At 39.6% G+C, this 1,153,433-nt stretch overlaps 5 protein-coding genes and 1 non-coding gene across 10 annotated transcripts in view; 3 read left to right on the plus strand and 3 right to left on the minus strand.

The window, feature by feature from the left end:
* Positions 1-15,335, plus strand: part of PANK3 (pantothenate kinase 3) — a 17,133-nt gene extending 1,798 nt beyond the window's left edge. Inside the window, exons 2-7 of the mRNA XM_086470903.1 lie at positions 5,941-6,293; positions 8,103-8,356; positions 9,005-9,181; positions 10,792-10,915; positions 14,021-14,146; positions 15,243-15,335. Coding sequence (XP_086327029.1) covers positions 5,941-6,293; positions 8,103-8,356; positions 9,005-9,181; positions 10,792-10,915; positions 14,021-14,146; positions 15,243-15,293 — 1,085 coding nt within the window. The 3' untranslated portion in view covers positions 15,294-15,335. The remainder of the gene's footprint in view (positions 1-5,940; positions 6,294-8,102; positions 8,357-9,004; positions 9,182-10,791; positions 10,916-14,020; positions 14,147-15,242) is intronic.
* Positions 15,336-29,341: 14,006 nt separating this feature from the next.
* TRNAD-GUC (transfer RNA aspartic acid (anticodon GUC)) lies at positions 29,342-29,413 on the plus strand. Its single transcript has one exon. It is a non-coding gene; the product is annotated as a tRNA-Asp (tRNA).
* Positions 29,414-38,914: 9,501 nt separating this feature from the next.
* LOC104343377 (rho GTPase-activating protein 7-like) lies at positions 38,915-96,594 on the plus strand. Its single transcript, XM_086470825.1, has 11 exons — positions 38,915-39,029; positions 83,240-83,311; positions 84,829-84,910; positions 86,258-86,321; positions 87,595-88,931; positions 89,386-89,556; positions 90,264-90,426; positions 91,855-92,053; positions 93,928-94,147; positions 95,995-96,109; positions 96,577-96,594. Exons 1-11 carry the CDS (start codon positions 38,915-38,917, stop codon positions 96,592-96,594), a joined length of 2,556 nt encoding a protein of 851 aa, XP_086326951.1.
* A 2,865-nt stretch (positions 96,595-99,459) lies between these two features.
* RARS1 (arginyl-tRNA synthetase 1) lies at positions 99,460-118,280 on the minus strand. Its single transcript, XM_086470976.1, has 15 exons — positions 118,236-118,280; positions 112,542-112,676; positions 111,839-112,027; positions 107,977-108,088; positions 106,860-106,960; positions 106,310-106,431; positions 105,895-106,015; positions 105,453-105,582; positions 105,004-105,108; positions 103,887-104,065; positions 103,263-103,372; positions 102,295-102,400; positions 100,885-101,057; positions 99,988-100,235; positions 99,460-99,607 (listed from the first exon to the last, which is right to left on the minus strand). The coding sequence occupies exons 1-15, from the start codon at positions 118,278-118,280 to the stop codon at positions 99,498-99,500; spliced, it is 1,986 nt and encodes a 661-aa protein (XP_086327102.1). The 3' UTR covers positions 99,460-99,497.
* Positions 118,281-119,764: 1,484 nt separating this feature from the next.
* On the minus strand, positions 119,765-192,358 carry WWC1 (WW and C2 domain containing 1). Its single transcript, XM_086470817.1, has 23 exons — positions 192,240-192,358; positions 158,027-158,136; positions 151,960-152,163; positions 150,195-150,271; positions 149,169-149,248; positions 148,138-148,267; positions 147,433-147,579; positions 146,307-146,380; positions 140,905-141,147; positions 139,323-139,412; positions 136,410-136,948; positions 132,047-132,155; positions 130,189-130,269; positions 129,350-129,436; positions 128,389-128,581; positions 126,899-127,051; positions 126,210-126,310; positions 125,286-125,433; positions 124,408-124,572; positions 122,911-123,003; positions 121,826-122,056; positions 120,358-120,479; positions 119,765-119,831 (listed from the first exon to the last, which is right to left on the minus strand). Exons 1-23 carry the CDS (start codon positions 192,356-192,358, stop codon positions 119,765-119,767), a joined length of 3,363 nt encoding a protein of 1,120 aa, XP_086326943.1.
* A 15,593-nt stretch (positions 192,359-207,951) lies between these two features.
* TENM2 (teneurin transmembrane protein 2) lies at positions 207,952-753,146 on the minus strand. Of its 5 annotated transcripts, none has more exons than XM_086470944.1 (31): positions 752,921-753,146; positions 706,134-706,409; positions 528,892-528,975; positions 447,390-447,599; positions 395,333-395,567; positions 380,463-380,701; positions 339,649-339,768; positions 328,271-328,476; positions 320,115-320,310; positions 317,167-317,268; positions 313,260-313,292; positions 297,874-298,068; positions 292,138-292,338; positions 290,405-290,617; positions 261,840-261,986; positions 250,720-250,930; positions 246,098-246,217; positions 243,760-244,021; positions 242,767-243,034; positions 241,449-241,592; positions 239,673-239,922; positions 236,693-236,713; positions 232,493-232,725; positions 230,831-230,985; positions 229,462-230,336; positions 222,513-222,688; positions 220,684-220,919; positions 215,643-215,939; positions 213,115-214,729; positions 209,950-210,080; positions 207,952-208,713 (listed from the first exon to the last, which is right to left on the minus strand). In XM_086470944.1, the coding sequence occupies exons 1-31, from the start codon at positions 753,144-753,146 to the stop codon at positions 207,952-207,954; spliced, it is 8,439 nt and encodes a 2,812-aa protein (XP_086327070.1). The 5 variants fall into 5 exon arrangements, with proteins under 5 accessions (XP_086327070.1, XP_086327069.1, XP_086327071.1 ...); XM_086470943.1 differs by having other exon boundaries at positions 243,760-244,036; XM_086470945.1 differs by lacking the exon at positions 313,260-313,292.
* Between the last annotated feature and the right edge of the window lie 400,287 nt (positions 753,147-1,153,433).

Raw genomic sequence — 1,153,433 nt, forward strand, 5'->3', positions numbered from 1 at the left:
CAGAGTTGGGTTCAGAACACCACTTTTGAACTGTCTAGTTACAAATTATTTGGTTAAGACAGTTGGAGACATTTTTCAATACAATTGCTCAGTGGATATGTGTTTCTTAGGCGAAGTGAGTATTTAATCATCTGTGCTGGAGCTAGATTTGATGCAGGGGAAAAATGATTAGTCATTATTTAACAAAAGGTCATTAGTCTGTTGTAAGAGCCTGCAAAGTGGAATTGAGAAGATTGCTTTACCTTACCTTCCCTTTTCTCTGTGGTGTGTAGCATCGTGAAAGAAAGAATGATGGCACTGACCAAATGCCACGTCTGTCGTGAGAGGTGAGGGTGAAACGGAGACACCTGGCAAGTTTAGGTTTTCTGGTGTGGATACAGTGCCTAGGCATGCTGGTGCAATCCTCCCTTTCAGATGTTCACCAGGCTAGTGGTGTTGCTACTTTGTTGTTGTGAAAAGAAATGCAGCTGAGTATATGTAGCCTGGCTTCTAAGATTGCCCAGTAAAGAAGGTCCATTTAAATTTCTGTTGCAGGTGATGGGAGGTGATAGGCATTTTAAAGGAGGATAACAGAAATTCAGATTGGGAAAACCTTGTACCGAGTAGTTAGTGCAGCAGTGGAAGCTGGAGAGTTGTGGAGTCTCCACCCTTGGAGGGTTCTTGGAAAAACTTCAGAGGTCTTCAAGTCTTGGCTGGACAAAGCCATTGTTGACCTCATCTAGTGTTGGCAATTTTCCTGCTAGTGTGACTGAGAGGTTGGACTAGATGGCCTCCACAGGACCCTTCCAACCAGCAGCTGTGTGATAGCTCTTCTGAGGAAATGCCTATGGGGAAGAGTGGCTGGCTCTCATAAGAGAAACTTCCAAAGGTTATTTGGGGGTGGAGATGATACATGCGAGAGCAAAGAGTCTCACTGCGTGAGATCTGTCTGAAGAGAAGAGAGGAGCCACTCGTTCCGAGAGAGCTCTTTGTGTTGGCAGGGGAAGGTGAGGCACCCAAGAGGAGGGAGGTGCCAGCACGCTGTGCTCTTCAGGGCACGGGGAGTCCTTCGTATTGGCTCTGGAGTGTAATGGGCTGCTGAAGGAAAGGCAAAGACTTCTGATATTTAGTACGCAGCGTGTGTTGCTTTTTACAGTTTGTTTCTTTTAATTGTTTATTAAAAATAGTTTGAGAACAAAAGCCTGCGTTTCCCTTATGGTGAATTGAGACACATAAATGTTTGAAAGTACATAGTAGAGATTTGGAAAAATGCTGTATCAATATAAAGACAAGACAGAAATCTTAAGTTTATTTCTCTAATGTGGTTCTACAGACACATGTAGTCATTGTGGACGCAGTGATGCCATGCAGGATTTGTGTAGTAAAATTGGTGAAAAATCTGTTTAGGTTGCTGGAGAATCTCTTTTAAATTGATTTTTCTGTTCTAGCACTTGCTGCTTAGTCTTGTGGTATCCTAGCATTTTCTTATTAGTCCTTGAAAGCTGGTTATTAACCCATAGCAGATGTTACAGCTTCTCATTTCACTGCAGTTGAAAAATATATTTCTAATAATGGGTTAATACTGCCAGGCACATTTTATACTGTGTTTTCATCTGTAAGTGTTAGATTATTCCTCAGCATGCAGCATCTCACTATAATAAAAACATCTATCCCCAAAGAGACTGCTACTGAAATGTCAACAAAATTAATAGAATGAGCAAGGAGGGAGAAGATGAAAGCAGCGATGTTTTGTCTTTTATTAGCTTTACGTGGTATCTACTTGTAGATGTGATAAACCTAATGAAGAGCAGTTATAGTAATTGCGATTACCACCTGTCCTCCCAGTGGTAAATATGGCCATTCTGCAGTCTGATTAGAGGTGACTGAATATGAAAGTGTGGTGACTTTATAGAATTGGATGGAGAAGTTTTCCCATGAGGGAAATGGGAGGATGTGACAGTGCATGTCAGATACATTTAATTCAGTTGTTAATTCTGTCCAGCCCAAATCTGTTTTGAGCTGGACTTGGGATATTTGAAACTAGTTAAGCAGAGAAACTCTCGGGTGTCTCAAGGGCTAAGGACACCTGTTGGGCAGTTTTGCTCTGTAGAGGCTCATAGGCACACATCTGTGTAACACGGGTACAGCAAAGGCACTTTGCTGCCTAGCCGTCAGGTTAATCCCACTTGATTAACAGTTCAACAACCTTTGATGTGTTTTCTCTTAACTTGTCCCATTGGACATGTAGCTACCTTAGACTGCTAGCTGATTTAGGTGTGAAGAGTTTAACTGTTAATTTTTACTCTGCTGTACACAAGTGTTTTAGGGAAATACTGGAAGCGTAAGAGTGTATGCACATACATAGAGGAAAATGCATTTGGAGAAACTGCAAGATAAGTTTAGTTTAAGTTGCTGTGTTTATAAACACTAACTGTGTAGTAGTTCAGTGTAACTTACAGAGTTAACTTGTTTGTCTTGTTAGTAATCAGATAAGAACAGGATCAAGGTTAGCTTTGATAACAAAGGCTACATACTGAGCCGAATTAGAAGATAAGTTTTGTGCATCAAAACTGATAATGCTGCATGCTTTCATAAAGAACTGTTGCAGTGCTGGCAGAAGTAAACTTAAGTTCTTGTGTGATTTCATGATCCATTTTCCTTTCTTGTATTTTAAGACGATATAGAATCATGAACTGCAGCATGCTTTGGCAGTTGTTCCCCAAGCCGTGTTTGTACTTGAAGTGCAAGTCTGTGTCTTAATACCTTAGCTTTCTTACACTGATGACACAAAATCTGGTAGCCTGTTCTCTGCTGTCAGCGACAGCTGTGAAGTGGTTTTTTTTTTTTTTATGGTACAAAGCTCCCTGCTTCAATTTGTATTTAGCTGCTCTTCTTCGAAGGTTAGTTCTTGTTAACTTAATGCAGAGTTGACCCAGGCTGTTATTTTATCTTACAGTGAGAAGGAAGTATTTTAAAGGTGTTTGTGTTTGGAGTGTGTCATTACATTCATTGTCATTACATTCATAGGAAAGAGTTTACCAGTAATCTGTTTCTCAGTCTTTAAAAGCTGCATGCAAATAGAGTGTTAAACTGAGGAATCTTATGCTTGTCTGAATAAGGGGGAAGGAGTTAAGTCTTTTGAGTGTGTAGTCCCTCAGCTTTGGATGCAAAACGGGTGTACAAAGTCAAAATACTAGTATGTGGTCTGGGTGGAGAACTTCAAAGGTCCTCTGCTCTGCTCAAGCAGAACCCGTAGAGAACATTTCAACCTTTGTGCTTGTATTGGCATGAGAGAGACTTTTTACTGTAATTATTTTCTTTTGGCATATAAAGACCTTGTATGATAAGATATAAGTAACCTTAAGATTGCTGCCAGAAACTATGTATGCCAAGAACTTGAGAAGTGCAAACAGAAGAGAATGAGGCCTCCCTATGTGGCTTTAAAGAATAATTTAAAAAACAACCAACAGTTATCAGCATGGGTTTTCTTACCGGGCAGAACTGCTACATCATTACTTGACCACAGCACCTTGTGACAGCACTCCTCCCATGTGGGAAGGGCTTTTCTACATTGCAGGAAGCAGTTCTAGGGAATCCTCTTAAACATCATTATGATTTTAACTTTGAGCAGGTTCCTGTCAAAGCTGTCTTCACGGTATGTACAGAACAATCTGTTGCTTTATAGGAAAGGTTCCTGGTTGCTGTGTCGATGTAGGGACCACAGTGGCTCCTGGCAGAGCTGGGGAGCGAAAGAAAATTCGGAATTAAAGAGGTTGGATATTGTGATATTCCTTTTGCTGTCCTGTTGGAGATGGTTCAGTTTGGTGTGAAGTATCACATTAAACCGTATGCATTTTAACTTCCCAGCTTGTGTCCTCCTTTGTGTATTTGTATCTGCTCAGATAGTAAAAATATGTATTGTATGTATTCTTAAATCGAGCCTGGCTTGACTTCCTAAAAGCAGAATGCATGTTTTTGAAGCGGTTTTATGTAGTCTATCCAAAGCAATTGGGCTTATTGAGTAAAAAAGCTCAATTCTTGCTTTTCTTTTTTCCAATTGCAGCTGACCTCTACAGAGAGGAGCTGAACTTGGAAAAAACAGGGCTGGATTTGTTCTGTGAATAGCAGTTAAATTCTCAGCAAGGAATGCTTCTGAGCTGTGCATCACTTCTTGTAGAGTCTGCCTGGGAATAAGCGCAGTTGTAAAGAGGAAGAACTGATAAAAATCTTTTAATGACCAAATCCCCATAGAGCTGCAGAAAAAGTCCAGTTTTAATGCAGGTGCATTGAGTTCCCTTATGAATTGAAGCTGTGGAATCGTGATTACAGTTGCACAAGTCCTCAAACCTGGTGTCTGCAGAGCTATAAGCTTGTAACAAAGGCTGTGCAGTTGGTATTGGTCTCATCCAGGCACGTTTCTTTACCTATGACTGCTGTAAGGATCAAGCTGATATCTGGGGATATTTTTGTCAAAAGATTGTGCTGCTGTCGTTCTGCTCCCAAATCTGTCAAAGCAGCATGATCCACAGATATGAGGATGAAAATACTTTTTATAGAATCATTTATATATTCTCAGCCCAAGGTACGTGCCATGCTATTTTTGTCTTGTTCCAAGATAGCTTTCAAATACAGGACTGCCTCAGAAATAAATTTTTCATGGATTTGAGAGACTGTGCTAGCTACAGATGCACCAGCATCTATCAGTTCCCATATGTAAGAGTGCTTCGAACATGCCACAAAGTGCTCATATATGTGGTGTAAAGTAGCATGCAGGTGCCTTGCGGGTATGGCATGACTTAAAGTCGGTGTGTCACCTTCAGCCACTGCCATGATTAGCCTGACTCCCCTCTGGAGGGGAAGTCCTGTACGAAACTCAGATGTGCTCCCCATAGTATATTTTCTGAGTAGTCCCCCGTCCTGAATCTCTTTGTGGCCTGATTTTAGCCCTGCGAATGAAATAACTTTTTCAGCGGTTGGAAGAGGAACTGATGTTTTCATATGGGTTCCTGTTTTCTGTGTTCCCCCTGCATCCAGATAGGGTGGATCCTGAGCCAAGATCCACCCGAACCAAACCCATTTGAAGGCTGCAGGAATAGGAGGAGAGTTCACAAGGTTTCCATGTTGTGTCCATATACAATTACGTTCTAACTCTGTAGAACCAGTGTATTTCTATTATTTAGAGGTAGCTCAAGCGTGGATAGGTCTTCTGTCCTTGCAGTCCCAAAATTGCAGCTACAGTTCAACTGATTGTGTGCTTGCTGTATAGATGTATGTGTATCCCCTTCTGTGTTTGGAAAACAAAATGGCTTTACTTTTCCTGGCTATACCTGTATGTAAATCAATCAAGGGTGGCTTACATACACGGGAATCCTTGTGTGATATCTTCTTCTGAGTTGCTGGTATAAGGAGTAAGTTAACAGTACGTGGGCCCAGTTGCTTGTCAGAACTTCTTCACCTTGCGAAGGAAACTTGAGCAATGTACTTAACAGCGAAATCTTGACAAATTTCAATAGAAAAATGTGAAACTTCTTGGGGTTTGTCGCAGAGATGAAAACTGACCTGTTTCTTCAGTTTCACAATCTTAAATTGCTGTTACGATTTTAGAAGTGAAGGTTATTTTAATCCTTTGTCCTAAAAAAAAGAAAAAGTGGTTGAATTTTGTTTAGAAGTTGTTATAAAAGATACGGTATGGTTTGAGGAGTTCTTAGTTGGGCTTTCTAAGCATGTGTGACAGGCATTTAAATGTGTAAACAGAGTTGCTCATTTTTCCATTTTTACCTGCAGCCAGAGGGATATTTAAGACCATGTAATGGAGATGACTACTGATTCTTTGTTCCTGGGGGGATTTTTGCTAATGTCTGTCTTCTTGAAAAGTATAGCGTTGGTTTAGTCTTAAGTTACATGTATTGCTTTTGCTCTTTAACAAACCTGATCGATCAATCCATTCTTATATCTTCACAGCTTTTCCATGGTTTGGCATGGACATTGGGGGAACTCTGGTGAAACTTGCATATTTTGAACCTATTGATATCACTGCAGAGGAGGAGCAGGAGGAAGTTGAAAGCTTGAAAAGCATCCGCAAATATCTGACTTCCAATGTAGCCTATGGTTCCACTGGCATTCGAGATGTCCACCTTGAGTTGAAAGACTTGACGATTTTTGCTCGAAGAGGAAACTTGCACTTTATTCGATTCCCAACTCATGATTTGCCTACTTTTATTCAAATGGGAAGAAATAAAAACTTTTCAACACTACATACGGTGCTGTGTGCCACTGGCGGTGGCGCTTACAAGTTTGAAGAAGACTTTCGCACAGTAGGTAGCCTATCTTTCCTCCTACTGAAGGCGATGCTAAAAGCATTGCTGATGATGAGTTAAACTAAGCAATATTTTCAAAAACTGCAGAATGCTCAAAGTTTATTAATTATTAATTTGATTTTGAGTCTTAACTATGATAATCTAGATCTATGCTTTCTGACGACATCATCATAATCATGAAGATCTAATGCTAACAGCTAATTAGAAACTCTCTAATGCAGTGAAATGCAGGACACTTTTGGGGAAATTAAGCGTTTTCTAATCTGTGTTTTCTGTGGTGGGAAATGTGCTTAAACTGCTGAGGTGCTTGAATCACTTTGGATTTTCTTTCCTAAGCAGTCTTTGATGATAGGTTTTCAATGTTTGTGAGTGGGCTTATCCTCATTAATTTAGTCCAGTGCATTGTTTAGACTGTGAAAAAAACACTTATCTCAAAGACAGTCTTTTTTCAACTGCGGAGCCGTTTGGGATTTTCCTGAGGTGTTTTCACTATTCACTTGACGATCAAAATTAATTGCTTGTTTAGATGCAGTTTCTATATGAAGATAGTTGTTCCTAACTGAAAATCTTGTCACAGTATCCAGTGTGCACGTGTCCTGGTTTTAAAGTGGCTGCAGACCTCTTGCACTTCTAGAGACAGGAGTTGCAATAATCTGCTTGTATTTCCATTCCTGTGCCAGTCTTGCTTTGAGCTGGTAGAACTGCTTGTGGGGTAGGGTCATAATTCGTACAGCAGAACTAATGCATTATCTAAGACCCTACAGAAATATTTTATGTTAGAACAGTTCCCTGATCTGCTCAACAGCGAAGCTTCACACTTGTGTCGCGGGAAGAAAAGCTGAAGGGACCTGGGGGAAGAGGAGGGGACTGGCAGTGCTGTGATCTGGTACTGATGTCAGCACTGTGCAATATGGTCTGATTGTGCAACTTCGGAATCTAACACAGGCTGCTTTCTAAATGTGAGCTCACCTGATTTGGAGATAGACTTTGCGGGTGTTTTTTCTTTGAATAGCTGCCTAATTGGACACTTTAACTGTTGGAACTCCCTGCTGCGGTAAGGGAGAGAGCATCATCACTCTTTTTGTGGAAGCCCAGGGTTAAATTTGATTAAGTATGGTGTGAAATTAACAGCCATTCTGGAATCCGCAGCACCTGTTAAATTGTCTTTCTGCTTTATGAGAGAACAGCAGCTCAAATGTCACGTGCAAAACTGAGGGAGAACTGTAACGAGCCTGAAGTCCCATAGAATTTCTGACCTGTGGTTTTCTTATGATCCTTGGAGTGTTAGCTGCAAGGGTAGGTAGTGTGATGCCATTGAGGTTTTTATCTGCTGACATCTTAGAAATTACTGTTTGCCTTCTAAGATGGGGGAGGAAACCCACAAACCTTGAAAAGATGTGCAGATGTGTGAGTTTCAGCAAGGTAACACTCCATGGGGCCTGTAGGGTATTTGGTGACCTTTTTGTTACTTAGATTGGTGAAAGATGTTGCTAATTTTTCAATGGATTGATGTCTGAACATCTCAAAAGTTATCTTTGGGCTTACTAGAGCAGATATTTATACTGCCTCTCTATTCTTGATTCAAGTCTGAGATCTAGATTTGTAGTCAGAGTAATTTGCTAATTGATGTCTTCAGAATTTACCTCCAAATTCTTTGTGGGATTTATAATGGGATTGAAATTCCTGAGTTAGTCACCTGAGAGAGCTTCTTAAAGTTAGGCGGTACAAATATACTTATAAATTTGTAGCATGTTTAAGCAATGTTAGAACACGTTGACACTGCATTTTTTTCTTTTTTTAACACAGATTGGAAACCTCCAGCTGCACAAACTGGATGAGCTTGACTGCCTTGTCAAAGGCTTGTTGTATATAGACTCTGTCAGCTTCAATGGCCAGGCAGAGTGCTATTATTTTGAAAATGCCTCAGATCCTGAGAGATGCCAAAAGATGCCTTTTAACCTGGATGATCCATACCCGTTGCTGGTTGTTAACATTGGTTCAGGAGTCAGTATTTTATCAGTCCATTCCAAAGACAACTATAAAAGAGTAACTGGAACAAGGTAACTTAAAAACCTAAGTTGGGTTTGTTACTCTATGGAGCAATGAGCCTTCTGTTTTCAAAGTGGTTCCTTCCCCTGATTCCCCCCACCTATCCCTTCCCTCACTCTGTACTATGGAAAGGTATTTTATCTAACTTACAGCTGCATTCATTGAAGCCAATTTCCATAGTTGCTGTTATTGAGGAGATGTAGCTAGTATCTTATTTATCAGTCAATGAGTACTAGCAGTGCTCTGTCGTGAGAGTTTTGTAGGTTTTGTCTTAAGTTTTGATAAGGTGTCCAGTGAACCTGTGTTTCTCGTGCTGCGTAAGAATAAAAATGTCCACACATGTTTTACAGTAAATGATCAAGGATCGGAGTCAGTGGCATGATGTGGGTGTTTAGGAAGTTTGTCTCTGATTCAGTCTTCATCTTACATTTTGAGAGTTCATAATGATTTGTTAACTCTTACTGTATGGTTAGCTTCTTGTAAGTGACTTATGTCAGTGTTAAACTGATTGACAGCTGTTTGTGTAGCGAACCTTGAGCAAGAAAGCAGACAGCATGGTATGTAAGTTGGAGAGCTTTATTTGGTTTTGTTAGTCAGACATAAGAGTATTTGATTTGAAGAAATACTCTTTGAAAGCAACTAGTTTTCTTTCTTCTTAGTCTAGGTGGAGGGACCTTTCTTGGTTTATGCAGTTTGTTGACGGGCTGTGAAAGTTTTGAAGAAGCTCTGGAAATGGCATCCCAAGGAGACAGCACACACGCTGACAAGCTGGTTCGAGATATTTATGGAGGAGACTATGAAAGATTTGGCTTGCCAGGATGGGCTGTAGCATCCAGGTAAGTGAGAGATATTTTTGTTGGTTCTTTTGCTGGTTTGGGGGGCTTCAGAAACAAGACTTAAACTATGAATACAGAGAAAACTGCTTTTTGCAAACTTTTTTTGTAGTCAGGTTGCTTTTTTTAATCCTGAAAGCCTATATACTCAGGTTTCCTGAAGCTTTAAAGCCAAATGCAACTGCAGGTGCCTGCTAGCTAGGTATTGAGGAAACCTCACGTGGTATGTCATAGCCAGCTTTACATGAGTCAGAGAGAAAGTGAGGTGATCACAGGAGTGGCAAGAGCAAAATGCAGAGGAAAACCAAAGCTAATTACTTTTTGACTTCCCAGAATCTATTAGTAGGGTTGTTGTCCAGAGGGAAGGTGAGTGGAAGATGGCGTTTGTATTGCTCTTACAGTGATATCTCTTCAATAATTTTTTTTAAGACTCTGCTTTTTTTGGTACATGGTTGTCAGCACAGGCACCTAGCATGGTGTTTTAACTACTTTTCTGACTTATGAAGGTTGTTGAACATAAGGTTTGCACCATGAGAATGCATGTATTTTACTGCCAGTGACAGAGGATTTTGTCATGGCTGCAAGTTTTATTTCCGTTGGGGAAGATTATTGGTGATGTTACAGCTTCTCTACCCTTAAGAAATGTAACACAAGTAAACTTTGGGAGTGAAACTAGTATGTACGTGAGGGTTCATTAAATCTTTGCTGTTATTCAGTAGTAAGAGGTATTAATTCACAGTAACTTAATTCTTCTCTCTCTCCATCCAGCTGAGTCCAAGTCTCTTGTGAGAGTGTATGCTGAGAGGTTTTAATATGTGCAAACTTTACACTTCTAGTCAATAGATCTTAACTCTCCCTGTATATAGGTATTACTTCTTAATTACTTTTTAAGACCCTTAGGGTCTTTAATGAATATTTAAGTTTTAGATTAATCAGGATTCTGGCTCTCCAAACTGAGTTAGATGTGTCAGAGGGTCCTTAATCATAAAATACTATGCATAGCTATGGACTCTTTTTTATTCTTTTTCATAATTTGTAAGAAATGATCTACTGGGTATAGTATTGGAAATGCTCTTCTAATCTAGAACTCTTCTTTATACAACCTCAATAGCAGCCTGTCACCTGTTTATTTTCTGTTTCAGAGGATTGTGTTCCATCACAAAACCATTCAACTCACCTCTGGTTTACTTCTACTTTGAGAATAGAGGATTGGATAGATACTGTGACTGAGGAAGCAAGCATGAGAAATTGGAGGATTCACCAGTCAGAATTAGGCATTGCCTTAATTTACAGTGACTAGATTTGCAGAGTAGTCTTGCCTGAGAATAAGACTACTTTTTGCTGTAGATGCTTCGTGGAAGTCAACAATCTAAACAAAAATATTTTGATGGGAGTCGTTATTGTAACAAGATTGACTGTTTCCTGTGGAGGAATAAACACACCCATTGCAGTGTCAGTTGTCAAATTGCTGTATTTAATACGGAGTTGAAAAGGGAGCTCCTTAAGAACAAACATGAGGCTTAAGTTCTGCTATAGTATAAAAATTATATTCTGAAATTACTTCAAATGCACACGAATCACTTTGTATTTAATGAAAATTTTTCCCGTTCTAGTTTTGGGAATATGATCTACAAAGAGAAGAGAGAGTCTGTTAGTAAAGAAGATCTTGCAAGAGCCATATTGGTCACCATCACAAATAACATTGGGTCTATTGCCCGGATGTGTGCAGTAAATGAGGTGAGGTAACTTCTAACAAGGAAATGATTGATCTATAGGTCTGTTATTTGGTTCCAGATGAAATGACTTCTAAAACAGTGTATCATTTTAAACCTTTTATTAGTACATTTTCAAATGAAACGAAGAATAGTATTAAAAAACTAGGAATTGGTTCAGAATATTGTGACTGTCGTTGGAGATGTGGGACAAGGATATCTTTGCCAGTGGGGAGGGTAACCTGATGAGGAGCACTTCAAACTGACTTTGTTAGGGAACAGAGCCCAAAGCCTGCAGATAAGTAGAGGAGCACAAGATGTTGTGATGGACTTGAAGTCCCCTTGCAAAAACAATGATTATGGGCCCAACTTAAGTCTCTGTAAACAAACACGTGCAGCATTGGATACAGGAGGACCTCTTAAGTCCTGGTTCTCATGACAGACTATCCTGACCTCTGTCAGAAGGGTAACATGACAGATCACAAGCAATTCATACGTCTCAGTGTGCTGGAGACAATGTTGACAGGCTGGCTAGGTAAGCATGGTGCTGGACCTGCTGTTCATGAGTGAAGAACTGGTCAGGGATTTCAGTGACAGCCTGGAAACAGTAGAGTTTAAGATCCCAAGGAAAGTGAAGAAGGCAAGGAGCAGAACGGAGCCTCTAGATGGACTTGAGTAGAATGGGATTCTGATATTGGGGGTTTTAGGAAGCAAGGTCTTGTGGGAGGCTGTCCCAGTGACATAAGGAGCCCAGAATAGCTCGTTGATCTTCCAAGATAGCACCCTCATGGCAAAAGCAAAAGGTGGGATTCAGACCGGCTAGGGAGCAGCATCGCAGATGAGAGGGTGCTGGCAGACAAGTTGAACTGAACAGGAGTTGGCAGTGTACGTGTGCGGTGGTGAAGACTGACCTAGCACTGAGGTGCGTTAGCAAGGACATAGCCAGCAGGTCAGAGGAGGTGATACTTTCTCCTTCCTTCCCAACCACCACCATCACCGAAAGAGAAGCGCTGACAAACTAGAACAAGTCTAACAGGTTACCAAGACAGGGCCCTGCCCTGGAGCATCTAATGTGTGGGCAGACACTGAGGGGATGTGGGTTAAGCCTGAAGAAGCAGCTGAAGCCTGGAATGGTTGTCACGATCTAGCAGGGGTTACAAGGAAGACACTGCTAGGTAGAGCTGTGCACAGCGGAAGGACGGGAAGCAACAGATGCAACTTGTAACAAAGGGAGTTCTGATGGATATAAGGGAAAGAAGATTGTTGCAATGAGAGTGGTTAAGCCGTGGAATATGGACTTGGAGAGAGACTGTGGACTCTGTGTCCTTGGAGAGTTTCAAAACACGTGACTTGAACAACTCCCAACATTTAAGTTGCTGAAAGACCTGCTTTGAGCAGAGCATAGGACCTGATGGCCCCCAGCAGTTTCTTCAAGCTGAAATTATTCTCCAGTTAAAGCTTGTAAAAGCCTTGCTTTTAGTTAAGCGTTATTTTTAATTTTTACTGACTCTTGAGACTTCAAATTGTTTTGACACCTGTCTTCTTACTGGTTGATACAGAGATGGTTTCCTGCCATCTTCTATTTCTCAAAGCTGCTAAACAGAACCAGTAGGTGTTCAGTTTCAATATGATGAGCATGGACAGTGAAGAACCTATGGAAGAATACTGAATTTAAGCATAGAAGATACGGGTGTCTGAGCACCAGGGATTTCCTCATTCATTATCAACAAACTTCGGATAAAGTGACGTTTAGTAACAGCTTTCTCAGAGAAGGCTAAGGATAATTTAGAGCTCTGCTTAAAATCTATGGATGTGATAGTTGCAGAAATATCAACAACCTTGTTAGCTGCAGTAATCCTCCTTTTGCTTAGGAGCCAGGCTAATATATTTTTCTGGTTTTAATATTCCAAGATCTCCCTCAGTTTCCTTCTCTGTCTTTCTCATGTCTGTCTTGGAGAAGAAAGTTGATTTTGTGGATCTTAAGTTAATTTTGGCTTTTTTGCTTTATGACAAAGCTTGGTAACAAAATGAGGGTGAAGTTGAAAGTACATACCAATAGTCTGAGTCTGGGGCAAATGTATGCAATTTATATTTAAGGATGGGGGTAAATGAATACAAATCAGAACTTGTAAACTGCCCAGATTAGCTTTATTCCAAGTATTTTTGGGGTCAAATTCAAACTATGTCACAGAACTACAAATCATAAGAAATAGCTAATCAGTATACACAAGCTAAAGTCTTGAACTGATGTATAAACATGAATGGATGTAAATATTTCAGCTTCCTGCTATAGAGCAGAAGTTTGTTTGGGTGCCTTAACAGTGTGTTTACTTTGTCTTCACTGTGAACTAATCAACATGGTAAAAAACAGTTGCTTGTTAGTCATTTGACTACAGGTTGAATTGTCATACTAGTTTTTGTAACAATTTACATATTCATCTAACGTAATTAATCACTTATTTAAGCTCCTTGTTAAGCACTAACACAATTAAATTTTCTTTGGTTCTTGATGTCATGTTAAAGCAGTGTTTAATGATGCTTCCACTTAATGTTGGATTTATTTCAGTGAATGGGGAAAATTAAACAATTTTTCACTTTTTTTTTTCATTTGACTTGATTAAAATTCACAGCTCGCTTCCAGTATTTAAGTCTTAACCTAATGTTATGCTGAGGTACATTGAGGTCTGAAGATGAAAGGAACATCTGCTATGTCTTACTGTCTTCGGCTTCTTTACAGTGCTGCCTTGTTGCATATGGATCAAGCAGCATTGTACAGGGCTATGAAGGCATTGAGTCTTCTCTACCAAATATAAGTATTTTTCATTTAATTTCACTTTTAGTTGGGCTGTTTCTTTAGTTTAATTACTGAAAATGGTCACTGAATTTGAAACACAAATGGTACTTCTCTGTAAATTAAGTCTTTCAGTATTTGAGGGTTGCATGGTTTTTCCTTTTCCCCAAGTATGCTGGATCTTAAGTTTTGGAATCATGTTTTAATTGTGGGTTGTTTGGGTTTTGTTGGGTTTTTTCCCTTGCTTGAGACAGGCTGTTCTTTCATAGCTTGATTTTTCAAAGCTGTGTTAACCAGTGAAAAGACTTAATCCTTTGCTGTTTTTCCTCTTCTTTTCAGAAAATAAACAGAGTTGTGTTTGTTGGCAATTTTTTACGTGTGAATACTTTGTCAATGAAGCTTCTTGCATATGCACTGGATTACTGGTCAAAAGGCCAGCTGAAGGCCTTGTTCCTGGAACATGAGGTATGTATTTGTCCGTACATACTGGTTTACCATAAATCAAAACCGCATGTATTGAGTAGCTCTCGTAAGTGTGATATCCTGAGACACCAAGTACTCAGTAAACCTTGAACGTAAGAGGAGGTTTGCTGTACTGTATTGCTTCTCTGGGGACAGCTTTCTCTGCCAGCCAAGGACTTCAGTCACTTTGAGGTATCTCAGTTCACGCTGTAGGTCTTTGGAGAGGGACCAGAAAACGTTAGGCTCTGCACTAAGGTTCAGCAGTCTTTCCTTGGCTTTGGGTGGAAACAGCAGCAAGTATTGTCTTTCAAAAGATTACCGAGAGATCTAAAGCCTGGGCCTTTGAAGTATTTACATTGTTCTCGACTGAGCTTGGGCAACATCCTGAAAGTTAGAGACTGCTTTTAACAAGAACTACTTGTCATACCACCTCAGATAGACCTTAAAGTTGTTGTAGTGATTTTTATCCTCTGAAACTGATCTGCTTTTGGGCAGCTTCTGCAATCTAGATCGGTGGGTAATGCTGAGAGTTGACCTGTTTTGGTTAAAATACAGGCAACCAGTGTTAATTACAGGTGCAACAGTTGGGAGACTTGTAGATTCTTGGTAGTGGGCTGGTGGATTTTGTCCTCCCTCAGTTTGTTGGTCTGCAAATATTACAGCATTACATCTATTCCCCTTCAGTTGATTCTCACAACTTTTTTTCCTTTATTGCTTATCCTGAGACTGACGGTAGTCATCCTTAGGAATAGTGTTGCTACAGATAGTGAAGATCCTTTGGCAAGCAAAATATGCAGTTCCTCTAGGAAAAACAAACCAAACCTGATTTCTGTGCTTTAGGAATCACTGATAGATGTCTTAGAAGTCCCGCAGTGTATGGGGAGGCTTGGGGTGAAATTAAGGTTAAACTGGGTAAGAAGAATAAAATGCTTGTTTTCACAAAGATTTAAAAACCTATTATGAAAGGTTATATATAAAGCGTATGGTGTTCTTTCTGTAGCATTGGTCCACCAGCTGCTTTGTTGTCATTGGAATGTGATTAGTGCAGAATTTAGTCCCCTACTTGAACCTGAAATATTTTTTGTTTTGTTTTGAACAGGGATACTTTGGAGCTGTTGGTGCTCTTCTTGGGCTGCCAAATTTCAGTTGAGATACCAGATGTCACTACACTGAACTCTTTTTTTTCCACCTGAACGACACTTGTTTATGGCAATGGGAACTCAATCGGGGGGGGGTGGGGGTGGGGGAAGAGAAGAAAATAGCAGATTTACTGTAACTGTTTTTGAAAAGTGATTAGCTACTGAATATTGCCATTGTAAGGAGGGGGTTTTCACTCGGGCATTGAAAGGTGAACTGGTTGGGGGTATTTATGTTATTTGATACATGTAGGCAGTGTTGAAATTTTAATATGCAATACATCCTCTGCAAACAAACTTCCAGAAGAAGGAATGCCAAACCTTTAAGTGCTCGGTGTGAAAATATTGCAAGTTTACTCCTGAGGCTTTAGGCATCTCAGTTTTTTATATAATGGATGAATTAAAAATTATTTTCATTAGTTGTACTATATTATGAGCACAATTTCCCATGTGTACTTACAAGAAACAACTTTAAAACCAGTAAGGTCTATCTACAAGATGAGGAAACTGTAAACAATTGCTTCCCACAGTAAGAATAGTAATTATTTTATTTTTATGTGTAATGGAAATTAATATTAATGCTTTAATTTTCAGTGGGAAGAATAGAAACCTGCCAAATCAGCAGATTAAGCAGCTGATGTTTTGAAAGTTTAGTGAAGATATTAACTTGCCCTCTTCATTTATTTGAAGATGTAGCTGGTGTTTTGGGAAGATCCCCTCTGTCTTTGGTCGATTTGGAAAACAACTTGATGATTAACAAAGGCAGGTTTGAGGGCTTGGGGTTGGGTTTTTTTGAGGACATGACTTCCAAAATGCCTTTTGTTTTGGTTTGGTTTTTTTATGTCTTGTAAATTCTGACATCATTCATCGTTATTTGTAAAGCTACCACAAAGCCTGACAGAATTGAAGAAATCCTTATAAAATAGACTAAATATGGGACCTCATAATTCTGTTGCTTTGGCTTACTTCTGTGGAGGCTTGGAAAATTTCTGCCCCATTACTACTTTGAAAATGTGATTTCTCCTTAAAGTTATGAGTTGATCAGAATCTAATTAATGTTGAAAATGAAAGGTTATTGGCTTGCTTTTGGATTTGGAAGTTTGTTTTTGAAAGTTGAGGACAGCATCAGAGTTTGTATTGTAGCACCAAACGGACCAATATTTAGTGCACTTGCAATATGGATCTATTCATCAAATTGTGGCCTTGGGATAAAATCCGTACTCTGGAACTGGTATTTGGGGTTTTCTGTATATTTTTTAAATTTACAGTTGTAATTATTGTAATAAATTTAGTCCTGAGGCCAGGGCATGAGACCTTAAACTTGTAAGAATATTATACAGTCGCTAGCTATATGACTCTTTATGGACTGAAGAGCTACCCAATTTTATGGTATCATTTTAATGCTAAATATTTCCTAGAAGTGCATGAGGAGCAACCAGACTAGAACACATTCTTATATTGGGGTTTAAGGTATTTTTAAAACTGATTGCTTGAGTATTCCACAGCATGGCTGTGTTGTATTCACAGGCACATCCACCTAGTGTGTTAGAAACCTCTATGTGCTATTTTCAGTCTTCTCTTTCTTATCTTAAAAGTCAAAGCCCCATACTAACATCATATTATTTAAAAAAAAATAATTCTGTGGTCCTTTACGAGTGCAGTAACTTAGAGTAGCCATTTCATTAAGCCCAATGCCAATCGCAAATGCAGTTCCATTTACTGTTGCTTTTCCTGGTACTCATACTTCTACATTGTGCTTGCTTTGGTGTTTCATTTTTAGGTGCAAAAAAGCAAACAAAAATGACACTCACAGTTCAACTGATCTAATGCTAGATCAGAGCACTTCAGAGGATAAGTGAATATGGTTTTTATAGAATGTCTTTATAAATGCTGTATACTGTTTCTTTTCAGTTACAATTGACTATATAAAGTAACCTTTATTTGGTTATAAAACTTTGTAAAAATTTAGTTTTCTGAATGTCCTGACAGCCTCCTGAAAATTTTGCAAACCAACTGTGTATTTTTCTTGCAAAGTGAGGTACTTTAAGACACATACTACGGCTTGATTAGAAACAGTTCCCTTAGACCATATTTATTGCTACTTCACTTCTCATTTTGTGATACTGAAAGAGAGCTGCTCTTGAAGCAGTAGTTAGAAGTTATTTGTATATTTAACCAGAAGCACACGTAGAAGATAATTACCTAATGACTGTGGTTAATTTAAACTGTTTGAAGTTGAAATGACCTAAGATACATTTTTAAAGCAAATTGTACAGTTACAGAATAAATTAATGAAGTAATTCTTGAATAGGTGTACTGTATAGAAACTACTGTGAGAATCAAAAAGTACGCCCTACCTCTATTTTACTTCCCTTGAGCTTCTAAAAAAATTGGCTTCCTTTTGCGAGTTTTATCAGCACAATTGTTACTTCATTACAAGAACAACCAGAGAAGTTTTCAAGCCCAGGGGTCCTGTATTTAAGCCACCTCTTTGTGTTTCATCTAATTTTCTCTCAACTTAGAACTTGTTACTAGTCTCCAAAGATTGACTCTCACAAATAGTTGCAAGATAAGCCTTAAAGTCTTTTTGTCTAAATTCTCTTCTAAATAGGCTGAAAACGCTTGTTTCTTTTATACAGATCACTGAATTAACTTGCTTTTTCCTGGCCATCTCTGGTTTTACTTTCACTCTTGCCGTTTCTTTTCCTCAAAGCTAACTGGTTGAAGCAGATTCCATGTGATGTACTACCGTAGAGAAAATTTGGGGGTTTTCTCAGGGCTACTGTTGTCTTCTCAAGTGGAACCACTTCCCTAGAGGAAAGTTGTGTGGTATTTCTTCTTCTGAAGTAAAATGCAAAGCTCATTTTGAATGTGTAATCATTTTCAACTCAATCAGCCATGTGAGTGCCTTTTAATTTTTTCATATAATGCCAGTTTTGCTGGTACTGTCACTTTATCCATGAGCTTTCCTAAGCAGTGTTGCTTACCAGAGAAATGGCAGATAATTTTGTTAGCCATGGAGATGATCTCTTCAATCCAGTGTAGCTGGAGATGCCAGGAAAACAGCATCAGGCTTCCTGTCCTTGTAGCCCTTATCTTGGGGTAATGCTTTTGCATTCCTTGGTCTCATCCCTCCAGCTTGGTCTTTTTAAGTATTACGCACAGTTTTATTGTATCAGTATCTCCCCTAAAAATCATGCAAGTTTTTAGTCAGGCAGTTACAGATTATTTCTGGCCAAAGAAGTTCATTTTTAGGTGAAGCTGTTCCAAGTCGGTATGGCTATTAAACTTAACCACTTTCACCTTTCTAGTTCTACTTAAGGTAACTGCAGTTTGAACAAGAAGGGAACTTCTACAGTACCTTTTGAATATTTAGCAAGCTGGAATGAACGCATCCTCAGCATTTATGGAAGCTAGCAGAGGGTTTAAGCAATTTCTCATCCTTTTTAGTAATGCCTCAGTAACGTAACAGTTCGGTGAGAAGCAGCACTGATATACTTAGTCTTTTAGTTTGGTCAAGATTTTCAAAGGGTGTTTAGGTGTCTGACCTGCCTTTTGAAGAGCTTGCCCTCTCTCTCTGTAGTGTTCTGCGAGCAGGCACTTGTGTGGTTCTACCAACACCTTCATTCATAATTTGAGTTACAGCGTGGAATGGGACCACGCTGTCTCACTTACTCTCAGCCTGTATATTAAGAAGAAAAGTTCCATTCTGGCTTTTCATGATGGATTAAATATCCCTTCACTAGTACTGTGAGATTCCTACTTGCATTTGAGTTGTTGGTAGTATACGTGCAAGGTGATTCTGTTGCCTCTAAGGGCTGAATACTAACTCTTTGTCTCTGTCCAGTATAGGTCTTCAGGAAATACCTACTTCCAGATAAGTTGAAATGATTTCTCATTTCTACATGTTTCAGAAACACAGTGGGATTTTTTTTAGCATTTGGAACTAATTAAAGTGTCTTTTATCTAGAGCAAATCTGTGCTTCTTGAGGACTAGTTGGTGTCTTATGCGTTCAGTCATTAGCTTACGTTAAAGCCTAAATTTACATTCAACCTATTTTTAAATATCACTTTCCCTATTCACATTCTGGATACTAGATGGCTGTAATCCTGAGGGAACAGCTTAGCTGACTTCAGAAGAGGTATGAAGGTCAGTGTGGTTCTGTTGAGCTAATTGTGCTCGGCTTTTTATCCTGAGCCCATTTGCACACGTGACAAGACTAGTTCTTTCCCTCGACGGTGTTTTCCTAGCGACAGGGCTTTCTGCATCCTTTTTTTGGATAATGTACGTTTAAAACCCACATAATAGGTAATAGAGCTTTGCATAGGTTAAGAAGTGAACAAGAAAATCAGTGGGTCAGATGAACAGTATTTGACCAAGACTGTAGATTACAGTGCAGAGCTAGGAACACACTTGACACATACAGTTACTGGTTTGGTGGTCATAATTTTTACGTTTCCCATTACGCACAGTGAGAGGGAGCAGACTTAACAATTGTGTTGGATAAAGGGGTGAATTAGGTCCTCAGACATGACCGTGGGAGACAGAGAAGTGCTTTATCACAGTATAGAGGGATAATTCCCTGCTTACATTCTTCAAGTTTTACTGATCTGTTCCAAAGTACGTAGCCAGTATTCTGTCATCTGTGATAAAATTACTAATTCTTTTAAGTTAAAAAAAAAAAATCTGCAAAGTAGCCTGTTTTATTAGTTTTGTTTACTTCACGTGTGTAAAGCATATTAAGTATTCTTGAAAACATCTCAAAAGTTGCTGTAATATATTTGTAATTATTGATGTGCTAATGGAATATGTTTGAGCAGTCTAGGTTTTTATAACTGAGTGCCAAATCCTGGGCACTTTAGTTCCTTGAGTAGGTCAGCCTCTTCAATGGGGACTGTTTTAAACTAATGAGCAAGATTTGGCCTCAAGGTCTTCTGCCTGGGGAACGCAGTAATGCTACTTTGCATATTCCTGCTGGTGCTAAATCATTTGTTGAAAATAAAGATGCTAAATAGAAATTGTAAATAAAATATTTATGGCCTGGTCCTTTTGACAGACTTAAAATTTATCATTTGCAAATATTTTTTGGCCTTATTTCGAGTTTTCCTTTTGTGGGTTTTCTGGGGGGGGGTTGTTCAGTTTTGGTTTTGGTTTGTTTTTTGTTTTTTTTTCTTCAGAGTAGGTGGACTGTGTTTGTTAATGTGGCAAGTCATTGGCAGGTTTGGCTTCCTGTGCTGCTTTCTGTAAGGCCCGTGACATTCCTGTTGTGCATTACAATACGGATGACGCTCCATTGCTGGATGTCAGTGTTATCCTTGTTTTGTCATTGTAGCTGTTTAAACAAATAGTGTCAAGTAGAACACGATTGACATTCGTTCTTTGCTAAAACTTCAAGGAAGTCAGCCTTTTTTAAGCATTTGGGGAAGTTGTTGAAAATTCAAAAATACCCTTTTAAAATAATTTTAGTAGCTCCATGTATCAATTAGTCTGGCTTATAAAATAAATTAGAATATGGTATGTCAGTTGCTAATCTTTGTTATAAATTGCTAGCATTTCACAATTCTAGCATCAATTTAAGGACATTGTAAATACAAGCTTTGGGAGGAGGTATATTAGTTTCAGATTGTGCATTACAAAAGAATTTAATTATAAGTCTAGTGAATTAGTGTTTTGAGACATTAAATTACAACATCTAGAACATGAAAATTAGTGTGTCGATGTTAGAGATAGGATATAGAGGGCTTTTGATAATCAGCACTTTTCTACATTCCTGAGTTTTGGCATTTTAACGAACAAGTACTTAATTTCCCATCTACTCTCTCGTCATATGCAGGCCTTCTAATCAGCAATTGCTACCTTCAAATATTTGTTTTAGTTAGTTAGCAAAACGGACAGGCAAACCTATAAATTGTAAACCCTTGTGGATGGAAGTTCTCCGAAGAGCCATTTGGTTAAGTTGCCTTATTCTATTACATTGCACTCATGTTATGTCTCCACTTTCTTGTTTACTGTTCAGACACTGAAGATGTGATGTAAAAATATCTGCTACAAATTTTTATTGGTGAATTACCGATTAATACCTTTGCATCACCTGTTAATACAGCTCTTGTAAATGATACCTTTATGCCATCTGTAATACAGCTCTTGTAAATTGTTTAAATTATTTTTCTTTTTATAGATTCTCATTATTGAATGTACAGATTAGATCCCTTTAAAATGTCACCGAGTAATTTGATTGGGGCGCAAATATGGCCAATGCTATAATTCATCCCATCAAAACTGTAAATAATTCTTTATTGCTTGCTTGCATGAATGAAGTTTGGATTTCACTTGCTTTGTCATAACCCAGCTCCTCTGTGATGGGCCTACTTTTTACAGTTTATTTTCCTTGTTTTATTACCATTTGTTCTGTATGAATGTTGAAACAGTACTTTGTCTTTTCCTAATAAATAATTTGAGATTGTTCACTGTTTGCCTACATTTGTGGGTTTTGGGGGAGGGATTTCTGGGTGTGTATTTTTCCTTTAGCATCATAAATTGCTCTGATACTTGATACTGGGGGTTGTTGCGTAACGTTTTATACTAAGGAAACATGTCTGGTAGGGTTTTCATGCTCTTTTCTTCCTCTCCTTTAATGAAGTCTATACTTGACAGTTCTTAGCTTCAGGTCCTGTTTTTAAAAACATCTGATGTTCTAAAGAGCATTAGTTTTGCAGTCTTGAAGTAGAAATCATGCTGTGAAGCTGCACTAAGCTTTTGCCTTCCAAATTAACTTGAGAGCACCTGCCCATTCATGCACACAGGTGACTGGTATTTTCCTGTTGAATAAAAGACTTCATGTATAAACTGCATGTTATATATAAACTGCAATTACTCCTCTGTTGGAATTGTTCCTTGCTTACGTTTTGGAAAAGCCAAATTACATCGTCCTGAAGTTGTTCTGACTGGATGCCTAACGGGCAAGAAGTTGTCAGGAATGAAGTCTGTGCCACAACAACATGCTGGCAATGCATCTTGTGACAAGCTTGCTGTGTAGACTCCTCTTCAGGGTTCGCTGTACAAATATTTTAGCCATCTGAACTACAAATTTTTGCTTCAAACTGCCAAAAAATAACCCCTTAACATTCCATTCCGTGTTATCTCCATCGAGTCTGGCAGAGGAGCTCTGCACCACAGTGATTTCGTTTTACCTAGGGAAAATGAGCTTGTAAGAAATACAAGTTCATTTACAGGCTTATGGGGTGTTGATTGGTTTGCCGTTTCTTTTAATGCAGAAATATCTCTTCTTTGTTTGAATGAACTGTAGTAGCCTTTTGTGGAAGCTGGTTTGCATTTCAGCTGGGGTCCTTAACTGCTTCCTGGTGCAGCCTGGGTGCAAGCTCTGGGGATGGGGTAAGCTGTGTGAGCTTCTTTCTGTTGTCTTATCTGATTTTAAAAATAAAAAGTTTGTATGAAGCAAGCGACTTCCTCATACTGTAAGACTATGCAGCCAGCTGTAGTTAAATGTTTATTGGACTCAGAAATGCAAACCTCTAATAATCCTTGTATATTCCCTCCTTTGAGAACTGTAGGTTGAAAATGAAGTTTGCCTTTTGTCCCAGAGTGAAACCCCCCTGCTCTAAAGGCATGTCTGTCAACTGGTGTTCAATAAGTGTATCCACTTCATGCCGTTTCAGGCTACAGCACGAAAAAGTAGTAGCAGTCGCCTTGTGCGCAGCGCGTGGGAGGTACCAGCGTGGTTGACCACATTCTCCTGTTTCCAGTCTGGAGGAGGCAGACGGAGCACACCCCTCCCTGGGGACCCCGCATGGCGCCTGCTGCACCACGAGCATCTCTGCCCTGGGAAGGTGCATCGTTAGGGCTACGGAGCAATCTGTGTTGCTCTGTGTCCGCAGGCAGGATGGGGGAGAGAATTTTTATGCAACCTCTTAAGTATGTAGTTGAGAGAGTTAATTTGGCGGTGGTGGCTGCTCTGTAACCTTACAGTGTCGCGGGGCAAATTGCCTCCAGGAGGCTGAAGTAACCCTGTGGCTGGCTGGGCCCTGGCGGCTGGGTGCAGGAAGGGATACGATGAGAGTAGCTCTGTGATGGCAGGGTCGTAAGCAGTTACAGAAGAAGCAGTAACAGCTTTCTGTAGGTAAAATTTCTCTTCCGAGGACGAAACAAAGCTGTTCTGTTCCTGAAGATGCCTTTCTGGGGAAGGATGTAAAGCTATGCTATACAGAAAGGAAATGTGTCCACTGAGAGTGCTTCAGGTCTTGGAAACGTGTTTTGAGTTGATGAGCAACTTGGCAAATTTTTAACGTGGGGACAGATACCCCCATGGTGTATGAACACTTTATCCTCTCAACCCTTAGATTCTGGCTGCGCAGTGTTGACTGAGAGAAGCTTTTGGCCAGGGTTTATTGCAGCATTCTGCATTGTTTTTCTGTACGTAATTATAAAGGAGATTTACATGTAATTTCTTTGCCCTAAGACAGCTTACGCATTGAGCAATAACTAGAGGAAGTGTTCTAGCAGATTTTTGCATGATGAAACCCAGAAGGAAGAGCGATCCGAAACGACAGCGTATTTCAGGCAGATAATGAAATACATTCCATCAACTGAGGGGGAAGAAATACAGAGCGAAGATTCATTGCTGAACTCCAGACTTGGCAAGTCCTGAAAGGTAAAAGGCCTGCAGCGGTGGTTTTAAGGCAGAGTAAGCACCTAAGAAATTACTTGCAAATTAAATTTTGAGTAGCTTCTGTACTGCTTGTCGTAGCCCTTTGAGTCTGGTTGTTCAGCCAGTTTTCCATCTATTCACTCTGTATTTCACCAATTTGCCTCTAAGTTAACTATGAGAGATGATGTCAAAGGCCTTGCTAAAGTCGGGATAAACGACATCCAACGCTCCTCTGTCAGCTACGCAGCCAGTCATCATAGAAAGCCATCGGGTCGGTCAGGCGCAATTTGCCCTTGGTAGAGCCCTGCTGTTCCTAATCGCTGCCTTGTCCTTCACATGCCTGGATGCGGCTTCCAGTAAGACTTGCTCCATAAGCCTTCCCGGGCACTGGGGTGGAGCTGACCAGCCTGTAGTACCCTTCCTGAGGATGGGTGCAACATTTGCCTTTCTTCTGCCATCAGGGGCCCTCCTTGGCAGCCGTGACCTGCCAGTGGTCAGCTCCATCCCCGCGCTCAGACAGAGCCTGTCTGGTCCCACGGCACCGCGTGTGCCCGGCCAGCTCCAGGGCTCCTCAACTGTTTTCCTCTCCAGTGGGGAATGTCTTGCTCCCACCGCTTCTGCTCCTGAAGGCAAACTTTGGAAGTAAGAACCTGAGGCAAAGAAGGTACTGACTACTCTAGCCTTTTCTGTGTCTCTTGTTACTGGGGATCACGGGGCTTAAGAAATGAAATGCAGTGGTTCTGTTGAAGGAGACCAGTATATCAGGGTGAATGGTATCAAGGAGAATGGCCCTGAGTTTTGGCCGGAGACTGGTTATCAGAGACTGGTGGCAGCAGAGGAATGCTAGCCTGGTAGCAGCAAGGGAGCAGGTGTTGCTAGCAAGGGAATGCAAGAGAGGTGCTTTACACAGTAAATGCGAAAAGCTAATACCCCAGTCGGTGGCATTAGAGGTGTAGGGGAGGGAGGTGTCACCAGAGGAACTGCCTGCAGCAAATTAAGTTTGCTGCTTTTAAAAAGTACTCTAAGTCAGTGTCATTGACCTGGAAGCAGTGCTAGCTGTTAACTCTGGAATGATGTCATCTGTAGCATTTGACTTTCTTTTGAATTTATAGCCCCTTATCACTTTTCTGCTGTGATCAATTTATTATAGCTTATCACTTCACTTGAATTCCCTGGCAAAGTCCTGCCAGAGGCCACGTGTCCCTCACAGTCTCCTCAGAACAATAGGAACCAGAACATTCTGCGTTTTCTCATTTTGGATAAATATACCTCTTTCCAGGACAATCCCTAGCAATCCTATCACCTCCCTGTCTGTAGTCTTCCTTACTAGACAGGATGTTTTTTTTCAGCATTTCAGGCTGATGGATACACTGAAGAAGTGTAACCTCTTCTAGGGCGAAGTTGGGAGGCTTTGCCCAGTTCAGTATTTAATTTCCATGGAGTTATGTTTCACTTCAGGAACACTACAGTGGAAGAATTTAAAATCTTAACCAAGATCTACAGGTTTGTGGCTGCTTATTAGCTTGGAGATCAGCCTGCCATCTGTGAGTAATACAGTGTTCTCCTCACTTTTCTGAAGGGGCTGTATTGATTGTATAAAAGGTTGTGAGTCTTTTACAACCCAGGTGTGTCCAGGTATTGAAATAATCAAGTTGTCTCTGACATAATTTGTTTCTGTATTTGTTTTGTCACAGGCTTCTGCTGGTTTGCTATGTCTGGAGAGTTATTGATGTCATTTGATAGCAGACAATAAGATTTCCCAGGGAACATGTAGGAAGTACAAGAATTTATATCAGTAATTTGAAACTAGGAGGAAAAGGCATTACTTCTTAAGAAAGACTTTTCAGGTCACCATTGGAGAGCTGCACACAGGGTATGGGGAACGCTTGAATTGCTGTTTTGAAGCCAGCTTTGGGACTTGTGACAAGGTTAGTGCTAGACAACACAAACCTGCTCATGAATGCCTCTTTTCCTTCTTCCCACCAAGTATGTTGCTGTTAAGTCACTTGTCCCCTGGTTAAGCAGAGACTTTAGTAAAGGATTTGCCTTTCGTGAAAGGCACATTCTTGAGCTAGATGTGTGCACAGATACACCAAGAGTAGAGCACGCTTGTTCTTACTGGAAAGGGTAAGGGAGGAAAAATCCATAACCCAAACAAACAAAAAACCCCCAGGGTCAGTAAGACTCTGTACTTTGTAAGTTGGTACCAGGGGAATTGCAAGTGTTCAACATCTAATAACCTGATCTCTTTTCTGGCCATTAAATTTATTTTAAAACGGCAATTGATCTGCATCTTTCCATTTGGGGTATTTAATGGCAGCCAGTTTTTAAGACAGGCACCATTCACCATCCTCTGGAAACCAGTCTGCTTTACATTACTGTAATGGGTCTGTGGGGCAAGGTTTTGGTAGCGGGGGGGTTACAGGGGTGGCTTCTGTATGAAGTTGCTAGAAGTTTCCCCATGTCAGATATAGCCCATGCCAGCCGGATTTAAGATGGACCTGCCGCTGGCCAAGGCCGAGCCCATCAGTGACAGCGTTTTTCACCTCTGTGATCACGTATGTAAGAGAGTGAAAACGTTGTTGTGCAGCAGGAATTGCAGCGAGTGAGAGGAGTGAGAATATGGGAGAGAAACATCCCTCAGTCACCCAGGTCAGTGCAGAAGGAGGGGCAGGAGACGCTCCAGGCGCCGGAGCAGCGATTCCCCTGCGGCTTGTGGTGAAGACCACGGTGAGGCAGGCTGTCCCCCTGCAGCCCCTGGGCGGTGGAGCAGATGACTGCCTACACCCCGTGGAGGGCCCCCACGCCGGAGTAGGTGGATCCCTGAAGGAAGCTGTGACCCCATGGGAAGCCTGCACCGGAGCAGGCTCCTGGCAGGACCTGTGGCCCATGGAGAGAGAGAAGCCCACGCTGGAGCAGGTTTGCTGCTGGTGACCCCGTGAGGGGGCTCACGCTGGAGCAGTCGGTTCCTGAAGGACGGCACCCCATGGAGGAGACCCACGTTGGAGCAGTTCATGAAGAACTGAACCCGTGGGGAGACTCAGGCTGGAGAAGTCATGGAGGACTTTCTCCCGTGAGGGAGACCCCACATTGGAGCAGGGGAAACGTGTGAGGAGTCCTCCCCCTGAGGAGGAAGAAGCGGCAGAAAACAACAGTGTGATGAACTGACCCCAACCCCCATTCCCTGTTTTCCCCTGTGCTGCTGGGGGGGGAGGAGGGAGAGAAAACGGGATCAAAGTTAAGCCTGGGAAAGGAGGGAGGGGTGGGGGAAGGTGTCTTAAGATTTGGTTTTATTTCTCATTACTCCTCTCGGAGTTAATTGGTAATAAATTACATTTTCCTTTAATCAAGTCTGTTTTGCCTGTGACGGTAAATGCTGAGTGATCTCCCTGTCCTTATCTCAACCCCACAAGCCTGTTGTGGGTTTTTTTTTTCCTCTCTCTCCCCTGTCCAGTTAAGGAGAGGGAGTGATAGAGTGGCTTTGGTGGGCACCTGGCATTTTGGCCAGGGTCAACCCACCACAATTACTGACCCGCCCTTCCCAGTTTATTCTCGCAGGTGTTGGTGTGGATTGCTCGCAGGCAGGGCATTTTGGCCAGAGGTCCTGCACTAGGCTGAGGCTTACCATGAGTTTCTGATCTACCAGGGAAGGTGATGAATTTCACTAGTGTGAGAACTTTTGCTTATGGAGTTATAAATAGGATCAGTTCAGAAGCTTACCAGCCTCTTTAGCCATCATTTGCATGATGTGTAGAGCTGACAGCTGGAGGCCGTAGCTGTTCCAGCTTTTCTCAGTTAATCCATTACTACCTCTGGGTTAACACCTCAGCTGTCTCTGACATTTCATGGGTATTTGTTTGTCAGCTCAAACTGAGGCCCACATGAGACAAGAAAACACTTCAGTCCTGCAGTTCTCATGTCCTTTGAGGATTAGGGTTTGATTCTGCTACCACAGGAAAACTGATGACATGGAGAAGGATGGAGTAAAAAAAAAAAACCTCCAGACAAATAGATATTAAGTTCTGCTATGGGACGGTTTTAAAAAATCAGTTCCAGCTATCACTGTGAATGTATTGTCCTTGTACTGGGACCTGGCACAGGGAAGGGGGGCAGAGAGTTGCCAATGCAAACAGCTCTGCTGCCAGACTGAGAGGAGCTTTAGGCAAACATTGCAGAGTGCGGGAGGGTCCCTTAGCACACAGATACGGTTACAAAACACTCCACAGCATGTCCTAGCCTGGGAAATTAATGCAGTATTAATTTTAGGCTGTTTGATGACAATTCACTAGCTGTGGTTGTGCTTCAGCTCTGTGTCCATTTCCTCTGTCTCAGCTAACAAACCCAAAATTAATCTTGGCTTACACACTAAAAAGGCTCATTTCCCACCTATGGCTCAATAGGTGCTGCTTCAGTGTGGTGATTTCCCCTACCTACAGCTGGATGTGATTGATCAGGGCGGGTGGGAGTCCCCTCTTGCCTTAGCCCATGGCAGTGACACTAGATGCTCACCCCATGTATTTTCGTACCATGTAGATACGGTTAAACGTGGTTTACTGGTGGACTTGGCAGTGTTAGGTTTACGGTTGGACTTGATGACCTTACAGGTCTTTTCCAAACTGAACGATCCATGATTCTGTGTTTTCCTTTAAGTTCTTTGGCTCTTGTGAAATCTGGAAGTGAAGTCTCTTCTGTGGAGTTTTCCCTGCATTCTCAGTGTGTATTTCCTAGTTTTCCAGAATTGGCAGCAGTTTGGATGGGCAGAGAAAAGTTATCGAATCTTCACTAAAAAAAATTAATTTTTTTTTTTACTTTTTGCTGTTGGAGATGGGTCTTAGGCTCTGACATGCCGCTGGAAGTGCACGCGACGCAGCATCTTGCTCTTAACACACGTAAATGCACCCTCCTGACTTGCTTTGATGCCAACAGCGCGGTGATTCCGGACTTAAGGCTGCTGCCGCAAGGGTTGAAGCTGAGCTTACGTGTTCCCTAAAGGGTACGGCCTATAGAGACGTCACGCGTGTGTAGGCGTGCGTGTGTACGCTCGTGAAGCAAACTTTGAAGCCCGAGCTTGGCCCCGCCACCGGGGGCTTCGCGGGGAGCGCTGACAGCTGAAGCAGCACAGGCGGCGTAAGCCCCGGGCCGGGCGGGGGCGAGCCGAGCTTGCCACCTCCGAGCGGCCGAGGCAGGGCGAGGAGCCGCTACCGCGGGATGTCGAGCGGCCCCTCTGCGCTGCCGGGCTCGCATCGTTACAGCCGAGCAACGAGCAGCAGGGGGACAGCGGGGAAACCGGGCGGCCCCCGCGGGGGGGCGGCGTTAACGGGGCAGGGGCGGGCGGGCGGGCGCCGGGCGGGGCGCTGCGGGCTCGCTTGGCCGGGCGCTGGGAGACCCGCCGCCGCTCCTCGTTAGTATAGTGGTGAGTATCCCCGCCTGTCACGCGGGAGACCGGGGTTCGATTCCCCGACGGGGAGGCACCGCCGCCTTTTTCTGCCCGGCCGCGCCGCCAGGGGTTCGATTCCCCGACGGGGAGACGCCGCCGCCTTTTCCTGCCCGGTCGCGCCGCCCCGCGGCTGGCACCGGGGCTCCTGCCGCTCTGCAGGGGGGGTGGTTTATTTGTCCGTCCGTCCGGTAGCGGATCCGGTGCGCGAGAAAGCGGAGAGCTGGGCAGCGGTGGGAGCGGTGCTGCCTGCCTGCGAGCAGCGAGAGGCGGCGCGGGGCGCCCGAGGGCCGGAGCAGCCGTACGCGCCGCCCGCCCGCGGCCTCCCCGCGCCTGCGGCCCACAGCGAGCGCCGGGGGAGCGGGGGCCTGCGCCGCCCCGGTGCTGGGCGGTGCGAAGGGCAGGGGGCTCCGTGGTGCCGTCCCCCCGCCCCGAGTGCTGCGCAACAGGCAGCGGTGGTGCCCAGCCGGAGCTCTGGGGTAGCCCCAGCTGGTGCCTGGTCTGGGAGAAACCCGACCTTCACTTTCTGTAAATACCCAGTCACCCGTTACAACCCTCGATAATTGCCCATACTGTTCCAATCTGGTACCCTGTTTCAAGTCTCCATCACCTTATCATCATCTCCATTGTTAAATTTAGATGCTGACCATCAGAGGCATTTAAACTTCGACCAAAACGCACTTTTGACAGCAAACTGTGTGCATTTTTTAACCATCCCACTAAGCATATGTGACTCCTAACGGTTCCAAGAGGTTCTTCTTAAAAAAAAACCCAAATCCTCCCACTTCAGTAGCTTAGCTGTTGCCAGAAGAGAGCTGCCCCTGGCGAAACCTGCATGGCCAGCTCCGCTTTTGGAGCAAACCCCCTCTGCTCCCGGAGCAAGCCCCGGGCCGTTGTACGTGGGCCTGTGGCACCTGCAGAGGTTGTTCCTGCCGCCCAGCACTGGCGCTCGCTCCGAGCTGGGTCCCAGGAACACAAACCTGGTAGAAGAGCGACGGCCTCTGCTGTGGAGCCCAGGCAGTGCCACATGCCAAACCTTTGGTTCCAGCCTGAAGGAGCGTGACACGGATCTCTGCAGGCTCCAGGTGCCAAGGCTCCAGGTGCCAGGCCCCGAGGGTACCACAGCGGGTGTGACAGTGCCAGGTTGTGTGTTTGGTGGCTGCCGCCATCCACGTGCCTGAGCTAATCCCACCACCTCCTTCAGAGTTTTCTTGCTTTTTTCTTCTAGTTTTCATCGCCTTTGCAGGCGGTGACTAATACTGGTACATGGGACTGAAAATGTGAGATTCTGGAACTAAAACTGTGAATCCCGGCTGGGTCAGCTGCGGGTCCCACTTGTGTGTGGGGGTCTCTGCAGCACACACCCTTTGAGTCACAGGCTTCTTGGCAAACGTCTTTGGTGACTTTCACAGAGAATTATTAAACATCTCGTACAGAAAGAATGTTTATATTTAAGATTCTTGATGAGCAAGGTTTTGTTTGATGGATTGTTTTACGCCAAGCAATGTGTTTGCCGTAGCAGTCATGGCTATAGCCCCAGTTCTAGAGCTTCTCCCTGAAAATTTGTGTCCCCCTTGTCTGTACTTGCAGAGGTTGATCTGGCTCTTCTGGAGCAAGGAAATCCTGTTATTTCGTGCTGCCTTCTGCCACTCTTTCTCTTAGAAGTGGTGGTTGGTTCCAGGTGGGCTTCACTGGGAGGCTGAAACCACCGAAGAAGTGAACCTGTCTCAGCTTAGCAAATATGTTTGAAAATAACCTTAGAACTATGTTTTACCCAACCTTGACAGTACTGTGGGACGCTCGCTTGATCTGGGAGCATTTCCATGGACACTGGAGTTTGGGCCGTCCCTGGGGCATGCCCCCACCCCACAGCCCACCACAGGCGAGGGCACAGGGGTGCTGTGCCCCTGAGTTGGCCCTGGGGAACCTCTGCCACAGTCATAGGCAGAGCAGTGACAGGCGACAGCAGCACGTGCTCGTTAATGATCCTGCTCACGAGCGTACAACCTGAAGTGACTTAAAGAAATGTGTTTAATTTCTCTTCAGAGAAGGCTCGTGCAGCTGCTGCAGGACGCGTAAGCGAGCGTGGCGTGTGGTGCTGTGCATGTTCCTGCTGTCAGCACTTCTGCGCGACGGGAGTGTAACCGATGGGGCAGCTCTGGAGGAAAGGGTAAGCCTTTGCTTCTTGAAAGGTGAAACACTGGCGTAGAGATTACCTTTCATGAGCAGATGCAATGTTGAAGGTAAAGTCAGGTTTCACGCTTCGTAGGCTCTCATGTTTTAGGACATGCAGTTTAACATAAAAAAAAACCTGTTACAGTGTGATGGGACAATAAGGCTTTTGGTCACACCTGGCAGTGTTTGATTAACACATCACTGCTCTCTCGTCACTTTAGTTTACTGGATGGTAGGATTTGGAACAGATTTTTCTAAATCAGAGGCTGTCAACGAAATACTACAAGAAATGTCACACTTAAAGGCCCCCTGCCCAGTCACTGCAGCTCGTGCTGATGGAAAGTGTTGCTGGAGAAAAAAAATTCCAGCACTTTTAGAGAGGCTTCTTAACAGCTCTTTCAACAGATACAAAACTAGACGTGTTGAAATAACACTTGTCACTTACATCTTTATTTGAAGTATGATTCTAGTTTATAGTATCATTCATTGTTTCATTGAAATGCCTGTGTTCTCTGAAGAAATATGAGACTGCTGTCCTACTCTCTCCTGCTCCCACGCATACAATACAAGTATTTTACTCAAAGTTAATATCTTTTTCAGTCTTTAATAACCTGCTTCTCAGCTCTTCATTCTCTGTCTTCAGAAGCATGGTGATCCTCTTGAGCTGTCAATTTTTAGCCTGGTATAGGCTTGTAAATGTATGATTCTGAGACTATGACAATTGAAGTTGAGGTTTTTTTGGCACAATATTGTCCTTTTAGAGAATTTCCTGGGAAACTGAGAGCATCTTATTTTAAAAATAAATTAATCTTTCCTTCAGCTCTGGACTCTGCTCTCCCTGCTACTGGGCTCTGGATAATCTTTCTGTAAATTGCTGGAAAACATGCCTTCATTTTCTAAACATTATTTTCCAATCCTTATTTTTTTAAAAAAACGTGTTGTTTGTGTTTTGTCAGGTGAGTCCCTCACGCCCCTCTGGAGCGGCTCTGCAGGGCACAGCCTCTCCCCAGTGCGTCGCTAGTCATTCCTCAGCATGCACAAGTGCTGCTGGGGGTCTGGTGAGCTCTACACCTGTTCCCCGTTCCTTATCTCCGTCTGTAGAGACTCCTGAAAGCCTGCGAAGGCTGAGTGTCTGCAGCGCTGCGGTTTTCAGCTTGGCCTGGCCAGCGGACACGATGCAGTGCTCGTCAGGGCCGTAAGCTCTTCCTTGAATTCAGATCTGGCCCAGCTGGAGCTCAGTGCTTCTGGCAGCACCTGCAGTGGTGCCTGCGGAGTCGGGCTGCAGCTGAGCCTGGGGTGGGCTGAGGGGGGGTGAGCGTGGTTTGTAGGCAGGCGAGCTGGTCCAGCCAGGCCTGAATGCCCTTTGATGCCCCAGGTGTTGGTAGGGGTGTGTTTCGATCACATACAAATGAATGATTTGTCCGGTGATGCCAGTAAAAGCACTCGTGAGGCTGACGTGATGCGCGTAAATAGTCTGAAAGAGCAGAGGGAGGGTCACAGAGGTGTGATGGGCTCTTCTGTTACCCTGGGCAATATGTACCTATCCTCCCCTCCCTACAAACCCTGTCCTTGTCAGGGTGATGAAGTGACACTGCTCAAACAAGTCTTCTTCAATGATTTAGGCTTAATAAAATCTTCCTTAGGCCTCTAAATTGTTTCTGCAAAACCTACCGTTGGTCCTTTTAAGTCATCTGTTGTCCCCTTCAGCCCTGGTGCTATTATTAAAGTGGATCTGTGTTCCTTCACTGGAGCAGCACCCTGGCTGTAGCTAATACCTTTCCTTCTAGGGCAGCAGCTCCTGGGTCTTGCCTTCGCACGCATCCAGGGGTTCTGGTTAACACCCGGTTAATGCCTCGTGGCGGCAGCTGAAGGAAATGCCTCCAGCTGGTGCTTACATTTAAATGTTTGCACTAGCATGTTCCCACTAGGCTAGCTGAATAGCAAAATATTGAGTTCAGTGCACTCTCACTACTTGATGTTTTTGTCGTTTAAGGCTTGAGACAACTTGTAAATGCTTAAAATAGCGTGAAAATCCCTGTGCTGGCACAGACTCACAGCCTTATTGGAAGGCTGTCTGCTGTTCTCCTGGTGTAGAAGTTTCATATGTTCCACAGAACGACTATGGTAAAGCGAAATTTTAAATAACCAAACCTACATGGCAGTTATCATTTCAAAGTAAATCCATAACTTAAGGGTGTCAAGAGTAACAAGTTGATTGAAAAATAAGAATTGATGAGCGATCAGCTGTCCAGCACTCCTGTCCTGGCTTCAGTGGGCTCCCTTATAGCAGCTCCACCGACTGCCACAATTTTTCCACAAAGGTATTAAGTGAAACTTCGTTGAAATATAAACTACAAATAACTGCATTATTTCCAGGTTCTGTATGTTGGGCATGTAGTATGTGAAGTGAAGGAAGAAGGAAGTGGAGAGAAGGGTTACGGAAGCAGGTGAGCGTTTGCTGCTGACAGCAGCTCAGCTGCGGGAGCAACAGCTCGTCCTAGCTCAGGGAGGCAAACCTTTGTGAGTTCCTCGTGCCGGCAGGTCTTCGCACATGGATGGGCTGACCCTGCTCCTCATTTTAGCAGTTCTGGCCCTGGGCCTTTTCAGGATTCCATGTTTCTAGCTGTTGATGGTCCAGACTATGTGCTCCCTAAAGTAAAGCTAATGCAGGTCTGCCTTTCCCTGCTGTGAAACATCTTGTCCCTGCAAGGTACCAGAACTGAGAGGGTTGTGACTGCTGCAGTCAGTAGCTTCATTCTCGCTTGTTGCTCCCTGAAGGTCTCTCACCTTTGCGAACAGGGAAACGTGTTTGCTTGGGAAGGAAGGGGAATGTTGGCCTGTGAGTGACTGGTTTGCCTGTTTCTGCCCTTTCTGTGACTCTGATGTTAGGCCCTACAGCTCTCCACAGGCTCTCTGCTGGTCCCCACTGGTTTGGCAAACAGGTGACAGCATGTGCTGGCTTGTGTTTTTTGGAAGCAATGGATCCAAAATAGGAGAAACCAACTGGATGAGTGCACTGCCCCAGCCCCCTCCCACCATGCAGAGGGTCTGTCTGGAGGGCGGTAAGTACCAGCGTCCGTAGGACAGCCGGCGGTGGCTGACTGGAGGGGGGGGGGCACACCCGTAGCACAGAAGGGTATTTATTCATTTCAGTGTAGTAAGCTTACAACAGGTAACGGAACTCTTCCTATGGATGTTTCAGGCTGGTTTAACTAAATGTAATTGCTGCTTTAATTTCCCCGAAAAGGCAGTCCTCAGAAGTGACAGCTGACTTGCCCAAGAAAACACAACTGCCAATACATTTATCTCTGTCCTGTAAGACAGTGCTCTTTGTTCCTGCCTTACATAACTAATCCTAAAATCTTGGTTGAACACTCCTCTTGAGGAGGAAAGAAGTGACCTCCATGTTGGTATTTGTAACGGAGGAATATGACTGGGGGTAAGACAGATGTAGGCTGCTTTTACCACTATGGTATTTGTAAACAATGTTATGGATGACAGAGAGCAGGTTTGCTCGTCACTCCGAGTGTGAGCATTAACTAAGGATATCTGATCTAGTTATAACCTCCCTCTGCTAGTGAAACCTCTCCCTTGGCGTGCTCTGTTTTGGGAAATGACAGCTTTAGCTGTTAGACTAGAGATGGCAAGGAAAGCTCTTATGTTGGTATCTAGCAGTTGAGATGGCCAAATTTTGTGTGTAAAAAAAACAGACACACTCTCTTACTTGAGACTATCAGCATGTGTTGATGCTGATGCCCAGCCCTGCCACTCAGTGCCTACCCACTGCAGACAGATATTTCTTGGCTCGCTCTGACAGCGTGCCTTGAGTGTTGTTAGAGGCCTTTGGCTAAATGATAAGCCACTTATCTTCAAACTGTATGTATTTTATTTAACTGTGAAATAATACTCCCCTGTGCTGGCTAATAAAGCTGCCTCTTAGGGCAAAAGAATGACTCAAGTTTAACCTTACCTGTTAAGTCATTCATTATCTTTTCTAACAGCACACACATGTTCACACACCCCTTTAAATATTTCTGAGAGCAGCAGTATCCAAACACATGGTTACCAGCTGCAGCCAGCTCAAGCTAAAACATCACACCCATGGTCTTATTCAGATGCAGATGAAATCCAGATGCACAAATGTTCGAGGTCTCCACAAGGGAGATGCTAAATGGTGCATAAAACTAGTTGTATCTTGCCCTTTAATATGATGGACAGGTTCAGATTATTTTTACAGAGACTCTAGTGACTAGTTGTTGGCTTTTTTTTTTTTTTTTTTTTATGTTCAAATATGTTGTTTTACCATTCTGCATAATTTAAAAATGCCAACATTACCTAAACACATCTGCTGGGTGAGGATGTTTGCTTTATATTGAAATGGCCTGATATTTCGGGAAATGTTTTGGCCCTTGCAAGAGTCCCAAGGCAGAGATGTGAATGTGAGAAGCTTCTAGGATTGTGGAGTGACTTTGCTCCTTTTTCTTAGCCAGAGCTTTATTTTTAGTGTGCCTTATGTTTAAGGGTCATGTCTGGGAGACAACAGGAGGTGCTTTAGTTCCTTTATGTGAATAGCCTGACTGTTCATCCTTGATATTTTTTTTGGCTTTATGAAAGAGATTTTCTTCTTTACAGCTGCAGTATCTCCATGAAATTGTAGGTGACTGCCACAGACTCATGAGGCACCAAGTTAAATATTAAATGAAGCAAAACCAATTTGTGCAGCATGCCCGGAGCACGCCAGCGCTGCTGTGGCTGGGACTGCTGAGAGGCCCCAAACCCGGGGGTCACTCTGCGCTCTCGGGAGGACTGCTTGCGGTCTGCGCCCCGGGAGAGGTCGGCTGTCCGCGGCAGGCAGCCGGGCGGCACGCAGCCCTCGGTGCAGGCAGCAGCCATGGCCAGCACTTGCCCACTGCCTGGCGCTGCCCGTGGCACTGCCCGCAGCAGAGGGGCTGCCCAGAGCTGCCACCAGCGGTTCACGGCATGGGTCTCGGAGAGAAGCTGCCGCAGGGAGGAAGCACGTCCATGATGTATTCCTCTGTTGGCTTGTTCCTGCCCTTTTAGAAGCATCACAAGCTTTTCTCATCAGCAGGAGGAAAACTACACTTCGCCGGGATCAGGCTTGAAGCAGGGCTGTGCAGGTGGCATAAAAGGCATTTAACAGCTTTTTATTATTAAAAAGCTCTGGGTTTGGTTAGAAGCATTGCCAGCATAACTACGGTGGGAGGTGGCATTAAACGTATCAAGCAAACTGAAATGAACATAATTTTGTTACTTTGCTGTCTCTGTCCCAGTTGCTGGTGATGCTTTTTCCTTCCTGGGAGCAGCAGCCGTGTCTAAGGGCTGTGTGATGTCCCCAGCTGCTGTGGGCCCAGTGGCAAGGAGCTCTGCTTTGCCCTCAGAGGACTCAGGGTGTCTCTGTGTCCCCCTACACAGCTCTCCAGGCATTGGGACAGAAACCAGCCTCTTGCACAAGTTGCGATACGTGTGTCTGCCATCACTCTTCAGGTGGCTGCTTACATTGGTTTTAAACCTAAATACCTTCAATCCCATTAAGTCTCACCTTTGCAGAAGAGTTATTCCCTGTAACACATCCTGAATGCTGCCAGGGAGGTGTCTGAGCAGGAAGAGCTCACTGCTCTGAGCCTTTCCCTGGCAGGGAGGAGGGGGGAACAGCTGCTTGCGTGGCCCAGATGCACCCGGGGTTATATCTGGGAATTGCATTTGTCCGAAACCCTTAATGACTCATTTTGAAATGGAACCATATACTTCGTGCTTTCTCTTCATCATGATACTAACTTCAAGTGTTTTAGAAATACTGGCAAAACAATCAGCTCTGCGTATGTTTGTTGTATCAAATACATTACAGGTGGCTGAGAACTACCCGATCTGCTTCCCAGGTGTGAATTACACGGTGGCTCTGAAGAGGAGGTGCTTAATGCCGCGGTTTGCAGCCTCAGAGCGGTCACTGTGCCTACCACCAGCTGCACCTGCAGCCCTTGGATTTCCTCCTGCTGAGAGACATCAAAGAAGTTGTCTTAATCAGGATGCAGTTTGCAACATCAGTCCACAACAAAGGAATCCCCCTTAAAGATTCCCGTGGTGCTCTCGGACCTCCCCTGGATGCAGTTGTGTGCTCAGTGAGGAGCATCCAGCTGTGGAGGTTTGGTGATTTATCAGCTGAGGTGTAGACGAGAGCCTGTGTCAGTGATGTGTGTGCTGGAGCAGCCCAGTAATTGTTGCTGTGTGCTGACCTCGCTTCAACAAATACCGTTGAAACTTGTTCCTGTGAGATATGAGACCCAAACCTGCTGCCAGAAATAGAAATGGTGGATGTTTGAAGCCTGTCCAGCAGTCATTCATAGTCACCTTCCATTCAAGTTACCTCCCCATTCGTTGCTTTTCTTTTCCAGGACTAATTTTTGCCAAGGAGCTTCATCAGTGCTGACGTGTCAGACGTGTCAGGTATTTGCTTTTTTTTACATACGCAGCAGCTTCTGTTCTGAAACTATTTCATTCTTATGTTCCAAATGGTGAGGAAACCTAAATTTAATGCTTGGGTGTGCCTCTACTTCATCCAGCAGGCTCTTATAAGAACATGCTTACGTGGGTGCTATTTCCAAGCATGTAACTGAACGGATACATGGCAGAGGATTCTTGTATGTCGCTGTCACTGCTTAGAGGGTGGATAGCACAGAAGTATCTTTGGAGCACGGTTTCTCTGAGGATGCTCCTCAGGTGACTGATTAATCTGAGTCCTAGAAACCTCCTCTGTTTGAATGATCTCTGCACAAAACCTTCACTCGGGTTAATCCCATAACACGATTCTAGATTCTGCTGCTTCTAGACCGGGCTGCTCTGTTCAAAATAAATTAAAATAAAAAGTTGAAGCCCAGCAAAGCCCATTCCATATAGTAAGCAACTGCATCCTAGTGAGGGAGATGGCAGGCACGCGACACACCGCACAGGAACCGTAAATGAGCGAGCTCAGACAGGAGGAGGAAGCCGTTACACAGGCGGTTAACGCAGCGCCACTGGGAACGCAAAGGTACGGTGCTCCCGGCCGCGTGTAGCCTCGCTCCTTATTTATGACCCTGCGCGGTAGGAAACGGCTCTGTTTATACGAGGCGGGGGCCGAGCCGCAGAGCTGGGCTGTGCTCCGTGGTGGGACCTCGGCAGGGGCCGCTGCCCTGGGCTCTGCTCCCCGCTCTTGCCAGAGGGATGTTCGCAAACTACCTGCACACTCCTCCTGTGCAGAAACTTTTCCAGTCCAGCTTAAGAGGCAAAAGCTGGGAGAATGGGTTTGCTTTGGTCCTAACGTGCTGCGGTTTCTCTGCAAGACGCTGGATCTGTACGGGCGAGGATGGAGGCGCCAGGGAAGCCCCGTCTGAGGCGATGCCTCAGCGACCACCCCAGGGACTCCACCAGCAAGGCCTGGGACGGCTTCTGGAAAAGCACAAGGGAAAAACGCCTCGCAGGTGAGTCCAAAGGTGTATTTAATCCTGTACTGGTGTGACTCAAGCATCAGGGTTATGGCCATGATCAAGGAATGAAAATACCTCTACTTTATTGGCAAGTGTGCTCCTTTTAACGCTGCTGTGTTGTGTGTCGTGCTGGTGTGTCACACCCCAGTACTTGCCTTTGCCTGTGCTGCTTTTTTCACTTGTGGGACTGAGGGGGTTTTTTGAACTGGTGGTTTGTATATAGAGCGGCGAATATTCAGATTGATCTAGAATTTGATTTCTACCTCTCAATATTTATACTTTTTCTTTGGCTGGAGTTTTGTAGACATTTTAAGATATGAAGGTGTCAGTCAGCTGCGTGGTGTCCAACAGCCTGTTCTCAAGGCACACCAGTAACTTTTAAAGCTGTATGACTACAGGCAGTTGCGAGGACAAGCCCAGAAATAAGCCTGAGGGAGTAAACAAAGGAATATTCCCCTAGATGCCAGCTTTTGGGGAATGATACGTAAAGAACTCGGGACAATATAGCAAAAATCCACATTCTGAGAAACTTGAAACATGCTACTGGCCTGTTGCTTGGGGAGGGAAGTGTGAGCTTTGCATGGCAGGATGAAATCAGTGCTTATGAAATGCACACTAAATAAAAACCTCCTTCCAGAATAGCGGTGTTGCTGGAAAGGCCTTTGGGGACTTTAAGCCTGGTATAGTGTGGTAAAAATACATGTGCTCTTGGGAGTGGTGAGGAACGCTAGGTAGGTGAATATAGAGCTTTAATTTCAGATCTGGCAGATTTTTCAGAGTGAAGTCAATACAGAAGTTCTCAATAAACCCAGGTATGATGGATCTAAACCTTTCCAGAGGATCTCTGAGTGCACATAGTACCGTCGTGTCCTGTTAACCACTGTGGCAGGCAGCCCATATAATATATGAACTTGAACCTGCATGGTTTTTCAGGAAGCCTTTCTAGGATGTCAAAAATAATACCTCTGTCTGTCCACCTGTCTGTCCAGTTACCTGTCTGTAAGTCTTATACTCCAAGCTCTCCCGCTGTGTGTCACGAAGTGCAGATGGGCACAGAGCAGACCCCCGGGCAGGCGGCCTACACGCGGGGCGGGATGACAGCCTGGGGGTGGAAGAGTCTGGGGCTGTGCTGGGACCCTGCGCCGCCTAGCACAAGGGCGAGCGCGGGGCTTCCTAAGCAAAGGGCCCGTGTTGGTCCTCCTCTCCGGCGCGGGGTCCCTGTCCTCAGCAGGGAGCTGGCAGCATCCCAGACACAGCAAGGGTAATAAATGTTCTAGTTACTGAAAATGGCTTTCTAGACTATTTCAGAAGCTTGGCGGGCTGTGCAAAGCTCTTTCCACCTGCGGCTTGCGTTCATCTTGCAGAGACCAGAGACTTTGTAGCAGTTTTTCCACCCAGCAACCCACCGATCTCTTGCCAGTGGGGTGTCCTGCTCTCCAGCCCCGAGGCAGTGTTCAAAATACATCGAAGCTGCATCCACTGGACTGAGAGACTTCTTTCTTCCCCTGAGCCTGCAGGCACTTCGCTATAAGAAGACCTTTCAGAGGTGCCAAGGGGCTTGCCTGTTATCGCAAACATCCCCATTTCTCTTTCGAAAAAAGAAGCAATTTATTCTTTGGGCTGAGGTTATGTTTCAGTTTGGAAGTTTATTTGTGTGTAAGATGTATGATTTGGGGGTCCCCAAGGTCCTCAAACCGCTTTGAAAATCCTAGCTTTAGTTTGTGTGGGCTGGTCATGACTGGCTTTGGAGCACCGTGGCGTTTGAGCTGGACAGAACGGTCGCACCAAAGCTGTAGTCAGTGCTTGCGGCTGTGGAGCCCCTCACGCCGGACTAGCGTTACAGTCCGTCGGAAGCGGTGAGGGTTTTATCGCAGGTACATACCAGATGTGTTGGTCAGTAGGAGTATCGAGTATGAATGTTACTGAGGAGTAGAAGTAACACAAATTCTGCCCAGTGGATGATCTCTTTCCTCTGTAAAACAACAGCCAGAACTTAAATTACAACTCTTCCAGATGGTATGAATAAGGCTTAGCACGATCAGGCAGCCTTTCAAGGAGCTCATTGTTCAGGCATTTGCTGTCTCTCAGGAAGTCTGCATTATGCCTCTGTCCTCCAGTGTTGGAAAGGCACAAACTCCCACTTCTGGTGCAGGAGCTTATCGCAAATATCAGACGTCAGGACCACAGTTTATTGCAAACCTGTGTTTCTCAGAAAAAAAGGTTGTAAAACAGCAGTTCTGATGTTAATTGGCACATATATTCGCACATGCATGCACAGACCTTGAGAGAAATGGCATCTAAAAACATTTTTTACTTTCTAAAGTAACACTTCAACAAATAGAAACTCTTTCAATAGTTTCCTATGGGGAAAGTGCATACTTCTGATCGAACTCAGCCTATCCCTTCCCAGGGTGACACAATTTAGGTAGTACTTAAAAACCCAAGCTATAGCTATCTTAAAAATGCATAGAGATCATTTCTTATTCCAAATGCAAGCTCATGGGCTTTCGGCAACCTGGACCTCTGCTCTTTAAGGCATTTTAATTCTATTGAGCCTTTTACAACAGCGGTTCTGGTGCTTCATTTGGCTAAAGCTGTTCCCTCCTAATGTTCCACGTGCCCCAGAAGCGTGGACCTTCGTCCTGAGGGCTGTGCTGGTACACGTGCCATTGTTGGCGACATGGGTTTCTGCAGATATTAAATGTGATCTGTTATTTGTCAGAGGGGAAAAATTATTTTTAATATTATGTGTTTGATAGACTTACATTACAGAAAGCTGAGGGAAAATTAGGCATGACAAACTCGTTGCTTTCTCAAAGTAATTCTTCAAAGTCTCTAATCGTATTGTTTTCTGTACAATAATAAAGGCATATAAATTATTGTGACTGAGTTCAATCATGCCTGAGATATTATTATTAGTTCTTCTATTTAATGGTGTTAAAAACAAAGCTAACGCCAAGAAAGCAACCGTATTCAGTAGAGCAAAAGATACATTTTCTTCTGCCTAATAATGTTGCAGCTGTTCTGTTCTACAAAAAATGTTGTGATAAGGCTTTTCAAAGTAGAAATTAGGAAACTCTTCAGTGCTCTTGTATTTCTAAGTCAATGCAGAGGAGAAGAAGAAAATAAAGCCCCAAGAATGGTATCAGACCTCCTGTTAGCTGGGTCTGCAGATGGGGACCTGCACAAGCCCTTCCCAGCAGCTGCATTCCCCGGACCCGCAGGCTCAGGGGACACGGGGCATTACAGCAAGCGCAGCTGTGGGGACCCTTCAGCAGGAGTGAGAGCCCAGTAAGATGCCAAGCGCTGCCTCGCTCAGAGCCGTGTTTGATCCTGGTGTCCCTCTATTGTACCTTGAGGCCTGCGCTGCATTTGGAAAGGGAAGAAATTCCTGCAGCAAGCTGCATTTTCAAACATTTGTTTCTGTTTTGGAACATAATATAAACCACATCGAGAGCTTTTGACGAGGAGACAAGCCAGAACCTTTTGAAACAAATCACTTATTGCCAGTCCAACTGCTGCACAGTCGGAAGGGCTGGGAAGGAAAGGTTTAGCAGCCTGTTTGGGTCTGGCTCCTCTCCTTTTCTCTGGATAGCAGGTTGCGCTCCTTGCCAGGGGTCTCCCAGGCAGCTCACCTGGGCTTGCAGGAGCAGAGGGACCAAGACACCCATCCGCCACACTGGGAAGGAGTGGGGGGGCCAGGTGCCCCCCTTGGCTCTCATCCCCAGCTCTGTCAGAGGCTTTTTCCAGAACGCTGGTTGCCTCGATGACTATTTTGCAGTGTGATCACATGCACTTGGGGGGTCAGCAGTCCCTCCCCTTCTGCCCAAAGACTGGCGAAGTCGTATGTAATCCTAAGGAAATGAAACGTGTTGTAGACTGTGCTGAATCCCTGCCCACCGCCATGATGCAGGGTGGTGGCTGGAGGGGAGGGCTCCCTCTGGTTCGAGTGGTGCTGCCTCCCTTTCCTCCAGCGGTGCCTGGCCCAGCCCTGTCCCTGGGCTAACGCAGCCCACCCGGGCCAGGCAGAGATGCTTATCCCCCTGCCCACACTGCCTCTGCACAGCTTGCCTGCAGCACGGAATGCACAAGATCCCCTCCGGGGTGGGACAGACCGGGGTGTGTGGGGAGCTCCCCAGCCAGCACCGCCAGGGCTTGCTTTGTCTTCAAGGGTGGTCGCCACAGGCTTCATGTTTGCATTGTACCGTGGTGCTTTCTTTCCCTGCCCAGAGCGGGCAGGAGCAGTGTTTATTGCCACATCAGCAGTGCTGTAGGTAGCGGGGCATGTTGCAGAGCCCCAACGTGGAGCCCTGAACGTGCCTGGTGGGAGCAGCAGGGAGGTGAGACCCATCCTGGGCTGGAAGCGCTCAGGGTGCTGCAGGAGGCAGCCAGCCATACCCAGAAGCGGGACAAGGCTGTCCCCCTACTCCACCAGGTCACTGCCTCCTCTCCCAGCAGTAACCATCTTGCTGAAGCTGCTTCTGGGGCTCTCCCTGAGCTGGGCAGAGGTCTGCCGTGGATGGCTGAGCAAGTGGAGAGAGATGCTCCCCCCAGGCTGAGCCCACTCCGCTCCTGCACATCGCAGCACAGCACCAAGCACTTCTGACCTGCCCAGCTCTCCCTGCAAAAGCATTAGGGCCGGGTCCTCTGAACATATTTTTGAGGGAACGTAGAGTTACTTGGCTCCCTATGGGTTGAGATATTCCCACCTTTCTAGTCTTGCAGTCACCACCAGAGACTTGTGTTGGCTCAAGCCTCCTTCCTAGACATCCTTTCCCTGCTTGTATGTATCAGCCGCTCATAGCCCAGCCTCTGCCGAGCTCGGCTTTGAGATGAAACATCTTATGTTGACTCATTTTGACCTGGGCGACCTTCCAGAACAGACAGTTGCACATGAGTTATGCTGGGCTGTGAGAAAGCAGCATGGACGTGTTTTTTTCCTAAATATGAGGGACAGAGCCATGGGTAGTATTTACTACCCTGCACCGGATGCAAGAGCTCTAATGCAGCTGCTTCTTGGCTTGTCCTGGACTCTGAAGAAGAACAAGCGATGGCTAACTGGGCTGAGCCTCCTCCTGGCTGCAGAGCACAGCAGGTCTGGTGTGTACCTGGCTGGAAGCCTGGAGACACCTTCATTTGCTTTAAGGAGATGTTCAGGGTCTGAGGCCAGGGGCAGCAGGGAAGCATGATGAACATCAGCTAGTGCTCACCACACGCAGCCCCCATCCCTTGCAACACAGGTAGGTGTTACGGGGCTGAAGTGGCTTTTGGTGAAGGATCTATAATGGTGTCTGTACCAAAACCTGCTAAATGAAACAAAACCTCACCAACTCATCAGTGCTGGAAGAACGGCAAATGGCAAAACTGGTGTCACAGCATGAGCTTGAGGGCATTCATACTGAACCAGACCAGGAGGCACCTACCTGGTGTCCTCTACCCAACAGTGGCCAGATGCAGAGGCGTGGGGGCTCCAAGCCTACAGAAGCACACCTGTATGCAAACAACATACATGACAATACTGCTCCAGTTAAAAAGTATTTAAAGTGTAAGGATATGGGCATCAGTGACCCTAGAAAAGATCTGCAAAGAAAGGGGAAGATGATACATTGCTCTGCACATGACAGGATGGCCAAAAGGCTAATGTGACTTGTGCATGCAAACTCCAGGTGACTTCAAGGAGGAGCTGAAGAAGGCTGGTTACTTTTCTGACAACTGTTGCCATTGTTCCTGGGCTGCTGTGCTTAGCCCAAGCATCACGGTTCAAGAAAGAATTTGGTAAGATGGATAATGCTTTCACTGGAGACCGTGTAGGAGATCCATCTACTGGGTCCCTGCAGTTTCTTCTGGCCTCGTGGTCTCCAGCAATGACAGAGGGGAGCAGTAGGAGCCTGTGGTGCTCCCGCGCTGCTGCTCTGGTGCGGGGAGGCTGAAATTCTCAGCACTCAGAGGAGCCTCAGAAGAAGAAAAGTTTATTAGAGGAAAGGCAAAATGGACATGTTCTCCTGGTGATCTTTCTGATTCTCTTTCCTTCTCTGATGCCACCATCTACCCTGGCAAAGCATCTCCATGTTGCTGCCCATGTGGCTGCCAGCTGACCCACCGACTACACAACTCGTGCTCACTCACTGCGAGCTGCACAGAAATGTACTGCTCTGTCTCTGTAAACAGGCTAAAAATATCGTGGTGCTGTTCCTCCGAGGGCCCGGGAGTTCAGAGAGGCTGGGAAGGAAGCCGGGGTCAGGCTGCCTCTGGGGAGCAGGCGCAGGCGTCACACGTAGGCACGGAGCCACGGGACTGTCCCCTCTAGCTCTGCAGAAATGCGGGCTGGCAAGAAGAGACACGGTGCTGGTGTCCTGCCGCCCCCACCCTGGCGAATCAGTGGTGCCAGGTCTCCTCGGGTTACTGCTAATTGTGCGAGAGTGCAGGAGATGTGACTTGGAAAGCCCCGGAGCTGTGTGAGAAGCCCAGTGCAGCAGTGGGGAGCAGCCTGGGATGGTGGGACAAAGCTTGGCCTTGGTTCTGCTCCTGTTCTGAAGAGTAATTCTACTCTTTTCTGTATCATTGCATGTATTGGGTTCAGTGGTGCAGGACCTGGTGTCCTGCAGAATGCTGCCTTCCCCAGGTAGTGCCACCCCAATAAACCATGGGTAACACTGTCTTCTGCTCCGCTTCTCTGAAGGATGCCCTGTGTGAGGCTGCCGTCTCCATTTCCTCTGATTTCTGAAGTCAGAAAAGACTATTCACTCAGACATCCTATCTCAGAAGCAATTAAAGGCTTATGTCCGTTCTCATCACACCAGTGTACCTTGTATGTGGCTGTCCTAACCACATCGTGGTCAGGGTAACCAGGACCTGAGTCTGGTTGTCTCCCTCCATAAATGATGCAGAAGGATGTTGCAACTAGAAACCTCATCAGGAGTTATTTCAGTTTGCTATATATGTCTGCTAACCACAAGGACCTGGAACATTTTTGGCTTTTCCTTCATTAGTGCTTAACCTCGTTACCTGGTGTGAGACTGTGTGGCACAGAGTTAATTGGTAATGAGCGCTGGTGCCCCATCAGGTGTCTGTTGTGTGTTGTGAGCAGCTGAAAATGGAGACCAGGGATCAGCTCTGGTCTCCTAGCAATAACAGCAGTGATCTCTGCTGTTGTACACTGCCTGGTTTCTCCATCTCTCCACTGTATTGTAAATTTAAATTTCCCCTACATGAGGTGTGGTGGTGGGAGCCAGGGATCAGCTGCTTCCCCTGGGTCTGTGGGAACTAACTGGTGCTGGGCATTTGAGTCTCAAACGAAGAGGGAAAACTGAGGTCCAAAACTGAATAATTGCACATGGTGGGCAAAAGCCCAAATATGCTACAAGTATCCTCTAGTCTCTACCTTCCTGGAAACCCAAGGGAACCCTAAACTGCTCAGCACTCAGGTGGGTTGGCGTGGAGGTGGGTGCTGCCCTCTCACCCGCTTGGTTTGCCTTCCTGCAGCCTGTCTCGCTGTGAGCCCACTGCCCATGTCCACAGCACCAGGCCACACTCGCCACACAGACTGTTCATTTTCTTGAAATGAAATAAATTCTAACGGTGATCAGCAGCCTCTTCTCCAGCCAGAATGAATTCGAAAGATTGTTTTAAAGAAAATGACCTTTGCTGTGTAAAAGAGTTTCAGTGTAAAAGCCCTAGATTTAGCATGCTTTTCACATTGCCTTTGGCAAAACTAGAGCAGAGTGTCAGGGGTGGTGTCCGCATTATAGCACTCAGCAACGTGCTTTGCACTGAGCTCATTCGGCTGGGCCACGCTCCAGTTTATCAGGCATTTCTCACTGTTGTAACTCAAGTGCTCTGAGTACCTCTGCATGTTTCATTCGTCTCCATCCTGCAGCTGATTTAAACTGTATGTATCCTGCATTTATGTCCTGACAGTATTTCTTGGTGGGGCCTGTGCCACCCACACCTTTGGCACTGCCAAACTCAAACCCTGTTGCAAACTTGGTTTAGATGCTGATGTTAGACGGCAGCTGAAGGGGCTGCTGCTGAATACCGAGGGAAAGGGAAAGGAAACGGCATGTCAGAGCCCCGGCAAGATGCAAAGAGCGGCTGGAGGGAGCTGTGACCGAGCTGCTCTTTCCCAGGGAGGATTCTCCACCCCGTCCTGGGTGGGATCTCAGCGGTCCTGCTTAAAGCCTCTCAGCGGTCCTGCTTAAAGCCGAGCAGACGGGCTCAGAGTTCAGTTGCCCCGGGCAGGACTTGCTTGCAGGGACACGGGAGTAACTTCTGCACCGGGCAGTGCTACGTTGCAGTTCACTCTCCCCATGGAAGGTAGGAGGAGGTTTATTTTCTTTCCTTGATTGTTCTGCTTCTTTAGTGTTACTACCAGAAAACAGGGTGTGAGCTGTTTGGGGGAATGCAAAGGCAAAGGTGTGACTCTGGCTGTTCCCTCCTGGGATATGCTGCTTCTGCTTGGGCTCGTTCAGACAGAAACCAGAAAGTTTTAGAGCGATGGATTTCGTTCGGGATTTACAAAATAACGTAGTCCTGAGAAATCCTGACATCTCACGCTTTAGCATCTGAAGGTCACCCGCAGGGCGCTCGATGCTCCCGCAGAGCCCGCTCGCTCCGGTGCTCGGCGGGGCTTCCCCTCTAGAGGGTAGCAGCGCCCCGCCGAGCCGCAGCCGCCCCCGCCCGGGCTCCGGCGGGGCCGGGGGTCTTTGGGGCACGGCTGGGGGCGCGTCGGTGGGGGTTGTTGTGCTGCACGTCTCACCGGTCACTAGTCACGGAATTCCACGTGCTGGCCAAGGAACGGAGGGTTTCGTCTGTCCGATAAACGGTCCTGTCTCACCGCGGGTGTCAGCCCAGGGCGGGCAGGGCGGCAGGAGGGGGCGCCGGGGGCTCCTCACAGGGGTCACCAGGACCCTTCGCGCTCGCCAGCGAAGTGTCCAGCTAGGGCAGGGCAAGGCTTTCCCGCAGGGATGGAGTTGGGCTGGCGGGCAGCAGGCGAGCCGGGGAAGCAGCAGCAGCAGCGCGTCGTTTGTTGGGAAAGAACGTTGGCCCTTGGGAAACCACCAGCGTCGGAGGAGAAGTCGTCCTGGGCACGGAGGTCTCTTCCTGAAAAGCAAAAAGCGCTCTGTTGACCAGGGGGACAGGAGCCGAGAGGGGGAGGTTTGGGGGGGGGGGGGGGGGGGGGGGCGAGGTGCCCCCGAGCCCGCAGCAGCGGGGCGGCCGCCCCGGCTCCCAGCACCGGGAGGGGCGGCGGGGGCTGCTCGGGCTCAGCGGGGCTCCCGGGGCCGCCCCGAGCGGGAGGCGGGGGCGGGGGGCGGGCCGGGCGTGGTCGCTCTCAGCTGGCTCGGTCCCTCGGGGCTCTCCCGCCTCGGTCCTGCCGCCCCTGGGTACCCTCGGCAGGGCTGGCGCCCTTCGGCAGCACCCCCAGCCTGCGGGAGCTGGTCCCCCCGTGCTGGGGCGATCCTGGCACTGGGCCGGCCATCCGCTGGGCCACCTTCAGCTCCCGCCTTTGCCAAGGCTTGCCTCGTAGTGCTGGAAAAATCCCACAGTAACTGACGGATCTATCGGAGGGTATTGAGTGTCTAGGGGTCAGATGGTGGCTTTTATTTTATCACTTTGTGTAAAACATTGTGTGCTCTCTGGGCAGGAGGTGGAAATGTTACAGTGAACGTTTTCAGAAAATGACTTAGTGTCATGTTGTCCCTTCCCAGCAATGGTCCCCTGACAGACGGCCACTGGGGCCGCGGGTGCCCAGCCTCACCAGCAGCTCTGCTCTCGCATGGGCTTTGAGGACTGTTTGCCAGGACCTCAGTTGGGAATAACACTGCGTTTCTTGTCCTTTGCCTCTCTGTAAAATAAATCAAGCTGAGTTTTCAGCCCTCTGTTTGCTGATGCTCTCCGGCCAAGTTTCAAGTCAATTTATTTCTCATTGCTTTGCATCACCCTGGCGATGTGCCAAGCACAAGAGCTGAGAAGAAACACAATTACTTTGCTGCATTTGAGGCCAGGGCTGAGCATCCGTCCATTGGTACAGCTGGTCTTGAAGGCAGTGGGAAAGGTGTGGGTTTTTTCAAGTAGAAAACTACTTGTCTTTTGGAAACTAATAAATTGTTGACATAAGCTGAAAGTCATAAGAGAGGAATGGGTTACGTTGCGAGATATTCACTGTAAGAACATTATGTACTTGAGTGCTGATGCAACAGATGCAGTGGGAAGTGACCCAGAGGGATGCTGGCTGGAGGGCAGGAGGGGCTCAGCCACTGGGGAAGGACCTGCCTTGCCCCATGGCTGCTGCGCCACAGGGGCACTGGGCAGGGAGAAGCCACCATCTATGTGCTCTCCTATGGGTTGCATTTGGTGGCGAGAGCTGCTTGTAAAGCCAGTAGAAGTATCTGGCGTGAAGCACAAGCCTGAGGTGGGCAGTAGGACAACCCCGGTCCCAGCAGTACCTGTTTGAGGTGTGCAGCGGTGGGGAAACCTGCTGGGGTGCTGCAAAAGCCCCCCCCCCCCCGAGTGATCGTGGGGCTGCTGGGGTCAGGGCTGCTGGCCGTGAGCGGGGGTATCCCCCTGTCCCTAGTGCTCATTCTGTAGTGGGAGAGCTCTTAAGGGTTGGGGAGGTGGTTCTGGAAGCTTTTTCATGTGGATTGCTGTTCTTTTTGGTATAAATTTTCCATTCCAGTCTCTAAAGTCCACCATTTAGGAACACTTACAGGCTTAGCGTTATCTGACACCTCCCAAAAACCTGACCCTCAGGGTCTGGCAAGACCTGTGCAACAGGCGCTGAGCGCACACCCTGCCTGCTGGTACCCATCCCTCCCCCACCTCTTCCCTTTTCCCTCGATGTTCCTGGGAAAAGGCAGGACCTTGAACTGTTGGAAGGCATGCTTGTGTGGGAAGGGAACTTGGCTTCTCTGGTAATAAAAAATATCAAGTAAGTAGCTGTTTTATGCATTAAACCAAAACTTTATGAAAGGCAGAAGACAAAGGAAAGCCTGCTGACAGCTCAGTAGGTTTTTACTGTGGTGCCTGATGTCTTCTGGCTGCTGGAGCCTGGGGACCACTTGTGGGTCTCAGCTTGGTTCAGCGACTTTAAGCATCTGAAGTAGGATTGGTGCTGGCCACCCTGGTTTCAGCTTTCTGGGGCTGTGGTACTGCAGACCTTGTTGCTGCTTCCATCATCTTCCAGAAACGGGGCAGGAGCGGGGCGTTTGCAGGGGATGGTGTCTGTGATGTGTGCACAGAAGGTGGTTATGCGAAGAGTCTGGTGCTCATATGCTGCACAGCAGCTTCCCGCTTTCCTTCCCAGCTCCAAACTCTCACACAAGAATGAGGATCCTCTTGAAATTTGACCTGTTTTCTGAGTTTTACTCTTTGTATTTGGTAATTGTTCCTCCCTTCTTTCACAAAGCAGCACAGTAATCAGATGATGTCCCTGACTCGTGCTACCCAGCCTTGCATTATAGGGCTTTTCTATTTGTTAGGCAAAGCCTATTGATTTAATTTCTGTATCATTATTCAAGCTAATATGGAATATGTCACTGATGATGGTGCATGAAATCGAACAGAGTCTGAAAAAAGGGTGAAATATTAAATAAAGGTGAATGTGCAATAAGGTTACATGGTGCTGTGGCTGCCGCTCCATCTCTCTGGCTACACACAGGCTTTTAGTACCTTCAGTGTCTGGGAAATGTTGGCAGGGCCACCTGATCTGATCAAACACCAGCACTGATTGCTGCTGGGGGACACGGTTTGGAAGCCATGTCAACTAGCAAATGGCCAAGCTTGTATCCAACCCTGTCTAGCCCCTGTGCCACAGTGCAGCTGCAGCTGTGGCTCTGGAGGTGACGCCAGCAGAGCGGTTCACTCGGTGGCTACCTGGGATGGGAGGATGGGACCTTTCCCACCTAGTGCAAGGAAGATGAGAGCTGTCTGCTGAGGTGGGTAAACTGTCCCTTTCACCAGCGCATCTTGGCCTAAGCAGAAGTAGCTGTCATACTCACTGTTACACATAAATACATAATTATGCATAAAGATGCATCTGAAGAGTGTGTAATAAAACAGAGAGGTCTGTGGCTGGTTGTCCAGGGACTGTGGAAAAGCCCTGTCAAACACAGCTTTCTCTGGGCTCTCAGGGTAACTTGCCACTAGATGTCACAGCATGCTTGGGTTTGCAGCACAGGACCAGGAGTGCCACTGGTGCTGGGGACCCCCAGCCAACCCACCCAGAGCAGGGTTGAAGCTGTTCCCTAGAGTCCCTCTGTTGGACTGAAGCAAATAAATAGCATTTTTATGTCTGTTCATTTCTTCTAGAGCATTTTGGAAACATTCTTAGATTTCATATGTCATTCAGCAACGTCAAAGAGACCGACAGGTGAAGTTCCCCTGCTGCCAGCCCACAGGGGTGACCCCGATGGGACCCCGCCCCTGGCAGTATCCAGTGGCCCTTCTCCCACTGCAGCGAATGATGAACTCTTGTTAGCTTCAGTTTAGCAGGAACACACTACCCATGTTTCAAAAGCTCTTGCTCTAAGGGGGACACATTTTGCCATCAGTCCTGTTCCTGCCAGCACGAGGCAAATGGAGGCCAGAGCTTGTGCAGCTGTCTGGTACTGACCTCTGCCTAAACTGTGTCAAACAGCTATTTATAGGCGCCCAGGAAGCCATGCTGCACCCTGTGCTTCCTCTCTCATCTGAACTGAATCTTTCCTCAGCTTGGCAGCACATGGAATGTTAGTTTTGTGGCTTTTTCATTGAACATTGTGCTGAGAAGTGGTAGATTGTGTATGTGGTCAGGTTTGGGCAGGCTGGTGACAAGATAGGCAAGTCATTGTCTAAACTTGTTCCAGTTTTATTTAAAAAAAGGGTATATTGTTAAAAGACCAGAAGTAGATTAGAGTGTGATGCATTTGCTGAATAAATAAATGAATGATAGCACTTAAAACCTCCTGGTGGAAGCGATTTATGTACAGACCCAGACTGGTGAGGCCGCACCACCACCCATACCCAGGCAGTTCTTCGGTGAAGTGTAGCTGTTTAAGTAATGATGGCATCACTCTGCTGCATTCGCCATCGAAAATGAGCATGTTTCTGACAATCTCCAACTGAAGAAATGACACGTCCAGGTGTAACTTGGGATAGACAGTGGTATTCTTTCCTTGTGTTCAGTAACATCGCTGATCTTGAGATCAGGATCTGCCCAGCCTGAGCAGGAATCTCGTTCTCTGAACGCTGGTCCCAGACAGGACACTTCTCCCTCCTTGTGTATGGGGGTGTTGGGTGGACGAGCACGCTGAAAGGGGCGGCACGACTCATGCACTGTGTGCACAGGGAAGGGAGCCACTGCCTGCGCCCCCCCTGGATCGCAGTGTGTGTGTGTGCCCTCAGTCTCCTCCTTCACACATAGCGGAGCACTTACTAGGCTAGATGCCCCAGAATCTGTGGGGAGCTACCTGAGGTGGTATGTGTGTATGAGTAGTAGACCTGTATTTCCTAACAGCAGCTGCACACCAACCCCAGCTCACACACTTTCGTGCCACAGGAGGTGCCCTACAAGTGACCTTGGAAGAACAAGAGCCCACTCCGAGGCTGGCCCTGGTGAGCAGTTCCCCATCAGACACCATTGCCAAAGAGGGAAAAGGCCAAACAATAGTTTACTTTAGAAATCACACTTTTTTCCAAGTGTATGTATGTATCCAATCCTTTTCTTCTCCCCACGTCTAGAAAACAAGGCTGTTCCCCTGCTGGCTCTACCTCGTGTCAGCATGTGAAGTGCTCTTGTAGGTGTAAGGGTTTTTCAAAAGGGTCCATAATGTAATAAAAGCATTCCTAAAAAAACCCCTGTAGTTTTCGAAAGTTATCTAGAAAGAAAACTCATTTTGAACTTCAATGCCCTTCAATCCGTAGCAGACTCGCAGTCACCACTGAGGCTGTGGACCCAGCATGTCTCATCAGACCAGCATAGCAGAGGCCTCTATACATGCAATGCTTTAACTGATTAGGCTACTAATTACAGAAGTTAGAGAGTTGTTTAAAGCAGCTGGAAGAAGAAATTGCAGGGATTTTCCTTGAACTGCTTCCAAACTGATAGGACATTAAACAAAGAAGAACTTGGAGAAATTTAAATTACAGCTTGTGACCTGAATGTCAGACGCTGTGCTGCTCATCCACTGAGGAGTGTGTTCTCTCTGCAACAGACAAGATGGATGGCGTATAGCTGCAAACCACTTGCTACTATTAATTTTCACCACATGAATCTTTCTGACCAAGAACACATCATTTTGCTTTGTCTGGGATTGCCTTTTTTTTTTTTCCCCCATGGCACCAGTCCAGAATACATACAAATCTTATTTAGTCCAGTTAGTGACTGTGCTTACTCTTAGGAGTCTCCCAAAATAGTTACTGTGCTGCTTTCTCCTTAGAGAATGAGACTTGAGCCACCCTATCATTCCCATCCACCTGCAATAACTATCCCAGCAAAAGGTGCTCTGAGCAGTGCAGGTTATTTGTCGAGTGAAGTAGAAGGTTTTATTGCTTAGGGGACACCCTTTGGTGCGGGAAGGTCAGAATCCAGTTTCAGCTCTGGGGAAACCTGTAGCCTCACTGCATTTCAGAAAAGCATCCCTTCCCTGTTTTGGTGGGGATGGGAGGATGGATGCTCAGGGTACGTGCGGAGAGGGTGCAGAGCAACACCAAGAGAAACAGCAAAAGCTTCTCCAGTGTCTTAAGGCTGAGTGAGGTTCTACCCGAGGAGGCGGTGGTGCATCTTCTGTGGCCTGTTGGCAGTTCCCAGGGGCTGGCCTGGGCTGTGTTCCCCTGCCTGGGAGGACATATCCCAACCTGGCGAACACGGGCGGGAGCAGCCCAGCACCAGCTCCACGTGCTCACCCAGGTCTGGGGCACGGGCAGAGGTGGGAGCTGACTGCTGGGGATTCAGCGTCACCCCACAGGGTGACAGCCACAGCCCGGGTCCTGCTCTGAGCAGCTGTCCCCAGGTGAGACCGCTTGCTCGAGCCTCAGCTGCTGCCCGAGTGCGAGGAAGGCAGCCTTCTCCTGCGTGGAGAAACAGGGGGTGTGGAAGGTGGCGTTGTCTGACAGTTTACTTCTGTAGGATGGTGCTGGGACTTAGAACAGCAACTCTTTGGAAAAAAAACCAAACAAACCAACCAACACTTAAGAAATTAACATAAATCTAATTTTCTGCAGTTATCACCAATCTTATATTCTAATTCTGCAGCAAGACCAAACTGCTGCAAGGCCCTCACGCTAGTATGTTTGATATATAGTAATGTGTATATTAACTGTGATTTCTGAACACATTAGGGCTTCTCAAGGAGAATGCAGATAAGGCACGGGCTGGGAGGCAGTTGGCCCAGGCGCTCTGCAGGAGGAATATGTGGGCACAGAAGCATGCAGGGCCCCGAATTTCCTTTCACTTCTAATTTTTTTTTTTTTCCACTCCTGTGCTGTTCTGTCACCCTCAGAGGTGTCAGTATTTGATTTGCACCAGCGAAAGAGCTGAATCTGGAGCATGGCAATTAAAACTCGCCAAGGGAAGCCTAGGGTATGCTGAAGAGCAGCGTGGTTAGCACAGCTCCGGAGCAGCTGCTGGGAGGGGGGCAGCGAGGGAAAGACCTGGCACCCGGGGCTGCAAGGCAGGTAACTCGCTGTCCTGAGCAGTCATCTGCACGGCCAGATGGTTTGACAGAGGCTTTAGCATTGCTTTGCTCCTTTCCTAAGGCTCTGGAAGTGAAGTGCATTAGCTTCTCCTCCTCCTGAGGTCAGAACCTGCCTTTTTCCCATTTATCTTGCTCTCATGTTGGCTGGATTCGTGCAGACTCACGGTGGTTTCCCTGTGGCTGAGCACAGTGCCCCTGAAGCTGTGATCTGCTGATGCCAGGAAAGTCTGCACTTACTAATTGTAAGGAAGCTGCCTCTTCAGTTCTGCCTTCAGAGCTGCCTAACTCTTTAACATTTTAATGCAATGTGCCAGGACTTTGCCTCATCTAAATCCCCTGGGATGCAGTGTCTATTGAAGGCAGCACTGGCCTTCCGAGGAAAGGAGCTGGAGCAGGCGGTGGGCAGAGCCCCTGGGACCCCTCCCAGCACCCTTGCACCCCCGTGGGTCCTGCAGCCTGGCTGGGGCTGGGCTTGGTGCCTGCACAGCTAATGGGGCTTCTGCGCCTGCTGCTTCCATCATCTCAACAGCAAGGGACTTCAAGCACAGATCAGGCTCCTGAGGTGCAGAGCTTGTCCGTCTCAGTGAAGCAGAAATTCCTCCCTGAGGCCTTTACAGAAAGCGGTTGGGTGGCGGGGAACGCATTGGCTCTGCTTCAGGGCCCCCCCCTTTCCAGATGAGGCAACAGCAATGATGCCCCAGAGCCAGGAGGTCTTCAAGTGGAAATAACCCCCAAAGCCATGCCGTGCCCAGAGAAAGTGCACAGGAGAGGCACTGCCCAATATCTACTTGAATTAAGTGTCTGGCTCAACATCAGACCAGTTGAGTCAATGGGCATTTTTCCTTTGATTTCCGAACTCTGGGGTGGTTCCTCCAGGACCTGCCAACCAGGCCCCGGGGTCCGTCTGCACGGTCAGGTGTGGCAGTGAGCTGGAATGAGGGGGGCATGCTGGGTGTGAATAGGAAGGACTTTGACTGAAATCCTAAGACTACTGAACATTTCAAGACAAGCTGTGCCCACTCTTTAGCGCACACAAACAGAGCCCACCTGCAGTCCCAAGGTATGGGATCCACCCCTTGGTTCGTCCTGGCGTCGCTGCGGCAGTTGGCACCGGAGTGATCTTCTGTTGCCAGGAGCAGAGAGCACACGATGTTCGGGAAGGAGAGGTCAGGTCTCTTCCTGTTTAGATGCTTTTGAAAAATGCTTGAGCATTTTAGTGGAAAAATGACTGAGGGAACCATCCAAATTAGGAAACAGGAAATACTGCACTAGCATAAATATAATTTTGACAGTTGGAATGAGAGGCAAGTGGTTGTCAGGTAGCTGGTGAGCATGCTGCTGGGCCAGCAGCTCGTGGTGAAGCTCAGCAGCCAAGGGGCATGTTCTCACTGTCACATAGAGGGACAAACCTACTCAGCAGTTGTTACTAGTGTTGTGCCAGCATGGATGTCAGAGCCAAGCCACTGGATGGCTTTCACCTCGGATTCTCCCAGCATAGTGCCAATAGTCAGTAAGATGTGTCCTTCAGGTTGGAGACTAAGTATTTCCAGCAGTGGACACTGAAAACTAGGGCACTAAAATCAGAAGTCTTATGGAATATAAATCAGCAGCAGACTTTCCAGTGCCAGGTTACCTGTGTGATGAAATTAGCTGTTCATACCTAATGTCAGCCCTGCTCTTGACTCTTTCTTCCCTTTAGCAAATCACTGAACCTCCCCAGGCTCCTTTCTAGCCATATGTTAAGTTGATGTAATGCTGCTTTTAAGTCTGTGCAATTACTGAATTACTCCTGCATCTGATTGCAAGTAATATGCCCTGAGGGCTATGATTCAGTTTTGCCTATTGATTTGCTGTGTGACCTTGAGCACCACATTAAATATACTTTTAATATTCAAAGGAATTGTGCTCATTTATGCTCATGATCATGCCATCCAAACTCCTACTCTATACCCAACTTTCCAAGCAGTCTGCTTGTTATTTATTGTGAGATTTAAAGACAGAAGCTAACCTCTTCTAAAATACAAGAGAGATCTGGGAGCCTAAGTTCCATTCAAATTCACCTCAAGCGAGCTTCAATGGAGCTTGAAGAGTCTGAGAAATTTAGATACTTCTGAAAATGTCACCCTAACTGTACCTCCAGGGTCTGACATTACACAGACACCTGAATTACTAAGGCAAGTTCCCTTTGCTGATCCAACCTGATTGCTGCGGAGCTTGCAAAGCATCAAGTATGCACATATTTAATGTCTGCTAAAGCTGCAGGGGGAGGACGCCTCAAAGTGAAAACTATTGTGCATTTAAATGTGTTCTTCTTCAAAGCTCATCTCAGCCCCAAGCCGAGTAGTAACAGCTTCCTCCGTCTCCTGGGGAGCCACTTTGTAGGGGCTGTCTGGTGCTGCTTGCTTTCTTATTTCAGTCACCTGTATGTTCTGTGCACTGGGGAGATGAGCTATTGAATCCAGTGGTGTCTGTTTGAAGAGAGGTCTTCTGGAAGAATGAGTGGTCAAGGGACAAGTGAGGGTAGAGCTTGTCCTGTCACTAGGACTGGCCCCTGCCTGTGACAATACAAGGTTTTTGGGAGTGTTTTCTCCTGTGCGTGTTTGTATAAGGAGCAGCAGTGGTTTTCTTTAACTTTGTTGGAAGATTGCTGTTGAGATAACATGGAAAATCTGTTTTCTGAGTATTTTAAGAACTTGTGCCTTAGTTTTTTTGTGTATGTTCATTGAAAGTAAAGGAGGCTTGGAAAAGCAGCCAGTATAGGATTGACCCTGGGACCGTTCCGGGAATGAGCAAGCACAAATAACCCTTTCCTAAAAATGTTCTTTGTGACCCCGCCCTTCAGGAGCAATCTCTGCAACGATGAAAGTCTGGACAACATTGGCAGCCAGGGGCTGAACTCGAGCTCTCGTTCATACTCAGCAGTTACTCTTATGGTACAAATAGCTCCCCGGAGGCACGAGGTGCGTTGCTGAGAAACCGCGTACCATGTAGGGTGAGTGAGGATTGCAGGGCCTGGCTCTTTGTCATCCCAACCCAATGAAAAGCCGTGGGCTGGCAGATGAGAGGTTGGAGTGGGACCTCAGCGATGGTGGCAGCAGGATTTCATTCCCACTCACTGTTCCTCTCTGTATCTGTATTGCAAAGGATTTGAACCACAAAATCTCTGCACTGCTGTTAATGCATGAGTGTTGTAAGCAGGTAGTGTCAGCACACCTGTAAATAGGAGCTCTGCTGTGCAAGTTAGTTCTTTGAATCTGCAAAGTGCTTCGTGCTCCTTGCCTGTGAAACAACATAGAAATACGTGTGATGTGTAAGTTCTGCAAATACTCCAGCTTCTACATAGGAAGCCCTCAAACCACTGCAATAGTTACACGACATCAGTGAAGAAAACGGCGGTGATAGACTTGAATGGTTTAAAAAAGTAAAGTCACCAGACCTCAGCTGTGGTCTGATTATTTTCTTTGAATTTGCTTCCTTTTCATTGCTTTTTTTATACTGAGACATAAATAATGTTAAATTCCAGATTACCCGTGGGTCTGAAACTTAGCTGTAACAAGGACTTCTGCCAACTTTTACAAAAGGATTTTGCTAACATGAAAGAAAAATAGCTCATACATAATAAACACCCTTCCTGACCCTTGTTATCCTTTTGCATTTAAGGTCAAACATCCCTGAAAGAAAAAAAAGAGATAAAGGGGATGCAGAGAGTCAGCTGCAACAACAACCCAAACCTCTGCGTGAAGGTCTTCTCATCAGGGTTTTGATTTTCAGACTGTTCACAGCTGCCACTACATTTTTTCCTTGGCCTGAATAATGTAAATACTGGGCTGGTGGTGCTTTCCTTTACGCTGGTGTAAATCTAGGTTGGAGCTCAAACCTTGACTTGTCCATGCGCACACTTTATCCCTGGGATCTCGGCAGGACAGCATGTGGTATAAAACTAATCACGAATGTAAATCTATGCAGGACTTCTGCCCAGTTCTGTGAATTTGACTTCAGATGACCTCGGAGCAGTTCCTCTGGAATTTAGCTGGTGCAACACAGGCCAAATTTGGTTCAGTACATTTTGCTGTGGCCACCATGGAGGTTCTAGCCAAGAGCAGCTATTTGGGAATAAACTGATAATTTTGGAATTCTTCGTTTTCTTTTTCTTAGTAATATGTCTCTCTGTCCTGCCAGAGAAAATACCTACAGGTTTCATAATCATCTTATTCTGCTGCTGGACTGATTATGTATTTTGAATGGCTAAAGTAGATGTTCTTTTCCCGGATAATGAGTAGAATACTTATTTCCTTCTTATGTTAACTCCTTTCTCCAAGCCCATGCCCTCATGATATAAGGAAGACTAGTGAATATTTAAGATGTGGTGGGAACATGCTGGAGACAAGGTATTATCATACAGTGGCCAGTTTCAAATTCTACTGATGGTTAAGTGAAGATGCTGAAAATACATCTGAAAGAGGACTGGCTGGTTTAGAACACTGGGAGCAGGAAAGAGCTTCTGGGCAGTTGGGGGCTGCTCTGAGGGCAGCTTGCTGGCTCAAAGTGTGGCCAGGCTGAGGAGGCCAGGCTGCTGTCTCCCTGCCACCCTGAGAGCTGCCTGGCATGGATGTACTGTGCTGACTATAACATGGAGCTGGCCTGGGGGAACTGCTGTTCTGGCAGCCCACCAGGCTTTCCCCTAGGTGCAGTCAGAAGAAACATCAGTTTTCAGAGATTTTTTCTGATCCAAACATTTTGTAGAGTTTGGGCAAGCCTGACTCCACCTTTTGAAAGTCATCTCTTCGATCTGTTTTGATGCAAAAAAAAAAAAAAGTAAGCAAAATAATAAAAACTTTACATAGAAAATCATACAGAGACTGGGCCCTGCAGTACAGCCCACTCATTTGTATGTGCTGGCTTCACCTCATGCCTAGAACAATCCGTGTTATAAAGAATGACGGCTCAAGTTTGCAGTCAATTAGGGAGAGGCTGTACTCATGTGAACGTACAGCGATCTTCACAAGTTGTGAAGTTGTGGCGTGCCCTAACTGGTTCTTGCAGGGAGACCTCTTCATTTACCTTTCCTACAGTTGGTGCTTACTGTATTGACCCTTTTAGACCCTGCTGCTGCTTAGCTGAGCTTTGAGCAGTAGCGAGGGCCCTCGGGGAGCATGCAATGCATGCCCCAGGAACCACCAGCCATGGTCTGAAGGCTGTCACGACAGCAGTGGCTCCTGCTCTCAACTCCTGAGAGCCTGGGTGAAAACTAGTTATTTCTATGTGCCAGGCGGGTTGACACAATCCTGTGTTCTCCTGAACAGACAAAGAGCACAACCCTCCAGGCAGGAAGCTGAGATGCTTGGGTCCCCCGCTGGTCATCGCCCCAGCCGAAGAGGTGTTTGTACCCTCGGTAGTCCTCAAGCCCACTCTCCCTGGGCTTTCTCCACCTGCCATCTGGTAAGAGGATCTGCTTCCTCAGAGAAGTATGCCACCCTTTGATGCTCACTGCTATGTTGACAAAAGGGCTGAATTCCTCTTGTTTCTTGGAATAAACTTGACCTTCCTGAGCTGGAGGAATATGTTTACAGATCGTTTGATTCCATTTGTCTTCCTGAGCATGTGAGAGAGACGTCAGTGTGGTTAAGGGAAGGGAAGCCAGGGAGCAGTGAGACCAGCCCATTTTGAGATCATAGCTAAGACACTGATAAATCCCATCCACTTTGCAGTGTGCAGACATTCCCATTAATTTTTGGAGGCGCAAGAAAGGAATTATTTAATGGAATCGCCTATCATTTTTCCTTTATATAAAATTCATGACACAGCGGTATAGCAGAAAAAAGATATTTTTGTATTATGTTATCTATCCTTGCAACATCTTCTAGGACACCAGTGCTTGTAGACTTCTAGAAAAGTACCAGGAGATAATTCTGCAGCAGCTCTTACCTACTGTTAGACCATCTAAACTTGTCTTTAGATGGCCTATCTGAAGTCAGGGTAGCCAGAAGAAACAAAGCTTGTCAGACGACAAAAGAGGCAAAACACAAGGAGGGGAGGTTACTAGTATACCTAAATTAAAGTGTATAGCTTTATTTAAAGGCCTTAGAAGCTGCAAGAAGCTCTTTAAGACAGAAACCATCTTTGCTCTGAGGCTGTAGCGCTAGGAGGTCTCATGGGTGTCATCACCAGGTACTTGTAATAATGTCACCGTTTCCAGGACTCTTAGCAGAAGCAGCATGGCAGGAGAGGAATTGCTAAGGGTAGCTGACTGAGGATAATGGATAGTAGGATGAAATTGAGAGGAAAAACTTAATTGGAATTAACTAGCTGAGAAAAGCCTCTTGATCTGTCAGACAGTGAAATTGCCTCCTGAGAGCAACGGTATAGTCCCGACCATGTGGGCATTTAAAGCCAGTCTAATGTCTATGATTCCCTGAGTTAACTGGAGTATCTCAATAATTGGAACTGACACAAAGATTTATCTTCTTTGATTGACTAGCTTTCATAGAGGCTCATCTCTTTGTGGTACTGCACTGAGCTTTCAGGGCAGCTGTTTGCACTTAAACTGCCAGAAGCTGACAATATGTATCCATTTCAGCTCTTCAAACGTGTTCTTTGAAAAAACACTTAAATCACTGAAATAGACAGCACTAATCAGTCTGCAGGAAAATGGAGCATCCTTACCTGGGGCTCACTGCTGTAAATCTTCCCGTGCCAGTTCTCAGTTATCATACAGCAGTAGAAAGCCATTTAGGTGCATTACTGCCAAATGCCCAATCAACCTGAAAAATGGGGCTGATTTTGGCCAAGACAATAAAAGGAAAAGGTGTTTTGCCAAACGCATAAAAACAAATGGTTGGTATTTCAGGAGAAGCTCCCATTTACAATAGAGAAGGATTAATCCCACTAAGATGATGGAAAAGATATCCCATGCTGATTGCAGAAAAGATAGTGTGTGGCAGCAGGCTGGCCCTAAAGGGTGAGGTATGTAAGGAGGGTTTGTATTCTCCACTGCCCGTTCACCTGCTGTGTGACCCTGTGCAATGGCAGCATATCTCCTCTCTCGCTCTGCCTTCTCCGATTCAGCAGAGCTCTTCAGAGCAACGCCTTCCCCCTGTATTTTGGTCCTTTTCACAGTATACAGATAGGACCTGGGGAACTGAGATGCCTCTTTTGCTGTGGTGAAGCACACCACTTTGGAAATCAGTATTTACAGAAACATTAGCTCTCAAGCTGATTCATGTATGAATGAGATTTATAAGATACTCCTAAACGCATCAGGTTGGAAGCAGATAGAGGAATAAGCTATTGCTACCAAATCCGAGATCTGCTTGGCATGTTTGCTAATTGCAGCATTCAGGTAATAGCTCATGGCTGTTATTTCATGCTTGCGAGGTTGTAGGAGGACTCGTTCAAAGCCTGACTTCTCGACTTAGAGACACAGCCCCTCAAAACCACACCAGCCTGTAAGCAGTAAGCATACATTTCTATGGAGAAAAGTTGTGCAACTGCAGCCTACAGGGAGAGAAGCCAGAGCAGCGCTGTTGACTCTCTTGCAGGTTTCCTTTGAGCAAGTCACATCATCTCTGGCTGTTCCCTCAGACTTGTCCATTTGCCAGTCCAAGGGGCAGCTTCACTGTCCTTCCAGTGTCTGCCCCGCCTGTGAAGAGGAAGCTTTATGCTCTGCCGATTTCTCTAATGCTTCAGGCTGGCTTGAAGCCTTGCTCTCACGTTATACCTTTAAGGTCACTAATGGGCAGATGTACATATTCTCACTCCTCTGCAGGCTCCTCCACCAGCCACAGCCCCTCTCTGCTTGCAGGCTGACATGGCAGGTGTGGGGGTGCGAGACATTCCCTCTGCACCAGGATGTTATGTGTGTGCGAGAGCTTGTTTTCTTGCTCGCTCTCCCTATTGCTTCTTGGCCTTGCCTGGTGAGACGAAGGAAGCAAGAGAGCAAAGCAGATGGCAAAACAGGAGGACTCCTCCCTGGGCGCCACAGCCTCAGCCGCTGGTGGGAGCCCACAGCCCAGAAGGGACATGGGCACCAAGGGGGGTTGGAGATTGGGGAGGTGGGACACTGTGGCACTGCCTGGCAGAGCAGCAGCGCTCTTACTGAGTGGGCTGAGAGACGCTGGCTTGCAAGCACGCCAAAGCCGTGTGGAAACCACTCATCTAGTACTTTTCTGGAAGGTACTAAGCTCCTCTCTGTTTCAAAGCATTTCTTTTCCCAAGGTTTCAAGGTCTTCAGGTGTGGAGATCCAGCTTGCCTTGCTGTATGAGCAGTTGTGCTGTTGTGCCTCTGCTGTTCACTGCCTAAATGAGACCTAGTTAGGGAAATGAATGTAATTGAAATATGCTAATGTTTTGCCTGGAATGTTTTCAGGTATATAGCACTATGAGGATAATATTCTGATTTACTTTTGAAGAGTAAATGGTTACAAAGAATTTTGCGTCTCATTGGAACATTCTTTTGCGAACTACTCATTCTTCTGCTGTGAGAAGCTTGGGTTAAATGTATCTATACAGATATGGGGAGAGAAAGTTGAAAATTCAAAGTGAAAAGTAAGGGGAGAGTTGATAAAAAATGGTTACTTAAAGATTTTAAAAAAGGGAAAAAAAAGGTTACAAATACGCTTTGAGAAATTTAGGCTTTGGGTAGTGTCTGCAAAGCTAGAGGCAATTGGCACAACAAGGAATTTTACACAGATATATGTTCCTTATTACACTCTTCTGTTGTTTCTTCATTCCTTCTATTGTTTGTAAAGTCTTCTCAGTAGATCGTATGTTCTGCTGAGCCTGATTGTCTCTGCATGCAGGCTGTTGGGTTATCAAGTAAATCCTTTTTTCAGAAGAAAAACCCCTTCAGTCCAGAATGCCCCCATTGAACCACCTTGACAGGGGCTGGAACGAGTCTAATGGAGAGCCCTTTAGCTGACAGTCATGGACCAAATCCAACCGGTGATGGCCACCAAAGCACCCCAGAAAAAGAACCTGTTTTAAGAAGGCCCTGCTGCCATTTCAACCACCCCGCCGTGGGAGCAGAAAGCAGCTTCTGCATTTGCTCTCCACTTGGCTCAGGAGGGTTTTGCTTCTGGCCCACCATTCACCAGGCTGATTTCCCATACCTGTTCTCCTTCAAAAAGTCCTTGAACACGGCTGGCCTGAAACGGCCAGCTCATGCTACAAGCCACAAATCCTGCTACTTCCCGTGTTGTGCAAGAGTGCAAATAAATAAATATTGGTTGTAAAATGATTCAGTCTTTATCAAATCCAGCTAGACTGCTTGACTTTTAATAGCATCGGCCATGAATTAGATGTCTGGACTAGACACAGTGCAGAGATTAATTTCCTTTAATTTGTTCCAGAGTATCTCACCATTTAATTTAACTGAGCAGTTCCTTGTTCTCCTGTTCTGGAATGATGGATTGTGAAATGCACTTCTTTAAATTAATCCAGACGTTTGATTTCTGTCAGCAGAGTAATCTTTCTCAGTGGTATGCTAAGTATGCTTTTAAAAGGTATGGTGAATATGAATGCTATGCACTTGGTCGATGATTTAAGTGTTTACACTTTCCAAACATCGCAGAAAAAACAAATGTGGCTTAGCTGCATTATTCAAATAACATCAAAAGGACTTAAATGGATTCCTAAGTTTTATGGTACGAGTGAGGGCAACTCCCCTCTCATCAAAGAACCATCAATTTGAAATGGGGCTGAGCAAAGCTTACAATATTTCTGATTGCAGGGCTTCAATAGATCATCCAGAAAGCTTTCTACTGGAGCCATTAATGGTAAAATATTTCATGTGGGTGCTGTCACTGCTTATGCTGGCTTGATGTTGCAAGGCGGCGGTACCTTCTTTTTTCTTTTGCTGTTTTTACTTCTAAAGATGAAGTGGGGCATTTCTGGACAGGAGAAAAGAGGAAGTGTATCAATACTTTGTATTTCTATACTGTCTCCTTTACAAGAACTGCAAAAAGTTATAGTGAAGTTGAGTAAGTGATATTGATGTAAACCAACCCAGCAGGTCCTATCAGCCCAGACACTCCCTCATTCTGTGTTATCAGAGGTAAGGACTATCTGAATGGCACAGCTAGAAACTGCACAGCGTTCCCTGGGTCCAGCTGGAACCTGACTGCAATAGTTATTCTTAAATGTGGGAAGACAAGACAAATCCTCCTGTCACTGAAATATGTGGCAGTGTTTTTAGGCAAAGCTAAGCGTCCCTAAACTTTTAGCAACACATGAACTGCAGTACACACTTGCCTATCCATTCATTCTTGGCAGGTTTATACCAACAGAAAAATGGCACATCTAACAACTGACCTTAGGTGAAGTCTGTGTTCGTACTTTGTATGTAGGGGCAATGTGTTGGGAAGGACATTTGGCTGGAATCAGGAGGCTTGAATAGAGATGGTATCTTCTCTTTAAAACAGATCTAGATCTTACTCAGAAATATGTAAAAGGCTTGTATTATTCAAAATATTAGGTCAAGGTGTTTTACAAAGAGTGAGAATCTGAGCTCTTCTGCAGGGCACAACTTACAAGGTGATTGCATCTGCTGAATCCTAGTACTGACAGGCTAATGTACTTTTTTCTTGATCCTTCTAAAGCCCTTTACGTATGGAATGCATACTTCACTTTTTACCTTGCCTAGGTAGCTAGCGTGTGCCTTATACCTTCCAAATCTAACTCTGTGCCAGCCTGTGACATTTTGGCTCAAGTAGTTTTGTGAATATTTGTCAAGTAAGGGAAATGGCATGTGTTATTTTCTACTATTCTGACTTAGACACCTTTATCTGCCTCATTGCTTAAAAAAAAAGGTGAAGAATTGAAATCTGCTTCATACTTCTTACCAGCCCTCTCTCAGGACAACACATACTGTTGTGACCTGCCAACTCCACATCCTGTAATAGTCATCTAAGGAAAAATTGTTTGGCTCTATAAGGTAGGAGTTGTGTTATGCCTGGATACAAACACGAACATATGCAGCCTCCCATTGTAAGTAGGCTGGCACCAAGTTTTACTTCAGTCTTAGACAAGGACTGGATACTGCTGGAATCCGAAGTGAGCTAAAGCAAATCAAGGTCTTTTGATCTGAAGTGCTTTTATTAATGGGTTTTAGTGTTTTGGGTGGTTTAGTGTCAGTATTTCTTTTTTTTAAGATCTTAACAGCAATCTTCTTCAAATTCAAAATATGTGAAATACTCTTCTTTTGAGTTTTGAAAGTCCATTATAGCAAAGTAGTTCAAAAACGAACCCAAAGGCTTTAAGGTCTTAAACCCAAGCTTTACCGGCCTTTCTATGTCTCCAGAACAGAAACTGATTATAAAATTGGTTTGCAGTAGTGTTGGGTAGTGGATGCCTTTTACACCCGTCACCTGGTAGTGGAGACCTTGTGGTCAGCCAGACTAGAGATGTTACGGAAGATACAGCTGTGTATCTTAAATGTATATTACATTAGAAATAAAATCCAACTGGGCTTTTGTTTTCACTTCATGCTGCTGTGTGACGGGACCGTTGGTTTGTTAGCCAGAACGGGTGCTTGCAGCTTCTCTAGAAGAGGAGCCAGGAGAGGCTGAAGGACCTGACAGAGATCACACCAAAATTGGATGTTTGGGTTTGGCAATGCAAATCACACCTAAACCACGATTAAGGCTTGGTGTCTCAGACAGTTGCACTGTGAGTACCTAGCTTGCCTCACAAAGGACTTTCTGCTGCTAAGAGCCTCCAGGGCACTTGCTAGGAGCTTTGCATAAGCTGGTGTGAGTCACAGGCCACTCTGTAAGCTGCTGCAGTGATGTGCTCGCTTTGGGCCAACTAGCTTGGGTATTCTTGACATTTCTGGATGTCTTCTAAACATGCAATGCTCATAGAAATGTTGTTTAAATATTTGTGAGTTATTTAAAAATAGTGCGTCAAGTAAGCAGCCTTGTGACGCCCGACAGATATCTGGCTCAGACGAGTGCTTCGGTGAAGAAGGAAGAGGTCAGCACGAGTTATGTACACAACTTAAACGCTGATGAGAGACACGCTGAAGCCATAAAACACGGAGCAAAACTAGTTGCCCGTTGCAAAGCCCCCGAGCATGTGGGGCCCGAGGCAAGGGACTTCAGTGGCACTGAGCAGCCACAGCTGGCCTCGAGCCTGGCTGGAGGGGTGCTCAGCCGCCCTCCGGCAGCTCCGCAGCTGGGGTGCGAGGTGCCTGCCTGGGGTTTCGGCATGCCCTGGTGCTTGGTAGCTGGGGGAGCATGGGAGTGCAAGCAGAAAGGCTCGCTGGAGACCCAGAGGACAGGCAAACTGTGCTGGGGCTGCCAGGCGTCCCTGCCCCAGTTTTGAGCTATTTAGGCTCTCTTAATGTTTCCGTTGCTTGGTCCCCATCTGCATTTTTTAGAAAACTAAATTTTAGGAAGCTCAAGGCAATGAATTTGCCATCCAACTGTGATTAAGGCCTTTCAGCAGTTTCTTCTCAGTATTATTAGTTGACAGGTGAGTGCCGGACAGAGCGAAATGGGATTCCTGTGATAGATGTGAGAGCTTGACATTATTAATTATATTAAATATTTATTTTATGAGCTTTAAAATATTCATAAAATGTTTTAAAAGCTGCTTTCATATGTGAAGTTTATTCTCTTCTTTCAGTAAACCATTATCATGTAGAGATTAAAATAACCTACCAGGCATTGCTGAGATACATTATAGTCTGTTAAAGAGGCTGAGCCTACTGTAACATTTGAATCCAGTTTTATGTTGCCTTTAAATCAATTTAACACCAATTCCATACCCATTGTAAAAATGAGATACATGATTAGAGCACCACTGTCATCCTTCCAAGGTTTTTCCACTTTTTAGAATTGCTGCAAAGGAAATTATTTTTAAAGCATTCAGAATATTGACCCGTTTCTTGTCTCTTGTCACAATCCACATAATGGCTGCATCGGGTGATCCTCTGTAGTTACCTGTCTAGACAGCACATTTTGTACGTTTGGAAAATGGATTTACAAGTTACTACTGCAATTTTACACTTTGCCTTACAGATTCTGATCTGTAGTCCATTTTTTTTTCTTCTCATTGGTTGCTTTATTCTTGTTCTCTTTGACAGCTTCTTCTCATTTAAAGTGCCAAAGTGAAAAGCCAAAATGAGTCTCAGCTTCTCTGAGGTCCAGATGCAAGCTGTTCTGCTTTTGAGATGAAAATGCTACATCTACTTATGGAATTTATTGAGGCTAGCTATTGAAATCTTTTAGCCATTATTTCTCCCCAATGGCAATTGCATTTTCAGAAGTTTGCTAGAGGCCTAACATGAGTGATTCAAATTAAAAGTTTAAGTGTATGTCATAGAAAAGAGTGCATAGGAAAAAAAAAGACAGAAAAAGAATTGTGGTGTTTTTCTGAAAAGGTCTCAAAGATTTCAAAGAATTATCTGTTGATGATAAAGTTGAGCTGGGAAAATAGCAAGTTACATAAATTGTATCATATAATCAGCCCATAATCTATAATGACAGACTTGACTCAAATTAACCACCGCACTTTCTTCCTTCTTTCTTGTTGTTAAATATCTTTGAAAATAGTTTCAGCCTATGGGGAGAATTCAAACTGGTCAAAGTTGCCGTGGTATTAGTTGTTCAAACAAGTACTTGTTAAATCTGTTTAATCAGTATTCTATGAAAAACCTCATTACCTTTCAGATTTTACTAATCTAATAAGCAATTTCATCAATAAATTGTCAAGATTTCCAAAGTTTATATATTCTAGTGGTTCTTGTACATGTGAGATATTGTACCTAGCTGTTCTGTGATATAATACTACAGGTTCCTTTGCATCACATTGCTCACACTGATGGCAATACTACATTCATGGTAATAACGCTAGACCGCCAGTTCCAAAATACTGAGATTCATATGTCTTTAATTCTGTGACATTTATTTAGCTCAAAAGCAAGAAGTTCTTGGAAAACAACTCACAAGCAAGCCTGTTCTCAGGAGGTTTCCAACCAAGCAGATCTGACTGCATGTACGGATAAGCTTGGAATAGTCTTTGATCTAGCATGGCACTCGCCTGTTGCTGCTTCCTGAGCTGTTAAGACATATTGTTAGAAACAACAACTGCCTTTTCATGTGTAAAATCAATCTGCTAAAATTAGAAGGTACTGCCTTTGGCTGACTGGAAAAAAATTGACCTGTCCACCTGCTTTGATTTGTTGCTGGAACGAGCATCCACTGGATCTTTGAGGAATCCTGTTTAACATATTCATCAACGACCTGGATGAAGGGACAGAGTGCACCCTCAGCCAGTTTGCTGACACTAAACTGGGAGGAGTGGCTGACACACCAGAAGGCTGTGCTGCCATTCAGGGAGACCTGGACAGGCTGGAGAGCTGGGCAGAGAGGAACCTCATGAGGTTCAACAAGGGCAGGTGTAGGGTCCTGCACCTGGGGAGGAATAACCCCGTGCACCAGTACAGGCTGGGGGTGACCTGCTGGAGAGCAGCTCTGCAGAGAAGGACCTGGGAGTCCTGGTGCACAGCAAGTTGACCATGAGCCAGCGATGTGCCCTTGTGGCCAAGAAGGCCAATGGTATCCTGGGGTGCATTAAGAAGAGTGTGGCCAGCAGGTCGAGGGAGGTTCTCCTCCCCCTCTGCTCTGCCCTGATGAGGCCACATCTGGAGTACTGTGTGCAGTTCTGGGCCCCCCCAGTTCAAGAGGGACAGGGAACTACTGGAGACAGTCCAGTGGAGGGCTACAAAGATGATGAGGGGACTGGAGCATCTTTCCTATGAGGAAAGGCTGAGAGACCTGGGGCTCTTTAGCCTGGAGAAGACTGAGAGGGGACCTTAACTTACAAATATCTAAAGGGTGGGTGTCAAGAGGATGGGGCCAGGCTCTTCTCAGTGGTGCCCAGTGACAGGACAAGGGGCAACGGACACAGACTGGAGCACAGGAAGTTCCTCTGCCTCAACATGAGGAAAAACTTTACTTTGAGGGTGGCAGAGCACTGGGACAGGCTGCCCAGGGAAGTTGTGGGGTCTCCTTCCCTGGAGGTGTTCAAAACCCACCTGGATGTGATCCTGTGTGACCTGCTCTAGGTTGACCTGCTTTGGCAGGGGAGTTGGAGATGATCTCCCTTCCAACCCCCACCATTCTGTGAGTCTGTGAATCCTCTGTCCAGCTGTTTTGTTCAATATCTGAGATATAACAAAGATAGGAATAAAAATAAGCACAAGGTATTATTCTGTTTTTCTGATCAGGCAAGAAACAGCTGTTTTTCAAGAATGATGACTGAAGGAGGATCCAGAGTTTGGATACAGATCCTATTTAACTCGGTCTTGATGCACAGCAATATCACAGCAACATCTGAACTCCAGAGGGGAAGACTTAGCTGTCTGTTCTCTGATTTTTTTTATTATCCCCCCCCCCTCAGTTATATACCATTTATACCAGTGTGTGTATATTAGGTAATCAAAGTGAATTTGGTAATACGGGCAGGAATGGCCACTTGCTGCTGGATTTTCTTCCCCCCCCCCCCTTTTTTTTTTTTAACTTGTGTCTGCTGGACTCAAATTCATAACCAGCACAACCAATTTTCACGAGCAGTGAGACATTATATTGAAAACCTGAACCGTCATGCCAGGGAAATACAACAATCCCATCTCTGTTCAGAACTGGCATGCCCAGATATCTGGCAAATCACTCAGCACCACTTCCATGTCAGAGTCCCACTGGGCTTACCTGCCAGTAGCAGATGCTGTATCCAAGGAGGTGGTTAGCAGTGGGCAGAGGGGTTGTGAAAGAAGGCTTTGTGAACCAAAGCTAATTACAATCTGTTGGCTTCTTATGTGGGAAGAGTTGAAAGAAGATACTTTTCCATATAATTCCACACATTCTAAGTAGAGGAGCTTCATGATGTTCTGTTTCCTCCCTCTGGCCCTCCCATTTTATGTAATGTCTTTGGCAACCATCACCACTGTCCAAGGCAGGACGCTGTGTTCGCTAATGCCCGAACAGGAGCTGGCACACATCGCCAAGGCGATGCCAAGGCTTGTTCTTTTGGATTTGTTTCTCACATGAAAGCCCTCTAGAGTTCCCTTCTAGGGAACATGTTATGGCTTCAAAAGTTTACTCTGGAGAATAGCAGATCCCAGCCTGATTGCTTTGCTGGGAAAAGCGTTTTGTTATTTGTGAGATACCACTGCTTTGAATATAAAACAAGCATTAATGACAGTGAATCTGTAAGGAGCATGCAAAGAGAGTTAACAGTCATCTGTTCCCAGGTATCTTAGGTCCAAATGGAAATGGGTGTGATCTAAAAGCTTGCTCAGGACCATTTCAGCAGCTTATTCATTCCACTATGTAGGGCCTGCTCTAGCTGGAGTGTAAATAAATCAAGCACAAGTATCCTTATGGTTCTAGAAATGCACTTTAATAACAGAGATGGCAAAACCTTTCAGAGAGTATACTTTACTGGAAGTAGGAAAAGTAAGGAATTACAAGGAACAATAATATTTTTCCTGCAACCTATGCAAAATGATTTTTTTTTTTTTAAGCCTCAACAGTTAGAAGTTGTAGGTTTGAATTCAGTATGCTTTGAAACCAATTCTATTCATCCAAAACATTGATACATTTTGGTAGAAATAAGCCTTCAAGTTTGCTTTCTCAGCAGTTCAGCGCTTTCCTTCCGCAGAGACATCTGTCTGTGAAGACAGATTTTGTGGAGCTATGTTCCTCAAGCATCCAGGCCAATGCTCTGTGGTGTTAATGCTTCTGTGTGGGGACTTCAGAAGTGTTGGTGGCGCTGCCTTTGCCTTTGTGATTGGCTCTTGAGAGAGGAGAAAAAGATAAGTGATGGAGAAAATCAAAGCGTTTACTCTGCTCATTTTTCTCAGTCGGCAGGGGGTCAGAGCGGTGATTTTCTCTGGGTACCCTGTTCTCTGCACTAGACAGTTAAATGCTTCTGTGTGCTGTTCCCAGGCAGGAAGGTTTGACATACACGATACATCCCTGGAGGGGAGGCTTCTCAGGGAACTCTGTACACCCCCTACAAGCTTGTTTCTCCCGAGCTTTTTCAAGTCAAATGTTTTTGGTGAATCTATGAAACAAGATGTTATGTTCTTTGTTGCTGCGTTCTCTCACCTACATTTTAGGAACTTCCCTAGTTCTGGAAGAATTCTTCAATTTGTTTAGTCTAACCATAAAAGTTCCTTGAGAAAATCCCTGGAATTCATTGTGATGACATAGTGTTTTCCTCTTTAAAAAATGCTTGACTTTTAACAACAGAAGACAAAAGCTGAGTTCCAGCTTGAGATTTGACCTGCTCTAATGAGAGACAGATTGCACAATTTTAATGGAAATAGGGGCACAGGGATGTAAGAAAGAGGTCATTGTCACCTGCTGGACAAGGCAAGACTCCATGCTGTTTTCCAGGATCAGCAATTCCACATTATTTCCTTTCATAACAACATAGAGTAGTTGTGATTATTGTAGCAGCAGCTAAACAGCTGTATGGAAGGACCAGCTTCTTCTAAGGGATACAGGAATAATAACCATTATTTTTTCTCCTTAAAAAATGGTTTGTGTTTTATTCTGTCTTAGTTCTGGTATCTGGTATTAGAAGGGGAATTCTCCCTGGTTCTTATTTTGCAGGGATTTCTAAAAGGGTCAAGGCGTACATTTCCTGCCATCGTTGGGTTTTGTGACCTGATTGTTGAAGGCTGAATTTGGAAAGGGAGACATAAAGAAGAGAACTAATGATTACCTGACCTTGTCGCGGACCAAAATGTGTCTCTAGATTTCAGGTCTGTGTTTCCTAGGTGAGCTTGGAAATGTGAGAGCTTTATCTGCTTCAGGTCTCACTGGAAGGCCCCAGTGCAAGCAGCCAAGCAAAGTTCATTGGGGGATTGATAAAATACTATGAAAACTATTTAAAAGATTTTAATCATGTTTTAAGATTTTGATGGCAAATACTGTAAAAATCAGGTCTGAGTGGTTTTGAATGACTACAGCCTGGACAAACCATGAGGATATGTTTGCTGTAACCCACAGCCTTTTGACTGACTTGGAGCCACACCATTTTGTCTTGATTTTCAGGGAAAAAATCTGCTGTTAATTTCAGGAAGCCAATGAATGTTCTCATTTTCTCATATTTCTGTTCTCACAAAGATGCTTTCTGACAGAAGGGCCGTAATGATAACTAGATGCTACTTTTACGATATGATGGGTTAATGTTTTGTCTTCACCTCAACATCACTTTAGTGTATCCAAGAATCCATCTTTAACAATATAATTTTCCTCTTTTTAAGCAAGGTTAAAGACTTTATTCAGCTTACTCTTGTCACGAGAGAAGAAAAATAGTTATGCAGTCCAGTTTTTCGCTCATACATCTTGCTCCCTGAAATATATATACCAGCAGTTTGTCTAATCCGCCTTGCATCATAGATGATAAAGTTTCAGTCTTTGTCCTTGGGAAAATACATTTCAATCAATAGATTTCCTTGTCAGGAAGTTTCTGGTTTTGTTAACCTGTTTTTTTCTTAATTTTATCTGATTATTCCATTTTCAAAATCCTTTTCTATTAAGCTTATTAATTTTCTTCTTTGCAACTGACAATTCTTCCTCACCACATTTAATATTCATCTCTTTTAACTCTGTCTTAGTGTATTGCCTGTGTTTTGTTCTGCATTTTTCCTCCCAATTGGTCTAACTCTTTTATTAATCATGCAGCTTTTCTCTGAACCACTTGTTTCCATAGAAATATCTTTCTTGAAGCTTTCTAGTATAGTCACAGCTGGAGTCAGATTTCTTGATCTCCTATGTTAACTCAAGATCATCAGCAAGGAAAATGGAAAACAATTACTTTGGGATCTTACTAAGAGAAAGTCGGAAATGAAATTTCATTCAGCTTTGATTCCTGGAAAGTGTGTTTTGTGGGAGGCAGTAAAAGGGAGCGATGGGAAGAAAGGAGTGAGGTGATCTCAGCTAAATGTATTTGCATGGGAAATATTCCAGTGACATCAGAAATAAAATATGCAAGAAGCTTGGCTTTAATGAGGTGTGACTCCATTTCTTGGCACAGTGCCTGTCTGAAATAACTTCAGTAACTTGGGGCTTTTGTACAGTTTTGGTTAGATATGACTGAGGGATTTAGAAGCAGCAAGCTCATTTATAAAAATGATTAATTTTGTTCATGCAGTGTTTTTTGAAGTCGTTTAAAATGGCCCGCTCTGGGATTGTCTTTCACCATATTTGAGCAAGGCGGAATGTAACTGGTTTGGAGATGCTGTGTACAGAATCCCTACAGTAGGCTGCTGGGTTTTGGTCAAGTTAAGTCAGCTTTTAATGCAACCCGTCAGAAATGTTCTGGAGAGTCTTCAGCAAGGGTAAGTGGTTTCAGAAAAGACGAAATCAAGCACTAATAACTGTTTGGGGAAAAGACCCCATTTCCAGGCTTCAGTCCCAAACAATGGCGTAAGCTTTGGGGCTTTAGTAATGCTATTGGGTGGTCCTTGGTGAGCTGCAGAGCTGGGAACGGAAGAGCCCAGGTACGCAGGGAATGGATTTTCTTGTCGTCTTTCCCTCTGGCATGGGACTCTCTGTTGCAGTGCCACAGGTCTGTGGCCCAGCAGCTGGGTGTGGAGGGTTTGACACACTGAGAAAATACCCAAATGCCTCTTCTGAAACTGAGACATCGTTATTCCAGACATCCTTGTGAAAACAGGAATTCCTACTTCAGCTGTAGGTGTAAGGCCCAGCTTCCATAGACTGTGAGCTTACTGTATCCGGGCTGAACCTCCTCTGGTCAGAGGCTGATGGAAGGACCCCCCAGGTTCATTGTACTATAGGATGGGTACAATGATCAAGAGAGGGGAGTGAGATTCCTTCCTGAAAATCCTTTGGAAATTCTTCACTTAATGCTGTGTCACACTGAAGTAGCCCCCCTGTAAGATTTTCCGTAGCCTTTTCTTGATCAGTTTACCCATACAACACTAGGAAGCTTGTCATAAGCCTATTGTTAAAGTAACAAAAGTACCTAAAAGGGTGAGAAAATGAGCATTTTAGAGCTATGCATTGTCATCTCATGGCAAATGCCCCAAGGCAAATGAGTGGGAAAGAGAAACCGCATGGTCTAGTTGGAGCATTTCTATCATATGGAAGCAGTCTACTGATGTTATCCCCAGATTTAAATTACAAGTTCTGTCTCCCTAATCCAAGCACATAGCTGAGAATTTAATCAGTGCAGGGTGTGTACTTTTTATATTGCTTTGGGTGGGTCTGGCAAAAAGCATTTTCTTAGCTAATCATAGCTAGACACCATATATCACATACCTTAATTTCTTTCGTATTGTGTAGCCCAGTGCCAATATCAAACACTTCTTTTATTGTGCCATACGAATTGCCAGTTTAGGAACCAATTGCATGAAAAATAAATCATAAGTCTGTGCAAATTTTGCATTTGGTTGTTATACAGAAAAGAAATCTAATGCTAATGAAACACTCCCATAAATTGCAACTTCATTAGGGCATAATGATCCTAAATGTGATTGGGGTAAACGAAATGAAGAGAAAAATGTATTACTTCACTGCTTAAATCTTCATTTAGAAAAAAACCCCAGCCACATCCAGAAGAATTATTGTTTAAATAGAAATTGTGTGCTTATCCACTGCATTCAATCTCTTTTTTTTTTTTTTTTCCTGCTGTCTCTTAAGGTCTAAAGTGTAAGAGCCTAAATATTACAAGAAGTTGTCCTGCAGAAATTTGGAGCCTGATCTGGTTGTCTGGAGTGGTTCATAGAGTTTGAATTATCTTTTGACCTCTGTAAATTAACACAGCATCCCACCCTTATGTCTGCCTGATAGAACTGTAATGCCTAACAGTCCAGCAGATATAAAATTGTTAGTGATTTAAAGTTAACTTCCAGGGAAATAATTTTAAATGTATTAATACTTTTGATATGTTCTTCTGAGACCAGCCTACATGACATACCTTGTTGAGTATCCCTGCACAGTGGTTGTTCTGGTTGTAAAGGCTGATCATGTGTTTTTATTAGAAATCTACAGGTTTTTATTGCTCATTTTGGCTTAAAAAACAGCCCTAAATTTTTTCTTGGTTTTTGTTTGTTTGTTTTAAGAAGCAAATTTATTGTGACAAAATAAACCATCTACATTTAGAGCTTGGGGGGAGGAGGCTATATTAGTTTAGGTCAGTAAACCAGTGTCATTAAAAGCAGAAAATAAAGTCATAGCAGCAATGAACTACAGCAAACACGAAGCAATCTCGTTAGCTGCCGAGGTCACAAGGCGTGCTGATGCTTTTAGCACACAGAATCATTGCTCAACTGCATATCAATTTTTCTGGCTGCAAACTATTTTTCGTCTAGACCAAGCCTACAAAAGCGAAACAGAAGCAAAGGTTCTGTCAGTTCCACGAAACCCCCCCCGTGGCAAGGGACCCGATGGCAGCACAACAAACCGCCCCGCGGCGTTGGGTCGCCCTCGGTAGCTGGGACCAGCCCGGGGTGTTGGTCACGGGTCCCTCCGCCTCGAGTCAAAAAGGTGCTGCCGGGCAGGGCGCAACGTCAGCCTGAAGGCTTTTGTGTGCGAGGCGGAGGCCGCGTTGGGTATTCGTTAGGAAGGAGAAAACCGGGCACTTTGTGAACTTCGGGTACCCCGCGGTTCGGGGCGGCGGGAGCGGCTCTTTGGGGCAGCAGGGTCCGGGCGCGGAGGGGAGGCAGGCTTGGGCGGCCGGGCAGTGGTGGATGGCGTCCTTGGGTGCGAATCCAGGTGGGTGCTGCGGGGACCTTCCGTGCTGCCTCGGCGCTGCGGCTTGCTCGGGCTGGCTGGGCGGCAGATCCTGCTCTTCGGGTGGCTGTTGCTTTGGCTCCGTAGTTGGGGGGCGTTTGGGAAACGCTGAGTAGATTTTCTGGCTTTGCTGCGTACCTTTCAAAATCAACAAGCTTTGTCAGAGTGTGTTGACCAGGTAAAAAGATTGTCCATTGACGTGGACTCGACAGCTGTAAGCAGGCTCAGCACAGCATACCCGCAGCAGGGCTGATGAACTAGCGTTCTTTCAACTATAATCACTTACTGGCCAGCCTCTCTTGGGTCAAATAGCTCCTAACGTGTAGGCTGAGCCCGTATCACACACAGCGGTGTGATTGACGTTCTGTAGAGTTAAGGAAAACAGTGCTACGTGATGAAACAGCATGGACAATACACTTGCTTTGGGTTTTGTTACTTCTGTGCTATAGGTTTATTGATTTTGGCGCTATTGGAAGCAAGCAGTTACCCTTCCTGTTACAGTTCCTCCTAGGAATTTTACATCAAATATTTCTCAATCACATACAAGGGTGCTGTAAAAAAATAGCCATAAGGAGCTTCTGCGTGAGAAATGTTGTACCTGTTCCTGCTTTACAGCCCGCAGGACCAAAGCACGGAGAAGCCACGTGTCTGGGATTAGACTGCCAGGAGAGAAATCCCCTGTCTCTTGCCCCACGTACTTGGATAAGAATTTTCAAGTGTGGCTTTGGAAATTAGAGAGTTACGCTCTCATTTCTCCTAAAGTCAATGGGAGTTAGATACCTCATTCCCTTGAGTGCTTTGAAATTCTTGTAGAGCAAACACTACCTTCTCTAACTTACGTAAAAGCAATTAAAAGATCAGCCAAGGCTGACAAGCTAGTTAATGATGTGGTCTGCAAAGAAAATGCCTTTAAACGTGTCCGGGTCCCAGTAACAGACATGGAAGGCCAATGACAAGGACCCAAGTAAAGACCCCAATGTCAGCTTGGGAGTCCTAGTAACCAGCTTGGGATGCTAATGCCAAGGAGCTGGACAAAGAAGTAATTAAAGTTGCCACAAAGTACTGGGATATATTGCAGTTCCCAACTGTGGTAACTAAAGAGTTGGCTGTGGTTCCAAAACACCAGCATGGCAGTGAAGTAGGAATGAAAGGACAAATATCTTGGCCTTTTCATTTCCCAGACATTTATATTCACTATCTGCATGCAGCCTAAATTATCCTGGCAAAATTCCAAGCAATAAGCCTTTTTTTCCCTCTTCTTTGAGTGGGTTAATAAAGTACAATTAAGCTTTGCTATTTTACATTGCACAAGGGACAACAGAATAAACATTTCCACTGATTTATGATCCACCTCAGCTTTTGGAGAGTTTGACAGTTTCTTAAGTCCCTGACTGCTTACCTTGGTCAGTGCAGACACCCTGCTTTGAAGGCATCGCATCTGAGCCTTCAACATTGAGCAGACAACATGGTCGGACTCTCTTTTAAAGTAAGAGGAGATAATGTAAGAAAAAACAGTGTTTAAAAATCCCGTCACAGGTATAATGCAGTTCTGAACATCCTCAGGAAATTGTAGCTCTAGCACAGCAAATGCGATTTTCACAGAGTGTGTATAAAACGAAATATCTTATTAGCAGCTGTAAGTCATAGGGAAGTAATACGAATTTTTATAGCCCCAGGAGGATACACAGACCAGAAAGATGCAATGGGAAACTCATAATTTTATCTTCAAATGGACCCTGAAAAAGCCTTGTCGCTTCCACCACTGCCAGCACAGACAATAATGACAGGATCTAAGTCACTGCGTAAAGGACCTGCCAGCTCACAGCTGATGGCTCGTGGGCTGTAGGAAAAATGCATTGCAGAGTTTGACGTGTGGCTGCCAAGCATGCCCGGTGCTTGTTGACTCCAGCTCTGGGGGAGGCTGAGGGGCACCATAGTTCAGGATTGTTGGTGATGAGAGGAGGCAGCGGCATCTCCCTGCTGTGCTGTGCCAAATCAAGCAGGTTTCCAGGTGGGGGCTCTGCCTGTCTGTTGCTGTTGTAGGAGGTTTACTGCCATGTGGAGAAAAATGAAACTCTTCCTATATAATGGCAGAGATTGGGAAAGAACAAAATTCTTTGGATTTTTTTCTGTTTCCTTCCAGACTGGTGTAATATGTAGTCAAAGCCAAGAGTCAGTCCCACCCCCTTTTCCTTCTCCTGTCTGCACTCGTGTGGCATGGGGAGGAGAGGCTATGTGAGTGCCTCCTAGCTGGGCGTGTTGAGGAAACCTGTTCCTTTTCACGAGCACCGCACTTGTGTACTACAGGAGGGTCCTGGAGTAACTAGTGTAGAGGTGCTGCAAACAGTGAGAAAACTCAAACTGTTTGCTCACTGGGATGGTGATGTTCAGACTTAAACACAAATCCCTTTAGTTAAGACCTGATCACCATGTGATTCTCACCTGTCAAAACTGGAAGACTGTTTTGGATGAAGAGAGAAGTAAAAGTAAGGCAGCTACTGCGTTTTTTTTTTTTTTTAAATATGCTTAAAAATCATTTTGAAATAGGAGAGCTACAATGAGACCCCTCTGTGAAAACCGATACATTTAGGCTAAGGTTCCACGCTTTGCTGAGCTGCTGTAAGGGCTGCTGGCCACTGGTGGGAAGTTGCGTCTCCATGCCTCTCCCTGCGTGTGCCCACCACTACCCTTGACTTGCCACTGGTGCTCCTCAGAACGTGTGGTAGCCAATTCAGAAAGCTAAAGCATCAGAAATCTGATCTTGCCAAAAAAAGCGAATCGTTCCCTGCCGGTGTGGCTGGCTGGGCCTGCTCACACAGGCTCAGCGGTGTTGGTGAGGAGGGGCAGGAACATGCAGTCAGGGGAGAGGAACGAAACAGGGCTCTGGCTTTGGCAGTGGGTCTGTGTCACCGAAAAGTCATGCTGCATCCTGAGAAGAAGGTTCGTGATACTTACGCTTTCAAATAGAAAATTGTATCCTCTCATTTTATTTAGAGCAAGTATTTCTAAAACTTTGATGTACAATTTGACACTCTCTAGTTGAAGTTTGTCATCATCTTGTAGTAAGACTGACTGGCTTGTTTCACGTAGAACTTCTTGTTGTTTCAGTTGCTGCCTCTCCCTTGCTGTTAGGAAAGTGCTGCTTCTTGTGAGGAAAACATCTCAGAGAGAACGCTTAAATCTCAGCGCAGAGGCCTTTCTTTATTGCAAACGTTCCTGCTAACACGGAGTTCATCCTGATAGGGATTTAATATATGTTGTAGCATCTGGTTTCTAAGCACCTGATGAGTTTGTGTTTGCCCTCCAGTCTGCAAACAGGATGGTGCTCAGATGGGGAAACACAGTTTTTCAGGTCTTAAGCCCAAGTGGATGAAGGAGAGGAGGTGTTAGCCAAGCTGGTGTGGATGCTGGGCTCGGGAGAGAAGGGGGCAGCGGAGCACAGAATGGGAGCACAGTGGAGAAAACGGGGCAGCAGCCACGGAGGGCAAGGTTTGCTGGGGGTCATTGGGAGAGGCAGGCTGTGGCACAGCCATCATTTTGAATGCTTTTTTCAGTGGGTCTGAATCGTCTTCAGCACAGAACGGACCCGTGTAACATAGTGCAGCCAAAGGATGGGACAGGTTATGTACTTGTGTGTTGTTTCTCATAAACATCTGGTAGTAACCTGTCACGCGTAGCCCGTGGGGAAACAGCTGGCTTGGCATGGAAATTTTGCTGGCAGACTCTAATCTAAGGTAGAATATAAGCTTTGGAGGAGAGTGATTTTTGTTTTCTTCTGCTTATCATGAATCAGTTCATGAGAAGGACCTGACATGTTTGGGTTGCACTGCTATTTCTGTTGCGCAGATAGCGCCCAAAAGATCTGTTAAAATTTGTCATCCTCTTGCATGACATCTAGCTCACAGGCAGATATGCTAAAATTGCAATAGTATTTGGGGGTGCTACCCCCTACTGTCTTTCTTAAGGCTCACCCAGTTCCAGTTTCTGTTCAGGAAGAGCTAACTTCTCTCCCACAGGCACCTGAGCGGCTATTCTAACATCAAGAACAACTAAGCAATTGCTATCAGCTTGTGTTTATTAGTGCGTCTAATTTAAAAGTTGGTCAGTACCAACTGTTACGTATTTATAACAGTTGCTGCTCAAGGTGGTTATGTTAGTGTTAGCCATTAATGCTGCTCATCATTATTGCTTTTCTTTTACATCTCTGTGACTTTTGTTCCCAGAGCTTAAGAATACAGGGTCGCTGACGGAGAGCGCTGCTGGGGTGCTTCACCTGAATTCTAACAAGTTTCCACAGAATGGTAGGGCTTGGAAGGGACCTCGATATCATCTAGTCCTTCAGGCTGCACGTGCCATAAAAGCAAAGCAGTCTTGCACGTCAGTACTGAGAGCAGCCCTATGGAGAGCGGTTACTTCCTTTTGAGCAATTATTTCTTATTTCCTTTTTATTTCCTCCTGTCGTATTGATCATTATCATAGCAATATAAGCTTGTCTGGGAATTTCCTTTCATCAGAGTAAAATTCCTAGCTATCCATTATGCCTTTATGATTTCAACTTCTAGTAGCATTGGGAGGAGGCAGCATAGACATCCCTGAAATACAGAGTTATCAGTAGGACCCTTTTGGCCGTTATTTTAGCAGTGAAAAAATTGCAGCAAATCTAATGGCACTTAATTGTAGATATGCAGGCAAAGAACTTAGTAGTGCTTTGTGTGTTGCCTCCTAACACAGCGGTGGCATTACAACATGTTAAAAGGCCTGAAGATTTACGTTAGCAAATTCCCCCAGCTCCTGTGTCCTTGTCATATGGAAGAGGCCGCCTCTGAGTGTGAGAATGCCATTGTATTTTCGGTCATATTAATTGAAAATGTCATCACTAGCTGCAAAATATTTCTAGCCTGTTCTTGTTTGCATCACTGTTCACAGCTTGGTTTGCTCTAAAAATAGAGTTGTACTTTTAACATGTTGGGAACTGGGGAAGCTTCGACCCCTCCACAGCCACTCTCCTGCTGAGCTCAGGAAAGCTCTGCACAGGCTCAAGTTGACCAGTTTAAAGTGAGGTCTGGAATGAAGACAGCTATGGCTTCTCCATGGCTGAGCTGGTTGAGTGACTCTACTGGGTTTTTCTAAGTGAAACTCACTTTGTCTTTGTGAAGACTTTTAGTGTTAGACTGGTCATCCTCCTGGCTCTTTTCTGCAGATTTTTTTTCTTTCCTGTTTTGCTCTGTGAGTACAATGCTTGCGTTTTATCAGTCCCCTGTCTTGGTATTCAGTAAATGCTGTGTTATGATAAAGATTATGATAAATTATGGCACTGAGCACAGTAATAAACGTAGGCATAGTGTATACAGTCTATTGTGGAAGAAATTAGCCTCTATTCTGCAGTTTGGGGAAAAAAAAAAGGAGTCATGCATCTGTTTTATGTAGAAATACCCTTATCATCCTGTGCTATCGCTTTATTCTCAGATGAAAAAGCCATAGAGTTTTGTGCAGGAGAGCCTTTGTTATGGATGGCATTGTCCAAATGAATCAAGTGATAATGGAAATAATTCAAAGTTTAGAAGTAGAATAATAAGATCATGGAAGTTCTGTAAGTTTTTTGATGAGTTTCTTCAGTCTGTTGCACTGATGACTTACAACTGAGAAGTTAGAGCAGAGCAAGCAGTGAATTTGAATAGGTATGTATGTGAAGTGCCTTGGAATCCTAATCTTTGAGTGTATGTGTAAAGAAAATAGTTTTAAGGAATGGGTCTGTTCCTCTAGCCTAGCACACTACATTTTAAGGTGCTTTAAAAACATTTCTCTCTGCAGAGCATGCTTGATTTTAAGGTACTTTTAAAACACTTCTTTCAAAGTTAGTCTTTGCCTTTTGGTTGGTGCCGGTTGTAACGTGTGTTGGGGTAGACAGAGACATACAAAAAAGTGTAGTATGGGAATCCTCTCCTCTTCAACAGACCCAGTGATTTCTAGTGTTTGCAGAGTTTAGAGCCTGCTGGCATGTAATCATGCTACACTTGTTTATGTTTTTGAGGCATTGGGTGAGCGTTCTGTGATTCTGTGAAGTTATATGCGGCTCCTGCTCCTGTGGAAATGTTACAGTCTTGGCCATAGGGCTTCAGGAATTGTCGCAAAACGAACAGTTAATTCTTGACATCTGCTGTTCTGAAGCGATTGCCAAGTTTCGTGAGTAGTTGGCAAGGAAATAAATATTGATAGACCCCTAGCAACAGGTACTCCTGAGGGCTCTTGTTCTGGGAATGCTTAGGCCGTGTCCAGTGTTGTTCATGTTGTGATAGCATTTTAAGTTTATTTATAGGGTTTGTTCGTGTCTTATCACCATCTCTCAGAACTGGAATGCATGAATGGGCTTTGCTGTGCGAGGGGATAGGCGTGTATCATACACCCTTCTCTGGTGACTCATTTCGACATAGAACAGATTCTTCACTGTCCAAGTCTCCAGGGTAGCTGATGTACACCGATGTATGATATCTCAAGCATGTGCTCATATCTAGACTCTCATATGTTTGCTGTCTACCCTATGTTGGAATGACTACTCCAGACCTGTAAGTGCATCAGATACAAAAATTTATTTTTTAGTACTTTTAATAATTAAATTTAAAATTACTTTTTTAGTAATATTTTAACAAAATATTAATATACAAGATCCTCTGCGAATCTACCTGATAAAATTAGCTTGCTTATACTGTGAAAGCACTAACTCTTGTGAGCACTGTAAGTGAACAATTTTATGTTCTCATTGCAGAAATTGAAGCCAGAGAAGCCTGCGACTGGCTGAGAGCTGCTGGCTTTCCCCAGTATGCTCAGCTATTTGAAGGTATGATTCCAAAGACTTGTCAAGCAGCTGGCACTGAATTCAAGTAGAATTGTTTACATAAATAATATTTCAGAACCTGATACTTTTGACAGAAGTACTTCCAAATTCTGTAATATTTTCATGCAAACCTGTAGAAAAATAGCAACCTGGGGTGTGTTCTTGCAGAAGTGACATCTCAATGAGGTTAGCATGGACTCAGCAGAATTTTGTAAAGGACCAAATCTCTCCTGGTTATTGTTGGACTGTAACTCAGTCAAATTTTTGCTTTTGTGTTTTTCAGTTGCTTATAATTTTCTCAGGCTCTTTTCCTTGAAGTGTTGGGGTTTTTTTCCAACTCACTGATTGCAACAAAAACCCATCTAAGGCTCTCCAGACTGTGGTCTTGAGCAAGATTGTTTTCTGTTGTAAAAGAATGTTGGAGAAATCATCTTGCAATCATAAGTTTTTAAAACAGATCCTCAGAAGCAGACAGACACAGTCAAGCAATGCAATTTCAGCATGTTTTCATGTTGTTAAAGCTACGAAGAGTGCTCATTATTTGTGGGGGAGATATGGAGTTGTTGAGAACTTGTATAATTTTCAGACAACATTTGTGCTTATACCTTAAAACTGTTCATCTTTAAAATACGTTTTTTTATTACAAACATTGAATGTAACAAAAGCTAATCTACTTTTAAGAGAGATTTTTTCAAAGACCTACAGTTAAAAGAATGAGCAGTAACTTCTGCCTGCTCTCATTACCTCCTCCCCTGTTCATTGCAAAATTAAAAATTGGAAGTCAAGTGATTGAGCCAAATTTGAAAGCTGCATACTATGAAACATGTCTCATGGAAATGCTTCCTATTAAACTACAGCAGATTTTATTGTATAAGCTGTCAGTCTTACCGTTTGTGGAAATGTACATTGCCTTGCCTCTGGACAACAAATCCCCTGTGTTACCTTGCTGGTTTTGCAGTGTCCTGACTTGGCTAGGTACATTAAGTTTGAAAAGGAAGCCAAGAAAATATTGATGGAGCTCACTGGTTCCCTCATCTGCACGGCTGAATCTCAGAAGCTGAAACATTGAACTCTTCAGCTGGTGTATCGATTAGCTTCAAGCACAGCAGGATTTGTCAGGCTCACTACGCCTCAAAGAGCCTATGTCAGTGCTGCATTGTACCTTAACGTCAGCAAAAGCTAATGTAACATACCCCCAATTTTATACTGTACTTGAAGGCAGAAGGTGCAGAGAACCTAACCAAAGCAATGCAAAACTTTAATTGTGTATTTCTTGGCTATGGCACCTAGTCACTGCAAGCTCCTGGAAACGCAGCAAATGCTTGTCTACCTGTCACCAGTGCCAGCAAGCAGATACCTACATTTGTTCTCCCACTTGCTCTAAGGAACTGATCCTCACTGACTTGAAGGACATAGATATAGAAATTGATATAATTTATTTCCCTATGATAAATATGTTACAAAATTGAAAGTCTTTGCAATTATAACTCAGATTTCAGATTCGACTTCTTTGCTCACAGATATGCAGTTTCCTATTGATGTAAAAACTGTGAAGAAAGATCATGAATTTTTAGATGGAGATGCAATTGAATCATTATTCAGGTAAACATTAATTATGAATCATCTTTAATACCACCAGGCTCCATAGTTATTTGTCATTCATCTTTTCATGCCTTAGTTTTTGTCAGAGACTAACTCACCAATGCTGCGACTGAAGGAAATCACTTAAGCACATGCTTTAATACCACTGAAGTTAGTTTTAAGAATTTAAAGGTAAAGTGAGCCTGTGTCTGCAAGTCTCCTTCAGTCAAGGTCTCAGTGACGTTATACTAAGCATCAAATCTGATTGCTCTTTAGAATTGCATATTGCAGAGAGCAATATGACTCACTCCGACTAGCGAGAGCTGTTCTACGAGATAAACAGCAAAAGTGATCTGTGCAAGAGATACAATTTCTATTTTGTTTTCCTGAACGTTTGTTTTTTGAGTGAGAAGCAAAGGCGTTGAGTTAAAATGACTGTTTTGCCACAGCTGTTTGCAGCACACAAGTGAAATTGCATTGTCAGTGCAAAGTCAAACTCATTGCTCTTTGGACTTGCTCCATGTAGCAGCGCCAGGATAGCGTAGAGGCATTCTTCTTCGTTACTTACTGCAGGTTTTAAAGCCTTCTCATCATGAGATTGTTTAGCAGGTGAAGTAAACTCCACACTATCCGTGCCACACCACTTGGCCAATCCGAGGGATGTAATAAGAATTTCTAACTCCTAAGGGACTGGAAAGTTCCTCTTCTGGCAAAGTGGTTTGGTCCTTTTCTGTACTGTTAGCTCACCTGGATTCAAATTCTGCTCGTAACAGGCGCTGTTTGCATATACAGCTTTAATGCACAGCACATACCAGAGAACTTTGGATATATTTACTTCTTTACATGACTTTCGTCTTGAGTGTTCCTTGAAGGCTGTCAATGTGCCTCCCTGTTGATGCCACATATTTGTTTGACAGTTAAGTGACTGACTAGTTTGGGGCCTTATTGATTCCACAAGTTTTAATTAAAATGACTGATAATAAAGTCCTTCCAAGGATACAAGTTAATGTCTTGATCATTTTTAATTTTTTTTTTTAAGGGCCCTGCTCACAGTTTCTTTCATTTTAAAAAATCTTAAATCAGTTTTTCACAATCGTTAAAGCTCATCATACGATTTTTAATTAACTGATTAATTATGGTCCTCTTCTCTAATTTTAAGATGGCAGAACTGGAACTGTGAACATCATGGGGCTGTTAGTTGGCACTGGTTTTGGCAAAATGTATGGAGAACCTCTAACAGAATGTCAGTCTTTGACACCAAAAATGGAGACTCAGTGGTAGAAGTTCACAACTAGTTTGGTGTATGTTTGTTTTCAAGAAATACAATAGTTTAAATTTAAAACTTCTGTCTTTTTTCTTACACCCTAGACGGTTGAACACATTGAACAAGTGCGCATCAATGAAAGTAGAAATCAGCCGTCAGAGGAAACGAGTATGTTTGTGAAATATAGTTAATTTTCTCATTTAAATGCCTTTAGCTATTATATCAAAACCCTGTTTTTAAAAAGTCTGTGTAGGGTTAGCAATTTCTGAACCTTTCTTTCTATTCTCTTCCATCCTGTAAAGCTCTTCCATTCACATTCTCCACTGAAAAACATAGTGATGGAGATTGAAATTGTGTAATGTTCATTTTGTAACTTCGTAAGGTAGGTTAGGGGTGGGTTTTGAAACAGTTTTTAAAATAATTTGACACACATTTACTGTCCAACAGTGGCACCAAGGCCCCACCTCAGCATGCCTTTTACTACCTTCCCAAGTAGTTTCACATCTTATTTAACGCCTGAAAGTGAAATTTCACTCTTATTGACTCAATGAAGGATAAGAAATTAAAATGGACACTCCAAATAGTGCCAGCTAATGCCGAATGTCCAGCCAATAGCAGCTGCATAGATTTTGGCTGTGCTGGCTTTGTCCCGTCCTGCAGAAAAGTGCCGTAGCTAAAACAGAGTTACAGCCACATCTTGGCTGGTTAACATGAGGACTGTAAAGCCTTTTAGATACTGTGGCTTCAATGCAGTACTAGCAAGAAAAGAATGTCATCTTTCGGAAAAACGTCTAGCTTTTTTTGAAAGTTCCACGCTGCTGTCAGGGAAGAACGGGGCAAGAGAGGGTCCACTGAGAAGAGACAGGTCATTCCCGTCTCTCTAACAGTTTCCTGGCCAGGTGCTTACTTGGCATGAGGACGATACAGCAAATGGAGCTCCTGGGGCAAATGGCCGGTGAGGCTGAGGTCTCCACGGGGCTGCGCCAGGTATTCGTCGTGCCACAGTCCTGCAGCCAAAAGCTTCTTTACCCAAAAACGGATGAGTTTTGGTCACAGAAGCGTGAAAGAGTGTTTGATTTGTTTGGCTTTAGGAAAGGCCATGTAAACCAAATACAATTATCTTTCAAAACCTTTGGTTTTGCTGCAAACCAGGATTTTTCATCCTCAGATCAAATCTGTCATCTTTTCCTCTGGTAGACTTACCAGATTTGTCAGCATGCTTGGGAGTAATTTGTCAGCATGTTTTTCAACTAACAGAACAAGAGCTCAGGGCAGACCTTCAGTAACTGAATGGTTACATTTCCATATGTTGGTCTTGGGGGTTTTGGATGTAGGCAGAAAAATTAAGTCTCCTTTTTTGTTAATTTTTTTGGTAATGTAAAGTTTGCCAAACTTTGCCCTTGAACAGTACTTTTTTTTTTTTTTTTTTTTTTCTTCTAAGAGTGATGACTCGGAAGATGATGAACCTTGTGCAATAAGTAACAAATGGGCTTATGAGAGGTGCAGTCAGAGATGGTCACGTATCGAGAGCCTAGAAGGTTTTCCAGGAGAGGAAAGTGCTAGTGCATCAGTCCCAGGCAGTCCAATACTGAAAAGCATCAGCAACGAGGATACTATATTTCTTGATCATGGCGAGAAACCTGATGTGTCCTCAATTCACAGTACTAGCAGTGGTGACAGTGACATTGTCAGCTTCTCCAAACCTTTTGAAGATATGGAAACCAGTACGAGTTCCTCAATTAAGGTGGCTTCACTGAACTCTACTTTTAGTGGTTCTCCTCCCCTCAGTGAATTTTTAAATATCACCAGTGAGGAGAAGCTTTTGGATAAATCACCATATAAAAAGAGGAAGAGCCTGCTAAAGAAAATGGAGAAGTTACACTTAAGGAGCTGCAACTTAAGGAGTGGTCAGTCAAAGGCCAAACCCGTAATAAGTGAACCTGTTCTTCTGGAAGGACTTAACGAAGAAAAGATGAAGATGCTGAACTGTGTAAATATTTCTGACCTCTCTGGCATCCAAACAAAGAACAATTCTTCATTTTCTCCCCAGAGCTGCAATAGCAGCAATCAGTCAGAAAACAGCAGCACAGTGAGCACTCCAAGTCCCGTTATGAAACCACGAATCCACTGTGCAGGAAGCGGGGTGTATGCTGAGAACTTTGATTCTAGCAAGCTCTTCCTGTGGAATGATCTATCTCAGCAAAACCTAAAAAATGACGTGAAGTTACAAATGAACCAGATGTTTCAAATACCACAAGGCCATAAACCTGGCACTTTCCCCAAAGCACTTATAAACAGCTCCCTGTCTCCAGTAGACAATTCTTCCATCAACTGGAGAACGGGGAGTTTTCATGGGTGCAGGAGGAGCCGGAGCAGAAGCAGTTCCAAGGACTCCAAGGTCCCCAGGAGTCCCCTTTCGTGCACAGATAACAGGCTAAGTGTATATGACAACATGCCCAATATTGAACTTGATCATTTGGAGGCAGCACAAGTTGGTGATGATGATGTTTTTTCAGAACTGAACAATGTAATAGAAGATGTCAACGGTCTCAAAAAGTTGGTAGATCAGTGGACAGAGAAGTTCTCCAATGATGGGGATTCAGACTTTGCCGGTGACTTGACCTCTTTGTATCCATCCTCACCTAAACAAATCTGTCTTGAAACAGAAGACAAGACAGCAGATCTCCCAGCCACTGAGGGAGAGAGCAGCTGTGAACTGGGCAAGGAGACCAGTTCTGCAGACCTGGCATACATGACAGACTCTAAAAAGACCAACAGGTCAGCCATCCTTGGGTTTCCTTAGTAGACTGCCTCTTGGGAACATTTCCCCGTTGTTTCTCTCCACTCAAACTGTAATTGCTTTTCCAGAACAAAGTATTCTTAAGTACGTCAGTTCTGGGTAGCAGGATGTGCACCGCTGGTGCCAGGTACTGCTGGTCTGTAGGCACTCTGGTGTCTACATCTGCTCTGATCTCTGTTCCAAGTGGGGTGCTCATAGTCTGCATGAGCGCTTAGACATTTGGAATCAGACTTTGTGGCTAGCTTGTTTATTGAAACATTTTGTATTGCCAGAGTACCTGCTGGATGAGAAGTACCTTGTTTAAATGCAACTAACCACGTGGTGTTTTGGAACTGCAGGTCATTTAGAGTCTTAGGTGCTTCACAGATGCAGGCAGAAAACAAACTGGGACAATGGAAATAGTCCTAAGCTTAAATAATATTTATCCTGTAGGCACAGGAAGCAACACTGGTCTGTGGAAGAGAGTGTGAACTTGGAAAGCGTTTCCATCCAGATTGATAGCCAGTCAGCTGCCCAGCTAGCCCGGACACAGAAGCTGGCTTTGTTGAAACTCACTGCCTTAATGGACAGATACTCCCCTTCCAGTAAGCAGGGCTGGAACTGGTAAGTTGTCTGATACGAACGCAACCTGTGTTGGGAAGAGAGGCTTTGATGTAAGCAGGTGGATCTCCTTGTCTTGTCTAGATTACACATGTTCGAGGTTAGGAATCGCAGGGAGTTTCATGGTTATTTCAGTGGCTCCAGGATTTCCTCTGCTGTGGCCTGCACTTTTGCTCCTCACTGGTGGTCATGTTGTTACTGATTTTAAAGCAAGTCATAGTTTCTCTCTAAATTTGCCCATTTGCAGAACTTTGTCAGAGGTCCTTCACAGAGATTGCAGGACCTGAGGTGAGAGCTGGCTGGGCCAAGAATCCATCTCCTCAGCATCAAGTCCTTGTTTGAACTAAAACAATGACAAAGTCAGTCACTCAGAGGACTTGCTTAGAATGCCTGTTAGCATCTTGTGCTAGGGATCTGGTACTTGAATATAGAAAGAAGTGAAAAAAGTCTGCAGTGTCCTAAAGTGATGGAACATATTTCACATGAGGATACTTTATTAAAGCTGATTTCAGTTTTGAAATGAGGAAGTCATTCCTGTAACTGCCCTTGATGGTCTTCTGTCTATCTTACCATGCTATGTGTACAGGTACGTGGCAGAATTTGGGGGTGTGGCAAGCGTAACTAAATCCTTTCCCTTGCATGTAACTAAGGTAGCAGGCAGAACTGTGCTGGAGAGCTAATAAGTTGAATGCACTAGTTTTTGTTTTCAGGACTATACCAAAGAAGTTCATTAAAAAACCAAAAGCCTCTGACTACAAGGACAAAAATGTGTTTGGGGTTCCTTTACTTCTGAATGTTCAACGAACAAGCCACCCACTGCCTAACAGCATACTGCAAGCACTGGACTATTTAAGAAGCCACTTTCTTGACCAGGTATGAACTTGAGGCGGCCCAGAGCAGCTCTGTTCCTTAAACGGATCTGCCCTCGGGAACCAGGCTCTGCTTCCAGCGTTTGTGAAGGTCTTTCTTGCCTCCTAAGGCTCTGAATAGGCAGAAAGGTGTAGGTCTGAGCAGGCAGCCTGCGAGGAAGTACCAGTGGTGTTTCCTTCTGGGAATACCTTTAGTCCTGTATCGTATTTTTGTGCCTCGCCTCACCGAAATCATCTGCAGTCAGTTCTCTTGGTGCAGGCAGTCAAGCTGCCTTCTCCTGGTGAGGCAGCATGTCTCTGCTTCCTTAGGAAGTAAATCTAGCACACAAAGTCGTTGTTCCCTCTGTTCTGTGGCTGCTGGCAGTGCCAGAGCTAATGTGATAATTAATCTTGTTTCTGCTGAAATGTATCACTAAGCAGAGATAAAATGTACTACAGCAGTGCCTGTAACATCTTTTTCTGGATCTGAAATCCGTATTTATCCACTAAGAGGAGATGTGTGCATGGCAGTGAAAGTGTGTGTTGTGTGTTGCATATGCTATTTCCATAGCATAGTTGCAGGAATGGAAGACATGAGACATATTAGTTAAAGAAAGGGCTTTCTTTTTTCTGTGCTTTGCAATTGTATAGGTGTGTAATATCCTGCTGAAGCACAAAAATGGGTGCAGCCTGTGAATTTTCAGTGCAGTTTGGTGGTACATACTGGAGTGTGAGCAGTCAGTTTCTTATGAAGGCAGTGTGTTTCCTTCTGAAGTTATGGTATCTATTCAGTTAATATAAATAAACTGATGAACGTAAATACTGTCACAGTTGCACACCCTGAAAATTTCAGCAGAAGCTTGGTTGAGGTTGAGTTTGAGTTGATGGGAGACTTCTGAATCTAGGTTTTGTCTGAAACTCAATTGACATTCACATTAAAAATAAAATCATAATTTCACTCAGAATAGCACCTGCACTTTGCCAACCTGTAGATGTGTTCGATATAACAGATGTTAAACCTGAACCTCATGGATCTCATCGTCTGTGTGCTCTAGCTTGGGCATCAGTGTACATTTGCTTTTGGATGAACACACACACTGGTGCATTAGGAACTTGCAGTTCTAATGTGTGAACATAGCCTGCTCAAACAAACTGACACATGTCAATACTAACGATTTTAAAAGTCAAAAAGTGCAATTTTGCATTAAATAAAAAGCAAGCAAACAAACAGGAAAATTGGTACGTCTTTCACAGCTGCTTCTGTGGGCATCAGCCGTGGTTTGCCTGGGAGGAATATCCGTGCTGCTTCTAATGATACAAAAATGTTTTGGTGTTAGAGCCCACTACCATAGGGTCTTAGCTATCAAAAGGAAAGTGAAGGATGAATTATTTGTCAGAGTTTTGATTCCTGATGACTCCTCTCTTTGTCTTTAATATTTTCTTTTACTCGCAGGTTGGCCTGTTCCGAAAATCTGGTGTTAAATCCAGGATTCTGTCTTTAAGAGAAATGAATGAAACCAACCCAAACAACGTGTGTTACGAAGGGCAGTCAGCATTTGATGTGGCAGATATGGTGAAGCAGTATTTCCGAGACCTTCCCGAGCCTATATTTACTAGCAGGCTCTGTGAATCCTTCCTCCACATCTACCAATGTAGGTAACAAAAGCTATAGTTCTCCAGTTCCTTGAATGTGTTACTATTCAGCTGCACAAGGCAGTGGCCAGACTAGGACTAGTGCCATGTCCCCTTGTAGTCAGAGGGAACAAGGCAGGCAGGATGTTGCTGAAAAGATTAATTCATTGTGGCACTGGACTTTTAAGAGCATCACATCTGCATCCTATGGGCCAGCTATTTTCTAACATTGTGTCTTTTCTGTTCTTTGAAGGATGAGTGTAGCAGCATATGTTGCAGCCGCCCTCCTAAATTATGTTTTTAAATGGTCATTTCTTTATGCAAAATTAACAATGAATCTAGTCCCTTTGTTCATGCTATGAAGTAGCTCCTTGTGCAAGAAGTCATGTTATACTGATGGAATTTCTTGCCCAAACACAATTGCTGTGAAACAGCATCTTTGCCTGGAAACCCAACAACTTTCTGCCTGTGCTCTCACTGTTAATGTCCTTGAGACTCAGCCTGAAAAAGAAGGACACATGAAGCTGAATCGAACATTGAATGTAGTTTTAACCAGGTTCCATCTCCAGTACTTGGCCCTCAAGGAATTAACTTTCAAAAAGCGGCTGGGCTAGGGAAGGAACTTGCTGTACAGGATTATGATGATGTTGCTACAGGAAGTTTCTTCTTTTGAGACAAGGTTTTGAAAGTCAAAGTATGAGATTTCTGAGTGGACTGGTTTTCAGCCTGTTTTATCTGACTTTTGTTGACATGAGCTGCTGCTGTCCTGTCTACGGTGTAGTTTTGTGAAAGTATGGTTGGGTTTTAGTTTTTAACCCGTCAGGCGCTTAAAATTTTGGCTGAAAACGGTTTGTTTATTTGTTTGAAGCAAGTTTTCTGTTTGCATCCACAAATCCCCAATTCCGGTGTCCAACGGATATGGCACCATTTTCTTCCGTTTATTATAACCTGGCCACTGCGCACCTCCTGTCTCTTGTTTTGGGATAGAAACAGCAAATGACTGAATTATTACCCTACTCACCCACCTTGTGCCACATGTGACTTGAGCAAGTGCCCAGATTAAATTAGTGTGTTTTGGAGATTAAAAAAATGTGCTGCTTTCAGCAAGAAGCATGTTTTGTGTGTTCTGTGTATGTGCATCTACTTGGAGAGAAAGAAGGGATCTTCTACCCTTTGCAGTGGTGTAAATTGGAGAAGTCCTCATGACAGGGGGATGCATGGCAGGATGAACCATACCTACTCACCTGAAGGAGCTGTTTGGGCACACAGTCTCACTGGGGTTCAGTGTGAATTAAAATGTGTTGGCAAAAACGTTGTTCTCAGTTGAGTTATCTGAGAGCATCTGTTCTCTTCGTGTCTGATGCTGAAAGGAAAAGACGGTAGAGTAGCCATCTGCGCCCAAGTATCATTCCAGAGTAATATCTCATGGAAAGACAAGCCCTTATTTGGACTGTAACCAGAGCCAGTTCAGGATAAGTAAGTTCATTAGCACGGTGTTCAAGATGTAAACTGCAAGTCAAGCACCAGCATCACTGGGTGTGAATGTGCATCTTGACAGGCAATAGGAGAAAGCTGTACTTGTCTGATGTGACTGTGATAATGGCCTCTGCCTTGTCGGTTGTGAGCCAGTGACAGGAAAATGGATGAACCTACAGTTTCAGTGTCCTGCTTGGGACTCACAGAATCACAGAATGTCAGGGGTTGGAAGGGACCTCAAAAGATCACCTAGTCCAACCCCCTGCCAGAGCAGGACCACCTAGAGCAGATCACACAGGAATGGGTCCAGGCAGGTTTTGAATGTCTCCAGAGAAGGAGACTCCAGAACCTCGGCTCTGTTGATAGATACTTCCTCTGCAATTCACATGTGATTTTCAACATTTTTTTCTGTTTTCAGATGTGCCAAAGGATCAGCAGTTTCAGGCTGTCCAGGCTGCTATTCTCCTTCTCCCAAAGGAAAATAGAGAAGCTTTGAAAATCCTCCTATTCTTTCTGCGAGATGTGGTTGCTTTTGTTGAGGAAAACCAAATGACCCCAACCAACATTGCTGTCTGTCTTGCACCTTCTTTGTTTCACCTCAACACCTTGAGACGGGATAGTTCCTCCTCCTCCATTAGGTATTAGCATCTTAAAGGTGGCAGTGCTGCTGTCCGTTGTGTCCTGTGCTGGAACAAAGCTTTCTGTAGCTGGCCTAGGATCAGTGTCTGCTTTTAAGGGGGAAATAGTGAATGTGTCTTGGGGTTTGTCTGAAATAATACGGTTGTTCAGGTCCAGCAGGAGCTGACCACAGTGCACACAGTGCTCCATCAGCTCATTGTCCAGTGTAGAGAGCGGTGGTGAGGCTCATTGTCACGCGCCTGACTGGTCTGCACGCGAGCGAGCCTTCCTCCCTCATGACTGCTGCGCTCTTTGCAGCTGCCCACAGGTCCAGCTGCCCAGGAACCCAGCGCGTCGCACACTGTTTGCATTGAGGTGGTGCTGGCCGTTGGAAATGTAGCTCCTGCAGTGGCAACCTAAGCCCAGGTGGAGCTTTAAGGCCCTGCAGATACCCAGGAGATTGTAGCAGTTGCTGGCACTGGTTCTGCTGGGTGATAAGGGGATCGTTCCTGCCAAACCAAGCCACAGGGATTGTGTAAATTTATCTTAATAAGTAAAAGAATCTGGGTTGCATAACATTCCCTGTTTGTACGTGCAGGGAGGAAGGTGCCCTTGGGCCAAAGTAGACAATCTTTGAGAGCATTCATGCCTTATCTATCTGGCCTCCTGAGGCAGGGCTGTTTGCTTTACTCCATGCTCCTGCGCAGGGACAGACACGTGTCAGGGTAGAAAAGGACAGCTGACGACTGTGATGGAAACATTGTGCACCCTCACTTGGGGAGCTAAAGATGAGGACTCGTTCCAAAGCAGAAGCTGTCAAGATGTGCTATTGGCATCTCAGGCTACTAACACAGGCTCTGGAGAGCACAGAGAGGGGAAAGAAAACAGTAAGGACTTTGCTTTTGAATGGCACAAACCGTCTGAAAATGCCTAAGCGTAACTAGAGCCGTGGGCTTCCCAGCTGTCCCTGGGCTGAGCAGCTCCCTGAGCCAGGGAGCCGTGTGGTCGTTGCGAGGGCAGCTGGGGATGTGGCGGAGCTGTAGCGGCAGCAGGTCCTTCCTGGATTGCAGTTGTGCTTGAGCTCCTGGGAGCCATGCTTTGGAAGCTGTACCTCTTCGGCTTACATGAACATCACTCTGAAATACTAGGACCAAAAATAGAAATGGAGTTTTCTCTTTGGTGTCACTGTTTAGAAGGCAGGATGCTTTGAAGCTTCAGCGTTTCTGTAACTTGGCATTAATGCTGTAGTGCAGGGTTCTGACTTCAAAGGGGAGAAGCTGACAGGTCTGACTTTTTGAGGAGCAGCACTGAGGACTCTTATCTGCCACTCAATTTTAAAGCTATTTGGCAGGAATGCACATACATAAAAAGTAGCAGAAGCCGGGACTAATGATGTCATATAATGATTATGAATTAAAAGAGGTGACTGTTTTTGAAATGCGTTTGGTGTGGTTTGGGCAAAAGGATTTAAAAGGTTCTACGTAGGCTTTGCAGGGTATCAAAGGAGCTTGGTATTTGAAGGCTACACACAAATCAGTTTGGGGCCATTGCTGTCTTTGGCCAAGAGCGTGATGATGTGTTTGGGGAATAAAAGGCCTTGACTCACCTTTCTTGCTCGTACGTGACTGCTGGTCAGTACTGCCCTGGGCACTTTCGGGGTGTGCTGGGAGGGAATGCTGTCTATGGACCTTCCTGCAGTAACATAACACGAGCCCTTACATGGCACGTAAGGGTCCTTCAGCGCCGCGTGTTTTTGCTGAAGCTGCTGGTTTCCAGCCCCCAGCACGCCAGGCGAGTAGGCATGTTGTGCTTGTGGTTCACCCCATCTTGCTCACACAGCCTTCCTTTCGCCTTCCCTTCTCCATAGATCTAGTCAGAGGAAGTGCAGCTTGGGAAAGCCAGACCAGAGGGAGCTGAGTGAGAACCTGGCAGCCACGCAGGGCTTGGCCCACATGATAATGGAGTGCAACAGACTCTTCCAGGTACGTCACTTGCTGCAGCAAAGCAAAAGCCCCGAGCAGCCTGATGGAGGCGGCCTGCTTTGAGCAGCAGTTTGGGCCAGAGCCCTGCAGAGCTCCCTGCCAGCCCAGCTGCTTCTCTGAGCCTGGGACAGGGTGAGTCCTGCCGACTCCAGTAAAGAGAAAACTAGTTCATCGCAGATTTTACCACAACTGTTTGTAAGGGCTGTGAGCGCATTCCTCCATTTCTCTCTCCATCCCCCAGCTGCTATGGGGGTTTGACTCCCTGGGCTTGGGGCCAACTTAGAGGATACCTGTGGGGCAGAGGCTGCCATATGCTTTTGGAAGGAAGCCCTGGCCAGGGCCGACCATCCCTTCTTGTGGGGGCGGGTTGAAGTTGAGGTTTTGCTGCTGGGGCCTGACTGGAGCAACAGTCATGCCTGCGCCTGGCCATGGACTCCCGTAATCTGGACCCAGACCTTGACCCACAGACTGACTTCCCGGCTTGATGTCGGCCTTTCCTCATCACTGTGGACTTGCCTGGTGATCACCAGACTGTGGCTGACCCTGGTTGCTGTCACTGGACCTGATCCTGACCTCCCTTGCTGACTCACCTTCCTGGCTCAACCTCAGACCTCACCGTGGATGTGCCTGATGATCTGGACTTCTGCCTGACCCTGGCTCCCATCTCTGGCTGGGCTCAGGTACCGTGGGACCAGGTGGCTGCCCTGCCAGCCCTGTTATCCCACTTGACTCCCTGCCCCTTTCCCCTGGGGGGCTGCCGGCCCTTCGTGCACCCCGACAGTAACTCGGGCCTTTTCACACTCTGCTCCAGCATCACGGAGCTCCCCTGAACAGACACATGGCCCCACTTGTGGGCTCCCCAGCACTGACACCACCCCCCCAACCCCCAACCAGCCCCTGGCTTCTGAGTGACACCCACTGCCCCCAGCTTGGCATCCTATCTCTCCATGGCATCAGTCCCCAACCTGGCCATGGTGTCTAAGTGACCCCCCCGCTCCATCCCCAGCCCAACCATGGGTCACCATTTCCTCGGCGTTGGCCTGAACCCCCCCCTGCCCAGCCCTAGGCACCTTGGGGTGCCCTGATGCCTGCCCCGCACCCTACAGTCAGCCCTGGCAACACAGGAGCTGGCCCTGTCCCTGCTGCATGACCCCCGAAGCAGCCCCACAGGACTCTGAGCTGCCCTCGACCCCGCGGACATGCTGCACATCCCTGCCATGACCAGGGCACGTCCCAAGCGCTGCTGACGGCAGCCCCGTGAGCTGTGGGCTGCCCCTCACCGAGGGGTGCGGGGGTCCTGCCCATGCGCCCCCCACCCTGCCAGGGGAGGGCCTTGGTGCCGGCACCCAGGTACCACCTGGAGAGAGCTGTCCCTCTTCTGCTGGTGACCTCAAGCAGAGGCTGCAGGCAGCTCCAGGGGGGAGCCTCAGCCATGCCCGTGCCTGGACGTGCACCCGCTGCTCTGGACCTGGCCCTGCCTGGTCGCTGCGGCCATCACTGGCCATCGCCGGACCGCGGCTGATGCTGTTACTGCCACCAAACCTGACCCTGCCTGGCTTGGCCTCGGCACTGATGGAGGCACCTGTGACCGTGACCCTCCGTTGGACACCACTGCCATTCCCGGGCCTGCCCTGCGTCTCCCTCAGGTACGGTGGACGGGGTCCTGCCTGGTGATGCACTGCCCAGCCCTACCCCATGGCACTGGGCTCAGCACCCCGGTCCCCCAGAACAGCCGGCCCCTGCCGCTCCCTGACTCCATGGTGGGGTGCTCCAGAGGGGTCTGGCCTCCTGCCTGTGCCTGGCGCCGCCTTGGGAGGAGGGAGGACATGGCTGCGGCGCGGGTGCAGGTGCGGGTGCGCGCACAGGAGATGGACAGGTAGCACGGCCTGTGGTTTGGGCAGCTGGCAACGCCCCCAGCACACACGGCTGTCACGCTGTGGTCAGCGTGGCACTAGAGCTGGGTCTAGTTTTGCTTGTGGGCACTGTTCAGCCAGCCATCAGGAGTGCTTGTTCGCACAGTGCCAGACCCATGCACACTAGGTGCTAGGTGCTGTCTGGCTGCCACAGCCAAGCCCTCCCCCCGAGCTGTCTAATGGGAAAGGATCTGGGACATCAGATAAATATATACCTATCTTTTGTATCTATATATATCTATACAGATGCAAATGTACATACACACACAAGTATGTCAGTGAGCACCTAAACCAAGTGCAACACCTGCTCTCTAACGGCAGCAAAGCCCCGTTTCTGTGCTGCTTACCTCGCACGGCGGAGCTTCCGACAAATCCCAAGGCAAAGGCAGGAGCCGCAGCCCACTGCCTTGTGGATGGCCTTGTGGTTACTCGAGATCAATGTGCACCCAGCAAAGGGTTTGCCGACTCTGCAGGGACTCAAAACATTGCTGCTGCAGGGAGAGGCATTTCCCTTGTGTCTGCCTCTGAGGGAATGTAGCTAATTGATCTGTTCCTCCCCTGGGCTTCCTGCTCCTCCAGCTAGAACTGCTGCCTGCCTGCCTGCCTGCCTGCCTGCGCCGGTGGTGCTGGCAGCTGATGGTGCTGCTCCCACAGGATGCAGCCTAACAGTGCGGTCCTCCAAGGAGTGCTCAGGGAGCCACCCCTTTAGTGAGGGCTGGTACAGGCCACCTGCACAGGGCAGTGATGTGGATGTGTGTGTTTGCTTGTAGGTGGTACACCCCACCGCCTGGACTCCACTGTCCTGGTGAGTGTGTGTTGGCACCTCCCTGGTGGGTTACATTATGTCCGATCTCCTCTGCAGGTACCTGACTGCTGCCTTGGTCAGCTCACCCATAACTTCCATGAGACAAGCATCCTGAGTGCCAGGGCCTTGCACTGCTTGGCTGGGAGGAGACTGCTTGGCTCCCCTGAGAGCTCTGTGCTCCGCTGAGGGATGCCAGAGATGACAACAAAAGCTGTGTGACCTGCTCACACCTGGCAAATAAGGTAAAAAGGATGGCAGGAGTCAGCAGAGTAAGGCTGGCTCTGGGAGTGCGGGGGATCGTACTGTGATCAGAGGGTTTCCTGGAGGTGCTCTTGGGTGTTCCGAGTCCTTAAACTCTGCAGAATGAAGCAGAGCTGCCCTGTGCAGGGGCCTGCGGGGTTTGGTTCCCACACAGAATTGCTCTGAGCTGTGCCCATGGCCCCTCATGTCTGCTTCTGAAGGCATGCTCCTGTTCTCTCCTCTTCTTACTTTCCTCCCTCCCCCTCTCCCTTTCTTTCCTTCTTCCCTTACTTCCTCCTTGCTTTTCCTTCCTTTCTCTCCTAAGGGGGTGCTGCTCCCCCAGAGCACGTTCCCTTACCACAACCCCACCCCAACAGACACAGACACTTCCAGTTGTTTACTCCCTTTATTGTCACCCCACAGGGAACAGCTACATCCTCTGCACAGGCTTAATCCCCAGGATGTCGAATCCTTTGGCCATGATGGTGGCAGTGGCTTCGCACAGCAGCAGCCTCCACATGTTCACCTTCACGATCTGGCCTGCAAAACACCAACGCAGGAGCTGGAGCAGCGGCTCAGAACAACTAACGCTGCCTTCCCCAGGGCAGCTCCATCTGCCCCCAACCTGGCCCTGGGGCTGGGCACACAGGCCCCTCCCGTTCTCCCCAAGCCAGGCAGACTGACCAGCCCCCATGTTTTGAGGTGCCTGGCTGCTCACAGCTCTCTACTCAACCTTCCTGCTCACAGGGAGATGATGACACAGGCTGTGCCTGGACCTCCAGTCCTCCCACACGGACAACGCTTGTTCTGCAGCAGCAAGTAGTGTGACACCAGCCTTCCCAGCACAGGCAGACACCCCACAGATTGCCTGTACCATGGTATGTGACAGGCAAACGCAGCACCCCTAGGCCAACACTCACCGCTCTGCCTATCCTTCTCAACGCAGTAGCAGCTGTCGTAGAACTCGGTGAAGGTGGTGGCCAGCTCATACAGGTAGTCACAGAGCGTGTGCAACAACAAGTCCTCCAGGATCTTCTGCAAGATCTCGGGGAACCTCAAGATGCACTTGCCCAGTTTCCACTCCTTCTCATGGTCAAGGATAAGCACCTCCTCCCTGGCTGCCTTCCGCAGCATCTGCTCGTCAATATTGGCCAGGCGAGCAATAGCCCTGAAACGATCCAGAACACACTCTGCTTGTGAGGGTCCCACTGCTCAGCCTGGCCCAGGGCCAGCCTGCGGTTGGTCACCTGTCTGGCCTGTCTCAGGGCTAGCACCAGCCGCTTGCTGATGTCACTTGCCCAGTCCTGGGCTACCAGGCCAGAAGAGAGCCACCAGCCCTGGGAACGCACAGGGAGGCGCCGCCCTCGGAGCGATCCAGCAGGGCACTGCAGGGGAACAGGGAGGGACGTGCTCTGGGCACACGTGTCAGCAAGGACAGCTGCTGCTGCCAAGCCGACCAAAACTGGGTGGGGTATGGCAATACCTGAGGCAAGCAGCTACTGGAACACAAGCTCACCCCTTTCCCACCACCTAGGTCCTCCAATGGAATCACCAAACACTCCCACAGCTCCCTCACAGTCCCTACCTAAGAGCCCAGGACACGCGTCGCACAGAGGAGCCCTGCTTCAGATACCGGAGGACACCACTTCGAATGACAAATCCAATCTTGCCTGTAGCACAGGCCAGCGTAGCTGCCTTCTTTTACCAACTACCCCTAACAGCGCTGATGCTACTAAGTCGCCCCTTTCCCCACATCTCCAAAGCTGCAGGGAGCATCGAAGGCCAACCCCAAGCAACTCCCTGCGCACTCAACCCACCTGATCCGTGTGAAGGCGTACAGCAAGTAAGCCGCTGTGTTTCCTCGGTCATCCAGCATCTTGTCAAAGGAGAATATGTAATCGTTCAGTCTGTTGTGGGAGAGATCTGCGTATTTAATACATCCAAAGGCGACTGACGTCTGGGCAGCTTTCAGCTCTTCTGCTGTGAGGACCTGTTGCAATTCCACCACAGGTAGCAGTCAAGAGGAAGAACGCTACGTTGGCATCGTGAACCACAACACGCGGCCTCGGCCACCCAGCACGGCTCAAGAGGAAGGCCTAGGCTGCTGGGGGATTTCACCACACGGTTCTCAGGGAAAGGCTCAGCCCCACCTTTCCAACCTCAAGGCTCCAGACAACCCTCACTTGTCTTGCAATCCAACGGCACCGCAGCCCTGCCCAGGTTAAGGCTGACTCCCTCTGCTCCTGAAGGCCCACAGGACCTCTGGGCCCCACAAGGTACCATCTCACATACAGGTCTGATGCTCATAGTGTGCTCCTGCTTCTTACAAACTGCATGTACACATAGCAAACACATGGCCCTCCGACCCTTACAGAGCATTTTGGACAGTCTGAACACTTACAAACCCCCTCCCTAGTGGAACAGTGCCCTGTCAGCACGGCAAAGCACTTTGTGACTGACTCCTATGAAAATCTCCGTGGGTGAGTTTCAAGGTGTTTTTTTCTGTGCTTCCTCATGTTCCTGTTTAAAAAGGGACCTTTCACTTTCACCCTGCGCTGCACAGCACCAAGGAGCTGTGCTTCCCAATTCCACTGCCTCACACAGTGCGTGGACAGAGTTTGGTCCTTCTGTTCCACTCCATGTCCCACACTGTCCGGTTCTCTCCTGGCCATCAAGATGCAAGAGAGACAGAAATTTCATCAAGCAAAGGGCTTCTAGAAAACTGCCACAGCCTCCAAGGGAAAGGGTGACGCCAAAGTCCCCTGCAGATCCCCAACCATCCATCACAAGAAGTCACTGCTAGCCCAGCAGGCCAAGGCTGCAGCTTTATATTCTGCCACCACCTCCTGCATCCTGGGGGGAGTCACAGCTCCTGCGATTGCACCAGGGACACCTGACAGAACCTGTAAGGCCACACCGATCCTGCCAGGCCCAGCACTCCTCTCCCATCATCAGAAAGCTCTGCAGTACCAGCCAGAGGCCAGCATGCTGGCTGCAGCTCACACTTTCTCACTGTTACGTACTCAGGGATGCTCTTCTTTCCCCAGGGCAGCACCTTGCCTGAACTGCTATCAAATAATCACACTGACTGTGCACACAAGCCATGGCACCTCCTGGGTGGTTTGGCAGTGTCCATATTCTCAGCTCACATCCAGGATGCGGAAACCACAAGTCTGTGAACAAATCTGGGAAGTTCTCAGGGAAAATAAGCCATTTGTCACAACTACCTTGTCCCGTTCCTTGTCTTTCAGCTTGTCCATAGCTCGTTTCAGCCCTTCTTCCAGCAGATCTATAAGACGCACTGTATCCCCTGAACGAGTCTTGAACTTCTTCCTGAAAACACAAGGCCAAAATGACCACCTGCATACGAGTGGTCACTTCCACCCTCTGCCTAGGGCACCATGTGTGCCCAGGCAGATCCAGGACATGCATCAGAACTTAGTGCAGGGATTTCCACTGCTGGCAGCTTACGGATTATTGAGAAAAGCACATGCTCACAAATTCCTCCATATTGAAGAAACTGACACCACACAGACAGCTGCAAAACAGAGAACACCCACAGGGTGCCCAGGAGGGGTGACCAGGAAGGCTCCAACAGTCAGAACTGTCCCAGTTCCAGACCTCAGGCAGGACACCATACCAGTGCCAGACCCCTGCCCAGCTCAGCAAGTCACCTTTAATTTTTTAACAAACCTACAGTAAAACCACCCAGTCTACCATGGCATGTGACCACCAGAGTGCACCGGGTCAGCCACACCTTCACAGAGACACAGTGATAACTCTGGATCAGAAGGGCTTGCAGACCAGGGCACAAGAGGTTCTTTTCCCAACTTTCATTTCATCTACCATGAGGCAGGTAGAGACTAATGGAAATTCATGGCCTTTACCGTTGCCATCTCCCAGTATTCACATCAGCTTCCACTGCACTTCCACCAGCCATTCCTAGTGCCCCCTCCCCAAATGCCAGGCAGCAGAAGCCAGGCCCAAGAGGGATCCTGACCAGCACCATGACCAAAGGACCATGACACACAGTGGAATGACACAGGTACAAGTAACAGCATGGCACGCGGTGCTTTTTTTTTTTTGTTGCCGTGCCACACACATACTTCTCAACAAACAAGAGCAAGTCGTCTGCCTTCACTCAAACAGCCTCTTCAGAGCACATACAGAGCAAAAACTACATCCAAAGACTTACTTGTCTTCTCCCAGCACCACTCCGAACGCGGCATGGGCCACTCTGGTTACTTTGGGATCATACCAGCCGACCATCTGTCCAGCTGCAAACACTGTTTGTAAATGCACCGACTGCAAGGAACAAATACCAACAACTGGTTCTCAACCCACTCCTCCACGTACAGTTTCTTCCCAGCTTTGTCTCCTTCACAATGAGACTTAAAAATGTTTCTAGCTCCACAGACAAATTCCACTTCAGAAAGTTCAACCCTTCAAAGAGTTTTCCTGGCTAACAGAAGCAGCAACTGGCAAATTCCCATCGCTGCTCAGATACGGAGCTGACAACCTCGCAGCTCCTCAGCTAAGGAGAGACCCAAGTATAAGCAGTACAAATCTCATTCCAGACGCATCTATTGAGATTTAGGCTTCACCCACCTCCCGTGCTGACTGGGTCTGCTCTCCCTAACCAGTCGGAGATCACCAGCCGCAAAACTAGATTCACCATGACACCAAAAAGGACAAGAGTAAATACACCAACCACACTAAAACCCCTGCAGCCTTCTACCTGTATTACTGTTGCATCTGTCATTTAACACACTTTCTGATGGCCTGTACCAGCAGCGGCAGCAGAGGTTGGCACGCTCACCTGGCCGCTATCGACAACGTAAATCAGGGTATCAGCCTTCTCTTCGTGCAGCCTGTGTTTAAGAGCAGCTAAGTCAGATGTGTCGTACGTGTACCCTCCGTCCGACTTCATGATCGTCAATGGGACAGGGAAACCTGGGACAAACACGATCTTCCGGCCGTCATCAACCTGGACAAATCCTATTAGAGCAATGGAAAACATTCTGTGTTGTATCACACAGGGAGGTTTCTGGGCCAGCACAGGCAGAAACACTTCCCTTCCTGGATGCTAACAGAAAGGAAAGGCCATGCGCTCACATTCTCAAATAATTAATGGCTCAAAATATGAAGAAACCTAAATGAGAACTCCCTTGCCAACCAAATCACATTCTGTGCTGCACTTCCAGAACTCAAGACGACGCATAAGGAAGCGGATCTGTACAGATCTGGCCTTACCAGAAAAGACCTAATTGGATTTAAAAACTCCTGTCACTGGCATCCAGATCCACCTTCACAGCCTCACAAAAACAGCATCACAAAGTACGGTATTAAAGGCAACAGAAACTCCATGGAGATGCAGCAAGGCCTTAGCACAAAGTCTTTCAGAGATAAGACTAGTCAGAACACTTCAGATTGTGAGACTATGAACTGCCAAATCCAGGCAGGAACACATAAAACCAGGGACTTGTTATGCTTCACCTGGCTTTTTGCCAGCCTCAAAGTCAACATGATCCAAAAATGCCACTGTCTTCAAAGAGATTTCTCAAAGTTCTCATACAGTCACAACACTAAGATCAGGAAGTCTATCGTATATTGCTCCTTGATTTACTAAGGATACAACGAATTCCAGTGGATCGTCATGCTATTTCCTACAGATATCACCAACAACCTAGTTTTGGTGTCAGCAAGAAAGATTCAAGCTTTCTGGAATGATACCTATAAGAGTCAATTCTGCTAATGCTTCCCTGAGAAGAAAAGCCACAAAAGATCCACTCAGGAAATGTGGCTGAGAAAAAGAGCAAGGGTGGGCAACATGCAACTTCAAAGATATCAGTCCTAAGCCTCACTCGATAGGAGCGAGGTTACTTCACTCATCCTGACAGCTGCAGAATTTCTGACTCCAAGACCAAAAGCCTCACCTTTATCTTCAAATTCTTTCACGATGTCTTTCATCATCTCATGGTAGAATGATTCCCCTCTCTCTACGAGTGTGATGTCCAAGCAATTGTAGATTTTCTGGAACTCTTGAGGAGGGAAAACAGAGGAAAACACTTCTATTAAATGCACACAGTGGGAATTAGTGGCATATATGTTTACTAATGGGCACAGCAAGTCCCTAAAGACATTTTCCATCTCTTGGTCAAGCCATCAGACTAGCACTCAGACTAGACTCAGGAGACAAAAGATGTAGCAGGGAGCCTCCACAGACAGCCCAGTACTTTGGTTCTATTGGCTATTTTCTTTAAGCTGCTGATAGCAGTGCAGCAGTGATTTCTGGAAGAGAACTAGAGGATGGACTCAAGACATTAAGGTTGAGGAAAGCCACACTGTTCTCCTGCTGAGACATGTTTCTGCATCTGGCAGTCACCTTTCCGCGACACGTCACAGATCAGTTGCCACGCTTTAATGAAGTCTGGGTTTTTGCTCTGCAGCAGCACCACACATTGGTAGGCACGTTTCTTAAATTCCTCCTCTGTGTCAAACCTCCTCTTGGATTCCTACAGCAAAACACAGCACATGAAAAAGCACTGCTTTCGCCCCTGGAACAAGCGAACATCCGTAACAGGCTCTCCAAGCACTCTCATCTCAAAAGACAGAGGCAGCATGCTTACAAAGTGCTTTGATGATGCCCCATACAGACAACTCGATACCAGATACCACAATTCATTACCCAGTGGCAGGTTATTGCAATAATCTACTAACAGTGATGCAATTCTCTTGTTTCTCCAAAACTACGGTGCAATTTGTAAAGCTCCTCAATCTGCTTTTCAGATGTTGACAAAAATACCACACTTATTTGCTACAAATACCTTGTAAAAAGCTTGGAGATCCCCAATGGGAGGAGAAACAGTTAAGTAATCAGGAAATTTGTCTTGGAGGTGAGCAATGAGCATTCCAAACTGGGTGCCCCAGTCTCCTAAATGGTTTAACCTTGAAGCAATCAAAGAGCACAATAATTAATGATTTCTCAAATGTATGCTTTGAAATACATGCATTTAAAAAATATATACCCTAAAAGAAGAAACACACATAGTATCAGAAATCAAAAAAAGGCAATCCCCTGCAATTTCACTGCAATGAAGCTGCTGCCCTTCTTGATTCCTATCCCTGCTGCACTTGCTCAGCTTAGTATCTTACTACCCATAAACACAGACCAAAGCATATAGGCGGGTATTGCATAAATTCAGCCAAACGAGCCCACCACACCCAAAAATCGACTCTCACCTCAAAACATCATAACCTGCGAATTCGAACAGTCGGCTCATACTTTCTCCAATGATAGTAGACCGCAGGTGGCCAACATGCATCTCCTTCGCAATGTTAGGGGATGAAAAATCCACCACCACCTTCGACACAGAACCAAAAGAAAAAAAAAAACGAGGGAAAGACAGCGGTCATTACCACATCCCATGTGTTTGATGCGGGTTTTGCTGGGGGGGAACACGGCTCGCCTCTGCTGCCCCTCACACCTTTTGCTGCCAACAGCACACAGCCACAGAGAATGAAGGAGCCTGGGGCTCGGCTGCACTGCCCAGCAGAGGCAGGGAGCATTCCTAGGCTGACCATGGCACCACACGTCGTCCCCAGAGAGGCCTGAGACCACACCAGGTAACGCAGCCCACTCCATGGCCCCCAGTCCCTAAGTCACATCCCATTTACTCTGCTGTAACAACCAGCTGACATGGACATCTGCTCAACAAATCGCTTCGAGGGGGAATTTCAAAGTCACCTGCACTCCAGCACGTCTCATCTATATGTACGCTTACGGCCGTACCTTTTTCCTTTTGCCAACAGCTGGCGGTTGAACTCCGTTCATCAATAAACTGCTCAGCTGCTTCGACACAAAATCCTTTCTCAAGTGGACATTGATAAAACCTTTAGAGGAGAAAAGCAGCCATGAGTGCTGGGGCTGCAGAAGTGCCTCAAACCAATTTCTGTTTCCTCCCCCCTTGGATTTCTGCTTCCTCACATCAAGGACAAAAGCACACGAAGTTAGCTTGACAAAACAAAAAAATTTTCAGCAACAGAACAAAGCTGTCACTAGAAGACAATTTCTGTTCCCAGATTACAAGAGTCTGTTTCACACCACTATAACCTTTACTGCAGCTACGCGCTGCAAGCTAGTCCACTGACATAACTCCTTTTTGCATGCTGTCACTGAAAGGTGAATTTATAAAAACATTTTTTTTAATGAGAAAATAAATAACCTTGCCAGGGTTTGCAGAATGCAAAACCAAATCCTGCTTTGTCTCCTCTTTTTTTAAATTCACATCCTAAATCATAGTTTCACCTGGGATAATCCACGCTTGTGAGACAACAGTTTTACCTGTCCTGCTTCACAGAGCTAATGAACGAGCTTCTGCCCAAGCAGTCGAAGGGCTGTGCCATGTGATTTCTGTGTTTATGCTGAAGCCCTAAGGAATATGAGCCCTTGTATTTCCTCCTGGGTCACAGGGACAAAACAGATGCAGCAATTAATAACCTCCACACTCCTCCAGCATCTCAGTGCTGAGAGGACAAGGTCTCCTCACCATGCAAGCCACAGCGAGAAGGGCATATTGATTTTTGCTGTGATTTCATGATTGTGTCCTGATACCCATCACCAATATTCGAAGGAGAAAAGCTGGTCCCTTAAAGATCAGTGGAAAAAATGCTAATTAAAGGGCACAGAATTGCACTTGCCAGTTCTAATACAGACGTAGATTTTGTGCTGCTGCACACGTCTGAGGGCTACAAAGCTCACCAAGACAGAAGAAGCCAATTCACCCTGGAACTGCAGTTTTAAATAACAAAATAGTTGAAATCAACTCAGCTTCCCTGATCACCACCCACTATAAAGTCACCCTATCAGCTTTAAAACACACAAAGCGTGTAACGTGAAACTATCTTACCAGGACCAGCAATTTCCACCTTCTCAATGCATTCATTGGCAGGAATGTTTTTTGTTATTTTCTCAGCAATTTCTCTTGGGCTAACCTTCTGTTCCTTGGTTTTGAGCAGTATCTGAAACACAACAAGATCAAGTAACATTAAATCCCCCAAAACATTCTACAGAGTCAAACAGAAAGCACAGATACTGTGGCACTGAAAGATCCTCATGATCCTTTAGCTTCAGAATGCAGACACACATAAAGAACATCCCTAGCAATTTTTAAGGACTAGATCAGCTCTCTCTACACAGCACAAGCCTAACTAGACCAAACATATTCACTCCCTTCTGCTAAGGGCAATTAAAGGGTTGACCCTATGTCCCTACGCAAAGAAAATCGTCCCAGCTATTTTTCAAAACCTGTTAAGTGGTTTGGCAAATTTGCATGTCTAAGCTAGCAAAAGGGACAAACTCTGAAAAGCAACACAGCTGGCACAGGCCTTCACATTGCTTCCAAATCCTGCTCATCAGTCTCACGGGTATCTTCAGCTCTGAGAGCATTCATATTTGAAGTTTTGAACTGTGCCTACAGTAGATGCTGAGTGTGTTTTCAGAGCAAGTCTGCTGATTTATGGTTAAAAGCAACTGAAGCAAACTGCCTTCAGTCCCACCTTAGACTCAAACATAATAAATAATAAATAAATAAAATCCAACAACTCAAGCAATCAAAGATAATCCTTACACTGCCCCATTTCCTTCAAAAAGCATCAGAAAAACTGCTGGTAAAGTAGCTCTCCTTTTCCCTCCAGGCATGAGCGGCCCACTGAGAGGAACTCAAATAACACGGTGCAAGTTCACATACAACGGGAGCACCAGAATGGTTTGGGTTGGAAGGGACCTGCAAAGATCATCTGGTCCAGCTCCACCATTTCTCTGTCCATTCACAAAGCATCTCCTCACATAGCGTTCTGCAAATCTTACAAGAACACCCTTTAGGAGGACTCTGTGAGCTAGTCCAGCGTCCCTTGCAAAACACTACGCTCACAGTGTATAAAATTACCACAACTGCTTGCTTCTGAGCACGTGGTTTTCCATTCTTACTGTGATGTGTTTGAAAATAATCTATCACCTCACTCCCATCAAGGCCACAAAGAGCATGCACCTCTTTGTCAATTCAGAATTTACGCTCACTTCTGCTTGTATTTGCTAACTTGCAGTCTGCTGAAAAATGTGACTTTTCTACTTAAGTTTCAGCTTCCTGTCTCACCTGTCATACAGTTGATCATAACAGGATGCTTACAAGGCGGTAAAGGCTTAGAATGGGCAAGAAAAGAAAACCTCTGTAGCCTTTAATGCTACTCAAAGTGCAAACTACGGGAAAAATAAATGCAAAACCAGATTACGGGCATGTTACACCAGATTAGAGGCGTGTTACCTGATTTATTCCAGAAACAGTCGCTGTACTCCTATTACTCTAAGAAGCATGCAGAGCTCCTGGCTCAAACCCCAGGCATTACCATGCTAACAAGCTCCCAGGGAAACAATATGCATTTGTGAGGGCTGTTTCCACATCGACGCATTGCAGGGAGAGGCTGCTGCCTGGCACGTACTAGTGCTGCCCGTCAGGGCCCTTCCTGCTCCTCTGGCAGTCGCGGTCACTGGTTCCAGCTCTGCGCTGGGGACACCCTGGGGAGCAAGGCTCTATGGGAGACGTGCACCACAGTCAAGTCCCTAAAACTCAGGCCGATGGGAAGTACATAAACTGCTGCTCTCAGAGGGAAATGACTGCACTGCATCCCCTGGCTCTGCCGTGCCGGTATGCTCTGTGCGTGCCGCCTGTGTGAGCACTGCCAAGCTCAGGCCCAGCTTATACGGTGTGCCTTTCCAGTGAACAGACTCTATAGCCAAGCCCAGTACTAGGAACCCTTACTCACCAGTACAGCTGACAATCTGGAACTTGAAACCCTGGCTTGAAGTGGACGCTTCAGCCACTGAGTTATGCGAACAACGTTGACACTGAGAAGCCAGGACTGCTCGAGAATCCAACCGCGACTTAATTGGGGTAAAGCAGCGGTCAAAAAACTGGCAAAGCTCTGAAAGCCCGTGTCAGTGCAGTCACCCAGGGTGCTCCTCTGGCTGGAGCCCAGTCACAATACGCTAACGAGACCAAGGGAAGACGACGCGTATTTGTGAGGGCTGTTTCCGCCTTGGCACTTCAGACCAGGAGCCTGCTGGCTGGCACGTATCGGTGCTGCCTGGGAGTCAAACTCACTGTAGCAGGACAAGACATAGTGGCTGCAGATGACAACCTGGGAGAGCAGAATTCCATGCGTGTCGGTGCAAGTTCAATGTCAAAATTACCAGTCTAATAGATTAATAAAGGTGAATTGACAACAGAACGCTTAAAAAAAGAAGTCGCTTTGCTGAGATTGCAAAATAAAAGATCTGCAATTACAAAGAGTCTACCTATTCACTCGAAGGCATCAATGCATTGAAAGTTGGGGTGCTTTAGCACCTAAGCCAGAATGCACTACCTTCTTTCTCCCCCACCTCCTCGTTTTAGCACAGTCCCAGCCCACCGAGCAACTCCTGAAGTGTCTCTTATTCTGTCTGGGTCTTCTTTGGCCAAATATCTTCCAGAAAGCAGCAATGCCATACTTTTCAAAGTAACTGTTGATACTAGCCAGAAAAAAACCCCACTCCTTCCTTTGCACACACTTAACAGCTGTTCTGTAAAGTGGAATCATTCTTACAGTTGCCTGAAAACCTCCAAGATCAGAACACCGTAATAAAAAACACGTGTTTCCTGCCTGTTGCTCAGTTAAAAGAAAATACAGCTGCCACAAACCACAGATGTGGGGATGCCCACACATCCAACCCTCAGCAAATGTTTGGATAACAGCCAATAAGATAGGAACATGAGCACAAAAGCGTGCGGAACAGCACACTCAACCTGTCTGACAGAGCATTTGTCACAAAACTGAAATGCTTGAAGGAACACAACAACAATCAACCAAACTCAGCTGTTATCAGGGAATGAACAAGAGACTTTCGAAACAAAGGAGTCAGCCCGAGCAGTAAGGACGGTGCCTGAGCAGCAGTCTACACCTGCCTGGACACTGGGAGAAGGCGCTTCACGTGCACCACAGCCTCTGCGCAGGCCCGACCCCGACCCGTCCCAGCAGGAGCTTGCGGAGGGCAGTTTGGGATGAAGCACACGGGGACCCGTGCCCCACGCGGCGCCCGGGGGAGTGCCTGGGCCCCTCCTCACTGCTGTCCGTGTTGGTGGGCAGTGGGAAGCTCAGTGCCCACAGCAACAGGAGGTGTGTGCAACGAGGGGAACCCGCCCTCCCGAAGACGGGGCGTGTGTTTGTAACCCCCCCGCCCTGTGAGAAGGGGGAGTGTGGGCACATAACTCTGGGCAAATGTCGGGGGGGGGGGCACTGTACTTCCCTGGTGTTACAGAAGAGCATTTAAAGATTTGCAGGTTTATCAACATTTTCTAACTGTCTAGAATTGTGATTTATTGTTTTGCTGATATTAGTTTCAAACATGTAGCTCACTAATTGGTAGTTAATTGCACATCATTAGTAAATCAATGCAGTACTTAAATCCTGACTTGATTTAGATCCCACGAACTGAGCAGTTTTTCTGTGTGACACACATGGGACTCTCGTACCAGCCATCTAAACAAGAGGTGTACTCTGCGAAGGTCAATGCTTCCCCTAAAATGCCACTAGATACTCACTGAATTCTCAGCTCAGAGGCCTGCAACAAGCCTGAAACAGGTCCAATATCGCAGCTCTCACTGTGCTGTGTATCACTTCGCTTCCAACTGACAACATCCCCATTTTTCTCCTCTTCATAAGATGGTTCAGATTTACCTGCGTTATGCCCATGGCGCTGTTACACTGGTAATCCCCAAATTTGGGCTGCTGACTTGGTGTCACCACTAGCGGAGGATTTTCTAAATCTGGGTAGGCAGCCTGAATAGCAGCTCCAAAGATCTCCTGAAGACAGCTGTTAATATTAATCATGCTTTTTGCTGTTTTACTTCTTTCCTCTTGAAGGCTCTGAAAAAAACAAAATCCAGAAGGCGAAATTCACAACATCTGAGGAGCCGTTACATCCCACTTTTTTCCTTGGCTGCCTGGCAAAGCACAGCTGACAGATTTGGCTGACACCCCTAGGCACAGAAGCAATATATACAACAGAAAAGTCACGTGATTCAAGAGCTGCTTCTCCCCTGGAACCTCCCAGCACAAACACTTCCCCTGAGCGCAGGCCTGCATTACTGCTCACATCTTTGTCAGGGATCCTGGTAGAGATCTCAGCTGGGCTGCCCGTTACAGGACTAGCCAAGACTTGACAGTGGGGCTTATTAACCTACGAACATTCTTCATAAAGTAGGTTTCTGTTTAAGGAACCAAGAAATATCTGATGTGCTATCAACAGTTAAGGCATCAGAATGCTGAGGGAGCACACTGTCACAAATCACTAGCTGTTAACAAACCGATACCATTTATTTAGCTTGTCTTAATGAGAACAAAACCCACATCCTACAGCATTAATTCTTTATTCCCTTACCTTTCGAAGGAAATTTAATCGATACTTAAGTTTTGCGTTTTCGTCTCGCAACCCTTCCAAACTTGGGGAGACTCCCAAGCATCCAAAGTTCTTCAGACGCTCAATTTCTGCAGTTAGCAACTTGATCTCGTTTTCCTGAAGAGCAAAATTAAATTATCACACAGTAATTCTTGGAGTGGGGGGACAGAAGCTGAAGAGCTGCAAGATCTCAGATACAGTTCTAGTTTTGCCTCATAAAGGTAACAGAAATGACATGTAAGCCGAATAACTCCAAACAATAAATGTTTAAAGGTGGTTTCTATTTGTGTCAAGAACCAGGATTGTGAAACATTTTTAAAAATAGTAAGAAGATAATAATCTGACTAATATCAAGCCAGAAGTGCAAGAATGACAACAGGTCACGCTAATAAAACATATTCCCCAAACAGGCACTGTCAAATGATTTGACTCAAAATTCCCTAAAGCCTCCATCAGCCAGTTTCACCATCTCATAGGCCACAGCTTCTCTTCCAGAGGATGAAACCACAATGACTCTCACAACCCCAGCAAGCTCCATCACCAACTGGAGACAGAAGTACCACGAAGTACAGCGTGCTGCTTCATAGGGGAATGCACAGGGCCACTTCTGCAGCGTGCCCTCACTTCCACCTTGCCACACCACCTTTCCTTCCCTACCTCCAGCGTGGCTTCTCCCTTAAAACTGACATAAGGCATTCAGAAGCAATCAGGAATTTGAGGTGGACCTCTATGCTCCAATAAACAAACTTCCCTGCGCTTCCCCATGCCCCTCCAGACTTCACAGCCCGGGACACAGGCAAATTCTTCAACAGGCAGCCTCAGCCCAAGGGCTGGAAGCTGCTGCAAGAAGCAGCAATTTTCCTCATCCCACCCCCTAAAGAAACCGTCTATCTGAATCTTCATCTCTCTTGTCCATCTCTTGTTCTCCCCCCATCAGCCACAAAACTGGCTCACAAATACAAGTCTGGAGGCTACTGAAAATTTAAGCGACTCAACGCTGCTATGGAGGGAGAGGCAGCTAGAAGAGGCAGTAAGCACTCCCCATCCTGGCTCACCAGCCCCTCAACTGACTCATTCAGGCTCTCCTCTACCAGAACTCCCACAGCGGGAGACTGCTCGGGCTATTATTGTAGTCAAACAGACCGACAAACCTTATCAAAAAGGGCTCACCTACTTTGGTGCTCTTGAAACAATCAGAATATTTAATTAAGCAAAAAAACTGGGCCATCAAATCTTCCGGTCTTGTACGCCCACCTGAAAACCAGCTCCCACAAATGCCACTGTAACTAACTGCAGATGCTCAAAAAAAACCTAAGCTGTGCCAAAACAATCTTAAGGTTGGCCTATTTGTGGACCAAGCTGAAAATCAGTACTTTTGAGGTCATTCTTTATTTGCACTTCAGCTTCCAGCACACTTCTTTTACAGCCTCAAGGTCTGCTCTGCTACAGGAGAACAGGATTCTTCCTGCAGGTTCAGATGTGAAGAAACAGGACTTTGAGAAGAAAACCCTTTATCAAAATCTCTGGTTTGGCATTTAGCCAACTAAAATCACTGAACAGCACAGCTGTATCTCAAAAATAACTCATTTCAAATAGTCCACTGCAGCTTTTTCTTTTGCAGCCTATTACTTCTCTTTTTTAACCCAGGGGAGACCCCCCCCAAATTCGGACTGGTTTTTTCCTCACATACATATACATACCTTCCCCCCTATAACCAACAGAAAACATATGGTTTTAATTTTGATTTTTCTTACTGGCCTGACCTGGTACCATTTCATATAATCTGAAAAAAATTCAGACTGAACTTCAAGTTTAAAATAGTGCAAGAGAGATTTCATTGCACTCTTTTACAGTTGTTTCACTGTAAGTTTAAGTAATCATTGACTTAAAGTAACATCAGAGCATTGAGCTGTGTAACTCACCCCTCCCTGCCCCGAATCCAATCCTAGAATGTGATTTAAGAAAAGCACAGATATCTTCTACTCTTAATATCACGTCTTCTGTAAATTCTGCACCCACCCAGTATTACCTTCTCTCTAGCAAAGTCACCAGCTTCAGGACAAGTTAGCAAGACCCTTAGGATGAGTTTTGCATTGAGGACAAACATTGTCCAGACCCAGAAATTTGCATTCTGCCTTTGAAATTAAAATCCCTACATATCCAAGCCAACAAGCAGCTCACACGCATTCCTCCTGCATTAAAAGATTCCTCCAAATCTACTGCCAGACAGATATTTTAGTACCACTGGAAAACTTTCCAGAATGAAATTCTGTAAAGTTCAGTAATTCAGTAATTTGATTTGGATTTTCCTCCATAATCACAAATGCCTCTGGCCACCCAAGTTAAGCCTCGCAGGAGGCGAGATGACCAGTACCTTACTGGAGCTTCATTCCGTAGTTAAGACTACAAGAGATGTTGAGGAAAGAGGTTTATCCATGTGCACAGAACCCAGAACGAGAGTTCTCAGGAATCACCGACCCCTGGCCCAAACAGCTTGTCCCACATAAACACAGCGAGACAATTAGTATCCCAATTGCTTGGATCTGGCCAGGAGGTAGACGACCGTAAAACAATGCCACAGTTCAGTAAGTCTCATCTACTTCTTTCCCATGACTGCACCTAACCAGCAAATTCACAGCGCAGACACCTGCAGGCAGGAGGCAGTCAGGCTGTCTCCAGTTCAGACTTGACCAAGCCCAACGTGTCAGCCCAGACTGTCGCGTTTTCCTACCGTGTTTCGTGCTCCCCTTCTTCAGAAAATTTCAGTAGCAGTCCTTAAGTCTTAAGTCACACTTACTTGAGTGTGAACTGAAAGCAAGTAGGCCAAGCTGCCTACTCCAATATTGCTGCTGCCACCTAAGTCTCCCTTTCTGTGCTCATCAACAGCTAATACAGGTGATGAAATGAACTTTTAGTTCAAAAGCACCCAGCAGACAAGCCTGAACTCAGCAATGATTACACTGCACTCCAGAATCGATGGGGTTAAGACCACAGCAGCTGGGCTGGGACAGCAGCACAGCTGAGTACGGCCAACAGCTCCAAAACTGGCAACAAGGGCACCCTGGTTTATGGGACAGCCAGGAGGGGAATGCCACTTCACTGGAACAGGTTCCCCAGGGCAGTGGTCACAGCACCAAGCCTGTCAAGAGTTCAAGGAGTGTCTGGACAACGCTCTCAGTCATATGGTTTACTTTCAGGCAGTCCTGTGAGGAGCGGGGAGTTGGACTTGATGATCCTTATGGGTCCCTTCCAACTTGAGGCACACTATGATTCTATGATCCCCACACCCAATAACCATGTTGCTGAGCTTGCCTGGAAAAAGGTCTGTAGACATTCACATGTTAGAAACACCCCTTATCACAGCAACCTGCAAAAAAGCTGATTATCTAGCAAATCACCTATGAATGCCAGATGATATTAAAGGGATATTATAAATTCTACATTCTTTCTGAAAAACAAACTACTACATTAAACTAGAGATACCCCTTGTAACTCCTCTCTCACAGTACCATCCAAGCGAGGAAGTGAGACAACGCCAACACACCTCTGATCTGATGTGTAACTGAGCAAAGGAAGAAAAAAGCTGCTGTTCAGGACATAAAGTGTCACCGCCTGGATTATTCTACCTGCATAGCCTTACACATACGCCAACTTGTCAGTAAAGGGTCATACCTGATGACCACCTCATGAGAAGCTGCGGGAATTACATGAGGCCATGCTGACATCTCCAAGGGCTCTTTGGTCAGCTGAGTACTAGAAATCTTCCCCTCACCTGTGAACACAAAAAAACTATAGCTTTTCCAATAGGACCAAAAGATTCCTTATATTTTCCCTTAGCACATAAGAATGTCTTTCAAAGACCCCCCTGAATTAAAAAGAAACTTGCATAGGCTTCTGTCTCTGGGCTTTAACGTGATAAAGCTTCTCTCCACCACATTTGAAAAAAAAAAAAAAAGAGAGAGAATGGCCCGAGAAAGCACGTCAAAGGGAGCACTACACCTCTATTCCTTCCCCTCCTTCTTGTCTCCTGCACGGTTTTATCTCTGCTCCTAGTCCGCCAAGCCTTTGCTGAGCCAGCTCAGTGCAATAACTCGGCACATGCTCTTTGCTCTTTGTTGGGTTATTTTCCCCTGAAGAGCTGATTGCTGCCGGGCAGCTCACAAGGGGCTCCAGGGTGTGCCGGAGCTGGCACCAGGGAACACGTGTCTGGGAACGAGGTGACAGGTAGAATCATGCTCAGTAATTCCACATGGCTTCCTTCAGTCTCCTGGAGTTAAAGAGCTGAACACTGTCCCTCTTGCTTTGCTTCAGAGTGACTGGAACTTGTTTACGGACTAAAGACCAGACAGCAGTGACAGCAAAGGGAGAACCACTGTGCCAGAATGCCCGAGATGTCCTTCCTCTCCTAGCAGCTACAAAGACAAAATGCAAAAACAAGGGCAAAAAGCAGTTGCAGAGATTCAACAGCCAGATTTATGACCTGAGTATTTTATGGCAGTGCTTATTGTATGTTTGAATTATGAGTAGAAAACATACCGAAAAGGTGATTAAGAGCATATATGTACGGTAGGCAAAAAACCACAAGCCAAATGTCCAGAACTTCTGTTATGTGCTCTTGGGGCAATATATGAGAAGTTAAGCTGCAGGAATCAAAGATTTCCTGAAGCTGCCTATGTACCCTACTGTCAGTATCAGCCATTGATTCAGATAGAACTGGCGGTCTGACTGGTTTTTTCATTATTATTATAGTCACTGAAAAAGGAAAGGGTTGTCACCATCTTTTTCCCCAACCCAAAACACCTTATGGCTGCACCAATCCTGTGTGAGAAAGCCGAAACTGCCATCAGCACACCTGCCCCTCCAACAGGTCCTCTGACAGCGCTTCCCCGGCTGCTCCGGGCTCCCAGGACCCGCCGCGCCCGGTGCTGCCCCTCCCGAGGCCAGGACCCCCTCCCGCCCATCTCCTCGCCCGGCAGCAGGGCGATACTTGCGTGGCGGCCGCAGCCAGCTGCCTGCCCCGGGAACAGCACACAGCAGCAGGGCGGTAACACACAATCCCGTGTTTAACAGCCTCCTGGGCCTTTTTTTTTTCTTTGGAAGTTTCGTGCAGAACCTCACCGTGAACCCTCACCCTCGGTGCAAAGTGCCACGAGCCGAACCACACGGCGGGACTTCATGGCACAGGGCCTCGGGGACGACAGAGTGCTTTCACCCTAGTTTTTGCCTCAAGAGAAGTGAAAGAACCTGCGGAAGGCGCTGCGGCCCCGGCCCGCTTTCTGCCTTCCCGCCCCAGACCAGCCCCCCGCCTCCCCCGCGCACGGCGCACCCCTGCTCTGCCCCGACACCCGCCGCGGCCTCCCGGTGCTGCCGAGGTTTCCCCGCGGCGGGACCCCGGCGAGCCTCCCCCGGCCGGGCGGGGCGGCACTCGCCTGCCCGCCGAGCTCCCCCGCCACCTGCGCGGCCCAGAAAGCCCCGGGGACCTGCAACGCCTTCCCCGACGGAGGCCTCCGGGGCGCGCCGCCAGGCCCCGCTCTGACCCGGCCGCGGCGGGCGGGCGGCCTGCGCGGAGCCGGTCCCGCCAAGGGCCGCTCGGCGGGGCAGGGGGGGGGGGGGGGGGGGGCAGGGCCGACCCCGGGCTGCCCCCGGCCGCGCTCCCCGCCCCGGCCCCGCCCGCACCTGCCGCGCCAGCCGAGCTGCGGACTGCGCCACGCGCGCCTCCATCCTCGAGCGGCCGGACGCGGAAGTAGCGCGAGCGGAAGCGGGAAGCGCGGGGGTGGCGGGAGAGGCTCGAGCGCGGCGGCGGCGGCAGCACCCCCGGGCGGCGGGGAGGGCGCGGGCAGCGTCCTGCGTCTGACGTCACGCGCGGCGGGGGCCGCAGGCAGCCCCGGGGCCGGGGGGGGGGTGGGGTGCCGGGGGGCCCCGGGTGCCGGGGGGCCCCGTGCTCAGTCCGAGCACGAAGCGGCCCGGCCGTCGGCGGCGCTTTTCGGCAGGGAAGGGCTCACCCGCGGCCTGCCGAGGGCCCGCTCCTGGGGGCTGCCCGTGCCCCCAGCCCCAGGGGCCCGGGAAGCGGCAGTAACCGCCCAGAGGCGGGGAGGAAAACCAGCAACCCCCGCCCGCGGCCACCGCGAGTCCGCAGGGCCGGTGGCGAGGGCAGCTCCCTCGGCGAGCCGCGAGCACCGCGCGGGAAGCTCAGCGCAAGGGGGCCGGGGCTGGGGTTCGCCCTGCACCCCGGGGCTCCTGTCCAGCTGTGTGCAAAATCACAGGTTTCTGTCAGAAAGCAGGGAGCAGGGGGGTTACGCGTCTAACCCCCTCAGTAAAACAGGCGGGAACACCCCAGCAGCGCCCCCGTTACTCAGCGTATACCCACCAGCCCCCTCAAAAATGCCAGGTCTGAAGGACTTGCAGAGCCAGACACATGAAAAGCTACACGCTTCCAACTAGTGACAGGAAAAAAACCCAACAAACCCAAAACAATTTTGGTGGCAGTTGATGAGAAGATTCAAACAAGACAAAAAGCAAGAAGGCATGTTTGTCCAGAAAGGTCACTTTATTGGAAAATCCTAAAATGGGACTTAAAACCTGCAGCCCTCCTCCCACAGCAGTGGTTTCAACGGGCTCCCCAAGTCACCTTTACAGACCCATTACAGACATGAGCTGCAGTACCAACGTTAAAAGTGCAAGTATTCTGAACTTCACACCTACTTTTATGACCTGGCAGGAAACACAAATGCTTCACAGCTCACAGAGAATTCATTCACAGCACTAGGGAGTCAAAACTGGCTCCCTGCATTCCCCACAGGGTACAAAATACATCACTCGGAGGAGAGTCCGATGCAGAACATCATAGGTAGGGGTGAGGTTCCTTCAAATTTATTTTATTGCGGTAAAACCTCTAAAAGGTAGAGCTGTACAAAAAGTCTAAACAGCATTATTTAAGAATAACAGCACCTTACGCTGCATTTGTTCTTATTTAAAATTCTATTTCCCAAAAATACATTCCTAAATATACAAACTATACAATCTTGTCACTTTAATGCTGGTTTCTGTGATGATATAACTTTAACCTAAAAATCTTCAAAACATCCACATACTGACAAAAGCTCTAATATACAAATGCCTTGGTACCTTCATAATACCACATAAATAACTTCAAAACCCCAACTGCATTTGTAGAATTGTCCAGAAAGCAAATACTTTTATGGTGATCACACATCGTCCGCAGAGAGCGTTGGAATGTTCATCCTCGGCCGCGTGAAAAATGCCATTTTCTCTCTAAAAAAACCACGATCAGTTGTTAACGCAACAGAAGTCTTGCCAGAAATGTCCATCATCCACATTAAAATTGATCCCACCAGCTGTCACCACAAGGAGCAGCAGCACGCCCTCTCACAGCCTACACCTCTCACATACCAGACAGGAGGCATCCTTACAGTTAAACCCACAGCACTCGCCTCATCCAAAAGCCATTTCAGAAGGCTCGGGTTTTTTTTGCTTTCTAGGTGTGTTTGCTTAGGGAAGCAAAGGGCTGCTTCCCTGTTCGACAAAGGAGTTCCGAGTTTGCTGCCCGGTGGGGAACGACTTGGAGCACTGCCCGTTGCTCTGAGCTCACGCGCAGCGCTGCAGCTCGTTTCCCCAACTCTCAGGCCTTACACTTTGAGACAAAAATACACAAGTTTTTGTTTAAGCAGAAGAGTTAACCACTTCTACAAAGGTTAGCTTCATCAGCATCTTAGTCATCCACAGAAACATCACGGTAGCCGTCAATTTTTCCTCCCCTTTACCAGTCACCTGTACGTACCTGAAGGACTGCACTTCCAGAGGCTCCTTCCGACTCTGCCCTCGCAGCCTGTGGACATCCTTGGCAGCAGCTCTCATCATTTTATCGGCCTTCAGCTCACACTTGTGTTCGTTTTTTTCCACCTAAACAGATAATGGAAAAGGGTTGTTTGTGCTTCCAGTAGGAATCCTTTTATCCCAACTATTCTCCAAATACAGCAGTAGTTCAGCTGCAGGTCTAAGGGGTGAGGAAGCTGCCGACTCTGGACATCACGAGCTGCAGAAGCTAAACTGAAGGCTGGTCAGCTAACCATTGTAACAGAGAGATCCTTTTGTAAGGCCTCCTTCCAGGCCTTCGGTAAGAATTAGAGGTGCTACCTGCACCTTCTTCGTATCTTCTTGATAGATTTTTTTTTTTTAAGCCAGCAGATCAGCTCATGCAAGAACGTGGCAATCCCTGTGCCAGCTGTGCCCCAAAGAGTGCCTTGTACCGGCTCACTCCCACACCCGGTGCCATCATAACTTAGCTCCTGCCTGGCGTCAGCAGAGGCACGTCGATAAATCACAGAAGCTGGGAAGGAGCTCTGTACACACGGGAGAGTATGATGCAGAGAGAGTAAGGTAAGTGCTAACCACGACACCCCGCACCTGCTGCAGACTGGGAGGCTGCCCTTGACAAAACAGATGGCATCGGTGACCTCTCGGGTCTGCTCCTGCGCTAAGGCAGGAAATCTCTGTGCTGGTAAACGCACAGGTTTGGGACTAACAGAACTCAACAGGAAGTTAAAGACGGGACAAACTCCAGCAAAGAACAAAAAGTCCAGCAGTTAAGGGATGAAGATAATCAGCTATGGAATAATACTTTTTTTTTCTAAAAAAAAAAAAACCCAACAAACTGACTGAGAAGGCTGCCCATCTCGCTCATCACCTACCCAGGCTTATTCAGACATTCCTGAAGCTTTACTTACCTTATCTGTAAATACATTCCTTTGGAAGCTAATGACTTTTATTTAAACCCTCTCCAGAAAAGTGATAATGCAATGAAAGACAACTTTCATCATAAAAGCGAACAAAATCATTTAACGAATTATTTGTTGAAATTCTTGGTAATTAGTTCTGTCTCCTTCCCATCCCTGCCCTGCAGTCCACCCTTCGTAAGCAGAAAGATAGATACTATTAAGCTCTTAAAACCAGGAAGTCTGCTATCATCTGACTTACATTATTATCGCTTCCTATGCACAATGATTTCCCTGCCACCTTGCCAAACCTCGCACGTGTGGGAAGGGCCCTGCGGGCTGTAGACACCACCCTGAGAACAGCCAGACCCTCACGGCCAGCAGCTTCCCTTCCCAATCACTTGCTTGACGGAGGTGTAAGCGGAAGGCAAGAGGAGTGCTAAGGCTTCATTTCCTGACTGCCCAAAGCCCCCTGTTTCTCCAGTCACGTTTCCCACACACCCTGAAGGAAATCCCACAGCAGGTATTACTCACTCGTTTTTCCACTAGCCTCAGCAGCAGTCGAAATCTCTCGTCATCCTTCACCCACTGCGGCAGCTCTTTCTCACCCTGACTTTGAGCTTGTTCCAGCTGTTCCTTCAGTTCCCTCAGCACCGAGATCTCCTGAACCAGCCGATCGTGCCAGGTTTTCGAAGCTTGCAGGTCCAGCTCCAGGTCTAGGGAAGTGCGGATTAGGCGCTCTGTACCGAAGGACTTGATTGAAGGCTACCAAAGAAGGGGTGTATGAACACAGTGATGAGAGCTGTCCCGACCACAGGCCCATGAAGGGCCAAATACATCAGGAGACCAATTTTTCCAAGACTTCTCTTTGCACAGGCTTCTCTACTGATCCTGCTTACCAATCTGTCTCAAGACAGAAAGCACACACTCAAGCAAGTCCTATAGAAAAGCCTTTTGATTTCAGTGGTTCCACTAAATTTCTTCCTTGGCAGCTTCTCCAAATCAAACAAGTCTTACTTGCACACCTTGCTCCCAAGTTTCTCATCTTCAGAGGAACCAATAATGCAGCAGAGAAACCTGTGTTTGTTTTTCCAGTAACATATTATGTTGCCTTCTGCTAGTTTCAAATACAAGCTGCCTCAAGAAAACCATCTCCTCAGGAGCTCAGCATCAGTATCCCAGGGGAATTTCAGTGATTGCCCACACAACAGGCACAGGGGTTCATTCTATGCCACGGAATCACTACAACAGGGTCACCTGAGACATCATTCTCCTCACCCTTCCCCCCAGCTCCTTACATTTCTTACAAGTACTTGAGAATCTCACAACAAGAAACACAGCAAAGCTCTTTGTGCTACTTCTGCTCTGACAAGGTGGAAAATACCAGGAACCATCTTCCTAAATTGATTGTTCTAAATGAGTTCCAACATAAACATTCCTGCCATATTCTGATCTATCAGAGAAAAGTAGCCTTGAGAGACTTCTCACACACAAAGAAAAGGTTGTGAATGAAAGCATGTGGCAACTGATTTCTGTTTGCAAATTCTTCCTTTGAAACAGTTCTCCAGTTTTTGCAAGTCTCTATGCTAGAGGAAAAAAAACAGTCGTGACGTTTTTACCCGTTTCACTCTGACGCTTCGTCTCTCCATTGCATTTCGAACGAAGGGGGGCTTTTTGGATAGTGTTGAACTGTCACTATCACTGCGATTCAGCTGAAAATGAAGTGAAAACCACATGTTTTTCATTAAAAAAATACAAACAGTAAATACACACATTATTAGCAAGATCAGAGGGTTCTGTAAGTGACTCTAAGAAGTGATGGTAAGTAGAACTATGAAGTTTTGCGAAAAGCTACAGCAGACAGCTGCCACCCCAAACTGAGCATACGACATGCAATCCATTTGGCACGGCCAGATCCTGCCACAAGCCTTGAACTCTGTCCCTCTTTGGGAATAGACTGTCTGGAACTAAGTTGGGGTATAATATGGGACTCTACCCCACTGCCCTTCTCCTCTGCAACTAACTAGAAAAGCCTAGAAAAATAAGCTGTAAGTAATAATAATTTAAAACATCACTCTCTTCTAGCATCTGTAAAACATGGGACTATCTTATTAGAGATTTTTGTTTTCTCCAGTGGTGCAAAAGGTGGGTTGTGCTTACACCTGTAAACTATCCCCCTGGGTTTTCCAACTTAGGAGTTGTCATGTTACACACATACAGCCTGCCTTCATTTGTGATTGTCTCTAGACCCTTAAAAAGAGCTCCGCTCAAGTAGGGTTTAATTCCCTTCTCATGTTCCTTCTCAAAGGTGGGGGCAGCGGGGAACAGGTGTGTGGGATCTGCAGGTGCTGGGACATAGCAGCCCCGCCACCCAAGCACAGGCCACTGCTGCAAATTAAATAAGGCTTGTTTCTATGGAAGCATCCGCTTCTGAATCGGAGAAAACCTGCACAGCAAATCCAGCTCAACTGCATTAAGAGCATGCTCACTTAGGACAGGTGATGTGCGATAAAACACAGTGCTTGCTTGTTTGCTTATTGAATTTAAAAGATGAGTGAGTTACAGTTTAGGCTGACCCTCAATCCAGGAAATAATTGTAAAGGAACATTTCAAAGCAGTGGAAGTGCTCACCCAGCACGTGGCCGGTTCAGTTACGTTCAAACAAAGCACACTGGAGACTTTCAAGCTTCCACAATTTCTTTGGTGACATTATCAGGTACTTACCTTTCCATTTCTATCAAGCTTTCACATTCACTTCATCTAACGTCAGGTGGACAAAGCTAACTCAGTTCACATTAGCACAGAACAGTTTTAAAGCAGCAGGAAAGGGTTTGATATGCAGCTTGTTCATCGCTGTCTTACAGCAGCCCTTCCAGGTTAGTTTGGGCATCTCAACATGCTGCATGTGCCACATATTTCATAAATTTGTGCTTAATACTATTAGTTCCAAGGAAAGTTACTGTCTAGGAGGTGAGGACAGAGCAACTTTTGAAGACAAAGGGGGAGAGAAGAAAGCAGTGCCAGGTCTCTGAAAAATCCAGACTAAGTGAACATTGATATCATGCATTCACTAACGAAAAGCAGCGCTTATAACTTCGGGATTGCCTTTTCCTTACCCGACACACATACTGACTTTGTGGTCCTGGTGAGAATGTTTTGGAGCGGATGATAGTGCTACCTCTGACAAACTGAGGTTGGGGTGGATTTGCTGCTCTTTTGTCTTTCGGACGAACTACGGTAGAAGACTGTGCAAGGCTTTCTGTGTTTGTCTCTTTATCCACCTGAAAGACAGACACTGCAGTGTAAATGCCAGCTTGCCACCTCGCCGATGACACATAACCAGGGCTGTCTGACAGCCACCTGTGATAGGTTTCTGCTTTCAGTCCCAGAGGCATCGCACTCAAAAGCAGATACTCTTTAGCCCTTTTCACGCAGGGTGTCCCGACACTTCACTCTCTGAACTCAGTAGCTGCTACATTAACTGTATCGCTCCCTAAGGGCTCCGCATCCATTGATCGCTGCACAACACAATTGATTCCAACGAGCTCTGCCTGTTGATCCAGTGCCTCCGTGTGACCTGGCAATCTCACACACAACAGAGGTATGATTTTAAAGACCTTTCCCTTACTTGTTGTGCATCTGCAGCAAAGATCCAAATCGCTGTACGTACGTACATGCACAGAGAGCATGTGCACAGCACACGTTTGTTAGACTACAACTACATTCAGAATTAAACGAGGTCAAAGCCACTGTCACAGAAACGAAAATGGTTTTGATGAGCAGTAAAAAGGTGGCATGAAACGGTGCTATATTAACTGTGGGACAAAATGGTCATGTTGAGTTATTTTAAAAGACTTCAGGTAGATAAACATTTAAACATCAGCGATGATCTTTCAAGTAATTGCTGTAGCCTTGCTCAGCTCCACAGCAACCCAGCCAGCTGAGCAATGGGAAGCTTAACTCATCTTTTTGTTCAAAAGGCCCTTGACTTTACCTTCACTGCTACTTCCATGTGCAGCTGGGAATCCAGACTTTCTTCTGTTTCCCACAGCGATTTTCCAGCACAGAATTCTTCCTCCTCCTCTGCTTCATTTTCACTGATCTCATCCTGTTCTTCCTGATCAGGAATCTCTTCATCTTGCCTGTTAAGAACAGCTTTGTTATTGAACCGGCCTATTGTGGACACTACTCTGGCGCTGCAGCAGCAGTTAGCTCCTGTAAGCTGCTGGGCAGAAACACGTCCCCAACGCAGCCAGTTGTACCTGGCAGATCCTGTAACCACTGAGATTACACAAACACATGGCTATAAGGGAATAAGTGAAACTGGAGTGACGCTGCGCCAGCAGGCACCCATTGCAGCCGAACACTTCATACTGATCTTGCTTCAAAGAAGTGAGCTGAGGGCTCAGCCATGTGGTGAGCTTAAGGTGACTGCGTCTTAAGGGGAGCACTCAGGATGCCATGAATCTTTGTTTAAAAAGTGATGCTGGACAAAATTGAAGTATTGTTTCAACATCCTTTTAAGCTCCTTTGAACTCACAGCTGGCTTCACCATCAAACCCATTGGTCAGGGTCATTTTTATTTCAAATGTTTGGCTTCATTAATAAAATCGGAATCTGAACCATGTAAACGACGAAATTAATATTCAAGCAAAGCCTTGCACCATACAGCGGAGCTTTCATGGATGTCCATAGAACATTGTACAAATAACAAAATTAGCATAGTGCTATTGACTATTTTCAACATTTACCAGCTTTGTTCTCATTTCCCAAGCACAACCTCCAGAACAGAAGAAACAGGATTTTAGAAAGAGAAAGAAGCCTCCCACAGCTCGATATCATCTGCTTTCTTCTCTGCACATGAATCCCCAAATGCTCTGATCTTCCCGCAGTGCTAAGATGGTGGGCTGCTACCTACCAGCTCTCTCCACTAGTTAAAGTGCTTCTGCTTTCCTCCAGTTTCTTCTCCACAGCTTCCAGTTCAACAGCCGTCTGCTCTAAGAGGGCTGAGACAGAGTCCTGAGGAGAGCAAGAGGCTTGTTGTGAAGATACAACCCTCACAACCTGCAGAGCGCCCAGCCTTTCTGGTCAGAACAGCCCCAACCAGCTCTCCCGGTAGCAGGAGAGTCGTCGTCTCTACACCTGCGTTGTTCAAGCAGCCTATCGCACATACAGTGCTCAGTCAAGCCTGTGTGAGCGTACCTGGCCCACCTCCCCTGGTTACACTAGCGTATGTATGTGTGCAGCTACAGGCTGAGCATATTGCATGCCATGCACGTGCAAAGGTAAGTCTGTATCTGTTCATTGCAGCAAGGTGACCTGCCTGGTGGGAAGAAAGGCAAGAGCTCACACATCACTTACACCAGACCACATACCACATCCCTCAGCTTCGTGAGGAGCAAATTTCAGTAAGTATTTAGCCCAGGACAAGGGCATATCTGTAATCGACATGTTAATTATTTTGCTGCACTTAATGACATTTTCCAGCTCTAAACATAAACACGCCTGCCTTCACTTCTTGTCTATTATAACAGTCCTTCAGCCATGTAAACCCTCTCACTAGTACGGTTTAGAACAGATTTGTTTGATTTAAGCAGTTGTTCTTACTGTTTTTTCAGTGCAGGGTACTTCAGAGTGAATGTTTCCTTGTTTACTTTTCCTGTTTTGCTTCTGCAGATACTTATAACTAAGGAGGTTATACCAACGCGTTGATTTCTCTCCGGATCTACATATTTCAGCAAGGCTAATTTGTGCTCCACCCTATTGAGAGCAAAAACACAGTTTTACTGTAATACTAAAATGAATGACTACCACACACCAGTAAGGAGAAACAAGAGTGAAAATCCCAGACTACTTGACTTCAGCAAGTTTGACAAAAAGAAAAATCGCACTGTTTATCCCCATTTCAACAGCACCAGTAATGCTTTGTGTTTAATTAGGGGCTTCCAATCCAAGTAGCAAGTGTTTCACTATAGCCTCTGTGTACAAGAATCCAGAAATGTGAACAGTGCTACTGCAGCCAGTATAAATTATAGTCAGAACTTCAAAGAAAAAGAAAACGGAACAGGAGATGAAGGCTCCCTTTCAAGAAATATGCAAGGCTGACAAAAATCACTGCCTCAGACCAAGCTGCTTTAGCTCTGTATATTCCATTCCTCTTCAACTGCCTTGCCATTTTTTTGCTGCCTTACATTTAGCACACATCCTGACCTATTCAAAACCGAAGTAAAACTGAGTTGCAATTTATTTAACCCATGTCTGAGTGGACTCCATGGCCCCAGCCCAGCCGACTGCACACCGAGCACACCTCCTGCAAGTTAGCGTGCTCCCACCCGCAGCTCAGCTACTACAGAACTCTACATGGTGCCAAAAGAGAAAAACCCCACTTGGGAAATGGATGCTTTCCTGAACCAAAGTGTGGTTTACAAAGCAAGTGAAGGAAGAAATGCAGAAGCACCGTACTCCTCCAGCCAAGGTTGGTGCTACGGACCACACGCAGGACAAAACATCAGCTGTCCTGTAACTTAATGGTTGCCTATGTCCCGGCTCAACACACCCTTCTCATGTTCTAGAGTACCACACTCCAGAAATAGTTCTATTCAAATCAATTTGCTCAGGTAATACTGAGCAACAAAAAAGCTCTTCTAACAATAGGGGCAGCTGCCCAGGGCAATATGAGCACTGAAAAAACTATATTCATATGGGTTTTAGTAGTGTGGATCACTAGCAGTTTAAAAAAAAATCCTTTAAAGATCTTTAATATTGTACAGTGGCTTTCAAACTCCTGTAAGTCCCTTCTCAATTACATTACAGCAAATGTTTCCAAAAGGAAGACAAATAGGTAGGGTTTCACATTAAATCATGAGAGAAGGGAAATCCAGTAGCCACCAGTAGTTCTGCAACAAAACATTTATCTAAGATATTTTTTTTTCCTGATCGAAATTGTTATTGCAAAGAACACTATCTGAGAGAGATCATATAGCTAAGGATTATCAAAAAAACTTTCACTGAAATTGCCACACTTCGGAGTTTGAAATTCTGTCTAATTAAAAAGAGGAAACAAACACAAAAATATTAAAATAGAAATTAATACTAACCAAACATTCTTCAAGGTGAGACTTATCTACAGTGCAAACGTCGACTCTTAAAGTCTTCTGGCGTAAAGCTGGGTAAGAGATAGAAACCCAAAATACTTCATTGTACACAAGATTGTCTGAAGCTTCCACCGGTCTTGTGCGAAACAAGCAGCTTGTGCTTTCTGAACATGGCAGGACAGCCACGCGAATGTTCCTATTGGAAAAAGCGTGGCAATCAGTACTACTGCACGGGTCTGCAGCTCCCTCCATTCCAACAGCTCCATAGATCTGCAAGTGAGATTCATCCTGAGCACTGTGGACATTACTGTCCTAGCCTATTCTTTGGAGTATCAGTCAACTGAGAAAGAAGGAACATCTTGTCACAACATCAGAAACACGAAGTGGCGTGAGCTGCTGTAGACTTCATCCTTCTGAATTTTGTCATGGAACATCATGGGGTTATGTTCTACGTGGTTGTTTACGTCTGTGCACCCAGTCACACTGCTAACACACCCTTTTGTGGGCAGAAACAGCTAAGCAAAAATGAATCAGATTTTTGTCCGCTTATTCAGCACACAGCTGAATTTAAAAAACTCATGCCTAGAGCAAGTCTAGCAGAAGCTGTTCGCTTCCCCCCACATGCATCTGGGCAGGTGCCCAAGGATGAGCTCTGTAGCAGAATGAACACCCCCTCCCCACTCAAGGCAGATGCTGGGGCACTGCTACAGTTAAGAACCTTGCTGGCTAGTGCTAATTCCAGGCTAGTCTTTTCCCAGCAAACACAGACCTTTGAGGAAAAAACCGCACCTTATTTCAGTTTGCGGGTTTATTAGTTCATAAATGTTGCTACACATAATGAAGCGTAGAAGCATTTCAGAAAGGTTAAATTTTTAAGAGTATGAAAAAACAAAACCCAACATCTGTTTAATTCCCACTGGAATTTACTACAAACACTTCAAGCGTATTTATTTCACCCACTTACACTTTTTGATCTTGTTGTAACAGCAGTGCTGGAACATTACTCAGCTGGATGACCAGTATCGCAAATCGTTTATTTTTGTCATCATACCTGAATAGGAAAGAAACAAAAAAGTACTGTTATTAGAGAAGTCTGCCTTGGACTCCATGAATGAGTATTCCACTTGCTTAATCAACACACACAATATTAAAAATCTACAAACAACACAAAACTACAATGGGACCACTGCTTGCTTATAGTTTAAAACAACACCAGTTTCACGTTACATGAAGTTTTGCTACCAGAACATCCAGAACTTAGGAATTCAGATGCAATGGACTACAGATTTGACTTAACACACGTTGCTTTTCCTGGGGTCTAGCTAAATTGCTGTATTGTAACTAAAACCTTTGGAAAGGCCTTGTATAATGACTGTAATCTAAAAAAAGTTACAAGCAGAAATACTTGAGGTACAGCAGCGAAGCCTTACCCGCTACTTGTGGGATTCAGATGTGGCCAATGATTATGATTGTCATCTACTCTCAGCAGTTTTCCCCCCACATGCTGTACACTGAAGAAGACTGTAAGCCAGCAACAGGCCTTCTTCAGCCCAGCACTGCAGGTGCTCGCAATGCTGGTTTGCACCCTCCTACCACACTACCACCAGCTGATTTCCACTGACATGAAAGAGGATAACTGGGTGAAGGACCTCCTGGAGTTAAGCGTAATTCTCAATTACACTACAAAGAGGCCTTTAGTTAGTTAACACTAACAGGGCAGGATAAACAGGATAAGGAAACAGAAGTCCCATATATAATTCTTTCCATTGGAAGGAAAATCCAGTAAAAATGCGCAACGCTTACCTCATTGCAATTTGCACTTTAGCTGTCCCTACTGCTTCTGTATCATCACTGTCAAACACCATCACTTCTGACACACATGGCCTGCAAGAAATCAAAGACAATTAAGGACTTGATTTGCCTCTTACTGAAGTGCTAGCTTTTGGGTGACACAAGATCTTTTCCCTTCCATTCAGGGGTTGGGTATATGGATTTTGTAAAACTAGCAGCTAAAGAAAGCCCATTTAAGAAGTACACGCAATCACCCTTAGAGGTATGTATTACAGTGCTTATCAGCAGAAAGTCATATGCCTTCCCCCTTGACTGCCAAAAAAGCCACACAAAAGGCTGCAAAAATAAGGCAGTAGGGGATTTTTAAAGGGTTCCCTTGACTGGATTTCAGTAAAGACAGCTGACTGCCCAGCAACAGAAATAAGACTTAACAACTGCAATCCTGCCCTGCATCACGACAGCAAAAATTCTCGTTTGATTAGATTTAAATCATTCCTTTGTTTCTTGTAAGAAATCAAACTTCCCTAAGCACATTAAAAGTGACAGAGTACTCTGACTGGTCTTCCTTGAAACAGCTACCTGCATCATTTCCCTCCCAATGTACTCCTCCTCCCACCCCCCAAAACTACACTCATTGTCTAATTGACTCAAAAGCTATGCTGTGGTGCATGAAAACAGGATTAGCTGTCTTCTCTTCCAAGTATTTTCAGTATTAGTTAGCACTCGCTTGCATTTCATTACATTGCAGCTACAGAGGACAAACCTATTGCTCATCCTGCCCTCACCATCTATACAGGCATCAAACTGATACTGCAGTCATTACGAAGGCTGGTAAGCCAACAACCCAAACAACACCAAGTAACATCAGGCACGAGAGCGTGCATGGGATGCCTTCTCTAACTGCCACACTCCCCTCTCCTCAGAGCTCCCTATCCCATTGTGGGGACACAGGCGCCCTAAGACACCCAACTGTCTGACTGCCTGGCTTGAGCCCATGGGGTCTTATTTACAGAAACATTGCACTTTCTTGTCAAAATGAATTGTGCTGTAAAGATAAAAAAATACTCATTTATCTAGACAATTAATGAAGATAAAGAATGACTGAATGAATGGAGGGAATAAGAGATAAGCAGTTTTTCACGTCTACAGTCATGTCTCGCAACAAATGACCCCATAATTCATCCCAAAGCCAATAAAAACAGTAGAAGAACCCACGCTAGATGCAGCCAAAGCAGGGCATCAGCAAGAACAGTACCTTCCAGTGAACTTTTTTTCAAACCACCCCAGATAGCTTTAGCAAGCAGTAAGGGAAGTCCAGAAACTCACCAAGAGCCATGACATGCAGCTCAGGCTATAAGCTACGCACTTAGGGGTAGAAGTCCTGCAGAAATCACATACTGGATGCAAGCACTTGGGAACTGCATTGCAGCATGTGCACATCTATGAGGCAGTTCAAGGTCCTTCTACTATCTGCCTTAAACATCCCAAAGTCCTCTCAATGCTGACTGAGGGCTGTCATTGACACCAGAACGGCTGACTCACAGGAGGGGAACCGTACACCTGCCAGATGGCTCCGCTACCCCCGTCAAGGCAGCACTCACAGCTTACCAGCACCCTCACAAACAGACCGGCTGTTCAAACAGCTCTCCGTGAGCTTGCTTTCAGCTACTTCTATTATGGGAAGCGTGGATCATTTTGATAATCAAATTCAACCTGCTCATTGTTTTTTCAGAAGTACGAAGAAATCTGAGATTAAGAACTTTAGCCACCAAATCACAAAAAAAGATTATAACGAGCAGTATTCCAGCTGACTCTTGTGTGCAAAGCTGAGTCATTGGCTTCTTCTGAGAGAGAAAGATCCGATGTCTACCTTTGTACAGACGCCTCATATACCCCGCTATCTCCAGCAACAGATTCATCAGACACTGCAGCTGACACACAGGCCACCTTCAGTGCCGTCCCTCCAGCTGTATTTATACCTATCAGAAAGCACAGAGGAAAATCAAAAAGAGGTGTTAATGAAAACAAACCGTCTGGATGAGAAGCAGCTTTTTTTCTTACCCTCCCCTTGCACTCTTCCCCACCCAAGTATTGTTGAACAACAGCACGTTTCTGAAGACAGAGAGGACACAAATAGGGCAAGCCGTGCTCAACAGCCTCCGTGAAGTCAGTGCTTCAGGAACACGTCTGACTGCCCTGGAGAACCGAAAGGCCCTGGACACCCAGAGGAAGAGCCTACGTGGTGGAGATAAGAGCAGGGCTTCGTTGCACAGTCAACGCCCATTCAACGCTTGGGTGCCGCAGGAGCGTACCCACAGGCTGAGGTTACACACCGGTTGTGCTGAGTGCATCACAACGGGCTACCCCTGGCACCTCCACGGGCGCAGGTCCTCGCAGGCCACGCGAGGAGAGGCTTTCAGAGCGCTGGAAAGGCAGGGAGGTACCCACGCGTCCTAAGACAGGCAACGCGCAGTGAAGTTACAAACATGAACCAATAAAACAGCTCCCACTACAAGTCACCCGTAAGCAGGTAGCAGGCCTCCTGGTCCTAGCGACCCAGACAGCAGTGGCTGGGCAAACGCTACTGAGCAAGTTCTGGCCAAGCATGGATTATGTGGAGGGGTATATCCTGCCTGGAAAGCTCATACCAAGTTTAACTGCAAAGAGGGGGAAACCACAAAAAACCAGCACCCACCTACCCCTAAATGCAGAAGGTTCCCTTACACAGGACAGAAGATAGGTCCAGAAAGACCAGGTTAGCTAGCTACATGGAGAGAAGGACAGATTATAGGATTTAAGGTAGCAGCTGCATGCAGGAATGCAGGGAAAAGGAGATGGGGAAGAGAAACTGAGGAAATAGAAGGAAGGAGTTTTGCACAGAGGTGTTGTGTCACGTAAATTTCTTGTGCTATAAAACAGGGAAAGATACACCCTGGAACCTTCTGCAAATTCTGTACCTTTTCCCTTGAACCATCCCATTTCTGCAGAGATTTGCTTCAGCCGAGAGTCTGGAAAACTCTGTCTGCCAAGGTGGCTAACAAGTGCTGGGATGCACCCAGCTCTTAGCTCGCTCTCATTGTCAGGGCTTTGGGAGACCTGCTCCAAGAGTGAGGAGGTGCCCTTTTGTCACACGGGGAGCAGCTGTAACCGCATAGCAGAAGTGTGGCAACACACTCCTCTCCATGGGGCTTTCATCTTTCAGAAATGGTCCCTCTTTCCTGCAGCCTTTGGAAAGCACATGCCCCCAAACCAACATATGTTTTCCACCCCATATTTTATTACAAAGCAAGTTTTTTTGGGGGGGGGGGGGGTTGAGGTTTGGGTTTTGGTTGGGTTTGTTTTGTTTTGTTTTTCCCCACAGCCTCACAAAGCCACTTAAAGAATTAAAAACAGCTTTGAGAAAACTGGTCCAAAAAGTGTGCAAGCTCAACATAAGGTTACGGAACATAAGGACTTGTTCTACAATCAACAGTAGAGGGTGCTACAGGTAACACCAATATATTGAGTGCACATGTGCAACTTGGGCCCATTTATCCATGTATTTTCTGACAACAGCACCGAATGGTATTTTTCCTCTTGGTATTTCCATGGAACTGCTGGACAGAAATAAACGTCCAGACCTTTTCCCCATAGGCCAAACCACATGAATAAATGTTAGCATCTGTAACACAATATATCAGTCATTAACTGTAACAAATGGATCCATTTAATACTGCCATTCAGAGTTTAATCCATCCTCCCTCCTGCCGTGTGCAGCGGCCTGGTCCCTGCTGCACTCTTGAGCATAGGCTATGCTGGAGGTATGTGGGCAGGGTCAAAACGATGTTTCTTCTTTCCTCAATGCTGCTTTGTACCTCCTGCTCCATGAGTTTAATATGAAAAGAATTTCTTCCCTGCTGGCTGCCTTTCTCGATCAAGTTGTTTGAGTTTTACACACCGCTCCCAGAAATGCCGCTCCAGGAATCCCTGTGCATGAGGCTTGCTTACTGGGAAGGACACCGCAGGTTGGTCTCCACATGCTTAACCTCTTTTTCTTCTTCAAGTACCAATGCCACCTAGCCTTTTCAAACCAGAAAGCTTTAATTTTTGACCACTTCACCTGAGCACCTTGCAGCCAAGGGGGACGAATACAGAGGGTGCACAAAACCCAGCAGTGAAGTGGGTATCTGTCTGTACAGCAGAATGCTAAACTCTAAACCTGAAAGAGAGATGAACGGTTCTCTGAAAAGGATCCTTCATGCAGTCATTCATTATGCAGCCACCCTTTACCCTACTTTTTCTGCAAAGGACTTGGAAGCTCAGCCCTGCAAGGCTTATGCACACCCCAAACCTGTAACTTTTTCATGTGGCTAATGAACGCAAAATTTGGATTTTCTGTTTTACGCCTTCAGTCTCTAAAGAGGTATCACACTAAAAAGGAAGTTTATGGAAGAGGCAGTCAGAACAGACTCAACTCTATTCTGTATTTCCAAGCAGGCAGATACACTTCCTATGTTTTTTTCACCATTTGTTTGTACTCATATCAAGAGTTTAAAGTTTGCTTTAACTGCCATTTTGCCTTCCATGGGCTCTCTTGGTTGGACGTACCATGACAAGGCTTTGAAGAGCCATTACATGTACTGTCCTCCCATCCACACCATTTCCTCAGAGAATGTCAGGCTCTGCCAGATTCCAAGTTTTGCTATTAGTTTCAGCTAAATCGCTCGGGTGTCACTCAGGTGAGAGAGGAAACCTTATTTCAGCCTCAAAGGTAGCAGAGGTTCTGTTCTAACAGAAACAAAAAGCAAATCCCTCAGATATATACTATTCAGCTCTACTTACAGGAACATGTGAGCATGCTTTGCCCAGGAGGCCAAGTACTGACCACCTCAGATCCAGCCACCGTGTTTCGGGTGTTATACTGACACACACACCCCCCCCCGCCCCTCCCCTCCCCCCAAATGCCTGAGGAGTAAAATCTCATCTCATTATTGCCCTGAAATAAACTACTTATGGTGATTATTCTGTCTGCTGACTGGCTAACAGCAATAATCACTTAATCTGCTTAACACCTGCGCTTTCACTTTAACAGCCTTGACAAATCTTGAAGAGCTAAAAAGGTTAAAACTAATCAGTGCCCAGTTCTAATAAGAATAATTAGTGTTTCCTACTCAAATGCATAATACCTCTCGCTTGTAGGAAAATGGTAGCTCAAAGGGGAAGATCTGCACTTGTGTCTTTTATTGTATTTTAAGCAGTGTCAGCCTTCTTAATGCAGAAGCCAGTGATAACACGGTGCTAGTTCCCTTTATTCTCAAAGGCTGTCTTATAATCCTATGAAAAACAGAAACAAACTGCACTGCTGCTTCATAAAACTATAGCTTTCAAGTTTATATTGCCTCTAAAGCTCTTTCTCACTGCAGTTATGAATCCAGTCATTTCATTCATCTCCACTGCATTTAACCCAACTACAGTCACAAGGGCTTCAGACAGGCCCTAGCATGAGTGCCGTGACTGCTGCCTACTGCCTTCCCTCCGCTTCAGCCCAGCCATCATTCTAAAAAAGGATGAACCCTTCACACCCACCAATAAGCCATATGCATGTATGAGAACATCCACTATCTCTAAATGTCTTATTTTATCATGCTCACAATCTAAACATGTTTTTGTTGCTAAGAGACCATCCCCCTCAAACAACAGAAATTCAAGCACAGCCTTGACATGTCTGCTCAGCTGAAGTTAATAAATTCATTGCCACTGAGTTACTGGGAACCAGAGCAAGACATTGTGCACACTAAGGTGGCAGGGAAGGGGATTTTTATTATCATTTGTTAATTATTAAGCTAAATGGATTTCACAGCTTTCCTCAAAAGCTTGACCAAAACGTTTGTGTCAATATGGCATATGTGCCTCCCAGACCCAAAACACTAGATGACACTAAACCAGGAATCCCACCACAACCATTTATATTTGCACATGAAATCCCTGTAATTTGTGTACACGTGCATATAAGTACACTGAAAACACACCTAGATATAGTCTTGTGCAAGACTCATCAGATCAGCACTATTTTTCACACACAAATTAAAACACCAATCCTTTCTCCCAAGCAAGATAGAACACAGCTGAATACACTTCTCAACACAAAGATACCAAGATGACAGGCAGCTTTTGAAATACTTGCTTCTCTAGGCTTTGTAAACTACATTAAAAATAAATGCATGCATGTGCATGCAAATAGTTTGTTACCATACCTTGACCTAGATGTTTATCTCCTGCTCTAGGCTCCTCCAGTCTACAGTTGCCACTCCCAGTGTTTAGAGTGAGGTCTGAGAGATTTCTACTTATCTCTGCGTCATCAAAATCCATATGGCTTGAAAAGGCATCACCAGCTAGGAGTGGGTCTATCACCAGTGGAGAGCAAGGTGGAGATGGAGAAGAGAGAGATGACCTTGGAGATAGCGATGTCATGGATTTTGGAGTACCAGACAACGATCTCAGAGCCTGTATGCGACTGGTGGTATCTGCTTTGTGAGTTTTCGCTACTTCGTTTTCGTGAATAGTGGTGATACAGCCTGACGGTCTAAATCCAGTGGCTCCTTCTAGGAGCAAGTCAAGCTTGTTTTGATAGTCTGAGTCCAACTGCTCCAACTGCTCCAGGTGCTCATAGTACAGATCAGTGAAACTGGCTGAGGTGGATGAATCCTGGCTGGAGGTGGCAAGAGATCCTCTGCTAGACGCAAGAGAACCGGGGCTGCTGCTCGAGGAGAGGGAAAGCATGCTGGTGGAGAGACTGAAGGAAACAAGTCAGAAAACCGTTATGCTGTATCTCCTGATTTCTCAGGAAAACACTGCAATGTAACCAAATCTCTAAGCCCATATGGCATGTTTTGCTTTGTTAGCTCAGGCAATATGCATTAGTCCCCTCAACAATCCAGAACCACAGTCTACCCAAAGTCTACAAAAATAATATAGTTCATACGCATTTTTTTACTCACCACATCAACCTTCTAAGAGTCCTTGTTTAGCCAAACCAACTCTAATGAATAGTTTCAGATCAATTAAAATTAGTGACAACATTCTCCTCCCACATCTGTCTGGAAAAAAAAATCTATGGTTCCTGTTAATCTCCAAAGCAGACCACAAAAACCAGCAAGGCCCATGCAAGAAGATGAAGTTATTGCAAGGAACTGTCTGACCGTATGGAAATCTTCCTCCATTAGCCTCAATCTTGGACCCACAGCCAAAAGCCAGTATCACAGCTGCCTGGAACTGGCCCTCAGAGATCACAACAGCCAGCAGCTACCAGAAAACCGGCAGGATTTACCTACGTGAAAGGCTGCTACATGGAATCCAGGTCCAGGGAAGCAAGGGAAAGAGTTGAGGCTGGTCTGTGAAATCAGTTCACACAAATTATTTATCCCTAGAGATCTAGGTTCACAACCTAACTGACAGGAAAATTAATTTTAAGCGGGTGCTGAATAGAAGTCTGTTCAGATGAGAATGCCCAGACACCACAGCACACTTTTTTTTCTCAGAAAACCCAACAAATCCTCCAGTACTGACTACAACATATACCAGCCCTAGAAATTCCATTTAAACCAACACTCCTGCTCCACATACTGAATACCCTGCTCGTTACTGACTCTTTAAAGACCCTTAACCCTCACTTCAGATATGGATTATCTATTGAAAAATTTCTGCGTATTTATAAGTGGCTTAAGTTGCCCCACTGAAAAACAGTGAGGATGTTAATAAGCCTCATAATCCCTTATTTATTATTTATGGGGTAAAAGCTAAGAGCTGCATTTGTATAACTATGCCCATGACCTTATGAGAAAAAGGCAAGTATGCAGAATTTAGTGTAATTTTAGCACAAAATGTCTTATGCATTTGTATGACAATGTGCACTGCATCACATTTGTTCAAAAAAGCTGTTGGGTGAAACATAACTGAAACATGATTGAGGTTTCGCATTTTGGCAGTATGTATAGATCTGGCAAGGACTAATAAATTTACAGCTTTTCAGTGTATTTCATTATGAAAAGGGAGGGGGTTTTAATTAGTCTTTTCCCTATGAACAAACTGGGCTCAACTTCATTTTGTGCATACCTTTGAATGCCAGACATTTTGCATTATGGGGTTAACAACAAATGCTTATTCTTATGAAGGAGCATGCCAAGAACACTGGGCACATAGTTAGGAAGAAATTAGTTTCACATGCCGCTTGGTCACCTCAAAAGATCCCTAATCAGCTAGATGAAATGAAAATATGATGCATTTCCACTGCATAAGAGTATCACAGATAGCTATTCTCCATGGTGGCTCATTTACATGTCAGTCTTGCACTATGATTTCTCTCCAGTCTTTTCGGTGTCATCTTCACAAAATGAAACAGAATCCCAGTGCAGCAGAAGCTACAAACAGAGTAAATTCAGTACACACTGACAGGAAAAACCTCTACCAAGCAAAAACCCCACCAAACTCTCTTGCTAATCAAAAGGATAAAAACATAGTTTTAGCTAATGATGATTTGGCCTTACTGCCTGCAGTCATGCGTTCGTCTGGAAACAGTAATCCTATGCTCTTCCAAAAAAAAGCCTGAACAACCAGACCATATTATGACTGCAGAAATATTTCTATGCGCCATACAAACCACAACAGATTCAGAAATATCTCAATACATTGTCTACATTGCAAGCAACAGCACACTTGGAATTAGTTTAGAGAACTATTATCATGACATTCACACATTAACATGGAGTTGCATTACTAAGATTCGTTTCACTTGCTGCGTGTTAAGCTGTCTTTAACATACTTTATTAATATAATACTTCAGTAATTCAAACATTAGTAAAAAAAATCTCAGCTATTCTTAGTCACCTAAATGTTACATGTCCAAAGTAGAAGGGATTGCACAAACTCCTTCTGTTGTCAGACAGAGGTACCATCACGAGGTTATTTATGCCATTCTAAAGCATCCATCTAAACTGAGTGGGACGTATAATTCTTGAGGCTTCTTCCATTGTCCACACAGGGGCCTTAGATCACTACTATAACTGAAAGGCCTTTCAGACCCTCAGCTGGGAGATGAAATTGTTAGCAGAGAAAGGCAGTTACATCATGTGCAGTTAAAGCAGCTACAACTTCTGTAAAAGGTCACATACCTTTTCAGCTGGGTGTGCAACATTGCAACTAATCGTGTTGTTTCTTCCAGTTCTCGGACTAGCTGATTTCTTTTGCTATTCAACTTCAATCTAAGAGAAGACAGAAGAAAAAGACGAGCTAAAGCAGGACTTACTATTTAAAATGATTAAAGGAAAATTCTATTTTTTCTATGAAGTCCTACAAAAGTTATTAAGAACACAGAGTATAACGTGGGACAGAATTTGGTCAAGATGTGTAGGTGCCTACCATCTTCCAAGACTCTTAAAATGTGGAACTCAATCCTGCAAACATTAACGACAGGGAAAATAATTACAGCTAGTACTATAAAGTAGTAGTTAAACTAGTTAATGTTTCTAGGATCAAGCCTCAAAAAAAGTCTGGCAGATTTTGCTCGCTATACACTATTGCATTCTCACACTTACTGTGCTAATAAAGGTGTAAATCCTTTTATTCGCCTACAGTAAGGTCTATGGATGACCAAGGTCTACAGGATTTAGTTATTAACCACCTCATTACAGCTTTACATGAATCATGGACTTCAGCAACATCTCACTGTTATTTCACACCTGAATTGGTTTGAGATACAAACATGTGCACCTGGGTGCTCATACCCTAACTTAACAGGTCTCTGGACAAGAAACCCTTCTCCAGAACACGCTGTTTCTTTGGCACTAGAACAGGACCACATTCCTAAAAATCACAAATGACAGCGTTCATCTTTTGGCAAGACCAGAAACATCTGTGGAACTACAGGTATTTCAGGCTGGTAGAAGTCCTGCAGCTGAAACACCTGAGATGCCTGCATTTTATCCATCAGGATAAAACCATGAAAAGACTATGTAGAAAATCCGTAGCTTGAACACTGAGCATGTGCAAGAAGTGAAAAGAGCGCGCCACAGAGAAAGTGAACGCAACACACCTATTCCACATACATTCGAGAGACTGCGGCTAAAAGTAACACTGCCATAGCCACCCACATTAATATATCCAGATTGTAAAGCACTTGTAGGCAATGGCTAAATGCAGTATTCATCCTCACTGTACATTCCCATGAGATCTCTCCCTGCAACACAAGTAAAATTAGGGAGGCTAGCTGGCATTTCTTTCAGCTAGTTTAGATTCACCGGACATTCCATGCAACTCCCACAGCCCTGTCAAATACCAGTTCCTACAGGAATCACATACAAGGATGCTCAGAACAAACAAATTTTAAAAATTTAGAATTCCATCTGTTGACATTTACCAAGCTCCAGACTGCACAGCGACTGGAGAAGCTGTTGCGAGGCGCTGGCTGCATACAGAAACATTATAGTACACTAACAGAATATGGGGCTATTCTGAGCATTTCTTACATTCTCACAGAGGATCCATTTGTAGGAACAGCCACCTTTCCCCACTTGGGAAGTACGACTTGCAGGTGGTTTCTTTTGGGAGATCATTTCAGAAACTGTGTAAGCAGACCCAGTCTCCTGGAAGTCTGAGGGCACACTGCTATCAGCATTCAGCCAGGGGATGTTGCTGCTTGCTCCCCATCGCCTCCTGTCCAATAAGGCAAGCTCTGTCCTATGCCCAGTAACCTACCTCTCAGTTAGAGCTTTGCTCTGAGTGTCTCTAGCAGCCTGAAGGTCTTCCTCCAGGCGCCTTCTCTCTGTCTCCAGTCTCTCCACCTCTCCTCGAGTCCATTTTCTGGGACTAATAAATCGCATTTCTTTTAAGAGCTCCTCTTTCTCATTAATTAATATTAGACGATCCCGTTCAGAGTCCAGCACACCAGGCCAGGCCTCGCTGTCAAGCTTAGCCAGTTGTATTTTCAGGTTTGCTATTCTGCAGGGAAAAAAAAAAAAAAAAAAGGCAGTTATTCCATGAGGAGTGTCTGAGCTACTTCTTCAGACACACAAAGGTGTACCACAACCAACCACATCTTCCGTTGTCCTGAAGAAAGCCCTCAGCTCAGGGACAACGGCCCTCACCCTCATGCCCTCCTTACCAGGGCACTGTCAAGTGATGGCACCACTGGGAGGCTGACATGCAGAATGGGGTTTTAACTCAGGTTTGCTCCCAATGGTAAGCTAAGTCTCTAGCTAACCTGCAATGTCCATCAGTCAGGGAACACTACAACAGAAATTCTGGATCTCGAAAAAAGTCGTCAAATATACTATAGGGTATTTCATATGCCTTACAGCTAATGACCTCACAGTACTTGGTGTGGAGAGTATCATGTGGTAAATATCTGATCTTTAATCAGTTTTACGGGAAAGAACTGTATACTCTCTGTATACGATTCAGGTAGGCTGATAAAGATCAGTGGTTACTCACAAGTTTGGAAACTATTTTTGTCTTTACAATGAGGAAGTTAATCATGTGCATGCTGCTACTGGAAGAATCCAACTATTGACTCACAGGAAGCATTCTAGACACACTGAACAGCTACACTACTTGTGGTGCAACGTGCACCTGAGGATGCAAACTGCTGAAGAGGCAATACGATCCTACCTAAACCCAGGGCCGCTTATTTGCATGAAATTTAAAGTCTGTTTTCATTAGAGGTATCATTCCAGATTTCAGTTTAAAGTCTGTATCACTAAACCTTCAGCACCATACCGCATTATCTCATGCAGGAAGATGACTACCAAAAGCAACAGCAATACAGACGTAGAATTTAGCAAGAGCTTTGATTGACAGCAGAGGACAGCACAGCTCATGGCAGGTAAGGAGGCTGCTCACTCCAACTATCTGCCCACTCCCAATTTCCCAAGTACCTGAACTGCTCGGTTAGCTGCACAAATGTTAAGCTTTGCAATGCAACACACAGAGGGAAGCAAAAAACCAGCAGCAGGCCAGGATACCTAAGGAAGGGCAGGAATGTCAGTCTTCCCAAAGAAAGCTGTCTCCTTTGATGACCTGACAGGGTGCTCACGGTAGTTTGGGGAGAAACAATAGTACAGATAAAGTTGAGTAAGAGTTACCAACGACTTGCATTTCTGGAACTCGCACAAAACAATGATTGAGTGGGGAGCAGGGAATGGGAAGGGCAGAATGGGCTGGGGTGGACAAATTACAAAAGCTTAGGAGGCAAACAAGGAGGAACAGTACCTTGCAATATAAAGCAAGATATTTGCAAAAATAATTCACCCGACTGAAGACTAGAGACTTAAGGCAGACATGCTCCTTCACGTGATTAACTCACGTTAATCTCTCACTCAGGTTTAGTAAATACTTAAGAAATGGTAGTGAAATGCTGTACGTGTAAAACAAAAGTCCAACATTCATCTCCCTTTGAAAAGGGCTTTGTGATCTGTTGACAGAATTACTGGACTTAAATTTGATGCAACAAATACTTGTGGCTACTAATCTGGATTTGTCTCTTTCTAGAGCTTGGGTTATGCTACAGAAGCGCACAGGATGGTGCACACTTCCTCCAGCAAACCAGCACACATGCAGGCACAGAGCAATTTCAATGCCAAGTAGCGAAATCAAAGCGTGTGGAGTAAGTAATAAGATGCAGATCCAGGCAGCAGCAGCTACACAACTGCTGAATGGCCTTGAAGAATAAAGCTTTGTCTTCCAAGCTCCGGAGGCCAAGAGGAACTCAAGCCCTGAGAGAGCCCGTGAAGGATTAGGCTCACACAGACTGACCTGCCTCCTCCATCACAGGAGACAGACTAGAGATCACCTTTCTGAAGAGAAGCCTCACTTTCTGTAAACTCATTTCCCACAGCAGGTTGCTTACTCTAATTAAAGTTCTATAATTGATAGATACTCAGCTCAACTATTTTTAGGTCTTCTTAGGAGCAGTTTTGTTTTTGAGTGCCTGATTAAGTGCAATACTGTGCTCCAATGAAGAATTAACAGTGGCATTAATTCATAATCCGAGAATTCCTCTGTGCATTTTGAAGGGATATGAGTTTAAGAGGATTGGTTGGCATTAATCTGATCACTTTTGGCATACATTTGCATGGATATGGCTTTTCCACTGGAATTTGTTCTCTATGCATTTCCGAGTAACAGCTTTGTTAAACTAACCTCAAGTTTTACCCTTTGTAAATGATCATTCTTTTTCCCCTATTCAGTTAAAAGGAGGTTTACGTATTCTATTTTTCCAATAAAACAGCATCATTCTAAACCAACTGCTTTGCAGACTGTCTGGCATTTGGCTGAAGACTCCAGCCCTTCAGCATTCGGTGACCGAGTCTGAACTACATCACCGCTGAGCCATGCTACCTTTGCATTGCAAAGAAACCAGCAATACTGGGCTCAGGTCATACCACCTTTCTGAATGGCCACTACCTTGCAAGACTGAACAACATACAAAACAGGAGCCTCCAGTTTTATTTAACTGTCTTCTTTTTTGCCTAGAAAAGGTAGGTAGATGATTTATTCATCATCATATCAAGTCTTTTTTTCTTTTACTGGGGAAAGCTGGTACTTATCTGTGACACAGGCATAACATGTAACATTTTTAGTCTCTATGGAGATTGTTCAGAGCACATGGATCTCCACAGAAGCACGCATGAAGACGTGTATCCACAATCAGCAACTAGCAATCCTATATCAGATCAGCCTCTGTTCTTCAGGGAAAAAAAAAAAAAAAATCATCAAAGTGGGAGGTGCGGTCTTAAAACTGAGCAGTCAAATACCCACCGTTGTTGCAATGCTGCTGAATGTGACATTAAAATATTTCATCTTAAGAGATTATAAAACATACTTTTAAAATCCCAGAGTTACCACCAGTCACACAAAACCCAAGCTGAAAGTTTAACTGTTGAAGGAACTAAAACAGTGCACAGAACAACTGAGTTACGACTATATGTCTGAAATTGTACAACATAATTTAGTTACATCTCTGATTACATTCATGCTGCGGTAGCTATCTCCTCATTGAGATGTAGCACTGACATCTCTTTTGACATGATACCCATTATCAGTTTCCAATCCAATTAAGCTACAGGTTCGTCACTGCGGTTGCCCTTTGTTCTTTTTGCAGGTTTAACATTGTCTGCTCTAGGGCTCTCCTTGTCTCACTGAGCCATGAAAGGAAAGGACTTGGTGGTGGGTAAGGGAACATGCAGCATTGTATCCTGACAGCTCTGGTGTGGTGAAGTTAAGCAAGATATTCACGTACATCTGTGCCTTTAGTCTGGTCCACAATGGCGTAGTGTCTGCTACAGTCCACTTGCAAAATCATCAGCCCCTTACAAATCTAGAATTCTAATCTAATTAATATGGGATCAGCTTGATTTCAGGCCTCACATTTTGCCTTTCCAGACAATACAGAGCTAGTAAGACAGATGTATTTCCACCATTTGGCTCCCTTTGTAATACACGCACCAGCAAAGTACTTGCTTGTCTCTTGTGTTTTTGGAACACTTTAATACACTGCTGTGGGGATAGGATACACTTCTAACATCACAAGAAGGAATTTTCACAGGAGCAGAAGGTTCCTTGTGAGTCACCATATCCATAGTATTGTTCCAGTTTAAAACCAGTTAAGGTACTTGTTTCTGCAGCTCCTACTAATAACCATGCCAAAACCACCGTGCTCTGATAGCTGGAGATCTTTTCATTTTAGCATCTATTATTCATGCCCATTCAGACCCACCTTTCCTCACGATAATGTTTTTTAAACTCTGAGAAAATCTATAGATAATCTAAGACAGACATGAGGTATCAAACCTTCTTTAACTGCAAGACTGTTTAGTACGTCCTTCACCATTACTTCAAATGAACTACTGTGCTGCCTTTTTAAAGTTCTGTCTTTTTTTAAACAGCATATTAATTAGCTTCTCGGGTTTGTCATTATTCACTCACCCCTCCCTGGAAAAGATACAGGCTAAAGTAAGAGTGCTCCACTTCAGTCTGAAGATGTAAAGTCAGTGTGAATTAAACTGCAGTCTTCAGAAAAGCTCAAAAGTAAAAAGCAGTTTTAACATCTGAAGCATTAACCATTTTAATGTTGTTTTAAAAAGTCACAGAATGATTTGACTATCAAGGTAGTTTGGCAAATCTTGGACTGGCAAAATTGACAGGTCTGATAGAATTGGTCCACCTAGGAAGAAAAGTGTCAGTTCATGCCAAAAGCAGCTGGGCACACCCTGTCTTTGACAACTCCCACAGATACAGATTGAATTTTATGCCACTGAGAAACACAGCCTATTGACCATGCCAACATTACTAAAATGAGAACATTATTAGTAACCTCAGCCTTAAAGCTCTTATCTCTAACCAGAAACAGAAGAAAAATTCTTCTCTTTGCATATATCCCAAGAACAGATTGTACCATGCATCTGAAGTTTGTTACTCTGGAATTGCAAAGTCCCTCTAAAGCAGAGCCACCGATGGTTACATCACCGAACAAGGACTAGGCAAGCCAAAGTCTCAATAATAATGCTTGGTGGTTTTTTGTTTAACTAAGGAGCTGAGTTAGCTATTATGTATTAGAAAAGTAAATCCCAGAAAACTCTTTCTTAAATTGGCCTGTTCAGTAAATATGAATTTTAAAAATCTAGCCTTCATTCATCTTGGATCAGATGGCAAGGGTGAAAACTTCCGTTCCTGCAGATAAGCTCTGGAATTGTAGCCATTGTCCATGTTTTGCTATGTTAGGTGTTAACACAATACACATTGCTCCTTATCAGACTTAAAGCCATGCAAACATTCACTTCATTTTGAATGAGGTAAGGAGATGCCTTACAGTACAGTCTCCTTATTAGGAATGGGGAAGCAATGGCAACAGGTAGCAAAACCACTTATGTCCCCACAGGTGTGGCCAGACTGAATTCTTCACGTTTTAGTCACACCTAGGATGGTTATTTAGTTCTTGAATAACGTTGGCCCAGAAAGCCTATTGCCTCACTGGCTCAAAAATTACCATGTTTATTTAGCAGTAACACTGGGTTTCAAGCTGAGCAGCACTTTTTCTAGTGAAACTTATCTTCAGAACAAGCTATGTGACAGCCAAAAGGTACAACAGCCCAAAGAATTACCTTCTCTTTGCTTCTTCATATTGAAGGCGTAATCTCACTTTCTCAGCCAACTGGTTATTGCTGCTGTTAACAAACTGAGATACAAAATACAAAATCAGCAACTTGGTAACCACTCCCCTTCTGATATTCCCTATTGACATTGATGATGTTACAAGTTACACTTGCTCTTGCTGAACTCATTTACTAGTTAAATCAATCACAGAATAGGAAAATACTGTCTTTGATTAAATTTTTCATGATTTCTTCCAATACTTAAAACCTCACAAGATTCAGAGGCTCCTTTTGACCTAGTTTATCAGCAAATCTACCACGTCTATCTCAGGCTTCTATTTTCAAGCACACACAAATAGCTTTGTAAATCTTTCTCCTTCAATGCTATTCGCAATCTTTAAATGCTGCATTGCATTTTGTTTTGGATGACATGTTGCTTTAGTTGTCCAGTTTTAAAGAAAATGTACATTGCATCATGCCCAAATCTGCAGCTCTTTAGTCACTCGTGTGGCCCTGACTGAAAGTGGCTGCAAACATTTAAGTAAAGCTTGACAGGAGAGGCTTCTGTGATGTCCTGCGAGACATACAATGTACCCACAGCGCTGATCGAGTCCGTGCTGAGCCTGGCACCAACCTGGGAGTTATGATCTCGTTGCACAAGTAGGACTGAAGGTTTTGTGAGTACTACACATTTGACGGCATCAAAATATCTGCACATATGCTATCATTCTCACTCGTAACACACTAAAATCCAAACGAACTCTTTAGGGAAGAGTCCTCATTAGACCTTAGCCCATATGGAGCTGCCGAATGTTTCCTGTCCAGTAGCTTATCACTGATATAAAGAGCTAAGGAAATACTTGCGTTAGAAGAAGCTACACCTACAGGCAAAATAAAAATTCCTTCCCTTTTATTCCCACCTGGGTTGTTCTAATAAAGGCAGTGTGGGGAAACAGCAGGTTGCCTTTAGAGATACATTAACACTGCACACAAAAATGAAGGTCACGCTGAAGTTTAAACCAGAAGTATCATTTCACAGATACTAGCCCATGCTTGGAAACTCACGCTAAGGCAGTACTACATATAGTTCAGAGGAACGTCTCCACATGCACTTGATTTCTCACACATTACTCACATTTCCTGAAACTTCCGTCTGGGAACTGACATCCAGGTACTGCCGGGGTAACGAAGGGCTGGAGCTTTCCATAGACACGCTGCTGGCCCACAGGTCTGACTGGGATCCTCTATCATTCACAAAGCTGTCTTTTAACCTGGCTAAGCTCTAAAACCATAAAAAGTCATGAGGTGAGCTCGCTTCTGCTCAAAGTACCCCAGCAACTACACAGCTTTAGCCTAAACTACATGATTAAGATGTGAGCATGTTTACTGTGTGCACTCAGACTCTGCAAATATGAGGTCAGGCATGGCTGGACTGCACCTCCCACAGCACGAAGCAGCCCACAGGCATTAGCACACCATCTTGCCCAGACAGACTGGCTCTCTGCTGGAGATGGCAGACCAAGAGGGCCTCTGTTTTCATGGCTTCTCCAGGTCTGCTCTGTGACAGCAGTACAGTCACACCGCTTCATTCTTGACCAATAAACCTTGAAACAAACACTCATCTCTAAGCAAGTGCTTAGTATTGTTAGTTGCTGTATTTTATACTTCTTATTTCCAGAATCTGAAGAACAAAAAAGGCTACAGTCCAACCACAGTACAGTACTAATTTATGTCAATAAAAATCTTGCTTACGTATCTGAAAGACAAAATACTTACTTCTCAGAAATTCAATCTGATAGCAACGGCGACACAAAATACTATAGTCATCCTGGTTCAATACCTGAATGAGGTCTTGTTTTTCCTTCTCCCCTGATGTGATGGCCTTCTTGAGAGCTTTCATTTCACTTAAAATAGCCTGTGCTTCATCAAGTTTGTAGCCACCTTGAGTATCAGACATTTTCATGTCAATTCTGCACGGAAATTCAAAAAAATTATAGTAAGATAATACTTCATAAAGTCCAGTTAATATAATCATCCTAGATGCATGCAACTTGACATTAGTTTTCAAGAAAAACACACTCCAAAGTCATCACCACCTAAGTTACTCCACTCAGAATTACATTAAGTTTCGGAACTCTAATTTTAACCATACCATCTCTTTGACTCCTCAAGGAGGACAAAAATGCACAGGAACCCCCCAAAATAGTATGTTTGGGCAGATTGTTACTAGTTACCTTGTTTCTAACCTAGAGAGGCTCAACGTAGCCATCCATGAGAATCACCTTATTTTCAGTCATGATTTCAAACAGGCACAGACCTCACACGCACAGATGTATTTGCTTGCACAACCTAATTACAAGCCGCCTCATCCTTCCCTCTTCTCAAAGGAATTCTACCACAGTTGATGTTTATAATAAATAAGATATTAACCAGTGACATTTCAAACACACCAGATGTCTAGTCAGTCATACAACGGTAAGTACCTGAAACTTTTCCTCCCCTTCCACTCCACCCCAAATTTTTCCTCAGTGCCCTAAAACAACAGCTCCTATAATTAAGACAATCGGCTGTACTGTGTCATCCATATGAAGCAACACTGAGTAAAACAGAACACCGTGTAACAGATGAGATCCTGGTTCAAAACCTTTTTGCCACGAAGTCAGTTCTGATGTGGTCAGTCACACAGAGGCACTGATTCGAGAGAACTACCCCCTTGGCTGTGCACTGCTTTCAGTTGCATACGCCTAAAGATAGCAGCAGCAACATATTTCAGCGTGCGTTATTTAGGCAGCTATTTATAAATGTAGAGGGGGATGCATTACAAGCCAGAGATGTTCTACACTGAAAATAAGATCTTGAGAACAAACTTACTTCTTCAGTGTTTGAAATCCATGCTCTTTGTACTGGAGCTCTTGCTTCATGTGAGCTACTTCTCTCTTGAGTTTATTAACCTGCAGCAAGGTGTCACATTTTTAGAATGATATTTTAGGTATGAGTATTTAGGTACAGCACTACCCATTCAATTCTAAATTTACTCAATGCAGACAGTACTCTAAACAAAGTTTCCAGATAATCAGTTCATCTCAACAGCAGCTAACAGCCCAGTGTGCATCCTCATCAGGACATTATCATCAGCTAGGGCTTTATCCAGTATCCAGTTACTACATCACTTGATAAAGGCCTCAAGGGAAGTTCCCACCTCATAAGCAGAAAAGCTGAGAAAAATTCAAGACAGACAGGAATGAAACACGTGTCGATTTTACTCAGAAATGTTTAAAACCTTCCCAGTCATCAAAAATAAAAAAAAAAAAAAAAAGCATCAGGACAGGAGCTACACTGCAGCGACAGAAGCCATCCTCCAAGATACCAAACTAAAAGGCCCCATTGCATGAGTAACACAGCAGGATGACAATACATATTGTAAATCCACTGACCCTACAGCTTGCTGTTTTATATTCCTCCACAGAGGCCAGACTGACCTACTTTACTTTAGTCCTTTCTTCTTCCCAAACCGAGCTCTGCATGAGAGCGCACACTGCCGCTGCTAACAACCCGCACTAAGCCCAGGACAAAACAGCTGCCAGTCTCTGGAGGGAACTCGCAGCTCTCCAGCGCTGCAGCCCATCGAGAAGCCAGCACGCAGCTAAATACCCCACAGCGTAGCGGTACAGCAGTATGTACTGCCAGCTTCCAAGGAAGTCTAAAGTCTAAAGGAAAAAAGTGTTCCAAACTCTTAAGACTCCAACATTTGAGAATTCTGATAAATTACCTCCTAGATTAAGAACGGCAACATTAGCTCTTTCAACTGCTTTGGCATCTCCTTTTAGTATTTGCCACGAGGTTTGGAAATATCTGCAGGTTACTTGTGCCAAGCAGGGGTCCGTCCGTGCTACTTACCCTGGATTTTGTAGTAGCAATCTCTGCTTTGAGGATCTCTGGGTCATACTTGGAACTTGACGATGAGCCAGAGAGCACTAGAACAAATACAACACCCAGTTCAGCAGCTCTACCTTCCTCCCTACTCTTCTACCAGCCCCACCACAAACCAAAACCTCCCATCACTCCTGCACACCCAGAAGTCCACACATTTCTGGTGCCTTTTATCCATTTTCCAGATCAATTCTCACCCCTCAAAGCAGGGGAAGGCAATAGTGCAGTCAAATACTCCACAAAAGTGTATACTAAAGAGGCTAGAGCATGTCTTGCATCTCCAGAGTCTTGATTTGTTCCAGATTAACACACTGAACTCAGACTCCCAAACACGTTCACTCCATTCAACAGTGTGGCTTCCTGCAATTCCAAAGGCATTTAACAGAACTGAAGGGACAGGCATTGCATAAAGGTTTAACTTTATTTTTTGTTCAGACTTTCTCATTGAGTAAACAACCCACTGAACGTTTAGAAATAAAGAAAAGCAAAGAATGAGAAGAAACTGAAAAATGTGATGCAAGCCTTCTCATAGCCTTGAGGACATGACCAATCGTACAATGTGTCACCCCAGATTAAATCAATGTCCCATTAAGAGCAAAATTCTCTTCTCAGCAGCAGTTAAAACCCTTCTGCTTCACAAGGTACAGAAGGTCCCCAATGTGCACTGTTGTTAGAGGTAGCTGTAGGCAAGGGAGATATTTTGATCCTTGCAGCCATCAGTTTATGCCCTATTAAACACGGGAAAGCATTTCTAGTTCTTTCTGTTTGGTTGTATTTTTAAAGATGGATCGCATCACGCCTATGTAATTCATGATCACAGGGTTCTTAGCGTACTGCTCTGGTCTGCCAGTACTTAGGTAGAGTGCTCTCAAGAAAAGACCAAAATCTACTTCAGAAATGATGGATGGGACTCTAGTCAAACAAGAATCCTTCAGCTGACAGAAAACTACTTAAATACATTTTAACATCAGGTACAGGATTAGCCAGTGGAATTTGCCACCATAAGACATAACTCAGCAACAGTGAAGCGCAGGGAGATCAGTCCGCTGGTGTGGCTAGCAAGAACATAAAAAGTCTGCAATACTAAGGATTATAAAAAAAAAAAATTCTGGAAGACTTGCAGGAAATAAATCTTCCTCTGGACACTTCCCAGCTCCTAACTAGTAACAATAAGGAGGAAATTTGGCCTTCTATAAACATTTCTGCACCAACAGGTACTGAAGTTTCCTGTGTGACAAAGAACATGGGGTACAAAAGAACGTTCTTAATATGCAGAGGGATAGTCCACCAGTGTTAGCTTTTACATGGCACAAAATACAGACCCTCAGCTCCCCCAGACAGTCACTCAGCTACCTGGGATGTTAAACTCCAAAAGGGCCTGGCAATGCTGCCTCAGGTGAGCCTTCTTGCCTTGTTTCTATACTTTGGACAGGTGAATCAAGGAAAATACCATATAACTTCATATTTTCACATTGAGCCAACCACCAAATGTTTTCACATTTCTTAAAGCCCATGCTGAAAACCTGTACACTGATTCCAGGGACTGAGCCAACCGCAATAGTGTTTCATAACAACTGTCCTTTACCAAACAGGCAGCTATTGCTTTCAAGATAAACTGAGGAAACGTGCAAAGTGACGGCATAACACATCCCAGCGCTCTACCAGAGGATCAGCTTCAAGCATTTTACTATCCTAGCGGGTTCATGACTGAGAAAGCTCACTAACTACTCACAGCTGGTCTGAGAGCCCAGTTTATGCTCCCACACATCATGCAGCTGCCGATATTCTTGCTGGGCCAATTCAAGCCTCTGCTGTTTCACTTGATAGATCTCCTTCTGTGCAGCAATCGCCTCCTGGGCCAGGACAAGATAGTCTTTCAGCATGTGCTCCTGCTCCCGCCGCCATTGCACACGAGGGTCTTCTATCTGTGTAGTTTCTTGGAGAGAAATCAGAAGTAGGTAAGATCAATGGAATGCAGGTTTGTACTGCTGCCTGGAGAAGCTCCACCATTTATGAAAATAATTTAAAATAGCCCCTTGCCCCATTGTGTAATAAAAAAGGCGGAATAAGGACATTTTCCTTTTTTCTTAAGAGGTGACCATTGGTCCACAATGAACTCCAATGACCTCCGCCACGCCAAATCACTGTATAGAACCATTCACGACGAAAATGTCATACAACTCTCCAACTCCTCTGCTGCTGAAGCCATCCTGGTTCTGCCTCTTAAAACATCCACACAAGCATATGCACACACAGCCTCTAAGATACTGACATTGACTGTTAGACTTATCTTTATTGCAACTGCTTTATAACATTAGCAATAAAATACCTCACCTATTTCACTGATAAAAAAAAAAAATCTTTCAGAAAACATCACTGCCACGTGACTGCATTATACTGCATATGACAACATGAAGGCAGTTACAACTCTGCCCGTCCTCTTTGGCTGCCAAGTGGCTTTTATCAAAAAGGGGAAAGAAACCTTCCCATTCAGATTCCATAGGTAAGTAAAAATAAAGATTTATTAAATCGCAGAATGTATCCATGAAAGCATCTCCAACGACATTACATAAACAGCATCTCAGAAGGGGAGTAAACACTTCCTTCACTGAAAGCAGGCACAGCAGTAAATCTCTGCAGAATACAGGAGGTGGAGTTTAAGAAAAATATTTTTGGTAACATAGGCAACGCAGTCATGAACAGCTACACCACGTCCATCTGTGTTATCCCAACACAACCAATACATTGCTTTTCAGGTTTCTAATCAAGAAAAAGGCAAAAGGTCACAGACATGCAGCTAGTCCTAATCCTAATTAGGCAAATTTATTGTCAGTATTTGTCTCATTTTTGTGAGGAAGTTTCCAAAGTATTTTTCATTTCTCTTTCAAGGCTATTATATGTTCTTGCTTGGAACAGGTTCCACTATTCAGTTGACTAAGTGCTCTAAACTGTCTAAACTACTGTGCCTGAATAAGGATGCCTACTTACCACATAATGAATAATTAATAAAAAGGAGTCGCTTGAAACTATCAGTAGGAATATATATCTGCATATCTTAAGAGCCTCTTTAAATATTTAGTAAAAGCTGCCACGGTGGAAGGTATGAGCAGCTCTTAAGTGAGTCAGGTGTAAGACTAACACCGCAATACAGAGGATGCAGGGAAGAGAACAGTTTGACAATAATCCTTGGAGCAAAACTAGACATAAGGGATTTTACTCAAGGGATGGACGCTCAAACATTTTCACAAGCTGTCCACGATCATGCTGCAGAGAAAATTCACAGGCTACTCCAGCAATAACTTGTTTTAACAGTATCTCAAGACCCAAAGAACACACAGCATTTCAAGTTACATAATGAAACTTTGAGAAGCTGCAAAAGATGATTAAAAAAAACTTTTAAGACACTGACAGTATAGTTTGTAGAAGCATTTCAACAAGAAGTCCTTTATAGGTTCTGCTAGCAGAAGCAACATTTTAGCTGACGTAATATTAAAGCTAAGCCTGGACCTGAAAAACTGCCCCAAAATAACCTGAGGAAAAAGCAGCTGATTGTGCCAGCTGCAGGTGCTGGTGCCCTCCCAGACAGCACTATGGTCTCTCTTAGAGGGACCAAAAGAAAAGTCAGGAAGACACAGCAGCGTATCAACTGAAACCCCCAGGATCCTGCCTCTATTCTTGCCCTCAAATCCCATTTTCCAGATAACCATAACCACCCAGATGCAGTAATTCCCTTTACTCCACAGTTGAGCCAGAAGCAGAAAGTCTGCTGTGAGCTACCCAGACAGCTGCTCCCCATATTCCCAGACACACAGCATCCCTGGACCAGCCTGCACGAACAAGTACCAGCAACCATGACTCAGGACTCTTAATTTCAAGCTTAATGAGTATGTTGGCAAAATACCCATGACTCTTGAAGTCTAATTAAGGACACTGGGTCATAAGTCCACCTGTACCTACTGTTTCTTCAAGCTTTGTTGTTTCCAGTTTTCCCTTAAACTAGCACCCCGTTCTTCCTATAATTGCAAGAAGGGCGGTAGAAGCTGCTGCAGGGAAATCCATCCATTATAAGCAACCAGGAGGAAGACTGTCAAAATCTACAATGCTGAGCACCTTCGTTAGATAATGAAACACTGAACACCACCCCAAGCACGTACACCACCTGACAAAGTGAATGCTTGGCAGCCAGCTCATGGAGAGGATGGACAATGCACTTACGTACTGACATGCTTTGTTCCCATTTTCTGAAATATTCAGATCAACCTTTTCAGTAATCACAGCACTAACTGTACCCTCTTGATTGCAGCTTTGAGCTTTGCTTTTCAAACATGTAGTAACAATCTACAAAAATGTTGGCCAAGGGCTCTCGATCTGCCCCAACTACTGAGAAATGCAAAATACATTCAAAAGACAGATGAAAGGACTACAGAAATGCAGGCTATTACATCATTTGTTGTCTTGTGAATTTTTAATTTAATGTTGAGCTTGTCATAAACAAATCTGATTGTTTCATGTTTGAAGAATGTAGTCTTACTATGCTTGCATCAGCATCTGGAAAGAAAATCATCACTTCTTTGTGCAAATCAAATTCCAAAGAAGTTCTCCCAGAGAGAAACACTCAGGGCTATGCATTAATACTGTATTAGGAATATTCTGGGTACTCAATTCAATTTAATTGTATTTATTTTGCCTCAGAGAGAAGGTTAGACGTGTTCTCCATCTCACTTTTTTTAATGGCTCCTGGCTTTAGATTTAATTTAAGTCTGTCCTTGGGCTTGTTTCTGATAATTAGTCTCACATACTTCAAGTGTGCAGCAAGAGCCAACATGCCTCCATCCCCTTTACACCTTCTGATGATGGTTCCTTCCCACCCAGGGAATCTGCAAGAGACCTTGGAAAGGAAGATGGTTTTGGACACTCTCCAGAGGATACTTCAACATAAACCACAAAGATGAGCCTCTTGATTACCTGAAGGTAAGTGGCTATGGTTTGTTTTATCATGATTTGGATTAGAGCTGGCATAAGAAATAGGGTCATGATTTTGTTTTTCTTCTTTTTAACCTTTTCATTGAAATTCTAGGTTAAGTCTTGTAGCCTCTGGCACCTCATAGAAGTGAAACTTTTTAAGAGCAACTGCTATTAAACAGGTGACAGGGTGGCTTGAAGCCTTCTCTGCATACCCTTGAAGCCTATGGTGCTTTTGAGTGGCATGGCCCAGGGGCAACTGCCCCGGACCACACAGGGCTCAGACATGCAACCAGATCCTTGCACATGCACCCTAGCATCAACTCCAATGTACAACTAAGACCATGTTTGGTTTGTCCCGCCTACACGCTGTAGTTTCTGCTAGCTGAAACACTCAAGAGCTCCAACAAGCCTCCATTTCCCACAGCAGGTTTCAGATCAAGGTCATTTTCCTGTACTTGAACTGTGTCGCCCCAGGACCACAGCTAGCCATCCTTGTTTAGACAAATGCCAGGGGGAGGAAGGTAATGCCCCGGTTTTGGCTAGGATGGGCCAGAGTGACAAGCACTCAGCTTCCTCCAGTGTGGAGAGGAGGGGAAGACAAATGAGAAGATAAAAATACATCTCAAACAGAAGAGAAAGTTCAGAGAAGACAAGGAAAAGACTCTTGGAAACATCCTCTCATTTTACTTGAGCCAAGTTTTTCCTGTGGTTGGAGGCAACCCCGACATTCGCTTCAGAAGGAAGGCTGAATAATTCTTTTGGGCACAATGCCAGCTCCCACAGCACCTCCAGAGGCTTACAACTACTGCAACAGTCCACGTCACTGCCTGATAGGCCAGAGGAAAGAACTGATCCAAGGGAAGAAACACCACATCCCACAGATGTCCACTGGGAAGCAATAGTGAATAGTTTCCCCAAAAGCCTTGTGCAGGTAAAACTGAATTGGCAGGAACCTCTTAATCTAACACTGCTGCCTAACACAGCAAAGCCCTTCAGTGTCACTGGAAGGTGGCATGCCCCTGTCTCTGGGCGGCTCTTGGCCGCTACCACTGTGGTAGGCAATTCCCAGATCCCAGCACCTGAAGCAGCAAACCTCTAACCACCAGAGAAAGGAAGAGAAGTCCAACCATATTTTTGACTCCTCTGAAGAGCTTGCTCAGGCTCTTCTCTCTTCCTGAACACTAAATCATTCAGAAGGAGGTAAAAAAGTAGTCTTAAGGCTTCTAAACTCAGCTCTTACTCCTTTTGTAAGTGTGGTCAGCACAGGAACAACCCAAACCCAAGTGAGACTGCAAAAAGTATTAAGATTCAGACTGTCTTTAAAAAGTGACCGCATTCTTAACTCTCCAGGGTGCTTTCTTGGGGAAGTGAAATGGACACAAGACATGGTCTTACAGACCTATAGGAGACCCAATTTGTGTCTTGCAATTTAGCACCCTCTCAAACAAAGGTTGTCCAGTCCTCTCCCCTGCAGATCTCCTTTCTGTGATCCTGTTGGCTTGTCTACCCTTTCTTCCCCACTATCCTTTTCTGTAAAAGGACAAGTCAACCTTCCCCACCTCACAGAAAAATAATTAAAACCAAGTAATTTACAGATATGTAAATACTGTGATATTGGGGTGACATGCACTCTAAATAAAAACATCTGTCACCTTCACATCAGAAGACATTTGATCTTTGTATTGCAGAGGGCAGTTAGTCTTTTTTGAGAATAGGCTTTTTTCATTCTGCATTTTTAATACACAAGAGAATTTGCTAAACCCTGCAAGGTGCAGTCTCAGGCCAGGTGAAAATGTGGCTTTTCTGAAAAAGGGAAGGGTGTGAAGATAGCCAAGAAAACAAAACAAAACAGACTTCCACATTTTTATTTACAAAAGATGTTGTAACTTTGTAACTTGCGGAAAAATATTTGCTGAAGTTCTCAGTTGAAGTCCTAAAAGCAGATTAAAAAAAAACCCAACCAAAAACCAAAACAACTTCAAGGCACTTCTGTCTTTTAGAAGTTTTTCTCTTTGCCTAAGTTACAAGCACCCTCAAAAGGGCCTGGGCATGGTTCTGCTGTGAACTTCTGGACTGCAGTTGGAGCTGTTCTGTAAAGAGAACCAAAGTCACTGATTTATTTTGTTTATTACTTTTTTCCAGGGGATTTGTTCTATGCACAATCCAATGCACATTTCCTAAGGTCTGTAAGGATATATCAAATTCTGTATTTTCTTATAATTCAAATGAGCTTATAAAGCTTAACGCTTCTGGTCTGTCAAGCAATCTAACAAAGACAGTAAGCAGTGGCTTAGTTTGTGGGTACAGAATAAAAACGCCACAAGCCTGAACTTAACTCTTTCCCAACTTGCACACCTCTCAGGATATCCCAAGCCTACTTGAGAGTTTCCTTTCCAGTGAAGGCTCTGTGAACTCCTGTAGCAAAGGGAGCTCATGCAGTCATTCAGTTTATCCCTGCCAGGGGAATCAACACAAGACCTTTGCACCGTTTCCGACGGTCTTGCCACAAGGACAAATTCCAGGCTAAGAACAAACTCCAGATCATTGCTACCTAGTCAGACTCCTCAGTACAGCCAAATCCTACAGAGGTGTGTCCATTATATTAGCCTGAATGTGACTGCTGTTTTGAAGTCTGCAAACCAAAAGGTCTCAAATTTCTGTTTTAGAGAGGGAAGTAACTTGTACAATGGAGAAGGACAGGATTTGATTTCACGAGCTGCAGATCTCATCTGCTCTCAAACACGCTGCTAGCAATTCTGTGGTTTTGTGTTCAGTATACTTTAACACAGGCACGAAACAATCACTCTGCAAAAATACAGTAACATGTCACTTACTGGTGTTGTGGTCTATGTAATAAACTCCAACCTGAGGGTCATAAGCTTCTTCCCATCCTAATGGCAATTCATCACTAATACAGTCTGCAAAGGTTAGTGGTTTAGTATACCTGAAATACAAAAAAAAAATATTTAGGATGAATAAAAAACCCCACACTCTCACGTGTCCATTCCAAACAACTGGCCAGAAAACAAGTACCACAAGGGCTTCTGTAGAGAACACAAAGAAAGCTGAAAACTATTTTAAAGCTTTTGTTCTTATCAAGTAATACTCCACTAGCTCTTCCCTTTCTTCATCTGAAGTTACAGGAAGATGAATTAATTCTGACAGAGCTCCCGAGCCTTGCCCAGCTCAGCCAGTACTTACTCAACAAAGGAACATTAAGAACTTTGCCAGAAACAATCCTCATCTCTCAAGTGAAAGAACAAGACTGTTTGCAGGCAAGTCCTGTATCAAAAATATGTGGACAAGAAGGAGCAAGATGAGAAATGCAATTTGCATAGCATGAATAATTAAGACTGCACAATCAATAGCAAGTGCTGAGGACTGTGGGACCACTTGTCATGCAACTCCACTCATTTGCATTGCAATATGTTCTGTTTCATTAATGACAAACTAGATTAGTTTCTCTGCATCACAAAAATGTGTAACCCGCTCCGTCCAAACAAGGAAGTATTTCTGCAATATTGCTCTGATTAGTTTTTTTATTAGAGACCACATCCAGCAACAGTCTGAAGGCTTGTCTGGCTAAAACCAAAGCTTAGAGTACCTACTCCTTGAGTGACCCCACAGATTTTACTCACCAAAACCATGCCCCTTTCCTCCCTTTGACTCTAAGCTAATGAGGTTCAGCTTGCACCAGCAAAACTATTAACCAAACACATCACTGCACGGAGGCACAAGCCAGAAAGAATTAAGCTTGTAGGTATCTCGCATATCTGGCTGCCAAAAGCACAACATGCCACGGGACCATAGATCCACCTCGATCCCAACGCACCGTGCAGGGTGTAGTTGGAAGGAGGGCCATGACTTTGTGTTGTGGCCCGTGAGTCCGACTTATGAGAAGAGCCCTTTGGGCAGAAAGCACAGGACACACCGTAAAACACCATGGCCCCTCTCTAGCAGTTACACTGCACATACTCAGAGCAACTGGCTCAAAAAGCAGCCACGGAGCTGTACCCAACTCTGCCGCATACAAGGCATGCCGCAGGAAAGTGAAGTGGTTAAGACAGCAGGTTTCCAACCCACTGTAACAGACTGAAGAGGTTTGCAGAAAGTCTCTCACACCCAAAGGTAATTCAGCAGGGCTGGCAGTTAGATAAAGAGTTTTACTAAGTTTTGAGCATACTTCATCTGGAGGCACTGAGCAACCAACCGGTAGCCCCACACGAACATCTTACAGTCACTCACCACTGTAAATGGGAATTTTTAGGAAACAGCCTCCAACCACAAGAGTTTCAACACAAAATCAACATTTAATGACTAACATAATTCCCCCCCTAAAACATGAACTGGAAGTCTGGTACACAGTAAGAATGAAGCAGGAATATTTCTGTAAAAGCTATATAAGCCACTAAGATTGCCACTAAGATCTCTACTTACCTGCCCTTGCATTCCACTTTCAACACATTGCCCTTGCCATCTGAAGCAGTGCTTGAACTGCTACTTTCTCAGAAAATTTCCATTTAATTTAAAGCTCTGCAGCGCAAAAAAGAACTCAGAGCTTCACGACATAGACCTGTGAAACTGTCTCAATAAAGCTTCACTGAAAGGTTTATTTTTACTGTTCTTAATCTAGACTGTGTACCAAAGGCACGTTTGTATAGGAAATAGCGATTACCTGAAAATAAAACAGAATCTCAATACTTCTGATTGCTGTCCCTTATCCCAAGCTGTTTCCTCAGCCCGAGTATCCAGTATGTGCTGCTCGGAGACGATCAAGTCAAAAACGCACAAGGGTAAAAATGCAGAGCAAGGTCAGAGACAAGCAACTCTCTGGAGATAACATAGATGAAAGTGCTGTTGCAAACGTGTCAGCAATTTTAACTTAAACACTAGGGTCAGCACTTTCACCTCTCTGAAAATGGCATCTGCTTTTATTTAATGTTAGCGGTTCATGTGGAAGCAGGACAAGTAGAGAAGAGGGAAGGAGCGGTGCTGAACAGTGAACCATGGAGGACTCACTTCTATCCCTTAGAGGGGCACAGACAGGCTGGGATGACACACCAGGTAACGGAGAACCAGTTTGCCGTGCCCTGGCTTCCCCAGCACCTCTGCTGTGCCCTGTCACAGGGCAGGGTCACGGGCTGAGCTCCTCTGGGCACGGCGTGGTGCCGCAGACCACTGCCGGCGCGCTGGGTAAGCACACACTGCCCACCCAACCCCGGAGGCGGCACACCGCGGCCTCCCTGTTCTCCTGGCACTCCAACATAGGGCTGCTCCTGAGGGTGCCTTCTCCTGCAAGCCCACCAAAACGAATGCAGTGTCTGCAGGATGGTCGTGCATTTGCAAAAACAAAAGAAAACAGAACAGAAGACAATCACAAGAACTGGTCTCTGCTTATTTTCTTGCGACTAAGAATCACGCTGATTTTTAAAAGCTGTCTAAGAGCCAGTCTCAACTTCACACACATCAGGAAAACCAGCACGATGATACTTCAGCGCAACTGCCGAGGACTTACGTTGTAGTAATTACTTGATTGCACTGATAAGCATGACAATCTTCCACAGCCCAATATTTTATAAAAAAAAAATTTTGTGAAAAATTTTCACCTATTATAGATTTAATGCTTAATAGATGTTATTTGGAACACGGGAAAGGAGGAAAAGTTACTATTTATTTATTTGTAAAAATGTATTTAAAGTCAGCAGGGGTAGAGCGTGCCACCTAGACCATGCAAAGTCCAAGTGGTCTTTTCCAGTGCATCATTTGATTAGTTACTCTCAAAATATTGCTGTGAATTGGTTTCGTGATTGCTGTTTTGCTAATTCTTTACGAAGCTTTGCAAGAAGAGATGCAATTTCATCCTGGGTTTGCAGAGTCTCTAACCTTGCACACCAGTTTCCATTCAGCCCTACAGATTGATTAAACCAGAAACCATGCATTTCCCATATCCCAGCTACAGCGCTCAACACTTCTGGTGAGTGATCCAAGCAAACATCCCCCAACATGGAGCAGTAACTAAAGCCATATTTAAAGTGCGTGCTGCAGGTACAAAACATACCTCAGCAGCTTAATTTGTGTTACACACTGAGCAGTTTTCTGCAGCAGAATTCTGCTCAAGAATCACATCTAAGAATAAAATCAAACTACCTTTTTTTAAAAAAAAAAAAAGCAGCAAACAGTGTTGAGCTGCAATATCAGCCCTAGGACTTGGGATTACTTTCATCAGCGAATGGCACTGTAGTGCCAACTTCAATGCTCCAAAGTTCAATACCAAACTCATAGAGCTTCTGCTCAGCTTTTGCCCAGTCCTATTTCGCTAGAAGCGGCTGAATTTCTTCTAGATGTGCTCAGGAACTGGCAGACTCGACAGGAAGCCAGGACCAAGTAACCTAAGGATGCTTATTCCTGTTTTCCATATGAAGTGCAATGCATGAACTACAGCCAGTCAGTTCTCTCAGTTGGAGTTCTGGAAAAAGGGGAGAAAAAGCAAGGCAGGATCAGTCTGCTATAGCAATGACACAAGCCAGCTGGAGACTCGCCAGTTACTAGGGCTCAGAAACCAAGACTAATTTCACCTTTGAGATTCATATTTTCAGCATATCTCACAAGAAGCACCCACCACCAAGCACAGACTAGTGCTGTCCTCCCTGGCTGACCGCAAGCTTGCAACTATCCCATTTGTACAGAGGAGTAAGTATTCATTAAAGGAAAAATCTGTCATTCAAGTAGCAAACAGAAGACTAATTAGTTTTAGAATTAAGGGAGTAATTCTATTTATTACAGACAATGTACGTCATATAGCTATTTCCCCAAATACCTGCAGCTTCATAACCAAATTACTTACACTTCTAAATCCCTTTGCCTTGCTGTTGTGGGAAAAACTGGCACAAATCAAAGCAGCAATACCACAATCACAGACAAAAGACATGCAGTATGTTGTGTAGCCAGACTATGAATAAAGAATAAAAAGAAAAAGGAGATTATTTCCTTGTTTTAAGATATGATTTTAGGGGTTGTTATGAAGACTGAAAAAAAAAAAATATTTCCAGAAGGGGTCCAAAAATCAAGCATCTCCCTAAGCACACTCACAATGTAGCATGATGGATTAAACGAGCAGAAGGTAAAGTTTCTTTCTCACAGCAAGACATGATTCAGTTAGTGTATTGTTTCTGCATAAAACAGGATTGTTTCTGCATGCGGGAAGTTAAAGCTAGGGTGCATCTACAGAGCTATTTCTTTTGAAACACCTCCTTTGCAATTCACAAAGCTTCCTATCAGCCTTGGAAAAATCTCATCGACCCAGTCAAACCACATTATCATACATTAGATCCTCTCTGCAGCTAGACTCAAAGCAGCAATCTAGAAAAATGGACCCCTTTCGCCCACTGTGCTTATAAGGAAGGAAACCTATAACATGGTTTATGCATTCCTTAGTTTTCAACATTCAAATTTACTTGAGCAAGTGCAATAGCTCACTAGGACACCTGGAAACCAGGTACCCTCAGCAACCACCACAGACAGCAAGTCAAGGACACCATTTCAGAAACTAATCTGGACAACAGAGGTAAAAGATAAGAGCATCATCCAAATGCCTAACCTGAGGAGTATCTTACGGTCTTCTGGCAGAGGCAAGCTGAGGGGTAAGTCCATAGCCCACCCACTGGCCAGCGAATGCTCCGAGACACTTCCAGCTTTGCGAAATGTTTGCCCCAACAGCTTGAGGATCCAGCTCCCACAGCAGGAAACGGATAGTTAGTTTCCCAGCTCTAGTTCATAAATCACAACATTTTTCAATGAGAAGGGTTTCTATATTTCTTATTTTTGATCTACCACCTTCAGCTTCTTTCACAGATAAAACAGGAAGCCAATGTTATCATGTGCAAACACCATTAAATGGAAACTTGCTCATCTCAGATTCAGAAAGCCTTTCTATGGTCTTTAACTCCACTGTTGTCAATCAAAAACCTCATTACACAGGAAACTGAAGGCAAATAATCCTTGTATAACAAGTTTTTGATTGACAAAAGGTTTGTTAAACATGGCTGTAAGATCACAGAGGTTCCTGGCGGGAACAGGAGATGGGTGAACTGTACCACTTACAAATCTAGAGTTAATTCTACAAGGGTAACAGAAATCAATTCTGAAGTTCTTAAACCAGGAAATGTTATTTTTGTAATTATTTGATTTCAGTGCCAATCAGTGGCCTACAGCAATCTAGTAAACCCACACAGGGCTTTTTAGTCGGGCTCATGGCTGTGAGTAGGTAGGTGCATGTACATCTATGTGTAGACAGGAAACAGTGCGCTTGGGTCACCAAGATATTAAGCATTTATAAACTAACAGTAGATTGCCAAGTTTCTACACTGTACATAAACCCACTTAATCCCTATGTTTGCAGGGTTCCTCAAACCCCCATAACACAGTAAAGCCATTTAGAGCCTTATTTTAATCAGTTCAGTACAGATCACATGGCCTTATACAAAATCCTTCAGGACTCTATACAGGCGAAACTACAGACCAGGGGATTTCCTACAGTTTACTGTACCGAGAGCAGCGGCTCACTGCATAAGGAACAAAGGTAGCACCCGGATCACTCAGGACCTTCATGTCAGCTCTTACAACTACAGCATTAGCCGCCAAAACCTACGGCTTCACAGCTCTGTTCATTTCTCCCCTTCCCTCCCGCACTCACAGGTACGCAGCGAGTTATGAGTTCTAGCAGATATTTCCACTCACACCATTTCTCTTGCAAAACCAAATAGTTTCTAAACTCAGTATTTTGTGGGAAAAGCTTGGAGTCAGGTTTGATTTTCAATGGCTTCTACTTCAATTTTTTTTTTTTTTAATACTGCATTTCTCATTTAAATAAAACTCACTGCTCATTACCTGCCAGGGTGGGCTACACAGACCAGGATAGAGAAGGGGCTAAATGCACCTTGATTCCAGCTGAGACGCTGGGGTAGAGGTACACAAGATCCCCACGGGTCTGAGTTCTGAGGAACCTCTTAATGGGTAGAGCTCCTACAGTAACTCAGAAGGCTGCTGCAAGAATCACTGCCAGGAGGCTCCACACAACGACATACAAGCTTCTTTGTTTTTAATGAGGTCATCCCATTCTCAAGACAGATGATGATTATTTTTAAACTTCAGCATAGAAAAACCTATCACTTTGCAGACAAATTTTCTAGGACTACAGCAATCTCCTCCTCACAAAAGCTTTTAAAAATAGACTCCTACACATTTATTACTCAAGTTGGTGATCGAGCCCTCAAACACACCAGGGCTATTTGTCACTATAGTAACTATTTTCCCAGAAGCATCTTCTCTCACTGCAGGGAGAATTGCCTTTGGAGGCTGGAGGTGTGGCAGCGAAGAGGCCCTGTTTTACTGATATTGTTGGCAAAGCTTTCCTCGCACCATCGCCGTACACCTGGGCATGATGAAACACTCCCTTGGATTCTCACTCCAACTACAATTTAGGGAAAGGTGATGAGAACAGCTCATCCCTAGCAGTCAGCATCCTCAGCAGTGACACAACAGGGAGCTCTGGGCCATACGGCACCCTTGATTGCACCAAAACCTCGGCAACTGCAGTGGGTTTAGAAGGGGCGACCTCCAACACCGAGGGGAGTAGAAAGGAGTAATTCAGGACCACCATAAGCAGATAAGAACCGTGAATGGGAAAGTGCTTCCCAAGTAACAAGGAGAAGCCTTGAAGAAGTGATCACAAATTTGAGACACTTTTTAACTATGCTCCAAGTAGTCTCATGAGAGATCAAATATGACATTTAAAAGTTTTGGAATCCAGACATTATTCCAAGACCCACACAAAGGTACAGTCACCCTAAACTTCTAGTTACCCCAAACAGATGCCGTTTCAACGACTGTCAGTGTGTACAGCACTGCAGCCACGTCCTGGTCTTGCTGTGATAAAGGATAACTAGGAAGAGAATTACACCCCTTACAGTAAAAATGGGGTGAAGTCTGAGAAAAACAGCTTATTTGAAGTTGTTGCTGTAAACCAAACAAATTTGCTTAAACTACAACATAAACATCACCAATAGCAACGTCCTAAAAAAACCCCCACAACATCTCAAGCAACTCAAAGTGCAGAGCTGTTTTCTTTTCAGAAGTGGTGTCCTTTGTTGCCATGGTTATTGAGCATCTTCTCAGCCTCCCAAAGATCTCTCATCTTGCATCTCCTCCTGGCCCCTGATGCTCCTTGCATTGGGCCAGCTCTGGGATAAGCAAGCCTAACATCTACCCTCAGAGCTTATTTTCCAAGCTATCATAATTCTAAACAGCTTTATGGGCACTCAAGAACTCAGTGATGTCCTCTACTGCTCTTTGGCCAGGACGTGAGAATAACCCCCGCACATCATTAAGGCGATCTTGAGTTGCACGCAATTTGTCAATCTGGACTCCTACTTCTTTCGAATCAGCAAGTAACATGCAAATTCTTCTTTTTCTACTGAAATCAGTCACATGCTGCCCAAGTAGACTCTACACAAAGCAGATCAGGAGACACCAAAGACACCTGAAGTCAGGCAATAGCTTGTATTTTGAGCATTCCAAACAAATCCATTTATACCTTTAATAGCAATACATTTCTATTACTCCAACAGGTTCATGGAAGCAGTGAGCTATATAGTACACAATTTACCACCCCACCAGCCACCACAAGCATGCGTAGTATGTATCAGTCTAACAGTTAGCCGCTTGCTTGTTCTATCCACTTCTGAAAAGGCTCACATGTTTACAAGCTCTACTTTGCACACGGTGACAGTCTGTTTGCCCATGCATTTCTTCTCAGTACAGATCATTTACCCCTGGAAGCAAAGAACTACTAAGTTATTTGAGGAGAAGACTATCAAAAACCACTTACAGATTTTAGATCATTCCCAGAGATTAACAAACTGGTTCTGCTAGCAGGAGAGGCAGGAGGTCAGTCATACCTTCTTAATCACTCAAATGCAAAATTCCTGGGATAGTTCAAGGTTAAAAAGTCAGGAAACGGGAGTTGAGGCTTCTCACAACATTAACTTGCCTGCCAGCCTGTATATCCTGCATGCTTTCCTGAACCAATTAAGCAGAAAAGATATAAAAGAGTAAGTTACAACTTGATGAGAACAGTACAACAGTACTAAAATAAAAGCATTCAAGAGATGGAATTTAACCATGCAATTAATTCATATGTCTTTAGTTTTAAATAGCTGAGGCTGTTTTTTAAAGCTTGCCTTCAGTTCTTCTAGGACCAGACACAGCCTTGCCACCTGCACTAAGTAAAACCAAGTCAGCTTGCTCTCCACTCAGGTTCAACTGTTCTTGAAGAAGGGGACTGATCACTCCACAGTAAGGGATAAATCGTCTGCCAAACATCCAGAGCAGTTAGACTAGTTTCTTGACATATTTGGGAGATTATAAACTGGAAGGCTTGTCTCTGTTCTTACAGCCTGCACTCCTACTTCTTTGAAAGGCTGCCTATAGCGTGGGTGGCAGCAGTTTACATTGGCAAGGTGCCTCAAGATAAAGAGGTGTATAGGACAGACCTCCCCCCGCCCCCCAATACAGCTCCTATAGCAGGGAGCCAATAGCTACTGTCAGAAAAAGATAAATATTTGAGATTTTGGCAATGAGGTTAAGTATTGAACTGCACCTCAGGATTCAGGAACATGTCATCCTGTGGATGATGGCATGCAAAGGCAGGCAGTGGCAGCACAGTGAGCACTGGGCTGACCGTTTGGATGTCTATAAAGGGGAAAGATGTGGTTCACCCCACAACTGGACTTCATTGGGCACCGAATTTTCACTTCGTGTACAGTGATCAACAACCTTAATTCTTTGAGAAGCAATACACATTGCTGTATTTCTTACCAGCATGTTCTATCTCTACCGTGAAAAAGAGCAGTATGACAGCAAATACCTCCTGCAACACTACGAGCTCCTGCACTTTATTCACGTGGCATTCAAAATGGGAAAACAGACGACCCTAGGATGGCATCACTGGACTCATCTAGGCTCCTTAGTCTACCCAATGTAGAAACCAAGCATATAGTATGGAAGTGTATTTAGAAAGGGGCAAGAGAAGCACAGGAGGCTGGTTTTACAGGCACATAGTTTGTATGCTGCTCCCTGGTTCACCTCCTACTAGCACTGGGCTAATTGCTAACTGTGTACAGCAGCTTTAGCAGGACTGCCTGCTTGCTATTTCTGCATTATAAACGTTCTTATTGAGTTACATAGCTCTTTGATGTTCCTGATCCCAAACAGCAACATTAGCAGGCTCTTTGTTCCGCATCGCTTGCGGAACATCGTCCAGGCAAGCAGCAGGGCATCACCACAGCCTCTTCTGCTCTTTGCCCTAAGACAGATCAACTGCAGCCACTTAGCTTTTATGCAATGCCTAGATGACTTCTGGAAACATTACCTCACTGCGCTCTGATCTGACAGCAGCCAGTCAACTTGGAAATCTCATCCAGACAGAGCTGAATCCAGCTACACGTATCTAGCTACCAAGTCAAGTGAAGCCCAAGGAGGCCTAAATGCAGTCACAGGAGGACAAGGGCCCCTTCCATGCCACCATAAACTCAGCAGTACCGGATATGAACAGAAATACTTCTGTCTGCTCATCAGAATCAGAGGAGATGCCTGGCCAAGATGATCTCAGAGCAGTGCAGAACACAGAAGAACAAAAATCCTTCTAGTTGCAAAGCAACGGTGAATTCAAGGTACAGAACACATACTTGAGTATAAGCATTGCCCTGCAAACTGTAATCCATGCCATATCCTTCAAGAGGGTCAAACCAAAACTATTTCAACAGACTCAGCCTTGTGGGTTAGCACTGAAGACAGCCTTTGGAAATGAAGGCACGGCACCTCACTTCTGCTCTGAAGAGGAGAAAGCCCAGGTTACACAGCCCTCAGCTCATGGATGCAGCGACTGCTGAAGCACATAAGCAGCTGGAACTCACAATATCAGCTTTACTATCTCCTACTGTTGCTATTAGTGTTCCTAGTAGTTCCTTCTCAGCTCCTGAAAAGCTACACTGTATAAAAATAAATAGAAAAGTCAAAACAGGAACAGGTATCTAGAACAACCTCAGGAGAGAAAAGCTTTAGGAGATGTAAAGAGTTAGAAGCATAAGTAAGAATACAAAGCTAATAGGTTTAGTACGTTTTTCATTCAAAGTAACAAAGCCTTGATTTACAACGTAGCTAAGCCACAAAAAAAAATTATTCCAGTGTTTATAGACAAAACTGTACAAAGCACAAACCATCTCAGTACTTCACACACTGGAAGGGAGTCAATACAAATCAACAACTATTGAAGTTTCCTCGCTCATTTGAGGACAGCAAAAATGAGATTTGCATCACCAAGTGCGTTCAATTGATTTATGCTTACAAACATCATTTATTTTGAATGATCCTCTATCAATATGTTTTGCCAACAGATTAAATTTGTGTTAACACAGAAGTTACAACAGCACTTGCTCTTTGCATTCCCCTTCCCCACCTACCTTGCACAGCTTAAAGCCCATTTGCAGCCCTTCTGCCAGCTCTGAAGTGGCCCAAAAGCAGCCTGCTGAAGATCTGCATGCCCAGCACTCAGCTCAGAAAGAAAATAGTCCATCTGCAGGGAGGCACAGGCCAGAAACTCAGGGACCACAGCTCAGATCAAACCGGGAGAAGGACTATGGTTTTAGTATTGTCCACTTTCAAGACTCTGGAACAGTGCCACTAAGGTGAAAGCCTTCTTCAAGACAAACATGGTTTTCATCACAGACAAGGCCAAACATACCAGCACCACGGTACCTTGAAACTGGGATACTGCTCATGGCACCCCTTGCAATTCCCAGCTGCCAGGTCTGAGGTCAGCGAGGGAGACCTGCATGCACAGGGAGTTCCCACAGCTGGAGCTGTGTGACACCTGGAGAACTGTCCCTTCCCTCCCAAAACACCAGCCCACTGCCAACAGCCTCCTCCGGGGACACTGTGCTGGGGGGGGCAGGGCAGGGCACCCTTTCCCTCTTCTTTGCATAGAACTTATAGTCACAGAAAAAATAAATTAGTTTTCCTAAAGCATTCCAGATTGGTGTACGATATGAGAAAGGGGACAGTAACTCCTCAATTCAGCACAAGTTTCATTATACCGAGTTGCCTTGTCTCCTGACCAGGAGGAGCATTTTAGTCTCACTCAAAATTTAAAAAGTTTGAGACAAATCCCAGAAGCAACATGTCATTTTTCAGAATTTGAGGAAACCCCCCCCATGAAAAATTAATTTCCCAAGACTGTTTACAACTTAAACATTATTGCAGGGAGTATTATCTGAGGATCTCTATGAACACAACCTCATGGATGCTATTGGTATCAATTGTTCAAAGAGGATGTAAGTAGAGGGACGCAGCAGTTAAGTATGAGCAATAACAATATCCTGATCACAAATTATAACTGGTTGCCAAAAAAGCAATGTGGCCTCTTTAAACATGTGCGTGCATGTGTGTGAAAGTGTCATCTTTTACGGTGGGGTAACTGACAGGTGTTTTGCTGTAAAGGCCTTGTGGTGAAGAGACTGGTATATGTTTTGGCCTGACGCTGTCAACCAAGTTTCTACCTAACGCAGTGTGTAATTTTTTTCAAGTGTCCAATAGACCTTTACAGAGGCACCAGGTATCAAAAAGCTTTTTAGCTTTTTCTCAGTTCAAAACACATAGTGTTTCTTCTCACTACACGAAGACTCATACAGGTACCACTTCATCACTGCTGCTCACACTTCATGATCTAGACGTGTGTCAGAGACACACCTTACACAGTCTTACTATCAATATTTACCTACCGCATTACTTTAGTGTTTGAGAAAAGAGCACAGGAACCTCATTCCAAAGGAACAATCTTCCATTTTCCAATATACTCTGGTGAAGGTGATTAAAAACATTTTTGTGTCTTTTTGATATCACTGCATTCCTACTTCTCCCATCCCCGCTTCTTCCTCATACAACAGATGTGCAAAACTCCTTTGGACCTTGAAGGACTATCAGCTCCTGACAGCAAAGATAAGTCAACTACTCTAAATCCCTTTGGAAGCAAAAACCCATATATTTAAAACATTTCTCATAAGATAAATATTCTAGACAAAAGAAATAAATTGTCAATGGTCTTAGCATATTAACTTTGCTTCGGTGTGCTGAAGCTGCTCACATCAAATTCACTTTTCTCCACAGTCAGTCTCTTGCTCTCCCAGAGTCAAGTCTGCTAGCAATGCCTCCAAATTTTAGGAAAAATAGCAACCTTCTTCTGCATTTTAAAAAAAGGTCAGATGTACAGCACTCCCTCTGAGGAAAACAGCAAACGATTGCAACTTTTTATAAAAATTTAAAATAAAATCAGAGTACCTGAAGACTAAATTCTGGTTTTGGTGATGACATTATAACCTTACTGACCCTGATGCCATAGTACAGGAAAGAGTTTCAGCTCAACAGTACTGGCCATTCACCGGTGGAAGTCACAGAGCTAATGAGAACATACAAGACTTCCCATACCCATGCTAAGTGACTGAGATACAGGTCCTTGTGCGAAGACAACTAGCATTCTGCTAAGTCAAGCTGAGAACAAGCTGGTGGTCCTGCAGGCAATTCATTCCTCAGAAACCCAGGTCACAATCTCTGCACTGAAAACATGCGGGTGGGTCAGCATTTAACGATCTACTCCCCTTGACACCGAATGTCTGGTGGTTATTGTTTCATTACTAGTGGTTTCAAGGTTTATAGTGACAGCCTGCCAAAAAAGCTAGCTTCGTGTCTCTAAAGGTTCGGTACCTCATTCAAGCTCCCGGCTCCTATGACAGCAGAGACACCAGCTTCAGCACCACCATAATTGCTCCATGTCGGGAAGTGAAGGAGGTGAATCACAATGGAACAGGCTGCATTTCATTCCAGCCTTACAAGCTGAATAACGTCAAAGGTAAAAAACCAAAGACGCTACATTTTTCTTAATCAAGTCGCATGGCAAATGAAACCCGGGGTTATGGCATCAAGCTCAGACCAACAAAGAGGCTGGCTAGCAGGTCCACTAGTTTTGAGAGAAATGTTGTGTTCGCACCACCCTGTGCTTTCCCCAGGAGCAGGCGATGGACACGCATCATCTTCTCTATAACCCAGCTAGACGTAGCACATGCCAGCCTACCAAACCTGACGCTCTGCCACTCAACAGGACCAAATACTACTTCCACACAAGCATCAGAGGTGATGGCAAGACTCTCATCGCACTCCTCAGCAAGTCAATTCAGCTCATTCAACTGGGAGACAAGTCTTCACATACTAGAGCAAATGGATTGCCCCAGACAGCAGGCACGAGTCAAGCTCTGTTTCCCTAAGCAGAGGTCACATCATTCCACAGTAGCTAAAACCATACTTCCAAATATCACTAGCACACACCCAAATTCCTTGCACCCGTCTAGATCCTCTAAAACAGAAAAGGATCTGAATTTGATGACCAAGACAAGGTTTTTGCCCAAATGCTCTACGTATTTAGAAAGGAATTATCTGAAAGACACTGGCAAACACCTGAATTCCTCCAACAAAAACCACACACAAGAACGAGTTCATATAGCCATGCAGAAAGCGGGAGGTTTTTATTCTATCCTATTCTATCTATTCAAGAGAAAAAAAAAAAAAACAACAAACACATACAATGAATTTCAAGTATCTGCTCCTGAAAGCGCAGCACAGTTTCAGCAATAAAAGTGCCACAGTCACAGTCAAGCTGTAAGGATACTTAGATTTCTTCAGGAATGCAGCATTTACCATTTTGCAGCACATATTCATAGTCGTAGTAGTAAGTGTTGATTTCTTTTTCGCACTACAAGCGTTGCTTTATCTGTACCGTAACACTTTCCTGGGACATGCTTCAGGATTAAATGCACCCAAAATGCATTTTAAAAAAATATCACTTTCTAGGCAATGCAGTTTCTTAACCTGAATCAGCACATGACTGTACAAGGACACAAGCTAGTACAGCGGAGGGGGGTAGAATTGTGTCAGATCCACAGCACAAAACCATCCGCAACTGAGCCAGGCTAATGGTTTGTCACTCCCATAAAAAGCATCTCTCCCACCTTCCACCCTACGCACCCTCTCCTTGCTCCTCTTCCCAGCCCAGCAGTTCTGTTCTCCCCATCACACCCTCCAAGCCCTCCCACAAACTGCTTCCATTCAGTAACACAACCGAAGAGTACCCAGACTTTTCTGCCAAGCGCATTTACAGTCGGGTTAGTGGGACTCAGCAGTCGATAGCATGCCAGCGACAGAGGAGTGTCACGAACAGAAGCAGCACTGGGGAAAACCACAACCCTCCTTGCTGGTGGTGATGAGCTGTCTGGCTGCTCACCAGATTTCGGGGCACCAAACTCGTAGATGAGCTTCATCTGCCATAGAATCATAATTAAAACTGGTCCTCTCGAGTGGCCCATCTTCTACAGCTGCCAGACTTTGCCTTGCTACTGCCTTCAGACTCATTATTACTTATAAATGAAGTGCATAGAAACGGTCAACTTTAGAAGCTGGTCCCTTAGATTTACGCACACCCTTCGATCACACCAGCCCTGCCGTGGGGCTGACGGCGGGAAGTCATCTCCTGAAGAAGGACAGGAGCTGCTTGCTGGAGCCCTGTGCAGCGGGAAGCGACCTCCTGAAGAACAAGGAGCTGTGGGCTGGAGCCCCGTGCAGCCGCCGCGCTCGCTGTCAGCCCAGCCCAGCAGCACCCTGTGCGCAGCGTGGCCAGAGAGGAATGTGCTCGCTGACTGCACCTTTTCATCTCGATAAGGATTTTCAAGGTCATGTTCGCTTCCCTGCCGGCTCCTCCCCGGCTCCAGTGAAATCCCAAGCACGCAGCCCCGGGCCCTGGTGCGCGTTCCCAGCCCTCCGCGTCTCCCGGACACCAGCACAACCTGCCGCATTCCTCCCCGGCAGTAAACCCCAGCCTTCCCACCCGCTCGCAGCCAGCTCCCTGGCGTTAGCAACACCCTTCTCCCAAGAGCAAGCTGGCACAGCACCACAGCAGCAGCTGCTTTGCCAGCAGGCCCAGCAGTTCCTGTGCTACAGGGTCAGGATAACTCTGCAATGAGGCTTGTGACCTCCGGGATTAACATTTCTGAATTAAATATTTCATAGGAAAACAGGTTGCAGCTTGGGGCAAAGCCTGATCAAACTCACGGACCAAGAGACAGGCTCTAGCCGTAACTCACGTTGTGCAGGCTAAAGCGCACGGCTACACGATCTGGTGAGACGGTCTTCAAGGGCGCTGCGTGGAGGCTGCCTTTGGGGACAGCCCCATCACCCTGTCCCCACACCCACAGAACAGCCGGCCAAACCAGCCCAGCAGTGGCAGCCAAGGGGGAAGAGCTGCCTGCCAGCCCGGGGCTCAGGGGAAAGGCAGAGGTGACGGTGCCAGGCCTGGGAAGCCCCACTCCTGCGGGCACAGGGGATGCAGCCCCCTCTCCTCTGCCCAGCAGTCACTGGTGCATGGATACAAGCTTAAGGACCCACAGACACTTCTGACACCACCTAAGATTTCTAGATGAGTACTGAAGAATCATATATGCTGCCTCCTTACAAAGCCAGCTAATTATACAATCTGTTAAGCATGTATGCGCACACAACAGTGCTTTGAGTCATTAGAGGATGGGATTTATACTTCACTGCACGCATCTTGCTCTTTGTGAGTGCGTGCCTGGATACAGCCAAAACGAACACAAGTATCTGGAATGTCTGCAGCTCGCCAGCCAGCGCATCTGAATACAAAGCTGAGCCCTGCGAAAGTGACTGGCTGAGTGTGACCCCAGTGACGTTTAAAATACCTCTTCCCCTTTTTTACCACTCCGAGCATCTGAAATCAGAGTACGGCATCATGTTTAAGCCATATTCTGAAGCTGTAAGAGTGATATTAGCATGGGAAAAGCAGCAGCGCAGGTGATGGGTTGTGAAGACAAAGAGCTCAACATCGGAGCCAGCGGCTCTGCCTGCCATAATGCGGCTGTCCCGGGTTTAATCCCAGCAGAAGGGCCCCGGCGCTCCCGCAGGCAGGGACCTCGGTTCCTATGGCAGCAGCCACTCCTGGACGGCCAAGCCCACACCAGATGGAGATCCCTGTCCTAGGTGTCTGCCAGACAGATAATGCTGCGGCACGTCAGAGATGCCATCTCTTCCCTTCGGCCACTGTGCCTTAATTTACGAACGCCTGATTTTGCTCCCACTGAATTCAAGCAGATCGACTGCCACACAACAGCTCTCTCCAGGGCACCCCAGGCGAGGCACCCAGCAGCCCCGGTCCGCAGCTCAGGCCGGGGCTCCCCTCCAGTCGCTGCCCATGTCCTCACCCGGACCGGCCGGCATGGCTAACGCCCAGTGGCACAGCACAGAACCATGGGGCTGCAGGCAGAGGGGACCTACCTCTGCTCAGCACTTCAGTTAGCTTCTGCTTTTATTCCTGTACTCATTAACAAAGCATTTGGGTGCTTTTTAGGTAAAAACTGAGAGCAATAGCTGTGTTTTTCATGGATTATATGAGGATTCTAGCATTTCTTATTTTTAAAAGGATTTCTTCTGCTGAGGATTTCACTTCAGCTTCCCAGATCTCCAAATATCCAATATTAACTGCAGGTGAGCTCTCCCACCCCCTGCAATTCAATTGGTTTCATCCCCATAGCATGGCTCCATCCTATGGAAAGCCCTATCCTAAGGAACCATACACCTATAACCTTATGCTATACTTTCAAAGGGATATACTCTGCACTGGATTTTCCATTTTTACCTTCTATGTATTGCCATTTAGCCTGATTATTTAACATGAACTCCAAAACAGAAGGATTTTAAGCATTTGGTGCATAAGGCACATGTTATTTAGGGGCTTCATAATAAGCCAAGCCAAACCACCCCCCTTTTTCACATACTTTTTTTCCCCTGCAAGTCAGGGGAAGTGGCAGAAGGCACTAACTAATAGAGAGTTTCAGGTTTGTCTTGGAAAATATGAGCTGGTCAAAATAAGCTCTGAAAATCCCCCCGAGACCACACAAACCTAGCAAGGTACAGTAGGAAATCACATCTTTCTTTATGCCATATCAAGCCCCATCAGCTGCTTGTCTGTAACAGGCTATCTTCTCTCTTTCATTTTTCAAGACAGGGGGTATAACCAGGAAAAGAAGATGGTGTAGATACCCCTATGCTCTCCTCACAAAATAAGCTCACCTTGTAGAGCAGCCTAGCGAATGAGTCACAGGATCTGCAGCTGCTTTAAGGCATAAGACATTTCACTCCTGAGATTTTCTTCTGGTGCATGAAATGCTCCAGGTCAGCAGGGACATCTGCCAGAGCACACCCTGCTTTCCAGGAGGAACAGGACAAGAGGCAGCATTACTTTCCAAAAAGCTATGCTTAGGAGCTGAGTTAATTAGCAACTCAATTACTGGGTGCAACTCTTATACATCCACCTTGCTCACACAAGAAAGTACTAACAAATTTGACTATTTGAATCACCACCACTGGATTTCCAAGCTAATGCCTCCACAAGATGCTCATATGCCAAGAGATCAAATTCCAGAACAGGATGTCTCTTTACATTTAGGTTGTTCTCATCTCCCGTTACCTTAAACAGTACCTTTCCTTGAAATTTAGAGAGCAAGGTTCTGAAAAACAAATTACTTCAAAGCTAGTCTTCTCTATGCATAATCCAAATCCTATATAGCTGACATTGTTAGAAAGACATCCTTGTCCAGCTTACCTCAGTCATGTTTTCCCTTCTTCCACCCACCTAAAAATAAGGAAAAATCTGGGTTTTTTTTTCCAGACAGTGTAAAATACTATTTTGTTCCAAGATCCCTCAACAACATTTTTTCTCCTTCACTATCAGTTTTCATAGCCTTTATAGCTGCCAAAGGATAAGAGGCAGCTGAATGAGTAAAAGCCCATTTTAAGTTTTACTCAGTGAAAACCAGTGTTTTTAGCAAGATACTTCATGTAAAACTAAAGCAGCTGGGGAGGTGGGAAGTGTTACTGGAACCAGACCTCTGCAGGCACACCCCCCCCCCCCCCCGAAAGTGAGCTCAGGGCAGACACCAAGGAGTACAACCTGCACATACCATGTGTGCTGCTCTCCAACCAAATTATGCCAGGCACTGGGCAAATTATCAGTTGCCTGATCTGGCCTCAGATGTGGCTTGTTTATAGCTTACTGAAGCTGTTAGAATACATCACTGTTGCTCAAGGCAACTACCTAAAATATCTCAGCTACTCATTTCCATCCATCTTTTTAAGTCAAAGCTGTGTCTTATAGTACTGTAAATCTGGTCTTAAGCAAGTCATCATGAGAGCTTACAGGTTCGAAATTTGCTGCTTATCTGAGTACTACTTCACCATCAGCACCTGAATGAAATGCAACTCCCACGTCAGTAATTTTTTTCAGAAAATAGTTTCATTGTATTATCAGGTTTTTTCCATTTCTACTCAAAAATGCCGATCTACACCCTCAATGCATAATTCTCAACATGTATATTAACTTACCCCTATCAGCTCAGCTAAATAAATCATTTTCCACAATTCAGTTCATCTGCAAAGATCAAGCTGAAATTCTCTGGCAAACAAAATACTCTTATTGCCCTTGTCCAGTACCTTTAAGCTAACCTACAGACAGATCCAGAGAACCAACTTGCTATCAAGTTCCAAAATCAGTGATGAATCTGCACAACTATTAAAAACACAGACCATACTGGCAGAGGTCTTTTAACATAGCTCTTTTCCATTAATAATGTCCTTTATTCAATGTCCTTCTAATAATTGCCAAATCAATGGCACAAACAGATGCTTCTTCTGTTCCAGACCAGAGGAGACAAAGGACAGCGATATTGCAGAAACTGCAGTGCTTGGGATGAATGAAATATGACATTGAAATTCTCTCTAACAGCGTTTCAGAGAAAAATATTGACTGTTTTGCGAGACTCCTGAGCAACCACATGCTGAGCAAAGCCAACATGCAAGTAAAATGGTGCCTCCAGTTATGCATGCAGAAGATACAGGGAGGACATCCAGAAAGAAACACGTACCTTTTTAGGTGTCACCTTCACAGTGTAGCAGCAGATGGAATTACAGCCCACAGCACAGCTCTGAGAACGCATCAATCTGATATTTAAGCTGTCTGCTCTGAAAGGCAAACTACAAGTGACAGGGCTGCCTCACTGAACCCATGCTCACCACCCACAGTGCCAGGCAAGCACAGCACAACTGCACCGACTGCAGCTGTGGAGCAAGCCATGACTTCTAGGGGAACCATCTTTTGCAGGAAGGTCACTCCCACCCAGCAAGTCACTGCTGCAAAAGACAGTCCTCGGGCCATTTCAGCTTACCGCAGCAGCAGAAAGTGTGCCCGGAAAGAGAGGGAGCAGTTTTCTGTGTTCCAGCTAGCTTAGCGAGGAGCCTGATGGGCACCGGGGCTGAAGGAACAGCCACCTGCCTCAGCAGAAAGGCTCGGCCGCTGCTCAGCCTGCTCCAGCCCTGCCAATGGGGCTTGTGCTCAGCCCAAGGCCTCCAGCAGCGCAAGAGGGCAAGATTAAATGGTGCACTCCAGCCACAGGCAAGATGTAGGGCAAAGCTTTTTACCCTTTCTATCAGCAAACGTGCAAGTGTACTACACTGTAAGTAATGGTTCACTGCACTCTTTTGAGATGGATCCAGAGGCAATCACTTATAGTTACTAAAATGGGGTGGGGGGACATCAAATTCACATCCCATCCAGCCTCGACCTGAGCAGCGTCCATTTAAAAAGTGAGGTTTGTTAATAAATTAATCCCTTCTATTTTTCCTCAATAACATATAATACAAAACATTGGTATAAAACCAGCTCATGCAGCCTCACAGTACTCAGAAACATCATGTCTCAAACATCAGCCATTCCCCTGTCTGCACTTGAACAGCACAAGAGGGCAAGATTAAATGATGCACTCCAGCCACAACTAATGGGCAAACTGTCCACCATATAAAGTCAAGAAGTCAACCGCTCAGGGACCAGTTCAAGGAGGACTGGGTTTGCTTACCCCAATTTTGTCCTTTCTAAACCGATTCATATCCTCCAAGTACCCAGTGCTGCATTTTCATCCCCTTATATGACCAGCCACCAGCTTAGACACACTGATGCTCTGAGATGGCAGATGATGACAAATTCTCAGGGCTCATTGTAAAAGCAACAACTTTTCACAGTTACCTGGAAACATTATTTCAAATCTGCCAAAGTACAGCTTTGTACAGCAGAGTCCCTAAGCACCAAAGGGACATCACCTCTGCTACATGCCTCCCTGATCACAACACAAGACAGCAACAGGGAATCCAGGGCTCCTCTCTGATCACCAAGGAGCAGAACCTACCTGTGACCGAACGACAAAAAACAAGTAAACAGGAATAAAAGGGCAATTTGTTACACCTGTGCCAGCCAGAAAAATGCATATCTAGTCCTTAGTGAATTGAGTGCATTGCCCTGCTTTCTTGTTCAGGTGAATTAAAGCATCCCAGAAGTGGGCTGTTACAAAGCAGGAGCAGGAAAGCTAAATCAAACAACACAACTTTCAAAGAGGGACTAACCTCAGTGGGGAGGAAAGAACACAAGAACTTTGCTGGCTTTTCCCTTCCAGCGTGGAGGTACTTTACATTCCTCCCAATGCAAAACTGATGCATAAAGGAGAAAGGGCTCATAAAGCTACAAAAAGGAGCAATTCCAAAATAAGCCATCAGGAACACCAGGAAAGAATGCAGTAGCAGCACTTTGTGATGGTCCAGACACAAGAATAAACCACAGCTTTCCCAAACGGTAAACAGGGAATTTAGGTTGACGTAACTGAACATGTCTAGGTCCAGTTTTAACAACTGAGCACAACTTTAATCCCTCCCCAAAATGTGGTTCTTCAGTAAGCGAGCATGGCAATACAGAAACACCTGCCATCGCAGAAGTCCAATGCTATCTGGCATCAGCCTGCTGCACAAGCAACGCAGCTGGGCAGTCTAGACAGGACACAGCCCTGCTACTTTCAGCTGCGAAAGGATCCCACAGAAAGTGAGGACGGGCATGGAGCACCTAACACAACCGCCTGACAAGTCCCAACCGTATCTTATCACAGTAGTATTAGAGGCACACGCTGAACTCTGTTTTTTCAGCAGGATGCCTGTCAGTTGCTGTCCCATTAGCAGAGTATCATTTAGTCCGATGACTGAAGGGCAAGCTAAGCCAGTCGCATCACCCCACCCTGCCCAGAAACTCTGCACTGTCACAGAGCATTCACCGGCCGTAACAACCCAAGCTGCAGGAAACAGTCTATAGCAGTGGTTTTCCCCATTCATGATGTTGGGAGGTGTATACTTTGTCTATAATACTTTAAAGCTTTTGAAAATGAGAAGCATCAGCAACAGTGCATTCATAACCATTTTTTTAGTGTTATATGAAGAACTGAGGCTACATCCTTTAAAGGTGATTCTCTTCACTTGTACAAAGGCTCCTTTCAGACACTGGCACTCCAAGCTCTATTACTCATCTGCCTCCTTCGTTACCTACAGGACACGAAAGTTTAGACAAAGGTATCTGACACTAAAATCAGTTGAGAAAAACATCCTAACAAGTTTCCAAGTCTATTTGCTCTTCTTAGCATGATATGCTCTACAATATTCTTGCAAGTCTATGCTTCACATGTTTTGTCCAAGACTTACTGATTATCCTAATAAAATAATGCCCAAAGCACACCAAAAATCTTCTAATAAAGTGAAAATTACAGTATCAGATCTATTACACCACCCAGCTTTTCCTTCCACTGAAGCAGCATTAGAGCCTTTGGACATCTCATTTCAACAAGACGGTTATTTAGCTCTAGAGTTTGGAGTAAAGTATTTAATCGCTAAAGGATTTGCAAATTACACATGAATATGCATGTAGCACTTCTCACCATGACATAAATCCTATTGTATATTTATGAATGGATTCCTTTGCCTCCAGCTTCTACATGTATATAAACACAGGTTTTAATCTTCAATTCCTTCCTCCCTGCCTTCTTTTTAAGGAATTGCTTAAACAAATCTGCATTTTTGGAATCTATTATCTGCGGTATATTTCTTGCTTTTTTAAAAAACTCTGTAAACCTCCTTCTCCCATCAGGCAAAATGCTTACTTTATGAAAGGCTTTAAAGACCCTGTAAGCATGGCCATAAGAGAAATAAGCAACAGTGTTATACAGCTTATAAGAGGAAAAAGTAGAAGCAACAATCACTGGAAAAAGGAGTGCTCTGAGCATCAGAGCTGGAAACATGAAATGACAGGTCAACAGCTTGCCTTCAACTGCAAAGACACTAGCCACAGGGGAAGTAAATCCTCCGTAAGCATGCAGGACGTAACATAAAACTCTTCTTGTAAAATCCTTAATTCATACTGACATAACTCCATTATTCCCTACACCTGTCATCGGGTATCGAGGCTGGCCACGAAGCAGCTGGATCAAAGCAGCATTTCAGCTTGTCTTCAACACTGTATTTGGTAAGAGGCACTACTGTCACTCGGGGAGGTGTTGCCACACATCTGCCTAACTACTCCAGAGAAGCAATTCAAACAATAAAGCCTTTAAAGGTCATTGTTAAAACCTTACTTAGTTCAGGTTATTTCATTGCAAAACTATTCTGTAATAAATCTGATCACAAAGAAACACTTAACAACATGCAGCACTCCGTCAGAAGCAAGTGTCACAAGTAGATTCCCAAGTAGAACTATTACAGGTACGAATTTCCACTTGGACTGTTCTCATTTTTGTTACTACACAGCAAAACCCTAAACACCGAGGAGTTAACGGCACCAGCTGCCGCCTTCTCTCAAGGACCTGGTGTCACTTGGCTCTGTTCAGAAAACAGGAGCAGCCGTGTGGAGTCCCAGCCCCCATCTTGCTGCCTTGCAGTAGAGAGCACAAGGGCTCTGGCAGCAGCCACAGAGACACAATGGGACATGGCCTGACACAAGACCAAGTCCTCCCACCCACAAACAGTCACTGTCTGTTCACACGTCTAAACCAGGCTGTGAACGACGGCACGTTCAGCTGCTGTCATGTCGTCTTCCTGTAATCGAGGGACCTTCTTCTCATGGGGAAGAAGAACCACCACAGCACCCAACTCAAAACCCATAGTGACTACACTAGAAAGGACCACCGGCCCATCCAAGCTACTGAAGATGCAACACAGCTTGTCAGAAGTGCCATCCAAAACTGCAGGAGCCTGTCTCTGGGAAGCAGATAGAAAATTAACCAGGAAGCACTATGGGGTATTAGCTACAGACTACTGGACAAATAGAGAATAAAGATGAGAAAACTCAACACAGAACATTTGCTTTAGGGATAACAATGGCATTTACAAAGGATGTGTGAAAACAAGCCCAAGTGGAGGACTCTGTATGACCAGTTCAGCTGCAAATTTGTCTTTGCAAACTGTCATTTTCATCCATGCAACCCTTTTGCAAATGACCAAGCCAGGTTCCTCAGCCACATACTCTTCCTTTCCACCCACAGATTCTCCTCCTAAAAAGAAATCTTAGAAAGGAAGTGAGGAGTAGTGTCCAAGGAATATAAGAGATCTGGCAAGCAAGCAACATGTGCCTTAAGAAAGTATTTACATTCAGGTTATGCTTCCCTTCAAGCAAAGACCTTGATGGCAGATACCTTCTAAATTGAATTACTAGTGAGCCAGTTGCATGAGAAACTAGCAATGCCATGCAACAGTCTATGAATAATTAACGTGACATATGACAATACACCTACTTTCATCCAGAATTATAGACCATCTCAACTGAAAAGATATCACACTGATATTTGACAGACTGGATTTAAGTTAGATCTGGAAGCTTCTACATTCAAATTCAAAAAGCAAAAAAGAGGAAAGTTAGGAAGTCTAAGATATCTTGCAAAACCTCGGTGCCACAGAAAGCCATGGGACATGGTAGCAGCCATGACATTTCACTTTTCTGCATGTATAGGTTAAAATAAGACAGAGTAATACTCACCGAGGACTGTAAGGAGATCTCTTTACCAGACAAATCTGCCTAGGTCTAGAATATTGGAAAACTTACTTTTTGAGAACTAGCTGTTAAACAGCCTAAAGCCTTCCAGGTATGTGTCCACATAAGAATTAAATACTCAGTGTCCCATCTATTTAACTTTTACGCTTAGATCTTGCAGTGTGAAATACTTACTAACGACATAACAGAAGACAAATTGCAAGTCTGGCTCACTGCCTTGCTGGCTGACAAGCTATTTAGGTTAGCTGGATGTAGAGATAACTTGAAGGAATTTCAGAAAAATCTAAACAAGTGGGTGAACTGACAACTGAAGTGGGGAGAGATCAGATGTTGAGAAATGTTGAATAATATACTGAACAGAAGAGTTTAACCTCCCTATTCTCTGCAGGGTTAACACACACCGCTAATCAAATACACACGAGCATCACCACATACATGCTTCAACAAAGAAGTCTGTTCAGAGTGCTGATTTGATTTCAAGTTGAACTATGCCAAAACTCTGCAATACAAAGGTGTTATTCATGTTAAGGATTTTTCATTAGGTTTTTTTTTCCAATCACAATTCAATATGAAAAGCTCATGTGGAACGCTACATACAGTACAGGTCATCCTAATTTAGACAAGACTTACCATTTTATCTTAAAAATACTTCCCTTTCATATCAAGTTCTCCCTTGAGAAAAGTCTCCATTCCTACTATACAGGAATTCATTCAGAGCAACTGCAGTCAGTGAAGCTGCATCATTAGCATCACTCCACTAGTCATAGGGAGCATCTGGAAAAATCCTAAAAAGAACACAGAAGCTGCTGCAGCAACAGAGAGACCTAAGAAGGAAGGTGTTTGGCTAGCTGAGCCCCTTCTTTTCCCACCAAAACAGCAAAAGTCATAAGCAGCAACTAGAAAACTGAACCAAAGTCACATCAGATGTTGAGGAACAGAAGTGGCACCATTCTGAGTAAAGGTCCGGTCTGAACAGCAAAAGCCTGTCTAAAGAGCACTGCAACAATCTAACAGCTGTTAAAAACTAGAGTAGCATCCCTAATTGAGCATGGACCTTACCCTGGGCACACTGTTGCTGCAGTAGAACTGTCACATCTCCTAGATCAGTGACATAAGACACAGAAGCACAGCACACACAGGCTGCCTCAGAAATCCTAATAAACCCCCGTGAACTACAGGAGCCCTGTGGAGCAGGTAGTAAGACAGGCTGAAGATTCCCCTCAGGGAAAGCAGCACTGGGGGGAGCAGAGGTTTCAGCTTTAGAGCACCATGGAACACCCAGGTGGACTACGGCAATGCAGGCAACAAGGAGCCCACCGTCACCTGCCTGCCCAGTCGCTGCCAGCCGAGAGCAGCTGCCCCATTCCTGGGGTGCTGCCTGCTTCCCCACTCCCACCCACACACCCCCCTGCATTTCAGCAGCTGCAGAGCAAGCCAATTCTACCAAGTGAGTATGATAAACTCCACCTCCCAAAGGGGTTACTATGAGCTTCTCTGTAGCCAGAATCAGGCTGACTGACCCAGCACCACCCAAGACAGGTCACCAACCCGAGATACTTCACAGGAAACACGCTGGATAATTTGCAGAGCTGCATCACATGTGACAGTCGAATACTTTCTATTATCATCCCCACTCAAATTCCCCTTTGAGGTAATTTGGATAAGCAGCTCAAAAACATACTCAATCTTTCAAACAGTCCAACTACAAGAACTTCAAGTGTCCAGGATGAAGCTGCCAGGGAGATGGCTCCTCCCATTGACTCAGGGATTAGGTGCCACGGTCCAACAGACTGCTGCTGCTAACCCATGGTGCCTGAGCCCCTCGAAGGACGTCCCGCAGAATTCGTGCACTGCATAGCTCGGACGCTACATGGGCAAGGGGATGGCCTGCACAGCTGGGCCACCAGCATGGCTTCTAGCAGCTGCAGAGGCTCAGCTGGCTCACATGTCATGAAATCAGAAGTTGTGCCTGGCATAAGCAAAACTAACTGCAAAGTTATCCACAGCACAGCTTTATAGAGCAGTCCTGGGGCTACCTATGTTTTCCTGTGCTGCTCTAAGGGTCCAGAAGATTATTTTGGCCACTGCTGTCCCTCTGCAGGCCATCCTCCCTGTGGCAGGGTTGTGAAGGATGAAATAACAGAGAGCCCTCTCCTTAGCAGGGGACTGCCCTTGTTCTGAGTACAAGGCTATTAAGGCAGTTGTAAGCCATGTATGAGAAATTTGCAAGTTGTTGCGGGGTCATTTAAGCAATAGTTTCACTTGCATTCTAGCTCAATATAGTTATGTGACCACCTTACATCTCAACTCTGCATAGAGCAAATATGAATGACTGCCTCTTGGAAATCAATACTGTTTATTGCGTGCTTTAAATCAATAAAGCTTTCCCCCACAGAGTAAATCCTTCTAAAACAGTGATTAGGCATTTGAGGAGAACTAAATAGTTTCACTGAACAATACCATTAGTCCTGAAACATCAGCTTGACATCCCAGCCAGAAAGCACTTTGTCAGAACTAATTAATCCCCACAGCACCTCTATAAGAATGAGAAAGCAATTAATCTGCTTTTTAAATATGTTGGGTACTTATGTTGCAGAACATTGTGGGGTGGAAGCCGTAAGTACCAGCATAAACAGAGAACAAACCAAGCCAGCAGAACCCATCCAAAAGCATGAAAAACCAGAGAACACTGACAGCTGTACGACTTGGCTTCTTTGCATCTTCCTGTTACACACCAAACCTCCTGTGACTATCCAGAGTCTTCCAGATGTCACTTGACTGGATGAGTGGCAGTGAAAAGCAGTTATTATTCTATTGGGAGCAGTTTTGTCTGTTGTTTGTTCAGCCAATTATCTATGCACGTAGCTTAAAGGGGAGGGGGGAGCAGTAACCTTAGGCTCTGTGAACAAGAACTCTGGGGTTTATTTGAGCAGTTAAAGCTAAGTCTTCATTACCACAAGCAAAGCACGTAACCTCACTAAACAGGTCTCATGAATGGCAACCAGCCAACATGAAAAGTATTTCTCTCCAAGGAAGTGGTCGATCTACATAGCTCTCATAGATGTGTATGTAGTAGCACCAGTTACATACCTCCCCCTGACTTCACCTAGCTGCTGCCACCCCCCCTTTATTCATTTATTTTTTCAGCTAACACTTTTCCTGCTGGTGGGGCTCTCAAGGCCACCAGGTTCAGGCAGCCAGCCCCTGCACAGGGACAACATCAGCAAGGCTTTCCCAAACCAGCTGTATGATCTCTCCCCTTCTTTGAGAAAGACTCAAAGTTCTCCCACACTTGACACATCCGAGTGTCAAGTCAAGCCCAGAACATTTCAACCCCGGCAGACAGCAAGATTCAGCAGAGCCTCCATAACGCGTGCAGGAACGCGCTGCGGGGCGGGGACGCTCCTCGGCATGCTGAGCAGAGGGCAAGGCTAGCCTTGGCAGTGTGCGGTTACCTTCAGGAGCACAAAATATTAATCAATCATTTACTAATAGATTCCTCCAGTAACTGAGATAAGAGCCCAGTCTGAAAAGGCCGTGTGGCAGGTCAGTGACAGTACCACCCTCAGCCACCTAGCACATATCACTTCTTTATGTACAGGTTATTTCATTAAACTTTTTTGGACAAGTCTTCCCCTGTCTTCCCATAAATATTCTGGCACAAGCTAGAGGAATTCGAATCAGATTCAAATCAGATTCAGACATGGAAAAGTTTGCTGCAACCTCATCTTCCCATAACTGTGCTAGCTATGAAGACAGCAGTGCTAAGTGCACCTTTATGGGATGCCCTACCCACTCCTGGTTTCTTCAGGGCGCCAGCAAGTGAAAATCCACTCTCCCTGTAAAACTTGGTCAGAAATCATGGGGCAAAGCTAAGCACCTCCAGCTCTGGAAACACCTCCTCGGTTGGGCTGGCAGAGAGCCTGACCAGGTCAAGTGCCTCGGGACAGTTTCACAAGCGCACCCTCAGCAGCACTCCCCGGTTGCCACCAGAGCCAGCCCCACTCCCACACCTCCTAGCCTCCCGCTCAGCCCTAGCTGTGCCAGCACAGGTTTCTGCACAAGCATTCACAAACTGGATCAACTGTTTCTGTAAAATAAACCCAGCCAGTAAAATAACATTTTTCAGCCAGACCAGCTTCTGGACCTCTCTCCCTGCACTGATACGGAATTTTACGCTGGCAGCAGCAGCTTAAGGTGCCCCGTGAGCAACACGACCAAGAACCCGCCCCAGGTGAGCAACACAGCAGCCACCTCTCACCTGCCATACCCACATCTTCTGGGGTTTACTTGCCAATTTTCTGCCATTCCACTGGTGATCAAGATAACTACTTTGATGTGACAATACATGACCTACATGGGGGCGAAATTGTTGATCCCCTCGCCAAATAAGTTTCCAGTCCACGGCAGCGTCACTAACTTCACAAGTCGTCAGTCTTTGAAGCAAAATTAAAGGACTGACCTTGTGAGCAAGATGACCTTGCCAAAGCAGAAGATGAAGCTCAACCTACGTATTTCTAAACAATGTGATTTACAGAGATTCATTCCAAAGCAATTCTGATCTTTTAAGACTCAGAATTCCCCAAGATGCATTAAAAAGCTGAGCTGAACAAAGCTTCACATTTTACATTTTTTTTCATGTTCCATAGGGAAGCAAGATAAAATAATGCTTTCAGCAGTTCTAAAGTCACTGCCAACATCCTCTGTCACTACACTTGTCTGCGTACCACACCTTTAGCAGTGATGTCCTTGTTAAAAGCACCATACCTGTTGTTTCCAGGTACCCTCCCCTGTTCAAAGCGAGTTTACACACGTGAAGAAGCACACTGTCTCTGAAGGCAGTCCCTGCAGTCTCCAAAGCGATCAATACATCCTACCACAGGGTTTGTCTGAGGAGTCTCAGGGAAAAAAAAGACCAAACCAATAAAGTTTGATTTTTCATAACTGAAGAGGACTGATGATTTCAGCTCCAATCCACTTTTTCCAGTTACAGGTGCAGCCTGCATTACTTCATCTGGGAAGATTCTTGATATTAAAAAAACTTTCAAGTGTCACAATCTTATTTGCTGTTCTTGTCTCCCTATATATTAGCACTTACATAAACCAAATAATTTTCATTTACTGTGGAAAAAAAAATGCAAGAACAGCACAAGTCCTACACCTTAAGACACCTGTTCCCAAAGATGGCACTTGGATGACTATGAAGACTGTCAGTCACTTCTGTACTCATGGAAAATGGTTATCAACAGCTTCTATAGGCACACAGTGAACTGCCTGTCCTTCATAAAATAAACAGCTATTTTGGGGAATGTAAGCACGAGAAAGCAGCAGATTCACATACATAAGACAGGGTGTTTGACTAGCTATCAGTAAAGAAATGCAATAGCAGGCACCGAACTAGCAGCCTTCAGCTGCGTGACCTATGCTGCTGCCAGCGATGAAAGAAAAACCTAGAGAAGATAAATGCTCCACCTTGGAGAATTTTTCTCTCTTCTTCTTAACTTACTGAGTTTCATCTACAGAAAAGCATAGCTCCTTTTATTCTTGCTGCTTTTCATTGCCTTCCCTTCTTCTAGTCATTTTATTTTGGAGAACTCACACATTGAAGTTAGCTATATTTAGCTTTATTCCAGTGCTTATAGTTATGCTCTAGGCAAATAATCCGAAAGTAGTGGACAGTTACATATGAAATTTTAGCATGACGTTCACATTTCCAAACCTTGAATACAGGAACTTTGGAGACCAGGTGTGCAGAGCAGACTAAGGATGAAAAGCTTCAAAATCAGAATAACACAGAGGAGAGAAAATACTCTGCAGTATTTCACATCAAGACTAGAAGGCAGACCTAGAGGGCTAGATGATGGTGCTTTCTATATGACATGCCTATCTTAGCTTTTCTTCAGGCTCTTCAAACCTGAATCTTCCTCAATAAATAGGTGGCCCTAACTATTTTAAATGCACAACTCTTCTACATGAGACAACACGTACATTGGCACATACTGGCTCTGAACCTTGGCAAACCTATTCCTTAATTCTCTTTACCAAAGCTCTAGAGGTTCAGACTGGAAGAACCTCCACACAGAGTAGGAAGGGATTTCAGGGAGCAGCTGCAGAATCTGGGCTTTCATTTAATAAATGTCTCCAACTCCTCGAAGAAATGAAGGGCCATCAGCTGAGGCACTGCTGCCTCCCAATACTGAAAACATCTGCTGCTGTTTTACCAAACAGCTTTACCAAACCTAAGCTACAAGTGCTCCTATTTCACTACCTTTCACTCTCAACAGCAGTCCAGTGATTGGGGTAAAACAAGAAGTTCAGTCAACTCCATCCACCTAAAATAACCTAGAAAAAACTGCTCACGCCACCATGCCAGTAGGAAGAGTACAAGAACACAAATATTGGAGAGTGGGGCAGGTTATCAGGCATCTCCAAGCCCTCAGCGCAGTCAGGAAGCTTCTGGGTTGAAAGGCAAGGAGAAGCAAAAAACCTATTGTCTTGGCAGAGGTTTCCCTAAACCTGGCATAAAGAACCCAAGGACAGCACACCTGCCAGAACTCAGATACCCACCTCTAACCCTCATGTCTGACGAAAGCAGAAATCTCACTCAGGGCACGCTGTGGCGCAACTTCCGAGTCACACTACTGATGTTTAAGAACAGGCAGCAGCTGGTGCTAACATTTTGAGACAGCATTCTTATTTTGTGTTTGGTCATCAGCACAGCAGTTCACAGTGCAGACGCACCCTCTGTGTTAAGAAAGCAACTGGGACAAGTCTCTGGCATGTTTACTGAATGGTATGTACTGGCGCATACCTGAAAGATCATGCTTGCTTTTAAAACTAGGAATGACAAACTTCGTCCCACTAGCTCAGTAAGGTTTGATCTCCCATTACACTGTATCTAAGTCCTGAATTACCTAATTTCAAACAAATCTACAAAAAAGTCATCTACTTCAGCTTCCTTTTATACAAGGAAAAACACAGTGAGGTTTTTTTCCCCTCACCTGGTCACTAGAACTTATACCTTTTTAACCAGCAATTCTTGCTTACAAGGTACCTTGTCTCTTTTCTGCTACACCATACCACAGGGACAGTAACAGTTAAGTCACAAAGTTCTTCAGATTATTTAACCTTAGCTGATTTCCCAATACGGCCTAACATCCACAGACTTCACAGGTCTGCCCTGATGTCTAGTATACCCTAAAAGGTACGAGGTAAAAGGGCTCTGACACGCAGTTGCTTCAATTAAGATCTCAGGCATCTGAGCATCACTCAAGTCAGCTTTACAGGAGAGTGAGATGGCACCGGGTGCCAGTGACTTCCTACCGGCAAAGTCTAATGGCCTCTCTTAATAGCAGCCCATCTGCAGTAACACGTTACATGAAAGCTGAAAAACCACCAGGCCTGCTTTTGATTTTATACAGTCAAAGACCAACTGAGGTCCCACCATACACCCCCTGCCTCCCCTTCCCTGCTGCCGACACCACCCCGTGTGCCCACGGCCAGGCCTGCTTCCCCAGCAGCCTTTTAAACCACCCTCGGTCAGCACGACTGCAAACCTGTTGCCAACTGTTGGCACAAAACCAATGGGCAAGCCCATTCCCTGAAGCTAGATGGTATCCCAGCTCATGCTTATTTCCACTAAATTAAGCTAGAATGAAAGATTTAGGGAAGGTTTAAAAACTTGTGCATCCCATCTTTAGCTACCAGTTGTTGCTCCCTGAATAAACCGGTCAGGTATTACAAAGGTATGGTCCCACTGACAAACAACTGGGTTCAGAGTGAGCCCTAACACATACATCTTCCTCCATATCCCTCAAACTTGCAGTTTTATAGCCATGTTTCCCAGTACCTATTGCTTTTTGCTGTGTAAGCGCACCACAGCCAGCACCGTAGCAAACACACAAACCAACCTCTCAGCTGCAGCAGTTTTAAAGATGACTTGTAGGCTTACAAACATTTAAACGTAAAATACACTGATAAAGTTATATGATCAGTGTGTAAATCCAAGCTCAGTACTGCAGGATGTAGTTATCTTATGACTCGAGCTGATCATCAGCTGGTTTTCACAGACAGCAGTAACTGGTTGGAACAGAAACTTCTTTCCTGTATGTCAGAGCAGGGTTTCAGCTCATACAAGCACATGGTCCCCCAGGTGATGGGCAAGTTTTGTGTCACATAGCCGTTCTAGTGTTGGACCAATAAACTCTTCAAAACCTTGAGGATTTTCAGGGGGAGTGTCCAATACAGCTTGTTTTCTTGGTAGCACTGCTGGAAGATGACTCAGATGCAAAGCTTGTCAGGGCCATGTGTATTCAGGTGTATTCCTATGTGCACAACAAATAGGTCATGCGATACGAGTTATCAGTATGTGTTTGAATATTCTCCTTTAACAGTGGTGAGTAGGTAATGGTCCTGCAACAGCTCAGTACACATGCATAAACAAGGTACCCATTTAGTCGTTTCTGTCATTTTTGACTCACTAACCAAGGACATGTAAGAATTTTTATAAGCCAGTATTAGGCCTATTAGATTTCTCATTTGTCTTCATTCTCTGTAACAAAATAAAGATGCCAGGAAAGCATTCCTAAATTAAGCCTGTATTGACTTTTATGAAGGTTAAAAAACACACCTTGAAACAATTGTGTTACTAGCCCTTCTCAACCACATTACTGAAACAGAAGCCCCAACACAAGTTCCAACCTCTCAGCTGGCAGCAGGTTACTTTTGTGTACAGTACACACAAGGATTATTCCTGGAATGCAGAACACTCCTTGAAATCTTGTAAAATCGGACAATCATTCACTTCCATGCTTAACAAAAAAACATCGAAGTAGAACTGGAGAGAAGGCGAAGTACTGACATCCCACCAACAAGGGAAGCCCCTTCAAGGAACTGACTGCTGGGGCACGGGGAAGAAAAGAACACAAACTCAGAAGTTACCCTAGCTGCCCTGTGACGAGGGGAACACTCACTGTCAGATGGGGGAAGTGTGTAAAATTGATTGACAACAAACTTCAGACTGTTGGAATTTCCAGCTCATTAAGGCAGTTTTGTGAGTTGCTGTGACCAGGAACTTCAGCTAACAGAGCGTTAAATGTGAAATTTAGAAACCTGTGATTTCAACAGCGATCCTGCATGCTTGAGCTACCGTACACTGGCTTACTGTAACTGCCTCAAGCACGGGACCAGAACATGCTAAGACAGAGCACTGCTTGGAAAGTGACCTGGGTCTTGAACAGCACACTGTTCTCTGCTTCTCTTAGTTTTTAAAGTGAGCAATACAGTGAAAGAGCTCCTCGGAGCAAGTAGGTGCAAGAGGAGACTGCTGGGAAGCAGGAGGCAGACAGGGGCGATCAGGAACACACCCTGAAGTCGCTGTCCTCTGTCATCACCCCGCTCGCCAAGGCCACAGAGGTGGGCCACGATGCAGGCTACGACCCACCGACCCCTCTCCACCCCACTTTGTCAGTCCGGCCCTACCCCGCGGAGCCTCCGCCGCTCCCGCGGGGTGAGCCAGGCGGGCTCCCCACCCCCGCCGCCGCTCCGATGGCAGCGCCGATGCCAGCTGCGCTACGGGCAGCGCGCAGGGCGGACCTGCAAGGCGGCCGGGGAGGGAACGGAGGTGGGCAGGAAGACGAGAGAACAAAACACCACCAAAACCCTCGCTGACCTCCTTCCATCCCCCGCCGCCCGAGCGGCAGGCGGGCGCCCAGTGCCCTGCCCGGGCCGCGGGTAACGAAGCGACCATCCTGCCCTGCCCTGCCCTCCTCTCCCGGAGCCGAGGGACGGCTGCAGTTACCCACCGGGCAACTTGGGAGCCAGGAGAGGAGGCGCCGAGGAGCCGCGCCAGGGCTCCGGCGGGCGGCAGGCACACCTCTGACCGCGGGTGTCCCCCGGCCCCCCGGGAAGGGGAGCGGAGAGCCTCGGAGCGGCGACCCCCGCCCTGCCCGCCCGCCCTCGCCGCCGCCGCCGCCCACCTGTCGCGGGGGTCGACCCAGCTGGTGGTGCGGCTGCCGTGGTCGATGTAGTACACCTTCCCGTCGTAGTCCCGCGCCTCCTCCCAGCCCTCGGGCAGCGGCAGCTCCTTCCGCGGCATCGTCCCCACCGCCGGCCGCGCTGCCCCATCCACCGCTCCGCTCCGGGGCGGCGGCGGCGGCGGGGGCCGGCCCCGGGGCAGGGCCGGGCCGGGCCTCCCCTCCCGCGGGCAGCGAGGAGCGGTGCGGGGGCCGCGCCGGCCCAGCCGCGCAGGGAGGCGCCGCCGCCGGGCACCCTCACATGCCGGCCCCGCGGCGGGGGCGGGGCGCAGAGCCGGCTGAGGCGGGCCGAGGCGCCCGGCCCCGCGCCGCGGCAGGGGCGGTCCGGGGAGGGCGGCGGGCGAGCCCACGGTCAGCCCTGCGGCGCGGGAAGCCCCGGCCCGCCCGGCCCCTCACGCCTCCATTTCCTGCTCCGCCAGCGGCGGCGGCCCAGCGAGTCCCGGGGCGGCCCCGCCCCCTCGGCCCCGCCCCGCCCCGCCCCTCCCACCACCGGCGCCCCGGGCGGGGGACACCGGTTCTTAAAGGCCCCGCCCTCCCCGTCGCCGCGCGCACGGGAGCGCCCCCTGCCGGCGGGGAGCGGGGGGGCACCTGCGGCGGGGGGCGGCGTGCCGCGGGCGGGAGCGGCCCGGCGGGGGGTGCTGGCGGTGGTGGCACCGGGGTGCCCGGGCCGGGGAGCGCCGGTACCCTGGCGCTCGGAGGCCAGTGCAGTGCGAAAACGCGGACCGGGGGCTGCGCCGTGCCGACAGCCCATAAACACTTCCCCGAGCTGGAGGCCACCTCTCGGGCGATGAGGGGGCCCTGGCCCGCCCCGGGCCGCGGCTGCCCCCACAGCGCGGCGGCCGGGCTCCCCGCCGGTGCTGCCGCTCCAGGCCGCCTTTGCCGGCTGCAAGCGGAGAGTCGAGGCGCTGCCCACGCGGGTCTCCGCGGGGTGACACTGGTGACTCCCCCCTTTGTGTGGCCTCAGGAGTGAAAGCCCTTTGCTGCCGGGTGTGCAGCTGCAGCGGGGCCACCCCCGGCAGGCAGGGTTATAAACACGAGCTGGGCCAGCACGGGAACGTCCCTGGCACACGCCGTAGGCCAGAGGGCGGGTGACGGTGCCCGCACGGCCTGGGCCGTCACCTTCCCGGAGCAGCTGCTGCCGCGGCTCCGGTGGTGCCAGCGCCTGAGCCACAGTGCGGCCTGGCAGGAGCGATGGGGACGCGCCCTCCCTGCGGGCACCGTGGTTCAGGCTTAGCCTGAGGCCTAAAGTTTTGCTAACGTGAACCGGCCAAAGGTCAGGTATAGAAGAGGAGTTGGCCGACAATAAAAAGTCTTCGATCCATCAGACCGGAGTCCGTGCATCAATCCCCTCGACACCTCCCCAGCTTTCTGTCCCCAGACCTCAGGAATTCAGGCCGGAACGGCCTGCCCGTGACCCACTGCCACCATGAAAGCTCGCGCAATGGCACGCGATCCGGCCCCGAGCTGACGCAGGTGACCTGCACAGCGTGGCGGTGAGGGGAGTTTCACGTGAGGGAGCGTTTTCCCCAGGGAGCACCAGCCGACGCCAGGTTCCTGCTGTCAAGGGTAGGGGGAAGCAAGCAGTTCTGTGGAGCTCCAGCTATTGAACCAGCAGAATGGAGCGGGGATCCCTGCCAAGCACAGGGGTGGAAAAGGAGACTGGAGGATGGGAAGAGAGGAGCCCCAGAGGGCTGGAGAGGAAAAGTAAAAGCGAGAAAGAGGATTAGAAAGAGCGTCTCAGTTTTGTGCCCGATTTTGAGGGTAAGATAACTTCTTTCAGGCTTTCTGACAACCTGCTGGGAGTCAGAACTGCTAATTCTCTGGAGGCCGAAGCAGAACGCAGTAGCAGTTGGCTGATGAAGTGGTTGAACAGGGAAGAAAATGAAGACAAGTAAAACTGAAAGTGAGGCATTTGAAAAATAGCCTGATTTAACCCCATTTTGTCTGAAGCCAAACTTGGAGGGGGGGCACTGAAAGTGTTGCTTTTATGAACAGGGCCATGCACAGGGCTTTAAAATTAATAATGAAGCAAGAATAATGGAATAAACACTGTATCTGTCCACAACTCTAAATGAAGCTTGTGGTTTCTTTTGGGAGCGAAGACTCGGAGCACTGGGAGCAGTGCCGCTCCAGCGAGCAGACACCAGGACCGCCGGGAGTCCTGGGCTGACGCCAGCGGTGTGCAATGGATTTCTGCGGGGCACTGGGCTAGTTGCTGCAGCCGTCGTTTTCTCTTTGCTGCTTTTAATCTCGTGGATAATGGTGTTTCTCTTTTTGTAAAACACTCAGCAAAGTCCTTAAGACATTTAAAAGGGGGAGCTGTAACAACAGAAAAAAATCAGCAACAACTAATGTTTTTAAATATTGCAGAAGAAGCAGCAAATAACAAAGTGATAATTAATTATTACTTTTTAATGTGCACTTCCATGTTCTTGTATTTATGGTCTTATGTTCAAGCACAAAGATATTTCCGAAAGGTGTATTTCATTTTAAACTGGTTTTTCAAATTTTCAGAACGTGTGTAGATCCCATGCAGAAAGGCTATATGTAAATAAGCTGACCAAATACCTTTTCTTTTCCAGATGTCATCAACTGTGTTTATGGCAAATGTAATTATGTAATTTTTTTTAAAGCTAATTGCTTTTGGAGTAGATACCTCAGAAAATATTTGCAGGTAGTTCTGACTCAAGTTGAAAGATCTTATTTTTCTACTTCTCTTTGTTTTTTAACTCAGGAAAAAACCTCTCTCATCGAAGCATATGAATTTATGAATGTAATCAGGAATGTGCATATGGTGACTGACTCCCTTTTACCACTTACACTCATAACAAAAGAATTCAGCCTTATCGGAGTCTGTTTGAACTTTAAGGCAATAAACAAACAGATGATTGTGTTCTCATGAGCAAGGAAAGGGAAGGTTTAGTTCGTAGGTAAGCTCTTACCTATGTGAAAAGGAAGAACAGAGCAGAGGACAAAGTCTGCAGAAACCTCGGGGTTTTTTGCCCCGGGGTCAATGTCTCCAGGCTGACCTCGTGTGCTGCGCACCGCTGCCCCGTCCAGCTCCGCAGGGCACACAACGGCCGGGTAACAAACTGTTCGGTAACAAGAGCAGCCATTTTCTGTTGGCGATTTCTGTTTCGGAGAAGATGGTAGTTGCTGCTTGGGTTTTTTTTTTCCTACTGCATTCAAAAGTCTGTATTTTTGTAATGAACACTTAAAGCTCTATTCTTACTTGACTGCAAAGACCAAAACCACAAATGTCAAAAGCTACTAGAGCACAACGTTGGTCTCTTAGCCAATATCTTCAGGTGTCTGAACTGAAATAGGAGGAAAAATGGGTTTGAATTCAATTGCCTGGGAACAGTTCCATTTACCTGAAATACCATGTTTTGGTTAAAACCTCTGGCATTGTTCAACTTGCAGCAATCACATCATTTCTGTGGAGGGTTACCTCATCCTTCTAGAAAGCTTCTTCTCCACCCTGCCTACTCCCAAACTACATAAATTTTTTTTAAGTTTTCAGAAAAGTCAAAACCAAGTTTGGAAGGGTGGAACTTTTCACTTTGGAAGTAACTGAAAGCCTTCCCATTTTCAGAAGCCGTTTCCAGCCTGGCGGGAAGAGCAGAGGTGCCCACGAGGCAGGGAAGAGCGCACACAACCTGCTGTACTTTCCAGTCCCGACATGAAAGGAACTTTCTGTAAACGTTGGCAGAGCCGCTTCATTGTTTTCTTTCAAACAACTCCTTGAAAGACCCATCGCTGGAGGCCTTCAAAAAAAAAAAAAAAAAAAAAAAGAAGAAAAGCAGCTGACATCTGCAAAGCTGTCCTGTTGCTCTGGCGGGTACTGGCTGTGTTGTGCCCCGCCAGCCCCTGCACCCCTTGTTCCAGACAAAGCAGCTGTCATTTTGTTCCGTGGGCTCGCAGCGTTTGGTACGTGCTTCCTCACACGCGGCGGCGCGTCGCCGAGGCGAGGTGTGGGCAACGATGAGGGGCTCAGGTTCGTCTGGCAAGGTGACTATCAACAGGACCCGTGCCGCAGGCTGGGTTTCCCGCTACCCCGGGAAATCTGCTGGCTGGGTTTCTGCTGTGGTTTGGCCTCTCGCAAGAAGTCCCTGACTAGTTTGTTTGTGAAACAAGATGCTACAGAATCACAGAACAGTTTAGTTTTAGATCATCGAGTCCAGCCGTTAACCTAGCACTGCCAAGTCCACCACGATGTCCTTATTTAACTGTGCCCTAACTGGGCACTGCCTGGAGCAAATCATTTCAAATGGGACTTGCTCTTCAGGAAACGTGCTGATCAATCACTCTCCCACAAAGCGTGTCCACGCAGGGAGATGCTACTCAGGTCGGGTTTGCCACGTGGGCACATCCTTAGTGCTCCAACAAGGCTGCTTAACTCTTTGATGTTGTTGTGTGGAAAACAAAGCTCTGGGATATTTCGTCTCTTCAGGCTAGAGTTAAGGTCTTACTTTCTAACAATTTTTTTTTTTTTTCTTCCTCTGTTTCCCACCTCACATTACTAAGGAGCAGAGCTGGAAGCACTGGTCAAACCCCAGGGGATGTCAGTAGTCCCCCAAAGTGCATTGGGAGAGCGCACCACCATCCTGCTGTGTTAAAAACAAACCCACTTTTTCTCTTTTATCACATTTTCTGATTTATAGTGTCGTATATTCTTAGGTGTTTATGCAGGAAATAAAACGCTGAGGCAGTTGTTTGCAAATACTCTTGAACATACCCGAGGTACTCTAGTGTAAAAAGGCACTTGTGTCTGACTCCCAAAGTCATCACAGAAGGAGAAGCCTAGAATGTACAGAGGCACTGGTTGCACCAGGCATCAGGAAACCAGACTCAGAAAGCTTTGTGGAGTTCTCAGCCCCATTGGTGGCTGGGTTTGGTGGCAGCACCTTAACACACGGTTGAGCAGCTCCCACCCCTCCAGCTTTTGTTTCTGTTCTCACCCTTACGGATGGCTCCGGCCACCCGAGCACAGCTGTGTGTAGGAAATACTGCCGCTCCCCTAGACGGACCACCTGGTCCCTGATCGCTCCTTCAGGACTTGCTTATTTTTTCTTTTATCCCATCATCCTGGGTTGCAGCGTGACCCACCAGACACCTGCACTTGCACAGTGAAGCAGCCAACAAGCTGACTTAAACCGCACAGGCTTCTTCAATGGGCCTGTCTCAAAGCTAGCAGAGACTGAAAGAGAAAGAGCGATCAATAAAGACATTTTAAAAACTAAACAAAATAAAAAGGGCAGCTGGAAAATGAGTGTGGGCAAGTTTAAGACCTGCTCCTCATAAGCCAATCAACCTAAATAAAGGTTTCTGACAAAAGGGAAGTTAATTCAGCCTTCTTTTATCAAAGCCTTAGGCAGCAGATTCCGGATTTCTAATGTTAAATTTCAAGCTACCGTTGTCATGCTGTTTATCATGAACAGCATTAGTAAACATAATGCAGTTCTTTATGCTACCCTAAGCATTTAAAAAATGGAGCTGAATCCCCCACATTTGTTTATTGAGTAGTAAATATATTACTTCATTTTGTGAGTGCATGGATAAAATTGTGTATCTGAGGGAAAAAGTCAAGAATATGTCACGTGGCAGCTAAACCAAGATTGAACAGTAAAGGCAAGAGACCTAGAGCTGGGTCTAGAAGCTACAGCCTTGAGAAGCCTCAGCCCTTGCAAGCCTTGTGACAATACAAGTGCATTTGCAGCACCAAGACTGTGTCCCCACTGACCCCTCCCCAGCCTTCAAGCCCTGACCGCCTCAGGCGGCACAGGAGGACGCGGGTGTTCTAGGCTTGCGCTGACCAGACGCTCTTTGAGCCACGGCTGCAGCACTGCGTGCTTCAACAACAACCTGCCAGGGCTGAAATGATTTTCTTCCAATCCTTTGCTCTGGGTATTTTTTTGGGTTGCTGTGGTTAGAAGCAGTTTGCCGTAATCGGGAGCTGTGAGTGCGTTGTGGGGCTGTTCCAGAGGGCTGTAGGACAGTCCCCAGCCCCTGCTGAATCAGGGTTCTCCCAAGCCACGGGTCGATATTTGCACCAGTGCAAAAGTTCAGGCCATCCCCTGCCACAGGCAAGGCTGGCTCTAACACGGCAGCATCATTAACCCCCAAAGGCAGGAAACCCCTCCTCACAGGACAGGTGTGACAGGGACAGACCTTGTGATTCCTGGGGCTGTCGGAGCTGCCACGAACACGTCACTCGGCCACGGGTTTACTCTGTGCCGCCTTCACCATCCTTGGCACTTTGTACACCTGGCCCGAAGATACTTATCTTTCAGCAAACAAGCCTGCAGCGAGGGAATAAATTCCTAACTGTGACCTTTGAGTGTTCTGAGCTTTTTTTCACCTACAAATGAAACAGGATCTTTTATTCCCCTACCCCCCATCAACCCTTATCTCTGGTGTTTTATTAGATGCTTGTGTGCCCACTGGAAGCACTGCGCTGCAGTCTTCCCTAGACATTACTGGGAAGATGGGGCCTCTGTCCCCCCCAGCTGTGTGGACACCCCTTGCAACGTACGCCAGGAGCTGAACGTGCGTGTTCTGCCTTGCCGTAAGTGGGAGCTGCTTAACCTAAACAGGAGACAGCGAAGCTGGAGCTGCTCTCGTAGCGGTGAGGGTCTCCAGTCCCAGCGTGAGCCCCTGTGCCAACCCCCAGGCGTTCGCCTGTGCCCCGCGGGCCATCAGCAGCTCTTGGCAGCTGCCACCCAGCCACCCACCCAGCTGCTCGGCATCGGGCTCTGCTGAGCTCAGCGGGAGCCGAGACCACCACGGCGCCAGCACTGAGCTCCTCAGCGCAGGCAGAGGCGGCTCTGCCCTCAGCAGCCAGACCTGGTGCTGCGGGGGGGAGTTAGGAATGGGGCCAACCACTCAGTCACCCTCACTTATTAAATTAAAAAAAAAAAAAAGTTTAAAAAAATTCCATCAACCTGTCATGGAGAACACGTATGACAGAAAAATCAACTGGTTTGGTATCCATTGCTATTTTTACTGGCGCATTATTTGTTCAGAAGTTAGCGAGACATCCTCCCATCAGCAGGTTTCTCTTGGTCATCCGTCAGCTCACCGGCCGCAGAGCTGCCGCAGCACTCCACCTCTCTGGCTAGAAAAATACGAACTTTTGCATTCCTGCCAGCGTGGCTTGTGACTCCCAAACCCAGAGTCACCTACAACCCCGTGCAGGCGTCCTGCGGCCGCGGGGCGGTGGGAGCTGCGCAGGACACAGCATGGCCGGAGCTCGTCCTTATCACGGGTGACACGTGCCTTGTGCTGTGCGCCAGGAGGGAACAGCCTGCTTGTGCGCAGGCTTGGGAAAGGAAACGTGTCCGTGTGCGCTGGTACCAGCAATCGGTCTTGAGCTGCGGGAGCACCGCGGCGCCATCGCCAAAACGAGCTGGCCGAGCACCACCGCGCGCCAGAGCTGCACAGGCACCGCTGGCGTGGCAACGGGTGCCTGACCCAAGGCAAGGGGAGCAAGACAGTTTTAGTTTTGCCAGCGCGTGTCGGCTTTCTAACCTGACGGATGTGATTTTTCTGCTGGGGCTCGTTTCACACTGCAATAGCAACAGCAGGGCACTGCAGGTGGGATGTCTGCTGCCTGGCATGAGGCACCGCGAAACCTCTGCCTCCCGCTAGCGTTACCGAACAGTGCCAGCAGTCGGGGCAGGAGCTGGTAGCAATGACTGGTGAAGGGACAGGTGCCATTGTCTCTCACAGTGGGAAGCGGCCTGGTGAGGGATGCCGAGGCTGCTGTCCTGAGCCGGCTGCTGCTCAGCAGGGCGGCAGTGGGACGGGGGGCAGCGTGTCCCGCCGCCTCCGCAGTCTGCCCAGCGGCGGGAGCAGCGCGGGGACGTGCCCAGCGCAGGGTGCCATTGCTGTCTGGGGCACGGCGGGTCCCAAAGGGGACAAGACCGCTCATACCAGTGAAGGGCAAAGTACCGCAAAGGGAGAAGCAAGTTCTCCAAGGCTTTCCCTTCCCACCCACGTGCATCTCGCTTGCTCAGCAGCACGCTGTTTTGGTCAGACGCGAACTTGAATTTGACAGCCAGAGGCTGGTGAGGTGGTGCTGGTAGCGGCAGCAGAGCAGGGATTTATCCCCTGTGCTACACGGGGCAGGAGGGCCGTGTGGCAGCGCAGCACCGATGGTGTTGCTGGATGAATGCGTGTCCGCAGCCCTGCGGAGTCAGAGCACTGCTCCCATCCAGCACAGAGCAACCTCCCAGCTCTGGCAGCAAAGAAAGAACAAAAAACCCAGCAAACCCCACCTAGTTACTCTACTACATAAATCAGAGACCCTACAGAAACAACTGTCTATTTAAAGCAGCTTAATTTCACTTAGAAAATACTTAATAAGTGGCTAGGACTCTAAGGACCACTTGCTGCCCGCTTTAGCAATCCAAGCGCTGCTTTATGGCTGCTGCTCACCCCCGTCCGACCGGCAGCGCAGCACTGAGCTTTGCCAGCGGTGTGGCTGTCAATCCACGGGACATGGTGCTGAGCCCCTGCTCCTACCAGCAGGTTAGCCTCACCCTTGCGGGGACTCTGAAACCTGAAGAAAGGAGCTGCCATCCATCAGCCTCCACCCACACCACCCCTGCTTTTAATAAGGGCCCTGGGCTGGGTCAGGTGTGAAAACCCTCCTCTCAGGGGCTTTGTCATGGCCTGCCGTCCCCACCTGGGCAGAGAGGGATTTAAGATGGGGTTGTATTCAAAAAGATCACTCCAGCCTGCGGAGGGAAACAGGAGTCAGATTTTTATCTCTAGGGAAGAACTTTTGACAGCTGGAAAAGTCTGATTTATCAAGAAGAGGCTATTGAGTCATCGACTGTTGCTGACCACTGGAAATTAGACAGTTGGGTTACTGGTTTATAGCACTGAGTAATGTTTCTTAATATTTTACTTTCATTTACGTGATTGCTTCCGTTCATGAAGTTTGGGGAGGAAGAGATTTTTGAAACGGTCAGAAGGCCTGGGCTGTAGCAGAACAGGCAGTACTACAGCCAACACAATTCTCCTGGCAGATTGTCTTTTTATGTGCAACTACAAAATTAGACTAAAGCCTGCCAGAAACTGTCATCTAAAGATATAAAACTTCTGTAAACAGGGTTTCTCCAATAGCAATGCTGTTGAGCTGCTGTAACACAGCACGGACAGTGTTACAGTACACTGCCTGCCACCTTCTGTACTCACGATGGCTTAACTGCCACTTCCATTGTAAATCCTGTTTGTTAAGGATTTATAAATTGACTGCATTCACTTGCTTCTCTCTGAGAGCTGGCACATGGCTCTCCCAGGGTGGTTTTACCACATTTTTCTTTATTACTTGCTTTTCTTTTTCATTGGCTCAGAAGCACCCCAGAAGTAGCCTAACTCTAACCCCAGAACATTTAAGTCCTCGGCTAAGATGCTACACAAGTATTTTAATGAATAAGGGAAGGCCTCACCTGTTACATTAGAGATGCATTTTGAAGAGCTACTGCAGAACTTCTGGGAAGAGGAACACCCTCCCTCTCGCCACAGGAGGTGCAGGGAAGTCTGGGCAGGGCTGGTGGCACTTGCTGAGCTGCGGGTGAACTGAAGCACACAGGTAGGTGCAAGGCACCTGCTGGGGCACTGGCTCTTGCCTTGATGCAAACCCCGCGTTCCCAAGGTGAGGAAGCGGCTGTAGGGGCCGGTGGTTGCACAAGTTGACCAGGCTGCAGCACGCAGCGTGCTCACAGGCAACCGCCCAAACAATGTGGGGGAGAGGCCGGGAGGGCCAAGTCCCTGCCTTCTCTGCCAAGCTGCTGCCTTGCCTGGGTCATCTGGCTGAATGCCTGACTGGAGTGCCTGAGCACGTCGCAGTGGTGCCTCCACCTCTTGGGTTTTGCTTATTTTTGGTGGTGGTGGTGGTGGGAAGGCTGAGCTGACACAGTGCCCTCTCGGTCAGCTGAGACTGAATTACCAGCTTAGCCCATTAGAGCGGTGGGTGCCGTTGTGAGGGTGCTGCAACGCACATTGTGAGGACTGTTGTGTGAACCAGTCTTGGCTGCTTGTTGAATACCACGTGCTCTTCCTAGTTGCTCAGGTAATCACCCGTCAGATGACCGTAGACACACACAGTTTGTGACTGCGACCCTAGATCTGCCCGGCACTGCTGCATTGGGTTAGGCAGAAGCAGAAAAGGCTGTATCAACAGAGGGGAGTTTGTGCTTTGACACTGGCAGTAGAATTTGCCTTTCTAGAGCTCTTGGTCATGTTCAAGCATTGCATAAAACTATGTTTATTAGGGAGATGGCAGACATACATGGCAAGGGACAGAGAATTGTTTAGACATTATGGACCCAAAGAAGCAGTTACAACATATAATGTAAGTATACTGGTACCTACCAACAGTCCTGGTTGTCACTTCTGTGGCAGCCTCTGCCCGATGGAGCCACCGGCTAGAGCACTCCTTCACTATTTTCCATGGGCTGAAAGTGACCGTAAGGCTGTAAGTTCTCTCTGCTAATTCAGAGATCTGGCGAGTAAAAAGTCTTTTGCAGCTGCCTCAGCAACTGTATTGTGGCGGATGATGACCCTGCCTTAAACTCTCCTGTGAGCATGCGGCCCTCAGTGCTTGGTGCCACTGAGGTGGAGAGGCGAGTTTGATTCCAGAGGAGTGGCAGGCTTCAAATGCAATGAGTAAGGCTTAAACTAAGTAATCCTTGTAAACAAGAAACCTTTATGCTGCAGGCTGTGCCTGAAGAGGCTGGGATGGAACTTTCCTTGTTGGCAGAAAAGCTCAAAGGCAGCTCAGAAGCAGAGGGGTCCTGATGCCTCCCCATTACCCTGCTTAGCTAAAGCCAGGGAGCCTGTTACACTCTACAACTGGCTAGTAAAGCCCCATTCCTCATTCCCACAGTCAAAATTGCCCAGGGACATCTACTCTTAGTTCTTCTTTGAGAAATAGTATAGCTATAGAAGGTCTCATCTTCCAGGTAAAATCTGCATTTCCTGAGATTAAGGGCCTTGTGCTTAATGTTTGGATGGTGCAGGACTTTTAAGGCCGTCCTTCCTTAGTTTGTAAGGTAAGATCTCACCCTTGAACAGATGCACAGTTAAAATAAAGGCCACCTGAGCAGATGACTGACCTTAACCTGTGGTTCTCATGCAAGCTCACCAGATGAACACAGGACAGTACGATAGGGTTACGGAAACTTTACCTTTTGAGTTTCCTAGGGCTGTGGCCTCAAAGCTGAATGTCAAACACATTCCCATGATCAATCATCACTGAGTGCTTTAGAAGTGTTTGCAAGACTGTCGGCAAAAGGGTCGACCTGACAGAAATTATAGCACAAAGCAGTTAAGGCAAATTATTCAATGGCACTCAACTCCGATGTGGTTTTCTTTGATTCCTGGGGAAGGCTGATGCTTGTTTGCACAGGAAACTCTTGAACAACAAACATGAGAGAGCCTTGGGAGGAGGTGCTATGGTCATGTCCAGGGCAGATGAGGGATATCAAGCTCTTCTGCTTTTACAGCAATGATGAGCATGGGCCATGTGAAAATCAGGGGCTTACAGGGTAATATTATAAAGGCAGAATGCAGTTGGCACATTAATTCTGGCAGGGAACTTCTGAGAGGCTACCGAACCTAAGGGATAGGAGGTGAAAACTAACAATACCAGAGCCAGGGTCCCACACTCTGCGCATCCTCAGAGCCCAGCGGGTGTGCGTCAGCCCTTGCACTTCAGGTAGCAAACAAAAAAAAGGGTCTAAATGCTTCCTTCCCCACGAGAGTACTGCGAATGCATCGGTCTGGCCCGGCTAAAGCTGGAGGAGCTTCTGTTGGTGCCTTTATTTGGGACACACCGAGGCCACTAAGGCAGGCTGACTGGCACTGCCGGGGGACTGGCGTGGCCAAGGCAGTGCAAGGAAGCAAAGGTCGGTACCCCCGAGCGTCTCAGGCAGAACTGCCATCGTGCGCCCAAAATGCCGTGGAGCGCAGCCTTGAGCGGCACCGCAGCGGTGGCGGGGAGGAGCAGCGTGTGCCCAGACCCGCGCCTGCACCGACAGCCGGGTCCCAGGCTTTGGCCTAGGTCGGGAAGAAAACCAGTTTTTTCAAGCTGAACTGCAAGGTTATGAATACCAAGTTCCTTCACGTACAGCAAATCCAACAGGAAGAAAAGGCACTGTGCTCCAATGCTGATTCTCCCTCTGGTTTGGGCTTCAGCGGCCCGTTCTTGAATTTGTGTTCACTGTGCAGAGCCCTCAGCTTACGCTGGAGCGAGTTAGAAGGGCAAAGCTGCCTTCGTAGCTCTTGGCTGGCCTGGGCTCAGGCACTCTGCCTTCCCACAGCGAGGAGCGCTTCTTACACGGCTGCCCTCCGCTTGTCCTGGTCACGGCGCCGTTGGGGACACAGCCACAATGCCACTGGTAAAGCCACCACTTAACTACTGCCCCGTAAGAAGGACCCCGCGTCAAGTCTCCTTGGCGTTGCTTTAGGTTAATCACCTACTGCGTACAGAAAAGTGTAGCAAGGAGGAGTGAGGAAAAGCAAGAGCTTTGAGAGGAACAGGACATACCAATTTGAGGGGAGCTAGGAAAGGGAGGGTTGTAGAAAGGAAAAGGGAGAAAAAGATACCTCAGGAAACAGGGGAAACTCAGATGGGACCACAGGAGAGTTGGCGGTTGGCCATGGCCAGCCACACCAGTCCAGTGACCTCCCCCACTCGTTAAGTGAAAAGCTCTTTAGTATGGCTTCTAACAGTCAGCTGGTTTTTTTCCAGACATGACAGCATCTAGCTCTTTGTCAGTACACAGTAATTCTTCCAGTCTCTTTGATGCACCACGGAAGGGTTCTCTGCAGTTTACCTGCCGAAAGGACGGGCTGGGATACTTTGCCCACGTAGAGACACTGTTAAATGCAGCAGGGATTCTGTATGGAAGCGCAAAGAAAGCGCAGTGGCAGAGCCGAGAGCAGGGCTGGGAATGACCTTGGTCAGGTGCAGCACAGCAGTTAGTTGGATCTAAGAGCTCAAGTGTGTTGCTGGGGCTTTCCAGGGGATCTGTGCTAAGTTGCACACAGACTTTGGAAACCAAATCTAGCCCTGGATAAATGGTCTCTAGTGAGTATTTAACTGGCGTGACCAGACCACTTTCAAAAGCTGTGTTGTTTAAGAACATCCTGATGATGTATATGTCATTTGCAAAGGAGCTGGGTAGGGATTGCATCCCCTGCATCCCCATTACATCTCCTTCCACAGTAATTGATATCAAAAAGTGTACTTCAATTTTAGTTTAACTGAGTTTCCTCTTGAAGTAGCAGAATCTCTAATTCTGAAGAGTTTCAGCTTTAGGAGAAAGGTAACAGAATTAAGGACACCGGGGACTGTGCAACAGATTCCCATTTCAACCCTCTCAACTGCAAGAAAAATTCCATTCCAAAAAATGACCCGAGAGGCTTACCAGAACAGTGCAAGTATAATCCAGAAAAACTGTGATAATGAAAAGTGTCTCTGCCTTGTGATTTCATGTTTTATGCCTCCATCAAAGAAAGGTAACAATAACTCTTTACGAGGTTTCACTGGTAAAGAACAGTCTGGCAATGTAACAGCACTTAAAGTCTGTCAGCACTGAAGAGTATCTGCAGTGATGGACATACAGGACTTCATCTGAAAAAACGCCAGACTCATCCTTCAGAGGGTGAGTGACAGGGCCTGGGGTTCCAGCGCATGTGCTGCACAGGGCAACCACACTGGTGTAACGCTGCGGCCGGAGCAGGACGGCTCTTGTTTGCACAGCAAAAATTAGAGGCACTTTCTGAGTGCTAGAGGTGTTACACAACACAGCCACTGAACTGTTCTGCTTTCAAAATGCCCTGGAGTGAATTAATGCCCATAATCAACTCGAGCATCTCTGTCGATATCATGAATCATTAAAAACCTCATTTGCAACCCCAAAAGCAAAACTGTTCTCAGAATTAAGTAGAGCTCCCTAGCCACATACTTAAATGAGATAAAAGCAGCAGGGCTCTGGTTGATGAATGGTTCCCTTTTAACATCATCAGGAATGACTGTTTGCTTAGGAGAGAGTCTTTGATCTTACCTCCAATTTTCACATGTGGTAGAGAGAGGCAATCTCCCAAAGACGACAGATTTCGTGGAGACTTCCTGGCTCACAGCACGGCCTTCCATGTTCCATTTAATATTACGTTACTGCATTTTCAAGCTGTTTGGATGGTCCTTTAGTGTAATTAAACTAATTCCAGGGATTGAAACATGGCAGTTTGAGGGTTGCTAGTCATGAGGTGCTGAGGGAATTTCTAAAGCACTTACCCATTTTCTGCTGCGTCCTAAGCAGAGTTTTGGGTGATGTGTACGTAACACTTCGCTTACCCAGAGATCAAATGACCAGCCCTCTGCAGAATCCACGGTACAACAGCAGCAAGTCATTTCAACGTGCTGCCTGCATTAGGTCACAGTGAGACGCTAATATTTTTTCATTTTTAAAAGATTTCACAATGGAAGACAAGTAATTCACAGGAGTTTTAGAGACTTTATTTATGTATAAACAATTTAAACACTTTGCCATAAATTATCTTTGCCTGTCTCTAGTCTTTGCTTAGCAGCAAATTAAAATTAATATAAAAACTCAATGAACAATTCATACATGTATATTACAAAAAAGTTCTTGTACCAAAGTTCTTATTAGACTTTTTTTCTTTTTTTTTTCTTTTTTTTTTTTTTTTTTTTCCCGTGGTGACTGTAATGTGATTGTCTCAGTTTCTCGACCAAACAAACACACTAATAATTTTTAAATCTGAAACAGTGATTGTGCCTTCTGGCTGATGTATGTACAGGGTGATCTGACGTGGTGCCCATTTGCAATAGTGTAACACAATGCCCACAGCTCTACTGGAACTGATACCAACAAACTACTGAATCTAAACAGACTACACCCTGTAACTGTGTTATACTGTCCACAATGGAAATCTTCAAAGACAAACAGAGTATGAAATTTATTTGTAGTGATTTATAGCCACCATTTTGAATGTAACTTTACACTCTGCCCTCTTTGAATAAGTTAAGCTTCAGGCCAGACAAGTGGAGGGTCAGAGTGCAAGTGTGGTTTTGTTACTTTTAAATATATTTTTCTTTACTATTTCCAGTGCGCTCTCACTTGCATTCTCATTGTCCTCCAGTTGCTACACACAAATCACCCCAAAGTCATGTTTTAAATGCACCTGTATTTTGCTTTAAATGAAAACCTCTTGGATATTTATCAAACAAGCAGTCTGAATCATCTGTGTTTCATCAGCTGGTTAGTGAATGCGGCCCACTTGGATTTCTTAGTTTGCTCACGTGTGAATGGAGTGAGGTAATACAATACGAGGCCTTCTTTTTGTTTTTCTTTAGACCCAGAACAAGTGGGTAATATTTCAGGGGTACTTTTTAATTTGTATGGTTAGAGTTTTCAGTCTGGCTTTAGTCCACTTCAGGATGTGGTTTTTAATCACTTGAACAGTAGCATTTAACTCAAAAAATATGAGCTTTTTTGCCACTTACTATCCCAGAGTAGCTCAGCCTAGTGCCCCCATTTAGGTCTTCATCTCCTTAGGAGAGGAGATAACAGTTATGACTACTGATTCATCCAGCAAAGGATGACAGCAGGTTAATTTGTTACCTCTTTCCCATTTCATTCTGTCTTAAAAACTGGATGTTGCTGCTACTGTCTGCTAGCTCTGGGTACTGCTCCACGGGCAGGACATAATATCCCTCGTAACCTTGAACCCTTCCCGTGTTCAGAAGCTGCTGCTTCTCTCCGTCTGTCCATACGCGGCTGCCCTCTCGGCCATCCCGTGCCTTCTGCTGCTCTTTGGCCCAAGCTGACCCCAGGGCCCGCTGCCGGGCCTGGTCTAACACTCTCGCCTTTTCCTCGTCCAGCGTGTCGGGGGTCAGGCCATAGCGGATGTTGATCAGCAGGGTTGAGTACTGAAACTCAATATTCGTAAACCTTCGAGTCCTCCCATTGACGAGGAGAGTGGGCTGGGAGACGGTGACGTTGACCCCACTGTCCAGGACCTTCCGCCCGCTGGTCATTGCGAGGGTGACGAGGTCGCTGTCAGCCGAGCCTATCTTGACAAAGTAATGGGTGTCCTTCCCCTCGATGCTGTAGTGCATTTTTTCCAGGTAGTGAGCACTGTTAAGGACAGAGGCAATCTTTCTGCTCTCGTCAGTGGCTATGCTGGAAATGCCAGTGGTTACACGGCCTTCCTTCACAGCAAACATGATTCCTTTCCCAATGATAGGAGTGGTTGTTGCGAACCAGTGACCTGCTTTTTCTCTAATACTGGCATGTAATCTTTTAGATATGACCTGGCCCTCAAGAGCCATGAAAGCTTGGTTGTGTCTTTCTGTCGCCTGCTGAACTCCTGTAATTAGCTGGGGAAAGCAAAACAAAACAAAACAAAACAAAAATCAAAGAAGATACAGATCTGAAAATAGTCACTTCAGAGACTGATACTAATCTTTGATTTGCTTTTTGAAAGGAAAGCCATGCAGCAAAAAATTCTACGCTATGGAAAGACCACCCTCAGTTACCTGCCCGTATACATACCCCATTCAGAATCGGGTTAATACTCATTTGCCAAATTACTTTGCTATCAGTAATACCAAATAAAATATTTCTCATTAATCACTCTCTGTAGCTTGTATGTACCACTAATCTCAATTCTGCTAAATTATATAATGTCCGTTACAAGAATAAGTAAGACCCAAGCCTGGCTCAATTTTAATCAGGGCAAACAGAATGAATCTATTGAAAGATGGCACTTAACTTCCGGACACTTTTGCCCAGAGACTTTAAGCAGTACATATAACTAAAATGCTCATGAATGTAAGCCTTTTTGAAAACAGATGAGATTTGGGCTCCAAAGTACCAAATCAATTCCTGAAGAGGGGATTTAGGCTCTCATATGACTTAGGAGCCTGTGAAAGCAGTATGTTTAGGTTTATGTATAAGATCATTTCTGTTGTATCACCACAAATGTGAAGTAAGCCTAGCAAAGACTAAGTCTGGAATTGGCCTAGTACTCTTTTTTTAAGTTTATTAAATGGGTTGGAATTTATTATAAAGGTTGAAAGCATGTACCATTTTCCACCCTTAACCTCACAAGTAAGTACAAAAGCTGTAACTCAAGTTAACTGTAGTAACTGGAGTAGCAACCCAAAGCCTCTAACTATGAAAAGCATCAAACAAAAAATGATGAGAAATCCTATTGCAGGGTGAGAAACAACCATTTCTTAGCAGTACAGCAAGTACAAACCTAAGTTTATTGCAACACATGTGTTATGAGGATGGTTTTACCAAAGGTACAAGAGATGATAAATTACCCTGACAAAGTCTCCCTTTGTCATTGCTAATCAAGTTAATCGAGTTACAACTTGTTAATCAAGGAAGAACTCAATAAAAGACAATCTAATGACATTGTAATTATGATAACAACGAAGGCTGGCAAGAAAGGCATATGTTCATTAGTATAAAATCTAGCTATACCCACTTCATTTTACACTGAAATAAATACTTGGCCTTCTGCTGTAACCACAGAAGAAACAGCAGTTCTATTCATAAGAGTGGGGCAAATTTATCATGAAAAGTAACTTTGTATTTCTGCCTACCTGTCCATTTTCACATGCTTGACTCTCAGACAACTCGTATGGCGGTGACACAAAGTACATTTTTGCTCTAGGAAAACCAGGAATAATGTTGCTAAGCTGAAACCCAAACATCACCAACCAGCTTTTGACATCTAAAAATCAAAAGTAAGCAGGCGAGTGAGAAATAAATGTGTGTAATATATACAAGAAATAAAAAAAAATTAGGAACTCCATCCTTGACCTCCTTAATTTCAAGTAGCAGTGGAACTCATAATTTGTATTACAGCATAACACTTTACAGAACTGTAGCAATCCACCATGAACAGGCACAGGAAATATTGCTTTAAATTTACCCTAAATAGTTCATCACAGATATACCACTTCTTTAATTCTTCTTCCATTACAGCACATGGATTATCCAAACATTTTACTGTAGGCAATACTTGCTCCATCTCAGACACCTTCTGCTGTGGCTACCGTAACCTATAAACTGTATTGTAAAATGATTTATTAGGTTGGTACTCCCGAAAACATCTGCACAGTCCTTTGGGAAAATACATGGCTTCTCTTCTATGTCCTACTTCTATGAGCTGTCATCAGGTCTCGGGAGGCTCCATTAAAAGCAGTGAGAAGGTAGCCTTGCAATTCAGATGTCTAAATTTAGGCACCATGAATATCCTCCCCATCCCTCCAGGTCTAGTGTGGAAAAGCAGAGCTGCATGGGAGGGTCAGAGCTCAGCTCTGGGGTGAGCTTCGCGAAGTTCCAGCTCTGGGTTCAACCAGTCAAACTCTTGTCTTCCCAGCTAGCTGAAAAAGCTAAGTAACTAAATTTGTAACAGTAATTCTCACTCAGCAGGTATTAAGAACTAATGGTGTATTTTAGTTATAAAAATGATCCTTTTAACCAAAAGAAAAAGCCCATGACCCCATTTCAAATTTCTGTTTCCTGCTTCTCTTTCCTGGCTGCCATGGAGAGGAGCAGCCGTGTGGGCGCACGGGCACTTCTCACCGGGTTGGACCTATGTCCGTGACCGTTTCTGTTTAAAAATCTCTCCTGTCTTCTCCAGCGGCCGTCTGCCCTCGCGGGCCGGCCACGGCTCCTCATCCTGCTGTTGGCACTTCCTCGTGTGAGCCGAACCCCGTGTCCGAGAGGAGACACGACGGTGGGAAGGCACTCTGGACGCAAGGGCCGCTGGCTGAACGCAGGCCACCCAGCGCACGGTGTCTGCAGCAGGGAGGTGCCAGCGGGCTCTGCTCGCTGCCCACCGGCACGCGGAGGGCCTGCAGAGCGCCGCCTGCGCGCGCAGACCTCCGGGACACACTCGGCCCCCACACCGCACCTGCTGCCCGTTGCAAAGCCTGTTTTCCCAAAATTTTTAGAAGAGGTAACGTCACGTCGTAAAAAGTGTAATACTTCTGGCGTTGTGGACATTTGACAGGAAAAGTCTTCTTTTCTTAGCCATTCTGACACTAAAATTAGTAGTGAAATGCTTGCTTCTACAAAGATATTTGTATGTATCTCCCACCACATACCGCCTACTGTATTTTTCCTCTAGGTTTGGACAGCACAGGGCTACTGCTCCTTTTTAAGGCTTCAATTTATTTTGTGGTATAATGGTATCTCCTGAGCAACTCACCTCAGTTGCTCTAATGCCACAAAAAAAAAAAAAAAAAGAGGAGGACCTACATACAAAGTAGTCACTATTTCGCTTAGCTAAAGTGCATTGCAGCGCTGCGCTGGCTACAGGAACTCCTTTTCAGCAAAACCTGCGAATTCAACAGTGCCAGGGGCTAACAGTAAGACTGGATTGGGGTGGGGAAGTATTTTTTTTGTTTTCTGTTTGGGGTTTTTTTAAACTATGACAACAAAGGTGCCACTGTAATCACTTCTTGTGCAAGGTAATCTGTTTAGTCTACACAGCAACAGGTATTTTCATCCCCAATGAAGTATTTTTACAGGCTACAAGGTGTGTGTTACACAAAATACAATATATCTTCCTAAATTTCATCCAGTGGTTGGATAAATTAAATTCATGTGATTTCAGACCGTAGCAAAATATCATAAGATGACAGAGAAAATCTAAATCAAACAGTGGTGGATAGAAATAAGAATTTTGTTGAATTTAGGACAACAAAATTTGATCCCAAGGTAATTTTAATCACCAATATTTTCACGCTATCAGATACAAATTGCACTATCTTCAAATTGCAAGGTAGCTACAGCAGAACCTATGGTGCATCACACACACGGTTAGGTCCCAGCAGATTAGTGAAACTTGCTGTGATTCTCTTTGAAGGAAACATCCACTTTTCTTGAAATTCAAATTACTGCTAAAATTAAGATAGCTCCTTTTTAAAAATTATACCACTGCTCTAATTATTGTATACTGCACATTCAATTCTGAAAAAAGCTTTTCCTGAAGACATATTAATTACCTTTCTTTTTCAAAATTGCCAGCAGCTAGTTCAAGTACTGTTTGATCTTACTAAGTGAAAAATTATTACTAATTAAGAAGAGGTTACAATTTTTGCCCAATTCTAACATACGTGATCAAAACTGCTTTATTGTTTTTCAGCTCTACACATTCCATAGAATTTCTTAGTCTTTCAGGAGGAAATAATTTTTAAAAACATCAAGATTTTTGTTTTAAAGACTAAAGACTGTTTGCATTTTAGAAGTTAAAAGGGAAAAAGGGGTTTAATTAAATCCATTCTTGGTGCTAATTCATAATGTGCCCATTGGCTCAGTCAGCAGTTAATTTTGAAAGTGGCCCTGAAGGGAAGAGATGCTGAGCAGTTCTGGTTCCCAGTTCTGCAGCTAACCTGCCAGCAATTCTTGTAGGTGACTTTTCTTTATATAAAACTAGAATGAACACATCTTCACACAGTGCTAGTTCAACAGGAAGAGCACTATGGCTGTGCTGAAATTGAGTATGTAGGCAAAATTCCCCCCCCCGCCCCGCCCCAGCCTTAATTCACTGTGACTTCTCATTTAGGGCCCTTCATTCGGGGAGGAGCAGTATCAAAGAATCAGGACTAGCCAGCCCTGTTCACAGCACAAAAAGGAAAATGGCCCAACCTCGATGGGAAGATTCAGCAAATGGCTAGTAAGGAGAAGTCTGATTTATTTCCCAAACCAACTTCCAAACTGCACTGTTATTTATAAGAAATGTAATGGAGTCTCACCTGTTACATAATTTTTTAGATCCAGTTCATTGCTGAGAGGGTTGTTACTCTTGAACATGTACAGATTGAAAGGGGCGGGTTCTTTACCGATGTTTTTCCACATGGTGTAATCAGGAGATGTCCAGCGTCCAGCCAGGACATCATAGTCCCTTTGGGTAAAATGGACAAGTTTGGTTAAAGGATCATACAGCCCTCCATGGAACCCAATAACCAGCTGGAAATCGGGGTTAGAGTCGTAATAAATCTCCCCATATGCTGTGTACTGAAGCTGTTTGATCATGAGGCCATTGATGCTGAACACAGCTAATGGAGTGCCGGTGTTATCGGAGGCAACGTAATATTCTTCTCCACTGCTACTCTCCATTGCAAAGAGGTGGCCTTGCAGATCATAGTACAAAGAGGTAATTTCTGAATTGGAATGATTGTAGACATGAGTTACCCTTGTTGGATTGTGAAGATCAGCATAAAAGTACTGTAGATGGTGCCCCAGGTTAGTCTTACAGGAAGCCCTTCGGCCAAGTCCATCGTAACGGTACTGAACACTCCACCCATTTGCTTTGTTGTAAGCTCTTGTTAACAGTCCCTTGGAGTTGTACTCAAACACATCTGAGCCTCGCTGACACAGGAATCCATCATCATCAATTTTGTATGGGATGTCACCTAAGCGCGTAATCCTGTCTCTTAGGTCATAGCGCAGAGGCATCAGTCGGACACTGTTGCCAGGATTCAAGAGGTGAAGGTTTCCATTCAGATCGTAACTGTACCGCCAGGTTGGCCTATCATTTACTGCTACGCTTTGCAGTTGCCCGTCTCCATCGTAATCATAGGTATACTTGGTTGTGTTGGCGTACGGACCGAGCTTCAGTTCTCTTTTAGTCACCCTTCCCATGCTGTCGTATTGTACAGTCATCCAGTACATCAAGGATCTGAACATTTCATACTGAACTTCTTTAATGCGCCCATGGGTATCAAAGTGCTTACTCAGTGTCATAACTGCTGTAGTAATAATTTGATTTATATCATAATAAATAACTCCAAATTTGCCAAAATGCTCTACTTTGCCAGAAATCTCATCGTAACGGTAAAGATCAACTGGAAGAGGCGTCTCACTTATTATGGGTTTGATGCTTGCGATTCGAAAGCTATTATCATGATATGTATAATCGAACCTTGCATTGACCATACCTTCTTCAGAGAATCTGTAGATTTGTTTGTCAACGAGAGGACCAATTTTGCGATAGCGGATCGTACAGGAAAATCCTCCACTTTGCAAATTTACCATTTTTAGGACACCTGTAGTTTCATCATATCCAAAAGTAACTGCAGTGCTGTCATAAACAATTTCAGATAATTTAGATAGCTTTCCATATTTGTAGAAGACTTGTCGGCCAGTACCTAAAAATGATGTTTTCAAAATCCTACCATCATCACTGTAATCAAAAATCACCGATGCATTGCTTTCAGGAGGATTATAAATATTTCTAATGTAGCCAATAGAGGTGTGAGTGGACATGCTGTGCCGAGCAACGCTAGGCATGGTAACAGCATGAAGTCGGTCTGAAGAATCATACTCGAAGATGTACTGTCGCTGACTCTGAAGCAGGAGTACCATCGACTAGAGGGAACAAAAATTAATGGCAGTTACTAGCTTTCAGCACACGACCTCTGGGAGGGCAGTAAAGAAAAGTTTACTGGAGAGGCACTAATGTTAAATGAGGAGAGAGGGAATTGGATATATCAGTTAGGGGCACAAAGCTGCTCAAGAATATTGTCAGATTGCCAGACGAGAGGATCTGCTACTTGGAAATCAATATGCTGACACTCCAGAGAAAGTGTAGGTTAGCAACCTATTACTGACCCTCCCTTTGGTAGGACCTTTTTTTTTTTTTTTTCCCTTTTTCTTTTCTGAGGGATGCAGAGGAGTTAGATAAATGACTTGTTTATCTTTCTGCTAGCAGTTGTAATTCACAGCTATTACAGCGAAATATGTGAGAAACTAAGCAGAGAACATCAGCTCTGGTTTGCTTAAAACAACAGATTCAAAAAACAGAAAGGGAAAATAATAAGCTCTTTTGAAGTATTTAAGACACTTTTATGATTGAAGTGTCTTAATTAGGCTACGTAAAAATGCATGAGCATATTTTCATTTAATAAATAAGGATTAGAGATGAATTACCTGTTTCTACCTGAACCTTTTGTCAGGTTTAGTCATGCATTTTTGGTCTTAATTAAAAACAATTCATTGTGTTAGTTTATGCCATTATGTAGCAGCTTAACCGCTTTTGGGAAACTATCAAAAGACACAAACCACAAACGAAGTATTTCCCATTATAAATTAGTCAAATTCAGCTGACTAATTGAAAACCAAGGAATTTTGCAACCAGGTACAAAGGGATTCTTAACAGCTGGAATACGTCAAATTTTAGATAATTTGTTTGTCTGCCTGTTACTTACAGAGCTAAAAATGAAGACGAATAGTACTTTGGCTCTCTGTAGCTAATGTCAGAAGGTCAAACAACATCACCTACTTTTTCTAGATAGGTGTAGCTCCAAACTTTCCCATCTGCAAACATGCGCGAGGTGATCCTGCCTTGCTTATCAATATCTGTTCTTTCACTCATGGCACCACGCTGAAGCCCAGCCAGGCGCCCGTTGAAGAAATACGACACGTTGACAGCAGCCAGGCCACTGCTAGGTAGCCAAAGGAAAGGCCGTCCTAGCTGATCGTAAATTATCCTCAGTGTAAACTTCCGGTGATCATCATAGATTTTTTCTGTGCGTATGTTCCGGTCGTAATCAATGGACAGTAAATTCCTTCCGTGCACCTATGGAATGAAAGACGGCTGCGTTCAGTGAGCAGTGGGTACTAAGCCTCTACAGATTTTCAGCATGGGAATAGCATGCACAACTGAGAACTGCATTTCCCCACCGTTTTGAGAAGCGTAGGATGTCTTCCTACTACCTGGCTTTTGCTTCCTACTTCTCGGTATATTCAAATACGCAACTCGGAGTGGTTTACTGGGATATTTCCCATCCCCCTGTGACACAGAGCTGTAATCTTACAGAGAAAGGCTCCCCTTATTGTCAGAACCGACAGACATACTGCACACCTAGGTCTTAAAGTGCAGAGTGTTAGCACTTAGCAGAGAAACAAATTATTTTGCAGGGAAGTAATTTTTCCACTTCTTAGCCTTTTTCCCTACAATGAGTCCAGGAACAATAGAAGAAGTTATCATTTTTTGTCTTCATTGAGGTTAAGCCACTTAGGTTCTGCAGCTGCAACAGCCTGCTCATGAATTCATTCATTTAATGTTTTCTTCATTTACCTTCCAAATATTCAATAGATCCCTCAGCAACCTGATCACTTGGGATGGGTTTCATTTCTTCTGATTAAAAATCCTGGTTATAGAGGCTGGGAAAGATGGACTTCCAGTTTTGAGAAACAAAAGTACTAAATAATTAGGTTAAATATTTTTCTCTTTTTTTTTTTTTTCCACTGTTTTCAGCTACAATTTTCAAATAAAAGTACAGCATGAAATGTTTCAGTCCCAGGGTGGTGGTGGTTTTGTTTTGGTTTTTTTTTTTTTTTTTCATAAAAGAGCAAAAGAGAAACAAAAGAGGGTAAGAATGCCAAATGGAGGGGCTTCTAGTGAGACTTCTATAATGAGAGATCCATAAATATATTCACTGGAGGCTAAGTCACAGAATTCAGGCTAAGGCTGTAATCTGATAAAGCCTCTTAAGTAATTTAATTGTAGATGCATCATTAATAAAGTAGAAGTCTTTAAATTAGATATAATTTGAGAGCAATGACTACTTAAAAAGTATTCATCAGTTTCTGGGAATTTGTTCTTCAGATTATATTTTACAGTAGCTTTGATTAAGCAACGTTTTCTCTTATCCAAAATTAAACTGCACATCAAACAATATGTAAATTAACCCTGAGCCTTTCTCGAGGACATAAAAGTTATTCTGAGATATTTCCACTGGCAGGAGTAAACTCAATTCCCATCCCAACCAACTCTGTAGGAATTCAGTTATGCAGAAAGCAAATTTAAAATTAATACAATTTTGTGTTTGTAAAGAAATAATTATTTCAAATTATCTCTCATTATCCTAATTTTTTCCATTAATAAAATTTAGCTCTTTAACAGTTTGCATTTCCTCAGTGGGCAATTATTAGAAAAAACTCTTTTCTGTGGGTTTTCCCAAAGGTTATCCCAACAACAACTTCTCCTGTGATTCAAAGAACAGATAAAGTTTTTTTTTTTAAAAACACCTTGGCAAAATAAAAAATATTGTGCTCTCCCGTTATAATGGAAACAAAGCCAGGGAAGCCAAACTCAACATCAGTACTTTCTCAACCGGTCACTCTAGTTTTGTAAATGTAGGATCAATCCTGATAATAGAGACATATCAAACCCCTTTCCTTCACAGAGCTCTTGGCCAAACAGAAGAGAGCTTTCACTCCTCAAAAACATTTTGTTATAACTTTTAAGGGTTAGTATATGACCGAAAGATCCCAATTCCGTAAGGACAGGCAGATTTTCTAAAAAGCAAAAAAAAACCCCCAAAACAAAACAACAAAAAAAACCTTTTCAGAAAGATTACAAACTGAATTTTAGCTCTTGAGGTTTTGTTTGGTTTTGGTTTGGTTTGGTTTTTAATTTCTGAAGCTTCATAAAGTGGTTGGGATTTCTGGGGTTTCTTCCCTCTATTACAGTAACGGCAACTGTAATCGGCACGCAGGAAAGTCTGACTCCAGGTATCCTCCCTTTTCTCAAAAACATTATATGGGTTATTAGTTTTTTTGCCATAGAAAACTAAAGGATTAAGTTTTTTTAATGATAACACAGACAAGAGCTATGCACACATACAGACATCACTTGAAGAATAAAGAAGCACCTGCTTGCATAATTCAGTAACTTTATTTTCATTTGTAAAATGAGTAAAACCAGAGAGTGTAACTGTAGTGTTATATTAATTATAAAGAAACCCAAACAGAATGACTAACTCCCACTCTTCCTGGGAACACTAATAACACTAGTACAAGTATCACGACTGAAGATTACCTAACAAGCTCTTTCTCTTTTGTTCCACTACCTACGTGCACATCTGCTTTTCCCTTGGCTGCTGCTCAACAAGTGGCCATAGGAACGAGCCCTTTGAGCCTTCGGGTAAAGGTCTTGCAAAAAAAATCACTTACGTGATGCTGCACTGTAACAAAAACTCTTCGGCAGAGAATCTTACCAAGAAACTACTGCAAGACACTGAACGTGTCGTGCATAACATAGTTTCGGGCAGTCAGTGGGATAACATCAAGGTGATGTGCAGGTCTTCCTTTCTTGGCTTGATGAAGTCTGCCCCGGCACGTTCGCAGCGGCCAACACGTACAGCTGTGATGTGCCTACAGCACGTATGAGCAGAGCTGGGGGGCACAGGTAGCAGCACTACCTGAAGAATCATAGAATAGTTTGGGCTTCTTTTGTTAGCTAGTGGTGGAACAGAGCAGGGAGTATTCTGGAACATAATCACTGAATAGTTTGGGCTGGAAGGGACCTTTCGAGGCCATGTGGTCCAACCCCCTGCAGTGAACAGGGACACCTTTAGCTGGATCAGGGTGCTCAGAGCCCCGTCCAACCTGGCCTGGAATGTTCCCAGGGATGGGGCTTCTACCACCTCTCTGGGCGGCCTGTGCCAGTGTTTCACTACCCTCATTGTAAAGAAATTCTTCCTTACATCTAGTCTAAATCTGCCCTCCTTTAGTTTAAAACCATTACTCCTTCTCCTATCACAACGGGTCCTGCTAAAAAGACTGCCCCCATCTTTCTTACGTGCTGAAGAAAAAGGGTAGAGACCGCAGTAAGTACTCGTCAGAGGTAAATCCCATCTAATAACAATCCCTTTCAGTAAGACACAATTCTGAACTGGAGATGGAGGAGATGGCTCCGCACGCTCTCCCGCCGGCTGTCCCGGCGCTGTGTTAGCTCTGCAGCAGTGCCCCCTGGTCTGCACTGCTCCGTGCCACAGCTGTCCCAGCTGCCGTAGCCTGCCCTGCCTGCCACCTGCTCCCCAATGTTCCAACACACTTGCTCTATTTCATTCACTAAACAATTTATAAAGATAAATTAGAATAAATGAGATGCAAATAAATTCTATGCTTTCTCCTTCATTTTCAAATTTCATTTTCAGTCCACTCAACCTGTTATAATCTCATAGTGATTTTCATTTAAAAGAGCTAAATGGATATGTGATTATTGTTACAGGAACTAACACCAGACAATTAAATGTTGAGGTGTTGCTAGATAAAGCAGTGTTTTGATTTGCATAAACATGATGCAAGAAAACCCATCTCAGGCAAGGTTTCAGCTCGAAGACGTGTTTAACTTCAGCTAATTACCACAAGTACCTCTATTAAATTTTTAGTACTGAGAGCTAGGATTGCAGCAATTTCATTGCAGGGTCCTATTTATTTTTATTTTGAACATCTAGTCAAAATGCAGAGCTGATCTATTTTCTACTTATAACCAACTTCTGCAGGTCAACACATCAAAAATCAATTACACATCCATGAAATTTAGTCATTAAGGATTAGCTGCTAATCTCATTCCATTTTTTGTCTGACCTTCCCCCTCTCCCCAGCAAGTGCATTCTGAGCACTTGTGAGAATAAGGAAAGACTTGTTAATTCAACACTGGGAATTAGATGTTAAGCAATACGAAAATACCAACATTTAACATCTGAGTCTTACTATTTTTTGTAAATTACTACATAATTGTTTACATATATTGCATTTAGCATATCATCTTGAACACACGGAACTGTATCTCATGTCCAACGGTGTTGCAAGAATTATTAGAACCAGGACTTGATCAGTGCTACATTTGTTTTCGTTTTCTGCCCAGTATCTCAAAGCCCTTCCAAAACTGTATACACTGAAGAAGCAGCCAGTGAAAGTTTAGGTACTTAAGGGGTGAAAACCAGGCCAGCTAAGCACAGAATGGGATTAATGTGGCTGCAGCAGATCTTTAATTTGGCAGGGGATGGATTACATGACCTGAGTGTCTTTCTTATCCTATGCTTATGACTTTGTAATTATGGCAATTATTTTCCAATTGTGCCATTTGGGAATGGGAATAGGCCTGTCTCAATGAATCTGCAGGGGGATTTTACAGAAGCAGAATGCAACCACTCCCGCTGTAACTCTGTTTGCTCCCCAGGACTAACTGCGGTAAGCATGCCATACCATTTTCACACGTGGTGAGCGGTCAGATTCCCCTCCTGCCCTCCACCTTCACAAGCAGAGTGACTTGCAGCAATATTCTGGCTATTTTTGCCAACCTCTTTCGGAATACTTTTAGTAATGAAGCTTCTATAGCTGTTTGCAGGAGATGATCCCACACAGTTAACTGACCTCTCAAATAAAGGAAAGATTGTCATACCAAAGACAATCCCAGAGTTGCACATTTTTAACAAGTAAAAATAAGAAAGGCAAGTCCTTCAAAATGGAAAACTACATTTCTGCCCACAGAAGAAAAGATTATTATTTTAATGACGGATTCTACTTACCCTGAGCTTTCTTCCAAACACAGTCACTTTGCCTTTAATCTGTTCCTTCCTCAGGCGCCATTCAATTGAGTTTAAACCATTTTCCATTGGTAGAGAAATATTACATCGTCCTATGGTGGGAGTCACAGTCCCAGCCAGGACATGGGGTTCGCTGTGAAAGCTAATGCTCATGCCATTGGCATACATCACTCTCAAAGTACCATTATTACAGAGCTGGTAGCTGTTCCTCACTTGATCTACAGCAATAATGAAAAGAAAATAATTTAGCTACTCCAGTCATAAAGAAAACATATAGCTTAATTTGATTGGTTTTTTATTGCACTCCTGTTGATGTTAAGTGAAGTCAGCCTCCAATTACCATTTACGTGGTACTATGGTGGAAATTACAGATGTTACTGATTCATGTAAAGAACAGTAGTGTAACAGTGAGCCTGCAGAGAGATACAGTGTTTATTTCATTATGTTTTCCCCTTATTCTTAATTGTGCATCAAAATGCACAGTGATATGTGCTCAACCACGTAATTTACTTCTAATATATACAAAAACTCCTGAAAACTGAACTGCTGGATAAACAACAAACCATTAAACTCCAGGACAAAAAGAAAAAAAAAAAAAAAAAAAAAAAGACTGCTCGACTCTTTATGAGCGGGAAGAAGTAAGCGCCTCTTCTTTTTCTTTCCCTCTGTTTAAAACCTGTCTCCAAGCAGAGGCTTTGTACAGAATCACAGTTTGGCTTTAAATCCTCAAGGTGTGAGGCTCCAGCAATGCAAGCTGTCAGCCACAGTCCTTTACTTGCCTGCCTTCCTGCCACCCCACCAGAAGTGCACTAGCCTGGTGGGCGCACCCAGCCCTTCTGTCGGAAAAGAGTTATAAAAATAATCCCGTACTTTTATGGCTGTGCAGTTCTCCAGCTGTTTGACACAGCCAAGTCCATTCTCAGCCAGGATGGAGTGCTACAGTGTGCAACTGTCACCAAAGCATCAATATTTGTCTGACAAAAGGACAGCATCCACATAATTAATCATCTGGTATAAGAGAAATAAAGTCTTTGTAACCAGACGTGTCATGGTATAATAGTCTATAAAAGTTGACATTTATGTCAGGAGGAGCCTATTGTTCGATGATGATATTCTTATTCCAGTGACAGTATATCTTAATTAAAAAACCCCATCACTCACCAAATTCCTTTCGGTCTATCTTTGGTAACTGACCGGTTTCGCTTCATCAGATACAATGCCTGGGTGGTGCTGGAAAGCTCCAGGCAAACATTTAACCACTGTGTTGCTGATCTCTCCTGCCACGCTTGGGCTGTAACACTGTTCTTGGAAGTGCTAACTGTGGCACAAGATCACCCACTGCCCTGATCGTTCTACATTTTATTTAATGGCAGTGTATAAATTGGGAAGATTTAATTTTAATAGCAGGAGGCTGCCTGAGCCTCTCTCTCCACAAGGATCTCTTCCCAGGCAGCCAACGTTCAGCAGTCAGGCTGCATTTCTGTGGCACTGAAGTCAGAACCAGTCTTGCAGTGAAGTACAGAGAAATATGCCAGTGGGTAAAGTGAACCTGACCCAAGAGGTAACGGCAGGACTACCTTACACCAGCAGACCATGACCACACATATTTGACACAAAGCTCGATTGTGGAACGTCTCTTACCTGTCCTGAAGACCTGCCATTTTAGGATTGAGCTTTATGGGAGCTTTTCTTGCAAACCTTATACGTATTTCCCCTGCTCATGAGTGTACTAATGACACGAATCTTTTGCAAATTGCTTTCTCAAGTTGTGTGTGTGGTTAGGAGATGTGCTGAGAAGTGTGCTTTGGTACCTTGAACAACTGTATAGGAAGCCTCCACAGAGGAGAGATTTGTGATGACCGTGACATCGTCATCCCGATTAGAATTCTCAATGTCGATGGTAATAGACTTTTCCATTTCTCGATGAAGGCTAGTTACCACTCCAGTGGGACGTGTTACATTGGTCAGACGCCCTTCATGATCATAGCTAATAGAAAAGTTAGTGAGAGCAAAAAAGCGTGAGGATATATGTTCATTTCAATACCCAATGTATTAATAATGCACCACATCTGTGCAAAAAACCCAGAACGAAACAGATTTTCAAGAACATCCTGGCCATACCTATTTCTCTGTTCTTGAAAGAGTCTATAATGATGAAATAATAATTTTTAGAGATACTGATCTCAACTACATGAGTGTAAATCCAGGATAACATATTTTAAATTATGAAATTAACTAATTAAATTATTACGAATATACAGAGGGATATTTGGCTCAAACAATTATAATTAGTAAATTCATCTGTATTTCAATAGCTGGATTTCACTCTAAGGAAGTGGGCTTACGATGGATACTACACTATACAATTGCACACACTGCACATTTGCAATTGAATACTTAGTGGAAACTACTAAGTATGGTCTTAACTGACATATCAAGAAATAAACTTGCCATAAGAGATTAAAAAAGACATCAGCTTGAGAACATAGTAATTTCATTTAGATCTTATCTGTAGTATTGAACTTCATTTTGGGGTCAGTATTTTGGCTCATAAAGATGAATGATGAGAAGTTGAAGCACAGGATAGGTTGGAGTTGCACAAAGTGCAGCAGTCAGCACTCAGAATATACCTTAGAAGATGAATTAAGTGCTCCAGAGGTATAAAGATGAAAAAATAAAAGAAAAAGGGCTCCCCATGAGTTTATTGAGTTAAATTTATGTAGAGGTATAAAGCCTGAGGAGGAGGGGGAAGAAGGAATGCTGCCTGAAATCAAATCATACTATTTCTCCCTTTCCTTCAGTATGCTATATTTGTGCATGTACTAAAGAAGCTATCCCTTCTGCTAAAGAAGCAATCCCTTGGATCTTAAGGGCAAGACATGGGGACCTGAAACAAAACCAGTATTCCACTCTGACACTCTGCTTGCTGCAATTCTCTACTTGTGCAAGAGTCTCTCACCCAGCCGCTACCAAAGCGCACATACTTCTAAACAGCAGAAAGGCAAGAAAAAATGTCCTGTGTAGATAAAGGGAAAAGTTTAGGTAGAGATTGAAACCAACTGGTCATCCTTCGAACGTAGAAATCCAGGGAGCAGGAAGCCTGGAAGAGAACTGGTAAATCCATTGCACTGCCTGAGAGTAACAGAAGAGAAGAGGAGCGCATTTAGTATCACGGAGCTAGCTGAGTTCTTTGTACGTCGTGGTTAGCTGTAAAGATGAAAAAAAATCAGTGCTTTCAACATGACTTTTTACAATTAAATCATTCAGAAACCTCAAAGTAGGCCACCTGAACTGTATAGCATATCTCCAAATTAATACCCAAATTGGCTCCTCAGTAAATACAAATATAAAATATGCCTTTCAAATCCATTGCAAATGGTTGCACCTATTCAACTGAATATTGGGGAGGAAGGAAAAAAAATCACCTGTGGAGCAATAAGCCTTACCAGAACCAATGGAAGTATTAGGCAAAGAAGTAAATCAAGAAAACAAAGCATCGTGCGACCTAAAAGGGACCAATAATATATTGTGTTCATTTAAGCAGTTCAGGATCAAACAAAGAACAAGCAGCATGATTTTTCTTAATAAAAGTCACAACTACCCATATATATATATATATATATATTTATATATTTTTTGTTTTACCATATCAACAAGATACTAGATACAAGATAGCATGTTGAGGTAATCTATGAAAGGGGGTTGGGTTAAGTCTACCTATAGGCCTTCTCAAAAAAAAATACTGAAAAGTACTCGTAAGGTATAGACGAGAGAAGAATTTGATCCAGTCAAGCATCCATCTAGTAAGGAAAAACAAAAAGTACAAAAAATGGACCTTTTCAAAACTCTCAAAGATTAATAATGAGATACGCCCTAAGAGTCTGTATGTGGCCTACTTTGGTACATTTAGTGATTAGCAGGGTGATGAAGAGAATACTTAGGTATCAAATATTACAGAAGAGAAAATGATATTTAGGACAAACTAGAAAAGTCCTTGAGTGGCTTCAGCATGACCATGCGGAGCTTGGTGAAGATCCAGAAAAACGGTTGGCGAAATTCCCTGTCAGCAAATATATTTTAGGCAATGCAAATGAGACATTAATTTAAACTCTTCATTCACATTGCTGGTTTTTAATTAACCCAGGAAAAATTCCTGGGGATTGCTGTGGGCTACTCACTGAAAATCTCTGTTCAAAGTGCAAGGGCAGTCTGAAAAGTAAATATGGATGAGGTTGTACAGAGACTGAAACAGAAAAATTAAAATATTCAAATGCTATTTCTAGAAATCAGTGTTTTGCCCGCTGCCATGGGCAATGTTTCGCAGTGCTGGGAACAATTTTTGAAATCAGCAATGGCAGAGATTGAAAGAGTTTATAAGCAAGTGATGGACACGCTTAAAGCGATACATAGAAAAGTACTCCCTATGAAGATCTGCCGACCATTTAGTTTATGAGCTAGGCATATAAAAAATTCACTAATTAAATGATATAACACACTGCAATACCAATGTATAAAGAAGGCATTTGTACTTTATCCATTGCATCAACAAAATCCTATTTTAAAAAGTATCTTAAAGGTAAAATATTTAAAATTAATAAAACAAAACCCATTATGTACTCCAAAATTTAGAAGTGACATATTATTGACTTTTTTTTTAAAATCTATGTATTATGTGAGAGCAAGTGCTTAGCAGAATGCAACATCCAGACATTTATCCGAATAATAAAAATAAAGCTATATAGGAATTAAATGGTTATGTATCTTTCTTCTTCATGACATGAACCCAGGTCTAATGAAGTCAAAAAAGAAAATTTTGCAACGAATAATACACTAATTGACCTGGGACTCCACGGTATCTTCTTCAGAAGCAGCCACTACAGATCACAGCCTATGACACGGCATCAGGCTAGATGACTCAGATCTGATAAGGCAATCTTTATATCTTCACATGGGTTGGGTTCTGGATACACTGCCGTTCCTGGGCTTTTGTTAATGACTTCAGTTAGAGTAAGGTTTCATCTGAAGCTTTTCTACTAACAAAATTACAAGGGGAGAGATCCTTTCTTAATCCCAGTATCTTAAAACCCCAGCATCTCCCTTTGCCCACTACAACTCACTAACATATTGCTGATTGGGACCAATTCTGCCCAAGCAGGCAAAGGTTTCCAAGACCATAGGTCCCAGGAAAGCTCTGGGTAACACCAGCCACCGGCGCCCCGGGCAGACACAAAAGCTGTCGGCCCATTGTGCCTGCAGCCTGGAGATGCTGCCTGACAGCCTGGTAGCTCCGAGCTGGCCACAGCCAGCCTGTGTGTGCTGGGCCACCAAACGCGGCTACAGCTCAACCGTGAGACACAGTGGAGCACTTGTTTGTGCTCCTTCTCAGACAGCTACAAATATCTGACCTCTGCATCCCCTCAGTAGGCTTGTGATCATGCACTGAAAGCTGTTCTTCCATGTCCAATATTATGGCACCTCTGTATCTTATGCAATTTTTATTGCCAGCATTCTGGTCTCTGAGGTTTGGGACGTGTACTGCTCGACAGCTTGTAGGTGGGAGTAGCTAGGACAGCGCCACACACGGTACTGCAGAAAGCAGTAAAGGCAGCTTTTGACTTAACAGAGGGCAGGGCAAGGGACAGATCCACACAAATAGTTACATACATCCCTGTGTTCTCTCCCTTATAAAACCCAGGCTGATTCAAGAAAAAAACTGCAGCATTCTCTTAGGATGCTCCCAAGACCAAAGGGAATGCCACTGAGGACCAGATCCGTGCTTTGAGCCCCAAACCAGGCTTTGATCATCCCATGTGAGCCTGCTGGTAGCTGCTATATTAAAGAGCCTTGCCCGTCGCTACTACAAAAGAACTGTATGCATATACACGTGCACTATATATCTAATATACGTAGGGAGTACGTACACACACACACACACACACACACACACACACACATAGTTTGTGTATGCATTTCTCTGCATATGCGCACGCGTACCTAGATATACCGCAGACACTTAATTCTGTGAGCATTTTCAGGGTACAGTTTCAGATAAAAGAAATAATAAGATAGCATGGCACTTCAACATCTGGTTGATACAAATGCACTGAAATAAATTTTTCATAAGAACTTGAGTTCCTGTAGTATTTTACTACTTATAAGGCATTTTTTCTTTCCAGTTCTACTGCCACATTAACAATTTTGGGTATTGATTATCCCTGTATGAATGCATGAATGTAATGGCACAGAAAACTATTTTGCTGTCCTTATAAACTCCCACCAGCTAAGTATTTCTTTCATCTTCAATTGATATTAACTTATAGCCACCACAATAAATTGCATGATGATGAATACAGAATTTTCCCCTTGAAGCTGCTTCAAAGAACAAATAGAAACCAAAAACCAGTATTGAGTGACTGTGGACTGTGATTTTTTAGGTTTGTAAATTTGATTTAAATAATTCTCATAATCTTATTAATAAACACCTCAACCGATGACAAAGCATATTAAGGAGTTACTGTAAGTCAGCTGCTTAGGATCCGCCCAAAGGAGAGGCCTTTCTTTTTCTGGTATTTTGTAATGAGCATCTCCATGCATATGGCTAACTTCTAGTCCTCACACAGGGTTTTCCATCCACATATAGAGACACATACCTTCTTTTAACACCATTGTGAACGGCATTTTATGGCTTTTTTCCTAACTTAGATAACAGTCACCATGTATAGTTTAGTTTAAACATGCCCTATAAAGTATATGAATTTTTAATGCAAAAAACATCTATACTGTCCTCTCTTCTATGGGCTCTATGCTTATGAGAATATATGTACAAATCTGGGAGAAAATACGGTAGTTCCGTTGCCTCATTGAAGTTACTAATCCTCTAAGACAGTACCTCAGGTTCTACTATCTGGACCTTAACTTCCACTGACCTCACCTGCCTCAGGAAAGGCTTGTCCATCTTCTCTTATTTGATCTCAGAAAAAAAATCTAGTCAACATGTCAGCACTATATATGCATTAAATTATGTTTTCAGATGCATCTCAGTAAGACATCAGAGCACCTGCCTTCTGTATTTATTTAGGAATCACAGTACAATTTTTCCAATAGTCATGTTAACTTAGTACTTCAATTGATTCTCAGCCACCAGTTTTGTAACTTGTAACTTTCTGATGACCTTTTTTAATGTTTCATGGATTTTCATGTAGAGTTTTAAACTACCTTGCTATTTAATTTTCTACAGTTAATTACTGGTGTTTTGAGAAATAACTATTTTAGATGATTTCTGATCTGAATCTTGAGCTAGCTATTAAGGAAAAAACAACAACAACAACAAAACCTACCTAGAAGGGCATCCACATCTCATCAGCAAAAACGTGAGACTTTACCACGGTCTAGTACAGTGAGCCATTACTTGATCTTGTAATCAGCAGGTAATACCTTCATGCGCTCACATGACTGGATTATTTTTGTAACTAATGTGTGGTAAAGAAATACTCTTTGCAAAATATTAAGAAGAAAAAAACTCCACATCTCTACCCACAGTCTGGATGAAAAAAATCGGATTCAATTTCCAGGGCCACACCAGAAGGGGACCACGAGAGGGCACTGCTTTCCTTTTTACGGAAACGAAACACATAGCGGACAAAATACTGATGCGCAACGCTGAGCTAGATATATTTTGAGCAGACTGAACACAGTTCTTTTTATTCCTGCATTACTTTTCTCTAAAAAGAAAGAAACTGGTGGCCAAGACGAATGCAGTAACAAACTAAAACAGGTGTGCATAACTGCTAGTCTGTAACCTTAAAAACAAGCCTAAAATTTAAAATTAAATATAAAGCCCTATTCATACTTTCTACCCACTAATTTCAGAAATGGTATTTAGCAATCAGTAATTAACTTTCAAACAAAATACATGGCATCAGACTTGCCATACTTACAAGTTATATATATTTTCAATCTATCATTTAGCTTCTATTTTTAAAATTGTTTTGATTAATAAATGTCAATAAGACTACTAAGAATAGGATAACTACTAATAAAAATCTGACTAGTTTTTCTAGATTCTTAATACACTTTTGAACTTCGTCTCTGATGAATTTCACTTGAAGAGGAAGTTCTGTCTTGTTAATCTATATGCTAGTGCACACCAGTGTGCTTTTGGGTTATCTACAAATTACGGGAGTTATACCAGGGCCCTGACAGCTGCGGATCTGATTTCCTCACTTGTCTCAAGAATGAACAATCAGTGAAGTTAACCAACATTTTAACAACCATGAGTAACATAGGAATCTGAACAGAAAGAGATAAATTATAATTTGAGTTCCAAAAGAAACTGCAGCATTAGGGTTCCTAGAGAGAGGCAGCTCAGTAGGAGCCATGGATTGCTGGGGGCTCGTCTGGATGTGAGTTATCTCTGCAGCCTTGCTGACGACTAAGAGCAGGGGCCCAATCTGGTAAATCAAACACGGGTTTCTGAACGTGGTACACAGTCCTTCGTGCTGGAGATGGGTGAGCTTCCCCACTGGCCTCAAACTGAGGGCAGGAATTTAGGTGGTTCGATACCCACCCAAAGGACCCAGCAAAACTGATGAAATCAAGAAGCCACTAAATCACTTCCAGTATCATACTAGACCGAGATGTAATGGCCTTATTCAGTACCAGTGAAAAGCCTACAACAAATTCCAGTAGGGTCAGTTTAGGGCCTACTCACTACCATTTGAAAAATAAATGTACGCTTAATATATCCAAAAACATTCTTACTCATAAAATGTTGTCCATCCTGTTTCATCACTCTTCGTTGCTAAGAGACCACTGTTTCCGTTATATGTCATTAATCCAAGCTCCAGGGTCTGTGTTGAGACTAGCTTGAGTCCACCATTAGTGCCAACAGCCAGCGTGACAATCTGATTATCCGGCATCAGTAAATGGCGGGGCATCCCACTGGCATCCCGACGGACCTTCAAGGAGTTGCCATTGTTGTCCATCACCTCCGTGACATCGTTATCGCTGCTATAGGTGAAATTGTACAAGTACTCCCCGGTAACAAGGCTGAGAGTGTACTGGTGAATCCCATCAGCATTGAAGACATACAGCTCCTGTTCTCCTGGAGATGCAGCTTCATATTGGTTAAAAGAATTAAGAACGGGCCTGTTTTTACTGACAGCCCTAATGCGGATATTTCCAAGATCAGCTATGTAGATGGTACCATCTGGGGCCACAGCTAAGGAAGATGGTGAATTTAAGATGGCATCAGTGGCATACCCATCATCCCCAGAATAGCAATTACAGTTGACATCATTTTTGCAATCACAGTCTGAAGCTGCCCCTGCAAGAAGGCATATTTCTCCATTGGTAGTTACCTGGCGTAGCCGATTAATTTTTTTTTCATCTGTCTCACTGATGTAAAGAACTCCTGTGTGTGAGATGGCAATGGCACTGGCTGATTCAAGTGCAGAATGAATAGCCAGTTTGCTAAGAGAGTAGTCTATACCAGGAACCTGGCAGTGCATGGGGCGTCCAGCAATAATGCTAACTTGATGATTTTCTGTGATCCGTAAAATAACATTGTTCTCTAGGACATAAAGTGAGTTGTCCATGGGATTGACAGCGAGATCAGTAGGCCACTCCAGCCGTACCTATGAGTTGCACAAATTATTACTGTAAAACTCGTAACTGAAAAGTACACTTCTAGTGTTTAAAATTCCATGTGTAACAACAGCAAATTAGTGAGGGGTTTATCAGCGTAAATCATGAAACTAAGTCATGAATGGCAACTATTTCAAACAATGATTTTGTTTTCCGGAAATATTAAAGCTATGTGCAGTGGTAACTTTGGCTAATTGTGTTTCTGTGCAACGAATGAATGCTACATTGTGGAAGCACTACAATAATTACCGAAAAACAGGCAATTAAGACAATAACTCCCATTATCTAAACGTTATTTTGCTATAGTTGCATAAATAACCTCTGTTAGCCACAGTAAAAGGATGGTTCACTCATTTCAGTAATGAATCAAATACGCTATCATCTTGTGCTGCATAATGTATTTCTTAAGTGGCCAGGCAGTCATCCAAAATAGATAACCATCTTTTCTAAGGCAGAGAAGAAAATAAATGCAGTACTTGTCTACCTGGGTGACATCCATGCTGGAATCACAACTGAGAGGTCTAACAGCAGTTAGGTCATTTGAGCCCAGCAGGGTTGATATAATGCCGTTCTGATCCACTTTTCTAATCATTGTGGCATCAACAAAATACATGAGTCCATACTTATCGACTGCAATTCCTGCAAATATAAAAACCAGGCATCAGTGAAGCTTTGAGGTTCCTAGCTTCAAGGCAGGCTTCATCTTATTAACAAGTTTACAAGATGGTGACATTTGTTCACGTCCCCTGTTCTTTCCTCCCTTCCAACCTGAGCACAGGTCCTGGAACCCTCCAGGTACCTGCAGTTCTGCTGAATAAATTGCATCAAGCAGGTTTATCCTTTGGGGCTTTAAAGAAAAGAAAACCACAGAAAACCCCCAAACATGCCAAAGAGCCAGCAGAAGGCATCAGCTAAAGCCAAACTCTATACGATGTATTACATAAACCCAACGACAACAAAAATTATCTGTTAAGTTTTAATCTCAGAAATGCGAGGCATTGCTTTCTTCATCTGAAGGATTTAATGAGAATGAAGAATTTTTAGAAATCTTTTAAAATTGCTTTAAAAATTCTGAAAAATTAAGAGGACATTATATTATTTCAGAATGTTTTTTAATTCTTTGACCTGTTGCAGTAAGGAATATGGGAAGAACATCTGGTGTTTCCAGATGAACACATAGGGGTTTCCAGCCTAGGAAAAAAAAAAAAGGTTCAATGCCTGTCACATTGGGAGTCCTTAGAGAGGAAAGGCACAGAATGAAAGGGTGCTCCCTTGGAGGAATAGAAGGATGCTGCTGCCTGTTGTGAAGGAGGGCAGGTTTTTTTCTTACTTGCCTTTCCTGCTTTGATTTGGTGCACTGCCTTGTCCGTTTCTTGGGCTGAAAATAAAATATTGATCTAAAAATTTTGTCTTCAAATGGTTGCAGTGCTCATGCTATTGGGCAGTGAGAGAACTTCTATGTATAGGCTTACCTTAAAACATGCAAGCAGCTCTGCCCTGTTAAAATATTCTGTATGTATTAACTGAAACTATTACCTATACAAAGAAACAGGATCTTTCATTTTTATTTGCTTTTACGATCATCTGGTTATTTTCAGCCATTGAAATAAAACCCAAAGACGTCTGAAACACTTGGCAATACACCTGATTAATTCATCCTTACAATTAAGATGAAGCAATGGAAAAAAAAATCTGAAAAAGAAACATATCCCCAAATCTCTACATCATCTTAAAAACTTTTTGTCAAAAATTAGAAAGCGGAAAGGGTGAAAATCCTTTTATTTTTCCTCTGCCTCTGAAGAAAAAGGGGATACACAGAATAAAAGCTCACAAAAAAGCCACAGCAGGCAGTTTTTCTCCCCAAAGACTGTATCTCAAACAGTAATTTGTTTCCCAGTTTACATTCTTGCTTCTCGAAGTGAGCGGTACCCTGCTAATTTGTGTTCTGTTCTCCTTTTGCAGCACTCGGTGTCGGGGCAATAAAGTTTGCTTTAACTAAACAAAGCACGAACACTTGCCAATCCACTGTAATTAAAGCCCAGAAAAAAAATTACCGAGCAAGGAGTGATTTAATTGCCAGATAATTATTTCCACATCAAGCCTAGCCTCATGCCGTCATTTTCTCCAGCTTCTTTTCCTACTTTACCTCGAGGGCTCATTAGGGTTGCGTCCACTGCCTTTCCTCCATCCCCACATCTGGCTTCGTCAAAGGGCAGGCATTGCTCTCCCGTCCCTGCTACCACTTCAGAGTTACCAGCTAGGTCTTTCGTGCCAGTGAGGGTCTTGACTTTGTATATCCGTCGGCTATTGGTGTCCGATACATACAGTGAGCCTGAAACAGGGTCCACTGCCAGATAGTATTTATGAGCGGGATTGTTGCTTTAGAGAAAAAGAAAGCATAAAACAGAAACAGCTGAGCAGTCTAGAAACCTCACAGACTTTCAGAGCTTCGACACTCATCAGGCACAGAGAGATCTGGAAAGAAAGTCTGACACCTTCATACAGAGGTGGGTCTGCAGGACTACCATCTGAGGACCTAACTTGATTAAGGCCTGGTCAGTGTTTCAGAAGGATTGTCATTTTAAATCTCATTCATCCTGCTACACCAAACCTTGCACAGCAGAGCCCACTAAGCCAAAGCTGTACAGCAGACTTTCCTCTTGATCTCTTTAGCCCCTTAGATCTGCTCCAGGTCAATTCTCTTTGGCTTATCTCTACCTGTTGGCCCCACGCCCCACCACCTTGTTTAACTTCCCTTGAAAGCAGAAGCTGTAGGAGTAAGATCAAAGAATCAGCTTCCGAGTTACTTAATGCCACAAGACTTGCGAGGTCTTGTATACAAATAGGAGGCAGACGCATAACAAATTTATTCCTAAGCAAATTTGTTCTCATTCATTTTTATCAAGAATCTCATTTACCACAGATGAAGTTGCTTATGTAACTAAACCCAGAGACCCCCAAGTGTCCGACTTTAACTCCAAACCTTCTGTTATTGGAAAACTGGTCCTCAGTTTGTGATTAGAATGGGTGCTCATATGGAAAGGTACTTCTCTTCTGAAATATATGGTTTTTGACAGCTTGTCACATTTTGGTACTACTTTAGCAAATCATCTGCAAATTGAGAAATGTCAATCTTTGTGATATATATATATATATGTTCACACACAGAGAATTGCAGTGCAGAAATATTTTCAAAATCTTGCCTGGCTAGTTTAACTCAATTTAGTTGCATTTTAAGCATGATGTGAATTTTTCAGCTTTTGGAGCCTATGGGTGAGTGTAAATAAGGTCAATGGTGGTTTCAAAGCATAGAAGACAAATGAAGACAAGAAGAAAAAAAAATGAAGGTTACTTACCAGTAACCAGAGGTATTTGCCTCCAAATATCCACACTCCTAGTTTCATGTGGCAAAAGTGCCCATCTCCAAGAGTGAGGATACACAGAGGTAAGTTATGATGGGCGTAAGCCATTTCTTGATCAGACTTGCTGAAATCATAATAAGGCCACTTTCGGCAGATGGATTATCAGCAGCACAAAGACAACTGCGTTCATGTGGTCATTACCAGATTTGGAGGAATGAGGAGGCCCCAAATTATCACTTTCTACAGTTATCTTCCTCTATGCCAGTCTATGACATTCCATGATTTTAGGTCAGTAACAGTTTGTTCTAAAACTGTAGAAAGTAGGAAGGAGATTGGTTTGATCAAAATTCAGTAGGCAGAGGTAATACCATCTGCTGAAGTCTAGGAGTGTAGAAATTAGAGATGAAAAAATACAACAAACGAAAAATACTAGGCAGGTTTATTTCATGCATGGATCTCAAAGTACTTTAAAAAGATGGGTATTACACCCATTTTACAGAGGAGGAAACTGAGGCACAGAGAGGTTAAGTGGTGTAGACAAAGTTATGCAGGGAGACTAGTGACATGCTTGAGAGAGATTAGAGCGCAATCTCTTTATTCCCCAAGTACCTCTCCTTATCTTCAGCAGCAGACTGCACCTCTTCACTAGGCCCTTATCATATTCCTTCTCATCCCTCCAAAACAAAGCTCAATCTTCTTTGCCACACAGAAAAATATTCTTTTCCACTTACAAGATTTCTCCAGTCTGTTGAGTATCTGAGCCATACAAACACCTGCACGTTTGTCAGGGTTTTGAAAATCTGCTCTTTTCTTCCACCACGCTTTCCTCTTACGCTGAAGAATGCTGTGACCCTAGCGTTGTGCCATACTTCACAAGTACACCCAAACTGAGCTCAAGGCTTTGCAACAGCAGCAGCCGAGCCAACAACTGAGTGCTGCAGCTGCAGGCTGGCTGCTGCTGCCCGTCTGCTGGGCGCCGGCCTAGAGTGCCTTTTGCCTGGCCCTTCCACCAAGCGGGGCGCCCCAACCTTGGCCAACTGGCAGAGCCGAGGCAGCCACAGACGAGCTGGGCACAGAGAGGGCTGCCTGCTGCCGGAGGCAGCGGCCTTGCTTGGTCTCAGTGGCGAGAGCTGCGCCCCACAGTCCACCAGACTGGAAGGGTCTCTTCTTCTCGGAGATGATTTTGCCAGCCTGCGCCTGCCTTCCTGAGCTCGCACACCCCTGCCTCCCTTCTGACCACAGGTATGCCCCGCTGTTACCAGGATGGGATAAGGTATGAGTCAGGGTAAAAAGCAATGGCAGAACATGGGCTCATTTCTTTCTCCTCTCCTGCAGTCACTGGTGTGTCCATGGATCTCACCCTGCCTTTCTCCTCTGGAATATCCCTCAGGGCAGTTTTGCCAGGGGGTCAGTCGTGAGCGTTTGTTCCAGATCAGGGAGCAACTCACTGGAGCTGCAGACCTGTTGCATACCCCTTTGCTCTTTCCTGAGCACGGTAAGGGAACAGGGAGTGGAAGATTCTCCACGTGAAATATTTGAGGGACTTTGGCAGAAAAGGACTGGTGGAAGGTGGCATGCACTCACTGTGTCCCCAAAGAAACGACAAGATTATTACCTCAAAGAGGGGTGTATTTTATAAATGAGTAGTAAATATTTCTCAAAATGACATCTGAGCAATGAAGGACCTCTGCCGCTCTTTTCTCCATGCCATTGTAATCTTTTATTTGAATCATAGGAAGCCAAGGAATGTACCTTGTTCTAAAAGGCTTTCCATAACATTCAGTATTGCTCAGGGGCCTCTGCCAATAATGTCTCCGTCTCTAGCCCTCCCCAGTGAATGCAGCAGTTATCACCACGTGGAGCCTTGCTCTGGTCTGCGAGGGAGCCTGGTGCCTGGCAGCAAGTGCAGGCAGGATCAGCTTGTCTTCCCTGTCCTTCTCATATGTGCATCACATTCACAACAGTGCAACAACAGCTTTTCTTTAAATTTAACCAAAACCAGAAGCTGCTCAGAGCAAATCTCTAAGCACCTGAAAAATTAACTAAGCTTAGTTAATGCAAATGAGGAGCCTCCAGCATCACCAATAATCATTAGCAAATTGTGAATGAATTAATCCAGATAAGAAAATTTAGTGGCATTACACTTGCTATACCAAACTATATTGTAAAGGGGAAATTATACAGCTGAGTCCAGACCATCTTTCACATCTAACTGGTATTACAGAAATGTAAAATATGGTTTTAAAAGGGTGATGCATAGAACACTATAGATTTACAGCAGCTCTTCTTGTTCTTGCCCTTGATGTTTGCCAGGATGAACATCCTCCCTGTCCCAGGTGCGACATGGAAGAAGGTACAAGCGCTTGCTATGCTGCTGCCATCCAGAACGCCTAGTGCTCAGGTGAGACAATGAAAAATCTTTTCTCCTAAAGTCCGGAAAGGTTATGCCTCCCTCATGAATCTTACAGGGAATGCATCTAGTGGTTGCATACAACCAGCACCACAGGTTGACTGACTGTTAAATCTATTTGATGAAAGAAAACAGAAACTAAATTATGAAAAAGGACAGAGGGTTCAGAAAATCATTAATGACCGGAAAATGAGTTTTTGACCTATTTGCAGTCATTAGTGCTTTTGTGAACCTTTCTGGCATTTGTAAAACTGCTGTTGTAGTTTACCTCAACCATTTAGACCAATTATAAACAGCAGGGAGAAGTGTTTATATAGAAGTTAGCTTGGGGTTCATTATACTTGCATTCTACTAGAAATTTCTAATTACTGTCAGAACTTATTTGGTTGCTTTTTGACTGCATTTCATAATTGCTAACGCTTATCATATTCATAACACACAATTAGCACATAAAAATGTTTCTATATATGGTACATGAAGAACATAACATTACACAAGAAGCACAACACAAAAAGCAAACACAATGAAGCAAACAAACCATATCAAATTATATGGCAAAGAGCTCGTGTCTTACCTATGTTTAAACTCTTTATTTCTTTATAGAAAGGGAACAGAAGAAAAAAGAACAAACAGTTAGCTGAAGAATAGATGGTAAAGCAAACATAGTATTTGTTTTATTTTACAAAAGGACACAGGAGAAGATATCTCTTTTCAGCACTAGCCTTAGCTTGGTTTACGGATGAAGAGTGACTGGGAGTGATAGAGTTGCAAGCTAGTTCCCTAGTAGGATACCCCTGCCCCCAACCCCCACCCCCCATATATTTTACAGGAAACTTCCTGGACCATTGAAAGAGTTTTCATTGGAAATATGTGTAGCTTGTGGGCTAGGAGCGAGGGAAACTGACAGTTTTCTGAATGCAGAACTGGGAAGGGGAAGCATTGGGCTTAAGACATTGTCTGCCTCTTTTAATCAAAATAGTTTTCCAACAGGCTATTTCTAAACAAATTTCTACTACACAGTTTATTTTCTTATCATCCCAGTCTCTAAAATAATTGCTTAAAGCAAGTTTGGAGGCTACTTGGTATCTATTTAAGCCTACCAAAGCAAATCTTGGGGTAAAAAATAATCTTCTAAGTGAGCAGCAAGATAGTGTACAATGGGAGATGTATAGCATTAACTGATCCCTAGTTTACTGTCTAGACACAAAGTCAAAGGAAAAGTGGCCTCTACTTTCCAGAACGAGATTAATACATTCTCCACACCACAGTGTTTCACTGCGTTTCTGTCATTTCCATTTAGGAACATCCACTGGGTGAAACAGAGGTGCACGCCTCCTGAGCTGCAGCACTCAATGCACATCCCCAAACTTGCAATACCAGCGTTAAGTGTGACATGCAACATTCTTGAATCAAAATCCCTATTAGCCACTCGGATCAAGCACCTTCATAAAGGACAGTGCGAAGCAAATATGCACACTGGGATGTTCTGCTTTATAAAGTCACCCAAGATTTACAGTGGCTTATGTAAAACCAAAATTACACCTGTTGTGAAATCTAAATAAAGGGATGTATTTGGTTTGTAATACTTATGGACATACTATTTGCAACGTTATTCAAGCTACTTGATACTAGCTGAAGACTCTGCTCTCGTTCATAGTTAAACGGCTCAAATCTTCAAACTCTTACCCATGTAACTCATACAGGTTTTAAGATGACCACTGAATCACAGTCACTGCTATAGACGATGCTTGCTGGACCTTAATTCCCTTTAGAGGAACAGGGAGCAAAAGACATCACTGCAAATCCTAAAAATCTGTGTGTCAAATCACAAGTGCTGTCCAACAGCACTCAAAATGCAATAGCTTTATTGTTCAATGCTAATAGTTATAACAGAAGCTAAAGAAACTATGCTACGGAAAACAGACTTGCATAAAAGAAAAGAGAAAGTGGACAAAAGCAGATTAGGAAGTCCATCTTCTGTTTCTTTACTGATGTCCTTTCCTATTTTCCCTCACACATGCTGAAAATCCCAAGTTCTCTATTGCACAGAGAGAAAGAAAAGTGCTGAAACTAATACAGTTGTAAACTTGGAGACAACATTTTCAGATAGCGGGTGTGCCAGGAAACTTTGTCACTGGCTGATATTAGGAAGTGAGGTGCATATAAATGCCTTATATTAAGGAGCCTAATTTGAAAATGTTTCTCTTCACCTATAAAGCTGCAGTTCTATTTACTAGAAAGCTGAACAGAAGTAAAAAACTAGAATATTCTGTGTAATGCTGCGTTATAGTGTATATTGATAGAAATATTTACAGCAGGCCACACATCCATACCAGCTACCTTCTGTGGTTTATACTGAGCTGCTAGCAGAAAGCACTGGATGATTATGACTTTTTTTTTTTCCTTTTAAATATAATGAGGCAGCCTGATGGTGTATGAGGTAGGTGTCAGAGAGTGATTTCAGATTAGAATTGGCCTGAATTGGATCTCTTTTCTCTTCTATAAAATCAGAATTCACAATAGTGACATCAACAGAATGACATGAATGGAAGAGAGGTGTATAATAGAGCTAGGCCTCCTATTCTCTAACAGTCCAATCATTTTGCACATTTTCTCACTAATTAAAAACTAACAGTACAACGGAAGCAGAGGAATTGGTTATTGGCCATATTATTTAAAAAAAAAGGCTCATCACCTACATTCACTCGAGGTACTCTGCAGCTATATCCAATTTAGAAGAGCCCTAATACTATTGCCTGAGTGGGCTGCAGAAGTATCAGAAGACAGCCAACGCACGCTACTTTGCCTCATTTTTCTGCAATACTCCACAGTGCTGTAACTATAAGGTCCAGTTACATGAGTTACAGTTTGAAGCAATAGCTCTTGCCTCTCCTAGAGGAATGAAAAAAGGAGATGGAACAGAAATGCGTGAAGTGGTACACTCTACACTCATGCCTTCCCTATTACATGACCAAATCTTAGCGGGGGGGGGGGGGGGGGGGGGGGCGGGGGGGGAAGGGGCGTGTGGGACGGGGGGACAGAGAAACAATCTTCAGAAGAGTTCTGATGACGCAAAGTGACTCTATGTCAATCTTAACTGCACTTGTCAACCTACAGAAACAGACTTACGAGCATGGAAAAGAAGTGGGAAAATGGCTCTCAAAACCATTGATAGGAAAAAACCTTCCTTCTGACTCTGTTAAGACTGTTATACCTTTGCTTGTCACTGTGGCTCAATACCTGAAGGCAGTCAATTCTGTAGTTTTCAAACAAAACTAAATGATGGATCCTACTGAGGGGAGATTGTATCATATGATCACCAACGAGACAGAAGATGGTTTGTGCTTTTTGTACAAGTTGGTTTCTACTCTTGTCCTCTATAGTCATTGCTCTGATAAGCTAAAGAGTTTGAACTGTGGATTTCTGTGCCCCATTTCTCCACTGGAATTTAAATAGGTTGAAAGTGACAATGTTTTACAAAATTATAAAAAGTAATGGTAAAGGCTGGTTTGAGCACAGGCTACAGAAATGAAGCGCTAAGATTAACGCCTTACCTCAGCTCCAATATACTCGTAACATTCCTGGATGGGAAGATACGCCGAATATAGTTAAAATCTCCAACAAAGAGACTTCCATCAATACCCACTGCCAGTGCTACAGGGGCCAAAAGCTTATTTCCTTCTGCCAGACCATTGCAGCTAGGACACGATATGCTTCTTCGGCGCCCATTCCCCATGATGCTGGTTATCACAGCCGGCTGCTGAGTTAGAAACTGATTTTCCCCATTGCCTTTGTGCAATATACCTAAACAACATAGAGGAGAAGAAGGAGTTATTACTGTCATTCATTGCAGGGGACTTTGGGTAGTTCTCTTTTCAACAGCTGCTGTCACGGACTGTGCACTGAACTGACTCCAGCATCTGGTTCTTCAGCAGTGCAAAAAGAGGGAAAGAGCTTTGCAGTAGTAAAAATAAAGGTGTAATGAAGATTTTCTGCTAAAAACCACACACATACACAACCAGAGACCCAAACCTAAACCCAGAGTCCTTTGGTATTCATTATGAAAGAAAACACTGCCATACAACTCTCTGGCCTGGCACAATGGTTTAGACTGTCTTACTAACCGGGGAGTGAGAAGGCTTACTGGGTCCCTGGGTCCTCACACTCCAGTTTCCTATGTTATGTTTTGTTTGGAATTTTGTGCCGCCCTTATGTTCTCTTTCTACCTCTCAGTCTTTCACACTTTTTTCAGAGAAAATGGAAAATGAGAAATGGAGGTGCCAGAGAAGACAATAGCACAGAAAATGAAAAGATAGGAGAAAGATGAAACTCCTAGAAGGGCTGCTAAGGATCAATGATAAAGGCAAGAGGGAAGCTAGTGGTAAGGATCTTCATTAGGCTTCAAGAAATGCCTTTAAGACAGGATTTCTTTTCAAAATATTTGTTCAAAGAACAGACCCCTGCTCCAAGAAGGGAGTGGATTCTCTGACAGAGTTGACCACTTTCAAAGTCATCAAAGACTGTGGAAATCTGGCCAGGAACATTTAGCACCCTGTTCTTTTGGAAATGCAGTTGTATGATGCTAATGTCACTGGCTCCCCACCAGTGACAACAGTGAAGATCATGCACTATCCAAATGGCTGTCTCAACGGTGCTGGATCTGCTGCACAGCACTTGAAGCGTGTTCAAATAGCCTGACCTTGCCTATTCTAAACACTACTTTAGATTTCTTGAGCAACAATATACTTTGCAATTTGTGAATGTGGGGATCAGCAGGAGGGCTGTAGAAAACACCTTATAAGGATCAAACGAAATACATGCTAAGCATTCAGCTCCCTAAGAGTCTCTGGTAAAATATGGAGACTGTGAACATTCAGCTTCAGATATGTAAAGACAAAGAGAAGTGAGGAAAAAACAAATGGGTGACACAAGAAAGAGACACATGAGGCTCAGTATCTCATCACAGACTCGCACTCCTTTTAAGCCCCATCTCAGATTAGAGGGGAAAAGGTCAAACAAAAGGAACCAGGAATGGGTGTGGTTAATATCAGAAAGACAGAAAGACATTATAGGGGAATAAACAAGCAATGGAATAGAGGATAGATTTGGACTTTAGGAAAGTCATGCTGCACAGAACAGTAAAAAAATTCCTTGAAATTCTGCAGAAATTTTCTGACAACCGAAACATGTCCCATACCTTACAGAGATACATATGAAACAAAAAGAGTGGAGAAATTGCATTTTTAGAAGTGTAAATATAATGTAAATAGAAAGTGTTCACAGACAAAACTCCATATAGCACAGAAAACACAGGGAATTAACTAACTCACCACTCTTGACATTAAGTACATGATGTTTATCCAAAGACCATCCTCCTAAATTTGAAGGATCTAGTTCAAATCCTTGCAGCAGTGCTGTCCTCTTCTCCCATAAAATGAGACTGGGGCAAGTCTCGTATTCAAAACCCACAGACACTGAAATAAAATAAAGTAAAATCTAATATACTTGCTGAACAAACACTGAATTAAAGGTCCAGAGAACATTCAAATCATTCAGCATTCCAGTTCCCCAGCCCCCTCAAGAAGATGGAGTGATTATATTCCTCTCTTTTATTCTACAATATTAAATTCAGATCTTTGACTAGACATAAATTTGAAACTTTATTCACATGTACTCTGCAGGGATCTGATCACTTCTCTTTTAATAGCTGATGTTGGGAAGTGACTGGTTTGGTGAGAGCAGAGTGAGAAATGTAATTTTTAAAATATAATGAAATTATTCTATCAGATAACAGGATAAGATCAAACTCTTAATTTGTCAGATGTTCACAGCATTTATTTAGTGTGTTCAGTTTACACACCATATACGATGGAGCAGTGAAAACTTTTGTGTGCTTTTAAGCACATATGCACCGTAAAGCGTTACTCAGAAAAGCAATATCCTATGCAATAATCTAAGACAGAAAAGCTATAGGAAAGAAGATTTTAGAAAATATAGAAAGGAAATAAGATTTTAAAAATAAGTTTTTCTTTCCACACTGGCATGGCTCTGATGCCCATTTTTGGCACTGTTGTATCAAAAGTATTCTGATACTCAAATGAAAATTACAATTTAAAAATATTCTGATAATCACTCTTTTTCCCACCCACTACGACCAAGCAAAATAAAAATAGCTACAGAACTACAAGACTGAACAGCATTAAACCCCAAATATTTTCATTTCAAATACGTTATTCCACAAGAGGCTACAATAATGGCATGCATGAAAATCGAAATGCACTGAGGAATGCCAGCCAGTCCAGCATGAGGTTCATTTGTTAACTGAAAGAAAATAAAAAACATAGTGATGGACTGTGTTTCACCTAAGTTCCTGTGGCCAGGTTTTCCCATTTTCTGGTCTAAACCTTCTAAGTCAGATACTGATAAAGAAACACAGGCATGTTGATGGAGTTTAGACCCTCTGAATGTGATCTTTAATGTGTAAAAGAAACATAATATGAAGATAAATTGTATCAGGAAGACTAGAACTGTTTAGTCTCTGTTTTGTTTAGTCTCTGTTTGCTCCTCCATAAGAAATCTTTGCAGTTTTCTCATTAAGAATTACAGGTGCTACTTGGAAAGCTTTGGAGCTTGTATAGGCTGACTTACCTACAGCATCTGACAACCCATAAACCTTCTGACCATATGCATCTGTTTTGTCCCAGATAAACGTATACGCCAAGTTGGGAGATGCCTGAAATGATTTTTGAAACAAATGGCCTTCTACTGCTACCATCAAATGAACCTTGATTAGATTCAGCGGCACAAGTGTCTGGGTCATGGTGATCTTAAGCAAGGATTTGTATCCAGCAGTACGGGAACTCAGGTAGCTGAGCTTTATACTTGAGCCAGGGATCTCAATTTCTTCGTGAAGAACCTGAACAGGAAAAAGATCAAACATTTCGTATTAGTGCTTTGTTATTTTTTTAGAATAATATCACCTTGCATATTCTTATGAACTTACGACTTTCTACTGATGGGAATGGTTATCCTCAAATCAGTGCAGTGATGAAGTTTAGCTGACATTTCTGGGCAAATAGTTATTTGGCATCTGTGTACACTTCATTTTAGGAGCCCACTGCTGACAAAAGTGCCAATAAGCACAAGTAGTTGTACTACAAGGTATATGCACAGGAAACATAAGAAATACAGTCATAGGAACCCACAACTTTTACTAACAGTTAGTGTAAAGTAAAGAATAATTGAATAAAGTAGTGAAACTATAGTACCAGTAGACTTTTCCTTTGTCCTCAATAACACACAAGAAAACAGCCTGCGGTTAGCAGCACACACCGAGCCTTAGCAAAATTCTCCTGAAACACCTAAGCTGTCAACTGAAATACAGAGATATACTTGATATACTGTATGATAATAAGAAGGTGCAAGGTAGCCAAAGATAAATGTGTCTGGGTGACACAAACCTAGGATATCTCCTGCAGGGCTCATTAGAAAACCTGCTATCTGTCAGAAGGAACGCAACTCTACAGCGGCACTTGCTACAGCAATTTCAGAGGGCAAATGGTGACTCTGTGGTAAGTGCTCAGGTCAGCACTAGTATCTGACCACTGATTTCTGCATCCTTTTCAATCTCACTGTTCTTACCTGGGTTTCTGGTACAATGGGATTCCGGCCAGGAGCATCACTGAAGAAAGTTGAAAGTGGTGATGAAATGATGACTGGGTCAGGACGGACAAAGCCACTTAGATCACAGCTGGGAATGGAGTTCTCCTCTGTCTTCATTGCAAGTGTGTCCATGGCATAGAAGCTATTCCACGGCAACCATACTGTCCTTTCCTGACTCATAAATGGGGCCCGTTCAAAGTGCAAAGTTAGCGATGCTCCACCATTTGCAACCAAGTCAAACCTAGAAAAATGTGGGCTTTAGAAGTGACAAGACTGAATAATTTCAGTAATAGCATTCCTGGCTCATGAAACAGGTACATAGGTATACCTACAGCAATAAGTATATGTCCTGGTTTCAGATGAGATGGAGTTAATTTTCTTCCTAGTAGCTGGTACAGTGCTGTGTTTTGGATTTAGGATGAGAATAATGTTGGTAACATGCTGATGTTTCAGTTGTTGCTGAGCAGTGCTTACACTAAGTCAAGGACTTGACATCTTCTCATGCTGCCCTGTCAGCAAGGAGGATGGGGGTGCAGCACAAGAGGTTGGGAGTGGACACAGCCAGGACAACTGGCCCCACTGGACCAAAGGGATAATCCATACCGTATGATGTCATGCTCAGTGTATAGAGCTGGGGGAAAAGCTGGCTGGGGGCTGCTGCTTGGGAACAGGCTGGGCATCGGTCAGTTGCTGATGAGCAATTGTTTTTCATTTGCATCACTTGTTTTTCTTGGGTTTTATTTCTTTCTTTTTGTTATTTTCTTTTTAATCACAATTTATTATTAATTTAATTTAATTTATTTTTATTTCAACTATTAAACTGTTCTTATCTCAACCCATGAGTTTTCTCACTTTTACCCTTCTGATTCTCTCCCCCATCCCACCGGGTGGGGAGTGAGCAAGTGGCTCTGTGGGGCTTAGTTGCCGTCTGGAGTTAAGCCACGACGGTATATTTTAAGCGTCATACTTGAGATGATCAGTAATGGGATGTGAACCTCTGGCAACTAAATAACTGAAACCCAGCCCAGACCAGCAATGATTTGAAGACCCCCAGATGACCCTTGTTCCTAAAATCTGCATGAAATAATTAAAATATATCCAACAAACAAACCACCACATTTATTATTACAAGTCATCTTTATACACAGAACCAGCAGAGAGGCCAAGTTCATACTGAGCTGGACACCGAATTATCCCTTTCCTAAAAGAAGCTCTCCATCAAGCACACAATGGGACACGTGGCAGTAAAAGAACAGTAATGAAAAGTTTTGCTGTTAGTGTTCTACAAATAATATTAGGAATTCCTGTTGCCAGGACAGCTGATCTATCATTTTTCAACCCCCTACATAATCATGGCGGTAATCTGGACCCACGCAGGCGTTTTGAAATCTGGCCTAAATGCGTAAAATACTTCCAGGTTCTGACAACAGAAGCAGTTATCAGTTGTTTCATGTAAGTGCTGGCAACATAACAAATTACTCAATGATTTCAATAATCTATTCAGCTCACCATTTACTGTAGTATTAAACCACTGAAATCAACAACATAATACTTTTAGTATAACAGAATAATATTCTGGGAAATGTGGAAATTAAATACTCCCTATAGTTCAGTTGACTCATATGAATCATTTCAATTCAATTGTTTGCATGCAAGATCAAGATAAAATGCCAAATGTTTACAATGCATGTGTCACAGATACACTGTTTTAGTTACCACAGCCGTAAACTAGATAAACTGTGACACACTGATTTTTCTTTATCTGAATGTGTGTGCATTTCAAAACAGTTGATACAAGAGGGAAAAAGCACTTTTTTGCACAGCAGGAAATTGTCTAAATATATTCAATTAGAATCTTTTGATTACATTCTACCCTGAAGAAACTCAAAAGATAGTGGATCTTCAAAAGGAAAGAGAGGGAGAAAGGAACTTTTAACAAAATAGACTATTCTATAACGATATTACCTTTTTTTTTTTTCCCCAGCAGTGTTAGCCTGCCTTGCATTTTAACATGAAATATTTCTGGTCTCAGCTGGATATTACTGTAGTCCACAAATGTTTTCATAGATACAGAGCAATTTATTTGAAAGAAGTCTGCCTGCTAACACGTTATTATCAGAAGTCAGCCTTTTCATATTTACTTGCAGTTAGTATTCAAAATGCCATGTGAAAAATTACTTTTGTGTTTACTTAATAGCTCTTTGCCCTGGGAGGAATGCAATGCATGATACCACATGGTTCCATTAGATCACACCATCTGTTAATCAGCAAAGATACTACATACGAAATAGGGACTCAATGAAGCAAGCAAACTCACGTGCCATCCTGACGAGTGATGGTATAGCCGTACTTTGGATACTTGACAAACGACACATTGACCCCAACTAGAGGAGTTCCATCTGTAGTCACCACTTGGCCTCTTATGAGCGACACAAGGCTGAAAAAGAAAGATATTAAAGAAAGATACAAAAGAGAGGTATTAGTTAAAACCCCAAAGTTATGTTGTTTATAAACTGAGTAGTGGAACACTTGTGCCTCATTTATTCTAAATCAAATTTACTCCAAAGATTTTCAGAATACTGAAGATACCGCAGTATTGCCCAGCTCCCTCTATATACTTAAATCAAGAAACCGCTTATTTATGCAGTGAGGTCTGTGTATGGTAGTTAGTGCTTTCTTTCTCTAATGAGGCTTTGTCTCGCTGTCTAACGAGGCTTTGCAGAGTAGAAAGCTACCTCACATTCAGCCAAACCACAACCGTGACCCTGAAGTCCCACTGAAACGACGATTGGGCATATCTCAGAAACCTCCCTGGGTACAATAGCGTGTCTGTGGATGGCTAATACACTCGAGAAATGTGGTGTAACGCCACACATCTTTTTATACAACCAATTTTCCAAGTTAAGGTTCACATTCCTTTGTCTTAGGGAGTGACTGATGATTGTACGCTGCATTTGGTCCTGATTCGTACTCCTTGCTTTGCACTTTGTCAACAGGATTTGGTTTTAAGGCCAGCTTTAAGCACAGGCAAAATAAAGGGTTTTCTTAGCCAACAGGGTAAGCAACTTTGCTTAACCTAAAGGAGACGAAGACGGGCTATTCCTGTAAGAGGCACAGTCAAGTCTTTTTCTCTTCTGAGAGCGCTTTGTTGCTGCTAAGTACCCAGCAGGCAGAAATTGCTGCTGCCCACCTGGCTGTGTTCTCAGCCTCTTGAGCCCTGGCAGTAGTAAGCCCCTCTTCTCCCTGCTCTTCTGATCTCCGGCATGTCCAGTCTATTCCTGCCTCTCTCCTCTCCTGTCCCAGCTGGAGAGGACACTCCATCCCTTGGCTTCTTTCCCTTCCATCCTCCCTGTACCCTGAGAGAAGCAAATTGGTGAGCGGGGGCACTGTAAAAGGGAGATGGAAAAAGGAGAAGCTCCTTGTAGATGGCTTCCATTTCTACACTGGAAACTGAAAAAAAAAGGAGAAGGTGATCCTGGGAAACAGTGAGAGAGTTAAACCTACTGCAACCCATAATCTCAGGGGTCGCAAAATCGCTTTTTGCTCTAGTCCTAGGTGAAAAGATTTCTACGTCAGCACAGCATGCTTCCAGCATGAGCCACCAACTCTCATCTGTGGCTACAGAGAGACAGCAAGTGACAAGCCCTGCTTCTGAACTGACTCTGTGCTGGTGGGACTGGAGCTGCCCCTGAACCTTAGCGGTCTTCAGGCACACCAACAGGCTCAGCACCCTCACACCACAGATTTCTGGACCCAGTCTGAGCTGTAGGACAAGGGTACTAAACTGAGCTGTGTTTTGCTGAAAACTGACAAAATGCAGTTGAATTCTGGGGCGGCTGTAAGACTTGCATCATCCCCGTATCAGAGAACATCTATTTTCATTAGCAGTATCAGAGACTGTTTTCAGGTCTTTTCTATTAACTTGGAAATGTTCAAGGTGCTGTGATGTAAATTCTAACTGTATTACACTGGCTATTTAACCACTGCTTCCTCATATTTTTATTCCAAACAAGGTGTAATATTTTCTTCAATATTACATAAAAGAAATTAAGTAATGAAAATGAGCCATTTCTGTTACTTTGCTTCTAGACCTTTCAACTATTTCTTGACCCTCGAGGTCAAATTTTAATTTGCAAAATCAACATTTTGTAACAGAATATGGAATTTAATAGAAATTGATACCTGTTGAGAAAATCTACTTGGGGAATACTTTAGACCAACATAATTGTCTTGGCATGACTTGTTTTGCTTGAATGATTTTATGTTACAAGCACACAAACAGAAATTGTTGTAAGAAGATAGTCACTCAAGCTTCTATAGGGCAACAGTGCAGAAAGCAGATCTAGAAGAAATCATCATATGGCAGAAGAGAACTAATAATGTTCATGACAATTTTTTCTACCTTCAATTTTATTATTTCAGGAAATAATTTGAATAAGAACATTTTGGCCAATAATCTTTCTTTTTATGTCAAAAATGCCAAAATACGGAATAGATACTAAAATTTGTAGCTAAAATCTGAATTTACAAGAAGTAATATGTTGACTAAGTCACACATAGGACAACCTTTTCTTTCGTAATCTTTTAAAATTGTAACTGACAAATTAAGCTGATACATTCAGTTCTTTTTTTTTAACACGGAAGCTGAAGGTGTAAACAACACATAGCTATTTTTTTTTCCTGAAACTTCATTTCATCTTGTTTCTGCACAGAAACAATCAGCAATATCTAAACAATTTTGCAATCAATACATTTTGTTATTAATTGCTTTAGCAGGGTAGGAAATAACTTCTTACACTAGTACTGGAAAAAAATAATAACCACTATTTTGTCCGACTGTTTCTTCTCTTTCAATGGAATGAGAAGTTTAGCTAAGAAAAGAGAGAAGCCATTATCTTTCCTGTCAGCTACTTCTTGAGACTATGGCAGCTCCAGCATACATGAAACTAGGTCTAACCCTGTGACACTTCTTAAAAGCCAAAACCTTAGTTTTAAAACTTTAATTTTGACAGTATACATTAGATTTGCCTAAAATTGGTACCAAAAATAACAGCTGAGCTGTAAAATTCTCAAAAGCTCCCTCACAACTTAAGAGGCTAAGGCCAATTTTAAAATGTCCTTAATATGCCATTTGCAAAGATACGTTAAAATACATGGCGTACTTCAGATGAGTAAAGCAGAATTAAGACTCCTGCCATCAGGAACCCTAGAAAACATATTTTTAAAAAATCAGAAATTTCAAATGAGTTTTTAAATGAGCCTCAGGATTGAAGTGTCCAGCTCCTGCTTAGTCTAGAGCTCTAATCCTTAGACTGTTTTGAAGACTCCAACCTGTATCTATATGTAAACAGCTTGATTATTTCTAACATAATTTCTAATGTTTCTTGGATGGCAAAAGAATGACTGCATATCACTACACTTGTCTAGAAATTTGGAATGACAATCACCTGCTTTTGTAAAATACTTCAAGATCTAGGAATAAAGTGTTGGATCATGTTAATAACACATCTAAACATTATCAGATGATAGTGGAATACAGATACAGGGAATACACTAATTTTCACTCCGGGTGGCTTAACGGGGCAATGGCTCAAGCACTGGTTAGCATACAATATGTAACAGGAAACTGCCTGCTTCTCTTCACTCAAGGAAATTTTGCTCACTGTAACATACACAGAGCAGCACATATCAACCAGCTTGTGGAATATATGGTTTCTGTGCTGTAGCCTCTACTCCTTTTTGGACAAATTATTCAGCCTCATGAATTGTAAGCTTCTCTCTTGTCTTGTTTTCCTTTTCAGACAACATTGCAGAAAATTGCAAGAATTCCCCCATTTTATTTTTACAGACCTGATGAGAAAAAAAAAAATCACAACAAATTTAGATGAAAACAGAACAATTTTCTTCCATTTTTCCAAACAATTCCATGTGTGTACACATAGAGTATTTTATGGAATAGAATAAAGTCTCTATTATATAGAGTAGGATCCAAAAGGATTTTTCTGATAGAATATGTAAACTATTGTGCTATTTGAGCATCACAAGGACGAATACAACGGGGACCTGCCTGGTGTATCCAGAAATATGATCCTCATTTCACAGACAAATATTTAATGACTTGCTCTATGTCACCCAGTAAGCCTATAATGAAATCCTGACTGAAAAAAAGAGTTTCTTGTAATGAAGTCTAGTCTTTTGGGTGTTATCTCAAATGAAGTTTTTTCTTCACTTTGAACTTTGGCAATACGAATATAATTATCATATTCATCAATTTCTTAGCATCTTTCCATGGAGGCATATTTAAATAATACTGATAAATAGGAACACGACTCTTCTTGTAAGCCCACAATGGCATCAAATATCAATTAATGATGTGCTGGATTTTAGATTCATTATAACTATATAATAACAATCATTGGAAGGACAGACACACAAAAAAAGAAAACCAAGAAGAAAATTAAAATCTATTGAGATGTATTGACGATGCAAGTAAAACAGTTTTATATAAGGAATAAATAGTAAAACCTCCTAAGTTAATGTATCTTTAAAATAAATTGAAATGTTATTCCATTATTGAAACTTGTGTTAAAAGCACTAAATAAAATGCAATCTCTTTCTAACTGGAAACTAGTTTGCATATTCCCTTGTTCCAGATTGCACTCTTCATAAAATATAAACCTCAGAAGCTCCTACTCAGTGGAAGGAACCTTCTTCTAGGTGTTGCCAGTATGCGAGAATGCTAATAAAACTCAGTGTTATAAAATAAAGGCCACATCACAAACTGCAGTAGAGTGCCCTCAGTGGGAGTGATGCCTGAGATGCAAACACACGAAGCACCTGAAAGCAGCATCTCATGTTAAAGCATGAATAAAATCTCTGGGACAAATCTTCCCATACATTGCAACTGCACAGATACAGCGTCATATTTATAGCTGCTACCTGCTGTTGAAGGGATTTTCTCCTGGGATGATGTGAGTGCTGTCCTTCCCCACTAAAAGCTTGATTCGATCATAGAATGACTTCACAGCTGGTGAACCAGAATGGCTCTGTTGTATGACGTCAAGAGGATCACGTGAACCCCGGCACAGCAGGCTATTTTGACAAGTAGATTGGAGGCAGCAGTCCGGGTCGAGGCAGTCAACCAAGCCATCTGAAAAGTAAAAATCGTCAAGATTCAGCTGGCTGCACAGTGCTATCAAGCAATAATATCTAACGGACATCTTAAGGCACTGGGGAAAAAAATGTTCATGCTTACTCTTCAGAACATCTCTACGTCATAAAACTGGTAATTGAACCAATAATGCAATGAGGATGAGACTCTCTCAAGTATACTGGTTAAACACCATTACTCCTACAATTAATTTAAACCAGGGTTAGAAGAGAATCAATCCCAAAGAAATCTATTAAGGGATGAAATTAGGAAGAAGAAGTTGTGGGAGGAGTACAGGATTTTTTTGTTTGGGTTTTCAGTTTGTTGTTTTGTGGTTTGGTTTTTTTTTTTAATCTTTCCAGCTTTTTTTTTTTTTTTTTTTTTTTAACAAAGTTTTTATATTTCCTTGAGAATTATGCTGTTTAATTTAATTTGTTCCATCTGGGGAGATGAGGGAAGGAGATGGGAGTGATGGAGAAAGTTAGCATTGCCTAAGTAAAATAAAAAAGACTTTGCACCCATTTTGACAATTCATAGGGAAGTGATGCTGGAACTCCCACCTCCCAGAGATCTGAATCATAACTTGTCTGCATGCCTGGATAAGGAATGATCAGTCACAAAGCTGGTGGATTCAGTAATCACAACACATATTAGGTTGTCCATCAAGAATATTTATTAAGAAGTATTTTTAAGAAAAATTAGACTTTAAACACCAGAAATTAAAATGGAATCCTCAGTGGGGAGATCAATCTGTATACTTAGATAAATCACAACCGACTATTTTTAGCACATACAGTAACAACTTCTAGCATCATCCTTTCCTTTGGTATCATCATTTAACTGAAATATGCTCTCTCAATGGAGTTCTATGGTAATTTAGAAATCAATAACCATTTACTTTAAAATATTATCATCTCTAACAATTTAGAAACATTTGTTCATCTACTTGGTCAAGAATCAGGCATTCAATCTGCAATCTACTTAGGTCTGTGAACTTTCAGAGACTCTCCAAGGCATATTAATCTGGATTTTGAATACAAATATGGCCTAGGCACCTACTGAATACCACATACAAGAGAGAACATTCCAGTAGATTAGTGGACAAAAGTACCGTAGGATACAATCATGACCCATTATTTTCATGATTTTCAAATGCACAGCAGACCAGCATTACGCTACACAGAGACAATTTGAAAAACAACAAAAGAAAACCCCACCCAAACCTATAAAAAGCTTTCTTATTTTACAATTAGCCTTGTATTTCCAATGGATTGTGTGTATCTGAAATGACTGTTTCTGATTTAAAACTAAAATTGCCAAGCTACGCTGACAATGTTTCATCCAGGCCTCTAAGGAAATTTAGGTTAGAGAAACTACCTTGTTGCAAGAACTATACATTGCTTTAAGGCCAGTCGCCTATTCACATTAAGAGCTCCATTCATCTTGAAATCCTTTCCAACGTGGCAGTAGGAATTTTCTTTTTTGCTACAGTCCATTTTCCACCCACTTTATATAATCATAGTAAGGACATCATTAGCTTCAGATTGTAACTCAAGGCAGTTTTCCTATTAAGCTCTGAGAACCTTCTCTCAGCATCCTGCATTCCTTCTCAGTTTGTGACCCCTCTACAACTACGAACTTAAAGCTGCCCACTGTTTAGGCCACTCTGTTCTTTTACTCAGACCACCAGTCAAGAGGAGCCTATCAACACATTAGAAACAACAGAAGCAAAACACAGGATATAAATTACTCCCTTCGACAAATTTACATGTACTTGTTCAAGCTGCCTCATATTTTTGCTACACCTGTCATTAGAGGTGAGCATGTTATGTCTGTAATGACCTCATCATGCAGCAGATTATGGGATTCTGTGACCGAACACTTCTGATGACACCATGAACTTTCAATTGGCGTATCAATCTCTCAGCATTCTGTCAGTCATGCGAACCACATCTTTATGCTCACAAGCCCTTTTGGAAATAGTCTGACATTGCAATCTTCAGTAAATTACCCTGTCACTGCCAATCTCACCGTTATCTCACAAACAATCAAGCAGGCAATCAAACTGCTCTGAATTGCCAGTTCAGGACCTGAGAGGCTAGAAATATCTCCATTCAATACCAGTGAGAAACCTGTGTATGATTCCTTTCATGTAGGAAGGTTTTTATGCAGTTATGGGAATTTAGACTTCCACACTTTTGGATACTTACAAGAATATTTAGAAAAGGCAGGCATATACTGTAACATAAATATACACGATTTACTTGTTTGGAACACTATTGCTTATAATATATGGCTATATTCCCCCATACTAATTTATTCCCAGATGGCAGGATTCGTGAGTCAGGATATTTTTACCTTATGCTAACTAGTTGATCCAGCTTGTTGCAACGGCAGAACTGAGGTATGGATCTGTTCAGCACATGCAGCCAGAACCCGGGCACTGCTGTTTGGTGTCAAAGGCTAATACACTGCTGTACTGTTTGCTGCTATTATTTACGTTGTTGCTCTGAAATCTCTGACTCTATGTATGAAAGAGTATTGATTACTGTCAGAATATATTTGTTTCTAGCTCATGTTTGCTAATTTGTTACCCAGACATATTACCCTAGAACGGCTGAGGTTGGCAGTGACCTCTGGAGGTCATCCAGTCCAACCCCCCTGCTCACGCAAGGCTACCGAAAGCCGATTCCCCAGGACCACACCCACACAGATTTTGAATATCTCAAAGGATGGAGACTCCAAATCTCTCTGGGCAACCTGCTCCACTGCTCAGTCACCCTCGTGGTAAGAAAGTGTTTCCCAGCACACATTTGAGCCTGAGACTGGTCCTCCCCACCTTCATGAGGTTCCTATCAGCCCATTTCTCTGGCCATGTTGTACTGTTACACATGAAGTAAATTGTTACAGCATCATTTAGTTGCATTAGACTCAGTTGATTAAAACAAGGGTTAGAAAAAATGTACTTTCTGTAAGAGAAAACTCTGCCATAAGCATGAATTTTAATTAGAACTCAGTACTTTGGTTTTTAATATATATTTCAGAGCTTGTCGTCTTCCAGATTTCCTCAGGCACACTGAATTATTTATGTGGTTAATTCAATGACAAAAACTTCACCATTAGCCTCACCAAGATATTGCTGCTTTTCATAGCATACACATCTGAGTTTAAAGTGGCCAGTTAGCAGCTCTCAAACTCTGTATGCTAAAGGGAAGAGACTTTAGAGGGAGTTAAGATGGTGCTGAAGCTCCTCCAACAATTTGAGACAAAAAGAAGTCCTGACTTGGCCTTAACTAAGAAGAAAGAAATAGGAAATTTTGATCTGATTTAAACTGGCAGCACAAGATTAGCTCTCCATTGCTGTTCATGGTTCTTCTGAATTCCCAAATCTTTTCAGAAACAAAGCAAGTGATGTGGTATTCCTCTTGAAAACTTCACTTCTGTGAATGGATAATACATTTCTTGACTTTCCATGAACTCGTCCACAAACTTTTTGGCAGATGTAATTATACAGCAAAAAGAAAATTTTGAAGTATTGCATGTAAGTAGAACAACCTATTCGTGCATGACATACTTTAAGATGGCCTTATTATTGTGTTCCTCTCGAAGGTCTAAAAAGCTTTCAGTAGAAATAGTGATATATTTTACTGCTAATGTATTTAGAACCTCTCATCATCAGTCTTCCTTCACCACTGAATATATTCCTCATCACGTTCAGGTGACTGGATTCCAGAATTGTGCTACATCTTTCTTTAGAAAGTTGACCCTTGAGCAATTGTGGGTTTTTTAAACTCCTACGAGTACATTATCTTTAGTTTCCACTCTTCATCAAATACTTGCAGGTTGTGCTTCAGGTTCAATTCATGATGCACATTAGAATGAGTCAACTTTGACCTGACATCCAGCTGCTTGAGAAAATGCTTTCTGTACCCAGCAGGGGACAATTTTGTTTCCAAAACAAAACTTCCAAGCCCATGCTCAGTAGAGGGCATTCTTACACTTCACCAGCTTCAGGAGCTGGTGACTTTCAGAGCATAATTCCTGGAAATTTTTCTTTTTCCAATAAACATTTGAGACTGATGATTAAAATGGAGGCGGGGGGAAAAGCAGCTACTATGAACCCTGAGGGCAAAAGGGCCTTTGATCACTCTAAGGGCAAATTAGTTAATTTATCATGATCCGATTTTAATTACGTGTAGTATTAATATACCCAAGGTGAAAGAATTAGAGATGCTCTATCAGATTATCAAAAGAGCAGGCCTTCTCTCCGCCAACACAGAAATATTTTAATTGAGCTCTAAAACTGAATGCAGAACTGTTTCCACAGACAGGCTATTCCACAGCTCAGGGTATCTTATTACCAGGAACTTTTATCTGATATTTAACCCAAATTTTCACTTTTGTAGCTTGATCCAATTACTGTCAGCTATATTGGCATACATCATTCAAAATAATTTCTCAGAAGTTCCTGGTGCTAACAAGAAAGGAAATGCTTCTAATCCTGTTCGAGCCCTGTTGCTCAATTAGCCAAACTGGACAGCCTCTCTGTAAACCATCAGGATATCCATTAAACCACGGGCTTTTCTAACAAACTGCGAGCACAACAGAGTGTTTTCAGAGCCATAAACCTAAACCAAAGCTGCCTTTCAGGAAAAGCTGGATTGTAAACCCCAAATTGTGGTAAAGTAGAATAAACCTGGCTTCTGTGTAAGCTGGGTGTGCCTCTGAATGCTCCAAAATCTCCCTGACAAGGTTTTAAAGTACCCTGGAATATGACATTGGTAGAGCAACAGCCCCACTTCCCTTGCCCACTCAAGATCCCTGTGCTGCCCAGAGCTCTGGCAGTCGGGAAACTCCTCATCCCTAAGAGCACCAGCAGGAAGAAACTACTGCAGGTGTAGCTCCAGCTACTCACTGAGTGCTCGGTGGTCCTTCAGAACCTGTGAATACTGGTAGATTATTGATGCTCCAACTTCAAACCACACACCGCTCAGAGCAGAGTTGACCTAGAGGGCTTAAAGACGAAAACAATCTGGAAAAAAATGCTTGTTCCATTTCAGTGTACACATGGATACCCACGCAGAACCGGTGGCTTTTTAAACCATGGAATTTGCAGCCACTGAATTTCTTGCTTCTGCTTCTCCATGGGTTGTAAGAGCATGTTATTGTAGTAACATATCCCGTGAGGGACAGTGTAAGGATAAGCTGGCTAATGTGTGTAAAGGCGATTAAAGGCTGACATGAAGTTTTAACAAAATCACATACAAGCACACTCATTAGCTCTTGTCAAACTTACATAATGTCTAGTTCTGATACAGATTTTATACTCGAGCCTACATGAGTCACTCTGGCCCCCAACCACAATAGATTTAAACTACTCATTACATTTAATGTTCTAAAACTGACTATTGTACAGGCTCTGGGAAGGTATTTTCTGTGCCAAGAGTATTCTGGGTATTTATATTGAGAACTTCATAAAATCTTTTGTCTGTGCTGAATTAGAGACCCCTGCTGAGGCAACGCTTGTTGAGGCAAGCTAAATTACATGATTTGCTTTTGTGCTGTGAAATACTTGTATTATCTTAAATGTCACGAGCCTGATGCAGTATCAAGTCACAGGATTTGTAATTTTCTAAAAGCAATTTTTTTCTAAATGTTTATTGCAGGAAGACACTTCTCTTTCCTTTCTATTTTCTTTCTGTCTAATTTCAGAGATGAGTTTTCTAAGACAACTCAAATAAACAGCCTTTCAATCAGTCAAGTGCACTGTCCTGACAGTGAACTTCTCTAGAAATGTATTTTTCTTGTGAATTGAAGAGAATTCATACTGGAGCAGAGAGCTGGCTTTCTCTCATTCATTATCTTTAATGTATCATGCCAAACAGAATTACTGCCAACTGTACTTCTTGGTGGGGTTACAGCTATATAGTAACAAACTGAAGGGCAAAATTTGCCTTCTGAGATATGCATAACTCTCTTTGGAAAGCCAAGTGGAAATAAATTAAAATGTATTTTAAAAAGAATGTCCTGCTTTGCATAACAAACAAGGAATTCCTCATTCTATTTAGCTTAGTATTCTATACTGCTATGGGTTGCTTCCTTTCACTCCCCACCCAATTTTAGTCCAGATAATTACATGCTGAGGAGAAATGTGATCTGTGAAGTGATATAAGAAGTGATTGCATTGAAGTTTGTTTTTGATTTTTTTTTTTAACCTGCCTGCATCTGTCCTCTCTATCCTGATCAAATCTGAAACAAAGCAATGTAGAAAAATTTAGGTTATTTTCTGTTTTTCTTTCTCTGAGATTACATAATTTACCTGGCTTGTCAATAAAAATCACAAACATGAGTAATTTTAAATGGATGCAAAAAGTGGGAGAAGAGAGAAAGAAGAAAATGAAAAGCCTAGAAAGAGTAGCCCCAGTAGGCAATATGGGCTCCTGCCAGGGCTGCATCTGCAGAGGCCGGAGTGGTCAGTTAAACATCTCTCCCAAATTACCCCATCGAATTCAGGACAAAGCCCCCTCAAACATGAGCTCCTGGTATCTACTGCATCCAACATCTAGTGAAACTATTCTTTAGGAAAGAAATATGGTTTTTGCCATGCATTACATTGTCCATTTTACTTGGAGGCACTGTCAGGTCTAAGATGAAATCTAAACGTACACAATTTATGAAGACTGTTCCAACTTACTAAAAACATTTTTCAATTTAGGAACAAGTAAATTAGTATAAAATAGTTATTGTAAAAAGATGGGTATCAACAGCCACAGTACTGATTTCCTTATGCAATAAGTCAAAAGAAAGATGAACTTAAAAAGTAATGTACCTTCTCCTAGCCCTGAAAATATCATTTCTAATCCCTTAATTTCCTAAAATAAACCCATGGTGAATTAAATGGGTTATACATGTCTATTGGGGGGATTATACATTGTAATCATAATTATAGGCCTTAAAATAAAGCTATTTCTAATCCCTCCAAAAGATGCTTAATAACTACTGGGGGACTGATTAAGGAAAGGAATTAGATTTACAAGTGGCCACAGTGAGTAAACTATGTAATCCAAACGTGTTTTGGAAAAAAGAAGCATTTTCCAATTTAGAAAGATCTTAAAAGTGAGTCGATGCCAGAAATCTCTTACCTTTCGGTTAGGCTTCCTCCTTAAAGATAAATAAATAAACTAACGAATAAGATACTTTCAAATTTTTTTTCATCAAAGTAGCCTATGCACCATAGTGACCCTAAACAGGTTCATCATGAAGACCCAGTTAAGCCCATATCTAGATTTGACGTATGATGCTACGGACAAATACAGGTGAATTTCCCAGTGCTACCTTGGCTCATGCACAGCTCTACCTGAACAGCCCTAACAGGTTTGGACACTCTTTTCTCTCTCTGCTCTGAAATCCTGTTTTATTTATGTGAGTAATACACACTGACATCTCATTTAAAATGAAGATTTCTAAGTCTCAACAAGACAGGGACACATCTGCCTCTTCTAGGAGCAAACCAACTAAAGGGCATTAATCTAAAATTGAAAGAAAATATTAAGTATAATCTTTTATTTTTTTCTCTTCGAACTCCTGTATGGAGTTCGCATTGTGGCAGATAATAAGACAAAACAGGACAAATGGGAATCCTTTTGGAGTCAGTGGCAATGCCCTTCTTGACATCCGTGAAACGAAGACTTGGCCCAAGGCCTTTGAATCTGATTGTGAGATACAATTGCAGTAAGAATGGCTGAACACTGAAAGAGATCCAAAATATGTTAAATCTGTTGCTGCATAGGGAAGAAAGAAAGACAAAAAATGATAGTTCAATTTCAGTGACACGCTGAAGCAACTATATTTTAACATGAATAGATGGACAGAAAGGAAGGAGGTTTAGCTGTCCAGATAAGGACCTCATTTAGGCCAAAAATTGTATTTTTAGCTACCCTACTGCCTTTTGATAGAACAGTTTGTGTCTTCAGTACTACTCCAGAACTACTTGCCTATGTTAACAGAGTAATGTTGGTGATGGAGGAGCAAATTGCAGCAAATGAGTTCAACATTTTGCGGCAAATAAACTCGGTTGAATTTCAAATGAAAAGGGAGACTGGGAGGAGACGCAATTTCTTTAACTTTCAATAATCTTGCACTTTATGTGAAACTTGGGGTTCTGGTAACTAGCTGAATCTTTAACACTGATTCCCATAGCACAGTTTTCAGCTTTGTCTAATGAGAAAATTTAATTTTATCTGTTCCTTTATATACACAGTCAGAATTACATAAAGGTGCAGCTTGAAGCACGGAGCACCCATCCCTGCCTTCCTCTCCATTCCTGCACACTCCTGTGGTCTCCCCTGGGTCAGCATTAATAAACATATAGGTCACAGGACGTGTTCCTGGCCAGATGTGTAGTGAACTAGACACACAGAGAGTAGTACAGCTTGAGGCAAAGGCAGAACTGCACTCTAAGATATTAAGTGATTAACTTTATATTCCGTTTTTAGTTTTGTTGTAGCTCTCGTGACTGGCAATTTGACAAACTGATGGGTATGACAATGACTCCGTCCTTACAGCGCATGTTGGAAAGCACCCCATGCCATCTCAAAGAAATCTGAAACTCAAAATACAATGAAGCGAACTGAAACAGAAAAAATCACCAAGGCATGAGAGAGACAGAAAGGCACTGCAGTGCCACACAGCCTGTGCGTAACTCAGCCTGCACCACCTGTGCTGGGTACAAACCACAGCACGGCTGCATCGAAGGGTTGGTGCGGTTTTTCAGGTGTACCTTGCAAGTATGTGGAGAAACAGCCAGCTGAACAGGTGTCGAACATCACTTAAACTCCCTCACAGAAAAACTCTACAGAAACATAATAAGACTGTTAGAGAGCAGTAATGATCATCAGATTAAAGTACCGAGCTAAGGGTCAGAAGACAAGAGATTCATTTCTGTGTTTATCATAAGATCCCCATGTGAAAATGTGTGGGTCAAATGGACTTGTCAGGTTGTTTGGACCTTGGAACAGGCATAGATTTTCCAACTATCTACACTCTCACAAGAAGCAATGAGCAGTAACCTCTCTAGCCTCTGGAAAAAAACCAACTTCTACCCGCAAGCATTGAGAACGTCTGAAGAGTTCTCCCCTTAGTCTTTGTAGCCTTTAGCAAGACCAGTTTTCTTTCATGTGTGACTATGGTAAACCAGAAACCACGCACTTTGCACAGTAATGATGATTAATGTTACGTCTTTGTTGCATGGCATATTTATTCTAGGTATTCTTTGACTTCGATGAGCTACAATTTGCCTTCCGTGGACTAAGTTTTAGAATTCTGCAATTTTAAACTGAGATGAACAGCTGAATGGTCTCACTGGTCATTTTCTCCCGTTTGCCTGTCTGTTTTACAAGTACAGAATATTGTCTTGGCTAGGTAAGTAAACAACTTACTCCAGTATTTCTAATAATGTTTTCCAAACTCATTGCTTGTTTTGAGGAAAATCCGATGACATATCCATTTTCAAATTTTCCTTTATAATCTTCAAAGCCTATAAAAACTGCAAACTTAAGCAGTGCACCTTTTAGTTTCTTACAGAGCATATCAACATAAGTTTAGCGGGTTTTATTGCATAGTTAAATGCCAACTAATGTAATTTGGCAGTTCGATTCTACTCTACAATTCAGTAACAGCTATAAAGCAAGTTCCATTTTTCTGAAATTGAATCAGCTCTAGCACTTTTTAAATATTTCTGTAAGCACTGATCACATGTGAAACCAAGTAACAGAGGATTTACAGATTAAAACTAGCGGATGACATTCAGATTTGGTTAATACCATGTAATCTAAACCAAACATACCTGTTCCTCAGTTCAGGACTTAGGAACAATTTCTACACCCTGAAATCTTATATAAAATTACGGCACTCATCTTAATGACAATTTTACCCTGGAAGCAGCCATTCAAACAAGCCAAATGTTTCTTTGCGCTTTTAGGAAATACCATGAGTAAAACATTATTCATCAGCAAACAACAGATGTGCTCTTTAGACTAATTATTGGCCAAAGAAAAGCAAAGGAGTAAGGAAGAAAGCTGTGTCTGATGATTGATTTTTAATGAAGAGCGGAAGCATGTTAAAAAGAATCTGTGTGACTTACTAAAGACATTGCAATGAAAGGAATAAAAAAGGTACTTCAAATGAAGGAGACAGATTAAGCAACTGTTTAAATGGCCCAGAACTGCTTTCAGCCCAGCAGAGCCTAATGCGCCATGGAAGGCTCTCCAAAACAAGACAAACTAAAGCCATCCTTGGAGGTAAACACAGAACACAAATTCTATATTTAATAGGGATATGCCTGATAAAGAAGTGGGAAAATTGAACAGGGCTGTCAGAGTCTTACCATATATGACTGTTCAGCACACCTCACTCAGCCTTTTAAAGTCTGGCCCGTGACCTGTGCTATACGACAGCAAGCTACAACCGCTTACACAGGTTGTGTACACGAGAGCGTGACCCTGGCCCCTAGCTCAGAGCTGATAAAAACGTTGCTAAATATCCTGCTCAGTCAGCTGCTACACTTGGGCACAGAGGCACGGGAAGTTGTTCTGCAATTGCCAAGAGCCCACGACGTGCCAAGCGCCCACAGGAAAAAGTTCTGGTCTGCTGGGCCGTGCCCGGCACCGTGAGCCGCAGCGGGACGCGGGTGGGCCTGAGCCTGCCCGCCCGCCTCCGGGCAGGCGGCGCGGGTCACCACGTCTCCCCACAAGGCCGCAGCTCGCGCAGGCTCCTCGGGCTCAAAGCAACGTAACCACAACGCTTGACAACGACGACAGCTGGGGTCTTTCTGAAGGAAAACGGCTCACGAAGAAAGCACGGATAACCCTCTGTTCTTTAAGGGACTGGGAACTGAAAGACTTCTGCTCACCTCCCTCGTTATCCTTGTTATCGGCACAGGCGGTTTCCATGGCAACGTTGCATCCAGGCCCCCTCCAGCCGGTCTGGCAGACACACTGCCAGCTGTTCTGACCCAGCGTGCATCTCCCGTTGCCATTGCACAAATCGGGGCAGCCATCTGGTTGAAGAAACGGAGAAGGTAAGTACAAGGCACACTCATTCACGCTGCCACTCAGACTTCCGACAATATTACTGTGCAGACAAAAAGGCTCGTTCCTGCTGGTGGGACAAACACTCTCCTGGCCCAGAGCCACAGCCCTCTGGGGTGGAGAAGGAGGATAAAGAAAGGGGGTACCTCAGAGAAATGGGGATTTAACTCAAGCCAAAAGGCAGGAGGAGTCCCACCATCAGCCATAATACATGTTTTAAGAACCCTGCAAAGGTTCAGATCTGAAGTTGATAGAAATTACAGTCTGCTGACAGAAGATCACAACCTCTTATTTTCCCACTGTATGTGTGTGTGTACACACATGAGGGAGAATGTCTTCTTCAACAAGCATGTCAATGTTCAGAGTGCCTTTTATACTGTGCATTGCATAATTCCCCAGAGCTTCTCTAAACACAAAGTTTAAATAAAGTTTGGAAAATACTTTCCTTCTTTAACAGTCATTTCAAAAGACCTACCATACTATTTATTTATATTATGATGTAACATTGCCTGCTTTCTGAAAGACACATCAGAAAAGATATCCCACAAAAGATGTATGTTTTGAGTTGACTATAGATATGACGTGACTTATTGTATAGCAAGAGCAGAATTAGGAACAAAAAATATTAATTAGCTGAGGTGCTTATATGTTCTAACAAGATGTCCATAGGTAATAGAATACAACTGCTTTTTCCTGAAACTATGTGAGTCTCAGGAGGCACTACTGTATCCTACTAAACACTCATTATGAAAAACAAATCCAGCCACACCCAGGCCACGCCAGCATGGGTATTTGTCTGCAGAGGTCAGAAGATTTGAGAGTCCTGCAGCAGACCTCCCATAGCCCCTTTTCTTTAGTCTGTGCAGGAGGAGAAAGAAGGCTGTGTTCCCGTACTGACAATAGATGTTGACAGTATGACCATATATGAACTATATAAATACGACAACAGATCCAAATCATTCACAAGCTCTCTCATTTGGGTTGGAAACATAGTCTAATCCTGCCATCTCTACAACCACCAGAGAATACAGAATAATCTCATTGCTGTTGGTCTTGGACAGAAAATTTACCCTCAAAACAGCTCACAAAGCTTCATGCTCTGTCTTTTTCCCCTCCACCTGCAGTGATAGGTCACTGTCGGCAGCAAGATCTGCAGGGACCTGCTGCAGCCCTCTCAGGTCTCACTGACTGGCTGGGTTAGTCTTTTGCATTTGCCACTGCGACCCCAAGCTGTGACTATTAACTAAGTACTCCCCTCCCATCGCCAGGCATTTTAAGAGCACCAAGGAACTAATGGGCAGAGTGTGGATACTGTTTTCACCATCAGTGGGAAATATCCTGAAAGCAAATAAATATTTTTTTTTTCTTTATCTGAGCAGCACCACTTCGAATGTGCAGCACTGGAGAAAGACTAAGATGACAGTATGTCACCTTGGTGCCCCTTGGCCTCTGCAGGAGACCAGGAATAGAAGCAACTGTCAAACTAGCACAGCTTTCCTACCAGTGCTGAAACGTTGAACAGCCTTCCAGAAATCATTAATTCAGACTGCCTGTGTGTTCCTATAAGCCTGTTAAGGAAGCCACAGCTCTGAGTTTATGTCTCCTCCTACTTCTCTCAGCTGCCTTTGCTGTTGCCAGGTGATGTTAGAAGTTCCTCTGACCCCATAGCGGTTTTCACACTGCTGCAGGAGTTTCCCATGCAGGAAAGTGAGCTGCCTTGTATCCCTGGTACTCACACAACTGGTATCACAATACATAAGCATTCGCTTTTACTTCTCCACACTACGTTCTTACCCGATATGTTCACAGTGATTAATTAAATTTTAGTAGGACTAAGTAGTCCACAGCCACACTAATTTTCAATGTTAATTCTGAAAGTTTCCTTTACTATTTTCTTTTTTAAAATGAATGCTGGCCCTGTGGAAGGTGCTGGACTGAGGCCTCTGAGACCTCACCTGTCCCACAGAAAAGGTCCTTTATAGATAACAGCAACCGAAGTGTCTGTGCATTGTCCTGCCGAGGTGACTGAACCCGCATTATTTCTAGCACTGGAACAGCAGCTTAATCTCCAGCCATCTGAGCGCAGGGCCAACACCACCCAGTTCTTTTTACACAGAAAGCTATCAGCAGATAGAAACACGTCCTAGAAGTTTTATTTCAATGTTGTTGTGTATTAAAAAAACCCACAGTGCCCCTTTCATTTAAATGCAAGGTTATTTTGGCATTACATATCTTAGCTATTAAAAAATTGCCCTTACATTTGCATCACAGGCACTTATTTCAATCTCTTTCATTTTTCAGGTTGTTTGAATGACTGAAATGATAATGTTTAAGGGGAGGCATCATACTGTAAGACAAATTATTTGTTTTAAATGAAAAACAAATAGAAACTGTGAATATACATAGTAGGCTTTATACTGAGGCACTGAAGAGCATTAAATCACTGAAGCAGTTTGCTTTACAGCATATGAGCAAGATGAAAACGTGAACAGTAGGAGCTAGCAAAATCTCTGAAAAGTTTTAGGTGCAGCTGGAGATTAATGGACATGACTTTGCGTTTAGCTTAAAGAGAGAAGCAAGCATCACTGGTATAGACATGATGGTATAGACTATGCTATCTCTATAGAGTTTATTTAACTGTGGCCTTCCAAAGACAAACTTTGTGTTTCAATAACATAAATATCAGAAGGATGGGAAAAAAGCAGCAGTAGACTACAATAAGACTACTTTGACAGTAATGTCTTCCTTAAAAGATCTATTAAATTAATGATGTATTAACTTTCAAAATATCTTTAAGCAGTGGACAACTATTTAGATGTTTGGTATGGTTATGTGTGTTTCCATACACGCACGTATGCATATATACATTTCTGTTTATGCCCGTCTTTCTTCAAGCAAATATTTACATAGCATTATAGTCTGATAGACCAAAATTTGTTCTAACAGCCTGTTGACCACCTTGACAACAGAGCTCCAGTATGATCTATTAATAACAAGTTTTCTTCCAAAAACGTTCATATTGAGGCAGTGCACTGAGTATCTCTATTTAAATCGTCCTACATGCGCGCAACGATTAGTACCTCTGCACACACAGCATTTGCACGTGGCTAATGGGCTTTGCTGCCCTTCGACAGGTTTTGACAGTGGGCGAGGTCACAAAGTGCCTACCTGAAGAGCCTTCGGAGTCTCAGCACGCACTCAGTGCTCACCGCTGGCCACATGGCCTTTGCTGGGAACACTGTAAGAAGTGTATCCTGACACCAAGTGCTTTGTTAAAGCTTGCTTTCCTTCTGCAGGCCTAGCTCACGCCGAGTAGCCTATTACCTCCGGTACCTCCTGGCTGTCTTATGAATCCATACTCACAGAGTACGGTAGTCAAAGAGAGAGTAAGGTAGTCACAGAGGGAAGGGCTATCGACATCTAACCATAAGTTATCCGCCATGGTATGAAGCTCTCAGTCACAGCACAGAAAAGGGCCCTTCATGATAAGCAGACAGGTTGCTATTCCTGGTGTGTAGAGAAATTCTACTTGTCTTTTCTATTACAGTATGCTTAATGGAAAATGTCAAAAAGCTGGGTTACAAAAGAAGAGAGTGCTTGTTTAAAGTGCTAGATTGACAACCTATTTATTCACAGAACAGTCAGAGTACGGGCAACAGCAGTTCAAGTGTCTCACACTTTTCTAGCAACGTCTCTACACAGGCTGCTGCTGCTAGAGGTGAAGCACTAATGCAGCCTCCCTTCTCTTTTGGTCTCCAACTTGCCTGTGGGACTGGCATTTACAATTAAAACAGCGAGAAAGAATTCAGTAATTTTTGCAATGTAGCATCAGCAATCTGTGACTAGCATTGTGAGTCAGAGAAAGTTTCAAATTCAAAATACTAAAATTCATTCCTCTCCATACCACAGACAGACAAAATGCCCAGCATTCATGCAAAGTGAATGCTGGAAGGCAGTGGTAAAGAAAAAAGGAGAAAATAAAAGCATTATTTCTCCGGATCTAACAGCGAATGATGTAAACTGGTGTTTTGTACACAGGAGATCCCAAAACACTTTTTAGCATTCTCACTGAACAGAACAATCTCTATCATCTTGCAGTTCTGGAACACTAGGGCTAGTGTTTAATGCCTGAATTTATTTCCCCTCATTTTTTTTTCTGACTACCCAACTAAATTGGAGTAACAGAACAAATTCATTAATGGATTTCATGGTGTTCCTTGCTTCTCTTTGTACAAACAGGCCGTTACATTCTTAACTTGTTCATAGTTTAAAAACCCCATTTCTTGGCAAGTTAATATATCACATCTAAGTGGCAAGTAGCATGAGCGCGCTGACTCTCATGGATCACAACAAGGGCTTGAAGACAGCTCTGAAACTCTACAATTGGTAAGCAAAGGTTATGCCAATATCCCTGTTTCAGTGCACTGGGACACTTGCCCCCTACATACCTACACTGTTTCTCAGTACTTCACCGCCCTTCACTTACACTTCCTCAGCTTGTCCATTCCAAAGCACACATGATGACAGCACACTAAAATGAAAGGAACTTTGGTGATACGTAGTGCAAACGAATACTCGATAACAACAGGAGAACTCTGTGGCTTAAGGAAAAAACACCCTGCGGTATCTTTGCCATAAAATAGTTGAGTTCTTCCTTCTAGGAATGAATTAGACTTCTGTCTCTTGTCTGTGCCTATTACTGAGAGGAAGAGGGTCTACCATGGATGCTAAGTAACTAACATAGCATAAGAACAGGACACTATTTAACAATACACTACGAGAAATGAGACCATGTCAATATGATGAGGAGTATTTTGTCAACTACTACTATATATATATATACACACAATTATTAATACATCTTATTTCACATTATTAATATTCATGGAGAAAAGGGATCAAAAGCATTCTGAGACCTTTGGTTAGACACAATAGGAAAGGAAAGCTCCCGTTTCAAAGCCTTAAAATCCAAAAGGCAAAATGAGCTTAAAATACCAGATTTTGTTATTTGTTTGTAGAGCTCCACACTGCCACAGTCCACGACTGGGCCAAGAAGATGCTACAAAAATACAAATTAAAGTGTTTTTCGTAGTTACAACAGAAAAATAAACAGTGAGTCTAGAAAACAACAAACGTTGCTGTTACTGAGGTCACTGCAAGCAAGATTAAGTCTACTGCTTCCTCCGGGCCTATGTAAGCTTTATCTACTTCTATAGTTTCATATTTTCAAAACTTATGAGAGATTTATGAAAAGTTGAATTTAACAAGAAACTCTGCAGAATCATTATGAATAGTAAACAAAATCAATAAGGACGGTGAATGTTTCTAAGAAAGGGATAGTGCCAAATATATTCACAGGTTTCATCTAGGATGAAATTATTCTGAGACTAAATTGTAAGGTAATTAATTCATTTTTTAACTGAGCAAATGAATCTCCAGTATCTAGGCAGTACATCAAAAATTCTAATCCAATTTTGGGTGAATTCTGCACAGAGTTCCTTTTAATTCCACTGACACTCATAAACTCCAGGTATACAAATACACATGTACCCAGCTACCCAGGCATACACAGATTTTCCTTTGCATAAGCTTCTTTAAAACTCAAAGCCAAACATTTTAAGTAAATCAAAATATAAAGACACAGTGTCCAATTAATTTATGGTTTCAGTCTAAACCTCAATAATTATCAGAACTCCCACTTATGGTGAGGCCATTCATTCTGGAAAAGAAGGAAGGGAAAGGGCAGCCAGGGAAAGAGAAGTCAGAGAAATCTTACTCTTTTTAAAGTTTTCAAACTTTGAAGGAATAGGTAGCCTCTTAGTACAATTAAGGAAAAAGGGGAATAGGAGAGACGGAGAAAAAAAAAAGTAAAATCTCTCTAGGTGATATCTTGTAACCACTTAGAGAAGTGGACAACTTTTAGCCTCTACTCAGTTTGTACATGGAAAATTAGATGTAAATCAAGATGTTACATCTTCTGAGTCCTTCTGATCCAAAGCTGTCTATCAGCCACCTATCCTCCAAACTCCTCCAAACAAACACCTTCACGGAGACAGACAGAATGGGATCCCAGCACCCCTCCCCATTGAGTGTACATGCAGTGCATCCATAGTCTGGAATATGGCATCTCCAGTTTATCTTTCTGCTCACCCTCATTTCAGGCATCCATATCCACAGTCCACTGGCAGTCAGTGCAGCCTTTTCATTGACTTTTATTGATGCTGGACCAGGTGGTCCTGTGGGTGAAGATGCCCTGCAGTAAGGAGCATGTCGTACAGCACAGTGTTTTCTCGCTCACAGGATACATTTGAGTTTCAAGGGGAACATTCAAATTACATTTAAATCCCCCTCTTCTTATTACAGCTGTTAACTACAGAACTGTAGCAAAGAACAGTAGTCTGGGACATGATGGTACCTACAGAATATAAAGAAATCACATAAAATCAGTAATGATAATAGCCTATTTAATTTGGAATTTACAGGATAATCACCATTTTCATATTTTCTCTTCATTCCTTCAGTGAGTTGCTGGTATGCCTATGGCTATCTAGCAAATAATAACCAAGGTACATAGAACGAGATACCTGGCAACATTGAAAATAAAATTATGCTTTTTATTTGCTATTGTTATTTTTTAATCCTTCAATTCCAAAGCCTGCAGGGCTTAGTTAAAGCCAAGGAAAGGGCATACAAATAAAAATGACACAGTATTGTGGTAGGCACAGACAAGTTATTTTCAACCAAAATAAACTCAAGCCCAAAACGTGCAACTAAGCATATGTCAATGCAATACAGCATTGGTTGAATGAGAGGCGAGGTCCCTTTGAGTGAGTTTGGACAGTTCCAGAAGAGGCTACAGAGCCTGGCAGAAGCACCAGCTCAGGTCTTGGAAGCAGGATAGTCACACAGATTGACAAATTGGTGAGAATTAACCCAGCCTTTCAGTTTTTGCTGCTCAAGTACCTGTCACAGGTTAGGGCTGGGCTGGCCACTAACGAATGACAGATGCTCTTTATTAACCCCAGAAGGGGAAGGCAGAGAAAATAAGGGAGAGAGACTTATGGGTTTTGGAAAGAAAACTAAAACAGCTTTAATGAAACAATAACAATGAAAAGAAAAGATAATAATACTAATGACAGTATGATAATATATACACAAATATACAGGAAACCAATACTGAAGCCAACACCCCCCACCCCCGATAATGGCACTGGGGAAGTCCCAGGCTGGACTCAGCAGCAGATGGGAAATGGACTAAGGAGCTGGATTCTGAACTGACTTCAGGAATGCACGGATTGGGATTGAAGACAAGATGAAGGGACAGGCTCCTCCTCAGATGCCAGCCATCGAAGAAGCAGGCTTAACCCTTGAGATCCTTCAGCTTTATACTGAGTCTGACATCTATGGGATGGAACGCTCTGTTGGTCAGGTTTGGGTCATCTGTCCGGCTTGCTGCTCCTGGAATGTGTGACCTGTTTATTTTGTTATGACCCTTTCCCTTACAGCACCTCAACACAGGGTATAAGATTTATCAGTGACCTTGGTTTCTGCAGAAGCAAATATAAGCAAGAGCCTTTCTGCATCCCGCTCCTTGGTAGTAAGTATAAACACCAAAAGCCATCACTGCTACAAGCAGACACTGTTTGGAAAAATATGCTGTTGATTTCAGTAAGTGCAGTTACTTAGAAGAGACTTAGCTAAAAAGAAAAATCACTGAACAGGATTCGTTCTGTTCTAGCTCAAACCAGGACAGTACCACAGCAGTGCTGCTTGTGTTTCCAGAGTGCTGATGCAGAGCAAGAACTTATCTGTCACCAAGATGCTCTGACCAGCTTCTTTGCTTCTTTTCTTTTCCTTTTTATTTTTTAGATAAAATACTTGTTTAAAATTACCCAATACCCTAAATATTTCTTTAAGTTAGGTATCAAAAAAAGAAATGTATGGAACAATAACTATTTGCAGCTCTGTTGAGTGAGATGAATACATGCCTGAGTTAAAACTAAGGAATGGGCCAGCTACAATTTTATTAATTGAATAGGCTGAAAAAAATGGAAAGGCTGAGAAGTAAGTTTCAAGAATCCTGAATTCCACCACTCTACTACCTTCTGTTCAAGCAGACAATTATGAATGCTAAGTAGGGTTCCTTAAACTGCCTGGGATATGTATGTCACAACAGAATTTCCTTCTACATTCTATCTACTACATATCTTTGCAATTTCTGTCTTTCTCATGTAAAGGTAGGAACTCTGAGAACTTTCCAAATGAAACAGAAAATGTGAGAAAAACACATGTGACTGTTCAGAAGAGAAGTAAGCCTCACACAAAGGGGAACTGCTGGTATTAAAAAGCAAGTCTCAAGAAAAGTCACTTGCATCTTTCTGAAGAAAAAAAAAGCTATAAAAAAGATAGGCACACACGCACAAAAAAAAAGGCAGAGGAAAGCTCATGTTGCAATGTAAGTCACAAAAATTTGAGATTGAAAAAAACCCCCACGGGTGTCAGAGCATCACGCCTTGTTAACAAGGGATTGTTCCCAGCAGTACATTCCGTTTTATCCAACTTCATTTTAAGCAACTCAAGCAGATGGGCTCCCATTACTTTCTTGGGGAGAGACATCCTTGAGGTCTCCCTCTTGTGCACAGCCAACAGAGTTCTCTAACTATCACCAGCCTTTGGTGTGACCCCCCTTCAAGCTGACAACAGCTGGAAAGGGAAAAGAGGGTAAGAGTTTGTGCTACACTGTCCTGAGACTTGAGGAAACCAAACGAAAATGATCAAGAATCAAAAAAATCCATGCTCAGAAGGTAGAGTATACACAAAAAGCTTCAGCTGAGCCCAAGAATTTGGGCTATTTATATATAAAAAGTACAGTTTCAAGAAGGAAGGGAAACTGCATTGATGGGAAGTTTAGTCATAAGACTGAGAAGCACCTGCAACGCCAAGAGACCAAGTACTCTGCTGTAGCCAGGAGGCCCAATCCAGTCCTGCAAATGTGGGACGTCCACAATATTCTGCCACGGCACAGCCCCCACCTCAGCCGCAGACTGCAGGCGGGGTAGGGGGCGGTACGAGCAGGGCGTGCCGGCAGCGGGCTGTATGCACACCCCGAGATTTCTGACCTGAAATGCAGAGCCATCACATCCGGCACAGGAACCACCCCTGTGCACGGCGGCTTTACCAACGACCAGGTGCCGACACTTTCAGCTGTGCACCACCGTGAGCAAAGTAGGTACACGAAACACACGGACATGAGCACAGACACTGCCGCAGCCCGAAAGCCACAGCATAGCTACCTAGGTTCTTCTAGAGGCAAAACAGATCATTTGCTGAGATTTTGAGCAAGAGCTAAAATTTGACCCTAGTAGCACATTCAAGTTACACAATGTATTCTTTTCAAACAAGACACGTATTCAACTCGTATTCACATACCAAATAAAAAAGATACATAAAAGAAGGAGTAAAATTTGTATTTAAGATAGCTGGTTCTTTCAAATTAATCTTACTGTAACAAAATCCATTTAGAATATAATTCTGGGTGAAATTGCGTTCATAAAACCAGTACTGCAACTATAATCTTTTATTGTATTAATGTTTCTGATATCAGATACAAGGACTGGCACCATCCTTTGTAACACATAATATAGTTTCTGAGAAAGAAGCCTTCTCAAGTTGGATTTATCTCTAAAATAACATCTATATAAATAGTTTAGTGGCTGTGCAGTGATAAAGTGACCTATCAGACAGAATGTGTAAATTCACTCAATTGAAGAGTAACAAGAAAAACATTGACCTCATATTTAAAAGAATATATAACCTAATTACAATGTGATAACTAAAATCCCTACACTAATCACAGTGTTATGGCAGGCAGTTTCAGTCATTCGTTCATAAAAATTAGGATTCACACAATAATTGCTGCTTAACCTCCTTGCACACGATGCAGTTTGCTTTTTTATTATTTGAAGTATTTGGCAGTCATAGATTTCCAAAAATATGCATTTGAACTTTTTTTTGAATAAATGTTTTGGTAAAGTGTTGGTATACTTTTAGATATACCTATTAACTGCAAATCTTCAAGAGTCTCATATACGCTGATGCACAAAGTTGTGTCACATTTCCATATTCCTTACTCATTCTATTCTCTTTGTGTCATAGGGAGAGATAAAGCGTAAAAAATAGAATGTAATCCCTATGTTAAGTGATACCTGTTATTTTGCAAAAGGATATTTGATATCGTGCTGTCAAATCCCAGACATTAGATTTCAAAATCTCAGTTTCATTTTGCTAACTGGAATTTATAAATTTCAACATAAATGACCTAATTTTTCCTTGTTTCAGACAGAAAACAATGCAAAGCCCCAATTTTACTACTAGTAACAGCTAAGATAATATACGAACTCAGAATCATACCAAACTTACTGAAGTACCTGTAGTATTCTATTCCAACTTTGGAGGAAAGCATTTTTTAAATGGCAGTTTTAAAGGTTTTTCTAGTTTCACGTTCCTTTATGCAGTTTCCATACAGAGCCCAGATAACAAACAAAGGATGCTGTTACTCCACCCCGCAGTCTCAGGCAGACTAAGCTTGCTGGCGGAGGTGGCATGGTGCCATGCTTATCCAAAGTTGAATCCAATTTAATGATGTTGTGAATGCAGCCTGTATGAAATTAGAGGTAAGCCCTACCCTTCACCTGCTCAGACCTGAACGTCTAAAATCCCTGTATACATCAAGATGCCACAAAGGTAGGCCCTAATTTCAAATATTTACAATCTAAGACCCTGCTGATATAAAAAGTACGAGATCAGGCTTGAAAAGGGCAGAATCGCTTGTTGCTACCAAGGCTTTGTCTGGTAGTGCAGAGTACTCCCAACTCCCCCATTTAACTGAAAACCCTCCGGTGAGACAGATGCACTTTTTCTCTATGAATGCCCCGATGGTCAGCGGAGGAGACTACATTGTCACTGGCTAGATTTGCTCAAGACACAAATGCCACCCAGCATTTCTTCTACTTTAAATTTTAAAGGAAAATCACAACCGCTAGTTTTGCTGCTCAGAAAATATTTTTAAGCAACAGTATTTGTTGCAACAAGTTTCGGTGCAGAGGCAGAGAAGGCAAACACCAAGCGAGTTAAATCAGACATTCTCTGGTAAGCTCAATGTACGGATACACTAAATGTAACCACATTAAAGTGATTCTTCAGGAATTACATAGACCTAAAACTATCCTAATGAGAGGATATTTGGAATTAAGCATGAAACATTGTCATCTGCTGTCCTCACACATTTACACCTGAATCTAGGTCTCCAAGGTAGATTTGGTAACAATGACGTTGTTTCTAGCATTCTGCGGAGGAGGGCCTAACATCAAATGATGGCAAGGCAAGCTTTCAAACGCCGGTCGCCGTGGAATGAACGCGCAGACAGAAGCAGGGAGAACAACAAAGCCACCAACAGCTATGCTGTGAGGAACACGAAAGCTGGCACTACAGACAAGGTACACTGCAAATACTGAAAGGTTTATCTGTCTGAGAAAAACTGATGCCCTGTAATGTAAAATCAACTGCTCAATCTGAAGCAGCTAGACTTCTTGGGATCACATCCTTCTTCATGACCAGACTGACTCTTCATCCTTCTCAGTTTTATCAGCTGAGGGCCAGGACACAAAGCTGGTCTGCATTGGCGAAATTCAGACAAATTCAACAGAATTACATCAATTTCAATCAGCTACTGTACAGCCTCAAGGTTCTCAGCAGTTTGTTGTGCTGGGGTCCTTCGTATAATAGTTAAAATTAACATAGTGGTTGTTCTTCAGAAAAACATGGGGTTTCTCTGGTTTCTATGTGTTAACTGACTAACAAGGCTGCTGAAACCCCTTGGATTATAAACTCCTGCTGGTGGTTTCACAGCCCTTCCTGGCTCCTGAAAGGGTCATGGATAACTAGCACTTCTCCTGTCTGAAAGGCAATGAACCATTTGGAAATGAAGAGTTCCTATCATCAGATTGGCATGAGCCTGACCATTCCACAAAGAAGCAACCCTTGGATGTATCCATTCTAGCCAAATATCACTAGCATCAAATTTTCCATTTCCAAACATTTTTATAAAGTCCTGCTAAAACTAAACTAACATTCTAGACGTAATGCGATTTGGAATTTTCAGAGAAGACACTCACAGTCCTCAGTTCAGCCATTAACTTCAGACTATTCACATCACAAATCCTCCGCATAGGGGATACAGGAGGAATGAATTCCTTCACTCTGCAAATAAGAACTTACAAGTATATGTATATATACATATAAATATATTGAGCTGTTTTGCTCCAAATACAAATCGCATTTCTTTGACCAAACTCCTTTAATACACAAACAGTTTTACAAAGCAGAGGAGTTCAAGTCGACCAAACTGCTCTAGTAAACTAAGCCAGCATTTACAGTAACCGAACAGAAAAGTATGCCTTATCCCAATACTACTTCTCAGTAGTTTATACCAGTATTTCTAATCCCATTCGAATTCAGGGATTCGAGGGAGTGGGATGTGTGCGCACACACATGCACACACAAGTAGGGCACTGTAGTGAGAACAAGCAGATACTACCCACTACTTGTGCTGCTCAAGACGCTCAGCCAGGGCGCTGAGTGGTGAGGAACAGCCTATCCAATGTACAGTGAAGAGGCTTGCAGGAAGTCTGCCTTAAGAACTACGGGCCTGAATTTAATGTCTCACTTCATATCTAACACTGCTTTGAGGAAGAGTTTGGACTAGATGACCTCCTGACATCCCTTCCAAACTGAATTATCTATGATCCCTTCAGTTTTAGAGCTTTATAATTCATAATTCTCAGGGAAGGGAATCCCAGTTTTCTCAGGCATTATTAAAATATAATTACTTGCTATTCATCAGATATTAATGCCTGCATAGAATTTATAATTTAGCAATTAACTTTCAGGTATGCAAATGCAGATCCTATATAAGTGTGCAGGTTATCTCTAGCAGAAGAACAAATGTGAGCCTTAACATAAGTATAGATTTTCCTCCATTACTGTGTAAGAGATCAGTATGCTTTATCAGCATCTGTCCCTTAAAATTGGTACAGAACTTTGGAATCCTCTCATGATGAAAAGTACTATATAGTGACAGATGAATTATATTTTGCAGCTGATCTTCTTAAAGTATTAATTACATGGATTCCAATAAATGGCTGCACGCTGTATGGTTTCAGGCTATGGAATTCAAACATTTCAGGTGTGGAGTTCAAACACCTCATTTCAGCTCTCCCAAAGGAAAATCAAAAGAAAGCAGTGGGGAAAAAAAAGTTTTTAAGAAGTATTGTGGGATAGTTTAGAATGAAAAAAACTTTGATAACATACACTAAATGTTTCTCGTGCTGCTTCTGGCTTGCCTTAATCCTAAATCTTCATGACAGTAAAATATGATTAGAAGTGACAAAAAATAATGGATGTTTGAATATTAAAATAAATATAGCTCACTTGTTTGCTAAAGCTAGAATTTATGGAGTTAAAATGTGTACAAATGTAAAGGATGAAATAATGCCCCTGACACAGAAGCAGTATTCTGCCACATAGGCAATGTATGTAAAACAAATTAAAATACATAAGCAACGCATTCTGAGGTATCTATTTGTGTATGCTGAGTTGTTTGGCAGATGTAGGATAGAAGATGAATATTTCACTATATAAAATATATTTTACAAACACACCTTTAATTCTGAAGTGCTAAGCATCCATTCTGCATCCCTTTTCAATATATATAAGCCTCATGAATATCATGCAATTTTCCAATTTTTATATCTACCAACTGCAGAAATAACTAATAAAAGCTACAGAAATAAAAATGTTTTCACAAAGAAATTGTTTTTAATCCTGCATGTACAGACAAAGCATAGGATAACTCTCTTTTTGTTCCTTCTTTATCTGCCTAAGTGGTGAAGGAAAACAACTCATAATCCTTCACACACAGCCAGTTGCCTTCATATTTAAATACTAAATAAATCTGGGAAACTGATTTTTGATCTACTAGGGAGATCATCTTCACCGTTTCACCCCCAAGAAAGCCAAGAGTATTTAATCTCCACTTGGAAGACATTTGAAAGAGGAAACACTCTTTAAGCTCTGCTTGCTTTACATTAAAAACATTTACTATCAGTGAACTAATAATAGCTCTGCTCCTCCCCTAACCTCACTGGAAGTGACCTTAATTCTCTGGAACAAACACTCAAGTCTTTCTGCTTATAGAAAGAGTATTACTTTTCCATTCTCTGTTGAAGCCATCAAGAAGCACCAACTAGGCTTTTAACCTGGTCGTCTTGCATCTATATTTGATGGGTTTTAACCCATGCTGGGACAGGCAGGATATCACTAGTTATAAGGGGACTGTTTGCTAGGAGAACTTCTCTCGGGAAGAGAAACACAGTAGCTAAGCGAGTTGGAGATGCAGCCAAGAAATCCAGAGATCACCCCACCTCAGCTGCAATAAGACTGTACAATTAACACATTGGATTAATACACTTTATTCATTGATTCACGTCAGGTGAAAAGGTGCACAACAACTATGTGTGGTCATCATATTTGCTTTAGCTTAAAAAAAAATGCAACAGGGAAAAGCAGACTTAACATTTATAGAAACAAAGACCAGTCAAAAGGAATTTCCAATAACAAAACAAAATAAAACAAAAAAAGGGGAAAAAAAAATCTAAGAGTAGTGCATGGGACATCTAAAGGACAATTTGCTACAGTTTTGTGCATTTTGCTCTTTCTTTGCAACACTGAAAATACTGCAGGAGTAGCTAATAGTATCTCTAAACATATCAAATAGATGTCAAGGAATTTTCCTTCTCTGTTTTCTATCCAGGCTATTAATTATCTCAGAAAACTTCAAGGGAAAATTACCAGAATATGAGATTGCTCTGAAGACTAGCACTATTTACCCTCAGTGTTCAAATAACACTGTAATTTAGGTTACCATACTCTGCCTGTTTCCCCTAATTTCAATGGCGTGTAATATCATTTTCATTTCTTATACATAGTTGAACTGTTACCACATTCTAAAGAACATGTTAGAAACACATATTAATTAGGCTTTCCTTGAGATAATAATGATTTGCTCAAAGCTGTGAAACTAAGCAGTGGATAGCAGCCATTTCCCACTGCACAGCAGTATTTCATCGGTTCAGAGCAGAAAGTGAGAAGTACTGCCCTAATTGCAGAGGACTTCCAACCACATCCTGGGCTGCATCCAGAGCAGCGTGGCCAGCAGGTCGAGGGAGGTGATTCTGCCCCTCTGCTCTGCTCTGGTGAGACCCCCCCTGCAGGGCTGTGTTCAGCTCCAGCGTCCTCAGCACAAGACAGACACGGCCCTGCTCCAGCAGGTACAGAAGAGGCTACAAAGATGCTCAGGGGCTGGAGCAGCTCCCCTGTGAGGACAGGCTGAGAGAGTTGGGGGTGTTCAGCCTGGAGAAGAGGAGGCTCCGGGGAGACCTTAGAGCGGCCTCCCAGTGCTGACAGGGGGCTGCAGGGTAGGTGGGGAGGGACTTTAGCAGGGCCTGCTGCGATAGGACAAGGGGTAAGGGTTTTAAACTCAAGGAGGGCAGATTTTTTTACAGGACAGCTAAAGGTGTCCCTGCTCCCTGCAGGGGGTTGGACTCGATGGCCTTTAATGGTTCCTTCCAGCCCAAACTATTCGACGATTCTGTCCCACAATACTCCCCTCTCTATTCCATGGCTAACTAACAAAAGAACACCTCGTGACACCAAAACGTTAGTTGAAGGTCTCTCACCTGAGGATTGCTGCAGTTTGACTCTATTGAGTTTATGAGATCTCCATGGGTCTTAATCGAGCAAAGGGAACGTCGGAATGGCTTTAGGTTTCAGAGTAAATACGTATGTGGGAATATGTTTAATCAGGCATAGTGCACATCCAATTTAGTGTAATAACTTCTGTAAGCGGTTAGGAAGTTTTTGCAAAAATCCTTTTTAACTGGGTATCACTCACTGGGAAAAACTGTCCTGCAGTTTAATGACACAGTCTTTCTCCTCAAAGTACAAATAGGTAAACTGAAGACCTTCAAGCGCATTTTCCAGCATGCATACCTGCTTCTCATTCTGAACGAAACAACTACTGTTAATTACCTCCTAAGCTGGAATGAAGTTACCTAATTCAAGTAAGGGATCAGTAGCAGTAGCCCTGTGAAAGTTTATCTTTAATAAATCTGCAATTTTTAGTCACGGGATGAAAAAAAATAGAAGCAATGCTGAAAAGAACAGACATCTTCCTTTTCACTTCACTGTTGCTTGTTCACATCTGAACAACATCTCTCCTCACGTCTTATAACGACTTTATCTCAAGCAATGAAATACAGAAAATAAAATGAATAAGATCTCAGGGTATATTCTGCAAATAACTTTTAAGAAAGCTCCCATTTAATACCGATAGGAACATTCACCTTAAGAAATCAGATACATTATACACACTTTGCTAGAACTTTTTTCAAAATACAGTGTTTTATCTCAGAAATGCTGACAAAAATCCTTAGTATAGCAGGGGAAACTGTAACTATAAAGGCTGAATACAGACATGCAGTCTTAAATGGAAGGCAAATATGTTCAACTACCCAAATTCTGCTGAATCAGTATTTTCCTTCACAAAGCATGTCATACTTAAAACTTTCCATGCAGTAACACTTTTAAATTAGGTAATAAGGATTTTAGGAATTTCATGGTAACCAGAAATTCAAATATCGGTCAAAGATGACAGACTTACTGAATTCTATGTGCGTTGAAGCGTGAACGATTAAAAGGAATGGGGATATCATCAGATTTTAATAAGCACTGTCTTCACTTTATTTTAACAAAATTTCACGTGGTATGAAAATATTAACAATTTCAGGAGGCATTTCAGTGTATCCACAAAGTTTGCTATCTGAGTGATATTTCATATATAATGAAGTCTTTTGATAAAGTATATGAACTACTGTTTGAAATTAATGCGGGGCCTCACCACTTTTGATTCACTTTTTCCTTCAGCATATAAGCAATCAAAATTGTTATAGAATACATAACAAAAGATTCCAATAAAAAAAAAAAAATCATAAAACTGATAACCTCTACAGGCCCCTCTGGATCTGAATTAAGGAAAGCTGCAACTGCAAGCTAATGCTTAGGCATCTATATAGATTTTTTTCATTTCCCCAACAGCCTTCTAGCTACATATGCAAGAGCAACACAATATGTACATTGTTTAGGTTTCTGGTTCACAACCATCTATGTGGAGGAATAATGCAGAAACAATGAGTGCAGACTTGTTTACATTTTCTATAGTGTAACACTCACCTAGTATTTCCTTCAAGCAACTGTTGCCCTCTCAGCCTTCACAAAGTGACCTTGACTCTAATAACCTGTTCTCTAAATATGGAAGGCTCTCTCCATTCTAAAATCAATATTTCTGACTTATTTTAGAAAAAAAAAAAGTTCAAACATTCATAGGACACAATGAAGATATATATGGATTGGCTTAATGATAAAGAATCAATTAATAACGATCCAAGGGAGGCAGTAACAAAAAGCAATTTCACCCCTAGTTTCCAAAGAAGCCATCAAAAAGACGAATTTGATCTAAAAAGCTGTGTCGCTATACTTCCCTCGCACCCAAATTCAACTATCTATTAACAATGCTGCACGGTGAGCAATGTCAACCTTCATTTCATATTCCTAACAAATTCCTATTCAGTGATTTTCTGTCTTAAGCCTAAAGCATCTTTTCTTTTTTTTTTTTTTTTTTTTTTAAAGGAGAAAAGACACATTGCCGTTACTTTTCCTGTACTGTTATCAAATTACTCTGAAAAAATAGTATGTAAGGAACAGAATTAATCAGAATCTGTTGATATTTTAACAAATTCATATTGTGCTTTCACTTTTCAGTAGTAAATAATGATCCACGGCTTCCTGCTTTCAGTAATACTTTTCTTGTTCAAATGCAAGTGATTCTGCAATTTAAAAATAAAAGAAAACAGGGAAGAGGGAGAGAGACACCCAGCTTCTTTTTCTCTAACTACTTAATTCTGGGCACACTATTTTCCACTGCAAAACTGTATGCTATAAAGCTAATTCCTCTATTCATTTCAGAGACAAGTGATCTGTAACCCAGCATATACACATTTTGCTTTGCTTTACTGAATGGAAAGCAAAGAAATCAGATCAGTTTACATTTGAAATGTGCTGAAAAGTGGATGGCAACATGCTATAATAGGAACTGAGTTCTACTCTCTGCTATTCTCAACGGTTGAAACAAAAAGTCAGTTCTCTCATTTGTACTAATGTCTCTCTGGTTTCAGGAGAATCGGCATCTTCTGGGACATTTAGGGGGTTGTGTTTGTGCATGCTAAACTTACAAAAATAACTTCAGTGCTGTTCTTGAGGAACTCATTCCACAAGAAGCTCAGCAGTCCCTTTTGATCCCTAACAATTGGAAAATCACAGTATTTGAAGCAGTACTACTTTTAAGATCAATAAATCACCATGTTCTAGGTACACGTTATTCCTAAGCAAATTCTTTTTTTTTTTTGTTAATATGTTCTTTTGGATAAATTGTCCTTCTAGCCTAAAATCACAGCCTAGTAATATTTTTCATTACAAACTGATTAAGTTTTTAATTGAAAAGAATGGTTTTTAATCATGATTACACCATTTTATCCATTTCTTAGATAACAAAGCTATTATCAGTACTATTTCTCTTCAGAACAGGAACTGTATCTTAACGCACTGTGGTTCTTTAGCTCAGTTATTCAATGCTCTGAAAAACTGACTATTTAAAGGCAAATTAAAACATATGTGCTTTAGATGCATTATGAATCTTACTCATTTGTCACACTCACGAATAACTTTACTCTCTCAACATCTATCTAAAAAAAAATCTCATCTGCAACTGGAATGAATACAGAAGAGATTAATCTTTACTTTACATGGGTTGTAGAAATATACAAAAATGTTAAAAGTGTATATACTTTTTAATCATATAAAAGATTAATTATCAGCTCATGTAGTTCATTCTACCCTAATCAATACAGAACAACAAAGAAGAAATAGATAAACCTTTCCTTGCAGCTATTTTGCATGGTATCTTATCTTACAGCATTTCAAAAGCAGGCCACAGTCTATTGATGCTGAGTTGATCAACCTGCTCCATGCTAGACTGTTAAAAAGTGCGAACAGAAACTAAAAATACAATGGGATTAGACAAAGCAATAAACCCTGACATCGATTAGCAGTTTGTCAAAATTATGGCTCCCTATTTACAGAATGCAGGAAACCCACAGCCTTTTAAAATGCACTGCACAACAGAGAAAGTACAAATGAGTTGGGTAGGACTTAGGTGCCATTATGCAAACCACGTTTGAGTGAATGTAGAAACTGTTTGATACTTGAACATCTGGGACTCTCTGCATGGCTCCCAATAACCAATGAGACAGCACAAGAAAAGGCAACGAATCCCAGATGTTAGACATCAGTCATGGGCCATAGAACTGGCAGATTACTGTAAGGCGGGAGTAGAAGTATCTTTCAAGTTTAGTAGAATGAGAGGGAGAAAAGCTTTACATGGATAAGCAGACAGTCAAGTCTCCTCTACCTAAATTTTCATTAGGGATAATGTTACAATCCCTGTCACCCCCAAGTCTTTGTGAAAGCAAAAGTTACTATTTTTCCATGAAAACTGCGTAAGCGTTTAAGAGAGGTACTTGTTTGGAGTGAAATATTTAAGTGTGCAGCACCCAGAGCTAAGGGTCAGCTCTCAGATTTGAAAATCTTCAAGGTACAGCTGGACCATGAATCCTTTCTGCTCTAATCCTGTTACTGAATGAAGAGAGAACGAGGATAAATACAGTAACCTTAATTTCTCATGTCCCACTTTTCCTTCAGCTGTCAGTATGATGACTGTGCTATAACGGCTGCTAGATTAATGAGACACCAGTATTGCTTTGTCTTTATCCCAGCATGGATGTGTTTTGAATACAGCTGACAGTAAGAGATGGACAGTTATATGTCAATCAATACTATATCACTGAAAACACTACAGTAGTATGTGCTGGCAACTGTAGAAATCTATGCACTTAGTTACAATTTTCATGGCAGATATAAATCAGGTAACAATAACCCCAGTGTTACTCCAACTATCTGCACTTTCAACAAACAGATAGGAACGTGGACCATAAGCTCAGACCTGAATGCCTTCAAGAACACTGAAGTTCGTATTTCGTTCTTACATTTCAGTTACCTAAATGATGTTTGTAATTTCAATAGACAAATGAGATATATTACCTTATATGATGATTTCTGTTGGACAGAAAACTTTGCTTCTTTTTATATGTATAGAAAAATGGTATCTAAAATGAAATAGACTGAGGCTACCTACAGGAAGAATCTTCAGAAGTGAGGTTGACCTAATAAGCATTTCATAAGCAGGTCAGAATAGGGATGGAAAGAAAGGACAGGAGAAAAAAGCTGAGTAACATAAATTTTGTAAAAACTGTTCAATAAAAGTGGCTGATGATACCTCGTAACTGGCACCCTGAACAAGTCCCCATATTCAGTGCTTAAGATCTTTTAAAAAATTGTCTAAGAAAGGACTTTTAGTGAAAGAAGGATGTATCAATATGCAACATCAGTGTGTATTTCATCCTGAGTAGTTACTGCATAAGAGAACTGACAGTTTAAAGAGAAAGCTTTCAATAGCTTCATTTTTTCCCCAAAGCCCTAAATAGATCACACAGCAAAATCCTGAACTGACACTTCAGAGATGCTACAGAGACCACTTGTTCCTTTTTCGTTCTGACATCAATATTTTTAATACAACATTAAACTAAGAAAATACGAAATACAGAATTTCAAAAGCAAAAAATACCTTAGGAAGACAAGCCTCTAACTTCTAATGCATACTACTGTTAATTTGATACTAAATTGACAAGAAGCTGGAAAGGTAGAGCCTTATGTCTGAATTGTTATTCCATAGAGTTTGCAGGAGTCAGGCAAAACACATTTGGCTTTATTTGCATCTTCAAGCATGAAAGACGATGTGAAACTGATACTGAAAACACAAAAATTATACCTTGAGGATGTATAAGAAAGAATGCAAGTGATTAAGGAAAAGATATCTTTAACAAGAACACTAACAGCAGACCCCAAAAGATGGGCAGATTCTGTTCTCTTTTGTATTTGGTTCTTACTAAGTATAAATATTATATATATGTATATACATATATATTTCTCAAGATCTGGTACTACCTTTCTGTCTCTATACAATCTATGTCACTAAAAGCTCACAAGCATTCCCGTGTCTTTGTTGTTTTGTATCCAGCAACACCATGTAATTCATTCACTTGCTGAAGCTGTGCTTGACACCACAGGGTACAAAATAACACAGAAAACATTATCTGCGGAAGAAGAGAAGATTGCCTGACGCTGGGAATACTCCCATGAACAGCAAAATCAGCTTTGCCCTTTCAAAAGTTAGATCAGCTGCCTGATTGATTGCCCTCCCCCTCTTTTTGTGGTCTTTTAAGAGTTCAAGAAATGGCCAGAAAATCAATATAACTCATGTAGAAGGCCCTCCAAAAGGAGAAAAAAGAAATGTGATTTTAGTTTGGGAAACTATTCACTAGTATCTCCTGGGTGCATCTTTGAAGTACCAGACAAAATGCAGGAAGCTTTGCTGAAAACACACTCATTAAATTTTTTTGGGCTAGAAAGGGAAGAAGTAAGGTCATGTTCTGCAAATATCCTATATAAAGAGAAAGAAAAAAGCTGCTCAAGTGTTCTGACACTGTGCTGTGACATATTTCAATCATTTACAGGAAGCCCTCAGCAAAGAATGAAAACAGGAAAGTTCTTCCTCATGAATAAGCTTGCCTTTTAGCCAAAAATGATCCCCAGCTGCCCCGTGTAAATTCTGCAAATGAACAGAAATTCTGTTTCTAAACTCCCTGAAAGTCAAACCACTCTCACTGTTTACAAATCCCTGCGTAGAATATTTCCTTCCAAATATATATAATCAGCTGTCTTGCTCAGCTATGATACAGTAAGAGGATGCATATGGTAGGATTATGAATGGATTCCTTATTGGATTCCTCAGTGCTATAGAAATTGTTTAGAAAGTTCATTCATCCGTGACACATAAAAGTAGTAAAACATATTTTAGTTATTGGGGTAGGAATTTACAAAGTCACAAATCAGAAAGAAAAATCCCAAACAAGAGCTATTGACACGGCGTGTAATCTGGCGACTGTACAGCCAAGAGATTTTATTTGGAAGTTTTGGAGGTGAAATAAAAGATGACACGTCTATAAAACCAACAAAGCACCCCAACAGCAAATGCAGCTGGAAAAGATAAAAAGTGTCATCTTTCCAGAAAGAAATTTCTAGTTGCTTATTTACCGGGATTCGCATCTTTACGGAAGCACGATGATGTTGGACTAGACGACCACTTGTCTAATTGACTAGTACATATCCTTAGTTTTGGTTGTAAAATGTAACATGATACATTACATTTAAATTGTAACATGATATAATATAACTAACATGACCAAAACGCCCCTTTATAAGGAAAACTTTTACCTTCTCTGAGTCTCGCTGTGCTTGCATGATGGAAATGAAAATGTAAATTATGTGCAAAGAATGACAGAAATCCTGGCGAATCTCTCTGATTACTTCATGAGGTATCTGCTACTCTTCTGTTTTGCTGAAGAGATGCATGGTGGGGAAACCACCCTATCACACTCCAAATGAAAGCTTGATAGGATGCTCCTAAAGGACTGCATCACAGATGTGCTTATCAAGAAACCTCCTACCAGGTGTCAAGAAAATAGACTAACTGTATTATACAGGTGATGAACCTGAATCTGCACATACAGACAATGTCTCTAACATTTTTGGTCACGTCATCATGTATATTAGCAACACATTTCTATATCATCAGTGATGAAAAGTGTTCATGACCCAAATATTCCAGCATTTTTCAAATAAAATGAAAAAATGTGTTCCTCCCTCTGCAGAGCATGCAATCTAAATTTCTGTCATCATTATTAGAGGTTTTTTATGCCTTGATAGGTTATAAACTGTTACAGATTAATTTTAAGTTAGAAGTGCATCGAAGTCTAATGTATCTAGCTCCTTTTAAATTGCTCTTTGTCAGATACGATGGCTTTCCACTGTCTCCTCCCACACACTTTCCATCTCTCCTGAAAATTGCCTCATCTTTGAATCATTACTGTTGTAATTACAACAAGAAAAATCAGTAGTAGAAGAAAAAAAATCTTTGACACAAAGAGCATTATCATGGGACAAAAATATCCTGCTGTATCCAAAGATAACACAATGCCCCATTATTGTTTCTATCGATTACTGACTTAATGATAAGGTAAAAATCTAAATCTTTACACTTTATGTGTGGCATTCCTTCCGGTCAACAAAAAATATAAACATGCCTAAAAGCTGGAAAAGGCATGGTCACCCCAAAACACTCGGGGGGGGGGGAATAAACACTTTTAAAATTAAAACCAGAGGTGGAATACTATCCATCTAGTGTTCATTTGGGTGAGTTATGGTACTCTGAAGGGAGAAGATTTGAAGTATTTACCTACTGGGTGTAATATTTGCTCTTTGGATGTTTCAGAGTGGCTCGATATCTATACATTGACAACCCATTCTTCTGCAAATACAGAACACACAGATTAGTCTCCGTGGTTGGATAAATGATCAATTCTACTTCTAAGACCAGCATCAGATTCTTAAAGGGAATGACAGTACAAATCTTAATACAGGCCATTATAAAATAACGTACTTAGAAAGAATGCTTCATTTTAAGCTTATTTAAAATCAGACTGTAAGAGAGCTCACATACTTCAATGACTTTCTAGTCAGCTTGCTGCCCCATGGCAGGATGAATTGCCTCTCTGGTATTCCTGACAGACATTGTCTAAACTGTTGACGAGGATTCCACAACTTGCTTAGACAACCTACTTCAGTTTGTCATTTCCTGTCACAAGGTTTTTCCTAACACCTAACCCAAACCTCCCATACTGTAACTGAAACTTCTTATCTTCATCATCCTGGACACAGGGTCCTCTCCCTGCAGATTTTTACGTATCTGAAAATTTTAGGTTATTTCCCACCATGCAGGTGACAGGATCCTGGTTCTTTCAAATCTTTCTTCTTTATTCAAAGCCCTGAAAACACAGAAGATAAGGTACAGGGCTAATACAGATTTCCAAATCCCTTATTTACTAAGGAACATGTCCTACCCATCTGACATTTTCATCACAGGGGCCAAGAAAGTGACAGATCCCCACCACTGGAGTTAGATTTCAAAAAGCAGTACCAAGGTCAGGAAGCAGTGTCAGGTTTATGGTTGGACTCAATGATCTTAAGGGTCTTTTCCAACCTAAATGATTCCAAGCAGAGTCTGCAGAGATGCACACGTCACCCCTGTTTGTGTTTTGCCTAGCAGGCAGATAGTTGGAGGTTCAGCTTCTACGTCTGTCAAAGGGGCTATAGTTCATTTGCATTGAAAAATAAAAAACAAGAACAGAAAAGATAAGAATCGTCTTGATCATAATGTGCAGCAGACTATCCATGTTATCAAACAGCCTTGACTACAATCCTTTGCCACTTTCTGTCTGAAAGCAGGAGTGCTTTACCTGCATCTAATGTAGGACATGAAGAGATAAAGGCAAGGCTTTAGGAATATGACAGGTGGCCACAAAGAAAACCTGATATATTATCTTCTGGCGAGAGCTCACCTTATAAGATACATTTGCAGACTTTTAAATTTTACTTGTAAATACTTAGGATTAAATCCTGGTTTTACTGGTCTCTCAGTGAGATTTTAGCAGTGACTTAATAATAGTCATAATTCATGCTGCAGGGATATGAATTACAGAAAGAACTACACCTGTAAAATGGTATTTTTAACTGTTTCTTAAGATCTCTGTATATATCACACTGTCCTTAGTATACTGCCCTGACAGTCTATATGGAGAACATCATCCACAAGAGTTTAAAAACAACAGTTTTAAACATTCAAACATTATTTTCAGTGAAAGTAACATCCATTTCACAACAGCACGCTTTAACAACACTGAGATGATTCAAGGAAAAGCTAAATCCTCCATCTTAAAATTCTGGTACGAAATTGGTTCAAGATTTAGCAACTGCTATATCTTAGTCCTTTGCCTTGTTATTAGTTTTCCAGTATTTTTTTCCTCTTCTAGATTACCCTCTATTATTTAGTTATAACTTCCTCCATAATTGCAATCAATGAATAGTAATCACTTAATAAACATATCCTGACAGGTCTATTTTTGCACTGGGAAAAGATTAATTTTCTTTCTTATCACTCCAGTAAGCAATTACTCTTCTTACCTGAAGTAGCAAAGTGAAATGTAGTGCCTGGTATAGAGTTCTGCTCTGCTACGTACAGCATTTGAGCAAGTTTTTCTGTTGACCAAAAGATTTCAGACTAGGTGTAGCAATAAATGGAAATTCAGAGTAAATACACTCTCCTATGAGATTCACATTTTTCTGCTTGAAGTCTATACGGAGAAATTCTCAAATGTTTTCTGAGGTAAGCCTGGCCATTCATTGCTCCTGAAGACCTAACATGGGTATTCAAAGATTCAAACCATGTCCAGGGAAGGGAGAGATTCAACCTCTGCTCATATGCTATTTCACTCTGCTCTGGCCTGGCTTTGCCTTAGGACAAACAGACTGTGCATTTTGCCAGGTAACTTCCAAACAGGACTAAACCAGCAGCTTTGGATTAAAAAAAAATACATTTTTTAAAAAAAAATTTAAAAATCAAGATTTTAATATATCGAATTTGCATTCCCGAATATTATCCTTTTAGGTGGACACTCCTCAGTGAGTAATTCTGACATTAAATGGTCTGTCAATCTTCAGTGGAAATCAAAACCGTAAAGGTAGTACTCTAAATTAAAATGAGTTTCTGTAAAATTTAAGTCCATTTTAGGTACTCACACTAATGTAGAAAAAACTCATCCTTGTTCCAAAGTATCAATTTACCCTAAGAAGAAATTTTCCAGTGGTAACTTCTAGCATTTTTTGTACAAATACAAAAAGTTTTCCCATCCTTCACCTCCAAACTCACTCTCCGTTTCAGCCCCATGTAGCACGAACCAGTGGGATCAAGCTGAGCTTTCCCTCTCCATTTCTAACATCAGGCTTTGTGCTTTTGTAAATGGCCTCACAATCGGGCCTCATGATACGAGCATATGAAAATTCTTACTAATACAGGCCTGTCACAAGAATATAGATCTGTCTACATACAACAGCCAACTTATGACTGCACAAATTTAATACATAATAACTAGAACGGCAAACTAAATTTTTTGCCCTAGTCTCATCTTTGCCACAGGCAGACCCACATTAAGTTTCAAGAAAATCTTTCTAACACAGACCAAACAAAACAAGCTTGTGCATAGTTTAATCACTTTAGCAGTATCGCCCTTCCTCTGATAAGAAAATTTGATTATACAACAATAACAGGGAAAATATTTATTTCACAGCTCTGAAAATTAGACCAAAAATCTCACTTCAGAGTTCACTAGTTCAGGTTGTAATTTTCAGAATTCTTTTAAGATATCAATACAAGGCATCTTTTTGTCTGCACAGTAATGAAGACACTAAATACACTAATTACCTCTAAACATAGGCATATTACTGAAAGATTATAAAGCAAAACAAATTTTGTGCAAAGCAGCAACTTTTAAAATAAGCAATTATTACACAATTTTTATGAACTAGGCATTTTGTAAATATCTGGGAAGTACTTAATATGAAAACAAAATGCCTGGATTAATCTAGCAGAGACACGTTGATACGATGGAAGTGAGAAAGCAATTGTGAAAAAACACTCTGCATCTATGCTGGTCACAAAGTGTTCAGTCATAAAAGCTTTGATTTGATAATCATATTAGCATAGTGTGGCGGAAGCATGCAGCACCACAACATGAAAGGATATGGCCCCAAAATATTTTTTTTTTTAAATTTAATTTTTTTTTTTTTTTTAGTTCTTATCTCCAATAAGAGTATACTTCTAGTTTCATGCATGTATCGGAAATGGTTTGTTTATCCAGGGAGAAATCAGAGGGCAATGAAAAAGAAAAACAGCTTGAGGGATGCAAGAACCTCACCATACTTTTAAGTAAAGAAATAACAATTCACTTGTAATAGAACTGTCCCATTAGGGTCCCTGATTGCCATGAAGAGCTCAATTGACCTACTCCTTTTCTTTGTTAAATTTACCACTTCAGGATAATTAAAACAATATGACCTTGGATTTAGACTCACTAGGTTTCTTTTAAGGTATACCCCACAGCCCTCCAAAAATTCTTTGGAGAAAAGACACTTGCTTGAATCTCACGTTGTCTCAGCAGCTGGATACTCTTGTTCCAGATACTTTGCTCAGACTTCTCAGAAGAGATGTGATCACTCAGAATTTCCCATTTTTGATTACAGCATAGGGAAAATAACAATTTTTTTCCTTTGTTTTCAATAACTTTACAAAACAATCCAGATACACTACCTGACTGCTTGTAGAGACAAAATAAAGAACTTCATTTAGGAACAACTAATTCCTCTTCAGAATAAATTTTCAAGCATGGTAATTGAGAGGATGGAACACCATCGCTTTATGTAAGTATAACCTTTTTGAACTTCCCAGGCTGACACACCCCAGCCGAGATGCAATCGTGTTAGTCACGGCACTCTGCGTGATGCCAGTGCTGTACTGAGCAGCACGCTATTAGGAAAGGGTACAGCAGCATGCTGCACTGCCGACAGGGCTCTCCCATGCTGGGATTGTCTATATGCGAACACCATGCCCACTGTCACAGCACAACACAGGGGAATGCTAGGGAGCTATTTCTGCCACACCAGGAACACTTATTCCTCCACAACTTGACCCCTGCTCTGTGTGGTGATGGTGGTGATGTGTTTCAGATGTGATGTATAATAGCAGGAGAGCACTGATGCATCAGACCAGGAAATTAAAAAGATGCCATTCACACAAAGGAATGTTTAGTTAAGTTTGAAAATCTTGGCTCTGACGATACTGTGATGGACCATTTGTTACATCTTTACTTACTAATGTTTATTTGCTGTGGAATTTGTGGTTGGGCTTTTTTCTCTACAAATCAGTTTGTTACTGATTTCAAGTGATTCCAAGAGCTCATCTGCATTTCACCCCACACATTTCGAGTCAGAGACGCTATCTGAAAGCACTAGGGTCCTTAAAGGAACAGTCTATTACAATTCACAACAGTAACTATGTTTCTACGATTTATGAAAAGAAAGCAGTATGTGCCTGTTTCGGTGCCTGTCGTTTGCCTACCAATGGTGCAGTGCTCCCCATTCCAGCCCTCTCTGCATTCACATTTCCCATCTTTACAAGTTCCGTGCTCCGTACAACGGGGATGACACACGCGCTGGTCACACGCCACTCCTGTCCACCCTTCTTCACAGCGACATGCTCCGCCAATGCACACCCCGTGAGTGCCACAGTCTACAGAGCACACTTCTAGGAGAGGAAAAGAGCAAAGGTTACGGCTAGCTGATGTCAGCAGCAACGGGGCAGAAGCAGCAACCTACTCATGAAGGGAAAAGTAAGTAGAACACGTATGCTTTTGCTGAAAACTACATGCTGTCAAAAGCTGGTCTGCTCATATCCTGATCAAACCTAGCATTTAACTTTTGCTTAAAACCAAAGTAAATTATATTAAAAAGTTGCTTTAAAAAAACCCTGCTTATGCATGCTGGACAGACTGCTGTAGAGCTGCGTCCTCTATTCAGATACAAACAAGTTTCAGAGGTAGCTTCCTCAACACCTGTCAGCAGTGAAGAAGGGGAGCACACAGCTCTGTTTTACTCCAACCTGGACCTCTGGTGATTTTGGTACAGACCCTGATTTGCTAAGAATGAGACTGAAATGCACCTAAAACTCATTCAGCAGAGAATGGTGACAATTCAGGGTCACTCAGACTCCAGGAGGGATGGGTAAAAGACTTTCAAGGGAGGTATTCTGGAATCCTATTACTACATGGTCAGTTATCCAGTGTCTCACTCTGAAAATTCTTCTACTGCTCTCTGCCAGCTGAAGTTGTGGAAAAGCAGAGGGGTCTTCTGCCTCATCCATCATCAAAGAGATTGACAGTGAAACTCCCATTCATTAATTTTTCTGGCTGCTGACACACGAAGCGGAAAAACCACATCTTGATATTCATTTCACTGGTGGGGTATTCTAGGGCATTAATCTTACGAAATAACTGAGTAAAATGTAAATATTATTTTGAGACACTTGCTTATGGCCTACAGCTCCATTTCAAGGTTCACCTTACAATAAAATGCAAAATTCCCAGTATTTTTTCCCCCAAAATAGAACATTTGCTGTCTTGTCAAAACTGTTTTTTCTCTTTAGCTCCTTCTCTTACAACAATCAAGTTTTATAACTGGAGCTTGGGAGAAAATGAAATTTTTTTAACTTCACTTTTGTGCCTGCTTTTTAGTCTCTCTTGCTCTAAAATTATTTTTTTTAATATTCCATGTACAACTGAAAAGGGAAAAATACCCTTTATTCGAAAAGAGATTTTTCTGGTTTATGATGTTTTTCACAAATGAGTAGCATTTTGATGCGCAGTAAAGCAACCCCCCCAAATTTACTTAATCATAGTGTTTTCCATTCCTCAAATGTTATATAAACATATTTATAAATTATAAATTATGGAAGTTTTCATTTACAGTTGGGAAAGACGTGAAGCACTTAAGCAACTTTTCAGTCCAAACGGGGGTCAGTATTAGAACAAAACACAAACTCCTAACCTGCATCCCCCTTGCCCCCCCATCTGACAGTCCCAAATTAGGAATGTCTCAAAAAATGGTATCTAAGGTATACACACACCTCTTCCCAACATAACTAAACAGGACCAAACACGTTCCAAAGACAATTTTCTAAATTATTTGCATTTCAAACTTGCCACGGATACTGACATTTTAACCAAATAAGAACAGTATTACAAAATCAGGAAAACATAGTTTTCTTACCAACGGAGCAGTCAGGACCCATCCAGTTGGGATCACAGCTACAAAGACCTGTGTCAGACAGGTAGGTACCGTGCCCACTACACTGGTCTGGGCACTGGGCTCTGGGAAGCTCACAATTTATTCCACCCCAACCCGGGCTGCAGAGACATTCTCCATTCACACAGACTCCATGGTTGGAGCATGTTGGATCTAAGCAATCAACTACAGAAGAAAAGAAAAACAATGTAGAGAAAGGTCAGTTCACACAATACGATGTTTGCAAAACATGCAGACGCGTGCTCTGGAAAGTTTAAACCACTCTGATAAATGAAGCAAACTGATGTAGCTCTTCAAGTCATTTTAACACCTGGTCTGAGAATGGGAAAGTGAGAAGTAATTTGTGTTTTACATTAGCTCCAAATAAAACAGGGTGTGACTGAACAACAAAAGCTTACTGCAGGAATGCTGTAGTGAAGAAGTACAAAGACTTAAAAATAACACTTAAATATATGTAAGAGTTCCACACATAAGCCTTCACCTGGGGACATTTCTTCTGATACACATCGAAGTTCCAGTGACTCACGTACTATATTTAAATAACAAAATAATAAAAAAAAATTGAATAAATTGCACTTTTCAAAGAATATTTTCCTTTGGAGTATCTTCATCTATACTGCTATTATTGTTATTGAAATGCTACAGCATTGTGAGAATAACATCATGATATCCACTTTTAAGTACCTAGAAGTCAAAATATCAGCGGCTTTCAGCTTCAGTTAGACACTTAAATTATTCAGGCACTTCTGAACATTTGATTCATGGTCCATTAGTAGCTAAGCTGTGAAATTGAGAGTCCTAGTTACTGCAACCCATATTCTAACCAGCAGACAATTTCTCTTAAAGGAATAAAGAAAACCAGATATAGATATGGATTTCATCTTTTCTCAATCCAGAAACAACAGAATAAGAAAGTGAAAATAGTTATGACGGAAAATCTTCCAATGACATTTCAGTTGCTGTTTCAATCCTGATAAATAAAGGAATGTTATGAACTGTCTTTCAAATAAACTCTCTCAGTTACATTAGGGTTTTCCAAATTTTTATCTTATATCATGAATTTGTGTAAGTATACTACACTCTACTGCAAATACCAACACAGAGGCTTTACCAACCGCCTTTTGCTGTGGAATTGAGGGCCAAGGTCAAACTCATGTCCTAAATAAAATGAATTCATCTCATGACTGGTATATATTAGCTCACAACAGAAGGACCAAGAGTGATTGGCATTCTCTCTTGCAGCTCCAGGAAGATCTGAGTTTATAATGAAAGTGATTTATCTCTCATCTTTTCCAAATTGATCCTTCTAAATTAAAGGCAGAGACATTTTCACTCTACCTTATGTGAACAATACTTGATCTTTCAAATCTCAACTTTTGTATAAACATAGAGTCTTGTCAAATTATTTTATGTAGTTGCAGAACATTTAAAGTAAGTATATAGATGAGATACAATACAGAGGACTGAGGCAGGCACATTTAGAGATGCAATAACACAAGTTATCAGAATAGTTTCGATTTTAATTCAGATTACAGTAGCACAGGAATAAATTACCAGAAAAATTTCTTATAATATTCTTGTTTCAATGATGACACTGGTTATAGGGGTTTTTTCCCCTTTATTTTTTTTTAAGATTTGGTGCTTAGTTAATTGGACATGAAAATACAATGTAATTTTGTATTTATATGTAAATTAAGATTGTTTTGTGGTTCAGCTCAGATTAGATTTCATAAATTCATAAATTGTTTTAAAATTATCCAGAATGCTTGTCCTGTACTGGTATTGCTTCTTAGTGCTTAACAAAATTAGAAACTGTCCCATGTTTAGAATATGTCTTTCGTACTATTTCTGTTGAACCCAATAGACACAGAGCTGTGATAAAACAATCTGACTGAATAAAGAAATAAAGAACATGAAGATTTAAGTCAATTTACTTTTAGGATGAAGGTCACTTTTTTCCCCCTAGATTTAGTCTATTCTAATTTTTTTTAGATGATATTTTAAGGTGCAATATGTGTATAATGTTGTACGGGGCAGAACAGCTAACTTCACGAGATATTGATGAGTCCTAATGTACTCTCCATGTCAAAAATCTATCATCTTCCTTCTCAACCGAAAGTGCTAATGAAAGCAATGTGGAGCATATGAAAAACACCACCTTCTGCTACATAAATTAACTGTCTTTCCTCTATCCTGAATTACAGTATCCATGCAGCTGAGACTTATTTCCACAGAATAAGCCTATCAATACCTCTAAGCCACCAATCTCCCTTGTTTTATAGAATACTACACCAATGTTCTTTGTCCTTCGCTCTAAGAAATACACTTTATAGCTGTTTTGTTGTATCGTATGGGTAAATAACGGCTTCCAAAGTTTAAATTGAAGGGAGCTTTTACTTTGAACTCAGATCTTGTTCTATTTTAACACATGCTCTTAGAGTTATCATCTTGGGCCTGATCCTCAGGTGCTAAAATTAGCATAACGTGATTACCTGAAATAGAACTGCACTGACTCACGCTGCAAAGGTTCTGGCCCTGAGTCTTTAGAAGGGTTTACAATGGTATTTAATAAGGACTTATAAATGGAGCTGCTTTGGTGCTTAAACAAAGGAGAACACGCCTTAGCAAGTAAGTACGTTAGACTTAGAACTCGCAGCCCCTTGGCAGCTCAGATCATTAGAGCTCATTTAGTACTGGGCCCTCTGTAGATTTGACAAAAAAAGGCACTGAAAGCAAGTTGTATCCCTAAGGACAAAAAAGGAGGTCAAGGAGTTTTCTGAACAATATGTACCATAAAGCCCCCAAAGAGCCATGAATTACACTTATGAAGTTAAATGTCATTGAAAAATGACTCGACCATGAAAGTGACAAGCAAACCACCCTCGACTTAACCTAATTTGGCAATTTCACTTGTCTTGCCCAAACCAGCCTGAATGAAACCTGACAAATACGGCACTTCATCTTGTGTGCAAATTTGTTAATAGAACAACAGTGTTTATGCTGCAAAAATTGTGCATCACAAATATCGATTTTGGTGTCACTTTCATTTCAGGTAAATTGTTTGAGCAACATGACCATGATGAATATCAGAAATAAAAAGCTAACGGGAAGAAAAAAATGCTGACCCACTTGTTCTAATTCAATATCCTAGTTGAAAAATAGCGAATTAATCAACATTTACCATTCCTTTTGGAAGTTCAAATCAATAGAGGAGATTTCATATATTATATATAAATAGAGATATATTTATTTGTATCATTCTACTATTAGAATGGTAGAATTTTAATTCACACAAAAACTTTAAATAAGATAAGATGATTGCCTGCAACTGGAGAGACTATCAATTTATATTACACTCTTTCACGTAGCTCTTGAATTAATGTGAGAAATATGTACAGAAGAAATGCAATTTTAGAGTAGAAACATGACAGTTGTTTTTCTATTTATTTGTAAATTAATTTATTGACTTATTTATTGCCCAGTGATGTATGCAAATGGTTATTTTAACCTTTCTTGTCATGTTAGTGGCCCCTTCCAAGTTTGCAATCAATACCTCCTGCCTTTGTAACCTATTTATCCTTTTAAGAAAAAACTTACACTTTCAAGCATGGTGTTGATTAAATAATGTGTAACCTTTCACCTCACATAGTAATTCTTAAATCCCTAAAAAATCTGTTGACTGACAAAGTTTTGTAGTGAAACTTTCAACGTTTCCAACTTTGAATGGTGTTAACATTAACACCTTTGCAAAAAGATACACATTAGCTTGTTCTGTAAACTTCTCTGGAGCTGGTGATGTGTTCGTTCCACTGATTTCAAACATTCACCTTAGGATAAGTTGAATTAAGCACACAGGAGCCTATTTCTCTTACAGGAGTGCCAGGGGATTCAAGATGCCTAGCCTAGATATACCACAGCCATTCCAGACAATCAAAAGTGGAGAGAGACTTCCATGCAAGTAGCTGGAAATTACAATCAAGATGAGGGAGCAACTGCTTACAAGGTAAAATTTACAGAATCAAATGAAAGAAAGATCATTTTAGGCTACCTACCATAGTCTCTCTGATAACACGAGCATTTATACAACAACAGCAAACATGATGAAATTTACATAACTTCATTAGTCTAAGCAAACAATTGCACTTAGTCCCAGAAAGAGAGCTTCTGCATTCCTGGGGAATAGACTGGATGTTGTGAAGCATGCTAAAGACAGTCTTTTCCACCTCTGATTTCGATGAGAATCCTAGCTACAGCAAGGCTACAAATTCAGGTAATTTTTGAATATTTCCTGTAATCACAGACTCATGGTGAACTGAGAACTATCAATTCTAGCGGACAAAAAGGGCAGTACAGAATTCTGGGTATAGCTTAAAATGTAACCCATTAAAAACAATGGTAAAACTCTACTGACTTAATTGGGTTCTACATTAGAGCTTTAATAACCAGTGTTGTGAAGCTTTCCTGGAAGGACATGACAGGAAATAACCGAACAAACAATTGCAGTGTTGTCAGTCCCACTAGCAGGATCCTTGCTTTTTTTTTTTTTTTTTGCTTTTAGTAAAATAAGTTGACTCAGACTAATGCAAGGTCTTGTCCTAAAGGTGACGACAGCAGTCCACGCCCAAAGAATAAAACTCTTAGTGGTTCAGGCCTCCAGAGCCTTCCTCCCTTTGTTTTCTGATGGGAGAAACAACTGTTTACTATAGGGTAAGATAAAAATCAATACACATGGTGGATAGCTCTGCATCCCACTCGGAATACTCCATAGAGACTCTTTAGCCCTAAAACCATGCAGCTCTGGTCCTATCACTTCAGTCCTCAAACTGCTCCTCCTCCTTTTGGAGGATTACCAAGCTCTGGAATGTCATCATAAAGTAGCTTGAACTATTACTGCTCTGAGGATGTACCAGGGCATGCTGAACTGTCTATTTAGCAACTGTCTGGGGAGTTAAATTCCATTTTAAAACCATACTAATACATTTTAAAAAGAAAAGCAGTCCAATTTATGTTGTGCATTCTGACAGAAAACACTCTGAATAAAACCAATACCGAGCTTAATCTACGACTACATTTTGCATGGGTTATTTTGTTAAATTTCTTATTCTACGTACAAAAGGAATTGGACACTTTCAACATGAAAAGCTTTCCTGCTTTTAAAAAAGACAGTTATTTTTTGTGTGCACCATCTACCTTTCTTTAATCCCATATGATTGCAGCTAACAGGAGTAATTTGCCCTGCATTAAGTCTGTAAGTAACATGGATACCTAAGTCTTTCAAATGTGTTTCATCAACTTCTGTCTTAATAGTGACTGATATGTTTGCTTTATGGGGAGCTGCCGCTGTGCAATCTTGTCTACCGCTGCTCCTTTTTCCCCTGCATTTCACATCTAAATTGTTCAATAAATATAATCCATAAGAGAATATTTATCTTCGCTCTTCAACACAGGAATTATTCAGTTTTACTTGTGGCAGACATTCTTAATACTGCAAAACAATGTATAGATAAAGCCAGAAGTTTTGTCTGAACTTTGACAGATCAGTAGAATTGTGATGGACTACATTTTTACTCATCTTTTACAACAATCTGCTACAGTAGCTTTACATTTAAATTTTGATTCTGTTCTTTCCTTTTTTCCTACCCATTAAATAACTCCAAAACCCAGAAAAGAACCTCACAACATGGAAAGAAAATGTCCTACCTTCCTCACAGTTTTCTCCTTTATAGCCAACAGAACAGACACAGTTCCCTTCGATGCAGGAACCATGACCTCCACATGAGGGATCAATACACTGGCTGATGGGTACATCACATTCTGGACCTTTCCAGCCACTGTAGCATAAGCAGGTGCCTTTAGAGTATTGACCATTGCCACTACACAGAACTGGGCAGGCAGCTGGAAAACGGAATGAAAGAAAAACAACATACAGGTTCATACATGCATTTATGTAAAAGTGCACTAAAAATCCACTGCCAAAGACTTATACATATATTCAAATATGTTAATTTACTGGGGAAAAAAAACTAAGATGATTTGTAGTAGTTCAGTTTTTCATTTCCCAAAGAAATAATTTGATTATTATTTATATTATTTAATAAAGCACACATGTGTTGGGCATTCTGAGATTACAACTACTATTCTTTATAGACTATTGATGATGTCTGGGATAACTAATGAGCTAATGTGAACAGATTTGAGTCTGACATTACTCTGCTTTGTTCTGCTAGGTAACATCCAATTTTCACAGACAGCGGAACACAAAACATTCAGCCCCCAGAACACTTTATTATACAGCATCTTTCTTCTTCCATAACAGTTTTTAAATGTAATGTCCCCAAATTAGTTTGTTTTGTTTTTTTATTTTTTTTTAGCCTAAGAATCTTGAACACAGGAATAACACAAGCTTTCATTTACAACCAATGCACTTTGCCACCAATATCCCTGCTGAACCTTGTTTTCCCAAATCCCAGAGTGACTGCTTTTACCCTGTGTGTGTTGCCAAGAAAGCATCATTAACCCTTATCCAGCCCTCCCGTATTATTAAGGGGGTAAGACACATTCTGAACAAATACTCATTTATGCAAATGAAGTGAAGCCTGTGAATAATAAAGATAGTCAGCAGGTCTTGGATGCCAGGAATCAGATGTTGTACATATGCAGAGCAATGGAAAGAAACAAGTGGTTTATTAAAAGCCAGTTGCACATAAATGTTACACTAAGGCATATTCACACTCCCGTATGCCCACGTCTCCCGTGTGAACACGGCAATCTGTGAATTTATATGCCTGCCAAAGACTGAATGTGTGGTCACCAGCTAGAGAAATGGAAAACATAACAGAGGAATAACAGAAAATGGGAGTAATGAAGTGAATCTTTGAGAAAAGGTACACATTAGTGCTCTTCTTGCTGATGCAGTTTGATACAGACAGAAAAGTATTTCCCTGTCTTTTCACCCTTCAAAGTAATTAGAAACTAACAGCTAGTTTTACAGTTCCAAAAATATACTCAAAAGCTACTATTAATCATTAAAAGGTGCTAATGTCTTCTTGCTTCTATTACCCCTTTAACCTGAATGATCAAGAAAAAACAAAGTAATTGATTTCCTACAAAGAAAACTGTAATTGTCCACTTATACAACTTCTCCACTGTTTAGTCCTGCAACCCTTATTAATCTTAGCTGTCCCACTGATCTGCTGCAAAAACGCATTTCAGGATAGATTTTTTTCAAGATTTGAAAAATGTCAAATTTCAAAGATTTTTCAAAAAATTGATCAGAAAAAAATATTCAGATTTGTAAACCAAAATGTTAGCTAAAATTTAGAGTGCTGAGAATTATTTCAGTTAAGACTACAGGTTGATGGGTCACATGTCACATGTACAATCTTTTAGCTTATTTTTTCTACAGTAGAATAACAACAAAATCAGTATGCTGAAGTTTGGGGCTTTTCTGCTACCCCTCCTCTGTTTTAGGGCCATATTGTCCATCCATTGGTAGCAACAGGACTTCATCCCTGCTGTTCCCTCTTACTATGAGTCTTGTTCAATCTTTTTCTTCCTCACTCCAAAAATGAATACAAATCTGAATAAAATATAATTTCCAGCAGCAACTTTCTGATTTCAGGTGTAGGGTATGTTCACAAGTGCTTTACTGAATTCAGTGAAAAAGTTTATGTCAAAGTTCTACCAGTTTTGCTTTTTGCAGCTGGTTTCAGCATTAAGTTTCCTGAACCAGCTGGATTGAATCACAGTACAGACAAATATCCATTATGTCTATACTGTACTCCAGGACAGCCTGTTTTATAACTTTATCCACATCATCATCAAACACCCTTCCATGATACACAACACACTGAACTAGTAGCAACTTGAATGTCATATAACTAACTACTCCTTCTGTCTGCACGCATTACATCACGGAGCCTGTCCCAGTTCCTCAACATCCACTGCTTTTCACTGCCTAGATATGCCAACGGCTGCTACCACAAGTCATATAGGTGAGCCATAACAAAAGGGATCAAACTAGGACCACTTCCACTCTTCAGGTATGAAGACCTGGGAACACAAAAAATTCCATAACTCTCCATTTCACTGCAATTAAAAGTCATTTGGGCTGACATTGATACATTTTCCCAAATCACTGTAAGAAAGGTAACCACTTCAGTCCTGCTCTCTTTACTTGCCACGGTGTAAAGGATCTGGAGGCGAGTGATCAGAAGGCAGCTTGTCCTGAAGAGGAGTAATCATGAGTGGCAAGCTTCTTGGCGCCACCTTCCACACCCTGACACATTGTCGAGACACTGTCCCTTTACTTGGGCCTCATCTTAACACAAAAATATCTCTCCCTAGAACAAGGCACCTCTCAGCTCCTCTACGTGGCTGTTAAGCTGGCAGTCCCTTTGTTCAAGTCCACCGCAGAGGGAAGGATATTGTTAGATGCAAATTCTCTACATGCTTCCAAGCCATTGCAGAGACTCAACGTTATCACTATGATTGGTTGCTCAGTGTGGATTCTCCAACTGCACTGGGACATGCCAGCATATGGTTTGCTTTTGCCCATCAACCTCCTCACCATGCTATGATAAAGCTGCATAGAAAGGAAAAGGCCTAGGAAATCTAAATGAATCAGTAGGCAGTACACAGTTTCTTCAGACAAACCACGTGTTCAAGTAGTTATAAAGACAAAAAGTTAGAGTTGACTTACAGGCTGGATACACGTGAGGAATAACTTTTTTTTGTTGTTTTTTTTTTACAGGCCAACACAGCACTCAATACCTGAAGGGACTTCTGTTCTGCAAACCTTTCATCTGGAGTCAAAATTCAAATAAAGGCAATAACTCTATTTGAACAGCATAGGCCCCTGCAAGAGGGACTGAGAAGAAATAAATCCATTATTAAAATAAATTTAAAACCAAAACCAAACCCAAGCAACTTGGATATGATCACTTCAGCTAGATAATAGTGTGCCAGCCACCTGCTGTAGGATTGCTTCTCTCCTCACCTTGCCCCTAAGCCTCATTAAGCAACAGGCAACTGTGATACAGCTAAAAAAGAGGTATATCCACTATGTGGAACTTGTCTATGGGAAGGCCATTCTTACCTCCCACTTTTGATCTGAATTTGCAGGGTTCAACTTCTGGGGCACCAGAGACTGGCACAGCAGGGGAAATAATACCAGATGGTGCCGGGTCTTGGGCTAAAGAGGTCCCACAGTAGTTTTTCGGTGTTCCCTTACTCTGCTACGGCACTTCAGGAATTTAAGTAAAGCTGAAAGCCATGTCACAGCTTCTCATTCCTCTCTTCTTGCTTCTACCAGATCAGAGGTCTTGCTACGGTTCATAAATCTATTCAGTCCCTTTGAAGATGATCTGTAAGTTGAACAGTAACCTGCCTTCAGTGGCCTGCCACTGCAGCATGCATTGCCAAGTTGTTAGTGACACTAGAACTGACTTTGGACAAATGAGAGAATCTGTTATTTAACCTTAGGGATGAAATGAACACAGTTAAAATTAAGATGCTTGCAACCTAAAGCCACGAAGTTTAATCTACAACCCTCTGCTGGGGTTATTCGTCAAACTATATAACAGGAATATCACATTGAGAATAAGAAGGACAGAGGTTCTTGGTCAGATTTTGGCATTTCCAAAACTGCCACATCACTAAGATTGCAGGAATCACAGAAAGTTAGGGGTTGGAAGGAGAAACATGTAAGCAAGAATGCAAGCAAATGTAGATTATAAGAAGCTGGCTTGTCACTGATGTAATAAATAGCTCTTCATTAACGTTTCTGCTGTGGGTTTATAGGCTGTCCTAAGTGAGGAATAGAGAGAGAATCAAGCTGCTCTTCCATAGAAAACAGAGTGGACTGTTTGGGGTCTCGCCCTGCAGGAAGACGGTCTAGCATATAAACATAGCAGACCTCTTTTTAGACTGCCTGCTTCTGTTTACATCCAAGTGGCTTCAATTAATGTGCAAACAACTGAAGAGTCATCTAGAGTTCTTGTTATCTAGGACTGATTATTTTCCCTATGTGAAGTAGGTGGCCCCTATTCCAGGACAGAATTGACTGTTCAAAGTCTGTTGAAGGAGTGTGAAGGAAGATTGGTTTATGTAATGGAACAAGTTCTGTCTCATTTCTGTGGACAGATAGGTTGCATAAAGACAACTGCGTATCATACACCAGCACTGTCAAAAAGTGGATAGAGGTCTTCAGGAGTACATATGGCAACACTCAAGTAAGTTAAGCACAATGGTATACCTCCTGAGTGAAGTCTGAATAAGCACAACAGGTACTAACCCTAAAGGTGATGTGATTCTGCCCTTTATCAGTATTCGAATAAAAGCAGCCTAAGATCTGAATGTGAGTCTCAGCTGATCAATGGATACTACAGACCTTTGAGCCCTGTAGGCTGCACACATTTAAGAGCATGAATTGAGCAGGAAAGACCAGCCAAACATCCCTCTAAAAGTTCTCTCTCTAAAGATTATCTTTGGATAGGCATTTTTGAGTAATGTTAATATTCCCTCATGCATGACGAAAGATGATTTGATTAACAGCCTGTTACACATGGACTAGAGGGAAGATGGTAAGGGATAATGCCCAAATGGTGTGGCATCAAAAGCCCCCATTTCGTCCAGTGACACTTAATGCACACATATCCCAGCTTCGGTCTGTGTACACACTCCTTTCACCCACCCTTATATTATTCACACACATACTCACCAGAGGTGTTCTTCTAAAGCACGTCAAGAAACCAGTAAAGGATATCTGAGGAGTCAAACTCATGGAGGCTGTCGCAGGGTTTAGTTACACAGCTGCTTGGTTGAGAGGCCTTCCCTTGCTACTTGAAGTTCCAAACAGGATTTGAAGGCAGAGTTCTGGCTTGGTTCCTCTTGCTGTAGAGCAAACATTATCCTAGAGTGGACAGAGTCCTATATCACTAGGATCTAGGTTGTCCATTCTCTACCGCAGGTTTTTTTCAGTTCCTCCTCATAAAATAGACAAGTTGGTATACTTCTCTGGAAAGTTATTTGAGTTTCTGGGCACAAAAGTATGAAGACTTGAAAGGTTTTTGAACCTGCATCTGCAATGCTTCTCTGTCCTAGATCAGGTCACAAGCAATGCCCTTATGTTGCTCGTATTTGCAAGCTGCTCAGTTTTACATCCAAATGTGAACTTTCAAACGGGGCATAAGAAGGTTAGCTTCCTTTGTGTCATCTACAGGCTTATTCAGAGTCCAGACAAGCTGTCAGGAGTCACCTCATATCAAGTCAAAATTTTTCAACATATGTACCACAGAATTTTGTGGTGAGATGCTCATGGCAGGTTGGTAGGGGGAGTCACTGGTCTGGATGGACAAAACTGCATCAAGCCTGGGGTGCTGTCTGAGTAAGGATCAGAATGGTTGTATCCATAATGCTTGTAAACCCTAATCTTCCATATAATTCAGATTCTTCTTAGCACAAGTTGGTGCACATAAAAGATGAGCTTGACTGCCTATTCACAATGTAAGCAGTAAGGAAAATTAGGACTCAATGTTGAAGGGCAAGTTTAAGGCTGCACTAACAGAGCACTTAGACACAATCTAAAGTGCCCTTACATCCTAAGTACTGCTATCTGTTCCATCAACCAATTTTAACAAGATTACCTGAAAAGTTAAAACTCACGGAAGAACATTCCCTGATTGAACACATAATTAGACGAATTCATGGAATGAAAATCTACAAAGGCTGCTATACACAAAGAGACATCATCTACTGTAGGAACCTCTAACACAAATTACCTCTAGAACCAAAAGAATTTACTGGAGAAGTGTCAAAGACAGGTATAATGTTTACTCTTCCTCAACTATCTGCTGTATGCCACCATTAGAGCTGAAACCCTCGGTAAAATGGAATTTTGCTCTGAGCCATTACAGCTTTACTTCTGTAATACAACCTCTACACAAACAAATACATTCAGAAAAAAAAAATTCTGAATAGATACTGTTTATACTCCTGTGTAAGATATGTTCATCCCCTGTTGAACTGTACAGAACTCTATCAGACCTAAGAGAAATAAAGATTATTTTTATCTGTAGATGTTCCTGTTTAGGATGAGGAGGAAGTCAGTTTCAGTCCTGAAACTTTTGCTAAAGAACACAGATTAAAAAAAATGTGCCTAACAGCATATGCACTTAAAAAACTGCATAAGGGTCACCTGTTCTGTACACGCGGTCACATACTTGTAAGCCTAATTGGTCTACTGTAACTAGTATCATCCAACGGTGGAGGACCTACACTAATATTAGCATATACAGTACTTGTTGAGGTTTACACAAAGTTCGCCTGAGGTCAGACAAAAACGTGGTTCTACTTCCAAACATATGGACACATTTTGAGTCTTCTCAATAAGAAGAATTTCCAAATCTTTTGAGTGTAGTTTTGCCCAAATAATTCTACCCTATGCTCATTGGTGCAAGTCAGCCCAGTGTCCCTAAGCTTGGGGGAAGTCATTATGTATCGTGAAACAGAGTAAATGTTTTACAAGTCTTTAATACAACCATATTAACATTCTACATTCGTCTCTCAAAAATCGTCTGAACCCTACAGATTGGGCAGTTTTTATATGCTCTTTGGACAGAGTTGCACAAATTCTTAGTTATATAAAAAAATGAAATACACGCTACCATAATAGAAATCAATTTGTTCTTTGTTTCACTGACCATCGGGAATTGTACTGAAGAAAGATGTGGGTCAAACTTCTTACCAATAAACCTTACCAGTGAACCTTCTGGGTGCAGTTCCTCTAGGGGATAATTAATTCAGACTCTGTAAAAGATGACACTTGGACTTCCTTTTAGCAGAGATTAAGATGCTACTGCTGAGAGATTAGGCATGATTTTGCCAGTATAAAAAGAGGGATTACTGTTTATGGCAGTCTAATCTGAAACCAATAAATGCAGTCCAGGTTAGCTCCAAACTGGAGTATAAATACAGGAAAGATCCAAAACCAACTGTCTGGTTCCAAATACCTAAAAAATATGAACAGGGTCACATTGTACTGGTGATTTCGTCTTTTTGGTCTTTATCTTGGCGAGACATATGTAGCATTTAGTCTACAAATGCTGATTTCTCTTCAATGGACAATTTAGATTAAGATGCAAGCAGGCGAAGGCATATTTTACTGATGCTAGAGCTGAATCCTACTACAATTGCATGACAAAGCCCTGAATAATTTTAGATTCACTCCAAAAGCTACAACCAAGTTCTTGCCTACAGTTGACCTCTTAAAGGGAAGTTATGCCTATTTAGAGATAAACAATCTTAATTTCTAAATGGCTTAAAATCCACAAAACCACTAAAACCAAAGGAACTGCAAACTTTTGCTTTTTACAAAGTCAGCCCAGTTATTTAAGAAGTTAATTTCTGACAACCTGATTCAAAATGTTGTCTCTAGACTTTACACTATCATTACTATTTTAAACAAAACAGTAGTGAAACATAACAAATTATCACACCCATTGTTACACCAAGTGTTTGCCCATATTTCTAAAAATCAGGAGTCATGAAATATACGAGTATTCTTATTTGTAGTTTAAAAACACAGTAGTTTTGTTCGACCACACTTTCTTTCATATTTTATGTTTAAACTTATTTTAATCAGTTGGGTGCACATTTCACTACTTGTCTGCATGACTGTAAGTTTCAACAGAAGTTCATTTATGGATATGAAAATCTGAAACAACTTCTAAGGCCACTCCATGGTTTATGCTGTTTCACTTTTAGTAATTTATGCTAATTTTATGCCACCTCCCTGGTAAGAAGCTTCCCCACTCCTAGCAAACTTAGTCCCAAGAAAATAACTCTAGAATGGGAGACTGAATGAAGCCAGGACCATTTTCTCTCATCTGCTCTTTATACCTCACAAACATGGTATTTGCATGGTCAGGAAAAATGGTGTTTGACTAGACTGCCTACTCTTCAGAGATCACTAACTTCCATCAGGGTGAAGTGTTCTTAAAAAGAGTGACAATTAGGAAGATCAAGAATATCTTTTAGGTTACTCTAAGACCTTGTGCTCTTCCAAGCAAAAGTCATCTCGTACAACTTCACCCGGAAGCAGAAGAATGTACAACTATGAATAAGTATTATTGTCATTACATGGTTTATTGCTTCATGAAACCCTTTACTTTGACTACAGAACAGAGAAATAATTTGAATGATTTAATAGTAGTGTTACTCAATGCTTGCAGGCATCAGGTCAGTATTCAGATGAAAGGCAGAGCCCTTCATAGTAGTCATGCTCTGCAATCCATACTTCAGTTGTCCAGACCTGAGTCTTACCAAGCGCCCTTGTCTAGCTCTGTCAAACTGTGCATTAGTAAGCACGAAAGAGAGTCACAGAAGAATTTCTAGAAGGACAAAAAACTCATCAGGTGTGTCAAATCTCTGACATTCATAAACCATTTGGGGAAAGCAGCACACGCTGACTTAAGCACTAAAGTATGGATGCATTAATTAATCTGGGGTGAATTTAATTGCTTTAGTTAAGTGGAAATTGGGTTAAAAATGATGCAGAGCATGCTGGGGTGTGTTAAAAACATGACATATGAGTTGGATGAATCGATAAATTAAAAGCGCACAGATGTTTTAATTAAACCCAGGAAAGTTAACGAAGATCACTAGAGACTTTTAAGCCTATGATTAATTCAATTCATTTAAAATACCTGTAGAGATATGGGGATGCCTCCATTTTGGGAGTTACAGAAGTTCTCAATCAATAAGTATTTAAGCTGTTCTTCAAAAAAAATGGCAGGATTTTAATAGAAGTGACTGAACAGCATTAATTGCACAATGAATATTTACATTCTTCTGAACACTTAAGCAAGCTTTTGCTTTGGACAAAATTTATCAAAAAGGTCATAGTTTTTCTCATTGCCTTCAGTGTGACCTTATCAGTCAAAAAGGCAACACTTGCTGTTCCCTCCTCTACCATTCTTCAAAGTATCTATTTCCATTAGATAAGGTTCAAATGTCTTGAGGACTTTGTCTTGTCAGTACATTCTGGATTCAACACTTTGTCAGACTATTTGGTCCCCTTCCACTATTCGCAGAAGCTCTGCAACTATCACTGCGTATGTTAAAGGAAGATTGGAGTTCTCCACGCAGTACGCTAAGATGATTTGCAAAATAGCAGTTTGATTTGCAGCCAATCCAGTTAGGGTCCTCCCTATCTACTACATCGTTAAAGACCAGCACTGTTCAATTTTTCATATGCATCCAAGGAAATGGAAGTTACCCTGCACTGGTTCTGGTTTACCACAGGAGAATGTAACTGATCAGTTTGTCATATATTTTGTGCCTTTGAAAATATAGGAAGAAAGAAAAAAAAAAAGGGAAGAATTCTCCTCAACTTGCTGCATGATACACGGGATAGGAGGAAAATGTAAATTGTGGATAGAAACGTCCTGAAAACATTGCCTTGCAATGTAAAACTTTTTCTGTGGGAACTAGTGACACAGAATCAGAGCTGTGAAATTCTTGCTTTAGATCTAGGCAGTGAAGTTGATACAAGAACATGCAGAGAACTAAATTTTACTTTCGACCAGGAGATGGAAATAAATAGATGTTGAAATCGACTACTGTCATAGAGAAGCATGTAGATCTTCATTTGTATGTCTCGATAACTTCATCACTAGAAAAACTGAGAAGAAAGGGAAAACGAAACTATTTCCGAGGTTTCAGTAGCTATCTCAGTGGAAAGAGCCAGTGAGGAATCACAGAGCTTATGCTTCAAGCTCACAAAAGGCAGCAGTAAGGACAAACACCAAAATACCAGAATTATCCTTCCAACCATATATGTTGTGATTCACAACAGAGAAGCACTAACAGCATGAGGTCATTCATGCATCTAGAAAACGAAATGAAAAGGTGAAATATTTCTTCAAATATTTTTGGTAAGATTTTACACCATCCCCAGTGAATGGTGTAAAAACTATTACATCTCTTGTAAAGGTTTAGCTCTGGCTAAATAGCAGTGCAGTAGCTGTAGGATTGCACCCGCAAGCTGCAGTATTCAGGATATTTAAAACCCAGACTGCTGTGGTTTCATTTTAGTTACTACTGTTTGCCTTATCACATTTACCAGAAAAGATTTAAATCAGAAGATGATTAATTGCACAGTTTCACACTGGCTGCAGATATTTAAACATTTTTCTACATTTGAATTAGAAATCTTTTTGTTTGTTTGAGAAAGCAAAAGAGGATGACAGCTAACTGAATTTAATCTCACCCAAGTAGGGTCTAAATATAGGAAAAGATCTAAATTACAGGTTCAAATCTAGATATAAAGCAGATATGAAAAAAGCCATGCATGCTGAAATCTGAAGCTACGATTCAGGGCTGCTTCCATTATTCAGGGATGGCAAATGTCTAAGGATCTCTACATTTATATAACATGATTTACAATACTACTTAATCACAGTTGCTTCAATGACATTTACCATCATTGCAAGGACTCAAATGATCCCAACACAACCGCAAAGACAAACTCTTAGAACTTAATGAAATCAACAAACACCAGTACAAGTCCACGGAGACAACGCAATCTGAAAACAAAATGTAGGTTGCAACAAAATTAAGTAAGCTAACCAATTAAACACAAAAACAAATTACAAAGCATACATCACAGTGAGCACAACTCAGCTCAGGAGAGTATAGTTAGATCAGAGAGATTCTTAGCCACCAACGGAAGTATTATAAGATTGGAAGAAAGATCTTTGCCTTGCCAGAAACTAAGCTGCACAATGGTTTGCGTCCTGCATGTATTTGTATGCATGTCCACTTCCTTGCTGTGCTGGGAACCTTTTGAAATATTCTATTTATTGGAATCCTATTGAAACAGAAAATATTTCTGCAAATAGATGTTCTGTTGCTGCACATGTATAAGAATGGAAGAAAGATAAAGTGAAGTAACTGATAATTGAGCGGGCTTCAAAAGCAGCTGTGAGAGATCAAATGAATGTAGCCAGCTTTTAATAAGTATGAAAATATCACTATAATGCTGTTGAAGAAAAATCCATTAATAAGATTTTACTGTGTTTACATATGCTTTCCATCTTGGACACAAGCAAAGCAAACTAAGCCAATAAAACTTGGTTCCGATTTGTAGGCCTCAGCTGCAGTACTGCTGGTGGCTCTGTCTTTGGTCTCTGAATTTCTACAGGCTGGGTAATAAGTGGTCAGATAAAGACGCACTAGTGTTCGCTGAAATCAGAGACTCATAATTACTTATATGCCCACTTCTTTTTACCTATCATGTTTTGTCCAGCAGTGGCATTAGCAACTTTTCTGTTATTTCTTTCCCCCTTCATTACTGAATTCCTCAGCATTCCCCATTTTTTTTGTAATCCTTTTAGCTTTGTCTATGAAAATTTTCTGCTGCAGAAATAAGGTTACCTTCTTAGCTGCACCGCTATCCTGAAAGGTCTTTGGGAAAAGGAGTTATACATAATTTCAAGTTCATACGCTGCAACATGAACTTGGAAAGGTACGAAAGGGCAATGCAATCCACAGGCACAAATTTGGATGCATGTTCACTGGCAGTTTAATATAGAAAACAAATGTTAATTAAGTTGTTACACTAGATGCAAGTATCTGATATATTTAACAGCATTAAATAAAAATCTTTTAAAAATTTAAAGCATTTTTGCTGCCCTGTAAAGGCACAACTATAACAAACAAGGAAGGCTGTGTTTCTATGCAACAGGAGTACCCCCACTTGAAATTATTCAGGAGAAGCTCTTCTGTAGATAAATTTTTTATAACCCTGAATTCAATGCTGGAATCAGCAGAAGCCGTAAGAGCTTTAAGAACAGTAAGTTAATATTTTGCTTGTTGAAATCCATATTTTTAAAGCCTGTTTTCTCAAATACTCACAATGCAGAAAGTAGCTCCTGGGTCCTATTTCAACTTTGTAAATATTGCGTCACAAAGAATGCAAAGGATATGAAGCACCGATTCTAGCCTGGCACAGGCTGGGGCGTAATTTGAGCACCCTCATGTCACCACCCTGTTACTAATCGCACATGCCTTGCATCATCTGCTAATCCTCACATTTAATCTACAATGCACTGCACATATTTTTAAAGAGTAACAAAATGTTAGGATGCTAAATGACTTGTGTTGTTCACAGAAATTTTACGAGGTATCTGTTGTAGAATTACGGAGTTCAGAATCTCCAGTCCCCTGTTTTTACTTCTAATCTGCAACAGAGTTCATGAGGATTGATGAGGAAAGCTGCAGACTAGAAATGTTGGTTCCTGTATTCTATTTCTTGTCGCACTGTTGATTGTGTGCCTTGAGCCCCTTTTGGAGCCACGACCACTAACAATCAGAAAGACCCCTTCAGTTCTCGGCTCCTGTTTAAATTGCCAATTAGAAAGAGTTAGAGTGGTGGATTTCATGTTGGCTGTACTTGTCTACCTGACACTGGATCAAAGCTACTATCTCATTTCATGCAGGCAAGCTAGCAGCTGATAGATGGCAATGACTGTCAATCACTGTCAAAATAGGTTACATCTCCATTTATGCATTCTGTAATTATTTTAGGCACAGTTGATGGCAGAAAACCCTTTTCAGACTGTGCTGCAGTTCTGTAAAACTAAGAAGAAAACTGAGGACAGACAGGCAGGCACTGCCCTGCACATAGAACTCATTGGAAGGCAAGTGAGGACTTGATCAGTTTGCCAGAAATGAAAAACGTCTGCTAATAAAATATGAGACTGGGAAAACGAGATGGAAGTTTACAACAAAGGCATTTTAAGGTACTGAGTCAGAGGTGGGAACTGCTGGAGAGGAACGTTGCCAAAGACAGCCTTGTCTGTTCAAGTATCAAAAAGAAGCTTCCACCCACTGTGAGAGAAGATTTGAGCGACAAGCCAGGGCTGTGCTGCTGCTGCAGCACATACATAAGTTGGCACACATACACACATAAACACAAAACCCAAAAACAAACCCACCCAGAAAGAGATACTAGGAGAGAAGCTGAACATGCTGAATTTTGTCAACTGTAAGAAAGGATGTGACATTTGTGTGGGTGACAAGTCATGAATGCAATCTTTCCAAAGAAAAGCACATTTTTTTTTCTTTTCCTTTTTTCTTATGAGTAAGGTGTAAGTGATGAGACATGCTATGATTATGAACACATAAAATGCTTGCCAATAAAGTTGTTATTTCTCTAATTTCTCTTTTCTCTCTAACCCACCACTTCTCAGCCCTCCCTCACATTGTTGCTCTACCACAGTGGACAATATCCTTGTTCTACCTGTCATCAAGGTTCATAATCTGGACGTTATTTTTGACTCATCTGTTTCCTCATCTCACATTCAAGCTTTGACAAAGTCTTACAGATTTGTTCTGCATTGCATCTCTTTGTCAAGATTCTTGCCCTATCTTTCAGCAAATAAAATCTACATTAAATCAACACGTTTTTCTCCAGCATTGATAAATTCGGTCTTCCTCAGTCACGTCTGTGTGCAACAGTGCTGCAAACATCATGTTTTAGTCTGTTAATCTAACCTTCAGCTATGTGGCTTTTCTTTCCCAGTTGTGTTTCAGATCACAGAATCACATGGAACATGAACTTCGTCCTCCAGCTGCATTTACAGACCAGCTTCACCCCAGACTTCTCACTGCTAGAACTCGACTTCAACATCTCTCTGACTTAAACTGCTTTCTAAAGTCAAATTTAAAATGAGCTTTTCTGAGCTCTTTCCCATGCTCTGTCTCCTTTGGAGGGCCTGTTGTCCCCCCCATTATCCACATGACGTTATCTATCTGCCCCATTATCCCTCTTTAGAACTGCCTTTTAACACAGTGTTCCCCAAAACTGACAACAGTCACACTGCTAGTGCATTTATAACACTGCGTATCACATTTTTTCCTTCTATCTCCACATCTGTCAACTGGTTCCCATTCATACCCTTTAAACTTGTATTGACACTGCAAATTGCTGGAGGTAGGTGCTGTTCTTACCTATTTTTTTTGCTTGTAAAGCACTAACCACAATAGATTAGCTTTAACAAGTACTACTGCTCATGACAATCTCTTTATAATGCCATAAAAATGATGTTTTTCCTATGCTATTGTTCCTCTCCTGATCTTTTCTCTGCCAAACCAATCTGCATTGGGTACCATCATGTTTAATCCAACCTACTTCACTTGCCTATAATCTGTTATTGCATAAATTTGCAGTAAGTGACCTGAATACAACAAGGCACACATTCACCAGTTTGACTGTGCCACGGAAGGCCCAAAGTGCTGCTTCACCATGGGTCCCATCTCTTCTGTCAGGCTACGAACATGTGCAGGACAGGCAAAGGAGAAAAGCTATTCACTATCACCTCTCACCCTTCACTTCCAAGTCCAGTGGGCTTCTGTCTGCTTGCACTATTTTCAGTTCCGAAAATTTCTAGCCAAGCTATGAAGGCAAACACTGTTTTTCTTACTTACATAGAGAGGAAATACTAACTCCTATACATTACCAGCATGTGCCAGACACCATTCATTCATGTGGGCCATGTGCTCTACAGAAATGAACCCAGTACTGAATTATTCAGCAAGATGGTCTCCAAAATTCATGTTCTCCCCATTGCAATCACTCCCAGAACCTCTTATGTCACATTGGGAGCATTTCGGACGTGGCACTAAGAGAACAGTTGCAGGCAGAGTATTCAATGGATGAAAAAACATTACTTTATGCACTATTGCCCAAGCAATAAGTCTCTAAATAACCTCAGAGCAAGAAGAGTCCCAAACAACTGAAATTTGAATAACAACTGAGAAAAACCAAGAGTTGCTACTTCTAGCAAATATACTTTACTTACCTAATAATTGACAGATTTTTACATTTTTATACAAATTAAACAGTACACACATAAAGAAAATGGCAGTGGTAGGAACTCTTACTGTGGTGTGGGCAACCATCAGAAACAGCAAATCCATTAGAATAAATTTAAAAAGAGATAGACTACACTTTACATCTTAGTAACTATTTCAAACTAAATAGATGTTGCAAAATAAATAAAAAGAAATTTTAAAAAACCTACCCTTCTTTTTATACTTATTAAAGTGGCGCCGTCCTTTGCCAGTAAGCCAAAAACAAACAGAATGAAAATAAAATAATGAAAAACCCACACAAGGAGAACAGGAAAAGAAACTGCGAATAACATAAATCTGAATCATTAGAGTTCTTAAAATCAGATAAAAAGTCAAGTGATCAAACATGGTACAAATTTCTGGTTTAAAAACCCCAAAAGCCTTCAATCCAGTTAGATTCAAATATTAAACATGTTTCTTATTACATTGCATAATCAACTAAAAGTATCTGCTAAATGGCAACTTCACGGCAGCTAACATGAGCTGCTTGACTCAATTTTTTTCCTTTTACAAATCGGATGCCAGCTCTTAGGCTATGCTCATCATGATAATGTAGAAATCCCACGTGATGGTACTTTGTTTCACCTTTTCAGATTAGCTAAACATGCTTATGATGTAAAACCTAGTATTTTAAAACGCAAAATTAAAGGAGGCTCTGAGCACATTTGCAAAACAGTATAGGAGCATCTTTGGAAGCATTTTTGTTAAAGGAGTGGAAGAGTTGCACGCCCTTCAAATATCCTATCAGACGAAACGAAGTAATAGCCAACTCTGAGTCACTTGTAGGAACCCAACTCATTGTAACACTGAACTCTACAAATGGTGAAAAGCAGGACACGACAAAGGATGTCTGCTTGCAGGTTTACCACAGAACTTGGCAGCTGAAAGACCGAACTATTATCAGACATTAACAGTGGGAACACTAAGAAGGACATCTTGATATACTTGGGTGGTTATGTCATAGACGTCACAGAAAAAGAGAGATGAATATAAAAAAGCGACAACACACCAAAATAACAATCATAGCTGCATGTCTGATCCTTTAATTGATCTTTGGCCACAGCATTGCTTCTTATCAATAACTCCTACAGATTATTGTGGACAGGGAGTTACCCACAGTGTAGTTCAATTTACAGCAAATCTTCCACTGTCTTTAACTATGCACATTTTCTTTATCAGGATACATCTCCACCTAGTGAATTATCTTTTGATTATCAGACTTTCTTTTTCTTTATATGCTATGTTTTATTCACATGAGATTAAAATGTATCATTACCCTTTTTGTGTGTTCAATGGAATTCTTAATGAGGTTAAACACCAAATGATTTCAAAGGGAACCTTGCCTGAGCAAGGATGGAGCAAATCTGTTGATACTGGCTACCTGAGAACAAGTTATTTCCACAGATAAGGGTGAGAAATAACCCCCTGCAGTATTTTGCAAGAGTATTTGAGACGGTGAAATTTCCTTCACTTCAATCAGGGTATGAAAGTGTGTTTCAGTCTGTGGATTGGGCCAAAAGTTCATCTCTTCGTAATAATTTTCATGGCCTTTTCCTAGAGCTAATGGATCTGAAGCCAAATCTGTGCTGTCATAGATTTTCTTCATTTTTATCTTTTAGAAGTACACGGATGGAAACAACGTAACAGAGGGAGTACCTATGCACTGACTGCAAATAGTTTGCAGATGACTCCTCTCAAGATTCATTGCTCCTGATGCCCTCAAGATCAGCCCTGTAATAGGGGATTCACTGGTATAAAGGATCATGCTTCATATCTATCAAACTTGGGTTTCACCCAATGTGAAGATCTTAGACTGCTGTGTTATTGCATGAATCACGTTCTAAAAGCCATCTGAGGAGCTTGTTCACATTTTCTCCACATTTCTCTGTTTGAGTCTTGCCTCAAATTATTTTACAGTGGAGAACTGAGACATTGAAAGATGTGTTGCTAGGGAAATAATAATTTTAAAAAAAATCAGATGGAAAGAAAATCGTTATCCATCCACACTTGTGACAGCTTAAATATAAATTTAACATTGCAGTAAATGTATATTAAACATGTGTCCATACATGTACTATGCTGGAAAAGATTTAATTCTCTATCCCTTTTTACTGTGTTTTACCATGCATACAATCACAATTTCTGTCTTCTGAAACTGCTCTTGTATATAACCAGCATTCAAGTAAGCAGAAAAATCTGTGGACATGAAAAAAGGCATTTCACAGTGCCTGGGAATGGGCGAGACATAGAGCCTTTACACCCTAACCCAGCCGCACACTTCTGGTGTCATAGTATCAAGATGTGCAGCTATGTGTTTGCTTGGAAACATGAGAACTCTGTCAACACACCCATTTTGCCATTTTACGTAGTTTTTCAAGCTCCTTTGTTCTTTAGAAATACCACGATGTCTGACAAGAAAACAGTATAAGCGTTGAAAGAAGCTTCCAAGAAACCATTTCTGCTTTTGAGGGGAAAGAGACAACACAGAAAGGACAAAGAAGGAGCAGAGGGAATGTACTGAGGGGGAGAATGAGCCTGACAGATACAGTTTGACAAGTACCCTATGAAAAGCTATTTATCTGACATAGCCTGAACAAGGTATTTTCCAGCATTAACACAGAATATGGTGTTACACAGAGGTTCAGTACACAATGCAGGATTGCTCCACAACTCAAAATACAAACGAGTTGATTTAATGGCCATGTATGTGTGAAGAGTGGCAGTGAAGCACACAGTCACTGCATGCATACTTTCACAGGTTAACACCACAGAAATGCATATAGCTGTCAATGTGTATTTATAGCACACTTTATCACACCATTTATTTAGTAATATATAGATATCTCCTCTATATATTTGCCAAGTGTCTTAATTTCTCAGGTAACCGTACAACATGCATGCTGTATTTGAAGCATTCTTTAACATGAGTAGGGCTAGCACTGAAATAACATCAGTAGCTTTCCTAGGCCCTCAGGGTCTTTTGTTTATTTGCTTGTTTTGTACTGGGGCACCTTCCAGAGCCAAACATGGAGACACAAAATGGAAATTACTCACTCCAGTACAGCTATAACAGCTATTCAAGGAGTATTTCATAGACACGCACGGGTATGGTGGATGCCACCCTGCCACACCAGTGAAGGAGATGGGACACAACAAACTGTCCTCACAACTGGATCATGCGTCTAAGAGTAAATAAGCACATTTCTAAGGCCCTTCAAGGCATTTTGAAAAGCTTTCAAACACCAGGCTTTCCCCCTTTGAACACCATCAACCCTAATCCCTGTGGAAAACAACTGTAAGCACATGGTATTGATAGCATGCCTAAATCTCACCCAAACTAAGAAGGAAGCAAACTGTAAAATATTACGACTGTGCTCAGGAACAGCAGGGAATACAACCAAGTCATTGAATTTAGACCACATATGTGCTACTAGTTGTATAAACTAAACAGGTCCTCCTTTATGAATCTTTTCCCTACGACAGCTATCCCAAACTCTCATAAAAACTCCGTAAACACATACTGCCAACCCATAGATGTCTTTTAGATTTCTGTTTAATCCTTGATAACCATGCATCTCCCAGTTTTAGTTGTTAAAATTTATAACTGAGATTTAAGAAAAGGTTTATTTTAAGACTTTATCAAGTCCTACTTATTTTCCTAAAAAATGTGACCTTCCTTTGGTCAAAGAGTAATTGTATATGCAAGAAATATGCTACGTACTAGAAGTGCTGCTCAGCCAAGCCAGAATATACATGACATGCTATTGATGAAGACAGTCAGTCTTCTATCGCAGACCAGTTAATGATTATCAGTGGATAATTCACCCACTTTTACAGAAAATAAATCTTTTTGGCCTTTTTTGCCTACTACCTTTGACACAAAAAATGTAGTTATGCAAGCTCAACAGCAATGTAGCAATACTTCCACTTGATCATATTTAACTAAAAGATCTAAGAAAAAAAATGCATATTGATCTATTTGAATCTAGCTTGGACCCGTGCTAACTAGCAGGCACTGTAGATCCATATATCGCAAACACACACTGTGGTTATTTGTAAACATAGGGAAAATGATACCTTTAGCACAATCTGCTCCATGAAATCCTGGAAAACAGTGGCAGACACCCGACACACATTCGCCATTCCCATGACAATTACGTGGGCAGTCTTGCACTGAATCTGAAATACAAGCATCATAGGCACATTAGTTGGTTCCTATTTAGGCTACAAATTCCTTGCTTAATTTTTCTTCAGTTTATTTTGTCTTCAACACTTAGAAGAACAATCCCTAATAATATTAGCACCGCAAAGTTCAGGTGAAGCAGAAAGGCACCAAGTTTTACAGCAGCATGAGTAAGTGTGGCGATCTAGTGATACACTAAAGTCACATAATAAGTCTTTGAGCACCATCAGAACTCAAAGTGTTCTGACAGCGCTTAAGTCCTCTGTTCCAACAGGTAGACAGGACTGCCTCTTATGACCTCTGCAGCTATGTTTGAATTCATATTATGTAGCAAACATAATGCTTCATCAGGAAAATCAACAACCACCCTTTTGCAAGGAGACTTTCGTCTTGCACAACCACTCTTCCATGTGAAACTGATTATCCCAAGGTATGTAACTCCTTTTCTTTCTACAGATATTTAAAGCCTCATTAATTAAGCTTACAGAAATATCTGCTGAACATGACAAAGAGAAGCTTTTTTGCTCCTGCAAATAGTCTTTCTCCTAAAAAAAAAATAAATTAATAAAAATGTGTAAGTAGCTACACAAGAGGATGAAGAAGAGGTCTGTAAAAACAGAAGACAAGGTTTAACACCAGAGTTTAAGTGATTGACTGAAGTGTTGATGACTTCAATAATCTGAGAAGAGTAAGCACACCAGTCTGCTGATAACATTTCAGCTGTTATTTTCCACAATTTCTGTTATTATTTGGATAATATATACAGTACTTTGCATAACAACAACAACATAGAAATAAAATTACCATTTTGAAATTAATTCTTAAAATCACTTTCATTTGAAAGGTGTTCATTTCAGTGGAACATATTTTCAACACTGAATTACCGGAATACAAATCTAATTGGAATGTTGCTACTCTTCTCTACTACTCCCTGTTGTTGTGGGAACTGTGCTCCCAAACTAAATGGCTCTGTCAGTCCCAGACACCAAACAAATAGCGGCTGTACAAGACAGAAAATGAATTTTGGATTTGGAACTAGCAGAACCATACAGAGTATTTTTCTGTCAAATTAAACTGAAAAGGGGAAAAAGATTCAAGCACAACTTCAAATCTAATTTCACAGTTGCAGGACACTGAATAAAAAAACCCCTGTAAAGCAAATTTTCAAATAGATGTCATTAGCTTGGCCTCTTGAAATGATTCATGTAAACAATGAAAAGAAAAATTGAAATGTAAAACTCAAACTTGTCTCATGAAGAAGCTTGTCTACAGATTTATTCATTATTTTGCTTCATGGCACACAAAAGCATTTTCTATGTGTTCAAAATCATGGTAAATTTAGTATTGTCTGGGAGTTAATATAATTTCTGCTATTCTTTCTCCTCTTGCACATCAGAAAAACTTTCAGCTGTCTCAGATCCTTTGATTATGAAATGTCTGATACCAGGTTTGTGCAGAAGAACCTCTGAACTGGATAAAACACTATACTTTTCTCTACATCTCAGTTCAATTACTATTATTGCACTATCAAGTAGTCTACCTGACTATTAGACCTTTGATGCTCTTGAAAGCTGTAGCCTAGACCAGGCAACTCTTGTAAGGACAGCTTAACATATCCGAAGGTTTTCTAATCACAACAGGGGCATAACAAGATATAAGCATAAATATTCTTGTTGATTTTGGAGAAGTAGAAAAAGCCTTCTGTGGGCAAATATGCAAATATATATATATCTCTATGAACATGCATAGCACCTAGTAACTCTTACAAAACCACATATAAGCTATGGAATAAAAATAATTTTTCCTTCTTAACTGAGATTAACAGAAACAATTATGTTCATACTTAATGTCACAGTATTTGCTATCCTCCTACACTCTTTAGGACTTAAGCCAACAAACCAAATATTATCCTAAAGCAAAAGGAGAAAATTAAGCTTCATATCATGAATCAGGCAAGACTAGAAAAAAACTCCAACTATTTTTCATCGAGCTTCAAAACTCACCTGGACATTTTGCAGTTTCTCTTTTCCTAAACTAACAGGAATCACGGAGTTAAACAATATAGTGCCATTTAACACTTCACCAGCCAGGACAGAATACGACATAGACTACCTTAGAATTTTTTTTTATGCCACTGTGACGAGATATTCAGCAAAGTTCATTACGTGCTGCAAAGTTCAACAAATCTTCTAATAAAGCTTATAGAATTCAGACTCGGTTTGATTTTCAACTAAATGTAACCCTATTCTTCTAACAAAGCTGCAGGCTTCACGGATCATAGGCTAGATGTTCTTCTGCTCTTGATTCCGCCACGTTGAGGAGACGACCCACTATTAGGTGAGTAGTAAGTTGTACGACAGCATACGGCTAATTAACTGACTCAATCTCTGGGGTAACTGCAAACAATAACCTCATTTGCAGGTGTCAGTTTCTTGTGCTGTCTTTCTACTATGATTAAACAGCTCTCCTGTTGGATACTATTCCACCTGGGTGCAAAAGAGCTTCTCCAGAGAAGCAAATAATAAGTATAAAAATGACAGAGCTAAGGGAGAGGAATATTAATTGGGGAATGCTTCAACCCAGACTGAACTTATACAAGTCTTCTTTTCCAGAACTGAACTCAAGATCTGTGGGAATGCTAAAATCTTAAAAGAGAAATCAGCAAATCAAAATCCGCACCCCATTACCGACTTTTTTGCACAATAGTGTTGAAAGAACAAATGCGTAACATAACATAAGGATAAACAGGCCAAATACTGAAGACATCAAGAAAGTATTAAGACCTTAAGTAAGGGAAGGTATAAACAGAGAAGAAAAATGCTCAGCTTTTGGGGATACCTACCCAAAATAACTGTACTGAAAGAGACCACTTCTTTGTCCTTGCCGTCATTGTAAAACGCCAGGTGCCACAATCCCACATCCAAGTATTGAACAAACACAGCCTCATTCTGAACAAGCGTCTGAATACTTCGTCGCTCCCGTGGGGACTCCACCACACTCCATTTCTCTTTCCCATCCAAGCGTTCCATGAAATCATACTGCATGGTAAAAAAAAAAAAAAAAACAACACAAAAAAAAACAGGAAAAAAAAAAAAAGAACACAAACAAAACCCCAAACAGACAGACCTGAATACAGAATGATACTTCAGCTCAAAATCTGACACTATATTTTCTCTTCTACCTTGTCATAAAATGGTACTTCTGAAAGATATGTCAGTGTGAAACTAATATTTACTGGATGACCGTGGAACACAGAGATTCTGTGACTCTTATCCTTTCTTAAACAGTGACATGGAATTATGCATCTTTGCTCTGCACAGGTGATCAAAAAACGTACAAATCTTATTTCTTGACAGGCTGGGTTTTGAGAAAGAAGTTGAAATCAATTATTGGACCCATCAAATTTTTAAGTTCTGACACAGCTTTCAAAGCTGGAAACCTTCAATTTATGAGAGACACAGCCTTTTCTGAGCAATCGCCTACAACACTTTCTTGCTGCAAGAGGTACAGAAGTCTCAGATGTAGCTCCAGACGTAACTGAACAGAAGCCACCAGAATGTGAAAACAAATAGGAACAGCACAAACAGGAAATGTGTTTGTCTAATGCTAGGTAACTCAGCACCCGGTAAAAATACACTGTACGAGTTTTATATCACAGAGCGAGAGCTGCTTACCTGAGTTTGTATGTGGAACAATCAGGGGCAAGTAGGATACAAAAACCAGAGGGAGCATGGAAAGGAATAACACAAATCAAGTGGCTGAAGAAATTGAACTTATATTAAGGAAAACTGAGAATTTCTGGTTGGATGGTTTCCAAGTAAGGTAGAGCATTACATTAATCTTTGGAAAAGGGATTAAACAGAGCAAGTGACTAGAGTATAAGAGGGATGGCACCATTAATGGCATGAAACTAAACAAAGAAAGAAATTTAAGATGAATGTCAGATAAGCTTCCCATCTATTAAGCTCAGTAATAGCGTCCTAATGGAGATGCCACTGCATCACACAATTAAACAGGACTGAAAGAAATATTGGTTAATCTACAATAACAAAGCAGCTGGACTAGTAGTCCTAATAGGCTTTTTTTCTGTCTTTAATGTCTGTGATTCTGGAGCTCTCAAGCTGATGCTATGCTCAACTTACTAGCTCTCACAGTCCCCATCTAAGGGAAGCCCTTAAGAAACAACAAAAACAATATATCTAATCTTTTGATAGTTGTATAACAAGTCCCCTATGAAAACGCATCTTGTTTTAGACACATTTATCTATGTAGGAGTAGATAGAGATAGATAGACATGTCTAAAGAAAGATGTATGTGTTCAATAAAATACAGTAATAGTATGTGCTTGCTTGCCAGTAGTTTCATTGCATTTCCCTCTGTTATCTCTAGCACATAGAGTCTGTGCTTGTGACAGCTATGAGAAAACATACACCTTCACTTGCTTTCAGTTTAAATAGAAAACCGTAACCTTGCATCCGAAGCAAACTAAACATCCGCAGAGGGCTGTCTTGTACACTGTATTCCACTCAGTAACAGGGAGTTCTAGCAAAGAATATACAGTACGCAATAAAATAATGAACTTTCTCCCTTCTAGTAGAAGAGACAGACAGATGAACTGATTTAACACTTCAGTGCCATGCAACACGTCTATTTAAAACTCAGGTATAAAAGCTGACCTTTCTATCCGAAATTTTGTAACTGTTATCCAAGAGTAATACAGAGTCCTTGATACACTTCGCCTTACAACAAAGGGAAAAGTAAGGAAGTGCCATTACCTTCAAGTTAAACATGTGGAACTGACACCAATATGCAGCCACAAAGGAAACCCATGGCAGGGCAGCAATCTAAGCCCAGGCCTAACAATGTTGAAAGCTGTTGTCACAGTATGTGCATCATCCACTCTTTCCTATGCCTTAAATTTTCAGTTTCACCAAACTGTTAGTATCAGATTGCCATCCACTTCAGCCTTTTTTCACATTTTTGCAGGAGGAGGTAAATCAGGTGAATTAGTACATTTAAGCCACCACATGCCAGAGATTGAGAGAATTCTGGCATGTCAGTAACTTTCAGAGTATCAGAGGTGCCAAACACACAGGTATCTATCTCTTAAATCAATGACATTTGGAAACATTGCTAAAACCTATCGTCTAACGGTCAGAGGTTAAGGACAGACTCATCACCTCCTTGGGAAATGTTATTACTTGGGCAACATCTTGGGAAAAAGAAATCTTGCTCTTCAGAACAATTGTTCACAAAGGGTCAACTAAGGAAGTAGCAATAAAAGCTGACATTTCTCACTGGCAACATGCTGTTCATCTCTGCTTGTGCTGGCAGGTTCCTCTGCCTCCCCTCTGTTTGATGCTGATTCTACCTCATACAGCAGAGAAGGCTCAGCAGTTGGCAAGATCGAAGGGGAAGAGTATTCAGGCTGAAACTGCTTGAAGTAGTTTCAGCTGCAGAATCTCTTTTCGCAATGATGGGGTGTGACCTAGTGAGAGTAGGTGCCTTGGCATGACTCCCCATAAGGCTACAATTTTAACTTTGGTAAAGTTAAGACTGGTATTGCCTCTCTTCAATCAAACTATGAAGAACTATTTCACGCTCAGGCAAAAACAAAATTACTAAACCTAAATAATGTTACGAATGGTGAAGTACTGGTGCAAACTGGTACGGAAGATAACAATACACTTTTATCCCTCTTTGGATTCCTCGGGACTGAGGAAAAAAGAAGAAAGATAATGTATCTGCTGGTGTTTCCCTGGGTGTGTAAACCTTAATGTCTCAGCAAATACTAGGTATATGTACCCCAAAATCTAAAATCCGTGACTGAAGGGTCACCAGATGGTATTGTCAATTCATAACCCGACAAAATTTCTTCATGTAGTTGGCTGAATCATCATTTTGCTTCTTGTGGCCCTGTTGACTTTCTGATTTACCACACCTGCCTGATTAATTACTTTTATGTAATGCTGTGCTGAAGATACCCCTCTTGCTTTAAAGTCACGTACTGACAAATACACATAGATTAGAAGACCCACCTAGGAAAAGAAACAAAGTACTTTCATGATCATTAAGAAGCAACTGGATTTTTTAATCTAACACACACAACTGCTAAGGAAGAGACAACTAAATCACATGAATTAGGGAAAGGATCTGTCAAATCAAACTATCTCTGAAGTAATTTGGAAGTTTCACTGACCACTGACTTTTCCTTTTTTTTTTTTTTTTTTTTTTTTTTTTTTTTTTTTTTTTTTTATTACAATACTTTATATTTTACGGTTTCATACTGGAAGTCACACAAAAATGGCAAAAACTGCTCAGAAACAAAATGCACCAGAAATCCCAAGCGACAACATCTTCAGAGTTCAGTTTTGCAGGGGGGGAGTACTTCCTCTGATCCAAGCTCCATATAAGCAAGTGACTTGCCAGTCTACTTCCCCGAACAAATTCCAAATTCACATTCTCAGTGAGTTTGTTTATTTTTACTACGCAGCATACCAAACCCCTACTGCATACGTTTATTTACAAACCTAAATCTCATACTAAGTTCTTTCTGGGCAATTTGTTTTTATAATTTCTCCATTCGGTGCTTTCTATGCTCCGGTGCATTTTATTCATAGGCTAATAAGGACTTTCTTTTTCCAGTAACCATGGGGAGTCAGCAAAACAGTTTTGGAACTTCATGGATACGGTAGCGACTACACTGCACAATGCCATCCATATAGCACAGATCGATGGAGCCCAGTTGCCTACGGGAAGTGAACTAGCTGTGAAAGCACGGCAAAGCAAAAAGAGCTTGCAGGGGTCAAGACTGAAAACACTGAGAGCCTCCACAGAATCCCTAACGGTGTTTGAAAGCAGGAATTGAAAAGAAAGATTTTTTAGAACTCTTGTCTTAATACTGGATGCATATTCAAATGAAGGGGGGAAAAAAGAAGGAAAAAAGATGTCTGGCGTTGTGGATAGCATTTGTCTTTATGCCAAAGGCCTGGAAGACCTAAGCAGCCAAGAAAACATGTATCAGGGAAACTTGTTTGCAAAGTGCTTTAAAATTAGTTCTTCATAAAATCCAGTTGGTAATTACTCATTAAAATACATCCACGAAACATCTGATACCCACAGCGACAGCCAACTGATTTGTTTCTTTTGAATTTGGATTTGAATTCTTTTGAGCATTTGAATGTGACACAACACAACCAGTACGATGCAGCACAGCATTCAGTAATAACAGTTGCCATCAGATAACTTTAACATGGTCAGAGCGCCTAAATGTGTTTGAGCACACGCTAAAGAACAAGGTAACACTGAAGCTCCCCGGCTATTCACGTTGTTTCAAATAAAGCCATTTCCTGTTCTAAATGAAAACAGTTTTCATTTTGACATGAAAAATTTGTAAGTATAAAGTGCTCTGCTGGCAATGAAAACAATACAGCTGTATGCACTGCCTTCTCCAGACATTACAGTGATGTTTCTATAAGGTTATCTCATTTCATGCGTCATTTGGAATGTTCTACCAATGTGTAGTAACATCATAATTGCTGTAATCTCTGTAGAGTCACTTCATGCATTATTTGACATTTACAGTTCATTTTCTATACAGTATCAATTTTATTAATATGACTATCTTCTACTAATTTCCTATTGAACATTCAAGCCCGCAATGTGCATTTTGTTATTACTATGTAGTATTACACAGGTTGGAAGAATTCTCCTTGAAAGCAATGTATTCCTATTTGTAGCCTGCTTGCCACTCAAAACTGCATTTTTACCTCTTCTCCAGAGCTCCATTCCCTATGCACAGGGCACACAAGGCTGCTTCTAGACAAGTTTACAGCTAGATCAGTTTGACTGACTAAACCAGACATTTGGAATATTTGCTAAACAGTAATACTGAGAAGGTTAAATCTCAGCAGGGCTCTCAGACAGGAACTGCATCTTGTTGTCTCAGGTTAATCATGTACCTAATTTGCTGATTATTGACTTGCTCCCACAAAGGATTTTACTTCGCTTGACATATCAGCACTGATTAGTGATGAACTGTCAAGTGTAGTTGTTCACTGCTTTACAGCTCACGTCCCTAACCTTCAGAAACAAGGATTTTAAATTTCAATTTTAAAATATTGTCTGGTGTCAACTTCAGACTATTTGTTAATACAAAACCATTCTGCTCCTTTCTGTCAGAACAAGGCTTCTTTTCACTAACTCAGGTCTGTAGCAGCTTGCCTTTCTCCTTCTAAAACTATTTCTCTTGGTAGCAGCTTGGCTGAATTTTGATAGCTGGACAGAAGTGCCAAGCAATCCTCTGCCGTATCACCCTGTTGACAACCATCAGGACCATGCATGAATATGGGAAAGTAGTTCTGCAGATTATACTGGTGAACTTCATTAACTCCAGTTATGGAAGAGGGTTGGAATTGCTTCCTCTAAAGTCTGGAAAACAGGTTCTCTGAGGATGAATCCAGCTCAGCAGGAGACATAGCTGATATTTCTTATTATTTAATTGAACAGAAAGGCCATGAAATTTATATTCTATCCATGTAAGGTGGAACGAAAGAAAGAAAAGAAACTTTGCCTGATCATAGCCTTCTCAGATAAGAACATCATAACGAAACCTAGAACAAATACATTTGATCATAGTGCAATAGAAATTAAAGTTCATCTTCAATTAAAAACGTATTTTATACTACCAGTTACATCCAACTGGATTTCTTGTAAAAGATACAGGCATAGTGCCACGATGTCTTAGCCAGACAATTAGAGAGCCAGACAACTTGTATTTATAGCAAACCTTGATGATTGCTTAGGCGCTTTCATTGCCCTAAGTAATTTTCACTTCATGATTTAAACTTGTGTTTGTTTTCAATGAAATTGCTGGTTTTTTCATGGTGGAATGATAGGGGAAGTGAGCACCAAAATTCTGAATTAAATGGGACATGCTCAATGAATTATGCCACCACCTCATTGCAACAGTTAAAGATCCATAGACGTAATTTTGCCCTCAAGACAACATAACGAAGCATTACAGGCAAAATCAAAATATTCTTAAGAAGGTCTCCCACACTGGAACACATTCTCTGTGGATATCTTCTGTGTTGCATGGATGTCTAGAAATGGCTGAAAATAGTCAACAGCCCTCTACAACTTCCACAATTTATCTAGTCTTTGTACAGAACTTCGGGATGCTGTACGCTAACCTATGGCTACATGGAATACTGACCACTCGCCCTGCCCTCCCCTCCTTGGGCTGTGGACTACTGATGCTTATTTCTTACCAGTCAGATATATCCATTCAATAACTCGCAGAACACAAACCAGCATACTACAGAAAGCTGATGGAGTTTGGATAGCCAAAGAGCCTTATTGACAGATTCTTAGAAGTAGAGGTCATAAACCCATGTAAACCTCTTCTCTTTCCTCCCAACTCTGTTTAAAGATTTTAGTTCTCAATTCAGACTACAGGCAAGAATAAACACCAAGGAACAAGAGGCAATGCAGAACAGTTCCATAAATTTGCCTCACATTGGGAAGCAGATCCAAAATTTGGTTAATTTAACTGTAGTTTTCCCCAGAAAATTAATTTGTTCACCGTTTGTGAAAACCATGAGTTTGTGCATGCACATGGACACAGTTCACTTAGGGTTGATACCTGCTTGCAGGCAATATGAGCGTACTCTTCCTATATGGCAACATGTAGCAATGCAATTTTTGTTAAGCTTTTAGCTTGGATCATGCATTTTAACCATTTCTGTAATTGCAGTTTGCTTTGCCAAATGAAAAAAAAAAAATTAAAAAAGTAGTAGCAGTTCTTTGTAAATCAGGGCAAGGGATGTTAGAAATGTTAAATGGGGCTTTCCCAAAAGGGATCTTCGAGTTCTACATTTGCTTTTTGGAAACCATATACTAAATAAGGCATTTTAAGTTTAGGTGATAATTTCTGAATGAAGAAACAATTTTTAGCAGCAAGGATATGCATGAAGGAAGGGTTCCTCTCCAAAAGATGGTTGCTATTTCTGCTTCTCTTGCACTCTAAGGAATGGAGGCTCTTTCCTTTTAGTATGTGTAACTGCAAATATATTCTTTCTCAGTACAGTTCTAATCTAAGTAAACGGGAAGCCTTCCATTCACATTAATGAGTTATCAATATAACAAAAAAAATTGTCTCTAACAGAAAATATAGCTATATCTTCTCACAAGGAAATGAAAACGCCCACTGCACAACCTAGAAGAAAAAGACACTTCAGTCTGGTCTCACTAACTTTAAAATTATCATTACCTACAGCCCTTAACTCTGTAGTAGAAGACCACTGCAAAAGTGCAGTGTTAGTGAGTTTTCACCTATGAGGCTGGTTAGAAATCAAAAGGATCTGGGTTTCCCAGCTTCAAGACTTGCCCCATGTCTGAGCCAGATACTGTACCTAAATACTGTCCTTGAGGGAAAAGTAGTAAAATCAAAGCTCTTAAACACATGGCCACTGCATTATGCTCTCTAATATGGCTGGGTGACAGCGATGTCAAAGTCTGTTGTATACCCCAGCGATACCACTCCAACAGCCTGTGGAGATCAAAACTTCTATCAAGATATAAAATGATACGTTAACACATCTAGCTGTGCATGCGTTCCAGCTGTACGCAGTGCTTTGACACCGTGAGTCTGACCCACATCACTCGTCATTTTTGCCTGAGTTGCAACTGGATAGGTTTATCCCACTTGGTGCCAAGATTTTGTCAGAGATTTAAAAACTTGAGTGCCAAACTGCATGTTATCTTAAAAACTTGAATGGCAAGAACATCATTGATTACTTCTTTTATCACTGTACTGTTGAGGTATGTAATAACCTAGAAATCTTAATATCAGGGTGTGCAGTCAAATACCACAAATAAAACAATTCCCAGGGATCTGTAAACTTGAGCTCCAGAAGCTCCAACAGAAATCTAACATAGGTGCTCTAAAGTTTTGCATTTTGATATTTAAAGCCAACAAATACATTGATAAAGTACCTGGGCATGTGATGGTGGGAGTCCTCTTCTTATATAAACACCAAAAAGAGCATCCTTCCCTAAGGATATGTTGAATTTCAGGAACTGGGGCTGGCTGATATGGATCTGAGATCGCCAAAAAACTCCAGGGGGCACTTCCTGGGTGACCCTGCGGCCAACTTCTGTTTCTCCGCTATCTATGCTGCTATTCCTAGTGACCCATGGTCCTACAAAACAAAAGCAAATATGAATCAAATGAGATAACTGCTTTTAATACAGGTATTTTTATTCATGCAAGATGAACATCTGTGGCAATGCCAGCTTTTAAATCAAACCGTAACTTTCCTTTCTTAATCTGTTGCAATCTGCCTGCTGTTTCAATAAATATGTAAGAATTCGGCCCCTATAGTTGCAGAAAGAAGATTTTTTTCTGTGGAGCATAAGCAATCTTCTAATGCCTCCGACCCTTTAATTCTACAATTGCTCTTTACTGATCAAATATAGTAACAGTAAAGAGTCAGTTAAGCACATACAAATCTCCCTGTGCTCTTTTCAGTTACATCTTGTATGCAACCAGGATATAAAAAAAATATCAGAAAGGTGGACTGAAGGGCTAACTTCAATCTAAATGAATGGAGAGCAAATTTTTATTTACTATTGTTTTATACAGTAAAGTAGCCCAATAAACTCCCCGTCACAGACAAGACAGTTGACAGAAGAAATGAAATGCACAGAAGAGGATTGAAAGGATAGCCTCTGTACTCCTAACATGCATCTTCTCCTTCCTGAAAGGAAGTTAGTACAACTCAATGCGCTGCCTTTTAAGTTCTCTCTGCCTGATCAGGGACTATCTACAAGTCTTTCTCCCTCGTGCTGTGCTTAGTTAAAATCCGTCATCTGATGGTTCTCCAGCATGCATTATTGAAGACAAGATACAAGACCTTTCTGGTTGAGTGCTCGAGCTTCCAGCCCATGAAATAGCCAACCTTTAAAACATGGTGCAAATCCCTTCTGTTCTCATCTGAACAGGACGGTTCTGAGGCTACACATAATTTAAACATGGAGTGCGATACGTGAAGAGCTAGCAGTGCCTTCAAGCTACAGTATGTAGCAACGCTTGATTTTGTGTTCCATATTCCCAAACAACATGGTGAGAAATCCATTTAAAAATTATTACGACAGATAGTATGAAGACCAGAAAACCAAAGAAAATACCTGTTAACAGAGACATTTAAAGATATCATTAATATCACTATTAGTACACACTGGATGGTGGTGATACCTCTGATACAACCTGTATTTGTTAAAAGCTCAGTGTTTACTTCGTGCTTTTTTCATGGTGTGATGCTATTTTCAATAAACGGCAAGTTACTTTTGAAATATATTCCAGCACTGTATGAACGAAACAGGATGGCACAGAATGGCATATAATTCCAGCAGGTGAGTATATAACAGCTTTTCTGTCTTGACTATCTTTAATTGAGAGAGCTGCAATAGCATGGTTTCAATTATAGATCCAAATCATCTATGTTAGCAGCACTTACAGTTGTACACAACGAAAACAGATATTATTTCGGCAGTGTTTTGAAATGGTAAAAGAATGCTCTGAATACCAACTGCTATGCAGTTCTTGGCAACTTGTTTGTTTTTTCATTTTCCATGTTAATGGGTCTACAATAATGTCACAGCACTAAGAAAAAAAGAAAGCATAAGAAGCTGCAAATACAGGCTGCAAAGAAAGGAAACATGGCTGAGAACGTCCAACAACATGCCTTTAGAGTCACCCAAGAACACAGGTATCAACCAGATTCAAACAAGTAATGTTTCATAAAAGCTACACGATTTCATTTCTAACGGATTACTGCAACAGAAGGTATCTCAAATTTCCTACCTCAGTGAAGTCAGGCATCATCTCACTAGAATTTAAATTAGTCCTTACCCCAGTGGATAGGAAAACCAGGTACAGAGCATATAAAATCACCTGTTGAATGCTATACTGGCATCACTGGCAGAACTGGGAAGCCAGTGTAAGATTGAGAACAGACTCCTGGACACACTCTAAAGAACCTTGTTCTTCGGATCAGTATATCCACAAACTGAAACAGTTAAAGAAAAAACTATTTGCAGGAAGTATTACAGCACGCATTATTATGATAAAAGCTGTGTAAGTAATAAAGGCAGGAAGATTAACAGACCAGTGCCTCTTCAAGTATTCTCTGTCCACATAGTCCTTATACTTAATAAATTATCTGCATTATGTATTTTTTCACTTTGGTTAATTTAGAACAAAGCTGCTCTAGTTCATGGAAGCTAGCACAAACCTTTGACAAAGAATACTGACGTTGGTAAGTGCCATCCACACATAAAATGGGTGGGAATCTGGAGCTTAGATCTGTTTGACATCAGTTGCCTCCCCCGATTTTGGAACCTGCTTCTCATTTCGTTTCTTTTTAAGCAATACTTTATCCTTTTTAATACAGTATTTATATAACACTTTTTACTCCTTAATACAGTTCTAGAATTCAATGGAGCTGTGATCATGTATATTTAGAGATATGGCTGGTATTAGCAGCACAAATCTGATATTCCAATTAGTTAAAAAATAAACAGCCACCTCCTGTCATAGACATATACATAATGTATATGTGTAAACATATATTCATATCAGGGCTATTAAGTACTGAAATGGCTACTAACACACACAAATAGCCTATGCCACAGAACAAGTTTTAGAAAAATGGACCCTTGTCAGAACACTCTAAGAAGTGCTGTGGTGTTGGAATGCCCTCATGCATACATCTGCTTCATAAATTACTGAATCACGTGTTTTCCACCTACATCAAATGGAAATGATGCTGAATATTGCTTCAGCCACTGTACCTCACTTTTATCCAGTGCAGCAAGCTTACTGAGCATGCAAATGGTAAGACCACCATAGTCCCTGTTGGAGATTATGGTTTCATTGGCTACTAAAGCAGACCACAAAACACCACCACTACTGACTTATACGAATTACACTGCTTCCAGGTTTGCTGAGTATATATCCTTGAATTACAACTTTGCAAATAAATTTAATTCTTATGGAGGCTCAAGTTTTAGTATTTCTAGTTGACTTTAGCCTTAGTCTCATTTGGTTTTTCCAAAACTCTGTTTTGTATTTCTGTCTGGGAAAGGGCATTTTTCAGGAGTCAAGAATCCTCAAATGCATCAATTAAGCCAAAACAAGAGTATTCCAGTCATCAGGAGAACCAGAGTTACACTCACACTACTTCAGTATGCACCTCACAGGTAAACATATATATTGGATGTCAAACTCTTCCAACAAAAAGTTATCAGAAAAAGACCATTCCTTTACATTGCTCACGAAAATTTTGAATTTGTTAGCTTAAAAATTGTTGAAAACTGCAGATAAGACAATTGAATTTGTAATTATCAATCACCCTAGAGACACAATTCAGGTTCCTAATACTGAAATGATTCAGTGCAGTTTGGCACTGTCTCTGGAAGAACCTCCCCATAGATGCTCTTTTTTTGGTTTACAACACAAATGACCTGGTTTCTAGTTGTCCAAACAACTCCTTCTGGAACATTTGAGCGTCTCAGGAAAATCTACCTAGGAAGAGAACTGTGATAGCTGTAGGGGTTCAACATAGCAGAGGATTTTAAGAGCAAGTTACATGAGCAACTATCACAAGCAATCGAGATATACTTAACCTAACAAAGAATGGAACGGAGGAATGACTCCTTATTTTCAAGTCTGTATTTTGTAGTATGGCACGCCTCTGCTCCATATCCAGCCTGTGCAATGTCTGTGAGAAACAGCTGCTGTCTTCAACTCCAGCATGCTGAAAGAGATCCTTCTGCTTTTAAGAATTCAGTACACGACATCCTGTTTTTATGGCTCTACATTACAATGCCGAAATAACATCATTCAGAAATGCTTGAAGTTGTATTAAAATACGTTCTATATTTGCAAGTTGAAGTACTAATTCATAAAAATTATTAAGCTATCAGAGCTATAAAGATTATGTATTATTGAATCATATTTTCATGAATTTCTGCTGAGTTACTCTTGTTGGTATGAAACACAAAACTAGGGAGAGCATCTTGGTTCTACTCCTTGCTTTGACACAGCCAGTGCACCTGACTTGGTCATGAACTTGATGTTCTCAGATGATGACTTGTAAAACAGAATTATTAACAACGACCTATTAAAAATTCTCACCTTGAAGATCAGTAATGCAGAGCAGTCACATAAAAATACTACAGGAGGTGTCTCAACATTGGCCTCTTCATGTTCCTTCCTCCCCAAATTAGAAATACAGAAATGAAATGCAAAGTAGATATGACCACTCAACCTCTTTTATTAGTTAATAGGCTTATTTTTTTAAACCTGAAAAGCAGAACATCATCCTAGCTTTATATTTGCAATGCTCTTTCCTGCACTAACAGCTTCACTTATAAACTCTGTCTCTAGAGACTCTTAAAGTAAACTTTTTTTTTTATACCTCCCTTCAGTCTTCACCTCCTAATGTAGAGAATGTATCTTGCTGCCTGACTCACTCCCCTCCAGCTATTTTTGGAAGCTTTTCCATTTTGATGGACCACTGCAGATCACATTCAAAGAACATCACCTGCATTCAAGTGAAGTTACAGATGTGACAAACTGACAAATCTGGGAAGAAAGACTAACCCAAACAACTCATACTATTGTGAACAAATAAATCCCAACATTATTATCTCTGCTGTGGGTGACTGTTTTAGAGTTTTGTTTGTTTATCTCATAACCCCATGGATACTTGATTTTTTTCCTGTGATTTCTTCTCGATAAACATTTACAAAAGAGAATTTTAAAAGCATACTTCCTCATCTTACCCAGGGGAGCCATTTCAACCGTTCAGTCAAACATATATTTATCAACTAAATAACACTTATTCATTTAAACTGCTGCGTTATTTACCCAGTTGAATTACTATTTTGGCATATACATTTGAAAAGATGTTTTAGCACTCAAGTATATTTGCGTTTGAAGCTATCAAACAGGCAATACATGACAACAGCAACGCAAACTCCCCCTGCTCACTTGTCAGCAGGCCTCATCTTGAAGCTGGAGGTCAGTTTCAAGGTGGCAGCTGACAGGACATGCCCAGTCAGCCTTTAATTTAACTGATGTCAAGCAGTGTCAGCTATGGAGGCAGAACTGTATCTACACTGAAACCAGATATACTTGAGTATTTCTTATTGGCTCCCTTCCCACACTGTAGTTAAAATTAAAAAATAAAAATGAAATCAGGCTACCAGCAGTGTCACGCTACAGACATCACATTTAAATAGCAATTAACTCCAGTGCTTTGACTGTGTGCCTTTGTAACAGTGATGACTGTAAATTGCATCTTGATAACACTCTTGAAAAATATCTAGCAGAATAACCATTCCAACAGATCCATAATGAACTACCAAGATAATTTGGACAATTTCAAATTAAATACATGGCATAAATATCACCAATGTTGGCTAAAGAGAATTCTCTTTTACTTCTCTTCCTGTACCTATGCGTTTCTTATAAATCACTACTGCAGACATAGCTTTCCTTATTTTTTATCTAACTTATTTTACTGTTGTTGTTTGTTACAGAGTTAGGTATTTTCACAGATGACTTGGAATTCCAAAGAAATTTACGGTACAGCTGTGTGAGGGAAACCATTCACTATAAACATACACTCCACTGACTTTTTGCCAAGAAAGAATGCATGGGAATTACTACGGTTTTCAATGACAGCTTGATTTTTTTCCTCAGGTAAATTTCCTACTTATACAACCAGACATTTCTTATTGTTTCAGAAAGGCAAACAGGAAAGTAGAAAATGTCTTTTCTACACAAATTTCTTCAGTGGAAAAATCACTGCTATGCACTGTTACCACACTGATCACTTCCTATATGAACTTATGGTTCAAAATATCTACCACTAATACCTAAGTGCCCTAGGACCCAAGTGAAAACAGATTCTTTTTGAAATGTGTACAATAGATTGACTGCTGATGCAAAACAAATTCCCACAGCCACAATACAGTGAAAAGTCAGGAAATGAGAGTTTGTCTGGAGAAGCTGCTATGACATATCTCGGACTTCAGTTACGCTGAAGATGCTGAGGTACTAATGAGCTCTACTTTGTGAAGTGAGGAGGAAGGCAGCTTCTGAATTTGTATGAGCTTTCAGGAGTCCAGTAAAACAGGTTCTGAAAAAAAATCAAAATCTCAGGTTTTCTGGTCAGTATCCCATATTTCTATCGTGGCAAAAGGAAAGAAATTCTGCAAAGAGAGTGTCTGCTTAAGACCACTCCTATGGCTGAGCTGCAGCCAAACGATCTGGCCCTTTGGGGGGCATTAAGAAACATGCCTTAATACCCTGATACACTTAAAAATTTACATTCTTCACATGATTTACAGTCTTCACATTCATGTGGGCTTCACAAGATTCACTGTTTTCAGAATCAACAGCAATTTCTAACTGAAATAAAATTAAATTAAAATCTGTTATCTCACTGCATTTCGCAAAGAACAAATACATACTAGCGTGAATTTCTACATCAACATAACAATCATTTCTGATGGTATATAATACAGTTCATCACCTAACTTTAAACACAGCAACTCATACTGTCACCATCAACACAATCACAAAAACAAGACTCCTCTTCTGTTCTGCTGAACTTAGTCACATGCTTTGCTTTTGCTAAGACAGCCCTAGAGCCTGGTGTATTTTCAGAAGACCGCATCTGCAAGCCTTCATAGCGTCCATATTAATACTTCTGCTTGCTAACATGTTAATTAAGATCTACATTACATTAGCCACATAACTACTTAACAAGATTAATCCACCTGGAAAATGATGGCATGTCTTGATTAAATTGAATGAAGGTAACGGAAGTGACATTTAAAATACATTGATTGTTATTACATTTTGATCATCTGTTTCAACGCGTCTGAAAGGAAATAGTAGAAACCAGAAGATTCATGTTGTTTACACTGTTAATGAGGTATGAGCTTTTCATCTTCTGCAACATGACAAAGAGTTCCCTCCAGTTGTTCCCAAGTCCTTACACTGTCTGATGAGTAACATTAGGTTTCAGCAGGAACACAGCTATGGGTAGCACCAGCATCTCAGGCAGACAAGTCAGGGCCTATTCTATTTGCATCTGAACCCCAACTCATCAATACATAAGGGTGTCAAATCTTCCCATTAATAATTTTGTTATTCCTTTAACGTTGCCTGTCTGCTGCATTGCTAATAAAATGCCTTAATGATGAGAAAATAATCATTTCTGTGTGCTAACCAAAATGTGACTTGAAGCTGCAGCATCTGGTAGAGGCCTCAACATCGTTTGGAATGAGCTGAAGACAACCTATACAGCCTCACAATGACTGCTGAGTTTGGCTTTCCATATCTAATCAAAGCAAATTTCTGCTAGATGAGAAGTCTGTTTTCCCCTCTCCCATCTCAAGCAAGTAACATGGTGTCAAATTTAACAGCAAATTTAACTTTCTTAATTTCATTATTGCCATTATATTTACAATGCTGAATTCAATAACTGGAAACAAGTATTTTTCATGACACTCCAATTCTTTACCATTTCATTAACTGTAATTGTTTTTTCAAAATCAACACACTGTGGTAGAGTTAGTGAAATATAAACTGAGCACGAACCTGGATCAAGCTGGTCGAGAGAGACACAAATACTGGATTACGTGAGTATAACACAAATTCAAAGCTACCTTTTCCAGTTAGTCCGTACATTTATGGTAACTGAATCACAGAATCACAGAATGGTTTGGGTTGGAAGGGACCTTAAAGATCACCCAGTTCCAACCCCCCTGCCCTGGGCATCGACACCTCCCACCAGACCAGGTTGCTCCCAGCCCCATCCAGCCTGGCCTTGAGCACTGCTAGGGAGGGGGCAGCCACAGCTTCTCTGGGCAGCCTGTGCCAGTGTCTCACCACCCTCACAGTGAAGAACTTCTTCCCAAGATCTAATCTAAATTTCCCCTCTTTCAGTTTGAAACCGTTACCCCTTGTCCTATCACTGCACTCCCTGATCAAGAATCCGTCCCCACCTCTCCTGTAGGCTCCGTGGAAGGCCGCTAGAAGGTCTCTCCGGAGACTTCTCTTCTCCAGGCTGAACCACCCCAACTCTCTCAGCCTGTGATCTTTCAGGTCCACAATCCTTGCCCATAATTATCTTTGGTGTCTTTTAAAATGTGGGTTTCTAGGATCAGAGACCACAATCTCTTACTGTGTTTTTCAGCTTTATAGAACCTTACTATAGCAAATAATCAAGATAAAAAATACTAAGTCAATTTTGAATTAGTAGAATATTTGCTAAATTTGTGAGCACATCAAAACCAGTATGTCAAACAAAAAACTACACCGAAGCATTCTTTGCTTGGATTTGCAGCTAGAGTTAGTCTGGATGTTTCCACGTAAATGGTAGTCTATCTTAGGTGTCATCTGAAACGATTAAGGTTGACTTTTACAGTCTATTCCATCAATTAGAAAGGAAACAGCAGATAGATAGTCACATTTTATGGAAATGTGTGTGTCTAGCCTACTGCATAATTTTAAATGTAGAATATATTTTTGGCATAAATTAACAGAATCTAGGCACAGAAAAAACCCATAAGATCATCTAATTCACTTTTTTTTGTGAAGAAGCTATTATTCTCAAACATTGGGTTTTTTTTTCCCCACTTTTTCCACTAATTTAGATTTATTACACCAAAATTCTAGCATTATCCTTATGCAACAGTAAGAGACAAATGGCATTCACTCTTAAAGATTTTTTTAACGTCATTACTATCTATCTCATCCCTGTAGCATTTCCACAATTCCACGCAGTGCCAACTTTGTGTTTTTTATGTACTGTGAAAGAATACTACCTTATCATTTGTATTAAGAAAGGAATTTTTCCTTACTTATGTGTCTTAATCGAAATCCCTAGTCCAGCACACCTTCCAGAGCCTGAAAGCAAACTCAGAAAGCTGTATCATGCTTTGCTTACAACCAGAGCATGGCGGACTTCACTTGCAGTTTTACAGCAGCACTGAGGATTTTTCTACCCATTGCACCTGCCTACTCCTTTCAGACATCCCCAGTACTAGTGAGATGTAGTGTGTAATTATAAAAAACCTGCAACTGTGTTATCTTGATAGTGAATTTTGTTTTCATTCAGATAGCAAAATGCAGTAATAAAGTAATTTACATTCCTCTTAAATTGCAGTTTCATTATTTCATAGCAGAACTTAGTCTCTTAGTAAGGAACAAGCAGATCAAATTGAAATATCTGCCTTTTTTTTTTTTTTTTCCCTTTCAAATTGGTCTACTTTAAAATGCCTTGCTTTCTGAGTAGGCACAGCTTGTGTTTAAGTGGCCGTTCTCAGTCTAGGGGTTAAAGATTTCTTTGGGAGACCCATGTTTTGAAAAGAATGGCCTCATCCTGAGTTGTGTCAATTATAGAAAGGTCACTCTCCACAGCCAGAGCCTTGAGCCCTGAAATGGTTGTTGTGTTAAAAGCTGTCAGAGGCTTTCCTAAAAACTGCTAGGATGGCAATATTAACCTGGACATAATAACAGGAAAGGTGAGGGAGAAAAACTTTTCACCCTTCCCCGCTATAAGAATTTGTCTTTTAGATATTGCTTCTGTTCATCCAAACCTGTCATTCATATTATTCCACTGTGGAAGACTACTTGCCTAAATATTGTTCTTCCCCCCTTCCCCTAGATTATCAACATTTCAGCAACCTTCTACGAAATGTCAGAAGAACGAGTAAACTTTTCCAACATGCTCTGAGGAAAGCTAACTGCAGCAATTTAAGATATAACTAGCAGTTCTGTCTCCTTGTCTCCTCTACAGGAGGTTACCACTCCCAAAACAGCCGGCATCTCAGCCTCTTCGAATGTGCAAAGGTAATTAGAGTGGGGCTGCGATAAACTGCCAGAATTTGCACTGAAGTGCCCCAGGCAGAGGAGCACATTCCAATTGAACAATCCTGCTGCCCTATATTTGCACAGAGATGGCAACAAAAAGCTGCAGGGGAGGGAATTTGGAAACATGTTAAACACTGCAGTTGTCTGCTAAGTGACCATAATTGCAGACCTGAGTTCTTCAGGTTCCTGCCTAAAACCATAGGGTCTCTCACCTGTGCACAATCTGGAAGAAGTTCAGCAGTAATACAAACATTCTGCCTTGTACTTAGGGATGTGCTGTTCGTCCAGTTTGACCCACCGTCAGTCAGAGATGAAAGCCAAGCCAACAAACTAGCTTTTTGCCACCACTAGGATGCAGGGTTTCATGAAAAGGAGGAAGCCAAAATTAGTCCCTCCACGGTAAATGTGAAGAAGCTGAGATGCAGCAGCAGCATTTATTGAAAACAGAAGCAAATCCCTGAAATAACGGGGCACATCAAAGAACAACTCAGCTTCCTTTCCCACCTCTACTTTAACTGAATTTTCCCTAATATCTCCAATGCAAGTATCCTGTGTTAGGACTTGTTTCCAACACTTGCTTCAGCAATCACCGCAGGTCTTGAGAGCAAGATGATGGTCAGCTCTGAACAAAACTCTTCTACTGATCAACACCAAGACCTCTTACTTCTGTTTCCGTCCCCATCCCACCTTCACAGTACCCCAAGGCCTGTGCAGTGCTTTGACTAACTGAAACATTCTGTTCAGTCTTCTTGTCATAATTTTTGTAATGACCAGGGAAAGCCTTATCATGATGTAGCAAAGAACCTCACCAGTAAAAAGTATTTAATTTAAATGATTAAAATCATTTTCATGACATGTAATTTCTCTGTATTTTTAACATACGCTTTCTCCATTGAAGAAAGTATTTCTGTTTCTAGATTTTCGCTCATTCTTCTCATTGCCCTGTCCCTGTCATCCTCCACTGGAACACAAGTCTTTCTTTAGTAAGAAAATAATCCATTTGTTGCCTGCATTGCTCACACTAATGTCACAGGACAGATTATTTCCTATGCGTCAAATTCTCCTGTCCTTGATGTTTTCTATTAGAACTACATCTGCGAAGAAGAAAAACCAGGAATTTGGCCCGGCTGGAAGCCAAAGCTCCTGCCTGCTCTCAAGTAGCACAACGTACTTCTACCAAGCCAAGCTTTTTTCCTCTTCCTGGGAGATCTCTAAGCTGCGCCTGGAAGCAGGACGCACAGCCGGCAACACGCCCATTTTTGACAGAGCACCTCTTCGCTACCGCCCGCGGGAGCCCACCCGCGTCAGCAGATGAGGGTCCAGAAGGGACGCGAGCTCATGCACCCCCGCGCGGAGCAGGCCCGGCCGCCCCCGCAGCAGCCGCCCCCCGCGCCGCCGCGCCCGGCCGCAGCCTCACCTCTGCCTCCAGGTGGCGCCGCCGCCCCGTCCTCGGCGCCCGGCAGGCCCGGCCGCAGCCCGTTGCTGAAGGTGTGTCCGGCCGGGCGGAGCCGCCAGTTGAGCCCCAGGAGGTGCATCGCTGCCGGGAGACAAAGCCGGGAGAGGTGAATACGGCGCGCACAGGTGCGAGGGCTGGGGGGGGGGGGGCTGCAGCTACAGTCACCTAACGTCTTTCGGAAGCAGCTTCTCTCAGGGGGATGTTAAAACGCCAAAAAAAAGGCAACCAAAACCCCACAAGAAAGCCCCGATGGCTCACGTAAAACTGGCTTATTTGTGTTCGGTTATCAGCTCTTCCACATGACTGAAACGCAACAGGGCCCAACCCAGCGCACCGACACACAGGCAGGCATCTTGTTCGGGCCTCGGCGCCCTGCCCCGCCTTCCGATCCCCCCCGCCCCGCTGCAGGGGACACGGCCTTGGGAACAAAGAACGACTGCTCGTACCAGCTCCCAGTTTAAATTATAGGTGACAACTTACACGTTGATTATGCATTACTATGTGTGCTAATGGCATGGCGATGCGATTGTTTCATGTTTATGACCATCTATTTAGATGAACACATTGAACAGCCTCTGCCTTCCTCCTGCAGATTTAAACCCTCCCCACAAAGCCAGGCCTCTGCCAGTCCTTTGACCTCACAAGGGTTTCTAACGCTGCACACGCAAGTCGGCCGCCTGGGCCCCGCAACACAGAGCCACGAGCCGTGCCAGCCGGGAAGGCTCACCCGCCAGCAGCGCTTTCTGGTGCCAGCACAGCGCCGGGCCTTGCCGCCGTCCCCACGCCAGGGCCAGGCCCGCGGGTACGGCAGAGGCCATGCAGCTGCGCCCAACGGGTACGAGACGGCGTGGGAGGAAGGGCCACGGCAAGTGCAGCAGTTACAGGCACTGCGGTAGGGGCTGACTGAGCATGTCCTGTGCATGATGCATGAGACATGCGAGGCCTGAAGGGTTCAGCTACTGGATTTATGGGCTCCTTCAGCTTGTATAAACAGAAGCTACCTGAATACCCCTCCATACTTTCATCATATTATCCCTCTGACATCCTTCCAAGATAGAGGAGCGGTGAGGGACAGAAAAGCCCACAAAGCTCTTTTTATCCACTTTCTTTACGTCCACAATCAGCGCTCTTCCTGTTTACATAGGATGTGTATAAACATACATACCGCAGAGAACAGCATCTTCAGTTATATACTAAAATGGTGTTTGTGGGGATTCACTGTCAGTTTAGGGGCAGAAAATATATAGGATTATGGGCACCCTTATAATTGTTCACTTCTGCAGTGTCAGATCCACATAAGACTAGCAGAGATTTTGCGTCCAATTACAAGCGATTGCAGAAGAGCTGGTGTGGTCACAACTGGACCAGCAGTGGCCACACAGCTAAGTGTTCAGAGATAAACGTTTGGGATCGGTAAGGCAACACTTACCACAGGAGCTGCAATTTACATTGCTCAACACACCACTCAGATAATCTCTGAATCCAGGGAAACCATTTAGATAGGACTGTTTCACAGACATACTCCTAAACCCCAAGAAAATAAAACAAAGCACTCCCCACCCCCAGAATCCATCTGTGCCAACTCCTGGAAATCTCTCAGCATACATTCTATGCAAAATTTAACCTCCATGTTTTTGACAAAAGCAGCTGAGAAGTAAGACAGCTTTCATAACATCACCTTCCCCTAGAACTACCTACAGACCAAGTGGACGTCTAAGAATAGTAACTAAAACCAGGAGACATTCTGGGTGAAGAGGGCAGTTGCCAGATTCTGTATTCATGCTGTGTTTGCAAACTGTTTTTCTACTAGGAAAAAAAAAAAAGAAAATACATTAAAGGATCTGGTATTTTAAAAAATAGCAAGTATGAACCTGAAAAGGAAGTTTTGCCGAGGTACTACACAAAATTTGTTTCTAGGGAATGTTTAAGTATTCCTGGAAAATAGACAAAAATTTTATGTGGGATTAACAGTCTCATTCAATTACAACGTTTTTGCTTTTGCCAAAACAAACATTTTAAAAGGTTTTTCAGTCTGATCTCAAGCAACTAATTTTCTTTTCAGTATGGCAATGAATCTGAGAAATGATTCATAAAGCTCGAACAGCAAACAAGCCACCAGGTTACACAGCCTCTCCCCGTCGAGGGAGAGACGTCATCTGTGCTGTAGACGTGAGAGGCCGGGGGACGCCAGGTAGCAGAGCAGCTTGTGGCGTGTTTGTGCTGTCAGCGAGTCCCGCGCGACACGCGCACGCCGAGGCTCCAAAGGCAGAGTTCAGCTGGACCACCCCCGTAAGCAGAGACTGCATAAAGATTAGGGGAATTTCAGAACCCCGAAATGAAAACCAGTCACGGAGGAGAATTAGACTTTTGTGGTTTATACACCCAGTGTGTCTATTCAAAGTCGCCTTTTTTTTTTTTTTTTTTAAATTTTATTAAAAGCAGAACCATAAATGTAGGTCACTTGCAGAGATGAAAGTCTGTTGCTCTAAGTGTGAACCATTCCTTACAACAAAGAGCTAAGGATATCATAACTAATAGTCTGTCCAGGAGAATTAGAGTTGCTAACTTATAATTACCAGGTAAATTCAGACAAGGAATTACAAAAGATCTTATTAATATGGTATTAAGAAAAAACTTTGATCCATCTGATCCCAAGTACACCATGATTTCATTAATAACTCTGTTGCCCTGTGTTTTAATCATAGATGCACATTAGGTAGGAGCAATTAGAGCTCCTTCCTCATGGGGCAGGGATTTGCACATCTGCTGTAGTCCCCGACAGAGACAAAGAAAAGATGACAATCTCCTGCACAGCCCACATATCCATTACGTGATCTACAAACTTCCACCAAGACAGCTGAAGTCACAAACATGAGGAACGTTCACCTTCTACCAAGAATATGCAGAGAAAAGTATGTCACAGGGGCCTGAGGGGAAAGCTCCGTGTTTGCATTGCATATAGCAAACCTGACTGTCAGCTGAGCAGGGAGAACACGGAGCTACCTATTCTCTCCTGCTTCAGAACGCTATGAGATGGCAAATTTACATGATTAACCTTTTGTTCTGTTAATCAAACAAAAATGCCTCCAGCAAAGGAATAAGTAGAAGCCTGTTTAATTAGAAATATGGGGACCCACTCAGAAGTTGAGTGCATGTGTGTCAAGAGAAATTTGGGCTAGTGAATTTGTGCCTGGTCCCTATCTTTTCTACTGTATGTTTTGTTTTTCTTCTTTTTGAAACTACAGCTAAATAATCCGTGATGCTGTGGCTTTGCCTTCTTCCCCAAAGACACACTTTGATCAGGTATTACAGTACTGGCCACATTTTCTCCGAAGGATATTCACCAGCCAGCTGAGTTGGGATACCCAGCTAGATCCAAAGTGATCACCAAGACGAGCGCTGATTTTCCAAAACAGCCCACTTACTCGGACACGTTTCCAGAGCTCCACATTTGGTTTTCAGGGGCAAACACATCCCGCAAGATTTAAAATACAAAAAAGTGCCATTTTATCTGTTACATGTATGGTGTATTCATGAATTACATTTTACAAGCACTTACGTATGTTACGTAAGTATTATTTGGGTTTGTTTGCCTTTCCCCCCACCTCAACATTTAATCATATTTTCTAAGCTCTGCCTCTGATACCTGATTTTCGAATATTGAGCTTGTCAGAAGTTATCTGGTTCATTTAACACTAACATCTACTAACTCAGGACAGTGAATTGTGTATTTACATTCTCTAAAAAATAAGAATACAGAAACAATAAATTTTGAAGTAAAACCTTTGAGGCTTAGGTAAAAAGTAACAATCAACCTCTCACTCCCACCCCAGCAACACACACACACACACACGTATACAGAGCAAAAGCACCTCTAAACAAAACCCGCATGCCCATCAAGAACAAAAGCAGAGAACTAGTTCATCACTCCAGGTGGCAGAGCCGTCAAGGATAAATCTACGACTTACATAAGATAGAGGTTGCCAGAGTGAATCACATATTATTTTAAGAAATCCCCAAAGGTATACAAATCCACAGAAAAATGACAAAACTTACATGCAAAACTTGCTTGAATGTTCTGTAAGATTCATTCCTCTTTTGTTCAGTCTTCTCTCGTTCTGGCCATAAACCCAATGCTCATTCCATTCTCAGTTTAGTCTAATGCCAATGGTTCCCAAGCTCAGAAACTCTCTGTCTTCCCCTTGTGCTCTCCTGTCACTCTTGACCACGTATTTTTAAAATGAGACACCTCTTGTGTCTTCATGTGCTAGAGACCTCCCGGTAGTACAAGTCAGCGTCTGCCAACAGGCAGGGCAGAATCAGGTTTTGCACTTAGCCCTTTACTCTGTGGTATTCCTTCTTAAAGGGAGAAATATGCAGATTAATAATCCACCATTTTCCCCATTCCTACTGCATCTTCTCAGTTGAGGTCTGGAAGATACGCACCGCTTGCTTGTTAGAAAATTCAGTGTGTTGTAAGCAACTCAAAAAGATGGGAAGACTAGAAAAGTAGAACAGAATTTAGAATGCTTCCACATATTAATTTGTCATGCTTACTAAACCCTAAATTATTGTCATCCAAAATGAACCCATGAAACCATGATCTCACTTTGTCAGGATATATCTAATCATACTATGTTTAACTGTAGCAGGCCAGCCTCTTTTCATGTGACGAAGAAATTGGTCGATTATATCATGAACAACATTAGAAAATAAACACTAAAAGCACATTTGCTACATCTAGGCTATTGTATTACAGTGGAGTGGAAACACTAGAAGTTTCCTTTCCATCCACTCATGATGTGAACAATGATGTAACCCTTGTTATTCCAGTGTACTTAGTCTTGAACAACATCAGTGTGATTTCCAAATGAGGCCTAAGGAATCACAGACATGATGAAAAAAAAAGGTACATAATAAATCTTAGCAGGACGTAATTTCACAGTATATATATCAAAGAACTATGTGCACATCTATTTTTTATTTCATATGCTCGATATATTGTTTTAATGTACCACAATATTTGTATGAAGCAAAAGAAGTTTAGTGTTTTACATTTCTGCATGCATAGATGGGTAACACAGATAACTGGAAAAGAATAAACGTATCCCAAAAAATTAAAAAATAATTAAACATTATTGCATGCTTGCTTTGCATTAAATGTTACTCATCTGAGACTTGTGGTTCTTTACTAGTTACTACTTCTTGATCATGCAACAGAACTCCAGGAATACCAGAAACTGATCTTACTGATCTCAATTATTATTCATATAATAAGTTACTTAAACTACTAGAAACATGGTACTTTAATGTTCTACTACTCTGGAGAAATAGGTTCAAGTTCAGCCCAAGTCACAAGTGAAATGAGTGTGTTCGGCGTATTCCCTAGTGATTACTCGCCCCCATTACGAAATGAATGCACAATTCATCACAGCTGACAACCTCTCCTCAAGAGATGCCCGAGACAGGAATAGCAGGGGTCTAAAAGTCAGAAAAGAGCAGTGGAGGAACTGCACGGGGAAAAAGTTGCATGGTGCCTGAAAACACTACACTTCATTCTAACTAATGCTTTCAGGTCTCTACCTGAGGAGCACAGATTACTGGGTAGCTGTAACCAGAAAAGTAAGAAACCTTCCCTAGCTCCTCTCACATCTGAAGAGGTTACAAAACAGTTCACAAACACACACACAATTAGAATTCGCTGAACTAAATCTCAGTTGAGATGTACATTTTGCTAACAAGTCTCATGAGTAGCAGAAACTGAACAGAGAGGACAGCTAGGCTTTGTTGGATGGGCGGTTCTGCAAGTCTTATTTACGTGCAACGTTGCTCATCGTTGTGGACAATCAGTAAAAGTCCTCTCCCACAAAATTCGGACTTGGCAACGAATATGCCTGTCAAAGTCAGATGTTTTAGATGTTTTACAGAGGCTGACACCATCCTTTACTTGATAATGCTGTTGGCCAGCCCTCAGCTGCATCTGCAGCAGGAGGAATACCAGCACTGTCAGTTTGCAGCTAGAACAGAAGATAGGACTCCTTGTATTAAACGATGGCTGTGAGGCAGTTGTCTCCAAGAAAGCTGCTGCATGCAAGGACCTGCACTCACAACGATACTAAAGCCCTTTCATATTCTGTTCCTGGTAGAAAGGGGCAGTGTCTCCACGAAGTTCTAACCCGCGATTCCTCCAGTTTAACACATATTAAAGTGTTTGGAAAATCATTATCAAAGAATATGAGTCTTTGTTACTTAAAAGAAGCAGTCCTAAAATAAACAATGTGAACCCTTGCTTGCTAGAGAAAAATAAAACAAAAATAAACAAAACAAAATTAAAAAAAAATCAAGTAGCACCTTCGCTTGCTAGAGAAACAATGCCATCTCTCCCAAAATTCAGGACTAACTGCCAGAACTTCCTATTCTTCCTTGAATACCTAGTGTGACCGTGACAGGGGTGCCACAGCCCTCCGGAGGGTATCCAGAAAATTTCATCACATTCCCAGGCCTTTTTCTAAAAGCAAAACAAAAGCCACACAGCTTGCTGGGTGGACATCTGCCATTTATGATATATTATCTACAGGAAAATTTAAAATCGCATTTTAAAAAATCCAAGTGGAATGAGCGGCGGCACAGCATTATTTAAGAAGAGGGCTCACAGAGAACTGCGTAAGGACATAACGCCACCGAGCGACTGGGCCCTAAAATGGCAAATTAAATTCAAACCCAGTTAAGATAAAATAACATACACTGGAGAGGAGTAATCTTAACTCCACACACAAAATAATGAGCTCTGAGCTGATTATTATCAAACTGAAGCGAAATTTTGGGCTTGATGACTAACCTTCCTAAAAATTTCAAGGAAGTCGAACATTGAATCATTATGGGAAGAGCGAAGAAAGTAAGGAATGTTGTTATACCACCTCGCCTCATCTCAGAAAAGACCGAGAAGAACCTAAGGCTGGAAGAGCAGTAGGGAAAAGTACATATATGATTTGTTTATTCTTACAAGACAACTACTTTAGAATGCTGGGAATAAAAGTCAAATAATCCATTAATTTATCTGACCCAATACAGCTACTCCTACATGTATACAACACTCCTTGGTGTATCCACTAGTCCCAATGTTTCTTGAAGTGTTTGATGCATTTTTATCCCCTACACTGCACCACAGCATGTCCCTACCTACCCACCAGCCCAGGCAATCTAAGGAACGTTTAGATCAACGCATCACAGCCAAACCCTTGAATGTTTATGCCATAAAGCATTTCCTAGAGGCAAGAGGATTTTTAGGTACCCTAGGGCATGAGCTTCAGTACATCTAAATAGGCTGAGAACGTGGTATATAAAATGGCATTGCTGACATGCCACCAAGTTTGGGCAGGTTTCTCAACCTAGTGCAGTTACTCACCACCACAACAGTAAATACTCTAATAGCAAAGCAGAATCAGTTCTGATGAGACACATTCAAAATATCTTGTTGGAGATCTCAGGGACAAAGGAGATAAAAATTCAACTTTTACATTTGATACCTGAGATTAAAGATCGGCTAAAAAAAATTCTTAGAACTTCAGGAATTTGTGAACTCATGTTATAATGTTAATGACTAAGAATCCTACAGACCTCTTGTAAAACATTTGGATGCCCTCCTGATCATGTTGTCTCCTCTACCTGTGAGCATTCAGCTGTTTGCAGGAAAGGTTAAAGTAGTATTTAAAAAATAGATCATTTGATCTAAATTTAGTATTACTGTTGTAGACCGTATGCAAAAGTCCTGCGACTGACTACGACCACCGAAACTCAACAACGAATAGATGGCTTACTTTCAAGGTCATTCATTCCCAATAAATCATCTTAATCATCAGCATGCTACTTGGTATGCACTACATTTTCTTAATATACTTAATTTAAAAGTTCATTTGGGAACTCCATTTAAAGCATTACAAAAGTACACAACTTTAAGAATGAACATATCACACTATTTTCATTAAAACCCACAGGTTTGCCTATATTGTGCCTAGAGAGCACAAAAAAGAAACATTTTTCTATCTTATTTATCCTACACATGACATTGAACAAGACCTCTCACTTCTCAGCCACTTTTTTTTGTAGTTCACAATGTTGAAAACGGAGAATTCCATTAACAACAATGGCACTGCTGCATATTTTTATATCTCATAACATGTTATTTTTCCACTTCTCCATCAATTGCATTAAGCTGACACTGTTACTCACATACAAGCTTCTATACGTTACCCATCTACAAGTTCATACTCCTGTTAGCTGTGCCTGAGCTCTTCAATAGTTTGACTTAAAATAACGACAACTTCTTGTAACTTTCCAAAGAGAAAGACCAAGTGTATTTCCTGACTATGAGGAAAGCCGTGAGGACCGATTACCCGGTAAGTTTATGAAACAAGGAATGCCATTAGTATCGGGCTGCCATTTCTGCTCTTCTCGCAGCTGCAGAGAGAATGCAGTTCTGTGCTGCTCTGATCCAAGAGTGATCCTATCAGCACAGTCACAGCAAAACCTGAATTGCAGCACCTCACTTTCTGGGACACAAGCCGAGGGAAACAGAGGCAGACCCTTACCTTTGCTTTCGCACTCTTTGTAAGGGTAGCGCTTGCTGTGTAAGAGGGGGAAGCATGGTGCCTCCCTTCCATGGCAGAAATGCCAGGGAGACACAGGAGATGTTGTGCCTTTTTGAACACACAATGGAAAAGAAAGTTGACTTCACACAATCTTAAACATAAGAAAACAATCGTTAGGCATAATTTCACCCTCAGCATGTAAACTCTTTTAGACAATAAACTGCTTGGAACAGGGCTTTTGCTTTAAATCATCCAGACGAAGAAGCGTTTTATAGAAATACCATAAGGGATCTATGAATGAGTGTATTGTTAGAATTAGCAGCAAAACTTCTGCTGGGAATTATTAATTGCTTTCTTTTGAATAAACGTTATTAAAGATGAAAAAGGAGATGGAGGGAGGGCTATAAGATGGTTCATTGTCACTGTGTTCATATGGAAGAAACAGGAGGACCAAAAAAAAGCATTTTTTTTAAAAAAAATGGTCACACCCCCCCTCCAAGCTGACTGATTTCTTTCCCCGTGCACGTCAATAAACTGAAAGGAATGAATTTTCAAAGCACAGCATGAAAGATATACCCACAAATCCCATTAGTTATAATGTGATTTGTGTGCTTATCTGCCATGCAATGCTTTGAAAGTTCATTCCTCCATGTCCAACTTCAGTCTTTCTACTTCCAAAAATACTTGAAGAGCTTACACACACTAGCAGTTACTTTGGGGGTGGGGAAAATAGGAGGATGTGAAGACTTGGCTCCCAACGCCAGGGATAACAACAGACAAGTGAGGTTCAGCCTGCAGGGACAAGTGCTGTAGCTTGGGTGGTTGTTAGTTCCCCAGTCTCCATTCCGACTGGGGCTGTGAAAGAGTCCCTGGTTTAGACTTCTCAACTTTTCTCATTTCAGTCCTCTTTACCGAAATGTTTTGACTTTGTGCCACTTGGAGCAATCTTTTCCTCACAAGAAGGGTAACAGCACTGCATGCTACCTTCAGAATCTGGAATCTCATGACAAACACCTTAAAGAAAAGCAGAATACAGTGCACTATTCATTTATTCTCGTGACAGGCCTTAGATTGTACAGAGCATAGAAAACTGGCACAAGATTAATCAGTTCCTGAGACTGTATAAAATGAACTCACTTCTTAAGGCAATTTTAAGAGTCAAGGCTGTAATCTTTCTGGTCTTGTATCTGAGCTAGATGGCTGTAACTAATAAGAAAAGAGTTGATATTTTTATTTACCTAATATAGCATCTTTCAGCCTGGAAGGTCCCAAATCACATTATACAATATCCACTTTACCAGCCTTGCCAAAATACTGCCACTTTTGAAACAGGCTTAGAACAGCAGAAGGGGATGCTTTTGACTAAAATACAATGGAAAACCTCATTTTTTTTTTCGAGCAATTGTGAGCATTTAATGTTAATACAAAGCAAATTGAATCTAATTCTAATTTCGCACCTAAAAGACACCATTATCATGAACAAAGTACCCAGCTCATCTTTATTCTGTTTCCAAGAGGAGGAAGAACCTTGCTGAGAATTCAGACTGGCATTACGAGGAATATAGACACAAACATACTCCCTTAAATCACTGATGCCTGAACTTACAAGAACTAGAATAACTGCTTTACTTTTAATACTGTAAGCCTAAGCGATACCATGTCAAACATTTATTCGACTACATTCACCTTCTAAAACTGCAACTGTTCTAATCTCTAAAAACATGGTGAACAAGATTTTAATAATCTAACTGTTCCACAGCATTCAGACCTTGACTCAACCTCTGATCATTAGCCATATTGATAAGAAAATAGTTTTTACCCTTATTACTCCTTTGCATACAGTAAATGAAGTGGAACTGCCTGATTATGAATGGCCAAATTTCTGTCCACAGTGCAAGAAAGTATAATTTATAATCACAGAGTATATTATTCCCTTAATAGAAATTATACAGAACACTTTAATTTAATCACCTGACTGTAAAACCTTGCACGAATGATAAAACTTAAGGTTTTACTCTCTACACAAAGTAATTACTGGAGTTAAAAGTTTATTACAAAGAGGAAATAAATCTGAAGATGAGAAGTAAATATGATTTCTTCTCCCAAAGCTTCTCATTCATTTTCAACACTATAAAACTGTTTAACCTTCTTTCATGATACGCTTCAAAAGTTATATACAAACACAGCCTAAATTGTATCTTGATATTGAGATAAAGGTACAGATTATATTTAGCATCTAGGCAGATTCAGACCTTCTATGTGCCTTGCAAAGCTGACATTATTAATGTATTGCAAATTAGACGTCCTACTGATCCAGAATAGAAACATATATGAAAATCAAATATAAATTTTTATTTGATAAATATCTTATACAACCAGCCAGTTACAGCCTTGTAACTGATATTCCTTTGTGGGTTTTTTTTGTGGTAAATTTTTTTAAAAATAAACAATTACCAAACTGAACTTTAGTTACTCTTTTGAGAATTTTTTTTTCCATTGTCCTTACATGATTTCTATTAAGCATTTCCCCTAATGATTACTGTAACTGGGATATATTGTGCTTTTAATCCTACACCTGTCTTATTCTTGACAGGTTTCCAAGTCTGAAGTTTGCTTATTTTGCCTTCACAGGAAAAACAATTTTTCTAACACAGCAGTGACTGAAAGCTTGCCCTCCTGCATCTGTGCCTTCTCACCTTCCCATCTAGAATTCTAGAGCAGGTAAGGAAGTACAAGCTGCAAGTGAGGACATGACTTCAGTGTGATCACACCAATATGGAAGCACATTAGAAAACAGAGAAATCAATGAAGGGTTTATATGGTGCCAGGATTTTAGTTTCGGATCACTGCTTTATTCTGAAGTGGCAGAGCTGTGAATTTTCAGACTGCAGCAATATACATCTTACAAGGAATTTCTGTGTGTGTGTTCATATATGAGTATCAGTTGCATCCCCAAAACATCCTGTTACACAATTTCATCGGCCAATGTAGGAATGAAGAAAAGCTTGCATATGCATTTTAAGTCCCAAGAAACACCATGATAGCACACCAGTCTACATAAGTCCATTTCAAGCACTGTGCATCACGCATAATGGAAGACAATTATATTTAATTTGGATGCCTATATCCCGATTCATCTAAGGAACATCATCATAATACACACTTAATTAAATACTAATATTTGTATTACTTTTCTTTATCTATTATGTCTTAAATTGACTTTTATAACATGGGTTTTTAAGACTAGCTCAATTTGATCTTCTTCTTGATATAATAAAATTCACAGCAGAGACAGGAGAAATCACTGTTACAGATGGAGCTGCTGTCCACAACAGAAAAATGAAGCCAGCTTATCGTGCAGAGCACCTGATACCTGACCATTTTAATGAGGCTTTCCATCTTGCATACAAAACGGTGCTGAAGCCAATTCCACTGTCTGAGGTCAGCAATGCAGAGTGCTCATCATCAGTTAGTTTGGAGCTGTTTAAAATCACGGCTCATTGTAATCAGGGTCAAAATAGCCACTGACTTCAGTGGAGAGAGCTTCACTTCACAGCTCACCTATTCATTTTGAGTATTTGAGACTGCAAATGTCATACCAATGCCTGAAAAAATAGCGTTTCCATAGGTGACAGCAACGCAACCCATAAAAACTTTACCCTCCAAAGTCAACAGTCTATATTGCAGGGTGAATTGGACATGAGTGATAACGCATTAGCATATGCCTCACTGTATACAATTAATTAATGGATCACAGAATAAAATACGAGCTAGATTACATATCCTCACAAACCTTTGGCTTCAATTACATACATTTTGTGAAGCATAACTGAATGATGGTAAATTATTAATACCATACATTTTTACATAGGTAACAATATTACTTAATAATAACAATAAAATAACTGGGAATTATCCTTCAAAGAGAAGACAACTTACAGTACAAGGGGCAAAAAGCAACGTATGGTAGCTAGAACTAAACATTAGTACTTCATAGCTAACACTTCAGTTCTACTCCATGTCTGTAACACCCAGCTGGCCAGCAACCAAACCAAAATTATGTATCTTTTTTTTCTTTGGTGGGTGAAACATTAAATACTATATTTTGAAAAAAACAAACCCTAAACTATATTGAAAATCCATCTAGCATTTCAGCCTCACTCTTCACTATGAAATTTATTTTCCTCTTTTTTTTTTTTCTTTATTTTCATATCAAGTATTTGTTTCATCTTGGAAGCAGGTATCAAAGCTGCTCCTCAATAACTTAAAAGAAAAATGACTAGAAACTCCTCAGTGTCACTGTATCTGACACATTTCTGCAATGCATTTACCTTCTTCCTTCACAACGTTACCAACATTTAAGTGCGCAGAAAGTGTTATACCTGAGATTTTTTTCCATCCATTTCAATTTGAAAAAGATGCATTTGATTTTATGGTCTAATAGAGAAAATCTGCTTCACTTTATTTGAAGTGGCTGTCCATACTAACCAGTGAGAAATAAAACACACACAACCTTTATTTTGCTAGGGTATGAACAGAAATTAAAATGAAGACGCTACAAAACCTATTCATAAATCTTTACAAATCTCACCTTCTAGGACAGGTTTAAAAAACCCCCCACATCCTATGATAAGACCTACAGAGTTATTTCACTGATTTTTCCATTTAAATGTGGTTTTGACAATTTAATGACTGCATTCTTTCAAAAATAACAATGGTATTGCATGACTGTCATGTAAATGTAACTCAGGATTGCTATCAGTTCATAAAGTTATTTCAGAAATATGTTCAAATCCCATGTTTTTGCAGAGTTCACATAAACTGCAGCTCTCACTTTATTCTTCAAAAGTCTTTTAACATTTGCATTCAAGTCCTCAGAGGTAAATTTTCAGTTCAGACGCAGAACTAACAAATTTCCATCCCTATACAACATTACAGAATTTTATGCAAAAGCAGTTCTCTTTTTTGTAGAGGACCACAGGCCTTGGGGACAAAACAGTCCCTGGAGCGTTGCATTGTTAGCACTCAGGACGCAGAAAGCACCATGAAAAAAACCTGCTTTCACACTGTGCTTCCTAAAACATGCTATTACCCAATGCAATAAATAATGAAGCTGAAATGATCAGATATTGTTCCGAACAATGTAACCGACTGCACAGTACCAGTGAGGTCCGAGGAAGGAATGCATTGTATTCTGCTATATATTTCTGAGTCAGACCTATGAAGTTCTTTGAACCTTTACCAAACCAATTTTGTATTTCAAATATTTTCAGAACTTATCTTCTCCATTTTAGCAAGCTAGACACAACACACACACTGACTCCTGTCAGGGAACAATGGGAGGGACCAAGCGTGCAGTGGCTAAGCACTCTCATTGAAAAAAACAGAAGATGCTGCAATAATTGTCCTGAGAGGCTAGAAAGGAAACAAGACTCTATGCTGACAGCTTAGCTCAGCGTGAACTCTCATTTTTCACACGGAGCTAATTAAAAACTGAAATTAGTTAAATATGGAAATGACACTTGCAAGCACTTTAGCTGAATTCTGGCAAAATCCCTCTAGAGTGCTGCAATACTACCTGCTGCTTCAAAACTCCCCAATTGAATTTCACAGTTAAAAGGCTGAGCAAAGGGAAAGTTATTACACAGATTTCCAATTCAAAATGTGTCTGTAAAATTCTAAATTAAATTTCATGGTAGCCCTTTCAGTAACTAGGGACATACTGTGCAGTCCAACGATATGGTGCTCAAATAACATCCCTGCTTGTATTTTCTGATTATCTCACCTTTAGGCAGTGTGCTGGTTGTGCCAGAACTGTGAAGCTCACAAGGATACCGGCGCTACAATGCTACAAAGATAAGCCATGTACTGCTACTGAAGTAGTTATCTGGAAAGCATGGACGCATGGCGCATAAAGGAATTACTTTCACAGTTTAACAGCAGAAATCTCAGAAAAATCAGAACCCACCCACCAAAATATTTTATGCCTTTTGATTTTAATTTATATTTGTAAGTGCTGATTACGTATGCAGAGAAGGGTCTATACTGCAATAAATCACATGGCCTATATATATATATATATCTAGCTATCTATCTCAGTGCTTTCCATGCAAGGTAATAATAAGAAGCACTTCTACATATTTAAATGGGCATAAAGAACCAAGGGACTGGATATGCATAAAAGGTATGATGACTGACACTAGCTTTTTGACTAAAGTACCATATGAATTCCATTTTGGTCCACATGACTTGCCTAGTATGCACAAAAGCAAGGGTATTTGCCCAAGGGCAAATATGATTTCTGAATGCAATTTAACGAAACCCGCCCACGGAGCAGATCATTTTGGATCCATACCAAGGCGTTCAGGATAGCCAATCACTTTCAAAACAACTGGAGCGTTTTGATTTTATTGTTTTTCCTGCATTCCATCCCTTTACCCTTGAGGCAATCCCCTCCCACTGGCCTGCCGCCACTATTGCACCAACAAATATCTGTCTAGGAAAGCCAGCGAAAGATGCCACATAGCATAAAGCCACTGTTACTCCCAAGTCTGCTGGCAGGGCGTATTGCTGCACCCAGCCTGCCAAAACCTCTTCCTTGGCAGCTATCTGTATAATCTGTGTATCACACCCAGGCTTTGCTAGTCCAGGGCCTCAAAACATCTCAGTTTACCCAGCTGGAGGGGATATGCTGCAGCTGCACCATCAGACCCTCTTATTTTATTGAATTTTGAATATGCAGTTTCAAAGCAATTCAAATGAATTTGCCCAAGGCCTCAGATCAGTAAAACTACTGATGCCATCTGCAGCAGGCTTCCTAAATTCGAAGCATTTAAAAACAGGTGACAGGATAGGAGCTTTCAATGTAAGGACTGACACTCATGAACAGCCTGCTAAACAAACTTGGTTATGCCCCATTTTGGCAAGGAAGGAACTGGATGGCTTTCAGCCCAAATGTCACAACAGCACTGGTAATAATGGGAAGTTCCATTTTAAATTGTTTTTAAAATCACATATATTTTTCCAGGTTAAAAAGGAAGCATTTATTTGATCACTCAGTTTCATCTATTTTAAAGCACCTATATGAGTGGAGATAAAGAGCAGACTATGATGAACATGAACTCTTAACAACAGGATGCATTAAGAAATCCAGAAACCAGTATCTAGCAGGCTAAGGCCTCTTTCAAGTTTATGAAACTCCACTGAGGTCATTAAAACATGAACTACCCTAAAGGAGGAAATCCAAAGGCATGATTATAACAGCCTTCCCTTCAAGTAGTATTTTTAATAATGCCCATTGCTTAATCATATTCAATGCCCTTCAACATCCCAGATGATGTTGAAATACATGTATACACAGCATCATTTAAATCCTGCAGGGACACAGAGAATAACAGCAAGACTATAGTAAACAGATACTACAATTTGACCAAGGTCCCTTGTTTAGAATTCTGCTTTCACAAAACAGCGTAACCGTAAATATCCAGAAAGGGCAGAATATTTTTTTTTTTTTTTTTTTTTTAAAGATACCTTGATGTCCAGGGACACATGTAATTATTCTGAGCTGAGCTGAGTTTCCTACAGATTCTGCACTGCCAGCATAACCCAGATCTGCCAGCTAGGAAACCACTAATGTCTCCCCACTCATAATACCAACCAATTCTTCGTCCAGCAAGCAGAGGCAAAAGATTAAATTCCATATGTAGCAGCTGTCCACGCCCATGGTCCATTTAGAATATGCCCAATTGACAGGTACAAGCTTGAAAACTACTGGGACATATACGTGGCTGGCTATCAAACCAGGAGCCGGCGGCTCAGCCAGAGGAAGCAGACTGTGTGAGCGCAAGTCCTCTGCAAGAACTGTGTGGAGGTGGTTGTGGTTCCAGCCTGGCACCTTGCACTGGCTCGCTTCACACTGAACCGGGAGTGAGCGAGCTGCATAGCGGTTTGTTGTGGCATTGCCCTGACTGTGTCTGTGTACACACCCCTGTCCTGATAGAGCAGGTAACTAGTACCGACTTCTCTCGTCTGTGGATTTTAATAGCACCCATGTTATCTGTACAAGTAACTACCCTGTTTGGGGATCAGTATTTTTAAAGAGAGAAATTACGTTTATCTTCTTCTTCCCCCTCTTCTGCCAAACTACCAGAGTACACTTACAAGAAGATACAGGTTGGTGAGGGAGCTAGAGGCAGAAAAGGGGAATCTGGGGAAGGGTACTGTCAGATACAGTCAGGCAGCTTACTTTGAATAGCAATCATAAGCCAGAGACTTATGCCTTTTAGAAGATCCCTAAAGAATAAACTATAAAGAACCTGCTAGAAAGAACAACATATATTCCAATCAACTTGTGATTGTACTTCAAATCTGCAATGAACATTCACTCTCCGAAGTGCTTTATGCTATACTCAGCACATGACGCAAATCTGGGTAAGCATCACTGGGATAAAAATCTAAGACACGCTTACAAGGGGGACATCCAAGCAGACAACTGCTTTTGTCACTAATGCTTCTGGGAAAGTATTTACTCAAGAAGAAAATGAATAGTGGCTTAAAGGTGAGAAATTAAGACTGAGCATTTTCATCTTCAGGCACTTAACCATATGTAATCATTCTCTTGTTCTTTTCCTTCCTCTTGCATTCAGAAATATCCAATAAAGTTTAAAAACTTGAATCAAGGAAAAAACCTGAGCCTGCAGTCTCCCTTTGGGGAGGGAGAACAGAGGAGGGAGCAAAGGGGGCTGACAAGACACAAATACATTATTTATTCTTTCCATAACCAATATAGCACAGCGGTGCGAGCCAGGGAATTACATCCACCAAGCACACACGCTACAGCCATCTTTGCCCTTGGAGGAACTATTTCAGGGCCCAGAAGATGCAGCGCGCACAGCCCATGCTCGTGACATAAACCAGCCTCCATATGCAGAAAGCAATGGAGCGAAGATTATTCCCAAAGCTGGGGCGAGTAAAGGGCTGCTGGTTCCAGGAGACTGGTGAGCCAGGTACCCCCAGAGAGTTTACAAGCTGGTTCTTCAAGCCATAGATGAGAACAAGATCATTCAGCCTTGCTCTGAACTGCTGATTTACTTCGTAAACAGAGCCTCAAATCATCCTGTAAGAGGCAGAAAGAGTCACTTTCTGACTGCCAAATACAGGGTCCTCAGTGGGAGCTACACAACCCGTAAAGTGATTCTGGTGTTCTAGACAGTCTAAGTCATTAAATGAATTCTTTGAATTGTAAAACTTTAGTCAAGGTCATTTGCAAATTGAAACCTTGAGTTCAATTATGTTTTACCAGTGGATGACACAATTACAAGAAAAAAACCTGTTTTTATAACTCAACAGTCTTTTCCCCTTGGTTATCAATTTTTAAATACAGGGCAAGAAAAAAGTGTGCTTTTGAAAAGATTCTGAACATATAAATATTTCAGATCAGTTCTACTGCACAGAACAAGAAAATGTTTCTTTTAATAGTGTGATTTGATGTAATTTGCCTCATGATTTTTCTTAAGTTACAGCAAATACTGAACAGAAAACAGCACATATTTCACTTCAAGATACAGAGCGAAACTCATCCCTGCGTTTTCCATGCCCCATTGGTGTAAGCCAATTATTTTCAATGTAGCTATATCAGTGTGAAAAAGGAATCAAGTTCATACTATTTTTCATGACAATTCCACTTCAGCAAAGCCTCGGGTATAACCTTGTGAACCACAGATCACAGTAATATTTTATAAAATTTATTCAACAAAATGTATTAAATAAACTTACCTTTCCACCTGTATATTAGCAACTTAGTAGCTCTTAAAATACCAGAATATTGGGGACAAGCCTCCAAAATCTTACTTACAAATGCAGACTTTATTTTTGAGAATAGCTGCGCCAGCATTGATGGCCATAATTGTGAGAATAAATTTTGCAGAATGGAGCCATAACGCATACATTTTACTCATATCTGTACCTAGTCCTTAAGGTATCTCTTAATTAGTGGTATCATTTTCTATGCTATTCATTAGATCTGTCGTATAAATACAATGGCAAGGATATTAAGGTTTCATTACAGAAGATATCAAAACAAAAATATCCTTAAATAGCTTAAGTGTTCCATGGTCACTTGTCACATGTTTTACGGTTTCCACTGATTTCAGTAACAGCCCCCAAAGTGAGGTGGAGGAAAGAATGTGCCCTCCAGCACTGCATCTTGGGCTCAGGCATCCTTTGCAGCACCAGTTTTATGCTCTGTGACCAACTATGACCAACTACGTACCACGTACGTGCTATACCTTAAAATGAACCCATCGCTAGAGAGCCATGAACAGTGCTGTCTAGCTGAAGTCCAACAGCTGCACGCAGCACAGGGAAATGAAATGTAATTCCTCATGGAAAAATGCAATGGGACCCTATGAAAACCACAGGAGCTGGTCCACACCAGTTTTAGTCATATCTTTAGGTAGATGGCAATAAATCCTTAGTATTTCCAAGAAAACTCGTTTACACTAAAGGAGCCTGCAGTTTCCCCTTGTAAGAGCCAAGAAGCAACTTTGCACACGAAGGGTACAACCACTGTCAGCTTTGTGAAATGAGGGAGAATGCAGCATCAATAGGACCGTGTCTAACTGATAACTAGTCCAAAGTCAGAAATCTGGGGCTAAACCCTGTAGTCTTACCTCAAGATTGTTCCCTCAGTTCCACTTCACCAGCTTCTGCATGATTTAGAGTTTAAAGTAAAGCTTCTAACCCTGAGCTCGGTATTGAGAAAAGACAAACAGCTGAGGGAAGCCTGACTCTTCACTCCCCTGCAAGAGGGCCAGATCTTCTCTGCTCGAGCCTCTGGGGCTCCTTACCTGTTGTGGGCAAAACTAACGTTTTGTGAGCTGGGAAACCAACTTCTTTCTTTATTAGCGCCAAGTTAACACCGTGGGTGTTCCTAGTCACCCCTCGTTCCCCGCGCCCCTCACGCCTTCTGGCTGAGCTGGGCAGCCTGCAGCCAGGCCGGGGCCGTCCCTCTCGGCTGCTCGGCCCCTGCCGGCTCTCCCCCCACGGCCCGGCCCCCCGCTGGCCCGCGCCCCGGCACAGCGCCGCACGGGCTTGCTCTGCACTGCCCCAACCAGTGCCACAGGCCCCATGTTCCCCAAGAGAAACAGAGAAACATGGCCCCTGCCACTTCAGGAATGCCGTAACCAAAGCCACATAGAGTAACAGTGGGGAGGAGTGCAAGTGATTCAGTAATGTGCATATCGATGCAGTAGACACGTTAGAAATTACTTTAGCAACAGCCCCTGTTAAATATCCTCACGTTGGATTTGTCAAATAAATGCTGTAACTAAAAATCTGAACAGTTCTCAAGCGGCCGCAGCACCATTATACGATGTATCTAAGGCACTGGCATCCTGGAGACTGAGCTGACAACAGGTTAGAAGATAAAGCATAATACTGCTGGTTTTCCTCCTTTTTTCTAAAAGACAAATACAAACTTATCATTACTAAAATGTTTTCCCTAAGTAAAGCACTGCAAAGGACAACTCTCTGTGACAGGGACGCAAAACTGACTTGTGAACGGCTGCCTGGGAGCTGCTGGGAGGGCGGGAGGGGTCCGGTCCTGGACCCAGTCCCCATGACTAGCCCCCGCACAGAAACAGGCTCCGCTCAGTTACCCTTCTTTGACATCTTCCAGCTGCTAGCCAGGGCAGGCTGCTTAGCTTAGTGTACCTTAACATTTCCTTGTGGATGACTGTACTATGCATTCGTGCAGACTGATGATTTAGTGGTTGCCCGCTGATACTAGAGAGAGAAGCATTTTTCCCTTCAGTGTCTGCTTTGTAAATCAATTGCTAAATTATGTGCTACTTCATTCACAATATTTTAGGCCTCTATCTGACGTAAGACACCTGCTGTGGCAATAACTGACAAAATATATGGAACCTGGGGAGAGGATGAGGAAAAGACAGGCAGGAGGAGGACTTTGACTATCTTTGCGCACGGAACCTATTGGCAGAAATGCTAAGGCACTGGCATACGAATGCTGTAGATTGAAGCTATTGAAGTTTTTAGCAGCACAATGCACTGCATACCATTGCTTTTGCATCAGAATACAAGGGCTTAAAGAGCAATCTTCAAAGCAGTAGTATAAGACATACCCAGCTGTGTTTCAATTCATATACATCAACAAGAAAACTCATACTTTGCTATACTAATTCCGCAGAGAAATCAAAGAATAAAAAGCTATCAAAAAACTGAACAAAATTCTATGGAGCCAAACTAACCATCAAGAAAAATAAATCTGGTTTTATTAATCTGTATCACAAACACATGTGATGTAAGGCAGCTTTGCAACATCTCTCCTAATTAATCTGTATCAGGTTATTTTGTTAAAATTACAGTCTTACTGTCAAGATCAAAATACTCACTGTCTTCACCACAAAACAATTATTAAAATTTTTAAAAGCCATTTGGGAATGTTGGCAGAGTTGATGACATTACAAACAAATAGGTACCTCTAACATTCACATCTCCTTATACATTATCTTTATTTTGCAAAGCCTTATAACTTTTTTTCAGTAGCAATATACAAATTACTTTCCTTGGAATCAGGCTCAAGATTCCTGCAGATTCTTAAATGAGAAAACATGTTGTCGCCACTAACAGTAACACAAACAAAACACTACTCCCACACGTGACAGCACTGAAAGGCGGAGTGTGTAGTATCAGCATTAGAAGATGGATGAGTAAATCAGAGGTGGGAAAGGGCAGACTACCCTGCAAGCAGAGTAATTTTGAAAGCTTCACTAGGGGGTTGAGATCTTCTCCCTCTGAAAGAAAATCAACCAGAAAGCAGAAATAACACACTGCTCTTTTTCCTTGTTCCATAAAGTTCTTTTAATCACGGAAAACAGATTCTTCTTCCCTTCAGAATACAGCATTAACGTAAAATATTTAATTATTGTTATAACTTCCACCACCTTAGATTGTACTTTAACTCATTTTATTTTTTAAGGTGAGTATCCTGCTAATAAAAGACACTAGACTGATAGTCCCAGAACCTTGATATTTGCCATTTCTTCTCAGAATAGGAGTAGCACTGAAAGATTTTCCCCAAGTGATCCAGCTTCACTCCTACTCTGAAGAAATTGCTCCTTTATCATTGTCTGTTCTGGAAAAATAAATGTACCTCAGCAAAAAACGGTAAAAAGTGATTTAGCACAGCGTGTGGGCAAAGGGTGTCATACCTGATATCTGGCAACAATGAGTGGATTTACTTAATATCCTGGGCTTGGTTCCCCTCAACAGAGCTTTCTCAGAGCTGGGCAGTGCTGATTTCTATTTCCCCTCTGCTCAGCTTACAGGAGGAAGACAAGTGCAGAAATAGCTGCACTTGCCCAAAGAGCAGTGTTTCCCCAGCAAACAGCCTAAAAAGCAATACTTTGCCCCACAGGGACAGTAATTTGGGGTCCCGCAATAAAAATAGATAAGGTTGTACTGGGAAAGCAAGTCCCGCATCCTGAAAGACCAGAGGAAGATTTTACTTGCTTTGGTAGCACCCAAGGCTACAGCACTTTCCTCCTTAGTTATTCACAAATAAAGGTGTTGAGATGTTAGCTAGAATAAATTACTATGCCTACTGTCAGTGAAAACAATGTTAAAACATTGCTCCAAATATGATGTGAACATCCAGGATTCTTTGGAAAGTGAGCGCGGTGAATCTCGTGTTGTCATTCCAGCACTTGATGAAGAAGTTGCGTCATTATCAATAGACACAAATATTCACACACACACATCTCTCCTCCTGAAATACCTGAAAATAGACATTAATCGTCTATCATGCTTTACTGTCTTAATAGACATGAATTGTCTATCATACTTTACCACCTTGTGCTATGATCTCTTTCTGAAACCCAATGCTCTTTGCTAGATCTAGTTATTGTTTACACTAAGGGTGACAGAGCACTGGAACAGGCTGCCCAGGGCGGCTGTGGTGTCTCCTTCTCCGGAGATATTCAAAACCTGCCTGGATGCAGTCCTGTGTGACCTGCTCCAGGTGAACCTGCTTTAGCAGAGGGGTTGGACTAGATGATCTCCAGAGGTCCCTTCCAACCCCTCCCATTCTGTGATTACATTACTTTTAAATACCAGATATAGAGCCTGATACTACTCAAAACAGACATTCAAAACCAGCAGACCTAACATCCATTTTTTACAGTAATGTAAAAGATATACATTACTGAAACTCAATTTCGTCATCTGGAATGTAGGAATAACAACATTTACTTTCCCCCCAGTAAATTGCTTATAAGCTAAATTAGCATTAACTATTATTCATCTTAATTCTAGAAAACAGTGAATCATAGCCTTAACTTCAAGCATTATTTTTTAAAAATAAGTAATCTCATTGAGCAGGAAATAAAAGTTTTGTCTTTCTTTTCAATTCTTCCAACTATCATTATTTACCAGAAACTAATTTAGCTTATTTACAGAAAAATCAAGTCCTTTTTTTGGCTCCTCTGTGCTAGAATTAATCATAAACAGCATGATTCCATGTTCAATTTCAGTCACAGCAGCTACTGCTTTACAAATAAATAAAGCTTATAAAATTTTTATTGCTCCTAAATAAGATGCTCACTTTTTCAAAAGGAAAATAAAATTTAGAATACTGGCTTCTACACAAACTTTCATTTACTTACGAGAGCACCGCAGAATACATGTTTTCCTCTAAAAAAACCAAAGTGTATAATTAAAACTGCATTTTCTTATAAGACATCAGCAATACCTGAGCCATCTAGAAGATGTCCAGGCTGTCAAGAAGTAAAACGCCCATAAGGAAACACAATTTGGGGTGGGAGGAAGAAAGAAAAAGTTACAATTAAAAGAAATTTATCAACCCTAACTTCAACCACAGAGGAAACGGCTGCGAGGTGGTACACGGAATTCCTTTTGTAGACCTAGGACTTAGTTTATTTCAGTCTGAGTTGAAAAAGCTGGTTATCAATTTTCTAGCTAGATTTACGAAGAGGATAGCAGAATTTAGCCCCATCTGTTAGTCCTTGGCTAGGACACTAGGGCTATTTGTTTTCCTAGCACGGCATCCCAGCCCATGTCTGACTTGCAAGCTCATAGAACAGATTGATGGTGCCAGACAGACTCTGTGAAGTGGTGGCTGCACCACTGCCAAGGGCAGGGAAGAAACGGATGGTCAAATCCAGATGATCTTACATTAAGAGAGGAGGAAGTGAAAAATCTGCACTGTCCTCCCTTCCCCCCTCCTCACTTCACGCTCACAGGAGACTGCATCTGACCTTCAGCCAGCGAAACAGAGAGAAAATTTTGCTTTAAAGCTTTAGAGGTGCCTAAGAACACTTTCAGTTAGAGGTTTGCCCAATCATGGGCTGGTTTTAAATCCACACTGTCAAAATGAGAGTTAAGAGGGATCTTCCCCAACTTCATAACTGGGACAAACTGCTTTGTCCTAAATGGCTTTTGCTGAAAGACTTTCTCTAATGCCCTCTTTCACAAAAATGTACACTGGGAATGGCATTTTTCCGCAGACCCAGCTGATCTGTAAATCTGTTGAGAGTCCAGATTTAGTGTTCAGTGAACCTTACGTATGCTATACTAAAACTTACACAAACCATTGCATTGAAGCCACAGCCAACCCTGTAGCAACGATGGGTCTAAGTCACAATTCTCATTATAAAAGAGTACAATTTTATAATTCATTATCAGTAAGCATTGGTGGCCGATATGTACTAGATTACTCCAAAATATTAAACACTTGGAGATACTGTGAATTTCACCAAAGAAAATAAAAGTATTTCCAGTTACTGCCTCAGCTATTCTGTAAACTTCTCCCCTGCTGCAGAAAAGCCTACACAAACTATGATTACTTTTCCCATTCTGGACTTCACTTACATGTGCATTTCCAACAAACTTCAGAAGGGTACACGTGGAGTATTTTCAAGAATAGGTCTAGGGTAAAATTCTGACAAACACATAAAATAAGCAAGCTCAAAAATAGGGGAAATATTTTCATAGTTTCTGTCAATTTGTAGTCATGTTAGTTATTTTTAGTACAGCACAAAAGATTATCTACGTATGACTTAAGTGCATCTAGTAACACACAATAAAAAGCAGGTGAAAGAAATCAGTAAAATATATATATATAAAAATCAGTTCAATTTTAACATGTCTATACACATAAACACAAACAATAAGCAAACTAGAAACAGGTATAATAATGAATCTATCTCCTACAAATTTGGCCTTTTCATAATCTGCAGCCCAAACTCTATTAGAAGCTCGCAGTTTCAATCCAGACCTTTGACTTCCAAGAAAAGGCTTTAGGAAAAAACTCTGTTTATATATAGGAAAAACTTTAAAAAGTAAAACTATCATAGAATAATATTATCCTTATCTTACCAGACTAGTCAGATAGTTCAAACTGAAATGGCATTTTATACGAAGCAATAATGTCTCAATTTGTAAATGGCACGCAGGGCATCTGTATTACTGAAAACCAGGGATAACGATTGCAGGATTTCCAGTCCCTGAGCTGACAAAGGGGATATTTTCATGAAGGTGACACACATGAGTTTCAAAGGCATCCCCCAGTCCACAGCTGGCACTGATAAGTAGCATGACTTACTAGAGACCAAACACATGTTGCACAGTGCACATGCATGTTGACATAAATCATATTTAACAAAAGATATCCCAGCAAAAGAGGGTAGGAAGAAGCCCCACAGCCCTACAGACACTTCTAGCAAGGAGAAAGCATCTAGGCTTCTCTATTTTCCTTCAGCTAAGAAAGGACACGATTGTGTTTGAATTTCCAACCAAGGGTACCAAAGATTCAATGTCATCTTCGATACGATTGTATGCCTTCACCTCTATCTGCAAGCACCTGCGTGCCTAACCATTACGATTGAGACTAGCTAAACAGTGACTGTTTAAAAGAATCAACTTACTTTCAAAGCCTTTCTCCTGCCCTCTGATCAAATCAGTAAGTCTTTCATCTGAAGATTTTCATGAGCAACCTTACTGAGCAAAGTAAAAGACTGAATTACTGCCACCTCCACAACCCTGTATCTTTCCCTTGGTGTTTGAGGCCTGTTTTGCCTTATGAGAAATAAAAAAGTCTTTTGTCTCTGAAAACAGAAAGATTTAGGGTCACACAGTAAAACTGAGTAAGAAAACTTGCATATTTTGGCTAAAAGCATCCACACAGAAACTTACTGTTGATCCACTGTGTTCAGTAATTTACCCACGTGTCAAACCCCTGAATACTGAACTTAGGAAACTGCTTTGTACAACCATAAAAAGATATATATACTATCCCAGAGCCACGACTATATTGAAGAAAAAGCAGGGTATGCGGTACATGCAACCATTACCTCTTTTGCAAACTGCTCTGGGATTGTCAGATTTTACAAGTTGTTGCACACAGCAAAAGCTGTTAATGGAGAACATTTAAAACAAATTTTGCTGAAAGTCTGTAAAGGATAGCTGACAGCTGAAAAAAAGGTTAATCTCTGCATTAAGAGAACTAGAAGACCTAAGCTTTGGGCCCTAGGCTTTGGTTTGGACCTTTCTATTAGGAAAAGCTAAGGTCTGTGCTCAGGATAGCGGTCCGTACTCAAAAGGTAAGTAACGGGACAGATTTTTATGAAGTCAGGCCAAGGCCGTGTGCTGCCCCGGCCGTGTGCTGCCCCTTCCCTGGGAAATGACTGAGCGCACGCTGGCCCCAGCTATAGGGCAAAGACATCCACCACGTGAATGGGCAGTCCAAGGCCCTGGGCATAGAGCTGCCAGCGCGCGGCAGGGGAGGGTTTGTAGCACAATCCATAACGTGCAGTTCTCTCTTCTCCCGCGTCTCTGGGGCCTTTGAAAAAGACAGTGCCAGGATGAGCCCAGGGGCTGCAGGGGTTGTTCTGGCAGGGTGCACCTGCCCAACGACCTAAACCGCTCCGCTGTGCTGTACTGAGGACTACTCATCAGCAAAACACCACCCTACTAAAAGGTCTCCTGCTTCAGACTTCGGTCGGGATGCGGATGGCTTTGAAACCGGTATCCAGGAATTCCAAAATGGTGAATTCCATATTAAATATCTGTTCCTCACCTCATAGAAGCCACAGTCAAAACTGTACCTTTTCAAATGCACACACAGTTGAAGCAAAGAAAATACCCACTCTTTCAAATTCACCTGTTGTGTATCTAGTATTCCAGGAGTTTCAAATCAATGTTGAGCAAATTGCACTGTGTTTAGAAGCCTTGTTCTGTCCTAGCTGTTTACAGTTTTCTACGGGTAAATACAGGAGAAAAGATGAGTGACTTATGAATGCTCACTTTAAAAAGTCAAACGACATATTAAAACGATACTTCATAGCACAGTGCAATAGAGTTAAGCAGATGTTTTCACAGTGATTTTTACAGAAAGAACATGCATAAATTTTTGAGAAGAAAAAAATTAAAAATCTAAAGATAGAGAGAACTGTGTATATTAGATGTTGTTAAACCTTTATTTGTCCTAAAGCAAAAGATAAAACTCATTCTATATGAGAAATCTGTATAAAGTCTAAAAGAAAAGATGAAAATCACAGCTTTAGTAATTTCCCTTTACAAATATGCCAAGATGAGATTGAGTGAAACCCTTCACAAAACTACACGCTGAAAACCAATACTATTTCCAGTCTCTCTGTTAATATGAGAGTGGGTAGTGCTGATCAAAGGACAGAAAACCCATCAAGTAGCAAGATGCATCTTGCTGTTTTCTTGAATATCTGTAAATTCACTGCTTTCAGTAACAGTAACAAGCCTTCTTAGCCGCAGGCCTAAGTGGCGGCACTTGCCCATGGCTGCTTCGGCAATTGCAATGACCCAGGTTGTGCAAGGAAATAACGAGTCCCTGAATTGACCAAGGAGTGTCAGAACGACAGAAGAAAAAATTGGCTAACGGAGCACATCAGCAACTGTATGTGCATCCTCAGGTGGTGCTCAAGGAGAATGTATATTTTAATTTGTAGCCCATTTGCTGCAAAAGGATAGAACTTTAAGACATGCCATGGAGTACAATATGGCAATCCAAGCAAAGAAAAGCAAAACAACTTTTCTGTATTTCTGAGAACAAATAGCTGTCTCTACCATCACATCATTGTTTTACTATTACCAGCTAATACAACAGCAGACAGAAAGTGCAGCTGCGGTCCACAGAATATTTGGCATTTCTGGCCCAAGCATAATCCCTCATGTAATGAAAAACCTATTTCTATTTCTGCATCCTCGCTACTCTTCATACTGAAGAGGCTTGCGTCTGTCTCCCATTTATTGAAGCTTATTCTTCATCTAGACAGCCAGGTCTGGTTTGTATTAGAAGTTAGGTTTTAAATCACTATTTTTCTATTATTTATTTTAGGATTTTCAGGAAGCCTACAGAGGTGCAGAAAAATTCTTGTTGAACCAAGCCCCAAATCCCTGACCCAAGTTAAAGAACTTTGATGTTATTAAGGTTCAAAAGAAATTCTGGCTATAAATACTGTAACATTATTTGAAGAGTTAAAATGACATAAAAATGTTAAAAAAAAAAGTTAAAACTCCCCATGCAAGAGTGAGACTAATCAGATCCCTGAGCTTTTCTTAATGAGTAGGCTCCATTATGGGCTCTTCTTTCTCTTTTTTCATGTGGTTGGAGTTTTGCATTTAAGTGATTAATGGAGTCTCAATATGTAAAAGGGGATATATATGAAGAAAGAAATAACAGGTGAAATAAACTTTTGGTTCAATAACTCTTACGGGCCTAAATTGCATCTCGTTTCTCTTTATGCTCTCTGCTGCCTTGTGGGCAGTTTTAACACAATTCTCTATTTTTAGGTCCCAGCTCTGCATCACATTCTTATAAACATGCACAGTTCTCTCCTCAGAAAAGATCTTATGTGATGTAGGCATACTAACCAATTGCTGCGAGGTAAATGGAACTATGGTGTTGCATTGCCTTTCTCTGCTAACCATTAGTATGCTTGCTGTGAAACTGTTCAACTTAAACTTTAAATATTTCACTTCAAAGTATTTGCATTTACCACAGACCAGAAAAGATGTCGCAAGTTCATATCTACCCTTATATTATCTTGGGATACTTGATACATACTCCTGACATTTTTCCAGCATCTCTTAATTTTCTCAGCATATTTTCCTCTCTTTTAAAGACTTCTCATAACTGAACACAGAAATTGTCTAGCAAAAGTACATTCTTTCAGAAGTATCTCCTTTCTTCTGCAAAAGAAAACATCATGCTCACAACTCCAATCCAGTTAAGACCAATTCTAACTGTCAGGAGCAAAACCTGAGTTTGCTGATAAACCACTTACCTTGGATCAAATTAGATGCTCCACAACTACACAGGGGTTTCCTGGTCTCCATATTTAGGAGGCACAGCTGTAGCACAAAGTTCCTGATTTAAAATTGAAAATCTGTAATTTTGTTCTTCTGACTACACAGACTTATTTCAGCTACATTTTCAAATCTTTTGATAGTAGCAGGTTGGCTTTGCACTTGCTGTTGGTTTATGCAGCCAAACTGGGATACGGAAAACCAGCAGTTCACGCCACGCTGCCTACTGAGGTAGACATGGGTAGGGCCTTCTGATAATCTCCTGCCTTCCTCACACAATCCTTCAGCTGCTGATTACTACATCAGCTAGATGCAGTCATCTGCACCTCACAGAAAGCACAAGTCTCTTGCAGGAGAAATGAGTAAATTGAAAGGAGAAGATGAAAACATACAAGATATAAAACGTAACTGCACGAAGAGTGCAGTACGCTCAGGTTTAAACAATTGTTAACATACAGGTACAAGCAGTGTACGTGCCACAGACTGACTGACCTTTCAAAGGGTCTTGTCTAACCCAGGTCAATTCCTGCAAGGCAAATAAAGTACCGCAGAAACAGAGTACGCCTCCTTATCCAGCAAATGGGGAACTATTCCACCACACTGGCATTAGTATGCGAAAATATCGTCTATTCTGCGGCTTTCCTTAGAAAGTATTTAGTAAGAAAAATTGGAGGAAAAGTTGGAAGAAATCAGCTGATCAACCAACCCGCAAATTAAAAAAAGATTAAAATTAAATTAGTGCAGCACTGTTATGCATTATGTATACTACCTTTTAAAAATTAAACATGACACAGGGGGATAAATCTGGATATCCCAGAGAAGAAAATAAACGAAACCCAGAACGTCCTTAAAGTTTTAGGTAAGGTTCTGTAAGATCAACATAAGAGAACGAAATTCCTTTTCCATTCAGGAGCTATATTAATACAAATGCTTGTCTTTTCTAGTAATTCTTTAGAAATAGCCAAGATAAAGACATTAACAACATCTAATAATCACACAGTGGGGCTCAATAGTGGTTCTCCCATTAGCAAATCTGCTCAACATACAAGCCAAAACATGACTTTTCTAACCAACTGCATTCTTCATCTTGGCATTGCAATTCAAGCTTCTGATGTCAGAAATGATTATGAGAAATGAAGTAGGACAGAATTCCGAGTATTAAGAAAGTATACATGCATCAGTCAAAAAAGAGCCTCTCCTTCCTACACCCCTTACTCTATTAAATAAAATAGGCTTTGGCTCACCTAAACGGTCAAATTCTGTGGTGGAAAACAAACATTCGTTGATACTCAGTGAAAGTACTACATGTCTTAGAGTTTAGCACTCATCATTTTTTCGGCAAAAATGCCTCGAGTCACTAGAGATGGGAATAACTCCTTGCAGTGTCACAAACTGGGGACTGACTGGCTGTGCAGCAGCTCTGCATGAAAGGCCCTGGGGTCATGGTGGACAGAGAGCTGAACATGAGCCAGCAACATGCCCTGGCAGCAAATCAGCCAGCAGCATCCAGGGCCACAGGAACAGAAGCACAGCCAGAAGACTGGGGGAGATGAGTAACCCCATCTGCTCTGCACTCATTAGTCTGCTTCTAGGTTAACTGCATCCCGTTTTGGGCCTTCCAATACAACAGAGATCAATAAACTGGAGCAAGTCCAGGGGACGCTACCAGGATGGCAGGGTGCTGGAGCACTTATCCTGGAAGAAGGGGCTGAGGGAGCTGGGTTTATCTAGCCTGGGGAAGAGATGGCTGTGGGGGCTTAAAAGCAGCCTGCAGGTACCTACAGGTCATCAAGTAGATAAAGTCAGGCTCTCAACACTGGTACGTAGCAAGATGATGAGACACAAAAGGTATCTATTGAAGCAACGTTCAAGCTGGATATAAGGAAATACTTTTTCTCCATGAGGACAGTCAAGCAGTGGAACAGCTTGCACAGGCAGGTGATGCAATCTCTGTCCCTGGAGATCTTCAAGACCAGACTGGTCTTCAGAAATGACCCAGGTTTGAGCAGAAGATTGGAACAGAGACCTCTAGAGGCCCCTTCCAACCTGAATGATCCGATAACCTTGTAAACACAAATTTGTCCCAGGGATCAGATACGTTGTCATGGAAGATGCTATTTTTCCTGATTATAACTACATAGCTATCATATAAAGAATTAATAACAAGGCACGACATCACGTGAATATGGCGTGCTAGGTATTCAAACTCAGTGACCTTGGCAAGTCAATGACTTTATTAGTGGACACACATAATATGTAAGATGGCTGGGAATTTTTGTATACGAGTAGTGACATGAACAGGCAGCTCAAAGTGAGATGCAGCAAGACTATATAGAATTAAAGCCTGAATAAGCAAAAGCTGCAATGAACCTGCATACTGTTTCTTAAATAGTTTTTTAAATTACTCAAAGGAGGTAATTTCACCACATTATACTATATGGCGAGTAAAGTTTTCTGTCATTTCCCAGTGATGTGTCATTTCCTACTGTTCAACTTCTTTTGCTCCATAATTTCTGTAGTCTGTTTCCCTGTCTTACTATTTTCACAACTTGAATTTAATTAATGAGATGCATCCCAGAGTCCTGAGGGAATTGGCTGATGTAGTTGCCAAGCCACTCTCCATGATGTTTGAAAAGTCAGGGCAAACAGGTGAAGTCCCGGGTGAATGAAGAAAGGGAAATATTGCACCCATTTTTAAAAAGTGTAGAAAGGAGGGCCCTGGGAACTACCAACCTGTCAGCCTCACCTCTGTGCCTGGGAAAATCATGGAACAGATCCTCCTTGAAGCTATGCTGAGGCACATGGAGGACAGAGAGGTGATTTGAAACAGCCAACATGGCTTCACCAAGTGCAAGTCCTGCCTGACTAACCTAGTGGCCTTCTACGATGGAGTGACTGCACCAGTGGACAAGGGGAGAGCTACAGATGTTGTCTATCTAGACATCTGTAAGGCCTCTGACACAGTCCCCCACAACATCCTTCTCTCTAAATTGGAGAGATCGGAATTTTATGGGTGGACTGTTCGGTGGGTGAGGAATTGGTTGGATGGTTGCATCCAGAGGGTGGTGGTCAACGGATCAATGTCCAGATGGAGATTGGTGACATGTGGCAGCCCTCAGGGGTCCGTACTGCGACCAGTACTGTTTAATATCTTCATCAATGATACAGACGGTGGGATCGAGTGCACCCTCAGCAAGTTTGCAGTTGACACCAAGCTGAGTGGTGCAGTTGACATGTCTGAGGGATGGGATGGCATCCAGAGGGAACTGGACAAGCTTGAGAAGTGGGCCTGTGTGACTGTCACAAGGTTTGACAAGCCAAGTGCAAGGTCCTGCACCTGGGTTAGGACAATCCCAGACATCAATACAGGCTGGGGGATGAAGGGACTGAGAGCAGCCCTGCCGAGAAGGACTTGGGGGTACTGGTGGATGAAAAGCTGGACACGAGCCTGTAATGTGCACCCGCAGCCCAGGTGGCCAACCGTCTCCTGGGCTGCATCAAAAGCAGCGTGGCCAGCAGGTCGAGGGAGGAGATTCTCCCCCTCTACTCCACTCTGGTGAGACCCCACCTGCAGGGCTGTGTCCAGCTTTCAGCACAAGACAGACATGGACCTGCTCAAGCGGGTCCAGAGGAGGCCACGCAGATGCTCAGGGGGCTGGAGCAGCTCCCCTGTGAGGACAGGCTGAGAGAGTTGGGGTTGTTCAGCCTGGAGAAGAGAAGGCTCCAGGGAGAATTATTGTGGCCTTTCAGCACTTAAAGGGGGTTTATAAGAAAGACGGAGGCAGTCTTTTTAGCAGGACCCGTTGTGATAAGACAAGGAGTAACGGTTTTAAACTAAAGGAGGGCAGATTTAGACTAGATGTAAGGAAGAAATATTTTACAATGAAGGTGTTGAAACACTGACACAGGCTGCCCAGAGAGGTGGTAGAAGCCCCATCCTTGGAAACATTCAAGGCCAGATTGGATGGAGCTGAGCACACTGATCCAGCTAAAGGTGTCCCTGCTCACTGCAGGGGGTTGGACCAGATGGCCTTGAAAGGTCCCTGTCAGCCCAAACTATTCTGTGATTCTATGAATTCCTATTTTTATATTTTATCTTCCTGCAAGTTCCTTGAATATTCTCTTGTCTCTTTAGTACACTTAAGTATTTTTTATTTGTGTTTTTTTCATGGCTTTCATAATAATGTTGTAAGAGCTACATTAACTACACTGACAAAATCCACGCCACATCTTTCAATCTGCTGTTCCCCCACTGAGCGAGTTATATTCCTAAAGGCAAACATGTACTTCTACACTTAAATGAATAAAATCCATAAGTGCGTCAAGTGCGAAACAAAACAATGAGTTAACAAAGAAGCACAGCAACGAATAATCAATATAAATGCATTAATAAATGATCAACTGGTGATCTCAATATAAATAGCTGCTAACAGAGCAATGTTTCCCTAGGAAGAAATGAGACATTTTACACTGATACTGAACATTGATTTTTCAGAGAGAATGACCACAGGTTTATTTGATAGGTATCTTGACTTGGTATTATATTAGCAAAATTTAATCTTCAATATCCCTGCTGCTCGTCCTTCCCCTGAAAAATGGCCTCATCTCAGTATGTTGGGCTAGGTTATAAAGCACATCTCACTAAAGTATCTCAAAGCTTTTTCATCTTTTTCCCCCCTGACTTCCTGCAAGACTTGTTTTGCATCTGCTTATTTCTGCTATCTCTTTGCCCTGACAAGACTACACACCTGTGATTCTGGGATTAAGTCCTAGACTACTAAAAAAAAAAAATAAATTCAGTATTTGCACTGATGAAAGTGAGAATAGGCTGTTACACAGCCATTATGAAACCCAGGGTATTTTCTAGTTTGTGCATGGTAGGACAATGACAGTGCATGTGAAGCACACAGCATGTACTTCACAATTGACAAAAAAACCACCCCAAAACCTAAACATCTCTGAGGAAGCCATTCTTGCAGCTTTGAGTAGAAAAATCCAAAACCTGTACTGTATCAATAATGGTACTACTAACTACTGGTTTTAAACATACTCTCTCTCTAAATTTTCCTGCTAATCTATTGCTATCCTATTACATCGTGTCCTTCATTTTTGTGATATTAAGCTCTAACTACACCACGTATTTTGAGTAGTGCAGCACCAGCTAGTACAGCTAGCATGAGCTAGACAGTTACATTACTTTACACGAGTTCACAGCAATGTATTTTAACAGCTTCTGGGGATCACTACCAGCATCTGTGAAAAATGTCTTCTAAGCCTCATCCCAGATAACATTGCACAATATGCATTAAAAAGCAAACAAAAATGTGCCCCCCCAAACACAACCCCAATAACACACAATAGAAAACATCCTCTTGGTCTCCTATTTCTTGCCAAGGTTTCGGTGTATGTTTGTTCAACTTGGCAGCTAAGCAGAAAGGGTTTTCAATTTCAAGTGCTGAGCACACGATAGCACTTTGTGAATTATGGAAACATTAGTCTCACTCTAGTTTCAAGTGCTGAGGTTTACTGTATGAAAATCCTCAACAAAGACAAAGAGAATTGAACAGGCTGATAAGACTGCCCCTTCACACTGAAAGGTAGCTACATCCATTATCTCTGAGATTTCTGCTAGGCAAAACAATAGGTACATTGGCTTTTCTTGGAACAAATCTGTATATCAAGCTTTTATTTTTGACTTGGGAAAAGCACAGGCAAACTATACCAAAGTAATTTCACATAAAAATCCTCCTGCTCTTTGTGGCATTATGCAGATACAGCAGCTGGAGCATTTTGTCTCTAGGAAAATTGCCTCCTTCACCTAATGAATCTCTCACACCTTTGGACTGTGAAACAGGACACTTGCTAAGCCAGAACGCCACATCTAAAGTTCCTGGAGCCAGGCTCCACGATTGCCAGCACTACTGCATAACTTGCTTATGGAACGGGGCCAGATGCTTCTCCCTGAAAGGCTCAAAGCCTCTCTTCTCAGAGCTAGCATCAGGCAAGCTTACCGAGCTACCACTACACTTGTCTCTCTCAGATTGACTGATATCAGTCAGTAAGAACTATTGAATATGTGACATTTAGAATAGGCCAGGCATATTCTAAAATTTAATTATTGCCCCTTAACTGACTCCTATTTTCAATGCAAATTTAAGAACGGAACCTTCTGTCATCAGCTAATCGTGCAAGATGCAGAGCGCCCTCGGTTTACAATGATTTCAAGTGAATTCGACAGCAGTGATTGGCAGCCAGGTGACCTCTCCCTCTCAGAGGTTCCATCTTTGCATGATTTTCTCTTTTTTCAGTATTGGTTTCCAAAGTGTCTAGTATATTTGATTTCAGTGAAATCTAGACAAGGCAAAGCCAGTGGTTTTCTGACTCTACAAGTAAAAAACAATAAATGCAACATAAGAAATCAAATGAGACGCAGGTTGCCATTCATCAAAAACAACTCAGAGAGAGAAAGAAAAAACCCGATTGATACATGAGATAGCCACTTGAGTAAACTGTTCTGATGAATGCTGATCTGTGGAATCAGGGTCAAAAAGACAATTGGACTTCTGAGTGGAAGAAATGACAAATATGAATGAACAAGAAACTGCACACAAGCGCTTACATTAGCAAATATCTGATTCATTTGTGGGACGAAAATAATTCAAGTTGATACCAATAACTGAAGAATTTTTATGCAAACTGTGGTAGGTACACATATTTGATGCAGAGTAAAGATGAGACTTCTACTTCCAAGTCTAATTTTTTCAGAAACCCCATAAATTTTATTGGCTGACTGTTTCCAAAACAAATGAATACTTTTGTGGGTACAAAAGGGATCACCAAATAAATTTACCATTTATTTGCCTAGATGTCTTTTATCCTTAAAGCAAGGACAAAACATTGTATCCTGGCTTTCCAATAGCAAGAAATTTACCAAATTATTTGTTCTGTGCACACTTTTTAGGCTCTAATTTTAAATATATATAGGGAATAAATAAAAAAAAAAGACGACGTTTTCATTTGTTTAATTAACTGCCAGACCCTCTGGCAATTCAGTCCTTTCTATAGCACAGAAATGAATATACTATTTTAAGTTTATGCAGATAACTGAAATTTATCTTAAACCTCATGTGTCTTTAAGGCCACATAACACTGAAGAATAAATAAGAACATTTTCATGTGCAACATATGCACCAAAGATGTAGTGCAAGCATGCTATTCTCATAATTTCTTTCTGTCATTTTCCTTTTCTCAAGATACTATTTTCAGGTGGAGTATCTTTACATCCATTGTAGCTTTTAATTTCCACAAGAAATAACACTTTATTTTTTCTTTAAAAGAAAAGTCTAAATATTTGAAATTACCACGTTTTTAACGTACTGACATGTTGATGGTCAGATGTTCTTTGATGCTCAGAGTTAGATTGGCAGAAATCAGAACAGTGTAGGGGCTTATAAAAATGTGATATTTATGTTTGGCAGCAATTACTTTGTGAAAAACACAAGGTGACTCTCTCTTTCCTCTCCTTCTTTCTTCCTTTTAATATTTTTTCCCCTCCAAGTTTGGCATGAATCTGAAGAGCTAAAAACTAATTTAACATGACAAATGCTTTCATCGCTCCCCTAACCTCTGAAGTGAACACTCTGACAAAGACAATATGTGTGGTATATGCCTTCCTTTTGACACTTTATAAATTACTTCCTTGTAACTGAGTTTTACCACCAGTCCAATATCTTCAGGATGTCCTAATTTAAACGGCTGGATCTGCATTCCTCATACGTCACCCCTAGATACCAGGAGTAACTCCTGGGCTTTGTGAAATGACCTAAGTCTCAAACAGGACTGTAGGACAATTTTATTTACATACTGCATGCTGGGATTTACCAACACGTTGTGCAATACGACCAACTGATACTCTGCATTCCATTTACATCTGGCGACTGAAGAAACAGGGAGAGGTGATAAACCTGGCTTTAAATAAGCAGGCAACATTTTGTATACCATGTAAGGAAAAAGTTAACCAAAGTAAATTTTTCCTATTCTCTGATATTAAAAATAGCATTAACACTCAGCCACAAAACCATCTTAAAATTCTCTTTTTCATGAAAATCTGCAAATTTTTTGCCTCTGTCTATTCCTGTAACAAAAAAAACCCCGAAGTCGCTTGACATATTTTCAACCTGGTGAATCTGATGTGTGTCAGTTTCTGCAGAAACTCCGTCAGGGTAAAGGAACTCGGGTATAGAACAGTATGTCTAAGATGGCAGACTGCACGCATACAAAAGCAACCGTATTTTGTACATACACATGGCATATCACAGCAGACTAGTGCCACACAGACCTGAAGGAATTTTTGCCAGACAACAGTCAGGACAAGTTTCAGAGGAAGATTTAGGAAAACTCAGGCAACGATGGTACTGGCTGGCCTATAAAGGAAAAGCTTATCTAAACAGCCAAACTTTGATGGCATTTTATGATCTAAACCATCATCTTTAAAAAAGAAAACAAACCCCAAAGTTTCCTTCTAACAAGACATACTGTCATTATTTCGAGAAATGGTTAACTTCTTAAAATCTCAGTAGTACCGTTGTTTAAGATCAACTATGTAGTGTGGCAAAAAGTTCCACACTTTATTATGCACTATGTCTTTATTTTTAAAGCTTTAAGCACATTGCCTTTTTATTTCATTCATTATATTTCCATTTGTGTGCTATCACAAAGGCAATAGGAATGCCTAAATAAATGTTTAAAATATTTATTCTTTTCTATCTGTTATGATACTTTTTTTCTTGTCTCTTTAAATTGCCCCTCATTAGAAATATTTTCATGCCACCCATAATCTTTAGCAGTCCTCTGAAAGTCCCACGTTTAAACATGTAGTCAGCATGTTTTCAATGATCTATTCATATCGATTTCCCCATCTCTTTTATTCTAGGACAAGTCATTGAGAAATCCTGAAGACTATAAGAACTGCAAAGTATTCTTTCAATATAATTTACCTCATACTTTACAGCATTGCCTTTTTCATTTAGTCCTGCAATAGTCTTGATTAGCATTGATACGATCATCTTCACACGGCCTAGATATATCGACAAACCTAAGCAGCAGAACCATTTGCCGCAAATTTTGATGACTTTTTAACTATTACTTTTAGCTAATGTAACCTCAGCGATAAAACCTCTGCTATGATGGACAGTAAGAAATTTTCTTTGTGGACATGTATGACAGGAAAACATTATCAGCACCTTTAAAGCCTCTCCTATGCTTGAAGATCTGACAGCTACATACATCAAGAGGATTTGCTGCAATATGGAGTATTGCCCTTCAGCCTGCATGTCTTGAGGGAACTTAACATCTTTCTTCATCCCAAGACTGCCAACTCTCCTAGTAGGTTAATAGCTCTCATTTTCCCACTGTCTCAATGACTAGGACAGAATTTGGATTTTGGTCTGATCTGAACATTATTCTGGTCACCCATTTTGAAAACAGAAAAAGATTTTTCCTCCTGACAGAGCAAGACAGAGTTATTTTGTCTTCACAGCTGTTCAGGGATTAGTAAGTCAGGAGCACCAAAAGAGCTGCAGAGAGCGGGACAGCTGGTGTTTCACATCGCTGCTCTTTCCCCGGGAGAGAGGATATTTAGTTTTCCCAGGACTTAAGTTCTGCACACATCCACGAGAAGGTAATCCTCCAGAGAACTGCAGAAGGAGGAAAGGTTCTTAAGGGTTGTTGTTTTTTCTTAAATAAGCAGATAATTTAGCACCTTAAGTACCAAGCACCTTAAGTCGTACTATTTGAGGACAGCAAGACCCAGCATTTTGATGGGTGGGTTACCTTATAGCTGATGATCTTGCACCTGCTCTTTGTCAGGTGGAATGAATTGTACGGGTTTTTGCTGAGAGTGAGGGAATTGATGAGTGGCCTAACTAAAGCACATCCCTTTTACCTTTCTGTTATTCTCATGCACCTAAGGCAACGCAACTTCTCTTCTCTCCTCCTCTCTTCTTTTCCATTACTTTAAATTATGATCACAGTGGATCCATCAAATTTACTCACAGGACTAATTGAAGCTATTTTCTGGTTTTGACAGCTACTCTTTAATTCACTTATTCTTTACTGTGTATGGCATGAAGCTTGTCAGGTAACTTCTCATTATTTAATCCTTCAGCCAACACTTTCTTCCTAAAACCTGCTTTCTTGTGTTCACTAGCCTACTCTATTGCACTCATCATTCTTTAGTCAGGAAAGAAGACCTCAAAAACTACTGTCAAAACGGATCACTTATGTCATTACTTGAAATGATAGATCATTCATCAATTATTAAGAGTCAATGCATTGCCTCACATTCTCTTTTGTCTTAGACAGTATATGATAGTGTATAAAGCAATAAACATGTTGCAAAGCTTTGCTTTAGATTACAGTAACCTAAATACCAAGGAAAAATACATTTCATAATCCATCACTTCAAAGTTATGCACATGATTAAAATATGCAACTTGCAGTATATCATTTCCCCTGTGCATAATCACTCAGAGAGCTGTTGTATGATAACTGTCAAGTTCAATAAATCATGTGCTTTCCAATCTTCTTATTTATATATCAAACTAAGCCTGTTATTCTTCTGGGTTTTCTACAGAAGAAATACAGAAAAATGGTTAGCTCTGTATTTCTGAGTAAGCTGGGGTGTAGGCCTGGCCTAAACAGACAGCAGCAATAAAGTAGTCAGCTCTCTCTTAATACTGTATATATTAATTACATATGGAAGGTCATTAGTATGAATTATGAAAGTCATTAGTATAGTCTCTTCAAATGGAGAGAAGAGGGAGAAAATTCAGTGCATCTTTATAGGTCTTTTGAGCGCTATATATGAGAATAGTTTCAGAGATAAACTAAAACCCACACATAATAGGTCTGGAAAGTATTAATAGAAAACATCGACAAGCTACCGTATTTTTGCCATTTACTCAGAGAAGCTAGAGTTTGAGCAGCACGTCATTGTCATCAACATATTGTTGAAGGCACTGTAAAAGGTACAAAATACACAGATAGTTTGTGTAGACACTTAGAAAAACCTCCAAAACAGACAATGAGGGGGATACTGAGGGCGGTGGGGATCAGTAATTAATTAAATTAAGAAAGACAAAATAACAGAAGCACGTTAAAAAACCTTGAAAGACCACAGAAGGAATTAGGGCATGGTGTGGTCAGTATTAATATATTAATCACGGGAAATAAGCACAGTTTCCTTTCCATATCTTTGCTTACAAAATACTAAGACGTGTGGAATACAGAAAATAACAGCACACAAGTGGAACTATCTATTTAGATCTAACACCACCAGGAATTTAGGCACACCAACAGATATAGACTCAGACTTATTAATCAAAATTACTTTGTTTATTACCTAAAGGTAGTGTCTGATGGTAGTATTTGAATTCAAATGCCAGTAGATTCTGTTACTCATATGGATTCACCACCTATCACAATTTCTTTGAGACATTTTTTAAACATATGGTAGTACATAAAAAGATCATTATACCACCCTGTTAGGACCATCTATGAGAGCGCATGTCCGACACCTAAACTTAACACTGCACATTGAAAATCCTGAATCGATTTCTTGCTTCCACTACTCTTATAACAGCAAACAGGACATGAACATTTTCTTTTCCCTCATTAATCAGCATAAGGGATAATAATTTTATTTGCTCATTAAGAGCACAAATTTGTGAAACATAATGACCATCCTTTTATCTGCTGAATTTTCATTTGCTGACACAGCCATGTGATTTGACAGAGAAAACACAGCCTTACCTATGAAATATGCTAGCAGGATGGCAAGCAGGACTGCAGCAGCAATTGCAGATAAAGCAGCACATTTCCAGCTACAATACTTGGAGGGCTTTTTCAGCTTGAACGCATTCCTGGAGAATGTATTTCTAGGTAACAGTCTGGGAGGTGGAGTATAAACTGTTCCTGAGGTCAACGGGTAACCAGGGGAAGAACTACTGAACAGCGGAGTAGTTCCAGAAGAGGTCTTAAACAAGAAATGCCTGGAAAACATAAAATGGAACATAGTTGAAAATGGCAAGTCCTGTAGTTAAGAAAGAACATCTATTCCTATTCCATTCCAGCTGCCATAATGTGTTAAAACTGAACTGAAAAGAAAAAGGATTTTGTACAAAGGAAAAAGGAGATGGAAATTCTCATAGTCTTTTGCTACCAGAGCTCAACAACTGACACTAAACCACAGTGTTAGGATATCTGCTTAATGCTTTCTGTAACTGGATGCAACTTGAGCAGACACTAGCTAAAACACTAGCACAACCGATGGAGTGTCTGTGAGTACCAGTTGAGTACTCACAGTTGAGATTGCACCCGTAGGAAGTGTGAGCAGTCTAATAACAAAGCTCATATTCAGAAGTGACATCACTAAAAATCACCAATTGTTTCCTTTTGGCCTGTGCTTGATTAGGACAAAGCAACTAATTCCACTACAATACCTGTAATGTTTATTAGTATAACAGAGCACTTAACTTTACAAGAAAACATCCTTTCTGAGTCCACAGGTTTACATGATTTCCCTGTGGAATCCACTATCCAACAAACATTTTAGGACAAAAAAAATTGAGTCTCATTAACATTCTGGGCAAAAGCTGCCAGCAAAAAAAAAAAAATTAAGAACATATTGAGCAAACCCCATAGTCCTGTAAGAAAAGATCTTGCCAGAATTAGAATTAACCATTATTTTTTTAATGGCACATGGGTTTGGTTTGAACAACTAAGAGAATCACCAAAAGCACATGATGCAGTACAAAAAAAAAAAAGAAAGACAACTTCAACTGCCCATGCATTTGTTAAGAAGAAAATAAGGGACAAAATATACTACCTAACAAAATTGCAGAAAGTGCTGCCAACACATCCCAGATAGAGGAAATGGAGAAAGCAAACTAGAAGGCTGGCTTCACTAGATTAACTTCTCACACTCAGGAAGAACTGACTACAAGCACATTCCCAGTAAAATATAAAAAGAGAAGCACAGAATAAAGGCAGTGGGTCTTCAAGAAGGCCACTTGTTTTGAGACAAAAGAACTTTGAAGATCCATTCATACCCTATCCCTTCACGGCTCTGAAAAACAATGCTTCTTGGAATGAATGAGAATGAAGACAACCAGTAATCTCCAAAATCAAAACCATAGCCTTACTTCAAATGAAAACATGTTTAACGTTTTTATTCAGATCAGAATCCAGTATGTCACACTCAAACCACCTGTTAGAACTTTAAAATCAGTTTCAGGCACTGCTTATTACAACAACGATTTGGAATTTTGAAACTGAAATGTGTTTCATAAATACGTTTTCCAACCCATCATCATGCATGTGCACACTTCCAAGCACAGAATTTACTGTGTAGTTATTATACACAATAACTGAAACGATTTTAATACTGAAGAGTATTAAAGCATTTCTTTTGAAATGAAACCCAGAGTGTAATAAACTGCATAGAATTTGCATACAGGTAGAAGACAGTCAAAGGAAGGCTGGCTAGGTTTCCCAGTTTTATGATAAACTAACATTTGAAGACCTGGAGGTGTTCAAAAAACGTGTAGATGTGGCACTTTGGGACATGGTTTAGTGGGCGTGGTGGTATTAGGTCAACGGTTGGACTTGAACTCAGAGGTCTATTCCAGCCTAATGATTCTATGACAGTCTCTGAAAATAGGGTCTTTTTTAAATGCAGTCATTAATAAACTCTATTAATGAACATGAAAACTCACACTGCCTTTGGTATTTTTTTTTAAAACCTCAAATGACCTTGTACATCTCTTACAACAGTAATCAAAATTTAATTTGGTTCAGAAAATATTTCACTCACCTAAGACAGTGGCAGTAGTCACTGTCACAATTTTCTCTTTGTGCTTTGGAGACACCACAGAAAAAACTCCAAACACAAGTTACACAATCAAAGCAGATGAATTTTGCGTTTTGTGAGTTTGTTTTCTTAATTCCAGTATTCATAAAACAAAGGAGGAGAATGAGAAGGGACTATTCTAACCAGTTACTTAATAGAAACATTCTGTCATTTTTTTCAGATAAAGTTGCCCTTCTTTTTTCCTTATCAGTGAGGCTCATTAGATGTTAGAATTGCTTCATTTCCGCACATTGTACATGATCTATAGGAAAACACAGTAAAGGTAAATGCTAAAAGGGTTTCACCCTCAAAATCACCTAGCCTTTTAAATTAAAAAACACACCTTCCAGTTACAAGAAGGCAAGAAATAATGGAAGTCTGATTTCATGAACACCGAATTTTAAATGTTTCTTTACTTTGCGACAGTTCAATTAAAATAACTGTTGGGAAAACGATGTTATCAGGCTGGTTGCGTTAAGCTAGATCTATTGACACTTCTGTTCCTTTTGTCTGGTTAAAACCTGATTAACACTTGTTAGCAGCAGCAGGTTTAGTCCTTTCTGCTTGCTCTCCGGTGTTGGGAACTTAATACTGTTTCCATGATAGGAACTAGGGATTGAAGTGACACGGAGCATGAGGAAGGAAGGAAGGAGAGAAGGAAGAGAGATCTGGTGAGACAAAGGCAGGTAGGAAGGCTCATCTCTCTCATTCAGGCTAACTCTGCATCTGCCTCAGCCCAGGACCCCCTTCTCCTCCTAAATCCTCATGGGTCTGCAACAAACAGTTCTTACAGTCCTTCCCTTTTTCCCAAAAGCAGATCTCACAGAATCAAATTGGAAATTGCAGTCCTTGGCACTGTCTTTATCTGAAATGTCAAGGGTTTTAAACCCAGGAACCTTACGTCCTCTTTAGCTGAGAGGCAGCTACAGTACCAACATAAATTTTAATGTAACACATTGCTAAAGTAAACTCAGATATATAATGAAACTTTGCTCCCATTAAAATTCAATTAATGAATATCTAGATATGTTTTAATAGAACATGTCAACCATATACATATACTGTATCATGTGAGAAAAAAAAAAAAAGTAGGAGAAAAAAACAGTCCCACTGTGATCCACTTTGAGATACATAAAGTATCTAAAGAAAATCAAAATAGCTAACCATGCAAACATGGATATCTCTATTACATTGTTAAAACTGATCGGAACTTGATAGCAGCAGAAAAGGCTGATTGAAATGGATACGTGGAACAGTGTCATCCTCAAAACAAAAAAGAGAAAATATCATTGGATAAACTGAATTTTGTGACGCCTGTGAGTCCTACCGGTGTATTTTGAAAGCTGAAAGTTATTGTCTCCATATCAGGATTTCTGACAAAGTGGCAACCATTAGAAGATAGCACACCATCAGCACACCATCTTAAAGTACAGAAATTCTGCCTTCAAAGTTGTAAAAAAGACATTTAACTAAAGTTATGTTAAATAGCTACCAAGCCATTTTGGAAAATTGGCACAGCATTCAGAAGTTGGAGACCGAATTAGCAGAAACACCTTAACGTTATAGTAAAGCGTACCAGAAAGACTGAGAACATAATGGGCAGAATACTCGGACCCCCAGAGTTTTAAGTCTAGATTCAGCTACTAATGGAAATAAATTGACTTGTCTCAACTCTATCCCTAAACCCAATGATCTATATCTCTATTTTTATGTGGGATTTGACATGCTCTGGTACAACCAATTGTCTGTGGGCCCAAGCTGCACAGAGAGAACATGAGCATTTATCAACATTAATTACAGTCTCACAGCGGTAAGACTGGGAGGTATTGTACAATGACTGCTTATGAAAAGAAATGATCTAATTTGTACCCATTCACTTAATTTCAAATACATTCCATATTAGAATTAAAAAAGCTGTATATTCTCTGTCTTATCTGTTCACCTATCAAACACTATTAAGAAAAAGACATTTTCTACCTCACAATTAGCATTAATAATTTGGTTTAGATTGGGACTAAATTTCTGTTTTGAAAACACGGGAGTAAATTTGCTAAGTCTCAGCCCAGTCTCCCTAATTTCTGTGCATCATGAAGACATTCCTATGCTGGAAAACTACAAAATATGATGGTCAGCATACAATGATTCAGTAATTTAAGTGTCCATGAAAGCTGTGGAGGGAGCTTGCATGCTTCTCACAGAAAATAAGTTAACTCCGTAGTGCTCTCGGGGTTAGCGCTCTCCTCTACCACTCTGCAGCTTTCTGGGCTGTAAAATGCACCCCCCTTTGTTTTAAGCAGCGTGTGGTGCTGATGCGCCGGATCACAGACAGAGACCTCATCACTGACACCAGGAGAAAGGTGACATCTGTGAAAGTTGAGCTTGCAAGGGGACATTTGTCCTCAGTTCTGTGGACTAATGCTAAATGGAAAAAGCTATATTTTGCTTTCTTCATTAATTCAGAGCTCTCTACAGCATTTATTTTTCCACAGGTCAAAAGGACCTCTGGTGTTCAGGGAATAGTGGTCTGACAGAGACCGTATTAACTTCCATATTCTTTGAGAGAACAATCCTCTTTTTTTCCCTTCTTTCTGGTCAGATTGTCATGGCAGCACACTGCAAGAATCAGCTGAGGAAAAAAAAAATTGGGTTTTGTGATGAAAAACTGTAATAGAAAGGAAGAACAAGATATATTCTATCATAAATTGCTTCTTTCCCTCCTCATACTATCCTAAGCTTATTCTGTATGAAAAAAAGAAATACAAAGAGCTGTAATGCTTACATTGTCTTTTTTTCATATTTTTTTCATAATTTTTTAATAGTAATTGATAAATAGAAAAGATACATACCATGAGAATAGTAACAGCTCAGTTCAGTTGTTCTAGGACTTAAGAAATATCTTCAAGTTTTGGCAAAATCACATCTGTCTGTAATTTTACTGGACATTTTTTCTTAGCAGAAGAAAAAAAGAAAGAAATATAGAACGTAGCATGCTGGCTTTCATTGGGGAAAAAAATAATCTGTAGTCTTCCAACTCCTCCAAAAAACTAGCCATAAGTCACTTCATGTCAGTGGAAGCCTGAAAGTGGGTGCCAAATTCAGACAGTGAAGTTTTATGGCAGTTTTCTAACTTCCATACAAAAAGAAACCAAGACTGAAGAAAACAACAAGCTGTTCTTACGGTTTTTATGCTAAAATGAACTCTGAGTGTTATAGTGGTGCAAGCCTTGCGTAAGGGTCTCTCAGTCTTTCCCCAAATGAGATTTAATTGCATGTTCTTGCAGAGAAACACAGGATTTGATAGTTTACACAGCTGAGGGCTCTCTGATGTGGTAAAATTGCACAGAAGTTTCTACTCTTTTTAGTGTTCCCCAAATGCACTAAAGGTGGCAATAAAGGTTTAATGTGTTATCTTTATGTGTTTAAATTGCATAATTATAAGAAATTGACTCAATCACGTCAAAGCTACACACGAAATTCAGTACCTGCTTATACAAACGAACCAGCCACGTTACACAAGTGTGCCTACGGGCACCTTCACACCCAAATGCCTGTTGCAGAGGACAGCCCTCACGACAACACACTATTTCAGTGTTTTTCAGCCTGCGGCTGATAATCAATTTGTAACGAACTGTGCACACTGCAGGAGCGAAGGACACTATTAGGCATGTAAACAATAATTCAGAACGAACACACCAATACCAATGGGACACTTCCATCCACCGTAACGTAATTCTGAACCTGGCAGCAGCCACGCAGCTTCCAGCTCAGCTCTAACGCCAGCTTCCCAGCTCTTGAAAGGTTCACGATTCCTTAAAGGCTGCGTTCTTCACATCCCCAGGCAAAGTCGTCTAAAAATGCCGAGTGTTAAGCAGGGTGTCAGGGATGTTGCCCTAAGTACCAGACTAGCTTGTCACTGCCACCTCCACGCTCTTAACAAAGACACAGCTGGACACACAAAAGCACAGTAATTGAAAGCTGCCTGACAGGAAGGTAGGAAGTTGTACAAAAAGGCAGGTACCAGCCTTTGGGCACCCTGATCTGTCATATTATTAAACAAAAACAAACAGGCAATGTTCAAAGCCGCAACCGAAAACAGAGTAGGTACAAAAAGGCAAACCATCTGTATTGTGCCACAGCTGCAGTGTTAGCTCTGTACCCGACACCTTTTCACAGGACAAGCTGCTTTTCATGTGGAAGATGTTAATTGAGATACTGGTGGATAAACTTCATAACCTTCTCTCTGCCTCTAATCCCCGCTGTAAGCTGCCCCCCTGGAGCGCTCTCCTGGGGCTCTCGCTGCTGTGCTCCAGGCCCGGCTCTGGCACATCCCAATGGCATAGCCTTGGATCAGGCTGCCCAGAAAGCGGCTGAGTTGTGACAAAGAGCTGAGAGAGAGTCTGCAGAAAGATAAGGTGAAAAATACGCAGGGAGGAAGGACTACTGAGGTGGGGACCGTTAGTAGCTCCAGAATTTGAGAGGGAGAAAATCAACATGGAAAGGCATCAGATCTGAAAGGGAAAAACGCAGGAAAGCTAGCAAGGATGGAGCTGGTGGCACACAGCAACTCACCAACCCCGGGGAGCTACAGAGCCACCCCTTGCCTTCCAGACTGGTGCCTGCATGGCCAAAAAATATTCTGGGTGCCCTGCAACAGGTGGTGAGCACGCTCACTCAGCCTGTCAGCTTAAATCCTAGTAGCTGGTCTGTGAGTTAGCTAGTAAATAATTGCTTTGCCCTTTAACTTTATGCGTATCTTTCTTGCACTACTGTTTATTCTCCAGGAATGCAGCAATGAAACTACTAGTTAGTGCCTAGTAACAGGAATAGCTACAGAAATAAACACAAAAATCTGTTACTTTGCATATGTTCTTACATTAAATGGAAGCAGGATCAATAATGCAGGTACAGGAAGATTTAGGCACCTCTGAATCAGCTCAAACTACACGACCTTCCCCTTCTTAAGTGGAAAACCAAGTTTCTTTTCTGCTGCAGAGTTCCAAGTAGTATGTTGCACAGTGCAGTCAAAGGAATGAAATCCAATAATGCCCACATTTGTTATTCCAGTAATGATGATAACGACAACAGCATTTTGCATTTCAATACGTCCATTCACTGTTAGCTTTCTACATCAATTAATGAACATAATTTCAAAACACTTCTACTTTAAAAGGCATACATGTAAGCTCTTCACTATCTCTTAATTCAAATGCTCTCTTAATGAGAAAAAAGAAAAAGTACTAACAGCGCTATTTCAAGTCTATAAATAATAGACTATAAATAATGGCCTAGAATAATAGAATAATAAACTCAAATCTCTAAACTAATTTTGTTATCAGTCTACATGCAAACTTAAAAAAATAGTAACCTAAAATACATCATTTGAGATTAATTTTTTTTAAAATAAAAAGTAACACCCTAAACGTACCCGCCTCTCTCTGCACAGTCACTCACACTGCTGGTTCACTCTGCACAACCCAAAACTTAACAATGCAAACCAACAAGATTGTGAAAACATGCAATTATTGGCAGTCTGTAAACAATTCTTTGAGCTTACGTGTATGTGAGTGGGAGTACATCCAGACTGATTTTCTGAGCCATCATTACATATCTTGTTTACATAGTATTTTCCTTCACCTTTTCATCTCTCCTATCAGAGCCTACATTTGTTATGAAAACAGTACTACAGTAGCCTGCTAAAAATGACCTTTCTACAATGTTTTTGAAATTCCTCTAAGTACATGGCCCAAAGGTGTGAGAAGTCCTTGGGGATGCTTTTGACTGTGCTTTACTTGACTCTTCAGAGTGCTTTCAGTTTTTATATAGGCCCAGAATCTATCTATGCAGATCCCATTTATGCAGAAAGTCCACACAACCTTCTGCAACCTTCACATGCAGGAACAAGGGAATGGAGTCAGTTCTTGCCCCGGCCCTCAAACTTGGAGGAATAAACTGCTGTAGCATATGTGCCTGTAGCTGTACAGTTTAAGTAAGTGGTAAGAGAAAGCCACGTAAGACAAAGCAAAATTAGAGTGGGGAGTTATTTCACTGTTCCAAGTAGTTGTTTGTTATGCTGAATATATCGTAGAAATTTGCATTAACAAAAGGGAAAGAAATTTCATTTCACTACTCTGTTCCAGAACATTTTGCATCACGTATAAAGATATCAAAATATTGAGACATCATTGAAAATAGGCAGACAATTGTGGAGAGAGCCTGTAACTTGGAACTTCTACACAGTCAGAAACTTTAAGTTTACATATTCAGTTCAGAAGTTCTGCAGCAGATCTTGACACCCTAACACGGTACAGCATCCGCATGCAGTATTACAGCATTTCAGATATTTAATTGCTTTCCTTAAAAAAAAAATTTAAAAACCCCCAAACCCTCATCACTAAACCCCGCTCTTCATGTACTCTACCCTTGGCTTTTTTGCCATGACTGACACAGCCTGTGCCTCCCCACTGTGTACCACATTCATTCCCTCACTGCCTGGAAGGCTGCAGCTACAAAAATGCTGAGCGCAGATGTTTCCCTGCTATGATGCCCCACGGTTTTGAGTTCATGCGCTGCCTTGGTGCAGACGAGGATATAGCCCACATTGCTACTCCATCCATTCATCTCCCATTTCTGTCCTAGCTCGCTCTCCTCAGGTTCACCCAGAGTGACTGTGTTGGAATCGGACTGGCAAGGTAAGAAATACCGCTTGAAGCCCAGGAGCAGTATTCTGAGGAGCAACATGGGGGTTCTTTTAAGGCTAATTTTCAGACTGCTCAGTCGTTAAACTAAACTTTGCTTAAATTACCCCAGATTTGGACCACTGCTCTTACCCTACAGCCCACAAGATCTAAAGAAACCGATTTTGTAATTACCAGAAGATTGACCATCATTCTTTCTCCTGAAATACAGGATAAACAATAGTCTTCCTCGAAGCCTAGCAACAGACCCTTGTGAGCAAGCTCAAAGAAATTATAGACATACATATAAAATTATCTTTACAAATAAAAGATTTGGACTGAAAATATTTCAAAATATGAGACTAATTATAAGACTAAAGAATAAGACTAATTTCTATTTAATGTTGTCTTTATTTCTCCTGAATTAAGTATTAATAATTGTGATGGTACCAACTAAATTAATACCAATATAGAGTACCAGAACAGGCATTAGTACATTAAGCAATCTCAGTCAAACATCCATCCATGGAAGCTCTTCTGTTATCCTCATTTATGAGACATTCCATTTTTGACCAGCACCTGCAGATGGCCCTGCATGAGGTTCCCATACCAGAGAGGACTCTTACGGTGCAGAGTGATGCAAACCTTCCCTGCAAAGCCATACTTTTCTCCCTGTGCCCTCAAAGCCTTTCAAGCTTTGAAGCAGAGCGCTGCCTCTCTGGCTGTCTGGAAGTAATGAGAACCACACTGGGATGTTCAAAGGTAGCTTTTTCATCATTCATTCTCTTCGAAAGCAATGATTAAAGAAGCAATAAATGAACACCTCTTAACTGGAAAATGTAGAAACCAGCACTTTGGAAAGGAGGACGAGGAGATGGCTTGAAACAGACTGCAAGAGGACAATAAAAGTTAAAGAGCATTAAACAGCAGCTCCGAGCCTAAAGGTAAAGCAGCTAAGTACTGCAGAAACGAACCATAAAAATAGCACCATAAAAATGCTACGGTGATGCATTATTGCATCCATAGCTAAAGATAATTCAACCCTTCCATTATGGACCCTTATTTCAAAGAAAATAGAAAAATTACATAGCCACCCTGGGGACCTGTTGCAGCCATGAGGAAGCAGCAGACTAATGAAGATATAGTCCATATTTGTTTGCCTTGAACCAGGAACAAGCACACTAACATCTAGCACACATCATTGGAGGTGTTCAAGGTCAGGGCTGGTCGGGGCTTTGAGCAACCTGACCTAGTAAAAGACATCCCTGCCCACGGCAGAGGTGTTAGACTAGGTGATCTTTAAACTTCCCTTCCAACCTGAACCATTCTACCACAGAATCACAGAATGTTAGGGGTTGGAAGGGACTTCTGGAGATCATCTAGTCCAACCCCCTGCTAAAGCAGGGTCACCTGGAGCAGGTCGCACAGGACTGCATCCAGGAACGTTTTGAGTATGTCCAGGGAAGGAGACTCCATAACCTCTCTGTCACCCTCAGAGTAAAGAAGTTTTTCCTCATGTTGAGGCGGAACTTCCTGTGCTCCAGTTTGTGCCCGTTGCCCCTTGTCCTGTCACTGGGCACCACTGAGAAGAGCCTGGCCCCATCCTTTCGACACCCGCCCCTTAGATATTTCTAAGCGTTGATAAGGTCCCCTCTCAGTCTTCTCCAGGCTAAACAGCCCCAGGTCTCTCAGCCTTTCTTCATAGGGCAGATGCTCTAGTCCCCTCATCATCTTAGTAGCCCTACACTGGACTCTCTCCAGTAGTTCCCTGTCCCTCTTGAACTGGGGGGGCCCAGAACTGCACACAGTACTCTAGGTGCATAGTAGAGGGGGAGGAGAACCTCCCTTGACCTGCTGGCCACACTCTTCTTAATGCACCCCAGGATACCACTGGCCTTCTTGGCCACAAGGGCACATCGCTGGCTCATGGTCCACTTGCTGTGCACCAGGACTCCCAGGTCCTTCTCTGCAGAGCTGCTCTCCAGCAGGTTACCCCCAGCCTGTACTGGTGCAGGGAGTTATTCCTCCCCAGGTGCAGGACCCTACACCTGCCCTTGCTGAACTTCAGGTTCCTCTCTGCCCAGCTCTCCAGCCTGTCCAGGTCTCCCTGAATGGCAGCACAGCCTTCTGATCTGTCAGCCGCTTCTCCCAGTTTAGTATCACCAGCGGGTGCACTCTGTCCCTTCATTCAGGTCACTGATGAATATATTGAACAGGACCAGACCCAGTAGTGACCCCTGGGGAACACCACTAGCCAGAGGCCTCGAACTTGACTCTGTGCTACTGAGCACAACCCTCTGAGCAATGTCCTTCAGCCAGTTCTCAGTCCACCTCACTGTCCACCCATCTATCCCACACTTCCTAAGCTTACCTATAAAGATGTTGCGGGACACCGCCAAAAGCCTTGCTAAAGTCGAGGTAGACCTCATCCACCCAGCCAGTCATGCCATTATAGAAGGGCATCAGGTTGGTCAGCATGATTTCCCCTTGGAGAAACGTGCTTAGAGATGACATCCAGAACAAGCTCTTCCATCACCTTTCCAGGGACGGAGGTGAGGCCGACCGGCCTGTAGTTTCCCAGATCCTCCTTCTTGCCCTTTTTGAAGACTGGAGTGACACTGGCTTTCCTCCAGCCCTCAGGCACCTCTCCTGTTCTCCATGACCTTTCAAAGATGATGGAGAGCAGCTTAGCAATAACATCGGCCAGCTCCCTCAGCACTCGTGGGTGCATCCCATGGGGACCCATGGATTTGAGGGTGTCCAGTTTACCTAAGTGGTCTCTAACCCAATCCTCCTCAACCAAGGGAAAGTCTTCCTCTCCCCAGACTTCCCCTCTTACCTCTAGGGTCGGCGTTCCTGAGGGCCAGCCTTAGCAGTAAAGACTAAGGCTAAGGAGGCATTCAGTAACTCCGCCTTCTCTGTATCCTCTGTCACCAGGGTACCCACTTCATTCAGCAGCAGGCCCATATTTTCCCTAGTCTTTCTTTTGCTACTGATGTACTTGAAGAAGCTCTTCTTATTACCCTTGGCTAGCCTTCCTCGTTGTATTCCATGATCCTAAAAAAGTGTAATTAGCAACTCTGACTAAGCATTTTGCAATTTTGTAACTCCCCTAAAAGCAACAAGCTACTGCAACACAGCTAAGCATAATTATGTAAAAAATAAAGAACCACAAAGGAGACTTGGGCTATAGTTGGCTGAAGAGGGCGCACGAAAACATGTGCAAGCAGTAAAGGCTTACTTCACATCATGAAGAAAATAAAACAACTGTGATAACCCCCCACATCAACACTGAAACAAGAGGTAGACAAAGGATGTATGTAGAAAATGTGCATTCTCCAAACAGTCTGAATTTAGCCCAAACTGCCAAAGACAGCAAAGGAAAGAAGGGAAGCGAAAACCATTTGTACCAGAAAAAAAAAACAAACATGCAGACACGCATTGTATTATTCAATGATTTCAGTGCTCAGTAGTGTTAGATAAAGAGATGTCTGGAATCTAAATTGTGATCTGAGTTTCATAGTGCTGACATAAAGCATTCCCTTCAGACAGCTCCAATACCGCTTTTTGTTTCATAATCAGTAATGTGACCACTTGCAGACTATTTTCAGTTGAGAGAAGAATTTACTGAAGGTAACTGAAAGGTGAATGCTAAAAGTTGTGAAACTCTTTCCTGATAAAGCTGGGCTTGCCTCCTGAGCACTCCACTACTGAGATTAATAAACTGATAAGAAGAAAAAAAATTAAAGGGTAGTACACTGTGAAGAAGCAGAATAAGAGGGATCAGTGTTGCATAACAAGCTAAAGCTATAAAGTAAAGGCTGAACTAAAAAGTTACCAAAAATGTGTCCTTTTGTGGCTACTGGTATGAATGTAGATGAAATATCAGTTTTATTGTGAAAGAATTACAGGCTAATTCTGAAAGCCTCCAACGATTCTGCAAGCATCAATTTCAGCAAAACTCGCTGCAAAACAGAAAATAAAAAAAAAAAAAAACAACCACCCATCATCTTCTGAGTTAATATTCTTGTGATGAAACTTGTCATCAAGTTCTGTCAGGCGTGTAATTTCGGAAAAGAAGAAAAATCGATCCTGAAGAAACTCTGGAACAATCTTAGAACACAGCAATCCTGTCAGGATGTTTTCTAATATCTTAATGCTTGCCTATGACAAAACTATCTATGGAAAAGCTCTAATTAAATGCTGGGTATCTTGCAAGCTCCAAAAATAATAGCAGTCACAAAGTAAACTTTTGTCATCAACATGAACACATGTATATTCCCAGAGGTTTTATGATAAAAAAAAGAAGGACTGAAGTTAGTAATGGAATGGATAGTCTCCACTGACAGGGATTAGGCAAACAGACAGTAGAAGAGAAACAGCCAGGCAAATGCCCACTTCTGCTTCTCAGGGATGCCAGCACTCTGACAAAGACTCCTTTTGTGAATATCCCAAGGAATTCCCTCCATAGAAAGCGTTTGATGATTTGCGACAATCTTAAGCCAACTGAAATGACATATTTCAGCTACTTTTGGACCCAAGAACAATTTCATATAAAAAAAGATAGTCAAGGAACAGTAGGGGGTCACCCTACACTAGCATTAAAAGTATGTTATAATCCTGGGAAATGAACCACGCAGCAACTGGCCCGAGCTGAACAGGACCAAAATTTTTATCTTGTAGCTCTTAGTAATAAATACCAAATTCAGGATGCCAAAATTAAGTTCTAAATAGTAGCAGATGCTCTCATGGAAGCAGCAGTTAAGAGCCGAGCTTCACTCTTAATTTATTTTTTTGGCCAAAGTTAGCTCCAAATCTTCAGTAAGTGAGAATCCCTTTCCTTTCTTTTTTTGGACATCTCAGGCTTTGGATAACTTGCATTTGCTTTTCAGCCCCCCACTTCTTCACGGCACCCACGTTACTGTTTCAGCAAAGCAGGGCAACGTGAACGAAGCCCTTGGCGAGTAGCACAGGAGCACAGACTGGGCACAGACTCCCTGCTCTTTTCAGTCTCATTTGCTTCCCTGGTGCTACAACCACTGATTATCTGCTCAATAACAATGGCCTAGGTGTTGTAAACTTCAATTCAGCTATACCAACTCCACCCAGAGCTCCAAACCAGAAGGCAGTCTTGAAACAAATTCTGGGAGGGACTGGGCTGAGACCGCACGGCGGTGTAATGATACCATCCCTGGCCACTCTGGGTGTAATCCAGCAGAGCGGCATTAAATTCCCGGAAGGCTGCAAACCAGATGTAACACCTCAGAAGCTCTGGCAAGCAAACAGCTAAACCCATGGCACGAGCCAGTGTTACAAGCAGTCCAGCTCCTCTACCTGTACGCTGTGTTTATGGCTATCTGCGCAAGCAAGAACACCCTACTATTCCAACCACTTTTTTTTCAGCACCACAATGGCTAATTTTAAATTCTGGGAGATCAGCTCTGCCAGCTCTGCTATTTAAAGCACAAGTTAAATATTTTTGACATTCCATACCCCAAATGACAACAAACGAGAATATTTAGAATAGCAGCATGTCAGGCAGTTATTTATTTATTTATTTATCTGGCAGGCCTAAGTGCTGCACCTTTTCATTTATATGCAACTGTTTGCCCCACGGGCATCAAGCTGTTAACATGTACAGAAGAGATTAAAATGAGCTTGCATGTTGGATGAAATATAAATTAAAATTACAGTACTGTCAGTCTTGAATCTGGGATTGTTTCTCAAGGTCTCTCAAAACGCATAATTTCAGATGAGCCTCTGCTACTTCAGGAAAGGCAAAACGCATAATTTTTCAGCCACACAGTCAATATGAATTATAGGTAAGTTGTGTATGCAGGGGCGGTCCAAATGAATAAAAGGCTTTAAAATGGGACACAAGAACAGAGAGATGTTCACCTGTCTACCTTCCAACGCAAAGCAAATCAGAGGCTGGCGGGTATTCTAATGTCACTAACTCCCACTGCTCGGTCAGCCAAAACCGTCACGGACACAAAGTGAACTGAACCCCATCTCCTAGCGAGCCAAACGGTTTTCTCTGTGCAGATCAGAGAACCGTGCAGTGGCAGCCCCCAGGGACGTCCATCCACGTAACCCACCTGGTCTCGAGCGGGACGTTGCTGTTGAGCACCCAGCTGTCCTGGAGCTGCACGGACTCGGGGGTGGTGGCCAGGTCGTTGGGCGCCGGGGCGGGTGCATGGATCTGGTTCCGGCGATTTGTGAGCGAGTTCCTGTTGAGGGAGTTGGCAGAGGAATGATGATGGGACAGTGAATGGTTGTGAGGAGGAGGGAGAGGTGGCCTCAGTGTTGACTGGCTGTGATGATTTGAAGGGCCTAAAATAGAAAAGAAAAATAAATCACAAATGTGTGTTGATGATACTATTCTCCTCGGTGTTTTCAAGGGACCACTGCCTGGAAAACAAGCCAAACCCTGTAAACAGGGAACTAAGCCTGCGTGCCTTTTGGACCTGTAGGCATTAAAACATGGTTAAATCAGACCAGTGATTACTAGTGATGAAGATATAAAACAGTGTTTCGAGGCTGCACAGCTGGGATGTGTACCAAGACTACGCGTAAATTCAAAAATACCTCTTTACGGATTCTCCCTGAAGAAAGGCTCCTCTGTGGAGGAGCCAGGACAGCAGTCTAGCTTGACCATTCTGTTCACCCACCCAGAGGAAATTTTTCCTCCCTGTTTCTATCAGGGACTTTAAGAAGATGAACCTTACGGGATTAAAAACAGTTTTTGAGAATATGGTCTTTAGGCTTCTATTAAAATTAATCAGAGCTCTCAATCTGCTTTCACTCGCTGTTGTTTTACTAATCAGCTTCAAACAAACAGTATTTGTGCCAGTGAAAAAAGATTAAACTCCAAATATGAAAAGAAAGCAACAATGCAATGATGATATCTTTCGCGTTCTTCCATGGGATCAGAATTTGGCCTGTATTTTTCTATTTAGCAATGCCACAAACACACACCAAGATCTGAAAATTATGCTTCTCTTTCAGCCTCTTTCATTGAAAAATGACAGATGATGTTTTTCAGAGATTAAGAAAGATAGAAACTTTTCTCATTCTTTGAGTACTGACATGTTTGCATTGACAATGAAAATAATTTTTTTCTAATCAATAAGGCAAATGGATTAAAATAAAAAGCACATGGGAAGAAAATAGAATAAGCAGGCGTCATTCTAGCATAGTCACTTTTCTAAACATAAATGCAGAATGATAAACAAGTTTAAGTGCAATTCCACATGTTGCAATAATTTACTTCTAATAAAAATAGCAAAAGAGATTAAAAAAACCATACACTGTGTGTTATAAACCACATGCTTTAGTCGCTACATCAAGTTGCGGTTTTCTAGTGAACAATAATCAGAAAAAGCAACATTAGTGAAATGATAATTATAATGATGTATGTTTGTTTTTAGAAACCGAAGCACATTCTGTACCTAATGAATCAAACAACAAAAGAAAACATCGCAAGGGGAAACCATTTGAAGCTAGACTGATCTATTTTTATATGAAACAATGAAGTATAGAAGAACTGCTGAACTGATTAATTAACTATTAGTTAATTAAAGCAAATATTTTTTTTTTAAAAAAGCAACAAAACCCAAACACCTCCACCCCCCAAAAAAAACCCCCAAAAACCAATCACCAAACTGTTCAAGGGGGTTAATCCTAACTGAGAATCAGGACACACAGCCAGGAACTCAAATTGGTGCATCATTTCATTTTGAATGCAAAAGTCCTGATCAAAACACCTTCCATAAGCAGGGAGATATTCCAGACTTTCATGTTAAGCTGACCACAAGAGGAGAAGTAACCAGTCTCTTCTGTTTTGCATAGGGAAAACAAGACGCTATGGCAGCTCAGACACCGGCGATTAGAGGGGCAGACAGGCACAGCACCCCGAGCCGCAGCGGTGACCCTGTCCTGCCTGGTCCTGAGCACTCGGCCGGGCTCTTCCTACATGTGTAGATGTGGCACTTAGGGACACGGTTTAGTGGTGGACTTGGCAGTGGTAGGTTTATGCTTGGACCTGATGATCTTAAAGGTCTTTTCCAACTTAAATGATTCTACAATTCTGTGCATCGCCCCTGGGACCAGCTCCTCTCCTGGCACTGCTCTGCCGACTGCCTGCCCCAGGGAAAAACCATGGAAACACCTACTGCTAACAGCAATACAACCAGGCAGCAGGAAGAGAACTGAGTTTTTAAAAGAGAGATCAGTAATCTCCTTCAGTGTTTCTGTAGGCCTGGGGAAGCACAGGGTGATGAAGAAGAGACAGACAGGTTTACTGGGACTTGTGCAAGGCGAGCAGAAGTTGTCCTGTGACAAGAAACTTTAAGAAGTGAATTGCGATAAATTCTTCAGCCTTCACAGGTTGCTTTAAATCTGCACAGAAGTTTCGTTATCTTTTTTGAATGTCTGTTGCCTGAACGCTTACCCTGTGGCAGTGTCAGCTGCTTTAAATACAAAGTCACCTTTCATGAACACATGCTACATTTTAGGGCCATCGTATGTGCTGGTCTCCTCGCTCTCCTTGCCTCAGCTAATTCTTACCTAAGCTTGAAAGAGATTGTTTAGCCCAGAAAATTTTATGTTTAAAATCCCCATTTGGACCTCCTAGAACATCAAATGTCTAATCTACCCTAGGTCCTGTGCCATTCCCCAACAGCATGTGGAGTAAGACACAGCAGGAAGCAAATGTGTTTGGACAATATCCACACGCATAGAAGCTTAAGTGGAATTACTCTCCTAGTCTGCGTCCTGGCTTTAAACAGAGCATGCCTGGATTTCAGTCAGTGGATATTTATGAGTGATAAAATACAAACGTGTGCTCTTGTGTTAAAATGTACTTCAGACGAGTCATGCGCTTCCTATTTTCCCAATTTACCTTGGATGCACCTTTCCTTTTGAAGGGTAAATAAGGAAAAGTCATACCCACATACACAAAAAAGTTTTGCTCCGAGAGATACAGTAGAGCCACCTAAATAGAGATCGAATCTTACAACCACAGAATCACAGAGGCTGTTCTTCAAAGTGAGCCAACTGCACATCAATAAGAATGAACAGAATTTCTGTAAGATTAAGGAAGCAAGAACTGAATTCAAGTAACCACAAATTAATTTAATCCTCCTCAAGACTCAGTTCCCACACAGTAAATAAAATGTACTGCGCAAAACAAGCGTGCAGAGGTAAATGAACATATATTGCAGCTGCAAAACCCTCAGAAATCCGGTGAAAGATGAATGTAGCATTTAATATAGAATAATAAAACAAATACCAATATCAACATTATACAGATATCGTATAGTTTATATTAAAACATATAAAAGCTTAAATATATAAAATGTACTAACTAGGGAGCATGCACACACACTCGTGTATATATGAGAGCGATAAAAGCTTAATACGCTGCTGCTTCATAAACCTGTTTAAATGAATCAAAAGCAGAAGCTGAACACTATTGAACTTGCCAGGGATATAAAATTGGATTCACATCTGAACAACTGAGCACTTCTTTATGAGCATCTTTGCCTAAATTAAAACTTCAACAGCAGTACCTGCAAATCTGCTGAGCTCTGAAGTTCAGAAAAGTAAATCACTTGTCCCATAATAAAAGATCAGCAGCCTAAAGGACTGGCACAACGTATCTTAGGACATGACATGCTCTGCAGCCTCTTGCAAATTGCTTTATTATTTGGAAGCTTAAACACAGTAAGTGTCTTGATGGAGTACATCTGGCTTTTTACATCAGGAAAGAGGTTTTATTTTTGATATACCAGTTGCTAGTATTGGTTTAGGGAATACTGAGGAAATTATGCCTTTTCTCAATTATTGCGCGAATTAGGGGTTTCACCAGAATACACTATACAATCTCAAACATTCAGGATCTAAGGAGAAGTCTCTTAAATCCACAATGAAATCAAAGAACTGGAAATCCGAAATACTGGCACCCTCCTTATTTTGGCTTTTTTATTCATTTTTTAATTTCTGATTTAAATTCACAAATAGACAAACATACCTAATTCTAATGGATTTTAGTACACATTGATTGTGCCGAGCACTTTGAAAAATCAGGGCCTGACGATCATATAATCAACAAGTGATTCTTCAAGAGATCTTACTGCGGTCAAGAATATCAGCAATGCTCATTTCACATTAGAAGCTGAGTGAGGATAAATTGACTTCTAATTAAGTAATCTGAGAATACAAAGTCTGATCTACATCTCTGAATTAATCATAAGCTGTCCAATTGACTTATTTCGGTTTAATCAGAACCAAAATGCTCAAAAAGAAAAAAATACATTTGCTCTGTTTATTCCTTTATCCAGTGAAACAAACACATCAGGCTAGCAGAGAGGTAAATTTCAGGTAAAACAAAATGCACAATAGCACTTGTCTCCTTAAAAACAACCAAAACACCCAAAACCCAATCCTGAGCAACATTCTGTCTCTATGATCCTCCCTTCTTTTCCATACACAAAAGAGAACAGAGGATCTGCAGCCCGAAGTACAAGCCCATGGCTATGGCCCTGCTGCGCCCAGCGCAGGGTGAAAGCAGGGCGCCCCGGGAAGCGCTGTGTGACGGGCAGCTGCTGCAGGTCCTTCAGGAGCCTGTGCTGCTGCATCAGAACAGTCTTATTCTGGCATGAGCCTGGCAACCTCAGGGATCAGGGAAAGCCACTGGATGTCACAGCCTTACAGGTACAACAGTAATTGCTGTGTGCTCCTGACTACACACTTCCAAACGTCACTTCTCAGCTATTTTTACAGTTCAAATGTTGCCTAGAATACAAAGTGAAACTTCAGATCTGCTTTAACATGGCCAAATTATTTTTCGAAGTTCTTCCAAGGCTTCGGTACACTTGCTTAACACGTGTACTAAATCCAAGCAACACAACGATCTGAGGAGAACAAGTTAATCTCCCACCTCAGAGATTAAATTCAAAGTAGAATCAGCAGCATCCCTAATCTAGGCAAAGCAATCTCTTCCCTGCATCCAAGTTCTTTGTCAATACTACCTCTAAAAAGTAATGTAGATTGTATCTTAGTTGTGCTGAATTATCCTCTGTGCCATGATTAAAAGCTAAAAAGAGATATAAACACCTTCTCATGAATCTTTTTCACAAAAGAACTAAAAAAAACCCCAAATATATTATTTTTCTGAAATGAACAGTGATGCAGCTACTTCCTTATACTTCTAAACAATACAAATACTGAACACAAAAAGATAACAAAGCTGATACTTTGAAAGAAAAAATGAACTAAGTAAATGCCCAGAAAATCCTTGTTACCCAGTATTAGAAACCCAGTCTTCACTATTCCTAGTCCTTTATTCAAATAACTCTGCCACACTGTTTTCTCAAGGAAACCACATCATCTGCTATCACAATGAGTAACAGGTTTTTCATAGAACCACAGGGCCACCTTCCAAGCTAAATTCGTCTTCAAAGGCAGATCACATTACTCAGAGTCAGGAAGAAAAGCAAGCAGTGAAACACACAGGAATATAATACAGTATCACAAGGAGCTGCTGCCTCCACGACCAGCTTCCACCCTGGGATTTCAGCCTTCATTCAACTTTGGCAGGGTGGGGCCCGGGTTCCTTCCCAGCAATACAGACTCTGTTTCATGCTATGTCTGCTTCAGTTCTTCTCTTCTGTTCGTTTGCTTTAATTCTCTACATTATTTTGTGCAAGGCCATAGTTAAATGGAATCTAAATGTTCTGAAAATGTTTTCAACATATGCTGTGAAGAAGCAAGTTATCTCACTCATAAGCATGGATATCGTTAACTCTCACTCTTGTTGTTGCAAACCCAAAACATTTGCAAGGTGTTCCTTCTTTTGTCCGCATGTTTTTACAGTCTTTGAGGCAAGAATAGGTTGAATGACTGGCTGTCATCCCAGACTGTACATTTCAAACTGAAAGTTCAGTAAACGTGTGGTATAAAATTGTAAGGCACTTATCAGTCTCTGCCAGCGCACTGCAGCCATGTTCTCCACACAGTATTAGAGTGGAAAATTAAATGTTGCTGTGACAAAAAGCAAACAAACAAACAAACAAAAAAACAAACCCCAAAAATACCCCATTGCTTACCCACAATATCCAGATAATCACAGAAAAGGGGAAAGGTGGTTTAATGGATAAAGTCTAGGACTTTGTCATAGTTTCTATACCCTACTCTGACTGAGCCAACCCTTGAGCGATTGTGGATGAATCCTTTGTTATCTATAAGCGTCCTTATCCATACCTTTCACAGGAGTGCTGAAGGTAAACTACCTTACCGCTTACAAGGCAATCAGATACTGCTGCAGTGGGAGCCAGTCCAATGCTTTGTGTCCACAGCTCCCAGCCTGTGGGGCAGGAGTTCAGCGCATGGGAGGCAGCAGCAGCAGCCACCAAATTAACTCTGCCAGACCTGAGCTGCTGCTGCGTACACAGAGCGCAACGGCTCCTCTGTCACGCTCCCCAAACCAGGGGTGCTGAGATGCTCTGTGCAGACATCCAAGCTCATCTAGGCAGAATCAGCCTGCTTGGAGCAGGAATATTAGCTTGTTCCCAGCATTGCTGGAGCCAAAGAAATGGCAGATTTGGTCTTTGTGCCAGATGGGTGAGTTGGTTGTGAAAAAGTCACGTGCATACTCATGCAAGTGAAGGCAAAGAAGCAGGACCCTTCACCAGGAGTCTAACCTCAGGGATTACAGTCATGTAAACAATTTTCTCAAGTGAGGGTCACATACAGAAAAGGTTAAAACCCACTGCCCTACAAAACAGTATTACCTGAGATACCATGTACTACTTACATTTTCTGAAATATATCACTTAAATATTATTACACTGCATGAGGTGCACTGGCTGCATAAAATAATGGCTAGTCAATGGCAAAACACTTCAATAATAATGCTTCATGTGTACTCAGTGTCCTGTGGTACTTTTATGTATGTATGCGTGTGTGTATACATATATAAAGGTAGACATACTATTTCCATTTTTACATATCATAAACATGAGTCACAGAGACGTCAAAGATGAGTCTTCTTTCCAATTGAAAAACAATTCGTGCACTTCTCATATTTTCCAATCAAACTTTTCATTTAGTTTTCCAGTAATAAAATAGATATAAAACATATTTCAAAGAGACTAAGGGTGTATTTACCTTCTTTAGCTTAGATTTATGACTTTTGTCTGAAGAAGGCACTGATGTGAGAAGCACTAAGAAGAAAAGCATACATATATATGACTAAGCAACGAAGTTCATTATTACTGTCATCATTACCATGGAACATTTTAGTGCAGAAAACTAAATGTTGCTCTAAAGACTCGGTTCTGCAGAATGGAAAAGAGTTGAACCCTATCTCCAGACTTACACGAATCCTCTCCAGAAGCTTTCACACTCTGATACACTGAGAATCACGCCACAGAGAAAGTGAAGACTTACACTTTTCTGAACCACATACGGAAACTTCTGAACGGAAATCTTTAGGCCAGCAGCGTAAGCCTGGTGACGTTTTCCTTATCAGAGTACAGCTTGAAAACTCCTGGATGGTCCAATGGGAAGCCTGAAAATTTTCATATTCATAAGAATAATTGTACTGTAATTTCCAGTTCATTGTGAGTCTGGAGTCAGGTACAATAGAAAGTCACCCCCGAAGCTGTTACAGCAGTACCCTGGGGTTTTTTTTACATAACTAAGTCAGCTGGCACTCAAAGCTGTTTTCCAAGGGGCAAAAGGAATGCTACTCACAGGTGTTTTAATGCAACACATTATCTTGATTATTTCAGAGTTAATTCTGATCATTCACGGAACGTATTACACATTGTCCAAAATAACCCTTTTTTTTCCCTTAAACCTAACCTCATAGAAAATTTTTACAAGAAACAGTCTCTCAAAATAAATTACTGAAAGTAACTGCGTCAGAGAGAAGATCTAATAGGAGACTGAGATCTCAGGAATGCCTAGGTCAGCTTGTTAACAAATCAGCCTTCCAGGCACTGTAGATCCTTTAAGAAGGAAAGAGCTATCAGCAGAGTAACAATTTTTAATCCTTCTGTTGTTCTAGAGTCTGTAATGTCAAGTTTCACCATTGAGAATTTTGGCAGCTGAACTATTAATGAAATATATTGAACATGGCTCTCAGCACAAATAATTTCTCTGTTTCTCAGGCAGCATTAACATCACTTCCCAGCAGCACTAACTTTTGTCAACTGCTGATTTTTTTTCTTTTTCCATCTTACACTACTGCCTTGGGATGATTCACCATAACGCACACTGCACACCAATCTAGAATTTTTTCAGTTGAACAGCAGCATCAACAAAAATACACTAGTTTTCTTGTTTAAAAGGAAAAAAAAAATGTTCTGTCTTACTATAATGCTCTTCCATGGGTTTTCATGGTTAGAGCGTTTTTTTCAGAAATATTTACATTACCCCTTCAGCCCAAAGAAAGCATGAAAATAGTAATTAAATACTATTTTTCCTTCAAGCTGAACCACCTGATAATCAAATGGTGGAAATAAACACTGATGTATAAGCATCATTACTGATACATAAGAATCGTTAACACGAAGACTTACTGACATATACCAGTAATACGAGGTTCCTGGAGGAGCTTCCTGGGACAATTCAATTTCACAGCTCCTGGGAAGCCACTTATTTACTACCTGGACCATCTGTTTCCCAATATGTAGAACAGGTAAAAAGAATTTGCGTATGGAAAAAGTTAGAGGATAGAGGACTGCTGCATCATGCTGTAGTGAAGAAAAGCAAGTATAATGCAAGGTATATGTTATACAGAATCAGGCTTTTCAATGGATTGTTTCTCTTTTTTAAAGCACACAAGATACAAATAAGTACAAGAAAAAAAAAAAGTATTTGTCTGCCTCGAGGGTACTGCAAGCTGCAATACTACATGACTTGATTTTCTTCCATAGGCAATGGATTTTGGTTTGAATTCTTTATTGGTTGGTATAGGACAAAAAAGAAAGTCACAAACCATTCAAGTAAGAAGTCCTGTCGAAGTTGCCTGACTTTTCAAGGTACCAGAGAGGTTTAACTTCAGCTACCACAAACAACAGGTTCTGTTACTCAGAAGATGAAATGATGGGTTAATAAGTAAAAATACAAGGTATCCTAAGGTGGCGTATAAAAGCCCACACACAGTTTATCACTCGGCAGCAAACAAGCCAACAGTAAGCCAGCAGCTCTTATAACTAGAGTTCTTTAACTAGAGTTAGGGGGGAAAAATCCTACAACCATACCTCATGATAAAACAGACAGTGGAGAATTTCAGCGACAAAAATGATCGGTCTTTGTCATTGGGCGCTGCAGCCGGGCTAGAAGTTCTCAAAACACAGTGTCTGATGCAACTGGTTTTCAGGGACTGATCCCAGTCCCCATCACCTCCCGCCTCGGTGCCTGGAAAACTACTGTCCTTGACTCTCAGCCGGGCAGAGCTACGGGCAAGCCAAGCCCCAGTGGGTGCCAGCAGGCACTGCCCGGCGACCAAAGGACTCCGGGCGCGGGGCAGAGCGGAGCCGCCCGCGCAGCCGCGACGAGGTCAGCCCAGCGTGGGGACGGTCAGAGCTGTCTGGGAACCACCTCCCTGCACCCAGCCCGCACCGCACTCCCGCTAGCACCCGAGGGCCAAGGTGTTCTGCTCCGGGCTCAGCTCCAGCCTTCAGACTGCAGCTGGCTTTTCGTCAGCTCGAGGACCAGGAAAATTAACTGAAAAAAAAGCTAGGAAAACACTCTCTAGCAAAGAAGAAATGTAGCAGCCCACTGATAACTTTGACTAGCTGCAGAAGACCAAGTGTTGTCTTATCAAATAGCATTACTAACATCTTGCAGAAACTTAGTCCTCATCAAGATGTTAAACCTCACTGCAGCTCTCTATTAGGTGAGCTTGAAGAGGCTCTCAGAACAAGGCTATAGGTTTTGGGCTGCTTGTTTTTTGCACTGGTGCATTTTTTGGGGGGTTTTTTTTTGGTTGTAAAATGCGCCTGTCTAATCACTGAAAAAGAAAACACTATCAACTACTCATTCCTTGGGACAGTGCTGCTCACTTATCGGACATCCTCTGCCCAGTTTACCCAGCCTGCCTCTGATACCATAATTACAATGCAACTACAAGCTTTTGGCTGCCACTTTAAAATATGCACTGTTCCTACTGCTCCAGCACGGAGAAGGCAATCGAATTTGCAACCTGAAGAGGCTGTGTAATCGTACTGGCAGACACCAAACACTGAAGGGCTCCCACATGACCAGAACGAACGTCTTTTGGCAATGCTTCTTGTTCCCAGTGACACGGGGAGAGCGAATCGCACAGTCCTACCCATTATCTACGTGGCATGCATTTTTGAAAACACAGCTTCACCCCAGGTACTCAGATCAACCTCAACTTTACCTGTCTTCTTTGTAATTTTATTTTTCTGAGAAGACCACCAATGCAAAGCCACTCAAGTAAAGAGCCATAGAAATATGGTATTAATTGAGCAATGAGAGAACAGATTCCATTTTCTATTTAAGGGATAAAAGTAGCTGTGATAATTGAATTATATAACATTTCTTCCTTCAGAATGTCTGAAACCACCACAGTACTAAGTGGAGTTTAGTACCATGAAAAGAAAAGAGAGAAAAACAGCTCTCAGGTACAACCTTGTATTCACAATAATAATAGTGGCAATGTTAAAGAAGAATTTAAAAGTGAGAAAAAAGGATTACACTAATGTTTTATCCAACTAAAGTCATAGGAGACTAGAGAATAGCTAAATACCAAGATTGCAGTTTGGCTAAAACCTCTGGATAAACATCTACCACCTTGCAAAAATTGTTTTTTCTAATGATAAGTAATCAAAACCTATGTTTGAAATCTCTGCTTTAAAAAGTCTGTGGATTGCTGGAATCCCTTGGACAGAAAAGGTTCACGGCAGTTAAAGCCATAATGGGATAGATGAATTCCAAAAAACCCACGGAACAAGGGGCAAAACTTTTTGACACTGAAGTTGACTTGTCAAATCAAGACAGAGAAGAAAAGGACATAAGGGGGATTCCGAAGTCAGTCAAAGAATTCTGCATCTTTGAGACATGGGGGCAAGGAAAGAGTCAGCAGAAACCAAAGGAAAAAGACACTAAATAAATGTCCTGTGAGCTTTTAAAGTAGTGTGACGGTAGTGTTCTACACAGAAAGGATGATTGATGATTACGTGTGTTATATGTATAGGTTATATGCAGATTAGCAAGTAATTTGGCTCAATACAAACAGATCAGTAGATGAAAGCAGAAGGTCCTAGACCCGCTCTTCTTCACTGTAAGCTGTTTGGATAGTGTCGGGTGGTAAATCTGGACTAGATTTAGTTTGATACAGCTGGATCAAGAGCGCCACCATCCAGGTGCTTTGAAGCAGTCTCATGGACTGCTTATTGTTTCCACCTCTCGTCCCCACTAGAAGAGAGAGACCATTCGCATCGATTTGGCAAGATACTACTAATATAGGAGATATAAAGTTGTAATTCTGTATTTGAAAAATCCAGCAAGATTAGTTTGGTTTGATATCATAACTATGATACAGAATGACAGTGCACAATCTTCCTATTTCTAAATTAATATGCAAGAAAAATTTGTGCTAAGTGTCCATAGCTATCTATAGAGACATGCTCAACACATCGAGGCTTTTCTTCAAGGACCTTTTATCAACCACATCTTCCAATGAACTTTCAGAAATGGAGAAGTCAAGCTTAAGAAATTCCAAAGTCAAGATTTTTTTTTTCTGAAACATCTCTAGTATTTTAAGTGAAAGTTATTTTCATTATATTTTTACCAGTAAATTACAGCTATCTACAGTTTTAAGTAGTGGGATACTTATTAGGTGTCCCTACTTAACATGGAACGAATCAAAATCAAACTACTTTAAAAAATAAACCTTATCTAGCTAAAGTGTTGCTGTTAGGTTGCTGTGCCTCTCCATGCGAATAACAGTTATGAATTAAAAAAAATAATTAAGATACTAATTCCTTTTTAGTAATTTTCTTGCTACTGGTATGTGTGAAAGATTTTCATTTACACCCATTTATCAAGTCAGACAACTTCACTAATGGGGAAATTTATTATGAAAATAATAAATCAAACTGCACCTTCAGAAGTGTATCACAGGTGGGTGCATGATTATGGCACCTGGATCAGGAATAAGTATCAAACAGAACTCTCAAAAATTATGGTTTTATTTGACATAGCCACAAAGGCATATGGATGCCCAGAGAGCAAAGATTTTACTTTAAATGAGTGTTTCTGAAGGAAATACTCACAAACATGGTAAGGCAGAAGAGAAGTTAAACTGAATAGTAAAACATGGCATAGAAAGGGATCATAAAACTCAGTAATGAAGACTTTTTATCTCTGAAAACTGCTTGCAGTCAGTGCTACAGACACTGAACTGATCAATACCAACAACCACAATGCAATAATAAGGGTAATACTTAGTGTTCTCTAAAATATCTTCTGTGCATTCTTTTTAAGGTGCTTCATAAAGGGAGCCTCATAAGGTAAGGACGTTATCAGAATTTTACAGGCTCATAAACTGAAGCACAGAGAGCAGTGACTTAATACTGTGGCCAAACCCTAGCCCCGTGGTTTCACCCTCGTCTTTTTCTTCTTACAACAGGCCTCCTTCATCTGGCCCACATGCTTCTCCAGTCATAACAAACAAAAATACATGAAAACTAATTCCAGTGAGTGCTAACAATGTAACCCACGTGAAACTATTATTTCAAACAGGTTTGGCTTGGTTTTGGATATTTTTTTTTTCATGCAGGGCATTTGAATAATGTATTTCAGTAAGCAGAAACAAATGGGACAACTTCTACTTTGGATAAAGATCTAGAAACACAGTATTGTTCTGCCTGACCTTTTAGCTAGCTGTTAAAAACCACAAAAAACCCCACACAAAACCCCCACAGCTGATAATAGATTTTCCAAATTATATATAACACAAGTCCTACCCATTGGAGAGGATTACATTTTTAAACTAATGTCCAATTAGTACGTTTTAATAGAAATGTAACAGCAAAAGCTACCCTCTACAGGGCATGCAAGTCAACCATTGCTAAAGCTTAAAGACTGTTCCATGCATACTTTCTGCATCATAAAAAAAGTACGCTGGAATAAACCCCAAACTACACATCTGTGTAGGATGCTGATAGACATCTTGATACGGTTTCACTGTTTCAATTTACTTGCATATTGTCTGACACAAGCTCAGGGAATCAGCTGTGCCGTGAACAGAGGGGAAGAGAACTAGCTCTCTGTTGCTGCACGTTGTCTGTTTATTAACTGAGACTTCACAAAACTCTAAATTTATGAAATACTCAAGAAAAAATTATTAAATTATTCATCAGTGATAAGACAATTAAGAAGCAAACTAAGGAGCAAGTGGAAGCTTGGTCCTGAGGGAGAACAGCTGGTCCTCTCATTAAAAGTACGTTTTGGCAGCAAAATACCCTCAGAACAGAGGGAACCTGCTGCTAAAGCAGCCTCAGAGTCAAATTTAGGAGCAAGTGACAGACTCATGTGAAAATAAGGTGGGCATGCTCTGGGTATCACTGTGTGGCTGGTGCGAGCTGCATACCCCCTGCTTTTGGCAAAAAGGCGCTGTGACTTTATTGTACTTTTGAGCCACAACATTACACGGTAGCCGCCTCAGCCACCGGGCAACTTGGTGCTGCTGTGCCAAACTACAACGAAAATAGCTTAAAATTCAAGGAAAGATGTTATTTGTACCGACTAAGACCTTAGCAGAACACTGAATTTAGTGGTGAGGATGGTGTCCAAGCCACTGAATCACCCTGTGCCCCTGCTTCAGATGGCTTGTCTATCAAACAGAAAAGCATGCTGCAGGCCTCAAAGGGGCATCAGGCTGGTAAATACATGAAAGTTTCATGAGCAGCCCGAGATCTTCTCAGAAGCAGGTCCTATGGAGGTGCTGAACATGAGCATTGTCCATCTGCACGGTGGACAACTGCCCCTCATCAGGAAGGGATATTCCACCTCTGCGGTTGTGATGGTGCATGTTCTACTGGAAAAAAAAGAACTGTATGATGTTAGTGACATGGAAAGCCTTTCAGAGGTGGAAAAGAGAAGGAAAAGGAATGAGAAAGGGAAGAAAAAGACAGTACTTTGGCACAATCCCTTTTATGGAGTGAAACAGCGCACGCAAATACAGCACCACCTTGCTCTAACGGGCTGGTTCATAGTGTCAGAGCTCTGAGTGTTTCTGAAAAACTCATCGTTAAATACCATTGTTCCATTCCTCCTCATCCCTCTCTTTCTGCTACCTACTATCTTTAGCTTGTAGCTTTGTTCATACTTTCCTTTTGTAGATTTTATTTCTTTTCCTGTCCTGCCATCTCTGCAGTAGTTCAGATTTATCCCTCAGCTCATCATCTCTTACAATCTACCCTCCAAGATAACCCATCTTAAATTCCTAGTAAAAAAACAGAAACAAAACCCAACAAACCATCTATCACTCACAGTATCATTTATTAATTTGTATAATTCCATTGCTGAAATACATCATTACTGACAAGTATGATTTGTGCTAAAGACAGCATCCTTAAATATGTCTACAGCAAAAAAACCTCTGTAGCATCTGCTGAAATATGAAATTCCCACTCACTGGCACACCTTGTTCTATAAGTTTGAGAAATCTTTTCAAATAACATAAAGGTCCATATTTTTTTTTTTTTTGAGACATAGAAATCCAAATCTGATACTTCATCTTAATTTTGTACAATCTTACTTCCTTGTTCAATAGAACACTGCTAAGTATTTCCCTCCCTAAATGTCATCCTCTTTTTTCCCATATTTCCCCATGCGTGTGTAGTATGTTTACAGCTGCAATAGAAATACACAACAGTTTATTTCCCAATCAAATAATTTTGCTTAAAATTGTTATTCCAAATTTTGCCTAAGATTCAAACATCTTGCATAACTAGCAGGAATTCTGACATCCCTGCATAGCATCAAATTAGTTTCAGCCTGTTTCGAAACCTGATTCATCATACAGAACGTAACAATTTCTATTCCAATCTTTCTGTACCTATTTCTTCACTTGGGTCAGCTGGCAAAATAAACATTTTAGCCTCTCCTGCTGCTCTAGATATGTCGTACCAAAGTCTTTGCATAAGAAGAAACGGCGTACTGCTATCTTTGTAACATTTTTAGGGTCTTAGTTATAAATACTTCAGATGATGCTCTAGACAGGAACTCATGTGATGCAGATCTCAGTTCTTCACATAAACAGCAGGGAGAGTTACAGACTGAGTTTGAATCAGTCCTGCAGTAATTTACCCTAGATTATCAAAGGGAAAGGAAGCATAGACAACGTAGAATTTCTAAAGTGATGGAATTTATACGTATGGCCTTAACAATTTATTAGGCACACACGGTTATCTGGGCCTATACAGGTTCTGGGTATTCAGGAACACACAGGACAACACCCTGATATACAGAAATGATCCCTCCCCACTCAGGAACAAACGCTGAGCAGGTGACACAGATACATCCTGCTGGCCCTGAGCCGGGCTCCCAGCAGAGCCACTGCGCCGAGCAGGAGGAACTGGGCTGCCAGGGCAGGGGGCAGGCACAGCCCCCCGGGCTTCGGACAGCGTCAGGCGCCGGTGGCCCAGAGCCACAGAGGCGACCGGGGAGGAAAGAGGAGTTAGCAGGAGCATTGCTGGGAGGAGGGGGAAAGGAGTGGGGCGTCAAAGGCAGTGGAGGAGCCTCCTCCCCGAGGCGCCGATGGCTGCACCACGCTCAGGTGAGCAGGAGCTACGAGGAGATGGGGAACCTCGAGAGCAGAGCAGGCAAGTTGAAAAAGGATGAAAAGAAAAAGGAGCAGAGCTCCTCCAAGACAGCTCGCGTTTCTCTTCAGGCAAGACTCGGGGTAAATTAAAAGAGAGGAAGACAACCAGAAGAGCTGTCAAGGACGGGACAAGGGAATGGTGCAGGCAGGAGGAATGCAGTATTGAACAGGGCAAACCACTTCAGGTGTATCTATATAGCTACATCACGTATAGGTGCATCACATACGGTAGACACAGCTATACCTGTAATTACTTATACGTACACACCCATCTTTTTTTGATCAGTGCTACAAACGTGCAGCAGTTGGTGTAATGTACACCTTTTCCCTTCGTCCTAGTAACGCTTTCTTGTTTCCAGGTTCAGAGATGTCAATGGGAAGTCCTATGACATGTACTTCTTAAACCTCAGTACTATTTCAGAGGGTTTTAAAAAAAGGGAGCCAACAGTTATACATATGTAGAACAGTAAATTAAAAAGATACTTTAATGGGCACATCATTATCCTTTTAACACTGTAGCTTTTGTAAAGCTACATTATTTTTCTTTCCCAAGAAGGAGTTGATTTTGCAAAAAATGCTTCTGCTAAGAAGAAAAAAAACAAACCCATGATCTTAAGCCATGTTAAAGAAATTATTTTAATCCTGCCACTCAGACATACTGTTTGAAGGGTCAACCTCACTCCAAGCAAAGACTGATAAAAGAATTATTTTCACCTCAACACTTGAAGATACCATCTTTGGAGTCAATCCTATTCAAAGCAAGCAATGACAAGACAAAATTGATACTTCTATATATTCTATACTCTTAAAAAAAATTGATTGTTATTTCCTAAGCTAACATGAACAGATCTGTCTCTTCTTTGCGCATTAACAATTAATATGGATCCTGCTTATAGACATCTGTAATGCTTTGGGCTGTATTTATGGTGTGATAACTGTGTCATTTTGAGACACAGCGCACCGAGATGATAGAAAGACATAGCTGAACTGTTCACTCATGCTCCTATCTACAGGACAACACTGTTATCTTGTTACAAAATACTGCCCCAAGCAATGAAAAGTTTCATAAATCTTTTTCTACTAGTGTTGTCAGCTTCTATTTTTGCCTGTGGCTGAATGTGATTATGATCTGTTTTCACCGTACAAGAAAACAAAGTGATCTAGAATATAATGACTGAGGAACATTGTGGAGTCCTCCTGAGCTGCAGGATATTTCCAGCTGCTAGCATAGCTGATAACGGATTTAATAGAGCTAATGATTTCTAATACCACTAACACAAGGCTATTTTCACAGTGGGTAAATAATGATTCTTTTGTTTTGGAAATAGTTAAGGAGTCATGTAGATGTTTGATAAGTACACGATACAGTATAAGTGCAGCAATATTTGGGTAACTAATGGTAGATTACACCAGAGCTAGAAGATAATACACTTTTTCGTTTCCTCTTAAGAACTTAAAAGTTTATAACCCTGTGAACACCACTGTGACAGCAGGAGATTTCACTGTAAACAATAACAACTAATGTTTTAATCTAAGCATAAAAATGCACCCGGTTGTTTCAATGCACTACATCTTTGTTTTTATGTTGGTAATTAATATTATGAATCTTCACTAGAAATAAAATAGAAACTAATTGGATAGTAAAAGAGATTTTCTTGAGGGTTGAATGCAAAAACTGCAATGGGGCAAATTACGAATACCATATATGCCTACAATATTTTACTGGATCATGACTGTATATTTCTGATGAGGATTAACAACATTTACTTGGTTTCCTCTATTCCTAGCGTGTAATTCATGTTCCCCATTCAAAGGGACGTGCTCTCACTAGGGACAACTCCACTCCACAGGCTAGAAGAGTCTTTCCAGTTTTTTTGTTTGTTTGACATTATACAAAAAAAAAAAATCCTATGGTAAAAATGTATTTCTCCTTCCCTCGTCTCCTCTCCACAAGTGACACACCTAGGGATATTGCACATATGAGTCTTCTATTTTTCCTCAAACACATTTGAACGTTCTTTCACATTAAGCTCATTGTAGCTACTCCTATTGTACTCACTGCAGTATTCTGCAAACCCGGCGTTTTGTGTCCCCCCTGCCATCGCCCTAACCTTTTCCTTCCAACATTCCCTGCCCCACGCTTGCTACGCTGCGTGGAGCCTCCGTCCTCTGTCGCTGCTGGGCGGGGATGGGGTCAAGCTTTGTTGCAGGGAAACACTGCCCCATCTCCCCCCTGACAGGACCCTCCCCAGCCTCGTGGGGTGGTCTGAGACTTCTGCTGCTTCGTGAAGGGGACACAGTGTGAGGGGCAGGCAGGTCGGGGAGGAAGCAGCAATGGTTTGAAAGCGAAGCTTAATGTGAAATTCTGCATGGCTGAAAGCGTGGCTGTTAGCAGACAGTTTTACTATCGTTCGAGTTTTCTGAGCTGTATTTAATAACAAACTGGGTTCCCTAAATGGGATCATATTTCAGCGTCCTCTGTGTTCCTGCATCACCCAAAACGGGTGGTATCAAGCTGCTTACAATCCAAACTTCTCAACAAACAGAAGGACGATTAATTATAATTCTGATGAAGGAAACAAAGTAAGTTTAAATAAAATAATTCAAGCTGGACAGAGCTCCTAAAGTCAAAATGAAACAAATAAAAAGACTTACGGGATGAACAAAGGATAATAAATGGTGTAATGTAACAAAGCAATATCTACCCATTATAAACTTTATAGATTCTAGGAAAGCATATGATAACCCCCATTGTGATTCATTTTCACATATCTTGAAATATTACAGGAAGCAAGGAAAAATAATTAACTTTACCAAACTGTATTTCAAGGTACGGTTTCAACAGTTAAACGAAATGCAAACTTAAGCAAAGAGACTAATACAGCTGCCGGTGTCAAACTGAGAATGCAATCTCTTGTCTTGTTTGTCACTGCCATTGTTTCATTAGGAGAAGAAATTGTAGAGTGGAACAACAGAAATATTTCATGGTCTGAGTTAATAGCAGATTTTGCTTGTGCTGGTGATACAGCAGTTCTAAATGGCAGGTCAAACTGCAAGGAACACCATGAGATTGTTCCACATCACAAATAAATCAGGTTAAATATTATGAAAAATAAATCTAGCAGGAACTCCAGGTTCCAAATCAGGTGTTGTATTAGAAGGCCAAGAAATACAGGGTTCGTAACTTCATAATACTTGACAGACATGAGCAAGCCAATGTTTCCTTAATCATAAGGAAACACCACCACGATCAAGTACTGTGACAGCTGCATTCACTAACTTCAATGACTTGCTCAAATGGTTCTTCTCCCTTAACATACAGATGGGGAAACAGCCACTAGATTCAGTTACTTATGCATTCCGAATGCTAATGCTTTTAGAAAATATTAGGTATTACATTAATGTAATTCCTAAATCCTAACATTCAGAATTCAATGATTTATTTTTTTATTAATAGCACTCAATATAAGGCAGAAATTCAAGACACATTAAAAACTAAGCTAGAGCACACAACATAGCTGGCATGCCACTGATAATCTGAGAAGGATGTCAAAGGGCCTACACATCCTTAAAACTGAGAATATTGAGCAAGTTTGAGGACAAGGTGGCTAAGCTGCTCAAAGAATAAGAATTAATGATTGCAAATAATTAAAATTTGCTATAATACCATAGGGCAGAGATACATTACATGCATTAGCACATAAAAAAAAATGAAAAAATGGGAATTTTGGAGTTCAAGCTCTTCTGTGTCAATACAGGAGTTGTAACACCAACTAAAATTAGATTTAAACATATAGATGAGGAATTTATGATGGGAATAGATGGCTGTTAAAGAAAAAGGAAATAATTGGATAGTGAATTAAATATTTTCATTACCTGGAAAATGTTTACGGAATGGAAAAAGTCCAGTAGAGAGTACTTAACAAAGGTCTTAAAAATTGAGAAGACATAGAGGGAACAAATCTTGCTAAGTCTAAAAGTTACCTATTTTGTTAAAAATAATTAAAATACTATTTGCTAGGCAGTCCTTCAAAAGGAAGGAAAGCTATGTTACAGGTGGTAGGATAGGACATGCAATTCGGTGTCGACAAATGCAAGAACAACTTGCAATATTACTAGTTACTACTGATCACAAGCTACCTAAATGAACTCTAAGAAGAAAAAAGGTGCGGAGGGATGAATTTTTGTAAGCAGAACGGAAAATAGCTGTAGCACACCAGATATTCCAGGATAACATTCCACGTGGATAACAACAGAAGAAAATAAAAATGCGATTGCATGCTGCATCCTTACTACGGAAGAGAAAGACAACCAGCAGCTGGCTGGCTTACAACATACCTTGTGTTAACAGGCACGAATAAGCCAAGTTAGGAAAAATACAGCCTCAGTCAGCCACATTGTGAGTGTTACGTGTTATCCTACATCCATCCTGCCTCATTCATGCTCAGTGTTGTGAGAAAAGCAATACGATTTAAAATGTCTACTTAACACAACTGTTCTCTGTAAACTTAGATTAGCATTTAGAACAGGAACCTCACAGCATCCTCCGCTGCAGACGGAGCTGATCCACGCCCACTGGGAGCGGAGGGAACTCGGAACTACCGAGGACCTTACCGCACCCCCCTGGCTGGCACACAGGCTGCTGGGACCTAGCGTCACAGTGCTGAACGTCTTCCCCAAACCTCCCAGAGCTCTCCGCATTTGCATCTGTGTATTAGTGAACACAAACCCACCACTTCTTTATTGACTATGCCCCTGAAAAATTTGTTCTCTCTCTCTCTCTATGATGGGGACTTAGGTAAGAAATCTTACTGATTCTGTTAGAGCACTGAGAATTGGAAAAACTACAAGGTGCGCAGACACACATTTTTGATGCTCAAGTCTCAGTTGAGAGAAGTCAGTGTTTAAAAGTCAGTAATCTCTTCCAGTCAATTCTTCTACTAGGGTTTTAGTGACACGCACGTGCATATCTTACTGTGGCAGCTGGGAACAGGCACTCACTGTAATGTCACCATGAGGTGACAAGCACGGAATTTGGCTTGGTGAAGTGTTATGTCTTGGACTGATGAAGAAAAGAAACTTACCCAAAAGCTCCAGTAGCCAAATTGTGTCTTGTGATTGACTCCCCAGACACAGCAGGAAGCCATGAACACAATCACTTGGTTTCAGACCTGACAATGAGGCACACTGCTATTGCTTAGAAGGACAGGCATCCTCTTAGCAGTCATGGCTCAGTATTTCTGTTGTGAGATCACCTACACTGCCAAAACAGACGCAGCAACGTATTTTTCTACTGGGATATATTAACCAATTATGTGGGAACCCCAAATACCAGGTTACAGTTAGATCTGTTGATCAAGCCCAATATATTATGTCATTGTGCAGAGCTGTTTAAAAAGGGTTGCACACACATCTGCTGCGCAGAGATCAGATTCCTGACTGGATGTCTCTGCAGATGGTTCAGCAGCCACATATCTTGGAAGGTGTGGCTGTGCAGCATCTATCACTCCTATGGCTTTTCCAGTGTGGGCAGTAGGGTCAGGAACCAGCAGGGAGGTCGGAGACCAGGCTGGGGCACCCGAGCTCTACAACGAGTGGCAGACATAGGGTAGTTCAGTGCCCCTCTGGTTCACCCCAAAAGGCACTGAGGTAGCCCCAGCTGCAAATGGAGGAGATCTTGTGCCCATATTATGAGCAAAGTTTATGGCTGGACATAAACTGCATAAATGAAGTTAGAGCTTCCTGTTCAATCCAACTACGTTGCATTATATACATTATTCTTTTCACTTGTGAGTCAAGCCAGGTATTAGTATATGATGCTCAAATGAACTTCAGAATCCGCAGAGCAAAACAAAAACAAAGGCACTGCTTAGGCATAGCCTAAGTACTTATATTACTGTCATAAGTGTTACACAATAATACATTGTCTTCAATTTTCTAACACTTCGTAATTCTTCTGCGAAAGAGACAATACTCTTCTGCTCTCATTTTTTGGTAATCCACGAGACCTACACTAACCAGTTCAGATGCAACTGTACCACACTTGCTCTTCAGATAATATCAGGTTACACACCTGATTTTCTAGCTCCAAGCAATTAGAAGTCCAGTGTAACCGCAAACAAAGCTGCTGGTCAAGATGATGTCATATAGTAAAAACAGAATAAAGCTTTTCTACATCATAAATTAAAGAGACAGTGCTACAAGCATTGTTTATTCACATTTGGTAAGACTGTAAGACACAGGCATGCTGTCTGCCTCAATTTTATGGGGGATGTGGGAAAAAAAAAGGAAAGACTCTCACGATTCATAAAAGCCAGAAATAGCTCACCGGTTATTTGTGATCCCTGACTTATCTATCTGGCACTGTCACTGTCAGGCTTGCGCAGGCATACTGCTGGGCTGCTTTCACTCCCATCCTATAGAGCGGGAGACCTCTGAAAAAGGAAAATCTGTTTCCTTTTTATTTTTTCTTTCTAAACATCACGCACTTTCCAAAACCGTATTTATTTTCTTGAAGTAAAAACAACAATAACTGTTACATGAGAAAAGAAAAAAATAAGGGAAGGAAATAGAAGGGAGAAACACTGTCACTGACAAGGACACTGCTAGAGGAAACGCACGTAATGTATTCACTTGCTTTGATGTTTCATGAAGGTAGAGCTTCCAGACTTGAATAAGGCAGGTAGATGGTACCTTTGTTTGTCTTTATATATATGTAGATACATACATATTGCTGCTGTTACCAAGTAATTCAATAAACAGTTTAAATGCATATTGCACTTCCTTACGACATTTCTCGGATTTTTCTATCGAATTTTGACACAGGTTTTCTCTCCTAAACATGTTCATCAGTACTGCCTCCTACTAAGCCGGTGATTATCATCTACAGATCAGTTGGTATTTATCCCTGGATGAATGCAAACAACCTTTTCCTTCCAGACCGTGTTCTTCTATACGGTGCAGCATGTTTTCCTCCTGAGAAGGCACTGTGCACCACCATCGTAGTTTGCAACAAATGGTGAACTCATGGTGCATGAAATTTACCCCAAGCAAAACAGAAGGGTCACTGAGGCACCTGAAGGCTGTGTAGCAGGTCAGAGGCTTTGGGCTATAGACATGAAAAAAGGAACAGGCAGGTGCCCTAGCTAGCTCGCTTCTACATCCCAGCTCATCTCTGATTATTTTATTAGGTTCCCATTAGCAGCCTTCAATCCTAAATTGATCTACTGAGTATTGTAGAACCCTTCTTCCACGCCTGCTTTCTGCTAGGCTATTCTGATTGCTCTCATTATTCCTTCTTTCCAACAGGGAGATATTAATTACTCAGTACATAAATCTGACTCATTTCAACCCTTTACTTATAGCTTCAAATCTGTCACTACACACAGGCTATGCTACTATTTCCTACTACTAAACTATTTCACATCACAGCTTTTAACTGAACAGATTTAGGGAAGGAATTGAACACAAACTGCTAAAATTATTATTAGAAAGGAAAAAATCCACAGGAAGCATCCCAGCTTCCTGAGGCCTCTGGAAATTCAAACATTTCTTGTTTAATTCTCATTTATAACTCAAAGTTTTCAAGCTAGTCATTTGAGAAAACAATAATAAAAAAATTGTTTACAAAGACAATCATACCTGTAAAGCAGCAGCCTATGCTCTACAGCACTCTGGACTTTACTCAGCTCCCTGCTAAGAATAAGGAATAATGTCTTTAAACTATCTTTTGCTTCCATTCTGTGACGTCCTTTCTATTGCCACTGTATTCCTCTATGTAAATTGGATTTATTTATTCATAGGCATTGGCATACCATTACTTTTGTCGAAACTGGTCTCTCACATACTGTTGTCTCTGCGTTCTTATAAATGAACTGGAAAAGCAATTAAGATTCCCCGGCTTTTCGGAGAGGGGAGGGGGCAGCCACTGCACTGTTGCTAACACAATCTCCGTAGGCGTACGCTAGTGCAAAATGACTGCATCTCTGTGTAGAGGGAGATAAGAGAAGTGACATAGATTAAAACAAATTGTTGATCCATACCAGAGAGGAGCTAGGCAAACAATAGCAGTAAAAGCATAAATGTCAATTTGGGATGATAAAGGATACAATCTAAATGTAATATGAGAGGCCTCCAGACAAAAGGAAGAAATAGAAATTACACATTACTGAAGTACCAGATGCAATAAACAAACAAATGTGTAAACACACGCATGAATATGCATATGCAAACATTCAGATCACAGGGTTGATTGCTCAAGAAACTAGATTTCAAAGTAAAATACCAAACAAATTCAAAAAAGTTTGACTGCTGGATTTGAAGGAAAAATCTTATTTATACTCTCGGTAATTTTTTTTAGTTTCCAATAATCCCAAGTATCTCAACACGCCTTCCCCTACATCCTGCATTGGCCTATAAACGGCACAACTGTCCATAAGACACCGAAACCAACGCCAGGAGAGTCTCTCTCATGAGAAGCTGGCTTTTTATCTGCTGAAAAGAGCTGTGAAAAGGTTTCTCTAATTGCTTTCAGAATTTCCTTTCCTCTTCCCCGTAACGTTTTCTAGTACCCTACAACAGCATGCCAGATGAATTAAGGTTTCAAAGCTCATTTAAATAATCTTATGCCTATTCTAGCCTTGGCAAAAAAATCAAATAGTTTCATCCAAACTATGGCCTAACAACTAGTCACTCAGATCTGTTAAAAGACCTATCCAAAATTCACTTATCACAGTCATCCTTGGTAGTGATACTGCTACATTCTACCCAATACCATTGGACGATCCAAAATTTGATTTTGTTACGAGAACATAAGACACCTAAGAAGGTTATATTTAACTTCATACAAAAAAGTTCACAAATACGAATGAAACCATCAAAAGCTACGCATTAGTAATCAGTTCCTAAAGCACAGTGACACAAAAAAAATTTCTGCAGTACCACCAAACTGGGAGATATCCCATCATGACTTTGACCTATGTTTGGGGTTGTCTGCAGACACACATCAACCTGTCAAGATCAATGTTTTGATGTGAGCAAAAATCAACACAAAACCAAATTAACCAAAAAATGTGCATATATAGACACAGAGCTACACAAAACCATGTCCAGTCAAGGTAATTACACAGGACAGCTACAACAGAATTGAGAGTGTAGGGAGCTGTGCATTTACATAATCGTATATTCCAGGTGCCTGGAAGTGGTGCCATGCTACAGACTGCTACACCAAACGGTAACAGTGGCCACCCTTACGGTTCCCTGTTCGCTCAACTCTCTCCTTAGTTTAATATTTCAAACTCTTACCTTCAAACACCTAGAGATGAGAGGAGGTAGGAAAGAATGAAAATTTAGTGTCAGACATTTTATTTCTCCAAGTCTGAAATGCAACTCCTATTTGAAATACAGTCTCTAAACATTAGGTGAAAAGTTTAAGAAAAATGTAATATGGCATTACTGCTGCTGCGTTCAAGTCCTTCAGAAGGCTCTAGAACTAGTGGAAGTTACTGTGTTTCAAAACTCCGCTATGAGGCAATTTTATTGCCTAACAGCTAACACCTTGCAAGCCAAACTCGCTTTGACTTATTAAGAATGAGCTGTCCTAATCTCATATTATAGAAGACCTATTATTGTTCTTTCAAGTCTTCTTTTTAAAAATGCAAGCTTCTGCTGAATCTGCCTTATAGGGTAAGGTTTCCATTCACAACTATTCTGTATTCTATTACATAAACTTCCTTTTCGTTTACAATCAAACAGCACTGATACTTTCCATTTTCAGTATTTTAACTTTTGATTGTATCCTACAAATACATTAAAAGGAAATCTCAATATGCAACACAACTGTTTCAAATACTGCATTCTATTCACTGTTATTCTAATCAAAAATGTAATTTTGTAAATATTTTATTATTTTCTGCATAGTGATTTTAAAATGTTTTTTTCATTCTTAAAGATGTGAATAAAGATCAGTTTCAATGTAGCTGCTCCTACGCCAAGATTAATAAAAATGATAGAAGAATTTGAATGAAGAAACATATACATAAGTTTACATGTCCACAAAATTTCTGACAATTTTCCATCTGTACATATATCATATGTACCACAAACTCCACCAATTACTAATCTTGTCCTGTATTGCCTGCTCCAGTATCCTGTTCACCCCCAAACTGCCTGGTCATCATTCTACAAAAAAAAAATGCATTGGCCTAGTCTTATTTTGGGAAATGGCAGGCAAAAGGCTTGCACTTTTTCTGGAAAACAGACAGCAGGAATATTTTAGTTTGCCCGTATTAAAGAAAACAGAGGAAGGTTTTTTTTTGAACAGCTAGAATACCCCATGCTCCACAGCAGAGATAAGGTATGTGGAAATGTGGTGACTCTGTATCATGGAGATGCTTCTTGCCATCCTTGTCTCCATGACACAACAGCTTTATCTCGTTTTGAAAATTCCACATTTTCAAAGACTCTGTCTGCAGTTGGTTACCTGCCTGGATCAAAGAAAGGACTCACACCCTCCTCTGCACTGTCTTGACTTACAGTGCCTCTGCTCGCATGGACTGGTGATGAAACTACCAGCAAAGCAGCTCTGCAGCAGCGATGGCACATACAGGCACACTGAGGTGCCGGAGACGGTACAGCGGTGGGCTACCAAGCTAGTAAAGAATTTGGAGCATGTCTCATATGAGGAATGGCTGAAGGATCTGGGGCTGTTTAGCCTGGAGAAGAAAGGCTGAGGGGAGACCTTATCGCTATCTACAGCTACCTGAAAGGAAGTTGGCCTTAAGCTGCATCAGGGGAGGTTCAGGCTGTATATCAGGAAGAATTTCTTTACTGAAAGGGTTGTCAGGCATTGGAACAGGCTGCCCAGGGAGGTGGTGGAGTCACCATCCCTGGAGGTGTTTAAGAGATGGGTAGATGTTGTGCTTAAGGACATGGTTTAGTGGTGTTGATAGAGCTAGGACAACGGTTGGACCCAATGATCTTGAAGATCTCTTCCAACCAAAACTGTTCTATGATTCTGTGATTCTATATAGGAAAGACTAGAAGTGGTTAACCTTTTGCTACCACCTGCTCAAAGAGCAGCACTCCTTTTTCTCGAGCCATCAACTGTAGCAGGTAGGGGCACCTGAATGTGTGGAATCCAGAGAGTCTGAGGGTCTTGGACAGGGTGATGCTGGGGTAGAGACATGCCCATCTCCCAGATTGGTGACATTAGTGCTCCCCATTTCTATCTTACGCTGCAGTGTCCACCATGGAGAGAAGTCCTGCTACACCTTCACCTACAGAAGAGATCAGGAGGACAGGACCGGGGGTTATGGAAAGGAGAGTAAGAGTTAGCGAAGACGGTCTCCACTCACAATGAGCCCTTGTCCAAGAGGTCTAATGGTATCATGAGACTTGATGGTGACGCAAAACTTTTCCTGATGTCACTGCTGTAGAAGACACCGCTGCACACTAAGCAATCTCGAAAGCATTCCTGCTGGGCAGTCACAGTATCCTCCTGTGCAGCTCAACATAGCGATGAGAACCAGATCTCCAGAGGAAGCCACCAAGGGATGCCAGGCTGCAGGGACAGGACACTGAAACTAGCCTGAACAGGACTGGGACTCGTCTCTGACTGAGAGAACAGGAAGCCGAGGACTGAGGGCCAGATAAGATTGAGGTGGGATGAGGAGCTGGAAAATGGAAAGGTGTTGGTCAGGCTGATGGAAGCAAAGAGAGAACAACACGTCAAGATGCTGCGAGAAACCCCACACAGAGCCAGACAAAGAAAAGAGTGGAAGTCAGTTCATAAAAACACCAGAAGATGAGCAAGGAAAATGAGAATTAGGACTCGACAAACAAGCAGGCTGTATACAAAATAAATAGGAAAGTTGGAAAAGACCGCCGTGAGACTGGTGAGAAGAGCACTCTGCTCCCTGGGGCATGTGCTGGGGCTGGCCACAAAGCTGCTGGGGCCAAGGGGACCAGAGTAATGCTCTAGCTTTCCCTATACTGCTTGAAAGACTGGGCAAAATCAGATTGCAGAGACAGTCTTATTTCTGAGAATTAGCAGACTCCTACATACTTGATTTTGCAACTTTAAATTTAAGAACTTTTTAAAGTTCTCTGTGTTTTATTTTTCTTTAGCCATTCTGTTGTGAAACAGAAAATTTCTAACAGTGAACAGAGCACTACAGTATCCACTGGTAAGCAGGAGCTGCGGCCTCCAACAAACACACAGATATTAATTTATTTGAGGATTCTCATTATTTCTCATCACAATAATATTAACTAAGCTATGCACATACTCTGATGGAAAACAGACTTCACAGTTTCTGTCAGCAGTACCATATTTGTTATAAGTCTGAATTTTTATTTGAAGTTTCCTGAGCTTCTTTGTTAGCTAGTGAGTTGATCTCAATTTTATGTTGACACCAAAGCAGAGCAGATTAACGTGGAAACGATGCCCAAAGCTTGAAGTGCTGCTGGATCATTTGTCCTTATTGAATGAAGGCAGATTTCTGCATTATATCACACACTGCTACTGGTGCCACAGTTTTCAATATTGTTCTTTTCATCACTCTTTGTCAATTATCCTAGATTCAGAGGACTTTTTAACTACATAAATATTCCTGCACAGTGAACGTCAGAATTAGGAGAAAAGTCCTGAAAAGCCAGCCTATAAATGAAATTCTGATTTCAGCAAATTCATTCTTCTCAGATAGCTACAATTCCAGAATAAATTATCACCTCTAATATCATTACCTGAACATAGCAAACCTGTATTGTAAAGGGTCTTGACACAGAATGATGACAGGCATCAGAGGCTTAATGTTTAATTACTGAACAGAGTTTTCTGGAGAGTTAAGTGCTAATATCATTCACTTGCTGCTGTTGGCTATGTGGCAGAATATTGTGGTGGTTACGATCTGTCAAGGAGAAGTGATTCATAAACTTTGCTGCATGCTACTCAAACGCACAGCTGGTGGGAATAAAAAATGGACAGCTATTTATGGCAGTAAATCCTAACAAGAAATGTCTGACTTTAAACATCCATGAAAAATAAACAGAAAGTCTTAATGAGAAGAGGAACGTGCATTCCTATACATTGTGAAGCACAGAACACAAATTAGTTACTGATACTTCCCTTATATTTGCATGTTTTAGGGGCTAACAGTAATCTCTGAACCACAGGTGTTACTATGACTAAACTAATTCTCCTGTTAATTAACGAATGCTCAACAAAAAGAGAGAAGCAAGCTGGGCTTGGCATCTTACTTTATTATCCTCTCGATATAAACTAAGCAGCAGAGGGACAAAAGAAAGGAGAGACTGAAGAAGATTCAGATGTCTAATTTTTGGTTCGCTGCAAACAGTAGGAACAGACAGTTAGTGCATCAAGGAACCGAAGACAAGAATATCCTCATACGTGCTCACAAGGGTTGATAATTTCAGTGACCCCCTGGGCACAGTTTCATGGGGAACAGCAGGTGTAGGTGACTGACTCACAGATCTAATGTGATTTCCCCGCCCCCCCCCCCCCCCCCCGCCCCCAGCCTGTTCTTTTGTTCCAACCTTTTGAGCAAGCTGAAATACAGTGAGTTAAAAATCCCCCCCCCCCCAATATATCAAGAACAAAATACACATCTGAGCATTTTCTCACTTTGTCCAAAAATGCTACCAATAGAGAATGCAAGAAGGCAGCAAGAGCACTGCGAGCACTTCTGCAGGCGCTGCATCTATCAGGGCTGCTGCTCCCCACCAAAGCAATCTTTTTGCAAATACAAGGTCTTAGCACCACAATTGATAATGTTCACTTTCAAAGACAATTTCAAATGGCAAGAACGTCCAAGTCTCATTTCTAGATATGCTGAACAGCAGTAAGAAAAAATGCTTGTTTTGGTGGTAATGAGAGGCCCAATTTGTATGCTAGCTACAGTCTATTTAAAAAAAAAATCAACACTTTTCAGTATTGACATGCTTCTCTGTATGCGTGAATAGTTGCATACACGTTTAGGAGCAAAGGAAAAAAGAAAGAAATCCTTCTTTTTCACACAGGAGCCTAAATGGAGATTAATTCCTGAAAATCTAGAGCTTGATTTTGCATATTGAATACAAATTTCAATTTGCCCGTCAGAGCTCTGTTTTCCACTCTCATCTGTTTCAATCTAGTTAGTGAAGGAATGTTTTATAAATAACAGAGGAATTAAGCAATACAGTGAATAGTATGCATTAAATAATGAATCAATGCAAGTGTTGCAAAACACATAGCTTAAATTTGTTTGCAAAAGAACAGATACACTAGATTTGATCTTTAAAAATGAAGCAGAAATTGAAGTTGTTTGCAAAAGGTGATCACTCCTATTTTGTACCTGCTGGCAGAAGTTGATTCTGCCATGGCTACAATAAGGAAGAAGTGAACTGTTTACTGATAACTAGTAAAAGGAAGAATTACAGAAGGTGGGAAGAAAGAACAAACAAAAACAGAGCAGAAAGGCAAAAAAATAGAAGAGATGGAATAAAGCAGAGAGTCCTTTATCAGAGAAAGGACTAACAAGAGGCATGGTGTGCTTCTGACGTGGTCCAGAAAGCTCAGCAATGAGACTCAGTTTAGACCTACACATGAAAGGACGAGTAAGGAGCAGCACCTCTCAGCACGCTAGGACATACTCCAAAAGAGACATTGACAGCGGACCCAAAGCAGAGGTAATTACAAGCTCATCTTTGCACTATTATCTGTAAGAGTGCAGCTTTCCAGCTGGTTTTGACAAAGTCCAGACTGCTGCCCAAAGAGGCAGTTTGGTCCCAGCCCTCCCACCCCGGCCTCTTTCCTTTCTGTCGGGAAGTGACACCGTCAGCGTGCTTCGTGTCAAACCACCCTCACAATCCCACTGAAAACACATCTTGCCATCCGGACTGGCCTAGCTGTCAGTCAGACCACTTTGATGATCCAACTAACTAGAGTTTCTAGAGCTAGCACAAAGGAAGGGAGAGCAGCAGCAGCCTGAAGCCAGAGGCAGGGGAAAACAGCGCTGGGGCTTTCGCGAGCGGCACAGTCTTCAGCTGGCGATAACCCCAGATGGAAATGCACCCCAAGGTACGGACCAGCAACGGGATTCCCTGGCCAACAGCTGACGGACGTTGCATCGCTACCAAACTCCACCCTGTCCTGCACCATGCTTAATGCTTGTGCAGCTGTGGGGGAGTGGTGCCCGGAGCTATCAGCTTGTGAACTAAGCACTGATTTTTGCCCTGGGGGGTGACATTAATTTTCCTATCATCTACATGGGTCAGCCCTTTCTTGGGAGCACTCATGACGATACAAGGTGTGGATGTGACAGAGATGCACAGCCCATGGGCAAGCGCACGCACTGACCTCAGCAGCGGAGATGCAGCTCCCTGGGTTGCTGTCAAACCACACCCTAACGCCCTGCTGAAGCCCGAGGAAATGGAGTAAGGAGTTCTCAAGCCACATGGAGGTGCATGGAAAACTACATAGTGTTAGAGATCATGTATAACTAATTACACATACTGTTATTTCACTTGCTCCTTTAAGTACTATTTACAGAAGACCCAGGCTTTTCAGTAGATCATTAACAAGAAAAAAGTTTTCTGTGGCCCTCTGAAAAAAATTCTAAGTCATCTTAATCATAGTTTTAGGGAGGGGAAAGAAAAAAAAATATTCTAATAAACATTATAGTAAACGCATTTAACACATTTTGAAGGATAAACATTTTGCCAGTGGTCTTATGACTGAAGCACATGTATTTATAAACTCCATTGACTTAAGGCATTTGTACAAGCGGACAAAAAATTTCTGACACAATGGAGTATTCAGACACACGCACACACTCAGTGTTCTATAGTTTTACTAATCCCTGAGTAGTTTAGTTTGCTAAAAAGGGACATATTTTAATCCTGAATTAATAGTAGAGCTTATTTCACTGTGTAGATGAGTCCCTATTTAATAATAGGATATTGATAATTAACATTTATGACATCTGTAAAGTACCTATTTTAGTAGTAAAAGAGTTGGATAATAATGTGTGTTTTCATAAGACACTAAACTGAGATGAAATATCCTTTATATAGGAACTCTTTCACAGCTGGCTACAGTATTCTCTTTAAGTCATTATAAAGACTCTCTTAACTTGGTGTTTAGCCAACATTGTACAGCACTTTAACAGGAGACGCACGCAGCCTGCACTTACGATACCAGGAAGCTCTATATCACTTCTATGAAAACAAGGCACTTTAGAACCATTAATGTATTTTAAGAAAACAGGTCAGTCTTCTGTAGAAGTGACATCAGTCCACTCCTTTTCTAGATGGGCAGGGAAGTTCAGCTCTGTATGTCCAGCTATGGCTGCTCATAGCAACCATCTGTTTCAGCCAAGACCAGAGCTGACTTGTGCTGCCAAATGAAGGCAATATCTTGCCTGTAAGCCTCAGCACTGGTGAATCGTCAAAAGAAAAGGCTCTCAATATAGGCATCACGTTACCGAGACAATCAGAAACAGAGGCCTTTTAGAAAAGCCTAGATCTGAGGCTCGCTGCTTGTCAGCACCTAGAGAGGCTTGTCAGCAATGCTGATCAACCTGGACATATGTATCTTCATGCTGCAGCACCACAGCTCCTGGTCAGGTTGGATCACGGGCAGAGCAGGATGGCGAGGAACTGCGCAGACCTACCCTTTGAATTTGGTTTGTACTTCTGCACGCTGAGGGAAATAGTGCAAGGGTCATACTAATAAAAAACCTCCGGATATATCCAATAAAACAACAGAATAAAGGTATTCCAGCCCTACACATTAGAGCTCATGTGCTTCATTACACATAATGTAAATATACTCTTCTGTAGCTCAGTTATAATTTTTCTTGCTGTCTTTTACTATAAATTAAAAAATTAGGTTGGCTAAGTTTCTTTAAACAAAATACTGAACAAAGTGTATTTCATCTCTTTATGTAGGTGTAATGGATGTAAGTGACAACACAGTATGATTCCTAATATTATCTAACTTAATTTTTCTGTGGTCTGGCCATTGCTTCAGAGTGTTACATCACACACTCCTGCACCGTGTTCCGATCCTGCCCCCCCGGTTTGATAGCTCTGCAGTGCTGTTTCCTCACCGGAAATATTCTACTAGACTTGATAACCTACAGAACTACAGATATACCAAACAGCTGCTCAGAAATACCTGCAGATGCTTCAAATTACTGTAGCACTTCAAAACGTAAGTGAAGTACCCATGAAAGTACCCAGAAAGATTATATAAAGGGATTTTCCATGTCCACAGTTTAACAGAACTTAAAAACCCCAGAACAGAAATCTATAGAAAATGGGGTTAGGCTGAATAAATGGATCAGTTTACCTTTTGAAAGAAAGAAGAGATTCCTATTCTTCCCACTTGCTTTCAAATGGCTGACTTCCACAATGCAAACATCGTTTGGATTTCCATACCTTAATGTTTTTCCTGTCTTAAACTTGCCACCACCTCTGCAGCAACAAGCTCTGTCCTGGGCTTGAATTAAATTAGAATTACGTTTGAGGGAGAAAAATAAGAAACTTTCTTACAAGTTTCCATAAGATCTTAAATTGTCCTAGCTGCATTGTTAGACCATTTGCTGTTGACAGACAGGCACCAGATAGATTAAAAATCACAGGAGTTAAACTGAAAACAAAACGTTTTCATTAATTACACTTCCAAAAATTATCATCACATGCCTTTTTTTTTTTTTTTCCGAGATGATTCGAGGGAAAAATTAGTTGTACTAGACAATCCAAAGTTTTATCTAATTTATGACCTAATTTTCTTCCAAAAAAAAAAATCTATTACACATCTGCAATAACAGCAGAGATGATTAAAGTAGCCTCAGTGGTTAACAGTAATTTAAGACCAAGCAATGTTAAGTGTTTCTTAAAACTGTGTCCACTAACAATACTTAAACTAATGGTGTACCTCCATGTATTTCTGTTTGGATCTAGCTTATTCCAAAACACATTTTGAAACACAGCAAAAACCAGAAAAACATTAATTTCTACCTGTAAAATGTTACCAAAAACCCACAAGAAAATCTCTTAGATGTTTCTTACTGAAAATTTGATCTTATGGAAAATCAGCGCTGCCTCTTACGGCTCGGATCCTATCCTCTGCTTTGTGGGCACAGAAACATTTTTAGTACACGTGTGGTGCGATGTATTGCTTTTCCCTACTTCAAAAAATAAATTCTAATCATACGGGTGAACCTTCAGGCTCTATGTAAAAGCATGTAGCTTTTCTGTACAGAATATAGATAATTAACATAATATTTATTTTTTCAGAACATGGTTATGATGTGTAATGAACGCTTTGTTTGAAATGCTTCAAATAGCATTTCCATGTATCTTTTTGCAGAAATTTCTTGAAACACAGTGCAACTTGAGCACTGCAGCATGACTGACCATTTTTTTTAAAAAAAACCAAACAACCCAAACACAACAACAAAAAAACCCATCAAAAACCCCAACCAACCCACACTTAAATCTTACCCGCTGCTGTCTCCCAGGAAATTGTGACAGATTCTGCAAGAAACCTGGGACTCGTGCACATTAGAAATTTCTTCCTGCAGGGTTAGCAGGTGTGGGCTATGTCAAATAAATTTATTGCAGTCTGTGCTAATAACGAAAATTATAGAAAACCTAGATGAAAGTGCTCTGCATCCAGCTAATTTGAAGCTACCTTATGAGACAATAACAAGCTTCTAACAGTTTTTCCCTTTTTTAAAATACACTAATTATGCTTAATGTTCCCTGTCGCATTAGCTTTCATGGTAATTATATTTCAAAACTTTTGCAATTAGGGTACAGTTAATATTGTGGAATATTGCAATTATTTTTCATTGTGACACCTCTATCGAAAACTGGTGGCATAATGATCACATTGTTCAACTAAATCAGAACTGCAGAAATATGGCAAATGAACCAATTATACATTATTATTTCTAATTACACATAATGCCCTTTTCCTTGCTTTTGTCCAGAAGAATTTCTCAAATACCCAGACTCTTCCTAAGTTAAAAACCCCAAAACACATTTCTCCACCTTCATTTTTTCGTACACATACTACTACACATGCACAGTATGTTTATGTATACTGTCCATTACATATTTATAACACACATGAGCATGGACATGTATGTATAGGTACATCACCACGTACAGAGATAACTTACTGCCCATACAGATTTCATCAATGCTAGCTACAAATGTAAATACCACTCATTCGTACTCCCTCTGTGTAAGGACTTTACTCACTGATTTATCCTCAGAGGTAACTTGAAATGCACATCAAGTGCACCTACACCTTTTTTAATTCAGCCCTACGTTGTCCCTAACAATATTTCCTTACTTCTGCTCAACCTTCCTCTTTATTAGACTCAAGGTCTTCAGCACGCTTTGCTTAAGCCTCCAGCTCTCCTTTCCATCATTAAACCTAAACATCAAATCCCCCAAATTTACAGCCCTGATTCTATGTTTATCGATGATGAAAAAGCTCAAGCACCTGATAAACGACAACAGTAGAAGTTTCTAAGAACTAATATATGTAATTGTTAAAATTTAAAATTTGATGTTCACTCCAGGGTTTTGCAGAGGCCATTTGTAATTAAGTCATTCTATAGTCTGGTAGGACCGAACACTATCACATAAAAGTACACTCTGAGAAACACAGCGCAGTCAGAAAGGAGCTGCTAAAACAAAGCGCTCAGACAGGTAGCAGGAGACAGTCTAAGCCTTTTCAATACTTTAGAAATTCTGACAGTAATTATCATTTACTAACGTTTACATTCTTCCTATGGAATTTTAATCAAAGCTTGCTTAATTAAGTCTTCATTTAAATTGCAACACACCAGTGATAAATAAATCAACGCTCAAATCACTGACTTCAAACAGAGAAGACCTTTACCAAAAACACTGGCTTGCCAAAACCCACCATCTGTACATTTCCCAGCTACCAGCCTAATGAATTTCAAGGTTATATTACCAAGTGTAAGATATCATTTCTAGCCAACATCAGACAACAGAAATAAAACATGTATAAGATGTCACACCATTTCTGGCACGAAAAAAACCTGGAAATAAGTTTACATGACTCCTTATTCTCCACAATAAAGAACAATATAAGATTAAAGCTGAACTCCTCCAAAGCAGAAATCTGAAAACTGGAAAACTCAGCTTATTCAATATCGTGGAGTAAGGTTTTTAAGAGTAACGCCTCTTTTGGTAACCTGAACAATGAGCACATTTTCAAAATTAACTATATCTCCTCTGACCCTCTGAAACACTAAAAGCTGATCTGAGTGATTAAACGACAGCTGGAAGTCCTGAGAAATCTGGCACAGAATATAATTTTTAAGAATGCCTCAAAGTCCTGCCATCACTAATATCTCAGTCGTCACCCACCTTTCCATCATTTCTTGGCTTGTATTAATTGATTTTTTTTTTTTTAATTTCTGTGGCTTTATTCTCCCGGACATAGTATTTTTCATGCAACTTTTGTTTCCATTAACAGACATACAGTCTCCACCATCTGCTGAGCATTGACAAAATACAGGACAAGTAAATTGAACAGTAGAGCATGTTTCTGCCACGCCGGATAACACCACTTAAGTACCTGTATAAATGGGAAGGAGAGCGTGACTCACAGGTGTTATATGCATGTTCGATATGAAAGTCACTTGTAAACTATAGAGGTCTCCAGGCTGGATATTAGCAATAACCAGATTTATCTAGCAATATAAATACCTATTAAATAATACATGCTGAAATATTACGAATAACAAAATATTGAAATAGTTTAACAACGGGGTTATAAATAGAGGTTAGTCATTTAAGAACAGAAAATGAATTATTTTCCTCATGAGAAAAATAGTAAGTATTCAAAATAAGTACCTTTTTTTCCTTAGCTAATGGCCACATATAAGATCAGTGCTATAAAGTCCATCATAAACTCATCTTCAATGACTACTTAAACATATTCTTAACTGGCAAATTCAACAGTGAGAATCTTTTAACACAATAACCGTTCTACAGCACACTTAAAATTTTTTGTTTTCTAGGGAATAATTCTGTCCAATTCTTTCAAAATTTCCTATCACATTACAGATAAAAGTTTTAAGGTAATGATCGCCTTAAAAAAGTAAGGGCTGTAACATTTTGAATATTTATGAAATAAGACACATGTGTACCTATTTAATTGCTAGTTCATCCCCTGCATAGGTATCACGTCTCTTGGATCAATTTTCTGGAGCACTGAAGCGTGTAAGCATAGGTGTTAATTACTCTGGGTTTTTTTGTAATGATCATTTTTTCCATTGGACAACAATATTTGCTGGCAGAATATTCCATTAAGATCTCCTGAAGATACAGAAGGTACACTTTGACACGTGACGAGCTGGGTAATGCAATATTTGAGCATACTGATGCCCATCCAAAACACGTGAGTAAATTCCACTTGTGAAATTCCATTACTTTTGCAGAAGAAACTTGCATATTCCAAGTTCAATTACAAATACACTGCTATTGTAATTTGCTTCATTACACAATTTAAAAAAAAAAAATTAACCAGATGTGCATCATGTTTATAAGTGGATATGCAATTTTATTTCCCGAAATCTTTACTGTGCAGTTTTAATTCCATGCAAATTCCTGACGAATTGATTAGCCCAATAATGCCTATGTGAGGCACAACAATTCTCTATAATGACACAGCAGAGCTGTATCTTGCTCTGAGCCACTGATGTTTAAGTGCTCCCAAAGTGAGTAGCAATGGCTTTTTTGGAGCTCTTCCAGTACTCAAAAAGCAACCTAACTTCATTACCATTAAAAGCAATTTATATTTCTTTTACTTGTCTCATCTTTGTGAAAATTCAACTTTTATTTTTTTCCCCTGGTGATTTAATTGTCACCAATATCAAAGCTCAAATGTCTCATGAAAAGGATTCAACAAAGATAAAAGGAAGTGCAGGAACCCAAAGTTTGATTCTAAATTAAAAAAAATCTTCACAGTATTGCCTCTGTGCCTTAACTAAATATATAATGTTTGCAGTGGACCAGCTAATAAATCACTAGTATATGAAGCTTGATTATCTATTCTTTTTCAAATCTTGAAATAAGTGTTTAACGCTTTCAGCTAAAGAACTGTGGCACAAAAACTTTCTGCAAAAATTCTAAGGTTTTCATCAAGAGCATAAAACCCACCATATTCTGATACAGATCACTTGTAAAGTATAAGTGGCTTTAATATCCTTACTTCAAATCGCTTAACAATGAAAATTCAGCTATAGAGCACATTGTTTTGTTGATTTACATTTTGTAGCTGTGAAACAGATCACCACAAGAAACAGTGCTAAAAGCAGCACTAAGCAAGGAGTTAGTGGCTCAAACAAGATTTAAGAACAAATAAAAGCAGAACAGTTTCATTACCTGAATTTTGATGAAGAGGGTACAAACAGGGAATCATTAGAGAGCCTTTAACCATCTTCTAATAACACAGATTAATAAAAAGCAGCTGGGAGAGCAGTAAGAAAATATGTTCTCTTCAATTTTATGAAGCCTGTTAGAGCAGGCAGTTGTGCCACGGGTTGTTCCGTGTTCAAGCACTTTGCTGTAAGTCTGCTCTAAACGTTCGCCATTGCGCCTCATTTTACTCATGGGAATATTTAGCAGTGTTCACATGTTGTTATTCTGCTATTAAATTAACAATGTCTCATATCTTCAACAGATTTCAAAATACAAATTGAAGGTGGAGAAAGCATCAAATCATATCAAAATACATTTCTACTTTCATATAGAACTTGGCAATTTCTACAGGAACAGGGTGGCCCAGCGAGCCGAGAATCCTGCTGCCATGGCTGGGTTGCTATGGGAAGTACTAACTGCTTCCCACCTATGACATTTGCTCTGTGTTTGCGCTGCAGTGTGAAAATAAAAACTTCCACCTGAAAAAAGGAACAGAAGGCTAATAGTTGCTCAGACTGAAGACTAAAGGGGGGAGATACAGAGAGTTCTGGTGTTGGGAAACATATGGAGGGGGTAGAAAAACTATAGAGAGGAAAGTTCTCTCTATTTATTTATTTATATTTTGCTTTACTTTACTGTTCGTTGATACACTACACTTAAACACAAATGTGAAATGACATAACTGCAATCCAGTTTTCTCAAACTTTTTAGATGCTTTGTCATAAAACCACCTGAGAGCATTTTCTAGGAATTAGAAATAATTAAACTGCAGAAATCTTTGCACAGACTGAAACTTAATGGTGATATTTCTGTAGATCCTTTTAATTGAAATCAGTATGATAGAGCATTAAAATTCCTGAAAAGAACCAACTGTAATGCATTTTTTTATTAATCAAATTAACCTAACAGGTTGGTTATTAAAAAACAGTTCAATATTAAGATTCCCAGAAAGACAACAAAGTATTTAGTGTATATATTTAAACATCTAAAAAAAACCAACCCCAAACCCAAAAACCAAACCAAACCCATGTGCATCCTCCCCGCCCCCAACCAAAAAAACCCCGACCACCTAGAGAGAATAAACATCAAAACATCAAACCCGCTATCCAGAAACTGAATTTGGGCCTGCAGACCCCTTATGCATTTGGAAATTTGAATTACTTTGCCTATCCTATAAAGATAATACTATTCTATAAACCAGTCTACTATCCTATGAAGAAACCATTGAATTCAAAGGCTTCTGATCCAGCGGGATCCACCAGTACTGATTTCCTAAAAGAAACATAAATGTTAAATATTAAGAAGTTGCTATCAGCTGAACTAAACTTGACTGAATAGTTTAACTTCCATGTTTCCCAGAAGGGTCAGCTATGCTGTTGGGGTTCTGGGTCTCAATAAGCAATTACTGTAGCTCCCCAGAATAAAAATGCCATGCTAAAGAGCTGTGAAAGAGTACTAGCTGCTTTGTGACAGCAGGATATTAATAGAAGTTGTTCCAAAAAAAGGAAAATGAAACAAGACACTAACGAATTTGAGTTTCTGGCATGATCTCAGAGGAACTGAGGAATGAAGAATGTGGAATCTTTCTAGCCATCAACAACAAAAAGAAAAGAAAGAAAAAGAAGGATATTGAGAAGAACTGGCGTGTGGTTGGAAATACAAGTGGAGAAAAATGAGTTTTGTGGCCATCTATGTACTTCTGGATGATGATTTCTAGTGATTTGTATTATATAACTTATTTCTGTAAATCATTTGGAAGAAACAGCTGGGCTACCTGTGCAGAGGGACTGGGCTTTAGTTGCTGACAGCGTGCTTTTAAAAGCTGGGTTTCTAGCCAGTCTCTTGTGTCTTTTCCTCAGATTAGTTTTATAAGTACAGTCCCTCACCAGCCTTTCTGCATTATCAGAAGCACCAATTCTCAGTCTGTTCACACACATCGGTCTCCATAATCTCTCCATGCTTTCAACTCACAGTCTCAAATTGGAAACTCAGACTCCTGGAAATTCCTCCTTTTCTTCAAGGCAGTTTGGTTTTCTATGTGCCTTCTTCAGCATACAGCACTCATAAGTATAACTGACTGGCCTTATCAAGTCTAAGTTCATGGATTTTAGACAACTAGCTATTCTTTAACTTGTTTCTGACTAGTGCCTGCTTCACACTACAAGGAAACAAACTTCAGGAATATTTAACTACATTTTGCTACAATTTCAGCTGAAAAAGATACAGGACGAAAAGAGAAGAGATTTGAAAAATGCGAAAACAACTAATTTAAACAATAATTATTTAATTTTTTAAATGCTGAACTATTTCATTTGGAAGATTTTTAAGCAAATATTTTCACCTTCATTTTGAGGATTTGAGTTTGTTGGCTTTAACCCACGCTGAAAGAAAGTTAAACAAAATGGTTGAAATTTGAAATGGTAGGAAACCCAACCCACGTTTTGCTTTAGACTGAAGTAATTCATATTGCTCTTCCTAACCAAATTTGCAAGCTGTAGAAGTCCAAATTTCTCCCTTCACTCCACATAAGCTTACCGACTGCCTTTTTTTTTTTTTTTTCTTTTTCTTTTTTGGCCTCCAAGTTACTCCTGTTTGCTTTTGTAGCAAGTTTTCAGCTACACTGGAAACGAAGATGCCATGAGTTGATGAAACTTGTATCACAGAGTCTCTAAGGACTTATATGCACTCCCAAACCGTCCCAGCCCCAAGCCTCATTCTCACTGCTTGATAGAACAATTCAAGGGCATCATTTACCACTTAAGCTCTAACTCCCCAAACTCCCTTCTCTTGACTTTGTAAATTATGTTTTCAGAAACCTGGAGCTCATAAACGTAAGAAGATTTTACATCTTTTCATGTTTGCTAGTCCCTATAATTGACAGGTTTGTGTCAAGCGAAACATTTATCCACCTGTCTGCGGGAACAAATATTAACAGACACGCTCAAACACTGTGTTTTGTTAGGCAGAACATTTCATTACTTCATTACAGTGTGTATTATCTGAGAAGTTAGCTTGGTATTTGCTGTGCAAAATTTCCACTGATTTCAGTAGAAAAAGTGATTTTTTAAGCCCCAAAATAATTACCGTAGTCCAAACATTACAGATTCAATTAATCCAGTGTACAATATTGAAGTCCAGATTTCTGAGTTCTCCCCAAATCATGTGAATTAGCAGCTGGGACTTCCCATTTTATGATATACTAACAACTGTCCCCTGGGTTTGGAGATTCAAGGCCAAGAAGGGTGTTTCAAAATAACCAAGTCATAAACCTTTTCCTTAGGGAGCATTGAGACTCTTCTGTTGTTACGAATGGAAGTTTTGGGGCACGGTAGTTCACAGGAAGCCCGTCCCTCTTTGGCAGACTTTGAAAGATCTAGCAGAAGAGAAAAACTCCCTAGCTTTTATGGGTTTGGTATATATAGACTTCTATACACATATATTGGTTTTTACCATTTATAAAAGGTCATTCTCATTTTCTACAGTGTTCTAGTTATTGTTCCTAAATTAACAAAGCATCAAGGACAAGGAATCTTCTCAAAACAGTACAACTCCCATACTAAGTTGCCAATTCTCTTTCCTTTTGATTTACTAGGTTTTTTTCAGAACCCAGATATGCAAGATAAGTACCAGCTATCACTGTAATCATAAAGATGCCATTATGTTTCTGCTTGAATGTATGCATTTATTTATTTCACAAGTCATTAGACCTGAATAAAAAGGAGCGAAAAGCTCAATTACCGAAAATCACACTGTTACAGACCTATGATATCCAACACAAATGCATTAAATACGAAAAAAAAAGTACTGTAAAGGAGCAACATGTAAGGCTATACCTGTTGGGGTGATACAGGGACTAAAGGAGAGCTGAAAAACAAAGAGCACCCCGCGTAGATGGAAAAGGTCACTGCAATAAAAGCAACCTAGGGAACTGGGAGCATGGCTAGAGACTGGAAGAACACACAGAATCCAAACAGACGGAAGACAGCAAGAGATACAGTTTCGTTCACGTGTGTATGCCACAGATTGAGCTGTGGAAACACCTGGAGACCTGACAAAATGGAACAGAATTCCCTCCATGCCATGATGTTAAAATATCTGAAAAAGTAAGCATTTACCAGGCCAGTAATTAACTTTTACACACATTCAAAGTCCTCAGCTTTCCTGTGTAAAATTCTGGCAGGAAAATAAATGACATATATTTGTAATGTAATAAAGAAGGCAATATTGTTTGGTTGACTAGCTTACGTGAGAAAAATAACCCCTCATCTGTAGTTTTAGTATGTAATTATTACCAACAACGTAGGAATTACAAACAAGAAAGGAACTGGTCAGTTCAAGACTTGCGCTCAAACTCCTCCTGTCCCTGAATCTTTAGTGGCATAGTGTCAGCTATACACAGCCGCTATCAGGGCAGACACAAGGCAAGCGAAGAGCATCACCACAGACAGAACCAAGCTGAAATGCCATGCTCACCTCTGAATGCACCCCACAACATCAAAGTGAACATTTGCTCGGCCTCCCAACATAAACCCCTTGTTGTGCAATTCCATTGTGCTACCTCTACAGGAAGCATTTGTAAATTTGCATCGAAATAAAGCAGCTGTTTAATGGAGGTATGACATACTTTTATTACATTTCCACTGTAACAGTGGCTGCACAAAGGTGCTAAAGTTGAAATTGTAAGAAAGACAAAATCTTGGTCTATAAAATCACGCATGAGCAAAACCCAGCAAAAGATGCAGTGACGCAAGCAAAGGAGTCTTCTTCACAATAATGGCTTAATGCATTTAAGGAATTGGATTAGGAATTAACACTAGAGCATATTTTGCTTGGATGAGCTGTATTTTTAGTGGAGGGTTTCATCAATAAAGCTGTATGTGCAAACCCTTTTAGTGTACATACTCCCAGAGGGCAACAGGGTTGCAGGTAAAGAGAAAGGGAAAAATATTCATAGTAAAATGACAGAATTCAGATTTATTTCTGTTAATACTGAAGGGACATAAAAGACATGTCTAGCAGAACTGTCAGGCAGAGTCAGGCATGAATTGGGAAAAAAATAACAGCGACAATAATTAATAACCACTGAGCAGTTTCTGCAGCGATGTGGTGAGTTCTCCATCTCCTGTAGTTTTTAGAATAAGAGTGAACATATAAAGGAAAAAAAGTCCTAATTTCTATTGACTGAATCACACTTTATATGAAGATAAACTCAGTTTCTAGTATATTAGAAATAGGTATTATATAACTGTAAAACTGTTCAAGTAATTCTATAACCAGGAATAACAATTAAGCACTAGATAAATGTACAATTTATCATTTAAATAAAGCAGAAGTGTATGGCTTTATTTTATCAAAATCAAGAAATCCATAACACAAGATATTGACTCAGATGAAAAGTGTCTCCATGCCTTCAAGTGTTTGTAACAGGCACTTGTTTGGGTTTATACGGAGAAAGAATGAAGTTATTAATCTTTTTGTCATTACAAAACCAACTGACCAACCCACAGAACTTCCTGGATACAAATATTGCAAAGAATTCTGAAAAAAATTATATCCTAAATTTCAGGTTCTTGATTTTATAGTCTGTGAAGCACACATGGCTTATATATGGCTGACTCTTCGTTTTGAATCAGCCACTAAATTGTGTTGGTGACAGTTAAAAAAATGAAATGTTTTCTAAATGTTGCCTTTCCACATGAACAGCAGCAGAATCCACTAGGGAAGTTGTTAGGACTATGCCATTGCCAATGAAAAAGGAGATGTAGTTCAGAAGATTAAAAACCCTGTATCAAAAGACAAAATTATTAGAAAGTCTGAGAAATTCTTCCACACAGCACAACTCGCAGCAGAAAGCATTAGCCAGATCAATTTTAGGCTTTGCTACACACAAAGAAAAAGCCACACAAACAGCGTCTGGACCCAGCATATGAAAGGGGAAAAAAAAAAAAAAAATAAAAAGAGTTTTTCTGCTTATAATTGGAGAACAAGTCTTACGAGGAGCGGCTGAGGGAACTGGGGCTGTTTAGCCTGGAGAAGAGGAGGCTGAGGGGAGACCTTATTGAGCCCTACAACTGCCTGAAAGGAGGTTGTAGTAAGGTGGGTGTTGGCCTCTTCTCCCAAGTAACAAGCAATAGGACAAGAGGAAATGGCCTCAAGTTGCACCAGGGGAGGTTTAGACTAGATATTAGGAAAAATTTCTTTACTGAAAGAGTGGTCAAGCATTGGAACAGGCCGCCCAGTGAAATGGTGGAGTCACCATCCCTGCAGGTGTTCAAAAAACGTGTAGATGTGGCACTTCAGGACATGGTTTAGTGGGCATGGTGGTGCTGGGTTGATAATGGGACTTGATGGTCTTAGAGGTCTTTTCCAACCTTAATGATTCTATGATTCTATGTAATATCCCCAGAACCTTTCAGTTTTCAAACACCCATTTTCTTGTCATGATGGCATAGAGCAACACTATCTAGTCTTTTAAGCATGACACTTATTGGTGATCTCCAACTAGGTGGTAGGAGACAAAATAAGGATCTGTAATGAGAAAAACCAAGGCCTGACTGACCATAGTAACTAAATTTCTTCCCAACCATTATGGTATATATCAGAAAACAGCAGAATAACATGCTGGAGAAATGGAACTTTGGAAAGTTAATACCGCAGCTGCTTTGCTGTGCTGTTTTTACTGCTACAGAGGCTTCCAGTTCAACACATGTACAAGTCTGAAACTAAAATGATGTAAAAGCAGCTGAGAAAAGACTCTCCAGCCCTCAAAACCATGGTGAGCGTAAGAAACAGAAACAATAGAATTAGAATCTGTTTTCTGTTCTACAGCTTTTTGTAATGCATTATCATTTTTTATTACCACAGAACCTTCTGTTTGAGATTTGTTTGTCAGTTACAATTATGAATTCATAAATTAATAAATACAATGTTTCTGCAATATCTTAATATCTAGAATTATGTCTTCTGGCTGAAATTCAGACATCTGCTGGCATTGTCAACATATGCTACACAGATTAGCAGCAGCAATAGTATCAGTAATCGTTGCAGCAATGTGGAGCTAGCACATAAGAAAAAGTACACACTTCGGTTTCAGTGGGACAACACAGTCCATGCTGTTATCTTCATTTCTAATTCCGGTCCAAAGCTCTAAATTTAGACCTAGTGCTCAAGAGATGCAACAGAATTAGAATGAGACTGGCCATTAAGGAGTTAGAGAATTTAAGTTTTAAAAACAAATTGGAAAAAAATAAAATCTATTTAAAGACCATTCTGCTAAATACATACACTGTTTAAAACAGTATGTGTAGAAAGAGGCTATTGCTTAAAACCTCAAAGCTACGCCGGTCTTCATAGCACAAACACTAGAAACCAACAGATTTTAGTTTCTATTCAATCTTATCTACCGTAATAGAGGAATCTTTATTGGGCTTTGTCACCTGCTTAAGAGAAGTCTTTAAGAAATGCAGGGTGGTCTATGCTCTTCAGTTACGTTAGATATTAAGGACAGAATTCTTCAAATTAGCATTGCTCTCTTCTACTTCTGGTGCAGCACATAACAGCCATGGGTGCCAAGGTAGAAAAAAGCCTATAGCATCGAAATTCTCAATAATAACAATCGTCCAAGAAACAAACATACATAATTTACTTTTAATCTGGAAATCGAAATTAAAATGATCAATCTGCAACTCTTTTTTGCATTGTTGTAAAATGTCATTGTGAAAAAAGTTGCTTACGGTATTTCCCTGTGAATATATTAAATAGGAAGTACTGTTCCTCCACATAATTGCATACAGAGATGTCATACAGGGCTGTCTTTCAGGGGCAGATATGAGAAAGTATATAAAATAATTTAGAAAAAAAAAGAACCCTGGAACCTTAACCCATTTTAACTATTGCTGATCTAAGCATAACTTAGAAAAGTCTAAAATGAAATAATCTGAGAGACTTTTCAGAAAGAGATGCTGCTGAAATCTTAACAAATGTGTACAGCAGTTAGGACAGAAAAGTGAGGTGGAGATGGCCAAAACTTTTATTTCTGATTACTGTTCCTCCCTATGTGATCTCAGAAGTCATGCACAGAGACCAAAATAAGAAAACCAAAGGCAAGCAAACACAAGAACAAACAACAAACACCAAAGTAAAACACCCCTCCTGCCTGCCCTGATTGCAACATTGTCGAGAGGAAGATTTCAATTCCAAAGAAATGGTTTAGAACGAGAAAGAATGACCATGGACTTTGAGTCACCATGAGAAACTTGCGTTGAATCTGAGCAGAATGAAATCTCATCATTTTAATAGTCAACACTGAGAAACTACAAAACCTCTGAAAGCATAGAGCATGGAATGGAGTGATCCGTACCTTCTCTTGGGGCTGCACAAGGAGCTCACACAACCGGCTCACTAGGTCCCGGCCAGCCTTGTGCCATATCAAGAACCTGCAGGTCTACTGCACCTCTAAAAACTACAAACTGCTGAAGTTGTTACAGTGGTTGGTTTTGAGTGGATGCAGACTTTACAGCCTCTCTGGGCAAACTGTTCCAATGCTGAAAAATGGTTTCTTCTTATGTTAAAACTTAATTTTCTATATTTTGACTTAAGTTCATTGCCTCTTGTTCTGTCAGTGGACACCACTGAGAAGGGCCTGTCTCCCTTGTTACTATGCTTCCCATCGGGATAAGATCCCCCTGAGCCTTCTCCTCTCCAGGCTGAACAGTCCTCACTCTCAGCCTCTCCCAATGTATTAGATGCTCCAATCCCGTGACTACCTTAGAGGCCATTCACTGGACATGATCCAGCAGGTCCGTATCCTCGTACTGGGGAGCCCAGCACTGCACCCAGCGCTCCAAATGTGTCTCACCAGTGCCGAGCAGAAGAGAAGGATCACCTCCTCCAGGAGGTGGTGGTAATTATACATTAATAATAGTGCAATCCTATAGACATTACCTAATATCTGTTGAACGCAGGAGATCCTTCCAGATATTTATACTGAATATACTGAAAATTGATATTTTACATAATATTACCTCATAATTACCACAAACTAGCATCATAAGCATAAGGAATCTAATTCTTTATTTCAACCCTAACTCACAGATAATGTTAAACAACAATTATTTCATTCAAGCCAACCTATTTCTCCATTCCTTTCTCCTCGCTGACAATAACTGCTTGTGAAAAAAAATCAAAGCAAACCTTGTCTTCTAAGCAGCATCCAAACTACTCTGGGAGCAAATACAGTTACATTGAGCCAAATGCTTTGTATTATTGTGCCCAAGACAAAAAGACACGTTAAGATTGAAAAACTGGGCATGACCCCCTGTCCAGTTAAAGTTCAGTAATTTCTTGGGAAACAAAACAGTATCTAATCCACGGTTCAGAATTTTCCCAAAACCAAAACCACTCCAAAAATCACTCTGCATCTACTTTCTCACTGTTAGAGTAGTTGAAAATGATGAATGTATCCAATTATGGGTCCACGACATCAAAACCAATTGTGCAAGTAGGCATATCCTAGGTGTTTTACTCTGGTTGAAAAACAAACAGTTTTTCTGTTGGGATTCCAAAATGTGGTTCAATAGGAATAAATCCTACGTAAAAAAGTAAAGGCAAAAGTGCTGGCAAGAAAAACCCTTGTCTTTTTCTCTGTGTAAGACTGAAAACAGCCTGTCACATTGTATATGATTGAAGCCATTAAAATGGCATTCCAACACAGTAAGTAAGTCTCCTTATGTTACCAGAAAGCACATACATACAACGTATACAGGAAGAAGAAATAAACCTATTCCTACTGTTAGCTGTAAGAAACTATCCTAGAAAATGGTGTGACAGGAACTGACCTTTTAAAAGGGGAAAAAAAAATCCACTAACTTTTCACGGATAAAAGGTCTCATTTCCTTCTATAATATTTGTGGGTTTTTGAAATACTATCAGCAGGTGCACCAGATTTCAAAAACCTCTTGTCCTTCATCACATATAATTGTGCTGCATATTATATTAAGAAATACAAGCAGAGGAATGTAAGTGATGGGAGTTCAATTAAAAACAGCATAATATCTCTTGCATAGAAAATGATTCTGCAACTGAAATCAGGTTCTAATGAGAGAAAAAAGGAATACATTTTCACATATTTTTAATTACATGGAATTTTCTCAAACATGATTTTTAATAATATATTCCATTAGGTTAACATCATATTTAAAGAAAGTGCATTTTCTGATTTCATTTTAAGTCTGATTTTGAGCAATTATTGTGTCATTGTTCTGCAGTAGAAAGGTTGAATTCATTTACTGTGTGGTTATGCTAGTTATGATTGATGTCGCTTCTCCAAATGATAAACCAATCACCCCAATGATGTAATGTCATTTTAAGAGTGCTATAATCACATTTCTCTCAAACTGGAGGCTCTGATGAGTTCTAACAAAGATTTATTGTAGATTAAAGGCCTTCATAATATCAACAATAGATTGCTCATTTGATGGAAGATTTGATTAGGTAATTTTTTTAGGCAAATGAGTTTTTCAGATATATCAAGAACGGCTATTGTGAAGGGCACAGGGCAGTGCATGTGGATGACTATCACCTAATAGCCAAGAAGACTCATCTTAAACTTGTTGAGTAGCTATCCTGCAATTGTAGAGGTTGAAGCAAGCGTAAGTGTACAATCAGACAAACAAGAGGACACTTAGTATATAATGTAATCAGTACAAGACTTCTGCAAATATTTCGTCTTCAGCATGTACTTTAAAGATTGTGATAGAAATGTTGAAAGAAGAACATAGAAAGTGCTAGCAAATATATTAATGATCAAAGATTATTTGGAAACTAAGCCTTAAATCTAAGTATCTTCAAATCTTTCTTTTTAACCCAACCCCAAATTTAAACAAAATATTTAAATTTATTTACTCTCTCCAAAATGTCTGGATCTATGTTTTCAAGTTTCCATAGGAACTAAAATAGATTTTAAAAAACATTTAAAAAAAACAAAATGAAAACATAGTCTACCTTTCCATATCATGTAGATGGTAAAAACTACTCTGAAAGTCTTCCAAGAATAAGGATCAGCCACAAAAAAGGTGAGATTTTTCAATTTAAGGTATATGTTACTATCTGTGGTATTCTTATAAACTTATTAGTTTCCAGAGGATGTATTAAGTCCAGAAGAGCTCATGCTACAGAACATTGTCAGTGGTGATCAAACAACTATGCATGCGGTTATGGTCAAAATAATAAAAAAAGCCCCAAACCTGCTTATTAAAGAAGGACATGGGATATTTGGGGGAAAAAACGTTAAACCGTAGAATAAACAAATCAGCCATTCATAAACAAATCAAAGCACATCCAAACATGCCAAAAAGGTTCCTTAGGTCAGTCCACAGTAACAAGTGTGAAACACAAAACTTTTAAGGATGTAAAGAAACAATTACTATTATTTAAAATTAAACATAAAGAGCTCTTCCATCAAATTTTCCATGTAGTTTTTTACTGCAACTTCCTTCATTTGGCTTCATAACAAAAGCCATGCTGGCTCACTCAGCCTCCAACAGTGGCTATAAATACCAAGTACCAAGTATTCAAGTATCCTCCAAGTCTCTTTTTTTAGTTCACATTCCCTGACCTTGATTTTCTTCTACTTAGCAACCGACATTACATCTCTCTCCAATTCACTTTTCCCATTCCCCTTAAAACCCTTGTAAAATGTTCCATCCACCACATCCTTTAGATAGCGTGCTCTCTTTTGTTCTTTATTCAGCTGGCAACATTCACCTGTTCCTGAGCTCTGAGATGGAGCATGCATGCCCCCAATAACTCACTCCTGATTGGAAATGGTCCATCACTAACTGGTGAACCGGAGCTGCTTTTTCCATGAATATCACTTTACATTTCACTGCCCTCAATTTCCTCTGCCATTTTATCGCCCCGTTACTTGGTCTCACAAGGTCCTTTTGTGATCCTTCACAGTCCGATCTCATCCTTAGCACCCTCCCATCAGCTACCTTTCATATCCCACAGCTCACCATCTTCTCCAAGTATCTTCATGTCCCATGAAAATTAACTGGGGAGCTCCAACTTCTGTTTACCAGCTTTCAAATAACTACTCACCATGCAGGGACCTTCCCTCTTCCCTATCTCAGCTTAGTTTCCTTAAAAGCATTTAGTGACAGATTGTACTAGGACCCTTTTGAAAATAAAAAGGACCTTCATCAACTAGATCACCCTTATTCACAAAAGGCTGACCCCTTCAAAGAACTCTGAAATGTTTCTACGGCAGGATTACCTTTTACAGAAGCTATACTGGCTCATCAAACATAGATAACATCCACTGGGGTTTTTTTGGCTGGTTGGTTTTGTTTTGTTTTTTTCCACCATTTCTATGGTTTCTATCGAGTTGTCCATTGCAGATTTTGAGGTCTGCAGCTCCCCAGAACCCCCTGAACCTCTCACAACAAGCCCTCAAAATTGGTACCGTATTTTCCACCCTCAAACCTGAAGTAGCAAGGAAGCATGCTCAATCCCTGAACTGTTATTTCTTTGTGTAATCATAGTTCTACATACCTGAATGAATCATAGGTTTATAGGATAATTTAGGATGGAACCAACCCCAGGAGGTCCCTAGTCCAGGCTCCTGCCAAGCAAGAGCAGCTCTGAGGTCAGACCAAGTAGCTCAGGATTTTAACCAACCTGTTCTTGAAAAGCTCCAAGGACAGAGACTGCACAGGCGCTCTGGGCATCCTGTTGCAATCCAATGCTTAGGGAAGAAGTTTTACCTTAGATGCACTCTGACTCTTGTGTTTCAACTTCTGCTCATTGTCTCATCCTCCCGCCACCCACCACCAGCCACTGTTTAAAGGGCATCATTCCAGTGTACTGTATGCACCCACAAAGGCCAAAAGTTCCACACCACACAGTGTCTCTGATACTGTACAGATCTGTGTTGTTACAGGAAAGAGTGACCTTGAGCAGATCGGAAACTGGATAGAAGATATATAAACACTTACAGCGTTTAGTTAAATAGACAGGAACTGTACAACAGATACTTATGGTAAAAAAACAAGACAAAAAATAAGGGGCTATAATAGCATTCTTTCGTTTTGCCTTTAGTTCTAAAAAGGGATTGCATCTCCATTCCTTAATTTCTGGCTGTCAAAATAAAAAGTCTGCATCTGTTAATTAAAAAAAAAAAAAAAAAAAAAAAAAACCAAACAGAAAGAAAAAGAAAAAAAGAAAGGAAAAAACCCTAAGCACTACAGATTATATGACTGATAGCAGAGCTGCAAATGTTTTAAAACAGTGGCCTGAAAGATGAGAATTAATTCATTGAAAAATAGCAGTATCTTAGTTAAATTTGACATTGGCAGTACAGAATCAGACAGATGCTGAAACAAGAACAGACAGAATGGCAGAAGCAACACACATTTTCAGATGCAGAACCTCATCGCCTACATGAGATATTGGACTAGCCTATGTAGAACAAAGAACCATTGTGTGCACACCTCTCACAAATGCCACAAGGAGCAGGAAACCTATTTTGAAAAATAAATCCCTCTGATGACAAGAATTCAATAATATTTTTTACACTGCTTACAACACTCCTAAAACTAACAAGCTCTCATAGTAAAATGAAGGAAAACCAAATACGATATACGGTGCTTCCAAAAAAGTTTCAGTGAAACAAAACAGTTAGATTTGTTTGCCTCTCTTCCATAGATGCTTTCAATTTTGTGGCTGATGCAAGAACACATTTGCAAAAAAATCCGCATAAACCCGGCATAAACATGTCACCAAAAAACTGCATATGTTTGCAATTTTCTTACCACTGCTGGGAGCCTGCTGTGGCCCTGAACACGCTCTTAGCAGATATGAATTAGGAGAGAACTCCTCATCAGGATTGGTGTCCATGATTTGATGGGACGTATTGCTGTCTAGCAATGGCATCTGGCAGCTAACTGGTGGAGGATTATGAGAACTGGGCAGCTGAGCAGATGGGAGAAGGCTAGACGAGGATGTAGGTGGAATGGGACGACCTGGGAAAGAGGACACAGGGATCAAAGATCAGCAATGAATGTAATGAAAAAACCAAACAGCCAAGTAATTGCACTGTAACTGTCCACCGTTACACATGATTACTGCTGTGCAGAGCCACAAAATCTCTCCACTGGTACGAACTTGTCCCTTTGTACCATATTCAAGGCATTGTGAGCAGCTACGTTGTGGACTCCTTCCAAGAATCTCTTCACAGCATCAGCTTGTAACTCATCAGGTGAGCAGACGCTGGGTGAATGAGAACAACCGCACACCACTGGATGGGAAGCGGTCTGTTCTGCATGGGCACCGACACGCACTGCAGCCAGACGCGGAAAGGCCCCAAGCTGCACTCTCAGATGCTGCAAAAGGCAAGTGCATCAGCTACATATTTCATTGGAAGAATTGTCACAGAAATAATTCGTGGGTTTTTGGCTCAATAAGACCAATGAGAAAGGGGACTATAATGAGTTGATTCCTGGATTTGTACCAGATGTCTGAAATCATCCCTTAAAAAAATGGTGGTGTTCTGATTTTATCTTTTTTTTTTTTTTCTTTTAGCAGCAGGGAAATTGCTCCTGTCAAGGAATCTATTAAAGGCATGTAACAAGAACTACATGAGGGCTATCTTCCTGTACCATTGTAGATCTTTCCAAAACCCAGACAGACGTGACAGGAAGCACAGGGAACAGCAGGACTGAAACGGAATTATTCCGTTCATACAGATGAGCTAAACTGGAACATGGGTTGGAAAGTCTAAGCTTTCCTGTCCTTTCACTCTCATTTCTTTCTGCACTGGTGCTGTATGAGCAGAATTTCCTGCCTAGCTCACCAGAGAGATTAATTCCAACTCTGAAATCTGATCCTTCATGTGGACAATATACCTCAGGCCACAGTTAAAACATATTTTTGGTCAACTGAACTAGTGGCATCAAGTCAACAAAAAAAGTTAGTACTTATTCATCTTTGCTTTTGTGAACTTTCCTCTGATAACTTTGTATCAATCCATTCTATCAAATGCACACAGATGAAGACAGGTTTTGGGGTTTTTTTCTTGCATTGTCTATTCAAACAGGACCAGTTATAGGACTGAGAGGAAGAAGAGAAACAGGCATTTTGATCTCTGCAAGTTTATCTAGCGCATTAGAGAAATTGTTATGAATAATTTATACACAGCAAAATACGACCTTTGTGATATTGCCACAGTCTGTGAGGGAAAAAGAGATCTGCTGCATGCTAGCTGCAAATGTTAAAACACAGCAAAACTACATAAAATAGTGCATCCTCATTTCCATCATTCTTAAAGAAACAGTAGCAAAGCAAATACACACGGGTTTTCACATTAGTTACACCATCATTTGTTGGAATCACGAGCCCCTCACTTTATACAAATTACACTACGGTTTCTGCCGTTCGGTAATCTTCTAGAGTCACACATCAAATTCCAAAGGATGAAAAAAAAAAATAAAAGAAAGAAAATTAAAATATTCTGGTCATGACACATAAATTATATTTTGCGAGCAGCAATCAACCAAAGGTACCCATAGATACTAGAATATCTTTCACTGCATGTGAAGGTACCAGCAAATAGCATGAACTACTTTCTTATCTTCAAAAAGCTGGAAAAAAAACCCAACCTGGAAGTAGGCAAGAGACTATTACGCTTACTTTTTTATTATATTTTTAAACCTGGATAAATCAATTATAAGACTAAATGACCAAGTTGTTATAGGACAGAAAAAGGTTTAAGATACTCCATAGTAACCCCCATCTACCATCTTTTATGCTAGAGAAAATTCAATGTGCATTGAATTTTATCATTGTGGACTTACATTTATGAGGAAATAATTCTAATATTGATGACAAGAATAATTACTGTTGTTATTCATGATTATGCCATTATGAAATATTACAGTGAATATCCTAAACATCAAGGGAAGTGATTTAGCAAAACCAGTTTCTAACTATTTCTTTACAATGTGTTGGAAACAAGCAGAGAGGCTGAGGTTTGACCCACCTCAGACAGGAATGTGACACCGTGCCCATTGTGCCCAGTTGATTTTCACATATTCTAGCTCTACTTCAACATTATGAAGTTAAAAGAAAAAGCTTTATCAATTCAAAATCTGCATTTACTGTATGTTACAGGAATATATTACTGTATTATAAAAATGTTGGATGTGTGATGTTATGAGATGAAGGGAAAAAGATTCTTCCTTCTGTGTAAACTGTATATGGTATTTCAGAGAAACTTTGGTACATTTTTGCAGAATACATTGAGAGAAATAAAAAAAAAAAAAAACAACCAAGAATTCTTTTGCCATGAAAGCTAATCGCACTGTTACTTCACGGAACAATACAGCCCAAATCCCTGAAGACAAGGTAAAAAGTCTAATTAATAAAGCTCTGTTTGTGGCTTAGAGGAAACAGAAGGTATCAAGTTGTTAAAATTTTGCATTGTTTAGGTGGGAAGCTGGCTCCTGAGGAAGATTCGTCCATAAGCACATGTTAATTGAAAAACATAATGTCTGTGAGCCACAGAACATTGCCAATCTGTCCTGTGGTTCGATTTCCTAATAGGCTGCCAAATTTGATTAAAACTTTTCTTGTGGTTGGGGCATTCTTGATCTTTCTGTCAAGTTGATTTTTGGTTTCTACTAAACATTAAAATCCCACTACAGCCTTTCCTTCTACAGTAGTGGGGCTCTAGTAGAGCATCTTCTCTCTGTATAGCTCTCCACCCCCAGCCCCTGAAACACGTAGACTATCTTAAGATACCCAACCTTTCATAAAATTTAGTGGGAAGTGAGTTGAAAAATTACTGAAGTGGAACAGAAAGAGACACTATTAAGTTTTGTTGCCTTAGGAAACGAATCCAAAGGGTAACTATCTGCAGTACCACTGTCGAAAAAGGTTGTGAAACTACCAAAGAGAATTGACTGTAGGCTATAAAAAGCATGATAAACGCAATTTATTTGTTACTGTAGACTCTTAAGTTAGAAATAATGGGTTTGATTCATACTGTAGAATACTAATATCTTGGTCAAATAAGTTCAATGTATTATTGGGCCGATTAAAATAACAGACTGAGCTTTACAGGTTTTATAAATCCGTGCTTCTTGCCAGAGCCATTCATGTGTTTGCAGGTACCTTAAGAGTCGTGTTTTGAAACCTCCCATCTCTTGAAATGATTCCAAATTTCTATCACTTCACAATGGGACTTGCAAAACCCCAGAGCATTATAAAACATACTGAGATGTATGGTAACATCAGTATTCTGTCACACTGTTTTCAGAAGTCAAATCCATAACATAAACCAGGAGTATGTACAATTTGTGTTTATTCTTCGTAGACACAATGTGCTTTGTATTAATATGATAACACTTCTATGAATAGGATTCTTATCTAGTTGTGCATTGACAGAAACCCTGTGGAGTGGACACTTACTTCTATTGACAGCAATAAAGTAAACGTGTAACGTGCACAAAGAAACGCAAAACAGATACAAATGCTAGAAAAGGAAACCAAAGACTTAAAAGCTGATATATTACAATTTCTATAGTAAAAGTTAATATTAGTTCTTCTTCCAATATCTGTTCATGTGCATGTTCATATTGCATATATTCATGCATGGCAAGGACTTGTACCGATACCAAGTACAGTATTTGTAAGGTATTTTTCAAAAAAACCCCAAGCAGCCAAGAACAAAACAACTTTTCCTCCCTGCCCCACCTCCATTACTTCCTGCTGTCATTTGTCTTATCTTACTAGTAAGAGAGAAAGAAGAAACGTGATAACTCTCCTTCTGGAGGGCATTCTGATTTGGGATAGCTTTAGGCTTCCATGCCACATGGCAACTCATTCTGCAAGGGCCTTTTTTACCTTCTTATCACTTACATTCCCTTTCTCTTCTAAGATCATAAAGCAGACAGCACAGACTTAACGTGCTTATCATTTTTATTTTTTACCAGAGTCACATCTTTCTTCATCAGCTCAGGAACTTTTATGTTTATGAAACCATTCTTCAGTTACTCCCTTACTTTAAGTCCCTAAGGCTTAAAATCTGCTGTAGAAGCTACATTCAAAAATCAGACCATGCTTGTGGCTGATAATGATGCCACAGCTCTGCAACCATTTTCAGGAAGACATCCACAAAAGCAGAGGATGCAGATCAGACATTTGTGTGAGGAATTCCTTTAATCTCCTTGTTAAGGACAGCTTCACAGCCAGACAGGGGTTGAACAGGGCACAAACTTACCAGCGTGAGCGTGCCACGTGTGGTCATGGTACAACGTGGCAATGGGGTGGCAGAGAAGACTACCTCAAGTCCAGACACGTGTAAAACAGCTAAGAGTTCTGTCTGTCTTAATTACAGTAACACATTTGGGAAAGAGATGCTCCTGCTGCTGTTAGCATAAAAGACCAAAACCCATCACCAGGAAGAAAAAAATAAAAAGGAAAAAGGTCTGCCTGCAATCACTGCCAGCATTAATATACATAAATAAGAGGCACCATCAAAGAGAAGGAAGCTGCTTAAAAGTACTGAGGGATTTTTGAGATGCACTTTTCATACTCTCCCTTCTTCCTGCTCCTACAAAGCACCTATGGAGTTCTGTGGATGAATAAAACCCATGTGTGTGAGAAACTCTGGCCTCTGCATTCCACCATTTTGCATGAGAGGAAGCAAGGAACAAACATGACACATGAGTAGTCGCTCTGTAAATACTCATTATGAAAATACACCTGGAAGAGCTGTTAAGTAGCTTGTCAACTAACTGTAACACAGTATAGTATTACCACCTAACAACAACATATAAGAAACAAAATTCTATATATTTGTATAAATATATAAATAGATACATTTACCCACACACATTTAGACAGATGTACATAATATACAAAAGAGAACATTATTTTAAGAGGTTTAAAGGATCAATCCAGACTCCTTAAACAGGCATTTTACTATTAACTTCGACAGAAGGGACGATCACAACCTGTATGTTGCCATCCCACACTCCTAAGTTATCCATTTCAATATAAAAACTTAGCTCATTAGAAAAATCTGAATCCCAGAGGTGATAAATACAGATCTCAAAGCTTATTGTACCTGCAGTGGAATTCTCAAGCCTTTCCCATCGGGAGAATCTCACGTCTAAGGTTAGCACTTGGGTAGCAAAAATCTGCGTAGCTTGTTCAACCCCATGCATTTTCAGCATTTCAAACTGAGAATTTAATATACCTAAACAGCCTATCCTCATTGACAAGTTACATTTATGAAGGCATCTTGTTATGTGTAGAGACTTTTGTAAGCAAAATCAAGTTTCAAGAGCTATAAGCAACTGGTAATGTTCATAAGAGGTTTTGGTATAACTGTTTTGTACTTCTCTAAGCTAGTCTACCTGCTGTTTGTGCATAAAATAAACATAAATGGTAATAACTACAGTTAGTCCCATATATTACTATCAATAAAGCCACTTGTGTCTTTGTCCTACAGCCCTGGTCACAAGGACCAGTACTCAAATAGAAAAAATATATGCAAGCCAAAAACTCTGTGCAATCCTTCAGACATCAGATTGCAGAAAGAAGGGAAACTAATACAAATTGTTTTGTTTTGTTTTTAAATAACTGTTTTGAAGATGTGCTAGCATTCAAGTATTAATGCAGGAAGCTAGGGATGTAAAAAGTGAAAGGAGATGAGCTGTTTCTACATAAGTGATGGCATCGTAACAGAAACTTTAAAACACTTAATTGGCAATTAAGATTTTGACATTTACTGATTGAAGCTGATATTCATGTTACACCAGCACAAAGTATAGAAACCCATATAAAGTAATCCCATAAAGTTATGGTCCCTTCCAACCCCTAACATTCTGTGATTCTGTGCTGTGCTGCTCATATTACTAAAATTATACAAGGAAGGCTGTCCAGTAATGGCACTGGCTGCACATTAGCTAGAGACAATAGAAGGGAAGGATCAGATCTCCCCTCCCTTTGCTCCTTCACTTCAGGAAACAGAGCCAGAAAGTGGAATGGAATCAAGACCAGGAACATAGGAAGGACCCTGCTGTCAGGGTAACACCCCCACCGCCTCCTCCAGCACAGATACATTCTCACGACATTTCCACGTCCGCCTCACTAAAGCACCTACATTGTCAGCAATGCTAAGTTCACTTAAAGAAACGTTGCTAAATGTGTCAGGAAACAACCAGATAACGTAAGATGCATGTTTTTGCAGTGCAAAGCACTATAAATTAAGCAGGCAGATGATGAAGGGGAATCTTTCCTGAGGTATAGCACATTCAGCAGACTCTCCTATTCTTCCCCAGAATAATTGCCTCCTGCAAGAAAAAAAAACATGTCTCAAATATTTGTGCAAAGAATGTCTTGCCAATGGGCTGAGCACTCTCAAGCAGAGTCATATTTAATAAATATATATTGTCATAATTGGCATAAGGAATATAAATATTTTGTATTTGATGAAAATACCGCAGTTGACTGACAATAGGAAAAATCACTCATTTTCTGTGTAGTAACAGCATCTATTATATTTGTAGCAAAATGTCATTTGTACTTCAGCACACTGGAGGCCAGCGTGGAGCCCCAGGAGGGAAAGCTTTTCTCAGGGGAGAAAGTCTTTTTCCCCCAGGCTAACAGTCACCTCATCTAGCAAGTAGCAATGCTAATCAATCTGTAAAGAGGACTTAACTAACCCTTTATTCATCTGACTGCATTTCAAACGGTCAAGACAAAACAAAAGCCCAAAATGAAGTACGCAAGAAAAAGAGGGAAAGAAATCTAGTAATTTGTGATAATTTTCTCCAGCATCAAGTTGCTTCTGTTGCCTAAATTCCTGTTGTGTTTCTTCTCCAAGGCAAAGAAGCTTCAAAACAGCAAAAAAGAAAGATATAAATCAGGATTTGGATGACAGAGAGTTGTCACTGAAGAAAGGTACTTTCAATGCTTCTGAAGCTCCTATCCCTCCGAAAGCAACAAACAAACAAAACCAGCCAAGCTAAGAAAAAGGTTTTCACGGTCTATTTCACAAGAGTCAAAGGAGGAAATAAGGTCTTCCCAAAACCATGGGACTGATATTCCTGCACAGACCTGTTTATTGATGTTTTTAGGTATTTCTCTGCATCAAAGTGAATAGTCATGGCAACCAAGGATGAAGTTGATACCATCATATTGTACCACGGAAAGAGAGCTAGACACAGTAAGTCATCACCTGTGATTTGCACAACAATGAACCAGTGAAGACAAGTCAGTACTATGGGTTTGTATCTTTCACATTTAACAAAATGACCAACACCCTATCTGCCTTGCTTAGTTTTTTCAACTTTTGTTAGGTAAAAAACCCACAAAATCCAAGCAAGAGCTTCAACAGAGTAAAGATGATGATGATGATAATAAAATAACTACGGTAAAGGCAAAGATATGCCCCAAAAGACAATTTCTATCAATGTATAAAGAGAGATGTGTATCTTTTGTCAGCAGCTCCTCTGAGAGCAGAGCTGCAGAGCCCTGCATGACACACACAGCGCCTGGTCGTGGCGCTTTCACCGACACACTGTAGAATCTGCTCTGCCAAGAAAGAAACAGTAGAGCCGTTTGTGGAGCGCCATAGCTCTGTCTATGTCTGTGTGGACAGCACGTATGATGGGTTGGCTACCGTCCACTCTGCTCCCTGACGCTGCCTGGAGCTACGTTCCTTCAGAGGGACTTCACTTGGGTCTCTGAAACCCTGAGACCTTTCTTCCTTTTTTTTTTTTTTGGTGTGTTTTTCATTTCAAGGTGGCCGAGATGTTGAAACGCTTGTGTTGCAGTTCCCCACAGCAGCAGGAGCCCAGCGTCAGTGTCGCTGAGGCACAGCTCCATCACATCAGCACATGAACTCCTGTCGCATTCAGAGTGAGCAAAGCATTTATGTTGGCAAGATCTCCAAAGAAAATCCTGAAGCCAAACTTTGTGCAAGCAACATCCATCGCCTCCCCTCTGGAGGAGCAATAGAACCAACTCTTCTCTCAATCACACCCACGTTTCCTAGAGCCTTTCTGTGAAACATCAAACAGCAAAATCTAAGGGGACCAAAGCCCTCAGGAAAAGGGTACCGAAGAAATTAACACATACCTGCCAAAATCTCTACCTCCTTTATGAAAATATGAAAGACAATAGCATAGGAGGATCCGATGCAGCATAAAATATGGTTTTGAAAGACATTTAAATTCACAGTGTACAAGAAAATAGTGCATTTGTTTAGAAAACATAATATTAGAATTCACGATCTTACCTGTGTAGGTACAGCATTTTAATAGCCTAGAAGTTAAAATGTTGTTTAAATAAAATTACCCTAAAACTCAACGCTACTTCTTCTCAGGTACATGTCATAATTTAGATTTACATTTTCAGGCAATCCAGTGGGGGTGGGGGTAGAGATGAATCACGAAAATCCCAAACAAAACAAAATCATCCTAGATTCCCTGTGACAGTAATGCATAAAGTCTCACTGTTGTAGTTCTAGTTAAATTTTGCCAGCAGGTCAAGAAATTGTTTATAGGTAATATATGCGATAGAAAGAAAAAAAGGAAAAAATATAAATGGCAACCAGTTTCTATTACAAAAAAAAAGAAAAAATCAAACGTAAAAATACATTCATAAATACATTCATATGGAATATGTTCCTCTTCTCTGTCCTCCGTAGTAGAACAATTTACTGCACACCCAGGAATACAGTTGGAGAATGGCAGATAATAGAAAAGGGACAAATGAAGAACCACCAGCAAGTCCTGGTTTCTGTTTTTTATTACAGATGCATTCTACAAGCTTGTTCAAGTTTTGTTATCGTCCTTAAACCATTTGACCTCTGTACTTGGTTAATATTTCCTGAAGTAATGTACGTATATAATTCTTGAATATAAAAATCACTGTACCAATGCAAGATACTATCATTTCCAAAATCTATGCAGAAGAATAAGACTAACTTGGAAATCAATCACTTCTGACTTTCAGTGTTAAAGTTAAATTAATTTTCCTAAGCAATCCATCTACAGAATACATCAGTTTTATGGAAATTGGATATTAAAAATAAGTAGTCAGTCATGACTTAAAAATTATCTAAACCAATTCAGTATGTAAAGGAATAATTTGCTGCTGTCAAAATCTTAATGTCACTTAATTCTTGTCTTGTTAAATCATCTGATGCCCCTTTCTTTTTTAGTTAAACAAAGATAAATAATAAAAACAATTTACAGCTAGAAGATGTTAGGGTTTTGCAGCTGTTCAATGTCTTTTGGCAGATTAGATTCTGTAATGAGAAGTTATAAGCCTCATTTTATAAAAGCTGTTGCTGTCTTGGGAAAAACATCAGTGAATAAGATTAGAAAACTCTTTTCCTTTATGAACCTATTACACTAGCGAGCTGATTACTTGGCATATGTTTGCTACCTTTATAGCTGGAAAACAGTAATTTGTTTCAGTGATTTTTTCCCATCACTCAAAGCCAAAATGTCTTCTCTAATCTTACCGTACCTCTGATTTAGCCAGTAAAATCAGAGCAAGAAGGAACAGACAAAGCCACATAAGCATAACTCACACACAGCTTGCATTAACTTAATTTCCCTAAAAAAAGATTCTACTGAATTAACTATAACTAACACTACATTATAACAACTCATCAAGTGCCTGTTCCTTGTGGGACAAAAATAACATTCTAAGATTAGGAATGTACTCACAAGAGACTTACTGGAAGATTCATAACCATCATCGTATGTGACTGAATTTCCACCTTTATAGTAACTGTATAATAAATGCAGCTTTTAAAAACTGGGAAGAAAGAAAATTTCCTATTTATCAATCTTACCAGCTAAGCATTCGTGCCAGGGAATTCCACTAACGAAAGGGTTGTAATTAGGCCCTAGGCAGGTAATTACCAGGCACCCTATGAAATCTACCTCCTCAGATGATCTTTATTCTAGTGACACCGAGTTCAGACTACGCTGTGCTACAAACTTGTTTCTACTATCCAAACACCTCCTGTTTACCTTCACCTTATTTTACTGAAATTCTAAATACTGTTAAACAACCACTCACACCATCTCCACTACATATCCTCCTGAATGATGTTGGCTTTATTTCTATTAGAGGAATTTATTTCCAAGAACGTTGCAACACTTAGTGATTCAAGTGCCTGGAGTCACTAATAGGTGGGAAAAATAACACTGTCTTGAACAAACACGAGAAATCTCCAACCTGTAATTATTTAACAAACTCTGTGAAAGTCATACATAGATAGTACTAACTGGTGGGAGCTGAATAATGATTAAACAGTTTGTGTTAACTCTTTGTAACCTACTAAAAAAGCAGCTCTAATTTCTGGTGAACAAATGTGAAATGAACACAAGGCTTCACATGATCAGTACTTAATAATTTAAATAATATGCTTAAAATCTGCTCTATCACTGCTATATTCTGGCTAATTCTGCTTCAGGTTATTAAAGTCTACTTTTCTTTCTTACACCTACAGTGTGAATATGGCGTTCCTATTTGCTTTCTAAACGCATGTAGAATACACTCCTGAATTAGTGCTAAACATCTGCTGTAATACACTCTAGAGATGTTTGTATTTTAGTGCTGGGAGATACTAATGTGCAGTAAGAAAAGTATCAGTATGATTATGATGGGAATTAATCTTCCATTACTCTTGATACTGATACGTAAATTTACATGATATTATCTTGAAATTTACATCTTTCTTGCTTCATCTGGTTTCTTCTCTCAAGACCCAGTCTTGCATTTCTTACACAACCCGTATTGACACTAGCAGTAGTTTTAGGTGTACAAGGAAACGAAAGGCTTGACTTTTCAGTCACGTATGTCACTGGCAGGATTTTCCAAAGCACAAAAGCATGCAAGCATTTAACTTCCCAGTGTCTTACTACATCTTCAGGCAGTTAAACATCTTTTTTTTCTTAAACATTTAACGGCTGCTACAAATGTTTAAGACTGTAATGATGCTTTACACTGAACGTTTGTGAGAAGAAGTTATCAGGCCCCGTAACAGATCCTGCTTCAAGAATGAACATTCCGCCATTTAATAGCAAATCACGGTGAAATTTCAGCTCCCTATAAGTCAATATAAATTGTATTTTTGCCATCAGCACAGCCAGGATTTCACCCTAGAGTCCTAAAAAGCTTCTGCACAGAAAGAAGCTCCTCCAACAGCAGTCTTTTCCTGACGGGAATACCAGGCTGCTGCTGTTCATTCAATTCAGGATGGTCCACTGCGCTCAGATCTAGGAATACAGCTTGGAGCTAAACTGCAGATCAAAATCAAAGAGGGAAGTGAAATACCATCGCTAATATGGACCTCGGCCTATTTAGCCTCTATTTAGAGGCTCTTTAGCCCTATTTAGACATCTCTCTGATGTCTTCTGGTAGAACTGGCTATTCTTTGAAAAAGACATGGAATACAGAAAGTACCCAAATGCAGGATTATGGACAACCTACCAAATCACTTATAAACGAACAATTTAAGTGCCGATAAAATTTTATTCACCCCCCAGTATTGAATAAGGTTTGAAATATTTCATCTTTGTAAAGTTGATTCCCAGTTCAGAGTTTGAGAAGTAGACTCAAATAAAGAATCAGAGTATAAATTACGGAAGAAAGGAAAATACCACTTATTCTTTGTGGGCCACACCTTAAATGAATACTGGAATCTGCTCACTTTGCATACGTGAAAGCAGAAAAAATGTTGATTTCCTAAGTGAGAAGGTTTATGCATGTCAAATTGCAGTTTATGTGAAAAGATTTAGCCAAAATAAAACCTTTCTGAGTGGCAGATTGCCACACAACAGCTATCAGACCATTAACTATTTTACCATTGCTGTATATGACCATAATTAACAGCAGTCTGGGAGAACAGTACAGGAAATTAAAAAGATAAAATTTCCTTTTAATGAAAAGAAATCACAGACATGAAAGACTACTATATGGAAAAGGGAGCTTCACTCTGCAGTAATAACAAAATCTGTAACCTGATTAAAAGGCATTTGCAAGCACAAAATTAGATACGTTAAAATGGTAAGAAATCTTTTCATTACAGTTACAGTTGCCAGAATGAAGGAATAAAGATACATGTTCTTCCCCCAAAACAAATGGGCTCTATTCCATGCCTTTTGCTGAAGCAAAAGCCCCACTGAAAATCAAGCAGGCTACAGAATAGCTTGAATGCACTATTCTGTGTTTCAGCATGAACTGTATCTTTAAAATAACGACAGTCTCTCTCATCTTTTCAGTTTTAAAGCACTTTATAACTACAGCTCAGAAATACATGGACAGAGAAGAATTAAAGCAACTGAAGCTGAAATATGCTACTTAGGAATCCAAAGTTTGTTTACACCATTAGAAGGCACTCAAATATATATCCTCATAAATGACAAGGTCCCAGCAGCAAATTAACAGGAACAATTTTCCCATCTCAGGAGCTGTCAAGATGGGCTCTGTTAGCCAATTTATCTTACTCTAGCACATCTCTGGTGCTTGTCAATCAATACGTGAAACATTTGGTGCTGATTGCCATTTTTCTATCCACTTCCTTTTGCCTCTCGTACCAGGCAATTTACTGCAAGTCAATCAAGGTTGAAGCAGACCTTGTTTAAATAAAACACTGTTGAGTTCTTTTCACACCAACATTTTCAAAAACAGAATGAGCTGTAGCTTTTCACATTTACATTTATACTACTTTTTCTGTTTTTCCCAAATGCCACACTCAACCTACAAGTCATAACTAAACTCAGCCGAAGGCTTATGGAGAAAACAGTCGGGAAGACGAACTGAATGTAACTGTATATGCTTTCACTGTCAAAAATTCAGTCTATCAATGGAGACAGAGAACATTAAAAACTACTTAAGTAATCTGGGCTTATTTCTTTTTCATCCTTGCTCAAAGTCAGGTCTCCACACCATAAAAGCAACTTCTAACTTGTCTGAACTTCCTAACTCAGGATAATCATTTCAAATATTCATTTACACTGCAATTTTAAGGTAAGAAGGAGATTAATTACTGTATTTATAAGTGCATGTCACAAATAAACTTATGAAGAAAATAAATTCTCCCAACTAAAAACTTGGTCCTACGTTAAATATGCTGACAGCTTCCCTTTCACACACAGACGAAAAAATCCCACAGCAACCCCAGGTCACACCATGTCTCCCTTCGGCCCTGCCTTGGCATCACCTCTAAGCAGTGAGGTAGAGAACTACGGCAGAAACAACTTCCTTTGCAATACATAACGCTACCTGTGGTACATCTGAAACAACATACACTTACAGTACGTAGCAAATAAAATTTTGAAAACTTTGACTTTTTTCTGCTCAGTAAGACCTGGTTTTACAAACAATACCTACGTAACTTTTCTGCTGCACACAATGCTATTTCAGTTCTTAGGTTCACCACGGATTGCAAAATTAACCACGTGATCGTTCACAACAACGGAGCATAAAACTACTGTCCTCTGAGCTAGAAGGACAATTTATGTGTTTATGTGCTACAACTATCCAGACTGATAATTTATTCAGTTTAATCCCCTTATTTATTAGACCCATGTACACTAAATACAATGACGTACAACAGCAACAGAAGAAAACGCAAGTCAGATCAACCCCTAAGATCTTACAAGTAATAATCTTGTAAGAGTAGCGGAGGGCATATTCCTTTCATAACAAAGAGACAAAGAAAGTGGCTATGTTGCTGTTCTCATTAATAACATTATCCATTCCTCCCCTTTTTAATTTTAATTGATGCAAAGGTGTCAGACATTCCTCCCCCAAGCTCAGCAGCATATACGTATACTAGCACATAATATATATTATTTTACATATTTTATATATATAATTTTCAAGCACATATATATATAACAGAAAATAAATCGCTACATATATATGCTAGAGAACGAACGGCTTTCGAAACAGGTAAAAAAATAATCGGTTCGTACTCTGGTCAACAATTTACAGCTATCATAAAAGTATAAAAAGGCCTTTGGTTATTAAAAAGGATGCCTGATGTCAAAGTCTCAAATTTACTTGCAGTTAACACCTTGTAAAATTTCATGACAGGAATGTCCCTGCTCATTTTCTAGTGCTTTAATATGAGACCCAATATCTTCTCAATCTATAACACATATGATAAAATACATAAAACACCTCTAACAGAGTGAAAGACTGATTGAAAAATAAAGCAAGTATCTTATAAGGCATATACAATCACCAGTCCTATCCTGTGCAGTATTCAAAAATGCTTACATTATGCCAACGTAATTCACGATACAACTCAAATGGTTTGTATTTCACTGTCTTTTGGACAAAGAATGCACCAGTTTAATTATAAAAGAAGAAAAGTTAAACATTTTAGAACACTAGCCTCATAAGAAGCAAAACCCTCTTGCTATTTATGCTCACTAAGGGATTTACTACAGGTAAACCTTCTGAGGCAGTCCCCAATTTAAGGATCTTCCTTTAAGCCGCTGCAAGTAATAGCAAAAAAAAAAAAAAATCCACACAATATATGAGTTAGGTGTACATCACAGATGTGGATATTATCTAAACACATACAAAAATATACATACACACACAAGTATATGTGTATGCATACTAGGATATGTGGTGTCCTAAGCCTACCAAGAGCTGACCTTGGAGTTATTTTCAGAAAAAGATTCTCATTACTCATTAGAAGGATGATGTTATGTTTTACTTTACATTGATGTGGCTAAGAAAAAACAAAAACAAAGACCAAAACCACAAGAAAACAGCAAGCTGCAGAGAAGAAAAAGTATTTTCTGCAAAGCAAAACCAATTAGCCAGATTCATGCAAATATGATGTAAGTATATGCTTCAGTAAGAATAGCAAGTAGCCCACAATCAAAATTATCATAAAGGTAGTCTAACAATTCCAGATTCCTAGTTTAGGCTTAACTAATGACAGAAGATAACGGGTTATTTTCTTGCCTAGCCTTCAAAAAGATGTTTCTGACACTATAGCATGAACAATCACACTTCTGTAACATTTATTTTATCATTTTCAATGATAGAAGAACACTTAGGTATTAAGAAATTTTCCATTCATTCCACCTCACACATCTAAAACATCCCTGAAGAAAAAAAATGCCATTTTAATCCTCAGAAAGCTCTGGGCTTATTCAAATTTAAACTTTGTCGCCGGCCAAGTTTTACAGTCCTCTCAGCAATGTGGAAGGTACTCGGAGCTTGCAGAAAGCTCATGTCTGGAATGTAGGTTTACAACTGGGCTACGTCAATTTATTGGAAAGGCTTTTCCTTCAAAATAAAAACGAACACAACAAACAAAAATCCCTACACATGCTTACAAACTGTTTATTTGCTCATAGCAAACATTGTCTTTTCAACACTAACCTATTTTTCTGATCAGTTATACCAACTTCTTGGTATACGCTTTCTGATTATGAATGTAAAAGGGAATGTAAAATGTTTCTGCCATGGAAAGAAGCAACCAATGATGGGTGAAGTTATTCCATAGCTGAATGCCCCAAATAAGCAATTGGCTTAGCTTGAAATGCTTAGAAGACTGTCCCCTTTCTGTCCGCCCCCACCCCCAGGTCCTCTGTCCCCCAAATCTTCTCAATTTCCATTAGGGCCCGACAAAGACTGAACACAACATTTGATGGACTTTAGGGGAATGTAGATGAAGTTAATAGAACAGAGAGGATGGATATAGAGAGAAGCAGCGTACACAGCCTGACATATCACCTGCCGGGGGTTACTGGAAGGAAGATTCTGAAAATGCTCTCTGAAGAGTCGATCGCATATTTACTATAGCTACCATTAGCCAAAAGGGCAGCATCTCTATCTGTTCCTATCCTCTTTCTTTTTCCCCCAATACCAGATGGTTTAAAACCTTACTTTTAACCAAAACTTGCAATTCTAGCTGCTAGGACAACTGCATTTGCCTCTCTCTCTACAGCCCCAGGGACTAATTGAGAAGATTACCTGAAGGCTCAAGGTCTAAATGCTCAAGAAAGAAAAATCTGCTTAACACGATTTCTACAAAGAAGAATGACAGAAATAGGAACAACTAGGAGATCTTTCTGTCACAGGAGGTTTTTATCTTACAAATGACGGTATGCTGAACGTGATCATGTACTGGGAAAACCACTAATAACGCTGTGAGTTTCAGTGATTTCTTTTATTGCAGTACATAGAAATCTAAGTGACAGATAAGGAGCCTGTTTTCACTACAAATCACAGATCTAAAAAGCAGTCTTGAACTAAAAACATTACAATCCAAGCAGAGGTCAAGTTTCTTCTGTCTTTGCTAACTTGCCCTGGTGAACAGACGAAGTTTGTTAAATACAAAACGCTGAAATAGTACTTCTCTCCAGCTATCATGAAGACCATGCTGAACTGGTATCGAGGACTAAATGGAGTAAATATGTAAGAAAGAGAGAAAGAGTCAAAGACAATTTTAAAAGATGCCATTTCACCTACACTTAATGAAATGAAAACTAGAAAATCCACAATCCTCTTCTATCAAAAGTCATGACCCCATCAAAAACTGATGCACAGAACTGTTCCAACAAGGTCGGTTAATAGTAATAATACATCACAATCTAGTCCATTTGGGGCTTTTGTTCTTAAACACTTCAATAAATAGGCCTGTTTGTTAACTCCAACAGATATTTATGAAGTGTAAAAAAAAAATTCAAATTATGTTAATAGGCCAGAGAACAACGGCTGTTTCTGAAATTACTGGCAATTACTAGACATAATGGTTCTCAATTAAGCTGGAGGGTGTTTTCAATTGTTCATAATTCACTATTTTAAAAGTATCATAAAAATATATAAATGTGAGCTGTTAATAAAACTTTCAGACCAACCATGTTTGTCACAGAATGTAATACCTATTTTATTTTTATAGTGTTTTTTCTCTTGTAAATGATATGTGAAGATATTGTTAGTGAAAGAAAAGGTAACTACATGGGATTTATACCTCATAATGCTTCTAAGTGTAAACGGAGCTATATTCCTTCCTTAAGCAACTTCAGTTTCCCTAAGGAATACAGTCAGCAGTCATGCACGTCTTTACCCATGCTATTTTTAGATACTGCAGCTCACTATACAAACTTTAATGCATACGTGCACGTGAACTGGGGGACTCGCTGCTTGTCCACTTTCGGAATTGTACTTCAGATATTTTTAAAGGGAATAAAATGGACCAAAAGAAAAATCGGAAAAAATAAGGCCTAAAATAAGACCAAGAAATTCTAAGGATCATCTTTCAATTATAAGCTCGATGCATCATAGATTTCCACCAAACCAAATAAAACAAACACCTTTAAGAAACAAACCCATAAAGGAGAGATCAATAGGCAATAATTACCATCTGCACTTCCACCAAAACTACCACTTACTTATGCACCACATGTGCAACCTTGCATTAGGAAAATGGCACATTTAGCAACTGCTAAACTCTCATTGCAACTTTACTACATATGATTAATGGTCAATTTACTGGAGACATGCCTGGATACCCTATGCAGATATATTTAAACACACATGTATGCACATGTGTTTTATTTATTTATTTCAAAACCAACCATACCTTAAAAACATTTTCTCTAATCCACCCACTTCAATCTTCCTCCTGCCAAGAAGCAAAACTTCTTTCATTTTTATTCAAATACATTTGCATACATATTCCTGAGAAAATAAATCATTCAGTAGTAGTTCCTAACTGTAGAAATTTATATTTTCATATTTAAACAGCAACTCAAAGACTTGAGCACAACCCTGAATCAGCAGTGGAAGACAGTCATTCATCATCCAGACCTTAGGGTCTGTTGAAAGTCTTTATTGCTTTGACCTCATTAAAACGGCACAAACCATGAGCTAACATAAATCTGTCTCTCTAAATACTTTCCCCTTTAATTTTTTAATAGTTCCACACAAAAGGAAAGGTTAAAGCCAATTAAAAGAGATATAAACACCATTATTATTGCCCTGACAAACTGTTAGTTATCAGATTTGGTAATTTCTCCCATTTCTGAGTGAAGTAGTAATTACACTGTTTATTGACCTTCCTTGGGGGTTTTTGTTTTGTTGGGGGCTGTGGTTCGTTGGGTTTGGTTTTTTTTTTTTTAATCCCTTCATTTTTATTCCGTTTTCTCTTTCACTACTTACTTTTAGTCTCAAACTAAAAGCTAAAGTAAATCCCAAGTGTTACAGCTGAACAAGACTATCTATGTAAGGATGAAACTGTAATTCTAACTTCATTCCAAATGGGACAAAAAGATTCTGAATTTTCATTCCTATGCAATAAACACTTGTTTTTCTGTCTCATTAAGATCATCATACAACATCAACAGATGCTTAAAAGCATCTAGTGCTGAAGGAACTGTTGAGAAAATTGAATCAGAAGTACTGATGAATGACAATCTAATGATACTGCAAAGATTTTCCTTTCCTTTACTATGCCTAGCCAAATGCAGAAGTATCAACACCACCACCTCCCCCCCCCCAAACCAAACAAAAAAACCTCATTAAATAGCTACCATTTTTATGTTACTTCATACTGTTTGGCACTGTGGGCAGCAGTCACCAGTTTACTTTAAAAAAAAAAAAAAAACAAACCAAACCTAAAAAGAAAAAAAGGGAGGGGTTAAAGTCTCCCAGAATTCCCAATGACCTGCACACAGAACTGGGAACAGAGTACTACCATTAACATTATAATCATAGTAAACAAGCATCTGGCTGTCATTTAAAATACAGCTTTTCTCTACTGATAATAAGAAGCATTTTCAGCTAATTTCTGTTATCTGTAAATGTCTCTTGGCATTCCAACTCTGCACTTAATGTGCTGTACAGGCTTCACTTTATGCACAATGAACATTTGCATCAAATGTCAGCATGTCTTCATGTTATCTTAAAGACAGGCAGGGATCCATTCAATAAAACATCTAAAGAATAAGAAGATAAGGAATAAGGAGATATTTATTTATTATGCTACAGACAACTCATCAGAAAGGTATATATGTATATTTATTTTCTTTTACATTGGGGAAACAACCATAACCTTTTGCAAAAAGAGCATTTTAAGTTCTTGGCACCTCCAGTAATTTAATTGCAGAACAGAGATGAAGTCAAGTTGAGATCAGTTACTTACTTATCCATGTATCACATCGCTAAACGAGTAAAGTACTACAGCACATCAGCCCCAAGTTAATCGTACCTGCTCATCTTCAGGTACCACTGATTTGCTCTCTGCTAGCCTGCTCCTACGGGACACCTGCATGAGCATGGGTGTAAACCGGAGACTGAGTTGCAAGCAGCTGCTGTATTTTGTTTTTCGTACTTCCCCTTCTGTTAGACTACTGGAAAATTACCTTGTAAGTGACCCTGAAAAAAAATACAAGCGCAGTGCAGGGGTAAGAAGCAGCAGCTTTGAAAAACTAAACTTGTGCAACAAATTTCTCTCCTTGATTGACCGTTGTAAATCACAAGCAACCCAGCTGACCGAATTCACCAATATGAAGCCAGTGATAGGAATGTCACAATTCCGCCACAGGTTTTGAACTTTAAAATGGACAAAGTATTTCATATGCATCAGAAATAGCAATGTACTTGTTAAATAAAAGAAAATTGTAAAAATCTAAATTGACTTCAAATTGAGTGCCTACCTTTTTAATTTTTATTAAACTTTGTTTCTCATTCCCCCCCTCATTTAGATGCTTGCAAAATAAATATAATTATATCCAACTTTAATAACTTTGGTACCTTGAGCTGCAGGTGCTAGTATGCTGTATCTATTACCATATTTTAAGCCCTTTTAAGAAGATTGCATTAATTTCTATGATAATTTAAAGCCCATAATGCATTCCAAGATGCGAATAGATGTTAATCACCATGGAATGATTTTCCTGTATACTAACGAAGTCATGCTGTAACCAGTAACTATTAACTTTTAAAATTCAATATTGCCACTGAAAGAGTTGATTAAAATTTTGTTAGAGTAACAATACCTCTGAGAATGGTTTAAAAAACCAAAACTAATCAACAACTACAGGAATTGCTATATCATTCCTTTAGAAATTATTAGGACTGAAAATGTTTATAGTATCCATTTGCCCAGAATTAATAGAAGTTACCCATGCATATTTATCTCCTGCCACTACCATAGACTTAGTACAGCAGCTAGCTCAAAGACAGCAGGCAGAAAAGAGTCTTCAGTATTGAAATAACATTATGGTCAATATTTCAGGTACATCACTGAGGAAAAGCTGACATGAGTGACTGCATAACCACTCTAATATTAGAATATTTAGATTGATAAAATAGGGCAAGGGATTTCCTCTACGATTTAAGTCAAAGCTCAGTTCGTTTCATCAACTTGAACAACCTCTAACAGAGCAACATTCAATTTCAAATATCTATACAAAGTAGTGAAAACTGGCAACATTTTTCTGGAACATGCCCATTCATAGTTTTTCTGCCACCTAAATGTAACTAAGGGGTGCGTTTTCTGCATTAGCCTCGTCCTTGTTGTTGCTTCTTGACAGTTACTTAAAACACGATGTACTAAAGGTAGTACATTGCTTTGTCGCTATTAGAAAAGTGACCCAAAAGGAAGGAATACTCCCATCTCTTTCAAAGATGTTGCTAAGTGACCCATCACACAGGCTGAGAAAAGCTTTCAGCTTTTCTACAGTTTGCCCTCCGGACACACAGGGACACTGGTTATCTGTTTCACTGCTATGTCAATATGTGTGGTACTGACTATATTAAACCTCAAATCTGCCTTCAATAACCAAGGAAGAAACAGCCTCAGCAGAAATACTGCTGTGCCCCACAAATTCAACAGTTTCACTTAACAATGGATGGTTTCAGCCACATTATTGCATATGAAGATTATAGTTCCATCTTTCCAGACCTAGAGCACTAACTTCTTGAGGACTGTGTCCAAAGAACAAGCTTTTGGGGACGTCACCACAAAGTTTGTTTTTCGGTGTAAGAGTTAGAATAGAATGGACCATCTCAGTTGGAAGGGACCTACAGTGATCATCTAGTCAAACAGCCTGAGCAGCTCATGGCTGACCAAGGTAAAACCTGGTTTTAAGGGCACTGTCCAAATGCCTCTTCAACACAGATAGCGCCACCGCCTCAGGGCATCGACCGCCTCCCTAGGAAGCCTGTTCCAGGGTTTGACCACCCTCTCGGTAAAGAACACAGTTACAATGCAGAGTAACACCACCAGCTCTGTGTCTGCCCAGTCTCAAGTCATCTAAACAACAGAATCAAGTTGACATTTCAAACTTTCTATGTGGTCGGAATTTTACACATTGAATTCTCAATAAGGAAAATCACTGTTTTAACATTTTTTTTTTGCCTGTAGACAACAAGCAGGTTCAGGCAAGCAGCTGAAAGCCATTATGTCAACTCACATTGTTGCTCCCTCTGTCAAAATTAACCTACACGCAGAGGTTTAACTGGGTGCTGTGATTCAGCAGTGCGAGGAGGACTGCACGTGCCACGTTCTCATTATAATGAGTATTTTTCCCCAAAGTCTCTTCTTACTTTGTTGAAGATTTTAAAACTAGCAATCACTTCAGTGCCATGCTTTAAGGTAGGTTTCAATTTCTGGAGTCTCTATGATGCTGTCAGCACAATCCTTGAAATACATTATGATGTGCTGGAAAAAAAATCAGCTCCTGTGTGAAATATGCCTCAGAAGAAAAAATAAGAAAAAAATTGGGGGGCTTCTAGATCAACTTTGATTACGATCACTTAAAAGCCTTTGCACGCTTTCTGCATTCTATCATGCTCGACACTGTTGAACGCTTTCAAATTCCACTTCCTTCAACATAACTTCATTACGCCTTCCTAAAATGTGTCAAAAGATAGAAGAAAAATTGTAAAGGATAGCTTAAAAGGTCCCAAATCCTCTGAAACCCACGAATGTAACATTAGTATTCCCAATGAAATTTGAATTTTCAGAGATATATTGAAGGATGCTATAAGAAGAATAGTTTATTTGCTCTTCTTTTACATTTCAGCAGTTCACTTCACAAAATTAACATCTAATTGAGAAATGAAGTATTTAAAGCTAGTGTGATTTTTTTTTTAAATAACAATCTGGGATTTATTTCATGGTTGTGTATTTTTGTAGCAGCAGTCAATATCATTTGAGCAGTGACAGAATTTAAGCTGCCACCAATACAAATTAAATTATTAGCTGCTGCATGTAGAAAAATTCGGAATCTTGAATTTAAGTCTCAACAGGCAAGCTGAGTAAGAATTTATTCTCACACGTTTTATATAAATAATTACTTAAATCTGTACATGTTAAGTACAAAATATGTGTTAGCATAACAAAGTATCTGGTTCATGGAAATGTGATTCTTGCCTTCCTCACTGAAAGAGAAGAAATTATTTTTTTTAAAAAAAGGTAGTGGTATAAAACAAAGCAACTGCTTGAGGAATTAAATAACTACACAAACAAGTGCAGGCTGTTTCCTGAAAAAATACTAGAATGGCTACAGGAATTTTATACCTAGAAGCCCTACAGAATTTTAGTAATAAAGAAGCAAGTTTAAAAAGGTGAATATAAACACCTAAGAGGCTCATCTGGAGAAGCCTCCAACGAAAGAAGATGAAGGGAGTGCACAGCCCCTCACTTCAGCTGGCAAAGTCTGTAGTTCCTCATCTCTTCCTCTAGCTGTCAACAACACTGCATTCTTCAGTGGTGCCTGGAAACTCGAGACCAACAGGGGCTCACAAGCACGTCTTTGAGGTTGTGCCCCTGTTTCCCCTGGGTTGGGTACCACCTCTTCCTCCCCGCAGGCAGATCCCAAAGCTGACACCCCATAGGTGTGAGAAAGGACCAAGAAGCAGCCAAGGCTTGGAGGGCAGACAGTGACAGAACACCAGACCTTTCCTGGCCACTGGCCATTCCAGGTCACAGATCGTGAGACCTCGTTTATCTTGAATTATAACATTTCCTCGGGGATGGAAGGATGTGAGGGGCATTGGTTGGGTGTGTGTGGGAAAGACTTGCAAAACACAACGGTGAAGCTGAGAAGGACAGAACAAAAGCATAGCATTGTAAAATTGGTCAAAACCCATGACTTCCAACTGTAATAGATCTTAGACATTCTAACGGCCTGAATTCTAAGCCTACAACAAAAAGTGTTCCTAAACCAACATAAGGACAACCCTGGACAAGACTTAGTATTTCATTTGCTATCACCCCACTGATTCGATTACACTTGATATACAGCACTGAAGATGAAAATCAGGCCCACGTACGTATCGGAGTGGGAGACAGAGAAAACCAGTAGAAGTTAATACAGACAACTCTCAGCATAGAAACAGGATTAATGCTACACTTTCAGAAATCTTTTCTCCACACACTAATGCTTTACATAGTTGGAAAAAACAAAAGGGCCTGTGCAGGCAACAAGCATTATGAATGCCTCTGGGAGCTCTGGGGTCTCCAAAGGACCAAGAGGCCACAACAAATTAACACCATTCAGAGGAACTGAGAAGAAGACTGGGCAGAGCAGGTAACAGAAGTATCTGTAATAATTAAGTACACACAGGGACTCTTCTATTTTGGTTCCTGATACCAAGTCGCAAATTGGGTAGCTCAAAGAACAAGATAAACAATAAAATACAAACTGAATTTTTTAAAAATAGAAACAGTTGAATAATGATGATTTGTTTGTTTTCTTTTTTAAATGAGGGAACACTATAATATCAGTGATGGTAAATTTATAAGGACTCTACAGCCAGACATTTAAAAAATGTTGAGCCCTTGAGTAAAAGGTACATGATAAACTTCAGTGCTTAAAAAAAAATAATCATAATAGTTAGAATTCATGACAGCTTTTTTTTCAAAATATTTTACTTTAACTGTAAAGTTGAAGTGAAATTTTCTATCGTCTAATTTGTGATGTCAGTCAACCCACAAAAAGCCTAAGCTAGAGTTAGGAAGAATTTTCCCATTTACAACATCACATTACAGTATGTGTACACTATCGATATTTTACGACTTATGATAAAGCATTTGCCCTTTGTCACTGTCAAAAATAAGACAATTACTGTAGCTACCCCTTCAGCCTCTTCTGCTGTGGAGTTGTCTGGTATATCTTAGAAGATGAAAAATATTTTGAAAAATACTTTTAACTTGAACTACACAACGGATGCCCTTCATAGAGACTACTTTGTATACCTTTTTCAAAAGGTATTCCCAGATTTCAAGAATAAAAAAATGGAGAGTTAAATATAAAAGTGTGTTAAAAGCATAAATGTGTTTAAAAATTAAAAAATCAGCGGTGATGCATAGAAAATGCCAACCAAACACTTGATTAGCATTTTTCTTTTAAGTAACATTTTTTGAGTCAAGTTTCTTTTCCAATTTAAAAATTTCCCTAAAACTTCTTTCCCCATTTAGGCTGTAGTACCTAACAAATGGCTTCAATGTCCTTTTCCTCCCTTGAATGGCCATGCATATTTTGCCAGAAACATGAAAAGTAGGAATGCAATTGCATTTCTGCTGATGCTAAATGTTAATAGATTTGCCTAAATGTCTGCTAATAGCACCCCTAGAATTAGCTAGACTAGTAGTGCATGCCTAATGTGTTGTTTTTGTTGTTGCTGCCTTAGCTGTTTTCTCCCTCTTTTCTCAGTGACAAAAAGAAAGGCATTTTTAGTAACGTTTCCATACATCTGCAGCCTGTACAGCAGGCATGCCACTATCATGCAGCACTGACAGAGCATCATCAGGAGTATAAATCCCAACATTCTACTGTTTCCTTAAATTAAACATGAAAAGTTTAATGTTTTTTTAAATTAAATATGAAGTCCTGACTTTGGCAGCCAAAATATGTCCTTTTATCACCTCTTCTAATTCCTCCAGGTCACTTCTTTTGTTAGAGAACTTCACTCCATGCAGTCAGAGGATGATGCTGTTTTATTGCTGTGTACTTTCGGAATTTTGTAGGTGAACAAAGCCTTTGAAAAACATTTTCTACAGGCCAAAACATTTAATAAATATGCTTTACACTCCCAGAGCTCACATTTCCTTAGAATCACACAAATCAATTTACAAATGTAAACGATTTTGAAAATAAACTGGCTTAAACAATCATATTTTGAAAACTAAATAATCCGTGAAAATCAGATAATGCTATGTTATATAAAAAAAAAAGTCTGTTTTATCAATTTGTGTTTGCAGTAGCTGTACAAATGCATCATGTTATCAAGGTCTTCTACTGTTTCAAAATACAATAAATGTAAAAAAGTTTTCGAAGAAAACACCTTTCTTTTTAAGAAGAACTGCTAATTTCAAGCTGTCAATTGACTAAGCCACCGTGAAATACTTACTATTATAGCAGTGCAGGACAGATACTCAGTCCTTCTATTTATGTTAAAAGTACGTACAAAGGCTGTACTCTAACTTTAACTTTAGTCTGCAGATAGTCACTGCAGACAGACAGTTACCACTAATGGAAAAAGCGCACTGAGGAGGAAAAAAGCCAATAGTTGCTCCAGGTCCAAGAAACTGTCAAATCTTTAATTACAAATTCTGGTCCTGATTCTAGCTATGATAATATTAAAACCAAAACAAAACAAGCCAAACCTACAAGGCCTTTCATCTATGTCATTTGAAAGACACCACTGTAAAGGGTATGGAAAATAAGAATCAAGTCTCTGTTTATATTACCTTTCAGAAAATTTGTTAGCATGTTATTAGCAAAATGTTTATTTGTTAATTATAGTTTTAATTAAGATACAACAATAAATTATCTTTGCAACACTTCTGCAGCTATTTACAACCCCTGTGACTTAGATATCTCATTCTATATCTGCAAGGCTGACTGAAGTAAATTAAAGTTCTACCACGACGATAGCACTTTGCTCACCCAAAATTCCTCCTGAAACTTGACAGGAGGAATGCGGCGTTCCTCCAGATACCTCTGCAAACCACCACAGGATAAGCATAACAACACTATTCTTATAAAGAATGCCTCAAACCTGGTTTTCAAGAAGGAAAATCCTGATTTTTTAAATTATTTTTTTAAAAACTGGTTGTTATACTGATTGCATAATCTAGAATCTTGCTAATGCCAATCAAAATTAAAGAGAGATAGCATGACTAGGAAAGGCTTTGCTTGTATGCAATGGATCCATTTGCTACTTTACTCTGGTGTCACCCGTTCCCCTCACCTCAATAAGATTATCCTTTACAATAAGCTTCTATTAGAGGATGTCACGTGTGGCTTTTCCGCACAATAAAGCATAATCTGCCTGCACCAATAAAGCAGGAATGTCTAAAAAGTCTAGGTGTAGGAAGATTCTTCCAAGGTGGACTGCAATGAAACATGGCTAATCAATGAGCCATACGTTTATGGCGTAACTTCTGACTTAAGTTTGGTAGCACCGCCTTCATGACCTATCACAGAAAAATACATCCATTTGATTTCACCTGAAGCTATGGAGAATGGGGTATGTGATAAGGAGCACATCAGGTAGAAAATACAGCCCAAATATCAACACATTCTAGGTTCAGCAGAAGATGGAGGAGCCACCTGCTCCAAACCTCAGCAATATCAATTTTTAGAATTCTGCAGGTCAGGGATATTTTTGCCAATTACAATTAATAGGGGGAAAAAAAAAATAAAAATCTCTCTCCAGTATACACACTGCCATGACTTGAAAAGTAAGGTATGCCAGATTCAAAAGCAGTGTTTTTTCTTCCTGAAAGCAACAGGGCTTGATATGTCCTTTGAAGAAACATGTACATTAAATTTTATCTTTCAGTGACAAGCATATACATATGAGGCACAACTTGCACTACGGTTCCTATCCAAAACGGCAGTGAGCTCCTTACACAACATGGGACAGTGGGGGTTCCCTCTTCACCCCAAGTCAAACCCAGAGTAGTTCTACCATCCTATAAACACGTTACTTCAGTTCAAAGAAAAATGATGAGTTAGTTTCATAGTTATTCCACTGTGATGGTAGCAGGAAAACAGAGCATAATTTATTTATTTTCTTTTTTTTTCTGCCCACTGCCCAATCTTAATTGAAAAGAAGGAACAGCCACACGGATACCCTTCCATATCCTATACCTATATATACCACCTTCTTTTCCATGAGTCAGAAAGCACCAAGAAATGTAAAGTAAAACATGACTATTCTAAAAGCAAGTATTTCTTGGATGATGAACGCTATGCGGCAATTCAAAGTCAAATACATGAGATCTGCCTTCTTTGTTTCTGATCTGTGCTTCGAGGACATAACAATACAATAACACTAATACAATTATATTACAACATTGCTTTTTCGTATTTTTTTTCTGTATTATTTGTTCTTTTCTTATTACCTATCAACTATCTGGATTTTTATGGACAAAATGTACTAAGGCCAATATATATCTGCCAAAAAACCTGCAAACAGAAATAGGTTTTATAAACAAACCCCACAATTATTCAGTTTCACACCACTGATGAGGTTGCTGCTCTGCTGACCTAAACAGCACTTTCTCATGCTGTGCTTCAGAAGTCTTAAAAAAATTATTTTGGGATATGTGTGTGTGTGTAAAATAAAAAATTAAACTCTAAAGAGACTGTATTTACTTAGCAGTTCCACACAATTACTAACAAATTAGTTAATACTAGATAGAAGTACTGATTTTTTTCTTTAGTAGAAGCGCTTTGAAATACATGGGAATAAAGAAATTGTACAGTATTATTCAAAAGCATAAAGTGCATCTAACTGATGAGGTTTCACCATTTTCCAACCAACTCTACTCAGAAAGGAGAATTGCTCTTCTTTCCCCCTTTAGAGAAGTAAAATGTTTTTCCTCTCTTCAGCCAAAGTATTGCAGTAGAATGGTACTTTAGTTTAAAAGGTACTGAAGCTGTTTCCATTCTTCTGCTTTAAAAAGTCTTTCAAGTGCTGCTATTTCTGTATCCCTCTGCTAAGTATATTTTGCTGCCTTAGTTTTGCATAAAAAGGAACATGACTAGGTCAAGGATACAAAACAACCCTGTGGCATAATGAAGAGAAGACCTGACCAGTGCTATCTTGCTTATTAACATCTTCATTTTTTCTAATAATATTTTGGTATTAATGTCACATTGCATTTCACAATGATAACTTTTGCTTCATAAATGTATATATACACACAGTAGAAAAAAACTGAAAAATATCCTGGAGGAAACACGTTTTCCTACAGCAATAGCAATTGACAGCAAATAACTGTTACCCCATTACCTCAGATTTTCAAAGAATGCATTTAACATCATTATTTCTGCAGCCATGTTATTTGATTTCATTATACAGCTGAGCAAAATCTTGCATTTGCCATGTCTTGCACTCAGAAAGTGACTGTTAGCTGGTAAGAGGCATATTAAAAACAAGCATGTTCAAATCTGTAAACCAGGGAAAGATACGGTCACAGCCACACAGAGCTCACACTGAAAAGACGACACAGAGAGCCAGATACTGCACTCGATATACTCTAAAGTGTTACAGCCTTAGTGGGGCTCCTTCTTATTTTTCCCATATTAAAGAGCAGCACGAGAGGTGAGACTACTTGATCTGACTATCAGCTCTATTACATAATCAGCATATATGGCAAGGATTTGTTAGAAACATAATAAAAGGTAAGTGAATTGATGCTGGAAAGCATTCCCCAGCAATAAACTCCCTTTTAAACTACTAAATCTAATATTCTCACTAGGAGGCATGTTAATGATAAAGTGCTATTAGTGTCATAGCTAGAAAAAAAAAAAAACACATGAAAATTTATTTATTTATTATATTTCACCCTGTGTATTGTACGAGAAGCAGACAAACATGCTTGGATTTGGATTACTTGGTTTTAACCAAAGTTCAATCTTTTAACAACGAGCTGTTTGACAAGCCCTCCTTAGCATGGCAGTCACTTGAAGCCTATACTATATAGGGATATCTCTAGCAGAAAGACAGGAAGGTAACAGAAAGCAGGGTTACCCATTTCTTCAAAGATCCTGGCATAAAGTCCTAATAAAAACACCAGGTGTACTTTTCTCTAAAAGGCTTTATACTGAAACACGGTCACCAGAAATATGCATGTATTTTACCCTGCTCACCTCCACAAGTGTTCACAATCGTAGCCCATTTCTTTGGTGGTGCTGTCAATATAGCTATGAGGAAGTATAAAGCATTTGCTGCACTTAAAATGTTTCACCTTCACAAATCTCAATTCCTTTAGCCCATGCAGTAGATAGAAAAGTGGACTACGGTTGGCCATCAGAAGGCATCTAGTCCAGCCCCTCCCTACCCAGCTACTGCTAGTAACCCCTTGCCTTGCCTTCTCTTTCCCCATCGATGAGCAAATGATTCTCCAAACTTAAACACTTAAACCTTTGGGAGACTGTGAAAGTATTTTGGGAACACGTAAAACCATCCTGAAATAAAGACAGCTTGAACAAGTTATGGTCACTGTTACAGAAAGCTCCCCTATCATACCTACATCTTGAAGCAGTTCAAACGAAACTCAATGCTAAAGCAAAAGCTTTAGCTGATTCCAAGCAGCAGTAGTCTGTGGCATCTAAAAATGCAGTCTTTGTATCATTTGAGACTTAATCTACAGAGCATGTTATAAACCATCGCTACAGTGCTTTCTACCTGCACAAAGGTCTCTGATCTTCTTGGACATTTAGCAGTCAATCCTCATCCTAGTCAAATGGGCTGAAGTACAGCCTTCATACGGTGTTCTTCCAATTTGAGCAAGGAATTTCAAGCCACAAACATTCAATGACACAAACTGGACTTCTGTACCTGCTTACACGCTTTGTTTGCCTCAGTCTCTTCACAGAGCCGCCCTCCCTTTTGTATGATATTGTCTTGTCACTCTATCCCCTAACATTGCAGTGTACTGCTGATGACTTTCCTCCCACCAAGTTTCCAAAATGCCTATCAACAACAACAAGCAAAAGGATGATAAGGTCACTGCTTTTGATTCAGATTACAGGATATAACCTCCACATAACTGTTGTTTTTCAAGCATAAACTGACTCCAGTATTGGAGATCCCAAAATACTTTAAACCAGTCATAGACTGGACTAGGTAGGAGATTCAGGTTTGATAACATTTTAGCTACTTGTCCCACCTTAAGAAAAAAAAAAAAAAGAAAAAAAAAAAGAAGGAAAAAAAGTGCCCTATTTATTCAGGCCTTACTCTATGTCTACTAGCATGCTACTCATTTTCTGCTCAAAACCAGATCTTGAATACAACTGAAAGTTGCACAATATTTGCATAGATAAATATACTAGTTCTTCATCTCCCTTAAGGTGAAACCACGACAAAGACAAAAAGAACTTCCTGGTTGCCAAAGCCCCATCATGACCTGAAACTGTAATTCGGAAAATTCTATCTCTGGTAACATGGAGCATATCCCTAACTTTACTTTGAGAGGCAGGCTTAGTGTTTGCTAGGATCCAGAACAAACTAGCCTTCCAGTCCTTCAGCCTTTTAGGTCCTTTGTTCCAAACATACCGTCCACAGCTGGTCCAAATCCATAAACCAGGGAGAGATGTAGTCACACTCACCCAGAGCTTACACTGAAAAGACTTTTCTGGTCTTTTATGACTCATCTGGAAAGGCCTCTATTCCCTTCCTTTACATCAAATCAGTTCCTGCATCTGTTTACAAAGAGGCTGATATTTTAATTTCAAAAAATGTTCTAAGTGTTCTCAATGCAGGCCTCTAAGATTTATACAGAAATACTTACACGCTTCCTCTTGATCTCACTATTAATGTCTATGTACCTTTGTAATTTGGGCTTCATTTGTTTTGCTTATCCATGCCATTTCCTGTCTTCGTGTTGTCAACTTATGTTTCGTTCTTTTAATAGAAAATAGTTTAAGATTGAACGCCTGGAGGAATGAATCCTGAATGATGTGTGCTTTTGCACTTGTCAATCTTTTCCAGTCTTTAGCTTAAGAGCTTTTGATAATCTGTATATTTTAAACACCAGCAGCATGCAGTTTAGTACCATTTTGGTTTAGATTAACAATAGTGTTTAGAGAAGAGTGACAGAGAGGATACTGGTTCCTGAGGGTTGCTGTCTGCCAGAGATCTGACCTGCATGCCTACATCCACTACTCACATATGGGAGAGGAACTTGTAAACGTGGCACTCCGCATAAATTAATCTAGTAATTCCCAGTCTTCTCAAATCTGCATATTTTTTTTGCTTCTAGGGACTTATCATCTTGTTTTGCATCTTTCTCAGTTTATGTCTGAGAATGTTTACTGCCTCCATATTGCAATCTCTCTCTACCAACTCAAAATTTAGTCTCAAAATTTTCCATACATGTTTGGTTCCATATGCGCTACAAATTTCCACTCAAGAACAAGTTTCTCGCTCTAGTCACAAATTTTTATTTTTGGATAGGACTAACATCACCTTCCCTGAAGAGTTCACAGCTTGCTTCTGTATGCGTACACCTTTAAGCATAACATCACGGTCTATGTGAAAGTGTGTGACTAAGCTACACTAACCTGTACTAGTGTCTTGCAGCCTTGGGAAGGTACAGAACAGCTGTATTGTTATGTTTGGCTATATGAACGTCTGTATTTTAAATATGGGGATTAATTTAATTTCCAATTTGATGGGTAATTAAATAAAGCTTACTGTTCTCAGATTAAAATTTAATAATTAGGATTCAATATTATTTTATTACTAAGATCTTATTTGGGACTTATCACCAGTAGCAAATGGCAAGCTGAATTCATCCGCCTCTCTCAAAACCCTGAAAACATAAACCATTATGATAACTTTGAATCAGTCCAACTCAAGAAGTTCAACATTAAAGTGTTGGAACTACTGTAATATTCATAAGAGAAAGTTTCAAATGAGGAATACAACTCCATGATCTTTGTCAATATCAAAACTGCAGTTTATATTTTAAAAATGGGTATTACTCTGCTTCGTAGAAAGCAACTCCTATTTTGGCAGAAAACTGAATAGTCATTTCTTCCATTGGATCTTAATCATCTGTAACTACTGCCTTTTTTTTTTTTTTAATAATCATACAATCATAGAATCGTTTACGTTGGAAAAGACCTTTAAGATCATTAAGTCCAAGCATTAACCCAGCACTGCCAAGTCCACCACTAAACCATGTCCCCAAACACCACATCTATACGTCTTTCAGATACCTCCAGCGATAATCCTTTCTCTTCTCTTCTACTCCCACAGAAAATAAGCTATTCCTCATGTTTGGAAAGTGGCCTTGTTATATGCTGTTTAGACACTTGTCTGTTTGGTAGCTGCAAAGTCAGACTGTCTAGTTTGCACAGGCTTTAGTATGCATAACTCACGTTGTACACTGCTGGATACCACTGAGATAAAAAAAAAAATCTGCACCTTTATGAAATAAAAAAGCCACATACAGTGAGGTCAGATCTATTCAAGAAGAAAACACTTTCTCTTAGACTTTGTGCCTGACTTATATTCCCAGCCACTAACACAACTGTTTCCAAAAACCACCCATGGAAAACAAAGACATGGAGAAACAAATAAAACAACTCATTTGAACATTCTGTTATGAAATTGAAAATCAATCATAGATGCCTCTAGGTAGTTTGGGAACCTGTCCTCTTCCTTGCTGTCCCTATGTCTAATGTAGCCCACAAGCCCATCAGGGCAGGGATCAGCCACTGAAAAGCACTTAACACTGTACACATAATGAATAAACAATGCAGTAACTCTCAAGGTCATAAAGTGAAGACAAGACATAGCTGGGAACATGGCCATGAACTTGTACCTCAGCTGCCTTTATGAAGTAAAGGTGATGAAAAAATATCATGTCAAGATGGAAGCTGTGCGAGTACTGACACCGTTCAGGACTAATGGTTTAAAAATTAAATAAATAAATAAATAAAATATTTACACTAATTCCTATCCCTTAGCTCTTGAATGAGGAAATGTAATGGTTCCATGATTCACTTAAGTCTTTCTGAGCTACTTCACAAATATACCTTATTCCCCTGACTGATTTTTCCTTCAAGTGTCTATACTCATAACATATTGCTCAGCACAAACTGTATGCTCATACTGTTCCCCACAACAGCCATCAGCTCTTCACTGGATCAACAAGTAAACCAGTACACTTGTTCCCAGATACTTCGTTCAGGAAGGTTGAAGATGTTCTTCAGAACCTCAGGAAGGAAGGTTTCTGGACCTCTTTCTTATGTGCTATCACACATGTAAGATGATATACTTTAGAAAGGTAAGTGGGAATTTTCCATTAGCATTTTGCCATTTGGAAGTTCAATCATGTGAAGACGCAAGAAAAATAAGCAGAAACAGAAAGGAATCAACTGATCTCATGAACTGACCTGCAGTATACAATCCAAGCCCAAATGTTAAGTCACAGAGTGACTTTTAAGTGTCACAATAGATGTTAATCATTACGTGTTACTTCAGAAGTCTCCTATTTTTCACTTGTAGAGCTGATGAAAAACGCTTATGACTTACTTGAAAGCTACTATGTACAACTGTTCTCCTGTCTGAGAATACAGGTGACAGACAAGCACCTTGTTCACATACTCCTAGTTGCACAACAACACAGCAACACTTATTCAGAGAGATCCTAGCTTATTACCAAGCTCACAGGCAATGCAGAGAATATTCTCTGGCTGATCAGTGCACGGAGCAGAAAAACATTTCTTTACTGAACTGCATTAAGTCAAATGCTGCCCAATCAAAATCAGCAGGACCTATTTGAGTATTAATACCATTATGTTCCAACGCAGAGGTAAGTTTAAACTGATCGAAGCAAAAAGAAAAACATCCCTTTACTGTGACAAGAGCCTGTTTCAAAGACAAATTAATTTTTGATGAAATTTATAAGACTTCTGTAACACAAAGTTGAAAGCATGCAGTGGAGATGCTCTCCTTTCCTAAACATTTACCAAGACAATGAATAAAACCCAGAAGCAATATAGAAAGCATAAGAAAAATGAAAGAAGTGAACTTGAAGTTAAAATGGGACTTAAAATGCAAGAAAGACCTGAAAGCAACAAAAGAAGGTACCCATCACCGTCGCAGCTGGTCAGAGAAACCTACAGTGTTTTAGGAAAGCTCACAGCAAATCAATCTATTGATGGCTGAACTTCACAACGAGCTTCTCAGTGATGACCTAGAAGAAACTGTATATGCTGGAGTATCAGTTCAAGTATTCAAAAAAACCTTAATGCATTGGGCAAGTAACATACTACTATCCCACGACTATATGTTGGGATTTAAACTTGCTGCATAAGCTGCTGTGAGGTTGAAGTTACTAGTCACCTTTCGCATACAGGCTCCGTATTAGAAAGACTAAGCAATGCGCTGGAGAAATCAACCAGTTCTTAAAATGTGTTTAAATATAACCAATAAGAAAAATATTTTTTAAATTCCTAATTTGGTGTGGATTAATTAATAAAATGATCACGTAGAACATGTTTCAGATGCAAGTGCAGAGACCAGAGAACTTGCAGAAAGCCCCCCTAACAGAATTCCGAGTATTCTTAATCCTCTCCATGAGTTCCCACAGCTAGAGCTGACAGGTTTATCTGTAATGTAGGAAACATTATTGCATTTCTCTTAATGAAGTCCTGTATTAAGAATGTGAGCACAATCTTTTTTCCCTGTTTCAGAAGGAAGAAGAAAGTCTCAAGTAACAAATGGAATTCTAAAACCTGTACCTAGGACGCAAGAAACTTCTGCAGTGCCTCACGAATAGCAGGCACTGCAACAAGCAAAACACTGCAGACTACATCTCTCAAAAATGAAACATTCTCCACCAAAACCACTAATCCCTATGACCTGGAGCAACTTGTTGCAGACTGACCATATAAAGATGAATTAAAAGGCCCCGAGCTTTTTAGACTATGTTTGGTCTGGGGATTCTTTCATTTTTCTCAGGCTTCAGTATGCTTATCTCAGTGAAAACTGTACTTAACCACATTCAATGTTCCATTATTAAGGAAACAGCTCAGAAAAAACCTAGCATTTAGGATGTGAATGGGCACACAGTTAACGCCTGCATAAACCAAGTAACAGTGTTCAGGTATGTGCCCTACTGTATATGCAAAACATCCTTTTCATAGACAACACTGTAGATATATATCCAGTCCAATGGGGGTTGAACTAGATGACCTTTAGAGGTCTCTTCCAACCCAATACATTTTATGATTCTATATATACACACACTATATATAAGCATATTAGATGTATATATGTATATGAGCACATAATGTTTTATATAAAAGCATTTTTATATGTATGTGAATCATGTTATTTATTGCATATAATTGTCTTGCACATGTATAGATAAATACATATTACGTACATTTTACATAAAACACACTAACCAGATATTTAATTGTAAACCAGCCATTAATCATTTTGGACAAAAAACGCATTTCCTCATAGTTTATCCAGTCTTCTGCTGGAGGTTGCACGGGTATAGAAGAACTTAGGGCATCTCAGATGAACATAGCAGGAGAGAAATTGAAAACAAGTAAAATAAGGGCTTCCCTGCAGTACCTGCAGCTAAGTGGTAGAATTCCTTCCTAAAAGATATTGTATATGTCAGAGTGTACCTGAGGTCAAAAAGTGACTAGACAAAAGAAAAACACCTCAATGGCCAGTAAAAATAAAAAGAGTAATCCTGGATGATCAAATGCAAAATGTAAATCACTTCTCATTTTATGATATATGTGTGGAAAAAAAATCTCAAGTTGTATGTACACCTGTTCCAGTTGGAAAATCCGCCTTTGGCTGGATGGTAGAATCTGTTTTCTTCTCAGGAACTTACTAATTTTTTTATCTCTACGTCTACAAATACAGACATTTGCTTTTCTAGGTGCCAATATAGTTCTTTCAATTTAAACTCTGGAATTCACAAATTTTTCCATCTATGCTTATCACGGTCTTTTTTAACTATGCAAATCTGTAACATCAGGCCTAACAGTAACAAATCTCTCACGCTATATGTGCAAGAGTCAATGGTTGCCTATGGAATTACTGTATTCTCACATGCTTACTTCAAAAATTATAAAGCAGCCATATTTTGCAAGTATGATTGGATAATCATGCTTCCTTCTGGTTTTAAGGTATATTCCTTTAGTTCTACAGGTCCAGTGGTCTCTTTTCAATCTTCTCCACACTTGTTTAAATTTTTAAATAATCCATCCTTTACTCTCAATATACCTTTACCTTTTGGCTCATACTACGTTTTACAACACTAACTCAATGCAACCTAATGGGCTGGCCTAAATCCATCAATATCTGCCTTTCACATCCTGAGAGAAAACTAATGATAAGAGGTCTCTTGTTTACAAGAAGCTTGCTTTGGTAACCACTAGATAAACCTGTCTGACAGGTACCCATTACACGTAATCTAGTAATGGACTTCAGTTGAGAGTAATACCCATTTAGGATACAGAGGTTTATATGGAAGGTAATGTGGTAAGTAGAAAGACAGCAATTTTACAGAAGAATATGCTCATGTCCGTGTAAAAATATTACCCTTCAGCAAAAATATACTGTGCTGGTCTTCTAACTGTACTGGAACGTTGTTAAAAATCATACAATTTAATCCTGTGACTTATCATAACAGTATTAACAAATCCTAAATTCCTGTTGTGCAGGAACACCTTGTGTGCACCTCCACCCTTAGACATAAACTGTTGAAAGTCTGAGGCTAAGTTTGGATCCAGCCACACCTAGATTCTTCTCTGAGAAGGAGCTTAGAAAGCAAGGGGGTCCCTTCTGAATCTCATGACTCAGCCGGAAGGTCAGCCTTACCCTTTTCATCTCCCATCTCTCTATAAATCATCCCAACTCAAGTGTAATTCAATTCTGCCTTGTATACTTCTTCCATGCAATAATTAATAAGCTGAATCTTGCCATGAAATCGAACCTTGATAAAGCTCTGCTAAACTTTGTTAAATTCCATCAAATTCATTAAACTCTCCCAAATTACCATTATATCTCAATAAAACATATTGCTGCTTTCCTACTCTGAGTGAGGTGCATTCCACTCATTCCGCACAAGCGGAGTCCAAAATCACTCTTCTATGACACCTACAAAGACCTGACCTGAAAAACTACCTTCTCCATGCACCTACAAAGCGCCGTTGAGAGCCTTCTAGATCCTGTCAAGATGCGTTTTGTATGCTGGTGCTGTCAAGTCTCCACGTGCATCATGCCATTAATGATCACGATTAATACACATAGGAGGATGTGGGCAGAAAATATTGTCTTTAGACTCACAGACTTTGGGAGTCTTAATCTCTGGACATCATATCCTCTTCATTGTACTGTATTAGACAGAAATCTAATAAACATGGTTTTAAATAGAAAATAAATGACCACTATCAGACTCATTTGCATTTGATATTTTCAAAGCTCCACTTTTAGATGAAAAAAAAGAAAAAAAAAAAAAGGAACTTATTTTGAAACAGCACAAAAAAAGGCTAAAGGAAAAAAGACAAAGAAAGAAAAGAAATACAGTTTTGGTTCTTGGGAGCTCAGGATGACTTTTTTCCTTCTTAACTATTAAATTCATGAGCAGCAATGGTAGCTTTCAGTCATATTCAGCAAGTATATAAGCAGTTGTTAAACTTCTGGAATATGTTTAAATGTTTCCGTGAACAAGGGCAACAGTGGCACGAAACAAAACATAAACTATAGGCAATTTCAAAAATAAAGTTTATAAGCACTGAGATAACAAATTGTTCTTTAGAATGAAAAGACCAAAACAGTATTTCATCCATTATGGAGGCAAGGAGTTTCATACCAAATATACACTAAGTAAAGCTAGAAAATTGGACTACGAATATCAAAAAAAATCACAAAATTAATTCTATCATTTCAGTTACCCTTTTGATTTAGTGTTTTCCACTAAATCATTTCTTTCTCTCTCTCTCTTCAGTCTGTAGAGAGTTAAGGCCTACCATATAATGGTGACACCACTAAAACTTAAAGCAAGAATAACATCACTAAAATCTCTTCCCTTGTTCCAGGTAAGAAGGAGATTGCAAGGGACAGTATATTACCCAGCTGATCAATAACTGCATTTTATCAATTTCTGCTATCAGTTTAATGAACTCCTTTGTTTCCTGTTTCTTTTCTAGGAGCAGTCCATTTTCACATGGCATCAGTTCTAATTCTCCAGAACAAGATCAAAAACCAGTAGCACCAAGGTAATCAGAATCATTTGATGTTCAGTCTGAGACGAACTAATTTCAAATGAACACACTCATGCTAAAGGGATGTCCATATAATTTAAAAACTTTTTTTTTAAAAAAACCCCACAACTACTACCAAAGTATTTTAAATTACCCTAGGGCATCAACAATTTGCAGTTTATCTGCTGGCTTCCAGCTATTACATAATGGGTAATCAGATGCTGAAACTACTAGCGACTTAGAAAAATAGTCTACATGTTAATTGTTTTTATGAGCCCTTTAATGTAATCTGGGGGCAGTAAGAATTTTGGACTGTCTCTGAATAACAACATTACTTGCAGCAAGCTTAATTTCTTTTCCTTTTTTCCCCCCAATATTTCTTAGAGGTTTTGACAGATTCCCTTCCTTCCTCCCTGTACACTATATATATGTATCTATTTTTTCTTTACCACCACACTATTAGATTTTATCTTTAATTGCAACCAATTAAACAACCATTTTCAGTGTAGTGTCCTAGCTGCCACTAGCTTTCGCCCCTGTCACGGTTTGAGGCTGGGCCGGCCACTAACGAATGACAGACGCTCTCTACTAACCCCTCTTCCCTCCCAAAAGAGAAAAGGAAAGAGAACAAGAGAGAGAGACTTTGCGGTTTGGAAAAGAGAACTAAAACAGCTTTAATGGAACAGTAACAATAAAAGAAAAGATAATAATAAGAATAAGGAAAAAATGAAATATATACAATATGTACAAATATATACAAAACCAACACCGAACCCAACTTCCCCCACCCTGATGACAATACGTCACCACCACACTGCAGGGCTGGCACTGGGGCAGTCCCAGGCTGGACTTGGTAGCAGACAGGGATGGGATACAGAAGCTGGACTCAGGCACTGGATTCAGGGATGCACGGATCGGGATCGATGATAGAAGAACAGACAGAGTCCTCCTCAGATGTCGGCCATCGAAGAAGAGAGGAAGAGACGAAGAAGAGGAGCGAGACCCTCGTGATCTCTCAGCTTTATACTGAATATGACGTCTATGGGATGGAACGCTCTGTTGGTCAGGTTTGGGTCACCTGTCCAGTTCGCTCCTCCCTGCAGGGGTGACCCTTTTCCCTCCCGGCATCCCAACACGCAGTACAAGATTTAGCAGTGACCTTGGTCGCCATAGAACAAGTACAAGCCAGGGCCTCTCTGCATCCCATTCCTTGGTACGAACTATAAACATCAGGCCTTAGCACTACTAGGAGCAGTCACTGGAAAAACAGGCTGTTGGTTTCAGAAAGTGCAGTTAGTTAGGGGAGACTTAACTGAAAAGTTAAAGCACTAAAACAGAATTAGTTCTGATTTAGCCCAAACCAGGACAGCCCCCCAATGAAAAGACAACTATATTTTCAATCGGTTACTTGCTTCTAGTGAAAAAACTGTCTTTTCTTTCTTGTTTAGCATTCTTTTTTTTTTGTGAAATTGTAACTGAAGAAGGGACATTTGCTGTCCCTTCTCCTTCCAAACCCTCCCAGTGATCTTTGACCTTTGACTTTCCTACAGACAGGGAACCATGAGCAATCTCATCTTGCTCTCGATCGGCTGACAGCAGTGAATCTTTTGGCAACAAAGCTACTAGTGCCTCAACATAGACTGCCAGAGGCTTAGATTGCTGCCTATAAACACCTCAAGAAATAAGGTGAGTGTCTAGCGCTGAATTGTCAAAAGCAGAATGTTTGTGTAATTTAGCTGAGAAAACATTGAGTGAATTTGAGAAAATAGAAAGCAACCACGCACCCCCCACACCCCCAAATGAAAAATCCCCAGAATATTAAATATTAGCATAGGAACATACAAACATAGGAACTTCCAGAACACCACTACCTCAACAATCTATCTTGTCCTCAACAGCAACAAGTATGTTTAGAAAAAAGCAGTCTTTCTCCCCCAAAGTATGTCTAGAATAAAGTAGGCTTCCTCCCCCAAATTTCTCCAGTCTCCACCAACTTACGCCTCTTGAAGGAATAAGACAGAATTCTGTAGTCAAAAGGGGGAAAAAGCATAGCAAGAGAAAGAATTTATACAAAGAAATAAATCACATGGCCTAGGGAAAAGAGTAAATAATGGCAATTTATATACACACTGCCAGAAGAATGGAACTTTATTGCGATGCTCTCCACTTTGGCTCCCTAAACAAACAGAAGAATTCCTGCTCAAAATTTTTATCTCAATAATTCACATGTATCAACCACAGGACAATCCAGAAAGTTCACAAGTTCCCATAAATTTACGATCTCCCTTAACCACCTACTGTAATAACGATGCTAGTAAATGGCTGGAGAGCAGGATACAAGAGACAGAAGTTTCAGAGCAGATCAGCCTGAACATTGAAACTCATCAGCACAAGACAGAAGAAAAATACTCATTAACAAAAAGAAATCATAAGTGTTGATATTAATCGTAAAAGGTTTTTTTCTCTGTTTTGTCATGCTTTTGTGGATGTAACATGGAGGCACACAGTGACACAATTTTTCTGAAACCTGTGCATTCTCCAGTTATTCAAGTACAGAATCCTCTCTTTGAAAGACCTATGCAAAGCCGAGCTCTTTCTTTTTGCCTTTTAATATTCAATTTAGTCTCATTTTCTCAAGATTTCCTGCTCAGGATCCTACTACCACTTAGGCAGACCTCTGATCTAGTACAATAGTGTTATTATTACACAGATATTTAAGTTCCAATAAGAAAAACAGAAAGAGCAGATTACCACATACATAATCATTCCAAACAAGCAGACAGATCTTTTTGCAAGAGTCGTTACCAAAATTTAGAGTACCATATATTACTGTATGACATACACTACTGGTGAGCTGCAATCAGACTGTGTGCAAGTTAGTAAAAATCAGAACGAGGAAGATTTATAATTAAACTAATCAAAATCTTACAGATGGTATAATAAGTACTTCTGAATTTTTGATGTGGCATGCTGATTCTTAAATTTTGAGAACTACGGCTCTACATGATACAAGCACCCTATTGGGCTCCATCAAATAAAAGTCTGTATTGTAGAAATCTCAATTCCTTAACACAAATCTGGATGCTGGACTATAGAGACTGAGCTGTATTGCTAAATGAAAAAATGACCTTTGTGAAAAGAACTTAAGGGCTCTAAAAATGTATTACAGTGTGTCAAGTCCTTTGAAACTACAATAATCCATATGCTGACCCTCCAGTGCTTAAGAACATTTGTTTTCCGAACATACAAACAAAAAACCCCCCTATCCAGAGCAAAGGGTTCCCACAAAAATAATATAAAAATAATTTCTTAAAAAAAAAAAACCAAACAAACAAAAAAACCACCACAAACTTTTCTTTTTGTAGCTTAATAATAGGACATCCTATCAGACTGCTTACTCTTATAGGGTTAAATATACATTCTGTAATGTGCCAACACAAATTAAATAATTTGGTATTTTTTTAGCTCTATAATTTTGACTTAAATTTGGTGGAATTAAGATGTTCTATCCATTTTAATGTGTACCTGACCTCAGATTCATAGAATGGTTTGGGTTGGAAGGGACCTTAAAGATCACCTAGTTGCAACCACGCTGCTGTGGGCATGTGGGCAGGGACACCTTCCACCAGACCAGGTTGCTCCAAGCCCCATCCAGCCTGGCCTTGAGCACTGCCAGGGAGGGGGCACCCACAGCCAGCCCCTGCCTCCGTCTTCTGCAACTTGGGCAGTGTGGCTGGAGCATTTCCTGGTGAAGGCAGAGGCAAAAAAGTCGCTGAGCACCTCAGCCTTCTCCATATCCCAGGTAAACAGGTCTCCCATTTCCTTCTGGAGAGGGCCCACATTTTCCCTAGTCCTCCTTTTATTACCAACATACCTACAGAAGCTTTTCTTGTTGCCCTTGACATCCCTGGCCAGATTTAATTCTATCGGGGCCTAACCTGATTCCTGGCTGTTCAGACAATTTCTCCGTATTCCTCCCAGGCTACCTGTCCTTGCTTCCACCCTCTGTAGGCTTCCTTTTTGTGTTTGAGTTTGTTTGGGAGCTCCTTGTTCATCCATGCAGGCTTCCTGGTGTTTTTGCCAGACTTGCTCTTTGTCTGGATGCATCACTCCCGAGCTTGGAGGACACAATCCTTCAATATCGACCAGCTTTCCTGGGCCCCTCTTCCCTCCAGGGCTGTATCCCATGGTACTCTACCAAGCAGGTCCCTGAAAAGGTCAAGATCTCCTCTCCTGAAGTCCAGGGTAGCGAGCTTGCTGTGTGTCCTCCTCACTGCCCTAAGCATCTTGAACACCACCATTTCATGGTCAGTGCAGCCAAAGCTGCCCTTGAGCTTCCCATTCCCCACCGGCCCCTCCATGTTGGTTAGAACAAGGTCCAGCATAGCACCTCTCCTCCTTGGCTCCTCTGTCACTTGGAGAAGGAATTTGTCATCAATCCATTTCAGGAACCTCCTGGGTTGCTTATGCCCTGCTGTGTTGCCCCTCCAACAGATATCAGGGTGATTGAAGTCCCCCATGAGGACCAGGGCTTGTGAACGTGAGGCTGCTCCTATCTGTCTGTAGAGGGCCTCATCTGCTTGGTCTTCCTGGTCAGGTGGCTTGCAGCAGACCTTCACTATAATTTCACCTGTATTCTGACATGTAAATTATTTAATAGTTGGATACTTTGATTAGTTAGATTCTGACATGTAAATTACTTATAAGTTAGTAATATCTTCTAAGACAGACAGTGCTTCAAACTAGTCAACATACACTCCCTGGCACACACAGAATTCAATTGCATATACACAAAAATTAAACTTTTCTATAAATACTTAAGTATTTCTTAATTACCTTAGATCTAAAAACTACATTCCCTCTTCACACAGCAGCATCACTGACTTTGCTTTATTAAACAAGCCTGGGAACAGAGTGGGAAAGAAGGCTGTGCCAACTCTATTGAGGTCAAGTGGATTGAAGTCTGCTTGTGCTATCTGAATCACACATTGGCAGATGAAAAGACATGCCTTTTACCATCTGTAAATTTTAATGTGCCAGATTTTGGCTGCCATGCAACCTAAAGTATTTACTTCACTGAGGTACACAGAAAGAAAAAAGGACACAAGAAGTTTTTATCTAGATTCAGCAGACAGCAGTAGATAAAGTCAGTTTATGCTAGTTCAACCATTTAAACTTTAGCACTGAAGTAAATTTGTCATCCATATAGAGATGTTCTGATAAAAAAACCCCTACTGATTGTCTCTTGATATCTCCATGGCTTCCTTTCTGCATTTTAGAAGAAAACAAATATGTGGATTTTTACAATGGCCTTGAAAATGCCATTTCACTAAAACTGAAGGTACATACAAAAGTCTGATCCTTCCAGGGCTTGTAGTCTCAAAGGACCATTGCAAATGCAAATAGCTATAGTTGTTACTGAGGAAACAGAAACAATGAGAAGAATAAGAATGGCAGTGGCAGTGAGGACAAGAAAAAAGATACGTGACAGAAATGATCTTCCTTGCAAAAGGAAAGCTGGAATCTAGTTCTACCTTGCAATAATAAGTCATGTAGTAGACCAAGGATAACTTCAATCAGCTGTATAAACCTCTTAGTCTGTTTTAAATGATCATGACTTATGCTTTGTCCAGAAACAGTACACAGTGGTGCAGCAAAATGCTTTGGCATATTAATACAGTTGCCCTATTGCTCCCCTCTTTAGTCTTTCATTCCCTTCACATTAACCCCTCATTTCTCCAAAATATCAAAACTGGTATTACATTTTCCCTATACCTGTCAATGACTTTTAAAGAAAATGTTGGTGGCTTTTCTTTTTTTGGGGAGGAAGGTGGGGTGGGTGTTGGGTTGGGGTTTTTTTGTCAATTGGATGTTTACTGAAGCCGGAAGGGTACAACAGTATTTACACTGTCGCATTGTTGCTTTTCTCTTGGCACTAGCACAAATGGGAAGAAGGTATTTTAAAACTGAAAGTTAAAAAAACCCAAACAACCACCCTCACAATTTGAGCAAAAAAGTACACAAAAGGCAGATGTAGAGACATGTCTCTCTTACTGCTCTCATCTCTATTTGACTGCTCTTTTGTAATTTTTCCTTGTTTACACATGTTTAGCTTCAAGAGACAAAAACTTCTATCTGAAGAATTTACATTAATTAGGACGAAGAATGTCAAATTTAAGTGAAATGTAAGAGATTCGGAGAAATTCTGCAGATTAGCTGAAATTTTGATCAGTTGTACTCTAAAATGGAGGAAATTCCTTCACGGATATGTGAGAAGCAAAATCCACCATTTCTGGAACAGAAGGCTGAAAAGCAACAAAGCGTGCCACAGGGATACTGTGGTTATTGTGGAAAAGCTTTTAAGCAAATGCAAATCTGGCAGAATGCAACTACCTGAATACAGGGAAGAAAGAACAGAACATGAGATACACAGATCAGATTTAAAATCACGCTTTTCATCTGGCTACAGTCACTTTAATACCTACCAAAAAGAAAAGAGAAATTCCCAACTGCAAGGGGTTTTTTTCATTCCAGTCTCTGAGCATCTGATGCCGCAAGCAGCATCAAAAAATGCTAAACATCTAGAAACTTCAAAAAAAATGCCAACATCTTCCAAAAATAGGAAGATTTGAATTGTGAGCAGTGTGGCTACTGAAAAGCACAAGACCAACCCCGACATGAACTTTTCTGTTCCAAAACACATTTTGATGTTGCAATTTATCTTTATCCTGAAGAAAGTGAAAACACAGGTGCAAACTCAGCCTTCAAAGCCTCTGCTGCAGCAATCCTGGACCACTGCTGGCCACTTGTCCCACTCAGACCTATCCACTTTTCTTGTTACCAGTCCACAACAAAAATGCAGAATTGTCATGCATGCACAGAATATAGGAATTTGCAAATGTCTTTCGCATGTCAGAGATCCAAATATTTTACAAGATACACACCTAAAAGGTACCCCACACATATGTAGTATCTCGCTGTACTGCATACAATAGAGTCTGCAAATCTTCCCTAGCAGCGACCATTACAATGCACTCTTGCAGACACTACGAGTCCACTGCGGTAGAAAGAACAGACTAAACATCCCAGCTCTGATTTCTATGAGTTTCAATTAAACTTCCTTTTCTGTTGGACCATGGATCACCTGCTCCACCATGCATACGTCTGTATTATTAATTTGTTAGCTTGCTCGAACCACAGTTGAAAACCTTTCAGCCTTGGTTTGCAGCAATAAATTCAACTGACAGCTGAAATTTGGAACGCTCACTTAATATTGATTCTGAATGTAATAACAAGCGACATGACCTTTTGGAGGGTGTAAAATATAGCTGCCACAACATCTGTGCCACATTTCTTGCTGTTTAGTAATATGCTGTAACAGCATGGAGCTGGCACTGAAGTTAAGCTTTATTATCAAGCAGATCACTCCATCTCTCTGGCTTCATTAAAAAAACCCCAAAACAGAACACAAAACCTTACTTCTCACCCCACCCCCAAAATGCTTCCCACATCTATGACTTGGGCACACATCACTGGTTTTTAGACCAAATTTATCCTGCAGTAAGAAGAGAGATATTTGACAACTAAAAGAAACCCCCTCTGTCAGACATGGCAATTCCAGCAGACTGAAAATAGCACATGTCTTTAGCCAGTGAAGAGAAGGGATTTTACATCAACTACCCTAATCAAATATCTATCGAGTTCCACTGTTTACAGTTTTCTGCCTACATAAGAGAAAATACCTTTACCTCTCTCCATCCATTCTGGCAAAAAAAAGAGCACAATACCAATTTTGTGTGCTCTGACACCACAAACACCATTTTAATTTAGCATTACCCCAGGATACCTTGAACTGATTTTGCTAGGCTGGATACAGGTTGGTTCCTTTCAGTAATTTCCTTTGAAGTGCTGGTATCTTTAAAATATAGTCCAAGTATGCGGAAAATAAATTTCTGTATTTTTTAAAACCCAATTTAAGTAACTTCAAATTATCCAAGCAGTCTAATCCAGTTTCAAAAACAGAATTCTGCTACAGAAAACACCCCCCAACCCCACCTCAACGCATTATAAAGAATATTTTAAGTAACTCTGAACTTTTTTTTGTTGGCACAACAAGTAAACTGAAACAATGTATGCCTTTATCCTTGTGACGAACATCTCTTTGATCTCTTAATGAACAATAAACACAACGAGGCAGATCTTTACCATGACATATTAATTTTGTATTTTATGATTTTAGTTTTTACACTGCCAAACGCTTTGTAGCAGTTAAAATTTTAAATGCTTTAAAACTTACCATTCCAGAAAAATTAAAAACCTTCATAGTTGACAGTTAAATAAAGCTTACAGATAAAAGACCTGTTTGCACTCTAACAAATACGTATAATATAAAGAATATGGAAATATTTGCTTGTTTTAAATCTTAATAGACCATACACTGCAAGCTTTGCTAGAATACATGTCCGTACCGGCCTTGTGGCCGGGTGGCCAGTACAGGTGCAACTTGTAACAAGCAGATTATAAATACCTCACAGTTACACACTGAGAGCCAGAGAGCTGTTCTTTTAGTAAATGTTTTATAAAAGGTTTCAAAGTTTGTAAAAATATAGCAAGCATATAAAAACATTCCTTGTAACTTAACTCTCCGGTAGAGGGAACAGATTTCCAACATGGAAGTTTCAAAAGGCATTAAACATCACTGTATACACACTGACACATACTAATTCACACATATTACATCTAATAAATATATGTATATTTCATTATTACTGAACACAGAATGTATCTTTAATGACTACTAGATACTTAATTCATTTAGATCTATTACATATACACACACTATCATATTAAAATGGCTAGTTCTTGTCTTTCCCCTGCTCTGAACATAATTTAATTTAATTATAAGACCAGCACCTGAACCAATCAAGTCTCCCATTGTGCTACAATAGATGAAGCTGAGACTGTAACAAAACACGATGAAAGACTGCTTGGGCAAGATGCAAGAGAATGACTCAAAAAAAGAATTGTTAAATTCTTTCAACTACAATGAAGCCTGGGACTCATTTGAAGGAGCTGGAGAATAAAATAAAATACTTTAAAAGCTGTAACTGACCTTTGAGTTCCCTCCAATCTCATAATTAGCTATTATCAAAGAGGCATAAATCCCATGAAAGGTGAAAGTAGTAGAAAAAAGTGTTGTTGAAAGACCTGGAGAACACACGGGTTTGGTCTCTATCCAAGCTTCCATGTTACATCCAGAGTGTCCAGAAACTCCAGTAGTTTAATCTCTGCTTAAGTGTTTGAAAACCACACGCTTCAACTGCATGACAATATTCTCTTGAAGAGCAGTATTTAGGAGCCTACATGATGGAATCAATTGAAGTGTCAGAGATAGCCATACACTTACAGCTTTGGAAGAGATTTCTCACTATGTAATTGTATTAGGCTTGAGAGTTTAATTGCACAACACAGGCTTTCAAGTTTTAAGTAGTCTATACCAAAACCACTGTGATTAGTCTCAACAATTTCAAACATGTCTTCCTTAGAGGCTTAAATCTACTGCTTCTCTGCACCACAAAACTAGCTGTCCTCCCTACTAGGATGCTGATGTGGCCTTGCTTGCTTGCACCCTTTGAGGCATCAGAAAGCAGAGGTAAACAATCACGAATTGGATTACTCCTACATTCTCAGCTGAGATAGAATTCAAAACTAATCTGATTATATGTATATTATGAGCCACTAAGAATCTTTCTGCAGCAATTACCAAGCTTCTACACATAAAAACGAGAATTTTATTTAGCACTCGACTAATATATCAAGTGGTAAGCTGCAAAGGGAATGTTGGGGGGAAAAAAACCCAACCAAACAAAAAAACCCTGAAGTAGGTTTACAAAGCAGGGATATTTCTGTTTTATTGAACTGCAAAATATTATTTCAGACTCTTAAATGCACTGACAGACTTTCAAATAAAATACAATTTCTCCTTTGGACTTTCAAAGCTTAATTCTCAGTGATAAAACTTCCATAAGTTCTAAAAGGCTCCAGAGCAGCAGTTGGAAATTCTGTCACTGTTTCTGATACACATCTCAAAACCAAGAGCTCTGGCTGGTTAGGGCAGAGGGAAGGCACGCGAACTAGCAGTAGCTGAAACCTGCCTTAAAAATCCATAGCCAAGATTACATGACAGTCACATTTATGCTTTTTATTTGCAACTAAAATTTGTCAGACAACCAAATATGAGCTATATGTTTGTCGATCGATAAAACAAGGCTGAAAATTAAAACTGAAGTAATACAGTATAATGTTATAAATGCATGTATGCTCACGCACATCTGTAAAACTAGATTTTTAACAAAGCTGCCAGTGAACATATCAACACAGCTGCAGGAGCACAAGCACGTGACACAGTGAAACTCAAAAGTAAAGGAAGAGGAGCTCTAAGTGGAGAAGGGGTGCAAGAGGCACCTTCCACATTCTGCTCCGAAGCGAGAGTATTCAGACATTTTCCTCTGGTGTCTGTCCACTACCGTGCAGAGTTAGGGCAACAATCAAGAAGAAATTAAAAGAAAAAAAGAAAACTATGACATGATCATGACCATGGAAACACAGCAGAAGAGCATGCATGACTGGAAAAAGGACCACTGATTTACAGAGGACAAGCAAGGACGAGAAAGAGAGGGATTACTACTTGATTGCACAGAGCACCAGTTTGAAGAGATCATGAAATGACTGAGTTTGGGATCCTAAGAAAGCCTGGGAAGGCAACCAGCCAAAGTTTTGATGTTGCACTTAGTTTTTAGTGAACATTCTGACACCCTCTCCCACGGCATTCTCAACTGCAAGCTGAAGAAACATTGTTTGGACAAACGGACGTTTCAGTGAGCCAAAAACTGTCTAAATGGCTGGGCTCAGAATGTCCAGCTGGCACCCAATAGCAAGCAAAATACTCCAGGAGTACTAGAGTCTGTATCATTCAGTATCTTTGTCAGAGACCTGGACAAGGAGACAGAGTACACTGTCAACAGTAATTTTGGTTGGTGTTAAATAGGGGGGTTGGCTGACACAACAAATTGCAGCATTTCAATCCAGAGGAACCTTTAAACTCAATGAATGCCTCACAGAGGCCTCATGATGTTTTGCAGGGAAACAAAGAGTTCTCCAAAGCTGGTGGAATAATCCCAAACAGCAGTACAAGGTGGGAAGTGAACAGCTATGTGGCAGCCCTCCTAAGGTCTACTTTAGTTCTATCAAATTCACAAAACTCTACTCTGTGACATGAGCCTTTGCAGCCAAGTGAGAATCCTCTTTGTTGCTCTCAGTAAGCAAGGAAAAAATAACTGAACTACAGGTTTCTAATCTCAAAACATTAGGAATAAAATGTGCAGGTTGGTTTAAAAAAAAATAAAATCATTAAGTCCATTTAATTCTTGGCCTTTGTACCAATCAATTAGTAAATACCAGTTTCAGCCATACCCAGCAGTCATCATTTTTAACTTGACTCCAATGACAGGATAATTGCCTTGTTAGCTATTTAGAACCTAGATGTAATGAAAGACACAAGGTCTTGCAGTTAAGCACCATAGCACTTGCTTCCAGTTAGGCACTTGTGATTCTCCATAGATAATATGGCAAGAATTAGTTAACTCAGAAGTGTGAGTAGAAACAGTGACTAAAGCTCTGGAGGCTTCTCGTAGAACTGCCTTCAGTTAGTCAACAGGAAGCACGGAGCATACTAAAGCATCCAAATCCCATCCCACCTCTTCATCCCTGCAAAGCACAGGCACACAAGCCAGCGTTGCAGGATGTACATCTGTTCATCTAGGATCTAGACATTTGAATGTTTAAATGCACGAGCCTGGAATAGTTAATCCAAAACCCTACCTACAAAAAATTCTTTTTTTTTTTTTTTTTCAAAACAAAATAAAGGGTGAAAATAGGCAGCTAAGCATAATCATAGAAAAAATGTACTAATAATGGAGACAGAGAAATACTAATTGTATGACAGATAAAACCAAGTAACCCTGGCTCTAAAGAATAATCTTTACATTTTCATAAAAACATAAGTGTATATGAACCTAAAATTAATTGTACATAATGACAAAATAAAGTTAAATTCCATGGAGGCCATCAATTAAAATTCATAGTATGTGTAGCGCTACTTTGTTACAAAAAGTTTTAAATTCATCATAAAATCGAAGTAAATTACAAAGTAGCATAAGTGCCACTAATACAGACATCAGTGGTGGTACACACGAAGCAATACGCTTCCTAACACAAAGCTACGGGTGCTGTGCCACAGACTTTAGAACACACGGTCTCCAGTGTGCACCTAGGACAGACAGACATGTACTTCAAGTACTGTATTCCCAAGACTGATGTCTGTTTTACTGAGATGTCAGGTACAGAGTCTGTCACAAGGCTTTCTTAAGAGACACAGAAAATCAACAAACTCAAACAATGAGTTCATAACTACAATTTGACTTCTGGACCCAAAAGGCACACACCTGAAAAACAAAGCAAAACCAAACCACTGAAAATAATACCTCAAAGAATTCCCAACTAAACTTAAGGAGAGTAATTTTCAGATAAACTCAAGAATGTTCATTTGCCTCTATGGTGTCTTCAAGGTGCAAGAAATGCCTTGCAAAGAACTTACCTGCACTAGCTTCAGCGCTCTTTTGAGAAGTATAACTGTGGAGACTGTGCCCCAGCACAGAACTTTCTGAAGTACTACCAAGATATCCACTTCTGTAGTCAAGATTCATTTCCAAAAAAATCTTTAAATGACAACCATAATAAATGTTGTTGTCCAGAAGTGTTTTAATAACGTATTTTAATTCCTCACTTTTATAACTCCATTTCTAGGTTAGCAATGCTGTTGCTTTGGAAATTTTTTATTTGCCATTGTTAAACTTATCTAACACAAAAGCTAAATCAAAGGGAGATTATAAACAGGGTTACTGTTTCTTACACAGTTTCTTGAGAATATTTGCAAACTGAGACGAGTCTTGGGAATATCCAAATTTGGGCTATTGCTGTCACTTGTAGGCTATTGTGTCCAAAGAGCCTACAAGTGACAGCGGCTAAAAATTAGCACCTCTGGTCTCCCAGTGCCCTCCGTGGAGAAGCATGTGTCAGCAAGACAACTGATGCCAAAGGACAGAGCAGAGCAATTAACTAGTCAGAGAATTTCAAATGAAACATAACTCTTCTACCTTAACTCAAATGTTTAGGACGGGCTTCAGCTAATTCAAACAATTTAAAAATAGTTATCTAACTATAACTAGTCAAGTAGTTATACAGTTAACAAAGACACACACCACAACAGGGAAATTTCTCCCATGTCGTTCTAAGATGACGCATGCAGGGAGGATCACTCTGTAAGGGCCTGTTTTATTTTACTGATGATTAGCTTCGATTAATAGCATATCTTCTATATTAGTGCAAATTAGACAAGATGAATTCTATCTTTATTTTCTTCTTTTCAAGTAGTAAGACTCTTTAGCCCTCAGGCCAGAGGTTATTTGGGGTCTACAGAATGGTAGAACAATGTAATTTGCCTCAGCATGTCACTTGTGCCACCTCCCTTTAATCTCTAACATATTAGCATATGCTGCTCGTTATTACCCTATTGAATTTAGCACCATTTAAGTCTACTGAGTCATGTATGTTCTATTCTGTTAACGTGACTAACCTCCTTATCTGCTATTTTGCTTCAAGTTCCCACTTCTAAAAGGAGCTGATTATTTGAAAGCCTCAGCATCACAACCCTCCCAGCTTCAGGAAAAGGCTTTTAAAAAATGATGCGAGTGTAGCCTAAGGATTGAAAATAAAAAGGCCTCTAAAAATAAACCATTTATAGAAAATAAGCTCATGATACTGTCAGACTTAGCCCATAACCTGCACTTCAAAATTCTCCTTATTTTTAGACCTGTTATTTAACGATACTTATCTTTTAACCTTGTTGATGGAAAGAAAGATGACAGCCACAGAATCATCTAGACAAAACACCAACGCCTAATTTGCATGTTTACTAGTACTGTACATTGAAAGATCAGGGCTTCTCCTCCCCAGTAACCTCCCTGCTAGTATGATATCATATTAGTGACTTCTCTGTATGTGTTTTGGCCATTCTTCCACTCAGTTGCTTTTCTGTGTGGGGAGGCTTCTAATAGGCACAGTTCCATCCACTTGCCTACCTTTATTGCAGTATCGAAGGCATACAGACCGTAGGTAAAGGCTGATCTGCTAAAACAGCAAATAGAAAACCAGCTCCTTTCATCACCACCTTTACAGTCTGGGCATATATGTGACGTTGCACAAGTGCCAAGATGTTAATCTCAGGCTGTGGGTAAAATTTATCTCCCAAAGCTTTATCATTCTGCGTCTGTACTAGATAAACCTCACTGTGGATGTTTACTGTGAAAGCTGAAGAGTTCATCTACATACCTATTTGCATGTGCGTATCAGTCAGTTGCAGAAAAAATAGAATAGAATAGGACTGGTAGAGCTCTCCACTGACACACAGAGCATGAACGTTTATCCAGCAACCATAAATATGTATTCTGACAATGCCCTTCCATCCCACTATGCAAGTGGAGACCAGAATAACTAAGACTAGTAAAACACACTCTCAGAAACCCAGAGTTTCCAAGTATTTTCCAGGAACATGGAATCACTAAGAACAGACAAATGCAGGATATTCTCTGGAACCTCTGTAACAATGCTTTTTTTGTACAGGTGAAAACATATTCACACAGTCAAGTGGAAAAATATTCCAAGCAGCTTATTAATCACAAATACAGAACAAACATACGAGTGCAACTGAAAATCATCAATGCTAATGCAGAAGGCATCTCTGATTAGAAAATACTCAAAAATGATTATACAGATGAGCAAGCCTGATTTTTGGGATCATCTTCTTTCTGCATCTGACATGTAAATGTAACTATTCTGATCAATCAGACTAGGAAGCAGCACAGTATAATACCAAAAGTTGTATTTTAGCTTGAATTGTTTTGACCAACTTTTTAGTAAGGAAGCTGTGATTAACTGTATGGTTATCTGTTACTCTGCAGACAGGTTGCAAAGTGGAGACGTCAACCATGTTTTGTAGAGTGGGTCAAAACCTTCTCTTTATCCTAAGTATGTTTGTGACCTTAGGGGAAAGCAAAATTATACACATAGTTTAAAAGAGAAAGAATAGAGATCGCCAGGGGAGAGGAAAAGGAGGTGAGTCTGGGAAAAAACCCAGAAGCCTTTAGCCATTGATTCAAAGGAACTATATATAAAGAACTCACAGGGGACATGTCTTGGCTGGGCAGAGCTGACGGGACTGTGCTAGCCATCTACTGGCTGGAATACCCAAGTATCACTACATTCAATAGTACATTGCTTGACAGTTGGCCTATCAAAAAACCACATACAGACTGGCAAGAGGAAGAAAATATGGCCCAAGTAGCACGTGCAATACTGCTCAGCCCAACAGACAAGCGAACGGTAAGCAGCCATCACCAAGATGAAAGGGTAAAGAAATGCAGTAGAGGGGAGAGTGGGGGACCACTAGTGACACCTTATGCTGGTAGGTCAGAGCCTGCAATATGCCCCTGCTGTTTCTGAAGGATGCACGCTACTCAGCTAAATGTCTTCCCCTCTCAGTTTTAGGATATGTTTTCCCAAAATGTCTTCCCAGGTATACAATAAGCTAATTCCCAGCAAAACCAAAATTATATTACATGTTAACAGTTCCTAGAGTGACTACATATACGAGCATAAGCAGGTGCTCACACTTGCCCAAGGTGAGGAGGGCACAGACAAGTACATGGAGAACAAAACCTGGAATGCTGAGACCCTGTTTCTATGAATCCCTGATGCTTATGCATTGGCACTTTCTATTCCGGCCTCTCCGGAATCAATTAAAGAGAGTCACATTCAGAACGCAGCACTTCAATAGCTCTGCTGGCAGCAACACTTTGATTTGTTTGACATTTACTGATCATCTGGTAAGCTGAACGCTGCAAATTTTAAGTTGCAGAAAGACAAAGCTAAGGAAGAAAGAAACAAATACCAGCACCATGAGGCTGGAGGAACAGAGAAGCTGGGCTAGTGTTCTGTTAAATAACTTGAGACATCTCTACACATAAGCACAAGAAAGTGAGGGATCAAGCACCAGTGATGAGTTGTACTCCCTGAAGTTCTTTACTCCAACGCTGAACATCTTAAATGGTAATGTTTCCCACTAAAAAACCCTCCCTGAAATCTTCAGTGTAAACGATAGATAATTCTCTCTCCTTTTAATTAGGCGTCTGTTCCTGCCACACTTAAGAGTAACTTATCGGGCTTTTAACACAATGCCATTAATAAAACATTGTCTGAAAATCAGGATTAAAATAATTAGAGCACCATGGAATCAGATCTTCAAATCCCATTAACACTGACTCAGAGCATCATTCAGAAACTGTTAGAGAAAGTTTCATGAAGATGACACTATTTTTAAACATTAAAGGATTCAAAATCCTTTCCTTCTCCTCATCGGTACTGAGTTTCCACTACTAGCGTGTAGCCACAGGTGCATTTCAGTGCTGATACATCAGTACAGGAGTTAAAAAATGGTATTATGGAACTTTAGCAGTTTTGCATAGCTTTCTAAGCTATGCCTGATTTCTATGTTTAAAGATGTCAGCTTTGGGACTACTGTTTTATTAATCAAACTACAGAGGAGGGAAAAAATGAAAGTAAACAAACAAAGTAGATTTCTTCTTAAGCCAAGATATTATAATAATTTCTTGTGAAAGGACAACAAACAGAACCATATAACATCCTGAGCTTTTATCATACTAAGTTTTGATGAGAAGTTGTGGCATTCCATAACTTTGCCCATGTATGCTAACGGGTCTTTAAAGAGAACGATAAGGGCTTCACAGTGGTTTAATATTGGTAATGAATACGAAAAATATGGACAGCCATAAAGTATCACTGATGCTTTATTAACCATCATTATTGGATGCTTCAAACTTTAGTCAAAGAGAAAACTTAATGCAGGTAGCTCTGGTACCACAGAGGCAGCAAATTCAATCAGGAATGTTGAAATATTTCTGAGGAAAATATGAAGAGAATGAAAGAAGTGATTACCAGACACCTTTGGGTGGTTTTGGTGTGGTTTTTTTCTTTTGTTTGGGTTTTTTTTTTTTCTTTTCTTCTAAATCACCTACTACGTGAGATTAGGGGAGAAATGTACCTCCAAGCGCCCCCACCTAGAAGTGGGTACTGCCTTTTGCCTTCAAATGGAGTGCTAGATATTTTTCTCAAGCACATGAAAGCAAACCAACTAGAACTAATTACTGAAAAAATAAAGTCTAGTGCTATACATTATCATTTGGTTCTTAATATAACTCTAAGCACATTTACACAGAGTAACAACAACTGTTAAGATTCCAATGAAAAATTTCAACACCAACTTAAGGAACGTGAAAGGATCTAGAGGCGTCACTGAGATTCTCCGCAAGCATTCTAAAGCTATCAAATTCTCTTCCTTCTTTTACAACACCAAAGAATAAAGACTTCTCTCTATCCAGAAGTTTAAATGGTCAAAATGATGTTCATTTCCCAACCCAACAGACAGAGTGAGAATCAAAGTATGGTTCAGAGGAACAGTAAGGTCCTCAGGCTAGCCCCAAGCACACCAAAGAACTACAGCTGCTGAACTGTTTTCCTTGATAAGCACACTAGTTACAGTTGTCCTTAGGTTTCATTTGAAAAAGACTATATACCAAAGTAAAATTGTGCAGTTTCAGTGTTTTTTTTTTAAAAAAATCTGTTTCCATGAAACTACAATTTTATAAATTAAATGTGATTACTACATCTTTACTCGCATCCTCTTATATGTCATTGTCTATCTGTCTCTGCTCAAACGCAGTGAAAAAGTTTACAGTTGGAATCTTTAGCTATACATTTAATAAAGTGTTTACACAATTGAGCTTGAACCATGTGACAGAAGGAGAGGTATTAATAATTATTACTGTTTTCTGATCAAGAAAAATTAAGAAGCAGCCCAAGGATATTTGTGGTATTTTTCAAGCTTTTTTCTATTTAATTTAATTCTATTCCTCAGTAAGGCTACAAATGATTATTGCATTATATAGAATGTGTGGTTTGCTTTCAGTTAATAACACAGAGATGTTAAAAGTACTTTTCCTATTAAAAGAAATAAAAAAGGGTTATTCTTCCTCCAAGTTGAGAGACAGCAGTTAGCCCTTACGAAACAAAAGTCCCGTAGGTCTCCCTGATCGGAAATAGACAGTACCATTTCACCTTCATTTTAACATGGGTTGGGGTTTATCATCAGCTATTTCACCGTCCTGTACTTTGCTCAGTTTCATGCAATGCATAATGATACAAAACTCCTAGTTGTTCAGAAATCTATGACTGCAACACACGAGGTAAAAATAAAGTGTATCATTACTTGCGTCACCTTTTCCTTAGAAGGCATGCTCACTATGCAGCCACTTCTGTACGCAAGATGGTAGCAAGAACACAGCGTTACAAATCCGGGAAGAAAAAGTGCTGCAGAGACTGTACGAACTGCAGTAGCATCCTAGGAGGGAGGCATTTTGATGGGTGAACGCTGACGTGCGCCAGTCTTAAGAGGTACTCAAACAGTGGAATGACAGAGTCTGTTTCACAGGGAGAGGCTGATACAGCAGCCCAATAAACCATCACAATCCATGTTATTTTCCACATATGCTGGTGCAGCAGAGATGGGATCAGGCATATGGGTGTATGGGGACCAGAAGCATTTACTGAAAGAGATTCCAGCTGAAGAAAACATAACAAACTTCAGTGCTTGACAACACAGTGGTGACTTCATAAAGAATGACAGACATTTTTACTAATATGGACCAAGTACGCTGTCTCAATTGAAAGACAGGGATAATGAGATTTTATATACTTTTTGACAATAACATGTAGTTCATTAAGTTAAAATATCTTTGAATATATGCTTTGAAAACCTCCCAAAAAGGCTTTTATCCTTCATCCACTAATTAACTATTTCTCAAGATTAAAACAGCTTCACTCTCTCCTACTTGCATTTTCCCTATGTAGTTAACTACAGCTAAGGACATAGAAAAGAAATGGTCTTGCTGCCTAACACTTACAGTCAATTAATGATTACTGCTACAGATTAAATGTGGTTCAGCATTTGCATCTATTTGTTGTCAGTGAAGCTGCAATGCACAGTAATCAGAATTGCGGACTCATCCTGAAAAAAATTAATGGAACAATTGTCCATGAGGGAAAGCTATACATTTTTAACAGAAATTTAAGGATCTTAAGTTTCAGAAATAATTTTTCCTATTTACAAAACCTGAGGAAAGGGACAGAATTCTTTTATTTATATGAAAACAAAAAGTCCTTTTTTTTCCTTTCCATTTCTGTCTCTGGATTCATAAGAACAAAATGCACTCAGTTACTGTAGTTTATTCACATAAGAAAACATTGTCTTAATGAGAGAAGAATTAATGACAGAACACATCTCACTAACTCTAAAAAGGACATTTTTCCAACTCTAAAATCTATGTAATTTTTGTTCATGCAGGGTAAAACTTAAAACCATATTTATCCGAACCAAACACATACTTTAAATGCCAAACATAATTTTTCTTACTATAAACTAGGTATGTTATTTTTTCACTGCATTCTGACCATATTATAAAAAAATGCATCTACCATTGATAACCAAGACTATAACAAATAATCATAATAAACAGTAAAAATTTGAAAAAATGCAATAAGAGGAAACTATTTGCTATGAATTTGATTTTTCCATTCACTGTTGCTCCTTTATGTAATAGTCTATGTAATCCTCTATGTTAAGTTTGGATAACATTGATTCCACAGAGTTTATAGTCTAAAAGAGATTAAAAATCATAACTCTCTGCATTTATGGTGTACCTATGAAGCTCTCTATGGGAAACATTGGTGTATAAACTTGAAGTATAACTACCTACTATATCCTGTGTATTCATTAATATATTGATTTTATGTGGTACTATCCTGCAGGAGATTTAGTTCTGAGTTTACCGTGATATTTAAACTACATTTCCCTACCACGCTCTTAAGCCTACATACCATACCAATAGTGTAAAATAAAACCACCATAGCTGAAATAAACAACGGCAACATTGTCTATAGTACTGCTGGGGTAGTGCATGTTATGGAGGCCAACATTTCCATTTCAATTCAATAGCAGAGCAAACAGGTTTTTTATTATCTGGCAGAACTGAAGGGAGAGGTGGGAAAGGAACTAAAACGTCTGAACCAGAGAAGCAACTCCACACCCCCCCCCACCCCCCCCCAATTATGTTTGAAAAGACACCCCAATAAAACAATGCTATACTGGTCCCCCTACGACAGTCGCAATTCAGCAGCAGATAATATTTATTAAACACATCTCATTTGCAAAAGAAGATATTTTTAACCAATTTTATATGTAGCACACTAGTATTTGCCCATTTGTACCTGTAAGATTAGTGAGCTGCGCAGTTTGATTCATGTTTTGCATAAAACACAGGTTTTATTCCATCTCCAGAAAATTATCATACAGCATGACTGACACAACTCATAGTCTTCCCTTAAAGAGAAAAAACCCTGTAATACACCACCACAAAATAAACAATACATGCTTCTAGCCCTAGCCCTTCTTCCTCCCTGCAGACAGACTCAGCGTGTGGTTCCTGAGGAATTAGTTGTAGAAGAACTCCCCTGCTGACAGCAAAATGCCAAATGCACGTCCTGCACATGTAATGTGTCTGACATTTCCACATCTCACCAGGTTAATGTTTCTGACAAGCGCTTAAAAATATATGTCTTCTCAAATGTGTGTTTATTGCTGCTTTTCTGTCTCCACTTTATAATGTTTTAAAATGTTTACTCATGAAACCACCTCCACATCTGCCTTTTAATTTAAGTAGAAGTAATTGCTTTTTGAGGGTCAAATACCTTTTTGGAATCAATGGGTACATTTCAGTTGATGGATGGTATATAATGTGCAAATATTACCTTCTTCATATACAACAGAACTGTGAAAGACTGAAAAGAATCAACATGATTGACAGTTTTAACAGGGGCAGCACTGAAAACGTTTTAACGCGCTACCTTCTTTAACTTGTTATTCTTTGCAATAGGAGACCTTGGGAAAATCTGCACAATTTTCAAGTGTTAAAGCAATTTCTTCCCTACTTCTATTTTTTCCCATGCAAGCACAAATTCCCAGTTGGGATCTTCACAAACCGAAGAGCGATCTGGCATCAGGATCAGTGCATCAACTATTGCTGTAGTTGAGTCATTACAACGTATTTTTCTTAGGGAGCAGCATATAGTATTTGCAGAAGTGCAGTGCTAAAACTGTACCTAGCAGATTTTGCGCACACCTTCCAAAAAGTCTTACGCCATTACATACAAAGGACGTCATATAAATTTTTCTCAGAACTTCCAAAATGCTTCTGGAGAGTAGGTCCAACTTTCAAATGTGAATCATGGAAAGTGATTTTATCTAACTCACCCAAAGAGACCCTTGGTTGTACACCCGTCTTCCTATAAAATAATTCTAGTACACATATACATAGCTACACACACTTACAGTTATGTTTTATACATGCTTTTGAATTCATACTGAAATATTTTCTCCTCCTTAAGTATATGTTTTTCTCTCAAAACTAACCGTATTGTCAATGACAGTAACGGTCACTTATGCCAATTAAACTTTATGATTTTGCAGTGGGATTCATAAATTACTCTAATTTCTTTTTAAAATTGAATTGAATAATTAAACACTTTTTAGTAACATGCTCAGTAACATAAAAATGACCAAATCCAAAAGACCAGAAGCATTTTAAACTTTGCCACAGAATACCTGCACCATTCAGTAAAGGCATTTTTTCCTTTCTGTACTCTCAGTCTTGTACTTTTAACTTTGCCCACCCCTGATCATGATAAAAATAGATTTCAAGGAAAATTAGAGGTTTTTGAACTTCCTCGGTATTCAGTCAGAGAGGTCATTCCTGTTTCAAAGGAAGTCAGACCTTGTTGGATGCAACAGAGAACACTGAGTTCTCTGTAAATTCTTGCTATCTGACCCAGCTACAACTACTCATTTTTCCTTCTAACTCACAATACACAATGACAGAGTTATAAGGAGGATGGCAAACATTGTCATCAAAATATTTTTCACTTGAACTGAAATCACAATGTTTCAAAATATTTCTCATGAATCAACAAAGGAAATGAAGCTCATCATTCCACTTAACAGAAGACAATCAAGCTCAATGCTATTACGCAGAAAAGCTCTACCTCTGGTGCATGAGAATTGCTGCAGGTATATAAAAAATATGTACTTATTCCCTAAATCTGGCATGCAGCGCGCCACTGGATCTCCCTGCAGTTCTCTATATATTCTTTGGAAAAATATAATTCTCCAACAATCCACTGGAAAGTAATCCTAGATCAGCTCATTTTGCTACACCAGACATACGAGGCACATACAGTGGTGAGCCCAACATCAGAGAAAACAGACTGGCCTCATGTTCCTGACCAAGACAGCATCACATTGAAGACTTCAAGAGTTGAACTTTTTTTTCCCCCCATCAGGATCAAGCATTTGGTACCCTGTTCTGGACTGCACACCTTCCAGACTACCACTCCAGTTCACAAGCTAAACTTCATCAATTACTCTTGGCTATAGGAGGACTTGGCCTTCATTATGGATATATTCTGATCCTGCTTTGTTTCATCAGAAATACATTCTGGATTAACCTGGTTTAGAAGTTATCAAAATTAAAAGTACAACTCTTGGAAAACCGACTGATTCCGGGCTCTATGTCTCACCAGGGATTGTGAATGCCCATGACTCTCAGACAAGGTGTGATTATTGGTGTTGATAGAGCTAGGACAAAGGTTGGACTCTATGGTCTCTAAGGTCTCTTCTAACTGAAACTGTTCTATGATTCTATGGTTAATAAAATGTATAGAATCACAGAATGGTTTGCGTTGGAAGGGACCTTGAAGAACATCTAGTCCAATCCCCCTGCCATGGGCAGGGGCACCTTCCACTAGACCAGGTTGCTGAAAGGCCCATCCAGCCTGGCCTTAGACATTAAATAAATACTTGGCTCTGTCTTGTCAATCTGTTCACGTGCTAGGGACAATGCAACCGTTTAACGAACTAAATCTTAAGATATGGAAATGCTCAAATCTCTTAACACATACTGTAGAGACTCGCATATGTGAACTGTATTCTATACTTGCAGAAGGTGAAAAGTGAAGTTATTTTAGAGACTTTTCTGATACAGTTTGACTTCATTAGTCTCCTACTGTGCTTAAGACACCCAAACCATTTTTTTTTTTAACTTAAAAAAAAAATAAAAAATAAAAAATAAAAAATCAGTGCTATCATTCCTAACAGTCACAATGTAACCTCAGGCCAGGTGGTACATGCTAACACTATAAATACTTGTGTACAGCTGTAATTTTTGCCTTAATTTGCACAGTCCAGTCCTACTGCATTCAGCATGATATTGCAGCACCTCATGGTACAATGTTACAGCATTATTAGGTATCACAGCTACAGAAAAGTGATTTTGCACATCACAGGATTCTCAGGAGCTAAAAGAATGGATTTCTCTTCCAACATTTCCCTCTTGTCTTTTCAATATTAAGGCACATAGTTCTTATAAGGCTTAGATGTAACTCTGATTTTTTGTAATTTGAGTTTTATCTTTGGGTTCTTTAAATCATCATCTCAGTTTGAGTAATATCTTTCCTTGGCATATAATCATATTTTTATTAAAAGAGTACTGTAAATATTATACTGTATTGTTGACTGCATATTAAATTGCTTTGTTTTGTTACAAAGTTCTTAAAGCCTAAAAAATTTCTTAAACTCTTATCTAGCTAACAGATTGAATCATGATTGTGTAACAGATTGAAATCTCCATAATGGGAGATGATATCAAAATTCCTCTGGAAGTCTGCTACTTCTTAAATGAACTATTTAAGATTCAGGGGAATACAATTGGGGGAGAGGGAGAGAAAGAGGAAAAGCGAGCTAGCGGATTTGACAGAAGAAAGGAACACGGCATGTAAGATGACCAGACTTGTTGACAAGGGAGGTCAAAAGCACAGTGAAGAAACAGCTGTGACTAATTTATTTATTTTAACCAGAGAATGATAAAGAGTACCTGTCTGTTTGATTTAAGGATCAATGTGAAAAACACAAGCCTACCTGTCTGAGAAATTGTCTTACATCAGATGCAGCAAACCTGTCTTGCTGTGCCCCTACAAATATCTAACAGCATTCACAGACCTGTTGAAGGGAAGGAGACAAACAGAAGACACAGAAACTTCTTCTATATTTTCTTCTATTATTTCTTTTCCCTGTTTTATTTACTAACATCCAGATAACCAATTAGTACAGAGTTAGCATTGGTAGAAATTCAGACGCTAACCTGCTTTTTTGTGCTTTGTGTTAAAGGTGCCACTTAAAACTGCTCTAGGCACTCAAATTCCCCACGTAATGTATCTACACCATATAGTGAAGTGCAATCAGTCAGCCACAGAAATAGGAGTTTCAAAAAGAAGAACAGCTGACACATTTCGACATCCAGGTTACCAACGTTGCCAAGCTATTGTAACTAAAAAAGCAGAGCAAGTAAGACAGCTGAATGCCTGCAGTTCATCAATTAAAATCTAGGCATTCAGCCTGAGGAATCAGGACTGAAGATTATATAAAGGTTTTAGCAACTAACATGCTTGAAAAAGGAAAAGAAAAACATATTCATGAGAGAAGTAAAAGGAACATTACACTCAACTTTGAGGGTTTCTTCTGGATATTCTGTGTGACAGCACCGTCTATGGAACCAAAGCTGCCCAAACTGCACAGAATCACAGCACCAAACACATTGGAAGAGCTTTCTAACACTGAAAATCAAACAAACAGAACTTTATTATGCCTGTAACAGACTCAATCCATTCTTGCTTTTTCCACACAGAGCAAGACCTACTATTGTACTCTCTGTCTTTGTCTAAACTCCACCAGTGTGGTAATGTGATGTTGCTCTAATTTAACCCCATTATTCTTTTGTCTTTCCCAAAGTGAAATGCCACTTCTCTTCTTCCCTTTGAGGTTCATCTCAAACAACTGTCTTTGTTCTTAATGAGACCGATCCATATGTTTGCTCCTGCATATTGTGTTCCGTTAATGGGAGGATTTTCTGATGCTGTAAAAACCCTTCCATTATCTGCTCCAGTCAGCTTTGTGTTCTTTTCAAAGGCTGTTGTAACCGTTACCTTTGATAAAATGTCTCACATCCAACACGTTCTACTTCTGAATAGTCACCCCTCCCATGAACTCAAGCTTATTTATGCCCCTTCAGCATACGTGTATTTCCTTTCCTCAATTTCTTCCTTTCTCACTGCATTGTATGTGTTTTAAAAGAAAATAAATCAGAACGTACAGTGAAGGCATTGATCAGACAGCCTGCAGCAAAGCACTATACATGAACTGATGCATCAAAACTGTAATTTAGGTTATTCATCAACAATTATACTTTTAATATTTACTTTGCTGATTATCAATATATCAACAAATAGCCACTATCTGAAAGAAGCAAGTTAAACTCGCTGTTTATTTTTACTTTTTTTAGCTACCAATCAATGAACGAGAATGAAATTAGGTATACTAACTACTCACGTGGGTTTTTTCAATAAAAATAATGTATATATGTATAAAAATAATATAAAAGTAACTAGATTAGTGAGAGTTTTGTATGAATGTACATGCACAGTGTGAAAATATTACAAAATTCACTGAAATTACTAGCTTCTCTTCTAATGTGAAATAGCTTAATGACTTTCTTGATTTAAATGCAGACTCCTGTGGCTCACGCAAGTTGCCCTGGCAGCCAGACATTAACACGATATTGTCAAGTCTCAGATGAACCCTGTTTCCAATGCCATGCCACCTCATGGCAGAAGCACCAGCGGCACAGAATGGTAGCCTTACACTAACCGTGAAAGAACATGACTAATCCTAGAAAACATCCACCGTTACAAGGCACCCCATATGGATGTTAGATGTTTGCTGCTGCTGCTTTGCTCACAAAGCAATACTGAGGAGCCCTTGCTGTTTAAGTAAGGTTCCTGATTTTCTTTTTAAGTAGATTTCATGGATCTGTAAACAAAATATGACAGGACACAGGAGCTCTCACAACTGCTTCCAACCCTTTTGCATACAGTCTGCATAACAGCTGTTTTGCTTTGGATTACAGTGAACATGAGTCCAACAATTTATGTCCAATTTTATCTTGGTGAATACCTAGTAAACTTATCCAGCACTGAGAAATGTCTCATGGGTATTGTTACTTCAGTTTTCTCTTATGTCCTTTCCCCATCAGAGATCGTCTGAGTTTTCCCAAACATGCTGTCCCGCTGTAGTCTAATCACTACAGTGTTAATCTTGAGCAAGTTTTCAATTTTTTGTAGTAATATGCAACTATGACAGGATTTACTAAAACAGTTCTCTCTCCATATTCTATTTCCTTGACAAAAAGAATACATGCTTCCCCTCAAAAGGCTTAAAATCATTATTCAAACATCATGTTTTACCAAATTCTCTTGTTTCAGGCAGGCTTATGGAACTTATTTGATCAAATGCTATTTTCCCAAGAAATAAAAGTTAGGGCTGGAAGCTGAAGAATTCCTACTACAGTCTGGAAACATACATTATACAACAATTAAAAAGCCTTGCAAGCTAGCTCACTGCATGGGACTGCAGTAACCATACAGTAACCATAGCTACTCATTTAAATGAAACTGAAAAGATATAGCAATGAATAACAATGAAACCATAAAACACATTATGAAGAGCCACAACCAAATCCTGAAAGCTAAGAAAACCTTCTTAGTATAAGGTGAAGAACATGTGCAAAACAGCCCGCCCTTTGGTTTGATTTCCCATGGACGTATTTACCTCTTCAGTAACTTATTCCAAAAGTACATGTAGGCATTCATTCCAGCACTTTTGGACAGGACACAAACAGGAGGATTTACTGGTTGTGTATTGTTCTCTGACAAATAACAAGAAATGTGGAGTTTTTGTCATAATCCTGTTACATTCAGGTATGTAAAGTAACATCTCTAATAGAGAAGTTAATGTGAAGAGAATGAAGAAAACAGCATGTTACAGTCATGTGAAACCTAGCACAGCACCAGGCTCTCCATTGCAAATTTACACAAAACATTCTGAGACTAAAATTTTGATCCATTGCTGGCAGTCTGCCCATTTGTAAAGCAAGTGTTACTGCTGACCTTCCCTTCCACCTTGCAGATTTACTAAATACACGCCATGCAGAAAAATATCAGTCAATTCTCTCAAATACAACATGGGAGGTACAGAAGGATTTAGATCTTGTTAATTACTTACGGGGTAATTTCTAGTACAGAACCAACATCATGTTATGAAGTAACAAACCTTCTGTTACAAATAGCAATAGGGCTCCACAACAGGCCTGCCTTCCTCTGTGAGTCGAGGAAAAAGCAATTGTTATCATCTCTCATCCTCATACTAATGCAGAAGTTGAAGTACTGCTGTCTCACATGCAACAAGAGAACTTTGTGATCAGGTAAGATGTTTTGATGATATTTTCTAAGACCAATTCTGGGAAATACCAGAAATTTGGGACACAGCTGTAATTTATTTCAGAATGTTGGGTCTCTACTACTCCACTATTCATACCGCTGGAATAACCCGCAGCGACACAGTGGACCAAGCAATGATCTGTTTCTGAATAGATGGGAAGTTCCAAAAATGATGTCAAAAGGCTCAGTACTGTAAGTGTCTATACTTAGGTCAACATTATTAAGATTTCAGGAAACAAATTACAGGGCTTACACAAATTAATTACCTTCTTTCTATGCCAGAGCTATATAAGGAGATATTAATACAGACTTGTAGAAAAATTAAGGTTAAAAGGGACCTCTCAAGGTCATCCAGTCCAACGCACCAACCTCAAGAACCAATCTCAAAGTTAGACAAGGTTAACTTCTCGCTTATATTCATTCTTGATGGGAATACCCACATTTTGTAACTTCAGCTACTTATTTTTAGTGCCTCAAATACGAGCAGAAAGAGGAAGAGATAAGCTTAGAGTCCTTATCTTTGCTACTGACTACCTAAGGGGTCCAAATTTTGTTGGCACAAGCATATCAGATCCTCTCACACATGCAGACTTAAATAATAAGCAGTCTTCTACTCTTTCTGCGTACACTATGTTTCTATGTTTAGACAAATTATGCAATGTGCTTTTACATCAATAGAGGAGATTATTTCTACAACTTAAAAAATTGTTATTTACCAAAACCTACAGGAAATAGACAGCAGCAAGGCACCATGTTCAAGAGACTCCAGTGTCAGAGCTTCAGGCATTCGAATAAATGTTACTCTTTGTCAGATCTGGCACTTTCATAACTTATTTGTAAACTGTGAAGACTGTTTCAAAGCTCCCCCATTCAATGATGAAATGACATCTTCCTGGTAACCCTAAGCATGTAATTTATCTCCATCATAAGAAAGCCCTCGATGAACAATAAAGCAAGTGTCACCACTTTTCATTAACTCTCCCAGTCTACACGTGACATGGATGGGGTGGGGGGAATGGGGGAAGAAATGTGAACATATGTGACTATGAGCATATATTGAAGAAATATTTGTAATTTTCATATAATAAAATAACTTTGAATACCGTGATTTAAAAAATAAGGGCCTGCCTTCTCCATTTCTTACATTTTTAGCAACTCCTGCATGTTAACTAAGATTCTGTCTTCAGTTTTTTTTTATTGGTATCTAAATACAAATCTCGCATGTTTTCAAGATGAGTTATGAATAGGAAGTTACATTTACAAGAAATACCGACATTTCCTTGAGGTCAGATTTTTTTTTTTTCTTTTGAAAGAACTGATGAAACAATAATAAAGTAATTTGTCGCATCACTTGACTGCCACTTATATCACCATGGATCAGCAGGTGCACTGCTGCATGAAGTACTCTCTCTTGCTATTACTTGCAACATAAAATTTATAATATATCAAAATGAAAATTAAAAGTAGGATTGAACAACCTTATCAAACTATGGAACTCAAAGGCTGCAGACGTTTAAGTACAGACAAATTTAGAACAAAGATTATGAAAGTTGCATTTATACAAAACACATTAATCTGTCAAAAGCAAAATGATGCAACCTCGTAGGAATATTTTAAATAGCAACATCCAAGAAAAAAATCATTCAAGACACTGCCCAGGAGTGTACAGTCACTGACATAACTAAGTGTATGAATATCTCAGTGCTACAGAGAACAAATCAACAATTTGAAGAAATATAAACTAATGCCGGAGCTGAATTTAAGAAAAATATTTTAGATTAAAATTCAGATTTTAGATTCAGTACACTCACAGATAATTAGTGTCACATTATACATATACACAAAATCTCCTTTACCAAAACTTCAGTAGCATTTATTTCAGGTGTATAAGAAAAGTGAAGGTCATGCTGCATGTAAAACAATACTTTAATCCAAGGACTAAGTTACAAAACTTACATCTGCACAAATAAGAAAAAGTTCAAAATCACCACTGCATCTTCTTCTGTATGTACCTGCTATGACACAAAGACCCAAATGGATAATGCCTTCTTCCACTTTAAATAAACAACTGGGATCTCTCTCAAAAAAACCCAATCAAGCTGTTAGGGGTTACCACAGTGCCAACTGGGCCTAAGCCACTTAAAGAAAAAAAGAAAAAAATAACCCCAAAAACCTACCTAGACTGAAAAATAAAATAATCCACCCCAAAATGTCAATTAACAGATTAAATCATTCTTACGACCAGGAAACGCAGGTCTTAAATTCAGAGCCTTGCTTTAGAGCAAGCAAACATGACATCCTCTGATTTTACCATATTAAAAAACCCAGGATATTCATATTTTATCCAGTACCTTTTAGCTTTTAATTAAATGAGGATACACTTAAAATTCTTTCAAAGATGTCTCTGTCTGTCAAAGCTTAAATGGCTTACAAACCAAAATAATAATGAAATAAAATAAATAAAATTCTGCCAAGGAAACCCATATCCTGACCCAACTGCAGAAACAAGACACCTTAGGATAACTTAAGCTCTAGCAGATAGTCAAGACTCATGGTAACCAAAGATGATATGCTTCAAAGGCTTCTGAACACCAGAAAAACAGTGCAGAGAAAACTGTATTAGGCAGCATTACACAGGCAGGGCAGATGCCGTCCGTAAATTCACCCAGAAGAATCCTCCGATTTATGTGCTTTGCTTTTACACTGAACTAAAAAGAACCATGTATATTATGTTTCTAGGTAAAAAAAACCCCAAACCCTAAATGCTGGTTCAATCAATGTATAAACTGCTTGTTTTCAACACAGTTCTGCTAGCTTTTGAGTAATTTTCACCTCTAGTGTACTAATTGCTGAGTCCCTCAACCAGATGACTAGAATCCAGTAGAAAGATATACTGGACTCCTTTTCAACAAATTCTTCAGCTTATTGAAAAAGAAATTACGTTGAAACAGCTGCTACAGTACATTTAGTACCTGGATTACTGGTCTACACCGTGCGCGTGTTTAGAATAGATTAATTATACACTATGCCTCTTCGCAAGGCCACTCAGGGAAGCTACTTGTGTTGCAGTCCAGCTTTGCAGTCCTTGGTCTTCACCTGCGTGTGCATTTTGGAACAATAAATATCTGCTCACACTACCACTCATGAACTTTTGCCTAGTACGAACCCTACTTAGCAATGACAAGGACAAAACACTGTGAAGGCCGTGGATTTTGTGACGTATACATAAACAATTCATAAAGTACATGCACATCTTTATTATTTAAAAAAATGTAAATTCACTAGAAACAACTTGGTTTTCCTTTAATGCAATTTATTTTTCATGTCAGGGTGCTTACAATCTTCTGGATACTACGATGATGTAGGTTTTCAACTAAGAAAAAGTGCCCATATATGAATGCCCACAGGCATTCTAGTAAGGACAGGGTGCTGTGAGCTTACCACAGACTTTGCTCTCCTCCAACAAAGTAGCTGTTGAACAGTATAATTTACTTGAAAACTATATTTTTGTAATATAAATCAAAGAGCATGTCAGGAATATGAAGATCTTGAAAACCTATCTTTCTCAACTACTCTGCCGTCTTTGGGAAGTATACCCAGCTCCTGTCAGTGATCCTCTAGCTTCTCAGCAGCCAAACCCTCCATCAGTATCCGTCACCATACAGAAGAGGTATATCTAAGTGTCAAGTGTGTCTAGCTATGCTATCGCTACAGTGTAATGCTCTTCAGTGTATTTTTCCCCCAGTTTCTGGACATGTAACCTTTTTCCATAATAGAAGAAAACCTGAGTTTTCTCTAAGATATAAAGAAACAACAGTTTAAAAGCAATGTCATTTTACAACCTCTTTATTAACACCTGACGTCACATGCTTAAGAAGTGATTTAAGCATTTAAGTAATGTTCAAACATTATTTCAACAAATTAATGATTAAGAATTAAGTGTACAGTGAACCACAGCCAGGCGTTTGCTGACACTAGGAAGTGTTTGCTTGTGAGCTGCACTGCCTAGAGAGGAGCAGACAGCTCAACTTTGCAAGAAAAGACCCAGCTATCAGATGACATCGGGGAATCTAAAAATTCAAGGTGACATAGGAAAATAATTAACCCTGACTTTTGACAACTGGAGCTTATCAAGATGTGGATCATGAAATCAAATTGGTTTTTATTTTTAGCCAATAGCCCTCAAAACAAAATGTAACTTAATTACCTTATCATGTCACAGACGGTAACAATTGTCATATACAAGATAGAGGAAAAAAGAGGCACGCTGTGCTTTGGAACAAAGAGAAAAACTAAAAGAGATTCAGTTCGAAAGTTAACATCATTCTGGGAATTTAAATGAAGTTAAATTCTGTATGTTTTTCTATCAGAAATAAAAGGAGATTGCAACTCATTGCATATGTATCTATAAGTCAAAATTGAAATTATATTACACATTCCCCTCCAACTAAAATAAGCAGTCATCTGTCACTCTTTTATTAAGTGATACCACCTCAAGAGCAGTACCTACATCTTCCACTCTAAGCAGGTAAGGCAAGGAGAGTTGTTCTAGCCACAGGCTCACACAGTACGTCCTAATACCGATCAGACTAGTGTTTAAAAAAACCAAAACACAACAGCTTATGTTATGCTGCTTGTACAATCCGACTTTCCTGTGAATGTAAAGAAGGCTCAGGAAGAGTTGCACCACAGCACAACAGACCATGGACATTAAGATAAGGACATAAGGCTATTCAAGTCCTGTACATTACAGTAAGCAAGATGAAAAGATCTATACATGACATTTCAAAAAATTAATGGATTGAGATGTTACTCTGAAAAGAATGATTTTATTAAATATGAACTATTATAATTACATTTTGCATTTTAATAAGCTTTCTCTCCTGTCATTATGTGACCTAAAATCTTTCAACTGCACAAAACATTTACTGGCCATGCTCCTTCAGCTTAATAACAGCTGGAAATTTAAGCAGCCTAAGAAGAAAAGGGTTTAAAGAAGCAATTTTGTCTACTGCACAGTAAGATACTGTGTAACATGTTTGCATATTGTTAGAGGCCTTTTGACTGGGCCTGGAATCTCCTCAGACAAGTATGTCTTTAACCACTGTCCTGCAGCCAGCTATGAAATGCTGCTCCACAGTCATCTCCCACCTTCAACATACACCAGCAGAAGGGCTGGCCCTGCTGAAGTCCACAGGGACTGTGCCACAGAGTTCAAGGACACATTGCTGCATGTATTATTCCACTGTATTTCCAAATTTGGGTATAAATGTAATTCAAGGAGATATTTCTATATATGTAATAATATGTATTACACAAAACCACAGCTATGCATGTCCTCTTCTCAATGCACTACAAATACACACACACTCTCTTGTAATTTGCAAGTACAGAATTTTTTTCATCTATGAATTGAAGAAATTCAATGGGGATGTCTAACTAAGAAAATGGGAAACTAGACCAAAAGTATACAAAGTTAAAGTTGGGTAGGAAAAGTTATCCAGACTCAACTTCTCTCATATTTTGCTGTTACAACTTTAAAAGACACATATGTGGTTACCTGAAGTGTTCAAGGTTTTCTAATTTTATGTAGTAGGAACCTTGTAGAAAATACATTTGTTCGTTTTTTAAAGACAACCTCAATAGCTAATTAAAATCTAGTTCAAGAACTGCTTTTAGTAAACACCCGTATGTCATCAGGTGAAGAAAGCTAAGTAGGTATTTTAATAAATTCTAGGATTTCAAGATTACTTTTAGAAATCACCTATCTTTAGAGAGATCAGAGAAGTGTAATTCTTCTTAACTTTCTGAAATGGATCATATTCTAAGTTTGCCTCGGTTGAGCTCCAAAGGATCAAACAGTGAAATTAGGACTTCCTCCTCTATCTATATGAAATGGCTTTCTACACAGCCCAAACAAACCAAAACCAAACACTATAAGAAATCTAAGGGTTTATGAAAATACTGTTTCTACTCTATCTTCACCTTCAAAAATGCATTGATGTAAATGAAAAAGACAAAAATATCTGCGACTGATAGAAGTGTATCGTTGCAAATACCAGTTGACAGTAACAGCAGAAAGGGTGCTTGTAGAAAAATAAACAGTTTTTGAACATGTATCTGTAGTTCTGATGATACAGGCTAAACGACACATGCTGCACTACTCATCTCACTTTGGGAGTTATAAACATCTTTCTAGCCTGCTTATGTTAATGCCAAGAGACTTAAACTTGGGCAGCCTAAATTTATAGCAGGTGTGGGAAAAATAAAAGGAGAGTAGGTCATTATGTCAAGAGATGCAGCATAGTGGTCTGCCCTGTGTTACTCTCCCAGGGGATCCCTGGCATAGTGGATAGGGCACTTCTGAAAGTAACAGCACCTTAACGATGGCAGTTTCATAGAAGCCCTTGTGACTCCAGAAAACAGCTAACCGTAAAGGACTTACACATAGAGGAAAAAAAACCCCATAATGTATCTTTTAAACCTATAGAATATGTATAAATAATAACTTTCCATAGAATCCTGTGCTCACATGCCTCCTCAACAAGGAGGCTTAATAACTCCTCTTGTCAACACAGCTTGGAATAAACAACCTCTACCTTTTAGTTTATTTTTGGCAGTTTTAGTGGAAATAACATTAAAAACATCTTAACAGCACAGTTTTCCAGAGGCTGAACACACTCTACATTCCAGTGGTCTGTCTAGCCAAAGGTTATAAACTTAAAGTTGGGCAAGTATTTATTAATGAAGTTCTATGACTACATAACACTAATCTTAGCTGGCTAACCCACTGCAGATGAGAAGTCAAGACTTTGCAACACATTCTAGGGTGAAAAAGGCACATTTCAAAAATTACAATTTCTCAAGGACCACAACATAGCAGAAAGCAAACAACGAGAGACAACACTTCAAAGGGATCTTGAAAAAGTCTGAGTACCTAATACCATCCAATTCTTCTGGAAAACTTGTATTTAACAGGAATTCCAGGAACTCTCACCTGGAATTCCTACCTCAGGTTGAGTTTAGAAAAAAGTACGAATATTGAAGTAGATATTTCTATAATGAGAACAATGAAGGTGAAAGGAAAGGGAAGTTCTAAATGCTGATTTGCTTGTCATGTAAAATAACGCTTAGAAGCACGTCCTGGTCAAGGAACCAAAATCAAAACTGCATTTAAATTAACTAAAAGCAGACTAAGGAATTTGGTTAAGTACACATATTCAGGATATCAATTTTGAAAATACTATTTTTCTATATTAATTTGACAAGGAAAACAGAGGTAGAAGCATTCTGTAATTCAAAGAATTTTACAATTATGTCGCTTCTACCTTGTTAACATAAATTCTCTACATTCTCTAAGACAACAGTTTAAAATTTACTTAGAAGCCACCATACCTCAAATTCAGTCCCTTTATATTGTCAAAATAAAGCTAAATCATGGAGGAATGATCACATCAGGAAGGTTTGAGTCTACCAGAATGTCTGTACACCAACAATCTACCTCAACAATCTAATCCAACAAACTGATCACAGCACTGTTCTAATGCTTTACCGATACAAAAACTTCCTCCCACTCCAGCTTCTCACTCTAGAGAGCTAATCCATTGTAAAGTCCTCGTGAACTGTTGAACTTCACAACTAAAATGCAAAGTTAAAATATCCTTAATCAAACTAGCTACAACTCAAGTGCTCCCGATCAGGAATGATTTCAGTTAAAATCCCTGAAGGTGAACTGCAGCAGCTGCTTTCTGTATAAAGCAGCTCAACTGCTTAGATTTTATTCATTGCAAGTTTTGTCTGTACGAATCTCCGCATGTATTTAGTGCATCCATGCACTCACACTTAAGAGAGATTTCTGTCCTTTCCCATTACTTCACATTTAACTTTGAGACAGTATGATTTCTACTACCACCACAGATTGAGAAGGACATAGCCAAAAAAGCACAGTAAAGGGAAGCAAAAACTATTCCAATGTTCTGTAATAGTTAACTTTTGCCACATTTTTCATACTACCACTACTATATTACTTAACTAGCAGTATTACTTAACTAGTAGTATTAACCACTCTGACAACTATGCATGCCTGAAATGACATTGCTTCCTAAGGCTGCAGACTTGACCAACTCTGAGCCACCCTAAAAGGAACGTCAATAAGGCACACCACAGAAGTGACTTAGAAAATGAAGAAATCAATACAATACATGCCAATCCTATCTATCTTCCTTAGATTCACCTAAACCTAGCCTTTATTACATGTAGCAGTACTGCAAAGTCATGGCAGTTCTGGTCCTAATTGCCTGTTTTGAATACAGGAAGAAATTAAAACTAAAAGACTGTTGATAGAAACCCTAAGTTTAAGGCACAAAAATGCAGGTTTATTGAATGCTGCCTTTAAGATATGGAGCTCGCTTTTTTTTTTTTTACAAAAGTATCTTTTAATCAGCTATAATGCTCAGAATCCAACCTACAGTGAAGCTGAGTTTGACCTATGAAATGAAAGATTCAACCCTTACTGCTAAGAGCAGAAGACAATGAGAAGTTTGCAAGTGCAGTTCTGTTACTTCTGACAAGGCTTTCTATAAAAAGAATGAGGCCTGACAGTGGCTAAAACAGGAGACGCCTTTTGCTACTCTGAATATGTCAGTTCTAGTGACTAAACCAGGTACTTGGTAAATTAGAACATGCGGCTCTTCAGCCTGTACTGTGTAACAGCCTGCCAGGGAGGTTGCACAAGCTGTTTTTACTATTGAAAAGAAGCACCAATACACATTCTCCAAAATGATAATATTACCACATGATACACAAAGTCAAATTTCAGAATCAAAATTCAGGGGTAACATCTACAACTAATCTTGAGAATCACCAAGTAGAGTGGAAAGAGGAGGGAGGGCAGCAGTTTTGCACTGGTGATGAATATATTACAGTGCTGAAAGAAGGCTGGAGATTTTGCAAGCTAAAGAGGTAATGGATGAAGGTTTCTGCTATCTAAAGAGAAAAAGCCCACCTGATTTTTTTTTTTTTTGGTCCTAGTTGCAGATCACCTAGTTTTCCAAAATGCACTCCATTTCCCACTTGCACATCTCATTTAATCAAATAAAAATAATGCTTTTTTTTTTTTTTAAAAAAAGATTATGTCAGTAAGTTTCAGTAAGTCCTTTCAGTGGCCTCCTGGCATTAACACCACATTAAATCTTTGCATTAATCGAGACCAGGTACTTCAAGCCATGTGGGATTTAGGGTACAGTATTTTCCTACCCCAGACTGACTGAGAAAACAAAAGCTTTCATTCTAAATAAAAGAATGAACCAAGTACAATCAAATATGGCCAGATTCTGAGCATACACACTATGGAAAAACCTGTCTCTGAAGCACATTCAGTCTACTGAACCATCACTCAAAATCTAACAATTATATCAGGATCAAATACTAACTCCTACAGATCCTGTTTAAGGAAATAAATTTTGAAGAAGCATGAAAATGTATTAACAGGTATGTCTAAGTCTTACTGGCAGGAGAAATACTGGGAAGTTGGTTGAAAATACTGAACTCACTTGTCTCAGTAAGAAAATGGAAATCAAGAAGTGTGCTGTATAAATCTCAGCTTTTCACCTCTGCTTATTAACCCAAGCAGATGTAACTCTTCAGATACAATAAGCCCATCCACTATCCACATTTCTGTCAAAATGCTTGGCCTTCCACTGACAACTTCCGAATGTAGCTAAGCGTCATTGAGGTAAAGATCTTTAAAACGGGGAAGAGTTTGCAAGTAACAGTGTAAAATAATTTACTGTCATAATTTCCTCATTGCTTCTCCATATTAAAAAATAATGCAATCAATTTCATTTTATTTACTATTATGGCATTAGAGATTATAAAAATTTTGCCCCAGATGCAGATCCAGTTTGGAATAAAGCACATTACATTTCCAGTTCATAATGCAAACAAAAGAAAGTGCTTACAAAAGCAAGCTATGGAAATTCACAAAGAAAGCACTGCTCAGCCTCCCTCCACCTTTACCCTAGGAGTGGATATCAGTAAACCTAAACTAAGCAATTATGGCACTAGTATTAAAAAATACATACATCATTTATTTTTTTTTAAATCAGTTTTTCTTGTCTCCCTCCTTATTCAAGTTTCACAGCATACATATGGGTATGAATAAGTAAGGGATTCTTCACCCTAACTTCATGCACACCAGCTTGAGAAATGTTTCAGATTAACATAAATGATAATACGCATACATAAGGCTGTCTTTCAAAGAGGTTTGATAATCTGTAAATGCAACGTTTACACAGACCAGGTCAAGTCAAAAGTTCATAATACAAGTATTTAACTTACGTAAATCTGTTTATCACTGCTAAGGAACATGGGATGACTTCAAATGCTCACTATCTAATATACACAGTACATATTTAGTGCAACTTGCATGAATCCTTGTTCCAATTTTTAATTACTAGGCAGTCTGTAAAGACAAAAAGCCATGAAGTCAGATTGCTCTTTTTTTTTTATTTTATCAGAACAATTAACGTTAATCACATATTACCTCACAGGCACCACTTTTCTACACATTCATTACTAAAATAATAAATTGAAAGAAGTTTGAATAGGAGTATTAAAATAACTACAAGTACAGACATTTACCCTTATACATATTTCTAGCGCTATTTCCTTGTTCATAAGCAGGTAATGCAAAGCTTCATTTACACTCACTATGTTTCAGGACTCCCAACAATATAAAAGAAACAGCAATTCCTTTTAAAATCATTTATATTATGTTTTTTCCATACATATTTTTCTTTTTCTACTGTATACAGTTTTACTTGCATAACTTGTCAAAATGCTTTGTGAAACCATAGAAGTAGGACAAGGATTTCATACCATTAAACAGACCTTAGTAGTGGGAAGGGAAGAGATGGAATTTGTTGTCACTTGAGATTTTTAAAGTTTTAGACAAAGAGTCTGAATTCTTGCCTCTGTGGAATCCATCCTGTTTTTCATCTGCTAGAGAATAAAGTAGCCAAAGTTTAAGTGGTGGCTGAATTTTTTATTTTTTTTTTAATTTTATTTTATTTCTAATGTTTCCAACCCATGGCTTTAATTTCTATCTCAAAATCTTAAAATTAAATATCCATCCATCCATACGGAGATCCAGACATTTCGTTTTTTGGATTTATTAAAATCTACTTATACTGATAACAGCATAGGGACATACGATTTGGCACGGTAAACACAGGTTTAACAGCCTAATTGCTTGGATTTTGTAGAGTGGATCATTATGTTAATGTCTCTGCAGTAAAGTGCTAAATAGGAATTCCCACAGCAAAGACTTCTCATTGCTGACTGAGAAGGAAAAGGTCAAGACATACGGGGTAATTTGGGAAGAGACTGCTCTTTGGGGACACAGGAGAGGAATCTTCAAACTGACAGGAACACCAAGCTCTACCAAAGGGAAGAAAACATGCCACAATATAAAACACCATGGATTATGTCTTTGAATAACCCAGGGACACCAGATGATTACATCTTGTCTTCCAACCTTGCTGGGGAGGAAAGATAGCTTCACAAAGCTTTACAGGACAAAGACGTACTCTACAGAAGTAAACAGCTCTGCATGTATGTAGAATTTCTTACTGTACAGTATTCAACTGGATTTTGAGATAAACCTCACTATTTTGTTCTGCAGTTGCAATGATGGCACTGCACATTATGCACCCTTAAATACTTTCTCCCGTGCAAACAAATCTGACACTGATCCCACACGACACCTGAACCTGCTCTGTCTTCACGGCCCCAGATTCATGGACATGATAGATAACTAGGCTTGCTTCGAGGACTAAGAATGTCACTGTGGAAAGATTTTTGCTTTGGTAAAAGAAAGACTAAATGTGAAGTTTTCCGTGTGAACCAGGTATTTTGAAAGAATTAATATATGTTTAACATTTTGGATCCAATAATAAATTGGATCAAAACAAAACATAAATAAAAGGCATCAACATAGCTATATATTTTGTAAGTTCCTTTTAATAGTTTAGTATTTCCTTCATTTTCCTGAAGAAGTTTCATTATTGTTTTCCACAAACTTGTGCCCACATTTAATCATCAAAAATGCACCTCCACCACACAGCAGATGTGTCATTAACTATTTCTGAAAAAAAGTGAAATAAAATCACCCAGCATGGAATACTACAGAATAAGTCAACACTAGCAGATGGTGTTTATTTGTCACTGCTTGTGTCAAAAATTACCACCTATTTCATCAGTTTCTTTAAGGTAGAAGCTTCATGTAAGAAGTGGAAAAGCTATTTTTTATAAGCTGTCACAGAACTCTTTAAAATATAAGTTCTTGTTTTCATGGCTTCCAGTTTTCTAGGACATGGTGCAAAACACAGGAGATCGGTTTGTATAAATCTGACATGATCAAGTATTTTGCTAGCAGCTCAATCTTTCAACACACAATCTGTTTTGTTTCTCAAGCAAATTTGCAAATTCTTTAGTTCAAATACTGGTGTTTTCAAGAGAAATTCTGTAACAAGTGTTAAGTCTGCTCTTAGGAGAGGCACCTGCTATAACTGTCAGCTTGTTTTCTTCTAGGACCCAATATGCAGGAGGGTTTTAATTCCCCCTCAGATTTTCCCTACATTCTCATTATTTTATTTTATCACACACTTTTGGTTTTGCGGTTTACATTCTGTGGTTGATTGTTTCTTGACAAAACAGTATGTTGCATGAAGAGCAATTGTACAAACTGGACTGGGCTACTTAAAAAAAAATCACTGCTAAAATCCCACAATAAAACCAGCTTTTGCTCACGTATTTTTGAAAGAATTTCCATTAAAATGGAAACCCAAAAACCGCCCGTAAATGCAAACCCATATAATCCTCAGTAAGGCAAATCCACATTGAAAGCGGCAAAGTGAACTAAATTCCTCAATACTGTGATTTAAACAGAATGCTTATAAATGCTATCCACAATAACCATACACAGTATTTAAATGCAATTTTCAACAAAGTAAAAGAACTTATTTACATCTGAAGGATACTGGACATCAGTTTACCATTCTCGCTGACGATTTTAAATGTCATGCCACGGAGAGACATTTCTCAAATCAAATCCCCATACAACCACTTGCATTTTGTATCTAAACGCCATAAGCACAGGATAAAATCCAACCCATTTTCTTCTCCCAGAAAATGCATAATCCCTGTCTTCCTTAAATTACAGGTCAACTGATAACGTCCCAAAATTACTTTAAGATCTTACTCGCACATCACAGATTACCATAGATCTTTGAGATAGTTGTACGCTTGCTGCAACAACACATCAAATACATAGCTTATTAACTATAGTCATTCAAATCTCCTTTTAGTATTGACAGGATGACACATCAATTCTGAGTCTATGGACCCCACTACAATGTCCATATTTGTATGTTCAGAGTTTACTCAAGATCATCATGTTGAAATAAACAACAAAGATGCTTAAACTGCACTACAATGGCTGCAAAGCGAATGAAAAAACAGGAAATGGCAGGAAAAAAAGGCTGCCTGGTCAACCACTGTCAGTGCACTGCAATATGTTTTTTAATTACTTAATCCTTTCTCCCTCCCTACTAAGTCTTCTATTGCACTTAACGGTCAGGTTGGCTTGCATGCACTGTAGAAGGAACCGATCCTTTTATATTTATTATTTAATAAGAAGCACAAGCCTCTGTGTCCTATTCAAATCACACTCTAAGCAGAGCGCTATTAAATATCTTCTTTTGCTTTTATATATTGCCCAACATTATGCTACCTGAATGCTTTAAAAGCATTCGTTAATAATGTGGATATATCTCTGAGCTTTGTTACATTATTTCACAGTTATAAAAAGAAACTCAGAGTGATTTTCTTCTGTTTGTTTGGGTTCAGTTTTAATTCTGGATGCTTAGTATAAGACAGATTTGAGACATTTTGCGGTTTTTGTTTTGGTTTTGTTTGGTTTTGTTTGCTTGTTTGGGTGTGGGGTTTTTTTTGTTTGGTTTTTTTTTTTTTTTCAATCTATTAAGAATCCTTCTCCCAGAAAAGGTGAAATGTAGGTCTACTCCAAATACTAGGTGGGGGAGATATTTTCCCATAGGATGCTTTTACTCTTTTTCCTTCCAGAGTCTGAATATGGATCTGACTCTTCTGCCTGTGTTTCTGAAGCACTGACCATTATAATACCCACGTTCACTACTTAACCTCCTTTTTTCCCATTACCTCTTGGTCTGCAACAGTGGCATATTTCTCCCTAGCAAAGTGAAGGCTGAATAGATCAAGAAACCTAACATTTTATTAGAACACAGCAAAGCAATCCGCCCACTAACTGCGCACACTCAGTAACTGGGTACCTTTAAAATGGAAAGTCTCTATTCTCTATTTTTTGAATTCAAGAAACATCAAGAGGAAGATGCCAAGGAATCATTATCTTTCTACTAAAATTTCTTAAGATGTCTTTGGATTTATACTACTATAGCATATTAATTTTTCCTTTTGCTAAAAAGTACATTACAAGCGTTTTTTCAAACATCCTTCTCCCAAAAGAGTTTTGCTCTCAGGGAAACAAAAGGTATGAGTGTGTGCAGGGAGCAGTGGTACTTAAAAAAAAGAATAAATTGTCTATCAATGAGGCAATTCCCTACAAAACAAACAAACAAATCAGCACCACAAAGCCCTCTGATTGTTTTGCACAGCCCCTAAGATACAAAACTTCAGTGACACACCAAGTGTGATGAATCTGAATCTCTGAGATCAAAAAAATTCAAATCAAGACTAAAGATGAACAGAGCTATCGCTAAACCTTTCATCAGAACGACATGTTTAAGAATTGCTGAAGAAACACGTATCACATGCAAGCTTTTACCAAGGGGATAAAACACATGTAATTGCCTTTGTGAAAATACTGCTAGACACGGGTACCATATTGTTTTTAAATTATGCCTGTGCGTACCCAGATCTGGCATCTCTCACATGTCTTAGCTCTCCTTCTCTCCATGTAATGAGCCCCGCCCCATGAAGCAACATCAGCTCAGGGAACACACAGCTCCTCCACCACCCAGTGAAGACTCCCAATAAAAACACTACCCTTACTTAGTTCAATCAAATCGGGAAGGTAATATTCAACAATGAAACAGAAATAAGCAATAAAGAGAGATCAGGTTTATTCAACAGAATATAAACACACAGGAGGAAAAAACAAACAAGTCCCACAATACATAATAAGCAAAACATAAACAGAACTACATTAATCACTGCAAAATCCACAAATTCTAAACTAGGTTCTAAGTTTACAAGGAATACAGTTTAAGCAAGATAAAAACCTTACGTATTAGAGAGTTCTTTGTCTCAGCCAGCTGCTGCCAGCTTGTCTGTCTGTCTTTCAATTTCTCAGAAAGGTGTGTGTGAAAATCTAAATGAAATAAAACAGATACATTTTAGACATGGATCGTTTCCTCCTTTTCTTCCATTCCATTTCCCTTTGATGCAATACAGACAACAGAATGTTTTACCTCCTCCCACCCAAAGCATTCCTGAATAATAATAAAATACATTACTCATCATTATCCAGAAACTGTTAGGATTCTTTTATCTTGTTATCAATGACATATAAAAAGGCATATTGAGTAGCAGTAGTACTGGTGAAACCTTGCTTTGCAGGCAGTACATATACCCACTGTTGGTACCAATAACCACAGAGAGGGCAGTGTGTATAAAAATCTGGCTATAACACATGCACTAGAATTTCACCTAAAGTCCATGAGAGCTTCCACATGTGCTGTACAGCAGGTAATTAAGATCATACTAACTTACTTTCAGCATATTATCTATTACCCCTATAGCCGAGTATGTATCACTGCATCCTTCTAAAAGATAATTTTTATGACCTAAAACCAGACTCTTAAGATGCATTTGGAAAAGGGACGCTTTCAGCTGTAATAAATCGCTCCTTACATGTTTATTGCAGCAGCATGATGACTTTTACATTGACTATCCACATAATCAGGTTCATTCTGCTGCATCTCAACTAGACATAAACCAGTGAACTGCAGTATTGCAAGGACGGCATTTTTTTTTTTCTTTTTCGTCTCGTAAAAACTAGCCAGCTTTAGGAAGACGGATTTTAATATATTTATATAAAAATCATCCTTTAGTTTTGAATAGTCTTTCTCTTTGACTAGAAAGAAAACAGGTTTCTTTTGGTCGTACAACTAATTCAAATATAGCTGGACTTTGAAACCATGAAGTAATTAGGGAGTCTTCTTAACATTTGAAAAACACAAAATCAATTGAAAATTGTTATTGAATTTCTTGGTAACAACAGGAGAGTTTTTAGATGTAATAAACAGGAAACAGAAAACCTATTTTTATTTGTTTACCTGAATTTCCTTGCACAAACCAGTAAGAAAAGAGGCCTAATAATTAACGTACGGTCACTTCAATTGTTCCTCTTCACTGCCTTTAAGGCTTCACTGGGAAATTATTTTACTTGGTACATCTCCGGTTCAAATCCTTAATAATTTTTATAATCTAATAATTTAACCTTGCCTCCAAGATGCACCAGAGTCACCAATGAAAATGTGTTCTGTATATGACGGTATTTTATTATACACAGAGAAAAAAAGGCAATGCATTGAGACACTTAAAGATATGAAACCAGATGATCAAACCAATGGAAAATAAACCACTTTGCATGCTAAAGATGTAAGAGAACAAATTAGCTATTTGTTAGGGCCACAACTATTTTCAACCTAAAATGCCCGTAAACAAAAATAACGTGAGAGAATGACAGCTCGTCCTGGTTTTGGCTGGGATAGGGTTAATTTTCTTCCCAGTAGCGGGTACAGTGCTGTGTTTTGGATTTAGCGTGTGAATAAAGTTGACACACGCTGGTGTTTCAGTTGTTGCTGCGTAGGGCTTATCCCAAGTCAAGGACTTTTCAGTTTCCCATGCTCTGCCAGCGAGGAGGTGCCCAAGGAGCTGGGAGGGAGCATGGCCAGGACAGCTGACCCGAACTAGCCAAAGGGCTATTCCATGCCATGGGGCATCATGCTCAGTGTGTAAACTGGGGGGAGCTGGCCGGGGGGGCTGATTGCTGCTCCGGCATCGGTCAGCAGCTGGTGAGCAGCTGCACTGTGCATCTCTTGTCTCTTCTAGCGTTTTATTTCTCTTTCCTTTTTTATTATATTCCTTTTGATTACTATTATTACTATTATTGTTGTTGCTATTATTCTTGTTATTATTATAACACTATATGTCAGTTATTGAACTGTGTTTATCTCAACCCACAAGTTTTACTTTTTTCCCAATGCTCCTCCCCATTGCACCTGGGCAGGGCGCAGGGAGTCAGTGAGTGACTGCATGGTGCTTAGTTGCCAGCTGAGGTTAAACCACAACACTGGTTTTGGGTGTAAAAAGTAATTTTAAAGGACAAGTTATACTTTTACAAACAATAAAAACCAGACATTGTTTACTAAACAGGCAAAATGTCTCCTTATCATGCATGAAATTCAAGTTTGATGTGGTATGACTACAAGACATTTTCAGATATTTTGGCTGATGTCTAATTAGTTCAGCTTTACTTTTGATGATACAGACTGTTGATTTAAAAGCAAGGAAGGAAAGCAAAGATTTTCAGGAACACTACACTGAAAGATAATTCTGTGAAAAATATGCAAGTCAAGCAAAGATACATGAAGTGTGGAGCAAAATGACTATCGATATAAAAAAGCTGGTTAAAAAATACAATTACAAATGTCTTCATTTTGGTGTAACCAGCAATTTTCCCAAAAATATAATACTAAAAGATGAGGATATTATTATCATATTTTTCACATTTCAAAAACAGGATAAATGAAATACCATTAAAGATATGCATATACAGGAACATATCGAAAAGAAAGTAATGGAATTGTTTCACTAAGTTTGGGATTTTTTTTTCCTTTTTCTTTTTAATGTGAAAGTGGGACCAAATTCTTAAATCTAGTGCAATTCTTCTATGGTACTTTCAATTAAATTAAATGATTTTAGTAGTTTACAATTTTACATTTTCTGTTACATTACATCGCGTAATATGTAAATTTTTGAAATCTTTACTGTCTCTAGTTTTGTTTTAATAGAAGTTTTGCTTTCATTTCTCTTTCAAGAGGAAATAACAGACTTAATCCATTAAGAGTTTATCTATCAACACTTCATCACATTACCCTTTAAGCCTGTGTATGCTACTGCTGTTTTCTCTTTTTACCTGTCTGTGGCCACTTTGGGATATTTGATCCTTACAATTACAAGGGGTTCAGATAAGGACAACCAACTGTTCCCCCAAGGAAGCTGAGCCATCCCTATTTTTGATGTGAAATATCTAAAACTAATGGCTAAAACATAAGTTTCCAAGCTCTGTTTCTCCAACAATTAAAGAAAGAAGTTTATTACCAATGCCTGAAGGAAAGAAAAATTTAAATGTTGAGACACTTTAAAAATAGTTTCATCTGAAGGGAAGTCTCCATGGGTATTACCTTCCTTTGACACTCACAGGGAGTTAAACCTAATTGCATTTAGGGTTATCTCTAGCAGCTACACTCAGAATCAAACATCCTCATGAGGACTATTGTTCTAAGTAATCTACTTATTAGGCTTTTATTCAGATTTAGTACAGTCTTTTATAAAAAACATCTCAAAGGGATAGTAATGGATTTTGCAATTATCAGACAGGAATGAATAGACTATGACCTACAATCTTTGGCCTTGCTAAAAATTAGGGAAAAAGTAAATCTGTAGATCATTAAGTTAATTTTAGTCCCTATCAGACACCACACCTTACATACGGAAAAAGTAAAACCTGTGTGAATTTACTACGCTTTCCTCTTACTATATGCCTCTAAAACACAAACCCCTCAATGTCCACAGGTCTGTTTGCTCCTGTAGAACCTGACACAAAGAAAGAAATCTGCTTCCTGTACATTACTTTCCAAGATGAATGAGTAGCAGTTTTTGGCTTGCTGTCTCAAGTCCCAGTTTAAGATAAAAATCAATGCCAACACAGCTAATTTTAAATACCAGTATAAAGACTAACAACACTTTTTAAAAATTGAGAAAATAAATACTGCAATTCCTAAATGGGTCTCCCGTGAGGTATACAACGCTCAGACTAGCTGCATATCGTCTGCACATTATTCACCAAACTAATTTTCTTCTCCTTTCCTCACAGCAGCCTCTTCAGAAACTGACACTCTGCTTCTGCCATTCTATTACCTCTTAATATTTATCTAATTTCTCTCACGCCCCAACAGTCTCCCATGAGTCCTGGCACTCTGATGAGACCTACACGACATCTCCTTGCCGTCCGACAGAAGGACTGACAAGGAAAGGCTGTAATTACTGTCCCCGTTTCCATTCCCTCTCTATTGCTACGCCGTGTAACCAGCAATCAGGAGGCACCTCTGAACACCACGCAGCCAGAGGTCCCGCTCATCAGGATCCCACCACAGAGCATTCTCGGGCCCCACAGGACATGTCTTTCTCACAGCAAAGAGTCTGATCACCAAATATCACGTTGTTCTTAATTTATGGTTCCTCTTCTGAGCTGGCCTAACAATGACTCGTGACTGTTACCTACCCAGGAACAAGTACCACTCCTGTCTCTTCTTTTTCTCCCCCCACCCCCATCCCCATTGTTTTCTTCAGAATTTCCCCCTTCATAGTCCTGCCTGAATGGATGCTTCCACCTATGCACTGTGAATTTTCAACCTTATTAGTTTAGTCAGGTATTTTGGAATTTCACTTTTTAACATTTCCCAAGAGGCATCACTAAAAGCTTGGCTACCAACCATATAGTAGATGCTCCACATTTTACGATGATAGCACGTTGTTTATGTTTTGTTTTGTCCTTTACAGTATGAAAACTTTTTGCATTTCATAAGGCTTGCTTCCACCTCCCATAATTCTTATGCTTGTCAACATTCATCTAGAAAATAACCGTGGAACTTCGAATATGACCAGAGCCTAAATATCCTCCTAAGCTCTGTTCCCATTTTCCCCTCTTCTATTTATCAAAGTGGCATAACCTAATTTTTACCGGTAATAAACAATAAAAAGACGGTTATTTTTACAAACTAGTACTTCAGAGGCATTAAAAAAGGTCTTATAAATAAATACCCTTAATTTCTCAGGCTGCTTCCTCTCCTTCCCAATATTTACGCAAAACCATCCAGTAACGAACACTTGCTTCATTTCTGTCACACCTACACGGCTGAGTCTTGTCCAATTTCTCTTTGATTTCCTCTCTATTGAACCCTTTCAACAAGTAGGAGCTGCACCTCTGTTAGTACCTTAGCACATTTTCATTGCTATTTGCTCAGCATTTATTACTGATCATTATGGTTTTTGAGGAATAGGGCAAAACCAGTAACAACTGACAGAACACACTCTCAGTACTGGGCAGGTCAAAGCTCTATGCTTTCCTCAAATAACATTTTTTGGTTTTGCTTTTTTCATCATCATCTTCTCCCCTAACGTTTTGGATCAAGCGTACTGGACAGACATAACAAATGCAGTACTCTTAACCTACCTGCATGCCATTTCTGGAGGCAAATAACGGTTATAAAGAAACTAGAAGAGTCAGAAATACAAATATCATGCACGGAAAGTATGGGAACACGAATTGTTCTGCACTAAAAGGGCCACACAGTTTCTCTTTTCCTATATTCTCCTAACAGAATTACTATCTGTTTTTTTTACTCTATTACGTTCTATCACACATTTAATATCCAATGTTTTGTTTAATCTTTTACAAAAGTTCTATTCATTTTTCTCTCCTCTGAAGCACGTTCACCAAGCCAACTAAACTTAAAAAAGCTTTACCTGCCTAATACACTAGCAGCTCTCAAGCAGTATTATTCTCCAACAAAACATCCACAAGACATATTTTGGTTTTTGAAAGTATACAGTTAAATATGTTAACACACCACCAAATATTCATGTAAGAATGGCAAACACTACAAAGGAAAATGCGCTAATATTAGTTCAAGTACATTTGAAAGCTTATTATAGCTCAGTGAACTCAACAGCAAACACACCATTTTTCCTCTCCAGTCTATCAAAGGTAAGGTTACAAAATGGGAGTAAGGAGAATTTTTGACTCTGCTACTTATGACATCCTAAATATTACCAAACATGACCAGCAACAGATCCACTGCCCCAGGAGCTGGATTTTCCAAATGCATTACCCATGTGTTTTATATAGACTCCTCTAAGCAACTAGCTACATTAGAGACAACAGTACAGGACTTAAACCGACAAATACCTTCACTTTGTATTTTCATTTTGTATGGACTAACGAAAGCACTAGGATGTAGTAGTATTGCACGAATCGCAGGGACGTGCATAATTCAGATCAGCACTTAGCAGAGCGCACAGACGTATCTATTTCTTTGTGCAGGACTCTGCTACACCTATGAACTTTAAGTGAACTGAAACTAAATTTCAAGTGGATTTACTTAAGTCAAATTAAATGGTTTCTACTTGTCTTATTTCCAGAAAGAATCAAATACAGGCCCTCATAAATCCAAACAAATTCATCTACATAGGAGTTCCAACCAATTTCACAATACTACTTTAAAATCATGCCACTGAATCCCTGGTGATTTGGATGAATCTCTGAACAGTCAAGCCCTAACATCTAAAATATTCATAATTGTCTCTTAATTCAACATGGTCATTGACTCACATGAAAAGAAAAACTGTAAGCGAAACTTCAAAACATTTTTGCTCTTCCCAATACTGTTTCCTTCCGGTTTTGTTTTGCTTTGCTTTTTAAAGTAAGGGTCAATTTAACAACTATTACTTCATGCTGTTAGGAATGGGTTAGTATCCTCATACAGGTCAGTGACTCAGCTACACGTCAACATCCCCAAAATTTATAAAACCATAAGCCAATTTCCAAATTATTAAACTAATGGGGAAAATTTAAATTACTAAACAGTTCATGGTGAAAGTATCACTTTTTCAAATCTGGCTATTTGAAAAAAAAGAAACAAACCAATATCCTTACACAAATATGGTGACAAAATTCTCATTAACCAAGCTTTACAACAAAAGTGATCAGGTACGAAGTTTAAATTTAGAGGAGACTACATACATGGTACTACAACCCATCAACACTTCAGTTAAAGCACCCACTGCTGTTCTTTGTCACTCTGGGCAGCACACAAAGCTGTGTAAACACAAACTGCATAGAGAAGGCTAAAAAAATATTTAAAGGCTAAAAAGAATTCATTAAAAAGTTTTTTTTTCTCCTTATTGTGGGATATATATTGATATCCTGTACTTTTTCAGCTTGAAAGTGTAAAGACAGAATGAGTGAACCAAAATGCTAGAGTAAAAATTAATCTGCCAGGTACCACTATGCTGTTTCTTTTGTGAGTAAGTGAACAAACCGAAGTGAGCTGCTCTTGGTAAGACTGCACTTGTTTTAGTTTATCAACTAATGTCAGCAGAATGGAGCACTGTGACAGCTGTGAAATAAACATTAAGGGATTCATAAAACAATGGAAAGAAGGTTTTCCAGTATAAGCATGCAATTCTAATAGTCCTAAATTATTATAACCACATGTTGGGTGTTGTGTCACCCTGTGCCTCCTCCAGAACAAGCAAACAAAGAAGCAAACCACCAAAACGTGACGACTTCTGTCAAAAAAATTGTGTAAAGCTAACACATAGGGGCATAAGAAAATAAGAAGGACCAAAGTGCTACCACGTTAGTCCTACCGACATATCTGGCATTTTTTTCTATGACCTGAATATTCCACAGGCTCTACAATACCCTGTATACCTCCAACCCTGCAGCTCATTGCTCATTTAAAATCAAGCAAGCCCCTAAAAGCATAAAGAAACACTAACCCAAACACACACAGTTGTGTTCTTAGGGAGCTGGTGATTGAGACCGATGTTCTCACAACAATAATGCCTTCCAAAACAAAACAAAGAAGCTCTTAAAGTAGTAACTTCAGCATTCCTTGTTATACAGTAATGTTCTTCACTGTTAGGAATTACATTTTTTTTTTAAATTGTTATGGCAAGTTAATTAATTGATGAGCCTCAACCACCTTTAGACCTACTTTTACTCACTGATCTCTCTTCTCTTTCTACAGCAAGTTCTACCAGTGGGGGGAAAAAAAAAAAAAATATAAAATTACAGTTTTCAAGGAATTTAGTTGGTAAAACCTACGTTGTCATCTGTGCCTGTAAACAATTTTGAAGAACTGACACACAATTCACAAGAATACAAGCAGACAAATGTACTGTCTTTCTGTGTTATTTGTTGCGGGAAAAAAATCACAAAGGACAAGATTTCAATCTCAAATTTTACCAACTATCTGTTCAGCCCCTATAATGAGAACACCTATAGCTTTGAAACAAAATTATTCTTAGTACTCTGACAAAGAACATAGAGTACGACCTGTAGTGAGTCAGATCAAAGGTCTTCTATCACATCTCTAGCCTAAGGAAAAGTATAAAACTAGAGTAAACACGTGAAGATAATCCTTCAGAATACCCTCTGAAACTCCAGTAGTTTGTCTCTCAGCTTTCCTAAAATTTTTATTCAACAGCCCTGGTTGGATTTTTCTTCCATCCATTTCTCAAGTCTGGCTTTGAACCTGTGTAAATTGTCAGTATTTACAAAGTCTAGGGATGAAAAGCCCAACAACTTCCCTGAATATCATATGGAGTAGATTTTTGTTATACTTACGATCTGCCATTTGCTAATTTGATGTATAGTTCTCATATGGGGAAAAAGAATTGAACAATCATTCCTTATTTAGATTCTCTATGTCACTCACCACTGCATAGACTCCAATCATGTCAACAGTCACCGTTTTTTTTCACACAAAAGAGTATTAAACTATCCAAGCCATTCTTCACAAGGGAACTGTGCCATACTTTGGGTAACCAATCTCACTGGCTCTCACCTTTTGCTGTTCTACTCTATCATTCTTTAAATGGAAGAAGGAGCATTCAACACATCGTATGGCCATCCCACACCTTTATACAATGGCAATGACGATATGTTCTATTTCATTCTATAAACTTTCCACTGGTGGTTCTTGTTTGTTGTAAGCAGGGGGTTGTTTGCATTACTTTGTTATTGCAGAGATACAGCATCATAGAATCGCAGAATAGTTTGGGCTGACAGGGACTTTTCGAGGCCATCTGGTCCAACCCCCAGCAGTGAGCAGGGACACCTTTAGCTGGATCAGGGTGCTCAGAGCCCCGTCCAACCTGGCCTGGAATGTTCCCAGGGATGGGGCTTCTACCACCTCTCTGGGCAACCTGTGTCAGTGTTTCACCACCCTCATTGTAAAAAATTTCTTCTTTATATCTAGTCTAAATCTGCCCTCCTTCAGTTTTAAACCGTTACCCCTTGTCCTATCGCAGCAGGCCCCGCTAAAAAGATTGCCCTCATCTTTCTTATAGGCCCCCTTTAAGTATTGAAAGGTTGCAATATCCTTTCATAGGGTTGTCCACTGTTACATTAACATAACTTTACTGAAAAATACTGGACAATTCAGAGCCCATCATATTTCCTCAACAATTATCACTTTCACCTGCTGTTTTCTATCCTACCCATTCGTCAGCATGAGATTCTTCAGGAGATTTTCCACTCTGTCTTCACTACCCTGGATAACACTCGGCATACAGAAAATTATCATCTCTGTACACATCTGCTTTTCTGGCTCATTTGAATAAACACCAAAATTAAGTTTGCCCCATGAATGGAACAAAGCACAGGAGGAGGCTGTAACACACTCAAAAAACCCAGACAAATTCAGCTCTTTCATGTATCAATACTTGTTTACCTTACGCATCATGGTAGCTGCCTCCCTCTGCATACAACATAGGCTAGTAATAAATATATTCATATGTTTCATGATAGATAGAATCCAGCCTTAAGGACTCTGCCCAGTTTCCACAAACCACACAGTTTATAAAAGAGCCAGAATTGCCTGGACAAGATGGACTTACATAAACCCATCACAAGTTCCTGCTGTGCACCGTTAAGAGAGAAAGCATTAGACACAATGACTCAAAAGGGATAACATTTTAGAGTAAATAAACATAGACAATACTTTCTACACGCACCAAAGGATATTTATGATGTGAAAAACACTGCCATATATTCTAAGCTACAAATACCAAGTCACATGGTGAGTGACCTAGTTTCCTTTTCATTTTAAGTGCATTTTTAGTAATTCCATGTTGATTTATGTTTTCATTAAAACCTCAGGGATATGTCCTTTTGAAGTCTGCTGGAGACTGAATGGACATATGATGCGTTGTAAAGAATACCTAGGCATTATTTCCCAATGTTCTCTCTCTCAAAGTCCTATGCCTAATAGGAGCTCAACTGAAGAGCAAATAAGCATCATTTGTTTACCTCTGTCTTATCTTTCCTTCACAGGAATTTCAATGCAAATGTGAAATAGAACGAACACCAACAAATGCATCAACTGGTCATGCAGTCTAATGACTACAATCAACAAAGGAAAGGAGACTACTGTGCTCTCTGCTTTCTGCCACAGCATTCTGCAGTTGGCAATACTAGCAGTGTTCTGTGTATCTTATTTTTTGCAACTGAATTAATATAGAAGTACTTTGAAAAATCATCCCAGTATTTATACAGAAGTGGTGTAATGCATTTCTGTAACCTTCATTATATTGATTTGAAACAGAAAAGACAACTCACCTAAGAAAAAAGCCCTCTCAGTGCCTCCAATCGTGCAGAAGATGCATTAGAAGGGTTTCGTTTTTGGAGAATTCTGAATTTAGCTTGCAATAAGTGGAAACTTCTAATTGTTCTCAAACCAGAAATGTAAAGCCAGTGAAACGAGGTCCACTATTGTCAATTTATTTTATTAACAATGGATAATAAAACTTCAAAATTTATGTATGGACTCCAAAAGCGCAGAGCAATGAGTAGCTGAATTTTTTTGATTTGCCCCTTCCCTATCACTGAATTAAGTGACAACATCAGATTTTCTATAATAAACAAGCACAAAATATTGCATATTGACCTAGCTTCAAATAAAGGCTCAATTACAGTAATGATAATTATATTAGGACAGTCTAGGTTTCCCTACAACTCTCTATTTCTCAAATCTAAAGAGAGTTGTGTGTGTGATGACAGCTCTGTGTGCTCATAAGACTATTCTTACTTTATCCTGTCTACTTTCGCATGCTCCACAAATTCATTTTTAAGCTGCAGTTTTCAAGTATTTTGTCAATCACAGTTTATCAAATGCATTCTGCTAAGGCAGCTGTCAGGACAAGATTCAGCAATGACAAGCTGTCTTAGCTCCTGTTCATTCCATCCTTAAGTCACCAACTCTTATTTTTATCTCTGAGGAGGAGAAACACTCTGGCTAGAAAAGGCTCTACCTGTTCACTAAACAGGCAGTTGAGTCACTCTGTTGGCAAGGCTCCTGATCAACAGAACTAGGAGTACCAATAAATTCTCAGCAGCCCATTTATGCCCACTTTTTCCTTATCATAAGTGCTATTCTGAAAATACTACTGGCACTCTGCACATAGAAGTGACTGAGTAAAAGAGTGCAGGTTGTCAATTTATCCTGAAAAAGCCTCCAGCAGATAGGTAAAAGCCATCTAAGCTATAGTAGAAGACAGTGCTGTTACACAGAATTGCCAAATTCCCCAGAAAACATTCCAGACAAAATTCTGGCCTGTTACACACAGGCAAAATGATAACAGCATACATCACTATTCTTGTGTACACTGAAAAAATCAGTTCATACTGAAGTATATTCTTATAAATCCTGGCAATTAAGAACTTAATGGCATCTTAATCTGTATGTTGCAAGTGATATTTCATAAAGGGTAAAACTGGGATTATGCCAAACTTGCCTTTTAGCATTCATTGTGTTATCGACTGTACTACCTAAAAGAATGTTCATTTATAATGACAGATTGTGACTGGGAAAAAAGTATAAATCTGATTTCCCCCCCTCCATAGTTATTATCATGTAAGTGCCATAAGCATAAGAGTACACAGCTTGCCTCCAAATATTTTAATGGATTGAAATGAGTGTCATTTGATCCTATACATGATCTGTTGTGGGATGAAGGAGGGAGTCGGAAAAGTATATCCAGTGCTAACCCACACCAAACCCTTTTGCCTTAAAGGTAACAGAATGAAGGAAGTTTCAGCCTTCAGTCTGGCCAGCAGGCCGAGGGAGGTGATTCTGCCCCTCTGCTCTGCTCTGCTGAGCCCCCACCCGCAGTGCTGTGTCCAGCTCTGGAGTCCTCAGCACAAGACAGGCGTGGACCTGCTCGAGCAGGTCCAAAGGAGGCCATGAAGATGTTCAGGGGGCTAAAGCACCTCTCCTTTGAGGACAGACTGAGAGAGCTGGGGTTGCTCATTGCAGGGGGTTAGACTAGGTGACCTTTAATGGTCCCTTCCAGCCCAAACTATTCGATGATTCTGTGATTCATTAAAAAAGCAGCAAGAATAAGGCGAAGTAGTGACTTGAATTGTAGAAGTGCTGAATATTCCCTGTACCAGTTGACGTTAACAGCAAACAGTATTTGAAACAGGCTGGCATTTGAAAACAGACCTTATATGAACTCAGGACAAAATTCTCAATTGCTGTCCAGCTTGTAAGAGTCCATTATTGCCCATTTATGCCATATAATGACCCATTTATGCCATATAAAGAGGAACAAAGCAATAAATAGGCCAGAGTAGTCTCAAAACTAACAGAAAAATCCTTCGGATATGAACAGAAGACATCAAACTACCTTAAAACAATGTCTCATTGCCAACCCTATCATGAGAGAAGGTTAGAAATGGAGCCAGAGGTGAGCATAAGAGTGCAGGAAGAAGTCAGAGATAGGACCACGGCATGCAAACACGTCAATAAGCAGCTTGGAAATAGCTGGTTTGATGTTTCATAGCAATGTAGATTGTTTTTGTGACAGACCAAACTGAAATCAGAAGTACACAAAGGACTGTTGCTCTTAGCAACACTCCCCGACTCCCACTTAGGGCAGCTATTTTTGTATTATGAACCTTAAGGTCCTAGATGAAGGCAACCATAAAGCAAACGAGAGTTTAGGTTTCATTTATACCCTATAACCTCAACTAGCTTGGATAAAAATACTGGAACAGGTGAGCAGACTTGCTACTTTTAAAGGAATCCCTTCCACCTATTAAATGGTCCACCTCCTTGTACCACATAACGCATTAAGAATATAGATGTCTGTGAACATAATGCAGATGATGTTCAGAGTTCATAATGTAACAGGTTATTCCGAGAACTGTGAAAATCTGAGGGCAAAATGATGGTGGCTGATCTTACCAAACAGGACTAACCCTTGTCAATACATCTGATCAACTCACAGAAACGGTTAATATTTCAGTTATACTGACTGCTAGGATGTGTAGAACATGAAGGACATTGAAATAAAAGCACCAACAAAAAAATCAAGAACATGTAAATGGGAAGTTTTAAGTTTTTCAGCTTTACAGAGAAGAACCAGGTATTTCTAAGTACTTTTGTCTCTTAAGTAGCTTAGTAGTAACATTCGTGTGTGTATACAAAAGTGTTTTTTCCACTAGAATACACTGCTAAACGTCTGCTAAAGGGAGAAGAACATACATTAATGTACATGTTATTTCATGGAACTGTCTCTTCCTCTGTCACTGAGGTTACTGTCTACTCTAAATGGCTCTCGTTCATTAGTTTTTGCAGAAACTCACTGTTGCCTTTATCATGTCTGCCATACTATAGATAAAAATCCTTATTTCATTTTTTGATGTTTTATTTTTTACTGATTCACAAGTCTATTTACAGCACGTCTTGTTTTCAAAACTAAGCCAAAGTTACCTCTTTCTTCTCTTCATTGTTCTAACATTTTTTGTCTGACATGTAGAAAAAATGATTATGGATATGGTCCAAATTAATTATCTTATCAGTGTCCACATCAGAGCAATTTATGGGAAGAGGCAAAGTTGGTAAGATATCAGGAGACACACAATAAGACTTCATTAACCCAGAAGAAAATCTATTTCCAGTTAGCTACTGGTAAGGGGCAAGACTGTAAAGATTATAAACACAGACCTAAAATAGATTAAATAAATATGTGGTTACCATTCCTGATAGCAATACTTCAAAAGTTAACAACGATGTTGGACCAACAGCTCTGCTGAATTTCTTACTGTAGCTCAAGCAGCTCAAAAATATAACTATAGTCAAACAGCTTTCTAAGAGCGTAGAAAAAAAAAAAATCCATCTCTCTGCCTCACATTCCTATTTTTAGGACATCTGTATCAGCTGTAGCTTGGGTGGCAGAGGAAACAGTTAAGGAAAAAAAATGACCAGAATGCTGCTCTAGTTCTGCAATCTGCTGCAATGGCTTTGGCGGCTCAGGGGCAGTAGGGTGTAAAAAAACCTAAGCTGAATAAGCCATAAGAGGTCTTTGAGGGGGAGGTTGGGTGTTTTTGGTGTGGAAGTGTTTGGGGTTTTTTTGGTCTCTGATGTTTTGCATCAGGAATAGCTCATCCAAAACAGAGAATTTATTTCTATACAGCTAAACATTCTCATGAATCTATTTATTTAAGATTTAAACCATTTCCTTAGAATAAATACTGTTAAAATTATCTTTAAAAGTGAGAAACTGAGCACACATAATGTTACTCTGGCTTACACTCCTGTTCATCTCCACAACAAAACACAGCTAAATCTGTCAAAAACTAGTGGCAGAATGGGTGCTCCTGAGTTAGGTAGTCTGCCTAGAAGGATAAAGAAGAAGAAAGCCAATTAGATCAAGGTAGAGTATGGAGAAAGTAGCACAGTCTGGTATTCCACAGCAAGAACTTTTGCCTCTCCAGTAGCTTGGGTAGGCACTGAACAGACAGACGAAGTCTGAGTATTTAAAAGTTGGAGCAAAGCTATGCCAATGCGATCAAACAATTTGACTGTCATGCAGTCATCCCAGTGTCAGAGCGACTCTGCCTCTTGAAAGTAAACTTAGCTAGTCACCAAAACCGAAAAGATTTCACCTTTCATCACTCATGACTCACTGAGACCTTGGTATCCACCTAAGACTCATTAAAGTAACCATTAGATGTTCTGTATCTAACTCAGTGTTCTGTGTCCCACAGTTGCCATTCCATACAAAGGAGGGTAACAGCAAGAGAAGCATTTTGTGACACCTCTTAGCTGTAGCCCTTCCCCCTGTCAACAATCTTCCATTACAAAATGCATAATACTCCGTAAAAGAAAACCAGGATTTACATCTTTCCTCTATTACATTACAAATGGAATAAACGGTCTGAAATAAGCAAGATAAAATTCAGTTAAAACAAATTCTAGATTAGAGGGTGAGGCAGAAGAGATCTAATGTTCAGTAATGTAAAGAAAAGTAATTGTTCTGCTGTGTACTGCAGTGACAGACGAAGGTGTAAAGGTAAAGCACAAACTGAACACAAAGTAACGCTGCAAAGAAGGTACTGTTGGATGTATTAGCAAAAGTTTGTACATAACACACAAAAAGTAAAAAGGTTTTGGCTGAAGAATGTATATCAAATTTGACGCTTAATGACATAGATAATTTAGAAGACACAGAAGAAAATAACTTGAACATTAAGTTGTTTACAAAGCAAGACTTGCAAAAGAGTTGCTTGGTCTGGAGAAGCCAACTGTAGGTTAGAAGAAAAAAGTTGTATTAGTGATCAGTCACTCAATGTGTCTATTAACAGTAGAAATAATGACTTCAATTTTAGCAAGACAGATTAATACTGAACACTCAAAAATATCTTCTAACCAGGGGGTTATTAATAAAGGAAACAGACTACCAATAAATCCATAGAGCCAGTGTCACTGAATGTTTCAAGAAATAGGTCAGGGAACTATCTAAGGGATAGCATCCTTGCATGGAGGATGATTGGTCTAAATAAAAAAAAAAATAAAAAAAAAAAAAATTACACCCAGAGATGACCTTTGGTGTAAATGGAAACCTAAGCCCCAAGTTTTTCTACTTATTGAGCAAGGTGTTGCTCTGTATAGTCACCCTCAAAACTTTTTCATCGCCTGACTTCTGTTTGCCTGCTGCACAAGGAATTTAAGCACTTCACTTGAGGTTGGAAATCCTACTCCAGAAGCAAGGAATATCAGAAACAGCACGCAACACAGCATGTGTATACAAGTTCTTTTGTGGATCTGAGCCAGTATGTCCCTTGCAACTCTTCTTCTAGCACTGAATGTAAAAAACAGGGTTTTGTTTGTTTGTTTTAAAGTGCCACAGTGCAATTCTTTAGCCACCACAGTGACTGACAGAAGTTCAGCAAATCTTTCAAAGACAGATCCTGTTCCTTGTTCTCCTTTTTCACCCTACATATACACCAAGTTAATTTAGATGTTCATACAAAAACTGTACTTCATGTTCACCACTAGTTTTCCTGGTGGAAAACTGCTAAAAACCAAACTACACAGGTAGTTTCTGCCTGTTCATTGCGCACTCCATGCTAGCACATTAAGGATGATTACACTAAAAAACTGCAGGAAAAGCTGAAGTAAGAGTCAGCATACCTGGAAAGACAGCTAAGTATGTCAGAAAACAAACATGCAACATAATTCATTACAATTATCTTCGATCTAGGAAAAAAACAACTCAAAAGCTCTGAAGACCAAGAATCAGAGAGAACTGTCTTGAAGAAATATGTTCAGATTGCAATAGCTGTAGCCGAGTGTTTTATTCCTCCAAAGCAAATAAACTTAACACCTCACACATCCTTTCAGATAAAAGATTAGGTACTGTGCAAACACTAAGACTCTATTTAGAACGAGGCAGGGGAGGGGGTTGGCACCATATATAGGCCATATTTCCTCTCCTTGACGCTCCTGGCATGGCGCTCTCGGTACAAGCTTCTACCTTTTTTTTGTTCTGGGCTGAATACTGAACACATCGCTATTTTTCAATGGATGCAAATTTTCATCCTGCATTAGGATGGAAAGCATGCTTTATGTATAAAATACTAGACAGAACATCTAGCTTGCCAGCTAATGAAAAAATATGCCAAGAGATAAATGGAAGAACAATAAGAACTTTCACAGGACAGTAACTTTTTTTTAGATTTTCTTTGACTACTAGCCATCGGACCAATCAGTCTGAAAAAAGGAAGAGTGGTTTTCAAAAATAATTTTCTGATTTCATTGTATGTAGTGTCTCCCAAATAAGAAAAGATGACACAGTATCTCCCCTCAGAAGCAGGCATACTAAATGTATTTTCTAGGTATGGTGCACAAAAATAAACAAGGGATTAACGTGCACAGTGACAGAAATTTTTATACAGATGTCAAGAAAGCAGAATGAAGAGATGCAGTAACATGACTTTTCCAAAGAAAGATGTTACTTCAGCACTGCCAGCAAGCTGGCCACTGATTCCTGTTCGGTTTTGCAGGAAAAACAAGAGAAAGGCAATAGAACTGTATACCACACTTCCTAGAAGGCTATATGGAAATACAAGAACAGAGGCAGGAGACGATTCAAGTGAGTGAACAAGTCCTTAGAAACCTGCTTTCTCAAGAGCAGACAGACTGTGCCTCAGCCCCGTAGTAATCCCCCAATTCTAATTTCTTCATTTTTTTTTTTACCACAATACCTCTGATGTGACTAGCTAGGGACTGAGTGGTCATTGAAGTGAGATGTTAAATATTTCATCAGTCACCCATGGCCCATGAGCTGTATGAGTTGGGCTATTGTGTGGTGCCTTGAAAGTATTCAGTCATCTGTGAGTAAAGGCATGTATTAGAAAACAGGACTTAAACCCAAACCTTTACTATATGCAATGATGTTTATTGTTCATAGTCTATACAGCTGCTGACCATGTTCCAACACAGAGAAACTTACAGTTATAAACCCAGCACTCTTCTGAAGCAGGGAGCGAACAGAATTTGGCCATTATAATAAAGCAAAACCTCTGCTTTATACAGGAAGTTGCAAATGCATTAATTCACCTCCGCACATAAGAGTTTTACGAAGTAGCATAGCGTAATACAATTCATACATTCATTGATGAAGCAACCATTGGCACCCAGACATTTTAACTAGCCTTTCACAACTGAAAGGCCTTTTTTGTCCTCACTTTTTTAGAACTACTCAGTCTTACTATTTCATCACAAGCATTTGCAACTATTTAAATTTCCACACATCAAATCCTATTTTTCAGTAATGATAGACCCTAGCTAATCACCTGGTACATAGAGACCATCAGGAAAATCACACCTGTAACAACAGCACTTCACAAAAGGTACAACTACAAGGTGGAACATATTATTTCTAAAAGGTGCAAGTAAGCAATGTCAGCGCTGAAGTAGGCTTTTCAAAATCAAATGTGCCAAAGTTCATCTTTATGACCCTTCCTTTTACAAGCTGACACTGACAAAACCTTTTTAAGATGTTACTTACTGGTCAACATCTCCAGCATTCATAAAAAGAAACATGGGTAGGATCATGTTAACTCACACACTTAAGACCATGCCCAAATTCTTGACAGTGAAGCCAAACCTCCTATTCCCTACAGTCAGTGGAGAGATATGAGCACTTCAGAGACGTGTTCAGAGGAAGATGTTGTCTACCGAAGTTCTGACTTCCTCTGGCAAGTATCCAAAACCTTCTACCACTCTCTGTAACGAAATCAAGTGCTTTAGTTGCAAAATTGCTTCATTAAGCACGAGCTAGGCACAGTGGATTATACCTGTGCTTTGGACATTTTGTTCTTTTAATCTCCAGAACAGAGTGTAAAAACAACCTTGCTAAAAAAAATGTTCTTGCATGACTGGATAATATAAATTGATATAGCAAGGAAAAATGTTAAATTTAAATGTCACTAAGCATGAACAACCCTTGGCTGCATTAAGGTCTCAGTTGTTCAGCCCAAGTAATGATTCACTACAAAGAGAACTCAAGGCCTGCGATTGAGCCTACATCTCCACTATGCCTGAAAATTCTAGAGAGCCACTTCCACTGCTTTTCACCAAATTCCTGTTGCTTTGTTCCTGTGTTCTAATGTCCAAGGAAGTCCACTCATTCCACAGGTACTCAGATTCCATAACACATCAGTGGTTTTAGGTCAGAAGCATACAAAGGGCCACAAAATTTTAAATTTGTACCTGGAAATCATACCTACTGACTCCTTAAATGGATAGGCAAAAGTAACACACTGACTTTTTGAGTAATTATGACAACTTATACACAGGATTTGTCATGTATCCCATCACAGAGAGAATATACTGAGAGAACACTTACTACAGTTCCAGCAGATAACTGTAGTAACTAACAGAACATTCACGTGCTACACCACTTCTGTATATGTACAGATTCAACACAGTATTATATAGTCTCCTATCAGTTCTATTTATTCAAACAATTTCTTTAGACTGCCCAATTTTATTTCAAGGTATGCACAGGACGTTTTTTAATATAATTTCTGAGGATTTCAGTTGTGTATTTTCCCACAACACCTATGATGGTCGATGAATCTTCACCTGAAAATATGAGACTAATGGATCTAAGTGGGAAACTTAACTGCACTCTGTATAGCAAATACAATACATAAATATTGCTGCAGTCTCGCTTACAGGAAATTAGAGTACAAAGGAAGATTATCTCAACAGAACTGTGAGATACTGAATTAATTTACCTTCAAATATTAGAAGCAGTAAATTTTCTGTTCATTTCCAGCTTTCTAAGAATCATCTTGATACTAAATATGTTAATGTATCTGTACTAGTCAATGCATTTTTATACTACAACGTTCTTCACAGGACCTTGTGGTTAATAAACATTATGTATACCAGGTTCATTCAGTTTTAAATTTTAATTATCTCGACTTTCAGAAAAAGAAAGAAAATGTTCTCATTGAATCTCACAGTCTAAAAATGATGCAACTGAGGAATAGTAAAGCAGTGTTGTTATAAACTCTCCTTGTTTTCTTTTTGTTCAGTTCATCCAAGACAGCTACATACATAAAAACCAGGGTGATTAAAAAGAATATTTAGGACTGGTTATTCAGAAGTACCTGCCACAGCTGCCTAATCAAGCTGGGTAACATCTGTCCTACAGCAGCAGCATTTCTTCTTTTTACAATCACCTTCATAATTTAACCAGCCTGAAGATTCTGTTGAACTGCAAGAACTAAAGATAAAGATGACTTGAATGTTTCTCTGAATCAGTTAATTTCTGGTTCTACTTTTTATCATCAAAAAATTATATCTACAACCCTTCCTGCCTGCCCCCGCCCCCCCCCAATTCCAATCTGTGCTAACTGCATACACAAAAGATGCGAGAGAACTGTATCGATAGCTACAGCAGCATACCTTTCGCTGACAGTGACATACTTTACCATTTGCAGACTAAAATAGCTTTTCTACATTAGGATTATTAATCTCTCACATTTCCACAATGTTGTTTTAGAATTGGACTGTAAAATGCAATAAATTAATCTGTTATCCTATAATTAAATTTAGAAAGCATTTTTTATATCCATTTTTTGTTGGTAATTCTCCTGTATAGGCCCCAACCCCTACATATTCAATCATTTGTACTTTTTTCCCCTTTATGTTTTTTGTGTCAGACCATCATCATCCTCAATTAAATGTAGATATGGACTCTGAAGACAGCTACTTAAGGCCACGCCAACGGGAAATTACAAGGCATCAATACCATGACTATACTAAAGGTCGGCAGGAATTTTAATTCTCCACCAAGTTAATATTTGATTTATCTTGCTTTGCTTATTTAACAACCAAAGGTTTTTTCCCCCCACTATTGAGAGCACCTTCTTCTTTAATGATATCAATACTATCTAACAATCTATGCAATGTTCACTCTTCCATAGATCTAATGTTTAATCACTTCAGCACGTCCCTGACCTTACTATTTTGGGGAACAGAAATACAGCAAGAAAGGACAAACTGATGTGATTGGGTAAATGAGTTTCCCAAATCATTAACACCATGAAAAGCAAGGATTCAGTGCGTTACTTCAGCTTCATAGGATATAATTACATGTTTTGATTAGCAGATATATTTTCCCAGCCTCAGGTGTCAACAAGGGTTCAAGTGTGTAACATGTATAAATGGGTGCTAATTTTACTAGTCACGAAAATGTGTTTTGCTAATTACATTTATATCCTCTCAGCCAATTTTCATTCGATATTGCTTCTCTGTAGTACATCTTCCTGTTTATTTCCTTACAATGACATTTGAGCTCTTCCAAATGACACACAGATTCTAAAATTCAGTAGGCATGAGAACTTACTTCCCCACCGAACATCTGTCGTAGTCATGAAAAAGTAACAGATTTCCGGAAGTCTATACAATTTTGTGGTCATTTCTGTGCCTCCGTGAATTGTATCCCATTTAGGATGTTATCATCTGGGATTAAAATCTTATGGCAAAAGTGGTCCTCTTCTTTTACCCAAGTGATTCCTGCTAGGAGTGTCAGAATTTCTGATTGTTGATACCAAAGAACAAGGGAGCAAGCCTATTTTAAGAGAGTAAAGTCCTGTTCCTTGCCCTGCAGTTTCTGGACAAAGTCCTTCATGTTTTGCTAACAGAAATGAGATGAGAATTGACAACCGAAAGAATGTCTTTTCAGACAATTTAGCCATAGAATGGTTTGGGTTGAAAGGGACCTTTAAAGATCATCTACTTCCATACCCTAACCAAAACCATTATGGAAAATACTTAAGGCTTTGGATAGGAACATGGGACAAAACTACTAACCACAAGCTGCTGGAAATTGGAATGCTTAAGTAAGAGCATGCTTCTACAATTCAGGCTGCAAAATGAAAGAAAGACCCAAAAGGTTTCTAACAGTGATACAGTTGTCTACACATCATGAGCTCTTGCAGTATTCTTCCAAGGGCAATCGGGTGTGTCAACAGCATATAGACCGGACGACGCTCTCTTCCCCACGCCACCAGTGTTAGGAAGTAGAGTGCTATGAAATGAGTCCGCTACCGCTGCTGCCTCTCAGTACACGGAAAAAGTTCACCATGATGCTGAACTGCTGCTACTTACAGGCGCATACAGCAGCACGAGGAAAGTAAGCACCACTATAACCAAAACCTTACTTTCTAGGCATCTTTGTTGTATATTTAAATATCAGGCAATTCCTTAAAAAGAAAAGTTACAAACCAACTTTTTAGCTTGAGATTAACATTTTCAAACTAGTGCTAAGTTCTTTTACCTACCTCATGTAATTAAATGGTTCATATGAAGCCACCATTCAGCGGAAAACATTAGCCAATTTTAGCGAACAGCTGAAGACTTCAACAGTTCAGCGCTTCAGCATACAGTGTGGCCTCATGCACCTTTGTTGGCATGGTTGAGGCAAAACTTTAGAGTGTGCAAGAAAGAACAATAGGCAAAGAACAGAAAATTTCACAGTATGGTTTAAGGAGTTGTATGAATTCATATGATAAAATACTGGTTTAATCTCTGTGAGTCTGCTCTTGCCACTGATACTTCAAGACTCTTACTAATTATTATAAACATGACTAACTAAAAAATAATTAAGGGGAAAATCACACGGGAATTACTAACACATTCAGACTGTGTTAAGTTACTGCAGAAGAGTGCTAGTACAGTGACTGGATTTTATAAGCTTGCACATGGATTGACATACTTACACCATAATTACTAACAACTGACAGACTTTAAAAACCATATTAAGAAATGAATGTGAAAACTTTCATAGTGAACTGATTTTAAAGAAAGCCTAACCATGCTGCCAAATACGAGCATAGGTCACTTATGCTTCCCTTGTAAATATTCTGAAAGATTATTTACAGAATAAATACTACATATTCTTCTGACAAGAACCTGATGACAATTTATGCCTATTCAGTAAGTAATAAAAACACTGTCTCAAAGCCTAACTGGCATTCAACAAGTACTTGAGCACTGTTCAGAGTATTATCGAAGAACACAGTGCCAATACCCTTACAGAAAAGGTAAGGAAAGATTAAAACTTCCAACTTGTAATAGATAAAGTATGACAGATAACTGACCCATGCAACACCGCACTGAAGCTGCATGCAAAGCTTATTACAAAATATAAGTTTTAAAAACCAGTAAGTAGACATCTGTAAAATATGACCTTAAAACTACTATCATATGGCTGGCACAACAGACCAAGTGTGATTTTTTTTATTTTTCTCCTTCTCCTTTGCATGAGTTATATGTCTTCAGAATTATCTAGTTGGATGGGAAATAATCATATTTACGATGAAAAGCTTCTTTTCTTTTGCTTTAGTCTAAAGGCTGCAGATAGCTTTGCCTTTGTTTAAATATTTTAAATTTGAAAAATTGGAGCAATAAGGACATAAATTCACAGATATTATAATGGAGTCATCATACTATTTTAGTTAACAATGGACAAAGTCTCTTCTTTGATATGGCCTTGCTAAAGATTTTAAGCACAAGCAGCTTCATTTCAGTGAATGAGAATACACACACATTAAGATAAGTGCATGTTTAAGTGTTTTAATCACAAGGGGACTAAATGCCCATGTTACGTACTTGGCTAAAAAAAAATAATCAAGAAAATACAATTTCCTGGGTTTTATTTCTTTCCATTAAAGTTTTTACATATGAGAGTTTAGTGAGTAGAAACAAAAGCACTGTGGATAGCACAGTATTTCATGCATGCAAAGAATGCTTAAAAATTAATTTTTTCAGGGTTTTAATTATGTATACATCACAATTGGAATCCTTTTCAGTCTTGACAACCTTTATCTATGTTCTGGATTTCCTTGGGGTTTTTTTTTATGCTATTTCTGTTAATAACAGAGTAAGGTTATACATTGTACTTTTAATCCAAATTTACATTCCAAATATAAAGCACAACATGAGCCAGAAACTGTAATGAAGGGAAAAACCCTTATATTTAAGGGGAGAAAAAAAAAAGAGCAAAGTTGTGCTAAAATTGGATGAATTATTAAACACCGATTTTGCTTTTATCTTCAAAAAGGCATTGCATTATGATTAAAACTTACACTTAAAGTAAAAATTGTGTATAATAATACTTTTTTAAAAAATCAATGAGTTAAAGAATATTTTGGTACCACAGACATATTCACATCAAGAACTTCAAAAGCTGAGTCTACAGCTTTCAACAAAATACTTGAGAAAAAAATAAAAGAAATCTCTAACCAATTAGTGATCATCTCTGAACACTCAGAGGGGAACAGAAAGCAGCATCTTCCTTCACAAAGCGAGGGATAGGGGAGGAAAAGGAAATTAATAGATCTGTCGGCTTAACTCTGATATCGAATGACATGGAACCAATTGCTAAACATGAATTTTGTGAAGATAAGAAATGACGATAAGGAACAGTCAACACAGATTTGTTACGAGTGAATTAAGAACCAATTCAAATTTGGTTTTTTAGCTAAAATGGATGTGTTACTCTTGGAAAGGATTTCAACATAGTGTACCAGATGACATGTTTTATACCAATCTAATCTTCACCACGAAAAGACAATGAAAAGATGGCTGGCCCAAGGCAGGACTAACAAGTCAGTCCTGAAAGATACTGTAGAGTGTTTCTATCCTTAAGGACTACAAACTTCAGAGCTGGTTATCCTAAGAGACTGTGTAGATTTTATTTCATTTTTTTTTTTAAAAAATTGACAGTAAGTCTTTCAGAAATCATGCAGTAAAACCACAAGTAAACACCTGACCCAACTCAAAGAAAGGGAATAAAATCCAGGTGTACGTTTCAGTCATGCACACCACAAACACACTACATTTTAAAATACTCTATGAATATTATATTATGATACAAATATTATTTATGACAGTTCTTACAGTGGACATTTTCAAGTGAAAAGAAGAAAAAAAAGTGTTCCAGAAAAACATGAAGAAAAATGAGACTTGCTTGAGAAGCCGTAGAAGGAAAGCAATCCCCACTCCCCTGCATCTCTCAAACTTATTTTGAAGTGACAGGGAAACAGATGATGTGCCACATTTTTTAAATTGTTACCGAACAGACCAAGGGAAGAGGAATGCATCCTTCCGAAAGCCTTAGATAGCAACCATTTCAGGAATATGCTAAAAAAGCTTCCTTCCACATCTGTAAGTACACTCAGAGAAGAGTATTAAAGATTTTTTTAATTTTGTATTATACCTATTTGTCACATACTTAGGGAGTCCTTGTTGTGACAGTCAAACAACAACTTTGGCCCGGATGGGAAATCCCAGAAACTGAACTGTCATGTGTGGAGTGGAACTGGGACACTCTGACGTTCCACATGCGTTGCCTTCTCCGTTTTCTCAGGAAGCGACGAAGGGGTTGCCTGAACAGTAAGCCATTGCTTAACACACAAGTAAGCAATACCATGCAGTTATAACAAGCCATGTTATCCCAAAGTCTAGTCTAGGCTTTAAACACTCCGCAGTGTTTACTGGAAGTAACTTGGCTCTTTGTTAACATCTTCTGGACACACAAAACATGACGGTCTCCATTTGCAGTTTAGCACTGTGCAAATAGCGCTGTCGGTTTCAGAATACACAGAACAATTAGGTACCTGATTACACTTATTTTTCACCTATAGAAGCCTAATTTGGAGAGCTATTTTCAAAGATAAAGACTTGACACTTTCTCTGAAGGATGAGAACCCCATTTCTTTATTGCACTGAAAAGACGGCCAGCAGATGTAAAGCACCTTTCTCTTACTGTGCTGTACACCCAGTCTGCACATACAATCTCGCCTAAGTCCTGCTATAAAACATCCTAGCTACCATTATTTGCTTAATTCACAAATTAAAATTTTCAAGTAAAATATAAAGACACCTTTGCTTAATCTAAACATAAAATATAAAGACACCTTGCTCAACCTAAGCACACTTTTGATATACTTTCAGGCTATTATTAGTCCATCTAGTTATTCAGAAACAAGACATAAAAAGTAAATTTCTAGGTTAGCACAGCATGCCTTTGGGTAGGATTATATAGCCCGGAAAGTGAAATAATCATCATTAAAATACATGGCCTGCGGTGCAGATGTTACTTTAACAAAATGAACTCTGTATTTAAAAATCAGAAAAAAAAAAATAAAAAAAGACGACCAATATTTGAGTACATATGCAATGACACCACTACCACAGCTTTAACAGCCCTCAAATCTCAAACACCTTGTAATGCTGGATTAGTTTATAAACTGTTTCTGTTTTCCTACCGTGAAAATCATTGCCAGCTTTTGCCATGAATTACACTGTATTTTTTAGGACTTCTGTCAGGGGAAATGTTATGTACAAACATCTATGTACTATTCAGCATGTCTAAAGTAAAAAAAAAAAAAACACCCAAACAAAAACACCAAACCAAAATCCAAAACAAACACAAAAAACAATCTAACAAAAATCTCTTCTTTAACTCTTCCATATCTAATACATACAGCAACTATCTGTGGTGTATATGTTTGAAAGTCAAAGAGCCTCAAGCTAATTTTCTACTTTTCAAAGAGAAAGTAGAGGAGAGAAATAAAAAGAACAGAAATTACGGTCTCATTTTCATATACCTTTTTCACAGCATTGTTATACATTACACAGAACCGTCTTTACTGTTGTCAGTAGTATTTACATAGCAAGCGTATTGCAGAAGAACAAATATTTTCCATAATTAATTCACAGTGTTACATGTGGTTTGTTGCTTAGCTATTGATGAAAACATCGAATTTAATAAAATTCAGCCTTTTCCTCTGTATTCCTGCTCCACATTCTATTGTTACTAATTACAGCACCTTCTCTCTCTCTTGCACACACACACAGGGATTGCTGCCAAGCAACTCCCTCTGGAGCCAATGTCATGGCTACTTTTCAGATTACTAGGAGGGAATATGTAAACTGCACTGCCAAGTACCCTATCCATAGGGATTAAGAGTGTCATTTCAGAATCTGTAGTCTCAGATGAGTCAATCTGAAGTCCTCTTACCCCACTGATACCTCAGTCAAGCCATCCCTGCTAGCAGCAAGTCACCTTACACTCTACTGTTGCCAAAGTTAGAATTGTGAATGCTTATATTTAAATTGGTCACCAAATATTTTAGCACTAAAGCTCCTCATTCATAACCAAAGTATTATTTAATTAATATTTAAATTGATATTGCAGTTTTCAACAAGAGTTAAGAAAAACTGAATTTTTATCTGGTTGCACACTTGGGCTGAACTATTTATTTCATTATTCCGTATTTCTCATCAGTTCACCAATGGTTGAACAAAACCAAAGCCAAACAATCCCCTCACTTTCACATTTTAAACATCTGCCATTTCTTGAGAAGTAAACTTCTGAAAATGTAAAAAGAAAAAAAAAGAAAAAAAAAAAGAGGCATTTATTTTAAGTTGTCTTTGGTCATAGTTTGCTCATCCAGATACAAGTGACTCCTCTAACTCACCTGGGGCGCCTCAGTCAGAATGACACATGCTATTACAGGTAAAGCAGGAGCAATGTACTTTGTTACTCAGTTCCAGCCACAGAGCAGTCTCCAGAGCAGGTTATGTGCAGCAGAAAGGGCTGCAGTGAGCTGGGCAAAAAGAGAGTTTCTTCCTTTACTAAAGAAAATTTCATTTAGTGAGATTTCGAAGGCAATATCATGTGGAGAGTGAAAAAATACCAGCCATGACTCCACAGTAATAGCAAAACCACCTTGTAGTTGCATCGTTACTTTCACAAATGCAGCAACTCTTACGGTACCTGTCTGTTTACAGATGCATTACAGTTCTACCAAAAATCTCGAGCAGAGTGCTCTCAATCTTGAAGAGTCTTCTGTTTGGCTTTGCTCATACAAAGTAACCTCAACTCGTATGCCACATTTTCAGGCTCTTCCATTACTCCATATTGCACACCAGCACATTTCCTCTTCCACTGCACTCTGCCAAATCCAAGAAGCAGCTAGGAGAGTTTGCCCACTAGAAATTATTCTGAAGCACCGGCAAAGGGCATAGACACCCACAATGATACCTAGCTTCACTCAATGAAAGGTTCTTATCTGCTGAAGTAAAAGTTTGTCATTTAATTCAGTGGAAAAATAACTTCACCCACCAGATTCCTGCTGTCATTGTACAGACTCAGAAAGCTCTGTAACTAAGGACTACTACTGCTGTGTATCTGCAGCAGAGAGAAATATTACAGGTTATCCTTTTTCTTCCACACGTACTTACAACAAAATCAGGAAAAGAACTAAAGAGACTAAGGAACAGATGGGAAGAGAAACCAGCATAGAGGTAACTCTGCAGCCTTAACAGACTATTACTCTATTGAGCTAGCAATCTCATTTTATTTCTTTATTTTTTTTTTTTAGAAAAATAAATTTAAATTTAGCAACGTTAGACCACATTGCAGGATAAATATAAACTAGACAGACTAAAGATAGGCTCTTTCGTGATGTGCAAATGCATGTAACTTCACTAGAATATAAGTAATTGTAACAAAAAACCCGCATCAAAACAGCAAAACACCTACCTGACCAGAAAGGAGGAGGTAACAGGCTTTTTTTCATCATGCAGAAAGATATTATTTGCACCAAAGAGTTCTCGTAAATTAATAACAGACAGCCTCTCAAAATAATATTCCTATACTAAATATAAGATTACAATTCTCTCTTTTCTGGAATTATTGCTTGATACTTGTTTCAGAATACTTTTCTTAGAATCTCCAACTTTTTCAGTAAAAATTCAGTAAGGACAAAATAGCTGGCAATATCTCATCACAGCAATGTACAACTTAGCAAATTTCCAAAAGTCCATCAAACTCGCATCAGAAGAATGATGAGTGAAATCATAATTGGGAATATTTAAGAAGTCAGTATTCAAATGAAATCTAATTTCACTTTGTCCAGAATATTCTCTTTTACATTGTTAAAAAATCAAAAATCCGTAATTATCTCATTAAAAAAGTAGTAACAAAGATACTGGCAAGTTAGCAGCAGTTTCAAAACACAGACAAGACAAAACAATCATCAGCAGAAGTGATGATTCCCAAGGCAAGCTCCTCTCCAGCTGTTCAGATGTGTACATACAGAGAATAAAATAACTGTAAGGCTGGTTTTACTTCCTTGGGGAACTGCTGTCTTTTCCATCACTTGCAAACACCACTTCAAGCAATTGTCAAGTCTGAAGATCTCTCTGCCTCTCCCCTACCCTTTTTTTAAGAAAATGTACTATAAAGCTTGAACTACAATAGTATAAAACAGAGCGAAATTGTCACTGAACCTTAAATTTATTGACAAAATTCCTTCATACACACACGTTTTAAAATACAGATAAGTAAAGCTTTTATCTTTTTTACCCCCTTGAAGTAATCCCTTACTATTATCTAATCAGCTAGGTCAACCTGTACAAGAAAAAGAAAGCATTATCAACTTCCTTAACTCACCACCTTTATAAACTATAAACTTACACTACTGTAAGAGCTAATATAATGTGTCTAAGGACAAGTATGTAAATAGTTCAAAGAATGTACTTGTTGGTTGGAATGTCTCACAAATTTTCTCTATCTGCTTTAACAGTCTTTTATGCAATATTTTGGACACAGAACGTAACTCTGTACATAAGCAAGCAGTATTTTCCATCAGAACCTAAAGAGGGGTTAACTCATACAGTTACAGAGACAACTGTTTCACTATTTCCCAGCAGTCTATTACAAAGAGAAAAGTACACTAGCAAGGTAAAGGATAAGTAATTTTCCAAACTACATCATGAGGCCTCCAAGAAAGGGACATTCCCTTCACGGAAACCACAAAGTTATGTGCAGAGAAGTGCGCAAATTTTTATGATTCTACTACTGTTTGTTCGAAACCCAGTATATTTTTTATATATATATATAAAAAAGGGCTGTACAAAATATCGACTTAAGCACCGAGTGCTGACACATTCAATATCTTCCTGTCTCCTTGAAATCTTATTATAAATAGAAAAGTCTGAAAAAGCAGAGACACGTATGGATTTAGAGTAAGGAAGATCAACTAATTCTCCAGTTTTGACATCTGAATGAACGTAGTCTCTCACATTTCAGCACACGATCGCTAGTTGTGCCAGAGAGAGAATTTCAATGAAAGAACACATTTATCCATATAAGCCATGTGCAAATGGATGATCCTATTTGCATTCTACAAAGAGCATGCAAATACATAAAGCACATGCAAAACCGGGATGAAGTACGCAAGCGACAATATCCATAAACTACGTATAAAGAAAATAACAATAAGATGAAGTACAACATCATTAACACAAAGATTCCTCCCTTCACTGTAGCAGAAAAGTTCTAAGTATCCCCTATTTTACACAGCACTCCCCTTTACCAGTTCCATACAGCTCTACTCCTATTCTGCCACACGAATACCTGACATGAACAAAATTCAAAGTGTAGGCTATCATCCTGTTTCCTTGCTGCACTAGTGAACTTACTTCAAAAGCCTTTGAAATGGTCTATTGACCACACCCCTCCCTTATTACCTTCTGAGACATAATGATGCTATAATGTGTAAACCTCAGGGCTTCTTTAACAGTCCACAGAACAATCATTAAGTTCACTGTTCCTCATATATCCCTGTAATTGTATTCCAATATGCAGTGGAATGCAGTAAAAATATTGTTAGAGGAGTTCGCTGGTGAAGATTAGAGTTAGTTGGAAAACCCAGCTGTCACAGTTCATTATTTTCAACAGATTCCAGGACAGCCTGCCAGAATTTGCCTTACAAACTGTTCCACGCTGCCTTAAGAGAGGAAAAACTCCAGAAAATGCCTACAGGTTGCAAACTACACCTTAACTTCCTAAGGCACCAGCTGATCTGAGAACCTGACAGACTGCTCACGGTTCATGCTGACTACTCATGAAACTGTTGGGAATTTAATTTCTTATCCAAACTGGTGTGTTTTGGTCAGAAAAATGTTAGGGAAACTTCCACTTCCCAGAAAATTCAAGAACAGCCTGACTTTTCACTCCGTTTTGTGAGAAGATCAGACTCAAAGAGCTCACTGCAGATTCTGATTAGCTCAGTAGATATTATATGCCGTATATTCTTGGTTGTGTGCAAATTCCAATAATAAATAACATTTAGTGACATTCTTTATCAATCTTGGTGAACTTAACGTGGCCTACATTTGTTAACGCAAATAGAGATACAACTGGTAACATCTACTTCAAAAAAAGAAAAAGAGGATGACAGAGCAATAAAGCCATGATAAGAGAGGGAACGTTTATCTCTTCAAGCCACTGCTTTATCAATACAAAAGCACAGAAATTGACATTTTCATGCATACCAGGATATAATAAAGTGAGAAATACCCAACATCTAGATAATCTTTCACTTAATTTCAAAGGTTTAAAATAATCTTAAGTAATCACTTTCACCAGTAAGATCTAATTTTAATGGGATCTTTACAGTAAAACAAACACCACAAAAGGTGTCTTGGAGGTTTTGGCACGGAATTAGTACTACGCATTTGCAGATGTAAGAAAAGCTTACAACACTGTGTTTCAATGGAATTTCAGTAACTAAAGCCAGATTCAGCATTACATTTTGAAACACACTGCAATTACCTTTTTAAGAAAAGATTTGATTCTAGTAATTAATTCTTAATTTCATTAAGACAGTGAAAATAGACATGCTAATAGTTCCCAAAGCAAGAAGATTATCAAGAAATAAAGCAATAATGTGCCCAGGTAACACACCTGACACATTTACTAATAATCCAGGAGATGTTCTGGGTTTATTTAAACAGAGATCCCAAAGAAGAATGCCCACATTTCAGACTTATCTCCTCGCTGTTTCCATTTGCTAGCAAATGCTGCACTGCATCAAACGCTCTACACATAATTTCAAGTACTGGAGGAAGGGCGAGAGATCTCCCAGTTTATTGTGCAATGTCAGAAACTGGTAATTTCTATTTAGCAGAAGAGAAGTTTAAACTCAAAAGAAAAAGCACACACAACAATCAATTAGGTGTAAATATTCATTCAAAAACGTCAGTCGGCTGGAGCAATGCATATAACAACTTCTGTATACTGAGCTTCTAATCTACAGTACAAAGTCAAAAGTATCTCAAGGAGACCCACAGAAATACTAACGTCTTTCCCACTTCAGATGAATTTCTTTTCTTTTTTCCTGATGAATACAAGTTTATTCATCCACAAAAAGTAAACTAATAGCTAAGAAAGTTTCTCACACAAGAGCCCATGTGCAACTGAAAAATCAAATGCAGCTTTCCCCCAGGCTAACTTTTTGTTAGCATCTACCGTGTTGAGAAAAAGGCTTTGTTGTTTAAATTGGTAATAATGAGGGTAGGACAACTGTGAGGTGAAACTTCTGGAAAAAAAAAAACAGATCACAAACTCCACATGGGCAAATAAATTAGCAACTGATGGCTTTTGAGATTTCTTAGTTGCAGTATTACTTTATTCATTCACTGTGAAGTATTCTATATCACATATTTTGCATTCTTTTTTAAGTCAAGATGAAAGGTTTGAAATACGAAGTAGAAATTCTTCTATAGAAAAAGTTGTGTGGAAAACAGTATTGGCATTACTAAAGATACAAAGTACTGACTTCCCCCCGAACCCCACACAGTTCAAATGCAAACACATTTCAACTTAAATGACTCACTCTTTCTGGAATAATTATTTGGAGGTTTATTAAATCTATTATCCACTGAATACTGACTAATGAGCGAGTGAAAAGCAGAATAATTCTGTTTATAATAAGGTCTTAGGAATGGTAGTTTTACAACATAGAATTTGCATCAGTTCCGCTGTTTCTTTATGGGATAGTCCTACTGTCTTCAATAAGGATCAAGTCAATTGTTCTGTATAGAAACCACTATTTACAGTGATTTAATTTATTATACAATGATCACCTTTCTGTAGAATTCTTCAATTACGATACAAAAATATTCAGGGACTTTATCCTTTATGAATTATACTAAATAGTAAAACCAAATAAAAGCAAACCACAGTCATATCAACAACCACAGAAAATTGTTCTACTTTATAGGACAGAAGAGGTTTTCAGTAAACCTTCTCCTAGTCTACTTCTTAGACTAGGAACCATGCATGTGGCAAAGATATGAAGAAATCACTATACTGCTCATCTGGTTTAAAGGTATTCATAAACTTACCTATGGATTATGGACATTCTTATAGTCGTGAGAGAGAATCCTTCTGAAAAGTCAATCGTTGTTCACTGATGCTTCTACTGTCTTACAGACAGAAATGGATGCACCAACTCTCCCAATCTGCATTTGAAGTTTGGGGTATCCACTACACTGGATGGGGCTCAGGTTTACATGCGTTTATTTTTGCTAAGGTTTATTTCACCTTTGTTGAAGAAGGATAACAGGTTTTGAAGAAGACTAAAGGTGAAAAATGAAACAGCGAGGGCTCCTATGTGAAGTTGAATTATGTAAATACGTATTCAAAACAGCCTTCTCGACAAAACTGAACAAGCACTGTAAGTTAAGGTGCTATTTTCCAATGAAATAAATCAGTCCCATATTTACCTTACCTTTCATGATAAAGAAATTGCCTTTTATGATAAAGTTTCTAACTTTGCAATGGTTGGAAGCACATATACAACCCTCAAGAAAGCTGGATAAAAGGTGCAAGAATAAGTAGTTATGACTGAAAATATCAATGCATATCCAATTCTTCAACTACTTATATTTTTGAATCAATTCCTATTCTATACTTTCTCAACTAACATAAAATCCCACAAACCACCTGAATTAGGCATTTCAAAGAATTTTTACAGTATGCATTTTGATTCCCTACTGTAGTAAGCATTCTATGGAATACAGTCTCAAACATGCTTCAGGTAGCCAAAGCACTCAAGAAACTTTTCAATTATCCATATCCAAAGTTTGTAATTCTCCCTGTTTAATTATACCATTGCACTCTGCAAACAGAAGGTGTTTTCTCAAAGTACTGGTCAAGCCATTTTGCAAATCTGCTGGCTCCTGCAAGTCAGAACATAGCAAGCTTTAGTCCATTAGTATGACAGGTAGTGCTCTTACTAACAACTGCTTTTTACTCCCTCTGACAAATGTGCTCTGTGCCATGGCTGACGTTTGCGTAGTAATCAGGACTGATGGATAGGGACGCCAGTGCTGCCGAAAGTGCCCCCCATTTTAATGTGAGCGATTTGTCAAATGTGCTGCTATCGCACTGCTGTCAGGCACGGGCAGGAAAGCACTCTGTCATCTTTCCACCAACCAAGGTCACTTTGGCAGGGACAGGAGAACTCTCCAATGAAATTTTCATCTTTACTGGCTACAGGAATGGCCTGGTCTTCACGGCTTTTTAGTTTATTTTAAGCAGTCCTTAAAGGTACTTGCAAAATGTCCTTGTTATCAAATACTAAATTAAAATATAAAAATAAAAGCACATTGAAGCAAACGCTGCACAGGTAGCTAACAATGCAAATTTGGAGTTTCAGAAATGCAGACTTACTGTAAACCCCTGCTTGTCAGGTTCTCACAAGAGAGACTTAATGTAAGAATTATTTAACAATCCAAGGCCTTTTGCCACCAGAACACCTTAAAATACAAAGACAACATAGTAGAGAACAATGATTAAAAGATCAAAGTGACAAATCTACAAAGTATGTCTGCATCATCATGAAATTTTGAGTAAACTGGAGTCTCTGAAAACAATCGATACAGAAATAGAGAGAAAACTAAAACCTTTATTCTCTACCATACAAAATGTAGAGAATAGGTAATTGTTTCTGCATAATTGTCACCTAGGAACATCTTACAAGCATTTTTTGCAGTATAGCAGCCTCCAAATTTTAAGCACGCTTTTTTTTTTTTGCCAATACTCAAAAAGATAAGCACACCCATGAGATTTAGATTCTTATGTATTTTACAAAACAAATTATCCACATCTTCAGTCACTTCATAAAAACCTGGTCTTCAGCAACTAAGGAGTTTAAAGACGTTAGATGGAGACCTTAAAACAAAATGCAAAAGGTAAGTTGTACCAAAGGTATTTATGAAGTGACGGCCTACTGGGGGAAAAAAAAAAGAAAAGTCTTTTACAGGCCGACACAGAATGCAATAGGTAAGTCACAGATTTCCTGTCACTTAAAGAAACATAATATGAGTTTGTCCATAAGGCAGAATACAAATCAGCACACATCCACAGTTGCCTACAACTCCATCCTAAATCTTGAGTATTTACTGACAAAAAACAAAGCCTGTAAGAAAATATCATTCAAGGTAAAAAACTGTAAGATACATATGCAGAAAGTAGCTCTAGTAACAGAAAATGAGATAAATCAAAACCCACTAATCTTTCGCCTACTACAAAAGCCTGAATGGTGTGAGCAGCCCTGAGCAAAGCTACTCTCACAGTTCCATCCACCCCAAACCTATTGGCAACTATTTTTGTTTTCAAGGATAGAAAAGATGAATTAGGGGCTAGTTCACAAACATTGGTGCTACATCTTTTTTTGCTACACATTCCTGCAGAGCCCCTGATGAACTGACAACAGCTGAGAAAACCTATACTATTGCCAAGTCACTCTCAACACTCCTACTCACATGCTAAACTGCAAGCACCACTGTGGTGTTTGATGAAACCTTCACATACTGTAATTGCATTATCTCTAACTTGAGTGGACATTCACATATTCTATGACCGTAAAGCAAATATGCATTTACTGTTTTAGAGACCACAGAAAAACTACTCTCTCCCTTTTTCTATAGCATATCATTACTTCACACCAAGAGAGACTCAAGGATTAAGGAAAAGGGACATCGGACAGTCAAGAAACCAAAAAAGTTAGACATTGTTTATATTTTTTTATTGATCTAGCCCAAGAATGGCTGTCTCATATAAAACATATTAAAAACCGACCAGGACATTTGACTAGTCTCTCTTTTATGGTCTCCTGCTTTTCTTCTGATCATTTCTTTAATATAAATTTGGATCAGGTAGTGATCCCAACTTGCTGTGAAAAATGTAAACATGCCTTCTGTGCCAGAAGGCATTTGTTTAGCTGCAAACTGCGGCTTGGCATTACTATAAGCATAGATGGTAAGTAACTACTAAATACCTACACAGTTAAGGTTGTCAAAAACTTTCTATTCTAGGTCAAATTTCTGGGAAGCTTTGGAAAAATGTGACAGCAGCATCTAGGAATACAGTTAAGGGAAAATGCAATTTGTTGCGAAGGAAGAACTGGTCCTGTTTCTTCCACCAAAATCTTGAATACCTCTACACTAGGCAAAGAGAAAGTCATCCTGCAATCGTGGGTGAAACTTCTGCTGTTATAAAAGTTTATACCAAAATAGTCAATGTATGACTAACAAATACAAACATAGACAGGTGGAAAAGGCAAAAATCTAACTGCAGCAAAGATTAATGAAACCGCGCACTCAGGATGAAGGTATGACTATGTATATAAACTCCCTAATTTAGAAAGACATATATATGCAAACCCTACATAAAAACATTTCAAGTTGATCAACCACAGTGAGGGAAAGCTTTTGACAGTCTCAGTTCAGTCATCCAGCTCACTCTTCAGATGAAAATAAGGGAATCATAACCAGTTCTCAAACACAGGCATTTGCACTGGTTACATTTGGACAATTCTACATGAACATACACATACACATTACTAACACATAAATAAATACACATGGGACAAAACAAAGACAGGATCCTTTGTGAAAGGGAGCAATTTGAAGACAGAACAGCAGCAATTCAAGGTCTAAATGTTAAACTGTTTAAAATTGTATTTGAGAACAATCCTAAAAGAAGTTAAGATTCATGGTTGCACACAACAATCAATCAGCAAAATTAATACCTAATCACACTGAGAAGGAATAAAGACTGTGGGAGCTTTAAAAAAACCCATAAAAACTACCACACAAACAAAAGTTATCGTCATCAAAACAAAACAAAAAAAAGAGCACTCTCCAACCTGCTCTTACCCTTATATCAAGGAAGCTCAGCATCCCTTATCAAACGGTAAATAGTCATAGTTTCATTCTCACACATTCCTTGCTAACACAATTCCCCGTACAGGAAGTGATAAATGGAACCTATATAGATCTTCATTTCCTCAGCTAAATGCTTCATACTGCTTATTAAACCTTTGAAGATAGTCTAGGAATTACCAAATTATTTGAAAAACTTCAAGCTGAAACAACAACAAAAAATATTACTTTCTGAAAGACAAAAGTAAGCATAACCAAAACTGAAAATGTTAAGTTGTAACTTTGTACAATATGAAGAGTTGAGACGTATCTCTGTTCAGTCTATATTTTAGAAGGAACTCGAAAATTACTCAACAAAGAAGAATTAAACACGCTAAATAATGGTAAAATCATAATTACACTGGAGATTTATCTTAATAAATGAGATGTGAAGGGGTTTTTATTATCCACCCATGTGCGTGCAGAATTTAATTAGTTATCACCTATAAATGCTAATACCAGAGCTGCCAGTCAAACTCCTACACAGTAATTGAGGAAACTCCCCAAAATATCAGAAGCAAATGCTGAAGAACTCTTTGGTTGGAAAATAGTTAACCCAACAGCAATGTGGAGAGAAGGAACTCCTCAGAGAGCCTAAAGAAAGAGATGTTTTCATCTCATTACATCTACCTTCATAATTATAACAAACTCATCAGCCTCTAGATGAATACCACATATAATCATTTTCCTGCATATTTTCCAAAGCAGGAAACTTAACAAGATATAAATGCTACAGACTAATTTAGGCTATTTGCAGTTCTCATCTTGTCTTGAACTGAAACAAGAAGAAGTATAGTTAAGCTAAAAATAACTAGAGAGAGACTGTTGCTTATTTATTTACTGTAATCTCTGCTCAGAGCCAGGTAAGTAACAGGTTTGTTCTTTTTAAAGGAAGGTAAATTTAGAGTATGGTTACACTATGGTCTTTGAATAACAAAAGACTAATGCAAATAACTAGAGAAGCTGGCATCCTTCTAATCTACCTAAATGGCTGCTTTCATTAAAACATTTTAAAACACACAGAAACAAAACAAAACACACACAAAAAAGCCCAAACCCCCAAAAACCACAAACCAAACAAATCTCAAAAGATTGCCTCACCAAAGATTAATCTCACGTACACTAACACGAAAAAATAAAACTAGAGGATTACATTCAGTTGAACAAAATCAATCACATATGAAGTACGGCAACAATAATCTGGAAAATCCTGACCCACCCAGTGAAAGTGGAGCTCCGCCAGAAATACATTTCTTGGCAAGGCTCGGTGCCCACTAATTAAGAGACTAAACCATTTGGGGAAAGTTACTCTGTGTCCTCACGAATTGATACAGAGCTGTCCAAATCCTCCTACCTCTCCAAAAGTGAAATTGTGTTGTTACACATATTGGCACAGAATAGGATCAGGCAATAGCGTCCAATGCAAATCAGGATTACAGACGAACTGGGGGATAAAGGGTGGGTGAACGTACACATGCACAACACCTGCTTTGTATTCCCCCCAGAAAGGCAATATTTTTCTTCATTAACTGACTGTGCTGGAGAGCCTGCAAAGCTGCCAAACCTTTGCTTCCACAGTGGCGATGCTGTTGCATAGCTCCAATATGAGGATCACTGAAGGAAGTAATCATTTGTCCCCTGAATACAGTTATTTTTCTTGACGCGTACAGAAAACGAAACCAGTAAATACCCATGTACCCATTTGACACCAAACACAAATTTCCTGTTTAATCCCAAATCTCTCAAATCTCTTTTCTTCACAATCTACCTCACAGTACCCATACGGAACTGCAGGGAGGAGAGACACAAGAGTTACCTCAAAGAGCAGTCCCAGCAACGACTTGCTCAAACATGTCTCTATGTCCCCTGCTTCACACTCTCAAAAATTTCCTTCCTCAGGAATTTACTTCTAGAGAGTCAGCGTGTACCACTCCAGTTAGGATCACCTAAAGCTGTTAAACTAACTACTATGACAAGCGGTATGCACACAGATCCCATTTTGAAGCCACCGCATTTACGTTTCTAAAGTCACCAGGGCAGTGGGAGCTCTGCTTCAGCAGGCCTTAATGTCTGGCCTCGTAAGGAAACTGCTTTTTAAAATACAAAATCGACTGAAACCTCTTTTAACACTTAATAAGCATAATGGAGGTCTTGCAGATGTGACATGATTAAACTGTACACTGAAGGAGAATCCTGCTTTCTTTTTCTGCTTTGCAACTTAACAAACTTAAATTTCATATATTATGAAAGAAGTATTTAAAAATGCTCCCTGGCCCCCCAGTGACAAGCAGTATAAACAGATAACTGGTGACAGATAACAATACACAAACACATCTGGATAGAGGCAGTTAAAAAGAATTGACACAATGAGTTGTATTTTTTTAAACAATATCCAAGAAGTTTATGAAAAAACAACTGAAGATGAATTTTAAGTGCTTATTTTCTTGCCAAAAGCGTATTTTACATAAATGTTAAAGACAATACATAGCTCTGGAAAAATATCTACTATGGCTGAAGGACTAAATGTGACCTGAAATAATGGGTTGAAATCATCTGTGCACAAAGATGTCATAACATTCTTTTTTTTAACCCAAACATATTAGCATAGCAGGTGTCTCATCATCCTTCCTGTCAGCACGCTTTACACTGCCTTTGTGTACTGATTGGTATGCTTGAAAAGTCACAAAAGAGAAAGGAAAAAAAAAAGCAGAGGCAATATCTGAGAATATCATAAAACAATCCAAAGTGCTGACTCATGCTGCAACCATACAAAGCTGAAAACTAGGCCACCGCCGAGAACACGACAAGTCTGAAAAATCCAAATTTTACACATTACTGAAGGCAGTGTATTTGACAAAACAGCATACAAAGGAGAAGTCCAACTTCCAAGCAACAGCCTTAATTGGAAAACCTTCTGGAATGTATTTCTGTCCCTAATTCCTCGAGCAGGCGACAGACAAGAGGCACAGGGCAGCAGCCCTCCTGCCAGGCTCCCTCCAACAAAGGGGAGCGTTGTTTCTGTGCCGGCAGCCGCAGCTGCTCCCCGGCGCTCTTGTGGGGAAAATTTCTGCAGATCTCCGTTCAGAGACTCTGAACACTGACGGTACACTGGAGATACTACCTGCCCTCACCTCCGGCTCTCAGTGTCTTTTTAGCTAACTAGTATTCTGTACTAATCAAGAAAAGCAGACTAATAGCTTTCCTATTCAGACACAATTCATTATCCTTATTTACCCAAGCTGGCAAAATTTAGAAAGATTATTCCTTCCAGCCTTTTTAATTACCAAAATTCTACTTGCTTTAAAATACCATCGCCTCCTTTGAGTATTCAACAGAGCTGAAGATCACCATGGCAATAAGAAAATGGTGCCAACGTTATCTTGGCACTGACTGTCTACAGATCTCAGGAGACTTAGCACAGAAGAAAATTGAGCTCACGTAAAAGCAGGAACTCACTCTCTAATGATTTTAATACACCTTTTATTTTTGCTAATTTGATGTTAAAGAAGTTGGATTCAAAAAAAAAAAAACCACCAACCACATTAGAAGCATACACTTTCCTAAACAGACAAAATAGCTAATGAGTTTACTATTTCAAGGTGAAATCCACTTTACTTACACGGAAAAGCAAGGTCCTACAGTTAGTAGCTGGATGTGTATGAAAGTGTTGCCAAAGTATTGGAGGAAAGATAAACAACAAAAACAACTCACGCGAAAACAAAAGTTTGAGAGAAAACATTCTGGTGTTCTTCAGATCCCTTTAGATCTTAGATTCAGGCATGTGATGAAGCTTTTCTCTACAATCACAACATACAAAAACCTGTAGTTCTGCTGCCCAGCGTAACAATGTCCGCATGCGGGGCTTGCTTGCTTGCTTTTTCCTTTTTTTTTTTCTTTTCCCTCTTCCCTAAGCTGTCAGGGAGACAAGGAAAACCTTTTATCAGGATTATATCAGTAATCTAATACACAACACAATCACACAAGACCGAGTAGCAGTACAAATGAAAAGGAAATGTACTGCAGTGACTGCAGTTCTGCTCCGAACTTTTAAACTAGCCTTTCTGAAAAAAGCCAGAGCAGCACAGGAGTGTCTCCTGAAGGCCAAGTACCACGCAGACAACAGTGACAACATATACCAGAAGAAACTACTACTAAGCCTTGCAGGTCAAGTTATAAACAAAGAGCACCTTCCCTTTAAATTTACTGTAGTGTCAGTACAACTGCAGGTTTCCTTTTTCACAGCATCAAACCAGCCACTGATACAGTATGTTCTTCTGTAGTCAGCAAACAGGACAGAGGGGGAAAATAGACTATATATCATCCCAATGCCTATACACACAAAAAGATAAATTAATTCTGTACCAGTTGAAAGATGCATTCAAAATTTCAGTGAAGAATGAAAATGCTATATTGCAAACTCCAAAAGAGGGATTTAACTCCATACAGTGCTGACTGGGATAATCGCTCTGAATCAGCAGGCTTCAATGTGAAAAGAAAATGCCAATTTCCTCAACGCTCATTTTATAAATCTGGTTTCTAATTTGTATGTACCACTCTCTCCATATACACACAGAATAATTTTGTAAGTGGTTAATATAAACTTGTGCTGACATTTTTGTTAAGGAAGTAAATGGAATATTAGAGAATTGTTTTACAACGATGTATTAGTTGCAGCAGTATTTCTGGTGAAGATGTACTGGGGGGGGGCAAGGGGAAAGACTATAGTGGGGGGCAGGGGAACCAACGGTGACTCTTCCACTTCCCGCATTCTGATGGTCAGAACATTGGCGTCAAGCGTATAAAAGCCATACGCAGTGCCTGGCTTTTACAGACTCAGAGGTGACTAGGATATTCAGTTTGAACCAGATACTTCCTTCAGTCAGTGTCACTTGGGTCTCAAATGCCAGAGCTACCAGGGTACAAATTCATCCACAAATTAAACTGAATGTTTTAATTAAAAGCAGACACTCTGATGCAGATAGGCTTTTTGTGATACAGATGAAAGGTTCTTTTTTTCATCAGAAGGCAGGGAAGGAATAAATATTAAAAACCTCTACCTGTGCCACCACACAAAATTGATACCTGGATAGCTCCAGTTTAATATAAAGGTACTGCAAACACATTGTACAAAACCTGCAGTTTCATACGGGATTAAAATACAATGCCAAGACCGCACTGAAAGCATTCCTACTTTGCAAAAACGATATTGCATTTCACAACATTAAATGAATTCTGACCATCACGAGTAAGACCAATTCCACTAGTGAGGCTGACACAGGCTCACTGCTTATGCAAGCTCATCAGAACGTTTTAGGAATAAATGTAACAAGTTGCACTTGGGAAAAGTCTGGCTGGTAAAGGCAACAATCCTAAAGTTGCGGTAACAAAAAATGCGATATCCTGGAGAAAATTATTGGAGCTTGACATGGAAAAACATGAACACCGACCGCTGTCCTTTGCCATGTCAGGATTAATTATCTAAAAGGTCCAGTTGCACTGTTCAGCTACATCAAATAATGTTTAGCTGGTCACCAACACACAAAAATTTCAAGATCTAATTACCAGTTCCTATTTAATAACAGAATTATAAATGGGCGGGTTATTTTCCACCCTCAAAATGTATGCATTTCAAATTAACATCCCTGGAAGAATCTCTCTCGAACTTTTCAGGATGGACTCTTCAACCAATCAATTTGAAACTGCAGTTCCTGCTGCTTGAAACAATGTGGGGTGAGAGGGAGGAGGAGATTGTCGCCTTTCAAACCGCTAGGCCTCCTGACATTTGCTTAGCAGACATTTTCTGAAAAACAACAGAAATGTCTGCCGGATTATAGTTAGAACAAAGCTCCTCCTGACTCAGTTAGCTTCTTGGCTTTTTCCCCATGTGGTATGCCAGTATCAGAAATTTGCCACAAAGAATTAATTAATTTACAGTTATTTTTAGATATTAAGCTCAACCTTTCGGTTACTTGCCTTCCCCTAACAAGGCTCTATCTTTCCCAAATTAGTTCTTCTAAGGAAGTTATTTCAGACGCGACCAAGACAAAACCTGTGACCCAAACAAGAACAGATCATCTTGCTTAGCTTAAATGTCCTATGCAGACAAAATTACTCAACCAAGTACACAAAAAAGGGCACAATCTAGCTCATGAAATAGAAATGGATGCTGCAGGTTATAGTCCTCTGTGCACAGCATTCATGCATTTTAGTTCTCAAATCTTCATTCAAACTCACACAACTGAAACCTTATTTGGGAAGACATATTTTGCCATTTGAAGTAAAGAACTGTTTAGTAATAGAAGTATACAGAAAAAACATGTTAGCTGTAGACAGCTCCTTCCAGCAGCCAAAATTTATTTTGGTTTGAAAGGACTAGACTACATTTTTAGACTTCAATCTTCCTTTTGAGCCAAATTCAAGTGAAATCAAAGTGTTACAGAGTCCGGAGAAGACCAAACTTCAAGAGAACAATTACTAAGTAGAATCAATGATCTTCAACAGTCAGATACACTATTTCAGCACATCACAGAAACGAGACTGCAACTTTTCTCCTAAGCTGTTATCCCAGGGTTTAACAACTGACCACTAAACCTGCATTCATGACTATGCAATTCTTTACCTCCATGTTTAGCTACTTCCACCTTTCCTCAGTGTTTCCCTTAAGCATTGCATTTTTGTTTTACAGATTAAAATGAAAATACTGCATGCTTTATTAGGTTCAGCTCTCTTATAATTACATTTGGGCTAAGAGACCAATGTTGTTTGTCAACGTAAAATGCAGCTCTTTGGCACAAACATTTTATTTGCTTGTTGTTTCCCCCTCCGCCTCTCTGGCATATGTCAAATGTTTAAACAACATGATCTTGATGGCAGATTAATGTTAGTATTTAATGTACAAGGTCAGATTTCCAATGCAAAAAACAAACTGAGAAAATGTAATTGTTTTAAAGCTTTTCAAAAAAAATAGTTTAAGTTTAATCAAAATGTATTTACACGAAAATAAACCTCACATTTGAAAAAAAACAACAAAACCCAAAAATCTTAAATCCATGCCAGCAGTTTCCAATTTATAGTACATTCTAAAACAGTACTTCAGAAGCACACAAACAAAAATATAATAGTGTAGGTTTGAAACAAAAAAGCTGTACTGATAAGCCTCCTGTACTAAAGGCCTTCTACTAGCTTAATTCCTAACAAGCTGTAGTACTACAAAACATAATCCAGTATGAATTAAGGGTTTAAAATTAAAAATTGGTTCTATCATAGGGAGTAACCAAACCGTATTAGTCTACTGATACATCACAAGCGAGCACAGAGCCTGGACCACACTGTTAGATACACAGAACAGTGTTACCCAAATGGAGTAAAGCTAAAGGGGTCAAAGCACAGCAGTAAGACAATACATGTATTTACTGGTCAGTATATACCTGGAAAAAATGCAGTCTTCAAATAGTCATGTTTCACTCCACTTACTCTCCACTTTGCACCTGCACAATGCAGAATCAGACCCTCCCTACTCTTGTGATGATCATCATGCACATCTCCTTCGTTCCCACAGAAGTGTGAGCAAAAGTTCTGTAACATTACCCTTCATTACAATTTCGTGATCAAAATGAATTCTTTTGCAACACCTGCACTGCCAAACGTTGTTTATCGACCTCCATGGTTTGTATATTTGAGTATACAAATTAATTAGGAACTGTACCAGTACTGCTACTTACTGAATTTGTTTTACTATGTTCTAAAAGGATGCAGCAAAATTCTAAAATTAATACAGAATTCAAATAATGAAACGTAATATATACACTCTCATTCCATTGTTATCACCTAGGTCCTACTGATCAGAACAAAGATTCATCCTGAGATTTAGTAGAACAAAGTAATTTTCTAAAGTAAGCACATTTCTGTTAGCAGACTCTTATTTCAAATTGCTTGTAAGCAAGAAGAAAACCCTTAAAATATTCAGATACTACAGCTTTATGTAAGTAGATTATAATTAGATTATTAACTGAACAATGTATGGATCATTCCCACATATTTATTCAGCACTTAACACAACCAGACTTTGACCTACTGAGACGTACGGAGTCTATCCAATGTAAATCAAGAAAAGGGTGGTTTCTGAAGGGAAAATTGTTTGCTGACAAATCAGTTGATTTGGTTCCAGCTCTAACACTGACCTATTTATACAATATACTGTAAGTCATTTAAATTTCACTACTGCTTGTAAAAGAGAAGACAACCCATCTATTCCACAATGAAGAAACTGTGTTACTGGTTCCCGATTTTATATTTTAAGTGAGCAGATTATCTAGGTGCTATTCTCACAGTATATGAATTCAGGCTTTCTCTTTCCAAATTTCATAGGAAGTATGAGCAATTGTCTTTCTGCAGTCTTTTCTTCCCAGAACAGAATATCACAAGGAGCTACCCAACCCATTTTCCCCAAGACCCAGTATTACCAGTGACAGAAAACAGATCTAAGTGACTATGCGCATGGGAGCAAGCGTGCGTATGTAACAACTGCAAGGGCCCACAAACTCAACCAAGGGAATACTGCAAAAATAGATAAGTTAGTATTTATAGAGCACTTAATCTCAAGTATTTCTGTAAAGACCTCTCTCTCTTGCTTTCTTGGGTTCTGTTATCAAACATGCAGGAAGCACAAATAAGTACAGGTAGGACATAAAAAGCTACTCACATGACTACTACTGATCGTGCTTTACAAAACATAGTCCATTTCTCTTCTACCAAATTGTTGTCTAGCCCTTCTTACTACTCACATGCAAGATCCCAGCTATTGATAATAAAACAAACCGTTGTATTTATAGGCCACACTATGGTAGAACCACACACAGACATTGAATAAAACAAAGAAAACCCAGTTATGAAAATTCCAATCGTTACAAGTATTTTCTGATTTCTTAAATAAAGGTAAAGTAACTGCCTTGAATAAGAATCCCTTTTGTCTTTATTTAAAAAGAAATGCATTAGCTAGAAGCATTTAATGAATCAAATTAATCCCAAATCAACATGCTATGCATATCAGTATATCAGATATTGTTTATCTGAAAAGTTACACTGACAAGTCCCTCTCAACTTATCTTGCAATATATATTTGATATCTTCCTCTTTTTGATCCTGTTCCGAAATCAGAAGCAAGTTGCCTCTAGCATTTGGAACTCAGCTGTCAAATCAATCTCCATGAAACACTTAAAAAAAAATCATATCAGGTGCTGAAAAAGTTACATACTGGCCTCATTCACTACTGAAGGCAGACAGAACCTCTACGCATGACTTTTTCTTCCCCCATCTAATAAGTATTAACGCTTCACATTTCTTTCTACATTGAACTTCTAAGAAATCATTCCTCTAATAAGATGTACTATCACTGGAAGTAGTTTATACAGATCAAAATAAGCAACTATCATTCCATGTACTAAAGTTTCACTCTTACCACTTACACTGCTTGTTTTCCTCGTTTGCTTTACATTTGGGCTTATGCTTTTCACACTGTACATTTATAAGGAAAGGAATAAGGTACTTTCATGTTTTTGTAAACCAATCAGAACATCACATCGATGCAATTAGATGATTAAAAAATATAATGATCTTGACTGAAGAGGTATTTCAATATACCTCTTGGCATAATGATAGCAATTGAAAACCCTTCTAGACTGCAGCCTACTTGACACTTGCTTGTTTATCAACTTACTCATTTCTATTCTGTTTACAAAGTGGAGGTAATGAAGGAAATCTCAAGGGTTTTTTGGTGGTTTTTGGGGGGTGGGGGGTAGTTCTGGTTGAAGCCGCTCTCTCTGTACTAAGGAAAAGACTCCCATTGAATGATAAAGGACTCACTGTTACACTATTACAGGAGATGAATTGCATTAACCCCTGCCCTTCCCCCATTGTACTCGCTGCCCACTGGAAACAACAACAGAATTACTAAAATCCCACGCTCTCTAATGGGATGGTAATAGGATTCAGAGGCCATTAGGGTAAAGGCAATCCATATTTTACAGTTTAATAAGCTCTTGCTGAAGATGCTGGATCTCTCTTCAAAGCTAACAATTACTGATTTAGTATTAACAAATCCACAACAACTGTCAAGACTGCAGAATCCATTCGAGATGAAGTCAGAAAAATGAAACCACTTAAATTGAAATAATTTGTTATTTTACAGCGATACTGGTTATTACTGTCATTTCAGATTTATTTACATCCAAATGTCATGGTTAGTCAAGTTTGCACATAATTCTCTCAGAATTCTGTGTTTGTTCAAGGCGGCGAGCATTTTGTCCTGTTTCCTAAACATACACCTCTTGTCACAAAGAAATAGAACAGCGAACACAGAACTGTAAGAGACCAATTGAGTCATGAAATCAAGACCTTCACAATCATAGATAATCACACAGACAATCTACTGATATTATGATTACCTATAAATGGATTGTCTACTAGGCTGTAGTTTCAAAAGACCCATCCTTCTCCAATAGCATGCCTTGAAGCATAGGGTGAAAAAGACATACTTACTCTACCCACTGTTATCTTAACTATTATTCAAAAACACCATTTTACGTATTTTTGAAAGGTGAATATCCTGAATATTTTCTTAGGTCCTTTTAAGATAGAATCTTATTATCTATATTTTTGCTGTATCTAGTTATTCCCGATTCTCTTGCGTAACTCATTGGGGACACAAAGAACAGTCCACAGAAGATCCAATCCACTCCTTACATTTCCAATCCACTCCTTACAGACCTGAAACCAAAAATACGCCTCACTTAGGTACCTATCACAAGCGCTGCTGGATCTACCACCTCACTTTCCACTACTCTTTTGTTTACATTTCTGATGGTGAAAAAAAAATCTCAATGAAAATAATTCTGAGACTCAGTTTTGCCCCCACAAACATTCACACAGTTCTCAGTGAGGTAGACAAGAGCCACTGTATCTAAAAATATGGACTACTGCTGCTATTTTGTGCCTGAGAGCTCATAATCACCTAAACACAACAATATGTAAGCAAAACAGAATATACAGACTTAAAACAACTAAACCCGAAAGTTTTAATGCAGTCATTTTAAACTGAGGAAACCAATTCTTCACCATTCGTTTTCAATAGCTGACAACTTTGCCAAAGTTTTGAACTTTAATAAATATCCATTTACAGAGGTAATATTTCTCTTTTGCTTATATCACCTTTGGTTGGTCTTCAGCATTATATGAACTGTGAGATCAGGCTCTTCAGCATTAATTCCAGCACATGAAATAACTCTGTATTAAAGGCCACAACATAAAAATCTGAGAGGCCATATTAGTTTCTTTGTGCTAAAAATAGAAAACATGCAGGTATTCCCCAAGATAGTGGTTCTCCAGCTACTAATTGCCTATTAAGTCCCCCCCTCAGAATCCAGCAGAGTGTCCAAGGAAAAAGGCGTTTAGCCTAGCTTGCTTTCTAAAAATGTCATCTTGTCCCACACTTCAGTGAGGAACTTCTTTTGAGTGAGAACTCACCAGCTTACTAAAAAAGCCTTGCCAACTCCCTAAAAACAGTAAGGAGGCACGACTAGGAATACCAAATTGACTGTATGTTTCTCTGCAACAGATCGAAAACACAGGGTTTTCCACAAGTCCCCTGCTTTCTCAGCAGCATCCCATCTCGGCCTGCCTGTCGCTAGGAACCCAAGCAACAGAGAATCAGAAACAGTTAAGTTTAGCTGTGCAAAGGCATTGCATCTAGACCTCTTTCATGCAGACGCATTACCTTCTTTTCTGAGGTGATGTTTTTATATATTCAGGTATTGCAACTTCACACACCAGGACCAGGCTGATCTTCAAACTACTGTTTATGTGGACTCTACCAGACTTCAATATTCACTATTTATCAGAACATATTAATAACGAATGTAAGTACGTCTTTCATTACCTCCACAATTTATGTTAAAAGTATGCATTTAATGAAAATGTAGAGCTGAGAGCGTTCCCACTCCTCCAAAAGTAGCTACACTGAAGTTTGAGCTCCACTTCTCCATCTCTTCTTTGCTTTGTCACATCTAATGCTTAAAGAAGTTTTCAGTACACTCAAAGAACGGGGGTGGAGGGGGTGTGTGGGGAAAACCAGAATGCTTCCTGCAACAATTAACTCTGTTTAGCTCACTATTAAAAAATGTTCCATACACTACTTTGAAAGATGCCTTCCAGAGTATCTAGGGACATCACAGAGATTTTTTTGAAGCATAGCTTCCAGGCAAACTAACAGAAATAACTGGAAGCCAATTAAAAGGGGAATTGATGACCTAAGTAATTCTAGGATAGGAATTGTCCCATCAGTATTTTACAACACAAAACATAACTAGAGCATGAACAGAAGAAAGATATTAAATGCTACATGAATAGGCTCTTTGAAGAGAAAAAGAGAGCATTCAAACCAGGAATTTCTAAGGACCTGTGTATATCGTTAAATTTAACAGCCTAATTACATTGTTTATACACCAATATATATATGTGTGTCACTGTAACACAGCCCGACTCTAGAATCAGATTTTTTTTTGAGTTTAGGTAGTGTGGTTAGGCAGCAACTGCAAGCATTTTCAAAGATACTAAAAGCCATATGTAACCGTAGCAGTGTAAGAAGAGTGCTAAAGGTACATTAGCACATTTTGCCATGCAAGTATGCCTTAAAAGGACCTACGTTGCAGCACAATCGTTTATCAAATTGAACAATAATTTGTGCGCCACGGATACATACCACCCAGTTCCACTTTTTTAAGAACTACTGTGTTTTCTTTTTGGACTAAAGCTGAAAAACATTTGATCAGTGGTTGATGAATTAATGCTTGGTGAGTATGACTAAGTTTTAGAAATGTTTTGTTTTCAGATGTTTCTTACAAAGATGAGGAAAGTTACGATGTTCGTAAAAACAAAGAAATAAAACCCCCGTAATCTAGACAGTACTGAGACCAAACACACCCAGCAGGTGCTATCATGCAGTCACCTCTAAGAATCAACACATAACTGAATTGTTGCTAGCAGAACACCATCAGATTAATAAACCTTATTATTTCTGTGTTCACTACAGTGGAATTAGATTCCAGTATCTCTTTGGTCTAATACTGACTAAAAAATCCAGTTCCATAATGTAATGAACCAGTTTATCATTCTCCTCCAGAAAGGATGGCAACATAAAACTGTATATCGTGTTTGTTCCAGAATCAGCAAACCTATTAAAACATCCACTTTTCCATCAGCTAGCTCACACACTTTTATTGTTCAGAGCAGTCCAAGTTGATTTCTTTCGATACATAATTTGAAGTTCTGCACCCAAACCACAATAATCTTGAATCAAAAAAATAAAGAATACATTAAAACCCCCACACCCCCTGCTTGCTGGCTCTAACACAGATCTCCTTGAAAGGACCGTATCAGTGTTAATTCATACTTCATCTGTAACACCCCTTCCTACTTTTCTCATCTATTCTTTAGCACATAGTTGTTTTAAATGTTGATGTTAGATCTATAAAACACTACTAGAAACACAAAGCTCCTTTTCACTTGCAGTATAAATTAGAACTCGAATCAGCTTCTTCATAGATAAAAGCTCTACATCTGCTTAGTTTCGCAGAAAACAAAACAAAACCAAATCAAGTCATGGAATAATAAAAAAATCAAACTTGCAGCTTGTAATAAGAAACTATCAAAACAGAAAAATACTGAAGAGAGAACTGTCAAACATAAGTGTTCAGTTCATTCAGAAGATTTCATTTTAGAAGGTGGTGATCAAAGATGAAACACTTAATTTTTTAAGGCCGGCCAAGGCTAACTGGGTAAACATTAAAAGAAAATGCGTTGCCTGTACTGCAGTCCTGATTTGCTTAGCATTTGACATATGCTGCCTCAAAAGACCATTTTAATTTTTATTTCAGTCATTCTAAAAAAGTCCTCTCGAAAAAGGGAGGAGGGAGACTCAATATAATGAACTATAATACAATAATCATGGTTTGGATTTCTGTCAAGTTTCTTAGAACATAAATGAGCATTTATCAGGAATTTGCCCAAAACAAATAATTTACGCTCATTTCCGCAACAAGACAGACATGATTCTCTTTCATTCAGCTCTTTGTTAACTCTGATTAATTACTTTCCTTTCGAATTTCCTTAGAAAAATATTCATCTTTTCTAGGTAGGAACAACTGATACGCTGCATCTCGAAGTCTCATATTAGAAAACTGAACATCTGCCCATTCCTTACATTCTACTGACCTCTAGAGACTGTATGTATATATGTATAGCACATATACATTATTTATGTGCATGTACACACACTAGAGAAATGTCACAATATATTGACTTTAAACAAATCCGTACGCAGCATTTGATGTTACAGTTTTTACTAATCACAAATTGCTCTTAGAAACATTTTCTTTCCTGTGTTTTCCAGACATGAAGAATGTCTTGCTAATTTTTTTCCCCTTTCCTCTCTGTGTCCTTCCAACCCAAACAGAACACAGCCTTCTTTATCTGTTTCATACAGAATTAAGATACAAGTATGAGTAGCAATGTAAATACTGAGATAATCCAGGTTTCATGTAAGCATGAATATCTGCCACGGACGGAGTGCCACAAAACCAGAAGCTCCTAGTTATTGAAAAATAGGCATTACTGTGTGTAGGGAGAGAAGACAAGCCTCTCGTAACTCAGTACCGACAGTCCTTCCCCCCCCACCAAATGATAACATCTTGCAGCAGCTTCCTTGTCTCCATTTTGCTGCCTGGGAAAAAACTGTAAAAAAGCCTGTGTTGGATTTGACATTTAGACCAACCAGAAAGGGCTGAAGGAGCTGAATTTGTCAACTAAAACCTATTCAAAAGAGACATTAATCCAATAATAAAGAGAAACAAGGGGAACAGAAAAGACTATGTTCCTCCATAACAACGTTAGCATAACTGACACTGTTATGAGCCATTACTTGGTAATACTGTGTGGTCAAGTGTAAGAAAAAAACCCCATACTAACGTGAAATTTTAAAGGCACATTTTCCAACTGTATTTGTATTAAGTTCAACATTAAAAAGTCCAGAAAACATACAAGGGGGTTTTCTAATACTGCTAATGTTTTATAGAGATCTCGCAGGCAAAGATAAGTTTATGAGAATGATCTGAAACTGCACACGGTAACAGAATACAAATTTTGTTTTATTTGGAATCAGCTATGACCTACCGGTTGAATTTTGTTAAATCAATATAAGTTGTAGATAGCAACTAACTGTATCTTTCAACAATTGCATGCATAAAGAACTTACATCCACTGCTTCAAGCTACTGAGGAGTTACTTCAGCATAAATGAGGAAAACATATACATTCATGTCTTTTTCTTTAGAAGTAACACCCTTAAGATAACTTCATTGCCAAATCCTATTTCTATTCCTTTCAGTTATTTTTATTCACCTTAATTTGAATGAAACTATCACAGTAATGCAACAAATTATATACATGCATTTGAAACAAGCTTCCCAAGTAAGTCCTTAAATTACTATTATCTGCAGTACATTTTCCTCTGTATACATCATGGCTTTATATTTCAATAACTTACTGGAAACTCCTAGACATCCATTCCTCCTGTATCCCAATAATGAGAGACTAGGTATGTATTTTTATATTTGAAATGGGCTTAAATAAAAATACACAGATTCAGATTTGCATGTTTGTTTATACATGCATGAGCATCTGCAGACAAACCTAGAAACACAATATCGCTGCTACCGAGAAACGTGGCACTAGACTCAGCTGTGGCCAGAATTATTTACCCTATTCAGCTATTCTGAGCTTTTCACAGGGTACTCATAAATATAATTCCACTATACAAGTACGCTTGTTTTTCTCTTCGTGACTTTGAGAACTGAGAAATACAACGATAAAAGTTTATTCCTTAGGGCTACATTGTGTCAGAAGCTTTTAAACTGAATTTGCCAATGTTTTCAATGGGGAATTCTCTTTAGAAACTGATGCCATATTACGATCTTTTAAACTAAATTACGTACCATTTCATTGAACTGTCAAGTCTGAAAGTAAACTGAAGTAGGGAAGGTACAAGAACACAGCTCTGGTAATATTCTCTCACTGGTAACAGTCAGACTTAGTTTTCTGAATGACACAGAACTGTAGAAATGGAGAAGTGCTCATGAACTTTTGGCCAGGCCCAGCTGAGATGCACAATGTTCAATATCAATCGCTAATTGTCTCTAAAGCCCTAGGAACTTCCCAGCTCGAGCAAAAGAACTCGCAAAAAGCTACACCTGACTATTCAATATGTACATATAGCATTAGTTTCCTAAACCATACTCATCAAACAGAAATATTTTAACAACTTCTGCATACAAAGTACGCAAACAGCTTTCTGGAGGCTGAGGAATCACCTTTGCATGTACACAGTTGTATGCATGCACAAATTTAACAACAAATTAAAGAAGTAGAACACTATGGAAAACCCCTACTGGCAACAGCAAATCTGTATGGGGGAAAAACCCATCAACCTGAGCCTTGTCAGATTAAAGAAATTTTGCCATACACATCTGCAAAAAAATATAAAAATACTAAACCCAAACTACAATAAATCATCTACAATGCAAATGACATGGGAGATGACTATAGAGATATACCACACATGGGCATTTTTTTTCCAATTATAAACAGAAGCTGAAATTTTCTTACACAGTAAGTAGCAAACTAAATAAAGCCACGCTGCTATGTATTATAAAATCCAGTGACACACGGTAATTTTAATTCTAAAACCTGAAATCTCTTCTCTAAAAGGTCTTCAACTAATTCTTGTTTTCCTCTTTTTTTTAATTTAAAGTACAAACAGGTACAAACCAGCTGAATGCAGAGAGATCACGTTTTTATTATGACTAGCCTGTTTTGCATGTTCATCCTGCTTTACATGAATAGCTAGGATTAAAAAAATAACACAACACACATTACTGTTTTGAATTTGAAATCAGTTACGGTTGACGATCATCTCCAAAAATAAATATTCCCACAGATAGAGGTCAGTGGTTGCCTGAAATTGCATCAGTTAGTGTCTGTATACTAGAATCCTCCACTCCTTTGGGACTGCTTTATCATTTTATCAGATTAATTAATAAAACAGTAGTTTTAGCATAGGACATCACAGTTTTCTATCCCACACATTTGCCACTAGTTACTCTATAATTTATTGATCTGAGACTCATCATAGGATATCTCTCAGAATTCAAGCACATAAGATGGTAACTCACAATTTTTCATAGCTAAATAAAATAATGTACAAATAAAAAGTAATGTACCAATTAAGAAAGAGGGTGGGTTTTTTGCTTTTAATTATGTTAGGTGTTGATCTGGTAAACACTTACTGTTCTCAAAGGAAAGCAACTTCATTGTATTGGAATTCTAATTTTGAGGTTGCATGCATTGCATTTCTTAATTTATAATTAAGCATCTGTATTTTGTGAATGTATTTAAAAAAACCCAAAAACAAACCAAGATAACTCTTTCAGCCCTTCCTCTGAGAAAACACATGTGAAACAATGTTAATACTAGTGATAAAACATTAAAAGTGGCAAGAACTAAAAACCTCAAAAAACCCCCAGTTGTCTATGTGTGCCTCATCTCAGTACATGCACTCTTCAGATTTTCTGATTGAATATAACCTAGTATGATGATGTAAAAAATTATTGATCTTATATTATTAAGCTAACAACAGCTTGTATAACCATTTGCCTTGAGATTTTTATTTGGCTTTTGTAATCTCACTGCATTTCTTTTTCTCTATGAAGTAATCTTTACTTTGCTCTCCAGCAACATCTACTGGAACATCAGTAAAATGCTGCTATTTCTATTAATCACCCATTTAACATCTAGCAGGGCAGAGGTGGCAAATGCCAAAAGGAGACAGACGATGTGCAATTTAGATCCTGCATTCTGGGCTCAAACAGATCAAGTCAGCTTGTCTTTAACCTTCTAGTTTTCTGCCATTTCACAAGGAACAAATTCTTTATGACTAATTTATATCAAAAGTCATCTACCATTTATATGTAGACTGACTTAAATAAAGTCATGAAATATCATCTAAAATACCACATTACATCCAGGACTTCCATTTTTGTCAGACTTCATGTCTTCATTTCAGTTTGAGCCAACTCGCACTTAAACAGATCTGAAGCATAAAAAGAGCTTGGAAGAACGTATAGAAATATTTTGGAAGATGAAAGAAAAGTGTCATGGCAATTCCAATGCCAATTAATAAACAATAAAGAGTTCAGCAAAACTATAGCTGAAAAGTAAAAATATCCACTACAAATCACTGAAACATTTACAAGTTCTTTTGTCTGATTTTAAGTCCTCAGAAAAAAAAAAAACCCGTCCCTTTATATGAGGATGAATATGTATCATTAGCTACCACTGAAGACAAAGTACTAACACGTGAAGTCCCTCTACGCTGATGGGAGTCTAGGTTTCCCTGGGGGCTCGCTCCCATTCAGCTGTGTGGTGGCTTGTCACTGCCTATCTTGTAAAATCAGCTACTGCAAATGTACACAGAAAGCACTGCCACCGAATTCTGCAAGGTACACAGCACTGCGCATCCGTACGTCTGCATGCAGGATTGAGGCATTAGGGTAAACTTGCATAAAGACAGAAGTTCTCAAGTAAACATACTAATTTCTGTCTGCAGCATGCTCATTTGTAGGTCTGCAACACTAAAATCTACCTACTGATGTTCACTCTATGACAGCTTATAAAGTTAGCTTTTCATAGCTCTGCTTTCAGAGGCAGCTAATTAGTACTCTACTTTTACAAATAACTCTGATCAGTGCAATATTATTTGCTTTCCCTTAAATCCTTAAAAATGGTCTAACTATCCTTGACTGCTTGTTCACTTTTCAGTATGACAATTTCATTGAAACATCACTGCTGCTCAGAATCCCTTCCTTCTATTTAGAGTCTTAGTTTGCTCAGACAGAGAGCAACTGTAACATATAAGCGCAGAAATGTAGGGAGAGGAAAAAGGCACCAGAGCCAGCGAAGACCAAAAACAGAAGTCCCAACCGCTAAATATTCCGGTTGTGAACAAAAAGCACTTACCGGCACGTAACATTTTAAAAGTCATTAAAATTATTTTTGCCTTAGGAATCCCTATAAAGCCTCAATGTATTTTCATACGGGATAAAAGGGCACGTTTTCCCAAACCACAAACACTGTAAGCTATAGAATTTCATGTTATCACAAGACTCAAGTTCATAGGCTTTGCCTGATAAATGAGCTCCTCTCAATAACTGTTAAACAGAAAGCCCTTTATTCTAATCCAAGTGCACTTGTGGACAGCACTTTCAGAGTTAACTCCATTTGACAACTGACATAAATCCATTATTCTAATTTGGTGATTGCTTTACTAAACACAGATGCAGTTTATGAGTTTTAGTCACGTATTTCATTCAGGATGCTACTTAATCTCAATTTACAAAACATAAACATGAAATAGGTTTTACAGCATGTCTGAAAGGGTATAGCTATTCATCCGATGAAACGCCAGGCAAACAAACCATATTCACCTAGACCTAAACTCTGTGCTAGATTTTACCTTCCTAAATACATAGTAAATAAATACAATCAATTTTCAGTCCAGCTCTTGCGACCAAATTGCAGAATGCCAAGCTCCTCAAGGGTTATAAGACTCAAAAGCTTTTCTTATACCGAGATTTAAGCACTAAATTTAACCTTAAGCAAAGTCCAGCTTTCACAAAAGCTGGTTCTCAGATTTATTATGATACACAGAGAAAAGGGGGAAAACCAATCATTCAGTGTGAATACAGCATCTTCACAAACCCATTTCTAATTCAATTTAGAGCACATACTTTACATCTTAAACAAAAGGAATCTGATACAACACCGATGCTGCCTCTTGCTGCAGTTGCTTGCCTCAGTTACAAAATGCTGAAAATCTACCGCTCTGACCAAGCCAATCCATAAAACATTCGGAATCAGGCACTTCTTACCTGCTTCAGTTGAAGGCTTCCTTCCCTTGTTAGCAGTATGAAGCATCCTCTAGCCTTCCCAATCCTCACCACCAGCCTCAAATTGCACAGCTAAGTCCCTTTTTTGCAAGAAAACGCTTATTGAAAGTGATTAGTTTTTGTTGTCCCTTTTAAGTCCCTCCTGCGGGAAAGAGCAGGGGAGCGATGTGACGCCACCTTTTAATCTTTTGCAAGAGTGAAAAGGCAGAAAAGGAGCGCTCGATCAAACTGAGCTTCACACATGACTAAAACTCGCCTGAGAGGCTGCAAGCTCTGGCTAAAGCACCACTAGGCGTAAGTGTAAGAACAGAGAAGAGGGGAGAGTCAATGAAATGTGACAACGTATGTGCATCAAAGACAGGAAAAGAGGGAGAGAACAATAAGAGAGAGATCGAGACAGCAATGAGAGGAAGAGAAAGAATGAGAATGTGAGGGAGAATAAGCACGAAGAAAAGATAGGAGTTTTGAAGCAAGGCATTCGCAGAATAAAGCCAAAGTGTCTGGCAGCTTCTGTTTTTATCTCAGTGAGCATGACATACTGCCTCTCTCATTTAGCAACACATTCTTGTCTCTTCCAGGTTTGAAAACTGAGATCATCACAATGTGTGCCTGTTTTCGCCTGATTGGCACACTTGTGCGCAGTATACCTGAGATTCCCCTCAACTATCTTCTAGAGATGCATTTATATGCAATTAAGTTAATATATTCATTAGGAAAGGCACCTCCCCCCACCCCCCAAAACCGGGAGCTGCTGATTTCTACATCAATTTACAATATAGTTTAACTGGCAGATGGAATTCTACTTATAACTACTAACAAACTGCCACTGATAAACAAAAGACTGAACAAATGTTTAATGTTGATAACTGAGTTTTCATAGCAACAAAACATATTAGCATTGATAAATCTGTGTTAAAAAAAAAGAGGTATTCAGACACTTTCTTCTATTTATCTTGTTATTTCCAGATTAAGTTGCACTAAGTAGTAGGAAAAGAAAAAATGTGATCCAGCACCAATATTTTTCAAGAAATCCAACAGAAAGATGATCAGATTTCAAATTCTTTAAAAAGCGATTACGAGCTAAAAACTAAATTTAAATTTTCAAATTTATTTATGAATTCCTACTCATTTAGAAAAGGTCCACAGACTGAGTCCTCATATGAGCAGTGTTCATTTTCACGCAAGATGGGGGTGGTGAGTGGGGGCTGTCTGTTTTTTTTGTTTGGTTGGTGGTTTTTTCCTAACTATAGGTACCATTTGTAACATTACCACAGCCTCTGTAATTTGCTTTGTTTATACCTACTACCTTTTTAAGGTAAAGGCAAATAGGCTTTTAGCCAACTGGCAGTTGGTCAGCTGGCCAAAAGGCATAATACTTGTCTGCAGAACCAATGCAAGTCCACAATCAGACTTGGCTATTATATGGAGATGTAAGGTTAAGAGGGCAGCAGAAATATAAACAAACCTGAAAAAGAATATATTTTCTCTTTGCTGCAGCATCCTATTTGGGTCTCCTCTAGCATCCTAGCATCTCAACTCTACCGGGGAAAAGGAAGGACTACATCAGTCACATAAGATTCTGGAAATCTGAATCTAAATCTCAACTGTATACCATACTTCTGTGTTAGCTTATGCAACTCACATAGTGCTACGTTCAGGCATCTGTGTCTTTAGTTTAAAAAAAAAAAAGTTTTAACAAGTCTACACAACTCGGTATCCTCTTTTGCAAGGATTTCCCAATTCCAGAGAGGAGGGTATGAAGATGAGTTCACAATTTATTATCAGGGAATTGGTGGCCAATTTCAACACTGAGTACTTATGTATCATTATTGTACCACAAATTTTACAAGAATTTATGTTTTTCTATGAATGTTAACCGCCAGAATCTCACTACAAACTGTCCTACTAAGCTCTGGGCAGACAGAATCCAGTTTTCATATTTGTAAAGTAAAACTTGAAACACAACTCTTTAAGCTTGCAAACCTTCCCAAACCCCACACTTACTGCTAAATTTGTGATTGCTTCAGTGTTTCACCTCTTATTTTTTGTCCCCTGGGGACTGGCAATACTTACATAAATATGGATCCATTAAAATCAGATTCTCACTAACCTTCTTGAGTGATCTTCATCACAGGAGCTTAGACTAAAATTTACCATAAGGAGAAAAGTATTCATAAGAACACTAGGCTTTTAAACCTCTCTCCCTATGCGTATCAATACAGCATTAGTCTGACCTAGCGAAGGAGCAATTTGTGTGATGGTTTACAAAGTGTTTCTCTTTGCTCTGTTGGTGTCAGGAATCTAACTGAAGCAGTGCAGCTGCTTTAAAGGCCTCCTGTTTTCTCTTCCAGACATGAAGGAAACAAACAGCACCTGAAGATTCAGGGGGACAGGAGGAGGAAAGAGAAAGAGAGATCCACGTGTTCAGTTACTGCAAATTTTTCCAGAGCATTTATTAGTAAATGGAAGTGTCGAGCTACCTTTTAAAAAGGAAAAAGAAAAAAAAAAAAGAAGTCCCAACTATGTGCATAGGCACATGCCTGTGCACACTTCACTTAAAATATGTAACAGTAACAATTAGGGAAGACACCTTTCTGTCTATTTCCCATTTCATTGTGTAGTTTCTCACCCTTACTGGTAAATTGCTTTTCTCATGGAAGTCTTGATAAGCAGTTTCCACATACCTTACAATGTACTAGACTATATTCATGACAACAATTTTCAAAAATTGCAAAACCTATATACGTACATCTAGAAGTATTTATTCATTCTCACAGGCCTACCTACAAATGCATAACGCAATCAAAACTCTGTATTTACATCCAAGGTCAACAAAACACTTGAAAACACGCATGCAGTTTGTTTGCTTGTTATCTTGAAAGATACAAGATTGTGTGGCTAAAACTAAGCACAAGCTTACATACTACACTAAATAAACGCTTTTCTACAAGAACTGACCTTGTGTTTGAACCACTCAGTGACAGAGCTCCGGGAGGAGGTGAGTAGGTTGAGGAGTATCAGGGAGTGCGAGAGAGAGCTGGACTACTGGAATCACACCCTACCTTCCCCAGGCCAGGCACGACAGGCAGACAGGATGCATGATACATGGAATTCCCCGTCCTCCCTCCTGGTAGGCAGCAAAGAAGAAGTCTGAGGGGCAATCAAGAGAGACTTCAGGGCCTTGGGACAACTGATTAAGGGATCAGGAGCACAAGTAGTGTTGTCCTCTACCCTTCCAGTTGCAGGGAATGACGAGGGAAGAAATGGGAAGAGCCAGCAGATCAATAACTGGCTCTGGGCCTAGTGTCAGGCAAAATTTTGGGTTTTTTGATCACGGGTCGGTCAACATGACCCAGGCCTGTTGGCAACAGGCAGGGTACACCTGTCTCAAAGGGGGAAAGGATCTTCACACAGGAGTTAGCAGGGCTCACTGAAAGTGCTTTAAACTAGATTTGAAGGAGGAAAGGGATAAAACCAGGCTTGCTAGAGATAAAGCCTGGGGGCAGCATGCCAATATTTGAGGGATGGTGCGCTAGTGAGGTCCTTCAGTCTGTCATCTCGGTGGAGGCGGAAGATGGAGATCTACGCAGCAGCAAAGATGCAAAGGCTGTTGATGTGTTAGAAACCATGGAAGTGCCTGAGAATGGTCACACAGGAATTAGGGCTTTGCCCTCCAAAAATGTGACGGGATCAATAGCCCAACTAGAGTGCATCTACACCAATGCACGCAGCATGGGCAACGAACAGGAGGAGCTGGAAGCCACTGTGCAGCAGGAAAACTATGTGACCTAGTTGTCATCACAGAAACATGGTGGGATGACTCACACAACTGGAGGGCTGCAATGGATGGCTATAAACTCTTCAGAAGGGACAGGCAAGGAAGGAGAGGCGGTGGGGTAGCCCTGTATTTTAAGGAGTGTTTTGGTTGTCGAGAGCTTAATGATGGTGATGATAGGGTTGCGTGTTTATGGGTAAGAATCAGGGGGAAAGCAACAGGGAAATATCATGGTGCGAGTCTTTTACAGACCACTCAACTAGGATGAAGAGGCAAATGAAATATTGTATAAGCAGCTGGGAGAATCGCTAGCCCTTGTTCTCCTGGGGTACTTCAATTTACCAGACGTCTGCTGGAAATACAGCACAGCAGAGAGGAAACAGTCCAGGAGGTTCCTGGGGTGTATGGAAGAGAACTTCCCGACACAGCTGGCAAGTGAGCCAACGAGGGAAGGCGCCCCCCTGGACCTGTTGTTTGTGAACACAGAGGGACTTGTGGGTGATGCGATGGTTGGAGGCTGTCTTGGGCACAGTGACCACAAAATGATGGAGTTTTTGATTCTTGGAGAAGTAAGGAGGGGGGTCAGCAGAATGGCTACCTTGGACTGCTGGAGGGCAGACTTGGGCCTGCTGAGGAGCCTGGATGACACAGTCCCTTGGGAAGCAGTCCTGAAGGGCAAAGGAGTCCAGGAAGGCTGGACATGCTTCAAGAGGGAAATCTTAAAGGTGCAGGAGCAGGCCATCCCCATGGCACAAGACGAGCCAGCGAGGAAGAAGACCAGCCTGACTGAACAGAGAGCTTTGGCTGGAACTCCAGAAAAAAAGGAGAGTTTATGACCTTTGGAAGAAGGGGCGGGTCACGCAGGAGGACTACAAGGGCGCTGTGAGAAAATCAGAAAGGCCAAGTCCAACTAGAACTTAATCTGGCTGTGGCCATAAAAGACAATAAAAATTGTTTCTATAAATACATTAGCAACAACAGGAGGGTGAAGGAGAATCTCCATCCTTTATTGGATGCCAGGGGGAAACATAGTGACAAAGGCTGAGGAAAAGGCTGAGGTATTTAATGCCATCTTTGCTTCAGTCTTTGAGAGTAAGACCATTTGTTCTCTGCGTACCCAGCACCCTGAGCTGAAAGGCAGGGATGGGGAGCAGAATGAAGCCCCCATAATCCAAGGGGAAATGGTTAATGACCTGCTACACCACTTAGACACACACAAGTCTCTGAGGCCGGATGGGATCCACCCAAGGTTTCTGATGGAGCTGGTGGAAGTGCTCACCAAGACACTTTCAATCATTTACCAGCAGTCCTGGCTAACTGGGGAGGCTCCCGTTGATGGAAATGAGCAAATATGATGCCCATCTACAAGAAGGGCTGGTAGGAGGATCTGGGGAGCTACAGGCCTGTCAGTTTGACCTCGGTGCCAGGGAATGTTATCGAGCAGATCATCTTGAGTGCAATCATGTGGCACATACAGGGCAACCAGGTGATCAGGCCCAGTCAGCATGGGTTTATGAAGGCAGGTCCTGCTTGACTAACCTGATCTCCTTCTATGACCAGGTGACTCACTGGGTGGATGAGAGAAAGGCTGTGGATGTTGTCTACCTAGACTTTAGTAAAGCTTTTGACACTGTTTCCTACAGTATTCTCCTGGAGAAACTGGCTGCTCATGGCTTGGATGGGTGTACTCTTCGCTGGGTGAAAAACTGGCTGGATGGCCGGTCCCAAAGAAGGGTGGTGAATGGAGTTCAATCCAGTTGGCGGCTGGTCACAAGTGGTGTCCCCCAGGGCTCAGTACTGGGGACAGTTCTGTTTGATATATTAATCAGTGATGTGGACGAGGGGATCAAGTACTCCCTCAGTCAGTTTGCAGGTGACACCAAGTTGGGCGGCAGCGTTGATCTGCTCAAGGGTAGGAAGGCTCTGCAGAGGGATCTGGACAGGCTGGATCGATGGGCCAAGGCCAGTTGTATGAGGTTCAACAAGGCCAAGTGCCAGGTCCTGCACTTGGGTCACAACAACCCCCTACAGCGCTACAGGCTGGGGATGAGTGGCTGAAAAGCTGCCCGGCAGAAAAGGACCTGGGGGTGCTGGTCGACAGACAGCTGAATACGAGCCAGCAGTGCGTCCAGGTGGCAAAGGCGGCCAACAGCATCCTGGCCTGTATCAGAAATAGTGTGGCCAGCAGGAGTAGGGAGGTGATTGTGCCCCTGTACTTGACACTGGTGAGGCCGCACCTCGAATACTGTGTGCAGTTTTGGGCCCCTCACTGCAAGAAGGACATTGAGGTGCTGGAGCGGGTCCAGAGAAGGGCAAGAAAGGAAGCTGGTGAAGGGTCTGGAGCACAAGTCCTATAAGGAGCAGCTGAGGGAACTGGGGTTGTTTAGCCTGGAGAAAAGGAGGTTGAGAGAAGACCCCATTGCCCTCTACAACTACCTGAAAGGAGGCTGTGGCGAGGTGGGGGTCGGTCTCTTCTCCCAAATAACATGCAAGAGGAAGCGAGGAAATGGCCTCAAGTTGCCATGGGGTTCTGGAAATCAGGAAGATTGTCTTCACCGAAAGGGTTTTCAAGCATTGGAACAGGCTGCCCAGGAAAGTGGTTGAGTCACCACCACCCCTGCGGGTATTTAAAAGACATGTAGATGTGGTGCTTAGGGACATGGTTTACTGGTGGAATTGGCAGTGCCAGTTTAACAGTTGGACTCAATGATCTTAAAGGTTTTTTTCCAACCTAAACGATTCTATGAAGTAAAAATGTTTGGGCACTGAACTGTTTGAGGCCTGACAGCTCCAGTGAGCAAAGCAAGTTATTCTCCTATGGAAGTTATTCTATAAATCAGCCACACTTCCATAATACAGGCTAGGCCTTTGACTAACATGAATGAAAACCTGTATTTTACTGCTGTTAAATGTGCTTCCACTTAAGCTTCCTCAAGCAGTACTCCAGTAGCATACAAGAACCACACCACAGAGCATTACAAAATACCAACACAATAAAATATACTAGTAATGTAATTTTGTGCAGAGATATAAATAACTGATTTCCAGCCCATTTTTTATACTTTCACCATTACAGAGAAAACAACTAATCAGAGCTTTCCCTCAACCTTACCTGAGGAAGCCAAGCCAAGTTTAATCACCAAAAAAAAAAAAAAAAAAAATTCTATTGATCCCTTACTTCTCTACTCTACTAGAAATCTGGATCATTCTTCTGTTTGTTTTAGAACTAGAATTCCATTAGCCTGCATGCAAAAGCGTATTCTATGTCTGTGACTTAAAACTTGCATAGTAATAGAATAGTGAAGAACATTCAACACACTGCATTGTTTCAAGGATGCTGAATCCCCCTCCCCACAACCCCCTGCTAGGAAAACGAATCGACAGCGTTATACAGAACATGGAGCATCATGACAGCAAATTATGGGGAAATGAAGTGGCAAAAGACTACAAAAGTAGTCATGCCTATTAAAGGGACTATTGCCCAGATATACTCATTGACTACACATCCTTTGAAGCGAAATGAAAGCCTCTGGCTACGCAAAAGAGCTAATGGCCACTTTTTCTTACCAATATCCTTCTGTATTTTGCATCTAGCAAAGACTTTTTCTTTGCCAGTTATCTAGTTGGATGGCAAGAACGCAGAGTTAATTTTTCCAACCTCTTGTTTTTGTTTCTTCTGTTTCAGACCTGAAGACAGACTGTGTCTGAAAGCATCTATTTTTTTTTTTTTCAGTTATATTGGTTGGCTTAATAAAACATACCACCTTTTTTCCCACAAACCTTGTTTCAATAATACCTTTGGATCTTTCTCTTTACACCACAACCACTATAAAACTAAACGGCACTGTGAGACCCTTCATCCCTCCCCAACCACCATTCCCTATACTGCAATCTGTTCACTGCTCAGAAAAAATACAACAGAGTAGCACAAAGGCTAGAACAGAGGCAGAGAATACAAGAAAACCCCTTGCATCTTATATTGTCTATATTTAACTTCCTAGTGTCCAATTTATGACAAGAAATGAAATTGGTGTGGTAAAAGAAGTGTCACAATCAGACATAATTTTACTGGTGAGAGGCACAAGTTAAGGACCTCCCATAAGCATCAGCTACATGTATCACCCTGGCAGGGTGAAGGAAAACATGGGATGCTATTGCTGGTAAGAATTATAAGACCACCTAAATACTGCTTTTTGAGCGTAACCGAATACATGTTATAGCATCATTATAAATTAAAATTGTTTATGACCTCCATTTGGTGCAAACACTACAACCTTACTCACTATATGCATGGCTGAACAAATTTATCTATGACTGCTGGTGTTACAAGAGAGAAGAAATAGCCAAGTGTCATGCAAGAGAAACAAAGAGAAAATACCAGCAGAAGTTCTTCGGTAGAAGCAGCTTGCAATTTGGCTCTGAGTCATACGGATTTCTTAAAGGCTACTGAAAATAATCTTCGATTCTTATCACTGTCAACTCAGTAAGCAATAATAACTAATACCCAAGTTGTTATTTGTTTATATAGTTAATTTTAGTTTTCTCTGTTTCCTAAAGTAAGTGTTAATGTTATGATATCAGTCATTTCATGAATGAATGGAAATCAGTACTTTTGTAAATTTTGCTTGACAGAAGAACTAAAATAGGAGATAATCACTATGTCTCTGGTTATATGGGAATACTAATTTCAAAGGACATGTAATTCTCCCCCACCCCCCTTGTATTTACTTGTAAAACCATAAAGGAATATGCATTAAAACGTCATTTCAAAATTCAGACTTCTGTGGCACCAGCTTGTACTACTGTCTGCTTGGTATATTTCTGTTTAGGATTTTTGCTCCAACTATAGCCTGAACACAGTCACACAAGCTAAGGCCTTTTAAGACTGTCATCAGTACGTCCAACAACTCCTGAAGTATCTCCCACAGAAGACTTACATTTTTTTTTAAACCAGCAGTAAACCGATTACCTTCATCTGTGCCTAAACGGCAGCCAGTTCACGTGAACCTCCTGTGCCTCAACATTAGGGATGGAAATAATAACTTACCTACAAGGTACAGGTTTGCCTGCCATGATTTCTTCCTGGAACATGGGCTAAGAGCTCCTTCATACTGCATGGATATGTTCTGCTTGCAAAGACAAAGGCCAGCTTCCAGGAGAGAGCTGTATGGCTCGTAAAGAATTTTTTTCACTACTAGACAATTTCTCTACACGAAGTACAAATCTACACTGAGTCAACAGTACACAGCTTCGCAGAGCGCACAATTTATTTTAGAGTACTGGGCAACACACTTAAAAACTGAACAAAGCCTAGTTTTACTGCCCAGTCCTCTGAATTAATATGCAACATTCATGCCTTAAGTATACCCTTGAGCATTCAGTACTTCTCTAAGCCACAGCTTTGAAGATGTGTTGGTTTCCTATGCACTACCTTGACCTATATTCAGGCTGATTTCTATTCTGAGATTATTTCTTCTGTGAATTCCATTCCAGATGCTATACACATTGCTTTGCTACACCTATGACACAGATGCCAAAAAGCAGAAGGATGTCAACAAATTAAAAGGCCATTGCTGTCATTCCCTTATAAGTGGGACTCATCAAAAAATGTGCTTTTTGGTGAGCTGATCTTGGCACAAGCGTATTTCCTTGATAACGTTGAAGCCAGAACTAAATCTAGGAAGCTCCTTAAATTATCTGTGTTATACCAGGGTCCAGAGACCTGCTGACTTGCCTGGAGCTGAGCATATTCTGTGCCGTGTGCCAAGGATGCCTAAAATGCTTTCAAATGGGGAAAGCTTCCTTAAGAAGGGAAAACAAGCTTGCAAGAGATGACCAAAAAATGAAGGGGAGAGAAAAGAGAAGAAAACAGAAGGGAAGAAAAGGAGTTATTAAAGAACAAAGTTCCAAGATGAAAACAGAAAAATGGCTCTCCATCTCTAATACAGGGTACAGTAGAGGAACAGGAAAACAGGGACAAAGGTCTTGCTTTTTAACACTTGATGCTGTTTACTCATGTCCTGATCCGCAATTTTTGCGCCAAAACTCCAGTTTTCACGTTTATATTGCAAAGCTCTTACAGGATTAGGTCCTACCCTACTAATAACACCTGACAATTCATTAAATGCTTCAAACTGTTTCACGTAATGATCAAGTGGAATAGCCATATACTATGATCACCTTAAATTCAACTTATGTCACGAAACAACATTGTAAAGCCCTCTAAGTCTACTAGGTCAGCTGAAGGACCCCTAGAGAATTCTGAAGACTTCTATTTCTGCACATTTATAACAGACCCATGATGAACAGTTAACTTTACACCAACAGTTACCACAGTAGCAATGACGCAAGAAACACTGGAGCGACTGCTTTCCAAGCAATGCCACAACAACAGTATGTATAAAAACAAATGCACAATCCCTGCTTGCTGCCTGCATACTGTGGCGTCCTACTTATAGCATGAGTCAAGAGGTTTTTTTATGAAATAGTTTCGTGCTGTATCTATATATGACTCAAGCAAATGAGTAAATAAGAAAAAGGGTGGGTAGTTTCAAGAAAGTCTGGTTTACTATCCGTCTGCTGTAGATCAGACTAGAGTAAAATTCCACCAAGAAGGCTTGCAATGGCATATAAAAGCACCCTTAAAACACTTCTCTTGGCATGCCATCAGCTCTCATCAGGCACAGGATATTTGGTTTTGATGAACCTTTGGTATGAACCAGAACAGCTGTTCCTGTCTTCATCCCTGTCACACCACTAGCAGAGAACGCACAGTGAAGCAAAAGACTAAAAAAAAAAATTTGGTAAATGTAAAGCGCCGATTAGAATGTTGAGAACAGCAAGAACTTGACATGATTGACTCTTGAGAACTTTAAGACATAATATTTTAAGTAAATTGTTAAAAAGTGTCAGAAATGTTAAAAAAAGCACGTGTATATTAAAAGTTCTATAAAAAGCGAAGATGACATTTCATTAGAAATGATTAAAAGGAATTCAATTTGGTTTTAAGACAACTGTTTCACAGTTCTGAAACACAACCAGATCTAATTATAAATAGCAACATTTGGCTTTTTAGGTATCTCCTAAAAATATCCATAATAAGTAACTTGCTGTATTTGAAAATAACCAAAATTTAATAACAACATTCAATATTTTTTCTCTGTATCTTTTTCTTTAGAATATACAGATTTTGATTCCATGGAAACTCAATTGAGACTGTGTCTTTTCTTCCACTCAGCTGACTAAAAGTAATGGTGAACTATCTGTTATTTGAAATGTACTTCAACTTCACAAAGTCAGAGACATTCCAGTAAACAGGTTCTGACAAAGCAAAAGAGTAGTTAGCACAAAAAAGAGTGTTAACTATTTTTAATTTTAGTATTTCCCAGCCAACCAGTTTCCTACAGACACTGTCAGTTTTTTGACATTCTCTCTCCTGTGACAATTACAAGAAGCAATTCAAAACTTAACTATCAGCCAACTCTGTCTTACAAAAATCTGATTCTTACTTGGGAAATCTGGAATAAAATGGTACAATTTCAGATGCTGAATACCTAAAAAAACCTCTGGAAGCTGCCAGGAATAGATACGAACTATACTATACAATACGATGGAGTCACCACACACATTTCCTGGAAAGTGCTTGTCTTAATGCACAACAGCATTGATATTTAAGGGGTCCAATCTTGGAAAAAAACCCAGAGAGACTATCTTATAAATGCTCAAACGGTTCAATAACCTCCATTTCCTCTTTCCCTGAACCTCCTGGTTTCTTTTTCAGGACTTTTAAAAATACACTTCCTCTCTCTGTGACTCAGTACCCACCTTTTTTTTTTTTTTTTTTTTTCATTTTTCTCTATTAAAACTGTGCTTACTGATCTCAATGGGAAAACGTTTGGATCCTCGATGGAATTTCATATAACCTTACCCCTTATTTGTGATAGATTTTCTGCTGATTAAGATTTCAAAGTAACTATAATAATGGAAAGTGATACTATGCTGTTGTGATTTTTTTTTAGCACAAATGATATGAATGCAGTCATGCAATGCGTAAATCACAAAGGATGTTTTAAACGTTCTGTTGCCCTGCTTATCTGTATCGTATCACCTAGTTTTTGTCTCAACTCTAACAGATTTTCTGTTAACCAAGTTCACAGAGTATTAACTGACATCAACTGATACATGTGCATGACAAAGAAAAAAAAAAGTGTGAAAAAATATACGGTACTGTGAATTTCATTTTTAAAATGCTTCTCAGTTTGATAAGAGTTAGCCAAACCCATTCCATCATTATAGGTAACGTCTGAGTCAAGGCCTAAGTAGTTCCAACACATTTTCTGGTATTCACCAGAATGGAAACATTTCTTTATGCTTGCCAAGAAGTCCTTTAAGAGTCACGAAACGTATAATTGAAATACTTTCAACATCTGCTGATGTTTAAAGCTCAGAAGACAAAATAGATGTTTACCATAAAGGTAGCAGGAAGAAAACGCCAGACCCTGACACTAAAGACACATACGTGTTTCTCTTACGTACACTACTGAAACAACGTCCGCACAAAATCAGTTCGCAGCCCTGCATCTCCAGAGCTCAGTGCCACCCTCAGGTAGCTCTGAATGCGATGAAGCGACTCACCCGCGTTTGGGCTGCCCAGAGCACTCTGGGGAGAGCCAGGCTGCAGGAGCGGAGAGCTGCCAGGTGACACCTGCCCACCCTCAGCTTTCCTTCCCACGGTGGCACGAGGGCTTTGTCCTGAGCTAGAGCCATCACCGCCCCCGACTGCGGGGACACCTGCTCAGGGAAACCACTGCCCAGCCCCGCTCCCCAGGTGCCCTGTGCTGGCCTGGCGGAGCCTGCGGCGGGGGCAGAACTACACCTCCTCGCCTAAAGGCCTCAAAGCAGTTCATGACATGAGGCAAGCACTGAAGCGCTCTGTGACGTCACGCTGAGCAACCTCTTCTTACCGACGCGAGGTACACTGAGGTGTAATGGTGACTTACCTCTGCAGAAAAGGTTCAGAGAATGACTGAGCCTCACAAGCTCAGTTGCATTAAGCACCAAGTCCGTAACACATTTATGTGTGTCTTGTTAATGACACCCGATACTTCGTAAAACAGCAAGTAAGGAGGATGCCAGTGCTCAAGCTGCTCAGCTACAAACACAGCACTTTGCCCCCCAAACCGTTAAAACCGAATTTAAGTTTAACATAGCTCTACAGGTGGCATCTACGCAGAGGGCTGGGAGGCTGGACGCTTCCCTCCAGAGACTTTCGCCTCTAACACAGCACTCACTGAGACTCTTTTAAGACAGAGTCTCTCCGGGTAAAGGTGCTGGGACCCAAAGAAACCAAAGCTCACTCCCTTCCCACCCAGCCCCAGCTGCCGACCGCCTCTGCTGCCCCAGCCTCCGCGCGGTAGCACTTGTCTGAATTGAGCATCTCTTTAAACAGGGAGAAAAGGAAGGGCAAAAAAAGGAAGAAATAAATAACTCAATCCCGAGTTTTGCTTGGACTGGGTTTTGGGGTTTTTTTGGTAGAACCGCCTCGCTCCTGAGGAAATCCCGCCCCCAGCGCCCGGCCGCAGCGGGGCCGCCCTCCGCTCCCCGCCCGCAGCAGCGGCCCGGCGCCCGGCCCCGCCCGCACTCGCCCTGCCGGAGGGGCAGCCCCCGACGACGACACCGGGGAAAAGCCCCGCGGGGGCCCCGGCACCGTCCAGCTGCAGCCGCCGAACAGCCCCGGGGAGCGGGCGGCGCCCCCCCAGCCGCGCCCGTCCACCCCCGTCACCGCCGGGCGGCCCCGCCGCGAAGCCGCGGGCGGGCCGCGCCCACGCCGCCACACGAAGCACCCACCTGCGGGCGGGGCGGGAGCCCCCGAGCGCTGCCTTCCCCTTCCCCTTCCCCTGCCTTCATCTTCGGGCGCCGGCTGCCGCCCCGCCGCCGGCCGCGCTGGCCTCACTCCGCGGGGGCGGAAGAAGCAGGGGCTCCCCCGCCGCCTCACCCCCCGCCCCGCCGGCGGCCGCCCGCAGCCCCCTCAGAGGCAGCACCTGGGGAGCGGGGCCGGGCGGCGGCTGCCCGGAGCAGGTGTCTGCGATCGAGGGCGGTGATGGCTCCGGGCGGGACAAGGGCCTCGCACAGCTGAGGGCAGGAAAGCTGCGGGCGGGCAGGTGTCAGGGCGCCCTGCCCCCGGGTTGAACACCCACCTGCAGGGGTTTCCAGCACCGAGGTTTTCTTTGGAACGAGGGAAAATGAACATCCTGTGCCATGAGAAGGCGGCACCAAAAGGCCCAAGGCCTTCAGATGAACTCAGGTATAACGTTTGGGCGCCCGCAAATGCGTTACGTGGCCGTGCGAGGCTGGTCCTGAAAGATGGTGGAAGTTCGTGCACCTCCCAGGACGGCCCTTCTGAGGAAAGGTCAGGAGAGAGAAGAGCAGTGTTTGATATCAACCAGAACTGACAATGTCTGAACGGAGAAAGAGCTCCAGAAAGAAGAGAGCAGAGGGCTCCTTTGGATACCATTTGCGGCTGTGATGTGCGATGAATACCCGAACAGCTCGGCAGGGCTCACTGATCAAAAAGAGATGCCAAAGGGCTAACACTAATGGCAATTCTGCCTCGACACAGTCATCAGCTTGACAAGGCTGATGCTGTAGGTGCCTGAAGAAACAGACCTTTTATTTTCTTAGAGAGCCAGGTAGAGACTGTGGGCTTTGCTCATGCATAAAAACCAAAATTAGCACAGCTGATAGCTGCTAGTAATGTGAACAATTAAGGTGTATAGTTTTCACTCTAGATTAACGATTTTAAACACAGGACTCCAGTGATTTTTTTAACTACATCGCTGCTGAATGAAAAGAATTACTTTTTACGTGACTCCAATCAGAACTGAAAGCTTTAAATTAAGTTATAATAAAATAAAACCTTATTAAAATTTAGTTGCCCTGTTAGCCACTTGATTACAGTTCAGTGAGACCAAAAAAAACATCAAAAAGCACACAAAAAAAGAGTAGGAAATTGAACAACAGAGGGAGACAGGGACACACAGAATCAGTACATATTCCAAAGAACAATACTCTAAACATGGAAATGTTTTCGCTCTGGCTACAAAGACCTCACTCAATATTTGACCGTTTCAGGATTTAAGCAATGCCCTTACTTGGAATCTTACCTGGAATCTGTCAGTTCTCTTACGGCCTCAAAGCACACTGAACTTACTTCCTCAGTTGTACCTTTCACACTTTGGCATACGCACACCCCAGGTTCTAAACATGCTACGTGCCACCCATGGTGCGCTGAGGAGCCTCACGCAGATGGGCCCGGAGGCACAGCAGCGTGCTCTCTTTACCAGCGCAAACGGACATTGCCATTGCATCACCTGCACGCTCCTAGGGAAGGATCGTTATTCTAGGTAGTAAAACCAAAACAAATCAAACCAAAACAAACAACCCTTCTTGGAAAAGGCAGAAATGAGAGCCCCGACTGAACTTCCACTCTCAGTCTGTCTGCACAGGTGACAGATGCTGCCTACTCCCATAGCACCACTCACCGAGTGGAAAGGGAGGTTGCATCTATTTTGGTTATTAAGTGGATAATGACTCCATATGCTGTCCTGCAGCCAAACAACAAATAAAAATTATAATGTAAAGGCCAAATAACTTCCTTGGAATCTAGACACATTACTATGCATAATTCCCTTCTTAATGGTTATAAACAGACCAGAGCAATATACAAAAATAACATTCTACACAGAAGCATGATTATAATCAACTATGTATGACATTTCTGTGCCATTTGGGTTAACTTTCAACAGCAGTCTAACATAGCTTTTCATTTTTCAGATAATATCTTGCTTCAGTAATTTTATTTCAAAGTAGAAAACAACACCTAAGGTTACAGCTACTAATACAGTTGTAGAAGTCATGCCAAAGACAAAAAAAAAAATATTATTTGCAATAGGGACCCCCCAAAAAACCACAGGGCTAGTACTGACAACTTATTTCTTGTGTGATGACTAGAAAAATAGAATGTAAACAGTAATATTTTTACTGTTCAGACAAGTTACATTGAACTCCTGGGAGTCAGTGTGTCAAAGCATGCAAATTCCATGACTGAAATAGAGCTTTGGAGATCAAATCGCATCTCAGTTGTGATTCACCGCTGGAACTTGGGAAGGACAATTATCTTTGATGTGGTCAATTTTTTCTGTTTATATAATGGTGGTAATGATACCTCACAGGACCGATATATGGGTTTAATAACTAATGTTTACACAAAATTTTCAAGTTGCTAATTAGGATCGTTTAGCTAAGTGTTAACCTAATACATATGTAAGGAAACAATATTAATGTATTCCCAAAGATTATTATGATCATCATTAATAATGCCACATGGACAAGTGCAATTCTTCCTCACCCACCAAGGCATGACGTTTGTATGACACCACGGGTACCTGGCAGCAAAGCCATGGCACGGCGCCTTAAAAGTCATAATGCATGGAAACTACGCTGGAAAAGGAAATGCTGGAAGGAAAACAGGCTAGCAAGCGCAGTGCTGAAAAAACCCCATTTACAGTCAGCCTGAATCATTTAGACTCAGCATTGTGCCCTGCTAGCTCAAGTTGCGCAGCAGCAGAGCTGGTGAGGTCAAAGAGAAAGCAGCAGGAGTCCCACCATGGACAACCAAGGAAGCAGGTGCAGCAATCCTGAGACAGAGGAGGAAGTGAGGAAGTAGCAGGAGTCCTGGTGAGAATGGGAGGACATTGAGAGAGATCTGGGGAAAGAAATGGCATTGCCAGTTTTCTCAGGTAATGTTTCACCCTGAAAAGACTGGGAACCGCTGCAGCTGGTACAGTCCTCCTCAAAATAAAGCAAGGTTTTATTCCAGCAAATATGAATACATTAGGGAAGCGAATAATTGAGAAACCTTTAGAAGGCTCCAAGAAAAGAAAAACCCTGTAAACAAGATTGAGCAACAAGTCTTTGAAAGAATCCTTTTGTTCCCAGCACAATACTCCCCAAATCTGCTTCTTCAAGACAGTATTCACTTAAGAAAAAGAAAAAAAAAAAAAAGGAAGAGATAGATAAAGGGAAAGTCAAGAACCCATTTTAAGGAAAAAGCACTTTAAAATAATTTTCTTACTCTTCAGACTTTGTACCTATGCCTGGAGGTACATGGCCACACTCTTAAAACACGGGAGGTTCTTGGCCCTTACTGTTTGCACGGGTTTTACCCTGGCTGAAACAGCATTTCTTAACAGGGCCAGCACAATTCTGTAGCCAGCAAAAAGAATTCCATTGATTGGCCTGCCAGTGGCTAAAGGACAACACATCCCATACGGTCTGTCCTGGTGCTTACGGGCAACGAAGCTGTGAAAACACACTTATATACCTCTTTGGTGCTGCTCAGAACACATGTAATTCCAGCTGTAGGGAACACTGAGTGATGAGATGCAGTCAGGAATGCTGTGCTCTCAGTTTCAAGTTGGGCAGAAAACTCCACCATCCACTTCCCAGAGGAGTTTTCAGCAAAGCCAGCTGCCTGCCTTTGGCCACTAGTGCCTTCTGCAGAGGTGGGAGGAATGGGGAGAGGAAGCTACAGACTAAGGCTTATGAGGGGAGGGTAGAGAAAGACAGGATGACAGCAGCAGCCCAGGACAGGAGCATGAATGGCTCAGCACTGGTAAGCTGGAGACCTTCGGTGACCAGGGACTGACTGGCATCATAGGATATTAGGATCTACTTTCCATTGACTAGCTTGTGGCCGTGTCAGATCAGAACGAAGCTTCAACATAATAAGGACTTCCCCAACAAACAAAAAGGGACTGCTATTAGCAGATCAAACAAAAGCACAGGTTTCATTTCATCAAGCAGTGGAGAAAAAACCCCTGTGAGTACCTACACTTCTTGCCCCTTTAGTGGACTTTCTATACTATATATACTTTCTATCCCTGAGGCTGTAATAATTATTGTCACCTACACTAAAGATTACAGAAATTGCCCAGAAAAGGCAAGGGTCATGCTTCACCTTGTCACAGTCCATTGCACCTAAAAATATCAACCCTTCAAAATTATCACACATTCAAAGTATTTTGTGACTCTTACAGAACACACACAATAGCAATAATAAAGAGGAAAAAGGAAATTTTAGTTTCTACGATGAAGACCAATGGCTTTAGAAATCAAACTTTATCATTGGTACATTTTTATTCTCTCTGAGAAAATCTGCTTCTCTGTCAGTGCTCCCTTGAAACATTTAGTCAGCCAGTCACACAAACCTGTGTGAATCCCAAAGGTCTGAAATTCCTAAAAGTTTCACAAAAGCCATGAGTGCAGAAGAGGTACCAAAGCTGTTGTCCTACTCACAGAAGGGGTTTGAGACAATCCAAGACTTGCGTGCTCTGTTAGACCCGGCGCATCGGCGTGCACGCACCGACCCGCCTGCAGCCTGCCCCAAACCTGGCAGCCTGCCTGCGTCCTGCTGACGGCCCGCGGGTCAGAGGAGGGAGGCAGAAAGGAGGACTGCTGTGAACGGGTACGGGGGAACAGAGGGGGCTGCTGGCTGGTGATGCTCAGGTGTGGGTTGGTTTGGGGTTTTTAATTCCTATGTGCCAAAATCCTAAAATGCCATACGCCTCACTGAAGTCAAAAGGGCTCTAGCAACGTACACTAGTTTACAATGCGATCTTAAAAAAGTTTTCATTTTTCTTTCTCTGATACTAGCACCACTTATCTCACTGTAATTGTCTTTACTAGAGTAAACTTGTTTCTAAACTTTCCCCAAAGCCCTAAAGCAGTTTCTGCAGCCTGTTAGACATAAAGCATATTTCTCAACGTAAAAATAAAATAACTAGCTTTAAAAAAAAAAAAAAAAAAAGATAATTAACATGTATGTATTTTGGCTGCAATCAGTTGTAAGAAATATGACTCGCTGTAAAGGAAACAATTAAATGTATTCATAGTATTCAACATATTAAAATTAGATGACAAATCTAAGATAAAAGTGACATTTAAGTGCATGATTTCCATAGTCTATGTCCCCACATGTTCTCAATGTTCAAATGCTGTCTCTCTGAAAATACACTGACATGGAAGCCCACAGAGATTCCTTCCGGAGCACTTGTAAGTTTTCTATTAATAACTAATGAAATACAGTGACTTATTGCAATGTTTTTATACAATGCTCTTCCTGCTTTGAAACTAAATCCAAAACTACACCATGAATGAGCAACGTAAGATGCTCCCTGAAGGGCTGTAGTGCTGTGGGTGACACATTTCTCATCTCCCCGGAGGTGAGGTATGTCACATCCTCAGTACTTCCAATCTCACCCATCTACAAAGCTACTGACTATTCCCAGAGCAAAGTATCTCATATTCACACATGCTTTTTATGCGCTATGGGACTGACAAAAGCAAAGCAGAACAAAACTCCATTTTTCAAGCATACATAAATCAAAACCTGAAAGTAGGAGAAATGTATACAAATAAATGAATCTAAAAGAAATAATTTAAACAGCTCTAATATTGTCCTTCTAGTGTTGCTATCTATTAGAAAATACAGTGAAGTAAGCAGTCCATTTAGGTTTCACTGACTTAGGGGTAGCGGGCCCATTGACTCTAATGAGGCCAGGATTTCACTATGAATTTAACCTGGAAAAATCGCAGCAGTATTCTTGCAGGACAGGGCCGGGCCGACTGCTACACGATGGAAAGGGGCACATAGAAGCGTACCGAGTATGTCGCCAAGATACACAAGCCACATTTTGATGGAATGAGAAGCCAGCACAATGCAGTGCTACATACTGCATTGAAGGCTTTTTTATGTGGTTATTATTAGGATCTATTATTATAAGTTTTTATTAAAATTATACATGATTGTAATTTACAATATGTTACTAACCTCAGCTATGCGAGAAGTAATGAATGTCCCCAATTAAGCAATGAATCAAACTTGTAGGTCAATGCAGGCTTGTTCACACTGTGATTTATCGCAGGGAAGTATTTATTTACCATCCTATGGACTGTTTAAGACAAAAAGGCCAGGTAACATTTTCTAATTTTTTTACCGAAATTAACATTAGAAGTCTAGGGTTTCTTCGAAACACAAATTAGAAAGGGATCCAATAGGTTAAAAAGTAGAGAGTTCTACTTTAGGTATTTAAATTTTCAAAAGTAATCTTTTAAGTATGTACATTTTCCAGTAGTTCATAGGTAGCACAGATCTGGGAAAGCTGCAGCATAGGTGCATCTCCTAAACCATATGCTGCTTTCCTTAAGTAACCCATTATACAAAAAAATAAATATCTTGTGACAGATTGTTTTGACAGCTAAAAATGATTTAAATTTTTTGAATGCATTTGACTGAAAGGCAAAAATGTTAGATAGATGTTAATTTAACAGATGTCTAGTTTTGCATCATCAGCCTGAAACAGGCAATTTCTAGCAAGTCTCCTTGCTGTACCACAACATGAAATCCTATGAATTCCATACGGATATGCTTTTCACAAATTTCAAATGAGCCATTCTCATTCAAAGGGAAGTAAAATTGTTGTGAGGAGATGGTACCACCTGGTTGTACTTCTGATCAAGCAAGTAAACACATCCAGGGATAATAAAACTGATAAACTCTCATTTAAATTACAGTCTGGAATAAAAGAACATTATTTGAGACTATATGTTAAAAGCATTAATTTACATGACAGAAGTAAATTAGATAACTGTACAGGTTCTTGCAAATCTAATTATCATATGGCTAAATATGGCCCTAGGATTTATTTTATTATTATTTTGCTTTGCCTATCTTAAATGAAAGTCTTTGTATGTTGAGTATATTGTCATACTGCATATATATTTCTGCAGTGTTTAATTCTGGTTTCGTATTGGTTGTAGAATAACTATAGCTTAACTAAAGCTGTTGTTGCTAGCACAGTTACCTGCAATCTTGAGAAGCTTTGGGATTCAATCATCATCATAAAAGCATTTCTGATGGTTTCAGGGGTTATACTGCATAAAAGAAATGTAACACAGTGAGAAACTTTCCTAAAAACAGTACAACGCAGTTGGCTATAACCATTTTGGACTTCACAAGTGGCAAAAACCATTCCATGCATTTTTATATTGAATTTGCATATAGTATTATTGTTCCCATTTTACAGAAGAGGAAACAGAGAGTAAAGAGACGAAATTACATGGGAGATCAGGAACTACCTACTGCTGACTTAGAAAAGATCCTAACATTGAACTGGCAAGCTTGAAAATCTGTTGCTGAAATATAATGTGTGTTTGCTAGTGCTACCTGATCTCTAAATAATAAGGATGAACGATATTTACCTACTTAATAGGAATATTATGAGACAAATCTAATTCATGAAAGGGTACTTAAAATTACACACTCTGATTTATATGCTTACATAAATTGCATTTACCTGTTCTAGTTGTGATCCACGTATTGTGGCAAGCCAATGTATTTGTGAAATTGAATCCAGACTTAAAATCTGCACTTTTGAAAATGGAAAAGGTGCTTCCGCAGGAACTACATTCAGCTGCTCCAGATTCTTTATCAAGTTTGTCAGCTTTCACTAGGTACACACCTGTTATTTCATGACTCTGACTCAGTTTTAACTCTTTTTTAAAGAAGCATTTGGGTTGGATCTTTTCAGTTTTCTATTAATTGGTAATATGTCTCATTTTTTGATTAAGAAATAATATGTCAACACATGAATAATACCAATGATAACAAAGAATTCTGGAAGACGAAATGAAATAGTTTATTTCTAAGATTTTTTGTTTGTTTGTTTTAACATGAACAGAGTAGAAAACATCTAAGTATGTTCAGATTATTCAAAAACAACTTTCTCGAGAATCAAAAATGAAACACTGAGTTTAAGGAATGAAGTTTCTTTCCCTGGCGAAGCCACACCCCAAAGCGACTTAAAAAACGTTTTGAAATTTATGGCAATGCTTTTACAGAGTCACTTTTTAAATCAGTGAAAGGTTAAAAACACAAGGAGACTATAAGCGAAAAAGTAGGAAAAACAGTAAATAAAGAACCCAAAAGAATATTTTTGCCTACATATCTTAAATATCCTATGTCATGACAGCAAGCACAAAATATCTATTTTTTTTAGTCTATCTTTACAATAGGAGGGAGAAAAAACCGAAACAGAATATGGAGATGAAGTTTTCCCACAAGCAGTAAATCATAATGGGATATCAAGAATCTGCTTATGATTCATACTTACAATCTGGTCGTTGTTGCTTTATATACACATCTTTGATTTTTGACCTTGCTAATTAGGCTGTGTGGAAATACCATCAAATGTTTGAGACAGATGTCAAACACCTGCAAAACTTACCATAAGTTGATGTTTACAAGCTTGATTCCATCTGCTTAACCTAACAGAAATCTTCTTACAAATACCGAAAAACATTACTAATGAAGGTATTTACTATTATTTTTGGTTTGACTAGTATAGTGATTCAACAATACTATTTTAATTTTGCTTATTATTCTGCTACATAAAATCAGTACAGAACAATAATCTCTGTCTACGTAGCACATCTCATGTTGATCACACAAAAAAATACGGGCTTGAATTAAAACAACCCCCCTTGCTCCTGGATTGACACAAACTAAAAGCTGGCATACAGGAATGGATCAATGAAGGCATTTCTAGAGATCCTTTGAAGAGAAGATAACAGCAGTGTCTCAGTATCCCTATTACCCATGGGGGGGTTGCTCTTGCATTTTCATTGACATGTCAATTACTTGGAAGGGGAGCAGGAATAAAGCCTAAGGGTGTTGAGTTATAAATTAGGACACTCAAGTTGACAGAGAGATTAGCTCAGTCTTTGAGCAAAGAAGGAAGACAGAGTCCTATACAATACCCACTATCAACCGATTCTTCTTTCACCTCTGAGCGGTGTTTTAAGACAGACATTCTCCCAAAGTATGCCAAAATTCTTGTCCTGACAAACATGCCCTGCTCTGACAAACATGAGGAATTCAAGAGAAATAAAAGGCGCCCCCCAAGTTTAAACAAAGACAAAAATAAAAACTACAACCCAACCAAAAAAAAAAAATAGTATTCAACACAAGAAACCCCTCCTGTGTTGAATTTTTCCACACACCTACTAAATTCAAACACACATCAAAAAAAAAGGTTCAAAATGCTATGATTCTATGTATTGTACCAATTTTGTAGCAATTCCTGACCAACTACAGCCTCAGAACCAAGGAAAAACCTGTAAAGCAAGATTGTTTACCTAAACCCAGCAGGATACGCTTTTTTAGTACGGTTCAGAAAAGCTTCTTTCTAGTACAGATAATACGGTAGTGAGGACAAGCGACTAGAGAAACAAACTGGGGTTTGGAAAAGTAGGTTGTATTCTCAAATTTGCTTGAGGTCATTTGCCTCCCTCTTCCTCAATGTTCTCATCTGTAAATGGAGATAATGACGCTAACCTTTTCTATAGAAACACTTTGCAACCGACTGATTACAAGCTGCATGCAATAGCTAAGTATCATTATTGTAGTTGAAATTAGAAAAGTCACAATATATTGAAAACTGCCATTATGCAAACTATTTGTGCAGCATTTTGATGATGAAAAAGATGTGCTGATATGCCCCCTTAAGTTCTAAGGAACATCATCAGACCGTACCAGTGTAAACCAGTTCATTTCCAATAATGCTGTTAAGCCATGCACGGGAGCTTCCCTAAAACAGACTCAGTTTTCCATTTTCACAGATTCAATGCAGAGAAATACCATGTCCTAAACAGGCTTCATTTTCCAGAGGTCTCTTTCTAAAGTTTCAATTTTTCCCAACATTTTTATTATGTCCTCACAGTCTTTATAATCCAAGCACCATTTTCATTCATGTTTAAAACTTTCAGCTGTACTCAGTGATGCACAACTCAGGAATATAGCAGGGGTTTTAAAAAGAGGCTGAGACAGAAAGCAACATAAAATAAAACCCCTGAAATTAAGAGTTCACTGGGACTGAATACAGGGAACAAATACTTTGCTCAGCAGTATAATGGATAAGATTTTTAAAAAGCTAGTATGTGACCAAACGGTCAATAGTCACTTCTTCTCTTGTATGGTAAGTGTTGCTGACCTATTGATGGCTTTATTAATAAACTTGGGATACAGGTGTAAACCCCATTGCAGATCTGGCTGCCTGAACAGGAAAAAAAAATATTAAGCACATCCAGCCTTTATGCTGTTTATTTGCATCTGTTTTCCATTCAGCTCCTTCAACAAAATAGACTACTCAATTTCTCTAATATTTAGGAACCAGATTCTGGGTAGTATGACAAGTTGATACTTGCAAATATTCATCATTTGGAGGAAATACTCTACTGAGGACAGTTGAAACTTCAGTACAAGCCATTCCAAATGAAATGGAAATCGATTTAGTGGAGATCACAGATGAATTGCTTTTCTCTATCCATCTAAAAGCTACATTTTGAACCCATATTATCTTTAAAATTAAACTGAGAGTAAACAGTTACTGAAAAATGTTTATGAATATGAATTAGAAGGAACCCGGATTCCATAGACAGACATTTCATTTTCAGAAAGTTGAGCAAAAAGGGTTGCATTATCAAATTCAATAGAATCAATCAAAAAAGACTAATTCTTCAGTCCCCAGCATTTTTAAATATTTTGTTGCATATTTAAACAGTATACAAGTATTTTATCCTTATCATTATTTTCATACATTTCCTACAGTATGGTTATTATCAAAATCGTACTCGTGCTTATATCATTTTAGAGTGAACTTAGAAGTGTTGCCAAAATCAGGAATGAAAAATACCTGGGTTTATTTCTTTCTTCACGTTTGTAATTTTGATGCTGACAGAAGCACAATGCTATATACTGAGCACTATCTATGTTTCTAGCTAAAACGCATTTATTTGCTCTGTGACAAAATTACTAGTAAGGTAGATTTTGTTTATATAGAATTCATGTCTCATAAAGGGAAAATGCAAAATAAAACCCACATAACTTAATAATTAACTGTCAGAACAAGAAACTTATCAACATGCCATACTTGAACTAAAAAACTTCAAAATGGTAGAATTCTCATAGCATTCTGATTATTCCATCCTTAGCTGTACTGTGCGTTAAACTGATTTAGGGTATATATAGTTATCTATTTTGTAAATAGGAACATTACAGATAGTTTTTCACCTGGAAAGTAGAAACAAATCAAATTAATATTATATTCCATTCTGTCTAGTGAACTCACCAGCATCTGCAGAAGTTTCAAAGTCCCTATATTTTAAGTTTTCTGGATCTTGCCTCACTGTTTATCAATACAGTCATTCTCCCACCCCCAATTATTGGAGCTTAATTTTGCTTTTTATTTTAATTCACGCAGTTCAGAGAAAAATAGAAGTTAAAGTTACTGTACCTTAACAAATGTACCTAAAGTGGCACTATTTTTGCATGCATGAAGGCTCAAAGCTTCAACAACTCCCATGAGCGATTACTCTTCTAACACTAATTAGATATTTGCTAATTAGTGTCTGATGTGTGAAATGAAAAACATTTTGAAGCTGAAATGGATAGGGTCTATAAAGATAGCAGCGCTATCCCAATTCCCTTTTTTCTGTTATCATATTTCATAAATATTAATAAGATCACATGATACTACCCCTTCTATAAAATTATCGTTCTGAAAGAAGTCTATTGTTTGGTATAATAGGGCTGTGTCAATATTTTGCATTTAGTGTAAAGCACTCAATGGAAGGAAGTGTTTTCTCTCAATGTTAAAGAGATGTCACATTTCATGCATCATTTTTATGCTGCATTAACTGGTCCTTCTTTTTAATAGTTTATCTTTATTGCACTGCAACTAAGAATGCAAAACAGTATAGAACGATCCTTTACATTTCTGAATAAACTTGCTAAATTTACCTCATTTCAAATATATCTGGAATAAAATATAAATGGTGAAATAGTTTTTTTTCTTAAGCAGATACTGAGATTAGTGTTTCTGCTGGTCATTTCCAGGAAAGGTTTTGGAATCTTAGAATAGTTAAAGTGTAATAGTGCCTTGAAAAGTAACTTATAAATTTATACTACAGATGTTTGAACAATATGTATCTTTGGTCATGCATAGAAAATTGTTCCAAACTGCCAGGGACAGTTACCAGTGTAATTTAACAATACAAAAATATTTATCTATCAGAATATCAATACTGAGATCCAAGAATGAGTTTCAAAGAAAAAAAAATCATTAAGGTGACACAGGTGAATAACTTCAGATGAGGAAGTTAGTTCCGAACCGCAATACTGAAGTACTGTTTTACTGTAACTGCTCACCTGTAAATACTGGCCATATCACAAATGATATCTAATCACAGGATTGATAGCAAAATTTTAAATGGTAGCTAAGCATGAATTGACGAAGGTGACATTGAAACATAATAATGACTAGTTTCTCACTTTCCTCAGGCTGACATTTTGTGATTATAATACTGATCAAGATGATTAAAACAACACTAAAAGGCAAGTTCTAAGAACCAGAATAAACCAGGCAAGACAATATACAGCAAGTGAAGCTACAATTTTGCATTACACTTTTTCAATGAAATACCTTCGTTTCAGCTCGAAGTTAAACAGTTCATTAGTCCCAAAGGTGTTTCTGAAATAGTTACCGCCTTTTCTACCAATACAATATGCTTTTCCTTTTTCACAGAACAGAAGAGTAAGTTCTTCAGTATTTATTTATCCTGAGACAGTAATCTTTACTTCACATTAGTTTGATTCCTTTATCTAACTTTCATAATTAAAGCAGCACAATATTATTTACACTAATATTCAGAGGCAAATTCTGATTTCACTTCAGTTTGTTTGCTTACTGATGTAAACATATTAATGCCAACTACAACAGCTATGCCCTCTACCTTTAATTACTGTTCCTTCCTTAACAAACTATGGGTTATCTTCTAGCCCACACAGAAATATTTTGCCATTTACAACCCTAAAGATCGCTTCTGCAACAGACAGCGACAGGGATACAAAGGAAATCAATACCGTTCTGATTAAACCTACACACGAGACGTCCACTGTGGTGGACAGAAGTCTAAGAGGGAAGATGACTTCTTCTGTGATTACACAGACAAGCAAGCCAAGACAGGTGTATATGACGTGACACAGAACATCCATATACCTTTTTTTGGTTTTATGTTTTGGTACACCAAACTCAAGAGTTTCGGGGTCCCTATTACACGCTCCCTGATGCATGTCAAACCTTCCTCAGCTTTGCCTTAGGAATCACTCTCCTTCCAAGTCCATGACAGACGTGACAGAAGTTGCTAAAGGCAACTTCACTGTAAGGAGTTCTCTCCTTTGCTGATAAAGGCGATGCCCATTAGTTGCTTTACTTCTAGATTCAAGTCTTGTTTGGCTGGGGAAGACAGAGTTTGCACTCTCAGCTGCCAATTAACAGGAGCTAAAATGCCTGCAAATAATTAAACTTTACATTTGTGAGTCCTGCACATATTAATCTAGTTGTGCTTGGCTGATACTGTGAAGGAGTGAAAAAGCTACTACTTGTTTGCTTCTTTGATCTGCAAAATAAATGACTGGTTAGAGCCAAGTGTCTCATAAATACAGCATTTATGGTGCATCTATTAGGACGAAAAAAGGCCAGAAAATTTAGGTGCTTAGGCAAACGTTTAAATTGTTAGGGAAAAAAAGAGTGTAAGAGCCACTCAGCTTTAACAAGTTGCTGTGTTCAGGGAAGTACTAACTGGTACCAAGCATGCCTATAATCCAGTTTTTCACCACTCTGGATACAATGAGGACATCTTCCCAACAAAAAGCAGAAACTGATCCTGGTTCAAACACAGCACTTCCAAAATGGAAAGGAATCATTAGGAATTTTGAAGTATTATAAAATAATACAAAAACTCTGTGCTAGCATATTTTTGATGAAAGTTTTGCCCATACATTTAGAGTTCAGTTAAGTTATGCAGCTGGCTCAGTGCAAAGTGAAGTCAAGAAAGCGTGCAACCTGAGGTAAGCTCAAGTTGCTATTTCTTGTAGAAGTCACTATGGTCCTAAAAATATTGTTTATATGCTCATTGCTAAAATTTACCTACTGTATCATCAACAAAGTATGTCCTCAAGCAGTCCATAAGAAACATTATTACCAGGGTTGATCAAGGGACAAATCAGATTTTCCATCAAGCCACTTTTACTTATGTAAAAATAGGAAAAGTCTTGGAAGGGCAGGAATATATCTATTTTCAGAGAACATGTAGTTCAAGCAACAGGCTCTATTTTTTTAATAGGTAACTTCAAAGAAAACCTACATCATTGATGTGTAGAATACTAATAATCTGCACCTTTGTGTTCTTCTGTTTTTCATCAGTCTTACAAGCTGTTACAAATATTTCATTAATATATTAAAATATTTAATATTCAGTATCTAGTTCTTCTAATTTCAACTCCTTTCTTGACATTCTTACAGCACAAATGTACAGGATTGCTGTGTAGGGCTAATCAACCTCACTGTATGGCTTAAAAAGAAATCCACTAATTAAAATGAATCTTTGATAAGACTTGTTTTGTGAGCCATCATCTATATGCTTAGGAAAAGGCTTGTCTAGTAACTTACAGCAGCTCACTGCTTTCTGTGTGATTTCTGCCATTTCTTGCAAAATACTGAATTAACCGAATCTCTAGAAAGGCCAATTTCTTACACCTCACTTATCTAGCAGGGAATTTCTTCCTAAAGAACATCGAGAAAATCACAGCAGAAAAGAATTCCAGACTTTACTTAAAAACAATTTTTCACAAGTGTTTCTGTTATGACCAAACATTTATTCATTTAAATGCCTGGAGAAAGAGTAATAGCTTAAGTTTTATGATAATGAAACTCACTTTCTGTGAAAATGAAATCGTATTATATTATGTAATAAGCGATTGTTTCTGCATTTTCTTTCTCTTTAACTGAAATTTGACTTTCATTCACAAAGTTTAATTATTGAACTTTTTATCTAAATAAAAAATGGAGAAGAAGAATTTGTCAGAAGACTGCTTTTATACAGCTGTCAAAGAATAACGGGAACACATTCTTAGTAGGTATTAAAGGTATTTAATAGCCTTGGATTCACGTAGCTGCAGATCTTTCTACACCTTGGTGGAAAGCCTGAAAACTCAATTGCATTTGCATGCTCTCCTAATGTTTCCTGGCACGTCGAACCTGCTATTTTTTATCAAATGGATTTTGGTCTTTCACACAATTCCATTGTACTTTGGAACTGTTCAAGTTTCTACATTCTCATTTTTTTTCAAATATTTCCAAGTGCATGAGCTTTTATTCCAAGAATTAAAGTCTTGCATGACTGAAACTTAATGAGCCAAACATTCTGCTTTAATGTTCCTCCTAATGGATGAAATGGAGAATGTGTTAAAAACCAAACGAACAAAACACAAGCAAAAAAATCCTCCCCCAACAAATTCAGCCAAACCTAAACCCAAAAGGACTCTGCAAATGACAGGTAAGAGCTGCTTGATAAGCTGTACAGAAGTATCATCCCCAAACCCCACTGAGCCAATATCCACATTCTCTCCCTCACCAGTCCTAAGAAAGTTTGCTGCAAACAGGTTCTGTGCTCAGGACATTAAACAAACTTCTGTGTCCCCATTATGGCCATCACTCTTTCTACGACTGATCTCGGGTAGTTTAACTCCATGGATCTGTGAGACTGTTCTATCCTATCGTACTCATGTGGATGTTTCATGAAGGGTCAACGGCAGGAACTGCTCTGGAGAAAAAGAGAAACTGAATAAAAAGCATATACATTCATATCATATTTATATACATGAGTCTACAGAGCATAAAAATGATAAAATATTTCAATGGTATTAACTAGATAATAAGCATTGCTGTAAGGAGTTCAGAAGTTTTATTAAACAGACTCTTTAAGTACATATAAGACTCACAGTTTTCATATTTATTTTCACCTTTTTTTTTTCCTTTGGTTATCCTTTTATACACAGTAATATTTGCTAGATAATATTAATCTACTGTGCGAGATTGAACTCCTGGGGAGGAGGAGGGGGGTAGCAGTATGAAAAAGACTCAAAACAACCCATTGCATAGATATGCTGTCAGAGTGCCCAGGCAATAGTTCAGTTCAGGGCCTTCTGAGTAACGGGAAACAGGACAGCCAAGGAGATGGGCAGTGCAGCTGCGTAACTCCTGCTTACACATCTGCCCAGCCCCAGAAACTGGGACACTGGAATAAACTGTAAGGTAGCTGTTGAACAACTACTGTTAATGTACTATTACCCTGGGGAACTTGTTGCCACGCTATCACTACGATAGAACGCTGAAATCCACTTGACATGGAAATGCCAAACAGAAACAATAACAATCACAGTAATAGTACAAAGAATAAAACCGGTAAACTGTATAAATCCTCATGCTACCACCAATAACTCTCTAAGGCTTAGATTTTTCCAGTTAATAATTTACATATTTATAGTTTTTATATACAGTTATTGTAATTTTAAAAATTTTAACATCGTTAAAATGTTAAATATGACACGTACAAATGTCACTATTCCTATGACATAATTGCTGCCATGACTACTAGAAAGAGAAGCTTGATTGGTTGCACTGAACTCCTAACCTAACAGTAAAATTCCCATGGTAATAAATTGCAAGACAAAGATCGGCCCTAAACCAGCTGTGTAGGCACGGTTAGGGACACTAGCGACAAACGGCGCAAAGGAGTTATGGCAGCACTGGGATTATAAAATACAACCACATCGACATCGCGTTTCTCGTATCATGACTGATTTTCCTTTTGTAACTTCACTGTGATAGATTTCGAAAGAGCCACTCAGATGATCAATACCAATTTTTCATGGCATTTTTGCTATTTCAAACTTATTTTTCCTTTACTGTTTTTACATTCACCACACCCAAACGATTAACCTCAGTCTCCATTCACAACTTTAAGAACCCATCCACATTCACTCTCCATCTCTGCAAAAAACTGTGAAAAATATTCCTATCACATTGTTATTAATCATACTACCATCAATGCTATTCTCAGTATAAATAAATGCATGCAGGGAAGACAGAAGCAATGGACAATCCTATCAAAATCAGACAGCAGAACTCTTGCTGACTTGTCTCATAGCGTAGCGGCGCATGCCAGTACAAGAGGCGCTGCCAGTGCCTGCGAAGGCACCAGGCTTTATGCTCACCAACAGCACGGACCTCTGGCCATGCCAGCCGTTGTCTGGGCTTGTCCTGGCCTCGCTGGAGCTTTGCTTTTAGCTCTAACAATGATTTTTTTAATAACCAAGTGGATGCTGCCTAATTTGTTTTACTTTTCCTTAGTTTTATATACTTGTGTGAAATAACAGTAATTTTAAAAGAAATTGTCATGACAAGTGGTTAGTGTGGGCAGCATTTAGTATTTCTGCCCCCAGTGTAAGGACATGGCGTGCTGCAAAGAGAGGTGCACAGGGTGACCCGGGCAACTCCAGCACTGAAAAAGCTCAAGAGGTCAGTTAAAGAAACACAGACCTGCGAGGCGGGCAAAACTGTTTTTAAGGGTAATGAAGAAAACAATGAACAAGTCCATACCACATATGAGACACTGCATATACAGTAAATTCAGAAGTTACACAGAGCTGCAATCAGTGAAGAAGGAGCCAGGTACAAAAGCATGTCAGAAAATTAATAGGAGCCCCAAGCATTCCCTAGAGTGAGGAGGGTGAAAAACCGCTAACAGCAACATCATGCTCTTGCCAACAAAGGAGAAAGACAAACTCCCCACCAGCAGTGCCATGCCCCTCCTGCAACACGAATGACTCACTGAAACCTTCCTCCCAGACTGAAGTCCACAGCCTTGGGACCCAGGGGCAGTGGAAGTGTAGCATAACGTGAGAAAGGAAGGGGTAGATGCTAGGTGGTGTGAGCAACAATCTTAATTGCACTATTATTAATCAGACTTGTATTATTTAATGGGGTTCTATTGAGATTTTTCCTCTAATAGCTTTCTCCCCTCTCCATTTCCTTCTTTTTCTGTAATAGCTACATCTGGCCTAACAGTAATTGTTGGTTAGCCTGTTATGATTTCAATTACATTAACAACAAATTGTTGACTTTAAAAATAAGGAGGTAACCTGCAGTTAAGGCTAGGGCCCCAGCTCTCCAGCGGAACTGCGAGCTTTAACAAAAACAGAAGATCCAAATCATCTTATGCTTCTATAAGAGGAGGAGACAAAAGCAGAATGTATTCTTTTAATTATTCATGTTCAAAATCCATATAGATTTTTGTTTTGAAAGGCTAACAGTGTGATTAAAGAACAGAAGGAAAACATATGTCTAAAGAAGTACTGTTAAAAAATACTTCAGAAAAATGTTTCGTTGCATAAAAAGATCTCTAACTTCAGGAGCTATTTAGCTAGATATTTGCGCACAACCAACAGGAAAAAATGACTGAGTCACTCCAAATGAGTGAGAATTGGCAGGTCTGCAGAGCTCAGCACTCCCTCTGTTGCCAAGTGTCATGCTTCATACAGAAGACTCACGCATCAGGTGTCCATGTCACACTTTTATTTCACTCTGCATAAATCTCACACAGAGATATCTTGACAAGGTTTGTTTTATGCCAACACAAGTACTCCATAAGCATTGCTCTGATGGGAGCTGGGAAGACCAAGAGCTGGCAGCTAGATCAGCTTAGGTGCAGTTTTGATTCCTACATCAGCCACACAAGTTACCCAGCAAACTACTGTGCCAGTCGTCGCTGGAGCCTCAGCACTTACCCCGTAACATGTGTGTGATGTCCCGAGAGCTCCAACCACCCCAGCGGTCATGGCTATGCTCTGCTGCACTAGCAAATCTAATACACGTTGACCTTGGTAATACTTCTGCTTTTAGGCTCTGGAGAAAACGTCTTTGTTTTTGTCAAATGAATGATATAATGGAACCTGTCATGTGGCAAACTGCATTCAAACAGATTTTAGTATGTCATGTAACTAGTGCTTTATGTTTTATTCTATTTAGTGTTTTAAGTTCACTCTGTTCTACAACACTCAAGTTTTGTTTAATTCTGTCTATGTTTCATTCCATTTTGTCACATCTGATTAACCTCTATTTGAAAGTCTTACTTTGCATTAGCACGCTGGCTCTATTCGTATCTGTTTTGAGCTACATGGATAAATCATGTGCTTGGAGCACTGCCTCAGTAATCAAATTGTCTGCTGAGAGTGCAGTTCCATGCTGTAATTTTTGCTGGTGGTGAACCCACTGTAAACAGATCCTGCCCTCCTCCACTAGCACCCACTCATCCCTGCCCATCCTGCCAGCTCTCCCCCGCTCAGCACACTCAGCTATTTATGCTGATGAAAGTGGCAGGAGAAGGGGAGACAACTGCAAACATATTAGCTGGGGATCTAACTTAAACAGAGTAGCTGCTCTACCCTCAAAACCCCCACAAAACCAACCAACCAAGCAAAACCCAAACAAAAAAAACCCCTAAACTGAGTGTCATTTCTAAACTGATGTGGAAATTTCACCTGTGCAATTTCACCTGCACAGCTACAGGACCTGTCATAGGGGGCAGGAGTGAGAAGCTGAGCAGAAACCAGGCAGGTGGCTCTTAGATCGGCCTTGCTGGAAGAGATCGTTAGTGTGAACCTCTGCCTGGAGGGCAAGAAGGTGATGGGGGACAACGCCCATCTTAATGAAAGGTCCTGATCCTGTACATTCCTTAAAGAAGATAATTACGCTAAAGATTTCTTCCTCTACAAGGAGGCAATTTCGACTTCGGGTTCAGTTTCCTTCATATACTTTCTTCAGTACGTATCACGACATCCATCCATTATTTTACATTGTGTTTGAAGAAATACGGGTATACACTCTGCAGATTAGGGAATCTTTGAAATAGTCCGTGCAATTTTGCATTTGGATCACATTTTTTCTCTATGTACTCCTCACAAATACTACCCATTTATTTTTAAAATAATTTTTAGATATATATGTCATATAGGGAAGAAATCCATTCTAAGAATTACTGGAAGCTAACATCTCCACAATCATCTAAGAGAGTGGTTCTTCCATTTATAAAATCCCTGCAGTATCTACTGAGTGATTTAGACCACAGAGCTAAGCTGACACCTGCTTTACAAGACAACTCAGGAACCCTCTGCATCAGGCACCTCCAGGTCTTTTACTTTAATGTGATACTGGTTCTCCCTTTGCGTTTGCTGCCACCCTTGATCCTCCCAGCGCTCTGATGCCACACACAATTTGGCTGCTGGCTTACCAAGAACAGTTCTTGTAATAAAATGTGCCCTGCAATCATTTCATTCAGAGAAGGAGGTTTCATCCTGGGAGTAGCAGTTTTCAAAAAGAACAACATTTAGCAGGAAAAGAAAAATCTCTATACCTTTATGTTATTTTATGAAAGAGTATATGGGGCAAGCAACTAAAGCACAATGCCTTTTGAAGCGTAGGATTCCTAGCAAATTTTGTTCTTCAACAGACAGAATGTTAAATCTGCCTGTTGCATAGGAGATCTGCCTATCTCCTCCATTTGCACATCTATTTCTTCACGTTATCTTTGCAACTGACTCCTTTAAAATACTTTACAACATCCCTGACTCTTGGACCAACTCAGACAGTAAACTCATTTCCCCACTAAAAATGACATGCAATATCCCACACCTGAAACTTTACTAACCTGAAACAAGGTGAGCTAATTTAATTAGAGAGGAACGCAAACTTCTTCATTAAGGATTATAATTTCCTTTTCCTTTTTAGTGACACTTTCCTGATTTCAGTTTCAGCATGTGTTCTATTTTATATGACAGTGGAAAGCTGGAAGAAGAATCACTGGTACATTACTATAGTTTTGTTTACTATGCACGGTAAAACGTTCTTAGATAACACCTCTATTTGTCTGTGACACAGCAGGGAGTAAATGAAAATGTTTATTCTGACCCCTCAGCAGAAAGAACTCCCTTAATCCACTCACTGATGAGATAACACTGTAGGATTACAACAATCAACTTGCAGTATGTCCTCTATTAGGGCACTAAAGATACGGCATTTCATATCCACTGCGAAATGATTCTTCGCTTACATAACAGTGACAGGCTTTCGCCCTTTGAGATCACATTTCTCACCCCATGCTGAGCCCTCCAACTGCTTCTGTATCAAATGGCTAATAATAAGCTAAATACTATAATTTTAAAAGCCTGCAACTAAAAGAAAAATTGTTTGCAATGCCCACTATTGATTTAAGTAATGGAATGATAAAGAGACAGAAGTTAACAATATACTTAGGCTACTAAGCATCCTCATAGGGGCAGAGTTACAATGAACTGCTTGTGAAGGGCTCTTATTTAAATGTAGATACAAATCTCAATCACTTCCTGCCCTAACAAATTTAAAAATTGCTAATACTGTGGGTAAAGCTATGTGGATTCTACCAGAGTTCAGTCATGACCACTGCCTAATGTCATGCAGAAATTCTCCACTTGCTACAGAATTATTAAGTTTTGTCGAAATTCAAATAATGAAACACGGGGAGGAGGGGAGGGAAGACGAGAGAATTCAGATAATTCATTCAAACCTGGATTTTTTCCATACACTTTTCTAAAGGAAATTTTAAGTGTCAAAAAATACATATCTTGTGCTCATTATTAAATGCTAAATACCACAGTGTTTTGAGCTGCCTTGTGGCCATTGTAAAGAAAACAGGTGTTCTGATAGATTATAAAGTGTGAGTCAGAGGATGTGCGGAACAGAATTTTAATGAGGCTGCAAGCACAGAAGTCTGACTAGCCTTTTGAACATGATGCTAAAACACTGAAAGTAGTCTTAAAAGAGACAAATAGCAGGAACACAACTAAAAAATCCTCATTAATGTACACCAAGTGAATGTGATATAGAAAGTCATTAAGTCAGGTTTTGTAAGGTGCTGGTGGAGCTGATTACCGCAAGGTCTGCGGCAGAGGAGTCAGATCTCCGGACAAGCCCCTCAGAGGCGGGGTTGGCTGGTTCAAAGGGGGATTCATCATTTTCACCTTTGGTCTGTTCGACTCCTGCTGCTAAAACATGCAAATTTCATAATGATTTGCTTGGCTATGTGAAGGTCCACTCTGATGTTACAGTAACAATAGCAGAAAAATCTTCGCTGAGCACCTAATCCAGCCTCCAGTCTCCATTTTCTCCTGTACTAGCAGCAGATGGCACAGAGCCTCTGTGTGGGCTTGCTGACGCTAGCTCTGAGACCTTCCCCAAACAGGAGCTAAAAGCATCCTTATCACATCAGATAACCATTCAAATCACTCCTATCATTACATTCACACAGAGCCTCTCCAACAGTTTTAAAAGATTATAAACAAAGACATTCTGTGATTGACATTTAGGAATAAAGTAATTTTGAAAAAATTGAATAATTCTTGCAAGCCTGGTATCTCAGGAAAGTTTTTTTCTGACTGATAACAAAACTGCTGGCTGAAAACCAAACACGGGCATTACTAAAAGGAGTACATCTGGGCGGGTGTGAATGAAAAGGACTGGAAGTGGTCTTCCAAACCGACACCACACCGATTGCCCTTTAGATAGTTTTACTCATGTGATTAAATCAAAGGAAAGGATGGAAGAAAGAAAATCGCATCTCTGTGCACAGTTTAAATGAGCACTTGCACATATACTCAGTTTTGTGAAAGCATTTGTTTTGATATCTGCGAACTCAAAGTTAAGTGTGAATGTAAATACAGGAGTGGATCTCTCAGTAACAGGGAGAGGACTGCATCAGACAGAAATCCATGTGCAAATATAGAGAAAAAATATTTTGAGCAAAAAGATGACATTCACTTTATATGAATTAACTATTTTAGTACAATTCCATTAGACTGTTAATTAACCACACACTTCATTAAGGTTATTCTCTCCCTACAAATTTCTGTCAAGCATGTACTATCAGTATCAGTACTGTGTTTCTGCAGCTACCTAGTCCATGCTTTGTGAAGCACACAAGTCGTTAAGTGTATGCATTTTTTGCCTCCTACACATTCTTGGACATATGCTGTTTACTTTTTAAACTCCAAAAAGTGAGCATAGAAAATTACTTCTACACAGAGAGGATTTCTTTAGCTCAGCCTTAGAAGCACCATCCACTTGGGTTTCTGACGCTGGAAGCTAATGAGAAATGACATAGCATTAACAGTAGAGGGAGGGAGCTATTCGTTACTGCAAGACCTACGTTAAAAAAAAATTCAGGGATAGAAGTCAGAACAAGAAAAAAAGCAGCAGTCTCCCTTCATGAAGTTCATTGTAATGCCAATGGACAATCTCTTTGGACGACACTGGATACATGATTTCTATACACAGGATATATACTACGTATGTGAGAATCTATATCCTATGGATATACATGGATATATAAATGACAGCTTCAGTTTCCACACAAAATATCCTCTAGCAGGGCTAAACCTGGAGTGCATCTCTCAACAGCAGAACTAGTAAAACATAGGGCAGGTGCATACAGAATACTCCTAGGAGTGGTTTAATCCTTTCATTAAGCCTTTAAACTTTATACTGTATACTTTGTGTTATTTTCTGTCAGACTTGTGTTAGTTCTGTCGTTCTTCTGCATAGATTTACACATTTTTAGAACTATGTCAAATTAAATTTCTCCATGGACCCTTCCTGTTCACCATAATTCTTCTCTCTGTTATTACAGTTTTGAAAAAAAAAAAAAAAAAGGAAATAAACTCGGTAAAGCCTAATTAAGAAAATTCTGAAAAAAGTGCATTAAAGAAAGAAAACAAGTAATTGAAAGAGAAAGTATGCTGCAATTCTGGTTTGTATCCTAGTAAGCAGAAGGACCTACAACTAGAATGTATGCACCAACGCCTTAGTAAGTACAAATATAATGAAACTACATTGACTTCCACTGAAGTGCCAGCCCACGCATAAAATGCCTCTATTATTACAGCTTCAAGCATATGTGTAGGTGGTGGAAAAGGTGACTGTGAGTTTCATTTTCCTGGGCCATATACTCTGGTCTTTCTTTAAAAGAAAAAAACACAACAAGAAGAAACTGGAAAAACGAGAGTACATTGGGATGAATACCTCTAAATTATTCCACACACCCACCTCTCCCAATCACATTCAAAACAATTCATGATGCAGAAAACCTGTGACCTGAACACACTTTCTGCACTGAAAATACAATTTATGTGACTTATTTCAATGCTCACGAACAATACAACACATACAGTGGGTCCATCTGTACCACAAGTATTCAATCTATAAACTTCCAAGCACCTTTAGCTAATTCTTCAGCGCTCCTGATTTCCCCCTTCAGCCAGCTGAAGATCAGTGGTGCCAAGGATATTCATTCAGCCATGAACGCAAGATCATCTCTGAGCACTTTACAGAATTTTTCTGTTAAGAAGCTTTTTAATGTACAGTTAGGGATTTCTGCACCAAGTGGATACTTGTGAGCACTTTACAATCTAGTGCAAAACATAAGTTCTAAAAAGATATTAAGGAATAGCTTGACTGGGTATTGTGGTCATCTCAACAACAGTTCCTATCTGGATATTCCTGTGGATACCAGACATTTTCAAGGGGTCTAATTTACACACACCCAGCCAGAAAACACAGGCATTAGGATTGCATCTTATTTTGATGAAAACGAAAGAAGCTTCATAGATATCTTTGTATCATGGGCTTTATTTTCACTAGGATTTTCTATTTCAAATTGTAAAATGAATTATATGAATTCAGATTTTACAAGCTTTCTTTAGCAGAATAAATGTCTCTGCTTCCAAACCTGTTTCACCTAACTCCCTGTTCTCTCAAAATCTCTGTTAGTGTAATTCAGATGAAGTGTGTGGCCATTGCCATTAAGAATAGGTATTATTGTTTCAATTATCAACAGATGGCTTGCATGCATACTTTTTTTCAGTCTCACAAGCAAACCTGCTCTAACAACAACTTCTTCCATGTTTCTGTTTTTCAGAGTCAAGGTGAATCACAGGAAAGGAAGTCCTCATACCAGCTTAATGGAAAATGCGTACTTGATTGTATTCTTACGGATTTCAGCAACAGAAATTACCAGTAGTAAAGCCCAGGCTTAGAGCAAGTAAATGTTCTAAAGTTTTAGCATTAGTGTGCTACAGATCCCATTTAAAATGGTATCTATACATTTAAAAATAACCCTATTGTAAATGTTGCATATTAATCACTTGCCTACATACAGCAGGTAGGAATTTGACAGTGTTGCCAAAGAAATGTCCATAACTGCTAAGTGCTTAAATTTTCAGTTAGGAAAACAATACCCATTCTAATTATTGCACATAAGTTATAGCTTTTGTGTGGTAAACACCTAACAATCAGTAACTGAAAGTTAACCCTTTAGGTTTGAGAACAAACATTTACAATATTTAAGTAACAATACTAGTGCAATGGTCCTTCAAAATTTAAATTTGTGAGGTTTAATAGTTTACACTCTGCCAGTTCCCTGATTCAGTTCAGAATGCTCCGATCTTCAAGGAAATAATCTTGTAATAGCATTTCCATTTCATTCCATAACGTCTTGCATAGCATGTAAAAGAATAATCAAAGAAAAAGGACCATATAAATTTGATTTTTAACTTACGTTTGTTTTGATTTTTTTAAAAGTTGATTCCTTGGCAATAACCAATGCATGAGCATGTCTATAAATCAATTGCTTCAAAGACTTACTCCAGGCAACTAACTAAAGCGAAATGTTTAACTGTCCCAAAGGAATCTTTTGCTTTTCTTCCCTTCCTCACTATGATAAAACTGAAAATTGCGCAAGTGTACACCTGATTTCCAATATCTAATTTATCAATTGCTGGTCCTGTGAAAAACGGTACAGCCCAGCCAGACTGATCATTTTACAATTGACGGCAGACCTGTATTGTCTTTCCTTGATCCACATAAAATAATTCCCTGCCAGCCCAGCTCCCAGAGCTCCAGGAGGCAGCTGTACAGCTCAGCTGGGAAACAGGAACCCCAGAAGTCTCCCCGTGGACCACAGCGAGGCACAGCACAGCATCACCTGGCCATGAAGGGCATTTTGTCTGGATTTCAATGACTTAGAAAAAGAGGTAGAGGCACCAGAGTCATTGACATTGCTGTAATCATGGTTACAGACTAGTAAGCATAAAAAGTTCCCTATTCTAGTCACTAATGCACTAAATGGCCCATCAAACTTTGTCCTTAAATGAAGGAAAACATACAGTAAGATGTAAAAAACACCCCTCTCTTTTTTCCTCAGAGATTTCATTTACAAGCACAAATAACTTTCAGAGGATTTCCGTATCTGAAGTACAGCCAAAAACGGTACAGTAGGAAACAGCTGTAACACAGCCTGTTCGATGTATTCATTTTTGTTTTCTGAGCACCGTTCCAGTGGCACAAATGATATTTCCCATATGCCCTCAGTCTACAAAAACGATGATGGAAGCTTCATGAACTACTGATACATTGCTTAGACATACTTTATAAAATTAATTAATTCTTCATGAAGCAATAGAATGACGTGAAAGCTTCCAATAGCGATTCTATGTAGGTCTTCCTTGGGTAGCTGTTAGAAAGAGAAGCCCCTTTAGAACTGAGATTAAGATGGACCAGCTTCACAATTAGACAGAGCACTTGCACAGCAAAGAAATTAGGAACAACTTCATTATTTTCCAGCACTCTAAAAAGAAGTATGCACAAAAGACTAATAAAAATTACACAGCAAGAATGTAAAAGAAAGAGGAGACTCAAGACAGGACTTGGCTGTGAATGCTAGCGCACAGTAGCACAGACTGCTGTGTACAACTAATATCTGGTAAAGACAGGCCTCTCTCTACCTTCTATCATCTCTCCTGGAAAACTGTCAATTGAGAAAGTAACTGACTTTACAGTACATTAATTAGTGCATGTTGCATATTTAGCGACAACTTCAAGTTCTCACTTGGGTTACAAAAAACCCACAAGGTCTGTAAAGCACACACTAACATGTGCTCTCATCTATTTCATCGAATGTACAGTTTTTCAGCCCTAGAAAACTCAGCAAAGCAGCACACTGGAACAAACGCAGACATACATATTAAAGAAATATTAAAATGTTTTCAAATTATTTATAGAAAGATCAGCTCTGCCTTCTCTCAGTGGATGCCAGCATTTAAGAAGTTCATATTTTCCTTTCTTCTCCTAAATGTCAGATGTTTCCTACTTCTTATTTTCACCTAAATACACTGGACAAACCTAAACTTGCTGCTCAGATACAGATTAGCCCGCATGGCTAATGCACACAAACAAACTGAAAACAGTAGATGCTTTTCTGGAGTGGTTTATAAAAAACACGCCATTTCTCAAATAAAAATCATACAACAAACTTTGCTCACGCCAGGTCAAAACAGGAAATGAAACGGTCGCCCAGGTAGCTGTGCCTAAATACCCACCGACCGCATGCCGAAAGCTGATGTTCTTCAGCTTCAGCGCGAGGCAGTCAGGATGGCTGTGCACTGAAGGCTACAGCTGAGGCACCACCATTCAGGAGGAATGCCAGACAGCTTGCTCAGAGACACGGCACCAGAAGATTCTTTGGGACAACAGGGCAGAGACAGACTAAGACAGAGCTCCTGAGCACTCTGACCCAGCAAGGTGTATAACCACGTGCTTCCCTTTCCGAGCGCACAATGGACTACAAAGGGCCTGTAGAAATGCCTGAACAAAACGCAAGCCTAATTGCTTTGTAGACTTGGGGCCCGATTATTACAGCATCTGGCAACCCTACTGCGAACAAGATCTGCATGCGACTACACTCAATGGAGCAAGGCAAGGCTGATGAAGGATGGAAATGCTTTCAGGGTAAGGGCCTCATTTGTTTGCCACAGTCTTTTCCTTGCTACTAGCTTTTATTAACATCAGTCAGAAAATCTTAAAAATCAAACAGGAACATGGTGCTTTGTTTACAAAAGTATCATCATACGCATATTACCATCACTCGTGCTGCAACTGGCCTATATCCATGGTAGGCTCTATTATTTTTCTTTGCTGTAATTATTGTCATCACTCCTGCAATGCCATAAATAGGCCTTGCACTCAATATGTTTGTTTTTTTTTCAGGTTGCTTGGATGTACTAACGCAATATTGAGCTGTTCATGGTTCCTAGATGCTATGAATTTCTCTGTCGTTTCCAGGAACCATTTCTTGTAACTACATATCCAGCTCTACCTTAAAATGAACAGATCAACCTAAGAGAATTTAATTCCTTAAAATATGCAGTGGGTAGCAGAGACTGCTGAGAATACGAGGGAGAACCTGCTCATAAGCTTGGGATACGTGCCTTTTTTAAAAGACTACTGAAATGGAAGTACTTTAGATGGTGGGATGGAGGAAGCAACAATGCTTATGACAAAAAAAAATTAAAAAAAAAAAAGTTGTTTGAAAGTTTGCAGACTTGAAATAAGCATTAAACCCAACACTTTTCACAAACAACCAAGTACTTTTTATTTATAGAAGTATTTGGAGTTCATTATTTCTGAACTACTTATTTCACAAGTAAATTAATACATCGTTCAAGCCACTACAAATAAAAATCATGTGCAGAACATACACTTGGCATATCAAAGTTACGCAGGAGAGTGACAAATTACATTTTTAAATTATTGTTGGCGGGCTAAAACTAGAGAAGCCTTGTGCAACTTCTTTTGATCAATATTGTGAGTTGACATAAAGATCAAGGTTAAAATGTGGTCGTCACATCTTAATGAGGACCTTGCTGGCAAAGGAACCCCATTATGAACTGATCCCTGAATGCAGCTGCATATTATCAACATTTTTCTCTAAAAAGAAGGAAATCTGGAGTTCAAATACCTTTACAACCATAGCAAGGATTGGCACTAGTCTCCAGCAGAAGGAGACTAGAAGTGGATTTAATGAAGGAATCGGCCTTTTTTTTTTTTTTAAGTGACTCTCCCCCAACCTTAATGACAAACACCAATGAGCCAAAGGTTTGGTGTCAGCAAAAACACAGGTCTGAGAACGAGAGAAAGGAGGAGATGAGCTCACCCTGCCCATACGAGTCACCCCACAACAGCAGTGGTACGAGGCTTTGCCAATATCTTAGCTCTTTTCAAAGAAACAACTAATGGGTGAAATCCCATATTGTAGCCACAAAGCCAGTATGTTGTCCATCCATAGTAGGCAACACCTATCCACAGTACAATCGCACAAACAAGGACCTCAGAATAGTTCTCAAACTCAGCACTGCAAAAACCTGACCTCATCATCCTTGCAGTGAAACTACCCTACTCATAGAGGAGTCCGGGCAACACTGACAGGCAGGTGATTTTCTCAGCCATCTGAAATTAGTGAAACACTTCCCAACCGAACAAGCGACTATACTTCCACGGATTGTTAGGATTAACAGCCTATTGTATTGCTTTCTTTTGCAGAAGGAGCCATGTAGGTTTTCTAATAGTCGCGTGCCCTGAGTACGTACAAACTTGTACATCCTTACAGATGTGTGAAAAGAACACCTGGCCAGTCCTGTTGGGTACAAGATACGTATCAGAGCTTCGTGCTCCTATGCCACAGAAAGACATGATGCTGACTGACATGAAGCTTGGAGACACCCCAAATGACTAATTATTTGTGTCAATTCAAGGTGGTCATATCCAGACTTGTAAAAAAACACATAGCACAATTCCATGCAGACACAAAAAAGGAGACAGTCTACTTGCTTGAAGGTTCTAGTACATCCCATCCCATGCAACACAGAACTCTCTTTTCCTGCTGTAAATATTCAATCCAATCGCATGTTTTGGTTCAGAGATGTAAATGCACAGGCAACAAGATCATCTTGAACTGTTTGACAGGTTGTTTTCCCTTCCAAAAGCCTCAGATTGTGAACATCTATCAAGCCATCCTTTCTAATTTAATTGGGTTGTAGTTTACACTCACAACCAAACAATAAAAGTTAATGAGTTTCATTCACAGGACTCTAGCAAAGAGTTTAATTTATACAGATAATTAAAATCACCATCTTACTGTCCTTCCCTTGTTCTTGGTACTGTACTAGAAATTGTAGAACATTCCTACCAGTGATCGTCACATAGTATTAGAAACATCTTCAGAGACGAGTAGCCATTTTCCTACTTGATAGCAGTATTAGGCTTCGCTACACCGAAATGAAACCAGCAGAGCACAATCCTGACTTCTTTTACTTATCCCATTTTTTAAAGATCCAATAATACCTTTTGAAAGGGCTTCTAGCAACTTGCTATGCTTTAGTAGCGTTTTAATAGTATTAATAATTAAGTAGTGATTTTAAATGTACTAAAACCACATACATCTTCTGAGTGAATGATTAAACAGGTGCAGGCCCAAACTTAAACAAATTTAACTTAATTTAGAATCAAGAGCATGTATAACATTCAAAATGCTAATTAGAAATGGGAAAATCAAATCTTAAAATGGTTTCGAAGAGTAACATTTTGCACGATTTCTGAATTAACCTAAGCCCATCGCTTCTTCCAAGAATTAAACAAGAATTCAATTAGACAAAACCATTAAACTGGCAGCTTTAAGAGCAACTCTCCTTTTTGCATCCAAATATAAACACTTATCTTAATACCAAGCTAGGCACTATTAAAATCCCTTGTATTCAAGAGAATCCTTGACTCTTGTTATACGAAGCAATTTTGATAACAGAAAATCAGTTGCTTGATTATTTTTATTTATTTATTTTCCAAACTAAATTAGTATTTGCCAAAACACTTCAGAATAGAAAACAGCTTTATTATGAAATTACAGCCAGTTGGTTCAGACTCCTCACAATCCCCAGTTCATGTCAAATGTCAGGCTGACATACTTAGAAGCAATCTGAGTAACCAGTACAGAAGAACCTGGACAGAGGATCCACGTTTATTTCTGTGGGATCAGTAAGGACTTCCCAAAATAAAATACTTGCAAAAACTGCATTCAAATAAGGATTGGGAAACACTAACTGCCCATATTATTCTGGGATCCCAGAAGGGAAATCTTCTCCCACGCTCTCACAAAGTTTTGCACCTATTTCATATTGTCTTGTATATGAGAGCTGTGCCGGAAAAAACGTTAACTTGAATCTGTAGGTAGCGTGTGAGGATGAGAGGAATTACAGGTGCTATTCTTTCCATGCTATGCTCTCCATGTCAATAAAAATACCGAACAATTAGTACATTATCAGTTGCTTCAATTGCTATTCTTGTTCAACAGGGTATTTTCTTAGGACCAAGTAGCATTAGAAGCCACTCACTGTACACAGGAGAGATGTCTTTAAAAGAAAAGGCAAATAACCAGCTGTTGCCCCTTTGCTAAGTGACACTCGCTTCAGAAGAACAGTTAACATTTGTATGTACAGAAAATGAAATTAAAAAGCAGTGTAACAAGCAATCGCTGTTACCTCCCTGTACCAGGACACCTAAGTGTCCGTCACGGCACTTCTGGAGTCACGTTGCTACTGGGGGAAGAAGCACAGCACGTGAGAGGAGGAGAAGCGAGACACAGCACTGGTCTCCATGCTCCACTCTGACCTCCTCTTCTGAGAAAGGGCAGAGGTTTATTTAAGAGGGAAATAGCCATGAAAAGTCAAAGGAGAGAAACCCTGAAAAGCAGCAGCATTAATAGGCCAAGGCAAGGCTAGGAGGAAACCAGGATAATGAGGGCAGGAAAGGAGCCAGCTAGAACTGACAGTAAATTAGCTGCAGGGCAGAGAGAGCCCTGTCAAAATCTCAGATACACTCCTTCAATGGCAAAAGCTCCCTGTTCTGACTGCCTTTTCAGCTGCTCCAAACAGCGGGGTTTCCTCATGCTGCATGAGAAATGGAAGCAAGAAGGTGTCACACTGGCCTGGCAAGTCTTCCTTCTAGGAAGAATCTTCACACATTCATAGATAATTAACACCACCCGCTTATCCCCCCCAGGCAAGGGAGAGGAGCGCCCTGCAGATGAGACTGCTCATTGCTCTTCTCCTCTCCCCGGAGCACGTGCCACTCTTCAACACCACCTCTGGTACCAACAACTCATGAAGAAAAGTAAAATACTTTATTCCCCTGTGTGAGTAAGTACGGTCACTGCGTTTCCCTGCATAAACAAGGGTTTGTTTTTCTCACTTCTGCAGTGTTTTCTGTTACAGTGTTTTGCTTTTCAGTAAGGCTGGATACTAGCATTGTCACAACAGGTTAATTATATTCTATTTTAATAAGCATCTTGGTTTAACCTCTGCTTGTATGAGATTAAACTTTCAACCTTGCCTCCACATTTCTTTTTTTCAACAGGGAAAGACCAGACTATCTGTGGTAGTCCCAAATTTTGCTAAACCCTTGTCACAGTTTTCCAATAAATCTTAATTTATTATTAACTACTAGTGCAAGTGTTCTGCATGCAGTATCTGCCATGGTCTTAGCGATTACGGGCTTAGTGATTATCCCAGCCCTCCAAAGTGTGGTGTGAGGAATTCCCCTTGCACAGACTGCCAGTCAGAAACCTCCGGCTCTGGACAAAGGACACTGAAGTAACGAGGAGACAACAGTGCTGGGTGTCGAGATCCCGCTGTCTCTTACGGAAGAGCTTGTGGACAAGTCACCCAGCTCTGCTCCTACCTCCTGTTGCTGAAAGCATGTGCTGAAGGTGCCCGTGCTCAGGTCACAGCACGGACGTGCTTCTACCCCATGGTGGATCTTTGCTTCAATGAAGCCAGCGACAGCCTCCCCAGCCCCTCCTCGCCCACCTTGGAGAGGCGCCTCTTCGGGGATGAGGGTGTCGGGGAGGCGGCATGGGCTGCGCCATGCAGCCCAGAAGGACTGAATGCCTCTGGGCCCAGGGGTTCTTCACCCCTCCTTGATTTTGCAAAGTTTCTTGCTCAACAGAAATGCAGACAAGAAACCAATTGTAAGGCTTGAGCAGTTTACAGACTTATCTAAATCATAATTTCAGGTACTCTTAGCAGACCAGGCCGGGCAGTTTTTTCTGGCGAGTAGCTGATGCTTCCTCAGACAGCTTGGCCGTGCTCTCGAGACAGCCACCGCAGTCAGAGGTGGGTATCAACCTGTGCCTACCTGTACGCCTTCCCCACCTGCTGCTCAATCCCCACTTGATTGCTTTTTCCTCTTGGCTCTCCATCCTTACATTTTCATATCGGGTGTTCAAGGACTCCCCCAGTGGAAACTAGTGGTCAAATGACAAGAAAACCAGTGCAGCAAAGAGAGCGTCGCAAATCTGCAGTGGTAAGAAAAACTTATCTACACAAAGTTAGAAAGTAGAAATGATGTGCACTGTGGGCACCGGGGACGTGGGATCCTTCCCAAAGATGTCCACCTGCATGTTGCAATCAACAAATATTTATATATTACATTCATACATATTCAGTCGATACAATGCATATTCATTATCATCCTCTCCATGACTGGTTCTTCTCTTCTCACTTCTGATGTAAATTAGTGCGCAGCCTCTGTCATAGTCTTCTATTGCTCTCTTTCGAGTAGGTGGTATAATTTGGCTAAGTGGTCTGTGAGTCAGAGGTCTCGACCACTCCTCGAACTGACCATGTATGGTCAAGGAACACGTCCTTGGCTCATAGGCTCCTGGCTCATACCTACTTTGGTCATGATTCAAAGATTAGACACAATGGGTACCATAATAAATCCTATCTAGTTGACATCTTGGACTGTAACACATTATCCTTGTTTTTAATCATTAATAGTTACTGGTTAAGAAACACCTTAGGTCTGGAACTTTACAGGGGTATGCTAGCAGCATTAGCAATATAGATTTTATTTATATTTGGTCATTTATTCCATTTGAGACTTATCTTCCCAAAAAAATCATTAGTCTCTCCTACTAATATTCACTAATTAGAATTCTTGATATTCAGATCAAGACAGGAAAAGTATGGGGACTTCCAAGCAGTATCCTAAAACCCTAAATCTGGTGATTTCTGCAGCAAGAGCACACGCTTGTGTTTAAAACTTTCTGCCATTTTGTGACTCGCTTAGGATCTGCTGGCCCACGTCACCGTCTGCCCCACAGCCACAGGGTTTTGGTTACTGGTGAAACCACAACCATATGAGCATGGAAACGGCCATACCATATCCAACCCCACACTTACTACATACTGGGTTTTCCAACCCACACAGCTGTGGGAAGAAGTAAGGAAGTGGAATTCAGTTAAACAAAACAACCAAGGGGGAAAGGAAAGTCAAAAGCAATTCTCTCAGAAGCATAGACATGGAAGAAAAAAAGGAAATCTTGATTTTAACCAGAGTTGGGGGTGGGGGAAGTGCTTCCCAGATTTTTCTAACTTCAGTATTTCTACAGTACTGTGCTGTATTGGAGCCTTTCATCACTGCTTCTGACTGGCAGGTTAAAGAAATATTTTCTCCTGCAGGATGCACGTGATTTCTCATGCTAATGTTTTAAGGTAAGCTTCATATCCAGGAAACAAAACAAAACAAAACAAACAAGAAAAAAAAAAAGAAAAAGAAAAATCAATGTTGTGTAGTATTTAGATTCTGCATATCTAAGTAGCCACGATGAATTAATCACAGCAACAATGAACTGCAGGAAAAAAATTCAAGAAATACATTGAACTTTCAGATTTTACACTGAAGCAAAATAAAACCCTCCAGTTATACAGTACAATTACCGTAACACTGTTTAACAGTCAGTTAAATAAGATTAATTTAGCAACTTTTAAATATCAGTAAGTAATAAACATCTCCATGTATAGGCCATGCTCGCTCATTCATGTGCTCTGGAGTGTATTCAAAAATGATTTCTTCAATTATCTGGATATAGTGTCTAACGAAGGACCTACTTCTCATTAAGGATTATTTAATCACATGTGGAGATTGGAAGGTATTTTCATCAGCTATTTTTCAGTTCTTGATTAATTTAAGAGATGCTTAAAATGTTTTTCAAATGTATTTTCACCTTATAATAATCCCAAAGAATTTGCTCTATCCCAATCCATTTTCCTACTACCATCAAGCACAGGGAACAGGCAAACGTTGTCAGAGATTTACCAACAGACCTCCACCTACAGTATTCACTACTCTGAAGCCTGCAACAGAAAAAGGGAAAAAAATAACAGTCCTTATAAAGTTACAGAAAAAAAAAAAAGCAAGATACAATCCTGCTGCGCAATTCTACTTTGACTCATGATAGCTTGTTTGGTTGTTCTTTTCTTAAATCTGTAAGCCCCTAATAGTATCATACTTTATTAGGATTTTGCAACTTAAATCAACACCTTCTAGAAACTAGAACAGTAGCAATATTTTTAGTTTTACTTGCAACTCATTATTACCCTGGTTCCGACCTAGGAAAGATTATATTACAGTAGGTAAGATGATGCTTTTTCAATCATCTGTCCTGAGATCCATACAGAAATGCATTACACAACAAAAAGTCTCTTATAAAATACTGTTTTCACTCTAGACAACACAATGAAGGAGAGATTAAATTTGCAGCTTAAGTACCGGAGTAAAATAAATAAAGCAGTAGATGTCAACATATTAACAACAACTTAATCTCTTGAAAATATGAAGCAGAAATTAAATCAGAAAAAATACTCCTGACAGCTACAGTTACAAGTAACACACACACAAATCTTTTTTTTTTTCGTTCTCTTTCCTTGTAAGCTGGTATTTTATGTATCCCACTACTTTGGAACTGATTGGAAAGCAATGCTGGGGTCAAAGACTTTCTTACAACTATTCCTGCATTTTAATGCCCACAAGAAATGCAGAAATAGGTCACAGGAGCTTACGTACTACTCTGTCTAGCTAACTTAGTATGCTAACTTTTATTAGCAGTACACTAAATTCACCTATAGTACATCACAAGCTGCTGACACATTCATACATACAAGTAATTGCTTTTAAGGAAACTATTACTTCATCAGTACTAAGTTACGGAGTACTAAGTAATTTGTGAGAAGCTCATCTGAGATGTCTACCACATGGCAGGGTTTCCCATTCTTTTAAATACAAACAGCTGAAAGAAAAAGTATCACACTAAGTATTCCTCTTCCCTCTACTATTATTTCCATCATGAATACTGAATGAGCTTTAGCAAATACGGAGACTGACAAACAGCATTGCTTGTGGTGAGATTAATCCTTCGTTGAACAGCCTCCTAACCACATTCCTTTTCTGCCTTACCTCCTAGCTCTATTCTGTGCCTATTCAGACCACTATTTTCTCTGCCAGTCTTCTAAATCCTTTGCCTTTCTCCACTCATGTTCTTCACTTTCACTTTAGTCCCATTACCACTCCTCCCTCTCCATATTTTAGCTTTATTTCTTAGACAGGAGAGCATGTTACAACACGGAAGAAAATGGTAACTTAGGAAAAAACACTAGAAATCAGTATCCCGTACCTGATGCTCCATTTCTAACATACTTGTCATACACACATCGCTTCAGACCTTGGGCACAAGACACTACAGTAAATTCACCAACATCAGTGATGTTCCAGGTTCCACCCTTCCCATAACTGGACAGCAACGTCATTAACAATAGCACACTTTCTGTGACATTTTTGCCTGAGTCCGTTTTCCCTGAACTGATAACGAGAAAAGAAAACAAATTATATGGTCTATACACTTAAGTGATTTGTAACGGACTCATTTCACACCGAGACACGGTAAGTAACACCATCCAGCACACAAAGTCAGTATCACAGAGTTTGTGATTAAGTGTGAACAGTAACTGTACAAAATGCAGGTGAAGTATCCAGGAACGCTGACTGAGCTCTCCCAATGACAGCCCACGCTGAGCAGCGCCCATAAAGGCCCAGAGCAGCAAAACCGCAAGGATATTTAGTGACAAAGGCATGGCTGTGAAGTGGTTAAACTATCCTGATTCCTCCTGGGGAGTAAGTAATCCATCTTCAAGAGCCTGGCCTTGGACAGGCCAGAGGGACTGGGAAAGCTTGTGGGATGGTTGCAGCGGCTACAACATACTCAGTGTACTCAGAAGTGAAAAAAACAAAACCAAAAAACCAACCAGCTGTTTGTAAAAGGAGACCGTACACCATCCCATTTTGAAATTTGTTTTTGATTTCTCTCGGTAAAGGAAATTAAGTTGTCTCTCAAATTGGGAAGAGATTGTACAGGGTTAAGTCCCATGCAAATCTATTTTCTTTGCCTCTGAAATCTTGCAGAGCCTAAAGAGACAAAAGACACTTCAAGATCTCTAGTGATACGATTCCCCAGCTCAGTCTTTACAGATGACAGTAATGCCCAGTATTGTTATTTTTATATGATGGAATAGCCTTTTGAAAGGTAAAATTAAGACACATGTCTAGGAACTGCGAAGTAATGTTATTCATGCTACAAAAAACCTTACAGTGTAGAAAAAAGGAAAAAAAAATTACAGAACAAGGAAGGCATCTGCAAGTATAACAAAAATCTGAACTAAAGAAATACAGAACTAGCACCCATAAGAAGATCACTAGATGTGCAGAGGTCACCAATTCCAGATAAAAAGTTTTATTCATCAAGATGATGATGCACCCAGAAAAGTAATTACTTTAAACTGAAATTGATAGAATAGGGCAGATCTCACTAGCTACACATCAATTAGCATATTATAATGGTAACGCAAAAGAACTGAAATGTTTCGAGTTGATTTGAGTTCCGATTTATTTTATTGTTGATTATTTAAATCACCCTTTTACTTGCTTTCCCATTGACAAAACTGAGATAACAGAACTGCAGAACCAGTCAGGTTAGAAGGAACCTCCAGAGATTATCTACTCTGAGGTGGTGCTCAGGTCAGGCTCAACACAGACTGGAGACCAGACTGCCCAGGGCTTCCTACACTTGCTTCTTAAGGACCTGCAGGGATAGAGATTTTCCTCAGCCTTTTTCGGGCAACCTCTTCCTGGATCTTTTCAACAAAGGAGAAAATACTAACCAAATCTGGAGGGACAATGGTTTTAATGTTCACAGATTATGAAGAGTTTGAGCAGAAGTTGTAAGGCTTATCACTGTATTTTCAATCTGGTTTATGTAAGACTGTCTACATACATCAAGTAAGTATGTCTATGTATGCAGTCTAGTGTCTCCTGCCTAAAGAGCTACCTGAGGTCAAGCATTCTGCAGTCAGGATTTCTCAGTGGGGATTTTTACTTTATTTAGGAGGAAAAAGTGAGAAAACAGAATTTGAGGAAAAAAATCTACGAGTGCAAAATTTATAGTTTTTCCTTGCCTAGACTTTTTCAGTCCCCATTTATGATGACAGAAATGGTACATACTGATACCATTCCCTAAACTGATTCAAGATTACTGCCTCGGTGTATTTCTGTGGAAACCGTCCATAATCGTTGGCCTAAACAAACACAGTCCCAAACAGAAAACAGAACACGGAAATCAAATGACTTTGTGCCTCCTTTGACCAAACTCAGCAGTTAAGACAAACATTTTCATACTCATCCCTGTAACATAAAGAAGGAAGCAACACAAATATTGACGCTTGATAAACACACTATAGAGGCACACAGGATGTAGTTATACATGTGCTGCCTCTGTTAAAGGCTGAACAACAACATAATTACCTTAGAACTCTCCAACACTGGTCTGCTTAATTTCTCAAGCCTAAAACTGCATTAATCTTATGGTAGCTTTTGTGCTCAGTATAAGACATTTTGATTTTGTGAGGCTTTTATCCCAGGGGAAGTGAAAGCACTTACAGCACTTTACAGACAGAACGTTTCTATCCAGGTTTAGGGTAGGAAATTTTTTAGGGACAGGACTGATAACTCCCCCATACATTATAACAGAAATCTTCCTTATTACATGAAGAAGGCAGACCATTGGTTACAAAAGTCTTTACATAACCTTCACCGTGAAAAAAAGAAAGAAAACAACACACCAAGATTCACTTTTGAAGATCCCAGTCATGCTCTATTATATTGACTAGTACTTTTACCAGGTGGTTACCTTTGATTTGTTTTTGAAAATGCACTGCTTGAAGAATCAAGCAAAATTTAATCCTGGTATTATGTTTCTTATTAAAATCCTAGATGGCTCTACACTTGTGGATTACTATGATTTTGAGAAGTACAGCTACATTGTAGAAGAAGCTTCACAAACTCCTCAGCAGACAAATCCCTTCTTCTAAGTATTAGACTAACTCCTGCTCAGGAAATGTTATTACACTGAACCCTCTTTTATTAGAAACTTTATGATTACCAACGTCAGCACAGTTTAAACTGCCTGAACACTTTTCTCACGTAAATATATTAGCTGTATTTCACTGTAGCATACTGCATGGGCTCAGCTTCAAATCCTACTCGTAACAGTTATATTGGCAATAATACAAATGACACATAATTGGATTTTTTTTTTTTTTTAAACTGGTAGTCTTCCCCTCCCCATAGCAGAGAGGATAGAATCCTTTTCATTATTAAAAAACTTCAATTTTAATTTTTTTTTTTTTAAATTCCTCTTATCAAATTCCAGTACACACAGGATACTATATAGCACATTTACTATATAGCAAATTAGCGAATCTTTACAAAACTTCTAGTAATATGGCAAAGAAATGGTATACATTTAGGTTCAGCCTATCTTACAACATTCACTATATTTGAGAATGTGTTGTAAGAAAATGATGTACTGAATATGTAATGACATTATTTCACTTTGAACATACAGATGGTACTAACAAAAGCTTTTCTATAGATAATTAGTACATGAAAATTTTAAGTCATGGAAAAACATAGTATCTTAACATTCCTTTTAAGTATAATTTATGATAAAAAGTTAAAATTCCATGTTTCTGCATAGATTAAAATATAGCAAAGATATTTTCTCAAAGATATCGCAATGCCTTTTTTGTAAGAATACTTACTTTGAATAATCATGATTATTTATCATGTACTATCTACTCACCCACTTATGAATTAAGCTAGAGTATAAAATCTGTATCGAAATGAGAAACTCAAAACAAAATGCACTTTTCACTTTTGAATGAATTCCATGAAATAGCTTGTCAAAAGTATTCCTATCCCGACATTTCTATTTCTGTCTATTTAACAGAAAAGTGAGTCATCAAACCTGATGTAAACAGTTCTAATTTTACCTAGCTTTACAGTCTGCTTAAAGGGCTAGGAAAAGATTAGTTGTAAAAAGCTAGGAATGATCTTCTAAATACGACCATGGGAAGGGAAGCGGTCTCCTATGGCTGGTCATAACCTCCAGCAGAACATTTTTATGTTATGGCATTGGGCAGACAGAATCATCCAAGCAGAAAACCTGTGTAAAAGAACTTTTTTGGAATAGAAAACACATAATCCGTCTTTAAGGCAACTTGTTTTAATGAAGTGAAAAGAAATAATAGTAGTACCTTTTTTGAATTCTTTAGGGTTTCTAAAAGATATTGACTTGCCTGATACACAGCATCCCCTTAGGTGTGAGATTCTCTTGCTGTACTGCAAACCCAAACGCAGTATCATTCTGGTAGCTCAAGGAAATTAAAAATAAGAAATAAAACCCAAATTGAGCTTCTCTTGAAACACAAAGATAGTGAAATGCAAAATGCAAACAAAAATAATCTACAGGAAAAAGAAAATTAATCACTTAAAAATCTAAGTATTGATCACAAATAACTGACTTTGGTTAACAGTTGGTGGCTTTTTGTGGTGTTGGTTTGTTGTTTTTTTTTTTTTTCTCCCCTAAAAAAACCCATGACTGTGTGAGGTACTTCAGGATCATCGATGTTCTTAAAAATAAGGTCATTTGCTCCAGTTGTATAAGCTTTTTTTTTTTTTCCTCTGCTCCATTAACAGTACAATTATTTGTGGAAACTAATCATTAACTTTGTGTGTTTGTCACAGCAAGAATCTGAGTCCATTATATTTAAGGTTTTTTTTTGAAAGCTCCCCATGATTTTTGACATTTTGGAATGAAATGAGCGAGTGGGCGGGTTAATGTGCACGTGAACAGCTGTACTAACTTCGCTGAGAGCTTTAAAATAATAGTCCCTAGCACTGCGTATGCGGTTGGCAAGGAGCACGACTGCAGAGCTGCGCTGCAAGGGGCAACAGCATCAGTCCAACAGACTTGAAAAATGAGCTCAAACACCTGAACTGGCCAAAGGCAATCAAAATCAAAGGAGAAAAAAAAAAAAACAACTTGAAAATCTTAAAATTTAAGAAAAACTTCTCAAGTTTTGAGCATAGACAGGGGTCCAATCTTCTGTCTGCCTCTAGAATCTCGGGCATTCCCTCTGTGTTTTCATCCTTGCGCTGCAGAAGAATAAAACACAACGCAGATTTCAACATGCCTCAGGGCCTCTGAACAGCCTTTTAACGTAGGTGACAGACCTAGTGCAGGACCAAGGAGCTAAAGCAAACTCTCACGGGCAGCACACTGCAAGAACTAAGATTTTATGAAAGTGAAATTTCTTGATTAATGCAGTACTACAAAACATACATGTGTAGTTTAATACAAAATCAACGGGGCATTCATTATCATGGAAATTTCTGAAGTTCATTCCATTTGGTTCCTTGGCCATTATTTACACTAAAGAAATCTACAGTAGTATTTGTGAACAAGAAAAAGACCACAAAATATCCTGAAAATACCTCTTTGAGAAGAAACTGGGGAAACCGGAAAAAAACCCACGTTAGGAAACAAGTATCATCTTTACAACACAATGTAACATCTTTATATTAAAGATACATTGGAAAGTTGCAAATTACAGTATCTGAAAGCTAAATAACTGTGACATTTTTAACCACAGCTACAGTTTCACTGAAACTAAATTCTGATTTATTTTTTTTTTAATAAATCAGGGTTTGTTTTGACATGTCAAATATAATAGATAATTTCTAAGTTGTCCTGAAAGTGAAAGAATATTTAATGTTTGTACTGCAAAAACAATTGCTACACGAATGAATCACTTGTTCACAATCATGAACTGCTAAATAGAACAGTCTGTGAGATACTTGATAAGAGATTCTCACATGCCTATTCGCCAGAGCCAAAAGCAACACTTGCTATAGTTTTTCTGTCTTCATTTGTATGTGTAATTTATTCAAGAGACAAGTAGGTGATAAATTATCCATAAACTTAATTTTAGCAACACCACATAGAAGGGTTTTGCAGATTACCTGCAGGTGATTTGCTATGGGTAGTTCTCCACATATCTAACATGCCATCACACACACTGCTGGCACGTTTCCTTGATGAACAGCATCAGTGAGGAGCAACTAAAATCCACTGACAACATGAACTCAGAACTTACGAACTTATTTGTGCCACCCTGGTCCATACATCCGTATGTAGAAAAGGGCTAAATACACCGAGACCTTGTAATGCAGTTGACACCACATCAATGGTAGGTAACTGCCCAACTTCTCTTTCTGTCGTCCGCCACCTTCAGAGGACACTTTTCTCTTGCATCTTTGAGCAAGACTGGTCAAAGGTATGATAATCAGACTGTGTGTATTATACAAAGCAAGAACTAAAGGAGAACTTTTAGTGATTTATTGCACTGACGCAACTAACACTTGGTAGCTGAGATCCTGATGCTGCATGTGGAATGACACCTGGTCCCATTGTCTTCAGTGAGAGACTCTCAAAGCCCAGCTGTTGCCAAACATGCTTTAAGCACATCCCGATTTCCTGTGACTCTACCCATGAGCAAGTCACTAGAAATCAGCTGCTACTATTGAGTCTCTGATCATCAAGCAGATTTTCAGCTCCATGACTTGCGTCTGAGTAAAAGCAATTCTCCCACTGAGTTCCTGTAATACCTGCCTTTTGTGATTCCTGAATAGTTCAAAGGAAACCAAACCCCATGATGACTTAAAGATTTTTATCGTAGCTGATATGTACCATCAAAACAGTTCTCTAGCACGGAATTTTTTCAAAACAAGACAATAAGTATTGTGAAATCAAAGAAAAACTAAGTTCACTTTAAGAACTGGGGCAATTCAAAGCAGTTGCTTGCTTGTCACTTAGGAATGCAATATTCAATGGTATGTACATTAAAGTACCCAGAAAAAAATATTGTGGTGTTTTTTTTTTTTCCTCCCATTGTTTCCATACTCAGAAACATAAGAGTCCCACTGACCACAGAAAAACTCTCTGAGCTTTGATTTACAGATCTTTCCCTACCAGGGTGACTGAAACTGCTTTTATAATCGTACGCATCTACTTCAAATACTGCACTTCAGATCATTAGTTTCATAAATATTTTCTCTGCCTATAGCACTGATAGGTATAATCAAATGGCTCTAATGGATTAGCCTTGCAAAGCCTGAACTTTCATCATGATATATATGAAGGCCTGGTACAGTAAGAGAAATGAACCAGCTCCACAGCTGGCCTTGAGCAAAACCATTCCTTCTCAAAGTCAAAAGTCTTACTGCTGGAGCTTGGACTTCATTCACTGACTTCAATTTACATGGACAAAGGAAATAGCTCACAATTAAAAATGTAATTTAAATAAAATAATTTAAATAAATCCTCCTTTTACCTTTTAATGGCCTGGTATTTCTACTCTTACCAGCTTGTGAACTATGCATTATTAAGGAGGCTTGCCTGGCACTTACTTGAAACTGTGAGTCAGACATACATGGCACCGCTTTTAGGAATAAAGTTTACACTTGCCTAACCGCCCGTCTGGTAACTATTATTCATAAACAGCAGCATTCAGGTAGGTGGGACATCTTCTGGGAATAAGATCTGAAACCCTTAGTTTTATTTCTTAAGATTGCCGTATTCATTGGATGGCAACTGAATAAAAATAATGCTCTGAAAACCTCATACAACTGCCGGGAAACATACTGTTCCTACAAGGCTGACAGATTTGGTTAATTGTGAGGAAGTCCTTCACTTATAAAATGAAATGGCTTCATGTCATTTCAACAAGTGTATACCTGGGAACAACGATATGAATTAGTCTTAATTTATCTGCAGTACTGCCTGCATGCTTTGAGAAAAGTATATGTGTATATATAAACAGGGTAGAAATTAACTTCTGCCTAAGGCTACCACCAAATGTCAATTAAGCTGCCAGACTTTCAGGGGTTGGTATTCTGTCTCTCTGCCTGGGGGAAGCTTTGTATTCAATTTGTTGTTGAATAAGACAACCAGTTTGGCAGGGAAAACAGATTAACAAATTATACAGTATTTTTTTTAAAGGTGAACATAACTTACTGAAGACAAATTTAAGGAAGGTTTCTTATTATTGTTATAACTATTTTTCAACGTATGCAGCTGGAGAGGGAAAAAAACATTAACTGTCTGTAAGCAGGATCTAATATGAGCAATAGAAGTTAAAAATGCACTCTTGATTTTGTTTTATCATTTCACTATGTTATTAACATATAAATATTGGTGGGAGAAGCTGCTGACATGCCCAGCCAGAGGATGTAAGAAACAGTTTCATTCTAAACAAGATACTAATTCACTGACTCTTAAAAATGCTTTGTTCTTTCTATTAAACAAACACATAAATCATCTCTGAGTCTGTCTTTATCTTTGGCAAAGGAATACTAACTGCCGTTTCAAGCTTAGGTCTGTCTTAATATTGCCATACCTTTAGAGATGCTCAAACAGTTAGGTAACAATTGGTATCCTGATTCTATCCAAACACAGCCATTCAAGCCCAAATTAATTAATTACACTAAAATTTACATAGTGCTATTGTAGATACAAAGGTAACATGTTTGAGTTCACCCTGCACAATGCCTACACTGGTTATTTACATATGTGGACTTAGTGACTTGAAGGTCCTCCCCCCACCCCTCAACCCCCAGCACTGAAAAAATTCAACCTCCAGAAATTAAAACTTCCAGCATGCTTCCACATCAGGTTCCGCATAGGCTGGTGCTCTTCCTCAGGTTGGGAGTTCCATTTAAAATGGCCTATTTTTAGCATTGATTCTGCTGAGATAAGACCTAGTTTGTTTACTCTTCCTCTAGGGTGTAAACTAAGCCATTCTGAAGTAAAATTCCCACACCCAGCCAAATGCAGAAGAGAAGACCTACACCCAACCAGCTGTTTTCACTATCAACTTGTTGTTCACTAATAAGGCCAGGTGTCAGAAAGGGAATGTGGTCTTTAGTGGCGTTTCTTTCCTAATTTTGAGCAGAACTCTGTTTTCTCTTCTCTTCTGGTCTGAAGAAGATCAGTGTTTACAGAAATTATCTATGACTACAGGGATAGGAGGACTTCCATCTCCTCAATGTGTAATGAGTTCAGTGTTCTGAGAGGCTGAAGAGAAAACAGAGCTATAAAAGTCACCACAAAACAAAAGTTACCCAAAAGTAAATGCACATTGTGTTTGTTTGGAGAGCACAATGAGAACATCTTCCTATGACTGCCAGGCCTCCCGGAATCGATATGTATGTACCGTTTTACACCGGAGAGAAAAACTTAAGCCAGAGAATAGTGTGACTAGCCTGCTGGCTTGAGCATGTGTCCAGGTACTGCTACAGCGGTGCTCAGGCAACGTGAAAGTCCCTTCCATCAGCCTGGCAAACAGGGCAGTGGGGGCAAGGGGGCATCTCCTGTGCCAGAGCTGAGTTTCTGCTCACTCTGACTAACAGTTTTCCTGCATTTCACTCTCACAGGGACTAGAAAATGCCGTCACTGTAGGTGTCGTGCAGCTCAGATGCTTGGAGCCCATGTTTTCGCACCTTCTCTCCATACCCCGAGTATATTACGCAGTGTCTTTGCCATGCAGTGTACGCTCAGCTGACGCTTTTCTAGGCTCCATTAAAGGTTACCAACACGCTCACCATCAGCTCTCGGTGTTTGGCAACAAATATTGGCTAAAGGGTTCTTTGCTTCAACCGAATGATTTGCAAAAAGTTACCAGTTTACAAACACAGAACATCAGAAATAAAAAGGCCTGAGAGAGTGCTGTGGTAAACAAGAAAATCCTCACAGATGGAGCATCTACTCTCTCATTTTCTCTCCAGGAGGTTTCTTTGCCATTTAGATTCTGCCCACATGTAGTTGTACAGTAAAAATATCTTTCGCTGTCTTTCCTCCAGCCATCATTTAGTAACACGTGGAGAAAGATTGAAACAAAAGTATAAAAAATGAATAAAGAAGAATAAAAATAATGGTGCAGGACTACTATATTTTCCTTTACAATATTTTCCCTGTCACGGCTATTCAATTTTTAGTCTCTTTTTCCATAGGGCCTGATGGGCCTTAGCCTTTGCAAGGCTAAGGGCCATCCTTCTGCAATTCTGTAGCTGCCCTGTGACTTCACCCCTCCGCTGCAGCGCAGAGGTTTCCCTCTGCTCCCATGCTGATGTTTCTCTCCTGTGATTCTCCTGGCTTTGCAGCTGCAGGCCCTGATACTGGTTTTTTGCTGGGTTCCTCATGGCTCCTCCCCTTTTTCCTCCCCTTGTTTTGTAGCTTTTCCTTTCTTTAGAGGAAAACAGGACTTAATGAATCACGAGGCAGACAATAGTCATTAAGCAGGTGATAAGCACGACCCAGTAACAGGCCTGCAGAAAGCTTAACAGCCAGAGGGTGTGCGACAGCCCCCCTGGTCACATCACATACAGCAACTAGTAAGGGCATCTTAAGCAGCAGGGAGCACAGGGATGCCTGGGCAGGTCCTGACAAGGATTATACGGTCCCTGTGGGACAGGTACACGGAGGGGGACCACCTGCAGCACTGGAGGAGGCACTCATCTGGGAGACCCCGCCCAGACGACCCCTGAGAAGTTTACCTTTTTTTCTGTCTCTCTCCCCTTTTCTTTTTTACTACTTACACCCTTAGAGCTGACACATGTCACTAGCTATGGCCCCTGCAAGTGAATCTCCCGGCATGTAAGCCTGTCTCATCACCCTTTCTGCAACACCCTGCAGTTATGTTAATAAACTCTGCCAGACTAAACCTCAAAATAACCCAGGACACAGTTTTCTTAAGAAAGACAAAAGTAATTTCAACAGGAAACTGAGTTATCACATTAGCAACTTTTCTGGATTGCTATCACTTTAAGACAAAGGGGCAAACAGGGATGTACAAAACAATCAAGTTGCAAAGGAAAAAATAAAATCTATCAAAGCAACCATACTTGTTATCAAAAATTGTATTTTTGATTGTATTTTGATTGTGTTTTTGCCTAAAATGCTAAACATTCATTCTCATGGCAGCTTTTTTTTTTTCTTTTGTAATTAGGTACAAGTATACTATTTACCATGGCAGCAGTGCTCAAATCTCATTTATTGAGTGGACACCATTAGAGCAAGCAGAGCTCTGAAAGGTTATTAGAGCCTCATCTGAACTACGAAAATGTCAAGTCAAGTGGGAATGGTGAATGGCGATATGAAACTTACTCCAGTTATCTGATGTTAATGAGAAGAAACAATGCAAAGTTTTCAACAAAAACAAAACAAAGCAAGGAAAACAGCATTGTGAGATGCACTTGTGACCAGAGCCAACAATATATTCAGTTTTATATATTCCAAACATCATTAAAATATGTGTCCATCTTACCATTATTTGATCAACTGCTTTTACCTCCAATCCACCAAGTCAGCTTTAGCATGCAAGAGGTTGCTAGTTCCAGTGTTGACAAAACACGGGTGTATGCAGAGGCAAGTAAAAAAGAGCAAAAAGGCTCTGTGAAAACAGTGATTTGTAATTGCTCTTCTCTCACTAGTAAAATTCATATATCATGTCGCTTCTTTTTTCAAAAGCTTTCCTTTTCCCCAGGACATGTCTCAATTTGTTTGATGAAGTCAGAGAGATCTAACAAGATTTTACAAAAACCAAGTATACCTTAATTCTACAAATTAAAAAAATAAAAATAAAAAATTGGTCAAGTTCCAAATCCCAATTTTTTCCTTGTTACAGACCTTTGCTGTTTCAGAGTGAAGATGTCTTAACTGGACTGGCATACAAACGTGTGACTACGAAGATGCACTTTTTACATTACCTTTGGAACAACATGTGGGAATCCAAATTAAATTAACTAACTGGGAACTTTTGTTTTTATACAGACTACATCCTTCCTGCTTTACAGATAGAGTTTTTATACATGTAGGAAACACACTAACTCAAGAGTGTTACATGTAAAATACATATTGGCAAAAGCCCCAGAAACGCCCAGAAATGCCCAAAAGCCCCCTTACGAAAAATACTCCCTCACCAGAACAGCTCACATACATTCTGCTCACTGCGTGGATTGAGGTTCGTGTGCACAAAGAAGGTTTTTTTCAAGACCTGTAAAGGTAAAGCATTGGCTATGATCTTTTTTCTTCTTTAGTGTACCTCTAAGTGTTGTTTATCTTTCACACTCTGTTCTACAAAAGATCTTTAGGACCTATTTTGGCAGAAAGCTTAAAATACTATGGCAATCAGAAAAGAAGTGTAACAGTGACTTCACAGAAAATTGAAGTTGAGTAACACAGAGGAAAAAGGATCTTCAGTAATCCATGTAGGGCATCCGTTTGTTGTTTTGCTCGGAGCTTTTTGGTATAAATGAAGGCTTAAATTTTGGACATTTTTTTTTTTTTAAAGACCTCTTCATTTTTTCCAAGAGCTATTCTTACATGACAAGCCTATCTGCAATCCCACCAGTCATTGTCCAAATAAACCAAAAACCAACAGAGCAGACAAGACCTGAATTGCAAGACTTTATTCTTGGCCAGAAAAAAACCAAGCATTTTTAAAAAATAATAATCAAAAGCTCATGCTGTAATTCTCCTACTATTTCACACAAAAAATGGTATGATAAAACAACATTAAAAAAACCTGACAGGCGACCTTCAAAAACTGATAGGTAAGAGTCGGTACATTATAACAAAAGTTTCACATTCTTATTTTCCTTATTGCTGCTTATTTAAGGCCCTGTCACATTGATTCGTTGAGTGGGAGGATTCCAGTATCATGGTCTTTGATGGGATGGCGGTACATATGTACTTACACATATGTGGCAGTCAAGTCAATTGGACTGTTCCTATGCTCAGTTTACCAAAGTTAAATTTGAAAATAAAAGTTTCTGGAGGCTTGATACAGTCATCACATCACTGTAACATAAACCTCCAACACAGACAGACTTTCAGAGTCAGGCCTAAATACACTGACACCAGAGACATCGCAACAGTTCAGAACAAACGGAGTCAAGGCAGAAAGGGCAGAGGCACTGCACAGGAAGGGAGAGAGGCAGGACAAAAAGCCAGAATAAAGAAGTAAACAGAACTTGTGCTCCAGGTCTCCTGAAGTCATGGCTGCACAGTCCATAAAGTTTGAAATTTGAAAGGCTATGTTGCCTCATTAAGAAATGTTATCTTGATCTATAATTACATCTTGACCCTATAAAATAAGCAATTAATTTTTATCAATATAGATTAATAACATTTATGTATTTAAGATCCAAGGAACTGATCTATGTGTTTGTAATCTTTGCTCATTTTATTTTGTGAGGCTGCCTATTACTGGCTTATTAAACCCTCATTATATTATTAAGCCCACATGTCAATCTTGGTTCCAGTCCAGGCTCTTCTCTCTGTGTTTAGTAATCACCAACAGAAGTAATTTCTAATAGCAATGAGTTTGACACTTGCTGACCAACACAATGTTTACAGCAACATTCTGAGACTTCATCTCTTTTAGCTAAAAGGATATCTTTACTTGGGACCAATTTGCAGTACTAGGAAATGTGGAGCAAGGAAGATCATTACATCATCTGTATTTATATGCAAATGATAGGTATGCATTTATTTTACACGAGGAAAACTCTCAGCAGAGCTACCCAGTTTACACAACCACCTGTCTCACCCATGGTGAGAACAAGCCACATATCCTAGTAGACTGTCACACGTTTACTAGAAGAGGACAGTGGAATCTACTCCAGCTCAAACCTCCAGCTTTCACGCCACCTAGAAAGTACAAGCAATTACTTGCTTTCTAGCACAAGTTAAGCTTTTCATATTTCATATTATTTTGCATATTCAGGAAAACTCACCTCAGCAGCTATGACCATAAACCAACTACGATTAGCTCATTCCTCCAATAGGTGGTATTTTGTTGTTGTTTTAAAGGTATTATTGGCATGAAATTGTAGTTAAAATAAATGAGTAAAAAAGTGAAAAGTGTCTTTTAGAATTCCAGAATCGATGAAATAATGTCTTCATAGAAAACCATTCTGCAGTTACGAGGACTATCTAAGAGATCTCTAAGTAAATAATTAGATATATCCCTATAAGCCTAAGAAGCATTTAATAATTACCCGAAATTACACCGGATTAGGAATTTTAAAAATATTTTCCATATTAAAACCAGAAGACCTAATCTACCAGGAACAGCTTCTGGGATTCTGTCTAATGTGTTGTCAGTATATCACAAAGTCAGAAATTTGTTTTTAAAAAGCAACAGATTTTTCAAAGATTATTCTCACACTGGCTATCTATGATACCCATCTGTGAATTAAAATAAATACATTTAGGAAACTATCAAAATGTTCCTTAAAATCAAACATATGCTAAGTGTTCACTATGTTAGGCTCGAGCTAATTTCTGCAGTAGCTGGGCCTCTCCACATCTGACCAATTTCAACTTTCTGGTTTTGGTGGTGTTTTTTTTTTTTTCTTAATTTTAATCTGTTGCAAAGGTTTAATGAATTCAACAGGAATCTGTGTAAGATCTGAATAAACAATTTAAGAATGTTTCTTTTTAAATGCAGATCAGAAAAGTACGCCTTTGTTTTTATCTTCCCTTTAGAAAAATAAGCACCATACTGATAAAAGGTTGGTTACGATAAGGAGAAAAAGGACATTTCAAAGGTTTTTTGGAAGAACAGCCAAACTAAAGGAAAAAGACCAGCTACGCAGGCTGCTCAGTAATATTTTGCTGTGTTGTGTATGATCTGAACCAATTCCAAATGATAAATTTAAAACACAGTTAGCAGGAAACAGAAAAGAGGGGGTCTTGATCCTGTTATGAATCTCTCCATAGGCCCTGAGCCCAGTACCTCTGATATCAATGTGGACAAAAGAAAAAACCTAGTGGGAAATTTCACCCTCCCAAATCTAATGCATTATGGGGGAGAGAGAGAGAGAAAAGAGACCGAGCACGCACTTCCTTTGCCTGAACACAAGCAGCCCCCATCTTCCTTTACATTTCTACCTCTGGTGGGGACATCACCTGGACAAGCAGCTCAGATAAAGATGTCCTCGAGTAGGCAGTGCGCTGGCAGTGCTGCCGTGCTGGTGCCCAAGCTGCTTGTCCGGAACAGCACGTGTCTCAGACTGCAGCACCGGCAAAAAGCATCTTCCCTCTAAAACATACATGCACCCACCTGGGAAAGGAGACCCTGTTTTGGGACAGAGAGCTTTAATAATGCTGAATATTAAAAATAGAACTTTTAAAAAACCAAATCTTCAGTCATTTCAAGAAAAATGGGAAAAAAACAGTATGAATAAACCATTTCAGCAGGTCAACAGAAGAGACGGGGAGCAGAAAAGGAAATCAAACTACAATGATAAAAATTGAAGAACACAATATCCAAAGTCAGAAGCCTACTTGAACGTGAACCAGAAACTCCCACCACCATTTCCCTTTCTTCGTTTATATACCTATTTATTAACTTGCTTACATTTCAGTATGTTATTTTAAGAACTCCAACATGTACTGCTTGGGGACACCTGTTTCTCTTTGAAATACTGTTGGGAGACATATTCTAACAGACAATTTATTTGTTCCAGTTGTCAGGCTCAGAACAAGAGTTCAAAACACAGATTTTTCAAATTTCTCTCCTAGTTTTCCCTGGTTTTCTAAAATATGTAACGTCTTTATTAATACTTTCGGCACACACAATGGGTGCACATTAGCAAAACCATAGGAAGGCTGTGGAAGCCTTCCCCGAGGCTGCAGGTACAGAGATGAGCATAGTTTCCCAGCAGCAGCTGGAGAGGGGCTCTAACATCGAGCACATGAGTTCTGACAGTTATTGACAGACAGCTCTGGACACCTCACTCGCCAGTGTCTAAAACTCCCCACAACTGGGTTACTCAATTTGAGGTTTTTGTGCTTCCAAGTTCCTCAGCCTGTCCTGGATAGATTTCTTATTTAAAAAAAAAAAAAAAGAAAAAAAAAAAAAAAGTTACAGTCGATCCAGTCCATTATTTTTAGGCAGCTACCTTTGGAGGCCAGCAGATGACAACTGAATGGAAAATTCCTTCTGCAGCTCTGCAGGTGCACTTGCATCATGAAGGAGCTTCTGAATAAAGCAAATTGTACATATTACTACTGTCTTCAAAATAGCTTATGAACTTTTCAGTCCATTGTGATCACAGTTCTCTGTATTAGAAGGGAGCCTATGCCCTTAAATCTTAACTCTGTGAACTCTTTCCTTTAAAGTACCCAACATGAGAACTTTTTCAGGTACAGGAAAGTCTGAACTCTAATGAGATCCTCTCTGACAATTGTAGAATAAAACCTTCTATTATATGTACCACAGAGACTGGAAACGCATTTGCTATACCTCTCATTTTTCTTTACGATCCTTTTGGTCCCTTAACTAGAGTACAATGTCCCTGACTTCAATTTATATCATGTTTTTCAAGATGCAATAAGCAGCAGATTGCAGAACCTAACTTCTTAAGGAAAGATAACTTCATGGAGAGGCAGACTATTGTGAACTAGACTAAACAAAGCAATATATTAATGCCTGCAATAATAAATATATAAACATGGACAAAGTGACACTTCTTCATACTCTTGCTTCTTTGAAAAGTCAACCAATTGACTGACCAAGTAGCAAAAAAAAAAAAAAAAAAAAAAATTCATTCTGGAGTATCCAGTGTTAAGCAGATTTTCTGCTGTGTAGCAAATGACTGAAGGTTAAACTTATTCCAGAAGGTAGGATCTAAGTATCTGAGTCTCTGTGTATAGGACAGAGTAAGGGAGGCAATGCACAACATCACACAAATCTCGGTATCTTGACTGTATACCCTCTGCTATCCTGCGCAACAAATTGAAGTGTAAAGTACAGAGAACAGAACACAGGGCCTAAGCTTGGAAGCCTACCTGAGGAGATCAGTGCAATGGGGTTCAGGGTTCGAGTTTCCTAAAGCTCTGCTAAAGCCACAAAAGAAGTAAAATTTCCTTTCCCAAATGAACAGGATATCAGCTGTTGCTATTTCAGAACCCTGGAAATAGCTTTATTGATTTTAACTTTAAAGTTTAGAAACTGTAGCCTTCATAAACACATAAACGTTAAGTTCAAGTGAAGAATTATATCAAGATCCTAAGGCAGAGTACGAGCTTGCAAGACTCGTCTCCACATGTGCTGTGAATTGCGGCCAGAAATTAAGGCTAAATTTTGAAAGCAAGACAATGCCAGTGTTGTGGGGGTTTTGTTTGTTTGTGTATTTTTTTGGGTCGTCCCCCCCGACAAAAGGAACAGCTGCTGAAATATGTATCTCAGCTGTGGGTCGCATGATAATATTCACTCTCTTCATGACCATATCACCTCTGTTTAGACCGAGCTATCTGGCCAAGCAACATGGAGCCTCATTAAAACTCAATTTCTGCTGAAAGTGGAGCACAGGTAACATTACTGGTACGTTATCAAATGTCCCCACCTCTTTATTTGGATAGTGTCATTACTTCATCTTCAGTTCAAACATTAATCTTAAGTACTGACAAAGGTGAACTGAAGATTTAGTTACAACATCACAGAGAACTACTACAGGCTATGAGTGGCACCAGCACATCACCCCCCATTGGCAAATGGTGTTTGAAGCCCTTTAGCTACGTTCAGTAGCAACAATATTGTGTGGCTACACAGTACACTCCATTGAAGGACACTGAACGAATTTACACACAAACGTCTTATAGCTCAAAGTATTCTTCTGGTTAGCAGATATCACTGCTATTACTGCCATCCCACAATTCAGACACAGGAAACAGAGAAATAAAAAGACTAAATAATATCCCTGATGTCACAACAGTCTCAAAACAAGGAACAGCACTCAAGTTCTCCTCTTCCTCTCTGGTCATTGTCAATTCTTGCAACAGCACTCTGTGAGACAATGCTTCCTTCTGCCCTTCACTACTGCATACAGAACTTCAAAAGATTTTCTTTCAGAAGAGAGAATGCTGGTTTCATCACAATTCTCTGTTTTACAATGCTGGAAATGTATCTCAGAACTATTGAGTCTTCAGTAGGGCTATCTCAGATTGTGTCTACAGCACCGCATGCTTTACATGCCATTTGGATGTAAATTTTCCAGAATGGCAAAAAAAAAAATTGACTATTAGATTTTTAATTTTTAATTTTGAGGGGTTTTTTTAGTAGCCATGTCCTCCTAAGCTCATTGTATGCTTTCGTCACATCTGACCTACGCAGGTTAAGCACCTGAATACAAAAGCACAGTGTAACTGAAAGGTATATTCTTTCAAAATGCTCCTCTAAACAATCATAGTTGTTTTTTTTTAATAAATAAATAAATATTCTACCTCCTTTTTTTTTTTTTTTTTTTTTTTTTTTTGGTAGGGAAAGCCATTTGATGAAAAAATTTAATGTGCCGTACAATATTTCCTAAAACTAAATTTTAATGACTGTATTAAATAATGGCTACAGGCCAACAGGAAAAGGGCTTGCATGGCAGTTTAATTGACAGAGTATCTGAAGTGCCCTTGAAAATTATTTAGAAGTTTATTACAGTCCTGGAGGTCAAGAATGAAAGGCTTCAAACAGCAGATCTGCTGAGGTCCTTCTCTGACCCAGATGCTGTATCTTTGATGTTCCTATTAATTAAAAAATTTAACTTAACACACAGACACCTTCAAAAACTCTCCTCTTTTGAAAATTTGGAATCGTTCATATACCATAGAGCTCAATAGCTTCTGAATCTCTGACTGGAACATAAATCTGTGATTATAATTACTTTAAACAAAGTAACCTACAAGATGCCACAAGCTATGGGAGAACACACTTTAAATGTCACTAATTCAAGCTACAAAGAAGTGAAATGTGTTGAAAAAGAGTATTAAGTGACACAAGTATTTTATATATTTATGAAATACCTCACAATGTATTTATGACATTCCTTTCTCATGAACATTGTCACTGCAATGAATTTTGCATGATGATATCTGCTAAATAAATAGTCACTGCTGTACCTAGTAATAAAGTTTGCAAAAATTAAATCACTTGTGAGAAAGGGAGTATACTTTCTACATTGGCATTGCCTCTATTGGACATCTTGGGATACAGTTTCTAGATTAGAAAAATTCTAGCATACATATTTCTGTAGAAATAAAACCCTCTCTTCATACTGAACAGAAAACCTACATTTTCATTCTGCCAGAGGACAGAGAATACCTTAATGACTCTACCATATACACAAAATTATCAGCGTGGCAGGCTGACAAAAAACAAGTTAACTGACAGATACAATAGTTTCACCTTAACCCAGATGTCAAGAAACATGTCATTATTGATATTCAGAGCTGGAACAGAACAGTTAAGTGAGTCACATAAAGCTGAATAGGCAGGTTTTTAAAATATCACACATGTAAGGATAAATTTGTAGCTCAGCTTATCTTAGAAAAAAATAGTCTGTTTTGTTTTGGTTTTATTTCAGAGCTTATAATTCTGTTAAATATCTTCTCTATACGGCTTTGGACGATTCTACAATACCCACATGTGGTCTAAGACAAACTGACCAATTTCTCTCTGAGTTTTCTGCATTAAATCAACAGAATTATTCAAAGTTTTAAGAAAATCTGAGCTCAGAATTTGGCCTAACTGATCTTACTGTTATGTATAAACACGATCTCCAATTCAATCCAACGTGAAGCACAGTTTAAACATGCTGGTGACAGTTGGTCAGGAAATGTACGCGATGAAAAACAAATCTGCATGCTTCGCTGGCTTGATTTTCAAGAATGCAGAGCATTTAACTCATCTTTTAATTACGACAAAACAGGATAAATGTTTGAAGGGAAATGAAGGACAACGCATACAAACTCCAGTTTTAATTAATTTCTCCTCTTCCACACACATATCAGGTATTCTTAAAAGGACTTATGAACTGTCAAAAGAAGGCTCATCCTCGTATTACTTTCACAGCACATACTTTAATATCTACATAAAACCCCAGGAAGGTACATGATGGCCATTACGTATGGGAACTGTAAGGCATGCCATTACAGAGGATCATGCTATGGACCTCAGGACCTGCTCACACACACAGAGTATCCATACTGATTCTCTTATTAAAGTTAACTAGTTTTTCCAGCAAAAGTAGAGTTACAGACATTTTAGAAGAATTTCCTTTGAAAGAAGTTAGTCTCTTGCTAATATCAGTGAAAGGATTATGAATGGTGAAAGGATATCTAGCCTTAGTCTGAAAACAGCTATTGGCTGTGAGCCCCACATACTGAAATTATAACAAGAATTAGTAGCTTTCTTCACTTCCCTTAGAACAGATTTATAAATCTAGTCTCCTCAGTGGAGGTGAATAATTTACAGTTCCCCACCCCTAACTTGATAATGAAAATGAGTCCAATTTGAACTTTTAGCTCTTTGACATTGGAGAATATATAATGCAGAATTAGAGTGTAATATAAATGCAGGCTGGATCAACCGATTAATCATTTTGTGATCTCAGTAAAAAAAAAAACCAAAAACCTATTAAGAAAATTGGTCATTCAAATGAATCATTACTTTTCAACAAATGTTAGCTTTTGTGTTCTCCTTTTAAGAGGAAGCCGTACTTTTACCAGAACTATTTGTCCAGAGGCACCTTTTATCTAAACAATAGTCTGCAGTCACCCCCAAAACAAATTTGTTCCCACAAACTTAAATAACAAAGATAATTTTTAACCCAGAAATAAGTCTCAAGCATTTCTTCTAAAAAAATTAAAAGCCTTAAAATTCTCTTCCACTTTGTGCCCATTTTTGTAACACATGTATCTTTATAACAACTGCATATAAAACTTCATAGAAGGGCAACAATGCAATAGCAGCAAGTTTATCATGGCTAAGACTCAGGTAGCAAGATGACTTGATACATAGATTAAAATGACAAATTATGACGTTTTTATACCTTGGTAATGACACAGAATGATTTTTACTGTCAAGATCATGAAATCCATCACAATCTTCACTACAACTACTATCCTATTTGAGTTTGAATTCATAACAAAAGGGATAAGAAGGTCAATGTACCAAGCTAGACAAAAAAGAAGACGCCTGAACAGACATTGGATGTTCTATTTCAAGCATCCATCCTTGTCAAGCAAGCCGGAATTAAGATGAGATTTACTTTTATGTGTCAAGTCCTTTAGTTTGATCTGTATAGCTCCACACACTTTCCCTTATTGTTTGAAGCATCATTTCAGAATGTTCTGCACAAAGTTACAAAAAACAGTATAAAAACCCACAGTTGTTTCATTCTGTCACAGAGCTGGCCTGAACCAAGGACAAAGATGAGAAGGTCTGAGCAGCAGTACACTCAGCTAGAAATCAAGATTCCCTGTTTTATTTCCCAACTCAGTGACAGCCTTATGCAGACTGGACAAATCTCTTCCCATTCTTCAGTCTGTAATGCAAATCATTAATTGTGATGCTATTTAACTATCACACAAGGAGGACTACTATCAACCAACCTGCAGGCATTTCTTATTTTATGCAAACCCCGGTACTCCAGTAGAGCTAGTTACTCAGCACGTACTCCATCTCCTTCTTTCTAACCATATTGAGAAACCAATGAATTTGTATTATATCTGCCTACTGAGCTTTCCTGTGTCATTGTAATGGAAGCAAATCATACTCATTGTAATGGAAGAAAATTACACAGCATGAGTTCAAACATAGGCTTAAAAAACCTAACCCAAACCACCAAAAGATCAAGCTGCCTAGTATAAGTAAATCTAGACTTTAACCTTCCTCAAATACATGGATATGGCAAAGATTCATAGAATCCTATAGATTGGAAAAGAACTCCAGAGGTCATCTAGTCCAACCTGCTACTCAAAGCACGTCCAAATACAGCAGGATGCTCAGGACACCATCCAGTGGAGCTCTGAGTTTCTTCAAGGATGGATAATGAGGTACCTCTTTGGTCAACCTTTTCCAGTACTTGATCACCCTCATAGTAAAAACAACTTCCTTGTATTGAACTGGAACTTCCCATGTTGCAGTTTGCATCTATTGCCTCTTGTCCTACAGCTGCACACCTCTGAAAAGAGGTTTGTCCCCCTCACTCTTCCATTAGGTAGTTAGGAACAGAAATGAGGTCTTCTATTACGGGAGAACAAATCCAATTCTCAGTCTCTCTTCTCATGTCATGAGCTCCAGACATGCGCTAAACGGAGCTACTGTGTGCACATCTGCCTTGGTTACAGAGAGCACCTCAGTTACATGAACAGTGATCAGATCTGTGAGACTTTTCCAGTCTGTCCTTTGTCTTTTGCCTTAAAGAGCATCTGACTGAAGTTAGAGTTTCAGTTGAATGATATGTCACTCTGTCATTGAGTCAGAGTAATTGCTACAAGGCCTGCTAACAAAAAAGATTATGTATCTTTAAAAAGGGATGGCTCTTCTCCCACATCTCTGATCCTAATTTTCTCATTTATGTGTCAGATTTGTCACAGCCATGTGTCAGGTAAGTCATTGGTTGAGGTGCTCTCAAATACCCACCGGTTATGATAGGAACTCAACATGGTACTAAAATAGATGATCTTTATAAAACAAGAAAAAGTCAGAATTTGGCAGAACGTGGAAGACTAGGCACAGTTTCTCTGCTATACCACCTGATAACAGGACAGAAAATAAGGCTCTAAGCCATTATTTGTTCAACTTCTGTTACACAAGAGTATGGCTCGAGGAACACCTCAGGAGACAGAGATAAATATCAAGGTAACATAACTGTTGTATTGCTGTCCAGCATTGTACGTGTGACTGATCATTTCTCTCCTGAAAAACATTACCAGGACTGAAATCTAGCTCCTTCCCCTTCCTCCTCCTCCTCGTTATCGGAATGCCGTGCCATCGGACCAGTAGCAACAAACACATATTCTTGATATGTAAGAGGCCAGAAAGGAGAAAAGAGATTCCCAGAAGGGTTCACAGAACAGCAATCTAATAACCACAGAAATGATTAAGGGGTTTGAACTGAAAATCCTCACCTAGAAACTGGAAATCTGTGATGCCTGGCAAGTTGTAAGAGAAAATTGTGTCCTTGTTGTATAATGTGAATAAACATCAAGTGCATGTATGAAATGAGAATCAGTACTAAAGAGCAACCTTTTAGGGACGATAAAACCAAGAACTTAAAGAATACAACTAGCTAATAATGTGTATGGTTTAAAATACATATCTTTTCTTTGCTATCTGAATGGCCACTACTTCCTTTAAAGGGGTATTTTTTGTTTTGTTTTGGGTTTTTGGTTGTTGTTTTTTTTTTTTTCTCCCAGCTTCTACATTAAAAACGCTTTAGCCCATTGCTGCTTAAGTTAGGTAAAAACAAGAGATGGTAATCAGATAAAGGTCTAGAATTCAGATTTTTAACAGCCTAAAAATGTTCAGAGATGCCGGATATTTTTACACAGACCCATTCTCTCTTGCATATTATAACTGAGAGACCATGAGAGAGAACGGCCATTTAGGTCATTAGAGCAACATTTTCTACTCACCTAACTGTCTTTGGAGCTTAAGTTTCATTGATTTTCCATGGGATGTATCGTCCTCAGGCACTCCAGGGCTTTTGAAGACATCATCGTCAAGCAGTAATCTAATCTTTTTTTTCAACAACTGCTACCAGCCCTGACTAGTGGAAGTCAAAACCATACCACTTGCTGGCTTAAAATAAATACTTCAATCTAAACCATAAAATGAAAGTTTGTTTTGTTATAAATAATATTGACAGAAGACCGCAAAAACCCACCTTGGAAAGCTGATGGGTGTTGTTCAGTGAAGCGAAACACATTAAAAGAGTCAGAAAGGTGAATCCCCATTAGTTATCCTGCCTGTGAACAACACATAAAGCTCCATTTTGCCATACTTTTTCAGTAAACTACCATCTTCAACTATTAAGGTGGTTCAGGACAATTAGATTGCCATCTCTGATAGGCTAATCTGGCACAAAATTTTAGTCATTTGGCTAATCTGATCTATTCTGAACTACTAACAGTCTGATGAACCGTGTGTGGTATGACAGTAAGTAAAAATCCCCTTACTATGCTGCTAACAATACCAGTACCATGTTAGAGGTAAGCATTTAAGCCACACAAAGAAATAATAAAAAAGGAGAAAATTAATAAAATGTGCATTTCTCTATTTCTTGTGTTTCTGGGAAAATGTGAAGCAGCCTAAATTCTATTTTACATATATCTGAGACATTGCAGGGCAATTTATTATTGAAAGATGTTCTCTACATTTGAATAAAACCAGCAGACAAATGTGACTGAGAACTTACTCCCAATATAATCAGTAAGACACAGAAATAAGGACAAATTCCAGAATTTTTCAATACGCAACTCTAATTTTCATCTCCATGAACTGCAGACCAACTCCCTGCTTGTGTGGGCTGGTAATGGTTCTCCCTTCAGTTATTATACACTCACTCAATGCTGCTGAGGCCAGACGTACCCTAGCTATACCTCCTCGCTCATTATTGTCCCCTTTTGGGAAGTGGGAGGTATTCAGTATGTACCAACAGCATGTTCACCAGAAATTCTGAAGGATTATTTTTTTCCTGGAGGACGTTTCAGCTCTGTTCAAGCTCCTGCATTTTGTGAAAACATTTTTTGTTTTATTTTGGCTTGGGTATTTTGACAATCTTGGAAAACAAAACCAGCACTGTATTTTTTAAAAGTAGACTTGAATTAACAGGTCTGCAGTACAAAATGTATTTCAGTGACTACTCCCTGAATATCATGTTTAAGGTCATCCTACCCTGCAAAAGGGAGAAGCGTGTGACTACACAGCAGAAATGTTGCAATTTCTCCGAGACCTCCAGTTGCAAGATAAGCTTATATCCCTTATATTTTTGCAACATACTGCTCTCTTGTAGGTCAGTATAAGGGCATAAGGAGGTAATTAGCCTGCATCCTTCTCACCCACTTGGTAATAATTTCTTCCCTTTATCCCCTTTCTATGCTTGTCAGCATATCCAATGATAGACAAATGCCACTTCCTGGTGAAAACAGAATATTATTCCTACGTATTTTACAAAAACATAACAACAATATTACAAGGAACATTACGAGGAATATTACTAGGTGGTTTAAGACCTCCACGTTTGGCCATATTTCAGCTACGAAATGAATTAAAGTGGACAGAGTGTCCATTTGACATTTACATAGAAGCTTTTGTAATGAGTCTGTCTCAGAATATCGTGCATGTAGAACTACTCTTTCAAATTTGCTTTTGCAAGAAAGTTGTTTGATATGTATTTCAAGCTGATGAGACCCAAAACCAATTGCCAGTTGCTAGTTGATTTCTGGAGCTTCATTTCAGCTGTGTTAGCTACTGTTTATTAAATTTAAGATATGTATTTTTTATTTTTAAACAGCACTTTGTAGTTTTTTCCATTGCTGGCAATTAATTTGATCAGTGAAGAAAAAAAGAATACTTTCATGTATTGCTATGTTTTTTAATTCTCTGCTGATGTGTGATTAAGTATTCTCTTTCACACAGAACAAAGAGACTTGTTTCTCTGTTATTTTCTTCTCTTTTGTTTTAGGAAGTACAGATGAATCTGTTTTATCTTAATTTGGTATTTTTAGTAAAAATTAAACTGATTATTTACTTTATAAACTTTTTTAAAGTGTCAATTTTTTCCGCAAAGTTATAGATAAGCTGAGAATTACATATTTTATGTAGAACTTTTTTGCCTGACTCTGATAAATAGTGTGAAAGGAAAGTTATTGTAGAAAGTATATATATAAGTTTGATATGAAGGTGTAAGCCTAAAGTCCAAAAGCACTTCATATTCCCCAAGGACCTTCCAGTCAGTTCACCTTACGCGTTTTCACTATCAACCTTTCCCAGAAGTCAAAACTACTTTACAGAAAGGAAGGAACCACAGTTAAATGTCTTATTTTATGTTTAACACGGCAGAACAAGAAAAAAAGCAGCTGGAGCCAGTTTAAATTAGCAAAGAAGAAACAGAGTTCTCATCCTGATCCCACATTTCAAGATATATTAATGTAAAAAAACTCATATAAAATTGAAGTTACAGTACTTAAAAAATGATAGATGTCAATTTAAGAAACAGGCTGAACAACCTCAAGGAACTGATTGTCATGATTTGAATTCAAGCAACTAAAAAATCAGTGTCATAACTGAAGAACAGAAGAAATCAAGACTGAAAAAAATCAGATGGCAGCTTATCTGGTCTTACAAAAAAAAGAAAAAGAAAGGCAATATTATAGAGAAGGCATACTGTTGCAACGTTAAGTAAAATGGAACTCAGATACTGAAAAGACTAGATTATTTTTGGCAGCATTAACATTTACAATAGACTGCATCCCCAAACATGTATTTATGGCATTTTACTTCTGTTTAGAGGGGAGGGAGGAAGTATTTTAGGCAACAAATGCTTCCTGGGAGCAAGAAAAGCCCCATTTTATAGGGAGTTAAGATGCACATCAGTTAAAAACGGCTAGCTCAAAAATGTCAAATGCTTATGCTAGATAGGTTATGTACAGCAGACAAATCTTCCAGGATGAGAAGACAAACAAGTGCAATAGTGGCAACAGAATGTATGTTCAGAACAGCCTTGGAAATACTGCAAAACCATGACTGATTCCTATAAAATCCTTAAGATGCAGTCCTTTATAATGGTGGCAATTAAACAGAAGCAACTCTAAGTGACTGACAAAATTAGTTTGATGAAATACAATGTAATATAGCTTTTTAAAAGCAAATATGTATCACTGGATTTAATAATTATCAACATAGCTTACTTTATAAGCAAAATGTAAACTCCTAATACAGGTAGACAGGTAGTGAATATACCTTTTTAATATATTTTTATTCATTTCCTCCAACTGTACAAAGAAAGTAAGCTTTATGTAAAGCAAAATCTAGCAACCTACACATCAAGGCATACCTTCCGCTCCCATCTGCATACCTTCAATTACATTAGATGGTCTCATTTTAAGAAAAGTACTCAATACCCTACAATTCTTACTTTACTTAATCATTACAACAACAATTCAGTTGAGTTGCAATTGGAAACCTGGCTATATTATTCTTCCGTTTTAATAAGCTTTACAAATGAAAACCTATTATGCCTAAACAGCCTGTATAAAAAATAAATGAAAAAATCTGAGGATATTAGAAAGCATTGCTTCCTTTAAAAGTGTGCTCAAAGGCTTTAGAAAACATTTAATAGTGCTTGATAAAGTGATTCATCCTCTCTCCATTCCGCAGCCTTTGGCTATGTAACAGAGACGAATTCCTATAGAAGAGGTCCATAGGATGCGTCTGCATATCCTGAATGCCTCCATGTCCCTCTCTGTTGGGCATCCTAGGGCACGTGGCTCTGCACAGTCTCTTTCATTAAGTGCATGGCAACGCCAAAACCTCAGTTGCTACACAACCTCAGTATCCCTTCACATCAACACAAGTAGGTGACGTATAAACTTGAAAAAGCTAGTTACTTAGGGCAAAGAGCCTGCAAAGATGTTACAACGCCAGGCTTTCTTCGAAGTCATCATCTAAGTCATCTGCAGTAGCTGGAATGGAGCACTACGGCAACTTGCTACCACTGCCTGCTGACCTGAACCGAGCGAACCTAAACCCAGTGTGTCAGCTGGCAGTCTGACAAGCAAGCAGCAAGGAATCCTGCAACAAGTGCTTGGTCAGTGGGTTTCCACACGCTAAAACGATGATTATTTTTATTTCTCAGAGGAGCACCAGTGAGACATCTTCAACAAGAGGAGCAGAGACTACAGTAACTTACAAAGTGACAGAAGCTTTTGCCTCCCTCCCTCAGGTTGTGGAGGTGGTGAAGAGATGACACCACTGGAGGTGTAAATGATTTAACTGCTAAGTAATTATATGAAGAGGGGACTATGACCTTTATTTTGCTAACTGTCTATTAGAAGAGCTTCTCTAATTTTGACTGGGACAAATTAGACAATTTCCAGAAATAGTTCTTGACCTTGAGCACATAAACCTTGAAGGCAACTATTGCACAGCAAATAATTAACTAAGTGATATATTACCAGATCATACTATAGCGTCCTTTAACAAGATGACATTCTACATATTCAAGCAGTGAATTCCTATTTTCCAAGCCTGAGTTCTGCACAGATAAAAGCGAACATTAATAAGGGAACAGAAAGCAGAGGCTCAAGTATCTGAACCATGAAGAAGAGAATCATTTAAATTGTTTCAATCTTTTGTTTCTGGCACCATGCCGTCTAGTCATATAAAGCTGTAATTGAAACCATGCGGTGTGTGTAGTGGGTTCATTACTGCTCTGACTGAGTCATCTCATGTGCTAACCATGTACCGATTTTTTGCATCCTTAGGGTCAAGAACTCTTCACCTATATATTTGTTAGTACATATGGGTTCTTATTCCTTCTAGGAAATTAAAACCATCTGATATTTAAGAGCCACAGATTGATTTTTGAGTCCAACTCCCATGTGACCTGAATGGCACGGTTAGGCATCTGTAAAAGAAATCATCTGTGAAGATATTATATTCATAGACTTAAAATATAAAAACAGTTTAAATAATTGATTCGTAATACTTTGATATATGCTACTCAGTTTACTGCAAATCGTTATTTGCTGAGTAATAGCTCTCCACTATTAAAAAGAACGCATCCATTTTAGAATGAAGTACCTTCCCTAGAAATAATTAATACATGAATTTAATATTAAGTATAATTTTAATTACATCTGGAGAAGATACCATCTAAGTATCTCCTCTAATACGCCCTGAAATGAAACGCATTTACTTTACACAACATACAAAAATAAAGTCTGATAATGATACTTTTGTATCATTTAAGACAATTGTATCTATTTCATTAGACTTCACTCATTAGTCTAGAACTGTTACAGAATTAAACTTTCATTCAGGAAATACAGGTGAAAAGTTTGTCGCTGTTCAAAATACTCCTTGTGCTCTAAAGTGAGGCACTGCCAAGAAGCTGATGCAAGAGAAAAAAACCAAAAAGATACAGTCTCTGCAATGCAAGAAAGCTGTAAATTTTGACCTGAGAACAGCAAGAGGTTTTCAGAAAAAAAACTATACACTTTCAGGCTCAAACCTTGCTTTTTTTCAGAAGTATAAACAATAAAATATTTCACACAACTGATGGGTTTACTACTACCCTTAAACACTAGGCATTTAAACTTATTTTACTATCATATGACAAATTCTGCTACCTATAGCAAGATTTTTTTTATGTTTGCATAAACAGTTCAAAGCAAGAAGATTAAGTCAAAACATATTGCCAAAGGTCCGTCCTTATTCCCTCCCTAAAACATTTTTAATCTTCACCATCAAATGGGCTTGTGTTACCATGCAAATAAACTAAACCTATGGTGAATGCAAGAAGAAAAATTCAAATCAAGCCCCTCTTTTCAGTTTTACAAAAGTATCGTGAGATATTCTGGCGTGAGGTGGGGCGGAGATATATGGGGAAAGAAGCATTTATAGATTGCTTCTATTCCATCCTGAGGTCAAGATTTCACTCTTCTTCTTTTGAACAGTGTTAGCCATTTTATCAGCCTAAGAAACCATAAGCACTTAACTTTTATACTTCAAGCTCTAATAATCCATGGCTGCCCTGGGAATTCATGGGGGAATAAGTTAAGCCTTTCAATTTAGGACGTAATATTATTAATATGAGGCATTTCAGCTTGTATTTTTTGTGGGAACAAACCTGGGCTGTGTTGTCTGTGAAACTACTTCATTTAGAAATAAATGGAAGTAACTGCAATTCTTAAATAAAAATGTATTGTTCTTTTGCACGATACAAGAGCTGATCATATTCATGTCTGTACATGTCTGACCAAGAAGCTTCTTTGATGAAGAAGCTGATCTAAGCATAGCTGTTTTGCTATTTATAGGTACAAGCATAGTCACAACAAGTGAAGACAGGAATATCCTAAAACTAAGATGGTGGCTTTAAAAGAAGTACCCATTTTATTTATACTAAATAAAAGTTAAGCTACTGCACACGATTAGTGTAACATTTGAAAAGATTCTGTGCAAACAGTCAGCAACTTGTAGATTTCCTCAGTGTGATCCATTTCCTTCTGTAGCTTAGCAACATTAAGACTATAACAAACAAAAATTAATTGTGCCAACGCTAATTTCCATATGTGATGCTCATCCAAGTGCACTGGAACCATTTACATTTTAACCTGCAACGTACCCTACATCACATGCATACAATAATAAATTATTACAATGCAGCTCAGGGAAGCATAGTGTTGTGTTGCATGTAAGCAGGAATTTCACCGTATCAGTAATGTTGACTGTCAGTGGGAGCCAGTGCAGCTGAAGCAGATGTTTCATGTTGATAAGCAGAGACTGGAAAAGACATTTCTAAGCCACTTTTTCTTTTTTTCTTCATTTTCTCTACCATACTTGGCAATAACTGATCTAGTACATTTGCCATGTGCAGCCACTCTGCTTACTGTAGACTTCCTCATCACTTTCCATAAACCCAAATTAGCATTAGTCATGCTAAATCACAAACCTCCACCTTTCAAAGCTCCTTCTCACTCCTCCAATGGAGAACTTTGTCTTGCTTTCAGACAGGGTATTTAACTTTCTTTTGGTTATCATTTCTCAAGGATTTAAGGGGGAGAGACTCAGCCTATGTCAACGCTATTTATCAACACAGCTATAAAAATAAATCACATACAATGGGAATCTACAATCTAAGGCATACATTATCTTATTGCCAAGACATTTGAATTACCAAATGCAAATTTCAGTACAATTCTATAAAATTGTAATTAGACCCTGCCATATTCACAGTATTTGTTAAATCCACCACACCACGAATAGTCAAAACTAAAGACTAGCATTACAAGCCAGAACTAAGGTAACCGAAACCTCATTCTGAAACCAAGCAAAACAAGTAGGCTGGTACAAAACCTATCCTACATTTATAGAATAGTTTACATTGGATGAGACCTGTGGAGGTCTTCTAGTCCAATGCCCCCAGCCCAAAGCAGATCCAGTAAGACCTGGCTGCTCAGGACCCTGCCCAATCAAGTTCTCAACATCTCCAAGGATGGAGACTCCCTATTTTCTCTGGGCCCTTACTCCAGCGTTGGACCATGTTGAACAAAATTTATCCTCTATCACCTGAAATGTCTGTTTCAACCTGTGTTGCACCTTGTTCCATAGCTGTACACATTGAAGAACAGGCTGCCCTCATCTTGTCTACACCCTTCCACTTGACAGCTCTGGACACCAACACATGTCAGAGAGGCATGTGAAGGGTGTGTACTTGCTTGGTGTTTTGTTATTTGAGAGCAGGAGTGGGTAGCAAAACATTAATCACTTCACCACCACCATCCCTGAAGAAGTAATGCAGTCTGTGCTGAAACGGACTCCGATTACATGCCTGCTTGTAGAGTCCCTTCTATAAAGCAGCAACTTTCCCTACTGCCCCTATGGCATGACTCTGGATATCCACACAGGTTACAGTTGTCCTGGATAGTGTAGTTCCAACACTTCCCTCCACTTTTCTCCAGCCATTCTTTTAGATTTGGGAATAAATTCCTCCTCGTAGGCGACATCCTAAACAGGACAAATTATTTTTCAAGTATCTCTGCAGTTTTCCTCTCCTGCCCCACAAGGAAAGGCCACGTTAGCTGTACATCCCAAGCTTTTGGCAGTCAACTGAGCTATGTGGAGCTTTAGGAACTGTGTATCAGCCTGAATTTCATGGGAAGACCACCCTTTCCCTTACAAATTAGTTTATAAATTAGATAACAGTTTACAACCAAGAGAACGACATTGGAACTCATTCTGCAATATGTGAGCACAGCACTCAGTCTCAGTGCAACCTGAGTTATAATTAAAAAAAAAAAGCATGGAAGTCTAACAAGAAGATAAATTATACCTTCCTCAGTGGTTAAAATATTTGAAGTAGAAAAAATAATAAAAATCTATAAAACACACTCTGGAATTTATTGTCCTTTAAAAGCTCTATAATGTTAGTTGCAATTACATCCCTACTAATTAAATATATATTAGGCTACAGAAATCAATTTAGTTAGAGAAAGTAAATCAAAGGCAGAATGTAGCTTACCGATTGTAGTGAAAACAGCTTGCTAAAAATGTAAGAACTCCTAAATACTGTGAGGCTTTTCCAGATATTTCCTTAGCAATAGGCTGCTAGTTCTGCAGAGTCAGGAAATATTTAACACTCATTTAGTTGCAGAGGAATGTTAATATGTAAAATTTTATTTTAAGAAGTATAATTTATTTAATTAATTGAATTACCAGCATAAAAATTACAAAAGTTAGAGGACATTAGAGACAAATTTTTAACAGTAAGCTAAACACTAGAAAAAAAAAAATTCTACAATGCCATGATCTAATCACATAATCTACACATTGCCAAAATCTTGAAGAGTAGTGCAGGTAAAATGTGGTGGATGTTTTAAATTTCTGGAGGTCTTCATCACTGTCACTGTAACTGTGCAGCGTTTTCCCAGTCACTGATGACTGCAATACCTGCCCACCTTTAAATGGCAACAAGTAAAGACTGGGTATTCCAAAACCTGCCTTATGAGTTCCCGTCCTATGAGGTTTGCTGTGAAGATCTACACGCAGTGTCTCCTGCTCTTCCACTGTGAGATGGATCCAGCCTGTTTAATCCACTACCTCAGGGGCGATGGCACCCTGAGAGGCAAGTCAGGGGTTGTGATGCTTCAGGGGCTCCCTGGGAGTGAGGGCTCACTGTGACCCATCAACCACTGCCAGCAGGTTAGCTGCAGAACCTCTGGTCCAGTTTAGCCTCCACTGGTGAAAGAGCGGGAGCTGAGCGCATGTGTGCAGATGAGAAAAAAAGGGGGATCACTGGCTTTGCCCTGTCAGTGAGCTGGATGGAAAAGGGGCAGAGCTTACACAGGGAAGAAGGGCTGCTCATATAGATCCAAACTGCTTTGGAGCCATGGTTTTGGGGATATATTCCCTGTTTATGCTATGCAAGAAAGGGAAGCTGCTCTGGAATAACGGTACTGGACAAGAGACGGCCCTCAGGCAGAGATCTTTCTGGAAAACAGGAGAATTCACACAAATATATTTATTCAGGCAAGTCACTGCACGCAAACAATTGAAGCATAGGAAGGAACACTGTAAACCACTCTGAAGCACCTACACAATTCGGCAGTTTTCATTTTGGAAACAGATCAATTTTAGTGGGAGTCTGAAATCTCTGCTTCTGATGCTATGTAAAAATCTCACTTAAGTCCTGTGAAAATTTTACCTTGATGTAAACCATTAAATCTGAACCAGAAGGTGAGCCTGATTTCATATCTTGTGGAACAGTATATTTAAATATATATATTTAGCTTACTATGTACGTAGCAAAACCAACACAACTGGATTTCTTAGTTCTTGGATTGAAAACTGTAGCACTGTAAAGACACTCTAGTCACTGATAAAGACTTCCGCAGATATTATTTGTATTTTAGTGAAAAAATGCCAAATCAAAACAAACAGACCTCTAGCAATGAAGAACACCATCAACCTGGTGCCGCCTGTCAGACTGGTGCCTGCAGGTATAAATTGGTATCTTTCAATAACTTTATAATCATGCATAAAAAAGAAGTATCTTTTCATCTGGATGTAAATGAATCATGTAAATACGATTAAGATTGTAAATGTGGTGATTTCTATATACACATAAAGCTTCTAATCTCCTTTCCTTTCTCTTCACCCATTCAACCTTCGTGGTATTTATGACTGGTCAAACATTTACATTTGTTTGAATTAACTAATGGCTTAGGGTTTTGTGAAGGTCATCATCCTGGTTTACACACGTGGCTGAATTACCCATCTCCAGAGCTAAAAGCATCAGATATTAAAATTTGAGTTAAGAATCCTTTCCAGCAGGGACTGCAAATCACCATCTGCAGCAATGCTTTCCTTCCACCTTGACACTGCTCTAAATGTCAGACACCACCACGCAGCCATCAAACCCGTGCACCCTTCTGAAGGCCACTGTTTTCACGTCGTCCTGTCTGAGCTCAAACTTTCAGCACAGCTTTCCGGCCTGAGCAAACCCCTGTCCCCACCAGCACCCTGCAGTAAACTGGGCTACACCTGCAGCCCTCCAGCACAGCCACACTCGCTCCTGACTCCCTCTCCTCCCATGAATGAGGAACCCTGTGAAGAAAGGAGCCCGCAAAACATACTGATCTGACAGGCCTGTTGTTTTGCATCCACCATGGCGCACCTAGTCCTACCCACAGAAAACGGAGAACATGAAAAAGACGCTGAGCATCCATTCAAACCCACAAATATTTCTAAAACTGCAGGACAGATCTAAAACCTGAAATGCTCATTTACTGTCAAAATAAAGTACACCAGTATTAACTATACAATACTCAGTAATGGCAGCTTCTGTCTTTTCCCCTCTAGCAACTTTGCTACAGCTATTGCTCCCACAGCACACTGCCAAAAAGACAAGAGAGGGGAGAATGAGAAGGAACGAGAAAGAAGAAAGAAGAGCAAAAACTTAGCCAAACTCACTTGGCTTCGACACTTAGAAGAGGAAGCAGCCATCTCCCATAACTACACTTGTCTGCAACCCATCACAGAAGGAAAACACAACAGGCAAAGAAGCTGCAGCTGCTACTGGAAAAGATGTACGAAGAAATGCTGCCAAATTTATTTCCAAAAGTATCACAAACCTGAACATCCCAGGAACACAGAGTGTCTGCAATACGGCTGTATGTAAAGGAGATAAGAAATGCCATTACATATGTTTATCTGCCTGCATGAAATAAGGGAAAGTGTAAATATTCATTGTCTCTTTCACAAAAACTAAACAAACATCCCACAACTTTTAAGCAACTACTGTGAGGCCAAAGGAAGAAGCAGCAACAGACCTTGCCTGGCAAGGCTGGCTCATTTTAGGGAATTTTGTAGGGTGCTGGAAGTTACACTGACCTTTTATTTCAGAGCTCTTTCCAATGCATTATTTAGTTGTAAAGTATTAAATGTATAATAGAAATGCAGAGTCATATAAACATAGGCAAAAAGCCACAAAAAAGGCATACGTATAAATTGCATAAGCTAATGGTATTTCAATCACTAATATTTTAATTATATCTAATAAAAATTAACAGATACAAGTTTCTCACAGCATGGGGTCGCCAATGTACTGTGGGCAGAGGCACGTTACACTGTATCTGAAGATTTTTAAAAATTTCCTGCATAATTGTCCTATAAAGCAGAAGTTTAAAAAATTCTTTGTGATCACAACCAGAAGAGCTAACCTTTCACACGTTATCCGGATGCAAGACTATTTTGTTGAACACAGTCACCCAGAATGACAGCGCTTAAAGATGTTCATCACAGCACAGCCTTAAATCTGAACCTTTCAATCACAATTATTTAGCTCTTGACTTCGTTAGCTGCCTCATATAGTGTCTTAGCTGGTTCAGCAAGCTGATGTTGGTAACACTAACCCATCTATCCATGCATAGTCACCTACTGCAGTGACTGCAACACTGAGGTAGGGTGATAGTTTGTGGGCAGAAAGAACAAATGTTAAGTCACATTGCTCTCCTTTCTCTCTTCTAAAAAAAAGAACAGTAAGGAAGTTGACAAGTTATTTTACCTGTACCAGAACCCTTAACCACCCTCTAATACTAAAAGTGTATCTTGGAGTCTGAGCAGCTGAAGAAAAAAATATATTGACATTATGCTGAATTCTCAAGGAACAAACAATGACATTCATTTGGAGTCATTATTAACCTAACAGGCCATCAAATGCAAATACTGTAAAGTATAACTCAATTACTGTTTTAACAATTACAGCTTCTTTTAATGAACACATTCATGCCTTCTGCAGACTATTAAAAAAAAAAAAAAAAGGAAGAAAAAGCAGCTCAGTTCCATCTTAACAAACTTACTGTTTTTTAGTGAAGTGTAATATAGCCAAAACAGTGTTTCAAACGAGGATGCACTCACACAATTTGAAGATGCAAAGACACATACTCTATGTACCCAGGATCATTAACCAGCCTTACCAAACCTGGTAGAATTTCAGCTCAATCTAGTTCATCATGCTTCTTATCAAGATCAATCCCAGTCAATACTGAAGTGCAGAATGCTTTCACCAGTTAACAGCTCAAGATAAGGTCTCCAGTTTCTGGATTACCAACTGTGTTGTCTGGATATGCAGTGTGGAGACTAATTCGCAGCTTTCTGGCATCGTAGGCTTTACTGTTTCGGGAGGTACGATGGCAAAGTTAGTTCCAACCTTGTCAGTTGATACAACTTGCCTGAAGTTGGCAGGTACGTGTCTCTGTGAATGCATTACACGTGTACATACGTATATACCTTTTCTTCTCTCTGTTCCCAAAGAGTGACTAGAAAGCTGTATTTAGAAATTCAGTAAATAATATGAGAAATAAAATAGGATTTATTTTTTGTTATTGACTTAATGAGTTTTGTTAATGAGTTCGTCGCATATAGACTAGGGCCGCTAGTGACACAGGCTGTACAGCCGAGTGAGGGATAATAAAACCCAGGGACCAGCATTCTTTGAAACGTTTCATCTCTGTCACTCAGGAGGATGACACACTAACTGATGATAAACAAACTCCAGAACATTTCAGTTTATGCAAGTCAATTTAAAATCCTGAAATGTACAACATTTTTGAGCCTAGACAAAATTAAACTTTGCTTTGGTTTCAAAAGATTTGGCTTTGATACCAGCAAAAGGTAATACGGTAAATAAATGGAAAAATATGGAGTTATTTTAAGTGCAGCAGCTTCTAGAAGAGGAAATCTTAGCAGAATTGCTATCTCTGGTTGAAAGGCATCAGGCATGGGCTAGGAAGGGAACAGTATTTCATAAGCAAGAAAGGAAAGTCATTGCAAACAGACTGGCTTTTCTTACTGCACCTATCTTACCCTGAACTTAACTTCTAAAATTAATTGAACCCAATTACCCAGGTTTCTATAGGAGGGGGAAAAAAGAAAAAAAAAAAAAAAAAAGAAAAAAAGTAAAAAAAAAAAAATAAGCTAGGAGGGGGGTTGAAATGAAGTTGAAATATTTAATCTGTATTAAAACTGAGTTGGGAGCCAATCAATACCCAATAAATTCATTTTGGTGGCAAATTACTTAAGTCACAGGCTATTAAAGGATTTCTCTCCTCTAACAAATTGATGTCTCACTGCTGTACAGAATTTCTGCAGTGTTTTATTTAAAAATTCAATTAACCCTTCGATGAATGAAACAGTAATTTGTTGTACTGTTCTGACCTGCAAAGGTGTTATAGACTTAACTAACATATTTAATAGATCTATTTTTAAGTTATAAAGAACTTTCTTTCTAATTTTATTTTGAGAATCAATCACTTTTTCCCCCATTTTGCCTGCTATCACTTCAATGGTGCTGATGAGGTGACATTAACTTCAACTAAAGTGAATTAATCTCTCTCAGACTTTGCAAGATTAGCCTTCTCAGCACCAACTCCAGAGACCCTTACTTCTCGATCTGCTTGCTTTGTGTAAGTGTAAGTAATCCCACTGTCACACAGCAGAACTTCTGTCGGTAGAGCAGATCTGCAGGACTTAAGATTGCTTTCCTGATCCAGAAATTATAAAAACAATTGCTGTTCTCTAAAATACACTGATAGAATTGGTGTTAGATCTACAACAAAAGATAAAATTTCATGCAAACATTGATCAGTACTGTCTGTAAAATTTTTACTAAAACATTGGGAGCTTCACCAAATTTTGTATTCAGGAGAGGCACTTTATCCTGTACCACTGTATTTTTTGTTATGACAATTTAAAATTGACATTATTCTTCATGACATAAACAGTTCATGATATTACATGAATATTAACATTGCAATAAAATACTTGCATTTTGACACGACGAAGCACAAAATTTAAAAAGTTATTAAAATAATCTGGATCAGATTTTTTTTTTTAAACTACATAGTACAAATTTCCGATATATTATATGCTGTTCTTTTAAAATGTACATTGGTTCCGTATCCTTCCTTTTCTCACATCCTAAAAATAACAACCCTTGCATGCTGAGTTGTGTGTGTGTGTGTGAACATCATTGTAAGACTTAACAGAATCGGAGACAGAAGAATGTTTGTCACATATGAAAAGCAGCACCAATAATTATTCAATGAATTTAGAAATCAACTCCAGCAGTGAAGTATATGAGATTCCTGCTGATATTGGTCATCTGAGAAATAATGATTTATTGCTGTTCAGTGCATGCTTACTTATGTGGATACAATTTTCCACTAAGAAATCAAAACAAAATAAAAAGCGCAAACATTTGCATGGTTCCTTCAAAAAGACTGGGAAATAAATTGAATACTAATAAGTATGTTTAGCACAGCTGATTCAGTCAATGTCCATGAAGTGTAAAACATGCAAAAGACCCAATGCAGTCAAGTTAACTTTACGTATTATTTTGTAAATGGGTTTAGAAATAACTACCTTCTGCAAAAAATTAGAGAAAGAAAGACTCTATGACATTCATTTTTTGAGAATATTCTTAACGCTGGCTATTATTTATTTGAACGTCCACTCACAACTTCATCCATTTGAATGCAGCTAATCTTGATTTACAGCAAGGTAACCAGACTCCACATGTGAAATTTTAAACCAACACTGATGGCTTAACAGGAAAAAAGAAAGAAAGAAAAAAAAAAGTCAAACTTTCAAATCCAGCCTTTCAATTTGTGCCTTGAACGACATACATATTTGATGGCTGGATCTGAAAATGTATATTAGCATATGCAAGAAAAGCAGCCAGGTACCACAGCAATATAGAGCGTAAGAATACGTAGCACTATACCCCACGACTCAGCATAAACAGGACTGGGAGACTGGATTACTCAAAAGAGAAGTGCAATGCCCCAAAAAGGTATTTGATCTTTTTTTCTTGCAGAGTACTACAAGACCTACCCAGTCATAGACTTAATTCCAGTATGTCGTGCATTATGTACAGTTCTAAATCATTAGTAGGGTCAGAAATCTTTGCAGCCAGCACCCTAAAAACACAACACACACACAGACTCACTCCATGGTTATAACAACTGAAGAACCCCTTTCAAGATGCTGAGTGAGCATTAAACGAGTTAAAATGATACGCATTCCTACTGCGAGCAAGAGTTTCGTGGTATTATGAGATAAGGACAGTGTGTTGCCACGGATTTCCTGCACCAGTTCTGTGGGGGCCACATCCATGAGGTGGAGGGAAGACGTACAATTCCTGCTGATTTTTCTACACACAAGCAGAACCACCACCATATCTGGCAAGCAATGCTATCACCATATCTGGTTCTCCTCAGTTGCCCCAAAACACGTAATCAACAACTCTAAGGTTCCTGTTTTAACTACATAATGCATATTTGAACCAATAAAAATAAAATAAACTTTCAAGAAAAAAGAGACGCAATAAGAAGCTATATTATTTTTAGCCTGTAATGCTATTTCTGTAATTTTATGTGGTTAACTTACATGGTAATAAAATAACCTTAACTTTTTTCTTTGAAGCAGATCTGCCTGTTCTTCACTTTATTTTACAGAAAAATAAATCCAAAAGCATTGTCTTAATGGTAATGCTTGGATTAAAGAGATTTTTAAAAATAAAACAAAATCCTCTAAACCTTTGTAGATGTGATTGAACATTACCAAAGTTGGTAGAATTAACAATTCTAAAAATGATCAGTAATGCCAGATGCTGCAGCCAGTTGTTGTTGACTATTTAAAAAAAAAAAAATATGTAAATTTGAACACAACCTGACAGTATGATGCTCTCTTACAACTCTTAGTTTCTTGCAGAGTTCCAGCTGGGAAATTATAACTGAAAGACATCTGTCCTTATATCTTATATTCCAAAAATCTGTACAAGCCAAGCTTTTTATGACACTGGTGAGAGCTTTTTGTTGAAAATATAATTTCTCAGATAATCAATTATCTATCCAATTAGATAGCTTTTTGACTAAATCCATCTTTTCAGAAAAAGGAATGACAACTCCTCAGCCTCCCACTAATATCCTACAAATATTCTAATCAGCTTCCTACAGTCATACATGCTCTGTGAAGCAAAAGCCTGATTGGGTCTCCTAATTGTGAGCCTAACTTCATCTAATAGCTCTTGCTAAGTAATAAGCTTACCAGATATCACATGAAAATTATGGCACCAAGTTGAATACGTACTTTGTACTGCTCCTGAATGAATATGAATGCCTGTTTAACTTTACTTAGCACTTGATCCTGATTCAATTCAGCTCACAGAAGAAAAACAGTCCTTGATATTAATGCAGCTGAATCAAGTCGGTAGGCACGTAACCCACTCAATTTCTGCAGAATACTCAGTTAAGAATATTCAACTCTAGTTAAATAGATGCCTATGCACTCCTAAAATTGGGTTTACATATTTGAAATTCAAGAGCCAAATATTACATGGTGAAAGATCATTTCCCTCTGATCCAGCTGTCATACAACTGTTGACAGGCTTGAGTCAAGGAAATCGGAGCATTCTACTTACTGAGGTGTCTAGGACCTTCCTCTGGCATCACCACACCGAAGACAGCAGACAGTCTGTACAACGCTAGGGAACACAAGGCAGGATGAATAAGGCACTTTATGAGTAAGATAGTGACCTCTAGATGATCTCCAGCCATTCCTTTCAACCTAAAATGTTCTAAGGTTCCCTAACACAGACTTAAGCCCAGGACATGAATTGTCTTTTTAAAACATAAACAAATAAAAAAATCTAGATAGCTCCTAGTATGAGCCCACAAAAGAGAACTTCAAAAGAACCTTACAACGCTGGAACAGAACTGTGCATTTTGAAATATGATTTATTTATGCAGTCCTGCACAACTACAATTCTCTGTGAAGTCCCAGGTGCATACAATTTTTACACTTCCAATGGAGATGTGAACAATCAGGAATGGGCTTAATTCTGCTCACAGCTTTATCACAGGTTACCTCCCCTTTCCCCTCCTCAGATAAAACTGCATACATACTTAAGAGAAATTCACAAGTTAAAAAGCTTTGATGATCATTTTAGCTTCAAAATTCACCAGAAAAGTAGCTTTTCTTCTATACGACTCCCTTCAAAATCTTCCTGACATTTTCACTAAATAGAAATCTTGCTGAACACCACAGTCAGATGTTAGATACTTGTACTTCATCAGTAATTTCACTTTCAACGGTCAAACAGCAAAGTCAACCAATTGCTACTTTGTTCCACTTCCTCAAAACAGATGAAAAAATATTGTGTTGGTAAGCACAAAAAAATCAGCATTTGAATTTTAACCAGAACTAGTAAGGTCAAAATGATCTGTGCTTACACAGTCAAGTCTACTAACACAGGGTACGAAATGACATTGGGTGAGTATTCCAAGAGTTAATGAATACCAAGGGGGACACAAATAAATTTATGTTGATATTTTGATGGAGAATTTGAAAGAGATTAGGTTCATGGCATGCTCCTGAGGGAACCATGACTAAGATAAGAAGTATGAGCTATGAGACTTCATTTCTGAGAATTACTGAGAAAATAAATAAGTAAGCAACCATGGAACTTTTGATGACGGGTGTATGGAGACTTATACCTGGCTTGCAGCCCTTGGGGAAGAGTTAAGATCTTGAGTCCAAGAAATAATGGATTTCCAGGCAAAAATAAGATATATTGAAAAGAAGTGAATGGAAAATACAAAGGTGGGTCATGGAAATGAAAACAAGATGATTCCAGTGAACTATAGAAACACAGCAAATTGTAAATAACACATTTAAACCATCCTGAAGATAGATTCATTGAAGTCCTTGGTATCTAAATGTCACTGTTCTATTTTTAGGTGCCTGGTATTTAACACAAAATATGACCTCTACTAATTGATATTTAACTACTGTACTCAATTTGTAAATATGATATAAAGGAAAAGACAAGATGAATGCTTTATAGACATTTAAGACGACGGCATCAGCAAGGACAGTGATGAAAACTGGAAGGTTTTAGTTTACATCCTCTCAGTCAGCATACTGTATACATCAGTCCCTTGCTGTCTGTTTCAGTAATTTGCATGAGCATTATAATTGACAGCTTGTTAACAGCTTATTAGAACTCTGAAACCCTGTAACAAACACTACACACAAAACAACAGAGCGGACAGAGACTCTAGTCATAAATTCTATTTTAATAATCCGAACTGAAACCTGTAGGACAAAACCTGCACCTTGACTGCATAAAAAATAATCATGATTGGGGTAGGGCTAGAAAATCGTCAGGTACAGAAGTAAGAATATAAGAACAGCCACAGCAGGTCAGAGAAATGGTCCATCCAGCCTAGTTTCTTGCCTCCAACAGGAGCAAGCACAGTGATAGCTCCCACACACTCAGCCTCAAGCAATCTGCAGCTCTGGGACTGCCTAAGCCAGGAGTGGTGTTTCACGTTTAATAGCCACTGATGGATTTTCTTCTCCTATGAATCTCTCTAAATGCATTTGAATCCCTGAAAAGTTTGAGCACAATTAAATGGATTAAAATATCTTGTTATTGCCAGTCTTTCTGTAGATATTATCCTAATGCTCATTTTTTAGGGCTAAAATAAATTAATATGTAAGCTGCAACTCTTTATTTTTCTGCATTTCTAAATATAATGCAGTTACAACATGGCCTTACTGCAGTCTACGATGGAAAGTGTCTATTAGCACGAATTGCAACATATCACATGAAAGACAATAACAGCATCATAACACATAGAGCGAGCTATTTGTATTTTCTGGTGAGGGAGTACAGAGCTACTGAATGTTGTCCTTACTTATCTTAGGATGAAAGCCTTATTATAAGCTCATTTCAGTTGAACAAATCTCTCTGGGCTCCCTGCTGAGCAAGGCATTTAAACTTTAAAGCTAAAGGCATTCATTTTCCTTTGCTGACAGTGAAAACCTTACTGCACAAGCTCCACGATGCACATGGAAGCTTTTAGATCGCTCAGTGGCAGAATGCATTAAGGCATTTAGCTGCTTACTGCGTTTCTCTGCAGCGAACGGACATCAAAGGCATTCATTTCCACGGGCAGCAAGAGTGGAGTCTTCAGTGCAACTATCGTTATCCCGCTCAGGTTTAAGTGCTCTTTAGATTCCAAATACAGAATACGGTGACAAAACATTCGGGGCAGTATTTTTCAGATCATTCTGACTTGCTGTGATTTCTGAGGGGTATTTAGCATAGTGGTCCAGGCACTGGAGAGTTGAGAGCCCCTTCTCTGGGTCAAGGCGCATAACAGCCACCAATATGGACAAGAGGCATGTTACAGAACCACAGCTTCCTATTTTTCACTGTCCACGTTCCTAACAGCTTCTACCAACAAAGCTTTTTTTGTTTCTTTTTAAACAAAATAATCTTTTGCTTATTCCAGCTAGTGAACTCTGTCTATGTAAAGTTACCGTCAAACACAAATATTCAAAAGCATGACTACACACTGCAAAAGGGACCAAGCACTTCTGTATACACACTTATAAGCCAGATCTTAAATGCTTATCTTATGTACTGTGTGACTCAGAGATCAGCGCCAAAGTTTAACCACTCCAGTTCACCGAAGTGTAACATGCCCCCAGATCAAACACGCAACATATAAAAACTCCCTGCCACACACAGCAAGGCAAATAAAAAATAAAATTATTTTAATCTCATATATCTCTTCAATTTTACTTAGCTTAAATGTTAGATGTAGTCCTCCACTCATTGACACTCACTGAAATCAAAAAAGTTTGCTTTATCTCACAAGGGCAGCTTTTGATCACCTATTCTCATAAGAAGCTGCTTCTATTGTAATACCAAAAAATCTTTTTAAATAACGATGCTGTAAATATGGAAAAAAAAAACCCAACTCAAAAGAAATATTGTCTGGTTAGACTTTTAAAAACATATTCACAGTTTACTGTTGCAAATAAGCATGAGAGCAACTTAATACTAATTGTTATCAGTACATAAGATCAGGAAAATTAGGAAATTACTGTGTGACCATTCATTACCCTGACAGCATGCAGATAGCAATACAGAGTTCACAACACTGCAGGAACAAGGTATGAGACAAAGCCAAAAATCTCTCTGAAACACAGACTCATTGACATCTGAAGATCCAAACAGATGCAATAATTACAGGAACAGTAGCTTACCAGACTATATTTTTAAATATCTCTATGCCAAAGGTAAAGCGATACACAAAACAAAACAGCAGCCACTAACACTATTATTATTAGGTCACATATTAGGGAATATTCTGTCCAGGTCAGTCCAATAAAATACATACCCCTAAGAACTCATTTTATTAGTTGACAAATACTTTATCTTAGTCTACAGAAACACCTATGTATACTTTCAAATGTATGAGTATCTGAGCTATTTTACATTGAAGTCAAGGGACTATTTCCTTAAACTAAAGCACCATTTAAATAGTTTTCTTAATTAACACCAGTATTAACAGTAGCATTTAGCACTTCACTGATATTAAGGCTTCTACCAGTAAAATAACAAAACTGTTCCTAGTTCATGTTATTGAAAACTGTGGTGGGGACATTATTTTTATGACTACGCTGTACTACACGTTTTGCTTTAAAAAAGTAACTTATATATATATATGACTCAAACACAAGATTGGAAATGAACTTAATAATTAAATGAAGACAAAAAATCTTAAGCAGAAGGAACATTCTTCATTAAAAAACAACCAACAAAAAGTGGGCTTCACTTCTTGATAAAAAACTCAAACTAAACATTAAGAAAAATTTTCTGATGATAAAGACCGCCAAACAGAGGAACAGATGACTAGAGGTGGTTAGGTCTTCATCATGTGTATAAACTGATACGCCTTGCCTACGGACTAAGTAACCTTTAGAGGTCTACTTCAGGCTACAGCTATGAAAGTGTTTCTGTAATGTTAAAATTAGAATTTGAAATTGTTTTATGAAAATGAAAAATTCTATTTGTTCTTAAAGCTGTCTAACAACACGCATAAAGAAAAATCTGCTGGAGCAGACACGAAGACAAAAGCAGTTCTGCTATCTGGGCACCAGGTATAAATACAGAAGTCTGAAGAATCACCTCCAGCATGTATATACCAGGATGAGATCTCAGGAGGGGTCAAAATTTATGCAGTGGTTACCTATAAAGTTAAGACTTCCTTTTACAGCTCATTGTATAAGTACTAAAATTATGAGTATTCCATGCTTTTTCTTTTCTTTACAAGAGTTTTAACTGACATAACCAATATTAACAACAACGACTTCACAATCCACTGTATAAAAGCCCAACAATTTTAGTCTGATGTTCAGCAAAGACTATATATCTATAGTACTACTGACACACCATTTATTAGGCTCACAAAAAGAATGAGTTAACTATACAATCTGTTGTCTTTTGGTGTAGTCTGCTTGCTTTTATATTCAGGCTCTGCCTGGTACTACTTCGAAAATATATTTGTAGAATTGGCTTTAATGATTAAGAACACTATGGAGAGAGCCAACCCACAATATGGTAAATGTTAAAGTGGCAAGATTTTAAATTTAAATTCCAAGTGTCCAGCAACTAAGCAGAGCAAGCTGAAAGGAGTGGGAATTGCTGCAGCATTGGCCGTGAGTCAATTTTTACATGCTGATTACCTACTGTAACTACCAGCAATTTTGATGGTGTTTGGCAATCTTTATTTTACTTACAAACATTTGCATAAAGGCAAAATAAGATATTTTAAATAGCCTCAAATCAGTTGTAAGAATAAAAACCAGCTGTATTTACTGTCCTCCTAAAAAGGCCCTGCTGCTGTACCAAAATTTGTGGTGCCCTATAACTATTGAAATTGTGCTACAAGATTGCATTCACTTTTATCTTACCCTAAGTAATACTATTTTCTACAACTGTAAAGGAACTGCACTATCATATACCATGCACTATCATACCATAATCTATTTAAAACTGGCACAGCTACAATAGAAGTCATCCTTTTCTGTAGCTTGTTCTTTGCAAATTACCCAAATGCTAGCAGTTGAAGAGAGCCTTTGATTTCTTTTCATGTTGGCACTGTAAACCCCCTCTTGTTCGATACACACATATCCCTCAACTTCTGTCAAAAGCAAGAACAAATTTCCTAACCAAAACTGAAAAGTCCTTGGCTTTTCAAATGACTATAAATTGCATGGCTAAGTGCATATGGCCACAGGGCTGTCACAGTTACTTTTCTTGACAATTCATCATAGCATACTAATTCTGTAATATCATTACTGTGTCTCTTCTCACTGTACTGATCCAGCCAGTTAATTTAATCAACTAATAATAGATTCAGAAATGGATGCAAAGGGCCCTAGCACTTCAAATTATATTACTAGAGATGCACAGCAGTGAAAGCACCGTATTCTGTACTTGCCATTAAATACAACCCCAGTAAGTCATATTCTTTTAGTAAGTTGGAGATTTTCCTTTAAAAGGAAAAGAAAAAAAATATTTGTAGAAGTTTAGAAAAGGTCTTTTTCAACAAGAGTAAAAAAGCAGTTTGTTTCACACTAAGCATAACTTACAATTACATTGCATTAATTTGAAGGAAAAATTATAACCAACTATTTAATCAATTACCATAATTACTGCAGATAAGTTTCAAGGTAAAAAAACACTGCAGGAAAGAAATATACATCTGTAGTGGAAGCTAAAGGTGTATGATTAACTGCAAAGTGAGCCATTCAAAAATGGACAATTAATTTTATTAAATTTTAATCCTCTCTGAAGATGTCAATGATGATTAAAAACATTATTCTCTACCATCTCGGTCCATTTTGCATGTCATGAAGACTAATACTTAAATTTTGTATGATTAAAAGAAAAGTAACCCAAAACGTAGGCAAAAGTGAAATGTAGACTGTGTCCAATTTGCTTCTAAAACTGACAATCAAAGTAGCTCCCCAGAAAATTTCCGAGTATACAACACAGACTCTGATCCGGTACCTGCTCACTTCAGCTAAGATCTACACAGTCCAAAGGGCACATCCTGCAAGGTGCCACAGACCTAACGCAGGGGGAGGCATGCTTCATACCTCCTAGGACAACTCTGAGAGACAGATATATATGTGTGCGTGTGTGTCCACGTGTGTGTAAAGTTCCAAGTAGCTGCATCCGTCATCACCAACATATTTTTTTGCTTTACTGCTCTCACAAGACAAGGAGCAGAGCTCTCACACAGGACCGCATGGAGGGTAGCACCAACAGCGTGGGTGGCTGCTCCCCGGCCCTGGCAGTGACCAGGGACCATGTGCACCTGAAGCCGCCGACTGAGCCGCTCCAAGTCCCATCTGCGTTATTGGAGCATTAAAAAGGACAAGGACGCCACTCTGGATGTGGTGTAGTGTGAGAAGATCATGTTCAACAGACCTGATTTCAACCCCCACACAGAATTTTCTACTTAAGATGAAATCTAGATGAATTGCCAATGTCAATCCAATTAATCTTTTGGGGAACTCAGACTAAAGTCAATGAGTGTCTTCAATTGCTGAGGCATTTTGTGTATTGGGGCCTAAAACAAGGCAAGAGTGTGTTTCCTGATGTAAACAGAGTTAAGCTGGCAAAACTCATTGAGCAAGGGTGATAGAGATTTATAGACTTCCTGGCCATGATTCAGGAAGGCAAATGTTTAACATTTTAAAAGCGATTAGAGGCTTCCAAAACGCAATGAATCTTCTGTACCTGCCAAAGCACTCTCCCTGAAATGAGGGTGCCTGAATTCAGTCTTACATTAAGGCCAGACTAAATACATATTTCTTAAAACACATTACGCAGAGACCACCATGTACTCTCTCTTTAAGATGTCCAACGTCACTGGTTACTAATCGCGATTCAAATTATGCCTACCTATTCTAAAAGCAAGGCATCTGCTTGAGTACCATAATCTAACAAAACAAATAATTTTCTTTTCATCAATATACAACAGCTTTGTTCATTACTGGGAAACGTTAGGTGGTGAAGTATTGAGTGCTATGCATTTTACGCTTAAATCAATGTACTGTCTTGCAGTTATGCCACCTAATGTGTTTTTAAGCCATGCGCTACAGAAATCAATGTGGTTCTTATTTGATATTCAGTGTTAAGTTCAGCCTCATAAATTTAGAATTGCACTCTGTTATTTTGATGGTTATGTATTAACCATGTCCTGTAAGTTTTATGATTTTATATTCAGACGTGCAGTAAATCATGCCAGTTGTACACAAATGGCATATGGTGGCTTTATTTTTACTGTCCATTCTGGAAGAGAAAGAAAAGGATGATTTATTTGACCTATTGGGGAAGAAAAATATAGTATATCAGATAAATTTCAGAAGGTGTATCAGTAACAAAATTAGGGTCCATAAAATTTAACTGAGTCTTTTCTGAGACAAACGGATTTGCAGCAGATAAATGTGTTTGACACACTTCATCTTACCAGTGTTTTACACTGGAACAGGCACACAACAGTTGATCATTCTTTGTAACGCATCTAGCAGGTGCTATGCTATTGTCTAGAAATCAAATGCTACACTGTAAATATTTTTTCTAAAAACCTGATATTGGTATACAGAATAAAAGCCAAGCACTTTCCCAGCAACTTCTAAAGATGTTTTAATAACGCAAGAACTTTTCTTGCTTTTTTTGAATTACCTACATAAACTTTGTCTTGTACAAGAAGCCAGAAAACCAGCGCTCTGCAAGGTATGCTTTTTTTTTGTAAGTGGAAATTTTATCCGTCTTCCGATTTGCAATTTAATTTCTTGCCGTGAAACAAACCACAGGTTTCTAGACCACATGGCAATATAAAGATTTTTTGCTCACCTAATTAAATATGGCTTCTCTTCAGCATTTTATAACATATTTTTTCATACAGTGGTAATGTCACTGCTTATTGAATATACTTCAAAACTATTGTCATCCATAGTTGATTTGAGAATTGTTTCTCCCTTCGTCATTGTACTGGTTTTGGCTGGGATGGAGTTAATTGTCTTTGTAACAGCTCATAGATGCTCTGTGTTGGACCTATAACCTTAACAGTGTGGATAACCTGGGTAGGTTTTAGCTTTTGCTGAACCATGCCCACACAGCGTCAGTCCCTCTTCTGCTCCTCACACCACCCTGCCAGTGAGCAGGCTGGGGGTGCACATGGAGTTGGGAGGGGACACAGCCAGGACAGCCGACCCCAACCGACCACAGGGATATCCCAGACCATATGACGTCACGCTCAGCATGTAAAGGTGGGGGAAGAAGGAGGAAGCAGGGGGTGACATTGGGAGTTACAAGGTTTGTCTTCCCAAGTAACCGTTACCTGTGATGGAGCCCGGCTTTCCTGGAGACGGCTGAGCACCTGCCTGCGAGGGGAAGTGGTGAATGGATTCCTTATTTTGCTTTGCTTGTGCACTGTCTTTATCTCAGCATGCGAGTTTTCTCACTTTCCCCCTTCTCTATCCCACCCCATCCCACCTGGGGGCAGTGTGTCAGCAGCTCATTCCCCAAACAGGTACAAAACCGCCTCACATACCACTGAACTGACCAGCAGCACCAGATTTTCCCAGTCTGGCAAATTCTCTTTCATTTTCCAAGAGCTGTTAAAGACTGAAAAGGCCATTTAAAATCATGGTGTGCAGCATTGTGATTTTTTTTTTTTTTTTAATATCACTATAGCTTAAAAACTAAATGGGTGTCACAGAAAAGCCTGTGTGCTTCTGACAGCAATTCAAATCACAGAAAATAATCTGACAGTATCTACAGTGTAACCCAGGAGAAAAACAAGAAAGCTTTTCTCTAAAACTAGCAATGTATACAGTGGGCATTTGCATGGATTCCTATCTAATCACACCTCAACAGTTCATTGCTACAGCAGAATAAAATGGTGTTCATTAATGTTATTCCAATGGCCTGGGTTGTCCTGTCTCAGGGAGGAGGTGCTGTACTCATCTGCCCACAGCTTACCCTGTCAAAGTTTCTTGAAGTTAAGCCCTACATTTTCTGACTTACATGCTAGATCTATATTCCAGTATATGCTGCACCTTACAGTTCAGAATTAGTCCCACGACTACAGCAATAAAACCAAAACCAAAACATAAATGAACCATGAAATGTATTAAATGAGGCACTGCCAAACAACTGCAACAACAGGAAAGTCAGCTTGCTTTATCAGGCTTCACATTTTATACCTACTTGGTTTCATTTTTGAACTTATTTTCATTAGTTGCTTTTGTTAATAAATACGGAATGACGGCACGGGTCTACTTTGGGTGCATTAAGAATCACAACTAAAGCCACTTACGTGGCCTTGTTAGATGAAGATGATGAAAATTTGTTCTGTTTCTGTCTGTGTACCTTTGCCAACGCACTAGGGTAACTACTACATATGAGTCCAGATGCAATGAATTCTTTCAGTACAACTGTATCAACCAGAACTGCAAACATTCTATGGCAGGGGAGTTATTATTCAGGCTATTCTGAATTTATTGCGAAGCTAAAATAGAGTTTATGCTCTGCATTATTACAACATGTTATGGCATTTGATTTTTTGTGCTTCTGCTAGCAAACTATCATCATCTGGTGCCAGGAGTTAAAAACAAATTCTCCAGGGGCAGGATCCATCTATTCTAGAAGATGCATCAGTGCACAGAGCTCTGCAGTTTTGGAGGGCCATAGATCCTTCTTTTCCTTTCAGAACATTCATCAAAGATTGCCAAGTGCACTGTACACACAAAGAAACAAACCCAACAATTGTTAAGAAATTCCAAATGACTGATAAGAAATATAATCATACTCAAATTAGCTGTTGTACAGTGGTACTTGTACTCTTTTACAATATTTTTTCCTAAAACACAACAACATGCTGGCAAGCAAAATTAGATGCTCTTATCTTCCAATTTTTAATATAATTCTGAGTCCTGAATTTCTCTGCACAAACCACATATAGATTTATATTTTGACAGTGGGAAGTGAGAAATATTTATAGTTAAAGACAAGGAAAACCGAATGAGTGCTACAAAGTATGTTACATAATAATTGTATCTCTCTAAATGAGAAATGTTTTTATCCATCTTATCTGGTAAGTTGAAGGAGTCCACTGACACAGTAACTTACGGAAAGGATTCCTTAGAACTGAAGCAACTTGTTGGTATCATTGAGGACTGTGACAATTTTCATCTGAAGAAAAACTTCATTTTATGTTAACAGTTAAGGTCAATGTCATTGACCAAAAGTCATTTCATAGCGGCACAGAAACAAGAGAGGGGCAAGGGAAAGAGAGACCATAATATGGAAACATAACTTCATTAAAAACATTAACCACACGCCCATTTCTCCCAGATTCCTTCAGCAAAAGAGTTTCTGGGCAGGTTTCACTGATGCACCAGTAGCCCATGTTTTAACCACCCAAGGGGAGGCAATAAAGGCAGTAGACTCTTGAAGGATACAAAGAAAGCCCGCGCAGCCCGTTTCCAATTTTGCTCTACAGGCGGGGGAAAAACCCCACAAAACAAAACCCAAAACAACCAGCAGTAACAACAACAAAAAAGTTTCCAAACCACACACTGTGCTGAGCAACCTAGCCCTTGGCAAACCAAGAAAGCAAACTCTCTAGGAAAGGGCAGGGCTAGAACAGGTCAACACGGTGACTTCCATGGAGGCAGGGAATGTAGGTCAGACTGCACAGAGAAGTCAAGAGAAGTGACTCCTCCACACTCCCACCCTGAATCACACCTGCCCAGCGGCTGGCAGCAAGGACCAGCTTCTAAGGAACCATCAGGTGACACAGATTTTGCACCCAAGACAGAGAGGTGAGAAAAATGCAATCAAGGAACACACTGTGTTTGCTAGAAACGGAGAGCAGGAAGATGGTCAGAAAAACTTGTTTCAGGTATTCCTTTATCATTTTCTCTAAAGGAGGAAAGGAAAAACCCCTCTGCTACCACCAAACTCCTCACACCACACCTATGCCTCCGTATTAGTTAGCACCACAGTGCAAAGGAGCCTCGGCTTATGCCGGTATCCTTGCACCTACAATAGGATGCCGGTTCAACACTTGGGCATCTGTGTATGATGTTGATTTATATATCCAAGGTCATTAAAACTTGCTTCCACTATACATACCAATGTATTATATCCATCTTTTTAATCTCTGCTTCTCACTGGGAGAGCTTTAAATGTGCTTTAAAATCTGCAAGGTATTTTTTTCTGAAACATTCTTCCTGCCTACCATGGGAAAAGATTTTCCAGCAGCCATTAGCTACAGCCATTTTCACATCTCATTTTAACAAGCTATAAAAGCAGAACAACATGCCAATTACATGAAATAAATAAAATGAGTGGGTACAAGATGGCTAAGAAAACCTCTTGCACTGCATATATTTGTTAGAGAGTGTATTAGGGTTTCACTAATGCATTTATAATCCTGCAGAACAGTCTGGCACATCTGCATCTTCAGTACAACAGAATGGCAAAGATGATACAATCCTCGGAGAATTTCTATTTGAAATAATTTTAGATCTGTTTTATGTATACCAAGGAAGCTGCCAGTCAATCTGATCTTCAAACACACTGAACTCCACAGAGGGAACTCTGGTAAACTGCAGACTGTTCACCTAAATGCATTTATTTTAGCAACATGAAAACTAGTTGCTGTATTTGGCTAATAATATGTTGCACATTTGGAACTTCGTTAAATACCTTAATTGTGTAGCAGAGAATAAGGCAGTTAATTTACACAAAAGGACACAGAGGTGAATTTTATGTCTAGATCTCGGAACAAAATAAGTAAATTCACTGAACATATGGCTTATTAAATTTAATAGTTCCTTTCCAAGACGATGCTGATTGCCATGTTTTGAAAGATAGGATTTTAAAAAAAATTCTTTTGGCTATTTGCCTTTAAGCGGATATGCCATCTGTCTATCCAAACTAAAAGAAACTCAAACTTTGATTACTATTTTCCTAACCAAGATTTAGGGTAATGTATTTCTAGTACACTGATTAACTTGATCTGACATCACATCTTGGACCCGTTTATTGTTCTTTTACAAAGAACTACCCACATACGTGCACAAATGTACTACATGATATACCAGGAGAGAACCATAAGGAAGCACCATCACCTCGTGCATTACTTTCAAGCATTGTTGGTGACACTGTGTTATTCAAATAGGCATCTTGTATTTTCACTCAAATTTTAAAGAGACAGATGTCTAAAGCATAACACTCCAAACTGGACTCAGAATTTCTGTCTTAAAATGCTCACATTAAAAAATAAAATAAAAAAATGAAGCCACTCACAAATTCCATTGCAAAAATGTATATCACAAATAAGATGCTGGACTGAGCAGATCACACAAATTCTGTATATCAAGGGAAAAAGTGTAAGCCTGACAGTATGCCAAATTCTTGTAATTTGCATATTTTATACTTCAAATCCTCAGAAGTCGAACTGATTTTCCCTGTCTAGTTATTTTCTAGGGAAATTTTTGCTAGTAGCCTTCAAGCCAACAGAAGCAGCAACCAAAACGATTCTTTCATTCCCACTGACAAATGTATAGATTACTCATCTACTTCTTAAGCCACCAAGTCTCTCTTTCAAAGCCAGCATGAAGTGGGAGAGAAGCCCAGGAGCAGCGATCAATGGACTACCGGCCCCTCCTCAGCCGGAGGGGCCAGTAAGAGAACACAGCCATCGCTGTGTGCTGCACAGCACAACACTGCACAGCCCTGACTCGGAAGGTGAGTATCACTGTTCATTTAAATCACATGAAGCTTCAGTTGGGACTCCGGGGCACATTATGTCCAGCACTTTACAACAGAGCTGAACAAAAATAACAGCCTATACACAGTCAAAGGCATGACAGAAAACCACAAGTGGCAAAAAACCAAAAATACATAAAAAACAGGTTTCATCACTCAAGTCCTATGCATACTATGGAACTGATTTATTGCTACAACACTTTTCTGCTGTTTAAATAGCTGTACTAACCAAAGTATTAATCAAAGCAGCTTTTGAACCAGAGCTTGGCTCCTAACGAAGCCCCCCTCAAACAGCACAAGGTCCGCCTGGCGCTGCCCTCCGCGCCCCTGGTTGCCACCCTGTGGCAGAAGAGTTCAAGGCAGCCGCAGGCAGCTAAAGTACAAAAAAAAAAAAAAAAAAAAAAAAAGGTTTTAAAAGTTGCATTTTAAGTTAATCTTTGTTTAATTTTCTTTTGTCCTGGGACAACACAGCCAAAGCAGAGGCTGCTGTCCCCCCAAGGCAGGACGGCTGCCTTCTGCCTCCACAGGAAGGCTCAGGATAAAACTTCAACAACTTGCAACAGCGTACAACTTTTTTTAGCTTTGTTAATGCTGCAAGAAGCACAACCAGCAAGAACTTAGAAGCATTTTGTAACACTGTTAAATTAACCACATAAAAACATACATAGCCACACAGGGGCAAAAGGAGAGTTATGATACAGTTGGACAAACGGGGCACAGAAAAATATGTGCAAGAAGTAAAATCTACAAGAGAAGAACAAGGGCTGTAGAACAAGCAGGCAAGATGCCCAGAGAGGAACATGGTCCTAAAAGTAAGATCTGCTGGGAGCAAATGAAATCCTTGCTTTTGGGGGAGGGGGTCAAGAAGCATAAAGCCACGGAGGAAGAGTGAGTTAAAACGGGGAAGATAAGTTATGCGTGTTGGTTCCAGCTCCCCACTGCCAAGATCAAGCCCCTCAGCAGTGGAGAGCGCGGGGGAGCTCCGCTGCCAGCTCAGCCCTGGGTGCTGCACACGCACAGCCGGCTCACCGTGAGGCCGGGAGCACCAGCTCTGCAACACGGCGTGAATCCTGATCAAGAACTGAATGTTTTCTGTTAAAGAACATCGATCTGGTAGAGTCTTGGTTTGAACTTTCCAACTGGCCGGTCTTTCAACCACTCCCCTAACCACACTTCAGGTGACATTCAGTTCCGACCCCGAAGGCTGTTCGCACTGGGAGCACATCAGTCGCGGGCGGGAAGCGATGGTCACGCAGACTAACGCGCGGCAGCTCAGCTCAAACCAGCACAGACTTGCAGGTACCTCTCTTCTAATGCAGAACAAGATAAAAAGAGACAAGGCGCAGTGCAAAACTGGGAGAGCCTCAGCCGAGGGGCTGCGCAATACCATCACCCCATCAAAGGGCATCCTTAATCGGGACATAAAAAGCAGGAATGCTCGGAGGCTCGCTGGACACTGCTGTAGGTTTGAATCAAGCACATGCTGTGAATGCAGTTCATGTGCTGCCTGTTATGGTCCCATAAGAGAGCGTCCCGTCTGGGTGACAGATAATAATCCTTACATAACAAAATTACTATGAGATAATTTTTCTTTCAAATATTTAATTTAGACTCTAAACTAGTCCTCAAGCACATGTTCAACCTGCATGAATATCTTGTTAGTGCTAAATAAAGGCTACTTGGCAAGGGCTTTGTATTATCTCTTTAATAATAGCAGCTGAAATGAATTTACCTAACAGGATGTACAAATTATCGGAATTCACTTACTGAACTTTATGTTTCAATAATATAAGAAAAAGTCTGTAAACAAGCATGGCCTCTGTCCTTTGAATTCCTCAGACTTCAGAAACTCTTTAAAAGATGAGTGAAGTACTTTGAGACCATCAGTATAGAGAACTAATTTCACCAGGTTTGCAACCATTTCCCAGACTGGTGAATACCTTTTTGTGCACAAATAAACAGAGCATGGACTGCACGTTAGCACGCCCAGCACTGCTAGAACTGTGCATGTTTAATCTAGGTTCCATATCTACAATCACCGCATTTTTATAGCATTGCCATAAATTCACAATTTGTATGCATGCAACTCAGACCTTTCCTTCATTATTATTAATAAACCATAATGAAGTTACTCTCTGATTAGTTCTCAACATCCTTCTTAAAATACCATGAGTATTATTTAAATACTCAATATAATTAAAACTTAAACGGCCTTGAAGAACCAAGCTTTTTGTTTCTAATTCTTGCAAAATTCCTTTGAATGTTAAGATTTACTAAACTCAATTACAACATATTGTGCTTAGATAAGCATCATAACAGCTCAAAGAGTTCTGAGACTTACCTTGCCTTCCATGAATAAGTAAAATAAATCTTGAAAAATTAGACAAACTGTAATGAGGACTATAAACTTAATCACAGTGTATCTTCCTTTTGGAGGGACTGGCAGGTAAGGCTTATCTATGGAAAGCTACAATACACGCTCTCCTGCTGCTAGCTTTTGTTGCAGCTGATCTGTTAGAACAGGTTTCACAATATTTGTATTCTGATGCAAAAATTATTAACTAACCAAATGACAAATCCGTTCACAAGTGCATTCTAAGCATGAATGAGTCATATACGTGCTCACATGAGAAAGTGAAACAGAAAGCAGCATACTATTAGGCGTTTTTGTCCAGCATCTGCCTTTGCATACATACGCCTCATTGCTATGAAAGTCTGTAGGGCTTTTATTAAATAGCAGATTTTTTTTTTATCATTACAGAGTCAAGTCTGTTTGTTATAACTCCTGTCAGAAATATGTAACTTATGTCCACACTGTTACATGTTAGCTAACTACTTTCAGTTTAAAAAATATCTTTTTTTTTTTCTTTAAAGAAATTCCAAGAAGGTATAATTTTATTCACCCTCCTTGTTATACAGGTTATATGGCATAGGAAAACTTGAGTGACACCAAAGGCTAATGCTGGGCTTCTGAACAGTCACTGCATTACTCCTGATTATTTTATGCCAGAGCATCTAGCATCTCTATAAACAGAATGAAATATCTGATAAAATAAGGTATTTGTGATCATATAAATAATTTTTCTCATCATGCCCTGACACAGTGCAACTTTCTAACAAGTGCGTGTGCTACAGTACTTGTTTGTTGCAAATTTCAGAAGTATGTGTTTAGGTCTATGTCTACACTAATTTCAAAGTCACTGTCTACTTTCTCTTCTCTCTCCTTGTGCAAGTTTGTACATCTTTATAATACCTTCTGATTAATTTATCACATAGTAAAGATTTTAAAAAATCATTATCCTTTTGATCTAAAAATCCTTATATTTCATCTTTAATATGTTCTTTTGAGAGGATCTTTCTGGAGAAGTTGCCATGTGTGCTCTACTCCTCTGAGACATAACAGCAGAGCTCAAGCAAGACTTTAGGAGCTTCAAATCACATTTAAAAATGTTTGAAAAGTTTTCGTTTGTTAAAAAACCCCATTTCTTTCATGCTAAGTGAGAGTACTATTGCAGTACATATGGCACAAGAAGACTAACAAAAAGGAAATACATAAAACCAGTATTTGAAAGAGTGTAAAAATTTATCACCACAGAAGTGATTTGAAGCATTTCTAACACGCAGTTATTTCATGAACTAGACTCAAATAAGGAGGGACAAAAGTAGACAACAAAAAATATTGATTTCTTCAGATCGTTTTTCTAAGATGATCATTATTTCTGTAAGATGATCTGTTCCTCCATTTTTTTTTAAGCCATGCAAAGGATTCATCATATGTAGGAAAAAAACCCACAACAACTCACTTTGCACATTCATACTGTAACATTCTGCTTTATAAAGAGTGCTTTTAAGCCATCACATGTCGAACAAAACTAGATTATCTGGAACCACATTAAAGTCTTAAGCTCAAGGCACTATGTTATATTTAAAAAAATGCAGAAAGGGAGAATAAATGGTCTTTCAGGCAAAGACTAACAAATGCCATAATAATTTTAGCAAGACTGAAAATGATGGGGAAAAAATATGGTGAAAAACACCAGTAAAAAAATGAACTACCTAAAAAAAAAGTTAATACACATTATCAGGGAATTGACCAAAGCTATAGAAAGCATACAGCTACCTGGTCTACCTCCTTTACACTTCACCAAGTACAATTATTTTTCTTAACGATAGTGACTGTGAAGTCCTCAGAATTATGTTCAAATCCTCCCCCCACAACTCCAGCCTTCAAATTAAAGTGCTGCAGTACTGATTGCTCCCCGAATGTTTTCTCAGGATCTTTAGCAAAACAGCTGGACTGTGGGCAAGACAGAAAACACTGATTATTAATGCCTGCCTGCTGTGCTTATAGGTCAGTCTTCTAACATTTATCATAGGTCTCTTTTTTCCTCTGGAAAAAAAAGAAGTGCCACAAAATATCATAATTGTAATCACACCAAGCTGCCTTCACTTGTCCTGATATCTATAGAAGTAAAACATAATGAAGTAATTCAAACCACTTGAAAATCTGAAAACATAGGAGAAATTCTCCTTTTAAATTAATAGAAACATGCATTTGAAAAAGATTAAGTGGCATCAGTCACGCAAGAGAGACGATACAGTGCTCCATCATGTATAGAATGTCCTTCTGGGTAAGGACATTATTAAGTCCACAAATAGAGTCCACAGAGGAGAGGACAATGAGTCCTGACTGAGACAGAAAGAGGACAGGCTTGGAGCGTGATCCAATCCCAAAATTTAGGATTAAACTGAATACAGGCATCCATCTTCAGATACTCTCAAGGAAGTAAAATTATAGGTCAAGAAATAAGGTATCTCAAAGAATAAAAACTGGCTAAGTATCACAATAGAAGTGGTCTTGAAGTATGCAGTAATTATCAGACAATTAGAGCTGGCAAATTAATCTAGACGATTAAGAATCAAAGAGTCTTTGAGCAGCTACCCAGGGATTTATTGACAGGACTGGGCAGATAAGGTTTATTATTTCACTATTTAATACCGGAAACGTAGAGAACTCCGCAAAGGAAGGAAACAAACTTAATTATTTACATATCTTGTTACCTTTGGAAATAACTACAGAATGCATAAAAATGTGAAAGAAAATAAAACTCCAAATATTTTATCTCATTCACAGACATATAACACAAACACAAGTCTTCAATTCCTATCAATCTTGTGGCATTAATTGACACATTAACCCTTCAAGACCAATAGCTTAGAAGGTTTGCTATAATAAAAGAGGTCATTAAAGCGAACATCAGCATTTACATACAGATGAAAACCATCAAAATTTACTCTCTGTATTGCTATAGCATGCTTTTGAAAACCAATATACACACATGGTCAGTAAAAACATTTTTGATGGCAGGTTCCTACTTCCTTGCACAGGTACGTTGTTTAATTGGCTGTCCTAAACCTAAGCATTTGATGAGTTCTCTGCAGCCTCCTTGGACGACTCCTTCCTTCGTACCTCACGTCCCACTACTTGTTCTCACTCACTTGTCTTTTCACCCTGCAGGTCAGAGCCTTAGCCTTTACCTAATCCTTCCTACGCCACACCTTTTTTCTATGCATTGTACAAAACTGTTCAGTGCAAGTGTTAGTGATGTTATGCTTTACTTAGTGAAAAGAAGTTTAAAAAGAAAAGGAAAAAAAAAGACAAACTCCACTCTGTTAAGCAATTATATCCATTCCTTGTTTTGTCCTTATTCCCACTGTAATACAGCTTTAAGCTATAGCATTATTATGTGGGAGATACAAAAATAGCATATGACTCTAAAAATAATTCCCCTTTTGAAAGAAAACTGGAAAGAGAAGTAACTTCACTGTAATTCATCTTATTTCAAGTTTACTAAATAGAAGTGTTCTATGGAAAACTGATAAACCCATTTCTTATCTAGTACCACTCAAGTTTTTTTTGTCAAAAACATTTTTTTCCCCCAGGAATCATGATTACTCATTCGTACAGCTCAGAATCTGAGGAAACAGAAGCTCTATTTTCACTCTTGAATGCTAATTTGATATTGAGGAAAGTCCCTTAACCATTTGTGTGAAAAAATCCAACTGCTACCTTTCAATATTTCTGAATGACAGTCATGGCTCTAAGCAAACAAATGATGCTCACATATTGTGCCTTGCCTACAGGCATGTTGTTACTATTGAATGTTATTATGCCTTCTTACAAGATGGTATCTCAGTTTCAACAGGGCAAACATGGCAAGGACGTATCAGTTTCCATAGGCATCTTGAACTTCCTGGCAAATACAATTTCATCAACTGAATGGTCTTCCTCTCCGTATCAGCAATGTCCTACTGGAAAGCTTTAGAATGCCTTGAACAGTCAGCAACTTCTGAGATATTTATAACAACTTCAGAAATCACAAAAGTCATCCTTTCTACTGAATTGCTGCTCAGCTGCAAAATCTGTCCCAGAGTGATGTTATTTGAAGGCCCTGAATAATACCAGCATGGTTCTTAAAAAGTAAAAAAACCTACCAAAACTTCCTCTTCCATCTTAGCCTGTGGGAAAAGAAGCTTGATAAGTCCATATTTTTATTTCATTATACCTGGATCGCTGCATTGTGTATATGGGAGCACAAAGAAAATACAGAAGGTATAAAGGTGAGTTCATATTGCACCTAAACACAGTCGGAAATATTCTGTGAATGATCTGTACCTGTGATGTATTCCATGAATCAACTAAGTTTCTTTGAGTCCAGCTTGTGTAAATCTCTCTCTCAGAGCCCATCAACTGACCACAGATGGATAATCACTGTGCAAGCACAGACTTAGGTGGACAGACAGGACAGATAGTACATACAAGCCTAAGGCTCTTACACGTTTTTAGTATTAGAAAAGGGACCTTGAACTGGACACCTTGAGGAGCCAGCACAGAGCATACCAGTAACTTATTCTGTATTAACGATACCTCTTTCTGCGACTTCATTCATGAATAAAACTGCCTCTTCTTCTGATACTAGTGGTGTTCTGCTGCACAGTACTAAGCATCTAGAAACCTGAGGCAATTTTCTCAGTAAGAAATGGGTGATGTAGCGTTTGTATGCAACTATAGCGTTAAGTGGTGTTAGTTAAATGTATGTACATAACAAACCCAAGTTTGTTAGGAAGGAAACAGCTCCTTTTTGAGGACTTGGTTGCTCCAACCACTGCTTGATTTTCTGAAAGCAACAGCACCTGAAGAATCGAAACCACACACAGCTCTGCTGCCAGTTGTGCCTCCATAAGGCCACTTTTTCTTCCCATTGCCTTACACAACTAAAGGAAGAGGTACCGTTTAGAAGCAGTACCTCTTCCAAAATTCAGTGGTTTTTAGCACAAGATCACAGCAATGGCACCCTCTGGTGACAAACACTAACACATTATAATGAGATTATTCAGCCTGGGAAAACATTCAGTGCTACTTTACTTCACGTAAACCTATTACACAGAAAGGATTCCTACAGCAAGTTACAAAATGTAAGCGGTTATTTTTAAGAGCAATGACAACTGGCCTTAAATAGTACGCAACTTTACTGAAAAGGCAAGTTCTTCAAAATACTTCCATCTCTCCGTAATCTTCCTTTTGTGGGTTCTACTCTAATCTAATGTTCTTTAGCTATCAGTTAGATAAACTATAAATTGAAAAAATGGTCCTCTATTTTTATCCTAGATAGTATTTCTTGTTCACATATGGTTAAGATCTCAGCATCGTCTCTCTAGTGCTACCAACAGCTTTTGAGACGAAGAACACTGATGAGAGGTCTGTGAGCCAAAGACTTAACAGGCGAGTGTTTTGGAAGTGGACAAACAGCTGCTCGTAAGAAATCCTTCACTTGAGTCGAGAGGCAGAACTTCAGCCTTTCTGAAGCACTGCCAATCATCCCCATAGCTTCTCAAAGTAAGAATGTCAGAGAGTCAGCAATTTCAAATGCTACAGAAAGACTGAACAAATATATAAAAGCATTTCCCTTATCAACGTCAAGGAAGGAGACTGTCATAGAAGGTGTAAAAGCATAAATTAAAGTACAAAGTTGTCTTTAATCCACGTGAAAAATAGTGAAATTAATAGTAAAGGACACAGCTGATTTCCAGATTGCTCCTATAGTACCCAACAGAAGAAGTCGAACTCTGCCAGGAGCTTCTGCAAAAAGTTGAGTCACAAAAAAACTTTATAGGTTTAAGACCTAAAACTTGGCTCATGAACTAGATTTCTTCTCCTCTGATCTAAGCAACAGAACTTCTGGCACATCTTTATCATTTACTACTTAAGAACTAAGCAAAAAAAAGTTTTTTAATAAAAGAGAGTAAAGTAATAATGATGTCTCTTGAAACTCTGTAATTATGGGATTATTTAGTTTTCAACAAGTTCTGTTTATTCTAATACATACATATTAAAACTTGGGTACTAAAAGAGCTAAGGTATAGTTTCTTATCCATTTTCTAGCTGAAGATGAATTCTATTCTACCTGAACAGAACATTACACTTCAGCATCACGTACAATTCAAATACATTGTCTTTGACAAGCTGCCAGATTACTTGAAAAGAACAGTGTGCAGGGTGTAAACACAAAGCATATCAAGTGAAATATTTAGAAACAGTAATAATACTTAAACAGCCAGCTATGCGTGTAGTTATACACGTATGGCACATAGGCATTCACTGTACTACCAGACAGAGTTCATTGGTCAGATTCAAGCCAAGCTTCTTAAATGAAGAGCTGACTAGAAAAAACAGGATGTACCTTGACCTAATCACCCACTAATCAGTGAAATATGCAAGTCTTTGTAATTAGGAAGATTATCTATAGTGGGATATGCTACATGAGCAAAGGTGCCAGTATCTGGCTGGGCAAATTTAGAGGAGGCTTTTGGTAAAAGTTCAGAGTCTTTTGAAAGGGAAGACAGAAAATAAATGCAGTGTGTGGTTTCCTGTGATGTGTGCTTCAGTTTACAAGGGAAATGTGAAACACGTGTTTTTGTGTTTCACCAGGATAAATGTTGTTATACACCACGTACAGGTAAACCTTCCTGTGAAGGTTTTAAGAGTTCATCAGCCACTCACAATGCATTTATTACCAAGCTGGAATAACTTTATCAGACACTCACGTCTGTTACAGGAAAGTACAAAAAAGGCATTATTCTAACTCAGGTATACTTTGAACAAAGGCACTGCCGTTTGCTTACGCGGGCGGCCTATATCATCTAAGTTCGCTTTACTAAAACTAATAATTGACAAACTGAATGATGTGCTGTCATGCAGTTCTTGTTATACATAGTTTCATCATTTCTCTCTAGTAGATGGAAAGGCACATAATTAAAATATTAATTGAAAAATCTCATGGTTATTTTGAGAGCTTTTTAAAAAAAGCTCTCCACGTGGTGACCTTCACACAATGATGTAGATACAGCTGCACGCAAAAGCTCTCTCCCTATAAATTCAGGAAAAAGCAAGATCACAGCTAGTCTCAGCAGTTTATCAACCCAGATGCTGCAATATTTTCCAGGTAGCTTTAATTCACCAGCCTATATTTCTGTTTTCCTCAGTTTCCTGGCTAAATACTGGATTTCATTTCCCAGGTCTCAATTCCTGCTTGCCTTGGTTCATGCCATTATGTAGGTGGGAATCATATAATACAAAAAGGTCACTCTGAAGGGAGAGACTGCAAAACAGGACATAGCTTCAGCCAGGTCCTCATACAGTATATGGACAAAAAGCACAACAGTCAAGGTCCAGCAGCCAGAGTGTGGCGTAGATTGTGGCAGAGGTACTGAAATCACTGACACCTCAAAGAAATGACAAATTACAGATTGTATAGACACTGAAGCCCTGACTCGAATGGGCAGAGAAGATTACAGACACCCGTAGTATAAGACCTCACCACACGAGATACTTTTTTTTTTTTTTAAACAGTACATCCATTTCTTCTATAACCATGAGGGTTAGAAGTACATATATATTTGCAAGAGTAAAACCTGAGATTCTGGTGTACTCTCTGTGAACACCAAACCGAATGGAAAATCTAATGGCTGCCAAATTGCTGAATGCCAGCTACAAGCAACGGAATGTCAAGATGGCTTTTGGTTTTTTAACCTTTTAGGCCACCTAAGTGGAGCTGTCACTGTTGCTGCATCTTCATTCTTACTCTCGAATACCACCAAACACTGTGTTCCAGATAGTATTTATTTAGCTCTTTCAATATAACTGTATGTTTGGCACTACTTCCATCGCATCACCCTGTCGACATACACTATGGTGCTACTGGGTTATATTAAAATTGTAACAAATGTTTAAGATTTGATATATTGTCATTTCATATTCTTGTCTTCCACAAGGCTTTAAAGTTTACTAGTACTACATACCCATTTTTTGTCCTGAACCCCATCATCTAGCCTTCCCCTGCACTGAATGCAAAAGCCATCTACCTTGACAAAATTGTGGTTGATGTGTAGTTAAGTTTTTAAAAGTCGTTCCTGCTAGTCAATTCCCTCATTAGGAAACCACTTCCTATCAGAAGTGCCCTCAGGTTTTGAGAACACATCAAAATTGGATCCACTTAAGCAACCGAGCTTTGATACTGTGCTTAATGACTTTCTAAATTCGTCATTTACAAAGTACTTTACAAGCCTTCCTAAAGAAGAGATGAAATATGCCCATGCATGAGCTAACCTCCCTAGCACTCCTTCTTTAGATGTCTAGTTGATGTATGACGTATGCAATTCCATTTTCTGAGTATATGACATTTCATTTAAATCTCATAATTTCCTTAGGACCATCTGGGCACTTTCTCAGCTATGAACAGATCGTACAACTGTGGCAGCTCTTCCTCTCTTCTCTTTCATATCTGTCCCTCCTGCTGTTTCCAAGCTACCTGGGTTGATCTGGGAGGGAAACGGGCACAATGTTCCCAGACAGTACTAACAGCTAAAATCATCACTTCATACAACATACAGTAAGTCCACAGCTTCCCCACTTCCTCTTGTACACAAAACATAGATATACAATCTCAAAATGATAAGGGCATATTATCTTTCCCCCACTCCCAATTAAAGACTACGCAGATCTGCTCCAATTACATCACCACTGTTTAAACACCCCATTTTAACAAGGTAAGTACTTCCCATAGGTGAAAGTTATTATTTCTTAGTGGGAATATTTAGGAAGCAGGCTTAATCTCCCTCTTTTTTAACCCAAACAGAATTCTGTCACCAGAAGCATTAAAACCTTCTACTTTCAAAGTGGTCTTACCACTCATTAGGATGGAAGAGACACATTAGGAGATGCATACGCAGAGACGTTAGGATGCATCCAAAAAACCCAAAATCTTCTCGAGAGTAGAACCACAAATTCACAATAACCTCTTCTGCAAATTACGAAGTGTGAAATAGAAAGCTGAATAAAAATTAAAGTAATAAAACATTGAGAACAACTTGTCAAAATTAAAATGATAAAAATAAGAAAATAAACTCCTCGGCTGTTATCTGTCTGGTGTCTCTTTGTAAACTCCTCTGATGCAATACCACCTTTTCCTTTCTATTGTAAGTCTAAGTCTGCTATTCAACAACATCCCAGGAAACGCCCAGATTATACTGCTCACACAATTGAAGCAACAATAAAACGTGAGGTCAGCTTGAATTATGGAGTGGGGTTTTTTGTTATTTAAGATTTACTTTACATATGCACTTAAGAAATTACAATATGGAATTACCACTGAAAATTTCATAGCAAGGAAAAAAAAGAAAGGAAAATATAATTTTCCTATTTTTTTTCATAAGATTCAATCAGATATTTTATCTTACAATTTTCCCATCTTCATTTTAGTTTATTCATGGTACTCTTTAAAAAAAAAAAAAAAAAAATTAAAAAGTGATATGCACACATGGTATTGTCTGGTACTCAAACTTCTAATTAGTACAGTAACAAAACACCACCAAAGTAATGCAGAAAAAATAACAGAATTCATTGTCACCAATACGTCTAGCATAGCAAATATTGATGGCTATTGAACCTGAAAATATCTGTGAAGCATCCTACAACACCCTCCCATGTGACTTGAATCCTCACACCTGATGCTGGAGACAGGCTGGCTCCAGTGGAGTAGGGAAGATCCTCACCAGGAAGAAAAGGAGATGAAGTGAGGAAAGGGAAAGTACATGGCACTACCGGACTCAACATCAGGACTCTCCAGGTTCGTTCCAATAATGCACCACTTTTTCACACCTCACAAGGTAGAGCTGGGCTATCAACATAGTACATTCAAAATTATTTGCTTTTCATAGGCATTATCTACAAAGAGGTACGAAAATCCCAGTGTTTTATTGCTGATTTCTTTAAAACATACACACGGTTTACCACAGCATGATCTTGAAATATTTCCCTTGTTTTGCTGAAGTTTCAGACTGCTTTATTTGTTCCCATTCATCTTTGTCTTGCCACTCAATTCAGAATCACTACTAGTAACATGAAAACATTCCTTGATCATGTTTTTTGGTCTGACATTATTTTAACAACATGGAAGTTCTCCTCCTCCCCCAAGACATGCTTTTTTTTCCTTTTCTGACACACAAATGTAAACCAGAAACATCTCAAGTGTTTGATATTATAATATCAGAGTAGAAATCTCACGATAAACATTTTATGTTATGTCCCATTCTACCAGCGATACTATCCACTATATACAGTAACGGTACTAACACAAACAGTGTCAAGGAAACAACTTCCTACCAAAAAAACCCAAACAAACAAACAAAAAAAGAAGTCACCACACCATTCCAGATGTTTTCTCTTTCACAGCGTGAGAATCAACATGATCTAGATTCACATCAAACCAAAAGACCTCCTTGTGGATTCTCTTTGGGCCTATTACTTCATTTCAGCACTGAAATACTACTCAGATCTGCTCTGAGTTTACATGATACTTTTCCATTCACCTTTCTTGCACCTAGGATTGTGTTTTCTCTTCTGTAATACTGGTTTGTCCAGTAATTCAGTAAAAATTTGTTCAGTTTTTCACTCTCATCTTCCTACTGTCGGTTGAATTTACTTGCCTCCCTAACAACCCATAAGCGATCATTCAATAACAGTGAAGCCCGGAAAAGAGAAGATTGCAGATCTATTGCAAAAGCATTCTGTGTATCAGTCCTCCTTAATTATGATCGTTCTGTTTTCATGGCTTTTTAAATTGCAAGTTACTTTATTTTACAAAGGTTTTTATATTTTTGAGAAGAACATAATTCTCAACTCAACTTAAAAAAAAAAAAAGAACAACTGCTCTCCTTTAAAAAAAAAAGAAAAAAAAAAAAGTAGCCCTGGAAGGGTATTTGCTTCAAGGTCACTCCCTAAACATAATCAGCACCTCAGCTTTGCCCTGGAAACAGGAATACTGTAGGCTTAGCAAAGAATACATAATAACTGATGACAAATGCTACTTTTGAAAAGTTTTCCATGATGTCTTAGAATAAAGAGTTACACAATTTAATAAAAGGAAAAAAAAACCAAGCAGTCGGGAACTCTGGTATATCCCCTATGCTCTGTACCTGTGCGTCACCACAAACAATTCTCCCTACAAAGGTGGCAAATGACATCAGAGGTGAACTATATTTCTAAACAACTTTTTACATTTGTATGTATAACAAAGATTGATTTACCTACATCTCACAACTCAATACATCATGTTGAAAAATAATTTGATGGCAGATTTGCTGTTATATATTCACACTGCCATGTCTAAAGAAGACATGGCCAGATAGAGACAGTAGTAAAACTGTGAGATACTATAAGAACATTTAAAACCTAAACAGATTTGTGAAAATAAAAGTGCTGCTTTTCAAACTGGATCATCAATTAGGTGTTTTGTTAGGAAGAATTTTAGTATATCAAATAAAACATTGAATTTAAATGAGTTTCCATTATCTCAATTTATTTATAAGCATTTCAAACGTGGTAATATTTCAAGGTTCACAGAATTATAATTTATGATAAAATTAAATCATACTAAATCTAGAAGTGCAGAAAATGGTCATAAGCTTTGTGAATGCATCTGAACGGGAACAAAATCACATTGTTAGAGCAAATTTTAGAAATTAACTCTGTGCTACTTAGATATGTACTAAAAGTGACAAAATAGATTTAAGATTACCAAAAAAAGGAGAAGTATCATTTGTTGTTTTTTTAAAATGTAATGATATAAATTGTGATAATATCTCAATATTTAAAAAAAAAATAATAATCTTTCAGAGTTGAACTGCTGTTTTGTAACACAACAGTTGAAATCTATCAGGGGAAAAAGCTTCCATGGTACTTTAAATAAATTCAGTAGTCTATGCATCATGAGTTCCCTCTAACATTGCTAGGCATAAATGGATAAAATCCCATACCAAGAAATGTCTTGTTTTATGCTAGTATCCTGCAAATCTGAAACCATATCAGAGAGCGAATTTCTCTTGAAGTATAGATTCTTGTTACTTCCTCTTCGAGACGAATACCTAGCAGGTTATTGATTGGCTTCTGAAGGACATAGTGTTTATTACGTAGGAAACCACTGCTGGGCACAAGAGTGAGAAATTAATGATGGTTTTGTAAGTGTCCACACTGTGGTGATGAACCAGTGGGGCAACTGTCAATCTATATGATAATGCATCCCAAAACTTCATAAAATCAGTGATGTGAAGAAGCATTGATTTTTGAGCTAACCAGGATTTGTGAGAGAGTAAGACTAAAAAGTTTACTGAAGTTAACACCTCTGTGTATAAAATAGTTGCTTCATACTCGTGTGATTTTGCTTTATAAACAACCAAACACACAGAAACCCTTATCTCAAAAACCTTTCCGAGTAAAAATGAATTCCCCATACTGATTTGTTTCTTGCATGCTGTTTGATCCTGTCATCCTTTCTCTTATTAACATCGTTGTTAGAGAAATTACCTATTAAAAATGGATTCACTGCACTGTACTTCCAATTACTTAATATTTCACTTATTATAAGGAGGAAAATGAAATGCAAGCAAACAGACTCATTCTTTTATCAATGTCTGTGACAGTATGTATGAAAGTAGGTGCTGACTTAAATTTTCTCAGACAAAAGGTGTGGCACAGTGCTTCTACTGAAACACAGACAATCACCTTCAGAGAAGAGAATTCGTGCTACAGAAAGGAATCCAAATCATTCCATAATGCCAGAATAGTCTGGTTTACTATTTGAAATTATGAGCAGTAGCCTTATCAAAACTATACTAAAGTTAATGGAATTTGTAGTATTTTCTGTGAACGTTATTATTAAAAAAAAAAAAAAAAAAAAAAGAAGGAAAAATAACAATTAATCAGTCACTGATTCTTTTTAAAATACTGGCTTCCTTGTACATACCGTTATTAGCAAATATACTTCCTCTTTGGTTTTGACAAAGAAATGTATCCTGCTATGCCTACGGAGAGGAGATACTACTTTAGATTCAATTTAAATCAGAAAAATGATTGCTGTTACAAACAAAACTAATTGAACTTTTCTGAACTTTTTTTCTATCAATATAAAACCTGTAACTCAGTTTTGCCTTGTTTGCTTTGACAAGCAGTTGCTTGTGTTTCTAGTGCCTGGCACAACGACTTTGCTGAAACCCAGACAACTGTCAGTAAGTTTGGGGAGGAGCCTAAAATAAACATCTAGAAAAAAAAAAAAATCTTCTTCTGAGGGGTACCCAACATGTAACAAATTAAATTTTATTACAAGTAATATGCATAGCAAAGAGCTGGTTTCATTAGCTGATATCAGCTGCCTAAACAGTTGCTCTGAGAGTACAGTGTTAGGGAGATTCCTCTTACCTTCTCAGAAGGTCAAGTACCAAAACCTTTAGTTCTTATTTTAACTAAGATGAGTTAGCATTTTCATCACCCTATAGGATGGAGGACAAATTCATGCAAATTAATTTTTACTGGTTTTCCTCTTTAGTTTAATTTAAATATATGTGAGCACAGAAAATTCTCCAGGCAAAAAACTTTAGCTGATATGGATGAAGAACATGAATCTGGGTTATAAGCATCTGAAAGGACAGGTGGCTTAACGCAGTTTACTTTGAGAATCAACCAATATCAAGATATTTTGTCACAAATGACCATTGCACTGTCTGAAGTCTTAATTTCTATGAACTTAATACGCTATACCAAACAGAAGTGCCTCAGTCTGATGCATAGATTTGCTTTCTAAAATGCTCCAATACCTACCAGTAAGCAAACAGCAAATTAATTCTTTTTAACAACCTCAAAAACATGAAAAAACACACAAAATTAAATCTGTTACAAATTAGCACCATTGCTACAGCTATTAGCATATTTTAGATTATTATTATCACTAATTTATATTATTATCAATATAAAAATCACATATGAGAATATACGACCCAACAAATTTCTACTTCTCATCATTAAGTTTGATTTAACATACCCTGAGCACAAATGTGTAAAAGATTGTGTGGAAAGTAAATTGTAATATAAAAAGCAATATATATCATATTATATGATAGACATGTAACAGAGTTTCCTGATACTGATGACAAAAATAAATCAACATTAAAAAGCAGCTTTAGTCAAACTGAGAAAGAAAAGCGAAAAATTCACGTTTAAAAAATTATCACATATTTTTAAGTACGATCACATTCTCATACATGTGCATTAAGAATATATTGAAGAAAAAGGCCTACCATTTTCCTCATCTGACTTATTTTCATTGTCGGAGTCGGTAAGCGTGAGAGCTGAGTTTTCACGACTTGACAGACCAGAACTTCGCCTGGATTTGATCCCTCTTCCCCACAGCCTGATGGCATGCTCCGGAGACATTCCTCCCTCCGTGTCCGAGTCAGCATCAGAGCCGGTGCTCAAGGAATAGCCTTGATGGAGTATTCCTATGTCTGAGCAGTAGCCGCTTCGATGGGGAGAGGGCTCACAGATTCCTAGTTCTGCAAGGGTGAAGTTTGTTCCTAGAAGGGCAATTAAAAAAAAAAAAAAAATAAACAATTTAAAAGCTAGGGGGTTTATTTTAAGTTTGAAAATAACAGACCTTTTTAATCTCTCTTAACTACGCTGTATGTCAAGCCTTTGTAATAAATTACACACAGAGACTTCTGATGCACAGGTCTAGCAAGACTTAGCTATATTTAATATAGTTAAAATGGATGAAATACACAAAACAAAGGTAGGAAAGGTCTCTAGATTTAAGGTTACTATTTTAGCCCCAAACACTTAATCCATTAGGTATGTGACTAACAGAAAGCTCGTAACAAGTGCTAACGACATGACCTGCTTTACTATGTATCTAACCTTATATTTGTAAGACCAGAGCACGAGCTTTGAAGTTGAGCCTTTGACTACTTGAAGAGAGGAATTTTTTCTTATTAAGCTAATTTTCTCATATAGAAGTCTTTCATGGAGATAGGATTTTTAATTGTAATTTTCATATAGTTTCCTATTTCACAGAAAATAAACACTCATTTGGCAAAACAGTTTATAGATCAGAATCACTTGAAAGAATGTAAACCTATACGCAATGTACCATGAAAACTTGTCACCAGTTTTGCACTTTTACATTTGGTGAGATTGGTGGTTTAATATCTGCTATAGAAATAAAGATAGATCTCATAATAATCGTAATTGTTTTCTACCTTTTTTTCACCATATTTAAGAAGAAAGTGTGCATCGATACTAAAATCAGGAGGTCATTGGGTTTAAAGGCAAAACTTTCAGGAACAACGTCAAAACATGTGACCTTTAGCAGTTAATAACTACTCAGTGGACAAAGTCTCATACATTTTTAAAGCACATGGAGTCCCCCCGAAAGTATAGACTTGCTGGTTGATTTCTGCTTATGTATTTGTTTCCTACAGTAATGGTAGGTAGTACAGCATGGTAAAAAATACAGGGAAATATCCATTGGTCTCTAAAGTTTTCAAAGGTTTTGAAGAGCAAAGTGATTTTAGCTTCATTACATTGGGCTAAAAAAGAAGAACACAGACTGAAGTTGCTGGCAGTATAATTGCCAATTATTTAATTAATTTCTTAATTCACAGCGACACTAGATCTGTGGCCTGTGTTTCTAAAATGGTAGCTTTATTTTGTGCAAAAGTAGTTTATATTTTCTCCTCTTCCTTTATATATTTATTAGAATGAAGCTATACAGTGGAAGTTCATACACTAAATAAAAAACACAAGTGTCTTCTATTAATAAAGACGTTAACTGGATATTTTTTGGTTAAGTATTACAACTTCTTTCACAGATTAGCCAGTAAAGATCATACAGTATTAAATCTGTCTCGTTCATCTATCTGCATCCCCTCTCAAGTTTCAGACTTAGCTGTTAAAGTATTTTTTGGATATGGGATGTCTGCACACATCTACAGAAAGCAAAACTACTTAACATATATTCATAAAGCTCATCAATCAAAGGAAAGTGGTGTATTTCTTCTAGAAGACTGAGCTACGTCTTCATCCAGCAATGGCTAGACAGCAAGAGTGAGCATGACATGAGACGTGCTCTCTTTCACCCCTAGGTTAACCAGTAAGTAGGCCAGCAGCAAGGGAGTGGCCAACAACATCAAGTGAAGAAGTATCACCAACTGGATGCTTCTAAAGAAATGAAGCGTTCAGTGGCAATGTTTAAAAAGAATATAAAAAGGCTGACACTAAAAAAGTCAGCTCTCTTTCATCAACACCAAATTCACCCAAACCCTCCTAGGTAGGAGTATAGTTTAACCTGCCTCATAATATTTATTCTAGTAATCAGAAATTTTGTGGTTTAGTCAAAAGCAACGAACTGAACAGTCCTAAAAACGAGCTTTTCAAGTGCAGTTCAGTCCAGAGACTTTTTTCTGCCCCCCCCCCCCCTTTTTTTTTTTTTTAAAACCAGAGCTCTAGCAGGACGGATGAAACAAAGTTACGTTTAAAGAAAAAGTAAATTATTTCAGTAAAAGACATGTAACAAAAACAGTTCTATTGATTACTTTTGTTTTAGCCACAGTAGCAGACTAAGTTTGGACTCATTTAAAAAAAAGGTCAAAATCAACCTAAAATATAAAACATATAAGAATAGAGCCTCAGTCCCACACTTTCTTACCTACACAGGTAGACTGTATGCTGAGGTTTAGATACATATTAAAATTACCAAACTTATCATGAAAGAGAAGTTTTTCAAGTTTTCTTGTTTGCTGGTGGCATAAATGTCTACAAATACACACCAATTATGAATATATTAGTGTAATTAAGCTGTTTTACATACACGGTAAAACATTTTAATGATATTCTATGGATTTTAACAGCCATTACAAGCCCAGACAATTTCACTCTGATTAGCATCCTGTACTGACGTCAAAATCTGACTATAACATCATGCAAAAAAGCAACCTTCAGAGAAATTTGGCTGAGAAAAAATGGTAAAGGCACTGAAAGTGAAAGGAAAATATTCACAGAAATCATTCATACATTTAGTTTTATTATCTGGGAACTTGGCATCTTCCAGAAACGTGGAGAAAAAGATTTGACTGACCAAGTTTAAAAAAATTTGAGAAGTGGATCATATCAACTCAAGGACACAAATGGAATCAGCCTCTGAGCCTCTGGGAAAGGATTTTCTATGCTGCTTCTCAGAAATCTCCTTACAGTCTTACAACAGAAAATCTCAAGCATGCTGATAATAGACATGAAATATTCTAGAGATTTCCCTCTCTAGCAAAAACATGTTCTTCTCTGGTAGACTCCAGATTAGTTTTAGTTATTAATTTTTCAGTGTTTGCTTCTGCAAAATATTATTTGAGAGGATTCTGTAAGACGGCATACAATGGCAGAATAATTTGTCCTTGGATGCCCATTGATATCCCCATTAAGAACATATTTTGGAGATGTTTTTCACATCTGTATGCATACATAGATTTTACATCCACATGCATATATAACAGCATTTTTCAGATTATATTTTATATCTAAATATATAAAAATGTATCTCTATCTGATAGTCCCTGGTATCTTCAGAGCCCTTAATTCACTGCAAAATCTGATGAAAAGGAGATCAGAATACTATAGTTATATTCTCTAGACCTTTTCTTGATCTGGATAATATTCTCCGCATGCCTCGTTTTCCTAAAATGAAACTCTCCACATCTCCTGAATAACTTATGAACTGCATTAATATAATATTCTCTTATTTTCTCAGCCATTATTGAGCATTAAGGTGTTAATGGCATTAGCAGACCACCCTTGTAAATACGGATAGAGGATAAATCTAGTTCTGGATGCACAGAAACCATTTATCCAATAATTCCTAGCAGAAAGAACCCTACTATTACTTTGCAAATAGTCTCCCAAATAATGAGAAAATATCTAACTCATTCATATCCACTCATACTGGCAGAATACTCCATATGGGATCCCGATGACAGAAAGGCCACCAAGAACAACGCAGCCTTTCTTGGCCCCACTGCAGTAGAAAATACAGCACCTATAAGCTGTTGTGAGAAAACATAGACACAGTCTGGCCTGGGGTTAAGATTTAGTGTCTCCTTCAAGAAGGATCTTCCTTACAGATCTTTAAGTGATCAGGAGATCAAGCAAACCAAGACCTGCTAGAAGAAAAGTGAAGGAAGGAGGGCAGCAGTACCTGCTGCTTGCCATACCCTGGGAATTCAAGCTGTACTGCTGTGCGTTCACAGAGAGCAATCTGGCCCGTGAGCTGAAATGTGCTACTAGCACTAGCAGCTGAGGCAGACGGATGGCTTCGTACAGGGTTATACAGCACACTCTATCTCTAGGGCTGGCATGGAGTTGCGAGTACCTGCATTTTACTGAAACCTCACTCACAAAGGAGGACTGAAATGTGCAGGCAGAATCCGTTCTTGCGCATTCAAAACTTAAGGGTGTTTTCTTTCAGACTCTTGTAGCGTCTGCTACATTGCTGGTGACACTAAGTGAAAAAAGATAAATGACATGAGATCGTTATTGGTGGGAAAAAAAAAAACCACACCCTCTTTCTCTCAAAGAAGACAACGTCAAAAAAAAAAACCAAACCCACAATGTTTTTTGCCTTTCCATATGCACCAGAGCTTATCAGCCTCCCTCGCCAGTGCCTTCATCCCCACCTGCAGAAATCACTAGACCATTTTCACTAAAGAAAAGCAGTTAATACCAGCTGCTCCCTTAAGGTGTATGTAATCTCTCATACAAAAACACACCAGCAGTATACTAGTTTAGAAGAGTAATATAATGTTAGGTACTTGACCATCATTGCCCATAATCTACATGCTGTGAATAGTCTCTCAATAGAATAGAAAAGATGTTTTCCTTTTAATTAGTGCATTACTTCTATTATCTGTTGAGCACATTTCCTTTTACAGAAATTTACTACTTCAGTTATTTAATATATAAATACACACTAAAAGTGCTTTTAATTCCATGATGTACAACTCTACTCATTATCTCAGCTAAGACGAGAAAGCATTACCATATAAGCAAAGGTTATTTTCACCTAACCTCTAGGCAAAGGTCTCATCTGGGTAATTACAAATTGCAAGAATTGCCCTTCTGAAGATTAATCTAATCCAGCTGTGATCGCTACAGGATGCCTCAGAGGAAGAGATCTGAAATCAGTAATGCACAGATATGATAAATTTGCCTTCAACACTAGATCAGCAGTTCAAAACTGGGCTAAGTCTGAAATCAAAAGGATAAATATAACTTGCATTCTTTGCTACTATAATAAATTACAAGAAGTAAGGATAACAAGGATACATTTATTTAAGATATTTCATCCTTTCTCCAGTGTTTGTAATGTTCACAGCAATAATGATTTTTGCTGGCAGGAGTACCACAATTTAGCTCCAATCTGTGGTATATGAAGAGGTCATTCTTTTTAACAAACTGATGCACACTTAATTTTTCTTAATTCTTTATGCATTCATTTGTCATAATGACAGGGAGAACAGATGATTACAATCTCATTTTTTTAACCCACCTACTGCACACTTTTTTAACATTTACCCTTTTTACTCATCTCCCTTATTTGACAAACAACTGCCATCTTTTTAATCCTTCTCTGTGTTTAATCTGTTTCAATACTATTCTTTTCCCACCTTCTACAAAATGTTTTACTTAATTTTGTTCCTCATACTACACTATCAGATACTCCAAAGCGAGACTCCAAACCTAAGCTGAGGGCTACATTACTGTCTTGTGCATTTTTTGAAGCTTTTCTACTCTTTATGATTTTTGAAAAAAAAAATATTAATGTAAACCCTTTCTTTTATAAATGTCCGCTCCCCTCCCCCCTTAATACATCATTATAAAATATTCTGCATCTTTAGGGTGGCTTAAATATGCTTAAGTCAGAAGTATCTTTTCTGTGTAACATACAGGAATTTTAACCATGTAATTCCAACAAATAGCCTCTGTGGCAAATTTAATATTAGCATGAAACACGCCAGGAAAATTCTCTCTCTTAACATCATTGATATCACAATGACTGCAATATTGCATTTCTGAAGAAAGCACACATTCAAAAAGAAAAGCACACAGAAAAGGTAAGTTCTTCTTTCACTGCGATCCCTCCAAGTAGAGGAGACACCCCATGGTTCGGGAGGCCAGGTAAGAAAGAAGAGATACTAGCCACTCTAGCCATGAGACTCATCAACCTACAGCAGGTTTATGGGCTAGTTTTTCCTCCCCTTTGGAATATTTCCAGATGTTATTACATACACTGAACTGTTTATCTGAACTCTCCTAACACTCCTATTCCTAACTCTATCCGTTTTTCCCCAATAATAGTCCTTTGGTAGCTTCGGGAAGTGGCAGTGTAAGCTCCTGTGGAACAAACTCTCCACTGATCAACCACTAAACATAGCAGAAAACAGATTCCTTAGAAATTAGAAAATAACAATAACAAACAAGCTATACCTTGTTCTAGGTTTTAAAATCTATAGCGTAGCTGGGGGTTAATAACAGCAGAGCCTCCTACGCATTTCTGTTACTGCCTACTAAGAAGATTTGCAGATGACATTTCCATTTAAGATTATTAAATTCCAGGTATTGCTAGTCAGGAAAGCTAAACATTTTATAACTAAGAGAAAGTGAACTTTAACCACTTAATGATGATAAATCTTACTTTCACAGAGCACATTTGTGACAAAGGCATCAAGAAATGCTTTATAGACGCTACTGCGAAGTATGAGAATATCACAAAGGTCTTGATGCCCATCTCCAACGTGCTGTCACCCAGCCCACATGTGTGTGCATACACACACCCCCCACCTCTGTAATACTAACTACAATTTAGAACATACATGTACATTGTGAAATTTTGTTACAAATACTAACACAGTAATATGCAGACAGCAATTAAACAGAAACACAATGCTTTTCTTAAAAGTGAAACTCTGGCAGCCTCAGTCCTCTCTGCAGCAAACTGAGTAGAAGCAGCAAAGAGAAATCCATACACACATTACAACACGTGGTTTGAATCTGAAATATATTTTCTAGCTTCTCTCATCAATGACAGCAAAATCCTTTAATTGTCTTTTTTATAATCCCCTTTCTGCCTTGCCTCCTTCTGACTCCGAGATCCCCAAGCCCTAATACCAGGATACAGATGTTTCTCTTTTTGACAATAAGTCTGTTGACAGTATTAATACAGTAGATTCATATCCACTTAAAAAAAAGGGTTTATAAAACCAGGCATCTAATGAGACTTCACTCTAACTCACAATATTATATAATCTTCAGTTATGTGATCATATTCTATTTTTTTCAGTAAAATTTCCTCCTTCAGTAAAGTGACTGTGGAGCTAGTCTTTTTTTTTAAACCTTCCTCATTCACTGTCTATGTACCAAATAGAGAATACAGTATTTTAAATTATTTTATACACATTTTCTATGGTTGTGCTGAATGTAGTCTCTGAGAACATCTCAAACACTATTTATCTTCACCTCCCTGTGAGGTGAGCTTTTATCATCTCCATTTTATATACCTTTTACACTAAGGAAAGGGAAAATAGAACAGACCCTTTCCAGAGCATACACTAATTTTGGCAGAGCAAGTACCATCTAAAAATTGTATTTCTGGCATCACCTTATGGTGATGAACTTCTTTTTAATGATATGCTGGTTTAGGGCATAGCATGCATTTGTCATTTCCTCCTCAAATGCTGCTGTTGATTAAGGACAAAAACAGATTTGGGAGGACAAGAGGATGGAGCTACGTGGTAAGCATTATTATTATTTATTACCTAGCCAACACAGCCCAGGTTAAAATGTAATTCTCCAGGCTAACGTTTTACTTTCTTAGGCAATCTTTCATTTATTGTAAGCTTTAAAACTTCACCAAGCTCTGAGGAATGGTAAAAGGGGAACTGCTTCATTTATTACAAAGGGAAGCGTTATTCCTACAGATCTGTCCATTCTGAAACCTGAAGGAGACAGGAAAAGAAGTAGGCAATTCTGCAAGCAATTGCTCTGCTCTGCTCTCCTCTGCCGCTTCACCCGTTGCGTTGTGCTTAGGCACACTTCTCCTCCTCCTCCTTGCTGATAAAGTGCCTGGAGAAAGGAAATTCAAGGCTGAGTCCCGTCCCCCCCCCCACTATTCCCCACGCCAGTGCTGGGCAGCAGTGCAGGAAGAACAGCTATGGGAAGGTCCCGCTCATAGCTGACCCTGCAGGTCGGCTGCAGCTCCTCGGCACACATGCAAGCTTTCAGCGGTTCTGCAGTCCAACTGCGGTAACCATCACACTTCAGCAGAGATGCACAGACATATACCAGGGAAAGACTTTCCAAACTCGGAATCTCTGATTCAAAGGATGGAGATAACGGTAGTTTAAATAACACAATGGTCACGTGATGTTTTCACTGCAGGCAAAAAAACGTATTTTCTCGAACATCGTTCTCAGAAACAGTCAGATACTCCCTGTCCGGTCTCCAAACAAATCAATCCGAAGTAAACAGAATTCATGGCAAATTTCAACCTAAGCTGAAATAAGTAGTTTGATCTACTGAAGTTTTGAGGTGTTATGATAAGAAATGTACATAAACTCATACATTAACATGCAAATAACATCTTCCTTTCTCAAAGCAACTTTAGGCCTCTCCATGTATCTGCTTATCTCTAATGAAATGTATCATCTATCACTTAAAAGGCAAGGACTGTTTTGTGATCAAAATCAAATTAAAAATCCACAGGGTTTTGTGGGCAAAACATGCACAATGCACACCTGCATTTGCATAAAAATGTCCCATGTCAGTGATGGCTTCCTGGGCAACCACCAGCTGAAGGGAAAAACATCTGCTGGTTTTAGGGCTACTTAGATTCTAGCAAGACAAGGAGTATGACCAGTAATCTAAAAGAACTCTAATCCAATTTTCTACACTTTCTGTTAAAGTGACAAAAAGAATGAGAAATGTTTTATATTTAAAACTACAACAATACACTTTTCTCCCGCGTGAATGAGACTGAAAATGCTTCTGCAGATGTGATACACACATTTTAGAATTCTGAAATTAGTTGTGTCACATTACTCATGCCAAAATATGTTCACAAAAGTAAAGAGTTAACAGCTGGGCTGTTGTGCAGCATTGGGGACTAGGAGAAACTACCTTTCACGTATTAAAAAGAAAGATTGCAAGCAACCCACAAAAACTGTGACTGGAGGAAAACCAGCACAAATTCTGTCCTTTTCTTCTGTAAAGTGTAGACAACAACATTGTGCTAACACAACTGTCCAAACGATCTAACATACCTCTGCAGTGACAAACAGTGCATTTTTAGGATAAAATCTGTACCAATTCACAGCTCTGTACTGTGATCCACTCCAAGACGACTGTGCTTATCAATGACTAAAATTCAGTTCCTACTACTTTTTCTTTTGCAAGCAGCAGAGAAAGAACAGAACATGCAGCTTCGTGGCAAACAATCATATTCTTACTGTAAACTTCCCAGCTCTAGTCCAAACACCATCAAAGTAGCAGTGGTTTTTGGAGGGGGTTTAGGTTGGGGTTTTTTTGGATGGAATCTTATGAAAAGGCATTAGAATGCATATTTTTCTATTCCCAGTCCAAAATGACTACAACTATGGAATACTTTTGTTATATGCCTGCTTCCTTTTTAGAGATCATGAATGTCTAAACAAAATTCACCACAGAAGCACTAAAAAGATTAAGAATATACTGCATTTGTGTACATAAAGTGATAGCTACCATGAAAGAACACAGAATGAATTATTTTCAAATTGCTTTTTCATGTTAAACAACCTGCTCAACACCTGATAATATCTCCTGCCACACTAGCACAGTATTTCCTATGAAGGAATAACAACTACAGCTCCACGGAAAATGCAAACTTCAAAGAGGAGTCAGTGATAGTACAAGGAGAGAATCAAGTGCTATCCCACTAGAGAAGAGTTAGCATTTAGGATCTGTATTGACGATCCATGTTTGCAATACATAGTTAGGCTCATTTGGCACAAAGTAGTACAATAATTAGACCATGGTACCCACAGAAACTAAAATACCAGTTTCCACCACCGAAAAATTGTATGAGTCATTTGCATTCTAGTCTAGCTCACAAAGATGTTGGTCTTCTGTTGTAAAAGCACGTTAGTTGTGTCAGGAAAGGACAGTGAGTTCTCCTTGGTCTCTAAAAAAAACGCAAACAACCCAGTTGGCCATAAATATACAGATATGGGTTCTTTTGCATAAAATCACTGTATAGCCACTAATCTTCATTGATACACGAATCTGAGTTCAATTCTTAAGAAAGATTTCTATGAAAATCTGTAGGAAACTACCAGAGGACAAATCATCTGGTAATAGTTTGCTGAATTCACGAAAAATCTTTTCTTATTTTTATACTGTTAAATCAAGATTTAAAAAGCAGTAAAAAATAAACCACTTTTCATGACTTGATAAATAAACTGTGCTCTCAAGAAACAGCAGAAGTCACAGGTAATAAGCTTTCATACTTTCATAACTGTTTAATTGGGAACTCTCGAAAAACCTGAATCAGCTGTCATCACGGACGAAACCTTAATTGTTTTCTTTTATACCTTGCCTCACAAGTTAGGAACACGGACACTATATTTTATGAAGGTCCCCAGGCACATATAAAGATTTCTCAGCACCAGCAGCTGTCAGCTGTTTAGTCACAAGGTGCTTCTTTACTGTAAACATCATGTCACCTAGAAATAATGGTAATGCACACTGTATCCGCTACAGTAGAATAAAAGAAGTTTAAACTGTTATTGGACTCCAAAGTTCTGTATTTACATTCTGAATTATGTTGCTCACAAGGGTTTTAGAAATGCCAGAGATGCCAGCCTTTAACTCTGCATTTCTAATCCTGCTAGGAGGATAAAGAGCAGACCAACGTGAATGACTTTGATGACTGATAAAGGAATTCATCTAAAATGGAAAGAAGAGCTTGCCAAAAAATCCAAACAATTTAAATAGAGCACCATATGAAGTAAAAAAAACCCCATATTGAACAAGTCCATATAAACTTTACGCCAAACTTAAAGAATGATGAAAATAAAATCATTTGAACACTATAATTTTGGAGAAAAACATATATGCGTTATAATCAGATACCAAGGAGAATAGATTAAGCTCTTTGAGACAGTATACCTACTAAGAAACAGATACAACCACATTTTCTTTTATTCATCGTGCTCATTTTATGAAGAGATCAGGAAATGTCTTTATTTATTTGACTGAGCTATAAATTGCTTTCAGCTTTTTATTTTTAATCCTAGTAAAATAATTAGTTATTTTCACGGCCAGTTAGTTGTGGTATTATAAATGGAACAGTTGGCACCAATTCAGATTACTATTGGTCCTGAACTTTGCTACAGATGAAATATACACCCTTAACACAGGATTTCTTTTATCTACCAATGACTATAATTTGTAGACTGCATATACAACCGTGAACACAGAAACTGAGTGCATTCTGGCCTTTCTGGTAGGTGCAAGAGCTTCAATGCCATAGGCAACAGCACAGCAGATCCATCGGTTCCATTGCTGGAACTGATTGGTCTTACCAGGCTCCTGCAGAACTACGGAAGGAAATATGACCTTCTTCCAGGCAGCCCTTTTCCTTCCCTACAGGGGCATTTTTCCACACACCAAAATGTGCTGCTATTCTGATTTACTTTTTGCTAGTCACTGTATACCCAAGCGCAACATCTCCATTTTAGCCTGTTGCACTTCGGCCACTGTGCTGGCAGGCACATGCTGTTCCAGCATTCTCTTCCTACCTCATAAGCACAGCTCTACTTGGTTAATGCAATCTGTTTCTCTATTTTATCTAGATTTCTGTCTGTTCCAGTGGTTTAGAACTTCAGTTCCAGGGTTTTAATTTTAATTTAGATTACTTTTCCCTTCTTCAATGAACAGAAGTGAAGATTTGTTGTGTGTGACAATAAATAGCTTATAGATTATATTTATTCTAACTTTCTGCTGTTTGAAACTACGCCTTCAATTTTATAAAACTCCATTTCAACAATAGTGCCAGTTGTTGCCCTTCTGTTGTCCTTTCCCTTCCATTTTTGTCTAGGATTTGAAGGAGTGCTGGCAGGGACTTTGATTTGGTTAATGACAGAATGGAGATGCAAACGTGCCAAGCAGTAAATTAAGCTCCAACCACCACTTTAGCATTGAAGTTTAACAGGTAGCAGTGTGTGATCCTCTGAAGAGGCAATATCAAGATATCTCACCCCAAAACTATGATTTTTATCAAATCTTCTTTCATGTGTGGGAAAATGTTGATCCTGATTTTTAAAAACTGATTTAAAAAAGAAATACTTTCCCCCATTAGGTCAACTACTCTACACAAGAACCAGTTGTAACAAAAAACACTTTACTGCCTAGCTATTCTCTATTACAGAGTTCTGTATGAAAAATCTTCAGACTAAAACCAAAATCATAGTGAGGCATTATTATGAGGAGATAACACAGTAAATACCACAAAGAGAGCCAGACCAAAATTTGGTTCGTTTGAAAGAGAGTTACTGTGCAGGCTGTGTTATCTGACTATTTTTAACACTCACGTCATCTCCCTTTGTAAGTGCCTTTACTCGCTTCATAAGTGCCTTGTAGATCAGGTGAAATGATAAATTCACATCTCTCTGATAAAGGTCAAGTATACCTAGGTATCGTACCGATGCCTTTTTTTTTCCCCCCTACTTTGCAGACTCCAATTATAGAATTCTTTGGATTTGACAAGAGGGAGATTAGATTGGATTATTCATTGATCTAGTTCACACTTTTTAACCCACCAACCATTTGCAAAGAAGCATTTTAGGCTAGTTTACCTATTTCCCTTTTGGCTATATGGGAGTCACAGGCAGTTTTCAACCTAAAATCAGGTTTATTTTGAAAGGAAGTATGGAGTAGGTAAGGACAGCACTGAGGAGTAGGGATAGAAAAAATCTCTCCTGCTTACAGGATACCTTGGATGAAAGAGCTTGCCCATTCTGCTCCCAGTCTCTTTTGCCATTACGTGAACGCTGACAGAACTACTGCGGCTGTGTAGTACTGTTGTACATCTCTTGCCTGTGGCCTTTCAGTCACCGTCTTATCTGAAACAACTGTTTTCTTAAATACCAGTGTAATACAGCACATGAGCTAAGCTGGTCAGTAGCTTCAGATGACTTGCGACCATGAGACATGCTCTGGGTACTTCACAGATTTATTCACCACTTTCAGACTGATGAACCTCTGATTCAGTCGAGCATATTAAAACTTGTCAGCACATCTATTTAAATTTCACATTTCTGGTTCTCAAAGGCATTTAGTTGCTCTATTTTCTTCTTTGTCATCTCTTTAATGACTTCAGAACAGGGAACGGGCATACACGTTGGAAAAGTGCCACTGATTTAAGTTCTCCTATAACTTACTTTTGTCATGGAAACTGAACACAGCACACATTTTATAGCGCTTTTTTTGTATATATATATATTTTTTTTTTAATGGTAATTTAGCAAACAATGAGCATGGATACATAATTGAGGAGAAAGTCATTTCCCCCTTCAGGGGGAAAGTCAAAAGAAAGAACCTTCAACACAAAATAGTGAACAATCCAAAAGTTTCCAAAGATTTCTGATCTAGAAAGTCAAAAGAGAAATCTATAGCTAGATAATCAGAAGTTTACAGTACTGATCAACTGTGGTCCTCTAAGCCATTTCAGGGACAACTTCAAGAAGTTCAAAATGGGGGACTTGCAAATCAAGTCATCCAAAATCAACTATGTTCTCTCTAGAAGGGAAAGATACTCTTTTTCTTTTAAAGCAGAAATGATCTGCATAAAATCATAAAATGGTATGAAAGATGGCCTGGTAAAAATTAAGCACTGAACTAATCATATTCACAGAATCAAACAGAATCACAAAATGGTAGGGGTTGATTCCTGTTGATTCTTTTTACAATTACTAACATCTAAGAATACGTTTGAAAATGAGCTCTAAGGTGAAGTTACTTTTAAAATGAATTGCAGGATAACATGCACGGACACCATGTGCCATACATCCTCTGGAACTACTAAACCAAGTACATATTGTGTGCTGACAACACACATTTCAGAATTTTCCAATGTGGTTTTCTGGGCTGGAGTGGTCTTGTCAGCACTCAGTCTGTATTTCCTCCATCTTATAGGACTGGCTTGACCAGTCACATCTAGCCAGAATTAGTAAAGCCTGACTTCAGAGGGCTGGTAGCAGAAAAATTTTGAACAGTGAACTGAAACAATGATCATCAGGCATGTGCTGTCTTCTAGCTAACCCATTGGAGCTATATTAAAACGAGAAAAACACTGGTTTGTTTCCACTTTATCTAAAATTTTGGCTTTTTATCTTTGACCTGTTTAATAACACTTGCCTCTTCAGAGTTCCATTGTAGGCACAGCACACAGAAAATAGGTAATACTGGTGAAAATTTGTTTCCATTGCAGGCTAATGCCACTGCTATTCTTTTATCAGCTTTTAACTCTTCTGTTATCAGCAAATTGCCCTTTCTGGAGGAGTGAAAATAACGCTACAGAAGTCTGCTTTTATGAATGCCTCAAGCCTTCAAAATTAACAGTGAGAATTCTTGTGGTCACTGTATATTCCTGTCTTAAGAGCAGATGTGGCACTGTATAGTTTTGGTATTAAGTACTGTCAAGCTTCCTTTCAAGCAAAGGACTATTTATCTGCTTAACACAGAACATAACCAACTTTTGTAAGTTTCATATATTACATTTATTTCAAAATGCTTGGCATTATTAATCCTTTTTATATTGTTAATATAAAGAGTCTGCTTCAAAACCTCAAAAACCCAGAAAGTTTATTTTTTTTCTCTCTTTTTTGCATTGCATGCACTGATGAACTAGCCTGCTCAGCAAGCATTTAACAGATTAGACACTTGAACATGGTTTCAGGCAATGCTCTCTCATGTTTCTGCGTATTGCCTGATAAACACTTCAAAGTAAACCGCTCATAAATATGAAATGAAAAGCCGAGAAGTCGTTATGCACAGCTTTGAGATACAAATCTCTTTATTCCCCTCTGAAGTGGAGTTTGATTGACATAATGAGTCATAGATCCTGTCCAGGGACACACTGCCTTATCCCCTTTTCCTCAGGAGACAGGGAGTCTTTAAAGAAATCCACTTCAGAACTTTCTGACAGACAGCTACAGAAAAGTTGAACACTACACAAATTTATTATTTTGTATTAATACCTACTTTAACAACTGTGACACATGTCAAAGATTGACTCCAAAGCCACAAACAGGCCCAAGCAACTAAACCTTTTAAAGGAGGCCAAAGCCAAGTTGTGTATTTTATCTAGTTATCACCTACACAGCAATTCAGGCCTTGGATCTGCAAACAAAGACAGACTCAAGAGCCAGAGAGGGCCCTTGTTGGGCTGGGTACTGCGCCCTGCTGCTGCAGGGATCTGCACACCCACAGGGCCCCTTTGCGAGCTCCCTGAGAAACAGCTCCATTCCCACCCGATCAGAAACAGCTCTTACTAATAGAGCTCCGTGAAGAAACAGGTGAGCCCTTTGGGCTTGGGTTAGTCCACTACCGAGCTTCACATGTTCCCCCTGATGTTCGCACAGGCAGCTCCCGACTGCAAAACTGCATCTCACACGTTTGTGGCACAGATCCCTCTATTGCCTCGCTCTACCTGCTAGACATGCCTTACCTTGGGGGGGAGAGGCGGAGCGGGGATGCTATCAACCCGAGGAAGTCCACATTGCTACGACCCTCATTAGAAGGCGTATTTATCAGGTACAAACACCCTACAGTCATTTCTTATACTTCACAGGTCTGTGCTGTAGAGAAGATTAAGACTTTCATGTGAGAAGGAGCAGTTAAAATCATCTAGCCTGAAAAACCTCTGAAATGCTAATTTAGATATTGCTGTTAATAAATGCTATCCATACGAAAACGACAAAAACTATGGCATATGTAATTGTTGGCCATTGCTATTCCACAAAACATCTATTCCACAAAAAGCTGAGCTTTAAACCACCACAATGAAGCTGCTAATCAGCAGCACCATAAACAAAATTATGGTGTAATAAATTGCTACCCTACAATGTTATACTCACAACCTGCATTTTTAGTATTTGTGGAGGTTTTTAGAATGAATCCAGCAAATATCTGCCTAAATTGAGATGCAACTTCTGGCATTGTATTTGCTAGCCATACTGTATGCATTAAATTACACATCGTTACTGGCTTTTGTTAGTCTCTACTCCCTATGAAATAACCATACATAAAGTACGCAAGATCCACCACCCACAACTTGGCTTTCTTTTGTTAATAGTAGTGCTACTGTTGTTAGACATCAGCCATTCACACCATTTATACAATAATACATACATCATTAAGATTTAGAAAGCGACAGTAAAAAATTAGCTTAATTTCTGCTATTTAAAATGCACTCAAAAATATTTTTATTTTGCCAATAAAAATGAAAAAGACCAATAAAAATGAAAAAGTATCTATAAAAAAAGCATACAGTGAAACAATGAAATGGTGAGAAGACTTAATATTAAAAGAACTAAATTCATAGTACATGTAAATAATGAAATATTCAAGCCTATTTTTGCAGCAAAAGGCTGAAAGAGAGGTTTAGAAGCTGAAGATGATGAAAAAGCCACAACGTGGTATCATCATCGATCTAAAAGAACATTGCTGTCTCTTTCCAGTCAGCGACTGAGATTACTAAGACATTATTTTTCCCTCTGAAACATTTATTGTTAAAAATTTTTACTGTTGTTACTCATTGTTTGCAAATTGCAAACACATTTTGACCCTGCCCTATGTATTGTGAGCACTCTTCCTTCTCTGCTGTATATGATCATCTATATCTTAGAAGTCAATTGTCTGCACTGGCTTTTCTAATCACTAGTAAGCAACATACAGTTACAACAAAATACAAATACATTAACTGCAACAAATATGGAGCAAAATGGCAAAGTGCTGGAAAAGTCAAAAAATAAATTAAAGCTTATGACTATTAAACAGGCATTCTCCAGTTTTGCAATTTTTGATTACAGATTGCCCTTTCTATGTAAATTAAAAAACTGTGGCCCAAATTGCAACCGTTTGTAGCTATTTTGAATATTTGTGAGGAATCATTATCATACATACAACTAAGGAATTATGGGCACGCATCGTGTCACATCTCTGAAAAAAATGTCATGCACAGCATTAATTTCAACATATGTGTTATTCTAGTCTACTGTTGATAGATTAACACACTGAAAGGCAAATGAGGCATCTAAAATATTCTGAATTACTAAAAGTCTTCAAAAGATCTTCTGCAGCACTCACAATTCCTATGCAATTTAATTAATATTAGACATATGAGTAAAATTAGATACTTCAAAAAAGAACCAGACCCTGAAATAAACAATCCTTTTTGATGATAACTGTATTAGATATAAAGTGTGTTTCTATAAACTAATGTTATTTTAAGAGATAGTACCTCTGTAACCGAGCTTTCATTACAAGATGTGAAATATTTTGATAGGACTTCAAGCAGCATTAGGTATTCCGATGAGGTCCAAAAAGCACAGCTGTCAGTCATACCCTTGGCTCTGTCAGTCACTTCAGCACACTGAAACCAAGTTATCTCCAGGATAAGTGCTCCTCGGAGATCTGCAGCTGCTGCTTGACCTACAGCTCCAAAGCAAGTGCTTCACTCACTAGATCTATTAGCCCTCTGACTTCACTCATTCACTAGCTAATATAAATACATTGTTAAAGTGAGTGATTAATTCAGTTTCTTTAGAGTGAGTGCTAAATTCTTGATGCCTCTAGTATGACTATCCACGGAGGCTCCAAAACTTTCATATAATTAGTCATTAATTATGGAATTGCAGTTACAAATCTGGCAAGAGCCACTAAGATTTTATATTTTTTCTTTTCATCTTCCCTCCAAGAATACCCTTTCCTTACTGAACCATAGCTCCATTTAACATAGACACCAAAACAACTATCATTTTGTCTATTTTTTGCACTGGAAGCCCATTCAACAAATCAACGCCTTTTCCTTTCTTGTCCATGATTTCTTGTCCACGTTGTGCTTTCAACACAACAGATTAAACAATATCTTACTGTTGGTCCTACAGGAACAAGACTTCCATTAGAAACAGTAGAAGTTAGACAATTTAAAAGAGAGGAAGAAACCCCAGAATATTTATGCACGTACTGTTGAATACAAGACTTTCCCTCCATTGCTGAAGAGAACCAACAAATATTTAAAATCACTTAAGATATCAATGTGCAACAAGGATTCCGGAAAGCATTCTGACACAAAAATCTGGGAATCTGACCTGACAGTCCATTGCTTTGACACAAAAATGTCACCTTTTTTTCTTCTCTATTTAACATATAATATATCTTGGCGTCTTCTGATCCACATATGGCACTGTGATGAAAATACTAGACAAGTGTCCAACCTAGAAGAGGAAGTTCCCTTCCAATGAGGCTGACAATTTTTTTTTATTTGTAACCAGAGAGAGAATACGTATAGTCAGTTTTGATTCTGTCTTCTAAGTTTCGCAAATGAGGCTTATGTTAATCAAACAAGTTCCAGACAGCTGGACATAATGGGGTAAACAAATCCGCAACATATTTTGGAAGCATCTATAGGGACTTCCTTCCCTGCTTACATCTCCTTCTGTGGAGAGAAAAGGAGGAGTACTTTGACATGAGTTATAGTCAATCCTGGTTTTACATACTGGAACAGTTATAACTGTAAAAGAGAGGCCGTATCTGCTCGTTCACTCATCTGGAATGCCTTAAGCTTCACCAGTTTTCTAAAAACAAAACAAAACAAAAACTGAAACAAAACATACACAAGAATGCCACAAAACCCCACAGAAGTCTGCAAAACATATAAAGAGAAGTGCTTCACTTTTAAAGCTGCTGTTAACGCTAACATTCATTTTCAGTACACACAGATCAGTTGCAGCTTAGTCCAGAGAAATGAGCAACAGTATTTTCAACTCATGCATATGCTTATGTTTACAAAAAATTATCCCCATTTATGCCATTAGCAAAAAATTATTAAATTAGCTAACAATTTCTGATATATAGTCAAATATTCAGCAATGTAGTAATTCAGAGCTTATTTGAAAGCCAGCAACCAATTGGAAGACTATGTTTTTGAAGTCTAACTAAAAAAAGTGAAATATACATAACTATATGCACTTCTTTGGTTGCCATTTTCAATGAAGTTACATATATATATACACGCACATACGCACACATGTACCCTCAACTCAGGAAACAATTATTTTTGGATAAAAAAACCCCTACTTGGATGACCTGTACTGTACAATGGCCAACAAAAACCTGAGCTGAAGACAACCTGCAGGACGCCTTCAGAAGGACTGCATTTCAGTGACGGAAAGCATGATCCGTCCGACACAGTGTGCACTGCGCTATGCATTTAGTCCTTTGAGAGCCTTTAGGATGAAAAGACTATAGTTATTACTACCATCATTATTATTAATGAAAAATACACATGTAAAATTAGGTTTTGAACACAACGTTTTATAGCCCCTATTTGTCTCTGTGGACATATGCCATAATGGCTTTAACAGACCTTTAACACTCACTGACTAATTAATCTTTACACTCAGGACCCAGCACTGAGTTTTATTCAGCAAGGAGCAGAAAATAGCATCTGTGGATTGGGCTTGCAAGGTCCACTGGATGAATAAATTGACAGGCTACAGGAAGAGTTGATATTAAACAGCTCCTCTCCTCCCCTCAGTACTTCTGTAACAGCCTTCACCAGCCACAGAAGCTTCCCTTCGCAAACTTCTTACATACAATTTATTTTTATTTCCTAAAGTGAGTCTCTTCAACCTTACAGAGACTCAGTCTTCCAAATACATTGACACTGATAGAAAAAATATTACAGGGACTAGATATCACTTTAAAATATAACTGCATTTCTGACACAACCGAAGTATGCACCAGCAAATTCAGCTTTCCTATGGAGAGCACAAACGAACCATACAAATTAATAGACCCCAGCAATTCGTCAGAAAAACCTTTAGGCTCCATTTCAAACTCAAACATGTTCTAAATATGAAAAAGCACAGGGAAAATATTCTGCAAAAAGAAAGCACAAAGAGAAAATACGCCATGCAATTTCTTAATAGAATAAATTCAATCTTTACTCCTCTTAAAAGAATTTTAAAGGTATTGTGAAAGAACAAGCATACAGGGGTAAATTTCCATCATTTCATTTGCATGATACAGTTATAGTCAATATAGCTTACCTGGAGTCTCGCCTTTCTTTAGCTATAAAGCCAGGCAACCAGAACACCAGCTTCAGTTACAAAAAATAGAGAGTTATGTGTTTACTAGTCAAGCTTCAGTGGTAGAGATTTCATCAAGACGCAATTATTAAGGAGTCTAATTGCTTTTTCTAGTAGAACTATAGGTAAACCCTGGCAACACTATGAAATTCAAGAGCACGGTATCTGTTTTACTCCATTAAGCTAACTTCAAGAACTGCTTACTCCATTTCTTTTGCAAGTAAAATTATATTAGGAAACAAGCCTTGTGAACTGCAGCACAATAAGCAGTAATGATGACAGTACAGCACTTATTTTGAGAGTCAAAACTGACCTCCCTAGACTGTTACTTTCTCAAGGAAGATCACGAATGAGTTATGGTATATTTCTTACAATAAAGCATTTATTTCTCTGTATGCCTATAAAGATAATATTTATCAGATGAGTTTTTTTTTCTTTTGGAGTTGTTAAGTACATGTTTAGTGAGCCTGTTTTTCCCAAGAAAGAGCTATTACTGAAGTCCAGTAGGACTGAAATCTGCACTTATTAACAGTTGGACAGAGCCAAGTAGAGACATGTCTACTCCTACACCTCAGTCTACTGCCCCCTTGTTTTTCCTCACCTGTTGAAGCACATTTTCAGTTTCCCCCCATAAATTCCACAAAATCCTCCTTATCAATGAGCTATATTCTACTCTCAAGCCATCTCTAACTGATTTCTCAGCCTGAAAAAGGAAAAAAGAGGTGAATCTACTAGGAAACAAAATCCTCATCTGCCATTGCTTGATCAGTTCCAGCAGCTGGCTCTCTTCCCACTTATCTGCAATCCTCTCAACGTGGGGAGGATCGTTACCAAGCACTGTGTAAATCTTCACATCTACTTTAGAATCAAAATAAACCCTGGCTTAATAAAAATAAGGAATCCACTAGATTAGTTTTTACTCAGATTAACCATTTACTCAAAGGTCACATTTAGGTTAACTTCCTAACTGGCAACACATTGTGCATATGTTTTCAAAGCAAGGTGGTGTAGAACTACTTGTTTTGTGAACAGCTGTACCACATTCATCATTAGGACTGAAATAGTCCTAGCCCTGTCCATCAGAAAACTATAAGCACAAGGAAAATACAATTCTAGCATAAGAAAGACTGGAAAAAGCAGCTGCATAATTCCAGTCTGTTGGTCCAGTTCATCAGAAAACACAAATACTGATCCACAACATACCACCTACATATAACATGAAGGGTACGGCTCAAGAAAAGAGAAAGGGAGCTCCGTACTAAAGCAGAAACTTAACTTCTGTACCCTACTATCACAGCCTCATCTTCACTGTGATGCAGTGTCACGGCTAAGAAAGAACAGGCTAATGGCTGCTGTAAATTGAAAAGCGTACTACACGCAAGTCAAAACTAACGTAGGACTGGATCTAGAGAGTATCAGATGTGCCTTGGTTCCTTCTGCTTCATGTACATGAACTGAAAAGAGATAGTGACCCTTGGACCTAAATTTGTTAACAGCACTGCCAAACTGGAATAGTAACAAGCTTTTTTCTCAGACTAAAAGAGGAACTAATGGTAAATTACAATGTAAAGGGCACGACAGAGAGCTCTTAGGTTTCTTGTTTCTGCTACATCTGTTCTGAACAGAAAAAAAATAATCGTCAAGCGTCTCACAGAATAGGTCAGAACATATATTCTTCAAAGAACAGCGCCACTTAAGTGCTGGCTTATACAGAGCATTTAGTTTTACTCAAACATCTCTCATCATTATTCGGAAGCTCCTCGACAAAATATTCACACACACTCCCCCTCCCCATTCTGTGATATCTGTTCTCTAGCTGAACATCATTGGCAGCCATGACTATGACATGGGAACAGGAGCTTGATTTCTGATGGGACTTCTGCATTGGATCGCTACCTTGAAATGTTTGATAGCTGAAGTCTTTATAAAACTGAATTATCTATATAAATGTGTCTCGGTACGAATTTAACTGCACAAACCTAGAATGTTAAGAACAAAATCCGAAGATTAAACTAATAAACATACCTATATAAATGCCAATTTTTAGAAATGTAATAGCTTTATTTTGATGTAATGGCTTCCAAAAATCAACTAATGAAACTGAAGGTCACTAAAATTCTGAATAAGAGTGCCTACAAAGTGAATTAATGCAGTTTAACTTCTATTTTAAACTCCTATGATGATCTCTTTTCTCTGTGTCTTCATTTAGATACACCTATAGTTTAATTTTCTTGGAGGCACTAATCATTACAACCATTGTCTCTGTATAAAATGTTACAGGTTTTATGAACAGATTTTTAAATTACTCAGATTATGTACAGATGGGATTGTTTTGTTTAGCCATGTACATTTAAAATTATCTGGAATTTAAAATACTTCTTGAATGCATTTTTTCTAAAGTTCCATGAATTCTAAAGACTTTATGCTGCACTTCACAGTTACCTGAGGATAACTCGTATTTTCTTGCTTTCTCAATACAAGTGGGTGGATAAAGAAGCTCCTCTTCTCCATGGACAGATGAGGATGGCCACCACACTTATAATCTATACACGTATACTTAGCACTGCCCATCTTTAAACTACATCATGCTCTGCAAATACACTGAAGTATCACACATAGAAGAGACTCATATCATTACCCTCCAAGTTACAGATAGGAAAACAGAGCTTTTAAATGAGTGCTTGCCCAAAGACTTAGAAGGATTATTGGCCAAAGTACAACAACAGCTCAAACCCTGCATTTTAACTTTATGTTTTAAGTCAAGGTTGGCCAGATAATTCTTTAAAAGGAATATTTACTTTTGACAGTGAGATGTACTCTGAATTTCAGAAAATCAGAAAACCACCTTTTTAATGGCTGTTTTTAATGCATGCAATGCAAGATTTACATTGCTTAGAAGGATGGAGTAATCTGAATAAGCCAGTCTGGAATTCTTAGCTACTTCATTTTATGCTAAACACTGTAAATATTGCACAAGGGACTGCAAATTATACTGGAAAAGGCAATGCAAGTTGTTATCAACACCAGTGTCGCAAAGAATCAAGTGACTACAACAGCATACTTGAAACACAATTTTCCTTCTGTGCTTCAACCACAAAAGCACTCATCTGCTAGAATAATGAAAATCCCTCAGATTTAGACCGAGAGAGTGCCTGAAATATTTGTGCTAGGGCCTCCAAATGTGAAAGAAGCCATATCCACGCCACGTTAAAACATTGACTTTCTTCCTCCCTTGCGATGCAAGGACATCCATACTCAGCTCAGGGGCTGCGTTTTGCCTGCCGCCTTTGCCCAATGGAAAGCTGATTTATTATTACATCTGACACTACAGGATGCTAGTAACTAAAAGACTGTCACTGTAACGGAGCCTGGTTTTCATTCAGAGTACCACTCAGAGAATCAACAAAAAATCCTGCCTCTGGAAAGGATCCTGAACAGCGAATACTGAGTTTAGTCAGAAAGGCCAAAGTCTTCTTAAAACATGCTCCGTCAAGTAGTATTTACATTATTTGAGGAGTCACCACAGTGAGAAAATGAACTGTGATTCACAATGGAAGACATGGTTATCATTGACTTCTGGGATCTTATTCCCACTTATAAGTCAGTTAGACAACTCCTAAAAATTTTGGCAAATTCAGCTCTTTTTTTTTCCTTCTTTTCTTCCTTTAATTTTCTTTAATTTTACCATTTGTCTCTACAGTGTGAGAGTCCTCACTCAGACTTCACCATTGGGTCTCTTGAAGCCTACCTCTCCTATTTCTTTGACTATCTCTTGTTCCCCCCCATCCAACAGTGTCAGACTTGTGCATTAAATAAATTATATTAACGAAGCTGTCAAACTGCTTCAACATGAGTAATTCCTAAAAGCATGTCTTAGACTTAAACGTCATATTTTTAAATTCTATATTATAACAACAGAAAAAGCATTCTAAGTTGGATTTCTCTAAGTGATTATTACATTTCTGTAATGGATAAAGGCAATACATATTTGCCAGAAACACCAGGAAATCAGATGAAGGCAAGACACATGGAATTAACTGAAGTGAAATTCTGCTCTGTGATGGATGGATTGAAGTTTCACTAATCAGAGAAGTTTGCTTAGAATCAAAATAATTTTTGATTAGTTAAGAATACATGCAACAGACAATAGACAAGGGAGAAAAAAACCAGCAGTGAAAACACTAGCTAATATAAATAAAAATGGATTACTAATCTAAGTGCAAAGATTTTTTTTGTTTTCCTTTTTCTGCTCACAATGTTATTCATGCCCTTAAGCAACTCACTTAATCTTTTTTCTCACACACTTTGTCTGTAAATGGGAGTGAACGAACATAATTCTTACCAATGGTATAATATGTGAGTTAGAATAAGACAAAAAACCAACAAAATCCAAACGTCTCATAATTATTTCAACAGGATTTGGTACATCAGGGTGACATACAATCTTAGGTTTTGTTCTCTTCAGGAAAAAAACCCTATGAATTACATAAAATGCATACATTTTTCACTCAAGCATTCAACTGAGTCTTTGTCTTCCATTTTATATTATTTTCAGCTACATAAAAGATGAAGTAGATGCATTTCAAGTTGTTTTCCTTAGACTTTAAATCTTGAGTAACTCTTCTCATTTACCACCTTTCACCACAAATTAAGATGCACATCAAGACAAGCTCATTACCATTTAGAGGCCTGTTAAAAAGATGAAAAATAAATTGCACCTTAAAGTGCCCTGGATTATCTACTGGTTAATAAAATCAGTACTGAATAATTTTATAGTTCATAATAATCAGTTTGCTTTTCTTCCTTTCTCATCAAAAAGCTCTGAAAGTTCTAAGTAAATAAATGCTCACTGTTGGAAAGTACCACAATATTTGTTTTCTAAAAGTAAGAACGATGTCCATATAAAATAAATAAAACACAGTTCCAGAAGGACGGGGAACTGCTGGAAAGAGCCCAGTGCAGAGCCACACAGGTGATGAAGGGGGTGGAACATCTCCCTCATGAGGAAAGGCTGAGGGAGCTGGGTCTCTTGAGCTTGGGGAAGAGGAGGCTGAGGGGTGACCTCATGGATGTTTATAAATATGTAAAGGGCGAGTGTCAGAAGGATGGAGCCGGGCTGTTCTCGGTGATGGCCAATGACAGGACAAAGGGTGCAAGCTGGAGCACAGGAGGTTCCACATTAACATCAGGAAAAACTTTTTCCCTGTGAGGGTGACAGAGCACTGGCACAGGCTGCCCAGAGAGGTGGTGGGGTCTCCTTCTCTGGAGACATTCAAAACCTGCCTGGATGCATTCCTGTGTGATCTACTCTAGGTGGTCCTGCTCTGGCAGGGGGTTGGACTAGATGATCTTTTGAGGTCACTTCCAACCCCCAACATTCTGTGATTCTATGATAAATAAAACTAGATTTTAAAAGGGTGGGAGACCTCCCCTACGAGGGCGGGCTGACAGAGTCGGGGTTGTGGAGCCTGGAGAAGAAAAGCTCCTGGGAGACCTTATAGTGGCCTTCCAGTACTTAAAGGGGGCCTGCAGAAAAGGTGGGGAGGGACTCTTGATTAGGGAGAGTAGTGACAGGAGAAGGGGTAATGCTTTCAAACTGAAAGAGGGGAGATTTAGATTAGACATTGGGAAGAAATTCTTCACTGTGAGGGTGGTGAGGCACTGGCACAGGCTGCCCAGAGAAGCTGTGGCTGCCCCCTCCCTGGCAGTGCTCAAGGCCAGGCTGGATGGGGCTGGGAGCAACCTGGTCTGGTGGGAGGTGTCCCTGCCCGTGGCAGGGATTGGAACTGGATGGTCTTTAAGGTCCCTTCCAGCCCAAACCATTCTATGATATATACGCATTTTGGTGATTCTAAATACAGTACTTTGGGAAACTGTAGCTGAAAAATTACTCTCAGCGTGTAATCCTAATTCACAGAAAAATGTCATCTGCATTTTACAGATTTATATAAAGTTCCATTATTAATACATTTCAAATGTTTGCTGGAGAATAATATACTACATTCTCATGGAACAAATAAAATGAAGCTTAGCATATGATTGTCCTGCTGACATGAAATGTCACTTCACATCAGCAAAGTGACAGTTGCTTCATATGCAGCCCCAACACAGGAGAACCGTAAAGTGAGTAGAGCATTCAAATACACAGCAAATAGTGGTGGCCAAACAGTCACAAAGTCATTGTAAGCAAGCATTAATAATGTCATTATGAAAACTGTTACAATTAAAATGGCTGCTTTCTAGTGAATGCAGATATACCATGGCTATTAAGAGTCTTAAAAAAAAAAAAAGAAAAGAAAAGAAAAAAGGCAGCATTCTAGCTATAGGCCCTGCAGAAGCAGGGGACTTCAAATTCTGAAGTAGTCTCACAAAGTTGAGTCACAGACATAACAAATATCGATTGTGGGGAAAAAAACCCAATTACATTGGGAAGGATGATATTACAAGAACAATTCAAAATCCACAGAAGTCTATGCAAACATTGCCTACTGAGTTCGGCATTGCCTGAACTTGTGAAGAGCACCTAATAATGCACCACACACTAACTCTGCCTCCAATAAACTCAGGTACCTCAGTATTGTTTTTGTTCTCAATACTATGTTAACAGAGATCTGCACCAAAGTTCTCTAAAAAACACCTTTAAACATATTCTTCAGAAATCACTTTTTTTTTTTTTCGAAAAAAAGAAGTATTTGACCACCAACCTGTACAATTTTCAAGTCCCAATAGTGCTCTCACAAAATTAATTTTTATGTTGCTTACCAGTATATATGAATTCATACCGTACTCTTAAATGCACCCGGAAATTTAAACAACAAATAAAAAAAACTAAATTCTGTAAAGAGTGTCAGGTGATCACAGAGATCCTTATCCTGCTAAAGAAGACTGTGCTCCCAGATCATAAAGTGTATTAAGAGACTGAATCTTTGAGGCTGATAAAACACAGTGACAAAATACTGATGTAAAAATATATACAGCAATTTGATTACTCATTGTTTTGTGATCTTTTGCTTTATCTATGTCATTTTTGCTTTTCCAGCCTCCAACTTATTTTTTGGTCCAAATTGCTTTTGAAAGTCTTACTATGACTTGTTCTGTAAAACAGACAAAGACAAATCTCCAAACAATATAAACTTCATGGCCTTTTCACCTGTCAGCAGGATGTGTCAAAACTTCATCCGGCTATGAAAACAAAAAACTTGTCTTCAAATTGATGTTCCCACAACGGGCAACTTTAGCAAATCAACTTGTGCATTCGGAGCATTTTAACGTATTGGCACTTTAGCACGCCACTTACAAGCCTAGCACTCTTAACTATCACTCTCCAGAACTACCTGAAAGGCAGTCATAGCGAGGCGGGGATCGGTCTGTTCTCCCTAGTAACAAGCGATAGAACAAGGGGAAACGGCCTTAAGCTGCACCAGGGGAGGTTCAGGCTGGATATTAGGAAGAAATTCTTTACTGGAAGGGTTGTCAGGCATTGGAACAGGCTGCCCTGCGAGGCGGTGGAGTCACCATCCCTGGAGGTGTTTAAGAGATGGGTAGATGTTGTGCTTAGGGATATGGTTTAGTGGTGTTGGTAGAGCTAGGACAAAGGTTGGACTCGATGATCTTGAAAGTCTCTTACAACCAAAGTCTTCTACGATTCTATGATCTGTCCTAAAAAATAATCATACAATGACTTGGAAGGTGGAAACATCATATCTACTTCATAATATTTTTATATTTTAATTCCTCAACATTCTCTATTAATGCATTGTTGGTTGACATAATCTGGAGAAATACATAGTGTTAGTAAAACATTTGATTCTGTTCAACAATTGAGCATTCCTCCTAAACTCTTATTTAATAATCTAATTCATTCACAGTTAATAAGGAAAGCTTTTTTTCTGAACTCTGCTTAGGTGGAACTGCTTTCCCAGATGCCAGCAATGACTCACCTGTCCCACAGCCCATGCCAAGGTACCGTGCCATTCACACCTGCAAAACTGCTCTTGGCATGCAAGTACCTGGGTTGCAGGTTCTGGGCAAGTCGTTTGCTTGTGCCTCATCCCTCCTCTCTCAGATATTGCTTTCTCTAGTTACCACCTGTTAGAACAATCTTGCACTTATAGGCAAAGCCTGCTATGTTAAAAACTATGTTTTAGTGTGACAATTGCATGTCTAACATAGGGCTATTTTGAAACCTTGCACATCAGGTATCCCACATAGATGTGGACTTGACTATGGCTGCATTTCAGAACGAGTCACAGCTACAGCATTTTTTTCTTCAGTCAGTCTGTGGTTTTGAAACATTAAACAACAACTATATGGCAATATGAATTTAAGAGGCTTTTTCCCTCAAGAGCTGGCTTATATTTGTAGCTTAAATACTTCTTAAAGGACACCAGTGAACTCAGGAATTACTAAAAAGACTCTGTAGCAGGAGATTTCCTAAGGTTTTAGGAAGGGCATTTTGCGCTATTTTTCTTCAAATTAACATAAAAGGCCAAATGACAATTTAAGAGAGTTGGCAGTAAAATAATTTGAAAAAGCTCATTAGCTCTTGTTAAATTAGAAACTCACAAGCTGAAGAAGAAAGGAAGGAATGTTAAATGCAGTTCAGTCACATCACCTTCAGGTAAATAAAGCCAACTACATACATTTCAGCCATCCTTAAGCATCAGCTGTGCCATATGCACCAAGCAACAAGAGCAGAGAAAGAATTAGAAGTATGAACACCCGTTACATTTGCCACCACCACTCAACCTCCTGTGGGCTTGGTCCATGGACACCTTTGGGAACATACCCTCCCTTTCTGTGCTTCTCCTGACATTGTCAGATAATGCTTCCTCGTTGTGGAATACACAATCTGTTTTCCTGGCTTCCACTTCCCAAAACGGAAATATACTGCAGACAATGGAAGAGGAGGATCCGACAGGAGCACAAAAGTAAGCAGGGTTAAAGCAGTATTTGCCTATGCTGCTGAAAGCATGTACGGCGCTGATGAGCTTCAGCGTACTGCGTCCATCTGCAGCCATGCCATAGGCTTCCCATAGATCTATTTTAGTGTTGTTCACAGTAATTCAACTATGTAGGTAAGAAGCAAAACCCAGTCCTGTATCACCACCACCAGCTGATGCTCCCAACCTGCACAGAACAATGCCAACTGATACAATCTTACACATGCCTTTCCTTTTACCTCCTTCCAGGTTCTTTTGCAAAGCTGTGCTTACACATCTTTCTGTGGTTGGGATGGCCTCTTTATTGATAAGACTTTCCAAATAAGAGGTAGTTTCAAAAAATTCTGCTAATGCTTTCTCTTCTTGTGGATTCTGTCCAGAGTTAGCACCCTAAAACCCATACTGACACCTTTCTTATCCCTCTTTCAGCATTGCTTCTGACTAACTTTATTCATCTTCTCTTTATCTTGGTAACTCTCTTCCGCATCAATCCTCATATCTCAAAATGTACCTTGCCTTTTCAACACTGAAGATAATGCCACTTCATTTAGCTTCACTAGATTTTTTTTTTTCTGGGATTTTAAAAGCCTTTATTTATCAGTATCCTTCTGCATAGGTTAGGAGTACTTAAGAAAGGACAACCAACATAAGAAAATCATGTAACTGACTGGTGAATGCAGAAAAAAAAGAAAAAACACAAATGCATTTAAAATATTTTGCCAAGAATCTAAACATTCTTGCAAAGAATCCCTTGAGAGAAAAACTTAACTAGAAAATTTGACAGACACACTCTACCACCTGCATATCCAAAAATATCTACAGATTTCAGCAGAAATATAAAACTTCAAACATAACAGTCTCCTTGACAGTAAGACAAGAAGCCACTTTCCACAAGTGCCCTCTCCCCTCATCTGCATTTCAGATTATGCTGTATGTTAATTTACAACCTCGAGTCATCAGAAATTTAAGAAAGTCCGTACAAAGATGTTTTTAAGTGGAACAGGAGGAAGTTAAATAATAAGGTTACACAGTTTGCCCTCCTACGCAACAGGGTCTACTTTAGCTGCTCAAACTGCTAACACATTTCCTTTGTTTTTTTGGGGGGGAGGTTTGTTACCAACAAAGATCATATGCAGAATTAAACCACAATACTCTATTCTAGGAGCTGCTGACAACAGAAAAATATCTTCTAATAAAAAGACTGTCAGAAGGCAAAGTTTGTGCAGAGATTTAGCTCAGCTTCACCCTCTGTCTTCAAAGCAGAAGTGATAAAGGCCTTTCAGATATGTCACCTCTGTAGGGAAGAATTTCTCTTACATGAGCAAACAATAAATGAAGTACTTTAAACACTTCATCACATATGAACGAGATTAGTTTCAAGCAAAAAATTGGGCATTTTTCAGGCATATTGTATAAGCATAGCTCTAAGTAAATTATACTGCTGGACTTAACACAGGTTTTAAATGTATTAGGTACAACACTTTTTTTAAAAAAGCATACTTGACATTCACTGATTCTACCAATAACTACGAGTCTGTTCCTTTGCTAAAAAGTCCTATGACCTCCAGAGACATAGATTTTAATTCCTGTTCTGAAAAATAGTATTGTAAACATGTCCAGGGCCTTAATTTATTCAATTGTTTTGTGGAAATTTACATGCGTTTTGGTAACAACATTTTTTGATATGTTATTACGTCAAATAAGGAGGTGATTGGTGACAGCCAACATGGCTCACCAAGGCCAAATCATGCCTGACAAATTTGGTGGCCTTCTACGATGGGGTTACAGCGTTGGTGGGTAAGGGAAGAGCAACCAACATCATCTACCTGGACATGTACAAAGCATTCAACACTGTCCTGCACCACATCCTTGCCTCTAAATTGGAGAGAGAAGGATTTGACAAATGGACCACTTGGTGTATTGGCTGGATACTTGCACTCAAAACAGTCACGGTCAACAGCTCCATGTCCAAGTGGAGACCAGTGACGAGTGGCACTCCTCATGGGTCCGTACTGTGACCAGTACTGTTTAACATCTTCGTTGGTGATAGGGACAGCAGGACCGAGTGGACCCTCAGCAAGTTTGCTGAGAACACCAAGCTGTGTGGAACGGTCAACACGCTGGAGGGAAAGGAGGCGATCCAGAGGGACCTTGGCAGGCTGGAGAGGTGGGCTAATGCAAACCTCATGAAGTTCAACAAGGCCAAGTGCAAGGTCCTGCCTCTGGGTTGGGGCAATCCCAAGTACAGACACAGCCTGGGTGATAAGTGGATCGAGAGCAGCCCTGCGGAGAAGGACTTAGGGGTGTTGGTGGATGAAAAACTGAATATGAGCCAGCAACGTGAGCTCGCAGCCCAGAAAGCCGATCGCATCCTGGGCTGCATCAAAACCAGTGTGGCCAGTAGGTTGAGGGAGGGGATTCTGCCCCTCTGCTCTGGTGAGACCCCCCCTGCAGGGCTGCGTCCAGCTCTGGGGCCCCCAGCACAAGACAGACATGGACCTGCTCGAGCGGGTCCAGAGGAGGCCATGAAGATGCTCAGGGGCTGGAGCAGCTCCCCTGTGAGGACACGCTGAGAGAGTTGGGGTTCTTCAGCCTGGAGAAGAGAAGGCTCCAGGGAGACCTTACAGCGGCCTTCCAGTGCTTAAAGGGGGCTACAGGAAAAGTGGGGAGGGACTTTTTACACGGGCGAGTGCTGAGAGGACAAGGGGTAACAGTTTCAAACTGAAAGAGGGGAGATTTAGATTAGATATTGGGAAGAAGTTCTTCACTGTGAGGGTGGTGAGACACTGGCTCAGGCTGCCCAGAGCAGCTGTGGCTGCCCCCTCCCTGGCAGTGCTCAAGGCCAGGCTGGATGGGGCTGGGAGCAACCTGGTCTGGTGGGAGGTGTCCCTGCCCAGGTAGGGGGTTGGAACTAGATGGTCTTTGAGGTCCTTTCCAACCCAAACCATTCTGTGATTCCATGAAAGAGAGTATCAACTTCACTCTCTCCAACTATAGCTTAAACAATGAGATACCAAAATAGTGATGCTAGGGTAAATAAAATGTTCCTAGAATAGCATTCAAATCCCTGTATGTCAGGAAAAACATAATGTTAAGGAAAACAAATTTGAATCTAAGTTAAATACCTATTCTCCCAATCCACTAGTCCACAGCTGAGCAAATTGATACTTTAGATTCAACAACTGAATCAGTACTATTAAACAATATTTGTGTATTTCACAACATAATACTACAACTGTGAAAATCACGTCTTAATTTTGGGTTTCTTTAATCTGCCAAGTCATTCTATTTATTCTAAATTGTTCCTTTGCACAGATACACCATCTTGTTCTACAGATAATCATCACTTTTTGGAATGCCTAAGTTTCTGTTTTATAAATATCACATCTGTATGGTAAGAGGGTAGGTTGCCATACTTCTGAAAATTGTATTTGGTATAAATTTTCTTAAACTGGATGATAACATCCTCAGCAGCAAAAGAGATACTGGAGAACAACTGGATAAATCCTATCCCATTATTTTTTTGCAAGCTATAGAAATAATGAAGAAACACACAGATCAATGGCAAATTCACTCTAAAACAGCACTTGAGAGGAATTTTATTTATTTTTATTTTCTGCCTAGCGTAGTGATGTCCACAAAAAAGAGCCAGACAGAAAACCCCCTGTGTGGGATAGATATACTTAGATCAAGGTGTAACATTGTTTTGCTGTCAAAAAAATGAAGGAAGAAGATAAATTTAAGAGACTAAATTTAAGATGGAAGAGTCTGTCATGCAATAACAGCTTACAAGAGTTACAAAGCCGACACATAAACATAAAAAGCAAAGCTGACATATTTGATAACCACAAAGCCTGCTTATTCCAAATATACTCTCAATTACAGTCATTCTGGATTACACAAAATGAAAAAACAAGTTCAGGGAAGTGTACTATTACAATGCTCATCTCAGTTTCTATGTTGTCAACCGCTCAAAGCTTCCCTACATGCCATGGAGTCTCCCAAACCTGTGCCTGGGCAAACACCTGTGGGAAGAGAAGGCAGTTTCACACCTTCCGACTGTGCAACACACATCCCACCCCTGCACTGATACTTGGGGCAACACAAGAACGTGGAAAACATGTCACAGCAGCTTCTTGTGGTTCGAATGTTTTCTTTAAGGGTCGATTCTAAAAATCAAGCTAAGCCTTACTGTCTCTCAAAGGCAAACAGTTGTGGATAGCGGACTCTCTTGAAAAGACCTTAATATATTAAGCCAGCACCTCATCTGTGTTGCTTTGTTGCAATTACCCCAGAATAGCCAATGAACAATAACAAAAGTTTCATTACAGTTTGTTAATAGCAGAAGCAAGCACAAAGGTTCATTTTACTTAAGAAATGGTAAAGAAACAGGCAAACACATATGAGAGATTGTTGCACTGAGTCAACAAGAGAGAATCACACAACTGAAGTACTGAAGACATCTAAACCCACAATCTGTTGTGTACACAGTGATTTCAGAAAGCAAATAACATTTCATTTTTCTGTGCTGTGTTCTGGTTGAATTGTTCCCATTCGAACAATCGTAAATACAAGTATTGGATTTTAGTCCTCTATCAATACGAGATAATATATATTTCCAAGTCCCTCAAATTTAATGTTCTTTCTTCTAATTAGACTGCTGCTAGATCTGTAGGCAGTCCTATAAACCACTTTAACCTCATTTTAATTTTTCATTATGAAAATTATAACTGTTCATTAACTTTGGAAGACACAGCATTACAGTTGTGATATAGAACTCCTCAAAATATTAACAATCTACTTTATAAATTCAATGCTTGAAGCAGATATTTGTAACAATGTCATGAGTTTTATTCTTGTGTTTGTAAGAACTCAGGAAAAAAAACTTAATAGGAGCACACAAGTTGCCTATCCATGCACAAAATTTTATTCTGGGTCACTGAGTCATTTATATCACTGTCATGATTTTAAAATCAGTGCCAAAACAGAGTTGCACCAAATTTAGCAGACTTGTTAGAAACTAAACCACAACCCCCCAAAACAAGAAACTATCTGACTAATATTACCCTTCCAATCTCTCCAACTCTTTGGTAAGATTACTTAAACAAGAATGATGTCCAGATTATCACTTTCTGTGTAGTGAATTTTCGCATATTGTGAATAATTTTGATTGAAGGTAATAGTTTCCCACACAGATTAAGCATCATTTTAGCTTTGCTTCAACACTGTTCAAATGCCTATCTTACGGAGAGAGAAACTCCAAGAGACAACTAGATATCACTATGAAATCAAATGGAGTATTACTTACACAGAGCTTACACTATACATGTATACTACTTATACTTACACTGTTTCCCACAGCATTCTCCTGGAGAAACTGGCTGCTCATGGCTTGGATGGGTGTACTCTTTGCTGGGTGAAAAACTGGCTGGATGGCCGGTCCCAAAGAGTGGTGGTGAATGGAGTTCAATCCAGTTGGCGGCTGGTCACAAGTGGTGTCCCCCAGGGCTCAGTACTGGGGACAGTTCTGTTTGATATATTAATCAGTGATGTGGACGAAGGGACTGAGCGCTCCCTCAGTCAGTTTGCAGGTGACAACAAACTGGGTGGGAGTGTTGATCTGCTGGAGGGTAGGAAGGCTCTTCAGAGGGATCTGGACAGGCTGGATCGATGGGCCAAGGCCAGTTGTATGAGGTTCAACAAGGCCAAGTGCCAGGTCCTGCACTTGGGTCACAACAACCCCCTGCAGCGCTACAGGCTGGGGATGAGTGGCTGGAAAGCTGCCTGGCGGAAAAGGACCTGGGGGTGGTGGTCAACAGACAGCTGAACATGAGCCAAGGCGGCCAACAGCATCCTGGCCTGTATCAGAAATAGTGTGGCCAGCAGGAGTAGGGAGGTGATTGTGCCCCTGAACTTGGCACTGGTGAGGCTGCACCTCGAATACTGTGTGCAGTTTTGGGCCCCTCACTGCAAGAAAGACATTGAGGTGCTGGAGCGGGTCCAGAGAAGGGCAACAGAGCTGGTGAAGGGTCTGGAGCACAGGTCTGGTGAGGAGCGTCTGAGGGAACTGGGGCTGTTTGGTCTGGAGAAGAGGAGGCTGAAGGGAGACCTTATCGCTCTCTACAGCTGCCTGAAAGGAGGTTGTAGGGAGGTGGGGGTCAGTCTCTTCTCCCAAGTAACAAGTGACAGGACTAGAGGAAATGGCCTCAAGTTGCAACAGGGGAGGCTGAAATTGAAGATTACGAGAAACTTCTTCACTAAAAGAGTTATCAAGCATTGGAACAGGCTGCTCAGGGAAGTGGTGGAGTCACCATCCCTGGAGGTATCTAAAAGACAGTGGCACTTAGGGACATGGTTTAGTGGCAGACTTGGCAGTGCGTCATTAACAGTTGGACTTGAGGATCTTAAAGGTCTTTTCCAACCTAAATGATTCTCTGATTCTATGATTATAAAAAGTTTTTTTGGTTCTGTAACTACAAAAATTGCAATATTAATATTATATTTATAATACTTCATATGCCATCTTAAACTGCCATTTTTAAAACACAGTACTTTACTGGAAATAATTCAACAAAACTAGAAAACTGTGCTAGACCAGTTACCACAGAATGGGCCATTTGTTCAGGGAATGAAATTTACACATTTGTTCTACTTTTTTTTTTTTTTTTTGATAAATTATCAGACTTAGCATTGCCCCTGGCTTAAGTAGCAAAACCTAAAATACTGATAATTTTTACTTCAATATTTAATACAAACTGCATTGACATATTTGACAAGACAGAGTTGTACTGAACTGAGTGATCCTGCAACTGAGCACGTACTATCTCACATAATTAAAATTTAAACTTGTTTCTAGCCAGCAGTCAGTACACTACTTGCTAATTTCTAGGTAAAAACTGACCAAAAATTCTACCTTTTTCACATGGAATACTGGAAAAAATACTACTGATATTGGATATTTGTTTAAATTTTCTTAACTTTAGACATTTCTTTATATTCCAGAACAGCTGGTGGAACTGCCAAACCAAAAAACCTCAACGGTAGCTTTCTGTGTAATCCCACCAACACACGGAACTTTCCATGAAGTTTAGGTCATACATGAACATGTTGAAAAGACACACCAAGAGAAGAAAGCGACAGCAACTACCAAGATTGAGAACTTAAGAGTGGATAAATGAGCTAATAAGGAAAGAAGGAATATGACAGTGACGTGCATGCAGCCTTTACAATACCAGAAGTGGCAAGGCACGCCTGGGCTGATAACTTGGATAAAGGAAGCAAGGCAAGGAGTAGAACAGGATGGATATTGGTGCGATCTTCCAAGCAAAATTTTTATTAAGCTGAAGCAGCATCTTGCATGGTAATCCACAGAAGACCAAGGTTTGACTTCCAAAATTACACTGGACAAACTACACCGAAGAGACATTTCAGTAGCGATGATCAAACTGTTCTTCACACGTAATCTACTTCAAGCAAGTATCTTTGTGAAAGTAACGATTTTGAAAACATTTGATTGTCATAAGGAAAACAGAACTAACTAGCATCATTCAACGTGATGGTAGTCACGCAGAGCCCAGAAACAGAATCATAAGCGATACAACAGGCACTACTTTTAGTGTTACGTCAAGAACATTTTCAAGTGTCAAATTCAACTTGTAACATCCAGTTTTTCAAAGTTTAGACAATAGTCTAGTTCTTAACTACTGTGTTTTCCATAACTTTTCTTTAGGCAGGTAATTCCTCTCTCCATTTTTCTGTACTTGCTCAAATTCAGCTAAAATGAAATATCTTACTTTTCACTGCATTAAGAAGAATCAGAGAACTGGGGTTTTTTTGTTTTCACGTATAAGCTTTCTGCATCCATTTTAACAAGGTTCTATCACACACACATACAAGCCTCTGAGACCCATTCTGAATCATGTATAAGAAACAGCATTCCTCAGAGAGGCTTTTCTCCAAACAGTTTTAAAAGTTATCTTTTAATGCTGAAATAGACAGGATGTAGGGATTGCTACCAGTGAAGGAGCAGGAATCCAAACAGCTCTAAGCCAAATATTCTAAGAAAATCTAAGCAAGTAATTACAAATAAAACTGCTTACATTCATGCAACTTGTTTGGCAACAGCAGTATACCATAAGGAAAGCTGCTACAATTCATAACAGCATCTTGTAATAAAACAGCTTTATGCATCCCTCTCAAACTGTTTAGTGCTCAAATCTCATCAGATGGCTGAGTAAGCATTACACTTTGGGACAGTAAATCTCTGTTTCCAATATGGTCTACATTCACAGAGATGTACTTTTGCATTCACTGTAAGACACTTCCAGCTAAGTACTCTTATAAAAAATAGTAATATATAAAAATATCTGCATGCTATTTTGCCTAGTCAGCTATCTAGACTCTGAAAAAATTTAGGAACCTTGAAGGACCAGCAGCTCAACAGGAACTGACTGTTACCAGAAAAAGCTAATTTGAAGTCTGGATTTAGAAACATGAAAGTAGTATGAAAGGGTTATCTTTATACGTGTCACTGTCTCTTCAACATGTCTTTATCCATGTCACTGAGGAATATATGGCATTGCTATGGTACATTTTGCATCCTTCAGAGAAAAACTAAAAGATAATAAAGGGTTTAGAAATGAGCAACAAATCTGACTTCATGACAGAAGATGATACTATACAGGCAGATGCCTGAAGAGCTCTACCTAACAGATAGATAGAAAGAGCTCACAGAAAAGACAACTGGCTTAACTGCAGTATCTAACTGAATCTGTAAAGAAAAAACACTGGTTATTATAGGTGTTCTAATACAACAGAAAAGGGCATCACCAGACCTAACGGCTAGCAACCAATGCCAGTTTCCAAAATCCAAAAAGAAGCTGACATCTGCTTTTAACATGGAGGTTGACTTCCCACAGACACTGCCTGCCAGTGGAAACGATGAATTTTCTGCCTATTGATGTTTTCAAGACTCCAGAATTTGCTTCATCCAAGGACTGGGATCAATGTAGAAATAATCTGATGAAAGTTAATGAGCAACTGGATAGCAGGCCAAACAAGATAAATGGTAGGCCTTCTGACCTTAAACTCTGAATCCAGAGAGAAATAATATCAAACGAAAAAGAACAAACAAAAAATGCTGGGTCCTGCTCACCCAATTATACTTGCTTCTAGTTTTCTCTTCTACTAATTCTGATTCCCATTTACAGGCTTTAAGTGAATTGGTCATCAGCATTTTGACTCAGTTTCCAAGCATCCATGGTTCTCTAAGGAAGAAAATGAGGTTTGGGCAGTAGGTTTTTTTGTGTGTTTGAAAATTTCCTTATGTTCTTCTTACTCTGTGAACTGTATGTATTTGGGTCCAGTCACAGTATTTGAAAAGCATCGAAAAATTACGTAACCCATTTGAGGTATTAGGAGAACTAACAGGGGAAAGAAAACAAATATCAACATGAGGAAAAAAAATAAGGTGTAAAAGACAATTACAGAATAAACACAATAAACACCTAAAACCTGTTCTCAACGCATTTGAGCTAAAAACTGACATGCATTGGAGCAGTGCATATACTCTGGTGCTTAATCCATCTTCTACACACTCCAAAAATATACAATTGTCTAATCCTTTTCTTATTTTCCTGAAGATGTGGACCTTAAGAACATCTAGTATCAGAGAGTTCAACAACGTATAATACAAAATAAATGCTTTTGTCAGTTTAAATGTAAGGATTTCCATTTTATTTAAATATTTCTTTCTTTCTGTATTATGAGAAAGGAGGAGGAGAAGCAAATGCCTTAATTTTTTCTACCATAGAACAAGCTTTAGAGGGGGTCCCAAGCTCACAGCAGAAACAAAACAATATTCACTAATTCAAACACTGGACTACATGACTTTGAAAGACTAATTTTCTGGTACATGCCTAGGATGCAGGGACAGACGCCCAACTCAAACCCAGATGAAGTATAAAAGCTTTTTAAATCTGAGATTGTCATGGTAATATGTGTATTAGAAAAGCATCTGAATCTTTTGTATTCATCAGTTTGGGAACATTCACAAGTAATCAGCCTCCTTTCCAAACTCTTCTTGCTGGAAAATACAGCCTAAAAATATCTGTGTTAAACTGCAGATCCTTGTAAAGACAAGAACCCAGAGAAGGTGGAATATTTGCAGAGTTTTCACAAGATAGCCATTTTTGTTAGTAGGGTTAATCAAGAAATAAATAGTTTCATTCAGAGTATCTTATTTTAAAAAGAAAAATATTATTTCATCTCCTTGGAGTACTTTATTTCCCTTTACAATGGATTTTAATATGAGAAAGAACACCCACATGGATGTTCCTAAGTATTACAAATTTTTAGAAGAGTGTGTGCACGTGTGTGTATGAGAAAATGGAGAAGGATTTATAGGATCAAAAATTATTATTTTCAGTATCCAATGTCTTAGACTTCTATCACATAGCTGAGCAAAGGGATGAGGAGAAAAGAAAGTACACAAAGAACCGGTTTTCTTCAACATTCAGTTAGGCCCTGGCATTATAAGGTAAGCAAACACTGCTCCTGTTTTGAAGCACAAGATCTTTTTGCTTGACACAAATTTGTAAGTATAAACTATAATTCCTATTAATTTTGAAGTGCTTTTGAAAAGGTATTTGCGTTAAAATTGTTTCTAAGCCTATTCTAGAGTAGACCTAAGGTTTTTTTTTTAAATTTCTTTTAGTCACAGTGTGTGCTAACGACATGAGATGGCAATGTCAACATTTTAGAAGTTATCCTTCTCTATCTAGTTTATATAATATTTGTGTATCTTTGTAAATGGTTGAAAAGAAATAGAACCTAGCTTAACTTAAACATCAACTCACGAGGAGTCCAGTACACCAGCAGTAAAAAAAGCAGGAGCTCTTTTTGAAAGCTAAATAACTGTTTAGGAAAAAAGGAGCATTAAGTCTATACATACCTATATATTTGCATTGGAAATCCCTGCTTTCTGATTCTCTAATTTAAACTGTAAACAAATGCTGATTTTTAATAATGATCACGGGAGAGAAACTGCCAAGAATAAAAATTTGTTCGCCGAGAGAAACTGTGTGTGTACACAGAATTTCCGTACTAGGTCTAGCTGTTTGTTGTTTATTCTACAAATACGTATTAATATTAGAATAGTACTATGTTTTTCAGTGCTGGTCATATTAATTATTACTGGAGTCCTCTGTCAGCATCATAGCTTCTCTATATAGTTTCAGAAGGTAATATTTCATTCAACCCCAACTTCACCTTTATTAAGTTCTCCTAGAACAAGACTCCCAGTAATACTGTAATTGATTACACTGGGTGTTTACCATGCTAGTTGATTACATTCTTTCCACAGCAATAATGTTTAAAATACTTCAACATGCTGTATTGCAATGGCCACCTCTGAATTGCTGGACTGGATCCTGTCATTCAGTATCTGCGCTCTCAGAGGAGGATTCCCAATGGCCAAGATGCTGATCTAGAAGCTGGCTCAACTAGTCAAACAGGTAAGAGAGCAAGAGTTACACCTTCATTCAACAAGTCCCTGTTAGACAGTCTGACATCTCAATGGTTAGTTCCAGCATGTCTGAGCAACCAACCACACCCAGCAAATTAAGTCACAATGTTGAAGATATAAAAAAAAAACCCAAAGCCAAACCTAAAACCACAAAAGAGCAAGTGAAAACCAACGTATGCATATGTACTTGGAAGTACCCTGAAGACTAAGAGTCTATTCCGTGATGTTTCCCTCAAAACCCACTTCTAAAGAGATTTCTTTCTGATTTTATGTTATTGTGACTCAGATCTAATATACACAAAGTTTTAGTTTAATTCCTATTTATCAGCAGATGTTGGTACTACAGCTCAAAAGGCCACTTGACTGATGCTAGAGTATAAATGAGAGGAAGCATGTTACATTTTGAGTTATTTTCTTACATTTTCCTTTCCTAAATGCATATTTGGGGAAGGGCACTATAAAGGCTTATACTTTTGTTTATTTGCTAGTCTAGTAATGCTGCTATGTAGCTCCATTTTTAACAATATCAACACAGATGAAAGCACAGATAAAAAGTGCTGTCATGTTTATAAATTGTTTAACAATGAGAATCATATAACCTTTTATGATTTGGGAAGGGAGAAGGTGGGGAGGGAGTTTTTATTCAACATCTTTGGTTTATTAAATAAGATATACATATTAAAATATAAATTTTTACTTCTCTCTAATGCCGTATTTCCTAGAGAAGGGAAACTGAATGCAGTTTTCTCACCTTAATAAATACTTTACACTAGGATCTTGTATCTCTTAGGTAACCATTAAAACCAAAGTCAATCTTGATGCAACAGCAATGCAAGTTATGTGTGTGTACCAGTTATAGCAGGAAATTTGCCTTGAGGCCTTCTTCCCCACACAAGCTACACTACATCTGATCCCACATTCAGGGCTTCCTCCTTAAGCTTCTGCCACCTGCCTCCACCTTGGATTTTGTTTGAGTATGTAAGTGTATGGATATACCAAAAAGCAACATACTGCAGAATGCCCCTCAAAACTAACATGACAAAGGAAAACTAGAATGTGCTCCCACTCTAACCAGAATACAAGAAAAAGTTTTCTTTAATGTCTTTAATCCAAATCTGTATATTGAACATTTAATTTTCAAAAGGTCACAGTTTCTGGAAAGAAATATTAAAACTAAGATTAGTAATACTCAGTTGGATTTGGAAGGGATACAGTAATATGAGCCTAAAGTTGAGTACGACTCATGCTTGATGACAAGATGACCAAAATCTCATCTTGCTGTTACTGGGACTATAAGCAGCAAGATGACTATAAGCAAGTTAGCCTGAGAACTTGTAACAGCAACTATCCCCGCTATACAGCAGCGCATTAATTGTTGCTGATCACAGAACACCTGACAACAATAACTTTAAATCTGAACAAGCTTAATCACTCTCACGAAATGTTCTTATTGCACTGTGCTTCTTTGAAAGTGTCCCAGTAAATTATTTGGTGACAGATTTACGATGTGAAGAAAAACAAGAAAACAACATTCACTTCTCTCAGCAATCAGAGCTGCCCTATAGAGTAGACTGTGAAAAATAACATGTAGATTCATCAAACAGGTTTGGGCTGCTTTGGGTTTGGGGCTTTGGTTGGTTTTTTTTAACTGATATTTTTCTTTTGTCTTTAGGAAATCTGTTGAATGCATATGGAGAAAAGTATGAAATATCCAAGAGATGAGTAGTATGGCATAGTAACACAACTTCATGTGAAAGAAAACTGAGTGCATTACACTTCCAAAGTGCCCCTCTCTGAGAATTCTACTGCGATAACTTAACTTTCTATTTGATGTTAATAAAAATACTGGACAATCTTAAGGGACATTATAAGGGATTTATGATAATCACATTCACTAGTTTTTTTCCTAACTCCCGTTAACATAACCATAGCATTAAACAGGACACAAAAAGCACTTGTTTGTAAGTATAAAAGAATATAAAGTGGAATTTGAGCTGACATACAGAAAGGTATCAGCCATCGTTCTTTACCCAAATTATCTCGCCATACAAAAAGAGATGCTGTGACATATACAAAGCAATTTAACTGCGGTAAAAAATTCAAAATATTTCAGAAGACTGTTGTGTCCAGTTTAATATGATTGTGGCTTTTAGACTTGTTTTTAATAACTTCAGTCATACCCTAATTGTTCTAACATGTCACAGCAGAGATTTACTGCTAAACTAGATCTGATCTGAGAATGAGAAAGCAGTCAGTTCAGTATAACTATTGGCTACTAAATTTTTCATCAGCTGAAGCCTGGCATTTGGCCCAGGCAGAAGCACAAAATCCATGAGCTATGAATGCCAAGTGAGGAAGTCTGGAATGGTAAGGTTTGCAATCACCCCTCTGAAACCCATTTTAAAACCCTTAACAGCTCAGTAGAGTGTTCTTTTAAGCACAATTTGGTCACAAAATACACTTGAAGAAAAGCTGCCTTTCAAAGCAACCATTTTAAGGAAAGGTTTTCCAAATTCTTTATTTTTTGCCTTAAAGGACATCTATCCTCATCACGCTGTGTCAGCAGATGAAGTCAGAAACAATGTATTTTTTTTTTTTTTTTTTTTTTTTTTAAAAAAAAAAAGGTTCTCCTTGGTGGAAAAAGACATGGCATATAGAGAAACTATAGAGAAACTTATGTATTACCACAAGATTGTAAAATATTCCAGATACTCAGAGGTGTCAGAACTATTATCAAGCTTTTGATATATCCTAGCAGTAAGTATACAAGTTTCTATTCATCTTAAAATATAGCATTCAAAAAGGACTCCTCAACTTTTTTTAAATCTTATAATGTTTGAATGCTCTCTCAGATCCACTGAAGGACTGTATTTTCAGAGCGACTAAATAATGATTATCCAGTGCAGGTACTGAATTACAAATACGTTTCCATCTATATTAGGGAAAATCTGAGACAAACGAATAGCTCAAGCACACATGGGACCTGTTGTTGTAGCCAAGAACCTGAACACCTATTTTGAAGGCAATCGGAAAATAAGCTTGACACAAAAATACTAAACCTATTCTGAACTACTTTGTACAAATATTATTACTGATACGTTAAGAACAGACTTTAAAAGGGGAATTTTATTTCTTAGAAAAATTACAAGTAAACATCTTAAAAAGTAATGCCAGACGAAGGTGCTTCAGGTAATATACAGTCATATCATCCTTCATGCCTTTATACCAAAACTTCCAAATACCACACTAGGAAGTAGCATCTACAACAAAGAGGAACTTTCTTTGGCAGACACATTTGTCACAATTAGCACAAAAAGCTTATTTCAAAACATGCAAACTATGACAAAGTTTTTTTAAGTGGTATTCTCGGAGCTAAACTTCCACCAACATTCAATTTTCCTATCGAATGCCTTGTTCACACTAGCTTAGAGAGGTATTTATACTTCGGAGAGCTGCTTTTTCATTAAGAATGAGACGAACAAGCCAGAACAGAAGGACAATAAAATACTAAAGCAAACCAAGAAGATCTGTTTCAGATATCTGAGCTTCGAATAGAGTTTATGTTATTAGCATTTCACTGTCGAACCATTTTAAACTAAAATGGAAGTAGTACAACTCGGTCTTACGCTTAACAGATTTTCAAAACTGAGTAATGTATGATCAGGCAGCAGCTAGAAACAACTGCTTTGAGAAGTTCCAGTGCCATGCTTAAACCGGATACTTTTCAGTAAGTCAAATGCATATAGCTTTACTTTCAGAATAGACAAAATATTGAGGAAAATATCTACAATTGCTTAAAATAATATGTCAAGTTTTTTATAATAGAAGAATAAAAAAATTCTCTAAAGACTATTTATTTTAAACATGCTTATTTCCTACAGAATTTAATCCCATCAAAACACCCACTCAAATGTAGAATAAATTTACATGTATAAACTCCTAGATGTCTGCAGCTGGAAACCACATGCGCAAGATGTAACGAACAATACTTTCTACTATATGAACCGTATTTTTATCCATATAATATTCATGCAGAAAGTGAGAACATGTAGCAAGTCTTAATCTAGATCTACTTGCCACATTATCTGAAATTTCATGTCAGTGGAGGATCTGTACAACCAGAAAGATACCAAGCTTTCAAATACGAGGAATCATCAGACAGACTCATTTTCTAAAGAAATGTGCTTTCTAAACTTAATAAAAACAGGAAAATAAGGTGTCACAGCTCATATTATTTAACAAAAAACTTTACTTTAGCTCTCTAAAACAAAGTTGATTCACCTAAACAAAACAACAGAGATTAGCAGGGGGCAAAAAACTAGTTAAAAAAAGTCTGAGCATTTCAATTCAGTTACCAACAATTTTCACTCCCCTTCATAAAGAGGGCAGATAAGAATGTATTAAGAGCAGAAGGAGGATGAACAGTTGTCAAATCAGTAATCAAGAGAAAAAGAACAGCATCATGAAATGCCAGATAATGACCTGGAAACCAAAATGAGGCACTTGAGCTGAAGCATCAATCATCCAGATAGGGAAAAGTAATATTTAGATGACTCCTGTACACAAAGGCTGAACAAACCACAGTGAAAATGGCTCCAGTGGCTCATATGATCTAGTCGCAGTTTGAGGTGTTATCTCTAGGTAAATACTTATAAGCAAAGAAAGACCCTACAAGAGCAGAGATTACCTCAGAAAATGGAATGTGTTCGATAGACCAAGCACAATGCAAACACTTCCAAATGTCTGTACACAAATGTGAGAGAAACACGAGATCAGACAAGGGTTTAATTAGTGATGCTAATTAATAGATACTTTGATTTAAAGGTGGAGACAGACACTGACTGCTGGCAGAATGCTTTAAACGAGTTGCACGACACGATACCGTGTATAAAAAACAATCTTTCATTGAATGATCTCTACAGAGAAGCGTGATAACTTAGGATTTCCTGAGTCGCAATATCAGAAATGTGTAGTAAAGAACTATCATATGCCATTAACAAGCACACATGTAAAATTGTAGTTTCAGCAATTAAAGATCGGTAGATAATTTACCTTCCACTGAGGGGCACAAAGGGCTATACATTTATGCATCAAAACTGCCTATATCTTGCTTGATATAAAGCATATCTGATTCTTCAGCTGAAAGTAAACCAAGTAATTTATTTTAAAAACCGTATCTAATTGTTGACTGAGTGACAATTTAATCAGGCTGTTTGGTCAAGTTACCCCGATGATTGAATGCTGTTCCTATGAAGCAATGTTCACTAATGGTTTCAACACACCGACTTACGGTTTATTGAGACAGGTAAATACCTGAACGAGAGTAAAATTATTTTTGCGTACCACGCAAAGGCATAATCAGTTTTTTCAACTACAAACGTTTAGACTGTTAAATCATTAATTCATTGGACACAACAGGTATTTAAAGCGAAGAACATTTTATAAAAGAAGAGATTACTTCACCTTGCTTACAAATTCACACAGGCAGGTTATTTCAAATATTAGTTCTAGGATCTCGATGCTGTAATAACATATTATAGCCAATTATAAAAGTAATTAGAGCAGTGTCCTCCTTCCAGTTTTTATAAGATGAAGGGCAAGCAGTAAGGGTTTGCAGTGACAAGATGAAGCCAGAAGAAACAGCATTCTCATTCCCATATTTCAACTGTAGAGCAGCTAAGAACATGAAAGGAACTCCGAGGCACCCGATTAATTATAAATATAAGTTGCCCATATGGGTTTTTACTGTAACAGCGGTTTAGTTACCTTTTCAGTACACGTACTCTGTTAAAGACAGGAAAGTTTGGCTGAAAATTCCATTATTATTTATAAAATAAACCTAGGAAACAGAAAACAAAGCATACTGGCCAACCCTGAGATCCATGACAAATACATCTGGTTAAGGGTCACTAGCATTTGTTTATCAGATATTTTGAACGGTGGATCCTGGTTGGTTTCCTTTACAAACAGCGAACTCCAACAATATCAGAAATCTAAGAAGAGAAGGAATGCCCTAATTTAACACAAACCAGTTGAAATAGTGGTAAAATGGGATCCATTCTCCTACAGTCCTTTCATTAAGACCCCTTAAAACACTGATATACTTTAACAAGTGACAGCGATTGTCTACCGAGGATCACTGTAACAGAAACCAGTTCTGACTTTAAACATACCTTGTCTTGGAAACTCATCTGACTCCCTGTGAACCAGGTCAGAAACTCGATTGCCATAGTGCATCCTGGTGTCATGATCATATGCCTTCAGTGTCTCACTTGAGCTGTAAGACTTCTGAGTTGGTACTCTGCAATCTTCACTGTCCAGCGAAGAGCTTGTATAGCGACATTCCTTTCCGCACCGGCCCCTCGTCAGAGAACGGTGTCTTCTATCTTTTATATCCATTTTTCTGAGTTGGGTAGGACACTTTCAGAAAAGCCACTCTTGTATTTAGGGTCAGCCACTGTCACCTAAAACCAGGAAAGGATAACAAAAGAGTGAGCAAGGTTGCTACTACATGTTGTTTTATTCTACTTTCCCTGATTTGTTCTTGAAGAACAATGCAGCACAGGTCAAGAAGAAAGAGAAGATTCACATCATGCATTCTTAGAAATTGTAATAATTGACCTGAATGGGTGGGGGAAAGAAAATCAAATGCTGTAAGAGAATCGCATTCTATCTACATGATCATTTCACTGAAGAGTTTAAAAAACAACGATAAAACAAAACCACTGTTATCTCTTGATTTTTGAGTGAGCACTGATAACAACATGGAACTGACAGAGCAGTATTTGTTCCTGTTACGCAACAGTACAAAGAAAAGCAGATTCAAACCAGCTTTAATTCTTTCTGTTCTTCCTGCAGGAGGGCTTGCAATTAAGGATGAAGCATGCAGGAGAGTTGTACAGAGGAGATTATTCCTGTTCAGCATTAATGCATTACAGAGGTGTACGTTATCCTTTAACAATGTGTTCACAAGCAGCAGCAATTGATTTTATTGCCCCTGGATAATGTAACCCAAGGCCCTGTTCGCAACAAAAGGTTGGACCAGGTATCTCCAGAGGTCCTTTTTAGCCTTAACGTTTCTGCATTTTTATGATTCTCTGAACACACTTGGGAATTGGCTGCTCTTATGCACCACGGAACACGACTAGATGCTCTTCTTCGCAGTCCCTCAAAATAACCACTTTATCCATCTCAGCAGTTGGAGCTCTTCAAAATGGTGCAAATATCCTCCTGCTCACTGGACCAGAGATAGATTCTTACAGCCTACTTAATTAGGACACACTTACCATAGCATATGTATTTTAATATATGCACAGTTAGCATGCATAAACTGCAAAATGAAAGATACTGTGGAAAGCAAGAAACACACTAAGCATGAACACGTTAATCACTGGGGTACTAATTATTTTGCGTTGTATTTGTATATATATCTTTCTCTGACTGCATGCTATGCCCAGGTCTGTACTAGTCCTGAGAAATCCTCATGACAAAACTTTTTACTGGAAATGAAATCTTCCTACACAAAAAATACCCAGATTTAGCTAACCAGCGAAAACCAGAATGAAACCTCTGCTTTTCTGTACATGGCCAAGGACGTAAAGAAACGGTTTTGGCAAGTTTAGCTGGGACAGCTGAAGACATTTTCTTTCCCATTGTCCCCTCTGAGTTCGGGTGCCTACTCAAAAGCCCACCCAGCAGAACGGGAGCAGGTCCTGCACACCAGCTACACCCAGTCTCAGGTCAGAGCCTTTACTTAAAGCAGTTCAGCAGTATGATTCCTTCTGCCACCTCTGCAACCAAGGTAACAAACCCCAGTGAAAGATGATAAAAACCCCAGAAGGCAGTCATGTTTTTCATTGTTGTAGTTGTTCGAACTTGTACGAGAGGAGATCATAACATTGGCGTAAATATTGGCTAAATCATCGCTTTTTGGTTGGAACAGATTATGCCTTAAGACAGAATAAATGTACTTGGCCAGAGAAGCTAGTGAGCTTGAGAAAAGGTTTCTTAGCTTCATTTAGACTCTGACATTTAGACTTGTGGTTTTTAAAGAAGAAAGTTAGGCAACCAGGAGAAACAGCTGCTTTAAGCCACCCACAGGTACCCTGCAATCTGTGAGCGATATAAGTGTAAACATGCTTACTTTTTTCTCCTTCTCTTATTTTTAACTATGATGGTACATTTCAGAAGGAAAACAACCAAACAAGCAAAAACCACAAAACAACATAGAGAAAAGCCAAAACAAAATCAGAAGACATTTAGCACTTAACATTGGGAGGGTTAGTTTTAGAATGTTAGATTAAAGAAGAATTAAGACTCAATATACACTCCCATTTCTCACCTCTCTGAACGTCTAGTGGCTAAGATGACTTCTCTGTATCTGAATTACTCAGTTCAATTCTTTGGTCCTGTAATATTTATTAAACTGTAAAGCATGTTAACTGTATAACATGTTAACACTGGTGGCACAGCTTCATGTTTGAGGAGATATATGATCATTTAGATTAACAACGCCTGGTTCTTTGATCCCAGTTCAGTGGTATCTCATCAAATTCAGATACCAATACCACAATTATAAAGCACAGAAACGGATTAATATAACACAGTATTGAGCAAAACCTGCCAATTACTTTCTGGATGTCTCCTTGCTACTGTTCAATACAAAAGCCTATTATTCCATATGAATGTATAGTCTATCAGTTCAGAAAAACAAACAGCTTTTTGTTTTTATGATTGCTAAACTTTAAGCTGTCTGGCCTGATTTCTATTGTTTCTGAAAGAACAATTAATTCCTTGTTACTATAGTTAAAAGGAGGATTTACTATGACTGAGATAAAACCTCTGAGTATTTCCATGACATTAGCTTATTAAAGCATCTTAGGCAGACAAGATTTTTTTTTTAAAATGTTCCCTCAATAAACATTCTTTTGTAAAGTCTTGTGCAATTACTCTACAAATTCAAAAAAGAAAGGAAATGGTAAGACAATGCTCTACTGTTGATAATACCAAGAAATATTCCTCAGTTACCTTCATGTGCAGAATGCAAGGCATGTGTGCACTGTCATTACCATGACACATCCAACAGGTTAACACAAAAAAAATTTTACAAATATGATAAATACGTCCCAACGGCTTTACTTTGACCTTTCTTAAGGAAAATCTTGTTACAATAATCAGATGTCATAATAATTTGGTGAATAATTTCATCTTTAGAATACTATACTATTACAAATTTCTTGAAATTTACTAAATTTTAAGAGATGCTTAAAAATAATACAAATAATGTGAAAAAAAAATTATTGGTGTTTTTATTCAACGACATATTCATATTTATTGCAGTACTTCTATTTTTTTTTTCCTGATTTTTCTATTACTTCAGGAGAAATCCCAAGCATATGAGACTAAATACATCTACCCAAATGCAACAAAAGATTCTCACAGATTCTTCTCTCACCCTCATCTCTGTCTTCTATCAACAAAAAAGGCAAAAAGCAGTTCCATAGTATTGTAAACTAACCACTTTTGGAATTCAGACAACAGCATCACCACACATGGCCTAAAATACATTGAAATGAAGTTGTAACATGCTCCTAGAAAACTTGTATCACATTTTTCTCATACTTATGTTAAAGACATGAAATACTGTTTCAATTCAACGCTAAACTCCTTCTCCTGTTAGACAGTCAAATCTTTACGTAACGTATTCCTGGAAAGGTAAAATGGGATAGCTTTGGTTAAACGAGAATAATGTTGAGACTCAATTTGAGCTTAAAATTCCTGATACTCTCTGACTTGCCTGTCTCAAGGGTACTCTATGACTGGTTTATTTTGAGTAATTGACCTAAATAGTAACTGATTTAATAATTTCTTTTGTTTCAAAGGATTTCACTAAAACTGCTCATATTGACCCACTTACAGTACTGAGTAGTACAACCACTAACAACTAACTAAACTGTTTTTCTCATCTATCATTGTTTTAATAAGGTATTTATGGCTTACAAAAGCATCGGTCAAGTTTCAGAGGTGTATAGTCTCACCTGATCTAGACCTTCCACAGTCAATCTGAAGCGATAAACGGGACGTGCTGTATTTGCTGCAGATGTGCAGACATATATCGCATGTACCAAAGTTACATGTGTCTGATAAACTTCGGACTCACTATTCACCCAAGACAAGAGTTCTTGTGTTCATGTGCAGCCAACTATTTACCCGGACATGACTACAGCAGTGGTAACAAGAGCGTGAGTGGTAACCGTGATGTAGTCCAAGGGCATTAAGACACTGTATGTCCCACAGAGAAGCCAGAAGGAGGGTGGAGAGGAGGAGAGGAGGAGAGGAGGAGAGAAAGCTGAGGAGGAGAGAAAGCTGAGGAGTGGAGAACACTTTTTTCTTTAAAGTTTCTTTGAAAAAGTGACCACTCCTTCTTGTGTTAGCAAGTCAAATCAATAGGAGGCACGGAGGAAGGACTCAAAATGAATTTTAACGGCTTAGTGGAGCCTACACTAAACTCTCTTTAAATTTGAAGTTGATTCGTATACTGATCTTACTGAAGTTATGTGCTTGTTTCTTGCATTTTTGAATGATCCCTTATAGTACGACAGCATACACGGCCATTAGAACTGCCACTCACAATAGACAGAACGCAGTAATTGCTTGGAAGTTCAAGGGAAAACATAGCACTTCACATTTATTTTGTGCCCCTAAATAACCTAGCACAACTGGATCAAAACATTACAATAGTGCATACAATATTAGAAGCAGTCTTTTTTAATCTTTTTTTTCTTTTTTTTAAAGAGAAGTAGCACAGCATGTACCACTCTGTTCTTTAAAAAACAGGTCTCAAAATCCTGTACTACTTTTCATCATCAACAATTGGAACTAAGCTTGTCATTTAGAGATTGAAATGCTGTTCATTATTTTAATCAAAGACTACTTTTGAAGTGAGAAAAATCAATAATTCAGCTTTGGAACAGTACAAATTTTCAGGGAATAAATAAAGGTGTTATTTAATTGCTGTATTTTTTGCTGATTTTAAGATTAGTGAAAAAGTACATCTCTACTTCAGGATCACCTCTGACTTTTAAAGAAGGCAATAAATAAAATGCAATTTTTTTAATTAAATACTACTATAGTGGTTACACTTCATTACATGAAATAATGTTGATGACAAGTACACTGGTTTTGATTTGGGCCAAAAATCAAAGTATATTTGGACAGTCTGTTTGGTGTAATAATGTAACCTCATTTTCCATTGACAACCCTTTCTTCTGTTTTTTGATAATTTTTTTTTCTCTCCAAATACTGAATTTTCCTTTTAGCTACTCTATGTATTGCATTGAACATTAGGCTTATTTAGAATGACATATGAAATAGCTATTTCAGAATAGTTTTGATGAATGATTCAAGCTTAAGTAATAGAAGACATACAGTGCTTATAGGCATTCCATGTTGTGCTTTACTGAAAAAAGCAGCTTTTTTTTTTTTTCTTTTAGTAAATAAAAGCTATAGGAGGTATTTTCAGACTAAGGGCAGTCAAAATTGTAAATACAACAAGAAAATCAAATGCTGTGCCAAATATTTATATCATATATTTTTTTTTTATCTACTTAAATATAGATATTTTTATTTCCAGACTATCTTCTGAGATTTCTGTACTCCAGGAACTTCTTACAAATCCCAGAACTGTTTAAATCTATTATGAAAATAACATCCCATTAAGAAAATAACATGCCATCAAGAACTGATGAAAAGCCCAGGAGCTATGAGACAGCTTTCTAACAGTCTTAGTCTCACTGACTGCTAAGGATTAACCCTGTGTTTTCCACTGCGTGTTGGGCAGTCAGGGTTGATAAACATGAGCACATCCTCTTCTCTGTACTGACAGGCTTCAGAATTGCAGCTGATCAGTTGACACTGAAGATAAATGGGGCGTTTTTTTTCTTAAAGGTACTTTATATCAGTTGAAAAAGCAGGTAGACAAACTTGGACACAAACTCCTAAATGTTATTAAATGTGGCTTCTGGTTTATAAATCTCATGATCTGGGGATCACCATAGATTCGGGAACCGTAGCAGTAAAATTTCACTATTAGCTAAGCATCTGCCAGTTTTCAAGGTCTGAGGCGGAGTGTGGCACACATGAACCAACTAGTTCTTCATTTTCATTTCATCTGCTGTGAACTGTGTGCTTTTCCCCCTCTGAGAACAGCATGAGAAATAGCAAGCTTCACAAACACACGTGATAGGTTCGAGAGCAGGAAGAAATATAGCGGCCTTTAATAATCCCCCATCACATAGAATTAATTCAGTGCCTCGATTAGCCCACATGGTATATTTATATGATTTTTCTTGAAAAATTATTTTAAACTCACTAAAACATCACTGGCATCCTACATATTTCAGTAGCTGGTCATCAAAAAAGAGTACAGCAACTATCATACTGATTCCCACCCTAGGTGTTACACCAGCCACTAGAAGTAGATCGCATCCCACTGACTCAGAAAGATGGCTATGTTCTGTAAAAACATGTGGCACAAGCAATGAAAAAAGTACAGACATTTAAAATTTTCATAAAATTTCACTAATTTTTCAGAGAAGGGCTTGTAAACCCACCCAAATTAGCACTAAGCAGAACGTTACTAGGTATATAAATGAAGGTTGAAATGACATCTGCTTTTCTTCCTAGATACACCGAAGTAAAACAGTAGAAGGAGTTTGAAGGAGAAGTAAAGAATAGGAAGTGACAGAATAAAAATTTTTGTGTAACCTGGAGTTTCTCAGCCATGTGAAGTGTTCAAGTTTTTCCTTCTGGAGAGTTTTTCCTTCTTTTCTGAATGAGGCATTAACAGTCCCCCCATTCCAAACACTGGCCAAATAAAAAAATATCAGGTTTTACACAGGGATAACATATTTCCACTCCTAATCAAAGCTATTTACAAATATTCATTAGGCTTTAGGACAGCCAGGAGAGCAAGAATTGTATTATCCTCAGTCTACAGGAAAAGTTAAACACCCAAAGGGTAAGTGTCCCACCTGAGATCATACAACGAGTTATAACACTATAATTGTTATCTACATACTTCCATCATTCTATGCAGTCACAGATAAAAAAAATTAATCAAGTCACCATGGAACAATATAACAATCCAATTTCTCAATTAATATAATCACTTAAAATTAGTATAGCTGAAGGAGTTCACAAAATGGATTTAAAGATCAAATACAAACTGGCCATTTCAAAAGACTAAGTTTGCTAAAAATAATTGCCTAAAGAACATTATAAATCTTCTACTGCCTAGAAAGAACAAACAATACTACTATCTACTGCTAAAATGCTGTTAATGAAGAAAGGTAGAATAATTTATCATTGCATAATTAACACAATGCAGTTAAGCATGCTTTAACGATTCTGTATAATAGTTTCCTATCATTAGAGAATACTTTTGAATCAGGAAATAATTGTCTAAATAATTTTTGATTAAGTCTTTGATCAAACTGATCAACATTTATAGAAGTAAGATAGATCTAAATGCCCATGCAACGAATGACAACTTGCTTTTTTTAACTGTCCATCGGTGGTATTCTTTTTTTCCTTCTAATCCTAGGGTAGAATGCTGTCTTAACCTCTATTAGCAATGCAGCCAAGACATCAAGCTGGTTGCAGCACAAGTTGAGCTCCATCCATTCCCTCTCTCTTTTGCTTTCACCAGCACTTAGTCATTAGTTAATTTAATTTTTTACCAGCATTTTCCAGTGTTCTGTCCTCTAATCAGGCTCCTCTGTCATTCAGTTTTCGCAAAAACCTTATTTACCCTCATAGTTTCAGTTCCGGATTTGAATGCTGTTCATTTCCGCAAGCCTTTTCTTTCTCACCCAGGCTAATCCATCAGTTGTCTCAGGGAGCTCTTGGGCACTGTGCTTCCATGTTAAGACTCAAGGGATTTGATTTTAAACATGTGACTATGCTATATATTTCGAGAAATGTAACGGACATGAAAGGACTTGTACTTTTCTTGCACCTAAGCAGATCCAATGACAAGAATTATGACAGTTCCTTCCTAATTCCACTTCCTTATGTTAAAACGTTCTATAATTCTACACCTGTTGGACACCTTCATTCCCGCTGGCAATAGCAGAAGCTGTACCACTGGGTAAAAGAACAGCCGAAAGAAAACCATTAGGAATGCACCTTTCATTTCTTGTTCACTCTTACTACAGGAATACACTCTTAAGGGGTAACTTTTCCAGAATCTGAGATCAAGCAAAGCTCCTGTGTACATCTCATCAGAGGATGCTACTATAAGAAGATCATGTTGCTGAAGAGGTTTCTCATCGATTTTCAAACCTCTACAAGACTATTCTCAGATCTCATCAAATGTAGCAATCACACAAACAGTTATGAGTTTAGGTACTTATAATTTCCGTTGAGAACACCACCTGCTTCTAACTCTAAATTTACATCATTCTGTCCAAGAAACTCTCCCCTTCTTTCTTTACAGCTTCCTTGGAACCTCTCCTACCTCAATTTGATACTAATAATTTTCCCATGCTCATTAACAAGATGCTTTAATATGCTTTCTCCCTGCTAGCAGTGTCAACCTACAAACATATTCTTTGAACGAGGCTTTACTAGAGACTATTTTTAAGGCTATATAAATGTATCATGATGATAAAATGAAATGATATTTTAAAATGCCTAACAGTATTTAGTAGAATTTCAATAAAGACTGCTATTCCCAATTACATAAGTAAATAACCCACTCAGCTACGCTCTGATATTCCCCTGTTTTAGTGGGAGGGGGAGTGTGGAAGGAAAAAAAGTGTCCTTTTCTTTGTTTAAACTATTAGCCTTACACCTTGGGAGTTCTCTGCCTTTGTAAACACACAGATTTTCTCAGAAATAACATCTTCCTAAAGTGATCGTTTGTTTTAAAGGTTCAAGGTAAGCTAAGGAAAAGTTAAAAGGAAAAAAGAAATATGAATAGAAGGCAATGGAACATCATGTTAAGGTACACGAAATAGATGACATTATACCTGAACAGCTTCCATAAAAGTATGCTCTGAAACATTTTACATTCTAGATCACCTCAGACAGCAATGAAACTTTGCATAATGAAGTAAAAAGGCTGCACTATAAGTTTCTCAGCTAACAACTACACCTCAAGTGTTGTTGCATCTTTCAACAAAGGAAAATGAATTACTTTATAAAAATTAATGAAACCTCGCAGCAATAGATAAAATGAATACAACTACTCCATAAAATGACCAACTCGAAGTCTCCAAAGTGAATTTTCAGTGTCCACACTGCAAGGGGTTGGCAGGGACAGAATTGAGGTCTTGTCACCCCAAAAGCTGGTCCACCCAAACCTGCCATGCAAGGTTTGCTTGCATTATCACAGTAGCAGAAGAGAACAGAAAGGGTTATCTTGATTAACGGAAATCTTTTTATAATTTCAGTCAAGAAAAATACACTTCTAGGAAATTAATCACTCCAAGACCACGAGATGCAGCAAATACCTCATAATATTGTACAGTTACTGTGCAGACACTGCTACATCCTCTGTTCCATCTCCGGATCACGAAGAAAGGGGCCACATCACTCTGGAGGAAAATCACTCCAGAGAACACGCTTCAAGACATGTTAGCTACCTAGTCATTTAGGACAGTCTATGTAATCCAACATATTCTCTCACACTGCAACTTCCTTTTCTGCAGACTTCTTGGATAGGACCGTCATTTTGCATACTATCCTCTATCTGTGGGCATCTCCAAAGAAAGACAGGCTTTTGCTGGTGGATAAAAGGTTTCCTCACATGGCTGAGTTGTCAGAAGCAAGCCCATCCTGGCTCCCCAGCTGCCACAATTCCCCACCCTGTATGTCATCTTCATCCAACACCTCGCAGGAGGTGCCTGAAGGTACTTGGAGAGAGCAACATCTTAAACTGTACCAGCACAGAACATGGGAGCTCGCACGAGGATATTCTCAGATAAGCTACTGCATGAGAAATGCAACCAGCCATCTCCTATTCACCATGTGTGTCTGAGTTTTAGAAAACAAGAACAACCATAAGGAAGTAATCAGTTAAAAAAGAGTCTCAAAACTGCAAGGAATCTTTACAAAATTCATTCTGTCCTTTCTTTCCATTGCTGTTTCACATAAAGAACAATAAGAAAGCCGCAATGTCTAATTTCTTCTCAAAACTAAGCTCACTGCATTAAAGCCACTCCCCACAATTTTGCCATCTGGTGCCTAGACTGCTGTGTATCCAGAACAGAGATGCCTACATTCGTCAACTGCCATGGTCAAACTTTCCAGGCAAAAGCATCAGCATTTTATGACAAGGATAGAGATCAAACCTAAGGGAACCTAGCAAGAAAGACTTAAAACAAATTTAAACCAAATGTTGTTTCACCTACCACATTCAGCTATAGCACTCACTCTTGCAAAACAAAATTTTTAACTTCAATGAAGACATCTGGCTTAAACTAAGTATCTATTTTACCTGTGCAGCTATACAGACATCCTGTTCTGCAACCACTGTTAAACAGAATTAAAAATATTTTTAAAATGCTATTAAAATTACTTATTCTCTAAAGATACTGGAATTGATAAAAGTTTATAGCTTTGTTTTTCAGAACAGAAAAGTAACTTGAGGTTCAAAAAATAACTGATTCTTCTGCTAAGAATTAGACATGTACAGAGAACAAAAATAAATAATGCAGTTTAACAAAAATTACATCGTGAAACTACAATTCTCTACAGTTATAACCCACTCATTAAAAGTTAAACACAAGCCTTAACATGCTCTCTTTGTTCCAACTCTGTATTATTTACCTAGGTAAATGATTTTTTAACATTATTATTTTTACAAACGGCAACAATATCGCATCGAGTCCTCCCCCACAAAACAAAAAGATGTTCATGAACTGGAGCAAGTCCAGGGAAGGATGCCAGTGTCTCAAGGGACTGGAGCACATGGAGAAAGGAAGGAACTGGGCTTGTTAGCTGTCGAAGAGATGGCTAAGTGGGAACTAGCAGTGGCCTTCCTGCACCTAAGAGGCTATGGAGAAGAGGGAGCCATGGTCTTTAGTGAGGGGGATCAAAGGCAAGTGAGAAACCATAGACACAAACCAAAGCACAGGAAGTTCTGATCAGAAATGAGGTGGGTAAAAAACGCTATGGGGACAAATACGCACGGGAGGAGGTTGCTGCAGAGGCTGGGGAATTTTGCACGTTTTCAAGACACAACTGCCCAAAGCCCTTAGCAACCTGGTCTCAGTTCAGCTTTGAAGCTTGGATTAGGTGAGCTCCAGAGGACCTTTCCAGCCTCGATGGTCTGTGACTCTATGATATTCCTAATCTAGGAAAACTTCCATAGTCATTAAAGCGGGGGGTGGGTGTGGGTGGGAAGTGGTATTTATTTAGGAAGCAAGTCCGTAAAGTGAACACATAATGAAAGATTTGTAAGCTGAGCACACAGGCTTAAAAAGTCAGAGCTTTTTAAAGCAGAAAATTCATCTAAGCTTGGAGGTTTAAAGCTGAGTTCAAAGCTTCAATAGCACAGTAAGGCAGAGGCTACATTATGTCTGCACACGCGTGCAGACTGCAGAGGACCTGCAAATATCACTGCAGTGGGGTCCTTGCTACAGTCATACTGTTGACAGCACAAAAGGAAGTCACACAGGAACAGTATGCCAGAGAAAAGCAGAATGGGCTTTGTTGCTTCTTCGGTTTCACAATACAGACCATCTGTGGGAACACAGAATGCCCAAAATGCAGTTCTAGAGTGAAGAAAATCTACAGGACTTAAAAGCACAGTTTAACAAAAGTAACAAGCAGAAGCTCTATTATCACTCCCAAGACACGACTGCAGGCTCCTACATTTCCAAACACGTCATTTGACAGTGCCGACTTTGAAACAGTCCCTTAAAAATATGAAAATAAACCCAAAAGAAAATAACTCTGCCATATGTTATAATGACACGATCATAAATCTAAAGAAAACAATGCATGAGAAGAAATTGTAACCTCTAACACCTGAGAGCCCACCTCTCCACCACTCACAGCCACATTCCCATGTACTGTAAATCAATGCAGACACACTCTTTCCACTGAGGATTTTCTCTGTTGTCTGGCAGGTCAGAAGCATGGCATTAATCCGTGCCTATCCTACAGATATGTGGCCAGTGAACAACTTTAGCTACGAGTGTGTGATACTCAGATACATGCTACATTATTCTATGTATTGTCATAAAGCAGAAAAAAATATCAAAAGCTGAATTCCTCATATGGATTTACCTACCAAATCCTTCCATTTCTACTTTCACTGCAGAATATAGCACAGGTCATAGATATGAACCCATGACTCCACAGAAGTCAATGGTGGTTTCTCTTCCTGCATAATCCCATCTGCCAAACTGCAAAGGGCTTGTTAATTTTAGCCAATATTATTGGGGAGGTGGGGGGCGGGTGTAACATTTCCTCTCGGCTGTATTTAATTCAAAGCAGGGGTCATTCTCTGTCTGTGGAGAACACAAGCTACCTAGGCCTGGGTATAGACTTGGAACAGTCATAAAATTACATTCCTGGGATTAGGAGAGGCAAGGTTTCATCCTCCAGGACCACCCAGGTATCCTGGCGAACCAGGAAGGAATTTGACTGTTGCTACCAGAGGTAGTTTTTAGTTATTTTCAGAGGAAGAACTGTTGTCCTCTGAGTAGGTCAGAAAACCAATTGACATTTTCTGGTTTTTGTTTGTTTGTTTTATTTTCCAGTTTTATGCACCTCACAGTCTTATTCTTGAGGAAACCCAAAAGAATTGGAACTGACCTCTGGAGAAAGCACCACCTATGGGAACGCGTTGAAGAGTTGTGATTGCTTAGTGCAAAAAAACCAAATTAACTAAATACTCAACCTTTTCCCCAGCATCTTCACTTTCCTACAAGTTCTTCAAAGAGCTGCAGACCATCTGTGGAGGATTAGGGACAATTTCCGCCAGCAGAAATTGCGAAGAAAGGAAATTTAGATATTTAGGAATACTTAGATACATTACATGAACTAGTGTTGGTATTTCTTGAGATGTGCAGAGTCAATAAAGTCTCCTAATTAACCATCTCCTTTGTAACTTGCCTTTTTTTGCAGTTATGTCCGAGGTGAGTTGCCACTAATGTTGATACATCCAGAATTTCAAGCTATGTATTCTATGTTCACGAAACTTGATCACCCAGACACACTTCCAGCTTAATGGTAGTCACACATGCACCTCAATCCCCTGGACAATGACTACTGTAAGTAACATCCTACTACATCTTTCACAAATGACATTACTAATGCTCCACCCTTTAAAGCATTTCTCCTCTTCACAAAGAAAAGCACCGCAATCCCATATTTTAATACATAAAGTTACTGAGGCAGAGAAGAGCAAAGTCACAGAGCCACTCTGTCGTTTAAAGCCTCCCTTAGCTTTAGGAGGTTGTTCTGCCTTACAGGCAGTGGGAAAAGCAGTCTCCTATCGCTGTACACCTCAGAGCAAGAAGGAAACTGGAAACAAACACTATAAATGCTTTATTATCCTCAACTAACATCAATAAACTATGAACAGTTTTAACCTAATTTACTAGAAAACAGAATTGGAAAGATATCTGACACAGCTCTTCACATACATTAAGAGCCACCAGATTGTAAATTTAGGTCAATACTGAGACGCACAATGACCTACAGGTAAAATGATTCAGAAACCATTACCAATTTACTCAGTTGTCCAAACTACCTCAGTAATTTCTAACTTGCACGAAGTCTTTCATGAATTATTAAAATTAAAAATAAAAAGCAAAAAGTAAGAGATAGAAATCTCTTTCTCAATGACGTTTTCAGTGGTATGCGTACGTCACTCTTCAAAAGCAAATTCTGCACAAACAGTGTTTGAGACTGTGACTACCAGCTCCCAGAGGCAGCAGATCTGCAAGCTCAGTCTGCGGCCAGGTAAGGTGGTGGTCCTCAGCCACTGACAAGACAACTCCAGGTACCTCAGAATTAAAGAGCTTCTTAGAAACCTTAGACCTCCTATACTCCCCCAAAACAAGAGTCTCCTACCAAAAAAAGACCAGGATTAAAAAGTGTATGTTTGAGTATTTTGTAAGTGGCATAGCTGAAGCCACTTGAAGTGACATCTCTTACAGCACTACCAGAAAGATTTCATGCAAGACAAATTATTGAAGGACTCTGGACAACTCTAGTTCTGCCTTCCCAGTAACACAGGATAGCAGGTGACATAGCAGTAATTCATACTGACTTCATTATAGAAAAAGCTGCTCTCTGAACCATACAGCCAACTTTCTACGGACAAGAGTTTTGTGCTCATATAAGCAGCTACAATTTAAACCAGAAAAAAACTGCAAGTATTTCTTCAATCCTACACCATTAGGCTAAAAACCAAACTGAGAATCTGAATAAACCACTGAATTGGTTTCAATTCTAACACCGTTAAAGATACCATGATCCATTTCTTTTATTTCAGCTACTATAAGACCAAAGGATGTCCACTGAGATCACTGAGCTATCCCCTGCTTCATTCCCAATTCCTGAGAGGCAAGCTCAAAGAATGACAACCACCGGCCTGAGCAAGCACACTACGAGTTAGCAACAGAGAACAGAAGCAATAGAAATCAAGTTTCAGCAATTTAACGAGATCGTCCAACTCCATAATTTTGATTGAAAAGTAAGTTTTAGTCAAGATCTGATATACATAAACAACTTAGAAACCTCCTTGCTTGATTTTTTGCATAGGTTATTCTTCCAAATAAATAAACAAGTAGTTATGTACTTTGGCTATAAGCCCCATGCCTCATTCTCATGAAAATACTGTTGAGGACAAAGCAGTTTGCATGGAATGTTATTCCTTTATTTATTTATTTTTTAATTATTTAATTTTAATTTTAAGCTCCAGGTCAACCTTCAACTCCAATTTCTTTCTTTTTTTTTTTTTTTTTTTTTTTTTACAGTAGTGTAGTAGCATGGTCACAGACTAAAAGGCCAAAAAAAGCACAAGAAAAAGAAATACAATTTCTTAAAAGTAGCTTGCAGATCAGTTTTATCTCTGTGATTTAAAATTGGCAGTTACATTTATATATTACAAGATCTGTAGAGGAGAGATTCTACAACACACAATCCTCAATGTGTAAGACTTAGGCAACTTGCCAAAACAAAGACCTATAGTAACCTAAATTGCAACTGAATTTATGTAGGTAGAATAACTTTAATTCAAAAATAGTGATTCTTAACCACAAAATAAAACTAGTTACCTCATTTCCTACAAATATCTTCAAGGAAATCTATATACTCACAGAATATCTTGATGGAATCCTCAGTTTCCCAGTTGGATTGGCTTAAATTTTCAGAACTAATATTAGTTCTCAGAAATTCTAGCCTCAACAAGCACACTTTCCCCTCTGTTTTGCAGAGTTGAAAAGTGTTAGATATCTGACTTTCTTTAAGCCATTTAGCCATCTAAAATGTTTTTATATTGAGTATAAAAAACTTACATGAGGCTACTAGAATACTTTCCAATAATCAAGACCACAGAATTAGGAAATGTCCCATTTAGAAATTGAGTTCTGAATGATAAGAATGAAATACAGATTGGTCTGTAGTTCCATGACTCCATTTAGACTGCACTAATATTTGTTCTGATACAGTGCAAGTGCATCACCAGACAGATGGTCAGATCACTGTGTCAAATGGGTATGACTTTAAAATTGTAATTCAACATGAAATTGTGACATATCAGTTAATCAGTTTCTTTTTAAACAAAGAATAAAAATGCTTTCAAAAGTTGTCTCTTTATATATATAGACTCATCCATACTTCCTAAGAATTCCAGAAATCAGATAAGTCTAAGGATAAGTCTACTCATCTATGTAGAACCAGGCTAATCCTCACTTTGCTAAGTAACATAATTTATCAGGACCAAAACTGTGTTTCCTTATCATTCCCAGTAAGAGCTTAACTATGGAAAAGCAAGGTGTTGTATCATGAAAACCACCCTAATTTCTACCATAACATAAACACATTAAAAATACTGTGTTCAAGCACTACAATTAAACCAAACGTCTCTGACGCACAGTAGAACCCTGTACAGTAATAAAAGACAGAGTCACAACAATGGAAAAGTATTCGAGTATTCGGGGCAGCAGAGAATTTTGCTCTAGATCACTGTGTGACAAAATGCAAACACGTAACACAAAGTGCCCAAAGCAGATTTAATGGACAGCTACGTACAAAATTTGTAGTGCAGCAGGTAAAACTAAGAGATTTAAAAAAAAGGAAAGAAAAGGAAACAAATAAAGGTCAGAGTATGGTGCCACATTTCACAGCAGTATACTGACAAGACTAAGATTTTCTTTTTTTCCATTTATAATCGGAACTTCATTAACATTCCTGAGGTTTCAGCTACTTGATTTTGACCCATTTTTCCCTCTCAGCTTTTATAAGCTTCTTAATTTTGACTGTTCCCCAAACCCATCGGCATTTCTGGAAATCCTACTCCTTCATTTCTCTTGATTTCACAATTCTAGATGGAGTTGCATTTGAAACAATCTACAATTCTCTCTATAAATGAATCCAGCATGGGGCAACAGCACAGATTTACAGAATTCAGCTATTCCTCATGTGCATTTCCAAAATTACTGAAAATTAATGAGTTTCTACTGTGTGTATTTATATGCAACTCTTTGAAGTAATCATTACCAGCCAGAAACAGTCACTTGGAAAAATGGGTTGATAAAAGACAAATAACTAATACACTATCCCTGTATCTGCAGTACCAGTCAATAATACTTGTAACTGTTGTTATGGATCGAAAATGCACTAATAGACCAAACTCTATATCCAACAAGTAATGCTGACCAAAATTATGAATCTTTAAGTATGCTGAACATGACTTAAAAAGTGAAGTCTAAAGACTTTTCCTCCCTGGAAGGCAAATTTTTCTACAAAGATTCAATTCCCTTTTGTCCCCAGATAAATAAGAGTACACGCACAACTGAGTTTATCTACCTCAAATCAATAAAAGCATTAAAATCAATCTTAATAAAAAAAAAGTATAGTTAACTGATCTGATTATTACTGCAAGTCTTGTAGAAACACTGATTTGCTGAATATGAAATTTACTTGTTGAAAGGTACTTTGTAAGGTTTTCAGGCATTACTAGAATGCTTTCAAAACATGTGCAGCAACTTACAAAAAGTATTCAGGTGCTCTACCCAATTTGAAAAGCAGTGCTTTTTCATGGCATTAGTTTTATAATGAGTCTTTTCAGGTAAATTTCAAAGAATGTATAGTCCACATACTTTAAACCGAATTCACTAATAATTCAGTATTTGACAGAGCTAATGCTTAATTGTTTCTAAAGAGGCTACAAAGGAAAATATTTCTTTTCTTATTCAACAAACATTTAACTAAAACAATGTTTTGCTTTGTTTTCACACTAAGGATTGAATTTGACACTATAATAGAGAAAAGCAGCCTGTGCTAGCTTATGTGATTCTGTTTTCTATTAGAAAGAATTTAATAAGACCTACATTTTGGAATATGGCATTAATTTTGATAGAAGAGGCTTTCTTCCAACAAATTCTGTTTCATCATCCAAGCAATTCAAAGAATTACTGGCAAGTGAGTTAATGCTAGCAGCGTGCAGGTTTGAATCCAAATACGGACACAACTGCATGTTTTCAAAAGCCTACAAGACCACGGGCATAGCTGCTTTAAGTTATAAGTAATGTTAATGAGAAGGCCAAAGTTATTGTTTCCTTTTCAAGTGTTATAAATCTTACATTTTCTTATAACAGATACCAGAACTTACTTTCTGTTTAGCACTGCAAGGTTAAGAAACCGTTTTCAAATAATGTCATAATCACTACACAGATCTTCAGAGCCAGTTTTATCTTCTTCACACAAAGATGATGATGATTATCAGCTCTGCAGCTCCTATAAATCACTTCACCTCCACTGAGTTGATGGAGGTACGTTGGTTTGCATCAGCTGAGAATTCTGCCAGTTTCTGCCCCCAAGCAGGGTTAGCATCATGATTTTGAGAGCTCTTTTTCAGTGAAAACGCAAAGCTGCATACCAGTAAAAGTTTTGGTTTTGTCAAAAATATGTTTGCGTTAAAATTTATGTACACCATTTACAATTTCAGTGAACTCATCACAGCACAGAGTTGCATATCAGCTATTCTAAATGTCTGAGCAACAGTGAACAGTAACATCTCAGTGTCATAGAACATGTATGCCATATTCACACAGTATCTGCAAACTTGGGTGTATGTACATTCTAAAATCTAAGAAAGAGGAGAGTCGTGAACTGTTGTGTTGTCTTACACAGATCACAATCTAAGAAAACATATACTTCTCAGTAAAGAAATCTGTATCACATCCCAGTCTACAATTCTGTAAAAGGCCCCTCCATTTCTTAAACTTCAAATATACTTAAAAAGGCAAAACAATGCTGATATCCTAACATCAGCAATGGAAAGTTGGCCAAATTCTCTATCTACAGGACACTGCCAGAGCACAGACCATTGAGATTCAAAAGTAAGGGAGCTGGTAATTCTATTGAGATCTGAAAACTGCAGTTCTCACACGTGGGGCCTCTGCCCCTTCTCCCCCACGCTTACTGCTTCTGTCCTCTGAGGACAGTAGCGTTTCTGACAAGAGTCCATCCCACCCAGCATCCTGTTTGCAGCAGTAGCAGTAAGCAGAAATCCAGCGAAAAGGAAGACGACAGGATGTAGGTCTGACATGTCCAAACTCAGAGCCTTTTTAGCTCAGCATTTACTCAAACCGATGTGAGGTAACTCAAGCTGAAAGTACTTTTCAGTCTCCTCTGGAGTCAATGTCAATTTTTTGCACCCACAGTACGTGTTGGCGTGGAGGCTCACAAGCCCAGGCTACTTGCTGCGTGAAGAACGACTTTCATTTGTTCATTTTAACTCCAACTGGAACCCATTCTTGGTCATGTGGCGACTGAACATGCCTGAAAATGGCATGGATTTTATTTTTTCTTAATAGAAAGTCTTCAAAAAGAAAAGAAGAAAACTGAGAAGTACTGCGTAATCTGGGGGGCTGGGCAAGATGACCTCCAGAGAGCCCTTCCAACTTCAACCACTCTGCGATTCTGTGCCTTTTATCTCCAAAATCGTATGATCTTTTAAAAGACCACCATTACGCAGAATTGTTGGCAATTCCCTGTGTACATAGATGATGAAGAGGAAATGCAAAATAAGATGTAAGATTTGGACCCAGAACTTGTAGTGCTTCATTACAAAACTTGAAATTAGTTGCTTTAAGGTACTTTGAAGGAAGCAAGGACCAACACAGAGGCAACTTGAATATTCGCATGCAAGCTCTAGCCGAGTTTTCATTCCAATCCAAAGGTTTTGCACCTCGTTTCGCCTTACACATGACATACACAAACATTCAAATGCAGAACACTCTTTTTTCATTATGCAACAAAAGAAGATGGGAGAATAAATTCTGCAGACAGGGCAGATGGAATGGGAGACTATATAGTAACTTATAATGGACTAATCAAATAGCATCTATCTTGTTCACTTCTGTAACTGTGCATTTCATGTATTTGGATATTTATTCATTTCTACAAGCAAATATTCTGGGTAGTTTTAGCAAAAAAACTCCAAGTTTGTTATTACTTGATGGATTTTTAATCTGAATACATAGAAAATACTTTCTTCAGATTATTTTCAGAACCTATGGGAGGCTTTAAAACCTCCCATAGACTTCCAAAGGCAATTATACCAGAGGAGTTTTTCAGATTTACACCTGACTGAGATAGAAAGGTCTGTGTACATCAAATATTAAAAACAAAGTCACTATAAATAACCTGTAACTGAAGCACAGACACAGTGACAACTAACATTTTTTTTCTCTTTCTCTCATTTTTGCCCCTTGACATAGCAGTGTGAAAACAGTGAAAGAAAAGATGGAATATTTATCTGTAAAAATGACCTAAAATTTTCCAATTCTCATGTTACCAGTGAAGGAAACGTACAGGCATGTATGTGGTCATTACCTTCACATTCCAGTTTCTTTACTGCATAAACAAATAAAATTGACCAGAAAACAAAGCACAGTGTTAACTACAATATAATCCTGCTACATAATTTGTAAGAAGATATTTCATTTTTAACACTATAAAAAATAATACTAGTCCATATTGCTCCTAAAATATTTGTAAATTATATCACAGATTAAGAGGTGGTCCTAACTATCTGAGCACCACTTGATATTTGCTTTATGTTAATAGACATTCTCTTGAGTAGCTGTGCTTGAATATGTTACAAAGAATAAAAGGAAACACTATTTAGCAGTGTTTTTAAAACTCTGAATAATTTCCATAATTTGTGACAGTCGACAGATTTTGATAGTATCTCATATTGATTTTTATGTTTCAAGATGACAATCATTACACTATTATCTGCAGTTTGAGCAGTGGAATCTAACCTTCTAATTAGGATGAAAAATTGCTCCACTTGCAACCCCAGTAAGTCACAACAAGTCAATAATTTTAATAAGAATTAATTTTAAAATCTCTACAAGGTTGTATTGGAAGTTATTCTGGTATGTCTATTGATTAACACTTGGTATTACACTCTACAAAGGACTCATTAAATACAGCACCAATCTAAATGTAATATTTTGGTATTTCTTTGATTTTTTTTTTCTTAATATAAAGTGAAATAAAATAGAACAAAGTGCTAAATCATTATTAAGGTAAAGCAGCCTTGTGACTGGATGTGTTAACTTCACTCTACATTTGAGAGTAATATGATGGAAGACTTCACACTGTGACACACTATACACAACTAAGAAAGCTGGTACTTTGTATGTCAGCACGAAATACCTCAACAAATCTCTCAGACTTCCAAATATAAAATATCTAATTGCTGCCACATACAGAATCAGTCATGTCTTGATTATGGTGACCCTGTTTAATACCACCCCAAAGACATCTTTCTTTTTAGAAACATGCAAAATTGGGGTACGTGCACTAAAGTCATGAGGAAATTCCTTAATTTTCCATTTTCTGCTTAATTTTGGAAGGACATCACTAATTGAAAATGCAACATTTTATTTTGAGAGCTGCTAAAATAGTAACATTCATTAACATGGCATCTACCAAGACAAATTTTAAAGCCATTAGCTATAACATTATTATATCTATTTAACAAAAAAAAAGCAAGCTTTTACTACTCCTGTTTCCATTTGTCTGAATTGAAAAGCTTTTCACATTAATATTTGAGGTTTACCATTTAAGAAATGTCTTTTATCAGCATAGACATTTATACTTTTAAAGCTCATAACAAGGTTCCACAGAAAAATAAATTTAAGTAAAAGCCTGAGTGTGATGCTGCTGCGTATCTACAAACACATACAAATCTGTGAGTTGATGCTAGGTGGCAGTACTGTGTAATTAAACACCAAAGAATTCTTCGCTCTATCTGATTCACTCCAGGCATTTTTCAAAACAACCAACTCGAACATTTTGAATAATAATTTAAACAACAAACAGATCTCTTCTTTCCCTTTAGTTTCACCTCCTGAGAACTATATTCCTTATACATAAGAGGTCTCAAAATTAAATTACCTATCCATAAATCTGTGTTCTGGCACAGCAGCATATGAAACAGCTCACAAAATAGGAGCCAGACTCCACTTCCATCCTGCAGTATTACACCTCTACTCTTTGGTATTACACTATTTCTCACTTCTGTGTAGGTTCTGACCTCACTTTTCTCCATCTCAGAATTACCTAGTGTTTGTGGTAGGTACTTTTAAAGTGTGTTTTAGTCTCAAGACTTATTCGATTGAAGAGATCACTTCTAATCATTTGATCTCTTTAAATGCTACTGCTTTTAACAAGTTACTTGTTCACCACAGAGTAGTTATAATTATTTGTAGCTAACACAGGCGATCAAAGGTTACACATATTTTCCTATACAGAATTTTGGGAGTGTGTCTCAATTGTACGATGTTTATTTCAAGAAGGCAAACTTGTTCAGTTCACACAGTCCCTTCAATCACAAATCAAAAAAGCTTTCCCAAATAAGGTAAGTCAGTCTGTTCAAAACTTTTCATAAAAGTTTCAGTATTGTTATGACTACAGTAATTACAATAACATACAATGTCAGTTATATTCAGCTTATTCAACAGTGAGTACCGCTTATACACTAGGCAGTGTATGTAAATAATATAGCGAGGATTTCTTCTTCATTTAAACACACATCCAAATGGGGATACAGAGGAGTTCTTACTACAATATTAATACAAGAACAACATATTTGTTTTTACTGTGAAACAGACTGTTAAGGACCTGAGAATCACTGATTATGTATGAAGAGGTATCAAATCTCTCTTTCCAGATTTTACTAATGATGCACATACATTTACTGTATTCATTACAGAGTATTAACGGAGATGTACAGAGTCCCAACTCAATAAAAAAGCAGAGTAGTCAATTAACAGGCCTCAAAATCACAGCTCTGAGACTTACAGATTAAAGTAGAGGACACGTGGTTGCTCCCTCGCAATCAGAAGTAAAACTTGTCCAAAAGTTCTTGAGTCTAGTTACAAACACATCTGATGTCATTGCTTCCACTGCCTGCCCACATAAAGAAGTTTTCTTGTCTAACTGGCCTTACCATTTATTTCTAGGAGGTTAATTTAACGTTCTGGTACTCTTATCACATTTCTCTTTGTTTCAGTTTTGACCATCACTCCACATTTTATTGTTCAAAAATTCTGCTTATTTGGGATTTTCTACTGCAGAGTGTGGACACTCTGGTGTCCAAACATATCTAATGAATCCTCTACAATCACAGACAGTCTAAGAATTTGAAATACGCATATCAGTTTCTAATTCTACAGCATAGAGTGAAGAAACTAATTGTGTCACTGTGTCACTGGAACACAGCAAGAACTACTTACCATGACACCACCTATCTGTAACAACAATATAATCTGCAGAAAAGTTAAATAATAGAGAGTGTGGTTCTAATTTTGGTGTCTTATATTAACATTTACATATAAGACTGCTAATTTCTGCAACTGTGGTTCATCACTCAGTAACTGTAATGCCTGCCCGAATTCTTCTAAGGCACACGAGGAAAGTTACTCAGGAACAAGAAAAAAAGCCACAAAAAACCACATCTGCTGTAGAGCTGAGTCAGTCTTATAATGCCTGGTGTTGTGCCACCCTGCTGAACGAATGCCTGAGGGACTAAACTGCAGCTGTGAACATTTTTCTTAAAAAAGTCTTTTCCTCTCACTAGTCAAATAGCAATCGTGGCCCCTGTGGCCTTGCAAAGACAATCAAGCATCTCAATCTAAATAATCTTAGAAAGAAATGGAACTCAGCTAAGGAATGCTGAACTTTCCAACTCTTATGCAAGTGAAAGCAACATCACTTTCTTCTTCCCTTTTAGCAGCTTTTCTAGATCTTTCCCACTGAATAATAATCACTTATTTTTTAGTAAAAGGTTAAACCTCTTCTGAAGATGACAGCAAGCCAAGGTACTGTAGTTTCTTTCACAACGCAACAGTTTATAATTGCTGCTTATGTAGTAATTGCTCTATTTATAGTGACTATTTGCGTGAGAGAAGTGATTGACATCACCTGATATTAATGACAGAGTGAGGGTTTCATTCACATCTACGACCTAAAGTTCTTACATAAATGATTTTCCCTTCCCAAGATGATGTTCTACAGTCTGAAGAATACATCTGTGAAAGGAAATGCCAGCCTTATCTTTTGTACATTTAGTATCTAATAAATATTACTATTCTTTCAAAATTACTTTCCCTGTGTTCTCTTTCTATAACTGTCTAAACGAGACTCTTCCTAATTTAGTGCAGCAACACCTAGCAGCTTGGATCCATGTTTGTAACGCTGTTTTCCCTGTATGTATTCCAGCACAGTATGTATTACACATCCTTTAATTTTGCATTTGTATTTCTTTTCCATGCCTGTGTTCTAGAACAGCAACTTAAAGTTATTTATACTCTGAATAGTAACACAAAGCCGTATTTTACAGGAATGACTGAAAATATTGTCTGTCCTGGATTCATTTGTTGAATTAATTTTTAAGAGATGAGAGTTTGAATGTGATTACAATTAATCCCTGACAACACTTCCTTCTTACTAGAGCCCGAGCTACAAATGAAAGGAAACACTATTTTTTATACAACACACGAGTTCTTCCACACTGCAAAAGGCACTTTCACTATCGTAAATAAATTATCAAAAAAAATAAAAAACAAAGACAAAGACAGGGACCTGCACTTGCGTGGCAGTACCTTCTTAGTGCCATCACAAGTCAAAACTTTCCATTTTGGGAAGTTATACTGGGATGTTACAGGAGGGATTGATAAAATAACTTGTACAAAGCTTAACATCTTAATTCAAGGCTTAGCTTTACATTTTACAAGATACTTAGGAAGTACTAACACCTCTGTTGCTCACGGCGAACCTTTGAAATTTATCAGCAAGATAGCCTAAGGGTTAAAGAAAACATGCCTTTTCCCCTTACGAGAGTTTACTTCGTTACAGCATAGCTTTAGCACAGAATTTTGCTTCCCCCCTCCACCCCTTTCCCCTGGCTGCACACAGACGTCGTCAGTACAACAGGAACAAAGACAATTTAGGATGAACTTTCTCAAGACGGGCCCCGTCTCTGCTGCCCTAACTGAGGCCGTGTGAATGCAGAAGGGGTGCAAAGAGATAGATGGAGGTAGTAGGAAAAAGCCTGCCGCAGAGCTGCTGCCTTCTCTAAATTTAAAATGCAAGAACTGAACTCACAGGTTTGCACCAGCAGCTGCACCACCTGCTCTTCCTCTTCCTCCTCCATACAACCCACAAAGCAGCGCACTTTCTGGACTGCAGTGAGGGAACCGAGGCCTAGAGGGACCCCTCCAGCTATTCCCCGAAGTGGGCATCAGCACTCCGCTTGCTGCCCAGCTTGCTCACCTTCCTTCAATGCCAGCTAGCCTAGGCCAGCTCAACCATAAAGAAAATTCAGCTTTTAATTTATGATGAGAATCTTGAAAGGGTTTATTACAGATGTGGATGACACAACGTGCTACGCCTTTTGGAATTTCTTTGAAGCCAACTTACAAGCAGATCCACACGCTGACTCTTATTTACAGGCAGGCGTACTCAATCCTAGCGTACCAACGCAGCTCATGAGGTTTTTTGGCTGTGGTTTTATACATACCGTTAGCACCTTCCAAGACTACACCATAACATTAAAACTCTCTAGATAGGTGAAATTTATTTTTAAAAACATAAGAATAATGATTAGGTATAAAGGGGAACATCTAAAGAAGTGCTTTAACAGATTAAATGTACATCACGACACTAAGCCAACTGTTAATTCTGTAAAATTAAAAGCAGACAAAAGAAATGTTGAATCATGTTTGTGAGTATTGGCAAGCCATGAAGAAAAACGTTTGCTTCCTTCTCTCTCTACGCATTTTTTATTTTTTTCTAAAGGCAATTTTCATCTGTTACTCTGTATGGAACCAACATCCATTACATGAAAAGACAGCTTCTTAATCGAAATGACTTCTTATACAAGTCTATTTAATAAAAATTCATTGTTTTAATCTAGTAAGTGTAATATTCATGAAAACTAAATGGTGTCTCCTTATTATTCAGTTACTGATGCTCCTCTGCAGCTTATAGAACTAGTTCTCTTAAAGCTGAATATACTTCAAAACACAATAAAACTCAATGGCATTTTCTAAGGCAACAAAAAATGGTTAGGCCAATACCATCAGTAAGCTCTACTGCTATGTCACTTACACACCACATCTGAAACACTCACCTTACGCAAAAAAATTCAGATACAAAGACTACACTCACATAACTAGGATGGTATGTTAGAAGGATATGCTTTACCTGACATTAGTTTCAGAGAACATTTCACTTAATATGTATGTTCTGAAATGAACTAATGAAAATGGAAATAACCAAGGACAAAATAGCTGCTGTGATACTGCATGAGGAATCTTTTTTTTCCTTACATTACACTTCTAAACATGCAATCATGCATCAGTTTGGTCAGTAGGACTCCTGCCTCAGTGCACAAGCTTGGAACACAGAACAATAGACAATTTAAGTATACTACTGCAGCATACACTCATTTCTTGAAAATGACAGTTTTTACTAAATAAAGGGCTGAATGCTTGCAGCTGCTAAGAAAAGACTGAAAATGGAATCCAAATTTTTCACAGATCAATGAAAAACTTCACCTGTAATGACACCCACTGAAACAAAAAATTGTCTCTGTGAGCAGGACCTCTAAGTTTCTCCCCTAATGTAGAGCTCTCATTCAGACCAACAGTCTCACGTGGCAGGAGAAGCATGATTTCTTTAATCTCCCATCTGAACCAATTTCTTGGACTTCTTCCAGAACACAATCCTACAGATCTCCTAATGCTACTCCGATTCTCAGTCCCACTACTTGCAAATGTATTGAAGCAACAGACCAAACTCCAATTTGCACCTTTAAGAGCTTCCCCATTGGAAGCCTGCATCCAGCAGCGTATCTGAGTAACTCCAAGCACATATTTCCTAACAAATTTATTTATTCAAACAATCAAACCCACAAAGGATTGCTTTCATTCCTACCATAGCTCCCAGCAATCATTTAAAGTTAAACTGCCTCAGAAATACGCCATATAGCCTCATTCTCAGACTCTGCCTGCCCTCATAACTAGGCCACGCTTCCCATTTAGGAATAAGTTTTTTGCTGCTTAACAAATTTATCTCTTGCCCTCAACCTCTGCGTACAAAGTGTGTGACACTGGGACACAGAGCAGAAAAGAAGAAACAACTAATTAGAGATCCAGTTGCAGCCCCAGATACTCTCTTGAAACTATTTATCCTGAGACATTTTATCTCTGGACATTGTTTCATTCATTAAGAGACTAAAAAATGAAAGCAATTTATTATGAAGCAAAGTCACTGAAACACACTTGATAAAAATAGAAGCGCAGGCCTCTCCCTCATTTGTCCTAATAACTAACACAAAAAAAGGCTGGAGTCTTGAGACAAAAAGCAACTGGTCTGGGACAAAGTGTACCGTGCACCTCACAGGCTTGCAAATCCTGCCAGCACTTCTTCGGGGCTGATGCTTCACATCCATACAAGCGATGTTTTACCTGTGGTGTAAACAGGGGGTAGCTGAAGTCCTCTTTAAACATGCTTTTGTCAGGGATTTTCTCCTTCCTCTCATCTTTCCCTGTCAAGTCACATTACTGCCAAGTATGGCGACTGAGGTACGAGAGTGGTGGTGAGATCTTTCGGGAGATGACGTCATGGTGCAGCTCAGAGCCCAGTTATATTTCTGTACAGCAGAGTTTTTTCCCTAAGCTCTCTGCCAAGTGATGTAAAAAAATTAAGAGCAATACCTCCACACATTTCATATCACACATATCAATCTTTTCCAGGTAATGAACAGCATTTTAATACTTACATTTGTTTAGAAGCCCTTCCTTCCCTAACTCCTTTATTTTTTTCATGTCTAGTGCTATCTCCAACTGCCCATTACCCACAAAGCCTCCACTAGATTAGGGCAGCATTCAGACTTCTTGTAATAGTTAGCCTTAGATTTCTTAAACTCTGAAGAATCAAATGAAGCCACATTCCTCTGGTGGTACTGAATGCAATAGGGAGAGCTGATTTCAGTTCCTTTCACTGAAATCTGAGGGAGAGGAAAGAAGAATTTATCTTCCCTCTGCAGTGAACCGCTATGCTTAATGGCTGTCAGAAATGTCTCAGGCCTCTTCAGCTGCCTCCCTCACTAACCGTACCAAGTTGTGGTAGGTAGCTGTGGTGGAGTTGTAATCATCTAAGGATATAAGCAAGACAAGTAACAATAATGGCTGTCATTAGACCAAATTACAGGTTAAAATAAAGCTTTGGCAAACAAGCTGTGATTTTTAACAAATTCCTCATTCCTCCTGCAACTAAGAAGCTGTCACTGAAATTTCAACCCCCTGTCCCACACGGTAATGTGTGACGCTCTTTCACTTCCCATTATCAACTTATAAGAATGAATATTTTCTTCCCTACACAGGCCAAAGCTTGACATTTATAAACATTCAGAATTGAGACCTCCTCAAAATCCAATATGAAAAGCATGTGTGCCCCTCAAGACACACTGCCGGCAGTCAAATCTGTGGCTACTGACAGCAGCACTACATGACAGAGTAATAACTACAGTGTATTACTACATACATTATCCACACTAAACTAATATTATCAATTACAGTCAAAATTCATGAAGCTCTGCAAAATGCCAGATCGAGATGATTTAAGTGCCATTTTTCATCCTAATATTTACAAGCTAATGTTTCACAAAACGAGTAGGATATATTCAGTATGATCACGTTTACTTCCCGTGGAGGCAATAGCTAGGGCTCTCCTAACTTTTATGTTAAGATAATAGTTGAAGGGTGTTGACAGTTTTAACCTACATCCTTTTATTCAGAAAGACTTCTAATCACAAATCTTGGTTCTTTGTTTTAAATCAGGGATGTATTGATTAACTGTGAGATTGAACGTATCAGCAGTGGCCGAGTCGGGTATCCACTATGGAATTAGGACAGTTAAACACCGGAATCGATCCTCTCATTGTAGAGCCACGGCTGCTGTGGCAAGCAGTTTCTCTAAGCTATTAATTTTATTATTAGCACACCTGGAGACATTGTTTCCCTGAGGGAAAAGCAATTCAATTGTGTGTGCTTCAATGACTAGTGGCATATGATCAATGAGACAGCTGGGACCACAAGCTTTCTCTTGGAGCTTGGGGTGGGTATGACAAAGTAGTCTGTAGAACAGCGATGATAGAAAGTAATACTGCTTTATGTTTTATGCACCTCATTGTGAGCATATAGAGAGCTTACAGTTTCCAGTGTCTGGCACTTTTAAGCCTTTCTGGAGTAGTTCACCAGTCTCAGCCTTTTGAAGGTGTCTTCCCTAAGACATCTGGTATCGACCGATGATCATCCTTTTCCTGAGCACTGACTCCTTCAACGGTTCCACTGTGCCTCCAAGGGAGCAATGTACCACCCTCCCTTCAAAGGCAACAGCAACACTTGTTCAACATAGGGGAGAAAGACTAATTCCAAGTTTCTGGACGTTTAGTTTTATTTCATAAGTGTGTTACAAATGAAAACACACAAAAGCCAAAAGGCCTGGCAGCAAAGCATCAGCTACAACTGACTTTCTAATTACAAAATAAGCGACGTGTCTCAAACTCTGATCCAGCAACACGTCAAATTTACTCAATATTTAATCACAAGCAGCAGTAGAAATTAGTAGGAAAGGAGGATAAAACAGGGACTACTCAGGTATTACAGGTATATATAAATGATGGACCAACATTTCCACACACACACATAAAAGAGACACACTAGAACAACCAACCAACCAAACCTCTCATAAAAATAAGCTGAAGATAATGCTGCATCTGATAGATACCGTAAAGCTACAACACCCCTTGCAAACCTTTCAGGAGCATCGATTCTTTACTCTGTTTCCTCCTGAATTGTCACTGTTGCCAAAGCAAGTTCTTTGTTGTGAAACATCTCTTTGTAAGAGATACTACACGTGTTGTAAAAACCACAAATTAAAAGAATTATTTAGCATTTAAGATTTCCTGCAAATTATTAGGTCAAGTTGGTCCCCAGACCACTGTCCAATTTATGCTTATTGGCCCTGGTTTTTATCTTTTAATATTACATTTCTGAAGACAAACACAGTCCCTAAAAGCCATCAGAAGGTACGCTACATTTTGGAAAGCAGAACGAGAAATCAAAACAAGAATTACTTCTGTGACATAACTACTGAAAAAACCACTACTGTCTGAAAATCCCCCTCCTACCGCCACCCCTCCCCCCCCCCGCCCCCATCACAGAAACCCTACAGACTTATTTTTGTTCCTCAGACAAGAAAACTCCAGTTAAAAGAAAACCAACTTTCCATTCTAACTACACATTTCAAACTAGGATTTTATTTCTGCTGCACAACCCCCACACATACAGGAAACAAATAGGAACTCCCTCAAACAAGTAATTGTTAGTTTTTAAGTTCCATTCCACCCCATCTTTTTTCCTCCTCCTGTTTAGTATTTGGCCTAAGGTAGTCTAAGGGGATGTAGATACAACTACTGAGTCTCTATGTTTTCTGCCTGCTTGGTTTGGTTTTTATATATTTGACTGGCAGCTGGTCATCAGCAATCATCTATTAAATACTTTCTGACATCTTCTGGGGCCTTTTTAAATATAAGGCCAAACGCCAAATGTTCAGGATCTGCTTGTACATGCTCCCCAAGAGAAGGGAAAATAAATTTCTTATATTTACAATTTATATGGTATATCCACCTTGTTTATATAAGGGAGTTTTTGTTTATTTAAAAAAAAAGAGAAAAATGCTCAATCAGCATTCTTCATTCTGTGTGCTTTTCCGGAAGGGCAAATTGCTTCCGAACTAAAATTAACATCATCATCATCTGATATAGGCTAAAGTGGTGTAAACTGCATTACGCATGATGAAACCCCACGGTTTGGTCCAAATCACCATACGGCAGAGTAGAACAGAGTATATAAAAAAAATCCCCACACCAGTAGTAAAAGATAAAATCACCAAGTGAATCCTCCTGTCTGCACGCCTCCTTCCACAAGCTTTAAGACGCATTAAGTATTTTATAGACAAAAAAGAAATTTAACAGTAGGTTTACGTAACTTGGAAAAGACCCATGACAGCAACAGATACAACCCAGCCTGACAAACAGGCAAGGCTCAGCTGTCCCCTTCCAGCCTGCGTAATCACTGACACACTGACCTCCTACCCTCGTAGGAGGATATCAATCATTGTTAAACCCAAGCTCTTACTAGTTCCAAGTGTGACCACGTAAGGTGGAAGGTAAATCATGCCCCTGGATCAAGCTTGAATTAACACATTACCTGTTAGTAGTGTGCAGTGGAGACCGTCAGTGATTGCAACCTTACCCACCCAACCACAACAGCTATTTGATCATCATGCCAGCAAAGAAGACAGTTTGTGAGTATGTTTAGTTTGCTTATGAACTACCCTTTGAGCACGTAAGCAATAAGAAAAAGAAGAAATTGAAAAATAACTAAATAAAAAGTCAGGCACCTCAAAGGCCAACTGATGAACAGAAAGCGTATGTACTGAGTGGCTGTTTTCAGCTAGAAGACATGTACCCCCAGCTTCCTCCCCAAAAGCCTGATAGAAGTTGGTTTGCACGCTGAAGTACACCTTTGAGCAGCTTCTGTGGGCACACTAGAAAGACTGTGTGTTATGACAAGGAACAGGGTAAGGTTTTTTGAATACAGAAACTAGAGATACAGTGGCTGTACCCTCTGATCTACACACTCCTCTTACACAAGCATGCTTGGTTTCACCAAAGGAAAAAGGCACCCACTCCTCTGGAAGGTGCTCCAGAGCCATGCCTTCTCCTCCCCTCTTAGTGTCCAGCCCCCAGAAAAACGTAAAGATACAGCCATCTCTCCTGCTGCCCCCCCCTACTTTTTTAACCAAACACAACATATAGTAATTACTCATCAAATGGAACAGTGCCACCATTTTAGGACATAGTCAAAACATACCACAGACTTGATGAAAAATCTTGTGGTCAGTTTGCTGTGGAGAGCAAGGAGGAAAGAGACATGGAAGCAGGAAAGCGTTGGTGACCAAGAGGAGAAGCAGAAAGAGGGGGATGGTGTGCAGCTCCACACTAAAGCACTGCAGTAACCTTTAATGCCACACATCACACGATCCTTGAAGTGGGGTTTTGCAACTCAACCATATTCAAACCCTTCTTGGTCCATCCATTCACAGTCCACAAACTCAGCTACTGTCCTACAGGCTGGCAATCAAGGACGACAACCCTCTATTAATCTAATTGCCATTTCAGGTTTTAATGAGAAAGCATTGATTGCGAGCATGATGAAATTCCCAGATTTTAATGATTATTTAATATGTTTAAAATTAGCCTATCATTATTGCCCCTTCTGCACTAAAATTCTGTCAGCCTACTGTATCCATATCCAATTTGTGCAATCAAGAAATTAAGAGACTTGGGATTCACTACTGTGATGGTGACAAGCTATTTCACATAATCTAATCTTGGAGCCATGTTTCCTAAATCAGCCAAAGAATTTCTGTGACTATCCAAGGAACAACAGGTAGCCTAGTCAGCAGATGTTACTGCAAAACCAAGCATAATCTTCATCCTTCATTCTCCACTATTTCTAAAAGTGAAATAAAAGTAACACCTTTGTAATTCACTGTATGCATACATAAAAACTTTGAGGGCAGTGGGGCAGGGCAGATCTAACCAACCTTCTAGTTACTTCAGTTACTTGAATTCTGGGATCTCTGCCTCATTGAGAATTTTTCTGCACAGAAAAACTATAGGACGCCTTCATTTCAGTAGATTTGAGACTGCACAGTTCTACTAGGAAAAAATAGTAAAGACTTCATTATTGTGTTTTGGAGGGTATTTTCACTTTAAAACCAGCTTACCTTAAACATCCAACATATCTCCCTGCTTTTACAGCAGCTGGCAGTTCACATGTGAAAATCTGTCTACAGCAGTATTTTGTTCACAAATTTAGAGAAGTCAGTATGATTTCAACTTGTATGTGGTAGATTAGACAGACTGTAGCTTAAATAAGACTGTTTTGCTAAAGAAAGAAAACCTGGATATAGTTTGGAATTTTAAATTAATAAAAAAATTAATTATTGCAACAGATGTTTGAATAAAAAATGTTATTAAAATCAATCAATCGATAATATATATTTAAAATGTCTAGTTTCCGACAGAGTATCTGAAAATTATGCGCGAGCATTTTAATTTGCCCGGCAGTAGACAACACGATTTACAGCAGTGGTAACACAACAGTTCCTGGAAGCACAGAACCAAACCTTCGGTAAATTTTAAGCTTTTTGAGTTGCAGACTGAAACCCAGCACAGCCAGTCGTAGCTGTCATAAATGAACAGATGCCTGAGCAAGACAAATTTTCACTGATTTAAATATCCTACAGCTTCCTAAATCTTACATTATATCTGCTTTTTTGCTTATCAAATAGGAAAGGGACTGACTGAGAAACAGTCAATTTTTTCTAACAATGGATCAGTTTTAAATGCAACAAATATGGCATAATGTCTGTGTTAATCCTCTGAGAGGAGGCTGCAATTCTCCTCAGAGATCCATCACGATTAATTCCTAACTGGGCAGACGTTCAGGGACATATTTTTCACCCCTCAGAAAAGTAAAATTCTCAGTGCACTTAGGAAAACCTGAGTGATAGTCTCCCTAGTTTTCCTCCGTATCTTTGAGATGCATACCAAGTAGCCAGGTGCCTGTATAATAACAGTACAGTAATTACTTCTCGCTTTTGCTAGTGAACCAGCTCAGGACCTGTCATGACATGCAGCGTTCACCCACGCCACGGAAAAAAGAAGCCACTTTTCCCATCTTCAACCCCCCCAAGCACTTAATTCTCTCGTTTGTTTGAAACATTAAATTAAGAGTAAAATTAAAAGATAACTGCAATGCAGAAAGAAGAAAGCAAGCTGGCACCCATATAAAAGTATACAAATACTTTGCAGAATCCACTCCATTTGTAATAATATTAATAAAAAGACATTTGTTGGATTCCTTTCTTATTCCTGCCACCCGTACAATGCTTGAACCAAACTGGTGAGACATGCATAAACTCAAGAAAAGGAATTAGGCTCTTATTGCATATGTCTGTCTTTTCAAAAGAAAGTGGTTACCATTCTACTGAGGTATATCAACATGAGGTAGGTATTACTGTACAATGCATTAATTAGAAAGTATTAATTAAGTCACATGCAAAAATACATAGGCAATTTAGGCAAATATTTGAGTTAACACAAAAGAGCAAAATACTGAGATAAAGATGAATTTTTCGTATTCCCTGGCAGGACGTGAAAAATCTTTTTAAGAGTTGAATAAGTTGGTTTCATGCTGTTATCTGCCCCAGTGAGACTGAGCGAAGCATATCTTAGTGCTGACCCTGCAAACACTTAGACACATACAAAACTCCAGTGATACATAATTCTCACCTTTAATGACACTCCTCATGATGAACAATACAAAGCCCTTATACTACCTTGATCAGTGCAAGACAGAAAATATGCATAGTTTAGAAACTACATCATCAATGTAAAGATTTGTTCCACTTGATAACTGTAGTATTTGAGTAATTGCAAATGAACTTTAAATCTTCATAAAATAAAGCCACATATTTTTATAGCTCTCCTAATAATATTTATTTTTCACCTGCTTTACCATGTTATTGAAGTACAAAGACAGAGGAAGAACAATAATATATTGAAGGATCTAGGTGTTCTATATAACGTATATTTGTAAGCATACCTTTTAAGATTAAAGAAAAAAGATTAAGAAGGAAATACATGAAATTTTGCAAATGTGAGAAACAACAGTTTGGATTCCTACGAGCATTGCAAAATGACTACTATTAACAACAAACACTCGTACATGATTTTTTACTTATCTGTGTGTTTCCTTCCTGGTTCTATAGTGTATTCTCACCGGATTTCAAAGTAGACTCTAATGTTCCAGAAACACGTCTTTCAGGAAAGGACTTTGAAATGTAATTTCTAATGAAATGTTCTAAGTGCTGCACTGAATGACAAGCTGAGCATGTATAATTCAGAGGCTAGAACTAGTCTAAACTAAAGAGTACTTGGATGGATGTAGGAAATAGGCAGCGTACGAAAAATGAGGCTATAGCTTACTTTTTTTAAACAAGTTAAGAGGGAAAAAAATAGATAAACATCTCAGATAACTAATGGAAAGGGACACTCGAACTAAAGAAAGTAAATTCCAGTGTAAACATGCTGCATCAACAGTCTGATATCACTGTGTGACTACTTGTACATCATGAATATTTAAGGTAGTCTGCCCATAAGTGACAAAACATTAGATGTAGCCCAAGACCATGACTGGACAGTCACCACAGAACAGATAACTTGTGAAAAATGCCTGACTCACTCTGCAATAACCTGCTAAGGTGCCCATGTCCGAAATGCTAACTGTGGACTTGAAATCCAAGGATATGCTTAAACACATGTGTTTGGTACATTTCTAAATACCTAGAATCACAGATTCATTTTGGCTGGAAAAGACCTTTTAAGATCATCAGGTCCAACCATTAACCTATCACTACCAAGCCCACCACTAAACCATGCCTCTAAGCACCACATCTATACGTCTTCTGAACACCTCCAGGGATGGTGACTCCACCACCTCCCTGGGCAGCCTGTTCCAAAGCCTAACCGCTCTTTCAGTAAAGAAATCTTTCCTAATATCCATCTAAATCTCCCCTGGTGCAACTTGAGGCCGTTACCTCTTGTCCTGTCATCAGTCACTTAGGAGAAGAGACCAACATGGGCCTCACTACAACTTCCTTTCAGGTAGCTGTAGAGAGCAACAAGGTCTCCTCTCAGCCTCCTCTTCACTAGGCTAAACAACCCCAGCTCCCTCAGGCGCTCCTCATAAGACATGTTTTCCAGACCCCTCACCAGCTTCGTTGCCCTTTTCTCTGGACCCGCTCCAGGACCTCAGTGTCTTTCCTATACTGTGGCGCCCAAAACAGGACACAGTACGCAAGATGTGTTCTCACCAGTGCTGAGCACAGGGGAACAATCACTTCCCTACTCCTGCTGGTCACACTATTTCTGATACTTGCCAGGATGCTGTTGGCCACCTTGGCTCATGTTCATCCAGCTGCTGACCACCACTCCCAGGTCCTTTTCCACCAGGCAGATTTCCAGCCACTCCTCCCCAAGCCTGTAGCGCTGCAGGGGGTTGTTGTGACCCAAGTACAGGACCCAGCAAGTGGACTTGTTAAACCCCATAGCATTGGCCTCAGCCCATGAAATGAGATCGCTCTTTCCTTTGACTGTATACATAAGGGGACACAGTTATACCACTCCCACAGTCCTGAATGCAATAATTCTGTTCTTCCACTTGTAAACCATCATTTCACCATATGTTGCTTCTGGTATTTCCTGTTTTCCTGAGGTACAGCAAAAAAGAAAAGCTGAAATCAAAGTACTCTTATTCCTCTAGTCCCTGGCAGATGCGAGGGTAAGTCTCCATGTCTTAACTAAGACAGCGTTACCAATATGTGAAGAGAACACTTACAAAACGAAAGCTGCTGAAGTCCTTAGATATTTGATGACATGTGAATGAATGAGTGCAGACTGCACTCTAGAATTAGTACTTTACATATACAGGTAACTGCCATTGGCCAAGGAGTTGAAACGAGGGAAAAAGATAATTTATGACTACCTTATTCTGAGGACTGGAAAGATTCTTCAGTGCTACTGTAATCTGTGAGGTTACTGGAAGACACCACGGTCTCCTGCTATGTCCTATTCTCCTTCACAGGGAAGAATGCCTACATGTCCTGCATATCTTGGTTAGGTATTGCTGGGTCTCTGAGCCCCATGGTATGCTAAAGGAGAACGAACACACAGAAGGAAAACGGACAGAGTGAACAAATTGCTGTTGGGATGTAGAGACAAATACATATATGAACAAATATATCTTTAATCTCTACAGATACAGAATTTATATAGGCACCCCTAAGCAGGGATTATAGACAGTTACAAGCTGCACACGACGAGTGCCCAATGGTTCAGCTCTGCAGGCAGACCTAGAAAGCAATGCAGGACATGGAAGTGAACCTGATCAGACAATGGATGTATTCTAGAGTTACATCGATCTTTCCATTGTACATTTTTACATGCTATGAGCTGGAAGGGTTTGTTTTTGAGAGTAAGATTGCATTATGTGCCACAGACTGCTTCAGCGTCAATCCTACCACAGTGTTAGGATGGCTTGCTACTAACCTGTGGGGTTTTGACTTAAAAATTAAGAGCCAGTAATGAACACAGCAAATATATATTTGGTAATATATCAGCGAATTGTTGCATGTTAAAGCTTCGACACTCTAGTTTCCACTTAAGATTGCTTATAACTTTTTTCTATATTAGTTCATTAAGGTATAACATACACTTACAAACTTTTCCTATCAATGAAAAGCAAACATGCTTAGGATACAAGTGAGCAGCTGTTTAATAATTCAAAGCATTATTATACTGTAGTTAAGAACAAGAAGCAAAGAATTAAACTGGTGGGGAATTTAGACCAAATCTGATTTCACAAGTTGGAATTTATCCAAGACACTTCATTTAACACCGTTACTCCTGTGAACAGTGAGCAGGTTCTTTAATGACCACAAGTGGTCAAGACCCCAGTTTTAGATCTCACCTGATAGACAGGCTAATGAGATTTCCACTACTACAAGGTTTTGCTCAGATTGACAGCCACTATTCCACAGTATTTCCGCATTTCCAATCCCTAAAGGAACTAAATAGCAAAGCTGTGCAAAAATGATAATACAAAACTTTTTTCCCTCTCCAAATCTCAAAAGTGGTTTGACTCGGGGTCAGGATGAGCTTTAAGTGTACGCATGCATCAGTTCTTTTACTTTACATATATTTTGCAATCCTTCACATACAAACATATAGCTCTGAAAGCCACCACATCAGAAAATCCAAAACATTCTTTCAATATATATCATGACTACAGAATATTCTTTACACAAATTTAAAGGATTATTACTATATCTATGCCTTTCACACAGAAAAGCACAATACATACACAATAGACAGGAATGGCTCAAAAGGATGTGCCTTGTGCTAGCTATAAATAATTCAAATGGGAAAAAAAAAAAAACCCTAACAAAAAACACCCATACTGGAGTTAACCAGAATATCAGAACTGAAAAATTATTCAGAATGCTTCTCTGAAACACAAGTATACCATCTATCCAGTGATTACAACCTCCCAAATTATCAGATATTTATTAATACTTTTTAACGTTATGAGTATTAATTAAAAATAAAGCCCCAAACCCTAAACATAGCTCCATGTAAACCATACCACTTCTTAAAGACACAGCTGAAGCACTGCCAGTGGCTATGGAACAACTGTTGTAGAGAAGTGTGTAGAACACACGATGCCTTCAGTCTGCTGGAATTATTCACCTCGGCCCACGATCTCCACATGGAAAGCCTTTTTTCCAGGACAGAGAAGGTCAGAAGTACAGATTAATGGACGGACATCAGTATTTGCACGTTCACAACCGACATCTTTCACCATGGCATCTCCCTTAGAAATCTGGGAGGGGATGGCGAGGAGTCCCTGGGAAGCAATGTGTCTGGTAATAGGACAAATAAAATTCCTGGTGTCAAATACTTACTCCCAGCTGCTGTCTTTCAGAAAGGCACCGAAGGACACAAGATGTGTCGTACATTCTACATGCACATGTACAATACACCAAGCGCTTTAAGGTGGCATGATTTTCAGCTATGGATTAGCAAAATGACTCCTGTATGTGGCTCTCCTCTATACTATGAAAAACTAATGGCTTAGTACAAAGTTTCTAAGAGATCAAGAAAGAACTGCATGCTACTGTCCATTACCAGATGCTTTCATAGTAACGCAGTACATTTTTTTTCCCTAAAACGTGAATTCCTGTATTTGAGCAACTGTACTGTATTGTAACTGCGCTGCATGGTATGACTGGTTTTAATGCAGTGGCATCAATTTAATGATTTTTGTTAAAATTGCCACATAATTTTTTTCAGACGAAGTCTCAATATAGTCCAGTAACCGTGAGAAGCATGTGGGGTTTTAATCTATTTATTTCTACTTTTCAGGCACAGTCCTATATAACTGGCATACCCATAACTTTTCGATGTATCAGCAGCAAAGGCAACAACTGTTCCAGTTGCAGTTCACCAATCCAAACACGCTAGCACCTTTTTCTTCTGTAAATATTCTTGGCTACATTTCACACGTGGATAAACAAACTTAGAAAGAGATAACAGACATCCATCATTTATGAACACTGCTAAAAATGAGTATATTTCAGAAACATTTTTCACGTAAGTACCCGTACTTGCTAGTAGCGTGTTTATGAGCAGATGTTGATTATTACCATCAACCACCCTCAAAAAAGTTTTAGCTATCTAAACTAGCAAGAAACTTATCTGCCAAATACATGTTGTATTTTTAAGCCAGTATCTCTCCAGTCTACCCTTCCAGGCCCGAGTTCATTCTCAGATTTTAATTAATTATAACTAGAATCTATCAGACCTGCAACCTAGATCATAAAGAAGAGCTTTATTAAGTTGTATATTTTCTTTACTGATACATAGAAATAAAGTATTTTTAACATTATTGTTTTCATACTATACAACAATAATAATAATTAGCTAGATACTTCAATACTGATTTAATGATTATGTCATTAGCACTGGAGAATTAGAAGCTTCAAAACAATGAAGCACTTCTCTATGTTGCTTCAAGATTATGATAAAATTACTTATTGAAATAAAGAATTCTGGTCCTATTTATCAGACACATCATGGCACACTTCGTAGTTCCTAAGCTCTGTGAATTCTGTTAATGCGGCATGTGCATATCAGAGACCTTTTCTAATCTATTCACTGTCAAAATAATGGAAAAAAAATACGATTCCCTGGTTTTTGCCCTCAAAATTGATTTTTATAACAATTCATTTCACCTTGAATTTTTTTTTCTAAAAATATACCTATACCATACGAAACAAAACAAACAGAATATAGCGTTAAGTCTGACTTTAAGTCTGACTTCAACAACAGTCAATTACCTGTTTGCAGTCCTTTTGCTAATCTATGTAAACAATGTATTCAGTGGATCCCTGCACTACAATCAATGTACTTGACTGTTCTCATTACATCTAAAATTGAATACAAGGGATTTTAAAGTTTATTCATGTTATTCATTATAACACCTTACAGGCAGAAGAGTCTAAGACTGAAGCATCCTGAAAAGTAGAGGAGAGGGTCACTTGAGATACTGTTTCCTGAGAGGTATTTCCTCTTACTCCTGTCTACAGTTAGCAACTGGCTTCTTCCCAATTTACTGCTGAATTTCTCATCTGGACAAATCATCTATGGGGCAAGCAGTCTTAATCACAAGCCACAGGACTGACTGCGATGATTAGAGTTTTATTTGCAACTCTGCTATTTCCTGGCAATATTTGTATTCTTGCTTCCACATCATCAATATGGAAAGTCTGTAACTTCCTTAAAATGCAGTTTGCACATTGTTTGAGAGTACAAGTGGTAACATTATTCTACTAAAGAAACTGGAGAACTAAAGACACATTGCTACCTAGGTTATGGGGATTTGGATGGGGTGGGGGGTGGTTGAGTGGTTTTTTGTTTGTCTTCTTTTTATTATTATTTGGTGGTGTTTTTTTTTACGTTGCTTTTGTTGGTTTTGCCAGGGTTTTTTTAAAAGAGCATTCTCTTCAAGTCAGTCACTGAAATAACTTTAAGACAAATCGAGCACAAGGCATTTAGGCTTGGCTGTACAGTCAAGGCAACGCTGTAGAAGAGCTCCTTCCACAGGTATAAACGCCTGCAAAGCAGCATACAAGCAAAAGCTGCAAAGCAGAGCCTGTGCATTGCATTCAAGGACAATGCCCTTTGGTTCTAGAGATAAGGCACTTAGGCTGTAGGGGAGAAGACACAACAAAACACCACTAGTAGCACCTGAACAGAACAGTCTTCCAATTTCATCTGGTTTTTTTCCAACCTCAGCTCTGCCTCAATCATCTGAAGGTAACGCGCAGTCCAGTAAGGCACAGAGTAACAGGTATCAGCATCCAGCCACATCTACAGCACTTGACGCTTTTCTGGTGATTTTCAAAATAGAAATGAAGATCTATCACTAACATATTTCTCAATAAGTACAGGCCAACATTCGAAGCTAGAATCTGCACTACTAAACTGAAAGCCCTTCAGCATTCCTTTGAATGTCTGGGGTACCAACGCTCGAAAAATTTTATACGCATCTTTTACAACTGATACAGCAATGGAATTATGTATAACAAAGAAGTAGGAATAACACAAAAAATATTTATGAAAAGCTGTCTGATGGTCTTTTGTTAAATCTTAGGCAATCTTTGTTCACTCCTACAGTACAAATAACAAAATAATGACCAAATAATATTACAGAATACGGGGACGAATGGGAATTGGAATTCTCTAGGAAAGCTGTCTGGTCAAAGCTGAAAATACTTTTCCTTTTCTTTTTTAAGTTATGCTTTATAAAAGTGAAGTTAGACTTTGCATCTGTGGTGCACTTGCATCCACAGATGTAGGGCTCAAAAATAAATAATTATTCCCATAAATGCAAACTTCTACTCTGTGGATTTTTTATCATGTATATACTAAAATGCCAACAATATGTCATGCTTAAGAAACATCCTTTTATAGTATTTTAAAGCCACTATTCAACTCAAATGGTAAGGCATATCTCTTAATCTTTTTTTGCAAAGGTTGTACTTGCTACGGGCTTAACATAACTGTGGGAGACGGTATGGAAAGGATCGATAAAGCAGTATTACCCTTTGTGATAGTGAATCTTTGCAGGACATTCCAGCTTAACTCTGTTGCCTGCACTTACGCTTCACACTTTCCCACTGGGAGAATGGGCTAAAGCATGGTAATGGACTAACAAGACAAGAAGAGGTGTATAAAAATTCCCTTCTTGTTCCTGCCCTACAGTTGCTACCTTTCTTTAAAAGGCATAAAATAAAACAAATTCTGTTAAATTACAGTGTTTGTTTATTAAGACAAAAATATACTCATAAGCCTTGCTGAACATAGGTCCTAGCTTCATCACGCAGTGTAGATGCAATAGGTTATAATTTTAGTTCTAGCAGCATGATTTATAAACAAAACAAAACAAGAAACAAGTACGGTGACAGAGAGCTATATATTACCACCACGGACTTTAGCAAATGGCAACTCTCTTTGGTATTACAGAAGCATATAACATGAAAGAGTTTCTGTTTCAGCACAAGCTGGGCTGTTAGAAATCACATGCAGGTGATTTTAGTGAGGCCAGTAGGCTGTATTGATGACAAGTTCTCTATAGGAGAATCTAACTTACAAGTAAAGAGGGCTTTTGCTGTCTGAAAAAAGATCTGAAGAGACAAGGGTATTTTGGGCACAAAGTGAAGTAAACAGCTTCAATTATAAGTAGTAGCAGGGAAAAAGTCAAAGGCACTTAAGTGGGTCAGACATAAGATGAAGACTGGAACAAAGTCAGCGGAGAAGAAAAGAGGAGGATGCTAAAAACATATAAAGTTTTAAATACAGTTTAGAAGAAAAGTTTCAGAAATTAGGACAAGTGTTTTAAATTTGAGTCAGATGTGAAGAGTCTCTCAGGTAGAGAATACAAAAGGTGGAGATGACATAGACAGCATACCAGACAGGAAACCTTCTTTTCATACACGTACAGACTGCTACAGAATCACATTGCAAAGCATTAAAAAACATTGGTACAAAGACTAAAACCAGAGCCAAGAAGCAGTTATGTAATAGTACTTTATCAAATGTGCTAGAAATATAAATACGCACATACAGAAACAAAATCACCACCAAATCTTTGTGTCCTTTAAAACTTAAGCATTCCAGAACGGATTACAATGAGCCACTCGTACAGTGTGTCCTTGAAAACTGGCACATAATGTGTGTCTTATATTCTCACTCAGGCTATTTGGAGTTTCAGACAAGAAACTTCTTTTGAGTTTCTCTAAAATGGCGTAAACTAATAAAGAATGAAATGTAGGAGTGAGGTAGGCATGAAATTGCAAGCTGAAGAGTTAACAGAATATTTTGTCATTTACTGATATGCAGAACTCTCAGTTCATGAGCCAATTATTAAAATTCCCATCCAACTATGTGCAGGTGGCATGAGCAGCTTTCTTCAGAGCTATTGCAAAATCCTATGTGCGACACAGTATACATACAGAATTGAGTGTAATGGTCTTACTGAAGATTAACTGTGCTGTAGGTAAAACTAAGCCAGAAGTACTAGTAAAGCTCTATTCACTGTATCTTGTTACAAAGTGGAACCAATGAAAACAATAGTTATCCAAAAACATGTTCATGACTGAAATAATTTCATACTACTGTTAGTTAGCACACGAACAATTAGACTTCAGAATTCATTGGAAGTTTTTCTTATGCTAAGCAATGCAGAAATATGCATAAAACTTGGGGTTGCTGGTGGATAAAAAACTGAAAGTGATCCACCAACGTGCACTCACAGCCCAGAGAGCAAATCGCATCCTGGGCTGCACCAAAAGCAGCGTGGCCAGCAGGATGAGGGAGGGGATTCTGCCCCTCTGCTCTGCTCTGGTGAGACCTCCCCTGCAGGGCTGCGTCCAGCTCTGGGGCCCCAGCACAAGAAATATGTGGACCTGCTCAAGCAGCAGCCCCTCCCCTACGAGGACAGGCTGACAGAGCTGGGGTTGTTCAGCCTGGAGAAGAAAAGCTCCTGGGAGACCTTAGAGCGGCCTCCCAGTGCTGAAAGGGGGCTGCAGGAAAGGTGGGGAGGGACTCTTGATCAGGGAGGGTAAGGATAGAGGTAACAGTTTCAAACTGAAACAGGGTAGGTTTAGATCAGATATACGGAAGAAATTCTTCCCTGTGAGGGTGGTGAGACACTGGCTCAGGCTGCCCAGAGAAGCTGTGGCTGCCCCCTCCCCGCAGTGCTCAAGGACAGGCTGGATGGGGCTGGGAGTGACCTGGTCTGGTAGGAGGTGGCCCTGCCCATGGTAGGGGGTTGGAACTAGATGATCTTCAAGGTCCCTTCCAACCTAAACCATTCTGTGAGATAAATAGCTGTCTACGTATCTCTATTTTGTGTATATAAAATATATCTACATACAACAGATACTTATATAAATATAGATGTTTATAAAATAAGGTATATAAATTAGGATAATTTCTCCCTTTACGTGAAAGAAGTGATTCTAATAAAATGATCTTGTCATTCCTTAATCACTGAAGATTTAAATGAGTAATTTCTCATTTCCTAATAAGCCCAGATTGACTGATGAAATTTCAGAAAAAAAAGTGGTTAAAATTCATCTTAGCTTTTCAATGCAAAATTGCATTCCACTTTATCAGAAAACTTTCAAATGCAGTATTACTTTTCGTTACATACACAGCCTGCAACCTACCTAGGGCACTATTTATCATTCAGACAACTTAAGTACAACACAAAAAACCACGTTGAGACAAATGAGAATTTCTCTCTTGGGAAACCCAAAACTGTAGAAATATGATAAGCAGTAAAGCTTCACTTTTCCTTCATTAACTCCAGCAGACATTTCTGATGTAGTCAAGTATGAAGTTTTTTTTTAAAAAAAGTTTAAAAAAATAAAACAAAAAAAAAAACCCTCCAAGGTTCAAACATCCTTCTGGTCATATCAATCATTTTCAGCTCAACCAACTTCATCCATTGTTACAAAAGCCTTAAAATCAAGATGGAAATCAGCTGAAAAATTCAATGCCCACAAGGAACCCCATGCTTCAATAATCTAACCCATTTGGGAAACAAAAAGTCATTCCAGGAATTTAGTAACCAAAACAATTATCAGAAGCAGAATACTGAAATCGGGCTGAGCAACATTTCATCAGATTTTGTTAACCTTGCTGGAACAATAAAAATTGTGGGGGGAAAAAACCACACCCAGCGTGGGTTATGTAGCTGAGATAAATAAAGATAAACTGAGAAAGCATGCAATTACTGTCGTTCTCTTTCTGTTAGTATTTCCTAAAGACACTGCTCCATGTATACTAAAGAGAGTATTTTCAAACCACTGAAATATGCAGGGTAGCCATTTCGATTTCCAAAGCTTTACACGCATTGCAACTCTGTGTGCACATCTCTCACTCTTCCCAGTCTCCTCTTAAAAATGGGAGAAAGATCTACCCCTGAGATCTACACCTAAGCAAGATGTTTAACATCTTAGGATTAATAACATTAAGACTCATCAGTTGAACAGTTTGTAGGAAACCTGCCAGTTTCATGTAATCAGGTCTTTCCAAAGCAGATGTGAACCCACAGCACTACCAGTGTGCTAGAGAGGTTTGAAAAAGTACTTTCACTGAGGATTCTTTATGTTAGGATTTCTTTAAGTTAGGATTCTGGAAAGAGTTAACATTTCACCGAAAGAAATTCTGAAATACTACATTTTTAAAAAACTTCACTGAAAAAGCCCAACCATATTTTTAAGCAAACAACATGAAGTTCTAAAAGAAATTTCTACCTGTGAACATAAACTATCATCCACGCAAATGTGTTTTATGCCTGCAGAATCTATCATACCCGGCATTTCAGTTTGATTAAGCGTTTTAATCTCATAGTTTAAGGTGGCTTTATATTTAGTTTAAAATAAAACCCCTCATCATCTTAAAAGATCATCAAAAAGGCCTTGAACACACATTACGCAAATGCTTGTTATGTGTATATGGGTGAGCAGTATACGTATCTACTTTGGAAATTTACAGTCATACTTGAAAAACCATAACAATTTCAACTCAAAATAAAAATAATTTGGTATACTAAGATTCCATTAGCAGAATGACATTTTTCACAGGGAGCTGTATGCTGAGGACCAGTGCTTACTCATTTAGCACCAGCTAACTCATAGCTGCCTAATTAAAGTGAACAGGAAATTCAGAGCCAGAGAGCAGTCTGCCATTGCTACCATGGCCAACAAACAATCATAGCTCAGTACAGCAAAATATCTGAGGAACCATTACAGCTCTCCTTACTCAACTGATATCCATGGTAATACATGGGAGAATCAAAAAGACTGCTTAGCAAACAGCATAACTAGTTAACTATCAAGATCCAGGAAAAAATGTTAAACATAAACTAACATTTTGGAGTGATACTCATTTGGAACAGCTGCTGCTCATTGAACAACTAGTGACTAAGATGATGGAAGTATCTTAGACGAATGCTAAAGAAAAATACAATGCAAGACCATAGAAGTCTCTCATGAGAAAGAAATTAACAGCATGGCTTCTACTGCTTGGATTGTTAGACTGGTTTGTCTATGTAAACTGTGTTTATGCTTAATATAAAAACATTGCACCAGTTTTGTCCTTGAGATGCATTTATTTAGCTATGTTCATAATAAAACCTGTTCTTTTCCTGGAGTCAATAACAGACAAAAATGAGCTGTGTAATACTCTGCCTTTGCACCCTTTCCTGGTTCCAAAGGAGTCTAGTTCTCAAAGATATTCCAGTGTTAACTATAACTCCTTAATAGTTCATCTTTTTAAACAGTGAGGAAACACCCAATTTATGCTAAGGCAAATTAATTATATTACTGGTCTTCACATGGCAAACGTTTGCAAAGAGTTTCTGTACAAAGCTGCCATATTTCAATGAGTCAGTATAGGTATTAGAACATCAACAGATTTTAGGCAAAATGCTAAGTTACAAGGTATTTCCAAGGAAAAAGATAATTACCTTCAACATATCTAAAATCTTCTTGTAGGCTAATTCTCAGCCCATGAGTCACAATTTCTCTGAAGAAAATAGTTAAACATATCAAATAATAAAAAATGGATGGATATTCATGACTTGCTAACAAGCATAGCAGGATGGACGGAAGTAATTTAACTCTGCCCTGCTGAGTCACTTTGGCTGTCCATCTACACAGAATGAACCTAATTAGCTGGTATCAAAAATGCCACAGCTTGAGCAATGGGCAATATGTATGAGGGAAATAAAATCAATCAGCATGAGACACCTTCATTTCCATTTACTAAATATTAAGTGCAGTATTTTGTCCCAAATTAACTAACAGCTAATGAAGGCCTTATTTAACCGTATTCTTCTCAGAATGGAAGAAAGATTATTTCTGAGCACCCAAGCTTATCCATCCATTTCAAATTCTTCCAGAGTACACTATATCACGGTGCATTTCAACTTGCATTTGTAGTAGAACTTTCAACCACAGAACACTGTATTAAAGTAACATTAATGTCTGTCTTAAACATAAAAGTAAGGACAAAAATTCAAGCTGACACTTTATTATGGTCTTCTACTGTTGTGCAATACTCACATCCCCTGCCTCTGCCAGACACAACAGCTTAGACTAAAAAAAAAAAAGAGTATCTGTCCAGATTTGTACCCTTTACCCAAAATGCTCTTGCTGTACTGCATGTGCACAAGCACCTAACACCTCAACATCTTCTGTAGGTGCCTGTCTGTCTGCAAGGAGCAGATCTGGGTTTAGAGATGAGATGCATGATTTTCTCTTTTAGCTGTATTAACCACCACTTTCACATAACAGCACAACAGCTAGTAAAAATAAAGACACCTTTTAGTTCTTATATATATATTGTCTCATTGATTAATGCATTCATTCTATCAATATGAGCATGCTACACGCAATAGGAGGATCTATTTAGCACACTTAATTTCACCCTCTTCTTCAGCTTTTATGCAGGTTGTAGCTGACATTTCCACCTAGTCCACACAGCAGCATTTTGACCTTGTTTTTACAGGCTCTTCAGCATAAAATAATCTTTGTGGTTAGAGCCTGCAACTTATGCTGAATTATAGGTACTTTACAGCAAGGAAATAAAAAAGCATAGTCAAATGCTGACAGTACTCAAATGCTTTTCCCACAAGTCCTCTGAAGAACCAGCCAATTACCCTGCAATTGACACAAGTGACTGAAAAAAGCATCCTCATTTCTAGCATTCGTAAATTTATTTGCAAGTAGCTCATCAAAATTAAATGTATACTTGTTACAGACACAAAGGCTTGTTTAAATCACATTAAAGGGATAATTTTATGATACTTGTAATTATTTTTTTTAAATGATTTTCCTACGCTGTTTGTAGTAATCCTTTGCAAGCTTTAAACTTAAATCTGTTTCTTTACTAAACTGTCTTCTTGCAGTGTATGTGAATACTGGTTTGCTATAATAGGATTGCTCTTGAGCGCCAGGCTTCTGGCATTGATCTTTATAACAGAAAAAGGAACACTGAAACATTTGCTCCTGAGGGTGAAAAAATACACAGAAAGGACTGCCTGGTGTTTTAGGAAAAAATTACAAAACAGGAAGCAGATCAAAATTCTGACTAAATCAAAGACAGTTGCATTCCTTTCGCAGTCATGACAAACTGTCAAACATTATTGACATTAAAGAGTTTTATCTAATAATAAATCATTAAGAGCTGGTGTTAGGTACCAAACATTTCTGGCAGAGGACTAGAAAAGGAAGCTAAAAGGCAATGTGAAGGGAATAACGGTAGCGCTCATGACCGCCTGATTTTAAGCTTTACTTAGTAGTTTATTCACAACGTTTGTCACTAGTTTGTCTGAGTCTTTCACATACATGTATTTATGGACACATAGACATATGTTTTTCCTCCTTTTCCCTGCAAATGTGAGAAGCCTTTCATTTCTCTAAATAAAAATATGAATTGAAAAAATACAGAAATTTGTGGCAGAAAACACCCTGGATAACACCATTTCCATGAGTCTTGCTCCTTCAGTCTGCATTAGTACTTCAATAATGAAGGTAATATACTTCTTTTTAGACAAAATGTACCTTCCTCTCCAACAAATGAAACTGCATTAGGGACTTAAAGCACAATATACTTTTAAAAGGCACAGAATCAAACAATAAAGAAAAAATAAAATCAAGAATTAATATTTAAGTTACAGCATGAAACAGCCTGCTCTATCTTTCACAAAGAAATTCACATATATAAAGCCAGGAAACAAACAATTTAGTGAAGCACCATATTTAAATATTCTCAAACAGTCTCATAAAACATTCCAATAATTTTTTTTAAACTTGCCTTTACTCTTCCTCAGTAGTAACACATAGATCACAGGTATCAAAGTTTTTAAAACTCATTTCACATCAAATGATAGCAAATTTCAAGCTGTAACATTCAAGCCAAAAACCAACCCTGTGCCTGGGTTTTCTGCTTTTATAACAGTAGCAGCTCCTCAGTGCTTACCATAATCTTCATCATCTAGTTCTCATCCTAGTCATCTTCCAGACAGTTGACACCTCTTTCTGATTAAGGCCACCTTTCATAAGGCCACACACATCAAAACTGTCCTGAGCACCAATTCAAACTACATTACATCCTAAACCCTTAAAGTAAGCTTTATGTTGTCTTTTCCAGAAAGTGGTTCATTTGCACTGATCCATTATAGCGAGCTGCTTCAAAGCTCCCAATTCAAAAGTCTCTGTATGCAAAAATCTGGACATTAATTGTTCCAAGTGTCCGTTAAAGCAGGGAACAGAAGAACACACTGCTTTCACAGTTCCTGTGCCCAGGGATGAGAAGGCTCTAGTCCTCAAGCAATAGGCTTATTTTTGAATATTAATATCTTCGTATATTACTCATGTATTTGTTTTTTTCTTTCCATCGTACAAGAAAACCAACAGGATGATGTTTCATTGTTAAGTACTGAACAATTGTAATCAAGCTTCCAAGCTGTGACATGGCTAAAGTAACTCGTGATTGTCGTGGTCTTCTAAACATAAACCATCTGAATTTAATCCTGATCTATTCTTTGTGAATAAATGGTGTCTCTCAGTAGCAAAACAAGACCTCTGAAACATGGAGGAGCAGCCACAGTATGAAGGGCATGTTTTGCATGATGTAAATTAGCCACTGGGGCTAGTGCAGAAGATTTTCTCCTGCCACAACAGATTGTCAAATTATCACATTGGGGTAATGATTTCACACTTAACTAAACATTTCTGCAATGGTAGCCCCACAGACATTTGCTGCAAGGGCAGTGACTTCAACTGAGGGGAAAAAGCATGCTGAGGAAAAAGTTGTAAATTATTGACTCATGTAGAGTTAAAGCTTTGCGGAGAATTGAGAACAGATGACACAGGTTCACCCTAAAAGCGAGCACGAGGTGACATGCAACCATGCAAGATCTTACGGGCAAAATGGAAAAGTATCGTCACTAGTCTTATTCACTGTTTGAATCACAGAGGAATTACAATGCTACTTAGCCGTCCACCTTAATCAAAGGTGAAAAGATAATTACGAACTCTACAAACCTGGTCTAATTCCTCACCCAAAGACTGATTACCTGAGATCTATGCAGAAAAGGGTACATTTAATCTTTCATCTAAGTTGTAGCAGCTAGATAAATTATGGAAGCCCACATAAAATTGACCTTCAACTACCACTTTCTGATAACATAAAGGAGTTTATCACCTTTTCTTTCACCAGATCTGTCTCAAAATTTCCTGCAGCAAGATTTCCCTATATTTAGAAACCAAGCAGTGCCAGCAGCTGCAAGATTTGCCCTCCAAGCAATCAAGGGAGGGAAATACGTAAGTCAAGAAACCCAGTGAGGCAGAAATTTGTGATCAGACTTTATAGGAGGCTCTTGGTAATCCACATCCAGAAATTAATAGGCTTGACTCTTGCAAAGCACAACACTTTGAGGCACAGTTCTGAGGCTGGGGGTTTTCAGGCTAAATTTCAGAACAACAGTTTGGATGACTGGCATGAACCTACCAGGACTGTCAAAAAACTGCTAAGCAGATAAAAAAAAAAAAAAAAAAGTAGTACATGATCACTATAAACTGCAGAAACAATTAATACAGCAGGACTTAGGGGAAACACGAAGTTGTTCTGAAGCGCTGTATCACAGCCTTAAAGTATAACCATCTGGATACAAAGTGGTTGATGCAGCAGTGGAATTACAGCATTTGATCCAGTATCTCCAAACGCTTCGTATTGTGAAGACTTCAGAACCTGAATTTTATCACATGATGCAGAAAGGGATGTAACTAAAAAAGATTAAATAATTTTTTATCCAGCATGATTACATCATCTCACATTCTTCCTCAGACTGAAACATGCTACAATGGGAAATACTTCCTCACAAAACAGAAGTTATGGTACTGCCACAGGAATTCAGAATTACCCAGTTCAAAGGCAAAACTATTAGATCTCAGAATTGCACTCAGACCAGAGAAAAGGTAAGACCTAATAAGCGGGGTACATCATAGCAGTCAAGTTAAAGGTTGAGTACATGTTATGGACACTCTTATCAGTGCAAAGACACATATTTATCTTGTTTTTTTTTTCAGTGACAGCACAATATGAACTAAGAGCATGCCTATGTCTAGCTCCTTTCATGGCACTGAGCACTACAGCTTCACCTGTAGCAAGATATAACACACAGCCTCAAAAAAAGGAAATTTGCAGTCACCTGTATGCTGAACTTGCACTAAGGAAACCCTTAAGTAGTAACAAACCATTCTCAAGATAGATGCAATCACGTTAGTGTTAAAATTTAGGGTCTGATACATCGAAATTATGATTCTCAGGGTGCTTCTGTTAAACACATGTAGAAATAAAGATAAAAAAAATATCTTATAATGAATGTCATAAGAAAACTGTCTTTGAAATCCTAAATAATTTAGAAAGTAGCTTCATGACAGAGACATGTTATCAAAGAGTATGCTACAAAGTTACACAACCTCTACTTGAAATATTCTTGTAAGAGTGCTGTTGTGCTAAGGTAGATATTGTTAGCCTTTTGCATAGATTAAAGATGCAACAAATATTTAGTAACTGCAAGCTGTGACCTACAATTGCCTTTTTGCAAATTCTCAGATTTTCAATTTCCTATTTGACTTATTTATTTATTTATTACAAAATAGGGCATTAAACCACCATTTTATTTGCAGATTTATTTAAGGAAGCTCTAGTCACAAAACCCAGGCTAATTCGCTTGCCTTCTGCAAAACATATGCTAACATGAACCTGTGCTTGCTTCTCATCCATTACTAATTAGCTTCCAATCACTATTTCGATCTTGGTAAGCTGTAACTGGTTTAGACAGAATAAAATCCAAACAGTCCTAAGAAGAACTAATCACTGTTCATTCTCACTTAGAGAATTAGAAATTTTAAAAGTTGCTTTCTATGGATTTTGTGTTATACTGAATTTAAGTTCCCATACTGTTGTCACAAATGCCCAACTTTTCCACAGTCAGAAACATCCACCAAAAATTAACCACAGTTTTTCAACAGAAACAGCTAAAGAATCTGCTCTTCACAACTTCTCTCATGCAAATTTCTGACTATGAACTAGAAAGATCAAACTTCTCTGGAAACTGTAAGTAGTTATAGTTCACCATAGCTTTTTGATACTACTGGACACAAGGAAAGTTCCCTCAACAATAAGGCATAAGGGGCTAAGAAAACCACCACCAAAAAAAAAAAAAAAAAGGAAAAAAATGAGAAAACTCAGAAAGAATGCATAATTTCCTACTTAAAAACAAAAAAAAAAATCAGCTAACTTCACAACTGCCAGGAGCCTTAAAATATGTAAGTCTGGAAATAAGTCTTAAAAAGGTTATAATATCTCTCATAGTATCTCTCCTACAGCCAAAGAGAAGAGTGGAAATCTTCAGCTCATCGACAAATGCCCACAACTAGTTATCGTGAACAACTGATGAAGCTTATTTTTTTATTTGATTTAATTAAAACAAAAGGAATCTATGATCACAGCTATCTTCTACCTCTACACAAACCCCCTATTTTTTTTTTTTTTTTTACAATCCTACTGCTGTAGTCATATTGCAGATTCTGTTTACATCTAGCAATAAAAATATGTCCTATTCTTAAAACACGATAGGTGCTAAAGTAATATGGTATTCATTAGTTCTTCCAACTTCAGTAACATATCTTTCCATAAGAAGCATAAGACTGACTACCTCTGATATTTTGGAGATAAAACCTTGAATCTTGCTCAATAACTTCAAAAACACAGCTCAGTGTGGAATTGCACTTTCACAGGAAGGAGCCGGAACATTCTGCGATTCTTCTTTTTTGACACGTTAATTGTTCTTCCATACACAAGGAGAACAAAAGCAGCAGCATGCCATATTTATTCAATGAAAGTTGAGCCACAGGGGTTATGGTACATTCTTTCTCCAACATCAGCCAAATTATCTCAGTGCCCAACTTTTAAGAGGCTGCAATAATACTCCATCATTTGAGAATGCTGGTAGGCTTATGCATCATTTTAACAGCATGAAGGCAGATTGAGATCATCTCCCTGTTATAAGAACCTGGAGACAAACGGCAGCCCTGGTGAATCATTTTCATACATTCTTACTCTTCACAATAACCTTAAAGACACACTACCATACTAGTCAATCTTCATTCAGCACATACAGTAACTTTTTTTTAGGACTGAAAATGAGTTTATGCTGTGTCTACAATAACACCTACTATTTTCTTGTGTGTATATATATTTTCAGAAGGCTCCAAAATAAGGTCATTCTGTCTACCAAGAGAAGCCAAGAACCCAAATTCCCTGAAATTAGCGGGGGGGCAGGGGGGGGAATATTATTTACAGGTATGAGAAAACAGATGACACACAAATATTAACACATTTGACTGTAATGCTCAAGAAAGAATAAAAAAAAACTCTTGAACATTTCTATATAAAGTTATTAGTAACAAAATTAGGTGACTGCATACAAAGTAACTATGCATGCAAACCTTCACATACACACAGATATTTAAGAAAATGAGAAAATTTTAGACACAATAGAGTGGTGACTGATGAAATAAAGCTGATAAATTAATTTAATTCTTAATGACAAAGCTCATGGCCCTTAGAAAATCAATTTATTTGAATACAATATGTTAGCCTATGTTCTTCCCAGAAACCTAATCCTTTAAAGCAGGCGCTTTTTTTTCCTTTTCCTTTTTTTTTTTTTTCCAAAGTAAGTTTCATTAGGAAAAAATGGACCACACCCTCCCCTTCAAAGAAAAAAGTACACATTTAAATGTGAGACCACTGAAATTCAGTTGAAGTTCCATCTTCATATTTGTAGGAATTTTAAATATTTGTGGATATTAGTAGAAAAATACCTCCATTTTTATTTTCATTTTGACTTAAAGTAAAACAGACTTAAAATACAACAACAGAAGGGCTGCCAATTTTTATTAGGTAAGCATTACTTGCACTTCTCCTTCCAATGTCACAAGAGCAAGTATAACAGTATTTCTAATTATGCCACAGCGGTTATTCCTTCACTGTTTCTTGCATTGAAAAAAACCCAAAAAACCCAAAACTCAAATCAAACCAAAACCCAATACATATCTCATTAAAGTACCTGGAGAGGATAAGTTGGTCTATCCAAATAACAGTTTAGGAAAAAATATTACCCTCACTTTTGAAATCTGACATGTCTTCCCAGAGCATGAGTAATGAACACTACCTTCACTTACCTCCTCTCTGAATTCACATAGGAAAGGATGGAAGGTTGGAAAGGGAAAATGTACTTTGAACACAGCAACTGCTCGAGTCAAGAAAAAAGGATAAGGACGCCCCTGAGTGAATGGTGTTTTAGAGAATGGGCATCACCTGCTTATTAGTGCTTTAAAAATAATCATTTTTCTTTGGAGATTCATCATTGCTCTATAAGCTCTAACTAACACAGCAGCCCATGCAGCGCATGGCTGCAGACTTCAAAAGGCAGTTGTCCAGCGCAAGTGTGGCAAGTGGGGGAATGGCAGGGTGAGCAGGAACAGCCGGCGGAGCCAAACAGAGCGCCTCACTCTGCTCCGCCACCCCAGGAACCAGGTGGAGTGGTGTGGCATTCATATTACAGGCTATCTGAGCTTGGGACACCAGTGGCCCAGACAGACAATACGAACGGCAAGGTGCTTTTGGGTAGTGCCTCAGGGGAAAGTAAATAAGACAGACAGTCACAGAAGAAGACTGGCAATTCAGTGACTAAATCTCCAATAACACTTTGATTTTCTGGTAGAGCTTCACATTTAAAAAATACGGATTAATTCAGACCATTCTGAAATCTAGAGTCTGTATGTTTAAGTATGTTAAAGACTTATTTTTTCATGCAAGTGAGAGATCCGCCTCAATACAGAAACTGAGGCATAAGGTATCACCCGACACAGACTACAGGATGCCTCTGATACAAAAACATAGAATAAACTTTGGCCTCTTTTGCCATCCAGACATTCCCAGGCTGTAGCTCTGGGTCACAGGCTCCGATACTGTGTTTTATTACACAAAACGACAGTAGTGGCATACAGAGTGTGAGACTATAGGAGGTAGCTCATTACCCAACATATGCTGTTTGCAGCCAAGTGAACTGGCAACCTGACAGTCTCTCAACAGTCTTCAAGATTGGAAGAGATGCAACAAAAGGTTCATTAATAAAAATACCCAGCAGAAGAACCTACATACTGACTGACTTAGGAGTCAAGCTAAACACCAGGCTAAGTACCTTTTGCTTTCTCTCAGGATAACACAGATGCTCTTTGGTTCTTCAGTCATGAGGTGAAAGAAGCTTCAAAAATCATGTTCAAACAACCACTGATATTCAGAGCAACTGCCCCAGGTAAATTTTTAATGCTAGCAGGAGCCAATGCTGCCAGGGAGGAAGCATGTCATTATATGAGAATGACTAGTACCAGGAGAAAGGAGGTGTGGGATCCTCTTCATGGCCCACTTTAAAGGGATGTCAGTATGCTCTTCAGATTGTGACAGACAGTAGCATTAAAGGCTTGGCAGGATGTGCCTGAGGGCTTCTACTTGATCTTTCTTTTAAAGAAGTGCCAACAAGCTCAGAATCATGGAGGGAAGCAGGCATTACAAAATACATATCCTTATCAGAATTCTTCTCCAGTCTAGGAGCAAATAGTTGGAAGAGTATCAGAAAAGGTAGGCTAATTTATGGCGTAACAAGCAGTGTAGTAGTATACATAATCAAAAGGAAAACAGTCAAGTCCCCAGAGGGCCACATGGTCAATGAAGACTTTGTGCTTCCCTGGCCATGATATAACGCTCTGGGGTTTGTGCTGTGCCCATGCTTCTACTGAAAAACTGCAGAGCAGATTATCTGGTTCTGCTTTCAGAGAACTGAGAAATCTGGCACTCACGGTTCCTGGCAGTCCATGACCATGCATGTCCAGCACTGGAAACTGGGAAACTTAACGCCTTGCTGTAAGGTAGAAGAACGTTTTCATCAAAAATAGAAATACTATTCCAAATGCAGGACTTCATGTTGTTTTGCTTAGTAACATAGTCATTTTGCATGTGTAAGTGGTGCAAATGCCTGATGAGAAGGGTGAGGGTGAATTATTTATATATGCAGCTCAAACAGAGAAGCTATTTGATTTCATGCAGTCATCTTGACTTCCTTCTTGAACCTTTCTGAGCAACTACATTTGTCTCAATATGATTTTAAAGTACGTTCAGCAAGACACATGGCTTGGCCAGTTTGTACAATTTAACAAAAATTATGAAGATTTTGCTCACTTAACTCACCAGTTTCTCATTGATAGCAAGAGTCAGTTTTTCAAATAGCTTTTAGTTTCAATGTCGTCACTACTTGACTCTTGCATCATGAGGATTGCTGTTTGCTCTCCTCAGCAAACATGGGTCAAAAATCAGATTCTGTTAATCAGATACTTAAAAAAATCAGCAGGTACTATTTGATTCAGGCCTGCTACCTAGCTGTTCTTTCCTTTATGTAACCATTCTTTCCATTTGACCATGCACTTAGTGCCGCCTTTGTTGCAGAATTTCATCTATGAGAAATCAATAGTGAGGCTATATGAACACTTGCTAATTCAAACTCACAAAATAACAAGAAGACGACAGAAGTCAGTTATACCTAGATATATCAATGGTGTTGAGACATACTGTAGCAGCTCAACAGAGGCAGACTTGTTTGGCAACTCTGCATACTGCTGAGTCTATCTCTATAAAGACACAAGGAGCCAATAATCACTTGATATTGGCACTCCTTAACTGGGAGAAGACAACCTAAGGACTACTTAAAGACCAACTCTGACTCCGTTTTAAAAATTTATCTGTAAAAACTGAGGTTCATGTAGCCAAACATATGCTTTATTTGCTTGATGAAATGGCTCTACACAAATGAACCTAGTCATAACAAAGGAAAATCACAAAACCAAACAACAGTATTGAACAATACATTCATTCACAGCTGTTTGGGTATCCACCAACGAAGTAAAAGATTCATTATGTGGCTTGATTTGACAGCAGGTACTGACTGAATACTGCCTCTTGGACATGTCACACTTCGTGACATCTAACATCTAATTGCAAAAGGCTGAGCACAACCAATTACGTCTATGTCCAGGGCTCAGCAAGAAGTGATGCTAAGCAGACTGGGCAAGTTTGATACAAGGAAAAATACCAACCCACGGGAGCGACTATCCATCAACATAGGGTTTGGCAGACACAAGAGTACAGACTTCTTTAAATTCTCTCCTTCCTTCTATTTAACTTCAACTGAGTGATTTTGGCATTGTCAGAGACATTGATCATATGGCTGAAACATCAAACTCATAACGAGAATATAATTTATACCCCAAAATACATCTAAAAAAAAATTGTGACCTGCCTTTATGCATGTAAATTCTTTGATGTATATAGCTTCCTTGAAACTGGTGTTGGCCATTTGGCCTAGAATCCTACGCTAGGGCCAAGCAGATCCTCCCGTGAATACAGAATTGATATACAGCTTTTCTGCTCTGCGTGCTTAGGCCTAGCAAGAAGGCTAAGGAAAAACAGGAAAGTATTAAATATCTTGACTCAAAAAAACCTCCAAAATATTTAATCTTAAAACTGACATACACCATTTAAGATTATTTCCTTTGTTGCAGCACACGAGAACAAAAGACTACCAACCTGAAAAACATCACCCACAGAATGAATGACCCTCTCAACATCATGGCAGGGAGCCTAATCCAAGCTATCTGTACTACTGAAGAAAGTCCATAATCACATACAATAAAGGTGCAAGAAGCTCATGGAAAAAACACCAAGTTACTTTTAGTTTTAGTAAAATACCTGCACTGTTTGTATTTTAGCCAATGAAGGATTCAGATGTAGGTGCCTCAATGCAAGGTTTTTCAATTGCCAGTATCAGTGTAGGGAAAGCCAATACTTTGCCAAAAATGTCCCTTCTCAAGTTCTCACAAAATAAATGAGCTCCATTTTGTTCCTTTAACTATGACTGCATCCATTGAGGGTGAGACACTATTCTTTCTCAATTTGTTTTCATGATTATTTACCCATACAGATGAACCCACTGAAAAACATATATCCATTACAGTTCCAACTGTAATTACTGCCAGTCTTTATATCAACTCTATGCAGCACACTAACAGTTAACTCATGAACAGAGCAACATCCTGCTGATAAACTTAAGATCATGTTGTGGGGTTTTGCAGAATCCTCCCGGTTTAAAGCACCTATTTGAATATTTTCTTAAATTCAGGCTACAGCTATACCAAAGGCCGCAGTGTTTCATATATCACTGAAATATGAAAGCCAAAGATAATCACAAACCATTCAGTTTATATTACTTCTCATGTCTGTGCATTTGGCAAATGGGGGTGAAAACACAGACCTGGAAAAGACAACAGCCAAACGACCATCAACCTGTTAAAAGCCCTGATGAAAAGCTTACAAATGTCAGAAATTGTCTTTAAAAAAAAACCCAAAACACACACACACACAAACACAGGAATCAAACAAAGCACATCCAAATGCAATTTGTTGTTTAAAGGATACACCACAAAAATTGGTGAAGTCTAATATTGGTTTGCCTTACTTTAATTTTTTTTTACTGAATTGTAAGTGTCCCTTAACATAGTGACTTAATGACATTTTGATTTTGATAATTTATTCAATCCAGGTTGATTACAAGTCTGCTACTTTGACATTATCTACTTAGAAGGTACTGAACCAGTATTCAAATGTTTGACATCACAGTGGCAAATCACTTGACTGACAGACCTTGATCAAAAATATAATTAAATCATTATATAGCTAGAGATTCCTATAAAAACAATCATTTAAGATATCATTACTGGTCAAGAGAGTTTTCAGCTCTGTGAGTCTCACCTATATTCACAGACGTGCATTAATCAATGAGATACAAGAGTGTTCTGCACCAGCTGCAGATTGCATTCATCTTTCATATAAAAAGAGCAACTATACAAACAATGAAACTTTTGCTAAGTTATTAAGGAGGACTAAGTAAACATCAAGACTAAAAATGTATTTTAGACACCAGATTGAAATAAAGCATGCAAGTTAAGGAATATATACAAAGACAGATACTGTACATCAGCTGTGCAAGGAAAAAGCACAGGCATAACAGCCGCTGAAGAAGTCCATTACTCTCACTGTACCAAAGTCCTGCTGTAACAAGCCAAAAGCATAAAACGACTCTCAAGAACAACAGTAACTTTACCTCAGGTTTTTCTCATGTTTTATCTTCTGACATTGTATGTCAAATGTTAAAATTTCTATCAAAAAGCATAGTTTTAATGAGATAGCTACATTCCAACTGAATTCTCTGCAATATAGGCGATACAAATAAATTACAGTGTAGTTTGATTTCTGTCTTTGAAACTTATGCACGCTCATGCAGTCCCTTTTTTTGTTCTTTTTATCATTTTTTTTTAAAAAGAAATCATTAAGAGAAGCAGACCATTAAACACAAATGGTACTGAACATTTTCTAATCACAGATTTTCCTATGACGACAATCACATTAGACTTGATTCCTCTTCTCCAGTAAAGACAAATCAGGCATTTCCTCTGCGAGGGAAACTTTAGAAATGCTCGAACCAAAGGCGGGGGGGGGGGAGAAAAATCCAGCAAGAGCTCATAGTCCAGGAAAACAGGCTTCATTACAGGGTTCCTGTGAATAAGGGAGCCTTTCTACCACAGCATCATCCAAAAGAAATATAAACTGCATGCAGAGGATGTAGTACAGTCTCAATGTTGGTATACGTACTTCCACCACCTTAGACTTGCTCTCGGTCTGCGAGTCTCTTCAGGTTCTGAACTGGCTGTGCACGCCTGCAGGCTACACAATGCTGACCGTGGGCAGCCATGACCTCAGACACAGTGCTGCCACATGTCTGAAACCTCCACCACAGGAAGAATGCCTGAAAACATCCTCTCAAACAAAATCCATATGAAGAAAAAGAGAGAGTATCCAGGAAAGTTCTGGTAAACTTTCCATTTTTCAGCAATAGGCGAAATAATGCCTGTCTTCCCTCAAGCTTATAGAATCACCTGTCTATAGCCTGGCAGAACGTACCTATCTCTAGGACATTTACTCTTTTGCCAAGTTTGGAAGAAGTTAGTCTAAAGTTTAAAAGTGAGGTACAGGATGAGAGAGACAGATGCAGGGAAAACAAGGACAGACTGACAGCATCATCACATTAAGACCCAGGGATAAACACCCTTAATTAAATAAACATCCTCGCCCTCTCCTGTCAAAAGCTCTGCAGATACAAGTTTGAGCAAAAGGAATATAAAATCATCCTCATGAGTAGATGGTGAATTCATGGTCTTTTCCAGTCAATGTCAATTCTACCTATTTAACTAGCCATCATTATTTTCAGGAATTCTAGTATATTAGCTTTCTTCAAAGTCAGTTAACATACCTATGGTGTTTTCTACAACATTCAGAAAACTTGGGGGGGGAGGTCTTTGTGGAGGTGTTTTGTTTTGGTTTTTTCTTCCTACTGTTGCAGTTCTGGAAGACATGTCATTTTATCTATGGCCTGAATTTTCTGACTTCCATTTCCAAAATGTCATGTTCCAACAAACATTCCATTCCAAATGTAAAAACCAAACGAAAAACCCCACCTCCTAGCTATTCTTAGCAGTCTGTTCTGCTACGTGATCAATACCGTAATATTTTTCAATGCTGCTTCTGTACAATCCTCATTATTATGTGCTCTGAAAGCTATACATCTGAAACAAATAAAGGCAGAACATATGGACCATCAAGGTCACTTATTTAGTGAAAAGTCCTGCTATGAGAAGAGACTGCTGCTTTGAGAACACTGCTGTGAGGGATGACCTTAGAGATGATAAATGCTGCTGTTCTGTACTGTCACAGATTAATTCACTTGATCTGATCCAATGATTCCACAGAGTGCTAACAGGAGCTAAGTGCTACTGGCAATAGAACTGATTGGTTCAAGAGATGTCATTATCTCTGAAAAAATGCATTGATAACAGAAAATAATTTCAGACCAAGAGCTGATAGAAGTAACTGATACATCACCATAATTTTTTCCTCATTCATATAATTCCAAATGATGGGCATATTTGAGTATGTATTTCATCACTTGAGTTGCTTCACTTTTCTCACAACATGCTCTTTTTCTCTTACATGAGTATTTCTGTTAAAATTCACATACAGGGTATACTACTCAAGTAAGCACAACTCATTTTTCAATAATACCCTTCTCTTGCACTTACATGGCGTGTTAAAGAAGTGGTACTAAAACTCCCCCCCCCCCCCAGTGGTCTAACCTGGGGTGTGTGGAAGAGAACTTCCCGACACAGCTGGCAAGGGAGCCAACGAGGGAAGGCGCCCCGCTGGACCTGTTGTTTGTGAACACAGAGGGACTTGTGGGTGATGCGATGGTTGGAAGCCGTCTTGGGCACAGTGACCACGAAATGATGGAGTTTTTGATTCTTGGAGAAGTAAGGAGGGGGGTCAGCAGAACGGCTACCTTGGACTGCTGGAGGGCAGACCTGGGCCTGTTCAGGAGCCTGGACGACACAGTCCCTTGGGAGGCAGTCCTGAAGGGCAAAGGAGTCCAGGAAGGCTGGACACGCTCCAAGAGGGAAATCTTAAAGGCACAGGAGCAGGCCATCCCCATGGCACAAGACGAGCCAGCGAGGAAGAAGACCAGCCTGACTGAACAGAGAGCTTTGGCTGGAACTCCAGAAAAAAAGGAGAGTTTATGACCTTTGGAAGAAGGGGCGGGTCACTCAGGAGGACTACAAGGGCGCTGTGAGGTTATGCAGGGAGAAAATTAGAAGGGCCAAGTCCAACTAGAACTTAATCTGGCTGTGGCCATAAAAGACAATAAAAATTGTTTCTATAAATACATTAGCAAAGGAGAATCTCTGTCCTTTATTGGATGCCAGGGGAAACATGGTGATGAAGGCTGAGGAAAAGGCTGAGGTACTTAATGCCTTCTTTGTCTCAGTCTTTAAGAGTAAGACCAGTTGTTCTCTGGGTACTCAGACCCCTGATCTGGAAAACAGGGAGCAGAACAAATCCCCCATAATCCAAGGGGAAATGGCTAACGACCTGCTACGCCACTTAGACACACACAAGTCCTTGGGGCCGGATGGGATCCACCCAAGGTTTCTAAGGGAGCTGGTGGAAATGCTCACTAAGACACTTTCTACTGTTTACCAGCAGTCTTGGCTAACTGGGGAGGTTCCCGTTGATGGAAATTAGCAAATGTGATGCCCATCTACAAGAAGGGCCAAAAGGAGGATCTGGGCAACTACAGGCCTGTCAGCCTGCTTTATGGATCAAAGTTTGAATCACTGAAGTAAGAGTCCTCCTAAATGTATCACCAACCTCTCATAATTCCTGCACACAAATTTCTAAAACCCCTAAAAATAGTAAGACTTTCTTAATCTAAATTATAAAGTTCTGTGACACACATAAAAATCTTCAGTAACTTTGCCATCAGAGCATTTTTTTATGATTATCAAATAATTTTTCAAAATAGTACGTATACTAATAGCTCCATGATATTTATTCTTTCTACTATGAACATGAAGTTGGAGCTTAACTACTTTATTTTTAGCATACTCTACCTCCATAATGGCCGCTATTATAACAGAGTGTTATCTGTATCACAGTGATGTTTCTTAATTACATTAAGCCCCAGTGGAGTACCCCTAAAAGAGCCACTCAAAATTCTCATTTTTCCAAAGCAATAGTTGCAAAAAATTAGTGTGATAACATGCTAACTTATCTTAGAAAAACACAGCGTAGCTTTGGTTCATTTTGGAAACACACAAAACTTCACTTCCAAGAAAACAGAATTTACATCAGGGACAAAAAAATAAAAAATATCTAACCACATGGGAGAAAAGATCATCGTAATTAGGACTGCTATTCTTTTCCATTTTACCATCTATGTACCAATTCTGATGTAGCAGAGACTCTTTAGTCCTAAATTTATACAATAGAGTCTTCGGTTTTACAGTAATTCAAATTATATTTGGTTTTAACTTGAACATTCCTTTAAATTATTTTTATTTAAAAAAAATCCAGAAAACAGAAACTTAGTATGATAGACTAATTTTGTGAACATTACTAGAATGCATCTTCAGTAACTGTTAATAATGAACATGATCAATAAAGGATTCTTTCGTTACTTGAATACAAAGATTATCACAATTATTACAAGCTAAAAATTTTTTCCCCCATACTTAGAGGCTAATCCACATAGTCTGTTCCTTCACAGAAATTTTTCTGATGTTTTGTCTTAGAATTCTGGGAATAAAGTATATTTTTGATTGCTCAGGAGAACAGATTACCAAATTACAAGCCCTTATTAGACAATTGCAAAAAGCAGTAACTTACGTCGTCTTCTCTGTGCCTTCAATTAGGTATTTTAAAACTGCAACAAGAAAGATATAATTGGAAGAAAATAATCTGTCAATTCACTTTGTTGTGTTTGTTTTTATGACCTCTTCCACATGCATAGTGGGATCTATGCAAGAATTTACCTAGAAGTGGAAATTACATACTTATATTGTTAAATGTTTAAAATCTATTAATTATTTGAAATCCCGCATATCTGATGTGAGAAAAACAAACAAAAACACAGAACAAATGCACAACAAAAAATTCACAGAACCCAGATGCTTTAACTTCCCAAGAAATTTAGGAATGACATAACGCTTTTAAAGAGCTCATTTAATATAATTAGGATGTAATAACAACGTAGGGCACATGCAAACTCACTGCAAACAAAGGATAATGCCATGTTTTCCTAGCTTCAGTAATTTCCCTCATTTTCCTCCATTGTACATGCTAGACATAATGCTTATAGTCTGAAAAACGACTAGAAAATTGTACCTTTTATCATCTCTTATTGTTTCCCAGTCATTCCATATTGCATTTGTTTATCAAAGCAACTCTCATAACGTACTCACACAACTCTGCCATTTCTTTTGTCCCCTTTCTGCCTCGTTAGAGGATATTTAACAATGTGAACTATCAATTTCCTCGTCAGGTTTAAATTAGGATAGTTATTACCTGATCAATCAATTACTCATTCACGTCAATAACTATTTCACATATCTCCTCCTTTCAAGAATTTAAGCTACCTTCTCTTCTGTTACACAGGGCCGCTGTTATTTCATTGCTTCCTGTTACCACGGCAGTATTTCAGACATGTTATGTTCATAAATGTCTTGTTTTAGTTGCCTATGATCCATCTGCAGCCATGAACTTAATTATCCATACTATAAGGAACTTGATTTTGAGTTGGCAAAATTTCTTTCTAAATTAGGGATTAAACTGAGACACTTCACCTGAAGATGTCATCCACTGGACCATGGAGGAGGCACGCCTAGACTCTCCCCACACACAACTGGCAGTGTTCAAGGCCAGGTTGGATGGGGCTTGAAGCAATCTGGTCTAGTAGAAGGTGTCCCTGCTCATGGCAGGGGGTTGGAACTTCAAGGTCCCTTCCAACCCAAACCATGCTATGGTTCTATGACAAACATTGACCAGGATTATATCTTTAAAAAATGGACCAAAACTGTAAGGTCCAGAACTGCAAGTGCTGTTACATATTCATATTCTTTGGTAAGTTGTGATAGGCTGATGATAATACAACATTTGAGAAACAGAAATCCTATCTACTTTATAGAAATAAATCTCCCTAAGACAAGAAACTCCTTCTTGAACAATCACACTGAATTATTGCATCACCTGACAGCTTTGACCCTCCTGCTCCCCTCTTTGGAAGCGGAACAATTTCACAAGAACTTTTAAGGCCATCACATAGACGAAGAAATCTTTTCTCCTTTGTGATCCAGAGAATCTAGATTTTGATATCACGGATAAAATCTGACCTTATTAAAAAGCTGCTGTACACTCTGCATTGAAACATTCAGGCTAGGAAGATAAATTCAAAGTTTCACTGGCTTAAGAATAAACTGGTATCATTTGCTAACTTGTCCCTGTATTTTAAAAATGAGTCACTAAAATATTTTGCTTAGTTTAACAAATTATTTTGCCGAGAACTTAACTGCAGGCTTGCATCAGACTGCTTGTACATTCTCATATTTAAAGGAATACAACAGGCAATAAATCACAACACAAGGTCAGTGAAACTCCTTCAGATCAGATTTTTTAAAAACAAGTAAGTGTAGGTACTAATCTTACATTAATATAAAACTAATACAATGAACAACCTTACGTCAGCCGAATTAATTATTTCCATTCCCACGTATTTAAGTTCTTCTCTTCTGCTAATCCATTTATTTTCTGGTTGTTTAATTTTTTTTGTAAGCTCCCTGACTTAATTTTAAGGTTATGTTTTAATCTTTCTGCAATTACATCCATATTGTCGAAAACTGCATGGAGATTATGGGTCCTTTATCCAGGTGATATATTAACTCCTAGATGAAGGCTTCCATATTCAAAAAAGCACTCATAATGCTCACTTCAAATACTTTATCAAAACACATGTTTGCATAAAGCTATTTTACTCTGATAAATTGTACACTTTGCTTTTTGAATCCTCCTTAGACACTTGCTTTTGTTCAACTTATCAATACTGCAATTCTCATTTAGAGCTTAATTTAAAATCATATTTTCTTTTTAATGTCAATGTTTTTTCCTATATTTTGTTCCTCTGAAAACTAATTCAATGAACATTTATTACGGCTTTCTTCTGCAAATCCTTCTTTTTATGTTACAGATGGAGACTGCAGTTGCCCTTCCCAAGAACTGAATCCTCAGAGCTTTGTCAAAGATAATTTGATTTCCACAAATATTTTACATTTTCTCAACTTTTAACTGACCATTTTACATTAAGGACATTTATATAAAAGAAACAAATCTAATTGCCTCAGAATTTCAGCACTAACATACTGTCTACCAACACACATTCTAAGACTTAAATTAAGAAAACTATCATATAATTTTACTTTGGTATAGTCAGAGCCCCATAACAGATTGACAGAAAAACTTTCATTTTCAATCTCAGTTGTGTTGTCTATAATTCCTGGGTTTGGTAGCTCTTTCCAAATAAACTCTGACAATTAATGTTTAAAAATAAATGAAACCAGGGGAAGTCACAATCATTACGTTATGAGGCACAGCTCTCTAGCCCTCCTTCCTACACGTACACACAGTCACATGGAAAAGAAAAGAATTAGCCATTTGATAAAAGCAGCCATGTAAGTACACTGCAGAACATTTTTTTTTTTAAACTGCAGCAACTGAAGCATGACATGTACAATACAGAAAGAAAGAATTTCAAGAGGCATGTATTATCACTGTGCCAGTTTGATCGCATATCATTCCCGTATCCACAGTGGATACTGGAAGCCTGTTCAGACAGAGCAGCAAACCAAAGCAATAAGCTTCATCACTTCAAGGACCACTGGTCCCCCACAACATTCGTGACAAAAAATGTCACAGTCACAAGAAAGAAGAAAATGTTAAGTTCACACCAAAAGTTACAGCATAAAGTGCTTTCCATATTATGGAATTACATGCTCACTAATTAGAGAAGCACGTGATATCATGCAGGAGGCTGAGACTAAACACCACCGGCTGCTCTTCACTTTTCGCTTGCTCTCAGCAATGACACTCAGGACCAGCAACTCTCAACACTGCAATTCGTGGAGCTGTTATCAATGTTCAACAGAAGATAGAGCTAGTTATCAAGGAGAAATAGGCAGGTTCACTTCCCTTAAAGAAAATAACTTAAGTGTAAGGAACTGTTGCTACAGGGAATCAACTGACAGTGAAAGCCTTGAGACAGAACACCAACACAAAATAACATCAGACAAAAATAAAATGGTTTATATTACTTCAGCCAGCTGCTAAATATCACTAAAGCAGTGTGCATAAATCTGTTCTAATACTCACTGTTTCAAGACTTTTGAAATATATCATAAAAATTGATGCAGGGCCTCTTACTCCTGAAGTGCATTCATTTTTCTGTATGTAATGGCACCTTATGAATGTACCCAAATGAACATGCACATTTCCTTTCTCTTTGTAAAATGATTAGAGTGCTTAAATTGTTAAGTATACAATGTAACCCGCAGAAAATTCCAGTGGTTTCTGTATACTCTGAACATTGTATCTGAAATATCATTAATTTTTGGCTTCCAATTATTAGGCTTCCTTAAAACTAATTAAACTCAAATATCGTTTATCTCTAATCAATGTCAGTATATTGGGAAAGAATTTGATACTTTATTTCTTCATCTAAGTGCAAATTCATAGCACAGCTTACAAAATACCACCTCAGAGACTGGATATAGAATTATTTACAGTTACACTACAACCTCACCAAATTTTATCAGCTGCATACACATTTGCACTTAATTTTTCCAGTATTTACATTAATTTTCCACGAAAAGTCAACACATTTAAGAGAGACATTTTCTATTACAATTTCTAGCACTAAGATCTGTAAACTATAAAAAACCCTACACATATTTTGAAACCCTGATGACGAAACGCTGCATTGTTGATTTCTCATCAAAAACTATCAATTCTGTGAGCAATGGAACTGATGAGATTCAATTGCTGATAAGATATACAAGATATTTGTTTGCGTGGATGTGTGGTTGATCGACTTAGATGCCTTCCAAGGTACACTCACTGATGGACACTTCGAGAGCTGAGGCATTTTGTTCTCTCTTCTGAGAGCTTCCCATACATGACACAAGCATTTAAAAATTCTCTGTCATCTTGCAGGAAATTAGTTATCTCTGAGACCTCTTAGCCTTTAATCAAAGTCAGTGGGCATGGTGAAAAAGTTCAAAATTTAGGCTGAAGAAGTTCACAGAGATGCAGAAAACACCATCTTACAAGCCTTGTTACCATATACAGAAGCTAAAAATGCCTCAAGAGCAATTTTTCAGTCCTAATCTCTGTCAGTACCCCCATCTTCCAAACTCACATAGAACAACGCAAATCAGGTTATTTAAACTGTTAAAATTTAAGTGGAAGCATACTTGTAATCTAACCATTCAAGAAGTAACTTTCTGAAATCACCATTTCTTCAAAACTGATTGCAAATTGCACATTCAACAGAATACAAAGGAACATAACCATGACTTGTACACATACTTCTAGTGGTGTAATGAGCAAGAGTGAGCCTATTTTGCACATTCTTTAATAACCTTCCAAAGGCAAAGTCTAATGCTTGAGTTTTCGTTTCAGTATGAAGGTTTAGGATTAAACTTCAGCAATGGTCTGCAGAAGCTAACGTAGACTATTTCTACTATTACACTACTTTATCCAGTTTTACTTCTTTTTTATGGCACATAAAGAACATTTTACAGCAACTTAACAAGACTTAAATATTTTCTGCGCATTTCACTTCTTCCTGTCTCCAACCAAACTAGCATTCTATGTAGTAAAAGTATTAACTGTATAGAAAGCATTAGTTAGTCATTTTCACAGTATTTTCTTATTTCTCACATTCATTCTCTTATAAAGATTTACTGCATTAAATCACACGAGAGGGCGCAATCCTGATTTACATTAAAATAGAGAAAAATGGAACAGCTCTGACATTTACCCAAGTTATCCTCAGGTACTTGGGCTCACCTCCGATTTCAGCAATGAAGTTGTTCAGAGAAAAACAGCTGCTGTACGTCATATATAGATTAGTCTGCTCCTTGCCAAGTGGGCGCTCTGTCAGATCTTTCCGATGTCCCAAGCTAATCTGTATTTTATAATGTATGATTATTGTGTTAGCTTAGAAGCAGAGAAGCAAAAGGGACATGTGAAATAACATCCTCCAAATTAAGGTAAAAATACCTCAACAACTATCACATTAATAACTTCATTCAGGTAGACACGCTTCATTCAAATAATGTTAACAACAGAAGCACACTGGTTTGAAGGAAAAAGAAAGGACTACTATAACACTACACAATGTTTCGATAATATTAATAGTTCAATTTCTCATTTGAACATATACATTCATCCTATAGTTACAGAGCTTCTAATTTACTGTACATGAAATAACTTTTTAAAAAAAAGTAATTTCTACACTATTTCACATGATAAAAATAACCATATTTCTATCCATGCAGTTCTTTGAGAGAACAGGGAAATTATTTGTACAGCAAACTGAGGAACCAGACCCGCGATCTGTTTTCCACTTGTAGCACTGTATATTTTTGTTTCCACTAAATGCAATGATTAGCATTAATTTCTATGTAGCCAAATAAATTTATTTTTAAGAGATCTCAACTTTCCTTTAAATTTGTAAGTAATTCCATTCTCATTCAAAATATTCTAGTGGCACACTTAACTTTTGAGTACACACAAGTTCTTTTGCTGAACTAGAGCCTTTACACTCTTCAGCCTTTTAATACTTTTGCAATCAGGAAAGCAAGCAATGACAAAAATGATGTTGTTAATGTCTTCTGAGAAAAGACAACCTTCAATCACTTAATTCAGGAGATACTTCACCTGGGTTGGAGACTTCCTTTGCTTTCGCCTTCGGTTCTGTACTTCCAAATTACAACTGAACAATTTGCACATTTACTTATCGCCACAACTAGTACATCTTAAATTGAAACAAAGATAGTCTCAAAGTAACTTAACTTCTCACTGCTTTACGTGAAAATTTGGAGTCCTCCTATGTGATTTTAACAAGAGCCACACAACTCTGTAATCCTTTTTCTGAACATTATGTAACAAAACTGAACTCCAGACCCTGTAGTACAAACTTCAACGTACACTGAGGTTTGAAAAGTCAACAGGAGCTTTGTATTCCTCTACAGAGATTTAAGCTTTTGACAACCTTTTCCAAAGAAGAATTATGCCTTTCTTAAGAGCCACGTAACGGCTAAAGTAGCTTTGCATATACACAATTAAGGTATTTTTAAATTTTTTAGATCAATAAGAAATGGTCATTGAAAAGCAAAAATTTATTGTATCTTACAACAGAATTACAACAATGCAAAAACTTTTAATTAATTGGAAATTGAAGAGCTATTCCTCAGCTTAGACATTCCCCCTTCCTATGCTGCGAACTCTTACTCAGATAAGAATCTGATATAGCTCCATAAAAGTCAGGGAAAGGCTTAGCTAAAGACCCATGGTTCACATGTGGATACAGGTAACTCAAGCTATATGACTGACAAAGCATGAAAATTTAAACAAGTACTAACAGGGGCATCAACCAGCCAAACAGCTGCACACCTTCCTTCAGCACACTGAGCAATTCATGGAAACTATTCACCACAGGAAAACTAAATACACCTAGGTCACAGCAACTGAATTACAAACTACAGAGGCATTATTTTACATGCAGAGCGAGGACGAGAAGCGAGCCTCTCACATCACAAATAGTGTGTGTCTGTGGTTTATCATTTCAGCTAAACCAACACTAGTTTAAGGTGTCCTATCAAATATCTACCTTCAAATTAAATGTATTTTATCTATATATAATAAAATAAGGTTGATATACAGTGTCTGGCAAAAAAGAGTGCTTTATCTACAGATTCTGATAGACAGCAAATCAAAATAATTCAAGCAACAAATGCACTTTGTGGAAGTAGCTTATTTCACTGTGTAGGCTAAATGTATTTTGAGGAAGGATTACATTTTGTTTGGCAATTTATTTTATTGACAAAGCGTATTTCATCAGATACTGCTTCGCATTTCGTAGACAAATGCATGTTGTCAAATACCCTATTTCCTTTGGTGGATGAAAAGTATTTTTGCACAGATTCTAAACTTCTCTAGAGAGCACAACAGATTTGACACAACAGTAGGTTCTACAGAGAAGGTGTTTGTATTATACATTTTTTAAAATAGTATAATTTTTTAAGAGTATACTTGGAATAGATAATAAAAAAGGCCTTTTAGTATTGATGTATGTTGATTGTGAACTGTCACAGTAATGAATAATCATTATAGTAAAGTTTAAAAAAATACCTAAGTAACTTTGGATTCTATAATTCTGATTGTTCTCACGCTAGTTTTAATAAACCCACAAAAAAACAAAACAACACTCCTGGGCCCTCCCAAAATCACACATAAACCACAGACGAAACAGTACTTGCAAGAATATGGATTAAATGAATTATATTCACGTATTTTTCATGCAGTTGTGACAACAGTTCAGAAAAGAAAAAAGAACGACAATATTCAGTCCAGTTAAAGTACACATTTTAACACCTATACTGTAACATTTACTTCAAAAATATTAACTATGCATGCATATTTTCTCCTCTCTGTTACCAACTGTAGTAATTTCAAGTTAAATCAGGATTAAACTGGAAACATAAAAAATTGTGTCTTATTCACATTAGCATTAAACTGACTGGGATTCATTCTTTAAATATCAAGAAAGTATTTCTCATGAGAGGTCTGTCTTTAAAAATAACTTGTGGACAGACATCACAAAAAGCTGCAGAATTATCAGCTATTACCTTCAGGGGTAATTTACCAAGAAGGTTAAAAAGGCTTGCATTTGCTATGGAAGCATTTGAAGAGTTATATCCATTAAACATACGTGGAAGCAGTGCTACTGAGAATGCTATCTTTGTCAAGCACCCTGTTTGCTATTTCTTTCTCACCCAGTGTTACTTTTTTACTCCACTTTAACGATAAAAGAATTAGTCACTCTCTTCTGAATACATTCCATCCTAAGCAAATACACAAACCATGGTCAGTAACAGATAGCTTGCATATGAAACCTAAACACATGAAAGGGCATGAAAGAAAATGTGCAATTTACTCTGAAATACTCTGTAAGAATCATCTGCATTTATTTAGAAAGAGCACTGATATGTAAGCAATGATTCTGCAAAATCCAGGAAACATTGAGACAGCTGGTGCCAAGGGAAATTTTGCCTTTCAGTGAAGGGTAAAGTGGGAAGAAGCAACAAAAAAAAATCCCTTTCATATTTGAAATGGCTGGATGGTCACCAGAGGAGACATGAGGTAACTGAAGTTTCTGCTTTTCTTATCTCTAACTAACTTATTCTTTTTCTACCTTGCAGTCATAAACTTTCGGGCACTCCTGCAGAACTAGGACATCCTGGAAAGAACAATACTCTTGACTCTATTAGTTCTCCAAGTGACGAAGTGTTTCCTCACTGCCTGATTTGCAGCTATCATGAATTTACACCATCTCCTGCTTCCCAGAAAAGCCTTCTATTCCAACTACTCAACTAGCAGAGAGTCAGAAGCAAACCTAACGAACTGTATATGCAAGTTCACATGAAACACACGACCACAGATTTCATATACCTTTTCTAATTATATTTATAGAAGTTGACACTGGCAATAAGATTTCAAGTACATAGCTACTCTTATTTTGTTGGGTCAATATTTGTTTCACCTGGAATAAATTGAATAAACTCAACACTTAGTAGGAATAACCATAAGTTTACTTTAGCAGTCAGCATCAGGCAGAAGACTCTACCTATGGAGAAGCAGACACCCATAGTGTCAGCCTGTGATGCCTCCCTGCCTACACAGCAAGATACCAGGGTTTGGTACTTTCATAAGGCTCTTTGCTGCAACAACAAAACCATTTTTGTAATGCTAACCCTGACTACAGCTGAGGAAAGCCTTCCCTTTTGAAGTCCACCCTTTCCTCCTCCCTCATCTACAAAAGTTACAGCAGGATGAAAAGACAATGGTGCCCACCTTCACTAAAACTCAGCCTCTCCCCTCCCAGCCTTCCTAAAACCATCTATCTCTACGCACCTATAGCAACCTCATCCCTGAGGAGCCCTGATAACCAGCCCCACTTTCAGCATACAACGGATACAAAGAACGTGCACTCACTGAGGAATCAGGAATGGTTTAATGTTTGTATTTTGGACTACTCTGTGCATCTAACTGGAATGCAGATGGCTTCTGCTGTCACTTCAGTAAAACCTAACAGGGACTATGGCCTGCTATGCACAGCTCCCAGGGAAATGGCATTTGGGCAGCCTGCAGATCTGCCTGATGAGCTGGCCAGTTAAAAGGATTACAGCCATAGTTTACTGCTCACTGCTCCACCCAGCTCATCAGTTCTTCCACGGAGGAAGTTCTCAGTGTTCTTGGCCCTCATACATGCTCCAGATGGTTCTTTGGTAAAGCTTCTCAAAACCATTTTTGCCACCTACGTGTGCCAGAAGTAGTCTCATGCAGAATAATTATGTTCAGGGTTGGTGAGAGACAAAGAAAAAGAAAGCATCAAACATGATTAAAGGTTGTAGCATAACAGTAATCTCTATTTTTTCGTCCTCAAATTCAAAGTTTTGCTGGTCCTTGGAGTAAAATTCAAGTCAAAGGCTTAATTTTCTTTTTCCTGCTGTATACATGCTATAAAGCCAGAGAGCATTATAAGCAATAAGAGAATATGCCCCTCTGCTCTCCCCCGAAACCACCAACCAACCAAAAAAAAAAAAAAACCAGAATAAAAACCACAAGATACTCTGCAGAAGCATCCAAGTACATCTGTGGTGTGGCTTCAGCATGCAAGTGCACTCAAAGATGAATTTGATACTAAAATGTGTAAAATGACTGACATTGCTAATCATTTCACTGTAGAAAGTAATCAGATTGGTAAAACACTAGCAGCCCTTCAGTAAATCCGCACTATTACCGATTATCTTCTCATGCTTGACACGTTTGCAAGTGGATTTCAAATCTACAATCACTATCTTTCCCAGGACAGGTTAGGCTGGCCATCAGGTACAAAAGGCATAAAATTACCCTTTTATCAGTCTGGCTGTACCTCTCTTCCTCAAACCAAGATGGTACACACACGGGTCTAGAATTAGACCTCGCATGTGAAGAGCAAGGCAAAACTGGCATTGGGTACTTAATCTTTCTCCACAGTGTTCATCATCAAGTTTTCTCTCCACCCACCAGTGGACCCATGAACACCTAGAAATTCCTTTTGCAATGAGCACTCATTTCTGTAAGACCCCTACCCGGTACTCTTGCTAGGCCTTGCTAGTTTAGCTCCAGCTGAGCTTAAGCCTTCCCATTTCCCCCATCTGAACATTCCCCCTGCCAGCTCTTACTAATCTCCACGTGATGAGCTAAGTAGGTTAACACTAGCAACAAGCAAGTTTCATTTTTTGCACCAGTTTTCAAGCCTGCATGTAGGTCCATCCGCATGCAGTTAGCTCTAAACGAAAGGCACTCAACACCACAGTAGTAGTAAAGGTCCTTCCCTCTCAACACTACAAAGGTTAAGTCTGTTTCTCTTGGCTTAGAGTGATCAGTTCGTATCCTGATCCTGCAGTCCTAACTCATTTCTTTCTAAATCTCACACGTGCCAATTTCTTGTGATTTAGGAATGCAGTCTTGGCCATACAGATGCAGATTTTGAAACCAACTAACACCTTTCAATGGGGTTATGAGAATCTACAGAAAAAAAATACATTAATTTGAGAAAGAGCATCACTACAAAACAAAGTCTCTATTTTGCATTAATTATACTATCTCATATTGTAGATTGATGTACAAAAATATATATTTGTAAGGCCATGTGTATTTAGTCCTCTGTCTTCGAGGCAAACTCTTAACTGACTTGCTTTGAAGTTGCAAATTAATACAACATTAGGTACAACAACAATCCACAAATTGTTACTAAGTATCTCCTAAATAAACCAGAAATAGGCAAGCTCACTCTTGTCTCCATCACACAGAAAAACAGACAATAAACGCATTAGAAGAGCTGATAGATTATAGCTCACCTAACCAGCACAGGTTCACTAGATAGCTATATTTCAATTAAAGAAAAAAGCCAATTGTTCCATGTCTTATTATCATACTAAAACGTCTTGGCAACAATTAATAGCTACCCAATTCATAGAAATTGCTTTCATTATTTTTGATGCTGCTACTTTCTTTGAATGTAATGACTAAGAGAAAAGAAACAGATGTTTTTGTTGCTAAGGAGATTGCATAAAAAAATAAGATAAAGCACATATTTAGAATATTTTTTTAAAAAGAAAAATTCCTTCCACTTGGATTTAACCACTTGCTTTATAACCAGCAACATAGCCAGCTATCATATAACAAAAACACCAGTGTGTTTCTTTTTTTCTTTGTGATTGTTCTACTGCAATATATTCTGAATATTTATTCTGGGACAAACGAAGATGCTGAGACACATACACCAGCATCGCTATGTTCTGAGTAGCTGCAGATGCTCATTGTCAAACGCGGATATCTGCATAATAACCTAGATTTCTGCTAAAGCGAGGGAAACTTCAACTGTCCATGAAATGTGCCACATCACAGTTATGACAAAGCTAATATTAAAAAAACAAGAAGAAACACAATCTTGTAAAGCAAAAAATATCTCTACCAGTAGACAGATTGTTTAAATGTACATGTTCACGTTACTGTAACTAACCTCGTGTTGAATAAGCATGGACCAGATTGCCAGGGGCTATAAAAAGCCAGGTCAGTATAGACCTGTATTAAGTAAAAGCTGCTTCGGCTGTACATGCTCAAAAAGGCAAGGTTATACCCATCTGCCAGTAAAATAAGTGAGCAGGTGCTAGGTTAAAAAAAAACTAAAATAAAAATCTAGTTAAATTGAGTTTCTTATACCAAAACCACTATTTTAAATTATTCTGCTGAAACCCATACTTTGAAAGTTAGGCATATTTTGGTTTTCTACAGTAGATCATGTAAGACAATGGTAGTCATAACGGTTTTCCACTTCACATCACTGTAAATATACTAACATTGTGAGAAATGTTTACGTGAACGACAAACTTGCATAAGGCACCGTAAAACTGAGAATAAATAACAGCTTGAAGACAACTAGCAAACCACTACCTTCCCTGCATACAACTTCAAATTTAAAATAAGAATAAAAGTCTAGAACAAAAATTATTTGTGCTATGAATCATCGTGCCTCATATACCTACTGGAATTGCAACACTGCTACAGCGCAGCATAATCTTGTCACTCTCCAATGCCCTACCAACATGTTTTTCTACTACATTATTAGCACCCTTGGAGGACTCCCTGTTACGCAAAACTGATATATTCTTGCAAGTTGTCTTGCTCACTCTCATCTCTCCTTTCGTGCAGTCAATAGCAGCCATTTCCAAGATGACATCTGAGCCTGGTTTCAGGCTTATTGTAACTGATTCATGTCCCAGCTTCAATGGCAAATACATATAGCTGTCAGGTGGAGGACTGATGGTGGTAGCTCTTCCCGACACCAAAATGTCTGTAAGCGCTGAACATTTTGATTTCTCACTGTGATGGCAGTTTAGCTCTATCTACTTCTTCTGTTTTCTTTCTATAAAACCTGATTTTTTAAGATCCTATCCAAGCAGATACAGCTTGCTGACCAAAAGTTAACTTGTGATCTGATTTCAGACTGATTCAGAACTGGGGAGTATTTTATAACAGGAATTCAAAGCCTAATGAACCAGTTTCTACCTGCTACTTCTATAAACGCAAACAGCACGATGAAAAGCAAATGAAAAACCTGGAAGAAAATGTCTATTTACACAAGATTCCATTCTCTCTCTCTTTTTTTTTTTTTTTTCTTCTTTTTCTTTATATACACAAAAATAAGCTGTTCATGAGGGCAAAGGCACAGCCTGAACCAGACTGACTGGAACTGAAATGCAGCTTCATCCACTCATTCCTGATGTGTGTGCTCTACTCAATCAGAAACATTTATCAGACACCTACACAGTCATACTACCTCAAACTCCAGTCACAAAGTAATTACAGAGGGTTCCTTCCAAGAAGGATGCTGAGTGCAAACCTTTTCCTTTTCATGAGGTAGCTCTGAAATAGTTCAGCTCAGGATTCATCAACAAACATGAAGGGCTACATCATTTTCAAGCACAGAGAATTTCTTTTGAAATCACAACAAGTTTCCAGTAAGACTTCACAATCAGTTCCACAAAGATCTAGAATTGCTAGTACCGAGTTTTCGGTACAGGAAAGAATGGATAAAACCATAGATAAAGGACAGATTACCAAGAGCACCACAGCTAGGGTTTTACATTTTCCTTCATATCCCTGTTCAGTGCTTGTAGCAGGTTACATGGAAGTATTTCATAGAGCATCACCTGTGATGAGCTGTAACTCTTCTTTGGGCTCTCCAAGGACAGTCACAGAATCCCGTTTCAGTTTCTATTCAAGATCCGCACATTTCAGCCTTACTTTAAGAAGCAGTCAGATAGTTATCTTAATATTTCCTTCAAGCTTACATTCTAGGTCAGCCTGAATATCTAAAGCATTTTATCCCCGCCCTTTTACCCACAGTCCCCTATTCCCTAAAAAGCAAAGACATGAGTTTTCTTTACAAAATTATGACATATATTCAAACCTGGCCTTAGGAAGAAAAATCAAAGGTCAAAGCTCAAATGTGTTTGGTGGTTTTTGTCTCTTTCTCCACAGAGCCTTTTTTATACAAAAGTTCACATTCCACTGAAGTATATGAAAAATATATGAATTATACAATTTCTTGGCTCAGAATGCAGTTTATTGTTAGTAAAAGCTGTACCTAATTCCAAGAGAATTCTTATAAAACACCAAATACTACCAGCATCTATTTATCAACACTCAACTTTGCATGCTACATAAAAATCAGTCAAAAATCCAGGATTTCAAACATCTAGTTATCTTTGCCAGTACATTCCTACGTGACAATTAGTGACAATTTTATGTTCTTATAGTTAGTGTTTCTCATTACAGTCTCTCAGTCTGAATACACATATCTAGAGCCCACTAAAATTTTTTTTGGTAAATCATTCTAGACTTACGGTTCTGCTTGAATTATTCCCATCTTCCACACACCTGACAGAGGCCTGAATTTATCCAAAATAAGATTCAATTTCTCATCTATTCATGCAGGACTTGAGAAATGACAGTGTTTCACTTATTCCCTCAAATCTTGGGTCTTACGAAATGCTGCTAAATAAATTTCTCTCCCAACAGGTATTCTTGCAGTGCTAAGGCCAATGTGTGAGCAGATATCCTGATAAATTTAAAACCACTCCTAAAACTAAATAGGTTAAACCCCATTAATATTCTACTCAACTCCGTAACAAAGACAGAAATGTAAATCAATAATGTCTGTTTTTCCTTAAAACACATTTTGAAAAAGCAAGTAATTGGTGATATGCCATAACATACAAAAGCATAGGTAACATCTTAATTCTACTGCTGTAATCATCATTCATATTACAAATGAACCATTTTAATCGAATATACATCCTCACTCTTTTACCACACTGAACTATTGGTGATAATTCCAGGAATCATCCATTTTACTGTATTCATAAAAAAAATAAAATCAAAACAATTTTCTGATGCACTGTTTCTTAGCTGGGATACAGATTTTAGGTGAGGGGTGAGGAACGGAAGAACAACACTGTAGTAATATTGATTTATGGGTTAGTTTACAATTTAGATTAATTTACTCTAAATAAGTTTTATGCTTACAGAGGACAGTATTCTGCCTTTGCTGCCAAATAGTTATGCAAGAGAAAAATCAATAGCAGAAGTTACATTGGTTTTCTGGTTCCATTTCTGAGTGCAAATATTTTATTTATCAATTTATTCTGATTGTGAGTTTGCTGCTTAGCAAATAAAAGACACAACTACTCAAAAACACAAGTATATAACAAAAATCAATGGAAAGGAAATAATTTGCTTTAGGGAAGTATAAGAGCATATTTAAAAATAAAATTGTTTACAAGACTACATACGTAGGGAACATAGACCTTTTCCTCACATCTCCTGACTATTAGTTCAGCAACACAGTACTTTGTGTCTTTAAAAGACACCAAGAAGGGCATTTATGCAATCTCACGGAAGTGAATCCATTCAATGGAAACAGAGTTCGGGGTTTTGCAGGAGGTTTGTTCTTTGGTGGTTTCATTTTGGTTTGGGGCTTGGGGCGGGGCGGGGAGGGCGGGGGGGGGCAGGTGGGTGAGGTTTTGAGCACAGAGCTACACTAGAAAGGGGAAACGAGCCAGAAAATTAAACATTATGAAAAACAATGAGCACAAGCACACTAGAAACTACTGTTAACTCTCACTGAAGGTACTGCTCAGGAGCGGCCCAAAACATATTACAGGACAGAAAGGTATGTGCAACTGGCAGAAGTAGCCCTGGTATTTGGCAGAAACCACGCAAACAAGTCTATGATCTATAGACTCGAAACCAGAGCATTAGTGTCGGATGCTGCCGCATGAACATTTCCATTATTTTGTGTATTTTTGCTCCCTTTAAAAATCATTGGAAACTAACAAACCAAACGTGGTAGAAAGGCATGTAAGCCTGACAGTAAAAAGAGGGCTACTTGTGCAATTTTTCAAATAGTTTTGATTACTCATACTATTGTGAGTTTACAGAAGGTTTTCAAACCATACAGAATATGCTCTTTTATACAGAGTGGCAGCCCTAAAAGTGCAAAAAATATTGCATCCTCCAGACCCAGGACTAAAGAAGAGCACTGAAGATGGCAGTGATTGAGAGGCTGTTTTCTTCCCACTCCCACAAAAGCAGGGAATTTACAGTCAAGATGTGTAAAGCTAAGACACTGAAGCTCCCTTGAAGATAAGTCCAGGAGGGTTTTGTTCAAGAAGTTAAACTTGTTTTTTCTTTACAGTAGTTACTTTCTAAAGGCTTTGATCCACCATCACGGGATGACAGCAGCCTAACAAATAAGACCCCAAAGCAAAAAGCAAATCTAACAAATATGCTGAAACACTGATGTCACAGCCAAGGCCACTGAATAACACAGAAGATGCTGAAGAAGGACACAACAGAGGGCAATGAGTCTTGGTATTTGTTAGGGAACTGTGGCTGAGTCTTTGTCAGTTGTATAAAGAAGAACAAATCAAAAGGCAGAAACAGGCAGTGGTCAGACACCGGGCAAGCAACACAAAAGGTAAGTAATTGAGAAGTTACCAGCACTTCTTCATCACACTAGCAAATCCACAGGAACACAAATTTAATGAGGAAATAAAGAATGGGACGGTACTGGTTCAACACTGCAAAGTCAACAGCAGAGCCAATGACAGGCTGAAAACAAGAGATGTCACTGGCACCAGGGACAGAACTCAGGACAAATTTCCAACCCCAAAACCACAGATAAGGAAAATTCACGTAAAGACAGAACATCTCCCAAAACCCCAAAGCCCCCAGAATAAAACCCCCAATCAGCTGAAGCAATATACTGTGTGCGATCTTCTTGTAATTATGTTCTTCCCCCATCCTGGGGGTCTGTGCAGACTCTAAGCTGGAGGAATTGGTAGAAATCCTCTTAAGTAACTACTTCACTGCTAGTGAAAGAAGGCTCTGCTCCTCACAAACATCACAGCATCAAGCTCTCTCATCCTAGCGTGTGTCTCCACTCAAATCAAACCCAGAGTAAACTCCCACAGCCGTGCGACAGGGAGCAGTAGGAAGGGATTTTTTTTTTCTCAGTACCTGAAAATCCTTCCCGGCCTCAGTATTTTCCAGAGCAATGTAAAAAACTGATATACAGGGTCTAGCCACCATTTTGAAAGGTTTAAATGGACACACTCTCAACCTCAATTACGGCAGAGAATTATTAATGCGATTTCACATTCAGCTTTCCTCCTGACCTGCTATCTGACCTTGGGAGATCACTCTGTGTTATTCAGGTTCCCTCATAAAAAACAGGCAGCAAAATCAAACAAACCAAGACTACAGCAGGGGATTTTGATATTGAGCTATCAGGTGTTTTGAAATTTTCACTGAGGACCTACTTCTGCAAGCTTTTTCTGACAAACTGGAGATGAGATACAGAGCAAAAGGGAAAGCTTCTGGACCAGTATCTTTTAACACTTAATGTTTGCTCTCCAGGAATCTGCTACGAGAAGTACTTGTCAATCTGTTCTTTAACTGTTGGAAGACAGGCTATGAAGATCCCTTAAAACAAATACATGAATTTTCACATAAAACATATAGATAGATTTATGATAGTAAAAAATATTCAGGAATCCCCTATTTAATTTTTCTAATTATATGAAATTGGCAGAAAACAGTCATGAAACTCAGACTTGTTAAAAAAAAAAAAAACCCAAACCCAAAAGAAACAGAAAAACCACACACCCCCCCAAAAAACCCACCTCTACAATCCCACTAGAATTTCTTTCCCAATATGAAGAACTACTTGTACCAAAGCATTTTTGTTTTGGTTTGGTTTTTTAATTTCCATTTTCTTATACTACGTAAGTTTTGAAAAGTCAAAGATTCAGGCACTTAGAATAATTTACTTTGTAAGCAGGGAGCACAGATCTTAATGGTCTAAATACTGAAGAAATACAGGATCATGCAGAAGAACGTCTTGCTTTTTCAGCACGAGTCAAAGAATTTGCTTGGAATTTGGTGCTTGTCATAAGCTCAAAATTAAAAAAAAATAAAGTTTTAAATTTTTATGGGAATCGATCAAGTGAAGGTCATATTTCCTTTACTCTTGAGCTACTCCTCAAGGCAAGATAGCCTACTTGCTCTTCTGGACACATTGGGATAAGTGTGTTACTGTATGTAATTACATGAATTCCCAGAGTGTATGTACAACATTAATTAAATTATAAGGCATCTTGTGAGCATTCTGTCCAGCAGCTAGAGACACCACAAAAGAACAGATAATTTGAAAGGTGGTTCTCTTTGTTTATCTTTTCTCTGCACAGCCTATATTACAGGATACACAGATTTACACCTTTATGATATGCAGCATCCATATAGACTAAATATATATAATTGTGTTAAGAATCTGAACAAAAGGCCCACTTGAGTGAAGAAAAATGTCTTTTGCTGCCAGGAGCAATAAATTCCTAACATCCTCATTTAAGCCTGAATTTGTCAGGATGGGCAACTCCAGCAAACGAAAATCCAGCTAGGTAGGAAAAAGGTGTCTCTCTTTTAGTGAAGCATTCTGAAGTAAATCAGTTGGGCTGGAAAAGACTGAAGTAGATTCTGTAAAGGAAAGTGCTGAGATAAATTGCTTTCCTTTACAAAAACACTTTCCTGCAGAGATCTTTCTAGGCATTTTTCAAGTATAGATGGAAGCACTTCGGTCGACAATATAAACACATCTCAGAGCAAAACAACATACAAAACTGAAGTTGTGCCTACTCACTGAAAGGGGAGGTCGGCAATGCTCTATTTTGCAGTCGTTACGGGTCGTGTCTTTAGCTCATCAGGTGAGAGGGAATTCTTAATGTGTTGGGCAATGAAAAGGAAGAAGGATCTGTCAGGAAGGAGGAAGGAAGAAAAAAAAAGTGTAACTTTCAGAAAAAAAATTAATTGTAAAATACTACTAATAAGCAAAGACTTTAAAACTTTTTCGGTACTTATCGCTCAGTTTCTAGCTACCAAAAGGGCAACACAATCTACCCACTCTAGGATGTAAAAAATAATCTTCTAGATCCATCTTTCCTTACGCTTCTCATTTTCCCCGCTCCCTGCACTGAATGTAGACACCGAAGCAGATTGCTTAGTCATTTATTTTCTACACAGATAAAACTAGCAGCTAGGAATGGACCACGTCCTCTCTCCTCAATTCCCAAAGAAAGAGAAGACGTTATAAACTTAGATAGTATTCCTCAAAACTTTTGGATCAAGACATTTTTTCCTCCAGGTATCTTCATTGCAAAAAGCTTATTTTAAAGTAATCTTAGATGTCACCACTTCATAGACCATTTGTTGCTTCCTCTGTCAATTTATTCTTTTCTTTCTCGGTATGCAATACTTGATACTACCTGTTGGTTCCCACATTTTCTTCAGAATTTTCATTATTCTCAAAAGTATTTTTGGAAAAGAAATATTACCTAACATGGCCATAACCTCAGTGTTTGATTTATTTTTTTCACCTGGTCAATTAAATGATCCAGGTAGAGCCACAACTACTTGTAAGGTGACTTGGAAAAAACAGAGGTTTCACCTTGTATTATGAAACTGAACAATAAGAAATAATGGCGAAGAAATGATTGGTGATGCTGCCAAAGAAATTCAAACAGTTCACACTCATCAACTCAAAAAACACAAAATCACCACAGGCTGGAGGTGGGAACAGACATGGCAAACCATCAACATCAGAGCCAAGTATTTCAGAAATACATATGAAAACCTTTAACGACAAGCTAATGCTTTCCACTGTTACACATTCAACTTTTAAGCAATTTTCTTTTAACATTGAGACTATTTAACACTGCCAGCTTTATCAATTGCTTTCACTGAATTTAAATTAATGGTACTTATTTTTGGTTAAAAAAGAAGCTTGATGTACTAGCACTACTTAACTGCTGAGGTCTATCTCCCTGGAATTGAATAGGCATAATTGTATTTCAGGCCAACAGCCTTCCATAAAGCATCAATTATTTAAATAAGACAAAGAATTCAATACACATTGTACGTTAGTATCATGTAAAATCTTTAAGGCCAGAGTCACGGCATAAGATCTTCTAAGGAAATGAATCAATGTAAAAAACCCCAGTGCTTTTAATTCGCAAAAGCTAAAGCTGAAATACAGATAACCTCACTAATTAGGGGTTGGAATGCAGTCTTTACTTCCATAATCTCCTTATTTTCACTACTATGCTTACTTTCTTTTGTGCAATCCTATCAACCTATGCCTCAATGCAAATTACACTTCTATTACATACCTCCTGCTTTGGTAATTCTGTGCCATTTACAGTATTTGCTTATAATTGCTAATTCTTTTATACCTTCCCTGTTTGTGTATCACTATTTCAGGAACTGCTGAGTTTGGAACAGAAACATTCATAAGAGCAGCATCAGGTTGCACTGAGATACAACCACTGATAATCTACCAAGAAAAAGAACAAGTAGTAATCTGAGAGCGCTAAAATCCACCTCAAGACAGACTCATGCAAAAACTGGCAACTGGATGTGTAGGATCATCTTTTAATCTCCAAGAAAAAACACTTATACAGGCTTTTAAAACCATTTATGGGGAGCTGTCGACTAAGAGAAAGACACACGTGGCCACTCCCAGCTAAAGCTGAGAAGTATTTTGACTTTTTGAAAGCCGAAATAATCAGAGCACACAGCGCTCCTGCTCACCCCGGGGGGAACGGGCCCTGCGGAGCCCAGCCCTTCGCCAGCCCGCTCAGTCCCTCCCGCACCGCAGCGGCCAAGAAGGGACTGCTTGGAGCCCCGCCGTGCACGCTGGCTCGTTTTTGACTCTCATTGTGCTGCTGGTATCATGTCTTCTCATGCAGCACTTTGTAGGGAAGAGACAAAAGGTGATGCAAAAATTACTTTAAAAGATGACAAAAGTAAGTAGAGTTTTTCAAACTCACAGGAGATTTAAAAGCATTTCATTTTCTTTCTCCTCTGACACCATAAAGAAACCCCACAGTAGTACCACAGTTACTGTTTTCAGTTTCTCATTTGGCTTGTTTTACATATGAACAGTCCAATGAAAGATCAGTCTAGCTCTAAATGAATAAAAAACCCCAAACTCATCCCAAATCCACGATGTAAATTAATTAACAAAAATAAAAACTAGTTTCATGTTTCATTACAGGGTTTTTCAATAAACTACGTGTTACCAAGACTGGCTCAAAATGCCATCTGGCAAGTCTCTCTAAATTCTAACAATTTTTTTACCTTGATGTGCCTTACTGTAAGAGGAGAGGTGAGAAATATTTGTATACATCTACCAACATTTACAAATAAGCGAAACCAAGTAAGAAAAGCAGCAAAAATAAATGGGATAGAGAAGTTCCTTTCAGACTTCTCTTAGAACAATGAACACCACATTCTTTAAAAATAATTTCGGCAGATACTACACAACCAGCATAAAACCAGAGTACACTACTTCTCAAAAGAGAAGGCATGTCCCATGTGCTAGCCTGTCAGTGACACTAAGCACTCCTGGTCGCGGAGAGACTCTGTCTCTCTTCTTATTTATCAGCATCTAATGATGAGAGATTATTATTTTATAAGTAGCAGGAGGAACAGGGGAATGAATACCTTTCCAGTACCTGGAAAAGCATCTGTTTGCTTCACAGCCATACCTGCAAGTTTACGGCAGAATTATCATCAAATGGTCAATTAATCCATGAAGAAGACAAATGAGAACTAAGTTTGTATTGAAAATAAAGTAAAAAAGGGTAATTTTGCTTGTTATGTTCTTGTTATTTGTACAGGGTGTTGGTGCCTAGGCACGGGCAGGGAGGCTGCAAGGTGGGCTCCGTGAGGAGAGGCCGGGGCTGCCCCGGGCCAGGCCTGGCTGGCGGCACAACAGCCGCACCGCGGGACGCTCCGCTACAGAGGAGCTCGCACATTTCCACAGTCCGTCTCAATCAACATCAGCAAAAATGAGGCGCATCTGAAGATTTGAAAATTCCAGCGGGTGCCTGTTTGTACAAATACTTTCCACACTTAGGCCACGGTGCAGGTTGCCATTTAAATTTCAGCTACTACCAGCAGTGCTAGTAACCACAGTAACAGTGCACCTAGTAAGAGTACAAAGAAGGCTAATTAAATGTAAAGAAATTACTTTGAGTGGCACTGGAGTGATTGACAGAAAAATCCATAAATGTACTATATGCTGCAAGATCTGGTCCTTACAGAGCAATCTGCCAGTACTATTGAGATGGTATCTACAAGCAGTCAGACACTTAAAAACTTTGAGAGAGGACTTGGCACACTTCATGTCGTTGTATGCCTTGCCCTTATTAATGATTAATTAATGAGTTGTGTTTCTTAGATGAAGGTTATAGATTACACACATGGTAATGACAGAATATCACAGCTGCAAAGCATATAAGAGCCGGGGAACTGCAAAATCTACATAACATGGACAATTTGTATTTGGTCCTGGCTGGTACACACTTTATCTTGCAGTCTAGGATTAGTATTTTCTATTATTGATTTTTTTTGTAGTCACTAGATCATTTAGTGCAAGGTACTCACCTACTGAGCATCACTAAAATGTTTTCCTGCTCATTTTCAAAACTGCTGGCCCCAGGCCAAGCAGCCTCCCCTGAGTCATCGTGGCATGCCTGCCGCCACGCAGCACTAACCACTCGCTTTCACCCCACCTCAGAGGCCACTATTCCCATTTAATTGGCTTGGATCTTGACACACGAAGATTGAAGAAGTGTCTACTAACACCATGTGCCCAGTTTTCATAGCACTTCGCATTATACAGCGCTTCTGCATACAGCTCTGGGTGCCTTCAGCTGTACGCTGAGAATGAGAAACCTTTTCATAAATTAAGGTATCCAGTAAATAAGGAACAAGAAAGCATTTACTTGCCATGCCACGGTGTGTTTCATACAGGTATCTATCACCCTACAGAAGGCTATGGGACACAGAAAATCCAGTTCGCCTCTCTCCTCAACACCGCAGCCACGTGAACACACGAGCGGCAGCCCCCGTCTTTGTGTGCAGGCCCACCGAGGCAGCACCGCCACCAGAGGCGACTCCCTCCTCAGCAGCTGGCTTCCTAGTTTTGTAACGTCCCCTCCTTTGAGCCAGAACAGGACTGATGTGCTTACTCAATGAACCTGACTGGGCACTTTACCAAAATATTCCCGTTTCTTTTGTCGTCTCCTGACACAGTTTAGTCTCCATCAGTTCTCTAACCCGGCTCAGTGTTATTGCCACGTAAGCATGGAATGCCGGCACATGGGGCTGGGGGAGCGCAAGCGGCAGAATGAGGACGTAGGAATGTCCTGATCAGGTGCTGACAACTGATGGTGGAATTGCAGTGTAAGACATCATGCAACCATACACATTATAAGATGATCCCCCTCTCAAACTCTTTGTTTCACTGACTTCACCCCAGTAGCGAAAAAGCCCCCCAAAAAAACCCAACAAAACAAAACCAAACCCAAACCAGTGACCTTACAAAGAACACCATAGTTGGCTTTGTAAGACTAATTCATTCTTAGCATCTGAAAAAAATACTGCAGAACGCAAGTGTTCTGAGGAAAAGATACCATCATGCAACTTCACCCAAAGGCCAGGACAAATTCCAAATAAAGATTTACGTTTGGGCTACAGAGTCCTTTACTTGTCCTCCCCACTACCCAGATTTTTTTTTTTTTTTTTTGACTTGACTAATTGCACTTTAATATAGCCCATGTTTCAATAATGACAGACAGATGCTTGCAGAGAGTCTATTTGTAAGTAAAACTGGTACACAACATTTAAAACACGAAAAAAACTAGTACTTTTATTATCAATTCACTTTCAATGTACAGTGCAAACTCTATACACAATGTATAGCATTAACATCCTCCATAAACTTTATATAAACTAATGCTTTATAAAATACCAAACACTCCAACAAATCAAGGAATATCTAGAATTTTTATACATTTAATAATTAACATAGATGCAATTACTGAAAGTGATACTCATCAAAACCTAACACCCTTGACAAATGAGAGCTGAACTTTCAAGATACGCTTCTTTTCATCCTGACATCGATACATAGAATGGAAATTAAGTTTACGAGCTTTAGGCCAAACTTGAAAGAAAAAAACACAATTTCTTCTTCCTGTTAGTCAGCAAAAGATATGGGAGTGTTAGATGAGTACACAGAAATTAACTGAATTTTGTGTAATTAATAATAATAATAATGAAGCTTTTAACAACCACGAAATTATAAACAGAAGTTTTTCATTACAGCTGTAGAACAAAAAAAGAAATTAAACTACAAAAAAGAAATTGTTAATTTCTCAAGTATGTAAGTTCTGTACCACTTCATAATTGACATCCCTCCAAACTTCTGGCTTAAAAAATTAATCCTATTTTTTAATGAATATTAGTAAGAGTTGAAGACAACAGTTTCACTTTTTGTAAGAAATACTGAACAATGTCAAGAAGAATGGGAATGCAGTCCTTGACAGTAACAGGAAAGATCACGGCAAAAATCTTACAGCACTACTTGCAAGAGGCAGAGAACGAAAATCGCATCTGAATCGTAACAGAATACAAAATACAATACACCAGAGAAGGAACTTTGCTCACATCTTCAGAGACATAGCAACCTTCATCCAAATAAAAAGAAAAGCAGTAAAAAATGAACAATATAGCAGCCTTTGTGACATTATCTACCGAAAAGGTATCCAGAAGAGCAGGGAGAAAGAATGCAGAAGCTGAAGTGAAGCAGTATGGCCATTTGAAACACGAAGGAGGCCATGATTCGACAAATAAATTAAAAAAGCTACAACGGAGTAACATTAAAAGTTGGTGCTTGCTGCTCCAGTACCATCCCTGCAAGAAGAAGCCTCTTCTAGCGTAGGAATCAGGAGAGCTGACACTTAGAAAGCAATATGCTCAGTGAAGAAAAAAAAAAAAAATCATTCACCACCACTGCTGGCCGTTTTATCCATGGTCTATATCTAATTACAAAGCAGTGCTTTAGCTAGATTACAAACCCCTGGATAACAAACTTCAAAGATCCTGTCCTGTTCCAGGTATCAGAAGTTCCTATAACTACAAGGGGAAGAACCTGAAATAAAGAGACTCTAAAAACTCTACAGGAGAAATTAGTAAACCAAATACTTTCCTGTGAATTCAAAAGGACGAATCTGAAAGGAAAGTTTATTAAGTTTTTCAAGAACAAGTACAGTGTTTAGTCAATGCCTACAAACAACACTTCTTGTTTGAAAATAAAACAAAGCAAAGGACTGCAAAAGTGTTAGGTAAACAGAAAAAAAATCAATGAAAAATTTGGAGAGTTAAGAACAGGCCAGTTTGAAGAATTCATTAGTTTATGAAGAGGAAGAAAAGAAGTTGGAAGGAGAATGCAAAATGTCTGAGTAAGATTCACGAAAGGCACTCTGGCATTGTGCAGGAGACCAGCAAGAAATACATTCTGGGCTGTGCCCACCACTGCCTGTGACTCAGTAAAGCCCCAGTTTGTATGACCAACAAGAAAACCCACTATCCCTTGACGTTTAGTTTTGGTTTAGTTTGCCTTTTGAAGTAGCTCAACTAAGCACAACACGAATCACTGTCAGAGCACAGTCTACAGCATAAACCCGAGCAACTACTGAAAGGTGCAAGGTGTTACTGTATGTACATGCACACGGAAACACCACACCGAGCAGTTTGACTCAACCGAGTCCAAGGAATTCATTGAAATGATATAAACAAACAGCCAAGAAGATAATAACCAGAGCAAATTAATCAGGAGCTCCACTTGTAAGCATGAAAATAAATATGACTGTATTTACCATTACTTTATACCGAGAGTTTCCAACTACAAAGGACAAAATAAAATGGAGAGAAGACTAAAGCATACAGAATAAGTGACAGAATATCCTTAACTTTCGTAACTCCTGCAAAGCATCAAAGACGGGCATCATGGTGACTGGATTGAAGCAGCAATAGACAGGCACTCGGGTGAAGCTGCAAGCATCAGGGGAGGGAGAGAGGGAACAGAAAAGCTGGATAATCCTATTAGGCCAAACACAGCTCACCTAAGAATGTAAGGAACTAGGGCAACGAGAAAGTGAAGGCCCCATCAGCAGGGGAGGGACAAGACCTATCTCTATCCACCGTTTAGTGCTGCTAGGAGCAGCAGCTGGCACACAGTCACGGCTGGTCATCACCTAAAATGGATCTGCAGCCTGGAATCGTAACACATGCTGCAAATAATGTCCTGGTCTTCCCTTCTTTACATTGCACCAGCCGCTAATGTAGAGGCACTCAAAGCAGCTTCATGCATCGAGAAACATTCTTCCGGTGGCATGAAGGAAACTGGGCAACCATTCACAGCACCATCACCAGACACCAGTACAAGAGTAATTTGGTCTGGATACAAGCAAAACTCGACATTCCAACAAATGGAGAACTACTCCAATAGTATCTTATGAAAAATCAATAGTAATTGCAATTCCAAACACTGCCTTTGGATAAGAGTTATTATTTACATGCATACTGAGATAACTACTATATCATCTTTTTAAAAGGAATGAACAAAGTAACTCCAGAAGAGTCTGTCTCTCTCATTCAGAGACGTGGGTGTAAACATATGTATATAAAAATATATAAATATATATACAAAAGACCTTTTCCAGAGGCATACACACACCCCCCTCTATATATGAAGAGCAGCTAAACTGAGTTGCTGAAGGCATGTGAATTTGAAAGCCTGGATCACAATACCTCTGTCACCTACCTAATCTTGCACAGGTAGGCATTCCTATAAACTGTTCTGGAGACAACGAGAATACCACGATTCACAGCTCTTTACGCAGGTCAAAATCCCAGTATTTTTTGATCATATATGAAAAGAATGAGCAATACAGCAGCGATCACCTTCCCCTCCGAACCCACAGGGCAGTGCCGCCTCATCCCACCCCACGAGCAGCACTGAAAACAGCAAAACAGCAAACAGCGTGCAATGCACTTAACGTATTCCTCTGACAAAAATCACACCACTCAGAGGAAAGGACACCACAGAGAAAGCTGTGAGATATGTTTTCCCAACCTTCCTGACTCTTTCCATACAAGAACCAGGGCACATCAAATAGAACTAGCAGTAGACTGGTTCCAAAAAAAGTTTTCTTTTCCTTTCTTCCCCTCTCCTTAGAAAAGGGTGGTTCTACACGCAGCAAATGCGTGTTTGCTGGAGGATGCTGTGGACTCCACAGGTTTACAATGATTTCAGCAAAGGCACGAAAGATCCAGAGAAGAGAACCCCACTGAGGCTGCCCAAGCAGCCAAGACCACATCCAGCTCAGGAAGTCCCAGGACCAAAAGGGCTGAAAGCCTGGGAAAGATTAAGTGGCATTTCAGTTATGATTGCCTCTTTTACTGTCCCCAGGTATCCACTTATGGCCATCGATCTGAATCAGCATTGCCTAGATTCTATTTCTTGTTCCTTCTAGTGTCTCTCTACCTCTAGACAGAGAAAGAAAAGAATTACTTGGCTTGATACCTACCAGCTCATCTTGATAATGCCTTTTGCACTGGCAAATGAAGACAAGGAGTTATATTTTCACCCTTCCTTAGTCTATTAATCCAATCCCAGAATATTAAGTCAGTGTATCAAACTCTGTGTATTACCTTATTTATTTAGACCCACGAGATGGTATGACATAGACACAGAATCAAGCCATAGAACAAAAAAAAAAAAAAAAAAAAAAAAGGCATTATGATATGCTATTCCCCTTCAGCAAACAGCGGATCCAAAAATACCCCACACAGTTCACAGCTGCTTTTTGTCCTTTCACAATTTTAGTAGATTCGGTTTCTTCAATCACAGATAGCAGACACTCTGCTTTACATAGTGCCACAAACACTATACATTTTCCAGAACTGTTTCACCTGTAAATACATTCCCTACTGGATACAGTATTAGTCATCCATTAACAGCAAGGGCTGCTGAAGCGCAATGTTGCACCTTGATGCTGATACATCGCTTCTAACGAGCATAAACTGCACTTTGCACTAAACTGTATTGTTAGGAAGTGTGAAAAACCAGAAGGAATTTTTTACTCCTCTGTATTTATTCATATTTAAAATATCTAAATATGGCCTGAAACTGCCTTTATTCCCCCCCAATCCCCAAATGCGAGTTGTGTTCTTACAAAACCACTGTAACAAAATTTTCCCATCTCTAAGTATAGCACTGCTCTAATAAAATAGTGACATAAACCCACATGGTTGGTTAATTTGTGACACAAAATAAAAGGCCAACTAACTGGCAAGCCAGAACTGTCATTTGAAATTAGGGCATACGACAACCTTAATGTGATTTGAAATTCAGATTTATATTAGGCCTCATTAAGCAGTTTAGAGAAATTCATACATCTTTTTATTACTTTTTTTTTTTACCTAATTACCTTTACAGAATGATGTACATAAATACATAAATAAAAATACAGTATTTCTAAAACATAAAGTATTTTAATGTTATATTTTTTCAAGTCCTATCATCTCTCACCTATGAAAGTGGAAGAGGCAAGAGCCTTCACAGTTCATTAAAAAACCCAAACAAAAAAAACAATGATAAAAAAATATGGCATATGTATTGGATGTTGCTTCCAAAATAATTTCAAAGCAGTACCAAATATCCAGAGAATTAAGAAGTGAGTTGCCAGTTGCCTTTTAGGTAAGGTTATATTTATCATAAGACTGAAGCCAACTCACTCTTACAAACTGTAGTTTAAAGGCAGATTTGCTTTTTTTAATGTAGGTTCTGTTTATAATTTCTAGTCCTTGCCTCTTACAATACCTGTTAACTCCTTAGCTTAGGGCTTAAGCCAGGACCTTGATACAATACAGTAATAAAACACGCAGATCTGTAAATGCTTATGGTTTATCAGTAGACCCTCATTAACAGAAATAACTTCATTTGTTCATTAGTCCCTAAAGAGCCACATGTACATTCTTCGCCAGCACAGGATTCACTGACTGTGATTTACTTGTTTGCAAAAAACTTCTGCTCAGTATATTTATACACTAACCATTACAGCCTAAAAATATTTTTTTATTTATGTATTTATTGAGATAATTTATTTTTTTTTAATACACCTTTGGGAAAGTAACACATTGAGAAAACAACTTTATATTCACCAGGAGATTTGGTGCCATCTTGCCAAGCACAGTCTTCTGCTCCCAGCTATTTCTACTGCGAGTGCTCTGCACTAAGCAAACAGGACAATCTTAAAACTTGCAGACGTTTTCATTACATACACATTAATAAAAAATACTGTGCATGCTTTCATTTTTATAAAACACAGAAAAGACTCAATGCAACTAATGAACTTATATGCCTCAATTGAGGATTTGGATACCACCTAAGTGAGCATAAATACACTTAGATAGGATTTTCAAGTATTAAAAGCTAAGACAGTGAATCTATACATAGCTACTGACAAAAGTAGAGCTTAAAAGGACACTGCTCCTGGCTTTGCTAACTTAAAGCAATAATAGGCAAGAAGTTTGAAGAGTTTCCCCTTTACAATGAAAATGGAAACCTTAAACACCCGCATATACATGGGCAGGTCAACTTTTAGGTAGTAAAGCTCCGGAAAACGTAATTAGTATCTAAATTTCAGAGTACAGAATTTCAAATGACCTTTTGAAAAATACTTGATTTATAAAAGAATACCACAATTCGCACACAGGTGTTCAGCAATCCAAAACAAATACTGCTGATGTATAAAACCATGATATACAAAGTACAAAACTTTATAAACATAATGGCTAACTATTTGTAACATGATGAAAAACAATACCAGCATGGTACCTTACGTAGCTATGACTAACAAATTCTGTCTGAATGTCTGCTGGGTTTAAGCTTTTAAAATATTTTCTACATTATCATGCTACTTGCAAAGAATCCCCAAGAAACCATCTTGAGGACAGACTGTCATCCAATTTTTATTCTCACGTAGTGATGCTCAGCTCCCAGATTTTTACACCTTTTCCTGCTTTTACCAGAAAAGCAAATGTTCACATGTAGGCTATTATTCAGAACTGTTCTTTCTCAAGTAAGAATCTTTATTCTGTGACATTTACTCCTTAAGTCTATGGTGGTCAAATTATACTCAGGCCACATTTGTGCATCACACACACTTCTGTGTATTACAACGTACGAGCAGAGGCTGAAAGAGCTGGGACTGTTCAGCCTGGAGAAGAGAAGGTTCAGGGGAGATCTCGCCCATGTGCACAAACACCCCAAGGGAGGGTGCAACTGAAGAGAGCCCACTGACAGGACAAGAAGCAATGGGCACAAAGTGAGGCACAGGACATTCTGGTCAAACGCTGCTTTCCAGTGAAGGGGATCAAACACCAGGACAGGTTGCTCAGAGAGGTTGTGGTGTCTCCATCTCTGGAGATATTCAAACCCCAGCTGGACACAGCCCTGAGCGACCTGCTCTGGTTGACCCTGCTTGAACAGAGTGCCGGACTAGAACTCCAGAGGGACTCTGGAAGTACGAGGAACTGGTAGGACTCCAGAAGTTCCTTCCGGCCTCATATATTCCACTATTAATTAAATTTCAGCACCATTTATATGCTGTAATTGTGTGATCTGCCTTTTTTTTTTTTTTTGGAAGCTAAAGATTTTCAGAATTCATTTTCCTTTTTTTCTTTCTGGTATGCTTAAAGGCAATCATTTCATACTGTCCTCCAGTGCAAGATCTAGAAGTTTATTAATGGAAGTTGCATACATGCTTTTGAAAATAAGCGCCTAAGCACTCCTTTCCTGATCTTTGCTTGCTTTCTACGCAGCTAATAATATCATTACAAGGGTGGTAACCACTGCACTTGATTTGTGAAACAAGAGAGAGCAAGACAGGAGAAAGAGCAGCAGTTTAGGAAAAACATCAAAATTAGTCTAACAAAGACTAATCACTGGAACAAGGAGGAGGGAATAAAGACACAGTTTTAACATCTGTTGATCCATTTCTCTGAAATTTAACAGAGAGCAGTCATCTTGAAGACATTAAATTCCCCCAAGCTCTGAGAAAATCTGTAAGGCTGTAAAACAAGAGACTCAAATTAGCATCACCTCTGAGATGAGAAATCTGAGGCTAATCACTGCTTGCTAGCTGACCAGCTGCCCCCCTGCACCCTAGTCATCCAGGGCCAGGCAGAAGCGATGCTGATGGGCACACGGTGCCAAAGGAACCTGCAGAAGGTGTTGCAGGAAGGTTTAAAGGATGGAGGAAATCAGGAACTAGTATTACTGTAGGAGAAAAAGCACAAGGGGAAGATCATGGGGAACACAAGCAGAGAGAAAGTGGTAATCCTTCGGGTGGGAGGGTTGCTGAGGGGACCAGGGATGAAGGACAGAAATCTGCAGGCAGCGAAGGTTCATTAGTTCCACTAATCACAGACCAATTTGTTTACAGGAAAGTATTTTGGTTTGTTTGTTGTTTGCCTTACAAGGATGAACAGGTGTCTTAATACATTCTGTATGTGGAGTAACAGAGGAACAGCCAAGACTGAGAGCACTCCGTTCAGGCTCAATTTATAAATGGAAAAGTGATTCTGCATTCAACAGGAAGGATAAAAATGGTATCCTGCTGTTCACAGCAGGAGACAGAATTTAAATATCCTGTAATATAATTTGGTACATCACCACATGTCAGGCTTGACTTTCCTAATTTACACCAGTAAGTTCTCACACAAGAACAAATCTTTTCAATTCAAGGAAGTAACTTCTGATTTACACCAGGGCAAACAGAAAACCATGAGGGCCTTCTTATCTTAATAAAAGTTGTCATCTACTGTTAAATGCATTAATGGCAGATATAATCATATGTTAGTATGGTATTACAAATAACAATATTGGCACTGGCCTGAAAGGGGGAATAGATTATGATTTGGTGTTAAGTCATTTAAACCATCATTCACAAAAATCAATTAATAGGTTGCAGTGTTCTCCAATTTCAGTTGCTTTGAATTAAAAGAATGAATCAAATCACAAATAAAAAGAAATGGAAAGCACCCACTTTGGGGAAAAAGTTTTTAAAGGATGGCTTTAAAATACACTATTACATTCAATTTTAGATGACACAAGGTCAATCAACGTATCATTGCTTTCAGTAGAGTCACACTTGAACTGTATGGGAAACATTTTTTCTCCTTCAGCTCCCAAATTCTTCCAAGGTACAATGGTGTTGGGCCGCAGATACGTAGTTTGTAGAAGATGATGCCAACAAAGCACCACTCACAATGCAAATACCCCTTGCCTAAACTTGCCATTAGCATTTTAAAAAATATATTCCATTTTTAAACAAACATAGCCAATTTAAAGATATTTAGACTGCAACTTTCAGCATCATTCTCATTTTCAAGCTTAAGTGCCCTCTGCTGGCCACAATTCCAGATGCCTTTGCTCATACATTTCTGTACCTAACTTTTTTTAAACGTGAAAGTTCATTAGAAAAGGGCATACAGACTCCTATAAAGACATTTCAACAATTTAGTTTTTGAAAACTATTCTCCTTTTTACATCAACAGGATCTGCATTAGGGAAAACTATAAAGGGAGTTCAAACTTTGCACCAAGAATTCAAACTTTGTTAGCTTTGCTCAGATGCTCTAATTCTGTGGATAGATGACAGGCAGATGAATGAACAAGAAAACAACAAAATCGATGGACCAATCCTAAGGAATACCAAGAGAGCAGGTAGCTACAAACACAAAATAGAAGATTAAATGCATAGGAACAGAGACTGCAGAAGAGATTCAGCACGGAGAATCAGGAAGAGAGAGCATACAAAATCCAGCCATGAAGTAAACCGTTAAGCAGCTACATCCTTCCTCTTCTCCATATTGCAAAATGTAGTTGCTAAAGGCTTTATGCTGCTTTTGGCTGTAACAGTATTCAGAATGAGAAAGACAGAAGGGCTAAACACAAACATATAGGGAAAAAGAAGATGTTGAAACAGGTTTCGGGATCAGTGGAGAAAGCAGCACAGAATACAAGTGACCTCAAATTCAGGTCCAAGGTGCAACTAGGAGAAAAAGAAGTTAGACATCATTTGACAAAGAAAAATTTGATAAAAGAAATAAATAAAGACAGACTTTCCATTTGGTTCTATTAGATCTCACCCCTGAATTTAACTACGATGATGAAGTCAGATTTCTCCACATCATTTCTCTGGTCAGGAGATTGGTAGGCCATCCTTTACTTCTCTTCTGAACCTTCTCTAAATCTGCAGATGCCTATATACTTGAGAGATGCCTCCTTTGACTCCCTTAAGCTTTGCAGCAATCTAGTTCTTCAGAAGCTCAGCAGGGATAACAGGAGACTTGTCTATTTCTGAGGAAGGAGGACAGCTTCAGCCAAAGAATATTAGTTATCTGAAGCAGCAATAAACTCCTGAGAGATACCTGTCCGGGCTAGAGAAAGAATAAATTACTCCCAAGCTGCTCCATCTTTTCCTGCTCTTACCTTGCCATCCAGATCCTTTATAAGGAAAACAATGCAGGTAAGACATGTTTTCTTTCCCTTAGAGATTACAAGCCAAAAATGTGTATTTTTCTTAGGGTAGGGTGTCTCTCTCATAGAGATGAACAACAGGACTGAGGCCGTATGAAGGATCAGTAATACTAAGAACCACAATTAAAATTGATCTCAGGCTGCCCTTATAAACCTTCCGTTATTCTTACCATCAGGATTAGTTAGACTTCTATAATAAACCAAATATCATCCTTCAAAGGGCAGGTGGCAAAATCAGCTTTCATGCTTGCTAATGGAAAGACCTGATAAAGTAGACTAATTATTAAGATGCATTCAGATGATTAAGTCTTTGTCTTCAAAGAATTTTCATCATTAGCCAGTTACTTTTCATAGAATTTTTGGATCCATGTTTATAAACATGTTATTCTCTTCACATTTAACATTCAAGCATTGGGAAAAAAACTCTCAGTGTTTTGCTAAATCTAAAGCAATTTCAGGATTATTAAGATCAATCTTCTAGTGCATTACAGGAACTTTAACGTAATCAATAAAAGTGGGAGGGGGAATAACCAGGCTTAATAGGTTTAGCCAAAATACAGCCATTGGCATTTAACCATGTGCCAATAGTTGCAAGCTTTCTTGAATAGAAACTTAACCACATCACTTCTGATGCTACTGTATGAATGATGAATCCCTCTTTTAAAAATGTACTCCATTTCATACCCATAAAAACAGGGTCAAACTTACATCCACGTAGCTAAAACGACCTTGAAATAATTAATAGATGAACAGATACCCTTCATTTTTCTGCTCAATTCAGACACACACGTAACAAAAATCCTTATTTTAGTTCTGCTTTTCTAGCAACAGGTGGCACTATCAAATACCACTTTCACAACTATCTATTGTGCACCACATCATTCTATATTCAAGTAGAACATCTGCAGGGAAACATGACTAAGGTTATTTTCCTTTCTCCTTCCCCTAAACAGAACAGAACAGAAAATACATCTTGCAGTTGTTTTGCTTTCTCTTTTAAACTGTAGTAATGCTCAAAAACATTTTAAAAACCGTTAGAAACTCAAGAGAAATATGTTGTTATTGTTTTGATGAGTACGGTACTTTAGACAAGTAGCAAGCAGACAAACATGCTACATGCTCCAACAATCTGTATGATAATATATAAAACAAAAAAAACTCCAGAGTTCTAAAATAGGTATTCTTTCTGTTATCTTTTTGTGACCTGTTAAAATACATAGTATTACTCATTTTTCCTTCAATTTCTGTATTTTCACAGATTTGTAGATAATGTGCATGGTTGGCAAATAACAGCTCTTCTTAGCTTGCAAAATAAGCACTTTGCTACTCTCCCCTTTCAAGTTGTTGGCCACCTTTCTCTTCTTTCTTCCAAACTCACCAGTTTCATTCTCTGTGCAACATTCACTCTACAGGCTGCTATCTTTTCTTCTCCCACTAGTGGTATGCTGGCTCTGCAGTCCTCATTTCAGAAAGATGCTTAACAGCTGCAACACAGTCAGAATCCTAAGCTCAGTATTTACGAGGCTGATCATGTACATAATATTGTTTTTGAGATTTGCCACTTCTCCAGTGTAATTTTTTGAAGTCCCAACTCCAATATAACATGCTCCTCACCTAAGCTGTTTACATAAGGGATATACTTCATAGAAAAGTATACCAGACTGAGTCTCTTGGATTTTAATTTCTTTTCTTTCAAAGTAAAATGCACTGGAAGCCCAGAAACAACTTCTGTTTGTTTCAAAGCAAGAAAATAATTTAACAACAAAGCCATTTTCTTAAATCTTTGGGTTATTACAGCAAAAGCATTAAATCTGTCTTAAAATTACTACATGCCATCCGGCAACCTTCTACTCCTTCTCCACCGATCAGCCACATCCCTGCAATTTTTCAGCACTTTCTAATGCAAAGCATGCCCAGACTCCATTGACAGTGCGCTGACACGACATGCTTCACTTTCCATTGTCCACTGTCCTTAGCCGTTCATTATCTTGACTGCTGTTCCTACAGAATAATGATACACATGGCCTCTGCCTGTGACTAACACATTTTGCTACAGGGCTTCTTTTAATTGAAACACATAGCATATACTTTCTGGTTTGGAGCAACAGCCAAACATTTAGTAGAGAACTTACTTGCTTCCCCAACTGGTAGATGGCAAAAATAAGTATGTTTTTACGCAGGGGGTATGCAGCCCAAATAAAATAACACCTCCCTTGCTGTACGAAACCTGGGGATTCTCACTGTGATCTAAGAAGCACTAACTCCAAGTTCTGCTTTGCTGAAAGATGCCTTCTGCCAAGAAATCCCCCAAATATAAACAGTTTCAATAATAATGAAACACATATGAAATTGCTAGAAAAGTTCTCACCTTTCAAAAAACCCCAAACTGCTTTATGACTTGGTACCCGTGCAATGAATTCAATTCTAAACAACCAGAATGGAATCTTTTAACTACAGAATGATTTAGAACTGAGCTTAGCCAAAAGCCAGCAATCAGCTCATAACTACAGCAGATGTTTCCCCAGCTGAAGTCACTCAGTCTAATTCTCCTACCCAGTGACAAGAAACCAGACATCTAAGACTCAGGAACTGTCATATTTAGGTTCTCCGTGATAAGGAATTACTACTAGAAAAGTTATCAGGCATAAAACTGTCACAAATTTAAATGAGATGCTAGCTTTGAATAAAAACTGTTCCCCAAAAAGGGCAGCAGATTTTGTTTTAAAGGCTTCATTAGAAAACGTCTGAACTGCAGAAATACTCAGTTCTTTCAACTCCAGTTGAACAAAGGAAAACAAACAGTCAAGACATCTCACTATCTGGCTAACAGAGTAGCAGCAGCCAATGTGTTCAGAAAAAAACAACCACCCCATATAGTATCTTGATGCACTGGGCAGAAATTATTTGTTTTAACTAAGATAAAGTTACTGACTTCTGATATTAATCACATCAATTTTGTGTTTCGCTAAGTGCTCAGTTACATTGCCTGTATGTCAGCAATAAATCCTACTAATAAATACATTTACCATTAGAGTTCCAGTTTGTATTTTCACACTACTGTCCTGCATACATTTAGTCTGTGTCTTTGAAACATATTCTAACACACTCTGGTTGCCCTGGCCCCTGAGGTGCCTCAAGACAGCTTCATTTAGTGCCAGAAGTAAAATAACTTTGGCATAGGTGTACTAACACAGGAAACCCATAACAACAGTATCCAGACTGCAACTTCTCAAAGGACTGGGATGACCAGCACTCAGTCTGCAGTCAGCAATGCTCCTCTGCAGCAGGCGGAACCGACCAACGCTCAGGAGGTAACACCCATCTCAATGCCAGCACAGGCTGATTCTGACCCATGAAAAGAGAAAGGCTGGTCTTCCTCTGCAGAACATGTGTACGCCAAGCAGCAAAGCCTGTGGTACAGCAATGACACCCACTTCGGCTCCAGCTCCCCTCCAAAAGCTCTTGAGCCTGGGCATTTCAAATTCAGCAACCGTCACAGCCAACACGGTGTAATATAGCTCAGGCTTCCTTGACTAATATTTGTAATTACTGATTGCTTTTCGTTGTCACCAGGTAGATTGCCTAGTGGTTGTACATAAACGCACACTTGTTTGAAGTCTGAAAATTTCCCTGGTGTCTCAGTCTCTCAGAAAGCTCCCATCACAGTGACCCCCCAGTCCCCTAATAACAACAGCTACCACATCTTCTACCCCACTGACGCACAGTGCTGTACAAAGTCAGACAGTGCTATGACTCAAAACTGAGGAAGCAATGTCTCAGAGTAGTGTTCTCTCATTTATTATCAGGAACACTGTAGGTTAAGATTGTAAAGACTGGTTTCTGCTGTGCAAGAGAAGAACTGTTACAAGAGATACCAAGTGTGCTCTATAATGATTTTTAAATTGTCATCTTGATTTATATATAAGATAAGCGTGTACAGCATTTCATGTCCTGAATGATTACATTTGTTTACATGTAGATCATCAAGGTTTAGCTGCTAAGGGCAGTAAACGTTGCACTGATCATTGCTGCAAAGCCAGCTAATCCAGACATCTCCTTCTCAAAACCCCATAAACTGAAAAGACATACATTATCTTCATTGAGCAATTAAAATTAAATTTTATTTATGAAAGTTTGGGTTATTCCAATCTGCTTTAAGAAACAAGAGCAGACTGCATAAGCAATAGTTTTTTACAGGACTTCTGAAAATAAGCTACTAGTAAATCTTCCCTGCATGTGGAACAATATTAAATTTCAGCTCTGCCTCTAGCATAATTAAGTACCCACAACAGCATAAAACCTTCATTAAATTACGGTGTTTGGAGTGAAATGTAAATTTGTCTTCAGATATGAGGTTGATATTTCAACCCCTTCACAGCACAGAATATCATTATGGGGGGGTGGGGAGGGGGGGGGAAGCCACAGAATGAGAAAAGAGTTACTGAGCACTCCTCTGGCTACTGCATAATCAGTAAAGATAACAATTAAATGTCCATATCTCTGCCACCTCTCCCCAAGGCAAAACAGAAAATAAAAAAGAAACAAAGAAAAAAAAAAAAAGCTAAGTCTACTTTTCAGATGCTGCCTCACTAGAAGAAACGATTACTTATTACTTCTTATGACAGGCACGTGGAAGTTATTTTTTTTTTCCACCAAAACCAGCCCTCTGTATAGGAAACAAAAAACAAAACAAAACAAAAGCTCTTTCTAAAATAAAAAAGCAACACAAAGGCTCGATTACACACCCACTCAAAATCTATAGCACTTCGGTCACCGTTTGCAAGAGCCTGGACTGGCTATTAAGCGAGTGAAGGACAATACTGGCTGCACTTCACCAACAGGAACAACTTCTATCACCTCCTCAATCCAACTACCACGGAGGACATCGGCTGCTCCACGAGGATCCTCCTCCTCTGTTCACGGTGCCTTCAGAGAGCCTCATCTCTGTAGCCCTCCGCATCCTCAAGCGGACAGCCGACTGATGCACCTATTTGTCTGACACGGGATGATCACCCTGGCCAGCACGTGCCCACGTCTGGAGGCCACTCGTCCCTACAGCAAGATGCGGTGTGCTGAACCAAAACGTCCAACTTCCTTTATGTAATACAAACCGCCTGACCTGGATATCTTGTGGTCACAGCTGGGACCTGCTCAAACGTTTATAAATGCATGAGTTTGACACCACATAAAGCTACGGGAAACTCGAAAGATAGTATCTGGTGGATGACCAAATGCGATTAATTCATTTTTGGTAGCAACCAGTCAAAACTAACCTTAAGATCGATGAAGCTGGTTTTATCTTGATCTATACTTTAAACAAATTAATGAAGGTGGCACTAGATCAGGTTTACACTAAAAATGTCCTTATTCTTAGATAACATTCAAAAACCTTTTCATTTGCATGTATACCTCCTCACTCTGCAGAAAAACACCTGACATTCAAGTTTGGGGTTTTTTGGAAGGCCAAGTACAGAAAGAAGGCACCAACAATGACATTTTAAGCATATCCTTGGGAGAAGTCGGGGGGGGGAAGGGAGGTGGGGGTGGGGGGAGAAAGAAAGCGCTGTACAATGTCACTTCCTAATTCTTTTGTTCTTTCAAGCACTTTACATATTAACTTACCTGCAGAAATATGAGACACTAAAAAGATTTGTCAACATTCAGTGTTTTTCAAAATACTAGGATAGAACAAAGAGCTTCTGGAATACACATAATTCAGGATGTTCTTCATACAACAAACCACTGTCCCTTTAAATACTTCTGTGTCTATGCACATTTTATAGAAAACACTTTCATAAAGGTAGTAACAATATTTGTGATTTTTTTCTTAAGGAAACAAAACCCAACAAAACAAAACACAAAGTCTAGGAGTACCATAGAACTTGCAAAAATATTTGACAGTTTATCATGACTTTCGGAACACTGCACCGTCTCCTTCCGCAGAATATTCACAACTGTAACTCAACTCTCAAATTCTGGTTCAGTTTTAATGGCCAGAAATTGACCTCATATTTTTCCAGTCTATTAAAAAAAATAATTAAAATTTCTATTTAGAATTTTCTCCTACAGTATATCTGTATTGCGGAATATGCAGATGTGGGGTAATAAAACACCTCAGAAAGCCTAATATAAACATTACTGTAAAACAATTACTTCCCGTTTAAGAACTTAGAGATTCCATATATTTTACGAGCTTAGAAAGATAAGAATATCTACGAATCTACCTTATCACTTCAGCTACTTACACTGTAAGTTAGAACACAATTAGATAGTTTTCTGGTTTGTCTACATATCATACTGTGTTTGAAGCCTCAAAATTATCAAAAGATGTTGAAAGACAGTTTACAGCAATCAGCATTTTAGAATATAAACCTTCATCTACTGAAATCTAGAAAGTGTGTACATTAAAAACAAGCTTGTACTAATAAGTTGCAATAATAATTACTTTTCTGTATTTATCTCCCAATGTTACTACAGCCAAGTAAGAAAAAAAAGCAAACATTCAAGGACTCATTTACAGACATTCTCTTTATAATGAGAACAATAAAAGCTATTAGATGGTACACAGCTAAAGGAAAAAGCTTTTCCTTTAGGTCAAGTATATCAGTACCAGCTTGTAATAATCAAAACAGAAAGATTATTCTTTTAAAATCCTTTAATTCTTGATATCCACAGTTCTAATCCTCAAGTCATTGTTGAAGGCCACTTTAATGTTTGTGTTATACTGTTTAAATTTTGGTGTCAAGATTTTTTTTTTTGCCCAATACTAAACCGCTCATGCTTCACTTTTGTAATTTATGTCATTTTAGAAGCCCTTAATTTAATTAAAACCTTGTAAAACTAAGCAGGTTTGACTTCATTTTCTATACACAGATAGAGAAGCATATTACTTGGATATTTTGTTTGAACAGCTCATTTCAAAATTTATTATAGGTTACTATCATACCGAGAATAATAAAGATATATTTTTAATTACTTTTGCACTCAAGAACAGACTAATACATATTCCATCAATGTTATGATCCCCTTGGATGGAGAGAAGCTAAATGCTAACCCAAACAGATTTTAAAGCTGTAATTACTTGGTAAACAAGGGAATCATACTAAATAATTATACATTGAGTTCATATTAAATTAAAGTAAAAGAAGTTTTTAAAATCCTCTGTACTGTATTTTTCTCTTTTGCTCCTGTCTGCTGCAGTGTCATTGAGCATATCATTATCCGAGTGACACTGCTCTGCAAATGTGTTTTACACAGAACAGGCAGACTTTGTACAGTGTACTGTACTGCCTTACTTCTCCCTCCGGTGATGAAGTATAGATAAAGATACAATGCCATTTCACGTACATCATATTAAACAACAATAGTTGCTTTGATGATGCAGTGCCCAACTAAAAAAGCAACAAACCAGAAGGTCACCCAGGCAAGGTCATGTAGAAAGATTATTTCTAATCTGCTTTAAAAATATTATTAGGGCTTTTTGTTATGATGTCTACAGAAAGGCTCTCTGGTTGGCTGAATGATAAACACTGTTATCTGTAACACACACACACACACACACACATACAAAAAAAAGATGTTCCAGCTCTGGCCCACTCAGTCATGAAAAAAACCTTTTCATTTACAAGGACTGATGACTTACTCTGCGAAATTTAGTATTTCCAGTATTAGCAAGAAAGGATCTCCTAAAAAGACCTTGCTACAATAGAGCACTGCATACACAACACAACTAAGTTTCTCAGAACAGTCTTTCAAAGAAAGACACAGGCTGTAAAGATTAATAATTTCACTAGAACACTTTACTTTTCTCTTCTGAGCATTTCTCCCGAGTCCAAAACACATCAATAGTGAGCTTTGCTAAACCTGCTGGTATTACTGCTAAAGGTCTTGATATGTCATGCCCCTGTTCCACAGTGAAATCACCTGGTAATGTCACAGTTATTCAGAGGCAGCATTTATCACCTTGCATTGGCAAGAATTTACCAAGTTTCCAGAAAAGCAAAACATCCATTTGTTCGGAACACACAGGAACGTCCATGATTAAGGGTTGCGCTTTTTGGACCTGACCCAAAACTCCCAAAGGGACTTAAAAGCTTTTCCAACAAGCTCGCTGAACATACACATAAGCACAGCAGCAATATTACCAGGGAATTTGGCCTGACAAAAGCATGAGCACTGCAGGCCGTACCATGGAGCAGTACAGGATAATCATACTCATCCAAATACTTTACGTACGGGGTAAGAACTGGTAACAAAGCTTTTTAAGCTGCTACAAAATTATGAAATTTTAGAACGACGTTACCGTTTTTTATTCTGTTGCAGATTTTTAATCTTTAATTAGACTACAGAATAGCAAAGATGAATCACACTTTATTAAAAAAAAAAATCAAACCTTGCCATTAAGCTCCTTTTGCATGCTTAGCACACAGAACATTTTGTACAAAAAAAAAGAGTATACTAGACATTGGTAGTAGCTCTAAAACACTTGGTCTATGTTAAAGAAATTTTAAATCCTGATTTCCAATGAGTTTGCTTATCTAGCCCTATACCACCATCAAAAACCTGTCCCACAGTTTCCTACACCCTCAGGACCAAATCAATCATAGCACATATGGCTAAATCTTTTCGCAAGTCATTAACTGTATTCGATAATTATTCCTGCAGTTATAAAGCCAAATAACCTTTCCTTACAGCATTAGCCCAACTGAAACACATCTAATTACAGCTCTGACTTTCTCTACCTTCTTTGACATACTTCCCGCAGAACATGGCACCAACCTCTTAAAGGCCAAATCCAGCCAAAGTCATCAGTCAGGTCTCGATTTACCTCTAATAGGCATTTGATCGATAGAAGGACTTGCATCTTTTCCCAAATTTAGCTCACCACAGATAGGGATTTACAACAACAACTACCACCAATAATACATTTTTTCCAAACCGCTTTTCCTCTCGTAATGTCAAAACCTGGCTTTACCAACTTAGTGGGAGATGCAGCTGATGTTGCTTTATGTCTCAAGATACTAAGACCATACCCTGAGAATGTACAACTAACAACCAGGTACTGCTCCAAGGAAAAAAACAAATTAAGAACCTCCATTTACAAACCAGTTATGCTTACATAGATTATCTAAAGCTTTTGTTTAACCCTGAAGTAAAGTAGTAGTGAGACACTAAAGAGTTTTTTCTTCTGAAAAATCTCGCAGTTTGACTTTCTACCTAACAACAGAAAGGACAAGCTGACCAAGCTAGTGAAGGATGGTCTAGCTAGACAAGTAAAGGGTAAAGGGAGAAAACTATTTCCACAATACTCCATCCCGGAATACTCTAAGGGACCACAGTCAAAATGCAAGAATGAATTTTGTCAAGATCTGTAGGGACGTGTGCTGGATCTAATGCAACAAACTTGTTGACTGAGAAGCTGCAGCAAGGGGTTGGACCAAATTACCTCCCAAGGTCCCTTCCAAACCAAATTATTCTACCATTTTACAGGACTAATATCTGGAGTATTTTAATCTAGAAACAAGAAGAAGATGAGAAAGTAGTGCACTACCAGACAAGTTTAAAATTAAAATTCAGCTTGATGTATTGGCAAAATGTTTCTGAAAAAAAGAATTCACAACAGTGAATTCTCACAACAGTAAGAAAAGGGGCAAGATTTTTCCTTTATGCAAAAATACTCAACTGCACACAAACTGATGAGAAACAAGTAATTCTGCAGCAAAAAATGCTGTTGGCTATGGCAGATCACAAGCTGCACATGAATCAACACTATGTAACGGGTCTGCGTGTCAAGGTTTTGGTAGCAGGGGGTTACAGGGATGGCTTCTGTGAGAAGCCTCTAGAAGCTTCCCTATGTCTGATACAGCCAATGCCAGCCGGTTCCACGATGGACCCGCTGCTGGCCAAGGGCAAGTCCATCAGCGACGGTGGTAGCGCCTCTGTGATTACAGATTTAAGAAAGGAAAAAGTTGTTGTGCAGCAGGAATTGCAGCGAGTGAGAGGAGTGAGAATATGGGAGAGAAACATCCTGCAGACACCCAGGTCAGTGCAGAAGGAGGGGCAGGAGATGCTCCAGGCGCCGGAGCAGCGATTCCCCTGCGGCCTGTGGTGAAGACCACGGTGAGGCAGGCTGTCCCCCTGCAGCCCATGAGCGGTGGAGCAGATGACTGCCTACACCCCGTGGAGGGCCCCCACGCTGGAGTAGGTGGGTGCCTGAAGGAAGCTGTGACCCCGTGGGAAGCCTGCACCGGAGCAGGCTCCTGGCAGGACCTGTGGCCATGGAAAGAGAGAAGCCCACGCTGGAGCAGGTTTGCTGCTGGTGACCCCGTGAGGGGGCTCACGCTGGAGCAGTCGGTTCCTGAAGGACGGCACCCCATGGAGGGGACCCACGCTGGAGCAGTTCCTGGAGAACTGTAGCCCATGGGAAGACTCACTGTGGAGGACTCACGGAGGAGTCTGTCTCCCGTGAGAAGGAACCCCACGTTGGAGCAGGGGAAGTGTGTGAGTCCTGCCATTGAGGAGGAAGGAGCAGCATAAACAACATGTGATGAACTGACCCCAACCCCCATTCCCTGTCCCCCTGGGCTGCTCAGGGGGAGGAGGGAGAGAAATCGGGAACAAAGTTAAGCCCAGGAAGAAGGGAGGGGTGGGGGGAAGGTGTTTTAAGATTTGGTTTTATTTCTCATTACTCCTCTCTCAGTTAATTGGTAATAAATTACCTTTTTTCCCCAAGTCAAGTCTGTTTTGCCCATGGCAGTAAATGTTGAGTGATCTCCCTGTCCTTACCTCAACCCACAAGCCTGTTGTTACATTTTTCTCTCCCCTGCCCAGTTGAGGAGGGTGAGTGATAGAGCAGCTTTGGTGAGCACCTGGCATCCAAGCAGGGACAAACCACCACACAATACCATGCTGTTCCTCACTCTCTAAATGTGTATTATGTTTCTACTAATATAGGGCTGTATAAACAAGAAAACAGACTCTAAAATAATTCTTCCAACTCTGCTCACAGTTCTGCACACAGTTTGCGGCACTGCACTTCAAGAATGAGGAAAGCCAGACAAGATGCAGAAGAGTGTCACAAGGATTATCAGAGAAAACATGACCTACATAAAACCAGACTGAAAAAAACCTAGATTGTTTAGTCTAAAGAGGAGTTGACATGGTAGAGAAAGGGGATGAGACAAGATAACACACTTTCAACTGCATATAATGCAAAAGTAAAAAGGAAAGGAAGAGTTTGATTAATATTCATGTAGTTACTAAGTCAGTAACAGTAAGAAATCTAACTGCACAAACCAAAGTAAGGGTTGAGATTACAAAATACTTTTTAGTATAAAGACAGAGAATGACTTGGGTAGGTGGGATAGAGGTTTCATAGATCCATCGTCATTGGAGGCCTTTAAAAATGGCTTAGCCAAATACCTGATAAGAACGACATTAAGGAGACTGTATCCTGTCCTCAGGCAAGAAACAAGCCAGAGTCCCTCTTAAAGTCATCCCCAGTCCTATTTTTATATGATCCTATCATTTCTGCTTGGCTGGAGGTTGCAATGTTATCTAACATTGTATGACTGTGTTAAAACTGCAAACACTATTTGGTTTTGCTTGCAACTCACCGCCCTTAAAATTCTTTCCTCCAACTGTGGGTCTCGTGCCTTTAGCGTCATTCAAGCACGCCCTGAATCCCAATAGAGCAGTGGCAGTATTCATGCAGAGAGAGGTTAACAGGTAAAGTCCCCTGCAACCCCTCTGAGGCCACACACTAAACCTCAGAGAATGGTGCTGGCTAGTGAAACACACTACCGTGCACTTTTGGATCAGCCCTGATCTGCAGAATAGCCAAATGCCCATGTTCTGCACGAGGATTTTATACCATCTCAAAGCATTGTACGGGCGTGTGTGTGGCAGGGGGTTGGAAGGTTCATCACACTTATCTCTCAGTTATGAAGGGAGTCATGCGGACTCAATCTTTTATTGTATTTTAAAAAATATTTCAAAAAAAAAAAAGAATATTCTTTTTCCCTTAGTTGTTGCAATGATTTGCATTAAAATAGTGGGGTTTTTAGTTTTGACAAGATTCATCTCAGACCAAACCACTGCAGTTAAAAGCACACCTGGTTAAGAATTCAGTCTGCTCCAAAGCATCAGACCACCTTACGTGAGGTCTGCTATTTCACAGAAATTGTATTATTCCATTATGAAGTCCTTGGGTTAAAAAAAGTTACTACATCAATAAAATCTACATATTGTTTCCCACTGACAAAATCAGTGGAAAAATGTACGATTTATTAATTCTTTTCAAAACATAACAACTTTAACTCAATGGCAGCAATTCAAAGTTTCAAGTTAACTCTCCCCCACCCTTGATGTGGGAACAAAGGAACATGAAGGCAGCTGTGCCCCAGCAGAGCGCTACATTCTGGTCAACATTCAACCACGTTTTTCCAACAGTAAATACAACAGCATTGGGTGTGAATCACTGTTTTGTTTGTTTCTGCTTTATTTCTGATTTTCAAGTAGTCATGAGTGAAATACTCTGCTCAGCCTTTCAAGCATTATGTAAACTCCAAAATAAGAGACAGTTCACTGGTTAGGACTGCAATGTGGAATACGTGCCGCAGCAGTACAGCTCTTCTGTGCAAGCTCACTCGCTTCCTTCATCTGCGGTCTCCACCTGTACAATAAAGAACTTCCTCTTTCTTACTACACACACTGTGTGTTTTATGTTCAGATGTTCAGGTGTACTTGACCTTCAAACCCCTAGTTTGGGCGTAAACGTCAGAAATTCCGCGGACTATACTCCAAACATCTCCATGCTGCTATGTTAGACACAAGCACTCCAAACAAGAATCACTTTATGCTCTTTACTGCAATACCATAAAAACCCTCTTCTTGAAGAAGTCATTCACAGTGTCCTATTTCCAAGATTTTCTCTTTTTGCCCTAATTTGTACAAAAGAATCAAGAACATTCTTCTGGCCTCTCCCACCCAGTTCTACACCTTCATCCGACAACTGGTGCTTTGTTGTTACCAAGTTCTATGTCCCGAGTTCCCCCTATCTTAAAGGAAAACTCAAATGTTTTTGTGTGTCTGGGCTAATATCAACTGGCCTCACATCATATGACTACCAAGTGAGTCAGCATAATAATCATATGCCTGAGCCTGAATCCAGATAACAGATCTGTAGAGCCTTATTCAGTAAAAGCAGAAAATTCCTACTTGGCTCTGCTTTTTTGTGGCTGTATTACAATCTCACACTATGCATCTCAAATTTTCCTGAGGGAATGTATTTTTTGCTGTTCTTCTAAACATAATACTGATATATTAGAATCATACCATCTATTTGTTATGTCACTCTTATGGCTTCCAGTACTTTTTCGTGCATCCGTGCATGCTACAGGAAACAAACCGTGTCCTATTACTGTACACGTCACTTAAAGGCTACTAAGGTAACGACCTCCTCAATATTCCACCCGTGGTTTTCAGCAGCAGGACACCCTCATTCTGCTAACAGTCTTGCAAGACGCAGACACCATTTTATTTTGCATAGCAGCTCAATTCATCACATTTAATGGAAATTTACTTACAGCAAAGACTAAAATTAACTCACAAGAAAAATGGAACACATCTCTCCCTACCCTGGCCCTCCCTCCTTCCACAAACACCACTGCCACATACAGATACTCTCTGAACAGCTGCTATGTAACTAAACCTTTTTTGGAAGGTGATTTGAAAGAACACTGCAATTTAACTTAAAAAGGAAATTAAAATTTTGGCAGGGCTGGAAAACAAAAATCCAGGCCACACTTCAAAAAAACCCCAACAAAACAAAACATGCAAAAAGGTGAACACAACAGCCTTTATTTTTGCTTTATTCAATGACTACAAAAAAATTTCAAGTCTGAAATGAGATCATTTTATCTTTGTATCTAAAAATATAACCCCTACTTTAATAGAAAACTTTTTATACTGGATGTAATGGTAACACAAGCGGTAGGAGTTAAAGACAGACAAGACAGACAAGACATAGGCACTTAAACTACCTATAAAATTTCTAAATAATATTTCCTTAACCTACCTCCAAGTATGAATCGTTTTTGAAATATTTTGCTGCCTACAGGAGAAAATGTAAGCTTTTAGCAAGGGCACTCAAGTTGGCAGCGTCTTGTTAGGGGACAAGAATGCTCTCTAATACTAGGAATAACTGAGCAACATGAGGGATCATAAGCCTGAAGGACACTGGGAAATACAACTGGGAAAAGAGGGGAAAGCACAGAGACCCTCTCTCTGCGCTCTTCAGAAGGCTCTTCTACGTTTGCAAAGATAGCGAGCGCTGCTGAGGCTGAGACTTACTTGCCTGGGACCCGCGAGTCTTTCAGTGATGCTGCCGAGTCTCAGGTACTGTGAAGGCTCCACACAGGGACTGATGCACAGAAAGTGCAAGATAAAGACAAAACACTGAAACAGCAGGGACTGTGGAGCATGTCTGCAACCACAAACCGTGTTAGGAAAGGGTGGAAAGAGCCTCTGCATTTCCAGTACTGCCACAACAGAATTTCAGTCCCTGTGAACATTAACCAGTTCTTTAAGAACATGAACATCACAACACAGCACTGTATCACCCTACTTATAAGTTCACAGGTGATTAGTATAAGCCTGACAACAGGTGTTCAGGTTTCAACTCTAAATCTGCTCTTAAAACATTTTTAAATAAATATTCCTTCTTTCCATCTCTTGAAAGAAGTTCCCTCCTACGCCAAAAGTAAGCTTCATTCTTAGGCCAAAATGTTGTCTTATCACAAGTCACAAAAGCAGTATGAAAATCGTATCTTACTCTGGGAAGCCTTTAATTTGTAATCTGTATTCTGCCTCAAACTTAAAAGGAAAAACAAACAAACAAAAAAATCCCCAACATTCTACACTAGCATGTTATTACGCCAGAAAAATTGATAATTTAAGTTGTCTAAATTTAGATTCTTGAAAGAAGCACATTTTAGTGGAGTCTAAAAATATAGCTTCAACCTTAAATTAAAAGGACAAGTAATTTCCCATAAGTACGACAGCTCTTCCAAAGAACTCTGTCAAACAATTTTACAAGTCAACTTTCTTAGTACTTTTGATAGATACAGTTCAAGGTCAAGGGGCAATCCTAGTTCATATAGCCTGACCTCCTGTACATCAACATGCTGTGACATTTCATTTGATTACTTATGGTTTGAGCCCAATAATCCACATTAAACTATGGCAGAACTCCTAGTCTTGATGCAAAGACTCAGAGAGATGGACAATTCACCATTTGCTTTGGTACTTGATCCTGATGCTTGCAGATCAGCCCATTACTCACTATTTCTCTGTCTACACAGCTAGGGTTTGTTTGGGCCCTTTCTTCTATTTGCAGAAAATTAGTGCTGATTTGTCAGTTTGAGCCCTCAAGTTTCTCATTCTTCCATTTCTTACTAGCTTCACTCAATATGCTGTTACTTCTCAGCTGTAAAGCTTAGCATCTGACTGAATCAGATACGTTACGTTTAAATACAGGCAGAATCAGTATAGATAATTCTCTACTACTCCCTGCCCTCATTATTTACCACTTTGGTAATCTTTGTGTCATTTGGAAATTTTATCACAGTTGCATGTGCTTCAGATCAATGATCAAACTGTTAAATGGTGTCAAGCACAGCGCTGATCCCTATGGAGCTGCACTTTATTATTATGACTAATTTTTTAGGTTCGTCAGTCGGCCAGTTCTTAATCCTTTTAACTTGTGCTTCACTGATACAGGGCAGTGCTATTTTTCAAACTGGAATGTCATGCAATGCAAAGAACTGCCTTTCTAAAAGGGCTGTTACAGCTACACCTTCACCTTTATCAGTCAAACCTCTGAACTTCTTTAAATATTGAAATTAAGCTTGCTCAAGATGAATTTCCTCTGAAGCTACGCATACTGAGAATTACGTCCTTATTGCTTATTTCTTTGTAAATCAGTCTTTGAAAAGATTCCCAGTAACCTTCCCAGGACTGATGTCTGGATGTTCCATCTGTAGTTATTCCAAGTCTCTCCATCCTTCTGTCCAGAGCAGAAGATTCCTGAACAGAAACAGACATGGAGAGACTTGGAATAACTATGGGTTGAATATCTGATCTTACCATGTTCTTACCACGTCCTCTCCTGAACAGAAACAAGACATGGTAAGAACAGTTCATGCTGCAAGTGCTGATGCATTACACAGTTTATGACATGATTTTTTTGGTAAAGTCTTAGAATATTAGGATACCAAGAAATGCCTTTCAAATTTATGTCCACTGTAGACAAAACTGGTTCCCCTTCTCCTTCTGACCAAACTTTTTGAACCCGATATGGAGGCAACTATAGGATTTTAATGTTTTTAGTTCACCTTTAGAAAGGAGATTGTGGTACCTAGCAATAAATTCTGTAAGATATCTGAATGCTCCTCACTTTTCTGAACTTCAGATGCCAAATAACACCGAAATACAGCCCTTTAGTATCATTTTCCATTCACTCATTTCTCACCACTGTATTTCATTCTACACTACTGTGACAAGCCCAGTGAACCACCAAAGCAAACACTTAAAAGTTGTGCTAAGGTCAAGAACCAATACAAGGCAGGAACTTGCTGTTCAGAGAAAGGCCACAGATCAAACACATGGCCTATGGGTACTGGCCATTGTAAGGGCCACGCATATGCCAAAACTCCAGCAACATGGCTCAAATAACATTCCACCTAAAACATCCCCCAGGCACACCAGCCCATTTAACCCTGCTCCCCATCGCTAACTGCAGGTAATAGCCAAGGTTAGTGGCAGTGATCCTAACGATAGTACTCACCTATTCACACCCTCAAATCTACAAACCAGACTGCTTTATGACAGAGCTAAAGCTGTTGTCTTTCCACGTCTCCCAGAGAACCATACACACCTCCAGCTTAATAAGAGAACAGCACAAAGAATTTTCTGTGAAAACATTAGTGAGCATGAAAAGAAAAAAATACCATGAAGATATCCATATTTGATTAACTTGACTGATTCCTAGTGACAAAAGTTTTCACTACCCGGTACTGTTGAATTTTTAAACAAAGACCCCAAAACGTGCCATCCTACTTAATGCTGCATTGCGCCTTCCTCCCCTATAATCAACCCTAGAGTAGACTGCAACTCAACGTGAGTGAAGGCAGCAGACTGAGCTGTATGTAATTACCCATTTGATCCTATTAAGACCAAATTCTAAAATTACAAGGCTGAGGACTGTGCATTGGTACATTGCCATATACATAGGTACTCAATCAACTCCAGCCTGAAAAACTACCTACAGTTAGTAGTCCAACTCTAAAACAAACAGATACGTATTACTTAACATTATGATAACATCACTGTTATGCACAACTTCATCACTTTTAACAAGGTTAGAGAATAATACAAAGTAAAACTCAAGGAATATAAAATATCCCAACATATAATTTCTTTTTTCTGTCATCAATGAGAAGATTAATGCATAGGTATCAATTTGACAGGAATCTATAAAATACATATGTGAATTAAACCTATTTTTGAGGAGATTCAAAAACTTGATTTTTCATTGTTGAATATCTGAAATCTCTATATAATCATTTATAATTAAAATTATAGCAGCATAACCCATGTTAAAATATTGAAGCTCAGAGAAAAATAATCAGCACCACAGGAGTGTACAATAAACTGTCAGAGCAGAATTTGGCACATTCTGTTAACGGAAACAGTAACATGCAATCCCAAAGAAATCTGGTTATTTATGCCAACTCATCAGGAAAAAATTTCATTCTGAAAAAAAGTATGCACATGTTACCACAGCTTTCAGATAAACACCTCTACCAATCATTTTACACTCACTTATGTCATTTGCTTCTTTGCTACCTCATTAATAGATGCCAATAGTCTTCTACTATTAAAACAGAACAGAGAATTATTAATCATAATCGATGTTTACTTTTTAAACATTTTTTCTTCTAACTTCTAATATATTTGTGCAAATACAGTGCTATATTAAGCAAAAAAGACAAGTAGTTCAGAGTCATCTAAGAGCCACAAAACATTTCACACCACATCTCCAGAACTCACAGCTCCATCCTCCTCCCCAAAGGATAGTCAGCTCCCTTAGTAAGGGGAAAGAAAGAGTTTGCAGCAGACTGAACTTTATGCTCTCTTAATCAAAGGACTTTCAAAGTAAAACAAGAGGAAAAATAGGAGAGATTAAGGCATTCAGTTGCCACCAGTTGGAAGTTTTATTAAGACTAACACCTCTACGGCTAGAGGAACACACAAAGATCAAGCTATGGGGTAGCTGAGATTCTAACTGTTTACATTAAAGCCAGAGCTACCCAAACATCTTACTCTTCTAGATATTCTAAAACGTAATGTCTTGGAAAAATACTCTCCATTAGCTGCTGCCTGTAATGGAATTGAAGAATAACCAACCAAGAAAAAACATTTTTTTAAAAAAGTTAAAAATCAAACTTTCTTGGCAACTGTAAATCAACAGTATTCTTGACAACCATCACTACCTGAGCATCCAGCAAGAGCTCAGAAACTGAAACCATTGCTCTGCTCTCTGAGTAACACAGAGCAGCTAAAGCCTCCAGAGTACCTCTGTATGAAAAACACTTTCATGGGGAGTGGAGAGGGATTATGGGGGTCAGTGTCTGAATCATGGGGGGAGAAGTTAACCTTGATTCTAACTGTAATTAAGCAAATTGGGTTTTGCACAAAAGTAAATATTCATAGTAGTGTGACGTGAATCAAATATCAACTTCAAATTGTATTTTTTGCTTCATTTGGAGATCACCTCATCCCTTTTAATATTACCAGGGAAATGACATTTGAAATCAAGTAGTAAAAAATTTTAATTATGAAACAATTATTTTCTATTAACCATAGAAATAATATTAAAAATCCCATCTTTCCCTCAGAAAGCACTATCCAAACTAATTCAGAATGATATCTGAATGGAGGAAGGAAGAATGCAAACATACTTTGTCCTAAATACTGTCCTAGAGGCACCTTTTGTTTCAGTGGCAAGAATAAAGTTCCATGGGTCTTTGGCATACAATGTTAATAATCAGTTAGCAAGGACTTTTGTGAATGTTGTTGTACTGTCAGATTACAGATTCGGTTACACACAAAGACTTCAGCAGCACAAGGGAGGCAGAAGTACCGAACTTGAAAGTCATCTACATACCAAGCTCCAAACCCTTCTATCATCAGCCATCCTAGAAACCAGCAATGAGAGCTTACATCAGATGGTAACACACCACCAGATGGCAAACCCATTGCTCCCAGTATTAACCTAATAACTTTTAAAGCACACACAAGATGCAAGGACATTACACCATCAAGTTGGTATGGTAAAGGTCTATTCTTCTGAAGTCAACAAAAATGATCTCTCAGAAAAATAGTAATTAAGAAAACGTGTAAGAACTTCTGCTACAGCTGTACTTTTTCAATCCGACAGCCATCAACAAGGTTACACAGAGGTACACATACCATCTGATATTAAATGCTTCCTGCTAGTTGACTTCAATTGATTTTCAATATCTTCCAGTATTTCCAATGTGTTTATCCCTACTCATCTCATAAAGGACTTCAAATACTGCCAGTGAATCTGTGATACTACTGAATACAACATGAGACAATTTTACTACCAGCTTGACGAAAGTGTGTCGAGATAGAAAATGGGAACTTACTTTTTCATGGCTTGCTGCACTGGGCAAACCTAAGTAGCTTTATCTTTACATAAATTTGTATATACTATTACAGCGATGCTTGAGCAAAGAAAGGATTTGTTTAAAACAAGTGTTAAAAGCTGAATAAGGTGTAAAATAAAGCAACACTACAATACAAATTTTTTAGTTTAGTTAGTAGAAAGATTAACAGAGAACAAGACATATTATCACCAAAATTTAAATACAAATATGTAAGTATCAGCTAATATGGATCACTGCCAACATTAGTGAAAGAATATTCAAATAGTCTAGTATGATACTATACTATATATGCAGCCTTTGCAAAAACAGTGAAGTCATAAAGCTAAGGAGGCGAAGAGTACCTTGGTGGAATTTAAATGTTTTGATCTGTCAACTAGGTTTGAATTCTAGAAATTGCAACAGGATTTATGACCCATATAAGACTTCAGCTCTCTTTGTACCAAGAATAATATTAATTTCTTTATTAACGAAACAGCAGCACAGTACAACTGACAAGCATAAAATTATGCAGAAATCTACTACCGAGACTACTAAAAGAAGGAAGAAACTGAGAAAAATAAAGCTTTATGTATTATCCTAAACAAGTCCATCATGTAGTCTGTAAATGGCTTTCAGCCCCAACCTATCTCAGAATCTTTCCTTTTCCCCTTGTGGACGGCTAGATACTTATAATAGAAATTTGCCTGGGACCAAGAATGCAGGAAATAACTTCATCAGCGTTTGCCTACAGTCGAGTGTAGCTAGTACTAACTTTATCTGAATCACAGCAACACAGCATCCTCCTCAAAGAAATAATAGAAACTAATCCTCGAGTAGCTCCATAGCGCCAGACCACTGCCTCCCGGACCACAGCCAGAAGTCACAGGTAACTCCAACACCTATAGTAGCACATGCAAGCCTATTTTAGCTGTGGCTGTACCAGCCTAGAACATTTGGAAGCAGCCACCTCGAAATGTAGCCATAGCCCCAAGCCCAAGGAAGGTGGCATACAGACAGTCCTATCAAGACTTTAGTCAAGTGGGATTAATTGTCAAATCCTTGACAATTTTACATCTCAAGTTTGTACTTCCACAGCGCAGTTTCTCAAAAAGCTCATTATTACTCCATCGAACATAGATGAATTTCACATGACCAGAAGCACATTCCCAACACCATCTTATTCACCAGATCTGCCTCATGTAACAAAACTCCCAGCTTTCCAAAGCTAACCCACCCTGCAGCCTGCCCTTCTAATCGCTGAGCAGTCTGGTTGGTCTACGAAGTGCAGGATCCTTAAAAGAGGGGCCTCCGCTCAAAAATCAGAACCGCGAGCATACTCTCTTGTATTTGTGTGCCCTTGCAAATTGTGTCTGTTCTCATCCGCCCAGCAGCCCCAAGGTGAGCATAGCAGGGATAAGAATGAAATAAAGTGTCACAGGCAAGACAGACACTACAAATAGCAGTACAGGTTCAGCAAGTAAGCTTAGAGCATGTGGATTTCAGGTGCACTCCAGTATGATGCAGTGATCTTACACGGTTTACACAGTTCTCTGCATTAGTAACAATGGAAAAGTGAATATAAAATTTTAGCCTGACTATATTGAAAGTTTATTCTATAAAAATGTCTTAAATATTAACTTACTCACACTTTTTGGCTTGGTTTGTTTTTGTTTGTTTGTTAATACTTCAGGCTTCTAAACAGAGAATTAAAAATTTGAGCACATGCACACGTGAAACACTCTTTGGAGCACCATACACAAATTAGCAGGTGAAACATTAATCCCGTCTTCAGATACTGTAATAGATAATAGTTCATTTATTGAGCCAAAAATTATTTAACATTATAATAATACTGTACATTAATGCTATTCTTCATTTTATTTAACAGTTTACGATGTATAAGCCAGGAGAACCTGGGATAAAAATTGAGAAATTATTAAAAAGAGAGGAGAGAATAAAGGAATTTCTTACTAGTTAATTTTACCTTCTGATTTTTGTTATACCTGGCAGATGACGGGTTTATACTTCCTCACATCAGAAAATCCTATTAAAGCAATTTCTCCACTGTCCCCATAATTTCTCCCCCTTAACATTTCCCACATTGCCTACCTAAAGGTTAAAATAGGAAAAAATAAAAAGTGTGGTCTCTCTGTCCTGTAAAACTTCCATCCTGTTACGCCCTTACAGCAGAGACCACAGAGGAAGACCTGGGGATCACTGGAATGGAGCGATGCTTTCACTAGCTAGGTAGAGAAGCTCAGGATCTGGCTTATTTTTAAAAAGATGCTTTTCACCACCTGTGCTCATGACAGTTTTATTCTGAGCCAACAAATAGCGTTTTTATTAAATGTAAAATTAATTTGCACTATGTTGATAAAGTAGACTGAAGAATAGACACTTCTTACAAAACCATCATCTTCTAGTCTTAAGTATTCTTAAGTATAAAATCAATATAGAGGGTTGTCACAGAAGTGAAACATCAAGTACTTACAAAAAGACATGCAGGTGACCACATAGGAACACAAGAGTGGATAAGGCACCGTGTATTTTCTTCCAGAAAAATAACTTTAAAAAAAAAAAATAAAATAAGGAAGTTTTTTTGCACATACATTCACAGAAATACAGATGTACCAGATCAGCAGGGGGGAGGAAGTCATCTCATTTGTCAGCTGTGCTAAAAGACAATCTTCTTCTCAAAAACGCAAACTTAAAACTCTACCTACAACTATCCTGAATATTACCAACTTTGCAGTCCCCAGCGTTATCTTTAAGCAAATGTATTTTGCTATGCACTTATCATTTAATTTTGTCGTTTTCTAATAATGGGAATTGTAATAATTTCCATTTTCATCAAGTACCAAATAAACCTCCCATTGCTGTGTCACTCTGGTTTATAGCCTGTATAACCAGTTTTGTAGAAAAACTGTACTAAATACTTATAGAAGAAAATTTTAAAACAAACCCCATATATTTATAAACAACGTATTTGAAACATTCTTTTTCTTTTTCTGCATAGGCCTAAGCTTGGATCATTCTGTCTCTCAAGCAAGAAGAGAGATTACCGCTATCACTTAAATCACCACAAGAAATACTGTTCCAATTCTACTTAGGTGTTAGCGATGTTATCGCTAAGAGAAAGAAAATTCTGGGGTGGAGTTTGGCAAGCTTTAAAATAAAGATTTTTACACTTAAATCTTAGTACAAAGCTTACGGACTTGAATCAGTGTTGATTAATGAACCAACTATGCTTCAATTCTCAGCTAAATCACAGTTAAAAGGCAGATGAGAAGATATAGTTATGCTTATGTTACAGAAATTCAAGCATTTTTGTCCAATGAATAGCTATCAAACATCTTATTTGAGTTTATCCATCAGATACATTAAATATTTATAACAATACACAATAGGAAGGAAAACAAGTTGAAGGATAAAATGTTACATTTCTGTAACATATGATTGTATAGCACTGTCTTCCATTAGTTTCATGTCATTAACACAATCTCTTTTTCATCAGAATATGAATTTTTATGATGAAAGTCTTCATGTAACACTAATCTTTCTATTATGACCTGAGGGAATATACTGTAATAATATTAGAAATCTTCATTCGGTGATTCAAAGATGATGTCCTGGTTTAAACAGAATTAAATGACTAAAAAAAAAATAAATATATACTTATGGGCATTATGCCATGCCCTTTTAACTTCCCCTACACAGACCAACAGCCCAACCCACTTATTAGAGGAAGTTAATATGCTCTGAAACAAACTACCACAGTATTGTAATAATTTACCTGTTATCCTAAGGTCACAGCATCATGGAACACTAAGTTGGTGGGAGCCCCTACACTGAGGGCGTTACTTCGTTCTAAGAGCCGGACAGCTCGTAAAAGACTCAAGAGGCAATAGAACAGCTCTTGCCCTAGAAGCATTAGGTCACGAATCTGGAATCAGGCTAAAATCTGTGAAATAGCAACCATAGCAAGGACACATTTTCAACCCCGTAAAACTCAATTCTTGCCACGTAAGCACTCTTCCTTCTACTCCCTTCAAATGAAACATAAAAAGAACCCAAAAGCACACAGATTACTCCACTTTCAGAGGTAGGGTGAAGCTCGTGGCTGCTGCTTAAGGACCTCTGGAGAATTAAAAGGATAAAAGAGTATGAATTCCTCTCTCAATTCTTGATAAAATGAGGGGAGGAAGGGGGAAGACTATGTGCCCCCCTTGTTCTCTCCCTCACTGAGCATTAATCTGGTCTCTTCAAGGATCAGTTAACCCCACCTGTCACCTCTGGTGTAGCTTTCAGAGTCTGATATGCCCCGATATGCACTGTAAATTAGCAAGTCAATTTGGCCCTCAGAAGACACATATTTGCAAGGGTTAAAATCAGGAGACAGGTATTTGCAAGGGTTAAAAGAATTTTAAGGATAAGTCATACTTTCCATTGGCTAATCATTATTCAGCTTGAACTCCTGATGGTGAACTCCCTGACACTAATGAGCCTACAGCTGCTCCTCTAAGTCAAAATTACTTTGCTCTATGAGCTACTTTTATTAGCAGACCAATGACCATAATGATTTTTTGACAAGGGACAGCTATTCAGCACAAATCAACTTAAGCGATTCTTCCATCAAGTCTAACTGTATTCTCTTAGAGGAAGCAACTGATGGCTACTGTAAACCTGCGGCCCCCAGGCAAGATGATTTATTCTCATGCAAATTTTAAATAACAAAAAAGGAAACAAACAAAACCCCCACATCTGGATAGGCAGATCTATCTGCAGAAAAAAAAATTGTGTTTCACTGAAAGTCACAAGGTTGGTTTATAAAGCAGATTAAGTAAATTAAACAAAAATATAAATACTAAAAATGGCCCTGAACTACCTAAATGACCTACAGATGTAAAGATACAAATTGCTCCCAACTCAAATTTACTGTAAGTAAAAATGCACATGGAAGTCCAAGACTTGCTTTTTCCCCAGAAGTGCTGAAATGATTTGGCAGCTGGCTGTAGAGGATCCATTTTTCTCTCTGCACGCAGCTTTTAACAGTAGCAATACTCATATGAACAAAATGGAGAGACTGAAGCAAAACATTCTGTGCTTAAATGTATTCAGTCAGGAGTTGAGAAAGCTGGTTAACTTTATCATCACTGACAAAGCTCCTAAGCTGATGTTTTCTCTCAGTTGTTTTGTTCAAGTGATCACAAATGAGGTGGTAACACCCTGTTTCTATCAGTTTCAAGTAGATTTTAAGTTTCAGTAGAAGACTGAAGTTTACAGATATACTTCTTATGTTTTATATACTTAACAGCAAATGGATTAACAAATAGGTACAGGAAAAAAAACCCAAGCTGTATGTCTCGCGGTGTATGAAACATGGTATGTGATATGCCCTAACTTCCAAGGGAAGAAAAAAAAACACCTCACCTCTCTAAATTCACCCGCAGCTTTTGATCCCAAAATAAAACCATCTCCTTCTCATCTTAATGATTTTAGACTCTTCTTTACACTCTAGCTGTAAAGCATAGGATGCTGATGACACCTCAACTCCAAGGTACATACACAAACTCAGAAGCAGAACACTAGGTGAAATTTATGGGTCAGATATGTCAAAAACACCTTATGAAAAATCATTTCCTCTTACTAATAGACTCTGAGAGCTCACAGGCATTGTCAGTTCTTTTCTAAAATCAAACCACAATGCTGATCTTGATATTTATTTACATATACATACATATATATATTGCATATTGTATCTGCAGATGCTGAAATACATTTGTGTAAAATGCAACCTAGAAACCCCCAAGACACAGATACTGGGGTGGTTGGACTAGATGACCTTTAGACGTCCCTTCCAACCCAATACATTCTATGATTCTATGTCTGACACTTGACAAGGTCTAAAACAGCCAGAATAAAGGATTCCAAAATTTATTTCAAGAGCATTTCATAAGATGTTCAAATTAAAAAATTCATGCCTGTTACCAAATAGGCAGCTGACAGTTATTTCTTGTGTAATGTATTTCAGAAATAACCTAACATGATCACAGTATCTCCAAACCTTACATTCTCATTAAGAAATGAGCAGGTGGGTTTCAGAGTACATGAAAGCATCATGCTCCTAGCAGAGGTAACCTTTTTTGTCCTCATTAGGATGAGTGATGACAGCAGTGAAAAAAATGAAGCATTTTCTCTTTTCTTTTTCCTTCCTTCTCCCAGTATAGTAACAATAACCAGCAGAGAGGATTCTTTACAGCAGATGAATAGATCCACACTGGTGTCATGGTTTAGTTTATTAGACAAGTATCATCCCAGGTATTTCTATCTTGTGTTTGACTCAGGATGACATAAAAAGAAAATGCTGCTTGCTATCGCAGCATTTGATCCAAAATTCTTCTTTCATCTTGTTCTTGTAACTTTGCATTTTGTCTTTCCTTCTATCATTCTTTCCAACGTGCTGCAGGATACAAATCAAACAGCATACCACCAGAAGGGCAATGATTGCAAGACTAATAGAACACACCAACAATCAGATGGCAGAAGACAGCAAATAAAGTTAGGAAAGGCCATCCTTGTGTAAAATCAGCTGGACGCTTAATTCAAAGTGAAATTGTAAAGAAATCAGAAAAGCCTGGTAATTAAATCAAAACCCCTAGAATTTATACAAGCGAATTTTAACCTTTTCCATGACAACTCACATTATCAGAAGTAAATACGTTTACACATACACACAAATGCACCCTCCCACTATTTCCATCTTCCTACACTAATCATTACTTAGAGTTTCACTAACACTCCTACCTTGCCAGGGAATGTAGAAACTGAAAGGCACCTGCCTGCTGGGCCACTGTCAGGCTCACTCTGTCAGTCTACTCTGTCAGAAAACATCGAAGAACATTGTTCGCACAAGGAGAAAAGAAAGTAACTCCATACCATTTCACAGGTTAAAAACCCCAGGAGTCATACTTCCCAATCTCACTTAAAATTTTTCCTATTCTGATCCATTCCCTGTACAACTCTTCTGCCTGCTCGTCAGTTCTCACATAAACGGCAGAACAGACAGGATTTGTGTACCATCCCAGGGCTTTTCATTGACAACACAGCCACAGACCACTGGCTGCGGCAAGCTCTCCTGACTTGGAAGCTTTGAGACCTCTTCACTGTCAGAAACCAGAGGTAGTCATGGCCCGTTCTTCGTGGCCTAGGTGAGGAAAGTCAACGGGAGTCCAGCCACGGGTACAGCAATGGAAAGAAGGGGGGAACAGTACAGATGTGCTGATTCAGTCTCACAAATCCTCTATTTAAGAACAGACAAGAACAGCCCATCACATTTCCACTCATCATCATCTAATTTAGTCTTCCCTCTACCAGTTTTTCTGCAAGCAGTAGGCTGAAAGGTCATGTAACAATTTATGCATTGCTGCAAAACTTGCAGAAGTAAAGGACAGCCAAAATCAAAACAGACAAGTCCCAAAATCAGCAAGAACCAACTATGTTAGAGTACAATTGCACCTGTTATGTAAAGTTAAAATTTTGTTTAGAAATGTTTTTGATTCAAAGATTCACAAATAACTTTGCACCTTCAAGAGCTCAAAAAGCAAAAAGCCCGGCTCTCTGACATGATGATAACAAGAGCTCTAAGATACACCCAAAAGACTGAGGCTGTAGGCAGTGCTATAGTAAAAAAGAACCAAAATGGTTGCAGCTCTTGAAAAAAAATATAGTTGACATTAAACACACTGCAGCATAAGCAAGGAGGAAAAAAAAAAAAAAAAATTATTTCCCTAAGCTTTTTAATGCTGAAATACAGTTCCTGTTCATACATTCTTGCAAGACTTCTTTTAGTTTTGAAAAATACATATTTTCTTTTCAATTAAAATCAAAAGTTTTCATTTTGTTTACAAAAAGCAGTGACAAAAGCAAATATTTGCAAAATAACTGTCCATAAGAAAACAACATAGGTACTAGCATTAATTCCTACTGATACAGAATGCTAAGCAGATTGCCTGAAATTAATTTTAAAATATTAATTACATGTAGTCATAGGACCATAAAATTAAGCATTCTGATGTATCCACACTTGAAAAATACACTTGAACATACTTCCCTAGTGAGCAGTGGTCTAAGCTATCAGCTTCTGTAAAATTCAAACACCAACACCTCTAGCCACAGAGTTTCAAGGATAGCACTTAGTTAACAGTTCAGGGAGTTAACAGCTACAACATTGCTTTCCTCAATCTATGCGCAGCTCCAGCACTTCTCCTGTAGCTGGGGATACTGGTGAATGTTAGAATGAAACAACTGGCAAAGACTACTTTCATAGCTCTTGGTCAGAGACGTGTGGGAGGTTTGCAATTTATTTTTTATGCTGCAGCTACTGCTTCAGAAAGTCATAGGGTTGGACTCATTTTTTTTTTCCTTAAGAGAAGCAGAGCATGAGGCACAAAGAGAACAACATATCTATCTTTTCTTGCCCTCACCTACAGCCAGGAGGCTTGGAAGGAGGGGGTAAAGACATAACAGTAGTTTTGCATCTTCACAGATTTTAAGTTGAAGTAGGAGAGGCCATTGTGCTTTTCTTGAACCATCACATGTCTTGAACACCCACCTGCCTGAAGTGGCTATAAAAGTTGAACTATTGTCTTTACAGACAGCACAAGATATGTCCAAGGGTGTGGTATGGTACAAACACCACAGCACTCTCTCTTCTGGTGGGAGAGGTAAAATTCTTTATAAAGTACTGCTTCTGAACTTATCTGCCATCCACTTTCACCCTTTTCCTCCCTTTCATCTATTTTTGGCCAAATGTGTCAGTTTTCTATCCCAACAAATAAGACTGACTCATACATTATGCAGTTACTGGAATTCAGGGTTTAACTAATATCATTTCAAGTCTTGAAAACTCAATCAAGCCCTTGGTAACCTTTCCTTTCATATTTACCACATTATACAAAGTTCATTTTGAAACTGAAGCTTCAAGTTCAAGGTGCAGCCATCTTTAATCTTCTATTAATATTACAGAAGAGCAGTTCTGGAACATTATAGTCCTTTAATTACGAAAAATTGGAAAATATTATCATGGCCATATTTTACAAATAAGACTGCGCTCTTACTTCTGCAAGCATAATCAATAGCGTTCTTCTAAAATTTGGTTTGCTAAATCCACTGAAGCGAAGGGACTTGATAATTCCCTTTTAAACCGACTTTTACAATTTCCCAGCTGTCTAGTTCTCTACATTTGTCATGACAGACAAAGTTAAATTAAAAATTCTAAACCAACACCCTAGGGCAACGCTTGATAGAAAAGTGTAGAGCAATACTCTTTAAAATCAGTAACAAAATAGATCCCAACACTAGAGAGAAAACACACTGTAATTTTTCCGTATGCATTTACTACCCTACCCCTTTTTAATAGATGCAATTTTCATGAAATCTAATCACAATGAACAACTCAAATGTGTGTCTCACACTATTCTTCTTTTGAATAGTCTAATTCAATTGGCCACAGCAATGGAATCTCATATTCATGAAGGCAAGTGTTTAGGCACAGAGGTTAGATGTCACATCTGTGATTGATAATGTTTGTTTTGTGCTCTGCTTTTCAATAACTCTTCACTTTAAGCAGCATTTTGCTTCTAAACAGGAGTGGGTGTAAGGACACTCAGCGTAATGGAATGGGCCAGGTTTAATTCCCTTAATCACTTGGTCAGGGCAACAGAATTAACTGTCCACATCTGTTCCCTCTGAGCACACATGCTTAGGTCTCCCTCTTATGCAATGAAGGAGTGTGGGGTCATGATGCCATATCTAGCCTGCCTTCTCCTCCAAAACTGAATCCACAGAGAGAACCCACAGACTGACTGGGGATCAACACAGACTGATTTTGGATCACAGAACACTTGTGGTGTGGTAAAACAGCTCAATCTTGAGCCTCAAGAGTTAACTTTTTATACAGTATGTTGTATGTGTCCAAAGGAAAAAGCAGAGCAGTTGAGCCACTGGTAAACAGACAGACAAACGAAAAACCACACTAAAACCCTGACCAAAAATGGTTGCTCACTGAAGGTGGTCTTGACAGACCACTGCAAACAGAGTGTAGTTAGGGTGATCTGTTCAAACAGGTTCATAATAACCAGTTTAACCACAATGGTAAAGATAATGTTCAACATCATTAGTCACACTGATAGAGCACTCTCGATGGGGAAAGTCAGATTCAAAACAAAATTTGAAAAGGTATCATTTAAAATGGCAATTAATTCAGACCCCTTGGTTCGTGCTTCTGGCTCACCTACGAAACCCTGTGTTTCTGTACTGCTGAAAGCAAGATGATGCAGGTCAGTTGCCCCAAGCCCCTGTGTCCATAAAATGGTGATTATCATGGTGCTCTGTCTCAATCTAGAGCCAGTAATGAGCCACCTACGCTCACCCACTTTTGACGTTTTGTATCAACTATGCTTGTTTAAGGATGAATAGACACAGAAATATTAAGTTCAAAGAAATAAAACCAACAGAGTCTATGCTGGGAAACAAACACTGAATCACGAAAAGGGGAAGGGAGTAGTCACCACCAGCCACGTAAGTAGGGTGAACAAAACATGGAGTAACAGACAGCTAATTTATAGGAACAGCTGCAGTATTTTCTGGTATAAGAAATAAACTCGTTTTGGGGAGAAAGAAAACAGTTTTCTCCTTTAAGGCCAAGGCCTTCACAATGGGATTGACAGTAAATGCTATGCTTCACCAAGACATTGCTCTCTGCAACAGGCGTCTTAAGACACACTGGATGCAAAAGGCAAGACTGCCAGGAAAACCTACAGGTCAGCTGACAGGAGGAAGGTGAGGGAGAACTTCCTGATTTTATTTCATTAAAAACTGATTAAGAATCTTTTTCCTCACTCACACCCTTTGCAGCAACCTTTGTGTTGTCTCATCTGGACGCTGTGACTACTTCCAGTTGGCACTCTGTCCTTTGCCTGACCTGAGCTAAGGATGATTTCAAGATAGCAGGTTAAACACAAAATAATCCCCTCTCAAGGCCGTGGCAGCCTACGAAATGAGGCAGGAGGTAAGACACCTCTTAACTCCCTAGTACACACTATTCCACAGGGTAACCCATGAAACTGGAGGCTGAACGCGCCTGTGCAGGAGCCCTGCAGCCCTGGACGGGAGCTGGCATCCCAGGGAACAGGAGAGCAGCCAGCACGGCACTGAGGCATCAAGCAAGATAGCAGGGAGCACACTTGAGCCCTGCAGTGCCTCGGAATTTGTTCTATCAGTGCTGAAACCTCATCCTCCTGGTAACTGCTACGAGTTTCTACATGTGCAGAACCCAAGACAATGGAACTTCAAACCTGTCTGTGGACCTCTGATTTTATCACTACAGTAAATAATAAAGAAGTGCAAATGAGGATGATAATATTGCTTGTTTTACATGCAGAAGGTCAGAGAGCACGAATTACTCACTCTCCTGTGTAGGCCACTGCTGGCAGTCTGACAGGGAAGAACAGACTACAAAGGACGCTATTTCCTCTCTCAGAGTTAAGTAGAGACACGTGGTGCTATGATTCTGCCTTGTCTCATCCATGAGCCCACTAACAGCCAAAGAACGCGTAGGAGAAAATAATCAACTACTGTCTGGAGATAAGCAACATATTATTTCTCCAGGGAGCAAGTGGGGGAAATCAGGATGCAACAGCTGTTTTCAGTCACACTATTTCTGCCTTGGACTGCTCCCACTACACACACTGCCTTACTATGGCTTGAAAGGAATAGCCTGTATTTATAAATATAGAGAGATAAATAGATATGTCTGTGTGCACGTGTGCATCTGGTTGTAACGCAAAAGTAAGGACAAAATCTCCTTCCCAGATAAGTTAATGCAAAAGTAAAGAAAAAATATCCTTCCTACATACATTTATTTTAAAGTGTGTGTGCTAGCATATTTTTATTTTAGAAAACAGGTTACTTCATCATTGGATTGTGTCCTTACTGCACTTAGCGGGGGGGGGGGGGGGGGGGGGTGTTGAGGTAGTATGAATTCAAATGTAACTCATGGAGAAACAGGCATTTTTTAACATTTTTAAACAGCCTGGTGATTTCTCTTCTCTATTTCTTAGTATTATATAAAGCATGTTAAATGAAAAAATGTCTTATGAATGCAAATCCTCTATAAGTGAAAGTGTATGGAAAGAGAATTAAGCTATTGAGCAAAGTCTAACGTAAATTTTTTACCAGCACATATGATGAGTAATGTTGCCAAAAAATAAACATAGCTGCAAAACCAGATTTAGGTAATAAGTCAAATCCTCTGACCTGTATGTTTTTGTAAATTGATCTAGAATTCATCCAGTGAACATAAAGATAGTGCTTGAAACAACAATTTTTTCATAACTGGAATTTTTAGAAACGTTTGCTACAATATTGTGATGCATACTTAAGAGAGTGATACATTTCATAGCACTCAGTCATCATAATTATGTGCGCTGTATACAGCAACCATTTAATGATGTAGCTAAGCCAATTTAGGACAATATGCTCATCCACTAAGCTATTACAGCTTAGAATGATGTTCTTACCCAGTTTGAAGTTCAACTTACCATTAATTGTTTAACACTAATACAGTTCTGAATAAATAAAGTCAATAAATTAGAATGCTGTAGTTAATTGTAATTAATGTTGCTGTGTGTGAAATCCTACTTTCATAAAAAGATGGCAAAGAAGATAGCTTTGCATTTTGCTAATGAAGTTTAAATTCTACTACTGCAGAATAACTACTTACCACTACCATCTACACCCAAATAAAAAATGGTCAGACAACAATTAAGAATTAACAAAGAGCAGCCTACATTTCATAGAAAAAAATACCCTTACTGTCATTATTGAGTTCATAGCAAGGGCATCTGCATTGTAAGCCTTTCCACATATGCATGTATATACACATACACACATATAAATATAGTAAAGACAACACATCTTCTCAAGAAGCCTGACTTATACCATTTGTAACTGCAATTTACTGTCTTTCCAAGGCTGTATTCTACTTCTTTCTCTCAAGTTTCTATATTCAACTTGAATCTGGGTGGGGAAAACAAAACAAAACAAAAAAAATCAAAGACAAGTAATACAAAGGATTTTCATCTTTATCTATCTGCCTGTATCTCTTGGTTATATAATCACAGCTGTAATCTCTAGTAAATGCGGACACAATCAGATAGCACAATAATGCTGGGAAAGATCTCTCAAAGCTGTGATGTGTTGTAGAATCTAAAACTACTGTTAAAGCTTCAAAAAGTTTCTGTCACCTGACCAGATGGGGATGCAAGCCTTCAAATGTTCTACAACAGTAAGTGTAGCGAGACCACGAAATGTTAGCTTCTTGATCATCTGTCTCATAACTATTGGGAAGAAAATCCAAAAGAGAAACTTTTTCTCATATATTTCTCCAAAATTATGCATAAGAGACTGTACCAAAACATATTTCTTTGGCCAAATAATGACTATTTGTTTGTTTTCTGTTTTGTGAACCGAATAATTTTGTATTTGATAAAATTAAACTGTGAAGTTCCTTGTATATGGTGAGAGCATATCTCAGCATTCTTTCTGAAGACAATGCAATCATCTGTCAACATCTGCAGTTCAAGAAATATTTCATAAGGTTTTAAAAATCAGTTAACCCCATATAACATAAGAACTATGGTCAAGATGTGTGATTCTACCTAATTTTCAAAGTTGCAACTTAGCAGACTTAAAGCTGAACTGTTCCTCTGGAGTTAAGCCAAGAGACTGTCTCAGCCATAGAACCAAATGGCAGAAGTTTGAAGGCAAGTCCTGAGCATGCAAGACTATGCAACCTAGAATAGAATGGTGAGTGCTACCACCATCTGCTTTGTTTCTATGAGCTATTAAAGAGCTGAAGAGAATGAAGTGTTACGATTAAAGAGGGAAATAAAATGTTATCATACATAACAAAGTGGCTTGAAACACCAAGAGATTTTTACTGTATGAATTCAAGTCACATAAGCAAAGATACCCTCCAATTAATGGTGAACTTGTGGGATAAAGTCAGAAGCAGCACGTCCCAAATGGAGAGTTAGTAATGGATCTCCACAAAGCACAGGCTATAAAAGAATACACTTCAACGTGGTATTTGCAATCCCTAGCTATTGAAGGGATGCAAGTTGCCAAGAACTGGTCCAGATGCAGCCTCATCTCTTTTTAACCAATAGACTGGTTAAAAGCGTATTACACTGGTAACACCGTTTTCCAAAATATCTAAGCGTAACAGCTAAGAAAAAAAACAATAGAGAACTCTCCCTTCTAAAGAAGGGAGCAAACCCAGCCTTTACTGTTCATACACAAAGAACAAGCAAGTCCAATCTTGTAGTGGTTTATTTAATACTGGATTTAGTCTATTTTCCTTGAGTCTGAGGCAGAGCTATTTGCCATATATTTAGATGTAACACCAGGTGTTTGAACACCACTTGCTAAGCATTCTGAAGACTCCACATTAGGCTGCTCATTTCTATTCAGCAGGGTAGGAATCAAAGCTGACTTAAAAATCCAATATAGCTATGATAGCTTTTTCTTTTCTTTTTTTTTTCAAGTATTATGAAATACAGTCACTTTGAGAATCTATTTTCTGTGAACTGAAAGAATGAAAGAAATACGTACTACTTGCAGTCTGAATCACACACAGAATTCGTATTTCTTGTAACTTCTTGTTTCTGAACTTGAGAACCTTTAACCAAGGTGATAAACCACCCACCTTTTATGACCAAGCTCTTCTGAAATGATGTGCCTAGTAATGCATATTTTAGATGATACTTGCAGGTGGCCAGGATAAAGAAATACCTCATTTTCTTCAGATCTATCAAAAGAGTTGGCTGCAGAGATTAGATATATTAAGTCCACTCATAGTATTTGCTACACTTACCACACCCTTTCTGAGAGAAAAATAATGGCTAACAGGAAGCTTGCATTTTCAGTTGTGGAAGGGTACCAGAGTACAACTATATGGGCTTCAATATTTCACTTCTAAAAACATGCAATAAACTATGAGCCCACTCCCAAAAAATATGGCAATGAGAATAACGGAATAAACCTTGCTTCACCATTCCATACAGCTTGGAAAAGCCCAGAATTCAAAGTGCCAGTAGACTGAGATCAAGTATGGAAGTTCATGAACTGTTCAGGAAAGACCTGTGACAACACACTTCGGTTTTTAAAGTTTGTCCACAATACTTGATACATCTAATTTTGAGATGCACAGGCATATCTATGCATATCTAATCATCACGTACTTTTCCCACACTGGCTGCTGTCATAGACAAGATACTCCCACCTAGACAAACAGATACGTCTGAAGCAGAGAGACTACCACGTTTTCTCATGTTCTGTCAGCTTGTCACAGATTACAAAATGCAAAATCTGTTCTCAGGTATTAGGCATACACTCTTTAATTTCTCATACAGGGTACTATGCCAATAAAACAATGACAGACAGCACTACTGCATCAAGTGAGAGGAGAAAACAGATCACCTCGATAACAAACCTAAGAATTCCTACCCTACTCAATCAGCATAATTCATTCACTTACTTCTTCACTGCAGAGATCCACTGCAGCGATCCACTGCAGCGATCCACTGCAGCGATCCACTGCAGCGATCCACTGCAGCGATCCACTGCAGCGATCCACTGCAGAGATCCACTGCAGCGATCCACTGCAGAGATCCACTGCAGAGATCCACTGCAGAGATCCACTGCAGAGATCCACTGCAGCATGGCAGCCATTTCTCTTATGACAGGCACGTATTATAAAGGCCACAAATACCAAAATAAAGTGAACCCTGCTGTCGCACAGAACCGACCCAAGCAGTTCTGCCAACACCCATGCCTGGCTCACACTGCACCAGCAAAAGGTAAGTATTAGATGATGGCACCATGTTATGCAATTGGTGTTGGCAAGCCTTGGTCATTAGGAAGCAGTGTGAACTGCTCAACAGACCAAACAAGCTCTGTAGTTTTCTGTATAAAAGAAGAAAATTACAGAGATTAGGACCATAACCAATTCAGAGCCAGCAGAACCGTTAACTCTGCCCTCTAACCTGTGTCCCTGCCCTTCTGCACGGCCCCAAGAATCAAAGGTACCTAGCATCAGCTACGGATTTGTAACCTTCACTGCACCAGCAGAACGATATCCAAACTTCCTTCTCAACACCTTACCTCTGAAAGCTCCATATGCACCACACTGAACATACTAATAACATAACAGTTATTCCTTCATTACATTTTTCTCACAACATAATCAAGGATTTAACAGTCATTGCACAAAAATAACCGCTACACTGAAGACATGTGAGAAACCTACTAAGATAGGTTTTGCCCCACAAATGCATATTGTGGAAGTGTAACAGAGGAACAAATTAAAGAGACAAATGTTTTAGAAAATGCAAAAATAAATTAATAAAGCTTTAAGGGTATTTTTTTTTTTAATTCTCCGACATAGTAAATTTATTTAAGAGTTGCAGACCGGTTTTGTTACAGCAGTTAAATGCAACCTAATGAGGTACACACAGGTATCTTTTTCCACAGCAGTTCTAACCTGCTTTATTTTTAATTTTAAAAATGTGAATATTAAACCAATATTATGCATGTGTAGTACAATCAAGTACTATATTGTACTTTGTACTACACTGTGCTTTGGTTTTAAATTTTGAAATAATACATAAACTCTTTCTCCAATATATTGAATGGAAAAAATTTTTTTTCAGATCAGTCGCTAGAAGCCTTCCAGCATCTGACGAAGGATTGTTTTTTTAAAAAGCCAGTATCCATATTGCTTTCCAATTTTCAGATGCAGATCTTAAATTAAGAAACAATATTTTGGTATGAAAAAGCTCAACAGACATGACAGAAATTACTAAATTCAATAATAATTCTATAGTTAAATCCCTCTGAAAAAGAATGTGTTTCAGATGTTCTCTTCCAGCTTGTTGGAAACAGTAATCAGAAACTTAACTTCCCACACTTACTTTTTTGAAGGAAATCGTATGTACACATGCATATCCTTCCAAAAGTTAAACAAATCTCAACACAGGAACAAAATAACAGCCTGTATGGTGTTGCGCTTTCTCCAAAACAGATTCTGAGCAGTAAGGATTTTATGTGAGATTGTCTGCCAAGTCTTAACTTGAACTATACTTTTGCAATATTACCCTCACTTTAAGCTACTGATCCACAGGAAAAGGCAGTTTCATCATTCTTCTTTCAGTACTCAAAGATTTGAGAATCCCTCTTTTTAACTTTTATTCTTTGCTTACTTTGTACCACTCTGAGAAATAATTGCAGTTATCTAATGCTTCATAGCTGAATGTTTTGTAGCTAACATAACTAGACCATACTAGGAATCGGTATGCTGTACCAAAAATATTTACTTTGTAGGTAGCTAACAAATTCACTTATTACGGAAACAGATGAATGATTGACAAATGCAAATGAGAAAAAATATTCTACAAAAAGAAAACACATTTGACTTTAGCCACAATCCAGAAATGTGTTTACAAGAGGTTCTAAGACACACTCCTTCCAAGGTCCTGGAAAAGTCCTCAACCTATGCAACACAAAAAGCCTCATCCACTAGGCCAACACCAAAACTGCCACAGCACCTTGCAGAATACCAGTGCTACAACAGCTGGCGATACTATAAAGGAAAACCCTACGAACTTAGGAAACCAAACTTGTGTCTAGAAGTTAGATATTCTTGAGTCACTAAGTTACCAATTTAGTCATCTACAGTAAAGAGATATAGTGGAAAGCATTTACTAGTTCCACAGTGATACACTCACTTGCAACATGCTGGTGGGTTATCTGTGATGGCTATTCAACCAGAAGGTAAAACAGCAAAATGAGACTTCACACAGTCCTGTTTTAACTGTCAGTCTCAACAACGCCATCCCACCTAAAAGTCTGAAAACTGAACTGGACTTTGACATCATGCATCAAGCTAAGCAGCATCAATCCTCTTCTTTAAGAGCTTTATAATAGACTAGGTCTGTTCTTCCAACAAATTCACTGAAATATCTGTAATGATCACAGCTCTGTCATTAGGGGTGAAAAAGCCTGCTTAACAAAACCTGAAAAAATTATTGCAAAGTTTGACAGATTTTTAAAACTAACGATTCAGTAGCCATTTGCTATCTGACCTTCATTAGAGTTTTTTTCACTATCATGTTGCAAAAATCTATTACATTACTGACTGAAGCTATTAGTCACTAGAAAGCCACTACCGTGTTCCCCAAACTGAGGAATCATCATTACCATTAATTTCAAAGGGTAGCATTAAAAGAGACAATATTAAATATTTTACTTGCTAATTCCACTGTAATTTGTATTAGAAATGCATGTAGGAAGGTTATTCCAGCCTGGATGATCAGTCATTTTTCCTGAACCATTTTGTTTTCTAGGGAAACCCTCTATAGTATCTAGGGCATCTGAGGATACCTCAGTGGAATTCTGAGTTCAAGGAGCCATTCCGTAGCACTGATACAGCAGTAGTCGCAGAGGACACTTATCGCCACATTTGAAAAGACCAGGACTAATGCAATACAGGGAAACAAGGAGAGAGGCAGGGCATTCCCTCGCAAAGCTATTATAGCTTAAATCTTTCATCTTACTCTACTTTATGTGCGTTCTAGGGAATACCATGAAGCCTGCTCCTATTATCCTCTCCTCCTGGTATATGATCTAAAGCATGATCTGCTTTTCTGTGCTTTTATTTCTCCCATGTCAAGTTCATTTACCAAATAAGGGCACTTTCATTTTCTTTACATGGTATTTGATGAAGTCTTATTAGCTATTTGGGTGCTACTCTTAGGATACATGACGTCAAATTGCCTGGATTATATAAACACTTATTAGTGCAAAACTTCAACTACGGATTTAGAAAGTTGCTACAGCACTTAAAGAACAGCTCACCAAAAGAGTTATCTTATTGATGATCTTCACCATACATTAAGGGCTTGCTGAGACAGGAAGCCTTCAAAAGGAAAAACCATTTAACAAAAACTATACAATACCCCCACCTTGTAATTGCAAGGATTTTTGTATCCAAGTTACAAAACCTTACACATGCACGCACAGATACATATATACACACCTATTTAATCTCAAATCGCTTGAACTGCTATAATCCATTTTTAACATTCTCAAATTATCCAAGTTTGCAGGTGTCCTAACTCAAAATTCCATTTCAGTAACTTGAAAAATACATTAAATTTCTAAGAAACATACTTGGAAAAAATTCAGAGGGTTTTTGGTAGACATTTGTTTAGATCCACTTATTTCTATTATAAAGTGCCTGTCCAGTACACTGCAGAAAAATACAGCTGGGAGAGATGCCCACTGCAAAGTTGTCTAATCTGTCCCCTAACTGCGAGACAGTGTCAATGGTAATGCTATCATCCTAGATGGAAGTTTGTCTAGTCTGTACTGTAATATCAGTAATGGTGAGGATTTCACAGCCTCTGCAGATACACTATTCCAATACTTTACTATTGTTATCATTGCAAAGTGGATTTTCGGGTTTGGTTTTGTTTGTTTTCTCTAATTTCTAACCTCAATCTCTCTTGGTCAAAACGATTCAAGCTTTAAGGAAGTTCTAAGTGAGAGTAGGGCTGTGCAAAGGGTACCAGAAAGTACTGCGTCGACTGTGGAAAAGAACAAATAAATATTTCTAGGCTGGTTTTCCTTCCAGGAGGTGAGAAAACAGAAAGGTGAGAAGGTCTGCGGCAAAGTCCTGTGGACCTCAAAACTGAGATGAACAAAATCCAATGGCTGCTGAAGTGGTAGCAAGGAACTCGGGAGCCAGGTTAAGAGTTCCTTTGTGGCTATGTTTTGTATGTAGGTATAACGTCTTAGCTATTAAAAGTCATGGCACCCAGAGAACATATTGGTGTCCTTGAAGCAAGCTTTAACTGTAACACACACACAGCATGGGGGGCGGGAAGTCTAATGGTGAAAGAAGCTACTCTCTGCTAAATAAACTGCAAATTCATCTTGCAAAGTCTTGATGAACTCATATACAACAGACTTAGAGACACCTATAAAACACTAAAGAAAAGCAGGTAGCTCCAAGCTTACTCAGTTTTCCCAAAAACATGCTTCCCACTGAGACACTTTATTCCACTGTGAGCCACTGTATTCCATTATCCACCAGGATGACGGATTAAGCCATATGAGAAGACTGAATAGTCCTTGCCAGGTGTGTCCCAAGAGTAAGAGGAGCTCAGCTCTCGTATTCCAGAATTTCAGCTTTTAGTCAACACAGATCTTCAAAGACAGCAGGGAAATAGGAAACAAGATGACAGTGGGATTTTAGTGCTGCCACCCTGTTTTCACTGGGGAGAAGGTGCTTCTGCACTATATGACATAGTCCTGGTCACCAGTGAGGTACATCTGCCCTGCTCACCAAAGGATTTAAATCTTGTAGAAGTTTAAAGAGAAGGGCTAAACTAGGCACTCATTATTCTACTGAACCTAAGCCTTGGTAATTGTAAGAACACGGGCCCATAAAGCGTTAAAAGCAATCAGTGAACAAGCCACCTAGCTACCATATATTTCAAATACAACATAGCTATTTCAGTTATTTCAAAAGACTCTTGTCCATGTTCAGATTAACCACAAAGGAAGAAGATAGCCTCTACAATAAAGCTGTTTATCTGAAATTCAAAATTGGATTAATTTTTCTTTCCCTCCTACACTACTGGAACCTCATCCAACTTCTATCATCTTCCAGAACGCTTTCTAATTGAAATATTTGCAATAAAAATATGATGATGGCAAAAGGTGGGCAATTAGCAAACCTAAAGACATGCACCCTTCTACAAAACTGATACACTTCAGGCAGTAAACACAGTTCCCAAATGCATCAACGACAGCGTATCTGGAAGGCAGGTGCAGTTTGTAAGCTGAGTGGGTGAACTGACCAGCAGAATTTTGTCTGCTGTTCAGAGGCAACGGATCCAGACCCTTATCTGCAGGACAGCAACAGCCTTTTTTTTCTAAGTGGAGAATAAACCTATTTCTCAGTGCATTAACTTATCCTGCACCACTGCTTCCCTACTAAAGAAAGGATTGTTTTCCATAATACAAAAAGCTATTACAGATTTACTATGTGAGCAAACTGGTATGTTGAATAACTGCTAAGTAGGGAAGATGAATAATAGCTCTATGGACTTCCAAAGTAATCAAAGTGGAAATAAACATTCATTTATAACATTCAACATTTAGCTATAATCTACTGGTAATAGACACAAATAAGATTGTGTACACAACAGAAGAAATGGCACCAAGTATTCATACAACTTCTGGCAATAAGATAATTAGTCAATTACAAACATTAAACTATACCTGTAAAACCTTCCCCATCAATGTCATGGCTGAGGGGAGCAGGGTAGGGAAGTGGGAGGAAGGAAGGTGGAAGGGAGAAAAATTACCACCATCCAACCAAAGAAGATTCCTTTTAGGTTCATGGCATAAATGTGATAAATTCACCACCCAACCACCTGACACAGAAAGCATTTTTTTTAAAAGACTCAGTGATATGCACACTGTGACTTCTGACACGGACAGACCTCTTCACAAAAATCTGGGGAATTATACTCCAAATATTCATGAACTGACTGAACCAAGTCAAATAACCCTTGGTCATGGAGCTTATGTCTTGGAGCTTTAAATACAGCTGTGCCAGAGTTAATTTTAGAGGAGATAAGTGAAGTGAGAAGGAAGACAGCAAGAAAGATTTTAATACATTTTTTTGCTAGCTCACCACCTGGACCCAGGGAACAGCACACTGGCCATAGTCCTCCCAGCCTGTCATGCCTGCCAATATTCTTTTTTGCAAACAAGGTAAGACACAGATGGAGTACCCATAGCTGCTCTTAAACCAAGCATTGAGTATTCTCTCTTTAACCTCAGCAATTGTTTGTGTAATGTGGTGCCAGGCCTCATCTTTTTTTCTTTTTCTTAAAAGAAATACACTTAGAAACAAAGAAAGCCAGCCTCCTTACCCAGCTAAAAAAGTAGCATGTATAAGCAAGGTTTGATCCAAAGTCACTACAATCATTGCAAGGCAGCCATTAACTTCAACTGCCACAAATTCAAGCTCATATATAAATTTGTTGCCGATTATTTTGAAAATAAAACTTGCTAGCTCTAAATGATAGGTTCTGGTGTGCCAGTGTTACAGACTACTAAGTACTAAACAGTATTTCATTAGTAAAATTAAAGTGACATCTAACCATATTTTAAGTGTCCTTCTTTCAAATGTATCAAACTAAACTGCAAACAGCCAACAGTGGGGAAAACATGTTCTAGCAGAGCTTGCCTTAAGCAGGTGATTCTTTCTCACACACAGTCACTTGAACAACAGCAGGACAATAATGACCATTCGCAGGATCAGACCCTAATATTCAAACATAGCTAATTCAGGCTTAACTGTCTTTGTATCTAAGTACTGTTTGTTGCCAATCTAAAGACACTCCTACTCTACCATTCATAGGAACGAATTACTTGTTTTCACAGAAACTGCTTAAAGATTTTTGGAATACCCACCAGGTTTCAGCCTTACTAAGACTAACCCAATCAGACTATATATAAGACGTCTAACGCTTCATTCTTGGGGCCGGGAATTTTTCAATAATCAGAGACTCTTTGGTATCCGGGGCTAGATGGAAAACCTTTGGCAAATGGAGGTAATACAAAGCAGTAATCATAGCAGCTTTTCAAAATATCTAAACCTCGCACCTCATACTGCTTCTTTTCTGTAAGAGCAAGGGAATGAAAAAAGTACTGTGGCTGTCTCCTTTGCATGGCATCGCCAGGGAAGAAGGGAATGACCACCTATGCTGGGAATCTCAGCAGAATCCAAATCCTGACTTTCCCCAAGAATACTGCTGAGGTAAACAGTGACACAGCTCTCCCTATCCCAGTACTCTTGTGCAAAAGGGAAAGGCCACCCAGAATCTGGCTTTGAACTAACTGGGGTACAATTACAAATCTTAATCTTGTAACACATGCAAAGTTCTATTGTGAAGATTTCTTTTTTAGAACATTTCTAGATGCAAAATATCTACAGAACTGACATGGTATAAACTCCAATACCTGCAGTCAATTAAGGTTATGGGCAAAGAGTGGCAGGCACTGAGGAAATGCATAAGCTGCTCTATAAAAGAGCAATCTATTAAGGGCTTATATTTTGGATGGCTTGAGAAACACAGGGGGGAAGCGATTACTGCTCCTTTAAAGGAAGATTGCAGGAAAAAGAAAGGCAATTTAAGCCTGGAGGTAGCTGATACAGAATGCCAGCTGAACTAGAGAAACCTATGGAGGCCCCTGGGATTGCTAGAGAGATGGAAGAAGAGTTTCAGTTAGGTAATTAGAGCTTCAAAAGAAGAATAAATACTCCACAGGTTCTTCTCACCTCTTGCCACTTCTTCTCTCCAGCAGTGACAGGTGCTTGTGGAAGGAAAGGGAAAGGTCTCTCTCATTCAACTCATTAGTTAGCAATCCTCACTGGTAATACAACAAGGAGCACCAGACCAGAAGGAGCTGGCAGCCCTTCCCTCCAGTGCTCTGAGGCAGAACGCAGGCCTTGAGGTCTCGTAGGTGCTCACCCCAGTAACAGCGATGCAGTGGTGGAGCCAGAGGCCATGAGTACACTGTTGAAAAAGATGCACCCTAGGGCAGGTGAGGCAACCTTCAGATCACTTTTTTTTCTGTTTTATTCTCCTGCTCCCCCCTTCTTCATGTCCCAGAGGGAAAGAGCCAGGCTGTTTGTAGCCAGGCTCCTGAAGCAGGAAGTAGCACCTTGCTAGGGAATGATCCTAGAAGAGCAGGAAGAAGAGAGCAATGACAGTGACCCACTGAGGATTCACTATTTCAGCTTTTTATTGCAATGGTAAGACCAGTTACCACTGGAAGGCCTGTTGGTTATCGATGCTGTGATCTGAAAGAAACTAGTTCTCTGCCTTGCCCTGCAATGATGAAACAGACAAAGTACCATGAATATATTTCTACATTCCAGAGGGCCCACTTTAGAAGGATTACTAAAATAATTGTGACTTTGATTCCCTAGAAAAATGCTGCAGCAAGTTCTGCTGCACGGTGAGCTACTTAGGCACTGGTCCTGATCACTGACATGACCTTCTCAAAAGTTCTGTGCAGCTCCACTCTCGCATCTTCTCTCAACCTCAAGTAGGTTCCACGGAAGAATGGAGGTGACCATGTTCTGGATTTCAGTTAGCACCCCTTAGCAGGTAGAAAAGCTGAAAACCAGCCAGCCACACAGCTTATTCTCTATTCCATAGGTGGGGACATCCGTGTCAGCTAAAATTCGCACTGGAATTAACCAATTACTTCAGTATTGGTTAATAAAGCTGTGACCTCCAAATCTAGCACTGCACTAAGAGATGACTTCTCAGACTGCTGTGTTCCACAACAAGCAGCTGGAGAAAAAGGGAAAAGGAGAAGATTTAGGTTAGTCTCTATGCAGAGAGACAACTAAAGCCAGCTCAATCCTCAGCAAAAAAGTTTAGTTCCTTTGGTGACCAAGGCTATATACAAATTTTTGTTACCGTACCTTCTTTTAGATTATAACAATCTACCTGGCAATCTACTTCTCACAAATCTTTCCTGAAAAGACTTAACGACCAAACATATGCATTTATTTCAGGTGCCTTCACTGAAATACCTAGATGCAGGGTTTTTCCTGGAGGATTTTCCCCAACAACCGATGCAGAATAAAGTCCAGAGGGACCTCAAGAACTGATCTTAAAGTGAGTAAAGCTAACAAGAAGTTTTGATCATCTTATAGGCACCCACCCCTCTCTAAACAGTCAACTTTCTTTAAAAATCTGTTCTCCGTTGCTTCATTTCCAATAGCGATCTGCACATTCACAGTTTCCCTCAACAGCATTTGCCAGTGTTCTTTAGCTGATATTTAGGCCACATGTTCCCAAAACAGAAGGAACTGATCAAAGCCACTCACCATGGAAATTTTCTGCATGTTCATTCCTAGCGGACCTCCATGTGTCACACGAATGTTTACATAAACTCAATCATGTTTTAGATAACTGTACACATGTAATATAAAAACTCAGACAAATCAAACTGTTAAAAGATTATCAAAATCACAGATCCACTTTCATGGTACTGTTGTGTTTATTTACAGCTATAGTTACAAGTATAAAGTTTCAACTCACTCAAATATTCTTCTATAAACTAAGATTTGTCTAAAATTTCCCATGATTGGAAGGAGTGTGCCAAAACAACTATTTTTCTGTGAGATTCATTAACAATGCTTTTGACTTTAGTGCCCAGTCAGCTATGTTGAAGTGGAAAACTATTTCCCTCTCCTTTTATGGGCTTATGCTTTTGTGGATGTTCACATTTCTATGTCCTCATGCAAAACTAATATTCCAGCCATAGCTCACTCGCTCAAAAAACACAATGGTAAAAACATTTTATCTATTATCAAAATGATGTAGAGAAAAGTTGGAAGAAATGCCCAGACAAGAAAACATGACTTAAGAGAAAGTTCTATATCCATCTCTGATGGACCATGACTTTCTGAATGTCCCTAGGCGCAAAATCAAAACCCCAAAACCAAATGCACCAAGAACCTGCACACATGTACATCTAAACCGGTAATCTACATAAATATGAACTCAGATGAAAAGTTATTTTCTTTAAATGCCTGCTTCTTCAATAATGGTGAAAGTAGGTATCTACACAGTGACAGCATGCACTGATTTGTTTAATGAAATATGATTTTTTAAAAAATATTTCTTAAGCGTATTAAGCTGCATATCACTTCTTTTAATTTGGTTCAGAGAACTCTTTTAACGTTGCGTGTGAAGTGCATGACAATCCTCCCAAGAGAAAATATTTTTATATGCTGTGGTGCATTTAGTATTTACCTTCACTACTTCATTTCAATCGGTGTAAAGCAAACACCTCATTTTTTCCTCCAGAATCTGATTCAAACATAGTATTTCCTACAACATTGGCAAGAGAAGTGTCGCAAGTAGGTGAACTTTATTTTCAAGACCAAAAATCTTGTCTCTAGTGTCATTGTTATATCTCAACATCAAGTATTCCGTCTTCCTAGACACTCAACTACTCTTTTTTCGGTTGAAAAAGGTGCTTACTAATTTTTTAGCATGCAGTACAATGTTAGAGGACACTATTATGATAACTTATTTCACTATAGATCACTGCGTTTTAAAGAGAGATTAGAAAAATCTCTAGGCAATCTATACTCATAAAAAGCTTGGGAAAAATCTGTTGTTTACATTTAATAGGACCGTCTATATTTTACTGCTTTTACATGCATTTACACATAAGTGCTGCACTACTATGTAACAATAGCTTCAGAATACAACACATATAGTTTCCACTTACATACATTCACCCACACCTCTTTAAAATTACATTTTCCACAATATAGCTTACATGTAGCACTGGACAGAGCCATTCAAAAACACAACAGAACCAACACTCCTAAATTCAGTAGTTTAGGAAAAGTGACTTTCCTAAATATTGTCATTTTTCTCCCCTAAAAAAAAATTCAAATAAATAGATTTTCATGTTCAGAGTTAAGGGAACAAACACAAAACTTCCCAGGAGGCATCTAGATTCTTACATAGCTAACCACAGAAGTTGACACACGGGAGACAGGCTCTGTTTGGTCTTGTACAAATGCACACCGATATAAAAAGACAGTAAGGTGCTATGCTAAAATTTGGCAGACCTGGACTCATATCTCCACTAAAAGCTTCCCTGGATCTCTCAGACTGCGGTTCAAAAACTTTACAGTAGCTGACATCACCGTGGCCACAAAAGCCTTACATGAACAAGGAAAAGCAAGCAAAGACAGTTCTGTTCCTATCACTTATACTACTTCCCCCAAACAGCACATCAGCATAAAACTGTATGTGGTTCTTGCCTTCTGTGCCTACTCTGCATGCACAGCTACGGTACAGGGCTTCAGTTCCTGCCCCTCCACACACTTCACACAGTACCTTCCACAAGGACTTCATATAGAAGTTATTTCCACACTCAAAGTATTTCACTGATATGTTTGGTAATGATTTTGATAGGCTCACATACCCCTCTGAATGATCCCTGGTGCTTTCCTTGCCTGTGTGGGCTGAAAAACAAAAGATAAATCTGGAGAATTGAGATGAACCGGAAGCTTTAAAAGCTCATACTAAAGACAAAGGCAGCTACAGAGTGCCCTGAACTAGTATGAAAATCCTTCAAGAGCAACTACTCATACAGTTTACACAATTTCAACACACATTTGTAGTTCTGAAGGGCTACAGTTAGTGTTTTGGCTAAATGTACACATTAATATACCAAAGAAGTCCCTTAAGAGCAAAACAAGAATGAAGACTATTATCCAAAACTAAAAAGGCTGATACCTTGTTCTTAATTTCCCCATACTACCTGACCGGCATCATAGTTAAAAAAAAACCAAAACCAACCAACCAAACACTGTAACGAACCATAAAAAAAAAATAAAAATCCCCAAATCCCAAAGCCAACCTGCCTACCTCAGTGCAATTTCGATTTCCATTCATCAGACAATAAAACGTATCTTCTACAAAACCTGTTCCTAAGCTAAAAGAAAGAAGCGTGACTTAAGAACAGTAGTTTCCTTAACTATTACCCCAGAATGTGTCTGAATACTGCCAGTGGTGTAAGGCAGTGTATGCATCATGTATCCATTTGCAACCTGCTCAGCTATACACAAATTTATAATTCAATGTTGTGCAGCTTGTTGCTAAAAACCTTGTAATCACACCCCTCTGAATGACTACCAGGTTATTACTGTACAGCAACAAACACGAACGTAGACAATTTATTACTATTTGGCACTGAATGTCAATCAATTCAACAAAAAGAATCTATTTAAAAAATAATAAAAACCTAATAATATGTAAGCTTAGTGTGCTTCCTGCTTATCCAAAAAGTCTACCTGATAATATTGAGTTTGTCATCAAGGTGGATTTAAAACAATGTCTTTGAACTTCAACAGCATTATGAGATCCCAGTGCAGACCAATAATTGCGAGACAAAATTCAGCTAACAGAGAATGCCCCAAAGTATCTTTTAAATCCGCACGTGGATTAGGTAGGACTGTATTGTAGAAAACACTTTATATGTTGCTGTAGCTGCTCAGCTAAGTGACTCTGAATAAGGATCTGAACAAAGGGCTCTTTGAGGCTACAGAGATGACCAGGACACAAATTTGGCCCAGTCTGTGGTTGGAACAGTCTGATGCAGCCAGAGTCATTTCATACATACAAAAAAACAGAAGTAAACTGTACGGGAGCTGTTTAGTGCACCAAGAAGTTAGAAAAATGAGTCACTATCAGTTGGTGCGAAGGCTCTGGGATGTGACACCTTAGGTCAGAAAGTATGGACCACTTCCGCATATGTTTAGTATCAGCAAAACTGTATTTTCTATGGTAGCACAGTCAGTACTACATAAAACTACTCTTCCTGATAAAGATCTTGTGAAATTCTAAGTATAGTTAAGAAGAAAATAAAGCCTGGAAAAAACTTTTCATTTCCATTAAATGCTAACCTTCTGAAAAAGCAAGTCAGGACTAAAACATCTCTTATCTGAATCATTTAGTGAAAATTGACTTAATTTATATTCTAGGGTTGTATTTCCTGTTATGGATTCAGGGTGGGGCAGGGCAGACTCTTTAGAATGATCCATTTATTAAAAAGAATATTATCATTTAAAAGATCAGTCCAATCATTCTTTGGTCTTATCTTTAAGCATGGACTTCAGTGGTGCTGCTCCTATGTGTGCCTTTTGCCAAAAACATTAAGGACTGAGGAATCAAATTCACAGTAAACTGCAAACAAACGTAAACCAGCTTTTCAAACATTGGTATATCGACTGGAGTGGTCTAACAGTCGGTTGAGCTTTGTCTCCATCTAATTTGACCTTCAGTTGAGTTTGACCTCTCAGACAAGAAAGTCTAGACATTGACCTTGATTGAACTGAACAAACATTTTCCCTTTTCTCTGTTGTTCTAAATAATTTTAAGCACAAGATCACTAATACAGCCTACACCATTACTTACTCTAATAGTAATACTGTTCACAAGAAATTTTCTTTGACTGCTGAAACAAAAAAAGACAGTATTTGACAGGAAAATGCCAAAGCCATGACCATAATATATCGCAAGTTGATATATATATTGCTGGTTTTCCCAGAAATAAAAACGTTCTTTAAAAAGGCACAGAAACTTTGCTATTAGTCCCCTCAAATCAATGCTCCTACCACTGTTAATCTCTGTGACCTAACAAGAGAATGTGCCTCTGTTTTTTCACGCAGCCCTTTGACTTTCAGTACAAAATATTAAATATGAAAATACAGTTAAGTTTAGAGGAAAACATGACTAGTGATGTTCATGTGTTAATTTTCTCCAAGCTACATAAACAGTTGAAATCTAATAACACAGAAACACGATTATTTTATTTTCGTTATCCACACGAAAAGGACATAGAGAATGAAAAGATTATTGTTTTCCTATTAGCACTGTCTCAGTAGGAAATGTTTAAAAATAAGTAGAATAAAAATTTAAACAGAATATGTGGATCAAAACTTTTTTTTAAAATGCTGAACTTGTGCTAACAATTGGAAAAAAACCTCAACAAAACAGAAACCAAACCAAAGCAAAAAGAAAGCCCACAAAACTTCTGTGAGTTTAGACATTGCCAGGACACTAAGAAGCCACAGCTAAAAAAGTTTTCTCTTGAAATGAATTAAATCCCAGATCTCACAGCTGGCTTTCTGAATACCACACAACCTGTAACAGCGCGATAGACAAACAGTTGTTATGTATTCCTCAGCAACTAGAAACCTCAGCGTACAGGCCAAGCTAAATTAGTCGTCAACCTGGCTGCCGACTTGCCAATGCACAGGAAAATGATGCCCAAATACATCATTTGTATGTATTTTAAACCTTGAGAATGCAAGAAATGCCACCTATATTGAGGCTGTCAGCCCCTTGTAAAAATCCAGTTTACCTAGCACTTGCACAAGCTCCTTAGAAACACAACCTGTCATTGTTCCATACAGTGGAGATTCACCAGTTTCTCAAACTAGTATAATCTGAATAATACAAATGTCTTGAAGAAAGAATCACCTCTTTCTAAATTATTCTGAAGTTTGAAGAAAAACTTTGAGACTGTACAACCAAGGTTAACTATCAAACTCGCATAAAGTAACTGTATTAACAGGTGATATTACTTCTTCATTAACTCTGCACTAAACAAAGACTATGTGTTTACATACATCAGATTTTAAACAGCATTCTATGAAGTGCTCTAGGAGGATACTAGATAATTGCACATAGTTATTGACAGCTTGCATGCCGTATTGTTTCAGTCAAGCTTTATTTTCTCAAATTGCTACTTTACTACTACTTCTACACTTCTTTGGAACACATGCCTTTTGAATTTCTTTGATGTTATACAATCTTTTAACTATACAACTAAATATAAAGTCTCCTTTAAGTCTGTGTTCCTGCATTTCAATTCTATTACAGTACCTATTTTCTCCATGTAATACAAGGTTTGTTAAATTTAAACAAGTACAAGCCAAACATTACATACATAAACATTTATGTACACACATATACACACACAGAGACAATACTTGCCATGACATTTTGAGCCTTTTAAAAGGACAGAACACTTAAGTACAGAAGCAGAAAAAAAAAAAAAAAAAAGGCATTAAAAGCCCATATTAAGATCTCACTTATATTAAATCCCCTGAAATTGCTCCAGGTAAATGTGTACGCTAGCATGTCCAAGCATCCTAACAAGAAGTATTGAAAAAGGAGTCTGGTTCAGAGATAAAAGAGTTAAGAGCTCAATTCGCATCCATCAAGCCACCTTATTTAAATTTCAGTTTGTGTGTATGCAAGAAACAAAACACCGTGGTGTCAAACTGCCACTCCATGTAAGGTCTAACAGGGACTCGGTCTGGTGTTCGCATCGGTCGGTACATTGCCTCAGCAATGTACGCAATCCATGCCGGCGAGCTCTTCCTCCACAGCTATGAATTTATTATTAAGGGCAATTTCGAAACAGCTGAATTGCAGGGCTGTATGTGAAACACCAAAGAGCTTCTATCTTTATTATCTTTGCAAACAACATAATATTATTGTCCCTTACTACTTCCTGCAAATCTGCAGCAGTGATGCAAAGCAGCATTTTTTTTTTTTTTAACTCCCTTTTGGAATACAAATGCCTGCTTTCTCTTATCTCTGCCTGTTCCCAACCAAGACGCACTGTGGACAATAGTTTCTGAATCAGCGATACCTTTCCACACTGTTGGAAAAAAAACAAACAAAAAAAAATACTGTACTTCCATCCCAGAAAAAAAAGGGAAAGGGAAATAAAAACACACACACACACAAAAATGAAACAGCTTAAAGAACAAAGGCAACATTAAAACACCGTGAAAACAAAAGAAATACCAGCAATCAAGGATGAGAATTAATGGGCAGAAAAGCAGCAGCAGCAGCACTTATTGCAGAGGCACAGAGAATCTCTTTCCCTGGACCTCATGCAACTGATGACCTCTCCAACTGCTGAAATAAACGGCTCCAGGAAAGAAAAAACCCACCACACTTACTGCCTGGCTCTAAGGCACATATCAGAAGTTGTCAACTCCGCTAACGCAATTACAGAAAAGGGGGGGGGGGGGGGGGGGGGGTGCGGGGGGGGTTAGGGAAGGGAGCGACAGAGACAGAAACGCTGCAGCTCCAGGCGCTGCTGCCGAACGGAAAGCAGCGAGGAGAGCCCTGAGCATGTAGGCAAGTAAGAAGTGAAAAGCATTTACCAGCAGCAGCAGCAGCAGGTTGAGCAGCCCGAGTGCCTCACACCGTCTCTGGGAGATAACTTAGCACCGGTGCGGATTCCTTCACTGACGAGGGACACCCCTTCCCTTCCCTTCCCCTCCCTTCCTCCGCTCTCCTCTCGTCTCCGCTCAGCTCAGCTCAGCTCAGCTCTCCTGTCCTCTCCTCTCCTCTCCCTTCCCTCCCCGTCCCGTCCCTCCCCCGAGGAGCGGCGCAGCGGGAACAGCAGCCGCCTCCCACCGCCCCCGGGGAGCGGAGCGGAGCGGAGCGGAGCGGACGAGCCGCGGGCGGGCGGCGCGCGGGCCCCAGCAGCTGCCCGCGCCAGCCGCGCTCTGGCTGCAGCCCCGCCGGCCCCCGGCTGCACGCGCCGCGGCCGGGGCCGCCAGCCAATCCCCGCGCTCGGCACCCGGCCGCGCGCGCGCAGGGCCCCCGCGCGCTGCCGGGGCCGGGCGGCGGCGCGGCTCTGAGGGCCGCCGCGCGGGGCCGGGGGCGGCAGCGTTCCGCCGGCACGCCGCGGGCTCCGGGGCGCGGGGCGGGGTGGGTGTCCTTGCTGCCCGCGCCGATACTGCGCAGCGCTCCGCGCCGCGCCCGTCCCCCGGTGGAGCGGCCGGGCTGCCCCGGCCGAGCACCGCCGCAGAGGTGCGGGAGCGGGGGAGGCCCCTCTCCGCCGCCGGGCGGGCCGGGCTGGCGACCCCCCGGGGCCGGCGTGCTGCCGGCGGGCGAAGCCGGCGTCAGGGTGCCTGTCCCGTCGCCCCGGCGAGGGGACAAGGCTCGGGAGAGAAAGGATGGAGGCCACCCCCGCGGAGGGTCGCGGCCCGCGCCGGCCCCTTCCCGCCGGAGCCGTGAGAGGAAGCGACGGCGGCGCTGAGGCACCGGCGGGCGCGGGCGAGCCTGGCCCAGCCGCCGCCCGCCGCACCTCCAGCCGCGCCGCCGCCTGGGCGGAAAGGCTGCCGCGGCGGGCAGGCCGGGCGTGCGGGGAGCGCCGGGAGGGGGAACAACGGCGGCCAACAAAATCTCCTGACGGGAAAAAACTGTTAAAGAAATTGCTTCCATCTTTTTGCCACAAGTTAGAAACGTTTCAACAAACTGTTCGGCGCTTCTTCAGAAGGAAGTTACTTTAGCCATAAGCTTCCCCTTCTCCATGAACTGGCCAGGGGTGAGCCTCGGACTCCGGGTTCTATCTATTGTTACTTCCAAATACTGTTCAGAATACTTGTCTTTCCTGTAATTAAGCGTTGACTTATTTAACCTTAAATTTTCCCCTCCCCTTCTGCTACACATCTGTGAAAGCACCGATGGCACCAAAAAAAAAGGAGCACCAAAGCAAAGTAGATCAGGAAACGAGAGAATAGAGAAGTGCTAGACACAAGCTGATGTCCACCCATAAAACTTTGTGCGGATTCTTGGCAAGGCCAGGAGGAAAGTAGCGACTTAACCAGCATATACGGAAACAGCAGTGAAAAGGAGCCTTGGACATGGGTAACGCACAGCAGCAGGGCTAACAGTGCTGCTAAAACATAACACTCTTCATGTCTATGTTCCATAAAATAGAAAACCTGCATGGAGAAACCGTGAACTAGAGCACATTGGATTACCTGTAGCCGGGAAAACTGTACTGTAAACGTCTGATTAGAGAGAAACTACAGCAGAGTTAATTTTCCAACTGCAACTGTAGTTTTGTAACTGTCAACAAAGAGCAGGAGTTTTAAGGGGCAATCCAGAAATCAGCAGGGAAGTATCTCAGCTTTTCAAGGTTAATTGAGAAGAGGGGAGAGCTGAGCATACTAGTCGAGCTTGTTAAATTACATGCAATGCTGTAGCTTGAGGACCGCATCTATTTGCAGGGGTTGAAGAAGATCCCCATAGCCACAACTTCTCCCTGGCCTCATGTTTTTCTGTGGCATTTCACAGATTTCAAGATGGGTCCTTGTCTCAGATGCCACGGTCAAAATTTTAATGTAACGTGCATGGTGATGTCTTGATTCTGCAGGGAGACTGCTGTACAGAGATACTGTGATAGTCATTTTACTGGAAATAATCTCTCTGCCTGAAAATAAACTAGATTGCAAAAATGAATGTTAGAGATGTATTAAAAAGATTGTTGCAGTTAAGTAATGAGTTGTCCCTATCAGGAAGAAAGACTGAGAATTAGATTCAGATGGGAAACAAATCTTGGCAAACTACATTTTGATGCAACACAAGTTTCAGTAAAAAAAGTAATGAGATGTCTGTAATAGTCACATAAAGCATGTGACTTGATGCTTATGATGATTAAACAGAAATTAGCAAAATACGCTTAGCCCATACAATCGAAAGATATTTGTAGATCTGCATCTCATTGGAGTATTTCTAGCAGTGATATACAGAATATTACAAAGCTACTTAATATACCAGTGTCTTGAGAGAGAACAAACAAATGGCTGATTAAATGCCATGCAAAGAAGATTTGTTGATGGTCAATTATGACGGATACGGGTCAATGGCACAGACCGATCTAGACGCCTTGGTAGGGTGGCCTCATTTGGTCACAGAACTGTTGAAGTCAGGGTCAGGTATCTAGTGAAAAAGAACACGAATTACATTTCAGGTCGGGGGATTGTTTTCTGGAAGGCAGTTTACAGTAAACAGCATTAGTTTGTCCTGGTGAATAGCTGAATATATGCTCCCACTGTTACGGGTTAGCAAAGATGACAGCCGTGAGCGGATGGGCAGCGGAGAGAGTATAAACAGAAGTTACATGTCTCCCACTAATGTGGGAATACTGGCTTTGTGTCCATGCTTAGGATTATGATAACTATATTAAAATTAGAATATCTGAGAGACAATTAATGTGTGTTTTAGAAGGACAACCGTGTCTTCTCCCTAAAGTGAGAGTCCAAACAGAAGACAGGGAGCCATGCTCTCTCTTCCTCTTGTTCTCTATTTTAATTGACCTTGGATTCTTTTAGATGTGGTGCTACAGCTTCGGCAGAAGAGAAGTTTGTTCCCATCCCTTTAATCTAGTGGTAAGGGTATTCTCCTGGGAATGGGAGACGTGAAACTGAATATGCATGAGGCTGCAGACAATAAACCGAATACCTCTTTTCTTGGGTTAGAACTCTTTAACTACTGGATTAGTAAGTAAATGGTGACCACAGGCTATCCTCCTCTAGCACGTTTTAAATCCTTTAGCTCTGTTCAGTTCTTTAGAGGAAAGAATGTAAGTGCCTACCTTCAAGAACAAGTTCCAAGCAGTGAATCCCAGTCCAGGCAAACACGACACCCACAAACCCATGGGTCCCCATGGGATGCACCCACGAGTGCTGAGGGAGCTGGCCGATGTTATTGCTAAGCTGCTCTCCATCATCTTGGAAAGGTCATGGAGAACAGGAGAGGTGCCTGAGGGCTGGAGGAAAGCCAGTGTCACTCCAGTCTTCAAAAAGGGCAAGAAGGAGGATCTGGGAAACTACAGGCCAGTCGGCCTCACCTCCGTCCCTGGAAAGGTGATGGAAGAGCTTATTCTGGATGTCAACTCTAAGCATGTGGAGGAAAAGAAGATGATCAGGAGTAGTCAGCATGTGTTCTCCAAGAGGAAATCATGCTTGACCTATCTGATAGCCTTCTGTGATAGCATGACTGTCTGGGTAGATGAGGGGAGAGCAGTGGATGTGGTCTACCTTGACTTCAACAAGGCTTTTGACACTGTCTCCCGCAACATCCTCATGGGTAAGATTAGGAAGTTTGCATTAGATGAGTGGACAGTGAGGTGGGTTGAGAATTGGCTGAAGGACAGAGCTCAGAGGGTTGTGATCAGTGGCACTGAGTTCAGCTGGAGGCCTGTGGCTGGTGGTGTTCCCCAGGGGTCAGTACTAGGTCTGGTCTTGTTCAACATATTCATCAACGCCCTGGATGAAGGGACAGAGTGCACCCTCAGCCAGTTTGCTGACACTAAACTGGGAGGAGTGGCTGACATACCAGAAGGCTGTGCTGCCATTTAGGGAGACCTGGACAGGCTGGAGAGCTGGGCAGAGAGGAACCTCATGAGGTTCAACAAGGGCAGGTTTAGGGTCCTGCACCTGGGGAGGAATAACCCCATGCATCAGTACAGGCTGGGGGTGACCTGCTGGAGAGCAGCTCTGCAGAGAAGGGCCTGGGAGTCCTGGTGCACAGCAAGTTGACCATGAGCCAGCGACGTGCCCTTGTGGCCAAGGAGGCCAATGGTATCCTGGGGTGCATTAAGAAGAGTGTGGCCAGCAGGTCAAGGGAGGTTCTCCTCCCCCTCTACTATGCACCTAGAGTACTGTATGCAGTTCTGGGCCCCCCAGTTCAAGAGGGACAGGGAACTACTGGAGAGAGTCCAGTGGAGGGCTACTAAGATGATGAGGGGACTGGAGCATCTGCCCTATGAAGAAAGGCTGATTAGCCTGGAGCAGACTGAGAGGGGGACCTTATCAACGCTTGTAAATATCTAAAGGGTGGGTGTCAAGAGGATGGGGCCAGGCTCTTCTCAGTGGTGCCCAGTGACAGGAAGGTACAACAGGCACAAACTGGAGCACAGGAAGTTCCACCTGAACATGAGGAAAAACTTCTTTACTCTGAGGGTGGCAGAGCACTGGAACAGGCTGCCCAGGGCGGCTGTGGGGTCTCCTTCCCTGGAGATATTCAAAACCCACCTGGATGTGATCCTGTGTGACCTGCTCCAGGTGAACCTGCTTTAGCAGGGGGTTGGACTAGATGATCTCCAAAAGTCCCTTCCAACCCTTGCCATTCTGTGATTCTGTGCATATAAGCGCATTTCTTCGGATCAGTCAAGTGCCTGAGGAACAGGACTGCAGACGTATCACTGTCCTTTTTCCTGTTGGCAATATACTTACAGCTCCATGCCTGAGATGCTTAAAACGTAGGCGTGGGATACACAGCCTAGAACCCGCACACTTCAGTAGCTTCAGTCTCTAACATCTTTGGAGTCTCTCTCAGTATCACCTTGTCACTTACACAACCTGCTGACACAAGAACATCTTGTCCACTTTCAGAAGGGCCATGGTTCTCCTTCTCACACTTTGAAAAACTGACCTTCAACGTGATTTGAAAGGAAAGGGAAAAGGAGGCAACAAAAAAGATTTGCAGTTTACTGGAGATAAATGCTAGATGGTTGTCCCCTTGCCTTTTAAGTACGTGTTTGGATTTTCTAACGTGGAACTGCTGACTTTTCAATGCTTCCCTATATATCAGTATTCGTCTATTAGCATGTAGCTGCTCCACCACACATGGTGCTATAGCTTGATCAAAACAGGCCTAATTAAAGACAGTTTCTGGAAGCTGATGCTATGCAAATGCATCGTACAATGACGGTGAAATTTTAATACTGCAGCTAATTAATGACTGGTACATTTTACCTATGGAATGCGAATTCTGTGTTGCTTGGAATCTTTAAACAGAACTGAAAATCTTTCTGAAAGATATGTTGCATCTCAAATGTAAGTTATGGGATTGATGGAGTGGTTACTTGGGTGAAGTTCAGGTCAAATTCACTGCCTGGCATTGCACAAGAGGTCACACCAGAGGATAAGCATAGTTTTTCCAACTCTGTGAGCCATAAATCGTGATATGCAATGATCCACTGTAACAACATAGGCCTCAATTCTTCAGAATAAAGAGAGAGCTTATCTTACTGAACAATGCCTCTCAAATGCTTTACCATGTTGTAAAGAGGATTATTTTTATTGATTGGTACAATTTCCCACATTTATTATATATACTGGAATATCATTAGTTGCACCTGATTTAGATGTCCTATTTTAATTCTTAATCCTATGCCTGCAATTGCATAGTAGGAAATACATCCTCTGAACAGTAGTCTGAATTATAAAAAAAAATATATTAAAAAGAAAAAGAAATATGCATGGGAGTATCTGTTCCAAGGAAGTAACCACTCACTGGGAGAAATATCTGAGTATCGTGCAGTGAGCTACCAAGAGAGGAGGAGTGGCAAGACACAGAATTTTAACACACTGGAATTCCCATCTTTGGTAATCCAGTAAATGTGGTGCATATTTGACATTAAAATCAGGGAGTTTGTATCACCTCTTACATACTGTAAGAAGCTGTCCATAATTTGTCAAACAAAAAGAACAGAAAGGTGTTGAAATTGTACTAGTATTTTCAGGTAGTTTCCAGTCCCTTTAGCCTTTTTTTTTTTTTTTTTTCCCTTCTACAGCCAGCCCATCTGCCTTGCAAGAATTACAGCCTGTCTTTGAAATGGCTCAAATGGAAGTACCAAGCAAGTAGAAAGCTACTGGCTATATGCTTGAATGGCTCTGAACAATTCAAAGCCATCAACAAGTTTTCAGTTCCGGAAGAAGAGGAGAAGAAAAAAAAAAGACGGAAAGTCTTTGTAGGTAATACCTGCTCAGTGGAAAGGAAAGAAAATGCAAAGGCTTCTATACGCACAGAACACTGTTGTACTGAAAGAGGGATCATTTTTCTTCAGAGAAATTGCTGTCTGCAAATGAGCACGTTCGGTATGCACAGCCATCCCTAACGAAACCCCCATCCCCCATGCAAAATCCAGTAGAATACCACCTGTCTGTCATGGTGCCTGTCTACAGTGTGTTCTACATACAGGAAACTCTGGACTTACGTACCTAAACCCATTTTCCCCTACAGTCTCTTCAATGTCCACAGATATTTCAAAGGAATTCTGAAGAACATGGCTGCCAACTTATTGTTAAAGCGGACTAGTGCCACCTCTAAGCAAAATGATGTGCCTTTGCTCACGTGGCAGATCAAGAGGAGAATTCACTGGGCTCTGAGAAGAATTTTTGTGTTCAAATTTTCCAGCTTTCAGGAAACAACACCTTGTGGGTACTGAAATTAGGTATCACTGTTGAAGAGTTTGTGCAATGCACTGTTTCCACTGTAGTTACTGTGCTACGAGTGCTTACGTGATAATCCTAAACCACCAGTACCAATGCGAAACTAAATACATGACTATCAGGGCAATTCTTACTTGTGTGAATCAGGACCCAGGTCTCTTACCTTCTTCTGGCCTGTCCAGTTACTGGAGTCATACTGGTTTCCAATACACATTTTAGATTCCAGTTCCTGCATACTGAAATCTGTACTCTCGTTACTGTTGTAACACAAATGGAAGATACAGTTGTTAACTAGTCTATAGTTTGGTTTTGCAAGCTACTGACTGCTACTGAGTTTAATTGCAAGCTATTACAATGTTAATTCTCTTAGCCATTTTAATGACTCTGACACCACAGAGGATGAACAGTCTAACTTGTCTTCCTGCAGTAATTACTGAGAGGTTGTAACCATTACGTTAAAAAAAAGTACATGCTTTATGTAGTTGTCTGTATGCAAAAATGCCTTTGCCTTTTTGGTCTGGGAGAAAATACTACAGGGTGATTATGATAAAAACCAGGGAGGTCAGGGAGCACTCTGGTTATTAACCATGAGTTCAGTGACAAAGTGAACTAAGGATAAAATCAACATTTATTTCCGATATCAGAAGTACTTTTAATCAGCTCCGCATGAAGTGGTATTGGTGTGGATGAGGCACACCACAGATACACACCCTGCACAAGAGTAAATGAGACTAAGTTTAGGTAAATGGCAGCTCACACAGACAAGTTCTAGTGTCTCGTCTAGGTGAAAGGTCAGATAAATTGTTTTAGCCACAAGAAGTGGTAGAATAATCTATCTGGAACAATACATAGAGAAGAGAAAAAGAAACTAGCAAGGTGTAAAGGATACAGTAGCTATTTTGCATAATATTGAAATGAATTCAGTCAGTACAAGATTTAAAGTCTGACTCAAAAGCAGTATTAAGTTAGCAGTCTGCTCAGCAGTAAGCACGTAAAAAGGTGCAGACAAATCATCTACTGGAAAATGCATGTAAAAATGCAAATAATGACGGGGGAAAGAATGATGAGAACCAAACAATGTAAAAATACAAGTGTACAATATGTAAAATAGCGCATGGAATTTGTGACAGTTTACCTTCTCAGTGATACACTTCTATCTCTACATAAGATGCCAACGCAAACTTCACTAACAGTGTTTGTTCCTTTTTGATAAGACGACTCTGGAGATTGGGGGAGGAATTGGAGGAGGGAAAAGCTGAATTTGTTACCTAAAAATACTATGATAGCGAATCTTTTAACTTTCATAGGCTCACTTGTCATTAGAAAATACAATAAACCAGTAGTTTGTTAATTTTTTTTTTAGTATGCAAGAATTACCAAGTCAGTGAGAAATATTAAATAATAATAAACCAACATAAAAATCTCAGGATTGGATTAACTTTTTTTCCAACAGATAGCATAAATTCTGTGTTATTGCACACAGAATGAAAAAGCAGCAACTACAAAATTGATGTTTATTTTAAGTAAGGTATTATTTAAACTATTTTCTTTTTTATTTGCTTAACCTTAATTTAGCCCCATCTTTCATTAGTAATTTATATGCTCTGTGCTCTATTCTATCCTCTTTTCTTTTAATGCAAAATATTTTCCTTGAAAAGAAGTTCCATACAAGCACACAAAAGTATTCGCTTGCTTTACTTCTGCCAAAATCCAACAACTCCACTCACGATCAGGTCCCCATTTTTGCTACTGACTGAACAAGATGACACAGTCCTTTCGCTGTGAAGGTCATGGTTTAAGTGTCTGATTTCCTGCCTGTTGTAGGAAAGAAGGATGATGAACTTAGCTGTTATCAGTTACTTTGTGTGAGGAAAGGTGCGAGATAAAGAGGAAGTTTTCATGCCTGATCTCCTTTCAGTGTCTGTTGTGTTAAACTGCAGTAAGCAGTCCATGAGAAGCCCAATATTTAATGCACTGGCTATAACAGCACTGGGCAGCAGATTTATAAAGTGATATGGCACACATAGTTTATTTGCTGTAAATATGTATAAGGCAAAGAAACATACTCATTTATCACTCCTACCAGTAAGATCTCCTGCAGTGCAAAAAGAAATGAAGGCAGCCATAGAAGAATAGGAAGTTAGAGCAGGAATTATATTTGCAGGGATGTATAATCTAGAATGTCTGCTTTAAAATTACAAACATATTGTATTATAGCAATCGCTAATGAAACACCTACATTCCAAAACATGTTCTTTTAAACTGTAAATAAATAGGAAAGATGACAACAAAACATAGTAGTTGTCAGATTTGCTATGTCTGGATGTTTTATGAAGTAGAAATGTGATGTGCTGTAAAAGGGAAGAGAAGAGACGAAAAGTAACCCAAGGAACAATGAGAATATATACTCAACTAGATTAATTTAATGGATATTTCCTTTTCTGTTGTTTTCTTACTGCAGTATATGTATCTATCTCATTTTAAAAAATGAAGTCACGTTTGCAATATAAAATCTGCCATATTAGTAAAGTACAATTTCCTTTTATTTTTCATGCACTTCATTGTTATTTTTTTGTCTTTTCAGTTGTTTGCCATGCTCATGAAAGACATCACTTCTTTGTAACCAAAGGAACATGTAGTTGCTGGTTAACACACTACTACACCAGGACTTACTAAGCAAGTTATTCTATTATTTCCAGTATGTTCCAAATACACAGAAGTACACTTCAGTTATCTAAAACAATTGTCTCTGTGTTCTCAGATTATTCAGTGTAAAATATGAGAACGGCAGAACTTTCATACCGATACATGTTTGCAGAACTGACATTTGTGAAACTGTATTTATATATTCTCTGCATTCTCCTGCCCTATTACTGTTAGAAAGGTTCGGGGGATCCTTTGTACTTATGTCATAAACTATTCCCAGGCTAATTTCTGATCTCAGGAAAAAAGGTGTAAGCTGAGACTGTCAGATCCCTGGTGCCAGTGTACAAATGGTACCTCGAAAAGAGAACTTCAGATTCTCCCACTGTTTCCTTAGGAATCTGCAACTTAGCTTACTAATACCAAGATTACTTTTTTTTTTTAATTACTGCTATAGAAATAGTAAACTGAAATAGAAACTCTGAAATATAAATGAATTATATATAAAAGCATGTACAAAACAAAAATAAATATATAAAATCAAATACATCTTTTACATTGCTAATAAGATTCTGCAAATGAAATTCACTCATCGTTGAGTTCATCATACACAATTTATCATAAGAATGCTGCAGTCTCTCAGGTCTGATGACCTGCTGCACTTACAGAAAGAGTAAAAACTGAGTTTTCCAGTGTTCCCAATAAATATGACTCTAAATATAATTAAGAATTTATGCCTGTTATGTAAGAAGACACAATTTGTACTACTTCATTAATGCGCTGCTATTCAAACTTCAACACATTTCTAACAATGGGCCATAAAAAATTTGGTGTCTGTCCACGACATCAATTGTTACTACTGGCACAATTAAGCTTGCCTCTCGCAATTAATCACCTTGACTGCCAACACATAGTGTATTTATCATCATTATCTTCCTTCATGTAAGTCTTCCCTTTACGCTATGCGGCAGAAGCTGATACCTGTTTGGCTACAGAATGGACAGAAATTCAGCCGTAACAGAAATGGAGGCGCAGGTTGCCCATCACACGGGTACCCAGAAGTGAGCTTCAGGAGCAGACCGCAGTCAAGAACCGCTGGGTCGTCATTTGATGGATCCAACGAGAACAGATCAAGTAAATCAGAGCACACCCATTTAGGCAAGGAACTCTGGGTATTTAGGTATAACTCTACAGCCGTATGAAACCTGCGTACCTTTAAGACTATGATTTTGTATTTTCAGCTTCCTCATATATTTTAATTGGGAACAAACAGAATTATGGACAGTACAAATTATTTTTCTCAAATGAGAAACAAAAGAGGGGATGCCAGACTAATTTATTTGCTTTTGCTTGCATCTTGCTTCTCTTTTTCCATGATTATTTTAACAAATGAGTTTACTAGCAGGAATGTTTGGTAAAATAATGAGGCAAATATTGTTAAATATTGTGATTATTCATAGCAGACCCTATAAGTTATGTTTCTCCAACTGGAAAAGAGGAATGTGTTACACGACCTATATACCCATTCAAAATAAAACTTGAATATTCAAAAAGCTCTGCTTATGAATGAATTGCATACAAAAAATTATGCATAGATGTTATTCAGCAAACAATCTGAACATATACATCAGAAAAACTAGTTTGTTTGGAAAACTTGCAAACACAAAATGGAGCGAAGAAATTATTCATTATGAATTATTTGCACAGCATCTGTCTTACTTTCTCATGTTAATTGCCTCTGCTAAACCACACTTTCTCCCCCTCAGTATGTAAATTTAAATGATTTTGCATATTCTCTGAATACCCAGTAAATGCAAGTTTCATTACCTTACCGCTTATATCTTTTTTGTCAACCTAATTATACCAGAGTTTATATAATTTTAAAATTTGACCTACCAGCTTCCTGTAGATTGCAACCTCTTCCTCTGGATTTTGAGTATTGCCTAGTATTAAAACAAACAAACAAACAAAAAAGAAATTAAAAACATGCCCATTAACTGCGTTTGTGAAAGATCTTGTAAGGTATGTGTTAATTCTCACTGTATTTTTATATCTTGAAAAACTAGGGTTTGTTTTCAATCGCGATACTTCTAATGTAATTATTATAAATCTAGGACATAACCCATAATCAATTTGTATTTTACTGACTTTTAAGAACCTGCACCAGGCCCTGCCCTACAGTAACTAGGCAATGTATCACTGCATCCTTTTGTGCTTTCTAGGAGGTACCACTCTAGTTTTAGATAATTATTCTTTCTACAAACACAAGCTTATATATCAAGTAGGTTGATTTCCTCTAAAATATATCTTTTTGTCATTGAATTTTCAGACTTCTTGATTCTTTGACCACCGATTCATGTTGCCTCTCCAAGAAACACCATGAGAAGAAAATGTGCACATTATATCATGCCTTTGCTTTGCGATAGCTTAATGCCACCAACACAGACAAGTGTCTCGTCAAAAAAAAGTGCGGGTCTTTGAAACTAAATGTAAGTTTAATCCTTCAGACCTGTTAACAGAAATGCACCCCCCAGCCAAACCCATCCCACTGGGTCACCGAGAACGTGACCTAAGTAAAGCCTGAGGATGGGTTCAACACGATCGGCATATGTACTTCATCAAAAAGACAGAGCTGCAGAAAGCACTCTTTTTGTAGTGCTATACTCCGAAGGCAAGCACTTTGCGTACTGCAAAGTTACACCTTTCTAAGGCATAAAGCCTTCTGTTTAGGATTCCATCTTCAATGTACCACAAAATACATAACTCCCTAAATTATTTGGGTTTTTTCTATTTTAAACTGAGGTTACACAGCTGTGTGTTAACACGGGTAGCGCAACTGGGTAAGACCATATTTATTAACTTCTTTCTGCTGTGGGCAGAAACCTGGCTGAATGCTTACAGCGAGTGTTTTGCAACAGCCATTAGCACATTGCCAAGGCACGGTACGTGGATGTTATTGCCTGCACGTCTCTACTGAAAACTCAAATTTTCTAGCATCTTAAGGGATTTCAACAAGCGAAAAGGAATCAAGATACAGTTTTATGATATAGTAGCTTTTGCATCAATACGAAATTTCATTGACTCACGCTCTACAGGTATTTGTGGGTCATAACAGAATTTCTGTCTTAAGAAGTTCCCCGCTGCATCCCGGAAATCTCAGTACTACTTTGTGCTCCTGATCCATCTGCCCTTCTGGTCTGTAACGAACCAGGCCTGTGCTGTAAAATGGCTTCTGAAATGAATGGTAACAATAAAATTTGGGGCTTTCTCTTCAGCAACTAATTTTTTCATGGTTTTTTGTAACACACCTTTAGGCTACAAAACACATCTATAGGATTTTCCCCTCCACAGGATGTGTTGTCCTGTATGCTTTAGCAGTTCAGTGAGCTGAACTGATTCAAATGAGCCTTGAAATGTTAAATACAACTTGTAATATCAAAGGTTCTCATATCAAATACATTTCTTCCTATGGATCCCAGGGAGATTAAGGACTCGTGCAGGGACTAAAATGTCCACCACTCACATCAAGTATCTCAGCACTGGCTATATCATTATCTGTTCATTGAAGGACTGGCTGCAGCACTTCTTACTTGATTTGTAAAACCAGGCGCAAGGGGCATAGTATTAGGCCGACACGGCAATGAGTGAATGCTAAGTGTTGAGTAATTGTGTGACAGTGTGACAGAAGCCTTCATGTACAACCCTGAGGTGATGTTTTCTTTTCAACTAGTGTAGAAATTAATTTTTGTGTCAGACAGTAAGCTAAATGCACTATGGCTGCACTTCAATTTTTTCTCCAGTCTGGTTACCTGAAAGTCCAGAGGAAGAAGTTGTCTCTTTTTTGGTGGTTTTTCTGGTTTTGCTTTCATATCTTGCAGCAGTATCTGTTTATAGCTCGCCTACCTTTCTTTACTTCTGAGCTGAATTAAGATGAAGTATGGTTTGAATTGTCCAAAACACCAGCCCCCAAAACACTCCAGTATTTTCTGAATTGAAGAACAGGAACTGTCAAGAAATTAACCTGCATCTTTCCCACCCTTTGCTTTGCAGGTGCAGAAGAGATATCTGGAGAAGAGTCCTCTTTAAATTTTACATCTTAGGTCTGGTCTGCTTATCACTACAGCCTTTGTATGCTTGCCATCGTCTGCAGGACAACCATAACAGTGCTGAGACGCTAAACTGGATCTACAGTCCTAATTCTGGCACATTTTTACTGACACACGTTTTTGTACTATAATAAACTTTAATTCTCATATCATAAAGTAGGAATATGACTTCTATCTATTCGCCTCACGATAGTCTTACAAAAAACAAATATTTTGAAAGGTAATTAGTAAGTAACTCAGTGTGAAAAACAGGGAGATTGTATTTTCCAGGACTGGCATTCTAATTTTAAATGCAGTCACACATGGAATCGAATGTTTCTAAAGATGCTATTTGAGGAACTCTGAGAATTACAACAGAGTATAAGTGGGCATTACTCAATATTGCCAACGATTAAAAGAATTATATTAGGATACAGAAAGTAACCCCGCATTTATTTCAGGATCCTTGTTTAAGGAGAAAATGTGGAGTCTTGATACCACTGTGGAACAACTGTTAATTGCATAATGACAATCACAGTACACAGAAATGAGTAGGGAGTATTTTAATGGAAAGCATATTGCCATTTTCCTTGCATTAAAAGTCAAAGGCAATTAAAACATAATTTAATTAGAGAATATCTTATCAGCTGTAGAAAGTAAAATTGATTGATACGCAGGGTAGGGATAACTTGGCTGCTGCTATTTGTAAAGTGATGCTGAAGCTGACAATTTAGTCACTTGGTTTTTTTATTTGATAATTTCATGTATTTTTGTATTTTCTTTCAGCACTGAAGGCATTTTAATTAGCTAATGTTTGATTGCTTATTGTTTGGAAATGGAAAATGCTATAAATGTATTGTGATCTGAAGAGTTGTTGGCATTCAGATTAAGCATCTAGCATGACTACATCCTGCTCTCTCATTACTAAAAGTATTTATCTGATAACAGAATTTTTCCTATGATTTTTTCTGTCTGTATTACTGTCCAATAAGATGTTTTAGTCTCCAGCTTATACATCGCATGTAGTGGGAAACAGGAAAGAGGCCAGCGTAGCTCACAGCAGCTACAAACCAGTGAGCAATCTCCTCGTTTGGAAGAATCCATATTGCTCACCCAAGGGCTGAATTTGGCCATGCAAGGAATAGCTGGTCAGAAGTGATGAACGCTGACAGAACAGCAAACCTATTTCTAATTTAAGAAATTCACAAAAAAAGGGATAGCCAAAAAAAAATTAATCACCGTTACGTTCATTAAACCAGAAATGCGTTACTTCAGTAAAAATTTGAAAGGTAGCTTGAGTCCCTAATAAATATTAACAAAATACCTAGATATCTATTCTTTTCTGTTAATTTTATTCTTTACAAGTGGAAGAGTTGACGTCATGTTTTCACCATTTTTTGGCTATTCCTTTAGTTTTGTACTAATATTTCTCTTCTAATGAGAGAATATCAGCAGACTGATGTCTACATGGATTACAAATTACTGCATTACTTCCCTCAGAATAAGCACTTCTACAAGGAAATCCTAGGATGCTCTCAAAGGACTGGTAAATGAATTAATTAATTAATAATTGAAATTAAATCGGTCTGCAGCACTTGAATACAAACCAGATGCCAGTGCTTTAGCGGCAGGACACTTGAACTTTATTCATAATCCCTCTGTTCACAGAACTTCTACAGCAGTTGTAGAAACTGACTGGATAAAGAAAGAGAGAAAGATCTTTTGCTTGACTAAAACAATGTCTTCAAGGATTTTTTACATATTTTTAAATAAGGTTTCTGGACCTCTTTTACAGATAAAAATCCACTCCTCTTGGGTCTATCAAAATCTTCTCTGACTGTGTCAGCTGTGGTTTTTCCCTGTCAGGAAAATCTGTATAAAGACAGTTCTATGAAGCCTCGTTTTCTATACAGGCTAACTTTTTTCAAAGTGGAGAACTATAACAACTGAATAATTGATTCATAAGATAATTTCTGTTTTGGTTATAGAATTGAGATCAGTGTACAGATACACTTTTTTATATTAGAATCAATTTAAATAGGATAGTTTTTCATATTAAACAAGTTATCAATAACAATGCTCTCATTAAAAGCTAAAAAATATATAGGATTCTGTTGAAATATTGGAACAGTCTGAGGAGGGGGAAATAACTTGAAGACATAACTCAGTAGATCTCTGACTTCCCTGTGATACCTTTATTTTTTTTAAAAGCTAGCTGAGTTTCTCAGATTGTTGGAGGCAACTGCCCTCAGGGATCTCAGATTATATGTACATATTTATAAGCTCTTCAATTATATAGCAAAAGAGAATGAATGTTAAACCCTGCATCCTAGATGGAGTGTATAACATCAAGAAAGAAATCTGTATGAAAATGACATCGCTGTGCGGTAAGATGATGACACATAACAAGCAGTATTAATACACTGAGATATGGTCCAGAGATTTTTATTTTTTTTTAACTAAATTGTTTGTGTGCACACGGCAAAGACTGCGTTGCAAGGAGGGAAGGGAAGGAGAGGGGACAAACAGGACCAATGCTGCTCTGCAATTCATAATGCAAGCGTTTCTATGCGAAGTGGTGCTTAGTAGTTGGTTGACAAAGATTTCATTTGAAAAGTCACAGAAAAAAGCTGTAAAAAACCAGCAGCATATACTAGAGACTCATAAGTACACTGTTAGAAAAGTATACTAACTAATAACTAGCCTGATCTAGTTGAAGATGTCCCTGCTCATTGCAGGGGGGGCTGGACTAGATGACCTTTAAAGGTCCCTTCCAGCCCAAACTATTCGATGATTCTATGAACTAATACCAGAGAGTAATTTATAAGTTTGTGATCAAAACTACTGAGAAAGCCTCTAGCTACATCCAAAGGAGACGTTTAATGAAAAACAGTGCAGTTATTAGGTCAAAAGCTTAAAGAGATAAAACAGCAATTTGTTATTTCACCAATTAAAAGTAATCTACAAGTGGCAGTTATACAGCCTAATAAAATATCTCTCATTTTTGCTGCTCATTATAAAATGTCTGTCCTTCAGACACTTTGTACTGTGAATTTATTAAAAATATATGAAAGCACTAGGTTTGCCAAAAAGGTATGATCACCTTTAAATAAGTAACAAAACAAAATCTTAGAAGTAATGGCAGGCATGAGAAATGTTCAGGAACTGTTAGCTCCCCATCAATTAATTTTTTAAGAGGCTTCAACCTTACATACTAATCTATGAAGATAAGACCTTCCACACTCTGAGTGAAGTTACCATTGTTTTCCTTATTGCTGTTGAAAATATTACAACTGTTGAATCAGGGTATGAAGAATTCAGCATAAGTGCTAGTTCACGGACTTCATTTTGTGCTTTCAGTGGCTTTTCATACAACTGGGGCTGGGTACTATCCGAATGCATTCAGCAACGGCCTGCACACGGGTATTCACACCTCCGGACTTGAACTTATCTATCTCTAGGAATATACGCTACCTGTGAGGAAGAGAATAAGGCTCTTAATTTAAATGATCCACCTGTATTTTTGAGTCTTCATTACTCTTACAGGGAGTCCTCTTAGAGCTCCAAGATAGCCAGCAAGATAAAAGCCTCCTCTCTTCATTTACAAGGAGATCTACAAGAGGAGTATCTGTCCTTTGCTTTATTTTGTTTGTTCGTTTGTTTGTTCTGAGGGAGGTTTTTGTTTATTTGGGGGGGATTTGTCTATTTGGTTTTTACAAGGAAGATAAGGAATACCTTAAGGAACATATTACAGGAATCAAATTTACATAAATACTTTAAAGTAGTTTTATATAGGGATGATCCAAAATAATTTTTATTTAGCCTAAAAATTTCCCTGAAAAAAAAACGAAGAATAATCCGTGACATAAAGCCGTGACTTTAAATATCTATTATAAAAACAGTTGACTACAAATGGACAATAAATTCTGGGAATGCACATCTCTAACATCCTAGAGGAGATGGATGATTTAAATACAATACTGTTATTTCAGCATGCCAATTTACGTATGGGAGGCTGAAGAACACTGGCAATGTCCACCTTGGGAGCAACAGCCACACAGTTCAAACACATGGTTTCCCAAATCTCCCTTCCCTGTTTAAAAATGCTTCTCTAATCATCTGTGCTACAACACTAGCAGGAACGTATGAGATGTTGTTATGAATTATATAGGATAAAAAAAGATTGAGAGGAACGGTCTGGATAGTGTTAGAATGCATTTATCGTATATAACATTTCTTTTGAAAATGGCAGAAACATTGTTTTTTTTACTAACATAATCATTTTCTTAAGAATCGTTAAAACTTCCTAACAAAAAACCTGTAAATAAGAAAATAGGGCAGGTAGCACTGTATTTCTGATGCATATTTCACTCAAAAGAATCCCAAAGCCCAACACAAACACTGCTGATCAGGTGAAACGGTAGACTCCAGGATAATCACTGCCATTTAAAGGAACTTCGCACGATGTTCCCAATGACAGGTTGGTTTCTAATATAGTAAAAGAAATGCTCTAAAGTTCTTTTAGGTGACGGTAGACCTGACGAAAATGGTAATGGATTTTTGGGCAAGAAACTCAATATAAAGGCAAATATAGAAGAGATGTGTTAGTCAAACATAAGTTATTGGACTCAGTACAGAGTAAATGGATGAAATTATATGATATGCTATAGAGAAGGTCAGGTTACACAATCTAATGATCCCCTTTGGCCTTAAAGTCTGTGACTCTGTGAAACCCTACTCTTGCTGGAAATCTGTAATTCATGTACTACTATTGATTTATTTATAAGAGACCATACACAAAGTGAAAATACCTGCGCACGATTATTCACAGCATTTGTCCATGAATTATGTCACCAAAACGTGTTTAAGTAGAATAATGACTTGCATATTTTTAATTTCATGGTGAGACCAAGGCCTAAGGAGAAGAACAGGCATATTCATTTTCTAAATGGAAAGCAAAAAGGGATTTTTTTTTTTGTTGTTCATTGTTTCCCACTGTAGTTATTACCAGCGCAGCTTCTCTGCAGCAACAGAGAGAGCTGGAACAGGAGAGTCCCAGGCTGCCACTCTAACATCCAAAAAGAAGTTTTTTCAAGAGAATTGCATGAAATACTAGCTCTTCTCTTTGTGTTAGCATCCACATCATAGCTCTCACTAGAGATAGATGGGTGATATTTCTGGAATTTTACTAAGAAAAAGTCCATTAATGTGTCGACGCATAACAATTTACAGATGATCTCCATACAAATCAAACAAACTTCTACAACGAAATCAAGCAGTGTAATACAGTGTGACCACAATTCAGAGCTCACACATTTCTGATTTTGACTCCTGATTCTGTAAAATGGACATTTATTTTGTACTTCATAAAATGACGCAGCTGGCTTTTTGTTTTCAAGCGTCATTAGGAAAAGAAGAAAAGCAGTAGATTATAAATACCGTAGAGCACTAACCTCAAAGTATTATAGCCTAGTAGAGCCCAGTGTTCTATGTTTGCACATTTCATTTTATATGTACATATATAAAACTGGTGTCTAAAGAAATCTGAATGTCATAAACTTGTAATACAAAATCTTAATTTTGATTAGAGCAAAATGCAATTAAAAATCCATCAGAATATTTAGAAGTGAAAATCTTGCATTTATAGCATGTATATGCTTCTGGCTTTTACAAATACTTTGTGTGTTGAGTTTTAACAGCTTTTCCTCATTATCAAATTTTCAAAATAAAATCCTCAAAGATACCTGAAGCTGTTCACCAGCACACAAGTGTTATTCGTATGACATTTCCTACTTTTTACTATAATTAATCCCAGTACAATGATATTTGGGGGGAAAAAACCCTTCAGATATATACGAGAAAACATATAATCCACTTACTAAAATGGGGAAAACTGTTTTTACTTTCTAAATACTTTTTTATCTCCTATAACAAATTTCCATGATCAATGGTATTAGTATAATTATTTGAGAGGTAAATATTATTTTAGCAATCTGTCCAATAACTTTTCTTTCCTCCTATTTCCAAACATCCCATAAAGGTGTGTTGGTTAAAAGGAAGTCTTTGCTATACATACGTTACTACTACTGTCTTAGTTTATGGTTTGTTATTCTTAAAACAGTGTTTGCTTTGCTTAGTCCTTGCCTATTTCCTATTCATTATTTAAAGCATATAACAAATTGGAGTCATATGATAATGTCAGAGCTGGCTGACATGGTAAGTAAAATGATATAAATGGTCACTAAAGCATGAATTGCAAATAACTGTCTAACATAAATACAGTTAGCATATGAATATAGGTTGCATTGTGTCAAATTACACCAAAAGACTCACACACAGAGTGAAATCAAATAAAAACTAGAAATTTTGGAATGTTTATTGATGTTACCCCAACAAAAGGTCCTTTTTTAAAACTAGTTATTTTCTGTTGGTGTATTCTGAGTAATGCCATGTTACAGTAAAACCTGATCATTTTTTAAATATTCTAACACGTAGTAAATAGCCTAAACTGTTTGCCAAATGACTGGTCAATAGCTTGTCATCCTGTTTAGTTGGCATTTCTAAAGGATCACTCAGACATTTTGTTGGTATGTTGAGTGTTGCAACCGGTAACCATTTGACTAGATAAAATCCTATAGATTAAAACCATCCAGATTAAGCATCTACATGTTTAGTTTCATAATTAATACCTCTTTATAATTATACTGGCAATGTAAACAGGCAAGGTAACACCTGTTTCTGAAAGAGTATTTTCGATTAGATCAGCAAACATTATTTGAAAAAGTTGACGAGTCTTTTTTTCAGATCCTGAACCACACAAAACTAACAATGCTAGTTGGCCTTATAGAAGATATTATCCCTTCTGCCACACCATGACAGTCTATAGCTCACTGAGTACACTTGCCACATATTTCCAAAGGAATTTATGAGCAGTTCTTCCATAAAAACAGTTTAGAAATACAGACCTGCGTAGAGATGTGTGATCAACCTGCAGTCACGTTGGAGACTAAGGCAAAAACTGACCAACTCAACCTGTAACAGCAACGAGGAGAAAAGGACTTCATGATCTCTTTGCGGCAGAGGGGCTGCACTCAGGAAGACTCTAGGAAGCAGTGACTGTAAATTCAAAGTTTCTTAGAGCTTCCTGCATTCCTGTTGTTATCAAATGCAAGACTGTTGAATGCTCTGAGCCAGAATACAGGTGCACGCAAAAGTATGTGCAAGTGCTTCCTGAAAGTAGCTTTGTATTTTTTTAAAGAATAGGTTAAGCCTGTGAAATAACAGACCTATGTATCCTGTCACTTTTTAACCTGAAAAGAAAATCATAACAGGATAATGCTACTGAACTTCTTATGGGATAATTTATTTTTACTTCTGAAATCTGACTAGGTATTTCTGCTTCTCAGAGATAATTTGTCTAGGTAAATGAAAGGATAGGAAATAGTGCTGAACAGCATACCAAGTCTAGGAGCAAAGTAAAAGGAGGTATTTAAATCATGATCAATCAGATACAGTATGCAGACCCTCTCTCATGTACATGCGAACAGTCAGGGATACTCACAAAATGCCACCACCGAGTTCCACCCTTGCAGTATCTCCGCTGGAGGTGTCTAAAGGGGCTAGCAAGAACCTTGGTCTTGGTTTGGAACACTACTCCCTTCCACCACTTTCAGCTGTGGCGGTATGCTTAGCTGTGTGAACATCCAAAAGCACAGGAGCACACCTAGAGGGAGGGGCATAAACGGAAAGAGTGTCTCATACCCCGAGGCATTCTTCTCCAGTGGACTGCCGGCACACATTGACCCCTGGTGCTTGCTTTATGCTATTTCTTGTTGAAGTCTAGCTCCAGGAGGATTTTCATTCCAAATCGTTCTGGGAATGTTATTCCAGAGGCAGTAGATACTTCACTGAATCTCATATTAATAAGCTATGATGTATAATAAAGCACTGAAAATCTTAATCAAAGTTATGAGTATCAACAAGAAGTGAAGAAGTAGCTAATGGAAGATTAGCTGCTGAACAAAAGTTTTCTATGATTAATTATATTACAGCACAGTAATTTAGTTTCTCTCAATCTGTAACTTCAAATATCTATACTAATTAGTTGCCAACCTACAACATAAAAATGAGATAATGAAATAAGGATGTTTTAAATATCCCTTTCTATTACATGTATGTTTAACAGACGAGACGAATTCTGACTTTTTTTTTTATAAGGCTATATTAGCATATCATTATGTACATGAATGCCAAATAGTAAATTTCTCACAAGAATAATGCTGAACTACTAAATCCACAGGAATTTGGAAATAAAACAAAATATTGTATATTAGGTGAAGGCTGGCATGGGTTAAGCTTATAGCAAACATGGAGACATCACACCTTTCTCCATCACATTTTCACCTGCTCATGTGGTGCACACTTCTGCTTTGATGGAAAATTCCTTTGGGTCTTCTTGGTGTAAAGCTGTTGGTGCTTGCAGCAAAATTTGCAGAGCTAGTGGTGAATAGAGAATGTTTTCATTTGGTTGTTAAGCCAGACAAATATTTACAGCATTTTTCACAGTTCATAAAAGGGACCATCACTTTTCTGTTAGCTTTCTTCAGTTTGGAAACAAGTTACACAAGCCTTTTTCTTTTAGGAATTTGCTCGGAAAAACATATTTTTATTTTTTTTTCTGAATCTGTTTTAGAAAACTGCAGTTCTTAGATTCCAAATTTATACAAAAGGAATTTGCACTATTCCTCATGTAAGCTGAAGAAACTCTTAAGGAGTGTTGCACAGACTGAGGCAGTATTGTTTATTTTCCTGAAAGCAGTGATGATAGTCAAAGCACCAGCAGCGCAGCTTGTTTTATATATCAACCTTGCATGTTTTCCTGTCAGCTTTGCCGTTTGTCATCCACAGCTTAGCCTCCAAATGGCATGAACTTTGAGGACAGCATGCTGAAATGAAAGACTTGCTGCCTCCTATAGAGAAGAAACAAGGCCACTAAGGAATAGCAGAATATCTGTTTATTCCACTTTATGTAGCCTAAATTGTGGAAAAATATTCCAGTATTAGTAGAAACATAATACAATTCTGTAAATGGTAGTATAATTTGTTGTTACTATTTGGAGTGAATCTGTGAGGAATCTAGCTAGTATAACAGATGAAATCATAAAAGAAAATACTAAATGCAAAATCTGATATACAAAAGCAAAGAATGAGTTGGAGCAGCTGCAATAGCTTATTATAAATACTTATCAGAGTTGTTCAGCTAGGACAGTGTTTGCCAGCTGGAGTGCAGTTGCTCTGAGAGGGAGGTGAGATATCTCTCCTCTCTATGTGGAGAAACAACACAGCTAAGTGAGCATAATGCACAGAACAGTATGGTATTTTATTACTGAAATGATTCTCAGAGACAGAAACACGTTAGACCACTTTATGGCAGTGTTGCCAGAGAAGTGACTGGCCAGTCTGCAGCACTCTGATAAAGTTTAGTCTTCTATCACTGCAATCTTTTTATAAACACTATCAGTTCTTGGGGTTTTTTTTTCCCCTCTTATGGGTGTCAGTTACAGATGTGTGGCCAGCATACTACCTGGGTATAACCTGCAGAATTTTCTCCTAGTTCTTCCAGGGGATTGAATGGGAATTGTATGCATCCTGAGCAGCTACACTGATGACAAGAAACTTCCCATTACAATTACTTCCACATTTACAATTTACCTTGTCAGGTTATCACGGAGAGCATCAGTTTGCAAGGTGATAAAAATTAGTATCGTATGAATTGAAAAAGGAGACCCAAACATCCGCCAATATTGAAAATAAGTGCAAGAGGGCTTTTTCATTAATTAAAAATGGCATATACTGAGTTTATTAGACTGAAGGCATACAGCATGTTGGTCATTATGTTATAATCAGTTTGAATATGCTAAAAACACAGCATGAGACTAAGTTCACACAGACTTGCTGTTATACTGGTCAAACAGCACTAATCAAACTGTTTTATTTAAGGTTTGATCTAAAACCCACGAGAGTCTGGCTATTGCATTCAGTGGACATGGAGTTCAACCCTTGATGAAACTGAGCACTTTATCCTTTTATAATTCAATTACTTATGTCACTTGCTGAATACATTATTTCTTAGGTAATTCTTTACATGTAACCACCAATAGGTAGAACATGCAAAAACCTCAGAGCAGTTATTTTGGTTTTCCTTTTCAACTCCTTAAAATCCTATTTATTACTCCCTCCTCCTTCTGCCAGCACTAGCATCAGCAAAAACCAGTATTTTTCCTGTAACAAGAAATATTCACGATATCATTGTGAAAGGCTTTCACGTGCTTTTAGTTGCAATATACCACATCTCTCACGTTCATTTTAGAAAATGGTATTTTAGCAACTGGTATTTTATTAAATTAAATGCTGCAGTGTGGTCATATTTTACTGTGAATCGCAGGTACTAAATATAGTCACTCCTGTCCATGTAAAGGTGGCATCAGCTTGTTTATATTACATTTGTCCATGTCTGGTGAATTTGACCATCACCATACACAATCACACAGAATCACGGAATGGTTGAGGTTGGCAGGGACCTCTGGAGGTCTTGTCCAAGCCCCCTGCAGGGGGGGCTCCAAGCAGAGTGACCTAGAGCTGGTTGCCCAGGACCACACCCACACAGCTTTCGAATATCTCCAGATATGGAGACTCCACAACCTCTCTGGGCAGCCTGCTCCAGTGCTCAGTCACCCTCACAGTAAAGCATTTCTTGATGTCCTGACAGAGCCTCGTGTGTTTCGGTTTGCGGTCATTGCCTCTGGCCCTGTCGCAGGATGCCACTGAAAAGAGCCTGGCTGCATCTTCTTTACACCTTCCCTTCAGGTTTTCGTACACATTGGTGAGGTCCCCACTGAGCATTCTCTTCTCTAGGCTGAACAGGCTGAACAGTCCCAGCTCTCTCAGCCCTCCCTCATATATGAGATGCTCCAGTCCCTTCATCATCTTAGTGGCCCTTTGCTGGACTCTCTCTGGTAGCTCCCAATCTCTTTTGTACAGGAGAGCACAGAACTGGACATAGTATTCTAGATACTACAAGGATCAAGTCTGGGAAACATTTATTCACAGTAATACATAAACTAAAGCATAATGTAAAAGAATTATATGGACTTGTAGTTTTAAAAAATTAAGAAAAGTGGAGAAGTTTCTACATACAAACATCACTAAATGAAAGGAATGAGATTTCAGGTTCATAACTGAGTAGATGAATACAGAGAACTTTTTGCACTCTCTAAATAATAGAACAGTAAGCACGTCTGCTATGGAGAGGATGAAACATGGCAAATCATCCATTAATAAGTATCTATTTTCCTTGACAAATGCCTAATTATTCAGCAGACTAATTTAATGTTCTGTATTAAGCTAAGAGGCACACGGATTAAAATACCCACGTCAATGGGCTCTGTTCAGTATTTGCTACTCACTCCCACCAAAACATTCACAAACCTCAGCAGGGAATTTTCCTGAGATCAGCTAATCATGTATTGTACCCTGCAAATGAGCCCTTACATCTCTAAAGTCGATTTTTGTCTACCAAACCACAAAACTGTCTTTCTCTCCTTCTGTTAAGAATCCTCTCTGCCCATGTACTGTAGCTCTACATATATGCCAAGATGTAACTCCAGCTATTAAATCTAAAGAATGAAAATATCACAGTTTAATGCAAAGCAAAAATTTAGTCCTTAATAAAGAGACTCAAATAAAGCAAATGAGAAGTGCTTATATTTCAGGTGAAATATGGAGACATTGAAATTCAGAGGCCTGTGGAAACACTTGAAAAGCAATTAGTCACAGCCATAAAACAACCGGTAAGAAATGCTTCCAGACTACTAAGCAGCAAGCCTCTAAGGGAGAAAAGTGGATCTACTGGACCAACAGGAACTGAAAGGAAGCACTATGTAGAGAAGTAGCATGGCAGAGTGGCTAAATGACAAGTCTGTAGAGGTCTGCCCCTAAAATATTTGAAAAAAATGCCTACCTCAAGTGCTAATGGTTCCAAACTTTTGCTTGACACCAACAGTATGAATCAGGATGAAACCAGCTAAAGGAAAGGGACTTGCAATACTGTGAAACCAAGGTCAGTAACTAATTATTTTTTAGTATTATTTTTCATGAAAATAAAGGTGAGGAAGATCTAGCCATACTAGAAGATACTGTACTGATTAACAGGGAAATGATAATTGCAGTAGTTTAGAAGTTACCAGCACTGAAAAACAAGCTTAAAAAGTAAGCAGCTGAACTTCTCACAAGGTATGCTATTTATTATTATTATTATTATTAAAACTCAGGGAGAAACGGAGGGTAAAAACGTAGCTGCCTTTAAAAGCAAGACAGGCAAAGCCTGCATCAAGAACAGATAATTGACTAACATAGCAATTGAAGAACAGTATATTCATCAACACCAAAACAAGTACGGTAGGATAGGGTCAAACATCTTTAATCTCCAATTTACTGTATGAAATGAAGAAGCATTCAGTTGGAACATGCAGAGATCACATTCCACGTACTCCAGCACTCTAAATGTCAGTGGAATTAGCTATGAATCTGACCTAGAAAAAACAGTATGTGCTTAAAATTACAGAATATCTACATTTACATCCTAATCCTTTTTTTTTTTTTCCCACCTAACGTCAAGTTCTGCTTAAGTACTGCAGATACTGGATCTTAATGACTATTATGATTTTCATCACAACTGGGATTATTAGGCAATGCCAGCCCTAGCATGGGACAAGGAGAAGGGAGGGCTATTAAGAGCCTTTTCTCTTAAGCCATTTTCTGATTTTAGCCAGTATTTTGCGTGTGTCTGTATCAATGTTTTTATGCATTTATACCTTTCAAAACAACGCAGCAACAACACTTCTCAGTTACACAGTTTGTTTCATCCAGGAATCTGAAAATATGTCATGGTTCAATGTAATAATTTGGTCTCACATCCAGCGAAGTGCAATAGTCCTTTCTGCCTTAAGGCTGGATTCAGTAAAGTACATGCTTAATTTGCAAGGATTTGACTAGACAGGAGGGCAGAGGTTACACTTGGGCCAGGCATGGGCATGAGCATGTTTAACATGATCTTCAATGTGCTTTTGGCCCTAGTCAACTAGCACTCTCCCAGACAACTCCTCCGCGCAGCTGAGGTGACAGCGCTGGCCAAAGACCACTCCCACCCAGGCTGTCGTGGATACAAGAAAATCTAGGTGTACGCATGATAATGATTCACGCCAGATTCTGCCCCATTTTCTTTACTATACAGAACCCTACCCTCATGTAATGTGTTTTTATCCGATAACCATTTAACAGAAAATACAAAAGCAGTGCAGAGATATGAAAGCTGCAAGGAAGGTCTTCCTGTGCTAGAGTCCATGCTACTTCTTGTGCCCTTTCTCACCGGCAGAATAAGCCTCAACTTCCTTTCTGCATCACAGCAGAACTTCAACTGGAGCGCGAGAAAAACATGAGGGGCAAATTCCCCCATTAAAAAAGACCGTGAACTCAGGCCCTCCACTTCCTGGGAGAGCACCCTCTTTCATAGCAGACAAAGCAATGCTATTGTTGTAGCCATGATAATTTAAGGGTACAAGCAAAGTTTGAAGGAAAAGTTACTATCTTTCTAAGGCTAACTGAAGCAGTGAGACAAAAACCCCACCTTTTTTCAGGTCTGGAGGTTTGTTGGTAGGCAGGACGAGCACTGGTACTACTACTGTGGCCTTCCAGCGGGCTCTGAATGAATACCGAAGGCTGTCACAGTATCCACCAAGGACAGGGTTAGGAAGCAGGACAGATCAACACCAAATCATCATTCCTTTCCCCCTTCCAAATGATTATACATCATCATCTCTAATCACCTCCAGGCCAGTGATGAGCATGCATTAAGCCCACTTATGCAGACTGTATTAAGTATGATTACACATTACACTGCAAGGTTATATGAAATATACGGGTTGATGTATGGCAAGGCTCCACATCAAGGCTCAAACGTTCTTTTGACAGTAGCAATGATTTTTTTTTTTTTTTACTTTTTAAATTTTTGACGTAAGGGTAATTTAAATATAATTGCTTAACATCAGGGCATGCTATCCTAACAAAGGTGGTGGTCTCAAACCAGCCTATCTAAAGGATAACGTGATACACTTTCATTTAGCTAAAACTCGTCAGTCTGGGAGCTGGGAATTTGAGTCTGCAAGGAGGGTGAGTCTCCCACTGCTCAGTGTTGCCCGGGAAAACCCGGTAGCTGGCAGCAGGACTGTGGGGAATACACCTGAACACACAGGCTCTGGCAGCTTAGCACTCGGTCACTGCTACGCTGCGTGCAGTCCGCTCTCGTCACTCAGATCCAGGCGGGTCTCCAGAGATGCAGAACCGACACATTAGAAGGCAGCAGGGAGTAAAAACAACTGAGGCAACCTGCAAAGTTTTGCAGAATCTGAGCATGGGTTTTCAGGAAAGCATTTTTTGATTTACATTCCTGTACTTGTTTTAAGTTCATTACTGGATTTAGGGCTTAGGTTCTACTTTCAGTTATGAACAATAACTTATTTCTTTATCAGTCTCTTTTGCAAACAATAACTAGCATCTCTTTTGTAAACTGCAGTCCCCCTTGTTGGCCGTAATAGGTGTTTTGGGGGAATGATTTAAACGACAGAATGCTTACTTGTAACAACAAAAGAAATAGTACAATATAGGCTAAGTTTCAATAACTGAAAAGATCTTTAATTAAAATTGCTTTCCATTCAGGGGCTAGAGAGTTATTTAACCAGCTACCCTACGAAAGTTATTACCTAGAGTTTTCATTTTCCCAGTACACGGCTGCAGAGAAGATTTTATTCTGGTGAATGAAGGGCTGTACAACAGCAAGCACAAAGCTCACTTAAAGTAACAATGGAGCCATGGCAAAAGTCATAACCTTCTGGTGTCTTAGGGGAAGCACACTTTCTGAATATAATCTCCCTGATTATGCCTAGTATGCAAAATGCAGTTTTAAATCTGCAGCTCAAATAGATTTCAGTATTACCACTGAATACTAATCACTGATGCAAAAAATGTACAGCTCCCTCAAGGCGTTTCAAAAATCTTGATTATTTAATCAGTGCTCTTGATTTATAAGGCGAGCTGGTTGATGACTACCAAAATGTGACACATTGGACACTATCCAGATGGAATGCCAGTTTTCATTTGAGGTTAAAGAGGTAAAACTCTACAAGAGAGGTTTTCCAGTATCCTGGTCTAGAGCTAGAGTTATATCAGATGATAAATAAAACCTGGCAGTTTGGCTTGCACATAATACTACAACAGAAACTTCACTGAACTGTCAGTTGTAAAATGAAGTAATCAACTTTCTTTCTGATTATTCTGTTTCCACTACGGACTTTTTATTTATTTCATGTCTTCCATCTTAATGTCCTCTTATCTTTTTAAATAGCACTGGTTTACTTTTTCACAAGTATATAAGCGGTGAGTGCTGCCTTTTCATAAGCACTTATTTCCCAACCAGCTGGATGCGAAATTGGAAGATTTCAGGGGGTTTTCCCCATAACTACAAAGATATAAATACATATATGTGTATTTGAAAATAATTTTGTATCTACATCTCTACATATCAACATATGCTTAGGTATACATGAAAATAATTTTAATTTCTGCTTAAAATGCAATGGAATTATCAAAAATTGTGTAAGATACAGATGCGTAAGTTACACTCATTTCTGAACAGGTTTTACTACCTAGGTTGCTTGGACTCTGACAGTGCCATCTCTGTCTTTAATTGTCAGCAATGACATTCTGCTAAAGAAGGTTTCTGTATAAAATTCCCAACCGTTTTCCTATTCAGACTTTAAGGAGCAGAATGACTTCAAATTGAGATAGCAAAGAATTAAATTCTTACGTAGACACCTAATTCTAGGCCTGACCCCTAGAGGTTAGCAATCTGATTGATAGGGGGCCATATAGAAAATATACTTTCTAACTGGAGATATTTCGAAAATCTACATAGAACATGCTAAAACTATTAAAACTTGCTTTCCCAGAACTAACATGCATGCAAGTAGGCAATTAATTACTAACCCCTGCAAACGGCCTGAGAAGGAGGCCCTGAATGCTGGAGAAAGAAGCTGATAAGGGGAAACAGAAGAGACGAAACCAAGGATGTAATTCATGGTTCAAAGGTGTCAAAGGCTGGAGGAGATAAGGGCTAAGGAGGGCTAGTTAACATCCATCTTCAAACAATAACAAAAGGGAGGTAGCCAGATGTGCCTCAAGGACAGACCAGGCCGAAACCGGTCTGGGACTGCAAGCTCAGCCAAATTAGAGATTTCAGGGGAGAGGTGAAAAGTACACAGTGAGGAAGACCTACGGCCTTCAGCCCTGAAGACCCCTGTTCAAGACCACCTGGAGGGACTGCGCAAGTGCACCAAGGAGGGGCCCAAGGCGGAGATTATGGAAATGGAGTGACCAGAAGGAACTGCCTTTTCGGGGGTAGATCATGAATATGTATAGGTGTCTCTGGAATATGTAGTGTTTTAATTGAATAAATACTGGACAAGCGGCCACGATGGGCATGCACGTTTGTGGTGGAGCGATCCCCCGTGCATCTGCGCGCAATAAACATACCTACTTTATAACCTTTCAGGTTGCAAAGTTTTTTTCCGCACGTCATGATCGCTTTATGTACATGCCTATATGGATATAGAGGCCTAACATTTCAAACTCACCTTGAAGGTATGGTCCTTATTAGCAGCAGTGACTGGCACTTAATATTCAAAGCAAAGCTACAACTACAGAGAATTATTTTACCAGATCTGTCCTCTGTCTGTGTGCATGCTGCAATTGGGCGGCGCAAGCGGAGCACCTGGAGGCACCCAGAGCTGGCGGCAGTCCCCCTTGCCCAGGCGGCAGCGCAGGACCGTGCCAGCGCAGACGGGCTGCTCGCAGCACGCGGGGGAAGCCAGCCTGTGCTCTGCGCCAGCCTGCGCCACCGCGTCTTCGCCGTTATTTGTAACTGAGCTATCAGCAGCAAAGGTAACATGTCAATGCAGATAGCCACAGCCAAACATGTCCCAACATGTAAGGACAACCCTGCGGACATACAAGCAAGTTGAAGGTTAAGAGGTACCCTGGAAGGCTGATTTGGAGGTTAAAAGCATCCCAATGCAATCCACTCCAGCCTTCCAAAACTAAAATTACTAAAGTTATAATCAAGACATGGGAACTTGATGGAAAGTTTAACTATAAAGAAGCATTAAAAGTATCAAAAGCTGTCATACAGCTGTAGTTACATCTACACCAGAAACAACGGCTGCAGTAAAAGACTTGCCATTAACCATCCTGTGCGGCGGGTGAGCAGCTTTCCCAGGAGCCGATGGTCACGCGAGGCGCCCGTTACCACGGAAGCAGGAGCGAGGCGAGCGCAGGGGTTGACCTCACAGCGCTGGGCAGAGGCGTGAGGCTCCCACCCCGACCCGTTCCCCCCTCGGGTTTGGGAAGGCGCAGCTCGGCTGCCCGCAGCGCAGCGCCTGGCCCCCTGTCAGGCCCGCGTAGGCCCGGGGCCCTCGCCCCCTCACCTCTGCGGTGCCCTCGGCCCCTCACCTCTGCGGTGCCCTCGCCCCCTCACCTCTGCGGTGCCCTCGCCCCCTCACCTCTGCGGTGCCCTCGCCCCCTCACCTCTGCGGTGCCCTCGCCCCCTCACCTCTGCGGTGCCCTCGCCCCCTCACCTCTGCGGTGCCCTCGCCCCCTCACCTCTGCGCCGGGGATGCCTTCACGCCCCGTTTCCCCACACCTGCGCAGCCAGCCAGCTTGCACCGACGTCTGCGGGACTCGGCTCAGGCTCTCAGGGCGCGCCAAAGAGTAGGTGGCAGTGTCACACAGGGATGCGAAGCTGAACTTTAAACTAGCTTGCTGGAGACGAGCAGCAGCACCGGCCGGAGCAACATGAGGAGCAGCATGTGCTGATCCCCTGCACGCGGCAGCCTTGCTGATGGCAGCACAGCTGTCTGGATGCTTTCAAACCGCCTCGTGACGGACTCCTTTGTTATGCTCTTTCCTCAGCATCTGTGTGACTTACACTCATAAAACATTGTTTTCACTCCTCGTTTCAAAAAGTTTGCTGGAAATTTCAGTAGTCTGTATTGCAATGGCATAACAAAAAGAAACCCAGAGAAGCGCATACGGTGACCGGAGCCCCCAGGTGCCCTTCCCCACCACACCTGCCATGGCAAACAGAGATGCACATGGGCAGCTCTGGCCACGTCAGCTGGGCGCCGTGCAGGCAGCACCCCATACACCAAACTGCTCCCAAAGTTGTAACAAATGACAGTGTCACCTCACAAAGAGGTTTTGGCATCTAGGTTTGGGCAAAATTGCAAATTTGTGTTCTGCTACGAAGCCAAAACGTTTTAATAACTGCAAGAGTTCACTTATAAAATCTGTGTTGTTTGGGCTTGTGCCCTTTATAATTACTTGTCTAAATCCTTCTCTGCACGTGTAGATTTGTATCATCTGAAGCTTTTGAAAGAATATCTTACTTGACTGGACTTGTGGGTAAGACAATCATGGGGCAGTTCAAATAGCTGCATTATTCCTTTTATTTTTTTTTTGTCAGGAAGCCAGAAATCTGCTTGAAACACAGATGGCTATCTCCCTGTCATCATCTAGCTCCTCAGCTGATCTCCTCACGATGTCAACTTCATTCTCTGTAACAGTTTTCCATGAGTAGGGAAGCTTTTGCACCCTCTTCTTTAAGAGAACGAGCTACAAACTGCAAAGTAAGGATGTTTTGATGGTATATGAGAATGTCTTACTGAAGACTGCACTGCTGGATGGCGTGCTGGGTGATTGCCTCAGGTAATCTGCGTATTGCAAGTAACAATGTCATATATATCACAAGTACCACCAGGCCTTCTGCCATGAGTACAGCATGACAAAAATAGCTTGTAGGGATTACGTCCCCACGTTTCAGTTTTGGCAGTACATCAGGGAAAACACCAGAGCCAGAACTTGCCTAGGCAAGAAAAGGATCTGGTCCCCTGCAGGTTAGAGACTGGACTGCATGGGAGGCTGCTGGGGAAATCATAACCTGAAAGAGACGGGAACTGGAACTTCTGTTTACATGTAGCAAACGACACCATTGCCCATCTTGCCTTATCCTTCCCCCAAGTCCTACCTAGCCTCACTACATGTAACCATACCACACAGATCAAAAAGCCACATGTTTTCATAAAAGGCTCAATAGTTTTTGAACCTAGAAAGGGAAGTCAAGAATACTCTTCTGCTACCATGCTGTTCTGTTTCTGCTATTTAAATCGGGGCCAAATTTCCATTCTCCATCACTGTACCTAGCGAAGTAAAGTTAAAGCCAGTTCTCTGCATGCGTCTGAACCATTAAGGACTTCCTGAATGGAATCACCCTCTGTTACACCTCTGGTATAAAGCCACAAGGACATTGATTCCTGTCAACTTCTCCACATCCTGGTATAGACACATGTTGTGTAATCGTTATATTTATATTTAATCTTAGCTGTGGTCTTAATTCTTCTACTTCCCACTTTGTTCCAACATATACATGTTTCCATCTTCTCGAAGTTTGGGGTTTTTTGATAAAAAGAAACCAAAATAGTCTTGGCAAAGCATCTCATAAGAATCATCTTGTGGATGGGGCTTGTGGTTAACAGAACATTGCGCAATAGGGATGAGAAAACGATCTGAATAATTTCATATACCTGCCACCAGCAGCAGGATATAGATGCGTTAGGTCAGGACAGAGAGCGAATATATTTCAGGAAAATGTTTGGATTACTACTTTTAATGTGTGGGTAAGTGTACATTAAAGCTGAAAACACCGTTCTTCTTACCTGCTGTTAAACCAATAACTATGCAAAAATCTGTCTATGTTCAAAGAAGAATTTTTCTGTTTCTTTGCTGCAACCCTATACTGCTGTACCAGAAACATAATAGATGCAGTTAACTTTTTTTTTTCCCCGAGCTGATGCTGCAACTATGGGAGGAAAGATCATACTGACTTTCCATTCTTCAGAGGCTCGGTTTAAATAAATGTTCAGCACTTTTGATTCTTTGAACAAAGGACTTGTTAGAGAAGTAGAAAGCAATATCCTAATATGGGTTTACAAAATTCTGTTTCACAAAAATTACAAACAGTAACATTGATACAGAGAAAAGCTGTACCCGAAACATTACATACCTGTAGAATTGTTAGTGAAAACAATATAAAATCCTGTTTTCAACAGTTCTGTCTATTCCAGTCTGCCCCCTATACACATGGGGTACGCTATTTGAATACATGTAGTAGGAAAATAAGACTACTCCTTTCCAGAACTTGTATACGCACCACATATTAGTAGAAATAGAAAGTAGCAATCAATTGACTTTATTAGCGGGAAACCTGCAATTCTGTAGGATTACGAAAGGGCAAGAACACCTCAATCACTGGGAAATTTGAATGTTTCTGAAAATATACTGCAATGCGTGTATTAAATATAGGGAGATACAGTGTATCTGCTTCCAGACATATTATTCTGATTTGCAAGGACAGAGAACTGAAAGAGTTATTCCTTCAATTTACACACACCTTTGTCAGAACTAATAACCCAATTCAAAGGCAAGAAGTTTCATAGTATTTTACTATGTGGTCTCTAACATGTCATGCTGATTGAATTCCTATGTTCTTATATATTTGGGCATCAAAAGCCCTTTTATTTTTCTTAATTAGAAACACAGATTCAATGCAACTTGCCTAGAAAAAAAATTAAATTCATATACGTTACCTCTGAGCACTGAGAAATAGCGCTGATTGAACAGGGCTATTTAAATCTCTGTGGTTGGCAGTGTTCATCAGTGAATTTGTTTACAAAGTGGAAAGAATGAGATGCTGTCAAAGAATGAAAAATAAAAGCTAGATTTCTTGGGAAGGAGACATCCGTCTTTTCCTATTTGTAAATGCTGACGAGCAGGGTTTAAGGAGGGCTAATGTCATCCATTCATCTTAATTAAAGAGTTAATTGCTCGTGTATCCCGATTTGGTTAGCTGATCTGAGTAGCATGAAAAGCGTTTACTTCTATGTATTTTATTGACCACTATAATGACATCATCAGTAAGACGCAGGATTTATTCATGCCTCAGCCTAAACTCGTAACTTTAATAGCCTCCTACATGATAAAACTTTCAAGAGGGAAGGAGTTCTTTAGCGTGGTGCAGAATACAGAGAGGTCTGTTCAGATCCTGTTCAGAAACTGTTAAAATGTCTCAGTTCAGCTGTCATTGAAGTATTATTTGAATGTCTAGAGTCATGAAGATAAGTAAAAAAGTAATTTTAAAGACTAGTTCTCAGCAAATGTATGTATGGAAATAGCATGAAACATCTAAAAATCGCATGTCAAATATAAGCAAGAGACCTACTACTATTCGATTTTTCACATCTGTAGTCATAGTCAAGAAAGCAGTGACACAAAAACAGACAGGCAAGGTTGACAGCACGTGCTATGGATTAAAGACCAAATTGGTTTGGTCATATGTCTTACAACACAAAGAGGGGAAACTCAGATCTAAAGAAAGACCAGTTAACTAACTAGGAAACCCGTAAGGTTTTTCCGTACAATGTCTTTTAACGTTTACTGCAATTCCTGATGTTATTTCTTAAACATTCTTCACAAGAATTACATTAAATTTTACACAAGAGGAAAATGGACAGTACTACTGCTGTACTGAATAATCAGCTATGCAGTACTTAAAAATGAAATAAAAGAATACATTACAATACGTAATGAATGATATTCGCTTATCCTGGTAATGAGTCTTCAGAACTGATCTATTTATGTTATGCGACTTTCACAGGATCAATTTCTAGTGCTAATAATGCACATAACTTACACAAAGGGTCGAACCAGCCTTTAAGAAGCACCACGCACCACATGTAACTCACCCTAACACAGTCTCGCATGCTGTGAGCACTTCCTTGGCTTTGTAACAGTCACAGGGTAGCTCCGGTGCACTCTCCTGAAGTACCCAGACGGCACTAAGAATAATGCAATAGGCTGCTACGGCTCATCTAGTTTTACAAACTTCATGGCAGACTTCACTTCCTAAGTGTTTGCTTTATGCAGTTTAAGCTTCTCAGCTGACTGGTTCAGAGGCCAGTACTGGCTCCCATCCTTCTCTGACAGCCAGGAGATTTTCTTTTTAATACTGATCAGGTTTCCATGTTTTCTCAGCAAGCTTTCTGTGAAATACAGTAAAAAAAATTCTAATAACCTCCCATGAACCAAGACTACATTGCCTCTCTCACGGAAAAGCAGCAGGCATGTCCAGGACATACAACAGAGTAAGGTGCAGTGGACCCATGCTACCCTAGACCAAGGCAGCCAGCCTCAGAGCCAGGCTGCCTGTCTCAGCTTGATGCTGCCTCCAAACTAACTAGCCCTGCTGAGCAGCAGTGTGTGTGAACATGGCCACAGGACCGTGCTTCGGCAGCTGCTCTCCTCTTAGGTCTCTAGTACGACGCCACATGGCTCAGGAACCAGCTCACGCATCTCTACAATTATACGAGTGTGCAACGTGTAAAGAGAACACACTGGAAAGCAGAAAATGCGTTGGCTATCACCAACTCTAGATCTGCCCGGCTGGGTAACCTTTAACAAGTTGTTTCAGCTCTCTCTCTCTCAGTTATCCCCCAAATCATCTGTACCTCTTTTTAGAGATACTTTGAGATTCATTCATGGAAAGGTGCTAACTGAGAGTTAAGCAGTATTATTATTACTGAATAATTTACTGGAAAAGGCAGCATGGTCAATGTAGGGGGTTTACAGTCAGAGAGAAGGACAACAACTGAGGCTGGATGGGACCTCGGCAAGTCATCTGTTCCAAACCTGAGGTCTACACAGGGTTTTTCCAGACTTGAAAAACTCAATGATGGAGACTCCACCACCTCTCTGGACAACCTGCTCCAGTGCTGGACTGACTTCAGGGTGAGGATTTTTTCTTTAAGCCAAGGAATGTCCATGGCTATGGAGAAGGCAGACATGACAGCATAATTTCTCTTAGGGTTTAGGTGTTACTCATCATCTTCTTTTACAGCCCAGCTCTAATTAAAAAAATCTTTTAAAATTAAAGACTGTTCCAGTTTGATTTACACTCCAAGCAAACTACTCAGTCAACCTTTCTGCCATATACCTGTCAGTCTGTTTAGTGCAGAATCCTTAATTAAAGTTAACAGAACTAATACACCGCTCTGCCATTTGGGCCTCTGTGCCACAGTGTTAGCTTACAGAATCTCTTTACATCACAGTCAGGCACAGTGGCATTCGGCCAGCTCTGTACGCGGGCAGCTGCAGCCCTGCCAGGAATCCCGCCCTGTCTCCTGTGCTCACCCCCACTACTCAGTCACAGCTCGGAGATCTCTGCACTGCACTCCTCTGACTGACCACTTCTGCAGTGCGCAGCAGTAACCAGGGAACTGTTCAGACCACGTCTCAGCCTTCAAACTGTGCCAATGATTGCTCTTTCAAGATCTTAGACAGACAGGCCAGTGACCTTGGAAATCGTTTTAAGCAACTGCAACTTTTTTATTTTATTTAAAACCTCTTCTGTTATTTCCAGTTTCTTTGTTTTCTCATGCCTATACTTCAACTACAAAGTTATTTCCTAAACACTTAAGGGAAAAACTAAAAACGTTATTGGATCTAGACTGCAGACTAGAAGCAGTGAGTGTCACTTCTGAAAGCTACTTTACATAACATTAAATAGAATGTGAGTAAAGAGAAAGGCGTAACATTTTGTTGTTCAACGGAAACACTTTGGAAAATGCTGGAAAAAAACCTCTAGTGGATTGTGAAGTATTTAGCTCAGTCATTCAGCAACAACACCCTTTGATTTGTAAAGCTTATGATACCTTAAAATAACCTAAAAAATAAAGTTTTTAAAGTTTTGTTTAACTAGCTAAAGCCACCTGCTGCAGCTTGAATAGAGAGTAAAAGTTCATAAGCACAACCTTCTTTTGAGATAACATATTTTTGAATTACTATACTGTAACTTTTGTACACTACATCAGCCAATGCCTAGTGCAACTTCTTACAACATTACCAGCTTACTAATAAACATGTGCATGAAGCGGAACGGCGCATACAAGTTATAATTCTCTGGCTGTGCCTAGTAACATAAACAGGTCTGATATCGTCAGTTGAAGAATTGAGGAATTAAACCATCCGAAAGACTGATGTAAAGGATTGGACATGCTAAAAGAGATGCTGCAAAGAGGCTGCTAAGAAATGGAATGACATTCAGAAGTGAAGCAATAGACCCACAATGTTTTCTGAATGGAAATAAACATAACCATCAGAAAATGCTTCATCAACATAAGAGCCACAACAAAGCTGTGAATCTCAAGATAAGTAAAAATTGTTTTTGAAGAAAAAACCAGCATGCTAGGTAGGACTTCAAAGACTAGAAAAGATCTAATAGACAGAAATGAATAATATAAAAAATACAAAAGAAGAGAGACTGAAAAAATCATACTAAGCACAAGATCAATTTACTCTATGTCCCTGGCACTACTCTGTTAACTCTTTGGTGCTGACACTGTGGAACCAGTTTAGTGATGGAGGAGAATGAACATTTCAACACCTCAGCAGTCGGCTGTCTTCAGTGAGCGCCGCAGTTCCTCTGCCGAGCCGGCCTCTTCAACCCTCCACTATGTATCTCTAGCAGCACACCTGCAGTTTACTTCTCGGCTGGAAGGCACAACAGCTACCTTGCCCAGCTCTTTATCACGCTGCTGCCATGCCTATCCACTGAATGCACAATTGTCTTTTCAGAAAGAAGCCACACAAATCATTGGGCCCTGGGTGGGAAGCCCACTCGATATTGTATTTGTAATCACAGAGAATAGGAGACAATGCATTCAAAAGAGAGACATAGAATGGGTAATTAAATGCCATATTGGTTCTAGGGTAGAAGATGATGCTATTACAAGAAATACTGATTTTCTAAATTCAAAAACACCCACAAAAATTATTTTTAACTGGATTAAAGGAAAACGGGCAGGTAAAGCTACAGCTTTATGCAAAAATACACTGCAGCATTCTTTGGTCTTGGTTTTGAATCATTGACACAAGGAGGATTTTTGCCTCTGGCTTTAGCAGAACAGAACTAGCTAGTAATGGACTAAAAAATTAGCTATTTTCTTCCTAGAAATTTCAAAATAATTTTGAATCCAGAGAAGATACATAACATCATTAATCTACAGTAAGACAGGATGGTGGGCAGAAATGGAGTCTAAATGGTGCTGGGGAAGCTGAAAACTAAGTGGCTACCACATGTAAAACTATGCATAGAAAAGGACATTTAAGCGAAAAATCTATGTCTAACGCATGTTCGAATGCTAGACGAAAACAGAAACAAAATTTCTGCAGAATTTACTTTCTAATGTCTTTGCACGTGTGTTTCTTTTATTTGGTCTGTTGGTTTTCCAGAATTTCATCCTGACAGCTTACTCTGCATCAAAGCACATCTAAGGACAGCAGATTCCAAAATTTTTCACTGAGATCTTGATCATGATTCGTACATTTCTAATCACCTATTTCAATCCCCCTTTTTAAGGGAATTTGGTAGCCATTGCAAAAGTTTGTAGTCATAGAATCACAGAATGGTTTGGGTTGGAAGGGATCTTAAAGACCATCCAGTTCCAGCCTCCCTGCCATGGCAGGGCCACCTCCCACCAGACCAGGTTGCTCCCAGCCCCATCCAGCCTGGCCTTGAGCACTGCCAGGGAGGGGGCAGCCACAGCTGCTCTGGGCAGCCTGTGCCAGTGTCTCACCACCCTCACAGGGAAGAACTTCTTCCCAAGATCTAATCTAAATCTCCCCTCTTTCAGTTTGAAACTGTACCCCTCATGCTATCCCTACCCTCCCTGACCAAGAGTCCCTCCCCACCTTTCCTGTAGCCCCCTTTAAGTACTGAGAGGCCTCTATAAGGTCCGTCCAGAGTCTTCTCTACTCCAGGCTGAACACCCCCAACTCTCTCACACTGTCCTCACAGCAGAGGTGCTCCAGCACCTCCATATCATCTTTGTGGTCCTCCTCTGGATCCGCTTGAGCAGGTCCATGTCTTTCTTCTGCTAGGGGCCCCAGAGTATTGTTTTGGTTTGGTATACAGAATGCCATGAAAACCAAATTCTGTTTACAGCAGGGCCAAATTTTCTGTGATTTGATTTTAGACCGTAATTTCCACAGAAAAGATCCTTTATGTGTCATTACATTACAGCCTTCTCTAGTTGCCCCCAAGACCTAGCTGTTTTGTAGCAGACAATATTTGACATCTTAGTTTGCAATCTCGGAAAAATCCAAGAGAACAGAAACTGTCCTATCAGAAATCACGGCTTCAGAATCTGGTAAAATAAATCACATTTCTGTGATGACATGATAAAAATTGGTATATTTGAATGAAGAGTGTGGCTGCTTTGTGATTAATTGTAGATGTCAATACCTAGAGGTACCTGCAAGGCAATTAGCACTGTACTTGCCTAAATATCACTCCATTGTACATACAGAATGGAAATAAATAGACAGATTGGCCTAGTGCATGTTGTTTGGATTTGGAACAAGAATGACAAAAATGCGAATCCTAACTGAGCCAAATTTTTATTATGTGCTGCTGATAAGCTATAAAAGAGTTGTCTTTTTTTTTTCTAGTACACTGTGAGGCTAGTGCCACCCATCTCAAAAATGACATGTGGAGATCCTTACTAATCAAAGCCATCACGACATTGATGAATCCTAACAAAGACAAACCTATACAAATTTCCCTATTTATGTCTGTAAATGCTGAGACTCACTCAGGTACAAATTTTTTTGGTCATTGGAGCCCTGATAGCTACATTTTATGATATGCTTTAACGTGGCCACGTAATTTGATAATCCTATTCTGTCCTGTCTTCCCCAATCTCACAGTCAGGTGAACAACTGAGAACAGAAACACAACTATAGGCTAGGAGTTACGGGGCTGACAAATAGAGGCTGATGTCACTGTTATACCAGACTGAATATACAGTACCGGAATTTCTATCAAAACTGATGTTTCACAGTTTAACTTCTATAAAAGGCAAACAATAAAGTTCATCACCCCCTCATCCCTTTTGGGCATTCAACCATGTTTTTACATTGGATTAAAATCTTCTGGAATGTAACTGAACCTAAAGATTGGGGGGGGGGGGGGGGGGGGGTGCACCTTTCTATTTCGTCACATAGCCACAATTTTTTTTTTTTTTTTTCCAGTATTTTTCTCCTTTTAACTATAACATATTAGCTGCTGGTGGCCTTTGGAAAGCTAGCGGATCATATGCTGCTGGCTCTCCTTCTTTCCATCTGCTAGCCTGCATCATAAGAAAACTAAAATATATATTAAATATTACTTCTTTTATGAAACTAATTAGTACAGATGCTGCAAGACTCATATGATCATAAAAGGTTTTGTGACAGAACTTCTCTATTAAAGTAAAGCTCATCTAGAAAGTTGGAAACCCTTGTCTTTAAGGGTCTTTCATTAGTAGCACACACTAAACAATGATCACTGCTGTACGATGAGAGACAAATTAATGAATCAAACACTACAGATTTCATCACATTGGCTCATTTGCATTTTAGCTGGTTTCCAGCTCTGTCATGCATTTGCTTTTAAACGAGCCCCTGTGGATAGTGCTGCAATGTTTGATTCATTAATTTGTTTCTCAGTGTACAGCAGTGCTCACTGTTCAGTATATGGTGAAATACTTTGAAAATATTTGTTTTAACAACCTATCTTTTATTTTAACTGAGAAATAATAACCCTGAAGAAGGAAATGCTGGCCATTTTGTGACACAGCCCCTGCCAAATCTCCCAGTTGCTGCCCCAGCCCATCGTTATATCACTGTGATATTATCTGGATTAAGACTTCACAGCTTGCTTTCACATACTCTACAATTTCATAAAGCTTTGAGACAGCTCTTTGGGTTAGTATTACGATGCCCAATTCAGCTCCTGGGAAGTTAAAGGTGGCTTTAAGCCTTTACTCTCTGATCCTTGGATCAGTCCCAGAGAGTGACTTAGATCAGCCTCCCGGATTCTCAGTGACATTCTGCCACCACTGTGCCTAGAACACCGGTTCCTCCACATTTTAACAGAGTGGGTTGCTTGGCAAAGCCATCTCTGTGAGAGCTGCAAAACTTTGGAATTGGTTTGTAACAGCTTGAATTTGGTGACCTTACTGTTTGCTGAAAGCACCATCTGTTTTAGAAGATAAAAGAGGCATGTTCCCTAGCTGGTCAGTGCGTAGAGACAAGCGTTTTGGTAATTAGCTGGGTAGTTGCGTTTTCAGGTTCCTATCTGAACCTCAAATTTTTAAGTTTATCTACTTGAATACAACACTAATTATACATGTACAACTTTGTGGTAGCGATCATTGCTCATGTTTAATGCTAAAGGAATAAATACACGTAGCAAATGAAAAAGATGGAAGTTGTTTTAGTAGGCACTAGGAATTGGAGAACAAAATGCTTCTCTAGCTAGAACTTCCCTTCCTCTGACACAGCCATGATGGACTGCAAGGTTATAAAGGCAAGCCCATTTGACAAGAGGATACGTTTGGACTATGGGATTCATGGAAATGAGGGCCTATTAAATTAAATGAGTTGGTTTTTTCATGAAGCAGACAGGTTTTCGTATGTTGACAAACTGAGTTAAGTAGCACCAGCATATTACATGGCACAGCCGTTTCCCTCCCACTTTGCTTTTTTTAAAAAAAGAATCTCTCTGAGCAGCATTTAATACGTGTTGAACAGGAAAAAAATGAAATGTAATTGATACCAAACAAAAGGAAGCCATCCAGACAGTAAGGCAACATCCTAAAGCTACATTTCAGAGGTCTTAAATGGAAATTAAGATAATTCTCACCTTTGCTTACTCCAAGTAATCCACAGATACAACTGTACACTAAAAAATAACACTAAAAGAAACAACCCCCCCTGCCTCACAGTCAAACATAACCAGCGAAGCTACAGTATGCCAAGTGCAACCCACACAAAGCCTACCCTGTAGTCAGAATAATATGATACCAGGAAAGCCTAAGTGGGCTGTATGAGACATTGCCCTCTACTGAGGGCACTATTCTACACACACAGAGAAAAATTGTCTCCTGTTTCCATCACACCAGAAAGCCCCCAGGAAAGACTATTCATTTTCAGTGCCTGTGTAGAAAGAGGGGATGAAGTGTGTAATGGACACCTGTACCTTTGGAAAGACAGCTTGGCATTTTTGCCAAAGTGTAGACCTGTTATTTTCTGCAGCAGAAAACTGCTTGGTCTTTCCTTACTAATCCAATAACCATAACCTTAGTTCTACCTGCAAGGAATTACATAATGCTTATAAGGTGGGAAATTCTAAAGATTATTTGAAAGGCTGGAGTCATTTGAATGTTTATTATGAAAAAAGTAGCTCATTGAAAAACACTTTTTTCTTTAAACAATAATCTCCACATTTTTCTTCCTTGAAAGTTCATACTTCACAAAGACAGATCAGATACTCTCAGAGAAAAGCTAGGCTGTCTTCATATGAATGCAAGAATTTATATATATTCTTGTAGGAGCTTTCACTATCTAATTACAAGACAATTTTATATTAAATGCCCAATTAGGTCACTCCTGCTCAAGGTAGAAATCACTTGCTTATACACGTAAGAATACCGAGTCAAATAAATATGGCAACAAATACTCAAAAACAGTGGCAGTAAGGTGAAAACATGGAACTTGGTGTCAAGAGCACGTTAACTACACTACACTGTTGTTTTCTCCCCAACTCTCCCATCAGACTCATATGGAGCTAAAACAGCAATGATGGAGGAGGAAATTAATCTTTTAATGAACGAATGTGTGTGCTGTCCTACTACTATCTTAACCACAAGAAACTCTTTGGCTGTTTGCTTCTCTAACTCCTAAAATACCTCCAGTGCACAGCATGGCTTAGTCTCTTAAAACAGCAGACTTCATAAAAAGCAGTACATTATCAGATTTCACAATGTTTTGGTCTGCTTTCAGAAATCAACCATTTAAAAAGCCCAAAATACTCAACCCACACTTACAGTCCTCTATCCCTGGTAAGCTAAAACCAAAACCAAACCAAACAAACAAGCAAAACCCAAAAAAAACCCATGCCAAAACCCCAACAACTCAACAGTCTTAAATTGCAGTGAGGACGATTCATGTCAAACTTTAGAAACTGTCTAAATTAAGGCATTTTGAAGCCAGGCTCTTAGCCACCTACAGAAGTTGACTCTTCTCACTTTAAAGGGGGTTCAACAACACTTCTGACCCGCCACTCACTGAATACAAGGCTGACACCTGTATTTTAGATGGCCAAGTTAGGTGAAATTAGTCCCAACCTAATGAAATCACATAAAGTTTATTTAAGCATGACAGATTGCTTACGGTGCATATGAATTTCCATTACTCTTGATTTTCAATAGAGACAGCAGGCTAATCTCTGTTAGGTAGAGTGAGGAAGAGTTTTGTGTTAGGAGGTGCCATGAAAGTCAGCCATCATCCTGGTTAACTCTTCCTTGGCTTTTTCCAGCATTTATATCTTCCATTTTATTTATTCACTAAAGAAAATTGATCTAACAAAAACATTGATGTGCAAATAAATTAATGGTCTTAAACTGTTAGTATGAGAGAATGCTCCCATACTTCTTACTGATATCCTTTCCATTTACAGAAAACTCACATATCAATTAAACTCACCTGTTAATTAAAAGCTTGCCTGGAAAATTCCTTGCTAATTGGAAGCAAAAGAAAGTGCAAAAAGTATCTGAATGCTGAAGCTTTGAATTTTAATTACTTACTCCCAGGTTTGTTCGTGATCCCTCAGGTGTTGGCTGGGCAACAGCAAAGAGCTGGAAAAAAGAAACAAAATTATTTTGTAATTCCTGCTGTGGGGAAGAAAATCTATTGAGAAGGCTTCCAATTTTCTCTTCTTTTCTTGTTTAGATTTATTCTTTATTAATGTACTTATAAGAAAGTATATACACGCAAAGAAAAAAGATTCTGGAAGATTACAGGCAACTACAGTAAAGAATTGTTCTAAAAATTTGATTTTTTTTTTTTTAAATAATATGAGACTTCCAATTGTGTGTGTCTCACAATGGATAATATCAGTATAATTATGAAAGAGAGAATAATGCATATAAATTTGGCATAAGGGCTACATTTTTTATCAGATCACCGATTAAATATATATATTAAATTTGATGTGTTGTTTATTTTATATGCATCTAAATAGAGAAGGCATTAGCAGATTTAATAAAAATTCTAGAACTCATAGAAATTTAATCCTTTCTCTCTAGCTACCCATATAATAATAGCTAGTTATTTTGTCCGCTTCCTTTCTTTCATACATTTTTAGACAAATTATTTTTTCTTAACAGAGGAGGATACTTCTTCTTAAGAAAGCAAGTCTGTAAACTTAATACGGAGGCAGCGGATAGTTTTTCTGCTTTTCCTCATAAAGATAATAACCTTCTTCCTCCTCCAAAGTTGCAATATTTTAATAATATGAACTTTGTACTGTCCTTTTCTTAAGGATAATTATCTGAGATTCTCATCTGGATGAGTAATTTTTACAATAAGAAAAATAATTTGTGGCATTTTACAGAGGAACTTAAGAATTTCATGAGGTTTCTGATGAACTTTTGCATGTGAATGACTGGGCCATCTGAATCAGACAGAAGATTTACACATTCAGTTCTCCCAGAACTAGAATGAGGACTTCCATTTTTTTTATGACATACACACAGCATATGTACATCTGTTTAAAAAAGTTCAATTACCAGTTAAACTACTCTTGCAAATCAACTTGCATGCAAGTAGACAATATCAGCTTATGAAATTGAAGTAAGTATGTTCATATTATGTAAGTTTTCTTCCTTAACATACTTAAGAATGAGTTTCAAATTGAAAAAAACCCCAACCCTTTAAAAGGAACAGTTTATTTACTATGTACAGAAGCCACATTCAAATATATTGAGCGAAAATACTAAGCAGAAACTGAACATCCTTGATTGTGGCTATTCAGTTCTGATACAGGTTGTAAGAGAGTTGAAGAAGCAGATGTTTCTTTAAAGTGCATTTAAGGGACTGGTAATGTTAAACAGCTTAGTTTCCACTTGTATTAAGTTCATGATGGTTTCCTCATCAGGTGACCAAGACTTTATGAACTGTAACAGCACAAGTCATTTTTAGCTATTACAGTTACCTGAGTGCTGCTGTTTTAGCAGTATATATTCAGTTATATATTCAAATAGAGACTTCTGATTACTGTATCCAGCTAATATTGTGAAATTCAGTATCTTCAGGAGCCTTAAATAAATTAAAATATTAAAGTGCAGTGGGAGTGGATAAAGAATAAACCATAAGAAATCCTGTCACAGTTGAAAAAAAAAAAAAAAAAAAAAAGGGGAAAACCAATCAGGCCTCTATCATCCATTTTGTTTTGAAGCTGAGTGTCTTTCAAGTGGACACAATATCTTGTTTACTGCAGTTTACTGGGGGACAGACCTTATAAGCAGTATCTTATTTATAATGGAAAATGCGTTGCACCAGGAGTAGACATGATACATTCAAATACCCACGCTACAATTACTGAGATTTTTATGAACCTGTAATTCATTTAAAAAATGCCTTATGAAAATTCAAGACATCAACAGGTCTTATGTAGGTTACTTGTAAATATGACTTTAAAAATTAATACATATTCTTTCTGGAAGAATGAGAATCTTCTCTGAAAAAATGACAATGCCATATGTGGCTGAACTTCACATTAAGGGCTGAGGAAATATTTTGTAGCTAGAACAAAGTACGATTTCAAATGCTTTTATTCAAGAATTTACTCAAATGAAAGTTACGTCTTCTATTGTTATAAAAGGTCTTCCTTCTCCAACATGGGATGGACCTACCACATTCACTCCAAGGTGATGAAAACACCTTTTAGAATATTTTACATCCAAACAAAATATCTGTCCCAATGACAGCAGAATGGACTGCAGACACAACAGCATTACAGCTAATCTACAAGTATCTAAGACAATAAAACGTGGCAGGACAACTCATATTATCCAAAGGGATGGATATCATCCATCATGTGAAATCCATCCATCTCATTCATGACAAGTTACGTACAAAAACATGACATGAAAATGTAACAGAGGAAAAGTTTGTGACATTACTGAATGCAGACAGCTGGGGTCCCTGAGTGTGCCCCAGGCCAAGGTGCTCCATGTGAAGCTCATCCTGGACTTGATTTTTTAAGATATAATGTCAGTTATTGAGCTGGGTTAAGAATGTCTACCCTGGTGTTTCGCCTGATCTGCAAACTGTATAATCTTTCCACAAACACCAACTGTTGATTGTGGGTATATCAGACAGAAACTGTTATGCACTTGACAGTCACTGATACTATCAGTAAGTCACTGAGAGTCACAAACATCTTTTTACTACCAATTATAGTAGCCACTGGAATCTTTTATTGCCTTAGTTTCATTGATCCTCTGAAAATGAGGGTTGAGGATAGAACTTCTATGAGAATTTTTCTGATCATCAATTTTTGCTTATATTTAACATATGAGGAAATGATATGCATTCATTTCTGTTTATGACTGATCAACTGAATAAGGAGGAGCAAACAGTGGGAAAAATATATTGCAAGTTTTCCCAATGTTTTGAGTAGCACAAAGCCCTTAATAAAAACAGCAGCTGGAAATAATGCTAAGTTCCTAGGAGAAATGGTAAATGCTACAGATAAATTTCTATCTAATTCTCTCTTTAGCACTAGTTTCCTAATCTTCTGTACATGAATTCTTGAATTATTCTTCTCTTCACACCTACATTTTATCCTTAAAATTCAGACAACACAAAAACCTTAACAATGTCGACTATTTCCAGGAAGCATTTGTCAGTACACTAACTCAGTTTCAAATTGCTTTAGAAGTGTTATTTAAACAATTATTAAGCTTCTTCGTAATAATAATAATAAACTCCTTATTAAGCAATAAGAAGTTCTTACTCATGCAGTCATGCTTTTCTGCTATTTTTACTTGTTGGCATCCAACATGAACTCCAATATTTTCTGCATATTACTGTTAATTTGTGCTTCATGGGGAGTGGCTGTTCTTTTCCTTGATGGCAGCAATCAATGAGTACTTCTCAATAGTTATGAGACAGACTCCTATATCAAAATGGCAAATCATATTAAGCTTCTATATGATCCTTGATCTTTTGCCAGCGCGTCTGATCTGTTTCCAGAGTACACGAGTCAGGCTATGTGCCTTGGTTATTAAGTAAACAGTTCCTGTAAGACTTCTGCTTTCGCCTACATAGCCCTCCATGCTTCTGAAGAAATCCACACTGTATTTCAAACAGGATCTCTTCTCTCCTCTTTTTTAAGAGAACATTAGTCGTGTCTTAGGTCTGAAACTTTATAAATGATGCAAATCTCTTTTTGCTAGTGAAGCTTTTGGCAAAATATTTTTCTGTGTATTGCACGGTATGTTGTTGTCGTGATCAGCACAGATTTTGTAAATCCCAGCAGCCTGGTCTCTTACGAGTGAGAAATTTTACTTCTCCAAACGAAGTGAAAGGATAACGTATGTGAGTTAGAATGAAAATCATTCTTTCACTGTTGAGCGCTTTTCTGGTTCTATTCTTGGCAAATATGAAAAAATATATGTCATTATGATTAGTAATATAGACATGTATCAGCTGGATACAAGGACTACAGCTAACAAAACAATTTTCAGGTTGCCACTAAACGTGTCAAATGCTCAAATTATAAAGCGTTAGCCCCTGTCAACTTGGCCTGCATTTGACACAACTTCTGCAAGCAATCATTGATCAATTCTTTTTTTCAATTTAAAAAATATTTTGGATTTACTGTTACATTTAACAGTATAATTATTTTAGGCACACAAACTGCTGGTTTAACTTCTACATGATCTGCTTTTCTACCTTTTTGTCTGGCACAGAAGAGGGAAGTACAGGGACTCTTCCTCAAGACAGATCTACCTATGCTGAGCTTAGTTGTAGTACAGCACAGGAGACTCTTTATCAGCTGAACCCAGCTAACACGCGATAGCATCAGCCTCTCATGTTTCATACCCCAAAAAGTGTGGGATGGAATCAAAAGCTGCACTCTCCAGCACTGTGCAAGACAGTTCTTTCCAAAGTCTGGCTACTTTTCCAATCCTGCTAAAGACAAGGGAAACTGAAAATTCAGAATGTGAGCCCGTACTGTAAGCTTGTATACAAGGTAGTTCTGCGCTCAGATGAATGCTGCTAAGATTGGGGGTTGGGTCACATTTTTTCCTACTGGCATCACGACCTTTCAGCAACTTGTGAACGTCCAATTTATATCAAAATATCATGGTGGCAACTTCTGCTAATTTCAAGGATTTATAAATGAGTACAGAAAACTTTGCCAGTAGAAGAGAAAGCACAGATCAATAGATCAGAAATGGATCTGAGCAGAGCAACAATCATGCTATAAATGTCAGAGCTGAGCAATTTCCACACAAATAAAATAAAGCTGCCATCGGCAAACGGTTTCAGACTTGAAGTGTCAGACTACTGCTGTGTGACTGTGTTACAATCCCAAGGTCACTTACACGGAGAGCAGGTGGCGCGACACTTGGCAAGCCAATATCGCAGCTCTGCCTTTACATACAGTTACTCCCCGGGTAGACAAAGCTTAACACCTCAAAGTGACTTCCACACCCCATGCCCCTTTCACACACTAAAGAGTTCAAGTCAGGAACTTTTCCTGAACAAGAAAATGCAGAGGTTCTCTTTTTCTATTTAGTTTGTAACTTTGTCTTTCAAGTAGAGAAAGAGGAAATTGGGAAGATGCAAAATTCATATCTTGTAATTTGTTACAGCCTATGGCTTCATATCCTCTCACCAGAACAACACAGAGGTCTGACAACTGACCATGGCTTGCCTTCTGATACAGACAACTGATACCTGAGGCTGAAAGCATCAGGTTGGGTCTTGCATGAGAATCTGAAGAGCAAACACGACTCTCAGTCTTACAATTTCTGTTGTGCCACAAGACGAAAGTAAAATTTTCAAGGTAGGAAAGCCAGCCGTTATAACAAAGCTGGCTTCCAGTTTTTCACCCCAAAGCTGCTGCTTTTTCATGAAAACAACTCTTCAGGAATAGACTTCCACATCTCATTTACAACTTGAGATTGACATATCAAAGTCCTATTCACCTCTGGTATGTTTGTAGTTTCCTTATCATCTTACTTACCTAGAGGCTGACCAGTCGAGCCTTCTGTCCTACTGTTCAGACCATCCATGAATGTTATATCAAATTAAGCATCCCATTTTAATGGGATCCCAATATTCAATTAGAGTGTCAATCTCTGGAATCTAAAAATATTATTCAGCATTTTTTAAACAGTATAAAATATAATAATTTTTAAATCTATAAGCCGGCTAAATAATAAATATGAGTAACAAAATACTATATTTTGGAATTTTTTTAAAGTTTGATAAGAGAGTAAACGGGAGATTTTCAGAAGGATTCACTACTCAAGAGTTCCCCTCCTGCCATTTCTGCCCAGACATTCGGAAGCGGTCAATATCTCACATAACGAGAATATTTCTTTCAGTATCTAAATGATGAAGAAACTTTTTGAAAACATTGCCCTGTTGTCTCTAACCACAATGTTCTGATGTCTTAGGTCAACAATAATTAGATACGAAACTTCAGCTGTGATAACTGAACAGCTTTCACGAGCCTTAAATTCATAAAGACAGCAACATCTCCTCCTCAATGTGTTCAGTATTTTCTATGTGAAATATTACTATAATTTCAGCTGATCTGTAATCTCTTTCTGAACCATGATGCACATGCAAGTGTTGTTAAGCCTCTACTCTTGTACAGGGTAACCAGAGTTTTTTGACATTTAAAATATCTAGCGGCACGACACAAATTTGTATTTGCATATGCATAAATTGTGACAGGGAAACCAGATGAGTGACAAACCATCAACAACAAGCTGCAGCATTGCCTGTAGCGTTCACATCAAGCATGGCTGCATATAAAAATGTGACATTGCTGAGAAAAAGTAGCTTGACCACCACAGCCTCTGTCTTATACATACTGCTCTGGAAAAGAAAATGCATCTTTCAAAAATTACTGTAAAGGAGAAAACTGTTTATTACATTTCTTTGAAACCTTTTTGAATTGGCAATCTATTGAGGGAAAAGTAAGTTTCCTTTCTGATATGATACTTGACGTAAACTTCTACGTGAAGATTTTCTTTCCCATCCATCCCTATCGGCAATGGTACCTCCTGAGGTTAAACCAGGCTGTATGATGCCTGTGAAAGGTTCGTTATAGCTTACTATTGCATCCCACCGGTGCGTCTTCCTTCCCTCACCTGAAGAAGCAGCTGCACTGTACGACTAAACTTATGGCTAGCAAGGATTAATGTCACAGAAAAGTAAAACATGATTTTGTTTTCATGTGACTGATAGTGCATGTATTCCTCAGAATCACAGCAAAGTCCACAGGGACATTTCATGCAGCTGAAACAAGCAACTCATGCAAACCATCTGCAGCTTAACCACATGACAGACCCAGTGGTGATTTCATAGTTGCCAGTGAAACAAACTCTGATTCCTCCCAGAGAGACAAATGCTTCTGCAAAACAATCCAGAACGTTTCACACCTTGGCATATGAGCCATGTGAGATCTGACCAAATGAAAAGAAGAATAAAGTAACAAAGAAACTAGAGCTAAAAAGTAAACTAAAATAAACTTTAAAAATCCCTAAAGCTGGAAACTAATGCACAAAGTAAAAACACTTTCACTGCATAACGCCCTGCTTTGTCTCCAGCTAGTAAGGTTATGCATTGTCAGAGACAGTGCAGTAAGTGCACAAGTGCCAAATTTAGCATTTTGTACTTGCAGCTAAGACATTTGTACAATATGAGATAAAAATGGAAATAGGTATGAAAATCCTTTGCTGAACATTTTTTATTTTTCTAATATTACCTGATTTTTTTAGAATTGCTGATGGGTCCAAACTGGTATCGCAGGAACAATGAACGTGTAAGAGTCAGAACTGTGAAAGGCTCCCAAGTTTCCCTGTTTTTTGGCCAGGAGGGAGTAACTGCTGTCCAGAAAGTGCTCCGCCCCAGGTGCTGGGAGACAACAGGTTTATCATTGACCTGCGCATCCCATTTCTGACTCCCCAGACTGCATCTGCCCTGGAGCCCCTGAAGACCCATCATAATTAGTTCTTTGGAAAAGTTAAGTAATTTGGGCCAATTCTCACCTCAGTTCTCACCTTACTAACAAAGCTACCCAGGAGGTCGCAAGGGCACACGTTGGCTCCAGGACCGACACTGAGGAACTCAGAGGGAAGACCTTTGTGGCACACCCTTCACCGCAACCTGACACTTGTAAAGGAAGAGCACAGATGTACATCGGAGACAAAACAGTTGTAGTCTCTAACTCTTCCTGAAGTGTATGTTTTGAAAGGAGGTACGTTATTTTGTGGGAAAGGAGAGCCATATTGATGCATGCTTGGTAGGTCATAAGACTTCTCTGCAGCTGATTCAACGGACATCTGTTACATATCTATTAATCAATCATCTCTAAGTTGATTTTATGGTTGTAAGTAGCACAGTCATATGTCAAGCAATTTCTACAAATATGCAAGTGGCTAATAGCTCTATCCTGAATTTCATTATACAATAAATTAGTCTGATTCTACATGAAAGACTGAATAATGGAGGCTTTTTTTTTTTTTTCTATATATGACTACTTTTAACAAGGTTAAACAAAAGGCAATTTAAGAAAACCACTTTGTTTTACACGGCTGAACTGGTGGTCATTTTGTCACATCACCTGTTTGTTTGACATGACCTTGATTCTACGCATCACAGGACGATTTATCAGTTTAAAGGAAGAAAAAACAAACATCCCCAACAGGTTTTATCAGTCTCAGAGGCTCATGTATTACACAAACTTGCTTCTAACCCTTCTGTTAGGAATTACTACCTGGAAGAGGTTTTAGGCTACGTTTTCTGTAACTTCTTCTGAGTAATGACTGCCTCAGGAACCAATCATACTCTGCCTTCTCGCTGCCGTGACACACTAATGTCCACACTCTGTATGAAGCTATGGATCTGAAGAAAGTCAAAAACATAGTCGTGCCAAACTGACAACTAGTGAAAAATTATTAACTGTTACTCCTCTGTCAAATCTTTTCAAAAATGCAACCAGAAAACTACTTTTAGTGATAATTCTATATAATGCAATACATTTGTTTGTTAAGGTGCCAATGAAGATTGCTTTTATGTTCTGTAGTTTGGGCTACATAATCTGGGGAAATGAAAAAAAGTATCTATCAAGCACTTGACTGACAGTTCCTTACGTGGATGCCTGACTTGTAAATACAGAAACCCTAGTAAAGGGACCTAGGAAAAAAATCCCTTTACTAGGGTTTCTGTATTTACAAGTCAGGGGAAAAACTTTCTCTAAACCTTGCAGTTCTAAATTAAGTTGCTTTGTAGTAGCTGATACCTTTGAGGTACGGGCTATCATCAAACCCAGAAGCCATTTACCAACTTAAACCAGAGAAACTCAATGATACAATGACACAGAAAATATACAGGATAATCTGCAATGCTTATTGGCTTTGTTCTTTCCTCTGCAAGCTCCTGAAGGTAATAGCTCTAAAGACAAGGATTATTACATTACAGCACTCATGGTCATAAAATCTTTGGGGTTTAAGTATTTTTATGCAACCAACTTCCTGTCAAACACAGGAAGTTCTTTTTCACTAACAAACCTCTAAGGGCACCAGCCAAAGACACTCCAAAAATCAGCTGTTTTAATTTTGCTTCATGGCTAAACTGCAAAGAGTGGAGGGAGGAATATTTACGCTATGTAGTCTTATACCCAACAGAAATACCTAGATTAACCGCTGGGTCCCCTGTACAGCAATAAAAAGGGTGAAAGATCCTTAACTTAGAAATTACTTTACTCAGACTTCCCTGAATTGCTTCAAAAATCATCTTCCTCTCCTGCCCCTGAATACAGAGATAGCCTATGGCACAGGCAGCCTATCTTGTGAACATCAGTTGAATTCCTAAAATTAGACTCGATGGCTACCTGCAGAACCCCCACCACATTAACTTCCCTCAGTTTTCACAGTAACTCCAGGAAGAGAGCTTAAGACAGTACGACACTTGTTGCAAATGGTATGAGCCATGGAAAGTGCCTTTTGATAGCAAACACCACATCCAAATGCCTTTACTTTGTGAAGCTCATTTTTCACCAAAGCAGTACAATATATTTCCTTCCTTCTTGGAAGTCTCTGTGTTCTCAGTTGCTCTTTCAAATTAACGTAGATATGAAGATTAAAGAACCATTTGGGGAAAAGTGCTAATCAGAGGGAAATAACATTATCTAGTGTTTCTCAGCCAGAGTGGCTTTGGTATGGATTAAGTCTACAGCACAGAAAATGGAGATGACTCTTAGAAATAAGAAATGAAACCATCTATTTTCAGTGACCTCCTACAATAAACAAGGCTTGAGAACAGCAGCTGTGAGAATCCCCTGCATATGCTGGCGGATGGCGATCCAGGGCTGACTTGATTTCAGGCCATATCCCTTGTGAATGACTGAAAAGCTGGCTTATTCATTTTGTGGCCTTATTCCAGTTGCCAAGGTTTATCTCCCCAGTCTCGCAATCCTTTGTGCACACAGCTCTCTGTAGGAAGTCCCAAACAAAATTCCCTTCATCACCATAAAGCTACGTGCTGAGAGCTGACTTTTACAACCACCATCCTTTTTCCAGTTTTGGGTTCTCACGACACAGTGTACTGGTGGTGCTAGGGAGCAGCGTTCACCTGGCTGAGTCAGGGTGGCTCACTTCAGGCACACGTTTAAATGCGGCACTGAGGTGGAGACACCAGGTGGGCCACGGTTTTAAAGTGACCGAGTGTCCACGAAGACAGATGGATCAGACTCAAAAGTCTGGTGACAAGCTTGCACTGTTAAAATGGCCTTTACAGTCAAAGGAAATCGACTTTACAATCAAATAGAAATAGATGAAGGGAAAACAAACAAGTCATCTGTGGCTCTAGAAGTTGCCACTACTTCTGGGAAGCCACAGTGATCATAAAGGTCAGAAAGTTGTATGAATCTGTCATCTCGCACGACCAGAGACAGCGCAGGATCAGGTAACACCTCCAAATCTCAGCCACCAGCAAATAAAGTAGAGAGGCAGCTCAGCCTCCCTGCAAGGGCTGATGGAGGCTTCCATCTCAGGAAAAGACACCTGCTTCACTTTAATTGCTTTGGGGAGTCCTAAAGTGCCTTACTTATCCTTGGAGTAATGCCACTGTTCATACAAAGCTCAGCTTACTTAAAAAATAAGAACTCCCATATTTAATAAGCCACGTGTCTCCTTACATGGCTATCTTGATTCCTGCGTTACTTACAAGAAAGATTCATAATAATATTTCAAGTCAATTTATAAAGCTTTTTAGCTTTTATTTTTTAAAACTGTGTTTTTCAAAAGAGCACATGAATAATCGAAGCAGAAATAATGAGTGAAATCAGCAAACGCAGTAATTTCTATGTGTAAAATAGTTTCAAATCAGAAATTGAAGTTATATTTATACTAATGACAACCTTAACATCCTAACAGGCTCCAATTTTTGCATAAAAATGATACATTTTAAATATCCAAAAGCTTGATGGGAATTTTATACTCTGTTTATGTTAAACCAAAAAAGTGAACTTAAAGTAATCATGTAAATTGAATGATAATAAGAGTTCTTTTATATTTTTAGACTACTTCAAATGAATAATTTAAAAGGCATCAAGCAAAATATTTTATTAACATAAAGTTAATGGTATATTTTTATAGTATCTGATTTTCAAAAATTTGTACTAAGGCATTATCATAATCAGCTCATGTCAGTAGTATGCCATTTCACATGCTTTTATTTTTGACTAGAGTTAATGCAGTCCCTGGCACAGACAGTGAGTCTAAACCTTATTACTGAGCTAACACTACTGCCTTTATTAAAATACTTGTAATTTGTTAACTTTTACGCAAATCTAAAATAAAGAGCACCTTGCTCTATGAATTGAAATTTCTGCTAGGATGTATTCCAATGACAAAATCAAGGGCTTAACAGTGGGAAATTCCAGCACTTTCAGACAAAGAGAAAGAAAATAAAAAGGATCAGCCAGTGTATGTGTCACAAAGCAGATACTGTGTTGTGAAACTAAGACAATTATAGAATATTAAGAGATCTCCCCTTCATTCTCTGGCTAGAAAAAGCAGCAAACCACCTTACTCAGTGCCAGCTTGAGGACAGGGAAAATGATCCCACTAGCATAACATTTGGGTTCTAGTTCAAAATAGCATTTTTTCTTCAAAACAGAGATATACTCTTATTACCAGTGGTGAAGAATACCTGAAATGTCATTTTTCTCCCACAGTCAAATATTCAGACTAGGCTAGGCGCAGAAGCTGTCTGCAGGACGGCCACAATTTGCAGCAGGTTTCCAGCTTCAACAGCGGACTATGCTAAAGCAAGTATTCCTTTGGGTTGGCATTTTCAGATTATACTAGGAGACGAAGGCCGTCACGCTTACCATGTGGCAGGTATGGGTTTGTAAAACCCTGCAAAACCTACCTTTAGACTACATAAAAATCCACAAAGTCTATACCACATTCTATTTTTCAAAACTGTCTTATGTCATACAGCAATTAAAATATTTTTTCTGAGACTAGGGATTCCCATTTTATTTCTTCTGTCTTCCCAAACAAAGGGCACATATAAAACTCTTCTATCCAGACAATCCTCATCAGTAATCAATACATAACTGACATTAAATTCTCTGCAACTACACTTTCTAATGTCCATTGTTCTATTATCTATTCCAAAATAATACGTTGTCGTTATCACTGATGATAAATACACCACCATTTAGAACTGCATAGAGCATTGCCATTGGCTTTGCTGTACATATACAGAGCGAGCTGAAGTAAGTCATGTAACATAATGAAAGACTAAGCAATTGCAGACTTAGGGCTATGGAAACAAACTTGGCATGTTTAATTACCCTTATCAAAGGACTCGATACTTTGATAATATACTGTGTAAAAATGCTGTAACATTTGAGAATAGTTTGAATTAAAAATTCCAATTGATGGTTTGTCAAAATGAAATTAAAAAAGGCTATGAGGGTGAATATGTAGCCTCATGAGTCTTCTTCAGTACTTCAGTGTCTTAATAATCACCCAGTAAACATTTGAAGCCCCCAAAAATGTTCAAATGATTAATTTAAAAAAGAAACAAAGCAGGAAGATTTCTGAATGTGGAGTCCTATGACAGACTTCAAAGATCCCTTGAAAAAAGAACACTTTGTGATGGAAATATTTTTCCTCAGGGGTTTTCTATCACCATTTGAAATTTTATATGTTTTCCCCATAATATTTTGGCCATTATAGTACTATCTTCTCTACAGCAGCCAGAAAATCATTAAAAGATGAGAAGATAAAGAAAATCCACAAAATTGCTTGGCCTCGCAAGTTTTGAATTGGTGGAATACATAAAATTTTTTAATTCAAATGAAAAAATTAACAGTCTGTAAGGAAGGCATCGTAAAATTTAAAATCTTCTGACATTGTAGGGGTTTTTTTTCAAATTATGGATGACAAAATAAAGACTTTTTATTTTATTTATTAAACACTCCTAGACATACTCCAGAGTTCCACCTGGAGTTCCACATTTCTGGCAGGGAAATTTATCCTGTGCAAAGACTTAGTTCAAAACCTAAGCATTACTTGAAACACCCCACTTAGATTTTGAAATCTAGAAGACTCCGCTGTGCAGAAACTGCAGTTTCCTAAATATACATCTTGTGTTGGTATGTATGTGCATCCTTGTATTGAAAATATACACCGCCCCCCCAGATATCACTTAGCTCTATCACTCCTATTACAGAGAACTAAAATTAAAACACTCAAAACCCTAAACCCAGGAATAAAATAACAACAACAGAATCCGCAGCCACCTTGCTTTGATGTTAGATAGTAAACAGAATAGTTAACAGACTTTATTATTCTTTGAATACTCAAGGTATTAGAACCTATTCCAATTCCTATTGGCAAATTTCCAGTTACTTGAAAGGAAAATTAAACACAATGAAATATCTATCATTTCTGAATCTGAGAGTTTTCCTTTTATAGTCATGTCAGAATCTTTTTTTTTTTTTCCTAATCCAATGACATGTTACATTAACATCAATTAATCATTGGAAAGAACTACCAAGTGAATTTGTGCATTCTCATTTCCTAAAATCTTTAAACCTAGACTGAATGGATTTCCAAAATATATTATTCATAAAAATAAATCATTCTTCTTATAGGGAGTAATTAGCACAGAGATAGCTCTGTGCACAGATCTGGAAATCAGATTACATGGCCTTTCTGACATAAATTCATGTATCTAACCCCATCAAAATGATGAACAAAGCATACAGAAAAGCAGAGACCAGAGAAAGCCTCATTCATCACACCCTCTGCATTGTCATGGCGCCTACGTTAGTCTGTGAAACACGGAGCACTGAATGTGTTGTGAAAGGACTGTGATGGTCGGGGAACTGGAGTAAGGCTGGGGAGTGTATTAACTGTCTGGAAACGCTGGTAAACAGAGCTGGGGAACAAGGGAAGTGTTTAACATGCTCCGGAGGTGACTAGTTGTGAACATTTCAAAATGATGCAAGTAGAAAAACCCAAATTATCTTTACACAAAATTTCTTTATATACTAAAAGATGTAAATGTCACAAATCAAGCCTGCACTCTTAAAAGTGGGCTTCAATGGCGCTTAAGATCCATGCTGAAGGAAAACTTTAATCCATTACTATGAAACTGATGAAAATTAAACTCCGTAGAGAAAAATACCGCTTTCATTTTACTCCCGCAAAATGTCGATATTTTAAAAAGCTTAAAAAGCTTAAAAGAGATAGGTTTGCTGTTTGGGCTGGTTGAATGGACAAAATACCACAACAGTATACTCACTTACTATGTCTTTACTTTATAAAAACATTAACTATTACAAGCATGGCAACATTTTCATGCAGTTTTATTCTCTTTTCATTTGTTATATTAACAGCACCTTCATAATAAATATTGAAGTCTAATTCTATTAGTGTATCCAAATTCAAACAGTCCAATCACCTTATTGAAAATAATTTTCAGTAAAAAGTTTCGGCTAAATATTGACACATTGTCTTGTTGTTAACACTTGTTTTATTTTGAGCTAATAACAACCACTCCCTGGAAATCAAGGATACAGAACGTCTCCTTTCAGCTCTACTGAAAGACTCTGTGACAGTACCCTTTCTTGATTCACCAGCTAAAGACAATTCTAAAAATACTAATTCCTGAAGGAAAAAGAAAAAAAAAATCAAATAAATAAACAAACCTGCCCTTTTGGCAGTTTAGTATTGTATCTTATCATTGTCCCCTTGCCCATGAATGGAGAACAATCAGGATTAGTATCTCTTCTGGAAATTCTGGGGGACTCACCAAATGAAATGGTATTGGTAAATGTTCCTAGAAGGGTTTTAAGTCTGGCTCAAGGTTCACTACCAAGAACTGCAAGCAAAGCCTTGATAATCTAGAAGAGAATTATTTTTAAATGATTGTGACCATCTTGCTCCTGAAAGTAAGGGATTTAAAGCCAGAATTGCCTTTTTTCTTCTTCTTTTTTTTTTTTTCTTCTTTCTTTCTAACAGGACAAGCCCCTCACTGGAAGTGATCGCGAAAGACATTCCATCTGGTTTTGCCTAAGAAATTAGCCAAAATATTGTTTTTAAGTGTGGAGATGACCAGCCTTTGTAAATCGAGTGGAAGGGCTTATTAGAGATAGAAAGCTCAATATCAGGTCTCCAGAGGAGATACACACACAGGTGGAGGGGAATGGTTTGGTGGCCTTAGTTCTTTACTGTTTCATGCAAGTAGGCAGGAAACGAAGATCCACAATTTTCTGTGGCCTCCATGCTGTGGTTATTTTCTATTGAATAGCACAGAAATAAAAGCTCTCATATGTATTTTTGGAAGTAGAATTCTTAGAGTGGTAAAATAACTGTAATCAAGACCAAGCTGAATATGGAGTGTAGGAGGTTAAGAGAAGTTTTCAGGGTTGGAGGGTCCTGCAGAAGACAAGAAAGTCTGAAGTACATACAATAATTTACAAGAAACTTCTAGATTTACAATTTCTCTTTCGGGGTCCAAGTGAGAACATTTCTTGTAAGATGTTTACATGGATATTTTGGGGGGTATTCTCAGCTGTTAGTGGATTTATACAACCTTCTATGATTGTCTCATTTGAATTAGAAAGCCATAAGCAGTCAGGATAATTCTTCATTGCACCTGCACCTGCACAGAGGAATTATTCCTTATCGCTTAACGCCAAGATGGAAAAATGTTGGTGGCCCAGATCAAGAATATGTCATGTACTTGAGGAAGTAATTAAAACTATAAAAAATAACCAGCAGACAGCCATTCAGGTAGCTAGGATATATCTGAATGCTAAAATTCACATCTGTTTCCTATTCTCATCCAAACACAATGATCAGATTCATGATTTTGGCTCAGTCTTATAAATAAAAATTAATTACAAAGTAAAAATGTTGACAGAAATGTTGAGTGCTTAGGTTTACCACCCTATAGTAGGCTTTGTACTATTCCTTTACTCCAGCAAACTGTAAACAACTCTTCAAAAACTCCTTGTCTTCATTGTCAATATGATTTCTCCATCTGACATGACTAAGTACACACATAAACACTCTTTATCTACTGTGCACTTACAGCATGGTGGATGCACCATCCATGCTAGGGAGACTTGAAATAACTTCACTCAAGCTACCTGCCAAGGATTTTGTTCTTTGTCTATACATCACTCTGTAATGACTCAAACAAATTTCTGCCTCTACATTGTTTGTTTAAACAATGACTTCGTTTCACAGATTGAAAAGCAATGCTTCGGTCTTATAATAAGAATTAGTGAAGGAATAATAGCAGTGCACATACAAAAGGAGAACAAAGTACCAAAATATTTCCCTGTGTGTTTTATTTTCATCCATCCATGCAATACAGGAAAACACACACCTGTATGTATGCGCACACACACACACACTAAAGGTTGTATGAGGAAGTTAGTACAAAAGACAAACACACTGCATTACTGTGTGAGTTTTTGTCACAGAGTCAACTGTACCTTTTTCTACTTGGGACTAAAGTAGAACTAACTTAACTGTTAAAAGGCAGAATTATCGTTGGGATGATATTCGCCTGGACATCAATGGTAATTTCTGTCTTGCCTTATTATATGTTATTATTCCATTCAACAACTATAATCTACAGAGAAATAATGCTTCATCTGTTGATGACAGGCCCAGAAAGAATATCAATAACAACAAAAAAGGAAACAATAATTTTAGAACAAGAACAAATGATAGTATATTAAAATACTAACACAGAGCCATCCATCCATTGCAGGTATAAGAATAACTTTCCATACCAACTGCAGCAGTGTATGCTCAGTTGATGTGAAGTGCACAGCATGTCAGGTAATCCAAAAGAGCTGATGGTTTTTTTTTCTTTTCAATCTTCCCTTAAACCTTCGCGTTTTTTTTTTTTTTAAAAAAAAAACCCAATTATTTTACAAACAAAGCAGCAAATTGCCACTGCTTAGGCTGCTGATTATGCTGAGGCAACACTAATGGATCATATCTCATGGTATCCTTGTACCCTTTACTTTGTTTTGTATACACAGTTTTACAGTTAACCTGTAAGATCTCTGGGACAAGGACAATCTTTTGTTCTTTGTCTGTACGTACTGAATAATGTAGGGTCCTGATTTGTGACTGGGCTCCCAAGTACTATGATGTAATACAAATAATGAATGACAGCACTTAATTTTTAATTTAAAATAAAATTGTCAAAAGTGATTACTAATTTTAGACTTATCAACCAGAAACAGCTGGGATCTCATTTTAGGAGATCCCAAGCATCTACACTCTCAGATAATTCAAGTGCAGCTGGAGAGCTCAGATTGAGCACCCAATATCCTCAGCCCCCAAATTAATTGAGGATTTTGAAAGTGCTGGCTCAAATATTAGCACATTCCGTTGATTACCCTTTTGAGGGGCCTGTTTTTTCTGTATTCACCATGCAAGGCAGAGGGGCTAGCTGTCTTCTCTTCAGTTGGGTTTCTTTAATCCCTTTCCTTTTGAAAGGACAGGTGTAAATTAAGTCTCTACTTGAGGATACCCAAAGAATCAAACAACCTATGCCTCAAAATCTAAATACATATCTTCTTCTGCCTTATTTTTACCCGTGCTATTCTCTGCCCACATACTGGGCATCTTCCAGTAATTTCCTCCAGCAAAGAGAGCTGGGACAAAGCTGCCTTGGATGCCGCCGGTGTTCTTGGATGGTCAACAAAGGGTGCTAATGGACATGGCAGCTGGCTTTCTCCCCCTTGAGGCTAAACATTTTCCCTGCACTAACTCCACACTTGACTGATCCAAAAGCTGACAGCTGTGAGTTTGTCCTGAAACCATGCTGCAGTAACTGCTGCCATTTCACAATATAACTCTACTTTCTCATGTGGATTTAGTGCCAAGTACACAGCAGTTTGTGAGCCACGCAGTATAGAAAAAAGCTGAGAGAAACAAACACATTTCATTTTAGTCTACATTACCAGCACTTTTTCTTCTTTATTCTGAGGCTATGAGATAAGGAAGAGAATAAAACAAACCTGAGGCATTTTAAAAGATACGCCAGTAAAATCTGCTTTTGCATGAATGACAAATAGACAGAATTAGAGTCTAATGGAGATTTACCTGTATTAGCTCTTAACACTATTTTGTATTTTATTAACATTCATAAGTGTTTTTCTAGTAATTTTTATTAGGAATTAGTTAAGAGTTCAGAGATAAAAACCACGGAGGATGTCTCTGAAATGACGCATGTATAGATGTTAGCTAGAAGTAACTCAGAAATTAATGCAGGATTTTGCAACTTACGATTCTTGCTCCCACTACGTAAAACTCGATGCTTTACTTCCACTTTTCAGACCAATGAACTAGGGAAACCGAAATAACTGAAATATGTAACCTAAGTCAGGAAATTCATAGACAGTAAAGTCAGCACGTGCAGTATGTGTATGTGTAGTACAATATAGCAACAGTTGTCACTTCACAGCACTCCCTTATATTTCTGTTTCCATTGAATTTCATTCTCACAGCCTGAAGTATGATCAAAAACTTAAGGAAAAAATTAGCAAATCATTAGTGATTGTATTCCATTAAGTCTTTAGAAAACAGTCCACCTGATTTTTAGCAGGTAAATAACTGTTTCAGAAGGTAAACAGCTACTAGAGGCTGTTTTGGTTTCCCGAGCATTTTAGAGATGTTTGTACATCTCACAAAATTCATTGACATTTAGAGAAAATCAAATAACTAACTTATAAGTTATTTTCAATAATTAAATTGAAAATAAAATACTTCCAAAAGCCAAAAATTCAGTCCTAAAATAATCGCCATAAATAAAACAGATGTAATTATCAGAAACAGTAACAACTCTCTGGAATCCCAGTATCTTTGCAAGTCAGGCCCCTTCTCACTTCCATGCCTGCACGTGACCCTGAAAGATCAGGGTAACTATGGGTGCCACACCTGCCATTTCTAGCTCCTGATCTCAGCAGCCAATTGACTTTGAAAGCTAAAATTATTTTCACTCTCTGAAGTTCTCATAATAGCTTATTTGTGAAAAATACCAGTCTGAATTGATTCCTTGAAGCCAGAATTCAGGGCTGAAGAAAATACGCATGCATTTATCACAACAATATAGCACTGGAAAAAGCAATATTACTGTATCGAATCTGGAACAAACAACGAGCACTGGGAGAGGTGGAAAACAGACTGCTTTGCCAGTGCCAGAAAGATTTCATGCTGGAAGACAGTGCTGTTTCTATTCTTTTCTGTCCTTTTTTTTTTTCTCTTTCTTTTAAGAGAATCATAACTAATTTAAATAAGAACCGTGAACTTTCTCATGCATTTGATACTTATATGCCACATTTTTATTCTTATAATATTTCACTTAACATTAGGGAAAGGGTATTTTTAGGCTACTGAAAGATTCTGCAGTCACAGTCCCCAATATCCAGATTATCAGCTGAAAAGCTAAAGCTCACACAGCAGCAATGCTGACTTCTCCACACTTCTCTCAGCAAACTGCCTCTGCCTGGAAGATCTCAGCTGCAACGGAAACAGGATTTTTCAACCTCTCCAGCTCAGACGGTCTTTGTACTCCCTTCTGAGACTGTCAAAGGGTGTTAATTATATGTGACTGTAGCCTGAGGCTTGGGATGTGAGCGCTTGCCTATTAGGAATGAACTTTCACATTGCTGCAAACCTGTACCAGCTTTAAAACAATAATGAAGAAGTAGAAATCCTTACATTTCTACCTGTCACTTGTCACCAAGGTCTCTAAACATTACTACTCTTGCTTAATTTTATTTTCAGAATAGGCTAAGTGTGGGCAGCATTACCATCTATATGGAAAAGATGAAATGAAACACTCTCAGGTGCTCCAGCTGGAGCACCCACGGGGGGGTGCAAAGACAGGACAGCAAAGGCTGGTGTGGTTCAGCACAGAAACAAGGTCTCCACATTCTCTCATTCTTTTTTTCTGATGATATATCCACACTGACATTGTGGAAACTGCTCTGAATATGGACAAAGGGGATGAAAGAAGCTTAAAATGTTTTAAGTAATTTCTGTGGAAAGAGATACATGTCGATCACCGAACTTCAGTGCAAGAGGAGCCAAGTGCTGATACTGTGAGTGAGCTCTGGAGGAATGTACTTCATTCCACTGATTCCTGAGCAGCCTCTGACGACTCACTAGCTAAGTCCCTTACCATTGGGTTCTGTGAATGATGCCCAAAAGACCACACCCACCCTCTTGGAAATCTCCCCACGTCCTGCTACTACAGACAATAGCACCGGCAGAGAGCAGGGAGGTGGCATCCAGGCCATGCTCATTCTCCCACGTGAGTATTCAGAAAGCCACCTGTGGAAGGCCCCTTGAAGGAAAACCTGGGCCTTCCACTGTCAGCTTTCTGTTCCTTACGTTTCAAGACCCATCTTTCTTCTCAACAACTTTTTCATCTCTTTTGCTCTCTATTTGTTTAGGAAGCTGCTGAGGTTCCATTCCTTCACAATTCATCTTCTAAAAGTCATTCATTAAGTAATGATTCTTACTTACACTGCTTTAGGTGAAAAATTACTACTTTCATCTCCAATTAAATTATCAATATGTCCATTCTATACTCAGTTTCAAGTGTAGACTCACAATTCTGAAATAAAAATGAAAACACAATACGATGCAAGAGTTATTAATCATTCATAACCCCAGTATTTTCTTAAAGTTGCCAATTGCTTATTCTATAAAATTTCATATTTAAAGGTCTTGAAAAGGGCTAAAGGTAATGTAGCATGTTTTTCTCTTTTCCTGCCTTCAGTGAGTCAGAGAAAGGGAGCACAATCACAGTAAATTCTGATACTTACTTCATTTTCACAAAGTACTTTTTTGCTTGTATGCTTAAAAAGTAACCAACAGAGAGATTTGCTGTAAAGCTGAATTAGTAAATGGATGCTTTTTACATGTTGAATAAGGAAAGAAATTAATTCCATCATTTCAGATCAAAATAGGGCACGGCCCAAGGAGCTGGATTTTTAATCAAAATGAAAATTTGTGTCTGAAGCTGGTAAAATTATTTAAAATACTGTTTGTTGAGAATGTATTGCTTTTTCTGTTCACAACACATTTATAAGGAGATTACTTTATACGAATCAGATCACAATTAGTGAGTGGACCCTGGGTGAGAACATATCTCAGCATCAGAGTCACTGATCAGTTATTCATTTCACCCTGCATTATTCATGATGTGCAATTGGTCAGCTAAAATCACGGTATCGCTTTTGTTCCCGGTGTAGACAAAACTCTTTCAAACTGAAGAATAGAAAATATGCCTACTCATGTGTAAGTTTCTTTGCTTGTAAGTGGTTAGGGCCATTTTTATACAGTCATCTCACCAACAAACCCGGTTTAAAAATAGCCAGTAAGGCGAAGAATAGCCCCCTCGAATTCAAAAAATGTTTGTGATATTTTTTTAGTATTTGATGAGCCTTGTTTGTGATTTTGTATGTAAATAATGAGTGCTAAAAAATAGGTAAGATTATCATGTCATTTAGGTTTTTTGTGAGATGGATAATGTCACCCCTAAGCCTCAAGAGAAAAATGTATATAGCTAACCTTACTTTTCACATTAATTTTGTTCTTTTTTTATTAACCTGAGTTTGATTTTTGAAAACTATGAGTCAGAAGTCCCCTTCCACAGAAATATTAGCACAGAAGGATTAACCATGGCTCCACTAGAGTCAGCAGTGATATTGAAGATACTGATCGAGTGAAGCACTTAAAACACAGGCTTAATCAGTTTGCTGAAAAAATTACTATTGGCTTCAGTAAAATGCTCCTTTTGCCATATACTGGAATTTAATAATCTCAAAGTGATGGTTAGACAAGGTGCAAAGTAATGGACAGGACCAATGTTCAACTTCCTCCTCCCTCTGTGGTGGGCCTCTGCTGCAGGGCACAGGGTAAGAGCTGCCAGGCACTGCCCCATGAGGGCCCGCAGAGCAGAGGAGAACGGCTGCATTCAGGCTACCGAGCTGTCAGGATTGCCGCGCGGCAGATTTCTTCAGTTGGCAAATGTAAGGAAGATGATAGATATCTATATGGACTTCCATGCTGCACATGCAACCCTGGATGAACGTAGGTACCTCGTGCATAAGACAGGATACATGCACCTCATAGCTTAAAACCTAGAATAGGAAGTGATAAATCTTTTGGTAGAAAGTAGAAGACAGCAGATCAAAAAGTAATAAACTGAGTACAAAGTATGTGACTAAGTCTCTGTGATTTTGTATTTGACCTGAGACATGAAAAACACTCATGAGTCTCAGATTCTCACACATACTAACACTTTCCATCATGTTTATAGAGTGCGTTCCTTAAACACCATCAGGTATCCGGTCCTATGTTACAGAACAGGCAGATTAGACAGCTGATATAGAAGAGAAGAATATTTCTGCTCCATAGGAAAATGCTAGGGGGAAATCACACATAAAAATCTCAAATTGAGAACCAAATGTCAGAAGTAGAAGCAAGCAGTATGGATTTGAGTCTCCTAGCAGTACGGGATGACAAAAAGTAACAGATTAATAAACACATGTAACTGAGACATCATTCTTAATCGATTCTTCCTAGCCTATAGGCAAACATGGATGTACACCTCAATGTTCTGATACTGTAGTTAATCCCCATATATGTAAGGACATATACGTATACAGTCTCCTACACTTTTGTGGTACTAATTTGTGCCGTCACAGGATATATCCTATACTTTGCTTTACTAGTGAAAAAAGCCAGTTCAGTACTGAAAAATAAGCCAACATTTAAGCAGACACATGTCTTCAGCAGTTACTCTAAAATGGGTATTTCTTTATTTTGTATTGTTAAAAACAGCCTTGGTCAATCACTTTCCTTGTTGCTGGGTCTTGATTGCTTCCATGACAACAACACTATTTTATAGCAAGGATATCCTCATATATAATTAAGATACAGGATGCTATATGCATGCTTATATGGAATTTAAAAGATAGTTTGAAGAACTCATTAAGCTTCTTCAGTTATGGTCTCTGAACAGTACTATTAAATCATAAATATCAAGATTTAAGGTAACAATGTTCTGTTCTGTGTTTGCATGACTGCTGTTAGAGCTCTAGACTTTTCCATTCAAATAGCATTTAAGATGACCGACACATTATTTGGAAACTGCAAGACATATAAAACTAATAATCAACATATATAAATAAAATAATTACCAAAATAAAAGATTAAAAACCTAATCCATACATGAAAATACAAGCTTGTTCAAAAATGTAGTCTTTACCATGGTATGCACCTGGTATTTCCTAAAGCATTGCAAAATACCTTCAAACATGCTGACACAATACAGTGCACGTGCTGCGTGCAGACTCTGCTGCCAAAAAGTATCTGCAGCAAGATGTGGGCTCCTCTTGAGGCTTCCTCTAGGAAGTTGGGTGTCAGTCCTGACTTCTTGGCTTTTGAGAATTTAATTCATACTCAGAGTAACAATTTTTTTTTTGTACTTCAGTAGTGATGCGACAATACCAGGGACCGTGACACAAAAGAATCTGAAGTTCAAAAGTAAAATCGTTTAATGAATGCATAGCACATGCCTTATTCATTATACTGAAGCCAGCCCTGGAGTTGGGCAATGCATACACTAATTCTCTAATAGAAATGTGATTCTACATTCCTCATTTAGAAAATAGCATTAAAAAAATCAAGATGTTTGGCTAAAAAAGCTTTCTTACCATTTTGAACTTTCCTAGTATGTTTTTAAAAGCACGAGATAATCCTTTTTCTCAGCTATTGTGTTTTATTCTGTTGAGGGTTGCTGGCTGTAAAACATTGTCCCTCCCTTTAAACTTTTCCATATAACTTGATTAGACAGCAGTAATCTCTAATGCTTTCATGTGCAAATTTAGGAGTGACCCGGAACAAACGAGTTTCCTTCATTGCCATAGCAACCAGGACGATGGAAGAATGCCACTCACCAGGCAATGCAAGGCAAATTTCATCCCTTTGATGTTAATTAACAAATTGCTTTCAGAAAAGTCAATGCATTTTTCTCCTTTAAATGTTTGTGATAAATTTTTAATATGTCTGAAAATGAAAGAGAAATACAGCAGCATCAGCTACTGACAGGTGAAGTGCGGACGACTACCTTGGCAGACAACCCACGCACCGCTGCTACAGCAGAGATGCACCCAAGGAACGGTTTGCATCAACTGGCTGCACATAAATCACCTTGGGTGAATTTTGGGACTTGGAGTTAAGGGCTGGTGCCTCCAGCTAGTTCAAACCATTTCTAACGCACACTGTGGTGTGGGCCTGGTTATAAGGAAGTGGTCCATGCATTTTGAGTTTCTGGCATGAAAAAATAATAGGAAAACAGACACAATTTGCAAGGATGAGGTTACAAGCATATCCTAATAATTTAGCATGGAAACCACTTCTCACATACACATTTTGTTTGCGTAGTTCTTTAGGCTACTTGTGACTCTTCTTCCTCTGTCCCCTATTGTCCTAATGCTTTACAACAGTTACCAGTTTTAGTATAAATTGATTTAGAGACTACTGAATTGTTCCTGATTTTGCTGGTAAAGAAGCCTTGAAAGTTGTCAGACAGATAAGACCCACCAAGAAACCCCATCAGAGTTCCTGCTATGAAGGAATATGGCAATTCACTGGTTAATTCACTCTTAACCAGAGAATGTGTTTTCCCTTCTCTCCCTGGCCTTTTAGGTCATCCAGGACTAGTCATTTGGGCTACAACTTCGCTACAGAGGTGATATGAATAACTCCAGTAGAGTTCAGTTCAAGTCAAACAACTACACGGCAAACTAATACCCTACACAAACTGATTTGATTGCTATATGGTATGTTATTACTGGACTCTGTTAATTTGATCTTTATCTTCTATTTCCTGATACAACCATTATCTTAAGTACGTTTTTTTCTTGCAGAGAAGCTTTCAGTTAGAGGTGACGCTGTACCTTGAGTCAACTTCATCAAAGAAAGTTCAGACTCTTTTCTAGTCCCGATTATTCAGCAGGGGTAGCAGAACCTCGCAGGGCCACAGGATGTTCAGGCATTGAACAGGTTGCCCAGAGAGGTTGTGCAGTCCCTGATTTTCAAGACCAGACTGGAGAAAGCCCTGAGCAACCTGGGCTGACCTTAGACCTGCCCCTGCTCTAACCAGGAGGTTTAGACTTGCAACCTCCCAAGGTCCCTCCCAGCCCAAAATATCCTATGATGCTATCATCCGATGTTGTGAAGATGGACACACAAAAACCTGAGAGATGCCAGGTATTATGGCAAAAGGTAAATGAACACGAAGCAAGTTTAAGAAATCCATGTTTTTGATGGCACTTACTGTCCCAAATTACCTTTACCTGCAGCTGAACTGAAAACAAGGCTCTGACTGGAGACTAAAATCAAAGTTTTTAACACCCAGCAATGATACATTTATACCAGGAAAACCTTCCCTTCTCTGAAACTTACAGATTCCCCTACTCCAGTGCTATTTTGCATCTCCCCAACAGTTAGGAATTGTGTCATAAACTCCACAATATTGTTCTAAAAATGCATTACAGTGAAAGATCCTCCCTACCCATCAATTGAAAAAAAAAATAGAATAATTTCCACTTGTCCTGTATTTCTGTATGAACTTATTTAACAAGCTCGCTTTTCAGAACAGCAGGATAAGTCCATCAGACAAATAATACGCAAGATTTCGACCAGAGTATAATGAAACACTTCCAGAAGGTAAAAACTCACCTCCTTACTGCTCTTTGCTTTAACTATCGAAAACAAAAACCTAACCATAAATCTGTATGGTTGTAATCCCAGAGAAGTAAACCGCTTGTGCTATCTGGTGACTTATTTGTATCTTACCCTAATTCACCCTCACATTAGCTACACCTACCGATACAGAATATAATTTTACAATCCAAGTCTGTATCCAGTGAATTGCCAGATACTGGCCCATAACTCTCCTTCATGCAGGGCAGATGGAAAGAGAGAATGACAACAAGAAAAACACCCCACCTTGTACAAGATAATGGACTTAAAAACCCTGGATATTTGAAGACACATGAGAACCCTTTGTGTCCAATTCAATGGCAAAAGCCATTTCTAAATCAAAAAGCTTAAACCAAATTCTAACATAATTTTCTAAATCAGAAATTTTAAGATAGGAGAAATGACTTTAAAGAGATTCAGTGTAACTCTGTATCTTGAAAAAACATTTACATTTGAAATCAGTATCTGAAATACAAATCCTCTTTGTATACAGTGATATAAAGCACTTCTTTCAACAAGACTTAGAGTATTTCCTAAAGATATAGAACAGTTTCAGAGACTCTAAATCTGTTGATGTCATTTGCACGAATTTCTCTCTCTTAATACTTCCTTTTATCTAGTTGCCTTTTTAATTTTTTTTCTTTTTTAATGTACAAACCCGTAACAGAACAATTGCATTTTGACAAGATTTCCCGTTCAAACAGGTTTAACTGTTTTCTACCAAGCAGCTTTTCACCATTGTCCTTCCATACCGATTTACATTTAAGGGCCTGTTTTCTAAAAGATACATAGTTTCAGAAAAATATGACTCCACATGGGAAAGCTGGGGATTTTTAGGCATCTGAGAAGGTGGCACTTCTATCTGCCAGTTAGAGTGGGGCGGGGCAGGGGGAGCAATCATGTTTTCTTGGAAAAACATGAAAATATGCATATGCAATACAGTAAATAAAATTAAAATAAACATGAGATTTTGAATTCCATTTACTGGAAGTGGCTGGCTTAACTGTGCAACTGCTCAGCCTTGTATGTGAGTCATGCTAATGTATGAATTCATTCAATACAGTATGATTATTTTGCCAAGCAAAGTATTAGAACACTCTTACCAGAACTTCCTGGAGCAGCCAGTCATACAAATTCATATCTCAGAATGAAAAGAGAAATCAGACTGTAGTCTAATATGGAGCTACATAAGGATCTTTCCCAGTATCCTAAATATAAACTAGTGTATATAATCTTTGTATGATTACTTTCTAAATTAGCATATTAAACCAAAATTACTATCAGAATTTATTTGGAACATAACTGCAGTTTGAGAAAAATACAGCACAGTAGATGACTCCCTGAGAGTTGATCTATATGTTTCTTACATATTTCCAAGATACTTTTGTTGCAGGTGTTACAAGAAAAATTTTATATTATATATTTATATATATTTATATATATATATATTTATATATATTAAATTTTATATATACTATAAACAATATATTTGCTACAGAAATAAAAGTACGTCAGTACTTTTACAAGCATTAAGAAGGAATACTTTTTGAGGGCTCTGCCAGCAATGGAGGTGGTGCCTGACTTGCACATTTAAGGAGACGTAGAAGCGGATATTAAGTAAAATACTGGAATACTGATCATGAACAGCACTGTTGTAACTTTGTCTTATTTTCTACATCTACAATTTGCTATCTGTAAGACATAAATTAACCCCAAAGTACCAGGAAAAAAATCAAGTGCCAGAAAGGACTAGATCATTTTAAGTTGGAGTCACCATTTAAATGAAAGACAAAGTATACGTATTTGCTGCACACTTCAGTTCACGTATGTAAGCAGTAGTCGTCCACGCCTACCACAGAGACTACTGAATTACCACAAAAGCTAAGAGCAAAACTTTTCAGAATAATGGGAATGCTTCACATACTTATTTCACTTCTCATTCTTTGTTACTATGAATGAAACAAAACAAAAAAATAGAAAATCATGCTGGAATACTAGTATTTATGTCTACTGATGGTATTTATTATTGCTGGTTTATTATGGCTACTGGTGTACAAAAAAAGATCAAGGTAGTATCAGTAGTTTAGTTTAGTAGTGGTTTAGTGTCACATAAGGAACTGAGCCAAATTCCTATGGCAGCCAGAGTAGACTTAAAGTAGACTTACAGATTAGTAAAGACATTTCAGGTCTAAAGAAGGAGGAATTTCAATAGTTATTTTACACAAGGATTGAGATTCTGTTATCTTCCGGGGGAAAAAATTTTTTAAAAAAATAATAATTAAGCAAATGGAACTTTAAAGCGAAGAATGCCATTTACATACACATACACAGACACACACATTCTTCATTAATTGCTGATTTCAAAAGCAGCCCCTCAGACTACTCTGTACTCGGGAGGTGCTTGGCAGAGCACCACCTGACCCAACAGAACAGGTAGCAAAAAAAAACGTAATAAAAAGTCAAAGGGGGAAATCTAGGTTTCACACATACCACTCTCATTAATAAATCTTACAGTAGAGTGTTTGGATAAAGCAGATGTATCCCAAATACATAAACAGGTCTCTGAAAATCAGGGAAACAACTCTGGCTAACAAAGAAGCCCACATACGCAGCCAAGAGAAGAGGCGCCTTCTTTTGCGATTGGCAACTGAACTGTGCAATTTCATATTTTCCCATTATGTTTCCTACTGAGACTCTCGATATGCTCTCTATAGTTTACAGCAGAAGGCTGAGGAAAGGAAGAGTCTCTGTTGACAAAAGAGCAAAAAGAGAAGAGGAGAAGTTGTAATTTTTCCTGCTTGATGGCTGAGCAATCACCAGGACACCTTTCCCTTATTAAACAACAAAAGAGAAATGTGAATATGTAATGCTTATTGGTATTTTGTGTGCTTGGCAAGTAGTAGTTTGCTTCTGCAACTGTGATGTGAAAAATCTCTTCATGCTGGATGGCTTTAGTCTATCGGCACCCTGATGAGCACTAAGAAAGAATCACAGAAAGACATGACATCAAATTGGCTGCCAACAACACCCTCACTTCACTACAGTACAAAAAGGAGGAAAACAAGGATATGCACGAACAGTATGGGTTTCTTTTTCTGTGCTTGGTATCAAGTAAGTTGCTAATATGTTTGTGATATGAAAACATTTCACACATACATCAGTGCTTCCAGGCACCCAATTGAGACCATAGCAACAATAGACTTCACTGCATTACTGCAGGAAAAGACTTTCCTCCTTTGCTTGCTCTAAATCCTTTTTAAAGCAAAATCAGTGACCACTTGTCTATACATCAGCGTGCTTGTCTTCTCTCCACGCACACCGCCAGCCCGTTTCAGAAACACGGCAGAACTTGCTTATTCCTGACTACATCAGAGGGTACAGCAGGTTTAATATCCTTTTCAGTAATCAGTATCTATTCAAATATTTTGTTGTCTTAAATTCATAGCTTTTTAATGTCTTTTTTTTCAGCCTGTCATAATGTACAGCCTTGTGTCTAATTTACAGCACAGGATAATATAAACATTCTGATGAGGGGATGGTGAGATAAAGACAGCTGCTTGTCATAAAAAAATAGAGCAAAAATATTATTACTTTTCTGCAATGCCTTACTTTTACTAAGCCTCCCCTGTCAGTTTAGCCAGGTAAGTACACTATGTCCTACTTTCACTGCACTAGCGCTAAATGATTCAATAGATAATTACTTATCATAACAGTGCTAGAGAGATGTTCCCATGCATCTGGAGACAAAGCAGTCGAGGAAAAAATACCTCAGTTATTGATATAAGGGGCATGCAGTCACAGCTGACTTACGCTGGCTATTTATGTTCTCATTTAAAGGACTCATATTTTACTGTGAATCTTTTGACTTCATATATAGTTTGACTTCAATAGACAGTAAACCATATTCTATTTAAAATAAACTTTATTTAATTCATCAATAAATGCTGATTTAATAAAAAACACCAGGAAACTAACAGAAATAAAAGGTAATAATCTAATTATAACAGCAGTGATCCTACGTCCATTAATACAGTCTGTCCAATGTTTAGTAAATACAATTATGTCTTTAAAGACATACTACAGCTCAAAGATGTACTGTCAGGGAGATAGATTTTCACTAAACACAAAAGTCAAAACACTAAAACTACAATAATTCAACAATTCTGATTTTTTCCTTGCATGCAATTACTTCATTTTTCCCTTATAGCTCTGCTTGCATTCTACCTCGAGTAACAGCACAACATCACGGCATGCTGCAGACAGAATTGAAAAATACCCCAATATGCTTTTGGCTTTCTTTTTTCAATTTTTTTTTTACACTGATTTTTAATTTTTATTTCAAGATTTTACCCTTAATACTTTGACACTTTCAAAATAAAGCACATAGAGTGTTTGCTTATCAGTGTCACACTGAGGATAAAAAACAATTTTGCATATTCATCTATTATTGAATAATCACAACAAAATAAATTTAAGCACAATAAGTCAAATAATTTAGAATTTAGCAAAGAGCTCTTGTCCTCAGGCAGGCTAACACAAAACTTAACTTGTGACAATCTTCCAGTAGCTGAGAAATTATAAGATGTACTGCACAAAGCACTTATCTGTTTTACAAGCAGAGGTTTCCTGCATGTGTAAATCCATGCCTTCCATTACTGCATTTCAAACACACATATTTCCCAGTTTCTAAATAACTACATTTTCCTATAATGACAATATGATTCTAGTAACTGTTTTTCACCTTATATTTAAGGAACTATTTTTCAGTAATAATGGCATTAGCTTACTGAAGTTGAACTTAAGACACCAGAGAAAAGGATTTTCAGATTTTGTCATTGTTAAAAGCAATTTAAAAAAAAGAGGTCTGTTAATTTGGCATACCCTAAGGCTTGTGTGTGTTTTTAGGTTCCCGTTCAGCATCAAGTGCTATCTATTTGCTGCTAAACTGGTATATATCAATTTCTTATTTTATATTTTAGTGGCCAGCAAGGAAACATCAGAACATCGGGCATTATATGGGACATTCAGCCAGTCAATCCCTATATTGTTTGCTAGATTTGTTTCACTTTTCAAGTGGGGCTACAAATTCTTTTTACACCTCTGCTCACTTATGGGTTGTGTAAGTGATAAGCGTCCTTAGGATATGCTCCTTTCTAGTCCTAAATTTAAAGGAAAAAAAAAAAAAAAGAGAGAGAAAGAGAGGAAAAAAAGATTAAATGAGAGTGATGTCAATGCATTACAATGTCAAAGTCCTGTTTCATGTTGGTCAAGATGGCTCATCTCTCAGTCTTTTCTCACTTTGATGTCAGGGAAGTATGATCGTGCTGTAGTCTCTCAAGTCGTTTCACTTGTCAAGTATTTTGAATTTCATGATAATAAAATGAGGAGGGGGAGCAATGAGGTTCAAAGACCCAAACAGCATACAGGAATGCTGCTATAAAGCTAAATAAGCTTATAAGCAGAGAGCCACACAATAAGGAAGCAGATACTCAATTTCATTTTACATGTTAAACGGAAATCCTCCATTTCAGCACTAAGACTTCTAAACAAGACATTTTACAAAAGAAACACACAACCCAAGCAAAAAAGCCCATATCTGACTACTTTACGTAATCAGGGTTTATAATTACAAAGGTTTCTTTTTTCTGCTTTTTCTTTAAAGCAACTTCCTAACATTGATCTGCCCTCACTGTCATTGTTCCCTGTCAGATTCGGAAAGTTATATTAAGTGCAAGCATTGACAGGGATATTAATTTGTAAAAAGGTTTTGTTTTAATGCAACAAAATCCTTTTAATTCCGCTTTTGAAATAAAGTGGGAAAGCAAAACCACATTAAATGCTTGCTACTAATATTTCATGCCAAGATAGCAGATAGCCCTTATCTTCAGGCCACCGTGCCCTCACAGTCAGCCACTCTGTCTCCAGGGAAATTGCTATCTACACTACAACGTGTAACTCACATACCTAATATCACGTATATATTGCAGATATATAAGACTGCTTTTTTTTCAAAAAAAGTAAGCATTACTACAGTCACTCCCCAAATATTCAATAACATTAGCCAAAAAATGGTATATTGCTGGCAGAAAAAATGACAAACATTAAATAGACCAAATTCCAAAACTTCCTGTTCTGGAATCCAGCTCCCCTTATGTGAGACAAGTGCCCATCCAAGCAGCAGGAAAAGAGCCGAAAGTCTACAGCCACGACTTACGGTATCGTCAAACATGCATAACAGACGAATGCAATCAGAGCAACGAATGACTGAACGTTCCCCCGCCCCCATATTTCAGAGACCATTTGCAGGGGCTGACAGATTCTCCATGCACAGCTGATAGAAAAATGCCACAGCCATTTTTAGCACCTTCAGCAGAACCATACAAGAAGCAAGACTGCAGGCGGCTTCCTGAAGCCATGTCCATGGACCCTGCAGCCCCCTGGGCAGCAAGGAACAAATCAAGCGACCACCCGTGGGGCTCCTTGGTGCTCTCTGTGGAGCTCATACAGTTCTGGGATTGCTAATGGCCAACATGGGAGCTATTGGACAAGGGCGTAAGGAGGGATGAGCTCATGATGTCATACGAGGCCAGAGCTGGGAATCCTATACATACCTAAGTCAGAGAAACGTAAAAAGTCATCGAAAAAGTAAGGTTAGAAGGTCACCTTGACATCATCTACTAAATTCTCCTTCTAAAAGGAGGGCTAAGTTGTCTCATAGTCAACTTCCTTTCCACTAGAACTCCCAGATCCTTCTCGGGGGACCCTCCTCTTGTCTTTTATCAAGCTGGATGTTACATTTGCTTTTTCCTGCAATGAAGCACCTTCCCCATTTGTCAGGACCTTTCAAGGACAGTAAACAGCAGCCTCACGATGACACGGGCCAACTACCTCCACACTTTTGTCTGCAGGCCACCCAGTCCCAAGCTACTGCTGCATGGCTGAAGATCTACTGTATCACTTACAGAAATATTGGAAAGGATTTGGCACACGCATACCCGCGTGTTGTTAACATAACATGTAATCCCAGACAGGTTCACCAACAGAACGACAGGCAGACAGAAATGATTGCTGAGAAGAGGATACAAGTCTGAGATATCACTAGAGACAGCCTGGAAGGGTGTTTTTTTTTCCCTCCTGTTGTTTGCACAGGGAACATAAATGCTCCCATCTACAAGGAGAATCACAACTATAGGATATGACACTATGTGGGTCTACACTTGGGTGAGACGAATGCAAACAGTCTTAGCCAGAGACTTTGAGGGTGGGAAAGAAGAGGAAGAGTCATGTCTGTGATATGGATGTTTCAACAGAAACTCTAAAAGACTGCAGCCATTGACACTGTACAAATATATGGGTAAATACACACCCATATACACTATAAATAAATATATGGAAATTGTGTAAGTTATGTACATGCTATAAAAACAGGATGTTTACATCACCTTTTATAGAAACAGAGTGAAGCCAATTACACTTCATTCCTCTTGTGCTCTGCTGATCAATGGGGGGATTTGCCCACAGAGTGAGAACCATTCCTGCATGGCAGACTTCCCACAGGGGCCCCAGGGGTGAGGAGTGCCTGGAGAAATCTGTCATTCTCCTGTTCTTGAACATGCTCTTTTATGCTGAGGAATACAGCAACATTTTTGAGCTGCTGGTATGCTGCTGCCATTGCTTGATACGCAGCTGCTTTAGGCTTTGATGGAACATTTTAACAGAGGCAGCCTGAAGGGTCATAAGAACCACGCGCTTGGTTGCATAAGCTTCCCCTAAAGGAGGGACAGATTTTAATACCTTCTCCACATCAGGAAAACTGGAAAGGGCACAAGTAGGTGACTCAACTATCTGGAGGAATTTTCACAGAGCAAATGACACATGTAATGTTCTGAAAGGAAAACCCTACCTGCACTCTGCTGCCGTTTGCTTTCCCATTCTAAAATAGGAACCTGAACTTAACCGAGGCAACTGTTTAACAAAAGTAGAAATATTCTAGATCCAAAAATGCAGAGATTAAAAAGAAAAAAGGAAAGATAACAACAATAAGAACACGGGGTTATAAGAGTCCATTGAAATTTCTGTTTTATCTGCTCTCTTGTTTGAAAAAAACATTATGTATTCCCAGGCATAATTTTTTTATGTTCCCCAATAGAAAGGATTATATAATTGTGTACACGTTACTATCAGTGACACCACTATGCTATGGAGCCACTGACAGCTTAAACTTAATTACAGATGGCAGCTTATGAAATAATTATAAAGAAAAGACTGGATAGCAACCACAGTGATTCCATGCTTCCTCTTCATGTGTGTTTAGCACAATGTTGTTGAGTCCCACAACTTTAAAAAATAACGCAAGTTACCAATCAAACAGTACCACTGCAAACTGGCAGGTTGACTCACTGTTGTAGCCAACGATACAGTGTCACGTTTGCCGCTCAAAGTCCACATCCTTGCAGAACGCGCCCCCGCAGCCCGCAAGACTGGCTGTTGGCCATATAATGACCACTGCCAAAATAAGTACTAATTAACAAGCCAGGTTCACAGGCTGTTCAGTCAGGGCCATATACCATATTGAACAATGGATTTTCAGAGCAGCAGAATATTCCCTCGGGCCTAAAGATCTGAATTTTAAAAGTGGAATTCAAGCATGAGGATCTTACACCTGCTTGATTTCATTCTATGGCATTCATTTTCAGCCCCAGTGAAATTTCCTCCCCTCCATGAATTCAATAATTAAATTGCCAATGGCTTTGATACTGATGCTACTTCACTCCAGGGAGAATTTTGCCTGGCTCTCCAGGGATTATTTTAATGTGTTCCATCTTAAATTGGTAGGCACTTTTTAACCTGTTCCTTCCTGATTCCATCTCACCTTTACGCTACTACTATTAGTGCATTAAGTCTGTAACTATTACCTTTTTAGTGACGGGCTAACACAAAGTAGCTATTAAGCTTTTCAGCTTTCTACAGACCTTTTTTTTTTTTTTTTTTTTTCCTTCCATCCTCTTCAGCAGGGGACCGACAATTCCTTCTGTTATTTCCCGGCTTCTTATGCATTTTAAAAGCATGCTCTTTCTGTCTTCTACATAGTTTGCTAATGGTACCTCATTTGGAGCCTTTACCTTTCTGACTCTTTCTTCAGATTCATAATCTCCTGTATTTTTACTCTCTTCTTTTGCAGTTAGCAGTTCTATTTTTCCAAAGATGCTGACGAATTTTGTTGGCACTTTTTGGTTTTAGTTTGGTTTGGTTTGGCTTTTTTTGTGGAGAGAAGAGTAAAGAAGGCAGATGAGGAGTATTTAAGTACAGTACACTGGTTCTGTGTAACTCTTATCCTAAATACAGCTTCCTTCCTTTTTTTTTTTTTTTTTTCCACTGGAGATGTCAAAGCTCTTTGTGGTAAACAGTCTCTCATAAAATGTTTATGATTTTTCAAACTATTGAATGCTTGCTGTTTCAATTGCCAGTCACTTCCGTTATATGATTTTTTTTCTTTTTTAACCATGTGATTAAATAATAAATAATCTAAGGTAAGGGCTGCTGTAGAGTTTCAGCTTAGTAATTATGCTAAAAATCTGGGCACTTGTAGGATCAGGAAACTTTCGTCATCAAACATGAGAAGTGTTTGGGAACATCTGTACATTAATATCCACACAGTGATATCTTGCAATTTGTATTTCAGACAGAATTTGTGAATTAATCATTAGTTTTTCATTACGTACTCAGCTCTCCAGTGGGACGTTACACCTTAATGATTATGTTGCCCGTAGAAATGGGCAACAGAGGCTGATTAACAAGTCTCTGCATCATATTACCATATAGAATAATTCAGACTGGAAAGAACCTCTGAAAATCGTCTGGTCCAGAACCTTACTGAAAGCAGAGCTAAATCCAAGTTCAACACAAGGTAACCTGATCCTTCAGGGCTTCAAGGTCATGTGGGAATGAAACCTATACGGAAACCCTGCTATGCTATTGAAAAAGGCAAGCTGAATAAAGAAATAACTGGTGACGTCTAATACAGCACCAATCTATTCCCACTCTTTAAGCTCTTTGGTATGTTGGATAGCTATTAATGCACACGCAGTTGCTTTAGGGTTTCTTTCTAGACCAATATACCATGGCTTCAGCAGGAGAATTTTCCAACACATTATCCATGTGCCTACTATTTCTGAGGCTTTCTGCAACAGCTGAAGATCACACCCACTCCCTCTGACTATAAGCACTTTTAGAGTAAAACCTAAGGGAGGCAGAGGGGTATCTGTTGGTTATTATTATTATTATTATTATAGGAAAACTGCACTAGTTGTTTACTTACTCATCCACAAATGCAATTTTCACATTTTTCATCAATTACAGAATCTTAAGAAATTTCCACAGAGCTCTCTTTATAATCTGTTCTTGTTTAGAAATCCTTTTGTTTTTGAAAATGGCAGTTCTATTTTTATTTAACAATATTTCTATTACATTCTATATTATCAAGTATATTAGACCACACCTTTTTAAAGTCCCAAACTCTACTCTCATCAGTCAGAATGCCTGACACACACTGAGAATGAAACGCTTCACTCAAGGAATATTTAAAAAAAAAAATAATAATTTTTTTTAAATCTCAAGTCCTACATAAAACAGAAAAGATAAAGACCACCATATTTTCAAATCATATAATACAGAAATATTAAGAAACACCACAGTGTCATAATAGATAATATTGTAGCTAGGAGTTTACATATAATGCAACTGTGATTTGAAAGATGTGTAGCTTAATAGTAAAAATACAAAACATACATTATACAATGACAAACCACAAAACGAATCATATACAGTAGTATAGTTTAAGGGACTGATTTTCCTCTACATTACAGTGACACAAAATCAGGAGCAATTCTGTGAAACCAGCGGAGATACAGTGTGTGTGACAAATGAACCAAGTCCAGCATTTCTTTCATCTATGCAGCATTTCTTTTCCCTGTTAGCAGATTTGCCCTCCATTCTCCCCAAACAGAAGGGACAGAGCAGAAAATTATCACCTATTGGTGATAATGGTGACTAATAGTATTCCCTATCATACCAATTACTTAAAAAGTTTTAATGTAATCCTTCACAAGCCACTACATGTAATTAACAGATGGAGAGAAGAAAACATACAGGCAAAACGCTGAGCAGAAATACATACGCCGACTCACTGCTGCACCTGTTTGACAGTTCGACATTTCTCAGTAAAAGGACAAAGTAATTTCAGAAGGACTTGGTGAGGAAACATCTATGAATCCAGGCAAAGTAATCATTGGAGAATATATCAAACAGACGAGGAAAACAATAGAGAGGTAGATGTTCTTAGACTAAAGCAAGAATGGGTCCAAGAGACGCCTTATGACCAAATCATGTGCTTTTTCACTATTCTGGGAGCTTTGCTGGGTCCTTAGCCTAGTCAGAGTTTGCTCAGCCAAGTAAAGCACACCTGGACATACAAGATGCATTGTACATAAACTAGTCAGCAGATTAAAATCTGCACACATTTTTTGCAATGATAAAAATGCAAGATTTATCTTTTTGGGCTTTCATGTCCACAACATGTAAAACTGCAATAAAAGATACCAATCACGCTTACAGGGTTGTTAAAGACCTGGAATCTTTGAGCTTAAAATACGGAGACCAATCATTCAGTCTTCCCGCATACCATTAATGAAAGCTGCGCCAGTGCTTTGTGTCAGTCCAGCTCCTTAGCTGTACAGGGCGAGTTACTGGTCTGGCTCACTATGAAAATCTGATCTTTCTTTCCTCAGTTTTTGCTTTAACCAAAATAACTGTCATCAGAAGTTGCTACAGAAATTCAGCGAATTAGTGCTGAATTTCTTGGAAATAACACTGAACTAATGTCCTAACAGAGTATTAGGGATATTTGTCATTAGAGTTTACATCTTGTGTAGGAGTTGTAAAAAGTGGCAATGTTAACATTGCTGTAATTAAAAAACTCATCTCCCTTTTTCTGCTGCAGAAAAGCGAGCGTGCTACTCATGGCATCCAGGTAAATCCTTCTGACATATCCCCCACTTCATTTGTCCTTCTAAATTGCCATATTACTGCCGTTAAATAGTGGACAACTTGCTCTCTGCCTGTATTCAAACATTCTACAGAAGACAATGGAAAAAGGGAAAATATTAAAGGTACAGAAATTATTTCTAGAACTTTAATAAACTGTTTTAGTAATATGACAGAAATAGGTCTTGCGGTTTAAAACGTTAAAAATATTTCTGTTGCTTTTTATAGGTGTTAGAAACATTTCTGGAAATCTCTATCAAATGCATCCTAACAAACGCTATTTGATTAAGAAGTCCTAATTTCTATAGGATTGTATCAGAAAATTGCAATAAACCTCATTTCAGCAATGCTGAGGCAGTTCCTGCATGTACTGACATTACCTGATCTTGTCTGGCAGGCAGTGAAGCTGGAGGACACCTGTAACCTTTTCTGTACATACACACATTCAAGTCCTTTTTTCAGGGAATGGCAATAATCTCTGCACACAAGCCTGCATTACTCTAGCACTGATAATCGCACTAACTTCTCCAGTCTGGTCTCAGGTGTAAAGAAACATAACCTGTCCGCTTTCAGAAGGTGTGGCGAGAGCTATGCTCCCTACTGCTCCATTTTGAGGCCCACTGAAGCTGCCTCAGCACCCTGGGCCACGGGAGACTGCTCTGGGCTCAGCGAGTCCCCGCGTAACCTCTCCCAGGGCCACAGGTCAGAGTCACGACTGTGATCGCGTTGTCCAGAAATGCTAACAAAGTACCAGCTTGTCCAGTTCAGGTCCTGGGCTGTTTCCAAAACCGAGACCTTGCAGCTGGGGTTGTGACACTTCTATAAACTAGAAACTAGGGCAAAGCAGTTTGAAGTACCTCACTGCTGACAATCATACACACTAAGCACACATGCAAAAAGACTTCTTTGTCTCCTTGGACTGGTTTGAACTCTGCTCTCAGAAGTGACAGAAGATGAATTAATCTTTCTCATCCGACTTTGTGCCAGTTTCACTGGCCCATTCTTACACAGTGAGGTTTAATAGACACCAATTCACTGTACTTTTTAAAGGTATATTCACATTCTATGTTCATTTTCGTTACTCCACTTGTGAAAGCGGATTATAAAGCTGGAGAGGGAAGAGTGGAAATCAAAAAGGAAAAGAGATTACTACAGTGCCTTGCCTCTACAGCAGCTCTGCCTTGAAGGTTGCCACATCCCCATTTCTTGATGTAACACTGAAAGGTGATTTGACCTAACATAGCACATTATTTATAAATGATACTGAATACGCACTGTAATATATTTGAAAAGATGCCATTAAAGGAACTTCACGCATGGGGAGGGTGCATAGGCTTTTTGATCAGAAAAAGAGGACATTCTCATTCAAAGAAAAAAGGTCTCGAATCTTAGTAAAAGACGTCAAAGAATTGAGTTCACTTTTATTAATAAGAGAAGTTTCATTTTCATACGATTCTTCTTCCCATGTCATGAGCAGAATTTTAAAGGGCGCCTATTTTGGATTAGGTACCCACACTTTTGACAAAGGCAGTTTTCCTTGTGGTCTCTCTGAAGTTCTGAATTTTCCACATTAGAAATGCCAATATTAATACAGAAAAACCTTAATGGTATCAATTTTATTTGTCAGTTATTTTGAAAACACTTTGAATTATATGATGTTTCTCATTCATTGAACTAAAATTATTAAAATTAATAAAGCAATACATGTAAGCTTGAAGAGGTTAACGGCACAGTAGCAAAAGCAAAGGGAATTCAGTGGAAAACCAACAAAAGTACTTCCACAAAAATAACAAAAATATGAATCTTCCAGGAGTTTTGCAATATACAGGGGGAGGGAGGAAATAAAGGATTGCCAACAAGTCACAGGTAGACAGTATGAGAGAAAGTGAAAATGTTGCCAAGAGGGACTGATAATGGTTTTGTATCCATAATTCATTCATCTCGAAGGATGCAAAATTACGTAATGTAGTGGCACTGCTGTATCCCGATTCATTAGTAAGCCCTACAGAGTATTTTCTGCATTCATAAGCTGGGATAGTGTATGAAATGCAGAGCCACTTTGCAAATTACTGACTCACATTTTCCTGACAGTGCTGAATGCTCTCATGGTTTGAAGTTCAATTTCGTACCAGTGGTAAGACAGGGTGAAAGTCTGAGCGACAGCTCAATCATCATTGCATGGGCCAATCAGAAAGACTAGGATTAATCACACTGGTGTTGAAAGAAGAAAGAATAAAAGAGCAGATACACTTCCCGCTTGATCATTAGTTTGCGGTTACACAAAGGGTAATGGAAGCTTGAAGGAGACACAGATAAAAGTGGCAGTAATAAAAATTGGCACAGATGAAATATGGGACTCAGACTAGGGAGGTGAGAATTGGAAGAGTTCAGAAGGAACACCAATTAAACAAGGGGGGAGAGAGAGAATGTTTGTGAGCCCGAGTATGTTACAGAACATTTGGCATACACGTGGCAAGTCAAGGAAAAAAATTATGGTCACAAACCAAAAATAAGGTCAACAAAGAAACAGCGTTGCACTGTAATGAAAGAAGAAGAAAGAGAAATCAATTTGGAAAATGACAGATTATTGGAGGAGGAGTTATTGTAGAACAGAGAATGAATCTTAAAGTTTTAAACAGCAAAGTTCAATATATGAGCGAGAAAGAGGGAAATGAAGTATGGAGTGACCAAGAGAAATTACAGTAGTACCTAATCTGAATTAAAACCACATTTTTCATTTCCACTGAGCATAAATTCTCAGAACATTTCTTTCTACATATAATCTCACATTTTCTAACTTGAGGAGAATTACAAATGTAATTTGTCATAGAAAACACTGTGACTTTCCCTCCCTTCACCCCAACACGAGAAAACCCGTGGGATATCCCTGAGGCTTCCAAGACATAGCTATACGACTTTTATGCTGCAACAACAACTTTGAAATGTGTGATCTCTTCTCCGGCGTTGAGAGCCGGGTTGTGTCAAGACTGTGCAAACAGGAACACTTCCTGGAACAGCTGCTTTTCAGACCCTGGGGGCGGGACTCCTGGAAGAAGGTAACATGCATTGTCCTCATCTTTACTGCCTTTCAGGATAAACTACATTGGTTCAGAGAAGGTATAATGGACAAGTGTTCTTCCTCAGTCTGGCATCATGACTTTTCAGCCAATCTCCAACTCACCCAAACCCACAAGCGCAGTCACGAGGCTCCATGAGGGCACTCAAGAAGTGGCATGGCAGGCGGGTGACGGTCTCAGAAAGCCTAGAGACCAGCAGGGAGGCCCAGGGAATTGCTCAGAGGACAGCTGTGCTGGGGTGCAATGGCAATGGTGAAGAAGCCAAGGTGAGTCCTTTCATACCAATCTCAACGTTCCACTACAGTACTTTGAAAAACAGTGAGCAGATGGCACACATTTCACAGTAATGTATTTGGAAATTGCCAAAACCAGGGCAATGATAACATTTTGACACGCTAAACAAGTACATGTAGATGCTTGAAAGTCTTTATTTTTATTCATTTAATTTTTACTAGTGCCCAAAAAAGCAACATTCTTCAAGCTCCATCTACTTTCTAGTAACAAATGCTACTGAAATGAGTCTGCACCACACCCACAAATAAGAAGTTAGTGGCTCTCTCCAGGTCTGGGGTAATAAGAGACACACAAAAAAATGTAGTTAGTGCTGTGAAAAACAGCTGGGACTGTGAATAACTCACTCTGAGTACTCTGTTTTTCACATCCAAGTATGGCAAGCTATATACATGTACTATATAATCTAGAATTTGGAAAAAATAACAATGTGTCAAGAAGCATCTCATGAGATGGAGGACCTGATACCAGGTGATGAACATCTCCAAGCAGCACAGAAAGAAAGTGCCTGCTCAAAAACGTAAAGCAGGCGCTTCCTTGCACAGAGTGTTAACGTCTCATGGCCAGCCAAAGGTCTGTGAAAGCTGATTGCTCCTTTCCCTATCGATCTGAAACTGCCTTCAAATTGCTTCTAGCTTTTCTTAATTGCTATCTTCCTGTAACCACTTGACAGTTTGACAGAGACTGCATTTCGGAGTAATTTGTCCTTTTTGTTTAGTTAGACTGAGGTTTAGGGTGTGTTTAATAAAGGGAAATTGGGAAGGAATATTTTGCATTGGAACATTGGCACACAGTGACACAGAAGGGGATTATTAATTAGTACAAATAACTGGCATAAATTCTTAGTGGCAGAACCTTACGGTTGTGCCCATGAAATTGAAATCAGAAAATTTAATCTCACAGAAAAAGTACCTGGATTTCACAGTGGACTTGAACCTAGTGGAAGAAAGAAAGATTTAAATCTACACCACAATATTCTGTGGTATCATCAGGGCAAGCATAGAAGACAAAAGGGATGGGGAGATCCAAAAGACTGAATTCAAAGGACAGGATAAACCACTTGGCTCCCATTCATTCTCTTTTATTTTACTGTGGGGATCTGGTTATTGTCTCGCTGATTCACTGAAGCAACTGATATCTTATATTAACATTTCAGCCTGCCACTTCCATGTACACCCATGCCTGTCATTGCGTGCCTGCCACCGTCCAGTCGGGTGTCCTAATCAAAGACTCAGTAGTACACTCAGGGTTTCTTGTTTTACTCTTCATTCGATTAATGTGTACAGCTGGACTGAAGAGTCGTGCAGAAACATGGTGCTTAAAGCACAGAAGGCTTAGCAGGCATCGCCACCAGAAGGGAAAGACTGCTAATTGAGCGCTTCCCAGTAACTTATTGATTTTAATCAAGTCTCCCTAAAGAAGCATGCCAGCAGCAACATTGACAGCTATGTACATGAAGAAACAACAACAGGTAATGGTGCAACACTGTTGGGAGAAATATTAGAGACACTGCTTTCAATAGCACTGATCTGGATCCAAATTCTGAACAGTATTTGTCCAAATATTTATATGACAAGAAGACACCTTAAATTACAAGAAGGAGAATCAGAATTTTCAAATTGCTATAATTTGAAGCATTTTGTTCTGTTAAAAATAAGCAAAGCTTAAGGGAAACCCATTAATAAATATCCATATATTGGGATTAATAAAAAGCTTGCACTGAAAACTAAACTATCAGTTTTCCTTTAGATAGAGGGCATTAATGTAAGAATGCTTAAAGAGTTTTTTTGATCAAGTATATCCCCTCAGATAACGGAAAGCTAGACAGAATAATTATCCTGATTGACATAATAAGATAATATGTATTAGTCAAAAATGAACGCTTCGAGAAAGTCCTGTTCCATACACAGAAATAAAACATTATGGCAAGTTTTGGCTGTTGCAGTGTTGAATCGCTAATAGTTTTAAATTGACAATTATTGGAATACTGTGCTCTGTGTATTTCCAATATCTGATGAACCAAGGAGCCTGCAGTTTAGATACCTGATGGCTGGTTGTATCAAAAGAAAAATATTGTATGCAAGCCACCCTTTAAAATCATAGCCTTAAAGCACTATGCTGGATTTTAGAGCTGACACATCTTTTGCTTTGTACCTCTATCTATGACTATGGTATGTTCAAATATGCTCTTTTGTCTCAGATCAAATGATCTAAATTGCCTTCGACAGAGTTACTGAAGAAACTGTCACTGTCATCTTGGGAAATTTTCCCATCTTAGAACGAAGATCAGGTTTTTTAAAGCCACTGCCATCTTGACTGTTGGGTTGAATTCTTTCCTGGAAAGCCCTGCAGATTTGTTTGGATATTATAATTCTTTACTGTAGTTCTTTTCTTTTAGAGAGTGACAATTCCTTTTTTCCCTAGTTGAACTGGGAAACTCATCAAGTTTCTACAGATACTGCTATGAACACATTGCACACAAAAGCCTATTGGTTATATACAGTTAGGGATCTTCTTTAGGAGCTGACGGATAGGAAAATCGAAATATTGGAAATGTCAAAAGAATCTTTTTAGTATCTTTATCAGTAGTAGTGACTATACTGTTTTTAAGTGGAATGACTCAGTCTTGTCAGCCTCTGCAAATTACAGCACTGCCAAGAGTCTTTCCTGTCTCTGTCACCTCTACTCTTGCCATGTCTTCCACACCAGCAATTGCTTTCCCAAAAATGGCTTCCCGTGAATCAATTAGGAAACCTGGATCAAATTTATGGATACAGAGTTCATTTGTCGGTTTTCATTAAAGTTGTCTTCACTCAACTAGCAAAGTAAAATAACTTTGCAATACAATACAGTGGTATCGCTACCCCCTCAGTAACCATTGAAGTCCAAGCCCATCAGCTGTAGTCCAAAAAGTGCTCATCACAGCTGTCTTCACAGCAAGTCTATGCTCTAAGCTGCTGCATTAGGTATTCAGTGCAAAGCATATTCATGGTTATCGTGATCACGTGTTTGGATTACAAAGGATGTGCCCTTGCCATCTTGGATTACTTCAAATTACCAGTGAATTTATCTAATTTGAGCTTTTGAATATATAACCTGCAAGTATATAACTACAACATGCAAGAGCAGGCTGCCTGTAGCTGGTCAAGATGACCATTATTCAACTTTTCTAGGTTGTTATTGCTCATAATCTTATGCTCTATTACAACCAGATGCTCAGCAACCTGAAACGCAGGTGCCAGGGCAAAGGCATGGCTGAGGCTTGCGGTGGGGCTGGAGCTGGGGCCGAGCAGCTGCTACCGGCTCCCGCAGCAGTCCAGACCCAGCCAAGCCGGGGGACAAAGCTGATCCATTTACCATCCTAATTCTGTGTAAAGCAGCATTTCTCATTGCCTGCTAAATTTCCTTACCAGCACACTGTATGTTTGGGAAAGAAACCCATGATCTGGCACACTGCCCTTCAGTGGCTGAAAACCCCATTTTGCTGCAGTGCCTGCCAGTGGTTCCTCAGCAATTCAGGCAATAAGATAATAGATTTGAAGACCCTATTTACTGGCTTGCTCACCTAATGTGGATAGCCAGGAAGGAACATACAGTTGTTCCCTGTCTGTTAAATAGTCTGAGGTCAACCAGTTTTGTCACAAAAAGCAAAACTTCTCCACTTAGGTCTCAGGGACCAACAAGATAAAGGTTTTAGGTACCAACAATTACAATAATAACTGGTTATATATTATTTTACGTTAGTATAAATTCATAATACTGGTTATACAGCAGTTTAAACATTTTAGTAAAGCATTACTGCTCTTTGTTGCTGTACTGGCACAGTTTTATTGATGGTCAAAATTTAACGTTAACACTGAACTAAATTTTAAAAGCTTCCTATCTGCTAAGAAAACCTGGCATGGGAGTACTTCTCATGACATCTTATGACACTCTCGCTGCCTTCTCTCTTTCCCAAAACTCTCAACATCTCCAAATTATACCAGCCCTTCACTCCTTACATTTACAGTCGTACCACAGAAGTGAAGAAGCGTCAGCGTACAGGTCAGGATTTAACCGTCATTTTCTGACTCACTAGCCCTGAAGAACACTTCTCATATGAAAGCCATGCTGATTCATGTCATGCGACTGCAGTCCTTCACCTCTCATTTCACCGCCACAAGGGCCCCATTTACAGAAGTAAAGCAAGTTAGCGTTAGGGAAGATCAGTGTCAAGCAAAGTGTGTGGCTTATCGCATCCACTCATGCCAGCCAGCAAAACCGGCAGCGGCAACCGCAGCAGCAGTGCAGGCTATAATTGATTCATGAGGTTCAGTCTACACAGGAGGACGGTGTTTCCTAAGCAGACACCATTCCTAGTCTCATCAAATACACTTTTTACAGATACAGGCAAATATAGACTGTAATTGAACCAGTACTAAGGAAGGGAAAATATTAAATGAGGCTGTAAGCCTGAAAGAGAATTAGGCAGAACTGTAAAGAACACTTGGGAATTCTTTCTTCCACCAAAAACACATGTTTATGTCATCTAGACACTAAGTAGATTTCTTTGAGAGAAACACACACATTATCTGAGTAAACATGTCAGTCAAGAACAACCACCAGCAATTTACAAAAATGATGCTCGATTATTTAACACTGAAAGAGTAAGGTTCCATGGGGAGAAATGTTTTTATTTACACACTGTATCTAGAACAGGTTTAGGCTGAGATGGAATAACCATAAAAAATATAAAGGGTTTTGTTAACTCAGCAAAACTCCCCAGGCCTAGAACTGCCTTTTTAAGTATGTTTGGCTGTAGTTTCACTATGTGGCTCATTGACACACTCAGCCCCTCACTCTGTGTATATTCCAACAGATCTTCTAAAGAGCAAGAGGTCTACTAAAGAGAAAAGAGGGATTCCCTCCTTTATAGGGGAGTGAGGCAAATCCTTAAAGTGAGCTGGGCTCTAGCATTACAGACTCTTGAGAATTCCTATTTATTTCGCTGTGCTCAGCGCATCACCTGATTAGGCTTTGAATCGTTAAATATAGCTGCACAAAAAGGAAATGATGGAATTGCACATTGCTCCCCAGTTACTGAGGTTTTCATTGCTGCAGGTTAATTTTCTCATTGTACTTTCGTGGGGTTTCTCCTAACTTAACATTCTTTTAAGGTGGCCCGTGTTGAGGGAATTATCTTGTTTTTCAAAGCAAATTTCAGCTGATTACTAAGTATTTACATACTGTAATTTGAATGTCTAATTATACAATTAGTGTAAATACATGTAATATGGTTTATTTTTCACAAAAGCTGATAAGGTACATTGCTTTTTGCATTCCAGTGTTATGAGATTTTCATTGCTTCTAACAGACAACCCAAAAATTCAAATTAAAATCTTCTGGTAAAAGCTGATTATTCATCAGTTGACGCTTTCCAAATGATTTGAAACACACTTCATACCACAAACCAAAAAAAGACATCTGCCTTATTGCTAAAGGCTAGAGCTCCCAACAACACCTTCCACTCCTAAATTTAAGAATTGCCTTAAGCCTCTACATTTTTTCCTTGCAGGGCTTCATGATAAGTTTCCTTCCTTAAGGAAGTTCCTTCCTTAAACTACCCAGCATTGCATGAAAATTCACCTGTTGACTCCATTAATACATCACTGCTGGCCTAAGAGACATTTTTATGTAACTCGTATTAACGTTTACCATGATATCCTTGACGAAATACGGGAAAGAGCACTTGGGAAGACGAATGGAGAAGATGCCCCTCAAGTTTTTAAGTTGCTTCCTTTTGAAGCAGCTATAGATGATAACTTCCTAACTCGAGGGTGGCAAAGTGCTGCTTTAGTCTCAGTCGCTGAAGCAATAATACGTAGGCACTGAGCTGCAGAAAGCTGCCAGCCACTTTTGCTCCTCCTCAAAAACCTCTAATATGTTTCTAGAATCAAGTTCAACTAAATCTAAGGTTTCAAATATAATGACATTTCTGTAGGTTTTATAATTTATAAAATTACAACATTTATAAAATATGAAATTTGTAATATTTCATCTTGTGACAGAGAAAAATTTAAATCAGTGACTTTGTGAGCAGACTTTTGTACTGCAGTAAGAATGCCCATTACCCTCAGCCGAGCAGGACAGACATCCAAAAGATACGCTATGCGGCTAGCGAGGAGTAGTGTGATGCATGTGGGGACACATAAGGTGACAGGAGATACTGTGATGGAGGGCATGGGGACCCAGAGGAGAAGCACAGAAGAAATCCTGCTTCACCATTTCATTGCTCTTGCAGGAATCTGTTTGCAAGTGATCAGGGCTCTTTTTTAGAAAATTTTACCCTCCAGAGATGCAGCACCTGACAGTGATTAAAACAATTATTCATATACCAAATATACAGAACATAGGTTAACACCTAATTCTTCTAAATTACTGCACAGGTTCTGAAAGACTGAAAATCAGCAGAGAGGCTTCCACAATTTCTATAAAGCATGGACTTTTATTTGTGGTAGAATATAATTATATGTCAGAGTGGGTTTATATTTTCAGTTTAAATATGATTTTCTCTCACCCAAGCTAGTGTTGAAGTCACAAGTTCCTTTTTTTTTTTTTTTTTTCCCCAACTTGACTTTATTTTAATTAAGCATATGGGAATCTTATTTAAACAATGTGAAAAGATCAATTATGTAAGGAAAGTTTCTGAACTATATGTTATAAAAAGATTTCTTTATGTATATTTCCTTAACTTAGTATTCACCTCACAGTGGAAAATTACTTCAGTTGGATATTGGATTTTAGAGCACCTTGGAATTTCATGAGACTAAGTCTTACATTGTCAACATGAAGCTTTAACTTTAGCAGCCACTGCCATTCCCCAGATGTCTTTTATGGAAACGTCCTTCACAGAAATTAATTTTAAAAGGGCAACTGCAAGAAAAGCAAAACTAAAATGAGGGACCTTGACACTGGCCTCCACAGCACTAAGAGCTACGAGCCTTGTCTTGAGATGGCCACTTGGACTAGCCGATGTTTCTAAGGTACAATAAATGAAACTCTGCAAGCACATCGTATTTTCCTAATGTATACAACCAGATTTTGCTCTCCTTGATCATGCCAAGAAATATCTTACCCTGAGAATAAGATAATAGTACCATATTAAATTTATGAGTAGGTCACCTTTTGACATGTGAAGATGTCAGATTCTGGCCTAAAGATTGCACTTCTACACATTTCCTATTCTTATTGAAAAATGGGACACCATTAAACCACAGTCAAAAGACAGCAGTATGAAAGAATAAATCAATTCTGTGAAATGAGTATATTTAAGAAAAAAGAAAAGAAGAAAAAGAATGTTTACTTTATAAATACACTGCACCACATCAGAATAATTTCAAACATAGATTTCTTAAAATTCTGGGCCCAGCAACAGGATATAGTCAAGCCATTAAAGATGTTGAACATATACTTAATTTTCAGCTTATTTTTATGCCCCCCTGGCCTCAGTGAGGTTTAAGGATGTGTTTAAGTTTTCTATTTAATCAGGGCCTCATTTATGAGGATAATAATGCATTTACAGCATATATTTTTCTACTGTAAGATGCAACTTACAAACCAAATGTGAGTAATATCATGTTTGGCAGCATTCCCTAAGGGAGTCTGGATCTATAAACACATGGATGTAATGTGTTTGTTAATGCAATTCTTCTTCCATTCTTTGACAGTTATAATATAAATAACATTTTATCCTTAGGAAGCAGTCCAAATACAATCAAACCAGTATATTAATGCCTGTTAATTTGTTCTGTATCAAAATGAAATAACTCATAAAAACAGTCACAGCAGCCACTCATTTATATGTGCTGGACTAATGAGCAGACATTCAAAAGAGCATGACAAAAAAAGCCAGAAATCGGCCCAGGTTCAGAGAAACTCAAGGAATCCCTAAGACGCCTTTTTTCAAGAACTTGCCAGTTCATCAGGAAATACAGAGAAGCACAGAATCAACAGATTGGAAAACTCAGCAAAAGATCCAGAAGTTGGAAAAAATGTGGGTTGTGAATATTTTGTTCAAATTAATATTCTGGCAGCTACATTTTGAACAAGCTGTAATTTGTATAAGGCACCTTCTGTTAAATTTGTGGCACAGAATTAAAAGGACCAATCCAACTTGAAATCAAACCATGGATTTGCATCAGTACATCTATTTACCCTTACTCACCCAGGCCCAAACTACTGAGAATGAAATATTTAAAATAAGAGAATGCAGATAAACACTTAAAAATAGTTTTCCTTCAAAAGTAAAAGATGCATTTTATTTCTCCAAAGAAACTAAAGTAAAAGGACCTGCATAAGTCAATACTTATGCTCTGACAGCCTTTGTTCTATATACTAATTTTGTACAATACAAATTCATAGATAGCAATGAGGGTTTAGGAACAGAATTAAGAAAAGGGCTAATCTATCAGCTATGTTGTCAACACTGTATTTAGGGATATGAAGGCAGAAGTATTAATCTGTCAAAAATCAAAGCCATGGACAATGTTCATTTCTGCAGAGTGGCTGAATCAAAATTTTTCTGCCATTCATTTTATTTTTGAGTGCTTACTAAAAAGGTAAATCACTTTAAGAGGGGTATGTAGTACAACGGTGACAAAACAATCTGGTAGAGAAATACAGCTGACAAATTATAACTTAAAGAAAAATGAATGACTGACTGTTCTTGCTAAGATAACATGGAAACTAATGGGAAAATAGAACAAGCAGCACGAATTTTTAAAACCAAAAAAACAGAACAATTTTTTTGGCTTTATTGCAACACTTATGCATGCTATAAATATTATTTCAGCTCTGATCCAATGTTTTAAGTATCTCAATTTATTGCCCCTTATGTTATTACTAGCGACAGCAGCCATACTTGTTACACTCAATACAAATAATCAACACGTACGAATCTAAACAGGTAATTTTACTTTCCCATCAGTGATCAGATGTTGATTTATCCTCAGCTGTTCTATGGCACAAATATTATTTTCTGAACATCACAAACCGAAATGGTTATTACAATCACTGATTTAGAGTACAATGTTTTAATGTCAGCCACTCGGCATTAGGTGGATTGTACATGCCCTTCAGAATGCTACCGCTGATTTCAGCTATGCTAGCACGCCATTTTATAGGTTGATCATGTGCACAGTCTCCCTAAAGTCATATTTTATGTATTTGGTGAGGCCGGACCCTGGCAATTGGATGACACATAGTGGACATACACCTGATCTATAATTCAAAACAGCAAAGCACAATTCAGCTTTGATGGAAAGTGTGCTATATATCTGATTTTTGATTCTTTTCATTCAATACAAATGGCTTTGATGATCCATACCAAATTATCACAATTGAACCAGCTTTCATATTGTAATGATCAAAATAATCTGATTATTACAATAAAATTAGAACAAAAATATTTCCAGGTTACTGCAGACAGCAAATTTGGGTAATCCTAAAGACATCACTAAAAATTATACCAAAGAGGTATAACAGTCTGTGTATTAACCTTGTGAAGAGTGCGCTGGAAATCAGTATCATCCAGGCTTTGGTAGAACAGTATTCATCCCCTTCTGTTGCTTACTAGAAATTAAACCATTCTACAAACAGTAGGAATTATCCAGTCATGGAATAATTTAGGTTGCAAAAGGTCAAACGAGGTCAGCTGGTCCAACCTCTTCAAAGTTAGGTCCAAGGTGAGCTGGATATAGCCATCTGCTTCTTAAATGAAGTGGACCAGCCAGCCAAAATCTAGTAGAAAGTACTGCTGAGGATATTGATTTTATGAAGTCAAGTCACAAAACCTAGAAGCACTTCCACCTAATAGACGTCACAAAAAGGCCTACATAACACCAGAAATAAATGCAAATACTACAGCCATGTTCATCAATATAATACAGTAACACCAAACCCATCGTATTGAAGCCTATGAACAACTTCTTCAAAACATACCAAGCATACACACAGGCCTCGCACTTGCAGTTAATTTTTCAGTGCATGATAGAAACAAATATCTTGCCTACGTTAAGACCTAGAAGGATGGGTGTTGTTGCCTTTGCAAAGTTCCTTCAGAATGGAAGCAGAACTACAGCTGGCAAACTAGTTTACAAACATCCACACCTCCGATAAAAGCCAAACATAACCCTCAAACCAGGAAGTTCTGAACTTTGCTCTGTGTATGACAACACAGCTCCACAGTCTGTTTCACAATATTAGAAAAAAAGAGAGCTGGATTTCAGTTCTGAGAAATGCAATGAACACATCAAGAAGTGAGGAGAAGAACTGCTCAAGATGTCAAAAAAACCCCAGTGAGGGTATGTGAAGACTGGAACCACAATGTATGCATGGTTTAAATACCAGGACAAACTTGTGAACTAGGATTCCCATCCTATGCGTGGGAGTGCCACAGCCCACCTGCAGCGAAAGGCACAGCTCCTAAGAAGCTACACCAGAACAAGCCTGCTACCCCGGCTGGGTTGCACCAGGCACAATAATGGAGCAATCTCTTCACATTCCTATGGGTATCCAAGCAGAAAATGTTTGCTGAAGCACCTTCAGCTGCTTCTTATTCTCTTCTTCAGGCTGATTATATAAATGTAGGGAATTTCTTACAACTGCAGATTGATGGAACTCCTGCTTATGGTGATGCTGTCCAGGGAGGAATATTTTAATACAAAGAGCAGGGTCTTCAGATGACCTTAAAAGTTGTACTGCCACCCCATATTTGGACTTTGCAGAATTATGTATTGCATATGCAAGCTCTGCTGGTGGTTGGCAAGACGAAGTGCTTGTCAGTTAATGAACCTGCAGAGTTCAGTTTAACTGGAAAAATACACAGCACTGAAACCAGCTTGCAAATAGAGGGGGAAAAAAAGCTTATATAAGGATGCGACCATAACATTTTATAAGCTACCTGACCAGCTCAGCAGCCCCCTGAACCACCAAAGAGCAATTGCTCTTCGGACATCAGAACTAGCCACTACAACACCTCCTTGCTGAGGAAACTGACAGAAAAGCAGCTGTTCTTAGGATGCAGGAAACCTCTGACCTCCTGCGAGAGCTATTCCTCTTTCCCTCTTTTCTCCTTCAACATCACTAATATGATTGTAAAAACTTTAAGTAGGGAAAAGGAGCCTGTCAGACTCATTGAATCTGCATTACAGTAAAACAAGATGTTCCGTTTTCCAGAGCATGTGATTTTTTTCTAATATACACGAAACCTTCTTCTATCTCATCAATGGGCATAAAGCAAAAACCACTTATGCAGGATATTTTGTGAAGGATATGGAGTTGCATAAATGACTTTGGAAAAAAATGCTTTATATTGTTCTGTTTGACATATAATTCCTTTTCCTCTTCATGGGTAAACTGTAAAAGTATTTCTAAACAAAGTCTTATCATGAACTCATCAGTATGCATATTCTGTGCTCACATTTAGGATCTATTTATAAAATCAATTCTGTTCTGGGTTCTGACAAACAAAACTGAAATGCAGCTGTGTGACATGTTGATAATTTTCATTAGTTCTAAAAAGCCTCAATAGAAATTACAGTCTTACTTGTTATAACCAAATAATCCCAGGGAACCCACAGGAAAGGTGACTTTTCTGTATTATCTTATTTGTTAATGGAAAAAAAGAAGGGGGAGGAAAGAAGCGTACAAAAATTGAAAGGAAAAAGTAAGATGAAAACCTAAAAATCACAGATGTACATGCTTGAAGCCATGCTGACTAGGGAAAGTCTTCAGCATCACTGTCAGAAATAAATGTATATTGAATAACCCTTGCATTATTTGCACATCCTTTATTACATTGAAGTATTTGCTCAAATTTTGAATGAGCTTGTTATTTTAAAAACTGAAAACCTCATAGTATTTAATATAAAGAGCCAAAATTCAGCAACTACATCTTTGAACAAACACACACAAGCATATTTTGTGTGCAAAAAAAAAAAAAAAAAGTAGAGTTTCCAATGATTCCTTTTTAAGAATTAGGTCATGGTAAAGAAAATCACAAGTACTTGAAAACAGTAATGGGGGAAGGCTTCAGAGAAAATGAGATTAATTTCATCATTAAATTTTCTTTAAATTACAGTCCATAAAGTAATAAAGTAAAATTAATGTTTATTTCCCCTTTTCCCATGTTTGATAAAGAAGGCATATAAGGCTCTTCTATTTTTTCCTGACAAATATTTGGGGGGGCAGGGCAGGGGGGTAATTTTGTTTCCTTAGAATACAATGCTTTTTAAATTCTACTGAAGAACTACCTCAATTTCCTTTCTTGTTAGGCATATTTGTTTATTAAAGGGAGATAATTCTGAACTATTCCTTAGCCATCAGAATTACAGAAGAGTTGCCAAAAATAATAATAAAAAAGAAATATCCTAATTAAACATTCCTTCTAATTTAAATTACTAAATATTCAGGCTTTTAGTTTTTTCTAGGGTTTTATTTCATGAATTCTCCTGGTTACATATGAGTCCCAGAGCAGGCAAACATCAAGTCTCTAAGCACAAAACAGAAGCAGGAAGAGAGCAAGGAGACACTTTGGCTGATCAAAGGAGTCAGGTTCATCAGCCCAGGTCCAATACCAAACCAGGCAGATACCACACTGGCCTTGCCACACACTGCCCCTCTGAGAGGACACAGGAGCTGATCCTCATGGACATGCCCTTGTCCATTCTTATGTGATAAAGTTACTATAAATTCCTCCTTCAATTGAGAAACTAAATTTTACATGGAGAAAAGTTCAAGACATGCGCTTGTTGTCATCCTCATCTTCTAGCTAGTGTAGAACTCCCCACTGACCCAAGGTGCCCAACTCTCCAGACACTGACCAGGGAACTTCCTCGCACACCTCATGGCTGGGAATTCATTAACAGTTGTGAACATGAAAATTAGGAGCTCTACTCCCAGCTATCAAACCTCCCTAACTCCCATCTAGCCTTAGAAGCTTGCTGTGCAACCTGAACACAGTTTTGGAGCTGACAGGTCCCAAGCTGCTCATTTTTAAGAACAAGACTCAAAAAACCAGCAAAAACAAAATTTGGAAGAAAACTGTATCGCAGACAAACATTTGAGGACTTTACTTATTGAATCAAAAGCATTCACTTGACTGAGAAGACAAAATCTTCCACTCCTTCCCTTCCAAATGATTTCAGCAGTAGTCTTCTAAATATCCACAGAGCAGATCTTTTTAATGTAGTTCTGAAGCAGAGGCAATGACGGTGCTATTCGGAAGTTTTAGATTACCTTTGTTTCAAAGGAAGTTTGTATATAAGCACCTCTGAGAATCCACTAACCACTAACGCACCATAGTTGTGGGTTTGTTTTTTTTTAATACAAGTAATTTTTGAAAAGGAAACACAGGTTCATAAAAAGAAATCAGTATTTTTCAATTTTCTTTATTTTCTGAATATCACAATATAAAGGAAGCTGATGGGTTTTTCCCTTTTTGATCTGTTTAAAATGCTACTTAAATTTGTACGTTTTTGTGCAAACTGCTATTTCTTTAATTCCATAAGAGATAATGAGGACTGGTTTCTTTGTAATTCTAGTGTGATATTTTTGGGGGTGGTTTTCAAAGTACTTGGTATATAATTAGGGATAATGCAGACAGTTCCTTTGTTTTCTGGTAGATACTTTTTTTAAAATTTTTTTTAATTTTTTTTACATTTGGGGCTCTGGGTTACTTTTTTCTTGCTAACTAAATGCTATGTGATTGGACACAAAGCAGAGAGTGAATTGATGGTGTTGTTCACACTTGTGGGTATTTACACTTTAACATGACAATATCCGATTTTAAACCACACGTCCTGCAGAATTTTTAGAGAAGTAGGATTTCTTCAACTCAGATGCTAATGATTTAGTAAAGACTGGCAATTATGAAACAGATCACTGCTCAAATCTTCCTGCAGGAAAACTGACACAAGCCAGTAAGCACCACTTGTGAACTGCATAAAGCAAAATCCAAGTACGAAATGCGCTATTCACCATCCCTGGAGGTGTTCAAAAGGCAGATAGATGTGGTGCTTAGCGACATGGTTTAGTGGTGGGCTTGGTAGTGATAGGTTAATGGTTGGACCTGATGATCTTCAAGATCTTTTCCAACCAAAATGATTCTATCCTATTCTATTGTACAGCAATATCATTCCTCTATGCATATATGTCCATACCTCTGAAGATAATGAAAACAGAACATTCTCTTGAGTTTCACTAGAAAACTAATGTGTTTAGCAACTCTGAAAATCAGGATAACACTGAATGAATGGTTTATACATAATTATTTGGTATTAAAAAAAACCATACAGTGAATAGCAAAATACACTTATGTGAAAAAGGATCCCAACACCACGCTCATGTGATTTCTCTTTGCGCAACAGTATGGCAAATAAGTGTCTTATGAGCAACTCTATTAAAAGTAAAATCAAAATGAAAAATGATCCTAATGATTTCAATGCATTCTTACCAAATAGGTATAATCCTAAAATATTTGTATTTAAAGATCAACAGAAAGAACACATGATATGTGGAATAATCATGTATTGATTTACAATCTTCTTTCTGTAGTTGCACTTCAAAACTCTATTGTGAAGAAAAACTACTACAAAATGCCAACTGCTCTTCAGTTCATCAGTGCAACTGGTTACGTGAACACCTAATACAACAACATAGAACAACAGTAAATAACTGGTTCTGTTATTGTATGAAACCAACACATAGTCATTTTTGGGGGGGGGGAGATGCCCCAGATCATTTGTGATGTAAGGACCTATGGTTCACTTTTCATTCTATTTTTCTTTCTTTGCCTCAGTTTGTTTTGCTTTGCTTTTCCCAATAAGTTTTATTTAAAGCGAGAAGAAAAGACTAAAGCTCTGCTATCAATATTCTCCACAGATGTAAAATCCTATTGATGAGTGAACCCTTCCAGTCCTGGAGACAATACGTCTTAACAATTAACTTCAAATATACACAAAACAGTGAGCTCTACAACCCACAGCTTGGATGCACTGGCATTATAATTTTTTTCCATGACGTTTAGTGAATTGGATTTTGTTTGATATCACCAGAAGAAAGATCTAAACAATACTCTTATGGAAGCTTGCACAAGTACTGAAATAGAGGGAAACTACTGTTATTCTTGAGGATAGTGCAACTTTACCTTGCATGTAATACCAATGTAAATAACGTTAAAACAAATTCGCTAACAGTATATCTTAATAAAATAACACATAGTATATACAAATAATTGCTTGTTTCATTCCTCTGTCAAAATTTTAAAATAACCCTTATTATATCACTTATTCATTGCTATTTTGGTTTTGAAAGTTAAGAAAAAGCTTGTTTCCTGTACATGCTAGCTTATGAATATTATTTTAATGGAAAACTAAATAAAATATTAATAATGACCCAAGGTTTTATTCTAAACTCAGTGTTAATGGGAGTCTTATTTAGCCTCCTAAAAGACTAGACCGTTTCTCAAAACTTTTATACTGACTATTTTTGCCTTGATCACAAAACAGTCAAGGTATGAAGAAATTATTTTAATGTAAACAATATAGAAGCCACTTGAAAATTTATTTGAAAAAAATCAGTATCGATACATTTACCAAGTTACCAGTTAAAAAAAAAAAAAAAAAAAAAAAAGTACTTCTAGGACTTTTTGTTTTAAAAAGATCTTGTTGAATTTCAGGCTTCCCTTAAAACATCTGGAAGCATAAATATTCCTGTAGTCTTTCTTCCTTTTTTCATTATAAGCTGAAATCCTGTCCCTGTCACTCAGGGAACAAACCTCTCCAAAGCCTGGAATACTAGTTTTCCATTAATTTTACAGTATCTGACATACAAAAGACCTGCCAAACCATGTCTACACAAAAGGCAGGAATAACTTAAAATAATACCAAAACTATTTCAAATAGGTAAAACCACAACTTATTTTGCTGCCTTCTCAATTGAAATTTAAATTAGTCGAGCAGACAATAAAGGAACTTCCCTGAATAGAAAACGAAGGCCATAAACACCAGTTGAGAGCACACTCCTGTAGAGATTCTGCACATTATCTGTGGGTCTGTAAATGCTAACATTTTAGCATATATATTTCTCAAGCTAAACTGCTAGATAAAAATTATACATTAAAAAAATTATTTTGATCATGTTTCATAATAAGTCTTCAAGAACTTTTAGAGTTGGCCTATCAACTCTTTCTTTTAAATCAAATCCAATTTTCATCATTCATCCACCATCTAGTTTAAAAGATTCACTTACACTATCTTAAACCGCTGCCAGGGATGATATTACTGGGAAACACACATATGCTTTTCTGTCCAGTGCACACTGTTCGTTTTAAAAAGTTTGTCAAAGTTTTTTTCTCCATTTAAAGTAGTCCCACACTACTTCAAATCCTCATCCCCACATTTAGACACCAGTACATTTTCCATAATTAATAAATCTGCTTCTTTAAAATCTTTGTCACCTATTTGAGCAGAGGTTACATAGTGCAATGTTCATTCAGCGGAAGAGAGCTGTGTTCTTTTAATGTTTCCAACGAAAGAACCTACAGGTCAATATTTCACATCTGGTAAGCTTTATACACGCAGTTATTGCTACGAATTTCTAGTGAGAGGTTCTGAGAGTCAGAGCTGGAGCCCATCACGTTTGGACGGGGCCTGTCCATGTGCTTGCTGAGACAAGAAAGGCAATTCCATAAAATAAATCAAAGGCTGAACAGATGATCGACAGAGTGCAATTAATGAAATACTGTTTAAACTTGTTGTAACAGAAATGGAAGCATCATAAACAGGCATTCAAGGCTAAGCTATTCAAAATCATTAGTATGAACAGGTGGCAAGTGCTGCATACTACAGGCATAATTTCTGTGGACAAGAGGTGGACTGTAAATGAGGGAGATGGCAAAGCAGGCAGCTGACATATAACAGTGTGTTTACAAACTGAAAACTTAGAAGCATACTTAGCTGACTCAAAGTTGTCTTGTATTTAAGACAGGAGCAAAAAACCACTCTGCCATTAAAGAAGTCACGGAGCAATGTGATTTATGCCATGTGAATCTCCTGTTTGTCACCATACGGCAACAATTTGGCACATACAGTGTGTACTTATGGTACTTTTTAGATAGGATGTCACTGTCTCAACACGAGCTAAGTAAGAAATAAAAAAAACCCCTATGGTATGCACTTTCAAAACCGTGTAGCTACAGCTGGCAAATCCAAGGTCTAAACAGAAATTTCCAAAACCTTGGTACATTCCTTAGGCTTACAGGAAACCAATACTAGAAATGCAGCAAGAGGAACCTCGCTTGTTATTGAGATATACATTTAGGATGAAATACAGATTTTAGCATTTCGAAGGAGTTTGATAGAGCTGGTTATGAACAGAAAATACCTATTTCACAAAGCCACAATCAAAACGCTATGTGCCTGAATTAATCGCTTTGGGGCCAGGACACCACCCGCAGGTTGAAACAAGAGTCAGATAATGCATTGAGAATATCAGCAGCAGTGAACAGACTCAAACCCCTCAGGAACATATTAAGTGAAATACATGGCCTTCCATTCCAAAATTCAGGCTAACTTCAAGTCAGTTATTAACAGAGTACTGTAGGTTAAAATAATGGAAAGGTTCTCTTCATTATAAAGAAGGTTGCTTGTATTTTCAAACCAGTTCATGGTATAGAGTCCTGTTCTATGGTCACATTTCTCATATTGACAATGCCAAAAAGGTCAGGTGTGGCAGAAATTAAAAGAAAGATATGGTTTCTGGAATGGCAACAACAACATAGGAAAAGGAAAAAAAATGGAAAGGAAAAAGAAAATGGGGAAATGGAAAAAGAAAAAAAGGAAAAGAAAAAAGGAAAAGGAGAGAAAAGGAGAAGAAGAGATCCTAGTATCATAAAATCACAAAAGCTTGTTTTAATATTCAGTTCCCTCACAAATTCACAGTCCTCTCAGAGGTTTGTGATTTAAAGATACCATGTATGCGACAGACAGAAAGCTCACGGGAAAACAAATCATTGTATAAGCAGCAAAGGGCAAAAGTACGCAGTTGTCTCTACTACTGAGAAACAGAGGGACTAGCCATTAATGAAGACACTTGGGGTGAAAGAAATAGATATACACGTAGATACTCTGAGCAAGGCAATTAGGTAAGGCTCCTACAGATACGAGAGTTGTAAACCACGAGGAAAACAATTTGCTAAGGTGAAGTGCCATCACCATACACAGCTCCATGGCTGGCTGATTTTGGAGAGGCTGAACCTCGTTGGGCTGCTGCTCTTCTGAACTGTCTATCCATTATATGCCATGCAGTGCTAAGGGCTATGAAATCTGCACGCACCTCAGGGAAAACAGAATAGAGCCAATCATATCAGAAGATGGAAGTATACATAGCCGGTAAGCCAAACTGAAGTAATCAATACCAAACGTGAAGTGAACGACAATCTATTTACACAATAATCTTCTATTCAGTAATACTTTCACTTGTGCTTATTTACTGTCATTAGAATAATGAGATTCAGCAACATATGTAGTGTAGAGGCAAAGCAAAGGGTATAGTATAAAATGAAAATAGAAGAAGCACCCAAAACTACTTTTCAACATGTTTGAGGAGCACTGGTTTGACTTGCATTTTTTGTAACTTGGAGAAGCATAAATACTGATTTCTTCCCAAATATTATCTGATTCACAAACTCCAAAGACGTTCCTTTGCATTTTAAGAGATCAGTGTATTTCAATAACGTCAGTATGAAAAGAGAGCAAGTAGAAAGAGCAAATGGTAAAAAATGTACCACCTGGAATACAAACTAGATTTAAAATTACTTATAAAGAGGTTTAAGAGATATATATAAAGCTAGTGAAAAATTTATGGTCCTGGAAACTCTATGTACTCTCAGAAACATACCCCCCCTTCCCATTTCTTCACCCTGTCATATGCCTACACTAAAAGAGTTTTGGATGAGAAGCCAACAGGGTTTCTATGCTCAGGTGTTCCTGCGCTGGGCTCCAGCAAGGCCATGGTGAGCAGGACAAGGCCACCTCACCCTGGCTGCGTCTGCTGCCCAGCCGAAAGCCGCACACTGAGCCCCCGGTGCTTGCTGCCAATGCCCCGATAACTCCAGAACTCAAACACCTACTGCGCCTGCATGTACACAGAGAGCTGGGAACCACAGTGCTCAGCTTGAGTTTCAAAGCTATTTATATTCACACCTGATTTTGAAAAGGAACGCTCCAGATTATGCGAGCCCTCTTCTCAGCTACTTGCTGCATTAGCTCCTTATGGCCCAATCCAGATTGCACGGAAATCAACACTGTAGGGGGCAGCCCTCTACAAGCCACTCAAGCATCTTTGGGCTTGCATTACAGTAGCATGTTCCAAATTTAAATAAAGTGTATTGCTTTGAAACATCCATCAGACAAAGGTATGTTACTATGCTTGGAGAGGCAGCAAAACATTTGCTGAGAAGGCTTCTTCAAATGGTAATCATATTGGAGATGAATGGAAAAATCTATTTCTTCAATATTAACTAAAAAGAACATTCTATAGTAAAAAAAAAAAAAAACAAAAAACCAAAACTGATATTTGAACTACGTTCCCAAACTCAGCCAGACTAAGAATCATTTAATGAGAAAAAAAACACCTTATGTTTATTCATCTTTAGGAGATGCCAATATATTGACAGAGATATGAATAAACATAAAACTCACCATCCAGTATCAGAACTAGAATACCGAATATTGCTGATGGATTAATTATGTTTTTCCAGGCTATTCAGATAATTAGACATACTAAGTTCAGAGCTATTTTTGCAATGATAATGGGCTTGTTTTGTTGTGGTCTATTTAACAAACCGTTGGACATTTTTTCTAAAGCTTGTTTACACTCCTGTACATCCTAGCTTTATTGATATTCTGTCCTTTGGATTATAGTGTCGCGCCAGCAGCACTACTGAAATAGCTCAAGACAATATAAACCTTGCTTTTCAGAGCTTCTACAATAAATCAGACTACAGAAACTCTTTAAATCCTTCCTAAATTGAAATATGGCATAGTACGCTAAATAACTTTCATTTTATATGCACTCACATGTGTGCGTGAGAAATCTAAACATAATGGCTTCCATTCAGCAAACTGATTCAGAGCTTGCATTAGTTAAAATTGTTCAAAATTATATGTAACCTTAAATCATATATAGAGCACTCACCGAAGTCACAAAGAAATAGAACAAAATTCAGGTATTTCTGGTTTCAATGCTCATAGCTAACATGTTTAAATTTAGGCACATACATACCCAAATAACCCTAATCATGCCAGGAAAATTCTAAACCTTTTCCTGAGTCAGCTTTTTAAGATGCAATGTATATTGTACTGAAGTCCAACTAGTCTGAACAGTCTAGTATCACATCAGTCACATCAGTCTCTGCATTTATGCTACCAAAGGAGGAGCATGTGAGGTGCCAGACATCCTCAGCTTCCAGCACAGTCTGCACTTTGTGCAGTCAAAAATCCCAGCAAAAGCACATAACCAGCACTGGCTATTCTGAAATATGGAAAGCTTTAAAGAGCTTCACACTTTCTTGTAATCGTTCAAAATCTGATTAAGTGATCACAAGAACTAGATACTCTCTTTAGCTGTATCAAGAAATCTTGCCTGCCACAGAAATCTCATGCATAACAAATATGTATATGCACGTATACACTTAAGATGTACACATATATATTTGTAGTCATTCATATTGTCTGACTGCAACCAAAATAAACATTGCACAGCACTTCTGAAAGACTACAAACAATTAACACTAGCATTATTGAAAGGTAAAAGTGTCTGTTAGCCCAAATAGATTTCAAAACATGGCTTTGTTGTTAACACGTTACAAATGAATCCAATCAAAGTACGAAAGGTAACTGAAAGAATTGTAACGTTATATAATTAAACAGTGCTTCTTTCCTTCTGGGTAGCATTACTCACAATGTGCAAATGTATTACGCAAAATAACATTAAAACAGAATCTGCATTTTACCCTTGGGTTCATTCAATAGTCAAGATGAGTTATAGAAAAAGAAGTTAATTTAGGATGAAAATTAAGCATTAAAAATAAGATTTTTCATATTGTTCTTCAAAGATCAACCCAAAAAGATACTTGAAAAGAACAATATGACTGTTTCAGTGTAGGTCCATTTAAATCTCCACTTTTCATTCGTATCACATATCCAGAGTCCTGCAAGGACTGCTTTCTTGCTTTGATATAAAGAAAAAAAAAAAAAAAAAAGAAAGAAAAGAAAAAGCAAATTAAAATAATAATAAAAAAAAAGAGGACTCAACTGTATTCTCAATCAAACGCATTATTGGAACATATATGAGTGTTCTGAATGCTAACTTGCATATCTTAGCCTTGTGAGTGTTATATTTCCGAAGTTACAATTATGTGGGTTGGAAAGGATTACACAGTACTGAATCACCTTATGTAAGCAAAATTTTAGATGAATTTTCATTGCATATTCTATTTTATAATCCCAAGATATAAAATTGCATCTATGCCTCATATTTTAAAAGTTGTTTGTTTGGGTTTTTTTTTTTTTATTAATCCCTCACGCAAATTAGAAATGAAGATTTATTTATTTATTTATATCATTCATCCAAATCAGCTTTGCTGGTTTATTCTTGTAGCTTACAGTTTAGCTTGAGATTCATTTTCTCAGGGGATTCACGTTCTCTGTCCGTAACAGCTTGGCTTCTTTAAGCAACGCACTGATATGTACAAGACTGGGATTGCAGGAGTTCATTTCTGCGTTCTTTGCCGAATAACGTCATTCTGTAGGCGGCAATTAAACATCGTACAGTGTGAAACAATATTCATCCCCTTAAGGGGCAAACCTCAGTTTTGTCCTTGCACTACCCTTGAGCCTCCAAGAAAAAACTGAACTGATGCATATGAGGACTGACATGCTGAGCATGAGATTGCACAGTGGTTTTGGTCAATTTAAGCAAGGATTCCACTGGACAACCCTGCCCTGAATTTTTGTGTCCTTCCCTTGGGCGAGTACTGTGCTTTTACAAACACATAGTGATCTAGTTCATCCTCCCCATCACCCAGCCTCCCTCCCCAGCAATTTTTTGGTTACACCCATACCCTAAACTCTCTTCACACCCCATCACTAGATTATCACTATACAGAAAAGGTAAGAACACAGCGTAAAGTCAGAAAAAAGTAAGGCAGGACCATTCCAGGCCTGATCACCTAAGAGTTAGTTGGCTTCATCTAAGCTAATGTGCACAGGTATCCTGAGACAACATTTGAGCTGTCTTCACCTGCTCACGAGGGAGCCATGCCTCAAGGCTCTCACAGCATGTGACAATTCTGGAAGTGGACTGGCAGAGAACACCAGGGACAGATTTAAAGCCATAGCCTATCAATCCCCAACACAGAAAAAGAAGAGTGAAGTAGTTAATGGTACTAAAGCTATGATAGTATAATACTAATGTGTGTCCAGAAAGTGTCCCAAATGGACCGGTGACATACCCTGTTAAAAACAACTTGTGTATCCAGCATTTCTTTTTAGTAGCATTACCCCCATTTTGATGTGTCAGTCTTTATCTGAAACCAACTCCTCCAGTGCTAGGCAACAAAACACGGCGCTCAGTCAGTTGACTAGTATTTACACTTACTTCTCCATTTAGAAATCAACTGCAAATAGCAATTAAAAATAGTAAACACTTCCAGTGTGTTTCCTCTCTCCTCCTTAAAGCAAACAAACCACTGCTGACACAGGAGGAGGAAGTGAACTGCTCTTGACTGCAGCTAACACTTCATAACCCCTTTCAACTCTTCTGGTGATCATGACCCCCAGTTTGAGATACAATGTCCAAAGTAAATGAGCATCTACCACCCCATAAAGCAAGTCTCAAATAGATCTCTATTATTTATTGGAATAGAATTCTTCATCACTCTTGGCATCTAAGTTTTTCACTTCAAATGACTTGTTAAAACTCAAAACTCCAGTCAAAAATAATTCATAGCACAAATCAGTCCTAACGGATAGCAAGAACATAGACATTTGTTCAAAGTTACTCAGGTGTCACTGATGATGGAAAATCAAGTCATCTTTACACTCCAGGTCCCAGTATCTCTATCTAAAATGTATTAAAAGAAGAAGAAGAAAAAAAAAAAGTCAAGTTTATTCTCCCTATCTACAATTTGTGGTGTGATATTTTCCTTACAGCGTTCTGAGTCTTCCAGCTCCCAAGAACAATGAACTTCAGAGAATAATATGAGAGGAAAAAAATCTCTCTTGCTTTCAAGAATATAATTTCAGAAGTGATCCATTGAAAATAGTGTAGAACAAAAAAAAAGAGTTGGGATAAAAGATGAAAATGACTATCCTATTTGCTTCGTATTGATTCTGCTTTAATCTCTGTGTAAAGACTAGATATTTCTAGGTGTGGGGCATGGCAACTAAGTGGAATGAATGGGACATCAAAGTAGACAAAAAGTCTACTGTTCTTTGTTATACAGACTGTTATATACATATCTATGAGATGCTTATCTGCTCTGCACATCTAAGTCCTGGAAAAGAAAATAAAATAATGCTTTTTTTTTTTCCTTCCAGTTTTTGGAAATTGTTTTAATGAGGCAATTTATTTATAGATTTCACAAAATCAAATCTAGATGAATCTTCTATTCATATAAACATCTAAAAGAGAGCAAACTTGATTAACTGAACTCTTGTCCGTTCTTGAATTCAAGCAACAAGCTATATAACTTGAAATGGTTTTCTATCTGAGTTTTCCCAATGGATGTCGGAAACTTGAGGGGTTTTCGCCCCTTCTGAGAACAAAAGAGAACTAAATCAAAATTCAGATGCTTACCTCTCAACACCAAAATCATTGACCTGAACATCAACGCTGGGCTGAACTCCTTAGGAAAAGGGAGGCTAATAGACCACACAATTACTCCACTGAGCCAACATGCCATTTCCACAAATTGATTATTAAAAGCCTAATAAATGTTTTTATGAGCCTGTCATATTACTTTTAAGTGATCTGTGTTTCTTCTTCTTTCCTGTCTTCTTGCCTACTCCAATTAATAATGATTTGATTCACAAAACGCTAAAGGATCAAAAAGACAACAGACATCCGACTTGCCTATAATTTATACTGTAAAAATGCAGGGGGAGGAAACAAAAACCAGACGTTATTTTAAGGCAGACAAACTGTAGGTATCCTAGGAAAGCAGCACAGTAACAGCTGCACTAGAGAATAGGATGACGTGTCATATCCTGAATCAAAAACCTCAATGAGGCAACAGATAAAATCAGCCTACTAGTCATTGTACAGTTTACAGTTTAGCATGATGCCATTCCTGCTGTGGCTGCTTCTGGACAATGGGACCAACCCAGTGCCACTAAGAAACTGATAACTGAGCTTGACATTTAGTAAAGCTCCTAAGGACGTTCTGAACCTTAAGTATGATTTAGTATGTTTAAACTTTTCTGTGTTCACCATCACATACTTCTCTTTTGATAACTGGGTTCACATTTATATTTAAAAGATACATACCTAAATGGTTTGCTACATGCTATGTTCACAAGTGTATCCAAGGAATAACAGAAACAAGTAAGCCCCTGTCTGCCATCATCTTTTTGCAATACCAAACTCATCTGGGAAAGGCAGCCATTTCTACAGAAATGCATTTAAGATGCTTAAAAACATTTATAAATTTTGTGGGACAACATTTCCCCTCATATTTTTTCCATCTTGCATACTTAAGATTCATTTTATCATATTATGTCAGTGCTCATGCAGCAAAATATTTGTGTTCAACTTTAAGCACATCTGTAGCCTCATGTCAACAAGATTTAGTCAGCTAAGAACTTGTTTAAATAGGTTTTTGCAGTTAAAGACAGAGTGATCAACACCCTGCTGGAGAGGACCCTTTATTAAAGCTAGGGTAAACTGGAAACCTGATAAGCAATTATTGTAACTAGTTAGGAAACAGAAAAATAATTCTGTAAAATATATTAATATTTTCTTCTCGTTTGTAGGATTTATCTGGACCAATTTCTAGTTCTGAAAAAGGCTTTCACAATACCTTTTATTGCTGTTTAAATGACTATCAAAATTGTTTAAAAGTAACAGACATGATTTTATGGTAACAAAATCGATTTCTCGGTAAATATTTTACAGAACAGATTCAAGACATGCCTGACGGACTTCTACTAAAATATAAGAGAAATGTCAAAAAAAGCTCATACTACTTGCACCAACATTTTCAGCATAAACAGTGCTTTTGAGGAAAATGATCTTCACTCATAATGAACAGAAATATCTTCTACAAACAGACACCATAACATAATTTAACCTAAGGAATGTTTAGCATGACTTGCTGGATTTGGACTAGAAAAACTGCGGGCTTGATCATGTATAGGTGCTGACTGCTACGATTAAGCTTATTGAAACCAACAGGACCAGTGCCCAGTCCTAGTTATCCTGCAATACATCCACGCTCTTCTACTCACACCATTCTGTTCTTTACCATGCTACAGAAAGTCTTTCTTCCTACATCCCTCTAGAATTATATCGGTAAAGCAGAGACAGAAGCTGATGACCTACTTGACACTTGGGCTATCCAGCATTGCTATTTCCTTACCCAGCGGTGGAGCTTACCCAAGCAATGCAGGAGGCAACTCCCTGCTACCAGGGGAGAGAAGAGCAAGCCCTGTTGGTCTACAAAGCCCTGACACTATGCACCCTGGTAAGAAGAGACAGGAGTTTGTGATTTATTGTACTTACATCACCCAATTCGAAACATGCTTTCTTGGCTGGATGAAGCACCCTGTCTAGCTCCGTGCAAAGAAATTTTGCGTAATTCGTCCTTCTTGATGTGTTTTGAGAGCAGCTGACTGGGGTTACTTGCCGCAGCCATTTGGGATACAGATAGGCCTCTGAATATGTAGAAGCTGGAGGAAGATGAAGAGATAAGTGAGCCGAAGAGGAGAAAAATTCCTGCAACGTTTATAGCAGTAACTACCACTGCTCCCTACTCTCCAGGGAGCAGAATACAGCTAAGTATTTACTTGGCTTGCTTAAAACGGCTTTTCCTTGTAATGGTGCATCTAGAGACAAGAGTAGCAAAGAGCGCTTAGTTGATGTGCATTTTCAGTGATAGAAAAACTTTTAACTTGATGTGCAAGTTAATCTTTTCATCTGTGAAATTCCATGCTAAACATGCATTTTTAAGGATGACAGTTTCTGCCTATTCCAATCTGCACTTATAAACAGGGACCTGGCCTAAAATTGAACTATCTGGGCTGGATCAGACAGTAGCCTTCTCAGGAATGTTCCCATATGACAAGAGATATCAAACATATGTTACAGCAACGATGACAGACATAGGACTCCGTACTTGAGTAATCCCTTTAAATCAGGCAGGAAAAATAATACTAAGTATTACATACAATAATACACTGAATTACTTGTTGCTCACAAACATAAAAGCCATGATGAAAAATTCAATAATGTTCATGACATCTAAGCACAAATATTACTGAGTAACAGTGTTACTTCTGAGAGGCCACATTCCTGGGCATGTGGCAGGGCTCCATTCCTAAATTAACATGAATTAGGGTGCCCAGCACCAGACTTTTTAAAATCTTCCCACAAAGTGGATTGCTAAGCTTGTCTATACTGGTGTCTGTTCAGATTCATTATGAACTCTAGGCAAGTACTTGATGTAAGGAAACGTCCCACAAACTCTCATGAGCTACTCCTTCACAGCACAACGTTCCAAGTCTTTTAATTCCCATTTTCAGTAACTACAAGAGATTAAATACTTTTAAGTGATGAAACCCCCCAAGTCATTTGCAGACAACTCCGTTAGTGCTCTTCTGTTCCACATATCTTCATGAGCACACAGCCAAGTCCTCACCTTCGCGGGGCTCCAAGTCAGAAATCGGGAACTGTGTGCTGTGCATGGAGCCCAGGGGGACTGAAAGCTAGTTAGGCCACAGTGCTGCCTCTAGGTACGCAAGTACTGACGGCTGCAAGCGACCATTCTGGCATCAGGCATTATTAAATGGTGTAGTACCTTAATCACTCTTCTTCTATTTGAAGAATGTTTTCTGCTCTGGGGCTTGCAGAGAAGTTTTATAAAGCAAAAAACCTTCAATTGCTCAACATCCAAAGGATCTTTTCCTGTGTTAGCGAGTCAGCACACTGTACACAGACAGCAATGAAAATCTGGACTCTACATGTGTTCTTATAATGCATATGAAAAAGACAACCTCTCTTTAGTCAAAGTGTCATCACGTAGGCAGTTTAAGTCATGTTAACTGTTCAAATATTTAAAAAGTCAAATCTATTCATTCATATCTATTAAAACTTCAAAATCCTGATAAATCTTATTTTCTACGAAAAGATGCCTTCTTCCTACTAAGCAAAATGCTGGTTACAGAAAGAGATTTAAACATACAAATTTTTATTTGCTAAAAGTTCAAACCTAAAGACTTTACCTGAAAAAGGACAAAGACTTAGCATTGACTTCTAGTTGCTTAATTGCTTTTAAAGCACACAGGCAGCTTTTTCTTTGCTTTTCATGAAAACTCTCAAACACAGACTTTGTATGAGTGTTCAAAACAGCCACCATCAACTAAGAAGTGGAGAGAAGAGCCAGTTTCTCTTCTGAAGTCGCTATCACAGCACATGACAAACAACCCAGACAGAGAAGAACCGCGATAGTTCTTTCAAAGTTCTGTTTTGGTATAACACAAGAAGGGAAAACACCGTTCAATATTTACTAGCCCCATAATTCATTTTAGAAAAAGGTAGAACTGAGGCCTGCTTGAGTAGATAAAACGCTAATCCTTTCACCCCTAGGACAGCTGTTTTGTCTAACACAAGTTCCTAAACAAACAGAATCTGGTGTTCAGCTTTGCGATAGTAGTTCATATCAGAAATGTAATCGCCACACATGACTCGGAACCATCAGCAGCCTTTGGCAGGGAGACACAGCGTTAAGCTACCACAGGCTGTGAATCATCTCTTATCCTAGGAAGGGTATAATCAGGAGAAAAAGGGCAGAGGTCAATAGCAATGCAGTGTAATGACAGCATACTTTTTTGGCCAGATGCATAGTATCTGGTTATATGAATAAAAAAGTCAGAACACTCCATTTTCACCATTAATCTGACCTTCGCTGTCCCACTCACTCCAGGATTGGAAACAGTAAATGAGAAAAGAAAATTAAAATGTTAAAAAAATTACAGTCCCATATACGACCTTTAGAAATTTAGATTTGAACTACTGGGTGAGGTCGAATGCATAATAGTCTGACAGCTGTAAAATTAAACATTTTATATATATCAAAATTGTAATATACTTGTGGAGAGCTTTTCAATGCCATCTTAACCACAGGCAGCCTCTGCAACTTTTGAACTGTCTGTCAGCAATAGGAAATCCAGAATTTTGATCAGTGCTTAGATTTTTGAAGACATTTACTCTGAAACATTCTCTGTTCCATAAGCTATATGCCTTGTTTGTCAATGAGTCAGTTCCTGTTAATAAGTCATGCAAAATGATGCAGATTCAAGTTATGCAAAGAAAATTATCTTTCTTGAAACTACTGTGTTAGCTGATTTGCCTACTTAACATGTTGTGACAGCTTCAAGATCTTGAAACTGTCTGGAAATATACACAAACCATTAAAAACTCCAAGAAAAGCTGCGTTTGAAATAATAGCAAGTGTCAAAATAGCTTGAAAAACGTAGGGCAATAAAATATTAATAACAAAACAGCTGTTTAACGGCAGCCTACCAAACACTTACAACATGTTGATGTTATTTATACAAGAAGAGAGGGTCTGTCACACTTGGGAAATTATGTCCTATGCTTCTCCAGGATGCTTTAAGCACATATTAGAAAAAAAGAAAAGGGGAAAAAAAAAAAAAGAAAAAAAAGGAGCTATCGAACTATATTTAAATTAAACCAGTGTAGTAACAAAAATGACAACTTGCTTAGCTAAAAAGCTTTCTTTGTACACTGACTCTTGACAGCCTTCAAGAAAATACGAACAAATAATGCCTTATTCTGATGTTAACGTTTTTGTTACCTGACAGTGATTTTTGTTTGTTGGTTTGCTTTTAAATACCAAACACACAACAGCAGCCAGAAGACCCCTATTGTCCATACAGGTTAAATGAGCTTAAGTAGATATATGTGACCTCCAGCTCTAAGAGACATAAAGAAAATAAAAACTTCAGATGGTAAACTAAATTTTTTCTTATGTCTCAAATATTGAAAATATTCTAAATACGTAAAATCCGTTTAAAAAATGAGTGTCACAGGTTTAAGCATTCCAGTCTGAATCTGCAGTTGCAAAACTTAAAGAGCATAAAGTAGTTACCTTTATGAAAAGGGCTACCTCATCCTTGTTCTTAAAGTTTGATTTTCTGGACTCTAAAAAAAAAAAAAAAAAAAAAAAAAAGACAAAAACAAAACCAAAAAGAAACCAGAAGGCAAAGTTGTGGGGTTTTTTTGGTTTGGTTTTTTTTGGATTTTTTTTTTTTTTTTTTTTTTTTAAGAGTGCCATTTTCTTAATGGGAAATTGATGAATGATGACATCTGGCAAGAGAAAAAAAGCATATGGTCTAACTAGCTGTTTCTACAGAGGTTAAAATCAGCTTTGCAATTTTCTCTGGTTGCCATTATGATTGACAGATCATCAAATAAATTACTCTCTCTTCTCCCCTTCTGTGCTGGTCCTCTGTACAATCAAAGACACCAGGGGGTAAATTTGCACTGTAGTGCATGAGGAATTAGACACACAAGATCTATTAACATAAATGGGATTTTTGCACCTAATTCCCTACACGCCATGCTGAAAAATGTAGCCGTAGGATATAATATTCATGTTTTCTTCTCTATTCTATTTATAATTTTTACTTATTAATTTCTAGCATAATTGGGTTCTTGTAAAGAAAATTAAATGCCTAGTATGTTACCTAAATATTATTTAAGACCTCTTGGGCTTGATGTGGAAGGTGACAGGGAGTATGTACGTATGTGATTCAAAAACTCAAAGAAACTAGGATTGCTGATCACTCATTCAAACTGGCTCTGCTTCCTTCACAGCTATTACTCAAACTTGAACTGTTTCAGTTCAACCCATCTTATCCTCGTCTCTTTCAAAAAGCAATCAAAATGGATATAGTATTTGAAAATTAGAAGAAAGTAAAGGGTATTTAAAACTAACTCACTCACAGAAACACAGGTTTGTTTTTTTAAAAAATATATTCTGTGAGCAACTCTGGATCAATGGAATGGGATAGAAGGCTGTTGTTTTCAAGGCTTTTTTTTTCATGATCCCTCAAACTGTTCGATAAAAGACATTTTTCTGACCTATACTTAAGTGCAGTACGCCTCCATTCTTTTGCTTTCTTTGAAAAATTCTAAAATCTATTTATCTAATTTCAATCTGCTGTAATTTTAATTCCTCCATTTTGGTAAATGAGCAAATAATCAATTTTGGTTTACCTGTTGTTTTTTGTTTTTTTTGGTTTTTTCCAGGGGATTAATGGCTATATTGAAAAAATTATAATTCAACTGCATTAACAGAGAAATGAAATATGAAAAGTTCATGCTCAGGATAGGATTTGCTCTCCTAAAACACTTCCAGTTACAGAATATGGAACATTTCTATAAGCAGACAACATCCTTCTTTGCTTTTCTATCTAAAACTGGTAAAGACACCAGAAAGAGTTGTTGACACTTGGCGGTTTGTCTACACTAAATCTGGGCAGTATGACCAGCATTTTCGAAAGATTCAAACAGAAGTGGTCCTTCATACTGAAGGGCTTAAAAAGAAAAGATAACAGACAAAGTTTCAGGAACAAAAAACCAAACGAACAGAAAGCGCCATGAGGGAAGATGGGGCAGGTTCAAAGAAAAATAAATGAGCTGAACAGCAACATAGAGTTGAGAAAGCTGAGTTTGCTATCATACAGCTTAAGATCTGCAGAACTGAGATAACATTAACAAATTCCTGGGTCAGATATATAATTTGTTGTATTTATTAAGGATTGAAGTGAAGCCAACGCAAAGAATGCTCTATCAGTAAAGAAGTTGACAATGAGGATGAGGCAAGTAAGTCTGGTATCAGACAATCTGTTGAGGGAGATACTGTGAGATTTTGACATAATGGGCAAAAAGAGGAAGTCCAGAATAGCTGCTACCTCGCAGATGTGAACAAGAATTGTCTTTTTGAACACGGTGAGGAAGGAGGAGGAGGAGTGCTGAGAGATTAGAAGCCTTATTCATTTTGGCTAAGATTAATGCTGTAAATAAATGGCAATAAAACAAGCCAAAGAGAGAAAAACACTAAGTGAAAGAAGAAAGGTCAGAAAGGGAGTGTTAATTTTGCCACCTATTCAACACATTTAAATCTGAATGATACAATACAAAACTATGAGATACTATTTGGCCCTGTATTTCCAGTGTTTGCTATCACATTTTCTCCTATACTATCAGAATCCATTTATTAAAAATCATCCGTAGATTCAAAGTCTAGACAACGCGTGTTTATATAAGAACAGTATGAACACAAAACTTATTTCCTATCTTGGTCCCTCTCTGATAAAGCCTGAAGAGCAGTGCCTCTGCTCTTTATAGGTCTGCTTTATATAACATAAGCTTGTTTTGAACAAGTATTTTAGTCATCAGCAGCTACGTCTGAAATGATTTCTACAAAATGTTCTGCTTACTGGTTAATCTAACAGCTTTACACATCAATTCAGCAAACAGAGAAGGGAAACCTGTGCCCATTCACTTCTTGTATGACAAGTCTTTATACAAGAATATTTTTTCACTTTTTCTTAAGATTTTGGGTTTTTTTTTTTTACATTTCAGAAGTATTGGTTGAGAAAATGCTGCAAGCTCTTCAATTTTCAGATAGAAAAACACAGCAAGCCTGCTTGCTTCTGTAGGTATTTTTAAAGTTTATATAGATTTTTTTTCTCTCTTGCTACAGCCAAATAAAATGGGATAAATACCTCCTGTTCATATTAATGTTCTTTCAAATGTTAAGGTCTAGTTCATGTTGACAACATCTTATATATGGTCCCCTCATATCTGACATAACCAATTATCAAAACAATGCTAACACTACCTTCATTTCTGCTGAAGTACACATGCTTTTTTCAATCAGTCCTGAAATTACTCAGTAGGAGCTTTTTTGGATGGCTGCTAAAATGGACATGGTCATCTTTATTATAATTTCTCTTAGTTTTATTTGTCTGCATTTTTCTGTGACAAGCACAACTTGAACTGATCACTACATTTCTAACGTTTCCGGAACTTCTCTGTTTTCATTTACCTAACAGCTTATGGTACTCCAACTGAAGCCGAATCCCCTGCGAATATACTTTCTGTTTACTATTGCTAGATTACAATGAACATAATTAATAACCCAACACTAGGCAACTCCAACACTGTGTCAAGCATGGGATATGACAAATTCAGAGTCAAACAGATCCAGTTTTATTTCTGTTGCAGACATGATGAAATGCCTAGCAAGTTACCAGAGATAGTACCAAGAGATTAAATCTTCTTGTTAATAGCATAGAAAAATCAATGCTACTTTCAAGAGATTGTTGATAAAGGATTATAGAAATATTTTGTCTCTTATAGGTAACAACTACCCCTGTTGTCCTTATCTTTTAAGTTCTTTATTAGAAGATTCAAAATACTCCTGGTGACATAGTTATTGTAAATTTTTGGATTTTATGGATTCACGTTTAAGAGCTTGTTTGTTTCCATACCATGTGGAATATTGTTCCCTAGTGCTCCGAAGAATTTAGTTTCCAACAAGGGCATAATATACATATTGCATATAGAAAGAGTGATCACTAGTTTAATTTGTACATAGGTACGTAATACACATATATATATATATCTGTGTGTGTATAATTTAAGTTGCCTTCGTTGTGGTTTTTACTCAGCTAGTTTTGCTCAGAAGAAAGCAGCCCAGATAGTAAACATTAAATTTTGTCCCTTTTAAAACATGAAAGGAAAACTGTGAAGGTACTTGTGCGTGTAACTGCACTCTGTTTAAGGGCACTGTATGAAAATATGTATTATACACCTCATTTTATACGTGTCTAAAACTCATTGGCTGCCTAAAGTATTTAAGCACTTGAAATTAAGCTCGAAAAATGTGGCCTTCAGCACCTTCATGCTGTAATAATAAAGCTTGCAGTTTCGTTGCAATGCAGTTGAGCAGGTTAACAACATGTCTCTTAAAATGTCAGATGAAACTCCTATTTCCCAAGCGTTACTGCTTTTTAAATCTGACTCTAGCTCCCTTATATAACGTGCTTTTCTCTAAGCAGATTATAATTGATCAGACTTATCAGTAATGTGGTATCTGGAGTTTATTCTTTCATGAGCTTTATTGAAGGGGTCTCTTCTGCCCCCGTCCAAAACTGAGATGACTTTGCATATGCTGCTTATGGTAGTACCGACCACTTGTGCAGCTATATCACTGTGCAGATTAACACCTAATTTATTTTCTCACGATCACCTCAAGGTCTCTCAGTGCAATTTCTTCACAGTCATTTCCGCTCAATTGTATGAGTTTTCATTTTACCCTGATGAACTGTCCTGTTTGCATCGTGACATTTTACTAAGATAAACTATCAACGAGACACATAAGGCAACAAACTCTCTTTTTTTAAAAAACAAAACAAAAAAATCCTGAACAATGACGCTGAAAAGGAAGACCCTAAAACTTCCAAAACGTGAACTTCTCTGTAATAATGTTTCTTTCTCTTTATCATCAGAGGCAGCGCATTTTTGCCAAACTGCTTAAGTAGTTCCATAAATATTTTTGTCATAATTTACATTGGTAAATGACTTAACAAACAAATTTCTTCAAATGAATTGCAGCCAGTTGTGTAATTACGGCCAGCTGGGAGGTGCAAGTAGAATTTATTTTTGTTTTTATTACAGTGACGTGAGAGATACTGTTGCTTCATTGGTCAACATAATTCTGTCTCCATATTTAGCTTTACACTGTAGAATCTTCCTACTCGATAAGAAAACCTGAAGCCAAATTAATCTATGGAAAAAATAATTTTTAAGAAAATCATTAAACTAATGGTCAATATGATTACTACTGAATTTATGATGGTTCTTTACAATATTGATGAAGAGGCTACATATATCTGATGAATATATAAAAGATTCAAAATCACCAGAGAAATTACAGAATTTAATTACATCTCATTAAGGCAAAGTTACTCAAATATAAAATTATTTTGGAAAATACAGGTAATCTTGATGTTTCTGGGGGTGATTTATTGGTTCAGATAAACAGATTTTTCTTTTCAATCATAATTAATTATTATCGTATATGTATATATACACACACACAAAGTTGTAAATTGAGACACCAGTATCTACATGTATGCACAATCTCTTCAGCAAGTATCACATTTATGTGATATTTATTTATAATAAGTTGCTAATGAAACTTAATTCACCTATTTCCTATAAATTGCTTACTGATTAATGAATGCAGAAATCTTCCCCCACCCTACGGCCAATGATCACACTGAGGATATTTAGTCCCTCATATCCTTGATTTGATTGCCTATCATCTGAAACTGCAGTGCTTGCACACAAAGGGACCATTTTATAGCTATAAAGTTCTTCAAAGATGGCACCATCTACTGACATACTATTTGCATACATTAATTATTACGACTGTTTACAGGAAAACTGTGGAAGAAACCTCCACGTAGCTAAAATTATTGGACAAAATCAGCTTCTCTTTCAGTGTTTTGCTGCTATATTCCACAAAGAAATAAACAGAAAACAGTATCGTATGTAGTTCTATGCAGAATATTGAGCAGGTTAAAATGGGCAGGCTTCTTGTGTGGTGACTTTGAACAGTTATCAAGAGTGCTAAAACCCAATCAGTCAATCAAAAAAAAAAAAAAAAAACCCAAACCAAAAAAACCCAAACAGTAGTAACTGACTTTAAATAGATATTTAAAGGTGAGATATCTAAGTTAAGTATCCCTCTTAGTTATGTATTGTTTGTTTCTAGACCAATAAAGAAAAATGTCTAAATTATTTTAGATATTTAGGTTTTGCATAAATGTGTTTTGTAAATCATAAGAATAGTGCTGTGTTTTGAGACTTTATTGTAAACATAATTTATCTTTATTTTATTCATAATTATATTTGTATTTCTGAACTGAATATTAAAAACAGATAATAAAAGAAATACTTTTGTGCTTAATTTGTGAGAAAAAAAAAATTGGAAAGCTGTCATGAGGCGTTGACCTAAAGGAGAGGTAACTATAGAAAGGATGTAAAAATTTACGCAAGAAAGAAAGAGCTCTGCCTATTTATTTTGTAATTTTGTAAAACAAGTGAACAAAACCTGCAACACAAAGAGCACAACAAAATCTGCTTCCTATTCCATGTAACAATATTGCAAGTTCACCAAGTAGATGTTCTTATTTATTAGTCTTATTTCTACACATCAGCTGTGCAAGCTAGAAACTTTTTTTTTTTTTATTTTCATGGTTGTGAAAAGAAAATTGGAACTGTGAACACCCCTCAAACAACAAAAAAGAAATAATATTTGAATGTTAATTTCAAGCCTGTTATAGGTCATACAGGGTTGTTTCCTCTTTGACTACACAGGATTATCCTATCATATGCTAAGACAGTACCTGATTTTGTCTCAGTAAACCCTGTACTAACAACAGAGTAAAGGAGGAAAGATTCTGACCTAAAATATATCGACAATATAATCTTAAATGTGTTAGTAGTCCCTGACCTTTCAGACTTGGTTAAACAATGGACAAAGCATCTAGGAAAATGTAAAGGAAGCTCTAAGTCCAAACAGGGCAGCTGGCAAGGATAAATCCAATAACAATGATAAAGAGAAAGGTCAGGGGGCAAATATATGAAAATTACTTTGTACAAGTGAGGACAGCCACACTGTCACATCTGTCATTTCTTTAGAGCCTCTGAATAATAATTTCCCCTGGATCAGGACCCAAATGAGACTTATAATATGAGTCTGTAATTCCCCTTTGGGTAAAAACCTCTTTATCACGACAATAGCCTAAAGATTACTGGAACAGGAATGAACATCATCTCTTGGTCACACAGAGGAACTGCACCACAGACAACTCACAGCTATGAAAGATTACTCGTTACCAGCATGTCCACAAAATGACACAGGCAGTACAAGACAGAGAAAAAGAGCGAGCTTCAGCAAAAAAGTCATCGGAATTGGAAGACTAAAGGAAATTCTTTGAGTTTGGACATATACAGACAGGTTAAGAAGTTCTTTGCTGTGACAGAAGCTTTTAGCTTATGAGTAGTTGAGGTGTGCAGCCCCCTTCTCTGCAGCACACTGTCCTGCACAAACGGTGGCTTGCACAGATAAGGGAAAGATGTGTAATCTGCATCTGTACTCAAAAGATTAAAGAAGTAGAAACCTAGAAAGCTTAAAGCAGTACTGTCGTGCAGTTAATGTGAAATCAATGGCAGCAAAATATTTCTCAGAGCTTGCAGTGACACATGAGTCCAGCTAAGAGGCCACCATAGGACGGGAAAAAGAAGCACCTATTGATGTAAGACTTCATCCTCTGAAAACAGGCCTGAACCTCTTGTCCCTTTGGCCCATTGTTAGGGTCTTCAAGGAAGAAAAACACTGGCATCAAGTTTTAAAAATATTTAGCAAAGTATACACACACTGGTCTCAGCACTGGGATGACAAAATTGGCTACTGACTGAAATGGAATTATATCAAACTAAGGACACTAATCACACTAATAAAAGTTTTTTTTTCTGAACTCCTTAACAAGATAAAAGCTATACGTCTGACTCTTCTGCCCCTCTACATTTGGTTTTGCATTTCCCATCTCATGGAATAAAGCACACACAATCTGCCACTTTGCAGCAAAACAATCCATATTCATATCTGATAGTGCATTATGTAATCCTGTCTTCAGATAACATAATTGTAATGTGAAGTGAAAAACGCCAAACAAATCGCTTATACTGACAAGTGTTTCTGTGCAAATGGAAGTCCAAAGGCACCACAACACTAGGGGAAACATTCAAGCTAAAATAGGCACAGCAATTGTCCGGAGTATTCTCACTGTCCTCATGATGTCCAGCAGGACTGGACAATGTACAACACACGATTAATATTCTTTCCAAAAGAAAAAATATTCAGCTGGATAATCTAAGATTCCCATGTGGTGGTGTAGCATTCAGACAGAATTAATCATGGCCATAATGGATAGTAACATAAATGCAATGCTTTTGTTACTAAACTCTCAACTTCAAAGTCACAACACTTCCCATGCAGTAGCAGTACAGTTCATAAATTAGGGGAAAGCATTTGACATTCATTTGTTAAATAACCTGCTTCTGAAATGGAACAATGGGTCAAGATAAGTCAATTACTGTTTACACATTTATCCAGCTGTATGACAGCTGTAGCCATAGGTAAAGCACACACTTGCATAAGGGAAGACCACCACTGGGAGGGGAAGACTAACCTGATAATTTGCCACGGCCATCTCCATTCCCAGCTTTGCTCTGTGCCAACCTTAATCCAGCTTGCCCACCTTCCTCCCCAGTGCAAAGGAATTTTACCAAGCGTGGCAGATTGTTATGGCTGCACTGAGTAAAATAACGTATGGCTGATCTTACTCACCCCAGATCTATAGCCAGAAAGGCTGAGAAGAGTTTTGAATTTACGTAACTGCTACATGCCGCCCTCAGCCTCTGGAGAAGGGCAAATCACCATGCTTGGGCAGCAAAGGGGCAAGGGAAGAAGGAAGGAGGCTGCTTCATTTTCCTCCTAGTATTGGTGTGTGTTTTGAAGAGAGTGCTGTAGAATTAAAGAGAAATTGAGAGCTAAAAGCAGAAAATGAAGAGAAGGGGGAAGGGAAAAGATAAAAAAGTAGGGATAAGTGGCAAGTGATTGGCAAAAAACCCAGGGAATGAAATACTTGCCAAGTAGAAAGCAAGCAAGAGGATAAGAAAGTTACTCTGCAGGTACTGTTTTATAGGATTCTGTTTACTCAAAGCCCAGAGATGAAACATAAAATGATGAACAGCTGATGCAGTAAGGAATATTTATAACCATCTATCATTGTAGGAAATAAATTCAAGTTCATGTAAAAAGAAATATCAAACTTCCTGGCATTTAACATAAGACAAGGTTAGATTATTTTAAATTAAATTTTAAATGCAGGTGAAATTTATAATTTGTTGTACAGCTGCTGACATTTCTGTTTTTCCCCAGACTCCTGAAGAGGCTAGAAGGCTTTATCTCAAAGAAGAGAGGGAGGACAGGAATCAAATTCCTGCTGAAAAGATGTATACATAAAAACATTCAGCCTGCTGTATCTCACAGTTCTGATAGCAATCTTAGCTTTTAAATCAGCACAGCTCATTGTCAATGAGGAGAAGATATGGAATGGGGAGACAAATCACACAGGTATGTATGGGGAAGTAGCAAATCTGGAATAGTATATTTCTACATGAACCAACAACCCTTCGTTAATATTAAAGACAAGGATGCAACCACCCTACAGTTGATTTCTATCACTGGTTACTCTATGCAGTCCTTTATATCAACACAAAGTTAATTTTAAGTACTTGAACAGACTTTCTTCTTTTGTAGTGTTCTACTCAGCACTGATGCATGATTCAACAGTCATATAGGCAAAAGGACAGTAAAGTCTTTGCCTGCAAAGAGGTTTGGTGGTTTTAAATAACATTTTAATTTTAATTGTAATAAGGTTAAGAGTGGGATTCTGAAAAGTTCATGATAAGCAACTCCATAGGCCATTACAGCTGTGATCATTTGAACTTAAGGTCATGAGAGTTTTGTTCTAAAGATTCAAACTTCATTTTGCTTTAGTGTCTGTATGTTTAAGTCCAAGCATTGCTCTGAAACAAGCCTCTGACACCTGGGGCAAATTTCTGAAAGGTTACCTCAAGATAACAGCAGACAACACGTACAGAAGCCTGAAGTGTTATCTTTGGAACATATGAAAAAAAACCCTCAAATATTTAACAAATAATCAAAGACAGAATAAAAATAGTTAAATGTGAGCAAGTTTGTCACAGAATTCGAAAGTTGCCTGTTCTTCCATCTTCTGCACCAAGTCATAGCTGTAACTGGAGTCAAGACTTTATTCTTGTGCTGGCATTTTCTTTCTTTTACTTACCCAAATGAACAACTAACTGCCTCACAAAGATCTTGTTCAATAGAGACCCTCAGCCTTCAATTTTGGAATCAGTCTTTGGAATAATACCCACAGAACGCAAGTGGATCAGACGACACCAAAAGTTTTATATGAACTACTGAGTAAAGCATGAATCTTATGGAGGTATTACACCTGAAGCCAGAAGGTAATTTTATCTTTTTCTTTTTTTTTTTTTTTCCTTCCTAATGGGGGCATCCTAAACAGGAAGGTATGCTTAGGGCAAACTGTTTCAGGCACCAACCCCATCTCAAATGCTGGCAAGCCCTGTTAATCACTCTGAGTGCATCGCTGATTTGTTTACTAGCAAAACTGCCACTTGTCAAACTGCTCGCAGTACTGCTGTTTACAGGCTGCAGATGTAAATCATGATACAACCATAGCAAAGTGACAGCAACAAAATGTCCAAGCTGCTTTGAGACGACAAGATGACAGGGAATAGAACAGACCTGCTCAACTGTTAATTCTCTGACACCAAACATAGGTGGCCAATTTTAGCCAATATTTTTTCAGTTTTAAATAAAACATGCATCATTGATCTATAACTATAATTGATGGATACTGATAAGAAGAACCCACCTTACTTCACAGAGCTGTGGGTCATACAATAAGAGTCAAAGGAGGAATAAAGTAAGAGGGCATTCGGAGGTGAAACTTTTTCCTGCCTGGTGATTTCATCTGAGTCCACCATGCCCTTTGGCAGGGATAAGATGCATCACTGTTGCAACAGGTAGTAGACAAGAAGACAAAGATATCTTCTATTTCTCTTTGGCTATTATTCATGAAGGAAAAATGAACTTCATTTAACTGCAAATGTGTTGACTTAAGATATTTTCTTGAACTCACATGCCATAAACCCTTCAATATTTTGCAAGAACAAAGACTCCTACCTGAACCAGGTCCACTGTAAAATAAAGAAAAGTAGAGAGATATGCGGAAGAGAACATAAAACTGACATGATAATTTTGTCAGGACTACATCTCAAATTTGAAAAAAACAGCAATCAACATTCATCTTCATTCCATAAAATGACCTTCTGCTGCCCCTTAAACAGCTTGTAGTACTTATTATGGCAACAGTTTGATCCAAACCTATTGGTGCAAGTCAAGAAATATTATAATAAAAATTTGCTTTGGCACCATGGGGGCTGTTTCTGAAACCCAGCTAAGCTGTTGTGACCCCTGTGGGTTCAACTTGGCCTTCACCAAAGATGTACAGCTGGGGAAAAGGGACAGTGGGAGATGATGACCTTTTAGTCCCATTATGAAGTAGATCTAAAATCTGCAGAGGTTAATGGAAGGATGCCTGATATTTTACATTCTCCAGCCATGTTTCAAAGCTTACTGACTACTTCTATTTTTTTTAAAAGAAATTACATACACGTGAAATTGAACATACAAATAAGAACGTGAGGAACACATTTAATGGCTTTTTCCCAACTGCCCATAGTGTTTTATAACTAGTTACAAGTTAGTCTAATTCACCATCCCAACTTTGATCAAGAAAAATATTAAGGGATATGCTTTAAAAATAGCTTAAAACTTGCAACTAGAAGATGCAAGGGAATTGGACACACATTTGGTTTTCTTCTCTGCCGCTTAAGCCGAACACCAACAAAATGACCGCTGCCATAGTTACTGTCTGGAGATTCAGATATTCACTATTATAACCACCTGTCTCAGAGCAGTTAAAAGCCAAATAGGATTGCTTCTCACAGCTTTCTGGTACTGTTAAAATCATGAACTGAATTATGGGGATAAGCACTGGAATTGGGAATAGATATCAAAGAGTATATCATTTCATCAAGTCTCAACAGGAGGAATGGCTGCCTTTAGAACGTTTCCTTCCACAAAAAGCATGAGTAATGCAGCAGGGAGGAAAAATAAAGAACAGACGGCAACCTCAGACTCTCTAAGTGGGGGCACTGTGTTGTCATTAATGACTAACACCAGAAAGTGTCTAGAAAAACTGCAACAATAAGCATAAGGGAAACCGAAGCAATAACATCACACTTTCACAGTTATAAAATCTCTCTGACATGCCTGGCAAAGGAGTTTAGTGTGAAGGGATTAGTATATGCAGGATCTAGTAGCAGTAGAAAAAGAATGAAAAAAAGCCTCTCCATTCGTTGATTAATCACAAGGTGTCCTTGAGTTCCCTTCAAACATTTGACCATGATGAAGAGAATGACTATCTAACGAAAAAGAATTACACCATCTTTTGAAAACAAAAACTCAACAAGGCGCCATCAAACTTGACAAATCTACGGCAAGGTACTGTACACTAGCCTACAGGACTGGATGAAATTAGGGTCTATCAAAGTCCTAGGTGTCTAGTAGCATTCTGAGACAGATAGAACTTGTGGAGAAATCCTGAGCACTCTTTGCTTTGTACCCACAGTCACTTTGTACTCACGAGTCTTTTGCAGCTGTTAGTTTGCTATAACTGGGAATATAGATTAAAAAAATGGAAAAGCTTCCATTTGAAGAAGCTGAAGTCTTTGCTAAAAAATGAGATCTCAAATGCAGCACTTGTGTGCTTAAAACATGTAACAATTTTGGTACCTATGGATAAATGCTGACGTTTTCCATGACTACTGTGTTGTTCTTTTATATGGCATGGCTTTTATTTCCAAGTGTGGGATTCTGATTCTCCATCAAAAAGAAAGCTGTTTTCACTTAAAGTCATATTTTGAAAATACTGTGCTTAAGGCCCATAAGATACTCTTTGTTTGCAACTGCACAATTTTCCATGAAAAACAGATATTTTAGTTAACTGATGTCTGCACTGAAATGAACCCCAGGACAGACACTCACTGTGCATTGACACATTGCTGCAGGCAAGGCAACACCTAGTTTCTGTTTGCTTTTGTCAGGTAGGTGACCTGACACAAGGAATTCAGGCAAAATAACAAAGAAATTAAGTGGGGTTTATAAGCCTTCTCCCCTCCCCCTCTTTCTTTTTTGTTTCTTTTCTATATCACAGTTTGCTTGGCAAAGCATTTTCTGAGGTATGCCCTAAAATTTCTCTGAGCTATTGGGGACTAATTTCCTCAGCCTAATCTCCTCCACAAGACTGTAAAAACTGTAGGATAAAAGGGGAACTGTGGCGATTTACCTACTAATTAGTTGCTCATATTAAGAAGAGCGAGATAATTGATTTTAGGATGCACTACCCCTTATTAAGACCTAATTTAACTGTATATCAAAGACTAATTAAATGGCATTATTCCATCTCACTGATGAGTTTTGATGCTTGGTGAATAGATGGAAGATGAACACACGGTAATAGATTTCTAACTCACACAGATAACTGTAAACTAAGAAGCTGAGCAAAGGGAATTTTGGATTATCTAAAACTAACACATTTATTGGTATTCCTTCACACTGACAGTTTGAAGTGAAAAAATAAAACATTTAACCACCTGCTGAGCATTACTGGGAAAGACAATGAAAATGCTCTCACTGTAAACTGTTTATTTAAACATTTAGGTAATTTTCTTCAAGTGAGGAATTACATTTGTGAAAAGGTTATATGCTTTCATAGCATATTTCTCTGTTTATTCTGAAGAATCGCAAAGCTATAACTAATCAAGGGACCACAAACAGCAGATAGTATTTATTTGTGCAATTTTTCAAAAGTGTTTAAAGAAAACACGACAGCATCTTTCTCCACCTTAAGAATTATTTGCATTTCTGATTATCTGGATACCTTATGGTGTTCCAAGTTTATTTAATGCTGAAAAGGAATAAAGAGACAGGATTATATGGCTCCAGTTATTCCAAACAGCCTGCAAGTTAAAATAAACATAAAATAAGAAAAGATTATGTTGCTTTTGAGCAAAGAAATGGCAGGGACTGAGTTTACTACAAAATTCTGGGGGTTTTGATCCTTCGTTCTTCTTTTAAATGAATTCATCTGTCCTAAAACAATTCCTTTAACAATCCAGTGGCTGGTTTAATAAAAAACAACTTACAGCAAATTTGTGTGTGTAAAGTAAATCAATTTAAAGCTTTAATCCCATCAATCTACTCCCTAAATAAAATGTTTTGTCCTCTAGACAGACTTGCTCTGACAATACAAACGCATTGTTCTATTTAATCTGTTAGGTCATGGCCCCAGAGATTATGATGAGCTGTCTCTCAAAGACCCAGTGCACTGTAATACAATGTCTCTTGGATAAATCACAAGATCCTCATCAAAAAAATACTTTGCTACATCTCTGGAGTGTATTTCCTTGTTTCTAATGGTTTCTTTCACTGGCAATAAGATAATCTGCACAGAGAAGCATCAGTCATATGTAACTTGGTCATTCATTTTTGGCCAAGGTATAACTATCCAGCAGCAATAATCTAAAGTTTTTAGACATCTAAAATAAACATCACCGTATACTGACTTAAGGTATTAATCTGAAACTGAAATTTTGCAGGTATAAAATTTATTCTATATTATCCAAAGGATATTTATACATTAATTTTTATTTTACTAATGCAAATAAAAATAGTAGTACTGTAAAGGGAAGAAATAATTATTTCATCATTTGCACAAATCATATCTATAAATAGATAAGTGAGCAAACTACCTGTGTAAACAATACCTAAAGAACATGAAGTATGACCAACCTTGCAGCTAAGCCATATGTAGGGAATTTGGGAGCAAAGAATTGCAATGTAGTTTACTCTTCACTTTGTAGAATGTGATGAGGCTTTTACATATGAAGAAAATTATATCCAAAACTTCCAGCTTTGTAAAAAAGGAAGAACTAAAATGCAAATAATCTTAAATATTACATAAGAATACAATGCTTTTCCTTCTTATTTAACACACATGTCCCTTCCTAGAACCAGAAAGCTGATGGCTGGATATAGACTTGCATATGCCCATGCCCTTCTATATACGTGCATGTTCATGAATGCACATGCATACTGTATGCAAAAATACTCACAAGTGAAGTTGCTGTGCAACTAAGCATCAGTTTTATTCATGTTTCTGCCTTGCACTCAGTCTCACTATCACAGATATTTGCTAAAACAGTAGGTGAAGAATGGTTATCTTCAGTAATCTGCAGTCAAAATGCAGATGTTGTTCAGCTACTAATCCAACATAACAGGCAAAACAATGCTACTCCAAGACCTTTCCTCAAAATCTTCCCTGTCATTAAAACCTAGCAGATTATCTTCCAAAACAAGTCTGTACATTCACCTTGAACTTAAAAATAAAAATAAAACATCGCACAATCCTCTGGCACTTCTACACAACTCTCTGTCCTCTTCATTTGCATTCTGCCCTTTCAAGTTTTCTGCTGGCATTTTCTGATTAACACAATGAGAGATTACAGCACCATCATAGTGCTTTCATATTCTACTTTAGGCCTCTTCTGTTTATACTTGAAACAGAGACTAGTATTAAGTGAACGCAACCTTTGATCTATCCATAAAGTTCCCATACTACTGACAGGAAAAGATACCTCACACTATTGCACCAGAAAACATTTTAGAGAGAAGTAAACAGTTTGGAGCCTCCACATTAATGTAATACCACTGTCTTTTAACGGAGTACTTATAATAATCATTGCAGACTTCAGTACAGGAGTCAGAGAGATTCTATTTCTCACCAACTTTTTTGAAGAAGCCCACTGGCAGGAGGAGAGCACCTGAAGGGCAGCACAAAGGAATTCCAGCCAGTCAGCTTCATTGAGGGCCCAACTTAAATGCCTCTATGCAAACGTAGGTGCACAGGGAATAAACAAGACGAGTTAAGAGACAAGCACATGCCTGCAGGGCTACAGTCTCATCGGAATCATGGAGACCTGGAGGGATGGCTCCTATGACTGAAGCCTTAGAACAGAAGGATACAGGCTCCTGAAGAAGGACAGGCGGGGAGATGAGGAGAGGGTGTCACCCTCTATGTCAATGACCAGCTGGAGTGCATGGAGCACTGCCTGGGGATGGATGAGGAGCTGACGAAGAGCTTATGGGTCAGGATTAAAGGCAGGGCAGGAACAGGGGATATTATAGTGGGGGGTTTGCTACAGGCCACCCAACACCAAGTGCCTCTACAGACAGGTAGGAGCAGCCTCACGTTCACAAGCCCTGGTCCTCATGGGGGACTTCAATCACCCTGATATCTGTTGGAGGGGCAACACAGCAGGGCATAAGCAACCCAGGAGGTTCCCGAAATGGACTGATGATAAATTCGTTCTCCAAGTGACAGAGGAGCCAAAGAGGAGAGGTGCTATGCTGGACCTTGTTCTAACCAACATGGAGGGGCTGGTGGGGAATGGGAAGCTCAAGGGCAGCTTCAGCTGCACTGACCATGAAATGGTGGCATGCAAGATCCTTAGGGCAATGAGGAGGACACACAGCAAGCTCGCTACCCTGGACTTCAGGAGAGGAGATCTTGACCTTTTCAGGGACCTGCTTGGCAGAGTACCACGGGATACAGCCCTGGAGGGCCCAAGAAAGCTGGTCGATATTGAAGGATTGCGTCCTCCAAGATCAGGAGCGATGCATCCAGACAAAGAGGAAGTCAGGGGAAAACACCAGGCGGCCCGTGTGGATGAACAAGGAGCTCCTGGACAAACTCAAACACAAAAAGGAAGCCTACAGAGGGTGGAAGCAAGGACAGGTAGCCTGGGAGAAATACAGAGAAATTGTCTGAGCAGCCAGGGATCAGGTTAGGAAAGCCAAGGCCCTGACAGAATTAAATCTGGCCAGGAACATCAAGGGCAACAAGGAAAACTTCTATAGGTACATCAGTGATAAAAGGAAGACTAGGGAAAACATGGGCCCTCTCCAGAAATAATGGGTGACCTGGTTACCCGGGATATGGAGAAGGCTGAGGTACTCAATGACTTTTTTCCTCCGTCTTCACCAGCAAGTGCTCCAGCCACACCGCTCAAGTTGCAAAAGGCAAAGGCAGAGACTGGCAGAACGAAGAACTACCTACTGTAGAAGAAGATCAGGTTCGAGACCATCTAAGGAACCTGAAGGTGTACAAGTCCACAAGACCTGATGAGATGCATCTGCAGGTCCTGAGTGAACTGGCGGATGAAGTGGCTAAGCCACTATCCATCATATTTGAGAAGCTGTGGCAGTCAGGCGAAGTTTCTGCTGACTGGAAGCGGGGAAACATAACTCCCATTTTTAAAAAGGGAAAAAAAAGAATTACAGGCCAATCAGTCTCACCTCTGTGCCTGGCAAGACCATGGGGTGGATTGTCATGGAAAGTATGCTAAGGCACATGGAAAACACATGGGTGATTGGTGGCAGCCAACATGGCTTCACTAAGGGAAAACTGTACCTGACAAATTTGGTGGCCTTCTATGATGGGCTTACAATGTTGGTGGATAAGGGAAGAGAAACTGACATCATCTACCTGGACTTGTGCAAAACATTCAACACTGTCTCCTTATCTCTAAACTGGGAAGACATGGATTTGACAAATGGACCACTCAGTGAATCAGGAATTGGCTGGATGGTTGCACTCAAAAAGAGTTATGGTCAATGGCTCCATGTCTGACTGGAGACTAGTGATGAGTGGCGCTCCTCCAGGGTTGGTACTGGGACTAGTGCTGTTTAATGTCTTTGTTGCTGACAGGGGACAGTGGGATCAAGTGCACCCTCAGCAAGTTTGCTGAAAGCACAAAGCTGTGTGGTGTAGTCAACATGCTGGAAGGAAAGGAGGCCATCCAGAGGGACCTTGGCAGGCTGGAGAGGTGGGCCAATGCAAACCTCATGAAGTCCAATGAGGCCAAGTGCAAGGTCCTGCCCCTGGGTTGGGGCAATCCCAAGCACAGATACAGGCTGGGGGGTGAGCAGATCGAGAGCAGCCCTGCGGAGAAGGACTTGGGGGTGCTGGTGGGTGAAAAACTGAATATGAGCCAGAAACGTGTGCTCGCAGCCCAGAAAGCCGATCGCATCCCGGGCTGCATCCAGAGCAGTGTGGCCAGCAGGTTGAGGGAGGGGATTCTGCCCCTCTGCTCTGGTGAGACCCCCCCTGCAGGGCTGCGTCCAGCTCTGGGGCCCCAGCACAAGACAGACACGGACCTGCTCAAGTGGGTCCAGAGGAGGCCATGAAGATGCTCAGGGGGCTGGAGCACCTCCCTTACGAGGACAGGCTGAGAGAGTTGGGGTTGTTCAGCCTGGAGAAGAGAAGGCTCCGGGAAGACCTTATAGCGGCCTTCCAGTGCTGACAGGGAGCTGCAGGAAAGGTGGGAAGGGACTTTTTACAAGGGCAGGTACCGAGAGGACAAGGGGTAACAGTTTCAAACGGAAAGAGGGGAGATTTAGATTAGATATTAGGAAGAAGTTCTTCACTGTGAGGGTGGTGAGGCACCAGAACTGGTTGCCCAGAGAGGTTGTGGCTGCCCCTCCCTTGAAGTGTTCATGGCAGGGGGGTGGGAAGTAGACGGTCTTTAAGGTTCCTTCCAACCCAAACCGTTCTGTGGTTCTATTAAAATGGCAAAAAAACTATTATAAGTGTTCAATAAACAGCTACATTGGCAGCCTCCCTTTCCATTTGGTTAAAGATGTTAGCATAAGGATGGATTCAGCATCCTTTAGGATGCTAATAGAGGACTTTAAACTGGAGAGAAGAATTACTATTTAATTTAGATTTTCACTACATTCATCTGCTGAAAAGGTTAATCATACGGGGAAGCTGAAATATCAGACTGGATTTTTTGTTGTTTACTCACAGAGCAACAGGAACATAAGGCAGCTAAATAAAAAAACCCACTTGTGTCCCACCCCCCCCCCGCCTTCAACCATATTTAGAAAAAGGAAAATCTGACTGCATTCAATAGCCAAACTTTAGGAATTATTAAAAAAAAACTAATACAAATACATAATCAAGTTATATATTACTAAAGAAAGAACTAATGCTAGAACACACTAAATGTCAAAACAAGTAAAGCACTAGCTGTCTAATGCAAAAACAGAAATTCAAAAAATGATTGCTAGACTTCTCCACAATAACAAATTCTGTTCTGATTGCAAGTTACCAATGCACAGATGCTTTCTTCCTTCCGGTGAGCAGTAGCTAAACAACACAACGTCAGCACAGGTTTATAGTCATTTCAGGTCTCTTGCCCACCATACTAGAAATCAATCTTTTCTTCTATGCCTTTCTACCCTCAATGAGAAACCTGCTATTAATTTACAAGTGTGTGTATAATACCAACTTTCTTGTCTGTTTTTCACGTTACAGTCCTAGGAATGAGGTAAACAGTTTTTATAGAGGAGGAAAGAGATGTATCTATTGGGGGGGGGGGGGGGGGGGGGGGGCGAGGGCGGCAGTTACTAGAAATGTAAATATGAGAACCTTGGGAATCAATTGCATTAGATTTTCTCCTGATCTCAAATGTTCATCCAAACATATTGTAAAATCAGAGCATAGAAGACACCTGGGGGTAAAAAAAGAACTAAAACAGAAAAAAAGGGGGGGGGGGGGGGGGAAGAAAAACAGAAGAAATAGATGGCACTGGCCACTTGATTCCTCAATTTCCATTTATATTTCTTAAGTTTTTAATAAATATGCACATTTTCAAAGACTGAATCACACTGACATACAAAAATTTGGATCAAATAAAAGGTACAGAGTATTTTTAATGCCTCGAAGATTTTCTTGAAGATTAAAATAGCAAAATGTCTAGAAAGTGAGTTGGATGGAGGTCTTTCATATGACAGTTTCACATTGATACCCTTTTATGACTTTCCTGTCTAATTCAGCCTGAGTTGTTTGATGTATTTAACATCACAGTGCAAGTGAGATTACAAAGGTCATAAAATATGACACCGATTCTACATTTTCCAAACATTCCCGCTAAGAATTGCATTCAGCATATTTGAGAATTTCAAGGCATATCACAATCGTGAAAAACAAAGAACAAATCCAAATTTTGATATTCATCATAATATTAAACAAATAGCTCAGGATTCATGGGGTTTTGCTCTCTCTCGTGTAAAAAAGAACAGAATTTACAAATACTCAAAAATTTTCTCATAAATAATACTGTATCTCAACACTTACGCGATGGTCCATGTAAAACTTGAGGAAATTATTAATCCGCTAGCTGATGAATTCTCTATAAACCAGTATTCTGGAATCCCAGCAACAATGTATGGCAGTAAGTTGGCTATAATTAGTAATAGAAGCCTTAAAATAACTGCATCCCCCTGAGTTTGCTGTATTCTGGAAATGATAAAATCCTTATTTTCTACTGTACCTAAAATGGTAATTGAAAGCTGATTTAGGATCAAAGACAACCTCAAGGTTATAAATATTTGTAGCTGGCTGTGAAGTAGTCTCATCAAAATTTCTTGAAAGTGGATGCCCTGCTCCAATGGTTGTACACTCGCAGAAATGAGACATTTTCTCAAAGACTTATATACAGGGAAAAGGAGGGAGGGGGCAGGGGGACAAAGAGCTTTGAGGGGGAAAAAAAAACCCAACTGCTTTATCACAGAATCTAAGTGCTGTTAGCTGAGGATTATTATCAAATAGTCTATTTTATGAAGCTGGGAAAAAACCTCACAAAATCAAAAAAAAAAAGAACCCAAACACCACTAATGAGTAAATATCGATTAGCATTGGAAGTCAGAATTACTTCAATAATTCTTTATTCTTTCCATCCAGTGTTTTCACAGGACACCAGCCATTAGAGCAGCTTTGCTTTTTTTCATGACTGGCAAAATCCTGGTTTACTATCCTTGCAGGTACTGACTTCAATATTTGCATTCATATTTAAATTATTTTCTTCTATTGTACAATAGTTTCCAAAGCAATGTACTTTAAGTTTTTAAAGCAATTTCATAAATATGCATCTTCATGTTCTTTTTTGCTTTATACAAGGCAGCAAAGTGATACAGAAGCAGTGGAAACTTTTAGAGACATAAGAAACTGTCCACCCTGTCCCTTCCTCAGTTGGCCCCCAAGGCTGCTTGTGGACAACAGCCGAAATAACTGTGGGATTGAAACTAAGGCATCAGTTGCACACTGAGTTGATCACATTTAGGGATATTAAAGATGCAAACAAAGAATTCCCAAGCAGAAGAAGGGTATGAAGTAACAATTTTGCATAAACCATGAGCTCTTCAATTACCTGAATCTCAAAAAAGAAACATAGAGAATGTGGCTTCAAATTGCTGAAATTTACCTTACATTTTCCTTAAGTGCAATTACCACCTCGTGAGAAACTGTATTAACACACCCAGTCAATAGGCAGTATGCAAAAAAATCCCCTCTGGATCGCTACTATATATTCTAATCCATTGTTTGGGGCATATCCTCGGGATTTCATTCACCTCCTTTTAACACATTAATTATTTAAAAACTACTAGCAGAACTATTTACTTGAAATTGTTGTCCTCTTGAGCAACCTGACCAATTCATTTAAGTATTTGAAGGAATTAATGTAATTAATACAATGTAAGGGATGACCTATGGTGCAGAATGTCAAATTTCAAGTTGTTTCTCTCCCCTAGTTATCAGAGCTGAATAATTAACGTATGCACAAGACCTGAGTTCATAGCTGAAAAGTGCACTTGAATATCTGAAACCTGCTTAGGGACTGATGACCTTTGAGGTGTTGCTGCTAAGAAAGTGAGAGAGCAGATCCAGTAACCTGCTTGTGGGTTACGGTGTATTAGCATAACAAATTCCACAGGCTTTGGGACTGCGGAGGCTGGCAGTGATCCGGGGAAAGCGATGGGGGGACATACAATGACAAAACAAAAAAAGTCAGGTGACAGAGGACGATTATAAATTTCCATTGTCAACCAGTGTAACTATGTTTCTCTAGGTCTCTGACTGTATCTTCCCCTGACAAATGGGTTAATTTCCTCTAAGTTGTCTACTACAAAGTTTTCCAGAATAATCACTGTTTAAATTTTTCAGTCCTCTAAGACAATGTTTTGCCTTGCTGTACCATACACAGGCTGCAGATTTTTCATTTGGCATTTCTACGTAACCCGCATGTACGAGCAATCCTGTGACCCACTGTAACTATCAAACTGGTCTCCCAAAACCCAAACAGTGAAACCATGGAAGTAGCATTCTTAGGTGTTACTACGTTGAATTTCAAAACTCAGAAATCTATCTTTCAGTACACGTCTGACTTGAAAGTGGAAAGGGAAGCTATAGACAGATACAACCCCTCACATCACCAATTTATTTGTGCCATAATCTTCTGCTGACAAGGTCTTTTTTTTTTTGCTGTCAAAAAGAACCATATTGTAAAACACACCACTAAACACACAGAGAAATAAATAAAAAGTGCTACAGTAGCACGCAGGAACAGAGAAAAACTCTCCTCTCTAACTCCTTACAACAGTAAACTACAAAACAATGATACATGGTTAGCAATTTACCGTCTTGCTGCATCCCAATCTAAACAATACAGTAATAGTAATCAATACAAGTACTTGAAAAGACTCATGATTATGTCCTACATGTTTAATTTTCAACAAGGAGCCAAAGCACTGTGAATAACATACCCATTTTTATTTTCCCAAATAATAAGACCTCCTCCTAAAAGCCCAAGAAGAGCGAAGCAGAGTGCTGCAACAGTGTCAGTAGGAATCTAAAAAAGCCATGACTACAGCCTGCGCTATAATACCATAGATGTTGTTTATTCTGCAAAGCACAAAACTATCACCACAGCTCAGGAAGCAGATCAACAGATTATAAAGACCTTATAAGTCATCACTACATCCTCACTTCGTGATTTGAGCATATGTATATATAGTTTAAGTGTAGTAATAAAAATCACAGGTGTATATACATATGTACATGCACGTGCATATATATCTTTATATAGGCATATATAAATGTGTATTCAGATGCATTTACATGTATATATACAGACACTATCCCGAGGATTTGAACAAACAAACGTTCCACCAGAGAATACCAAAGTAACCATTACACTGGGAAACCTTTTGAAACTCACGCAGACAATGAGCTTACATATCAACTGCACCAGAATTAGACTGAGCCTTATTTCAGAAATAAAGTGCACAAGCGCATTAGCATGACCATACACACAACGAACACCAAAAATACTCTTAGTAGAGAAGTAAACTAAATAGCTGAGTAGATGTGGCAAAAAAAGTAAGGACAGGTAAAGGCACTAACCAAGTTGACTTCTGAGAGAGGACAGAGAGAAAAATTCAAGCAGGGCATTGAGATCAAGCGACTGCAAAAAAGGAAAAGATAGCACAAGCAGAGATATGAAACTGCAAAATTTGCACAACAGCATGGGAAGTGGAAATATGATAAAAAAAATTAACCAAAACCAACCAGAACAAAGACTTGCACGGATATTCAACCAGCAAGATGGACAGAGGCTTCTGCTGGTGCTGAGAAATAATGCAGACTATAGAATTCACAAGCACTTGGGATGAGCAAAAAACATTTTTCAGAAATTTTGTTTACAACACGCCTGCTGTCATTCGTAACCATTACCTTAGAGGAGACTTTCAGCAGGAGATAAACTCTGAAAACACTTCACAGAGAGGTGTTTGGATTTCTCTGCTGAATCTGAAAAACAGAAAATCACTAGTTAAAGCCATCAGCTTATGACTGGCAAAGGTGATAGAAAATATCCATATAAGAAATCTGCCCACTGAACAGAGAGCGTGCCAAGGAGAGAGGTGGATTAACGGGTTTATCTTAGAAGTGACAGATTTCTGCAATTCAAAAGTGCCATGCTGGAGTGGGTGATGGAGGAACTTACATGATCAAGAAGAACCTGTGGTTCACCAATAGCCAAGGGTTTTGATTTGATCTAAACGCTTCTGTAAAATCCTGAGATTAACCCCATACAGCCACTTTTCCCCTTTGAATATCAGAAAGATTTATTTCAGGGAGGTTGAACAACATTGGAAAAATATCCAAATAATGTAACCATATGAGGATAGGCTAGAAAAGAGCGTAACATGGACTTTTTTAACCTTCCTTGTACACATCCCCACTCACCCAAGGAATAAAAAGCAGGTTCAGTGGCAATAAACTTTGTTGTATATGCAGCTGGAAGGCGACATATTATTTTCATTTATCATTTAAAGACGGGATCATCAGGAAGTCATCAGATTGCAAAGACTGGATCTCTGCACAATTGTGGGGTAATTGAGCAATGCGGTATGCAAATGTTGTAGATAATAAAACAGAAAATGGTTTGCAGTATTGAACTTGTCCTTTTCCTACGCTATGGTGTCAGGTTTAATCCAGTCAGCAAAAATAAATAAAAGAACATTTTCCCAAACTCAAACAGACTTTGGTGGATTGGAATCTATTTCATTAATTAGTGTGAAGCTTTAAAATTAGGTAAGTTTGGCCCCTAACTATGATTCTAGCTAGCTTGTGGCTATGATCTGAACCCCATTGCTATCTGAAAGAGGGTTACAAACATGAAAGGGGACTACTATCAGAATATAAAGAAGTGGTAGGGAAGGTGGAAAAGCAGGCAGTCTAGCTTAACGGACACGTCTCATTTCACAGGTCAGTAGTGGCTATACTGCTTTTAAGTCAGCACCAGTGCTCTGACAATATTTTTAAGCTGCTTCTTGCAACTTCAGCTGCAACATCAGGATCACCATGGATGACAGACCTGCTGCAGGCTAAATTCAAGGAATATGCAGAGATCCCATAACAGTTACAGATACTTCAATATATCGTGTCTGTTTTGGCAAGGGATAATATTAGCACTATTGAGATAAGGATACTGTAGTGCTGTTCGAAAATATGTGTATCCTGCCTGCTGGGCCGTGATAAACAGTTGTGTGTTTCACACATTAGGTATGAGTATTAACAGTATGCGTGCAGGCACTTAAAAGGAGGAGGAAAACACAAATAAGTCTGCAAGTTTGATCAAGCTCATGGGATGCTGGTCGCAGGAGCAATCCTGCATAGGTGAACTGGCACTGCTTAACTTCTATCTCACTTTATGATCTTAAAAGCTCAATGCAGCTGTTACTGGGTTCAGATTCTGACTAGAGAATTTGATAAAGATATGAAGAGAAGGGGCAGAGAGTAAAAATTCACACAGAAGAATGGAGTCAAGCGAAGACTACATAGATACATATACTCTGTGACAAAACGGACACACAGAAATACTCTATAAAAATATGACTCCCATATTTTCATTCTACCTACAGCATCAAAATGACACAACATCACTTCCAAGAGAGATTTTGGTTTCTGACACACAGAAAAGAATTCTTGCCTCCTACAAAAGGCACTTTTGTTTCAGTGATTCCTGGAGGATACTCAGCAATTGCTTAAGATTGAAGAGAGATAGTAAAAACATATCTGCCATCAGAATGGTTTTGCTGTGTCCACAAGTGAAGAGGTTTACAAACATCCACCATGCTGTATGCTCCACTTATTTCCACAATAAATTATTGCTTTTCTTTCTCCTTACTAACATTTGTTCAGTCTGCCATTGTGATTAAATCCTATCTCCAAATTTTCCCAGCATTCTTCTCTGCCTTTTGAAAGGACATCTTCTGTTTAGAAGCAGCTTTGCCAATCGAAACGCACAGGTCAAATCCACATGCACAGGACAAATCACATCAGAGTTCTGAAGCATTAGGATTTGTTTCAGATGTAGAAGGAACATCTGTCAAATTTGCAAAATGAATTAATATTCTGGAATTCTTGCTTCCCAATAATTTGATGCCAAAAAGTTGCAGCTCAAGCGACTTTGGAACTGTAGGTTTTGTTGTTTTTTTTTTTTTTTTTTAAGAACAGCAATAATAGGTTCTCGTGGATTTGTAGTCAGGAAGAGTTGCTCCTATCACTTCATTTCAGAACTGCTTAAGAATTATTGGAAGAAAATGGAAAGAACGCTTCGTTCAGAATATTCTCTCTACAAGCAAAAAGGGTAACTACCTGGAAGTAATTTCCTTTCCTACAGTATGTCTTAATATTAACATAAACACTTAAGACAGCATTCCCCTCAAACCTCTATTATCAATCTCTTAAAGCTGAGTTATGAACAACATAAAACATTAATGTATCATGCCCTAATAATTATTGTCTTATTAGAGCATTTGCCCAATATGGCTTGTTAGATGGTTTGTGCTCATAAGGAAGATAAGTTTCCATTTACCAGAAAGTATTAAAAAACAACCAACAACCAACCAAAACAACATACCCTGTCGATACCACTTCCATCAACAGCATTTTCATAAATTAATAAAAAATTAATGAAGCAGACAAAATGTAGTAAAGTGGTTAAATATTAATTTTATACTTCCTAATTTTTTTAGGAGCATGTCTGCTGAGCTTTAAGCACTATTTACTGACAGCACCAGAGCCCCCACCCTGCCCTCCTTCTAGAGCAGCCTTCTATACTCACAGAAAAGCAGTGATCCCACTCACCCTGATAGGCACCACCTACGGCCCCAGCCATTGCTCTCAACAGCTGGTGACCACAATGACCTAAAGTCATGGCATCGACTGTTTCAGCACCCCTCATGAGTGCCTGTACTTGCTCCTCACAGACAGCTAAACTGGTGTTCAAGGCAAACGGTTCCTCAAATGGCAAATACCTCCATGGACACCAAAGAAATGAAAGCCAAGTGCTCAGCAATCTCAGAGACGGTTAAAAATCACAACCCTAAAGGAGACGGGACAGTCTTCAAACACAACTGAAACTCCTGTCCTCTGGATGTTTAAAACTTCACCCTTCTAGTGTGTAGTTAGTTTCATTACATCAACAAAGTCTGCGTTTTTTTTAAGTTCAATTGTATGATACTAATTATTTTGATAAATTGGCCACTGCATTCGGACTAGAGGAATGAGGCTTGGTGTTCAATTTCTGCTTCTTGCCTAAACACCACATATGCTTGCTCTTTAATTATGAGGTTTGCAGTCAGTGAACAGTGATCTCACAAGAAAGATTTATCTTTCAACAAACTTAGTTATACCCTAACTTCCAAATCCTACCATTTCACAATAATTTTTAGACCACTTATCAAAAAAACCCCAAACCTCTTCTAGTCTTTAATGCTTTCCTGCTTTAATACAGTTAAAATCTGTGAGATTTACATTTGCCTAATCTTTTGTCCACTGTTACACAAATTGCAAGTAAGAGGCTGTATTTTCAATTTAGTAGAGGAAAACTACCCTGTATAAGCATGTGAAGAAGGAGCAGAAACATTTCGAAGTCTCCTTCTGACACCTAACGCACCTTAATACCTCATGTATTTTGATTTGTTTAAAGAAAAAAACAGAAATTTTGTCATAATAAGGCCTGTCTGGCAGCCTGTCATAAAGCTTTCTAGATCTTTCCACATACTGTAGGCCACACAGCCTGTGCTGCTGAACTAGTTTAAATGTCAATGTTCTTTCCACACTGCAGAGCAGAGATTTGCCAAGAGGCAAGCACAGTTTTTAAAGAAACCAGGCTCCCAGTCTCATTGTAGATCCTCTACTCAACGGAATGAGTTTTACACCAAATTGTAGTTTCTGCTTAAGACAATGTCTTTTTACTCTGGGTGGCAACAGCATTAGCCAGTGTGCGAGTCTGACAATCAGCAAATCAGGACCCTTCCACTTTTTAACCAGGAGGATTTTCTGTGTGGATTTTCCAGGCAGATTTGGGCAGTCATCACACAGTATGCTTTAATCATGCTTCCTGTAGCAATAATTTCTGTGTTCATTGTCAATTGACCCTTGCTCAGCATCACATTCACTAGTTGCCTTAAAGGTCATGTTGTGATCCTCCTTATTCAGTTTAAGTATCACCGATACCATCGCTCATAAAAACCTGTGAAAAAACACAGATGAAAACCTCACCTGTTCTCCACTCTTGCCGATACACCCAGGCCTCATCATAAAGTATGTGGGTACCTACATGTGTAACCTAGCTGCTGTATCTACTGGGCCTTTTCTCAAGGCTTCACAAAAATGGGGGGATTCGGGAACAGAATTTTCAGCAAAACAATTTTTTCTCATGAAATTATCTATTTTACTGGGAAAAAAACCCACCACGGCAACAGCACACGAGGATCTGCAAAAAAAATTGCATCACCCAATTTAAAAATACTGTCTTAGCAGTTTGGGTGCCCCCAGTCTCATCTTTCCTCACGTCCTCATCAGGCTTCTGCGTAACAGAGTGCAGCCAGGAACTCATCTAATGCATCTGAAGTCAGCAAAGAGCAGGCTCCGGGTACCTGACAGGTTAGCCCACTAAGGGATTTATCCCACAGAGAGCAGAGGGGATCTTAAGTGCTATGCACCACCCAGAAATGTTACCTTGTTTTCTGAAGAGTTTAACGTTTTTACTAAATATCTGAAGCATTTTAAAATTAGCTATATTGTATCCAAAGTAAATTGTTTCTGGGGCAAACCAGTCATGCTCTCACTCTGGACCATTCCGTAGAAAGTTGCAGAAGAGGGGTTTAAAAAGATGATAGTCTGTCTCGAGTACAAATTTCCCATCAAAGCAATTCCTAAGAGGATTTCATTAACAGAATCTCAGCCCTCAGCCACAGTGAGGGTGCTAATACCTATAGTACATTTAACAAGTGAGGAACAGCGTGGCGGTTTGAGCAGAGGACCTGTATGTAAAGATCTGTGCATCCTAATTCCATCTCTGTCACCAACTGTCTGGGCAATCATGAGCTAGTCACAAAGTGTTTGCTTCAATTCCTTCACCTGTATAATGGCAATGATATCTAACTCAGAGGGACACTGTGAGGATTAATTAGTTAATGTTGGTAAGTGCTTTGAAGATGAAAAGAGCTACAGAAGAGATAATCAGTTTTACAGTCTCTAAAAGCTTTTACTACGTCTGCAGAATTATTTTGGAGCACCAAATGAATATTATCTGAGAGAATCTGTCATTTATCACGTACATTCGGGGGGGAGTCGGGGGGGGGGGAGGAAGGAGCAGGTATGAAAATGTGTCTGTATTAAATCACGTATCCTGTTCTAAAATTGGTAGAGATGTTTTACGAATTCATTTTTGAGCTCTCATAGCCACATAGGGTATGCTGTTTTGAATATGGACTTTACCCAGGGGCAAACTCAGTGGCAGACGCTAAGTCAGCAGGCAGAGCCCAGGCAGTGCCCAGGAGCAAAGCCAGGGCCCAGGTTTGAACAGCGCAGAACTCGAACTTCTTGGTATGAACTACCTGTGCATTACTACCACCTTTTTTTTTCTTTTTTCCAGGAAACAAACACCAAATGGCTTTGTTGACTTCACTCTTCTTCCTAATTTGAAATTGTGAAATCACAGTATTTTCTGGAACCTTTCCTATGTTGCTGGACACTCTGTTTTTTTTCTCAGTATATATATTACGAAGGACTAGGAGGTGACATCCCATTCTCTGAAGAAATGTCTTCACAATACATCTATTTAGCTTTGGCACCTTTCCTTTGGGTTGCCTAGAAAGTCTTCTATATGTACATCCCAGCTGCGTTTCCTCACTTAATTGATTTTCATTCCAAATAATCAAAATGGGAGTTTTCAATTAAATAGTTTGAGTCCTCTTAAACTTTGCTAAGTCAGTCAAGATACTGAAGCAGAAATGGTTGAAAAATTTCAGAATTTTCAGAAAAAATGTGTGCACTAACTCCACCTTACTCAGATACTTTCATATCCCAGATAAGAACAGCCATATCTTCTCTTTCAATTTTAGAACTGTTTTAGAATGACTTGAAGCATAGAACATTAAAAGAATGTCAACGTGTATACACGCAACTACTTCATAGCTCGTGTGTTTTCCTGAACAAATTGCTTGAAAGTATTGTAATTACGTACAACATTTTGATAAACAACACATTCCTGGATACACATTTTTCAAATGACCAGAAAAAGAAAAAAAATAATTACTCTGAAAGGGGCTCTCTACATAGAGCAAAACATGACTTCAATACAGATAACCGCTGTATTACATTGCAAAGGTGCCAAGAATTATACCTGTGCTTTATTACAAGCTAAATGCAACACTGACTGACACTAGCTACTGTCAGGAAGGAACACCACATTGGATTTCTGCAACAATCAAATGTCAAACCTTCATTAAGCCATACTTTCCTCTCTAAAAATAATGTCCGGTGGCAGTCCTAGTGATTCTCCGTAGTTTGAGTACCATTAACATATTATCAGACAATCCATATTCAACATTATTCTGCAATGAAACGTATTTTGCTGTTGCTTATAAGAATTACATTTTGCTCACAGCCCTCCTACCTCATGTCAAATGTTGACATCGACAGGGTTGAAGAAAAAAACCAAATATTTCAGTTCACTCTTCTTTCTTAAGTCCTTTGCACTTCACATGGCAGTGATGAGTATTTACGGCCCCTCCCTGCTCCCAAAGATGCTACCCACTAATCCCCCACCACATTTAATACTGCAAGGCTACACTTCTGTTTTGTAAAAGGAGTTGGAATGTCTTGACTTAGATGTATCCTTTTATAGAGGACAATACACTTCAAGATTTGAAGAAACAGTTACACATCTGGAAAAGAAATTCTGAGTAACTGAGAATCTTTTGCTATTGCAATTACCCCTGTTGTTATAATCTGTAAAGTGACACAACTCTGCCTTAAAATAAGTCAGTTGCACTGACCCCATTAAACTATTCAAAGGTGACCCTGGATCCTCCAGTAGGTAGGACAGAATCCAGTTTAATCACGGCCAGATGGTACCTTTCGGTTTAACCAACATTTTCCTTCAGGTTAAACAGTTCTTTTCCTTTTCCCAATATTTATTCTTAATGCGTTTATAACAAGTAGGTATAAATTCAGATCCTTTCTCATGCAGGCCCAATGATTAAAAGCCTTTTAGAGTCATTTGCATGGCAGGTTACCCATCATCTTAATTGTCACTGTACAGCATCTGACCCATCCCTTTTTTACCCCCATTTATTTAACAAGAAAAAACAGATTTTAAACACTGTACTCCAATGCAAGGTCATTTTAACACTTCCCTGCCTACAGCAATTTATTTTTTTTCTTTTTTTTTTTACAAATTGCACTCTATGGGCAAGTTGCACTTGTGGCTAGCAGTCATCCTTGGACCAGCCTGTATGCCCAAGTCTCACTTTGTACATCCAGCCAATGAGCTTCAAACTCACAGCAGAAATCTTCCGATTCCCTGATTACATACACCATATTTCATACTACTGGATTTAAGTTCCGTGTGTGTTACTGCTGCCCTCAAAGGTATCCAGCCTTCCTGTACACTGTAATGACAATGTCTTCAGTTTTTTTATACCAGCAAACATCAACTACACCGGTATGTTTTGCATCAGTTACAGAAGTACTAGAGCAAAACACGTTCTTAAACAACCTCTACTACTGCTTCCACTATCATTTTCATTTTCTGTCCTCTAGCCGATTACTATCTCAGTTTCCGCTTCTCATTTCAACATTTTACCTCCTTGGCCTCATCCCTGACGACATCTCACTGTGCGCCTTCCAGACGCTGGGTGGGCTGTCCATGCCCAGGACCTGCTGGCGCCGCTGGGAGGAGAGGCTGGTTCCAGCCAGCCCCACCACAGCACCCAACTGAGCCCAGCAGCCAGCAGCCGGGCTGGCGTAGCCTCTGTAAATACGTGTTCGAGAAAGGGCAAAATGCTACCTGGCAGCAAGGAAAAGAGTGTGAGAAACAGCCCTGCAAATGGCAAGGCCAGGGAAGAAAGAGGGGGAAAGAGGGGCTGCAGGCGCCGCAGCAGCGACTCCCCCATGGCCAAGGCAGAGGCGCTGCTGGAGCAGGCATGTCCCTGCAGCCTGGGGAGAGAGAGGACACACCCTGGGGTAGGAAAACTGAGTCTTCCATCAGTTACTCCTTGGTCATCTCTCCGTGGATTGTGCCTTTTGTCTTTCATAGGACACATGTAGTTTTCAGGCAGTTGTTGCTAATCTGATAAATATATAAACAAATTTTGATGCCTCCTGTATTTTAAAACCCTGGAGTTTTTCAGTTAAGTTCAGCTTCACAATTTCACATACACTCCCTCGTATGCAGGGATAAGTACTTCATACTGATATCCGTTACAATGACAGCAACACCATCAGCATTGCCCCCAAAAATCAGCATTCAGTTGCCAAGTTAGAAATTTCTTCATTATAATTTATTTATTAAGGGTTGTTTTAAAGAACAACCAAACAACTTAGAACTACCATATCCATCAAGACTCAGTGACAGCCATGATTTTTTTTCCCTTTTCAAAAGTAAATTCCTCAAAAATTTCTCAAAGGTGATCCAAGACCATTATTTCATATGCTGCATTGCCTCCCACATACAAATGCAAGATTCCTGTTGAGTATCCAAAACCTGCCAAGACAATTTACATCCCTCAAAATGCACAGGACTTGGTGTACCAACCACACAAACACTAACCAATAATTTCATGTTGCTATACGCTAATACTAGAAAAAAATACGAAAAAATAAACAATTGCTAACTGCTAGAAAAACTGCTGCACACCAGCTCCTAGCCCTCAAGGTACGAGCTCGCAGAGCACCTGCTCATACCTGAATTTTCCATGGAGTAATTGACTCTGAGAGGAAACAATCTTGATAGAATTAGAAACGCACAACTTGCCAACACAGCTCTATCAGTCATTACAGTACATACCCCCTAGCAACACTCATAAATCCTGCACGTAGACACAACAGTAAGTTATGTATTTCATCTAACTCATCTGAATTCAGAGAGAGTCAATAAAAGGGCAAACATTGTTCTTAAAATAACCATCCTCTCTGATCTCCCACTCTTGATGATCAAGGAGCAACATACTCTTATTCTGGGGAATTAGCAGCAGGACATCCTTCCCTTTACAGATGTTTCCATTCTGGTTTGTTTGCATCAGCTACGCTTCTTGCACAATCAAGTTTCAAAACTGAAAAAGGTATCTCAAACTGCCTAGCTAATTAACATCATTACAGCACATACCAATCACACATACCAATCTAAGCAGCGGTTCAGAAAAATTTCTGTGTTTTTGTGTTCGTACCAGACTTGATGAACAGTTTGTACACCTTACTTCACTTAGCCTTTCTAAGGCCAAATAAAACGTTACAAAATTAATCATGGTAACACCCTCCTGGACTATCTACAGCTTTTCATACTGCAGAAGTGTAACAGAAGGCTAGTAAGAGAGACTGTTATAGGTATTTCTTAATAAAGGTTTCTGCTGCTGCCTTTTTCGCCCTCTTTTTTCTTTAAGGATCAGGTTTTAATACCATTTTCCTTTGTCTTCTTTAGCTTCAAACCGAGACATTTTATAAGATAACTTGTACCGTATTGCACATGTTTAGATCAGAGTATTTAACTTAGCTGGATTTGCCTCTTTAAGAGATAGCAAGCAACACAGATGTAAATGGTTACCTGGCTAAATATGGTGTTTTTCCTAAACCAGATTTATATTTTGTCATCTAGATTAGAGAAACAGCAAAGTCCTATGACAATATTACCCGGTTACTCTTAGCAAAGCTATTACCAGGAAGAAAGCAGGCAAAATACATATTTTTCTGTCTGAACTCTAGGAAGAGTCTGCACCCTTTCACACTCCTGCCTTTCTGTTTGCCTGTTTTCCTTCTCTGCCAGAGCTCACCATTAACTTGCAGCAACCAGCCTTTACTAAAAAACCTTCCTCAGTGCTCAGACCCACCTAAGAGTACCCTTCAGCCTGTATTTTTTTCTCTTTATGGACAGTGTAGAAAAATGGGGAGGAAAGAAAGTGAAAGAGAGGGAAAGTTATGCATCATAATGCATGGCAGAAGATATTGTCACATTCTTCCCACAATAACTTTTGCAATAAGACAGAATGCATTTTGGACTAATTTCCTCTTCCCCTCATCTGTTTAATAAACATATTTCTCAGAACTGCATTTATAGTCTTTCTTGCTTTAACGGTGCTCTCAGTGAATAAGTGTTTACAAAAGATGAACTAAGAATGAATAAAATCACCTTTCTCTCTTCTTAATTTTCCATTATTTAGTTTTTCAAAATACCTTTTAAACCTCAGAGAAAATATTTCTTTTTTTACTGAATTTCTGAGAGTAAGAGAAAGTGTGTCTGTATTACCGAGACATACAGACATCACTTCTAAGTAGGCAACTTAAGCACTGCTAAAATTAACACAGCGGCTACATAGAAATGCACTTATCTGTTAAAAAAAAAAAAAAAAAAGAAAAGAAAACAACAACAACAAAAAACCAGGACAAACATACTCAGGTAAGTGAGTGTACTGAAGCGTAGAGGGTTAGGAACAGTGAACTAGCTGGCTCGTGTAATAACTGTAAGAATTACCACTGTAGCAGTATAGACATACACTATCATTACCTCCGTTTGACACAATAACAATTAGTGCAGAAAACAAAGAGGAAGGTAAGGAAAATAAGAACAAAGGAGACACTTTTAATTAATTAAATTTGTTTACTCTATGTATAAATACTACCTTACCTAATCAGAAAATAGAAATATCCTCCATCTCGCTTCAGATCTACTAAGGAAATAACCACGCTCACAGCAACTATCCATTAACTGCAGCCAGCTCAGCTGTAGCTAATTTAAAGAATCACAAGCACAGCAGTATGAAATCAAGAGAACTGAGGCAACTGAATGTACTTCAACTGTGTAAGAGCTCAGGTACCCTTAGTTTTGCTTCTGTTGTCTGTTCCAACTGTGAGATAGTAGTTAGAAAGACTGTTATAATGTAGCCCCAAGAAGTTTAACTAGAAACACCAGGTCTTTCCAAAATCCAGGAATTTTTTTATTTAATTTCAAAATACATGTTATTTAATACCTAAAAAAATAATTTTATTTCCTTTCAAGTCACTCTGTAACACAGGAGAAAAAATTACAAGAGTTTTGAGTTCCTGAATCACAATCTACTGAACCACCACAAGTTGTCAAACCTTAAATAAGTTTTCTTTAGGTAATTCAGTTCTCAAATTTGGTAAAACATATTACCAGCCACTAGAAGCAAGATAGGGAGAACAAATGGGTAAAAAGAACGGGAATACAGCTGAGTCTAAAGCTGCATTAACTTTAAGCACACTCTGACAGGGCTGCAGCACACAGGAAGGCACTTTTGCTACTTCATCTTAAGCTGAGCTGAGCTATCATCTCTTTTTGGTACACTGTTGACTTAATGAAGTTGTTGCCAACATCCATAGACTCTCTGCCTGCTTTCTGAAATGCCTCTTAGTGCTCTTCTGTCTGCTGACCAGATTCTTCTGGTTCACTACACCCTAACCTACTCTCAAAAGCACTGTAGAAATGGTCACTGACCTCTTCCCTCCCAGAACACATTCCTCCTCAAGTCAGAGCTCCTCTTGTGATACATACATAGTGCAAAATCTATGTTGCAATATTTGAAAGCATACAAAATGCATCCACTACCTGCTGAAATGCAAGCTTTGAGTGACAATTCTTGGGGTGACAACATATACATATAGGAGAGATTTCAAAAGCAGACCTGCTGGTTTGCAGAAGTGATCTGCCTATCAGGTCAAGGTGGTTTTTCATGCTTGGCACCTGGAATTGAAACAGGGGCCAGGGTGTGTGTGTGTGCAGACATCCTCTGTCACCTGGTCTGACATACAGGGACACAATGTGTCTTAACATAGATCAGTCATGACTGGATCATCATCAATCTGCCCATTACATGATTTTCATCAATTTCTTTCATGAAAGAGGGGAGGGGGTCATTCCCAAAATGCTGCCTTATGAGGACGGGATGTTTCTCTCGAACAGTTCAATCACTAGAGCATTTTCAAGAAATAATTAAGTGGGCCTTGAGATCCTAGTCCCAGCCATGATCTGCCTAATAAGAACAATAATGGCAAAAAGAATATACTGGAAAGACAGTTCCGCTGCAGACGAGATGCAGAATTTTACACGGCTATTGTATCTTCACATTAGGCTGAAAATCGGAAAGAATGTAGTTCCGGAGCTAACTGAGTTCAGGGATGGATTGCTCACAATGGGGTCAAAGTACATCTTTCATCTGGGAGCTGGTCCTGGACGGTCAGTGCTTTAGCCAATCAACAAAGTTCAAAATGAGCTCAACTTCACCACAAGTAATTCTTTTTATCTATTACATCACATGATATTCCTAGTGGTTTAGAAGCCACAAATACCAGGCTAGCATGTCAAAAAATCAGGAGCTACTTTATTTTAAGTCTTTAGAGCACGGCAACTTTTCACAAATCACTTCGGCACAAGCAATCATACCTAAAATTAAGCAGAAGTGCTTCGTAAAAATGCCTGTCATAGGCTGTTGGGTACAGAGGTTGGAGAATCTCCTCAACAAGACTTTGAAAGATCATTATGAGATGCTGCTCTGACTTTGGCATAATAAATGTATGCTACCCCAGTGAGGTGGTAGAGGTTTATCTGATTTCAAATGCCTTATTGGTTGCTTAGTCCTAATACCACAGACTGGAAATGAAAAACATCTAGTGCTATCGCCACTAAATAATTTATTCAGGCCTTAATGTTGTCTGTATAATACATTACTCGAAACAGACTTGTTGCAGTGCCGGCATGTATTGAAATATTCCCAGTAGGAACTGATCATATAAATCTGACCTTCCTTTTTATAACAAGTCAATGTAAAGAGAGGAAGGAGAACAATCTAAACACTGTTTAACATCTTCAGCATCTTTTTGAAAACAAAAACAAAGACTAATGTTCTCCTAGATAACTCATTCCATGTTTATCTTAATGAAGGCAAAACAAGCAACAGAACAAATGTTGAATGGAATTACAATAAAATATAATTTTTTTTGGACAAAAGGGCACAAAATCAGTTTTCATTTGGCTCAGTGACTATCCTGTATTTGAAAAGAATGTTACATATTCATTTCATTTATCATTTAAAGTCAGATAATCAGGAAGTCATTATGTGGCCTACATTGGGCAGCTATTCGATTAGAGCGTAATTGAACACTCTGTAAGGCAGCCAAAGCTGACAGGTTGGGAATGCATAATATCCTTCCCATGATATTTTGAAGCAGGGGAAAACTGTAGGAAAATCATTGTCAATCAAAGCCTGACAACCAAGTGAGAAAGGATGGAATCTCTGCTATTTTGAAAACAGAGAGCCAACTCTTATTTTGTAAGCTACTGAGACAGATTGTGCTTTCTGTATTTATCAAATTGTAAGGCATTGTTACTTAAAGATTATAACTGAAACCAGAAGACTTCATTTGGCCCACTTGTCTTTGTCATTTCTCTGACGCAAACCAGTGATCAAACATGAAAATGAGAGGAAAGGTTAGACTCACAAGCACAGTGTTTTAAACCTGGCTTTGCGATGTGCTGATTGCTGAGAACAGCTATTAACAATGCACGCACACAAAATCCCCACACATAGCTTGCAAAAAATTGGCCTTCCAGCTGTTGAGTATTGAGATTATGATCAGTATTTTAAAAGGCTTGAGATTAAAATGTGATTTTTACTAAGAGACTTGAAAATTTATTTCCAATTAGTAGCAATATAAGTTTTGTAATTAAAAGTCTGTTTGTTTCCCAACATTACCAGTATATATTTCAGCAGAAACTTACAACTCCTTTCGTAAGCACCTACACATTTTTCTGGGCACCTAAAATACACCCCCACACATAGGTCAGCAATGTGCACATCACTATTCTAAGACCAGGGGAAGGCCTTAGAGTTCTACCTTTTACTTGCATAAATATTCATGTATCACTAGCAAGAAGAATAATAGGGCTAGCAGATGACATCTAATACCACTGAACTGGGTGAGTATGTGTTCCAAGGACTCGCAGTAGACTAAAAACACGTTTTAGACGCAAGTATTTTGAGCAGCTGTAGTTGATATCATGGCAAGCAGATGTCTTAAGCTTTCCAGGCTGTCCTTGAAGACTGTGCTTCTCAGCCTGTCTGCACAGCATCGCGTGTCAGACGATGTTAGAAGGTGGTCATGAGGTGATAAAAATACAAGCATGCAGTGCATTTCCCCATGTGCATGATTAAACGAAATGGAGGGAGATAACAACTGAAAGATTAGTTTAATTTCTACTTGTTGCGACAATGGTTTTCTTTTTTTTTTTTTTTTTTTTTTTTCTTCCCAGAAAGCTAAGTTTATATGCCCTGCATATAAAAGGTTGAGAAAACTGTATGAGTGGGAAACACAAGCAGGAAGCTGCTCGCGTTATCCAGACAACACAATAACCTCCGATAACCACCATGTTAAATCATTCAGCCTAAGCTGCTAACAAAGGCTGGGAATATAATGGAGCCTTTCAGCAGGAGCTGTAAATCACTTGAGGTAATTCAAAGCCCAAGGGGAGTTGTATCCCAGGCTAGGATAAATTCAGGCATTAGATGCCTGCCTTTAAAACAAAGGCGACATCTTGAGCTCTTTTGCGGGTATAGTGTCAGGACCTGGAGGGCAGAAAAGTACTGCTTCAAGCTGTAGTCCATTAATTCCCGACAGTAGCCTAACCCCTTGGGGGTTACGGGGAAATTCACAGCTGCACTAAATTTCATAATTCCACTCCACGGTATTTACCTATCAAAAGCATCGGTGGCTTAACATTGGCACAGAGAGTGTGCATCAGGGGGGTTGGTATCCTGGGAGAGCACCTTCTCCCAGTGAGGAGAAGCTCTAGTGAGAAACAGAAAGGAAGAAAGAAAGGAAAAGTGAGGAAAGAAATCGGTTGGAATGCCAAAATTCTCACATGTATTCTAATTTTGTAACATTAAAATACTAACGAATACTATATGTTCATGACATTCTCTAAAGTTATTTCACAGAAGATCAGCACCTGATTTACAGAAGAAACAGTAAGATACTGTATTTAGAGTTCAATATAAAATTATAATTATTTTAGTATTTGTATTTATGCCAATTAATTTATAAACTTGCATAATGTCTAATCTAATATGAGAGTCATAAAATTACTACAGTGTTTCCAAGCATTTAACCTTATTTGACTTTCCTCACACTTCCTTTTTCTCCTTGCTGTCTGGGTTTTTGCCTTCTAACGCTAACAAGCACAAACAGGAGTAAATCCAGTGGAGCAGCGCTAAATTGCATTATTCTTCTAGAGGTCATCTCTCTCCTCTATTTAAGGAACAGCCTAGGGTTTGCGCTCTGCTGCATTATCCCAGCTTTGTTACCTGATACTACAAATCTTCAGAGCTGCTAAGGATTATTCCCAATGAGGAACGAGTGGAGAAAATTAAACGAAGAAAACAAGAATTACTGGTCAGACATTTCAACTTTTCATATGTTTTGGGTTCTACAGCCAAGTGAAAATATTAAATGATGGGAATTTTTAATTTTATTTTTTTAGAGTGGGGGATGGGATCATACTGTAACTAAATTTGATGGAAATGTCTTTATCATTCAAAGTAAATGTTCGCACACAGATATTTCTTTTGCCATCTGACAAAATAATTCAACTGAAAGAATTTACTGACTTCTAAAAAAATCAGTCCTTGATTTTTTTTAAGTGAAAATAAAAGCAGCACAGAATGGTCCTATGATGATGATTAGAATAGTACGAAAACCAGTAATTGCTAAAATTATTTCAACAGCAGGTCTCCTGTTACTTAATAGATTCCATAATTTCCTTTCATGAGGTTGTACAATCCATCTGGATTCCTGAGACCAGCACAGAGCAACTTCGCCCCTTGGTTTAGATTAAACTAATGTATTTGTAAGAGCAGAACATCCCTCTGTTGACAGAATCTCATATCTCATGTTATGTCGGCATATTTCTCTGGTTTTGATCAGAAAGCTTATTATTAAATATCTGTTCAAAATGAGATCCTGGGGCCTGGGGAATATAGAAGTTTCCAAAGTTCTTAAGGGGCTACAAATCTTTTTAATGCTCCTGCTTCTAGAAAGGGCTCACCCAATCCCAAATACATACCTGAGTGCAATAAAAACTTTGGTTAGTTTTTCAGTTAAAGATGACACTTTCAACGCAGATTCATTTCCATTTAATGGTTAATCATAAATTTGTCATAAATCGTGAAGCACCAGTAAGGCATCCACAGTTCTTTTGAATCCATTCCTCAAGCTCCCCAAATACGAGAATATTTTTAAAACACACAATTTACTTTAGCTGCTGTGCAGCATCAAGTTTTATAACTGAACTGGACATATTTACAAACTCCAGAGAGCTACCACTGCCTTTCTTCATTTTCATTCAGCATAGACTTCTGTATTGCAACTGTATTTATTACTCATGTAATGTATACTCGGAATATGCACACAAGGTTTACAAGCAACAAAATTTATTGGTCCACAGTGTGTGTCAGATCAAAACAATTTCGTACTAAAAGTAGTACTAGAATGGAGATATCAGGATGCTGACAAACATAACCGAACACATTGTAAAAGTCTTAAGTTCCATTATGGTATTTTGGCAAAAAATTAGCCCTGCAATTGGTCACAGTGTGGTTGAAAAGGTACAGCTACATTTCCGAGAAAAGCTGCACACCACTCAAAAGCTTGAAATATTCAACTTAGGGGTGTAAAATAGGAAGCTATAATTTAAGTAAGATTCAAAGGGTGCTCCAACACGTGGCTTTATGGGATTTTCAATTATAACTAAAATAACTGAAGATGTAAACAGAGACAGAAATGACTGTACCATCAAACATCTGCTTCATAATTATTTGAACAGCAGAATGCTTATGAATCTCCCATCTATTTATAACCCTGGCATATACTGAAATCTCTCATTTTGTTTTAGTCTATTTAGAAGGATGCTGTTCAGTTAAAATATTACTCCCCATACTGATATGTGTGTTTACTCTATGAGATAATAGTCTACTGTTTGAGACTTGGTTACATGCTGTTTAAAGTCGTGATTTTAAGAAATGATGTAAGAAACTACATCTGGCAGTGATCTACATTCATTATCTAAGGTTTTACAGATTGGTACTGCACAACAGAAACATCTTTTATCTTCTTATCTGAAGTTAAAATGGAGACTACAACTGTTGCTCTCAAACAACTCTTTAACAATAAGCTATAAAATAGAGAGTTCCACATAGAAACGTATTTTAAAGTGAAAACATGTAGAGCTTTTTTTCCCCCTGTAATTCATAAAATTAATAAAAAAAAGTGTTGGCAGCAACTCATTATTACAGCTCTCTATTATAATCAACTTCAGTCTGGGAGCAATGTTATTACACGCAAAGTTAACTCAAGCAATTAAGTCTCTGGGAAAAAAAAAAGGAAAAGATGAAATTTATTGAAAAAATAACTGAAATTTAAATCCTTCCAATGAATTATTGGGTGACTGAAAACATCTGAGATGGTCAGAAAATTCATGGGCACAAGAGCACAACTTTGAAGGCAGCATAGTTCCACCAGATGGTTTTACAGTGGTTTAAGGAAAGATTTCTACCTTTTTATTTTTCAATGTGAGGCAAACCCTTACCCTCTAACCTCATTGCTCTTTCCATAAAGCGTATATGTAAAAATTTCATTTAGCATCTTTAGCAATCTTACATGTGGTTTGAATAGTACATTTTCATTTCATTCATCATTTAAAGACAGATAATCAGAAAGTCATTACATTGGCTGACACCAGGCCCTCCGCTCGATTGTATTGTAATTGAGCACTGCAGAGCGTGTGCCAGATCTAATGGATAATGAATATATTATGTCAGCAGAACCGCCTCAGCAAAGCTCCTGGGGAATCAGAGGGGGCCTCTGCAGTGACATGTAGGGTCACAGATGTTGTGCTGATTTACTGATGGAGTGATTGTGTAATTAGGTAATCAATGGTGGGTAGAAGACTATATGTGGACAGCTTATTTCATAGAAATAAAGACCATACGAGCACAAGGCTCACGTTGTGGACAATGTAAGACTGTATTTTGGTTTGGCTTAATTATTTGTGAATTCTTGGTGACACATTCCAAAAGTCTGAGGATGGAAGGCCAGAAGTGGAGGTCTGACTCCAGTTCAAACACTACAGTGACCTATTTTCACAAACCTTTTACCATATTACCTGTGTAATTTAGAAAGCTCAAATTTTCTATTTTGATTAAAATAAAATTCACCTTGCTCCGTGGTTCAGCTGTACTTGTACTACAGCTTTAACATTTCATGCAAAGGTAAAAAGCAGTCCTTGTGACAAAAATGTGAAACATCTTTAAGCATTTGCTCTACATTTACTCTGCTCTCATTAAAAGCATTTAGTAACATTTACTTTGTTCTTCCGAATGACAGTATGTTTTCAAAAAAACACATAGAGGGAAAGGTTTCACATCCTAAAATGTTATAAACATTACGTAAGTTTGTGATAGATGTGGCTGTTTACATAAAAATGTGTTACTCTTAAAAACCAGTCAGATGATTGAACTCTTTACTAAAGATGACAAATGATTACTAATTCATATTTCTGTCTTTTTCCTAATTTAGACTGACTGTATAACAGCAGCTTCTCTCTAAACCACACCTCTCTCTGGTTCCATTTTAGCGTCAGACACTTGGCTTCACGTACCGTGCTCAGCAGAGGTCTGTGCAATCCAAGCACTCTGCAATGCAGGAACACACCTGTCTGGTTCCCAGTCATGTTAATGACAGTGTCTCAGTTGGGTTTTTGGCATCGAGAGGAACTTCCCTACGGTGTCTGTGACAAACAAGTTCCAGTTGGGGTTTGGCATCCATGAGGATTTCCTCCCAGGAGTCTGCAACAAGTCTGCAGTGACATGATCTTCAGGGAAAAGCATTATTTGCTCATTATTCAAAAATATAAACTAAGGAGACAAAAGGTATGAATGGGCAAAGGCCAGCAAACATGGTTATCACCTACACCGGTTTGTTTCATCCCTGGTAAAGAGAAGCAGATGGCTTCCTTTCTCCCTCTACAAGCCTTTGCCAAACTGTCAGCTTTTCACTGACACCCTGGGCAGTCATTTAAGCTGCTCATCCAGTTCCCCTATCTTTACTATGGACAAGGGATCTTCTTTGATGCAACGCTTTAACCCTGGAAAGAATAATCCATTCCAGCTGGAGGGAAGCCAAACTGAGAATATGCCTTAACAAAGCAGGGCAAATACTTTTTTTCTCTTCTCTACTACATTCCTTTAAGATTTCTTTTTGGGCAACTCTGTAACAGGCGGACCACAATAAAGAAGCAAATGGAAAAGCCAGACATGTTCATAACAAGTAATGCAGATTTTTCTCAGTTTACCGCAATTTCATCCCTAACAAACAACTTGTAAAGAATGATATAATTTTGATGCTTTTTCCTGTACTCTCTTTGGAGGCATACAAACCTCTGGACTGTGTTGCAACAATCTGGAACTATGCACTGTTACATACCGAGTATTTCTATCCTATTTAAAGATGCATATATAGAGTATGCTGTGTCTAGAACAACCTAAACTTCACTAATAATTACATGGTTTAACACCTCTTTCCTCCCCCCCACTACCCCGGTCTTGTACACCCTTCAGTACAGAATATATAGGTTAGTACCCAGAATAAAAACAGGCTATTACTTTTCATTATGTTTTTTCCATCTATTTTCCTACTTTCTACATCCCACTAAGCGATGAATATTCTTAAGACCCTCCTGCTACAAATCCTTTATTGATACACATTTTGGTAAATAAGTACATAACATCTTGAAGCTTTTTTGCTTGGTCATTGATTACTTTCCTTACTTAAGGCCTTACTGGGCTATCTGAATGGTGAATTTTCCTTTTTTCAGCTCCTCTTTTAATAGAAAAGTATTCCCTTTCCCTCCTTCCAAACTATCTCTACTTTTCACAAGTCCTGAGAAGCAGAACAGATACACCTGCCACTTAGCAGGAACAGAGAGGGGTTTAATAAATCAGGCTTCTAATATAAGACAGCAATTCTTCAGTGCTTAACTGTGAAAAGCCTGGATACCTATCAAATGTGTATCTGCTTGGACTTTTTTCCAGACTGAATTTCAGTGTCCCCAGATTCTAGAGAGCCACCAGTGTCAACTTCTTTCTGTTACAGAGTAGTCAGTAATGTAAACGAGATTCATACACCAAATTAACTAAGACACTCAACATATCCTTGGTGTCATTATGGAAACACTGTAAGTTGTTTTGGTTTTGTTGTAGGTTGTTTTTTTTATAGTATAGCCCAAAAAGTCACCTGCAACATGAGAACAAGCAAAATCTGTGTTTATATTTAATGTACTACGAAATTTAGCCTTTTTGCATATCAAAATACTTACCACTATTGTTTAACACCATTCTCGAGTAAGGCTATTTCTCTCCATAATCAAATCTTGACAATGATTCTACTCTAATTTCAGAGAAAAAACTAAAGGAAAGCTTAAATTTCAAAATAAACTTCCTATTGTTATTCACAAACATGACTAGGAGATAGCAAACCATTTTTAAACAAAAAGCCCTTAAATCTCTTTATGACTGTCCAAGCATTGAGCACGGTGAGCCTAAAAAATATATCAAAAGTCACCACACACAAAGAGGATTTGCTGGCAAACACAGAACAAAGTAAAGCTTTCCCCAGTATTCCAGCACATTCAGGTTGCAAGGAACTACTCAGGCTATCCTGGAAAAGGCAATACCATTATCAAGGGGAGGTAATGTTTTTTGAATAGTGTTTGGTAATGCAGGATATTTATGATGAGAAATCACTCATTTCTAAAAGATACTATGAAAGAAAAATGTGTATTTATTTAAATAATTAACTTCAATCAAACAGACACTATCTCACAAAACTGCCTATCTCAAGCACCTTCCAAGTGGTAAGGGTCATCTTTGAAATCAAAAGTTAACCACCTTATCCCTACAGATTTCCCACCTCCCTATGAAACCTGTAGATCTGAGTTTCTGGAGAATCTCATGATTACCCTGGAGCCAGACCCCTTGTCTTCATGAGGTGGTGTGCAAGCAAGACACAATTCTCTCTTCAAGAGTCATCCAGAAGTGCATAATGAAGATAAAACCTATCAGAAGACATTTATCTTCCACAGGGAACAGTTTTTATTCACTGTTCTTTCAGACCAGTTCTTCAAAAACATGTTTTGATTGTGGGAGATGACAAGTGAAAGTGTAATTCTGAGTTGATAATTAGGCACACCTCTAACACAAATCAGTAGGATGAGTAAGCTTTAAATATTTTTAGAAGTCATACTAAAAATGTCTTCTATGGGCTATATCAAAGTGATAGCAATTTTAAAATCGAAATTGAATCTCACCCTGCTTCAGATTCCTTATGCCGGAAACTAGGGTTTCTTTATTTCTCAAATTAGAATAATGTTATAATGAAATTTTGAATGATGGTTTCATTGATCTTTAATGTTTGCACAGAGCAAAGCATATAAGAGCAAGAGGGTAAAAATTCTTGAAGATACCGAGATATGGTTGGAGCAAAACGTGCTCTGTTCCTTTACAAAATCTAGAGGAATAGTGGTGAAAGATGTTCAGACAGGCCAGAGAAGGAAGAGGGTGTAAACAAAGGAAATATATGGATGAAAGAGAGGATCTTTCTTAACTGTTCCTCAATTCTTAACCAAGAACAGAGAGAACACTCTTTGTACATTAGAATCTTTTCAAAGCACAGAGAAGGAAGGAAGGAGAGGAAAAAAGAACAGACAAAATAAGTAGATAAAAATGAAACGAAAACAAAACTGAGGCAGGTGTGGATAGAATGAGTATAAAAATTTTAACCCCGGCTAATATTGTTTCTAGCAATGTTTACTGTTTCTAAAGTACCTGGAACATACGTTACAAAGCCTGAACTTAAAGGACTCACCACGTTCTTGGGCAGATCTTTATTACTATGCCATTCTATTATTTGCAACTTCTGTAGAGCTCAGTGTGGATTTCATGATTAAATCATTGACAGTATTTTTGCAAACATCTTAAAAAAATTAGGTTTAAATCAACTTTATCAAATGCTGAGCAGAAATAACTTGAAGTATTATAATAAAAAATAGGATACATAATATTAAATAATTAACAAATGAAAAAATATTAAAATGATACAAGCAATATAAGGTGTTTTAATACTGAAATTAAACGGAATTAAGTGGTTTGGATTAATTATTCTCTTTCAAAATTTCACAAAACAATTACTCAGTATAAAACATTGAGTTGTCAATAAAAGAGCATTTTAAATTTTATTTTCCATGAAAATTCTTTGAGGTGATTATACTTCAAAAACTTCTTGTTCTTAAATACCTTTGTATGAACACAGGGCTCCTACACTTTTGATCATCTCCAACAGTCAATAAAAATAAAAACCATTGCACATTATTATATTTAGAGGCCTTTTTACACGCAAAAGAGGATATGACATTTTACTTCTGAAAGAAATACATGCTTTTGATAGGCTCTTCTAAGTTTTATTGGAAGTACTGATACCTGATGTGTTGAGGCTCACCTTCAGTTTCTATGGTTTCATAAGGGATTATTTCCAGTATTTCAGCGTTTGTTGCAGTTTAATAGTAATTATAATGAGAGTGACTGCTCAGTAGTTAAGGGGTAACATCCTTAATTCAGCCCTCATGTCACCACATGCTGCCCTGCCATCCCGAGACTTTCGGATCACCCTGAGACTTTGTTTGGCAGCTATTTATGCTGTGCTGCCAATTCTGTAACATGCTGACTGTCATAATGCCACTTCAATCCTACCTTGTTGCTTCCTGCAGGGGTATCCCTGCAGTCCTTGCACAACAGGAGAAAACTTACATAGTTACAGAAAAAAAAAAAAAAAAACAACCAAAAAAAACCCCAAACAACAGATCTAAGACATTGCATAATTTGTACATGATAGGGAAATGTTTTTTTTTTCAAGCCTGTCTCTATTGTGTCAGAAACGAAAAATGGATTAATTTATGTCCTACTCATGTCTTAACATCATCTGGAAACAAAAAAAAAAAAAAAAAAAGAGGACATTCTTAATCCTGAAGGATTAATCAGAAGAGACGAATGGACATTCTACATTTCTCCCTCAGTTTAGTACCTCTTCTACTACTACAGCATGCATCGTACATACAAAGTCTTTTCTTCAACTCATATACCCTAAACAGTTTTGTCCTTGCCAGTCAGGAAGAATATATGTTACGATAAAGCGTGCGATAGAGAAGATTTTTAATGGAATTTTTCATTGCTAAGGAAGTAATGATACAGCAGCCTCACAGCACAATGTCTTTTCTAGAGATGAACTGTCATTTCATTCATGTCATTCAAACGGCAAACTTTCCTGCCTTTCTCTATAAAGCCAAGCATTCAGCGTTCTCATCGCTTGAGAACTATAACATTTCCAAAGAGGCCTAAGACAACATTATTGCATGCCACAAATCAGTCTTGCAAGTTCAAATGATGAAATGCAAAATGTCAAACATACACTTTTTCTTGTCAAATTGATATTCTTCTACTGTATATTTAATGTACAACTTATATAACTTCCATCAACTTGCTGGATTTATTGAAGGCAAAAAGGCAGCTACTGTCAGGCATTTTTTAAAGGCCAAAGAAAGAAATTTTAGAAATATTTCCTCCTGCAAATCCTCCTGGTACAGGTTTTGCAAAACAAGCCACCACAAAACAATGTCCACGATGCCTAACTTCTATAGGGCTTACGATTGTAGTGGGTTTGCAATAATTCTCCTAAATTTCTGAACATTTTCTCTGAGCAATCTACTTTGAAAAAGTTCTTGTCTTAGTACATTCAAAATCTCATGGCATTCTTGATAAGGTTGATAAGTTGTATTTTATAGAGATGAAGCATAATAGGGGTAAATCACTCATGCCTCCAAAGCCTCCACCTCAGGGATCAACTTCACTGTGGATTTCACGTACTATTTCCTTTCAACTGTTAAATATTAAACATAAAACCCAAATTCACTATCATCAGATGTTTGCAACCCACAATTCAAACAATAATACATTTATACAGAACACTACATAGGCATAAATACAACTAATGTTAAATCATTTGCAGGATCTTTGCACCGAGATTCTGCTGTTATTTTTGAGCCCCAAGGGAGTAAAAGCACTTAAGAACACCCCTGATTTCAGTGCGTACAGTCTCTCATACACTTGAAGTTAAGACTGACCATAATTACTTTGCTGAGTTACAACATGATGATTAAAAATACAGTTATACATTGAAACTATTTATAATGCAACCTCAAATAAGCCTCTGCTCCTAAGGCTCCTATATTAACTGCTCCATGAAGACCATTTGCATAAATTTGTCTCTAACATTTTGTTGGTATGAAAATATAGCATGGTTTGTTGTTCTCATTTTTGTCTTGGAGAACGTGGTGAGTACTTAAGAAAATGTATTTTTCCTCTCTAACCTCCATTAGAATACACGTGCTAGATTCGTGCTTTATTTCTTTCTTAATTTCTGTTTTACATGGTGGTCTAAAAGCATTTCACAGGTGTTTGCTGGAACTCATTAGACTATTTGGAACTCCTTCATGCTCTCTAAAAGGCAATTAAAATGTGTCTGCAAATTACCTCATGTGGTCTGAAGCACAGCTGCCTCTCATCCCCCTGTTACTACATGGTGTGTCCAAACAGAATAGAAAAGCTGCTTTGATACCTGCAGTTTACAAAGGCAAATCATGCCTTCATGAGTGTCAAAAATCCTCTGCATGCTTCTTAAGTCTTCAATGCAATTGCCTTTGTTGCCACAAAAAAAAAAGAAAAAAAGTTGATAACAAGTTAAGAGACACAACTAGTTAATTAAGTAGATAATACAACAATGGGAAACCTCAAGTAATTCAGAGAGCAATTGCTGTATACTTAGAAAACCTTGGTATGTGCAGGTAAACCATATGTGATTCTAAATGGGTAAGATGCACAGGACAGTATTACCATTTCTTGTTTCCACTTAAAAGGGAGAGGTAAAAAAAATTCACTATCTGAGAAGGTGTACTTACAGAATTTATTATTGTTCGGCAAATATCTGGCAATTAAAAACTCAGTTTGAGTTCCTATTTTAGCTACTTTTCAGAGAGATCAGATTTGCTAAAATAAAGACTTTTTTTACGTCTCTCTCAATCCTTATTGAACTATCCACTTCATTGGAAATTTTGCCTAAGTACAGACTGAATGAAAGAATCTTAAACCTTTTTTGTTTCAATTGTTCTGTCCAGCCTATTTTAGTTTTAAAAATGAGCTATTTATGACACTGAACATTTATATTTTCCCATCAGATGCTGACAATTAAAGTAAAATTAACAAGGTGTTTAATCACTTGCTTTACTACATGCATTTGTCAGTCCAGTGGAGCAAGGTGTTACTTAAGCCTAAATCAGAAAGGTTCAGCTCCAACATTTTTTTTTTTTTTCTGGCCAGCTGCAGAAAAGAAAAGGCATGGCTGGCAGCTTTTTTTACTCTGGGGGAAAAGCAAGAGTCCAGAACAGCTTCCAGGCTATAGCCCCATCCTCATATCTCCCTTCTGTTCCAAAATCACTGTCATAAATGGCAGAAAGAAGGGCTTCAAATGCTTTAAACTTTCCTGTGTCTTCAGCGCCCATCACTTCAAATGTACTTTGAGCTCTAATAATTGCCTTGGCCCTTTCCAGCTATAGCTGATCCCTCAGCTCACATTTCCCCCAATATTTTCCCACTTCTTCACCCCACTCAGCTGTGATGTCCATTTAAGCCTCTGTAGTCACAATACTCTACTACATCCAGCTGCAAGAATACCAAACAGCACACCTGCATTTGTTCCAAAGAAATTTCCGTCTCTCCCATTTCTCAGCTTACCCTCTCTCTCCTTTCAGTCTTCTCTTAGTCCGCAATACTCATTCCCTTCCTGTTACTTTATTCCAGTAAGCCATACAAGATGAATAAGTAATTACCATGCATTCTAAACAAAGCAACGTCTAGTAGTTACAAAACAACATACTGTTGCTTAATGGGAAACGTTACATGAGACACATCAATTAAATGTCGGCTCAGTAATGTTGACACCTCCAAATGTGGCAGCTGTGGGTCTGAAGGCAACCCTAAACATATTCTACTTTTTAAAGTACAGCCCCATACTCAGTAATAGTAAGTGCAGTTCTTAGGTTAAATTTCAATTCCTGACATGTAGAGGAGGCTTGCAGATTACAGAAATCATTTCAGTAGACTCAGTAGGACTATGTACTTAATCATGAAAATCTGCCCCTGTATTTCTGGACCCAGAGTGTTTACAGCACACTTGAAAACAAACAATACATTCTTCTCAAAATAGCCTGAGGGATAACCTTGCCTTTTATGTGAATACAAAGTTATTAGCTTTGTCAGTCTCACAAGACATCAGAGTAATTGTTTTGGTTCCTGATTTCACATCTGTTTTCAATGATCAGAAAAAGAACTTATTATCACATAACATTCAATCATCAGATTTACACAACGAAACCTCCAGTAAGCTAAATCATATTCATGTTTAATAATTCCTAGAGATACTGTCTTTTGAATTCCTACAGCACCTTGTCTAGTCTACATCCATCTTAGCTGTTTACTAAATGTGGCTTATGATGTGATTATGTGAGGTAATTATCACACCTTTACAAACCTTTCAGAATCAGAAGATAAATAAAAAGTTGTATTTCAGTTTCAGAAGGCTGAATGCTTCTTCCCAGTATAAGAGAAGAACTAAAACTCTACCAACAGATAAAGAAATTATTTTCCTACTTGATAATTGAGTACAAAGACATTCCCAAAGCTTTGGAAGTCAACTAGTGAAAGCTCTTTTAGAACAGAAGTATCCTGAACCTTCCAAATCTCCTTCTGTGCTCAGCTGGAAGCAGAGTCAGGCCCAAGCCAAGATGGACAGACACACACTGTTAATTACATTAATGAAACACACTTGTAATTTTGTAAATAAAATGCCCCCACAATTAAATCAATGAAGTGGTGCTGTGACACTCACAGTAATTATACCCTTTTCAGAACTGCAGAAATTTTGGGGTGTCATCTTGTAAACTCTAACATGATTTACTCTAGTGGTGATGTCAATGATAGCTCTGAACCGCCTTGCTTTGAATGCAGTTTAAGATCCTATGCCTGTACTCAAAATCTTCATACTTGTTATACCTGTGGCAAAGCCGTGCAAAAGTTTTACTGAGTAAATCTAGAAGTTCTCTACCTATGACTCACTCAATTATCAGCTCCATTGCTAGAAGGATGATTCATGTAAATCTCTTGCAGGATCTATTTCCCAATAAAGCAAAATTTCCATTTAATTTAGAAACTGAAGGAAAAAAAATGGACAGGCATTCAGCAAAATAGTGTAGATTTTCACTAAAATTTGTTTTGCTATAATTTCCAGTAGCTTACTGTGCATACTTTTCTTAGACTTGAAGGGAATGTGTATAAGAAAGCAGTATTTGCAGTGTTCATAAGAGAGAAGTGAGAAAAAAAAAGTTGACTTCATTATGTTCATACCTGTCTAGTTACTATTTTAACTTTACCTACTTTAGGGCGTCAGTTTGCACTCGTCTTCTCATCTTAATTGAACTTTTTGGGAAGTGTGCCATCTTTTAAGTGTTCGTATAGTAGCTGGAATAGTTGGAGGAACACAGACTCCAGCGAGGCTACTCATCTGCTTTCAATTATGTATTGAGTATGTGCTGAATCATGTTAAAAAGACCTTTTTCTTCATGTTGAATTAAGTAACATTTATTCCTCTTCATCCTACAGATCTATCATTTTCATTTCACTACAGACCATTCCACATATCTCAGATACTGTTATGGGTATGTTCTCCCCCACCCTCTCCAATTGACACCACTTCTCAAACTGACTGACACAACTTAACCTTAACAAATAGAAATTTATAGTGGAAATACTGAAAGACTTACACATAAGAATTCTGGGTAAAAAATCCCCAACCTGATGCCTTCTCCTATAGGGTTCTTTTCTGGTATAAAAAAAAGAGTATATAAACGAAATGTCTGCTGCCAATTTTGTACTTTTGCAAGCACTAACATTTTAACAGCAGAAATGTTAAATATCAAAGTAATAGATGAGCATTCCACTAGAAGGCAATTTCACTAAATACCACAGGTATTAATCTTTCTGAATCTTAATTATACCCCTTTGACATATTATCCTTATCTGACCTTTCCTCCAGTACTGCATGAATAGATGTGAGATAGGTAGGCAAACTCAGCTATGGTTGCCACCAGGCATGCATCAGTTTAATGCAAAGACTGAATGGACATAAAGACGCAGCTCACATGCAGTGCAGGAAGCCATTAAGCCACTGTTTTCTGAAAGTTATCATTTAAGTTCTAGCTTTTGTTCTAGAATTTTCTATCAGCTTCTCTTTTCTGGCTTTGGTCATGCCACAGAACATAAAGTTTTCATGAATTACTAAGAGCATAGAACTATAAAATTTTGCTAAAGAACTTTTTGAACTAGAACCATCCTAGCAACATTTAAAAGCAATTAGTAATGGCAGTCCTTAATCAAAGAAACTGAGTATCAGTTGAGAACAGTAAGGGGTGGCAGTTCTGAGATTAAAAAAGTAATGATTCTGTCGTTAAGCCACACTTACACCAATCAATACTGAAAAGTATCCAGATTTTATTAGATCAACTGAATAAGCAAAAGTGGGAACTTGAGCATATAAGATTCAGGAAATGTTGCATGAGAAGTATAGCATAGTGACGATGCACAAGAGATCCAAGCCCTACTCCGGCCTTCCCACCCTGACCTGTTCTGCAGCATAAGTACTTCCCTGTACCTATAATGGCCTCTCATCAGTAAAAAAACCCAGCCTCTAAGGCATTGTCTGAAGTACCTGAAAGCGGGATGACGCATTATAAAATGAATGAATTTGTTACTATACTGCATTAAGGCTCAAAGTTAAATATGAATAGTTTCTTAAAACTAATCATCATTAGAAGGAAAGCACAGACAAATTTTAAAGCCAAAATGCTTGCCGACTCATTCTGAGACTTACGGTTGATTTTTTAGTGTGTTTTAAGGTTTTAATTACCTTGTCAGCAATTTTTCAAATGCATAATCATTTTTGTATGTATCATTAAGCTGAGCATAGCCTTAAGATGAATTCTCATTAATTTATGTGCACAATTCTACTTAAGAAATACAGTATCAACCAACTAACATAAAAATATGCTAATTGAAACACAAACATATCTCCAGAAACAGACTTTCTGCAAACTGAAGATGTTCTGGTTTTTATTTTTATTTTTAAATAGAAATTAACAGAAAGACATAAAATAAGAAGTTACAATGATGAAAATTATCAAAAACTTCTGAGTTGTTACTATACAAACACATTTTTTTTTAAGAGTAACATACATAAACTGCTTCATCACAGATAAATATGATTATTTATCTGAGACAATTCCATATGTCTTCCAGAGACCTTCCAACAATCCCTAGCTCCTTAGTAGAAACCAACTGAATGAGTAATATTTGATAAATATTTATTCTGCATACCTGCACTGATTTTGTTTTTTAAGATTTTGTTTGAAGTTGTATTGCATTGAGAAATGCTGGGTTTGCTGGTATTTTGTTCATTCAAAAAGGTTAAATGATCATTAACTCTGACTAAGTGGCAGGATAAGTGTCCTTGAAATTTATGATAGTTCTATTGGGGCTGTGGTTCCACTTTGTTGTATTCTTCATTTCCTCTCATGTTTCACTATTAAAATGATTTTCATAGTTTATATCCATGCATACAAGAGAATTAAGCAGAGAACTCCAAAGCTCTGTCTGCTCGCAAATCCTAAGCAGCTTTAATAAAAGAATATAAAATTGTATCCCTACGCCTATGTTTAGCTCATACCAGGGGCTAAACTACAGCAGTTATTCTATTGCCCAGTGACCCCTCCCCAGTTGAGAAAGGGAAGTGCAAAAAGGAGAGGAGATCTGAAGGCTGAAGCAAGGACAGATTTAATGAAACAACACCACAAACCAAGTATACAAAGTTATACCCAGCCCAGAACGCCTGGCCCTCACAGTCCTCAGGAGCAGGAGGAACCCCAGCAGGAACCCCACCTTCCCCCTTTACACCGACCATGACATGACGGTCTGGGCTGCCCCTGTAGCTCACTCAGGTCAGCTGCCCTGGCTGACTCCAGACTGCCAACGGCCTGCCTAGCAGGGCTGGGCTGGGAGTCTAGCCCAGCCGAACCAGGACACCCTACAATCACTAAAGTCTTCATAAATGGTGTCTTTTTCAGGATTAAACCCATTGGATTACATATAATCAGTGCATATGGTGATCCAGACTTTTTTTCCAAGAAACGTGTGTTTAAATTCCTAATCACGCACTTCTGAGAACCAGGCTTGCTCTTAAAATTTCAAGTGTCCAAACCTGAACTTTCAAATCTGTGAGAAAGGTGAGAAATAGACAGGAACAAGGTAATTGCTTTGAACACATATATAGGAATTATAGCAGCAAAGCATATTAAAGGATAGCGTAACCTCTTTAACTTTGATTAAGGCGCTAGTGAAAGGTATGTTTGTGAAAGTATCTCCTCTACTATTAACACCAAATGCATGCATATGTAATTATAAATGTAATTACGTTAATTACTCTAATTAGTTTAATGTTAATTGTGTCTGTACAATTTAGGTTTTATTGATTGTGAAGGTAAGAAAAGATTTTCAAAATTGATGCAGAGCAATACTTTTTATTGCTCAATGGATTAACTCTCTCTTACGTTACTAGTGTCTTACCCAGAGGTATTGTACCTAGTGGATTAGGACTTCAAATACTGCTAGGATACAAAAGCTCTTTACAGTAAAATCCAAGACTCTAGTAATTATTATCCAAGTCTTTCAATGATTTTTTGATGTTTGGGTTGAGCTTTCAGCAAGAAGATTAAATGAGAGAGAGAGAAAAAAAAACCCCAAAAATATTTTCAGTTGATATAAGTCTTCAATGTCTCATCTATTGATTTTCTTCAGATCTTTAAATTCACAGTGTGACTTATATTCCATGAAATAAGGTCGCTGACATCTGAAAACGTACTACAAAAAATATACACTTCATATCCCATGGACTGAAACGCATAATTGTCTAATGAAAAGGTTATCCAGTGTGTTAAATCCATCACTTACAGAAATTTTTTCTTGCTTCTAAGCGAACAGATTTTGCTGCATTTTAAGAGAGGAAAAGCTTCATAGTGACTGAAAAAGTCTGTTGGTACTGTACTGTTTAACCATGAGTTTAGAGTGCCTTTGTTCTGCTTTTTTTTACTGTAAGATTTTATACAGTGATATCCCTGACCACCACAGTAACACACACTCTGGCCTGCAAATTTGTATTTCTTGTACTACTTCCCTTCCCATTTCCAACATTTATCATAAAAGAAAATAAGGTCTGAGATCTAAAGTAAACGTTGAATTAAATACTGAAGAAAAGCAGTCGAAAACCATTAGCAAGATGTTTCATAACATTGACACTGTCCTTACAAAGTGCAACCTCTAAAACAGTACTTCTTGTAATCTTATTTATTTCCCCTCTATAAAATATTTTAGTACATTTTCAAGCTTTTTTCTTTATGCACGTGAAAGCTGTGATGCTTAGTAATCTAATGATCTCTAGAGCAGAGGCTTTAAGAAAAACATGGCATAACGTATCATTACCTTTTCTCTTGCCAGTTGTATTGTTACTCCAACGTAAATACAAAATGGCAGTTTTCTATCCAACAATATTACAAATTAAATAACAACAGTATGAAAGGCATTCTTAAACTATTAAAATAACCAGATTACATCTTAAAGTCATGAACATCTAACTGTATATGCATTTAACTTTTTATTATTCCCAATGAAGTCAGTTAAGCCACTAACATTAATTTCATCACACTTGCATTTATCAGATTAGATTTTAAATGTCCATTTTTGAAGCAGACTAATTACAGGAAGAGTTTTTTACATTTCCAAGAAATCTTAACTCTTCCTTATTTAAATTAAATTAATTATAAACATACAATTAGTAAGAGTAAGTTTGACTGGAAGAACAATATTCCAGGTTCTTTACAAGGGCTATCAAACCTGAGCAGAAGAATGTATTTATTTTGCTTTTTATGTTATAGGAGATCTCAAACTGTGCATTGCAGAATTCACTCATGGGGAGCAATACCATGCCACCTCACCAATCCCTCACTTTCTTGTTAAAGGAGATTTCGACATTGCCTCTACCAAGACGTGTAAGTGAATAATAGATTTAGAAGCATGATAAAGAAACCTCCACATTAGGTATTAAGAGTCAGAAATGAAAAAAAAAAAAAAAAATCAAGTATATTTCATTCATTAAAGCCTTGCAGAAACAGAACAAATACAGTTTAAACACTTTCCTTGAAAAATATCATTTTTATCAAAACACTCATCATTATATCCTATAGGAATCATCAAAGTCTTATGAAGCATAGTTTAGTTTAATCCTTTTCATGAAAGATGGCAATTTTTGGTACTTCACTGGGAGTAAAGTATGATTCCTAAAGGAACAAAATGATGCAATGTAGAGTTTACATTCCTGTTCATTCCCTGACTGAAATTCCCAAAAGATGTTAATTTATAACCCTTCAAAAACAAAACAAGAAACACCCCTTGAAAAAAAGAGAAATGCGGATATCAAAATCCCTTCCCAACATCCCGAGTTTTAAGTCAGTCAGTATTTAAAAGCAGAGATCTAAAGAATGGTTTCAATGACGTATCAATTCTATCACAGATTTTGCTGAACTGTTGAGCATTATTTAAAATTTAATTGGTGTGCAAAAGTTGACATACCTAACGAGGACAACTGGGTTTTTTTCCTTAAAATATTCAGCCCAAGCCAATGTTTTCTTCTCAGTTTCAAAGGACTCTTGAAGAAAAGATTGTCCCTGCACTTCTCAGAAATAGCAAACCGTGAAAATGCCTAAAAATAGTCACTGCTATTAAGTACTATGAAGCAAAATACAAACAAACATACAAACAATCAGAAAAACCCAACAACTGCCATCCCAAGCACTTTTCTGCAAGTTGCCAACCTCTCCAAACCCTTATGAACATCATGAAGCTCATACATCTAAGAAACCACACTCTGGATTGCCCGAATCCTGGAATCTGTTTTCTAGTTACTTGAAAATTCAACTTTCTTCCTTGAGTAGATTCACTGCTTTAGAAGCTCTTGCTTTTTGGGGCCTGAGAGGTAAGACACAGTAGTAAAGTTGCTAAAATTACCACTGCAGTACCAACTTCCATATAGATTGCTGCTACTGACATACAGGTTTTCACTGAGGGATTTTTCATTTTGTCATATGCTTGTAAGGCTCTGGCTTAGAGAAAAGGCACGTGACTGCTTTACGCAAGAGCGGACCTCACTGGAATTTAGTCATGGTTATACCTCTTGCTGGACATGGCCCATGAAATCTGACTGTAAGCCTCCTGAAGTTTTTGGAACGTTTTTTTACTGATTTCAGTTGACTTTAGATCACGTATTTATAGACAAGTTGATAGTATCTTAATTCTATACCCCATATATATGTGTGTTCATCTGTCATACAAAGCTTTCACTGAATAGCTCTCTACTCCCAAGTACCAGAGGAAATAAGTAGTTTAGTCAGTTCAAGGGAAATGATATTAAAACACAAAAAAATGTTGCTTTCTCTAAAGATGACAGAGTTTGACTGTTGTCAGTTAATCTATAATGATTAATTTATTCAGTAGCACTTTAGCAATAACATTATCAAGGATCAAACTCCAATCTTTGTAAATAAATACAGTCATTCTGTAAAGAGGAGTTAGAATCAGACTTTTCACAGATTCCCTGGATTCTTGCTCTATAAAAGAAAGGAAGACCCAGAGTTGTTCTCTTAAATGAAACAAACACTATTTTCTGAGTTAAGACAGAAATTAACCTTTGTTTTGGCTTTGGTCATTTAAAGGGCTTATTAGAAGCCACAACAAAGTAAAATTAAACGAAGGTTAAATTAATCAAAGAGAACAATTTATACTAGTTTCAGAGCAGTAATGACTGTGCTCCTCCTGTACCGGTAGATTGGCACTTCTGTGGATGCACATGATGGAAGGAACTACAGCCAGCCAGCTCACACACAGGGTTTTCCGAACACCCCATGAACAAACTCTCCTCTAATTCTGCTCTTGTTTGTTTTTCTAACTGCATGCAAGTGAGCTTCAAGTACAGCTGTAACCAGGTCAAAGAAGTCAAGGAATGACTGTTCTTATTGATGGGACAATGGGAAATACCCTTTACTAGTTTTGCGTAGCAATACATTACATTATTGATAGCGTTCAGATCAACACTAGTAGAAAAGCACAGCAGGAATTTATTAAAAATGGATTTATCAGTGAATAAGAATTCATGATGTTTCAGGCAAAAGCAACCAGGGCACTTTGAGTAACAGCTTTAAGTGGATGATTAGCTAAGGGGATTCAACACTTAGTAGCCAAAATAAATTACTATAATTATTTTATTACCTATGCTAACTGATTTCATTGTTTTTATTGAAATAACAGCTCCCTAAAGAATAGAATGTTGCTTCAAAGAATCCCAGCTGCAAGCTTCTATGTTCTCTTGTGGCAATCAAAAACAACAACAAAAATAGCTATCATTAATAATACTCTTAATAGCTACAGGATCTTAGAAATACATTCCAGATTTGTCTGTACACCTGGACCTGAATATGAAGATTTCTAGCCACTGGAGAGGTTTAGGTGGAATTAAAATAAATCTGTAAAGCACTTATTAAAACAAACATGAATATTTATAGAGAACAATGGAATGCTTTAAATAGATTTTAAATAAATAAATGTGTGATTAGTTGAGGACCCTGCAAAATCTTTTAATTTGCCTAATAGAAGAACCATTTAAAAATCTGTACACTTCTGCTTTTGCTCTCACTGTGAAGTGTTAAAAATATATACTCTATGCCAGAACGATTTTCAAAGAACTTTACTGAAACATAGTGAATTTTCATGGAGTTCAACTACATCACTTTTAACATCCTACCGAGGTCTCACTTTGAGCTAATTTGTATTCATATCAGTCTGTGTTGTTGTTCAATACTTGCCGCACCCTCCTTTTTCCTACCTTTTCCTCTCTTTAGGCTCCCATCTTACATCCCACTACAATGTAGAAGCTACTGGAAAAACTCCAGTTAGCTGCAAGGAACTACAGACTAGATTGGACTAATTTTCATCATCTCCTCTTGCACTTTTAAAAAAAATAGCAGTAGTATACAAGAAAGAGTACTGATGGCTTAATTTGCAGGCAGCATTTTACTGATTTGCACCACATCTGCTACAATTGGATACTCATGAAATATGCACCTTCCTTTTCTATAGTGGTTAACCAGACAAAACTGTGATGCTGTAAGGCTCTATTATATCAAGGACAAGGGAGCTGAAGTTCTCTATGTTATACAAAACAGAGCCAAATAATTCTGGGACTGAATCCAGTAGTAAAAATGCACGTTCTAAGGACACTGATCAACAGCATATTTTGACTGACCAGTCTATGTCCCCTTGCTCTCTAATGCCTTAACAAATGCCTGATTCTGCTGCACAGCTGGGGAAACTAATTGTCATTATGATTTTTGGTGCTCTTTTTTTTTTGTTCTTTTGTATAATAAAATACCCTGGTACCATACATATAATTGAACACTTGAGATTTTCTCATTTGATACTTTTGTGGCTTCAACAAAATTTTGAGCCTAAAAGATGTTACCCTGAACAAAGCAAACAACTGCCTAAGGAACAGCTCATCATCACTTTGTCATAAGAGCTGGGACTTCAAATCAAAACAGGAAATGAAGTCTCGCAGAGTCACAGCAGTAACACAAGCTACAGAAAGCCCCACGGAGCCACAACCTTTTTATAGGTGGGATCAAATGTGTGAGTCTCGGTCCACATTATGGAAACCATCTGATTACCTTAATAAAAAATACAAAGTCTACAATCTAGCCTAAACTCCATTTTGAGAAATAGTTCTCAATGTGCTGATAAGGCTTCAACACGAACTGATTGCAAAGCACAATGAACTGATTGTAAAAATCAGTACATATCTCCCTACTGTTGTAGAATCAAAAGAAAACAGACTGATGAACTTTCAGCTAGTGTGGAAAATATTGGAGAATTTCCTCATATGTTTATTAGTGGTACCAGTGATTCTACAAAATGTCAAAAATGGCTTAGCATGATTCCATTTCTTTGGTTTGGTATGGCTATTTTTGTTTTGTTTTCCAAGGGAAACAGCTTTCTAGAAAGGACAAGTAAAAGTAAAAGAATGTATGTAAAAAACTTTCTAAAATTAAATGACACTGTCATTTGCCAACAATACTGGCAAAACTGCTGGCAATGCTGTTAAAAAAAACCTCAGTGTCAATTAAATAAGAACTGGCATTAATGAAGACAAACTTAAAATTTAAACCTTCAAAATAAGGCATTAAATATGTTATGGCTTCTCAGTATCATTAAATCATATTCACTGTGTGTATCTCCTGACATTTTCAAAGTTAATATTTGGACATCCAACACTGATAAGAATAATATAACCTTCCAGGGTTTTGAAAAAATAGTATTTGCATGAGTAGTCATAACTGAGCATAGAATAGTATAAAAAAAATTGGTTAGATGCTGTTTGGTATATGAAACATTTTTTGCACTGACTTTGGACTATTAAAATTATAATTTTGATGCTGCAGTAATGCAAATGTTGAGTTTTAATTTCCCTAATTTTGTGTTTAAAAAAATCTAAGGTATCTCTATTGATTACACAGCATATCTACTTGTATTACTGGTATTGGAAACTCCACGATATCACAACAGCGGTAAACAAGAGAAAGAAACACTGATGTTCAAAAAAATCTGATGCTGTATTTTTAGTAATCTAATACTTTGATTAGATGAGGGAAAAGCTGACTGGCTTTCAGGCCTCCAGTTCCTTTATCCACTCTAATAAGAAAAAGTGTAGTTCAAGTAAAACACTGATTATACACAACTATTCAATACTACCTTAAAACTTAGGGCATAAGAGAGGTTAAGAGGGGGAAGGGGAAAGCAGCCTGCTGGGTGCCAGCCCCCTAGGACAGGCAGTGCTGGCACAATCACACTCTTTGGGCAGCCCCCATCACAGGGTCATGCTTCTGCGCATCTTTTTGTGTGACTGCTAAGTGGAATCTGCAAATGAAACCAACACTCAAACCACAAACCTTTCCCCAGCAATCACTTTGAGGTCTTCGCAGATCTTTGCAGGCCAACACAAACAGCCACACTAGCACAAGTCTGGCAATAATTTTAGTCATTCTGGTTATGATACAACTCAACAAACCAGTGCACCAACCCGTAGGGATCAGGGTGAACGGATCAGCAGGGACCCCTGAAACAAACTTCCCTGAAAATACCACATGATTATGTGATTCATGCTACTATTTCTTACATTTTAACTCTTGGATTTGAAGTTGCCCTTCCTCAGCACTGGAATTCAATCTCTTTCAACTTATCTATCAGTCAACAAAATATTCTGTAATCTAGTTGTCAGCTAATTCAAGTTGGATATAAACACTCTTAATCCTACTTCATCTCTTTAGGACAAAATTAACCTTAGGTGCATAAACTGCCTTTTACCTTTTATATAGCATCATCTTCAAATAATTTGTCATCATCCGCAAATCATCTTTTCATAATTCTATTTAAAATTAATTCTTTTTGTAATAGTCTCTTTTTTATCACTGATGATTTCCAAGACCATGCATGTGCACATGTACCACAGAAGCAACTTTCCTAATTACAGTCTGTTCCTCTTCTCAGCTAGAGGCACAGGGAAGAAAACAATGATCCTGTGACATCAAACTCACTTATGCAGTAATGAACTGTGATGCTACAAATACTTGATTGGGGCAACCTGGAATGAATCACAGCCAAGGAAGGATGATGAGAAAATAAATGCTTTTTCTTATGCGCACATCTTGGTAATTAGCTGCCGTGGACAAAGGCATGCAGCAGCAAACACAATGCTTCTTTAGTTTAACAGAACTTCATGAATTAAAATCTGTCTGGAAAAGCACACAATCAGTAACACTGTGGTCATTTGCCTGGATATAACTAAAAACTTTACCCAAAAATTAGGATCCAAAGAGACCTCAGATTTAAAATATTTGTTATGTAAACCAGCGTGAAATGGTTGCAATATAAATTGTTTGGCTTGTAAATTTTAAGCCTGGAGGTAAAGACTGAATCATAATGTGATGTAAATCAGTCAAACCCCAAGAACATTAAAGGCTGATTTACACCAGCTGAAGATCTACCTCCATGTATTAAATCAGTCTTTGCACAGAGTAATCTCACAGTAGTAATGAACTCACAGAGATGAGAGAAACAAGCCCAAGTTAAAAGAAAACAAACCAAGAATGATGCAGGCACATTCAAAAGCTGTTTAACAGCCTTCACAAGAAAGAGGCAATGGGGAATGTCTTGCCTCCACTGCCATTCTTCTGCAGTAACTAACACTCAAACAAGCTCAAACATGAAGGCAGCAAAATCCATCTACTTTTAGATACTCTTCAGTGCTCTCAGTGGCTGCCTGAAGGACATCTCCCACTGTCAGCTTGGGTCTGCCCTTCCCAGTGAGACCACTTTCCTTTGAAGTTAATTATATACCTGTTATATGAAGAACAGAAGCACACAGGGGAAAGCTTAGCATTGTGTTCCTGGCAAACACTATGTTTAATGTAACTAAACAGTGACTACTTCAACGTACAGAGAAATTCCCGTCTTTATTTTACGTAGATATCCAACCTCATACAGGATACAGGTACTCTTTATATAAATGTTTTCCCAACTGATTGCTAAATCCAGTGAGAAGCAGCTCTTTGCATTACTTGTATCAGTTTTACATCTACTTCTACTCAGCAACTGAAAGGTATACATACAGAAAAATTCAAAATGTGAAGTAAACTGGGATATAAATTACACCAAATAAGAATCGGTCAAAAAAAAAAAGGAGAGAGAATTGAAGTACTAATTAAGGGAGTAAAAAGATTAAATAAATAAACCAAATATATAGTTAAGTATTTCTCTAATGATTTTCTTGCCACTTAATCTTGCCGATTTGTTTATTCCTTTCTTTAACTCTGCCCGAGTGTGAGAACAGGAGCAACTGCTTTGCATGGCCATGAAAAAATTGTTTCCAACAGTGAACCTTCTTTTCCCCCACACCCACAAAACAGGACAACCGTTCACTCCCCAGATTTAGATGCAGGCACACAAGCAGGTTCTCATCTGAGTAACCTTACGTGAACTTCAAAACAGAGGAAGGGAAGATGTCACATCATCACGCTCCCCCTGAGTAACAGCAGGTAAAGATGCGGAGAGTCAGTTTATTTTGCTGCCTTCAGTGACTCCCTTTCCCCCCGGCTCCAAACCAACACACAGGACTAAAAATCTCAGAAAATATAATCCATTTCAACAGACCTGCTTCTACTAGACACCTGCCACTGCTCTTTAATTGATATTAAATTCATCAAAGAGCCTGTTTCAAACTCTTTATCTTTACACGTTATTTTCAAAAATGTGCTCGAACCCAGGTTTCAGTTGTTTAGATCACTGCTGGCTTTAGACATAGCACACAACTCTCAGAATTATGCTAACAATATTACCATGCTTAAAATTTTATGTGATACCAACATGACTACATTTGTCTCCAAAAGCAAGTGGTTTCAGATAGAAAAATAAAAGAAAAAAAGTAGAATGGCAAATCCAGAAACTGAGAATGCTGCTATCTGCTCGCATAGCACTGAAGACCCTGCAGTACTGCTTTCTGTGTTTCTATAATTTAACAGCAGTTTAAATATACAAGAAAGAAAAGCAGAAACAAAACATGAAAAGGCTCCAAGTTTGCACTGGAATAGAAAAATCCTAGTTTCACACCTAACAATACAAACGAATGTACACACAGATGCACACGTTGCATATATGTATGTACACACTGTTCCTCTAATACAGCTCATGTGCTAACCTCATGTGGCGCTTTTGCTAACTGTTCCAGAAGTACAGCCCAACAGAGCTGTCAGGTACTTTGAGAGTTTCCCCTGTGTTATAACGAGGAGGAATTTAAATGTTTCAGTCTGTAGACCAGACTATTCTAAGTCATACAGAGAGATTAAGCTACGGTAGGACACAGTTCTCATGGGAGGAGACGTAAGTTCTCATTCCTTTTGATGATCATGATGTATTTCAGGGATATATAACAAAACACGTGCTCATTTAAAGTGAGAAAGGGACAGGGACAGCCTTCTAAGAGGAAGCTCTGCAAGAAAGCGCTGTAAAAGAGAACAAATGAAGTTGCACTGGTGGAGAGACACTGCCTGCTTTTCTTCTGTTAGCATCCCCTGAGCAGAGTTACAAGACAACAATTCTGTCATCATTGTCACGAGTGATGGGAAGAGCAGGGTACGTACCTGCTCATAATAACCAGCCAGAGTGGCCCATGTGGCTTTAGGAAGTAGTCAGCCTGTGATAGCCTGTGAGAGTTTGACTTCACCAGGTAGCTAAGAGGAAAAAGAAAGTAATCATCCTACCTTTACTGTGCTCCACTTGGGAGGGTAGTGCTTGTGTTAGCTTTAGCACGAAGATCATTACTGATACTTGAGCCACGTCAAAGTCAGTCAAAGTCAGCAATGTTTACAAACTAAGCCACATAATGTACATTCAAGTACTGTGGTGGCGCCATAAGCTTGTCACAGTGACTGAAGTTCAGGTCTTTCCCAACTACAACATGGAAGTACATGTGTTACAGAAAAAAGAGATTTATAAAGGTTTTTATTATTAGGAAGAACATATTGAATCCACTTTTGATGTGGCCCATTGCAATTTTACTAGGGACTCTTAGCTCTTTGAAAAAAAGGTAACAGATGCTGCACTTCACAGAAAGAATCCTGACATCACGAAGCAAAGTCTAGCTTCAGATAACAGCATTGTTTACATTTAGTGTGTTCTCATATGACGCACTTCTGCACCTCTTATGTGATGTCTGAAGATATATATAGAATGACTGCTACAGAACGATTCTATGAAGGATTGCTGGATTGTGACAGTCAACGAATAAAGAAATGAGTGTGCTGTGAGCAGTTTCAAACATTTAACCTAAAATAATGGTTATTTCTCCCAGGTCAGAAAAAGACAGCACACAGAGAGAAACCTAGTAAATTACCATATTCTGTTTTTATTAGCATGGTCACAATTCCCACTGATTAGTGTTTAACAGAGCTTGCTTCAACAGCACTAAGTATTACAATTCTCACTCAAGCCTTGTCTTCAAAGATCTTTTAATCTTATTTAGCAATCATGCTCTTCTAAGGCTGTGGCCTACTTGAAATTATTTCTTTGCCTGCTCAGAGTTGACAGGAACACGCCACAGTACAGGCAAGCTACAAAATTGCCTCCAATACCGCCATACAACTAATCCATTGCACCCTGCACATCTGTGCTGGCTTTGGCTGGGACAGAGTTCTTTTCTTCACAGTAGCTAAGCTAGCACAGGGCTACGTTTTGGACCTGTGCTGAAAACAGTGTTGACAATACAGGGATGTTTTTCTTGCTGCTGAGCAGTGCTTACTCAGCGTCGAGGCCTCTTCTGCGTCTCATACCAGCCCAGCAGCGAGCAGTCTGGGGGTGCACAAGGCGTTGGGAGGGGACACAGCCAGGACAGCTGACCCCAGCTGACCAAGGGGATCTCCCAGACCACATGATGTCATGCTCAGCAATAAAAGCTGGAGGAAGAAGGAGGAAGGGGGGATGTTGGGAGTGATGGCGTTTGTCTTCCTAAGCAATCGTTACATGTGGTGGAGGCCTGCTTTCCTGGAGGTGGCTGAACACCTGCCTGCGATAAGAAGTGGTGTGCTCGGTTTTTGCTTTACCTATTAAACTGTCTCTATCTCAGCCCGTGAGTTTTCTTCTCACTTTTACTTGTCAGATTCTCTCCCCAACCCATTGCAGGGGACTAAGCGAGTGGCTGTGTGGGGCTTAGTTGCCGGCTGGGGTTAAACCAAAACAACACCCATGCACTATAACAAAAGAATATCATTTTCACTATGCTAGTTAAGAATCTCTGTAGAAGTAGCCAAGTACTTTTTACTCCCCTTATATCTCTTTCAGTAAAGACAGTACCCAGAATTCTTAATTACTTCTTGTTTCAGAGCTTCAAACATATTTATTTGGCATTTTGCTATGCTGGGCCATGTTCTCAAAAAGCATTCAGCGTTATTTACAAAAGTCCTACTGTTCACATTTCTTCTTCGAGGCATCACAGCCACCAGCCTCAAGGACGAGGCAATCACTGCAACCGACACAGCAATGCAACCAAGCATTAAATGTTAAAAAGGTTCCTCTAATGGTTTCTAAAATAATAGTGGAAGGCAGAAGATCTCTTCAGAGGTAGTATATGGTATTTACAGTAAGAAGGCATTTACATTCATTAACTAACATAACAGGGAACTCAGTATCTATGGAGAGAAAGAAACACATAGTATTATGTACATTCCATACAGACACTAGATAATCTTAACTGCATCCTTGATGTATGTATCAGTGTTCTCCATCTCACAGATTGCAAATTGGCACGATTCCAGCAAGTGTTATAAGAATTACAGAATTCAAACAAAGCTTCCTCATCTGAGTGGTTACTGAACAGCAAGTAATTGAGGAAGGGTGAAAGCAAGCATTTATTTCAATTTTAATGAACATCTACTTTGATCAAAATACAGTAAGTACTCAGTATCTTTGAGCAAATCAGGGCCTGAATACCTACTTGTTTATGTGTTGTTATTGTAATGCACTGATATGTGCATTCATAGTTGAAGCGCCGCTTCAAAAACTTTTTCAGCATACACATAGGTATATATTTCAAATGTACTACCAATAAGATCACACATGGGCAATGTTCCAAAACTGATATGCCACATAAAAAAGTAACAGAAAGGAATGGCCCCCTGAAAATGTAGTTATCAATTTTACAGGAAATGAATCAAAATTCAGATCACACTAAGCCTAGAAGTATGATGTAATACCTGTATACCTAGCATTTATAAGGAGACCAAAAAAAAAAAAAAAAAAATTCGATCAGACGCCCAACTGTGATTAGAACGTCAGTTACAGCTGCTGCCTTGTTCTAACACCCCCACACTTCCTAGCTCACAAGGACAAATTCAATGAGAGAATGCCCCGCACTCATTGTGTAATTATCAACCTCACACACCTTGGAAATGGAGTACAGCTCCAACATGTGTAAGACTGAAAACATTACTGTAAGATTATGGTCTGGAACAATAAAACAATTTTCTACTGTACTCGATAGGCTATTACAACAGGAAAACAATGGCAATATAAACCCTTTTCTTTATCTTGACTTTTTATGGAAAGATTTATCATTGGAAAAATTATATGATTCAGATAAGTTGAATAAAACAAAAAGGAGTGAAACGCTGGAAGAGGAGGGCCAAGAACTTGCCTGTGAATTGGCAGGCTGCCGAAAGCACCTCTGTTGGGGAATATGCAACTTTAATCTTTATTATGGAATGATCACAAATGGACTGTTTCAGAATACCATCTGTTCTCACTGAAGCATTGGATCAGCAGGCTGCAGGCTTCAGTCTGTCCTTCACCTTGTATTTGGGATTTTCAGCAAAGCTCCCATTTTGGAAAGGGAAGGGTTTGTTCAACAGAATGCTGGTAGTACCTCATTTATATATTTTTTTTAATTGTTTTTGCAGGTTTTTGTATTTTGACTGCATTTTGACTTCCCGTATTTCTCTGAGGTAAGCTCCAGATAAAATACACATAGTAAGAGACTGTTTACTCCTAATTTCTATTTTCCCTTTGCGAAAAACTCCGTGTTGTTACCAGATGTAGCGTCCAGACAAGCTCTTATCAGACTAATGTTCCTCCCAGCAACCCTTCCAGCGTATCACATTGTTTAGATGTCTGTATCTCTGCAGTTACACAGCATGCGTATGGGCAGATTTGAATTTACTATTAATTCCAGATTTAATGTATAAAACACGATAAAGAAATTATTGGCACAAATGGAATGCAAAAGGACTTGACTCAGTTCAGCACTACCCATCCCCATGTAGAGGGCACTCTGCTGCACAGCTGGCTAAGCCACTGCAAAGCCATTAGCCCATCAGCAATTAATCGCCGATCCGTTTCACATCTGGCTGGACATGCTCAGGGGGTATTAGCACTCCCAGGAGGGGGCGAAGAGAAGAAAGGAACAAATCCTTCTGACTGAGATAAAGGTTCAGAAAATCTTTGAAGAATTAAAAAAATGGGAGAAAGGAGAATAGATTTATCAGCAAAGTGAAACGTAACAAAGACACCAAGAAATGAAGAGGACGTAAAGGGTAGCATAGCTTGGCTAGTGTGTAATTTTCTCCTCTGAACACAACTGGCAGATGCATGGTATGTTCATACCATGACTGAGTCTGACGACAGGGGTTAAGGCTATGTCTGCAAGTTCCAAACTCAATAAAGACAGAGAGAAGCCTCTTAAATTCAGTCTTCAGATAAACATAGTTTAACCGCATGTCTTGCAAGTCCTGGCCAACAGTTTTTTCAAAGATTTAGTTTCAAATTTTATAAATAAATACATTTATCTCAGTCTGTAGTAAGAATGATTTATCAGAAGCAAAAACAACAGAAAATGAGACATACTATTCCTACATAAGCAGCAATCCTTAAGAACTGGGTACCCAAACCCTTCAGAAGAGAGGGGAAACTCAGCATTACTGAAGTTTTTAGAGAGTAACAGGACACTCTCCCCATATAGCTCCACAACTTACAATGCAGGTAGGAACACAGGCGATTTGGGAAGAAGTGCTTTCTAAGAACCACTGTTAAACCAGCAAGCAACCCAGACACAGGAAGTTACTACGAAAAGGGCTTAACCCAAAGCACATTTGTGAGAAGTCTGGTGAAGTTCAGCACACGTTCCATTTTCACTCCTTTCACTGCAAACACTACAGTTGAAAAAACATCTCTGTTGTGTTACAATCCAGTCTTGCCAACTTCGATCCACACAAATGTGAAAAAAGCTATTGTTCTGGCAAATGATAACAATGTGCAAATCTATCAGCTAATAAACTAAATCTGGCTATTAAACTAACAGGAGCTTTTCCTGAGAAACTTTCATATTGGAGGGAGGAGAAGGAAAAAGAACTTTAAATATGCACTTTGGGGCATCAATATATTTTTGCGTCTATTTTTCAATGCCTGAAGAATGAAGAACAAAAAATTATTAGTTACTTCTGAAAATCTTAGCTAAGTTCAAATATCCTACCGGGGCATTCCTGGCACACACATAGCCTAACGGATGGAAGTTTTCTTTAAAAATCATAACCGCTTTAAAAAAATACTGATTCAGTTTTGCTCCCTCTGAAATGAATGTGCTTTCCTTCTTTCCTTAAGAAGAATAAGTCTTGTATTTTGTCATGAAAAAAAGCTGTAACAATTTTATATAAATCATGTACTTGAGAAAATGAATAAACATGAACATTCTCTGTCATGTTTTCAGTTCTGCAATTTTATTGAAGATTCAGGGATCGCTAATCTGTCATCAGACAGAAAAAATTGTTCTTTTCTGTTCCCTCTCCTTCTACTGATACTTTCCCCCCAAATCAACATTGTAGTAAAGGAAATTGGAAATCGTTTCAGGAATGGATTATTGATCTGGTTGATAAGCAAAATTACAGCCTACCTTCACACTTCTTAAATGCCATAATCTTTAGAAAAATCATTCTCAACAGAATCACATTTTTATTCTTTTTTTTTCATTGTGACCTCAACATCTAGCGTTTATGTGTAAAAACCAAAATCTATTATTATCAACACGCACACTTACTGCTGACTGGAATTAAACTCTTCTGACAGCATTTTTACCATTTTTTCTTACTGAGATTGGTGTATTCATTAAGACAAACTTTGGGAGAAATAAAAAGCATGCTAACGAAATCCTAATTTGCAAAGGCGATAACAAATTACTTTAGTCTCTAACTAACATGATTACGAAGGATGATTTCTACATATGTTTTTTCCTCAAAGAGAATTTTTAAGCAGTTTCTTGTTTAAAGCTGGGAATATTGCTCGTCTGAAGCTGTCCTTGTGCAACGCATACAATGACAAACAGAAGGCAGCCTGGGAGGGAGGTGAAAGTATTACGTCTGGGGAGTAAAAAAGGATTTCAATAGATTTTTTATTTAAAAAAAAAAAAAAAAAGTTTTAAATTTACAGTACACATTAAAAGATGCAAATCAAACAATAAAGCAGATTCAACTGACTGTTCTTTTAAAATTAAAAGGAAAACCTAAGCCATATTTCTCATTAGGTACACCATATAGAATTCATCCTCATTTAGTACATGGACCGCAAGAACAGAGGAATAGTCTTGTCTTTATTGGTGTAAATGCCCACGTTTGCTGTGGCTTTACTCAGTCAGGGTTATATTTGACTTCAGTAATTTACATAGCATCCGACTGAAATTTTTTCCTTCATTGCCATAGCAATTCACCTGTTAGAGGTTCCGCAGTTTCGGGGAAGGCGACTACTCAAACATCCACTCAATTCCTCAGAGCTCAGTGATGGTGTTCAACATTTCTGAAATATCTGTTAGATGAACCATGACACTCGCTACTTTCAACCAGCAAATAAATGCAGTGGCTTTCAAAGGACTGCACAAACTGAGGGCACGAGCAGCACTCTGCACGGCAGCAGCTCTGAGCCATACTAGGCACTGACATTATCAGGAAGTTTGTAAAAAATGTGCCTGAATTTAAGATCTTTTTGTGATGCTGCTTTCAACTATAAACTTGTCCCTGTGGCTACAACATTGAGTGGATCCATATTATGTTACCTTGTTTTCTGGGTGAAATAACTATAATGCAGTTGAGAGAATTCAGAATACGATAAGAATTAAAACCAGACTAATTCTATAGAAAATCTCATTACAAACAGTAAACTACACAACAACTGCTGTGAAGGGCACATCATATACAGCACCACGGCCACGCGCACACCGACACAGCACACTTCCTTCTGGAAGGAATCCAGCATAGACGCTGACAGCAGTGCACTGCCGCTCTGTATCGAAGGAAACGGAGCTGTGTACTATGAAATACGTGTGGAGCAGTTTGCAGTGTTGATAGGTTCAAACTTTTAGAAACTCTGGTAGGAGAAAAAGCCAACTGCTGACAAACTAACACGATATGAAGTAAACTAGGAAGGGACTGATGACTTAAACAATAGGTTTTCTAATACAATGTCATACAAATGCCCTAGAATATAGAAAGGGATCTGCTTTGCTTTCAGAAAGAGCCAAAATCCAATGCCTTTGGTGTAAGAGGCAGCATTTATGTCTAAACTCAGGGGAAGAACATTCTTGCATTTGACAATGCCTTTTTTAAGGTCTTGCTATCATTAAAAAAGATAAATGAATAAAAGAATGCTTTCTGAAATTAGATGACGCTAGATTTTTTTTTAATCTATATTAACTCCTTTATCCCTTTCATGACACAGCTGCACAAACGCTTGTAGTGGCAGAGAGCAAAAGATAAAGGCCAGCTTGGAAAACAGAAAGGAGAGGACAGTTATTACTTTTTTTCAGCAGCAGCGATGAAACCGTGGCCTAAGACATCTTGCTATTGAAAAACATCGAGTCCTTTTAATCTTGTGCAACGTACCCGAAATCAGCCAGAGGTAATGTTGACTATCCTTGAATTCATCCTGCATTATGCTTATGGAAGCTTAATCAAATTAACTGTTTAGTGTGTACATGCACATTACAACTTACTGTAATCTGTTTAAAAAATAAAAAGAACTTCCCTTTGGAAACACATGCTTTCATCACCTGCGCAGCTCATCTTCAGAATAAAGGAAGTTTTAGCAGATTACTGACTACGGTTTTCTGAGTCAGTTGTGTAACCTAGAATTCCAAGAACATACAGCAGTGCCCTTAAATTAATCACATGGGTCACTACAGTACATGTTACAACGTACACTTCCTTTTCTCTGATATATGCCTCCGCATCTCCATTCTGTAAGAGACAGAAAGCTTTTCACCTCCATCAGTATAACACATATGCATTGCTATAATACCAAACCCAAATCCAATATTTGTTAATCATGCTTCTTTAAAAATTATTCAAACTCTTTCTCATCCCATTTAATCACTGAATTCTTCTTCTCAAAAGATGAATATAACTTCTCAGCCTCTGCTAGTCTGAGAAGAAGACTGGACAGGCTTCCAAGTAATTAGCTGGGGAGTAAACTTTCTTTTTTCATCAGCAATGTTAATGAGAGAAAAAAAGAAAAATCCTGCAATGCTAGACTTTATGTTCACTTCACACCTTTTTGTTAGCTGTAATGGTGGAAAAAGCTGAAAAATTCGTGGTAAGGGCATGTCAATTAGAATTAAGAAGAGAAGAAAAACCAGATGATTAGTTATTATTTTTACCATATGTCTCCAAGCTAAATCTAAGCCACACAAAATGAGAAGTAGAAACAATATGGCTTTAAGCAATACAATGGGTTAGGAACCGTAAGAAGTGTTTTACATCCCAGCATACTTGCTTATGGAGCCTTCAATTCTGCATGTCAAAGATTCCCAGGACCCTGCAAATTATTCTAAGTATTGTACATTCCTAAGTGACTACACATCTACAGCCTCTTTGCACTATTCACTCTAGCTGGTGCTAAATATTCCACTCCTAGGCTAGCAATAAAGGGATACATCTCTGCAGAAACCTGCAGCTTGCTGAAATATGTTTGCAGGTGACACAAATACCTGCTCCCCAAAGCCACTTAACAGGAATGTTCCTTGCTCAATAATTACATACAATGTAATTAAATCATACACAATGTAATTTAATAAAATATTGCAAACTGGTAAAATAGAAAGAAGAGCGCTGAATTTCCTTTTCTTTCCTGATGGTTTGCAGGCAGCCCAGCACAGAGCACCAAGTGACGAACACGTAACCTTCTGGGTGATGAAGAATCACTTCAAGCACATGAGCTCTGGTTTCTCGCATGGGAGTATCCATGGCAAGACAAATTGTTTTAACCAGCTGAAATAACCTAAGCTTTAATCAACAGTGCTGAAAGACAGTTATATGCTTTGCTTATCCTCTACATAGTTTCAGGCAGTTTGAAAACAAGTGCTTAATATTAAACAACTCATTTCTTTAAAACTGTCATGCAAGAGAGATTCCCAGAGTCTTATTACTTGAACTTACAGGCAGCAGTATTGCTGAGGTAAAGGACTTTTCTCAACCCCATGGAGCTACAGGTAAGGACTGATGCTGAAGACTCATCAAGGGAAGCTTTGCCTACCCTGTTTTGAATCACATAAAATACCTGCTACTGCAAAAGAGCTCTCAAGACGTCTTAACTTGTCGGTTTTGCTTACCCTCTCACACAGCAGATGCTACTGGTTTCCATTAGAATTGGACAGCGTCTCCTGTCACTAGGCAGCGGTCCTTCTGGTTGATTATAAACGAATGGTGCTGATGGGCTCTGAAGGAAGTTTCATTAGTCCTGTCCATACCAGAGGAAAGTTTAATTCCTTGTGAAAAGTGTCTTCTAACATAGCTGAACTGTGTTAGCAAAACAAATTAGCTTGTCCTGGGCACTCCACTAACTGCTTTCATGGGCACATTCTCTTCCCACTGAAGTCAAAAGCAAAACTCTATTGCATTCCAGGGATCAAGATTTAACTCTAAGTGTTTCAGACAGTGTTGTCAAGGAGAAGCATCTGAGAAACGCGTTTCACTCCACAACGCCTGCTCTGACATCTAAAAGAGTGAAGGTACCTCTTGATGTTTTTGCTGGGTAGCTGCCAACGTATCAGAGGTGCATAAACCTGGTCCCAAACTTACTTCTTAATATAAATCAAGGTCATCTGTATACTACAGCAGTTACAAAGTAGAAATTCAAACCTCAGAGCAGAGATGGGTTTTATTTCACTGACACTGAAGCTGGAATTTGGAGGCAATGAGAAACAAGGGAATTCTGTGAACACAAGATTTTGAACCATACTGAGTAATTAGCCAATCAGCTTATTCCTTACATTTCCTTGGCACAATAGTACTATTTCCAGTGCAGGTACGTCTTGGAATGCCTCTAGAATGACCCAAAAGACAAATATGCCAGAAGAACAAACACAGGCCAATCCTCAAGAATTTTTTTTTTTATTTTACAAACTGACCATCAAGTTGAGTGCAGAGACATTCCAGAGACAACAGTTGTCTAGCTGATTTTCAGTATTGTATTTCTATAATGAATGTGCAATTCAGGGCTTATAAAAAGTAAATACATTTTAAAAAATAGGGGGTTTGAATAAAATAAACAACTATTTTAGTTGAATTATATAATAATTAACTTTTAAGTATAATCATTGGAATAAAATATTGTTGAGAAGTTATATTTACAAGTTTTGCATATAATCACAACAAATTCATTCAGAACTGCTTGGTTTATTTGGCTGTTCCAGAATATTGGCTGGAGAAGGACATCTAGCTCACAAAGTGATTTAGGAAGATGGAAATAATTTAGAGAAATAAAGTTAGTTTGTCAACCTTCTTTATTGCGCAACTTAGAAAGAGAAATTCTGCAAGACAAAAGCATCTGTGCTATCATCCCTGAAAGACAGGAGACTCTATATTAACCTCCACCTTAGTAAGACTAATAACTATTAGTGGGCAATTCCATTTTCCATAATTCATGAAACACTTCCTTTTTTTTTCAAGACCTGTTTCATTTCGAGTACAATGACAAAGTACTGGTGGCAAAAACTTACACAGTGTATTCAATTAATACAACATCAAGAAACTAAACAAAAGATGGAGATACCACGTTTTTCTTAGGTGCCTGTCAAAACATGTTACACAACAGCAAGGTGAACCTTTTTTCAAATCCAAATTTAACATATTTACTAAAACATATAACATACACCTGTGAAGCAACATGCTGATCTCACCAGGATGATTCAGAAAATCGACTTCCTTTATTGGTCATAAACAATACATGCTTCTGGTAAGCATCCACAAAATAAACACCAGGCACAAATCCATGGCAAATTTTATGACCAACAGAAGGCTAACACTTAAAATCTAGACTCTAAAATAAATAACAAACCTCCTAACACCTTCGACTGGGCTAAGATTTCAGTCCAAAGACTGATTTGTAGATTCTCTCTGTTGAGTGAGATAAAACGTTGTGTGACAAGAAGACAAAACATGAAAAGAAAGAATGGGACACGGCCTAAAAGCTTTAAGGCCATCTGTGGTTTCACAGTAGCATGAAGAGGAATGCAAATATTCCTCCTGAAAGAATACAGACAGTTAAAGCACAACTCAAAGACCTCTAAGTCATTGCTGTTTTAACTTGAACTCTTTGTGAAAGGGGATGAAAGAAAAACTCAGTTAACTTATTTTCTTCCATTTTGTGGATTCATGTTTTCCTAATCAAGGCAGAACTCAATCATGAGGTTCCCAATACTGTGAAAAGAAGACTATTTTCACAGTAAGAAAGGTATACTTGACAGAAAGCAGGAAGACTCATTACACAGCCTGTTCTGGGAAGTTTTCCAATCAAGTTTTGGAAATGAAATCCATGTGCATAATGATTTATTTCAGAACCTGTGGTTACTGACCATAACTAGCTTAACAACATTTGTAAATCACTTGTCTGCAGAGAATACAAGCCTAAGACAAAGCTTTTAGGAAAGCATTGACCTGCTACCCCTTCTATTTGAAAACGCTAACAGACAGAAACCAGAAAGAATAGAGATCTTGCTTTAATGATTGGTTGAGAATTAGACGGGTAGTAATGAGTAAGGTATTTTTATAAATATATACACTATATAGATACACACACACACATATATATATATGAGAACTTATATGGAATTACATAAGTATATATACTCCTAGAGGAGTCACTGCCCTGGCTCCTTCTGTAATGATACTCAATTCTCTAACACTGCTTGCTCCAGTTTTACAAAACATTCAGAATTCATGCTACTATGAAATAAAAGGACTTAAAAGATGAAAGTCCCTCTTAGGTCAGTTGGGCAAAAACTGTGATAGCAGTGGGCAACAAGCTCCAGCCTGACTCACTGCACTCAAGGGAACTCCCCCATATTTACTGTATTTGGTGAATATTTAGCTTTAGTGCAGATTTATCCCCACCATTAAAAAGTAAAATACCAATGGTGAAACCCTAGGAGAATACAGCATGCATTTGAATGCCAAATAAAAATGCATATACTACTCTATTCAGATTTGCAGTAGTGGCAAATGGTCCTAATAAATCAGTATTTCAGTTCAAAATATATAAAGCTATACCTATTGTAAAGCAATACATTTTTTTAGTTGAGAAGTGTCTAGCTATGTGTCTAGCTTCAGTAAACTTTTAATGCGCTTCTGCATATCAACGAGGGATATAGATTACCAGATTTTCATTTGCCAGTTTACTGCAAAGCAGACATATGATTCAATCTTTAGAAGGTGGCTCACTTTAAAATCTAATCTTACATTCATATAGCAAGTCCTAATGAGCCCGCTAGGAGTAAACAAATTAGTCTCCAGGATGTATTATGCATTAATTAATCAGACTAATAGTATTATGAAACATGTAATAGATTAAAATTGGTTCCAAGTACAGTACTTGCATTGAAGAATGAACACAGAAAAATTAGAGCATAATAAAGGTATTCTCAAATTTCTACCACTGTCAGCTAAATAAACTATACATAATTAATGACATATTTCTCTTCCATGTAAATGCATGTTTTTGTGAGACAAATTACAATATTTTATACTGTTTTATTTTTGACTGCCATGTTAAGTTCACTTCTTGAAAAATTACTGTTGGTAATCACGGTGAGATGTAACCTTCCACTGACCCAACTATAACAGCTCAGCATGTGGCATATAAAGGCACGTCAATCCAAAAGGGTGGAAATTTGCGAGTACCACTCTTACTACCGTTCTTTAACAGAAAAGCTTATTTGGCCCTAAGCAGAAAATCTGAAAAGTGCACTTATTCCTAAATAAAATGTACACAGTACAGAAAGATCTGAAGTTTCTAATAAAATCTGGAAGCTGGAGAAGCTTGAGTCCTTAATAGGGAGATGCACTGTATTTGTTCCGCTTCTTTCCTCCTTGATTGTGAATGATCTAACTTTTAAAAAGATATTGGAAAAGATCCCACAGGAGAGATAAGATCATTAAACAGATACACTGCATATACTTGCAACTATTTCCACTGACATGTTGCGACCATCTTTTACTCAGAATGACGCTAATGCCTAACCACTTGAGCCCATAAGGGCCACACTGTGTCAGGCTGTATTCAAATGCAATCCATACTCTGCTGAGCACGGCATCTAGATGGACACAGTTGAGAACAGAGCAGTATACAGGCAGAGGCTTACAGCAGACTTCCTAATGTGAAAGTGCTGGGGAAAAAGCCAGGAAGCACTAAACTCTTCATACTAAGACAGACAGGCGCATCATGTGAATGTTTCACTAACGAACAGGCGTACGTGCCAGACAAAATCTCACTCTGAATTAATATGGTGGGAAAAACAGGGGTAGAGGCAGTGTGTATCTTTAAGAAGACAGGCATTACTATATTCATCAGGTAAATATTTTAAATTGTGATCAGTCAGTTTTGCAATACTTCTGCTGTTTTCAGTCTCAACCACCTCTTAAACAAGAGTCTTGTTAACCTGCATTTTGTTTCTTTCTTTAATAATATGAGCTAAAGCCTGCAGGAGACAGGAGGAAGAGAAAAATATGTTCCAATCATTAATACAGTCCAGAACTCTCTAAATGTAAATAAGTCCACTTAACTACCAACCAGCCCCAGACTTCTCATTTCAATAGAACTTGCTTATAGCTATGCCTAAATCTGGCTTACCATTACAAATCAAAACAGTAACTGAATAGAAGGCCAGCTCCTGTTCTAAGCCATTCCAAAGTTATCATTGGCTGCAGAAAGGGATAATTTAAAGCAGAAACATTAGCTGTGGTTTTCTCTTCAGGAAAACTTGGAGTAATACGCAGTCTGGCTTTCTTACCTGAGCTTCCTGAGGTACTTTCAATATCCAGCTCAGTCAGCATTTTCCCTGCAGGCAGCTGAAATCCAACTGAATTCAGGTTGCCTACAACCATCATCTCTCTTCATAGCAGATAGCATAATACTCCTTTAGGAAAGACCTGTTTGTCCACCTACAGTCAAATGATACTGTCTCCCCTAGGGATAGGAGGGACCTTTTTATACAAGGCAGATTTTCTGAAATACAGAGAAAATCTAAGTTTTTCCCCATTGTATTCTTCCAGACTCAGTTCCCAACAGTATTCCAGCCTTAAAAGCAACTGAAGTGAACCACAATGCCACCTTGGCAGAGCAGAGGAAGGGCACCACCGTCCTTCCTCATTCCCCTCCCCACCATGCCAAGACACAACCTCAGTGGGAGACAGAATGAGCACCATGTATTCACCTTCAAGAAAGGAATCTGCCCTCAAAGCTGTTCCTACTGCCTATATGCAAGGGCGGTGTTAAGCAACATTCTTCAACAGAACTTTCTCCTAGGCACAAGTAAGCGAAAGCTAAGGAACTCAGCTTCTATGCGCTTCCAATAGGAACTGGGTACTTCACTGCCCTTACTGTCTCTGAAAATCCCATTCTCAGTGATGAAACTTGGCTGAGAATGGCAAATATTTCAGTTGCTATTATCACTGTTCATCATTTTCTATCTTATTAGTCACAAGTTATATACATTGACCTAAATGCAGTAAAAACTTACAGTTGCAAATACAGGCAAGACTTTCACGGTAGTACTTCATTCACTCAATGATTAATATGATGCACTACTGAAAACTGTCATAACAAAACATTTTTGCATAATACTCTAAAATACGAACAACGATTATTTCAAAACAGAATCTATGCAATAAAAAATTCATTTAAATCCATTAACCTTTCACTTCCCCACTTCATTAGAACAGACAGCTTTAGTTAAGAAGTCAGTTCAGAGAACAAGGAAGTATCTGTGATTGAGCAGAGCACGCAGGCAGCCCGGACCCCAAACACGCCTGCAAAGACTCACTCTGCAACTGCAGTGTATGCAAGAGAAGGCTATGGGGTCTGTGGACTCCAATCTGTATAACCAACAGCCAGGTGCAGTCCTGTCTTCCTACAATGCAAACTTCTCTTACACTCGTCTAACTCCAAGGTAATTTTAGGTTTTTTGCACCAGAGAAAGGACAGAATCAAACACAGTCACAAGCAGAGCTGTGCAAACACAGGTGACTGTAGGCTCAAACACTAAGCAATGCAGCGGTGCCCCAACCAGATTTTATATGGCACCCTTAATTTCATGGAGAGTCAATACATTGATTTCAGGACCACAGTGCAACACGGTTTGGAGCAAGAACGAAGCCAGAGTTCAAACCAAAGATCTGGGAACAGCCTTAGTATTCCAGTGTTACACAGTCAACATAAAAGCTTAAGTTAAGCTTTAGGGAACAAAAACCTATTAACTTAAATCCTATCTCCTATTGACTTAGGAGGGATGTATATTTGTGGAAGAGAGGACCTGTAGTACAGACTGAAACAAGCAGAATAACTCTTGCATTAAATCACCCTGTTATTTTAAGAAAAGGTTAATTTGTAAAACAAATTGAGCTTCATTAGTGACTAATTGACTGGAAAATTTTCTTTTAAAATGTCTTCTAATTACACAGGTGAAAAAAATCTTTTCAAAGCACTTTTATAATTAAAAATCATCCTTGATCAATTTCTTGTAACATTTAGTCAAGAAAAAAATACTACAGGAAGGTTTAGCCATGAGTTGAGTGTCATAGTCCGCACCACTGCAATAAATACAACGGGATAAATATAACAGTAAGACAATGTCTGTGACTGCTGGGAATACTCTAGAAAGAAGTACATAAGCAAGCTTGAACCATTGAAGGAAAACACGAGATTTTCTGTGCTGGTGCTGGAGTGATTCAGCAGAGACTGAATTCTCTTTTCACAACTGTAAAATGAATGCCCAAAGCAAGAAGACATCTCACTAGGAAATACCCTCCTCCAAAAGGTGCGTTAGACTCCTCCTCTTCAGCATGTCTCCCAGTGCCTGTGGCATTGAACAGGAAGACCTTGCTTGTGGCTTAAGTTTGGCTTACTGGGTTCAAAGCAGCTGGTCCAGAGTTTACACTTTGGAAGAACTTCCAGAACAAAACCAGCACATGAAAACGGACTGCTTTCATTCTCAGAGCATCAAGCACTACTCCCACAGCCTGAGTGAGGTCTGCTTCTTCACTGCTCTGCACTTTGCCTAGCGTCTCTCAAGAGTATGCAAAACATAATACTCCGAATACTTCAGATAAAGAATCCTCTTTTATTTCTCTACCCAATTAGGACTTCACTTCCTAGAAAATTTTCACTAGTAATTCCACTTGAAACTGCATAACATAGTATAGTAGGGGTTTATGTCTACCGTATGACTTCAGGAAACAATATTAGTTGCTAACCCCCACTGCTTCTAAAAATATGCTCTGCTTATTCCTATTTGTTACAGCACTGAGAAACTACAGATTCAAAAAGACTCTGTCAATATCTAAGGATCCTGGTTTATATCATCAGTTGTACAATGACTTTTCCTGCCTAAATTTTAAAATTCTTTCAAGCACCACTGGCCTTCATAGTCAAGCAGATTGTCAAAACCAATGAGATCTATAATCACAGGGTGGTGGCTAGAAAGGGACTTCATATCTAGTATAGATTTCAGAATGAACTTGTGCTATCTTGATAAGAACTGCAGCATGTTTTGCAGTTAGAGCTTTGAAAGGAAGGAAAAGGGAAAAAGGTAAACTCCTCCAAAAATGCACAGAAAAGATAGTACCATGTAGTATGTTTCAATGGTAGATCTAAGGAATTAATCCTCTGTCAAGGCCTTGTATCTAATTAAGAGATAGTAGCTTTGGGTAGGCTCGTTAAACATACACATGCAACATGCATCCCTCTGAAATTAATGTTTTAAGGCATCAGCTTTAATATCAGGACTGTGCCTTCTTCACTGCAACAAGAAAAAACAGGTTGGACTACTGAACTTTCTCACTTGCAAGGAAATCCTGAAGTAACGTGCCAGAAGTGTCATCAGTCTCAAATTCATTTAGTGAATCACTGAAAACTAGTCCCTTTCCTACACAGTGGAATCTCTAATATTGGCAGAGTCCCCTTCATGTATAAGAGAAAGGGATGGACGCAAACCCATTCTTTCTGAACTGTGAACATTCACCAGCTCTGGAAAATAATGGGTCAAAGCTCCAGTCTCCAAAAGAGTGGCATGACAGGAGGACACAATATAAATACTCAAAGTAAAATAAAAGACAAAAGAATCAGGGAACATGCAAGATTCTGTGTGCAGTGATTAGCAGTAGGCACCCTTGGTACAGGGGGGAAGATCTTTTTGGAAGCTCAGGACCGGCCAGAAAACAGGCAAAGAATTTTTAAAAAGTAAGGAAAAGTAAGGAAAACCGAAAAGGTCAGAGATTTATTTTATTTCATTTTTCTGCCACTCCCTTCTCAACACATACTGTATGTTAGACTGCAAATAATCCTGAGAAGGATGTGTTTTCCTTCATACATAATAAAGAGCCTCAGTTCTCTTTTTGTGTAGCATTAAAAAAAAAAAAAAGTAATAATAATGATGAATAATGGCTCCAAGGTTACCCGCATGAGTGAATCTATTTTCGGTCCTGGAAAGTGATTGTGTGGATTCAGGCACGGCATGCAGTGCTTATTCACAATGAATCCACCTAGTTTTGTTTTGGAATTTGACCTCATTCCAGTTAAATTAATTAAATCAAAGCCCATAAGTCAAAGCAGTATCTGCTTGCATCTGATTTTAAAAAAAATTTCTAGACCTTTTGAGCTCCTAGTTTGGTGTAAAATGAGCTCCTAGATTATGTAAATCTTATAGTACTTATTTTCACATATTCCATATCTGTTAGATTTTACATATGTAGCCTTGTCTGTATCAATTATTTCTGAGATATTTAACTTTTAATCGTTGTACTGAATTCACAATTATTGTCAAATGAAAGGAAGTGTAAACAGATTCACCAAAAATCTGGATTTAATCCAAAAATTCCAATTTCTCGACTGAACTTAAAGAAATAAGTGAGTGAAAAAGATTGGAAAAAATTAAGCATTAGATACAATATGAAGTAACCACCTTGAAATACAATAGCAGGTGTCACCCTCTCATGATTCACAAGAACAATATTATTTTTGTCTTTTGCTTTTACAAACCTGAAATGCAATTTGACTATTAGTCTTTGTTCACTATGTTTTTGGCATAGAAATACTAAAGGAATCCTTTAAGTACAGGATTCTGGTTGTTCTGATATGCCTTTTTTAGAAGGTTGTTTGTATTTCCATTGGCTACCTGTCTGAGCTTACCTGCTGGGATGCACGAACGTTAGCACCAGAACAAAGCACAAACATGACCAGGAGTGAGGGCAGAATCACAGCAGCCTGGACCTAGCTTACCTTAAGGTGCAATGAATATTTACCCCAATATAAGACACAAATAATGTAGAATTTATCCCTACCATGGTGTTGTCCCAAATCTGGGTTCTTTACACAGTGTACAAAAAACCAATCGACACACAGAGTTGAGATACTTGGTTTAGTCCAGTTCTGCACAGAAAAGGGTGCTAGGCGATAATTCACAAAGCTAGCATATGTTTTGAGAAATAAGCTGGGACTTATATATAAAATAACAATAGAAGAAGAAACCACATTAAAGTAAATGATTGGTTAGTCATTCCTCACTCCTAATTCTACATACGAAAGCAGAAACTTACCATTCTCATATCTCAAGACTCCTACTGTCCTTCTTTGAGATTAGTCTGGCACCAGGAACACCCGATGCCCTGCCCCACTCATCAACTAAACAAGCTCACCTGGTTGCGGAAACGTGGCATTTTTGTGACTGTTAACCTTTTTCTTTTTACAACAACAATAGTAGTGTGAAGAAAGTCCTTGGATAAAATACCGGAGAAAACTTTCTGGTGTAATTTTAGGGTAAGTGTGTTTTTTATGTAACATGATTTACTGCTTTGCTTGTTTTCATTTTTTCACTTACAACTTTTACAAACATTTGGGATTTTTTGGATACTGTGAAAAAATTGGTTTTGCACTTGACTTTAACCTACTTTGAGTCAAGGGTGATTGCAAAATGATTAGGTAAGAATGAGGTGTTCCTCACCTTAGGGCGTGAAGATCTACAGACTAAGCACCAGGACATCCCTACATCAAGCACTCAGGTGCTGGGGTTCCTAGCCTGGTCTCCAGAGTATCAAAAAGTGCTCTTAAAGATGCCTAACCGAGAACAGACATAAAATCTACAGAAGCATCTTAAAGAGCACGCTAAAACAACTATCAAGAAAGAGAATTGTCTCTAGCTGTCAAGCTGTATCAAAAGAAAGCTTTTTCATAGCAGGATAATGCAGAGAACACTTGAATACCAAGGGCATTCGGGGCAAGAAAGACACAATTTTTGTCTGTTATGCATGTAGCATAAGGAATGGTTTATCCACAAGAACACTAATACAAAGGACATTGTTCTAAAGAACTAGAAGTGTGTGAATTTGCAGAAGGAAACTGCTGAATAGGAAAGATTGGCATAGTAAAGGACTGTTACCCACATGAAAAGCTAGAATAGGATGAACTGAGAAATGTCTCCCTGTGAAAGACAGCTAAAACAAGTAGCTGGACTTACTTAAAAGATATTTGGAAATAAATCAAAAGGTCTATTATGAGCAGAGTGCTCCAAAAGGCTAGAAGGTGTTTAAAATTATGCTAGATGAGCTGCTGGGAAGGCCTTTTTCCCTGAAAGAATGGCCTCAGGTTGTAACAATCGGGAATGGTATAAATTAGCCCATGATACGGAAATCTGGAAGTCTTGGAAGTTGACTGACCCAGAACTAAAGCAACTCAGCCAAAAGATCATGCGATTTTGTCAAGATTGTTCATAGTGTAACAAAGGATTATATAAGTGAGGAATAAGAGAAGTTTATCACAGAATCACAGAGTGGTAGGAGTTGGAAGGGACCTCTGGAGATGATCTGATCCAACCCCCCTGCCAAAGCAGGTCAGCCTAGAGCAGGTCACACAGGAATGCATCCAGACACGTTTTGCATACGTCCAGAGAAGAAGACACCACAACCTCCCTGGGCAGCCTGTTCCAGTGCTCTGCCACCCTCAGAGTAAAGAAGTTTTTCCTCATGTTCAAGTGGAACTTCCTGTGCTCCAGTTTGTGCCTGTTGTACCTTCCTGTCACTGAGCACCACTGAGAAGAGCCTGGCCCCATCCTCTTGACACCTGCCCTTTAGATTTTTATAGGCGTTGATAAGGTCCCCTCTCAGTCTTCTCTTCTCCAGGCTAAAGAGCCCCAGTTTTCTCAGCCTCTCCTTGTAGGAGGGATGCTCCAGCCCCCTCATCATCTTTGTAGCCCTCTGCTGGACTCTCTCTGGTGGCTCCCTGTCCTTCTTGAACTGAGGGGCCCAGAACTGGACACAGTACTCCAGGTGTGGCCTCACCAGGGCAGAATAGAGTGGGAGGATGACCTCCCTGGGCCTGCTGGCCACGCTCTTCTTAATACACCCCAGGGTGCCGTTGGCCTTCTTGGCCACAAGGGCACATTGCTGGCTCATGGTCATCCTGTTATCCACCAAAACTCCCAGGTTTCTGCAGAGCTACTCTCAAGCAGGTTGACCCCCAACCTGTACTGGTGTATGGGGTTACTCCTCCCCAGGTGCAGGACCCTACACTTGCCCCGTTAAACTTCATTTGGTTCCTCCCCCCCGAGCTCTCCAGCCTGTCCGGATCTCTCTGAATGGCAGCACAGCCTTGCACTGTATCTGCCACTCCTCCCAGCTTCGTATCGTCAGCAAATTTGCTGAGGATAAACTCTGTTCCTTCATCTTGGTCATTGATGAATAAATTGAAAAAGTCAGGCCCTAATACTGACCCCTGGAGAACACTGCTAGTTAGAGGCCTGCAGCTGGACTCCATGCCACTGATCACAACCCTCTGAGCTCTGTCCTTCAGCCAATTCTCAATCCACCTCACTGTCCACTCATCTAACCCACACTTCCTAAGCTTACCTATGAGGATGTGATGGGAGACAGTGTCAAAGGCCTTACTAAGGTCAAGGTGGACCACATCCACTGCTCTCCCCTCATCCACCCAGCCAGTCATTTTATCATAGAAGGCTATCAGATTGGTCAAGCATGATTTCCTCTTAGTGAATCCATGCTGACTACTCCTGATATTCTTCTTTTCCCCCATGTGCTGGGAGACAACAGCCAGGTGTTCAATCACCTTCCCAGGAATGGAGGTGAGGCTGACTGGCCGGTAGTTTCCCAGGTCCTCCTTCTTGCCCTTCTTGAAGACTGGAGTGACACTGGCTTTCCTCCAGTCCTCAGGCACCTCTCCTGTTCTCCATGACCTTTCAAAGATAATGGAGAGCGGCTTTGCAATGGCATCCGGCAGCTCCCTCAACACTCGTCAGAGCATCCCATCATGGCCCATGGATTTGTGGGTGTCTAGTTTACCTAAAAGATCCCTAACACAATCCTCTTTGACCAAGGGGTAGTCTTCCTTTCTTTTGACTTCTTCCCCTACTGCCACAGGCAGGGATTCCTGAGGGCCAGCTTTAGTACTAAAGACTGTGGCAAAGGCGGCATTCAACAACTCCGCCTTCTCCATATACTCTGTCACCAGGGTACCTGCCTCGTTCAGCAATGGGCCCACAGTTTCCCTGGTCTGTCTTTTGCTACCAATGTATTTGAAAAAGCCCTTCTTGTTGTTTTTGACATCTTTGGCTAGATTTAATCCCAAGTGGGCCTTAGCTTTCCTCGTTGTATCCCTGCACTCTCTGGCAGTGTTTCTATATTCCTCTCAAGTGACTAGTCCCTTTTTCCACCTGTTGTAAACTTCTTTCTTCCCATGTAGTTTTTCCAGAAGCTTCTTGCTCACTCAAGCACGCCTCCTGCCTCCTTTGCTCCACTTCTTCCTCATAGGAATGCACTAACCTTGAGCTTGGAGGAAATGCTGCTTGAATAGCAATCAGCTCTCTTGAGCCCCTCTGCCTTCTAGAACCCTAGCCCATGGGATTCCTCCAAGTAGGTTTTTGAAGAGGCTGAAGTTGGCTCTCCTTAAGTCCAGGGTTATATGAAGAATACAATAACAGCATCAGATGATGACAGAGGTCTTCCTTTAAATTTGAAGGAGAATTTCTGTTTTCAGACTCTCAAGCTTAGGGAATATACCAGCTTTTCCATCTGCTCCAAAAGGAATTATTAAAAAATGGCAGAATATCCCAGAAACTCCAAACTTTAAGAAACAGGACAGATTAGTTTCAATATTTTATACCCCTTTTAAATATTGGCAGCTGAGGCATGGAATAATGAAGAAACTTATTCAGAGTCAGAAAATAAGATACAGAATCAACTTATTATCCCTCTGCTACTTAGTCTTATTCTATTTACACACACAAGAATTACACACATTCTTTCTCCCAGGATATTGCAATGGCAGCTGAGATTCAGCTAATTATTCACTGCAGTTCACAAATATTACACAGTTTGCTACTTATTATAATTATCTGTCTTGATGGGAGAGCTTACACTAGGTGGGGCATGGGCTACAGATACGGCCATCTGACCAAATTTCAGAAATTTCTATCACTTCATTTTCTACTACAGTTATTTCTGAATCTTGGCTGATATTCAACTTCATTTAAAAAAAAAAAAGGTAGTATTTTAAGTGTATACAATTTTTTTTTTAATTAAACTGCTCAAAAGAACTTAGAAAAATTATTTTGTGTGTATATACATATCTAAATTACATGTGAAGACACATATTAAGAACTTGTAATGTCAATCACCATTTTTCAGTACTTTAAAGTACTTTCTCATCTCTTCTTTACAAATATAATTTTGAAATGATTAAATAAAATCTCAGCTTGTTGAGCCAACAGTTGAACCCGAATGAAAGTAATGGGCTTGTCAGAAGCACTTGTAGTGTCGAAAGAGGTCTGAATAGCATTTGCTCTGTTCTGATCTCCCATGCAACCTCACACATGGCATTTTACACTACACTTAAAATGTAGAACTAGAATGACAGGAATAGGATAGTAAAATATGTTGAACTTCTCTGTTAATCTCTTATCTTTCACCTCCTTTGTCCACAGATCCTCCAAATGACATATGGACAACTGCCAAATGGACATCCTTCGTGTAAAGGTCAGTTACCTTACTTCTCTTAAAGGAGCAGAAGGTGGTTGCATAGTCTCAGAGATCAAAACAATGGTAACAGTTCACAACATAAACCAGGCAGAAGTAAGGAAACAACTGCACAAGGCTTATTTTTAGTAAATAGACAATGATGAAGCTAAATTTGCCTAGATAAATAGTGATTATATAGCTTATAAGCCCTTTTTTGATGCATGCATGTAAGCTTCATTAATATTAATGAAGCCACATATGCCTCGAGAAGACACAATCATTGTTCACTGAACAAAATGCTCTACCTAGTCCTCAAACATAAAGATACAAAGACGGTAATCACTTATTAGCTCATTGCATATAGGCTGGTGGAAATAAAGCACTGCTATTTTAGAAGCCCTCTGACGGAATGCCCTGATTGTAATCTCTAGAAACAGTGCCCCTTGCAACCATTTCAAAGCAGCGAAAATCTTACTGGCATATTCAAAGTACCTACTGCTGACAGGGCTTGCTGTCACTAAGAAACCAATGAAGTGATTTGCATTTGGAGTGTGATTGTGAAGCAGCAACATAATACACTGTGATTAGGAGACTGAGTGAACCACTTTTAGAAAGAAGAAAGAGTACAGGATTAAAACTTATTATGACAAGTATTTTGGGTTCACTTTTTCTAATGCAAACTCTATTGCCCCAAAAGGTCTGGAAGTCCACTACTACATGTCCAGTTCCAATTCACAGCTAAGCTGATGGGACTGTAGACCCTCTGCTGAACTTGACAGATCTATACTGATTTACATCACTGACAATCTGCATCAAGATTCATGGCTGCTATGTGTTGTGAGCAAAGGAACACGGAAGCTACTTCTGTTTGACTGTATGATTCAGCTTTAGAAATAGTTATTTAGTTTTAGTGCTGATGAGAGCATATCCTTGCGAATGAAGCTGGTTCTACCCTCAAAAACCATGGTAAAGACTTGACTTCATATGGTGATAGTTTTTCCCCCAAAGGAACGGTCATCAATGCTCATATTCATACCGTGTGCTTTGTATTTGAATCAAAAAAGTAATCAGTTACAAAAATTCACCATTATCCTCTTTGTAGATCAGTCCTTTGTCACGGACAAGAGTAAACATTATGATATATTCTCAACCAGCAACAAATGTTCCACCCCTTAGGCGGCATGAGCTTATTACTTATTTATAATCTGCTATGCATCATAAGTTACCCTACCTTAAAGTGTGAATGAATGGGTGGTAATGCAGGGGACCATGTTACGTTTTCCTGGTTCCTGCTTCTGGGCACGTGCAACCCGCTGAAAGGAAGAGGGGATTGGATGAGTCTTCCTCTGCGTGCAGCTGAGATTGGGCGTGGGGGTGGATGGGCGACCATTTTTGCACAGGGGCAGACTGCTAGAATCTCTAGTTCAAGCAGAGAGGAGGAAATTGCTAAATAAAACAAAGAAGAAAACTAAGTCTCAGAAGTAGTAAGGATAAAGGGACTTTTCCAAAGAACCTGAACAGATGTAAAGAACTTTTTGCCAAGAAGTTATTGGACTGAAAGCGTGGAGGAAATAAACACCCCTGCAAGGTACAATCCTTTGATTGCTACCTCACCAAGCTGACTGCAATTTCATTATTCTAGCAGTTGTTTTAATAGAACTTTGCCTCTGAGAGTCAAGGTCCTTTTGGGGACACTTACTTTAAAAGGAGAAGGTGCAGTAAGATCTACGTCAGCTCTTCAGATGAGTTTGGCCCCTGCCATATCTGTCTTGCTCTAAAAGCAGTCTTGTCTAAAGCAGCATTTACAGACCAAGCAAAACTCTTAAGAGTCATATCTTTACAGCCATACTCACTGAATGACTGAGCTTGAGCCCTGGAATGAAATACCAGTATGTCAACTCCTATGTCAATGTATTCCGGCCCTTATTATATTATGTGTTCACAGCCCACTGCCTCTCCTTCCTCTCCACAGTGAATCACTACTTGTAAACAGCTTCACGCTAATGAGGCATCACTGGAAAGTGTTGCAAGACCCAAGATGACAGGGTACTGCTCCCTGAGGGCCACAATTCAAGTGCTTCACTGTGTTTTCAGGCTTTGACATATGAGTACAAAGTGGTTTGAAGTGTATTTCGGAGTTTGCAACTGTATAAGCTGAAGGGTAGGCTTTGCCATTGTGTTCTCATATTCAAGAATATGGTTAAATTCTAAATCGCCTCTGTAATCTCACAATTATGCACATTTACAAATGAAAATAAGCGTTTTTTCCATACTACTTTTGCTATTCCAAGTGTTAGCCAGCAACAAAGGTTAGGAAATACTAAAAGCATTCACTAGAACTGGTGCTCATCTCTTCTCTCTCAGCAGCATTTCCCAAAGAGTAAGAAAAGTTCCCTTTACCAATATGGCAAGAGCAATAGCTTAGGGTATTGCAGCACTTTTCAGTCTCAGCTTTACTTTTAAAAACTGCTTCAGTATTTTCTAAACATTTTGGTTGCACAGAAAATAATCAAAATACTCAAAAGTTACTTGTGTAACCACTGCCTGTTTGTGTTTGTAAAGAAGCCACAGAAGGAATCTGGAGATGTGAATTCCCCACTGAGAAAAGTAGGTGCTAATTCACATGTCAATAATGTAATAATACCTTCTGGGAGTAGTAACATGATACGCTTTCTTTTGGGAAAGCCAACAAGAAAAATTTCTGTCCTCCTGCTTTTCAATTACTTTTTCTCAGTCCTAGGCCAATTTCCTAGTCTTCAACTATTTGAGGGGCTGCTCTAGAAACTGTGTCACTAAGTATAGAAAACATTTCAAAAGACAGAAGAAAAGAAAAAAGAAAGGTATTGGACCAACTTAATGAAAAGGCGGCAAGGAGAGAATTCAATATGTGCTGGGAGTCAGTGGGAGTCAGTTTGTTCCACTGACGGCAATAGCAGAATTCCTACTGACTGCACTTTTACATCTTCTTCTGTTTGGTTTTTGGTTTTGTTTGGGTTTTTTTTAAACAGAACTGAAAACCAATTTTTCATTTTCAGCTACGTTAATATACTGGAGTACAGACTTGGTGAAAAGATGATGGAATGTGGTGATATTGTAATATCTTGTAATGCCATGTATGGTGATGCTTTATAACATGACGATTCTGTGGAGACATGGCAGAGTTTTAAATGGTATTATACTGTATTTGCCAAACTATATCTCTAAATCCTAATTCTACACCCTCATTAAATTGCTCATTTTTGTAGCAGCCACAACAAAAACTAAAACAACCAAATTTCTTACATTTGGCTGTTGAGGTTTTTGTGGTTTTGGTGAGGTTTTTTTTAAACATCTGATGTTTTATCCACATGTAACACTGCAGGTGTTGAAAGTCTGGATTGGTCAGACCAGTTCCTGGTCTCTTCAGTGACTTGAAAATTCTTGCATTAAGCATCTCTATTTACTATGACATTGCTATAACTTTCTGGTAGTCTGGAAGATAGGAAATGTGTACAGTGCTTAAACAATGACACACACTATGCCATTGCAAACTATACTACAGTTCAAACACTCTGTGTAACACTACCCCAGGAGAAAAGGGAAGGGAGGATGACAGATTTTTTAGAACTGACAAGAGTATCACTATGTATCAGCTTGTTATTACAACAGAAAAGTGTATTTCAGAAATACATGGGCTAAAGATTTCTATCTTTGTTCCTTGAATAACAGCAGGTAGCTCTACATCTCAGGCCAACCATCTACCACCACTCTTCATAAACTGCTAAAAATGAATGTTGATGAAAAGTGTAATTGCATCTGATTTTAAAAATACAGTTCCTTACTGTATCATTGCAAGATGGTAAATCCCTCAATAAGAGAACAGAAAAGTCTTCCTGTGACAAAAGCAATACCCCAAACAAATAGACAGTAATTCAGCATCATAGTAACTTTTTCTGTCAATACAATGCAATAACTGTTTTAAAAAAGAGTGCAATTATGGCCTTAGTTGAGGAGTAAGATGAAGGTTCTCATCATACACAAAGTGCAGGAGTTTAAGGTCCAAACTGCAAGATGAGTTAGGGAACATAAACTTATTTTTTCTGTAAACTACTGGACTTTCCATGAAAAAAAAATAGCCAAAAAATCCATGCAACTGCAAAAACCTTTTCCTTATATAGCAAATGAGAAGATATAGCAAATAAAATAAGAATCAATCGTCCATTGCCAAGACAGAGCATAAACCTCTGGATTGATACTTTTTGTGGCCCTTAAAAAGATTGAAGATACAGTCCAGAAAGTTATCAGCAGTGGAGAGTGGAAAAAGTCTGGCAGAAATTTTTAAAAATGAGAGAGTGATTCAGAAAAAAAAAAAAAAAAAACACATCAAGGAAGGTATCTAGGTTTCAGTTATTTTATACGTGCAGGAAAGAAAAGTATGTACATATATATATCTATCCTAAAATATATAAAAATAACAATAACCAAGGAAGAGATTCTGATTAAAATTGACTTTTACGTTAAACTTCAGTGTTCACTGAGAGGTAAAAGTGTATCAAATGTGCATCAGAATTTCAAAACTGTTCTTTCAAATGTAAATTCTTTTACAAGAGTGTTATTGCTATTCAACTTTCAAGACAAATTAAATACAAAGTTATTATAATTATATACTTTAAGAAGGGGAAAAATATTTCACTGCAGTTTGTTCTATGATTTCCCACACAAAAGTAACATCACAGATAAAGAAAATATTAACTTGACTTTTGCAAAAATATTCTGTTTCACAGGTCAACAGAGAATAAGCCCATTGCTCAGAAATTTGAAAGATTAAAATCAGGGAAACAACTTTTTAAAAACTGTTGGTAACTCCAAATTAGTCTGTAGTATTCTTTCACATGCACTTCTATTTATTTAAAATTCTCATTAAAAGACTGCTATCACAATCACTTGTAGTTTAGATTACAGGTCTCTCTGAAGAGAGCTGGAAAAAGATAGATGCTTTTTGCTGTTTTGACACAAAACATAGCATCTCTCTTCCTAGGTCTGGAAGTTTCTGGCTCAGTTCTCAATGTGTTTTCCAAATGGCATTTAGTGTTTCAGCAACTTCTGACAGCACAGATCATCTCCTGAAGGACTCATTTCTCCACCTCCTCCTCCCTTTCCACCAGTGTTTTATTGAAATTGTCCTTCTAGAATATAAAAGTACATTGATAGCCACACTGACGACTTCTGTATCTCTTTACACGATTTATTCGTGTCTCTGTCATAATCTCTTAATACCAACCATAGTCTACTATTTTCCATTCAGACAGTAAAAGAAAAGAAATAGTGCCCTAATCCATTTTGTGCTCACGCTAGGTTTGAAACTGCTAGTCATGTAATACAGTGGTCTTCTGGGTAGGCAAGGTTCTGAGAATACTGATCCCGAAAAAAAAAGTTGTAATAGAGATGAACAACAATAAGAGCTTCTTGGATCCCAGTTTACTATAGAATTCACTGACCTGGAATGATGTGTGCCCTAAACATGAAAATAACACCTGTTTTCTCTGCACTGGTTTCGGATCACAAAGCAAAGAATTAATGTAAATACACTATCTACTTCAAACACTCCAGACCACCTTGTCACTCCTCTTTTCAGCTCCTTCTTCCAAAGCTCCCATTATTTTAAACACACAGAAACTCCATCTTTGCAACTAACAGTAAACTGGTAATTCCGAGTAAATCTTGATAGACCGCAGGCTGAAGGAAGATCCGTATAAATGAAATATTGTCTGACAGTGGGTTAGTTTATTTAGTAGGAGTGATTATAAATATTCTCACAAACTGTTGGAGAAACAGATTGTTGGGGATTTTTGAGAAAAAAGTCTTTGTTCCTTTAAATTGATAGAATTCGTGAAAATGTATCAACTGGAAGGAAGTGTCACTGCAAAGAAATATCAGACCATAGCATTCTGCTCTGAGATCATAGATGGTCCAGAGCAATTTTTCAGGTCTCTTCCAAGCCTGTACTCTGATTAATGTCATTCTGATCAGAAGAAAATGTTTCCGTTCTGTTTCATAACTAATGTGGTAGTAAACTAGTAACTTAATGCAGATTAAATTCTATCTCAACATTTGCTTTCATCTTTGTGGAACTAGATCTCATAATGATTCTCAACAGGCCCCTTAACACCTTTTTCCCCTATGTCAGCATTGTTGAGGCTGAAATTTGAATTAAGCAATTCTACATTTCCAACCAAGTGGGATTTTTAGCTATTCATTACTCCTAATGATACAGAGTATAATTTGACTAATTTTCCTATTTAATTTATTTTAAGTCATTAAAAGTTTTAGTGGTATTGAGGAAATTTTATTGGCAACAAACTGCTTTGGGTAAAGAATGACAGCACAATATTATTAAGTTCTGTGGTTTTTTGAATTTTTTTTTTTTTTTCCTTGGAATACCAGAGCAAGGAAACACTACAAGAATTTCCTACAACTATTCTAAAAATAGCTGAGAAAGTAGAGATAATGGTAAGGAAGCAGCACGGGCCTTGGGTGCATTAACACTGGAGTTGTCTGAAACATTTACTATCAAAACTAAAAATACCTAAACGCAGAAAATTAGGAGTCTTACCATTTCTTTGTAAAGTACCTAGATGGATGCTGCTTAATGCTATTCCTTAGAAATCAACTACTAAATTCAGTCTTCCTCCTGTTTCAATGTTGGATTGAATATTTTGTTACTGTTTGCACAGACTTCTGTAACACATGCCAATTTGGCAAATTAAGTATGGATGATGAAATAAGAAATTACTCTGAACCAAGCCACCTCCCATCAAATGTTCAAAGACCATCAAAATGAGTCATTTTGACAGATGTGAGTCTACTTCAAATTGTCTGTGCAATACCTTCTAGCAACGGAAAACATTTCCAAATTTAGGTTTGAAACAGTCTTTTTCATTTACTCCTTTTTCCTTCAGACTGTCACTTTTGGTAAGTATTTTCCTACGGAAATATTCTCCAGAATATACCAGCCTATGTCTGCTTATCGATCTTGTGAGAAGGTGGAGAAACCCAAGTTTGAGCCTGCTTCACTTAGAATTCTAAAAACGTTCCCACCAGGCAAAGCATACCCACTGATCTGAAAGTCAGCTCCATTGCAGGAGCCCTATTAGAGTGAAATGCTCTACAACTCCGTACAAAAATCCTGACTTAGAGACACCACATTTGTCAAACTCTTCCAATTGCATTTACCCTGTGTCAAACGTAGCTGCTTGCTCTAGAGACAGTTAGCTTTCTATAAATACATAGCGTCTAATCCTGTTTAGCATGTGGCAACTGTTTTAATTCTAAATATAATTCAAACTATTCTTTCTATAGAACCTTCTGTAGTTGTTAACTGTATTTAGAAAGTGTTGCATTGGCCAATTATTTTCAAAATGTTTAAGATGAAGCAGCCCAATTTCCATGCAGTTCTGACCACAGAAATGTGTTCAGCCTTTTGATCTAGTAACTTTGTTCTGAAAGATGCAGGAGAGGCTGGCACTGATCCAGCAATATACACGAACTCCAGCTTAACTTCTGATAGATAAGGAACTCTACGAAAGCCAAAGACTATTTATACGCTCATAGTTAGGCAGAACACAAGCTTTTAAAGGTTTCAAAGGCTCTTAATTGAATAGCTGCACTGCCATACACAACACCATTGAAACGGGAGTATTCATTTTCATGAGGACTCTCCACAGAACTGAAAGTTTGCAAAAGTATGCTGTTTGTTCTCATCAATTTTATTTGTACGCTGTGAATAATGTGTACTAATAATATACTCTGCTTAGTGTGACTGATACAGAAACAAGAGCTTCTTGTATGAATCAAGGATTGCAGAATCAGGTCCCTCCCTTTGTTGTGTTGTATTAGCAGACGAACAAAAGAGAAAGAAATAAGTTGTTTTGCAAACCAGTGGGGAATGTGATAGCCTTTCTTTTTAACCTTGGATTTATTCACTTTGATGTTGAGTATATATAAGATTAAGAAATGCTCAATCTCTCGACTATTAAACTCTCTGCCTACTTGTAGCTGATGATTCATGGCTTATTGTTTCTCTAATAGTTCACAGTTAATTGGTATGGTGAAGAGTTAAAGATTAACTGTCAAAATGTAAAAGTGTCAGGACTTTTTTCCTTAAGAGAAAGAGCAGAAAATATCTGCAGATGAAGAACCACTATCTAAATAACCTCACACAATATCTACACAGCTACGAAATCAACCTTTATGCCATCGCACAAGCAAGAATGCTTTTAAATAAGGCAGTTTCAATTTTATAGCATCCCATAACTTGCAATCAGCAGCTCTTTAATAAAACTGAAATAAGGACCTCACAGTCAATGGGTATTTCTTATATTTTTTTGCACAACCAAAAATAGGATTCACATTAAACTGAAAATTGGGTCATGCTTCAGCACACAGTAATTTGACCTAAAGATAACATTCCTATCCTGCAGTTATAAGATGTGCCTTTCAGACAATGAAAACATTTAACAACTACAATTTCAGGTAGTTTGTATAATGTAAAAATGTCTGTCACGCTCCTGGAATCCAAATTACAGTGAAACCTTTCAGTCTTGGCTTTGTGTAGCGCTGTGTTCCGACAGAACAGACACTAGTACTGTATCATGGCATAATGCTAGCATGAGAGAGCACACAACAGGAAAAATGACATGTCTGATTTCATGTGATGTTTTGTTTCTTACTAATAATCTGCAGCAAAAGTGAACTTACGATTCATAGGAGGTAAGACAAGTGTTTATTGGTGCATGGTTGAACCATGAGAAAAGTCTTTGATTCTTTGATCATGGCAAACTTTGTAGCACCCTGAAGGCATGTTTCACTCAGCTCAGGTAGATCAGGGAGTATTCAGATCAAGAAACAAAACACAGGTCATTTACCAGGTACCAACTACACTGGGTTGTGAGCCAATCACTGACATACTTAGAGACGAAAAACTTAGGCCAAAAGAAAATGAGGAAAAGGGGATGAAAAAAAAAAAAAAATTCTACCAATAAATGTTCAAAGAGAAATGAGGAAAAAAAAATACTATGAACATTACAGATAAGGACAATGCTAACGTTGTTTGGATATAATTTGCTGCTACCTTCAGTTTACCATTTTCAGCATTTAAATCAAATATCTTGCAACCAGCTCTTCCAGTTGCAAAGTTTAACAAAGCATAGAACGTGCTGTCCATAAATATCAACACAGAGCCATTTCTTATGAAAATGATAAGTTCCTGACAGCCCAGCCTCCCTCTGCTGCCTGGTAATGAGTGAGTTGGACACCACCTGACAGTTCAACCTCAGATAAATATTTCAAACATATCATGCAAGAGATTCACAGATCAGAACCCCACCTCCAAGAAACCAGTGGAGTGAAACAGAAAGCCATTTTGAACTGGCACATCAGAGCAGAACACAACCAGTAGTTTTCCTTGTGGTTTTTTTGGAGGGAGGAGGGATGGGTTGTTTTATTTCAACCTGTGCCAGAGTACAGTGATTAAAGGTAAGACTGATGTGTGGATTTGACATCTCAACACTAGAACACATCCTGGCACATAAACAAATATGCACAGTAAACTCTCATTACGTTCCCTGTATAATGCTCTGACATAGAATCTACATACCTTACATTAGCCACAAAACCACTTCGAAATGGCTTCATAAAGAAGTCCCTCAGACAGTGGCATGATAGACTTCTGAACCACTCTGTGATCTTCTTCCTTCCATACACAGAATCACAGAACAGTAGGAGTTGGAAGGGACCTCTGGAGATCATCTGATCTAACTCCCCCACCAAAGCAGGTTCATCTGGAGCAGGTTACACAGGATCGCATCCAGGTGGGTTTTGAGTACCTCCAGGGAAGGAGACCCCACAACCTTCCTGGGCAGCCTGTTCCAGTGCTCTGCCACCCTCAGACTAAAGAAGTTTTTCCTCATGTTGAGGCGGAACTTCCTGTGCTCCAGTTTGTGTCCGTTGCCCCTTGTCCTGCCACTGGGCACCACTGAGAAAAGCCTGGCCCCATCCTCTTGACACCTGCCCTTTAGATATTTATAAACAATGATAAGATGGGCACATACTGAAAAACAAGAATCGGAGACTAATACACCCCATATATTTCTCGTTAGGTTCGAAGTCCATGAAATAAGCAAGTGAATTGTCTTTTCAACACCTCCCTGAGGAAGGGAATTTATTTACACACGTGGAAAATGGGTAACTCCATAGTTAAATAATTTGAACCAGTCAGTAACAAGTCTGCCAATAGAGAGAGAACTAAAACTAACGGAACATTTTCCAGAGATTGTGGAACATGGTTTGCCCAAAATTTACCTCGGACCAATGCCTCTTTAGAGCTGAGTAATCAGAGCAAAACTATGCTCAACAAGGCTGAAAATCAAGCTTTCATCCATGATGATGGTAAGAATGGCTCAGCCACATATATTTACCCACCTACACAGCTGAATTCTTGTGAGTATTTGGCAGAAGACACCATCTTTTAGGACAGCAAAAAATCATGGACTAAAATAAGTTTGTAGGCCAAAGCACTCTCATGATAGACAACCACGTACTGAATCCTAGGGCTCATCGTACAATTTTCAGACATTCTAAATAATGACATCCATCTTGTGGCTATGCCCTGGGGAACTACTCCCGCCAATCTCCCCATCCCTGCATACAGCACATAGCTGTGAACTATGTCACTGGAAGTGAACACAGCCTTCTGCACATCACATTTATCCTGATGAAGCTCATGTCAGAGCAGACGTAGCAAATGTGGACCCCAGCAGAAGCTCATGCTTTTTACAGGTTATGTGAGGACACACCTACTTCCCAACTTGGCTAGGCCGCTCCTAAGCTAGTATCTCGCCACAATACTGTGCATGTCAGCATGCTGGAAGCTAAATCAGGAAACTCTGCATAGATACGTGTGAAGGAATTTCCTCTTCCTTTTTAAAATCTGTTTTAAAATACGTATCATTTTATAATCCAAAATAGAAATTAGACATTGTCATTTATACTGCATAAATTAGGAACAGGGTATTGCACTGGCAATTAAACAAAATCTTATAATCAATGAATAGTACAAGAAAGGAAAAAAACGAGGGTTTAAGTTAAAAAAAAAAAAAAAAAAGAACTGAGACTAATTATCTGTATTTAAACATGTGAAGATCTTACTGAGTCTACAAGGTTGAGATCTTGTTCCCTAATCAAGTGCATCAAAGGCATTCCCCAAGGCTCACAGCAAAACTGCAGAACATCCATACAAATCATTTTTATTCAAGGAAGCCCCTGAAGTGGAGTGAGTTTTCCTCTCCTCTCTGTCATACTGTGTTCCTGGAGGTGCACAGTTCTATACCATAAGGCTTTGCAAGTTCACAGTGACATTCTGAATGAGGTCTTTAATTTTTGTTCTACTTTAATCATTAGGAGGGACAGACTCTGCCCTGATTCAGAACCTCTTGAACATCATTGTTTCCAGAGTGTAAATTAAGTCAGGTCTTGGCCATCATTTGGCAAGCACTATATAATTTCATGTTCTTCAACCTTCAGAATGATTGAAGGACTTAATTTACTAATAATTAACTCCACGAAGCCTCTTTAAGGGGTGATACTAAGTTTAGTTCTAGTTTAAGGGGCTAATACATAATACATAAGGATTTGTATACCAGCCGTACACCTTCAACCCTTTGTTCTAACGGTAAAATGTCAATTGGACTCATTCTGGTTTTGGTTCCCCCCATTTATTACTGCCTCAAAAAACATACCGTGGATTTGTAGCTGCCACGTATGCTTAATGTAAGAGCTAATTGTGCAATGCTGTCAGAATTCTGGATTTAATCCTTTTTAAAGCACATTTCAGTTACATTTTTTCTTTGCTTGTGTAAAAAAAAAAAAGTATACACTTCAATGCCACAAATATAATAAATGCATAGTAACTTGCAGAAAAGAATAGGGAGTTGTTGTATCTTTCCACTTCTTTCTTTGAAAAAGAAAAGATGCATAACGTTATTCCCAGCAGGAGAAAAAACGTCACTGTGAGTAGCAGTCATGGCTTATTAGAAATTTGATTCAGAATCTTTGACCTCCACGTTCATTTAATTCTGTCAAAGTAAGAGAGTACAATAAAAAGATAAATAAGATTATCCATATTTTTCAGTTATCATCATGTTATGGAATAATCAACTAGCAAGCACATATTGCTCTTCTAACACACAATAATCTGGCAAAATCAGTGCTTGTTTTTTTCTTTTAGTCTCTAATAATAAGCACAATTTTGCTGTGCCCAATCCTGTAACAATTAATAGCACTCAGCTGCATCCAGCAACCTACAGATCTGGCACTTAAGACAGCAAAGTGCTACCAATTCCACACAGAGCTGGAAACTTGCATAGAATTGCTGAGACAACTGGGGTATGCCAAAAAATTACACCTAAAAATTAGTTATCTGAAACACAGGCTCTACAGGGATGAAATCAAAGTTTCTGTAATTTCATTATTTGCTAAGTTACTTTTACTTCTCAGGAATGTAAAACAAGCCTCAGAGCTCTTCCTTAAAACAGAAAATATGAAACCTGCTGCCACTAGACACCTTGATATTATATTATGCTATTCTACTAATAGCAATGAAAAGGAGGCACTTGTAAGCTGGGCTAATGTTTAAGTGTAAGCAAGAAGTCTGAGTTATGTTTCAAAATAAAGCACAGCTAAAACTTCCATTTGATTTGAGTTATTCTTCGTATGGAATAAAACAACAAATAAAGATACATGACAGTTTTGGCCGACAGGGAGTTGATCTTCATAACAACTCATACGCTGCTGTGCTTTGGATTTGTGACCTATACAGTCTTGGTAACACAGGGAGGTTTTAGCTTTTGCTGAACAGCGCAATAGCACCGCACCACCCTGCCCTGCGCGCGAGCAGGCTGGGGGTGCACAAGAGGCTGGGAAGGGACACAGCCAGGACAGTTGATCCCCACTGACCAAAGGGATATCCCAGACCATACGATGTTGTGCTCAGCATAAAAGCTGGGGGAAGAAGGAAGGAGAGGACGTTATGGCATTTGTCTTCCAAAGTAACCGTTAAGCAGGATGAAGAGGTAATGGCTAAACTTCTGCCTGACGATGGGAAGTAGTGAATCAATTCCTTACTTTGCTTTGCTTGCACATGCAGCTTTGCTTTACTTATTAAACTGCTTTTATCCCAACCCATAATCCTTCACCTTGCTCAGGGGGAGTGAGCGAGTGGTTGTGTGGGACTTAGCTGCCTACTGGGGTTAACCCACACCAAGATGTCACAAGGCTTAATTCAATAACCCATTAACTACCTTGAAAATCTTTTAAGTCTATCAAGCTATTCATACAAGTATGAGTCTGTGGTTATAATGGCATACAACTGCCTCTAACACTGTCTCCCATGCTACAACTAGCAGCTCGCCAGCACACCACAAATGCATACCACAAAAGCAAGTGAAGACTTGTGCCTGTCACCGCGATGAAACCAGATCACATTCACTGCGAGCACATTCTATACCCTTCAGGAAGTAGTAGTGATACTATTTATTCAGTGCAGCCATAAGACAATTACTAAATCTGTAATCTAGAGGCAGGTACAAAACCAGTGTTAGTATTTACAAAACAAAGCCACTGTAAGCAGACAGTGTTTTGTACGCAGTAAGGAGACTACAGGACTAAAGGCCCAGAGAAATTCACTGAAGTGCTGTAAAATGTCTCATAAAGGACTGCTACATCAGCTCACCTCTGGTCTGCTGTATCCCTCTGCCAGACCAAAGGCAGCACTGTAATATATGTAACACTATTCTTTTGAAGCCACCATATGGCAGTGGCCGTGGAGGTCCAACAACGCTGGCAAGATCAGTTATCATGAACTAGCTGTTTACAGCATGTGAAGCAAAAGTTGCTGGAGCTCTGCTGATAAAAATTGAGTTTGGCCTGTCTAAATTTCTTCCGACACATTAGTCTTGCACAATGGTATGACATGTAACAAAACCAGCTAAACTACATAAAACTGACAACGTAAGTTTGGATTTGATTTCAGGTCCTCAAATCTCGGACTTTAACATTTGTGGTTTCAAGTTTACACTGCATAGGTAAGGTTTCTTTATTTCTGTAAGATGTCTCTTTAATGTCTGAACAGTGACATGGCTTGTTTGTCATCTAGGCTTACAGTAAAGAAAGTAACTTACTAAAAAAACCCATGCTATCAAAGTTCCCAGACACAATGGTAAAGAATGGCACAGAACAAACTAACAGGACAAAATGTAGGTAATTTTGGGAACCTCTAAAAAGTGGAAGGTCAATTTGGACCCTGCCAAAACACAGGGTCCAAAACCATCACAACACATCTGAGCCCTCGGTCCCATTGTGGGAAAAGAAGTGTTGGGATGTTCTAAAGGTAGGTCTAATACGGGGAAAAATTAAATATTTTCAGTCTCTAGGCAGTGCCAATACTATCATAACAGCTCAGACACTTGCCTTAAACACTGCTCAGTGCCACCCTCAGATCAGTCTCTTTGTCTCTATCGTCCCCCTTCCCCACCTTCTCAGTTTCTCAGCATTAATAAAAGTCTCACAGCACCAGAAGTGCGGAAGGAATAGGAGTAAAAGAATGTCACATTATCCCTTTCCCTGGGTTAACGTTAATTCCTATTCTCCCCAAAGTACTGGAATAGATTTGCTATCAGTGTGCAGTCAAAGGAGTCTGTGAGGCCCTAGAGAGATGAGTTATGCAGACTGCTGCTTTGCTAAGGAGTCTTTCCCCCCATGAAGGATGAAGGGAATCCACTTACATTATCCAAAAAGGGTGGGAGTCTGTCCTGGTTTCAGCTGGGATAGAGTTAATTTTCTTCCCAGTAGCGGGTACAGTGCTGTGTTCTGGGTTTAGCGTGAGAATAAAGTTGACACACGCTGGTGTCAGTTGTTGCTGCGTAGGGCTTATCCCAAGTCAAGGACTTTTCAGTTTCCCATGCTCTGCCAGCGAGGAGGTGCCCAAGGAGCTGGGAGGGAGCATGGCCAGGACAGCTGAGCCGAACTAGCCAAAGGGCTATTCCATGCTCAGTGTGTAAACTGGGGGGAGCTGGCCAGGGGGGCTGATCGCTGCTCCGGCATCGGTCAGCAGCTGGTGAGCAGCTGCACTGTGCATCTCTTGTCTCTTCTGGCGTGTTATTTCTCTCTTTTTGTTATCTTTATTATTATTATTATATTTTATTTCAACCCATATTTATATCTTATCTCAACCCATACAGTTTACTTTTTTTTCCCCATTCTCCTCCCCATCCACCAGTTCGGGGGAGGGCAGGAGCAGGAGGCAAGCGGTTGCATGGTGTTTAGTTGCCGGCTGGGGTTAAACCACAACGAGAGTCCCAGCTCCAATTGACACTGTAATCTTCATCATCATAAAGTGAAATCCCTGTGGGCTTAGCTCCCCAGCGAGATCAGAGCAAGGGCGGGATGGGGAAACAGTGAAGTAAGACAGACAAAACCTGAAAGATATCTCAAATCTCACTAATTGCCAGTCTAAAAGTATCCTGGTTTTTTTGGGTTGGTTGTTTGTTGGAGCAGGGGTTGTATTGTGAAAGTTTCAGCTGTTCTTGCCATCGGTGACAGAAGTTCTTTTTAGGAATCAGAAATATTAAAGTAATATAGTCATGGCCTGGAGAGCTTTAAGGGAGGAAGATCTGCATCTTTTCAAGCAGGAGGCAAATCAGTTCTTAACTCACCTATACTTTGAAGGTACCCAAATTCATTGGATATTTAATTTCCATTTCTCTTTCTATTATCATCTAGCTAACAACCACAGACTGAAATCTCCCTACTTATTTACGTATGTGATGCGGGGAGGCATGATGAGACTTCTAAATTGTTTGACTACTTTAATGACGTGAACATGGATCAATGGGAAACACACTCTTTGATGCCAAGAAAATTTGCGTTTCAGTCTGACTGTACCTGACTGAAGCCTGCTCCACTGTGCTACTTGTACCACCAGTGGCATTTCAATACCATATAGTTATTATTCTTTGTCAAATAAACCGAGACACCAGTCTTATATCCCTGAGCCCTACAAAATCCTTGAACTAATTTGACGGTGAAAACAAATGCCCAAGGTTTCACATACATGTAGGTATTTTACAGCCTAAAACCAATCCCTTCCAAGTAGATACTATTGCTAGTACACATACCTTCTGAAAGTTCTATGTAAACCAGTATTAATAACATGGAAGTAGCAAAGGGAAATACTTGTCAGAAGAATACGTTTAAAAGAAGCGTAGACGCACACACAAAATACACCCAAAAAACTCTGAAACATTAAAAAGAAAGAAAAAGATGTCAATACATACATATCAAGTCAAATATCCTTAAATATCCAAGTCACTTTTTCTCTGCAATGATACATTTATAATTCTTTTTACTGAGGTATATGTGTTATTTCAATGTGCATGAAAAGCTAGCTGGTTTTCTCTATCTTTTCACAGTAGAATCATACACACTGCTTTTTAATACAGTATTTTTTAAGAATTCGCTCTTTAACATATAGTAGTAAACCACAGTGTTATCAATACTTCCAGGTGGAAAACACGAGGATGACTACTATTAGTTCACGGAGCTATAACCTATCTCTAGAAGTACTTAAAAATGCTGATAAAGAATTTCGCAGAATCACAGAACAGTAGGAGTTGGAAGGGACCTCTGGAGATCATCTAGTCCAACCCCCTGCTAAAGCAGGTTCACCTGGAGCAGGTTGCACAGGATCACATCCAAGCGGGTTTTGAACATCTCTGGAAAAGGAGACTCCACAGCAGCCTGTTCCAGTGTTGTGCCACCCTTAATGCAAAGAGGTTTTTTTCCTCATGTTGAGCCCAAATTCACACCCAGTCTTTAATTTGAAGTAAGATTCATATAAGTACTTATATAAATATATAGAAACCATATTAAATGTTTATGTAGTTCCTCAATGTAATCTTCAGTGGATTGTGGAAGGAAGAAAAGCTTGTCCATACACATGCCAACAGGAATCTACAGGAAAAGTTTATTTTCAGGCACAAAAAAAACAGCATGCCCAGTTAGTTCAGCAGGATCTGTATCTTTTATGAGGTCTGGAAATCAGACTGCCTTTTCCTCTAGAGGTAAACTCGGGAAGGCTGAAGCTGAAAATCTGTACCAAGTACATCAGAATGAAGTACACTTGTCTTACGAAACATCTAGTAACTTCAGCAACATGGAAAACTAATGCTCAGTTAGGTCCCCCTGCCAGACACACACATGCATGCACACAACTTCATGAATGCAAGTATTTCCAATAGAATTTAAGTAAATATTTCCTGGAAAGGGCCTAACCTCAGTAATTTGATTCAGAGGCTGTATCAGTCTGCTTTGAAACTTCAGATGCAGTTGGGGATGATTTGTATACAGTTGCATTCCTCTGCTTGAAAAGTCACATATGGCAAAATTAATACGGGAAAGCTTCCTAGCTCTTTCTCTTTTCTTGTCAGAACTGAGTAATTAACAAAATTAAAAATTTTATAGTTGTATCTCAAGAATTTGGAACCTTGCCAAAGTCATTCTACTGTGGAGAAAGTGAAATATGTAGCTTTAAAAAAGCAGATTACATGCTGGATGAAGAGTTCAGGCCTATCAAGTAAATGCACAATCTGTTAATTCCTCTGCGTTTTTTGCAACAAATGGAAAAATCTAAGTTAATCCATCTAGTGGACAGATCTCAGAAAATGAAAGAAAGAAGAAGAGCTGCAATAAAATAATTTTCATTTGGCTGTCTATGCACAATTATGTAACTGTTAAAAAGACTTTATTTCCTATTACTTAACCTTATTGTGCAAAACAGTAAAATCTCCAACTATATTGCAAATAAGCAGTAAAGCTTTTTTAGTATTCTAAAACTTAATGCTTTACCCTTTGCACTCCAAAAACGTTTGCATCATCCTACAGACAACCATCATTCATACTTGATTTTCATCTTTGCCTCCAGTATTCTTTACAAAACAGATGCATCCTATTGTATAAATAGAAAAACTGAGGCAGAGAGATGACAAATATTTTTTAATTTTACAGTAAATCTGGAGACCAGCTGAACTTCATTTTCGTTTGGGGTAAATTTCAGGGCTGCTAACAGATTGAAGTTTGTGCTTAAGTCAATGGGAACTGTTGAAGCTCAGCATGTTGGGGGGAAAAAAAAAAAGAGCAGAGAGCTATAAACTGATCAAAAAGTCCCAAAACCTACTTGTAGTCCAAAGGAAGGCTTAGAGAACTAGTTGAACAACTCATCACTGGCAGAGCGAGGATTTTAATTCCTATTCCTAAAGTTAGGAAAACTTTATTTCCTATTAGGAAAACCATAATTTTGTGTGTGGAAAAATCAAATAAAAACCCTGCACAGTCGTTCTGTTTTACTTCATCTCTTCCTTCCATGGAATGGGGAAGAGGTGGACAGAAAGAACAGCGATACAATACATTGCCTTCTTTAGTGCCTTCAGCCGGGTCCTGACCTTTCTTACCCTTTCATACAGAAGACTTTAATCATGGTCATTTCTGTCCCCCACTGTAAAGGAACTAGTGAAAATAAGCTTTGCAAAAGTGTAAACAACTGATACCCCAGTCTCTTATGGCAGAATTCTATGCATGAAACTATTTTAAAAATATTTTTCTTACTCAGAAAAGCTTTGCTGTAGGCACTCAAGTAGAGCCAAGTAGGAAAATATCTCCTCGTATAATTATGTGCTGGTCCACTAACAGACTTTGCAAACAAACACAAAGATCTTCAGTGTGATCTAATCGTAAATGTAAAGCTCATTTTGTGAGTGAAGAATAAGTTATAAATATGCAAGTCCTCTGAAATTTTTACCCTTACTCATCTATTTCCTATTTGGATTAAGTATACGACAGCTATTACAGAGAACTGCCTTACTTCACTCAAATAACAATTTACTCTCAAAAGAATCTTTTCATGAGGAGCAAATATACAACTGTTAAGCATTGGTTTCTTAGCTTATAGCTAAATTACTCACTTGATGGATACACACATGTTATGGCTCTATGTTTATAAATATTAAAATGATCACTCTTCAGAGAATGTCCATTATCAAGCTGAAGTCTCTAAAAATAGTTCGCATTTGAAGCATGAGAAAATACAAAGAGTTAAAACCATCTTAAATATGTGGTTGGCCTCATCTTATTTACAAATGTTCTTTAGTAAGGAAGCAGACAGCTACTATGAGTATCCAGGTGTACTCACTTTTTACTCTAGTGTAATTTAGCTAAAATGTCCCTTGTGCCTTCAAGTAAAATAATACTTCTGCTTCACAGAATTAATTCATATGCAAGTGCCCATAGTGGTCCTTTCACATCTATACCACACTTAATTGAATGAATATTCAGGTGATACAACAGGAGAGCTATTTTGCCTTCATAAACAATAGCTGTTATTGCATCCTTGCTCTATATTTTCTTAGCTTTTTGATACATACCATAGTCAAATGTTTTATGTAATGCATTATCTAAAAAGTGATTGTTTCCATATGCAAAACCCTAAATGAATTCTATAGACATGCTGTCTCTCAAGGAGTTTGCCTTATTCTACTAATGCAATGTGGATTAGACTTGCTGCTAGCCAATCACAATACAGAAGCTGTGTCCCAGCCAGCTGCAGCGTAGCTTTTGAAAAAAATCAGCTTCTGCAGGTCAGGGTAGTACTGTTTCAGCAGAGCACATCAGTTAAGGACCGCACTAATCTGCTGATGGACCTGTTCAAGAGAATTACTAAATACCTGTATGTCAGGCAAGTGGCTATGCTTTTAATTAAGTAAAGAGAAGCTTCCCTAAGGAGGTAAGATCAGGTAGGTGAGCCAGTCTCACACAACTACAACCAAAGGGAGGGTGATTTTTTGGTGGGGGTCACTTTTTTCCCCCCTTTTCAATTTTTAAGACTTGAAGCTCATTGAAGAGGAAGCTATAGCTGAAGCTTTGCATATGGTTTGGGAACTTATACTACTACTGCAGAAAGGTACTGCAGCTTAACTGAATTCTGTCCTGCCTTACTTACTACTCATTTACAGGGTAAAGTAAGAAAACAGGGTATGATATTTTCTGCATCTTACCATATGGAACAACCCAGAAAACAGCTGGTACTGAAGCTTTACCTAAACATGGGGTTTCCCAGGCTGCATCCAACTGCTGCAGCAATTCCTGAGTGTTTTGTTGCAAAGCTTAACAAGCACACGTTAAACTAAAGGTAGCAGGAATCTCAGCTCCAAAGAGAGGAAAGAGACCTAGCCCAATATAGTTGTTGAGATTTCTAAGCAGCGTAACTCCATTGATTTTAGTGGCTGTGTTACTGGCGGTATCTCTACCCACTACGTATATACCTACTGTGAACACAACAGTCAGAAGAGAAATACTGAGACCACCAGAATTTTTAAATTGGTGCTTATGATGCAATTGTAATTATTTTGATTTGTTTGTTGCTGATTGACAGTATGCTTTTAATTTATAGGTTGGGGTTTTTTATAATAGTTGAATTATTTTCCACCTCAGCCTTGATCTTGGTTGGCAAGCAAGCAGGAAGGAAAAGTACGGAAGAGCAGACTTAGTCTCCCCCTTAACTCCCTTTCAAATCTGTTACTGTTTATCATGTGCTATTTCCCTGGGATCATTTTATGTCAGAAAACAAAATGATACTGTCATTTTAAATATCTGGGGGGAAAAATCATAATAGGAATATGATATACCGTCCTAGTTAAGCACTTTCAAACTGATTTTGACACTTTCAGATTGATTTTGTCATAAATGTGTAAGTCTGATCAGTGGTATTTCTGGCTTGTGGAACAGGCAGGGTTTAAAACCTTACAACCTGAACATCAGGAGTAATTGAAAATATCTTCCCTTTCTTTCCATCTCCACTGCCTAATCCTAGAAGTCCATAGAATGAACTATGAAAAATGCTGAAGTATCCTTTATTTCATGTCAAAAGCTTGGCGCAGCAGAGGAGGATCAAGTGACTAACGCTAGTCTCACTATGTAACAAAGGAATAGCATGTCAACAGTTTCTCTTCATAAGAATGGATATTCCAAACCACAGAATATTCAGAATTAATACAAATTTATAATTGAATTAACATTTCAGTTGGACCTAGCATTTTCCCAAGTAGTAAAAACAACCCCCCAAAATAAAAATTAAATATAAACATTGTTTTAGTTACAAAGACAACAGAACAAAACTGTGCTGAACCAGACTGTGAAACTTACGTTGTGCTGAAAATGTAAGTCATTAAATAACCACTTTGGAAGAAAAAAAGGAAGAAAGTCTCAGCAGAAAAAGATAAAGCTATTAAGGCTGATTTTAAAAAATCTTTTGATTGTAATAAGGTGTTATTAGTATCCTAGGCAAAATGCTTTGAAAAGAGTGATTTTTATTTTGCTAACCTCACTTGGGCTATGCCCATGTAGGAAACATTCCCCGACAGTCATTTGCTAAAGCCACATGATTTGTGCATACGTAATACATCATACGGTAAAAGCTGAGATAGTGTCTGTCTGTCTGTCCACCCACCATAGAATTCACTTACTGCTTATTCAATATAAAGCCTGCTTCTATGATTTGGCACATCTTTATTCAGAAAGATGGGCTGATTGCTGACAACTTTGATGCAATAAGGACTGCTGCAGCATTACTGGAAGAAAGTCATTTGATAAATGTATATTTTCCATTTTGCTTAAAAGGAATCTATTATAAGTGCAGCTGCTTTCTGAATGAAATTAATGCCGAAGTGAAGCTTCGTATTACAAAGTAAAATGGGACTCGCTCTCTAATATTAGACTGAAAGGCATTGTAATGCAGCAGGAGGATTGAACTTTGACTCCTTCAAGAACACGGATTCATATAATAAAAAGGGGAAAAAAGGCTTTAAAAATGCTAGCATCGTCTTTTCAAAGCCTAGCAAAGCTGCTGTCCGGAAAACAGAATAGCAAATACAGGCTGTGCACATCTCCAAAGAAGCTATACTCTAAGGAATACCATAAGGAATCCATATTAAATTCTCAGGACTGTTTTGAAGTTTTTGAAAGATACTGGAACGTACAACTGGAAGCAGATTCTCTCATACTTTTTCCAGTCAGTGGTGATACAGATTGCTTATTTAAACGGGTTTTAATCAAGCAATATACTGTTGAATTACAGCTAGGATTTACCAATCCTTTACAATTACAGCTTCATATGTGAGAAGTTCTCCCACCCTTTTCAAGATTTCAAGAATATTCCTGTTCAACACTGGCCATACATGAGATTTATATTTTTTTTGCTTTCTATTTAAGGTGGTTTTTTGTCTCTGAAGCAGACAGAAAACAAGAAGGAATGGGTCTATCTGCTGGGATGTGGGCTTTCAAGGAATTCCTTCCACACTCTGCATTCATAACTGGTAGGACTGTGCCACAGAGAGGTTCCATTTATGACACAATGACCGTCTAATTTGTCACAGAAACTGGAGTGACTGTGATGAGAGGCTCAGCGCAGGTGTGCCAAAAGGCTTATGATCACTGTACACCTGAAAAACATGCAGAAGGATCATGTCAGAGAATGTCAGAACATCTTCAGCTTGGCTACACCCCAGACAAGTGGTAGTTTCTGTTTTGAGGTTTTCAAGCTTAGAACCCGAGAGGGCTGTTTCACCTCACGTTTTACCAAAAGCGGGTACATTGCCCACTGAAAAGAAATCAGTTGTGAAAAATCTGCTTGTATTAAATTAAAGACTGTACTAATTCAGAGAGTTTATTTGTTGACTACGAAGTCTCCAGTCTAAATACATTCTGGAAAAATCAAAGGATTGCAAAGTCAGAACCCAAGTCAGGAACATTTTAAAGTGTAGGGAAGAAAACCAACAGTACCGCTTCTGTTTAACACGCTTTGCATTTTCTTTCAAGGTGAGCTACATTTTTATAGATCCCTATGCCTTTTTTCTTGGCAAAACTCATGCGTTATTATGATTCTAGTAGTTGAGGAATGGGTTTCCTCTTCTCAGTTTCCATGGTTTAATATATGACTGCAAAATGGAACAAGAAGAGATTCATAAATGTTAACTTTAACCCACGTCCCTCCTGCCCCTTTCTATATTCAACCAAGTGAGAGAGAACTCAAGAGAGTGATTTTTGGCTTTGGCTCTGGCTCTGAATAAAATCTGTGTTTCTCTTTTTTCTACACTGGAATCCTACAGAGATCAGTCCCTCTGTTCACATTCGTAAATACCCCATAAAATGTTCTTCTTAAGAGCAGGTCTATCTGCTGCTAAATAGAAGACAGACAGGTGCTACTCTGTGAGAGCCTATAAAAATAGACAGTCATATACAATGCAGCCATGGCTTAAAAGTTTGAACATTTAAAATATAGTATGTTCAGTATATTTGCTCTGTGATATTAAAGTCTCTGGTGTTCACAGTTTCAATCTTTCTTTCTGCAACCACAAACAAATCTACGTGGTGCCATGGTGTGCAGCGTCCAGGTAACTGAAAAGCAAATCGCTGTGTTAGTGTTCCAATCTGTCTAGACTATTTAAATGAGAAGCTGATACAACTTTACAGCACTGTTTCTGATACTTAAATGAATTTACTTACACAGCTCTAATATATGCTTGCCTTGTTTACATAGCGTGAATACTAGTATCTGACATTCCCTTGACAACCCCACAAGCAAGGGCCTTGAAAACCTCCACTTGCCATAAGCACGGGCAGTACACTGAAAATTTGTAGGCATTTGCCTCATTCATTCAGATGTGATGTTACATAAAAGTATTTCTTAGTTTTTCGAACAGAAATAGCTTTCACCATGTAATTGACAAAATAAGGACTAAGATTTCTATATATAAGCATTTTAATCATTAAAAAAAAAGTCCTGTCACATCACCAAAACATTTTAACATGACTTGTTGAAAGTGAGGAAAAATAACGCATTTGAGGAAAGATTCTTTCTTGATAATTATATGTAAAACTGTTCATTTTGCATATAAAGCTTTTTACAATTGTCTTCAAATGATTAAAAACCTCTTAAAAACTTCAATTACAGATTATTTCTTTTAAGTTCAAAATTCCAATATTCTTTGAGCAAGACTTTTGGGGGTTTTCTTCAGCAAAAAATTTAATTAAGGGTGAAATACTTTCTGGGGAAAAAAAAAAATTAGAAAAGTATCACTGTTTCTAAAGAAAGATGTTTCTTTTCAAGTAATGCTCACGGTCTGGGAGAAAAGTTTGTAAGTGAAAAGTAACAACCAGACATATTCCGTGGCTGCAGAAATACAAACGCTCAGATTAGAGATACTATGGACTACTACATCTTACTCCAGTTTAGAAACAAGAGTAACCTGCACCCTCTGTAAAGAAGAACCAGTGCCTTCAAACCAAGCAATGATGAAGAAGTTTTAATACACTTTGTTGAAAATTCAGATCTTATGCAAATTGAGGAAGGCTCTGATTTCAAATATTGTTAAGCTCCTTCTCCAGATTAGTTTTGATTTGCAATCAAAATTACAACTAACTCTTCTTTGGTATCATCATTCAAACACTGGAATAATTTGCCTAGAGAGACTGGTGTCTCCATCCTTGGAATTATTCAGAACTAGACTGGGCAAGACACCGAAAAGCTTAGCTGACTCAGTCCTACTCTGAGGAGAAAGATAGCAAGATGGACCAGACAACCATCGGGGCCCTTTCCAATGTGAACTATTCTATCATTCCAGAAGTAAACAAAGATTCCTTTCCTTAACATAGCAGAAAGGAATAAGACAGTAAAACCTCCAGCCAATATATTCTGGAGCACCGTATCCTCTTTCACACAAGTCTCTAATGTGATTTTTTTCCAAGGCTTTAACTAAAACATTGTTTCATAAAAATAATAATTAAAAAAAAGTATTTCAACTATTCTCTCTTCCTTTCTGGTAAAAAGAAGACAGGAAGAAATGTCTATCTCCTACTTCATATACAGATTTCATACTTCCAAATGCCGTGTTCCCATTTCGGCTAAATAAACAAACTCAAAATGTCAAACTGATGTCTGGATTTGGACCCAGATTTTAGACCCTCGTCCCAGGCTGAGATGAGAGGTGTTATTTCAATGGTGGAACATGAACAAATGTCTGGGTTTTGCCAGTACTGTTTGCAAGCTCCTCCTCCTTATCTCATTTTTTCTTTAGAGACATTAAGGCAAAATAATCTGGATCATTTTACCTGTCTCAGTACTAAAATACACTCCAAGTGTTACATTCCAATCCTTCCTTCTCCACTGACCATTTTCTCAGTATTTCCTTCTTAAGCCTTCAGAAACAGAAGCAGCACAGCTTTTCCTCAGCTTGTTCGATCACAATTTCCTATTTATCAATGTTTTAAACATAAAACCATCTAGACATGATTTTGTTTCTGCACATTTTGTGTCTGTAAAATATTGTGGAAGCAGGGAGAAGTCTTTTTAAAAGAATATTCAATATTTTCTCCTTATTTTGCAAGAGAAAAGCTGTCCTATATACCATCAAAAAGTCCCTCCTCCTTAACAGGCTTGTTTGTAAGATCACAAGTCCCCGTGCAGTCACTTCTTTCCAAACGTTATCTTTTGTTTCCCTGCTTTCTTTGTGTTTGTGCTTGCAATAGTCTGCACTCTCCTGCTGGATAGCTGGCTAACTCATTTCTAATATTTAAACGTTTTAGATTTGCTCTCATCATGACCCTAATACAGTGCATTTACACTACACTCAAAGGAGATGAATAGCAAGCCTACCAGATAAATGGCCACAGACTCACAGCCTTCAAGAGACTTATTCACTGGAGTAACAGTATTAGCCCGCGAGGGCACTTTCAAAAGCTTTTCATGTCTTTCTACATTCCTGCTTCCAATCTCTGTCATTACTGGGCGATGCTGCTTTCAGGTGGCTAGGGCTTTTTGGTCACCGCCAGCTTGGGAAAGATTCATATTTATGACCTTGAACTGAAAAGCTTCCTATTGCACTTCGGCCACTTGCACGGTTCCTTCCATCTCACCGCTCACATAACATTGAAACTCATTTCCTTTCCTCTTCAGTTTAATCACTCTGCGCTCTTACATTTTGGCCCTTTTGGCTGCCTACAACGGAGCCACCAGGATTGCAGAAAATATATGGTTACTGTTGTAGTTGTTAGTGGCTGGTTTTAATGGCACCATATTCTGTGCTGTACAAAACAAAGAAGAGACTACTCCATCCCACAGAGAATTCACAGCCTAGGGGTCAATTGACCCTATAATTCATAGACCAGTGACACACACTTGCACGTGCCTGATTCTACTCTTGACCTTAGCCCAATTTTATGTACATATCCAGTACAAAATTTGATCATTTTATGTTATTGTGCCCTGCTTTACTCTTCCCCTACTAGATATACACATAAAACTCACAGTGACATGCAGGGGGAAAAAAAAGGTTCCACAGTCAATTTAATACTGAGTCTGTACCATTATGCAAGGCTAATTTATATCAGAAGTGTGCATAGACATCAGCTAGGGTTCAACATATATCCAGATTTATGATTTCCCATTGACTGTTTTGGCTATGAAAGAAATCTGAATTGATACTAAATTGCTGCTACAACAACAAAAAAAATACCTGGCATGTAAGGACATCTGGCTTGACAGAGTATCCAGTTAAGGCTATCCAGCACAAAAACAAAGAAAAGAGACAGAAAAAGCAATAAATCACACCTAGATACCCAAACCCCAAGAAACAGGAGATAATGAAGACAATACCAAAGACAGAACTCTCAGGTCCCTGAATGATGGGCCATTGAAGGAACCATTTAGAGTCCTGAAGAACTGACAAGAATGGGTGGAAACAAGATTACTGAGTCTCATAAGAATGACTGATTTTATTGCAGGAGGGTTGTGGGACTCTGCAGAATTTATGGGATATTTTAAGCAGCTTATGGGAACCTGCAAAGGAATGCTTAAGATCAAGGTGGATTGGGGAGAAGCAAGCATGGGAAGATGGAGCGGGGGGTTCATGTAAAAAGGAAAAAAGAAATGCAAAAGGCTGGTTGCATACAAACAAGCTGCTATTCAGTATATTTGTCCGGCCAAGCCCTGTGCCTGATAACAGCAGTCTTACGAAACTCCATCCACCCATTTTTTGTGTAACTTTGCTCTCCGGTGTGTTTGTGTGTGTGTGTGTGATTCACCAGCAAACTTTAGGGTCAACGAGTCACTAAGTCCTGGAAAGATGTGAGGCTGGAGACAGAGACAGGATAAACAGGGCTTAGGTTCTGGGCTTGGATTCTGTGTGGACTTGATGGTCCAGTGTAGGGCTTCACACATCTGAGGAAGTGAGACCTTCAGTCAAGCTGCAGTAGCTGGCAAGCAGGAAGAGACTGGAAACTGGATAAAAACCAACCAGGCTGGAGACGGAGAGGCCAAGAATCAGGGCATCAGTTCTGCACAGTTTTATAGCCAAGGTTTGAGGGCTCTGAAAATATGAGGGTGACTGGGAATCAAGACAGAGAGAATTTATAAATATATATTTGTATGTATATGTGTATATACACGCACACACACTAAATACTCAAGTTCCTAATGATATGAAGAGGAGGAGCGGGAGCGGGCTGTGCTGTTCATGTCCATGTAGGTGCCCATAAAGGCAATGCTCTGTGTTGATCTCTGTATCCAAGCACGTGAATAGTGTATGTATGTGTGTACATGCACATGTGCATCTCTCGGGAATACATACACAGCCCTGCTATTGGCATGACCTGCAAGCGGGAATAGCGGAAACCAGACTGGGAAAGAGAACTCCAGGCTTCCCCCAGAGCCCCAGCCAATTTTGGATCTTTGTTACAACAATGTAACCTGACAGTAACTCCATGGTTTTCTGTGAAAAGGAAAGAGCTTGTTTACACTTGTAGCAGGCTCCAGAATTTTTCCTCATACTCAAATTTTTCTAACTACACAACTGTAAATTTTAAAGTTCAACCTTTCTTGTTTGTCGATATGTTCTACACCTTCTATGTTCAGCAACTCTAACAAGATGAAGTGGAAGTAAAACAATCACACTAATCCCTTTGTTCCAAAGATAGCTATCAAAACACATTCAGTTGACGAGGCTTTAACTAGGAAAGTGGAATTACCAGCTCTTGGAGTCTGTGCCAGGTATAATACAATACGAAATCATAACCATTATTACAAAGAAATAAAAAAGGAACTACAACTACCATAGCATCAGTGTAACTCAATTACTGCTCCACAGTCCAAGTTGCTAGAATAACAACAGGTTATTTTAACCACTTACGTGAAACTGCAATAGCAGTGGGAGCACTTTGGCAAGTGTTATCAGGACCGTGGCCCTGCTTAGCTGCATTCTAAGTTGATGTCTGAGAGAACAAGACATAACTTGCCTGGAGCTCCACATCACTGTTGCACAGGGCTGGATATTTCTAAAATTACACTGGAGATGAGCGGTTCTTACACATCTATGTAATCGCAATGGCAACTTGCCTAGCCATTTGGTGGCAACAATTGCTGATCCCACCTCTCCATTGGGACAAATAGCGTAAAGGACAAGGTTTCTAAACGTGATAGGGTTATAAAGCTGACGGAGTACAGTTTACAGGTAACACTCCTTTCCCCTTGCAGCTTCCTTCTTTATCATATTGTTTTAGCACTTCAGCTACCAGCCACCCATCCACAAGTACATATATCCCATATAACACCCCGTGGAAACCCCTGGCATTCACATGCCAGGAGAGCACTGGATTGCCTTTGTTGCAGCTGAAAACGTATGCCTAATTGGCTTTTACTACCCCTCACAGCAAAATAATCTTAATATGTACTAACAGTGTTTAACCCACTCATACTATATTTCTCCATCCTTGTGCACTGACACAAGTGTGGACACTTGGCTAAAAGGGCCATACCTAGCCTCCACAGGACCACAAGGAACTGAGGATGTCTCTGCTGAAGCAGAGCGTGAAGAGAAGACAAAAAGCAAATGGAAGGTGGACTGCAGTACCTACTACAGCAAGAAACCTGTGGTCAGCCCTGCAACCTTTGTGGTAGTGGTTCTAATGCTGAGATGGAGAGAATTCCTCCTACTTTTTCTAAATATGACCGTGTGAGAGTGCAGAAGGACTAAAAAACTGTACTCTAAGTAAGGCATTTGCTCCTGCTGAACAGTTTAAATGAAAAGGGCCCCATAAAGTCTAGTTAAACATCATTAGTGTATTTTTCTTCCACCTTACTACAACTAAGTTAACTTGCTCCCTTTTTTGATCCTATGACACCATAGCAGATTATGCTAAACCAAAGTTTTTAAAAGACATTATAATACAAGAGCAACATGAGTGATTAAGATCTCAAACCCCATTCTTCCAGCCCCACCTCCATTTTGAGACAACAGTTATGATGCAACTATGAAGAGGCTACTGTTTACACCTTGCAAAATACATCAGAGATTAATTCCCAAACATCATTACTCTATCCTGTGCAAGACACAAATTTAAAAAAAAAAAAAAAATGAAGGAAGGAACAGCAGCAGTGATGAAAATGAAAATACCCTGCAGGAGTTGATAAGGTATGATTTCAGCCAGACAGCTTCTACTGTTTTCTTCCAGCTCTTTTTGGGGGTGATAATCAATATTTGTCTTAATCTTTTCTGCTATTTTGCCTTACATATAATAGCATCTTTAGGGAATGGATATAAATAGCTATTTGACTCAAAAATAATTCCTTAAATGACTATATTTAGAAATTACTCTTTTCCTGTGCTTAGAAGGAGGCACTTGAAAAAAATGCAACCAAAGTATAGAGCTATATGATAAAAAAAAAATGACAACGCAGCAGCTGTATCATCTTTCTAGCATGAGGAAAACAGCATCTGTAAGGAAAAAAGCTGTGTGCACACACACTCACATAGTTTCAGGGCTCAGCAAAGTAGTTGGTTTGACAGCTCTGTAAGTTCAGTAAAAACATATGTAATAAGAGTGAAAAGTATCTTTGCTCTTCCCCTCTCTGACAAGCCCCTCTCTAAAACTGCAATGATGATTCAAGCCACCAAAACTAACTCTTTTTGGCTTTTCTCTCTGAAACTGGCAAGATGGAAGAGGACCATATGGCAGCGGGGCCCTGCAAAGGTGCATGTGCACCTACAGAAGCCAGCGGGGACGCAGAGCCACCCCATACAAATATCACAACCCCTGCACCTTGTAATCACTTTATGACTCTCCTAGTCTGGACTGAATTTGAACAAGCAGCCCGCAGGTGAAGAACTGCTGGTTTCATTCCTGTTCTTTTAAGTCAGATTATGTGGCTACATGACTTCAATCTTTTTTGTAAGATGTAAAAAGGCTCAGAAAGTGAGGAAGCCCAAAGTTTCTTGTTCTTTTGTTTGCTTTTAAGATAAATCATGTCTAGAAGGTTTATAAGTGTGATCCAGTTTTTATTGCAAGTTCCTATAAAGGTGCTTGAAAGAAAATAAACATCTTTCATTAGCTAAAAATCTTTGCCTTCCTCAACGTAGTCAAACTAATGTAATGATATTCCCTACTCCAATATCAATAATACATGTTCAAAGTTATCATGGAATTGCATGTGCAGAATTTTACTAAAATACATTAAAAAATATGATCTTATTCTTAGGCATAAAACAACTATTTAGCATTGCATCTCAGAACCGATCTTTAGAGGTATTAATGAGTATTTGAAATTTTTCTCAGCCTGCTCCCAGTACATACCTTCCCCTTCCACAAATGTACCATGGAAATTTATTAATAATCTAGTCAGTTGGATCATCCTCCCCCTCATATTTGAGAAAAAATTACAAAAGAAGAGCAGCTAAGCCACTACATTGGAAGACATTGATTTTATTATGTTGTCTCCTTTGGTAAAGATTTATTTATTTATTTACTTAATATAAATTCACACATTAATTTAGTCACAGTATTATCAGCACTGTGCATTAATGACTTAAGTTTCAATTTCTGTAATAGCTCCAGAGACCAAACCTAAATGACTGGATTAGTCAAAGGACATATCTGCACAGGTATGGATTTTTAATAGCATTTATACCTAGATGGCCCCTGGGTCCTGAAGAGACTGATAGTTTTGGCATCTGTGTGCTGCAACACAGTCACTGCTGCGCCACAACTGACTGTGAGGCAGCTACATGCTGCAGTGCAGACCCACTCAAGAGTGGCCTCAGGTCATGGGACACACAGAGACAGAAATTAGAAGGCAATGCAGAAATGCCTACGTTTTACCTTCGTTCTGTTACTTCTCTTCCCTTTTTTTGCCTTCTCTTTGATTATAAGCAGTACACATTATGAGTTAGCTGCCCACAGGAAAGACCAAAGAGCAGTGCGGAATGCAGCAATAGGGTTAGTGAAGACCACAAGCTCAGTAGGCTTCACTGGACACACTCTCATGCATCACCCACAGCTGTACGGAGTAAATTTACAGTGAGAAACAGATGCTGTAGTGCAACATTCCCTACTCTGGTCTTTCCTCCCTATGCTGAAGTTAGAGAACAACAACAAACAGAAGTACCTTCAGTCTGCTTACTCATATTTACTAAATACTACTTGTCATAGTTTCTTAATTCTATGTACTTAATGAATATGATGTCATTAATCCTCTGTGTTTTGCACCGGATGAGCTGTAGACAAATCAAGGGACAGCAAAAGGAATGCACACAGAACTCAGGACACACAAAGTTAATTATTAGAATTGTTTTAGATATTTATCTTTATGGGCTATTTTCAAAAAAGAAGTGAGCCTTTCACAATATTTAATGAAACCTAATGCAATGTGCGACGTGTACTAGCTACTTCTGTGATAATCATGTTATGAATGTGCACAGTAAATTAGCTAACAGAATAAAATCTTTTATGAGAGCCTTAAGAAAACATTCGATCACATTGTCAAATATACCTGGCTAGGTAATTACACTGTTGTGCAGTAAATGCTTTAGCATCGAGAGACACAAGATCAACTGTTAACAGTGCACACAGTTCCCTTTGGTACACTAGGGCTTTTTTTCTGACTATGAAACACTAAGCGGAACTGGATTGCCCAAGGATTTATTATGTCTGTGACAAGATGTAACTAAAACTGATTGAGACTTTCCTACTTCTGGGACAGAGTTCTCTGAAGAAGCTGCAGGGTTGGTCTGAGGTGCAGGATGGATAAGCTACATATCCTTACTTGTATTTATTTATTTCATTTGCTAAGCTTCTCAACCTGCATTTTCATGAGTTTTCAGTAAAATGATGGAATTCAAATGGAAATAATCTCTCTGGCTAACAAGTGTGCACCAACCACCTAATCGTATAATCTAGTGGAATACAAATGAACAGGAAATGGCTTTGAGCTACAGCACAATTCAAAGTGCAACTGTGAAGGTAGGAAAAAAGATAGTTACAGCTGATCATTTACTGCAGTAGTGTCTAGGCAGTAAGAACCAACAGCAGTAGGCAACACACTGATCCCCCAGAATACCTCCTAGCAAGCTAGCTTCCCTGTAATATTTTGTTAACAAATCACAATGGTGTTAATAATATTGTGAAAAAAGCATATGTAGATAATGCAATGTAGTTAAATAATCTTCTTTTGACAATGGTAATTAAAGGGTGATATTCCTATTTTCAACAATCACATTCTATTACTTAGATCTACTATGCAATAATTGTTTTTTTCTCCTGCAAAATGATTTTCAGCTATAAAAAAAATTAAGCAGATTCATGTAGTCTGAAAAGGTCAAAGAGACCTGAATCTGAATGCTCTTATTTTTATACTGTTGACCTACAGGGTTAAGATAAAAGTCAGTCTCCATGATGATATTCATAGATGACTTTTTAAAGTTAACTTTGTTCATAGTGAAAGAAAGATACAGTAGTTTGAACACAAACTCCAGAGTGAAGAATGAGGACAAATACCTCCCTGAGGAAAGCAGGCCTAATCCAAGGTCCACTGAATTAATTAGCATCAACCTTATCTTTGCCTAAGGGGCTAAAGCCACTCCATTTTTGTTGTCGTTTTTTTTTTGTTTGTTTAGTTTGGTTTGGTATTTTTTCGTTGGCCAAGCTGCATATCACAGTATGTAGGCTGGCATCCAAAACCACACTTCAATCACTTTGTTACCTAATCCATTTATGTATCTAACACTTAAAAAGAAAAAAAAAGTGACATCATTTATAATGCTGGTATATTCTTCTCACATTTGATCTCACTGCCTTCAATCCAACTGTTACTACTTTCGAGGCAAACTAAAATACTCCCTTGCAGCAACCTGAAACAGGGATATATCTGTAGATTACTTTCACTACTAGAAGAAATTTTGTACTTTCACCAATTTAAATGTAACAAACTTAATCCATGCTTGAATGAGAATGTAGTATCACCCATCCAAATAATTTGCATTAGAAACTTCAAAAATGTTTAAATGATAAAATTGTGAAATAGAAATTACACATGTAACTTGACAGCTGACTCACAACTCACTTGTAATTGGGGAAGATACCAACAACTGACCCTGGAAGATGCCTTGCCAATGGAGTGTAGGTCAGCTAGCAGTGCCACAGTGTTACAGCTGCCACTACCATATTCTGTAATTCCTTTCTGTGTGATTGTTTTCTATCTATGCTACACGAAAGCTGATCATAAGATGCTCCAACTTCATTCAACTGCAAAAGATACAGTGATTAAAAATCAAGTGCAAGGACGAACCTGTTATATATCAAATTATCTCCACATCTCCTATGTAACATTGGTCCACTATCTCTGCAATGGCCCTAGGAAGCTGTGCTCCTCCTTCATCAGCTTGATTTCTGCTATGAAAGGAGCGAAGAATAAACCTAAGAAGCATCTATCCAAAACTTTAGGACTTCATTAGACAAAACTAGCACTTAAGGGTCTACTGAGGAACACACAGGGTATCCATATATCATGAAGCCTGACTATAACATCCATAAGACACAGTCCTTTTACGCAATGCTTGGTTGGAAGTTTTCCAGAGCATCTTCTAGCACAGAGTATTTCACCGTTCTTGGAAACATGCAGAATGGTAATGTCTGAAATAAAATGCCAAACCTTAACAAGATTGAATTAAGATATAAAATAAATCGGTAGTCATTCAGCTACTTCTGAGTATACATATTACTGGGGATTCAATAGCAGGCCAGCATTGCAAAATTCTGTTCAATGAAGACAAAACTGGATGGACTGTGGTGGTCTAAAAGATCAAAGAAAAATGGTAAATTTTTAATTGCTAATAAAAACTCAATGAACTGATCATGTACCACCCTAAATGAAATCTGTACTATAATCATCTCAAATCCAGTGAATTCCACTAATCCTGAAAGATCAAGTATCTAAAAAACAGATCTTTACTTGACATCAAGCAATATACAGATTTGAACCTTTATCAGTAATAGTTTGTAGTGATTAGAAAAATGTAATGGATTAGATTTTAAAAGTAATTTATGTGGTCATATATAGGCATAGATATTTAGCAATTACAGGAATCTAGCCACATCCTCCTTTCAATCTAAGACTTGCAGCCCTTTTTTTCTTCAAGAAGACTACCACTAGTGGCAAGCCAGAGAACACGCAGGAACAGTAGACTGTATTCTTCCATTCCCAAAATGGAAATGACTTGGTACAGCACACAATGGCATAAATGATGGGCTTTGTTGTAGGGCAAACGTTTCTTCATTCAGTGACAAAGATACATCACTATTACACATGCCATCAGTTAAACCAACAATTCTCATACAGAAAGCACACTTTTCATTTTAGTTCCCTAACTGTATTGGTCGATTCTGTTTGCCTGTGCCTCTTAGATGGTCATTCACCACCCAGTTTGCAAAACAAGGTTTCATTTGAACAAATAATTGTACAAATTTAGAAACTTTTCCCTAATCTGATTATTGAGCATCATTTTTTTTTGACTACTCTAATCAAGAGGTAGAGGAAACTGCAAAGAGCAGCTGACGCCTGGAAGTCCCTTTACTGGTTTTGCTACAACAATTTATACCATTATAGAAGCAAACATTTCTTTAGTCCTCTCAAGGACAAGTATTATCCACCTTTTAATGAAATTACTAAAACTGAATAAATTACATCTTTTTGTCCAAACAATAAAATCTCAATGGCAGAACTGGGACTGAAATTTTTAACTCTCTGTGCATTAACTGGAAATACTTAGCTGTTTTACCTTTAATTTTGGGATTGATTATCAGTAACCATGCAGTCCACATCTGAGTTTTTATGTTTTACTTACTGCCACTATTTAACATGTCACATGTTTTACACAACTGTAAGAATAAAAATAATTGGTCTGCTACAACCTCCTATGGCCTGTAACATCTATGAAATTCCTGTATCATCTTGACTGGTGATAACATAGGTACAACATCTGGGGACACAAGAAATGAAACTCTGTGCTCTCAGTGCTGGAGTGCCTGTCTGAAAATTTCAAAGATAATAATTCCTCAATAAGGGGAAGGTGACCATGAAGCACTACACTTTGTATAAGCAGGACCTGCTAAATGGTGTCTTAGAGAAACCATATGCATCCTTCTCACAGCTTTGAAAAAGGCAGCTTACATAGGGAGCACTTTTCTTGCTGGACTCAAATATTCTCACTTAACTCTCTCTTGGAGGAAAAGGAAACGTGAATAAGGAGCACCTTGAAGTGATTGATGACAATGTTCAGTGCATTTGTGGGACAGCTCATTATCTACTATAAAAAGGGCCCCTCGCAATGTACATTAAAGAATCCGTGGGGAGCACATTCTTGGTAAGTTTTAGATCCCAACTCAAAGGCACCATGCCAGCTTTCTAACAATAGGGTGAGGCCAACACGGAACACTTCAGAAGGATTTACACGAATAAGGTGTTCAACCATGTATCAGGGATGATCAATGAGGAAGAAGAGAGAACCTTCTCTACTGATGTTACAGACCAGATAGAGGAGACTGCACAATATCATAAAAATAAAATCAACCTTCTAAGTCAGAAGATGATAACTTCTGTAACAGTCACCCCTGCCATCACTGCCTCTTTTTCACGGTTTTTCTTTTGATATACAATAGTCTTCTATACCATCTGAAAAATAAGTCTGGGTCCGGTTACTTGATCTAGCTTAACAAATGACCCAATTTCTCCAACTGTCATTTCCAATGACGAATCATATTTAGACATCATTTTTCATTAGTAGCCCACAAGAAAAATTCAGTTACTCTTAAGAATTTTATTCATGTCAGCATTTAGTTGTAAATATACAATTGGAAAGAGACCACGTTAAGCATAATTCTTAGAAGGGGATGGAAAAGTAACTAATCTTTGTGGCTGTACTCTGTTTTCAACTTCAGCACTTCCACATGACTGAAATCAGAACAATAAAAAGCTGAATGACATGCAGTGTGAAAAGATGTTAAAAACAATATCAAGACAACTTCCGAAATCTAAATAGACATTTTTCATTATGAGGTAGCTGCTTATGACTAAACTTTAAGATGTTGACACTAGGTCTCACCTACTCATTTCCATTTACCTGTTTTAGCGAAATGAGAAAGGCACAAGGAAAACAGTAATCCTGGAGCACTCCCCCTCTGCAGCATGGTTTTCTGTCTAAACACAGAAGATGCTTCCACCTCTAAAGCCTACTCTGTCAAACTAATTGTTACAACTTCTATTTCTTCCAAGACATTTACATTTCCATCAGCACTCATTTCTCTGTCAAAAACAGTAAAATGTCACACCTGGAGATAGTTCAGCGAAGCTGAAGTAAAGCAGGCCTGCAAGCTCTACAAATCAATCTCCACATATAAGTTGCTTCATGCTTTTAAGAAACCTTTTTCCCAGAATTAATTTCTCCCTAGTCTGATACTCCTGACAATTCTGAAGTATCGGTTACCTCCTCTACGTAAAAATCTATCAAAACCAACTAAGAATTACATGTTGCACACTTTTTAATCCTTTTCTGATCTGGTGATGCCAAGAGTAAGTGCTTTTAAGAGAAGTGAAATACAGGGGTTTAGGTCTGCTGCGTGCATTAGGAACAGACAGCGGGGCCTGACGTTACATTGCAGCAGTCGTGATTAGTATGACTCATTTCATCGCACCCAAAGGCAGTTGCTTACAAAGCCCAAGGATATCTGATCTAGAATTTTCCTGTGACTTATCACAAATGAACAGCATTAAGTTTCAAAGTTGGAGGCTACAGACAAATGAAAGTTTACTTGGTGACTAATTCACTCACTAAAACTTAGTATTAGTGAGAGTCTCAAATAAACTTGTCTCAGGGTTGTCGTGTCCTTCCGAAATGGGGTTGAACAATATCACTGCTATTTTCGTATGTTATGGACATAAAATTCAGCAGTGACATTGCTTTAGGATTTAGGTACCAATCTTGAACTGACCCAAACAAGTATGATTTACAGAGAAAAGGTACTCACAATTTATGAAAATCGGCTTAATTACATTATTTTAATTGTCAACCCCAAACCTCCAGATTCTCTTGACTATGAGATATATACTTTATTTACCCAGTCTACAAAGTAGCTGTGATAATACAATTTTGGGGTTTGATCGTACTTTTGATGCAGATAGCAGCAGAATATGATGGGAAGATCTTATCTTCCCTCCCCGCTTCTTTTAAGGCAAGAGGAGTTGAGGATACTTTTGACATTGCAAGACCAAAGAGACTTTCACATTAGAAGAGAAAAGAGTGCAGGGATCACTATCAGCATAACTTAATGGTTTCCTCTGAAAATGGGTCTTTCAAAACTGCAGTTTACTTAACGCTGCAGAATAATAAACATAGAAAGCTGATAACCATCACAAGTGTTTTTTGATGGCAAAGTTAAGGAAGAGAAAAACATGCTTTCATATTATACAAAATTGTGTTATATTAATACTGCCATATACTACACTGATTAATACTACTATACACCCTTTTGTTGATTTTGTGAAACATTATGTTCCAAGGACTTTTAAATACTTTGTATATACTTGTTTATAAAAAAAATCTTCAAACTAGATCCATGCTGTATGTTTACATTGCCTCAGGATGATAACAATCCACTTAGTGCTTACATACAGAAATGCACAGTCACAACATGGATAGGCCCACTGAACGAATTTAGACAAAATGTAATGTAAAAGTAAATAATAATACCTGGGACTGTAAGCCCTTTTTCATTAGCATTTCTTTACTATGAGGTAAAAATAATTGATACAAAGTCCTGAAAAAGGTTTATGAAAAAAACAGAAATAAACTATAGGTCCTCAAAGTTCTATTTGTCTGATCTTCTTCCGTACTGGTTTTATTAAAAAATAAAAAAAAAATAAAAAAAAAATAAAGAAACCCCCAGGACTGAAATAAAAACTCTTAACTTTGAGAAGAGTTTTGATATAAGTCTAACTTAGATTTACTGATGATTATGGACTGATCTTCAATTCTACAATGTGGTGACTGTACTGATAAAGCAGAGCCGAGATTTATATTCTATGAAGACCTGACCCAAAACTCCAATGGAACTAAAAAAGTTCTGACACCCCTTATTCAGTTGCTCATTTAAGATCTAGCAAAGCAAACCTACAAATCCTTTTCCCTGTGTTCCTCTTTGCCCTCTGAGTGCTGGTCTGTGTGAAGGCGGGAGATCACAAGTTTAACAGCCCATACCCAGTCATCCTTGACAGAACACTGAACGAGTACCTTAATGCTAATTAATCACTGTCATAAGCTGACCATGTGTCAGGACATCCTATTTAAGGTCACAAAATGAAGTCAGTAATTCAATACCACAAATATTAGGGAAGACATGAAAAATGTGATTTTTCATTTGAAGATGTAATATATAATTAACAGGTGCTTTGCGTGTTTCAGAAGTTAGCTGCAAAGTATTTCCATTTACTGAGTGATTTCAAACAACTGTTGCTAGTAAATGGTAATCCTTGGTAGTAATAACAGATCTGTAAACTATTTTTATCAATGTACAGAGCATTAGTTGACTTCTTTCTGGGGCTTTTTAATTTCTTTTGCAAATTACGGAACAGCAAATCAAAATTGCTCTAAAGCACGACAATTTTAGAGCAAAATATCAATGTGAACAGCTAGCTAGGGTCATATAAAGCACAGAATTCTCAAAGACTTCTCAAGTCAGGTGCTGACCGAAGGTAACTTGCTGACCTAAGGCCGAATAAAGCACCACAGATATTTCACATGCCTCTGCATTGTCAGGGAACGGTCAGGTAAAGAAGAAATCTACGTCAATGGATCTCACGGCTTGATCTGGCTTTGCAAATTGTGTGTTTCAGATAACGTAATGTTAACTGCCACTGTTTTGATAGCAAGCAACAGTAAAGGAAAAATTACTCTGAAAACCAAAGTCATAGATGCATCTGGAAGAAACTTAAATGTCGTAAGTGTTCATAAGAGCCACACAGGAGTCTATATGAAGTGGGATCTGAGCGATACAGCAGAATCCTAAAATAAGTTTTTCTGGTTTTATTGTTAGTGAAATTGGTATGGGTTTGATCAGCGTTTCCAAGGACACAGTTTGCTTCTGTATCTCAGGTGTACCTGCAACAATTTGGATATGAGGTTCCTGGAAACTGTAAGGTTGCTTCTGCTTCTGAATCACGAGAAAACAGAATCATTCTGTGTTTTTATCTGTGTAATTAATCAAAGGCTCCTTTTGCCCTTTCTGAGGAGTTTTTACACCGCAGTTCCTTGTTACTCAGCTTCCCAGTGTTTCATGAAAGACAAATTTTGGCCTTGAAGTTCTACAAGAACATTCAACTGCATCCACGTCCCTATATATTCATCTGCCTACCAGTCTATATCAGCTGAGTCAACTGCAACAGCCTTCAAGCTCACTCTTATTCTCCCAGTCTTCTACATCAGTTCTGTCTGTACATTTCCTCTGACTTCCAAGAATACAAAGCAGCATATGTTACTCAAAGAATGGGGAGTAAGCAAAGAGAAAACACTAAATAAAGAGGAAAATAAAAAAGCTTCACGTGAAAATATAATAAATCTGCAAGAGGTCAGTTGCCAAAAAGATAATCTCTTGTATTAGCAAAACGTATTAAGACTATTTCAGCTAAAGAATACAGAATGTATGCATTTCATGAGGACATGCTTCAATGTTTCTACATATTCAGGATTGATAAAATGAAGTGTCTTCTGTAGTTCTGAAACTATTTTGTCAGGGAAGTGATTGAACACTTGGCTACATCGCATTTGGTCTTGAAAGCTCTCTCATCTACAGCATACTTCCTTGGAAAATACATGAACTAAGTTACAATACTGGACAGGAACAAGTGTTCTCATTTTCCTTATATTTGCATAGAAATGGAAGTTTTTGAAAGATAAAATTATAAGCTGCTAATAAAGTTCAAACGATTTATGTTTAGTACATGCATTTCTAATAGAGTTACACTGCTGTATTGAAAATAATTAAGTAGACCATGGACCATTTCTCATCCATTTAGTAGTGCTGTACAAGTATTGGGAATGGTATTTCACAGCCTGGGCGCTCATTTTTTTGAGTGCTTTCCCAATGAGCATCCATGCTCAAAGAGCACCGTTTCCATTGAAACACTGATGCTCATTGAGAAACCACACCAAAAAAAAAAATTACTTTTGAAACAGAGTATCATTCTTATCTCAAATTTAAAGCAGAGTTAATTTATTGTGTGAATACACAAAGCTGCTTTTCCTATGAAGTTTACAATTTTTAACTGTCAATAATATCCTGAAAAACACAAAATACTACTTAGCTTACTGTGTAATCAAGCAATCTGTATTTGTTCTAACAGGTAAGACTGCAGTAGACTTTTTTGCAAAATTTCTGCCGTCTCTGTATAATTCTCCATATGTTCAGATTTCTTATCAAAGCAAACGTACCAAGAAATTTGTTCTAGAAGGTATGCTACAACAGTTTCCAATAATCTGTTCTCTTCTTATGTTGTCAGAACAGTCCCTGCATCTTCTGCATAGTGAAAGCCTTATGGTAGCTATTGAATCTTCACTGATCCATGCAAAAATCATTTCTCCGCTCATCTTAGAAAGTATAAACCCATCTCTTCTTAACAGATTACGATCAACGCTATAATGACTTGTGTACAGATACAGCTGGACCAGCTACAAGGCATAATCTAAGACTTCCTGTAGATCATATGACTCAATATTGTTTATGGAACCTAAGACAAAGTTATTAGGCAAAATATGTATACTGAAAAGTGTCTTCCGAAACTCACTAGATTTTGCCACTCCACGTTTCACTAGCAGTTCAGTTCAATTTGGTGTGAAGTTCATAAGTAAAGTAACTATGTGACTTAAAAGAATCTATCAAAAGGTGAGCGACTATTGTTTCAGAATACGGGTCTCAAAAAACATTATTTTGTTTTTGTTGAAATAAAATGGCCATCAGTACAGATTAAAAGAAAAAGTCCTTTAAGGGTACTGATGGGTTACAGTATTTCTATTTTATTTGTCTCATGCTGGTCATGTTCTTCAATTTTGGAGCACTGAGTCTCAACACAAGGTCTGAGGGAGGGAGTTTCAACTCTAATTGTGGGAATCAGTAATGCTCTTGGTGGTCTTCTGAAATTTAGTTGTCTTTCCTGAGCTCAAAAAGAGCTGTTTATCTTCCAAATTCTACAATATGGCTTGAAGTTCTGCCCAGCATTTTTTCAGCAGCTCAGCCGAAGTACAAGCTCAGCAAAGCTGTTGATGGCTGGAAAATTTCCTCTACAAACACATCTGCTGCTGCGCCTGGCACTGGCTGAAAATTTCAAAAGAGCTCTGGTAAGGCTGATGCCTAGCAACTTCTAGGAGAAACGAGGTTTACTGTCACATCTCAAAACCAGCCTGACAGAGGATGTACTGAGCCATCATAAAGGATACCAGTGTCCCGACGTAGCAATTGGAAGATGGTTACTACAATTAACAAAATTTTCCAACTCTTTTCTTCCCAAACACGGAAATTCTGGTATTGCTTTAAGTCAAGGTCTTAAACGTGGAATCAGCCCTGCATTTCTTAATCTGTATTTCTACCACTAAAGGTAGCACTAAAGGTTGCACTTTGGGGTTTTTTTTGTTTGTTTCTTTGTTTGGGGGTGGGGTGGGTGTTGGATTCTTGCAATAATCTGATTAAAACCCAAAATCTCTCCAAGTGAGTTTGGATTTTTTCTTGTTTCGTGTTTTTACTATAAGAAAATGTGATTTCTTAAGCAGATAAATCATTTTCTCACAGAACAAGACAGAATTTCCAAAAATATTGTTACTTTTTACGTTCAGTAAACTGACTTCATCCTTACAGCATTTTCATTGTTCACAGTGCATTTGTGACAGTTTAAAAATTCTGATATAAATTCAAGTCCAAGTCCAAAATTCCTATAAAAACATGACCTAAAGCAGATGAAAATCCACCTCTCAACTTCTGTGCACTCTGGCCTTTAATGTTTCACACCATTTACAGTGAAATTGAGAGTGGTATTGCTGGGGGCATTTCATGAGAGCAGAATTAAAACTTTAAGGTTTAATCTCAGCCCCAATGAGAAAAACTGAATTTTACCAATAATGGTAGTAAACACTTCACCATATTCTTTTCTAGGGTTGCATTTGGATAGTTTAAAACTGGGCATGTCATATTCTTCCTTGGGACGCAGTAAGACAGAGTGTGTGGGCATACATTTCCAAGCCCATTTGGACATTCTGACCACCATAAGCTCAGAAAAGCACTGCCCTTTCTGCTCGTCCAATACCAATTGCACTGTCTTCCTTTCCTTCTCTGCGATGGTTGGATGGACAAAGCACTTACTTACATTAAGGTGCTTATATCATGGTACTAGGTTTAGGATGCAAGACTTCTAATGCTATGACATCAATACTTTCAAGTAATAGATGAATTTTCATATAAAACTCTTATTATTTATCTTTGTAGAACAGTATTTCCCTTCAACTGATCCTTTCTGTATAAACAGAAACATGCCTTTAGATTATATATTTGAAAGACTTGCTCACTGTGACAAGAGTCTGAATTGACCCTGCTACTGATGTCAGAGAGAGGTTATATGTAGCTAATAGCACAGCACAGCCCAGACATTATTAATTCAGGATTTGCAGTAGACATTTGGTTTTAAAATTTAAATTAGAAATGCATATTCATACAGTCTGGTCTTTCAAATATATACTCACATAACCTTGTTTACAAGAAAACACAAGTGAGACCATTTATGATGGATTTAGAAAACTAAGCAAATGCTTAAATTATTTCAAGTCAAAGGGATATAAAAAGCATATTTAAACACTGAACTGAGTATCAAATGTAAATGATAGAAGTCACTTATAATTCATAGCTGGACTATACATGCATTCCTGTTTCAGGCTTATAGGACAAATATCAGTACACATAGTTCCTTCCCCTGCAGCCTCTTCAAGGGAAAAACTCTGCTTTACTGTTTCTGTATAGCCCTTGGTTATATTTTGACGACTCTGCTATTATTAAAGTAAATAATAGTAAAACAGAGAGGAAGTAATAAAACCAAAAAAAGCGCCTCCTAATAGAACCATTTATTGACTTCATTAATAGTGTAAATGCTTAAAGGTTTTATATTATAAACTGTGCAGCACAGAGACATCTACACATATCCTAATTAACAGCAATCACACACACTAATAGTATAACCTACTGCTTAAGTAAATGAACATCCTTGCCCCCTGCTGCCTTGAAGGGGCTGATAGGCATGCGCTTTATTGACAAAGTAAGCTAATTTACAGAGTGATTGTCCAAGAGGGAACTGCTGTTTATTTGTAGAGTTTTTCCCATTGAACTCACAGGGCAAACAACGTGCTTAAATTGTTAATTAAAATATCAACAGCTAAATGTAAATACTATGGTCTCTGCAAGTACAGTGACACATGTTTATTTAGAAAGAAAAAAATACTCCTGGCAGTTTCCTGTTTTAAAGAAATGCTGTAAATCAAATAATGCTACTACCAGTGGGAAACAAAGGGACCCTTTTCTCTCTTTGTTTCTCCAGTCATCACTGTCAGAGGTTACACACCTTGAAGAGCCCAAAGACTTACAGACCCATACAGGGTTTAATACCACTTCACAGCTTCTTTGAAGATCTCTTACTAAAATAAGAATGAGGCAGGCTGCTTCTGGTAGAAGTCTCAATACACATGATGGAACAAACTTCTGCGGAGTTTTCAGCATAAAACTGAAGGCCCGCTTGAGTCTGCATTTGTTTGCCTCATTGCTGTACCTTTTCTCCCTAGCTTGGTAGCAGGATGGACAAGCAAGATCAAATAACATTTAAATGGTCAAGGCATCAAAACCCTCTACTTCATCCTGCAAAGTAAATGAGGCTTTGCTTTGGAAATCATGTTGTTCTAGGAAAGAAAGTGGTCTGAAGAAGAAAAGGAAAACACAGCCTAATATTAGAAGGTTAATTTGTTGATGAAATACCAAGTGAGCACACACTACTCAACTGTTCTAGCATAGGCGTCTGTCAAATGCCTTTGCCGAAGCTCTTATGTTTAGTTAAAAAGCTACATATTGGAATACAGACACAAACTTGGGTCCTTCCCTTTTTTCTGAGGGGTGTTTCAAACTAGACACTGTTATTCACTTCTCCAGAACAATAATGAAAACATCATTTTTTTTTAAAGTGATAGTTTCAGTAGGAGGATTAGAACTTGGATCTCAAAGGTGACACAGATTCGTTCACAACTGGATCAGCAGACACACCGAGAACAATGCCAACTTCCCCTTTTTTGGTTTTCCTTTCTCAATTTAATAATTTCCTAATTCCTACTTCTGAAATTATCAAAATTAAAACAAAATATTGTGTTCACATCAACTTAAGTGTCTTGTTTTACCAAATGTAATTTTTGATGGCTGGTCAAAAATAATTTGAAAAAATATTTCAAGACAACCAAAACACATTTACAAGCAAATAGAACAAATATAGTTCAAAAAACCTCCACCTGAAGCTAGCAATCACATTACTATATTCAGGAAGACAATGCCCTCTTCTTACATATTAGATTAACGCCTACAAAAGAAGAAATGATTTGTTAGCTTTCATACAACTTTCTTGATGACACTTACTTTGTCACTTTAGAGTAAGTGTCGCTTTCTCTATGCACTTTAATCTTTAAGTGCATGAAAGACAAATCTCACTTCATGTTATTGCAACGAATTATGATCAGCTGAGGTGGGATTTCCAGAAAACAGCCTTTAATATGGTTTCTGTGCCAATCCATCAGTCCAACCTTATTAGACTTCTACAAAAGCGTAAAGCCTGTAAATCTACAGCCCTAAATTGCAGATTACACAAGCCAAAGAGGGCGCTATGAGTTTTGAATTATTTTTGGTTTTGCTGATAAGCAGCGTATATCTTTAGAGAGGAAAAATAAGTATGCTACTCATAAAGGGGAAGACATAAAATTATTAAACACCATTTTACTGACATTTGAGTAAAATACTGGAAGATGAAAAGTAATGTTGAAATTTATTAAATAAAGTACAAAGCAGAAAAACCAACAAACAAAAAGCAACAAGCCAATTCTCTCAGATTATGTATATTAGCCATTACTGCTAAAGAGACTTGTAGTGACTGTAGATGCTGCCTTGAAAATGTCAGTTCTGGGCGGGGAGGCAGCCACAAAGAATGTCTGGAATTATTAAGAAACAAATTTGGAACAAAACCGAAATACATCATTATACTGCTGTGTAAATCCATGATGGATCTATCTCAAGTATTGATCCCCCATCTTAAAAAAGAGAATTAGAACGTGTGCCACAGATTTCAGGAGAGAAAAGATGAAGTGACTGAAATTTTTCATCTTGAAAAAGATGACCTAAAGGAAATATGAGACAGGTCTACAAAACCATGCATAGTAAACAGAACGGAAAGAAAAGTTATTCAGTATTCCTCATGAAATAGGAACTACGGGGAAAGGTAAAGAAATGCTTACACAGCAAGTTTAAAATGTTAAAACATGCCATTCATATTTGAAACTGTGACAGCAACCGCCACAGAATGACATGGGTTAAAAAAGTACTTACATGAATTCATGATATATTGATAGCTATTAAACATGATGGTCTGAATTCAGATTCCAGCTCAGGAAGCTACAGATTACGAGCAACTGGAGAAGTGTAACAAAGAAAGCACCATTCCCTCCTCACTCTTATTTCCCTAGGTGTCTGCTACCATCCACCCACTGTTCAAAGAGTGGGTACAGCATTAACTGAACCTTTCTGAAGTCTGAATCACTGCTGCCATTCTTACCTTCCTATATAATTGCATCTCAACATAGCCATTTAATTATTCTATGACAATTTGAACCGTCTAGGGCTTGGTATGCAAGGCACTTGCAAATGAGCTCTGAAATACTTCATTTTGCAGGAGGTGTTGTAAACAAATTGTTGTAAATTTTCATCTAATACTGTTAAGTTTTGGAGAGGGGAATGTACGGATTTAAAAAGCAGTACTCGGTTAAGTTGTCAGGTTACAGCTCTGCGGATGAGTTCCATTCAGATTACCTACCTTTTCATAGCATGACTGAACTTCTGCAGAAAAAAATAAAACCACAGCTGTATCTGGATAGGTTTGAGACTTGATGTGCTTTAACTAGGAACTACAGACAGACTTCACAGCTTCAGTTTGTGTCTGGTAACTAGTTTGTACAATCTCAGAATACTATTTTTATATGTAACAAATTCCATGTTGGTAAGTTGCATACTTCTGAAGAAACAGCTGCGCCTCGGACGTATTTTTTTCCCCCCATAGGCTAGAAGGTCTTTTAAGGACATGTTAGATTTCCCAGTTCTTTAGTACTTAACAGATCAAGTGAACTCCATTTTGAAGACATTTGCATGAGTAATGATGAGTGACATCTGAATTACAAATAGGTCTGCATTGTAATTGAACCACTGGGCAGATGGATGTGGAGTTCCAGGATTTGCACGCTTAAGGAAAAGAAAAGGAAGTATTTTTTTTTTTTAATCACAAACTTTATTAATCACTTGTCACCGATGCAACCATAGCAGCTATTAATCATTCACATACAAGAGCGCTCCTCTTGGTTTGCTAGCCCAGGTATAAATTATCATGTCAAAGATTAACCCATTTTGTTTCATTAATACTTTGTTTTATTTCCTTCCACCCCCTTTTCTCTTGCAGAAAAGGCTAGAATTGTCTTTTTGGACAACTGGAGTCTGAATGATTAATCATAGTGACAGAGGGTTGACCACAGGGTCAACAAACAATGAATAAAAACATAAGACACGGGTTCATTCCAGGTTATACTCATGTTTCATTTCAGAAGTGAAAGAACAGCAGGCTCTTTTCTTCAGAAATTACTGCCCAAGAGTCAGAAGGCAACCTTAACACAAAGCATGTGCAGTTACTTCCCCACAAAAAAAAACAGAGCCATTTGTTATTAGAGTTGCTGTGTAGGCCACCCAATCTGGTGGAACAACACACTTCAGCAATTTCAAAGCACAGTTAAATGCTGACGTCTCCAGGGCTTTGACTACTGCAAACAAAGCCAGCAAGCAAGCTACAGAAGCTTTCCCTGAAGTGTGATATGGGATCATAAATACAGTGCGATGGCTATTAAGCTCGTAAGTTGTAGTCAGAAGATCTTATAATCAAAAATCCTCAGGGTTGTACTGCTAGGAATAAAAGAACTGAACAAAAACAAAATGTACAAAATTGGACGTTATTGATTGACTAATTAAAAGTCTTACGAAGACTTATAGCAATTCTGAGGGAAAAGACAGGATATAAATTACATTGCAATTGTGAAAAGACTAGATTTTCTAATAGTATTTAAGCAAATGCCATTTTTTAATACATTAGCTTCTGAGACCAAGTATTTAATGACAGGCAGAATAGGGTCTAGTTCTCGTAAAAAGCAAACAACAAAAAAGGTATCAAAGCTATTCCCCTCCTCAGTGCAGTTCAAAAGAAACTCTTCATTTCAATGGTAATGAGAAAGTTTTCTTCTGTTGGACCACGAGTCTAACACCAGAGATATTTTCAGCCCAATGGAACGATCCTACCAAATCAGTCAAAATCCCTAGCAGGTTATCAAGGTCTAATTTGAAAAAGTAAAGGTCTACAGAAAGATGCTCATTCAAAACTCTCCAAGAGATGAAACTCTGTAAAAACATCTTTGGTAGCCTTCATTTCTGTGGTGACACCTCACTTCTTTTTCTTCTTTTTTTTTTTTTTTTTTTTTAAACGCTTGCAGAAACTAAATGGGAAAAAAACCCCAAACAAACCAAAGAAAAGATAAAGTCTTCAGATGAGAGCTAAAACAATCGGCAAACACCAAGAAAGATGTTATGGACTGTTTTTCTACAGCTTTCATACATGATCTACACTCTGATGGACAAAATAGCTACCCTGTGACTTACGACAACCATCAACAGTGACCCTTTCTCCAAAGCAACTGTTTTTTCAAGAGACTTAACAACTCATCAGCATACCCACATTTTTGGAGCTCACTCTGAAAAAAGTGGATAAACGATTGCTCACACAGTTGCCACTTTTCTAATTTAAGTTGGTCTCTGGAATTAATTTTTTAAGATCAAAAAAAATTACGTGAATGGAAACTCCAGCACATAGTATTTTTACTTCTTTTTTTTGCCTGATATATGAGTTGGCCCGAGATGTGGCTAAAAAAAGATGCAAGTAGATAAACATTTAATTTTGACAAAAGCTTTTAGAAATAAATACATTGTAAATTTAGAAATCAGCTGAACTCCTTAATGAAAACATAACCCTAAGCCGAATATTAGTGCAAACGCTATTTGTACTCTGACTTAATTTCTCTAATGCCACTATCAATGTCCAGCCATGCAGTGGAGACCAAAAATATTTATGGAATCTGTCAATCTTTAAACATTACCTACCTCTTGGGTAGCATTTTGTAGCTCTAAATCTCAAAGCAGGTTACAAATACCAGCGTCAGCATTCCTATCTTAGAACATGGAAACTCAGGTGAAGAGAAGTGCCCATATAACAGAGCTAGGAACCAAACCAAAGCAATCTAAATGCTGAACTGCTTTTTTTTTTCAGTTTAGCCCGTTTTCCTAATGATACTAACCACAGACACCTTTGAACTGCAATTTGATTCACTCTACTCTCAGCAAAGGGGTGCTATACAAGGGCTATAATGGTATGGTTTACACTGTATGCAATACTGACACACAAATAAAACTATCAGAGTTCTTAAAGCAATACGCGCATTTCTTGGAATATGTGAGCTTAGAAATGCCCATTCTTTTACATAACTGCATTTCTTCAAGAGTGTGTGGGTGTGCCAATATGTTCATATTAAAAAAAACCCAAATGACACAGCTGATAACTGCTGACACAACTTTACCAAAAGAAGTCAGCTGCAATATAAAATATTAAATTTAATATATCTGAGTAAGGGACAATTCAAAATACACACCTAAGTTACTGTGAAGATTTGTGTGACAATTTAATTTCAATCCTCATCTCCTCCTTAAGTGTT

The sequence above is a fragment of the Leptosomus discolor genome, chromosome 10, assembly GCF_034619465.1.
Source record: "Leptosomus discolor isolate bLepDis1 chromosome 10, bLepDis1.hap2, whole genome shotgun sequence".
Classification (NCBI taxonomy): domain Eukaryota; kingdom Metazoa; phylum Chordata; class Aves; order Leptosomiformes; family Leptosomidae; genus Leptosomus; species Leptosomus discolor.

What these genes read in the sequence shown, in the direction of transcription:
- LOC104343377 (XM_086470825.1), top strand. Translation starts at nt 38,915, where the DNA reads ATGGAGGCGCCAGGGAAGCCCCGTCTGAGGCGATGCCTCAGCGACCAC. An exon ending in GCAATTGAATCATTATTCAG is followed by an intron (nt 84,911 to 86,257) that starts GTAAACATTAAT and finishes CTTACACCCTAG; the next exon opens with ACGGTTGAACACATTGAACA. An exon ending in GACTCTAAAAAGACCAACAG is followed by an intron (nt 88,932 to 89,385) that starts GTCAGCCATCCT and finishes TTTATCCTGTAG; the next exon opens with GCACAGGAAGCAACACTGGT.
- RARS1 (XM_086470976.1), bottom strand. Translation starts at nt 118,280, where the DNA reads ATGGAGGCGCGCGTGGCGCAGTCCGCAGCTCGGCTGGCGCGGCAG. An exon ending in CTGTTGGCAAAAGGAAAAAG is followed by an intron (nt 106,432 to 106,859) that starts GTACGGCCGTAA and finishes TCTGTGTCGAAG; the next exon opens with GTGGTGGTGGATTTTTCATC. An exon ending in ATCTCCAAGCTTTTTACAAG is followed by an intron (nt 105,583 to 105,894) that starts GTATTTGTAGCA and finishes GTTTTGCTGTAG; the next exon opens with GAATCCAAGAGGAGGTTTGA.
- WWC1 (XM_086470817.1), bottom strand. Translation starts at nt 192,358, where the DNA reads ATGCCGCGGAAGGAGCTGCCGCTGCCCGAGGGCTGGGAGGAGGCGCGG. An exon ending in TTACATAGACCACAACACCA is followed by an intron (nt 152,164 to 158,026) that starts GTAAGTGACATG and finishes TTTCTCTCCAAG; the next exon opens with AAACTACACAGATAGAAGAC. An exon ending in GGATTTCAAACACTGAAGAA is followed by an intron (nt 148,268 to 149,168) that starts GTAAGTTTGTTC and finishes ATTTCCGTGCAG; the next exon opens with AATTGACATGAAAATGTCTG.
- TENM2 (XM_086470943.1), bottom strand. Translation starts at nt 753,146, where the DNA reads ATGGATATAAAAGATAGAAGACACCGTTCTCTGACGAGGGGCCGGTGC. An exon ending in GGCGCCACCTGGAGGCAGAG is followed by an intron (nt 328,477 to 339,648) that starts GTGAGGCTGCGG and finishes TTTGTTTTGTAG; the next exon opens with GACCATGGGTCACTAGGAAT. An exon ending in AATAAAGAGTTTAAACATAG is followed by an intron (nt 232,726 to 236,692) that starts GTAAGACACGAG and finishes TTTTCTCTAAAG; the next exon opens with CAACAATCCCGCTCATAAAT.